The sequence below is a fragment of the Ambystoma mexicanum genome, chromosome 4p (genome assembly GCF_040938575.1).
Source record: "Ambystoma mexicanum isolate Mex_15411 chromosome 4p, UKY_AmexF1_1, whole genome shotgun sequence".
NCBI classification, from domain to species: Eukaryota; Metazoa; Chordata; class Amphibia; order Caudata; family Ambystomatidae; genus Ambystoma; species Ambystoma mexicanum.
This window is the reverse complement of record NC_090927.1, coordinates 124,320,105-125,346,794: the sequence shown is the minus strand read 5'-3', so window position 1 is coordinate 125,346,794 and position 1,026,690 is coordinate 124,320,105. Positions and strand designations below refer to the sequence as shown.

The 1,026,690-nt window shown below is 48.3% G+C and overlaps 1 protein-coding gene across 1 annotated transcript; it reads left to right on the top strand.

The window, feature by feature from the left end:
* Positions 1–348,871: 348,871 nt before the first annotated feature.
* TMEM214 (transmembrane protein 214) lies at positions 348,872–1,005,162 on the top strand. Its single transcript, XM_069605536.1, has 17 exons — positions 348,872–349,469; positions 359,153–359,358; positions 452,460–452,610; positions 497,977–498,111; positions 532,681–532,763; positions 556,888–556,993; positions 558,425–558,506; positions 594,051–594,152; positions 640,109–640,250; positions 646,303–646,394; positions 726,475–726,523; positions 734,781–734,894; positions 775,437–775,554; positions 816,796–816,892; positions 897,622–897,790; positions 977,709–977,860; positions 1,003,153–1,005,162. The coding sequence occupies exons 1-17, from the start codon at positions 349,322–349,324 to the stop codon at positions 1,003,277–1,003,279; spliced, it is 2,073 nt and encodes a 690-aa protein (XP_069461637.1). The 5' UTR covers positions 348,872–349,321; the 3' UTR covers positions 1,003,280–1,005,162.
* Positions 1,005,163–1,026,690: the final 21,528 nt, after the last annotated feature.

Genomic DNA, 1,026,690 nt, shown 5'->3' with positions numbered 1-1,026,690 from the left:
CTCCTGTTTGCCTCATCGACATACACAACCAACCGACGGAGGTGAATGCTGGTGTTTCTGGGCATCTGCTGATCGCTTCCCGTCCCCCGGACCTCTTCCGCTGCGGAGCTGCGAGCCGCCGCAGGCGAGGCGGGAGCGAGTGCTTCCTCCGACCCCGTTCTGAGTTCCGGAGGATCGCAGCCGTGTCCCGTGGCTTGCGGCCTCCTGTGGGGGGGGGGCGTTCTTCCCGCCCTGCGCGACCGCTCTCTCCTGCCTTACGGGAGAGTGGCTAATCGGCGCTGCGGCCTGCCCCCTGGACCTTTGCGGGATTCGAGAGCGTTTCGCTCCGCTGCCCCATCCTAGGCGGCGTGCTGACTTGGACCGAGCCTCCATTCCTGGCACCGGGCGGTGAGTTGCCCCCGGACCCCTGATCTCCGCTGCACCCATCCCGCTGACAGCCCCTCCGGAGCTCCACATTCCCGGCCGCCTGGGCGGCGTGTGGGCGTCCCTGAAGCACTTGGGGCTCTGCAGCATTCCATCACTTACGCTGGATCCCTTCCCATGATTTCGGGTGCTACGCTTGGCCCTGTCTGGTGGCGGCAACTCCATTCCTCTTTTATCCTGGTACCCTGAGAGGTGGTTCCCTGCCTCTCTGGAGCCTACCCCCCGGCGGATCCCTTCTCCGGCTACGCCACCCCCCGGGCCCATCAGCCTGTGACCTATCTGCTTCATAAATTGGCCCGGGGGCAGCCTGAGGCATCTGCCCCCTCCTAGGTACCTATTATCTGGTCTCTTTACTGTGCCGAGGTGCGCTCTGACCCCCGATTTCCCGTACTGATGCACCATTGATCCGGGACTTACTCGCCTTGTTGGCCCTTGTCCTCCAGAGTGCTGTCCACCTTGCAACCTCACACAGTGGTATACCCCTGTCCCACCTCATCGCAGTGGCAACCAGAGGCTTCTCCTGGCTCTCCTACTAGTCATTGTCTCCTTGGCCCTGGCCTCTACGGGATCTCTGAGGTTTACTTGTGGTTCACTGGCTGCCACACATATTAGCTGTCCGGGGAGGAACTCCTGACCCAGAACCGGCAGTCCAGCATAGATTGGTCCCCCCATCTGGATTCGAGTCGCCGCATCTTGTGTTGCTGGCCGGCTGCGGCTCCACGCACACGCGGGCCGGGTCGGTCCGGGTGCCCCCCCTTGGCGCCCTACTCACCCCCCTGTCTGGCCCACTGGTTTTGAGCTCATCTCGGGTCGGCATCATGTCGACACGGACGGGAAAGAAACAATCCTCCATCAATATGTTTACGAAGCCTCCGGGGGGATCTGGGGCGGAGACACCTGCACAAGAACCATCCACTTCACATGAACTGGAACCATCCGAATCTCAGAAAATGATGGAATACATCCGCGAGGGGTTCACCACAATCCACAGCAAACTAGACGACATGAATGGTACGATATCCTCTATTAAGGCGCATATGGAGAGGACAGATGGTCGTGTGACCGAGATTGAATCGCGGGTGAGCACCGCTGAGGATGGTCTGGGCTCCCTTCGGGCGGATATTTCCACGCTATCCGCCCGCGTGACAGAGGTGGAGAAGAAGAATGAGGATCTTGAGTCTCGCTCGAGGCGCAACAACCTCCGCATAATCGGGGTACCGGAAGATGGCATACAAGAACCCATGGAGGACTACGTGGAGAGCATGCTACTCCGACTCCTTGACTCCCCAAAACTCTCCTCACAATTTGCAATCGAGAGAGCCCACCGTGCACTTACAGCGAAGCCCAGGCCTGGCGCTCCTCCGCGCCCTATCATAGCCAGAGTCCTAAATTTTCGCGACCGAGATGCCCTCCTCAGGGCGACGAGAATCAAGGGAGACCTTTTGTTGGGCGCAGCCAGAATCCACCTATATCCGGACTTCTCGATGGCGGTCCAGCGTGAGCGTAAGTCCTTCCTGGCGGTGAAGAGAAGACTGCGCGAGTTCCAGGTCAAATATGCTATGCTATATCCCGCCAAACTGCGAATCGAACATGCAAACCGAGTATACCTCTTTACGCTACCGGAGGAGGCCTCTAAGTTCATAGATGAACACTTCCCCGGCTGAATTGTACCCGCAACATTCACTGTCATTGCTTTATATCTTGTTACATTGGACCACACACTGTGACATTGGCCTAACACAACATGGTCTTATTGGGGAGGCGATACCGTTGGGCCCTAGCCCAGAACTCAGTTACACTTGTAGCATTCCGCCATTCCCGGTTGAAGCATCTACGAAGGCTCATGGGCCGACGGGATTGCCGCCCATCCCATCCTGTTCACATCGTGATGGAGAATGTTTATGTCTTTGTTTTCTCTCTATGCGATTCAACTGCTGGTTTGGGTTATGATACAGTGTGTTCTAGCTGTTGGGCGGTTGACGGCACGGACTTCTCTCCGTCGATGCGTCCCACATGCATCCTTTGCCTTTTCGAATGTCCAGGAACTTTGTGGGAATCCCTCGTTCCTAATGTTTGTGTCTGAACACTTACATCGTCTCGATCAGGTTGATCAGATGGTTACTCCTTGTAATCTCGTTATATTGGTTTATTATAGATGGTCATGCCTACCCTTCCCCCCCCCCCCCCGCGGGACCATCCCCGGATGAGTCTTGCTATCATTGTCAGGCATTAAGTTTATCCTAAAATTGCCTCATGGTACGGAGCACCGCCGCCAGGCCGACTTACAGGCCCCTCAGGCGTTGATGCCACTGTTTTCGATCTGGTTGGTTGGATATGGGGTGTTCATCCCTCTGATTGCGGGAGGGATGTGGGAGGGGGTGGGTGGTTGGGAAGTTTACGTTAAAAAAGGCTTGGTAATTGCAGAGAAGGTAGAGCTCAGAGCACCATGGTCGCAATGCCGTCACAGATCTGACTTCAATGGGGACCGATTATGGGGGGCGCTGTTCCATCCACCTGTATTCCTCTATGTCTACTTTGGGAGTATCGAGTGAGGAAACCCTGACATTCATGAGCTGGAACGTGCGGGGGCTGGGAAACTACAAGAAAATGAGACTACTACAGCTTCAGGCTGAACGGCATGGAACTAAGATCCTGTTTCTCCAAGAGACACATGCGGTTACTGAGTATTGTGAAATGTTTGCTAAAGCATGGGGACCACAGAGATACTATACCTCCTACTCTACACGAAGCCGGGGGGTTATGACCCTTATTCACAAGAGCATTAGATTCAACCCCATAGCCACGACAATAAACCCCCTGGGCAGATACGTCTTACTCCATGGCACTTTGCAGAATAGGGAAGTGGTCCTGCTAAATATCTACGGTCCCAACATCGACGATCCTGAATTTTATACACACCTTACATCTCTCCTAGATGGCTTCCCGTTGGTACCGATTCTCTGGGGAGGCGATTTTAACACGATATTTGATGTGGATCTCGATAGATCTGGCTCTCGTCCCCGTCAACTCACTAGGGCTGCATATACTACACTCTCTTCACTTCCTCGCCTGGCCCTGTTCGATGCATGGAGGCTCCTTTACCCCGACTCCCGCGCTTACTCCTTTTATTCCTCGGTGCATGATTCCTTCTCCCGGATTGATAGATGGCTAGTGTCTGATATACTCATAAGGAGTGTCTCAGGCTTGACGATCCTCCCCAGGACTCTTTCCGATCACTCACCAGTGACTATCACCATATGCTGGGGCCCGGATCACAACCGTACTAGATACTGGAGGATGAAACCACTCTCCCTCCTCGACCCGGTCTTCAGTTCGGAGTTGGAGTCAGCGATCGAGGAGTTCTTCGAGACCAATACCGACTCCGTCTCATCACAAGCCACCCTTTGGGAGTCTTTCAAGGCCTATATTAGAGGCATTGCTCTCTCTAAGGAAAATGGCATCCTTAGAACCATCCGTAGGGAGATCGCCGAGAGCGAGGCCCCCTATCCGAGTTGGAGGCCCAATATACACTAAATCAAACTCCTGAGACCCTTGCGTTAATCGGCACGGAGCTAGATACCTTCCGCGCACTTGCGGACCGTGAGCAGAGGTTTCTCGATAACCCTGGGCTTGCGAGGAAATACGGTGAGGGTGAACGCCCATCCCGTCTCCTGGCTAGGCTTCTCCGCCGTGAGTTTGGTGCCCCACCCATTCCTGGAGTCGAGAGACCGGATGGATCCCTGGCCACTTCCCCGGGTGATATCAATTCCGAATTCCTCTCCTTCTATCAATCCTTGTATGCTAACGCGGACAATGCCACTATATCAGAAATCGACGTCTTTCTCGACAAGCTTCCCCTATCGGTTCTCTCCCCCGACACCATCGGAGCCCTTGAGAGCCCATTTACCCCCTTGGAATTCTCGGAGGCCATAGACTCCCTCTCATCAGGCAAATCCCCGGGATCGGACGGTATACCCGTTGAGTTCTATAAGCGGTTCAAGTCTCTCCTACTCCCTCGTCTGGTTGCGCTCTGGGAGGAATCGGTGGAGGTGGGTCAGTTCCCTCCCACGCTCCGCGAAGCCACCATAACCGTCCTGCTTAAACCTGGTAAATCCCCCACTCAATGCGGCTCTTACCGCCCACTCTCATTAATCAATTGCGACGTCAAGATTTATGCAAAGTTACTTGCTTTACGACTGGTCCCCTTCATGCCACATATCATTCATCCAGATCAGGCGGGGTTTATTCCGGGACGCTCTACCTCCCTGAATTTGAGGCGCCTTTTCAATATTATAAGCAGAGTGAGCCCTGATGTCCACGCAGTGGCCGCCACGCTTGATATGCAAAAAGCTTTTGACTCAGTCTCATGGAGGTATCTCTGGTGGGTACTCTACAAATGCAAATTCGGCCCCACTTTTCTTTCCTGGGTCAGGCTACTATATTCAAATCCCGTTGCCAGAGTCTGCACTGAGGACCGGTGCTCCACCCTCTTCCACATAGCTAGGGGTACTAGACAAGGCTGTCCCTTCTCCATTAATCTTTGCTGTGGCAATGGAGCCGTTTGCGGATATGCTTCGCCATTTTCATTCTCATAGAGGCCTACGCACCACCGGTTTCTCTGATATAGTCTCTCTATATGCTGATGATGCTCTCCTCTTCATTCGCTCCCCTGAAATCAATCTGGCCCCAATACTAGAGGATATTGTTCTCTTTGGTCGTATCTCTGGCCTGACGGTGAACTGCGCTAAATCAACTCTTTTCCCGCTCACCCCCAGCACACTCGCCCCTCCCGATACCCTGGGATTCACTTGGGCCCAATCTGAGTTTACCTATTTAGGTATAGTGGTGTCACGTCACATTGATCGGGTATTCGAGGAGAATTATCAAGTATACCTTACAAATCTTATGTTAAAAATTCAGGGTTGGGACAAACTCCCGATTTCACTGGCAGGTAGGGTAGGAATACTGAAGATGGTAGTACTCCCCCAGCTATTGTACAGATTCGCTAATGTCCCGCAGTGGCCGGGAGTCGAGTTTTTTCAGGCACTGACACGAACCCTCAATACTTTCCTCTGGCACTCGGGTGCGGTACGCCTTAAGATCAAGACCCTTGCCGCCCCGATGGAAGTGGGTGGCTTTGGTGCACCTGACTTTCTCAAGTACTGGCTGGCGGCGCAACTTCAACACATTGCACATTGGTTCAATATATCTGACCCCCCTCCCCATGTCAGACTAGAAAAGTTATCGGTTAGTGGCCGCGACATCCGATCTCTGGTGATCGCACCCATGCCAATAGAATCGGGCTCACTAGATCCGGTGAGGTGCACATCCCTGGCTTTATCCAAAACGTGGCAAATATTGGGCACCACCCATCCCTTCCATGGTAACTTCCCGATCTGGAACTTTGTCCCGGGGATCCCACAGGTCCCCCCATCGGTTGTTCGCACATGGGCTGAGGCGGGATTTGAATTGCTCCGAGACATATTCGAAGGCGGTAATTTCATAGAATGGCCTGACCTCCCACCGTCCCTCAAACAGAGGCCCTCTATATGGCTTCAATACTCATCCCTCCGTAGAGTCCTCAAACATAAGTACACATGCTTCCCAGCATTGCCACCTGATGAGCTGGCGATCACTGAACTGTCCTCACCTTTCCCTATGAGGGGCAAAATTTCTAGACTATACACCCTGATCCAATCCAGATCACCCCCCTCATTTTCTAAATTAAAGCGCGCTTGGGAGGCTGATCTCGGTTTGGAAATGACCGACGATCGTTGGTCCCACATGTGCTCACGTATCCATAGGGTCTCCTTCAACTCCCGATTCAAGTTAATTCAATTTAAGTTACTCCACAGATACCACTACACCCCGACCAGACTACACCGCATTTCTAACAACTCCTCCCCTAGATGCCCTAGATGTGGCTATGATGACGCCGACTATATCCATATGATCTGGTCATGCCCCCGCCTCACCCAATTCTGGAGCGCAGTTTGCTCCACTATCTCGTCTATTCTTGATCACCCTATCTCCCCAACCCCAATGAAATGCTTATTCCACGACTTTCCCGAGCTCCACCGGGAAACTGGCTGGCCTCTGTATGCTGCTGGCTGTGCGTGCTATACTACTTTGCTGGCTTCGGCCTACCACCCCTACTCACGCACAGTGGCTCAGAGCAGTTACATGGGCTTCCGATACAGAGGAATCATGGGCGGTACAACAGCCCGTCTGTTCTAGACCCAGAGACATTTGGTTGAAGTTCCGCTCATTTATGTCCCGTCCCCCCCGACACCGACTCAGGTCCCACATCCCCAGCCACCTCTTCCCATTTATCTCCAGTTGTCTTCTGAATTGCCCCTCACCGGGTTTTGTACTGTCCTGCTATGTACCCTCCCTTGTGCGCAAGACGAGTCTTTGGACTTATTGTATGAGTCTGTGATGTTTTAAGTTGTTTTGATTTTATATGCTCTGTCATTGCTCACCTGTACCTGTGCTACCAAGCTGAATAAAAATAAAAGTTTAAAAAAAAAAAAAGTATAAAGGGGTGGATGAAAAAGAGGAAAGACAGTTATAAGTGGGCACAAAAGACAGGTATAAGTGGAGTCGTGGGGTGTCCCCCGTAAAGGGAATTGGCAAGGCAAAAGTAGGTAGAAGGTAATATAGTAAAAGTGAAAAGACATTTAAAAAGCACAATACCAGGATTGTAATACTTAAAGGTCCACAAGATGGCAGTCACAGACTATAAAACAGTAGACATATACAGCTCCATGTAGGTAATGTGGGCGATGTAACAGGTATTAATGTGTCTTTATAAATGTATTTAGATGTTTTGTCAGCGATAAAATCACATATAATCATGGCAATGAGCATCACGATGAGCACTGGGATTGTTATTTCGAACATAGCCGCTAGCCATTCTGGCACCCAGGCAAATAGTGAATTGAGCCACGCTCTCTACAACTGGCTCTCACTAAATACTCTCCCTCCAGATCTTTACGTTCCTCCGGCACCAACTCTGTGTCGAGCGCTTTGCTAAACAGCGAACTGGTGGCCGATCTTTCCTTGGCTGGCTCCATCCTATGGAACAGCCTCCCCCCTCCTCTTCGTCTTAAGCAGGATCTTCTCAAATTCCAGAAGCTCCTCAAGACCTTCCTTTTCTCCAGCATTGGATTTTTTATGGATTCACATACTGTGAATATTCCCCGTCGTCGGGCTGCGAAACCCTGGTTACTTTGACTTAGTAAAGACTATGCGCCTGGCGACCACCAGGTCGGAAATTTCAGAATTGCTGACAGAAGGCAACGTATTGTCCCCTAAGGGTATTTTAAAAACCTGAAGGCAAGCGTCCCCAGATAGCACGATCCTCCCCGCAATGAGAGACAATAATGGACTCTCCCAGGATGGGAATAAGGCCAGGACAAAGTGCGGGTGAGCTTAAATGGGAGTTTATCAATCAAAATAGGGCATGCAAAGAACTCTGCAAACTCCGAGAGCGCTCTGTCTGACAATAGCAAAGACAGGCGTATATATTTACAAAAAACGTTATAAGAACCTACATGCTATAAGGGGCACAAGTTCGTGGGGATTGGGTGGCGACGACTAGCTATAGGTGCTGCTGCGATGTGGTTTGTCGCGGCTGGAGGACGTCACTGGTTACCCTCGTGGGTTGGGCTGGGCCTGGCAGGTCAGCTGGGCTCATCCAGGCGGTGTTGTTGTGCCAACCATGATCAGTGTCAGAGATGAATGTGTTTCCTGACTTTCTGCCCTAGGGCCATGCACACCGCAGTCATTCAACATTGCAATATTATCTTCCCTGGTAAATCTTCCAATAGGTTATTCTACAGGTTAATGCAACACAGTAGGAATGCACCTGGAGTGGGGTCTGTCGGCGATTCGTCAATACATGGTTACCACCATCCTGTTGACTGGGTATCAGAGGTCGTGGGGCTGGGTCTAGGGGCATGGGACAGGCGGTCTATGTTATCATGTTTTGTTAGAAGTCATTATGGATGTGTTCTTGTGATGTTGCCATAATATTGGGTGTCCTAATTTTACAAGGGCCATTAACCTAGGGTGGTCCAGCGGGTCGTGGAGTCTAGGACAGGGCGCCTTTGGATCTGTGTTTTAAGTTTACTGCTTGGTTGTAAATAATTCAGGTGGCAGGCTGTGGCCTTGGGTGCTGCGGGGGAATGTGAATGCTTGAAGCGGCTCCAGCCGAATTGGGGGAGGTGGAGCAGTGCGGCACAGGCCTCTGTTTTTTCATCTGGTAGGCTTCACTGGGAGGGAGGGGGAATGGCCTTGCATGTGCTCACAAAGGTATTTTCCTTGTGTGTTGCAGACTTTAGGTGGAAGAGATATAAACATTCAGATAGTATACAATACTCATTAAGTCTTTCCAAAGCTCACGTTTTTGACATTGCCGGTGCCATCTATATGGCCAGTTTGAGCACATTACTTGTACACTACGTTTTTAGCAACTACAACATTTTGTTATATGCTTATACATACACGGTAAGTGAGGTAGTAGTAAGGTTGTTGGAGCACGCAGGAACAACCCGCCACTGCGACTGGCGGCAGTGGCGCATAGTGGGCTCGGACACCCATATGGTGCATCTTCGTGCACCCCTTAGATGAGCCCTCAGTATGGTTGCATTTGTCTTCCCTTGCACTCTAGCAGCATTCGTTCAGTTTTGGCGCGGGACTGTGGGGTGCAGTCTTTTCGATAACACACGACATGAAAAACCACCGGGACGCTTTTACCATTTGCGCATAGCTATAGGGATGTGGGTGCTTCATCCCTAATGTTATATGAGCACCCATCCTGCCATTTTCATATATTTTACAGGTTTTTTAGTCAGAGAGGTTGTGGAAAGAACGCTTTCATCAAAGGTGGTTTGCTCATTAGTATTTGGGGACTTTGCTTTTGTCAGGGGACCATTGTACAGTTCTTTTCCACCCAGGCCCTGCTGGCCGGGTCATGCTGGAAACAGCGATACACTGCGGAAGGTGAAATGTTACAGTGTTGGTATCTAAAACTAGCTCATATCCGTCTGCCCGTGCGAACGGGCTCTTAGCGGATCAGCCAGGGATCTGTGGCCACAGGGATAAGTGATACTCTCCAAGGGTGGGGGCCGTGTGGCGGTGCGCAGGGCTCAAGCCATTTCTATTATACAAAATGGTTTCCAGGGCCTAGCTAAATTGAACAGGTTTGGTCAATGTCTTCAGCCAGTGCCCCACCCGCCACCTGGGCCCTGGTGGCAGGAAGGACACCCGGCGAGCCATGAACCTCACCGGGGGAGAAGAGGTATGGGAAGGGGGTCATCTGGACCAGTCCTCCCATACAAACCCCAACAGGGACCACAATGCTGCGCGACCAGGCTCCCATGGGAATGTCTCTTATTGAGTACCCAGTTATCATGCCAGAGGACATTCTGCAGCATGAGATTACATCAGACTTTCAGCCTCCACCATACAAATGTCAAGGTGTCTTTGAATCGGATCCTGAAGAAGGAACTTCTGATCCTCCTATCCAGAGACCATCTAGAGTAGAAAACACACCTCTAAGGTCTCAAACATCTGCTCTGCCATCACCATCTGCAGGAATGGGCGGTATGCAGACACAATACCCCCTTATAAATCCACAATCCCTGGCTTCCATGCAGGTCTTTACTACACTGCAGTCTCTGTTAGGTCAGCTTGATGCCAAGCTTCCGCCTTCCTCAAGCTCCAGCAATTCAACCCTATGGAGAACCTCAGGTTACCCCTCAACGAAGGCATCCAACCTATCCCGGTAGAGACCAGGGCCTATGCCCTAGGGTTCAAACACCTCCTAGACCTCACCTCCACCGCTGCGTACTTTTAGTCCACGTAGGAGAGACCAAGAAGAAGGGGAATTGGTCGACACTGACCAGGACACTGATCCGAGGGATACAAGTTCCACCCCTTCCTCGTCTCCACAGAGAGCCGACACGTGGGACAAAGATCCAGACCAAGATACACCGGGTAGCCCGGCTCAGGCTTCACCTCTGGATGATATCAGGGCATTTCACTCCATGATGTCCAAGGCATGCCAGGAGTTTGGCCTAATTTCAGATGAGGAGAAGAAAGATTGTTTCCTCTTCGACCATATGGTAAAAGCAGGAAGGCAGTTTTCTCGATAGCCATTCTGGATCACGTGTGGCAGGAGGGCCTCCGTACTGTGAAACGTCCTTTTACTGAGCCGACGGTTAAAGGAAGGTTGGACAAGAAGTTTAAGGCTCCAGATACTATGCCGAAATGCCTCACTTCGCAGCATGCTCCTGAGTCAGTTGGCTCAGTGACAGCTAGCCGCAAGGCTCGCACATAGCATAAGTGTGCCACTCCGCCAGACAACGAAAATCAGAAAATGGATGCCTTTGGATGCCTTTGATTGGGGCGAAATTATTAAAGCAGCCAATTCCCTGGCAATAGTCGTTCGGTATGACCAAGAGATGTGGCACCACCTGGCTCCTTTATTGGAACACTTGCCGGAACCGCATAGTTCCAGCATCAAGAGGCCATGATGCTAGTGCGTGAAGGGGAGGAAGCCTCGAATCACAGCATCAACATTGCTGTAGACCTGGCTGAAACTGGGTTCAAGCAGATCAGCAATCGCATAGTCCTTAGACGCCAGGCATAGCTATGTTGCACAGACTTTCGCCAGGAAGTGCAACACATGGTCATTGATATGCCATGTGAAGGGGACAATCTGTTTGGCAACAAAATTGATGAGGCCCTTAAAGCCATGAAGACGGATTTGGGCACGGCTAAGTCTCTCACGGCCCTTCAAAGCAGGAGGTCCTTCCGCTTTTTCGAGGAGCCTCTGGCAACGCAAGATTCTCTGCCTCCAGAGACAACAAGAGCTATAGTAAGCCTGGATATTGCGCTCAGGTGTACAAGCAGAATTATCAATCCTCCCAGCACAGCAGCGCAGATCTGCCACCTCCCAGAGGTAAGCACAACAATGACTGCCGCAAGGGCAGTCAGGTGGGGGGAAATGTGGCATTCTATCTCTGCGTTTGGCAAACACTAACGAACAACAAGTGGTTGCGAGATGCAATCCAGTACGGTCACTTGTAGTTCAAGCACCCACAAATCCCAATCCCCCTACAAAGGTAGCTCACCCGCACCATCAGGTTTTATAGCACGAGATACGTCAAATGCTAAGAAAATGAGCCTCTTGTTAAAAAAAAAAAAAAAAACAGACGGGAAGTGGCGCTCTATTCTGGATCTACGAAGACACAACAAGAATATCAAAAAACAAAATTCTAAATGGTAGCGCTCCAGGAGGTCATTAAAGCTGTACAGCCCCAGGAATTCCTTGCGGCCTTAGACCTCAAAGATGCATACTTCCATGTGCCAATACATCCTCGGCACCAAAAGTACCTCAGATTCGCAGTCGGCAAAAACATTATCAATTTCAGGTACTGCCTTTCGGCCTGAAATCGGCACCCAGAACATTAACGAAGTGTCTGCCACCGGTAGCAGCCTTACTCCGGAAACAAGGCCACCACGTCTACCCCTACTTGGACCATTGGCTAGTTTGAGGGTCACCATATAAACAAGCCTTCTCCAGCATGGGGTCTGGCATGGATTCACATGCTCATGAATATTCCCTGTCGTCAGGACGGGAATCCTCGGTATAGAAAAAATCAGTATCAGTTTTGTTTCTGATCTGTCTTTCTCAGTAGTAACCAATCACTGGTCTCTGGGTCATACTGCCCCCAGCCAATGACTGCCCTCTCCCTAAGCCCCTCCCTTGGCATCCATCCTCAGATTTTTACCACACGTTCAAGTGTCGGGAGTCCTCGTGCTTAGCTCTCGAGCTTTTGCTGCGTTTTCGCGCTTTTTTCAGGAGATTTTCTAATTTTTTCGGTTAAAAGAGCCTCAAGCTCCACCGGTTTCTACTTCCGATCAACGGGGATCCGTTTCGGAGATTTCGTCGAGTTACGCTTTTGGAGGATTCCAGAAGTTCTGAGGCCTACCCCGGACATGGCCCAGCAGAAAGGGAGCTCGACGCCCGGGAAGCTATTCAGGACCTGCCCTGGATGCCAGCTTCAGAACGTTTTCAAGGAGGACGAGCATTCGTTATGCCTCTACTGTCTCCATGAGGACAAGACGCACAAGGAAAAGGACTGCGCGTTTTGTGGAAACATGTCGGAGCGGGCCATGAAGGATCGCCACCTCCGTCTCGCCAACTGGCTGGAAGGTAAGAGCCCGCCAGGCGAGAAGAAGAAGAAGTCCGAGCGGTCTTCTAAGTCCTGTGAGGGTGCTCCGGCGACGGGGGCCCAACAAAAGGCTAAGTACCGCGAGTCCGGGAGCGCCGAACGGTCGGGCTCCTTGGCTGTCAGGCAGGGCGCACCCTCCCCGGTGCCATCGACCACGAGCCAACGCTCTAGCTCGGGTAAGAGGAAGTCCGAGAACCCGGCGAAGCTTCTGGAGAGGCCCCGGTCGATCTCGAACACTCCGGCGAAGGTGAAGGCCCCGGGCATACAGAAGGCGACGTTGACCGTGATTTACCCTGCTAGGACCTCGATTGAGGATGTTGCCGCGGCCCTGGCTCAGCCTGTGGAGGCTACACCAGTGGAGGCGCCCTCAGGTACCAGAGTCTCCCTGCCACCGCGGAGGGAGTCGTCTTTCAGGCCCATCGAGAAGACCCCCACAAAGCCCTCGTTGGAAAAAGGGGGGGGACTGGTGGCCGTCGTGGATACGGACACGACCTCTGAAGAGGAGCTCATCCAAGTCGTGGAGGAGACACAGCCCATCGGGAGGGATCCCGACGAGGGCGACAGTGACGCAGACGAGGCTCCTCAAGAGCCCTCGCGCCCGTCGTTTCCAGCACCGCAGGACACCTCGGCGGCCATTTTGTCAGCCATCCAGTCCTTATGTTTGGAGATAAGGACTAGGTTGTCCCTTCCCCCGACGGAGGAGCATGAGCCAGACCCGACTGAGGATCCGGAGCCAGGACCTTCGGGGAGCCCACCGCCTAAGAGGAGGAGGACACATCCTAGGACTCCTCTCCCGCCTCTGCGGCCTTCTCTGCCTTCCCCCCGGTCCACTACGCACGGGGATGATACAGGCATGGACACGACTACGACGGGTACAGATGATGATGGAGGCGACGACGGGACGTGTCCCCAGTCACCCCCTGCCCGGGCGTCCCCGCCCAACGAGATTCCATGCAATGATCTCCAGGGCATCCAAGCTCTTCCAGCTCTGCCCCGAGGAAAAGGAGGGGTTCCTTTACCAGCGGCGCGAGGCTAAAAGGAAGACGGTCCTCGCCGTACCGCTTCTTGATGACATCTGGGATGAGGGTCTCGCCCTCCTCAAGAACCCTGCCACGGCTCCTGCGAAGAGGGACCGGTACGAGAAGTAGTACCGGGTCCCCGACGCTGCCCCCTTGTGCCTTAGAGCGCAACCTACCCCGGACTCGGTCGTCTCGGCGGCGGCCAAGAAGAAAGCGAGGGGGTCATCGGCCTCGACTTCAACCTCTCCTCCGGACGGCGAGGGAAGGAAACTGGATGCGATGGGACGGGTCATCTCATCTGCAGCGAAGACCATCAAGGCGGCCAACGCCCTGGCCATCGTAGCCCGCTACGACAGGGAGTTATGGTTTAAGATCGCCCCTCTGTCGGACTTCCTTCCGGATGCCAAGAGGGCTGAGGCCCTGGAAATCTTGCAGGAAGGTGAGATTGCCTCGGATCACGCCATTACGGTGGCTACGGACATCGCTGACACCGGTTTCCGTCAGTTGGGCAACAGCGTTTGCCTGAGACGACGAGGATGGCTCAGGGCGACGGATTTCCGCCAGGACGTTCAGACCAAGGTTTTGGACATGCCTTTCGATGGGAACAACCTTTTTGGCAAGGCGGTTGATGAATCCCTTCAGGCGATCAAGACGGACACGGAGACGCCCCATGCACTGGGGGTGCTCCAACAGAGACAGCCGTCCTTTCGGAGCTCCGGAGGCAGACAGGGTGCCTCCAAGGGAGCCGGCAGCAGCTCCTCTGCTTACCGTCAAGCGGCAAGGTCTTCGTCGCAGGAGGCCTACAGGGGATGCGGCAAGTCAGGTGGATCCCGCCGTCGTCGCCAAGGTGGTCAAGGAGGCAAAGCGGCCTCCAAGCAGGATTGAACCGTCCGTCGGGTCGGGCCCCCGCCGAAGCACCCCGGTGGGAGGCCGGCTGACGAAGTTCGTCGGCGTGTGGGAGTCCATCTCCACCGACCGTTGGGTGCTGGATGCCCTGGCCCTGGGGCACGCCCTCGAGTTCCAGAAGAGGTGCCCCCGCATTCCTCCCGTGGCCAGGAAGGAAAATCATGTCCCTCAACTGCTGTTGGAAGTACGGGCGATGCTCAGGAAAGGTGCCATCGAGCTTGTCCCGAAGAGGCTTCGGGGCTCCGGAGTTTACTCAAGATACTTCCTCATGAGGAAGAAGACAGGAGGATGGCGTCCCATCCTGGACCTGCGACGACTAAACAAATACATCAAGGCACAGAAGTTCCGGATGGTCACCCTCCAGCACATGCTGGGACAGCTGGAGGCGGGCGATTTCCTGTCGTCATTGGATTTGGAGGATGCTTACTTCCACATCCCTATTCTAAAGAGGCACCGAAAGTTCCTTAGGTTCGTGGTCAAAGGGTGGCACTACCAGTTCAAGGCCCTCCCGTTCGGATTAAAATCGGCGCCCAGGGTGTTCACCAAGTGCCTAGCACCGGTGGCGGCGCGGCTGCGCCTGCAGGGGATCCACGTCTACCCCTACCTGGACGACTGGCTGATACGGGCAAGGACAAGGGAGCTTGCCATGGAACACACTGCGAAGTCTGTCCAGCTGCTCACAGACCTGGGGTTCTCCATCAACTTTCCAAAATCCTACCTGGTCCCGTCGCAAGTCGCCCTGTTTCTGGGAGCACAGCTCGACACAGTGGCGCAGCGGGCCTCACCGTCGGAGGAAAGGATAAGGACCATCCTATGAAAGGTGCAACGTCTACTGGCCACGGACGTGGCCAAAGTGAGGTCTATCAAGTCCCTCCTCGGAATGATGTGCTCCTGCATTTATCTGGTGCCCCATTGCAGACTTCGGATGCGGCCCCTGCAAGAATTCCTCGATGCCCACTGGATCCAGACGACAGGCAGCTTTGAGGACAGGATCTCGCTCGACATAACGTTCCGTCAGGCGATACGATGGTGGGGTGTCCGCGCTCATCTGACAGCGGGAACAGGCTTCCTAGCCCCGGCCCACCAGGTGACGGTGATGACGGATGCCTCCCTGGAAGGTTGGGGAGCGCACACCGGGGGCCTCCACGCGAGAGGCCTTTGGTGCTTTGAGGAGAAGACTCTCCACATCAACATCTTGGAGCTCCGCGCAGTGTTCTGGGCCCTCAGGTCCTTCCTTCCGTCCCTCAAGGGCACGGTGGTGAGGATCTTCACCGACAACACCACCACAATGTTTTATATTCGGAAGCAGGGCGGAACCAGATCCCCTGCCCTGTCCAAGGAAGCCCAGGATCTGTGGCATTCGGCCATCGCACAAGGGATGTTTCTGGTACCCTTTCATCTGGCAGGGATAAAAAACACCATCGCCGACTCACTCAGCAGGGAGCTGCGCTCGTGCCACGAGTGGGAACTGTGCCATGATCAAGTGGACCGACTCTTCCGACGATGGGGCGAACCCCAGATCGATCTCTTCGTGACGGCGGCGAACTCCAAGTGCTGGATGTTCGCCAGCAGGTTTCCCCAACCGAGGAGCATGGGCGATGCTTTCTCGTTCCCCTGGGACGGCCTGTTCCTTTATGCATTCCCGCTGTTGCCGTTGCTACTCCGGCTCGTCAACCAGCTCAAGAGGTCCCGGTGCAGGATGATCCTCTCGCACCGGCGTGGCCGAGGCAGATCTGGTTCCCGGACCTTCTGGACTTGTCAGCGTCCACACCAGTCAAGCTACCGAGGAACGCGGATCTCCTCTCCAGAGAAGGAGGCGCCATTCTTCATCAGGAACCAGAGTCGCTGAACTTGCAGGCCTTGCTCCTGCAGCACTAGAGTTTGGAGGATACGACATCCCTGCCGACTGCAGAGAGGTTCTTGCAAAGGCCAGGGCATCCTCAACTCTCAAGTGCTACAGACACAAATGGAAGAGGTTCTCTGTCTGGTGCCGAGCACAGAAGATTAACCCTCTGCGGATTACGGCCCCTCAAGTATTGGCATACCTACTGTCTTTGGCCAAGGCTGGCCTATCTCACGCCTCCATCAAGGTACATCTGGCTGCCGTCTCACGTTACACCAGAACTACAGGACGGGCGTCCTTGTGTTCTCATGGTCTGGTGAAGGAATTTATGAAAGGACTGTTCCGATCATTCCCGCCGGTGAAGGCCCCTGCCCCGGCGTGGGAGCTCAACGTGGTACTAACTAGGCTCATGGGGGGGCCCCATTCGTGCCTATGCATTCAGTGCCGTTGAAGTTTCTGTCGTGGAAGACAGCATTCCTCGTGGCCATCTCCTCTGCACGACGAGTGGGAGAGATCCAGGCCCTGTCTTGCAAGCCTCCATACTTGACTTTTCATGACACGAGGGTGGTGCTGAGGACGCACCCCTCCTTCATGCCCAAGGTGCCGTCGGACTTCCACCTCAACAAGCCGTTGGTGTTGCCATTTTCTTCCCGTCGCCTTCGTCGCCGGCTGAGAGGACTCTGCACTCGCTAGATGTGGCTAGAGTGCTGAAGTTCTACGTGGACCGCACAAAGATTTTCCGGAAGACATCACAGCTGTTTGTGAACTTTGGACCTGTGAATCAAGGGAAGGCTCTCTCGAAGACTTCCATTTCCCGATCGCTCTCCGGCTGCATCATGCATTGTCACCGGTTGGCAAACCGACCGCTGCCCGGCCGTCCGAGAGCCCATTCAACCAGAGCGATCGCTGCTACTACGGCGTTCCTGTCTGGTGTGCCCCTGCTCAACATCTGCAGGGCTGCTACGTGGAGGTCGACGCACACCTTCACGAGATTCTACTGCGTCGACCAGGATTCCAGGGTGGAGTCCAGAGTCGGCCAGGCAGTGCTGCGCAACCTGTTCGCCTAAGGTGAGCCTGGTGAGGAGGTAAGAGTTGCTTAATGTTGAGTTGTTGTATTGCTTGATATTGAGCCTTGTGCCACCTCCCGTGGTTGTGCATGTGTATACTGCTATGTATTCTTATATTCATGAGCATGTGAATCCATGCCAGACCCCATGTGTCACGCTCACCTGATTCCCACGGAGGCGCAGGTCTGGCTTCGAGTGCTGATGCTTCTTCTATGGTGAAGCGCAGGACTCTGAAGATGGACTCACTGGCTCGCAGGAATATTCCCCTGTGCGTGAAAAGGGAGTATTACCTACTGACGGAATAATGCTCAAGCCTCCCACTCCCTTCCAACCCTCCACGATACCCTTCCTCGATTCCCCGTGAAGTCTCACCTTAGGGTCTGGAAGGATGAGTTCTCCATCCTGCTTCTGATGCAGGGGCGCGTTGAAACCCAGTTACTTCACTGGATTGAGGTTTGATGGGAATTCAAATAAGCTTGACTATTCAGGTAAGGCGCTGTAAGAGTTCTGTAGCAAGTTCAAGCTTAATAATAATGTTCATTGTCTTATTGCAGCAAGCGCTAACGCTTATGTCTTTTTCCCCATAGGGGCTGGTGTCCGGAATGCCAGGAAGCGGCAGGACCCGAAATGAAATGGGAATGACCCAACAGGTAAGTCTTAGAAGGAAACTGAGCTTTTCCTATTCCCTTCCTTCTCTCACCTTGTGTTCTTGTCTTTTTTTCTCTAGGCTCTGGGAAGTAGCTGCGGATCCGGATGATCGCTGCTGAAGATGGAGGTGCCCAGGAAAGGTGAGTGAAATGCAGCGCTGCAGCGATCGGAGCGAAATGCTTTTAAAATGATGTCTTCCCTTTCAGGATCGTTGGTGTGAAGTCTCCGTGATGCAGCTTTAGCAGGTAAGGTCTTCTTTCTCTCCAATTCTCTCTTAGCAGGTGACCCAGGATGCTACAGGCGTGGCTGAAGTCCAGATGCAGGAGCTGACACGGTGAGTGTCCAGCTGCGAGGAGCAGAACAACACGAAGCGTGAGTTGCTGATCGGGCTTGGTTTAAATAGCTTTGGAAGAAGTTCCAGGTATGTATCCTTCCACCGATCAGGTATGTATCCTTCCCCGAGCACACCCAGGGGAAAGTAGGTCCACAGGTAAAGTAGTTCCATTCAGGCCTGAAGAGGGCCTGGATGTAGCAGCATGGTCTGCATCAGGTAAGTGCACCTTAAAACACTTGAACACATGTCTAGCTTTATGAGCCTGGCGCCTTAGGGGTCCAACATGAGCCTGGCGCCTTAGGCGCCAGGACTATGTCCAAAGGGCCCCAGCTTGGGACCGCTGGCACTTCCCTGGGGGAAATGATGCCTGCCTCTGGGGTTGCTGGGTCGGACCTGGCTCCTTGGAGGTAGGCATCATGACAGTACCCCCCTCAAGGCCCCTCCCAAGGTTGTTCCCTCCGGGGGTTTTGGCTTGTTCGGAAATCTCCGGTGGAACCTTTGTATTAATCGAGGTGCGTGAACATGGTTACTAGGCTCCCACGATCTCTCCTGAGGTCCATATCCCTTCCAGTCAACAAGATAGAAGAGTTTGGATTTTAACACCTTGGAGTCTAAAATGTCTTTAACTTCGAATTCTAATTCCCCTTCAATTTGAACTGGGTCTGGAGGCTTGGACAGTCGGGTCCCTGGTTGTACTGGCTTCAAAAGTGATGCATGAAAAACTGGATGAATACGCATGTTAGACGGTAAATCCAGTTTAAAGGCCACGGGATTGATTATAGCCTTGATGGGATAAGGTCCTATGAATCTGGGATTGAAGGTTCGCGGGCCCTTGAGGGGTAAATGTTTCGTTGCTAGCCATACCTGATCTCCTACTTGGTAAGGAGGAGTTTTACTTTGGTGCAAATCAGCGTTTTCTTTATACTTTTTCTTGGCTTGCAGTAAATGAGTTGCAGCTTCTTTGAAGGCTTGGGTTATTGTGGAATGCAGATGATTTACTGCGGGCATTTCCAGGGTCAGAGGTGGATCTAGATCAGAGGTCCGAGGATGGTGACCATACAAAGTATAAAAAGGAGTTTGTCCGGTTCCAGAATGCACTGAATTGTTGTATGCATATTCTGCGATCCAAAGGATGTCTTTCCAATTTAACTCGGATTGGTGTAACATGCACCGAAGATATTGCTCGAGAGTCTGATTGGTTCTCTCGGTTTGTCCGTCGGTCTGGGGGTGGTGGCTGGTGGATAGCCGCACATCTATTTGTGCTAGTTGGCAACACTTCTTCCAAAAATGGGAGATAAATTGACTTCCACGATCCGAGACTAATATGGAAGGGAAACCATGTATGCGAACTATATTCTCCAGAAATTCCTTGGCCAAGGTGGAAGCTGAAGGCAAACCTTTTAAAGGGATAAAGTGGGCCATTTTGGAGAATAGATCCACAATTACAAGGATAGTGTTGTAACCAGCACAAGGAGGCAGGTCAGTTATAAAGTCCATTGACAAGGTGTGCCATGGTGCAGGTGGAATATCCAAGGGTTGAAGTAGGCCGGCTGGCCTTTTCTTTTGACCCTTGTTTTGGGCGCAAATTCCGCAAGACAATACAAAAAACTTTGTCTTTTCTCCAAGAAGGCCACCAGAAGTGGCGTTTGATTTTTTCCTCCGTTTTAGCGATACCAGGGTGTCCTTCCATTAATGATTCATGATGATGGGCAATAACAAGTTCTTGCAATTCTTTACTAGGCAGAAACAACCGCTCCTGGAAGTAGGGTAAGTCATCCTTAATGGTGTAATGAGGACCCTTTTGACTCCATTCCAGTAAGGCTGAAGAGTCTAGAAGTTGTTTTACTTGCGTTTGGATGTCCTCAATAGTTTGCAATGAAGTTAGGCTTAAGATTCTTTGTTCAGGTATGATTGGCACAGGTTCTAAACTCGAATTGGGTTCTTCCATGCCAATCCGGGATAAGGCGTCCGCTTTACCATTCTTGCAGCCAGGGCGATAGGTAATTACAAAATCAAATTCCGCAAAGAATAGAGCCCATCGGAGTTGTCGTGAAGATTGAGCCTTGGCCGTCTTTAAATACTGTAAATTTCTGTGGTCCGTAATTACGGTGATGGTGTGTCTTGCCCCGAGAAGGTAGTGACGCCAAGCCTTGAAAGCAGATTTAATAGCCAGTAACTCTTTGTCGGTAATTGCGTAGTTGATTTCAGGAGGAGAAAATTTCCTGGACCAAAAGGCCACAGGGTGTAGTTGGTTAGTTTATGGGTCTCTTTGCGACAGGACAGCTCCCATGACCGAACTGGATGCGTCGGTTTCCACAATGTAAGGGAGATCTGGGTGCGGGTGCTTCAATATAGGTGCAGAGGTGAATTTGGTTTTCAGGTCCTGAAAGGCTTGTTCGGCCTCAAGAGTCCATTCAAAGCGTTTGTTTTTCTTTAGGAGAGCTGTGATGGGTTGGACTGTTCGGGAAAATTCCGGGATGAATCTTCGATAGAAATTGGCGAAGCCGAGCATGCTCTGAACTCCCTTCACCGAGCTAGGAGATGGCCATTTGAGGATGGCGTCCACCTTTCGCGAGTCCATTCGGACTCCTTGAGGTGTCAGGATGAATCCGAGAAACTCCACTTCTGTGGTATGAAAAACGCATTTTTCGAGCTTTGCAAATAGTCTGTGCTGGCGCAATTTCTCAAGAACTGCCCTAACATGTTTTCTGTGATCGGATTCTGAAGAGGAGTACACCAGGATGTCGTCAATATAAACAATGACACAGAGGTCGATAAGTTCCCGAAGAACATCATTCATAAAGTACTGAAAGGCGGCAGGTGCATTGCACAAACCGAAGGGCATCACCTGATATTCGAAGAGCCCAAATTTGGAGCGGAATGCAGTCTTCCATTCGTCGCCTTCTTTTATACGCACCAGGTGATAAGCTCCTCGGAGATCTAACTTGGTGTACACACAAGCGTCTTTCACCTGGTCGATAAGCTCAGGGATCGGGGGCAGAGGATAACGATTCTTAATCGTTATTTGATTTAGGGCGCGATAGTCTATACATGTTCTAAGGTCGCCCTCTTTTTTCGGCACGAAGAACAGAGCTGAGGAGACAGGAGACTTGGACGGGCGAATAAAACCATTGGCTAGGTACTGATCTAAATACTGTTGCAAATGTAGGTTCTCAGGTTCCGTAAGAGCATAAATCCTACTACAAGGTAGTTGAGCATTGGGTACCAGATAGATTTGGCAATCATAAGACCGATGGGGAGGTAACGTGTTAGCCTGTTCCTTCTGAAAAACGTCTTGGAATTCTTGATATTCTGACGGTAGCTGTACAGGGGTGGAAGTTGCTGAGGCTAGACCCATAACTGGATTTCTTGGGTAACAAGTTGGTTCACAATCAGGAAAACCTATCTTCTTTGCTCGCCAGTCAATTCTGGGATTATGTGTTTCTAACCAAGGAATTCCAAGAATTACCTGAAATTGTGGGGCCTTGATCACATCAAACACGATTGCTTCCCGATGTCCATCCTGACCCACCAGTGTCATTTCAACAGTGGAATGCGTTACAGGCCCCGAGGCTATTTCGGTTCCATCTACTGTAGTAATGAGATCTTGGGTTACTTTCGGGCAGAGAGGGAGCTTAATCCTGGAAGCCAATTCACGGTCTATGTAATTTCCAATAGCTCCACTGTCGATGTATGCTTTTATAGCATGCAACAGCTGAGGCTGTTTTGGGTCCACGAGCACCATTGGCATGACAAAATGCGAGGTCAAAGAGTTTGTTTTCAAGCTCGGCAAGCGGACCCCTACGCTTGTCGGGCTAGGTCGTTTCCCGAATCAGGTGTCAATAAATCGTTATCAGTGGCTCCAACCACCTTCTTAGGTGGTTTAACCGGACAATTTCGAAGAAAGTGACCGGATGTCCCGCAATACAGGCAAAGTTGCATTTGCCGCCTTCTCTCTCGTTCCTTCTGGGTTAATGGTCCTTTAACACCGCCGATTTGCATAGGTTCGGATATGTCGGTACTCTTGGAGTTAGCGTGGGTTTTGATCGGTACTCTGGTTTCGTACTTGAACCGATCTGCTTTTCTATTTTGAAGTCTGTGATCAAGTTGAACCACCAAGTCAATGTAGTCTGCGCAGACCAGGGGTTGATCTACTATCTGAGCTAGAACATCCTTAAGCTCTCCGCGCAGGCCTCGATGAAACAATGTGATCCTTTTGTTTTCTGGCCATCCAGTTTCCACAACCAGTCTATTAAAGGTGGCAACGTAGGACAGAAGATCCTGATTACCTTGTCGTAAGGATAGCAGTTCGTTATCAAGGGCCTGTCCTTGAGAGTGTCGAGCAAATAATCTATTCATGCTGGCCTGGAAACCCTGAAAATTCTGGAGAATGGGATCATTCTGATTTACCAATGGAATAGACCAATCGGCAGCACTGCCACTGAGGTAAGATAGTATAAAGGCTACCTTGGTCTGGTCGTTAGGGAAGGCCCCGGGTCTGCATAGAAAGTGTAAACGACATTGGTTCATAAAGACGGCATATTTCTTGGGATCCCCCACAAAACGTTCAGGCGGGGCCAAAGGCATGTGTCCAGGTAGATTGATTTGTACCGGGTTATTCAAACCCATTGATGTGGAAGTATCTCCGGAATTAGGTAAAGGAGTGTGCCCTGCCTGGACCTGCAATAACCTTTTGGCCAGGTCACCTGTTCTTTCCTTGGATAGGATCAGTTCTCTTTTGAGAGCGTTGGTCTCCTGGCAGGCTGAGTGCACTTCTGCCCGTAATTCGCCCAAAAGCTGGGCCAGCTGATCTGTCTCGGAAGTCTCCATAGCGCCCGGGTGGGAAATTGTGGGTAGGTTTCGCGTTCTGCCACGCTCACCTGATTCCCACGGAGGCGCAGGTCTGGCTTCGAGTGCTGATGCTTCTTCTATGGTGAAGCGCAGGACTCTGAAGATGGACTCACTGGCTCGCAGGAATATTCCCCTGTGCGTGAAAAGGGAGTATTACCTACTGACGGAATAATGCTCAAGCCTTCCACTCCCTTCCAACCCTCCACGATACCCTTCCTTGATTCCCTGTGAAGTCTCACCTTAGGGTCTGGAAGGATGAGTTCTCCATCCTGCTTCTGATGCAGGGGCGCGTTGAAACCTAGTTACTTCACTGGATTGAGGTTTGATGGGAGTTCAAATAAGCTTGACTATTCAGGTAAGGCGCTGTAAGAGTTCTGTAGCAAGTTCAAAAGTTCAAGCTTAATAATAATGTTCATTGTCTTATTGCAGCAAGCGCTAACGCTTATGTCTTTTTCCCCTTAGGGGCCGGGGTTCGGAATGCCGGAGATATGGCGCCGACCCAAAGTGAAACGTGCAGTTCCAGTAAATGACAGGTAAGTTCTGGATGAGCGTTCGGGTAATGTCTTTGCATTCGCTCATTCAATGTCTTTGTCTTTTTTCCCCATAGGGGCCGGGGTCCGGAATGCCAGGAAGCGGCAGGACCCGAAATGAAATGGGAATGACCCAACAGGTAAGTCTTAGAAGGAAACTGAGCTTTTCCTATTCCCTTCCTTCTCTCACCTTATGTTCTTGTCTTTTTCTCTCTAGGCTCTGGGAAGTGGCTGCGGATCCGGATGATCGCTGCTGAAGATGGAGGTGCCCAGGAAAGGTGAGTGAAATGCAGCGCTGCAGCGATCGGAGCGAAATGCTTTTAAAATGATGTCTTCCCTTTCAGGATCGTCGGTGTGAAGTCTCCGTGATGCAGCTTTAGCAGGTAAGGTCTTCTTTCTCTCCAATTCTCTCTTAGCAGGTGACCCAGGATGCTACAGGCGTGGCTGAAGTCCAGATGCAGGAGCTGACACGGTGAGCGTCCAGCTGCGAGGAGCAGAACAACGCGAAGCGTGAGTTGCTGATCGGGCGTGGTTTAAATAGCTTTGGAAGAAGTTCCAGGTATGTATCCTTCCACCGATCAGGTATGTATCCTTCCCCGACCACACCCAGGGGAAAGTAGGTCCACAGGTAAAGTAGTTCCATTCAGGCCTCAAGAGGGCCTGAATGTAGCAGCATGGTCTGCATCAGGTAAGTGCACCTTAAAACACTTGAACACATGTCTAGCTTTATGAGCCTGGCGCCTAAGGCACCAGGACTGTGTCCAAAGGGCCCCAGCTTGGGCCCGCTGGCACTTCCCTGGGGGAAATGATGCCTGCCTCTGGGGTTGCTGGGTCGGACCTGGCTCCTTGGAGGTAGGCATCATGACACCATGCTGGAGAAGGAACAAGTTACTTAACTGTAATTGTTGTTCTCCAGCATGGGTCTGGCATGGATTCACATGCGAACCCTCCCGCCTACCCCTCTGCGGCTCTTCACTTGGTCATACTGCCACTTCACGTGCTACCAGATCTGAGGATGGCTGCCAGGGGAGGGGTTTAGGGAGAGGGCAGTCATTGGCTGGGGGCAGTATGACCCAGAGACCAGTGATTGGTTACTACTGGGAAAGACGGATCAGAAACGAAACTGATACTGATTTTTTCTATACCGAGGATTCCCGGCCTAACGATGGGGAATATTCATGAGCATGTGAATCCATGCCAGACCCATGCTGGAGAACAACAGTTACAGGGAAGTAACTTGTTCCTTATCTTCTCTCAACCAAACAGAGATACTGTTCCAGCAGTTGGGCTTTGCAATGAACTATATGAAATCCTGTACAGTTCCCTCAAGGAGTTTGGTTTTCCTGGGCACTCAATTCCTGACAGGCCAGAGTCTGGACTGACCTTTGGCGGAAAGAATCAAAAGATTGATAACAATGGCAAACTCATTCACGCCAAACAAGCTAGTCACTGTTCGCGCATACTTGGCTCTCCTTGCGACCATGTCTTCTTACATTCCTCTTATCCCCCACTGCCGGCTGCACATGCGGCCATTGCAAATGTTTCTGGCTTCCAGATGGACCCAAACCCGGGGTTTCTGGTCAGACAAGGTAACCATCTCCCGAACTGTCCAACACACTGAAATGGTGGACATACCCCTGCAACATCGCGAAAGGAATGCCACTGGTAGAGCCAAATTACCATCTTACCATTATAACTGATGCCTCCCAGGCGGAATGGGGTGCTCATTTGGACAAGCACCAGGTCAAAGGCCTCTGGTCCCCCGAGGAAGCGGTCCTACACATCAATATATTGGCATTATGGGCATTGCACTGGACCCTAAAATGCTTTCTTCTCCTAATAAAGAATTTGGTGGTGCATGTCTTCACTGACAACACAATCACAATGTTTTATCTACGGAAGCAAGGCGGAACGCGAACAAACAGCTTGTCCCAGGAAGCACAGAGAATCTGGCATTGGGCCATCCGGCACAACATTCTACTTCAGATCTTCGACTTTCCGGGGGTGCAGAACGAGCAAGCAGACACCCTCAGCAGGGACTCCTAGCAGACACACGAGTGGCCATTGCACAGCATCCAGATAGCCAAAATGTTCTCAAAGTGGGGTCATCCCCCTCAGGAAAACGAGACAGATGGGTTGTTGAAAAATAATCTTGGTAGCCCTGTACTGGCCCAGGTAGACCTGGTTTTCGGAATCCTGCAGTTGGCAGCAGACGATATAATTCATCTAGGATCTCATGCCGATCTTCTATCCCATAACAACGGGATGATCTTTCATCACGACCCGGACACTCTCAAGTTAATAGCAAGACTCCTGACCACACCGAATTCGGTCATTTGAAGATTCCTAAGGACTGCTGGTGCATTTTGGCAGCCGCCAGAGCTCCTACCAAAATTTCATATAGCCGAAAATGGAAAGGATTCTGTGCATGGTTTGCACAGCAGCCGAACCTGCAGCCGCTGGCTATAATACCTCCTCATATACTTCCTTATCTGCTAAAATTAGCCTCCGAGGGTCTGGCGATTTCTTCCATCAAAGTGCACTTATCTGCAATCTCCAGGTTTACACAGAAAAGAAGATCGTCTCCCCTCTACAGTGACGGGCTAATCAAACATTTCTTAAAAGGCCTGTTTCGTACCTTCCGCCAAAGAAAAGGATTCCACCTACGTGGAGCCTGAACCTGGTCCTTGCAGGATTTATGAAGCCTCCATTCGAGCGTTTGTCGACAACCCACATCAAATTTCTAACTTGGAAGGTGGCTTTTTTAGTGGCCATTACTACTTCTCAACGTGTTTCGGAGCTCAAAACCTTGGTGGTAGACCCTCTGTATCTTCAGTTCATGAGGGACAAAGTGGTTCTTTCCACTAATCCTCATTTCATTCCTAAAGTACCTTCAGAGTTTCATATAAATTCTACCATAACTCTACGCATATTCTTTCAAAATGCATCTTCACCAGCAGAAAAGGCTCTACATTCTCTGGATGTAAAGAGGGCATTGAAATATTAATTGGATCGCACAAAATCTTTCAGATTGACTAAGAAGCCGTTTGAAGCCTTTGGTCCATCAAACAAGGGAAAGTCCAAATCAAAACAGGGCATCTCAAGATTGGTTTAATCTACAATCTCCTTCTGCCACTCTAAGGCCAACAGGCCGCTACAATCGACCCCCAGAGAGCACTCCACTAGAGCCACGGCTGCCTCTGAGGCTCTCTGGTCTGGGGTACCCATCAGAGACATTTGCCAGGCAGCACCATGGGCAGTGCCCCGCACTTTTACCAGGCACTGCTGCTTACGCCAGCAACACGCTGAGGATGTGCAGATGGGATGGGCAGTCCTTCAACGACTGTTCCAGTAAGGTAAGCCCTGCAGCTTCCGGTGCAGCTTCCGGGGTTGTTTCCTTTCTCTACTTGAATATGTATTCTTTTCGCATTAACGCAGACAATTTAAAGTACCTAATCTGTGTTTGCCTGGTTTGTACCTCCTTACATTTATACTACTACAAAATCTATTCACAGCATGTGAATCCATGAAAGATCCAATGCCGGAGAAGGGAGTAGATTCTTACCTGTAACTCTGTTTCTCCAGCATTGGTATCTTTCATGAATTCACATGCGCCCTCCAGATACACCCCTACAGGCAAACAACCTCTTTGAGGGATATCCTCCAGCTGAAGTGGTTAGAATCTGAGGGGAAGCTGCTGGGGCTGAGCTATACACTTGACGTCCCATTGGTGGGTACCAAAAGCACCCACAACGACGTTGATGAAACACTCAAGGTGCCAAGTTTTTCCATAGGACAATTACTAAGTCAAAGTAACTGGGGTTTCCCAGCCAGACGATGGGGAATATTCAAAGCATGTGAATCCATGAAAGATACCAACGCTGGAGAAATGGAGTTACAGGTAAGAAACTACTCCCTTCACCTCCTCCCCCCCCCCCCCTCCCTCCTCTGCTGAACCCCACAGTTGCTGAGATTGGTGACCAGGACTCTTGTGTCCACCTGGGTCCTGGCCTCCCACACCCAATCACCTTCAGCATCCGCCTGCTCCCAGCACTTCCCTAGGTACCCACTGGCCTGTGCTATCACATGCCTGCACTTATTTATTGGTTATCACATGCCTGCACTTACTTATCTATTGGCAGTTGGCCACTCTCACCAAGTCACTTAACAGCTGCTTACTCCCTAGCACTTCCCTCTGGGATACTCCTAGCACTTACCCCCTCCCTCATCCCTTCTCTCTCTCTGCACTTGCACATTCTGAATGCTCACAAGGCCTAGTAGGACTGCCTCTATCGTTCATTATTATTTTTCATTTCATTCCCATGTTCCCTCCCTGTTGCCCTCTGGGCGCTTTGAAACACAATTTACTTGATGTATAAGCACCTTACAAGTGCACAATTAAATAAACAAATTGTCTGACGTGGTGTCATGAGTTTCTCTAACAATTTCTTCATGCAAGCTACATATCTCCTGAGTGTCCCATTTGTGGCATTGTTAGCGGGTATTGCGCTATGATATGGTATTTATAATGCGCCTGTACACAAGAGTTTCTACGCCACAAGACAAGGAAGGAGAAGACAGACGGAAGACAGGACAGGACAGGAGAGATGTGGTGCCTGTGCTTGAGGCCAAGGATAAGTCTCACAGTGCTGTTCTGGATTAGTTGAAGGGGGCAAAGAGTAGAGCTAGGCAGACTGAGAAAGAGGCTGTTGCAGTAGTCCAGCCTGGTGAGGACCAGAGCTCTGGAGACAGTGAGCTTCTGGGAGGAAGTGAGAAAAGGTAGAATACCTCTGAGGAGGTGCAGCTGGATGTGGGCCTTCTTGGCAAAGTCTGTGATGTGAGGAGAGAAGGAGAGGGTGGAGTTGAAGATGAACCCATGTTTTTTAGCATCCGAGGAGGGCAAGGGTAGAGGACCCAAGGAGGGTGGCCAGAGTGCTAGAGGGAAAGTAGGAGCAGGGATTAGTCTCAATGAGTACAATCTCAGTCTTACTGGCATTGAGGCAGAGATCGTTGGAAGCACACCATTCCTGAATCGCGGTTAGACAGTAATGAGCGAGGAAGGAGAGCCGGCTGAGGGAAGCCTGAAAGAGAGCTGTGTGTCATCCGCATAACACTGGAAGTTAGATGGGAAGGTGGAACTCAGGTGGGCCAAAGGGGCTCCGTCGCACATTGAAAAGCCAGTTTGAGAGGATAGAGCCCTGGGGGACACCACAAGTGGAGAGAGAGGAGGTGGAGAGAAAGGACCCAAGTTGGACCTGGGACGGTCGGTCCAAGTGGAAGGAGGTCAGCCACGCCAGAGCCTGATCCGTCATGCCCAGGTTCTCGTGGAGTCGATTAATCAGGGTGGCGTGATTGACCATATGAAACGCAGAGGAAAGGTCAAGGAGGATGAGGATAGCGGTAGAGCCAGGAGTCAAGGTTAGAGAGCAGATCTTCACAGGTGTTCAGAAGAGTAGTTTCTGTGCCTATGGCTACTCTGAAGTCAGACTGATGGTCATGGAGACAGCCAACAGATTCAGAGTTGAGGGTTAGCTGGGAGATAGACAGATTTTGCAGGAGTTTAGAAGGGGTGCACAAGGGAGTGCTTGAGGAGAGTGGGGAAAGATCCAGTGGTGAAAGAGTGATTACAGAAATCGGCCAGGGCTGGAGAGATAGAAGCAATGTTGTCCTTGATAGGTCTGGAAGAGCAGGGGAATTACCTGTTTGGAAGACACTTTAATAGATCGGACTTGTTTAGAAACATCATCAGGTGTTATCGGATAGAGGGAAAGATGGAGAGGAGGGGGAGAAGCTGCCAAAGGGGGTCAGAGAGAGTTAGAAGAAGAGAGAGAGGAAGAGGAAAGTGAGGACAGGATGTGCTGGGTTTTAGTGGAGAAATGAGAAGCGAGAGCAGAGGGAATGGGAGGGAAGCTGCAGTAGGATTGGCCAGCTCCTTTCAAATGTTAGAGTTCAGCTGTGTTGTTAGGGTCCACAGAGACACGTCCTTGAATATGGACCCTCTTCTTGAAGAAGATGGAGTGTCTATATTGCTCTTGGAGCAGGCAGTAGGCCAGTTTGTCAGAGGGTGTGCCCGATGCCCTCAAATTCTGCCCAGCAACCCTGCACTTACGTTTCAGGACGGCCAGGTCTGAGTCATACCAAGCGTTGCAGGCAGATCCTCATTACAGGGGCAAGGATGTCCAGAGGGTTGGAGATAGAAAGATGCAGGTTGGAGAGGGCTGTGCCAGAGTGGGTGCAGCAGCTGCTTCCTCTCTTGTGGCAGGCGCCACCCTCCATTGCAGTCAACAAGTCAAGAATGAATCCGTTTTGCAGGGCCATCAAGCGCAGAGCACATCGATCTTCTCGCCCTGCGTTCAGTCCTTTTTCAGTTGCGCTAGCTAACTGGAGCACCTCATACTGGGTTATCTGCACCCCGGGTAACAGGAGAGATGTGAAGAACACAGATACTTTGCTGAAAAGGTTTAAATGCTGTGGGATATTGTCCAAGCTCTGTGTTTATTCAGCAGATGTGTAGTTGCTGTTCTTTTTTTTCCTTGTCATTTGTTTTGGCTCAACTCGCACCTCCTTCAGTTCTTTTTCTTTATTCTTTCCTATGGTGTGAAATTCATTGAATGGCAACAATCTGCCCAGGGCACGACCAATGAAGGGCTGTGGAGGGTCACACGTGCGCATACTCCTCAGTCTGGAGGTAGCTTGGCATAGACTCACCAGAAGTCCATCACCGCTATCGTCCCTTTCTGCAATGCCTAGATGCTCATCGTCCTCCCACAGCCAGTGTTCACCCCCAGCACAATTGTCCTGGTTGCTTTGAAACACAAAGAATACTGTGTGAGCGTTTTTATGTAAACTGGATGGTGTTTTTCATCTATCCATGTCAAAGCATGTACATTGACATCCCATATTCCTTTACATTCGCTATTTATTTTCTTCACTACCCTTTCTTAATATCCTATCAGCCCTTCTGTACGGCACTGCACCGTCCCTCTTTTCCATTTCCCGCCGTGACACACCAAGCCCATTATTCACATCAGAGGCCTGGTGCGGCACCATGGTATATGATATCCTGTCGAGTTCTTGCAAAATATTCTCCTGCAGGTGGTAGCCACCTGTTTCCCCCTTTGTGCCCCTTCAGTGTTGTATTCTAGTATGATAAGATTTGTAGCTTCTTCCTGGGGCATGCTTTCAAGTTGGATATAATTATCTGCATACACCTCTTCCCCTTCATCGATCTATTGGACTTCTACTGTATGCCCCTGAAACAGCCCCCTCGTGTTGCATCCCCCCTCCTCAGCTGCTACTTCTTGCAGCAAGAATTGTTTTGGTGTTCTTGCGATGTGCAGGATTAGCAAGCACACATAGCAGCTGCTGTTGGGGCTCCCTCGCCCCACCCTCTTCATCTAGTTGTACCACATATTTTCAGAAACTGTGTCTCCTCCCTCCCCAATGGGTTCATAGAACTTTTCAACATTAGATAAACTTCTTTTGGTGTGTGTCTCCCTTACACTATGGCCTGGTGCACATTCATTACCTTTATGCAATGTAAACCAGGAGTGTGTGGCAAAGTGTTGTGTTCCATGCTGCTGGTCCTACCTGCTGTGGAGAGTCTTTCTTCTCTGTTTACATGCTAAGGAGGAGCTTTTCTATATACACTGTGCCTGGAGCGGAGTGTGTGGCAGAGTGTTGTTGTGTTGAAGTGGAGTATGGAGCCAAGCGTGATTGTTCGGGGATCTACCAGCAGCTTCTGCACTCCATGGCCCCTGAACGCAACATCAGTTGAAACCTCGAATCAGTTTTGGATCCTTTGCGGGACACTAATGAGGTAAACTCTCTGCCTCAATCTATTTATTTACTGAAAATGAGATGGAACATATCGTTAGCACGTCCTTTTCTGATCTACATTCAGTGCTTCTGCCTCCTTCTGATCGGCGGAGGGGGGCTGGTTATGTTTACAAATACCCGGGTGACGGGAGATGCACAAAAGACATTGATAGCATCAAACCCTGGCTCTGATATAAAATTAATTTCCACTCTTAATACAACTGCTTTGAAGCCTGAGGGGTTAACAGGCCCACTCCTTTCTAATGTAAGAGAAGACCAGGTGGTGTGGAGCAGGAGGACCGGGAGGAGGCTGTTAGCGCCTGGGCTACATCGACATTCGGCTACCAGCACCCCGATCCATGAAAGGTCGGTGGAGCTCCCAGTGACGATTGGCTCCTCGCTACTAGGCGCAACGGTGGTACACAAGCGACAGGCTTCATTTAGCATGTGTACGGAACCTCAGACTGTGCTGATGGGAAGGCTAAATCATGATATTGCCGAGTTAAAAAGACGCGTAGCCTCCATCAATAAAAATGAAAAGGCTATGAAACCATTTCACTCAAGAGCGAAGAAGAGGAAACTAGATCCCTCTGACACTTTAGCAGACGAGGAGAGAGGGGAAGAGGATAGGACAGAAGCTCTTCCCCTTCAATGATAGAAATCATGAACCGCCCCCTGTGTGCCCCTTCACCAACTAATAGAGCATGTGGAAAAGCCAACAATGCCCACTGAAGATCATAGGAGGGCACCATCGGCTGTTTTGACATCGCAGTCGCCTGTAGAGAGTAGAGACAGAGGTGGATTTGTTTTTTTGTTGCCCGGCACAGAGGCGAACACAGGTAGTTTCTCTGTCTGTGGTGGCAGCAGCTGCCCTTCAGAACAACATCATGGCATTAGCTATTTCACAGTCACCTTTTTCTAAATCATATGAAACGCTGAATGACACCCTAAGAGATCAAGCCACTATACTCGCCATGGTGCATTCCAAAATGATATTCTTGGGGGGATTTACAGCGATAATCCACTCGAGATTGGATAAAGAATCGGAATGTTCGGCCATATGGCAAAATACCAAAGAACAGACCCCAGCAGTACGAGAGGACATTCTGGTCCAGGTGGCAGTAGAGGAAAGGTCAGTGGGGCCTAATTCGTCTGGCAAAGTGAAAGCTCAGATGAGTGTCCTACCTCCTGGCCGCAAATGCTGCCCTTATTCACTGCCCAAAAGAGATCGATCCAGGTGAAAACTCTGGCTAAGGCGCATAAACCACTTCAATTGCACAAAAAGACAACAATCTGCAACTGAGGCCGAAACCTAAATCTAGTGGATCAAGAGCTTTTCTACTAAACTTGACCACGCCTGCGGCACTAAGGAAAAAACAAATCCCAAACAATGGCCATGGAAAACTTAACATCACAAAAAAGGAGACCAGTCTACCAGCTTCTATCGGCACCGAAAGACAAGTGACGGAAGATACAGATGTTCTGATATCAGATGTGGATGAGAACGAGAGGGTTCATCAAGATGAATCAGCAAGGGTTTTCATACCCTCTGGGCATGAGGACAGTATATCGAAAGATAATAAACTGCTTAGTCCTCTGTAGACATCTGCTCTTAACAGAGAACAGTGGCAACCCTTTTTGACGTTTGAGCAAAAAATGGAAAAAGTAAATCAACAAGTGCATTGGCAACTAAAGGCAAATGGAAAAAAGGCTGACAAATTAGAGAAACAAACTCCTAAGTCTGCTCAAGGGGGAGAACAGCGACACCTGGGTGTAGGGATATTTATCTGCTTTTAAAGAATTTTACAAGCAAAGGATAATTTAATTATTAACAGTAGGAATGTACTAAAGTGAATCCATCATATACAAAAGCTCTAATACATAAACTCAGACGATATTCCGAGAGAACAGAATTGGTTAAAGATGCTTTGATGGAAGCTGCCAATAATTTTCTGCTGCTAGGTTTTGATCTGACACAGGAAACATAGGATGAAGTGAGAACTTTGAAATCGGCTAAATTTAGAGCGACTCCCGCCAAAAGCCCACTTGTAGGTGAAAAGAACAATCACCAAGCGGTTGTGGGCTCTAATTCTTCAAAGTGTACTCCATTAAGACTGGTGATTGACTGCTCTAAACCTTAGCAGGTCTCATCAAATTTGTTGACTAGTGAAAGATCTGTGGATTTAGACCCTCAAGACTGGTCATGGTTGGCGAGAGCCTTGGTACCTCCTAGAAAAAACGAATGCCAAGTGGCAAACAAAGGAAATTATTTCCGCATAGGCTCATGGAATACTCAAGGATGTGTTCATCTTTTTAATGATAAAAACCTAACTTTGGGAGGGTTTGATATTCTCTGCCTCCAGGAGACTTGGCTGAGAGCTAAGCCATTGTGTGATGGCCATTTTTGTTATTTGAACCCAGCCAAGAAGGGTGCCTCGGGTAGACAGTATTCAGGGCTTTTGACTCTGATGAAAATTGGACAGGCGCTTTCAGTAAGCAAGAGTGTAATCCCAGTATATACATACAATTGTTGATCCTGGAAACTGTGAAGAAAGAATTGATTGTATTGTTTAATTTGTACTGGAACTCTGAAGTGTGGGGAACGACCATTCGGGGATACTGTGATGAGGCTACTTGATGACATCTATAGTGATTTGAATAACCCTTCATATGTGGGATGTGGGGATCTAAACATCACATGTCTGGATGACTTGGGCGTTCCAAAGAGTGAATGTGCACTCGGAAATAAAGCGCGCTATTGGATGAATGCGATAGATGACAGAAGCCTATTAATGCTGAATGGTCAGACAAAGGGAGACAGTATACATGGGCGACGGGGGAGTAAAAGGCATGTCTAGATTACTGTCTTGTAACTAGTAATATGTGGTTGCGGGTTGAATCGTTCAGAGTGACCTATATGAACACCAGTGCCCATGACCTTTTGGAGATGAGGTGTGGTGAAGGATGCCCTTTTACTCCAAAAGCACAGGCTGGTCTAACAACGTCCCAAGGTAGGAATCGCTTAAGAATTCAAGCTAGAGATTCCAAGATGACCTCCGTGCACTAAGGACATGTGCAGGCGGAGTTCCCTCCCGGGACTGTAATCGTTGGCGAAATAAGTGGTTGAAATTAGCAGTTTTTCTCTTTCGACTATCCAGTAAATGTTGTTCTGAGTTCCGTGTTGCTCCAGCTGGTACTAATGTGTTTGGGGATCCAGCACTAAAGGAAGATTAGGCGATGTTCGACCTGGCCACGCTGTGACTCCGAGAGTCGTACACTCTCCATGGCATTACGGGTGAGTTGGAATACTGCTCACCCACATAGGAGAAGCACACAGATACCGCGGGACCAGAGCTACGAAGAAGTACTGGCTTTGTGTTGGCTACGATAGAAATACCTTCCCAAGATTCATGCACTTGTAAGAGTAGAAGCAGGCGCATTCTGCAGGAGACATCTTTTGTTGCAGTCGTATAATCAGATGGAACTGCGATTGAAGGAAGGTCACAAATGACGCCACATAAGGAAAGGAAGTAAGTTCTCTGCATACTTAGTCCTCATGTGTTAAGGAGCTGTGCATTCTAACGCAAAATGGGCGGCGCCCCAAGAAATTTAAGACTCAAGGCAAGGTTCATGTCCGGGGAATGTACGATTCTTTGATGGTCTGTCCAGCATGACTGGAGTTGGGCAGCATTAAATCATACAAGCATTATCACAGAGGTGCCGGCCCCGGCCCTACTTGGTTTTAATGAAAACAAGCCGCGTGAAGATGGGGAGAGCTATGGCACATTAACTCTGTTAATATATCTTTTTCTAGGACAATAACACCCTATAGGCAGAGATGATGATATAACTGGGTTCACGAAACGTAAAAGCTAAATGTCCCTGGCCCCATTTGGTTTGACACCACACCAGCATAACTTGGTAAGAGCGCCTTGAGAAGGATATAAAGTCCCACATTCTATTTGGCACTTGCACCTAGGGTTATTTACGGGACTGCTACTGGCGCACATATCCAGCGTTCTCAGAAAAGGGCGTGATTGTCTGCTTGGAGCTGATGAGTCAACAAACTTAGGTACTTGGCCCGGAGATCAATAGGGTTCTTATGCAAAATGAAACACAGTGTGATTTATCACTGAAGACCAACCCCATTGGTAACATATAACTGTTGACTCTGGCAGGACATAGTAGCTAGTATGACAACATCCTACAATACCCAAGGCACAAGTATTTTATATGTTGTCTTCACAGAAGTTGGCAGGCCAGCATTCATTGCAGTAAATACTAAAAGTCTAAAGCGATATCTTAGTTTATTTCACGAGAACTAACGTATGGTGTATTCCGTGATAGCGACACTAAAAAACGCTGGACTCATGTAGCCGGATTCACCAACAAAAGATTACTATTCCCTTTGAGAACGAGGTAACCCTACCAGAAACAGCCATAACATAACGGCCAATAACCAGAGTCAGCGTCAACTGTAGAAAATCTTCCACAACATTTCGCTATGCATTGGCAATATTTATAAAAATGTGCATTCACTAACCACTCATATAGGTTCTTCTAAAAATCATCTAGCTTTGGGGGTGACACACTAACGGCAAGCACCCTATGCAGGAAACAAAAAAGAAAGCTGCGTTGGCCTCACGTTCTAGCTCTCAAATAAATAAGGAAAGTCCATTACAGGATATCTGGGCTAGAACTTCCAAGGCACAACTACCAATTTCCCCTATTCGATCCATTGACGTCCCTGCAACTATGGCAAATCCTAAGGAAGACTTTGTAAAGAGTTTCCATGATTTTCAGAGCACATTTACAGCATCATTTCAAACGCAGTTTACAGCATTTACTTCGCAGATAAAGCAAATTATTACTGATTTTCAGAAAGATCTGACAGATCTAGGCAAACGCACTGACGCTAACGAAAGATCGATACAAGAATTGACTTATGATAACCGGCAATCGGTGGAATTGCTTGAACATCTGACAAGATCAACCCATGATCTAGAGCTACCATGTGAGGATTTAGAGAACAGGTCTCGTAGGGCAAATATCTGTGTCCGAAACCTCCCTGAATCAGTTGCAGACCCAGATCTGAAAAAAACAATAAATACTATCTTCAAAAAACTACTAGCGAACGACAAAGTAGAGCAGATTGCACTGGACCACGATCACAGGGTGGGACCGAAAAGATCAGACCCTGGTTTGCGTCCAAGGGATGTTTTGGCAGCATTGGGGGACTACCCTCAGAAGGAGCACCTTTTGAGGTTAGCCAAGCAAACAGACCCCATCATGTATAATGGCGCAACTATACAACTATATCAAGATCTTTCTCCACTCGCACTTCATAAGCATGGAGAAATGCAAATTGTAGTGAAAACATTGCAATCTATGAAAATAAAGTATAGGTGGATATTTCCATTTGGCGTGACATTTGCAATAGACTGGAGACAACACAGGATCACTTCCCCGGCAGAAGGTATTGAATTGTTGAAAATTGAAGATGATGAAAGTGGTTTTGTTCAGGATCATCAGCCACAACGGATTCACCCCACAGCAGAGACATCACATGAAAGATTGAGCAGGGACATGGGAGGCACATGTACCAAAGGATCTAATTGGACTCGTTGGAACCCTCGCCTTAAAGGGCCGCAATATACGGTCAAGAAGTGACTTTAACTGAGAATAAGGAGGGGAACTCCTTGAACGTCGAGCCATATTTTCAAAGGCATCAGGATGGGACACTCCAACTTGGAATCAGTGGAGAAGTGGTGAAGAGGGTTTTTGGATACCTTATGGGGAACCCTGGAGGAAGTGGTGGCCCGTGATGGAGGTGTAATGGTCGAAGGTACTCTAGGGTTAGACAATGGAATATAGGGTTAAGAGTTGTAAAAGTTGGGGGGAGGGAGGCACATAGTTTGGGGAGCAGAGGGGGGGTCAGCTTGGCTATAAGGAATATATATATGGATGAAGGTCAAGGGTTGGGGCAAAAGTTGTAAACAGGATATTAAAAATGTCAAGCATTCAGGTGTTTTCGTTTAATATTCAAGGGTTAAATACCTCAGTCAAATGAAAGAAATTGGAGGGATTTCTAACACGGCATGTATTAGTTCTGCAGGAAACACATATAAAACAACAAGACAAATCCTGACTTCATATGCGACACTATCCCACTATTGTTCAAGCTAATGCACAGAAGAAAATGGCAGGTGTTCTAATTGCAATAATGAAGGAGACACAATGTGAAATAATGAAGACTAAGGCAGCTAGGGAAGGCCGATTCCTGTTTATTTCTGCCGAACTAGGTTCAATAAAGATAACCTTGGTATCAATCTAAGGCCCAAATACAGGCCAGGATAGTTATCTGTAAAAAACATTAGCAGAGGTGGAAACATTTATGGTAGGCAAACTGTTAATATTTGGGGACTTTAATATGGCCTGAGACCCCTTTAAGGACAGAAGTGCAAGAACCCGGTTCAGTCAGTCTCCTCCTTCACAAGGGCTGTGTACTATTGCAGAACAGCTAGCGATCTCTGACGTATGGCTAACAGAGAAAGGCTACCCACATTACTCCCATGTCCATAAATCATTTTCACGTATTAATTACATTTGGTCATCAGCCTTGTTGTTGGGGTATATTATGAAAATAGAGACACATCCAATCACAATATCAGATCATTCTTCCTTGGAAATAGAGCTCCTCATTCCAGGGCCAACACTGGGGATATGGTTGTGGGTTTGTCCGTCGGAACTCTTCCATGATTCGGTTCCGAAGGAGAAATTAGGAGTGAAAATTGTGCAATTTTCTTAGCTAAATGATACTGGTACGATAGCAATAGATACATCATGGGATGCCTTTAAGGCTACATTTCGCGGGGAACTAATTTCAGCAGGGGCCTGTAGATATAAACAACGGAGGGCCATTGAGGCTGAACTGAAGATAGAATTGAAGCAGATAATGAAAAGAATGTAAACGGACGGTGGCCTAACTATTAAAAAGGCATATAGAAATGTAAAGGGGAGACTACAGCTTATGCTAACATCAAAAGCCGTAAAAGGTCTATTATATGCGAAACAAAAATATTATATACATGAAAATAAAGCTGACCTTCTGCTGGCCAGACAGCTACGGCAGAGTCAGGCATCATGTACAATTTTAGGGGTAAAAGACAAGTATGGGGATCTGGTTACGACAACCCCACAGATACTTACGCAATTTATGGAGTTCTACTCCACACTATACCAATCAGACATTCCCGACCCAATAGCTCAAAAGACATATTTAAGCTCAATTAAGCTTCCTACTATCACATCTCCGGTACATGAACGATGATTAAAACAAGAATTAATAATAGGAGAATTCTCACACGTAATCTGTGGTCTCCCCGTGAATATGGCTCCTGATCCGGATGGATATCTTGCCTCATTTTAACAATCTTATCATTCGATTCTAGTTCCCGGATTGGTAAAGCTATATAACTCATTTAAAGAAACGGGCCACCTAACACTGTCTATGGAGGAAGCCAAAATTATTCCCTTTCCAAAATCGAATAAAGGCCCACAGCGTGTGGATCATATCAACCGATTGCCTTGATTAATCTCAATGCAAAAATGTATATGAACATTAACAGATTAGTAGATATTTTACCGTCCTTAATCCACCCTGATCAATCAGGGTTTATTAAAAACCATCAAACTCATGATAACATTAGGAGGGTTTGCCACTTGATTGAAAAAACATGCATGAAAAGACAACCAACGCTTTTCTTTATCATTGGACGCAGAGAAAGTGATAGGGTATAGTGGTCATTGTGATGCTGGAAATGCATCTGAGGGACAGGGCCTCTGAATCCTTGTCCTTTACTGCTTTTTACTGTGTGTTCTGTCATGTTTTCTGCCCAGGAGTCCATGTGGGACTCCTGGCAGTGCAGCTCTCTCTTTTGGTTTGGTGAACAGACCCATGGGATACCCTTGTGGCACCCATGGGTAGGGGTACAACCCTGTACCCCTAGTGTATGTTTTTGGGCACCTGTGGGTGGCCCGCAGAGCAGGGTATGGGCTGGTGGCAGCTCCATGCTGAATTCGACAGGTGCTCGGGGTGTCCTCCATTTTGGGATACCCAGGCCCTGCCATTGGGATCTGTTGATTCCTTATAGGAAACAAGATGGCCCCTGTGGCCTCTTGCTTTCTACTGCCTGTTATCTTGTTTTCCCAAAGTCCTGGGAAGCCCTGACTCTGTCCCTTCCCCCTGACTGGCTGTTGGGTGGAAGTTCCATATATGGTGTTGTTGTGAAGGCCCAGCTAGACTGACTGGAGCCTTCCCAGTGACTGTATGTTGTGGGTACCTCCTGTGGGTGGGACCTGGGTGAATGGAGTGTGTGGCCAATATACACTCCTTGTTGTGGTTGTCTGGTTTCTGGCATGAGAGACAAAGACTGAGACAGCCCTGCCCGAAACTGGCCTGAATGCAGTGTGTAGTGTTGAATGGCTGGGTACTTGTCCCAATCCACATTCCCTGTTGTGAGTGTCTGGAAGGGAGGAGTGTGGCCTGAATGCACTGTGTGCCTGATTGGCTGACTGACTGCATGAATGCCCTTCTGTATGATTGGCTGCTGAGTGTGTGCCAGCCGTGTGGATGAGAGACAGGATAGTATATCTGGGGACCTCTCACCACTGGTAGGGTGTTCAGAAGCAGTCAGGTGTTCAGGAACGTGCAAGAACGTTCAGAAGCAGCCAGGTGTTCAGGAACGTGCAAGAACGTTCAGAAGCATCCTGGAGTGGAGTCTCCACTCTAAGAGTAACCGGAACTGCTGATCCTCGACGTCCAGCTGGAAGAAGAAGACTTGCTGTGGCATTTGCTTCGATCGATCCGAAGGCTGTCGAAATTGTCGAGGGCTGACCTGAGAGAGGACCTGGTAAGGCGCCCTCTTCCCGTGCTCCGAGGGACCATCGAGCACCGCTCCATCTTCGCCGAAGCGCCCTGGAAGACAGACCCTCGAAAGGCTGTCGACCCGAGACGGGACCGCCGAGGAGATCGACGTCGTCGAAGTCCATTGCCGTCGACCAGGGTTCGCAAGTTTGTGTAACCGCTGGAGGCCCGTCGAAGTTGTGTTGCCCAGCCGTGGGAACCACTTGACGCCGTGCCGCCGACGGCCGGAGCCGTCCGCTCCTTTGCCTAAGAACATTCAATCGAAGGACTCTCTCGACCGCATCGTCGACCACTTATCCTGCCGGAGAAAGTCGAGGACGACCGACGCGCCGAGGAGAAACCTGCCGGTGGGTTTCCCGCCACCCGAAGATCACAAAGACTCGAACGACTCGACGCCCTTGCTGGGCCTCCGTCTCCACAATCTTTGCGGTCCAGAACTATTGTCACCGAGGTGCCCCGCACGCCTCTGCCTTGCAGGACGCCGACGCTCCGACACCGACGAGCACCGCTCGGACGAAGCTGCCGCCTCATCGACACCGTTCTACCTTGTTCGTCGACGGACGTTCGACGCCCCGTGCCTCCCGCTTGAAAGGGAAGGCATTCAAGAAGGGCCGTCGATTCCCCGTCACCGAACAGCGAGTTCCTCGATGTTTGTCGACGCCTCTTCAAGGAACTCGACTCCACCAGGTACATTGGGGGGGTAAAAACATTATAGGAGGGAATAAGACTTGCAGAGCAATATATGGACTGGGCGTGCGCTATATCTTTGTTTTACAGGTTGCCCAGGTGGGGGGATCTCCACACAGAACTGTGCCTAGTGGTAGGGGCCAGTATTCTGCCTATTGCTCAATCATCATATTTTCTCTCCTCTTTCTATTGCTGGTTTCACTCTATTGATCTGTGTGCCATTGTTACAGTATGGTTGATGCACTTTACTAGGATCTAGTACAAAGGGTGGTACCACTTTAGAATTGTATATATGTGTCATTGTTGATTTTCCGGAGTACAAAGTGAGTTATTGTGAGAAGTGTACATAACCTTGACTATTGATTATATAAACACTGTGTTCTAACCAATACAGTGAGTGGACATTCCTTTGTGGGGGCTTGGGGACTACACTGTACTTAAGAACCAGCCCGCATCACCTCCTGAGAAGCTAGGCCTTGATTGCTCGCCCATTGCTACCGTATCAGAGAATCTTGGCTGGGGTCCTCTGTGCCTCTCTTCCACCATATAGGGAGCAGAAGTACAGACACCCCCCACCGGTTTGTTGCAGTCATTCTTATTTCAAATCTTAGAGACATGTTTCAAGGCAAGGACTTTATTCTGTTCGAACAATATAAAAAGGAGCTGGGGCTTACAGAATTGGAAAGATACCAATACTTTCAGGTTCGACATTGGCTGATGGCTTCCTCAAACAGAGCCGCGGCACTTCGACTGCTGACTGCATTTGAGAAATTCCTGATTTCAAATCCAGGAGAGAAATCCCTCATTTCTAACCTTTAACGTCTATTACAAGAGGAGTTCCATGCAGGGAGCCTGACATTTGCTCGGAACTGGCCAGACACCAGGAATTTCGATTTCCACTGAAGAATGGCAAACACTATGGAGATTACCAATGGGGGTCCTGGGACTCCCTCTGACAGACATTAGTCCTAGTTACGAGAGACTTACCCAGAGTCTTTAGCTCACTATCTTTCACAGAGAAGAAATATCCCAAACATATCAGTCTGTTACACTCACCTGGTTCCCACAGGGGCGTCGACAGCTGCGGTCTCTACCAACGTGATGCGTAGTGCCGAGATGACTATCTGGACTGGCCTGCCTAATCTCGTCTGCTTGACCCGTAGAAGTATTCTCCTGCAAGTGGAGAAAGGGATTTAGCCACCCGTGGATTTTAGTGATGGCCCCCTCCCACTGTTCTCGTTCTCCCCACTTGTCACCTCCGATATCCCCTTTTAGTAGCCTCACCTTATGTTTTTAAGTGATGAGCTCTCCATCCTGCGTGGCATGCAGGGGCGCGTAGATACCAGTTACTTCACTGGTTTGAAGGTACTGGAGGAGTTCCAGAGGAATATTGACTCTGGGGTTTATAAAGTTCAAAGATGTTCACTCTTGTTCCATTCCCTTGTTGAATTGCAGCTGGTCCAAAAGAATATTGCCTGGAAGCAGCTGATGACGTTCAGGTAGGAGTCTGTATTACCCAACACTGTCCGGTAAAAGTTGCATGAGTTTAACTTGTTGTTTTCTCTCCCTTTATAGGTGCGGCATAGGAAGATGAGGCGTATTAAAGGGTAATGCCTCCGGTGGTAAATCAGGTAAGGCTATGGTGGTAAGAGATTGTATTTGTCGGCTCTCTTGGCTCACCTTGTTATTTCTTTTGTTTTCCCCCAGGTGCTGGAGTTTGACGAAGAAAATGATGGAGGCAGCACCGAGTCGAAAGATGCTGTGGACTGGTGAGTATGACGCGGCGCTGCTGCTGGCGATGCGACGCGTGCTGGAATAATGTCCTTTCCAGGCTCGGAGACGTGCTGGATCCGGAATCAGGTAAGGAATTAAAATGATGTCCGTGATCTAACCTTTTCTCCTTCTTTCCCCTTTTTCTAGGAGCTCCGGTTCGAGGCGGGCGTGGCAGAAGACTGGATGCTGACTTGCAGGCACGGTGAGCGTTACGCTGCAGGATGCAGAATAACGCGAAGCGTGTGCTGCTGTTCGGGCGTGGTTTAAATAGCCTCCAAAGTAGTTCCAGGTAAGAAGTTCCCCAGAACCACACCCGAGTAAAAAATAGTCCCTGTAATAAAATAGTCCCATCCAGGCCTCACGTTGTCTTGGATTCATTTGCAGCATGGTCTGCATGAGGTAAGTAATGTCTATGAGCCTGGCGCCTATGGCGCCAGGACTGATTTCTAAGATGAGCCTGGCGCCTAAGGCACCAGGACTGAACCCAAACAGCCCCCAGCCGGGGATGCTGGGGTTTTAACAAGTCTCTGGATGCCTGCTCCCGGGGCTGATGGACTCGATCCGGATGCCCGGGGGTAGGCATCATGACACAGTCTTTGTCCTGCCCTGGGGCAGTCCAGCACCGAAAAGGCAATTCTCCTCTGAACAAGAGTACCAACAGCATCCCCAGACACGTGTTTCGGTCTGGTTGGACCTCATCAGTAGGGAGGAGCTGTGCCTCTCTAAGAATAGTGAGCAAGGGGTCCACGTCTGGATTCCCCTAGTACTAGTAACTTAGGGTGAGACCCAAAGTTACTTAAATATGCAAATTCCAATGGGGGTCCTGGGAGTCCCTTTACCAGATATTAGTCCTGGTTACGAGAGATTTACCCAGAGTCTTTAGCTCACTATCTTTCACGGAGAAGAAATATCCCAAACATATCAGTCATTGTCCTTCCCTGGGGCAGTCCAGCACCGAAATGCTAGGCAATTCTCTTCTGAACAAGAGTACCAACAGCATCCCCAGACACGTGTTTCAGTCTGGTTGGACCTCATCAGTAGGGAGGAGCTGTGCCTCTCTAAGAATAGTGAGCAAGGGGTCCACGTCTGGATTCCTCTAGTAACTTAGGGTGAGACACAAAGTTACTTAAATATGCAAATTACCAATGGGGGTCCTTGGAGTCACTATTTAGAGACATCCCTAAATTAACACGTTCTTTACAGGTCAGAGAATCATGGTATAAGGCAATGCTACATTGGCATTATACCCCACACAGGCTATACAAAATGAAACTAATCAGTATAGGCAAATGTTGGAGGGAATGCAATGGTAAGGGCGACTGGTTACACATTTGGTTGAACTGTCCTAAATTGGCTAACTACTGGGGAACCATTAATAAGCACATTCAAGGTATGTTTGGAAAACAGACCGGGTTTATAGAAAGGATATCTTGTTGAGAATTGGTACATCGGAGGACAGAAAATGGGCCAAATACAAACGGAAAAAAGCATTTTATCCTAAGGGTGGCAGCTCTGGTGGTGATTGTCCAACATTGGAAAGATAAAGATCCCCCACATGTTCATGATTGGTTTATGAAGGTTTGGAATTTTGTTGCATTAGAGTGGTTGACATATACTATTCAGGGTGCGCAACAAGCTTTTACAAAAGAATGGGGAATGGTATTGCAATTTTTACAAGCTGATTACAACGTTACACTGTGCCCACATAAACTGCGGATTATAGGTATAGCATAGACTCTGACACTTGGTAGACATTGTATGAAAGCGGTTGGGGGGCTGGCGGGAGGGGAGGTGTGGGTAAGGGGTGGGTTCTAATTGGGGTTGGGATATGCTCATTGTTTATGAAAATTGAAATGCCAATAAAAGCAGACATTTTTTAAAAAATAATTAAAGCTAGAGATGTTCCGGGAATCCCTCAAGAATGTAGGGCTTATTCAAATACCAATAGGGTTGGATTGGATATTAATAGATTTTTAAACAAACTAAATCCCCCAATGAAAGAGGGGCGTTTAAATCCAAGCATATCTATAATTTGCTGCTGAATAATGAGGGAACGTTTCAATCAGGAGTAACAATAAATCAAGTGCCAGAAGCAACATGGATTAGGCACTACTGCTTTATTTGCACCATTGGATCAACAGGGTAGTAGAGACATTCCGATATTGCCAGGTAAATGGGTATTTGTTTGGGACATGGATGATATTGAGCATATGATCAGGAGGCTCAGTTCCTCCCAGGCCCCGATGGACTTACTAACTCCATGCTGAAAGAGGCCCCCGAGTTTGGGGCCATATTTGCTGATCTGTTATTTAAACAGATAATGACTGCTAGGGCTGTTGCAGAATCATGAAAGTCGGCACTAATTGTCCCAATTTTCAAGACGGGTGCTAGGGAAGACCCTTGTAATTATCGCTCCATCACCCTTCTGGATATACTGAGGAAAATGTTTGCCTCATTGCTACTGGAAAAATTAAAAGCCTGGGCGGAGGGGCTGGGGAGACTAGATCAACGGCAGACGGGTTTTGTTAAAGGAGTTGGGACAAATTTCAACCTATTTCTTTTAAACCTATTAAAATTAAAGGCAATTAACAACAAAGCAACAGTCTTCTTGGTGTTTATAGACTTCGCCCAGGCTTTCGACAGTGTAAGCAGGGAACGTTTGTGGAGGAAACTCAGAAAGTGAAAAATGTCCCGAAAGATTTGGTGGAAGCCATAAGAGCATTATACTCCTCAACCTCGGTCAGGATACGGTTGACGACTCAAGGGGTATACTCAAGACAGATAAATACCTATAGGGGCTTGAAACAGGGATGCCCCGCTGGCACCGGTTCTTATTTAACCTGTATTTATCTGATCTTAAAGATTTCCAGAGATCGGTTAAGGCCTTTCCCCCACAAAATTCAAGACGTAGAACGTCCATGGATCCTATATCCTATATTCGGATGATTTAGTTATTATTATTACTACTATTATTATTACATTCAACAGGCTGTTTCATCGGCTTATTATTGATGGCCAAGAAATTGTCCTTAATGGCTTTAATACGATTACTTATTTGTTGGGTTTGATACAGAAAATAAATGGCAAGATGGTTTTGAAAAATAAAAATGGTAAAAATCATACTCACCAATTTGACCAACTTATTCCGGAGAGGAAAAAAGAAATGAAGCAATATATCAAGAAGCTTAAGGAGTCATGTGATTTAGACGACGAAGAGAGGCAAACTATATCTAGCAATATCATGACGCATTATAAAAATTGGCTCAAAGAGTACAAATATAACATTAATAATGCTAATTGGAGGTGCATATATAAATTATGTAAAACCCACGATTTAAAACATTTTTGGTACTTATATCTGCAATTTTTGATGCAGGACAAAAATAGAGAAAACGACGTGGGACAGGATGTGTGGATGCGCTATATTGCATATCTCTTCTTCAAGCCAAAACACATTACTGAACCTCTCATTAGTAGCGCTCCTTATGGAACACATCATTTTCCTTATGATATTTCAGACATCCTTCAAGTTATCTCTAAAATGAAATCATCGAGAGCCCCTGGCACGGATGGGCTGTCCAATATTGTAATTAAACAAAACCCAAAAAAATGGGCAGTGCTTTTTCTCCAAATAGTCACTGGAATATGGGAAAAGGGAATCATTCCAGATAGTTGGAGGAACGCCATAGTCATCCCTATTTTCAAAAAAGGGGACAGGAAATTACCCGATAACTACCGATTGCTAGCTATGGCTGATAGCGGTTGCAAAATGTTCTTTTCTCTGATAGTGGGCACTCTGAATAATTGGATTAAGGAGAAGGGTTTGCTATCTGCCCAACAAACAGGTTTTAGAAAAGATCATAGCACCCTGGACAATTTGACTATGCTGAACCATATTATTGCTGACACAAAAGATAAAAAAAAGGGAAGAATTATATGTGTGCTTTATAGACTACTCAAAAGCATTTTATTGTGTCAATAGAGACTTACTGTGGGAAAAATTGAGCAGGAACAAAATATGCCCAAAAATCCTTCACTTCCTGAAAGAAATGTATAGGGATACAACGGTTTCTATCTGCCTGGGTAAAGGAGGGATGCTATCTCCAGCGATTAGAACAAACACTGGCCTTAAGCAGGGATGTGTGACATCACTGATACTATACAACTTGTATGTATCGGATGTGTGGGACAGATTTATTAAGTTAAATTGCTTCCCTCCCAAAGTGGGGGGTAAAGCCATATGTGGTCTTATGTATGCAGATAATACCATCTTGATGGATAAAACACCCGTGGTATTACAAAGGTTGCTGGATGAACTGTACCTCTATTCAGAGGGAAATAATCTAAAGATCAACATTAACAAGACTAAGATTATGATATTTGGAGCATCCAAGAAAGAGAAAAGAAAATTGGACTCTAGATGGCAAATAAACTCTGTTACTTTGGAGGTTGTTGACGTTTACCCATATTTAGGTATACCTATTTTAAGTAATCCCAGTATACATTTTTCCAGGAAATGGTAGCTATTAAATATTTAAAAAGTGGAATGTTATCCGTAAATACATGTCCAGTAAAGGAGGACACTCTATAGAAGGTTTCCTAGAGGTATACAAGAGTTGCATTATACCTGATCTATTGTATGCCTTGGAAACTGTGGAGGGTAAATATTTGAATAAACTAGGCAAACTGGAAGGTAAACTTTGGAGACCTGTTTTAGTACTACCTAACACTGTGCCAATAGAGGCAATAAGATGTGAGCTGGGGCTTGTTGATCTGTCGACCCTGTGAAAAATAGGATGCTGTAAATTGTACTTCAGAATGATGATGGGGGAAGAGGAGGAAGGAAATATTCTAAACCTTATTGGAAAACATAAAAGTGAGGGTAGGATAATGAATACTTATATATTAAGCTTGCAAAATACAGTATTGTCCTTCCTCGAAGATTAAGGCTTAAAGGCACCTATGGTGAAAGAAGACGTCATCAAAGTTTGAAAAAATGTAAAGAAAAAAGCAATAACTTGGGACTTATGTGAAAACCAGTCCTATCTTTACACTAAGATACGTTATGCTGATTATGCTCTTCAGGGACTTAAACCGGCCACTCCAAGAGAATACTTATTAAAAATGGGTAGCAGGGCACTGAAAAGATTTATTATGCAATTACGTATGAACACCCTCCCGTGCAATGAATTCACTGGTGTTTGGATGTATATCCCCCCGAGCAGAAAGATTATGCAGGCATTGTAAAATAGAGGCGGAGACCGTAAGGCACATCCTTACCATGTGTACTGAATTAAAGGAATGGTACTATAAAGGGTATGGAAATCTGGTTGGGTATTTCTGAATGATTGAATCAGATGAATTTTGGGCAGCTATCTATGAACGGGAGATTAAGGTTTTTATTGGGGCAGCTTTTTATATTTGCAAAAGAGTCATCTGTTAGGGATTTATTCTGAATTTCTTTTAAAGGTTTTTACGATATAATTTAGATTGTTCACCTGTTTTTTAATAACTTGAATCTAAATGAAAAAAAAAATTGATTTGTAATGAGGTGAGGAAATGTCAATCAAAGCAATTCCCTCTTTTTATCTTACTGTATTCTTGGTTTCTATGACTGTGTTATTAAGGATCTGTATGTTTCTGTTTCTGTGTTTTGATTATAGTATATAAGGTAGTGTATAAGGTTTTAATTAACCAATCTTTAAACACATTTTTTAAAAAGTTATTATGAATCAGACGTCTATTGGTCTACAGAGATGATTAAACCAACTGTCGGCCTAAACAAATAAGAACACATTTAAAATGAATGCCAATAAATCTAAAATGTTTGTATTAACTGGGCCGAACAGCAAAACAGCTAATGGATTTAAATGGTATTTTGGAACGGATAAGATTGGTCAGGTAAACTTGATTAGATATCTGGGGGACTGATCAAAAGTATAAATGAGAAACTCTGGGCCAAGATGCTCCGAGACAAGATGTTAAGGTTGAGGGCGCAAGCTAAGGCGCTTCATAAACGATGCAGTAAATTCACAATGTTCCCATTAACCTTCTATAGACAGAAAGTGGTGACAATATTGATGTATGAGGCAGAATCCATGCTGAATTTGTCATTGCAGATATGGGGGCATTTCGAGAGCCTTTTTTGGGAGGGTGTCATACTCCATCAGAGTCTGCCTGTTTGCATGGCATGGCTAGATATGAACTAGGTCTACAGTCTTTGGGTTAATTGGTCCTATGGAAGTCTTAGGAAATGTGAAATGAAAGATCATCTTCCACCCTTTGAAATTTTGAGTAAGTTGAGTGGTTTGAGAATGGAGTGGCTATTGGAAGACTGGAAAGCAAGATGTGCGGGTTGGTTAAAGGCCCTGGGATCATCTATAGATATTTTAACAACAAACCCGGATAAGAATAAAGTATTGATACAGGATTGGATTGATACGCATGATGCAAGGAATCATTATGGGCTTGCGCTAGATTTAATCCATAAACAAAGACCTGTTAATAAGATGCCGGCATATCTCTCCAAATTTCATTCTCCCCACTATCGTAACATATTCATGAGATTTCGGTGAAATGTGTTACCAATGAGAGAGGTCTTGTGGTTCCGCAAGCAGCTGGATGCCCAGCAGTCCCATTGTAGATATTGCGATCAGAAAGCATCCATTGAATCTTCATTTCTTCTATTGCTGGAACGTGAGACGTTTTCAGTAACAAGAACTATTTACCTGGGTAATTTTCTACAGGCCTCCCAAACATTATTAGCTGAAGAATGGTGGAAGATGATCTTAGTGGCGTAAGGAAGGCATGGTATCAAACAGTGAAGACAGACACAAGTGATCACAGTTCAAGGGTGTTTATTGAACTTCCATGGGTTGGTTGAACGTCTGTCTAAGCCTAAATCTAAGGATGGGAGTAAGCTATGACCATCAAATAATAACGGAGTCCTAGTGGAGTCTCTGTTAAATATAAGGGCCTATACTAATAAATCTATTGCCAATCCTTACTTCTAAATACAAATGGTGTGGGACAATAGTGTATTCAAAAAAGAAAATTGTTCAAGAAATATGTCAGGATAGTTGAGCAGTTTGCTTCCCTTACCCACGTTTTTAGCATGGGGTAAGCCGGCAAGGCGGCACGTTTAAGCTTCGCACACACTCTGGCTTCTCTGCCACCAGGATACAGTTCAAAGCATAGGTAACGACCTCCTGCCAAAGCCTTTTTTTCAATAATAGTTTCTTACTGCAGAGGGCCTGTCGTTATTACATTCACTAGTTCTTGCTTCCAATGTTCATCATGGGTTTCCCTCCTTCACACTCGGTCCCCTTTTCACCACAATGTTCACAACTGGTCTCCTTCGGTCGGGCTCGGACCATGGCTCTCCCACGTTGGGGCTCGGACCCCTTTAGCACAATGTTCACAATTCATCTCCCTCGATCAGGCTCGGTCCAAGGATCTCCCTCGTTCAGGCTTGGACCCCTTTAGCACAATGTTCGCAATTGGTCTCCCTCGTTCAGACTCGGTCCATGTATTCTCACTTTCTACATTTTCCTCTTTATATGAAAAATCGAAGACTTACGAATGTGCAATGGGTTTTGCTTAAACCATAGCAGGACCACTTTTATTCACTTCACACAATGTTCTTACAAATCTTCCACTTTCGTTTCTGACACTACTTGGCTGGATACCTTACAGAGACCTTCTATTTAGCAGCCTTGTGGTGCCGGACCACTCTGTCACTGGTATTGTATCTTTTGCCGTAAATGTTCAAACATCTGTCAACAATTAAGCTTTCCTCACATCTTTCATCATACACGTTACCAATCTTTGTTCTTGCGCTCTTTATACAATGTTGCCACTTGCAACCTTGACTTCAACACAGACCGGTCTTGCATCGGTCTCACCAACTGTGTTGATCTCTCTGGCGCTGCATTGATCTTAGAGACAAGGACGGTACCACGTCGGCTGCTGTTCCTCCCGGACTCGCGCAGGAGGGCCCTGGGTATCTCTGCCACACAATACAGGATTCTTCAGTCTGGTTTCCTGACCTTATGCTTTCTAATCTGAAGGGTTCTGGAAAGCAATGGGTTCTTGCCGGAAAGGTCAAGGGTATCTCTCCCCTTGCGCACCCTTCTTGGTTTGCCGTAATTTCTCCCCTCGTTCAGCTGCTGTCGGGATAATACTGTTCCTTCATGTGCTTTGCCTCGCTCTGAGTGTGCTCTCGTGCTCTGCCTTTTATCCGTGTGGGGAACTTTAATGGAAGTCAGGTGTGAGTGATTACCAGTAATTGCCTGTCCTTCCCTGACCATACTAGTGGGACATGTCAGGTACAATGCTCGGGTGTGAGTCTGTTTTCTCCCAGAGTGGGCTGTCCATGTGAAAGTGTTTGTGAAGGGAAAGGTGGGGGTAGAGTTCCTAAATATCCTACCCGGTAGGATGGTGTAAAGGTGTTACAGGGAGGGGGATACCGTGTCTCACCATCAGGTGTTCCACTCCCCGAATACCTCTCACCCAGGTGATCCTCCTGCATTGGTCCACCCCCAGGGTCTGGATCCAAAGGCGATGGCTGTGCCCTGGCCTCCTGAGAGAGAACCCCAGGGACTAGCGGGTGAGACACCTTCTGGTTTCTCACAGTGGGCACTCATGTAATCATGACATTGTCAGCTACGAGATTGATGGAAAATATCTTAATCTTGGAAGAACCTATCTAGAATCAAGAATTGTATGTGATATGGATTATTAAGAGAACTATTGCACTTGAATGATATGAGGAATGTATAATCTTCATTACGTAATGTATTCATGAGTGGCATTTTATTGATGTACAATGGTTTTATATATAATTAAAGGAGAAGAGATGTAACATGTTTCTTTTTATAAAGGTTTGTATTAAACTAATAAATAAAAAAACAAAAATATTTAAACCAGAGAAAAGAAAAACAAAACAATCCTAACCCTAATATTTTCATATCAAGCTTAGTTTTTTCCCATTCCTCGCCTGCCCATTATCTTCTTCATTTGTCGGCTTTTTAAGAATTGTGATAGCTGAAAATAAAGTCAAGTCATACTCCCCATTAAGTAGCATTTCGAAGGGATTGTGTCCTCCGACGTATTCCTTATCTTTGATAATACGTTTCCAGCTTGCTGGCCTCGGAAATTTTTTCTGTAGAGGGCGCTGCGCGTCGACGTCCGCCGAGTCGATGCCCCTCGACGGCCACCGTATCGGCGCCGACGTCATCATGCTGTCATGATCTCTGCTTCCAAAAGATCAGGACTTGCCCGACTCCCTTGGAAGCAGACCCATAACCCCGGTTCCGGGTGCCAGCCAGTCCCAATTGGGACCTTTTGGACCCTGTCCTGGCGCCAGTGGCACCAGGCTCATAAAGATGCCCAGTCCCAGCGCTGGAAGCGCCGGGCTCATAATGCTTGGGTGGACTTACCTGCAGCAGACCATGCTGCTTACTTACCTGCCAGTTGAACCCCTGATCCTCCTCTGTTTGGGGCTCTTTTCCTGTTGGGTGGGGCAGGAGCCACTCCCTAGGTTCAGAACACTGGAACTCTTCTGGAAAGCAGGAACTCTTTTCTTACCTAGGCGTGGCTGTGGAAGGAGACACCTAAGCACTACAGGAGGCTATTTAAACCACACCCGATGGATGAATCTTTCTTTGCGTTATTCTGCATTCTCTGCAGCAGAACGCTCATCGTGTCTTCTGCTTCTGATCCTGGGCCTAAGGGAACAAAGGCTTACCATCCTGGAATCCAGTCTTCAGCAGCAGCTGTAAAGACAAAGAAAGAACAGGTTAGCACTACGGTCTTCAGTGGCAGCGCATCTCTTACCTGGTCCATCGGCTGTCACCAACGCCTCGCGCTGCATTCCGGCATCTGAAAGACAAAAGCTTACCAGCTCTTCGCACGCTCCGGAGGCCTTCGGCGCTGCATCCCGCATCTGAAAGACAAAAGAAGATGCGTTTAAAGACATTGGGCAACTTTATTACTCACGTGCCATTACTCCTTCCCACGCCGAATCCAGTGGGTATTCCAGCACCCTTCAGCTTCTCTAAAGCTCCGAACTTGTACCTGCAAGATAAAAGGGACAGTTAGTGCGCATCGTGAAGCAGGCTACAAGCGCTTACTTACGTGCTTCCAGGCGCTTCTATTCCTCACGCGGGTTCGATCCTCAACTCTCATCAGCCCGCCATCCGCCATCGCCGGAACCCTGCAAAACAAGAGATATCATTACAAAATACTTTTAAGACATTTGAAGTGCCCAGAACTTACCGTTCGTGCAGTTAACGACAGACAGCAGTCCTCTGAGGTCAAGAGGCCTGCACCCTTATCCAGTGAAGAAACTGGTTACGGCACCCGGCCCCGAGGCAGATGGAGAGCTCGGCGTTCACTTACCTAAGGTGAGGGCGTTAACCTTTGGGGTTCTACAGGAGAAGAGAAAGGGAAGAGGAGAGAGGCACCCAATAACCCCAGTTCATTAATCCCATATTTTCTATCTGCAGACATCTTACTCTTCGAGTCAGACATACAGTGCACAGAGGTCCAACCGTGTGTTACACATCACCTTTGAAGATACGGCATTCACCCAGTCAAGACCGGCGCCTCTGCGGGAATCAGGTGAGCGTTACAGAACGCAAAGACTACCGCAAAACTCCCACCCAGGCGCTATGGAAACCTCGGATACCGACCAGCTAGCCCAGTTACTTGGGGAACCAAGAGCAGAAGTGCATGCAGCCCGTCAGGAAACAAATGCTCTAAGAAGGGAACTGATTATTTCCAAGGAGCGAACAGACGATCTCGCTAGACAATTGCTACAGTCACAAGCCGGACAAACTCCGTTACCCGCATCAGGGGCAAATCTTCCTTCAACATCCTCTACGAACCCAGTGCAGATCAACCTACCTGGGAATGTACCTCTGGCTCCGCCCGAACGATTTTCTGGTGACCCAAAGAGGTTTGCAGTATTTATTAATCAGTGCCGGTTGCACTTCTTATGCCGGCCAGCAGCCTTTCCAACTGATCAAGCTAAGCTAGCTTTCGTGCTTTCGTACCTTAGTGGCAATGCGGCAGACTGGTCGATCCCTCTAGTTAATCAAGATGATCCGGTTCTCCATGATTTTCAAGCTTTTCAGCTCAGTATGGAAAAACTGTTCGCAAGACATTCACAGGGGCAGGCCTTGGACAATGAGCTCCTTTCATTGCGACAGGGTAATCAAGACCTTTTGGCTTATATTGCGTCTTTCAACAGACTGATAGTGGAAACTCGATGGCCTGAGGACAAAAGGATTACGCTGTTTTATAGAGGTCTACGTGGAGAGCTCAAAGATGTGTTAGCCCAAGTAGTGAATCTCCCGCAAGACTGTTCGGACTATATTGACTTAGTCGTTCAAATTGACCACAGACTGCAGAACAGGAAGGCCGATCGTTCCAAGTTTGATGCTCGAGTATTTTCCAAACCACCAACTCCTACCAAAGGAGTAGACTCCGGGGAACCCATGCAAATAGGGGGCCTGAAAGGACCACTAACATAAAAGGAGCGGGAAAGGAGAAAACAGCTGCAATTATGCCTCTATTGCGGAAACTCGGGGCACTTTCTTTGAGACTGTCCGGTGAAACCAGCCAAGAAGGCAGTAGGAGCTGCAGTTACCAGGGTCACAAACTCTGAGCAGGGAAACGACCTCGCCCGACAAGAATAGAGGTCCTCTTGCCGAGCGTTAAAACCAGTTCCGTGACCTCGCATTTCGTGATACCTATGGTCCTCATTAGCCCTGAACATCCGGATCGATTACATGCGATTGAAGCTTACGTCGACAGCGGTGCCATCGGCAATTATGTGGATCATGAAATGGTTTTGAGGATGAATCTGACTCTTTGTCCAAAGGCTGTAAAGGACGTCATTACTACGGTGGATGGTACGGAGATAGCCTCTGGACCAGTAACGCATACCACCCAAGAAGTGACGCTAGTAAGTCAAGATGGACACCATGAGAAGATTGTGTTCGATGTGATCAAGGCCCCTCAGTTCCAGATTATTCTAGGAATTCCTTGGTTAGAGAAGCACAATCCTCAGATCGATTGGTGAGCAAGAACGGTTCAGTTTCCAGAATGTGTCTCTACTTGTCACCCTCGACCTGGTGTTGCACTGGCAGCAATTTCCTCGGAGGCTCCCCAGTTACCTCCTGAATACCTAGAATTCCAAGATGTTTTCCGGAAGGATCAGGCTAACTCTGTACCTCGTCATAGGTCTTATGACTGCCAGATAGACCTGATACCTGGATCTACTCCTCCTTGTAGTAGAATTTATGCCCTCACCGAGCCTGAGAATCTTCACCTCTGACAATACCTGGATCAATACCTAGCGAATGGGTTTATTCGTCCTTCCAAGGCCCCTGCTTCCTCAGCTTTGTTCTTCGTTCCAAAAAAAGAAGGGGACCTTAGAACTTGTATAGATTATCGCGCCCTGAACCAGATCACCGTTAAGAATAGATATCCGTTACCTTTGATCCCTGAACTCCTGGACCAAGTCAGAAAAGCATGCATATATACAAAGCTGGATCTTAGAGGAGCCTACCACTTGGTACGAGTAAAAGAGGGCGATGAATGGAAGACGGCCTTCCGCACCAAGTATGGGCTATTTGAATATCAGGTCATGCCCTTCGGACTTTGCAATGCCCCGGCCGCCTTTCAATATTTTATGAACGATGTCCTCAGAGAGCTCATAGATGTGTGTGTTGTTGTTTACATTAACGACATCCTCGTTTATTCTTCATCGGAAACTGAACATCGGAAATACGTGAAAATGGTCCTCGAGAGATTGCGTCAACACAAACTTTTCGCTAAGTTGGAAAAATGTGTTTTCAACGTGACTGAAGTTGAATTCTTGGGATTCATATTATCACCTAGCGGAGTGCGTATGGATTCAAAGAAGGTCGATGCAATTCTCAAATGGCCATCGCCATCCTCCGTAAAAGGTGTTCAAAGCATGTTAGGCTTCGCTAACCTTTACCGCAGGTTTATCCCCGAATTCTCTCGAATAGTCCAGCCCATCACCGCCTTGTTAAAGAAAAACAAACGTTTTGAATGGTCTACCGAGGCGGAACAAGCTTTCCAGAATTTGAAGACGAGATTTATCTCTGCACCGATCTTAAAACATCCTCGCCCAGAACTCCCCTACATCGTTGAAACTGATGCTTCAAGTCTTGCCATGGGGGCAGTTCTATCACAAAAGGACCCAGTAACCAATCAGTTGCATCCCGTGGCATTTTGGTCCCGCAAATTCTTGCCTCCTGAAATCAATTACACTATTACTGATAAGGAACTTCTAGCTATCAAGTCCGCCTTTAAGGCTTGGCGGCATTATCTTCTGGGGGCCCGACACACCGTTACTGTGATTACAGATCACTGAAACCTGCAATATTTGAAAAACGCAAAAGCTCAATCCTCTAGGCAACTCCGTTGGGCACTATTCTTTGCCGAGTTTGACTTCATAATTACCTATCGACCTGGTACAAAAAACGGTAAAGCTGATGCCCTTTCTCGGATGGGAGTGGAAGAACATTTGATCAATCCTAAACCTGTACCTATCATTCCCGAACAAAGAATTCTAGGTGTAATCGCCACACAATCCATAGAGGAAGTTAAGGATAAAGCCAGGCTACTGGTAACTCCAGCAGACATACAGAATTGGCATCTGCAGGGAAAGGACTTTACGGTGAAGGACAACCTATTATATTTCCAAGAACGGTTATACCTGCCCAGCACAGATTTACAGAAGAAGGTAATCTCTTGTTATCACGATTCTTTAATGGAAGGACATCCTGGTATGACCAAGACCTCGGAAAAGATCAAGCGCTACTTCTGGTGGCCGTCTTGGAAAAAAGATATCAGAGACTTTATAATGTCCTGTGGAGTATGCGCCCAAAACAAGAGTCAAAAGGAAAAACCAGCCGGCCTCTTACGCCCTATTGACATCCCGCCTCGCCCTTGGCATACGTTTTCTATGGACTTCATCACCGATCTACCTCCATGCTCCGGATACAATACGATCCTAGTAATTGTGGACCTATTCTCCAAGATGGCGCATTTCATTCCACTCAAAGGCTTACCAACAGCAGCAACTCTGGCCCGAGAATTTCTCGAAAACATCGTCCGACTGCACGGTTTTCCTTCAGTTCTAATTTCGGATCGAGGTAGTCAATTTATTTCTCATTTTTGGCGAAGTTGCTGTCGGTCGGCTCAAATTGATGTGAGACTTTCGACCAGCCACCACCCTCAAACCGACGGACAAACCGAGAGGACCAATCAAACTCCGGAACAGTATTTGCGCTGCATGCTACAACAAACTGAAAAAACTTGGAAAGATATCCTTTGGATAGCCGAATATGCCTACAATAACTCTGTCCACTCGGGAACTGGGAAGACCCCGTTTTTTCTTTTGTACGGTAGTCACCCTCGAACCTCGGAGTTGGATCCACTCCAAGATCTTGGAACACCAGCAGTAGACCACCTGCATTCTACAATCACCCAAGTCTTTAAGGAAGCCGTTTCTCACCTTCAAAGGGCTAAAGAACAATACAAGAAAGGAGCAGACCAACATCGGAAGGAAGCCCCCCAATATCAAGTAGGAGATCAAGTCTGGTTATCCACCAAATATCTACCTCTAAAAGGACCACGCACATTCAACCCAAGATACCTTGGTCCCTATTCCATCACTACCATAGTAAATCCAGTAGCGGTCAAGTTGGACTTGCCCCCTCACATGAAGATACATCCGGTCTTCCACGTCTCTCTATTAAAACCCGTGCAACCTCAAACCCGACTAACTAAATCTCCAAAACCTATTCTAGTTGATGGAGAACTCGAGTTTGAAGTCAAAAGCATCCTGGATTCCAAGATCTCCAAATCTAAACTATTTTACCTGATTGACTGGAAAGGCTACGGTCCCCAAGAAAGATCCTGGGAACCTGCAGAATATGTCCACGCGCCTCGTCTAATCAAAAGATTTCATCAAACATTTCCTAACAAGCCCAAACCCCCGGAGAATCCCGGTTTGGGAGGGGCCTTGAGGGGGGGTGCTGTCATGATCTCTGCTTCCAAAAGATCAGGACTTGCCCGACTCCCTTGGAAGCAGACCCATAACCCCGGTTCTGAGTGCCAGCCAGTCCCAATTGGGACCTTTTGGACCCTGTCCTGGCGCCAGTGGCACCAGGCTCATAAAGATGCCCAGTCCCAACGCTGGAAGCGCCGGGCTCATAATGCTTGGGTGGACTTACCTGCAGCAGACCATGCTGCTTACTTACCTGCCAGTTGAACCCCTGATCCTCTTCTGTTTGGGACTACTTTTCCTGTTGGGTGGGGCAGGAGCCACTCCCTAGGTTCAGAACACTGGAACTCTTCTGGAAAGCAGGAACTCTTTTCTTACCTAGGCGTGGCAGTGGAAGGAGACACCTAAGCACTACAGGAGGCTATTTAAACCACACCCGATGGATGAATCTTGCTTTGCGTTATTCTGCATTCTCTGCAGCAGAACGCTCATCGCGTCTTCTGCTTCTGATCCTGGGCCTAAGGGAACAAAGGCTTACCATTCTGGAATCCAGTCTTTAGCAGCACCTGTAAAGACAAAGAAAGAACAGGTTAGCACTACGGTCTTCAGTGGCAGCGCATCTCTTACCTGGTCCATCGGCTGTCACCAACGCCTCGCGCTGCATTCCAGCATCTGAAAGACAAAGGCTTACCTACTCTTCGCATGCTCCGGAGGTCTTCGCACTGCATTCCGGCATCTGAAAGACAAAAGCTTACCAGCTCTTCGCACGCTCCGGAGGCCTTCGGCGCCGCATCCCGCATCTGAAAGACAAAAGAAGGTGCGTTTAAAGACATTGGGCAACTTTATTACTCACGTGCCATTACTCCTTCCCACGCCGAATCCAGTGGGTATTCCAGCACCCTTCAGCTTCTCTAAAGCTCCGAACTTGTACCTGCAAGATAAAAGGGACAGTTAGTGCGCATCGTGAAGCAGGCTACAAGCGCTTACTTACGTGCTTCCAGGCGCTTCTATTCCTCACGCGGGTTCGATCCTCAACTCTCATCAGCCCGCCATCCGCCATCGCCGGAACCCTGCAAAACAAGAGATATCATTACAAAAGACTTTTAAGACATTTGAAGTGCCCAAAACTTACCGTTCGTGCAGTTAACGACGGACAGCAGTCCTCTGAGGTCAAGAGGCCTGCACCCTTATCCAGTGAAGAAACTGGTTACGGCACCCTGCCCCGAGGCAGATGGAGAGCTCGGCGTTCACTTACCTAAGGTGAGGGCGTTAACCTTTGGGGTTCTACAGGAGAAGAGAAAGGGAAGAGGAGAGAGGCACCCAATAACCCCAGTTCATTAATCCCATATTTTCTATCTGCAGACATCTTACTCTTCGAGTCAGACATACAGTGCACAGAGGTCCAGCCCAAAGAGCCAACCGTGTGTTACACATCACCTTTGAAGATACGGCATTCACCCAGTCAAGACCGGCGCCTCTGCGGGAATCAGGTGAGCGTTACACATGCCCATAAATAGCGATGCGCTGCGTCCGTTGCTCAGTTCCGTTTTTCCGCGCTTCGTGGGGCCTCGGAATGTTGTTGCTCAGTTCAGTCAGGATAACTATTATATATCTACGCGAATAATACCTTCTCGTTCTCGATGGCTTCTTCATCGGAACCGACGACGCCGCGATCCAGCTTCAAGAAATGTCAAGACTGTGGTAAAAAAATGTCGATAACGGATCCACACAGGATCTGCTTGTGGTGCTTGGGATCCGAGCACCATTGTTCGGAGTGTGAGGACTGCATGTCCATGACGGCGAAAGCCTTGAAGGAGCGCAAAGGGAAGCTCGAGAGAGGTAAGTCAGTCAAAACCTCCTCGAAGGTTTCTTCGGCTGAGTCGAGGCATTTGTCTGCTCGCCGTCGAAAACATTCCCATTCTAGATCTCGAAGTAGCTCCCACCATTCGTCGAGATCAAGACACTCAAAAAAGAGACGTCGAAGATCCCCTTCCTCGTCGTCTTCTGTGTCCCCAGAAAGGGTCTCCTGTCCCACTAAACACAGCTCTCAAGCTGAGTGGGAGGAATTCAGAAAGAAAATGTTAAGCGTCTTTGAGAACGCGGCCTCGACCCCCTCGAAGACAGCTGAGGGTGATACCCCGGGTGAAAAACCCAAAAAATCAAAACGCTGCGAGTCGCAGCACCCGGTGAAACATTCCACCCGAGAGCGCCACGAGCCATCGGGTAAGAAGGCACCATCTTCGACGCCGTCGTCGAAGATTCCTTTCGACGCACGGATCGACGCCATGGACGCCGTTTCCGAAGGGTTCCTCGACGCATCGGTCGATCGACTCGACGCCATCATCGCCGATGAAAGAGAAGACCAAGGCCACTCCACAAATAATGGGGATTCCAAGGGCCTCCGGCACGACGCTGAGACCGGCGTCGATGTCCTCGAGTAGGATCCCGATCCAGTTTTTTCTACGCCGTTCTCGGCGCCTTCAAAGCCTGTCACATCGGCATCGACGACATCAACGTTTTCTCACCCAATAATGACGAGTTTGGCTCCTTCTGCCTTAGAGATGGGTTTTACACCATTTCAGAGGTCAGAGTACCCTGGACAATCTCCAATTTATGAAGAGGGGGAAGAATCTGACCAGGAAACATTTGGGTTACAGAGGACCACACTGCCTATTTCAGAGGATTTCACCTCTGGGGAAAGAAGGCTGAAGGACCTACAGGAGTCGCTACATGAGGCAAGTGGGCTGGACACTTCCCCAGAAGTGGAATTTGTTAAACCAGACCCAGGAGAACATGCCGAAACACCCTATAGAACCCTTATGACAAGACTGATTTGAATTTATGGGTTGGTCTGCGCCCTCACCTGTTTTTCAACAGGATGACCTAACAGACATATTAGACAAAGGTCCATAGGAGGACCCTGTGGTCCCCTTCCATGCAGCCTTACAAAGGAAAATGACATCTAATTGGGAAACTCCTGAAGTTATCCCTGCGGTCAATAAAAGATTGTCAGCCAAGAATAGGGTAGCGGCTGGTGACCCTGAATACTTATCAAAACACCTGACTCCAGAGAGCCTGGCAACTTCATCCAGCAGTAGGACCGCTTACCCTACTGTCCCACAGGATAGAGATGACAAGAGGTACGATTCTATGGCGAAGAAAGTCTTCTCTGCTTGTAGTATGGCGTTGAAGTCCATCAACGCCACCTGTACGCTCGCTAGGTTCAGTCACACACTATGGGAGTGTGCTTCATCAGCGGCTGTCTGCATACCCGAAGGTGAGGAAAAGGAAGCCTTCCTTAACATTATTAAAGATGGCAAAGATGCCATGTGCGAATCACTTCAAACTGGCATCGATTCCGCTGACAGTATCAGCAGGGCCATGGCGGCAAGTACAACAATCCGCAGGCATGCGTGGTTGCGAAAGTCTGGCTTTGCTCCAGATGTACAGGCCAGACTTTTGAATATGCACTTTGACGGCTCTTCACTATTCGGGGAAAAAAGCTGATGACAGTCTGGAAAAGTTGCAGACTTCTAAAGCAGCAGCAAAATCTTTAGGAGCTGCTACCGCCAAACTCCTTTTCGCCCCTCAGGAACCTCTGGGAGAGGAAACTCCTTTCGCTATTATTCCGCATTCGGGAAAGGCAGAGGACAGCTGGCTCAAAGAGGCCAAAGGAGATCCACCCGAGGTGGACGGGTCAAAAGTACTAAGGCCGCAGCAGCAGCAGGTGCCTCTTTACCCTCGGCATCTGCATCAGCTGCCCCCAAACCATTCTGAGGCCTTCCCACACAATACGCCTGTAGGGGGCAGGTTAACTCACCATCTGACGGAATGGCAGGCTATAACGTCAGATGCTTGGGTATTGGAGACAGTTGCCCAGGGTTACTGCCTACCCTCTCTACACATTCCTCAGAGTCATCCACCAGGGAACAGCTCTCTAAAAGTTCCAGATCCGCTCCTCTTGCAGGAAATTATAGACATGCTAGAGAAAGGTGCCATAGAACCGGTACCTGTAGCGGACAGGAACAAGGGCTGGTACTCCACCTACTTTCTCATACCAAAGAAGGACGGAGGACTGAGACCCATCCTGGACTTACGAGAATTGAACAAGTTCCTCAGGAAGGACAAGTTCAAGATGGTAACTCTCTCTCAGATCCTTCAGGCCCTCCAGGACTGGCTGGTATCTCTGGACCTTCAGGATGCTTATTTCCATGTGCCAATCCATCTCAAACACAGGAAATACCTGAGGTTCACAATTGGCGACTCTCATTATCAATTTCGAGTTCTGCCATTTGGGCTGACCTCCACCCCGAGGGTCTTCACCAAGCTGATGTTGGTAGTGGCGGCGTGTCTAAGGAGGGAAGGGATTCACATCTACCCCTACCTGGACGATTGGCTGATCAGGGCTGTATCTTCGGAACAGGCCCAGGCCCAGCTAGATTATGTCTGCCACTTCCTTCACAAACTGGGCTTCTCCCTCAATTTAAAGAAGTCAGAGATGATACCATCACAGAAACTCCAGTTCATTGGAGCGGTCCTGGACACTTCCCTGGGAAAGGCCTCGCCACCAGAGGTGAGGGCTCAAGATATTCTACAGATGGTCACCAAGTTTCAAAATGCCCAACGTCTCCCAGCCTTCGACTTTTTGAGGTTGCTAGGCCTCATGGCATGCTGCATCTTCCTTGTGCCAGAGGCTCGCCTGAGAATGAGATCTCTTCAGTGGGAACTGAGAAGTCACTGGTCGCAATTCTCAGGGAGAATGACAGATCTCCTCCAGATTCCGGACAAGGTAGCCCGTGACCTTCAATGGTGGGCCTATCCAGTGAACATCTTGAAAGGAGACCTGTTTTGGCAACCATGGCCGGAGATAACAGTAGTCACAGACCTCTCACTCACGGGGTGGGGAGCCCATGCCAACGACTTGACCATCAGCGGTCGTTGGTCTCCATCGGACCTATTGGAGCTGAGAGCGATCAGACTAGCGCTGAAAGCTTTCCTGCCATCAGTACAGGGGAGAAATGTCCTGATAATGATGAACAACACGGTGGCCATGCACTACCTCGACAAAAGAGGAGGCGTAGGATCACTGCCACTGTGCAGAGAGGCGATGCAGCTCTGGTTTTGGGCAATCCAAGAAGGAATCTCTCTATCGGCAGTCCACCTAGCCGGAGAGAAGAACTTGACAGCGGACGCTCTGAGCAGGCAGAGCACAGTCTCCCACGAGTGGGAGCTAGGAGACGCGTTCGTAGTAGACTGGGAGTTTCCACTCCTTTACGTGTTCCCAGCAGTCCCTGTTATTCCTCAAATGATCAGGAGGTTGAGAAGATTCCGGAAAACCATGATTCTAATTGCCCCGGATTGGGCCAGGAGAACGTGGTACCCGGACCTTCTAGATATGTCCATCTGTCCTCCAATCCGTCTTCCACTCAAAGAGAATCTTCTCTCGCAGAAGGGAGGTCAGGTTCTCCATCCAGACACCAGAACCCTCAACCTTCACGCTTCGCTTCTGAAAGGGTGAGGTACAAGGATTGGGATCTCCCTGATGACGTCATGGAGGTGTTGCTTTCGGCCAGAAGGCCAGCAACAAAGTCTTTATACCACTGCCATTGGAACAAATTTTGCAGCTGGTGTAGGGAAGAGAATATCGACCCTTTTTCATGTGGTTTCACCAATGGTGTTATCGTTTCTACTCTACTTGGCAAACTCAGGCCTTCAAGTTGGCACCGTAAAAGGCTATCTCGCAGCGCTTTCTATCTTCAAGCGCACTGCGGAGGAACCATCATATTTCAAACTTCCTCTAGTGGTACAATTTCTCAAGGGATTAACTAATGTTTATCCTCCAAAACCATTCCAGGTTCCCTTATGGGACTTAAATTTAGTCTTAAACTTCCTAATGGGCACTCCATTCGAACCACTTCACTCTTGTGCGCTGAGATTTCTCATGTTTAAAACTGTCCTATTGGTAGCACTAACATCTCCTAGGAGGGTGAGCGAGCTACAAGCTCTCTCCTGTAAACCCCCACATACAATCTTCCACAAGGACAAAGTTGTCCTACAGGTGAAGCCTAATTTCCTCCCAAAGGTGGTTTCTGAATTTCATATTACTCAGAAAATTACCTTACCTTCGTTCTACCCTCCTCCCCATCCGGGGAAAGAGGAGGAAAGCCTACATAGGCTGGACCCAAGGCGAGCGCTCAGCTTTTACATCAGTTTGTTGGATACTCAGGTCACAAGTTGGGACTACCCATAACAAAACAAACCATCTCCAGGTGGATTATTTTGGCCATTCTGGAATGTTACAAACTGGCAGGGAAAGAGCCACCCCAGAATCTCAGGGCTCATTCAACCAGGGGTATCGCAGCCTCTTCGGCTCTCCGAAGAGGGGTACCGGTCCGAGACATATGTGCGGCTGCCACATGGTGGTCCGCATTACATTCACAAAATTTTACAATCTGGATTCCTCCACTACTCAAGAGACCAGATTTAGCAAGGCCGTATTACATTCGGTCCATCCCTAAAGGGATACATAACATTCTCACTCCCACCTCCAATTACATGCCACTGCTATGGGAGTCTATCAAAGATAAGGAATACGTCGGAGGACACAGTCCCTTCGAAGAACAAGTTACTTCTTACCTTGTAACATTCTTTCGACGGGATGTTCCTCCGACGTATTACTTATTGCCCCTCCCAGCCATCCCCGCAATGATACTTCCCTTGTGGTTGCAGCTTACGCTCCTTCAAGGTCAATAACCAATTCAGGCATGACTTTTCTTATGCTACAAAACGGAACTGAGCAACGGACGCAGCACGTGGCTATTCATGGGCATGATGATGTCGGCGCTGATACGGTGGCCTTCAAGGGACATCGACTCGCCGGACGTCGACGCGCAGCGCCCTCTACAGAAAAAATTTCCAAGGCCAGCAAGCTGGAAACGTATTATCAAAGATAAGGAATACGTCGGAGGAACATCCCGTCGAAAGAACGTTACAAGGTAAGAAGTAACTTGTTCTTCTCTCCCTCTTCTTCTGCGTTGCTGTTGACCTTGTGGACGTCTGTTATATGGATCTATGCCCTCCTTTATTTAACCTTTACACCTGTGGGCATTGCGTATATGACCTTGTGAGGTCACACAATTCCTAGGCTCCTGCCACTTCTGTACGACGTTATGGATGGAAATTGTATCCCCTGGATAAAGGAGCTGTGCTTGCGGAAAGTCCTCCTTTCAGTTGGCGCTTGTCTCTTCTTCAATGTTGGTCGGCTGCCATGTTGAACGTTGAACTTGGCAGGAAACGTATTTGAGGACATTGGTCATTTTCGTCAAGTATTTCTTTAAATTCTGCTCCTAGAACCTCTGCTGTTGTATTAGCATCTGAAATTGAATGTGCAGGAGGGACAGGCGCAGGCATCCTCCTACCAGTTACAATTTCATGTCGAGTGAAGTGGTGATCCACACCGGGTGAGTTGCGAAGATCAAAACCGCCAATGGGAGTCGATAAAGCCAATTTTGACACAATGAAGATGTTAGCTTTGCTAAGCATTCTTGAAGCAAGCCATTTAGTCTCTCGACAATCCCGTTCGACTGTGGCCGATACACTGTGCATAGCCTGTGTTTTATTCCCAGCAGGAGCGTTACTTCCTTAAAAGGTGTTGGCGAAATGCTGGCCATTGTCAGACCTTATCCCATCACAAACCCCCACCTTGGAAACACCTCCCTTACGCTTTGCGGCTGACTATGCATCATTTTTTGCACAGGGCCCCGCCTCAAGCCAACATGAGAATGTACAGACCATGTACAGACCATGTACAGACCATGATCATTTACTTGTAAGAGGCACATCTATCTTGCATATCAACGTAGTCAATATGCAAGTGCCGGAAGGGCCCATTCCGGTCGTGGTAATGTTCCCCTCACAGGGCCTCATCACAAGTACGGCAGTAAATTGGCACAATTACCATAGCATTACCGCTGCATCACAACCTGGCGTGAACTCACCCTTGATTCCGGCGGTAGCGCTATTAGTGCCCAGCAGAAATTGTGCTGAAATAAGGGCTATTGCCGGAAAACTGGCACTAATAGCGCTACTACTGACGCTATTTGCGCCAGTGGAAATTGCGTCATTGCTGGAACAGGAAGCATTGCGGCAGCCTTTTTGAAAAACACAATCCATTAAATATCTCCACTTCCTGCAGCAATCCGGACCTGTAAGTAATCAAAAATATCACAGGAGAGAACCCGAGGCAAGGTGGTCTCCCCAAACCAAAGTTCAGTGAGGGAGATTGGTGGTCCTCACTGATGCGGTTGTTGCACGCAGTGGCAAACTGAATGGCAGCAGCCAGAGGAAGACACCGGCCAAGTGCAGAACACCCATCTGGCATACCATCAGCCAGAAGGTGACCAGCGTTTCCCATGATGGCGAGGACTGCAGGAAGCGCTGCAACGATCTCAGGGTCATGGTGCGAGGACTTATGTCCCAACACCACCAGGAGTCCCTGGCCACTGGAGGTGGTACTGTGGAACCACTGGTCCTGACTGCCTGGGAGGAGAAGTGCAGCACGGTCGCTGACATGGCTGCCATTGAGGGAGTCAGAGGAGGTGTGGAGGCAGGTGCCAGGAGGCAGGAGGTGAGTAAACCCCCCCCCCCCGTACATGTCCATGCACAAATGTCAGCCCCGCGCGAGACGGCCAAGTGAACTGGGACACATGTCAGCAGACCCAGTAGCTGGGCAGGCCAATCAGGGTCAAGTGACAGGGTATCACATCGCCCCCCACCCCCCCAGCAGCCATGGGGCAGGGCACCAAGGGCACTCCTGAGTGTGACAGTGCGAAGGGGTGACAAGTGACAAATCCAAGTACCATGCACACCACATCCCTGCTGGTGCACCCTGTGCCAAGGGAATGTGGTACATGAGTAACCATGACACCGTGCAGCTATCACACCAACATGTTGTGGGCCCAGTTGGCCTGCCCCATGCTGGTATGGCAGAGGAGCCACACAGAAGTACATTTCTCCCTACACCGACATGGGCACAGCTAGCCAAACACAGTACACCACAACACTGCTGGCTGCACAGCAGCACCCCATAGAGCCATGGCAGTGCCATAGACGACGCTACCACAACCTCAAGGTGTGTGCCACCCGGGGAGGCTATAGGATGAGGAGGCATGAATGACCACAGGCATGCATGCCATACATCATCAGCCCCAGCATGGACACCCTGACATCCCCACAAACATGCAAAAGGCCACCTAGCCATGTGTCACACAGACATGGCTGCAACCATCCCCACAATCTTGTGCTCGCATGCAATGTCCCCAGACCCACCATGCCCATCAGTCCAAATGTGTGGGGTCTCACTCTGTACCATAGCAAATGTTTCTTGCATGCCAACACACGTTGTAGAACTATAGCTGACAAAATTTCCTATGTCCCCTACAGACACTCACGCTTCACAAGAGGCATCGGAGGAGGATGATGGGGCAGGCCCATCTGGAAGTGGGGCCTCCAGACCCTCAAGGGCAGCCACTGCCACCACCCCACAAAGGCGCACACAGACTACTCCTAGGTGCATGGACTGCCATGAATCACCTCTGCCGAGCAAGGCAAAGCCCGCAGGTAGCACCTTAGACCCCACGGCAACACCACAGGCCACCAGGAGCATCTCCATGCCCACTGAACCCACTCCCACAGCTGCAGTGCCCCACACAGAGGCCACACCTTTGGCAGGCCCACTGTTGAGTCACAGGGGGACATCAGCCCAGTGTGTCAGCACAGAAAAGGGGCACAAACCCCTGAGAGCCCTCACCACCACCAGCGTGCCCAGACACCAGAGCAGGATGTAGACACACCATCCTATGGCTCACCGCACTACAGCCCAGAGCCACTGCCCAGTCCCACTCTCATCCAGCACACACACCACCCATCAACACCATCCTTCAGAGACTGGATGAGATGGAGAGGCGACAAAGGGAGATGGAGGCCACTGGCACACCCATTTGGAACACCTCCAGGCAATGTAACGCTCACTTGGTATCCACGGGGACGTCACTCAGCCTGTTCTGACCTCTTACAACCTTGAACCCTTCCCTGGAGTCTACTCGACTGGAGACTGGGCCTGAAACACAGGATTGGTAGAGTTTAACTCCCTATTGTCTCTGTGTTCTTGAACCCCTTCTTCCCGGGGGTCCAACCCTTCCCTTTGATCCACATCTCACCTTGTTTTCTTGGATAGTGTGCTCTCTGTCCTGCTTTCAGCTCAGGGGCGCGTTGATTGATGCGGGCTCGTTGCTGCCTAGTTACTTCACTGGCAAGAGTCCGACAGGTAAGTATAATAAGTCTTTTGAACAGTTCTCTAACTTCGTTCCTTTCCTTCCTTAGGTGATGGCCGGCGTCCGGGGATGGCGACGTGCTGCTGAGATGAGTAGCGCTGAAGGTGAGTGAGAGGGTGAAGCGCGATGCGACCCTTTCGTATTTGTATTGAACTGAGTTCTTTTTCTGTGTCTTTTAGGTGCCGCAACATTTTCAGCGTGGATGCCGGTTATGTAGAAGAAATGCGGTGAGTAAGCGCGGTATGCGGTGCCTCTAGATGTTTCCGCGCTAACCTGGAGTGTCTTTTCTCTCTTGCAGATGGATGAGAAGTTCCGGAGACAGAGTTCCCCCAGAGCGGCTGGGATTCAGGTAAGCGTTTGAAGCTCGTACAGTCTTTAAAAATAAGCGAAGATTTGCTGAATACTTATTAATGCCTTTTTTCTGTTCTTTTCCCTTTTCCTTAGGAAGCGGCGTGCCGGGATGGGAATGACACCGCCGAAGATGCCCGCAGAACAGAAGAAGCGATGAATGATGGGCAGAAGCGCCGCAAGGTAAGGCTGTTCCTAACGGTGTTCTTGCAAGAGCTGAGCGCAGAAGAAAGATGCAGGCCTACTGGAGACCGATCCAAACACGGTGAGTGTCACGCTGCAGGTGCAGAAAACACAAAGTATGTTTCTCAGCCTGGGCGTGGCTTAAATAGTCTCTGGGTATCCCAGGTGTCTCTGGGCTGAACCACACCCAAAAGACTAGACTGCACATGCAGTTCTGGGAACCGAAATATGTGAGGGCATCCATCTTGTCCCCTTCACCCTCTCTATAGCCACAATTCTTTCTCCTCCTTTGGGGCATCTCCTTGCAGCTCTATAATCTGAACAATTGGTATTGTGTTGAAACGTTCCTCCTTCTCTCTCTCCTGACCCTTTCTTTTTTCTGCCACCATCATTTATGTCTTCCCATTCGCGCCTGGGTATAGTCTCATGTTTCCCCCTCAGGTAAGTAGGCCGCTTCTTTGGCTGTTCTGTTGGCCATTTTGTTCCCTAAAGATATTCGGTCCTGCTCACCTGTATGGGCTGCACATTCTACCATGGCCACCTCAACTGGGAGTTTCAGTGCTTTAATCAAATGCCCGACTGCGGCAATCATCAATCTATTGTAGATGTTACATAGGCGGAATCCAAAAATATGTTAGCTCCATGCCCTTCCATCATGGCTAATGCAGTCATCATTGCTACTAACTCTACTGCCTATTATGTTATGTTACTTGGCATTTACATAGCGCTCTATATATCATTGGTATGACCTCAAAGCGCTGGTAGGTTGAACTCCCTCGGGAACCGTAGTTCTGGTCAGTAGAGAGAGATGGTGTTGTAGGGTTTGTGGGTGCACCAGATGTGTGTGCAGCTGATGTAATTGCCGGATGGTAGCTGCATTCTTGCGTTAGTGTGGTGCTGAAGATATCAGTTGGATGTGTGCAGTCTGGTGGGGGGACACCCAGACTGGGCTCTGGCTGTGTTAGGCCTGAAGGACGCATACGTGAGCAACTAGGCCGGAATGTGCTCGGCTGGCTGCGTTTTATAGGGTGATGAGGTGTTCATAGGGTGTATGTGAACAGCTAGGCTGAATTAATCAAGTGTATAGATGTGTTCTAGTTGAATGATGATGTATAGTATAGAGTAAGTGCTGAATAATGTGATGATAATCGCTGCTAGGATGCTATTACATATTCCCCGTTCCTGTAGCAGACTATTGCAGCTCCAGTATGTCTCCTTCCAGTGTCGGGGTCTGTACTTGACGATCAATCAAATATAAACCATGTCTGCTCCTTCTATTTATTCTTCTTTGACCTGTATGTTCCCTTCCATTTTGTCCATATGTACTGCACAGTCATGCATATAGTCACCTTCTTCTGCAGGTTCTGCTACGGATGCTGCTGGGTTTATCACACGACACCTCACTACCTCAATGGCTGGGTTTGTCAGTATTACCTCATACCCTAATGACCTCTGTGTAATCGGTGTGCTTTTTGATTTTTCCAAGACAGTAAATAAAGTGATTGTCACTGCCTTCTCTATTGCAAACGCTGTAGCCGCAAGCGCTTGTTCGCAGGGGAAGTGTTTCAGCGTCACTGGATCCAAAATCCCACTGTAGTAAGCCAATGGCTTGTGTCCCTGTGGCTTCTTTTGCTTGAGGACTGCCGTCATCACTGAGCCATTGAAGTGGGAGTACAAGTACAGTTTCTCTTTATAGTTGCGGGTGGCCAACATTCCTGCATGGGCCAATGCTTCTTTTAGTTCTGTGTAACTCTCTTGCATTTCTGATGTCCATTTTAAAACTCTCTTCTTCTTCTGTGCTTCCTTACGGGTCTGCAGTAAGGGTTTTGTGTATGTGGAGTAGCCAAAAACCCACGCGCTGCAGTAATTGCATAACCTCAGAAACATTTGAATTTCCTTCGCTGTGCATGGAAGTGTTGTTAAGTCAATTTTCTCTAGCCTCTCTTGTGTTATCCAGCGCCCCTCAATGAATTATTTGTCCCAGGTACCCAACCTCCTCCTGGCAGTATTGTAGTTTTGCCTTGTACCCCTTCTCTGTTAGTAGTGTTAAGAGGTGTACCAAATCGGCCCTACATTGGCATTTGTAAATTGCTCAGGTCAATTTGGATCACTCTGTTGAAAATGCTAGGTGACTCAGGGAGTTTAGTGTGTTCGAATCTGGTTCCCCGATACGTAAACGCTGCCAGGTATCTTGAGTCAGGGTGCAATGCAATTTAATGTAATGTGTTGGGATTTGTAAAGCGCAACTAAGGCCCTTAGGCATCTAGGCGCTAAACACTAGGCAGACATTTTTGGGGGAAATCCTGGCAGTGTGAAAGGGAGCCAATTAGAAGAGATGTTTTGAGAGCCTTACAAAATAGCAAATACTCCTCAATTGTTCTCAAATACAGAGGAAGCCCATTCCATAGAGTAAGGGCAAGCACCGAGAAGGAGCGACCCGCCCCTAACCAAGCCCGCTGATACCTCGATACTCTAAGAACTGCAAGTGGAGATGAGCAAAGGCATCTAGTGGATAATGGCGCTCTACCTTACTTTTCAAGTATCTCTAATGGAATGGAGAAGAAGGTATTCTTCAAGTCGATGACTGTGAAGTACTTTGCCTTAGTCGGGATGTTGCTCAGTATTGTAGCAGGGTTCGGTGCCACGTGAAATTCTGCCTCAACTACATCGTTTAGAGGACGTAAATCCTGTATAAATCCCCGTAACCCACCCTTTGATTTCTTTATCAGTTATATTGCCGTGTTGCATGGCGATGAGTATGACTGTATGATGCCCTGCTGCCATAGTGTGTGTGGGGTCGAGTATATTCCCTCACCCGCTTCACTGAACAATGGGTATAGTTTTGCACGGGGTAACTGTGCCCCTTCCTTCAATTTTATCTTCCCTGCCCCCACTTCTTACAGTACCCCTACATCATGGGGCCCTTTGGTCCATCATTTCTCTGGGACCCTTTTGAGATCTTCATCTGTGTTTGTTCCCTCTTCTCAACAATTTTCTACTACTTTGACTGGGCAAGGGATCTACAGCTGGAATACCATCTCTCCCTCTTCCACCTCATTGGAGATTGATTGATTCTTATATTTATTAAGCACACAATACCCATAGGCACCATGGCACTATAGAAAAACCAGCAGAACACAGGCCATCCACCAGTCTTACCTAGAAGAGGAGAGTTTTTTCAGATCGATGAAATGCCAAATGATTCTACATAACCGGCAACTCACGTGGCAGTGAGTTACAGAGCTTGGTGGCTGCTACTGAAAATGCGCGGTCGGCAACACGGGAATCCAAACCCTAGGAACAGTGATAACAGCATTATCCTGTGAGCGGAGCACACGGCTGGGGCATATGGCCTTATTTTCTGTTGCAAATACTCCGCCCCCAGGCCATAAAATGCCTTGTGTACTATGTGCAGAGACTTGAAATGGACATGTTTCTCAATAGGAAGCCAGTGAACCTGGCGAAGGTGAAATATGAGAGAGAAATGGGGAGCGAGACACCACTCACGCTGCCAAGTTTTGTATAACCTGCTCCACTCAAAACAAGAGAAGCATCCACACGACCATGAAGATGAGAAGGTATAAATGGGAGAACTTTCTGCAGTATCTTTTTTTTTTACCATTTCGAATGTATTAAATCATATTCAACAATGTACCAAATACAATGACCATACATCATGTAGCTATCAAAGTTAAAGCTCCATGACTTTTCTATTATTAATGAATCCGCATCAGTCTCCATCAATCCACTGGTACACTGCAATTCCATAACCATCACTCTTTTTCCAAATAATTATAACAAAATGATATCTTCAGTCAAACTCAAACAGAAGCCAAAATAAAATACATCCAAGATCAGCTATACTGAATGCATAGTAAAGTGCAATATACAGTTCTGTGAGCATACAACGGCACAATTACATAGTCTCCATTAATATATTATAGCAGTGAAAAGGAGGACATCTTGTGCGGCTTATGGTGAATGTTGAGGTTATCATGCTCACTCACAAACAATATCAATGGGGTCCAATCCACTAAAAAATGTGCTGTTTCCCCCCGCAGTGCCCATCTATTTTGGACATAGCAGCTACATACCATACTACAGACCACCATTCCTTCATACCAGCCGTAGTTTGGGAGTTCCAATGTTTTGCAAGTAATAGACGTGCTGCTACCAGGAAAAAGGTGATAAATCTAGAGCTTCTGGCATTCAGCTTATAATGACTGTGGGCATCCTCATTCCCCAGAAGCAAAACCAAGAGGTCCATCTCTAGCTCAAACCCGCATATTTCTCCAATTTGAGCCACCACCGCCTGCCAAAATGCCTGGATTTGGGGACACTCCCACCACATATGAATAAAGGATCCTGACAGCACTCCACACCTCCAGCACAGAGGAGAAAGCATAGGGGTCACCTTATGTAATCGCACAGGAGTAAGAAACCAATGGCACAGTAATGTAGTGCTATTTTCCCTAATTTGGACGGCATCAGGTTTTATTACCTCTTGTCCAGATGTTAAACCAGGTAAGATTGTCTATAGGCCTGCCTACATCTTTCTCCCATCTGACCATATAGGTATGTGGAGACTTAAACCTAAACCCATTCAACATCCTATAAAGAGCTGTAAGTCTAGCCCCCGGGGGATCCCAAATAAATAAATCTTTGTTTTCCGTGGGATGCCACTTGTGGGCGAGTCACCCAATGTTGAAGCTGCAAGTACCCAAGCCTGAGGCCTGCTTGCACTTCACAAACAGGAGGAGATGATTGCCCCTATACATCTGGCCCAATGAGTATATGCCCTCCTCCTTCCAACGATCAAACCGCCCCCTATCCACCAATGGGGGGAAATGTGGTTATGGCATATCGACGTGCTGCTTTGTCCCAATATTGCAATGTGGCCCTAGAGATTGGGAGTCCATTTACGAGTTCTCGGAGAGTGCCAACACGTCCTCTGCAAGGGAGTCCCTAAAACACACTACTCAATATTTATCCAATGTTTTACCTTCTGTGCCTGTATCGCCGCCTGACTCTCCAGCACAGGCATCAGTTGTGCCACAAAAAGATAGCTTTCAATATCTGGCACCTCCAGGCCCCCTGCACCTTTGGCTGCTGTCATTGTATGCCTAGCTACTCTCGGGCTCTTCCGGGACCATATAAGCCCGAACACCTGCAACTGTAATTCCTGCAATGCCACTCTGGGGATCCAAATCTTTAGAGTCTGAAACACGTAAACTAAGCACGGCAACAAGGTCATTTTAACAGCCGTTATCTTTCCCAGCCAAGAAATGTCCAACTCAACCCACCGCGCCAGGTCCTGCTTAGCTCTAGCAAAGAGCGGCCGAATATTGGCCGTATAGAAATCTGTGTACCGTGCCGCTAAGAACATCCCCAAATATTTCACGGCCACGACCCCCACGAGAAAGGGAAGGCCACTCTCAAACGCTCCACCAGCTACAGTGATTCTGAGATATTAAGTACTGTTGATTTCGTAAAATGTATTTTAAAGCCTGACTCCGCACGAGAAATGTTCCAACAGCGAAACAATGTGTGGCAACGTAACCCCGGAATCTCGCATATAAAACAGGAGGTCATCTGATTTATCCAACCCCCGAATATCTTCAGATAAACGCACCACGCAGGCCAAAGGTTCCATAGACAGGGCGTACAGTAGTGGGGATAGCGGACATCCCTGGTGGTTTCCCCTGTGAAAGAATCCCAGTCACCTTAATCCACATTGATGGTAGCATACAATTGGCACATACCAATCAGAGAAACCGCGGACCTAGTCCAAACCCCTCCAAGACCATGGCGAGATAAGTCCAATCAACGCGATCAAACAGTTTCTCAGCGTCAACCGAAAGCAGAGCCATGGCACGTTTATAGCACATAGCCCAGGATGAGACATCCAGCATACATCGAATGTTATCATACGCCTGACGTCCCGGTACAAAACCCATCTGGTCCGCCGTTACCAACTCCGGCAGGACTACCACCAGGAACGTAGCTAAGATTTTCGAATAAATCTGAGAATCATAATTAAGAACTGCAATCGTTTGAAAGGATGAACATAGGGTGGGTTCCTTATCCGGTTTAGTGAGCAAGGTAAGCATAGATCCTGTCTCGCCAAAATAATTAAATAAGTCGGCCATGTGAGGAGAAAGAGGTGCTGGGAATTATTTTAAGAAAGCGACCGTAAAGCCTTCTGGCCCTGGTGCTTTATTAACCGGAAGGGAACTAATAGCCTGAGCGACTTCTTCTGCCGTTATGGGCACATGCAAAGAATGCCTCTGATCTGCTGAAATACTGGTAAGTCGAGCTTCGCGAATGAACGCCTCCTACAGTGGGCCGCTGAGGGAGTCCACCGAACAGCTCAGTGTAATATTGGGAAAGAATTTGTATTTTCTCGGGTTCAGTGTTATGCAGTACACCCTCACTATCTTGCAATGCCCCTATGGTAGTACTTTTCTTCTGAGCTTAGAGCTTATAAGCTAGAATCCGAGATGCTTTATTAGATGTGCTATAATAGAAGTGTTTAGTCCGAAGCAATTTATGCAAGATATCGTCTACCGGTAATGCTTTTATCTCAGCCCTGGCTACTTGAAGCTGTTTATATGTTTTCTTGGCATCATCTCCCTTATATTGAGATTCCCATTCCACCACTCTTTCCTCTGCTCGGATTAGCTTAGCTGAAAGAATCTTCTTCCGAGCCGAAGACATACTAATCAGCTCCCCCCTCAAAGTAGGCTTAAGAGCCTCCCATACCCCAGAGATTGAAACTTCCCCCGTGAGATTCTCCTGGAAATACTGCGTGATCCTATCCATAATGTCGGAGCATACAGCCGGGTCTGCCAGCAGTGAGTCATTCAACTTCCATCCCATGGACTTTTGGCCCCACAAGCCATACCCATCTATGCGTAAAGTAATGGGAGAGTGGTCTGACACCAGTGCTACCTCTATAGTGGGCAATGAGATCCCCGTTAATAAAGATTGAGACATCGGAAACTGATCAATCCTCGAATAAGTATGATGAATTTACGAGAAATGGGAGTAATCACAGTGCTGGGGGATATCGCCACACATCAATAAGGTGCATGTTTGCTATAGGATGTTTAATAGGGACCGCCCTAGATGCCTCCATTGGGGCCCCAGAGCCAGAGCCTGCCAAGTTGCCTTCTAATACTACGTTAAAATACCCACATACCACCAGCTCTTCCTGTTGGAATAGCGCAATATGTGGAAAGAAGAGGGCATAAAACTGATCATATGGTTAGGACCATACACAGACACCACATTGAGATCCTTTCCTGCTATGCACAAATTCACCCCAAATATGCCTACCCTGGGCATCTCCTACCACCCTCCCTTGCTCAAAATGCAGCGATTTACCTATCAGGATTCTTACCTGATGAAGAGGCAAAGTACTGATGGGGAACCAGCGAGACCTCATCCTTGCTTCATCCTGTTGCAAAATATGAGTCTCTTGGAGCAGAGCAATATCAGCCTTGAAGTCAATTAGTTTGGAAAGCACACTTTTTCTCTTTCTCAGGGAGTTCAGCCCTGCACATTTATGGAGACTAATTTTATATCAGACATAACAGTTGTTTAAGTAAAGTAATCCCGAGCTTCAGAACTAACCAAACCCACCCTGCTGAATCATCTTCCCCTCTCAAGAAATCACACAATGCTGCAGCCCCCCATTGACCTCTTCCTTCAGAGGAATATTGTACAATATCCCAGCCCTCTGCTGTATAGCACCTCCAACAATGAAATTGGACGTATAATGTAAAAATTATAAGAAAAAAGAAAGCAAAAATTAGAACAACCCTGTGTGGGGTAAACATCAAGCAAACAGTCTGAAAGAGAGCATGTACTCCTAATGCCCCTAAAACTGTGAGTGGCTGCTGCTTATACAGCTTAATACAGCCTCACCAACCTACGCCATTAGCTTCCAGCCGCCTTCAGCATAACAGTAAAACATCAACAACCCAAATCTAACTCAGCCCGCTAAGCAATCCGTTCAATCAGGAGCCTCAGCATCCCTGCTCCTCTACCTTTTGTCCATAGAGGGCCTTCTGCGTTCCCAACGTCTGCTCTTTCTTGACTTTGATTGAGACCACAGGGCCTATGCATTCTCCGAAGCACCTTCCTCCGGCAAGTGTATGTCCGCTTCTGGGGCCTTTAGGGTTTCTACCGCTGGCCGAAGAGATGTGAACTGATGTTGGGTCCCATTCATTTGGAACATGATGCGAAATGGGTAACCCCACTTATAACGACCCTCCTTATCAGATAGCCAATTAGTCAAGACGTCTGGAAGGAGATTCTGTCACATTTGAAAGTTGGAGAACACCCTATGTATGTGGTCAAGCGTGAGATCCACTGTCGCATCTCCCAATATTTCCTGGAATAACCCTCTGACATGCTGCTCCAAGTCCTGGTCCTGAATGTCCCTTGGGTGCCCCCTGATTTGAACGGGAGCGTTGTTTGGCGTCGTCCTGCTTTTCTTCAGCCATTTGCCAGAAGGACTCAAGCGCCGCCAACCTTTGTTCCAGCTGATCATGTGAGTATGCTTGATCATTGGTGTAAAGCGCTCTATAAATAAATCAATCAATCAATCAATCATAAAAGGCAGATTCGAGATCACCAAGTTTAGATTCATTCTGTTGCACTGTGCGAGTTAGTTCTTGAAAAGAGCTCTTTAGGTCCTTTGCAGTCTACGCCATCTCCCTCTGCAGGGATTGGAACAGGCGCATGATATCACGCTGAGTGGCGGGCTGAGCCTCCTCCTCCACCACAGGCAATGAATCTGAAGCAGGCAGGGTGTTGAAGCATGTCTCTGATGGTTGCCCCCGATTTTTCCTTGGCCTTCCCTGACTTAATTCTGCTCATAGACAGGCACTTCCAATGTGTGATGTAAAGCGCTGACTACCCCATAGGAGTGGGCATAAGCGTCCACTTCAATTAACTGGCAGTAATATTGGGGTTACCTGACCGCGCCTAAGGAAGAGGCCGCCTCAGTCCATCCTGGGGACCCACACCCCACGCTCCCGCCTAAAAGTCCTCTGCAGGGCTGGGGGTCAAACAGAATTTTAGTAGCCTCAAAACAGGTGAGGGTGACCCCCAAACCAGCATCTCTGGGGAAAAGACCAACCAAAAGGAAGGGCATCAACCAGCAACTCGACTTCACTAGTCATACTTTGCCATCTTTTCCAGGATTTCAGACCCTCTGATGTAGAGCCAGGCAGGTGAGTCTCTGATAAAGACTCCGGTCAGGGAAGCTCTAGCCACACAAGTCCGAATATAGTGCCAGCTCAAGCACTCTTGCCAACATCCGGATCACAGGCTCATCAAATCAAGCAGCTCCAGACCTTAGCCAGAGCCAGGCTGGCTCTGATCGCTCGCCGCTAGAGACCCTCCACATGGATCCCGAATGCGGCATGTTCGGCCATCGTTGCCAGCACGGGGCCTCACCTGCAATACCAAAGGATAAGCGCCACATCTCCGCCACCTCCTCGTTGTCGCCGGCTGCGACACTGCTCACCAGAGCCAGGCTCCCAGCTCTACGGTCCAATACCCAGACTGCACCTCAACATCCGAGCATCTCCACCGCCACAGGAGACACCAGGGCCAGAGGACAGAGTGCGGCTGCCTTAGAAGGCTTGGGGGATGCTAAATGCTGCAAAGTTTCATGCCGATCAACAGCTGTGGTGCACTCTGTTACCTTGCAGCTCCACCACGGTTCGCAACAGAGAATCAATACGCTCCCCACTGAACCTTCCCCTGCCGACTTCAAGATCAGGGGGAGTGTCGGCAGTCGGTGGTCTCGGCTCATGATGACCACCACAAAGCTGGCGAAACATCTCCCTAATCAAACGCCAGCAAGTCCTTGCTATCAGCTACGCACACCATGGAAGCTGGCATTTTTCATTGCCACGGCCGTCCAAGTCCCCTGTCGAATCGGACTGGAAATCAGTGTAATGCCAAGCCCCACAGGTCTAACAAAGCGGCATCTCAGTGGACAGCACCTTCCTACACCATATTCTGTTGGTTGCAGATGCAGATCACAGCTTTGGAAGGCTGCAAAACGCTGTTAACGTGCCTCGGGGCTGCAGAGCCACACGGTTACACCACCATTAGCAACCAGCCAGGCCACGCTCCTCCCCTTTTCCACAGTATCTTAAGTTTAAAATGCCCAGACTGGCAGAAAGCAGCCACCTGTGTGTCGAGAGAAAGTGAGGTGCACAGTTTAACACCAAAATCCCTCGCCTCTAGAACAGGGTGTGGAAGTGTGCCAAGAGAGGCAAGCCATAAATCTGGAGTCCAGAGCGAAACCGCAGAAGGGGGACCCACCACCAAGGCCTCCATCTTGTTCCCATTCAGCCCAAGCCAATTCCCACCCATTCACCCCCCCTCACCACCCCACTCCCACCGGGCACCCCTGCAGCTGAGACGCAGCCTTCTGTTGATGGAGATCAATACGAACAATTATCTGTGTATTATTAGCATTATTATGAGCATACGAGTAGCACCAGAGGCCGTGGGAGGGAATGAGTTTGACCAAGGGCCAAATATACAGCTGTTTATCCGTTACTCCTGTTACAGTCAGTGTTGGGTCGATGCATAGCACTGTTCGCTATTCCATGTTGTCATTGTCAGCCCCTCATAGAATCACCATGTCTTTGCGTATCACTACCTCCTCCAGCTGCAGTACGAGTGTGCTTTCTTTTATGTCATCCTTCTGGCACTGTGGTCTGAACAGGAATTCTGATGCCTATCGGAACACCTCTCCTCGTATTCCTGGGACCCATCCAAGTAGTATTTCAACCCTGTACAAAAACATGCTCGGGTAAATGGGTGGGCCTCATAGTGTGCTATGAGCGTGTGCTGCTAGAAAAAGCACAGCCACTCGTGTGTAGTAAATGCCTGGCGTGGTGCACACTATCCCTTTCTCCGTGAATTATATTGTGGGGTTTAGCTTGCTGAGCAAGTCTCTCCCCAGTATATTGATAGGGGTGTCTTTGGAATGCAGTTGTGGCGATATGATGTGCTGCGTCCCTATTGTTATTGGCAAATCTTTTGTCTTTTTCAATCGGGCACAAAGTCCTAGTGCTTCTCTCTACCACAGACAACAAACTTATCTCAAAATGGCATGGGCCATATGAGGTATTAGAGAAGACCGGGCCATGTAATTATAAAATCGCCCAACCAGACAGCCGTCAGAAGGTACAGGTATACAACATAAACTTGTTAAAAGAGTGGAAGGAGAACATCACAGAATCTAATGCCATATATTATCATGCTTAATACCAGAAGAGGTGAGCAATAACAACTTAATTCAATCAGCTATTTCTAATAATCAGCAACAAAACCGTTTTGATTTGCTATGTCATTTTCCCGATGTTTTCCGTGAGGAACCTGATAGGGTGAAAGGGATAGATCATCATGTCCGCACCCCTGCAGTTAAGGTAGTACATCAGAAACCATATCGCCTACCTGAAGTCCGAAAAACAATTGTTATTAAGGAGATAGAACAAATATTCCAAACTGAGCCATCTGCCTGTCCCTGGTCCTCACCCATTGTCCTAGTGGAACAACCATACAAAAGCTGGAGATTTTGGCTTCACTTCTGAAAGGTGAATAACATCTAAGCCTTTGATGAATATATCATTTGCATCGTATAGACGATCTCATAGATAAGCTTGGAAATGCCATATACTTATCTACCCTAGATTTAATGAAGGGTTATGTGCAAGTTCAATTGCATGGGCCTGACCAAGAAAGGACTGCCTTTGCCACCCTGGCAGGTCTCTACCAATTTGAAGTCCTACTCTTTGGATTGCTTGGGGCCCCGCGAATTTCCAAAGGTTGATGGATGAGATTCTCCAACCTTATTTGTAATTTTGCAGGGCATACATTGACTATATAGTAATCCATAGTAAAACCTGGGAGGACCATCTGTACCATCTGTACACGATAGCCAGAGCCTTAAGAAAAGCGGGGCTAACAGCCAATCCCAAGAAATGCAGAAATGAGATTAGCTCATTTGTTAGAAATGGCAGCGTCCAACCTCAAGAGAAAAAAGTTAGAGCCATTCTAGAATCACCCACACCTAATATTAAAAGGGACTTAAGATCGGTCCTCTGGTTGATTGGTTATTATAGAAGACTTATACCTAATTTTTCTGGTAAAACTGCCAGCTTAACTGACAAATTAAGGAACGCAGAACCCCAGAAACTTAAATGGGATGATGAGGATGAAAAATACTATCAAACTCTCAAATACACCTTATGCCAAAGCCCTATTCTGAAAGTAGCAGACTTTTCTAAAGACTTAATATTACAAACAGACTCATCCCTAATGGACTAGGAGCAGTAGTGTCACAAATTCATGATGGCCTGGAACATCCCATTTTATATGCTAGTAGGAAACTCTTTCCCCAGGAAAATAACTATTCTGTGATGGAATTGGAAGCTCTTGCAATAAAATTGGCTAATTTACATCTCAAATATGATTTATTAGGCCAAAGGTTTAGATTGATCACCGATCACTCCCCCCCTAATATGGATCAGTCAGAGGAAAGAGTCTAACTCAAGAGTTATGCTGGGGATTTTTGGGCTTGCAACCCTATTGCCTCTCAGTGGAACACTGAAACGGTCAAGAACAGGGAAGCGTAGATTTCCTTTCGAGGTTCCCCTGTGAAGCAATTTCGTCCAAACCGCATAGGGGAAGGGGTTGTGAGAAACCTGATGCTGTTCTCCCACCTACTCTCCTGGGATCTTCCATTCAGGTGGCCAGTGAAGGGCCATCGCTTTTGGATCCTGACCCTGGGGGATGGACAAGCGAGGGAGGATCACCTGAGTGGAAGATCACAAGGGATTGGGAGGAGAATACCCGTGGGTGAGAGATGGTATTTCCCCTCTCCCAACTTTCCATCAAAAACCCTTTCCTCAGCCTTCATGGTATATTTTCAATCCCATTCCACACCCCCTCCCCATTTCCGACTAATACTGGGAAGAAGACGAGGCAACCAAGAGCAGTGAGGATTACCTTCAAGAAACAACTTTAGAAACCAAAGTAAGACTGCCACCTACTACCAATGGGTTGTCCCATTAATAGGGTCAGGCATTTAACACTGACTTCTCACACCTGACTCCACTTGACTCCCGTTTTAAGTATAAAAGGTGTGGTTTTGCACAATAAAGAGAACAAGATCTTAATCCTGATCGGAGCAGAGAAGCCAAGGAGAAGAGAGCTTGCCAGGTGTTTGTGAAGGGCTGTAGCATGGCTAAGGAGCTCTGGTGAGGCAGCCTGTGTCCTGCTGGCGTTGTGCGGAAAAGTGATTGTTCCCTTGGGACGTGTGCTGGTCCCAAGGGGGTGTGAGTGGCAGGTGGTGAGACCCTGACCTTGATCCCATATGCCCGGAGAGACGGTCCGCCAGTGCAATTCTACCCAGTGAGATTCAAGTCAGCAAGCAGGAGAAACTCAGGAGTGTGCGGCTAGCTGGAGCGGGGAGGGAGAAAGACACTTTTTACAAAGTGGCATGAAGCGTAAAGCAAGAAAGAAAGCAGAATGTGAATGGAAAGTGAGTAAAAGGCGCTAAGAGAGCATAAAGAAAGCAAAAGTCTTAAAAGTGAATAATAAGGGTGCGAGTGACCCAAAAGTAAAGGAAAGGCGCAAGTAAGCACTGAAGAGAGAAATAAGTGTGCAAGAGGCACGATAAGGAAAAGGACAGGTGCAAGGGTGCAGGAAAATAAAGAAGTGAATGTGCAAGAGGGACAGTGGAGAGAAAGTGAATCAACGGAAGGTGCCAGGGGAATACAAGGTGAAGGAAGAGAAAGCCAAAGAAGGTGCAAGTGTGCACAGCAAAGTGGAAGACACCAAAGGGGTGCAGATAGCCCTTGAAGATGAAAGGATAGACGAGAAGCAAGTGCCGGAAATACAGCGAGGGGGACAAAGATTAGAGTGGTCGCGTTTAGGAGGAACAAAAAATCTGCCATTTTCAAAAGTCTCTGATTTTACCCCATGAGAAGGTTGTGTGTGAAAGGAACTGTAAATAAGTAAAAAGGTACATCCTGAGGTACATCCCGACTAGTTGAATTTGGTGTTTGGAACTGAAGGTGCCTAAGCTTAGGGAAGGGAGCCCTAAGAGGCCTAACAAAGGTGAATACTTATTTGGTGAAACAGAGAGGCATAAGCTTGGGGAAGGGAAGCCTAAGAGAAACTGTTATATTTTTGCTTTGTCTAAAACTTGGAAGGATTGAAGCTTGGGGAAAGGAATCCCCAGGAACTAAAGTCATTGGAAGTTGTTTGAACAGAGTGCAAGAACTTTGTGGAAAAGAGTTAACGGTCAACCTCTTTTTGATTGTGCTGAACTTTGATGCTACTGACAGAGCCACACCTGGTGAGAAGGCCCACGGAAACCAGCTTTGGTATATATTTCTTTTTAAATCACTATTTTTCTTTAAACAGACTTCCTACTACGTTTTATCAATGAGTGAGGGCAAGCATAGGTTTAGACACAGTCAGATTTTGGTTTTGCAAAAACAAAGAGGTGATGGCTGGAAGGTTTAGAATGAATCTTAACCACTGGCGTTGCTCTGGGCAACCCTCCAGACCACCGTTCTTCGCCTGCCAAGCCATTACAGAAGGGAAAAGACCATATGCAAATCAGGCTTGGCCCCACCCCAAAAGGGGCAGTCCAGCCCGAACTGCTAGGTCACATTCCCTCTGCACGAGACCACAAGCATCCCCAAACATGTTTCGCCCTTGTTGGGGCTCATCAGTGAGGAGTAGCTTGGGTCTCTAGGCCCAGCAGGCACGGGACCCACGTCTGGGCATACCCGTCCCACTAGGGGTGACACAGCAAAAACAAAGAGGTGATGGCTGGAAGGTTTAGAATGAATCTTAACCACTGGCGTTGCTCTGGGCAAACCTCCAGACCACCGTTCTTCGCCTGCCAAGCCATTACAGAAGGGAAAAGACCATATGCAAATCAGGCTTGGCCCCACCCCAAAAGGGGCAGTCCAGCCCGAACTGCTAGGTCACATTCCCTCTGCACGAGACCACAAGCATCCCCAAACATGTTTCGCCCTTGTTGGGGCTCATCAGTGAGGAGTAGCTTGGGTCTCTAGGCCCAGCAGGCACGGGACCCACGTCTGGGCATACCCGTCCCACTAGGGGTGACACAGCAAAAACAAAGAGGTGATGGCTGGAAGGTTTAGAATGAATCTTAACCACTGGCGTTGCTCTGGGCAACCCTCCAGACCACCGTTCTTCGCCTGCATGAAACATGTTTGGGGATGCTTGTGGTCTCGTGCAGAAGGGATGTGGCCTAGCAGTTCGGGCTGGACTGCCCCTTTTGGGGTGGGGCCAAGCCTGATTTGCATATGGTCTTTCTCTTCTGTAATGGCTTGGCAGGCGAAGAACGGTGGTCTGGAGGGTTGCCCAGAGCATTGCCAGTGGTTAAGATTAAGTCTAAACCTTCCAGCCATCACCTCTTTGTTTTTGCTATGTCACCCCGAGTGGGACGGGTATGCCCAGACGTGGGTCCCGTGCCTGCTGGGCCTAGAGACCCAGGCTACTCCTCACTGATGAGCCCCAACAAGGGCGAAACATGTTTGGAGATGCTTGTGGTCTCGTGCAGAAGGGATGTGGCCTAGCAGTTCGGGCTGGACTGCCCCTTTTGGGGTGGGGCCAAGCCTGATTTGCATATGGTCTTTCCCTTCTGTAATGGCTTGGCAGGCGAAGAACGGTGGTCTGGAGGGTTGCCCAGAGCATTGCCAGTGGTTAAGATTAAGTCTAAACCTTCCAGCCATCACCTCTTTGTTTTTGCTATGTCACCCCGAGTGGGACGGGTATGCCCAGACGTGGGTCCCGTGCCTGCTGGGCCTAGAGACCCAGGCTACTCCTCACTGATGAGCCCCAACAAGGGCGAAACATGTTTGGGGATGCTTGTGGTCTCGTGCAGAAGGGATGTGGCCTAGCAGTTCGGGCTGGACTGCCCCTTTTGGGGTGGGGCCAAGCCTGATTTGCATATGGTCTTTCCCTTCTGTAATGGCTTGGCAGGCGAAGAACGGTGGTCTGGAGGGTTGCCCAGAGCATTGCCAGTGGTTAAGATTAAGTCTAAACCTTCCAGCCATCACCTCTTTGTTTTTGCTAGATTTTGGTTTTGGACTTTCAGACATTGACGGCCATTAGAACGATCAGTTGAGGGAACCCAAGGCCAGCTAGGTATTAAAACAACCCCAGCAATAAAGGTTTTGAAACTATAACACTTGAGTCTGTGTCTCCCTTGATACTGTTCAGGGGGTTGCCTCGAAACTCACCAATAGAAATTACAAAAGTAGTCAAAACCCTAGAGTGTACCCCAAGCAAGAACTTTAATCTGGTCTCAGTCCCAGCTGGTAAAGCGAAATTGAAACAGAAACTGATACAGAACTGCATGAAATTCGCTGTCAAAGATATGCCCCAAAAACAAAAGCTTTTATAACATTAAGATCTAATTAGCATCAAACAATTTGCAACTTAAAGTGTCTCCTCACAAGAAGCTGATTGGTGAAAACATATCATATCCCTATAGAAGGGCATACATTATCTTCTATGATTGGGTCCGCCCACCTTACCACACCACCCCTAGTTTCCCATTTTGATATCACAATCCAACCCCCAATTCCCACATCATAGTGCCAATTCATTGAAACATTTGAGATGACCAGCGGATCTTTATACAACTGCCCCAGTCATCTCATCTACGTTCTCATGAGAAAGTCTTCTACCATGATACTGTCCGAGCCTTGAACCAAGCAGAAGTTACTGTGTTAATGTTGCCCATTAGGAACTCTTCGACCTTCTTCCCAGGCCGAGATGTACTCGGCTGCAATTTGAAACCACCACAAGCTTTCTGAAACCGTCAGTATATCAGGCTTTGTTATTTAATATGCTGAATTATAAAGCCTGCAAGGAATCGTCAAAGGCTTCGACCTGCATGCTTAAGACAGTCAGAAGGCCTCTGAGGTTCTTCTCGAGCAGCATCAACAGTGTCGACTCTAGGGGGAGCATCAAAGCAAAAGGCTTCCATATCTTCACTTCCAGCTGTTGGTGTCAAAGCCATCAACGTTTATATCAGATCCATCTTCAAGCTTTAAGCCTCAATCGAAGAAATACTTTTTTTGGTCTTTTGGAACTATTTTGACAAAGAAGAGGAAGATGAGGACGTCGTGCCCTTTGGGTACAAAGGTTTTGGCTTGCCTAATGTCCCGGACAAGCTCATATCTGAGCTCGTTTCGAGGACTTGGCTACATGCCTTAAGGAAGCAGTGGCTTAGACACTTCTCCTGAAGTGGAATTTGCTCCATCTGACGCAGCATCCCATCCAAGTCCTGCGCACAGGACAGTGATGAATAGGGTCACTGAATATTTGTGTTGGGGACATCCTGCAAAGGACATTGTACAGGATGCCTTAACAGATATCCTTGATAAGCCCCCCCCCAAAGAACTTGTGCTATCTTTCCATTCAGCACTCAAGAATACCATCTTGGAAAACTGGCGAAAGCCTGATACCACTTCTGCTGTCAATACGGAGTTGGTAAAAAAAATGTAGACCATGTAGAAATTCATTGGTCCTGAATTTCTCTCCAGACACTTGACATTCCTTCAGATGGTGTCACTTCTCTCCAGGAGGGAGTCCCTTTCCATGAGGCTAAGGTAGTGAGGCTGCTACCCATAGTCCCCCAAGGGGTAGTTTAATGCGGGAGGACATCATGGAGAGGGACTCTCCCTCTGGGGATTAGGATGACCTGTTGTACAACAATGCACCCCACATGCCTTAGCCCCCTGTGATATCTCAAGTGTTCTATTCGATAAAAATGAGACCTCAGCCAGCAAGTAGTTTGTTTGGACTGAAAGAGAGCCCAATTATTTTATTAACTAACTTTCTTTTCTTTTCAGAAAAACCAGAAAAAGGATACTTCTTTCATTCTCCGACTCTTCACCACAGAAGGCCATGAACTCGAGCAAGGCTTCCACAGGTAAGTTCTCTTGAAAAGAATGTTCACTTTTATATATCTTTGTCTTTTGTCTGACTCCACCTCCTTCTCTGTTCTCAGCTCTCATTAACTTCCCTTTCTCCCTCTCTTGTTTACTTAACACGGAAAGTTCTTATGTGCTGCCTCAGCTCTAGTGTAATTGCCAGAATGTTCGTTGGTTGAGATCGCTGAAAGCTGAATGGCGTTATTATCTCAAGAGTTCACCGTTGACTTTCCCTTTAAGCTTAAGGGATTATGCGACAAATGTAATTGCTTCCTTTGAAGGGGCTTCCCTCCCTTCCACAGTTGCGCCTCGATATTCCTCTCAAAGCGATCGTTTCCACTGCCCATATGGCTTTGCCGCCTCGCTTCTTGTCACCCTTAGCTTGGATTCACTCAGCCTCTCTACAGTTCGTCTGCCTTGTCGCAGCTCATTGGTTGCGGTTGCGGCTCCCCTCCCCTCGCCGCCAGCTTTATGGGCATGTCGTCTCCCCTTCTCACGACAGGCGGCGAACGAAGATTCAGCTCTGCCACTTGCCTTTCCCTTTCTTCAGCGGCCGCCGCCGAAGCTTACTTTGCTATTCCGCTCCTGCTCCGAGACGTCAGAGCGCTCCTCTCTTCCTCTGGCACCAAAGACTGACAAGGATCGCACTCTCTCTCTCTCTCGATCCGATGAAGCACAACGGCGCTAGTCTGATAAGGATCGCTCTTTCCCTCTCGATCTGATGAAGGGCAACTGCGCTAGTCAATTCGTCTCCTCTCGACAAACTCCCTCTTTTACTCCAGCCAAAACAACAGATGTATTTATAACGTAACCGGGTTCTGCGCAACGGCGCAGTATTTTATCCAACTCAGCTCAACAGCTGTTTTCAATACGCCCAGCTGAAACCGTTGGGCTCGACCTCCTGCTCCTAGTCATCCACTGTTTCCTAGAATACCAAGACACAGCCTTGATTAGAGGAAAGTCCACACAGGGATCACTTCCTGGTTCCGTATCCAGGCTTTAATAGTGCTCCCCACTGTACATAACCAAATGTAGAAACAAAGAAGAAGGTTCATATACTGTCACATTGTCACACCCCTCTCCCCCTCCATTTCAAACCAATATGTTAAGAGTAACCCAATGTATTTTTGCAGTGTCTGGGATACAGCCAAGACAGAAAATACTAGGACAAAGGGCACAGAAAACATGAGGACTACTAACTGTGCTAGTGCTGAGACGAGGTGGCTCACAGGAGGTATGAGGAATAACAAGGAGCCATTGACAACAGGTGTTGATGTTATGCTGGGGCGGAGTAACCTCTATAAAGTGGAAAGAGAAGAAGGACTTGAAAAGAGGGTTCTGCAGAGGAGGCCAGCAAGTGGCTGAGGGAGTCATTGAGGGGTTCTGCATTCGCAGGACTGAGCACTTTGGGAAGCAGGTGAGGCAGTGGCACGACCTCCAGGAAGGGGTGAACCGTGCGGTCCCCTAACGGTGTAGAGGCTGCAAGGAGCCACAACACGCAGAGCCGCTGCAGAAGCATTAATGAAGCACACGGCTGCAGGAAGGAGACCTACCCCAGTCCCCACAGAGACCAGGCCATGGAAGCAAGTCCCAGAAGGTAACTGGAAGCATGGGCGGACCGGTAGGAAAATGGTGGGAAGAGAGAGGCCTCCACTTCATGCGGGGGCAAGCAATCAGCTTTTCAGAGGGCTATCAAGGGTCTGGGACCCCAACAGAAGAGAAGAGTGCATCAGAGGAAATCTTCCTCGTAACAGTGGCAGGGATCAGTCCACTAACTGTCAGAGAAGGGCACCTCGATATAAGTAGGACTTGGACTTTGTTGATACAGTGAAAGTGGCAAGATAAAATTCAAGTTGAAAAAGAACTCTCAAACACCAGAAGGGAGTCATGCTCCTCCTGGTGAGAAAGCTAAACCCTTTCAAGAGACGCCAGGGGAATGGAGTCATTCCCCCTGACCTTGGAGAGTGCCGTCCAGTGCCAGGAGAAGGGAGCTATTCTCCTGGTCCAGAAAGTTGACTGTACAAAGTGCTGGAACTACCAGCCAGGGGAAGGGAGTCATTCCCCCTGGCATCCATTTATAAGAAGACATTTGAGAGCAACATCCATCTACCATGAGAAGGGAGTATTATTATTTAGTTGTAGTGTAAGGGATAGGAGTAGGTTGTGACACAGGACAGTGGATTTTCATTTGGACAGACATTCTGACACACCCTTTACTATTAGTTTGAGGCAGGGAAACCCCTCTTAGAGATAAGGATAGTGCGGGTTCTTTTAATATCAATAAAGGTCTATAGCAATAAACAGGCCACGCTTGTGTCCGCTTCCTTCTTTGACACCCTTACACCACCCTACTCCCGATAGTTTGGTGGTACAGGTGGCTAACTCCATTTCTAAGGCAGTTGATATCCATCCATTCCACCTGATGTGGATGGCAAGAAATATAATATGCTGGCAAAAAAGGTGTGCTCTGATGGGAGTATGGCCCTTACGGCCATTATTGCATCTTGCGCATTTGCAAAATATATTCACCAAGCAGCTGATAATGTTCCTGAAGAAGAGATGAGGGATGGCTTCAACAACATCATTAGTGATGGTAAGGAAGGAGCATGCCAATCACTCCAATCAGGGTTATATGCATCAGACTGTGTTGCTCGCTCTATGGACTCAAGCGCAGTCATCTGGAAGTTTGTATAGCTGCACAAATCTGGATTTGCTCTTGATGTCCAGTCTAGACTTCTGAACATGCCTTCTGATGGGTCCAACCTTTTTGGGGAAAATGCTGATGACAGTTTAGCAAAGCATCAGGCTTCTAAGGCTGCTGCAAAATCCTTGGGAGCAACGTCACGCAGGATCTCATGTGGTGGGCTTGCAAGAAGAATGTGATGATAGGGGAAGCTTTTTGGCAACTCTTGCCGGTGATAACCGTAGTCACAGATTCTTCCCTTATCGGATGGGGAGCTCACATGAGCAATCTGACGATCAGTGGTCTTTGGTCCCTATCAGAATCAAGACTCTACACATAAACCTTTTAGAGCTCAGGGCGATCAGACTGGCGCTGATGGCCTTTTTTCCTTACATATAGGGGAAGAACGTCCTGATTATGATGGACAACACCATGGCCATGCATTACCTAAACCAGAGAGGGGGTGTAGGGTCACTACCACTATGCAGGGAGTCAATGCAGCTTGGGTTTTGGGCACTGCAAAGGGGAATCTCTCTGTCAGCCGTTCACCTAACCGGAGAAGAGAACATGATGCCGGATGCTCTGAGCAGGCAGAGCACAGTCTCCCACAAGAGGGAGTTGGCTCAGGAAGTCCTTTCAGAGATCTTCGCCCTTTCGTGAACCCCTCAAGTGAATCTGTTCACATCCAGAATCAGCAGGAAATGTGACTTGTTCTGCTCCAGGGAATTTCCTCAGGTGCTCTGGGGGACACATTCATGGTGGACTCAGAATTTCCACTCCCGTACACGTTCCCGCCAGTCCACGTCATTCCTCATGTAATCAGAAGGTTGAGAAAGTTCGGGCAGTCCATGATCCTAATTGCTGCGGATTGGACCAAGAAGGCGTGGTGCCCGGACCTTCTAGACATGTCGTTCTACCCTAATTTCCGTCTTGCCCAGATTGTGGACTTACTCTCACAAGAGGGAGGCAGACTTGTTCAACCAGAAATGTGAACTCTGAACCCTCGCACCTGGTTAAGATACCAAGATTGGGACCTCCATTGCTGCCATTGGTACAGGTTTTGCAGCTCATGTAGGGCTAAAGATATTGATCTTTTCACTTGCGATACACCTGCAGTACTTTCTTTTTTGCTGCACTTTTCCCATCAAGGATTGCAGGGGACTACTGCCAAGGGTTATCTGGCGGCATTATCCATCTTTAAACGCATGCCAGAGCAGGACTCTTATCTTAACATACCTATTGTCATTCAGTCCTGAAAAGATTGCCAAATATTTTTCCACCGGTCCCTTTCATAGTCCCGGCTTGGGATCTGAACTTGGTACCAACATATTTGGTGGCAGCTCCATTTGAACCTCTCCATTTCTGCCCACTCAGGTTATTAACCGTTAGGACAATTTTTCTAGTAGACATCACTTCTGCTTGCAGAGTTAGTGAGCTGCAGGCTTTATCAGATAAACTTCCTTCCTTGCCAAGGTGGTGTCCGAATTTCATCTGACACAAAGGATTACCTTGCCAGCATTTTACCCACTTCCTCACCCTTCCAAGGAGGAAGAGAGGTGCACAGACTTGATTCAAACAGGGCTTTACAATTTTATTTTGTCAGGTTGGCAAATATCAGGCAAGATGATCAACTATTTGTTGGTTATACTGGACACACACTAGGACAGGCCATGACTGAACAAACCTGCTCACGTTGGGTCATTCTGTCTATTTCAGAATGTTATTCTATGGCTGAGAAAGATGCCCTGAAAATCTGAGGGCAAATTCCACCAGAGGAGTGGTGACCACTTCGGCTCTGCAAAGAGGTGTACCAGTGCAGGACACCTTTAATGTGGCAACTTGGTCTTCGATACACACCTTTTCAAAACATTACTGTCTGGACAACTTGTCAGGTCAGGGTGCTAGGTTTGGGAAAACTGTTTTACATCATTTAAATCTGTAGAAGAAAATCCCATGATTCCACTTCCATTTTCAAAACTGCAATGTGAGTCTATCAAACAATCCAGCAGAAGAACCTATTCATGACCCCATGTAATTTTCTTTCTACTGGATGTTCTTCCCAATGATTCCTCATCACCCTCCCAGTTTACACCTCTGACTGGGTGAACGTTTTAATACACTTCTCTCTTTCAACACACATGCAGGTTTTTATAACCCTCAAGGCGACTGTGCAGGAAGAGGGAAAAACTAGAACTGAAGCAACGGGCGCAGTGCATGCTATTTATACCACCACCAACGCCACGTCTGAGCGTGGGAATCAACGCCGCTGAGGGACATAGACACAACGCCGCAGAGCACCATCTGATGTCGAAAAAGGTTTCCAAAGACAGCAAGCAAGCAGTATATCGGTATTTCAAAGATGAGGAGTCTGTGGGAGGAACATCCAGTAGAAATAACATTACCAGGTGTCCTCTGTCCCGTTCCTTCTTTCTCTCATCCTAATCCTCCTCTTTCAACTCAGTCTTCATTCTTGCTTGTCGGAGTCCTCCTTTTCCTTCTGAGATGCATCTATGGACACTAATTTAGCAATGCCTCCAACGCAACAATCCATCTCATAATCTGGGACAAGAAACCAGTTGTTTTATTCTGAATATTTCTTTTGTTTAAAATAAAATCAAATTATGATTAATGGTGTTGTGTTACCCTAACTTACAATTGATACTGACAGTTAGTTTACAGAAGTTAAAACTCTCCCTGCCTGCTGATGTCTCACATAGTTTTTCATTCCAAATGGCACAGACATCCATAATTATATGTAATCCAATATGAAAGACTGTTCTAGACATAAGGCAAAGACACTTCACAATGTAGACACACAAATGGACATTCTTTTTCATAACATCTATATCAAACAAACTACCATAAAGAATATTTACCTGAGTTACACCTCCCCTGAAATCCCTTGGTTAAGCGGTACTCGTAATAAAACGATCTACTTAGTTTTCTCAGAAACCATTGTAAGGGTGCTGAAGGGGACTCAGGACGCAAGGGTGGCATTTATTTATACATTTGCAATGAGCTGGAGCCCGCGGGCATCAGGGAGCACATCAACGCATGAAGACATCAAGGGGAAAAGGAGACCAGGATCAGTCAGGCAGTGGAGTTACTCAAACAAGTCTTCAAGCGTTTCCTTAAAATGGAGAGGTTCTTCTCCCCTGCAAGTCAATTGGAAGAGTGTCCCATGCAAGTGCTGCTTGGAAGGGAAAGGAACCTCCATACCCCCTCACCCGCTTGGTATGGGGACTCACCAAGCGGTTAGTGTTAATGGAGCGTAAGGTTCTTCTAGGTTCATATTGTACCAGACATTGTTTAAGATAGAAAGGGGTTGCTCCATAGAAGCACTTACTGGTTAGAGTATTAACTTTAAACTGTACTTTAGCATCTACTGGTAGTCAATGTAGGTCCTTACTTGACACCAGCTCTCTTCTGTTGATGTTCCTAACAATCTTAACAGCTTCATCTTGAATACTGCTTTTAGTAGCTCCACACAGAAGTGCATTGTTATGTTATGTTATGTTATGTACATTTTATAGCACGCACGTTCACCCAAGGGCATCTTGGCGTGAGGAAGAACACAACAGGACTGCAGCCAACAACGGTTTAACAAAAAAGAGCGGTTTTAAGTAAGTGACGAAAATCCAAATGGTTTTCAGTCCGTTTAAGTTTTAATGGAATGCTGTTCCAAAGTTTATCAGCCGCTACGGAGAAGGCCTGGCCACCAACTCTCTGAAGGCGGAACTTGGGAACTAGAACCAGGCGGTCACTACCAGAGCAGAGAGTCCGGTGAGGAATATAAGGCTGGAACTTATCCCGATGGAATTCAGGCACAACCTGGGCTTGGTGAACCAGACATAGGGCCTCATTACACGGTAGGCGGTAAGGGTTTACCGGTACCGGTATTTTACTGGTACCGGTAAACCCTTACCGCCTTACTACAAGGTCCCTTTGCGAATTGGGGAATTTAACGCCTGATTTTTGCAGGCGTTAAAAACCAACCCGCAAAGGGACCAGGTAGCTAATTACGGTACCGCAATTTGCACCTTCCCCATTCCCATTATGCCCTATGGGGCAAAAATGGGAATGGGAAAGGGCAATGGGGGAAGGGGGAATTACCGCCCCACCAACCATGGAATAGGGCGATAATTCCCCTTTCCACCAAGGCGGTGCCGGTATTTTACCGGCATGGACCAAGGTGCTAATAGCACCTTGGTCCACCGCCATCCGTGTAATGAGGCCCATAGAAATTTAAAAGCTATACGCTGTTTTACCGGGAGCCAATGTAGACGCAAAACCGGGCTGATTTGGGAACCATAAGGTGTAGCAGTGGCAACCCGAGCAGCCAGGTTCTGTAACAGTTGCAGTTGATGGATAAGACCAGCTGGCTGAGCCAGGTAGACAGCGTTGCAGTAGTCGAGCCTACTAGAAATGGCAGAGCTGTAGGGAGAAAACAAGCAGTAGATGAAAAAGATTAAGCAACAGAGAAAAGCTCCTTCGACTGGTTTAAGAGCAGCTTCAATACTGTGTGTAAAAAAAGACTGCTTGGCTATTTTAATCACCAAATGATAGTTCCTAGACAGGGTGACAAGCTTAGCTTTATCAGGAGGGCTGTAAGAAGAGCGCTGTTTGCGCTCAGCTTTGCGGACACCCAGTTTACCTACTTTAAGTTCAGCAGAAAACCAGGGTTGAGAGGGCCATCAGCGAACGCTGGAAGGCTTAAGAGGCGCAAGTTGATCGGCTCCGCTCAGGAGTGTTTGGGACAACGTAGAAAAGTCAATAGGGCTGTCATTGGGGCAATTACCCATGATGACAGATGCAAAATGAGACATGTCCGAATTGCGCCAATTTCTCCTAAGAATAGTAGGTTTGGCAGGAGGTGAAACGCGAATCATGAGAGGCACCAAAAAAGGGACCAGGAAATGGTCTGTCCAGATGAGCGGAATAACGGGAAGGAGTACCAGTCCCTGGATGGCTGAAAGAATTAAGTCGAAGATTCCACCAAGCCAGCAAGAGGTCAACGAGTCTGATGTTAAAATCGGCCAAAACAACTAGGTTCGCATATTTCAAATGAAACGAGGCGACTAGTTCCGTAAAAAGACACAAAGAGTGAGTAAGGCCCAGGAGGGTGGTATACAAGTAGAAAGTGAACAGACTCCGATGCGTATATCGCCAGACTTACCAGCAATGATTCTATACCCAGAGTGTGAACAAGAGGCACCAAGTTCACTTTAAGAGCCAATTTAAAAATAACAGCGACCTCCCCTCCCCCCGGGATTGGAGGCGACTGTCCATGTGGAGAATATTGTAGGCATCGGGCAGGAACTGCGAGAACATGGGAGCCAAAGAATCAGTCAACCATGTTTAGATCACACAAAGCAAGCCGGGCCGTCGTCAAAAAGCAAATCATATATATGGTTGGCATGCGCAACCATCGAACCTGAATTAAGTTGCTGAGCACTTAAAAAAGATGTAGATACAGCATGGGCTAACCTACTCGCAGGAGGAGGCATAGTAAATCCAAGAGGAAATACTGTGGTCATGGGTGCCAAATGCAGGAGTGCAAGATGTGAATAGTGGCAGCCATGTAGCGCTAGAACAGTGCACACTGGCCCGTCCGAGTCCCGGACAGACCCTGACGGCTTACCTTTAGCACTGTCTAGCCAAGCCGTGCATAAAACGACACATGAAATTCCCAGGACCAATCCGCCCTCTACAGCAGGAAGAACAGAAGAAAGACTACGGGATGTAGTGCATGCTGGTAAGAAAGAAAGAAATTGCAAAGGCAATTCCCGTGCCAAGCCTTGGTCTGCCTGGAGGCCAGGCACCCTCCAACAGTGAACACTGCTACAAGGAAATCAGTCAAATGCTCCCCATTAGTGAAAGCATTGCAGTAGTCAATCGCAGTAGTCAATTCTGCGCATGATTATATCCCTCAATAAGGTTTAAAAATTTCTCTTGGAGACAAAAGGTTTAATTTGTCTCAACAGTCTTAGATGATATTGTGAGCTTCTCGCTGTGTTTTCAGCATGAAGCTCCGTACTCAGAGAGGACTCAAAATACACACCCAGCATTTTCACCTTATCCAATACTGCGACATTGCGACCTTCAATATTGAAATTTGAATTCCTGGGGTCGGGTTTGGCTCTACCCTGTGAGGAACCAAGGATCATGATCTCAGTCTTTGAGCCGTTCAGACACATCCAATTAGATGACATCCAGCAACTGATGGAATCCTAAATGGGAGTCAATCTATCCAAATCCTTGCTATAGTTAACACTCAGCTCCATCAGCAGCTGGGTGTCATCTGCATAGTTAGTGAATTGTATTTCAATACCAGTGAGCATATCAGAGAGAGTTGTATACATTAAAAAGACCTAGTGATAAGAATGCACCTTGGGGGGCTCCACACGTTAGTGTATCCAAATCAGATGCAGCATTGCCACACTGCACTCTAGATTTCCTATTATTTAAGAAGGAGTGAACCCAATTTACTGCTTTCTTTGAGCAGCCTCCTGTTGTTAATAAGGTTTCTAGGAGTTGCTCTTGATCGAGGCGATCAAATGCTGCTGATGGATCTAATAACACTAACAGACAGTTTTTGCTTTTATGATGTTTAGCATTTGTGATTGAAGGTCCATCAATGCGCTTTCTGTGCCATGATTCTGTCTAAAGCCAGATTGCCTTGAATGAAGGATGGAAGTGCATTTTAGGTATTCCTGAAGCTGTATGGCAGCTGTCTTGCCTGCAATTTTCAAAAGAAATGGAACATTTGTAATAGGTCTTAAGTTTGTAACATCTCTAGGGATCATATTAGCTTTATTAGGCAGGGGATTACCACTTCCTCTTTAATGGTGTCCGGTACAGTATCATACGCAAAGTTAGAGTTCACAAATCGCGTAAGAAAAGGGGCAAAGATTTTGGGATTACCTATAACAAGTTTGGATAGGATAGTATCACCATTCCATGTAGTTGCATATTTTCCAGTACTTTTGTTACTTCGGTCACAGAGACTGATTTAAATTTAAAGTTTAGCTGAGTCATTAACCTTGGATTCTAATGGTTGAGGTTGTATATCTGAACTTGTATTGCTAGCAATTTTTTCACGTGCAAGTCTGATCTTAGAAAAGGCCTGTTGGACTCTAGTGCAGTCTTTGTTAGTAGGGATAAAGGACTTTGGTGTGTTTGGTCTCTACAACTTAAAAAAAAATCTGAAATAGCCCCCTTGTACTATTTTCTGCGTTCTCAATTTGATTGTTAAAGAATTCTTTTTTTGGCCTAAAAAATTGCTGATCTGGCCTTTTCTGCAGTCTTCCATGTTGTCTTATTTAGGTAGGTTTTAGATTTAATCCATATGCGCTCTGCCTCCCTTTTTTCAGATTTTCTAGGGTAGGGGTAAACAAACTAATATGGTTAAGCCCGTCTCTCACTGTTTTGAGTTTCATGGGGGCTACTTGATCCAAAGTGTTCAAAAGGTGGGTTTTGGAGTAGGCAGCCAGGACGCATGGGAGGTCTAGATCGGTTATAGAATTCATAAGCATATCTAGACAGTTGGTTAAATCATCTGTTTTCACTTTATTAAGATTCCTACTGATAACCTTTTCCAGTTTATTAAGTTTACGAGAAAGTCTGTCTGGGAGATGGACCCCAAAACTCCACAAAGAGATTGTGTGAAGGCAACATGAAGAAGGACACAGACAACAGATTACAAATTCAAAATAATTTTATTAACTTAACTCTCAGTATGGACAAGGCCTAACTTGCCCTATGCTAAGGTGGGATTTTCACACCTAAATAAAACTAAGGAAAGGCTGAGTCAAAGAGCTCAGCTTAGGAATCTGTCTATGTCCCAAACCTATGCTTGCCCTCACAACTATAACTATACAATAAGTAGTGACGTCAGCAACCAAAAAGAAAACTGTGTTCAACACAAAGTCCTGGGCTTCTTCCAGCTCAAAGCTTTGTTTCATCTTCCGTCCCCAAGTAGAAAACCGTTCAGCAAAGTAAAATCTCAAAATTCCCTTTCTTAGAGTTAGAATGCAATAGTCTTTTTAGGCCTCAGGGTCGTCTCGCCCAAGTTAGGACTCGGGTGCCCTTCCCCAAGTTCCAAGTCACCACCTTGAAGTGAAATGTTCCTTGTCAGAACTCAGGGCTCCCTACCCCAAGCTCCAAGTGCCACACTTCAAAAAGAAACACCAAATGTCCTTGTCTTCCACAGTTTAGTTAAATGTTGTACACAGTTTGGATAGTTTTGTAGCTTTCACACCTGTTGAAAATGTCTCTGTAAATCGGGCTTCAGTATCCTTTGGTTCCCTGTTCCTTTCAAATTATATTTCAGTATACTGTGGTTGGTTTAGAATTACATTCATTTGAGCAGTTCAATGTATGATGGTTCGTCAGTGTATGGTTTGCATGGATTTAAACTTCCTCTCCTCTTTTTGGCTTTCATCTGTTTAGGAGCAAAGTTTTAATTAAATTCAGTATTCAATCTTCAGCTTTGGGTTCGCTTTCCCTTCATTTTATGGTTTATTAATTGTTTCACTTTAAATGAATAGTTCAATGTTCGGAGACCTTAGTACATTTATCTCTTGCACACTCGACCACTCCGATGCAAAATAGTCCCCTTTGTGTAGTAGTTAACAAATATAATTTTGTTTCAGTTTATTTGATTGGTTAAGCGTTCTGAGACTTTCGAACACGTGTTCCTTACCACACACGACCACTCCGATAAAAGTATTTGAAGAAATGCGCACCGGGTTTCTCAATTCTCAGAAACTCACTGGTCGCTTCGAAAGTTGTTTCTGCAGTGCAGATCACACAGCCTTCTTCCTTTGGTGTCGGGGCTCCAGTTTCTGTCCCTCAGACACTCCTCGGGTGGTCCTCTACCACAGGGGAATGAGCACGTTGAATGGAAAGGAAAGGAGCAGCCTTCCATTACGGCTTCATTCACCTTTCCCAGTCTGTTTCAGGGAGTCCCCTCTCCCACGCCACATTGGAAGGTCCTCTGCTTCCTGAACTGGCCTCCTGGTCCTCCTCATGTTGTTCCCCCTAGCCACTGGCTTGGGCTCCACTTATACACCTGCATCCCCTTGACAGGCTGCAGGTGTGGATGATTATTCAGTCCTGCCTGGCCACTTGCGCAGAGGATCCAAGGGGTCTAGGAGTGAGAATACCCTCAGGTTTCTCACAGTGGTCTGACCAAATGCAAGGTTTAGTTTCTATTGCATCCATCCAAATATTCCTGGCCGATACCCAATCCAAGATGTTCCCCTTGACGTGGTTTGGTTCATTATTATGCACAGTAAAGTCAATGCTATTAAGACTTTGTTGCAAAAGTAGGGTCTCTTTGTCAGAGACATCACCTCACCACCTATTAAGATCACCGAGTAGTATGGTGGAACAGTTGAGTCTATTTAGTGGCTTTAGAAAGTGAGTTATTTCATCCTTAAATCTCAGCATATCCACAGGCAGGCGATATACCAATATAACATGAACATAGCTGTTGTTATTAGGGGTGAACTTAAGATGGTTCACAACCATCCCATCTATTAGGTGATTCAAAGAAGTGTATGTTTTTCCTATCAGTGACAGCAACTCCACCTCCATTACCACATTCTCGATTCCTATGGTAGAAGTTATAGTCTGCTGGCACCGCCAACATCAATTTTGGAGACCGCTTGAGTTGTTAAGCCATGTTTCAGTCAAACATAGTACATCAATATTATTGTCCATGATATAATCCCAGACTTCAATGGCATGTTTATTCAACGGCCATATATTCAGGAGGGACGTTTTGATGGATTTATTATTGGACACATATTACGTTGTATTCACGGTCATGGAGGATTTAACTTCTTACCTAGCTAACACATGTTTCCTGGATTTAACGTTTGGGATTGTGCTATGCATGGTATCATTATTCAAAAGGTATTTAAGCCCATCTTTAATCACATTTCCCGTGGCAGTACCTTCATGTCTACCATTAGTATTGTTGTCTAGTGTTTGGTCATTTGTGATGCCTACTTGTGAGAAAGGTACTATTTTCTCCTGACTTGGTATATGCTCTTTTACTAATGCATGAGGAGGCAGTACTACTGACAAAGAGTCACCAGGATATATATGGGCAGCAGGGGTCATTAGTAACTGACTGTTACTTGAGGTTAGAGATATTTGATCTGTGACCGTTGAGTCATCCTGCATATTATTAGTTGCCTCCAAGGGATTAAATATAGGATGAGAGAATTTTTGAGTTATGTACCTACTTACAACAGCCTGTAAGGAAGGCCTGGTATCAACAGTAAGACAGACACAAGTGACACAGTTCAAGGGTGTTTATTGAACTCTGAAAAAGATTTGAAAAACGCTGATCTAATCCTAAATCTAAAGATGGGAGCAAGCTTCGACCATCAAATAATAACACAGTCCTAGTGGTGCCTTTGTCAAAATAAAAGGCTATACTAAAAACCTATTGCCAATCCTTACCTCTAATTACAAATAGTGTGGGAAATAGTGTTGGAAACAATGCTATGTAAAAGAAAGAAGTGTCCAAGAAATTATATGTCAAGATATTCAGGCCCTTGGCCTCCCAACCCCATGTTTCCAGCACGGGAAAAGGTGGCACACTCGAGTTTAGCATAGTCTCTGGCTTCTCTAGCACGAGGGTGCAGTTCAAACATTAGCATCAGGGCATTTCGTGCCCAAGTCTTTGTCTTTCAAAGTCTCTTCTTTCAGAGGGCCTGATGCGACAAACAAACAATAAGTTATTTTCCTCTTTAGATTTCACACACATTCAATTCTTTAGGTGATTCACTAGTCACCTCCGATCCTCCTCAGCCAGGCTCAGATCCCCTTTAACACAATGCTTGTAGGATTTTCATGTATCAAATTTCTCGGGTGATTCACGGTTCCCCCCGGATTCCCCCCTCTGGGCTCAGATCTGCTTTGACACAATATTCAATCAGTCTCCCTCCGCCGGGCTCAGACCAATTCTAATTTACTTTAACACAAAGCTCTCAGATGATCTCCCTCGTTCGGGCTCGGACCAACTTTATCTATTTTTCCATCAACTTTCTTTCCTCTAATAACATCGAAGACTTTCGATTGTGCATGGGATTTTGCTTGACCCGTTGCAGGACCACTACGATTCACAATCCTTTGTCACTCTTTTGCTTTTGCCACCTCCCAGTTGGATACCTTACAGAGACCTTCGAATGAGCATGCACACAGTGCCGGACCACTCTGTATAAGGTATAGTATTTTGGCCTCAAAGTTCAATCACTCATCTATTGTCCAATTAATTTTACTTGCTTTGGTTAACACATGCATTTCCCACACTCTTTGCGTCAGAGTTCACCATAGAATGTTTCTGCTTGCAACCTTGGCTTCAACGCAGACCGCTTTGGTATCGGCTTGTCCAACTCACCTGCTGTGTTTATTTCACTGGAGCTGCTTTGTTGTAACAGCCACTGACAGTACCACGGCAGCAGGCGATTCTCCCCACCTTGATCATCGACGCAGGAGAGCCCTGGGTACCTCCGACACACAATGCAGGATTCTTCAGCCTGGTTTCCGGGTCTTACACTTTCTATTCTCAAGGTTTCTTGAAAGTAACGGTTTCTCATTGAAAAGGTCAAGGGCACTTCCCTCCTTATGATCCCCTTCTGTTTTGCCGTCTTTCACTTCATGTTAAACTACCATCTTGGAACTGCTGCTTCCTCTTGTGCTTTGCCTCGCTCATATTCTGGCCACCTGGATGACAGATCCCAGGGACTAGCGGGTGAGACACCTTCATGTTTCTCACAAGCCTCACGCGGTACTGTTTGTACTGCTAATACCAGGCTAAGACCAACTTGCAAGCCCACGGTGGAGTGCAGGCAAAGATAATGACCACAATATCAAACTTACTTGCGCTTTCCCATGTCTAAAGACGGCTAGCACCCCACCCGTCGATTGCCCCATGTTGCCACGTCCAACGCATACCAGCGTAGAACAGCATGCTAACACGCCGCTGACATAGTTAAGTGCATCCCCTACTTCTGGGTAATGTAGTTCAAAGGAACTACTACCAGTGGACATGAAACGCAATCTTGTAGTATTTTACTTTTGTGCCAAACTGAAACCGCTATCCTGCAGCAGCACAATTGCAAAATTCACAAAACGTCCCCAATGCTTGCTGGCATAGACTTTTATTGAACTGAAAATAAGGAAGAACCCTACTTGTCCCTATGACTAAGAGGGGTTTTCTTACCGCAAACAAAACTAAGGAGAATGTCCAAATGTCCTTCAAAAGTATGAAGTCCACTGTCTTATGTCCTATACCTATTTCGTCCTTTATACTTAAACAGAAAACCTATAACTAAACTACACCCTGCTTATAACCGGATGACTCTCTTCTTCAGGATGCTTAAAGTAGCTCAAAGTACCAAGATCCAAAACAATATTGGGCAGGCGTCTACCTTTCACAAGCATTTCTCTGGTTTTCTTTATCAATAGCCTAATCACAGTTCTATCATCTGCCAAAGGCAGAGGTCGAAGAGGGCGGGAGGGTCGGGAGTGGTGCGCCTAAACTTTTTATTTTAAAGTTTCACTGTTCCAATACTTTTATTTTAAAAATAAACCATTCTGGAATGCTATCGTTTTAAAATAAAAGTGTAGAAAGCAGTTGAAGCTTGCATTTCAGTGCACTGCACTGCACATTCCCATAAATAGTAGGTGTGTTTGTTTGGGGTTTGGATTGTGTGTGGGAGGGGCACAGCAATGGGGTTTGTGGGGAGCGGGCAGACCAGCAGGGAATATAGTTCCACTACTTCTTTTCGTACACTTCAACCACTGGCCAAAGGATATTACTCCCTTCCTCTGGTCTTCTTGTGATTTGTGCCAAAAGGGTCTTTCTCCCCCGTCCCTTCTTGGGCTTCTCGTGACTTGTGCCAAAGGTTCTCTTCCCCTTGACTTCTCGTTTCGTTCTGTGGGTCCCAGACCCCTTGTTCAACTCTATAATGTCTCTTAGCTAGGCTGGGTTCACTGTCCTGCCAGGCCTCTCTTTCAGTCTCTTTGTGGCGCTCTTTCACCCCCTTTGTTCTCAACTGGTCTCTCTTGATGTTTGGGTTATCAACCCCTCCTTCATCTCTGAAATGTCTTTTAACTAAGCCCGGTTCACTATCCTGCCAGGTCTCTCTTTCAGTCTCTTTGGGGTGCTCTTTCACCCACTCTGTTCTCAACTTGTCTCTCTCTTCGGTCCCACTGGGACGAAGAAGATGACTCTGCACTTCCTCCCAACCACAGCCTATGATGTCTCCCTTTGCCTTCCCAGTCCCCCTTGCGTACCTTTGCACTTGGTCTGCGAGGGTACCGATCCTCTTCAACACTGGTAAGCTTCTGTGACTTCCACTGGGCTCTCGCAGTCTTCCTTGCTTTCTCAGTGGCTCCAACATGTTGGTTTCTCGCCACATGTCGGGTCTCTCCTGGACCACTCTAGTGGCTTGGGTTCTGCCACCGGATGCCGGTTTCTTCCACAACCAGAAAAATCGTGGTTCTTCTCTGCCGTGTTGTTTTCTACCTCTCTGCTCCAGGCATTCAGGTCTGCTGCAGCACCTCTCCACAGTGCTTCGCTTCCCGGCATGAAGCTGCTCTGGGGCAGGACAGACTCTGGAGAGTCCCTTGTCAGTTTTTATGTCCTGGTTTCTTTCTAGGTTCCAATAGCTAGCATGTAGGCATCAGTTCCGCATGGGATTCTGCATCGCCCTGCTCTTCCTCGTGGCAGTGCTTTTGGAATCATCCATCTTCACTCTTCCTCTTCATAGTCTCATCTGCCTAATATACATAATTATTATGCATGAGGAAATTAGTAGAAGTAAGAGGTGAAAGGGACGCTGGGGGGTATCTGAGTCCTATATGCAGGGCTGGATGACTCAAGTCTTACAGCATGATAGTGTGTATACCTCATTCTGCCCGGACAGGCCTCACTTATCCCATAGAGGTCGTCCCCACCCATGAGATTCTCCCACTGAGTACCACCCCCAGAGGGACTGTCGGGTAGCGGCCTCACCTCCCTAGCCCCAGCAAAGGGTCCACCTCCCGGGGAGAAGTGATGACATTGAGAGATTTGTCACACCATTAACAAGTATTGGCGTCAAAGAAGCATTTTTGCTCTAGCATATGGTTTTCTTGCGCTAATTCAAATCTGAAATGTTGGACACTATCTGTTGTGAGGCTGGATTTTTTGCAAATCATTGGTAAGGCTTTGGTGCCTCACAATTTCAGTCTCTGGTGGAATGCTGGGACCGCAGCACCTAGCTCTAGCTAGTCTCAAGGATTCAGGCTCACCCTAACAATCCCACTTCCAAGTGTTCATTAAGGAACACATTTCAGTTACTTTGACTATAGCAGACATCAATCAAAAGGACTTGTCCCTCCACATATTAAATTGGGATGGCTAAGGCTTTTAAAGATCCCAAATTGCAGAAAAGCCTTATTATGTTGAAGCTACCTAGGGTTTCAATTTTGATTATCAATCGCAAAGCACTTATGCCTTGTAATATATTCCACCTTCAGTGCCATAGCTTGTAAATGAGGTTCCTCCACAATACATTGCTGTTTGGGGTTTAATTAATCTGAATCATTCTGGATCTAAGGTACTTAATTCTGGTTTGTATTTCAAATGTCTAGGACTGGTAGGGACATCAACCAGCTTCAGGCAGCAGTGCTAGCTAAGCTTTTCCTTTATGTCTGTCCACCTTCTCCCAAAATCCCCCTTGAGTAATCTAATTCTGTTTTAGGGAAGACCCCATCAGAAAAGGACTATTAAGGAGTTTCCCCATCAACTACCTCATGTTGAAATGCTAATCTACTTTTCTCCTGTTGGGCGGGCTCTCTTGCATTTCTTCTTTCTCAAAGCTCTCTCTTCGGCTTACGTGTTTGAGATTAAATACTGTGACGAGCCCAAGGGTTACAACCCCTTATCTCAAATGAACCACGCTTTAGTCCCTAAGACGCAGTATATCCAAAAGGTTGGTCATCCTGCTCCTAACTGTCACAAGCACAGGACCTATCAGCTGCAATGCGTAAGTAGAAAGACATCACGCATGAGTGTATATAGTACTGCGAAGAGGAGGCCACAGCAGAACGCAAAGAAATATATACAACATTATAGTCCCTTCTATTTGTTTAATTACAAACTCAACAATGAAAGAGAGGAAGGACAAAACACGTGTCAGTATATACACACAGACCCCCAGCACACGGAGCAGGCAGGAGCCCCCAGCCTCCCTACCTTGATCCCAACTGCAATCCCAGATGTCACTGATGCGTCTCACGGAGTGGGCTGGAACCTCCACCCTCCTTTCCTTGACATTGGATGCCGCTGCAAGTTCCACACCTGCAATGAAGCTGCAGGAGTAGCAACATATAATCACATTTGAATCGGGTGAGCAAATTGTTGGCCTTGTGCTACGCCGCTTAATCTAATCAGCTGCTCCACCTGTTCCATACCGTGCACCTTACATTGAAATGGTTGCCTGTACATAAAATGGCCTCCCCCTGAGCTTCACATTGCTAGAAGACACCTTTACATTTAAACAAACGTGTAACCGCCAAGAGGCGGAAGCCGGCCCTCGTCAGCAAAGGCCCTCGTTGATAAGGCCCTGTTTGCGCCTGTTCGCTGCAAGTTCACCGGTGAGGTTAGCAACATTCAAAAGCACTCAGCACAAGCCCACTATTTTCTACATGGTCTCAGACATTTGACTCTTAATTGCACTGGTATTCGCTATTTTGTGCATTCCTTGCGGCACGCTCTGTTGACTAACACTGCAACAGCATCTGAACTGTTATCATACACCAACTGGTGCCATCCTGCGCTTGCACTGCCTGTGACCATACATCTGTATTCCTACTGCTCTGTTATGCACTATCTGTGCCCTCTCTGCCCGCGCAGTGATGCCCTACACTGCATAGTATGTTATTACCTTACACTGCATAGTATGTTGCTGCCTTATACTGCATAGTATGTTGTTGCCCTTCACTGCATAATATGTTGTTGCCTTACACTGCTTAGTATGTTGCTGCCTTACACTGCATAGTATGTTGCTTCCTTATACTGAATAGTATGTTGTTGTCCTTCACTGCATAGTATATTGCTGCCTTACACTGCATAGTATGTTGCTGACTTGTAATGCATAGTATGTTGCTGCCCTTCACTGCACTGTCATCTCCTATTGGTGACTCCCTGCACCCCGCATCGCCCTGATATCTGCTTTCTGATACTGATACGAGTTATCTGTGCCACTCTGCACCATATCGAGCTCTGTTTTACCACAACTGCACATTATCCGCACTTGAATGCTGAGGCTCTCGCTACCTCCACGTCCGCATTGCAGCAGCATACCTGCTGATCTGCTCCAAGAACAAGCCCCTACAGAGCAAGGAGCACCCACCAGCTCCTGCCCATGATGGCCACAACCACACGCACCATCCTCTGCGACATGCCCCCTGCTCACTGCCTACCCTCATTCTTTTCCCATCCACAAAAACCCTCCCCAGAGCCACCAAACAAGCTAAATGCCCCAGATCCATTAATCCTAGAAACAAACTCCTAGGTCTCCGCTCCAGACACCCCACCAACAATCTGCATACTCACCTCAGCACCTCCTATATTACAGACACCTCCAAGCTCACCACAGCCCAACCATCGCCCATCCCACCCATGGTCCCACCAACGTCCCTCACCACATACCTGGCAGATACCAAAACCAAAAATAACCTGGCTCCCGATAATTTGCAATGCGCACTTATCAACGCCACTAATCTTGACATGGACATCCTAGCCATCACTGAGACCTGGTTGCACAGTGCAGCAGCCCCTGCCCTTTCATTAGCAGTAAGTTCTCCCTATCTCCTAACACCACCATCACCCTCAATCTAGCCTACCGACCTCCAGGCCCAATTACAGATTTCCATGATCATCTCACCCATACCCTATCTGAAAACCTTAAAAACACCACCAAATCAATCCTCCTAGGCGATCTCAACCTCGGCTTCAAAGACAAGAATGATAGACCGTCCAAAGCTCTTGCCCTAGCTCTGCAAGAACTCGGCTTCGACCAAAAAGTCCCACGCCCACGCACTGTAAGGGGCGTACCCTTGACTGGCTAGCAGACCATAACTGTGATGTTGACATCAGCTCAATCACCACCATCCCTTGGTCAGATCATTTCCTTATACACTTTCTCATCCCGACTAAAACCTCTACACGCAAAATTCCTAGTGGCATCCCTCCAGCTCTGGCTAGAAGTGCGAGAAACCTCACCAAAGACAGGCTTCTCCCACACTTTGACCCCCTCACCAACAATCCCCCATCCTCCTCAGACCCATCGGTACTGGCGGATATCTATAAAACTACTATCACCACAGCGGTCCATACCATCGCACCCCTACAAAACAAAAAAGCTAAAAAAAATCAAACACTCTAATACTTGGTTTTCTGCAGCACATCTGTTACGATCACCTGGCTCCCACAGAGGTGTCGATCTGGACTGGACAGCTGCGGTCTCCACCAGTGTAACGCGTAGGGCCGAGATGACGGACTGGACTGGCCCGTAGGAATATTCTTCTGTAAATGGAGAAAGGGAATTAACCACCCTGGGGGTTGAGCGTAAATCCCCCATCCCCGCTGTTCTCCCTACAGATCACCTTTGATGTCCCCTCTTATAGTCTCACCTGATGATTTGAAAAGATGAGCTCTCCATCCTGCATTGAGCGCAGGGGCGCATTGATAAACAGTTGCTTCACTGGCTCGAAGGAATTGGTGAGTTCCAGAACAATATTGACTCCGAAAAGTAAGTAGTTCGTAAGAGTTCACATGTCTGACTTTCACTCTTGTCCGATTCCTTGCAGTTTGCAGCTTGACCCCAGCGAAGAGTTCCTCGTGGTAGCTGATGAAGTTCAGGTAAGGATCTGGCTTATCCTACACAGTTCAATAAAATACGGCCAGATGTAACCTGTGGCTTGCTCCCTTATTCAGGTGTGGAGAGAAAATATGAAGTTCGGAGAATAATGCCTCCGGCGGTAAAATTAGGTAAGTCTATTGTGGTGAGAAGAGTTCCCCTTGTTTGTCCCTTTGTCTCATCTTGTTGTCCTTTTGTTCCCCTTAGGGGCCGGGGTACGGCGAGGATGCAATGGAGACTGCGCCGACACGTGAAGAGGAATAGTACCCCTGGGGGTAATCAGGTAAGTCTATGGGTTTAGTTACTATTGTCTCTGTTTATTCCCTTGGCTCACCTTTGCTGTTCTTGTGTTCCCCTTAGGTGCCAGAGTGCGGCGGGAACGTGCAGAAAGATGCGGTGGATCGTGAGGATGCTGCGAAGGCCGGTGAGTTCAGCGCGGCGCTGCAGCAGGCGAGGCGGCGCGCCTAAAATGCTTCTTTCTTCCAGCTCGAAGGCGCAGTGGATCCGGAATTCAGGTAAGGATCGAAGGTTTTGCTCTTATTCTAACCTCTTCTTCTGTTTCTCCCTTTTTCTAGGAGCTGCAGACTCGAGGCGGGCGTGGCAGAAGACTGGAGGCAGACATGGTGAGCGTTACGCTGCTGGATGCAGAATAACGCGAAGCGTTGCTGCTCTTCGGCGTGGTCTAAATAGCCTCCAAAGTAGTCCCAGGTAAGTATTCCTGCCCAGCCCCACCCGAGTTAAAAATAGTCGCTAGGTAAAATAGTCCCTTGCAAGCCTCATTCGGCTTGGAGCTCTGCAGCATGGTCTGCATCAGGTAAGCTTTACTCTGAGCCTGGCACCTATGGCGCCAGGACTGTCTCTCCATATGAGCCTGGCGCCATAGGCGCCAGGACCGCACCCAAACAGCCCCTAGCAGGGGTTTTTGGGCTTGCTCAAAATAACTTGATGCCTGCTTCCGGGGTTGCTGGGCCTGGTCTGGTTCCCCGGGGGTAGGCAGCATGACAGCACTCCCCCCCCAAGGCCCCTCCTAAAGTCGTTCTTCCCCGTGGTTTTGGTTTGTCTGGGAAACTTCGGTGGAATCTTTTCACCAATCGAGGTGCATGCACGTGGTCACTAGGTTCCTAAGACCTTTCCTGTGGTCCGTAACCCTTCCAGTCGATTAAATAAAAAAGTTTTGACTTCACCATCTTGGAGTCCAGGGTGTTCTTAACTTCAAATTTGGGTTCCCAGTCTATAAGGATGGGGTCTGGTGGCTTGGTTAGTCTTGTCCCTGGTTGCACTGGCTTCAAAAGTGACACATGAGTGGCCACCAGGGGGCGCACGGATGGCAAGCTCCTCCGCGTGAGCTCCACACCGAGGTCCATTAAAAGTGGTATGAGCCCCCACTATTGGACCCCCCCTTGGTACATGACCGACTGAACCGGATGCCCCAAGGCTTGCTGCACGCCCCGTGAAAAGAACACTGAAAAACAGAGGTGTTTTCGCAGAGATATCGACTTGTGAAACCCAGAGCGGCATCTGCGTAGGCGGACTGACCGAGGCCGCGGTTCCCGTGCCCCGCCTCTAATACAAAGGCCTCCCCTCGGCACCAGCCCAGCCTGTCCCAACATACTCGTGGCTCCGGAGCGGCGGACCCATCCACCCGCTGGCCGACCTGCACGGGACCCACACCTCGCGGGAAGCGACCGGGAGCTCGTCGGTCGGGGACCCGGCGGCCCGGACCCCACAAGCATCTGAAGACGCCCGCACTCCTCACGAGAGAGGTACAGCTGGTGCGGGGCACGGCCCGGGGGGAGGTCCCACCTCACCGACCACCACCAAAGAGGCCCTCCGCTGTGGGGACCCTCCCACCCCACCAAAGAGGCCCTCCGCTGTGGGGACCCTCCTACCCTCCCGTTCACCTGTTGAGATCGGCTCCCTGCGATGACCCCTCCGCGCGGGGCTCTGTTCCAAAGCCCCACAGTATCCTTAGGCCGGCACGCCGGGCCCCACTTGCGAAAAGGGAGGCACATGCCCGGACCTCTCTGGAGGGAGGGCGCGCACAGGCCCTGCATGGAGTAGCCCCCCCTGGGACTGCTATGCACAATCCACTTAGCCCAGTGAGCGACCGCAGGCAATCTCCTAAACCAATTTCGCCAGGGTACCTGGCTCCAGATCCGGTGGCGACAATCGAGGAGGGCCTCCGCCGCCTCCCCCCACTCAGGACACCATAGTAAACCGCGATAGGGGTGGGTTTCCAGTGCCGGACGGGCCCTCAAAATCTGTGAACAGGGAAAACGCCACTGCAGGGCAACCCAGCACAACGCCGCAAAACCTGCCGACCGAGGGGGCAAATAAAGCATCCCTGACCCAACAGTTGGACATTGAAAGGGGTCAGCAAGCCACAGAACTTGGAGCGAAAAGCAGACTGAATCCGCACCTCTTTGAACACCTCTGGGAAATCCTGAGCTCATCTTGCTGAGAGCTGGGCCCCTGCATTGCAGGGCATGTGCTCTTCTCAGATCTGCCCCTTTATTCACATCCCCACCCGCCGAACAACTCAGGGAACCCCGGCGGGGCACGGAGTGTGTCCCTTACGAACTCAAAAATACAGCAGAATCTCTTCCCCACCACCCACCCTTCAGCGCATACCGAAAGGGCCCACTAAAACAATCATCTCACAAACTGTCACATGAATGCCAAGGAGAGATTGGCCCCATACCACTTCTCACCACAGTCGGATAACCACTGCTCACTTCGCTCCCCTACGATGGCATTACAAAAACCTGAAGCAGCTTCGACTAAAGCGGATGTTGCTGATATCCTCGCTGAGATGAGGCGTATGAGAGCAGATATTGGTGGTAAGATAGACAAAATCACCCAAAGGATGGATAAGATGGAGGACAGACTAGAGGAGGTAGAGCATAACCAGTCATCCCTGACCACTCTAGAGACCCAAATGGATGTACGCATTACGGAACTTGAAGCCAGAGAGGAAGAATTCCGCCTAAAGATTGACGATCTGGAAAATAGGGAACGGCGGAATAACATACGCATCTTTGGCATTCCAGAAAATGAAGGCGAGACTGAGATGGACTTGAAGAGAACTCTGCACACCTTAATGAAGGCGTTGTTCAATGATGACTCGATTGATGAGCCCAAAATTGACCGCATCCACAGAGCCGGTGGAAAACCAAGAGGTCCTAGATCAGTCCTCGCCAGATTCCATAATTACCCAGACAAAGCCAGGGTCTTGGAAAAGACCAGACACACCCCACAAGTGAGGTTGGGCACTGCAAACGTCACCATCTACCAAGACCTCTCCTCACTCACCTTGGCAATGAGAAGAAAGTGCCTCCCTCTCACCAAAATGTTGAAAGAGAAGGAGGTGAGATATCGCTGGGGATACCCCTTTTCACTCGCCTTCGAATGGGAGGGCAGCGCCATAAAACTAATCACCGAAAAGGACGTGCAGAATTGCATTGCCGACCTACTAGGAACCCATGAAGAAGAACCATCTCAGAGTGGGTAAAGATCTGAGGTTAGGGAATGGCACACTAAGAGCCCACGAAGAAAGAAGATGCTCGGTGCTAGGAAATATAGGAGGATGAACAATTCCCAGAACGCCGAGCAATGATGTCGCCTAGAGCGTTGGACTACCTTTCCACGGGTGCACCCTAAGTCGGACACTTAGCTCATTGAGATCTGCCGATAACTACGCATCGACATGCACCGAATGACCACGAACGAAGATGAGACTTACAACCCCCCTTACCCTGCCCATATCAAGGCGGACATCCCACCCAGAAATTGGCCGAGGATAAGATTCCACTCTTGAGATGGGAGCCTATGCGCTCTGGCTGACACTTGGGTTGGGCGGGGGGGACAAGGGCTCATGAGCCACCTGGAGGCGAGGGAGGCATAAGAAGTGGGAATGTCATGTAAATTGGCATAATGGTTCAGTTTGTTAACAAACGTTTGAATTGCAAGGGGGAAGTTGGGGGCTTATCGTTATGTTGTAACACTATATAATTGGGACCGTTCGATGTACGGTTCCCGCTGGTGGTCCGAGGACGTCTGGGTGAATATAACCCAGCCGAATCAGACGCATTGTGGTTTGGGGGGAAGGGAGTGTTACGCTCACCTGACTACCACGGAGGCGCAGGTCTGGTTTGGAGTGTTGTTGCTTCTTCTATGGTGAAGCGCAGGACCCGGAAGATGGACTGGACCGGACCTTCGAATCTGGCTTGTCTGGCTCGCAGGAATATCTTTCTGTATGTGAAAAGGGAGTATTAACAATCTGCAGAAGAAAATATAATCCTCCCGCTCCCTTCTCACCCCTCTACGAAACCCTCCTGCGACCCCCACGTGAAGTCTCACCTTAGGGTTTGAAAGGTTGAGCTCTCCATCCTGCTTCTCATGCAGGGGCGCGTTGTATCCAGTTACTTCACTGGGATTTTGATTGTAGAGGGTTCAAGTTTTGTTTTCCCGGTATAGTACCGTAAGGATTCTGTTAATGAGTATGATTCCGCAATAATAACTGTGCGTTGTCTCTTTTTCAGGTGCAGAAACTATTCCGAGAAGAGCTGTGGAACCGAAGAATGAGACTCTGGTGAGCTTGATGAGAGTTCTCTCAGTGTCCTTGTATCAATGCGCTCACTAACGCTTTTTTCCCCCATAGGGGCCGGGGGCCGGAAATGCCTGGATGCGGCACCGACCCGAAACGAAGCTCAATCCAGAAGAAATCAGGTAAGTCTTTAATGGGCGTTTGGGTAATGTCTTTTCATGCGCCCACTAACGCTGATGTCTTTTTTCCCCATAGGGGCCGGGGTCCGGAAATGCCTGGATGCGGCACCGACCCGAAACAAAGATCAATCCAGAAGAAATCAGGTAAGTCTTTAATGGTTGTTGGGTAACGTCTTTTCATGCGCCCACTAACGCTGATGTCTCTTTTTCCCCTTAGGGGCCGGGGTCCGGAAATGCCAGGATGCGGCACCGACCCGAAATGAAGTTGGAATAACCCAACAGGTAAGCTTTGTAATGGAAATTAAGGTTTCCTTGTTTTCCTTTCCCCTCTCACCTTTATTCTTGTCTTTTTCTCCCTAGGCGCGGTGATGTGGCTGCGAGTCCAGATGTCGCCGTATAACGTGGTGGTACCTTGTACAGGTGAGTGAGATGCGGCGCTGCAGCGATCGATGCGATGTACTTTTAAATGGATGTCTTCCTTTTCAGGACCGTCGGCGAGATGTCTCCGGAATGCGGATTTAGCAGGTAAGGACTCTTCTTTACCCTTTTCTCTTCTCTTCTCTCTTTGCAGGTGTTCCAGGATGCTGGCAGGAGTGGCAGAAGACAGAATGCAGGAGCAAACACGGTGAGCGTCCAGCTGCTAGATGCAGAACAACGCGAAGCGTGAGTTGCTGCTTGGGCGTGGCTTAAATAGCCTTCAAAGTAGTTCCAGGTATGTATCCTTCCTCTCAGGTATGTATTCCTCCCCTGACCACACCCGTGTGGTTAAGTAGTTCCAAAGATAAAGTAGTCCCATTCAGGCCTCAGAAGGCCTGGATGTTGCAGCATGGTCTCCATCAGGTAAGTTAACACTAAGCACCTTTAACACAAAGTCCTCTTTTATGAGCCTGGCGCCTATGGCGCCAAGACTGTGGCCCGATATGAGCCAGGCGCCAAAGGCGCCAGGACTGAGTCCAAAGAGCCCCTACTTGAGGCTGTTGTGACTTCCCTTGAAGACACGATGTCTGCCTCTGGGGTAGCTGGGTCTTGTCTGGCACCTTGGAGGTAGGCATCATGACAGGGAGGGTGGGAAAACACAACCCAAAGGGACGGAACGATATGCGAGGGGAGGGGAGATGGAAATACCCATGAAACTTCAGTCTACAGAGCATCCGGAATATGAATCGGTCCTATCAAGACCGCTCAGTCTTTGGTGCTCGCGCACAAATTCCGACATACGGCTCAAGCCAGATATTGAGATAGGGAGACAGATGCAGATAATGGGCTACTTTATACAACACAATTACAATGGCGACGACACTTAGAAGCCATAAATTACGTACATGCACACTCAATGTAAAAGGCCTGAATTCCCCCACAAAACGCTCTTTAGTGGCGAGAGAATTTAAGAGAACCAACATAGATCTCATGTTCCTGCAGGAAACGAAATATCAGAAGGGGGAAGAGAGAGCGATCCCCAGCGGTCTTGTGGGACATACCTTCTGGAGTTCGGGTGTCCTGAAAAAAGCTGGGGTTGGGATCCTGATCCGGAAGAGCCTCTGCATGAAGATCCTCAACTCCTGGTCCGACACTGAGGGTAGAACCCTAGTAGTAGTAGGATCCATTAAGAATACTGTTGTAACCCTAGCTACAATTTATGCACCTAACCAGGGCCAGAAGAGATTCCTCCTTAAAACGACAGAATGGCTGTTTCACAAAGCACAAGGGCACACAATACTTGGGGGGGGGACTTTAATACATGGATGAATAGTACCATGGACAGGCAAACCTCATGCGACACCTCCCACCCCTCCAAGGTAAATGAGTACGCAGACATCTACACAACCCTTGCCTTGTACGGCCTTTCGGATAGCTGGCGCCACCTACACCCAGCGGACAACTGATTCACCTTCCGCTCTCTCCCCCATGACACGCTCACTAGAATAGATTACGTATTTCTCTCCGAAGCCCTAAAGAAGATACTTCAGAACGCTGACATACACCCCATTGCATGGTCGGATCACGATATGGTCGTGGTGGACCTGGATTGGGACGGTCTTCCCTCACGCAACTCTAAGTGGAGATGCAATGAATCATTATGGTCTGACGTAGCCTTTAGGGAGGAACTAGAAAATGAAATTAAACAATTCTTCATAACTAATGATACTGGTCAGGTCGCAAAAACAAATGTGTGGGAAGCAGCAAAAGCCACGTGGCGAGGGGTCTTGATTAGAGAAGGGGCCAGGAAAAAAAGAGAACGCACTTTGATAGAGTACAACCTCAGAAAGAAATTGGCCACAGCGGAGAACATAGCTCAGACATCCCCACGAAGTAGACCCATACACCTTGCTGAAGCCAAGGAACTCAGAGACGAGCTGAAAGCCCTTGAGATAGGCAAGGTTACCCAGACCTTACAATATTTGAAGCAAAAGTGTTACGAAAAGGGAGACAAAGCTGACACCCTCCTTGCGGCACGGCTTAGGGTGAAAAGGGCAGAAAGATGGGTAGACAATAGAACCTTCCCCAGGAATACAGGAGGCATTCGCCTTCTTTTATGAAGACCTATACACCAGTGACCCTCCCCCTCCGCCAGGGAGCGTAGATTACTATCTCAGGGAAATCGGCCTCCCTGCACTCTCGCACTCAGAGGCTGAGGTTCTCGACGCACCAGTCACCGAGGACAAGGTCTCCGATGCTATCAAACGTCTTAAGTTAGGGAAGGCACCGGGAGATGATGGATTCACCCCTGGCTTCTATAAAGCGTTCACTGCCTTCCTCACCCCCTTCCTGGTGACCCTATTTAATGACATCTTTGAGACAGGCGGAGCACCCCCAACATTTACCCAGGCCCTTCTAATGGTCATTCCGAAAGAGGGCAGAAACCCAAAACATTGTGGGTCGTACCGCCCAATATCACTCTTTAATATAGACGCTAAAATGTATGCCAGGGTAGTCGCGTCCAGGTTGGAAACGCACCTACCGAGGTTAATACACTCAGACCAAGTCAGCTTTGTGATGAGTAGACAGGGCGCGGACACGATGAGGAAGACCTTACACTTAATATATGAGGCACTGGGCAGGCACGACGACCCAACTCTCCTATCACTCGACGCCGAAAAGGCGTTCGACAGAGTCGATTGGGGGTTTTTGGAAAGGGTACTGGTTTGGATAGGTCTCGGGCCCAAACTCCTCTGCGCCATCAAAGCAATTTACACATCCCCCAAAACTTCGGTGGCAGTAAATGGTGGTTACTCAAGGTGGTTTCCATTGGAGAGGGGAACCAGACAAGGCTGCCCTCTATCAGCCATATTATTTGTATAATCCCTTGAACCGTTGGGACAGAGACTAAGGCTTGACAAGAGGGTGAAGGGAATTGTAGTAGGAGACCAAGAATATAAACTAGGCCTATATGCAGATGACATCCTCCTGCACACAACCGACCCCCTAAGCTCGATACCGGCAGCTATGGAAATAATCGAGGAGTATGGTCAACTGGCAGGTCTAAAGATTAACACAGGCAAATCGGTCCTCCTCCCACTCGACAAAGCTAGGGACGCGGAGGTGGAGCGCTTTACATCTTTGGGCATGAAGGTTAGCCTCACCACGCTGCGCTACCTGGGTATCAATGTCACCCGAGACCTGCAAGACTTATTTGACGCCAACTTCCCTCCGATACTGCATACAATTCAAAAAGATATCGAGAGGTGGACAAGGCTCACCATCTCATGGATGGGGCGCTTGAACACAATTAAAATGGTCATCCTACCAAAGCTGCTATACATGTTCCAAATGCTCCCCATCCAAATGCCCAAGGAATTCTTTACAACTATAAAAAAAGGCCCTGCACACCTTTCTATGGCAAGGCCAAAAACCGAGAGTACCTGTTGCTCTGCTCCATCTTAAGAAAGATAACGGTGTGGTAGGCCTCCCAGATATAGAACTTTACTATAGAGCAGCCCAACTAAGAGTACTAATCCCGCACGTTAGGCAGCAAAAAGAACCCCAATGGATAAGACAAGACAACTATCACATACGACCATTCATCGTAGGGGAATGGTTATGGGTAACAGAGGCCCAATTAATGAACAGGGTTAAAAACCACCCCATTCTCGGGACCATATGGGACATATGGAAGCCAAACAAAGGAATGAAAGGAATTACAACTTGGCCCTCCCCCCTAGCACACCTTTGGTCACCGGGGATTAGGGACGATATCCCAGATCCAGGCAGCTTTGACTCTTTGTACGATGCAGGACTTGAAAAGACGGGGCAGTTATGGAGGAATAACACATTTATTACCATACAGGAGTTGGAGGAAGCTCTAGGGCTGGATCCAATTTCAGTGTTCCAATACTTAAAGCTCAAAGGAGTGACTCAGGAGGTCTGGAGGGAAGCTCTACAGAGAGATCTTACTCCGTTTGAGACTATACTGGACACCCGTTCAGGTTCCAAGGGCCTCATAAGCGCAATATATACAGCACTAGTTGAAGTAAACACAACCCCCTCATCTACACTAAAACACAAGTGGGAAACTGATCTCGGCAGACAACTCTCCCCTAAGACATGGCTTAAGATATGCAGGAGGACATCGACAACCTCCATCTCATGTCAGTATAAAATGCACAGCATCAAACTACTATATAGATGGCATTATGACCCACTCAGACTAGCTAGAATGTTCGAAGATGTAAGCCCTCTCTGTTGGCGGGGATGCAGACAGAGGAAGGACTACTGGCATATATGGTGGGGGTGTAGTGCGGTCCAAGCATATTGGGATGAAGTCCTCAGCTGGATTAAAGAGCTCGAAGAGGAGGATAGGGAGAAGCAACCTCTCATGATCTTATTTGGCCTAGAGGAGATGGATGAAACAATGATTAAACTACCCAAAATGATGCACGGCCTCCTCTTAGCAGCAAGAGCTTGTCTCACAACAGTGTGGAAAAGGACAAGCCTACCAACGAAAGCGGAGTGGATCAAGGTCTCCCGTAACATTTTCTACATGGACAAACTTACAGCAGCCATCCATGGAGACCACACCTCCATTGATTATGAGTGGTCTGAATTTCGAGCCAAGTACATTACGTAAGACCAAGTGTGCAATAGAAGTTGTCTGAACCCCTTTGTATCGAGCAGCATGTAATCTCAACTGTGTCGTCTGTTGTCACTCGATTTCCTGATGTCTCAGTATCTGAATGCATACAAGAACTCCCCTCGCAGACTTTTATTTAATTCTACTGTTTACTGTATCCGTCAGGGTTGGTGGGTGTGGGGAAGGTGGCGGGGATCAAAACAGGGATATTTGGCATCAAAAAGAAATGTAACACAACTTCTTCACTTTCTTAACCCTTCTCCCTCACTCCCCTTCTCTCTCCCCCATCCCCTTCCTCCCCTCCACCTCCCTCTCTCTTCTCAGTTTACAAATGCCTTGTTGCTCTGTTACGAATGTATCGATATCCACAATGTCCTTGTTTTAAAAACAATTTTGAAAAAAAAAAAAAAGTGACACATGAAAGACGGGGTGAATTCGCATATTAGCGGGTAAGTCCAACTTGACGCCCACCGGGTTGATAATGGCCTTAATAGAGTAAGGTCCCAAATATCTAGGGTTAAAGGTCCGCGTTCCCTTGAGAGGTATGTGTTTTGTGGCCAACCATACTTGGTCCCCTATCTGGTACTGTGGAGTATCACTTCTATGCCGATCAGCATCTTTCTTATATTTCTCCTTCGCCTGTTTTAAATGTGCAGTTGCCTCCTTAAAGGCTTGTGTAATCGTAGCATGTAGATGGTCCACTGCGGGCATTTCTAAGTGTTGGGGTGAGTCAAGGTCTGAGGTTCGAGGGTGGTGCCCATATAGGGTACAAAAGGGGCTTTGTCCAGTTCCAGAATGTACTGAATTATTGTATGCATATTCGGCGATCCAAAGAATGTCCCTCCAATTACTTTCAGTCTGATGTAACATACAACGCAGGTATTGTTCAAGAGTCTGGTTGGTCCTCTCCGTTTGACCATCGGTCTGGGGGTGGTGACTGGTCGATAATCTCACGTCGATTTGCACCAATTGACAACATTTCTTCCAGAAATGTGAAATTAATTGACTGCCCCGGTCAGAGACCAACACGGACGGAAATACATGTATGCGAACAATGTTTTCGAGGAATTCTTTGGCCAGGATTGAGGCTGAAGGTAGTCCCTTTAAGGAATGAAGTGGGCCATCTTGGAAAAAAGATCCACAATAACTAGAATGGTGTTAAAACCATTACAAGGAGGTAGATCGGTAATAAAGTCTAACAATAAGGTGTGCCATGGTGTAGGTGGAATGTCTAAAGGTTGTAAGAGTCCAGCTGGTTTTTTCTTTTGACTTTTGTTTTGGGCGCAAATGCCACAAGACATCACAAATGATTTAATATCCTTTCGCCAGGTGGGCCACCAGACTTGTCTTTTAATTTTAGCTTCAGTTTTTGCAATACCTGGGTGCCCCTCCATTAGGGTATCATGATAACGGGAAATGACTAGCTCTTGTATTTCCTTGTGTGGCAGAAATAGCTGCTCTTGGTAATAAGGCAGATCATTGGTGACAGAGTAGTCCGGGCCTTTCCTGCAGGGCTGTAGGATCAAAGAGTTGCTGGATCTTTACCTGAATGTCCTCTAGTGTCTGTAGAGTAGTCATGCCAAGAATCCTTTGTTCGGAAATTATAGGTACTGGTTCTGGGTTCACTTATCCCTATTCGGGATAAGGCGTCTGCTTTACTATTCTTACAACCTGGTCGATAGGTTATCATGAAATCGAACTCGGCAAAGAACAATGCCCATCGGAGTTGACGTGACGATTGGGCCTTGGCTGTTTTTAAATACTGTAAGTTTCGGTGATCACAGTAATGGTATGCCTCGCACCGAGAAGATAGTGCCGCCAAGCCTTGAAGGCGGATTTAATGGCTAATAACTCCTTGTCGGTAAGCGCATAGTTTAACTCGGGTGCCGAGAACTTTCTGGACCAAAATGCTACTGGGTGAAGCTGGCCAGTTTCAGGGTCCTTTTGAGACAGGACAGCTCCCATGGCTAGACTGGATGCATCAGTTTCCACTATGTATGGAAGTTCAGGGCGCGGGTGCTTTAACACAGGTGCAGACGTGAATTTTGCTTTCAGCTCTTGGAAAGCATTTTCAGCTTCTTCAGTCCACATAAAGCGTTTATTTTTTCGCAAGAGTGCTGTGATGGGATGTACGACATGTGAAAAATCTGGGATGAATCTGCGGTAGAAATTGGCAAAGCGGAGCATGCTTTGTACTCCTTTAACTGAACTTGGTGATGGCCACTTAAGGATTGCGTCCACCTTTCGTGAGTCCATTCGGACTCCCTTTGGGGTCAGGATAAACCCAAGGAATTCAACTTCTGTGGCATGAAAAACGCATTTTTCTAGTTTTGCATATAGTTTGTGCTGGTGCAATTTCTCAAGGACTGCTCGGACGTGCTTCACATGGTCAGCTTCTGAAGAAGAGTATACTAGAATATCATCGATATACACGACAACACAAACGTCAATGAGTTCACGAAGGACATCGTTCATGAAGTATTGGAAGGCTGCTGGTGCATTGCACAACCCGAAAGGCATCACCTGGTATTCGAATAACCCATTCTTAGTGCGGAAAGGAGTCTTCCATTCGTCGCCCTCTTTTACACGTACCAGATGGTATGCCCCCGGAGATCTAATTTAGTGTATATACAAGCGTCCTTCACTTGGTCTAGTAGTTCAGGGATCAGAGGCAACGGATATCGGTTTTTAACAGTTATATGGTTCAATGCGTGGTAGTCTATGCATGTTCTGAGGTCACCTTCCTTTTTGGGTACGAAGAACAAAGCTGAAGATGCAGGGGACTTGGATGGGTGGATAAAGCCATTGGCAAGGTACTGGTCTAAGTATTGTCGTAAGTGAAAGTTCTCAGGTTCCGTAAGGGCATAGATCCTGTTACAAGGGGGTTGTGCACCGGGTATGAGATCGATTTGACAATAGTACGATCTGTGAGGAGGTAAGGTGTTTGCCTGTTCCTTTTGGAAGACATCCTGGAATTCTTGGTATTCTGGAGGTAGTTGCATGACTGCTGTGGTTACTGTGGCCAGGCCTGCGTTCTGATTTTTCTTTGGGTAACAGGTTTGTGCACAATCCGGGAAGGTTATTCTCTTCTCTTGCCAATCAATACAAGGATTATGTGTTTCCAACCAAGGTATCCCCAGTATTATTTGGAACTGTGGGGCTTTGATTAGATCAAACACAATAGTCTCTCGATGCCCATCCTGACCCAATAGTGTCATCTTTGCGGTGGAATGAGTTACAGGCCCAGAGGCAATTTCAGTTCCATCGACTGTGGTGATGACATCTGAGGTAGTTTTTCGGCAGAGAGGTAGATTCATCCTGGAAGCCAATTCGTAGTCCACATACTTTCCTATGGCCCCGCTATCAATGTATGCCCTTACTGCGTGCATACACGATGGCTGCCCTGGATCTACGAGGACCATTGGTATGATGAAATGCGAGGTTTGAGTATCCTTCTTCAAGCTCGGCAAGCGGACCTCTACGCTTGTCGAGCGTGGTCGTTTCCCGAGTCTGACTCCATATGGCCTTTATCAGAAGCTCCTACCACGTTCTTGGGTGGTTTTACAGGGCAATCCCGTAGAAAACGTCCAGAAGTTCCGCAATATAGACACAATTGCATTTGCCGTCTCCTTTCTCTTTCCTTCTGGGTTAAGGGTCCTTTAACCCCTCCGATTTGCATGGGTTCAGAAGCATCTGCTCCTTTGGGGTTAGCGTGGGTTTTGACCAACACCCGATTCTCAAACTTGGCTCGATCAGCCTTTCTGTTCTGAAGTCTGTTATCTAACTGGACCACTAAGTCTATATATTCAGCGCAGACTTGAGGTGGGTTCACTACTTGAGCCAAGACATCCTTGAGTTCTCCTCGAAGCCCTTGATGAAATAACGTGATTTGTTTTACCTCAGGCCATCCAGTTTCCACTATTAACCTATTAAAGGTCGCGATGTAGGATAGAAGGTCCTGGTTACCCTGTCGTAGGGACAAAAGTTTGTTATCCAGGACCTGTCCTTGGGAGTGCCGGGCAAATAGTCTTTCCATGCTAGTTTAAAAGCCCTGAAAATCCAGAAGAATTGGGTCATCCTGAGTAACTAGTGGAATTGACCAATCAGCTGCACTGCCGCTGAGATATGACAATACAAAGGTTACCTTGGCTTGATCGTTTGGAAAGGCTCCAGGTCTGCATAAAATGTGCAAGCCGCATTAGTTCATAAACACAGCAAACCTTTTGGAATCTCCGGCACACCTGGATGGCTGCCACCCGACTCTGTTTAAATGGAGATAAAACAGAGATCCTCATACTAGGCACCAAAGAGACACTCAACAAACTCCCCCCTCCTTACAACACCTTTATCATTGACAACTCCACCATCACAGTCTCCACTGCAGTGAAAACACTAGGATTCTACTTCGACTCCGCCCTGTCTATGTCAAGCCTGGTCAGTGCCATAGCTTCCTCCGCTGCCCTCACAACTAAGATTATCAACGCAGTTAAGCCTTTCCTCTCCACAGAAATGTGCCTAGTCATTGCCAGAGCCACAGTCAGCACTAGACTTGATTACTGCAATGCCCTCTTCCTGTGCACCTCTGCTAAAAATCTTAACAAACGTCAAGTCACACAGAACAATGCCCTTAGAGCAGCCGTGAGTATCCCTAAAAGGGAACACATTTCACAGGCTAGGAAAGATGCCCACTGGCTGCCAGTGAGAGAATGTATCCTCTTCAGATCCATGGCCATCACACACAGATGCCTCTCTTCCGACGCTCCTCCTTACCTATCAGAAAGGATCACCCCCAACTCATCCACCCGACCCACCAGATCCCATCTGGCCAACCAAATCTATGTGCCCGCCTTCAAAAGAACAAAAGCTGGAGGCTCCAGCTTCCAGCACTTGGCTCCCGAAAATTGGAATGCCATGCCCACAGCAATCAGAAATGAGAATTCATACACTGTCTTCGGCAAACTGCTGAAAACGAATCTGTTCAACTAAATATGTCTCTGCCATGCAAGTATAACGCACATGTACTACTGAGCTGCTCTGATCTAACCGAATGATCCTGTAACAATGATTCACACAACTATGCTCTGTATTATTTTTCCATGTATGAATGTTCCAAGCAAGTATTCTGTAACAGCGCCACGATGCCCCAGGGCCGTTCTGTGCGCTTTATAAATGTAAATACATTTTTAAAAATATAGTTGTAGCAGTGGACATTGTAGCGGTGGACGTGGTGGTAGTAGGAACAGAAGTAGCAGCAGCGGTTGCAGTGACAGCCGTAGTGGGGGCTGTGGATGTGGTCGATGAAACAGTGTGGAGCAGAATGACAGTTATGACGGGCAAGGAGACACTGAAGGAGGAAGTACGCGGGAGAGCAAGAAGCCGCTCACAATAAACTGGACGGGTAGTCCGGTAGGAGAAGAAGAGGCAGAGAAGGGGACCCATCTGCAGTGTAGGGTCACGGGTGAAGACCGTTACCAGGCAGACAACAGAATAATGAGACACCCAGGGATACCGATGTAATCAAAAAGACCGGCGGACACCCACTGGGGTGGCCCGAGAGCCGGTAGAAACAAGGGCTAGTCCCAGGGGTGCCGTCGCCGTCTTCAATGTATTTGGCGAAATAAGGCTTCACCCTCCACCAGACTATCAGTGTTTCTCCAGCCAACCGGAGCGCTGTGACCAACTGAGAACGTTGACTTGCTGCTCTCATTCCAACAGCAAAGCCTGGGTGATGAGGAATACGGCAAGTCCAGAGGACATGGGCATTCCTCATGGGCGCCAGCAACAAAAGGGCTGCAGGGAGAGAGGAGGGCCTCTGGTAAACATTAGGACTTTATATAAACTAGGGGAGCAGACAAAGCCTGGGCAATAGACCCAGGAAGATAATTATATGATATGATATGGCTAAACCCTTCCCCTTTTCACCCTTATTGTTAGTAACCTGTTTGATCAACAGGGTCTGGGAAGTATGGTACAACAACAATAGACTTTACCCAATCGACCAGCCAGACGAACTTGAGAAACCACCAAGCAAAAATAGAGCACTCCTGCCTGTTGAGCATATAATCTGCCTCGTCCCAGTCCTTGAGGAGAGTAATAAAGGTGACTTAAACAATTGTTTATGTATAAAAGGGCTAATGGGCGGGGGCAACTATACCCAGCGAGGAGTCTGCACACCTAACAAGCTCATACTGGTTATGTTAAAGTAACCAGTATAAAGATTGGTGGGAACAAGACAGCAACATTGTAGAAACAGAAGCCAAGACCAGGGAAGGGGTGGTTACCCTGGCACTGGAAGTACAGGAATGTAATTGTTCCCCTGGCACCAAAAGACCAGGCAAGGGGTTGTTCCTCTGACACAAAAAGACTGGATAAGGGGTTGTTACCTGGCACTGGAAGTCCAGGAAAGTAATTGTTTCCCTGGCACCAAAATACCAAGAAAGGGGTTGTTCCTCTGGCACAAAAAGACCGGGGAAGAGGTTGTTCCCCTGTCACTGAAAGTCCAGGGAAGGGATTGTTCCCCTGGCATTAAGAGGCGAAGGAAGAAGATCGCTTACCGAAGAACACTACACAAGCCTCACTGGGCTAAATAGGCGGTGAGAGAACAGCTGCAGGAAAGCAGTCAGCGTATTATTTTACCTCATAGTAGTTTTGTAGAATTTTTGTGTGGGGGTCAGAATAGGTTTTGGCCACAGGACAGTGGACTTTATTTTAGACATCCTGACAACGTCTGGTTCATTAGTTCATTTTGTTGCGGCAGGGAAACCCCTCATAGATTTAGGGCTAGTGAGGCCTTTTTTCCAATCATTTAAACAAAAATATTGGTGAAACTAACCACCACTGTGTCCATCTCTTTCCCTCACAATACCCAGCAACCTCCACCCATCCAGATTCATTGAACGCAGAATATTGATTGGACTAGGCCTGTTAGAGGTTCTGCTCACTTTCTCACACCCGCTAGTGCTCTCCCCCAGTGGCCCAACCCATTTTAATGTGAAAATGGGATGTGTCAGTTATGAGCTAGCTCTCTCTTCGGAAATAAGGAATCAAAATTGGTCGGGAATATTCATTTTTCTTATTATTCCCTGTATGGACATGTGATATGATATGGCATCTATAACGCTCCTATACACAAGTGTTTCAATGCGTGACGAGGCAAAGGAGGGGAACGGAAGGATGACAAAGACAACAATGTTACTAGGCCAAGTGACATTGAGATTGCACAAGTGCAGGGGAGAGGGGAGGGGAGGGGGAAAGTGCCAGGAGAAGGGGAGGAAGGGCAAGTGCCAGACACAGGATCAAAAACAAGTAGTGTGGCCAGCATGTGACAAATGCGTGGGTTAAAAGTGCAGACAACAGTTGTCTAATAAGTGCAGGTAAGGGGACTGTAGGGCTTGCAGATACAGACTCAAGTGCAAGGGTTGCCAGGGGGCAGTGCAGGTGTGCAACTGGGCGGGTAGGGACCTGAGCCCGAATTCAGAGGGTAGCCAGATTGTGAAAACAAAATCAAAATATCGAGGCTGAGTACCCCAAAAGGAAATACACCGAACATGGGTTACAAAGGAACATTCAAAGATCTTTATTTTATACTGAACAGTTTTCCAAGAAAAGTAACAGATAGCTATCGGCCCTCAGTACAACACAACGAACTCCAGCGTGGTTCAGTGTGTTCAGTGAGAGACGCTGTACATTAGAATTCGTTGCTCTTTTATACCATCCACGAACACGATGTCCAACCCTACTTCGGGTTAATATTCCTCTAATACATTACTGATCTAGGGTTCATGCCGAGTTCGCATATCCACATGCAACTAGTTTGCCTTTAATACATACGCCAACCAGCCTACACAGCAACTGTGTATTTTAGGTCTTCTCAAAAATTAATACAATGTAGTTAAACAAGTGTTCTTAGTTCAGTATTTCAATACATTGTTCTTAACATATGCTTGTGGATTAATTTCATTGGCGCAAGTAATCCTTTACACACAGGTCAACGAAGGACAAGGTCTCAGTTCACCACCCCAACAAGTGGCCTGCAGGCAAGTTACATATTAATTACACACAGAGGTCAAGACGGCCATGTTGTATTTTGGAATGACATTGTCCACCATTTTAACTCGCAGGGTGATTTTACAGAGAGAACCTAAAATGGCAGAGTGACCTAAAATGGCGGCTTACATTGATTCTAAGGTCAGGACCTTGCAACATGGATTTTTTCGCAAGTGGCTTTATAAGCACTTATGTACATATATTTGTTGCAATAGGAGGTACGATATAATTTCCTGTTTGACAAACCCTCCTTTTGGCCTATGCCAAGTGCTAAACTACTTCTGATCTTCTTGCAAATAACTCCATGCATCATCGTCCATGCACCCTGAATCGCTGTCAGAAATATTTATTGCCATCAGGTTATTCGCAAAAATTTCTTTTAACACGTATTCCTTGGAAGTTTTATCTGGGGCATACACTTTATGTCCTATCGTACCAATCGCTTGTGCGCAACATCCCCCTAGCATCAAACATATACTAGGTAGACACTGGATACAACAACAAAGGAACAACAGAATTCCCAAAATGATCAGTAAAACCGAAAGTACCTTCCAACACCAAGATCGCAAGAAGTCCCATAACCAAGCGCTAAGATCCCAGTTTCCCTCGGGAACATGCACTTCTGAACTAAGGACGTGCAGATTCTGTATTGCCTTGAAGATAGTTGGGGAGGAATCTGGCACGAAAACACAGCAAGCGGAACCCACTAATTTACACACTCCACCACGTTCAGCCAGAATGACATCTAATGCCATCCGGTTCTGGAGCGCTACTAGTCTTATCGCTTTCTGTTCTAATGTCATATTATAGAGTATGTCCGTGATCCGGTTGATGGTTCTCTCCAGTACTCTTGCTAGTCTTCTGATATCTTCGGAATTCGCTATCTGCCCCCAAAATGGCACAAATGATTTTGCTACATCTCCCAAGATTTGTGCTGGAGTGTCACCATTCCCGTCCCGCCGTGGACGAGTCTTTGAAACCTCTACTGTACCAGCTATAAACACCCCAGGTAACAGGATCCCTAAATTACAGGTTCCCTGTCAATCCCTGGGCAACCATGGAAATGCTACATTACTGCAAAAAAAGTAGACAGGTTTGCCTACATACAAAGGTCTGTCTTCCCCAGTCAAATTTGCAACGTTGGCACAACCTCTAAAATCTCCCATTTACTGAGTACCATTCCTCTGTATGCAAAAAGAAACTGAATCAGGGCTATGGTTAACAGTGTAAGAAGAAGGCATCCTTATTGCCTATTGCCTATTGGAGCCATCTTAAAGGAAATCAAAGATTGGAAAGGACGAGACAGTCTATCAGAAGGCCTAATAGAAGCAACGTTGAGCTTACTCCTATTTGCGAAAAGCGAGCATCCCAGGGGAGTCAAAACACCTTTCTCAAAGCTATTCAAATTAGTACCATCAAAGTTCCCCGAGATGCTATCGTTCCAACGGCCAAAGAACAGTGCTCTAAGAGAAGCATAACAAGCAGTTGTCAAAGGTAACGGATGAATATACCAACCTAACCCCTTATCCCCGTGTTGTGGTAAATGTGAGCAGACCCAGCAGTTGGACATATTAAAAATGGCATGCGTGGCATTCATGATAAGTAGCAGAGTATTATTGTGGTACCTTTGTCTATGCTGGGAGTCTCTAGGGGACAGAGTATGCAAATGTACGAAGGGAGTAGGAACAGTAGGTACATTTTCAGTCGGTAACAAGGACTCCAAAGGATGAGTTTCCTTGAGGTACCATAAGCCTAAGACAGTGACTATTATAAAACCAAATATTATGATAAAAATACAGCAATACGTTTTCGGGGCCCAAGTGCTTTGTCCATGATCCCGGCTGGTCACACAATCGTTTACAAGTCCCATACGAGCGGTAGCGGTGGCAGGCATTGTAGTCTTCAAACAGAAACCCCCAATGTTCGTTGCTGGTGACCTCGCAGCCGTGCGTCTTCTTAGTCCTTCCACAACCCTAGCCAACAGAATCCCCTTTCTCAAATTTGGGCAAAAACAAGCCCTTGATGATCCTTTCCTTCTCTGAATGCACAGCCGAACCGTGCCGTAAGTCTATCAGATGCACAGCAAAACCGTGGTGTAAGTCTATTTTCTTGGACGCAGATTGTACCTTGCTTTTCCCAGTACTGATTGATCCGGAAACAATGTGTCGTCACTTCCTGTTGGAAGTAACGTATCAGAGATCAGTGAAGATGCCGACTTTGGAACAACAGTTTCCGGAAGCAAAACTTTTGGAGAGTGTGAAGACAAAATGGCAGGTTTCCCAAGTCTCACGGGCTCAGAAAGATTCTCCGATACACTCTCAGTGCTATCTACTGCTTTGGGATCATTGGTTGCAGCGTTAGCGAGGGGTTCTGTTTCTTCTGTATCGTGTGGCACTGGGTGAGGAAGTTTCTTGACGTGCGACGTGTGGATCCAGTTCTTTCTTCCAGAAACCTGCACCGCCGTCTGTGTGCCCAACAGGACCTGGAATGGGCCCTGCCAGCGAGGTGCAAGGCAGGAAGACCGCTCAAATGCCTTGATGAGCACCCAGCTCCTAGGCCGTATGCTGTGGCCCGGGCCCTCGTATCGCACAGGTAAAGCCTCTCGCACCTTGTGATAAATCAAATACAGGTTTTTAGTCAACTGGCTGCAATAGTCTGAAAGTAATACATTTTCAACATTTCTCAAAGATCTACATTTAGGAAGGTTTCAGATATTAGCAGGTCTCCCCATTACCACCTCAAATGGAGAGAGCCCAGTCTTAGTTTGAGGGGTTGTACGCATGGCTACTCACGATCGGTAAGGTGTCTGGCCATTTTAATTTAGTGCCGGCACACGTCTTAGCGAGCTTGGTCTTGATGATACCATTGTGTCTTTCTACTAGTCCGGTGCTCTGAGCGTGTCTGGCCGAATGGAACCGTTTGTCGATCTGTAATGCCGCACATATCTGCAGAATTATAGCAGTGACAAAATGTGGACCATTGTCTGACCAGATGACTCTTGGTAGCCCGAACCGCGGGAAGTATTGTTTTAACATAGTTTTCGCAGTAGTCATGGCTGTAGCATCTTTGACAGGGAAAGCCTCAACCCATTTACTAAAAGCACAGATGACCACTAATATGTACTTCATATTATTACACCGTTCCATTTCAATAAAGTCGAAATGCATGACTTCAAAGGGGAGAGAGGGTGGCCCAAAACTTCCCCTTGGAGTTGCTGTCCCCTTTCCCACATTGTGTTGTAGGCAAATCATGCAGTCCTGAACATAGCGCTGGGCAATTTTCGAATTTTTGTCATTTGCCCAAACTTTCTCTAACATTTTAGTGACTTTCAGGGCACATACATGCGTAGGACCATGAGCCATGATGACCATCATCATTACATAAGCGTCAGGGAGTAGCCATTTCCCTTCAACTATGTCCACCCAACACCCGTCATCATCGGGTTTCCCCAAGCCTTCAGCCCACCTCTTCAATTCTTCTAACGTGGCCTCGGCATTCCCTTTTCCTATGTCATCTGTAATCTTTCGATGTGCTGCACATTTTATGACGGCTAACAGAGTAGGGAGCGCAAGCGCTGAGAGCAGTTGTACTATTAGGGAGCCATGTTGGCTTTTGGTGCCATGTGAAGTTAAGAACCCTCTCTCTGACCAAAGTCTCCCAAAGTTGTGAACCACCCCAAAGGCATACTGACTATCAGTATATATGTTTACTGTAAGCCCTTCGGAAAGTTCACAAGCTCAGGTCAATGCTATAATCTCTACGGCCTGCGCAGAGTTATGCGTGATTCTCTTGGTTTCCACGACCGTGCTTAATGTAGTGATTGCATAAGCAGCTGTGGATGTGCCATCCGGAAGTTTGAAGCAGGAGCCATCACAAAACAGCTCTCCTTGCGGATTATTTAAAGGAGTGTCTTTCAAATCAATTCTACTCTTTGACTCTTGTTCGGTAGTATACAGACAGTCATGTGACTCTTCATCGCCGCAAGTAGTACCTTGCGGGAAAGGTAGGAGTTCAACCGGATTAAGAACACAACACCTCTTAATTTGGATGTGAGGAACAAACAAGATAAATTCATATCTCGTCAACCGTGCGGAAGTGAGGTGTTGTGTTTGGGTTCGGTTCAGTAGAACATCTACAGAGTGAGGCACCATCAGGGTTAGATCATGGCCTAGGACCATTCCCTCACTCTGTTTTACAGACGCAGCATCGACAGCTCGCAAACATCTTGGCAAAGCGTATGCTACAGGAACAAGGGCGGAAGAAAAGTAACTGCACGGCCTATTCTTCCCTCCATGTTCCTGCGTTAATACAGCCAAAGCACATCCATTACATTCATGCACAAACAACACAAATGCCTTTTCAAAATTTGGTGTGCCCAAAACTGGTGCTGAGCATAATGCAGTCTTGAGCAAATCAAATGATTGCTGGTGTTCCGCGTTCCATGGCAATGGCGAAGAAATGCCCTTATTTGTCAAAGGCAACATCGGTTTGATCACTAGTGAAAAATTTGGGATCCACAACCTACAGTAAAAAGCCATACCTATCAAGGCTCTAACTTCCTTCTGTGTATTTGGGACAGACATGCCAGAAATGTTTTATTCTTTCAGGTGTCAATCTTCTTCCCTCCTTTGACAGGAGATAGCCTAAATAGGCGACTTCCTGGCAACAATATTGAAACTTTTTAAGCGAAGCTTTGTGACCATGTTTAGCTAGATGAATAAGCAACAACACAGTGCCCTCCTTACAGGCGCTCTCAGAGTCAGCAGCTAAAAGCAGGTCATCAACATACTGAAGCAATGTACAAGTAGAGGGCAGTTCAAGGGTATCAAGCTGTTCTTTCAAAGCCCTACTGTAGATGCTAGGACTCTCTGTGTAACTTTGAGGTGCACGAATAAATGTGAACGAGCGTCCCCCTAAGGTGAACACGAACAAGTATCTACTATCCTTGCGTATGGGAATACTAAAGAAAGCATTCTTCAGATCCGCAACACTAAAGTAAGCAGCTGTAGCTGGAATCATGGTCAATATTGTTGTCACATCAGGCACAATTGGAAATTGCGGAGCGACGACTTTGTTAATGGCACGTAAATCAATTATGAAACGGAATGGAATTGCATTATCGCCTTTCTTGAACACGGGTAAAATCGGACTATTGCACAAACTTCCCAAAATTTCCTCAATCACCTCACGATGCACAAAATCAGAAACAATGCATTTCAAAGCTTGCTCGCCCTCAACTGAAATCCTATACTGGAGAATGCATGGCAGCTCAATTCCATGTTTCAAGACTATCTTAACAGGCTCAATCTGTAAAACACCGACATCTTTGTCGTCAATTGCCCATAAACTCTCTGGTACATCAATGAATTCTGGTGGCAAAGGTCTAGTTAAGAATTGAGAGACAGAAAGTTGCTGTGGTGAAATCGTCAAGCGCACTCCATCGGAAGACCAATACATTATTGCATTTAATTCTTTCAATAGATTCAACCCCAGCAAATTCTCTCCACAATTCGAAGTCAACAGAAATGGACAGTGGTCCGTAAAGGGACCCAAAGAAATAGGAACCGGCGAAGAAACTGGACAAACAACTGGTGTGCCAGAAAATCCTACAGAAACATTGGTTTGCCCTGACAGTGGAATGTTTGGAACCCGTGAATGATCAATGGAACACTTCTGTGCTCCAGTATCTATCAAAAACTGATGTTTCCTATTTCCCACCACCATTTCAACATAGGAACCTTTCTGATTGACAGGAATAGGTGTAGGTTCCAAACCCTGCTTCTGTCGTAAATCTCCCCCCGTCTCACCTGGCATCGCTTCTTGCTCAGGCGTCAGCAATCATGTTTTGTGATCCGGGAACATGAGTGATTTAGGATTTGGTACTGGGCAAAGAAGTAGGCCCAACTCGCCTGACGACTGTTCCTGGACTCCAACGACTGTAGAATTTGGAGATTCCGATGGTCTGTGCGGACCTGAATAATGGATATCTAGCACCCAGAAGTAGGTGTCGCCATTCAGTGAAGGCTTGGCGGATGGCCACCAGTTCCTTCTCCAGGATGGAAAAGTGTGTCTCGCTGGGAGTCAGGGTTCGTGAAAGGTAAGCAATGGGGTGTTCCAGTCCATCCTCAAGTTCCTGTTTCAAGACCGCCCCTATGGCGTAGTTAGAGGCATCCGTGGGCGATTTATGTCAGGCTGGGTCAGGATGGGGGCTTGTGTGAACTCTGTCTTCAATCGTTGGAATGCTTTATCTTGTGGCGTAGACCAGATAAAGGGGGTGTCCTTCTTCAATAGAGCAACAATCGGCTGAACGATCTCGGAAAAGGTAGAAATAAACTTCCGGTAGAAGTTGGTGAGCCCCAGGAAAGATTGAACTTGTTTCACAGATGTGGGAGCGGGCCAAGCCAGTATGGCCTTTACCTTTGAAGGGTCCATACCAATTCCTTCTGGGCTAAGGATGAATCCTAGGTAGTGAACAGAAGTAACGTGAAACAAGCATTTTTCGGGTTTGGCTAACAGTTTGTGTTCACGAAGTCGTTGTAGTACTGCCTTTACATGTTCTTCATGTTTTAGAGGATCCTTGGAAGAAATCAATATATCATCCAAATAGACAATGACGAAGAGGAACAACATATCAGAGAACACCCTATCCATAAAACGCTGAAAGACTGCGGGAGCATTGGCTAGTCCAAAGGGCATGACTAGGTATTCATAGTGACCAAAGGGTGTTCTAAAGGCTGTTTTCCATTCGTCTCCTTCCCGGACACGGATTAAGTGGTAGGCACCCGGAGATCCAACTTCGTGAATATTACGGCGCCTCTCACAGCTTCCAGGATATCCGAGATCAGGGGCAGTGGATACCGATCTTTCAGGGCGCATTGATTTAAGCCTCGATAGTCGAGGCAAGGTCTGAGTTCCTTGGTATCCTTCTTGAGAACGAAGAACAATGAAGCACCCGCTGGAGATTTCGAGGGTCTTATGGTGCCGTTTTCAAGATTGGTGTCTAGGTATTTGTTACGCTCACCTGGACCCCACAGGGGTGTCGATCAGACCCGGACAGCTACGGTCTCCTTCAAAGTGATGCGTAGTGCAGAGATGACTGTCTGGACTGGCCCGCCTAGTCTTGTCTGCTGGACCCGAAGAAGTATTTTCCTTATGTTTGTAAAAGATGAGCTCTCCATCCTGCGTGTCTTGCAGGGGCGCGTAGATACCAGTTACTTCACTGGTTTGAAGGCGTTGGGAGAGTTCCGGTAAGTATTGACTCTGAAGTAAGTATCTTGGTAAGTATCAAGTTCAAAGAGTTCAATGTGACCGATGTTCACTCTTGTCCCCTTCCTTCCTTAAGTTGCAACTGAGTTCGTGAGAAGAAGGTCTCGTAGCTGCTGCTGGCGTCCAGGTAAGAGTCTGTGTTACCCAACGCTGTCCGGTAACTATTGCATGCGTTAACGTGTTGTTTTTCTCCCTCTTTACAGATGCGGCATATGAAAATGTGGAGAGTTATGGAATAATACCGCCGGTGGTAAATCAGGTAAGTCTATGGTGATAACAGGTTGTATTTGTTGATTCCCTTGGCTCACCTTGTTTTTTCTTGTGTCCCCTAGGTGCCAGATTACGGCGAAGAAATGATGGAGACAGTGCCGGATCCAAAGATGATGTGAGAACTGGTGAGTATGGCGCCGTGCTGGAGCTGGCGAATCAACGCGTGCAGGACTGGTGTACTTTCCAGGTCCGGAGATGAAATGGTTCCGGAATTAGGAGAGGAATTTTAAATAAGTTTGTTTTCTAACCTTGTCCTTTTCTACTTCTTTATTCTAGGAGCTCCGGATTCGAGGCGGGCGTGGCAGAAGACTGGATGCTGGCTGCAGGCACGCGGGCGTGGCAGAAGACTGGATGCTGGCTGCAGGCACAGTGAGCGTCATGCTGCTGGATGCAGAATAACGTGAAGCATGTGCTGCTGTTCGGGTGTGGTTTAAATAGCCTCCAAAGTAATTCCAGATAAAAAGTTCCCTAGAGCCACGCCCGAGTAAAAAATAGTCCTTGTAACAAAATAGTCCCATCCAGGCCTCATGTAGGCTTGGACTCTTTTGCAGCATGGTCTGCATCAGGTAAGTAAAGTCTATGAGCCTGGCGCCTATGGCGCCAGGACTGATTTCTATGATGAGCCTGGCACCTAAGGCGCCAGGACTGAACCCAGACAGCTGAGGTTTAAACAAATATCTGGATGCCTGCTCCCGGAGCTGAGGGCCTTGGTCCTAATGCCCGGGGGTAGGCATCATGACAGCACTCCCCCCCCAAGGCCCCTCCTAAAGTTGTTCTTCCCCCTGGCCCCGGTTTGTCTGGGAAGTTCCGATGGAATCTTTTCACCAACCGAGGTGCATGAACGTGGTCGCTAGGCTCCCATGATCTTTCTTGTGGTCCGTAGCCCTTCCAATCGATCAAATAAAAACGTTTTGATTTAATCATCTTGGAGTCCAGGATATTTTTTACCTCGAATTCAGGTTCTCCATCTATCAAGATGGGGTCAGGTGGTTTGGTTAATCTTGTCCCTGGTTGAACTGGTTTTAGAAGTGAAACATGAAAGACAGGATGAATTTGCATATTAGAGGGTAATTCCAATTTGACGGCGACTGGGTTGATAATGGCCTTAATGGTGTAAGGTCCCAAATATCTAGGATTAAAAGTCCGAGTTCCCTTCAGAGGTATATGTTTTGTAGCCAGCCAAACTTGATCCCCAATCTGGTATTGTGTAGTTTCACTTCTATGTTGATCAGCATTTTTCTTGTATTTCTCTTTTGCTTGTTTCAAATGTTCTGTGGCTTCCTTAAAGTCTTGTGTAATAGTAGAGTGCAAATGACTAACTGCAGGCAATTCTAAGTGCTGAGGCGAATCGAGTTCTGAGGTTCGAGGGTGATGTCCATTTATGGTATGCAGCGTAGGTACTGTTCAAGGGTCTGGTTGGTCTTTACCATATGACCATCGGTCTGGGGATAGTGACTTGTTGATAGCCTCACGTCGATTTGTGCCAGTTGACAACATTTCTTCCAAAAATGCGAGATAAATTGACTACCTCGGTCAGAAACCAATACAGAAGGGAATCTGTGTAATCGAACAATGTTTTCGAGGAACTCCTTGGCCAGAATCGAAGCAGAAGGTAACCCCTTTAAAGGAATAAAGTGGGCCATCTTGGAAAAAGGATCCACAATAACTAGGATGGGGTTAAATCCATTACATGGAGGTAGATCTGTAATAAAGTCTAAAGACAAGGTGTGCCATGGTGTAGGTGGAATATCCAAAGGTTGTAAAAGGCCAGCAGGTTTTTTCTTCTGGCTTTTGTTTTGGGCGCAAATGCCACAAGACATCACAAATGACTTTACATCTTTTCGCCAAGTGGGCCACCAGAACTGTCTCTTAATTTTCGCTTCAGTTTTTGTGATACCTGGGTGCCCTTCCATCAGGGTGTCATGGTAATTGGAGATGACTAGTTCTTGTATTTCCTTGTGTGGTAGAAATAGTCGTCCTTGATAGTAAGGTAGGTCATTGACGACTGAGTAGTCCGGGCCTTTCTTTACCCAGTCCTGCAGGGTTGCTGGATCGAAGAGTTGTTGGATTTTTGAATGAATATCTTCTAGTGTCTGTAGAGTAGTTATGCCAAGAATTCTTTGCTTGGGAATTATTGGCACCGGTTCCGGGTTTGCATATGCTTCTCCCATCCCTATTCGGGATAAACCATCTGCTTTGCCATTTTTGCAGCCTGGTCGATAAGTGATCACGAAATTGAATTCGGCAAAGAACAATGCCCATCGAAGTTGTCGCGATGATTGGGCTTTGGCTGTTTTTAAATACTGCAGGTTCCGGTGATCTGTGATTACGGTAATAGTATGCCTGGCACCAAGAAGATAGTGGCGCCAAGCCTTAAAGGCAGATTTGATGGCTAATAGCTCTTTATCGGTAACCGCATAGTTTAACTCAGATGCTGGGAACTTTCTGGACCAAAACGCTACTGGGTGAAGTTGACCGGTTTCAGGATCCTTCTGGGACAGGACAGCTCCCATGGCTAAACTGGATGCATCAGTTTCTACTATGTATGGAAGCTCAGGGCGTGGATGCTTTAAGACAGGTGCTGATGTGAATTTCGCTTTCAGCTCTTGGAAGGCCTTTTCAGCCTCTTCGGTCCACAAGAAGCGTTTGTTTTTTCGGAGAAGTCCGGAATGAATCTGCGGTAGAAATTAGCAAATCCGAGCATGCTTTGTACCCCTTTGTCTGAACTGGGTGATGGCCACTTAAGAATTGCATCCACCTTTCGAGACTCCATTCAGACTCCTTTTGGAGTCAGGATAAATCCAAGAAATTCAACTTCCATAGCCTGAAAAACACATTTTTCCGATTTTGCATATAACTTGTGCTGGCGTAGTTTCTCAAGGACTGCACGCACGTGCTTAACATGGTCTGATTCTGAGGAGGAGTACACTAGAATATCATCTATGTATACGACAACACAGACGTCAATGAGTTCACGAAGGACATCGTTCATAAAATACTGGAAGGCTGCTGGTGCATTGCACAACCCGAAGGGCATCACCTGATATTCGAATAATCTGTACTTGGTGCGAAAGGCAGTGTTCCATTCGTCGCCTTTCTTGACACGTACCAGATGATATGCCCCTCGGAGATCTAACTTAGTGTAGATACAAGCATCCTTTACTTGGTCTAGTAATTCGGGGATCAGAGGCAATGGGTATCGGTTTTTTACCGTAATCTGATTTAATGCGCAGTAATCTATGCACGTTCTAAGGTCACCTTCCTTTTTTGGCACGAAGAATAAAGCTGAGGATGCCGGAGACTTGGAAGGACGAATAAAGCCATTAGCAAGGTATTGGTCCAAGTATTGCCGTAGGTGACGATTTTCAGGTTCCGTGAGGGCGTAGATTCTACTGGATGGGGGTTGTGCACCGGGTAGGAGGTCGATTTGACAATCGTATGATCTGTGAGGAGGTAATGTATTGGCCTGTTCTTTTTGAAAAACATCCTGAAATTCTTGGTATTCCTGAGGCAATCCTGCACGATTGGGTTAACGACTGTAGCCAGACCTTTGTTCAAAGTTTTCTCCTGGTAACAGGTGTGTGCACAATCCGGGAAGGTTATTCTCTTCTCTCGCCAATCTATACAAGGATTGTGGGTTTCCAACCATGGCATCCCCAATATTATCTGGAACTGTGGGGCTTTGATTAGATCAAACACAATAGTCTCTCGATGCCCATCTTGACTCAACAGTGTCATCTCTGTAGTGGAATGAGTTACAGGCCCCGAGGCAATCTCAGTTCCATCAACTGTGGTGATGACATCCGAAGTGGTCTTTTTGCAAAGAGGTAGATTCATCCTTGACACCAATTCGTGGTCCATATAGTTTCCGACGGCCCCGCTATCTATGTATGCCCTTACTGCGTGCATACGTGATGGCTGCCTGGGATCAAGTAGGACCATTGGGATGATCAGATGCGAGGTCTGAGTGTCCTTCTTTAAGCTCGGCAAGCGGACCTCTACGCTTGTCGGGCGTGGTCGTTTCCCGAATCAGGCACTATGTGGCTTTTATCAGCAACTCCTACCACCTTCTTGGGTGGTTTTGTAGGGCAATCCTGTAGAAAATGTCCTGAGGTTCCACAGTACAGACACAACTGCATCTGTCGTCTTCTTTCTCTTTCCTTTTGAGTTCAGGGTCCTTTAACCCCCCCGATCTGCATAGGTTCAGATGCATCTGTTCCTTTGGGGGCAACGTTGGGTTTAACCAATACCCGGTTCTCAAACTTAGCTCGATCAGTCTTTCGGTTCTGAAGTCGGTGGTCTAGCTGGACCACTAAGTCTATAAATTCTGTGCATTCCTGAGGTGGGTTCACAACTTGAGCCCAGACATCTTTGAGTTCTCCCCGAAGTCCACAATGAAACAATGTAATTTGTTTTTCCTCCGGCCACCCGGTTTCCACCACCAACCTATTGAAGGTTTGCAATATAGGTTTGCAGATCCTGGTTACCTTGTCGTAAGGATAAAAGTTTGTTTGTCCAGGGCTTGACCCTGTGAGTGTCTGGCGAATAGTTTTTACATGTTCCTTTGAAAACCCTGAAAATCCCGGAGAAGAGGATCATCCTGGTTGACTAATGGAATGGACCAACCCGCTGCGCTGCCACTAAGATATGACAATACAAAGGCTACTTTGACTTGGTAATTTGGAAAGGCTCCCGGTCTGCATAAAAAGTGCAAGCGGCATTGGTTCATAAACACGGCAAACCTTTTGGGGTCCCCAGCAAAGCGTCCGGGTGGAGCTAACAGAATATTTCCTGGTAAAACCACTTGCACAGGATTGCTTGATGAAACGGGGGTTGGGTTTCCCCCATATCCAGGTAGGGGCGTTTGCCCAGCTTGGTTTTGCAGTAATTGCCTAGCCAGATCATCCGTGCGCTCCTTTGAGACAATCAGTTCTCTCCTGAGGGCATTAGTCTCTTGGCGAGCGGCATGTACTTCCGCCCTAAATTCCCCCAATAATTGGGCCAGTTGGTCGGTTTCTGAGGTTTCCATAACACCCGGGTGGGTATTTGTAGAGAGGCTTTGCGTTCTGTTACGCTCACCTGGACCCCACAGGGGTGTCGATCAGACCCGGACAGCTGCGGTCTCCTTCAACGTGATGCGTAGTGCAGAGATGACTGTCCGGACTGGCCTGCCTAGTCTTGTCTGCTGGACCCGAAGAAGTATTTTCCTTAAGTTCGTAAAAGATGAGCTCTCCATCCTGTGTGTCTTGCAGGGGCGCGTAGATACTAGTTACTTCACTGGTTTGAAGGCGTTGGGAGAGTTCCGGTAAGTATTGACTCTGAAGTCCCTGGCGGGATTGGTAAGTATCAAGTTCAAAGAGTTCAATGTGCCCGATGTTCACTCTTGTCCCCTTCCTTCCTTAAGTTGCAACTGAGTTTGTGAGAAGAAGGTCTCGTAGCTGCTGCTGGCATTCAGGTAAGAGTCTGTGTTACCCAACGCTGTCCGGTAACTATTGCATGCGTTAACGTGTTGTTTTTCTCCCTCTTTACAGATGCGGCATATGAAAATGTGGAGAGTTATGGAATAATACCGCCGGTGGTAAATCAGGTAAGTCTATGGTGGTAAGAGGTTGTATTTGTTGAATCCCTTGGCTCACCTTGTTTTTTCTTGTGTCCCCTAGGTGCCGGATTACGGTGAAGAAATGATGGAGACAGTGCCGGATCGAAAGATGCTGTGAGAACTGGTGAGTATGGCGCCGTGCTGGAGCTGGCGAAGCGACGCGTGCAGGACTGATGTACTTTCCAGGTCCGGAGATGAAATGGTTCCGGAATTAGGTGAGGAATTTGAAATAAGTTTGTTTTCTAACCTTGTCCTTTTCTTCTTCTTTATTCGAGGCGGGCGTGGCAAACGACTGGATGCTGGCTGCAGGCACGCGGGCGTAGCAGAAGACTGGATGCTGGCTGCAGGCACGGTGAGCGTCACGCTGCTGGATGCAGAATAACGTGAAGCATGTCCTGCTGTTCGGGTGTGGTTTAAATAGCCTCCAAAGTAGATCCAGGTAAGAAGTTCCCTAGAACCACGCCCGAGTAAAAAATAGTCCCTGTAACAAAATAGTCCCATCCAGGCCTCATGTAGGCTTGAACTCTTTTGCAGCATGGTCTGCATCAGGTAAGTAAAGTCTATGAGCCTGGCGCCTATGGCGCCAGGATTGATTTCTATGATGAGCCTGGCGCCAAAGGCCGGGGCTGCTGAGGTTTAAACAAATGTCTGGATGCCTGCTCCCGGAGCTGAGGGCCTTGGTCCTGATGCCCGGGGGTAGGCATCATGACAGTATTCCCGAAGGGCCTTTTTCTCAGGTTCGGAAAGAATGAACATTCTGCCGAAGGGAATTACAGCTGAGGAATCTGTATCTATGGCACAGTCTTCGGGCCTGTGAGGGGGTAAGGCTTGGACTATGGCAGTAGAAAATACATCAGCATATCCCTGATAGGCCTCTGGAACTTGTATGATATTGGAAACCATGAGTGGTTTTTCTTGGCCTCTTGGTGGTTCTTTAGGAGTTATCGAGGAGGGATCCAGGAATAGACAGTGGGACATACAGAACTCTGAGCCCAGGAATAATGATACTGCTGTCCAATTGATATACGGATTGTGCTTTTGTAACCAAGGCATACCCAAAACCATGGGGTAATGGGCTGACTTAATGATGTCGAATGTAATCCGCTCTTGATGATGGTTAATGGAAAGTTGGATCGCTTTAGTCTGCTGGCTTATGGGTCCTGAAGAGAGGGGTCTTCCGTCAATTGCTTCCACCAGCTGCATGGTGTTTCGTGCCTCGTACGGAATATGATGACTAACAACCCAGTCTTGATCAATGAAAATTCCCATAGCTCCGCAGTCCACCAAGGCCAGAATGGGATAGGTCTTGTCTTTGGAGGGCGACAGGAAGGCCTGTAGTATCACCAAACTGTTTTGTCCAGGAGAGTTCAAGGATGGAATTGATGTGGAGCAAACATCTCTCTCCCGACACCTCGCTCCATCTAGGATCGGGAGCTGGCGTTTCCCAAATGCCGAGGAGGGGCTAGAGGGCATTCTCTAACAAGGTGTTTATCCGAGGCACAATACATGCACAGGCCTGTGTGGATCCTCCTCATCCTTTCTTGAGGGGAAATAGGCCCACGGAAGGCTCCTATTTGCATGGGTTCCGGATCTATGTCAGGGGTTGGGGCAGAATCGGTTTTAACAGAGGTCTCAAGGGAATTATTTTGAAAGGGTGTCTTGGTCTTTCTTCTTTCAGCCTTTCTTTCCTGGATTCGAAAGTCTATTTGCATGGCTAAATCCATAAGAGCCTGGAACGAACTAGGACGAGCCACCCTGGCTAATTCATCCTTAATGTCCTCGTTTAGACCCCTGCGAAATAGAGTGAAACTTGCTTCTGGTGACCAATCCGCTTCCTTGGCCAGTTGTTTAAATCTAGTAACGTACGTTAGCATATCCTGAGTACCCTGTCAGAAATCAAGTAACTGTTCCTGAGCACTAAAAACCTGTTCTTGGCAGTCGAACATAGTCTTGAGTGCCTGAATGAATCCATAATAATCATCCAAGAGGGCATCCCCTGAGTTGACTAAGGGAGTGGCCTAGGTCAATGCGTTCCCTGTGAGGTGTGAGATTATGAAGCCCACCTTCGCCCTAGAAGATGAAAAATAATAGAGCTTGAAAGTAAAATGCACCAAGCAGGAATCCACAAACAAGCTTCCTTAACACAGCATTCTCAGCCTTAAAGTTCTGTACTTCAGTTGTGAGCTCTTGCATGCCACGCATAAGGTCCTGGACTGCTTTCTCCATAGCAGTATCAGTGTCGGTCGTTTGGCATCTCAAACTGTCGTAAATCTCCCCCTGTCTCACCTGGGATCGCTTCTTGCTCTGTTCCACGGGAGGATTCCTCTTGTGGACGGATCGGGTCTTGTATAGGCTCGCTTGAGTCTCGTCCGGCTGCAGAGCCCGTTCAGAGTTCCGGGAAGACCGCTGTTCCAGGATGTTCAGGCAAAAGGTAGCGGTCGCTAGGAATCAGGATTCCGGGAGCAGATTAGAGGGAAGGGGTGAAAGGAAGGAAGAAGGAACCAGGAACTGGGAATAGGGGATTCGCTGAACAGCACACACACGTCAAGTCACTACCTAATGATAGCGTTGAGACGCGCGGGGCCGCGGGGGTATGGCCGATTTATAGAACATGCCGTGTGCGACGTGAAGGCTGGTGCGAGGCAAGTCGCTTGGCGCGGCCATGTTGGGAGTGACAAAGAATACAAGCCTCGCCGCGATAAGGACCAAGAAGTCCAGAAGGGGCAAGTTCTATGGGTCATGACAGCTTCGGGCAATCCTAACGAGACAGAATATCATCAAAAGGAAGATCTTCAGATAGATATGCAGCAGAAGGATGATCAAATATGTTCCTAGTATCCACACTTGAAGTCTGATTATTCTGTGAAAAAGGTTGCTGAGGATCCTGTGCAAACTGACCTCAACCAGGGCCCCCTACACCCGGGCGACCTCTGGATCGTCTACCCATATTCCCAAATGTGTTATTTGACCTCTGTCGAAGGATGGGACATTGTGCACGCCAATGACCCTCTTGTCGACAATAGGCACACTGGTTAATGTTCCTTGTGGAACACACTGACCTCTAATCTGCGAACTACCCCCTCTGGGGCCTCTAACAATTTGCTGTAATAATACTTTAGTCTTTAAATCACCTTTTCGTTTTTCAACTCTATCTTTTTCATTGTTTTTTTTATAATATATTTTATTAATTTTCACAACAATCACAATTTAAGAGAGAGAAAAACAAAGTCAAAACTTATGCATTCAAGGGTGAATCAATAGTAAAGTATGATTAAAGTCCGATAGATCCCCCCTGGTCACTTCCATGTATACACTAGGCATTTCCTTGTGAGATGTCAGAGGCTAGTCACGCTCCTCCCATGTGCCCCAGATCCTGGAGGCTTTATTGGGGCAGCCTCGTTCCCTGTAGATTCTGTGCTCCAACATTGCACATGTGTCCATATCATCTGCCCATTGTTCCACTGTTGGAGATTCCGGAGCCCCCCATTTCTGTGCGATTTTCCGTTTCATCAGTCCTGCGGCTGTTGCCAGGAGCAGTCCCTCCCATTTGTTTGCAGTGTTTTCATAAGGTTTACCCAGCAACAGTATTTTGGGGTCTAATGCTATATTATGACCCAGTACCCTAGACAGTTCCCCACAACACTCACTCCAGAAGGTCTGAATTTGGGGGCATTCCCAGAGGATATGTATAAATGTTCCTATTTCTCTCCCGCACCGGAGGCAATTCGAGTTGGGAGCCCACCCCCATTTGTGTATCATGGTTCTAGTGTAGTATATTCTATGTAAAATTTTCAGTTGTACCAGACGCAGCCTGGAGGAAATAGCAATTTCTCTGGGGTGCATTAGGATTTGGATCCAGTCTTCCGGGTCTATGCTACCCACATCCTCTTCCTATTTAGATTTAAAGTGGGGAAGTTCCGGGGTGGCAAAGGAGGACATGGCATTATATAGTATAGAGGTGCACTTGGCGGGGATGTATGCCGGGAGCATGTTGCATTCTATGGGTGTGCTTTCGGGAATGGCAGAGTCTGACTGAATATGTATTCGCAAGGCGTGCGCCAGCTGAGTGTAGTGGTATTGTTCAGTTGCCCGGAGTTGGAACTTTTGTCGCAGCGCTCCAAATGAGGCGACCTCCCCACCCTCCAGGACGTCCTGATGATACCGGCTTCTACCCATTTGGGCCATGGCTTGAGTTTCCCAAGTTCCCTCAGGTTGCTATTATGCCACAAGGGTTGTGCAGTTGTGATTCTATCTTTCCAGCCTACAAAAGCGTGTGCTCGTTTCCAAACCATGGTAACATGTGCCGCCATTGTCTGTGCACGAGGTTTTCGGAGGGGCTGATAGAGCAGGTGTAGTGGTTCTGTATCGTGCAGGGCTGCTATTGCGGCCCTTATGTGTGGTAAGTCTCGGTCCCCGTGCAGGAGGTCGTTGACCACTGCGAGCTGGGAAGCCCAGTAGTATACCCGAAGGCAGGGCACGCCTATTCCTCCCTCCCAGATCGATCTCTGGAGTGTTGCCAGTGCAATGCGGGGTTGAGCCCCTCCCCATATCAGTTCTCTAAGTAGGTTATCAATGCGGTTGAATTCGGGATCTTGAATCTCCAATGGGGCATTCAGTAATACATAGAGAAATTTGGGCAAGGTGATCATTTTAAAGAGGGCGGCTCTGCCCATAAGTGTTAGGGGAAGAAGTTTCCAGTGGCAGACATCATCTCTGAAACGGTCCATAATTGGTTGAAGATTGTGGGATGTATAAAGTGTCAGGTCTTCCGTTACCCAGATCCCCAGATATCGGAATCCACTTGGTTCTACTTTATACGGGCAGTCCGGGGGTATGGCTTGTGTGCCGCCCTTCCCCGGGAAGAGGATAGACTTGTTCCAGTTAATTCTCAACCCACTGAATTCACCAAAGCGGACAAGCATCTGTGTCACTATGGGGCAGGTTGATATCGGGTCACCCAGATAGATCAGGAGGTCGTCAGTGTAAAGGGACGTCCTATCTTCATGTCCCTCCGGCCATCTAAACCCAGTCCATTCCTTGCTTTGGCGGAGCCATAGGGCGAGTGTCTCTATTGCAAGAGCAAAAAGAAGGGGGGACAGGGGACAGCCTTGTCGTGTGCCTTTGCCAAGGGGGAAGGATTCAGAGGGCCAGCCGTTCACCTTCACCTCTGCATATGAGTCTGTGTAAAGGAGTCGTATCCAACCTAGGAAGTTGTCCCCAAAGCCCATTCTCCGCATGGTTTCCCAAAGGCTGTCCCAGCGAACCGAGTCGAACGCCTTTTCAAAATCTATGGCTAGTAGTGCCAGTGGTTTATCTATAACTGGGGCTCTTTCTAATAGTAAGTGAAGGCGTCGTATGTTCATCCGTGTTGACTTATGTGGCATGAACCCGCATTGGTCCGGGTGGACCAAGGAGGTGATGACCGATTGTAGCCGGTTAGCTAGGAGTTTGGCGAGAACCTTGGTTTCAGTATTAAGTATATCTTTTTCATTGTTGACACGATTCTCGTAGTACTGAGCCATGTGCAGTACTTCTGATTGGGACTTCGCCTGCCAAGCGCTCTCAGAAGACATAATTTGTGACTGGTTGTCGGGCAGCAATCCACGCACAAATCTGTCCACAAATAATCTTTTCCCAGACTCTGTGCCTAAGTCTTGTCCGCTGAAATCCGAGAATACCTGTTCAAACCGATTAAAGAACTCGGTAGCACCCTCAGACTTCCCTTGGACACAGGCCGTAAGTTTGTCCCAAATAATTCTTTTCTCAGGAATTATGGTTTTCAATTTTGCAATGATTCTATCAGGCAAAGTTAGTATCAAGTGGGGCGGTCTGTCGTCTATAGTCCTAACTTGTTTCCACAAATCTACGGGCAGGAGTACAGGAAATCAAATCAATATCACTTAGGGTGAATACTGAGGACTGCAAGACGGACTCTATCTCTTTATAGAATCCTGTCGGATTTTTCCTAATATCAGGAATAGATTGTCTAATAGTATTCACTTCCTGTCTTGAGAACGGGTCATGAACAAACTGCGATACATAATGTGCAGGAATGTTCACAGCGACTATACCCGCCACAGCATCGGCCGCAATCTCAACCTTTGGGACAAATGTCGGAGGAACCTCTCTCATAGGCAACTGAGAAGTAGGCAACTCCGAACGCTTACTAAGCAACAGGGCCAACTCGAGCGCTAAAGCAGTTGAAGAAGTGTCAAATGAAAAAGCTCTCTTATAAATACTCAATAACTCTGTGGGACAACTAATTTTTCTCTTTACACAATCATCCTGTAGGTAGTCTATCATTACCTGTATCACTTTCCTCTGCATTTCTGGCGTATACTGACTGTATGTGTCATATACCTCAACTGGAGTTATCGACATATCTGAAATCCATCTATGCGCGTCTTTCGTACAAATTCGTGCTTCCTCAGTTATCGATTTATGACAAGGAAGGAACCGTTTCTGTACATACATACTTTCCCCTTCGTCATCCTCATTCTGTAACCTTTCCAACTCCTTTCTATACTCAAATAACCACTCGACATGCTCATTTACTTTCTCCACAGTGGGCCTCATTACGACCCAGGCGGTAAGTTACCGCCTGGGTCGTACCTTTACCACCATGGCGTAAACTATGTTTACGCCATGGTGGTTGGCGGATTTACAGCCCCATTCCGAGGTTGGCGGGGCGGTAAGTCCCCAATCCCCATTTACCCTTCCCCATTCCCATTTTTGCCCCATAGGGCATAATGGGAGTGGGGAAGGCGTTAATTACGCAACCGTAAATTACGGTTGCGTAATTAACAACATGGTCCCTTAGCGCCATGGATTTTAACACCTGCTAAAAGCAGGTGTTAAATCCGCTATGGCGCTAAGGGACCTCGGAATCAGGCGGTAAGGGTCGGCGCTGTTTACGCCGCCGTAAACCCCTTACCGCCTGGGTCCTAATGAGGCCCGGTGTCTCTTGAAAACGCTAAAGTGTTTAGATCCCTTAACCCTTGCGGGAGATCTGTATTATTTAATTTGCCCCACATTACACATAAATGAATCCCTAAACCTTCAATAAAAACATTTTCCTCAGGAAAATTATCCATATTAAAAAGTGTGGCAAAAACATTAGCTTGATCATCTCTCTCCATACAATGCTTAGCCCATGCAATCAAATCCCGTTTCATCTCTGGCGGTACAGTATTGCGAGTAACAACCCTTGACCCTGCACCCTGATCGACTACAAGCGGCACAGGACCACTTGGAAGAGGGGGAGCAGGCAAATCCAATGGAGGTACTGTTACTGGTGCAATAGGAATGGGTGGAGGAATAGGTGGAGGAACAGTAACTGGAGGAAGAGGAACATTAGGAGGAGCAGGAACAACAGGAACAACAGCAGGTAGAGAAGGAATAGCAGCAGGAAGAGGCAAAGCAGCAGGAAGAGGAACATACGGAGGTGGGGCAGAGGCACCAGGCCTTTTTTCATTTAACAATTTGTCGATGAATTCATCGGAAACATGAAGATCTTTAGAAGGATAGATTTTCTGAATTCCAAGTGAGAAAGCCCTATCCATATTCCTAGTTGACTCAGAATGTTTATCTTGGTCATACAATAATGCTTTTTCGGCATTCGTTTTATGACGGCGCACATGTTTTTCTCTACTCTTAAGTTGCTGCAACGCTTCTTTTTTCCAATTCTGCAAAACATTGAATGCTGCAGGTCTAGCCTTTTTCTTTAATAGAATCGGCTCTAAATACTCAATACGAGGGATTTCAAAACTACCATTGATTGGCCTCTGAAGTTCGGAGGCATGTCTGGTTTGTCTGTGCCAAATATCATTAAACACTATACTTCCAATGCCATGCTTACAGTGTATAGTACACGCCGGTGACCCCTCCTGTGGTGCCGGACGGCTAAATTCCAAAGATTGTCTATCACTGCGGAACAACGCCCTGAAGCAGGTAGACAATTTCCCAGGCATATCAAATTATTGGTGTTACCTGGTCAATAATTGTGTCTGCAGATACAATACGCCAAAATCAAATTATCAGGATATTTAAGAATCGGGTCACGACTCACTTGATCAGTCCTAAGGAGGTCCGATCGGATTACAAAAAATCTTACCTAACTAATCTTACCTTGTGTTTGGTGATTTCGGCAAATCTAACCGCCTCGATAAGTGGACCCTTGTCAAGATGCCGTCTCGGACCACAAGCTAATCGTCCAGGGATCGGGTCGTGCAGCGCTGCTGAGGTGTCGTGTCTCGTTCAGAAGGGGCCCCTTATTTTGTCACACCGTCCGATCCCGGTCCGATTGCGAGGGTCAACCTTCAATAATCCGGCATCAATCTTGAGGGTCCCTATTCGGGCGCCAACTGTGAAAACAAAATCAAAATATCGAGTCTGAGTACCCCAAAAGGAAATACACCGAACACGGGTTACAAAGGAACATACAAAGATCTTTATTTTATACTGAACAGTTTTCCAAGAAAAGTAACAGATAGCTATCGGCCCTCAGTACAACACAACGAACTCCAGCGTGGTTCAGTGTGTTCAGTGAGAGACGCTGTACATTAGAATTTGTTGCTCTTTTATACCATCTGCGAACACGGTGTCCAACCCTACTTCGGGTTAATATTCTTCTAATACATTACTGATCTAGGGTTCATGCCGAGTTCGCATATCCACATGCAACTAGTTTGCCTTTCATACATACGCCAACAAGCCTACACAGCAACTGTGTATTTTGGGGTTTCTCATACAGGTCTTCTCAAACATTAATACAATGTAGTTAAACAAGTGTTCTTAGTTCAGTATTTGAATACATTGTTCTTAACATATGCTCATGGATTAGTTTCATTGGTGCGAGTAATCCTTTACACACAGGTCAACAAAGGTCTAAGGTCTCAGTTCACGACCCCAACAAGTGTCCTGCAGGCAAGTTACATATTAATTACACAGCTGTGGTCAAGACATCCATGTTTTATTTCGGAATGACATCGTCCACCATTTTAAATCACAGGGTGATTTTACAGAGAGAACCTAAAGTGGCGGATTGACCTAAAATGGTGGCTTACATTGATTCTAAGGTCAGGACCTTGCAACACGGATTTCTTCTAAAGTGGCTTTATAAGCAGCTTAGCATAGGCCAATGTACAGATATATTTGTTACAATAGGAGGTACGATATAATTTCTCGTTTGACAAGATGACCATTGCAGTAACAGACAGGAGATCAGCAGGGGAGAGGAAGAGAGAAGGCAGAAGCAAAGAGGAAAGTCTTGATGTGCTTCCGGTACCGGAGATGGTCTACTCAAGTTTCGGAGAGGCAGGGAGGCTGTTCCAGAGGGAGGCGCCAGCTGAAGAAAGAGATCTGCCCCCAACCTGGTCTTTGGAGAAGCGACTGACCCTCAGGGAGTTGGAGGTGGAGGAGCAAAGAGCTGGAGTAGGAAGACATTTCTGAAGAGAGAGTTGGAGGTATTGCGGCCTTGTGGACAATACAGAGGGTCTTGAACTTGATTCTTGCAGCCACTGGGAGCCAATGGAGAGATACGATCCCTGGGCTTGAGGCCAAGAACAAGTCTTGCAGTCCTGTTCTGGATGAGTTGTAGAGGACGGAGAATTGAGGCAGGCAGATTTAGAAAGAGGATGTTGCAGTAGTTCAGCATAGAAAGAAGCAGAGCTTTGGAGACTGCGCTTCTGGGGAAGGCGAGGAAAGGATGAATACCTCTGAGCAGGTGCAGTTGGTAATTTGACTTCTTAGAGACGTCAGAGATGTGATGAGAGAAGGAGAGTGTGGAGTCGAAGATGATCCTGAGGTTCTTAGCTTAACAGGTGGGAGCAGGAAAAGGGCCAAGGGAGGCCGGCCAGAGAGTTACAGGAAAGGAAGGTGCAGGTGTGCTGATGAGGAGGATCTCAGTCTTACTGGCATTAAGGTAGAGATAATTGGCGGCACACCTGCACCTGATATTAATGAGAATTATATATTATGATTCGTACGAATATTCTGGCTCCACCAACATTTATTTTGTCATTGCATGTATGATGTAGTATTAAAATATGCAAATGATATCATGTTGTATATGATGTGAGTCGTGCATGTTGTTCTGCTGAATCCAAATGATATGATATGATTGGTTATTTATAACGCGCTTAATACCCAGAGGATTCTAAGCGCGGACCCGGAGAGCAAACCTGTGTTGTTGCATGTCGTCTTACTTCCAAGGTAAGCGCGTTGCCCCTGCGCTATCCTCCCGACTGTGTCTGGTTTTCAGATCAGAAACATGGTTAAGAAATTGCAACTGCACATGCATTTCCAGTGGTCACTTTAAGTCACTGTTATTCAACCTGTGAGGCCATGAATCCCACAGCTTGAGAACAATTGCAATCACATGTGAGCAGCCTTTGTCTCAAACCTCCTAATTGTGCTCTGTAACAGGGGGCTTGGGTGCGGTTTCAATAAATAAGCACAGCATATAAGAAGACAATCCCATGCTGCTCTTTTTGCATTGGTCTTTGGTGTCTGCAGCACTAATTTGGAGACAGGCACTGTGGCCCTGACTTCTGCTTACACCAGGAATAGGCGCGGCTACCATCCTTCAGCTAGAATGGTGAGAGATGAATGGAGAAAAAAGTGGATTTGAGTGAACGGGAGGGGGAGAGGCACAGATTTGGCAGGGATGACAAGCAAGCGTAAATGAGAAAGAAAAGAGGCTGCCAGATCAAGGACGAGACAGGAAAGAAAATAGAAGGCGGGTATAGGATGAAGAAAAAAGCAGATTTAAAAAAATGTGTTTGTGTTACTGTTTTAAAAAGTCAAACATTTCACAATTGAGCAGGGAATTCATTAACAGGTCTGATGAATCCTGCAGAGTCATCACGGATTCCCGCTAAAGATCTTCTCCCACGTGGCCAAGAGACGGCAGCCGCTACCTGGTCCTGAACCTGGGGGTGGTATTATGAGAGAGGATCATGTGGGAGGAGATGGCTGTCGGGGGAATGTGGTGACCCCATCAGGAGAGACATGGTATACTTCCCTTTCTGAGGAAGAGAACCTTATAATCCCTAAATTACTGATGGTTTGTTGTTACTATACAAGTTCCCCCTGTTGTAAAATCCCCAAATACCTTGCAAAACCCTCTGGGCAGAATACCATTCATATCCCATATGTAAATAAAACACACATAACACCTCCTGTTTCTGATGTTTGTGTTTTAAATAAAAATCTTAAACAAAATCACTCTAAACATCCCAGTAATCTTATGGACTCCAACTCATATAAAGCCTCAAGTACTGAGACGAGGAAGAGGAGGAAGGAGTTAATATAAATTGAAGGAAACATCAAGCTAAACATGCAGACTAGTTGTTGCACTGAAGTCCGAGTGTGCGGTACATTTAGAAATGGTGTCCGCAATGTGAGAAAGGGAGAAGGAGAAGAAGGAAGCCGAACCGATGGAGAGGGCAGCAGCACGGAAACGGACTGTGCTCAAGAAGGCAGATGCTTCCAGTCTGCCACTCACAAGCATTACCTGCAGGCGTGCTGCAAGGCCAAAGGAGACACAGCAGGCACTGTGGGAAAACCACTGGGGAGCTGGAAGCAGCAGTAAAGTTACCAGGAATTCAGTTGTGTTGAGAAGCAGCAGTTTTACCAGCGGGTCAACACAGAGCTGGCAGGAGAGCTGGAAGAAGGCCTGCAGAGTGGGAAGCGCCATACCTGAGTGAATGCTTCACCGCAGCAACGTGCCATGGGTCGAGGACGATACCAGACACCAATGAATCTGCCCAGACATATTGGAGACCCCGGGGAATACTCACAGGCATGTGAACAATTAAGAATTTGTTTTGAATACCGACCAAGTAGAATACAAAGACAGAATTTGCACAAATCCTCATGTATGAGATGTCAGTATGGGGAAAGTTGAAGCAAGTATTACCAAAAGCCAATGAATCCTAATGAAGAAGTTAAAAGACAGAACTTGAACAAGTCTCCATATATGAGATATCAATGTGGGGAAAGTTGGAACAAGTAGTACCTCAAGCCAATGAAGTATAGACAGTGAAGGAATACAACTGTGCTATAATAGAGGAATTGTACGATTGGACCGAAAAAAAAAGGTCAGACCGTACACAAAGTCCAAAAAATGCTACCACCAAAGGATCGAACACCAACAGTTCATACATGTTACAATCATTTAGCATTACTGAAGTCACTTAGTGTAGATCATACAGGCAAAAGCTTAGGACATATTTTACAAGGCAAAGATAAGTACAGTCAAGTAAAGTCATACATAAACAGTTGTGGTCATGTATGGGCAGGCTGGGAGGGGAAGAGGGAAGGGGAAGACTAAGATAGAGATCAGGTTAGTTCTTATTGATTAGCCAGGTGATACATTGAATTTCTCATATCCTGAATTCAACTCCTTCTGCTCGCTTGGCTTTGCTCGCAACTGTTTTAGTTAATGCAGTTCATTATTTCCATGTGATTCGAAACTTTCCTTTCAGTAAAGTTCACAAACTTTCAATATGCCAAAGTGCTTCCAACTTGTTTTCAATTCGTTCAATATTCAAAATGCTTTTCATCTGCTTTAACTTGCTTTCATTTCGTTCTGTAATCAAAATGCCTTGCTTTCCTTTCATCCGTTATTCAACATGTGCATTAACATGCTTTCATTATAGCCGATCAGATAGCACAGCGAGTAGAGTGCTCACTTTGACATCTGTGCAGAGCCTGCCGATGCAGGTTCGAATCCTGGCAGGGCCAGGGGTAATAATAAGCAGCGCTCAGATACCTGAGGGTTCATAGCGCTATATAAATGCAAATTATTATTATTATTATTATTTCATTCAGCATCACTGCCTGCCAGCCAGGTGTTCCACCTTCTCTGGTTTCACTCACCGGTCGGTCGTACGGCTCCTTGCAAGCACTTCCGCCGCCACTGGTTTCTATTTCTGCATGTGTTAGCTCGAGTCTTCTCCCAGCGGTCTTCTTGTGGCTCGTGCACACTCGGCAATGCTTCCGCAGCAAAGGAGGATACATACGATTGCTTCCTTCGGTCCCGCCGGCCTCCTTCTCACGGCTTGCCACTGGCCTTTTGTGCCTACGCTTCCCGCTGCATACACTCTGCACTGCTTTTACGAGTCTCCAGCGCTCCTCCTGCCAGGCCGCCAGCCGGAAGAGCACACCCTGTACACATCCGACTGTGCTGCCACAGCTGACACCATTTGTGTCGGGCTTCTAGCTTTCAAAGCTCCCGCCTCTATTTTCATTACAAAAAGGACTAGACCCCTCACCAGTAAAGCGGTAGTCTTGCTTTACTCGTGTTGTCGTCCTCCTTATCCCAGTTCTTCATTGGGCTGATCACATCTCCCTTTTTTAGTTCGGATTTCCAAATCGAATACCCGTCTCTGCTTTTCAACAAATGGTTTCTCCCAACCAGCAACCTGTATTGACACCTCTTTATGCCACTCATTTACCACTTCAGTTATTAGAAGCTGTGATGAATCAAGGGGATATGTCCCTTCTCCCCAAGAGAGATGTGAGGCTTGGGATGTGAGCCCGCTCTGCAAAACCCCCCCTAGGCATGGAGGCAAGAGGCACCTGTGAAGGCATCATGCAGAAGGCCACAGACAACAGACTTAAAAATCAAACAAAAGATATTTATTAACTTAAATGTCAGGATAGTTGAATGCATAACTTGCCCTATTGTATGGTTGGATTTGCCTATCTGAACAAAACTAAGGAAAGTCTAAGTCAAAGAGTTCAACCTAATAGCCTATCTGTGTCCCGAACCTATCCTTACCCTTACAACTAACACCAATAAATGTGTAGGGATATGAATCAAAGTCAAAAGAAACAGTGTTCAACGCAAAGTTCTGAGCTTCTTCCAGCTCACAGCTTTCTCTCAGCTCCCCTTCCCTAAGCATATGAAAGTCCTCCACAAGCATATGAAAGTTCCATTAACAAAAAGTCTCAAAGTTTACCTTCTCCAGTTCAAGGTTGTGCACTAGGACCCCAACCGGCCCATAAAGCTGGGGGTTGCCCAATGGCACTTTAAGATAGAATAGCAGCACCCGTGAGATGGATGGGGATGCAGATTAATACTCTTGCATCAAATCAATAATGACAACTCAAAGGTTTGGCAAAGGGAGTCCATTTGATGACAAGTCCAAAAAAACGGGGAGTTTCATGAACATCAGCGGTTGCTAGATCTTCCTGCTCGCTTCACAACTCCAACGAACTTCATAAAAAACACATCATTTATACTAAAAACTCGTCATCACTGACGTATAATGATTAACATGGTGCATGCAATTCTATTGGTTATAGGAAGGTAACTTTAGTATAGGTGCTATATCTGTATATGGTAATGGAGTGAGGGGGTTGGGTAAACACTATCAGTTGGGGCATCTAAGCCCTACCTAAAAAATGGCTTCTGTAGACGTCACTAAAAGTACGACGTCCCATTGGTTCTACTAACTCTAGGACCCTAGATTACTTGGTCCACTATGATTGGGTTGGCACCAACCCTACTCATACTTCTCCACTTTGCCCAGCAGCATGCAGAATGGTCGGCCAGGTTCAGGGTGCTTGTCAGCTCCCCGGCCTTCTTCCAATTATTGCTACAATCAATCATCACTTGAGGGGTCATGTGTCAATTATTTCACTGTGGTTGGCCTTGAGACTGCACCTCTGTCTGGAAATGTTCTGATATCTTTGCATGGCCCACTGCCATGCGTAGGTGTGAAAGTCCCCCTTCTTCTTGCTCGGCTGGTCACGTGATTCAGACACCGTGAAATCGCCTCATTCTTCATGTAATTTGTTTATTTGATTTTCATTTTACCCAACACCTGCCTTCGGCTTCTTATCTTGACCTTTCTGAGCAGGATATTCTGTTCTTTGCTTCATTAATTGTAGCTACTGTAAGTCCATTTTAGCTGATATGACCTTGGCTTTTTGGCATGATTTGTTTCTGTCTGAGTTTCGCTTCTGCCTTTTATTCTTGATTTGTTAACTATGAAACTCTCCTCATGTGGCCTCCAGTAACCTTTGGTTGATTCTTCCTTGTGCATAGTGGAAGTATCCTTATATAAAGTGCTTCTATGAGGTAAATATGTATAGGTGGCGCTTGCCACAATCTATCTTACTACTAAGCATAGCAAGCCTCACGATTTACTTAGCTTTCTTGCGGTTCCAAGCATATGTACATGTGTAAACTAACTGAATATCTTAGTTGTGCTAATGGCATAAGCTTCTTACATTTGAGATTGTCCTTCACTTTAGGTTCCTTATCCATGGTGTTTCGTCTCTTTTTGTCATTTGCCAGTCGTCATATCTTCTATATGTGAGTCAGTCCGGGTTCTTGTGACATCAACATTCGTCTTCCATTAAGACCTTTTTGGCTTCTTCAGGGACTGTACTCAGACAACCTTCATTCCGTTTCATTTGTTGATATGGTTTTCTCAATGGATACCTTACTGTCCAAGTTTTCTTATGTGTTGGTACCTCAATGGGTGCAATTCTTCTAATTGGTACTGGACAGAGCTCCACTGTGGCTCTCTGCTGGTTTATTTGCCCCTCGTACGTCACATATTTCGGCGTGAACGTTCCTGGTACTTCAAAATGGACGGTTGGAGTGCAGGCTGTACTTGGGACCTCCGCTACAAGGTGATATAGTTCAAAACCAATCCATGGGGGTTCCCTTCCCCAAGGTTTAAGTTGCACAATTCAAACAACAAGGATCTCGGGACTAATACCTCAAGCCTCAGGATTTCTTGCCCCAAGACTTCACTTTCTTAAAAGTGTTGCAGTGTTTTTGTTGGGCTTGCTTCATGGTGTCCTTTAGTTTTCACCATTCAGGGCTCTCTGGTCTAGGCACAGTTCTCAGACTGCACGGTCCACCCATCACTGGTCGCACAATTAGGGTCCCTGGGTTCCTTAGACTACACGCAGGTTTCATGGCATTGGCTCCTGTGCACCAAGTCACCTTGACTTGACTCCTTTTATTGGCCTCTTGGCTTTAGGGCTACTCTTATATTCCTCTGGCTTCTCCTTGGTTGTCTCGTGGCTCTGCCACCATGTATCACACACACCTTGTCAAGTTGTAGCTTTGCCACACTGCACTCAGTCATTACAGTTCATCGTTTAAGCTTCCTCCAGCCTTTAATATATTCAACTTTCAGCCTTTAACATATTCAACTTTCAGGTTAAACGTAACTTGTTTTGCAACATAGGTTCATTATGGTGGAATTTCAGTTCAGAGTTCAAAAGTGTTGTTATGTTGCTTAATTATATTCAGTTTGAAACGTACACTTGTTTGCTTCAAATCCAAACTATGAGTGAGTTCGATATTCAATATAATTATTTGCCTGAATGTTAAGTTTTCATGCAGTTCAGTATTCAAAATATATTGGTTTTCTTTCAAAGTAAAATTTTCATATAGTCCGGTATTCAATATGCACTAAATGGTTAAAGTTCACAGACCGTTACTCACTGAAGGTTCTTTAGCAGCTTCCCTACACTGGAGCGTCTCTCTGGCACTCACCAGCCTCCTTTGTGTTAGTCCGATGGTTCTCGCGGCTTCCTTTCAGCTCCAGAAGCTGAAAAACCCACTGGTACAAGCTTCACTCGCTCGCAGCATAGTTTCTCGTTAGCGCTGGCCCCCTCCAACGCTTGTTTTCAGATGCGGGCAGTGTCCGCAGGGTTCTGCGTTCCCCAGAAGCTCCTGCTGTGTGTGCTGAGCTTTGCATGCTCCCAGGCTCGGGGAAATTACAAAGCCCATTCACCTTGGGTCTCACTAGTCCTCTGGGACTTTTTCTGGCGCCTTGGTTCTTCCTCCTGGACCACCACAGCTGCCTCCTCAAATGGGTCTCTTGCTGCTCCTCTGCACTCAGGTCTCCCTGTTGCTCCTTCTCTCTTAGCTGCTGGGTGAGTCTCCCTTTATACACCTGCAGCCCCTTGACAGGCTGCAGGTGTGAAAACATGATTGGCCCTGACTGTCCATGATTAGAGGGACATGCCTGAACCTCACAGTTCCTTGCATACATCTTCTTCGTCCCAGTACCAAAGTGGTGAAAAGAAGTAATCTTCATCACTCTCAGTTGCCTCTTCTTCGTCTCAGCACTGTCAGGTGTTCTATGTGGAAAAATGGGGGAAACTGGTTTGCAATAGCTAATACAAGTTGGGTGAGGGTTAGGTTGACTGTCATAAGAGAAACAGGGATACCATGTCTCACCCATTTTACATTTAACCCTTTTTTCCTCTTTTCCTGATATGACGGGACTGGGGGTATTTCACATCTTTTCTTTGGCCAATGGTGCCATGGATAACAATATCATACAACTGCTCTTGGAATAGATGTTTTTCTCTGAAAGGGAAGTGTGTAGTACTGCATTTTGCCTGAGTATGTCTCGCTCCCAACCTCCAAGGACCCTCCACCCAGGTGATCCTCCCTCGCTTTTCCACCCCCAGGGTGTCGGGATCCAAGAGAAATGGCCTTTTCCATGCCACCTGAGAAGAGGACCCAAGGGGAGTAGAAGTGAGAATACCCTCAGGTTTCTCACAGACCTCACCAGGAGAGAATCCCCCTTAGGGGACAAGGTCTCTCGTTCCTGTGAGGAACTCCCTAAACCATTTCACATGATGGCATACATGGGACTATCTAATATCTAAAGTAGTGTCAAGTCCCGGGACTTGGCTGAAGAGAAAGATAAGGCAGGGGAGGCCCCCTGGGAGCATAAGAACTAGAGGAGGTGCAGCTGTAAAGAGCCGTGGAGTCTGCAACGTTCAGTGTTGCTTTGAACAAGGGATACAAACACAGGAAGATCAGCGTGTGCAAAAAGCAAGAAGCAGAGGCAAGTGGAGCCCAAAGTGTGACGGTTGCATGACCACAAGGATGTCGTGGTGGTCAGGCTGCTCGTCTAACTACATCGGCACCGTACCAATCAAGAATTGGCAAAGGCTCTGGTCACCCATCGAGATACCGAGACACCAAGAGAGAATGAGATGAAGACGCCGGCGGAAGAAAGTTGGAGGAGAATCCGAGCAAAGGAGAAGATCGCACACCAGTACAGGCTCCAGTGACATTCCCCCGGCAGAGCAAAGGTAACAGGGAGAACCGGTGGGACTCATTATACAAGCATAGAGATTCGTCTTAGTACAAGTAACGAAATTGTAAAACTAAATCTGATGAACTTGAACAGTGTTAATGTAAGAAGAAGGATCACAAATAATCCTGAGAGAGGGATCAAAAGAATATGGGTCACACTATCCTATGAAGAGGGGAAAATGCCCAGTTACACAAGGAGCATTGAGGGGAATTTAACAGAGAAAGAATATTATAAAGCGATGGGCAGAGAATCCTCAGGAATCAATGATATGCAGGACCAAATACGCCAAGAAAGGTTGAAGCCTAATTGCAAACAACACAGGAAAATCACTTTCCCTGGTTACCCAGAGCATATTAGCTTGAGTGAAAGGATTTGACAAAGGCCAAAGAAAGTAATCCCTAAAGAGGAGAGAAAAGGCAAGGAAATTAAACTACAGTAACTGGTACAGAACGTAACAAGAGAATATTTGAAAATTGAATATTAACAATGCCTCGAAAGATTAAAGAAGAAAAGTGTGAGAAGAATCCATCAGTAGAAGGGAGTCATTCTCCTTACCTAGTTTGTTAGAATAGTGGCAGGGTCAGTTAGCATTAGTTTTGGACAGTGGACTTATTCCTTTGGACCTTTACACTTTAGTCTAATAGGTAGGAAATACCCCATAGCAATTGGGAACGTTAGGCCTTATTCTTAGTCTTTAATAAATACATGTTGGAAAGGTCCTCAGAGTGCCTGTGTCCTCCTTCTGGCCCACTACAGAGTATATACCCTTGAAGATTCTCTAAATCGTTCCACCTCTACCATGTTTTGTTAACATACAGATTAATTTGAGCTAAATTCTTATTATTCCACTTCAGCCTATTACCTTTGTTACTAATCACTAGGTTTTTCAAAAAACAACTACTTACGACAATTCTTTGAAATGAATATAAAAATGTTAAAAATAATTGTGTGTGGTCACTATGTTTTGATTTTTCTATCTGCAGGTTGGCTGACTAGGTGCGTCTCCATTTAGGTTACAATTAGATTTTGACAAATTAAAGCCGACGCTTGTCAATTATACTTGTGTCTCAACAGCAACTACATGTGTGTAGGTATTAACCCTATCTCTTAACTTTCTGGGCATGTACAATTAAAGGTACCAGCATAAATTATATTCTCTGAACCACCCAAATCTATCCACTAATTAAATATATCATCCAACCCACACCTCAGTCGATCCTCACACTGCAATTGTGGATTACAATATAAATTGATCAATAATGTCTTTGTCCCTATTTCCATTGTCACTCGAAAGGACGACTGCTAATAATGAGTTTGACCGCCCTTTTCAAGCAAGTAAATAAACCCATCTATGGTTGGAGGATTTAGAAGTTAAGCATCTTGGAATAGTAAAATATAGAATTTGAAATGTTAATCAGAATCCTTGGACTCCATAAAACTATAAAAAAACACTTATATTCCAGCTCAGCAAACGTAGGTCCTTCGCCATGACAGGCGGGTTGGCTTGTGGATTCTGATTGCAAAATATAGAGCAGCCGTTCATAATCGTTGTTGCTTCCTTGCCTTATTCTGTCCCAGGGGGATTGCCCCTGTCCCTGTTCCCCCCTTTGACATATGATGTTTAAGTCACTAGATTTGGGGTTGGTTCCTGGCTACGATTTGGAAATACCTTGTTAAATACAGTTATGTGTACATCAGCCTGTGATACTAAATCTGGGTAAGCAATATCATGCCACCTCTGTAATAGGGGTGACTGTGCCCCACATACCAACATGAAGATAACTTTGGAATACAAATGTAATAATTCTTTCTCCCCTTGAGTGCCAGACCCGAATTCTCAAAGAGGGAATCCCTGAAAAGATTTGCAAAACCCTCGCTCTGTTTAGGGGTATACCTTCGTCAGAAGTACTCAAACTTCCATACCCTCCAATATACTTTGAGATGGTGAACTCTCTACAATCCCCCTGGTTTGGCTGTTCCTTTTAGGTATTTACTTTAGTGGTAGTAGATCTTTGGCTCTGGGAGGTTTGATCTACTTGATAACTGGTTTTGAGTCAGGGACTGCAAACATTTTCTGGAACATTTCCTTTTTACTCTTGGTACGTTCTTATATTTTGGGATTTTGTATTGTTAGTTGTGGAGTCTTTTACCATTCCATTATTTATTATCCAACACATACTTCAAGCACCCCAAATACCAGGCCCTGGAGTAGGAACCGACCCCTGGATTGTACTCCTATTAGGCTGTTGAATATGTACAGCCAGCGATTCCTCTTCCTGTGCCAACTCCGGGCCTGAAGACCTATGAAACAATATCTGGGAATTTGGACTGTTATGATGCTGCAGGACTTGTTGTATTATTGATTTAACTGCTTTGGTAATCTCCATTCATTGGATGGAATGAGACCTGACCTCACAGCCAATGTCATTATACAGTCTTGCAACTGATTGTAGAACCAGATTCAGAGCTGCTATGGATGGAGGAAGACCTCGCCCTAGGAACCCCTTTCTATAACAAATGGAAATCTAAAGTGACCCACTTCATCTCGAGGGATAACCAATGTTTCTTTACAATTAAGGTAGTTATCTTCCTACTTAGCATGTGCACCATGCTTCCGCCCATCAGGACTACTTTGGATATGTGAGTCTTGACCAGACAGGATAATCATGTGCAGCGATGTACTTGGGAGATGTCCCCCAAGCCAATATTTGGTTTTCCAGACAAAGACACATGCCCAGTAGAGAAACATGTTGATCTCCCATTTGATGTCATTAGTACAAATCAATAACAGTGTTTGCAGGTGGGGGTAATGTTTGAGTCAACTCTTGACCCTGTAGTTGTTCCTAACCCGCCTTCCTGCGTTAATTGACTGTAAAATTTGCCTCATGCTGATGGAAGTAATCCATCATTTTTGAGTGGGAGGCTAGCAGGTCCTTTGTTAAGGTGTTACCATTGATACATTGATGTGTAGGTTTCAATGGTTCTTCCCTTACTTCTTTGAGAGCGGAACGCTTAGACATGGTAGGTTTAGCTACTCTCCCCTCCTTAAATTATATTCCTTATTAGGGCATTTCATTTGTTGCTTTTCCAGGCCCTGTCAAAAGAGGGGGAGGGATGAGAGGGATCCCGCCCCACCCCAAAGCCCCGACTGTGCCGGATTGTAGACAGGAACCCTGCCACCTTAATATCTGGGGCAGCATCTCAGACGTGGTTGAACTGGAGGGGGAGGCAATGGGGAGCCTGCGGTGCTCCCCGCCGCACTCGGGAGCAATGCCGGAACAGCAGTTTGTCGACAGGAAGGGAATGCGCGGGAGGCGACAATGCGCGTCAACACCAACCCCAGAATACGCTACAAGGATGTACACGGCACGGGCAATGCCACTTCAACTATAACACTGGCACAGCTCCGAGCCGCGCGAAAAGGGGCCCACCAGTGAACGTATAAAAGAGGTCTCTAGGAAGGTCTTCCTCCCCATCCCACTAAGCCACTAGGGCATTTCACTTTAGACCTCACTAAGAGGCCCTTTAGGCCACCAGGGTTACTTTATAGTTATGAAGGCCAATTGAAAGGCCTTGAAACAGTGAAACCTCCCTGGTACCAGTACATGGTCGATCTTGGAAAATGGACGGGGCTTACAAACCCTCTGGAATTAGCGCAGGGAATAATAAAAAGATCTCCACATTCTCTAGCCCATCCTCCCATCCTCAACCTTCTTGTTGAAAGCAGAACCATATACTACTGTGATGCAAAAGGAACAAATGGCCTTGAAAACAGCAAGACCAGGAAGAATACAGAAAACACAAAGACTGCTCCCAACACAGGTACTAAGACGAGGTGGCCCGAGGAAGTATAGAGATCAACCTATCAAATGTAACAAGGGACTTTGACAGCCCGCCCCTTCATAACGGACAACATTCTATAAAAATCATCAATTGACTAGGAACGTTGTCAACCCCAGCGCGGAGCTCAGCTGCAGTGCATGCTGACGAAACAATGGACGTGGAGAGCATTTGGTGTGGGAAATCCGAAAAACTGGCTGCGGACCGAAGGAGAAGAGGAACCGAGGACGCTGACTGTCAGCTGTTTGAGTCCTCACAAGGTTCTGCAGGAGCGTATCCATGCACAACGCTAAGGGCAAGAACAGTCGGGCGGCCCAGTAGCTGCAGACACGGCCAAGCCTCAGAAGCATATAGGGGGGTTGCTGAGCCAGCCCAGAAGATGGACCTCCATCCCTGGAAGCCCCAGTATCGTGCCGAAGCCTGAAAGCAAGTAAAGGTTGCTATGGGGGAACCGGAGGGGAAGCAGGGACACAGGCAGGAGACGTGCAAGCAATCCTTACCTGGCTTTGTGCAAGGTATACAGCTGACAGACTCCTGAAGGGTTCTCCTCTTCGTACCAATAGGGAGGAGAAGCCCACTGGCCACCAGGGAAGTGTCTGGGACCCTGCCTACTACAACAATGGGGAAGAGAGGCCCACTGGCTACCAGGGAAGTGTCTGGGACCCTGTCTACCATAACAGTGGGAAAGAGGAAGCCACTGACCCCAACAGAAGTAAATCAAAGCACAGAGGATGTCTTCTTCATAATAGTGGTGGAGATAAGTCCACTAGTTACAAGAGAGAGTCTGGGACCCCAACGTGAGTGAGCGAAACTCACGAGGGACTCTTCCTCTTCACAGTGGTCGCAGAGCCCAGAGAAGGGTCTGGCATCCAAATAAAATTTGGGGCATTGTTGAAAACAAGTCACGGAGGCAAAGGGTGTATCAAGCTGGGAGCAGTGAGGAAGAACTGTATCAAACAATACCAGGAGATGGGAGTCATTCTCCTGGTACCTCTTCAGAAACTTACATAAAAACAGCCTGGGAATGGAATAATTCCTGGTATATTTAGCACCATTGCCCAAGAACCCAATAAGGCCCGAGAAGTACCCAAGAACCCTTGGCACAGGCTTTTTGTAAAAGTCCCAGTGAATTCCCTTAGACTACCAGAGTCAGCTTGGCTTGATTGATTGATTTTGGTTGATATTTTATTTCTATTGGGCTCGTACACAAGTATTTGAGAGCGTGATGAGGCAGGGGAGGGGGACAGGGGAGAACAAAACAGCGATCTTACTAGGCCCAGTGACATTGAGACCGCGCAAGTGCATGGGAGAGGGGGAGGGGAAAAGTGCATGGAAGGGGGGAGAAGTGGAAAGTGCGAAGCAGAGGAGAAACAGATAAATAACAATCAAAACCAGACTTTTTGTGTAAATCTAAATCTGTATCCTCCATTGCCTATATGCCTGCCAATACTGTAACTAAGAGCCTTCTGGCACCTGTATGTTATCTCAAATCTGTGTTTCCTCTGTAACAGCGCCTCGCTGCCTTATGGGCTGCAAGTGCGCTTAACAAATGCAAATAAATAAATAAAAAATAAATAAATAAACAATAAATAAATAATAAAGGCAACAAAAAGTGGTATTGCCGCCAGCAATTTGCAAGTGCTGGGTTTAAGGCAGCAGACAGGGTGGGTCTGATAAGTGCAGGAAGACAAAAAGGGGGGGCTGTATGGGTACAGATACAGACTCCAGTGCAAGGGGTGGTCCGGAAGCAGTGCGGGAGGGTGGCCGGGTCAGCAGGTATCTGGGCCTGGAGGACAGAGGGTGGGCAGGTGCATAGTGCCAAGAGAGAACAGATCAACTTGGGAGAGGGGGAGCAAAGGCAGAAGATAAGAGGATGGTCTTGAGGTGCTTCCGGAACCGGATATGTTTCTCCTCAAGTTTTAGAGTGGCGGGAGGCTGTTCCAGAGGGAAGCCCCAGCCGAAGACAGAGATCTACCCCCAGCACGTTTCTTTGAAAACGACTGACCCTGAGGGAGTTGGAGGTAGAGGAGTGAAGAGCTTGAGAGGGGAGGTATTTGCGGAGGGATGGCTGAAGGTATTTTGGACCCAGACCCCAGAAAGCCTTGTGGACAATGCAGAGGGTTTTAAATGTAATCCTTGCATCCACTGGGAGCCAATGGAGAGATTTCAGAGCTGGAGAGATACGATCCCAAAGTTATTTGTGATGGGCCACTCCGTCATATATGGTGTTAGCCGTGGGATTGGCAAGATGCCAAAACCAAGATCGCCTAAGCCCTTCAAAAGGAGAAAACCCACACAGAGAAGATGTATCCCAAGGAACACCTTTTTGAACACCTACCACCAGGAAGCTGAATTGCCTGGTTGTTTTTTCAACCATTGACCACCCGTGCCCATGTACCAACCCGAAGTTCACCTTGGGAGAATTCCTACAAGGACAAAAGTGCCTATGAGCATTATATTTCCACTAATAAGAAGGCCCTGATTGAGACCGGCATCTGAGTGAACCTACCCTGGGACTGTCTGGGATATTTTGTTCCGTTTAATCAATCCCGACGGAAGGCCCAGTAAGACATTCTGACAGTAATCAGTCATGCTAAGTATCGAGCCAACATCCAAGCCCTGTCAGTTAATCTGTTCACAGACCCTCTTCACCTTCGAGCAGGGGAAGTATTCGAGCACTTCTTTTTGGATACTGTCTGGAGACTGAATTAAGCTTAAAGGGAGCTGAAGTGGAGAAAAAACAAAGTCTACTGCAGACACAACCTGACATGGAATCAGAGAGCGGGCCAAAGCCAAATCCAGGAAGACAGATAACTACCAGAATTAAAGCAAGACTACCCTATCAGGAGAAGAGGGTTCTGTCGCTAAATCTAGGCCCTTAGATCCAGAATTCATACTAAGGGGATCCCAGCTGGATCTGACCACTGACCGCCAATCAGGGGCAGATGGACAGAATGTTCCAAATTAAACTGGAGGCAGGTGTATCCTACCATGGGGAGAGATGCAAAGATGTTCTCTAAGGTTGTCTCCAAAATCGATGACCATATCCAGCAGAAAAGCTAGACTGCACTGGTTTCTAGCGGGCCACCTCCCCCACAGTCTTCGGTTAGGGGTTACACAAAGGATCTCTATTTCTACCCCCTCCTCTGGTGGTCCTTGCTTCTAAATTGATGACTCCTGTTTAGCAGCAAGGGCTTGGACCCTAAAATTCAATCTTCAGGTTTATAGGCCCATTGATCTGGATTCATTTCAAGGTCTTCTCGTTCATGTTCAGCCAAGTTGGATGCTGGCATGTCCAGCCACAATTTTCGTTCTTGGTCATTTCATGGCATGGCTTTCTTCTTTCCTCATCAAACCATCTTTGAGTCTTGCTGTGTAACCCAGCTCCTCGACTTCCTCCACCTCTGGGACCTGGATTCTTTCAAACAGTAGCTGGCATTGATTTGGCCAGGTCTGATGGCTTTCCTCTTCAACACAACAGGAAACTTCCTTGTTGGCATATATGGTTCTCTGGTCTTGGTGCAGTTGTTTGACTACCCAGTCCACCCATTACAGGTCACGCAACCAGGAACCTTGCATTCACTTTTCAGCAGGTTTCGATTCAACAGGTGATAGTTCCCTGGTCTAGGCGCAGTTATTGGATCACACGATCCACCCATTACTGGTCACGCAACCAGGAACTTCCAGGTTTCCTTGAGTAATTCAATATTCAGCCAAACAAGTGGTTTCTTGACTTAGACTCCAACTTTGCACTCAGAGCCTTTTATTCAGTGTACTTGAGGAACAATATCCCATAACTACCTCTGAGATAGGGGTTTCTTCCTTAAAGGAAAATGTGGAATACCGCGTCTCACCTAAGTACATCCCACATCCAATACCCAAGGATCCTCTACCCAGGTGATCCTTGCTCGCTTGTCCACCCCCAAAGTTCGGATCCAAAAGCAATGGCCCTTCCCTGGCCACCTGCATAGAGGAGCCAAGGGGATAGCAGTGAGAATGTCCTCAGGTTTCCTCACAGTAGATACACAAAGCATCAAAATAGGTGAAGTCGAGGTAAACAACAAGGGAACATCGTATTAGTTGGGTAGAGAGAAACCTAAAAGCAATGAGTACTTATATTTAGGACATGCCTGTAGGTTTCCAATAAATCTATAGCTAAAAAAAAACAATTAAATGGTCTGTGGAATTACTAAACTAACATCAAAGTTCCTCCCTTCAGGAACTAACGTCTTGCTCAAGGAAGGGAATACTTGCACTGGCATCTTCGATCTGGCCATCAGGGATGCTAAGAGGTTAAGACAACAACTAAGGGTGATACATAAATCGACAACAGTTAGATTGGAGAGAGACAAACAAACCGGACGTGTAAAGAAATCAATATAACAATTGGTTAAAAAAAATACAGATACATGACCATGAATGCTGTATGGCAGACTATGCTGGAGGTATTAAGAACCACCAACACAAAAAGATTTTGGAGCATGTTCAATAGGATCAAAGGAAATAAAGCATGTATGCTCGTAAATCCCATCGGGGAAGAGGTGTGGGTTGATTATGTGAATTTAAAGTATGGGAACGGGTCTGGCATGAGATTATGCACAGGCATACTTGAAGTAGCTACATGAGCATTCTTAGAGAAGACATAGTAGATGTCATACTCGGGTTAAACAACTCGAGAGCCCCAGGTCCCGACAGACTGGTAAATGTGGCTATTAAGAAGAATTCAGATCACTGGGCTTCTTTCTTTTAGTCCTTATTTCAGGCAATAATAACATGAAACACCATACCCAATTCTAATTCCAGTTTTTAAAAAGGGGAAGAGGAGTGATCTGGCCAATTATAGGCTGTTGGCCTTACTGGACATCATTAGTAAACTTTTGCAACGTTCGTGTAAAAAAGAAATTAAGGTCTGGGTCGAAAAAGAGAGCCTATTGAGTCCCTTACAGACTGGATCTAGGGCAGTATGCTCAACAGTGCACAATGAAGATTACCCCTGCTTGCTGCGCAGGGAGTCTTGATTCTATTAAAGACATGGAGGCGAGCATGTTGCTGCATACTGAGGAAGATGGACAACATCTCAGCAGTCAGATCCATAAACCACCAACGAGGCACGAAATCCAGGCTCCTTAAGGAATTGGCAAATGATTTCTGGCATTACTGCCTACAGACAGGAATGACAGTCACAGTAGAGTATCTTCCAGGAACACTGAACGTAGTTGACGGATTGGAATTCTCGTCACCTGACTGATTCTCAACGGTGCACAATATACTAACACTGAACACTTTAATACAGAAAGCCCTTGTGAGCACTAGCCCTCTCCTATATGCCCTGTTCGCTGACTTTAGTGCAACACTTCACACTGTGAACATGGCGACGTTATGGGTGAAACTCAGACGCAATGGCATTCCTGATCATCTGCTATATTATCTTATCCAACTGCACACTGATACCAGAGTGCAGGTAACATTGAACGGTCCTGGCTTACTATCGCGGGACATCTCAATGTATAAAGGGGTAAAGCAGGGCTGCGCTTTAGCACCAATGCTCTTCAACTTATGCTTATCAGATTTATAGGATTGCCTATCATCGGCAGTGAACTTTGCACCTAAAATCGGACATCACACATTATTTGGTTAGCTTATGCCGATGATGTTATTATTTTAGATCACACTTACATTGGCAGAAGAAGAAGCGCTACCAAACTTTGTGAGTTTGCCATGAAAAATGAACTACAAATGAACATGGGGAAAGCAATGTGTGTGAGATTTGGAAGTAACAAATGTACCAGGCAGCCGATAGACATAGCCCCAGAAAGAATTATGCTAATCCATAAGTGTACATATTTAGGCTATGGAAATACAAGCAAGGGGGGCTGTGAAGAGTGAATTAACACTGATGATGGCCATGAAAGAATGTGCTGGCTGTGACCTAAAAGCTGTTCTGGTGGCATGCAAGCAAAGATTAACAGCGAACATCCTGTATGGCCTTGATGCCAGTTATGGGAACCATACATCTTGGTTAAACAAGATGGAAGGGCAGGTATGGAGAAGGATTCTGGGCCTGGATCAGGGAATTCCTATTGAGGCTACTGCCTTGATCTGGGCTTGACCCCTGTCAATACCAGCATTCAAATGAAAAGGGGTTTGCTGTTTATAAAAGCCATTACAGCTCTGATATGTCCCTTGCTACAATTACTAAGGGAGGCTATGAAGAACAATGTCAATTCGACTCAAACCAAATTCGAAAGTAGTTGTGGACATGATTTTCATGAGATCGGTTGGCAGCCATGTTGGGAATTGGGTTACCAGCAATTGAGGCGTGAGTTCAAGACCAGAGCCATGGGAGGGGACTGGATAAGAACTCAGGAGCATGTGCGTCTCTTGGAGAGATGGCATGGCTTTGACAGGTTACATCAGAGATCATTCACTCCTCAAAGGGGCTTGATTATGCCACCTGCCCCAACCCATAGAAGAATCATCTTGCTTATGAGACTGAACAAACTGCCAACTCTGGCTGTGACCGGCTCCTGGTTTAATATTCCCCACCCTAAATGATTCTGCGGCCTATGTAAAAACAAAAACTCGGCTCAAGCTAAAAGACACCTCATGAGGGATGCCATGGTGTAGGCCAGCTATATGAGTTCTATTTGTCTCATTGTGTAGTCTCCCGGGAACGGATCCAGGAGGATCCATTCTGGGCACGATGCCTAGAATGTACAAATCAATCGCTCGTTAGACCTTGGCGAGTCTTTGGGTTACGGTAGTGAAATCCCTAAGCAAACTGGAAATTAATGAGGATCAGTGTTGAAGAACGCTAATTGATACATAACATGATGTTTGATTTAAGACGCCGCTATAACAGGAGTATAATCTGTCTAGGCCTGATGGATGATATCTTTACGTTTCCTCATACGGCGGACAATAAATTTCTTGTTTACTAATTGTGAGAAACATTGATCTCAAATGTGTTATTGCTCATTTTATTGCCATTTTAGGTTTATTGTATATATTTAGATAAATATAGAAAATACTGTTCCACTCCGTATAATGTTAATGTTAAAGGTATTTGTACCGCGCAACCGTCACCACAGGAAGTGGTCCCCGGGCGCTCTGGCAGATCTGCAAGAGGAAAGGTGGGGGTTAGTAGGGTGTAGAGGGAGTAGGAGAGTGAGAGCTGTGATGTCCTATTGGCAGCTTCAGTTCGGTTTTCAACGTGCGCCGAGCTTCAGTACGGTTCATTGGATCGGTGAGAGTTCCTGTGCTGCTGGTACGGTTTATGTGTTGTTTCTCTGTTGTTGCGGTGTGGTGAAGTATGTGCGGATTGCTGTGCGGAGAAGTGGTTGTATGGGTTTCTGTGTGAGAAGTGTATGGGGAAAGTTGAGGTTTTCTAGCTGGAGTTAGTGTTTTTTTTGGGTCTTTCTTTACCTCTTAGGCGTTGTGTTTCTTTGTTCCACATCTATGGTTATACTGTATTTGGTATTGTAGTTTGCCTATCTAGTTAGCAGATATGATGGGATATCAGTTTTCCTCTGTGCTACTTTACTGGTTTGTGTACCTGGTTGAAGCAGGCGTGTTCCCCCACCCTGGTGTTGGCGAGGTATAGTTTACAAGATTCAGCTCCCTTCCTGCCATTTCTGTGTTGGTGGTCCTTACCTGCCTATGTTTCCTCTGTGTACTAGCGGTATGTGGATATGGCGTCCTCCCCCTGCACTCCAGGTCCTTCCTTGCCCATTCCAAAGTGAAATCCTAACCAACCTTCGTTTCCTTTTTGGCTTAACGGTATGCAGAAATGGCATTCTCCCTGGCCCTCTAGTTAGGGACGATAAGTTAGGGACGATGGGCTCCCTCTCTGGGATTCTTTTTTCCCGCTGCGTATATGCTTCCTGGTCGTTTCCTTCTGGCTCTGGGGCAAAGAGACAAGTTTTGAATAGTTTTCTGAATTGAAGATGATCTCTTGTGTTACGTATGTTTTTTGGTAGCCCATTCCAGGTTATTGGAGCCAGGCGAGAGAAAGGTGATCCTCCGAATTTTCTTTTGTTGTTTGGTATTGGCTCTAGGCGGATGTCATTGCTTTATCCGAGTGGTCTTTGTGGGTGGTAGACATTTATTTTCTCTTTTAGGAACTCTGCTCCTTGGCTGTGGATTGTTCTGTGCGTTATGCACATTGATTTGAACTTTATCCGTTGTTTTATTGGTAACCAGTGTAGCATTTTTAGTGCTGGTGTAATGTGTTCTCTTCGTGGTAGTCTGAGCAGGAGTCTGGCTGCAGTGTTTTGGATGTGTTGGAGTTTTTTTAAGAGTCGGTCTGGCATTCCTAGGTATAGGCTGTTGGCATAGTCTACACTGGACATGATGAGAGCAATGATGGGTGAGCGTTTTGTAGGTGAAAGAGAGGAATGGTAAGGTCCTGTTTAGTGCGCATCGGCGGATGAAGCATTTCATGATTATAGTGTCTACCTATGGCTCTAGCGTTAATTCGTTGGCCATCAAAACTCCCAGGTTCTTTACTATCGTCGATGTATATAGTGTGAAAAGTTTATATTTAAAATGTAACACATTGAAATAACAAATAAAATAAATACAACATATACATAGAATTATCACCCAACCGAACTTTGTACTCATTTATCAACCTCAGAAGAACGAAAGGCTGAGTTGGCCTTGCCGGTAATGGAACCTGCAACATCCAGATAACACACGGATCGCAGCAGTGGGCCTCATTATGAGTCCACCAGGGAAATCGGCAGGCTGCCGCCAGACTCGTGATGATTTACAGCTGCCTGACCTGCCGGAATAACTGGGGCATTATACCCCCCGGCGGTCTAATGGGGACCACGGAAGCACTGGCAGTGCCGGTGTTTCAGTGAAAATCTGTGGGCGGGTGCGGTTCCGCCGGCCAGGGCACACCTGGTGGGCAGGAGGCAACACGCCCGCAGACTTGTACTTTGCCAGTCCAGAGGCTGCTACCGGTAAGCTTACCGGCACCGTTGTTTCCAGACCGGCAAAGTCTTAATGAGGGCCAGTGAGCCCTCTCCTACTGAGCCATCTTACCAGCAAGTTTACTTTTGAGACTTCAAAACACACAGCAAATGAAAATGTATGATAAATTCGACCGCTCGTAGTCATTGTTGCACACAGCATTTGTATGCACCCCTCTCATTTGTAATCATCCGACAGTCACAGATCTTAGAAGACATGCCACAGTCCGAAAATAGTTTCTCCCAATCACCCACCAGGGAAGAGGCCAATGCAGTTGCGAACTTTGCTGCATTATGATATGATATATGATATGGCATTTGTAGCGCGCCTATACACAAGTGTTTCAAGGCGCGACGAGGCGGGGCGGGGGAACAAGGGGAGACAGACAACGATCCTACTAGGCCAGGTGTCATTCAGATCGCGCAAGTGCAAGGGTAGAGGGGAAGGGAAAGTGCAAGGGGGAAGTGGAGAGGGGAGAGTGCAGTACAGGGTTAATAGCATACAGGATAAATAACAAGGGCCAGCTGGTGGCAAGTGCAAGATAAGTGCAGACAAGTGCTGGGAAGGGGGGCTGTAGGGATACAAACACAGTCCCGCAGTGCAGGGGGTAGCCAGGGAGGCGGTGCAGGGAAGAGTGGCCTCCTCGTCTAAATGTAAAAGGATCAGTTGTAGGGAGTGTGTGGCCAGTTGAGTGGTTGCTCATCCTCAGTATTCCGCTGAATTCTCAGATTCTGGAAGTAGGGCATGGACGATTGTGCTCACAAATGATGGATTCCCCTGGGGTCTGGGTCAGTGTGTGTGTGTGTCCGTGCTCCTTTGTGTCAGCCTACACGGCTGGGTGTGGGGGAGAATATGAATGGGTGTGAGTGGGAATGAAGAAGGAGTATTTGCGCACATGTATGTCATTGCATGGTCTTGCATGTGACAATATCTTTACGGCAACATCTGACCTATGATTGGAGCCACTGAGCATATGAATGCTGTACATGGCGTGCTGCATACATAAGTAAATGCCATTTCATGTAAATACTTTCGCCTGTTGTTGGAGTATATGGCCTTTTCATGTCTGTTTCTGGGTATTTCATGTTTGAGCACCCTGCCTTACAACCCCCTGGCCCCGCTGTGTGCTTCCTAGCATCTCACTCTGCCCCTGGTTTGGCGTCTCACCATCCTGCTTCAGCTCTTAAAGATGGCCTCTGCCAGCTTGTAGGCTCATGGGTGCCAACTTTTGAATGTACCCGGAGCAGGTGGAGGATTCTGAACCTTATGTCTCCACTTATGACCTTGGTGATGTTATGGGAAGTGACATCATGCCTCCCTAGCTGCGCCTTGTTTTTAAAAATAAAAGTCTGCTTCCCACCAAATGTAAGCAGTAATGGGCAGACGGTTTTAAATTAATCATAAGCACTGGCATTGCTCTGGGAAATCTTACATACCACGCTTTTGCAGCCAGAGCAAGACTGATTTGCAAGTTAACATACTGGTCCCTTTCTGTGATCGGGCAGATGAGCTAAAAATGATAGCATGGAAAGCTATTCAGGTTAATCATAGTGGTTCTATGTTTATTCATCCCGTTTTTTCCTGCTACTTTTTTTGCGGAAAATGTTTTGCTGAAATAAAGAAATAAATTAATATTTTTTTTTATTGAGGGGTCTCCCGCCGAAAACCCTCCTGCCCTATTATTTAATCCCTATACACCACCCCACCCCTTATATGTCACCCTCACCCCCTATATTTTCCAATGTTTTTTTTTTCCGCAAAACATTTTCGGCATAAAGTGCTGTGGAAAATAAAAAACAGGCAGTGAATGCATGTCGTACCACCATAGCCTTGCACCTATCCCTTTTGTAGTGCAAAAAAGCAGTGCAAAAGAAATACGTCACGCTACACAAAACCCAGTTACATTACCATACCTTTTGATTAAACTCTGCTTTCCCCTCCAGAATTACATTTTCCATATATCAAACCTTATGTTTCACCTATCCCCAACAACGTAAAAGCATAGAATTGATCATTTGAATATAACCTGAAAGGCACCAAAGTTGGTTGATGCAGTGGTCTGTGAGCAATCTGTCGGTCACAGGTTTGTACCCTGACACATCAATCTCCAACCTTCATCTTTCCATCTCTGACACACTTAATGTACTTGCCCCTGTCATGAGGACCCGCTTGAAGACCAAATCCAAGTGCAACTCTTGGCACGACTCAGACCTCGTCACCCTTAAACGCAAGTGCAAGGTGGCAGAGAGGAAGTGGAGGGCAACAGGTGCTCCCTCTGACAAACTGGCCTGCCGCCTGCTCCAACGGCAATACCGACTCTGTCCTCGCCAAGAAGAGAGCTCAAATCCAAACCCACGTCTCTGTGGCATCTAACAACTCAGACGAACACTTCAAAATCTGCATGGAGCTGGCCAATCCTGCTGCAGTCTCCACCTCTCCTGTTCCCTCCCAGGCCCTCTATATGGCCATGGCTTCTCATTTCATCGCTAAACAATCTCTTCCTCTTCTGCATCCTCCTCAACTCCTGGCCTTCCTTTGGTCGCCTCTCCTCCTCCTTTCTCTTCCTTTCCCTTGTTCACCCCGATGACGTTTCTAGCAGGGCTGTCACAAGATGTGGTGAGGCCCGGGGCTAAACATTTGGTGAGGCCCACTTACAATTTTCTGCACTGGGCCAGCAGCTGCACCTCTGCAAACAGGAGACTCGAGAAATCTCCCCTTGAGTTTGTTTGAAGGATCCCAAATATGGTATATTACTACAACTGGAAATCAACTACAGGAAAGTTAGATTTCTCTACTGAAGAAAGGTGTATGCCAGACTAACCTTTGTATCATATGAATCCATATATATAGGATGGCATGACAGCATGTGGGGCGTGGTGCCAGCATTAAGGAGCACCTTGCCCCTGTGTGCACATTAAAACACATGTCATACAGAGTGCCAGATAGATGACGTACAGTGGAGGCTGGTACATTTCTGAATTTAAGAGGCTTATGCAGGATCAACAGAGCAAGCACAGTGACAGCGACCAAACAAGGGTTGCTTGAGGGGTGTCGGAGGGAGCGGTTCACTCCCAAGAATGTTTCGAAACATTGGGTTAAAATTATGCATTTTACAGCACTTTCTTTGCAAAATCGGGTGGAAATCCATACAGTTTGCAATTGGTTTTGTATGGAAGCGCATGGAAAATCCCAATAGTGGCAAATCACAAACCGTGCACAGAAACATGTTCCTATATATTTCATGGTTACCAGTCATTTGGTCGAAAAAAAAAGGTCGACAGGACAAATGGTCGACACCATTTGGTCGAAAGACAAATGGTCACATTTTTTTTTTGTTCTATTTTCACTTTTTTTTTTTTTTGGGGGGGGTCCCCCCAGCCCCCTTTTTTTTCTAAAAAACCCTTTTTTTCCCTAAACGAAAACCTAAAAAAAATATATATAAATAAATAAAAAATTCTACCATTTGTCTTTCGACCAAATTCCGTCGACCATTTGTCTTTCGACCAAATGTCTTTCGACCAAATGACTGGACAGCATATTTCATGCCGCCTTTCCACACAACATATGCTAGTATACAAATATATTCATGCTGGTTGTTCCCATGTATGTCCATGCAGGCTGCATTAATATATGCCATTATTACCATGTACGGACTGCCAGCCAGTAAAAGACTGTGCACCATAAGTGTTATCACTGGCTAGATTGGCCTAAATTCAATGTGGGCCAATTTAGCCAAGGAGTATGTTTGCTTTAACCTTGATGCATAGTCCCGTGCATCAAGGGTAAAGGAAAAAGAGCACTGACAATGCGAACAGTTTGGGCATTTGTGTAGGCATGGGAAAGGCACTTCTGTATTGGTATTAGCTGGCCGTTGATAGTGCTGGTACAAAATGGTTTGAGTACCTGAGCAGCCAATAGCAGTGCCTAGCAAATGCCTAATACTTATGCACAAGCCAAAACTGTTGGTGTTGCCAATGCTTGTTTTTAACAGGACTTCAGTGAAAGACACACAGGGTGCTTTTAAATCAAGTGGCTGAAGGCATACCTCATCAAGACATTTTTATTACACCAGTTCCGTGTTTACAACTCAAATTAAGTCATTAACTCTCAGAAGACTCCTTTGAGAAAACAGTTGCAGGCACACTGAGAGCAACGTTTGATGGCAAGGCTTGATTACAGCTAGCTCAAAGAGTTCCAATGAGGAGGCGATTTGGGTGGGGAGGGCAGGAACTGGGTGAGAATTGCCACATGGATTAGCATGGCCATGAGAAGTCAACGGGTGGGAAAATAACTTAACATCTACAAGCTTTGTGTCCCTCCTCATATGCCATTTCATCCTATCTGTACTCAATGGTGTCATTGGGAAGGATCTTCCCTGATCCAGGATATGGAAAAAAATTACTCACCAGATCTCAGATACAGCTCAACAATCTGGGAAACCTATGTGCAATATATTTTTTATTTTAGAATGCTGTGGTGTGTTTGTGCTTTAAACTATGTTGGGCAGGGATTTGAACCGTGGTCGCTAGGTTCCAAAGTGAGACACTTCTCCAGAAGACTACTTGAGTGTCTAAGCAGGAGCCCTGTGAAATCCCTTGTCAATGTTGCACTGTACGGGAAATATTGATGTGAATTTCTTAGGTTTAAAAGGGGTGCAGATTTTGAACTTTGCTGATGATAAATCCTCTGAGGGGAAGAGGCAAATGTTCATGGGGCGATTAAAATACCTGCCCTGCACCCTCCTAATCCTCCCGTCGCTGGACCCAGCTTCTTTCACTGCGGTAGGAGGGATGCCCCAGAAAAAAAGTCTATTGCCACCACTGAATCATTTTGGCTTATTGTGGCACAACTAATTACCCAAACAAAAAGAATGCCATACAGTGGCGCAACACCATTGAGCAGATCCGGCTCTAGCCCCCTCCTGAAATGTTGGGCTTTGTTGACTCGACCTGGCTGCATGGGCGGCACCAGCCCCTGGCCAGGGAGGGCTGAAGCCCTCCCATTTTGAGGCAGATGACCTCTTTCGATGTGTCGCCAGCCCGTAGCACTCGTTAAGGAGTGGCAGCAGCATCAAACATGCAAAGCACAAAAGCCTATCCATGCAGTATCAACAGACTCACTTTGATAAAAACCAAAGTCTTAACTTCTGGCCTCAGCTTTTAGATGGCCCACCTCTCCAGAGATTAGCATCGCATTATAAAAGTAAAGAGCCTCTGAATTGGGGTGAAAGGTACAACTAGTGGCCAAAGGGAAGGTGCAATTGCTATTCAGCTTCCTAGCTGGGCTCAGGGAATTGTGAGGGAAATGGGAGCAGGGCTGGCTGAAGATGTGTCAGGGCTGGTGGGGCCCATTTCTCTTTGATGTTTGGGGGCACCCATTGCCTTAATGATTGGAAAAATAGACCAAGGCACCTGTGGAGTGCTTAAATCAATAATGAAGTCAAAATAATGCAGCAAGGTGGTTAATAATTGCAGATTATCAGTAGGTTGCTGTGTCAAAAGACTGCCAACATGGGGGCAGCTGCTTGAGGGCCCATTTTAACTGTAAAAGCTGAAAGGCCCAGATGCCATCCCTCAGCACAATGGGTTGATTGGCCCCACTCACTATCCGCTTTCAAAACTCTGTCATCCAGCACCTGCCGGGCTGACCAACAGAGCCGCGGCCAGACGGAACAGGGCACAAACAGTAAATGGTGCCTGGGCTTCAATGTTAACAAAGGCCCTGCAATTACTAACATAAAACATTTCAATGTTAGGACCTGCATTCATGTGCATACATTTTTAGTTAATTGAAATCGTGATGTAGGGTTAGCACTTGATGCCAGGGGAGTGACTACAAGGGAAGTGGTGACATGAGACATCTCATACTCACTGCAGTCCTTAAGTGTGACGTTATAGAAATGAAGGCAAGAGTTAGCTGCTTGTAACATTGAAACTTCACCCGAATAGTCTAATTTGAATGTGGAAAGATGTTAGATGCCCCCACACAAGTAGGTTTGCCCCTCCCTCACAGCCTCTGAAGTTAATGCCTCTCCCAACATTTGAAGTGTTAGTCCCGCGTCCCCCTGAAATGTTTGCCTAGCTGCACCTCTGATGCCATGAACCCACCCTTTAATGAAGTGGCTCGCAGGGAGGCTAAATTTAGGTGTGGGGCTGCACACACACTCACATACAACACTTTCGCCCATGCATTCATCCACTAGCCATACAACTCCTTGCATGCATGCATACATAAAACCAAACACAGCATTGACACAAATATAAACACCAACATCCACACATGCATTCATACACATATACATACTATTTTAATTTAAATACACATATATACACATGTGATTTAAAATATAAAACACTTACCTTACCTCCATGCCCCCTTCAAAAGCACCTGCATAGCCACGGGGGACCGTATGGCCCTCCCTTCACTCTGACACGTAGACATGCTGCCTGACAGGAGAGAACTCTTCTCCTATCAGTCCGCGTGTTCACGCTGAGCCACATGGACACACTGATTGACAGGAGAGGAGTCCTCTCTTGTCATTCAGCATGTGTACGCTGTCAGCTCAGTTACGGGAAGCAGCAGAGCTCACTTCTGAGCCTTGCTGTCTCCCATTATTTTGCTGTTTGTTGCAGAGCAAACGGTTCTGCAACAAACAGCAAAATCATTGCAGGGACAGCGTGAAGACAGCACAGTCCCCAGTATGAATAATGGACACCGGTGGACTCTGCTGCCTTCTACTTAGGAGAGTGTGCCGCGAGGCCCCACCGCAAGCGCAAGGCCTGGGGCAGTTTGTCCCTCCTGCCTCCCCCTCGTGAAGGCCCTGGTTTCTAGACAACTCTGTTCTGTGCAAAGTCTTGTCAAAACAGGTTCTTTCCTGTTCTTTCAAAACCATCAATGACCACATTGGCCCTCATTACGACTCAGGCGGTAAGTGATTGAAATTACCCCCATGGCGTAATGAGCGTTAACGCCATGGTCCGATGGCGATAAGAGCGCCACATTACGACCCATCGCGCATGAGCATTACGCCATGGCGGTAACGTAAACTACGCCATGCCGTAAACAGCCCTTACCGCCCTCGTTAACAGCGCAGGGTGACCTACCGCCACCCATCATTGCGCCGACCGTAGTCAGCGGTCACCGTAATTAGCGGTGACCGCAATTAGGCGGAACCGGAAATAGCGTAATCGCGGCGGAACGGGAAACAGCACAGCGGCCATCTTAAAAAACACAATCCATTGCCATCCTACCCAACCACACCACAACCAACCCTCAAACCCTGACATTCCCATAACCCACCCATTTCCACAGCCAACCATGCCTAAAGTTGTCAAGAAGGCATGTGACAGGCAGCGGCAGGAGCGCTTCAGTCGAGAGGAACTGCAAATGCTTGCAGACACGCTCCAGGAGAAGGCTGATGTTGTCTTCTCCAATGAGATGACCCGAACAGCCATAGGCCGCAAAAAGGAGGTGTGGGAACTTGTGGCACAACGTGTCGGTGCTGTTGGAACCACCCCACGCACCTCCAAACAGTGCCGCAAGAGATGGGACGACCTGCGGATCAGGGTCCGGGGCATTATGTCTGCCAACCGTAACCTGGCCCTGGGAACTGGCGGGGGAGCAGACTCCCCACTGAAGATGCAGCCATGGGAGGAGACATGTGCCTCTCTGATTGGCATTGAGTGCATCGAAGGTGTCGGCGAGATGGAGAGAGGGGCCCCGAGATCTGGAGACACAGGTAGGTGCCTCATATCCAGCCTTGCAAGACACCCTGATACACTTGCACGTGACAATCACAATGTGGCAGACGCAACACATCAGCAGATGAGCCACACCCTGCGCACATGCAGCATGTACACTGTACAGTAGGCAGACACACACCTGCATGCAAAACCGAACCTAAAGGGAGGCAACCTGTATGTCACGGGCTACTAACTCCACCATCTATCCATTTCACTCTTCACAATGCCTGCTCAATGTCGGCTGAACCATCAATAACAGTCACCCTCCTCTGCTCCACCACAGGCTCGCAATCGGACACTGGCAGGGACGACAGCACCAGCACCCCAGCCAAGAAGGCCAGGAAAGTGGGAGAGGGGAACCATGCATCCACCTCTGCTGGACCGAGGCAGAATCCACGCCAGGCTGAAGAGCCCAGGGCAGCAAAGTCCCCCGAGGAAGGGGTCGTGACAGCACCTGCAGCCCAACCACACCCACTGTTGCCCACTGAGGGCAATGCGTCAGCAGGGAGCAGTACTGTTGGGGAGACTGCAGCCATCGCTGCCTGCTCCGACAGTGATGTGGAGGATGACACCGGACTTCACCACAAAACACAACTGCACTCACCACACCTATCCCCAATCAGCCATCATGGAGATGACACCCTGGGCCCATCGCCAGCTAATTCATGGCCAGCAACTCCAAGCCCAGTGGGAGTTGTGGAAGATGGGAGTAGTCCCATTGGTCCCCCATTGGCACCCCCCATTGGGCCAGAATTCCAGCTGTCGCTGGAGCAGATTGCCAACAGGCAGGAAGCACTGGGCACACTCCTCACGCAGCATGTAGCAGAATGTGTAAGTACCAGTGCAGCCATGGAGAGGAGTGCTGATGGCATCAGGGCTGCCATCCAAACTGCCAGCAGGGACATTTGCACCGAACTTGCTGCAGGGCGGCAGATGATGAGCCAGCTCATCCAGACAATTCTGGACACATGCCGTACTGAGCAGCCCGGTACATCCTCGGCTGCAAGTTCAGCACAAGCCTCTCCCGTCCGCAGGTCATCCAGGACCCTGAGGAGCACAGGCAGGGGGGCCCCAGGTTCCGGGAGAGGGGGCAGTCAATAGTGTGCTGAACTATACTCACTTCACCACGGCACTGTCACATGTTTGCAGGGTGTTCAGGGGGGAGGGGGAGGGGGGTATTGGGTGTGTTGGAGTGTTCAGGGGGGAGGGGGAGGGGGGTATTGGGTGTGTTGGAGTGTTCAGGGGGGAGGGGGAGGGGGGTATTGGGTGTGTTGGAGTGTTCAGGGGGGAGGGGGAGGGGGGTATTGGGTGTGTTGGAGTGTTCAGGGGGGAGGGGGAGGGGGGTATTGGGTGTGTTGGAGTGTGCAGGGGGGAGGGGGAGGGGTACTGTTATACCTATTCAGTAGTACAATACACTTTTTCTTTTCTCACAAACGAAAAGTGTGGACATTGCTCATTGCGTATGTGTGCTTTATTGTTACAGTCCACAGTGTTGACATACCAGACACACACAGTGCCCCAAGTGCCATCCATATGTCACACACTCGCTGTGTGTGCTAGAAGTATCGGTCAATGACATTCTGACGCATAATATGGCCCTCCTGTGCATCGCTGCCTCCCTGAGGTGCTGCCCCATCCCCATCATCATCATCCCCATCATCAGGTGGTTGTGGTTCTGCGTCAGGGGGCAGAGGCACGTTTTGTCTGATGCACATATTGTGTAGCATGACACATGCCATGACGATCTTTGCAACCTTCTCATGGCGGTACAGGAGTGCCCCACCAGACCTGCTGAGGCAGCGGAAACGTGCCTTCAGTAGGCCAAAAGCATGCTCTATCACCACACGGGTACGTGCATGGTTATGGTTGTAGTCCTCCTCATGCTGGTTCGATGGGTTCCGGACTGGTGTGAGGAGCCACCTCTTCAGGGGATAGCCCGCATCACCTGTAAAATGTGAGAAAAGAATGTGTCAGGAACGAGATTGATATGTGAACATGACGCACAACCATGCCTTGATTCTGACTGTTACTGTGCACCAATTGGAGTTGTGGTTATGGATTTACACTGTGCAACCAGTATGTGTTCATGGCTCTCATGTACTGTTTTGCGTGCTAAAACACAATGCAGGGGGGACGATTGCCTTGTGAGTGGCCATCCACTGTGTCCGTTCAGGCCGTCATTCATGTGACCTTGCACGTGTCCTGTGAGCTTGAAGCTCACATGATAGCAACATCGATGTCTGGCTCATTATGACCCCAGTGAGCATTACTGGTGTCAATGGGGACAGTTTGTGGGTCTTGTAGTGGTGCATTGATGTCCCTGTCTGTCATGTGCCTCCTTTGTGCGCAGTTGTGGGGGACAGGCCTTTCAGTAGTTGGTGCATGGTGACGTGCATGTTGGTGTTATTCTTTAGGGTCAATGCGGCCACAATTTGCACAATGCACTTGCAAATGGTTGTGTCGTTTTTGGGATGCACTTTCATTCACATGTTGGGATGATTAGGTAAGGCATGATGTGTACACTTCTCTGTTGACGTCAGTGCTGCCACAGGGAATGATCTGGCTACTGCTAGTTGCACCCACCCCCCTGTATCTGCCAGATGTAATATGCATTGGTACGTCATTCAACACCCACTTTGCATTTCCATGCTCATGTCATTAGACTCACCGAGTAGGTAGGATCTTGGGCCTGCATGTCGCTCCATGTAGCGTGGTATTGTTGAGTTCCGAAGGATCATAGAATCATGGGTTGATCCGGGGAATCTGGCACAACAATGTGTGATGATCCTGTTGGAGTCACAGACCATTTGCACGTTGATTGAGTGGAAATGTTTACGGTTGCGGTACGGTACCTCCATGGCATGTGGGACCACCAATTCAACATGGGTGCAGTCAATGGCACCAATGCAACCAGGTATGCCGGCCAGTGCATGGAAACCCACTTTGGTGTTGGCAATCTCCTGGGCAGACCGTGGTAATGAGATGTGGTCATCTGTGTGCTTGAGGAGGGCATCGAGCACTTGCATCAGTGTACGCGAGAATAATGGTTGTGATATGCCATGCAAGTGCCCCACTGTGTGCTGGTAGGTGCCTGTGGCCAGGAAGTGGAGCACGGACACTACCTTCAGTAGGGGGGGGTGGCAGTGGGTGTATCAATCATGCTGACGATGTCGTTGTGTACCATGTCCACAATGGTGGTGATGGTGTCCCGGTCCAGTCGGTACAGGGTGTGGATCTGCTCAGCGGTGAGGTTGAATGGGCTGGGTCTGATGCGTGGGATTGGGGGCTGCCTGCGTGGTGGCACTGGCTGTGCTGGTGGGGCTTGCTGGGCCTGCCTTGCCCTCCTTCTCCTCCTGCGTCTCCTCTGTGCAGCCTGTTGTTGTTGTTGTTGTAGTTGTGGTTGTTGTAGTTGCTGTTGTAGCACTCGCATTGCTATCAGGTCCTCCAGCCCCAACATTGCTAGTCCTATTGGTATCATTGTGGAGTGTGACTGGGTGTGGGAAGGGGTGGGGTGTGCTCTTTTTGTACTTCCTGTGTCTGTATTGCCTTCACCTGTGCTGTTTCTGTGCACCTGTGGCAGCTGCATTCACTTTACATGGCCCTTTACGGTTGGTTCGTGATGGCGTAATTTGCACCATGGCGGTAAGGTACTTAACGGCCTGGGTGATGGCGTTAGGGGCATGTCCGCTTGGGTCGGCATTCCTGCACCTTTCCGCCATGGCGCTAAGTACGGTGTGGATGTTCGCGTGCGCGCGCCCTTGGCGCAGTCAGCGGCAGCGTTAGCTACGATGCCGCTAGTGACATCGTAGTTTACGGTCACGGGTCGTAATCGGCCCGAGCGGAAGACGATGGCGGTAATCGTTTACCGCCATCGTTTTTCGCTTTGCGCCAGGGTCGTAATGAGGGCCATTGACACCCTTGGCCGATTTCTGCAATCACTCTTTTGCCACTGGAACCTTCCCCTCCCCACTGAAGCACTCCCTTGTGCACCCCTCCCTTAAGAAGCCCTCTGCCGATCTTTCCTCTCTGGCTAACTATCGCCCAATCTCTATCACTCCTTTCCTGGGCATACTATTGGAAAAGCTGGCCATCTTCCAGGTTAACCTTCACACTGAATCTGTTGGTTGTCTCAATGCCCATCAGTCTGGCTTCAGAGCGGCCAGAAGCATGGAAACAGCTCTACTGAACGTCCGTGAAGACCTGCTCGGCAACGTTGATTCTAACCTTCCTTCTGTCCTAATTCTCCTTGATCTTTCTTCTGCTTTTGATACGGTCAACCACGCGATCCTGCTCAATCGCCTCTGTGATAACCTGGGTATCGCTGATCTGGCCCCTACCCTATCTGACCTCCTTTCTCACTGATTGACCCTCTCTCGCCCTCTACCTCAGGGGTCTAACCTTTCTCCCTGGCTGTTCAACGGGGATGGGGGTGGGTGGGTGGGTGGGGGGGGTGTGTGTGTGTGTGTGTGTGTGAGAGAGAGAGAGAGAGAGAGAGAGAGAGAGAGAGAGAGAGAGAGAGAGAGAGAGAGAGACTCCTTACACAGACAGCCAAACACTGCAGTACTTCAACTTCCCTGCAATGAGGGGACCATCACTCACTAGTGAATGACCAGTGATCAAGACACTGAGGTTTCTTTGTGTAGTTCACACTCCACAGAATCACTTCCAGGCGGTCCGAATGTTTGCAGCCAAAGAAAATAAGATCCATTTCGGGAGAGGAAGCCTAGTCGTGAGCCCAGGTGTTCAGGTCACAAAGTTTGCACATGTGTGCACTTCACACTGCACATGCTCCTGTTGCATCTTTGGCTGTTTTGTGTAAAGGATGGATATTTGGAAAGTCCTCGCTTAAAGCTCACATCAGTCTGTATTCATGTGGAGTATTTGTAGTTCTAGTTTACAAATGTAAAACTCAAGACTGTATGTACCAGAGTGCAAAACAATGGCAGCCTAAAACCCAGGACTCAAGGAGCATCTCAGCGGGGCCAACTTGAGATGCCTTTAATATTCATGTGCCTTTTGGCTATGGATAATATGATTACAAATTGCATTCCCACAAAAAAGCTAAACACACATTAAGTTACAGCAGCTGGTGTTTTCCAGTTTTAGAAAACGCTTTTGGTTTTATATTGTAACTTAGTGCGCCTCATTACGAGTTTGGTGTTATCTCGGCAGTGAATCCGCCGAGATACCCACCAAACTGCATTACCTTTACCACCATTTGGCCCGGTGGTATTGCCGCCGGATTACCAGTGCTGATGGCGGTGTTAGTCCCCATTTAATTAGAGTCTATACGAGTCCAATGGTGGATTTCAGCGGAGTTACCGTAGCAGTAATTCCGCCTGCTGTAATTTAGCTGAAATGTGGCCGAAAGGTGGCAGAATTACCTTCAGCTCACAGCTGGAGGTGAATGCTCCAACTTTATGCCAAACCCCTAGTTGGGTGGTGCGGTAATGCGGCGGTAATAGTATTACTGCCGCATTCCATTTCCTATGAGCACATAACATAAATTAATGACGTATAAGCCTTGCATAAGGCTTTTATGCTATTAATTACATTTTTGGCTAATTGTCCACGAATTGTGTGGCGAAGAAAAGGGGCAGAAAGCAAGCTGCATTTCCGCCGCCTCCCTTCCGCTCTTCCGCTATACAAATGCCCCAGCATTTGCGCCTGCATGGATGCTCATGCCATGCTGTAGCTCCCTATGGGGTCCCGGTACACCGGCTTTATGCACAAGCATAAAGCAGGCAGAACACATCGGGATCCATTGTACATGCTCCCCGCCATGCGAGCATGCCAGGCAGCGGTTACTCACTTTGCACTGGAGAGCAAAAGTGAAGCGCAAATGGCAGCATACCCACATGTACCCCACCTTATGCCCGGCACATTCGCACTCTGCCATACAAATGACACAAATGTGGCAACAGGGACCTGGCTACGCATGGGGGCGAATTTACCAGGTCCTGCCAACAAATTACTTACTGGAGCAACATAGCTCCAGGGTGTTTAGTGATAACCTGTTATTCCTGCTCTGCTTGAGGTAATCGTTTGTGACAGCAGGTGGGGATATCACACTGTGTTAATGGCCCTCCATCACCTAGCTGATGACCCTGCTTTGAGCAAACAAAGCAGCGGGGGTGCCTCAATACTGAAGACAAGGGTTACTACTGCAACTTTGCAAGCCCTCACTGGGCCAGTGTGCATGCACATGTGTCAATACCAAAGACAAGGGTAACTGCTGCAACGTTGCAAGCCCTCACTGCGCCAGCGTGACTGCTGCAACCTTGCAAGCACTCACTGCGCCAGTGTGCATGCACAGGTGTCAATAACAAAGACAAGGGTAACTGCTGCTACCTTGCAAGCCCTCACTGCGCCAGCGTGACTGCTGCAACCTTGCAAGCCCTCACTGTGCCAGTGTGCATGCACAGGTGTCAATACCAAAGACAAGGGGAACTGCTGCAACCTTGCAAGCCCCCACTGCGACAGCGTGACTGCTGCAACCTTGCAAGCCCTCACTGCGCCAGTGTGCATGCACATGTGTCAATAACAGAGACAAGGGTAACTGCTGCAACCTTGCAAGCCCTCACTGCACCAGCGTGACTGCTACAACCTTGCAAGCCCTCACTGCGCCAGCGTACCCTCACTGCACCAGTGTGCATGCACAGGTGCCAATACCAAAGACAAGGGTAACTGCTGCAGCCTTGCAAGCCCTCACTGCGCCAGCGTGGCTGCTGCAACCTTGCAAGCCCTCACTGCGCCAGTGTGCATATGCAGGTGTCAATACCAAAGACAAGGGTAACTGCTGCAACCTTGCAAGCCCTCACTGCGCCAGTGTGGATGCACAGGTGTCAATACCAAAGACAAGGGTAACTGTTAGTGCCAGCATGACTGCTGCAACCTTGCAAGCCCTCACTGCGCCAGCGTGACTGCTGCAACCTTGCAAGCTCTCACTGCGCCCGCGTGACTGCTGCAACTTTGCAAGACCTCACTGTGCCAGTGTGCATGCACTGGTGTCAATACCAAAGACAAGGGTAACTGCTTGCGCCAGCGTGACTGCTGCAACCTTGCAAGCCCTCACTGCGCCAGCGTGACTGCTGCAACCTTGCAAGCCCTCACTGCGCCAGTGTGCATGCACAGGTGTCAATACCAAAGACAAGGGTAACTGTTAGTGCCAGCTTGACTGCTGCAACCTTGCAAGCCCTCACTGCACCAGCGTGACTGCTGCAACCTTGCAAGCCCTCACTGCACCAGCGTGACTGCTGCAACCTTGCAAGCTCTCACTGCGCCCGCGTTACTGCTGCAACTTTGCAAGCCCTCACTGTGCCAGTGTGCATGCACAGGTGTCAATACCAAAGACAAGGGTAACTGCTTGCGCCAGCGTGACTGCTGAAACCTTGCAAGCCCTGACTGCGCCAGCGTGACTGCTGCAACCTTGCAAGCCCTCACTGCGCCAGCGTGCATGCACAGGTGTCAATACCAAAGACAAGGGTAACTGTTAGTGCCAGCCTGACTGCTGCAACCTTGCAAGCCCTCACTGTGCCAGCGTGACTGCTGCAACCTTGCAAGCCCTCACTGCGCCAGTGTGACTGCTGCAACCTTGCAAGCTCTCACTGCGCCCGCGTGACTGCTGCAACTTTGCAAGCCCTCACTGTGCCAGTGTGCATTCACAGGTGTCAATACCAAAGACAAGGGTAACTGCCTGTGCCAGGTAACTGCTTGCGCCAGCGTGACTGCTGCAACCTTGCAAGCCCTCACTGCGCCAGCGTGACTGCTGCAACCTTGCAAGCCCTCACTGCGCCAGTGTGCATGCACAGGTGTCAATACCAAAGACAAGGGTAACATCTTGTGCCAGCGTGACTGCTGCAACCTTGCAAGCCCTCACTGCACCAGCGTGACTGCTGCAACCTTGCAATCCCTCACTGCGCCAGCGTGACTGCTGCAACCTTGCAAGCCCTCACTGTGCCAGTGTGCATGCACAGGTGTCAATACCAAAGACAAGGGTAACTGCTTGCGCCAGCGTGACTGCTGCGACCTTGCAAGCCCTCACTGCGCCAGCTGCAACCTTGCAAGCCCTCACTGCGCAAGCGTGGCTTCATTGCAACAAACCAGCTTGGCACTATGTGCTAACAGGTGCGGCACATGTACTAGGATGCCCCTTGACATCTACGTGGTAGAGTCTGATAGCGCCCAAACCACACCACTGTGAGTGTAAGCACCCCTCATTAAAGTACTCACACTCATGCACTGACTGGCTCAGGCTGCTCGCAGGCCAGTGCAGCCCAACATGCAATGATGTCTCAACCACGCAAGTTGGTAAGTTTCATTGCTCTGATAAATTTGATACATATATACAGAGAGGGACGTGGGGGTGGAGGGGCAGGGGTTGGAAAAGGTGAGGGAGGGAGTGGGTAAGACGAAGAGAGGGGATACGTGCCCCCAATTAAAAGAAAACAAGATGAAATTGCGCGATGGAACTGACTGAGATGAAAATGCTAGTTTCAATTTGTTGGGGATGAAACCAGTAAAACATTGCATGTCTACTCATGGTAATGCTTAATAATCAAGGTTCAAAACATCAGCACCTTAGGAGCTGCAATACGCTGCGCTCCATTGGACCATAGACTACACCCACGGGGGTCTGTGTCACTGCTGTGCACTTACAGGTGTATGTCAGTAGGACAACTAAACACACCAAGCATTGGCAGGTTACAGAGCAAGCTACATATGAGGTCATGCAGTTTGTAGTGACTGACATATTGCTGCAAAGGAAGTGAGGTGGGTGACAATCCAGACAGTTCCAGTTAGTACAGACATTACATGAATGGCCAGGCGGTGAGGCAGCACAGACGTTAGGTCTATGAATGACCAGGCGGCGAGGCAGCACAGACGTTACATGAATGGCCAGGTGGTGAGGCAGTACAGATGTTAGGTCTATGAATGCCCAGGCGGCGAGGCAGCACAGACGTTACATGAATGCCCAGGCAGCGAGGCAGCACAGACGTTACATGAATGGCCAGGTGGTGAGGCAGTACAGATGTTAGGTCTATGAATGCCCAGGCGGCGAGGCAGCACAGACGTTACATGAATGCCCAGGCGGCGAGGCAGTACAGACGTTAGGTCTACGAATGCCCAGGCGGCGAGGCAGCACAGACGTTACAGGAATGCCCAGGCGGCGAGGCAGCACAGACGTTACATGAATGGCCAGGTGCTGAGGCAGAACAGGCGTTAGGTCTATGAATGACCAGGCGGCGAGGCAGCACAGACGTTACATGAATGGCCAGGTGGTGAGGCAGTGCAGACATTAGGTCTATGAATGATCAGGCGGTGAGGCAGCACAGACGTTACATGAATGTGTTAGGTCTATGAATGGCCAGGCGGTGAGGCAGTACAGATGTTACATGAATGTCCAGGCGGAGAGGCAATACAGACGTTAGGTCTGTGAATGACCAGGCGGTGAAGCAGTACAGACGTTAAGTCTATGAATGATTAGGCGGTGAAGCAGTAGAGACGTTAAGTCTATGAATGATCAGGCGGTGAAGCAGTACAGACGTTGGGTCTATGAATGCCCAGGCGGCGAGGCAGCACAGACGTTACATGAATGGCCAGGTGGTGAGGCAGTACAGATGTTAGGTCTATGAATGCCTAGGCAGCGAGGCAGCACAGATGTTACATGAATGCCCAGGCGTCGAGGCAGCACAGACGTTACATGAATGGCCAGGTGGTGAGGCAGTACAGACGTTACATGAATGGCGAGGTGGCGAGGCAGTACAGACGTCACATGAATGTCCAGGCGGTGAGGCAGTACAGACGTTAGGTCTATGAATGCACAGGTGGCGAGGCAGTACAGACGTTAGGTCTATGAATGGCCAGGTGGTGAGGCAGTACAGACGTTACATGAATGGCCAGGTCGTGGGGCAGTACAGACGTTAGGTCTATGAATGCCCAGTCAGCGAGGGAGTACAGACATTAGGTTTATGAATGGCCAGGCGGCAAGGCAGCACAGATGTTACATGAGTGGCCAGGTGGTGAGGCAATACAGACGTTACATGAATGTCCAGGTGGTGAGGCAGTACAGACTTTACGTCTATGAATGCCCAGGCGGCGAGGCAGTACAGACGTTAGGTCTATGAATGGCGAGGCGGCGAGGCAGCACAGACGTTACATGAATGGCCAGGTGGTGAGGCAGTACAGACATTAGGTCTATGATTGCCCAGGTGGCGAGGCAGTACAGACGTTAGGTCTATGAATGACCAGACAGCGAGGCAGCACAGACGTTGCATGATGGCCAGGTGGTTAGGCAGTACAGACTTTAGGTCTATGAATGACCAGACAGCAAGACAGCACAGACGTTGCATGATGGCCAGGTGGTTAGGCAGTACAGAAGTTAGGTCTATGAATGCCCAGGCGGCGAGGCAGTACAGACGTTAGGTCTATGAATGGCCAGGCCGCGAGGCAGCACAGACATTACATGAATAGCCAGGTGGTGAGGCAGTACAGGCGTTACATGAATGTCCAGGTGGTGAGGCAGTACAGACGTTAGATCTATGAATGCCCAGATGGCGAGGCAGTACAGACGTTAGGTCTATGAATGGCGAGGCGGCGAGGCAGTACAGACGTTACATGAATGGGCAGGTGGTGAGGCAGTACAGATGTTAGGTCTATGAATGCCCAGGAGGCGAGGCAGTACAGATGTTAGGTCTGTGAATGACCAGGCGGTGAAGCAGTACAGACGTTAAGGCTATGAATGATTAGGCGGTGAAGCAGTAGAGACGTTAAGTCTATGAATGATTAGGCGGTGAAGCAGTACAGACCTTGGGTCTATGAATGCCCAGGCGGCGAGGCAGCACAGACGTTACATGAATGGCCAGGTGGTGGGGCAGTACAGATGTTAGGTCTATGAATGCCCAGGCGGCGAGGCACCACAGGCGTTACATGTATGCCCAGGCGGCGAGGCAGCACAGATGTTACATGAATGGCCAGGTGGTGAGGCAGTACAGACGTTAGGTCTATGAATGGCCAGGCGGCGAGGCAGCACAGATGTTACATGAATGCCCAGGCGTCGAGGCAGCACAGACGTTACATGTATGCCCAGGCGGCGAGGCAGCACAGATGTTACATGAATGGCCAGGTGGTGAGGCAGTACAGACGTTACATGAATGGCGAGGCGGCGAGGCAGTACAGACGTCACATGAATGTCCAGGCGGTGAGGCAGTACAGGCGTTAGGTCTATGAATGCACAGGTGGCGAGGCAGTACAGACGTTAGGTCTATGAATGGCCAGGCGGTGAGGCAGTACAGACGTTACATGAATGGCGAGGCGGCGAGGCAGGACAGACGTCACATGAATGTCCAGGCGGTGAGGCAGTACAGGCGTTAGGTCTATGAATGCACAGGTGGCGAGGCAGTACAGACGTTAGGTCTATGAATGGCCAGGCGGTGAGGCAGTACAGACTTTACATGAAAGGCCAGGTGGTGGGGCAGTGCAGACGTTAGGTCTATGAATGCCCAGTCGGCGAGGGAGTACAAACGTTAGGGTTATGAATGGCCAGGCGGCGAGGCAGCACAGATGTTACATGAATGGCCAGGTGGTGAGGCAGTACAGATGTTACGTCTATGAATGCCCAGGCAGCGAGACAGTACAGACGGTAGGCCTATGAATGGCCAGGCGGTGAGGCAGCACAGTCGTTACATGAATGGCCAGGTCGTGAGGCAGTACAGACGTTAGGTCTATGATTGCCCAGGTGGCGAGGCAGTACAGACGTTAGGTCTATGAATGACCAGACAGTGAGGCAGCACAGATGTTGCATGATGGCCAGGTGGTTAGGCAGTACAGACGTTAGGTCTATGAATGCCCAGGCGGCGAGGCAGTACAGACGTTAGGTCTATGAATGGCCAGGCGGCGAGGCAGCACAGTCGTTACATGAATGGCCAGGTGGTGAGGCAGTACAGACGTTAGGTCTATGATTGCCCAGGTGGCGAGGCAGTACAGACGTTAGGTCTATGAATGACCAGACAGTGAGGCAGAACAGATGTTGCATGATGGCCAGGTGGTTAGGCAGTACAGACGTTAGGTCTATGAATGCCCAGGCGGCGAGGCAGTACAGACGTTAGGTCTATGAATGGCTAGGCCGCGAGGCAGCATAGACATTCCATGAATGGCCAGGTGGTGAGGCAGTACAGACATTGCGTCTATGAATGCCCAGACGGCGAGGCAGTACAGATGTTAGGTCTATGAATGGCGAGGCGGCGAGGCAGTACAGACGTTACATGAATGGCCAGGTGGTGAGGCAGTACAAATGTTAGGTCTATGAATGCCCAGGCGGTGAGGCAGTACAGACGTTAGGTCTATGAATGGCCAGGCGGTGAGGCAGTACAGATGTTACATGAATGGCCAGGCGGTGTGGCAGTACAGACGTTAGGTCCATGAATGGCCAGGCGGCAAGGCAGCACAGATGTTACATGAATGCCCAGGCGTCGAGGCAGCACAGACGTTACATGAATGGCCAGGTGGTGAGGCAGTACAGACGTTACATGAATGGCGAGGCAGTACAGACGTCACATGAATGTCCAGGCGGTGAGGCAGTACAGACGTTAGGTCTATGAATGCCCAGATGACAAGGCAGTACAGACGTTAGGTCTATGAATGTCGAGGCGGCGAGGCAGTACAGACGTTACATGAATGGCCAGGTGGTGAGGCAGTACAGGTGTTAGGTCTATGAATGCCCAGGCGTTGAGGCAGTACAGACGTTAAGTCTATGAATGATCAGGCGGTGAAGCAGTACAGACGTTGGGTCTATGAATGCCCAGGCGGCGAGGCAGCACAGACGTTACATGAATGCCCAGGCGGCGAGGCACCACAGATGTTACATGAATAGCCAGGCGGTGAGGCAGTACAGACATTAGGTCTATGAATGCACAGGTAGCGAGGCAGTACAGACGTTAGGTCTATGAATGGCCAGGCGGTGAGGCAGTACAGACGTTACATGAAAGGCCAGGTGGTGGGGCAGTACAGACGTTAGGTCTATGAATGCCCAGTCGGCGAGGGAGTACAGACGTTAGGTTTATGAATGGCCAGGCGGCGAGGCAGCACAGATGTTACATGAATGGCCAGGTGGTGAGGCAGTACAGACGTTACATGAATGTCCAGGTGGTGAGGCAGTACAGACGTTACGTCTATGAATGCCCAGGCGGCGAGGCAGTGCAGACGTTAGGTCTATGAATGGCGAGGCGGCGAGGCAGCACAGACGTTACATGAATGGCCAGGTGGTGAGGCAGTACAGACGTTAGGTCTATGATTGCCCAGGTGGCGAGGCAGTACAGACGTTAGGCCTATGAATGACCAGACGGCGAGGCAGCACAGACGTTGCATGATGGCCAGGTGGTTAGGCAATACAGAAGTTAGGTCTATGAATGCCCAGGCAGCGAGGCAGTACAGATGTTAGGTCTATGAATGGCCAGGCCACGAGGCAGCACAGACATTACATGAATGGCCAGGTGGTGAGGCAGTACAGACGTTAGATGAATGTCTAGGTGGTGAGGCAGTACAGACGTTAGGTCTATGAATGCCCAGACGGCGAGGCAGTACAGACGTTAGGTCTATGAATGGCGAGGCGGCGAGGCAGTACAGACGTTACATGAATGGGCAGGTGGTGAGGCAGTACAGATGTTAGGTCTATGAATGCCCAGGAGGCGAGGCAGTAAAGACGTTAGGTCTGTGAATGACCAGGCGGTGAAGCAGTACAGATGTTAAGTCTATGAATGATTAGGTGGTGAAGCAGTACAGACGTTGGGTCTATGAATGCCCAGGTGGCGAGGCTGCACAGACGTTACATGAATGGCCAGGTGGTGAGGCAGTACAGATGTTAGGTCTATGAATGCCCGGGCGGCGAGGCAGCACAGACGTTACATGAATGCCCAGGCGGCGAGGCAGCACAGATGTTACATTAATGGCCAGGTGGTGAGGCAGTACAGACGTTAGGTCTATGAATTGCCAGGTGGCGAGGCAGCACAGATGTTACATGAATACCCAGGCGTCGAGGCAGCACAGACGTTACATGAATGGCGAGGCAGCGAGGCAGTACAGACGTCACATGAATGTCCAGGCGGTGAGGCAGTACAGACGTTAGGTCTATGAATGCACAGGTGGCGAGGCAGTACAGACGTTAGGTCTATGAATGGCCAGGCGGTGAGGCAGTACAGACGTTACATGAATGGCCAGGTGGTGGGGCAGTGCAGACGTTAGGTCTATGAATGCCCAGTCGACGAGGGAGTACAGACGTTAGGGTTATGAATGGCCAGGCGGCGAGGCAGCTCAGATGTTACATGAATGGCCAGGTGGTGAGGCAGTACAGACATTACATGAATGTCCAGGTGGTGAGGCAGTACAGATGTTACATGAATGGCCAGGTGGTGGGGCAGTGCAGACGTTAGGTCTATGAATGCCCAGGCGGCGAGGCAGCACAGACGTTAGGTCTATGAATGGCCAGGCGGCGAGGCAGCACAGTCGTTACATGAATGGCCAGGTGGTGAGGCAGTACAGACCTTAGGTCTATGATTGCCCAGGTGGCGAGGCAGTACAGACGTTAGGTCTATGAATGACCAGACAGTGAGGCAGCACAGATGTTGCATGATGGCCAGGTGGTTAGGCAGTACAGACGTTAGTTCTATGAATGCCCAGGTGGCGAGGCAGTACAGACGTTAGGTCTATGAATGGCCAGGCCGCGAGGCAGCACAGACATTACATGAATGGCCAGGTGGTGAGGCAATACAGACGTTACACGAATGTCCAGGTGGTGAGGAAGTACAGACGTTGGGTCTATGAATGCCCAGACGGCGAGGCAGTACAGACGTTAGGTCTATGAATGGCGAGGTGTCGAGGCAGTACAGACGTTACATGAATGGCCAGTTGGTGAGGCAGTACAAATGTTAGGTCTATGAATGCCCAGGCGGTGAGGCAGTACAGACGTTAGGTCTATGAATGGCCAGGCGGTGAGGCAGCACAGACGTTACATGAATGGCCAGGTGGTGTGGCAGTACAGACATTACATGAATGTCCAGGTGGTGAGGCAGTACAGACATTAGGTCTATGAATGCCCAGGTGGCGAGGCAGTACAGACGTTAGGTCTATGAATGGCCAGGCAGCGAGGCAGCACAGACATTACATGAATGGCCAGGTGATGAGGCAGTACAGACGTTACATGAATGACCAGGTGGTGAGGCATTGCAGACATTAGGTCTATGAATGCCCAGGCAGCGAGGCAGTACAGACGTTAGGTCTATGAATAGCCAGGTGGCGAGGCAGTACAGACATTACATGAATGGCCAGGTGGTGGGGCTGTACAGATGTTAGGTCTATGAATGTCCAGGCGGCGAGGCAGTGCAGACATTAGGTCTATGAATGGCCAGGCGGTGATGCAGTACAGACATTAGGTCTATGAATGCCCAAGCGGTGAGGCAGTACAGACGTTAGGTCTATGAATGCCCAGGCAGTGAGGGAGTACAGATGTTAGGTCTATGACCAGGCGGTGAGGCAGTACAGACGTTAGGTCTTTGAATGGCCAGGCAGTGAGGCAGTACAGACATTGGGTCTATGAATGACCAGGCAGTGAAGCAGTACAGACTGGTATCTTATCTGAATGTGACAGTGATGTTGAGGTCTTAATAACCAACCCTATGTCCGTAAAAAGATCTCTTAGGAGGAGGGATTGGAGTCACACAATCGATGGCATGCACTCATTGGTTTTGGCTAAATCCTTCCTTCTGATTGCCAAAATAATGGGAATCATTCCCAGATACCTGAGGCTTTTTCCAAACTCCAAGGTGAGACAGAATTTTCTTAGGGTACGTTTCGAACCTCATCTCGACCGGGGAGGTCCTGTCTCACCGGAAAAAGTCTAGCCCTGTTGCGTGATGTTGCCACCTATGCAAATAATCTGTAGTCCAGACGTTAAAGCACATTCTTCTGGAATGTAGAGGGTCATGGGACATTAAGAGGCAGCTTTTTTTTTACATCTGGTGGAGGGGGAAGACAGACTGTTGTGAGAAACCTGAAGGTGTCTCACCCGCTAGTCCCCGGGGATCTGTCATCCAGGTGACCAGGACATGGCCATCGGTATTGGATCCAGTTCTTGGGGGTGGACCAGTGGGGGAGGATCAGCCTGATGGGTGGGGTCTTCAGGGAGTGGAAGTGGGACACCAAAGGGTGATACATGGTATCCCCTTCCTTATAATACATTTTCCCCATCCTGCCCAGAAGGATAGTTAAAAACTGTACCCCCTCACCCTTTTCCAATACGAACACTTTTTCACAGCCTGAACGACAACGGACTAATACCCGAGTCGTTTACCTGACATGTCCCAACACAAGGGTCAGACAGAGTCAGGAAATTTCCAACAACTACACACACCTGACTACCCTTTCCTTCCCCCCATAGCGATAAAAGGCAGAGCACAAGAGCACACACCGAGCAAGGCCGAACACATGAGGAAGCAGCCCTCCGGAACGGCAATTTAAACGGAGGAGAAAAGGGGCGAGACCTGAAAGGACATCAAGGAGGGATATGCCCTTGCCCTTTTCAAACCAGAACGGTGAGCAGACCATTGCAGGCAACGTCAATATGCTATTGCAAATGGAATATAGGTAAAGAAGCACTTCTCCAATCCAAGGAGGTGACAAATGTATATTAAATCAAATGGGACTCAAACATTTTGTCCAGCCAGCAAGATTCAATGTGAGCTATTGGACATCAAAATATTATTCAGTTAAAACACTAATTTAGAAGAAAGGTGATATATTGGCCCTGAAGAAGGCCTGTGTTCTGTAAGGTCGAAACACATGTTGGCAGGGGCATACTAATCACCGATTGAAATTAAATACAGATCTGAGCATGAAGAATCTATTGACAATCTCTCATTTGCGAAAATTTGAACTAATACCAATACCTATTGATAAGACTGTATATTAATGAATGGATTGATGAAACAATACTTTGTCTCTTGTGATAGCATTTGTTAGGCTCGTTTAGGGACTCTTGCTCTGGATTGGTAAACCTTGCAGCAATGACGTTCATGGGTTGAATGTTAGAACAGTATATTATGTGGTTGCGCACCAAAGTAGCAGTCCCCCAACCTTCAGTGCTTGAGGGGGACGTTTTCTCCTTTTATTTTCTGTGAGAAAGCTGGGTAATGGAGTCAGAGTGGTCCAGCACCACCTGGGCCCTCCGTCAAAGGTCTCTGACCGGTTCCCATCTCCAGAAGGCTGGTATAGGGTGTCAAGGTAGTCATACAAGGGTCGAGTTAAATCCCTTGTACACTCGAAACTCCTTAATACATTACAGATGTTTTTGTTATTATAAAACAGGCGTTTGCGCCCGGCTGAGGGAAACACTGTGCAAACTCTTATGGTAGAAAGCCTGACTGGGAGCTTAAGAGAAAGCCTGACTGGGGGATGGAAAACCAAGGGAAGTGATTCCTGCAAAGTGTTGAAACACTGTGAACATTATGATGACAAGTGTGAACCTGACTGAGAGATGTCCAAAGTGAGAAGGGTGGTCTGAGCCCGACTGAGAGAGGCTGACGATTGAGAAAAGGATTGGAGCTCGGCTGAGGGGGATCCAATGGTGACAGATATTCACCACACATAAAGATTACCAGAAGGAAAGTTTTGTTTTTTGTTATTTTGGCCTATCAGGCCCTCTGAAGCAAGAGACTTCGTATGAGAAGAGACTTAGAACAGAAGGCTCTGATAATGGAAAAGGAAGTGTAACCTCATGCTGGGGAAGCACAGGTGTATTCTAGGCTTGAGAGTCCCGCCTTGTCCCGTACTAAAAACATTGGGAAGAGAGATCCCGGCCATAAGATCCTGACTTATCATTTTGTGAACACTTCTTTCTTTTCTTGTGAGCATTATCCCACACTCTTATATAGCATAGCGGTAAGGATTGCCAATAGATTTATTTTTTAGCATAGGCCCTTTTATTTGACTAGACTCCACTAGGACTGTATTATTATTATTTGATGGTCGCAGCTTGCTCCCATCTTAGGGTTAGGGTTAGTTTAGGTGTTTCTCTCACCCATTTTAAAGTTTAATAAACACCCTTGAACTGTGATCACTTGTGTCTGTCTTACTTTGATGCCATGCCTTCCTTACATATGGTCAGGAGTGGGATCTGACTCAATTGAAACTAATTGGGGAACCCTACAGTTTCAAAAACTCAGTCATAGAGCTTCTATCCCCTCTGTTGCCACAAAAGAATCGATAGGTTTCGATAACTGTAGCAGTAGGGAGGCTGTTATCGTCCCTGGGAAAAAGAGGAATGATTCCTACCGATTTGGTTTTGATACTAACTCCGGGGTGTTACATAAGTTTGGCTCCAAAATCTGGCCTGGCATGCATGTTTGGTATAGATGTCTTAGCAGGCGTCATCGATCCTGACTTCCAGGGAGACGTAAAGGTTCTCTTACAGAATCATGGTGAAAACCCATTTGAAGTATGTTGTGGAGATCAAATTGCTCATGGAATTTTGGGAAGGGCTCTATTTCCTCCATTTAAAGAAAGTGAACCAGACGAGACATAAAAGGTACATTAGGCTTTAGGGAAGCTGATAAACCAATTAACATTGAAGAAAGGAAAGGAGAAGAGCCTACTATATACCCCGACATAGCCTTCGCCCAGCGAAATGATCCAGCTCTCGCTGAAGGCTTTTTACAGGCTATTCCGGAAAGAGAAGGTACAGAGTAAGGAAGCCCCTTTTTCTTCTTAAAGCAGGGGTTGTTGTATAGAAGAGAAACATCTAGAAAAGGATTGGTGAAGATGCAGTTAGTAATCCCTAAGACCACCAGAAGGTAGTACTGGAGATTACACACTCCCATTTTATCGGAGGGCACTTAGGGCAATCTAAGACAAGCCCTTATCAGTGGAATGTTTTACTGGCTAGGTATTCATGCTGACATCAAAACCTTTTGTCAAAAGACCAGCATGCACATCCCACTACCTTCCCCTCTGAACCCCTTACCAATCATAGAAATCCCTTTTTCAAGAATCGAGATGGACATCATTGGACCTTTAGAAACATCCTGATTAGGTAACAAATATGTCCTTGTAGTTCTTGACTATGAAACCAGATACCATGAAGCCTTCCAGATGCAAAACAATACCACACAACAAATCCTTAAACACCTCTTACAGGGTTGGCTTTCCCAAAGAAATACTTACTGATCAAGGTTTGAATTTATGGCAGAAGTCAAAGAGCTGCTCCATATTACCACCTTACAAACTTCTATATACCATCCCCAAACCCATGGCTTGGTGGAAAGATTCAATAAAACATTGAAATTAATTCTATGGAAAGTAGTAGATAAGGACGGGAAAGACTGGGACCGGCTGATCCCTTCAGCACTATTTGCAATAAGAAAAACCCCTCAGACCTCTACAGGATTCTCTCCTTTCAAACTACTGTATGGTAGAGAACCTAGAGATGTCCTGGATATGCTCTGGGAAACCGGTGAAGAACAAGAAGAGGCACCCATTCCCATCCCCATCCCACAAACCACCACTCGAATGCGAGAACATATAAGACTTGTCCGCGATCTAGTCCGCACTCATGGAAAAAGCCCAGAGTCAGCAAAAATCCACATATGATAAGAAGGTGAGCTTAACATAGTTTTCTATAGGACATAAAGTACTGGTCTTCTTACCCACCTCAGAAAACAAGCTTGTCTCAAAGTGGCATGGGCCCTACGAAATATTACAACAAACAGGAGCCTGCACTTATAAAGTAGCCCAACCGGACAGGAAACAGAAGGTCCATTTGTATCATGTAAATCTCTTAAAAGAGTAGATGGAGAACCCGTCAGCCACCCATGCCAAAATGTTTTCCTGTTTGGTTCCTGAAGAAATAGACAGCTTCAAATTAATTCATTTAGAGCTATCTAGTCAACAACAAGAAGATCTAAAAGATTTAATTACCTCATTTCCTGATGTATTTTCAGAAAAAACCAGGAAGAGTAAAAGGCACCCACCACTGTATTAGAATGCCTAAGGGAAAAGTGGTTCATTTAAAACCCAATCGACTACCGGAAGCATGCAATCAGGTAGTGGTTGAGGAAGTAAATAAAGTGTTGAAAGCCAATATTATCAAGCCTTCTTCGAGCCCAAGGTTCTCCCCTATTGTGTTGGTCACTAAACCTGACTGTTCCTGGAGGTTTTGCATAGACTTCCTTCAAGTTAACACTATTTCTCAATTGAGTGCATACCCCATGCGACGCATCTATTACCGAATTGACAAACTCGGAGCAGCCACCTTTCTATCCACCTTAGAGTTAACAAAAACATACTGGCAAGTTCCAGTATACGGGCAAAATATAGAGAAAACAGCTTTCTCAATGCCCCTAGACTGTTTCAATTCAAAATCCTGCCTTTCAGCTTACGCGGTGCGCCAGCCACATTCCAGCGCCTCATGGATACAATTCTACAACCCTATTCCGATGTCTGTGGAGCTTATATTGACGATATTTATTTAATTTATTTTGTTTTGCAATTTATATAGTGCGCCAAGCCCAAGGGAATCTAGGCGCTGTTCTTGGCAGTAAACAAAGATGGTGTTGCAAGTTCCATACTGGCGTATAACGGTTACACAGATACACAAGTTACATGGTTACAAAGTTGCATAGATGACATCAGATGCAGTGGTTGTTTAGTTACTTAAGCTAACTAGTTGCATGGTTACATGATTGCCAAGGTGACCTATGATACAGTGAATATTTAGTTACTTAGGATTACTTGGTTACAGAGTTACAGGTGAATGACGACAACTACAGTAGATCATTTGTTACTTCGGTGGGGTGGTGCTCAGTAGATTGTGGCTTAGTTGAAGAGTAAGTTTGTGCAGTTATTCCTATAACTCCTGTGTAAATAGCCATGTTTTAAGGTGTTTTTGGAAGGTCCAATAAGAGGTTTCTGACCTTAGAGCTACTGGTAGATTGTTCCAAAGTTTGTCTGCTACCACTGGGAAGCTACAGCCACCTGCATTCGGCAGCTTGAATCGTAGGGTAATGAGGCAGTACTCATAGGCTGAGCGCGTAGATCTGATATCATCATTTATAGTAAAACCTGGAAGGACCATCTCTTCCATCTTTATACTATTATGAAGGTCCTCAGAGAGGCTGGTCTAACTGCTAATCTATCCAAATGTAGACTGGCCCAATCAGCTCTAAAATATCTCAGCTTCTTTGTAGGAAATGGGATGTACAACATCAACAAGAGAAAGTCAAAGCCGTCTTAGACACACCAAAACCCAAAACTAAGAGAGATCTTAGAGACTTTCTAGGGTTAATAGGATATTACCGTAGGTTTATGCCCACATTTTCAGACAAAACAGCTAGGTTAACTGATAAACTCAAGAAAGTTGAACCCCTGAAGCTTCATGCGACAGAGGAGATGACATATGTTACAACACCTTAAAACATAACCCGATCCTAAAGATAGTAGACTTCTCTAAGGAGTTGACACTACAAACAGATGCCTCCCTTACAGGATTAGGAGCAGTCCAGTCTCCAGTTTGTGACGGATTAGAACAGCCCATCTTGTTTACAAGTCGCAAGCTTTTCCCAAGTGAGCAAAATTACTCTGTGCTGGAACTAGAGGCCTTGGCTATTAAGTGGGCCATTATCCATCTAAGATACTACCTCTTAGGAAGAAAGTTCACACTCCAGACCATTCACCCTTAGTTTGGATTAGCTAACGCAAAGACTCCAACCCTTGTGTCATACAATGGTTTCTAGACCTGCAGCCCTACTGTTTCACTGTGGAACACAGAAAAGGTAAGGAGCAAGGGAATGTAGACTTTCTTTCCCGGTTCCCCTTTGAGACAGATGCGGCGGCATCGTATGGAGAAAGGGTATGTGAAAAACCTGAAGGTGTCTCACCCGCTAGTCCCCGGGGATCTGTCATCCAGATTCCCAGGACACGGCCATCGCTATTGGATCCACTTCCTGGGGTGGACTAGTGTGGGAGGATCACCTAGATAGGGATCTTCGGGGAGTGGAAGTGCGACACTGAAGAGTCAAATGCAGTATCCCCTTCATTATAATACATTTTGCCCCTCCTCCCAACACAAGGGCCAGGCAAAGTCAGGCAATTATCGACAACTACACACACCTGACTACCCTTTCCCTTCCCCATAGGGATAAAAGGTGGAGCACAAGAGTACACTCCGAGCAAGGCCGAACGCACAAGAAAGCAGCCCTCCGGGACGGCAATTCAAATGGAGGAGAAAGGGGGCGAGACCTGAAAGGACCCAGACCCACAAAGCCTCTGTTGAAAGGTACGTAAAACCGGGAATTGCAGCTGACAGATGGTGCAACGGATGTCAGCGGTACACGGTACCCTCCCGCACTGATTGCTAGGGCTAGGAGGCGTGGTGGCCAATGAGGTACTGTCCTTGACTCCAGCGGAAAAGGAACAGAGCGAGTTCAACATAGCCGGTGAGTCAAGGGCATTTTATAGTCTACCGGCTTGTGTTAGGCTCAAGGTTGCAAGTAGCAACAGTGAGAAGATAAAACAGACAAATGGTTTTCTGTGAGCAAGCTGGGTACCAGAGTCTGAGTGGTACGTAGCCACGTGGGTCTTTGACCGGTGCCCTTCTCCAGAATAAAGGAAACTACAAGTACCAATGGGCCACAGGGAAGGCCATAGGGAAGGCTGATATAAGGTGTTAAGGTACAAGGGTCGAGTAAAATCCCTTGTACATTCGAAAGTCCTTAACACATTACAGATGTTTTTGTTATTATAAAACAGGCATTTGCGCCCGGCTGAAAGAAACAGTTGTATAGGAAATGTTTGTTTTACAATTGTTTGAATTCCAATTGACCTTTTCACAATTGACCGAATTGTGAAAGGAAACCTCCCGCAACCCCCCACCCAATGCAAAACCCCCCCAAAACCTCTTATATATATATATATATGTAGTTATGGTTAAGTTGGTGTTTCCATAGGAAGAGCACTTTTTGGGTGGCTTATAACTTCGCTCCCCCTGGACGAATCCTCACCAAACTTTGCAAAACAATTATATGGCCACTCTTGCAAAGTTTGGTGAGGATTCGTCCAGGGGGGGAAAAGTTATAAGGGGGGTCCCAAAACTTTTTTTTCCCCATAGACTGAATGGGAAAAAACTTTGCGCACGGCTGCAGCCCGAACCGCTGGACGGATTTACACCAAATCTGCGGCAGGAGCGGTGGCCTGGTCCCGAAAGCGTGCTTTTGCAAATTTGGTGTAAATCCGTCTAGTAGTTTTTTAAAAAATGACCAAAATGTAAGGCAAAAAAATTAGTGATATCTGTGTTGGCGAACAGCACCCCGATTGCCCCATGGCCTTGCGTCATGTCCGCGGACATGTGACGTGTTCGCTGATTGGACAGCGAGGGGCGTGGAGCGTGTCAGATTTTCTGTGGCGCCCGCCATCTTGTATTCGCCGTCGACCGCGTGCAGCGCGGTGAAACGTGGATAAAAAATTGTATTTAGTGCCCTGTGTTGGTGTGTAAGAGTGTTTGGTGAGGTGGGGGAGTATGAGATAAGTTCAATGTTTTGTTTTTTTATGTGCTAGATGTTTTTGTTGCGTTCGATTTGTCCGCGGAGAACACGGCTGTTCTGACATTTTGTAAATGTCATGCCTGCTGGACATATCTCTGGACCAGGAATGACCTCTCCATACAAATTGAGTTACGCCCATAGAACCACTAGACCATTCTATTCGAAATGGAGGTTGTTCGATGCATTGCCCGGAAAACGACGTCTGCATTTTTCACGTCGTTTAAATTCACGTGACTTAGTTCCGTCACGTGTATTACGGCAGTTCGTACATAAGCAGCGTGGAAACGTCGATCGCTGCTTCTGATTAATTCATTTTTGGCGTTTTGTAGCTGAACTCCGGACCTGCGTTCTCGCATTCCCTTCAGCAACTTCTTTGGCCTTTTTTGAGCGTGTTTTCCTCCACACGCTAATTCCTGGAGCCGTGTATCCTGTTCGCGTGTCAATTCTCCACGCGGACGCTGTCTGCAAACACGGCTGTCCTGAGCTGCGTGTATCCTGGTTGCGTTGTGTTATGATGTGCTTATTGCCAGTGCATGACTGCAGGAGTTTGATGTGTCATATCTTGGAATGCTAAGTGAGCCTGCGGAATGTTTGGTAATGAATCAGGTCCCAGGGTTCCAGCCTGAGCAGTTGAGCCTGGGTGATGGGGCCCGGTGGTCTCTCCTAGATAACAGCTTATGTAACTTATAATAAAGCACTTACAAATAAACTCAAGAAGACTACAGATGCTGCTTTATAACAATGGCGACGAGGATGGGATTGAACCCATGCAGAGAGGAAGAAAGCTGAGCTGTGGTGGGGGAGCAGCAGAAGAAGCAGATAGACCACTGCCCCCAGTCATCCAGAAGTAAGTCCCATCACCCAGGGGCGCAGAGCGCAGGGGGTTAGGAAGAGAAGATATGGGGTATTTGAAGAACAAGAGAAGCTAAGCCACGGAACATAAGCAAAACCCCAAGAGCAAAGCGCAAGACTCACAAGCATGAGATGGGTCTGAAGAAATAATAGAAAACCCCAAGTGTTAAGCGCTGGCCCGCATGTCGGGGGTGCAGTTTAAAGTTTAAAGCACGCAGGCCCTGCGTAGGCTGTGAAAAGAAGCCCCTGAATTACAAGGAGGGGAGAAGCTCTGTGCATGAGCGAAGTGAAGCCGAGAACTGGAGATAATGCCCTTGTTGAGGCAGACACCAAGAGTGGAGTTATGAAGCAGGCTCCTAGAGTGATGCTCGCCCTAAAAAGGTTGAGAGTGAAGTGAAGTAAGTCCCACATTATGAAGAAAAGCTCCAGATGTGAAGCAGGTCCCAAAAGTTTGAAGTAGTGTCAGTGGCAGAAGGGAAGGTGAAGATGAGCTGCTGTGGTTGAGGAAGTAAAGCCACAAAAGATGAAGCGGCGCCCAAACAGTGCAGCATGCCCCTAGAAAAAAATAAGTCACATATGGGGGACAAAGAATGAGAGGAGTTGACTGTTTGATGTGGTGGATTCGGCGTGAGGAAGTGTCTATGGGTCACCTATATCAAGGAGGCACAACGTGGGACGTTATGGACTTTGCGACCCTCACCATGCCGATGGAAGTGTCTCGGAGGTGAGGATGACCGTTGGTGTGTTAGCCAGACGGGAGCTCCACTCAGCTCTGAACCACCGTGGCAAGTGATGACGTAGCCGTGCTGCCGAGAGGAATGGCGAAGCAATGGAACGCCACACTCTCGCCGTCCTTCGTGTTTGAAGTGGGTATGTGAGCGTCACGCAGGATCGCTTGAGATATGAGGAAAGGACCCTGCGTGTGTGCTTATGACTAGTCACGCACACGTAAACAAGGAAGTATCTAGCTGCAAACTCGTTTTCGGAAAGATGAGGACAGCGTTGCTAAGACATCGCGCGGTACGCAGGAGAGAGAGGGCGTTGGAAATGACGGAGCGTAACAGCAAGGTCCATGAACATGGAACAACCCTGTGTCGCGTCGGAAGAACGGCACCAGTCGGAAATTACAGAGCGTAATCCGCAAGGTCCATTGAACATGGAGTGACTCTGAGTCAGAAGGAAGGCGGCACGCATCGAGGAGTAAGCAGTAGGAGGAAGAGGCTGCCGATGATGACTCGTATTCTTTCACTGTAAAGATATTAATAGTGATGTATAAATATGTGGGTAATGCCAGTAGAAATGAGAATACCATGCGACGGGGTAAGTTGATAATCTGAAGTACGAATCTGAGTGCAATGCACGTGGTAGTGTGAGTATGCACATGCAGTATACTGGTATTGAAGTTTAAGGGTCACTGGATGAAGAGTAACCTTTTGAGGATTTTCAGCCACAAATGGACTTCATTAAGTATTTAATGTGACTTAAGTATGAATACTGTATGTGTTAGGTCTGCCTGGGTGTGCAACAAAGAAGTTCTGATTGAGATAGAATTAACCGCTTAAGGAATTGCAGGATAACGTTGTCTGAGGCAACAAGGAATTGTAAAATTGTAAAAATATACGCATAGAGGCGAAGTAGGCTGCATTAACGCGGCGTGGACTTTTAGGCTCACGCACCAGAGTAAGGCTTAGGGTCACCATGTGGCCATGGACTTGTAGCAAAACTAGTATAAGGTTGAAGTAATGTGGATAATGCTTAAAGTTCTTCAAGTTTAAGAAGTGTGGAAGTGTGTTTGAGATTACAAAGCGTTCAAGAAAGGTGGGAAGGTAGCAAGTTGCCATTGTTGAAGTGTGCAAGAAGTTCCAAGTTAGACGAAGGCAGCGCCTTCAATAGAGGATGTAGTGCACCTTGAGTGAAGTGAGTCTGAAGTTGGAGCGGGTACAGAGAACCATTGTGTGTAGAGATGACGTCCTGGAGTAGTTGAGCATGAAGTCTGAACTTTGAGGAATTACGTCCCACAGGGTTAGAGCAGAAGTCTGAAGTATATGTAGGGACTTCTCCCTTATTATTATTGAGGTTGCGAAGATGAAGATGGTGTGGGGATTATGTCCCATTTTAGTAAAGTATTGAGTCTGAAGTATGGGTGGGGGTTACGCCTGAGGTAGCTTTCCACGAGAGTTAGAGCTATAGCATTAGTGGTGAAGCTGTGAGGGCTTTGTATGAGAAGAAGTAGGGATTAGAAGCATTTACGAAGTGTGATCCTTGCTGAGGCAATACCAGGAAGTATTTCCACTAAAGGCGGAGGCAAAACGCACAGAAAAAAAAAAGGGGGCCTAAGATCTGTGTTAAGTGATGCTTTTCAATAAAAGAGACAGTGCATATGTAGAGAAGGTGGTCCCGACATCGAGCGATCAAGGATGCAGGTGCCCATAATGTGTATGCGCTAAAGGTAGAGGCGTTATTGGTGGCTAGAGTTATTGAGGAAGAAGGACCGTTGGCGATCAGGAGACACAATGTATTCCCAAGTAAGATAGAAAATGATGATGTCACTGTGTTGAGCGGCGTGTTAGTGACAGAACAGAACGTTGGGGAAGCTTTCATGCCTGCCATTACGTTAGTTCGGTGCAGGCATGACAACACTGAGGACAGTCAGAGCAAGTACCCTACAGCGTAGATACAGGTGGGCAAGAAGTAGTGAGTACATCAGTGTAAGCGGAGAAAAGGGAAGCTATGCCGATTATAGATGTCGAGAAGAGTTCTGTAAAAGCAGTAGGGAGCCTAAAGGAAATATAGCGTTTAAAGAAATAATGTTGTTCATACAGTGCTGCAGCGCGAAGTACGTTCTGTAGGAGCAAATGAGATTGTAATGAGAAAAATAATCCACCTATTGAGCGGGAAGAGCTGCGCTTATTTGGGACTGATTCTTGCGGGTACAAGGAGGTGTCAGTTGACACGGGAAGTAATCTAATTTTGCCTCCGTTGATGTAAGAAGTAAAAATGCCCAGTTGTAAAGATCCCGTTGGCAGGGGGTACAGGTTTCTTTTGTCTAAGCCATGGAAAATGAACATAGCCTTTTTCAGATGTACTGCTTTCCGTGTAGAAGGGAAAGCACCGTTGGTATTAATTGGAGCCAATGTAGAGGAACCCAGAAATAAGCAAATGTTATGATGCTACAAGAGATGTCTGAGGTTAACATAACATGTTGTGTGTGAATTGAGTATGAATGCACCGAGGGACATGTGAGCATGAAAACAAGAGATGTCTGAGGTTAACATAACATGTTGTGTGTGTATTGAGTATGAATGCACCGAGGGACATGTGAGCATGAAAGCCAGATATGGATGGTATACATTGAAGTTCAAAGTTGTAAAATATTGAGGATGTTCAGGAAAATATGGACTTTTAGTGCTCCATGTGTTGGCAGTTTTACAGTTATAAGAATATGTAAATGCAAAATGTCCTATGGATGTGGTAAGAGGTTGTTGATGTTCTAAAGGGGAGATAGCGTCTTCCCTATGTCCTCGGTGCGCGCAAAGAAGTTGAGTGAGTAGAGCTAGCCTCCTAATGAGGTAGTCGGAGGGCGAGACAAGTAGTGGAGGGTAGCGCCTTTCCATAGTTCACTTAATGTGAAGTGGTGTAAGTATCTCTTCCAGGGTATGGGGGGATGGCGCTGAGATTCCATCCCAGTATAGTGGTTGGGTAGCGCCTCCCCATAGCTAATAAGAGTGAAGAAAGTGTAGGGATCCCGTCCCGGCATAGTAGGAGTGTAGCGCCTTCCTATATCGATGTATCTATATGTCGAATAATTCGCAATATGTAGGAGTGTACCTCCATTGTTGAGCAGTGCGGACAGGTGTGGGTACCCTCCAAGTGAAGAAGGGATAGCGTCCCGTTGGAGAAGGGATAGCGTCCCGTTGTATGTAGGGTTAGCGTCCCACTGTGAATAGGGATAGCGTCCCATTGTTAGTAGGGATAGCGCCCCGCTGTGAATAGGGATAGCGTCCATATTATGAGTAGGGATAGCGTCCCATTGTTAGTAGGGATAGCGCCCCGCTGCGAATAGGGATAGCGTCCATATTATGAGTAGGGATAGCGTCCCACTGTCTGAAGGGATGGCGTCCCGTTGGAGAAGGGATAGCGTCCCATTGTAACCAGCAGCATACTTTGAAGTCTGAAGCATGTGTAGGGATTTCGTCCCAAATCAATAAAGAGTGAAGTTTGAAGATAGAGTAGTGGTGAAGGAATTGGGACCACATCCCACCTTAGTGAGCAAGATGTCTGAAGCTGTCAATTGGTAGCGAAGCATCTCAAGTTTCTGATGTTATGAAAACTGAAGTTTAATGTAGATGCAGTGATGCCTGTTCTTTTGTGAACTTCCCTCCAAAAAGGTGTTTGGGATTATAACTTAATGCGTGTGTATGTGGTTTCCTTTCGTTGGATTGTTATTCGAAGGAAAGGAGATGTGTTATGATGTGCTTATTGCCAGTGCATGACTGCAGGAGTTTGATGTGTCATATCTTGGAATGCTAAGTGAGCCTGCGGAATGTTTGGTAATGAATCAGGTCCCAGGGTTCCAGCCTGAGCAGTTGAGCCTGGGTGATGGGGCCCGGTGGTCTCTCCTAGATAACAGCTTATGTAACTTATAATAAAGCACTTACAAATAAACTCAAGAAGACTACAGATGCTGCTTTATAACACGTACCAAATCTCCACGCGGACACTGTCTGCAAGCGCGGCTGTCCTGAGCTGCGTGTATCCTGGTTGCGTACCAAATCTCCACGCGGACACTGTCTGCAAGCGCGGCTGTCTTGAGCTGCGTGTATCCTGTTCGCGTGCCAAATCTCTACACGCGGACGCTGTCTGCAAGCGTGGCTGTCTTGAGCTGCGTGTATCCTGTTCGCGTGTCAAATCTCCAAGCGGACGCTGTCTGCAAGCGCGGCTGTCCTGAGCTGCGTGTATCCTGTTCGCGTGCCAAATCTCTACACGCGGACGCTGTTTTCAAGCGCGGCTGTCCTGGGCTGCGTGTATCCTGTTTGCGTGCCAAATCTCCACACGCGGAAGCTGTTTTCAAGCGCGGATGTCCTGGGCTGCGTGTATCCTGTTCGCTTGCTAAATCTCCACGCAGAAACGCTGTCTCCAAGCGCGGCTGGCCTGGCTGTGTGTACGCTGTCACGTGCAATCCTGCACATGGTTTTCTGAACTACTTTGAACCTTTGGTGCCTGTGACAGTTAACAGGTGAAAATCTAATTTTGTTCTTCGTGGGAAAGGAAGTATTTCATGAACTATTAGAAGGTGATTGCGCACAGTACTTTGGACGCTATCCTGTGGTGCACCAACCCGGTATCTAGCGTGTGCCTCGTGCCGTTCGGGATAAGTCTCCCTCACTAATCTTCCCCTCCTTTATCGTTGTTTCAACTCCTGGTTTTCTTCAAGAGACTTTCGTTGAATTCTTCAGTTTTACCATAAGGTCAGTGTTTCGAATTAATGCTAATACTGTGCTATCATAGCGATTTGAGTTGGGGACAGTTTCTTATGATACTTTATCTATCCTAGGCATACTTACGATACAATACCCACGCCCTTTCCAGTGATCCATCTCTCTGCCTGTTTTATCAGTCAGAGAGTTGTATCATTTGGAAGGTCTAAATTGACCTACCTACAATCAAGTCGTGTGAAAAAGGATCCGGAAGTGCCCTACCAATTGTATCCTTTTTTGATTACCGTATCCTTTTCAATTGATACATTGGTGATTTATGACAGTAAATAAACTAAATGGTGGGGTGTTTAGAGGACACAGTATGTGTCATTTTTGTTCGCAAGGAAGGTAAAAATGAGCTATGAACACTCGCGGTGTACTTAATTGTTCGTAAATACACAAACTGGGGGTGTCCTCAGGACGCTGTCCGTATTGTAATCTGTCTAGTTGAATGTGTTCTAAGAACACTTGCGGTGTCCCGAAATGGTTGCAATTACACAAAATGCGGGTGTTCTGAGAACGTTATTTGTATTGTTCGTTGTCAGGGTGAAAGTGTTTTAAGACCACTCCTTGTGTCCGCTAATAGTACAATTTCCTATGGGCGTCAACCGACTTTTTGTCCACTAAAGAAACGATAAATCCGGCTGGTGTGCGCCGACATTATGTGATAATCCTATGACTGGCACTATTGACCTGGCTGACTTGCTTTTGCGACACTAAATCATATCTCCCGCCCCTAAGCCTGATATTATCAAAGCATTCATGACGTTACAGGGTGCGTCATCAAACACGCCCAGTCCTCTCCAGTCCTAAGTGACTTTACACAGAACCCGGAAGACAACACATATTATGTCACAACACAGCATGCCACAATTCGGAATATGAAACAGTGATTTAAAAGCAAACAGCAAGATTGTAAATTTTGTAAAGTACATTTATTTGACATCAAATGTTTAGAGAATATTCAGCAATTTGCATTTGTCTTTGTTGTTGATCCGCAAAAGTTCATGTTGAGGCACGCGATGTTCCTTTGCGGTACAGAGGGTGCTAGATCAGCTTACAACTCAGTGCGCCACAATTCGGAATATGAAACTGTGGTTTAAAAGTAAACAGCAGGATTGTACATTTGGTAAAGTACATTTATTTCACATGAAATGTTTTGTGAATATTCAGCGATTTGCTATTGTCTCTGCTGTCGATCTGCAAAAGTTTATTTGGAGCCACGCGTTGTTTCTTTGCGGTAGATAGGCTGTTGGTTTATGATAAAATCAGTAAATGGTCGCTCTGATAATCGGAAGGTTGCTCCAAAAACTAGCCATTAGACCACCCTATTGGTTGGTGTGTTGTTTGTAGCTTCTAGTACTGCGTAAGGGCATATTGGTCCTTGGCGATTGTCCCATAAAATGGTGAGGGTCACGGAGTTGCATATTTGGACCTGCACCTGGCAGTTGAAGACCCCATCCACTGGAGTCTGTAAATCGTGACATAGGCAAAATGGGGCCACATACCTGTTTTAAAAAACATAAATTAGTCTCACCAGCCGATCTTCATTAAAAATCATCATTTTATTTATTAGGGCGTGAAACTATTTGCTATCGAAGATAGTGCAACGGAGTATGTTAATAATAAAATAATAATATTTTCCCATTCATATGGCGCTAAGAACCGTGAGGTATCTAAGCGGTGCTTATTATTAACCACGGTGTGTGGTGCTCATTTATCGACCACAGAAGGATGAAAGGCTGAGTTTAGCCTTAGCGGGATTCGAACTTGCGTTAGCAAGCTGTGCACGGATGTCAAAGCGAGCGTTGTATTCGCTGTGCCATTTGACAGGCTACAGTGAAGTGGCACAGCGAGTAGAGCGCTTGACCGCCTATAGACCAGTTATATTATTTCTATTAACCCACCCTGTGTCGTCTGCCTTTTTCAGAGCCCTCTAAACAACAGGGGATCAATTCGGCGGTGAAAGTGCGCGGTAGAAAACATTATGCCACTTTCAACGAACAAGTTCAACTTGAGCGGTCTTTAATGCTACGCTATTGTAATTATATTTGGTATAAAATAATCTAAAGGGTTACTTACAGTACAATTGCAATTTCCATTGTCTACGAGTGGTGCAGTCCCAAAATACGACTCCGCGTGTGCCAACGATCTTTCACATAGTGATATAATATATAAAAGTGGTTTCATTTCATAAATTTCATCCTTATCTTCTCTTACGTTTTAGCAACACTCCTTCAAGAGAAGTCTTTCTTCACAATCTCTGTCTGTCAAGGTCAAAACACAATACAACCTTATAGTCCTCTTCGTGAGCCTCTCCGGGGCCCGAGAAAAAAATGGAAGCAGCTGACCTTCACTGTGAACGAGCATAAATTCTTACTTTGCAACATTCTGTGTAAAGCCATCTGTAGAAGTTGTTTTTTGCACGCCATGTTTGTATATTTTTTGCGTGATATTAAAAAAATTTTGTTTAACCCTTTAAGTGCCATGGGTATTTCTCCCCAGTGCCAGAGCCTTTTTTGGTGATTTTGGTATGTGGCCATTCAATGGCTTGTAACCTTTTTGTTACATGAGATATCTCGGCCAAATTTGGCTCCTTTTCTTCCCACATGTAGGCGGTCGTAACGCCACCCAGGAATCCCAGGTTGCTGTAGGGGGGTGAGAGAAAATAAGGAAAATGTACGAAAATTTTGGGTTTTTTCAAAAAATGCCAATAAAATGATGCACAAAGAAGCCTGTGGTTTTTTCCTTGTAAGAGCTAGGAACAAATGGTTTGCTGTGCTGAGTTCCCCAATGTGTTGGCTTTCAGGAATAGGTTGAGTGGAAATGGAAAAAAATTATTTTGATGGGGATATCAACCGTTTTGTGAGAGGTAGGCGATTTTTGCCATTTTTGCCAATTGGACATGCATGGACGGAATGGAAGAAAAGGGCAGGAAAGCCAAATTGGAGGACAGAAAGGCATATATTTCTGAAAAGTAGACAAAATTCCAAGTTTAGGAAGGGGTGATTTGTATAGGTCAGGCAACAACTAGGTAGGGGAAACTGCCATCGAATGGGGGAAAAGCGAGAAAATGACTGAAAAAAAAGGTATGTGTTGGACATGGTTGGCTTGGTACGGCAATGGCTTCTATGAATTTTGAGAAAAGCAATGCTCCGCTACATTCCCCCGACTCTTGCAGTTAGGAGAGCATACCATTTTGTAGTGTTTGTACAAAACAAGCAATACCACAAGCCAAACACTGAGCCATGGTACACAGGAGTTTTACGCTCACGGCCTGACCAGACGCACTTAGCATGTGTAAATTGGGAAAACCAATGTGGTGAGGAACGGCAGCCATACATTTTTTGAAAGAGCACAGGCAGACCTTTTCAAGGGTAGGTGACTTGTGCAGGTTACAAAAGTGTATGGTGGCTAAAGCAGCGACTAAATGTAGGTCACATTTGGGAAAAGAAAGGGTTGTGAGACAAAGGGCTCCAGCAAATGGGTCAAAACGTTATGAAAACCACACAAACACAACACATGGCCTACCGTCCCGCGTTCCCACAGGTGTCCCGATGAAAACGGTACCTCACATGTGTGGGTGCACCTACCTGGCCGCCAAGGGGAAAGCCCAAAACACAAGTAACCCCAAGTCTGTTTTCACACCGGAAATGTCACACTCTCCCATCACACAGATATGGGCCTCGGGTGTCCGAGCCACCGAGGAAAACAGGGAACCCCATGCATTTCCGAAAAGAGGACACCCGTGGGAATCCGCAGAGGTATGATATGCCCAAATTGCCCAGAATTTATTACCCAGACACCCCTGCAAAGTCCGAAATGTGGGGAAAAAAACGCTTTTTCCGCACATTTCGCTCGACGCACCCATCGAAACACGCCCCCAACAACACATGGCCTACCGTCACGCGTTCCCACAGGTGTCCCGATGAAAACGGTACCTCACATGTGTGGGTGCACCTACCTGGCCGCCAAGGGGAAAGCCTAAAACACAAGTAACCCCAAGTCTGTTTTCACACCGGAAATGTCACACTCTCACATCATACAGATATGGGCCTCGGGTGTCCAAGCCACCAAGGAAAACAGGGAACCCCATGCATTTCCGGAAAGAGGACACCCGTGGGAATCCGCAGAGGTATGATATGCCCAAATCGCCCCAGAATTTATTACCCAGACACCCCCGCAAAGTCCGAAATGTGGGAAAAAATACGCATTTTCCTCACATTTCGCTCGACTCACCCATCGAAACACGCCCCCAACAACACATGGCCTACCGTCCCGCGTTCCCACAGGTGTCCCGATGAAAACGGTACCTCACATGTGTGGGTGCACCTACCTGGCCGCCAAGGGGAAAGCCTAAAACACAAGTAACCCCAAGTCTGTTTTCAGAGGGAAAACTCAGACATTCTGCCGACCGGCACAATGTACAGATATGGGCCTCGGGTGTCCAAGCCTCCGAGGAAAACAGGGAACCCCATGCATTTCCGAAAAGAGGACACCCGTGGGAATCCGCAGAGGTATGATATGCCCAAATTGCCCCAGAATTTATTACCCAGACACCCCTGCAAAGTCCAAAATGTGGGGAAAAAAACGCTTTTTCCGCACATTTCGCTCGACGCACCCATCGAAACACGCCCCCAACAACACATGGCCTACCGTCCCGCGTTCCCACAGGTGTCCCGATGAAAACGGTACCTCACATGTGTGGGTGCACCTACCTGGCCGCCAAGGGGAAAGCCTAAAACACAAGTAACCCCAAGTCTGTTTTCACACCGGAAATGTCACACTCTCACATCATACAGATATGGGCCTCGGGTGTCCAAGCCACCAAGGAAAACAGGGAACCCCATGCATTTCCGGAAAGAGGACACCCGTGGGAATCCGCAGAGGTATGATATGCCCAAATCGCCCCAGAATTTATTACCCAGACACCCCCGCAAAGTCCGAAATGTGGGAAAAAATACGCATTTTCCTCACATTTCGCTCGACTCACCCATCGAAACACGCCCCCAACAACACATGGCCTACCGTCCCGCGTTCCCACAGGTGTCCCGATGAAAACGGTACCTCACATGTGTGGGTGCACCTACCTGGCCGCCAAGGGGAAAGCCTAAAACACAAGTAACCCCAAGTCTGTTTTCAGAGGGAAAACTCAGACATTCTGCCGACCGGCACAATGTACAGATATGGGCCTCGGGTGTCCAAGCCTCCGAGGAAAACAGGGAACCCCATGCATTTCCGAAAAGAGGACACCCGTGGGAATCCGCAGAGGTATGATATGCCCAAATTGCCCCAGAATTTATTACCCAGACACCCCTGCAAAGTCCGAAATGTGGGGAAAAAACCGCTTTTTCCGCACATTTCGCTCGACGCACCCATCGAAACACGCCCCCAACAACACATGGCCTACCGTCCCGCGTTCCCACAGGTGTCCCGATGAAAACGGTACCTCACATGTGTGGGTGCACCTACCTGGCCGCCAAGGGGAAAGCCTAAAACACAAGTAACCCCAAGTCTGTTTTCACACCGGAAATGTCACACTCTCACATCATACAGATATGGGCCTCGGGTGTCCAAGCCACCAAGGAAAACAGGGAACCCCATGCATTTCCGGAAAGAGGACACCCGTGGGAATCCGCAGAGGTATGATATGCCCAAATCGCCCCAGAATTTATTACCCAGACACCCCCGCAAAGTCCGAAATGTGGGAAAAAATACGCATTTTCCTCACATTTCGCTCGACTCACCCATCGAAACACGCCCCCAACAACACATGGCCTACCGTCCCGCGTTCCCACAGGTGTCCCGATGAAAATGGTACCTCACATGTGTGGGTGCACCTACCTGGCCGCCAAGGGGAAAGCCTAAAACACAAGTAACCCCAAATCTGTTTTCAGAGGGAAAACTCAGACATTCTGCCGACCGGCACAATGTACAGATATGGGCCTCGGGTGTCCAAGCCACCGAGGAAAACAGGGAACCCCATGCATTTCCGAAAAGAGGACACCCGTGGGAATCCGCAGAGGTATGATATGCCCAAATTGCCCCAGAATCTTTTACCCAGACACCCCTGCAAAGTCCGAAATGTGGGGAAAAAAACGCTTTTTCCGCACATTTCGCTCGACGCACCCATCGAAACACGCCCCCAACAACACATGGCCTACCGTCACGTGTTCCCACAGGTGTCCCGATGAAAACGGTACCTCACATGTGTGGGTGCACCTACCTGGCCGCCAAGGGGAAAGCCTAAAACACAAGTAACCCCAAGTCTGTTTTCACACCGGAAATGTCACACTCTCACATCATACAGATATGGGCCTCGGGTGTCCAAGCCACCAAGGAAAACAGGGAACCCCATGCATTTCCGGAAAGAGGACACCCGTGGGAATCCGCAGAGGTATGATATGCCCAAATCGCCCCAGAATTTATTACCCAGACACCCCCGCAAAGTCCGAAATGTGGGAAAAAATACGCATTTTCCTCACATTTCGCTCGACTCACCCATCGAAACACGCCCCCAACAACACATGGCCTACCGTCCCGCGTTCCCACAGGTGTCCCGATGAAAACGGTACCTCACATGTGTGGGTGCACCTACCTGGCCGCCAAGGGGAAAGCCTAAAACACAAGTAACCCCAAGTCTGTTTTCAGAGGGAAAACTCAGACATTCTGCCGACCGGCACAATGTACAGATATGGGCCTCGGGTGTCCAAGCCACCGAGGAAAACAGGGAACCCCATGCATTTCCGAAAAGAGGACACCCGTGGGAATCCGCAGAGGTATGATATGCCCAAATTGCCCCAGAATTTATTACCCAGACACCCCTGCAAAGTCCGAAATGTGGGGAAAAAAACGCTTTTTCCGCACATTTCGCTCGACACACCCATCGAAACACGCCCCCAACAACACATGGCCTACCGTCACGCGTTCCCACAGGTGTCCCGATGAAAACGGTACCTCACATGTGTGGGTGCACCTACCTGGCCGCCAAGGGGAAAGCCTAAAACACAAGTAACCCCAAGTCTGTTTTCACACCGGAAATGTCACACTCTCACATCATACAGATATGGGCCTCGGGTGTCCAAGCCACCAAGGAAAACAGGGAACCCCATGCATTTCCGGAAAGAGGACACCCGTGGGAATCCGCAGAGGTATGATATGCCCAAATCGCCCCAGAATTTATTACCCAGACACCCCCGCAAAGTCCGAAATGTGGGAAAAAATATGCATTTTCCTCACATTTCACTCGACTCACCCATCGAAACACGCCCCAAACAACACATGGCCTACCGTCCCGCGTTCCCACAGGTGTCCCGATGAAAACGGTACCTCACATGTGTGGGTGCACCTACCTGGCCGCCAAGGGGAAAGCCTAAAACACAAGTAACCCCAAGTCTGTTTTCAGAGGGAAAACTCAGACATTCTGCCGACCGGCACAATGTACAGATATGGGCCTCGGGTGTCCAAGCCACCGAGGAAAACAGGGAACCCCATGCATTTCCGAAAAGAGGACACCCGTGGGAATCCGCAGAGGTATGATATGCCCAAATTGCCCCAGAATTTATTACCCAGACACCCCTGCAAAGTCCGAAATGTGGGGAAAAAAACGCTTTTTCCGCACATTTCGCTCGACGCACCCATCGAAACACGCCCCCAACAACACATGGCCTACCGTCACGCGTTCCCACAGGTGTCCCGATGAAAACGGTACCTCACATGTGTGGGTGCACCTACCTGGCCGCCAAGGGGAAAGCCTAAAACACAAGTAACCCCAAGTCTGTTTTCACACCGGAAATGTCACACTCTCACATCATACAGATATGGGCCTCGGGTGTCCAAGCCACCAAGGAAAACAGGGAACCCCATGCATTTCCGGAAAGAGGACACCCGTGGAAATCCGCAGAGGTATGATATGCCCAAATTGCCCCAGAATTTATTACCCAGACACCCCCGCAAAGTCCGAAATGTGGGAAAAAATACGCATTTTCCTCACATTTCGCTCGACTCACCCATCGAAACACGCCCCCAACAACACATGGCCTACCGTCCCGCGTTCCCACAGGTGTCCCGATGAAAACGGTACCTCACATGTGTGGGTGCACCTACCTGGCCGCCAAGGGGAAAGCCTAAAACACAAGTAACCCCAAGTCTGTTTTCACACCGGAAATGTCACACTCTCACATCATACAGATATGGGCCTCGGGTGTCCAAGCCACCGAGGAAAACGGGGAACCCCATGCATTTTCGAAAAGAGGACACCCGTGGGAATCCGCAGAGGTGTGATTTGCGCCCATCGCCCCAGAGTTTTTTACCCAGACAGCACTGCAAAGTCAGAAATGTGGGGAAAAAAACGCTTTTTCTGCACATTTCGCTCGCCGCACCCATCGAAAACACGCCCCCCACAACACATGGCCTACCGTCCCGCCTTCCCACAGGTGTCCCGATGAAAACGGTACCTCACATGTGTGGGTGCACCTACCTGGCCGCCAAGGGGAAAGCCTAAAACACAAGTAACCCCAAGTCTGTTGTCAGAGGGAAATCTCAGACATTCTGCCGACCGGCGCAACTTACAGATATGGGCCTCGGGTGTCCAAGCCACCGAGGAAAACAGGGAACCCCATGCATTTTCGAAAAGAGGACACCCGTGGGAATCCGCAGAGGTGTGATTTGCGCCCATCGCCCCAGATTTTTTTACCCAGACAGCCCTGCAAAGTCGGAAATGTGGGGAAAAAAACGCTTTTTCTGCACATTTCGCTCGCCGCACCCATCGAAACGCGCCCCCCCACAACACATGGCCTACCGTCCCGTGTTCCCACAGGTGTCCCGATGAAAACGGTACCTCACATGTGTGGGTGCACCTACCTGGCCGCCAAGGGGAAAGCCTAAAACACAAGTAACCCCAAGTCTGTTGTCAGAGGGAAATCTCAGACATCCTGCCGACCGGCGCAACTTACAGATATGGGCCTCGGGTGTCCAAGCCACCGGGGAAAACAGGGAACCCCATGCATTTTCGAAAAGAGGACACCCGTGGGAATCCGCAGAGGTGTGATTTGCGCCCATCGCCCCAGATTTTTTTACCCAGACAGCCCTGCAAAGTCGGAAATGTGGGGAAAAAAACGCTTTTTCCGCACATTTCGCTCGCCGCACCCATCGAAAAACGCCCCCCACAACACATGGCCTACCGTCCCGCGTTCCCACAGGTGTCCCGATGAAAACGGTACCTCACATGTGTGGGTGCACCTACCTGGCCGCCAAGGGGAAAGCCTAAAACACAAGTAACCCCAAGTCTGTTGTCAGAGGGAAATCTCAGACATCCTGCCGACCGGCGCAACTTACAGATATGGGCCTCGGGTGTCCAAGCCACCGAGGAAAACAGGGAACCCCATGCATTTTCGAAAAGAGGACACCCGTGGGAATCCGCAGAGGTGTGATTTGCGCCCATCGCCCCAGATTTTTTTACCCAGACAGCCCTGCAACGTCGGAAATGTGGGGAAAAAAACGCTTTTTCCGCACATTTCGCTCGCCGCACCCATCGAAATGCGCCCCCCACAACACATGGCCTACCGTCCCGCGTTCCCACAGGTGTCCCGATGAAAACGGTACCTCACATGTGTGGGTGCACCTACCTGGCCGCCAAGGGGAAAGCCTAAAACACAAGTAACCCCAAGTCTGTTGTCAGAGGGAAAACTCAGACATTCTGCCGACCGGCACAATGTACAGATATGGGCCTCGGGTGTCCAAGCCACCGAGGAAAACAGGGAACCCCATGCATTTCCGAAAAGAGGACACCCGTGGGAATCCGCAGAGGTATGATATGCCCAAATTGCCCCAGAATCTTTTACCCAGACACCCCTGCAAAGTCCGAAATGTGGGGAAAAAAACGCTTTTTCCGCACATTTCGCTCGACGCACCCATCGAAACACGCCCCCAACAACACATGGCCTACCGTCACGTGTTCCCACAGGTGTCCCGATGAAAACGGTACCTCACATGTGTGGGTGCACCTACCTGGCCGCCAAGGGGAAAGCCTAAAACACAAGTAACCCCAAGTCTGTTTTCACACCGGAAATGTCACACTCTCACATCATACAGATATGGGCCTCGGGTGTCCAAGCCACCAAGGAAAACAGGGAACCCCATGCATTTCCGGAAAGAGGACACCCGTGGGAATCCGCAGAGGTATGATATGCCCAAATCGCCCCAGAATTTATTACCCAGACACCCCCGCAAAGTCCGAAATGTGGGAAAAAATACGCATTTTCCTCACATTTCGCTCGACTCACCCATCGAAACACGCCCCCAACAACACATGGCCTACCGTCCCGCGTTCCCACAGGTGTCCCGATGAAAACGGTACCTCACATGTGTGGGTGCACCTACCTGGCCGCCAAGGGGAAAGCCTAAAACACAAGTAACCCCAAGTCTGTTTTCAGAGGGAAAACTCAGACATTCTGCCGACCGGCACAATGTACAGATATGGGCCTCGGGTGTCCAAGCCACCGAGGAAAACAGGGAACCCCATGCATTTCCGAAAAGAGGACACCCGTGGGAATCCGCAGAGGTATGATATGCCCAAATTGCCCCAGAATTTATTACCCAGACACCCCTGCAAAGTCCGAAATGTGGGGAAAAAAACGCTTTTTCCGCACATTTCGCTCGACACACCCATCGAAACACGCCCCCAACAACACATGGCCTACCGTCACGCGTTCCCACAGGTGTCCCGATGAAAACGGTACCTCACATGTGTGGGTGCACCTACCTGGCCGCCAAGGGGAAAGCCTAAAACACAAGTAACCCCAAGTCTGTTTTCACACCGGAAATGTCACACTCTCACATCATACAGATATGGGCCTCGGGTGTCCAAGCCACCAAGGAAAACAGGGAACCCCATGCATTTCCGGAAAGAGGACACCCGTGGGAATCCGCAGAGGTATGATATGCCCAAATCGCCCCAGAATTTATTACCCAGACACCCCCGCAAAGTCCGAAATGTGGGAAAAAATATGCATTTTCCTCACATTTCACTCGACTCACCCATCGAAACACGCCCCAAACAACACATGGCCTACCGTCCCGCGTTCCCACAGGTGTCCCGATGAAAACGGTACCTCACATGTGTGGGTGCACCTACCTGGCCGCCAAGGGGAAAGCCTAAAACACAAGTAACCCCAAGTCTGTTTTCAGAGGGAAAACTCAGACATTCTGCCGACCGGCACAATGTACAGATATGGGCCTCGGGTGTCCAAGCCACCGAGGAAAACAGGGAACCCCATGCATTTCCGAAAAGAGGACACCCGTGGGAATCCGCAGAGGTATGATATGCCCAAATTGCCCCAGAATTTATTACCCAGACACCCCTGCAAAGTCCGAAATGTGGGGAAAAAAACGCTTTTTCCGCACATTTCGCTCGACGCACCCATCGAAACACGCCCCCAACAACACATGGCCTACCGTCACGCGTTCCCACAGGTGTCCCGATGAAAACGGTACCTCACATGTGTGGGTGCACCTACCTGGCCGCCAAGGGGAAAGCCTAAAACACAAGTAACCCCAAGTCTGTTTTCACACCGGAAATGTCACACTCTCACATCATACAGATATGGGCCTCGGGTGTCCAAGACACCAAGGAAAACAGGGAACCCCATGCATTTCCGGAAAGAGGACACCCGTGGAAATCCGCAGAGGTATGATATGCCCAAATTGCCCCAGAATTTATTACCCAGACACCCCCGCAAAGTCCGAAATGTGGGAAAAAATACGCATTTTCCTCACATTTCGCTCGACTCACCCATCGAAACACGCCCCCAACAACACATGGCCTACCGTCCCGCGTTCCCACAGGTGTCCCGATGAAAACGGTACCTCACATGTGTGGGTGCACCTACCTGGCCGCCAAGGGGAAAGCCTAAAACACAAGTAACCCCAAGTCTGTTTTCACACCGGAAATGTCACACTCTCACATCATACAGATATGGGCCTCGGGTGTCCAAGCCACCGAGGAAAACGGGGAACCCCATGCATTTTCGAAAAGAGGACACCCGTGGGAATCCGCAGAGGTGTGATTTGCGCCCATCGCCCCAGAGTTTTTTACCCAGACAGCACTGCAAAGTCAGAAATGTGGGGAAAAAAACGCTTTTTCTGCACATTTCGCTCGCCGCACCCATCGAAAACACGCCCCCCACAACACATGGCCTACCGTCCCGCCTTCCCACAGGTGTCCCGATGAAAACGGTACCTCACATGTGTGGGTGCACCTACCTGGCCGCCAAGGGGAAAGCCTAAAACACAAGTAACCCCAAGTCTGTTGTCAGAGGGAAATCTCAGACATTCTGCCGACCGGCGCAACTTACAGATATGGGCCTCGGGTGTCCAAGCCACCGAGGAAAACAGGGAACCCCATGCATTTTCGAAAAGAGGACACCCGTGGGAATCCGCAGAGGTGTGATTTGCGCCCATCGCCCCAGATTTTTTTACCCAGACAGCCCTGCAAAGTCGGAAATGTGGGGAAAAAAACGCTTTTTCTGCACATTTCGCTCGCCGCACCCATCGAAACGCGCCCCCCCACAACACATGGCCTACCGTCCCGTGTTCCCACAGGTGTCCCGATGAAAACGGTACCTCACATGTGTGGGTGCACCTACCTGGCCGCCAAGGGGAAAGCCTAAAACACAAGTAACCCCAAGTCTGTTGTCAGAGGGAAATCTCAGACATCCTGCCGACCGGCGCAACTTACAGATATGGGCCTCGGGTGTCCAAGCCACCGGGGAAAACAGGGAACCCCATGCATTTTCGAAAAGAGGACACCCGTGGGAATCCGCAGAGGTGTGATTTGCGCCCATCGCCCCAGATTTTTTTACCCAGACAGCCCTGCAAAGTCGGAAATGTGGGGAAAAAAACGCTTTTTCCGCACATTTCGCTCGCCGCACCCATCGAAAAACGCCCCCCACAACACATGGCCTACCGTCCCGCGTTCCCACAGGTGTCCCGATGAAAACGGTACCTCACATGTGTGGGTGCACCTACCTGGCCGCCAAGGGGAAAGCCTAAAACACAAGTAACCCCAAGTCTGTTGTCAGAGGGAAATCTCAGACATCCTGCCGACCGGCGCAACTTACAGATATGGGCCTCGGGTGTCCAAGCCACCGAGGAAAACAGGGAACCCCATGCATTTTCGAAAAGAGGACACCCGTGGGAATCCGCAGAGGTGTGATTTGCGCCCATCGCCCCAGATTTTTTTACCCAGACAGCCCTGCAACGTCGGAAATGTGGGGAAAAAAACGCTTTTTCCGCACATTTCGCTCGCCGCACCCATCGAAATGCGCCCCCCACAACACATGGCCTACCGTCCCGCGTTCCCACAGGTGTCCCGATGAAAACGGTACCTCACATGTGTGGGTGCACCTACCTGGCCGCCAAGGGGAAAGCCTAAAACACAAGTAACCCCAAGTCTGTTGTCAGAGGGAAATCTCAGACATTCTGCCGACCGGCGCAACTTACAGATATGGGCCTCGGGTGTCCAAGCCACCGAGGAAAACAGGGAACCCCATGCATTTTCGAAAAGAGGACACCCGTGGGAATCCGCAGAGGTGTGATTTGCGCCCATCGGCCCAGATTTTTTTACCCAGACAGCCCTGCAAAGTCGGAAATGTGGGGGAAAAAACGCTTTTTCCGCACATTTCGCTCGCCGCACCCATCGAAACACGCCCCCCACAACACATGGCCTACCGTCCCGCGTTCCCACAGGTGTCCCGATGAAAACTGTACCTCACATGTGTGGGTGCACCTACCTGGCCGCCAAGGGGAAAGCCTAAAACACAAGTAACCCCAAGTCTGTTGTCAGAGGGAAATCTCAGACATTCTGCCGACCGGCGCAACTTACAGATATGGGCCTCGGGTGTCCAAGCCACCGAGGAAAACAGGGAACCCCATGCATTTTCGAAAAGAGGAGACCCGTGGGAATCCGCAGAGGTGTGATTTGCGCCCATCGCCCCAGATTTTTTTACCCAGACAGCCCTGCAAAGTCGGAAATGTGGGGAAAAAAACGCTTTTTCCGCACATTTCGCTCGCCGCACCCATCGAAAAAAGCCCCCCACAACACATGGCCTACCGTCCCGCGTTCCCACAGGTGTCCCGATGAAAACGGTACCTCACATGTGTGGGTGCACCTACCTGGCCGCCAAGGGGAAAGCCTAAAACACAAGTAACCCCAAGTCTGTTGTCAGAGGGAAATCTCAGACATCCTGCCGACCGGCGCAACTTACAGATATGGGCCTCGGGTGTCCAAGCCACCGAGGAAAACAGGGAACCCCATGCATTTTCGAAAAGAGGACACCCGTGGGAATCCGCAGAGGTGTGATTTGCGCCCATCGCCCCAGATTTTTTTACCCAGACAGCCCTGCAACGTCGGAAATGTGGGGAAAAAAACGCTTTTTCCGCACATTTCGCTCGCCGCACCCATCGAAACGCGCCCCCCACAACACATGGCCTACCGTCCCGCGTTCCCACAGGTGTCCCGATGAAAACGGTACCTCACATGTGTGGGTGCACCTACCTGGCCGCCAAGGGGAAAGCCTAAAACACAAGTAACCCCAAGTCTGTTGTCAGAGGGAAATCTCAGACATTCTGCCGACCGGCGCAACTTACAGATATGGGCCTCGGGTGTCCAAGCCACCGAGGAAAACAGGGAACCCCATGCATTTTCGAAAAGAGGACACCCGTGGGAATCCGCAGAGGTGTGATTTGCGCCCATCGGCCCAGATTTTTTTACCCAGACAGCCCTGCAAAGTCGGAAATGTGGGGGAAAAAACGCTTTTTCCGCACATTTCGCTCGCCGCACCCATCGAAACACGCCCCCCACAACACATGGCCTACCGTCCCGCGTTCCCACAGGTGTCCCGATGAAAACTGTACCTCACATGTGTGGGTGCACCTACCTGGCCGCCAAGGGGAAAGCCTAAAACACAAGTAACCCCAAGTCTGTTGTCAGAGGGAAATCTCAGACATTCTGCCGACCGGCGCAACTTACAGATATGGGCCTCGGGTGTCCAAGCCACCGAGGAAAACAGGGAACCCCATGCATTTTCGAAAAGAGGAGACCCGTGGGAATCCGCAGAGGTGTGATTTGCGCCCATCGCCCCAGATTTTTTTACCCAGACAGCCCTGCAAAGTCGGAAATGTGGGGAAAAAAACGCTTTTTCCGCACATTTCGCTCGCCGCACCCATCGAAACACGCCCCCCACAACACATGGCCTACCGTCCCGCGTTCCCACAGGTGTCCTGATAAAAACGGTACCTCACATGTGTGGGTGCACCTACCTGGCCGCCAAGGGGAAAGCCTAAAACAAAAGTAACCCCAAGTCTGTTGTCAGAGGGAAATCTCCGACATTCTGCCGACCGGCGCAACTTACAGATATGGGCCTCGGGTGTCCAAGCCACCGAGGAAAACAGGGAACCCCATGCATTTCCGAAAAGAGGACACCCGTGGGAATCCGCAGAGGTGTGATTTGCGCCCATCGCCCCAGAGTTTTTTACCCAGACAGCCCTGCAAAGTCGGAAATGTGGGGAAAAAACGCTTTTTCCGCACATTTCGCTCGCCGCACCCATCGAAACACGCCCCCCACAACACATGCCCTACCGTCCCGCGTTCCCACAGGTGTCCCGATGAAAACGGTACCTCACATGTGTGGGTGCACCTACCTGGCCGCCAAGGGGAAAGCCTAAAACACAAGTAACCCCAAGTCTGTTTTCACACCGGAAATGTCACACTCTCACATCATACAGATATGGGCCTCGGGTGTCCAAGCCACCAAGGAAAACAGGGAACCCCATGCATTTCCGGAAAGAGGACACCCGTGGGAATCCGCAGAGGTATGATATGCCCAAATCGCCCCAGAATTTATTACCCAGACACCCCCGCAAAGTCCGAAATCTGGGAAAAATACGCATTTTCCTCACATTTCGCTCGACTCACCCATCGAAACACGCCCCCAACAACACATGGCCTACCGTCCCACGTTCCCACAGGTGTCCCGATGAAAACGGTACCTCACATGTGTGGGTGCACCTACCTGGCCGCCAAGGGGAAAGCCTAAAACACAAGTAACCCCAAGTCTGTTTTCACACCGGAAATGTCACACTCTCACATCATACAGATATGGGCCTCGGGTGTCCAAGACACCGAGGAAAACGGGGAACCCCATGCATTTTCGAAAAGAGGACACCCGTGGGAATCCGCAGAGGTGTGATTTGCGCCCATCGCCCCAGATTTTTTTACCCAGACAGCCCTGCAAAGTCGGAAATGTGGGGAAAAAAACGCTTTTTCCGCACATTTCGCTCGCCGCACCCATCGAAACACGCCCCCCACAACACATGGCCTACCGTCCCGCGTTCCCACAGGTGTCCCAATGAAAACGGTACCTCACATGTGTGGGTGCACCTACCTGGCCGCCAAGGGGAAAGCCTAAAACACAAGTAACCCCAAGTCTGTTGTCCATTCTGCCGACCGGCGCAATTTACAGATATGGGCCTCGGGTGTCCAAGCCACCGAGGAAAACAGGGAACCCCATGCATTTTCGAAAAGAGGACACCCGTGGGAATCCGCAGAGGTGTGATTTGCGCCCATCGCCCCAGATTTTTTTACCCAGACAGCCCTGCAAAGTCGGAAATGTGGGGAAAAAAATGCCTTTTCCGCACATTTCGCTCGCCGCACCCATTGAAACGCGCCCCCCACAAAACATGGCCTACCGTCCCGCGTTCCCACAGGTGTCCCGATGAAAACGGTACCTCACATGTGTGGGTGCACCTACCTGGCCGCCAAGGGGAAAGCCTAAAACACAAGTAACCCCAAGTCTGTTGTCAGAGGGAAATCTCAGACATTCTGCCGACCGGCGCAACTTACAGAAATGGGCCTCGGGTGTCCAAGCCACCGAGGAAAACAGGGAACCCCATGCATTTTCGAAAAGAGGACACCCGTGGGAATCCGCAGAGGTGTGATTTGCGCCCATCGCCCCAGATTTTTTTACCCAGACAGCCCTGCAAAGTCGGAAATGTGGGGAAAAAAACGCTTTTTCCGCACATTTCGCTCGCCGCACCCATTGAAACGCGCCCCCCACAACACATGGCCTACCCTCCCGCGTTCCCACAGGTGTCCCGATGAAAACGGTACCTCACATGTGTGGGTGCACCTACCTGGCCGCCAAGGGGAAAGCCTAAAACACAAGTAACCCCAAGTCTGTTGTCAGAGGGAAATCTCAGACATCCTGCCGACCGGCGCAACTTACAGATATGGGCCTCGGGTGTCCAAGCCACCGAGGAAAACAGGGAACCCCATGCATTTTCGAAAAGAGGACACCCGTGGGAGTCCGCAGAGGTGTGATTTGCGCCCATCGCCCCAGATTTTTTTACCCAGACAGCCCTGCAAAGTCGGAAATGTGGGGAAAAAAATGCTTTTTCCGCACATTTCGCTCGCCGCACCCATCGAAACGCGCCCCCCACAACACATGGCCTACCGTCCCGCGTTCCCACAGGTGTCCCGATGAAAACGGTACCTCACATGTTTGGGTGCACCTACCTGGCCGCCAAGGTGAAAGCCTAAAACACAAGTAACCCCAAGTCTGTTGTCAGAGGGAAATCTCTGACTTTCTGCCGACCAGCGCAACTTACAGATATGGGCCTCGGGTGTCCAAGCCACCGAGGAAAACAGGGAACCCCATGCATTTCCGAAAAGAAGACACCCGTGGGAATCCGCAGAGGTGTGATTTGCGCCCATCGCCCCAGAGTTTTTTACCCAGACAGCCCTGCAAAGTCGGAAATGTGGGGAAAAAAACGCTTTTCCGCACATTTCGCTCGCCGCACCCATCGAAACACGCCCCCCACAACACATGGCCTACCGTCCCGCGTTCCCACAGGTGTCCCGATGAAAACGGTACCTCACATGTGTGGGTGCACCTACCTGGCCGCCAAGGGGAAAGCCTAAAACACAAGTAACCCCAAGTCTGTTTTCACACCGGAAATGTCACACTCTCACATCATACAGATATGGGCCTCGGGTGTCCAAGCCACCAAGGAAAACAGGGAACCCCATGCATTTCCGGAAAGAGGACACCCGTGGGAATCCGCAGAGGTATGATATGCCCAAATCGCCCCAGAATTTATTACCCAGACACCCCCGCAAAGTCCGAAATCTGGGAAAAAATATGCATTTTCCTCACATTTCGCTCGACTCACCCATCGAAACACGCCCCCAACAACACATGGCCTACCGTCCCGCGTTCCCACAGGTGTCCCGATGAAAACGGTACCTCACATGTGTGGGTGCACCTACCTGGCCGCCAAGGGGAAAGCCTAAAACACAAGTAACCCCAAGTCTGTTGTCCATTCTGCCGACCGATGCAACTTACAGATATGGGCCTCGGGTGTCCAAGCCACCGAGGAAAACAGGGAACCCCATGCATTTTCGAAAAGAGGACACCCGTGGGAATCCGCAGAGGTGTGATTTGCGCCCATCGCCCCAGATTCTTTTACCCAGACAGCCCTGCAAAGTCGGAAATGTGGGGAAAAAACCGCTTTTTCCGCACATTTCGCTCGCCGCACCCATCGAAACGCGCCCCCCACAACACATGGCCTACCGTCCCGCGTTCCCACAGGTGTCCCGATGAAAACGGTACCTCACATGTGTGGGTGCACCTACCTGGCCGCCAAGGGGAAAGCCTAAAACACAAGTAACCCCAAGTCTGTTGTCAGAGGGAAATCTCAGACATTCTGCCGACCGGCGCAACTTACAGATATGGGCCTCGGGTGTCCAAGCCACCGAGGAAAACAGGGAACCCCATGCATTTTCGAAAAGAGGACACCCGTGGGAATCCGCAGAGGTGTGATTTGCGCCCATCGCCCCAGATTTTTTTACCCAGACAGCCCTGCAAAGTCGGAAATGTGGGGAAAAAAACGCTTTTTCCGCACATTTCGCTCGCCGCACCCATCGAAACACGCCCCCCACAACACATGGCCTGCCATCCCGCGTTCCCACAGGTGTCCCGATGAAAACGGTACCTCACATGTGTGGGTGCACCTACCTGGCCGCCAAGGGGAAAGCCTAAAACACAAGTAACCCCAAGTCTGTTGTCAGAGGGAAATCTCAGACATCCTGCCGACCGGCGCAACTTACAGATATGGGCCTCGGGTGTCCAAGCCACCGAGGAAAACAGGGAACCCCATGCATTTTCGAAAAGAGGACACCCGTGGGAATCCGCAGAGGTGTGATTTGCGCCCATCGCCCCAGATTTTTTTACCCAGACAGCCCTGCAACGTCGGAAATGTTGGGAAAAAAACGCTTTTTCCGCACATTTCGCTCGCCGCACCCATCGAAACGCGCCCCCCACAACACATGGCCTACCGTCCCGCGTTCCCACAGGTGTCCCGATGAAAACGGTACCTCACATGTGTGGGTGCACCTACCTGGCCGCCAAGGGGAAAGCCTAAAACACAAGTAACCCCAAGTCTGTTTTCACACCGGAAATGTCACACTCTCACATCATACAGATATGGGCCTCGGGTGTCCAAGCCACCAAGGAAAACAGGGAACCCCATGCATTTCCGGAAAGAGGACACCCGTGGGAATCCGCAGAGGTATGATATGCCCAAATCGCCCCAGAATTTATTACCCAGACACCCCCGCAAAGTCCGAAATCTGGGAAAAAATACGCATTTTCCTCACATTTCGCTCGACTCACCCATCGAAACACGCCCCCAACAACACATGGCCTACCGTCCCGCGTTCCCACAGGTGTCCCGATGAAAACGGTACCTCACATGTGTGGGTGCACCTACCTGGCCGCCAAGGGGAAAGCCTAAAACACAAGTAACCCCAAGTCTGTTGTCCATTCTGCCGACCGATGCAACTTACAGATATGGGCCTCGGGTGTCCAAGCCACCGAGGAAAACAGGGAACCCCATGCATTTTCGAAAAGAGGACACCCGTGGGAATCCGCAGAGGTGTGATTTGCGCCCATCGCCCCAGATTCTTTTACCCAGACAGCCCTGCAAAGTCGGAAATGTGGGGAAAAAACCGCTTTTTCCGCACATTTCGCTCGCCGCACCCATCGAAACGCGCCCCCCACAACACATGGCCTACCGTCCCGCGTTCCCACAGGTGTCCCGATGAAAACGGTACCTCACATGTGTGGGTGCACCTACCTGGCCGCCAAGGGGAAAGCCTAAAACACAAGTAACCCCAAGTCTGTTGTCAGAGGGAAATCTCAGACATTCTGCCGACCGGCGCAACTTACAGATATGGGCCTCGGGTGTCCAAGCCACCGAGGAAAACAGGGAACCCCATGCATTTTCGAAAAGAGGACACCCGTGGGAATCCGCAGAGGTGTGATTTGCGCCCATCGCCCCAGATTTTTTTACCCAGACAGCCCTGCAAAGTCGGAAATGTGGGGAAAAAAACGCTTTTTCCGCACATTTCGCTCGCCGCACCCATCGAAACACGCCCCCCACAACACATGGCCTGCCATCCCGCGTTCCCACAGGTGTCCCGATGAAAACGGTACCTCACATGTGTGGGTGCACCTACCTGGCCGCCAAGGGGAAAGCCTAAAACACAAGTAACCCCAAGTCTGTTGTCAGAGGGAAATCTCAGACATCCTGCCGACCGGCGCAACTTACAGATATGGGCCTCGGGTGTCCAAGCCACCGAGGAAAACAGGGAACCCCATGCATTTTCGAAAAGAGGACACCCGTGGGAATCCGCAGAGGTGTGATTTGCGCCCATCGCCCCAGATTTTTTTACCCAGACAGCCCTGCAACGTCGGAAATGTTGGGAAAAAAACGCTTTTTCCGCACATTTCGCTCGCCGCACCCATCGAAACGCGCCCCCCACAACACATGGCCTACCGTCCCGCGTTCCCACAGGTGTCCCGATGAAAACGGTACCTCACATGTGTGGGTGCACCTACCTGGCCGCCAAGGGGAAAGCCTAAAACACAAGTAACCCCAAGTCTGTTGTCAGAGGGAAATCTCAGACATTCTGCCGACCGGCGCAACTTACAGAAATGGGCCTCGGGTGTCCAAGCCACCGAGGAAAACAGGGAACCCCATGCATTTTCGAAAAGAGGACACCCGTGGGAATCCGCAGAGGTGTGATTTGCGCCCATCGCCCCAGATTTTTTTACCCAGACAGCCCTGCAAAGTCGGAAATGTGGGGGAAAAAACGCTTTTTCCGCACATTTCGCTCGCCGCACCCATCGAAACGCGCCCCCCACAACACATGGCCTACCGTCCCGCGTTCCCACAGGTGTCCCGATGAAAACGGTACCTCACATGTGTGGGTGCACCTACCTGGCCGCCAAGGGGAAAGCCTAAAACACAAGTAACCCCAAGTCTGTTGTCAGAGGGAAATCTCAGACATTCTGCCGACCGGCGCAACTTAACGATATGGGCCTCGGGTGTCCAAGCAATCGAGGAAAACAGGGAACCCCATGCATTTTTGAAAAGAGGACACCCGTGGAAATCCGCAGAGGTGTGATTTGCGCCCATCGCCCCAGATTTTTTTACCCAGACAGCCCTGCAAAGTCGGAAATGTGGGGAAAAAAATGCGCTTTTTCCGCACATTTCGCTCGCCGCACCCATCGAAACACGCCCCCCACAACACATGGCCTACCGTCCCGCGTTCCCACAGGTGTCCCGATGAAAACGGTACCTCACATGTGTGGGTGCACCTACCTGGCCGCCAAGGGGAAAGCCTAAAACACAAGTAACCCCAAGTCTGTTGTCAGAGGGAAATCTCAGACATCCTGCCGACCGGCGCAACTTACAGATATGGGCCTCGGGTGTCCAAGCCACCGAGGAAAACAGGGAACCCCATGCATTTTCGAAAAGAGGACACCCGTGGGAATCCGCAGAGGTGTGATTTGCGCCCATCGCCCCAGATTTTTTTACCCAGACAGCCCTGCAACGTCGGAAATGTGGGGAAAAAAACGCTTTTTCCGCACATTTCGCTCGCCGCACCCATCGAAACGCGCCCCCCACAACACATGGCCTACCGTCCCGCGTTCCCACAGGTGTCCCGATGAAAACGGTACCTCACATGTGTGGGTGCACCTACCTGGCCGCCAAGGGGAAAGCCTAAAACACAAGTAACCCCAAGTCTGTTGTCAGAGGGAAATCTCAGACATTCTGCCGACCGGCGCAACTTACAGAAATGGGCCTCGGGTGTCCAAGCCACCGAGGAAAACAGGGAACCCCATGCATTTTCGAAAAGAGGACACCCGTGGGAATCCGCAGAGGTGTGATTTGCGCCCATCGCCCCAGATTTTTTTACCCAGACAGCCCTGCAAAGTCGGAAATGTGGGGAAAAAAATGCTTTTTCCGCACATTTCGCTCGCCGCACCCATCGAAACGCGCCCCCCACAACACATGGCCTACCGTCCCGCGTTCCCACAGGTGTCCCGATGAAAACGGTACCTCACATGTGTGGGTGCACCTACCTGGCCGCCAAGGGGAAAGCCTAAAACACAAGTAACCCCAAGTCTGTTGTCAGAGGGAAATCTCAGACATTCTGCCGACCGGCGCAACTTACAGATATGGGCCTCGGGTGTCCAAGCAATCGAGGAAAACAGGGAACCCCATGCATTTTTGAAAAGAGGACACCCGTGGGAATCCGCAGAGGTGTGATTTGCGCCCATCGCCCCAGATTTTTTTACCCAGACAGCCCTGCAAAGTCGGAAATGTGGGGAAAAAAACGCGCTTTTTCCGCACATTTCGCTCGCCGCACCCATCGAAACACGCCCCCCACAACACATGGCCTACCGTCCCGCGTTCCCACAGGTGTCCCGATAAAAACGGTACCTCACATGTGTGGGTGCACCTACCTGGCCGCCAAGGGGAAAGCCTAAAACACAAGTAACCCCAAGTCTGTTGTCAGAGGGAAATCTCAGACATCCTGCCGACCAGCGCAACTTACAGATATGGGCCTCGGGTGTCCAAGCCACCGAGGAAAACAGGGAACCCCATGCATTTTCGAAAAGAGGACACCCGTGGGAATCCGCAGAGGTGTGATTTGTGCCCATCGCCCCAGAATTCATTACCCAGACACCCCCGCAAAGTCCGGGGCACATTTCGGACTTTGCGGGGGTGTCTGGGTAAAAAAATCTGGGGCGATGGGCTCAAATCACACCTATGCGGATTCCCACGGGTGTCCTTTTTTCGGAAATGCCTGGGGTTCCCTGTTTTCCTCGGTGGCTTGGACACCCGAGGCCCATATCTGTAAGTTGCGCCGCTCGGCAGAATGTCTGAGATTTCCCTCTGCCAACAGACTTGGGGTTACTTGTGTTTTAGGCTTTTCCCTTGGCGGCCTGGTAGGTGCACCCACACATGTGAGGCACCGTTTTCATCGGGACACCTGTGGGAACGCGGGATGGTAGGCCATGTGTTGTGGGGGGCGTGTTTCGATGGGTGCGGCGAGCGAAATGTGCGGGAAAAAGCGTTTTTTTCCCCACATTTCCGACTTTGCAGGGCTGTCTGGGTAAAAAACTCTGGGGCGATGGGCGCAAATCACACCTCTGCGGATTCCCACGGGTGTCCTCTTTTCGAAAATGCATGGGGTTCCCTGTTTTCCTCGGTGGCTTGGACACCCGAGGCCCATATCTGTAAGTTGCGCCGGTCGGCAGAATGTCTGAGATTTCCCTCTGACAACAGACTTGGGGTTACTTGTGTTTTAGGCTTTCCCCTTGGCGGCCAGGTAGGTGCACCCACACATGTGAGGTACCGTTTTCATCGGGACACCTGTGGGAACGCGGGACGGTAGGCCATGTGTTGTGGGGGGCGTATTTCGATGGGTGCGGTGAGCGAAATGTGCGGAAAAAGCGTTTTTTTCCCCACATTTCCGACTTTGCAGGGCTGTCTGGGTAAAAAAATCTGGGGCAATGGGTGCAAATCACACCTCTGCGGATTCCCACGGGTGTCCTCTTTTCGAAAATGCCTGGGGTTCCCTGTTTTCCTCGGTGGCTTGGACACCCGAGGCCCATATCTGTAAGTTGCGCGGCTCGGCAGAATGTCTGATATTTCCCTCTGCCAACAGACTTGGGGTTACTTGTGTTTTAGGCTTTCCCCTTGGCGGCCAGGTAGGTGCACCCACACATGTGGGGTACCGTTTTCTTCGGGACACCTTTGGGAACGCGGGACGGTAGGCCATGTGTTGTGGGGGGCGTGTTTCGATGGGTGCGGCGAGCGAAATGTGCGGAAAAAGCGTTTTTTTCCCCACATTTCCGACTTTGCAGGGCTGTCTGGGTAAAAAAATCTGGGGCGATGTGCGCAAATCAGACCTCTGTGCTTTCCCACGGGTGTCCTCTTTTGGGAAATGCATGGGGTTCCCTGTTTTCCTTGCTGGCTTCGACACCCTAGGCCCAAATCTGTAGGTTGCCCACATGAACAAATTGTGCTGTGGCGAAAGGCTTGGGGTTACCAGCGGGTTACCCTTTTCCTTTTGCGACCCCGGTAGGTGCACCCACACATGCGAGGTACCTTTTTCGTCGGAACACCTGTGGGAACACGAGAAGGTATGACATCTGCTGTTGGCGACGTGTTTCGGTGAGTGGACACAGGGAAATGTCTCTGAAATTGGCCGGAAATGAAGACAAATCTCAGACATTTCCCTCTGGCCACTCACCGAAACACACCGCCAACAACACGTGGCCTACCTTCCCGCATCGCCACACGTGTCCCAATGAGAGGCTGACCTCTTTGTGTGCAGGTGTGGTACCTGAGTGACAATGGGCACATCTTTAGTATAGTAACTTCGCTGTAGTGCGCTTAGGAAACAGTAAAGTACTGCCAGTAAGCCATTTCACATGCACCTTTCCTCACACTTCCCATACATAGCAGACGCAATGCAGTTAGACACGCAAGGTGGGATTTAGCACAAGGACTAACCTCCTTGTATTGCACAAGAAGGTTTGTCCTTGTGAGCAGTGATGCCATGTCAAGGCACCCACCGGATCACTGGCCATTCGTATCCCTTTCGTGTCTGCAGTCAGTTGGCATCCATTTCAGCAGTTGCACTTCTACGAAATCACTAGCACCAGAGCAAGTGTATCTACACATGAGCATATCTACACACTTATACCACATGGACATCTGTGTACAATGCAACTGTGTCTCTAGCAATATCTTAACTATCATTTGGCATCAATTTCATAGCAACTGTGTCTGCATGCAAACTTTATGTGCTGGCAATCACATGTGGACAGTGATAGCAAGTGCATACTGCCTGACTTCACTACCCTGCCCTACAGGCGCTATCTTCCACACCAGCTTTCAGTATGCCCATAGCAACTATGGCCAAACATTCTTATGTCCCACCGTACCCACACAAAACAGCCATCCTGCAAAATGACAATCATTTCGTCACTACTGGAAAAGTCCATTCACAGAAATTGCATCTGCATGTTCTTTGTATCTTTACCTAATTCACACACCAATCATATCCAATTCATTCCTACAGATGACGTGTCACTTACACCACACATAACATTACTCGAGGTAAAACAATAAACAAGGCAGGATCTTACGAGGTACGCAAGACACCGCTGCCATATAGTTGGTGTCCAAGTACCACTTTCATGACACTTAGACCTCAAGGGAAGGAGCCAAAGTGGCGTGTAATATTTTGAAAAAACACCCCTTGAGTGGAGGGAACCTGAATGCTGTTCTGGTCTTCCACAACGCACGGCTTGAGTAGAGGGAGCGGGACTGGCCTTTCTTTGCTTGCCAAACCTTAAGTGGAAGGAGCCAGATTTGGGTTCCTGTCCAAAGTACGCCAGAAGCGGATGGGGTTTTCCAGACGTTTTTTTTTTGTAAGGCAATCCCGAACAGGAGCAAGCTGCACTCCCATAGGGGAGTGACCCACAGTGCTCCACCCTTCTTCTCCATGGCCCGCCTCAACTAGAGGCGGTGGAGTGGCATTCCTTTCCAAGATGCGCCTTCTTTGGAAGAAACAAGCATTGCGTTACTTTGCAAGGCACACCACGCGCAGAGGGAGCTAGACTGCCTTTTCCTTAGGAGGCAGACCTGAAGGGAAAGGTACCGGGGGTGATGTCTCTTTCCCAGGCAGGCCTCAAGTGGAGGGGGCAGGACTAGCATTGCTTGCCAAAGCACGCCAAAGGGGAGTAAAGCAGAGTGCTGTCCCCACCTACTCCAAGGCACACCTCAAGTGGAGGGAGCTAGAGTGGCATTTCTTTCAAAGATGCGCCTGCTTTGGACGTAACAAGCATTGCGTTACTTTGCAAGGCACACCACGCGCAGAGGGAGCTAGACTGCCTTTTCCTTAGGAGGCAGACCTGAAGGGAAAGGTACCGGGGGTGATGTCTCTTTCCCAGGCAGGCCTCAAGTGGAGGGGGCAGGACTAGCATTGCTTGCCAAAGCACGCCAAAGGGGAGTAAAGCAGAGTGCTGTCCCCACCTACTCCAAGGCACACCTCAAGTGGAGGGAGCTAGAGTGGCATTTCTTTCAAAGATGCGCCTGCTTTGGACGTAACAAGCATTGCGTTACTTTGCAAGGCACACCACGCGCAGAGGGAGCTAGACTGCCTTTTCCTTAGGAGGCAGACCTGAAGGGAAAGGTACCGGGGGTGATGTCTCTTTCCCAGGCAGGCCTCAAGTGGAGGGGGTAGGACTAGCATTGCTTGCCAAAGCACGCCAAAGGGGAGTAAAGCAGAGTGCTGTCTCCACCTACTCCAAGGCACACCTCAAGTGGAGGGAGCTAGAGTGGCATTTCTTTCAAAGATGCGCCTGCTTTGGACGTAACAAGCATTGCGTTACTTTGCAAGGCACACCACGCGCAGACGGAGCTAGACTGCCTTTTCCTTAGGAGGCAGACCTGAAGGGAAAGGTACCGGGGGTGATGTCTCTTTCCCAGGCAGGCCTCAAGTGGAGGGGGCAGGACTAGCATTGCTTGCCAAAGCACGCCAAAGGGGAGTAAAGCAGAGTGCTGTCCCCACCTACTCCAAGGCACACCTCAAGTGGAGGGAGCTAGAGTGGCATTTCTTTCAAAGATGCGCCTGCTTTGGACGTAACAAGCATTGCGTTACTTTGCAAGGCACACCACGCGCAGAGGGAGCTAGACTGCCTTTTCCTTAGGAGGCAGACCTGAAGGGAAAGGTACCGGGGGTGATGTCTCTTTCCCAGGCAGGCCTCAAGTGGAGGGGGCAGGACTAGCATTGCTTGCCAAAGCACGCCAAAGGGGAGTAAAGCAGAGTGCTGTCCCCACCTACTCCAAGGCACACCTCAAGTGGAGGGAGCTAGAGTGGCATTTCTTTCAAAGATGCGCCTGCTTTGGACGTAACAAGCATTGCGTTACTTTGCAAGGCACACCACGCGCAGAGGGAGCTAGACTGCCTTTTCCTTAGGAGGCAGACCTGAAGGGAAAGGTACCGGGGGTGATGTCTCTTTCCCAGGCAGGCCTCAAGTGGAGGGGGCAGGACTAGCATTGCTTGCCAAAGCACGCCAAAGGGGAGTAAAGCAGAGTGCTGTCCCCACCTACTCCAAGGCACACCTCAAGTGGAGGGAGCTAGAGTGGCATTTCTTTCAAAGATGCGCCTGCTTTGGACGTAACAAGCATTGCGTTAATTTGCAAGGCACACCACGCGCAGAGGGAGCTAGACTGCCTTTTCCTTAGGAGGCAGACCTGAAGGGAAAGGTACCGGGGGTGATGTCTCTTTCCCAGGCAGGCCTCAAGTGGAGGGGGCAGGACTAGCATTGCTTGCCAAAGCACGCCAAAGGGGAAAGACCCGCATGGCACAACTCAAGTACAGGGACTCATAATGATTACTATTTCGTAGGCACGCCTCCAATGGAAGGAGCCTGATTAGCGTTCCTTTGCAAGTCACGCTTTGAGCTGAGGGATCTAGACTGATGTACATTTTCTTGGCAGGCCTCAAGGGAAAGCTACGGCTGTGGTTGCCTTTCCAAGGCAGGCCTCGAGTGGAGGAAGCAGGACTAGCGATGCTCGTGAATGCACGCTAAATCAAGTGAAGTGAGTTGACATCCTGTTGCATTTTCATTGAAGGTACTCCTCCAGGGCAGGGTGCAAGAGTGCCATTCCTTTACAAGACATGCACGATTTCAGGGGCTAAGGGTCCCTTTCAAGGAATGATGGGCATTTTCGGAAATCAGTCGATCTCCCAATAATTTTCCTTTGTATGATACAAAAGGAAACAAGGCTGAAAGCAGAGGGCAGGCTGGGAAGGGCATTGGGGACAGTACACCCGAGTATCCTTCCTCTTTCCTTGTTTTGTACACACCTTACATTTTCGGTACGGTTGTGCCTTCGTGGCAGTGGGAGGAACATAATCACCAAAGTGTCGCTCTTGCAATCTGGCTACATCTTCGACCTCTGGAAAGGAGGGAATTTGTACATGAACATTAGCCAGAGATTGAACAATTTCTAATTCAAAATCCAAAAAGGAGAGCTTGTTTTGTGGAGTAGCTGCACGGTACACCACATAAGCATTGTACGTTGCCATATGCACAATGTGTGTGGCTAACTTTTTGTACCAGAAACGCGACTTGCGTTCAGCGTGGTATGACTCAAGCACTTGGTCATTTTTGTCTACTCCACCCATGTACTTGTTGTAATCCAGAATGCAATTGGGTTTCAACACTTGCTGAGTCTGCCTGCGCAGAGGGACAGCTGAAGTACTTTCATCGTGAATAGTACTTAGCATGTACACATCCCTTTTGTCGCAGAATTTCACTGCTAACAATTCATCCTGCCGCAATGCCATACATTGTCCCTTAGCCAACTTCTTACACACAAGTTGTCTGGGGAAGCCTTTGCGGTTACTGCGGATTGTACCGCATGCCAGTGTGCCCACATTGAACAATTCCTTGAACAGTGGAATTCCGGTGTAGAAATTGTCTACATACAAATGATGTCCCTTGTGGAGCCATGGTGTGAGAAGATCCCAAACAATCTTCTCACTTGTCCCTAAATGGGCTGGGCAGCCCGGAGGGTTTAGGGTAGAGTCTTTACCGGTGTAGACTCTCATGCTGCTGACATACCCAGTGGTACTTTCACACAACATGTACATTTTAATCCCATATCGTGATCTCTTGCTAGGAATGTATTGCCTGAATACAAGGCGACCTTTGAACAACACCAACGATTCATCAATGGATATGTTCTGGCTAGGAACATACACCTCTGCAAACGGTGAGTGAAATGGTCCAGAAATGGCTTAAGTTTGAACAGCCTATCAAAGTTTGGGTCCGTTTTGGGTAATGCTGCCGAGTTGTCATTGAAGTGCAACATACGGTGCAGTGCTTGAAAGCGATTTCTGCTCATTGTAGCTGAAAAAAACGGGCAATAAAGTGGTGCTACAGTAGTCCAGTACATTGCGACAGACGGCTTGTGTCCAATTCCCATGAGCAAAATGAGACCCCAAAACTGTCTCATTTCAACATCGTTTGTGGGTACCCATGCTTGTGCTCTGGAGTGGGGTTTCAGAGTGGGACCCCTAGACCTCATGAACTGTGCAGCGTATAAATTGGTTTGCTCAACCACGTCTGCAATGAACCCATCATCAACAAAAAGGTTGAAAAAATCAATAGGCTGAAACCCTTCTGTATTCACTGTGCACCCTGATATACCAGTGAAAGGGGGCACAACAGGCTGAGCCATTGCTGGAGGCACCCAGAGCGACTCTTGAGTCATGTCAGGAACTGCCACATTGCGTGGCAGTCTTGCACGTCCCCGCCCCCTTACAGGTCCCCTGCGTGTGGGAAGTGTGCGAAAAGGTGGACGCACTCTTCCTTCCTCTTCATCATCAGATGATGACGATGATGAGTGGGAGGAGGGACTTTCGTCAATGGCCATCTCACTTCCCCAATCACTTCCCTCCTGCCCCTCAGAAGCACTATCTGTTTCAGAATGCATGTACACATCTGTGCCTTGCTCTGAGCCAGATTCCATCACTACAGCTAATGCCTCCGCACCAGACATTGATCGCCGAGAAGCCATGAGTACCTTCGCTATGGAACCCTTCAATGCCCAAAGACCAGATGAAGACTGAAACAAGAAGTATATGTGCTTCTGAAAGTATGGAACGTAGCACAGTAAGTGGTATTCAGTGCCACAAACCTACTCCACACAGGTACACCAAAAGGTCCAGACTTTGCTCACTAACTGTAGCAGCCCTCTGCAATATGACGTACTCCCTGCACGCTACAATAAACAGAGTAGTACTTTGCAAACACTCACGTGAAATGCTAAGGACCAGCTGACTGCTTTCCTACAAGTGTGTAGACAGCTACAACACACCTGCACCTAAAAGAAAGAGAACAAAAAATCTATGGCCAATGTACTATTCCGCTAAACTGTACAGAAATACAAGCGTGGGGACGAGGATTTCAGCCACACTACCTATTCAGAAACAGCCAACATGCTTTGCACCATGCCCTCCCCCATGGGATGCTTGTGGATGGGAAATCGAGGTGAGAAGGAACCATGCAACGTATTAGTGATTGGGTGAGTTGAAAAGCCATAGGCAATGAAGAAGCAGAGAGGGAAGATAAATAAAGTACACGGCTGGCCCTTCCGGGCAACTGCTGGCACACTTTTGACAAAAACACCTGCTCATTCATATAGGGGTGTCTATTGTAAGGGGAAAGCTCACATGGACAAAATTATTGCAAGGCCAAGCAAATTGATGTAGGCTGAAGCAAGTAGTGATGGGTACCAAAGAAATACGTAGCAGAAACATACTAAATGCTTTGACATGCCATGAATGCAAACAATTGCTAGAAAGTGGAAGTCTCACTGCCAACATACTTACTACCACTTCTATTCACCTTTCAGATCTTCCAGTGTGTCCATCAGTCACTGGGCAAACTCCCACTAAAATAGCGTCTGGGCAAAATCCATTATGTTTCCAATGAACAGCTCCATGCCTGTTTTGGAAAGGTGCACCCCATCTCTGTGAAACATCACAGCACCTTTGATATTGCCATGGTGAATGGTCCGTATTCTGGTGTTGCCCTCTGTCAGTTTAGTGAACTCGCCATTCATTTTCCACACCGAGCGGTTGATGGCCCTTCTATTCCCTTCAGTTCTCCAATCCATCCTGGGAATCATCTGGGACCAGGCCACCACAGTGTTTGGAAACCTCTCTGCAATCCATTCAAGGTCTGCCATGAGCTGCTCGCGTACCCCCTTCCGTCCCACAGACGCAAAATCATTTCCTCCCAGGTGAACCACTATAAGGTCAGGGGGGGGGCCTTTCCTTTTGCTTGGGCAGCGACGATGGCTCCTCGGAGCTGGTGAAGGCGCATCCCCCCCACCCCAAACCAATGCACCGCAAGGCCATCCCTTCCAGACCCAGATGTAGGTGGCCCTCGGAAAAGTCGTGCAGCCCTTTGGATATAAGAGTGGCCGAAAATCCACACAACCCTCATCCTCACTAGGAAATGGAAACAGGAAAACCCCCATGATTATGGCTACACATACATTTTACCACATTACACAACAATTGCACCAACACATGACTCTTGTAACAATCCCAGACACACACTTCACCCATTCGGAAACCACCTCTCATTTGAGATAACAGTAGGTCGACACATAATTGCCACATTATTTTCAGGGGAAGGAGGTGAAGAAGATAGTATGTCACCTTGTGCCAATAACACAGTTGTGCTGGCGCAATTGTAATCAGTAAAAGTTGTCTGCTCCTGTGGCCCACCGCCTGCCCAGCACGGTGGTAAGGTGACGTCCACATGCTACATCGTTACAATTTGGCAGGGTGACTAGTCTCACGGAGGATATGAAGTCCACAGGAAGTGTGCTTTGTACGCTCTGTGAATATAGGTACCCTGACAGAATGTGCCACATTTACCACAAATGGGTGCACCTTCAGACACTTTCAATGTGAGTGTTTCGGCCATAGCTCCAGGACCACTAGTGACCTTGGGGCCACTTCACTACCAAGGAAGGGAGGTGGACAAGGTCACACCCATCACCCACCACTACCCTACATAGCTTCCTGGTCAGCACTACAGCTTTCCTCTCCTGCAAGGGATTGGACCCTGCACACACTGCTGAATTTGGAGGACAAAATATCCACCTGGGGGACGGACGACCAAGGCCAATGACACCCCCCTCTCTAGCTACCTTGCGTTACAGTTTTTTCCCCCTGCAAAAGGATGGGGACCCTGACAGGGCACACTGGGACCACTGCTGAAATTGGACCACAGAAATGGTGAACTTTGCAGTGAAAGGAATGAGCTCTGTAACAAGTGTGCATAGCATGCTCAGAAAAAATGACCATCTATATAACTACTGGAAAAAAATGTTTAAAATTTGCTGCCAAACCTTTCCTTCTGCAAAGCAGCTGCCTTACTCAATGCAAGGCACACCCATCACTGGCCCCCGACCCTCCCCACTACCCTTTCCCACCCTTATCACTGACAATGCACCCACAATTCCTTCCACCACAGTAACCCTCCACCCCCACATTACCAAGTAATAAATGTTGTACTTACATAAGTCAGCAATAGCTTTTCAGTAGCCGAAACTGCAAAGGAAACATAAAAGATTTAAATTCAATGCTTTGCCTACCAATTACACATCCAAACTGTCTGGCAACTATCTGTACATTTTTCACTTCCTTCCACCACTTCCATGACACTTCTCAGTCATCTACCACTACGGAAGGCTAGACTGCAGACGGATTGGAAATGGAAATAAGACAAGTGGGCATATGGCATCCTGCAGAAAAAAACATAAAAATAAATAAATCCCGGAAATCTGGCACCAACCCATCACTGTTTGGAAACATCTGTGCTATCCATTCCAGTTCCTCCATTAGCAGCTCATGTATCCCTTCCCCTCCCACAGACGCTAAATCTTTTCCTCCCAGGTGCACCACTGTAGGGTGTTGGGTTTGCATCTCCTTTTGCATGGACATCGCTGATGGCTCCTCTGAGCTGGTGAAAGCACTTCCCCCTAACCCCAAACCAATGTACCAGGAGGGCATCCCTTTGAGAGCCAGATGTGGTTGGCCCTCGGAAAATCGTGCAGCCCTTTGGGTGAAAGAGTAGGCAATTATCTACACAACCCTCATCGTCACTATGATATGGAAACAAGTGAACCCCCATGAATATGCCTATACATACAGTTTACCAACTAGCTGAATGATTGTGTGAACACATGGCTCTTGTAACACTCCCAGACACACACTTCACCTATTCGGACATGCACCTCTCATGTGAATTTACAGTAGGTCATTACGTAATTGGCACTTGTGTTTTAGGGGAAGGAGGTGAGGAAGACAGTATGTCACCTTGTGCCAATAACACAGTTCTGCTGGGGCAATTGTAATCAGTAAAGGTTGTCTGCTCCTGTGGCCCACCGCCTGCACTGCACGGTAGTAAAGTGACTTCCACATGCTACACCATTACACTTTGGCAGGGTGACTAGTCTGACAGAGGATATGACCTGTGCAGCAAGGGTGTTTTGTAACCTCTCCGAATATAGTTCCTCTGACAGAATGTGCCCCTTTCATTACACATGCATGCACATTTGGACTCTTTGATTGTGAGAAATTGGGGCGCAGCTCCTAAAGTACTGGTGAACTTGGGGCCATTCAACTACCAAGGCAGAGAGGCAGCCAAGGTCACACACATCAACCACCACCACACTACATCTCTGCCTGGCCAGCACTGCAGCTTTCCCCTCTAGGACGGGATGGGGACCGTGCCGGGGCACCCTGCACCCACTGCTGCTTTTGAGGGACAAAATATCCATCTGGGAGATGGACGCCCAAGGGCAATGACTTAATCCCCCACCCCTCCTGCCCCTCTAGCTACCCTGCGTTACAGGTTTTCCCCCTGCAAAAGGATGGGGAGCCAGGCGGGGCTCACTGGGACGACTGCTGGAAAAGGACCACAGAAATGGTGATCGTTGCAGTAAAAGTAGTGTTCTCTGTATCAAGTACGCGTACCATGCTCATAACAAAATGACCATCTGCATTACTACCGGCAACATTTTTGAAAAGGAGCTGCTACTTATGTTGCCCAATTTTTCCTTCTGCAAAGCAGTCACCTGCCTCAATGCAAGGCACTCCCATCACTGGCCCCCGAACCGCCCTCCTACCCTTTCTCCCCCATACCACTGACACTGCAGCCACAGTTTCTCCCACCACAGTAACCCTCCACCCGCACATTACCAATTAATATATGTGGTACTTACATAAGTCAGCATAAGCTTTTCTGTAGCCGCAACTGCAACAGAAACATTAAAGATTTACATTCAGTGCTTTGCCTACCAATAACACATCCGAACTGTCTGGCATATATCTGTACATTTTTCAGCTCCTTCCACCACATACATGAAACTTCTCTGTCATCTACCTCCACAGAAGGCTGGACTGCACAGTGATAGCAAACTGGCCTAAGACCAATGGGTGTATGGCAACCCCCAGCACACAAAACAAACATTGCACAGATGGCTAATTGGCAAACTTCCCTCCCAGGGAAACAGCACTGTTCAGCTGCACTGGGGGGCGTTTTGTCCGCAACCTGGACAAGTGTGTTCCTGGCCACCCCAATACCTCCCCAGAGCACCCACTTCCTTCACAACAGAACACTACAGGCCCTGTTCACCCCCACCCCAATAGCAATGTGCCCTCCACCCACTATCAAATGTTGGAATAAGCAAAATTTCATACGTACATAACAAGGGAGAAGCTTGAACTGCTCAAGACCTGTAAAGGGAAGAACAAAACATATATTATCTGTGTCAGCCCACCCACATACCAGACCACCCATATTGGCCCCACTGTAGCATTGGCCTGTACGTTTTGGGCACCCCGGCGCCAGACTGGCACACCAATGTGCCCCTCTACGCAAAGGCAGGTATAGTAAACGAAGAACCCAATTCAAAATGGCAGGCTGCCCTTTTGTGAGGGCGGAGGGGCCCCCTACACCGCTGTGGAATTTTCTAACGTGAGGGGGGTTGCACCTCTCCACCACCACCCCAATTTGAGGGGCGGCCCATCTCATGTAGCCCTCCCAAGGGGCAGATAAGGGGGAAGGCTGTCCTGCACTCCTCCCTGGGCTCAGGCGTCCGTTCCTAGGAGCAGATATCTGGTCCCAGGGAGGGCTGCATGACATGGCACCCACTCCATTGTGGGTGGGGGTGGGGGGGTTAACGCCCCATTCAGCTTTCCCAACCCTTTGGGGTGCTCCACCGCCCCCCCTAAAAAACCTTCCAACAATTTCACTGTTTTCCTTTGGTAACCCAACTCCCCTTTGTGCACAGGGGCACATTGGTGTGCCAATCTGGCGCCGGAGTGCCCAAACACTACTGCCCCATCTATTGGGGGTCCTGCCCCACCTTTTGGGGTGCCCCCCCCGCCCCACCCCAATGGCTGGGGGACACACCTCATGCAGGCCTCCCTGGGCCTCCTCCAAACGGCTGCGTGAGGTACACCCCACCTCCATTTGGGGTGAGGGGGGAGAGGGCCACCCCAAAAGGTGGGGCAGGACCCCCAATAGATGGGCCAGTAGGGTTTGGGCACCCTGGGGGCAGATAGCCACACTAATGGGCCCATCTGCAGCAAGCAAAGTTGGGTAAACAAAAAACAAAATGCAAATTCACAGGCTGCTTTTTAGGGGGGGCTGGGGGCCACCCTAAATTGGCAGCGCCTGATGTACCGCAACGGGGGGTGGCCCTCAACCCCCCCCCCACCCCAAATGGAGGGCCCCACCTCATGCAACCCTCCCTGGGGGCAGATATCTGCTCCTAGGAAGGGGCATCTGACCCCAGGGAGGGATGCATGAGGTGGTGCCCCCCCTATCTGCCCCCAGGGAGGGTTGCATGAGGTGGAGCCCTCCATTTGGGGTGGGGGGGGTTGAGGGTCACCCCCCGTTGCGGTACATCAGGCGCTGCCAATTTAGGGTGGCCCTCAGCCCCCCCTAAAAAGCAGCCTGTGATTTTGTATATTTTTTTTTGTTTACCCAACTTGGCTTGGTGCAGATGGGCCCATTAGTGTGGCTATCTGCCCCCAGGGTGCCCAAACCTTACTGCCCCATCTATTGGGGGTCCTGCCCCACCTTTTGGGGTGCCCCCCCCCGCCCCACCCCCAATGGCTGGGGGACACACCTCATGCAGGCCTCCCTGGGCCTCCTCCAAACGGCTGTGTGAGGTACACCCCACCTCCATTTGGGGTGAGGGGGGAGAGGGCCACCCCAAAAGGTGGGGCAGGACCCCCAATAGATGGGCCAGTAGGGTTTGGGCACCCTGGGGGCAGATAGCCACTCTAATGGGCCCATCTGCAGCAAGCAAAGTTGGGTAAACAAAAAACAAAATGCTAAATCACAGGCTGCTTTTTAGGGGGGCTGGGGGCCACCCTAAATTGGCAGCGCCTGATGTACCGCAACGGGGGGTGACCCTCAACCCCCCCCACCCCAAATGGAGGGCCCCACCTCATGCAACCCTCCCTGGGGGCAGATATCTGCTCCTAGGAAGGGGCATCTGACCCCAGGGAGGGATGCATGAGGTGGTGCCCCCCTATCTGCCCCCAGGGAGGGTTGCATGAGGTGGGGCCCTCCATTTGGGGTGGGGGGGGGGTTGAGGGTCACCCCCCGTTGCGGTACATCAGGCGCTGCCAATTTAGGGTGGCCCTCAGCCCCCCCTAAAAAGCAGCCTGTGATTTTGTATATTTTTTTTTGTTTACCCAACTTGGCTTGGTGCAGATGGGCCCATTAGTGTGGCTATCTGCCCCCAGGGTGCCCAAACCTTACTGCCCCATCTATTGGGGGTCCTGCCCCACCTTTTGGGGTGCCCCCCCCCGCCCCACCCCCAATGGCTGGGGGACACACCTCATGCAGGCCTCCCTGGGCCTCCTCCAAACGGCTGCGTGAGGTACACCCCACCTCCATTTGGGGTGAGGGGGGAGAGGGCCACCCCAAAAGGTGGGGCAGGACCCCCAATAGATGGGCCAGTAGGGTTTGGGCACCCTGGGGGCAGATAGCCACACTAATGGGCCCATCTGCAGCAAGCAAAGTTGGGTAAACAAAAAACAAAATGCTAAATCACAGGCTGCTTTTTAGGGGGGGCTGGGGGCCACCCTAAATTGGCAGCGCCTGATGTACCGCAACGGGGGGTGACCCTCAACCCCCCCCACCCCAAATGGAGGGCCCCACCTCATGCAACCCTCCCTGGGGGCAGATAGGGGGGGCACCACCTCATGCATCCCTCCCTGGGGTCAGATGCCCCTTCCTAGGAGCAGATATCTGCCCCCAGGGAGGGTTGCATGAGGTGGGGCCCTCCATTTGGGGTGGGGGGGGTGTTGAGGGTCACCCCCCGTTGCGGTACATCAGGCGCTGCCAATTTAGGGTGGCCCTCAGCCCCCCCTAAAAAGCAGCCTGTGATTTTGTATATTTTTTTTTGTTTACCCAACTTGGCTTGGTGCAGATGGGCCCATTAGTGTGGCTATCTGCCCCCAGGGTGCCCAAACCTTACTGCCCCATCTATTGGGGGTCCTGCCCCACCTTTTGGGGTGCCCCCCCCGCCCCACCCCCAATGGCTGGGGGACACACCTCATGCAGGCCTCCCTGGGCCTCCTCCAAACGGCTGCATGAGGTACACCCCACCTCCATTTGGGGTGAGGGGGGAGAGGGCCACCCCAAAAGGTGGGGCAGGACCCCCAATAGATGGGCCAGTAGGGTTTGGGCACCCTGGGGGCAGATATCCACACTAATGTGGCCATCTGCACCAAGCCAAGTTGGGTAAACAAAAAACAAAATGCAAAATCACAGGCTGCTTTTTAGGGGGGGCTGAGGGCCCCCCTAAATTGGCAGCGTCTGATGTACCGCAACGGGGGGTGACCCTCAATCCCCCCCCACCCCAAATGGAGGGCCCCACCTCATGCAACCCTCCCTGGGGGCAGATAGGGGGGGCCCCACCTCATGCATCCCTCCCTGGGGTCAGATGCCCCTTCCTAGGAGCAGATATCTGCCCCCAGGGAGGGTTGCATGAGGTGGTGCCCCCCCTATCTGCCCCCAGGGAGGGTTGCATGAGGTGGGGCCCTCCATTTGGGGTGGGGGGGGGTTGAGGGTCACCCCCCGTTGCGGTACATCAGGCGCTGCCAATTTAGGGTGGCCCTCAGCCCCCCCTAAAAAGCAGCCTGTGATTTTGTATATTTTTTTTTGTTTACCCAACTTGGCTTGGTGCAGATGGGCCCATTAGTGTGGCTATCTGCCCCCAGGGTGCCCAAACCTTACTGCCCCATCTATTGGGGGTCCTGCCCCACCTTTTGGGGTGCCCCCCCACCCCACCCCCAATGGCTGGGGGGGACACCTCATGCAGGCCTCCCTGGGCCTCCTCCAAACGGCTGCGTGAGATACACCCCACCTCCATTTGGGGTGAGGGGGGAGAGGGCCACCCCAAAAGGTGGGGCAGGACCCCCAATAGATGGGCCAGTAGGGTTTGGGCACCCTGGGGGCAGATAGCCACACTAATGTGGCCATCTGCACCAAGCCAAGTTGGGTAAACAAAAAACAAAATGCAAAATCACAGGCTGCTTTTTAGGGGGGGCTGAGGGCCACCCTAAATTGGCAGCGTCTGATGTACCGCAACGGGGGGTGACCCTCAATCCCCCCCCACCCCAAATGGAGGGCCCCACCTCATGCAACCCTCCCTGGGGGCAGATAGGGGGGGCCCCACCTCATGCATCCCTCCCTGGGGTCAGATGCCCCTTCCTAGGAGCAGATATCTGCCCCCAGGGAGGGTTGCATGAGGTGGGGCCCTCCATTTGGGGTGGGGGGGTTGAGGGCCACCCCCCGTTGCGGTACATCATGCGCTGCCAATTTAGGGTGCCCCTCAGCCCCCCCTAAAAAGCAGCCTGTGTTTTTGTATATTTTTTTTTGTTTACCCAACTTGGCTTGGTGCAGATGGGCCCATTAGTGTGGCTATCTGCCCCCAGGGTGCCCAAACCTTACTGCCCCATCTATTGGGGGTCCTGCCCCAGCTTTTGGGGTGCCCCCCCACCCCACCCCCAATGGCTGGGGGACACACCTCATGCAGGCCTCCCTGGGCCTCCTCCAAACGGCTGCGTGAGGTACACCCCACCTCCATTTGGGGTGAGGGGGGAGAGGGCCACCCCAAAAGGTGGGGCTGGACCCCCAATAGATGGGGCAGTAGGGTTTGGGCACCCTGGGGGCAGATAGCCACACTAATGTGGCCATCTGCACCAAGCAAAGTTGGGTAAACGAAAAATAAATTACAAAACCACAGGCTGCTTTTTAGGGGGGGCTGAGGGCCACCCTAAATTGGCAGCGCATGATGTACCGCAACGGGGGGTGGCCCTCAACCCCCCCCACCCCAAACGGAGGGCCCCACCTCATGCAACCCTCCCTGGGGGCAGATAGGGGGGGGCCCACCTCATGAATCCCTCCCTGGGGTCAGATGCCCCTTCCTAGGAGCAGATATCTGCCCCCAGGGAGGGTTGCATGAGGTGGGGCCCTCCATTTGGGGTGGGGGGGGTTGAGGGCCACCCCCCGTTGCGGTACATCATGCGCTGCCAATTTAGGGTGCCCCTCAACCCCCCCTAAAAAGCAGCCTGTGTTTTTGTATATTTTTTTTTGTTTACCCAACTTGGCTTGGTGCAGATGGGCCCATTAGTGTGGCTATCTGCCCCCAGGGTGCCCAAACCTTACTGCCTCATCTATTGGGGGTCCTGCCCCAGCTTTTGGGGTGCCCCCCCCACCCCACCCCCAATGGCTGGGGGACACACCTCATGCAGGCCTACCTGGGCCTCCTCCAAACGGCTGCGTGAGGTACACCCCACCTCCATTTGGGGTGAGGGGGGAGAGGGCCACCCCAAAAGGTGGTGCTGGACCCCCAATAGATGGGGCAGTAGGGTTTGGGCACCCTGGGGGCAGATAGCCACACTAATGTGGCCATCTGCACCAAGCTAAGTTGGGTAAACAAAAAAAAAATTACAAAACCACAGGCTGCTTTTTAGGGGGGGCTGAGGGCCACCCTAAATTGGCAGCGCATGATGTACCGCAACGGGGGGTGGCCCTCGACCCCCCCCCCCACCCCAAATGGAGGGCCCCACCTCATGCAACCCTCCCTGGGGGCAGATAGGGGGGGCCCACCTCATGCATCCCTCCCTGGGGTCAGATGCCCCTTCCTAGGAGCAGATATCTGCCCCCAGGGAGGGTTACAAGGGGTGCCCCCTTTCTACTTCGGTTGGGGGGGCACCCCCCCCCCATGGAGGGACACCCCCCCCTTTCATTCAGTAAAAAATCCATTTTGGCTAGTGGCCCCCACCCCTTCCCCCAACCCTGTTTCCCATCATTTCATTTTTATTTTTTATTTTACATTCCCTTGGGGCAGATGGTCAGCCATCTGCCCCAGGGTTCACATGCACGTGCCCCCATGCTTTGGGGTCGGGAGGGGGGAGAGGGCTGCTTACTTGAAGCAGCCCCCTCCCCCCCCACCTCACAAAGAACTCCATGGTGGTCTCGTGGGTTGCTGGTCACGGATCGAGCGCTCTGCGCCGATCCGTGACCAGCAATGCCTCATATGTGGTGTCCTTGGAAAGGGGAGAAAGTCCCCTTTCCAGGGACACCACTTTCTGCTCAATCCCTGGTGGCCTAGTGGGCCCCAGGACCCCAAACCCCCTCCCACCTCCCCCCATCCCTCGGATTATTATTTTTTTTTTCTTTTATTATTTCCCTGGGGGCAGATGGTCAGCCATCTGCCCCCAGGGTTCATTTTCATGTGTCCCCATGCTTTGGGGCCGGGGGAGGGGGGGGAGAGGGCTGCTTACCTGAAGCAGCCCCCCTCCCCCCCAACTCACAAACAGATCCATGGTGGTTCAGTGGGTTGCTGGTCACGGATCAGCGCTCTGCGCTGATCCGTGACCAGCAATGCGGCATATGAGTGGTGTCCCTGGAAAGGGGAGAAAGTCCCCTTTCCAGGGACACCACTTTTAGGTCAATCCCTGGTGGCCCAGTGGGCCCCAGGGCCCAAAACCCCCACCCACCACCCTCCTTCCCTCGACATTTTTTTTTTTTTTTTCCCCCACCCCTGGGGGCAGTGATCATCTGCCCCCAGGGGTCCCTGGCGCTGTGGCCCCATGCTTTGGGGCCACGGGGGAAGGGGGCCGCTTACCTAGTAAGCAGCCCCCCCTCCCCCACGCGTCACAAAAGGATCTTCGTTTGATCTGTGACGTTGCTGCCCGCGGATCGAGGCGCCCTGCGCCCGATCCGCGGGCAGCAAAGTCACACAATGGGTACCGTTGGAAAGGGGAGAATCTCCCCTTTCCAACGATACCCGCCTCGATCTCCGGCTTGAAATACAGCCGGAGATCGAGGCGGAACAAGAAGGGCACTCACCTTCTCTCTCCAACGCAGCAGCCGAAAATGGCTGCTGCGGTGGAATTGCTTTCCGTTTCACGCCGACGTGCGTCACGCACGTCGGCGTGAAACTGAAGGAAATCCAACCCCCGGGCAGTGAGGGGGGACCTCCCCCTCACATAGCCCGGGGGTTGGATTACAGTTTTGAGCGATCCCTGCTTTGCAGGGATCGCTCAAAACAAGGTGCCGAAAAGGACGAGCTATCTCGTCCTTGGCACTGCGTGTGCACTTCCAAGGACGAGATACCTCGTCCTTGGCACTTAAAGGGTTAAAGGACGTTATGGTTTTAAGTACAGCTGAAAGACCCCTGAAAATCGCAAGTTATGGTAAGCTATGAAAAATAACTCGCGCCACCACCGTGCACTGCTAAGACTAACACCAGGACATCAAAGATGACATCGCAAATGTCATTGATGAAATCACTGATGACATCACATGTGTATGTACTTTTCATGGAATTTGTGTACTAGGGATTTTTATTATAATGTTGCGAAAAAAAGTGTCAAGGATATTGCAATAAATATCATACCGTTATTAGTGCTTTGAACGATGCATTGATATAAATAGCATTGTATTATGGGATTTTATAGCATTGTGTGCAGAGTACAAGATGAAAGTATAATATTTGTAATGTTAATATGTTGAATAATGAAATGATAATTGTCCTGAAATGTTCAAAAAATCACAAAATGGGGGTGTTCTGAGGACGTTATTCGTATTGTGTGATTGCTTAGCTGTATGCAATGAGGGAAAGGCACAGAGAGTAAAGTGGACGCCGTCCGCGGACACCGCGGCTGTTCGTGGACAGGGCGTGCTACATCCGGGTTTTTCCAGGAAATCCAACATGGAAAGAAGACTGTACGGATCAGCCAATCAGATGTCGAGGTTATGGATTTGTGTTGAAAGAGACTGTGTGTGGTGAAGATGGCAGAAGTGGAGAAAGTCAGGGTGCTGGTGCTCGGAGATATGTTTGTGCATGGTTTACAGCAGTACGCTGAATGCAGGCATGTTGCAAAGAACTTTGATGTGAAAGGAGTGGAGGTGGTGTGGAGCACTGTGCCTGATTGCAATGTACAGGGAATTGTACAAGTTTGTGAGGATATGGCCACGATGAACAGTCCGCATGTGGTAGTTTTGCACTATGGTGCTTTCCATTTGGGCAACGTCAGTGCCCCTACTTTGTGGGCTGATTTGGAACGCTTGGTTCAAGCCGTAATGAAGATCCTTCCAAATGCGAAAGTAATTTTTTCTGGATTACTACCTAGGGCAATATGGGACAATAGTTCTGTTTTTTGTCCTCAGCAAAACATTGCTAGGTGTGTCATCAACTGAGGCATGTGTGCCTTCATGCTTAGAGCTGGTATGTTCTTCTGTAACAATGAGAATATTGATGCCAGTAGTGCTGTTAATTTTAAAGAAGATGGCATTTCTTTATCTTTTACGGGAAATGCCTTTCTATTTTGGAATGTAAGGGTTGCTTTGGAGAAGGTTATTTAAAGATTTTAGGAGTAAAGTAAGAAAAAAAAACAAGAATAAAATACAAAATAACAGGTGTCTGTCAAGCATCTGTAAAAAAAAAAAAGAAAACGTCTCTTTTCAGAGCCAACTTCAAAGGGGAAATGGGGCACAATATTTAAATTTACATTCACCACGCTCAGATTTTCGATATGTCCGTGGACATGGCGGTAGTCCGCGGACATGAAAATCACTACAAGGGGGTTAGTATGTTCTATGTTACATGTATATGAAGTCAAGGATATTATGGTTAAGTTGTGCTACTAAAAACCTATGAAATTCAGTGAAAAAACTTTGTTAAAGGGACGTTATGGTTCAAAGTAAAACCAGAAACCCCCTGAAATTCGGCAGTTATGGTAAGATAAGCAACAATAACTCGCGCTGCCACCGTGCACTGCTAACACTAACACCCAGGACATCAAAAATGACATCACAAATGTCATTGAGTACTATTCCCCTTTTTCCCCTTTAAGGTAGGCTCTGAAAAGAGCCTTTTTTTAAAAATTTTGGCCAGATACCATACAGACATCTGGTATTTTATGTATATTTTTGTATTTTGTGTCCTTGCTTTACTCTTGCAAACAATACAGAACCTTCTCTAAAGCAAGCCTTACGTTCCAAAAGAACAACGCATTTCCCAAAGAAGATAGCGCAACACCATCTCCTTCAAAGTAATGCGCATTGCTTGGAGCAATGTTATCGTGGCTACAAAAAAACATACCAACTCGTAGCATGAATGCACGCATGCCGCGATTGATGATACAACACCCGATGCTTTGATCTGGACAGAAAACAGAAGTGTTGTTCCATTGTACTCTCGGGAGTAAAGCAGAAAAAATTACTTTTGTTGTTGGGAAGATGGTCTTGAGTGCTTCAACCAACTGGCCAAATCTGCCAACAAAGTACGTGAAGTCAGGTATCCCAAATGGCAAGCACCGTAGTGCAAAATGAACACATAAGGAGTGGTCATTCTACGCATATCTTCACAAACTTGCAGAATTGCTGCAGCATTGGCATCAGTGTCAGCGCTCCATACCACCTCCACTCCTCGCACATCAAAATGGTGTGCCACATGCCTACTCCCGGCATAGTGTTGTAAGCCTTGCACAAAAATGTCTCCAAGCATCAAAACCCTGACCCTCTCCACCTCTGCCATCTTCAGTGTGCGCACCGTCTTTCGACACAAAAGAGTAATGTGAACATCTGATTGGCTGATGCCTACAGTCGCCTTTCCATGCAGGATTTGCTGTAGAAACCCGTATGTGACACGCCCTACCAGTGGACAAGAGTTGCCTACGTGCGGCACGTAACTCTTACCCAGTCCTTCCACCCATTCTACAGCGATACCAAAGCGAGTCCCTCATTGAACACAACTAAGCGGTCGCACAATCATCCACCAATCACATAGAACATCGCTAATTTTAACTCTGTCATCAACATTGCGCACTTCAAAATGACTGTCGATGATTCTTAATGGAAGTCGCATACCATTGCAAAGCACCTACTTCACAAGCTACTGGGCAAGGATTGCGAATTTCTACGTACAGCTCCATACATGTCCACATGCATCAGTATAGAGTACAGGTATGTATATTTTAATCAGAGAACATGGGGAAGCCTTATGATTTAAAATAGACAAAATAATGCCGCTAAATGTCCATATGGAATACATAACAACGCTCCCCCTTTAAAGTGCAAGATTGCCGATTTGTCATTCACAAATCGCACGACTGCTTACTGTCTTCCGCATAACCTGTACATACGTTGCAAGCATGCCTATTTAGGGCAGACCTCAAATTTGTATGTCAAAATGTCGGAGTTCTGTACTCTGTACGGCCTACAGAAATGCTACTTGCAATGTGATCGTATGAGAATAGTAAGCGCTCCCGATTGTAGTGCTGACATTTCCTTCTGAGGGTCTCCCGATTTTTCGACATTGTGCTTTTCATTAACAAGTACAAAATGTTTCCCCATCTAGTACTTTGCCCTATCACTTACAAACCTCTCTCCTATGCATAGTACACTTTGTAAAGAACAAGGCATTTCCATACCCTTAAAAGATTTCGTTATTTTGAAGGACTTTCAAGTACCACATTGAAAGTACTATGCAAAGACTGCACAGAGTGAATTGAAATGTGCACGTGCACTGGGTTGAAATATGAAAGTTCAATCCTCTGACGAAAGAAGCACAAGTAATGTCTGCACTATCATCACTGCTGCAAACACACAAAGTAATTGATTTTGTTTTTTTAATTCGCAGTGAAGACTACTCTCCTGAGAATCAACAGCATCTACACTGCAGACGACGTATCCGAAGAAACCTGGTCATCTTGCACAAATAAGTAAGTACAGTACAACCTTTATATTGTGACTACTCCTTAAAGAGGCTGCGTAGGTTATTTGTTTATTTTGGGCACCAAAGCAAGCATTGATTTGTAAACCATTCTACCTACACATATCCATTTATTGAACAAAGAATAACAGGCAGAATGGCTGACAAATCCCTGCGTGTTCGGTACTGAAATAACATAGGTAATCCTTAGAAGGTTAGATTGTGAAAAGAAGTTGCTGTAGCAAGTTTTTGGCATTTCGGTTATTAATAATGGTTCTCGTCACAAGTAGGCCACTTTGTATTCTCATCTGAAGCACATTGTAGTAGTATACAAACAGTAAAGTAGCCTTACCAAATGATTGTTAGAGTTCACTGTACGTTGACAGACCATGACAAAGAGCTTCCCCATCAGACTTATGCACACATGCACACTGCACACATACATTGGACAACAGACCAAAGTATATATTTTTTCTCAACAGACACCAAAGAATGCCTACAAAAAAGCAACTCCGTAGAAAGGTGCCCAATGTAAGCATCCACCTGTTGTAGAGTTTGTAGAGAATATTGGTACAAACCAGCTAATGCAGTTGGGTAACATAATAAAGGAAGTCTCAACTACCAAAACTATACCTCGTCCATAAAAAAGTGTCACAAAACACAGAAATGTCAAAAAAGGCTGCCATTACAGCTAACAATGTTCCTAATAATTCTGATAGTATAAGAAGAACCCATAGTAAAAAAAGTATTTTAGCAAAAATGTTTCATCACAGAGTCCTTCAGAATCTACTAAGAAGAGGACCAAAATCATCCTCACCCCTTAAAATACACCATAGAAAGTTAATTCTACAAGCACTCGTGGACAGTGCAATCCTTCTCAAAAGGAAGTTGTTCATATTAGTGTTAAATAGGATGAAAGCACTAATAAAAATAAGTACCAAACTACAAAAGAAACTCAGCAATAAACGGAATGTGAACAAAAATATTTTCTTGCATGTTTGTGGTGGTGAATGGAGTCACACAACAACCACAGAGCCATATTTTAATGAAGAAGCATACAAACAAAATCAAACAAACACAATTGCCATCCATAGCAGTGGATGAGGGTATGAGAAAATCAATTATACCATCATGGAACAAGAAACACTGCTTAGAAAACTATCTCCTGAAAACTCAGAATTACCTCTCGATTCAGCAGAACCACACCGTCCAGTATACAAATGGCCATGCACATCAATGTGTACCATTCCAAACAAAGCTTTCAAATCTTTACGTCAGTTCCTCGATCAATATGTAAAAGGTAAAGACAAAAGTAAAATGAAAGTGCTGCAAAATATGGATATTTGTGCAGTGCGGAAAGACACAGGAATAAAAGGACATTCATTAGCCTGCATTTCAAAATTAGACAACAACCACACTCCTTCACCTGCTATTACAAATAATTTGGCATAATAATTCAAACAATTCACCCTTTTCAAGCAATTATACGCCTTCACCCAAAAACAGCAAAATTACCTCCCTCTGAATTGGTGAAAGGCATTCGTGGCAAAGTAGTTTATTTGCCATTAGATCTAACAGAAAATTTACACACTCTAGAGCATTCTTTAATTGTCTTGGTAAATGGTGTACCAACAAAGGATAAAAAAAATTGGCAACAACTGGTGGATTTACATAAAGTTAGACAAGCCTTGCAATATCCGAAAGACAATAACGAGTACTACAAGGAAATAAATATTGAAGAAAACTTAAGGGAAGCAACTGAAATAATTCAAGAGCCATCAGAAACGGGACAATTCGAACTTCTGGATCCTGCTGCAGTATGCACTCTTTTGGACCAGTACACAATTCATCCATTGCATTCCAATGAAAGCATAGATGATACACCAGAAATTTACCAAATGCGACAAACCAAAGGTTCACCAGTGAGTGTACAGGAAAGAAGTATAGAAGCACATGCTTTTCCGCTGCTATTTCCCACTGGCAAAGGTGGAAGATACGATGATAGACCCACTCACATAACGGCATCAGAATATCGCTCATTACGAATGTATTCGCAAGATCCCAGATTTAGACAAAATGTGGAGTACATGTTCCACCTACTCTTTGAAAGTGAACTAGCAACGCTATGTTACGGAGTTGCACACATTTTGAAATCTGGATCCCACTTTCAAAATATGTCAGCTATGCAATTAATACACAAAGTACAGGAAAAGGATGAGGTTTTACAATCAAGTATAACAAATCTGTTTGCAAACATGCGTGGTACCTAAGAGTACTGGTTCCGACGGCACAGAGACATACGTTGTATGATCAGAAACCTTGGACCACCGACTTGGTTTGTGACACTAAGTTGTGCAGAATATGCATGGGAAGATTTACATGAGTTCCTACGCATAGCAAACAACAACAAAACCAACATAGATATGTTAACACCTGGAGAACTTTGCTCTCTAGATCCAGTTAATGTGTCAAGATATTTCCATCATTGTTTCATTGCTATGCTACACTTTATTTGCAATAAAACTGTTCCTCCCCTCGGAGAAGTGCAACACTTCTTTTGGAGAAAAAGAATATCAAGCGAGAGGAGCACCACATATTCACATGCTTTTATGGATCAAAGGTGCACCTAAATTTGATCACGACAGTGATGCCCCTGTTTTGACGTTCATCCAAAAATATGTCACTTGTGAAATTCCGTCACAACGGACACATAGTGACCTGCATGGGCAGATTTTACAATTTAAAAGACACAAATGTGGCAAATATTGTCGTTGCAAAACAAAAACAAAGGTAAATACTACACCAAATGCCACTTTGGTTTCTCTAGACCAGTTACAGAAACAGGTGAAGTGAATAACTTCATGTCTTCAGTTCGACATAGTGTTAAAGGTAAATCACCTAAGAACACGTATTACATAAAAGGAACAGAAGAATCAAAATATATCAATGATTACAATGCAATCATTGCCCTCTTATGGAATGCAAACATAGATGTGCAGTATATTGCAGACAATTCTACTGCTGTTGCACGATATGTTACAGCCTACTTAACAAAAGCAGAAAAAACAGAGCTTCAAGACCTCTGGGATGACCTAGCATCAGACAAAACACTATCGCAGAAATTGTACAGCCTAGGCATAAAAATGCTCTCTCATAGAAAATGTGGCGCCTATGAAGCAGCAGATTGTTTAACCGGTACTGCTTTGTATGGAAAATCAGACAACATAGTATGGCTAAGTCTTGGTACTGCAAAAGGTAGAAAAAGGGTTCTGAAATCATATGAGGACATAGAAACAATTGCCAGAAATGATCCCAACAGCCAAGACATTTTAAAAAAAGAGTTTACTGGACACATTCTATCTGAACAGTACTTGGAAAGCATGTGTCTATACCACATAGGTCAAAACTTTGCATACAAAAATAGTGTAAAACCCGATGAAAGGAAAGGTAGATATGGAGTAACCGATTGTGAAGGCAGCTTAGTGAAACATAACGAAGCTTAATTAATCATGTTAAATTGTCATTAAAAACTCCTCAACAAAAAGAACTATATTACATGTCTCTACTACAACTTTTTAAACCGTGGAGAAAAGAGGAAGAGATACTAGATAACTATGACTGCTATGAAGATGCTTTCAAAGCAAATGAAAGCGCTATCACCGATGAGAACTTTACGCAGTACAAAACAATGTTACACAATGAGCAGCAACACGAAGAAGAACTTCAGGCCCAACTAGATACGGACTCTTCTGACAGTAGTCAACCTTCTGTAACAGGAAGCCAAGAACCACTAGGACAGCCACAAATAGCAAATGAGGCAGAATTAACTATGACAGAAGTGGAAAACACCATGTGCCACTATCAAGAAGATATCGAAGACCTAACTGTACAACAAGCAAACCTTAACAAAAATCAGCGCACCATTTTTGAAGACGTAACAAAACAAATTGTACATGGTGTGCAACACGAAAATAAAGAATGTATCTGCCAAAATTAGAAACCTATACTGCTGTACATCAGTGGTGAAGCTGGGTCAGGAAAAACATTCTTAATCAAAATCATCAGCAAGTTCCTTCAACAATTGACAAACAACAAACTGTCAGCTGTTGTAACTGTTCCCACAGGTTTAGCTGCCTACAACATAGGCAGTGTCACTTTATACCGATTACTACTCCTTGCAGTAGAGCACCAAAACAAATTAGACTATTACAAACTTTCTGCAGAAGCTGCAATGGAACTACGCAGAGTATTAAAACAAATAGAAATGCTACTAATAGATGAAGTGAGTATGGTCTCCAACCTAATGTTGGCCTTGATTCACCTCAGATTGCAAGAAGTACTTAAAACAAACTACGAAAAACTCTTTGCAGGAAAACACATTATCGTCTTCGGAGATCTTCTACAATTGACACCAGTGAAAGGTGAACCTATTTTTAAAACCTTAGGACACAAACTTTGGTGTAAAACTGTGGGCAGCATAGGAAATGTCAACCTTTGGCAACATTTCCAATACAGAGAATTAACAGAAAACATGCAGCAATCTGCAGATCTCACTTATGCCAACATCTTAAAAAGTATTAGCGTTGGTGTACTATCGCAAGAAGCACAGGCAATATTGAAAAACCGGCACATTCATGCACTTTATGGCGATAATGCATGTGTTACTGATGTAATGGAACAATTAGCGCACAAAAATGTCAATTGTATGGCCTTAATGCCAACTCTTGCAAGCTGTTTCAAATTCAATGAAACAATGTTAAATAAAGAAATGCAACCAATTATAGAAATTAGCGCCACAGACAAACTAGACGTACATGGTATGACACTACCCATGTGTGAGCAAGCTACAACAAGACTAAATAGCTTAGAAAAATCAATCTCCAACACAGCTGGGTTGGAAAAAATAATAAAATTATCCTTAAATTGTAGAGTAATGCTTAAACGTAACCTTGACGTGGAGCAAGGGCTAGTTAATGGGGCACTGTGTACAGTTGTTGGCTATCAATCATACCCAGGTGACAACAGCATTCAGTTTGTCAATATTCGCTTTGACAAACTTTCAGAAGTGAAAAGGATAGGGCGCGCAATTGCTCGATTCCTTCTCTTCAAAGACATGTATGTACGTAGAGAACAATTTTCTCTAACTCTTGCATATGCAGTCACCATTCATACATCCCAAGGTCTTACCCTAGACAAAGCATTGATAGATATAGGAAACACAGTCTTTAAAGAAGGCATGAGCTACGTAGCGCTATCACGCTTACGTACACTTGACGGTCTATTTCTAATGAACTTTGATGCAAGTAAAGTGAACGCTGATATTCCTTGCATTTTAGAATACAATAGACTGCGTTCAATGTACACCCCACATCTGAAACAATATCCTGTTCCAAAAAAAGTAAAAGAAAACTAAATCAAACAGAAATGCAACAGAATCTGACAGCAAATCCTTCAAAGAAAACAAAAGAAGCTAAAGCTTCATAAATTACCACAAGCAAAGAAGAACCTATTAGGGAAAGTTAACCAGGTACTTCTTCAAACAAGGAACAGAAAGGCTGAAAAGTGCACTCAGATACAGAACTAGCTGGTCATTCAAATTTTCAAATAAAACTGGTGTAAGTTGCTATGCAAATGTAGCAATGAATATTCTATTTCAATTGCCACCAATTGTTAACAATATTTACTTACAAAGTACAGACCAATTGTATTTCCAAATGTTAGTCCTGCATAGAAACTCAACAAACAACCCTGACAACACGTACAGTGTTCACGGAATAAGACAAGAATTGGACTACCGTGCTGGAATGGTGAGATTCACTATAAACACACAAGAAGATCCACAGGAATGTCTAATGTACTTACTAAAAGTACTGGAAAACAAAAGCATATCTATAAATGAAATCTTCCAGATTTCATACATGTGGAAACATACATGTACTCTCTGTAGCAATGTGATACAGGAACAAATCCCAAATGAGCGATTTGTCTACGTATCCATACCTAATTGTGAATCCATTCCATTTCAGCAATTTGTACAGAATGCAAACCATGGCAGATTATGTACCAGGTGCAATTCAGACAATTGCTCCACCTTACTGATACAAACACATAGTAACTACATAATACTTATGCTTCTAGGCTATAATGCAGATGGTACCAAAAACAACTGCAAGCAGAGTGGATTCACACACGGTCAAGTGTCACTTGGCAAGAAAACCTTTACAACAATAGGTATAATCTACCCACAGCCACCTGAGTGATGGGGGATACTACGGGTGTATCTATAGTTGTGGATGAGGCCTTAGTATAGAGTCTTATTTGTTTGTCCTTAGATATTGGTATGTATGGGTGTGCAGTAGCTTATACGTTTAGTGCTTACAAATTTGTTGTTGGGTGCATGGCCCACCTGATCCATAAGCAGTACTACAGGTGTATCCATTGCTGCGACATGCAGCAGTGGTTGTAGCCAGGGCCTAGAGTCTTGGAAGTATGGCCTATGGCCTACGGCCATGCACCCAAGACTCTAGGCCCTGGCCACAACCAGCCCAGCATATTACATCCATGGTCGCTTATACATCATTAACACACCCATACAATGAAACATTGTAAGTGGACCATGTACTCAATTCGTACTCAGGGCTCTAGGCCCTGGTCACACCTACCAGATATATAATCGAATGTATGGCTGTGATGTATAAAAGTGATGTCCTGCAGTGCTTGTGGGCAGGGTCTACACTCTTCGGTGTGTGGCCTACAGCCTTCAGCCATGCACCCAAAAGGGTACGTCCTGCCCATAACCACTGCATTATATAAAATCCATGTTGGCTTATAAAGTTATAGCTTATAACTTTGTTCTTGGGTGCACTGCAGGTCCTCCCCACAACCACCTCAGTGATGTGACGGAGATACGGGTGTATCTATAGGTGTGGTATGCTTCAGTGCTTCTGGCCAGAGGCTGGACTCCTGGCTGTATGTGCATAGATATTGAAAGTTATGGCTGTGCAGGGGCTTAGACCTCCAGTGCTCAAAACTGCACCCCAGACTGTACACAATTCCCACAACCAGCTAATCCATAATCAATACTACAGGTGTAGCCATGGGTGTGACAACGGGCAACGGCCATGCATCCAAGACTCTAGGCCCTGGCCACAACCACTGCAGAATGTCACACCCGTGGCGGCGTTCGAATGAATGGCGTACGCATAGGAAAAAGTCATGTAAATATGGCATGTACTCAATTTGAATGTTCGCTAACAGCACGCGTGTCCTTAGAACAGTTTCAAGTTCCCTGTACACAGCACGGACTGAAATACTACCCTTATTAGACCCCTCATTCTCTGTACGTACAAACATCCCGAACAAGACGGCCATAGAAAGAACATCAGGAACACCTACCGCCAGAACATAAGCAGTTTTTCACCCATCTCTTACTGTCTAAAACTCCCCAAGCACTTTGACATAGCAAAATAGATGTCGAGCGCATCCAAACAATCTGACGCTGAACACGTCTCACTGCAGCCAATCGGCAGAGACGCCGCGTGTCCACGGTCATGACTGGGGGTTTAAGAGAAAGCCTGACTGGGGGTTTAAGAGAAAGCCTGACTGGGGGTTTAAGAGAAAGCCTGACTGGGGTTTAAGAGAAAGCCAGACTGGGGGCTGGAAAACCAAGGGAAGTGATTCCTGCAAAGTGGTGAAACACTGAACATTGTGCTGAAAAGTGTGAACCTGACTAAAGATGTCCAAAGTGAGAAGGGTGGTCTGAGCCCGACTGAGAGAGGCTTACGATTGAGAAAAGGATCGGAGCTCGGCTGAGGGGGATCCAATGGTGACAGATATTCACCACACGTAAAGATTACCAGAAGGAACGTTTTGTTTTGTTATTTTGGCCTATCAGGCCCTCTGAAGCAAGAGACTTTGTATGAAAAGAGACTTAAGCACAGAAGGCTCTGATAATGAAAAAGGAACTGTAACCTCATGCTGGGGAAGCCCAGGAGTATTCTGGTCTTGAGAGCCCCGCCTTGTTGTCCCGTACTAGAAACCAGTTGAAGGGAGACCCCAGCCATAACATAATGACTTATCATTTTGTGAACACTTTTCTTGTGAACATTATCACACACTCTTGTATAGCATAGCGGTAAGGATTGGCAATAGATTTATTTTAGCATAGGCCCTTTTATTTGACTAGACTCCACTAGGACTGTATTATTATTATTTGATGGTCGCAGCTTGCTCCCATCTTAGAGTAAGGTTTAGTTTAGATGTTTATCTCACCCATTTTACAGTTCAATAAACACCCTTGAACTGTGATCACTCGTGCCTGTCTTACTTTGATGCCATGCCTTCCTTACACTTTCCTCAGAGATATTCTGGGACAGGTTGATAGCTGGAGAAGAAGTCATCCTAACTGTCCAGGTGATTCGGGTACTACAGGCTTTGGGCTTGGTTTCCAAATGACAAACTGTAAGTGGTCCGCTTTGTGTGCCAACATGTTGTAATGAGACCTTAGACACATGTCTATTTGACTGGGACAGAGGTGGAAGATATATATGTGATTTTAATGTTTGGTTGAGATTGATGAAGGTGCTATGCTTTTCCAGTACGTGAACATGTTTTGTTATTACGTGTTTGACATATTTTTGCTGGTCCATTTGTGAAAGGTCGATATAATATGATAGGTTATTTATAACGCCCTTAATACCCAGAGGTTTCTAAGCTCGGATAACGGGAGCGAACATGTGTTGCTCTGTGTCATCTTGCTTCCAAGGCGAGCACGTTGCCGCTGAGCTATCCTCCCAAGACTGTAACACAAATAAACATGCTTGGCTGTAACACAAATAAATTAGAAAATAAATAACCCTCTCCAGGAGTCCTATCCCCGGCTGTCATTCGTTTGCCTCCAGCTGTCATTCATTTGCATGCTCTTTGCTAAGCCAGTGTTCTTTCTTCTGGCCTGAAAGGGACAACACAGGAATCAATGGGCCATGAATATCACTGGGGAGGGTGCCATCACTGTTAAAAGCAGACTACCAACCTGCTGGGCACACTATTGTCTTCTAAATGTGCAGCTTACACTTTCATAGACAAAAAAATACATTTCCAAACTAAAACATGCCTCTTAAATCTACATTTACTAGTTTCTTTATAATGTGCTTAGTTTTTTGTTTGCCTATCACACATATACCTTGTGATTTTTGTGCCCATTTCTTTATGTTTTATCACAGACTATTTTGTTAAAAGATATGATATGGCGGCACACTTCTTAATACAAATAAATGCTTCTTTTGTATTGACAGGAGTTATTAGGAAGCTAAACTGTGGGTTCATGGGTGCCAACTTTTGATTTTCAATAAAGGGGGCAGAAATATATAATAATATAAGGATTTGCAAACAGTCATAAGATTAATAAACAGTTTAGATATAGAACATCTCCACAAAAGTCACACAACCTGTGGAGCTACCCAGCCTTTTACTGTAGAGCATCTGTATGGTTCCCTTAATGTGCTAGAAATTACTGCATTACCAACAGAGCAGTTCATGTGCATGACTTCAAAGTCAACAGTAGTTCATCTCCAGCCACACTGACCCTGTGCACAGATTCATTGAGGATGTACCAGTGGCAGATTCTCCATAATGGGGGAGGGAGCGCCGACCCACCGCCACCCTCCCCCATTATATAAGAGCAGACAGCCCAGTGTAAACACTGAGCGCCCCCGCAGCTGCTTTTTGCAGGTAAGGGAGTGTTCCTAGGCTGGCTTGAACTGTCAAAGGGAAACGCGGTTTTCATTTGACAGTTCTGTTCCCCAGCCACGCATGTCCAATGCGGATGCTGGCTTGGGAATTGTTTGTTTATATGTGTGAGGGGGCACTTCTGCGCCTCCCTTCACATACAAACAGAGCAGGGTGCGTCATCATGAGCGCTCCGGCTCTTGCTCTCCTGTGCAGGAACCAGGAAGCGCTCTTTGCTTCCTGGTTCCTGTTCGCTCTATGCAGGAGCTGGAACACTGGGAAGAAACTTCAGGACTGGGGAAGAAGGTAAGTCAATGTAAATGTATGTGTATGCTTGTGTTGTGTGTAATGAGTGAGTGTATGCTGATGGGTGTGTTTGTGTGTGAATGAGCAAATGGATGCTGTGCGTGAACGTGTTTTGGATGGGGGTGTCTGTGTGTGTGTGTGTGTGTGTGTGTGTGTGTTTGTGCTCGGCCAGGAAGCTGATTTTTTAAGGTGGGGCTGTGCAACAATGGCATTTTGAAAATACAGTTGTTGCACAACCCTCCTCCCCGCCAGCCAAAGTCAGCTCCTAGTGCGAGATGCTGGCCGGCTTAGGGGGCAGGCATGGTATTATTTTACTGGGAATTTATAATATATAATAGATGCCTAATAAAAAATATCATGCCTGGTACAGGGGCCAGGCAACACATTTTTCTACCAGTCATCTATGATAGATTCCTAGTAAAAGAAAATACCATGACTCACATTGATTGTGTGTGTGCGAGGCACTGAAGGTTAAGGAACAGGCATGGCATTTCTTACTGGGCATCCATGATAAAGCAAGCATGATAAGTGTTGTGATGGTGTGAGACGATCGCAGGCCCCACCTGCAGGCACACACGCACGCATACAGCACTCGCACCAAGAAACACGCCGGAGACGTGTTGCTGCTCTGGTCTCCGGCGCGAACTGCCAGCCGGGACCGCCTTTATTCAATGCGCGCATGCGCGAGCCTCGTTATGGGCCGCGCATGCGCAGAACCGCGTATTCACTACGCAACATCCCTCCTTTTTCCCTAAACAATGAACATTGATTAACAGTATAACTTAACAACGTATTCTTCCAACATAAACGTTCCAGCACGACTTAGATTACTGAGCAGGGTCCATAATAAAGTCTTGGAACCTCTGCGGCGGCTTACGCCCCACCCGGCTCGGGTACCTGCGTGCCTTGGCCTGAGGCACCTCCTGTGTCCCTTGAGTCTCGACCAGTCCATCGGGTCTCGGTGGCGGTCCATCGCTTGGCTCAGGTGCCGCAGGGTCGACTTCATCCGTTTCGGCAGATCCCACGTGCTTGAAAAACGAGACGTTCCTGGTGACAGTTCCATGTGCGTTGGCCGCTGTGATCATCGAGCTCTTTACATGCGTCACCCCCAGGGGCTGGGTTTCGTAGGTTAACGATAACTTTCCTTCTGCTCTTCTGTTTCGCACCAATACGGTATCCCCCATCGCAATCGGCCTCTCAGCGAGCTTCCTCCTGATCGTCTCATTTTCATTCCGCGCCGCCCTCTCCGTTTGCACGTGATCTTTTTCAATCTCCCCCGGCTGGCAGCCTTCCATTTCGGGCAGGAGCCCTCTTGGTATGCGCTTAAAGAGTGCTTCGGCTGGGGCGACCCCGGTTGACTGATGTGGGGTCGAGCGATACTCTCGAAGGAAGTTCACTAAGTTGCGTCGGAGGTCTGCGCCTCCATCTGCTGATATGCGGAACACTTTGTTTAGCGTTCGCATGAAGCGCTCTACCTCCCCGTTTGCCCTCGGCCAGAGAGGTGTGACTTTCCTATGGCGTATTCCCCTCTCCTCACAATACTGAGCAAAACGTTGCCCCCGGAATGGTGCCCCATTGTTTGAGCATATCTCCACCGGAAATCCATGCGTGGCAAACATTTTCTCCAGCGCCATGATGGTGTGGTCACTCTCCGTCGACTCCACCAGTTCAACCTCCGGATAGCGGGACCACTGGTCTGTCACCACTAGAAAGTAGCGCCCTCGGCCGGTGGATCCAAAATCGGCATGGACCGTCCCCCATGGCTGGTCACTTCTCTCCATAGTTTGGATTGGCGGGGCCCCCTCCACCGGGTGTGCTGCTTGGCAGGGGATGCACCTTCTCACAAACTCCTCCACTCTACTTTCCAGGTCGGGGAACCAGACCTTGAGTCTCAATCTTGCTTTCATCTTGGCCATCCCTTGGTGCCCATTGTGTGCGAGCTGCAGAACCTTGTCAACCAGTGTTCTCGGGATGACAATTTGGTGACCCCTTAGCAGGAGGCCATCCTCGGCTACCAAGAGCTCATGGCGCGCTTTCCAGAGGGCCTGCAGGTCTTTCTGAGCCCCTGCGTTCCTTCGGGAGTTGTCCTGGAGGACCTCTCGCCATTCTCCCTTTGCCATGGCAAGCTTGATCCTTGTGAATGTCTGGTCCATGTTGGAGTCTTCGGCGATCTCCTGGCGGGATAGGGCTATGGGCAGTGCCGATTCGACCGCGAGATGTATTGCTTCGACACCCTCTGCCACTTCCAGTGTGTATTTTGGCCTCCCCGCACCTGGATGGCGGGACAGGTAGTCTGCCAGGTTGTCAGGGCCTGGTCGATACAGCAGTTTGACCCCATACTCCATTAACAACAGCATCCATCTCTCTATTCTAGGCGGTGGTTTGGATGATGTTCCGGACAAGATTGGGATGAGAGGCTTGTGGTCGGTTACCACAACGACCGGTTTTCCCAAAATATATATCCGGAAATGCTTGCACCCCCATAGGATGGCCAGAGCTTCCCGCTCAATCTGAGAGTACCGTCTCTCCGTCTCCGTTAGCGCTTTGCTGGCATATGCGATGGGCCTCATGGTTCCTTGATTGTCGGCCTGCATGAGGACAGCCCCCAGTCCTACGGGGCTGGCATCGACTACAATTTCGGACTCCCGATCGGATTGAAGTATGCCATTGTTTCTTGTTCCGATAGGGCATTTTTGATGTTGTCGAAAGCCCTCTGCTCTTTCTCCCCCCAGCTCCAGGCGATGTCGTTTCTGGTTAGTGCTCTCAGGGGTTCCGACAGGGAGGCCAGATCGCGGATGAAGTGACCACAATATGTCACCATACCCAGGAAGCTTCTGATTTCAGATGGTGAGGTTGGCGGGGTAGCTTCCCGGATGTCTTTCACTTTTTCGGGATCAGGTGATATGCCCCCCGCGTGGAAGCCGAACCCGAAAAATTCCAGCCTGTCTCTCAGGAACTCACACTTCTCTTTGTGCAGTGTCAACCCTAGGTCGCGCAGCCTCACCAGTGTGCTTTCCAGGCACTTTAGGTGTTCAGCCTCGGAACGGGCGAAGACCAGAATGTCATCCGACATGTTTATCACTCCCTTGAGTCCAGACAGGGCTCCCCTGATGGTATTCTGGAAGACCTCTGCCGCAGAAGAGATACCAAAACTGAGTCTTTTATATTGGTATACCCCCTCGTGAGTCGTAAACATTGTTATGTATCTTCCTAAAAACCTTGGCTTGGAAGGTTTGGTCTAACTTGGCGACATCTTATAGTAGTGAACAAAGAAAGTAGTTGATACAATCAATACATTAAGTCCATGGAGTCGCGTCTCACCAGGTCTGGGGTTTAGTCAAGTACAAGACCCCTTGCAAAATAGTGTAAAGTATAAGTAACCTGGAAAGAGACTGCGCCTAATTTTTGCAAATTAGTTTTATTTCTCAGAAAATTGCCCTTATAGTTGATGACACGTGTTTCGGTCCTCCAAGGACCTTTTTCAAATCAGGGCTATTGATTAGTCTTGTAGTCATGTAAGATGCCCCTGTCACATAATGTGAAAAATGAGCTTCCATATATCGAAAATAAGCGCGTACGATCGCAAAGTTGCTACAAGTCTCGAGGGGGCCCCCTCGAGACTTGTAGCAACTTTGCGATCGTACGCGCTTATTCTGAACAGCAGGGATTTACCCTTTCGATATATGGAAGCTCATTTTTCACATTATGTGACAGGGGCATCTTACATGACTACAAGACTAATCAATAGCCCTGATTTGAAAAATGTCCTTGGAGGAACGAAACACGTGTCATCAACTATAAGGGCAATTTTCTGAGAAATAAAACTAATTTGCAAATATTAGGCGCAGTCTCTTTCCAGGTTACTTATACTTTACATTGTTATGTATCTTGACTCGGGGTGGAGCTCTAACTGATGGTACCCGGATCTCAAATCCAGTTTTGAGAACACTGTCGCCCCTTGAAGCTCCCCAATGATGTCATCCAGGGTGGGTGTTATGTGGCGCTCTCTATTGATCGCTAGGTTGGGAAGCCTCATGTCCACGCAGATGCGTACCGCACCCGGCTGTTTGGGCTTTGGGGCTACCACGATCGGGGAGACCCACGGGGTGGGGCCCTCTGCCTTCTCAATGATGTCCTTGTCTATCAGGGATTGCAGCTCGCATTCCACCTGTGTCCTCAGATGGAAAGGGACGCGGCGGTGTTTGAGAGCCGTTGGTCTCACAGACCCATCGATGTGGAGGCGTATTGGGTCAGCCTTTAGTTTCCCTATTCCTCGGAATATCGTTTCAAAGCGACTCAACAGATTTTCCAAGTCAGTGTGGTAGACAGCAAATGAGAAGTGTACAATGTCCAATGCCTCAGCCGCAGCACAACTCAGAAGGGAATGCGGGCTCACGTCTGCGACAAAGAACCTTGCCCTTATTCTATTTTGTCCGTGAGTGACTGGGGCCACGAATACACCTTGGATGGGGAGCGGTGTGTGTCCTCCGAAAGCGTATATACGTGCTGTGGACTCGGCTAGGCCTGGTGGACCAGGGAGTGTGTTGTAGTGTTCCGTCGCCAGCACACAGACGGAGGCTCCAGTGTCTATCAAGACCAGTGTGGGTGTTTCCCCAATGTTAACTGTGCACTTGGGTTGTCGTCTCCTGCCGGGGCCTTCAGCTATGCTCGAGATGAAGAAGATTTCATCTTCCTCCTCCTCCTCCTCGGCGATATTTAGGTCCTGTATACCTTGTTCAATGGATGATACACCCCTCACTCTCCGAGTGCTGCCTCTGGCAACCCTTTCGGGCCCTCTCGACACGGCGACAGGTGCTGATGCTCTGCACACCCTAGCATAATGTCCTGGGGCGTTACACCGGCCACAGGTTCTCGATTTGGCTGGACAGTCACCCATGTGTGGCAGGTCGTACCCACAATATTGGCACGAGGGAGCGTTGCTATGCCCCCCCGGGCTATCACCACCTCTTGACGTCCACCTTGACTTTTCTGGGTTAGTGCGGCCAATTGCAAAAGCCTCACCTTCGTTTCTCCCATGCGTGGCTGCATCCATTTCCGCACCCCTCGCGTCAGCCAGCTCATAGGCCCTCCCTGGGTCCAGAATCTGTTGTAGGGTCAAACCAGGTTCCCTCAATACCTGCCTCCTCCTGCCATGCGCAGTTTACTGGAGCTGCAGCCCTGCAACAACTGGTTCCGAACCATCTCCTCTTCATTTCCCCAACTACAGGAACTTGCCAGAACTCTGAGAGAAAATTGATCCAGTGACTCTTCCTCTCGTTGTCTTTCCGCACTCATGACGAACCTATCAAAGTCTACATTCGCCATTGGCAGAAAATGATCTCGGAGCGCCTGCTTCACTGCAGCATATGTCGCAGCCGGAATGTTCAGAGAGTCATATATCTTGGGAATTTCGGCCCCTGCCGAGTACACCATGATTGCAATTCTTTCTTCGTCCTCCGTGATCCCCGAGGCCGTGAAGAACATCTCCAACCTCTTCACCCACAGGAGCCATTTAGGCCCCAACTTGGAAGGTGGGCCCGTGGTATCAAATTCGGGCATGGGGGCTAGTGTGCTGTTCACCCTGTGAGGGATGGGGGCAGGAGCGCCATCCTGTTCTTCTTCCTCCCCCATTTCTCTGCGTGGTACTCACAGGAATACGTTGAACTGCTTTGAAGACAGGGCCCCGGATCACCCTTGGCGCAATATCTTCTCCAGTGCCACTCTTTTTTTTTTTTTTTGACAGAATGACACAACCTTGCAGCTGCACAGGCTGTGGAGGGTCCAAAAATTGATGATTTTCAGTGCAAATCGCAGATGGCGCACGAGCACCCTCACGGGCCGCAACCACTGCGTTCTGCTCACGATCCAAAATGGCCGCCGGCCACACGTGTGAGCCCGTGCCGACACAGAGCAGCGTTCTCCTCCCTGGACGCTACCGGAGCGGAGGACTGCTCCCGCGCCGTCCTCGTCGCCAGTGTGATGGTGTGAGACAATGGCAGGCCCCACCTGCAGGCACACACGCACGCATACAGCACTTGCACCAAGAGACACGCCAGAGATGTGTTGCTGCTCTGGTCTCCGGCGCGAACTGCCGGCCGGGACCGCCTTTATTCAATGCGCGCATGCGCGAGCCTCGTTATGGGCCGCGCATGCGCAGAACCGCGTATTCACTACGCAACAAGTGTTATTATGTAGCTAGAACGGCAGTTTAATGCAACCAGTCTATCAATTGCTTACTGTGGCATGAAATTGTGCATTGGCATATTTGATATAGGAAGCATGAGTAGTGTTTATATACGGCTAGAATGGCATTTTGGTGCAGACAGTCTAGCCATTTATTATTGTTGTCTGCCATTTTGTATTGGGCATCTTTGATAAAGCATGCATTATATGTTTTATTATGTGGCTCGACTGGCATTTTGATGCAGCTGGTTTGGACATGTTTTCATATTGTGGCATCACATCTTTAATGGTAAAGCCAACTGAAGTATGTTCTTACATGGTGTACTGCCATATATTGGCAGAACAAGTGAGGACATGTTTTCTTATAGTATCATTAATGGCATTATGTGCAAAGAAACACATGTTCTTGTATGGGAATACTGGCATATATTGGTGCAGCCAGCATGGAAATGTATGGGCACAGCCATCATGAAAATGTTTTTTTATATTGGAATATATTGTGGGAAAAGGCATCATGAGAATGTGTGGGGGAAATGCTCCTCTGCACTGTTGGTGACTTGCATCTTTTGGATTTTTTCATGAGTTACTCTACAAAACCAATTGCAAACTGTTTGATTTTTACCATTTTTTGTAAGTGTGCAGTGAAACACACAATTTTAAGCCATTATTTAAAACATTTTCTCGGACGAGGGGACCCTCCAAACCCTTTTTATTGGTTGAGGCTCCATCGCTACGCTCGGTCACTCTAGTATATTTGGGTCAAATCGTTACGCTCCTCCAATTAAAAAAATCACCAGCCGCCACTGGGATGCTCAGCCAGAAACTGAAAACTGTTAATAATTCAATGGGACGATGTAACATTCCTGCAACTGTTGCTAAAGAAACAAAGGGAAAGTTTCCTCCTTTCCCCCTGTACTTGGGTAGGTGATATTTCATCTGTTAAACAGACTGGGCCTCATCATGGGTTGGGCAGAGCGTTACAAATGCGGTGGAAACTATGTTACTACCACATTACCGCTCTATCCAATTTCGAGTTTTGGCAGAAAGTTGCAGATTTGCATTTACGGTGCTATTACTGCGATGCTATTCACGCTGCAGTAATAGCGCCCAAAATTCCCCATTGGTCCTATGGACCTAATGGGAATGGGCATTTACCACCCCCAACGCAACTCGGGATCCGGCACTAATAGCGCCAGACCGAGTTGCGGTAACGCTATTTGTGTTGGGTGGTATCCTGGCAGATTTACCACCAGGATACCGCCCAACTTGTGATGTGGCCCACTGTCCTTGACGATCATTTTAAACTGAGGTCTGAGTGATATCTCTTCTATTAAACTGACGTCTGCTTGAGTTAAAAGAATGCAGTCACTTGCTGAGTGCAAGGGAATGTTTGCAACTGTTGAACGTAAGTTGACTTTTTAGGATGTATATTAACTTGATGCAAAACTTTAATTGTCTACTACTCCAACCAGTTTGTCCTGTTGACCCACCAACCAGCCCCCCCTTTGTTGTATTCGTGCCCATTTATTTCCCCTCTCCACACCCGCCCCCCCCCATATCAATAATTTTTAATGACGCCACTGACAGGGCTGTTTATTCCAACCTCAATTGAGGCGCTTAGACGTTATGCAGTCTGACATTATTTTTGCACGGCGTATTTATAATTGCAAGCCACGGAAAGCTGCTTGTTAGATCCTCAGAAAGACCTTTACACACCAAACACTTTATCTTGCAGACTGTTTCATTAACGCAACGGGGGACCTGTTTGTCTTGGACCTTTCCTCTGTAAGATTTCATCAGCAAATCCCTGGTGTGTTGTCGGAGGACAGGGCGCACTTGTGCAATTTCCCGTGTGAAATTCCCCTTCAGCGCACATCTGCAGGCAGCTGGGGAGATCGGCCACGCAGCCTGCACCCAGCACGACTCATGACCCAGTACGGTGCCCCCTTCACACACTTCAAATGTTCATCTTGGCGAATTCTGCTGCAAGAAATGGGACACACCATGTAAACTAAATTCTGAACATCCTTGGGCAAAACCAATTTAATAAATGCCACATACCCAATCTAAACTTTTACATTTTAAACTTACACATTCTATCAATAATATGTACATGCACATGGAAGTTCATCTTTAGGGTCACTACGAGTTCGTTGGTATGAGTTCAGTTACTTCTGTGAAACTGACAATGTGTTAGAACCTCCCACTTCTGGTGCTGCGCGTGCTGGGGATCGATTGCATGTTGTGGAACCTGCTCTGTGCCTCTGGCTGTGGGCCTGCTACATTGTTTCGGGTTGCTCTTGTGTCAGCTTGCAGTTTCTATGCTTGCTGCAGAATATGAGCTTGCTCTGTTACCTGCCAATCAGCCGCAGACGCTGGAGGTTACCCTTGCACCAATGATACTTGCTTATTAGCGCATTCCTTCTTCAGGACCCTGTGTGGTAACCAACGACACGAAACACTCCATTGTCACCATTCAGGTTTGGCACTGCATGATCTATTGTCACCAACAGCATATCCAGGAGTATATAATTATAGCTTCTTTTAACATGGGATCTTGCCAGTGCAATGTAATGCTGACAGCTATGGCTGGGGGCCTTGCGTTTGCCGAATGCCAGTGATCGGGCCTTATAGCAGCTGTAGTGTACGCAAAACAGATGGGAAGAACGTGCAATGACTGCGAGTCACTCACCCAATCATTCATCTGTGGTGGAGATTTATTGGGGAACTACACAGCATGCAAGTGTTTATAAATCATCCAAAATATAATTGGGCGTGGGCCAATCAGGAGACACTCGTGACAAATCGTTGTCCACATTTGCACATGAGCATCACAAGCATGCTCTAGGAATCTCAAGATTTACTCCAGTTTTAGGCTTTGTGAATCAGGTGTAAGGGAGCAGGTGCACATCCGAGATGTTCACAGGCATCTCCCCATTTGCACCAGTGCAGATCTTTGTGAATTAGACCCATTGTTTAGAATATATAGAAGCCATCACAAGCTAAGTAAAAAGATACATAAAATGTGCTTACTATGCTTGCGCTTTGATATCGCCAGTCATCTCTAATGTGGTGTGATGAAGTCCCCTGCCTATTCCTGTGGACCCTTAGTGGAGGAGACCAAGGAGGCAGAGTCCCTCCCCAAGATAAAGGATGATGGGCCCAGAAGGGGAATGGGGAGAGTCCCCTGGCCACTCTCTTCGGGCCCCATCTCAAGTCTGGTGTCAATCACAGGGAAAATATCTATAGACACCGTCCCCAACTGAGAGAATCTGTAGGCCTCTCTAGCCAGACCCAAAAACGTGCAGACAGACTTCATGCATCTACCCATCTGCATGAATTTCACCTACTGTTTGGTTGTGGTGGACGTGTGCTCGCGTGGGTAGAAGCATAACCCTGTAGAAAGACAAACGATATTACAGTGTGCGACGAATCTGGTGTCGGGGGGGAAATTCTGGCGGGGTCGGCCGGGCCGTCCGCAGACCTCCGGGCAGGGAGGCCCCAACTCCTCCCGTATATCCCAGAAGAGATAGAGTATGAGACACACGCAAGAAGCAAGGTGACTCTGCTGTTTATTAGACAAAAACGGCAGGGATGGGTCAAGGATCGTACGCGTCCGTCCTGACACACACAATCGTGGGGCTCGCAGGCCCTTTTTACCTTAGTATGACGCGCTACTTGCGTCACCTTAGAAAGTTAGCAAAAAACCTATCGCCACTCTTAATTGGTTGCTCGAGTGGTAGGGTTAGTATAGCATACGTATAGAGGACAATATTAGTGGACAAGGGTTAGTCAGGTGATATATCTGGGTTGTCCCTACAATTAGATACATGAGAATTGTTACATGAAGACTCCTGATGATTGATTAATGTTAATGGCGTCAGTGATAAGAGCCCCATGTGCTGATTGGTGCGCCCGCGAGCTTCCCAGCTTGGGACCATCGCTGTTCCCAGCTCTCGGTGTACCTGTCATTTGCAACAATGTTTCACTATGAGTACGTGCAGACAATGTGAGGACTTATTCATGAGCTGGAAGGCCGACTACTCCCACTGTCGCAGATGTCCATTGAGCCTTTTAAGTGTATCTGCCTGTGTCTTATAACGAGGGATCCAGACGCCTTCTTCCTCCTGGGCTTGGCATCCTGTCAGGTTCGGCTTGGTCACGTGAGGTGGGACCGTGTTTGAGGCAGAATTCTGCACAATTAATATTGTTTTTCCACTGTGTGCCTGGTTTAATTTGCAGGTGTGATTTTAACGTTGGTGCGCGGCGTGCGAGGTTGCAACATCGTGCCCTTGATGGTCTGCTTTTGGAATGTGGGTTTGCAACATTACGACCTTGGCTGTCTGCTCTCGCCAGGCTCATTCTGCAGGATCAGCAACCTGACTCTTGTTCTTTTAACGTCCATGGGAGCTCTTGCTTGCGGCCTACTTAGGCCTGGTGTATAGGTAGAACCGTTTGGTGCACAGGCGTTTTAGGTTATAGTATCATATTGTCTTATGACCAGTATCGTGTCTTCGTTATATTTCTCATTATGGCACCTGGGTTTAGGAGAAGCGTAAGCAAGCTCTTTAGATGAGTTCATGATGCGTCTTGCGTTTCTGCATTTTGAGAACCTATGTGGAAAATAATAAAGATGCACGTCCGTGAGTATGTCTGTCGCCTACGTCATAGCACTGAGTATATTCTTCGTGTAGATTGGTGCGGGAGTGTCCAGTGTGTATATTGGCACAGGTGTGCTGACCGTTGGCTAGGTCGTCATGGCATCTCTAACGACGTGTAGGTTTTAGTCTAGTTGATCCGTGCCGCAGGTGTCGGCATGGGCAGGGCGGGCTGCTGGGCAGGCAGATGGACACATCCGTATGTTCCTGTACCAGGGTATTTGGTCGTCTGGTAGATGGGCAAACTCTTCTCGTGGCGGGTGCCTGGGCCGTGATCCCTTAGGCCAGGCGCGCGAGGGGAAGGACGGGAGCCTGTTTTTCCATTCTCCCACTTCACTGGACTATTTGTTCCTTCTCCCCAGAGGGGAACCGCCCCCTTTGAGGCTAGAGAGGTGAGCCTACTCAGCAAGATCCTCCCTATAGGTTTGGCAAGTGAGACCTCACTGGAAGTGACTCGCCTCTTCGGGACAAGGAATCCCATTCCTGTAAGGAACTCCCTATCCAGAAAACCATATCTGCCTACATGGGAATTACAAAGACTGTTGTTAACCCTGTTTTGGATTTACTAAATAGTGACACTTCTTCAATCTCTTTGGCTTCAGGTATTTATATTTATTTATTTTCTAATTTATAAAGCACACAGCAGCCCAGGGCATCATGGCGCTGTTACAAGAAGGCGACTTATTTACATTGCACATACAGAGGTGTTACATATGCAGATTACATCCAGTTGAGTATTACATCCAATGCCATTTTTACAAAGGTATAGTGTGTGTAGCTAACAGTTGTAATGTTCAGACAAATAAGTGTTTTGATAGCTTTATAGAAAGCAAGGTGGGAGGTTTCTGATGTGAGGTGGTGTGGGAGGGAGTTCCATTGCGTGGCAGGGATGAAAGGGAAGCTGGAGGTAATGCAGGAGCTCGCCTGAACTCCACAGTCAAAGAACAGCAACACAGCCCTTTCGTTTGGGATGACGTGCAAAAAAAGATGAGGAACCTTGATTGGAGGAGAGAGAATCAAACGCAGAGGAAAACCTCTGACGGGAAGATGTCCTGGAGGAGCGGAGCCACTCTAGACGGAGGAGCCAGCAGTAGTGTGGAGAGCGAGCGAGAAGCTAGCCAGTGCCGGAAAGCTGGCATCATGCCCGGCAGGGACGCCAAGGTCAAACTAGAGACGGAGACGGTAAATCGACCATCTCACCCGGTGGAGCGACACCACGATGGAAGCCGTGGTGGGCCTGGGCCCATTAACTGGCGCTGACACCAGACCACAACAGAAAGAATGGATCCCCGATCTCCGCATGAGAAGTGCATAAGCTGCCGAGCCGAGCAACAGAAGGGAAGTGAACGCTCCTGAACAGGTAATGCTGTTGAGAAGAGGCGAACAGTGATTTTCGAGGCTGTGAATGCCACAAGGTTTATGAGTGCCAGATAAACCTGAGCGGGCAAATGCCCTACCGAAGCCAAGCTAAAGAAAGCCCATCAGAGTGCCAGAGGGCTTTGGAGAGCGCTGAGAAACAGAGACTGTACTGCAACAAATTGATGAACTTTTAAATCTTCCTGGAAAAGGGATCCAAGTGATTGGGCCAGGCAGAAGCCAAGCCTTATTTTATTTGTAAGTGGTAGGACCAGTTAGCTAATAGGATTTGGGCTAAGAACTATTTATTTTGCACTTTGACGATCACACTTTTTTCTTAGTTTGTTAGGCAGGGAATCCCCCTCATAGCGGTAGGGCAAGATAGGCGCTTTTTATTATTTAAATAAACATCCGTAAGAATATCACAACTTAGTCTGACTCCTTCTGGTCCGCCACAATTGGCAAATAAGTTGTTTACATCGTTCATACCACGTTTTGGATTGCCTCTCAGTATAGATACTGATGAGGCACCAATGTTACTAGTCAGGTTATTAAAAAAGTTTGACAAGCTCTAGGAATAGCTCAACAGTTCCATTGCACTTACCACCCTCAGTCCAGCTCGTATGTAAAACGGCGCAATAGAGATCTTAAATTGAGTTTGTCCAAATTGTGTAAAGAGACAGGGTTAAAATGACCCCAATCCTTGTAGTTCTGTTGTCTATGCATAATAATCCCAGCCATAAACACAAACTGTTGGCCCATGAAATCCTCACAGGTCATCCCATAACCATGGGAACTGCGAACCCAGCACTTCTCCACATCCAAAGTTTTCCTTTGTAGGATATTTTACTCCAATATTGTCACATGTTGATTAAAACTGTATGATCTCGGATTCCAAGATGGCCGCTGGTGGAAGCGGATGTGTGTGAACGTCTCTCCCCTGTGGCCCGCAGCAGTAGCACAAAATAAAGCAATGCGTGTGCAGGTGGCATATATCTTCATTCATGGAAAGGCCAGCAGAAAGGAAATACATTATCCTGTGCATTTGAGAAGTTTGCTGAGGGACCATGTGAAGAGCCAAACAGGTCCTGCTGCAGTGGTCCTGAAGTTCTAGTGTGCTGGGGGAAAGGGGATGAGAGGAGAGGCAGCAGAAGAGGTCAGTTACAGTGTGATCCAAGGCCGAAGGAAGGGAGGATCTGGAGTGGGGCTGCCCCAGCATACATAGCCCAGTGAACCGAAGGGGCACGAGAGGAGGTGGGAAAGGGTTGGAACCAAGCCTCACAACACAGCGACACAGCGGAGGGATAAGGTGATACATTAAATAGGAGTAGAGGGAGAAGAACGCAACTCCTACAAAAGAAACAGGGTCCTCACAATGGCCTGTGGTGACGAGGAAAGGACAGTGGGGACGGAGGAGAGGCCTCCCCCAAATGAGCTCAACAACGCTGCGGAAAGTAAAGTGAGCACACTGGGGCTGAGTTCGGGGAGCCAGAACAGATTTAACGGTCAGTGCCTCCCAGCAGCCGGAAGAAGGTGCCAGGTGGAAGTGAATGTGGGTGTAGCAGTACAGAGAAGCCCTTGCACCGGAAAAGCATCTGAGCATGAAGATTTACAACTGGTATACAGGGGAGAAACCCCAACAGCGTCGATGTGTCCAAAACAAGATGAAAGACAGTAGTAGCAGCTCAGCAGACCCGTCAGGCGAGATGAACGATGAGCATCAAGCAGCTGGGGAGCTCTCCAGAAGCGGGGAGGCCAGCCAAAGACCATTGACGCAGGAGATCTGGGAAGAAGGAGCCATGGTGCTTCGCAAACAGGACATGCTATTTTTTAATGTTACCCTCGGAGACCAGAAAATTACGTTGGCCTCTGTGTACTAACCAAATATGGGACAAGATGGCTTCTTGAGGGGGGTTTCGAGGTTAGAGGAGTTTGCCACAGGGGAAATCATTTTAGCTGGATACCTCAATATCGAATGGGTGCCCTTAACAGGATAGGAGTAAAAGAACAATACCTGGAGCGCAGGCTCCGTCCAAGGCACTTAGAAGGAAAATGGGTATGCTCACTCTCCAAGATGTTTGGAGGGTTGTGAAAGGACAAGAGCAGGGATTGACCTATTATTCCCATCTACACTCCTCCCAAATTAGGATTGACTATATCTGGGCTTCCACAGGACTGTTGGAAAAGGTAAGGGATATAGAGCAGGGATCTATCTCATTGGTGGATCATGCCCCATTGCACATGACCATCACACTTGGAAATACAAGGAGGGGGCTATGGAAATGGAAGTTCCCCACAGAACTCCTACATGATCAGGTTCTAGCTAAATCAATGGGAGATAAGGTAGTACTTTACATATAACGAAACAGCGGACGCGCCACAGGAAATAGTTTGGGATGCCTTTAAGGCAGTCATGGGGGGGCATTTAATAGCACTTAAGGCAGGGAGGGACAAACAGAGACGTCAGTGGGAGGATGAATTGGAGGGAAATTTGAGAGATATACAGGGGGAAATGTCAAAAAATTCAACTAATAAGCTAAGAATGGCTCTGAGACATATTCAGGGACAACTAGGGACGTTTCGAATGAAGCAGGCTGAGAAATCGCTTTTATGTTTGAAACAGCAGTATTATGTGAAGGCCAACAAAGCAGATAAGCACCTGGCCAGGCAACTGAAGGAAAAGGGGCACACTCAGACAATTTTGAAGCTTCAGAATAGTCAAGGGCAGGACAAGACGATGATTGATGACATGGGGGAAATATTTAGGGAATATTATCAACCTTTGTATACATCGTATAACCCTCGGGGGATAAACAGGAGGAATATTTCGAGAAGCTTGTGCTTCCCCAGATATCGGAGGAGGAAAGGGAATTTGTAGAGGAAGACATACGGGTGGAAGAAGTGAAAAAGGCCATAAAAAAACTACCGAAAAACAAGGCACTGGGCCCAGATGGGTACCCGGAGGGCTGTTATAAACAATATCAGGATATTTTGGCCCCTATGCTTATGAAACTATTTAACACATTCAAAACAAGAAGTTCCATCACACAATCTAGGAGCAAGGCTAAACTGGTGGTATTTCCCAAACAGTGCAAGGACCCAATACTCCCAGGCTCATATTGTCCAAAAGCATTGATAAATCTGGATGCAAAACTGTATACAAAGATATTGGCTGATAGACTGACACACTTGCTTCTGAAACTAATTGGGCAAGATCAATCGGGATTTATACCAACAAGGCAAACATTTGCTAGCACATGCAGAATTTGCCATCTAATAGAAAAGACGAGGATGACCCAAAATCCAGCAATACTTCTGTCATTAGACGCGGAAATAGCCTTTCCGAGCTATTTCGCACATTGAAACACATGGGGTTTGGTATGGGATTCATCCAAATGGTACGTGCCAATTATAATTCACTGACAATTCGCATTGCTCTCAATGGGTTGTTGTCATGACAGGTAACACTGGGGCGGGGCACCAAACAAGGCTGCCCGTTATCTCTGCTTCTATATGCTATCTACCTAGAACTGTTATTGGTTAGGCTACGGGAGGCAGACAAGTTGAAGGGAATTACAATGGCGGGAGAGGCGCACAAAGTAGGAGCGTTGGCAGGTGACATGATGGTGGCACTGCCAGATCCGAAAAAACTCCCTACCAGAGCTCATGAAGGAAGTGGAAGCATTTATGGGAAATATCTGGGCTAAACCCGACATTTTTTATTTATCTGTTAATCCTGAGGTAATGGACAGGCTGCGGTCCAGAACGCATCTAAAAATTGCAGGAAAAGGAATTGCTTATTTGGGCGTAATTCTAATGAAAACGATAGGGCAAATGTATGGGGCAAACTACCCGCAACTATTAGAAAAAATTCAAACAGATCTCATGAAATGGAACCCCCTGACAATAAAACGGTGGGGGAGAATGCAAGAAAGATGGTGATATTACCGAAACTGTTATATTACTTTCAAGTACTGCCTATTAGGGTTACAAGGTTTTTTTCAGATCCCTCAATAGAGCCATAATGTCATACATTTGGAAAAAGAAACCACCAAGGGTATCGATGTCTACATTAACAGCCCCTAGGAATCGAGGGGGCTTAGCTCTTCCCCATTTTCATAGTTATTATGAGGCGGCCCAATTGCGGGTAGTGAGAGAATGGCTAGCAGACAGCCAACAAAGAGTGAGTATAGGCTCGACAGGGCAGGACAGTAGTGGGATCTTCCCTCTCGGTGCTAATGTGGCTGAATAAACAGCTTAGACACACAAAAACCAAGATAAGTGAGATAATTGGGATGAGGGTACGAGTACGGGACTCAGCGGTTGAGCAAAGGGCCTTAACGTTGAACCCAGCCTCATTCTATCCAATGTTTGGGAATCCGGAATTCCAGCTGGGAATGCAAAAAGGGGCTTTTAAAGTATGGATGGGGGCGGGATGCCAGATGATACAAGATATGTATAAGGGGCAGGCCCTAAGGACCTTTGAGGAATGCATGCAGGACATAGGGCTAACGGAGAGGGATCTTTTCAAATATAATCAGCTGAAACATTGGTTAACTCCCCCAACTATCAAGGCAACAAGACATCTGACCCCATTTGAAGGATATATAACGACTCACACGGGCTCGAGAAAATTGGTGTCAAATCTCTATTGGTACTTGAACGATCACAAAGAATTAGTTCAATGGAAATATGTGAAAAGATGGGAAGGGACTTTGGGGGAGACCATTCCAAGGAGACAGTGGGAGTATGTGTGGGGAGTAATCCCGAAACTAACCCGCTCTATTCAGGTCAGGAAGATGTGGTTTAAAGTGCTTCTTCAAAAGCATTATACACCCGAAAGAATTCACGTAATGTTTCCTTTGGCTTCAGATCGTTGTTGGGGGGTGTGTAAGGTGCCGGGGGACTGGAGGCACATCTGGTGGAGCTGTCCGGTGCTACAATCATATTGGGCTGGGGTAAGGAGGCAGATGCAGGAGATGTTTCTGGGAACAGAGTTAATAGGCAAAAGGTATGGATGTGTGGGATGTGGGATCCAGGGTCGGAAACATACACTAAAACACAGAAACAAGTATTAATGACTCTGCTGATAGCAGCATGGTTGGTGATAGCACAACAGTGGAAACAGCAATCAGCATCCACGAGCCAGGACTGGTTACAGAACGTGTGGAGATTTGTTTCGCTGGAATGGGTAACATGTAAGATTCAGGGAGATCAGGATATCTTCAAAAGAGACTGGGGGCCGATACTGATTTATCTACAGAGTGACTATATGTTACAATGGTGTCCGCACAAGATTAGGATATTGGACATGTTATAGAACTGAATATAGAAACATTCATGGAAAGTCTCTACTTGGTCGAGGGGGCAGAGGGAGGGAGAGGAGGAAGTTGATGTTTTGATTTACTATGTAATATGTGAATTATGGAAACTAATACAAATACGCTACAGCCAGTTATACAACAAAATAGGGGCTGGAGGGTATTTGACGAACCCAAATGAGCAGCCCCTCTTTAGGTTTCTAACCTTATCAAAAACCACAATGCTCATCGGTCTGTCGTTTCAGAAGAGTGGGGGTCACCTATTCCGCTGGGATGCTATTCATTAGGGCCTGAACGTTTAACAATTTAAACATTTTCATCGTTTTTTAAATATCATATTTTATTAGATTTGATTTTGTTTAAAAACGGTAAAAAACATAGAAAACAGCCACAATATTATAACACATCTGAAATAGATAAAGTGCTTTGTGCTATAAAGTACACTATGGAAAATTACACAACCCTACTTATTCACTCTAAAAATTAAATTTCACCCTTTCATACAATTCAAACTACAAACACCCAATATGCTCCATTCCCTTTTGTCTATTGACACAACAACACTACAGGAATTTCATCAGTGGCTCGCTGTGTCCTGTTTCTGTTGAAAACAATGGCTAGGACTTATTTCTTAATCTAGAAATGACCCAATTATCTTCACCTCGATACATTTGGGTCTCTTTGGTTGTAAAGGACCCTTTTTACTCTCCTGAAATGACAGGAACATTGGTATCAATTACCATATGTTCGTATGGTTATAAATATACTATACAAGTTATCACTGCTCGATTGTGAAAGATTACATATTAATTGTAACATCTTGGAAGGTAAAGAACTCAATAGTTGTCATTAACTTATGTATATGTAAATTAGTCTCTGTCTCCATTTGTCCACCTGGACCCTGTTTGGGATAACAGTATTAGTATATTCATCCACTGAAAAGATTGATTAAACTCTAGTTTAACAGGACACATTCTTGTGTTTTTTTTTTACCCTTTTTCAATGTAGTATTTCTGCTATGACGATTATAACTTTTTAACGAAAGGGATAGCCCCTGCTGTGGAAGGAAAAGAGCTATAGTGCAATGGAGACCAAAAAAGGGCTTCAACCACAGATATAATTCTTGACACTATCCTAATGTCGGGGTGTCTGCATGATTCTATTATGAACATTTCAAAGTAGTGCTTCAAATAGTAAGCCAAATATATTTTACTTGCATAATCAGGTCAACAAGTATGGCAGAAAAAGGCACAAATCCCTCATTCTTAATCAAAATTAAATTCAATTTATTGATTGTTCATGTTGTACGTTTTTAGCCAAAAATCATGAACCATAGCTGGCTAGTTTGTAAACAGAGAAATAGGACATAGATACAATGTGTCGAACAATGATTTCACAATGAATACTCTTGCTGTTCAATAATCATACAGTGAGTGAGTTAGTATCATCTAAGTGTGCAAGAAAAATGTGTGCAAAATAAAAAGGGAAAAGAAAGAAAAAAGGTCTTTGCATGTGTATCAGCAAGTTGTTCAATATTTATACAACACAAATAGACAAAATATACTGGCCAATTATTTGGACCCCATGTTTCAGCAAAGGTTGACTAGTAACCCTGCTTTTAGCTGTGTGCCCATCAGCTTAAGTTTTAACAGACTTAATTGAATTTGGTCAGGGCAGATCCAAATTGGTTTATCCAAAAGGTGCATATTATCACTACACAGAGACAGGGGAAATTAATGGTAAAGAAAACCCGATTTGTCGGTCCATAAGTAAGGCAAGGTGCACAAGTAGCCCAGCTATACTAAGAGGGCCGTGAGGATCTGTCATGATGCCTCCCTCCAAGGAGCCGAGTCCGACCCAGCAACCCCAGAGGCAGGCATCATTTCCCCCAGGGAAGTGCCAGCGGGCCCAAGCTGGGGCCCTTTGGACACAGTCCTGGCGCCTTAGGCGCCAGGCTCATGTTGGACCCCTGTCCTGGCGCCTTAGGCACTAGGCTCATAAAGCTAGACATGTGTTCAAGTGTTACAATGTGCACTTACCTGATGCAGACCATGCTGCTACATCCAGGCCCTCTTGAGGCCTGAATGGAACTACTTTACCTGTGGGACTACTTTCCACCTGGGTGTGGTCGGGGAAGGATACATACCTGATCGGTGGAAGGATACATACCTGGAACTTCTGCCAAAGCTATTTAAACCACACCCGATCAGCAACTCTTGCTTCGCGTTGTTCTGCTCCTCGCAGCTGGACGCTCACCGTGTCAGCTCCTGCATCTGGACTACAGCCACGCCTGTCAGCATCCTGGGTCACCTGCAAAGGGAGATAAGAGAGAATTGGGAGAGAAAGAAGACCTTACCTGCTAAAGCTGTACCACGGAGACATCACACCGACGATCCTGAAAGGGAAGACATCATTTTTAAAAGCATTTCGTTTCGATCGCTGCAGCGCTGCATTTCACTCACCTTTCCTGGGCACCTCCATCTTCAGCAGCGATCATCCGGATCCGCAGCCACTTCCCAGAGCCTAGAGAGAAAAAGACAAGAACACAAGGTGAGAGAAGGAAGGGAATAGGAAAAGCTCCGTTTCCTTCTAAGACTTACCAGTTGGGTCATTCCCATTTCATTTCGGGTCCTGCCGCTTCCTGGCATTCCGGACCCCGGCCCCTATGGGGAAAAAAGACAAAGACATTGAATGAGCGAATGCAAAGACATTACCCGAACGCTCATCCAGAACTTACCTGTCATTTATTGGAACTGCACGTTTCACTTCGGGTCGGCGCCATATCTCCGGCATTCCGAACCCCGGCCCCTAAGGGGAAAAAGACATAAGCGTTAGCGCTTGCTGCAATAAGACTATGAACATTATTATTAAGCTTGAACTTTTGAACTTGCAACAGAACTCTTACAGCGCCTTACCTGAATAGTCAAGCTTATTTGAACTTCCATCAAACCTCAATCCAGTGAAGTAACTGGGTTTCAACGCGCCCCTGCATTAGAAGCAGGATGGAGAACTCATCCTTCCAGACCCTAAGGTGAGACTTCACGGGTAATCGTGGAAGGGTATCGTGGAGGGTTGGAAGGAAGTGGGAGGCTTGAGCATTATTCCGTCAGTAGGTAATACTCCCTTTTCACGCACAGGGGAATATTCCTACGAGCCAGAGAAGCCAGAGTAGAGGGGCCCTACTTGTCCATCTTCAGAGTCCTGCGCTTCACCATTGAAGAAGCATCAGCACTCGAAGCCAGACCTGCGCCTCCGTGGGAATCAGGTGAGCGTGACAGGATCAAATCAGGGTGTCAATTCAATTACACAAACAGAGGACCAAAACCATCGGTCATTAACAGTATTAGTATATTCATCCACTGAAAAGATTGACCATACTCTAGTTTAACAGGACACATTATTGTATTTTCTTTTTTTTTTAGCCTTTTTCAATGTAGTGTTTTTGCTATCAAAATTGTAACTGTCTAGCAGTAGTTTGGCTCAAATGTTAAACTTCACGTGTCTCAGAATCTTACTTCTAGAGTGTTAATTCTTTTTTCCTTTATTTATACCCTTCTGGCGGTGTAGTGCGTTAATTATTTTTTTTATTTATACCATTCCGGCGGTATCCTAGTGGTATCTGCCAATGTTCTCAAAGTTCAATGATTTTAAGCCACTAGTGCTCTTACCTTGTTTGATCTTGCTACTGGTCTGAGCGCTCTTGCTATGCGCAGTTGGATTTCCCTTGGGAATTGGGGGGGGGTGCAGGAATATGGTCCCATTACCTAAATCAGAATAGACCCTGATATCTCAACTGCTTGTGTGATTGTTTAATTAGCACATACACGCTGGCTATGGTTAATCTAGCATATCAATAGATCAGGTGACGGGCAGCAATCTTATCTGGTGTGGCAACTTTAATGGCCACAGCATTTATGTTGTAGAATGTTGGTAATGCGGCTTCAATACGCAGATTCATCCTATATGTCGCAGTCCACAGTTATTCGTAATGCTAGGAAAAGGAGAGACATGGCAGCTTTACATTGCGGTTGTCCCTTCTGTTTGTTTGTATTGCCTCAGAGTGGTTATGTAACTGGCGTACTATGCGGACAATATGTACTCACCTGTCTTCTGCTAATGTGTCCTCTTGTTAGCCCAGGGTCAGTCTTCCTGTTTGACAGAGCTCCCTCGGGCGCCGTTGCTAGCGCTCTTCTAGTTTCATCCTGCTTGCTGTTCCTAACCGTGCAGTGGGAAATTTAAATGTTCGCCACCATTGAATACTTCACACTAGTCCTGCAGCTATGTTCATGGTTTTTTAGAGGTCCTGCATGGGTTCTCTGTTGACTCATCATGGCCGAAGCGTTGCAAGTCCTCTTTCTTTTTTTACATTTTTTTTTTATGTTCGTCCAAAGGGGCCGGCCACTAAACGTATTGCTAACTAACCCCAGGCCACACACCACACAGTATACAGTGAGCCCCTGGACTTTCAGAATGGATACACAGTGAGATAGAGGTAAGTTACATATAACATACTGATCTAACAAGTACCAGTTTCATTTCTACATGGAGAGCGCTCATATCATGGGATAACGCTCACTCATGCACAGTATAGAATTAGCCCCTGGACTTTTAGAGTGGATGCACCATAGGATTAAAAGTGTGTTACATAGAGCATACTTATCTTACAGGTTCTAGTTTTAATTCTACATATCTAATCATATCTAATATCTAATCATACATCTATCAAAAAATCCTAGAACAAACCTGAATTTCATACTGGTATACAGACCACCAACATATGATTCGGCCTTCGTAGATATCTACATAGAAGCAATCGCCAACCTAGCTATCGAGCATAACCACCTGTTTATCCTCGGATACTTCAACATCTGGTTCGATGAAGAAACGACAACCTCACAAAAATCTCTTACCAGCCAACTAACAGCATTGAAACTACATCAGCTGGTTAAAGGAGCAACCCACACGGCAGGACACACACTGGACGCAATCTTCGCCAACAGAAAACTAATTACCACAGCGCCACCAGTTCAGATCCTCTGGAGCGACCGCCTCATCATCCCCTTCGTAATCACACTGCCCTACCCAATAACCAAGAAACAGGAAAAGCTACCGATCATCATGAAAAGTAACTGGAGAGGAGAACCATAAAAAACTCCAACTTAATGAACTACCGGAGATCACCAAACCACATGCAACAACCATGGAGGAAGCTGACCTAGGCAGTTAAATAGATATACTTCACAACTGGATCATCACAACAATTGACAAGATCACCAAAGAAAAACCTTTCAATCCATCCCGCAAAAGAACAACAGCAAAATGGTACACCACACTACTAGGTACCATGAAAAGGAAAAAACAAGAACTAGAATGGAGGATCAATAAAGACTGCGGAAAAAAATTCAAACTTCAACAACATACCTTTCATACAAAAAGGAAATATAAAAAGCAAAAAGGAAATACTACAACAGAATCCTCAAAGCACCAAATACCCAAAAAGAACTATTTAAATTCATAAATGAAATTTAAAAAAAACACCAGGCTGCAACAACGCTCCAATACCATCGCAGAAACTATGCAGTGACCTCGCAGACCACTTCAAAAATAAAATCATGACCATACAAAACAGACCATGCACCCACAACACCGAAGATACCCATCGATGCGAGGAACACCAGAACAAACTCAGAAACTTCCTGCACATATCAGTGGAGACCTTCTTCAAACTGGTAAATCAAAGCAACAAATCAGGCTCCCCGCGAATCCCTGCGCCCCTGACATCTACAAATCAATCCTCTCACAAGGAACACCTATGGAATTTTACAGGAATGTCCTCAACCAATCGATCACAACAGGGAGAGTGCCACAATACTTCAAATCAGCATACATCAAACCACAGGATACAGCAGGAAACATAGAGGACCTCACCAATTACAGACCCATCTCCAACATCCCCTACCCAGCTAAACTCCTGGAAACACACATATATAGAACAACCCAAGAATTCATAGAAGAACACTGCCTATTAAACCAGGCACAAGAAGGCTTCAGACTAATCAGAGGAACAGAAACAGCACCTATCTCAAACTGGGATGATCTAAAAGCAGACGCAGACTCCAACAACAGCACCGCCCTGATACTTTTATACCTCTCTGCAGCATTTGACACAGTTAACCATGACATCCTCATCATGAGACTAGACGAATTTGGAATCACTGACAATGCCTTAATATGGATCAGATCCTTCCTAACAAATAAACAGAAACAATATGGACGAAACCTTTAAAATCAAGCCCAAGAGACTCATCATGCGGAGTTCCACAAGGATCATCCTTCTCGCCACTACTATTCAACATCTACCTGTCTCAACTAATTCAAATCATCGAAAGACATGGCCTCACCTGTTACAACTACGCTGACGACACACAAATAGTCAATAAAATACAAGACTCACAAGAAGAAAACTCAACACTAGAGAACTGCCTTTGTGAAATATACAACTGGATGAACCTAAACTACCTCTAACTCAATCCAGGCAAAACAGAAATAATGATCATCACAAAAAACGGAGAAGACAACTGCTACATCCCATGGCCAACAGAACTTGGTGAAACCCCAGCCCCATCATCGATTGTATAAAACCTGGGAATCCTGATGGACAACTAACTCACTCTAGAGCTACAAGTAAAGACCTGTATCAAGAAATGTTTCTTCCTCCTGCGAGCAGCTAAAAGGATCCTGCCATTCTTCCCATTGACCAACAAAACAACTACTGTCTTCTATCTCATGTACAGAGTAGACTACGCCAATAGCTTATATCTAAGCATGCCTGAACGACTCCTAAATAAACTTCAACGCATACAAAATGCGGCAGCCAGAATGATCCTTAAACTACCTCGAAGAGAACACAACACACCAGCGCTGGAAACGCTACACTGGCTACCCATCAAACCACAGATCAAGTTCAAATCAATGTGCATAACGCACAGAGCAATCCACGACCAAGGTGCAGAGTGCCTTACAAGGTAAATAAACGTACATCACACTACAAGGCCACTCAGATCATACAGCACAAGGAAACACAGAGAATCCTCCTTTTCTCGCCTCGCATCAAAAAACTGGAACAAACTACCAAAGAACATACGAAACACAAGAGATCACCTACAATTAAGGAAACTCCTCAAATTCTGGCTCTTCACCCCATAACTAGAAAGAATGCCCATAGGGAATTCACACAGCGGAACTAGGCTGAGAGAGGAACCCATTCCTTATTCCCTAAGCCTTTTACCCTTAATAAAGTAAGGATATACAGATCTACAACATATCCACCTGTCAATTGAAAGATAGAATGCCTAGAATCATACAAAATAACATCCGCAGATCAATCAGGAAGGATGGCAAGGTATGTCCAGCAATAACTGTTACGCTCACCTGGTATCCATGGAGACGCCACCGAGCCCTGGTTAGATGATTTGCACTCTCGAACCCTCTCCCGGTCCCTTGGTAAGGCCTCTGGTTAAAGATGGGTCTGCAATATAGGAGAGCTGGATTCAATACCAGAATGTCTTTATGTTTTCCCACCTCCCTTGGCCTCAACTCCTTCCTCCCCCTTGGGCCCTCTTCTCAGCCGATATATTGTAAAAGGTGGATTCTCCATCCTGATCCTCGTGGCAGGTGCGCGTAGATGTAGGGGGCGAGCAGCAACCAAGTTACTTCACTGGTGCAAGCCCCCTCTGTGGGAATCCAGGCCTGCTGTGACCCTGTAGGTTTGCTGCTTTACAGTCTTTATATGCAGTTCTTATGTTCCTCTTAGTTCGAATAATAATGTCTTGCTTCTTTCCTTTTAGGTATGGAAAGGTATTTTGGTATTGTCATGCAGTTTGAAGATGAGCATGGGCTGGTAGGCAAAACCGCGGTGTGCGTGATGCTGTCCGGTGAGTAATGCACAATGCGCGGTGCTGTTTCACCTTTTATATTGCTAACCTGTGTCTTTTCTCTCGTTGCAGGTTGTAATGTTCCTCGCAGAGCGCCGTAATGTTCCAGCAATGATACTGACCAGGAGATGACTACCCAGGTAAGAATTGTGTGGCTTTCTTCATTCGGGAGGAAACGTGAGTAAGCACTTACTAATGCTGTCTTTCTTTCTCCTCTTACCAGATTATGGTATTCCAGGATGCATGCGGTGCCGGATGATGGAGTTCGTACCTTCAGGTGAATGGAACTGAAGTCGGTGATTGATCGAAGACAGGATACTGTTGCAGGTAAGTTTCGAAGTGTTCTTTCTCTCTCTGCAGGTCCTTGGTTTCAGGTAAACTGGCACCAAAGAACTGGACATGGTGAGCGTTACGCTGCCCACAGCAGAATAACGCAAAGCATGTTCTGCTGTTTGGGTGCGGTTTAAATAGTCTCAGGTAAAGTAGTTCAGGTAAAGTAGTCCCAGGCCTGCCACACCCAAAAGACTAGACCGCATAGCTCTGTTCCTTGTAACTGAGCTATGTGTGTGCCTCCATGTTGGCTGAACCCTCCCAAGTTAAATAGTCCCAAGTAAATAGTTCCATTCTAATGTTTAGTTTAGTTTATTATTTGATAATGCGCTCCAAACCCAGGGGCAGCCAGGCGCAGCAGTAGCAAGAATACTTAAGCTTAGGTTACATACATAACGAGTATACATACAGAAGTTACAGTATAAGTGTTATTAACATATATACAATACAGATATACAAATATACAAGAGATACAAGATAGGTGTACCTCACATCTTGTGGGCAGTGAGATAGTTTGTAGTCTGGTATTGGAAGAGTCAAAGTAGTTAGTTGTCATTAATCCAAAGCCAGCTTTTCACATTACGTCTGAATCTAGAGAAAGGTAGATTAGCTCTCAGTGCACCACCTTCTCAATGTTGGTATTCATGATGGTTATGAGCCTGGCGCCAAAGGCGTCAGGACTGACTCCAAGAGAGTATTGGATGAGGTTTTAAGGCCTTTGACCTGGCCCTAACTGGAAGGCAGATTTGACAGTGAGGGCCAGGGGCAAGGGTCATGACAATAACACCTTGGCCGACACTGTAATCACAGGCAGCAATGGACCACCAACAGTAAATAAATAGGAAGGAGCAGGGAATTCAAATATAACACCACAACCTAGGTAGGGATAATGCTCGCTCACCCGGGTGTACTGAGCTCAATAACTTAACTGGGAACCAGCCTCACCAGTGCCCTAGAACCTACACAGTCGGGAAAAGGAAGAGGACGAATACACCTACCCAATGGACCACCGACAGTAAATAGATAAGAAGGAGCGGGTAATGATAATATAACACCATTATCGAACTAGGGGATAATGCTTGCCCAACCGGGTGTACTAAACTCAATAAAGTAGCTAAGAACCAGCCACTCCATCGCCCTAGAAACTAGATAGTAAGGAAAGAAAGAGAAAGAATATACCTACCCAGCATGACAACCGGATGCATAAACAAAACTACAAGGATTAAGAGACATACAACCCACTAACCAAAACCTCAAATTTCTCCATACGATACTCACACAAAACTCACACAACCACTTCTCTCACAGCAAAGCACACACATTTCACCACATTGCAACAACAAACAATCAAGACATAGGCCCTCATTACGACCCTGGCGGAAAGTGACTGACCGGACCGCCACAGCGTAAATAGCGTTTCCGCCATTGCACGAAGGAGCAAAGTGCGGCCCATTCCGACCCATCGGGCACGAGCACCACGCCATGGCGGAAGTGCAAAGTCCGCGATGGCGGAAATGACCCCAAAACGGCCCACACCGCCGCCGTACGGCGCCCTAGGTGCAATACCGCCACCCCTCTTAGCGGTCACCGCAGTGTGCGCCTACCGGAAAGTACGGTGACCGGAAATATACGGAAACGGAAGCAAAAACATGGGCCCGGAACGGGAAACATCCCGCCGTACACCTATAAAACCACTAAAACCACACAACCACTAAAATCACTACCCTGAAACACACCCCAACCCGTCATCCACCCTAGCGAAACCAAGAAAAATGGGAAAAGTAGCGAAGAAAGCGTGCGACCGCAAGCGGCAGGTCCACTTCTCCCGTGAGGAACTCACCGTGCTAACAGAGACCCTCCAGGAGAATGCTGCCGTCGTCTTCTCCACGCAAATGACCAGAACGGCACTTGCAAACAAGAAGGCCATATGGGCTCTGGTGGCACAGCGGGTAAGTGCGGTGGGGACCGCACCCCGCACCCCACAGCAATGCCGCAAGCGATGGGACGACCTGCGGATACGCGTCCGCAGCATACTCTCTGCCAACCGCAACATTGCCACAGCCACCGGGGGAGGTCCTGAATCACCCATCAAGTTGACCCCCTGGGAAGAAATCTGTGCCTCCACCATCGGAATGGAGAGCATAGAGGGAGTCGGAGGGATGGAGAAAGGAGTGCAGACATCCGAAGAATCAGGTAGGTGGGCCAAATAAAACAATGCCAAATCCACACAGTCCATCCATGTGAAGTACCATGCGTCCACATAGTGCAACAGAAACACATGTCCAGGAGAACGTCCACACACATCGGCCTGATAGCGCACGTTAAAACCCACAATAAATACATAAATAATTAAAAACCCCTAAAACACGCACTACACGTGCAGCAGGCACACCCTAACTGCAGGCTGCCAAACAACTGCACCCTCACTCCACACACAAATGAAAGCACCTCCAAGGCCCCGACCCAAATCACCCTCAGGTACCACCCCAATGCATGTGATACAATGCCATTCCAATTCCCACAGACCCATCAATAACCCTCGCCCTCCTTTACTCCACCACAGGGTCTGATCCAAACGACGAGCTACAGGACACCCCTACCAGCACACCTGCAAAGAGGGCCAAGACCAACGGCCAGAGACCCTCCACCTCAGCTGCACGCATCAAGACACGGCAGCAGCACAAATCAGGTGGCAGCACAGAGGAGGGAACATCAACAGGCACCCCAGCAGCCAGCATGCCCACAACACCACCACCACAGGTCCCCCCAATGGATGCCACAGAAGGCACTGCCTCTGGTGGCAGCAGCACCATAGGTGACACCCCATTGATGGCAGCATGCTCCGACACAGAAAACGGGGATGTCGAAGTCAGATCCATCCATGACCTGTCCCAATCCCCCTGTCTGTCCCATCCCGTACAACATGAGGATACCACGCAGGGGCACCCACAAGACGACGACTGGCCATCCCCCACAAGCCCTGTGGCAAGGCAACATGAGGACAACAGCCCCTCTGTGACACCCCCGCAAATGGCCATGGCCCAGCAGAGGCAACAGTCCCTCGACCAGTTAATCGTGCAACAGCAGCAACTGGCCACGCTCCTCAAGGACCATGCCGATGAATGTGGGGGCACTAAGGCAGACATAGAAACATCAACTGAGACACTTAGGGCAGAAATGGAGAGAGGTACAGAGACGCTAAGGGCACAAATGGAGAGTAGCACCGAGAGCCTGAGAGTCTAAATGGAGAGTAGCACCGACAGCCTGAGAGTCCAAATGGAGAGAAGCACCGAGAGCCTGAGGGGGGAACTGCATGCGACGTCCAAAGACGTATGTGCCGAACTTGCCGCAGTGCGCCGTGTGCTCACTGAGCTCTCGCAAACCCTTAGGGACATGCATGGACGTGAGCAGGCAGACACATCATCCGTTGCAAGTTCCGTCCAGGGCAGCCCCCAACGTAGATCTGGGAGGAACCTGCGCTCCACAGGCAGGGGTGCCCCTGATACCCGCAGAGGGGGCTTGCAATAGCGACAGCCCACTGACAATGAGCATCTTTGGACACTGGTGTTCGGGGGGGAGGTAGGAGGGTGGAGGGGGGGTGTTGGGCTCACTTGGGTGGCGGGTCAATAGGGTGTTTAACATGATATCACATATGCCATAAACAGTGCACGATCAACCAATGAGATGTGTGGACATTGATCTTTGTGTACTAGGCCATCATAGGCGTACAGTCCATATTGTGCATGTCCCAGACACACACAGTGCCACGAGTCCCGTGTCCATGTATCAGCCACCAGGCGTGAGTGCTAGAAGCATGCATCAATGAGATGCTGACGAATGTCACGGGCCTCCGGTGCCTCGCAGACTCCATGAGGTGCTGCCACATCCCCACCCTCATCATGACCATCATCAGGTGCTTGCAGTTCTGCGTCAGGGGGCATGGGCACATTTCTACGTACGCACATGTTGTGTAGCATGACACATGCCATGACCATCTTTGCAACCTTCACATGGCGGTACAGGAGTGCCCCGCCAGACCTGCTGAGGCAGCGGAAACGACCCTTCAGTAGGCCGAATGCCTGTTCAATGACTACACGGGTACGTGAGTGGGCATGGTTGTAGTCCTCCTCATGCTGGTCCCGTGGGTTCCGGACTGGTGTGAGGAGCCATCTCTTCAGTGGATATCCAGCATCACCTGTATGTGGACGAGAAACGTATGATGTGGAATGCCATTGCTACGTACGCACACCCCCCCCCCCTTCCTGCCAGGTCATTGCCAAATCACATACCCCACATAATCATGCATGTAATGAGACTCACCGAGTAGCCAGGATCTGTTCCCTGCGTGTCGCTCCATGTAGCGTGGTATTGTAGAGTTCCTCAAGACCATAGAATCATGGGTTGATCCAGGGAATCGGGCACAACAATGTGTAATGATCCTGTTGGAGTCACACACCATTTGTACATTCAGGGAATGAAATTGTTTTCGGTTGCGGTACTGGGCCTCCATGGCATGTGGGACGACCAATTCCACATGGGTGCAGTCGATGGCACCAATGCAACCCGGTATGCCGGCAAGTGCATGGAATCCCACTTTTGTGTTGGTAATTTCCTGCTCCGAGCGTGGTAGAGAGATGTAGTCGTCTGCGTGCTGCAGGAGGGCATCGAGCACTTGAAATAGTGTCCGTGAGAACAGTGGCTGAGAAATGCCATGCAACTGTCCGACTGTGTGCTGGTAGGTGCCTGTGGCCAGGAAGTGGAGTACAGACACCACCTTCAGTAGGGGTGGGATGGCGGTTGGGCTATCTATCATGCTGACAAGGTCAGCCTGTGTCATGTCCACAATGGCGGTTATGGTGTCCCGGTCCAAACGGTAGAGGGTGTGGATCTGCTCATCAGTGAGGTTGAACGGATGTGCTCGGAGGCGTGGGATTGCGGGCTGCCTGCGTGGTGGTAGTGGCTGTGCTGGCGGCCCTTGCTGGCCCTGCCTTGGCCTCCTCCTCCTCCTGCGTCTCCTCCGTGCGGCCGGTTGTAGTTGGTGTTCGTCTTCTTCTTGGAGTTGGAGTACTTGCAGTGCTATCAGGTCCCCCAGGGCCAACATCGCGAGTCCTGCCGGTAGCATTTCGGTGTGGTTGTGGGAGGAGACTGGCTGTGCAATGTATGTGTTTTCAGGCTGTATGGCCTCCACCTGTGGTGATTCATTCCACCTGTGCAAACTGCTCTCCCCTTTGGCCGGGCACGTCCCGCGCACAACGCTGCAATTCGGGGAATGGCATCTTGCTATTGCAATCATGTATTTGTACCCGATGGCCGTGTAAGATTGTTTGATATGTTCATTCTGCTGTGGTCCCATTGTTTCACATACTATCTGTGCAGTCGCGAACAGACTTGTGAAGGGTCAGTGGAACGTAGTACTCGAGTAACGGTGGGCCCTCATGCATCACTGTACCGAGTTGCAACGACGGGCGGGGCGTCCCATTTGTGGGTGAAGGCAGTTGCCATTTTCACACACAGCCGCACTCGATGGAATAATTAGTGATTTCAAACGGCCACAGATGCCTCTTCGACGTGATGTTGCAAATGAGGAATTCGGAGGGCGGCGCTTTCGGTTTTCAGCTAGCGGCGAGGAAATGCCCACAGGTCTGACTGCAAATATGACGTACTATTGTTCAATGTCCTTGAGACAGGGGCCATGGCGAGGATGCAATGATTGATATGAATAGTTTGGGATGCGCAATTGCGACGTGGGCGATGAGGCCGGACGTTCCCAAATACATGTTACTTCACTACACTGGAATTACGGGCTGGGGCACGGTGGATTTTGCAGGCTGCATAACGCACAGACTCAATGGATATTTCTAATGTTATGTGAGTAAATATTCAGGCGTTTTAATCCCGGGATGAGGGAATGATGAATGGATGCATGGGCAGGTGATTTGATACAGAGTTTGCCATGTACAGGGCTTCTTGGGATCTATCCGCCTCCCCTACGCTATGTGATGCAGGGCTGCCATAGTGGGACCATCGTCTATGTGGCCTTGTTGAGCCCTCCCTGTCTCGACGCGCCCTCAGACACTTGTGTCCATGCACGTTAACATTCCCATCTGATGGATTCTGTTTTGACAGACGCATGCACAGGTACACTCGTTTGTGATGGTGTTTGCACCTCGATATAGATGGTTATGAGTCGCAAGTGGTTTTGGGGTGGTGATGATCCTTTGGAGTGGGCTAGCATGCATATGGCTGTGGATTTAGTGTGATCATTGGAGTGAGTTGTTGGAATGTAGTTCTGATGGCCATTCTGTTCTTTTTCTTTTCTTTTGGTTGACAGGTATCTCCTCCCCTTTTGCCACTGCCATCTGTATGCCACTCCTGCAGATGGGTTTTACTCCCGACACCTGCTGCTTCGTGTTAATCAGTGGAGCAGCATTACGATCTTATGGGACGATCGCCAATGGGCCACATGCCCTTACGCAGTACTGGTGGCTCGGAGCAACATTTCGGCCTTTCAGCTGGACTAGTGCCTCCCCATTGGGACGGCCCTGCGGTTCTGTGCGCTTCCATGTTGCCTTTTCGTACGTGAATGTGGCTCTGTGTACCATGATGGAACAGGGCGTCACACAAGTAGTGGCTGGTCATTTCTTGCGGATGCAGCCCACAATGGTGAAAAGTGTTTTGGAGTTCATGGCCTGATGGCTGTATGGGCTTGGTGATTTTGATGTGCATTAAATTTCTATTCTGATTTGGCCCGTGTAGCGTTTTTCTTTGCAAGTGATGTGGCATGTGCCTATTTGGGGGGCGATGTATTGTGAGGAGATCTGCATTGGGTTCCAGCTTCGGAGTTTAGTTGCGTGGTACTGTACTGGGCGCGTTTGCCTACGAAGCCCGTGTGGTCAGGGATGGGGGCTGCCAATATGACAGTTTGAATGTTGTCATGCTCAGGGGCGGGGGATTGGGTTTTGTGTAACAGATGCCGGTCAGCCAGGTGGACTGGTGGAATGATGTGATTCTCGGAATATTGCTGGTCACAGGTGCCTGTGTTTGCGTGCGTTTCTTGGTGGGGGACTGTGGTCATGTCCATTGGGATGGCTTCTGTATTCGTGCCATCTGTGCCCTGCAGCTCCCATTGGCCCCTCTTGTGTTTCTTTTGTTCGTTGGCATGCATGGGTGACTTGTACATTTCACTGGTTGCATTGTGACTTCATTGCACCTACGGGGAGTTGTACTTTGTGGGCAGGGAGCGGTGTACAGGCACTCAGTGGGGCCGTTTACGGTTGATTCGCGATGCCGTACTTCTCACCATGGCGGAATGGTACATTCCGCCATGCTTGATGGCGTTAGGTACATGTCCGCTAGGGTCGGAATTGGCGTACCCTTGCGCCATGGTGGTGTTTGCGGTTTGGCATGGCGCGCGCGCGCGTGCTTGGTGCAGTTAGCGTTGGCGTTCACTACGGTGTCGCTAATGGCTTCGTACTTTGCGGTGACGGGTCATAGTCGCACCGAGCGCTATTCGATGGCGGTATTGCATTTCCGCCATCGTTTTCCGAATTCCGCCAGGGTCGTAATGAGGGCCATAGACCGCAACAACAGCACACGAGGACTCGCTTCGATCCTATATTCACAACCAAGCTCAGCGCACAGTGAAAACCAAACTGAAGTTGCCAACAGGACACCACCTTCCCACTTGACTACACCCTCTTCACTCACTAACCCAACCCCAACTCTTTGTTTACAGATCCGCCTGAGCGCCTGGAGACCAACTCCGTTGGTGACGGTGTGCTACATAAATATCTTTAACATTAACACAGTGAGTGCACATGTTGGTTGACTCTGAAAAACACGTAGAAATGTGGCTAATGTGTATCACAACTAGATGGCATTTGATGTAAGTCTTAGTTTAAAGACCTAGTGTAAACTGACGGGCTGAATAATATTGGTATCACCTATTGCCAATTTATAGTTCAGTCCATTCTGTTTCCGCATTGAGGCCTCTTTCAATGCTTTTGGCTAGAAAAATGTATTGCTGTTCTTTAGCTAGTAATTTTGTTTAGTCCATATTTGCGTCTTTTTCAGTTTTGAGTTGTTGGAAGAGAACTGACCATTTTATTTCTTCTGGTGTGTGGATAAATTCAATCCCGTGGGCTACTAGTGGTGCATTTTGTATCCGATATTCTTTTTATACAACTCTTGTGTTCTGTTATCCTTATTTTGATTTTCCTCTCAGTTTTCCCTATGTATACTTTTTTACACAGGCACCATATTCCATAGATGACCATTTTGGAGTTGCAGTTGGTAAACTAGACTGTCTCCATGGTTTCGATAGCCCAATATCGACTTCACTACTTGTAGTAGTTTGGGAACAGCACAAGCACTTTCCACTGGGAAAATGGCCCTTCATTGGTGTAATACCCCCCTTTTCAGTCAGTGTTTATTGCCCTTGCAGGCTAATACTTATATAATTGCGTGTTATCTGATCTTTAAGATTCTTACTTCTTTTGTAGGCTACAATTAGTTTGTTTATTGGGCATGTCCCCTTTTCCAAAATCTTCCAATTTTTGTTGATCATCTTTTATATTCAGTTGGAGAGGTCAATATACCTGTTCACAAAGACCAATTTCTCGTCGTCCTTCTTGGTTGTCCGCATTTCTTTATATTCTATTATTTTACTGGCTCTTTTCAAGCCCTTAGCTGTTAGTTCCCTTGTATAGCCTCTATAGTGTAGCCTGTTTTTTAGTTCACTGGCTTCTTTCTTGACATCTTGTCTCTTGGTGCTGTTCCTTTTAAGCCATACGACTTGTCCTAGTGGTAGATTATCCCATGGATGAAAACTGCCATAGTGGAGTAATGAAATCCGATCTGTGGGTTTGTGGGAAGGTTTTACAAAGAGTACTTTTCTCCCCTCGTCTCTCCTCTTTGACAGTGATGGTAATGTCCAGAAAATTGAGTTCGTTTTTACTTACATTGTGGGTACATTTCAAGTATCTGTCTTGTAGATTAACCCACTCACAAAGGTTTTTTGCCTCTGTTTCATTACCCTTCCACACAATCAGAATATTGTCTATGTAGCATCTCCAAATTCGTATATGTTTCTGGCAGGGGTTAGTCTCATTGTAGATCATATTTATCTCAAATTACTCCATATACAAATTAGCTCTGCTCGGCGGCAGAGTGGCCCCCATGGCATTCCCATGTATCTGTCGATAGAATGCTCTTTTGAAATGGAAGTAATTTTCGTTTACCGTAATTTCTGCATACCATAGAATGAAAGATACTGGTGCTGTGGTTTCTACTCTACATTCTGGACACTGAGTCCTGGTGAAGGTCCATCAGTGGAAATCTGCATTTCAGCTCAGGTGGCGCTGTCCATTTTTTAGGTTCTCCTGACCACAAACACTACCGTGAAGTGTGCTGGGAACCTGGCTTCGATCCATGCAGGTACTGCCGCAAAGTCACCACCCCAGCCGACAATACCAGCTCTGCTGCGGCCGATCTTCCTTGGCTTAGCTCAACTTTCACCACAGCCACTCACTCCCCCATCAGTGACGCTGCTGGTTGTTTGCTGATCTTAGACTCTTCCAGTATTGTTGGAACAAAATGGGCAGTACCAGAAGACGAGGGTGCAGCCCTCAATCACCCAGTATGCTCACATGCTGAATCAGGACCCATAGCTGTTGAAACTCTCCCACACAGTGAGGTCTCTGCGGGAGCTATTGCTAAGGCTCATTTTGTCAGGCGGTCGCAGCCACGGAGGGAACAAACACCCATTCAGACTTCTCTTTTGGCGTACCACCTTCAGTGCCTGGTGCCTCTGCATCTCACAACAGAGCCCCTAAAAGGTATGCCTTGTGATCCTGCAGAAGAGTTTCAGAGAACCAATAGCTTTCAACAAAGTGGTAAGTGGCCAGGTCACTCACCCATGGATTTGCCAATTCAACAACGATGAATTCCCCTAGAGGTGGTAGTGCACTGGCAAAGAGTAGACACCCCACCATTGATTAACCAACACTTGCAAGTTATGGTCCTTGTTGATATCATCTGTTGGTCATTCTTTTTGTTATAATGACCCTCATATGCACGTGGCTGTGGTACTTTGAATGCTTGTAGTTTGAACTTTTAGCTGGAACTTTCGTGCATGAATTGTGGATTAAAGAATCTTTGGTTTGGTACCTGATTATTTTGGGAAGCTTTGAACAGTACAATTTACTTTACTACAACTTCATAGAGCCTATGAAAGTTTGAACTGGGGGCGTTTTGGCCGGGCAAACTTATTTTACTTGTACCTTGCACTCCACCTGCTTTGATTAACTGAATCAAACTATATCTTCTAGCCACAAACTTTGTGCAGGTATTACGACCTGATTCTTGGGCTTGGATATTTGATGATTGGCACCAGTGTACAATATATCTGGCTACATATAGTTACTGTCAGAATGTTGATAAATTAATATTTCACTGTGACTGCTTCTTTCTGTACCAACTGTCATGAAAAGCATGGTCTTTCTGCACATCCCTGGGTTCACAGTGAACACACATATTTTCACCTCTCCAAGCAGCATATTTGCATTTTGACTGCTGGGTTTGTGCCCATCTGCCTCATGATTCATCTTCTAGGTTCCCTATTGCACCTTTTCCCTTCTTGTGAGGAGATGTGTGTCTGGATCTTAAGTTGGTCCCTCGGTCCCAAGACCCAGGACCCGTTAGGGATGCTCATGCTCACTTGGGTTTCATTGGTCCTCTGAATTCCCCCACTCCAGACCAAGTAAGCATCAAGCCAGCAGCACTTCCAAATTTCCTCTCCAGCAATCGGTCTCCTATGTTATACTAACCAAAGTCCTCTGTTTATGGGAGTTAGCAAATGTCATTACTACTTGTCCACCAATACCAGTTTAGTGATTAACACTGTCACATTTGCATTTGATCCTGATTTTTTATTTTCCCAGTTAAAACAGAGACTATGCTACATATTCTGGAAACATATTTAATCTGTGGAGACAAAGTTTATCCCTGGCTGCCCATCAATTGGGAAGGGAGTTGTTATATGGCGTATGTTCTGCCTGCAGTGCTTCAGACTCTGATCTTTTGTGCTCATTCTTGACTTAGGAGAAGCACTGCCTGGGAAAACTTTGTTGCTTGTGTAAGAAATCTCATACTAGCTCTTGGAATTAAGATAGAGTCACAGTTAGTAGAGGATATTGCAAATGCCACAACCTTCTCCTTGGCTCTTTTATCCAGAGAACAAGTAGCTTCCAAACCATGGTGCTTCCGAATTGTATGGCTTTAGATATTGTTCTAGCCTCACAAGGAGGCATCTGCACAATAGTGAAAAGGGAGTGCTGTACATTTTTACCTAGTTACACAAGTAATTTTACTGACATCATTGTCCACATTCGCCACACTGTAAGCCTTCTCCGCACTAGCCTGGAGGCTCCCTGGACATTTAGGTCATGGATTGAGGAACTGCTGGGACCTCTGGGTGCATCTTTTGGTCAGATTTCTATAGACACCCTCCCCAACTAAAAGAATCTGTTAGCTTCTCTAGCCAGACCCAAACATGTGCAGACAGACGTGCTTTGATATCGCCAGTCATCCCTAATGTGGTGTGATGAAGTCCCCTGCCTATTCCTGTGGACCCTTAGTGGAGGATAACAATCAGAAAAGTGGATCAGTAGAACGGGATGACACTAAATTCTTTCAATACATATCAAATTTTTATCAATAAACTCATAACTACACAAAATCTTTGTATCATAAAATTCAATAAAAAAACTAAACACAGAAAATCAATTCATTCCATCAATCACAACCACATACAAAACTCATTCAGACATTCATCTGTAAAACCAGTAGACATTGATGATGTTTCTACACCAGTTATTTCTACTGTCACATTAATCAGTGACCCAGTCCATAGTATCAGGTGTCTTTATACATCTGGTATTGTATTTGACCAGATGATTCACACAAAAAAGCGTTGACAGGTGTTTCGGTCAGAGACCTTCTTCAGGACGTAGGGCATGAAGAAATCACACAGCCCTATTCTTAAACGTATATGGGCCAATGGTCAACCCCCAAGATCCCACTCAAGGGATGGTGAACGGGACAGCGGAAGTCAATCCTCCACCGGTATCAATACAGGTTGACAACAAGCACCAAGGGTGCAAAATGGAAATCTTCAAGAAACTATGTCTGCCACTTGCCCACCAGAACCACACGTTGTTCTTAAAAGGATTGCGTTCACTTCCTAGCGAGTATCTATCATTGATATTTCACTATGCGTGAGTAAAAATGTAAAAATGTAAAGCCCTTTTCCGTAGGGAATACATCCGCCGGCACCTCTGTAGCTCGCTCCACTATGCTCGCACGTATCTAAATATCTCGGAGACCAAGGAGGCAGAGTCCCTCCCCAAGATAAAGGATGATGGGCCCAGAAGGGAAGTGAGGGAGCCGGAACCAATCAAGGGGGGTTTGGGGAGTTTCCCCCGTTAATTGTTTTTTTAAAATAATGGGTTAAAATGTTGCATTGTAGAGCATACTTTAAAGAGAAAAATGGGTACATAGCCAAACAGTTTGCAATTGGTGCTGGGGCCCTGAGGGGGCTGTCCAGTAAAAGGATACCATCCCTGTCCCCTATGCCCCACTGGGCCTAACACAATCAACATGATTATGTTTGTATGCAAGGCGCTGGGGTGCCAAGGGGAAAAGCATGGTATTTTTGCCTGGACTTCTATGATAGAAATCCAGTAAAAAAAAGCCATTCCTGTCCCCTGGGCTCCACAGCGCCTCAGAAGAAGAGCTGGCGAAGCAAAATACCCCAGCCTTGCATGGCTCAGTGAGCATGTGCGGCTGGGGAACTGAACCGTCAAAGGGAAATAGTGTTTCCCTTTGACAGTTCAGCCAGCCCAGGAGCACTCCCTCAGCTAGTAAAAGCAGCTGAGGGAGTGCTCATTGTTTCACTGGGCTGACTCCTTAGCTACTCCATAATGGGTGAGGGGCCACTTGGTGGGCGCCCCTTTGCCGGCTCGGACTGGTCTGTAGGGCAATGCCTGTACCAAAAATGCAAAATGCTAGTGTGGGCCAGTCAAAATGGACCACCTTTTCGGCCAATGTGGGCCAGTTTGATGAGTTACTAAACTATGCAGTTAGTAATTTTGACTAAAGGAATGAAAATCCATTTACAACTGCGGGCCACTTTTTCATTGGTGCCTGAGACAGTTTCATGCTTCAGCCCGACCATGTGAGCCGCCTCTGTACATTTCTTCTAATCTAAAAAAGAAAATCATTTTCTTTTCTTTTTTTTACATTTAATGCTGGGCTCTCATAGCCCCCAGGGAAGCGGCCGCGGCCCCCTGAGGGGGCGCGCCTCACAGTTTGAATATCGCTGCTCTAGACCCTGTGGGGTTGAACCTGGGGAAGGGAGTTGGTGCTGAAGCCATTCTGACATCCTTTTGAGGCTCTATTTTAATTTGATATTCCCTTAGCACATTTGTTATTCTAAGAAGGAGGGCAAGGTTAGGTTTTCTTAGTATAGGCCTTTTCTTTTACCAGTTTGACTTGGACATTTCTGTTATTGTTTGATGGTCGAGATTACTCACATTTTAGATTTAGGGCCAGATAGGAATTCTACCATCCCAATGAAAAGTGTAAATAAGGGTTTTCGAAAACTTGTATCCATTGTGTCTGAGTCTACTATTAATACCATACCTTCCTCACATTGAAGAACGGATTCTATCACAGGACAAATGCCTTCTTCAGCCTGTCAAGAAATACGATACTGAGGTACACATGGCAAGGGCTTTGCAGGATTTAGTTTAATTTTGACTGGCTCAGCGTTCACCATATAACCAGCGTCATTTGCATACGTTGACCATAATTTGACTTGGGCACGGTTCAACAGTTCCAGTTGTGAACAGGAAGTGCCAGGCCGGTCTCCAGAGTTTGAATGAGTAATTTCCTGAAATACTGCCAGCACCTCCTGCTCTCTGTGAGCAGGGATGTCCAGTGTTAAGATGGCTTTCTAAACTCTGACCTGGTGGGCAGAAGTGTAGGAGGCCACCCTAGTTTAGTGGAACAAGGAAACCTTGTGGACAACCCAGGCCAATCTATGGTGGCTTGGCGGTCGATCAAGACTAGGGGCCTCATTACAAGGTTGGAGGTAGCCATGGAGCTATTAGCTCCATGGCAGCCTCCAAAACCCTACCGACTCCGCCCTGGTGAATGGAGCAATTACCGGTCCATTCCGAGGACGGAGGGACCGGTAATTCCCCATTCACCAGGGCCATTCCCCATTCCCATTTGAGCCCCCATAGGGCTCAATGGGAATGGGGAAGGCGCTAATAATGGTACCGCAAATTGCGGTACCGTTATTAGCTCTACAGTCCCTTTGCGGGTCCCGTCCTTAACGCCTGCAAAAACCAGGCGTTACGGAGGGACCCGCAAAGGGAACTCGTAGTAGGGCGGTAAGGGATTACCGGCACCTGTGCCCTTACCAGTGCCGGTAATCCCTTACCTCCCACCTCGTAATGAGGCCCTAAGTCTCAGGAGGAGGGACAGTGAGCGGAAGCCCACAATGAGCACTGTAAGGAAGGCATGGTATCAAAGTAAGACAGTCACAAGTGATCACAGTTCAAGGGTGTTTATTGAACTTTAGCAGGGGTGTGAAAAACACCTATTTAAACCTAAATCTAAGATGAAAGCAAGCTACGACCATCAAACAATAATAATACGGTCCTAGTGGAGTCTAGTCAAATAGAAAGGGCCTTTTCTAAAAACTAAATATTGCCAATCCTTACCACTATGCTACAAAAAGTGTGGGATGTTTAGGCTGTTGGCCTCCCTTTCCCATGGTTTTAGCACGAGACAAGGCAGGTCACTCGAGCACAACACACTCTTGGGTTTCTTCAGCACAAGGTCACAGTTCATTTTACCAACATCAGGGCCTTCTGTGCCCAAGTCTCTTTCGTTCAAAGTTGCTTGCTTCAGAGGGCCTGATGTACCAGAAATAAAGAAAAAAAGTACCTTTCCAAATATTCAAGCTGGGCGATTCACTCTTCACCCTGGCTCCCCCTCAGCCGGGCTCAGATCCTTTTTTCACAATTAGCCTCACTCAGTTGGCTTCAGACCAACTTTAATTCAACGGCATCCCTCAGTCGGGTTCACACTTGCCACAACAATATATCCTCGGATGACTTAGGGTTCACCCTGGATCCTAGTCTTCTGGGCTCAGGTTCCCTTTTATACAATTAGTCCCCCTCAGCCGGGCTCAGACCAATTTTAGTTTGCAGACAATGAAAGACTTTTGAATGTGCACAGGATTCAACCTAACCCGCTGCAGGACCACTTTGATTACACAGATCAATGATTCTTACACGCTCAGGGGCATACCAAACAAAGACCTTCGAGTGAGCACCCAAGTGGGGCCGGACCACTCTGTATCTGGTACCTATTTCAGTTTCATCAATCGTGTACAAGTTCTCTTTTTTCATACAATGTTGCTGCTTGCAACCTTGAGCATAACACAGTCTGGTCTGCTATCTGTTTCTCCAACTCACCGGTTATGCTGAACTTTCTGGTGTTTCTTTGCTGTCGAGTCAATGGGCTTCATTATGACTCTGGCGGTAACCCTGCCGGTGCTACCGGTGGGTTGCCGCCAGACTCGTAATATTTTACTAGTGCCTGACTTACCGGTGCCACCAGGAGATCACAACTCTGGCAGCTGTGAATTCAGGCGCCGGCAAAATGTAAGTCCCAATTCCAATAGAGTCCCATACAACTCTATGGGAGTGGGGACACGGAAGCGCCGGCACCGTTACTAACGGTGCTGGCACTTCCGTGAAGTGTTCGCCTACCGTGGTTGCTGCACCCAGTAGGGTCAGATCTGTCGGGCACAGCGGCCACGGCAGGCAAACACAGAGTTTGCCGGTCCGGAAACAAAGGTGCGGGTGAGCTTACCGGCACCCTTGTTTCCGGACCTGCAAATTTATAATGAGGCCTAATGACAGTACCACAGTGGCAATCGCTTCTCCACGCCTTGGCTATCAATGCGGGAGGGCCCGTGTACCTTTGACACACACTACACCATTCGCCAGCTCCAATTCCTGGTCTTATGTTTGTTTTCCTTGAGGCTTCTTGAAAGTCATGATCCTTTCTCAAAAAGGGCATGGGTAATTCCCTCCTTGCCGTCCTCTCTGGTCAGACCGCCTTTCTTCTTGGTTTAAACTACCATCTTAGAATTGATGCTTCCTCGTGCATTTTTCCTTGCTCCTTTAGGGTCTCCCTCCGCTGGGTTCGGTCCCCTCTCTTCAAAATTTAAAGTTCACATAGAAGACTTCCATCCACCAGGCTCGAGCCTCCTCTCATAACTTGCGGTTCTCAAAATATGTTCTGGACTTCCAGTCCCAGAATGCACTATGATAATTTTGTTCCCACTTTACAGCTCCCCAAAACGGCATTCCATTATTTTGGGAGCTGTAGGAGCCAAAAGGGGGATGTTCAAGTGAGGTCAGGGTCTCATCTCCTGCCCCTCAGAGACCTTTGTTTGTATGCCTGGCCCAGTGGAGGAGTTCTGCTGTGGGTACCGCCAGGCAACCCCAGCTGCCCCTGCTCATGCCTGCTGGAGGTACAGTTCACTCTCCACACTGCAGTCTCCTCTCAAGTAACAGGGCCATTATTTTTTGCAGTTCACTCCTCCTCCAGGTCTCCCAGGGTATCTGCAGCTCACTAGGTCTTTCTCATGCTTCCCAGCACCTTGCAGCATCCCCAACTCGCTCAAAAAGTGCCTTTGGTTTCCACCTTTTGTACTTCCTAGGAGAGGCAATTAAGTTCAGGTATACATAGTTTTAAAGGGATGCCTGACTTTGCCTGGCCTCATTACTGGGACAGTCTGCTGTCAATAGTGAACAGTCTTTCTTCTGTCTCTGAGGATGTTTTTCATCAGTAATCTTCATCTTCCCAATCCCTCTGCTCCTTGTCTCAGTGTTTGAAGGAAAAAGGGGGGCGGGGGGGCAGTTGGGAAGTCAGTAAATCCTGTATAGTAAGATGGGGAAGAGGTCATAAAGGAAAGGGGATACTGTGTCTCGCCATTGGGCGCCCCTATCCTACTCCCTGAAGACCCTGTTGTAATGTGGCTTGGAGAGTAGCAGTGTGTGTGATGTCATCAGCTGGTGGAATGTTTGTGTCGGAGTGTTCTACTGGGTGACGGTTAGTGAGAGAGAAAGCTGAGAGCTGAGAAGATGGGTGTGGGGGTGAGCCCAGTGTTTCCCTTGTGAAGCTGTGTCTTCTGTGTCCCCTACCATCCCCGTGTTTGACTTATGTACAGGACCAGAACAATAAAACACCATAAACTTACCTTGGTGTCCCGGACTTCCACTTTGTTACACTGGCGACAAGGATGGGATGGTAGGTGGATTGCCTCTCACTGGCGCTGCTGGGGGGCTGCAGCACTTGTGGAACACCGCCCTGTGAGGTCCCCCCACACCCAGGCGGGTCTGTGTCCAGTTGGCCCGTCCTGTCAAGTTTGTTGCTCCTGCATGTTTGTCCGGTCGAGGCTCGTACCATAAGCGCCTCGCATTGCAGTGGAAGAAGCATTGGGCCTTTTGGCCAGATGGAGTCAAGGAGGCCGATCTGCGTGATGGCGGTGCTGCAAGGCTGGTATTCGGGCTGGCGCTCCTCTAGCCTGGAGGAGTTGAGGGTGACCTCCAATGTACGCCAATGGTCTCGGGTGCGATGGCTTCTGGCGAAGTTTGTGATCAGAGTTGCAGCTGTTGGTGTCCCTGTGCAAGCCATCTATTCCGCACCCCCGCGGCATTGTGGAGCGGATGGTCACCGTCTGATTGGCGAGCGTAATATGCCTTGTCTTGTGCAGGGCAGAGCAGGGAGGTTTTGCCTTTCCGTGTCGCCGGTAAGGGAGCAGTCCTTTTCCTAGCCCAGCTGGCAAAGAGGTGCGAAATTGCCAGGGAGAGCATTTCTACAATCAACCGCGGTGCTCTGCAGCTGAGAGTCCCGGTGTTTGAGGCTGCTGGCCTGGTGACGGAATCCGTTTCCTAGTGAGGAGTGCCTGGAAGGAGCTTGGAGGCGGCTCTGGCGGATGTTCTTGGGTCGATAACTTCATCTAATCTGGTGACGTCACAGCAGCTGTGCCAGCCTCCAGGCAGTTCGAGTGAACTGTGGCTGTTGGAGTTTCCATGATGTGTCCTGCGCTCTCTTGGTGTTGCCGTGAAAGCTTCCGTGTTCGTAGTGCCGGACGCAAATTGTCATTTGTGGAGGTGGGCATGTGGGCCACTTTAATAGGATAGACCCTATAAGTTCCATCTTAAAGCCAGGGTGTAACGTTAGGAGGGGTGTTGCTGAAGGCCGTTGTTCATTTCCCTGTGGTGTCCATTGCTGTGGCCTTTCGTGGGAGAATAGAACCCTTTGTGGGCGGGTTTAGTGTTTTTCCCTTTTCATCTCCCAGGTGAGGGTGGGGGGTGTAATGTACCAACTTTCTGTAAGTGACTGTGCTACTGCTGTTGTTTCATCTAAGGGTGGAACGTCGTTTCCAGTGTAACGTTAACCTAATGGGGTGTGGACTAAGGTTTACTCGTGAACTGTGAAAGGTGATTATAAATGAATTAGTGGACCTTCGTCATTTGGAACATGACTTTCATGCACCGTTGACATTGTTCGTGCCCAGCAGTCCATGCCGGATTCCATCTGCGGGTTATATTAACAATTTCTGGGTGACATTACCTAAACTTTTCCATGTATGATGCAATGTTATAAGCTTTTCGCATGTGGTTCATAGTGCCTGCACCAAATATTCTGTGTATTGCAATATTATCTGCATTTCATATTGTTGCATGCTTAGTGTTATCAGTGTTGGAGTGTGGGTGTAGTGTATAGGTGCATGTAAAATGGTTGCTGCACGTGTGGTTGTGTGTTTATTACTGCATTGAGTTCTTAGTTCCTGGTACTAGTGCCAGGGTAGGTCGCTGTCTCTGTGTGTGAGAGTGCGTGTTGAGCTATTTGACTGTAGGTGTTGTTTTTTTTCCATAGTGCCCGGTTCTGATACTGGGGAAGGTTGCTGTGTGCATGGTCATGGGTTGAGTTTGATTGCCCATGTGTGTGTGCAGAGTGCGTGGTGTGCCTGTTCTCATTTTGTTGTTCTGTTTATGTAGTGTCTGGTCATGTGCCGGGGTAGGTCACTATGTTTTGTGGTGTATCTCAGGACAGTGTTTATCTGTTGTTCCATAGTTCCTGGTTTGGCCCCAGAGTAGGTCGCTATGATGTTTTTGGTCTCAGTAGTATATTATTCCTGAGTGTTGTGATTGGAGTAGATGTGGTGTTGTTATGGTCATAGTGCCTGGTACAATATCAGGGAAGGTCACTATGGGTGTTGTTCTCAGGGCAGCATTTGCTGTTGTGTGTTCATAGCGTTAGGTTAAATTTCAGTTTGGTTGATATGCCTGAGTGTATATTTGAATTTCTTTTTGCTCTGTAGCGCTTAGTCTAGGGGCCTAGGTAGGTCGCTATGGTTGAGGCTTTATATTGGCTTTGCCAGTGTTCCCATGGTACCTGGTTTTGGACTGGGGTAGGTTGCTATGTTGGATCTGGTTGTACAGTTTACCTCCTGATTCCTAGTTTGGTAAATTAGGTTGTCTTACTGAAGTGTAGAGGTGGTGTAGCGTAAGAGAGGGACAGCTCTGATACTCCGGGGGGCAGACCGGAGTGCAAAGTGTTTAGTGCGTAGGAGGGTAAGTTTGGTTAGGTAGTTGTGTTAGAGTTATCTAACAATTGTATGGCTAGGGGTGGCAGCCCTAGGTTCTGAGGGGCAGCTGAGAACAGGCGTAAGTGCTCTGTTTGTTGTTTTTGGTCCTCAAGGGTGAGAGTCGAGGGACATGGGGAGTTATTGTCGAAGGTTGGCATGTTGTTGTCATGGAGTTAGTGTCCCTTTGGCATTTTCTATGTGGTCCGGTTTGGCCTGTGAATGGTTCCCTTGCGTGTGCTTCCTTATTTTTTTGGGTTGCCAGAGGTTCTGGGCATAGGCGGCCGCTGTGTGCGGGATTTCTGGTACCGTGTTTGTATGATTAGGGTTTGTTGCTGGTCGCGTTACCTTAGTCATTCTCTTGTGTTTCCCTACGGAGGGAGAGGTGTTGTAATGTGCCTTGGAGAGTAGCCATGTGTGTGATGTCATCAGCTGGTGGAATGTTTGTGTCGGAGTGTTCTACTGGGTGACGGTTAGTGAGAGAGAAAGCTGAGAGCTGAGAAGATGGGTGTGGGGGTGAGCCTGGTGTTTCCCTTGTGAATCTGTGTCTTCAGTGTCCCCTACCATACCCGTGTTTGACTTATGGAGTACAGGACCAGGACAATAAAACACCATAAACTTACCTTGGTGTCCCAGACTTCCACTTTGTTACAGACCCCTCACTCAGGTGATCCTCCCGCACTGGTCCACCCCTGGGAACTGGATCCAACAGCGATGGCCGTGTCCTGGCATCCTGGATGACAAATCCATGGGGAATAGCACATGAGACACCTTCTGGTTTCTCACAGCACACACAATAAAACTCCAAAGAATACACTTAGACAAGTGTATATAAAAAATACATATGCATTTATGATAGGCCTTAATAATTAAATTAAAATATACCAAAATAATATTAAACACGCCTTTCACTATTTACCATATATACAATTACGTTTCGCCTAATGCAGTAAAGGGGTAAAACACAACCACAACCTGCCACATAAGGTAAGTTAACCCAAATATAGCATTAGGCAGTTCTTCCGAGTTGATCCCTAACTTTAGCAGTCCACCCTATGAAGTGGGGAGCCTTATGCTCAAAAGTACAGTAGTGCGTTGAAAACGTGCAGTCGTGCATTATGAGCAAAAGCGTGTCCTCTTCAGGGAACTGTAGCAGTTCAGGAAGGGGCTTGAGGTGATGAAGAAAAGTGTTCTTCTATTCAAAGAGGGTCTATCTTTGCAGGCAGGACAACTTTCAAGTTTTTGGAATAGCTAGGGAGTGCAGGCTAGCTCAGCTAAGGTGAGTATCTTTTATGCGGTTCTCATGAGTAAAGAACAATGGCTGTGCCAGGGTGGCACCGGTAAGTGATGCAAGTACTCACCAACCCTAGACACAGTCTGGGCCAAACTTTGCCAGTCTAGGCCACGTTGCTTGTAAGTTCAACCCCTGCAGTTATACATTGCTCTGGGTCTCAGTGGCTGTGGGAGGGGACGATCATCTGTGGCGGGACAGTAGCCTTTACTCAGCTCATGTTGAAGAAAATAGGACAGTTCCAGTGGAGCACGTCTTAGGTGTGAGAAACCAAAGGGTGTTTCACTGACTAGTCCCTTGGGATCTGTCATCCAGGTGGTCGGGGCACGGCCATCGCTATTGGATCCAAACCACGGGGGTGGACCAGTGTGGGCGGATCACCTGGATGAGGGGTCCCTGGCGAGTGGGAGTAGAGACGTGGTATCCCTGCCCCCATTTTCCTCTACAACACCCTCTTTCTATGGGCCTCATCATGATTTGGGCAGTATCCCGACTGGGATACCACCCAACTTTTTTAGCGTTAGCACCCACCTGTCTGGCGGTATTACAACCAGATCACGGGTTGGGCGCTAATCATTACTCCCCATTCCCTGTTAGGTCCATTGGGGAATTTCTGGTGCAATTAACACGCAGTAAAACCACCTGGCAGTAATTGCACTGACAATTGGCATTTTCCGGTGTGTTTACTCCCAGCTCTGGGCTGGTAAATGCAGCAGTAACATCGTTAACGCTGCATTTAAGGGCTACCGCCCAACTCAAGATGAGGCCCCATGTACTATCTAGGAACTTTACCCCCCTTTTCTACACATACTCTGCTGCACGGACAAAGCGCTTCAGGGAAAGACAGACTCACACACAGTCAGTCCATTTGACATGTCGCAACATCAGGGTCAGGCAGAGTCAGGCACTTAATCTTAGTAACTCTCCCCTGTATCCTATTACCTTTCCCCACTGGGACAAAAGGCGGAGCAAGAGAGCACCTGGAGAGCAAGGCGAGAAGGGCAGCCGAAGTGAGCGAGACCAGCAGAACGGAAGGGCAGGAAATCCCTGGAAGATGATGCGACCATGGAAGCAGAGCAGACGGGACCAGGAGGCAATTTAAAGGCTGTGGTCCTACCAGCCTTGGATTGTACTCCTTGGGTCTGTCGTACTTCTGATAACCATGTCTTCCTTACATATGGTGTCGGGAATGGGATGTGACTCAATTGAGAAAAATTGGGGGACCCTAACATTTCAGAAGCTTAGTAGGCGAGCCTGCAATCCCTCAGTTGCCACAAAGGAGTCAATCGGATTCAACATTTGCAGCAATAGGGAGGCCACGATCCCTTCAAGAAAGAGATGATTGGTTCCCGCCGACTTGGTCCTGATAACCCCCCTCCTGGTTGTTATATCAGGTTAGCTTTGAAGTCTGGCCTATCCTGGACGTTTGGTATAGACATATTGGCCCGAGTCATAGATCCAGATTTTAGAGGGGACAGAAGGTGTTGATCCAGAGCCATGGGAAAACCTGTTCGAAATAAAACCCGGAGATAAGATAGCCCAGGGGATTCTTGAAAAAGCAGTGTTCCCACAGTGTGAAGAAGTAAACCGGGTTAAGGAGACAGAAAGAGGGAATCAGGGCTTTGGGGAAGCAAATAAAACCTTAGGCATCCAGAATCTCAGTGATGATGAGACCACCCTCCTCCCGGATTTAGCATTTGCCCAGCGAATCGATCCCATGCTCGCTGAAGCTTTTCTACAGGCCCTACCCTAAGAAGAAGGATGAGGGAAAGGCAGCCCTTTCTTATTCCTAAAGCAGGGGTTGTTATACAGAGGAGACACCACTGTGGATGGTCTTTTCCGAACCCAGTTGGTGATGCCTAGGAGTCACAAGAAAATTGTACTGGGCACTACCCACTTCCATCTGATAGGGGGACATCTAGGGCAGATTAAAACCCAAGCACATATCAGAGGGAGGTGTATTGGCCAGGCATTCATGCAGATGTGAAAAACTATATTTCAAACTGCCAAAGACCAGTGCCCATATTCCCCCTCCGGCCCCTTTCAACCCGTTACCCATAATAGGAATCTCCTTTTCCCGAACTGGGATGGAATTTGTGGGTCCTCTGGAAACCTCCAAAATTGGAAATAAATACATCCTAGTGATAATGGACTATGCCACTCGGTACCCTGAGGCGTTCCTGATGAGAAACAGCTCTACTCAACAGATTTTAAAACATCTAAAACCATTCTTTTCCTGAGTGGGCTTCCCCAAAGAGATCCTGACTGATCAAGGATCCAACTTCATGAGCAAGTTAATGGGAGAAGTGAAAGAGTGGTTGCATATTACCACACTAAGAACCTATGTCTACCATCCCCAGACTGACGTGTTAGTAGAAAGATTTAATAAAACCCTGAAAATGATATTGAAGAAATGAGTAAACAAGGATAGAAAAGATTGGGATTGCATTATACCATGGGCCCTGTTTGCTGTGAGGAAAACCCCTCAGGCGTCTATGGGATTCTCTCCCTTTGAATTACTCTATGGAAGAAAACCTCGAGATGTCTTGGATATGCTTAGAGAGACCTGGGAAGAAGCCATTATACCTCTATTCCAAAAAGCCACTCGTTTGAAGGCACATATGACCTTAGTCAGAACCCTTGTGCAATCCCATATGGTGAAGGCCCAAGCCCATCAAAAAAAAGCATATGATAAGAAAGAAGATCTCTGTTCCTTCTCTGTAGGGGAGAAGGTATTAGTTATTTTACCCACTTCAGAGAATAAGCTCATCTCGAAGTGGCCTGGTACGTATGAAGTCTTAGAATGTAAAAGTACCTGTACATACAAAGTGCCACAACTGGATAAAAAGAAGAAGACCCATTTATATCACATTAACCTCCTAAAGGAATGGAAGGAGAACCCAACAACTACCACCTCCTCCATTCTAGCTTGTCTAGCCCCAGAGGAAAGCGATTATAGTGATCTTATTCTCCAAGATATATCTAAAGAAAGACAGGGAGACTTAATGGATCTTATCGATTCCTTCCTGGATGTGTTTAGAAAAAGACCAGGTGAAGTCCATGGCACATACCATTACATCCCAACCCCAAGAGGAAAAATAGTCCATTGTAAGCCCTATCGACTCCCTGAGTCTCAGAGAAAAATAGTAATTGAAGAGGTAAAGCTATGTTAAAGGCCAACATCATAGAACCTTCCTCTAGTCCCTGGTCTTCCCCTATCATTCTAGTAGCCAAGCCAGACCAATCCTAGTGGTTTTGTATTGACTTCCACCAGGTAAATACCATCTCAGCCTTTGATGCCTATCCCATGAATCTACGATCTGATCGACAGGATGGGTGGTGCTGTGTTCCTATCTACACTGGATTTAACAAAAGGTTACTGGCAGGTGCCATTGCATGGACCTGATAAAGACAAAAACGCTTTCTCCACCCCCATTAGATTGTTCCAATTTAAAGTTCTACCATTTGGACTGCATGGGGCTCCAGCAACCTTTCAAAGACTCATGGATACCATACTCAAACACCATACTCAAACCATACTCCCATTTTTGTGGAGCCTACATTGACGATATCGTCATCTATAGCCAGACCTGGGAAGCACATCTTTGGCATCTCTATACAATCATGAGAGCCCTCCAAAATACAGGACTTACAGCTAACTCAACAAAATGCAGACTCAGCCAGTCGTCAGTCAAATATCTAGGATTCTTTATGAGTAATAGCTGTGTCCAACTGCAACATGAAAAAATAAAAGCGGTCTTAGATGCTCCTACCTCAAAAACCAAGAGAGTCTCAGAACTTCTTTAGGCCTCATCAGGTATTATCGAAAATTAATTCTGAAATGTTCAGATAAAACAGCCCAATTAACAGACAAATTTAAGAATGCGGAACCGCAAAAGATCTGTTGGGCTGATGATGACGACATTTGTTAGACCAACTTAAAACAGACTGTGTCAAGCCCCTATCCTAAAAGTAGCCGATTTCGCCCAAGAATTTATCCTGCAAACCGATGCCTCCTTGACAGGTTTAGGAGCCGTGTTATTCCAAGTTAGTGATGGCTTTGAACACTCCATCCTATTTGGCAGTAGGGAAACTATTACCAAGAGAGAAAAAGTATTCAGTGGTAGAACTGGAGGCTCTTGCTATCAAATGGGGCATTATACATCTTTGCTACTATTTACTGGGTAGGAAATTCAGACTGATAACTGACCATTCTCTGCTAGTCTGGATAAGCCAGAGGAAAGACTCAAATCCTAGTATTATGCAATGGTTTTTAGACCTTCAACCTTACTGTTTCACCATAGAACATTGAAATGGAAATGAACAAGGAAACTTGGATTTCCTTTCATGGTTCCCCTGTGAAACAGAAACGGTCACATCGCATAGGGAAAGGGTATGTGAGAAACCAAAGGGTGTCTCACCGACCAGTCCCTTGCGATCTGTCATCCAGGTGGCCGGGGCATGGCCATCGCTGTTGGATACAGACCCCAGGGTAGACCAATGCGGGAGGATCACCTGGATGAGGGGTCCCTGGGGATTGGGAGTGGGGCACCCGGAGAAGAGAGGTAGTACTCCTGCCCCCATTTTTCTGTAGAGCACCCTCATTCCATGTACTAGGTAGGAACTTTACCTCCCGCCTTTCCTACACATACTCTGCTGTACGGACAAAGAGCTTCAGAGAAGGACACACACACACACAGCCAGTCCGTTTCACATGTCCCAAGGGTCAGGAAGAGTTAGGCACTTAACCTTAATGACTCGCACCTCTGAATCCTGTTACCTTTCCCCACTAGGATAAAAGGCGGAGCATGAGAGCACCCGGAGAGCAAGGCGAGAAGGGCAACGGAAGTGAGCGAGACCAGCAGAACGGAAGGGCAGGAAATCCCTGGAAGACGACACAACCATGGAAGCAGAGCAGACGGGACCAGGAAATGAATGAAAGGATGTGGTCCTACCAGCGGCGGGGTGAAGGTCGCTGCAGAATCCCAGAGACAACTCCCTGCTCCTGCAGAAGGTCATAGCGGTAGCTTCTTCATGTGCAGTGCGAGGACTTGAAACGAGGCTAGCCGCGCTGGCCCAAAAGCCTTAAATCCCCAGGTCTTGATAAACTGTATCAGCCGCTGCCGGTGAGTGAAATGGGAGACCGGCTTGTGTTGATAAACGAAAAGGACATTAACGTTGGAACTGCTCGTTGGGTTGTCGAGAAAGCGTGAGTATAATCACATTGTAGCAAGAATGAAGAATGCCGAGATTGTGCGTGTGAGAGAAGCCGCCAAAGAAACCGAGAAAGGAGGCGAATAATGAAAGTGGTCATACGAGGGTAAAGTCAAGGGTACAAGCCCCCCCTCGTACAGTCGAAAGTCTTTGACAAAAAGGTGAAACGAAGTATAAAGCTAACCTAAGGAATTATCAGCAATGTGATGCTAACTAAGAACTGCAGATACCAGAAAGCTTTGGGTAGGAGGCCAATACAAACCTGTGAACTGTTTCTAGTATTGTAGGTTGCGCGTAGCCGTGAGAAAGAAAGAGAAGCCTAGTTGTTGAAGGTAAACCCACTTGCTACAATATAACAGAGTGTCCCGGTGAGACACGATCGCCTATCGGAAGTCTCTGTATTGAACAGACAAGTACTTTGGTGTGAAAGTCTGAAAGATTGCAAAGTAACAAGTGTGATGCTAGCGGTTTGAAGGGTCACGCCCGATCAAGGAAAGCCAGAACTGCCTACAGAGGAAGGTCTGAGCCCGGAGTAGAGGGACCTGAGTGAATCAGTCAAAGTGAACCAAATATTTGTTTAAAAGGACATTAAGAGCTCCTGAGAGTTATAAGTTCATACAACTGTGATTTACAGGCTTCAGTGAACCCGACGGAGGGATGCCAAGTGAAAGCAAGGGAAAGTCAATCCCGCATTTTGATAACGTGACTGAACAGTGGTGTAAAGACGAAAGTGAAACCAACAAAGGGGTATCACAAGAAAGCCGGGGAAGAGGGCAATCCTGCATGGTGAGAGCTTGGGAAAAGTCTTGTGAGGCCAAACCAAAGACATTGATTTGAGGGTTCATGCCACTGTTCCGTCTTGTACCGTGATGTATTGTGGGGAATGGAGTGCATTACGAGGCTTCAGTGGATGCTGAGGAGGGCCGTGTTACTACACTGTTGCCCGGAAGAGCCGGGGAGACAGCTGGTGGTGTGCAAATCCCCACCTACCATGGCCCTCATCATGAGGGTGCTTGTGCGATTTTGCCCAGGCCCACAGGGGAGGCCCTGGTTAAAGAGGGAAGAGCAGACTGGTCCAGAGAGGAAGAAGTTAATTGAACACGTCAGCTTATTCGACTTCCAGGTACTTTTGCCAGCAGGTGTGCTGGTAGCCTGCCTGCCGCAGCTCTCATCCCTGGGAGTGCTTGTGCGGTGTGGTCCAAGGGCCCCACGGCTACCAGGTTAAAGTGGGACAGCAGAAAGATGGAGTGAGAGAGGATGGACAGAGACCCTAGGTTCATTGGGAACAGGGGAGCTGGCAGCAATGTTTTATTCAGTACGCCCAGGCCAAGAAATATGCAAACGCCCAGTCAGAGTTCAAGCAACACTCCAGCTCCAAGACAAGGAGTGGGCGGATCTATCCAGCCCCAAGGTCCCCTGTTTCTGTCACAGTTCGACCGTGGAAGCTGTGGTACAAATGGCGGCTCCATTAAGCCGCCGCGGGATCGGTAGCAACACTCTAGCTGTTTCCAAGCTCCGGTATATAAGGCGGCCACGCCCCCCTTTCAGACGCGCTGCAACTCGTTTGTTCTGTTCGCGTCGGACATTCCTGTGCGTTGCTGTGTGCCATTTTCGTCTCTGCCCGAGACCCTTCTTTGAGCCCTCCAGTTCAGCCTTAGTCCTTGTCTTCTGCTTTAGCCCTGTTCTGTCTTCCTTTTGTTGTTGCGCGTACGCGCTTTCCTTTCCTTCTCTTGTTTTTCACTTTCTGCCGTCTTCGGCTTCTGCTCTCCTTTCCCGGCGGGCTCTTTCCATTTCTCTACTAGGATCTTTATTACTTTATTTTCCCTCCTTAGCCTTTTCTATCTTTCAATTTGCTTACCTACTTTCCTTCCTGTCTGTACTTACCCATTTCGCCCACTTGCTTTCCCTCTTGTCTGTTCTGCCTCGTTCCACTTACCTATTTCCCTCTTGTCAGCACTTCCTGCTTTCGCTTAGCTCCTCCTTTTTCTTTCTCTAGGCTTCCCCCTGCCATCCTGTGTTTCTTAGTAGTTCCTCTCTATTTCATTATGTTTTCCTTCGGATTGTAATCTGCTGCTCCCCTTACCTGGATACTCAGACTCCAGTCCACTATATTCCATCTCAGAGTTTACTGCTGCCTTCCTAATTCCAACGGCATCCTCTCTGTCAAGTATCTGGTCCATTACCTTGTAAGCAAGCATTGCTATACTGATCCCGCATAAGACTCTTCAGGGTTTTTTGTGCCTAAAAGGCTTTTTCCCTGGAATTGGGGCGAGCTCCCTTGGGTCTGCCTGACGGTTTTTATATCACAGTCAAGGTGGCCTTAAGTGGAGAGCATCCTTTTTTCTATGAAAGAAAGAAGGGAAAGAAAGTAGAGAAGACTGAAGAGGATCCTAAACTTCGCAAGAAGGGAAAGAGGAGAGAAAGAGAACCAACCAAGACTCACACACCGGAAACTTCATGTGAGGAGACACAAGGGGGTGTACCTACAGACTTTGACAGCTTGCAGCACCACCAAAAACCCATGCCGTCTCTTGAACAATTTCAAGAGATAGTCAACGCCATCCAAGGTCTTCAAGCAGAAGTCCAGAATCTACGTGCCGAGAACCAAACCCTAAAACAACAAATAAACGCCAGAGAAGAAACGCGTGGAGATTTACCCCCCTAGTGTTCTTCTTTGGCAAATATGAGGGGAATCCTAAGACTTTGAAGGAGTTCCTGGACGCTTGCACTGTGTATTTCACCTTCCGTCCCAAGGCATATGAATCAGACCGAGCCAAGGTGGGGTTTGTGGTAACCAACTTGACAGGAAATGCCTTGGCTTGGGCAGCCCCCTTGATTACTGAAGATGATCCAGCCATTAACGATAACTCCCAGTTTACTCAGCTTCTGAAGTCCTGATTTGGACGTGCAGAGGTCCAGTACTCCGCTTATGAGGCTCTACAAGGGTCACTGGATGACCAAACTTACGCCTCCTCATTTAGCAGATTGGCTACAGAAGCGGCCTGGCCGGACTCGGCACAACAGACCCTCTTTCGCCGCGGGCTACATGAAGATTTAAAGGATGAACTAGCAAGAGTAGCCCGACCTGATTCATTCAGAGACCTGGTCACACTTACCCTTCAGTTAGAATATCGTCTGCAAGAGAGAAGACAGGAGAGACGAAGGACCAAGATCCTTCTTCCTTCCGGGATGCCAGCCATGAGTCCCCCTAGAAACAATCATCCAGAAGAACCTATGCAAATGGGAACCGCCAGAGGTCCCTTATCACCGGAAGAACGGAAGCGTTGTAAGGACCAGGGACTCTGTATGTACTGCGGATCCTCTAAACACCTGCTTCGGAACTGTCCCGAAGTACCACCCAGACGGTCGGGAAACGCATCTCCCCGGTCCTGAGCAGGGAAAGGATCCGGGCAGTGAAGACCAGTCCCTGCAATGTTAGTCAACTGCATACCCCTCCTGACGACCATCGCCTCATGGTTTTCTCAATCACTTTGATCTTTGGAGATGACCCTCCGATTGAAACCCTCGCCATGTTAGACTGCGGAGCCGCATGAAACTTTGTAGACACCCATTGGGCTCAGGAACACCGAATCCCTCTTCTGCAAAAGGAAGACCCCATCCCAGTGGAAGGGGTTGATGGCACCCCGTTATCCTCTGAACCCATCACCCAAGAAACCGGTATAGGCAGGATGTCTCTAATACAACATCAAGAACAACTCTCCTTTGATATCATCAGGGCGGCCCATTTCCCAGTGATATTGGGTATCCCGTGGTTACGTCGCCACATTCCCCACATTGACTGGTCTGCGAATATCATCCGCTTCGATTCCTCCTATTGTACGCAGCATTGCCTCCCACTGGCTCACCCCACATCTGCAGCTAGTCTTTCACTTCCGGTATCAACTTCAGTGGTACAGTCGATTCCTCCATACTGTCAACAATATGCGGACATTTTTTAAGACAAGCTACCTCGATCTTTGCCTCCCCACCCGCCTGAAGACTGCAACATTGATCTGAAGCCGGGAGCTTCAGTACCATTTGGCCGTATGTATCCCATGTCTCTCCCTGAGCGAAGGGCGCTCAAGGAGTATCTAGAAGGCAATCTGCAGAACGGGCTGATATGGGAATCTCACTCCTCGGCAGGGGCCTCAATGTTTTTCATTCCAAAAAAGGGCACCACCGAGTTGAGGCCTTGTATAGACTATCGTGGGCTCAATAGCCAGACCATTCGAGACCGATATCCTATGCCCCTTATAAAGGAGGTCCCGGAAGTGGTAGAGGGAGCCAAGATATTCACGAAGCTGGATCTACGTGGTGCATACCATCTGTTGAGAATTCGAGAGGGCGACAAATGGAAGACAGCCTTCCGCACTCCACTAGGACATTTTGAGTATAGAATGATGTTGTTTGGCCTGGTCAATGCCCCAGCAATATTTCAACGTTTTGTCGACAAGATATTCGCCGACTTGCTGTATTCATCAGTGGTGGTATATCTAGATGATATATTGATCTTCTCCGCTACACCCTCGGAACACCGAAGACATGTCACAGAGGTGCTACAAAGACTGAGGGATAACCAATTGCTAGTGAAGCCCGAGAAGTGTGCTTTTAAGGTATCTTCCATTTCGTATCGGGGCTTCATTCTCTCCAAGGACAGGATTCAAATGGATCCAGAAAAGGTTAAGGCCGTGCTGCAATGGCCCACCCCAAGGAACGTGAAGGACAACCAACGGTTCCTAGCTCTTGCTAACTTCTATAGAAGATTCATCTCAAACTTTTCTGAAACAGTATTACCCATTACACAGTTGCTTAAGAAAGGAAGACGGTTCGAATGGGATCAGGCGGCAGATCAAGCTTTTCTGCAACTCAAGAAATCCTTTACCACAGCTCCTATTTTGGTCCAACCTAATCAATCCTTACCTTTTATAGTTGAAACAGATGCCTCCGGAGGAGCGATAGGAGCTGTACTGTTACAAAAAGGGGAGGATTGTCAGGAACATCCAGTGGCGTACTACTCCAGAACACTTACTCTCAGTGAAAGAAACTACTCCGTGCTAGAAAAGGAGCTTTTGGCCATTTGCCAAGCTTTTATAGAATGGAGACACTTGCTACAAGGATCGGCCCATCCATTTCTAGTGCGTACGGACCATCGTTATTAAAGAGTGTTACAGCAGATGGAATGCCGCAATTCTAGGCATGCCCGTTGGGCATACTTCTTTTCTCAATATGACTTCGAGATCACTTACCTTCCCGGTAAAGAGAATGTATTGGCCGATGTTTTATCCCGAAGCCTAGAAGAAGAAGACGGGGTTAAGACTCCTCCAAAGGATGACTACATATTATCAGGAAAAAGGTTTATCGGTGTCATTAATTCTTTTTTTGCAGGAAGTGGAACAGGCCTCAAAGATGACTCCAGATCAATTTTTTCTACGAACCGGACTGGAAAGAAGGGGACTGTTCTACTTCTACCAGGGAAGATTGTTCCTACCCGCTAAGGACCTACAGATTCGAGCAATGTCTTGGTGCCACGATCTCCCATCAGCCGGGCATAAGGGTCATGCAACTACTTTAGACCTATTGTCCAGACAGTTCTGGTGGCCTAACGTGCATCAGGATGCCAAGGAGTACATGGCTAGTTGTCCAGTCTGTGCTTCCAATAAATACTCAGTATCCAAGCCCTTGGGTTTCCTACAAGAACCTTTACCGTCCCAACCTTGGGAACTAATCTCGACTGATTTTATAGTTGATCTACCGCCCTCCTTGGGCTATACCACAATTATGGTTACAGTGGACTCTTTGAGTAAATTAGCGCATTTTTGTCCGCTCTCAAGTCTTCCCTCTGCTCCTGAAGCAGCAGCTGTCTTCCTGAGGGACGTCGTCAGACTGCACGGTTTACCTCGGAGTATCATATCTGACAGGGGTACTCAGTTTACCTCGAAATTCTGGTCTGCAATGTGTAAATCCCTGGGCATCAAACGCGTCCTCTCCTCGGGCTACCACCCCCAAAGCAATGGACTTACTGAACAACTAAATGCCACCTTAGAGCAGTACCTCAGTTGCTTTTGTAGCCAAGAACAAGAGAGATGGGCTTCATTTCTATCTATGGCAGAGTTTGCATATAATAACTCAAGGCATTCCGCGACTGGGGTTAGCCCCTTCCTATTAACCTATGGATACCATCCCAAACACATTCCTTATTTTGGGTTATCAACTACTACCGTACCATCGGTTGATAAACATTTAGAGGTTCTGCAGGGTTTACAGAGAGATGCCAAACTAAAGTTGGAAGCTAGCAGTGCTCAATATAAGAGACAAGCAGATATCAAGAGGCTACCTAATCCCTGTTGGTGTCTGGGTACAAGGGTGTGGTTGTCCACTAAGTTTCTTCCTCGGTGGACACATACTGGGAAATTCACTGCCCGGTACATAGGCCCTTATCTCATCGAATCCCAAGTTAATCCTGTGGCCTATCGCTTGAAACTACCACCCAGTCTTAAGAGGATACATCCGGTATTCCATACCTCCCTGTTAAAGGCATACAAACCAGACTCCTATGGCCGCAAGAAGGTCCGACCAATGACCTATAAGAATCCGCCTCCAAAGGAGTATGAGGTGGAAAGATTGGTAGACGCCCGGTATGGGCATGGTACCCTCCAGTATCTGGTTCATTGGAAAGGTTATCCAGAAGAAGAACGCACCTGGGAACCAAGAAATCATATCCATGCCCCAAGACTGCTCAGGCGTTTTCATCGCCTCCACCTGGGTAAACCCGGTCGAGGTCCGCTGAGGAGGGGGCATGCTGTCATGGTTCAACCGTGCAGGCTGTGGTACAAATGGCGGCTCCATTAAGCCGCCGCGGGATCGGTAGCAACACTCTAGCTGTTTCCAAGCTCCGGTATATAAGGCGGCCACGCCCCCTTTCAGACGAGCTGCAACTCGTTTGTTCTGTTCGCGTTGGACGTTCCTGTGCGTTGCTGTGTGCCGTTTTTCATCTCTTTCCGAGACCCTTCTTTGAGCCCTCCAGTTCAGCCTTAGTCCTCGTTTTCTGCTTTAGCCCCGTTCTGTCCACCTTTTGTTGTCGCGCGTATGCGCTTTCCTTTCCTTCTCTTGTTTTTCACTTTCTGCCATCTTTGGCTTCTGCCCTCCTTTCCCGGCGGGCTCTTTCCATTTCTCTATTAGGATCTTTATTACTTTATTTTCCCTCTTTAGCCTTTTCTATCTTTCAATTTGCTTACCTACTTTCCTTCCTGTCTGTACTTACATATTTCGCCCACTTGCTTTCCCTCTTGTCTGTTCTGCCTCGTTCCGCTTACCTGTTTTCCTCTTGTCAGCACTTCCTGCTTTTGCTTAGCTCCTCCTTTTTCTTTCTCTAGGCTTCCCCCTGCCATCCTGTGTTTCTTAGTAGTTCCTCTCTATTTCATTATTTTTTCCTTCGGGTTGTATTCTGCTGCTCCCCTTACCTGGATACTCGGAGACCAGTCCACTAAATCCCATCTCAGAGTTTACTGCTGCCTTCCTAATTCCAACGGCATCCTCTCTGTCAAGAAGCTGGTCCATTACCTTGGAAGCAAGCATTGCTATACTGATCCCGCATAAGACTCTTCAGGGTTTTTTGTGCCTAAAAGGCTTTTTCCCTGGAATTGGGGCGAGCTCCCTTGAGTCCGCCTGATGGTTTTTATATCACAGGCAAGGTGGCCTCAAGTGGAGAGCGTCCTTTTCTCTACGAAAGAAAGAAGGGAAAGAAAGTAGAGAAGACTGAAGAGGATCCTAAACTTCGCAAGAAGAGAAAGAGGAGAGAAAGAGAACCAACCAAGACTCACACACCGGAAACTTCAGGTGAGGAGACACAAGGGGGGGTACCTTCATCGTCACCCAGTACCAGAGTTCGATATGAAAGGGAGCCCTACATCCCTGGGGGCCAGCTGGCTACTTTGGCTGGAGAGACTTGACATGTTCTATGTGGCAATTGAGATAGTGGATGCCACTTTAAGGAAGACCCTACTGCTATTTTATGCCGGGAAGGAAGGCCATAAACTCTATAAGACTGCCCCAGGAGGGGGATGTGGCTAACTAGCCATGGGATAATCTGGGTTTCACTGTAGCTCCTGCCAATCCTGTTAAATCCTAGAATGCGCAGATGAAGGAAGTGCGGTGAACGCTATTCAGACAAACCTACAGCTGTGTGAATGGGCACTGCATGCAGCGCACGACTCCGGAGCCAGAATCGGAAAGGGCAAAGAAAGTTATGCGACGAAGAAAAGTAACAGAGACCCGCGGATGTCCTGACAAGATGGCCGCCTCGCGAGAACAAAGGAAATAGGACCCGCACTCAGAGGTTTCACCGCGACAGATTAGGAGCGCCTGCAGTAAAAGAGGAGACAGTGGGGATCTCACACTGTGCCGGTTAACGTTGCGGTGGCTGGCGAACACTTGTGTAAAGTATGGGCCGGGCCCCTGCAGCGAGCTGCAACAAGGTGGAATGGCTTCACAGACAACCGGGAAGCAGACCCCCATTGCCTGACGATGTGGATGCCAGTACTGATGACGCTGCCGAAGAACGCTGAATAGCGAATCAGCATATTTACAAAGTCGGAACAGAACGCTGGTCGCCCTGTTTTTAAGACATGATCATGCCTGTGGGCATATGAGAGCCGGATACAGAGCTGGACTGCCTCCAGCAGGCAGCTAGGAAGGCTCGAATCAGCACTCCTCAAAGCGAAAAGCTGGGTATGAGAGGCGTGAGCTGTCTTGAACATAGATGCAGTAACAGAGGCCGGCAGCGCATAACAAGAGGGTGAGTCATAACAAGCTGCAACAATAACACATGGAAAATGCGAGACGGCGACCCGAGGGGATTGATAAAAGAGCCCGACATCCTCACTGAGCCACACAGTTAATAAGGTGCACGGCTGCGGGATACTAAGTTGCCCGGTCAGTAACGCTGCGACGAAATCTGTAAATGCACGCAGTAGTGCGAGACTCATCCTGGAGGACATTTCATTGGCTATTCCAGAAGTAATAAAAGGCGGAATCCTGCACGGGCAGAATCCATGGATGTAGAAGTCACGCTGCAAAGCACAACAGCAACAAATATGTTAAGCACAACAGAAACCGCGAACAACGTGATTGTGTATTTGGAACGCAGGGGAACCCGAAGGACAGTTGGAGCAAATATAGGCACAACAAGGGCAGACTCCTTGAACATAGGCGAGGGCCACAAGAGAGGAGACACGACACTCGAGGGCTGGTGGAATAACCAGAGTGAAGGGCTACATTGAGCGCATGGTGCCAAATTAAGGAGGAACCAGCAACCTACGGGAACCACGTGATCAGAAACCTGGTATCACGGTGCGCACTGGAAGAAGGAAGGTGAGGCACGGGTTCTGTTGCTACATAACTCTGGGCTCTAAAAGAAATTAAGGGATATTACCAGACTATGCAGGTATTAACCAGAGCGAATTAGCAACTACCAGCTCGAGTGGACTCCCATTGGTACACTGGCAGCTCCCAAACAGAACTAAGCACTAGACGAGCATGGGCAGGCTGAAGGGCCTGAGAGACTAGCCCCAACTACTGTGAACTGATATACTAGGTGGCGATTGCGGACCTGAAAATTACATGGGAAACTCAGCTTGAGGCAGCCATGGTGGAACTTAAAACATCATTGGATCTTAAAATTGGAGCGGTGCAAGAGGATGTAAACATACTGAGACAAGACGTAAAGAAAATAATGGAACATAGGCAAACTGGAGAAGGTAGCAAACTCAAACACAGCTGCTTGCACATCACATGCCTCGGAGATCCACATACTGCGGCAACAAGTGAGCAATCTGGAACACAGAGCAGAGGAAGCTGAAGGATGGGCCCGCAGAAACAACATACGCATTGTGGGGCTCCCGGAAGGAGAAGAAGCCCAAACCTCACAGACTATATTGAGACCATGCTGCTGCAAGAAATTGAAGGAGGGGCACTTACCCAGGGGTTTGCGAGGGAGAGAGCGCATAGAGCCCTAACGAGGAAACCACCGCCAGGACCACCCCCCTACCCCCCCGAGACCGATAATTGCCAAAATCTTCCCACTCATTATACTTTATGGTATAGTGAGCTGGGGCTGCGGGGGACACCCCCACAGCCTTCCGTTACAAAAAAAAATAATAAAAAAAAGAAAAGGACTCTGCAGCTCCGGTTTCCGATCACGGAAGTGTAAGGGAACTGGCGCTGCAGGAACTCAGCGTGAAGATGAAGGTAAGTGGGGTTTGTTTATGTTGGGGGTGTAGGTGGGGGTGTGCTGAGGGTATGCGTGGGGGGGTGTTATGGGTGTGTTGTGTGTGTGAGAATGTATGTGTTTTCGCATTAGAAAGGTGCAAACCTTTGGTAGTTCGCACCTTTCTCTTGCAAATGATTTGCCCGCTGTACTTTCAGCCACGGATTCGATCAGAATATCAAGCGAGGGTCCTCTCGGACCACTCGCCATTGGTTTTGACATGGCAATATGTGCCTCCAATAGCTAGGATCCCAACGTGGCGACTCAGAGGTAAAGCACTGAAAGATACAGTGTTCAGGGAGGATCTGTTAGAAGAAATTATAGAATAGAGTATTGAATCGGCTGGCACTCTATGGGAAGCATTTAAGGTGGCGACGAGAGGATCAGCTATAGCCAAATCCAAAGGGCTGCAGGGAGGCATACTATGAGAACTGCAGAAGGCAGAGGCGAAACTAGAGATAGTCTTGGGTAAAGGAGGTAACTCCCGGGAGGATGCTGAAACCATAAACCAATTGCAGCAGGAATGTGCAAGGCACTGGGAGAGATTGTGAAATCTAAAATATAAGAAATACATAGAGAGGCAACACACTGGGGGAGACAAGCCGGGAAGATTGCTGGCATGGTTGTATAAAAGTGAGACCCTCAGACCAACGATCAGAGCAGTAATGGGGAGAGTGGACAAATATTGGATACCCAAGAGGGCGTGAACGGAGGGTTCCTTGAATTCTATAAAAGATTATAGGGAGACACAGGAGGGGGCGAAGGTAGCGAGATAAAGGAAACACTAGAAGGTATTGGCCTGCCAAAACTAAGTGCTGAGGAGCGAGAGGACCTAGATGCCCTAAATATATTGGAAGAACTAGAAGCGGTGGTTGAGCAACTACCCACCAGTAAGATTCCGGGAGCAAATGGACTCCCCAGTGAGTTCTACAAAATGTATAAGAAAGAAGTGCTACCCCTGCTGCTGGCAATGTTAAATGAAGCTTTCGAAACAGGGATATTGCCAGAATCCCTGAGAGAGGGCAATCATTATCCCACTCCCCAAACCTAACAAGCCAAGTACGGACTGCGGGTCGTATAGACCGTTGTCGATGCTGAACCAGGACAGCAAGATACTCACGGCTGTATTGGCAAATAGAATGAGACAGGTCATAAGTAGATTAATACATCCCGATCAGACCGGATATGTCCCATGCAGAAGCATATATGACAACCTCAGACGACTCCACCAGGTCATAGAGCACACAGAAGGAGACTCGAGCGAGATTGAAATTATATCACTAGATACAGTGAAGGCCTTTGACTCCGTCAAATGGCCTTGGCTAATGGCAGCCCTAAAAGAATATGGGATGGGACCTGGGTACCTTAAATGGGTGAAATTACTATACAGTTCACCGGTAGCCAGAGTTAAGACGGGAGCGATCATCTTGGAGAGTTGGCAACTCAGTAGGGGCACTAGGCAGGGATGCCCTTGGTCCACGATGCTGTACATCCTAGCATTAGAACCCCCAGAGATATACATGAGACAACAACACGAAGAAGTGGGGATTTACACAAAAGGTGGACCACACCTAATATCACTATATGCAGATGACATGTTACTATACTTGAGGTAACCTGAGGAAAATCTTCAATACATTCTGGAAGCAATGGAGCGATCTGTGTCTCTCTCTGGTATTGCAGTTAATCCTAAGAAATTGTGCATATTCCCCCTGGGGAGGTACATAGGGGTCCCGCGGGAACAACTGCCAGTCTTACAGATACCTTGGGAGACCAGCACGTTCATTTACCTGGGTATTGACATTTATCACATGGTGGAAACAGAATATAAACATAACACCATGAAAGCGGTAGCGAACATTGAAAATAGCATGAAGTTCTGGACTAAGCTCTCCTTGGCCATGATGGGGAGGGGGTCGGTGTTGAAGATGCTCGTATTGCCTAGGCTTCTACATTTATTTGGGAACGTACCATATATGATACCAAAGCGCTTCTTTGTCAAATTCCAGAGCATATGCAGGGGCTTCATTTGGCATCGAACTAGGAACAGAATTGCCCTATGGAAGTTACAGAACAAGCATGATAAAGGGGGTATAAAACTGCCTAACTTTGAGATCTATTATTTGGCTAGTCAATTGCAATACGTGGCCAAATGGTTAACGGAAGACCCGACATCAGAGTCCAGACTGTTGGGAGCAGAGTGTGCCCCGTTTTTTCTGAAGGAATTGATATGGCTGCCCAAACCTGAGCTAAAAGGGCACCCGGGGATGTTGGAATTGGGATGGAAAATATGGCGCAAGGCCTGCCAGGTCATGGAGAACCTAACCCTGTGTTCTCCGCAAGTGCCGCCAGTGGCATTGACCGGAGGAGACGTGCAACTGAGGAATACGATTTGCAAACACTGGGAACCTGTGGGTATTGCAACAGTGGGAGACATATGGCAGGTGGGGGAAGTAAAGGAATTCGGGGAGTTGGTAGCAGAAACGGGTTTACATGTAGGGCAGTATATTACTTATACTAGATTGGCACGGCGGATCAGAGAGACATGGTCCGAAATAATGCTGGAAGATCAACCTGACATGGCCATAGAAACGATGTATGATGTAGCAGAGGGAGGGCATGCGTTTCTTGAATTTATGAGCTGCTGATGTCCAGTGGGAAGGGAAGTGACCCAATTAAGACAAGACTGGGAGGAGGAAGCCGTGGAACTCATGAGTGATGGGGTATGGGAGCGGGCTTAAGGGTATCCTAAAAAAGTGTTCAGGAACGCGAGGCTACAACAAATACAGCTATATGTAACCCACAGGGCATATATGACCCCCCAGAGAATAGCTCGGTTCAAGAACGCTGAACGGCAAACATGCCCCAAATGCGGGGAAGAAAACGCAGGGATGACACACATGTTTTGGGCATGTACAGAAATTGGGAAGTTTAGGGAGAAGTAGCCCACCGACCAAATGAGAAAGGGATCAAGCTAAACGTTGAATCAGTGTGGGCATGCTTGGTAGGGGGTTCCCTAGACCACGTCAATTGAAACATGTGAGAAAACTGAAGGACTTGGCATATATACTTGCCAAGCGCAGGATTGCCATGGTATGGAAAGCATGCAATAGACCAAAGGTAGAAGTTTGGTGGAGCGATCTCCAGAAATGGACCAAAGCCGAAACGGCAGTATGGAATGAAGCGGCCAGTGGGGGAGGGGAGGAGGAAGCGGGAACCCTGACGGCCTGGAAACACTTAGTGGCCGCACTGTCTGGGTCCACCCAAGACTGCTTAAGTGACCATGAAACTTCTGAGAATACGGAAGGGGAGGTTCCCCCGGAGGAGAGAGAGGCAGAGTGTGAAGTGGAGTAGGCTCGAGTTGGGGGGGGTAAGGGGTAAGCAGTAGATACCTAACGATATGTACATGATGCTAAAATATAATGACAAGTACTGCTGGTTTTGTTGAGATGTTGATTGTTTGTTGTAAAAACCAATAAAAATAATTTAAAAAAAAAAAAAAAGACTGCCCAGGAGCTGGAACATATCAAGAGGCGAGAAAGGCACTCACATAATATTTTGCACCAATGGTAAACATTGACTTTGGAAGATTTTGTTTACGTCCCTTGACTCGTTTTACACGAGGTTTCGCCTGCTGGCAGCTACTTGTGCTTTTGTGGATGAAAACGGAGAGCTTCAAGGCCAAATAATTCAGGCATGCCGCTCCAAAAGGTTGTGCACTCAGAGAGTTTGAAAGAGCCTGGGATTCCCCTATCAAGGATGTTGGAGTTGGGAAGAGCCCATGAGTTGGCCACGACACGGTCGGCTATGTTGGAGGATGCCATCAAGGGGTTGAAGAGGGGTGAAGTGTATGCGGTCCAAGGGCAGAATAAGAATAGTCGAGAGAGAAGTGTGGCAGCCCCAAAAACTGGAATGGAAGAAGGGCCCCCTCAGGTATGTGAGTTCTGTGGCAGAGTAATGCTGCGTGTCAGAGGGTACTTGGCGATGGGGCGGCAGCGCTGGCAGTGACACAAGTCCGGGCACTTTGCGGCTCTCTGTAAGACCCCCTGGCAATCCATAAGCATCTCCACGATGGTGGTTCTGTGGAAGAACCGGTGTGCTGAGGTGGCAGCCCATATAGCAACCAGTAGTGAAGAACGGTGTGGTATGTGAAGGAAAGGCACCAGATGCAGCCTGACATTGCAACGTCAGGACTCAAGGATAAGGAACTAAAAGACCTGACTGTCCGCGAAAAAGGCACAGTCGGGAGTGATAAAGTCAACAGTGTGTCTTTGTCGTTTGTGTTCCCCCACCCCTCCATGCTGCGCCCAGCTGGCACTTGGGCCCAACAATACGATCACCACATTGGCGACAAGGAAGAAACGGCTGAATGCCCACAGGAGGTGTGGGTGCGTAATACATTGGAGAAGCTGCAGATTCACCCGGTGAGAAGGAACAGCAGCTGAAGCACGGGAAGTGTGCCACCTAGTGGTGGATGCCTGGCAATGCATCCAAAGGAAAACAAACACCCAAAACAGCAGCCCAAATCATGCCCAAATCACGAGCAGAACAGGAGCAAGGTGCTGACTGCCTGCTAAATCTAGGTACGGTCGCACCAGGGGCCAGGAGGATGACTACCAGGCTGCGAAAAGCACTCTCAATGGAAAATTCTGTCTGTATCCCGACTATGAGCGTTTTCAGCTGAGCTTGGCAAGGCAACGGCCTACAGAAACAATGAGTATTTGTGAAATGGCCATAGGCTGCGAGTTCCCCAATGAGGAGCTCTCCGTGAGACAGCAAATCATCCACAGAGTCCTGTCTGAGAAGCTCCGGAAAGACATTCTATCTGATAGAAACATTCCACTGGACCGCATTCCCGAGATGGTGCGCCAGAGAGAGAGAACTGAGGCCCAGCTAGCCACATTGGAAGCAGCTATCAGTCTACCGATGGACGCAGAGCCAGGAATAGCAGCCCACGCAGCAGTCGACACCAAAATGTGTCCTCCAGGGGGAAACCCCACTCTCCCAATGCAGTCAGCACGCAATCAAAGATCATGCAAGTGGTGGAGAGGAGCATGGCATTGCCATGAACCCTGCCCGGTGATTGGAACCACGTGCCGGAAATGTGGACAACTGAACCACTTTGCCTCAGTATGACTTTGTGCCGGTCCCTGAAGAGAAGGCCCAGAAACCCCCACGCAGGAGCGACATTGTCCAAGAAGCAGTCGGCAAACAAACTGCAAAGGCAAAACAAGAACAGTCGAACGCAGAACGTGCACAAGCAGCAATGAAAGCGAAGTGAGCAAGGGTTCTGAAGATGAATCGCCCCAGGGATGACACACAGGGCACCACAAACGGCGTACTGAGAGGGTGCAGCTAATTTCGGCAGTAGTGTCACACAAAAAGTCAAAGAGAATGACACGGAAATCCCAGCCAACCTCGACGGTGCTCATGAACGGGAAACCGACCAGAGTGATCATTGACACTGGAGCAATAATCAACTTCATACCACTCACCAGACTCTCTGCCACGCACACAAAACCTGTCTTGCAGTGCAAGACAGTTTGTTTGTACGATTATGGGAGCAAAACCCCCGTCCCCATAAAAGGATAATTCAAGGTGGACGTTGTGTACAATGGCGAAGCCTGTAGACCTAGATTCTACGTAGTGGATGCCGGCGCTGAGACTCTACTAAGCTGTAGAACGGTGGAGAATCTGCAGATCATCCATTTCGCCCACCAGCTCTGACAACCAGAGCTAGACAACATAATTGCGAAACACCCAAAACTATTCAAAGACATCGGCTGCTTGAAAAACAGGATGGTGATGCTGCACATCGCCCCAACCATCGAGCCAAAAGCAGTCTGGCATCGGAGGGTGCCATTCCATCTACGTGCAGCCGTCAAGGAGGAACTAAAACAACTGGAAGATCTCCATATCATAGAAAAGACATCAGGACCATCCCTGTGGGTCTCCCCGATGGTAGGTACCAAAAAAGCCTAAGCAGCCAAATGCTGTCCGGATTGGTATTGACATGAGACTCCCAAACCTGGCCATCTGGCATGAACGCCACATTATGCCAACAATCGATAAAATGATTGTCGACCTAACCGGGGCAGTGATGTTCAGTAAGCTGGATCTCTGCTCTTGCTGCCACCAGATTCAGCTGACGAAGGAATCCAGGTATATAACAACTTTTTTGTTGCACCTCAGACTCAGACGGTACCGCTGGCTGAACTTCGGCATCTCATCAGCGGCAGAAGTCTTCCAACACGGGATTTGAAAAGTCCTGCAAGATCTGCCAGCGACAACAAACGTAAGCAATGATATCCTGGCCTATGGGGCCTCCGAAAAAGAGCACAACTCATGGCTAGCCACCGTTCTGGCACGCTTAGAGGAATTTGGCTTCACCCTACACGTTGAAAAATGCAAATTTGGCAAAACAGAACTCTTATTCTTCAGCGATGTCTTTAATGCGGGATGAGAGTCCTCCGATCCAGCCAAAGTCACGGATGTCCAGAACGCCCACCCGCCAGCCATCATGTCGGAAGTGCGGAGCTTCGTGGGGTTGGCATCCTATTGCAGCTGCTTCATCCCAGACCTGGCAACCATTGCAGCCCTACTTCGACAACTGACACAGAAGGACGTCCCCTGGACCTGGGGGCCAGAACAAGATGAGGCATTCCAGAAAATCAAAGCGTCCCTGCTGCTGTCCAACACGTTCTTCAAAACCGCACACAAAACAGAACTGTTAGTCGACACCAGCCTGGTGGGATTAGGGGCTGTACTCACCCAAAAAGACCAAGATAACGCACAGCCCATAGCATTTTCCAGCCGAGTGCTGACCAGCACGGAACAGAGGTATGCCCACATAGAGCGGAAGCCCTAGCCATCCTGTGGGGGTGCTGCCACTTCCAATGTATCTGCTGGGGATCCGCGTAACAGTGTACACGGACCACAAATCTCTGGTCGCCATCTTTAAGGGCTCCTCCCCGCATCCACCAGCCAGACTCGAGTGGCTTCAGCCCTTCGACATTGACTGAGCATACCACTCAGGAGGCGACAACTCGGCGGACTACCTGTCCTGGCTACACCGTACAGCAACGCCGGCAGAACAACCTGCAGTAACCAACACAACCTTATCCTCAGCCGAACTTCTATCCGTCAAACTCCCACTATCTGACACACAAACCATCCTGCTTCATATTATATACAGACCTCTAGGACCACCCTCTACCTTTGAAGAGGACATCTCTCTCCTACTCACTACTAATTTGAAACCCAACTCCCAAATCATTATTCTGGGCGACTTCAACTTGGGACTCAATGACCCTAATGATAACCAGGCCACCTCTCTTAATGATATGATTACTCACCTAGGCTTCACCCAACACATTAATCAACCTACACACATAAAAGGAAGATCCCTGGATTGGCTTGCAGATATCAATTGCAACCTATCACTGACGGACATCACTCCCTGTGCGTGGACTGACCAACACCTTATTACCTTCTCCTTACCTAGACACTTAACACCTACTACACGACCCACCAAGTTACCTCAAATAATCTCCAGAAATAACCGCAACATCACCATAGAGAACCTCAAACCTCTTCTTACACCTATCAGTAAAGCTAACCTACCCATGCAAAATAACAACCCTGCAGCCATAGTAGACCTATATAACAATACCTTAGAATCAGCCCTCAACCAGATAGCTCCTCTCAAACTACGAAAAGCCAAACCTATTGCCCACTCGAACAAATGGTTCTCAGCAGAATTACAAGCCCTCTGCAATATTAAAAGAACTGCAGAAACCAACTGGAGAAAAGCCCCTTCTCTCGCCACCAAAGACAAATTCGCTTCAGCTGCCTCCACCTACAAATACGCCATCTTAAATGCTAAAAAAGAGATCTATAACTTGAGAATACAAAATGCCAAATCTGGCACTAAAGAACTTTTCTCTATACTAAGAGAACTGGAATCACCATTGCCTCCTACAGAGGACTGCATCAAAGACAATGCCTGGTGTAGCAATATCCAGCTCGCCCTCGCCAATAAAATTGCCCTCCTTCAAACTAAGATAGAAGCAAAAAAAGTTAGCCTGACCTCCAAACAGAACCCCAGCAGCAAAACTAACCACACTACCCCCAATTGCCCCTCTTTCCACTTTTCACCAGTTACAGAAGAGGAAGTAATCAAGATAATCGCCAGCCTTAAACCGTCCAACTGCAAAGGCGACACTTGCCCCGCATCTGTCATCAAAGACGGTGCTAATGAGTTAGCCCCTCTCATCACCTCTCTGATCAACTCCTCCTTCAAAAACTCAGTGGTCCCCAACAATCTCAAAGAAGCGTGGGTCCTACCCCTGCTCAAAAAACCCAACCTAGATCCTAACACTCCCACGAACTACAGGCCCATCACCACAGTCCCATTTCTTCTCAAAATCTTGGATAGGGTAGCCTATCTCCAAATACAACAACATTTGGAAGACAACAACCTCCTAGGCCTGTGACAATCCGGCTTTAGACCAAGGCACGGGACGGAAACTGCCCTCTTGGATCTAAAAATCCAAATGGATGCATTAACCTGTAGAATAACCTATTGGGAGATTTATCGGAGAAGATAATATTGCAATGTTGAATGACTGCGGTGTGCGTGGCCTTAGGGCTGAAAGCCAGGGAAGACGTTCATCACTGACACTGGTCACGGCTGGCACAACAACACCATCCGGATGAACCCAGCTGACCTGCCCGGCCCAGCCCAACCCACGAGGGTAACCAGTGACATCCACCGACCACGGCAAACCACATCGCAGCAGCACCTATAGTTAGTCGTCGCCACCCAATCCCCACAAACTTGTGCCCCCTATAGCATGTAGGTTCTTATGACGTTTTCTGTAAATATATACGCCTGTCTTTGCTATTGTCAGACAGAGCGCTCTCGGAGTTTGCAGAGTCCTTTGCATGCCCTATTCTGATTGATAAACTCCCATTTAAGCTCACCCGCACTTTGTCCTAGCCTTATCCCCATCTTGGGAGAGTCCGTTATTGTCTCTCAGTGTGGGGAGGATCATGCTATCAGGGTGACGCTCGCCTTCAGTGGTGACCCCGACAGTGTGATTATTATTTTCTGCTAACATATATATATCCCTACCGTCCCCTTTGGCACGAAAATCTCCGGTCGAAAAGAGATACGCACGGTGCGTCGGCTCCGGAAGGCTGCCCGCCAATGGCGACTGGTACGCTCAGAAGTGCGCACTCAACAGAGAGAGGGTACGGGATCCCGGTTGAAAAATCCCCTTTGAGTACCGCTCGCCGGAGCTGACCGTTGAGCGTACGGCAACACTGCCTGGACGGACCCAGTTTCGGAGACTCTCGGTTCAAGACGGGCACGTGAGTATTAAGTGCGAGCGACCATAAAGGGAGTAGGGGAGGAAAGAGAGGACAGGGAACAAGGTTGGTTGAAAGGGGGCACTTTGGGACTACTAAGAACCACTCTAGGCTTTCTTTACTTTTTCTTTGCATATGGCCATTAGGATTAAGAGGTGAAAAGAGATAAAGAGACGGGAACCTAGCTCCGCGAGGGGGTAGAAGGCGGCGCCGCATAGTGCTATCTTGACTAGTACTGGGAATATATGAAGAAGTGGAAAATGAGATAAAGGTGTCTGGTAAAGGAAGACACAGTGAATAAATTAGTCACTGCTATTCTTTCTATTCTTCTCTCTGGGTTTACGGGGAAAAGAAACAGTGTTAGTACACAAAAAAAAAAGAGACAATCTAAGTAGAAAGACAAGTTTATATCAAAACTACAAGACAAATTCATATCAGAATAAGACGGAAAGAGACAGCTAGCAAGGGAAGAAAGGGAGTACAAATTGAGCTGTGAATAGAGTGTTGCCTATGGGTGTGTAAGCGTCACATGCACCAGAACGTATTTGTCACGATGAATGTGTAAAAGTGGTCATAAGTGCATAATTATGGTGTGGTTATGGTAAGTGTGACCAGAAGAAATTTTACAAGGAAGAGCGCAATGCAGTAAAGTGACTATTTCTTTTTGATTTTTGGGTAAAGTTGCTGAAGATATTGATGGTGTACGAGGGGTGGTTTGCTTTTGTACGTGCCCCCTAAAGTATACAGAATAGAGGCTATGCGCGGCCATTCTTGTATTGTACAGGTGACGGAAACACACGCAGGTCCCCACGCGCAGTGATACACAAATACTTAGATATATCTGGTGATACATCTATATAAAGATATATATATATATATACACATTAGTATGGAGCAACCACGAACTATGGGGGCAGAAACACCATTAGCACATATTTGTAAGAATCTACCTGGGTACACTGAACGCATTAAAAAATATCACGATCAATGGATCACAGAGCTGAAGGGGGAAGGATTACCCCAAATATGGCCCGAAGGGGGATCATTTGACAAGAGTGTCCTAGATATGGTAGCTACATGCATTTGTTTGAAATACAAGGGGAAGCAGCTACATAATAGGAGAGAAATATTAGACCTATGGAGATTGTTTGAAGAAGTACCGCCACCTAAGAAAAGGGAATTAGGTACTGATCTACCATCTACTACTGACAATCCATTATTGATACCAAAAGACGACAAGGTGTTGCCAGAAAGGGAGTCACCGGTAGAGGTAACTACGTTGTACCCAATACTAAATAAGCCAGTGCCCGCAGAAGGATACAGTGATCCAACATATGTACCCCCAACAACAGTCACTACGACTCAAGGGCCAACGGCACCCCCACCGTATGAGAATCATAGAGAGCGAGAGCAGGTAAGTACACCAATAGTGAACATAGAGAAACTAACTGAAGACCTAGAGTCCAGGCTCTCTATAGCAAAAGATGAGCTCTCCAGGATAAAAAGTATACGTGAACAGACTGCAATTAATGCTGCTAGATCAGAACTCACATCAAGAGCGCAGAGTCAGGATAAGATTATTGAGGAGGGGTGGAAGAAGGGGGAGATATTGTTTAGGATACAAGAAGAACTGGCCCGAATAGTTGAACTAGGGGAGAGGGAGGAGCGCACTGACGATGAGATAAGGACTACAGGAGGTAGAGAGGAGCTATTGTGTGATATAGGAGAAGACTTAGAGGAAAGTGAAAGATTAAGTATGGCAATGGGAGGAGAAAGTCGGGGGCTGGATGGCGCATGTTCAGGGAGGACCATGGAAGAAGAGTGGGCAGGACGACTAAGGAATAGGTTGGGGAAAATGGCACCACTAGGAAAGAACGGAGTGAAGGTGAGTGTAGACAAGACAACAAAGGGGAGGTTACAACTCCCACTAATACACAGAGGAGGAGGGAGGCCGAATTACATACCCTGGGCTCAGATGGATAAGGCCAATTTGTTAAAGTTATTGCCCCCGCTATCAGGAGGGGCAAGCAAGTGGATATATGCATTCGAGAAACACACAGCCGGGGTACCTCTAGCAATAGGCGATGTGAAGAGTCTGCTAGTATCAGCAGTCGGGGATCAAGCTGACAGAGTATGGGTAAAGGCTGACTTCCCGGGAGTAACTTTAGATTGCGATCGCCATGATGGCGCCTCTTTTAACACAGTACGTGCAGGGGTGTGGGACGCCTTAAGAGAGACGTTCCCAGACACCCCAGATTTGCAGTCAGTCATGCAATGTACAATGTACGACGGGGAAGATGCTATGGATTACATTTTTCGGGTCCAAGAGATGTGGAGAGCAGAAACGGGCACGCCCTGGTATCAATCAACATCATTATTCTACTTCATAATAAAGAGGGGGCTCCCTAAAGAGGTACAAAAAGCACTTGACAAAATCGCAGGTATTGAAGCAAAAGGATGGCCCGAAATACAGAGCATAATAGTTCACCACTGTAAACGAATAAAAGAGAGGGAAAAGGAGATAGCGCAGAAAAGATTATCAGACGAGGCAAAATTAGTACAAACGAAGCTGGTGAAGGTCGCTGCAGCCGTAGCCGTGCTCCCACACAGCAGGGAGGGAGAAGAGGAGGAGGAGGGGATGGTAGCGATACAGGCGAGGATGGCAACGAATTGGGCAGGAGCAGGGCAACGGCAGTGGAACGAGCAGGAGCAGAGTGGAGGTCCGCAGTGGCAAGAGTGGGCCCCTCGAGGGGGAAGAGGTGGGTACAGGGGTCGTAGAGGGGGTGGACAAGGGTATGGGGGAATGGGAGGAAGTGGATGGCAAGGTCCCGGGAAGCTGTTGGAGCTGTGGGAGGTGGGGGCACTTTTCCAGAGAGTGCAGGAGTAGAACAAACAACGGATTTCCAGAGATAGAACACTATGGCAACCCTCACCCGGGAAGCCCATATGGTCTTCCAATGGGGCGACAACAGAGGGAACAAGAGCAGGGGTACCCAGAGCAAAGGCAAGTGCATCACTACAGAACACAGAATCACCCACAAAACAACGACATTATGCACTACACCACAGGCAACCCCTTTGCAATGAATGCCAATGGAGCACCAGCACCAGCCCCCTATAGTGGTGTGTCAGTAGTTTCGGGAAGTGTCTTCAGCCAGGGGGGGACAACGAGACAACCAGCATAGGACAGCCCACAGAGAACACTTGCGTGTCCTGTTCTATCTACAACCTACGATGCAGCGGAGGAACCATTGGTAGGGGCGCAGATAGGAGACAAGCAGTTCATATTCATGGTGGATTCGGGAGCGGAGAAATCATGTATTCGGGAGGGCCGGTTTCCGTTATCTAACCGGAAGTTAGAGACGCAGGGGTTCTCTGGGGCTGTAATTGAAGTTCCTTACACAGAAGATTTGGATGTGACAGTGGGGGATAAAACGGTAAAGACACCCTTACTGTATTATGAACAATCGCCAATAAACCTGCTCGGAAGGGACCTTCTTAGCAAGCTTAACATGACAATATCATTTACAGAAAGAGGGATAGTGTGCTCGACACCAGGAATATGCCCATTACGTGTAATGCTGGTGGTGCAGGCTCGGACAACGGCACCAGAAATACGTGGCATGCCAGTGGACGAGAGAATTTTCATCGAAGGCTTAAAAAAGCTGGCCCAAGTAGTCCCCGAGCTAAAAAAGTTGGAGAGGAAAATACCCGCAGAATTCATCTTCCGCCCAATAGTGCGCCCAGACATAGCACCAGGGTCAGTGGTATCCTTAGACCTGCATGCCGTCCAGGTATCAGCAAAGAGGATTGCAGTTTTTGGGATGGGCATAGATGGGTGTGAATGGCGCACTGTACTGTGCATCAACGCTAATATTGCCCTACGGGACTTATCTGATGAGGATCTCTTTTCTGATGCGGAAAATGATGGCGAGATAATAATGGAAATAGCAATGCCCTGTGACATTTTGATTCAGACTACACAAATTCCCGTCCAGTTGATGGCAGTGTTGGGAACGCCACCGTCCTTTTTTGACGATGACATGCGACTGGTGCCGAACAATTTGTGGACAACAGGCCCCCATGATGTAGGTTTGTTGCATGGAGTGACACCAGTGGTAATAAAGCTCAAACAAGGGGCAATTTTGCCCCGAGTGAAACAATATCCATTGTCCCGCGAAGCTGAGGAAGGGATAAAAGAGACAATAAATGCATTGTTAGCACAGGGGATAATAGTGCCTTCAAATTCCCCATGTAACACCTGTATCTACCCGATCAAAAAAACAAAGGGAGGGGCTTGGAGGATGATCCAGGATTTACGCCCCCTAAATGATGTCATACAGAAAGAGTTCCCTTTAGTCCCAAACCCTGCTTCAATATTATGCAGCATCCCAAAAACGTCATCACATTTCACAGTGGTTGATTTGAAAAATGCATTCTTCTCCATCCCCTTGGCAGAAGAAAGCAGATACCTGACAGCATTCACATTAGGGGGAAAGAGATACGAGTATTGCAGATTACCTCAGGGATACTGTGAAAGTCCAAGCATATTCAACCGCATACTGCACGAAGACCTGGGTAATTTATCAGTTGAAAGCACGATCATGCAGTACATGGACGATCTGCTCGTCTGCGCACAAAGTGAAGAGACGTGTAGGAAAGACTCAGTAATACTTTTGACGCTGCTAGCGAATAAAGGGTACAAGGTGGAGAAGGGAAAGCTACAATACTGTCAGACGGAGGTGCTGTACCTGGGACAGCTGATATCAAAAGACGGGAAAAGAATAATACCTGACAGAGTGGAAGCAATAAGGTCAGTGAGAGAACCCACAACAGTGAAGGAAATGCAGAAATTCTTGGGAATGTGTAACTATTGTAGAGCATGGATATTAGATTATGCGGCCTACACCAGGCCATTACTGCAAGCACTCAAGGAGGCCCAGCAAGAGAACAGGAAAATAGAGTGGTCAGAAGGGATGAGTGACTCGTTTAAGTCACTCAAAGAGCTGATTTCGAGTGCTCCAGAACTCTCCAATCCTGATTATGAGCGCGAATTTTACCTGTTCTCACATTGTAAGGGAACCCTTATGACAGCTGTACTGACACAAAAGACTTCCCTAGGACACAAACCATTGGCTTACTATAGTGGCACATTAGATGCGGTGATGTCTCGCCGCCGCCGCGTTCGCCATTGAGAAAAGTGCCACAATAGTAATGGGGTGCCCTGTTACGTTGTTCGTGGAACAGTCATTATTTGCAATACTTGAAAGATCAAAAAGTACACTGACCACACAGCGAGCAACTGCCTATGAAATAATATTGTCCAGCGCCAATATTAACGTGGTACGGTGCAGGACAGTAAACCTGGCAACATTCATCACAGAACCATGCACACTAGAGGACATGCAAGAACACAATTTTGCAACTTACACAGGGGAAACAGGGGAGGACACGGTGGTGTGCGAAAATGCCCTGAGTGAGGGGGAGGTGTACTTTGTGGATGGGTCAGCATCGATTGACATGAACACAGGAGAGAAACACGTGGGACTGGCAGTAGTGAGGCTAGAAGAAGGTGAGTATGAAGTACTAGTACAGTATCGCCTTCCATCACATTTCTCAGCACAAGCAGCAGAATTTATTGCCCTAATAGAAGCATTACATGCAGCTCAGCTAAAGGATGTGCAGTAACAATATATACAGATTCAGCCTACATGACGACAACAGTACATGGAGGTCTAGCCAGGTGGGGGCAGAGAGGGTTTCGAAGGGCAGATGGGACCCCAGTGCAACATGCTGAACTACTGAAAGAATTGATTGAGGCCCTAAAAGATCCAACAGTGGTAGCAATAGTGAAGTGCCAAGCACATACGTCCAATACAGACGTTGTGTCTTTGGGGAACGCGGCAGCGGACGCTGCTGCCAAGGAAGCCTCGTATTTTGAAAAACGTGGAACAGGTGACTACATATTACAGCACAAGACGAATGAAGAACTCCCAGAAGGATACAATGCCATGCCCATATCACAAATACTAGAGCTGCAGGAAGGGGCCAGTGGTGATGAAAAGATGGTGTGAGAAAAAAGAGGGTGCAGCCAATCGGCAACAGACCTATTATGGCGCCAAAATAACTCAGGAAAAGTAGTAATGCCCTTCAAACTGTTAGAGATAGCATTTCAACAATTACACTTTCCAGCGCACAACACCAAACAACACATTGCAGCAGAGATACAAGAAGACTGGTTCGTGCCATGTCTCCAGGAGCACATATCTAGATTGACAATGGAGTGCACAACGTGCCAAATATATAACTCTGGAATGATGCTACGAACCTTCAGGGGGACAATTCCAAAACCCATAGGGCCCTTCAGAGAACTGCACATTAATTACGCAGATATGGGGGAAAGGTACAATGGGGCACGCTACATGCTAGTGGTTGTATCCCCATTTTCGAGGTGGGTGGAAGCAGGCCCATGTGCGCGACCTGATGCTAAAAGCGCTGCAAAGTTCCTAGTAAGGGAAGTGTTCCCGCGTTGGGGAATTTGCAACGTAATTCGCTCAGACAATGGCACTCACTTTGTGAACGAGCTCTTCAAAGAAGTGACCACGTTATTGGGAATAAAACATAAATTGTGCTTGATTTTTCATCCTCAAAGTAATGGCGTTGTCGAAAAGATGAACGGACTGTTAAAAGGGAGACTGTCTAAATTGTGTTTTTCGTTAAAGAAAAACTGGATCTACTGTTTACCCCTTGCGCTGTTTGAGCTGAGGAATCAGCCGAGCAAGGACCATCATCTGTCCCCGCACGAAATTGTGTCAGGGAGACGGATGCACACTGCACATTCCCCACTATGCCAACACTCAGATGCACACAGAAGCGCCTCGATATTGGGAGATGAGTTCACAGAATACCTGAAGAAGCTAACTAGGGCAGCGCGTGCAATCTCAAAGCAGCTCTCACCACCATTCACAAGGGAAGAAGGAATCACGACAGTGTCCCATGCAGAACATGAAGTACAGGGACAATTAATACCAGGAGAGTTCATTTATGTCCGGAGCTTTGTGCGCCGGTGGAATGCCCCAAGGTTCCATGGGCCGTACGAAGTGGTATTTTGTACCCCTACAGCTGTAAAAGTAAAGGGGCTCAAATACTGGATACATTTGACAGATGTGCGAAAGGCATATAATAGTGTACAGGAAGAGGTGGATGAGGAGGCATAGACAACAGCAAACAAAAATGATGAAAATGATGAGTGAACGTGAACAAGTGAATGGAGGAGTATAACTGACAGATAAAAACGATGACGAAAGAGATTATATTACAGGTTATCGATGGAGATAAATGAAAAAAAAAAGAAAAAAAGAATTTTCAAGTGTAAATAACGATGTGAAAAATATGTATATTGTCAGCTCCCTTCTCTGTACATCGAACCACCCCCCCCCCCCGCCTCCCCTACCCAACCCATCTCACTTCCATGACCTCCTGGCACAAATAGTGCCAACAAAAATGTTTACATGCACGCACTTAATGCACTTTTATATCTCAAACAGGAACTACCAAGGCAACAAACGGGCAGCCTACATCGAGTAGATTGATTATATAGAGAAGTTTTAGCTGAAAGATGTAGATATTCGTATGAGTGTGGGTTGTCTGTATGCATTACAATACTGTTTGGCTTGGTTACTTATTGGTTTATAGCGTTCATCTCTATCGAGATGAACGAGGAGGGAGGGAATAACGGGATTAATGTGACAAATGAAACAACAACTGTAAATACTAAAGAAGGTGATTTTTTGGTATGGGACGGATCTAAACTGGTATGGGGTTATTACACGACACCACCCAATGTTGCTATCTCGCCAAATGAAAGATTGCAGGTAAAAATGTGAAACAGCACAACTTCCCCGCCAAAAGCGTCTAATTACAATGCCCATAGTTTAAATGATCGTAACCCCTCTGTTATATCATGGTTGTACAACACCCCCACCAGCGTGCCCACTCCCGCAACAGAAAACACACTGCTAGATAGTATGAAGAAAGAGAATGAAAAAATGACAGTGAGATATGAAGCATTATACAATGACTGGGGAAAAGGGGGCGAAGGGGAGAAAGGGAGGCCCACACTGTTCCTTGCCCATGAAGCTGGGAAATATCTTAGAAATAACAGAAGGAAAAGGGAGGCGGGAAAGAGAAAATATGACGAGTATTACGGGTTGGGGCTGGACAAAATGGAAGACCCACGACACCCCCACCAGACAAATAAATGGTATGCGGACATGAGTGCAACAGCTAAGCAAACAACAAATGAAAGCTGTTATGTCTGCTCCCTCATTCCCCATGCTTCAGGTACACCCAAAGCACTGCTGCCCAAAGAGTTGCCTATTGTCGATGCCCAATGTCTCCTTCATCTCACGTTGTGCAGGATTAAGAACACCGTCCAGGCACATGAGGTAACTTTTAAAATGCTGCAGAATGAGAAGACATGTTATCCAAAGGCGGTAGGAGTGATATGTTTGGAGGAACCATTTTTTATAATACAAGGGACACTGTTTTCAGAAAATAAGTGGAAAGATGAAGAGATAATGTGCAAAGCCGAAGCGCTGCGAGGTGTGGCACCAGAGAAACTGCAATGGATAGAAAAAACTTGCACACCAGTCTGGAAGGAGCACATCTCAAAATTGACTTGGGTAACGGCCATTGAAAAGCCCTTCAAGCTACAGAAAGAAAGAAACTATGAACTGTGTTTCAAGGGAGACGGGAAAATCATCATGGGGTAAACAAAAATTGCAACAAGACTCTCACCATCCCAGATATGAGAAAGGGGACAGCGGCCCTCATGCACACTTATTGGGTATGTGGCAACCAGGCATACCTGCACCTCCCACAATCCTGGGGTGGCAGCTGCTCATTGGCCACCCTACACTCCGCACTAATGGTGATACCGGAAAGCCACATTGATGGGAACAAGAAAATGCGAGAAAGACCTCAGCAGAATGAGGCCCGGCCAACTGCAGAGTCACAAGTATATGTCCTGTCTTCCGGCAACAAGGAGGAGGTGCTGTCACGAAACAAATGATCATCGAACTACATATCAAAAGCATCATCAGAGCTACTGGCACAGATCCCGGATAGATATCGATTATTCAGCTCTGCAGAAACTTTCTTTGCCTCACTTATCCCTAGCATCCAGGCACAGGCAAATGCTAAATGGCTCCAAATTACACGCTGGGAGCTGATCCAGCTGGCGAATGACACTGAAGAAGGATTTAACGTAATAAAGGTGGAACTGCGAGCACTGCGGCTAATGACCATGCAAAATAGGTACGTCTTGGACCTACTGACAGCAATGGACGGAGGTGTTTGCCGAAAAATTGGAAGTGCCTGCTGCACTTTCGTACCTTCCGAAGATGCAGATAATGGTTCCTTGTCCCATGTGATCGAAGCCGTACCTAACCTAGGAGAAAGAATGAAAATGGAAGGTGGAGCAGAAGAGAGCACATGGTTCGACAACATCTTCTCCTGGGTCCCATCATGGCTGGGAATGACTGTTAAATTTTTGATGCCGGCAGTAGTGTTCCTCCTTTTTATTTTTTGTATGTGCCAGGTGGGTCTTCGATGCTGTGCTAACGCCGTACCAAATGGTGCAATGATGATGGTGACAATGGGCAACGCCCGCGGTACGATACAAAACATGCCAAGATTCCAGATGGTGCCCATATACCACAGCGGGGATATAGTAGATAGGATATGGCACACTACAATTAGAGAGCCCCGTGAACTCGAATGGTATGAGGAGGTGTGGGTGGACTTAGAAGGGGACAGTGGTTGTATATATCTGACCTGCACCCCGGAAGAATATGCTAGAAGAGGAGAAAGCCTGCAAGGAGTGTGTAGGGCATGGATGCCCATAAAAGGCACCCTGGCATGAGATGAGGCTGTAGTTGAAGAGGAAGAATGCAAGAGGTTGGAGGATTTAAAGTATTCGTTACTTAAGTAACGAAAGGGGGGAAATGTATGGGAGGATTGGTCCAAGAGACCCCCCTCCCCTGCAGGCCCTCCCCCTTGTGGAGTCCATGGCTTGTCCGGGGTTCTCCCTGCCACCAGGGCCCAGGTGGTGGGTAGGCCACTGGCTGAAGACATTGACCAAACATGCTGTATTTAGCTAGGCCCTGGAAACCATTTTGTGAAATCAAGATGGTTTGAGCCCTGTGCACCACAGCGCGGCCCCCACCCTTGGAGAGTCTCACTTATCCCTGTAGCCGCAGCTCTCTGGCAGATCCGCTGAGAGTCCGTTCCCACGAACAGACGGATATGAGCTAGCGCTAGATGCAAACATTGTAACATTCACCTTCCGCAGTGTATCACTGTTCTCAGTATGACCCAGCCAGCGGGGCCGGGGTGGAAAAGAACTGTAAAATGGTCCCTGACAAAAGCAGAGCCCCCAAAAACTAATGAGCAAACTACTTGTGATGAAACCCTTCTCTCCATGACCTTTCTGACTAAAAAACCTGTAACCTCCATGAAGATGGCAGAATGTGTGCTTATATGACATTCGGGATGAAGTACCCACATCCCCGTAGCTATGCGCAAATGGTAACAGTGTCCCGGGGGGTTTCATGTTATATGTTTCGCAGAGAAGACTGCACCCCAAGGTCCCATGCCATAACTGAACTAATGCTATTGGGAGTTCATGTAAGTGGTGCACGAAAATGCACAATATGTATGTCCAAGCTCACTATGTGTCACTGCCATCTGTCTTATTAGCGGGTTGTTCCTGCGTGCTCCACCAACCTTACTACTACCTCGCTTACCGCACATGTATAGAAATGTAAAAAAATGTTGTGGTTGTTAAATACTTAGCGTATAGGTAACGCGTTTGAAATGGCCATGTGAAAGGCACTAACAATGTCAAAAACATAAGCTTTGAAAAGACTCAATGAGTATTGTATATTATATGAATGTTTATGCCTCTTCCACTTAAATCTGCAACACACGAGGAAAATACCTTTGTGAGCATATGCAAGGCCATTCCCCCCTTCTTCCCCATTGAAGCCTGCCAGACGAAAAAAGCAGAGGCTTGTGCTGCTCTGCTCCACCTCCCCCAAGTCGGCTGGAGCCGCTTCAAACATTCACATTTCCCCCGCGGCACCCAAGGCCACGGCCTGCCACCTGAATTATTTACAACCCAGCAGTAAACCCCGGCCTTAAAACACAGATCCAAAGGCGCCCTTTCTTAGGCTCCATGACCCACCGGCTCACCTTAGGTTAATGGCTCCTGTAAAATTAGGACACCCAATATTATAGCAACACTACAGGAACACATTCATAATGACTTCTAACGAGACATGATAACTCGGGCAGCCCGTCCCTTGCCCTGAGACCCAACCTCGCAACCTATGATACCCGGTCAACAGGACGATGGTAACCATGTATTGATGTATCACCAAAAGACCCCACTCTAGGTGCATTCCTCCTGTGTTGCATTAACCTGTAGAATAACCTATTGGGAGATTTATCGGGGAAGATATTGCAATGTTGAATGACTGCGGTGTGCGTGGCCTTAGGGCAGAAAGCCAGGGAAGACGTTCATCACTGACACTGGTCACGGCTGGCACAATAACACCGTCCGGATGAACCCAGCTGACCTGCCCGGCCCAGCCCAACCCACAAGGGTAACCAGTGATGTCCACTGACCACGGCAAACCACATCGCAGCAGCACCTATAGTTAGTCGTCGCCACCCAATCCCCACGAACTTGTGCCCCCTATAGCATGTAGGTTCTTATGATGTTTTCTGTAAATATATACGCCTGTCTTTGCTATTGTCAGAGTGCTCTCGGAGTTTGCAGAGTCCTTTGCATGCCCTATTTTGATTGATAAACTCCCATTTAAGCTCACCCGCACTTTGTCCTAGCCTTATTCCCATCTTGGGAGAGTCCATTATTGTCTCTCATTGTGGGGAGGATCGTGCTATCAGGGGGACGCTCGCCTTCAGATCGCAGGCTCGCCTCAACAAACTGGACCAAAGGTACCAATCCTTTACCATTGATGGCAACATCATAAAAGTATCCAAAAGAGGTTAAAACACTAGGTGTATACCTCGACTCAACCCTGTCACTAAAGAAACAAACTAACTCTATCATCTCAGCTACCACATACACCAATAAATTGATCAATACCTGTAGACCTTTTCTCTCCACCTCTAGTTGCCTCACCCTATCCAGAGCACTGATATTATCTAATTAGACTATTGCAACACACTCTACTTAGGTACTACCACAAAAAACCTGAACAGGCTCCAGATCTTGCAAAATAATGCACTAAGATGTGCCCTCAACCTCCTGCGCAAGGCGCACATATCCACGGTTAGCAAAGAAGTCCACTGGCTCCCGATGCGTGACAGAATTAAACTAAGAACCCTGGTCATCACCCACAAGTGTCTGTCACGTACTGCCCCAAGTTACCTTTCAGACAAATTCTCTAGACATTGCCCCATTAGACCCACCAGAACACCTTACCTGCACCAACTAAAGATCCCTAACTACAACCTAAAAACAGCTGGAGCTCCAGCTTCCCAGTACTCGCAGCACAATGCTGGAACACCCTCCTACAATTAGATCAGAAACCTCGTTCTGGCCTTTCAGAGCCATGGTAAAATCATGGCTACGAGCCTAGTCAACCAAGACCTTCACCGACATGATTGGATATCCTCCTCTCTCTACCCGCAGTAATGCTTACTCTATCTACAGCCGATTGAGGACTAACCTGTAACCCGGTCCTCATTCACCTCTCTAACTATCCTATGCCTATTTCCTGTACTTTATGTAAACATTTTGAGTCTGTACTAATGTATGCTCGGTCTGTTGTATTATGTTGCTTGTGTAACGATATGTAACTCTGCTGTGCACATGATTATGCGATCAGTTACCTGAGGGTTCGGACGCGCTTTATAAATAAACAAACTAAACTAAACTAAACAAGATGACAACCAGGAGAAAGACGAGCATGTGCGCCATGTAATCGCATGCGCCAGGCCAAAACGTTTGAAACTGGAAGAGATCATCAAAGAAACAGAGCTGGTCTCATACCTCCAGCGAGTCAAGGAGTCCATTCTGTCAGGAAATTGGAAGGACCTGCTAGCAGCAGCAACAAAGTGGATGACGGCAGCCCAAGAGATGCTGCAACACATACTGGGGGTGTGACACGAGCTGTTAGTGTCTACCGAAGTAGTCATACTGAAGGGACACTGAATAGTGTTACCATCAGCACTGGAGGAAAGAGCCCTGCGGCTAGCTCATGAAGGGACTCTGGGCATCACCAAGACTCAAACGGGACCGGTCCGGAGGCGGCGGAGTGCGACTTAGCAGCCATGTGCGAGCAGGAACATGATGTGTTATTCCTAGATAGTGGGGTACAGGATGCCCCGGTGAGCAGCGCTGGCGCAGCAGCTATGAGAAGATTGCAAAACAAAGTGCGGCCCAGCTACAGAAGAATGCCATCGGACAAGGCTGACCGATGGTGATGGCGTGTGGTGCAGCAGCCTATTACCTTGTTTTAAAATGTATGCTGTTTCATGTGTTGGTGTCGCATGTCAATAAAAGTCGGCACACGGCTCCCACATCACTGCGAAGACATACTTGCCAACCCTACAGATTTAGGCAGTAGGCTACTACTTTTTAAGCAGTCCTACCGCCTACAGATTTGGGTGACAGATTCTACTGCTTTTTACAGTGGCTGGTGATTTATGTGACTCTAAGGCAGGCTGCAGGACAAAGCATGCGACACATGAATTAGTCTGTCTATACAGTGGACTGGTAGGTGATTACTTTGATTGGGCTCAGACCAAACCACTGACCTACAGCTGCGTGACTCTGTCCTGCACTCTTGCCGGTACAGCCCTTAGGTAAACTACCAGTGAAGTGGCAGATTGTAACACCATCACACAGCATCTGCCTATCACACTGAGGAGGGTATCAGTCTCCATGTCATTCAGTGTTCAACGTACGCTGCAGGAATACATATGTATTGCCCAGGCTGCTGCTACAGAGCAGTGGCAAACGTTGCCTACCAGCTCTGTCTGATTACCTTCTGTGTAATTGAATTTGGTGTTAACTTACCATTCAGAATTATGCATTTTTAACATTTGAACATCTTTCCATGTTGTGTTGTTCGAAAGGTTGTGTATTTTACTTGCTCCAGTGGTGCCAACAATGTATGTTTTGTATTTTCCTGTGATGTCATAGTTATGGGAATTATTTTTGAAACTTGAAGAATCCTACATCTTTTTGGTCACAGAATGTTAGCAAGTATCCGAAGACCCTGAGAAACCAGCCCTACTGTGACAAGACCACACAGACCAAGAAGAATACGAACCCACGACTACATACTCAACCCGAGAAGATGGAGTAATGAGGCTCAAGCCTCGGTATCCAAAAATCACTGCTGATGGATACAAATCTATCAGCAAGAAGAAGAAGCGCCAGTGGGCCAATTCCGACCAACCATCTATGCCTCCTGTGTGCATTTATTGAGCGCATGCGGACGGGGTCCAGCCATACCCTGCCCCATAATATCAGAGAGCTTAAACATCTGTCATAATTTAGTAGCATATTTCTTTTTAGTAAGTTCATACCTTGACCTAACTGATAGTTTGCATGAACACTTCAACTCTGTACTTTGCACTGATTTTAGAAGTCTTTTTTCCCTGTCTTTCTTGAAACCTTCTAAATGCAGTCTTCGGATTGGAATGAGGCAGCACACCCCTACAGCCAATGACTGAATCCAGGGAAGAGCTCGCTGTCAGCCTGCGGAGGGATTCTGACAGAGGGGAAGCACGTGCATTAGTAGGGTCATGGAAGCAAAAGAAGGAGTCCAAGCAAGAACGTGACGACACCACACTGCTTGCTCAATCGTCAACCTTCCCGAGCTCCGCTTGACGTGACGTCAGGATAACCAACTAGACGTGGCAGAGCGTAGCGCTGGCTGCGACCGGCTGCTACGCATGCGCCCGCGCACCGACGCCGTTCCCGACTTGACACTTGCGAAGGAAGACAAGCGGGCGCGCGCGGCTGGCCGGGCTTTGCGATCGCCCTGGTAACTGGTTTCGCGCGGCTGGGCACGGGCCTGGCGCGCACCTCGCCCCGGTCTAGGAAAGAAGGAAGGAAGGAAGAGCTTTGCAGCCCGCGGCTGGCTCGCGCAGGAGGCGGGATGGCGTCTGTGACCCCCGGGAAGTGGGAGGTGGTGAAGAAGAACAAGAAACCCGGCGGCGGAGCCGGTGGCAAGAAGGGAGCTGGCGGCGGAGGGGCGAGGAAGGCTCTGGGAGAGGCCAACCTGCCCCGAATACTAGACCCCGCGCGTGAGTACCGGGGGAGGGGGGGGGATAGGGTACCTCTGCCCCAGAGAACACTGCCTGGTCTGGGAGAGTAAGGGGGCCAATTGGTGGAGCAGGTGGAAGGGCCATATTGTATGGGTGGAGACCCCAGCCACTGGATTTGGGAATTTATACCCCCCCATTAACCATCCCCCCAACAGTGGAGATGTAAAGGGTCACATGCACTCTAAGTGGATGTGTGGCCAGGCAGTTTCTAGTCAGTTTTGGTGTCCAGTGGGGAACACTAGAATGCGCCCCCACCCTGTCTGGCACAAATCATTCCCAAACTACTACACCTTTTCCCCTCCTCAATATGAACATATCATTGCTATACAACTGAAGCTGGTTTCATTACATTGTAAGACATCTAATGTGACAACACAGCTGTTGCTGGCCAAACAAATCGCTCTTCATGGCACCTGCTCTAAAGGAAGGCCATCCTGGCAGGCGCACTGTGGTGTGACCAGCCTGCCTGGATCTGAGGGACTACTGTCCCTGTTTTATGTTATGTTATTTAGCATTTATATAGCGCTCTATATATCTTTGGTATGACCTCAAAGCGCTTGTGGGTTGAACGCCTTCGGGGACCGCAGTCCAAGTCAGTAAAGAGAGTAGGGTGCTTGGGTGCACTCAGTATGTGAGCAGCTGATGTGATTGCTTGATGGTAGCTGCATGCTAACCTTAGGTGTGTTGGTATTGAGAGATCAGTTGAATGTGTGCAGTATGGTGGTTAGTCTCCGAGACTGCATTGTGGCGGCATTAGGCCTGTGTAGGACATTTATGTGTTAAGCTAAGCCGATATTTTTCCTGGCGTGTAGCTGCGTTCTATCTGGATGTTGAAGTATTGTTCCTATGTGAGCAGCAGGCCGAAATTGATCGGGTTGTAGCTGCGCTCCATTGGTGTTGGTGGAGAGTAGAGTGAGCATAGTGATCGGAGAGGTGAGTGTCTGGAATGGATGTTTTTATTCTTACGAGCCCACTGTTCTGGATTATATTCATGCGCTTCGGGATAGCTGCACTTAGTGGAAGATGGGACAGTGTGGTTATCTAGGCATGTGTACTGGACTCACGAAGCTGCTAGTTAGTGGTCCCATATCTAGCGCTTGCGGGACGCTAAGGTTGTCATCAATGGTAACTGTTTTCTGATTCTGTCTTGGTGACTTGTTAGTCGCTTTCAATGGTGTCACCGCTCGGTATCTTTACGAACATTTCTCTGCAGGTTGTATTTACATTCCAACGTAATGATATTGAAGTCATGTCCCTAGATGGTCTTAATCATGTTTACGGAAATAGCCATGTAGTCTTGGGTGTGTCGAGTGTGGAGGGAGTGAGTTCCGCAGTCTTGGAGCCAAGGTTGAGGAAGCGGATTCTCCAATGAGTTCTGTTCGAACCACCTCACTTGTATTTTGCAAGGGGCAATACTAGACTATCCATATTAATTATTTTCTGATGGGTTATCTTTCCGGGATGGACAGTCTCGTACACTTCTTTTGTACTCCTTTCAAAATACCTCAGAAAGGGGACACATAGCACCAATGAGTGTAGCTATTTGCTTTGCATTAAATCATACACAAGCGTTCCAGGAATAGAACAGTGATGAGAGATCTCTATATTTGATAAACAAGTCTGTGATAAAAGGGTTGTATTTGCGGATCTCTAAATACACCACAGACACATGGCTTGGTGGTCAAATAGCTGTTCAGAACACACCCTAACATTAAAATGTTTGGAACATGAACCAAACATACTCATTCGGACAGCTGACGTTTTTGGATGCAAGTATAACATCAGATACTCAAATGCGGTACAAGGGCTCTTGGAGGGGCTGGGTCTCGGTGTGAGCATGCCCAGCCCTAATACAGAAACATATTTAGGGAATAATATCTATAGACAGGAAAGCATACCCTACAAGAGACACCCAATAAACAATCCACAGAAAGGATATACAGAAATGATTGTATCTCTTACAAACTTTAGCCTGACCACTAATAAGCTAATGAAGCATTTTAAACAAAACCAGCTTCTAATGCATGGTAAAGGGTCCACTTTACTGTTCCTCGGCCACTACCTCCTCACTATTACGCAGGCCTTATGGGTTATATCTGCAAAAAGAGCAGGCTCGCCATGCTTTATCTAACAGAGCTGGCATTAGCATCTCTCATTAGTGCTGGCCTGCAGCTAGTGAAATCATGGTGCAGCAGTGTAGAAAGGGCGTTTGGCCATGTGTATGTACAACTTGAGGCAACTTCTTTGATTGCTTTATGTGTAAGTGTGGGCACAGTATGGCATACTTGTCATAGCCACATACACAAAACGTGGAGATTGCTGGCTTCTCACTTTCACGGGGGGCAACTTCTCTGGTGGATTTGGCCGCAGAAGCACCTTCTTGTTGCCCAGGATAAGGGTCCCAAGGCACTCTACTGCAGCTATATCAAGTTTCAGTATAAGCAAAAGTCCTTATACCCGTGTCAAGCTTTTTCCTCCAGTGCAATGTTTTTTAGTCCTGCGACATGTGGAGGCTAACGCAGCCGACTAAATATGCATGTTTTAACGTGTTCACTCCACAAAGTTTGGTGATTCTAAGGAATGGATGGTGACTGTTCCCTGCATGTTTGTCCCGAATAACTAAGGTCTTCCAAATTAAACTTCTTAAAATGTGCGATAATAGATTACACCATTAACTCTTTACTCCTGTGTCCTACGCTCGTCTAGCACCCACTTTGTCCCCTGCACCTAACTGATCTGAGTGTTACAAGACTCTGGAGCTCAAAACCCTCATCCCCCTTCCACTTGTGGTGCTGCAAAGTGACAATGATCACAGATGGCACCATGATAAACACCAATGAATGTCTAAATGGCTAATCGTAAGCAACAAACAAACAAAAAGGGGTGCCTGATTATAAACCCTGGTCCTTCAGGCTATACATCATATTTAGGAACAACAATATGGACCAGTGGATGACGGGCGACACTTAGCACTTTATCATTTCACATATATTGATACACAATTTCTTCAAAATTCCAGCTTTTATTCTATATAAATCATTAAAAGTAAATCAATTTACAAAACAAAGTTAATACAAAAAATTATTGGCTTACGCACACAAATTACCACCATCCACTCTCTCTCATTCTACCTTCATACACTCCCCACACTTCACACACATGTGACCATCTATATCGGTCACCTCCTTCGATTCACGATATCTGGTGCCCTTTGTCCATTATCAGGTAACACAATCTGCATATCAATATTCCCACAGATTTGTTATCCACGTGTTTCGGGAGACCTGAACGTTGGGGGGTTCAAGCCTAGAAGTGAAGGTTGGATACGTCCAAACATCTGGATTACCTCCATAGAATGATATATGGAGGTGGTGTGGCTCACCCTACCATTTGAAATGGGACATATTTAGATTCCTGTTTTCTGTCCTGACTAAGGTTGCATTATCGAATGGACACGATTTATGGAGTCCAACTACGGCAATCGAAACACGTGTAGACAAAAAATCTGTGGGAATATTGATATACAGATTGTTACCTGATAATGGACAAAGAGAACCAGATATTGTATATCGAAGGAGGTGACCGATATAGATGGTCACGTGTGGGAAGTGTATGAAGGTAGAATGAGAGTGAGTGGATGGTGGTAATTTGTGTGTGTGAGCCGAGAATTTTTTGTATTAACTTTTGTTTTGTAAATTGATGTTTGGAAATTGATTTGCTTTTCATGATTTATATAGAATAAAAGCTGAAATTGTTTATCAATATATGTGAAAAAAGTGTCATCCCTCATCCATGGGTCCATAATCGCAAGCAATACAGGTGCGTATGTGCTAGCAGTAGTAGCAAGACACAGACAACAGATTCAAAGTTCAAAATCAAATGGTTTATTAAATCAAATGTCAGGATGGTTAAGGCCTAACTTGCCCAATGCTAAGGTGGGATTTCCCTACCTGAACGAAACTAAGGAAAGTCTAAGTCAAAGAGTTTAACTTAAGTTTGTGTCTAAAACCTATCCTTACCCTCTCAACTAAAGCTAAACAATGTGTAGGGATGTCAATAATCAAAGAAATGTTGATCTTAACAAAGTTCTGAGCCTCTTCCAGCTCTTGGCTTCCTTTTCAGCTCCTCTTCCCCAAGTTCAAGAAAGTTCCATAACTCCTTGAGCTTCCCTTCCACAGGTTAAAGGCAACACGGTTCAAAAGAAAAGGGTCTTTAGGCTCCGTCCTCGGGACAACATCTGCAGTTATTCAAGCCTCAGAGTTCCCTTCCCCCAAGACTTCAATGTAGCAACGTGTACCTGTTTCATTCTCTCAATGTTTTACACAATTCCAGGTCAACTTGACCCTCCTTCTGGATTGCATCAACAGTTACGTTACAGTGCTCCTTCTTGGTTTGTTTCACAAAGTCTCTGGCTTTCATAATTTTCAGGCTCCCTGGTTTAGGCACAGTTGTCGGTTCACACAGTCCACCCATCACAGGTTGCACAACCAGGAATCCAGCCCACACCATTGGTTCTGTATTTGCCCTTGTGTACTGATTCACATTCTTATCTTTTCCTTGTTGGCTTCATGACTTCATGTGCAAGTTCACACTCTCCTGGCTTCTCCTGGCTTTGCCATAATGTATCACACATCTCGTGCCAGTCTCGGGCCTTACCACACTGTATCTATTCATAAAGTTCACTCTGTGGTGTTTTCTTTATTCCCCATCTTTCTGTCATGCTCTTTCATACGTGCGCCTTTATTTCACAGATTACTTTCAGATGGGCACTCTCCCTTGTAATGTTCATCAGATAATGGCTTTGCCTGCCGTTTTCATGCAGTTCAGTATTCAATATGCATGATTTAACTTTGCATACCGTTCGGTATTCAATTTGATTCATACAGAAGCTTTTACTTATGCTTATCTTAGGAGCGCCCCGACATGGAGTGTCATTTCCCTCCACTCGCTGGTTGTTGGTGTTCCTGTCCTGTGGCCTCGCTGTTTCCCTTCTGCTTCGCTGGCTGGCACTCCTAGTGATTCCCTGCATATGCCGGCAGCTCCGCTCCTCTTCCACAGACGCAGACTAGATCCTTTTCCCTCTTCTTTGTTTGCAGCACCAGTGGAAGCCTAATGGCCCAACTCACCCTGGGCTCCACAGGTCCTCTGGGACGTCTGCCGGATTCCTGGCTTCCTCTCGGGTCCAACCATGGCTGCCTCCTCATGAGCATTATCCCCTGCTGGTCCCTCCCACACATGTCTCCCTGTTGGTTGTTCCTCTTGCTGCTCTCTGCCTCTCCTCTTATACACCTGCAACCACTTGACAGGTTGCAGGTGTGACTTCTCAATTGGACTAGCCCGACTGTAGTTAAAGGGACATGCCTGACCTTCACAGTACTTTGCAGGCAACTTCCTCATCCCAGTACTAGAGTGGTGAAAGGAGTTACTAATATTCATTACTCCTAGTCGCCTCTTCCTTATCCCAATACTGTCATAGGTAAAGTTTGGGGAAAATGTGTTTGGTAAGAATTGATTCAGTCACACTGTGTGAGACTACACAGCACTTATCTGCTTGGTATTGGGTAACCCACCTTTTGGTATAGGTCTGTACTACACAAGTTGGTAGTGTGACTGAGCAGCCGCGGCCAGGCCTATCTCAAAAGGGGTAAATGTGAGCTGTAGCAATGAAATTGCTAAATACAAGTAACACTTACACTCAAGGTTTCTGTTATAAATATTTATTTAACATACATTTTTAAATAAGCGTTCTTTAAAAAGGCAATTCATGTAACAATGTAAATGTACTTTAAAATCTATTTTCAGAATCGGAACAAGTTGGTGGCTAATCTTTGGATATGCTTCTTACACAATTCATGCACCCTGAGGTGACTTCAATTACAAGGACAGTAATGGCATTATATATCGCACTAGTTATACTAGCAGATTCTGAGATTGCGTAAAGGAATGGATTAAGGAAGGAAAAAGGTTAAACAGGTTGTCAGGATAAGTGAGGACAACTAAATATTCCAAAGTCTAGGTAAGTAACAGTCTAAAACAGGTTACCACCCCTGAGGGACAAACTGTATCAAAGTCAATGGGCTAGAGGAGTATGCAGGGAGCCAGGACAGCCAAAGTCAATTTGAAACTGTTTATGGAGCTGAGGCACTTCTTAGAAAAAAAGTCTTGCACAAAGTTAGTTTCTAGAAAATTCACTTGGATCACAAGCTGTTAAGCCTGTGAAAAGCATAGTTGGAATCCACTCTAAAGTAATCCACCGAGAAAAGCACAGCTAAAAGACAATGAGGTAAGTACCCCAAGTCTAAACAGTACCGCTGGTTTTATGAAGAGTGGTCCAGCTGTGGATTATGTCCTGTTGCAGCGATGCAGACCCTGGGTTCCTGAGCCTCAGTCGTGGGGACAGGAGGGAGGACGTCTGGAGGGCTCATGCTGCAGCACTTTAGCGGTTTGTCAGCAGCTACGGGCTCTTTTTGTTTCAGCAGCACTTCAGTTTCAACTCTTAGTAAATGGCACCGTTGCGGATCTCGGATACCGGTTGGGCTTCCTTCACTCCTTGGGTCCTGCACTCTGGTGAGGGGACTCTAGCTCTGGGCGTCCTGCTTCTGGAGGGTCCTTAGGAGACTCCTGGAGCTTCTAGTCGGATTTCAGACGTTGCACTCGACAACAGATTTCTCGACACCATGGCGCTCGATTCTTGCAGTAGCGAAGAAGTGCAGCCAGTCGGGGAAGGTGGTCCAGTGGAGTGTCTCGGGGTTAGTTGGTCCTACTAAGCCAAGGGAAGAAGTAGTTCCTTCCTGAGCTTCTCTGTCGAATTGAAAAGTTTCATCACAGCATCAGGTCTTCACCGGGCAATTGAAAGGTTGAGGAGGGTGCAGCAAGCTGCGTTCACTGATTCTTCATTTGGTGTTTCTCCCAGTGGTCGACTCTGCCTCTAGTCCCAAAACCCTTGCCTTTTAAGCAGGTTTCTCCCATTCATGCACAGCCTAGGCTGTCAACCACACAGCAGGGGGGCTGTCCTAAAAGGACAGCCAGCCAATCAGGACAGGTTGTATTCAGGCATTCCTAGAGACCAAGGACAAGGGAGTTTCGGGAACTTCCTTCACATTCTGCCTTTCCATACACACTGGAGCCAGAAGCAGGCTTTAGGGCTGAAGCCCGTCAAAGGCAAAATGAATGAGGGGCTCAAATCTGCCTCGACGCACAGCGTAAAATCCAAGAAAGACCTCACAAACAGAAAATGGCGAAAAAGGACCGTGCCATTTTGACAAAATGGTCACCCATGGGTGCTATACTGCAGCTGAGGATTCAGCATGCGGTAGAAAAGCATAATGGTAGGAAATTCAAACCACTGCCACCAGCCATTTAAAGTAGTGAGGGTAACATAAAAATGTTACATGAGAATGTAGGATAAGGGGCTACTAGGTAACTTTCCCAGCCACCTGAGGAGAGGACCCAAGGGGAGTGGATGTGAGGACGCCATCTGGTTTCTCACAATAGATGGATCCTGAGATTGTAAAAACAGAATGTGACAGGCCAACGGCATAAATGTATGATTTCAGTTTGACAGACTACCATGACTACACTTGGGTAGTGAGGAAAGGGGCTTGGGGACAAAAGAGGCTCTGGTCATCCCCCTGGATACAAAGTGCTGAGTAGAATGTGACTAAGCAGGTTCACAACAGAATAACTTGTGTCCTTGTTGATATGTCAAGCAGGGCTCCAAATTTGCGCTAGCCTCTGGCTAGTGATAATTGATTCTTGGCTGGTAAGAAATAGTGTGCTGTGTAAAATTGAGGTGGCGAGTGACTTTTTTGTAACTGGCTAGTTGCTTGCCATTTGAAATTTTGATCCTTGCATCAGGCCTTGCTATGAAGCCCTTCCCCCCCGAGCAGTCTCTGTGGCCCCCCGAGCAGTCTCTGTGGCACAATCAGTTAATGCATGTGGCTATTAACCAAAAGGCTGGGCTTTCAGGTTCACCACTGGATGGCTTATGCGTTATTGTAAAATTGCTAAACTATAGTCCAGGGGGAAAACATTAAAGTTGTACTCTACTAGCCAGCCATAATTGTCACTTTGCCACCTCTGTACATACCCACAGCATACTATGTCTTACTGGCCAAGAGTCAAAATCACTAGCTAGTGGTGAATGTACACTTTGCACCCGGTTAAGTCAATAAAATTCTGTTTGTTGTGTAAGTCTAAATAGTTTAGGACCTGGTGTAACTTTAGTTTCCACTATGAAATGATCAATGGGAGTGTCTCGAAGCAATATTACTAGCCTGGTGCAAATTGAACATTAGTCCACGAAAGTGGTAAGTACTGCAGGTTATAATTTGGTGGCTTCATAACCTTGAGGTAAGATTTTAACTAACCTAAGTTGCTTTGCCCTAGATCTTGGCGACCCCAGGCCCATCTCTGCTCTGAGATGTTCCACAGGGTAGCTTTTTGGTAAACCCAGGAGAGATTTTGAACACATAATCTCTATTTTAGATCTCCCTGCCATATAAAATAACTGCTGATATGTTCATTTTGTATACATCTAGTAATGTACTTGAGCCGAGTGTCCCATATTGACATGGGTAACATTTTAGAGTGTGCACCAATTGTGACATTTAATGGTCAGTTGATTGTGTGCGCTCCTTGGCAGTGTCTGGTCAATAATAATGCCCAAATGGCATGCTGGCCATGTTTCTGATAGGCGTGAGCTTGGTTTTGGCTAAATTGAACACGGGTGTTTTTGAAACACAAATAATAAAATGTGAAGTCTGAGGGGTAGTCAAATTGATCGATACCATCTGCATACCCAAACAGTGCAGTCTTCTATATCCCAACCACGGATATCTAATACTTGGAAATGTCCGCCAGGTACAGATTAAGCAGAAGAGGCGCTAATAGGCACTCTCATGGATAAGTCGCCATGTGTTGTCTAAACAAACGGCTACTGTCGCATTCTCGAGAAACACCTTACGTGTAACGCCATGATAATCCTTTTAGCGATCCACCCTGGAATTGGTTGACTTAAGTACAAAGGATAACTTGCTGTTTGTCCCATTGCTTCGTGACATTCACAAATATGTATGAGCGTTTCCTTGTCCTAGTGGGAGGTGTGACTATTTGTGCTTGAAATTCAATGTATCACTTACTCTAGAAGTGCAAGGAGCTTGGGTATACATGCCCAAAACAGAACAAACGTTTACAATATGTAGGTTTGAGGGCGTCCTAGAGACAAAATATCTGTTATTACAGTGCAGAGAATTTGTATATCATAGGAACCGATTTCTTGTTAAGTATCATTTGGAGGGCAGTATTATCTCTGCTACAAATGTTGGGAACTTCATGATGGGTAATGATACATCGCTAATCATGGCTGCTGTAAAAAAAAAAATGTGGTGGTATGAGAATATGCTGTGCTATTGTTTCCCTATTATTGGACAATAAGTCTTCCCAACTTATTGTGCAAGCTTTGAGGCTTCCAGTGATTGTACAAACCACCTACTTAGATTTTTTTTGCAGTCTGTTTGATTGCTTTGACAATCTGAAAACCTGCAGAGATTCTCGATGGCTAGTTCATTTCGTTTTTAATTTAGATTAGCTTCGAGATGCACCTATGTCTAAGCCCTCTTTCTCATCATTTGACACTTTATTTGTTTTTTGTATTGTTCTAGCTCCAATTAAAACGTCGGACACAATATTTGAACTGGGCTTTGAAAAGACGATGAAGAAACAGAACAAGGAGCAGGTGCCCCCAGCACCCACTCCCGAACAGCCACCCAAGAAACCGAGTGCAAACAAGAATGCTAAGAAGTCACCTGCTGGCGATATTGCACCCAAACCAGGGAAATATCGCACTATAGAGGATGCTGTAAAAGCAGTAAGTATTTTACTCTGTTACTGTGATGCTAAATTACTGGCTGTCCATTAATGATGTATATGCAAAGTTGCTCAGAGTGAGGGTTCTGTTAAATTGTGTTAATGGAGAGTGCTATTCAAAATGTCGGTTTTTGGCATTCGCCTGTGCTCTTTTACAGTCTACCAGTTTACTTTAATTTCGTCATTTGTATAGCACCTTCTACCATGGGTATGGTACCAAAATGCTGTTTGTTGAAAGACGTCGGAGGGTCCAACGTATGGGTAAGTTAGGAGGTGCTAGTATGCGTGTGTGCATCAGTTAAGTCAATATGTTGGGCATGATTGACATATCCAAGAAATAGTGCATGTCTACAGCTTCTTTGACGGTGCATTGAGAGCTACTTATTGAAGTGGCACACCCCAAGAATTGTCCTAGCAATTATGTGAGCCATTTTAAAGAGAAGAACTTGGGTATAAAACATTTGAGCGCACAGGTAGCTCACTATGTGTGGCGAGGAGCTGCTAGGGCATAGCTCTCTAAGTGCAACTTTAACTAGATCCACAAGCAACGCTGCTTGGCATTTATTTGTTAGTGTTTAGGTCAGGCCTATATGCTGTATATGCTGTGTGGACACACCTTCTTGCTCTACTGCTGTTTAATGTAGCAGCATTAAGTTAACCCGGTCCTGACACTATATAGGGACTCACTGAATGAGTGGGGTCTGCACTGAAAAGTGCATGTTGCCATCTGTTAAACTAAAACAGTGGGAATGACCCAGTATACTGTGCTGCAGGTGGGCATTATGTAAAGTGACTGTGAGCCGCACTGGAGACTGATTGGGTGTGTTTCCCTGGCACCCCTCCAGACAAAAGACCAAACGAAACGAGCACAAAGTCCCACTAGGCGCCTCACTCGGTGAATCGGGGGAAAAAGGAATTATCATGAGTTTTATTTGAGCGGTTCTCGATATGTTGTTAATGTGCTCGTGACGGATCAAAGACCGGAATTAAGGCATCCAACCATATACTAATGACACACCAGTCACAAGGATCCAAAGTCAAATATATTTATTCAATAATAACATTTGATCAAATGGATCTCGGCGCCCCACGATGTGTAGGAGGCAGACACCGTGAGTAGAGAGAGCACAAGTATTACCGGCACATATATAGCAAACTTCACAGCATTAGAAGGCATTGCCCGGCCCCCTTTCTCCAGACATCAGGCTAGGGTTCAAGGGGTTACTGCGTAATTCATTATACCAAGACATTCTACCCTCTTGCCAAGACCATTTACTATCTGAGAACCGGGTGCATCTGGATGGAGGAACACATATCATGTTCCCTATAATGAGGTGGCATTCCTTGTCTTGCCATCCAATGTTATCTCTATGTGCTAAGGTCAGACAGTTCTCAAGCAGAAATGAATAACGACTCCCGCGGGGGAGCTCATACAGCCATGTATAATTCTTTCTAGCTGCCTGCTATAATGGCCTAACTAGACAGAACGGCACCTGGGTTTGCAGATTATTCGTGCTTATGTACAGCTTCAAGGTTCTCTCATTATAAGACAAAACAAATCATGTGGCAGCCTGGCATTCCGATCAGTGCTGATGCATTCTGAGAGATGGAGTCATCGATGTCTTTGTCGTCCCACTTGTCGTAGGGCAGAGGAAGCAGGATCCGTTTAACGTGTGTCGCATGGATCCAGTGCTTTCGGCCTTCGACAAGTACTGCAGTCTGCGTGGACAGGAGGACCTGGAAGGGGCCCTTCCACCGAGGTTCAAGGCAGTTTCTTTGATCAAAGTTTTTCGTGAGGACCCAGTCCCCTGGCCGCATACGATGACCTGGCCCTTTGTATTTGGCAGGAAGAGCCTCTCGCACCTGCTGAGGAATCAAACGCAAGTTTTGAGTCAACTGATAACGGTAATCGGCCAACAAAGGGTATTCGGCCAACAAAGGGTATTCTATGTCACTCAACTTCCTGGGCCTAGGTACATTCCATGCTTTCGCTGCCCTCCCCATGATGAGCTCATATGGGGAGAGACCTGTTGATTGTGCGGTTGTCCGCATTGAGAGTAAGGCTAAGGGCAAGGCATCTGGCCATTTCAATTTGCTTTGGGTGCATATTTTTTGCAAGTTTATTCTTCACAATACCGTTGACGTTCCACAAGTCCGTCACTCTGAGCATGCCTCTCTGAGTGAAAACGTTTGTCAATTTGCAGGCCTGCGCATATTTGCAGTATTATTGCTGCAACAAAATGTGGGCCATTGTCAGACCAAATTACTCTTGGCAACCCAAACCTGGGGAAGTACTCCCTCAACATGGATTTGGCTGTAGACATAGCGGTACAATCTTTCAGTGGGTAGGCCTCAACCCGTTTACTAAAAGCACAAATTACCACCAGGACATATTTGTAGTTCTGGCAACGCTCCATCTCAATGAAGTCAAAGTGTATCACTTCAAATGGCATGGAGGGAGGACCAAAACTACCCTTTGGTGTCAGTGTTCCCTTTCCAGTGTTATATTGCAGACTGACCATACAGTTTTGGACAAGTCGTTCAGCAACCTTTGGGATGTTCTCATTATACCAGACCGGGTCTAAAAGCTGACAGATCTTTTTCGCACATATGTGTCGGACCATGTGCCATGGTGACTATGGCGGTAACGTATGTGTTGGGTAACATCCACCTTTGTTTGGTATGCTCAACCCAACAACCCTCCTTGTCTAGTCCCGCAGGACCCTCTGACCATTGTTTGATTTCTTCGGGAGCAGCTTCTGTCTGAATCTCCTTTATGCTATCGATCCCTTCCTCCATTACGCAAGTGTCAGTGACCCATTTTCCTGAATCTAAAATGTACATTTTGGAGTGCACGTCATTTGCAGTTTGCTTGGCAATCCTGTCGACAAAAGCATTTCCTTTTCCCACGTCATCGTCACTTTTTGATGTGCGGTGCATTTCATTATTGCTAGTTTGGTTGGGAGTGCGAGTGCTGACAACACCAACAACTGCACTATCAAAATGCCATGCTGGATCTTCGTGCCATGCGATATTAAGAAACCCCTCTGAGCCCACAGGCGTCCAAAGTTATGAACTACCCCGAATGCGTATTGGATATCTGTAAATATGTTAACACTGAGACCTTCAGATATTTCACAGGCTCCAGTCAAGGTGATTATTTCTGCGGTTTGGGCCGAGTTATGTGGGATTCGTTTACTTGATACAACAGTAGTCAAAGTGGTAATAGCATAGGCAGCAGTGGATGTGCCGTCTGGTAATTTGAAACATGAGCCATCACAAAATAGCTCTCCATCTAGTTCCCTCCAGGCTGTGTCAGTGAGGTCAACCCTTCCCTTAGTATCTTGTTCAGTTCCAAAAAGGCAATCCTGTGATACAATGTCACAGTTTTATGCCTCCTGGAGGAGGTAGCAATTTAGCCGGATTCAAAGCACATCTCTTAATTTGGATATACAGAGCAAAGGGAATCGGCTCGTACCTTGTTAGCGGAGCCGACGTGAGATTTTGTGTCTGCGTTCTATTCAGCAGAACGTCTACTGAGTGAGGTACCATGACGGTTAAAGAGTGACCCAGAACCATCCCCTCACTTTGCTTTACTGACGCAGCGGCGGCAGCAGCAGCTCTCAGACAACGCGGCAAAGCGCATGCAACAGGATTCAATGTGGAGGAAAAATAACTGCATGGTCTATTCTTTCCCCCCCGTCCCCCCCCCCCCATGGTCCTGTGTCAATACAGCCAAAGCGCATCCATCTCTTACAGGACAAAACATTTTTCATAATTCGGTGTGCCCAAAACTGGAGCTGAACACAATTCGCTTTGAGCGAATCGAATGCTGTCTCACAGTCCATGTTCCATGGCAAGGGCGAAGGAATATCCTTCTTCATCAATGCCAACGTAGGCTTAATCATCAAACTAAAGTTTGGGATCCACTGTCTACAATATGAGGCATGCCAATTAAAGCTCTGAACTCTTTCTGCATATTTGGGACAGACATATCAGATCTGCTCCGAATTTGTTCTGGCGTCAAGCGTCTGCCCTCTTTCGACAGGAGGTAACCCAAATAGGCCACCTCCTGCCGACAATATTGGAATTTCTTAAGTGATGCTTTATGGCCGCGTTCTGTTAAGTGTGTCAATAACAGTACAGTGCCCTCCTTGCAAGCGTCCTATGAATCTGTACCCTCCTTGCAAGCGTCCTATGAATCTGCGGCTATCAGCAAGTCATCAATCTACTGTAATAATGTGCATGTGGGGGGTAATTCTAATGTGTCCAACTGTTCTTTCAGGTCCCTGCTGTAGATGCTCATACTTTCTGCATAGCCTTGTGGTACTCGTGTAAAGGTGAAGGAGCCCCCACCTAATGTGAAAGTGAACAAATATCTATCATCCGCATGCACTGGAATACTAAAGAAAGCATTCTTCAAATCAATCGCGCTAAAATGAGTGGCGGTAGCCGGGGATCATGGTTAGAATTGTAGTAACATCTGGGAAAATCGGAAACTGTGGGGCAAGATTCTTGTTAATCGCACGCAAATCAATAATAAAACAGAACGGGATTGCATTATCCCCTTTCTTGTACACCGGAAAAATCGGACTGTTACACACACACACACACACACTCCCTGCAATTTCTTCAATAACTCTTCTATGCACCAAATCGGAGACAATGCTAGGTAATGTGGACTGGCTCTTCTTGCAAGACACCGACATCATTATCATTCACGGCCCATAGACATGCTGGGACTGCACTTAATTCAGTTGGCAATGGCATGGATACAAACTGCGAAACAGGATTTTGTTGCGTTGAGATCGTCAAATACACTCCATCCGGAGAACAGTAAATCACAGCATTAAATTTCTTCAAAAAATTTAACCCCAACAAATTCTCGCCACAATTCTGGTCAGTAGGAATGGACACTGCTCAGTGAAAGGACACAATGTAATGGGCACCGAATTTGAAACCGGGCAGATTACTGGTGTACCTGAGAACCCTATGGAAACATTGCTTTGCCCTGACAGTGGTATATCTGGAACCCGCTGATGGTCACTTGAGCATTTCTGCACGCCTGTGTCTACTAAGAATACTTGCTCTCTATTCCCAATTCTCATCTCTACGTAGGGCCCTTTTTGATCAATGGGAATAGGTACTGGTTCCAGACCCTGTTTTGGGCTGTCCTATGGGAAAAGTACATCATCAGATGTAAAGTCTTCAGTGTAATATGCATTGGAGGGATTATCGAATATGTTCCTGCCACCTGTATTCTGTTGTTGGTTCCCTTTGTCTTCTTGGGGTTGTCTGTGGCTGTGATTGTGAATTATTTTCATAATTAATCCTTCCAGGTCCCCCTATGCCTGGACGTCCCCTTGATTGTCTAGATAGGGTACCATTCACTCTCTGCTGGAGGATTGGGCATTGTGCACGTCAATGGCCTTCTTGTCTACAGTATGCACATTGGTTAATGGATGGGGGACCTAGTTGGGCCTGGCCCTGTGGTGCGTACTGTCCTCTAAACTGTGCGTTACCCCCTCTATCTCCCCTTGCCACTTGCTGAAGCAAAACCCTTGTTTTCAATTCACCTTTCTTTTTCTCTATCTTATCCTTCTCTGCATTCACTCTATTTTCATAATACTGAGCCATGTGCAGAACCTCAGATTGCGACTTTGCTTTCCATGCGCTTTCAGACGTCATAATCAGTGTCTGTATTTCGGGCAACAAACCTCGCACAAACTTGTCGACAAACATCTTTTACGGGCCTCCGTACTCAGATCTTGTCCACTGAAATCCGAAAATACTTCCTCAAACCTATTAAAATATTCTGTAGCACCTTCCGATTTGTTTTGCATGCAAGCAGCGAGTTTGTCCCAAACAATCCTTTTTTCTGGGACAATCGTCTTCAATTTAGTGACAATGTGCATAGGCAATGTTAAGATAATCTGCGGCGGTCGCTCACCAGCCTTCCTATCCCTGTCTGCTTGTGTCATGGCATCCTATGTGTCCCCTAATCCTGGCCCGTCATCCACGGACCTAATCTGTTTCCATATGTCAGCAGGCAAAATAACAGGAAATAACAAATCAATATCGCCCAACGTAAACACACATTAATGTAAAACAGAATCAATTTCCTTATAGAATAGAGAAGGATTCTTTCTAATATCTGGAATCAACTGTTTAAGTGTATTAACTTCTTGGCGAGAGAATGGGACAAACTGGGAAATATAATGTGCTTCAATCGTGTGTGCATCACCTCCATTAACGGCTGGAATTTCTACCGTGGGAACAAATGTTGGCGGAACCTCTCATAGGTAAATGCATAGTGGGCGGGTCAATCGTGGGAAGGTCTAAACGTTTATTTAACAATAGGGCCAGATCAAGAGACCAGGCAGTCAATGGGGTTTCTGGTGAAAAAGCTTTTATAAATCAGCAGGACAACATGCGTTACGCTTCATACAATCGTCCCGTAAATACTTGACCATCACCTGCAACACTTTCCTTTTGCATCGCAGCAGTGTATTGACAAAATGTATCATGAATTTCAGTTGTGGGGGGGAACAGTGGCATCTGAAATCCACCTAAGGGCATCACTCACACAAATCCGCATCTCTTCACTAACCGGTTTTGAAGGAGGGAAATACCGCTTCTGAACATATGATGTCTGCGTTTTCTGCTTGTCTACAAGTGATTTTTGTAAGCAATCAAGTCCTCTCTTGAACACAAATATTCTACTCCAATAAATTTGCATCTTCGCGCTGTTACTACAAGTCCGGGCAAGGACCACCTGGTCACGCAAGTCTTGCAGCGCAACTTCATCCGTTAAATTGCCCCATATCGGAAGGCCACCAAGGGGCGCGCAGGCAATGGCTGCCTGATTGTGCCGCTCCCGCTGTAGCAGGGGATTGAGCCCCCCCAAAGCTCCCCAGGTGGACGAAGTAGGACGGAGGGGCGCGAGGAACCCCACCCAGGCACCCAACGAGCGAAGGAGCGACGCTCGGGGCCCCTGGGACCAGCAAGAACGAGACCCGCGGTGTCGGGCGGGGACGCGGCCGCTCCAAGCCTCCCGCCCTCCTCTCCCGCCTTCCTCGACGGATCCCTCAACCCGATCGAGCACCTGGTCGGATCGTGGGGGTCGGAGCGACCAGCACCAGGGACCCGCGCCCCCCCCCGGCCCCCTCCACCCCCGTCGATGGACAGAAATCAGCACTGGGAAGACCTGCGCTGGTGACCCCCCTGGAGAGGAGCGGGAACCCCAGAACACCGGGGGGCCACCCCCAGCAGGACAGCCGGCCCCACGCCACAATGTGAAGAGCCCAGATGAGATTCCACTGGGCGGCCGCACGCCGTGGAGAAGCTAGGCCCGGAGCGGGAAGATCCTCCGGGGTCGGGCAAGTGTGGTGCTCTGCCCGTGTTGATCCCGGGGCCCCGCCGCCCCCACGAGGAGAGTCTTGGCAGCGACCCATGGTCCCCGGGAGCGAGGCCCCCGCCAGACCTTGGTGGGGCGTGTGCCCGCCCGGGGACGACAGCGTATCCCCCCCACACTTGGGGACGGAGGTGTGGTGAGCGGACTGCGGCCCCTTCGGCCCGGGTGTGTGGCCCCCGCCTGGGGACGGTGGGGCGTGTGCCAGCCCGGCGTAGACTCCTTGCAGCAGCACGCAACGGTAAGGGAAGGGCGCGCCTCGCCCGGGGGCTCCCTCCCCTCCCACCATCACGCCTCCGATCTGAGAGCCCCAGGAGGGGAACCCCTGGCTAACCCAGGGGGGGAAGCCCGATGGACTGGCGGCAAACCCTACAGGAATTCCGCTTTCAGGAGTTGGCGTCCAGCAAGAGAAGCCCAAGCCCCCCCAAGGGACTTGCACAGTCGGAGACCCCAGGTCCCCCCACGTCCGCCATGGAAAGAGGCTTTGCCTCCATATTACAGGAGATCAGGGACATGCGATCTGACATTGCCCAGAAATTCGAAAAAATAGATCAAAGAGTGGACAAGGTCGAAGACAGACTGTTGCCGGTTGAGGCCAACCAGACATCATCGACGTCCCTAGAGATGGACCTAGGTCTGAGGATAGCGGCCTTGGAGAAAAGAGAGGAGGAAAGGTCCAGGTAGATGGACGACTTCGAAAACAGGGAAAGGAGGAACAATCTCAGAATTTTCGGGGTACCGGAACAGGACGGGGGAAACGGGGAGAGACATCATCACCCTCCTCTTTGCCGAAGAGATGACCACGGAACCCACGTTCGATAGAGTGCACAGGGCTGGGGGTAGAGCAGGGGGCCCCCGTTCTATCCTGGTCCGGTTCCACTACTACTCTGAAAAAACAAAGGTGTTGGAGGAAGCCAGGAAGGCTCGGGAGATCACTTACAACAACGCTCAGATTTCAATCTACCAAGATCTCTCCGCCTACACCCTGGCCAAACACAGGATGTGTCGCCCACTAACACTCCTGCTGAAAGAAAAGGGGGTCCGCTACCGCTGGGGCTACCCTTTCTCTCTGACCTTTGAGTACATGGGCCAGCGGTCAACCCTGACCACGGAGGACGACATACGAATGGCCATCCAGGACTACGTTGTGGATTCGGATCCCAGGAGGGCCCCGTCGGGGCCGGTGAGGGAGACCCCGGGGAGCCCGGGCCCGTCGAAGGACAGGAGACGTAAAACTGGAGCAAGGAAATATAGGAAAATGAATACCCCATTGCCAGTCAAGGAGCGGGAGCGAAACGAGGATTGAGACCTGGGGAAACCCACCGAGTCATGTGGGACACTAAGAAAAGCCAGCAGACTCACCATTAACAGCGTCTCTACGAACAGCAAGTATGGGGGAGCCATGAGGGGGGACGGCACGGCTAGGAGGGAGGGGGGGCTCACAGAAACACGCTTTCCACAGAATGCCCGGCTGCAGCGGGTAAGCTGGTGGTTCGGCCAGTAGCCAGGGATGGCAGAACTATTTGGCCGGACGCCGGGGAAGGGGGAGGGGGGACACAAAGTTGGGGTTGTTCAGTTACGGTTCAGGGAAGGGGGGCAGTTGGCCCACCCGGAGGGGAGGTGGGAGTCGGGGGACGAAAAGTCGAACCAAGGGAGCACGTCGGGAAGAGCATGTCGAGTACGTTGACCGAGAGAGAGGAAGTCTTAAAGAATGGCTGACAGTCTGCCCCCCCTGGGTGTAGGCTCCCTAAATGTACGGGGCTTAAATACCCCCACGAAGAGGTCCCTGGTCTGCAGGGAATTTAGAAGGGCCAACCTCGACTTTCTCTTTGTGCAAGAGACTCATTGGCCGCGGGGTAACGAGCCCAAAATGCGGGGAGGAGGAATAGGGGAGGTCTTCAGTGCCTCCCATAAAGGCAAAAAGAGAGGGGTTGCCATCTTAGTATCGAGGAATACAGGCTTCGAGAACGAGGCCATGTTGAAAGACCCAGAGGGCCGCTACCTGATGTTACGGGGGACCCTTCAGGGGGCCCCACTCACCCTAGCTGTAATCTATGCCCCAAATGAAGGCCAGACCCTATTTTGGGAAAAGGTGGGGGACAAACTCAAGCACTTTGTCCATGGTTCGGTGGTGGTGGGGGGGGACTTCAACATGGTCCTGGACCCTACCCGGGACAGAAAACGCGCAGGCCCGCAGCCCTCCAGGGCACCAGACGAGACCATGGCGCGTAACTTCCAAGGGGTTAACCAAGACTTGGGACTGATGGACACGATCCCGATCCCCAGAACGAACACCCCCCCCCCCCTTCACATACTACTCAGCCACCCACGCATCGTTCTCCAGGATAGATTATATCTTGGTGGACGAGATCCTGCACCCATTCACCTCAGGTCATAGGGTTGACCCCATTCCCTGGTCCGACTACGATCTGGTCCGAATTACGATAGCAAGGGGGAGGTTTAAGCGAACGCAGGGGGAGGTGGAAGTGCAACGACTCCCTGTTAAAGGACGAGGTACTAGCCCAGGATGTTCGCGAGGCCATCACGGATTTCTTTGACCTTAACGATAATGGGGAGGTAGGTGTACATACCCTATGGGATGCCTTTAAGGCCACTCTACGAGGAATCCTGATCAAAATGGGTGCCCAGAAAAAGAGGGAAAGGGAGGCCCAGGAAAGACTACTGAGGGAGAAAATAGCCCAACTTCAACCGGGGGGGGGGGGCTCCCCACGGTCCCCTTGGACCGAGGCCAGGTGACCGCCCTGGAGGACTGTAGACTCCAGCTGAGGGACCTCCTCCTCCACCAGACAGAGAGAAACCTTCAATTGGTCAAACAAAAGTATTATGAAAAAGGGGACAAGGCGGACAGGATTTTAGCTTGGAAGCTGAGGGAGGTACAGAGAGGCAGGTTAGTGAAAGCAGTCAGGAGCGAGGGGGGGGGGATAGGTTACGACACAACCCACATTGGGGAGGCCTTCCGCCAATACTACGAGAAATTATACTCGTCCGAATTTAACGGGAGGGAGGGGGAGATTGAGGGGTTCTTGAGCTCAATACAGATCCCAGCCCTATCAAGGGAGACGGCGGAGGGGTTGGAGGGCCCGGTGACGGAGGAGGAGGTGGAGCGCGTGATCAGAGGGATGAAAGGGGGTACTTCCCCCTCGAGGACGGCTACTCGGTCTATTTTTACAAAAGGTTCTGCTCAACCCTATCCCCCTACTTGGTTAGGGTATTCAATGCAGTGCTGGAAGGGTGACCCCTCCCGGACTCCATGATGGAGGCGATAATAGTGGTGCTCCCCAAGGACGGCAGGGACCCCTCGGAGTGCTCCTCCTACCGCCCAATTTCCTTGCTGAACACCGATGTAAAGATCCTGGCTAAGGTGATCGGGGGGCGTATGGAGGGGGTCCTTCCGAAGCTGGTCCACGTAGATCAGGTGGAGTTCATTAGGGGGAGACAGGGCTCTGACAATATCCGAAAAACTATAGACCTGTTCCACTACGCCCAGGTGTCAGACCTTGACGCGTGCGTCTTATCACTCGACTCAGAAAAGGCATTCGACAGGGTGGAGTGGAGATTCATGGAACTCACCCTCCAGAAAATGGGCTTCGGGGCACACATCATGGGTTGGGTGGCGGCGCTATATAGGGCTCCAAAGGCCAGGGTTCAGGTGAATGGCAGGCTGTCAGAGCCTTTCCCACTCTCGCGGGGAACGCGGCAGGGTTGCCCGCTCTCCCCCCTCATCTATGTCCTCACCATGGAACCCCTGGCCATAGCGGTCAGAGCACACCCAGACATCAGGGGGATCCAGAGAGGCGAAGTAGAATTTAAACTCTCCCTGTTCGCTGATGACATCCTGGCCTACCTGGTGGACCCGGGATCCACGCCCCCCCCCCCTCATGTCCCTGATGGCTGCATATGGTCGCCTCTCGGGGCTCAAGATCAATGCCTCAATCTCCCCATGAGAACAAGGGACCCGACCCTGGACCCCCTGTCCAGCCTGGGAGGGATAAAAGTGGGTAGGTCTCACCCGGGACCTCTCCAGCCTCGCCCCAGCCAACTATGACCCCGTAATGGCAAGGGTCACTGCGGATCCCCAGTTGCGCGTACTTCTCGAACACATGAAGGAGGGGATGGGTACATACTGGACGTACTTGGAGGACATGGACGCCCACCCACGCAAAGTCAGAGACCTCCTGTGGGCCCCAAGCAAATTCATTCCGAATAGACTAAAATCACGCCCAACGTTGGGAGTCCTCTGGGCGATCTGGCGGGAAAGCCCCCAGACAGCGCATCTAACGTCATGGCCGTCACCGATGTCATCGCTCTGGGGTCACCCCCTTAGATTGGGAAGCAGGGGGTTTTGCAACGCTCAATCCTGGTCCGACTCAGGGATGGAATGGGCGGGGCAAATGTTCAAGGAGGGGGAATTCCGCCCCTATGAGGAAATGAGAGAAGCCCTGGGGCAGGGGACCCTCTCCATTTTCGAATATCTCCGCCTGAAGGGGATCTTGTGCGACCAAGCCTGGGGGCAGAACTTGAAAAGACAGTTGACCCCCTTCGAAAAACTCGTGGACACAGCGACCTCCAGGAAGGGGGCGGCATCAGGGATGTATAGAATATTGAACACTGTCAACCTAGGGGAGAGGAGGAGGTTCCGCACCTTCTGGAACGATTTGGCGGGGGAGGAGATCTCTGAGGACGCCTGGGCAAGGATATTTAAGATAGCTTTCCATGGGAATTTATTCACAGCGGACATGGAACATAATTTCAAGATCCTGCAGGGTTGGCACAGGGATCCTGCGAAGTTGGCGAAAATGTTCACGGGAGTGTCCCCTGCATGTCCAAGGGGGTGTGATCAGGTTGGAACAAGAGGTCACATGTGGTGGCACTGCCCGAAAGTCCAGACATATTGGGCAGAGGTACGGGGCTGGATCGCTGAAATCGCTGAGGAACTGCTCCCCCAGAACCCCCTAACAATGTTGCTGGGCCTCCCCCCAGAGGACACAGACATAGCCAGATACCCAAGGATGTGGGAAACCATGTTGAGGGCGGGGAGGGTGGCCCTGGCACAAAAATGGAAGAGCCCGGAGACCCCATCGAAGGAGGTCTGGTTGAAAAAGGTCAAGAACATGTTTCTGATGGACAAATTGACGGCAATGATGAATAACAAGTTGGGCACATTCCAAGCGAACTGGTTCGGGGTACAGCAGACCTGGGGATGGGACGTTCATTGACCCACGAGGAGGAAAGAAGGAGGGATTGGGCGCCCACGGCCCGGGGTTTGGTGGACGATGTGCAGCCACTAACATAGTCAACGTACAATTTTTTTCTCGTGCTCCGGACAAATAAAATTTCCGCAGCGTCTCCCCAAACAAGGAGACCCATCTGGGTCAAAGTTTCGGGGGGGGAGGGTCTGTTCGGGGAGGGAGAGAGAAGGGGGGATAGTTGTTGGGCCAGTTATTTGTATATCTTTTTGAATTTGCCTTGAGCCCGTTTGTTGTATTATTATAAAAAATGCTAATAAAACAAAGTTTAAAAAAAAAAAATCACCCCATATCTCAACCAACCATTCTTTCGATCAGTACCTTTTGATTGGTGAAAGCCCCATGATCCGACAAAGCAGATAAAGTGGCACCTTCATCGCCCCCTTCCACATATCCACTGGTGCAATTCCATCTTCCTTTCTTTGCTAACTGTACTACGGGTTTCCCTTTTAGTGCTTGTCCTGCATGTTCATTTGTTTGAAAAAACATGTGGAGAGGTACATGGACAATGTGTGTGTTATCCAAAAATCAGTCCTTTCAAAAGTTGGACAAATAGTACCTCTTCCGTCCTAAGCTTTTATATAAAACACATATACAAAGGATCAAATACACAAAGCATAAAAGAATTTCAACTGTTCACATATGCAAAGTGCTCCTAATTCCTATTGTTGCCTATACGAAACGGGTGTGTGTGTGTGTGTGGAACTCATGTATTTGTGGTGAGTATACACTACTGAGGATTTCTTATTTATCCTGGGGGGTTCTTACCTTATTCATTTGCTGCAAAAATATCCTGTTTGTGGTAGTTAATTTACTGGAACAGTCGACGTTGCTAGTAGTTGGCTGTAAATGAGGGCAAGGGCACAGTAATGCAGGACCTTTCATTTCTCTGGACGTTTCGGCAGGATATTTTCAGAGGAGGTGCTTTTGAAACCTATTCTGTCATTTTATTTCTGAATCAAATTGTGCCGTGGTCATAGGTAAATGGTAAATTCCAGGCTTGACCTTTGCAGCACTCTTCTGCTGGGTGCACCTGAGGGCCAACTCAAGTGGCTTCAGGTGGCCCAGAATGCTGCTGTCAGACTGGTTTTTGGATTGCCAAAAACAATCCCTCTATTGAGGATCCTGCACTGGCTGCCGGTTCGGAACATAATGGAATTCAGAGGATGTGTTTTTGGAATGGCAGCTAAATATCTGGTCTTAAAAATCAAGCCTTATCAGCCTTCACAAGCCTTGCGCTCATCTGGTAAAAATATGCCAGCTGTCTCATTGTGCCTCCTGGGTGGACTGTTGTTTTTCCATCGAAGGACCTCGCCTCTGGAACACACTTAATGATGTTTAGCGGAAAACCAGCTCCATTGCCATCTTCCGGAAGAATTTGAAAACATTTTGGCTTCAGTGAATACTTAGCATGTTTATAGCAGGGAAAAGGAATATAACATCTAGCTGTAGGTTTTCTGCCTAGTTCCAGTAGGATATGTGCAAAATAAATGTAAAATCAAATCATATTATGAGTCGGTCTGTCTACTTGTGAACTGGACGGGGGTACCCCTAGTGTGGGAACACCAAACTGCTTAGTTACTGGTTTGCTTACTAATTGCATGGCTTCAAACGGAGTCTATTAAAACCGAGCCTCGCGGTGGCCCCAAAATCACTGACCTTGTATAAAACCAACACTTCCACTTAGGGTCAAGCGGGGTCACAGACAGCATGCTACTGCTTTTTGTTTTGGAATTCACTCCAAGGAGAGTCCACAATGCAGATTAGGATGTTATTTAGTGGTTATCTCAATATGGCGTGGTTTCGTACACTGTATTAACATGGCACCCACCTGTGGAGAAGTATCTTGCCTGTGGCACTGGGGCGCGGGTCTTCTATCTGAAAACGAAGAAATGGGGAGGAAGACAAAAATCATATGTCATGTCTTGGGCCCTATAGTGAGATCTCATATAGAGCAATTATTATGGTTTATTTTAAACCTTGTTACCTCGATGTTAAAGCAACAATCTTCATCCAGGGTCTCACGGGAGGTTAATTGCTTTCCTCTCTCACTTTCTCTCCAAAATATGGTATTTACACTTAATGCACCAGTTCAATGTCGGGGCACCGTGGCAAATCAAAGACTGTGGCAGAAAATCAGCGACTTCCTGCCGGCCCACAAGCCAGCGTCATTCAAAACCGGCTTGTCGAAGGCCAAGATAATCACTCAAGACCTAATGGAAGCAACTGTTGCACACATTGGTACAGCAGGTAGAGCCATATGCCGAGTGACAGACCTGAGATGGACGGCCTGGCTTAAAGCAACCATGTTCAATCCTGCTGTCCAGGAAAGAATCCTTGATTTCCCATTTGAGGGAGTGACTTGTTTCACTCCACCAGAGGCGAAGAGCTGGACAAAAAGAAGAGCGTCTCACAGATCGCCAGGTCACTGGCCATTCTTGCGAAGCCAAAAGCTTTAGGCAGGGCCAGGCTCGGTCAGACAAGGGTCGAACCTTTGGCGGCTCCCGGGGTTTCCAAGAATGCAGTACCAAGCAGCCAGATCGATATCCCAGTCAGCATCAGCGGAAGCGGCAGAAATCATCCCACAGAGGATGCTTCCAGTTCCCCTCCCCAGCCGCAGCCTCTGAAGCAAAGAAACCATGACGTGTTGCTCCAGGTACACAGCACTCCGGTCGGTGGCAGATTAGCCTTCCACAGTCAGTATTGGCGCACTCTGTAGACCCATGGGTGGTTTCGGTAGTCTCTCATGGCTTCCGGCTTCACATTTCCCCCCCCCCTCCCTCCCCCGTTCTACTCCCCTTCCCCCGATTTGGGACACCATCACTCCTAGCAGGTCCCACTCCCGCAATGGAGGTTGGGATTTTACTGCTGTGTCTTTGCCATTCAAAAGAAGAACCAGGCAGCCCTGCAAGTGGTCCTAGATTTTTCCTTCTTAAACATGTATCTGCCCTTGCAGAAGTTCAAAATGGTTACACCAGCTCTGATAGCAGTCTGTGTTTGGGGAGAGTTGACGTGCTCCCTGGATCTGAAGGACGCATACCCACACGTCCTGATCTGGCAACCTCATTGATCCTTCCTCCAACGTTGGGCCATGGGACAGCACTTCCAATACAGGGTGCTGCCCTTTGGGCTCAACTCAGCACCAAGAGTCTTCATGAGGCTCATGAACGCAGTGGCAGCCTTGCTCTGATCAGAGGGCCACCATGTATATCCGTACTTCGATGACTGGCTAGTCTGGGCGGAGTCAGTGCAGCAGGTCAGGAGCACAACTCACAAGCTCATGAACACTTCAGGTTCATGAATACTTTAAACGACCTGCGGTTCTTAATCAATGTCCAGAAGTCACAGCTTCAGCCTACACAAACCCTCGTGTTCTTAGGACTCTTGTGGGACACACAGAGGCACAGGATATTCCCCACAAAGGAAAAAGGTAGCGTCAATCAAGGCAGCGCAGGGTACTTCCTCAGCAGACCAGAGACCACGGCCTGTTGGTATCAGCGCTTGCTGGGAGTAATGGCTGCTTGTCCCCTGGCGGTTACTGACACCAGGCTGAAAATCAGGAGGTTGCAGCTGCTCTTTTCAGCCGCATGGCTCCAAGAGACTGGGGAGCAGACGGCAGCGGTTACCATACCGGCACACCTGCACCAGGATCTTGATGGTCGAGGCAGAACACCAACCTCATGGCGGCCAGACCTTTCAGGCAGCCCATACCAGAACATAAGATTAGAACCGATTCCTCCCTACAGGGGTGGGAAGCCACTCTGGGCAGCCCCACGGTACATGGTCTGTGGTCAGTGAAGGAGCAGCAGAATCAGATCAGCTGGCTGGAAATTATGGCCATTGGTCTCGCGCTCAAGGCTTTTCTTCCAATGGTCGGAGGTAGGTCTGTCTGCATGTACTACCTCAACAAACGAGGGGAACCAGATATCCTTCTCTGTGCAGGCTTGATGTCATTGTATGGGAGTGGGCCATTGCACAGAATATATGGATCTCAGCAGTTCATCTCCCGGGGGAATCCAACCTGAAGGCAGACGTCGGCAGGATGGGTTCCGAGAATTACGAGTGTCAGTTGAACAAGAGGGTCCTTCTGGGCATCTTCAACAGGTGGGGCAACCCCGGCATCCAATAACGCAGCCGAACTTTCATGCACCAACATCTCTTGTACCGTCCTTGGCCAACCCCACCCTTCTTCTTTCTCCTCTGTCATATTTGAGGAGGTCACTAAACATGTCCGCTCTATGAAAGCCTTCAAAAAGGTGAACCCCTGTCCCTCCAAAACCATCAAGAACACCATTGACTCTCTCGCCCCAGCCTTGGCCGACATCTGCAACCTCTCCTTCGCCACTGGAGTTTTCCCGTCCGCTCTTAAGCACTTTAAACTATCGCTCAATCTCTCATTCCTTTCCTGAGCAAACTCCTGGAGAAGTTGGCCATTTCTCAGCTTAGCCTCCACACTGAATCTGTTGGTTGCTTCCATGACCACCAGTCTGACTTTAGAGCTTATAGAGGCAAAGAAAAAACTACTCTTCTGAACACCCATGAAGATCTGCTCTCAAATCTTGAATATAACTCTTCCCTCTGTCCACATTCTACTCAACCTCTCCTCTGCCTTCGATACGGTGAACCACAACACCCTGATTGCACGTCTCTGTGATAGCCGGGGCATCACTGATCAGGCCCTGGCATGGTAAACCTCCTTTCTCTCTGACCGGCCAGCCCAGGTGGAATTGTGGTCCTTTCTCTCACCTATCACTCTCTCTACGTGTGGTATACCCCAGGGATCTAACCTATACTGGTTTTTCAATGGGTACATGGGCCACCCCTGGCCCGTATGATAGCCACCTCCAACTTTAGGTGTTACATGGCTGACGCGCAGCTCTCCTTCGGCCTCGGTCTCTTCCTCACTCATACCGGACTGTCCGCAATTCAGTCGTGGTGTGCTGCAAACGATCTCTACCTCAATGCCAGTAAGACAGAGATTGTCCTCATCGGGACCCCTGCTCCCTCTTTCCCTCTGGCCTGCCTCCACTACCAATTGCACCGTATCAGAGATTTTCTACCTTTTCTCACTTTCCCCTAGAGACTCGCTGTCTCCAGAGCCCTGGTCCTCTCTAGGCTGGACTACTGCAACAACCTTTCTCAACGTTTCCTCTTCTACGCCCCCATCCTCTTCAACTCATCCAGAACAGAACCGCAAGACTTATCCTTGGCCTCAAGCCCATGGACTGCTTCTCTCTGGCGCTGAAATCCCTTTCCTGGCTCCTCAAGGCTGCAAGGATTAAGTTCAAGACCCTTTGCATTGTCCACAAGGCTTTCTGGGGCCTGGGCCCACTCTGTCTGCAGCGTTCCTTTCCTAAATACTCTCCCTCCTGAGTCCTCCGCTCATCTTCCTCCAACTCTCTGCGGGTGTCGCTTCTCCAAGCAGAGACTTATCCAATGCAGGTGCCTCCCCCTTCCTCTGTCTTGAGCCGGATCTCCTTAAGTTCTGGAAACTCCTAAAGTCTTTCCTCTTCGCTGCCTCCTTGTCTCTCCCTCTCCCCTGCTAACCACCTTTTTCTGCTCTTGCGCTCCCTCTCTCCTCTACTTCTGCCCAGTTTCGCTGACTGGCGGCCTGGTGTAACTTCCGACCCTCACATGTCCCAAATTTTCCTCACCAGTCTCCTACGCTTGCCCATGGGCCTCACGCTTGCTGCAGCACTACTGCACTTAGGTTACAACCCAAGAGAGTGGTATCTCCCTGCACTTAACCCATGTTCTGACAGGACTGGGGGCACTTGGTCCCTATCGAGCCCCCTCCCCTCACGCACTTCCTGTTCTGGGCACTGTATGATCAGAATCTACCATGCCTAGTAAGATTGTTTGTCTTGCCCTCCCATGCATGGTTGCGCTTTGAAACACTTGTGTATAAGCACATAATGTATTTGACATCAATTGTTTGTCACTCCACTCTTTCTCTAATTGTTACAGTGACATGGTTTGCAAATGGTGATGTTGCTTGGAATTCTCAAACGGCCAGTGGAGTTGTGGTGTGCGCATAGACTTGTGGCGATAGTCCTGTTCACGTGCTGGGCAACAAGCATGAGCTGTAATAATAGCTTCTGGTTGTGGGTTTTTCACCATTACACCCACAGGCACGGCTTGAAGTTGCCTGGATCTGTTTAGCTCTTGGCTGTGGATTATTTTCTTCATTGCACCGTAAGGGTGCAGAAGTAGACGCGGGACACAAAGGTGGCATGCTTGTTGGCACAAACGTTTATTGAACAGAAAATAAGGAAGAACCCTACATGTCTCTATAGATAAGAGGGGTTCCCTGCCACAAGCAAAACTAAGGATAGTGTTAGAATGTCTGTCAAAAATAAAGTCCCATGTCCCACACATATTTCCTTCCCTTACTCTTTAAAAGAAAGCTATACAAGTGGGCTACACTCCGACTCCAAAAGGGGTTCCCTTTTTTTATTAATGTTTTTTTTTTTTTTGGGCAGTTTGTGAGAGATCTTGGGGAAGGAGGGGAGAATATCCTTCTTAGCCTGGTTTTTAAGAGTTTTCTATATTGCTCCACACAGATGGGGAGGAGGTGTCTCTTCCCCAGACCTCCGTAAGCAATTGGCTTATAGTTCCAAAGCAATATCGGGAAGGTGTTTCCCTTCCCCAAGGCTTTCTTGGGCTCGATTTTCAATACCTTCAATAATGTCTGCATTTCTAACAAATGTATATGTTCCTTACTCTGGTGTTCTCATAACTTGTTGAGCCAAAGTACCTCTTCCTGTGGTCTTCTCTTGACTTTGGATAGAGTATGGGTTCGAGTATCTCTCTCACTTTATTTGCTCTTCTGTCTTTTGACAAAGGATACTTCTCTCAGCCCTTGGTCGTCGTCTTCTTATTTGGCTTCCAGACCCTGTCTGTTTTATATTGTCTCTTACATAAACCCGATTTGATATATTGCATGTACAACTCTCTCAGCTTGGACCCACTGGGACGAGGAGGAAGATGGTTCTGTACTTCTCCCAACCACAGCCTCTGGAGTCTCCTCGTGCATTCCCGGCCCTATGCCACGTACCTTTTCAACTTGGTCCGCAAGGGTTCTGGTCCTCTGCAATACCGGTAAGATTCTCCGGCTTCCGGCGGCTCTGCCACGCTGGTTTCACCCCGCACATCGGGTCTCTCCTGGACCCCTCTGATGGCTGTCCAACTCCCACCGGACGTCGGGCTTGACGGCCTTCGAGTACATCTCTGCTCTTCTCGGTTCCCACCCTCCCTCTCCAGGCGTTCGGGTCCGCAGCGTTTCCTCTCTGCATGGCTTTGCTCCCCAGCTCTTTGCTCCTCTGGGGCAGGGCTGACCTAGAGGAGAGTCCTCCGTCAGTTTTTCTGCAGGTCGACTCTTTGATCTTGATAGGTAGCATGTTTGTTTTTGGTTCTGTGTAAGGCTCTTCATTGCCCTGCTCTTCCACGTGTCATTACCTTTTGGATTCATTCATACTCACTTTTCCCTCGCTCTTCCTCTTCACAGTATTGTCTATTGTGATGGCATCATGAAGTAAGACGGAGACAACCGACTTAAAATTCAAAATAAAATTCTTTATTTAATCAAATGTCAGGAAAGTCTGAGCCAGAGTTCAACTTAAGTCTGTTTGTGTCCAAAATACTTGCCCTAACAACTAAAGCTAAACCATGTGTAGGGATGTGAATAGAAAAAGAAATGGTGTTCAACAATAAAGTTCTGAGCTTCTTTCAGCTCCTAGCTCTTTCAGCACCCCTTCCCCAAGTAAGTTCCACAAAAATGTCTCAAGATTACCTTTGTTCAAATCAAGGCAATGCAGTTCCAAATAATGCTCAACACAGTTCAAAAGCAAAACATCTTGAGGCTCTGTTCTCAAAACGCTTTCGGTTTCCAAATCTCAGGGTTCCCTCCTTCACATGACTTTTATCTTCACCACTTGTACTGCTTCAGTCGTTTCAAAAGGTTTCACAAAAATCGGGGTCCACCTGAACCTCCTTCTGTCTTGCCTCACCAGCTCATTTATAGTACTCTGCTTGGCTTGTTGCACAATTTTCTTTAGTTTTCAGCATTCAGGGTTCACTGGTCTAGGCGCTAGTGCTCCAGATAAGGTTTTGAGGTGGGAGTATTTTACTCCCTATTTTTAAACTTTAAGAGTAAATGTGATTTCACGAGAGTAAAAATTACTTTTTTCCTTTGCAAGACAGTAAAATGAATGTGACATACAGCCGTGTGCAAAAAATGTATGGAAATCATTACAATGTGGCAGCTTTCTGCACTTAGACAGAATACACCTTTCATTATTTCTCTTACGGTCGGGCCATTTGATCTCTCCTGTATATATTTAAATGTTGAAAACAGAAAAACCTAGCCAATTAAATAGTAAAGCAAACATGAATTGTATTGTGTTCTGAGGTTCGATTGAATTGTCTTTTGATGGTTAATTTTAGTCCTCATTTCCTGGAGCTAGTACTACCTAATGGTATGCCGGTGTTATGATACAACTGTGCATAGAGGCAAGGACTCCATGCTAAATTCTATACCTAATCTCATGGTCAAATTATTTCTATAGCGCTTTTGCAAAGCACTGTACATTGAACATATTTATCACAATTATCGCCAAACCGAAGTTGGTGTTCCTTTTATCTACCTCGAAAGGATGAAAGGCTGAGTTGGCCTTGCCGGGATTCGAACCTGCAACCTATAGGTCACGCAAAGTTTGCAGCATCACACGCTGAACTGGCTGAGCTATCTTGTTGGCTAAAATCCTTCAGAGGTCGGTAAACTGAATATCGATTGAGGTATAATAATCACAGTGCCTAGATATTGGACGAACCATGTATGAAGCGCTACATAATGTTAAATACTGAAGGCATGCGTCCCCAACCAGCACGATCCTCCCCGCAATGAGAGACAATAAAGGACTCTCCCAAATTGGGAATAAGGCCAGGACAGAGTGCGGGTGAGCTTAAATGGGAGTTTATCGATTAGAATAGGGCATGCAAAGAACTCTGCAAAACTCCGAGAGCGCTCTGTCTGACAATAGCAAAGACAGGTTATATTTACAAAAAACGTCATAAGAATCTACACACTATAGGGGGCACAAGTTCAATGGGTTTGGGTGGCGACGACTAATTATAGGTGCTGCTGCGATGTGGTTGGCTTTGGCTGGAAGACGTCACTGGTCAGCCTCGCGGGTTGGGCTGGGCCTGGCAGGTTGGCTGGGTTCATCCGGCGGTGTTGTTGTGCCATCGTGGCCAGTGTCAGAGATGAATGTCCTTTCCTGACTTATTTGCCCTGGGCCATGCACACCGCAGTCATTCAGTCATTGCAATATTATCTTCTTTAGTAAATCTTCCAATAGGTTATTCTACAGGTTAATGCAACACAGGAGGAATGTACCTTGTGAGGGGTCTGGAGGTAATGCATCAGGACATGGTTACCAGTGTCCTGTTGACCGGGGCTATAGGTCGAGGGGCTAAGCTTCAGGGCCTGGGACGGGCGGTACAGGTCTTTCTGCCTTGTTAGAAGTTGTTATGGATGTTCCGCTGTGTGTTGTCAAAGTGTTGGGTGTCCTGATTACACAGGGCCATAAGTCTAAGATGATCTGGTGGGCTATGGGGTTTACGAGGGGGCGCCGTTAGAAGTGTGTGTTCAGGCAGAGGTTTACTGCTGTGCTGTAAATAGTGCAGGTGGCGGGCCGTGGCCTTGGGTGCTGCAGAGGGGGCTACAAATCTTTGAAGCGGCTCCAGTCTGGTTGGGGGAGGCAGAGTAGCGCAGCGCGGGCCTCTGCTCTCATGTCTTGGCAGCCTTCGCAGGGTGGGAGGGGGAACGGCCTTGCATGCATTTCACAAAGGTATCTCCCTCGTGTGTTGCCGATTTTAGGTAAAAACATCACAAACATTTGAACACTCTATAATACTTATCCAAATCATTTTGAAACATTCATTTAAACTTTGCTGGATGTGTTTCGATTATACCCAGTCTGAGCACCTTATTCATACACTATGTCTTAACAACTACAGTATTTAGTTATATGCATATACATTTGCAGTGAGTGAGGTAGTTCTAGGGTTGGTGGAGTACATAGAAAGTAACCCGCCACTGTACGTGGCGGAGATGGCACATGAGGAGCCTAGACATACACGTGTGACGAGTGCATTCTCGCACACTCTTCACATGTGTCATGGGTATGGTTACATTTGTTTTCTTGTGTACTCTAGCAGCATCAGTTTAGTTGTGGTGCGGGACCGCGTGGCGTGGGGCTTTCAGTGGTACTTATGAAGAATAATCCCCCGCAAATGCTTTCAACATTTGTACACCCCTGCAGGGGTGTGGGTCCTTCACGGCTGGTGTCATGTACGATAATTACACAATTTCACAGATTTCTTTAGTAAGAGTGGTTGTATGGAGAGGATACATGTGTTAAGTGGTTTCTTACATTCATATCTGGGTACCTGTCTGCTTTCAGCAGATGACCATTCTACAGGTTTTCCCATCGCCCAGGCCTTGCTGACCGGGTCATTGTGGAAGCAGTGATACACTGCGGAAGGTGAACTGTTACAATGTTAATGTATTACGCTAGATCATGCCCGTCTTGTTCGTGGGAACGGGTTTGCAGCGGATCTACCATAGTGCTGCGGAGACAGGGAGGACTGAAACTATCTGAAGGTGGGGGCCGCGCTGCAGCGCGCTGAGCTCACACCATCTTTAGCAGACAGAAAATGGTTTCTGAGGCCTAGCTAAATTTAATACATGCGGGCAATGTCTTCAGCAGGTGAGCCATCCACCACCTGGGCCCTGGTGGTAGGAGGGAACGCCCGATGAGCCATGGCCCTCACCCGGGGTGGAGATGTAGGCAAGGGGGGGTCTTTTGGACCACTCCTCCCCTACATTTCCCCCCTTTCGTTACTTAAGTAACGAATACTTTAACTCCTCCAACCTTCTACACTTCGCTTCGTCCATCACTGCCTCGTCCCATGCAGGTGTGCCTTTTATGGGCATCCATGCTCTGCACACCCCCCGTAAGCTTTCCCCTCTTCTGGCATATTCATCTGGGGTACAAGTCAGGTAGATACATCCGCCATCTCCCGCCAAGTCTACCCACACCTCCTGGTACCATTCTAATACACGGGGCTCTCTAATGGTGGTGTGCCATGCTTTATCTATGATATCTTTGTCGTGATAGATAGGCACTAGCTGATATCTTGGTGTGTCATCTGTTCCTGTTTGGACCTGTACTTCCTGCATGTTTTGTATTGTCCCACGGGTGTTGCCCATTGTCACCATCATCATTGCACCATTTGGTACTGCGTTAGCACAAACTCGAAGACCCACCTGGCACAGGCAAAAAATTAAAAGGAGGAACACCACAGCTGGCATCAAAAACTTCACAGTTGTTCCAAGCCATGAGGGGACCCAGGAGAAGATGTTATCGAACCATGTACTGTCTTCCGCTCCACCTTCCATTTTCATTTTTTCTCCTAGGTTGTGGACTGCTTCGATCACATGGGACAGGGAGCCATTTTCTGCGTCTTCGGAAGGTACGAAAGTGCAGCAGGCACTTCCGATTTTTCGGCAAACACCTCCATCCATTGCTGTCAACAGGTCCAGGACATACCTGTTTTGCATAGTCATCAGTCGTAAAGCCCTTAGTTCCACTTTGATTACGTTAAACCCTTCTTCAGTGTCGTTCGCCAGCTGAATCAGTTCCCAGCGTGTTATCTGGAGCCATTTTGCATTTGCTCTTGCTTGGACACTTGAGACCAGTGAGGCAAAGAATGTTTCTGCTGAGCTGAATAATCGATATTTATCTGGGATCTGGGCCAATAGTTCTGATGATTCCTTTGATATGTAGTTTGATGCACGTCTGTTACGGTTCAGCATTTATCCCTTGTTTCCGGAAGACAGGACATACATTTGTGATTCTGCAGTTGGCTGGGCTGCACTCTGTTGCCGGCGTTCCGGTGTCTTGTTGTTCCCGTCAATGTGGCTTTCTGGTATTACCATTAGGGCTGAGTGTAGAGTGGCCATTGAGCAGCTGCCACTCCACGACGGGGGGAGGTGTAGGTATGCCTGGTTGCCGCATATCCAGTACGTGTCCATAAGGGCAGCTGTCCCTTTTCTCAGATCTGGGATGGTGAGGGTCTTGTTACAGTTATTGTTCGTTCCCATGGAGGTCTTCCCCTCCCCTTTAAAGCACAGTTCATAGTCTATTTCGCTCTGTAGTTTGAAAGGTTTTTCAATGGTGGTTACCCAAGTTAGTTTTGAAATGTGTTCCTTCCATACTGGTGTGCATGTTTCTTCTATCCACTGCAATTTCTCTGGTGTCACACCTCTCAGTGCTTCCGCTTTGCACATTACTTCTTCATCCTTCCACTTGTTATCAGAAAAAAGTGTCCCTTGTATTACAAAAAATGGTTCTTTCAAGCATACCACCCCTGCCGTTTTTGGGTAGCATGTTTTCTCGTTCTGCAGCATTTGAAAAGCAACTTCGTGTGCCTGGAAGGTGTTCTTAATCCTGCATAACGTGAGATGAAGGAGACATTGGGCATCTATAATTGGCAACTCTTTGGGTAACAATACTTTGGGTGTACCTGAAGCGTGAGGGATGAGGGAGCAGACATAACAGCTCTCGTTTGTTGTTTGTTTAGCTGTGGCACTCATATCTGCATACCATTTATTTGTTTGGTGGGGGTGTCGTGGGTCTTCCATCTTATCTAGACCTAACCCATAGTACTCATCATACTTCCTCCTCCCTGCTTCCCTCTTTCGTCTGTTGTTCTTGTTCCTCATGTACTTCCCAACTTCCTGGGCGAAGGATAAAATAGACCCCCCTTTCTCATTCCCGCCCCCCGCGGCCCATTCATCGTATAAAATTTTGTGTGCTGCTATCATTTTTTCCTTTTCGTCCCTGAGTTTATCTTGCAGGTTGTTTTTTAAGACGGGGGCAGGTTGACTGGTGGGGGTATCATACAACCACGATATAGCAGAGGGATTTCGGTCATTTAGGCTGCGAGCATTATACCTATACATCACTGGTGGAGACACTGTTGTTTTGCATTCCACCCTGTGGCTCTTTCTTTTCTGATATGACAGCATTGGATGGTGTGGTGTGATAACCCCATACAAGTTTAGTTCCATCCCATACCAGAAAATCACCTTCTCTCGTATTGACACTTGTAGTTACATTGGTCCCAGTGGTGCTGTTGATCCCAGTGCTGTTAATCCCTCCCCCCTCGTTCATCTCGATAGAGATGAACGCGACAAACCAATATGTAACCAGGCCAAACATTAGCATAAAAAACATCGTAATGCACACAGATAATCCGCACTCATACGAATATCTACATCTCTCATTTAATAATTCTCTCATTCTGCTAATTCTATCCGTTGCAGGCTGCCTGTTAGATGCCATGGTAGTTCCTGTTTGAGATACAAAAGTGCATTAAGTGCATGCATGTAAACATTTTGTTGGCACCATTAGGGCCGTTATATGTTGACGGGAAATGGAAGCGGGTAGGGTTGTAGGGAGGGGAATTCACAGACAAGGGTGTTAACAAGTTATAATTTGATCATTTCATCAATCACATAATAGGATAAAACGCAACAAAAAACAAATAGACAAGAGAATGCAACAATACTTCATCAGTCACTTTCCCATTCGTGTTCATTGCTGACGCACACACACAAGTCGATGTTCAGACATTTTGTTCAGTTAAATTGGTTGCTGTTGTCTGTGCCTCCTCATCTGCCTCCTCTTGCACATTATTATAAGCTCTTCGCACATCTGTCAAGTGTATCCAGTACCGCAAGCCCTTCACTTTTACAGCTGTGGGCGTGCAGAACACTACCTCGTATGGGCCGTGGAACCGTGGTGCATTCCATCGACGCACAAAACTCCTGACATATATTAGTTCGCCTGGCATTAGCTGTAGCTGCTGCTCAGGTTCTGTGACAGACCCTGTTATGTTTCCCTCCTCTCTAGTGAAGGGTGGGGAGAGCTGCCGTGATATTACGCGCGCTGCCCTTGTTAGTTTTTTCAAATAGTCCGTGAATTCTTCTCCTAATATCGCGGCGCTTCTGTGTGCATCTGAGTGTTCGCGCAGCGGGGAGTGTGCTGTGTGCATTCGTCTCCCAGTCACGATCTCGTGCGGGGACAAATGGTGATCTTTACTTGGCTGATTTCTCAATTCAAATAGCGCAAGGGGCAGACAGTAGATCCAGTTCTTTTTCAATGAAAAGCAGAGTTTTGATAGCCTGCCCTTCAGCAGTCCGTTCATCTTTTCCACTACGCCATTACTTTGAGGATGATAAATCGAACACAATTTGTGTTTTATTCCCAATAATGCAGTTACTTCCTTGAAAAGTTCATTTACAAAATGAGTGCCATTGTCTGAGCGAATCACGTCACAAATTCCCCAGCGCGGGAATATTTCCCTCACTAGGAACTTGGCGGCGCTTTTGGCATCAGGCCGTGCACATGGTCCAGCTTCCACCCACCTTGAGAATGGGCACACAACCATGATCATGTACCGTGCGCCATTACACCTTTCCCCCATGTCTGCGTAGTCTATATGCAGTTCTCTGAATGGGCCAGTGGGTTTAGGAATTGTTCCCCGGAGTGTGCGTAGTGTCATTCCTGAATTGTAGATCTGACATGTTGTGCATTCCATTGCTAATCGAGATACGTGCTCCTGGAGACAGGGCACGAACCAATCTTCCTGTATTTCTGCTGCAATGTGCTGTTTGGTATTATGTGCGGGGAAGTGTAGTTGTTGAAACGCAATTTCTAGTAACTGGATGGGCATCGCCACCTTCCCTGAGTTATTTTGCCGCCATAGCAAGTCTGTTCCCGACCTGCTGCACCCTCGTTTAGTCCACATCAATTTTTCGTCTGCGCTAGCGCCTTCCTGCAATTCTAGTATTTGTGATATGGGCATCATGTTGTACCCTTCTGGGGGCTCTTCGTTTCTCTTATGCTGAAGCATGTACTCACCTGTGTCATATTTCTGAAAATAGGAAGCCTCCTTGGCGGCAGCATCCGCTGCCGCGTTCCCCAAAGAGACAACGTCTGTGTTGGATGTATGTGCTTGGCATTTTACTATTGCTACTGCAGTAGGGTTTTGTAGGGCCTCAATTAGCTCTTTCAACAATTCTGCATGCTGTACTGGTGTTCCGTCTGCCCGTCGAAATCCCCTACGCCCCCATCTTGCTAGACCTCCATGTACTGTCGTCGTCATGTAAGATGAGTCTGTGTATATTGTCACTGCACAACCCTTTGCTGCATGTAGTGCTTCTATGAGCGCAATCAGTTCTGCTGCTTGTGCGGAGTAATGTGATGGGAGGCGGTATTGTACTAGTGTTTCATACTCACCGTCTTCTAACCTCACTACTGCCATGCCAACGTGTTTTTCTCCCGTGTCCACGTCAATTGATGCAGACCCGTCCACGAAGTACACTTCCCCCTCGCTCAGAGCGTTCTCACACACCACTGTGTCCTCCCCTCTTTCTCCTGTGTAGGTTGCGCAATCGTGGTCCTGCATGTCCTCTAGTGTGCACGATTCTGTAATGAATGTGGCGGGGTTCACTGTCTTGCATCTCACCACATGGATATTGGCGCTAGACAATATAATCTCGTAGGCTGTCGCCCGCTGTGTTGTCAGTGTGCTCTTTGACCTCTCAAGTATTACAAATAATGAATGTTCCACAAACAATGTCACAGGGCAACCCATTACTATTGTGGCACTTTTCTCAATCGCGAACGCGGCTGCAGCGAGTGATTGCTCGCACGCGAAATGGCCTTGCATCACGGCATCCAAAGTGCCACTATAGTAAGCCAATGGCTTGTGTCCTAGGGACGTCTTTTGTGTCAGTACAGCTGTCATGAGTGTTCCTTTGCAGTGTGAAAATAGGTAAAATTCGCGTCCATAATCAGGGTTTGCTAGTACTGGAGCGCTTGAAATTAGCTCTTTCAATGATTGAAATGATGTGCTCATTTCTTCTGACCATTCTATTTTTTTGTTCTCCTGTTATGCTTCCTTGAGTGCTTGTAGGAGGGGCCTTGTGTATGCTGCATAGTCTAATATCCATGCTCGGCAATAGTTGCACATCCCCAAGAATTTCTGCATGTCTTTCACTGTTGTGGGTTCTCCTACTGATCTTATTGCTTCTACCCTGTCGGGAATTATTCTTTTTCCATCTTTTGATATGAGCTGTCCCAAGTATAAGACCTCTGTCAGGCAGTACTGTAATTTTTCCTTGTCTACCTTGTACCCCTTGTTTGCCAGTAGGGTCAGGAGCATTGTTGAATCTTTTCTGCATGTTACCTTGTCATGTGCACACACTAATAAATCGTCTACGTACTGAATAATCGTACTCTCAACTGATAGGTTTCCCAAGTCTTCATGCAATATGCGGTTGAAAATGCTCGGGCTCTCACAGTATCCCTGTGGTAGTCTGCAGTGTTCATATCTTTTACCCCCCAGTGTGAATGCTGTGAGGTATCTACTCTCTTCAGCCAGGGGTATTGAGAAAAATGCGTTTTTCAAGTCCACTACTGTGAAATGTGATGCCACTTTCGGGATGCTGCATAGTATTGATGCAGGGTTCGGGACTAGAGGGAACTCCTTCTGAATTACATCATTGAGGGGGCGTAAGTCCTGTATCATCCTCCAAGACCCTCCTTTTGCTTTTTTGATTGGATAAATACATGTGTTGCATGGGAGTTTGAAGGCACTATTATCCCTTGTGCTAGTAGTGCATTTATTGTTTCTTTTATCCCTTCTTCAGCTTCACGGGACAATGGGTACTGTTTAACTCGGGGTAAGATTGCTCCTTGCTTTAGTTTTATTACCACAGGTTGTACTCCGTGCAACAGCCCTACATCATGGGGGCCTGTTGTCCATAAATTGTTTGGTACGAGCCTCATGTCGTCATCAAAAAATGACGGCGGTGCTCCCACCACTGCCATCAATTGGACGGGGGTTTCCCTGGCTTGAATCAAAATGTCACAGGGCATCGCTATTTCCATTACTATCTCACCATCCCCTTCTGTGTCTGAAAAGAGATCCTCATCTGTTAACTCTCGTATGGCGATGTTGGCTTTTGTACACAGCACTGTGCGCCACTCACATCCTTCCCTGTCTACTCCAATCACAGCGATCCTTTTCGCTGATACCTGTACAGCGTGCAAGTCCAATGATACCACTGATCCTGGTGCTGCGTTGGGACACACTATGGGGCGGAAGAGGAACTCCGCTGGAATCCTCCAGTCCATTCTTCTTAGCTCTGGGATTATGAGGGCCAAAGTCTTTAGCCCTTCGATAAACATTTCCTCATTTTGTGGCCGCCCTCGTATTTCCTGTGTGGTTGTGTAGGCTTGCACTACCAACATCGCACGCAAGGGGCATATCCCGGGTGTAGAGCACACTATTCCCCTCTCGGTAAATGATAGTCATGTTAAGTTTACTCAGGAGATCCCTCCCTAACAAATTTATTGGGGAATGTTCGTAATGTGCCTTCACAGTTTTACCCCCCACTGTTACATCCAAAGCTTCGGTGTAAGGAACTTCAATTACAGCCCCAGAGAACCCCTGCGTCTCTAACTTCCGGTTAGATAACGGGAACCGGTCCTCTCTGATACATGATTTCTCCGCTCCCGAATCAACCATGAATATGAACTGCTTGTCTCCTATCTGCGCCCCTACCAATGGTTCCTCTGCTGCATTGTAGGTGGTAGATAGAACTGGACACGCAAGTGTTCTCTGTGGGCTGTCCTATGCGGGGTGTCTCATCGCCCCCCCCTCATTAAAGACACTTCCTGACACCACTGACATGCCGTTGTAAGGTGCTGGTGCAGGGGCCCCGTTTGCTGTTGTCACGAAAGGGTTACCTGGCGTGTATTGCTTACTGTCATTGTTTTGTGGGTGGTTCTGTGTTCTATACTGGGGTCCCTGTTGCTGGCCGGCATTACCTTGGCCTGGGTTTCTTAGTTGCTGTTGTCCCATTGGGAGACCATATGGGCTTCCCGGATGGGGATGGCCACATTGTTCTACCTCCTGGAACCCGTTGTTGGGTCGGCTTCTGCACTCTCTAGAGTAATGCCCCCATCTCCCGCAGTTCCAGCAACTTCCTTGCGCTTCTCTAGGGCCTTGCCATCCATTTCCTCCCATTCCCCCGTACCCTGATCCACCTCCTCTTCGGCCCCTGTACCCACCTCGTCCCCCTCGAGGGGTCCACTCTTGCCACTGCGGACCTCCGCCTTGCTCCTGCTCATTCCACTGCCGCTGTCCTATTCCCGCCCAATTAGCTGCCACTCTTCCTTGTAGTGCTATCAGCCCCTCCTCCTCATCGTCTCCCTCCCTGCTGTGTGGGAGCGCGGCTACTGCCGCTGCAACCTTCACCAACTTTGTCTGTACTAACTTCGCCTCGTCTGCCAATCTTTTGTGCGCCACCTCCTTCTCCCTCTCCTTGATTCGTTTACAATGGTGTACTATTATGCTCTGAATCTCTGGCCATCCCTTTGCTTCAATACCTGCTATCTTGTCGAGCGCCTTCTGCACTTCCTTTGGGAGCCCTCTTTTTATAATGAAGTAAAATAAAGATGTCGATTGATACCAGGGCGTGCCCGTTTCAGCTCTCCACATCTCTTGGACCCGAAAAATGTAATCCATAGCCTCCTCCCCGTCATTCATTGTACACTGCATCACTGACTGTAAGTCTGGTGTATCTGGGAATGTTTCTCGTAAGGCATCCCACACCCTGGCACGCACTGTGTTAAAGGAGGCCCCATCATGGCGGTCACAGTCTAATGTTACTCCCGGGAAACCGGCCTTAACCCATACTCTTTCAGCCTGATCGCCCACTGCTGATACGAGCAAACTCTTCACATCTCCTATAGCTAGGGGTACCCCGGCAGTGTTTCTCAAAGGCGTATATCCACTTGCTTGCCCCTCCTGATAACGGGGGCAATAGCTTTAATAAATTGGCTTTATCCATCTGAGCCCATGGGATGTAGTTAGGCCTCCCTCCTCCCCTATGTATCAATGGGAGCTGTAGCCTTCCTTTTGTCGTTGCCTCTACACCCGTTCTTGCTGCTGAGGTTCCCAGTGATGCCATTTTCTCCACTCTGTTCCTTAATCGCCCCGTCCACTCATCATCCAGTGTTCTCATTGAACACGTACCATCCCCCCCTTCGCTTCCCCCTCCCATTGCCATGCTCAACCTGTCGCTTTCTTCTAACTCGTCCCTTATGTCACATAGCAATTCCTCTCTGTCCCCCATAGGCCTTTCTTCATTGTCAGTATCTCCCTCTCGTGTCCCTATTTCAATTATTCGTGTCGGTTCTTCTTCAATTCTGAACAGTATCTCGCCTTTTTTCCACCCCTCTTCAGGCTTTCTATTCTCACCTGGCGCTCTAGAGGTGCGCCCTGATCTAGCCGTATTAAGTGCTGTTTGTCCACACATGTCTTTTATCCTCGAGAGCTCATCTTTTGCTATTGAGAGTCTTGACTGTAAATCATCTGTGTTTCTCTATGTCCACCCTTTGTGTACTCGTCTGGCCTCGCTCTCTCGTACTTTCATATGGTGGGGGTGCCGTGGGCCGGTGGGGTGTAGTAGTTGTCGGGGGAGGCAGATATGTGGGGTCACTGTATCCTTCTGCGGGCACAGGCTTGTTTAATATCGGGTACAAACTTATTACCTCTACTGGTGGCGCTACACTTGACAATTCTTTGACATCTTTCTGTATCATTAGTGGATTGTCTGTGGTGGACGGGAGATCAGGATTTAATGCTGGTGTTTTAGGCGGTGGTATCTCTTCAAATAACCTCCAAAGATCTAATACTTCCCTCCTATTTTGCAACTGCTTCCCCTTGTACTTAAAACAAATGCATGTGGCCACCATATCCAGAACACTTTTATCAAATGACCCTCCCTCGGGCCATATCTGGGGTAACCCCTCTCCCTTCAACTCGGTTATCCATTGGTCGTGATATTTCTTAATCCGCTCCGCGTACCCTGGGAGATTCTTACAAATATGTGATAGGGGTGTTTCGGCCCCCATCTCTGCGCCCTCCTAGTGCTTGTGTGTCTCTGTGTGTCTGCAACTACAATGTAAATGTATTATCAGTATTATTTTTCGTTTTCTACTTCACATTCAATATTGGGCTCCTTTGGGCTCTCCTCCCCTGCCTGCACAATACAAAGCTGGCTGTACACAGTTTCTACACTATTCTCTTTGGGGGGCACATACAAGAGCAACCCATCATTTATTTTGACAATATCAACTCGGAAATCAAAAAGGTACCCACTCACTTCACTGTATCAACGTTGTCTTCAAAAAAGTTTTATCCGGTCACACTTACCATGACCATTTAACTACTATACATGTATAACCGTTTTACACGTTCACAACATCAAATTGTCTTTTGACACATACGAGGTGCACACACCTCTTGGTACCACTCAATTCACCACTCAAGCTGCGCTCCCTTTCCTCCCTAGCCGGCTGTCCCTATCCGTCTTATTTGAATATATGGATGCGCATATATATATATATATATATATATATATATATATATATACACTAGCCTGCTCTCCCCCCTTCTAGTAGGACTTTTTTTCTCTTACTTTCCCCCTAAGTTTGTGCTAATCTCACTTTTTATTCTCCTCCTACCCCTAAAGAAAAAGAAAAAAGAAGTAATAGCGGTCACTAATATATTCTCAGTGCCCCCTTTTGCTGAACACTTTTATCTTATATTCCACTTCCTCATATATTCCCAGTACTAGTCAATATAGCACTATGCGGCGCCGCTTTCCACCCCCTTTCGGAGCTAGGTTCCCGTCACTTTTATCTCTTATTCACCTCGTAATCCTAATGGCCATATGCAAAGAAAAAGCAAGGACATTTTAAGATGATCCTTAGTAGATCTACGTACCCCCTCTTCGTTACCTGTCCTACACTTCTTTCCCCGCTCCCTTTACAATCGCTCGCACTCAATACTCACGTGCCCGTCTTGAACCGATAGTCTCCGAAACTGGGTCCGTCCAGGCAGTGTTGCCGTCAGCTCAACAGTCAGCCCCGGCGAGCGGTACTCAAAGGGGATTTTTCAACCGGGATCCTATGTGGATTATCACGGACAGGTTTTGCTAAGTTTCGATTTCAATTACAAATGTAACTTTTGTTTGTTTTTCAACAGCGCTTGCACTTCCTGCAGCGTTGGTGTTGGAGTTTCCTTTTTTTTTTTCTTTTTCAAACAAGTTTATTTAAATCGGTTGCAGCATAGCAAGCATACAGTGTTGGGACACGATGACAGCAATGCATATTGACTAGATGACCAAGCCACCACTCTCTCCCCTGTTGTAATACATTTCCATGCAGCCCTTGATAAAGAACACCGTTCTGGGGCCACTGTTGGTGGCACAGAAAGTCTAGCCAATCGCGGCTGGAAAGTCGGTGTAGGGGAAAGTCTTATCATACTCCTTGATTGGGGCCCAGATGTCTGTGAACCGGTACAGTGATATGATATGATAGGTTTTTATAACGCGCTTAATACCCAGAGGTTTCTAAGCGCGGACCCGGGGATCGAACGCCTGTTGCTCCGTGTCGTCTTGCTTCCAGGATGAGCACGTTGCCACTGAGCTATCCTCCCGAGACCCATGGTAGTGCTCCTTCCTTATCTGCTGTGGCCCTTTACGCCACTAGGATATCCCAGACCTTGACTCACCACAGAGAAAGTTGGGGGCCCTCCTGGGTTTTCCAGTTGCGAGCAAGCGTAATTTTCGCAGCAAGGAGGAGCTGGGTAAGTAGCTTGGCGGTGGGTCCAGATCTAGGGTAACATTCCGGGAGTGGGGTCCCCAGTAGCATCTCCCCTCCGGGTCAGCGGCAACCTAATGAGTGATAGTGTCAAAGTGTTTCCTCCCAGAAGGCTTGCGCTCGTTGACATTCCCACTACATGTGGAGCTGGGTTCCCAGGGCTCTGTGTTGTCTCCAACATCTGGGGTATAGTGATTTCTTAAAGCAATGTAAATGTACTGGGGACTAGTATCAACGATATAATAGTTTCAGAGGTACTCTCTCTTTATTGGTGAACATTTGGTGGCTGTATTGTTTCTGGTCCAAATATCTACCCACACTTGGTCGTCTATTGGGTGTCCTAGGTCTACCTCCCACTGGGTCATATATGTGGGTTGTAATGATAGCATATCTTCTTGGAGTAATTTTTATTTTGTTTTGTAATGAGTCCTCGTTGAGGGCCCTCTTGAAGTGTAGGTTCTAGGGAGGTGAGCTCTCTTGTGGCCCCCTGTCTATCTATATTTGATCTATTTTCTATATCGCGCCACTCGCCTGTAGGACTCGGGCACTTAGAAAGACGGACAAACACAAAAACATAAAGAAGGTAGGCGTTTCAAAAGGTGTCTCAATAGCAACAGGTTAATACAGAGTGGGATTCACTAGGCCGTCCCATCAAACAGCATTGTCTTCAGTTCTTTTTTAAAAGAGTAATGTAGGTATAGCCCTTTAATTCAAGGGGGAGAGAATTCCAAGTAGTTGGTGCCCAAGCATTAAAGCTGGCCCCACCAATCTTCTTGAGAATCACGTGCGGTTGGTACAACAACTGGTTATTATTTGATCGGAGGGTCCTTCTTACAGGGGCTCTTTCTATCATGGTAGAGCGGTAGCGGGGTGCATTACCTGAAAAGCATTTGTACACCAAAGTAGCGCCCTTTAAATTTAATTCGCTGCTCAACAGGAAGCCTGTGCAGCTTCCTCCTAGCAGACAAAATCTTGTTGTGCCTGCCTAGTCCATAGACTGCATTGACAACTCTAATTTGAGCTACCTGGAGCCTATTTCTATTAGTCTTAGCCTCTACAATCATGGCTCTGTTAGCCTATGATGGGTACGGACGAATTTGTATAATAAGAGCATGATGTTTTCAGATAAGATGTATGCCTCTTAAAAGACAACAGGGAGTCACAAACTCCCATGTTTTGAGATTTTTTCAGATAGGTGGCTGGGCGATCCAGTGTCTGATCTGTGCGTAGGAGAATCTATCAGATTATGAGAAAGTAAAGGCAACTTTGGATTCCTTGAAGGTGAGTTGGAGGGCCTTCCTTGAACTGAACAGTTGAGCAATTGTTCTCAGTTGAACCCACCCCCTGACCCCCACCTCCAAGACTTGAAATTCGCTGGATATAGACCTGACTGGCGAGTTTGGGACCATGCCTTTGGACAATACTTTTTTCTGTATGGCCCAATCCCAGATTTGCAGGGTAGTTTGGTGGAGGAGTGGGTGGACGACCAATATTTGCATGCAAATGCCAATATGTGTTGGAGGGAGCAGAGCAGGAGTGGGTTTCTGGCTTATTCAAGAAGTACCCATTTCGGCAGGTTTGCAGTGTCTCACCCTGGCAGAATATTCACCAGTTGTGCCGCCAGGTAGTAGCTGCAGAGATTTGGAGTGTCCATTCCACCCCACTTGACTGCACCTGTCATTACCTTTTGTGGGATCCGTGCTTTGCCGCCTTTCCAAATGAATCGGGAGACCTGTGTCTGAAGCGAACAGAGTGGTTTTAGGGGGATCTCATCTGGAAGAGCCAAACACAGATATAGGAAATCTGGGCAAAAGGTTCATCTTGTATGCCGTGATTCTTCCCATCAGTGAGATTTCCTTGGCTGCCCACCTTTTGCTGAAGAGTGGAGGGAAGTTAGCTATAAAGGTTTTTAGGGTTCGCCACAATGTGCCCCCCAGATATTTTCTCGCCTTAGTGCTCCATTCCAGTGGGCAGATTGGGCGGAGGAGATTGATTTGGTCACTAGACATACCCACTCCCAGGGGGCCTGATTTAGCATAATTAATGGCAAAACTTGCAGCTTTCTCAAAGGAGTTCATCCCTACCAATACCTTCGGTAGCAATGATTGACAGTAAGTGACAGCATTACATCGTCTGTGTATAAAGATATTTTATATTGATCATCTTTTATGCTCACTCCTTCAATAGAAGTGTTGTTACGGATGTGTTGGGCAAAGGGCTCCATATTTAGATCGAAGATTAGCGGCGGAAAGGGGACATCCCTGTCTTGTACCGCATGAGAGGGGAATTGGGGCCGACAGTTTTTGGTTTACCTTCAGTACCATTCTCCGGGGACCTATAGTTAGCTAGTAGCATCTTGGGGAACAGGGGTCCAAACCGGAATGCTTAGTGGGCTAATCGCTTGAAGGTCCAATCCACCCTGCCAGTTCTTGCTGTTCCGTCGTTGCCACCTTTTATTAGATTAATGGTCCGGCGGATGTTATCCCCTGTGTTTTTCCCCAGTATAAAGCCTGTTTGATCGGCGTTAACAATTTTAGGGAGGATCCTTGACAGTTGTTTGCGTCTCTATTAAGAAGCGAGATCGGCCTATATGAGGTGCTGTCTCCTGGGTCTTTTCCTGGTTTTAACAGCAGGATAGTGGTGGATTCCTGCATGGAAGGGGTTGTAATGGCAGATTCCTGGAATGAGTTCAGGAGCTCTGTCATGGGTCCTATGAGGGAAGCCTTAAAGAGTTTATAATATTTGGGGGAGAAACCATTGAGACCAGGGGCCCTAGCTTTCGTTTTTATAACTGCCTTTACTTACTCAGTGGTAATGGACTCCGTCACAAGTCCCCCTTACTGTTCAGTGTGCTGCTGATCACCTTGTTGTGAGCGGGCCCTCGTCCTCCATGGTGTGCATGGGCTGGCTCCAGCGTATTTTAGCTGTATTGCATTCTGCTGCTGTTTCCCTTAGTAATGGGAACTCTGCTCCATATCCCTCTAGTTTCACTGGATTCTCTGGCTCTACACAGAGGCTCTCAATGAAGGCACCACATCATTGGCGCCTCAAGCCATGCCGCAGGTGTTGGATTATTTTTATTGTAGTCTTGAAAATTTGAGAGGCTATGACAATCGCTCACCCTTGAGCAAAGGCTCTGCTGCCAGTGACCATTTTATAGTAATGTACCTCATTGACTGCAAGGTTGAATGGATGTGAACTAGACCGTGCATACTCATAATTTAATTTAGACTCCTCATTTTACACATTGTTTTTATAATTAAAAGTGTAAAAATGATCTGCCTCTGCATGATTATGCACACAGCACAGGAACAATTGTGCAATACTAGTTTGCTTTCACTGGCCAAACGACCATAATTTGTTACTTAACCATAATTCTCAATTGCAACTTAGTTTTCCATCTCATTAATTATACAATCCTAAAATGCTAGGAAAATAAATATGCAGTGCTTCTGTTTGCTCCATGAGCATCTACACGCAACACAGCAGAAGCTGAACGGAATGAAATAATTCCTTTTATCACGGTGTGCAGTTTCCTTTTTTTGAAAGGATTCAGAGAAATACATTCTTTCAGAGGCTTTTCTCCATGGCTTGCAATTACATCCATGTAGATAAAAATCAAAAGAAGCGTTCTGGTTTCTGTGATGTAACCTGACCTTTGCACTGCCCTCTGCTCTAAACTGGTTTGTAAATGTATGCAGGAAAATAATAAAGCTGCCGTATTTACAAGATTTTAATCTGTAAAAAGACCTTGTACGACCCTTATCTGGAGGCCTGCTAGGCGCAGTTGTTGGACCAAACAGTCCACCCTTCACCGGTGACGCAACCAGAATCCCTGGGCTCACGCAGGTTCTGCAACACTGGCTCCTGTGCACCAAGTCACCCTTGTTGAGCTCTTGGCTTTATGTGCTGATTTACAGTCCTCTGGCTTCTCCGTCAGCCTCGTATCTTTTCCATCATGTGTCACTCACCTCTTGTCAGTCTTTGGCGTTGCCGCACTGCATTCACTAAATTCTCCTTAAGGTTTATTTGCTCATTCCCCACTTATGGCTCTTTGTCACACTTGCACCCCTTTTCTGCATTTACTTTCACATGGGCACCTGGGTGGTTCTCCGTAATCTGCTTTGCCCATAATTCCTTCCATTTAATATTCACTATGTTGAGTTGCAAGGTTTCAACCAATTTGTTATTCAATATGTTCAGTGTTCAAGATGCACTTGTTTTCTTAATTTAAAGTTCCCATTCAGTTTGGCATTCAATGTACATTTGTTTTGCTTAGTTCCACAGACAGTCATTTCGGTCCAATGGGAGCTCCCCGGTGTTCAACCGTCCTCTGACACTCACCAGCTTTGGGTCTCTCCTCAGTTCCCGCTGCTGCTTCCTCTGCGCTTCTGGAGTCAAGAAATCCACTGCTACGAGCCCAGCTCATCTGCCGTCTGTTTCCTTCTGAATGCTGGCCACCTGATTGCTTCTTCCCGGATGCGAGCAGCATCCTTTATTCTCCTGGCGTTCTCGCAGCTCCTGCTGCTCACTCAGTATCGCAGAGGCTCCCAGACTTTCAGCAGTGACACAGCCCACTTCTCCTGGGTCTCGCATGTCCTCTGGGACATATACCGGTGTCCTGGCTCCTTATGCAGTCCCACCACCACTGGCTCCTTAAATCAATGGTCCTCTGTTGCCCCCTCCTCCCCTCCTCCCCACTGGCTTGCCTGTCTCCTGCTTCTCCCTTTGGTGTTCTTTGTCTCATGTTATATACACCTGCAACAAATTAACAGGTTGCAGGTGCGCTCTCTCAATTGGGTCTGCCTGACTTTGATTAAGGGGACATGCCTGATCTTTACAACACTCTGCAGGCAATGTATTCGTCCCAATACTAGTGATGAAATGGTATAGTGTTCACTACTCTTAGTCGCCTCTTCCTCGTCTCGTACTGTCAAGGGTCACATGTGGGATAATTAGGGGGAATAGCTTTATAGTTTCCCATAAACGTCTGGGAGGATTACGTTGATCTTCATCAGGAAAAGGGGATACCATGTCTCCACTATGTGTACTCCACTCCCAACCTCCACCCCCCCCTTCCACCCAGAAGATCCTCCCTCGCTTCTCCACCCCTGGGGTTGGGATCCAAGAGAGATGGCCTTTCCCTGGCCACCTGCGCAGAGGATCCAAGGGGAGTAGTAATGAGAATACCCTCGGGTGTCTTTCACTACCCGAGAGACAGGGCTGCTTTGTATGCGATAACTAGCAGAAGAATGAGGAGACAGAGGTTGAGGGTGCTTAGGCCCTATCCATGTTATTGGGTGAGCAGTGTCTGGCAGCATGGTGGTTAACATACCACATTCTCCCCTGGTAGTCTTACATTTCTCCCACAGATAGGTACTGAAATTAAGATTCGATAAGCAGGAACAAAATGCAGCACCTGGGTGGACAGCATTAACCAGTGACCAGTAGCTGCCACAAAGGGACAATGAGCTAGTACATGGTGGTCTGCAAATCTAACTTCCACAAATCTGCCGCATAAGAGTCAAAAATGTAAGTTTGTCCGTTATTTATGGCTCGTTATGCTTTAAATGTTGTATGGTTGGGTCCTCCTGTTCATTTATAGATTGTCTCAAACGCACACAGAGTTAAATTCACGTAGGTGTGTGGTGTTCTGCATCAGTTGGTCTGGGAGCCAAAAGTAGCTCATGGTAGCTGTTGGTATCATGCTAACCAGGCTCTTCTAGGCTACAGGCAGGAGCTAAATGGCTGCAATTTTGAAGCCTTTTATTTGTTAATTATCTCTCGCAGGAAGTCTCCAAATATATATATGTAAGGAAATGTCGACTAGTATTTCTGCTCGCACATGAAACGGTTAAATGGTATGGCAACCCTTAAAAGAATGTCTGCAGTTCTGCAAATGCATTATTCTGATTGACCAGAGCGTCGATTTACTGATCAATGCTGCGTTTTCTTTAAAAGCACATTGCATTCGTGCCTTGGCTTCACGCACAATCCTACATTTAGTAGGAAGGCAACTTTCCAAATGGGGAAGGTGCGTTGAAAGTAATCTTTGAAGGTGACTGCTGCTCGAAGCGAGCTGTGTAAAACAACTTCTGCGATTGTCCCCTGAGCCTTTCCTTTAAGGTTGTAGTGTTGTGTTCCGTTTGTGACCTTGACTTTTGAAAGCTATTGTTTGAAATGCGCCTAAACAAGTGAGTTTTTTTTTTTTTTACCAATTCGTAAAGAAAAATAAAAAAAGATTCGCCTACACGTGTGTCAGTCGAGTTGAAGTGTAAGTTTTTGATATCTGCAGGGATAATTATTTTTTTTCAAAATTAGAAATTCTCCAAGTGCTTACTTTTAAGCACAAGGAATGGAGCTTAGCTTGTCAAAGGAGCTTTGGAAGAAAAATATCACTTTGGTGTTTTCTTGGTTTGGAAGCCTGAAAGCAATAGCTTTTTTTGTGTGCGACATGTGTATTTATTTATTTGTTACTTCTAAAAAAACAAATATTTGTCTAAGTGGCATCATAAACTTTGCATGGCCAAAACGCAACACACCCGGCTCTGGTGATGTTATTTGCACAACATGTGCATGTAAGTGAGGCGGCCCAATGGAATTTCTGATGGTTTACTGCTGCTATATAAATATATTTGCACTGATATGCATTTGCACTTTATGCCGTTGTTTTGGGCTGTAAAATGTATGAGATCCTTTATGAATGCACTTGTATTTTATGGTTTCTCTGAAGCATGTTTCAATTCCATGGTTGCTCTATTGACACTATTGCATTTGTTTCTGGTGTCTACATCTGCTATATACGTAAAATGCAACTACATCTATGGACTTGCACTTTGACTTTTTTTTATCGGATTGAATGTTTTCCATTTTGGCTACATTTTATCTGTTGTAATTGTAGACATGTTTTCTAAACTGCTTTATTTTGCAAATTGTGAAACCACTGTGCTTAATCCATTCCATCATCGGATTATACAAGGTTCTACACCAACATGGCCGCCCTGTTCTTATGGCTTAGTCCAGGACCCAATGGAGATGGGCGAAATGGTAAAGGGACTACATTTCAATATCTATGTTGATTGTTTCCTTCCTTCTCCTAACGTGACCAAGCGCTCAGGGAAGCGCTAAACGCGTTGTTCAGGACTCCCCCTTGGCATCCTGCTTTGTTTGTGTTGTGTGTGCTTGCCGTTATTTTTACTCTCAATAAACTTGTTTCTTTACCTTGGTTCGAGGTTTTTTTTATTTCCGGGATTTTGCAGTGCCTCCTTTTTTTTTTTTATTTATTTTTTTTTTTTTTACGGTTGGGAATGTGCCTTCTGCTAATGTGCTTGATGGCACTTGTTGCCCCATTGAAGGGATCCCAGTATCGTCTGTGTGAGATACCATCTGCGTTAAATTTCATATGATTCATTTATTTGCATATTGGCGAGGTTCATGCTCTTGCCTAGATTTCCCTCCAAGTAAGAGATCTATCTTTTCACCAGCCTTTTTTTGATGTGCCATCTCTCATGGGAGCTTGGCGGCCATAGTATAGACGTCTTAGAAGGTTATCGTGTGTTTTGGTTAGGTTCCCCCATACCCCAACTGTGGTTACTATTATACTATGATCTGTGTCCTTTAGGCTCTGTCCCACTCTCCAGGACCCCACTCTGCTGGGGTTTTGGACTGTTGAGTTGCACCTGTCTGCCCCTGCTTTGTGTGCCCTACTGTGACACCCCCGCCTGCGCATCCTGCATCTGCTCTTTTGCTCCATCCTCCTTTTTGCAGCCTCTATGGTGCTTTCAGTCTCCCATATTTTCTCTAACTGCAACTCTAGCTCCTATCCCTCTCACTAAGTCAGGAAGGAAAAAGTTCAAGAGGGACGTTCTGGTCTCCAACCCAGGCCTCCCTATCGCTGATGCATACATCAGTGCTTCCTCCAGACTTACTCTTACCGTCATCCTCTTTGTCGTTCCTTCTCCAAACCTATGGAGCCCTCATATTGTCGATTTGAATGGATTGTGTCCTCCCGTGTATTCCTCATTTTCAACATGTAATGTCCAGCTTCAGCAGCTTCAGAAAACATTTTTGGCAAAGGGCGCTGTGCGTCGATGGCATTGAGTCGATGTCCCTCGAGGGCCTCCGTCAAGGGTGATCAGCATCAAGGGTGTATATATAGCTTGTGCAGTGCCTGTTGGCCTCTGTTCCGTTTTTCCGTGACAGCATTTGCTTAGATATGAAATTCGGTGCGCCTCATTTTGTGACGGTTTTTTACAAATTCTTAGAAAATACCTTAATCTTCGACACCGAAGTCCAGCTTCAAAAAATGCTGGGACTGCAGGTTCAAGATGTCTTACTGACAAGCACCATATCTGCTTGTGGTGCCTCGGCTAGGGCCATGATATATCCAATTGTTTCAGGTGTTAATCCATGACGGGAAAGGCCTTGAGGGAACGGAAGGGGAAACTCCAGGTAGGAAAATTCTCCAAATCTCCTGAACCCCGACCTGCTAGGCCTTCAACCGACAAGTCGAGGGGCGACTCTCTCTCCTCAGAGGAAGAAGGCCAAGCGTTCTAGGTCGAGGAGTGGCTCCCACCACTCTTCTTCATCTTCGAAGCGAAGGCACCGGAGGTACCCTTCGTCGACTTCTTCGCCCGACGTTTCCCTCAAAAGGGTAGCTTGCCCTTTGAAGAAATCCACTGCAGCTGAATGGGAAGCTTTTATGCCGGAAATGTTAAACATTTTTGAGAAGCAAAACAATGCTTCTACCGAGCCTTCGAAGGAAGCCGGTAAGGCTAGGTGTTGCCCGAAATCCCTCGAGAAAATGGCCTGATAAGCATCGGGAGCCCTCGAGGCCTTCATCCGATGATGCAAGACACAAGAAAGAGAAGTCTAGGTCCTCCGCGGTGCCTTTTGAAGCCCACCAGACCCTCAACGTCGACATCGACGCCAAAGCCTTCGAAGACCTCTGTGCACATACGCCAGCTGTACCATTGACGCCGAGCGCCCCTCAGTCGGCTCCGATAAAGAAATCTTCGACGTCGTCGAAGCCTACAACTTCCAAACCTGAATAAATGTATTCTCCTCTTCCCAAGAAGGGGTTTTTCAAATCACTCACATTTTTGAAGAGGAACATTCTGATGAGGAAGAGGATCCTTTCGGGTTACAATTCGGTACACCAGAGTGTTTCATATCGGACGAGTCCAGATTTAAGGACTTGTATGATAACTTACAATCTGCAAGTGGAGTAGATGACTTCACCCAAACTGGAGTTTGAAAGACCTGAGCCTGGAGAACATGCTGACGCATCATACAGGCAACTCCTGTCGAAAGTAGTAGAATACTTAGGATGGAGTAGGCCACCACTCCCTTATGAGCAAGATCTAACTGATATTTTGGATAAGGGTCCTCAGACTGACCCTGTTTTGCCTTTTTCATATGGCATTTCAAAAAAGGTGGCTAGGAACTGGGAGACTCGGAAGCCAATCCGGCAGTTAATAAGAATCTGACAAAAAAATACCACCCTTCCAGTAGTGATCCCGATTACCTGTCGAAATGCCCCACTCCGGAGAGTCCGGTGGTGCAGGCGGCTACAGCTACTACGGCTACAGCTACTTCAAAACAAGCAGCGTACCTTACCATCCCTCCCGATGGGGATGACAAGCGTGTAGATGGGTGTACAAGAGAGGTATTTTCTGCAGGGAGCATGGCACTGAAATCTGCCAACTCTACTTGTGCGGTTGCAACATTTTCGTATACTCTGTGGGATTGCATTTCTATGGCGCCAGAGCACATTCACAAAGGGGAAGAAAGGGATGGCTTCTTAGCTGTTGTTAAGGACGGCATATAGGCTAATTGTGACGAATTGTGAATCCCTTCAATTAGGATTGGATACTGCGGATAGCATCAGCAGATCCATGGCTACCAGCACTGTTATGCACAGATTTGTGTGGTTGAGTAAGTCGGGTTTTGCACCGGATGTGCAATCTAGGCTTCTCAACATGCCTTTTGGCAACAAGACTGACGAGTTGCAGACCTCAAAGGTGGCAGCCAAATCTTTAGGCGCCGCTGTTAGGCAACCTCAGCCTTTTTGTCCTAGTGGACAACCTTGGAGGTGTAGATATTTTCGCTACTACTCCTCAGTTGGAAGGGCGAGAGGACTGGCCAGTCAAAGAGGCCAGAGAAGATTTCCTTGTGGCCAAGGTAGAGATGCTAAGCCAGCCCAAGCAGCATCCTCTTTACCATCGCCCTCTGCAGCAGCTGCCACAAAACCACTCTGAGGTCTTGCGTCACAGTTCACCAGTGGGGGGGAAGACTGTCTCGGCATCTGGAAGAATGGCGAGACATTACTTCGGATGCTTGGGCTTTGGAAACCATAGCCCACGGTTACTGCCTTCCTTTTATAAGACGACCTTGGAACAATCCACCGGGGAATCGCTCTTTGAGGATTCCGGATCTGTTCCTTGTGCAGGAAATTTTAACCCTGCTAGAGAAAGGTGCTATAGAACCAGTTAGAACTACAGGGTGAGTTCAAAGAATATGTAAGGAAACAAATGCATTCACTAACCGTTAAACCACAGTACTATGTCACAACATCAACCATTCTTTGGGAGAAACAATATTGGTGCAACCTGGGTTGGCAAGTAATTGAAACAAACAGTTGGATAAACATGTGCTATATACCCCTGCAGGAAGAATACCCTGGCCCTATCGGGAGTGCCTGCCCCTAGATGGCGGATGGTGTAACACCTATCTAACAGGGATAGATGAAGAGGAAGCTGTCCCTCAACTTAACCAATTGTATAGATATTTCAAATTCCATCAGGATTGTTTTTTTCACAGAAAGAGCAACCAGCAAAACGCAACCTGTAAGCTGCTGTAAATAACAGGACCGGTTATTAGATCTTGTTCTAAACAGCTAATTAGATGGCATGGACATTCTTTTACCGTGGGATTTCTGTAAATGCTTTATTCACCATGAGGCATTGAATTTGCCACATGCTAGAGGTTGTGTTACTTAAAATGATCTATAAAAATATGTCCCCATTTCCATGGGACACTTGCGTAGTGTGAGTAATGGATGGTATTGTTCTATTGTGGTAGCCCCTTTGCTCTCAGGGATATCTAGGTGGTCATGGGGGTGCCCATGGCCAGGAAGGTTGACCGGTTTCGGTGGTTATGTGTTCATCACCATCTTCTTCAGGACCATTAAGGCATTCCAAAAAGAATTTAAAGACATCAACCTTAGCAAAACAATCTTTAAGTTGAAGAACGAGTTACAGGCCTTTACGCACGTCAAGATATATCCATATGTAACAGAAGAATACTTCACGGAAGGAGCAAAACACGCTAGATGCGATGCAGCCCAACTTGGTTTTCAAAACTCGCAAAGGGGCCAAAGCAGATCAGGGTCAGGCTCCAGCTCCAACTCTAGTAATAGTTAATGGAGCTACGCACCCCCAAGTAGGAGAGTCAAGTTTATGGGACCTAATCCAAACCACACCCCATGGTTCCTTTTTTAGGCCAGCGCGGCAGAGGGCAAAGAGCACCTTGGTGGCAAAACCAGCAGCAATCGTCGGTGGTGACTCGCAGCAGGGGGTTGGAGGCAATACCATCACTCCTCCCTCCGTAATTGTCAATCAGTCCAAACACACGCTTACTAGAGCTGAATAAGAAATACTGCAAAAGGGCCCATCATTTATCTCGATATGACCCTTTTCAAACTAGAATGCATGCAACTTATGTGCAAGATTTGTTTGAAACTATTCTTTGCAGATAATACTTACGAACAACAGGATGTTACAGGGCTCTGCCCTCCTTCCCAATTTTTTCCTCCATCCTGCTCGAACTCTGCAGAATCTATCACGTTCGAGCAGGCCTTGCTCAAGAAGATTGCTGAAATCGATCATAACATCCCAGTCGTTCAAAACAATTGCACTAAAGCACAATTGACAGCCCTCATGGACCTGGCTAACAATACTGAGATCACCATAACACCTGCAGATAAGGTTGGAGCTATTGTCATTCAAGACACCCCCGACTACATCAAGATGGTAGAACCTCTCCTTTTGTGATAATACCAGCTACCGTGTTCTAGCCACCGACCCCACGGCTAATCTAGAGACGCTCATTTCCCCCATTGTTGAGGAAGCGGAGGCAGAACGCTACATGCGGCTGCTTTCCTTAGACGTACACACCCCTGCATACCAGACATGTACACCTTGCCTAAAATCCACAAGGGCCTTTACCCTCCATCTGGCCATCCAATTGTGCCAGGAATCAATTCCATCCTCAAACCATTGTCTCAATACGTGGATTTATTAATCAGAAATGAAATTCCAAAGATGCAATCCTTCATTAAGGATTTCCACGACAGGAACTTCAACGGTGCAGAATGCAGAGGCTCGAATGGCGGCCCCATGAGCCTGTTCATCACCACGTTGAGCTCCCACGCCGAGGCCGGAGCCTTCACCGGCAGGAATGATCGGAACAGTCCCTTCATGAACTCCTTCACCAGGCAATGCGACCACAGAGATGAGCGCCCCGGAGTTCTGGTGTAGCGGGAGATAGCCGCCAGATGGATCTTGATGAACGAAAAAATGAGATTAAACTCTTTGAAAAAAACGCAGTAAAAGCTTGAGAGCTATAGCACGAGGACTCCCAACACTTGAACGTGCGGTAAAAATCTGAGGATGGCTGCCAGGGGAGGGGTTTAGGGAGAGGGCAGTCATTGGCTGGGGGCAGTATGACCTGAGGGTTTTCACCAAACTGATGGTGGTAGTGGCAGCGAATCTCAGGAGAGAGGGAATTCATGTCTACCCTTACCTGGACGATTGGCTGATCAGGGCGCAGTCTCCCGAACAAGTCCTGGATCATCTCAGTCACCTGCCACTCTCTTCACAGACTGGGCATCTCCCTCAATTACAAGAAGGCCCACATGACACCTCATAAGCTCCAGTACATCAGAGCTGTGCTGGACACATCCTTAGGAAAGAGCTTGCCACCCGAGGTGAGGGCTCGAGACAATCTTCCTATGGTTACCAAATTTCAAGGTGCCCAGAATCTTCCGGCTTTTGATTTTTCTTTTTTTTCATTTTTTTAGGTTGCTCGTGCTCATGGAATCCTGCATTTGTCTGGTGCCAGAGGCCTGCCAGAGAATGAGATCCCTTCAATGGGCTCTAATGACACAATGGTCCTGATTCTCGGGAAAGATGTCGGACTGTTTTCAGATTCCAACCAGAGTCTCGCAGGATCTTCTGTGGTGGGCCTGCGAGGAAAATATTCTGAAGGGAGAACCTTTTTGGCAACCATGGGCAGAGATTACAGTAGTGATGGGCACCTCACTCACGGGGGTGGGGAGCCCACACAAACTATCTGACAATCAGCGGTCATTTGTCTCCATCAGAGTCCTCACTACACATCAATCTTTTGGAGCTGAGAGCAAGCTGACTAGCGCTGAAGGCTTTTCTGCCCTCTGTACAGGGAAAGAATGTCCTGATAATGATGGACAACACAGTGGCCATGTACTACCTCAACCAGAGAGGAGGTTTAGGGTCACTACCACTGTGCAGAGAGGCAATGCAGCTCTGGTACTGGGCAATACAAGAAGGAATCTCCCTATCGGCAGTTCACCTAGCCGGAGAGAACACAGTGGCGGATGTTCTGAGCATGCAGAGCACAGTCTTCCACGAGTGGGAACTAGCTCAGGAAGTCCTTCAAGAGATCTTCGCCCTTTGGGGAACCCCTCAAGTGGATCGGTTTGCGACTGAAAGTGCAAAAGGTACAGCCCCAGGGAATTTCCTCCAAGAGCGTTCTAGGAGACGCGTTTGTGGTGGACTGGGAGTTTTCATTCATGTACGCGTTTCTCCAGTCCCCATCATTCCTCATGTAATCAGGAGGTTGAGCAAGTTCGAGAAACGCATGATCCTAATTGCCCCGGATTAAACCATGAGGACGTGGTACCCGGACCTTCTGGACATGTCCATCTGTCCTCCAATACATCTTCCACAAAGAGAGGACATTCTCTCGCGAGAGGAGGGTCGGGTTCTTCATCCACAGGTCAACACTCTCAACCTTCATGCTTGATTTCTGAAAGGCTGAGATATAAGGATTGGGGCCTCACGGATGACATTATGGAGGTGTTTCTTTCGGCTAGAAGACCAGCAACAAAATCTTTGTACCATTGCCGTTGGAACAAGTTCTGCAACTGGTGCAAGGAAAAGGATGTAGATTCTTCTCTGTGTAAAACACCGGATGTTCTAACCTTCCTTCTATCCTTAGCCAATCTGCGGCTCCAGATTGGTACTGTTAAAGGCTGTATGGCGGCGCTGTCCATTTTTTTTTTTAACTTGTTTATTTTTCGGTTGGCATACAGGAGAATGCATTACAATATCAGTTCAACACTTTATCTCGGCATTATTATACGCTTATTTATATCCCAACACCCAACCCCACCTCTTAGTCTCGGGCGTATACCGTGGACTGTCTTTTTTTCCCCTATAAGGTCCGCTTCCTGACTCATTCGCTCCTGTCTCTTCCTACCTCGGTTCGCCTTCCTCCTTCCTCTCCCGGCTTACGCCCTCAAATCCTGGGTTTGGCTATCCTCCAGGGCCTGCTCCTCCATCAGCTGGGACCGTTCCCTGTCCGCCGCCTGCTGGGCCAGTTGCACCAGGCGCGGTTTGTATGTCAGGGCCGGGAAGCGTAAGTCATAGTCTATCACAGGCGACCAAATGTTTGTGAAACGATGGAGGCGGCCTCTGTTTGCTGCCATCACTTTCTCAGCGATGAAGATGTCCCAGATTTTCAGCCACCATAGCACCGTTAGGGGGCCCTCCGGAGTCTTCCATGTCCGGGCTATTGTGATTTTAGCGGCTAGGAGTAATTGCGTAATGAGGGCAGCGGATGCGCCTGTTTTCGGGTAGGTGTCTGGGATCGGGGTCCCCAGCAGTAGCGGCTCCGGTTCCAGTGGCAGCGGAATTTGGGTTATGTCTGTGATGGTCGCTATACATTGGGACCAGAAGACCTTCACCACCGGGCATGACCACCACATGTGTAGGTAGGAGCCTGGCGAGCCGCACCGACGCCAGCACTGTGGGTCCAGCGACTGGTTGAAGTAGTGTAGTTGTAGCGGTGGGGAAATACCATCTCATGAGCAGTTTATATGCACATTCCCGGTTAGTGATGCAGAAGGACGATGAGTGTGTGCGGGCCCAGATATCGGTCCAGTCTTGATCCTGGATTGAGTGCCCTAGGTCCTTTTCCCACTGCGCCATATATGTCGCTCTATTGGACAGGAGGTTCTCCTGGAATAGTCGATGCAGCGTCGAGATCCGCCCTCGGGAGGGGGGGTCCGCTACTGTTAATTCCAAGGCATCCAGGGTCCGGGTGGCCGCCTCTCGCGTCTGGGGGTGTGTGCACCAGTGTCTGATTTGGCAGTATGTGAACCTGTCTGACTCTGCTAGGTTAAACGTACTTTTGCATTGGGCGAATGTCAGCGGCTGAGTTCCCTCAAATAGTTGACTTAGGGAGGAGAGGCCTCCGGCGATCCAGTTCTTGAAGTTAGTGGGGTGAGCTCCCGGAGAGAACGCCGGATTGTGGAAGACTGGGGCTGAGGGGCCCAGAGCTCTCGGGATACCTCTGGATTTGCGGGCCCAATCCCACGCCTTCAACGTTTGGTTGGTTGAGGATAGCATAGCTGGCCATGTCTGGCGCAGCGCGGTTGGCCAGTGTAGCAGAAAGCGCAATGGGAGGGGTAATCTGGACTGCTCTATGTCCATCCATTTGGGGCGCCCTGACGTTATAGTCCAAGCCCTGGTATGCGCTATCTGCGCCGCCATTTGGTATTTTTGGAGGTCAGGGACCCCTAGGCCTCCCTGGTCCGGAGCACATAGCATTGTCTTCCGAGGAATGCGGGCCTTCTTCCTCCTCCATATGAATCCAAATATCTTCCTTTGAAGTCTCTGTAGTTGGGGGCGAGGGACTATGATGGGGAGAGCCGAGCAGGCGTATAGGAATCGTGGCAACAGATTCATCTTACAGGCTGTGATACGACCTATTAGGGATATTTCCTGCTTGTGCCAGGAGTCTAGGTCTTTTTCCAAAGTTTTCATCAGGGGCAGGAAGTTTATCCGATAGATGTCTCCCGGGTTAGCGGGGATCTGCACCCCGAGGTAGGGGATGGATGTGTCATTTAACGGGACCGCGCACTGGGCACTGAAGGATGCCTTCTCTCTCTGATTCAACCCTATCCCCAGAGCTGTTGATTTCATCAAGTTAATGGCAAATCCGGACACCTTCCCGAATCTGTGGATTTCCGCTAGGGCGGCTTTTAAGGATTGCGAGGTGTCTGTGATGGTTAGCATCACGTCGTCAGCGTAGAGCGCTATCTTGTGCTGGGTAGAGCCCACTTGGAGGCCTTTGATTCTAGGGTTAAGGCGAATCCGCTGGGCCAACGATTCCATTACCATAGCGAACAGTAAGGGGGAGAGGGGGCAGCCCTGTCTGGTGCCGCATGTTAGGGAGATCGGGTTAGTCAGGAGGCCGTTCACTCGGAGCAGGGTGGTCGGGGATTGTTAGTTCGCTAGGGTGAGCTTTAGGAAGGAGGGCCCAACGCCAAACGACTCCAGAGTGAGGCGGAGGAACGACCAGTCCACTTTGTCGAAAGCCTTGGTCGCGTCTAAAGCTAGCAGGGCGAGTTTCTTCGAGTCTTGTCTGGCTATCTCGATCAGGTTGAGGACTCTGCGCGTATTATCTGTGGTGGCTCTGTTTAAGATAAATCCCGTCTGGTCTGGGTCTATGATGTCCGGAAGAAGCCTCGCTAATCGGTTTGCCAAGACCTTCGAGTAGATATTCGCATCCAGGTTTAGTAGGGAGATGGGTCGATAAGCTGCTATATCGCTGGGGTCTTTTCCTGGTTTCAGCGCTAATACTGTTATTGACTCTTTCATTGACGGGGTTGTTGATCCAGAAGTGGCGAAGGAGTTGAAGAGGGTCGTCATTGGGGCTAGTAGCTGAGGCCTGAAGAGTTTGTAGAATCGGGACGAGAAACCATCTGGGCCCGGGGCTCTCGTTCTTAAGCTTTTGACGGCTTCGTCGATCTCCTCGCTGGTGATCGGGGCCTCCAACTCTTCCCTACTCGTAGTTGAGAGCTTAGGCAAGGCGGCTTCCCGCAGGTAGGACTGCTGCTCTTCCTGGGGCTTTTGGGTAGCTGACATAGTTTCGGTTACGTGAGCTTCTGCAATTTTCAGCTTATCCTGATCCGCGAATTGGGCTGCACCCTGAGGGTTCCGGAGGCTTAGTATAGTGTTCCTTTTCTTGATTCTTGCGAGTTTTTCCACCAGGAATTTATTTGCTTTGTTTCCCCTGGCGTAGTAGCTCTGCTTCGTCTTGGTTAGTAGCTGGGCTGTGTCCTCCGCGTAATGAGCCTCTAGTTTCCTCCGTGCCGTCTGCAAGATTCGGTAGGTTCTCGGGGACCAGTTTTTAGCTTTACATGCCGTTTCCGCCTCCAGAACCTTGTCTTCTAGGATGCGGCGGGTCTGTTGCTTTTGCCTATGGTAGGCCGCTCCTCGAGAGATCAGCACCCCTCGCACTACGGCCTTCATTGCATCCCATGTCGTCGCTGGGGAGGTATCTTCGTTTTTGTTGTCTTCGAAGTACTGTTTGATGGTTTTAGCTACTACGTCTCTCGTCGCCATGTTATTTAGGATCGGGTCATAAAGAGACCATCTGCGTCTTGGGGGCGGGTCCGGGTTATAGGCTCTTAGCGTTAGCATTACGGGTGCATGATCTGAATGGATTCTGGGACCTATGAGGACATCGTCCGTGTACGACAGGATCTGCGGGGATGCCAGCAAGAGGTCGATACGTGAATAAGTCCTATGCACATAAGAGTAGCATGAGTAGTCTCGTTCCTCTGGATGGAGGATCCTCCAGGTATCCACCACTTCGAAGGTTCGGAAAAATCTAAGCAGGGCGATCGCCAAGCCAAAGTCTCCGCGGGCAGGGGGGTGTGATCTATCTACTAGTGGGTTGGGGACTCCGTTGAAATCTCCCCCGATGATGGTCTGACCCTCAACAAACGGAAGCAGGGTGTTTTCCAGGGTCGAGTAGAATGCCTCTTGTTCTTGATTTGGTGCGTATACTGAGATCAACGTGTATAGTTGGCCGAGAATTCGGCATTTCACCGCCACGAAGCGGCCGTTTGGGTCCCGTTTAGAGTCCAGGATTTGAGGCTTCAAATCTTTGGCGATTTAAAATAGCTGTGCCACCCTTCTTCGCTCCATTCGAAGCTAGGAACTGCGTTGGGAATTGCCGATCTCTGAGCCTTGCGAAGTCCGCTGGGATCAAGTGTGTCTCCTGCAGGAAGACAACGGAGGCTTTATCATTCTGGATGCGTTGTAGGATTGTTTTTCTCTTCTGTGGGGCGTTGAGGCCTCTAACGTTCAGCGTTAGGAACCTTAGTTTCTGGATCGGCGGGGGGGCCTCTTGGGTGCCTTTTGGGGGTGGGATACTGTTCCTCGTGGGAGGGATGGGGGTATTCAGTCTTCATTTCGAGATTCCGAGTTAGCTAGGTCCTCCTGCAGCCGGATTTTCTGCATCCTCCAACGGGAGGGCAACATTTTATCTGAGTGGGTCCACCAACGGGTGGGCCAACTTAAACGGGTGGGAGAACTCCAAACTGTACGGGGGGCCGGAATTTTCTGCGCGGCCACCCTTACGGCCAACGTGGCCCAAACAGTTTTCCTCGCCAAAGGGGCGAGAGTCGAACCATTGAGATCAGCTCGGCTCCAAGGGTGGGTAGGTGACATACTCCTTGGAGAGGGGGGACTGGGCCGTTCGGGGCCCGCGGCATTGCCATGCTTCGTTTTGGCTTCAGCGTCGGTCTTAGTATCATGGCCGCAAACCTCTAAATCATTTCATCTTTCGGCGTCTTTGCGCTTTAGACCAGGGTTGTTGCTGTCTTTGAGGTGATTGATCTGGTTCCTCTGGCGGGAGGAGTGGACTAGGGGTGGTTGAGGTCTCCGGAGAGTTTGGGTGCAGGATCGATTTCGCGTCCTCTAGGTGGCTAATTTTGCGTAGAGTTCCCTGGTACGAGAATTGTAATGTAGCGGGGAAGAGCCAACGGTAGCGGATCTGCTGGCTCTGGAGGAACAGGGTCAAGGGCTTGAGAGCTCTCCTTTTCTGTATGGTGATCGGGGAGAGATCTTGGTATATCTGCAGGGGGGTGCTCATGAACGACAGTTCATCTTTGGAGCGGCTTATTGCCGAGATGGCTTCTTTGGTAGCGTAGAAGTGTACTCTCGTGATCACATCCGGAGGGCCGTCTGAATCTACTCCTCGTCTCGGGCGTAGTCTGTGGGTTCGGTCCAGGACGAGTTGGGCTTTGTCCGTTAGCGGAAGGAGAGCCTGGAAGAAGTTGCCTATATACTCCGGGAGCTCTTTATCTTGGATCGTTGCTGGGACCCCACCGATGCGCAGGTTATTCCGTCGGGCCCTGTTTTCTAAGTCCTCTTGCTTGAATGCGAGAATCTCATTACTGGACTGAAGCGCTCGGATCTCACGCCGCATTTCTATTATTGCTGCCTCGTGGTTCTGGGTCAAGTCTTCGACCTCTCCTATTCTCTGTTCCGCTTCCATGAGTCGTTGGTCCGTCTGTTCTAGTCGTGTGGTGAGCTCGGTCATGCAGGACCGAATTTCGGCTTTGATGTCCCTCATGAAGGCCATTAAGTCCTCTCTGGTGGCGAGGTTACCTTGTTCTTCTGCGGGCTTTTGCGGGGTAAGCTTAAGTGAGGGGTCCGGTTTTCTTGTCTTGCCTGTTACTAGGAGCATGGTGGAAATGTCCGCGGTTTTGGCTGGTTTGGTGAGTCTCGACATTTTGCCGGGCTGGGACTCTGGGGATCCTCTTCTGGCTTGAAGCCCCTGGGGGGGGCGCTTTGGGGAGGATGATTGGTTTCGGACGAATCTGCTGTGTAGGGCGAGTGATCCGCCCGCCGTATTAGTTGTCAGAGTTGCAGTGGTTATGTCTGGGTCTTGCCACTCTTGGATGTAGTGGAGGGGGTCGGCTCCGCTTGAGGTAGATGTCCGCCCTGCCAGGGGGCTGCAGCTATCCAGGATGATAGGCCTGGTGGATGAAGTGGGCAGGAGCGCCCCAGGATATTTTGGCAGTCGGAGACGTGGGGGTGCCTTCAGAAGGAGGTCGGGGAAAGCTGAGTGGTCAGGGGGGGGAACCATCCAACCACTCTCCCCAGCCGGCAAGGTATCTGGTGGGCAGGGGCGCCCCAGGAAGCTGGAAGGGGGGGCTCCGGATTCAGCGCCGGGGGGATTGTGGGGGACGGAGGACACTCACCCAGTCAGGGCCTCCGATACCGCCTCCGGGGTGCCGGGCCGCATGGAGGAGCCGCAGCCTCCTCCGCTCTCCGGGTCGATCGTTGCCAGTGTAGAAGGTGGGGGGGGCGGTAGAAGGGCCCCCACCCCCACAGCTGGTCCCGAGGCTAGAGGGCCCCGGGGGCTTGGTCGCCCCCCCCCCGCGAGCTGGTCCGCCGCACGGGCGAGGGTCGGGGAGCCCTGGGGGCCCTCCTCCAGGAGGGCCTCCCTCCGCGGTCCGGAGGGCCGGTGAGTCAATCGGACCGGGGGGGGTCGAGATGGTGGTGGGGGCTGACGTCAACCCCGTACCCTGCTCCAATGTAGGGGGGGGAGGGGGGTGGAAGGAGCACCCGAACCTGCGCCGAGGCCTCAGGTGGAAGGGCCCCGGGGACCGGAGCGGTCGCCCCTCCAGCGAGGCTCAGGATCGGAGCAGAGGGCGAGAGCAGGAGGTCCTATGGGCGCCTCGTCACTGGGCGCCGGCGGAGGGAAGGAGCCCGGGTCGCGGCCGCCATCTTGGCTCGGCGCGGAGAGGCACCCGCGTCGAGTTCTTTCGCCGCGTTTTCAGGGTTCCCACCGCGTTCGCTTTACCAGATTGGAGCGGTGGATGCACAGGAGGTTCCGCCAGCTTCTCCCGCCAGAGGGACAGCAGCAGCGGCGGCGCTGGCGCCGGCTAAATTTCAGCTGAGGCCGCGGGTCCCTACGGAGGCCATTAACGGAGCAGCCTCATCAGTGGCGCTCCAGGCCACGCCCCGGCGCTGTCCATTTTTAAGCGCTCGTTGGAGGAATGTTCCCATTTCAAAATCCCACTGGTGACTCCATTTCTAAAAGGGCTCACTAATGTGTTCTGTCCATCTCTTTTCCAGGTTCCGGTTTGGGACCTAAATCTGGTTTTAAAATTGCTAATGTGTGCACCTTTTGAACCCTTACACACATGACCTCTAAAGTTATTAACCTTTTAAACCATTTTATTGGTAGCTCTCACATCAGCCCGCAGAGTAAGTGAGTTGCAGGCACTGTCATTCAAGCCACCCTTTACCATCTTCCACAAGGACAAAGTTGTCTTGAAGGTCAAACCTCTTTTTTTGCCCAAATCATTTTGGGTTTTCATTTGAGCCAGAAAATTGTTCTGCTTTCCTTCTACCCTCCACCTTACCCTGGTAAGGAGGAGGAAAGATTTCATAGGTTAAATTCTAGAAGTACGCTAATCTTTTACATTTTGAGAACATCCAAAATGCGGATTCATAATCAGCTTTTTTTAGGGTATACAGGACACATACTAGGTCAGGCTGTTACCAAACAGACCTTATCTAGATGGATAATTTTGGCAATTTCTGAGTGCTACAGGCTGGCAGGGAAAGGCCCTTCTGAAGGTTTGCAAGCTCATTCCACCAGGGGCATGGCTACATCAACAGCCCTCCAAAGGGGTGTGCCTAACATCTGTGAAGCGGCAACGTGGACTACATCCACACGTTTACAAAACATTATTGCCTAGATTCTTCCCATGGTCAGGATGGGATTTTTGGCAAGGCAGATCTTTGCTCTGTCCATGAAAACGTTTAAACTGTAATTCTACACCCTCCTCCAAACATAATACTGCTTTGGGAGTCTGTCAAATATGGGGAATACGTGGGAGGACACAATCCATTTGAAGAACAAGTTCCTTACCCCTGGTAAAGTTCTTTTGACTGGATGTTCCTCCCACTTATTCCTCATCGCCCTCCCAACCTACCCCTCAGTAGAATTTCTCGTGCTATTTCATCTTCCATTCCAACAAGGCTAACGGTCACAGCCATATTTACGGGTATCTCTGCTGCAACAGGAGGAAGAAAAACCGAACTGAGGCCAACGGGCGCTGTGCGAGCTATATATACCCTTGGGTGACATCCCTCTCGACGGACATCGACTCAACGCACAGCACCCTCTGCCGAAAAAGTTTTCCAAAGCAGCTGAAGCTGGACATTTAATGCCAAAGATGAGGAATTCGTGGGAGGAACATCCAGTCGAAAGAACGTTACTAGGGGTAAGTAACTTGTTCCTCTCTCTCGTATTTCCTCCTCTCCCATTAATGGCGGTACTCTTGGCCTCCTTCCACTCCACTACCACACCCCACCCCCCCAGGGCATACCTCAAGCTTGTACCCCTCCATACAAATCTTTAAAATGTGGCATCCTGTTCCACGTCGCTACTCTACTCTCGCTCTGCTGTCAAACACTCCCGACATCTGCCACCTCTTTGAAGAAATTGACCCAGTTGTCCTTGCTCTCACAGAGACATGGTTCACGGCCAGCTCTGTCACTAGTTTTGATGCACTCCTCCATGATGGCTACAAGATCCTCTCTGAATGCCTTTTCTGCATCGAGTGATAGGACAGCTGAGTCCTCAGACAACTCTGACGCCTTCATGATCGTACACAGCAATGTTCTCATGTTACTGGACGTCATCCTACCTTTAACAAAACCAGATTGGTTGCGATCTATCAACCCCGGCAAAAGATTCTCCATTCGCAGAGCCAGAATCTTGGCCAAAATCTTATTGTCCACATTGATCAAACTAATCGGTCTGTAGCTGGACGCCATTGTTTCATCCCTGCCTTTCTTCAGAAAGACAGAGATAGTTGCATGTCTAGTAGAGTCCGGAAGTATGCCCCTAGCCTTTGAAGTCGATAGAGTTGACTGGCGATTTATGTTTAAAGTATTGGAAAAGATGGGTTTTGGAATTCAGTTTTGTTCATGGATTAGACTACTGTATACCAGGCCGACGGCTGATGTCAAAACTAATGGTCAAAGGTCGGCACCTTTTGATTTGGAACGGGGCACGAGACAAGGTTGCCCATTGTCTCCTTTGTTATTCGTACTGAGTATTGAACCCTTGGCTATAGCATTGAGAAATGAGGAGGGTTTACAAGGCATAAGTTGTTGGGGGATGTTGCAAAAAATGTGGTTATACGCAGATGACTTGTTATTGGTCCTCAAGAATCTTGGTGAGTCAGTACCGGTTCTTATGAACATTCTCGAAGCCTTTCACCAGTGTTCTGGTTATAAGATTAATTGGGCAAAATCAGAGGTTTTACCGTTAGTGCCGCTGAGTGACAAACAATTTATAACCCGGTTGGGATTCAAGTGGTGTGCTGAAAAACTACTGTACTTGGGGGTATGGCTTTTGCCTAATGTTGCTGATTTTGTGAGAAAATATGATGATGGTGTGTACTAACCTCAAATCAGATTTGAAGAGATGGAATGTGTTGCACCTTTCCCTTTGGGGGAAGGTGAATGCTTTCAAAATGGTGTCGACTCCTCGCGTGAATTTTGTTCTGAGTATGATCCCTTTAGATATTGAAAAGCATTTTTGGCGTGAGTTAGCCTCATGCAGGAATTTTTGTGGGATAATAAACCTCCTCGCCTGAAGATTAGCAAATTGCAATTGCCTTTGTCTAAGGGTGGTCTGGGGGTCCCTAATTTTAAGGCATACCATCTGGCTTTTATGTCGCGGAATATTTTTGATTTTCTAAAATCGGAACATGAGGACTGGATGTGTGCAGAGTCTAGCCATGTCGGCCCTTTGTCGCCTAGGGCCATTTTGACCAGTAAGCCATCGCGAACAAGCGTGGAAGGCCTGCTAACTAGGAGTTTACGGAACTCTTGGGCGGCCTTGTGTGAGTGTCTGGGTTTCAATGCTTTGAGAGATCCGAGTGCTTCAATTTGGATGAATCCATGTATTACGCTTGAAGGGAAAACTTTGTTCTGGCAGGATTGGTATCTAGCCGGGGTGCATTGGATTAGTGATTTGTTCAATGGTTTACGTTGGATGACGGCTAGGGAATTTCGGTTGAAGTTTGAAATTCCTACTTTTTGTTTGTCGGACTATCGGAAGATCAGGAGGGCGGTGGGGGAGGTGGACTTGGAAAAGAGAATCAACATAGACATGCTTGGATGGATACCTGGAGTGAGTGGATGTGGCCTGGTTAGTTATGTCTATAGACTGGTTGTGTCGAACTATCGGGCTAATGATGCTTTGAGATTGGATTGGAATCGGAGAATTGGTAAGGATATTACTGAGGAGGATTGGACAAGTATTTGTGAGAATGTGAAATTGTGTTCTTTGAATCTTGCTGATAGGTCGCGTCAAATACAGATTTTGCATAGAACATACTGGACACTTGAGTGAATGATGAAAAGAGGGATGAGTGACAGCTCGGAACGTTGGGCGTGTTCACATGAGGAGGGCACCTTGGAGCATATGTTGTGGGGATGTTCGAGGGTGAGAGGTTTGTGGTTCGAGTTTGATCAGATCTGTGAAAAGATTTTGGAGGAGACGGTTCATATGGATTTTAAGACAATTGTACTAGGCTGTGGGGATTTATTGGACGACCTGACTACTTCCCAGAAGAAATGGATCTTTTGTGGGGCAATGGTGGGGAAGAAACTAATTTTGAGACATTGGAAAACGTCTAACCCTATTACTATTGAGGAATGGATTTCAGAAATGCATTCTCTAGCGGATATGGAGAGAGTGTTATATCAGAGAGAGAAGAAAACTACATTATTTAACAAGATTTGGGGTAAATTTCTGCTATTATATTAGACCAGTTCATTGATTGTTTTGTGACTCCTGGGGGGGAGGGGGTTTTTCAGCGGTATATAGTTTTGTTTGCTTTGTTGTCATTACTTTATGATGTAATTTTGTGTACATATTATTTCTATGTTGTGGTATTCTTGAAAATAAATAATTAAAAAAAAAAAAAAAAAAAAAAAAACAAGATCCTCTCTGAATCCAGAACTAACTGTCCAGGAGGTGGAGTAGCTCTGATCTTCCTGGAGTGGGTCCCTGCTTCTGTCATTCCTACGGAGGCCTACTCCTTTTGAATGCCTGGTCTGCAGGTTCTCTATCTCTCCTGGCCTCTGACTGTGGCCAACATCTACAGGCCACCTGGCCAGGTTGCTTTGTTCCTTTGAGTGGGCTGGCCTCTCTTTGCCTCTACCTCTCAACTTCTTCTCCTCAGAGACCAGCATCCATCTGGATGTTTCTAATCCCTCCTCAATGCTCTTCCGCAACCTCTGTAACACTCTCGCTCTTTGCATTCTACCCTCTGGTGTCATCCGCCGTCACGGCCATAGCCGTAATTGGCAGATGTTTCCGCGTTGGAGCTGGAGACACAGAGGTAGGGTGTTTTAGTCCTTTCTCTGTGTTCTTGCTACCAGTCCCAGTTACGTGACGCAGCGCCGCTGGAAGTATTTTAACTCCCCGCCTCCTGGTAGACGCTGCATTGCAACCCACTTTGGACGCTTCCTGTTTCCGGGTTTCCTCGCTCCAATCCTCTGCCGTCCACTTTTCGGATCTGCCAGAGGGTTTTCCTGTTCACCTGTGTTCCTGTTTCTTTCCTCGGAACGCTACTCCTCGCTTCAATTTCCTACCACTGCTCCGGGCGGTACTCCGGTGTGCTTTATTCCGTTTCTCTCTCTTCTGATTTCGGGAATCCTTCCCGTACTCTCTTTCTGCTGGGCTCCTCTGAGCTGTGCTTGCTGCATACCTTTTCTCTTCCTGCAACCAGTGCCATATCTTCAAACTGCCACTAGGAACATCCGTCTCCCCTGACTCTACTACTCCATGGTTTAGACTGTTGGACATCTTCTACTCTATCCGCCTCGCTCCATTGCTCTCATCAGCGATTACCCTGTCATCCGGATTAGAAAAGTCTGCTCTACTCCGCAGGGTTTTTTCCCTTTTGGGTTTTTCCCTGATTTCTGGCTTGGTTCCGGAAAAGGAGTCACGGGACAGCTGTTTATCCAGCGGTCACTGTGGCTTCCCTACGTGACAAGCACATTCATCATAAGAAGGGAACAGACTACCTTGCACGACAACGTCTACAAGAGACCGACGACTCAGACAGCTCAGGTGAGGAGAGTGTGTTTGCGGGGGAGAAAGAGTTTGAATTGCACCACTCATCACATCTGGTCCGACGCACACTGCTGGACACACCATCCCCTCAGACCTCTCCCCCTGCACCCCTCCCCCCTCTCAAACCCTCCCACCACTCCTCTCTCTTGGACAAACCACTTTCTGCTCTCCTCTCAGCTGAAGCTCTGTCCCCCAGGTGAAGCTGACCCCCGCACTGACACCTAACTTCTGTCATTCGGCCCATAAAGCATGTGTCAGTGGAGGCCTTTGCTGCTACTTTTTCTGTTCCTCCTATGCCTGCTGCCGACCCGTACCCTGACACAGTCCTCTCTAACCTGCATCTTTCGATCTCTAACACTCTGGATGTCCTTGTCCCAGTATCCGTCTGAAGCCTTCCTCCAAGTGCAATTCTTGGTATGACTCTGATCTAGTCACCCTGAAATGCAAGTGTACGGTGGCTAAGAGGAAGTGGAGGGCATCAAATGCATCCTCTGACAAACTGGCTTGCCGCCTGCTCCAAAGGCAATACACAATCTTTCCTGACCAAGAAGAGAGCCCACATCCAAGCCCGCGTCTCTAACATGTCCAAACTCTTTCAAATCTGCCTCTCCTGTTCCATCCCATGCCCTCTGTACGACTTTGGCTTCTCACTTAACCACTAAAACTCAGGACATTCCTGTCCTCTCTCTCTACCTCTCTTGGGCCCCCTCTGGCCACCTCTCCTTTTTCTCCCTCTCCTCTCCGACCACTCCTGACGATGTTTCTAGACCAATCCGATCTATGAAAGTATCGTCCAAGCAGGGGCTCCCCTGCTCCTCAAGGACCACATTGACACCCTCGCTACAGCCTTGCCCGATTTCTGCAATCGCTCTTGCCACTGGAACTATCGCCTCTCCCCTTGAGCGCTCCTTTGTGCGCCCCCTCCTGAAAAAGCCTTCTGAGATCCTTCCTGTCTGGCAAACTACCGCCAATCTCTTTCACTCCTTTCCTGGGCAAACTCCAGGAAAAGCTGGCCATCTCCCTGCTTATTCTCCACACTGAAGCTGTTGGTTGTCTCCATGACCATCAGTCTGGCTTCAGAGCATCTAGTGGCAAGGAAACTGCTCTCCTGAACTTCTGTGATGATCTGCTCACTAATCTCGATTCTAGCCTTCTATCCTCATCCTCCTTGATCTTTCCCCTGTTTTTGACATGGTCAATCATGCCATCCAGATCAATTGCCTCTGTGAGAACCTGGGCATCACGGATCAGGCACTGGCTTGGTTGACCTCCTTCCTCCTGGACCGTCCCTCCCAGGTCCAACTTGGGTCCTTTCTCTCCACCACCTCTCTCTCCACATGTGGTGTTCCCCAGGGCACTAACATCTCACCCAGGCTCTTCAATGTCTACTTGGCCCCTTTGGCCCATCTTCTCTACCTTCTCCTATTAACTTTCAGTGTTATACAGATGAGACTCCACTCTCCTTCAGGCTACCCTCAGCCTCCTCTCTCACGCATTCTTGACTCTATCTGAAATTCAGGAGTGGTGCGCCTTTAACGATATCTGCCTTAATGCCAGTGAGACTGAGCTCCTCCTCATTGGGACCCCTGCTCTTGCTTTCCTTCTCTCACTCTGGCTGCCCTCCTTGGGCCCTCTTCCCACACCTTCCTGTGAGGGTAAAAACATTGGCGTCATCTTCAACTCCACTCTCTGCTTCTCTTCTCTCCTCACAGACCTTGCCAATAAGGCCCACTACAAGCGGCACCTCCTCAGTTATTATTCCTTTCCTCACCTTCACCCAGAAGCTCACGGTCTACACAGCCCTGGTTCTTTCTAGGCTGGACTACTGCAACAGCCTCTCTCAATCTGCCTTTCTCTACTCTCAGCATCTAAACCAGAACAGTACTGTGAGATTTGGCCTTGGCCTCAAGACAGTGGACCGTATCTCTCCAGCCCTGAAATCTCTCCACTGGCTCCTGGTGGCTGCAAGGATTAAGTTCAAGACCCTCTGCATCGTCCACAAGGCTTTCTGAGGCTGGGCCTGCACTATATCCAACTCTCTCTTCCTAAACGCCTTCCTTCGAATGGAGTGTGTCCTCCACGTATTCCTTATCTTTGCTATATTTCCCAATATCCAACTTGCTACCTCAATTTTCTTTTCAGCAGAGGGCGCTGTGCGTCGATGTCTGGTCGATGTCCCTCGGAGGCCTCTGTCTCGACATCACCGCAGGTATATGTAGCACGTGCAGCGCCTGTTGGCCTCGGCTCGTTTTTCCACGCTTCACAGCTTTGGTTAAGTAACGCCTAGTTCTTGACTTGAAATAGTCTTCAAGTTTTCTTCGAAAATTCAGCTTCACCACTTCGAGATTTCGTTGCAATATGGCTTCGTCATCGGCGTCGTCCACTCCTTGATCCGACTTCAAGGAGTGCTGTGACTGCGGTGCAAAGATGACCGTGAAGGGCCAGAACAGGATCTGCCTGTGGTGTCTAAGGTCGAATCATCCGTGTTCGGAGTGCAAGGACTGCCTGTCGATGACAGCCAAAGCCTTGAGAGTGTGTAGAGGGAAGTTGCCCAAAGGTAAGCCTTAAAAATCTCCCTCTCTTCCACTAAACGAAAAACATCAGACGAGTCAAGATCAACTTCTCCATGCCGAAAGAGGTCTAAACATTCCCGTTCGAGAAGTGGTTTGCACTACTCGTGGACTTCGAGGCATGGAAAAAAGAGGTGCCATAGGTTGTCGTCCAGTTCACCTTAATGGGTCGTCTGTCCTTCCAAATCTAGTACCCCAGCTCAGTGGGAGGAGTTTAGACTCTGTATGCTAAAGGTGTTCGAGAACGCAGCCTTGCCCCCTCTACAACACCTAGAGGCAATGCTCCAGTCGAAAGAACTTGGAAGCACAAGAGCCGTGCGTCTCCGGACCCGGCCGCCGAATCTCCTCGAGAGCGATCTCATCCCTCGAGTCGAGAGAAAGTCTCATCAAAGTCTAAAAAATGGACGTCGAAGGAAACCTCCATTACCGGTCCGAAAAGTGCATCTTTGTTGGCGCCGATACCGATGGAGAAGCCATCGATGCCTTGAGTGTCGACCTTTGTCGGTGCCACATGTGTCAATCCCTTTGACGCTTTTGTCGAGGCCATCAACGTCGAAATTGTTGTTTTTCAGCTCCTGTAAATAACCCATTATATCATATCCTGTGATAACTACCATAATTGAAAAAACGTGTACACCTCTGCCAGAATACTTTAAATCACTATTCACTTTATGAAGACGCAGAGGAGTCCTCTGAGGAAGAAAGATCCTTTGGGTTGGAATATGGGACACCATCAGTGCCTGATGAACTTATATTAGAGGATTCTCGCAATTTAAAAGAATGTCTTCATGAAGCTAGTGGTATTGATACCTCTCCTGCGATAGATTTTGGAAAGGCAGGCCCTGGAGACCATGGTGAAGTAACATACAGACAGCTAATGACAAAGGGTCATGGAATATATGGGATGGCCGAGACCCACGCCTGTTTTTGAACAGGACGATCTCACAGATACATTAGACAAAGGGCCACAGGAGGACCCACTTGTCCCTTTCAATAAGGCTTTGCAAAGGAGAGTGGCTTCCAATTGGGAAACACCTGAGGTTATCCCGGCTGTAAATAAAACAGCCAAATACAGAGTCTTTAGTTCTGATCCTTTGTACCTCTCAAAGCACCCTACACCAGAAACTCTGGTAGTGCAAGCAGCCACTTCCTTAGGTAGACAAAATGCCTATCCATGATACCGCAGGATAGAGATGATAAATGTTATGATGCCATGGCCAAGAAGGTTTACTCGGCCTACAGTATGGCTTTAAAATGTGCCAGTGCTACGTGCACGCTAGCGAGATTTACACACACCCTTTGGGAGTGCATTTCTATGGCGGCTGACCTTATCCCAGAGGGGGAGGAACGAGACGGTTTCCTTAACATTGTCAAGGATGGGAAAGACGCTTTGTGCGAATCCCTCCAGACTGGTCTCTACTCTGACTGCATCAGCAGGGCAATGGCGGCTAGTACAGTGATCCGCAGATTTGCTTGGTTGCGATCAGGATTTGCCCCAGACGTACAATCCAGACTGCTCAACATGCTCTTTGACGGCACATATTTATTTGGAAATGAAGCTGATGAGAGTTTGGAGAAGCTGCAATCTTCCAAGGCGACGGCCAAATCCCTTGGAGCTGGAATAAGGCAAACTCCAAACAGCCCCACAGGTGCGCCTTGGAGGGGTAGGTTCTTTTGCTATTTCGCATTCGGAAGGGGCAGCCAGCTCAGAGGACATAAAAGATTCCCCTGTGGTGGACGGGGGAGAGGTATTAAGACCACAACCGCAGCAGCTGCCTTACCTTCAGCCACTGGGTCAGCCGCTCCAAAACCTTTGACGTCTTTGTACTCAAGACTGCAGTAGGAGACAGGTTGTCACAGCATCTGACAGAATGGCAGGCTATTGGGCAGATGCTTGGGCATTGGAAACTGTTACTGCCTACCTTTCCTGCAAAAACTTCAGTCATCCACCTGGGAACAACTTTTTCCAGATCTGCTCCTTATGCAAGAGGTATAAACCCTGCTAGAGAAAGGTGCGATAGGACCAGTCCTGTAGCGGAGAGGAACAAGGGTTGGTATTTTCTAATTCCAAACAAGGACGGAGGATTTAGACCGATTTTGGACTTGAGAGACTTGAACAAGTTCCTCAGGAAGGACAAGTTCAAGATGGTAACCCTTTCTCAGATCCTTCAGGCCCTCCAGATTGGATGTAATCATTGGACCTCAAGAATGCTTACTATCATGTGCTGATCCATCACAAGCACAGACAGTACCAGAGGTTCGCCTTTGGCGGTTCTCATCAGTTTCGGTTTCTGCCATTTGGTCACAAATTAGAACTAGCCATCACCAAGCAAACTATCTCTAGATTATAATAACTATATCGGAATGTTACAGACTGGCAGTTAAAGATCCTCCAGAACATCTAAGAGCTCATTCGACCAGGGGTGTTGCTATAAAGGATATATGTGCAGCTGCCACATGGTCGTCTGTGCACACCTTTACTAAATACTACAGTTTAGACTCCTCCACGAGCCAAGATTCTGCTTTTGGAAAAGCAGTGTTGCACTCTGTGCATACATGACCACATCCATTTTTACTCCCTCCTCCCAAATTATGTAAATTGCTTTGAGAGTGCATCAAAGATGAGGAATACGTGGGAGAACACAATCCATTCGGAGAACACGTTGCTTACCCATGGTAACGTTCTTTCGACTGGATGTTCCTCCCACGTATTCCTTTTCGCCCCTTCCAACCTACCTCGCAGTAAAACTTCTCTTGCGGTTGCAGTCTACGCTCTCTCAGGGGGACTAACCATCGAACACAAGGTAATACTCCACTCGTCAAAACAGAACTGAGGCCAACGGGCGATGCGCGTGCTTACCTGCGGTGACATCTAGACGGAGGCCTATGAGGGACATCGACTCGACCAGGCGTCGACGCACATCGCCCTCTGCTGAATTGTTTTCCGAGGCAGCAAGCTGCATATTGGGGAAATATATCAAAGATAAGGAATACGTGGCAGGAACATACAGTCGAAAGAACGCACCCATGGGTAAGTAAGATGTTCTTCTCAAGCCCTTCGCTCAGCTACCTCCAACTATCTGAGGATGAGACGCTTCTCCAGACAGGGACTGAGGGGTAGATCTCTCCTCTGTTGGTGCCTCCCTCTGGAATGGCCCTCTCAAACTTGAGCCGGACACCCTGAAGTTCTGGACGCAGCTCAAGACCTTCCTTTTCGCTTCTGCTTTCCCCTGCTGACCAACCTGTATGCTGCGCTGACTGGTTGCCTGACTACCCTCAGTCTCGTGTACCAGGCTGCCCTGACTAGCAGCCCTGCACTGGCTCCAGGCCTACCACACTCTTGGGGGCTGTGTCTGAAATCCTTCAGTCCCCTGCCTCCTCGCACATACCCAGAGCCACGCTGCCCTGGCTGCACTTACTCATAGCACTGCTACTCTGATTGCATTTCCCCCTTCCCTCTGGCGCTTGCACGATCTGAAGGACACAAGGCGTAGTAGGATCGTTTTTGTCCTCCTTTGTCGCCCCTCTCTTGTCTTGTCGCGCCGTAGAAACCCTTGTGTACATGCACGTTATAAATGACTCCTATATCATAGGAGACTGTAAATGGCACAACAGGACATATCAAATGTTCCTCCTGTTGATGCTGTGATAATTCTCTACTGAAACTTTTAAAGCACATTCTTATACACTGTCCTAAATTACAGTAAGATCTACGGTTTTTGCCCCTTCAGTTCATGAAGGGAATTTTACGATTAGTAATTCCTTTTGGTACGGAATATGTGCTGGGAAGCAAATGTCATTAATTTTGGCAGTCTTAAGATATTTGAAAAAAATTCTCAAATATAAACCTGATATTTAGGATGATTCTAGGTAGAATTGTGCACTTGTATGGCTTAAACCTTATGATAATTCTGTGTTTAGTTAATCTTTTTTTGAAAATCAGGTTTTTGTCATTTTCCAAAACATCACCTTTGTCCTCAAAATATACAACTTGCAATTTCTCCAACTTCCCGCCCTCCCCGCAATCCCCTTCACCCTCCCCCCTATATGCAGTACAATCGGTTCTCTAGTTTTCTTTACCACCACTGATAAAGCGCCTATATCCTTTCCCGGCATTCCGATGGCAGGCCATCGTCCACATTTGTTAAAGAAAGGTAACCAGATCCCCCTCTGTCGGTTAGCGTCTCATCTAGGAGATGCATCAAATACTCCATTTCATATGTCGACTTTGCCTTCTGTACCCATTCTCTTTCTGTGGGCACATTCCCCAGTTTCCAGTGTTGTGCCACGCAGCTCCTTGCCACCATTACTAGGGTGACTCCCTCCACCCCCCCCCCCCCCCTTCAGTTCCCTATGGTGCCTAGATATTCTCTCTTTCGTGTTTGTTTCCTGCAGTAGTGTTAACTCACAGGGGGTAAGTTCTCCACATCGGTTCTCTACCCAGTTCGACTTTAGCAGGACACCCTTTAGCTGCAAGTATCTAAAGCTCGAGAATCCCTTCATCCCCAGACATTCCTACCCAGGTCACTGACATAAACTCGCCCCTCTGTCACAGCTGTCCTGCCCGTGAGAGCCGCCTCATACCGTGATTGAAACCGTAGAGGGTCTATGATGTAATTCTGTATGGGTAGTGCCCATATACAGCTGAGGGGAGAGGGCCATGTTGACAACCATCCCCTCGTGCCATATTGACCAGACTACCTCCAGGACTGGGTGTACCAGCACACTCTTGGGGATCTTTCTGCGGGACCTTCACCTAACGATACTGGCTGTAGGATTGTATTGTCCATATGGACCCATTGCTTCTTCATGCCTGGGTCTAGGTGATCTACCATGATCCGTAACTGGGTCGCTCTGTAGTATGTTTCCAGGTCCGGGAATCCAACCCCTCCCTCCTCCTTGGGCAACACCAGTGTTGTGTACGCTACCCAGGAGTTTGCTCCTGCCATAGAAACCCAATAAGGGATTTCTTTGCAGTAGCGAGAAAGTGTGCTGGGACTTTTATTGGGAGCATTTGGAATAGAGAAAGCAATTTGGGGAGGACTGTCATCTTAATACAGTTCGCCCCATCCATGAGAGCCCAATCCGTCCACATCTTTGGAGGTCCTCCCTCGGCTTTTCCCATAGCGGAGTGTAGTTCTGCTCGAATAGCTTCCCAGGTTACCTTGTGATTTCAATCCCCAAGTAGCGGAAGCCCTCCTGTCTCGTCTTGAAGCCCCATCTGTCAATCCATGCACCATCTTCCTCACTCCAATTTCCTGCTAGGAATGCCACTGATGACCCCTCATAGTTCCCTGTATTTCTCCAGGCTCTGTAGTAGGGCCGGTACTGAGGACCTTGGATTTGTGAGCTAGAGCAGCGCATTGTCCGCGAATAGGCTCACTTTATATTCCTTTCCCCCTATATGTACACTTCTTACTTCCCTACAATCCCTCAAGCCTATTACTCATGGGTCCATGACTAGTGCATACTGTAGGTTACAGTGGGCACACCTGTCTGGTCCCTCTGTGCAATTTGAGTGCCCTGGACGTGTCACCGTTCACCACCACTCTCGCCCTTGAGGTATGGTACAGAGCCCTTATTCATCCTCTCCACGGCTTCCCCATACTGATCTTCTGAAGGACCAGTTGACCCTGTCAAATGCTTTTTCGGGATCCATGGAGAGGTCCAAGGCCCCCTCCCATTGTATTGTTGGGTCATTCAGTATATGCAGGGCTTTTCTCAACTTGTCGGAGCCCTGTCTGTTTTGGATGAATCCCGTCACATCTGGGTGTATCAGGTGAGGGGATGTGTCTCTAGGTGGGAGGCCAAGATTCTTAAGATTTTTGTATCTACATTGAGCAGGGATATGGGCCTATATGAGGTGCAGCTTGTCCTTGCCTTGCTTAGGGATCACTGTTGGAGCGCTTCCCAGAACGTGTTGGGCATGTTCTCCTGCTGTCTCATGAAGTTAAAATCCTCTCGCTCTGGGCCCGCCAGGATTTCTTGGGAATGCTTGTAGTAACCTGCTGTGTACCCGTCCTCTCTGGTTGCCTTTCACGATTTTAGCTGGCCTCTCCCTCTTTTGACCTCCTCCCTCGTGATGTCTGTTTTCAGCATTGACTTTTCCCCCTCTGTTAGTTGCGGGATGGGGAGCTTACCCAGGTAGTCTTTAATCTTCCTCCTCTCCGATGTGTTCGGTTGGGAGTACAGAGTTTCATAATAGTCTGCAAAACATTCAAAAGAAGGGATGCTTCTCCCGGGTCCATTTCCCCTTTTTCGTCCTTCAGCCTTTGTCCTTTAACCTGTGGACCCACCTATCTCCCCTGCACTCCCTGATCCTGGTCGCCAACAGTGTCCCCACTCTGTCCCCTCCCTTGTAAAACCTTTGTTTGGTATAGCGTATCTTCTTCGCTACCTCCCCTATTAGGAGTGAGTGAGTCTCCCCTCTATCAGTGTTCTTTCCCTCTTTTTTTCGGACCCCTTCTGCTATAAACCCAGGACATCATGTCCAACCTCTCCACCCACACTCCTCCTCTCCCCCCTCCATCTGTTCTTGCTGACCCTCCTTTAGCCACCCGCCACCATCCTTCTCGTCCTTTCCTCTTTTCTCTCCTGACGAGGTCGCTAGACAAGTCCGATCTATGAAAGCCTCGTCAAAACAGGTTCATCCCTGTTCCTCTAAAACCATCAAGGACCACATTGACACCCTCGCTCCGGCCCTTGCTGATTTTTGCAACCACTCCTTTGCCTCGGGATCCTTCCCCTCCCATGTGAAGCACTCCTTTGTGCATCCTCTTCTCAAGAAACCCACAGATGATCCTTCTTGGCCAGCTAACTATCGCCCAATTTCCATTACTCCCTTTCTTGGCAAACTCCTAGAAAAGTTGCCCATCTCTCAGCTTAACCTTCATTCCAATTCTGTTGGCTGTCTCCATGACCACCAGTCTGGCTTCAGAGCTGCCAGAAGCACGGAAACTGATCTCCTGAACATCCGTGAAGATCTGCTCTCCTACCTTGACTCTAACATTCCCTCTGTCCTCATCCTCCTCGATCTGCCTTCGACACAGTCAACCATACCATCCTGCTCAACTGTCTCTGTGAAAACCTGGGTATCACTGATCAGGCTCTGGCCTGGCTGACCTCTTTCCTCTCAGATCGACCCTCCCAGGTCCAACTTGGGTCCTTCATTTAATCTATCTTACTCTCTAATTGTGGTGTTCCTCAGGGGTCTAACCTCTCGCCCTGGCTTTTCAACCAATACCTGGCAACTCTCGCCTACTGCATTGCCACTTTCTGCTCACATTTCCAGTGCTACGCTGACGACACTAAACTCATTTTCAGGCTGCCCTCTGCCACCTCCTCTCCCTCTCTCATCTCTGATTGCCTAACTGCCATTCAAGATTGTTGTGCCGCAAATGATCTTTGTCTGAATGCCAGCAAGACGGAAATCCTCCACATCAGCAAACCTTCACCATCCTTTCCCCTCACTCTCTGGCCAGCCTCCCTTGGCCCTCCTCCTACCCCCACCTGTGAGGCTAAGAACCTCGGGGTCATCTTTGACTCCACCCTTTCTTTCTCCGCCCACATCTCTGAGGTCTCAAAGTCAAATTTCCGACTGCACCTCCTCAGAGGTACTCTGCCATTCCTCCCCTTCCCCCAGAAGCTCATGGTATCCCAAGCTCTGGTTCTCTCTAGCTTGGACTATTGTAACAGCCTCTTTCTAAATCTACCTGCCTCTACTATCCGCCCTCTGCACCTAATCTAGAACAGGACTGCAAGACTTGTCATTGGCCTCAATCCCTGGGATCGTATCTCTCCAGCTCTGAAATCTCTCCATTGGCTCCCAGTGGATGCAAGGATTAAATTCAGAACCCTCTGCATTGTCCACAATGCTTTCTAGGGCCTGGGTCCAAAATACCTTCAGCTATCCCTCGGCAATTACCTCCCCTCTCGAGCTCTTCGCTCCTCTACCTCCAACTGCCTCAGGGTCAGTCGTTTATCGAAGAAACAAGCTGGGAGTAGATCTGTTTTCGGCTGGTGCCTCCCTCTGGAACAGCCTCCCTGCCACTCTAAAACATGAGGAGAACCATCTCCGGTTCCGGAAGCACCTCAAGACCTTCCTCTTTTCTTCTGCCTTCACTCCCCCTCTCCCCTGCTGATCTGTTCTCTCTTGGCACTGTGCACCTGGCCACCCTCTGTCCTCCGGGCCCAGGTACCTGCTCACCCTGCCACCCTCCCACACTGCCTCCGGGCCACCCCTTGCACTGGGGTCTGTATCTGTAACCATACAGCCCCCCTTTTCTTCCTGTACTTATCAGACCTACCCTGCCTGCTGCCTTAAACCTAGCACTTGCAAATTGCTGGCTGCCCTACCACTGTTTGTTGCCTTTATTATTTTATTGTTATTTATCGGTTTCTCCTCTGCTTCGCACTTTCCACTTCTCCCCCCTTCCATGCACTTTTCCTCTCCCCCTCTCCAATGCACTTGCGCGTTCTCAATCTCGCTGGGCCTAGTAAGATCGCTGTTTTGTTCTCCCCTGTTCCCCTCCCTTACCGCGCTATGAAACACTTGTGTACGAGCGCGATACAAATAAATTATCAATATAAGAAAGCCTCGCACTGTTGCCTTGGCCGCTTCCCACAGTCTTCAGCTGTACCTCCCCTGTTTCATTTGTCTCAAAGTATTGGGTGATCTCAGTTTGTACGAAGTCCCTTAATACCGGGTACGGAGGAGACTGTCCTTGCACCTCCAGCATGGCTGTCTTTCTCCCTTCTATCCATCAGTCTGTCATGACCATTTCGTGGTCCGACTACATCACAGTCTCTACCCTTGGGGATGACACTGTGGCCTCCTGTTCCCTTGGGATTAGTATAAGGTCGATTCTGGTGTATGTGCAGTGCGGGGCGAGAAAAAGGTGTATCCTCCCGCCTCTGGATATTAGGACTTCCACACATCCACCTAGAAGTGGTCTTGCAACAGTTGGGAGAATGCTTTGTTTTCCTTACCCCTCACCTTGTCACCCTTCGCAGTCCACTAGTGTACTGCCGGAACTGCGACAAGGTTAGTGTCGCCTCCTACCATGAGCATGCCTCCCCCCCCAGCCTTCCAATCTGAGGGCACCTTCCAGAAGAAGGTGATCTGATTCACATTTGGTGCATACATGGACGCCCCTTCGCTGCCACCAACCTACCACCGAAACCTCTCTTCACCTGGACCTTCCGCAACTGCATGGCTCGCGACAGGACAATTCCCACTCCCTCCTTTTTGCTCGTCTTGTGTGATGCCCAGAAGGTCTGTCCCACCTCTTGCGCTTTCAGGGCGTATTCCCCTACCCCGTCTATAGTGTTTCCTGCAGAAATAGCACTGCCAATTTGGCTTTGTGGAGCATGTTCCCTGTGAGGAATCTTTTTTTGTTTGGGGAGTTTTGCTCCCTCACGTTCAATGTCGCTACCACCCAATTAACCACTATCCGATTGTAAATGCCTCCCTACTCCTCTGCCCTCCATCGGTTTTCCCCTCTGGTTATTTGTGATGTACTGCATGTTGTTCCCCTCCCCAACCCATCTGTACCCCCATCCCCTCTGCCCTCATACCCCGCATTTCTGTGAACCCTCTTCTCATCTTCCCTTGTCCAGCTTTCTCCCTTTTTGCACCCCCCCTTCCAACTCCCCCCTTCTTGTCTCCCTCCCATCATTTTCCCTTTTGTAGCATTCGGCCACCCGTTTTTAACTTTCGGGTCTGCCGGCCGAACCACCAAGGTAATGGCCCCTGCTCTCCCTTCAATAACCACTCCTCTACCTCCCCTGTATGTGTAGCGTCTGATAGTCGCTCAAATCTTCCTTCTTATTTGATCAGTCACGGCCATTTCCTCACCCTCTCTCCTTTGCCTTTCACATCGGGCGCCCTGGCCAAGGCTTCTCTGCTAGCCCCCTCCTTCAGAATTTAAGCAGTATTATGTCTCCCCTTAAGGTTTTCGCCTTCTTTAACTTAAGCGTGTTAACTCCCCTAAGCCCTCCTCCTCCATACCCCATTAAAACGCAACTAACCACCTGTCTGGTTTCCAGTTCTAGGGTATTTGGGTCTTCATGGAGTAAGTAATCGTCCACAGTCCGCCTGGGTCTCAAGTGGTCTCTCTTCCTGGTGATGAGGTGTTGAGCTTCTGGAATTTCCTGGCCCTTTGTGTTTTACATCTTCCCTGGTCAGCCTTTGGGCCCTTAATTTCTTGTCTCGCTGACCACTCTCTACCTCCCTCCTCTTCCATGTTTTCCTGTGGAAGTGTATTCCACGCATGGGAACACATACTCTCTTAGCCAACCGTTCAAACCCTATTCAGCTGATGTCTTCGGGGATACAGGTGCCTCATCACTGGATCAGGTTGACAAATGATAATGTCCCGCCGTGCTGATGTCATTAGTGACAATGCAATATAGCAACGTTGGACACCAAGCAAACTCTCATCCCTGCACAAAGTTACACAGACGCACATGATATGGCATTTATAACGCGCCTATATAAGTGTTTCAAGGCGCGACGAGGCGAGGGAGGAGAAGACAGTGGAAGACAGACAACGATCCTACTAGGCCAGGTGTCATTCAGATCGCGCAAGTGCGAGGGTAGCGAGAAAGGGAAGAAGTGCCAGGGGAAGGGAAAGGGGAAAATTGCAGTACATGGGAAAGATGAATAAATACGATAAATAACGGCCTGAAGGTGGCAAGTTCAAGGTAAGAGCAGACATAAGTGCTGGTAAGGGACTGATGGGATACAGAACCAGTCCCCAAGGGCAGGGGGTTGCCAGGGAGGTAGGGCAGGTGAGCAAACGGTTGGACCTGGCCCCAAGATCAGAAAGGGTGGCCAGGTAACCAGTGCCGAATCGGCGGGGAATATCAGCAGGTGAGAGAGGCAGAGAAAGCAGAAGCAAAGAGGAAGGTTTTGAGGTTCTTCCGGAACCGGAGATGGTTCTCCTCAAGTTTCAGGGAGGCTGTTCCAGAGGGAGGCCCCAGCCGATGAGAGAGATCGACCACCAACTCGTTGCTTGGAGAAGCGGCTGACCCTGAAGGAGTTGGAGGCAGATGAGCGAAGAGCCCGAGAAGGAAGGTATTTAGGAAGAGAGAGTTGAAGGTAATGAGGTCCCAGGCCCCAGAAGGCCTTGTGGATAATGCAGAGGATTTTGTACTTAATCCTTGCAGCCACTGGGAGCCAGTGCAGAGATTTCAGTCCTGGAGAGATACGATCCCTGGGCTTGAAGTCTCGCAGTCCTGTTTTGGATAAGTTGCAGAGGGCGGAGAGTAGAGGCAGGCAGATTTAGCTAGAGGCTGCTGCAATAGTCCAGCTTAGAGAGAACCAGAGCTCTGGAGACGGTGAGCTTCTGGGGGAAGGAGAGGAAGAATACCTCTGAGGAGGTGCAGCTGGTAGTGTGACTTCTTAGAGACGTCGGAGATGTGAGGAGAGGAGGAGAGTGTGGATTCGAAGATGATCCCAAGGTTTTTAGCCTTGCAGGTGGGAGCAGGAAGAAGGCCAAGGGAGGCCGGCCAGAGAGCTGAATGGAAGGAGGGAGAGGGGCTGCCGATGAGTATCTCGGTCTTACTGGCATTAAGGCAGAGGTTGTTGGCGGCAAACCACTCCTAGATAGCAGACAGTCAGAGATGAGGAGGCCGAGGATAGCCTGAAAATGAGCTGGGTATCATCCGCATAGCACTGAAAATTGGTGCAGAGAGTGACGATGCGGTGGGCAAGGAGTGCAAGGTATTGGTTGAACAGCCAAGGAGAGAGGTTAGAACCCTGGGGGACGCCACAGGTAGAGAAAAAGATATCTGAGGGGAAGGACCCAAGTTGGACCTGGGAGAGTCAGTCGGAGAGGAAAGAAGTCAGCCACGCCAGAGCCTGTCCAGTGATACCCAGGTTATCACGGAGACGGTTGAGCAGGATGGCGTGGTTGACAGTGTCAGAGGCAGAAGAGAGATCAAGCAAGATAAGGACAAACTGGGTGTTGGAGTCAAGGTTAGAGAGAAGGTCTTCACGGATGTTCAGGAGAGCAGTTTCCGTTCTTCTGGCAGCCCTGAAGCCAGACTGATGGTCATGAAGACAACCAACAGATTCGATGTGGAGATTAAGATGGGAGATGGCCAGTTTCTCCAGGAGCTTGCCCAGGAAGGGAGTGATGGAGATTGGGCGATAGTTAGCCGGGCAGGAGGGGTCAGCAGAGGGTTTCTTAAGAGGGTGCACAAGGGAGTGCTTCAGAGGGGATGGGAAGACTCAGTGGCGAAAGTGTGATTACAGAAATCAGCCAGGGCAGGAGCCAGGGAGTCGATGTGGTCCTTGATAGTTTTGGAGGAACAGGGGTGAACCTGTTTTGACGAGCCTTTATTAGATCGGACTTGTCGAGAAACCTCGTCTGCAGAAAAAAGGGGAAAGGAAGAGGGATGGAATGGGGGTGGCAACAGAGGGGTCAGAGGAAGAGCAGGGGATAGAGGGAGGGAGTTGACGGGAGGAGAGTGAGGACAGGATGTCCTGAGATTTGGAAGTGAAGTGAGAAGCCAGTGCCGTGCAGAGGGGCCGGGAGGGGACAGGAGAGGTAGTCTGCAGCAGGGTTGGCAGTTCCTTGCAGATTTTAAAGAGTTCAGTCGAGTTGTTAGACGCGGCGGAGATCCGGGCTTGGATATGGGCTCTCTTCTTGGTGAGGGCGGAGAGCCGGTACTGCCGTTGCAGCAGGCGGCAGGCCAGTTTGTCAGAGGATGAACATGAAGCATGCCATTTCCTGTCGGCCACCCTGCACTTGCTTTTTAGGGTGACTAGATCAGAGTCATACCAGGAGTTACACTTGGCGTTGGGCTTCAGGCGGATTCTCACGACAGGGGCAAGGATATCAAGAGTATCAGATATAGCAGAGTGGAGCATGGAGAGGACTGTGTCAGGGTGGGAGTCAGCCAAAGTGGGAGGAGGGGGTGAGAAGGTGGCGGCGAAAGCCTCAACAGACACGCGCTTCATGGGTCGGATGACCGCGAAGGTGGGTGACGGTGATGAAGGTGGCGTAGCCTGAGGGGTAGGGAGGGTGAGGTGGGAGGATGGGAGAAAGTGATCACTCCAGGAGAGAGGAGTGGAGAGGGGGACAGAGAGGGGAAGGTCGGAGGAGATCAGAGCATCAAGAGTGTGCCCTGCAGAATGAGTCGGGCCGGAGGGGAGAATGGTTAGTGAAAGAGAGTCGCAGAGGTCACGAAAGTGTCCAGAGGGGGGACAGGAGGCATCCAAGTGGATGTTGAAGTCTCCAAGAAGGAGTTGAGTGGTTGAGGCCAAGAGAGAGGAGAGGTCCGCCCATCCGGAGAGGAAGGAGGAAATCTGACCAGGTTGTCGATAGATAGTAGCCACGGTAAGGGAATGGCTAGGAGAGAGAGATCCGGCAGACAAGGCATTCAAAAGAGGAGTAGGTCTGCGTAGGAGTGACCGAGGCAGGAATCCACTTGGGGAAGATGAGGGCAACACCCTCGCCAGAGCGGTTGGGCCTGGGCACAGAGAGGATCTTGTAGCCGTCAGGTAGAAGCATGTCAAAGCTGGTGACAGAGCTGGTCGTGAACCAGGTCTCGGTGAGACCGAGGACATTGAGGCCAAGTTCTTCGAGAAGGCGGCAGATGTCAGAGGAATGTTTGACAGCAGAACGAGAGTTGAGAGTGGCAATGTGGAGAAGGTTGCCATCCTTGAAGGACTTCCGGGGAGGGGTACAGATCAGAGGTACGCCCTGCGGAGGTGTAGAAGGAACCCGAGAGGGGGCAGAGAGGGAGGGAGGGAGAAGGCAAGGTAGCAGAGCAAAGGGGAGGGGGGGACGGCAGGAGAAGAAAGGAAGTTGAAGAGGCATGGGAAGCGTCTCTCAAAGAGGTGAAGGTTGGCCTGAGGGCCTTGGACCAGGACGGTCCCATTAGAGTAAACGTTAATGATGACCTTGGAGGAGTGGCAGGAGGCCAAGAGGAGAAAGGAGCGAGCACAGAGACCATATGAAGGGTCCATAGGTCAGGTGAAGGCACGACAAAGAGGATGTCGGTGAGAGTTTCTTTGGAGGCGGCACTGGTGTAGGTGTCAGCGATGGGGAGGCCTGGATTGGAGACCAGGATGTCCTTTTTAAACTTTTTCCTACCAGATTTAGTGAGGAGAGCAGGGTAGTCAATAGAGAAGCAATTCGAGAACATAGGAGAGATAGAGAGCACCATAGAGTAGGGAGAGGAGAGGCAGGGGGAGAGAGAGAGGGAAGACACAGGAGAGAGCAGGCGGCAATCGAGTAGCGCAGGAAGACAGACCCTCAGGGTTAAAGAGCTCCAATGCACAAAATAACTGGGGGGAGGCCACCTAAGTATGAGAATCCTAAAAGTGGAGAAAAGAATATACATACACTGTTCTGTAAATAGAGGACAGATACATATACATACTGTCAGAATCCTTTCCTTTTCACTAGTCGAACATGGAAAAGAAGGCAAAGTTTACACAGAGCAAGCTTGCAACTGCTTTATTGCAACTAACCATATGGAGCTACAGAGACGTATAAGTGTCCTGGAGGGGCTCGAGTACTATCAACCTTAAAAGAAAATATTACAATATACAGGAAGAAAATAGAATGACTAGTAAATTCACAGGAAGCCACAGGCCTCACAATATGGAATAAGGGCCAGTGTTTGCGGACAAGGGCAGGAGAAAATTCCAGACTCGAGGGAAATAACAGAATAAAATCCTCACCAATTTTCAGACTGAATCTGTTTAGTGGTCCTCACCCACGTGACTTAACCAAGCCGACCATTGGCCATTTACTGTGGTGGGAAGAGAAGCCTTTCCCAGCAAAGCAGATAGAATTGATACATGCGTTGACCATCAAACATTGCAACCTGCGGGCCACTTTCTCAGGCTAGGTGGCCATACCACTGGCAACAATGTGGACAGTCTTTCTCATTACCTTGAAAAGATACACTGAGCACTGTGAACCGAACAGGGTCCCAGGCCTGGAGAGACCCACTCCAGCGAATCAAGACCCTCAAATCCTTGGTTGGTGTGCAATGATGCAAGGGGTCAATGGTCGTCCTGCGACCCTGCAACAACGTAATAGTTTTTGGTGAAGTCTCAGGCGAACCGATCTGACATGGGAAGACAAATTGAATTACTCATATGGGGGATTTCTATAGGTGCTATTACCCGAGCTACCCAATGGGTTTGGTTCATAGGTTTTGTGGGAAGGATTGGGGATTGTGACGTCCCCACAGAATGAAACCAAGTGATGCCGGCTCGGGAGCTGTGATTGCCGGAGATTCTGATTTTTCCGGTATGATCCCGGTCTGTTCGGAAAATAAGGACAGTTCTAATTTTCCCTTTGGCTGAGACCTCAGTCATTGCCAGGGGAGGGTTTGATGGGCCTTGGGTACTCTGCTAAGCTATGATTTAGTGGTGCGAGCCTCAGTCCTCTGGTATACTATTGCTTGGAGGAAAGCATTTGAGCCGCTTTTTACACTGTTTTTAGCTTAGATATCTATCTGATAATAAAGGCTTCTGTGGGATTTGTTTTTCTTTATTACTCCTACACAATTTTGTCTTGTATTGCTTTTATAGAGATTGTTGTGTGAATTGTAATTCTGTGTATATCATAAGCGGGGTTCAACATTTTCATTGGCTAGTGATGGACTCCTGGCGATTAAGAGATGGCATGCTTTTTGCATGTGTAATTCAGGTGGCAAGCAACTTTTCACGGGTGAAGCTTGCAACTTTTACCCTTGAGTATGAGCCTTTAAGATGAACTGCTGATGCCTTGGAAGTTTAGCAATGCTGTATTTTAATATTTGTTTGGCTTCTCTATTTTGCAGTTACCTTTTTTCTGAATGCATAGTCACTCCCTTCCATTGGAGAATTTCTTTCCATGGAAGCTTATTGATTCCACTTGTAGTCTTCCTACACAAAGATACAGGTTTTTGAGTCTTCTGGGTTTTTTTCATGCTCCGTTTCCATTTTACTCCTTCAACAATCCTAGTTATCAAACCCTCTCATTTACTTTCGCTTCCCTTTCTTTGCTTCAGGTAAATTGCATATAGCAGTTGCACATGCTTGGTATCTTTGAGTGCTCGGAAGGGCTCTAAGGTGCTATGCAGTGCTGTATAATTCCTGCAGCTGTGGCTTGTCCTGCATTGCTGCATCAACTATAATTGCAGGTTTGTAAAATACTTAGCTGTGCACATCCTTGGCAACCCATAGGGCTAGTGTAGCACTTGGATGGTTGCTAGAAATGGTTTAGTAGTTTAACCAGCCATATACCATTTTTACATTACTCATATTAATTTTTACAACCAATATTTTCAGTTTTGGGTGGTAATGCTTTGTAAACCCTTGTTCCTCTGTATTTGGATTAAACACTTGTTCTATAAGTTGTAGTAGACTATGTGCAGGTCTGTAGCCCTCAGGGTGAGGTTGCTTAATTTCACTTGTATTGTCCTGTAGCTTCTCGTTTTCAATTATTCACTTTTGGCAGTGTCAATCTGCAGCTAATTGGTTGCATGGGTTAGGATCCATTTCACCTTGAGGTTTCCACTTAAATCTGAAAATGATCTCTTAAAAGGGGGCCAGCTTGTCATCACACTCTGCCTTCACTTTCTTTTGACTGGGTACTGCTTTTTATCGGCAATTGATTTGAGTCACTTCTACACTTCTCCCTTATGCATCCCTACCTTAATCTGAATATACACTATTGACTTGTCTCTATCAGTTTATTGGGATTAGGTATCCATAAATTCCTGTCAGTGTCATTCAATATCCAATGTCTAATGTGGTTTTGCCACCTTACCTTCCAACATTGGCCAGCTCGTGTGTCCAGAGCTCTCTTTTGTTACCCTGTCAGCAGCCTAGTTTGCTGATGCACCTACTGGAGGTGCGTTTCTTTGGTTGATCATTGTAAGCTTCTATGTGGCCATGGCGCTTGTGAGAGTGATGTTGCTCAGCACTCTGTATGACCACATCTGAAAACAAGCATGGCATGATTCCTATTAGTGCTTCGTCCTAGTACTAAAAGCTCCTAGAATGTCTTCTTTACCTGGTTACATACTTGTTACTGATAAACTACATACAGTAAGTAGTAGGTGGAAGAAGTAATACAATGAACCACGGCCCAAATGATGATTTCTATAGGAGATGTTTGGTGCCTATTCAAGTGACTAGCAATTCATTGGCATGCATCTCCTCCGCTTTCCCCAACCCGTATAAACACCTAAGATTAATGTTGCAAGCTCCCAATCTTGCTCTTTAAGTAGTAATCAAAAACCTAGTGAGGCCAGGCTCCATTTGGTGGAGGGGAAGATATTTGGGTATGCCCCTATTCCAAAGGGGTTTGGGCCAGGCAAGAACAGGGATTGTCAGGTGCCTGCCCTGCAGGTAAGAGGTGATTGTGGGAGAGGGCAGTGTTGGGGCATGAGTGGGAGGTGTGCAGTGTCTCCTCTGCACCCATTTCAAGGGGGAAGTGCAGAAATGAACGGGAAGCAGGATCAGTGAGGCCGGTTGCAGTGTGTTTAATGGAGATGTCAGAACTGAGTTTGCTGCAATGAAACCGCAGTGCATAAACCGTGCACACACTTAAGTAATCCTAGTCAGGAAAAACAGGATCACATGAAGACCAAACAAATCATTCACATAAAAATGGTGGGACCACAAAGAACCCTGTTTGTCCCAAATTATACATAAGGGTGCGACACATGCGATTATGGGCCATATCTATTTAATTTTTGTTGCTTTGACATTTTGGATTGGATGTTTTGTGATTTAAGTGTTAAGCTGTTTTTGGACTGTGGCAAACCAGTGAAAGAAGCTCACAAAACTGTTCAATATTATGACGTTTCCAGGGAATTCATCCTCCTCTCCCCGTTGGGACTAGGGAGGTGAGCATGCTATGCTTAACACCACTTGGGGGGGGGGGGGGGGGGAGGAGCAAGCATGATACCACTGGGGGTGTTACTCCCCCTACCATCCCCTTTAGAGGGTAGGCAACCCCTATACATAGATAAGTTACCCTCCGTTGTCTCAAGATACCAATAGCTTTATTGGCTGTATGGGAGTTTAACTATATGATGCTTTGAAACTTCCTGTATGAATGGCTGGTATGGTTTCTGGCCCTTTGTATACACCATCCTTGCCTGACAAGGACAAACAGTAGATTGCCCTACCCCTAGAGTGGGGAATTCGAGCAAGTCAGAACCGCAAAAGGAAAGCGAAACCTGCAAAGCTGGAGAAGCCAGGGAACCTTCGCCTGGGAGGTGTCTGGATACAGCAAGCATATGCCTTGTGTGGCAGACCGAGACGCAACGTAACCTGCGGAATACGCACAACCCCAATTTGGCCAGGTGCCGGGAGTGCTCTGCCCAGAAAAGTTTCCAGTTGCGGACACCGACCAAGAGGCGGACAACCGGCGCACCAAAAAGAAGCAGCCAAACTTCTGCCGGAAGCCAGCGTTAAGGGATGTGCTACACCCACTGTGGAGAGGAGCCAGCTTCTGAAAACCAGAGGCTCCAGGAAACTGGTTGGAGGGCAGTGAGGCACCATGGCGGGGCGAGGGAAACCAGGCACCATGGCGGGGCGAGGGAAACCAGGCTCCAAGGCGGGGCGAGGGAAACCAGGCCCCAAGGCTGGGTGAGGAATGAAACGCCAAGACAGGGGTAAAGACCAGGAGGACCCCTACTGGAGAGAGCGTGCCAAGACCTGGAATCGTACAAAAATGTCGACCTGGGAATTGCGGCGGCCAAAAATTCTGACATATTTTTTTTCTTCTTTTTTTTTTTTTTAAACACCCCCTTTACACCACATATAGGTAATGGGATATTATAGAAATATGGGGGGGCGGCGGGGAGTCTCCCCCTGCATATCTATGCGGTGTAAAGGGGATTTAATAAAATAAGTCAGCATTTTTGGCCGTCGCAATCCTTGGTGGAGGAAACGAGGATAAGTGGGCATATGAGCTAGGGGTCCCAAGTAGGAAACAAGACAAGAGACCTAGTTAAACCCCTGGTTGACTGGAAAGAAAGGGATACACCAGAGACTGACCACCAACCAAGGAGATAGAGGTTGTAAAGGCATTCAGTGGGCTTGCTCTGCTCTCTTGATAGGTACCAGGGTGGGAGTCCGAAACCAGCCACCCATCTTTGGTTTGGGCATGGACCCTAATTGTATCTTTGTTGAATTTTGGTCTTCCTTTTGGCAGTGGTAGGAACAAAACTAAGGTAAGCATATGATTTTTGACACATTTCTTGTTTTGTAAGACCTTTTTGAAAGTAAGACGGAGAAACTTGTGCTTACACGCAGCTTAGGCCTTGTGTGTTCTCGTAAAGTCACAAAGTTCTGACCTACCACAAAATGATGCTTATAAAGTTTATTTTTAATCCGTTATCAGAATGGCATTTTTAGTCTTAAGTCTCTTGGCTATTTTTTGGGACATGGAAATTCACTCCTATTTACTAGAGAGCCCCTTTCTGTCTCGGGTCTTTGGATGGTTTGGTACTTTCGCTAGATTTCCCCACACTCTTTCCAGTCTTTCTCTTGTGACACTTTCTCTAGCGCTATTTGTCTTCTGGACCCTTTACTTTGACTAATGTGTCCAAGTGCTGATATCAACTTGACAGAGGATGAAATCGGAGGGATTTGTGTCCCAAGAAAATCAGACCACTCTCCTGAAGGCTCTGGACCTGACCAGAGCGGAGCAAACATTCAAACCAATTAACTACGCCTGAACTGTGGAATGTATTGGGCACCCATCAATCCAGGGGAGGGAAATCTGGAATCCCAGCTGCACACACTTGTCAAGTACTTGGTCTCGCTGCTGCTGGGCTCCCGGTCTTGATGATCGTTCAGGGTGAAGTAAACCGAGCTTTGATCTCCTTAGGCGATCCAGAGTTCCCTTGGGCTGCAAGTGTGGCGAAGGAACGAGTGCCGAAGCTCCCCCTCCCCCAAGGTAAATGCATAACACGTTCTCGGAAACGGATTCCCTATGCCACGGTGCACCTCCCCAGATTAACATGGCATAGAGACATCGTGGCGCAGAGACGTCGGAAAGCGCTTGCGCGGGGGAGCTGGATATTGAATGTAGAAGCAGTTGAGCAGGCACGATGTGGGGATGTAGATCGGGGAGCCAGGTGGTCCAACAGGAAGGCTGCAAACACTACTGGCTGCAGAAGGGAGGCAATAGGTGGAGACTGGCAGGACTAGGACAGACAAGGAGAGCAGTCCAAGGCTAGGAGAGCAGGATCTGGCAGAGAGGCAGAAAGGCAGAAGGAGTAACTAGGAGCTGGACAAGCGAGGGAAAGGAGAGTCTCATAGGCCAGGACGCTGTGTTGAGGGCTGATGAGCAACACAGTATACGGAATTCATTAAAAAGCGTCCGTGTTCCTGTGTGCAGGGTTTATATTTATTCCCCGGTGTCCAGCAGTCTAAGCCCACGGCTCTGGAAATTGTTGCTGCAGCAATGGAGGAGGCCTGCCAGACTGCATGCGCCGGAATGTGGTGGTGGACCCCTGCGCATTGCCGAGCACATGGAGCCCATGGTTCACCCCCCCCCCCCCCCCCCGACCATTCTCCCACAACCTCTGCCTCTGTATGCTGCAGTTCTGCCTGCCGGTCCACCTATTATGCAGGCGGCATTGTGGATGAGGAGCCGTGGTTCGCGGCATTGATGCATGTGAGGTGGCATGAGCCCTCCTGGTGTCTTGGGCCTTCCCGCAGCGCAGACCATGGGTTGGGATGCAGTCTGGCATGCTCGTCCTGCCACACCACCTCCGGGCCTTCCGGCTCACTTGAACTCTGCAGGCTACTTCCAGCGGCGCTTCTGATTGGTTCTTTAACTAATGCTGTTGCAGGGGGCTGGTCCACTCGCTTCTCTGCTGTCTCCCAGGAGGCCTGGGGATAGTGGAGCCAAAAATTAAACCAACAATGAAAAAGGGAGTTTAGGATTCTCCAGCATTGGATCTTTCATAGATTCAGATGCTTGAATATATTCCCTGTCGTCGGACCGCGAATCCTGATTTTAAATAATTATAAAAAAATTAAATATATACATTATTGCGATAGAAAATAAATGTTGATTGCCCATTGTGGCCTGTGAGCCATTCAATTGTGTAGTCCCTCCACCTCACTTTGGTCCTTTATGGCCCTAACCAATGAAGTGTCAGGGTTTAAGCTCCCTCCCACGAAAAAACGCAATCTACGAGCGGCACCGGCGATTAAGGTCCGTCAACGAAACGTAAAGCGTCCACAACGACGCTCCAAACCTTGTCGTCGACTAGTAAATCCTCGCCGAAATCGGCCACGAAGTAATCGTCGACGAAGGAATCCCATCACCTGTCCACGAAGCTCTCGTCGACTGAGAAGGAACATCAGCCGCCACAAATCCATCGTCGTTGACGAAGAAACCCTTGTCGACGAAGCAATCATCGACGAAAGCATAATCGACGACACCAATCATTTCCTCGTCGACAGAGAAAAGTAAATCCAAAACACTGTCCACGGATACCCCAGGCACAGCACCCAATGAAAGCGGTTTGAACAAGCCAATGGGCACGGCCCCTCACACACTTGAGGACCACAATCAACCAATAAGAGTTCAGTGAGATGAGAGCTTCTGGACATTATCCTGCAGGAAGAATTTGCGGACATCAAATTCATACCTGAACAGCCGATTCTCGCTCCCAAGGAGAATAGTCCTCCCTGGCAACTCACTACGGAGGAGCCCACGGATCCATATGACCCAGAACTCATGGCATCAATGCAAAGGATTATTGATGAATTCAATAGACGTCAGAGGCAAAGACATTGATCTTCACCGATGGAAAGATCTCCTCAGAGGGATATTTCACCTCTTCATAACGCACCAAGTAGCTCCCCTCCCAGGAGCAAACCTCATAAGAGAGCACGTTCACTGGAGCCTCCCTGTAGATCTAGGAGCAGGATGCTCAGTGCTTCGCTGCCAAAGGGGGTGGTCTCGGAGATCATCGCCTAGACCAAGGTCACCTATAAGAGACCCCATGGTAGTTCATCCACTGCATCGGTCTCAGACAGGCAAGAAGACCCTTTCAGAGACTTTTCTGACCCTGAAGAAGGGGAGATTACCCATGGGCCGGACACGCAAAGCGAGTGGGACGATTACATCGTAAAGAAACCTCGGAAGGACTCCCCCCCAGGAGAGACTTCACCACCCGATCTGGTATCTTTTCATAATATTATCGGTAAAGCGGCAGACCTTTTCAATTTGCAAGTCCCATCCGAGGATAAGAAATCGGTTCTTTATGATCATAGAGATACACAGAGGACATACACGGAGGACAATCACTACAATCCCTCTTGGATATGATATGGGACACTGGAGTCAAGGAGTTGGCTACACTATTGTCCACTCCTGCACTTGTATCAAGACCGGAGGAAAAGTATAAGGCACCTGACACGGCACCACTATGCCTAAGAGGGCACACTAAACCGGATTCAGTTATTACAGTTGCAGCCAGGATAAATTGGCTAATCCATCATCCCCCTTATCGGCTCCACCTGACAAAGAAGGGCGTAAATTAGAGGCCATGGGCAGGAAGGTGTCTTCGTCAGCTTCTCTGACCATGAGGGCTGGAAACGCTCTTGCCATGACAGCACGACTAGACCGTGAGCTATGGCTTTGCATGTCTAAATTGGCCAAGCACTTACCAGCAGAACTTCAGGAAGAAGCCACAGCAGAACTTCAGGAAGAAGCCCGAGCAATCATATCGGACGGTGAGGCTACTTCCGATCATATGATCGATGCAGCAGTGGACATGGCGGAATCAGGCTTCAGGCAAATGGCCCATGGTACAGTATTGAGGCCTGGATGAAGGCTATGAACTTTAGACCAGAAGTTCAGGCTCAAATATTAGACATGCCCTTCGATGGGAAAAACCTCTTTGGGAAGAAGCTGGACGACCATCTCAAGGGAATAAAGGCGGACACCGATACTGCATGATCCATCAGCTCTTAAAGATGAGGACCAAGATCATAGATCCTTTCAACCCTTTCGAGGTGAAGCATCAAATTAAAGGGGTTTCAGTCGCCCTTCCTACAGTCAGAAAACTCAGCGCAACACATTTCAAGACAGATACCATCAGTCAACAAGCAGATACATCCAAAGGGGGAGGCGTGGTGCTAACCAAGCCAAAACACAGAGCAAACAATTGACAAATCCGATCCTGGGCATTATGTCCTCATACCAAATTGCAGGCTTCACGAGAGACCCGTTCAAGAGACCCTGGACCGTCAATAGAAGCAAGCCTCCGGGTCATGGGCGGATACCATGTAGCTACCAGCAACTTTTCACAAGGCCCTTCGATGGTGGGGCTCATCTCAAAACCTGTTGCAAGGAATGCCTTTCCAAGCTCCGACGTCAACCCTTCTCCTCAGGACGGACGCATCATTATCGGGCTGGGGGGGGGGCCCACCTGGCAGAGCTGCAAACAAAGGGCACTTGGTCCACCCAAGAGTCCCAACTACATATCAATGTTCTGGAGCTCAGAGCTATACGGTGGGCACTGAAGTCCTTCCTACCGGTGCTAGCAGGGCAGGTGCTAACCATCCAAACAGACATGACCTCCATGCATTACACGAACAAACAAGGGGGCACGAGGTCTGAGAGGTTGTCTCAAGAAGCACAAAAGCTGTGGGCCTGGGCTTTACATCACAAGGTTCAGATCAAGGCAGAACATCTGCCGGGAGTGGACAATGTCTTGGCAGACAAGCTAAGCAGGGACTACACAGCATTCTACGAATGGGAGCTAGAAGAAGCAGAAGCCCAGTGGATATTTTGCGAATGGGGAAACCCGCAGATCGACCTCTTTGCCACCAAGGCCAACAGGAAATGCCACAGGTTTGCTTCCAGATATCCAGAACACCTCTCAATAGGGGACGCCTTTTCAGTGGAATGGACAAGGAAATTCCTTTATGCCTTCCCTCTGAACCCGCTCATAGCGACAGTACTTCGCAGACTGAAAGAACAGGCGTGCTCAATGATTCCAATAGCACCGGATTGGGCTTGCCAAATTTGGTACCCAACCCTGCGACACCTATCCCGATGGGCCCTGATTCGCCTCAAAGTTCATCAGAGCCTCTTAATGCAACAGAATCACGAGGTTCTCCATCCCGACCCAGCGAGCCCATCACTCAGGGCGTGGTTCCTGAGCAGTGAAAATTTATTTGAATCTTCCTGCAGAGTGCTGGGATATAATTGAGGCCTCTGGCCCCTTCCACTCGGATCACTTGCATTCGAAAATGGACTAGTTTCACCAAGTGGTGCGAAACTTCATCGATGAACCCTCTTCCAGCTTCGATCGAACAAGTACTACCTAACCTGTTGCATCTGGCCAAAGCAGGGCTCTCCCTTTCATCTATCAAGGTGCATCTATCTGTCCTATCGGCATACGTGACAAATCCAGGTCAAGTCTTTGCTCACCAAACCGGCGATCAAGATATTCCTGAAAGGATTGATGTGAACCTACCCACCAACACCAGTTCCTTCATGGAGCCTGAACACAGTCTTAGCAGCACTCATGGAACCACCGTATGAACCAATTCATAGGTGTGGCATGACATTTTTATCCTGGAAAGCAGCTTTCTTAGTAGCCATCAAGTCACCCAGGAGGATTAGTGAGTTGCAGGCTCTCTCGTAAGAACCTCCATTCACCTTGTTCCTTAAGGACCGCGTCATCCTAAGAACGCATCCTAAATTCCTACCCAAAGTTCTGTCAGAAATGACGCTTACTTAGCGCATCGTGCTTCCAACCTTTTTCTTGAATCACACATCTAATGCAGAGAGATCCTTACATTTACTGGATTTAGCAAGAGTTCTGAAATTTTTACATACAAAGAACTAAGGAATTCCGCTCCTCGAATAGACTTCATCGCACTTGCTCGCCGCACAAAAGGGCAGCATATTTAAAAGCAGAGCTTGGCACATTGGGTATCCCAATGTATCAGTCACTGTCACCAGGCTAAAGGCGATCCACTCGCCAGACCTCCTTCAGCTCACTCCACCAGAGGGAGAGCAGTTTTGGTTGCGTTTCATGCAGGAGTACCATTAAAGGACATCTGCAGAGCCACCACTTGGAGCACTCTGCATACTTTCGCCAAGCATTACGGTCTGGCAGAAGATACCAGCAAAGAATCAGCAGTGGGCCAAGCGGTGCTCCGCCATCTCTTTGCGTAAGGTAGGAGCTGGCTTCTCTTACCGCCTTCCCTAATAATGTAACATATTTAGTTGCTGTATAGTAAGGCGAATGGAAGGATCTGCAGAATATACATAGTTATAGGCATGTTTTAACTGCTTGGTATTATATTCAAGCATCTGAACCTATGAAAGAGCCAATGCTGGAGAAGTCTTACTTACCTGTAACTGCATTTCTCCAGCATTGGTATCTTTCATAGATTCGCATGCGCCCACCTGCCTCCCCTGAGAGGCTGCTCCTACGCCCAGCAGTCATCATACATGTAGTCTTCTACGGCTCAAAATCTGAAGATGGCTGCTTGGGGCGGAGCTTAAACCCTGCCACCTCATTGGTTAGTGCCATAAAGGACCAAAGTGAGGTGGAGGGACCACAATGGGCAATCTATATTCATTTTCTATGGAAATAATGTATTTATATTCAAGCATCTGAATCTATGAAAGATACCAATGCTGGAGAAATACAGTTCCAGGTAAGTAACTAAGAATGATCATTCATCTCAGTTCCAACAAAGGTCTTAAGAGTTCTTTTTTTTTTTTTAACCAATTTTTATTTTAATTTCAACCAAAAAACACACACAAATTATTTCCAATGACATTACAACTCCCCCACCCACTTCCCTCCTTACCCTCCCCCTCACTACAGGCCTACCCTGGTACGTGCACCATTGTTCACATACTTCCATCAATCTGTGAAGCAGCAGCAGCAGCTACTTGTACAGGGCTCTCTCCCTGTTCCTGGCTGTCATGTTCAGAGGCTGACAAATCTGCGATAAGCTGTCTCCATACTCCGATCTCACCACCCCCTTGTTCTTCCGTTTTGCTAGCTGCCACTTGCCACACTGCAGTCTCTGCATTATCCCATTTCAGCAAGTCCCTCCACCATACATGTGCTGCAGTTCTTGATTGTGCTTTTCATCCCATCGCTATTCTCGGTTTCGCCAGAATACATGCTAAATCTTTAAGTTTACTCACATGTTTAGCTTGTTTAGGTATAGGAAACGCTCCCAACAGGCAGGCTCCCAGAGTTTCCAAGTCTAGCGTAATGTCCACTTTTGCCAACAATTGTGCCACCTCCCTCCAAAACCTGCCAGTCTCCACACATGCCCAAAACCTATGCACCAGGTCTGCATCCACCTCCCCACGCTTCGGGCAAGCCTGCATACCTGTCTGGCTGAACCTGGCTATCCTGTTTGGGCTCAGGTATGCTCTACACTTTTTTTTTTTTTGGTATACTTTCGCTCTGTTCCATCCCTCATCTGAGACAGGTCCTCCTATATCTGCTTCCCACTTATGCTTTAACTGGTCAACCCCCCCACCTACCTTTTGACATTAATAATTCGTATATACGTGACACTTCATGCCCTCCTTCTGACACATAAAATGCTTCCATTACCTCATCTGGCTGTAAGGCGACGTTCCGCTCTGGCCATCTCTGTTTCAGGCCTCTCAATCTGGCATGCGTGATGTATTGACCTTTATACAATCTGGTGTCTGCTAATAGTTCCTCAAATGATTGGGGTTTCCCATCCTTAAGTATATCTCCCACTGTAGCTACTCCCAATGGTTCCCAGTTCTTACGGACATTCCTCCTTGTCTGATCATCCTCCCCCTCTAGCGCCACCAACGGTATTTGTGGGGAATATAGTGCTTCACTCCCCAGCCACTTTTGGGCTCTGCACCAAATGTTACACCCGAGGCGCAACAGTAGGTGCTCACTTCGTATATACACGTCTGGTAGCCATATCACTTCTCTCAGGAAAAAAGGAGCACCAGCTGTCCCCAATAGCCGTAGTTCCGGCGTTTGTTCATCTGACAGCCACTTAGCTACAAATTGTAGTTGACTAGCCATAAAGTACCCCTCAAAATTAGGTAGCTTAATGCCCCCATGTTCATATGTATTCTGAAGTTCCCACAATGCTACTCTATTCCTTGTGTTATGCCATATGACGCTCCTGCACGTACTATGTAATTTACTGAAGAAACCCTTCGGAATTGCAAATGGGACATTAGCAAAATAATGTAGGAGTCTCGGAAGCACCACCAGCTTCAGCAGAGCCACCCTCCCCATAATGGACAGCGGTAGCTTTGCCCAAAAGGACATGCTTTTCTCAATTTTACTCACTGCCTCAACCTTATTAAGCTTGTGTTCTTCTGAGAGTTTATGTTGAGTCTATTCCCAGGTATCTAAATGTTACCACCTCCCACTTTATTGGCAGCACTGGCAGACTATCCATGGGTCTTCCTTTATACCCCCCAAGGGATATAGGCTACATTTTTGGGGGTTCGCCGTTATCCCAGACATTAAGGCATATTGCTGCAGCTCTTCCAGGACATATTGCACGTTTTCTTCCGGGTAGTTCAGGTACAAGAGCAGGTCATCGGCATACAATGAGATGAGATGTCTTCTGTCTGATGTGCTTATCCCCACCTCCCCAAATTCTGCCCATAGATTGATTGCTAACGGCTCCAACGCTAATATAAAGAGCATCGGAGGCCACAGGCATCCTTGTCTCGTTACTCTATTCAGTAGCCTTTGCTCGGAGATGCCTTCACTCTCGCCATAGGAGCCGTATATAATAGCCTCACCCTCACCATACCAAATCCCTCCAGAACCACCAATAGCCTGGGCCATTTAACAGTTTGAACGCCTTATCAGCCTCAAGTGATACCACTGCTACTTCATGTGCCTCCTTGTTAGTGGGATCTATTCTATGATACAACCGTCTCAAGTTATTAATATTCCTATGTGGGACATATCCCGTCTGATCCGGGTGGATTAGCTTGCCTATCACTGGTTTTAGCCACACTGCCATCGCAGCCGTAAGAATCTTCCCATCCTGATTCAGTAGGGACAGAGGGCCTATATGATCCACGTTCTGTCTCTGGTTTATTAGGTTTGAGAAGGGGGGATACTAATTGATTCCTGTAATGAACAGGGTAACGTACCTCTTTCCAATGCTTCATTCAACATTGCTAGTAGCGGGGGAAGAATATCCACTCTGTATTCTTTATAAAATTCACTGGGTTGCCCATTCGCCCCTGGGACTTTGCTAGTTGGCAGTTCTTTAATCACATTTTGTACCTCCTCGATCATTATCGGTGCTTCTAACTTCTCTCTCTCTTCATCAGACAGTTTGGGGAGATTTATCTCTGTTAGTGCTTCTTGTATATCCACCACTTCCTCCTCCGTAACCTCCTTGTGCAAGACCTTATAATACTCCAAAAAACACTTGTTTACTCCCTTCTGGGTGCTTCTCAGTTTGTCCCCCCCCCACCCCTCCACCTCCCTCTTACTGCACAAATAGGTTGTCTTGCAGTTTCACTTTTATACAGCCAGAAGGTCTTAGTGGTTGGGGGCAAGGGAGAGAGAAGGTGACTGGTGCACCCTTCTGAGGTGTTCCTGTCCCCTAAGGGGGTGGTCCCCTCCAGAAGGATCCTGCTTTCCCTGTGCCTTGGGGTTTAAGTATAATGGGCTTACCTCTCTAGAGCCAAATGCGGTAGCTCCCCCTTGGTGAGAGGTGACAATCAACTTGGAATCGTCACATAATGCACAAACAATTCTTCCACTTGTTACCATTTTACACATCTGATATGGTACTCGCGTGTTTCCACACATGCAATGATTGCACAAAATATTTCTGTTAATCAAACCCAAATGTGGACCTTTTTTAAATCTGTGTTCGTGGCCACATTTGTCCAAATGACTCCAGCAATGATGGCAACAAAGCTGGAGAATGGGATACGCACATTCTGGGGAGGGAGGGACACGTGAAAGTCAGGCATTTGCTACAGGCGCATCCTGTTTTAGTTCTGTGTGGCTTTCAGTGCTATGTGCATTTCTATATTTTTGGAGGGGAAATAACAAAGTATGCCGGTATTGCAAGCATATTTACTGGCCAAATTGCTGGCAATTCACATATTGTACAATCTGTAATGGAAATTCTAAACTTTTGTTTCCTGCTGGTATGGTTTTCTTTTATACTTGACTGCAGTTCTGCCTCTAGGCTATCATTACTCATCATGGATATTGACACCATCCTCACCCAAGCAGAAAATAAGCAGCATGGGTTTGACCCTTCTGGTGTACTTCACTGATAGTTGCATATCTGCTGATTGGCAGGGCAACAGGTGGACAGCCTTTGCTTTTCATTGACTGTAAGTGCAGATTAAAACCTTTGCAGTTTACCGTTGTCTTTGCCATAGCAGTTGGTTAATGAAAACCCTTTGAGCCCTTTTTTGCCTTTCATCCTCTACTTGGGCAAAATAAGATGAAAATAAACTATTTTTATTATGTTGGACACAACTATATCAGTCTTCAAATTATGCATTAATGTCTGTAGCTGAGTCCGCTTTCAAATTTTAAGGCAGCTGGAGTCCCTCGAGGTGATGTGGCTTTGCTCTGTTGTCTGGCGATTCATTGGAAAGGGAACATTTATAATTTCACAATTTGGCTGTGTAACTAGAAAATTGTAACTTGGTTGAAGTATCTAATTTGGTGTAGCATGGCATACAATTATATGATGTCAGTTATCAAGTATAAGGTTTTTTTTGGTACTTTCTCCATTTCTTTTTTTAACACATACTTTTCTAAATTCAATTTTACAGCTGGATTTGGCTGACCTTCAGGCAGAATTGACTAAAAGCCAGAACATGTTTCCTGAAAACCCATCTGTGTGGGCAAAGGATCTTGCAGGATACTTAAACTTTAAACTACAAGCTCCCAAGAGTGACCCTACGCTCAGCCAGCACACGCATGGTCAGTAATCACAAGTTGGAAAGCCAGGTATCTCTCATTGGTGTAGCATGACTGCATTGATTTTTATGTCGTCCTTGTTAACATCTTGTGTAATCCTGTCCTGTGTACCAGTTCTAATCTGCAAGGGCATTGGCCGTGAAAGGGACAGATTGGGTAGCATTGTCACGATGCATCAGAATGTTGTGGATGTTTCAAAAGGATAGGTTAGTGTTAGGTAAGAATTGATGCAGTCCCACTGTGAGAAACTACACAACACTTAACTGCATGGTATTAGTTAACCCACCTTTTGGTATAGGTCTGTACTACACAAGTTGGTAGTGTGACTGAGCAGCCAGGCCTATCTCAAGAGGGGTAAATGTGAGCTGTAGAACTGTACAAATGAAATGCGTAAATGCAAGTAGCCAAGTTACTTGCACTCAAGGTTTCTGTTAAGAATAGTTATTTATTTAACATCGATTTTTAAATAAGTGTTCTTTAAAAAGGCAATTCATGTAACACTACATATACTTTAAAATTATTTTTCAGAATCAAAACCGGTCAGTGGATAATCTTTGATAATCTGCTTCTACACAATTCTTACACCCTGAGGTGACTTCAATCACAAGGATAGTAATGGCTTTTATGTATCACACTGCTTCTACTTTGCAGATTCTGAGTTCGCAGAAAGGCAATGTTTATGGAAGGAAAAGGTTACAGGTTCTTGGTATATGAGCACAACTAAATCTTCTAATTAAGTCTAGACAAGCCTTTCCCAGCAGTAACAGTTCACAACAGGCTACCACCTATGAGGGGCAAACAATAGCAGAGTCAATTGACTAGAAGAGTCTTTGGGGAGCCAGGACAGCCAAAGTCAATTCGAACATAGTCTATGGAGCGGAGTCCCTTCTTAAATCAGAAAAAGTCTTGCACAAAGTTAGTTTGTAGAAAATCACTTGTAAAGTCACATGCTGTTAAATCTCTGAAAAGAGAGTTGGAATAAACTCTTAAAAGTAAGCCACTGCAATTCCCAGCTGAGAAAAGCACAGCTAAAAGACCATGACGCAAGTATCCCAAGTCTAAACAGTACCTCCTGGTTCGAAAAAGAGTGGCCTAGCTGGATTCTGTCTTGCTACAACGGTGCAGACCCCGTGTACCGGAGTCCCGGTCGTGGGGACAAGGATGTCTGGAGTACTCCGAAGGCGGTACTTGGGAGGTTGTCGGCAGCTACGGGTTCTTTTCGGTTCAGCAGCACTTTGCGGTTTACTGCGCTTGGTAAACGGCACCGTCGCTGATCTCGTATACCGGTTGGGCATCCTTCACTCCTTGGGTCCTGCACTCTGGTGAGGGGACTTGAGCTCTACTAGTCCTGCTTCTGGAGGGTCCTTGGTAGACTCCTGGAGCTTCTAGCCGGATTTCAGACGTTTCACTCGACTACGGATTACTCGACCCCTGGCACTCGGTTCTTGCAGCAATGAAGTACAGCCAGTCGGGGAAGATGGTCCAGTGGAGTTCGTCTAGGGGTTAGTTGGTCCCACTAACCCAAGGGGAGAAGTAATCCGTTCCAGAGCTTCTCTGTCGAATTGAAAAAGGAGTTTCAGCACAGCAGAAGGGCTTCACCGGACAAGTCAAAAGTCCAGGAGGATGCAGCAAGCTTCGTTCACGGTTTCTTCGTCGGGTCTTTCGACTCTGCTTCTTGTCCCAAAACCCTTGCCTTTTTAAGCAGGTTTCTCCGATTCATGCACAGCTTAGGCTTTCACACAGCAGGGTGGCTGTCCTGTAAGTTTGGAATGCTGTTCTGAATAGTTTTTATTGAAGGTATTTAATTTCCGTTTCCATAGCAGTTGGGGTTTTTGAGATCCTGTCCCTATGTTTAATCTCCTTGTTTGCAAATGTAGAATACTGTTAAATTGTCTTTTGGCCCTGTGCCACTTTCACAAAACCGACTAGGATAGAGGGACATACTGCAGATAGACAGGCTTTTAAATGTTGGCCAACATGGAAAATAACAAATGGTATATAGTTTTAGGAATTAGGCCTCAAATATTGATTCAATTAATACTCTTAAAATTGGTATTTCGTGCTGGACAGTAAACCACCCATGCTACTATATCTCGGAAGAAAATTCCCAGTACTGTCTGCACCTCTCTAGTCCACACTACAGCAAATTATAATACTATAAACGATTCATAATCAAATGTGTTGTGAATCATGCTTTTAGCTTTAATGTAGTTGCATCATCTTCACTAACTAGTGGGCAGACAACAATGGCCAGTGCATTTCGGACTGTTGAGGTTCTTCCTCAGGACAATGTTGGACAACACAAGATCATGCATAATATAATCTGTGATGATAATAATGCCACCTATGTGTAGTGTCTTCTGTGTGTTCTTCCTTCGTGCTGACAGAGTTCGCTGAGACCAGTGGAGCTATGGCAGCTTCCAGGCACTGATTCGTTCTTGCTTTGTGGAGGCTTGAACACTTGCAGTAACTAGAACTACTCTGACCTTTCCAGTCCTGGTGCTATCCGAGGGCCTTACTGATGGGCCTCCTTCAGTCAAAGCAGTCAATGACCCTTATTGAAGAATGAATGGCGATGGTGTCAACAGTTCCCTACTTTTGAGGCAGGAATGAGCTGTAGTGAAAATGCAAGACCAATGGTTAGTTGGTTTGTGACATTTGGTCAGAGGGCTGTGGCAATGAACACTTCTTGGCCCCTCTACAGAAGGAGTGTGAAGCTGGGGTTTTGAAACGTGCAACAGTTCTTGCTCTGGTGGTTTTCTCTGCTTACCTAAATTGTTATATACTGTGATAATCAGGATAAACGACTCCTAACAGGCCCTGGACATAATGTGGTGCATGTTGGCCTCTAGAACCTCCTAGTGATTGCTCTCACTCCGAGGGGCAAGTATTCTTTTCACTTCAATGGCACTCTTTAACTCTCGGACTACCCTGTTATTTGTGACCCTCTTTCCTCCATTCACTCCCTGTTCTCTTCCACCTGCATGTGAGTAAGCCCCAATAGGAACTTCCTTGATGCGAGTCTGGGCCACACATAGGACGCTTGATGATGTCGGGTCCACAACTAGGCACTCTGCACCAGGAGCTTCTAGAGGTCATGACCTGGCAGAGTACTAGTTCTTGATCGTAGGGACATTCTGGCAGCAAGTGGACCAGGCAGGTAGTCTATGCTGGCATTGCCTCTTATTTATTTTCTTTCCTTCCTAGCCTTTAAAAACAGCACTCTGTGGTCCTGGGTGTGTCATATAATCTATGGGGCAGTATTTGTAAGCTCTTATGGCTGTTACTACTGCAGTAGTACTGGGTATCTCTGAGCACAGGGTTCAGCTTCACTTTAGGTGATCTTTACTACACAGCAGAACACTTGAGTCTGCAAGGGGTTGGACAGCTTCCTTTTAAAATGCAAGGGCATCAACTGGGTTACTGAGGCCCGCCCATTATCCTCTGCACCCACAGTGCTTTGGGTAGAACGGGGCTCACCTCTGGCTATTGCTGATCTTCTTCTTTTTTTTTGTTCTTTAGCTTTGGAATTCTGAACTGCCTGAATAACTGCCTCCAACGCGTACAAGGCTTTCCCCCTCTGATGGTCTCTTGTTGCATCACTTCTCTCTTGGAGCGTTGTCCTTGTTGTGCATTTCCTTCCCCTGAGTTTTATTATATGGCTTGGGATTGAACAAATTCGACCATAATATCTGGGATTTGTTACCTCTTGCCTTCTCTCCTGTGGGATTGGCCCTCCCTGGTGGCATATTTTGGTTCTTGTTTGTTTCCCATTTGTTACCATTTTTTACCTTCCTCTCTTCTTAATTGGTTATCTCTAAAACCCTGGCCTGCCATTTTGAAGTCTGTTGGAATAGTTCCCGGCATCACGTGGCTCAGAGCGGTGCTGTTGTAGTCTGATGCTTTCCATTTTAGTTGCTAACATTTGGGTTTGTCCCTGTTGGAGGAAGGACTGTATGACCTAGGCCAGGGCCTGCAACCTTTGGCTTCCCAGATATTTTGGACTGCAACTGCCATCAGGCATAGCTAGCATAGTCCATGGTGATGGATCATAGGAGGGGTCCTAATACAACGCATCTGGAGTGTTGCAGAAACCTGGCCCAAGCTTATATGCTCTACTCTGAAGCTGCCACAGTGAATTGGGAGCAAGGCTGCTGATAATAAATGATGCTCTTACTAGGGGAGCGATTGCCAGTATGTGTACCTTTTCTCTTTTTGTTTTGCATTACCAATGCCTTTGCCATCGAGTTTCAATAAAATTTGCTCTCCCATCCGCACGTTCAAGTGTTGGGAGTCCTCGGGTTTTGCTCTGTGAGCTGATCTACATTTTTCACACCTTTTCTGTAAAAAGTTCAATTGTCAAACAAGAGCCTGTGTACGCTTGTTCTACATCGGCTGATGAGCGGGGATCTGTTTGTGAGTGAATTTCAACGCCCCTCCAGGGCAAGAATCGTCAGTTTCACCCAAGATTCCAGAATGTCATCAGGCACACTCCGCACACCGGACCATGTCGGAGGAGAAGGGAAGCTCCATTTTCAAGCTCTGCTCCAGCTGCGGAATGTGTTTGTAGAGGACAAACACCTCCAGTGCTTCTACTGTCTCCATCCGGATCACAGGGAAACAGATTGCGAAATCTACTTTGGGTTCTCCAAATGAACTGTGAAGGATAGTCACAGGCTGCCGGCATGGCTCAGCGCCAAGGTCTCTGCCCTGTGCGGAAAGCAGGGCCATGCCTCACCCAGGACTGGCCGGTCCGAAGAGCAGGCTTCTAATTCCTTTGAGGGTGCTCCATCCGTGGGGGCCCAATACAAGGTCAAGCACCGCAAGTCCGTTTCCGTCAGGGGTGCCGCGCAAGCAGGACCCGCGAGGGGCAGGGCACGCTCATCTTCACCATCTGCCTCCATCTCCATCCATCGCTCCAGCTCTCCTTGAAGAGGAAATCGGCTAACCCGGCAAAGCTGTGGGAAAAGGCGACCAACCTACACCAGAAGGCCCAGGTGAAGTCGTCGATGGAGTTCGTGGCGGCCGCCCTCTCGAAGGCAAAGGGGGATGGCCCAGCCAAGGTTGCCCCGGCAGTGCCCAGAGTATCCCTGCCCCAGAGACTGGAGGCATCGGTCAAGCCAGTGGAGAGGATACTGGAGAAGAGTATGCCATCCCTGAGCCCGAATCTAACTCCTCGGGATCCAAAACGAGAGTTCGGGAGGGTGGGGGGGGGGAAGAGGAGCCCTCAACTGTACTCCAGGGCACAGATATTTCTTCCTCGGACGAGGAGGGCCAGGCGTCCGTACACACGATCCAGGGGGACGCCGACAGTGAAATTCCCGATGGGAATGACAGAGGTAACGACGGCGGACCTACCGACGATGTGGGGCACCAGTAAGCCTACCGCCCGACTCCTCGGAGGGGTGCATCGCTGGACATCCCCTCGACCCGGCACACCCTGGTGTCGGAGATTCAGAAACAGATGCTGACTACACTGCCGGCCCCGGACCGACCTACGGCGAAAAAGAGGAAGCGGCACCCTACGCCACCACTGCATCAACTGCCACATGTGCCCGCCCCACCTCCCCCTAGGGACACGGGGACGGACATGGATGACATGGCCACAGCGGGCAGTTCGCAAGGGATTCTCCCCAGGACGAGGTGGGGTTGTTCCATGGCATGCTCGCCAGAGCGTCCGAAGAGACCATGAAGGAATGTTTCCTATACCAACGGCGCGAGGCCAAGAGGCAGACCATCTTGGCGGTGCCTCTCCTGGACAACGTTTGGGACGAGGGCCTAGCTTTGAGAAATCCAGCCAAGAGGGATAGGCTGGAGAAAAAGTACCAGGTGCCGGAGTCTGCGCCCAAGTGCCTACGTTTGCAGCCTTCCCTGGATTCAGTGTTTTTGGTGCAGCAAGAAAGACGTAGTCTACCCCCTTGCCTTCAACTGCCGTTCCTCTGGATAGCGAGGGGAAGAAGTTAGATGCCATGGGAAGAAAAGTGATCTACTCAGTGGCATCGGCGGTCAAGGTGGCCAATGCACTAGCAATCCTGGCCCGGTACAACAGGGCGCTTTGGTATAGGATGGCCCCTATGCTGAAGTTCACACCCGACGACCAGTGGGTGGAGCCGCTTTCCATCCTCCAGGAGGGGGAGGTGGCTTCGGACCATGCCATCACAGTGGCCCTGTACATTTCTGACACAGGGTTCTGACAGATGGGGGAACAATATCTGCCTCTGTCGCCGTGGCTGGCTGAAAGCCACCAACTTCCGTCAGGAGGTCCAGATGAGGGTGCTGGACTTGCCCTTCGATGGGGGACAACCTCTTAGTGAAGGCCGACGAGTAGTTGCAGGCCATTTAGACTGACAGAGACGGACCGAGACCTGGGCACTCTTCAACGACACCGCCCTTCCTTTCGTGCCTCCGGTAGGATGTCCGGCAAATCGTTGTAAGGTTTTGGTGGAGGGTCTTCTTCGTACCGTCATCCCTCCCTGTCCGTGACCAAGGAGACCTACAGAGGCTGTTAAGGCTTTCGGTGGAGGTGGCTGACTCCATCGCTCCCAAGGCAGCACGCACGCCACGAAAGATTGTAACTCTCGCCCACCGACACACTCTTGAGTTCCAGCAAAAGTGTTAGCGAATACCTCTGTTGGCCCGGCAAGAGCAGCACATCCCTCAGCTCCTGCAGGGAGGTACGGGCCATGATACGTAAAGGGGTAATGGAGCTGGTTCCAAAGCGACTCCAGGGCTCTGAGTCTACTCCAGATACTTCTTGGTAAAGAAGACGACCGGGGGCTGGAGGCCCATTCTAGACCTGCAATGTCTCAGCAAATACCTCAAGTCACAAAAATTCAGGATGGTCACGTTGCAGCAAGTGCTCTGCCAATTGGAGGAAGGTGACTTCTTGACGTCGCTGGATCTGCAGGACGCATACTTCCACGCTCCCATTCACGAGAAGCATGTAACGTTCCTGCGCTTTGTGGTACAGGAAAGGCACTACCAGTTCAATGCTCTCCCCTTTGGACTGAAATCACCACCCAGGGTGTTTACGAAGTGCCTAGCACCAGGGGCGGCCCATCTACATCTCAGAGGAATGTATGCGTATACGTGTCTCGACAACCGGCTCACCTATGCAAACTCAAGGGAGACGGCCATAGACAACATGGAGATGAATGTCCGGCTGCTGTCTGGGGTTCTCCCATCAACTATCCAAAGTCCTGCTTGATACCATCCCAGAACGCGCTGTTGGATAGCGGCCCTGCTGGGCAAGGTGCAACGGCTGTTGTCACTGAAGACCGCCACAGTGCGGACCATCAAGTCACTGCCCGGCATGATGTCATTGTGCATCTACCTGATCCAACTTTGCAGGATGCGGATGCGCCCCATGCAGAAGTCCCTGGACGCTCGCGGGATGGTGTCCAGGAGCTTCGCAGACCGGATTACCCTCGTCGAGGAGTACCGTAGAGCGATAAGGTGGTGGGGCGTACGCTACAACATCACCGGGGCACAGGATTTCAGAGCCCCCCCATACCAGGAGAGTCACCACGGTTGCTTCCCTGGAGGGCTGAGAGCCCACACCGGACATCTCGCCAGAGGCCTGTGGCTGTCGGAGGAGAGGGATCTCCACATCAATATCCTGGAGCGGCGGGCTGTGTTCTGGGCCCTTAAGTCATTCCTTCCTTCCCTCAAGGGCAAAGTGGTAAGGGTCTTCATGGACAACACCACCACCACGATGTTCTACATCAGGAAGCAGGGGGGGCACCAGATCCCGATTGTTCTCCAGAGTGGCGCATGACTTTGGGCACTGGGCCATCGCCCAAGAGATGTTCCTCATCCCCTTTCACCTGGCGGGAGTTAAGAACACCATCGCCGACTCCCTCAGCAGGGAGCTTGGGCGCCTGCCATGAGTGGGTACTTCGACAGGATCAAGTGGACCACCACGTCCTCAAGTTGGGCAGACCCCAATCTGTTTGCAACGGTGACTAATTCCGTGGAGCATGGGGGACGCCTTTTCCTTCCCATGGGAAGGCCTGTTACTGGACGCGTTCCCTCCATTGCCGCTCCTGCTGCGACAACTCGATCAACTGAAACTGTGCAGATGCAAGATGATCCTTGTCGCAGCCTTTCAACGTCACCGCCGGTCAAGCTGCCAGTGGTCGTGGTTCTGCTCACCAGAGAAGGAGGCGCAATCCTGCATCATGACCCAGGGTCCCTGAACCTGCGGGATCCTGCAGCCATAGAGTTCCGAGGGTATGAGTTGCCAGCGGACTGCAGGGAGGTCCTTGCCAAGGCCAGACCGTCATCAACTAAGTGCTACGGGCACAAGTGGAAGCGCTTCGCGACCTGGTGCCGGATGCAGAAGAACAATCCTCCGACGGCCCCGCAGATTTTTCTGTACTTGTTGTCCTTGGCCAAGGTGGGGCTGCCGCACGCCTCTATCAAGGTGCATCTGGCGGCTATCTCCCGCTACACTGGCTCTCCAGGACAGTCTTCTCTTTGGTCCCACTGTCTCGTCAAGGAGTTCCTCAAAGGGCTGTTTCGATCGTTCCTGCTGGTGAAAGCGCCTTCCCCGGCGTGGGAACTCCACGTGGTACTGATGAGGCTCATGGGGTTGGGGGGGCTTTCGAGCCTATGCATCAGGCCACTCTCGTTCCTCTCATGGAAGACTGCTTTCCTCGTGGCCATCACCTCTGCATCCAGGGCCTATCCTGCAAACAGCCTTATCTGACTTCTCTCGACACAAGGGTGGTGCTGCAAACGCACCCCAATTTCATGCCATCAGTTGGAATTCCACCTCAACAAGCCCTTGGTGTTGCCTGTGTTCTTTCCAAAATCTTCGTCGCCGGCTGAAAGGGCTTTGAACTTGCTGGATGTGGCTTGTGCTTTGAAGTTCTACGTGGCACGCACAAAGTTTTCCAGAAGACGTCTCAACTATTCGTGAACTTTGGTCTTCTGAACCATGGTAAGGCCTTGTCCAAGGCTTCCATCTCCATGTGGCTCTCTGGCTACAGCCCGGCCGCCCGAGAGCACGTTCCACCAGAACGATTGCTGCAACAACAGCGTTTCTGTCTTGTGTGCCCCTGCTGGACATCTGCAGGGCTGCTACATGGAGGTCCACACACACCTTCACAAGATTGTACTGCGTCAACAGGGATTCCAGAGTGCAGGGTCGGCCAAACAGTCCTACACAACCTGGTCGCTCGAAGGTGAGCCTGTTCCGGAGGTAAGAGTAATTGCTACTGTTGAGCCTTGCCACCTCCTGTGGTTGTGTAATGTTATACTGCTATGTATTCTTTATTCATGAGCATGTGAATCCATGCCAGACCCCATGCTGGAGAAGGAACAAGTTACTTACCTGTAACTGTTGTTCTCCAGCATGGATTCACATGCAAACCCTCCCGTCGTCCCCTCTGCGTCTCTTCTTGGTCATGCTGCCACTTTACGTGCTTTTGAATCGCCATTCAAAATTGGTGTGCAGCCAATGATCTTGGTTTAAATGCCAACAAGACTGAAATCCTCCTTGGTACACCCTCTCCATACTTCCCCCCTCACTCTCTGGCCGGCCTCCCTTGGCCCTCATCCTGCCCCTACCTGCAAAGCTAAAAACCTCTGGGTCATCTTTGACGCCACACTTTCCTTCTTTGCACACATCTGACGTCTTTAAAAAGACAAACTTCTTACTGCACCTCCTTGGAGATAATCTTCCTTTACTCTCCTTCCCTCAGAAGCTCACAGTCTCTAAAGCTCTGATTCTCTCTAGGTTGGACTACTGTAACAGCCTCTTTCTAAATCTACCTGCCTCACTCTCCGCTCTCTACAACTAATCCAGAACAGGACTGCGAGACTTGTCCTTGGCCTCAAGCCGTGATCGTATCTCTCCAGCTCTGAAATCCATTCATTGACTCCCAGTGGATGCAAGGATTACATTTTTAAAACCCTTTGCATTGCCCACAAGACTTTCTGGGGCCTGGGTCCAAAATACCTTCAACTATCCCTCTGTAAATACCTCCCCTCTCGAGCCCTTCGCTCCTCTACCTCTAACTCCCTCAGGGTCAGTCGTTTTTCAAAGAAACGAGCTTGGGTAGATCTGTCTTCGGCTGGGCCTCCCTTTGGACCTGCCTCCCTGCCACCTTATGTTAAGTATCTGTTCATTACGTGCAGATAGCCCGCAGGCATCAGGGCGCGGGAACCAAGACCAATAACACATTGTTCTCTTCTTTGAGTTAGATTGGAAGCTGGGGAGGTCTGTCTGCTCTGCTCTACTCATTGGAATAGTGCAATTTTAAGCAGTTTTCTGAACCTCTGGTAGTTCACTTCTTGCTGTAACGCCATCGGCATTTTCTTCCAGTGGTCTACTGCTTTCACCGGGAAGGATTTACCTTGCCCGGTTGCACGCTTGGCACCGGGTATATTCAAGGTGCCTCTATCAGATGATCTTAGGCATCTTCCGGGTGTAAAAAAGGGAGAATTGTTTTTTGAAATGGCTCGGGGCCTCTCCATATAAGCATCTATGGATTATTGTCATAGCCTTAAAGTTAACTCTATCCTCCACTCTCAACCAGTGGAGTGCTTTTCTCCCTGTTGTCACATGTTCTCTATTTTTTTATATATATATTTTTTTTTAACTCTGTTTATTGAATTTTTTAACCACATAACATAGAGAAACGTACATGAATAAGACATGAATCAGCAGTGTACACGTTGAAGGCAATTATCCATAGCAACAGGGCCTGTAGGGCCGAGGACCGCAAGACAACAGGACATGGCAGGCAAACAATGCTAGCAGCGTTGCCGGTGTGCCCCCACCCGCGGGGCTCAATGAGCGTCTAGCCATTTACCCCATATTTTTTTGAATTTGCGGGGACAGCCCCTTGCATTATAAATCCGGCGCTCTAAGGTAGCGCACCTGTCCAACTCATTGCTCCAACAGTTCAGGCTCAATGGTCGGCAGATCCCCAATTGGCCGCAATAAGTCTTTTGCCTGCCCCCAATGCAATTGCCAAGAACATTTTTTCATATTTGGACAGGTCTACTTCACCCCCAATGCCCAAGAGTATCATCTTGGAGTCCCTAGGGATTGGTGTCACCACAGCGGCAGAGATTGTGTTGACACAGCCCACCTAGAAGGCCTGTATTGCTTGACAGTCCCATATCATATGGTAGAAGGTGGCGGGTTCAATATTGCAACGGACACATGTCCCGTCTTCTATTTCCCCCCCCATCTGGCCATTGCAGTGCGTGAGTGGTATGAACGATGGAGAATCCTCAGCTGTATTCGTCTGAGCTTGGATTCTATTCCAATTTCTCTTGGGGACATTAACGCCTCCACCCAATCTTCAGGCTCCAGGGGGCCCAGATCCCTTTCCCACTTTGCCCTTAGCCCGTTGAGTTGTGTAGCCCCGAATGAGTTAAGGGCCTGATAGAGAGTGAAAGTGACCCTAGAGGAGATGTGCTGTGGAAGGATATTGGTCTCAATGGGAGAACAGGGAGGTACGACCGTAGTGTCGGGGAATTGGGTGCGGATGGCATGGGACAGTTGTGCATGCCGAAACCGGTCCATGGGTGCCAGGTCGAATTGTTCGCGCATGGTCTCGAAGCTCAGAAGGCGGCCCTCTTGTATCACGTGTGCTAATGTATGTATTCCTTTTGCCAGCCAGTGACCGAAGGAGCCCATTTTCACTAGTTCCGGGAGGAGCGCATTGTGCCATATGGGTTGTGACAGTGTTGGCTGTTCTTCCCAGCCAATTAGTTTGTGTGCGGCCCGCCATGCGCGCCGGATGTGGTGGGTCATTTTGGGTAGCATCGGGAGTTGATCGTGGGTGGTTTAGAGGATTTGGAGCGGTGTTAGCGAGACATGGTCTCCAGCTCTATTTGGGTGTGTCGAAGTGTGGGATCTGCGTGGATCCAGTCATTCACCACCCCTATCTGTGTGGCCAGGTAATAGGTGCGTATGCAGGGTAAACCGATGCCTCCCTCCCACACCGATCTCTGGAGCGTAGCAAGGGCAATCCTGGATTGTTTCCCACCCCATAGCAGTGTGCAGAGGTTCTTGTCAATGAGTGCGAATGTTTCTCCGGGGATGGGGAATGGGGCATTTTGGAGGACATACAATAGTCTGCTCGGCCCATTAGCGATAGGGGAAGAGATTGCCAATGGGGGGTGTCTCTGTTGAACCGCTCTGACAGGTTGTATATTAAGCCGGGGGAACTCATCGAGCGTCGGGTCAAGCCGTATACCCAGGTATTTGAGTTCCCTGATAGAGACGTGATATGGGCAGGTCTCCGGGATCGCCGATTCGCCACCCTGGATCGGGAAGAAGATGGTTTTGGCCTCATTAACCTTCAGGCCTGCAAAGTACTGATATTCCCTGAGTATGCGGGAGACCACCGGGCATGAGATACTTGGGTTACTGAGGTATAAGAGCAGGTCGTCCGCATAGAGCGAAAGACGGTCTTCTCCCCCTCCCGGCCAGGCGAAACCAGTCCAGTTGGTGTTAGCTCTGAGCTCAATCGCTAGCGGCTCGATGGCAAGGAGGAAGAGGAGTGGAGACAGCGGGCATCCCTGTCTCGTGCCCCGACCCAGGGGGAAAGGTTTGGAGGACCTGCCGTTCACCCTCACCGTGGCTTCCGGGGATGCATATAAAAGTTTTACCCAAGATATAAATGTCTGCCCCAGATTCATCCTAGCCATGATCTCCCACAAAGCATCCCACCCCACGGAGTCAAAAGCTTTTTCGAAGTCCACCGCCAGGAGGGCGAGTGGGGCTGGTATTTCCTTTGCCCTGGACAGTGCCAATTGGACTCTGCGTAGGTTCATCCGAGTTGATTTGTTGGGCATAAAACCGCATTGGTCCGGGTGGACGAGGGTCTCGATCACTTGCAGCAGTCTGTAAGCGAGTGTTTTGGCAAGAACCTTCGCTTCGCCATTGATCAAGGATATCGGACGATAGGAGGCGCATTCCTCCGGGGGTTTCCCAGGCTTATGTATGACAACTATGCATGCCTTCCTGAGGTCTGGGGGAAGGGCTCCTAATTCCTTGCTGCGTAGAAACATGCGGTGCATGTGGACAGGTAACATGCCTCCAAGGCACTTCCACGTTTCAGTTGGGAACCCGTTAGGGCCCGGAGTTTTCCCGGGTTGGAGTTGCGCCAGTGCTTCTTGTACCTCGGTGTCAGTGATGTCCGCATTTAGGAGATCAGATTGGTACTGCGGGAGTATCGGAATCTCGATGTGGTCGAGGTAACGAGAGGGTTCAACTGATGGATTCCCGATGGGTGGGGTATAGAGATTTTTATAATAGGTGGCGAATGCCTTGACGACATCCGAGTCTTCTGTCAACAGTGTCCCATCCGGCGATCTGATTGCCCTTACGTGTCCCCTGCTTTGCTCGCGTCTCTCCAACCAGGCCAGTGTCTTGTTAGCTTTGTCGCCCCCTTCGTATATTTGGCTCCGGACTAATTGGTGGGCAGTTTGTGCGTTGTCTAGGGACAGGTTACTGAGGGCGTCCTGCGCCGTGAGCATCGCTTCCTTTTGTTTCTTGGGTGTTTTGTATAAGGATTTGTCGCTCACACTCCAGGACGCGTGTTTCTGCTTCCCTGATCTTCTGGACTTGGCGTTGTTGGTAGGCGGAAACCGTGGAAATAACCTCCCCTCGTAGGACTGTTTTGTATGCCTCCCAGATCGAGATCGGGCAGTCCATCGAGCCCTCATTAATTTCGAAGTATTCCGTTGTCCTCTTTTCTAGCTCCTCCGCAATTTCAGGGAGACGGAGATGGTATGTATTTAGGCGCCAATTACGATCCGGGCTACAGGAGGATTTTTTGAGAGTTAAAAGAAGCGGGGAGTGGTCCGAAATTCCTCTCGCGAGGAATGCAGCGTTGAGAAGCCTGTGGGTCACGTTGCGGGGGACGAAGGCGTAGTCGATCCTGGAGAATGATTTATGGACACCAGAGTAGAAGGAGAACCCTGCCTCGTCTCCATGAAGTGTGCGCCACGCGTCCACCATTCCTGAAGCCTCAGCGAACCTGGCGAGCGGCGTGGAGATGGGACCCGTTCCAGCTCGCCTATAGGTTCTGTCGATTGTGATGTCCATTACTTCGTTAAAGTCCCCTCCGAGCACCCACACATCAGCCTCCTCCTCCAGGAGCAAGCTCTGAAGCTCGGCGAGCAGTTCTTTCGTCAGCGTGGGGGGGGCATAGATTGCTGCCAAGCCCCATTTCTCGCCCCAGATGTCCGCTAGCATCAATACATAGCGACCCCGGGGGTCCGCCCTGATCGTCCTAACCTGGAGAGGGACTCTCTTGTGAACGAGAATCATTGTGCCCCTGGCTCCTTTCGTGAATCCGGCATGATAGACATTCGAGTAGTTGGACCTTTTGAAAAAGTTGGTGTTTGTGCCTATCAAGTGCGTTTCGTTTAAGAGGGCAATGTCCGGGGAGTGTCGGTTTAGGTACTGGAGCACCGGTCTCCTCTTTATGCTAGAGCCGAGGCCATTGACGTTCCAGGAAAGGATTGTCATCTTGTTGGAGTTCATCCTGTCTGCGTGAGTCTATTTGGCGTGGCAGCAGGAAGGATTAGTGGCCGTTGCCTTTCTCCCAACGGGGACGTGTTTCGTTTTCCACCCGGGGGGCACATCCGGGAGCTGCTTCGCACTGGAGCGCCTGAAGGCTGGTAGACACTTATGTCTCTGGTCCTGGCCCGGAACAGTATTTGTTTGCCTTGTCTGTTCATGTTGGTTTCCATCTTTCTTTTCTCGTGATTCCGTTTCCTCGGTTCCCCAAAACTCCCCCCACCTCGTACTTCTCCCCCCCCCCCCCCCCCCAACTGGGAGCACCTGTCACCCAAACATTGAACTTATAACTTGGTGAACTTGAACTGCGTCGGGATGACCCGACCTAGGGTGGTAGCCCTTGTGGAGACTGCGGTACCTGAACGGTGGCGGCCGCGATGATGTAGTTTCTGTGTTGTCACGTAGCCGGTTTGGTTCTATGGTGCCCAGATGTCATCCGTTCTCAGTGGTGTTTTGGGTGGGATGCTGTGGCGATGTGGTTTCCGAGTCTGTCCGGGTGAAGGGTGGCGAGCGCTGCCCGGGCCCGGGTTTGCGCGTAGGCGGTCCGGAGGGCGAGCGTCGGGCCATGGGCCCATTGAGGATCTGTGTTTCAAGCCAGTCCTATGCTGCTTTGGGATTGTGGAATAAAAGGTTCGTGCTCTCGGGGTGGACCTTCAGTGTCGCCGGGAAGAAGAGAGCACACTTAATTGACAAGGAGTGAAGTTTCTTCTTGACAGTCGTATGACTGGCGGGCCTTCTGGACCTCTTTGGTATAGTCCGGGAAAAACCCCACTCTATAGCCGTTGTAAGTGATTGGGCCAGAGGCCCGTGCCATCTGCAGGATAGCGTCTCTGTCTCGGTAGTTGAGGAGGCGTGCTATTATTGTTCTAGGCGGGGCTCCTGTGGTGGGTCTCCCAGTGGGTACCCTATGTGCTCTCTCGATAGAGAAGAATTTCGACAATTTCTTGGGGGCAAAGACATGAGGTAGCCAGTCCTCCAGGAAAAGTTCGACACTAGGGCCTTCCTCTCTTTCCGGGATCCCGAGAATCCTGAGGTTGTTGCGGCGTGCTCTGCCCTCACTGTCTTCAGCCAGGTATTCCAGTTGGTTAACTTTCTGGGCGATTATGGCTAGTTGTTGTTCCAGCTGGCGGACATTATCTTCTGTATCCGACACCCTTTGTTCCGCTTCTCCGACCCTGGACGACAGGTTGCGGAGATCCTGGCGAAGGAGAGCTACTTCCGTGGAGACACCTCCTATTTTAAGTTCCAGCGAGGTTCTCGAGTCCCCAATTGCCTTCATTAAGTCATTCAGGGAGAGTTGGGGGTCCTGAGTTCCTTCCATGTTGCCTGCTTCCACCGGGTTTTGTGTCTCCTGACGGGAGGGGGCCTCCACTGTGTAAAGATCCATTTTACTCTGCAGGGTTTGTCGCTTGACCTTGTCTTTGCCCATGGCCGAGCCGGTGTTTTATGTGAGGATTTAGGCCCTGGTGGGTCGTGTGGATGCCCCGCGGGGATCGCCGAGGGCACCAAGTCTGGGTGGGCTCGACGGTCGTCTATCTTTTGCCACACTGTCTCTGTTTCGAAACACTGATAGGGGCATACACGTGAGGACCGTGCCCACCGTCTCGAGTGTGTATTGTTCCTGAGTGGATTGAAGCGCAGAGGGGTGCTGTCTCCGGCGGCAGTCACGCACACCCCACCGCGTGTACTTCTGTAGGAGTATTATCCTCCCAGGGACCTGGTTGTAGGGTGACGGCCCGGTCTCCCAACGGTAATGGTGCCCGAGGCCCTTGAACTGCAGGGGCTGGGGGGGTTGCCCCAATGTTCGTCCCCACCGGGAGTATTTCCCCCTTGTGGGGTGTGTGTCCAGAAACTTTTTGCCAATGGGGCTATGGGTCCTGCAACAGGGGCCTTCGTGCCCCCAACAATCGTGTCCCAAGGTTGCTGCTTTGCGGCCAGTCTTCCAGGCCTTTGAAGCCCTTTCGCAGTGTGGGGGTGCTCCTAGAGGTGGGGGCGGAGAGCGCCTTCAATCCCCTTCACTCATCTCCGTTGTTGTGGGAGGGGGGGGCTGTGCCCCTTCCTTCGTGCGGGACGTCGTCCCTCGGTTCGTTGGGAGGGGGAAGAGGTTCCACGTACCTTGTCGGTATTGTTGGGGGGAGCACGACACTGTGTTGCCCGTGTCTGCGTCGCGGCTCAACCCCGGACACTGCTGTCTCCCCAGTGGCGGAGGGAGGGGCAGAGAGATCTCAGCTCCGTGTCTCGTCCCCCGTCCTCTTCCTCTCCTATGCCGTCCTGTCCGGCTGCGTGGGTAGGCGTCTGGCTGTCTTGCGTGGCTCGGTGAGAGAGGGGCTCCGGGCTGCGGTCTGTAGGTGTCGGTTCGGGGCCGTCTTCTGCCTTCTATGAAGTGCCCGCACCTCGATGGCTCAGAGGGGGGAGGGGCGGAGCGGCCGCTCTGTAGCCGCGCGGCAATGGCGGCAAGTCTCGCCCCAGCGACTCCGGGGTCGCGTTCTTCGCCTTTCCGAGACCGATTTCGCCCCAGGCCGCAGCTATTGTTGCCTGGGGACGTCCGCCACCGGGGTGCTGTGACTTGGGGTCGGGTGGTCCGATGTACAGAATAATTACAGGATATATTCCGCGGCCGCCGGGACCCCGAGACGATTAGCTCTTCATGCGCGGCTCGCGCATGCGCAGTCCTTTTTTTTTTATATTCTTAACTATACAGACTGCGTCATTTTGTATGACTTGGCACTTTTGAATTTCCCTCTTCGTGGCTCCTAGCAGTAAAGCGTTGCCGTAGTCAAGCCGCGACAGAATAGCAGCTCTGGCAATTGTTGCAGCATTAACTTCATTAATAAAGGGTCTTAACGCTCTCAAGAGGCGCAAGTAATAGGCGTTATTTTTCTGCAGGTAGCTTACCTGTACCTCAGAACCCACTGAAGCTTCCACCATCATCCTGAGCGTTTAAACGTGCGGCATCACCGGGATGATGGCGTCTCTGATGGTAAAGGTCTTCTATTCCAGCCCCAACTTAGATCTGGCCTGTCGAGTTCCAAAGATCAACAATTCGGTTTTAGTATTGTTTAAGCACATCCAGTGATGTTGCATCCAATGATCTATAACCTGATATACCTCTGTAATTTTTGCACGATCAGTGATATAATCGCCCTTAAATTCGAAAATGAGCTGCGTGTCATCGGCGTAATTCGTGAAGAAAACGAGAGAACCATCTACGCTTCCGGAAGCTCAAGACCTTCCTCTTCGCCTCTGCCCCTCTTCTCCCCTGCTGATCTGCTTTCTCTCTCGGCACTGTTGCAACTGGCCACCCTCTGTCCTTGGGCCCAGGTACCTGATCACCCTGCCACCCTCCTGGCCACCCCTTGCACTGGGGCCTGTATCTGTACCCATACAGTTTCTCCCCTTCCCCATTTTTCTTCTGCACTTATCAGATACTCTATCTGACGTACCTTGCACTTTGCCACTCACAGGCTGCACTACCCCTGTTTTTTGATCACCTTATTTACTTATTTATCCTGCTCTCTCCTTTGCTCTGCACTTTCCATTTTCTCTCCCCTCCCCCCTCCCATGCACTTCCCCCTTTTCCCTTCCCCATGCACTTGCACGTTCTTAATGTCACTGGACCTAGAAAGATCATTGTTTTTGTTTTCTCCCATTCACCTATTTTGCCGGGTTGTGCTCTGAAACACCTGTGTACGAGCGCGATATTAATAAAATATATCATATCTGTCATCACAAATTGTAATTTCCTTTTGAAAATCCTGGATAAAAGTGTAACCTTGCAACTCCAATCTTTTGTTGAGGTGAATAACATTGTTCATGCCAGACAATCAGGCCTTTGTCCATCATACAGCACTGAGACAGCACTCAATAGACCTCTAGTCGCACATGCTCAACATCTCGGACAAATGGGAAGTCGGACTGCTTGCCGGTTTGGACTTATTAGCAGCTTTTGACCTCTTAGATCATGACTGGCTGCGTTGCATTCTCTGTGATATATTGGTCAATTTAGTGGATTCGGGCCTTCCTCTCATACAGGACCTCCAAGGTTTGCTGGAATAATGCCACCTCACCCTAGTCCCCTATTGCATGCAGAGTTCCTCAGGGGGCATGTGTGATGCTGGAAATGCATTGGAGGGGCAGGGCCTCTCTGTCCTTATCCTCTACTCCCTTATCAGTGTTCTGTGTTATTTTCTGCATAGGAGTCCAGTTGGGACCCCTGGCAGTGCAGCTCATCCTATTTTTGTTTGTGGTGAACAGAGACCCTTGGGATACCCTTAGGCCACCCATGGAAGGGGGGGACAACCCTGTACCTCTAGTGTATGTTCTTGGGCACCTCTATGTGGCCCACAGAGCAGGGTATGGGCTGGTGGCAGCTTCATGCTGATGTGACAGGAGCTCCGAGTACCCTCCAATTTGGGATACTCCGGTCCTGCCATAGGAATCAGTGGATTCCAGATAGAAGGCAAGATGGCACCTGGGTCATTTGGATTTCTATTGCCCGTTACCTTGTTTTCCCAAAGCCCTTGGAAGCCCTGTCCCTTCCACTGACTGACTGGCTGTTGGGTGGAAGAACCATTTATGGTGTTATGGAGGAAGTCCGGGCCAGACTGGCTGGAGCCTTCCCAGAGACTGTATGTTGTGGGCACACCCTTGGGGTGGGACCTGTGAATATTGTAAGACCAATATGCATTCCATGTTATGGGTGTCTAGTTTCTGTCTGTGACGCAATTAATCAACAGCCCTACCTGAAACTAACATGAATGCTGTGTAGTGTGCTGAAAAACTGGGTGCTTGCTCCAATCAACATTCCTTGTTATGGGTGTCTGGGTGGAAGTGAATGGCCTGAATTCCTAGGAGCCTGATTGCCTGCCTGCATGAATGCCCTTCTGTGTGATTAGCTGACTGAGCCTGATTCAGCCACAGTGAATGAGGTACAGATGGGTATATCTGTGGACCTCTCACTTCCGAACTTGCTCAGAAGCTGAAGTTGTAACTTGAAGCTGCTTTTCAACGCCCACCTGGAGAAGATTGGTGCTGCATTTCCTTTGATGTAATCAAAGAGTGGTTGAGGACTGATCCAAGAGAGGACCTGGCTAGAAGACCTCTCCCTGAGCTACGAGGGACCATTGTGCAAAAACTGCTGCTCATCATCAAAGCACCCTGGAAGCCAGTTCTGTGAGTCTGACGTCCAATGAAGGGGTCCGCCGAGAATCCTTAAGAGTGCCTGGACATCGAGAGTCGCTGAAGCCCATTCTGTGACTGCTGGAAGCCAAGTCGAATCGTGTCGCCCATAAGCGGGGACACCTTGACGCTGTGCTGCTGGATGCCCGAAGCCTAGAAAGCACCACTTTGCCTAAGAACATTGGACAGAGGGCTCCCTTGCCATCACAGCTGACCACTTTATCCCGCTGGGGAAAGCAACTATTGTCAGCCGCAGAGGAAAGTCCGCCGGTGGGTTTCCCGCCACCAGATGCCGACAGACGTCCCGAAGACACTGACGGAGTGAAGATCCGAGGTCCAGCCCATGGTCGAGTCCTGATCGCTGAAGCAATACTGAGGTACGTTTTGCGGCTTTAACCCAGACATGCCAGAGGACCGCCGAATGCAACTCCCGCTGCCGGGTTTACATCCATCACCGCCAAAGGCCTTTCAAGTCCAGTCTTATTTGCGGCACCGAACATTTTGCATTGTGGTTTACTGCACGCCTCATCTTCCCAGGGCTTCCACCATCGCGGAAACGATTGTTCGCCGAAGAGCACTGTAAAGGTCGAAGCTGCTGTATCACTGCAAGTGTTCCACTTTTTGTTGAGGATCTCGAAACCCAGTTGCTCTCTCTTCAAAGGGGGTCCATCCTCGATGGATAGCATTGAAGAACCGTAGAAGAAACTCTTCTACTTCAGGTACATTGGGGCGGTTGAACTTTTTAGCCAAGAAGCAAGGCTTATTGAGCATTTATGGACTAGGCTTTTTAATACTTTTATTACAGGTTGGGGCAGGGGGGGGGGGCAATCCTCATTCAAAATTTTGCATCTATAGCCAAAGAAAGCATTCTGCCATTGCTTAACCTGCCTGCCTTCCTTCCTTGTGTATAACTTTTTGTGTACAGGATGTAAAAACAGCATTTTTCTCTTTGTAGTGCCCTATGGCATTTACCAGGAGGGTTGCATGTGTAGGGACGTTACATTTTGTCCACTGCACAGTTTCAGCAAAGTATGTAATGCAGTACAAGGTACGTTACATTGTTCTTGATCGTTTACTGCAGGTCACTGTCGTGAATTGACGTGCTGCATGCTTTGATGTTTTAAGTAATTCGGAGCAGGGTATGTTGATCATTCATGGTCCATTTATGTTTTAAGCATGCCCGATTCAATAGTATATGAAACCGTATCATCCACCCGTGGTGCAAATTGCATATTTTGTTGGAAATGGCTCCGATATTGTCTCGGCATTAACGTTTCCTTTTATTAAACACGCATTCAGCCGCACACATCCAATATGACGGTCACACTGGGACATATTTTAGAAGCTATTTTCAGCTCCAGTGTTTCGAATTGGTAGAGGCAAAGCATGTAGGTAGAACCTTTAAAAACAATGTTAAATTTCACTTTGTAACAATCTGACCAAGCCCTTTGGGTGAAACGCATAGTCGTTTTTCTCTGCTACACGCTGTCCACCATGTGAAAAATAAAGGACGTCTAACTGAGACTTTTTGGAATCGGGTGTGTGTTTTTGGTATCTGTGGAGGAGTGCCGCCGTGAGCAGATTAGATTCAGTGACCTTTTTCCCCCCAAGTTCTTTTTCTTTCTTTTTCTCCTTCGCTCTCCTTGGCGCATAACATAGTGTGGACATTCCTTTGTGGGGGCTTGGGGACTCACTGTACTTAAGAACCAGCCTGCATCACCCCCTGAGAACCTAAGCCTTGATTGCTCGTGCATAGCTACCATAGAGAGACCCTTGGCTGGGGTGCTCAGTGCCTCTACTCTGCCCTATAGAAGGCAGAAGTACAGATACCCCGCCCCCCTCCAGTCTCTACATCATGCATCTCTCCTTTGATTTTCAACCTGTACATTAAACCACTGTGCGATCTCTTCTGGTCGAGCTTAATTGGTTTTTCGCAAATTACGCTGATGACACAGTTGGTTTTGGAGTTGTCAGGAGATAGTTTGTAGAGAAGCGGAATCCAGATAACTATAATCACATTGAAACATGGACGAGCCTCAACAGCAATAAAACCGTGCTGTTAACCTTTGACACGGCCCATGTATTTTCCAAACCTGACTCTAGATATATATCTTTGCAAATCAAAGACGGTCAGATTCAAGAAAATTAAAACATTAGGCTTCCAGCTTAACTCCACCTTAGTTTCTGACCACCACGTTAATCAGACTGTTTTCTCAAGAACTTACGCCCTTTTCTCTCGGAAACCAATTGCTCTCAAGTTGCTGGCGCTACAATCCTCTCCAGGTTTGATTATGGTAATGCCCTCCTAATAAGTGCATCTAAAAAAAAAAAATGCGATGAGGATTGTCAAAGGGAAATCCAGAAGAGCTCATAATCACTCAAAACCGACAATACCTTCACTGGCTATCCATCGCGGCACGATTACAATTTAAAGCTGCCATGCTTGTACAGAAGTCCTTATACGGCAACTCTCCTTGTTACATCAAAAAACTTGTCACCATGTACAAACCTACAAGAACACTGCACTCCTCCACACTAGCTATGGTGAAGACACCAGTCTTTAAACAAGTTAACAGTCTGGGAAGATCCTTTCCGGTCCAAGCAGCAACAATTTGGAATTCCCTTCCTGTGGATTTAAGATCGCAAAAAGACTTAAACTGTTTTCGCAAACAACTGAAAACCTTTCTATTTCATTGAATGCCCCCCTTTTTTTGACTAGCTGGCTGCCTTTTTACATCCCGTCCACTCTGTTGTTCTGTGTTTGTTATGGCCCCCCCCGATACCTGTGGGTTTCCTGGCCTCCTATAAATAAATTAAAACACATTCTAAATGGTGTTGTTGATTGGCAGAGGCGCATTCTACAACCAACCCAACCCCCTCAGCTGCTTCAAATATGAGCTACCCCAGTGTAATTTTGGAAAACATCACACACCGGAAAAGGCCAATAGGAAGTGCTTTGAAATCAAGCAAGATCCACCACCACTGGCTGCTGGCTAGGCCTGATGAGTTGTAGTCCAAAAGCCAAAGGCTGCAGCTCCCTGTAGTAAGGTATTGAACCCATACCAACAATCCCAGTTACTTAGTGCTTTAATTGCTTTGTGCTCTATCCTGTTGTATGTGTGGGAAATACCTCTGGGATTGAAGGAGTCACGCCAGTGCTCTGACTGGAGCAAGGCAGAAAGGGCCAGAAGTATTTCACGCTTTGCATTATTACTGTTAATGCCAATTACACAATTTGTTAATCTGGAGCACCAGAGGCTTGGCTGCTGCCCACTTCGTCTACAGCAACAGTTGCCTCTCTCCATCCAACTATTGAACCTGGCTTCCTATCCTTGCATTGATCCCAAACCTTCTCCCTATATGACCTCCATACCCACATTAAAGTAGGTTCTTTATGAATGGCTACCAGTATAAAAACCTGGGTCTGTTTTTTGGACAATTGTCTTGGTCTAGTGACTGTTTTTCACAGTGGAAGTGGTCTAAGAATAATTGAAAATAGATTAATATGCCTTATTTATTTTATTTATTTAATATATTTGTTACACGCCCAGACCCTCGGGTGTCACGGCGTGGTTATAAGACAGCTTAGAAATTAGTAAAATTCAAAACATTACATTACATTTACATAGTATTCACAACAATATACAATGGACTAAATATTCACAACCGTATACGATGGACGGGGTCCTATCTTTGGGTGCTAATATTGGTTGAATAACCATGTTTTTAACTTTCTTGAAGACCGTGAATGAGGGTGCTTTTTTGATGTTAATGGGTAGGGAGTTCCAGTGTTTGGGGGCTAAAGTGGTGAAGCTGCTGCCCCCTGCTCTAGTGGTTTTGAATCGGGGCGGGGGGTCCAGGAGGAATTTTTCATTGGATCTAAGTAATCTCATGTCGGTTTTGGGATGCAGAGTATTATTGAGGTAGATAGGTCCTTTTTTAGTGAGGCATTTGTGGGTGATGAATAATGTTTTAAAGATAATTCTGGCTTTGATAGGGAGCCAGTGGGCATCTTTCCTGGCCTAGGGCTGCCCTCAGGACTTTATTTTGCAAACATTTGCATTTTGGCTAGGTAGGTGTTGGAGGTACCCAGTAGTAATACATTACAGTAGTCCAATTTCGATAGGACCAGAGCTCTGGCTAGGGTGAGGCAATTTGCTGGGGTCAGAAATTGTCGGCTGAGCGCAATTAATTTGGAGGTGTAGGCCGTTGAGGATGAAAGTACATTGTTCTGTTTACTCATAGGCTAGCATCGATGTACACGCCCGGTGATTTTACTTGCTTCGATGCTGGGATATTGGTACCATCGATATTGATGGTTGAATATTCTGGCTGAAGGGTTGCTATTTTGGCTGGAGATCCTACGATGGGGATTTCTGTCTTCTCATCGTTAAGACATAGACTGTTTAATGCCATCCAATTTTGTATGATGACGTAGATTTTATTGATTGTTAATGTATCCTGGTCATAGTTGCCTGTAAGAGGTAAGAGGATCTGGGTGTCATCTGCAAAATTTGTGTATATGACACCCATATCGTCAAGTGCTGAGAACAGGAGCTTGGTATATGCGTTGTACAGCGTGGGAGAAAGGCGGGAGCCTTGAGGTACTCCTATGGGGACTGGGATGGGGTTGGCTGCTTCTTTGCCTATGGACACTCTGGAGGTGCGGTTGGTTAAGGATTTCACCCAGGCAGTGGCTGCCCTGGAGAAATTGAACTCCCGGGCAAGTGAGTTACAGAGTTTGTCATGGTCCACCAGGTTGAACGTGGCTGAAAGGTCCAACAGCAGGAGAATGCAGAGTTTCCCTGAATCTCTGATGGCATCCATCTGGATTTTGAGGTCCAAGAGAGCTGTTTCAGTGTTGTGGTTGGGCCTGAATCCTGATTGTCTGGTACCGAGGAGCTGGTTAGATTCTAAGTGGGTTTGAATTTGGTTGTAGGCTAGTTTGTCGATGATTTTGAGTAAAAATGGGACAGTGGTTATGGGGCGATAATTGGTTGGAATGGTGGGGTCTAGATTTGTTTTTTTTAGAAGCGTGGTAACCCAGGCTTCTTTAACGCAGGTTGGGACTGTGTTGGAGTTCAGAGGCATTGACAAATTTAGTGATGAGGGGGGTCAGGGTGGGTGCACAGGCTTTGACTAGTTTGGCTGGGACAGTGTCTCCTTTGCAGTTGGATGCTTTTAGTTTGGAGATAGTGTCCAATACGAGATCGTGGGTGACTGGTGTGAACTGAAAGGGGGGTTTGGAGTTGTCATCGGATGGGGTACACGAGTAGGGGTGGGGGAATTCTTGGTTGCTAGGAGTAGTTTTTTGGCGTTTATTTTGCAACATGGTGATTTTGGAGGCAAGAGCATCTTGTATGGTGGTACACCATTCTTTGCTTGTGTTAGTGGGTGTGTCGGGCGGAAGTGGATTTTCAAATTCTCTAAGGATAGAGAAGAGCTCTTTGGAGACTGATGATAGCTGATTTATAGAGGGTGTTGGCGTCTTTGAATGCTTTGGCTGAATCTGGGGAAGGATGTTTGTTTTGGGCATGCTCAAGGGAGCGTTTTTTCCTTCTAAGGGCGATTAGTTCCTCGTTGAACCAGAAGTTGGATTTTTTATTGATGCGTTTTAGTTTGGATGTGATCGGAGCTATGGTGTTAATCGCTGTGGAGAGGCATTTGTGGTAGTAATCAGCGATGGTGGTTGGGTCATTGCTGTGGGTATCTAGCAATTTGTTCAGGGTGGGGTCAAGGTTTTCAGCTGTGAGCTTTTTAGAGTTTCTACTTTCGATGGTATCCATGATTATATTCTTGGGTATGCAAGAGTCGTCACTTGCGATAGTGAATTCTATGCAGTGGTGGTCTGTCCAGCTGAGGGGGGTAATCGGGCCTACAGTGATGTTGGTGTTGAGGGTGAGGATCCAATCAAGGGTTCTGGCCCTTGGTATGGGTGGGGACATTGACGTGTTGGCAGAGATTCATGTCATTTAGTGCCAGGAGAAGGGCGGTTGCTTTGGTATCTTGGTTATCATTAAAACCGAGATTCAAATCGCCAATGATGATACATTTCGTTTTGGGTTTAAGGAAGGGCGCCAGTATTAGTGGGATGTCTGTTTCTGGGTGGCTTTGTAAGCATACAGAACATTTGCAACTGTGTATGCTGCTCTGCTTTATTATGCAATTATTTACAGTTTGCTCTGCCTCTGTTATGGGCAACAAGCTCAAGATCTTCCCTGAATAAGCCTGCGCGCACACAGTTGACTTCAATCCAGATCTGTCACGCTGATTCTGGAATGTTTCAAATTACGGTCTGATCAGTGAATGTGGCTGCAAGGTGTTACTGGCTTTATGTCAAATTTGTCATTGTGTGAACTGGGATTGTGTGATTTGACATTTTAAGCAAGAAAAGTGGTCCATGTTAAATGAGCTTACCTTAAAGGGTAAATATCTCTGCAATGGACTGATTATTTTAAAACCGTTTTCCCAGTCTGTGTAGTTACATCAGAATGTCGTTTTTTTGTGTTGGTATTTTGTATTAATTAGCTGTGTAGGCTTGCGTCTATCAGAAGCACTTAACAATGGTAATAGAATGCTAATAGAATAGAGACCATACAGCCTGATGTGCACATTTTTCATTGCTTTAAAGTAAATGCAGGGGGTCGGGGCGTATGTTGATGCTGGGTGACCGAAGAGGAGCCCCTTCAACGGTGGCAATGTTTGACTTCTGGGGGTAGTGTTTTCTGCAAGGGCGCCTGTAGTGATACGGAGCAGAAACGTGGCAGCACAAGGTGAGTGGGTTGTGGTGACAGGTTATTGTTTGGCGGACAACTTTGCAAGGAGTTTTCAACTTTTGCTGTTTCACTAAAGAGGTTGGATAAACGCCTCGCTATACCTACCATGATGAGGATTTCATGGCCTAAAATAAATTAGGGGGGAAATACTGATATCTAAGTTGTATGAAACACTTGTGTATGAGCGCGATATAAATAAAATATCAGATCATAACTCTCACACTTATACAACAATCAAAGCAAAAAGGAAATGTATGGCAATTCAAATCAACAATATATAACCTATGGCTTGATTCACAGAATTGATAAATGTCTCTTGTCGTGGTCTTGGCGAATTTCCCTTGCCCAGATCCAAACGAGGATTTTCCCTGCAAAAAGGAAAACCGATTCAACACAAAGTTCAAAACCGTTTTTAAGTTCTTGTATATTTAATTTCATAAAGTTCCATTGCTTCAATAAAGTAACTTGAAAAGTCATAAACTCTGTCCTCCTGGAATAAGAACAGCCTTGTCTATTGAAGCAACGCCAAATGATCTTGGTCTGGATGGTTCTCCACAATTTTAACTGCAGAAAGAATTGTAACCTTTTCTTCAACCAGCTTTCACAATTCTTCCCCAATGTCAAAACTCAATGTTTTCTATTAGTACCACTCTTTAGCACTTGCACCTTCCACGCCCTCGCTTATTTTTTTCACCATGTTTCTTCTGGGCAATCACTTATTGCCCTACGGGTCTACTCGCCTGTCTGTGTATTTCTTCAACACCAGAACCGAAAAGAGCTTCAGTGGTAACTTTCAAAGTAGAAACTACAACTGCAAGGACAAGGGCCACGAAAGGACTCATGTAGAGTTACAAGAACTTCAATTATTTATAATTGACAGTGCTGACAAACTAAGCAGACTTGAGGGGTATATGTATGCCCTTGAAGCACGCTATGCGTCTGAGATTTTTATGTCCCTGGCATATTTAAATCCTCTACAATGACCCAAAGCACGCAAATTATGCAAAATAGCGATTTGGATAGCCTACAGAAGATTCCCTCCAGGAATGTGCAGTTGGGGTTGAAGTCCTATGCTGAAGTAGTAAGCTATGGATTGTCAGATCAGAAGATAGATAAAATCGATGAATTAAAGGTAATGGAAAAAGTAGTTAAGCTTAATACAGACAAGATTGCGCTCTCTAGGCGCTCGATCAAACTAATACAATCTGATTGGGATGCAGAGCGCTTGAGCTCTTATACATTGATCCAATCTGGGGCTAATTCCCAATTACAGAATAACTCAGATAGTCCATCTGCCCTTTTGGAAGTGATGGAATTAGAATCAAAAAGGATTTATTTTTGATTGCGCTGATGACCTTTAAGTGGCTTCCACTTCGGGTCAAGATACACCTATTAAACAGTGTATTTCCCGGCGGGAGAAGAATATGCGTGCCAGGGCATTCAAACTAAGCGATTAAACAAACTGATGAAGTCCAGTGAGGCGCAAAACCGAAAAATGTACCACCTACAAAAATAAAAAATCCAGATTCTAATACCAAAGATATCGGTAGCCTATTTGTGGGAGAAGGCGCCTTAGCATTGACACAGATTGATGAAGAGAGAAAAAAGGCACTAGAGTTTGAAGACGCACTTCCAAATTCAAAAGAGGCTGAGGATCATACTAAAAATAGAAATAAAAAAGCCTCACACAAATGGTCTGAAATTAAAAGTAAGAGTGATAAAATCAAAATTGAGGATGGAAATGACGGCGACTCCACCAATGAAACCGCGGCTGGTACAATAAGGAAGCTTAAACCAATGCTGGGGAAAGGAAAGAATAAATCCTGGCCTAACATGATAAACAAAGAAACAATGGATTTAAATAGTTATGAACATGAAGCTGGTACGGAGGGGAACAATAGATATGACTGAAAATGAATGTTTATGAAAAATATGGAGAAGCGGCAGACTCCTTATCAGATGCTATGAAACATAAGGGCAAAGTACAGAATATAAATGAAGAAATAATACAAACAAATAAGAAAAGTAATCTCATAGAAAGCATCAAGGGTAATGACAATAAAGTAGATGGATCTAAGATGGGGATTGGTATTCAGCAATTTTTCACAAAAAAACGTCAAGGCTATTGGAAATCCCCCCATTGCTACTAATGATAATTTGGAAAATTTAGATAGCCCTAAAAATTAACAGTGATTCTAAAGCTAATGCAATGACTGTAAATAACTTTGTTGCAAGGAAGATCTGAGTAAAGGAGTAGAGAATACTGCTATTGCTGTTGAGAATGGTAGTAATTTTCTCCCTAGTGAGGATATTAGAATTTTGGTACAGCAAGCTCTGATTAATCTACTTAAATTTCCTTCGAATTGTGGAGCTCTTCAGCCCCTACAATTTGAGAAGGCGTTTATGAGAGAGAATGAGGGAACTAGTAATAGCCTTGCTCCTCATGAGGAAGAGAATGCAAGGATTTCTATAAATACTCGCTCTTTGCGCAATGACAACAATATCACAAACAAATCAGTGAATGCAGTTTGCAAATTAACGAGAGATGGAACAGGTGACAACAATGCAGAGGATAAATCTGTATATGCAGTTGGTGACCTCATAAGAGAGGGATCTGGTGCAATGAATTCGGGGTGGTCCAAAGATGCAGGAGGAGTACATAAGAACAGGGAGTGGGAGGATGGTTGTATGGACAAGAGAAATGGGGAATTTCGAAGATCCGATGTCGCACAAAGGGAGGCAAGAAATCAGACGGCAACTCACAAAAATTCTACTGAAGAGGGGATGCTGAGGCCGCCTCATTTTATAGATGATTCTAGTGTTACTTTAAATTATATACTTCCTAATGGAAGATCCTATTCCCTTACTCGTGGAAGGATCCTCTCCCTCTTTAATGAGTTTCCCAGTCTATCCCTTATTTCATTTAGGGACATCAAGTTAATTGATTTTATTCACCCTATCAGATTTTATTTTATTAGGATTGTCTTTTATTTGCAAGCTGTTTGAGCTTTTTCTCTCAGAGGGCGAATCATTTAACAGAGTTGGCTATGATTTGCCTAATTATAGCCGAGGCACCTTGAAACCATGGGGAGGTGATTAGAGAGAAATTCCCGGAAACATGTTAAATCCAACTAGTGATAAATGCGAGGAACCCATTAAGCCTGCTGGCTCCTCTACAGAAGCGGAATTGAGATGGCTGGCAATGACCTTAAGAGAGACTAGCTCTAAAATGTAGGGGCTAAAGGAGAACTCTTAGCATCGCATGAGGTCAGCCTGATCTCGTGGATCTCTAGGGGATCATGGTTTTTTAAAAATTCCACTGAATTGTGTAACATACTCAACCTGTAGCTTTGTCTGTAGCTTTGTCTGTATACAAGAAACCTGGGCCACTCACCCGCTTTAGCTGGATGGCTATATGTTTCAGGAACTTGCTACTAAGAAATCAAAAGGCAGACCTTCAGGTGGGCTTTTGATTGCGGTTAGAAATGACCTCCAAGAAAAAATGCTGTAAAAATGTAACATAATTAAAGGGGTCATCGCTGTCCTTTTTGAGTTCAGTAAATCGGAGCTCCCAGTATATCTACCGATTGTCAATATATACTGGTCCCCAGATTCTGATTTGAAAGAAACTATAGGACGCATAGATCTCGTCATCCTTCAGTGTCAAGAACTCTGCTCCGAACTGAATATCATTATTTTGGGTGATCTCAATTCGGAAATTGGAACTAAAGTAGGGAACTGCCCTAGTATGGACACCTCTAACAAGAATAATAAATGGGTGGAAAAGGCGTATACCCACAGGGGTGGTACCATAAAAAGCATCCAGGGTGAGATATGGTTTCAATTTTTTGAAGACTGGGGTTTGTACTGTGTGAATGACTTGTTAAACTCCACCAGTGATTGCCACACCTGGACCAGTGGAAATTCTCACTCAATTATAGATTACGTTTTTGCCACAGAGGGGTTTTTCAACCTCGTCAAAGAATGTATTCTGATTCCTACGCAGAAAGATGATCATAAGATCCTTAAGGTGACCCTTCTTTTGGACCTTATTAATTCCACAGGTGGGCATTTCCCACTTAGGTTGGAAATTAATAAGCCCTGCAATCGTATCACATGGCATAAAGGGAACGTTGAGAAAGTGAACAGTTTTTCTATATGATTTTCAGAATAGTGAATTTTGTAAGAAATTGACCTTATACACATATAACGCCTTTGAACATTATGTTGAAACCGCAGTGAGGGACACGTGTGGAGGTAAGCAATTTAGCATGTCCAGCAGGAACCATCCACAGTCGTACTGTGAAGCAATGAGAGATCTTAAGAAAGGAAGGAACAGGGAATTAAGAGCAATTCGTAATATTTCCCTTCAGAAAGATTCCATTCCTGCTCTAGTCAAACAAATAGAGCAAAACAATTACGTGCAAAACTGTACCAGAACGATGGCGAAGTAATGTTGGCATCTCTAACCGACTTCAGTGCACGCAAGTTCTGGGCTTTGATAAATAGACCAGCAGAATTTCAAACAATAGCTCTAACTCTATCTGTTAGACCAGATGTATGGGAAGGACATTTTGGGCAACTTTATGCTCCTTCTGCTTCGGAGTGGTCAGTTCCTCTGCATATATAATGCTGCCCCTGGAATATTGCTTTTGGGCAGGCGGAGATTAAAAATCTAATCTCCCGTAGCTCCCCTTCCCGTGCCCCAGGTCCTAACATGCTTTCTAATGGAGTACTGAAGGGAAACATTGAACTCTGGTCCAAAATTCTATACATGCTCTTCAAGGACATATTGTCCGTTAGGACTATTCCTGATAGCAGGCATCTCTCCTATGTTGTTCCAATTTACAAGAGGTGCGATAGGGCTTGTCCTTGTAATTACAGGCCCATTGCCCTCTTGGATGCTGAGTCTAAGATCTTTGCCAGCATTATTTTGGCACATATTCAGGAGTGGATGGACTCACACGGCATTCTGTCTGTTTTCCCGTTTGGATTGGTACCGATGCTGGGGCCTTCTGATCTCTATCATGCAAGATAATGCATGGAAATCGGGAAATTTGCCGATATATCTTGCTTCTATTGATCTTACGTCCGCATTTGATCTTGTTGATATAAGTATTTTGTGGTCCAAGTTATACCAGCTTGGGATGCCTTCCCCTCTACTCTCTATACACTAACTTCATGAAAGCACTAGAATTAAAATTTGTTTAAACTCTGCTGGTGTATTATCTAAAGACATCATAGTCTGTAATGGACTCAGACAGGGGTGCATTTTTGCGCCAACTGTCTTTAATCTTTACATCTCAGACGTGGGCATCTCTGGAAACCACGGCTTTTGCTCCACCCAAAGCTGAAGGAAAGAGTGTGCTGGACTGCTTATGCTGATGTCACTTTGTATGATCACACGCCTCTTGGACTGCAACGACATCTTAGTGTATTTAAGCAATATACTGTGTTGAATTCATTGTTAATCAATAATTTTAAAAAAAACTGTAATTGTATGTCCATCTCACTGGAAAAGCCCTATTAAGTTCACTTGGTTTTTGAATCATGAAAAGTTACTTGTGAGAACAGTAATAAGGTACTTGGGCTACCCTGTTTTTGGTGAGAATATAAAGTTACATTTTCGTGAATATCTTGAAAAGAAGGTTGCTCCTCTTATATCTCAGCTGAGAAAAATTGAATATAAGTATGGTAAATACTCAGTTTTCCCTTGTCTTTGACTTTATAGAAACAAGACTATTGCTCAGCTTTGTTATGGACTCTAGTTAGCCCCATTATGGCGCAGAAATGAACTTGCAAAATAAGTCCAGAATCTTAAAAGCTATTTTTAAATGTTTGCCAAAATGTGTTCCACTTTCAGTTCTCCGCTATGAGCTTGGGCTACTGTCTATTAGAAGATTTTCTCTTTATAGAAAGTTGATTACTTGAAAAAATTCCACCTTATATTCAATTATGGGCCATGGCCTCTGTTTCACTGTATTTTCATGATATGGAGGCGGAAGTGCATGAAGTTCTGGACAGATTGGGAACTCCTTACGAACTCCTTATATCCAATCCTTTGAAAGTTAAGAACCTGTTACAACATTTTGATTGGACTCAGACTGTGGAAGACGTATCCAAATATAAATTGTATAAACATCTTGTGTTGCCCTCCAGTAAAAAATTGGAACTACTGAACCATATATTTTGAATTTTCCAGATAGGATTTGGAGACAGGATTTCATGCGCTTCCGGTTTAATGTGATGAATACTGGTGAAATTATTGATATTAGAGAGGGCAATAGTCGCAATTTTTTCATATGCAGATACTGTAAGCAAGCAGAAGTTCCAGAAACATTGAAGCATATCCTAACTGAATGTGATGGTTTAAGAATGGAACGTATGAATGGTTTTAGCCAATTTGTCCCCAATACAGCAAATGTGGATCTTGAAATCTTCTGGCTTGAGATGCTTCATGGCAAGAGACTGGAATTGCAGTTGGCAGTAGTACGTTTTCTAAGGGATACCTGCAAATTGCAAGTGCAGGCTGAGTTAACATGACTTCAAAGTATACATTTTGTATTTGTAGCTTTTTTTTAGTGTTTACACGTGCACGTTTTTATGACTTATTACCATAACATTTTGTGAAGGTTACAAAAAAATAGTCGTTGTTGGTGTCAAAATGTTTTAGCCTTCGGGGAACAGACCATTCACATTGGACCATGTCAGGAGTTTTCTACAAACGATCAGGACTTTTCTATAACAAACAATGATCAGCTCCCTCTGCATAACTTTTTCCAGAAGGGCAGCCTGTTTGCCACCTTATTTCCCTGTCTACATCAACAACCAAACAGTGACATGTATAAGGTTTTACTTTGCCTCTCTCATAGCTTTGCCAATGTGTGTTTGTATCAACCACATCTGTAAATCTCCCAAAGCATGAGTAACAAACTTCAGAACCTCTGGGCCTTGTGCTGTTCCCCTTTGGCCTTAGTTGTTATATTGATATTGCCTGTTCCAACTCTTTTGCTCGAGTATTGGTTGTGACTTCCAGAGTTCAAAGAGGTGTCCCCACCAGGTAGCAGTTTTCAAGACCTTTAAGTTTACAACATGCCACTTGCAATGGTTTTTGACAGTTTGGCATCCATATAGCTTGTCTGCACATCTTTCTCTCGTACACTAGTTAAATGTTCTACGTGGCACACACGGAGAGCACCGGAACGCCCTAGAGTCCTGCTTGCTTCAGACTCACCGGGAAAGTCACGCCTGTGTTTGCAGAACCTCAATAATCGTGGCTACTCGCGACCAGGCGCCAGACCTCTTGGGTCGCCTTAGCTTCTGCCATGGCAGATTAGAGCCGCATTCATCTCTGAGGGTCCCTGGTGCACTCCAGCCAACGGGACCGTCTCAGCTGCTCTCACCACTTCTGCCTGTCTCTGTACAACGTCCTATCTAGGTTGAAGCGTTCTTCTTTCACGCTTTCCGCTGCGCAACCTCTGCAAGGGGGAGAGCCCAGACCCTCTCGGGACCCACAGTGGTCCAGCAGTCTACTTGCTTTGGCCCCTCCTCAAACCGCAACTGTTTGCTTAACATATACTGCTTCTGCTTCTCGGACTTCTTTGATTTCTCTACAGCTTACACCTGAGGGGGCCATTTAAGCCTCTCGTTCTCCCTCTGGTGAGGATCACTTTGGTTATTTAGCTGACCACTACTTTTTCTCTGCATCCCTCTTCCTGGTCTCGGTACTGAGGGAATTCTGGGACATGAAGTCCCAAATAAAAAAATGTGTTTTCTTAACCGATTTCTTTCTTACTTTTTTCTCTTTTCAACAACCCTTTACTAAGGGAACATTAGGCGAATCAGTCATCATACTAGTTTGTAAAGAGGAATTATATGTCTAATCTTAACATTCACAACCTTCTCTTACACTTTTGAGAATTAGGGGAATCTTAAATTGTCGGAGTGCCCTGACTTTGAGAAAGATGTCTGTTTTATTCATAGAGGGTTTCTGACTATTTCCACCCACCCTAAGATGGTGTACTCGTGCAACAGAAGGGTTATAGTGGCAGCAAGCTATTATATATTGTGGGAATGTTAAAATGTCTGCTTTAAAAGAAGGCATATACCATGTCTCATCCCCTGGATTCCTCATACTTCCCTGAGCCTTTTCTCCTCCCAGGTGATGATCGTGCAGAGCACCACCCCTAAGGTCAGGATCAGGAAGTGTCTGCCTTTCCCTGGCCGCCTGGGAGGAGACGTTTGGCAGGGAGTCCGTGAGGAGCCATTTGATTCATCTCATTAAATAGAGGGACGTATCAGAGTTTAAGGGGAGAGTAGTGAAATAGTTAGCCAGATGTCTGGGCGTCCTAGATGAATTTGAGTAATGTGGCATGCATCTGGCATGGAGGCAATGGGGATGATGTGCTATAATTGGGAACCCAACTGAAAGCATCAGTCGTGGTAAAATAAAATCTGGGAGTACTCGTGGACATCAAACTTTTACTGGGATCAAAAGTATATTTGTAAATGTTGTAATTGATTGCCCATAATATGCCTGTACTTTCTGTAATATGTAAGTTTAGCGCCCAGTTGCCTAAGGGCTTGGTGCGCTCTATAAATAAACAAAACTAAACTACACTGTAGCAAAGAGATCCTCCCTTTTGAATGGATTGTGTTCTCCAACGTATTCCTCCTCTTTGGCATGTAATGTCCAGCTTCGGCTGCTTCGGAAAACTTTTTTGGCAGAGGGCGCCCTGTGTCGTTGGCGTCGAGTCAATGTCCCTCGAAAGCCTCCATCGAATGTGACATCGGAGGTTATACATAGCACGCACATCGCCTTTTGGCCTCGGTTCCGTTTTTCCACAAACATGTTTGCTTCGTGAGTAACTCGGCGCACCTCGTACTTGTAAAAGTATATTTCTGTTTTTTTTTCGAATGCTCGCGATGTCATCGTCATCTACACCGTCAACGCCTCGGTCCGGTTTAAAGAAATGTAAAGGCTCCGGATCAAAGATGTCCATAACCGACCTGCATCGAATCTGCCTGTGTTGTCTCGGAGAGGGCCACGATACGGCTGCGGGTTCCAAGTGTAAGTCCATGACGGGAAAGGCCGTGAGGGAATGAAAAGGGAAGCTCCAGGTAGGAAATGTTTCCAAACCCCCTATGTCCCGAACTGCTAGGCCTTTGACCGATGAGTCGAGAGACGACTCTCCTTCGAGGAAGACGGTCAAGCGTTCTAGGTCTAGGAGTGGTTCCGGCCACTCATCTTCATAGAGGTTGAGCAGGAGGCACCGTCGGTCACCTTCACAGACGTCTTCGTTGGACGGTTCCCCAGTGAGGATGGCATGCACGTCCAAAAAGTCTACACCTGCAGAATGGGAAGTTTTCCATGTAGTAATGCTGGAAGTCTTTGAGAAACGGGATCGTACTCCGACCGAGCCTTCTACGGAAGCCGGGAAGGAGAGATCTTGGCCGAAAACTCAGGACGCCTCGAGCCCAGGTAAACGGCGCGATCCCCATTGAGAGTCCTCGAGGCCTCGATTGAATAAGAAATCGAAGGATCACTCGACGTGAAGAGAGCGGTCGTCGACGCCTCCAAAGGTCTCAACGCCGTTGGCGCCTACGACGCCCATCGGGTCCTCGACCCCTATTAGGCAGTTGAGGCCCTCGACGCCGGTGTCGACATCAAAGCCAAAATTGTCGAAGCCAGCTGTGCCATTTTTGCCAGCTCAGTCATTGGTGCCTAGTATTCCTCTGAAAAAGGCACTGGCTAAGACAAAGTTGACGACTTTGAGACTTTCAAAGCCTCTGGGTTCTACACCACAGAAGATGAACACTCCTCTCCCGAAAAAGGATTTTTTTAAGTCTCTGACTTTCATCTTTGAGGAGGAAGAGCATTCGGATGAGGAGGATGCCCTTTTGGACTTCAGTACGGTACACCAAATGTGCCTGAGTGCCTTATCTCAGAGGAGAGTAAAATGCAAGATCTTTGTGACAATTTTCACAATGCTAGTGGCATTGACACCTCTCCTGAGTTGAGTTCGAAAGGCCAGAACCAGGGGAGCATGCAGACTCCTCATATAGACAACTCATGTCTAATGTTGTTTAATATTTCGGTTGGTCTAGATCTCCAGAACCTTATGATCAAGAGGATCTAACTGACAATCTGGACAAGGGTCTGCCTACTGATCCAGTCTTGCCTTTCCATGTGGCACTTCAAAAAAGGGTGGCCAGGAATCTGGAGACTCCGGAAACTCAGAAACTAATCCGGCAGTTGACAAAAATCTCACAAAGAAATACCGCCCCTGCAGTAGCGACCCCGGCTACACCCCACTCCCGAGAGTCTGGTAGTCCAAGCAGCTATGTCTACCTCAAAACAGGCAGCGTACCCTACCATCCCTCCTGGTGGGGACAATAAGCGTGTATATGGATGAGCGAGAAAGGTGTTTTGTGCAGGGAGTATGGCATTAAAAGATGCCAATTCCACTTGTGCCCTTGCAACATTTTCGTACACTCTGTGGGAGTGCATTTCTATGGCAGCAGAGCATATTCCCAAAGGGGAGGAAAGGGACGGATTCCTGGCTATAGTTAAGAACGGCAAGGAAGCCATGTGTAAGTCCCTTCAATCTGGATTAGATTCTGCAGATAGCCACAGCAGGTGCATGACTACCAGCACTGTGAAATGCGCAGATTTGCGTGGTTGCGGAAGTCGGGTTTTGCACCTAATGTGCAGGCTAGACTTCTCAACAAGCCTTTTGCCGGGTCTCATCTTTTTGGCAACAAGGCTGACTAAGGCCTTGAGAAGTTGCAGACCCCGAAGTCGACAGCCAAGTCTTTGGGCGCTGTTGGGCAATCTCAGCCTTTTCGTGCTAGCGGACAACCTTGGAGGGGTAGATCTTTTCACTACTACTCCTCATTTGGAAGGGCGACAGGAATGGCCAGTCAAAGAGGCCAAGAAAATGTCCTCATGGTGGACGAGGTAGCGGTGCTAAGCCAGCTCAAACATCAGCCTCTGTATCATCGGCCGCTGCAACAGCCGCTTCAAAACTACTCTGAGGACTTGAGTCACAGCTCGCCAGTCGGGGGCAGGCTGTCTCAGCATCTGGAAGAATGGCGAGGCATTACTTCCGATGTTTGGGCTCTGGAAACAATAGCCCACGGTTACTGCCTTCCTTTTCTAAAGAAGCCCCAGAACAATCCACCAGGGAAACTCTTTGAAGATTCCGGATCTGCTCCTTGTGCAGGGAATTTTAACCCTGCTAGAGAAAGGCGCTATAGAACCGGTGCCTGTAGCGGAGAGGAACAAGGGTTGGTATTCCCCATATTTTTTGATTTCCTAAAAGGACAGAGGAATGAGACCCATCTTGTACTTGAGATGCTTGAACAAGTTCCTCAGGAAAGACCAATTCAAGATGGTCACTCTTTCTCAGATCCCTCAGGTCCTCCAACCCCAGGATTGGTTGGTGTCATTGGACCTTCATGATGCTTATTTTCATGTGCCAATCCATTTCAAGCACAGGAAATACCCGAGGTACACAGTTGGCGGCTCACACTTTCAGTTTCAAGTCCTGCCATTCAGGGTGACCTCTGCCCCGAGGGTTTTCACCAAATTGATGGCGGTGGTGGCAGCAGGTCTTTGGGGGGGGGGGGCGCAGGCAGGCAATCACGTCTACTCCTACCTAGACGATTGGCTGAGCAGGGCACGTTCTCCCGAACAAGCATTGTATCATCTCAATGTTACCTGCCACTTTCTTCAGACTGGGCCTCTCCCTGAATAACAAGAAGTCCCATATGACAACTTCCCAAAAGCTCCAATACATCGGAGCTGTGTTAGATTCATCTTTGGGAAAGAGCTTACCACCCGAGTTGATGGCTGGTGACGGCCTCATGGCATCCTGCGTTGTTCTGTTGCCGGAGGCCCGCCTGAGAATGAGATGCTTTCAATGGGCTCCAAGAACACAATGGTCCCAATTCTCAGGAAGGATGTCAGACCGACTTCAGATTCCAACCAGAGTCTCATGGGATCTTCTGTGGTTGGCCTGCGAGGAGAATATTCTGAAGGGAGAACCCTTTTGGCAACCATGGCCGGAGATAACGGTAGAGACTGACGCCTCACTCACGGGGTAGGGGAGCTCACGCCAACAATCTGACCATCAGCAGTCGTTGGTCTCAATCGAAGTCCAAATTAAACATCAATCTTTTGGCGCTGGGAACAATCAGACTAGCACTGAAGGCTTTCCTGCCCTCAGTACGAGGAAAGAATGTCCTGATAATGACATACAACACTGTGGCCATGCACTACCTCAACAAGAGGTGGTGTAGGGTCACTACCTTTGTGCAGAGAAGCAAAGCAGCTATGGTACTGGACTATTCAAGAAGGAATCTTCCTGTCGGCGGTTCACCTGGCCGGAGAGGAGAACACTGCAGCGGATGCTCTGAACAGGCAGAGCATAGTCTCCCATGAGTGGGAACTAGCTCAGGAAGTCCTTCAGGAGATCTTTGCCCTTTGGGGAACCCCTTCAGTGGATCTGTTCACGACCAACCAAAAATGCGAGCAGTACTGCTCAAGGGAATTTCCACCAAGAGGAGCTTTAGTAGAAGCATTCGTGGTGGACTGGAAGTTCCCACTACTGTATGCGTTTTCTCCAGTCCCCGTCATTCCTCATGTAATCGGGAGGTTGCGAAGGTTTGGGAAATGCATGATCCTAATTGCCCCTGATTGCCCCTGATTGGGCCAGGAGAACATTGTATCCATACCTTCTGGGCATGTCCATCTGTCCTCCTATGCGTCTTCCACAAAGAGAGGATCTTCTGTCGCAAGAGGGAGGCCGGGTTCGCCATCCAGAGGTCAAGAGCTCAACCTTCACGCTTGGTTTCTGAAAGGCTAAGATATGAGGATTGGGACCTCCCAGATGACGTAATGGAGTTGTTGCTTTTGGCCTGAAGGCCAGAAAAAACATCTCTGTGCCGTTGGAATAAGTTTTTTGACTGGTGCAGAGAAAAGAATTTTGCTCCTTTTCAGTGTAAAACTCCAGATGTTTTATCCTTTTTGCTTTCATTAGCACATAAAAGCCTTCGGGTTGTCACCATTAAGGGCTACTTGGCAGCGCCATCAATCTTTAAACACTCATCAAAGGAATGCTCCTATTTCAAGATCCCACTGGTGACTCAGTTTCTAAAAGGTCTCACTAATGTGTTCCCTCCATCTCCTTTTCAGGTTCCGGTTTGGGACCTCAACCTGGTTTTAAAATTTCTGATGTGTGCCCCATTTGAACCTTTGCACACCTGTCCGTTAAGGTTTTTAACCTTTTAGGACAATACTATTGGTTGCTATAACATCAGCACGTAGAGTGAGCGTGTTGCAGGCACTTTCTTCCAAGCCACCCTTTACCATATTCCACAAGGACAGGGTTGTGTTAAGGCTAAAACCCTCCTTCTTGCCTAAGGTAGTGTCAGACTTCCATTTAAGTCATAAAATCGTGCTACCGGCTTTCCTGGTAAGGAAGAGGAAAGGCTCCATAGGCTATACCTTAGGAGAGCGTAATCTCCAGGATGCCAAAATTGAGTGGACGACCAGCTCATTGTAGGGTACACAGGACACAAACTAGGACAGGCTGTTACCAAACCGACCTTGTCTAGATGGATCATTCTAGCCATATCTGAATTCTACAGACTGGCAGACAAAGACCCTCCTAATAGTTTATGTGGTCATTTCACCAGGGGTATGGCTAAATCGACAGCCCTTCAAAGGTGTGTCCCTATTAAGAACATATGTGATGCAGCAACGTGGTCCTCAGTACACACGTTTACAGAGAATTATTCTTTTGGTTGCTTCCCATGCTCAGGATGTCTTTTGGTAAGGCAGTACCTTATTCTGCCCTTTAAAATTCAGAATATATAAATTCTACACCCTCCTCCAATCATGGATAGTGCTTTGGGAGTCTGTCAAAGATGAGGAATACGTTGAAGGACACAATCCATTCGAAGAGCAAGTTACTTAACCCTGGCAACGGTCTTTCGACTGCATGTCCTCCCAACCTATTCCTCATAGCCCTCCCAACCTACCCCTCTGTAGAATTTTCCATGTTATAGCTTTTGTTCCAACAAGCGGAGTACTGTCATGCCCGTATTTATGGGCACTGGTGTTGCACGAGTAGGGGAAAAACAGATCTGAGGCAAACGGGTGCTGTGCGTGCTATATATAACCTCCGAAGACCTCGCCCTCGACGGAGGCCTTTGAGGGACATTGACTCGACGCCATCGACACAGGGTGCCCTCTGCCAAAAAAGTTTTCCGAAGCTGGACATTACATGTCAAAGATGAGGAATAGGTTGGAGAAACATCCAGTCGAAAGAACGACTTGTTCATCTCCTTCCCACACAGCATCCCCACAATCATCTCCCTAGTATTAGTAAGAATCAACTATGCAAACTACCTCTACATTGGAATGCCAGAACTGCTCACTAAGAAACTCAATGAATCCAAAACACTGGAGCAAGGATACTTCTGAGGCTAAACAGAAGAGATTGCATCTTACCAACCCGTAGAAGTATACATCGTCTCCCAGTAAATCATTGCACGGACAAGGAGCTGAATTCCTCCAGGCCAACATCAACCGCTACCAACCAGGAAGAAACCTAAGATCAAGCAACGACATCCAAATCGAAATGAAACGATATGAAAAAAGCCAAATTCGGAGGAACCACATTCTCACGTCTAATCGCCAATCTATGGAACACGATTTCAAATGAAAAAAGAATAGAGCACCTCACCTTCAGAAACTGCTATTCAACTCCTAATGATGAACATAAAACAGGCACTGCAAGCGATACCAAGGTGGACCCAAGACAACCCAATAACAGCAGAAACTACGGAACCAACAATGAAACGAAATCGGCACACCAAATACTAACCCTCCCGTTCATGACGCCTCTACAGCATACCCCAAACTTAGCTCACACGATCTAATGATTCAGCCTAATTACACAATCCACACATCCACCAGAAAACTAACTGCAGCAAACATCCAGACCACTGGACGTTACCCATCCGGACACAATAACCCCAGTGCGCACAATCCAAACATACCTAGAGAGCAGACTAGCACAAGACACCAGATCCTCCTTTTTCTACAAGCACCAACAGAAAAACACAGCCTCTATCCTATTGCCTCTTCCCTCACTAATCTACCCAACCAACTTTCTTGCAGAACCACAAGAGCACCTGGAGACCATACCAATGGTAATGGTAATGGTGCACGGCATAAGACAACTTAACATAATCTAACATAAACTTTTATAGAGAGATCCTGTGGCAGAATTCAGTGCTTGAAGGAGTGAAGGGGCAAGCCCAAGTGGATGCTAGATTAGTCTAGATGACTGGTGACAAGGGTGGAAATCAAGTTTTGGGTGAATTTATGGGTATGTGGGGGGCGCGATTAATCATTGTGGTTGCTGGGGGTGGGAGTGGATGAGGGAATAGATGAGTAATAAATAAATGGTGGACCTGGAAGAAAGGTTGGAGCATCTGAAGCAGGGAGGTAGATCAATATTGTTTTGGAGGCATTGTGCGCTATAGTCGCTCATTGATGACTGGCAGAGAGATGAACGGGATAATAGTTGGGATTGAAGGTGATGATTTTGATGTCATTGGAAATGGTCTGATACAAGAAGCAGAAATAGATCCGTTTTAGAGGGGTGACTTGGAAAGTGAAGAGGAGTGGCCCAAGAAGAACTTTGTGGGATTCCTATGATGGGAGGGGAGGGGGGGTGAAGAGGGTGCTGAAGTTGGTGTCGGAATTCCCCTGGGTGGAAAGACCATTTGATAAGAGGTCTTCGTAAGTGTTGGTCTTGTATTCTAATGTGCGAGGAGAGATCAATGGTCAAAGACTGCAGGTAGATCAGGGAGAATGGGACTCGAGGAGAATCTTCAATGGTGCCTGGAAGTGATGATGCTGGTATGTCTGTGCTGTTTTCATGGTGTCCAGTGTATGAATAGCTTGGCAAGGGTTGCACATGTCAAGGGTCTGCTGGTAGTCTGTGATTTTGATTTTTGGAATAACTGCTATGGAGAGACAGGCCAAAGTTCATAGGGTTGTGTGACAAGGGCAGTACCCAGCCATTATCAAGAGGGGTTGAGGGGAGGGCCTAACAAGGAGAAATCCAGTGCCAGTCCAACCCCATAAGAGGACCGTGGCAGATGAGGGCCCCAACTCTTGTCACCCCCCCATATGACAACTTGTATCTGTGCTGCAACAAATTGCATCACCCCATGCCTATTACCCAAAATGCTGGCAGCGTTTTCTCATTTCAGAAACCCAACAAATCAGGAAGGCAAACGCCCACGAGGCAGAGCGTAATTGGCGCTCAATAGAGAGACTTCTGAACTCTCTAGTGGAGAAAGGAACCCACAGAGAAAGATCTGGTTTCCACATAAGATGACCTATGTTAGCAATATTGCGTCCGTGCCATTGGGAGAGCAGGAACAGAGACCAGATTTGGAGCTCCTATGCGGCGTCCCCGAAGCCATGCACTGCATGCCAACCTTGGGGGCGCTGGAGGATTTCCAGCCAAGCCCCCTAGACCACCAATGACTGGAAGTAGTAGTGGCTGCTCCAGCGGACTGTACTTCACTCAAAGGGTACTGCACCTCTGTCCTCTAACACAGACATGAACCCTGTGCAGCGCAGTCTACCATTCCCGGGGCCTGTGCAGCGAAAAGGGGTAGGGCTTAAGCGACATTTTAAAAACTTTCTGCAAGGATCCCTCCCTAGAAGGGCGAGTAGGCCAGATGGAATAGGCAGGTGGTTGAAGGACTGAACCGAGAACTGTGAAGGTCTGGGTTGTTGGGGGTGAGATCAGAGGAGATGGATGGCAGACCAAGAAACTAGCAGGTGGAGGGGGGAGGCTGGAGTAGTGGAGCAGGCAATTTTTGAAGTGGGTGAGGAATTGGTTGGTGAGAGCAAGTGGTACTGTGTGAGTGTGCATGCAAGAGTGGTAAGCGTGTTTAGAAGAGGAACTGTACAGAGTGAATTAAGTGATTGTGTTAGTGAAAGGAGGGTGTTTGAGTAGAAGGTGGGGTGGAGAAGTAGTGCGGAGCTGGAGAGTAGTAAGACCAAAGGGGTGTAGCAAGGCTTAGTGAGAGATATCCAAGGGATTGAAGGAGACCTAGGATATGAGGAGGTGGGTGCAGTTCAGGTTAGAGTCTTAAGAGGAGAACATCAGAGGGGGAGAGGAGCATATAGAGTGTATGAAGGGCACAATCCAAGACTGTGGGGGGGTGAGGGGTATCAATACTCTGTACCTACTAACCTAGGGAGAAGGGACACTTAGGCTAGGGAGGATTGATGTTTTCTAGATGAGACCGAGAAGGACCTGAGAAACTAAATAAAATCTCTTGAACTGTCTTTATTACTGTGTACCACAGATGGCTTGTGAAATACTCTTATCTTCGGTAAAGGGGTAGGCAGTCTGACCCTGCAGATCTAGAATATCAGAACAGTACATGCATTCATATATAGTGAACACCTATACTGTACTGGTCGGCCCCTTAATTGGTTATTTCATTATGTTGCTCAAATAGGTACTGGATCTCCCAAGAAGTGCCCCTACTATACCAAGGCATTTAGAAATGAATACCCTGGGTATAGGCACTGATGTCTGCATTTTTGTGCTGGATTCTCTGGAGGGCAAATGCACAGTTATTGAATTACAAGAATGCACTATAAGGCTCCCTGTTTTCCGTTTTTACTGATTTTTTACACACAAATACAGATGGAAATGTTTTTTTTCCTTTCTGCATTGATTTTCAAATTGAAATGCATGTGTCTTGGTTAGGTCTTTCAGTTGTCATGCACGCTTTGCAGGCCTGTTGCTGTGCAGAGTAAAATAACAAAGGTTAATTTTAGTTCATCCAAATGATGCGTTTTAATTCCTGTAAATGTAGAAAAATACAAATACTAGTTGCAACTTATTTGTTTAGATAGCTAAAAATAAACGTGGATAAGTACAGAAAGAAATTACCAAAAAATAAACAACGGAAACGGTGCAAAAATATATGCTGTGAACCTGTTTTATTAGCAACAAATGTAGCAGTCTCTTACCATGGGTCAAACATCTGGCATTCTGGCAAGATAGAGCTCACCAACATCTGGGAAAATCCAGGAAGAGGAACTTTACTTTTGACAAATATCTAAAGCTACATTTTGCTTGCAGTCTCTAAATGAAATTATGACGGTTATTCTCCGTTTTGGCTCCAGATTGAAACAGTGGATCTTGGCTGTTTTGATCATATGCCGACGATGTGCAGAGGTGGAAAAAACATTCCATTTAGTTTTTATTTTGCTGCCCCTCGTAAATCTCTAGACGTTTTTATTTGAAGACTGGACTTATTAAACATGAAGTCAAATCTGTGAGGCTGAACAGCTGTTTTAAACCTCAAGGTATGCCAATGTAACTTTTAGCGGACAAGTATTTAAGCATGGTGCCTCATAAGAGGGCTTCTTTGGCGCAAAGCAATTCTGGTTGCAGAATAGTAACGCTACTCACTATTTGGTGAAACTGAGGAATTGCACAAAATATAGGAGAAGGCAGTTTTATTTGTCTTAATTGCACAATATTCTTTTGTTTTGCCTGTGGTTTAGGCACTAGCCTCATTCGCTCCACAAGTAATTTATTGATTTCATAAACGTGTCCGATTTGTAAGTATATTCTTTTTTTTTTTAAGTGTCTGTTTTATTCTGTAAAGAGAATTTTAAAAAATGTGCTTATAACTGTAGCTGATATGTCATTTAGAACGCGCCTGTACACAAGTGTTTCTCGCAATGAGTACTGAGTTGGATAGACATATGTTTGTAACTGCTCTCTACTTCTGTTTTGGCTCTAGATTATCCTTACTGTCTTGCAAGCAAGGAGCTGAAGTCCATCATCCGATCACTGTTGGCAAAATGCTCTGATGCACTGGAACTCTTCCTTGATCACTGTATTTTCACTATGTTGCAGGAACTGGACAAACCCTCTGGTAAGGACCTAGTTAAGATCTTGCTGTATGCCAAAGTAGGGTACGTTTTAACTACAGTGGCATATGCCATAAAGTTATTGTTAGGGTATTTATTGTGTGGGCCTAGCTTGGGGATGCAGCAGAGCGCTTTACAATCGTAGGGGAGGGGGCGGGGGGAGAACCCAGCGAAGGAAGCAGAGAAAAAAGGATTGGAGAGCCAACAGTGGAGGGTGGGCAGCATGGGGGGTAGAAGACCGCAGGGAGCCGATAAGAGTCTCAAGTACGGTGGGGAGTGTAGTGTGTGGACCTAGGTGTTAAGGAGGAGCCATTCCTTGAAGAGGAAGGTGAGTTTTTTCCTGAACTGTAGAAGTGATGGGGCAAGTCTTGCGTTGATGGGGAGGAGGTTCCAGAGTCTTGGGAGTAGGTTCCAGAGTCTTGGGAGTGTACACAGTGAAGGTGTCTCTTTTGGTCCTTTCCTTCCTGCACTGTCGTAACTAAAGTCTGAACATTGCCTTACTTCTGGTGGATCGCAAACATCCGAAGATGCTGAGGTTCCCAGTGAGGTAGCTTGGGGACTGAAGGATGACAGCCTTGTAGATGATGCACTAGGGTTTGAAAATGATACAGGCTTGCATTGGGAACCAGCGCTGTTTGATGAGGGTCGGGAAGGTATTTAGAAGTTAACTTTTTATTATAATTTAACAGCACTAAATCACATGTTAAAGAACCATAAAAAAAAGCAGACGCTTCAAGAAACAAAAACAAAATTTCCAGCTATGAAGGGTCTAGAAGTGGACCCCGCTCTTTACAAGCAATCTTGCATGGCCTGTTAAAGCAGGAGTCTTGTTCAATTGCAGGCTGCTCTTTCAGTTTAGAGTAAACAGTGCGCCTACCAATTCATGTTGGCGGGGGCAAAAAGGGCTAGGGCAGCACAGAAACCATGCCCGTTAATTCTGCCCACAAACCTTTTCGTGGGAGTCCATGGAATTGGGCAGCATGCACCGAGTGAGGAGTGGTTGGTTCTGTAGGTCAGAAACTGGCGATGGTCAAGGTGGTAGTGTAAGTGATTAAGAAAAATGGTGTGTGCACCAAACTTACTGCCCTGAGCCCACTGTGGTTGTTGGATTTTAATATTTAATCGTTCATGCAATATTTCTGTGCTAACAAATTGATGTTGCGCCCTAACCAAGCCAACACATGTTTCAAATTTATGCAGTGTTTTTCAAGGCTTAACCTTGGCAAATGCATATGTACACAAATATTTCAAGTATTATTAGTTTGATTAAACCTCAAATTCCACATGACCAATATGCACAAGGCTATTCCACTACTAAAGGAAGGGGACTACTTGGTGTACTTGGGCATGAAAGATGCATACTTTCATATTTCAATATCCGAAGGCCTCCGCAAGCACTTTCGATTCAAGGTTTTGCAGGTTGCACTACCAATCACAGAGCTCCCTTTTAGGATGGCATTGGCACCACATATCTTCAGAGTTGCTTCTAGTGGTGGCTGCTCACCTGCACAGAGCAGGCCTTCAAGTGTACCCATACCTGAACGAATGGCTCATAACTGGGAACAGCGACCATCCGTGATCGCATAACATAAAGAACCACCCATCTCCCTCCTGCATCAGTTGAGGTTCTCTATAAAGTGCAAAAGTGAAGTCGCAGCAGAGTGAAAACAATTCATTAAGTCTGACCTGGACACACTCTAAGGCATTAGCCTTCTATTTCATGGAAAGGGTACATTTTTTGGGTTGTGCCGGTTTATCAGCCAAGCCTTGGAACATCTGTGCGAAATGTGTTTGGCATGCTGGCATCATTAATCTACCTCGTACCACAAGTTCAAGAATGGTTCACTGTTAAATGGTCCCAGTCTACAGGTGAGTGGGAAGATCAAGTGGCCATATAACAATGGATGGTCACATTTATGCAATAGTTGCTACAATCATAGGCTACATGGCTGCTCTTTAGTGAGCCTGCCCATGCATGTGACCATCACAACAGACTCCTCCTTTTTAAACTGTCTGTCCTTCATAGTCCATGAAAGACGGAGGCCACAGGAGAAAGGCTGTCACAAAAACGTGCTGGCACTTCTATCAGTGTGCAAAGCATTGCTCCTCTTCCTGACCCTAATTCTGGGCAGAAATGTCCTAATCAAGAGGCAGAATGTTTTTCAGGTTTTAAATATCGGAAGAAATTATTCACTGTCATGATCTGTGATCGCACAATGGACCTAGCATTGGTGTGTCAAAAAAGATCTGGATACAGGCACAAGATGTTACAGGGGTAGACAATTGTCTGGAGAACATCCTCAGCAGGCACGTGGCACCGGAATGTAAATGGAAACTGAACACAAATCTACTCAAACGGATCTTTCACAAGTGGGGCACTCCAGATATAGACTTATTTGTAAGACTTCTAAGCCAAAATGCCACAGCTTCACATCCAGGAACCCATTGGTGGTCAAGGGAAAACCTGCTGGGGAAAACCTTCACCACCCCCGCAGTAGTAGCCACTCACTACAGACTCATCTCTGCCGGGGTGGGGAGCTCACCTTCAACAGACGGAATGTGGTCCCCATCTAGCCGGTCAAGTGGCACAGCGAGTAGAGCGCTCGCTTTGACATCCGTGCAGAGCTTGCTGACGCAGGTTCGAACCCCGGCAGGTCCAAACTCGGTCTTTCATCCTTCCGAGGTCGATAAATGAGCACCACACACCGTGGGTAATAATAAGCAGCGCTCAGATACCTGAGGGTTCGTTGTGCTATATAAATGCCAAATTATTATCCGATGCGCCCAATCACATCAACCTATTGGAACTGCTAGCAGTGTTCAAGGCCCTGAAGCCCTTCCAGGCACACCTAGAGGGGAAAACAGTCCTCACACAGTACCATGGCCAAGTATTACGTGAACAAACAGGGGGTACTCGCTCTCTGGGGCTATACAGTGTGTCCCAGAACATCTGGAAGTGTGCACTCAAACACTGCATGTTCCTCCTCTCATAACATGTTCCAGGGGAACTCCATGATTTCCCCCTACCCCTAAAGCACAAGTGGCGGCTACAAGAGGACATTTTACTCAACGTCTTTGCAGAATGGGGCTTCCCAGAGATTGACCTGTTCGCTACTTTGGAAAATGCCCAATGTCCAGACTATGCCTCCAGATACCCACAGATTCTCAACAGGATAGTGCACAAAATGCACCAGGAACATGTCACACTGATCCTTGTGGCCCCTATGTGGGCCCACCAGCCTTGGTCTTCCCATCTCATGGCAATGTCAGTCTCCCCTCCCAGGAAGCTGCCATGTCCATAAAACCAGCTGCCCCAAGATCAGGGAGTGACACTGCATCCATTCCCCCAAACACTCAACTTAGCAGCTGGGCTTCTGAAGTCCGAGTTTGGTCACCTTCAACTCCCTCAGATTCATGGACATACTCTGGGAAGCACGCAAACCCAACACCAGACACTGCTACTCAAAAAGTGGAAGCGTTTCGTTATCTGGTGCAAGACCAGGAACGTCAACCCCATTGACTGCTCCCCTACACTTTATTATGTATACAGTTCATAGAATGTTTACTTCGAAGGGATTGTGTCCTCCGACGTATTCCTCATCTTAGATATATCCTTCCAGCTCTGCTGGCCTTGGAAAAATTTTTCTCTAGAGGGTGCTGCGCGTTGACGTCCCTCGAGTCGATGTCCTTCGACAGCCGCCGTATCGACGCTCGACGTCATCCTGCCTATAAAGGCCGCGCGCAGCGTCCGTTGCTCAGTTCCGTTTTTCCGCGCTACTCGGTGCCTCGGAATACCGTTGCTCAGTTCTTAGTCAGATAATACCTATTTACCTCGAGTTATTCGATCCGTACTCGATGGCTTCCTCGTCGGAACCGACAACTCCTCGATCCGGCTTCAAAAAATGTCGAGATTGTGGGAAAAAGATGTCGTTGACCGATCCTCACAGAAATTGTCTGTGGTGCTTGGGAGCCGAACACCATTGTTCGGAGTGCGAGGACTGTATGTCCATGACAGCTAAGGCCCTGAAGGAGCGTAGGGGGAAGCTGGAGAAAGGTAAGACTTTTAAAGCTTCTTCTTCGTTGACGAAGTCGAGACATTCGTCTCCTCGTCACAATTCGCGCTCCAGGTCTCGGAGTGGGTCTCATCACTCCTCGAGATCGAAGCACTCGAAGAGGAGACGTCGAAGATCCCCTTCTCTGTCTTCCTCTTCCTCTGTTTCGCCAAAAAGAATCCCTTGCCCCACGAAACATAGTTCCCGGGCTGAATGGGAGGAATTCAGAAAAAATATGATGAGCGTCTTCGAGAAAGCGGCCTCGACCCCCTCGAAGACTGCCGAGAGCGATGCTCTGGTCGAAAGACCCGAAGGTCAAAAACGCCGCGAGTCGCAGTACCCGGCGAAAGAAACCTCTCGAGCGCGTCTCGAACCCTCGAGTAGGACTATGACCTCCAAACCTTCCTCGAAGGTTCCGTCGACGCCGTCGACGAAGGTTCCGACGACGTCGATGTCTTCGACGCCGTTGTCGAAGGGACCTTCGACACACGGGTCTGTCGACTCGACACCGGCGTCGACGCCGAGAAAAGTCACGGTGACCACACGTCCAGTGACGATCCCCAGGCCCTCGACGTCGATATTGTCGAGTAGAATTCCAATTCTGTCGAGGTCCTCGAGGCCTCCACCTCTGTTTTCGACGCCACGCTCGAAGCCTTCGGCGTCGACGTCGACGACATCGACGTTTTCGAGGCCAATAATGACAAGTTCGGCACCCTCTGCCTTGGAAATGGGATTTACTCCCTTTATGAGTTCAGAACAATTGAGAACTATATCCTCAATTTTAGAAGAGGGTGATTTGTCTGAACAAGACACATTTGAGTTACAGGGACCTGTAACCCCAGTTAGAGAGGAATTTTCCTCTGAAGAGCGCAGATTAAAGGATCTTCATGATTCTTTACATGAGGCAAGTGGGCTAGACACTTCTCCTGAGGTGGATTTTGCTAAGCCAGACCCGGGGGAGCATGCTGAAACCCCCTACAGAGCCTTAATGGCCAGGATTACAGAGTTCATGGGGTGGTCTACACCTTCACAATCTTTCCAGCAAGATGACCTCACGGATATTCTTGACAAAGGCCCACAAGAGGATCCAGTGGTGCCCTTTCATAAAGCTCTTCAGAGAAAGATCATGACAAACTGGGAAACCCCAGATGTAATACCAGCAGTAAATAAAAAACTGTCTGCAAAGTACAGGGTATCTTCCACAGACCCAGAGTTCTTGTCTAAACATCCATCCCCAGAAAGTCTGGTGGTACAAGCAGCATCCTCTACCGATGTCAAGACCGCTTATCCTACAGTCCCACAGGACAGGGATGATAAAAAATATGATGCTATGGCAAAGAAAGTCTTTTCAGCATGTAGCATGGCGTTAAAGTCTGTTAATGCTACTTGTACCCTTGCTAGGTTCAGCCATACACTTTGGGAGTGTGCTTCTACAGCGGCTGACTGCATCCCGGAGGGAGAAGAAAGGGATGCGTTCCTGAATATTATACAGGACGGTAAAGACGCTATGTGCGAATCCCTCCAGACGGGCATTGATTCGGCTGACAGTATCAGCAGAGCAATGGCGGCAAGTACATCAAACAGGCGGTTCGCTTGGTTGAGAAAGTCGGGTTTTGCCCCAGATGTGCAAGCCAGGCTCTTGAACATGCCATTTGATGGCTCTTCTTTGTTCGGGAAAAAGGCGGATGACAGTTTAGAGAAACTGCAAACTTCAAAAGCAGCAGCAAAATCCCTAGGAGCTGCAATCCGTCAGACTCCTTTTCGTCCCACAGGAACCCCTGCGAGGGGCAAGTCCTTTCGCTTCTACTCCGCATTCGGAAGAGGTAGAGGACGACCGGCTCAAAGGGGTCAAAGAAGAACTACCCGAGGTGGACGGGGTAGATATTCTAAAGCCGCAGCAACAGCAGGTGCCTCTTTACCATCGGCATCTGCATCAGCCGCCCCAAAACCACTCTGAGGACTCCCCTCACAGGACACCTGTAGGAGGCAGGTTGACTCAACATCTGACGGTATGGCAGGCTATCACGTCAGATGCTTGGGCATTGGAAACAGTCGCCCAAGGTTACTGCCTGCCTTTCCTACGTATACCTCAGAGTCATCCACCGGGGATCGGCTCTCCGAAAGCTCCAGATCCGCTCCTCTTGCAGGAAATTTTGGACCTGCTAGAGAAAGGTGCCATAGAACCGGTACCTGTAGCGGAGAGGAACAAGGGCTGGTACTCCCCTTACTTTCTCATTCCGAAGAAAGACGGAGGACTGAGACCCATCTTGGACTTGCGAGAATTGAACAAATTCCTCAGGGAAGACAAATTCAAGATGGTCACTCTTTCTCAGATCCTCCAGGCCCTTCAGTTTCAGGACTGGCTGGTATCTCTGGACCTTCAGGACGCTTATTTCCATGTGTCTATCCATCTCAAACACAGGAAATACCTGAGGTTCGCAATTGGCAACTCTCACTATCAATTTCGAGTCCTGCCTTTTGGGCTGACCTCCGCCCCGAGGGTCTTCACCAAGTTAATGTCGGTAGTAGCTGCAAGTCTAAGGAGGGAAGGGATTCACGTCTACCCCTACCTGGACGATTGGCTGATCAGGGCTGTTTCTCCGGAGCAAGCTCAGATCCAGCTAAATCACGTGTGCTACTCCCTTCACAAGCTGGGCTTCTCCCTCAATTTAAAGAAGTCTCAAATGATACCATCGCAGAGACTCCAGTTCATAGGAGCGATCCTGGATACTTCCCTGGGAAAAGCCTCGCCACCAGAGGTGAGGGCTCAAGATATTCTACAGATGGTTACCAAGTTCCAACATGCCCAACGTCTCCCAGCCTTCGACTTTTTGAGGTTGCTAGGCCTCATGGCATCCTGCATTTTCCTTGTGCCAGAGGCTCGCCTGAGAATGAGATCCCTCCAGTGGGCACTGAGGACTCAGTGGTCACAATTCTCAGGGAGAATGACAGATCTTCTTCAGGTTCCCGGCAGGGTGGCTCGAGACCTTCAGTGGTGGGCCTGTCAGGAGAACATTCTGAAAGGAGAACAGTTTTGGCAACCCTGGCCGGAGATAACAGTAGTCACGGATGCCTCACTCACGGGGTGGGGAGCCCACGCAAACGACTTGACCATCAGCGGTCGTTGGTCTCCATCGGAGTCCAGACTACACACCAACCTGTTAGAGCTGAGAGCCATCAGACTTGCGTTGAAGGCTTTCCTGCCAGTTGTACAAGGGAAGAACGTCATGATAATGACGGACAACACGGTGGCCATGCATTACCTCAACAAAAGAGGAGGCGTAGGATCACTACCCCTGTGCAGAGAGGCGATGCAGCTCTGGGTTTGGGCAATCCAAGAAGGAATCTCTCTATCGGCAGTTCACCTAGCCGGAGAGAAGAACTTGACAGCGGACGCTCTGAGCAGGCAGAACACAGTCTCCCACGAGTGGGAGCTAGCTCAGGAAGTCCTTCAAGAGATCTTCGCCCTTTGGGGAACCCCTCAGGTAGATCTGTTCGCCACCAGCCTAAACAGGAAATGCGACCTGTTCTGCTCAAGGGAATTTCCTCCGAGAGGAGCTCTGGGAGACGCGTTCATAGTGGACTGGGAGTTTCCGCTTCTGTACGCGTTCCCACCGGTCCCTGTCATTCCTCAAATGATCAGGAGGTTGAGAAGATTCCGGCGAACCATGATCCTAATTGCCCCGGATTGGGCCAGGAGAGCGTGGTACCCGGACCTTCTAGACTTGTCCATCTGCCCTCCAATTCGACTTCCTCTCAGAGAGAACCTACTCTCACAGAAGGGAGGTCAGGTTCTCCATCCAGACATCAAAACCCTCAACCTTCACGCTTGGCTTCTGAACGGCTGAGGTACAAGGATTGGGACCTCCCTGATGATGTTATGGAGGTGTTGCTTTCGGCAAGGAGGCCAGCAACAAAGTCTTTATACCGCTGCCGTTGGAACAGATTTTGCAGCTGGTGTAGAGAACAGAATATCGACCCATTTTCATGTGGTACACCAATGGTTTTGTCCTTCCTACTATATTTGGCAAATTCAGGCCTTCAAGTTGGCACCATTAAGGGCTATCTCGCAGCGCTATCTATCTTTAAGCGTACTGCGGAGGAACCATCCTATTTCAAATTACCCTTGGTAATACAGTTTCTAAAGGGGTTAACCAATGTTTATCCCCCAAGACCATTCCAAGTTCCCCTATGGGATTTAAACTTAGTACTAACTTTCCTGATGGGTACACCTTTCGAACCTCTCCATTCTTGTTCGTTAAGATTCCTTACCCTTAAGACTGTTTTATTAATAGCACTTACATCTGCTAGAAGGGTGAGCGAATTACAAGCTCTTTCTTGTAAACCCCCTCATACAATCTTTCACAAAGACAAAGTTGTCCTGCAAGTGAAGCCTAATTTCCTCCCAAAGGTAGTCTCTGAATTCCATATCTCTCAGAAGATTACCCTACCATCTTTCTATCCTCCTCCTCACCCGGGGAAAGAGGAAGAGAGGTTACACAGACTAGACCCTAGGAGGGTTTTAAGTTTTTACATTAGTAGACTAGCCAGGATAAGACCGGCAGACCAGCTGTTTGTAGGTTACGCAGGTCACAAGCTGGGGTTACCAATAACTAAGCAGACCATTTCCAGATGGATCATTCTAGCCATTCTGGAATGTTATAAACTGGCAGGGAAAGAGCCCCCTCAAAACCTTAGGGCTCATTCGACCAGAGGTATTGCAGCTTCATCGGCCCTCAAAAGAGGCGTGCCGATTAAAGACATATGTGCGGCCGCTACATGGTCGTCTGTCCATACCTTTACACGTTTTTACAATCTGGATTCCTCCTCTAGTCAAGAGACTAGGTTTGGAAGGGCTGTACTGCATTCTATTCATCAATAGAAGACAGCGTGAAGTCAGTACTCCCTCCTCCGAATATAGAATACTGCTATGGGAGCCTATCTAAGATGAGGAATACGTCGGAGGACACAATCCCTTCGAAGAACAAGTTACTTCTTACCTTGTAACGTTCTTTCGACGGGATGTTCCTCCGACGTATTCCTCATCGACCCTCCCATCCATCCCCGCAGTTCTACTTTCCTTGTTGTTGCAGCTTACGCTCCTTCAGGGTGATTAGTCTAGTCCAGACAGTAATACTGTGGGCTACAAAACGGAACTGAGCAACGGACGCTGCGCGCGGCCTTTATAGGCAGGATGACGTCGAGCGTCGATACGGCGGCTGTCGAAGGACATCGACTCGAGGGATGTCGACGCGCAGCGCCCTCTAGAGAAAACATTTTCCGAGGCCAGCAGAGCTGGAAGGATATATCTAAGATGAGGAATACGTCGGAGGAACATCCCGTCGAAAGAACGTTACAAGGTAAGAAGTAACTTGTTCTTCTCCAGCATTGGATCTTTCATGGATTCACATGCTGTGATATATGATATGATAGTTTATTTATGTAGCGCCTATACACAATGTGTTTCAAAGCGCTTCAAGGCAAGGAAGGGAACAAGGGAAAATACGACATTCTTATAGGCCATGAACAGTAAGAATGTGAAATTAACTATCGTACTCGGCCTGACGACATTTCAGATAGTGCAAGTGCTAAGACATAGATAAGGAAGCGATGGGGAGAGTGGGAAGGAAATGGAAACAGACAGGCGACTACCGTACTAGGCCTGACAACATTTCTGGTAGAGCCATAGGAAAACAAAAGATGAGGGAGAGGGGTGCAGAAGGGGAGGGGAAGAACAAAACAATTGACTATCGTACCAGGCCTGACAACATTTCAGATAGTGCTGGAGGGAGGGGCAACAGTAAGGGGATAGGGGAGCGACAGACGAGGTTGCTATCATAGTAGGTCCAGGGACAATTCTGATAGAGTAAGTGCATAGAAGAAAGTAAGGGGAGGAGCGGAGGAGATGGGGGGGGGGGGAGGGAATGGGGAGGGGAGGAGAGAACAGAGAGTAACCAGTCAAAAAGAGTGGAGAAGCAAGAGAGGAGAGCGAATACAATTGCAGAAGTCAGTAGTAACACATAATGTTGCAAGCCAGGATACAAGATAAGGCTGGAACAGCATGATTCAGGGTCACCATGAGTACAAGATGTGAAGGAAGTTCAGCATGAGAGTTGAGAAAGGGTGACGCACCGTGAATCAATGAAGTCCATAAAAGTAAAATCCAGCATTGGACACAAGACGGTGATGGTGAAACCAAAATGTATCAGGGCAGACTCCTGTGTGCAGGAAGGGGGGGGGATGGGTGCACAAGGGAACAACACGGGGGGACCAGAGAGGGTGGGGGATGGCCTGTTGGGACAGAGGGTGTAAACACATGTTGGTGCAAGCTTACCTGCTGTCTTAGCAGGGGGTCGGACCCTGGATCCTCCTGGTCCAAACAGCAATAGCACTTTTCTTTGACTGCCCTTCACTTTGGACGCCCGGGCGAGAGACGTCCTTCATTTAAGAGTTAAGAGCAGGAAGGAAGAGGCAGGGCTAAAAAGGTGGGCGGGGCTTAGGCCAGGTGACCTAGATCCACTTACACCTGCTCCCCAGCTTCAAAGGAAAAGAGGCTGGAGGGCTCCTTAAGTAGGGAAAAGAGCGGCAAGCAGGAAGGCACCAGGTGGGCGTGGCTTGGTAAGTAGTGAAAAGGAGCGGCAACCAGGAAGGCACCAGGTGGGCGGGGCTTGCTAAGTGGTGAAAAGGAGCGGCAACCAGCAAGTCACCAGGTGGGCGGGGCTTAGGCCAGGTGACCTAGATCCACTTACACCTGTATTGTATTTGTATTTATTTATTTATATTGCGCAACCTGCCCGCGGGCATCAGGGCGCATGTTTGGAAAGGTTACAGTGAAAAGTTACAGAAGGCAATTACATTTTACATAATATATATATATATATATATATATATATATATATATATATATATATATATATATATATATATATATATATATATATATATATATATATATATATATACATATACAGAGAACAAAGATATATGCATACATTTACAGGGTAGTCAGTCGGCACAGTATAAACAGATGCAATCAAAGGGGCACATCATGAAATAGATGTTACCAAAGGGTGGCCTAAGCTTCGTCTTGCTCAAAGAGCCATTGTTTAGCTCTGTTTTTGAAGGATTGAAGGGAGGTGACATTCCTGAGATCATTAGGTAGTGAATTCCAGAGCTTCGCTGCCAGTACTGGGAAGCTCTAGCCTCTGGCAGTTTGAAGCTAGGAATGATGAGTGTGTGTGATTGGGCAGATCTTAGCGGTCTGGAAGCTGTGTCTTGGGAGAAGCGTACTGACAGGTAGTCCGGTGCTGCATTGTTCTGTGCATTGTGTTTCGAGGGCGATACGCCGAGAAATTGGAAGCCAACGTATGTTACGTCTGGTGGAAGAGATATGTGCGCGCCTAGGTATGTTAAGAGCAGCCCTGATGGTGTTCTGGGTTACCTGAAGTTTGTCGATGTTTCTTTGACTCGTTCCAAGGTAAAGGGCATTGCAGTAGTCCATTTTGGATAAGATGAGTGTTCTGGCAAGGATCAGGCAGTTGTCCCTAGTTAAGAAGGGACGTCAAGCAGTGATAAGTTTGCACGTGTACGCAGATGCTGAGACCACAGAGTTGGTTTGTCTAGTGAGAGAGAGGGTGGAGTCCAGGTAAATTCCAATGGTTTTAGTGACATTAGTGACCTTGATGATGTTGCCATAAATATTGAAGGCATCATATTTGCTGTCATGTTTAGAGAGTTTGGACTGAGAGCCTAGGATGAGTAACTCAGTTTTCTCATCGTTTAGGCAGAGACGTGGTGGGCCATCCACGCCTGGATGACGGTGTAGACTGCCTTGAGAGCTTTGACGTCAGTTACATAATCACCAGTGATAGGGATGAGTATCTGGGTGTCATCCGCATAATTTGTGTAGGTGACACCCAGATGGTCAAGAATATCAGAGTGGTTTAGTAAAAACGTTATAGAGCGTGGGTGATACGCACAAGCCTTGTGGGACTCCGCAAGGGACGTGGGCTGGGTCAGCAGCGGCAAGTGGTGAGAAGACTCTCATGGATCTGTTGGCAAGGAATGAGCGGATCCAGGAGGTAGCTGCATCGGAGAAGTGGGCAGCCGTTTTGAGATGCTGGCAAAGGATTTGGTGGTCCACCAGATCGAAGGCTGCGGATAGGTCTAAGAGGAGTAGGAGCGCTTGTTTGCCATTGTCTTTCAGATCCTCAATTTGTGTTTTTAGATCTATTAGCTCTGTCTCTGTGCCATGTCTCGGACGGAAACCAGATTGCCTGAGTCCTAATAGGTTGTTCTTATCAAGATAATCTTGAATTTGGAGATATGCAGCACGGTCCAGGATTTTTAGTACGTAAGGTACCGTGGTGATAGGTCTGTAGTTGGTGGGGTTGCTGGGGTCTAATTTAGGTTTTTTGATTAAGGGGATTACCCAGGCATCCTTTAGGGTTATTTGGTACTATACCAGATTTAAAGGAGGAGTTAATGAAGGAAGTAATGAAAGGAGCGAGCTCAGGCACTGCTTCCCTTACGATTGGTGCTGGGCAGGCGTCGCCTTGACAATTAGATGGTTTTAACTTCTTGATGATATTTTCCACTTCCCTAGTGGTGAGAGGTGAGAAGCTAAAAGGTTTGAAAGAATGATTCGAGGATGGGATCTTGGAAGGTTGGGTGTTACCTGCAGAGTCAATGAGATGGTTTTTTGGGTGTTGATTTTAGCTTGGAGTGTAGTGATTTTGTTTAGTAGTGCTTTTTGAATGTTGGCACACCATTCGGTGTCCGGGTTGCACGTGTCAAGGGGGGCAACTGGGGACTCTAATTCCTTGAGAATTTTTGGCTGCTAGTATGGCTTCTTTGTACGAGTGGGTGATGGATAGAAGGTTGATTTCATTTACTGGCATATGTGAGTTTCTCCAGAGAGACTCAGCTTTACGTTTATCTTTACAAAGTTCTCGTAGGTGTAGTGAGAACCACAAATTTAGGTGGTTGCGCGGTTTTTCTTTGTGCTGTTTAAGAGGGGCAATGGAATCCAAGGCTTTTAACATGGCTCGGTTGTAGGTGTCCACCAGGACAGTCGGGTCAGCACAGGTGGGCTCCCCAGCTCCCCAGCTGCAAAGGAAAAGAGGCTGGAGGGCTCCTTAAGTAGGGAAACGAGCGGCAAGCAGGAAGGCACCAGGTGGGCGGGGCTTGCTAAGTGGTGAAAAGGAGCGGCAAGCAGGAAGGCACCAGGTAGGTTGGGCTTGCTAAGGGGTGAAAAGGAGTACAACCAGGAAAGCACTAGGTGGGCGGGGCTTAAGCCAGGTGACCTAGATCCACTTACACCTGCTCCCCAGCTGCAAAGGAAGAGGCTGGAGGGCTCCTTAAGTAGGGAAAAGAGCGGCAAGCAGGAAGGCACCAGGTGGGCGGGGCTTGCTAAGTGGTGAAAAGGAGCGGCAAGAAGGAAGGCACCAGGTGGGCGGGGCTTGGTAAGTGGTGAAAAAGAGTGGCAAGCAGGAAGGCACCAGGTGGGCTGGGCTTGCTAAGTGGTGAAAAGGGGCGGCAACCAGGAAGGCACCAGGTGGGCGGGGCTTAGGCCAGGTGACCTAGATCCACTTACACCTGCTCCCCAGCTGCAGCTGTGAATATTCCCCGTCAGGCTGGGAGTCTCCGGTTACTTTGATTTTAGTAATTTTCCTATGTAAAAACGTGACCCCTTGAGTGTCCCTTCAGTGCTGTTGTGGGTGCTTTTGGTCCCCACCAATAGGACGTTGTGATAAGGCGGTGGAAAGGAAGGGAGATCGGAGCCAGATCAAGGCCTCAAGCAAGAAGCTCATCAGACCTTGTGGATGAGGTCATAATGGAGGGAGGGACGTTACAGCCTAGGAGTGACAGACAACTGAGCCAATTATAATTGTATAGAACAAGAAGGAATCTAAGAATGCCACCCTGATGCAAGTGTTCTGTTTTCTTTGGAATCGGAGAGAGGAGTTGGAGGAGGGACCAGTACCCGAGGAGGCGATGACATATGAGTGGGCCTATTGACTGCCGGCCCCCTTGAAGAAACTGAGGTTCTTAAGGCACCCGTTGTGCCCAGTTCTGTTGTGTCAAGTTCGAAGAGGATAGATAAGTGATTGCGCAAAAGGAGAAAGGAAGTCGGCGAGTGGTCCAACGAAGATCAGGTTAACAGACTTTCAGGCCTGATGAGAGCAGCTGTCAACAGCCAGCATCGACGGAGAAGCTGCCAGGTCCGCGGTTCCCCTCCTCAGCCCCCACCTTCCTGGAGGAGGAGCCGCGGCGCAAGCCTCCCCTGTTGAGTCTCAGCAGGGACAGAGGGCCTGACTCGCACAGCGAATCAGCAACACCGGCGACTGAACGGCTGTTGCCGAGCCCTTAAGCTTCCCTTGAGCGAGCGAGGAGGGTCAGAGCGCTCGGGGGCACGGAGAAGCGCCGCTGGTGAAGGTACTGGATGAAAGGTGAGCGGCGTGAGAGTGGGGATGGAAGTGAACGGAGAGAAAGGTAGCCGACCGAATAACGCTTTATAAGGAAGCCTTATAGCCCGAAGTTGAAGGCTGAAATAGCTCTGGCTCTAAGACCGACCAAGTTACCTTCCTCCTGGTCACGGAAAGAGGAAAAGTGAACTTTGACAGGAAGCGTGAAATTATAGACTTTTAGAAGAAATTTGACTATTAGTGAACAATTCTCCGAACTGATGAACACGAGGACTTCCCTTTCTGAGAGGCAACCAATTTGTGAGAGTAACCTGATAGAGCAGTCTGAGACCATGTTAACACAGAGAGTTCGGTCCTCTGAAGAGTGGAGCCGAGCACCAGTTGAATACTTCCAAAGTTAAAGAAGGCCGTTATTTTTCCCAAAAAATAAGCCAGTTGAGTTTGAAGAATCAAAGAGTGGTCTGCTTATTTTCAACTACTCACATTTGGTCCCCACCAATAGGACGTCAAGTGTATAGCCCCGCCCCAGCAGCTTCCCCTCAGATTTCAACCGTCTTTTGAGCTGGTGAGATTCCTCGCATCCTTCTCTCCTGAGGGAAAACTGTGTTCCACACAAAATTTAAATGTCTTCAACTTTTCCTCCAACCGGCGTAACGAGTGACTCGTATACGGTCCTGTTTACGGCCATGGAGACCTCTGGTCTGAAAATCCTTGTTCAGGACTTGTGACTCTTGCGGCCTAAAAAATGTGTACAAAGGTGACTGTCATGCAGAGTATCTTTTACTGCCTCTACGTTAACCATTCAGTTGAGGAATGTGAAATCTGCCATGGTTTTTCACAGAAAAACATTAAGGACAGAAACTGTCGCCTCATTTGGTGGCTGAATGAGGGAGAGTGCCCGGCTTCGGAAGCGTGTTCGTCAAGGAGTGGTAGGGCTACCACTCCCTCTGACAAGAAGTCACGGTCAGGTCACAGGTCCAGGTCCGAGGAACCATCAGCGAAAAAAACAGGTGAGCCAAAGTCATCCACGAGCCACGATGATGCCAAATGCCCCTCTCCTGTTACAAAAACACCAGGTAACGATGAGGGGGTCACATACTGGGTCTAAGCACTCGTCCAAGGCCCTGCCGACTAACACGCCATCAGAAAAACCGAGGGATAAAGGCTCACATGACTCTCTGGACTCCATTAGAATCCATTTGAGGGAGCAGAGAATGGCCATGGACATACTAAGGATTCGAAGGAGACGTTGCCAACTGTCTAGTAGTACAATTGAAATGAGTGCATCCCTTTTTATTGCAACAACACCCCCCTCATAGGAACCAAGTCCCATCACTGCTTGATCTTGGAAGGTAATGTAGTCCCATTGGGGGAAAGATTGGAGGGAGTTACTCATAGGGGTGGGATGGTCGTATACTAGGTCACTTTAATAAGCTCATATGACCCCCAATATCGGGATGTGATTGGGGTTGCAACCATTGCAGGTTGCTACATGGCCGGGGGCTTGGCGGGCAGCACTGAGCCAGTGTTATTGTATATAAGAAATGGTTTGTTTATGATGCAATTTTTACTTTGATGGCCTCCGGGCCGAATAGAGTTATGTTGATGATGAGAAGAAAAGTGTGAGGAACCTGAGGGTATTGTCGCTCCTACTCCCCTTGGATCCTCTACGCAGGTGGCCGGGGAAAGCCCATCTCTTTTGGATCCTTACCATGGGGGTGGACAAGCAAAGGCAGATCACTTGGGTGGAGGGTCCTTGGATTGGAAGTGGAATTCCCCATGTCCCATTGTCCCTGAGAAGGGCAGGAGATGATATCAACCTAGATGTAATTCAAAGGGTATGAAATGGATTGGGAGTGGGGTACCTTTTGGACGAGACACAGCATCTCCCTTATCCTAGTGACGACCATTCTAACCCGTCCCCAACCTTTATGGGTTACTGTAGATCGGCTCCCCTTTTCTCCCCGGGGACCGGACAGTACTGAGACGAGGAAGAAACAACTGAGGGTATTGAACAACACACACTCCCCACACCTTTTTGTTTTTTTTTCTTCTTATTTTGTAAATGGTTTGTGAAAAACCTTTACAATGTATATTTATAAAATATTACATCAATATAAAAATACATGTTCACGTTAAAATACACATAAAATAGAATATGCATATAACTAAATGCCATCTTCATAAAAACACTAATAAATATCAGTGTGAGATACAAAAGCGAAATCAGTACAAAAACTCATCAATGCAAAGGTTATGTAAAATCCAGTGTGAGAAAACAATGTAATCACAAAACCAACAGTGCCGTTTCCACACTACTTAAGTCGCAAAGTTATACATTATCATATCCACTCTTAGAGCATGTAAACTTTTCAACAATAAGGTGCATGTATGTTTTTTTCGTCCCTGTAGAGAACCTTAATATAACAAACGATTGCTAATATAATTTTCGTATACAGTCCCTCGACTGCCATGCCCAATACAATGCTTTTCACTATTTACAGTCGACAAAGAAATTGAGGGCAAGAAACCTGCCTCCCTGTGGCCTTAAATTGTACAGTGCAAGATGTATTTGTAATATTCGTCTTCCAGATTATTTGGAAGCATATTATATTCAGTGTCTGAGAAAGACTAGACAAAGCAATTTAAATTGTTGTCAACATACGCTCTAAGGAAAGGACCAGAGTTTTGTTAGTTCCCCCCGTGCATTTTGACCATAGCAATTCCCTTGCTAGTGGAATGTTTCCTATAGTTACTTCACCCAAATAGGTAATTGTCTATTTTTCATAAGGACAATAAATCGCAAGATGTTTCAGGGTTTCTGGTTGTGACATATGTTTACAAAATCTGCAGGACCCTGAAGTTAAGCTGGTACTTTGTTGCCAATGCTTGGTGCGCTTGAGGCTATGCAGCTGGTTTCCACATTTGTGCTTGGAATGTATTGAAGATGTTGTCATATCCAGAAGGCACATATTCAAGCCATATAACAGAATAGCTTCAGCCGTTAGTGAGTAGAACTCTATGGCAGGAATTAGTGAAAGCTTAGTGGTTTCTATAAACGATTTTCAATTGGGATGTAAGAGATCTAAGTTTCTTCCTCAGTGAGTTGTGCCAATTTCTCCAGCATTGGATCTTTCGTGGATTCACATGCTGTGAATATTTCCTGTTGTCAGGCTGGGAAAACCTTGGTAACTTTAACATAACGTTTGCCTATGGAAAACATTGACACTGAGTGTCCTATCGATGTCTTTTTGGGTGCTTTAGGCTGCACCAATAGAATGCCTGTTATAAATAGCCCCTCCCCCGCCACTTCCTTTCAGATTTCAACCGAACTGTTGGGATCACCTTGTGTTTTCTCTTGAGAAAATTTCTCTGTGTTCTACACGTCCTTTTGCAGTGGTTTTGCAGGCCCATCATGTCATCTATGGGCCAGGAGAAATCATTCTTTCGGCCGTGTGCAGCCTGAAGAACGTCTACGAGGATGGGCATGCAGACTATCTGTATTGCTTGTACCCTAATCATTCTGCCGACAACTGTGAGATTTGTCGAGGCTTCTCGCAGAAGACGCTGAAGGACCGCAACAGCAACCGCTGGTTGATTTTGCTGGCTCAACAAAGGTACTTACCCGGGTTTAGAGGTTGGTTCGGCCTTTGCCGGCGTCAGAGGTGGGGAAAGGCGGTGAGTCCTCAGGAGTCAAGTCGGGCCATCAGAGTCAGAAGGCCCCTCTGGACAAGCCGTCCAGGTCTGTCAAGGGAAGTGAGTGCCAGAAGTCTTCGGCAGCGGATAAGGAGAAGTCAAAGTCCCGCACATCTTTGTCAACGAAGCGCTTGTCGTCTAAGGGCCGCCACCAATCTTCCTCTGACCGTGAGTCTTCCAGGCATCAGTCTAGCTCCAAGTCCAATTGGTCTGCTTTGATGGAAAAGTCGAGGCCAGCGGCGGCCTTGGTTCCGTCGCCGAGGCGAGAGTCTACGGAAGCACCTCCGTCAACAGTGGTTGTTGTGCTGCCTTCTATTCCTTCGTCAACCATTGTGATGTCAGCACCGTCGTCCACCGGGCTGGATGCCTCGTCGACAACCGAGGGGGCAGGTGTGCAGCTGTTGCAGTCCTCAGCTCTGCTTGATGATGGAGGTGCTGTGGCAGTCTGGGCCCTGTTTTGGGGCTTTGCTCCCATTGGAGATACTTCAGCAGGATCCTACGACATATGATTTGGACTTGAGGCCGGAAGCAGAAACTCAGCAGTTGTTCGATCCTTCTGGGTTGGACCTGCAACAGCAAGGCTGTCCATGTCGGGAGGCCTTGGGGTTGTCCCGCCTCAATATCCATTGGTGAATCCGCAATCAGTGCTGTCCGTGCAGGTGCTGCACAAGCTACAGTCGCTGTTGGGACAGTTGGATGCGCGGCTCCCAGTCCCTCCGAGCCCGGAGGGTCCTGTGGAGCAGATTGTGACCGTTGTGCCACCACAGAAGGAGAATGTGGGTGCCTCTCGCCAGGGCCTTCCACGGAAGTCGCATACGGTTCAGCCTCCGGTGCCGTCTCTGGTAGGTTTCACCCCTCCCAGGGGCCATCCAGAAGGAGAGCTGGTGGAGTCTGATCCTGAGAGTGGGCCTCATGACACTCTGTCGACGGTGTAGTAGTCGCCCAGGAAGGCGGATACCTGGGATACAGACCCAGAAGTGGATCCACCATGTAGCCCGGCTCAGCCATTTCCACCGGATGATGTCGGTGCTTTTCATGCAGTGATGGTGAAGGCTTGTCAAGAATTTGGCCTTACGCCTGAGGAGGAGCAAAAAGACTGTTTTCTATTTGATCACATGGGGAAGAGGCAGAAGGCGGTCTTCTGTCCCCATATTGGACCACGTGCGGTAGGAGGGTCTGTGCACGATGCATTTTCCTTTCTCGGAACCTGCGGTCATGGGCAGCTTGGAGAAAAAGCTTAAAGTGCCAGAATCTTTGCCCAAGTGCCTCACGTCGCACCCCACTCCGGAATCTGTGGTGTCGGCGGTGGCTAGTCGCAAGGCGCGGAGTCAGCACAAGTGTGCAACACCCGGACAGTGAGGGCCGTAATTGGGATGCATTCGGCAAGAAGGTGCTCACGGTGGGGGCTACGATCGTCAAGGCGCCCAACTCCTTGGCTATATAGGCAGTCAACTAGGGGGCAGAGTGGCACAACACGTCGACGAGTGGCGTTTAATTACGACAGACCGTTGGGTGCTCGATGCAGTACAATACAGGCACTCTTGAGTTTCTGCGTCCGCAACTCCCTATTCCACCAGTGAAGGTGTTGCAGCTGCATCTCCCCATCTTGCGGCAAGAGGTGTGTCTAATGTTGGAAAAAGGGGCAATAAAACCGGTCCTGGTGTCGGAGCAAGGACAGGGGGTGTACTCCCGGTATTTTGTCATCAAAAAGCCAAATGGAAAGTGGCGCCCTATTCTGGTCCTTGGAACAAGAATCTGCACCACCTGAAGTTAAAGATGCTTACGTTACAGGACCTTGATGCGCTCTGTTCAGCCAATAGAATTTTTGGCGTTGTTGGATCTCGAAGATGCGTACTTCCACATCCCAATGCTGCCCAAACATTGCAAGTTCCTGCGCTTCGTGGTGGGCGACAATCATTTCCAGTTTCGGGTTGTTCCTTTTGGCCTGCAGTCGGCTCCCGGTGTGTTCACCAGGTGTCTGGCTCCGGTAGCTGCCTTCCTCTGCAGGGAGGGGTATCTGTACCTGGACGACTGGTTGGTCAGAGGAACATCTACACAAAGGACTTTGGAGTCCCTCCATGCATCAATGCTCCTGTTACCGCGGCTGGGTTTTGCCGTCAACTTCGCAAAATCTTGTACAACGCCATCCAGGGACTTTGTTTTCCTTTGGAGCCCAGTTTCATACGCAGCTCAATTTGGTGAAGCCGTCGGCAGACAGGATTCAGTAGCTCCTCCGGGGCAGCCGCGTCGAGGCCGGGATCATAGGTCACGGTCCGAGGTTACATGCCTCTTGTAGGATCCATGGCGTCATGCATACCGCTCATCCGGAATTATCGTCTGTTCAGGCGGCCAGTGCAGGAGTTTCTCGCCTCCCGGTGGTCGCAGAGTCTCGGTTTCTGGTCCGACAAGGTTGTCATCTCCCGGGCTCTGGTGTAGGCCCTGCGGTGGTGGACTCGCTCAGAATACATTGAGGGGCAGGCCCCTGGTGGAACCGGACATTTAGTACACTATTGCCACAGACTCTTCCCAGGTGGGTTGGGGTCGCACCTCGACCAGTTTCAGGTTCAGGGCTTATGGTCCCTCTAGGAGGAGTTGTAACACATCAACATTCTGGAGTTGAGCGCTTTACACAGGCTCTGAAATCTTTTGTACCTCTCATTCAGGGTACAGTGGTTCCGACAATGTTTTATCTGCGCAAGCAGGGTGGCGCACACTCCCGGCCCCTGTCTCGGGAAGCTCAGATGGTCTGGCGTTGGGCCATTGCTCACGGGATTCACATCACTGCTTACCATTTGCCAGGTGTTCAGAATGTTCAGGCGGATGCTCTCAACAGAGACGCAGGTCAGTTGCACAAATGGAAACCTGAAGGATGCCCAGGCGGTGAGAATTTTCAAGAACTGGCTCCCACCGCCCCCTTCCTCGGGACTTGTTGGCCAGCCCGGAAAACAAGCAGTGCTCTCTCTTTGTCAGCAGGGTGGCTCATCCGGACTCTTAACGTGGACGCAGTCTCGTTCCCGTGGACGGGCCTGTCTGTGTACGCATTTCCTCCGTTTCCTCTCATCCGGAGAACGATCCAGATGATACGCAAGGTCCGGTGCAGAGTGATCTTGGTAGCCCCATTCTGGTCCAGGCAGACTTGGTTCTCGGATCTGCTTCACCTCGCGGTGGACGATCTGCTTCATCTGGGGTCAGAGACGGATCTGCTATCGCAGGACGAAGGAAAGGTGTGGCATCACGACCCGGCATCCCTCAGCCTGGCAGCGTGGCTCCTGACCACTCTGTATTCTGACATCTAGGGATCCTGCAGGATTGTCGTCGGCTCTTGGCAAAGGCGATGTCTACCAATGTGTCTTACTGTCGAAAATGGACTAGGTTCTGTGCCTGGTGCGCGGAGCAGCCATACTTGCGGCCTTTAGAGGTGTCACCAGCTTAGATTCTTCCTGATCTTCTTATGCTGGCAAAGGGAGGGCCTGGCGTTGTCAACGATCAAGGTGCATTTGGCTGCCATCTCCAAATTCACGAGGCGGCGCAACTGTACACCTCTGTTCAGTGACAGGTTGGCCAAACACTTCCTCAAAATACTTTTCAGGATGTTTCTCCCGGAGAAGAGGTTTGTTGCAATATGGAGTCTGAATGTGGTACTCTCAGCTCTCATGAAGCTGCTATTTGCTCAGTTTATTCTGCTGCTACAGTCTATACAAAGATGTATACAGCCCTCCCTACTTGAGCCTAGTCTTACAAGGGCGGTTAATTCCAGAATAGAGAAACTATTCAGGCCAGTGCCCACTGATCCTCTGTATATTGTGGGTCAGCTAAAACTTGATTCACTAGTGGTCACCACTACCAGAAAGAGGGCGGGCACTCGCCTGGTATCGCCTAATCCCCGCCAGACAAGGAAAGCAAGAAAATCTATACTTTCGGGAGAAAAGTTGCCTCTTCAGCGGCATACCAAGCCAGAATCATTAACACTATGCTTCTAGCTAGTTAAGGCTGCCACAAATAGGATGACTTGGAACGTCAAATTGAAGCGGTCCCAGAACCCCTAAAACCACAATTAAGTACTATTCCAAGTAGCTAACTCCAGCATCAAAAATCTTGATACAGCAGACCGTGCAGGACGCGTCATTGCAGAAGGCACGCTCATTGAGCACCACGCTTGGCTCGGACAATCTGGTTTTAAGTTGGAGACTTAGGCCACTGTCCTTAACATGCCGACGGAGCCTAATGTACTTTTCGATAAGGCTGTTGAAGATGCCCTCAAGAGTGCTAAGGAGGAATATAACACTCTCTTAAATTCTTGGCCAGTTGACAAACAAGCCCTACGTACAACGGGGCTCCTCAAACGCCAGAAGGCTTCGGGGTCAGGGTGCTCGATGCTCTTCCAACTATACTCTGGGAGGACAGTCTTCTTGGGGCCCACCACAAGGTCAAACGTCCTCTTTCGGTTTTCAAAGGGGAAATAAAAGCGCAAGCGCAAGAGGAAGAGGAAGAGGAAGAGGCAGAACCTTACCTGGAAGAGGCGCACCACCCCTCCCAAACAATGACTCGCCGCTACAGGCCCCCTCAGATACCACTCCAGTAGGAGGCTGAATTTCACTCTTCACCCGCGTATGGGAGGGGATAACATCAGACAAGTGGGTGTTGTCCACCATGGCAGGCAGGTATTGTATCAAACTGTTACAAAGACCACCCAACCGCCCGCCAAGACAAAGGAAAATGACACCAGAAGAAAAGTGCATAATGTTGGAAGAAGTAAAGGCACTGCTGGAAAAGGACACTATAGAGATTGTCCCAGCAAATCAGGTGAACAGGTGTTTATTCAACGTACTTCCTTGTGCCAAAGAAAGACCTTTCCATGCACCCAGTACTAGATCTGCACCCTGCGAACAAATATGTTAAACCCCAAACGTTCTGCATGACCACGCTCCAAGAAGTAATCCCCCTCCTAAAACGAGGGGGACTACATGGCAACATTGGATATGGAAGATTCATACTTTAATATTTCCAAGCTCCCGGCAAACAGGAAATATCTGCGTTTCAAGATAGCGGGAGTTCACTACCAGTTCAAGGTACTACCCTTCGGCATTGCCTCAGCACCAGGATTATTCACAAAGATGCTTGCAGTAGTGGCAGCAAACCCGTGCAGAAAGTCAATCCCGGTATACCCTTATCTGGACGACTGGCTAATAACCAGGGAATCTCCTCTAATTTGCAGACAAAAAACACAAAAGCAATAGACCTTCTTTTCAATCTGTGTTTCTCCATCAACAAAAAGAAATCCAGTCAAGTCCCTAGCCAAATAAAACAATTTCTGGGAGCAATTCTAAAGACGAGAGGAGCTGGCTTTCCAGTGCAACAAATACAAAACATGCTGTTGCAAGTACCTCACTACAAGGGTGGTCGCCAGATAACTGTACGCAAAGCAACTTGCTTGCTCGGGATGATGGCCTCATGTATTCACTTGGTTCCACACGCGCACATGCGCATGCACCCAATGCAAGAGTGGCTAGCGAAACAATGGTCTCGGGCAAGCAGTCAGTGGTATGATCTAGTTTTTTCTTTTTCCGCTAACCCTGGTACAGGCTCTTGGCTGGTGGTCCAGGGACAACCTGCTAAAAGGAAAACCCGTCCGTGTTCCACCAGCACAAGTGACCCTAACTACAGACTCCTCACTCGCAGCATGGGTGGCCCACTTCCACTACACGTCCTGGAATATTTGGAAGTTCTCTAGGCTCTTCAAGCCTTTCAGCAACATCTTACAGGTCAGACTGTGCAAGTTCTTACAGACAGCACCACTGCCATGTTCTCCATAAGCGGGGAGGCACACGCACACTCTCAGTCTGTCCAAGCTGTCCCAAAAAATATGGAAGTGGGCAAGCAAGCTGAACATGTTCCTAACATCCCAACATGTCTCAGGAACTCAATTCCCTGGCGGACACACTAAGCAGATAACCCCCTACCAGAGGAACATGAGTGGCAACTCGACAAGGATATCCTAGACAGAATTTTCTCACAATGGGTTCATCCCCATTAGATTGTTTGCCACGATCCTAAACGCGCAATGCCTAGACTTTGCGTCAAGGTTTCCCCAACTAGGTTCCAAGCGGAGTGCCCTGTGGATTAACTGGTCAGGGAAATGTCCTTACGCTTTTCCTCCCGACACCACTCCGGAGCAGAATAGTGTACAAGATGCACCAGGAACAAGTAACTCTAATCCTGGTTGCTCCTATGTGGGCGAGACAACCTGGGTTTCCACATATTCTCAAACTGGCGATGTGCGATTCAATCAAGCGCCCATGCCCGTACAACATGCGAACACAACACAAGGGAGCATCACTCCATCTGCGCCCTCAATCTATTAACTTGGCAACTAAACCCAACAGAATGTTCCCCAACTAAGACATTGCTGTTTGTTTAGATAGTTAAATGTTTGTCTATCTGATTGCCTGTTTGTCTCTGCTCCCTGATGCCTGCGGGCTCCAGCGCAATATAAACAATCATAAACAAATAAAAATAAACATTCTACATTACATGCTTTACCTATTAGACTCTGGCCTAGTATTTAATTCCTTCAAGGTAAATCTGGCTGCCCTGTCCGCTTACACCAGTTCACAAAACAAGGTGTCCTGGTGGAAAGTTCCTGTCATCAAAGCATTCATGGAAGGGGTAAAGAGGCTATACTGTCCCAATTTCCAACCCTCCACCGGGTTGGGATCTTAATGTTGTGCTCTCAAAGCTCTTGGGTCCACCCTTTGAGCCTATGCACAAGGCCAGCATAAAACATCATGACTACAAATCTGCATTCCTAGTAGCTATCCCCTCTATAAAATGAGTCAGTGAGCTTCAGGCTTTATCCGTACAAGACCCTTCCTTCATAATACAGAAGGACAAGGTTGTCTTCAGAACACATCCTAGGTTTTCACCCAAGTCCATTTCAAAGTTCCATGTTAATCCATAGAACTCCCTACCTTCTTTCAAAATCCATCTAACTCAGCTGAGAGAAGCCCCCATACACTTGATGTATGGAGGGCGGTCTTGTACTATGTAAACAAAACTAAACCTCTAAGGAAACAGACTTAACTTTGTTTCCATAGCACCTGGGAGACGGGGCGGTCGCATATCCAAGAACACCATCTCCAAATGGATTGTCAAGTGCATACAGCTCTGCTATTCCTCATCAAAAAGAGATTTACCTTTAATTCCCAGGGCTCTCTACCAGAGATACAGGAGCTATTTTAGCCTTCATTGCAAACGTCTGTCTAGACGCCATTTGTAAAGCTGCTACATGGAGTACCATCCATACGTTTACACAGCATTATTGCATTGAGACTCACTCTAAAGCAGATTCACAGGTGGGACAAGCGTTTCTAAAACATCTTTGCCGCTGCACCTTCTCACTTCCACCTCCTTCTCCAGATACTGCTCACCAATCTATGAAGAGCATGTGATCCAAGCAGATCCACAAGCTCCCGGAGGGATACTTTACTCCTTATCGTATTTCTGGTGCTTGTATCTGCTTAGATTCACATGCACCCACCCTTCCTCCCCTACTGGATTTGAAGGCCCATAGATGGGTTATCGCTGTTTCTGCTTTGTCACATCTGAACTCGCGCTACACTTCATGCAACCTCATGTCAGAAACAAACATTGGAATGGATTGTGTCCTCCCACGTATTCCTCATCTTTGATATTCGTATCTCGCCAGCTTTGCTGCTGCGGGAAAAAAATAAATTCTCAGCAGAGGGCACTGTACACGATGTTGTGGCGTCTAGGTCTCTCCGAGGGCCGGTGTCGAGCGTCTACGTAATCAGCAGTATAAATGGCTTGTGCAGCGCCCGTTGGCTTCAGTTAAGTTTTTCCAAAAGCTTTTGCTTCGAGTACTAATAGCACGCATCGTTTTTCTGTCGAAACATGTCTCCATCTTCGACCCAAAAGTCGGGATTCAAGAAATGTTAAGACTGCAGGTAGAAGATGTCAATAACCGATCCTCACCATGTCTGCTTCTGGTGTCTCGACTCTGGGCACCGTACCGATTACTGCGCATCCTGTCTGTCCATGACAGAAAAAGCTCTCCGGGAACGCAGAGGTAAACTGACGGTTGGGAGGGAGGCTTCGAAGTCTACTTCGAAGAAGGAAAAGAAGTCCAGGGAGTCTAGAGACTCCATCCGGCGTGAACGATCAAAGAGGTCCCGGTCGAGGAGTTGATCGAGGCAGTCTTCGTCTTTTTGGAAGAAGGCAAAAAAGAAGACGCCATAGGTCTCCCTCTTCATCGGATTCCTCTACTGCGGTAAGCAGGTGCCTGACTCAGTCGGATTCCCCACGTAAATGGGATGCCTTTAGAGTGGAAATGATGCAGATTTTTGGGAATGCGGCCTTGACCCCCTAAAAATTCCATTAATCTGCGTCTTTTTTTGCAGCATTTTCTGCCGCAGATTTTTTACCGCAAAACAACCCATAGAAAAATATGGGGGGTGGGTAGTGGGATATAAGGTTTCTGGGTGTTTTGGGACTAGATTTCAAATCTGTGGGAAGGGGGTTTGTGGGTAACCCCCCCCCCCCCCCAAAAAAGAAGAAAATAAATGTGACTTTTTGCGGCTAAAAAATCTGCAGCAAAAAATGCAGCAAAAAAAGTGCAATGGAATGACATGGAACCAAAGCATCATGCAAGAGCCATGCCCCACTTGCTCCTTCGGACGACTCGGGGAAGTCGAAAGCTACTTTGTCAAAGCCGAGTAGTAAGCCGACTGTTCGCCGAGATACTCGACCCGACGAAAAGGCAAAGAAGATATTGACTTGAATCGAGTCCATCTCTGATGCCGTTGAAAAAGCTTAAATCGGCAAGGCCTTCAGCGATTTTGTCGACGCGATCGGCGCCAAACGCTTCAACGCCAAAATCGAGGCGATTCCTAGTAAATCGACCCCTTTTTTGAAGCAGTCTCCGACACCATCGACGGAATCTTCGATCTCATTGAAGCCCATACCGGTTCAGGTATTTTTTTTTTAAACCTGTACTGAAAAAATACTTCCATGTCCTCCATTTATGAAGAGGAAATTGCTTCTGATGAAGAGACTTCTCCATTTGGGGTACAGTTTGGCACTCGAAATGTACCCGATGAGCTCATTGACCCAGAGTCGAGGATGAAAGACCTCTGACTCCCTCCAGTCTGCTAGTGGACTTGGCACTTCGCCACAGCTGGAGTTTACAGAAACCTTATGGACAGTCAGAGTATATGGGGTGGAGTTGTGCTTTACCAGCATATGAGCTAGGTGACATGACGAACATCCTGGACCAGGGACCTCAGAAGGACCCATTCTTACCCTTCCATAAGTCCCTTCAGAGGAAGGTTGTAGCCAATTGGGAAGCTCCAGTATTTGAGCCTGCTGCAAACAGGAACTTCTCTAAGAAGTATAGACCCTCTAGCAGCGATCCAGACTACCTCACCAAACATCGTACGCCGGAGAGCTTAGTAGTTCAGGCTGCTACTTCAACCAAACAATCTGCCTATCCCTCTGTCCTCCCGGTTAGAGACAAGAAGGTTGATGCATGGGCTTGCAAGGTCTTCACATCAGGCAGCATGGCTTTGACCTGTACCATGGCTAGATTTATTTTATACCCTGTTGGACTATGTTGCCATGGCGGCTGATCACATCCCGGAAGGCGAGGAAAGAGACTGACTATAGTTAAGGATGGGAGAGTCTCCAAACAGGACTGGATACTGCTGACCGCATTAGCAGATCCATGGCTGCAAGCACCGTACTGCGCAGGGTTGCGGGGTTGAGAAAATCTGGGTTTACACCGGATGTGCAGGTCAGACTGCTCAACATGCCCTTTGGCTCGAGGTTGTTAGGCAGCAAGGTGAATAACAGTCTGGAGAAGCTGCAGAACTCCAAGGCGGCGGCTAAGTCCCTTAGTGCCTCCATTCAACAACCCTATTCAGGCTCATCTTCCTGGAGGGGTCATTCTTTTCGCTTCCATTCCTCAGTTGGTAGAGGATGAGGACAGGCTGGACAAAGGGGGCAAAAAAGATTCCCTCGTGGTGGACAAGTAAGGGTTGCTAAATCAGCCGCAGCATCTTTACCCTCAGCCGCTGCTGCAGCCGCCTCTAAAGCACTCTGAGGCCTTGACCCACAAGACCTTGGTGGGAGGCCGAATCTCTCATCTGAACGAATGGCTGGGCATTACTTCAGATGCTTGGGCACTGGAAACAGTAGCCCAAGGTTACTGCCTTCCTTTTCAAAAAAGGCCTCAAGATCATCCAGCGTGAACCAACTCTGTTAAAATTCCAGATCCGATCCTTGTGCAAAAATTTTAACCCTGCTAGAGAAAGGTGTGCAATAGAACATATGCACCTGTAGTGGAGAGAAACAAGGGTTGGTATTCCCCCTACTTTCTCATTCCCAAGGAGGACGGAGGATTGAGACCCATCTTGGACTTAAGAAACTTGAACAAGTTCCTCAGGAAGGACAAGTTCAAGATGGTTACCCTTTCTCAGATCCTTCAGGCTCTTCAACTCCAAGACTGGTTGGTATCACTGGACCTTCAGGATGCTTACTTTCATGTGCCAATCCATCTTGAGCACAGGAGGTACCTGCGGTTCGCGGTTGGCGGTTCTCATCAGTTTCGAGTTCTGCCATTTGGGCTGACCTCTGCCCTGAGGGTTTTCACCAAGCTGATGGCGGTAGTGGCATCGAGTCTCAGGAGAGGCGGGGGGGGAATTCATGTCTACCCCTACCTGGATGATGGGCTGATCAAGGCTTGTTCACACGAGCAAGCTCAGGAACATCTCTGTATCACCTGCCACTCCTTACACAGACTGGGCTTCTCCCTCAATTACAACAACTCCCATATGATACCATTCCAAAGACTCCAATTAATCGGAGCGGTCTTGGATACTTTTTCAGGGAAAGCCTCTCCTCCCGAGGTGAGAGCGCAAAACATTCAGCAGATGGTAGCAAAATTCCAAAATGCCCAGCATGTTCCGGCCTCGGTTTTCTGAAGTTGCTCGGCCTCATGGCATCCTGCATTTTCCTGGTGCCAGAGGCCCAATTGAGAATGAGATCCCTTCAATGGGCTCTCGGGACTCGGTGGTCCCAATTTTCAGGGGATATGTCGGATCAACTGTAAGTTCCGAGCAGAGTTGCTAAATATTTTCTTTGGTGGGCTTACAAGGTCAAAATTCTCAAGGGAGAATATTTTTGCCAACCATGGTCAGAGATAACGGTGACGGATGCCTCACTCGCGGGTTGGCACACCAACAAACTGACAATCAGCGGTTGTTGGTCTCCATTGGAGTCCAAACTACACATCAACCTGTTGGCGCTGAGGGCAATCAGACTAGCATTGAAGACCTTCCTGCCCTCTGTACGCAGACAAAAAGTCCTGATAATGACAGACAACACAGTGGCCATGTCCTACCTCAAAAAGAGGAGGTGTAGGGTCACTACCACTGTGCAGAGAGGCAATGCAGCTCTGGTTCTGGGCAATACAAGAAGGAATCTGTCGGCAGTTCATTTGGCCAGAGAGCTGAACACAGCGGCGGATGCTCTGAGCAGGCAGTGCAGTCTCCCACGAGTGGAGAACTAGCTCAGGAAGTCCTTCAGGAGTTCTTCACCCTTTGGGGAACCCCTCAAGCGGATCTGTTTGCGACCGGTACCAACTGGAAGTGCGCGCTGTATTGCTCAAGGGAATTTCCCCCAAGAGGCGCTCTAGGAGACGCGTTTGTGGTGGACTGGGAGTTTCCTCTACTGTACGAGTTTCCTCCAGCCCCCGTCATTCCTCACGTGATCAGGAGGTTGAGAAAGCATGATCCTAATTGCTCTGGATTGGGCCAGGAGGACGTGGAACCCGGACCTTCTGGACATGTCCAGTACATCTTCCACAAAAGGAGAATCTTCTCTCGCAAGAGGAAGGTTGAGTTCTCCATCCAGAGGTCAAGGCACTCCGCCTTCATGCATGGTTTCTGAGAGGCTGAGAGATAAGGATTGGGACCTCCCGGATGACGTAATATAGATTTTGCTTTCGGCCAGAAGGCCAGCAACCAAATCCTTGTACCGGTGTCATTGGAATAAATTCAGTAACTGGTGCAGGGACATGAATGTGGACCCTTTTCAATGTGGCACTCCTTTGATGCTTTCTTTCCTGTTGCATTTAGCTAATCTGGTGACGCTTTCCATTTTTAAGCGCTCCTCTGAAGAGTTCTATTTCAAAATGCCTTTAATTGTTCATTTCTGAAGGGACTAACTAATGTGAACCCTCCAGTCCCATTTCATGTCCCTGCTTGGGATTTAAACCATGTGTTAAGATTTCTAACTTGTATCCCTTTCAAGCCTTTACATTCCTGCCCGTTAAGGCTCTTAACTTTGAAAACTACACTTCTTGTGGCATTAACATTAGCCCGCAGGGTAAGTGAGTTACAGGCTATTTCATGCAAGCCTCCTCATACTACGTTTCATAAGGATAAGGTAGTCCTCAGAGTAAAACCATAATTCCTTCCAAAAGTAGTCTGACTTCCATTTGTCACAGAAGATCACATTACCAACTTTCTACCCTCCTCCTTGTTTGGTCAAGGAGGAGGAGAGGCTACATAGGCTGGACCCAAAGAGGGTTCTAAACTTGTATATTGCAAGAATGGCAAAGTTTAGCCTTGATGATCAACTATGTGTGGGATATACTGGCACTAAATTGGACCTTGCAGTAACTAAACAAACCATATCCGGGTGGATTACACTGGCTATTGGTGAATGCTACAGATTAGTGGGCAAGGACCCGCCGGAAGGGCTTCGAGCTCATTCCACGAGGGGCATGGCAGCTTCCGTGGCTCTCCAAAGGGGTGTTGATATAATTGACATTGATCTGTGGCGACTTGGGCATCCATTCATACATTCGTTAAGCATTATTGCTTGGACTCTTGGTCTTTTTGCTAAGGCAGTCCTTCATTCCATTCACAATCAATTTAAATAGTACCCCCTCCTCCAACTTGTCACTGCTTTGGGAGTCTATCACAGATGAGGAATACGTGGGAGGACACAATCCATTCGAAGAACAAGTTACTTACCCCTCGTAACGTTCCTTCGACTGGATGGTCCTCCCACGTATTCCTCATCATCCCTCCCAGCCTACCCCACTGTACAATTTATGTGGATTGCACTCTGCGTTTCCTGGGAGCTTGTGGTCTGGGGTACGCCTGGTTAGTTCCTCGATTGATGGAACGAAAAAACAGAACTGAAGCCAACAGGTGCTGCACAAGATATTAATAAACATTGCTGATGACGTCGATGCTAGACAGCGGCCCTCGAGGGACATCCAACAGCACAACATTGTGCAAAGCGCCCTCAGCTGCGATTTTCCAAAGCAGCAAAGTTGGCGAGATACCCATATCAAAGATGACGAATACGTGGGAGGCACATCTAGTCGAAAGAACGTTACCAGGGGTAAGTAACTTGTTCATCTGAGGGACCTTGACACGTGAAGGACCATGGGTACAGTACACGTCACACTAGGGATCTGTTTTTGAGTTTTGAAAGCAAATCTTGTAATACTCTATCACTAGATGTCGACTGTGCAGACCATGTGAATCTAAGCAGATACAATCACCAGAAATACAATTATGGTGAGTAATGTATCCCATATATTCATTTTAAAAAGTAAATATCCGGCCAATTCTGGTCTCTAAAAGCGCTCCTTCAGAGGCACCATCCATACGTCTCACTGGAGTTCAAGGAGACCCTCACCACCCCAGGCACACTCCGTGAAGGGAACCATAAAAAACAGCCACCTCAACGGCTCAGCCTCACCCCAACCAACATTCTGTAATCCCCCTGAACTCCGGCTTTACCACCTGCGAGAAGAATTTCTGTCCCATAAGGTGGACGAGATTTTTCCATGATATGGAGCCTCATGTGAAATAAGAGATGTTACCGATTTAAACACAATGCAATAAAATAGAAAGAACAAGTTAAGATGGAGGCCCATTGGCGATTAAAACAAAATGGCACACATGATGGACACAACAAAAACCAATATTGCGCAATGATGGAGAGAAGGCACTGTTAATTTATTTTTAAATGTTTTTATTGGCATTTATAGTGTACAAAAACAGTTCACTGCTCAGTTTCCAGTCATCATGTAGCATATACACAAGGAAGTTTAACATCAACAATAACTTGTATAATAACAAACTATCTTCACTTCCAAGTTTACTCGTGGGGACTCTCATCTCGGTTTCCCAGTATGCTCTGGCCTTTGGGGTGTCCTTTAGAATCATAGAGGCCCAGTGCTGCAGATCAAGCTGCCTCGTTGTTAGGGCCCAACTTATTAACAATTTCTGGCCACCATGTGTGTGGACTCGGGTCATTCACGGGGGTTTATCGTCTGATGTGATATGTTACTTTGCATTTATATAGCGCCTTATGTACCATTGGTATAGTCTCAAGGCGCTGGTAGGTTGAACTCCCTCGGGAACCGAAGTTCAAGTCGGTAGAGAGGAGAGAGAGTCAAGGGTGTGTGTGAACACCGAATATGTGTGCAGCTGGTGTGGCATTAGTCTAAAAGCTGCTTCTTAGTGTTAGGTGTGGTGATTGAGAAGATCAGGAGTATGTATTCGTCTGGCAGGTTTTATCCAGACCGATTCTGGCTGCGTTAGGCCTGAGCAGAACGCCTGGCTGGAGGGTGTGTAACCAGCAGTGTTTAGTTAGGGTGATGGGGAGTATGAGGCGGATGTTGGTATGAGAACAGCTATACAGAATGGTGTCATAGTATCTCTGTGTTCTAGTTGAATCGTGGTGTAAAGAAGAGAGTAGGCGTGGTGGTGTGATATGATTGTTTACATGCTCTTTCAAAAGTTCCATGCAGTCCAAGCCATTCCATGTATGTTGCGCAATTCTATGTGCTCCAATCTGATCCACGCACTCCAATCCGTTCGACGCACTCCAATCCGTTCGACGCACTCCAATCCTTTCGACGCACTCCAATCCGTTCCATTTTTTTGCACTCAAATCTGTTCCATGTACTCCGATCCATTCTGTGTATTCTAAGTTGATTTATGCACTCAATCCACATACTTCACCTGTACCATCCGCATACTTCACCCGTACCGTCCACATACGTCACCCGCTCATGCGCACTCACCCGCTCTCCTCCGCGAAACATGTCCCAGATAAGGGTTTTCCAGGCCTCGTAGGCAGGACTTGCATCTCCTCCTGCCTTGGCTACTCCATCACCCCACACCCTAGTTTCTGCCCCTGAGCAGTGTTCCAGTTTGCTGTGCCACCTGACATATTGTGTTCCCCCGGCTGTTTTCCAAGCCATCGCAATGGCCCTTTTAGCCAGCACGCATACCATATCCATAAATTTAACGACATGCATAGCTTTACTTATTCTCGGGTAGGCCCCCAGGAGGCATTCTTTTGGTGACCGCTCATATCGCACCACTCCTGCCTTTCTGCAAGCTTGTGCAACCCCGGTCCAAAATTGCTGTATCTTCGGGCACCCCCAGAACATGTGCAACATTCCAGCCCCCTCAGACCTACACCAAGGACATAGTGGGTTTGCACTTTTGCAGAATTTGCCTACCCTGCTCGATGTCATATGTCCTTTACAGGACATTCAGTTGAATCAGCCTGAATCTGGCATTTCGTGACACTTCCCGGGAGTATAGTAGGATCCTATCCCATTCCTTCTCCATTATATTGATTCCTAGGTCTTCCTCCCACCACTGCCTTAACATGTTTCTTTTAGGGTTGGGCCTTTCTGCGAGTTGGGTGTAGAGCCTAGACACTGGTTTCCACCCGTCACCCAGGTTATGCAATATTGTTGGCACCGGGCGAGAAGGCACTGTTAATATCCACTCCTCAAAGATTAAGCAAGGAAAATTGGTCATCCGTCACAGGAAGTGGCTAAGACTGCAGAATAAGAGCAGATTTTTTTCTGCGAAGTTAGGCAGCCTAAGGATCACAGAGCAGAAGGAGTAAGTGCAAACCCAGCTACACGTCTCATCTGGCTGAATGGCCAATCAATGTGGACTCCTTGACAGTAGAGCATCAGGACAGGCCTGTCAAATAGCTCTATGTCCCTTTGGTGCATGGTGCACTTCTAATGCTTTATACGGTTTTTCCCTTTGTCTTGATCCATTTTCTTTTTCTCACATTCCCTGTGGTTTGTGGAGCGAATCACTGGTAATGATGTATTTAGCATTTAGCAAAAGAAAAAGCAGCTGATGGGGTGTTCCAAAAATTGGATGTAAAAAATTTACAAAAAGCGAAAGCACTAGATACACTTTCTAATTAAGGTTCATCTGGTGGTACTTGGATTTTTCACTCCTAGCTTTTTTTAAATTTGATTTTATATGCAGTTTATTTGTTCAGCTTCGGTTCATCCCAATCGTTTGCCATTGTTTTTCAGGGGAGTCTTTGCATGGATACAGAATATGCATACAAGCTGTGTTGCTGGACAAACCAAAAATTGCAACAATGGATTTGGGAAAGGTAAGCAGTTTTATTCCTTTTTGCTACTTTTCCTTTTTTTTTAACCTGCGGCTGATCAGATGCATTTCACAATGCTTGCAAATGTCCACCTGTTATGAGAACCTTGATCATGCTGTGCATCCAATACGCAATTGCTCTGGAAAAATAAAACTTTGGTTGTGTAATTATCACCATTTTATAAAGTTTGTAGAGCTGTTGTACTTGTGATTTTTTTATTTTTATAACCACATCTTTATCATTACAATGCACATTCGTATACAGCTTACATCCATTTGCATTTGCTTTGTTATTTTCATTCAGCTTATCAAACTTCAACTTAAATGATCAACAACTCCCCCCCCCCCCCCCCCCCACCAGTCCCCCCAGGCAGCCGGTAAAGTCTTATCGCTCGGAAACATCTCTTTCCTCTTCCTCCTCTAGGATCCCCAGTGCTTGTAGTCTCTTCGGGGTGCATAGATGCACTGTGTCCTCGATTGCATGATGTATGAAAGGAGACAAGACTTTACCAAATGCCCTCAGCGTCCCCCATATTGTCGCTGTCATTGTTTCCACGTCTATAGTGACCCAGATTGCGTAGTACCACTGCATAATAGATGGGGGTTCCTTTTGCTTCCACTGTCTTGCTATGCATGTTTTTGCAGCCATCATTAAGCTTGCCCATAGCCTTCCGGCATTCCCCCCTACTTTTTGTTGCTTGTCGAATGTAGTGCCTAGGAGTATCTCTACCCCCTCGCATTCCCTTTCCAGCTCCATTATCTCCCGAACCTTGGATTTTACTTCCTGCCAGAAATGTTGCAGTCGCTGGCAGCCCCACCATATATGCCCCATCGTACCTTTTCCTCTGCACCCCCTCCAGCACTGTTCTGACCTTGTGGGAAATATTTTATGGAGCCTCTCCGGGACGTAGTACCAATGGTGTAGGAGCTTATATCGCAACTCTTGATGTTGTACCAAGGTGTATGAGGTGTGCCAGCCCCTTAACACCCTGTCCCATTCCTTGTCATTGACCGCTGTCCACTTTATCCTCTCCCATTTGTGCCGCACAACCCCCCCCCCCCACACTGCTTCCTCATCCTCCCCTTTCATTAGTATCTTGTATATTGCTGAAATCAAGCCCTTATTGTTCTGTCGATGCCAACAGCTTTTCCCACGTTGTTCCCTTTGTAGGGGAGGACTGGTCCAAGAAGACCCCCCCTCGCCTACGCTTTCTCCCCAGGTGAGGACTATGGCTCTCTTGGGCGTCCCCTCATGCCACCCGGGCCCAGGTGGTGGAGGGTTCACCCACTGGAGACATTGCCCGCACGTATTAATTGCCCACATGTATTAAAATTTAGCTAGGCCTAGAAACCATTTTGTCTGGTAAAGATGGTGCGAGCTCAGCGCACTGTAGCGCGGCCCCCACCCTTGGAGGGTTTCAGTCATCCTTGTTGCCGCAGCACCCTGGCAGATCCGCTGCGAGCACGTTCCCACGAACAAGACGGACATGAGCTAGTGTGATACACTAACATTGTAACAGTTCACCTCCCGCAGTGGATCATCGCTCCCAGCATGACCCGGCCAGCAGGCCTAGGCAAATGAAAAGGTCGTTAGATGACAGACAATTTTTGTATATTAATGTTGAGACTACTTGCAAAGGATGCTTTTCTTCCATAAAATCCCTTATATTACAAAAGCCTGTAAGATGTATAATTACAAGAGATCATGCTCCCATGATATAAGCGATGGTGAGCCTATACCATTGCAGTTGGGTGCTAATAATAAAGGAACGCACCAGGAATCTGTTTGTTACATGTATGACTGGAAAACTTACACCCCATGGGCTCGCGCCATAACTGAACTAATGCTGCTAGAGGACACAAGAAAACAAATGTAACCATACAAAGGGCCCATGTGAAGAATGCACGAGAAGGTGCATGTCTAGGCCCCACAGGCGCCACCACCGCCACGAACAAGGGGCGGGTTACTTTCTATGTTCTCCACCAATCCTAACTCTACCTCACTTACTGCAAATATATATGCATATAACTAAATACTGTACTTGTTAAAACATAATGTATGAAGAAGGTGCTCAGACTGGGTATAATCAAGACACATCCAGCAAAGTTTAAACGCATGTTTTGTAATGTTTTGAATAAGTATTAGAGTGTTCAAATGTTCGTGATGTCTTTACCTAAATCGGCAACACACGAGGGAAATACCTTTGTGAAATACGTGCAAGGCCATTCCCCCTCCCACCCTACGAAGGCTGCCAAGGCATGAGAACAGAGACCGCGCCGCGCTGCGTTACCTCCCCCAACCAGACTGGAGTCGCTTCAAAGATTTGTAACCCCCTCTGTAGCACCCAAGGCCACCACCTGCCACATGCATTATTTACAGCACAGCAGTAAACCTCTGCCTGAACACACGCGCCCCCTCGTAAACCTCACAACCCACCGGACCATCTCAGACTTATGGCCCCGTGCAATCCAGACACCCAACACTTTGACAACACACAGCGGAACATCCATAACAACTTCTAACAAGGCAGAAAGACATGCACCGCCCGTCCCAGGCCCTGAAGCTTAGCCCCTCAACCTATGGCCCCGGTCAACAGGACACTGGTAACCGTGCCCTGACGTATTACCTCCAGTCCCCTCACAAGGTGCATTCCTCCTGTGTTGCATTAACCTGTTGTATAACCTATTGAAAGATTTACTAAAGAAGATAATATCAAAATGCCTGAGTGACTGCGGTGTGCATGGCCTAGGGCTAATAAGTCAGGAAAAGACATTCGTCTCTGCCACAGGCCGCGATGGCCCCACAACACCGCCTGGATGAACTCCGCCACCCTGCCAGGCCCAGCCCAACCCACGAGGCTGACCAGTGACGCCTTCCAGCCAAAGCCAACCACATCGCAGCAGCACCTATAGTTAGTCATCACCACCCAATCCCATTGAACTTGTGCCCCCTATAGTGTGTAGGTTTTTATGACGTCTTTTGTAAATATATACGCCTGTCTTTGCTATTGTCAGACAGAGCGCTCTCGGAGTTTGCAGAGTTCTTTGCATGCCCTATTCTGATTGATAAACTCCCATTTACGCTCACCCGCACTCTGTCTTGGCCTTATTCCCATTTTGGGAGAGTCCTTCATTGTCTCTCATTGCGGGGAGGATCGTGCTGTTTGGGGACGCTTGCTTTCACCTTGTGGCCCCATCCAACATTATAGGGGTCCCTGCCCAATGTCTCAGTTGTTGATATGCAAACCGGTCCTAGTCTTTCAAGCCCAGGTCTTCTTTACAGTCTTCAAATGCCCAGAACCGCCTCCCCTAGTAGAGGTAACCCCTATCCCTCCTTCCATCCACCTCTTGTACCTGCCATACTCTTTACCCGGTGGAAAAGCGGGGTTCCCAAATACGGATGTGTTCGGGGATGGCCACGGCGAAATGTTCAGCCTACTGTTCACTTTTTCCCATATCTTTAGGGTGTTGGGTTCTCCAGTAGTCCCTCTGGCCTGTCTTTGTTTCCTCAGTCCCATCTTTTTCCACAGATTCTCCCCTGCCACCCCCCGCTCCATGCCTACCCAGTGTTTTGATTCTCTGCCCTTCCCCCTCCTCTGCAAGTGCCCTCAGTTGAGACACGTGATAATAATTAATTGTGCTTGGACACGCCACCCCCATACCCCCCTGCGCCTTATTCCTAAATAGCGTTTTCTTTCCTATCCTTGGCTTTTTCCCCTCCCCATAAAAAGCTCATAATGCATTCCTGAATCTCTTTCACGAGTTTACCAGGCACTTCTAAGGGAATTGCTTGGAATAGGTATAGCAGTCTAGGTAACACGTTCATCTTGATCGCGGCTACCCTTCCGAACCAAGATATGTACAACCTCTTCCACCTTGCTAGATCTGCCTTAATTTGCTTAATCAGTGGGTGGTAATTAATCCTTATTTGTTTGATGGACAAAGTTAGGTTCACCTCCAGGTATCTAACTGGGCCCGACGCCCATCTAAAAGGGTTGCTTCTTTCCAGTTGTTCCCTTTCTGGTTCCCCTACGGACAGGTTTAGGATTGATAATGGAGGCAGGGCATATATCTCCTTTGCACCTGGAAGGTTTTAAACTTTTGATGATGACTAGGACTTCTGGGTACGAGATCCCTTTGAAGTGAAACTGGTGGATCAAGAGGTTATGGTGGTCGGAGGAGGAGGTGGGTGTCTGAGGCCAGGGTTTGTGTGAGGGGGTTGGCTTGATTGATCAAGATTTTAGTGTTCACTTTTGTTGAGCATTGCTGATTGGATGCTTGTGCAGCAAGCTTACCCTTTGGTAAGGGCGGGGGGGGGTGGGAGGGGAGGGAGGTCTCGGGTTCCTTGAAGATGGTGAAGATCTGTCTGGCGTCTGACCTGGCATTGGAAATTCTGGTATTATAGGAGGTGGATTTGGCTGCTATATTGCGAGCTTTTAGACATTGGCAATTTTGGTGAATTCACCTTCCAGAATATCTTTTTGCTGCACTAGTTCTGCCTGGCATTTCTTATTGCGTTATTCTAGTAAATCTGTGGTAAACCAGGAATTGCAGTGTCTGACTGGTTTGGCTTTGCAAAGAACTAGTGGGGCGATGGTGTTAACTGCCCTTGATAATATTGAGGCATATATGTCTGCTAGTGCATTGGGGTCAATTGAGAATGGAGGCATGAGGCTGGGTGTGTCCAGCCACGGCAAGATGCTTTCTTTAGTAAACTTTTGTGAGCTGCGCGTGAGAGCTGGTGGTAGTGGGATGGCTGTAAGCTTGGGTTTCCTCTGGTGGGGGATGGAAAAACCGATAATGTGGTGGTCCGACCATGGACTGGCAGCGTTTGCTGCCAAATGTTGGCTTTGGAAAGTCTTGTTCGTGAGTCACATAGTAAACCCTGCTGCAGTTTATATTGTTGAACTGTTGCCGTTTGTGTAGTAATCCCCAATTACTAATAGAGTTTGGCTTATTGAGAACTAGGGGCCTTGTGTTGGGTGTACGTGTGGGTGTCCTAGCAATTGTCTACTAATGTACGTACCGGTCTCCAGCTGGTTCTTAACTGCGGTTTGCTCTGTTTCTCACTTCCATTACCTAAATAGTTACTTAAAGTGTTGCTCTTAACATTACTTTTAGACAGGGTTGTGCACTAGGTAGCAACGCGTTGGTGTTCTTTTAGCAGAACCCTCAATAGTGAATGTATATGATTGTAGTTTTGTGACGATATTTACCCGAGGTTTTTATTTCTTGGTGTATTCAAAAGCCTAATGTATATTTTTGTACATCTTCTAACTTGAATTATTGGAGTGCTCTGCGTGTGTCTCATTGTAGCCCTAGACCACTCTTGCATACCAGAGTCTAAGCCTTACTGCTTTGCTACACTACCTTTTTGGGGTTTGGCTAGACATCAGTGTCTTTCAGGGTGGATTCTTAAAAACCATATGTGCAGTCAACCTACATGACCTAGGCCCCAGTTTATAAGTTGTCTTGGATGCGCATGCAATGCATATTGAGCTATCTAGTGGTTGGTCCGGAGTATTACAGATTGATTGCACCTAAAGTGTAAGGTTGTGGGGACAGGGTATTCGCTTCTGACTATCTCTGTGCTACACGAGCAGGTACACAATACCCCTGTTGGCCTTTACCCTGAGTTTGTTGGATTTCATTGTTGCCATTGTTTTGTCATGCAATTGCGAGGAGTTCATCAAATGAGGGAGTCAGCTGGGACCCAAAGCATTGAAGACTGCAACATCTTGATTCTGAAGTTCGCCCCAAGGTCGAAAACGAAAGACATCCCAGTCCTGACCCAAAACGCAGCGTTTAGGGGCTGGACATGAGTAAGAATGACTTGCTATGTATGTATAATATGTCTCAATACAGCACTGCCCTCGATGGAGAATAATATGAGCAAGATTTAAATAATGTGCAACTCCCAGATTTTCTTGGGTGGGTACACATGGTGTGTAACCACTGCCTTCCAATGGACCATAAAGAGTTAGGATATTTGTTTAAAAATAAAAACACGGAACTCCATTTTGAAAGCAGTAGCGCTGGGTGGCATATGCTATGGCGGTGGCAACGGCAGATATCTCCAGGGAGCTCCCACCCAATGAAATAGTCGCTGGTAGAGGGCAATTATTTAAAGACTGAGTCACCCAGACTCCAAAAACAAAATAAACGTAACCAGTTTCTAGCCAGCCGTTCACCATCTCAAAGATCCCTGCAAAGGCACTTCCGGATCCTCCACATGGTGTGAAAAACATCAGCGGAGAACGACCAAAAAGTCTGTACTGACCAGGCAGCCTGCTCGCATTCAGCTTTCCTGCACCAAGATGTCAAATGCCCACAAAAAGATCTAGGAAATGGTGCTCACACCAGTGCGATGTGCAAAGGCAAACACAGTGCCAAAACAAGTAGCGCAGGCACAGTCACAGCCACAAAAGTGTACCAGGATCATAGACCCTGAAAAATACTTTGCCCAGGCCACTATTTCAGGAAAGTGTACAACCTGAAAACATGACCGAAAATGTGCTGCCGAACATAAAGCGCAGAACGATACAGTCATGCTCTGAGTTTGTCGTTGACGCAGACTACAAAAAGACATGTCTCATGTCTGTTTTGTAAATCATCTCTGAAATAAGCAGGAAGCAAGTCCATTGGCTACACACCTGCGCACATCATTTGTGCTCCAGAATCCTCCGTAGTAAAGCGAAGACAGATTTAAGATTGTAAGACTAGGATTGATGTTTACCAGAATCCCATAACGCTCCGCCTACAACCCCACTAGTGAAACTATACCCTGACAAACTAGGGCTATGGAACAGACCACTGCCAGCGTGAAAATCCTTACAAGGGAAAAGAGAAAATAGGATAAACTCAATGTATGGGGGATCAGTCTCAAAGGTGTCCAGCGTGGATTATATACACTCGTATGATAGAATAGAATAGAAGAGGAATTGGACACGGAGCGTGAACCAGAGGATCTAGAACAGGTAGAACATGGGGAATGTCTTATGGATTCCCTGAAAAATATTGAAACTCCTGTATCAACCTCCCCAACACCGGATCAGTGCTCCTATAATGCACTAATTAAAATAGCTGTCGTCTTTGGGACTAAAACGCAGGAAGAAAATCTTCTTGTAGAAGAGATGAGCCCAGGCATAATGCATGCCACTCATGGATTCGATTACAAAAGCACATGAGACTCAAGTTGGGAAAGATTTTCTTTTTGCTGCTTTCCTCCCATAAAGTTCTATGGGAAACATTTCTGTTTGCTTTGTTTGGATTCCTGACATGACTTTTTGGCGGTAAGTAAAGCCTTATGCTTTACTTCCCTTCTTTTTGCTTATTCTTATGGGGAAACTGATGAGTTAGACTGTCTTTAGAATTTGTTGTATTGTTACAATTGTACGCTTCACTTTCAAGTGAAGTGCGGTTAGGGTACTTTTGTATCCTTGCAACTTTTTCTGTAATGACCTTGTGGTTACTTTTACAGGGTTTGAAATTAAAGTTGGAATCGCAGGAGCTAAAAGCATCTCTTTGGTATACTGCGTTTACCAGTGACTAGGAACTACCACTGGGGAATGAGGAACTAGTAAATAGGGTTCCGCAAATCTAACTTCCACATAAGATGCAAACACCTGTGCAGTTCCCTCTGGGACCACTGCAAAAGATTTAAGACTACAGGTGTTTGGCAGTAAACCCACTTGGTAGCAGTCTGTACCACACAGATTCACTTGGTAGCTGTGGCTGAGCAGTCAGACTTCCCTCAAGAAGAGTTAGGCAGTATACAGAGTATTCACAATAGGTCAAGAGCACACAATAGAACAAGTAAACACTGACCAGGGCTTGGTGTAAAAGAGAGATAATTTTTTATTTAAAACCACATCTAGAAAAACGCACAGGAACTAATAGTAAGCAATTCAAAAACACGGTCACTAAAAGATATACGCTCCCTTAAAAGAATATTAGACAAGTCTTAAGTAAAGCCCCACTTATTTTCAGACAGCGGTGAGCGCTTAACGTAGATGGCACTCTAATAGTCCGTTTTAAAAAGGGAGAGAAAAGCAGAGAACCAATTGAAACAGATTCCAACACTTTTACAAGAACATAGCAAGAGAGGAAGGCAAAGTAAAACCATGAATTCAGAGTCAGTAGGTGCGGATCCGCTTTAAGAGGATCAAAACGAAATGTGTCCAAGGTCACACGGTTGCAGTGCACAAAAGTCTTGTAATGGTTCAAAAAGGAGTTGGATCAGAGAAAGGGACCAGTTAGAGGGTCAAGGCGGCCAGCCCAGTCCAGAAGGTTAAGGAGTTATTACCTTGTTGCAATCTTTAGAAAGGGAGGCCTGGCGGACACGGTACCTTAAAGTGGTGAGAACGCTCCAGCGGGGGCAGTTGTTCCTGGCAGCGGGTGCAAGTCGGTGCTTCGTCCGGGGGAAGAGAGGATCTTGTCGTGGAGGAAGACAGGGGTCCGTTGCACTGCCAGGGAAGAAACCAGCTGCGGAGTTTCTCGGGTACAAGGAGCTTCGCGGTTCAGTGGTGAGTGGTTATCCGGCCGCCGGGGTGCTTGGCACGGGCAGTTCGACCACAAACCGGGCTGGGGTGCGAAGAAAGAAAGGTAAACTGGTTGTGCCCACCATTCGGGGTAGAAGCCTCTCCAGCCGGGAGATCATCTCTGTCGTCGGGAAGTGGTGAGTCGGTTCCGCAGGGCTCCACCGGTGGTGTCGTCGTGGTAGGTCGGCTCAGCTTCTCCCTCGTCGGATTCTCAGGTCCTGTGGCGACTTCTGAAGTTCCAGTCCCCAAAGCCCTGCTTTTATGCAGAAAACCCCCATTCACTCAGCTGTCACTCAAACATGCTAAGTGGTGAGCCGGCCGGCTCACCACTTGGGCCAATCACACAAGAGTGCGACTTGAGTTACCAAGATAACTCAGTCCAGGGTGCCTAAACCCCCTCCCACACCCCCTGTGGTACCCAGATAGAGTGGCACCACTTTTGGAGGCTTCTGTGGAGAAGCCCGCCAAAAAGTGGAACAAAGGGCTCGACTTGGGTTGGAGTCACAGAAGAGAACACAAACGCCATTTTTGAATCGAGTCTTGGCAAAAAATACCAACCGGAGAATTAATATTAATTAAACCGGCGGTATGTTCGAGGCTCTGAGAATTAACTAATTAAAGTTGGTAGCCTCGAACAATGGGAAAATCCCATAGGAAAATATTCGCGGTCGAATATAAAAAGTAGTTTCCACTGCCACCAGCCAAAACTCGGATCAGGGGGGACGGAGACGTGCCCCCTCGACTAACAGACCCCGGGGCAATCGAATTGCCCTGACCAGTATGTCCACAATATGATGGTTTGTACTGGTTTCTGTTAATAATTTGGGACTAGTAAAGCCAATGGTGACTGTGCATGCCCTGGGAGAAAGTCAGTCCCAGGGTATGGAGTCTATGGTGGGGTGTCACTATGACACCCCTGTGTTACTGCACGGAGGGTGCTGTGTAACACACATAGGAACAACGCATAAAACCCTATGGAGTAAAGGACCCCATAGCCCACAAAACACATTACCAGTCAAAGGAATACCATAAATCATGTCCAAGAGTGGGAGGAAAAGAGTCTCTCTTGGCAGGAGGAAAAAACAAACTCCAGAAATCCAGAAAAGCTGCTGGGGGACTCACTAGGTTAGGAAATTCAGCCTAAAGAGAGAATTCTCTCTAACAGCTATTGCATAGCCATGCTCTCCTGGCACTGAAACAAATGTCCCTTTCTCTGGGATAAAGGTAATGGTCATGCTCTTTGGAAACTGTGCAAAAGAGTCACCGTGCTGAAGGCACAACTAAAGGCCACCCGCAAGCATAGTTCTTGCTGGCCAAGGTCTTCAGATACACCCTGTGGATGTTGCAGCTTTATTGTACATAATGGATGCCTTTTGAAAGCCTTTCAGCCTTTGACTTAAGGCTACACACTACTTTAGGGCCCATCAACGTCTACTATGAACCTCAAGTACACTCCATTTTCCCCCTAAATATTTTTCCATATTTTTATTATTGTTTATTTAATAAAGATATAGCAGAATCGCCAACAATCGATGAATACATCAATAAATACATAAAAGCACATCATCCAATACGTTAAAAAGTTCCTGAGACCAATCCTGTAGAATTCCCATACAGACATTGAAACATTTAACCATATGATATAAGAAGTTTATATCATTTCCCTCCAATAAAAAACTCCAAAATACATTCCCATCCCTCCTGGATCCCATATTATGATGTGATTTCATGTATTGGTGAATCTGAGATGGTAATCGGGCAAGAGTGAAAGGGCACTTAAAGGAGTAATGGCAGAGGGCTAGAGAATTTAATATTAATTGATTAGAAAGGAATGGTGGATGTAGCTTTGTGTATTTGAGACAATGGAGGAGAAAGACCAGTAGAGGCATGGAGGCAGAAATAAGGAAACCAGCATTGAAGAGAGGGCATGGTGCATTTTGTGAAATTGAGATGCCGATATAGAAAGAAACTATGAAAACGAGGCTCCAGCCTCGTGGCCTGATTGCTAGGCAACCGAAAGCCATCTAAGTGGGAAACATCCACCGGCAGGCGGAAACGCCAGCCAGGAGGCGAAGGCCAGAGAAAAAGGCCTTTTTGCCATTGTTCACCGGTGGATGCCGCTAGCTGCCTATTCCGACTCCAAGGACAGTCATCTCGCCCCACTACTAAGGTACTGACTCGCTCCTCCAATACAACGTATGTACCCGTGACCCTATAATTCTGCCTAATCCTACATGTGCAATAATCTAATGTGCAAAAATTCATAACAGCCTGTTGACATTGCTCCTACTTCTTACCCATCGTCTCATACTGTGGCCCAGCATTCCACATTCATTCCACCGTCTGCGTTTCCTCTCATGTTGAAACAGGTAAATAGTATTGCTCTCCCCCTTATTGCCACACACTACATGTGCAATATCATTGAACTGCCTCTGCTGCTAATGTTATGAACAGCTATTAACTGTATTGCCTGTGCCACTATTGTACTGAAGTGACATACATACTTATTAATTTCATGTATGACCACCTGAACCGAGTCTAACTATTGCCCATGTGATTACTTGCCATAGATAGACTATTTGTTGCCTTAGCACCCACCTGATCTTAGTCTAATTCTTGCATCTGAGCCTTAATTGAATCTAGCCTCCGCTGTCTGCACACCCATCCAAACACTGCCCAACCTTGCCTAGTGTGCTCTGCTAATCACTAACCCTGCAGCCCCCACTAGTACTCCTGCTCCCTTCAGCCACAGCTCTCACCAGGTCTGCTGAGTCTAGATTGCTGCCAGCAGCCAGAACACCCCACTCCGCATCCTCTCCCCACTTTCTTGCACCATGAACAGTATAGCTCATTGCCTGATACTATACACATGCCTATGGGGCACTAGCCATTGTAAAACAAATAGCTACCCCTCGATAGGAACTGAAACAGCTTCATTCCACTCTAGTTATACAGTTCCCATCCCGCCCCCCATTATGGAAAGATTATCTACGAGTCCCTCTAGCGGGCATCTAAGCATCCCCTGCAGCTTACCATGCAGAAACATTAGACTCAGAGCAAGATTGTCAAGACTGCATGAGCCACTGTCCAGAACCATGCCCCCCTGCCAACACAAGGTCCTCTACCCAGGCCTATTTCCCTTCCGCCAAAAACCAGAAGCCACGATCTACTTCTAGACCTACTATATCAGTACCCACCCCCACTACGACTACGCCTCCCCCTATTACAGGCGGACTAATCCACGCCAGATCGATAACCGCACATGCCTCGGGTATTCATGACCTGTTTTTAGCTGAGAACCTGGACTTTCTCGCCATTACAGAGACCTGGTTGCACGACGCTGCAGGACCCCTCCTATCCCTAGCAATCCCAGTTGGTTACATCATACTGAGACAGGACAGAACCAACATGCGGTGCAGTGGCATTGTCTTCATTGCTAAGACTAGCTTAGATATAAGAACTACACATTCCATAGGATCTGACTCCTGTGAAGCGCTCTCCATTAAACTTCTTCTAGTGAACTCTCGGACATTGTCTATCCACCTCATGTACAGACCTTCTGGACCCTTAGGCGAGGAGGATATCCATAATCATCTCGGCAACAACCTGAAAACTACATCACAAATACTTGTCCTGGGCGACTTCAACCTGGGCTACAACGACACCTTAGATAAAAATGCAAGTATCATTGCTAACTCTCTAACCGCCCTGGGTCTAACTCCAAGAACGCTCGAACCCACCCACATCAAAGGTAGAAGCCTTGACTGGCTAGCAGACGACAACTGCACCGCAAACATCAAACCCATCCTACAACAACCTTGAACAGACTACTTCCTTGTGTCCTTTGAATTAGCCACTTCCAGACCTATCCCGCCAGCACCTATCATGGCCTTGCCCTGTCCCACAAGAAACAAAAAGAACATCACGAAGGAGAAAGTGATCCCTGCCATCTTACCCACTCTCAACCAACTAACGGACCAATGAGATCCCGAAACTCTGGTCGATGAATACAATAAAATCATGTTAACCACTCTTGACAACATTGCCCCTTTAAAACTTAGATCAAGTAAACCCAAAGCCCACCTAAATGGTTTTCCCCGGAACTAAAAGATTTACGACTCTTCAAAAGGAGCTGTGAAACAGCATGGAGGCCCTCCCCCTCTATAGACCTTAAAAACAAACTTATGGAAATCTCTACCCGGTACAAAAAATTAAATTTATCTGGGGAAAAAAACTTTGTATAACACGCGCATAGCAAATGGCAAATCAAACATGAAAGAACTGTTCACCATCCTCAAGGAACTAGAGTCCCCCATCCCCATCCCCATCCCAGACATATGTTCCAAAGACAAAACTTGGTGCTCGAATATCCAACAAGCACCCCAACAAAATGACGCTCCAAAACAAAATATCTAAGAAAAAGGACACTCTTAGCCAACTATCCCAGCCTAGCAACGGCAATACCGTGCTACCTCCCAACAAACTGGATCCCATTGTTCGTTTCACGTTCTCCAGAACTACTACCCTTGAGGTTGAGAAAGTCATCCTCTCCCTTAAGCCATCTAATTGCCAGGGCGACCCTTGCCCTGCCCAGCTTATAAAAGATGCCGCCAGAGATATCTCCCCATTCATTTCGAAACTTGTCAATTCCTCTTTCGCAACAGGTATTATCCCAACCAATTTAAAACAATCCTGGGTACTCCCTTTGCTCAAAAAGCAAACCTTAGACTCACTCATTCCGACGAACTATCGCCCCATCACAACAGTTCCGTTCCTGCTCAAAATCTTGGACAAGATTTCCTACAACCAGAATTGGAAATTATTGGAATTTCACAAGCTCTTCGGAGCACGCCAGTCTGGATTCCGGCCACAACACGGCACAGAGACAGCCCTCATCGACCTTAAGGCACAGATTGATGTCCAGCGAGATGAAGGCAAAATGGCTCTCCTCCTGTTGCTGGACCTCTCGGCTGCATTTGACCTCGTGGGCCACAGAGTACTTTGCAGCCACCTAGCCCCGGCTGCTCACTTCTCTAAAGAGGCCATTACCTGGATAGAGTCCTTCCTCAGCGACAGGACGCTGAGTGTTCTCCCCCTCAGCAGCAGCCGACCCGATCCCCATACTATGTGGAGTCCCTCGGGGCTCCTGTGTCTCCCCCACTCGATACAACATATTCACTAAGCCCCTTTTTGATGATTTGGACCATCTTGGTATCACCCACACGAACAATGCAGACGATACCCAGATTCTCCTCCCTCTTTCTGGGGATTACAACAAGGATTTGGCCTTGGTGAATAGGGTGTATATCATCATCCAGGCATGGATGGCTTTACACGGTCTATGCCTGAATGATGATAAAACATAATTTATCATCCCGGGACCCATGCCAACCTAAAAAACTAGGCCATGACTATGCCTCATTTGCGATTGATGGAAACACCATCAATGTGTCCAAGGAAGTGAAGGCGCTCGGCTTTTACCTGGACTCCACCCTGTCATTCGACAAACAGGTGAAGTCCTTGGCTTCAGCCACTGCTTACACCTGCAAATTCATTAGAGCTGGCAAACACTTCCTATCTAACAACAACTGCATGATCCTAGCCAGAGTCTTAATCTTATCTCGGCTTCAATATTGTAATGCCCTTTACATTGGTGCTAACAGATCCATTATCAATAGACTACAAACACATCAAAACAACACCTTGAGAGCTGCTCTCGGCGTGCCCAAAAGATCACACATAACTGGCTTTCCACCCTGAAAAAATACAACTAAAATCGGCATCTCTGGTTCACAAAGCCCTAAACAATGCCGCTCCTAGCTATCTCACCGATAAATTCTCTAAAAGATGCTCTACTAGACCTGCAAGAACTTCCAATGTCAACAGCCTCATCACACCTAGATTTAAATTGTCCAAGGCCGGAGGAACTAGCTTCCAGGTCCAAGCAGCCCAACTCTGGAACTCGCTGCCACCTACCTTACGTGAAGACCAGCCATTTCTGAAATTCAGATCTAAATATATCAATCTACTGAAAGCCTCTGACCTCTAGCTGATCAGTACCCAGCCAGCTCCCTTACTCCCTAGAGTAGACTGGCTACATTTCTGAGCAGTCATGCTAGACACCTCCCGGTTACCACTCTATCCCACTTGAACCTCCTTGATCTGTGCTAGTTAGCCTGATAGTGCCTATTTAAGCTAGTCTCGTCCTACCATTAATCGACCTCTCTGGTCTATGTATATTGTAGCCTGCTACTATTTCATCCTTATTCTGCACTCCATTGTTCAAAAGCCTAATTTTTACTTGTCAGCATGCTGCATGTAAAATCCGGTATTCATTCAAATGTAACCTGTATATAATTGTACATATATGCACATCACTACACACTATTTGTAACCTGTACATTACTGTATATTTGTTCTTCATTGAATATTATCTGTAACCTAAGCTTCACATTTTCTGTACTGCTGCGCCCGGTAACCTCCGGGTCTGGTGCACATTACAAGTGATTAAAACAAACAAAGTGAAAGAGGATTGGATAAAGGGTAGAGGTAAAAAGGAGAAATGTGTCCTTGTCAAGAGGTGATGGGGACCCCCCTAAGCGTGGGGTGGGGTGGGATGGGATGTCTTCCAGGGTGGAAGTCGGAGCCAGTCCTACCCCAGAGGTGAAAGGTAGCAGTTGATATGGCCCCAGTTCCTGTCGCTCTCCACATGCCTGTATGTGTATGGACAATATCACTGTTTCCATTTTAGACTGCTAAACCCTGGGCAGGTCACCTGCAATATTACAGCCCACTAGAGCCCCTCTGGCAGACCACTCCTGTTGTTGGATCGCTCTGACCGGCGGGCAGTGAAACTCAAGTGGAGCATAAGAGAATCTATGTGGCTACTAGGAACGCTACATGGCACCAGATGACATGAACACACACTGTGCTCCAGCAGTCATGGAGCGGCTTCCTGAACAACTCAGACACCTCCCCCAATACTTATCATGGACTGAGCTGTTGAGCACCTCTCTGAAACAAATTGGAACACTTTCCAACGTGGTCCACTGTCTTCCAGGCACAGCAGCGCAGCATGCCAAAAAGGGGGCCAGGGCCAACCCTTTTTGTTTTATTTTTACTTGTAACTCCTCCTGTGCAGTAAAGTCGGGGGGAGAACAGCTAGGGGGAAAAGACCAATGGAAGGAGGAGAAAGATCAGGGAGGCAGGAAACTGCAGAGTGTGGGGTGTATGAGGGAGGTGGCGGAACAGGCAAGCAGAAGGAAAACGGACTGTGGACTCTAGTTGGAGGCATTTTGGAGAGAATGTGAGGTGTTGGTTGGTGCAATCCAAGTGGTACTATGCTGTGCATGTAAGGTAAGTGAGAGTATTACAGAAAGTGTAGGCATTGAGTGAAGTATGAGGGAGCAGAAGGTGGAGGGGAGAGTAATACTGGAGTGGGCAGGGGAGAGAAGAAGCAGAGAGACTAGTAAGATCAGCCGGTGGTGATGACTAGGAGAGAAGGTGGGTGAATTGGAAGGAGGAGATTAGTGATATGAGGGGAGAACAGTAGAGCACAATAGGTAGGAACAACCGGGCATGAATGGAAGGCAACAGATTGGGGCTTGGGTGTCTGGAAGGAATAACCCTAAAACACCTTAAATGGAACCTCAACGGTAGTTTAGGTCCAGCCTAGGAAGTCCCATAGGAAGTTGAGCGATGAAAGTGATTGCCTTCAGGCCCTCACTAACTGCAAGCCTTAACATAGGAGTTGACAACCTCTAGATTAAAACCCGGGTAGTAGGGAAGCCTGGGTTGGGGAAAGCACTGTCGCATTTGGACGAGGGAACAAGGTACGGCCCTTTAGAGTCCTTACAGGAATTTCTAATAAACGCTTGAACCATCTTTGAGAGTTGGCGTGTTCTTAAGGCTATCTGTGAATGAAAGCGAGTATGAAAAAAGGCCTGCATGAGTGAATGTTGAAGGGGCACTCAAGACGAGGGATATTAGAAAAAAGGATCAAATGAAAGAATTGGGGAGAATATTTGGTGTTGGATGCCACAGGAATCGCATGTGAGGGAAGAAAATATGGGAGCAAAACAAGATGAAGCAAGATAATGAGAAATGGTGTGGGAGAAAAAGCTGTCTGGTAGGGGTTTGGAGGAGGACCAGGACTGAATCGTGAAGGGATGGAATAAAGACTGAAATTTAGAAATCCTGGTTTTCTAAAATCGTTATAACACCTTTGAAGGTCCATAGAGAGATTTTTGGGTTTAACTGGGGAAAATGGATATAAAAGAAATATTTTACAAACCCATGCAGCATGTGCTTGACCGTCCAGGATATTCATGTAGGGGTCGGAGGAGTGCTGTGTGCAATAAGAGAGGAGGAGGAAATTACTTTTATTAGATAGAGTTAAGTGTAAGAGGAGTGTGGGGCAGAGGCGACTTTGGATGGATTGGAGAATGGTAGTGGAGGGTAAGAAATGAGTGAGGGGGTGTGCAGGATTGCACAAGGGGAATGTGCTGGAGCTTGGTTGTGGGGTGGTGGTGGTACTCTGTAGGACCTCAGTGGTGTCCTTGCAGGAGCTCATTAATACTATAGGCGCAGAGTGTAATGTCCGCTGAAGCACACTGCAGTCTATGGGTTAATTGCAGGAGCAGCTTTATGATTTAAGGTCCTCTGTAGTATACCTGCAGGAGTTTGGTGTGATATCTGCATGGCATCCATTGGTGCGTGTAGCTCAGTGTAATGTCTGCAGAAGTCCAGTGCAGTCCATAGAGGATCTCTGTGTGCTTCCTATAAGAGTTTAGGCCAAGTGGGACGCCTGTTGAATTTCACTCTGGTGCCCAATGCTCTGTGGGGGACTACATGAAATAAGAGGTCTGCAGGTCTTGTTCGGTTAACTCTGTGGTTGCAGAAGTTCAATTTCATACTGTAGATGCTCTGTGTAGTGTTGGCAGACTTTCTGTTGAATGGCTGCCGGAGCTCAACCGAGTGAATGCAGGAACCCAGTAGAAGACCTGCAGGATCTTTGTGAGTGGATTACACATTTTGGGGAAATAGTGTGGAGTGCCTTTACATTGGAATCGTTTCACAAGTCCATAATATTTACAACACAAGTGCAGAAAGTACACACTATGAATATGAAGGGAGTGGAGATGTTTTTCAGAATATTTTATTCTGCATTATATTACCCCTCACTGTTAACAAGAATTGGCAAAGCCAATTGTGTTATATTGTATCTCTCTGGATGCATGGTGTCTGTAACCTCATGAGAGAATGTTGGAGTGTTTATACATGAAGTTGGTTCGAGCTCAGGCAGTTGAAGGATGAGAGCCTAGGTGGTGGGTCTCCTGGAGATCTGTACATTGGTCTTGCTTCTAATTGATGTAACCTAATAAAAGGAACTTCATGTCAACTCGCCTCATCTCCCAAGCATACTTCATTACAAAAAATAGTTTTTGCTTTTGCAGTTTTTAATTGCATGTATAGGCATACATGTGTGATGGCCCCATATAGCATGTCCCAGCTTTTTAAGAACATGCAAGCCAAAGTGCCTGTCCTCACATGACTATTAGGTGAGATGTTGGACTCTGCTGGCTAATTAAATACTTTACAGAGCCTGTTATGAAGACCCATAACATGCTTTTGGGACTGTCTGGTCCCAGTCCACGAATGGTGTGTGTGTATGCATGGGCTGTGCCACCAGTGGTCCTGATTGGACTGCTGGGGTGTGTGTGTGTGTGTGTCAGATCTTATCTTGGCTAGTGGGATTTTCCACTCTTAGTTGCCTTTTTGATAAGAGGAGGATCCCTGCATCCTTTCCAGAGAGATCCTGGAAGAAACCTGAAGGAGCCAAGTATCGTGTCCATCTGCAAAACGTGCAAGGAAACCATGGACCTGTTGGAAGAAGTCCTGACAACCAACTGCTGCTGCTGTTCTGCAAGAGCCCTGTCTTATAGGTGCTCTTCAGACGTCCTGTGACAAAGCTTCGACCCTTGGAGTCGAGGGAACATCCATTCTCGACATCTGCTCGGAGTCCTGTGAAGAAGAGCCTTCGGAAGTGCCACTGTACCTCCCAGTGGCTACCCAGTTCAGAGATATGGCTACTGTACTGCAGGCGTCGCCGTTCCGCATTGAGGCTTGGAATTTTGGGGATCGACAGCTAGTACTACAGGACTCGTCTCTGCCACATTTTGTGGTTCCAGAATCAAGGGCACCCCCGATAGGAGGTGAAGTCTGACTCAACAATTGTCCTGTGAAGGCATCATCAAGCAGAAAACGGACAGATTCAGAATTTAAAATAAAATACTTTTATGTAAATGTCAGGATGGTTCAAAGCATAATTTGCCCTATACGAAGGTGGGGTTTCCCTACCTGAACACAACTAAGGAAACGGAGTCCTAGAGTTCAACCCAAAATTCTGTGTCCAAAACCTATCCTCGCTCTCACATACTATAATGAACAAATGTAAAGTGATGTCAAAGTCAAATGAAACAGTGTTCAATTTAAAGTCCTGAGCCTCTTCCAGCTCACAGCTTGCTTCCAGCTCCCTTCCCCCAAGCACCAAACGGTTCCACAAAACAGCTCAGAGTCGCCTTCTCTGGGCTTTAAGGTAATACAGTCTTAATCAAAATTCGGGGCGCCCTTTCCTGAGCTTCAAACACAATAGTTCATCCACAAAGGAACCTTGAGACTTCGTTCTTACTTCAGCAACAATGTTCAAATCTCAAGGGTTCCCGTCCCCAAGGGTTAATTTTGTTGAGCACCACACTTTAAAAAGGAAAGTATCTTTGTCTTGTAAAAGTTACTTTCCAAAGTTCTGTTTTTTCGGCTTGCAAAGAGTTCCTTTTTATGGATTTCACACAAGTTTATATTAATGCTTCTTGAAGGTTAGTTTGGAAACCAGTTTCAACACCCTTTGTTTGGTTTTCTACTTTGAACTTGCATTCACGCGATAGCTCCACATATTTCAATCTAAACGTTCCTGAAGATTATATTATTTTCTTTGAGTCTTCTCTGAAGTTGTATCAAAAACAATATTTAGGAATTTTGCTTGATTTTAATATCCCGTTCTCTTTTGGATTCTCAATGTCTTGGGTCCCATTATTTATAAAACTTTGTCAGTTTGGCGTTGAATAATTATAGTTTCATTTGTAGTTTTGTTTCACTTTGCCCATTGTTAAATAATTGTCCGTTTCACTTAAATTGTTTTGCCTGATGTACGGAGACCTTTTGACAGCGTGTTTCTTGACGCACACGACCACTCAGATACAAAGTGTTCTTAATAGCTTAGTAATTGACAACAAAAGGACCCGTGACTTCCATAAATGTGCTACATTACGGCACGCAACCACTCCAATACAAAGTATTCTGTTAGCAGACCACACGCTCAGTTTCAGTTGCTTTAGAAACTCACCGGTCGTTTTGATGGTTCGGGCTGCAGCACGGATCACACAGCCATCTGTATTCCGTGTCGGGCTCCATCTCCCACCCCTCAGACACTCCGGTATTGCTCCTACAACAACTGGGAACGAGCACCTCAAGGAAAAAGGAAAGTGAGAGACTTCCTGTCCAGCTCCCTTCAGCTCGCTCAATCAATTCCAGGGACTAGCTCCCATGAACCACCTTTCTCTGTGGTTTTCCGTGGCTCAGCGTTTTGCTCCCAGCTCCTCGTGTCGGCCTCCTTGCTGATCCTGCTCTCTTCTCGCACGCCCCTAGATGTGGTTGTCTTCTTCAACCTTTATGCACCTGTAGCCTTCCAACAGGGGACAGGTGTGTTTCAGTTAATTTTTATGATCCCTGGTTAAGGGGACATGCCCGACTCTCGTTCCTGACCAGCATCTTCCTCGTCCCAGTACTAGAGTGGATAAAAGGCATAGTCTTCATAGCTCTCGGTTGTCTCTTATTCGTCTCAGTACTGTAAAATGTCAAGCGAGTAAGATTAAGGGGAGCTGGCTTATAAGAGCCTATGAAAATGGGGGAGGTGTTGGGTTTATCATTATAAGGGAAAGAGGGGAATCCATGTTACGCCCACAGGCATCTCACTCCCAGGCCCCAGGGACCCTCCACCCAGGTGATTCTCCCTCGCTTCTCCGCCCCATGGTCTGGATTCAATAGCCTTTCCCTGGCCACCTAAGAAGAGGACTCCAGGGGGGAATAGGAATGAGACTACCCTTGGGTTTCTCACAGTCCCCCTTTGTTGCTGTGCGTCGGTGGCCATAGTCCAAAACCACTTTCCAGTCCTGTGCTGAGAGAGGCCTTGCATAGTGCTCTTCTGGGTTCTCCATCCTGAAGACCTTGCACCAGAATTTGCCGCCGACCTGAGGTGCTCGAACCTGGAAGCCTTGGGCATCAAGGACCGGAGCGGATGTGGGAAAATTCGACCTTGGACCGTATTCTGAAGACTCGCCAAATCCTAAGAAGAATAGAAGAATCTGTGTACAGGGGGTGAGTTGTAACAGTACTTACCTGAACCCCTAACTCCCTTTTGAAAGTTTGGTAACTTAGAAACATTTATAACAGTTTGGCTTTGCCCTTGCTTGCTTGCGCAAGCATTCCAAAAGTGAGGGACACCTTTTATTCACTTGAACAACTTGTCCTCTACTCCTTGGAACTCTTCATTAGACCCCAGAAGCCCTTCACTAACTTTTTCCCGTTTCACAAAACTAACTTTGGTGAACTTTTTGGCAATAGGCCCCATACATATTAGGGATGGACCTTTCAATTTCATAGTGTATCTCTGTGGGCCTGTAGTGCTACATGCTAATAATTTATGTAAGTTTCCCTACTACAGTATTTTTTATGTATCATATTACATGCTGGTAGTCTTTTTTTTTCCAGTTTTTCATTGGGTTATATGGCCATAAATAAATATTTTTTTATAACTGTGTGTTCCTTGACATTTTGCTGTGTGTACTCCTTGAGGACCCCTTACCAGGTTCTCCCCTCCTGAGACTTGGCCATGGCCACTTGCCTTGCTACTTTGAACTGATTTGGCTACAGCTCCCAGAATTTTTCCTGCCACTGAACTAGGCTGGCCTTCTATACATCTGTTCACCAGGCCAAAGTATAGAAACTCAGTACTAACAAACTTACAGGGTGATTTTCTTTGGGGATGGGGTGTTGCGCAGGGGTCAATGGGGGAATGGTAGGAGCTGACTTGCACTGTATTTCTCTTGTTCTGAAATGATTTAGAGGAGTTTCTGGTTGTTCAGCTTGCTGTGCCCAGTTTGGGAGACCAAAGCATTCTGCTCCTGCTATTTATAATTGTAATTGTTTTTTTATAACGCGCTTAATACCAAAGATTGGTTTCTAAGCGTGGGATCGGGATTCAAACCTGTGTTGCGCTATGTTTTCTTGCTTCCAAGATGTTGCCACTGAACTATCCTCCATGGGCACGGCAATGGTACTCACTGACACAAAAATACCAATGCTTAAACTACTGTGTGCCTTTTTGTCATTACTACATTTGCAAGCATCTAGCACACATCAAAGGCAATTGGATAAATACCCCAGGAGTTTTTTTTATCATAAACTGTACAAGTTTAGATGTAGTATCTACTTTGACTACCAGTGTGTCAGGTTTGATGTAAAAACCGAGAAGGCGACATAGGTGGAAAGATGTGGGATAAATTGTACCATCTACTGGTGTGTTTCTGGGGTTTAATGAGGTGTTGGGGAAGAGGGGAGATTCCCCAGCACAGGCCCTTTATTTTGTGTCCGTTCCTTCAGCTATATATGATGCTGAAATATTTGGCTTTACACCATTAGCTGCAATGCCGGTAGCTGAAGATTGTCATTAAAAGCTCCTTTCCATTGTCGAAGGGAACTCCAATCGAACCCCCACATCTAGAGGTTGTGAGGTGTCCTATAGCTGATTGTATTGCCCTCTTACTAATTGCATAGTGTATTCGGGTAATGCTAACCCAGATGCTAGTGCATACCAATCCACATTGAAAGCCATTTTTGGCTTGAATGCTTGTATGAAGGTACTGTGGCTGGCCTGGGTGAAGAAAGCATTGTATACGTTGGAGTTTTAGTATGGACTTCCTTAGAGGAATGAGAGAGATTCTTTTTGAGCTTGTGAAGGGAGGTGATGTTGGGTAAGCTATCTTGGTAATTGAAACATATGGACATATAGGGGATGGAGGCGTATGTTACCTCAAGGGTAAGATCTGGGAGCAGGAAGATATTTATCCACCTTAGATTGAGATGTCTCCCTCTGGGCTATGCAACTGCCAAGTGTTGCATGATGCCTCTGGCTGGTCTCCGTGGACGTCTTAAGGGACACCCTTAAGTGTTTCTTAGTAGGCCTGCATTATTGCAGATGGCGATGGAAGGAGCTCATATCCCTCTTTAGATAAAAAATATTAAACCTTGTAAGGAGGCCATGGGAACATCTACATTCTCAGTGATGGAAGTAGTTGATGGAAGTATCGATGCAGCCCGACATTAAAGTGCCCTTGCTATCAAGGTTTTTACGCCTTGCTAAAACTGACATTGGGTGAGCTGTAACAAGAGGAGTATGTGGCAGAAGTAGTGGCTGGCTATCTCATTGCCACCTGGCATGAAAGGTCTCTTGCTATATAGGCTTGAGGCTATAGGCTTGTGGCGCTTGCTACGGCTGAGCTGGGGAGAGCTGTGTGACTAGGACGTGGGGTGGTTGTTTTAGGCAGCTTGTAATTTGTATTGCTCATGTGGTAGTATGATCATGTCTTAGTTGATGGATTGTGCTCCACCCATTATATCTTTAATTTAGATTTCCATCTATTGTATTATATTGTATTGATGTTTGGTCTACAATAGTGATTATGATGTAGTCGAGAGAAAGTGAGATGTGGAGCAGGAAAAAAAGCAACATGAAGCAATACAATGGAGGGGGCTTGGCGAAGAGAGGGAGACTCGCTGTGCCTGAGACATTTGGACTGTGACGAGGGAACACTATGGGGAAGGAGAAGTCCTTGATGAAGGATAATGCCTTTTAATTGTGAAGGAGATGGACTGATAAAGGACAACTGACTGACCACCTATGGGTGGCTGCGAGGGAGGAGAGCTGCTTCTCAGCATCCTTTCTCTTCTCTCTTCTATGTAGCATTGTTTTAGCAACAAGGTGGTGCTTATGTGAGCCCAAACCAAAAATGCCCACACCAAGCTTGGATGGATTAACACACGAATGTATCCAAAAGTACACATAAACAGGAATACTTGAGGGGCAAGTATGCTTTGCTAACTTTCGGCCAAAACTAAAAATGAACTAGTGACCGCTGGATCTCAGGAGGTTATCTACATTTTAGTTTTTAAGAGCAGTGATTGATGTATCCTAATTATTCATGTTTATTATCTCCAAGCGTTAAAACTGACAAAAGCAGTGTATTTCCTACTTTATATTTTATATATATTTATGTATTGGATATAAATAAAAACATTAAATTAAGTTCCTTAGAACATTTATTTTAAAGTATTCCGTTCGGGTGAGAAGAAATTGGGATGGTTGTTGCTGCTCACCATGGACATCATTAACCTTTCCTTTCTTTCATGCAGTCTCTTACTTGAATTACTTACCTCTACCCTTTTTTTGTGTTTTTTCTCGTTTTTTTTCATCAGTATCTAGAATTGTTGCGGTCCCATCAAGGCCGACCAGCAAAATGCCTAACAATCATGTGGGCGTTGGGACAAGCTGGATTCTCAGATCTTACTGAAGGTCTTAAAGGTAGGTATTTCAGAAGTGGTCTCCTTCAGCATACTAAGAGTGGCGGGACTGATGCGTTTAATAATACCTAGGGAATTAAAAAAAAAAAAGACTCGGTACAACACATTAAAAGGAATGTATCTTAATACTTTAGACTAAAATGACTAATCTCGAAAGAAATTACAAGGTATCTAAAAAGAATGAGAGCAAAGGCTTTTCTGAATAAATCAGCACATCATACAAACCATATTGGCTTTGATTTTCATCAAATATGAAGTGAGGCATGCCAGCAATCGGAACACAAAACATAAATTCCTGTTTTGAAATTGGGCAAAGGAGAAAATCTTTGTAACAAAAAAAGATGCTGTAGCAAAAAAGGTAAGAGAAGGACAATGAGACGTAAAATTGAACAATGGCTAGTAAAGCAAGCCAACATTTGTACTGCTTAAAGAAATACAAAGTGCGACTTGAGCTCCAGCAAACCACGAGTACATCATTAAGGGAACCCGGCACAACAGTGGCAAGACAATTACCACAACTTGTCTTAAATGTCTACTAATGTTTTTTTATGCTCCTTTATTTGCAAACACATTGAGTTGAAGTCACATGTTTATATGGTATGGGATTGAATCGCCTGGGCAATCGGTTAGCTTCTGGTCGTTTTTGGAGTCAGTCGTTTGGCTTTATCTAGGCTATATACAGGTGCTAAATGGCTCCCAGCAAATCTGAGAACTGATTTTCCAAATTCATCCAAGCCCCCGCAGACTGCTCCCTTAGCTTCCCACTCTTGTAAATGACCTTTTTCTATACTTACGAATTAATACAAATCTACCAACAAACAAATACCACCAAAATTCCTTTAATTCCTCTTCCTGTCCCAACCTAAAATCCCAGCTCCCCATATCTTACCCCACCCACTGCCAAGCCTATACCTGATTGCATAATATCACATCTGACACTTTGTGGCAAACAGAATCATTAAAGAGCCAAAATATTCGTCCATCAAAGAAAAGGAAATCCACGCACCCAAGTGGAAAAAACACATGAAATCCATGTTGAATATATTTTCAACACTTAAAATTCAAATGTTCAGCTGTTTTTGCTTTTCCATTGTTTTCCTGTCAATATTGTAAACAAGAAGGGTATGACTGCATTCACATGTTAGCCAAAGGAATAGGGTTTAAAGTTAACAATATGTACAGTGAGAGATACCATCAACCTTAGTATTATCAGCAAAGATGGAAGTTAAAACTCTGCTTTGCACTTTGAATTGCGACAAGCAGTGTCTTTAGCTGCACTGCTCTCTGAGCAGTATATAACGAGCTAGACAGCTGAGATGCTTTATTGATGGTGCAGGTGTCTGCCATTACATTAGTGAAAGTGTTCTAATTTGTTGATGTTTTTGGCATATGTCTGAATAATGTTTGCTCATTTTGTTATTTTCTTTTTCAGTGTGGCTTGGAATAATGTTGCCAGTGCTGGGGACTAAGGCTCTTTCACCATTTGCAATTGCCTACCTGGACAGACTTTTGATGTGAGTTTCTCTTGGCTATTTGAGGTTTTTATAGAGCACTTTTGCACAAGGTTGTTTGAAAGTGTTGATTGGAGCCAGGAATGCAGTAGACCTGCAAGAGATCAGACTGTATTTCAGATGCCTTTGTCCATAAGCTAATTGAGGAATGTATTTTCAGAGCCTTCCTGAAACTGTGTGGTCTGGTTCTATGCCGATTAGTCTAAGGTGTGGGTTTCAAAATGAGTGCCTCTGAAATTTGTTTAATGAATTGCCAGACCGTCCTTTCTGTGCATCTGGTTTTATTTATTTTTTTTAAATTTGTTTTTATTGACAATATACACAACAGGGTGGGCCAACTGGCCCTTCCCATCAACAATAAATGCAAAAGAAATCACATTGTCAGGAACATTTTCTGATTAACTCCCGACCCCTATTCCCCCCTCCCGGTCCCTCCCCCCAAACAATTGTCACGCCAGCTTTGGGGAGGATGCAACTACATTAAGCATAGGGAAGAACACTTGCATAGCACTCGACAGATAAAAGTGATCCTTGAGACAGTGGGGTAAGACCATGAGGCGATTGGGCCAGGGCAAGACCAACCCTCTGAGGAATGTGGGGACCCGCGCCTTGCAACCAATATTTTACACATTTGTTCAATCGCCCCTCTACAATCGCATAGTAATACAGTCATCATGCAGCAGCACTGCTGTCCATTCTTGGACAAAATCAGACATTGTATCGTTTGCTATTGCCGAGAGTTTTTCGTAGCTGAAAATCACCCTGAGCTTGCAGAGCCATTCCTCTTTGGAGGGGGCCAGGACACTCTTCCATTTTTGCGCAAGCGCCAATCTCCCTGCCCGCAGCATGGCGCAGATGACCTTGGGGAAGGCATTCACCTCTGACTCAGGCATGGGGGAGCCCAGTAGGATTTCCAGCGGGTGCAGCGATGGACCATAACCCTCGACATCCTTGATCCAGCTAAGAAGCTCCGTCCAGTATACCTGTATGGACGGGCAGCTCCACCACATATGAAACCAGGTTCCCCGTTGGTGACATCCTCTGGGGCAGAGGGGGGAAACATCCCGGTACATTCTAGACAACTGAGCCGGGGGGCGGTGCCATGAATGAAGGATTTTAAAGCCATGTTCCATAGCTGCTGTGTATAGGGAGCCCGTGAAGATGCACTTGAAAACCGCCCTCCAGGTGTGATCATCTATTGACATTCCCATCCTCTCTTCCCATATGCGCTTAAAGGGTTGTCTGCCTTCTAGGTCCGCTGTAATCAGCACACTATAGAGCTTAGATAGCGAACCTTTGCGGGATCTACTTTTGGCCAGAATAAGTTCAAATGGGGTGAGGGGGCGACTAAGCTGCTCGGACCACCTTGGTTGGGTGAGTATCCCTTTCAGCCGCAGGAATTCAAAAATCGTGGGGGGCCTATCCACCAGAGCCTCTGTCAAACTGTCGTATTCAATAAAGCTCTCTTCTTGAGTAAGCTGGAAGACTCTTTCCAGTCCCATGTCAGACCATGCCGGAGTGTCCCGAAAGCCCCTCATGTCCAGATCGATGGGCGGGCCCCAGAGTGATGACAGAGGAGAAGGCCATGTAGATATCAAATTGTTGGCTTTGCTGGGTTTCCACAGCGTCCACAGGACTGCTAAGGTAGGATGTGTCTTGAGTTGTGGGGGGATTGACCTGGGAGAGGCCCAGAGATAGTCCCTGACCTTCCTCGGATGTGCGTGGGTGTCTTCGACATACGTCCAGAATGTACGCATATCGTCCCGCATATGCTCCAACATCACCCTGAGCTGAGCTGCTTTATAGTAAAGCCGAAAATCGGGGAGTCCAAAGCCACCATGGGATTTAGGGAGGGTCAGAGTGGAAGTTTTAACCCTGGGCCTTTTGCCATTCCAAATGAAGTGGAGGACTCGGGACTGGAGCGCCTCGAAAAAGGCCTCAGGTATCACGACGGGGAGAGCTGAGAAGAGATAGAGAAGGCGAGGTAGAACATTCATCTTAACCGAAACCATGCGTCTAAGCCAGGAAAGCGTGAGGGGGGCCCATCTTTTGAGATCGCTACTGACCCGGGCAAGGATTCCAGGGAAATTCCATTGGTATAGTTGCGACAGGTCTCTGGGGATGATGGTGCCCAGATATCTTGTGGATTCTCGTTCGATTCTAACCCCCTGAATGTCGATTTTATTCTCAATATCTTGTTCCCCTGGGCCCATTGGCATGATGCTTGATTTGGATGTGTTTATTCTCAGCCCCGAAAAGGAACCAAAAAAGTGTATGAGATCAAACGGCCTCGGTAGGGATTTTGGAATGCTGGTCAGGTAGCCTAGTATATCATCTGCGAATAGGGAGAGCTTAAACTCGCACTCACCGCATCGTATACCCATAATTTCCGGGTCGTTCCTAACCGCTATAGCCAGGGGCTCCATGGCCAGGGCGTATAGGAGAGGTGACAGGGGACAACCTTGCCGGGTGCCTCGGGAAAGGGAAAAGGGCTCAGATGTACCCCCATTAACTAATACTCTCGCCGAGGGCGAGTTGTATAGTGCTGCGACCCACCTGCAAAAGTTAACTCCCAATCCCATTTTCCTAAGAACCTTGATCATGTAAGGCCATTCGACCCGGTCGAAGGCTTTCTCCGAGTCGAGTGAAAGGAGGTACCCCTCCACTCCCTGCTTGGTTGCCTCATGCATAAGGTCAAGGGTTTTTCTGATGTTATCTGACCCCTGGCGCCCCGGGATAAAGCCCACTTGATCTCCATGAACCAGGGTAGGGAGGAAATTTGCCAATCTGTTCGCCAGAAGTTTCGCCAGTATTTTGACGTCGGTGTTTAGAAGCGATATGGGGCGATATGACTGGCATAAGGTTGGGTCCTTACCCTCTTTAGGTAAGACCACTATTAGGGCTGACATCATTGTGGGTGGGAGGGACCCTTGGCTAAGTGCACTGTTGAACAGCTTGGCCAGAAAGGGGGCGAGTGTGGATCTATAGGTCTTATAGAATTTGACTGAGAAGCCGTCGTCCCCCGGGGCCGTACCACTTTTTAAGGAGGAGATAGTGTTGGTTACTTCTTCCGGGGAAATGGGGATTTCCAGAGTGTCGGCTTTGTCTGGTAGCAGGCCCGGGATAGGGAGGGAATCCAGGAACCTATCGACGTCTATCCCATCCCCCTTGTATTCTGAGCGGTATAATTTTTCATAATATAGCCTGAATTGTTCCGCTATCTTGGAGTCCCTTGCAGTCGAGTTACCGTCCGCAGAGCGGATTGAATTCACTCTTCTGCTGTTCCTAAGTTCGCGAAGTCTCCAGGCCAGTATCTTGTCGGCCTTTTCCCCTTTTTCCATATATTTTTGTTTCAGAAAAGAGAGCTTCCTTTCCATTTGCCCTACTTGAAGGTGAGCCAGTCTAGTGCGCAGCTTCTGCAATTCCTCCCACTGCCCGGGGAACATCTGTGTTTTCAGCTTACCACCCGGTTGTATGGCCCCTATCTTGGATTTCAGGTCTTTCTCTTCCCGGTCCCTCTCCCTTTTTTTCCCTGCCCCTATGCCAATCAGGGTACCTCTAATAGTTGCCTTAAACGCCTCCCATACTCCCATAGTGCCTACCTCCCCGTTGTCATTCAGGGAGAAATAATCTTCTATGGCTGTCAGAAGAGTTTGGCGCGTCTCCTTGTCATGTAGAAGGAGGTCGTTACAACTCCAGCGGGAGCTGGCTGCAGGAGTAGGGGGGAGGCCAATCCTAATCTTAACCATGTCATGGTCCGTCCAGGGGACGGTTTCCACCCCCGCGCTGGAGACCTCTCCTTGCATAGTTGAGTCTACCAGAATGTAGTCTATACGCGAGAAAACATCATGAGGCTTAGAGTAAAAAGTGTAGTCGGGGTTCAGACCTTTCTTGGGTATACTCGTGTCACACAATCCCAATTCCCCATTCACTTCCTGGAAGGTTGATGCCAATTTTTTGTGGAGACAGATGTTGGGGCAAGGGTTCACAGATTTTCTATCCCTCTCGGGACACAGCACCATATTAAAGTCCCCTCCCACCAGGAGGGTACCCTCCGCGAATGCCATTATTGTCCCCTTCATGTTTTCCCAGAAGACGTCCTGTGACTCATTTGGGGCGTATATGCAGACCAAGGTGAACATACGTCCCCGCACATCCCCTTTTACCATGAGATACCGACCCTCCGGGTCAGTCTGTGCCACCTTGAACCCAAAGTGAGCCCCGGGGGACACCAGCAGAGCTACTCCCCTCTTCTTGGACTGGGTAGAGGCTGAGAATACCTGATCTATGTTCTTAGCCTTGAGCTTGGGCTCCTTCCCCCGAACCCAGTGGGTCTCTTGCACAAAGAGGAACTGTAGTTTCATCCTCGTAAATTCCCGCATGAGCAGCGACCTCTTGGTGGGTGAGTTGAGCCCCCGAACATTTAGAGACCCCACTGACAAGGATTGGAGTGAGTCATCCATTAGGACGCGTTTTGAAGCACATAACTCCAATTTCAAGGATGCAAGTGAAGTTACTCCCTAGATGTTTCAGCATCTCGCAGGGGGCTAGTAACAATCCCCAGGGTGTGATCAAATCCCCAAACTTTGGCGTAACACAACAAATCCCCCAACAACCCAACTTCCCCTCTTCTCTCCCCCACCCCCCTCCCCCCAGATCGCCTGGTTGTGTTGAGGCATCGTCCCGAGGACACACAACTGGCCAACCATGTCTCCCCCCTCCGGGCTTGTTACCTCATTATAAACACCCAATCGAGCCCCCCCCCCCCCTCTTCGGGATGAATGCAAGAATGTAAAATATAGCAACATCCCCCCTTTGCATCGTCAAGTGGATAAAATTTTCATCGGATTCCAGTAGTTTGACTCAGCCGTTCTGAGGGTCCGGCGACGCTGGTGCCACTCTCCTGAATTTCCTTTGGCCTCGTACTCTGCGCCTCTCCTTTGGAGCGTTGTTCTTTTTTGGGCCCATCGGGGTGCGCTCCCGATCGCGGTCTCCCGGTTCCAGACCCGAACTATCTAGGAGTTCGCCCGTCACTCTTTGGATGTCATCTTCGGTGATCAGGGTATACTTATATCCCTCGAACTCGAAAGAAAGTGAAAAAGGATACCCCCACCTGTATCGGACTCCCTTGGCTTGGAGCATTTTCATCAGAGGGGAACACAGGCGGAGTCTTGCCAGAGTGAAGGCCGACAAATCCTGGTATACCGAGATCCGGGCCCCCTCCCATTCCACCGGGCCCTTCTTGCGAGCCAGTTCGAGGATCCTGCTTTTCTCAGAGAAGTAGTGGAAGCGGACTAGGACGGATCTGGGGCCTCTGGAGGCTGCCCCTGCTCTATGGGCCCTGTCAATAGTGGGTTCGTTAGTATTAGCTCCGTCGAAAAGGACTCTCACCACCGCGTTGACTGCCTTGACAATGTCTGCCTGAGTTTCACCATCTTGTTCCGGGAAGCCTAGGGAAACGTAGGTTGCAGCGCCTTTCCCTGTTTTCCAAATCATCCATTTTTAATGAGCATTTCTCTTCTCTTCTCTCAAGCTCCGACAGGCGCATGTCAAATTGTGTCTCGAAAATGTCACTCGAGGTTGTATTGTTCTCCAGTGCCTGCACCCTGTCTTCTATATTGTCCACTTTTTTGTCTAGGGTGTCCAGCCTAAGGGTGATATCTGCGCGGAATCCTCTAATTTCATCCAGCAGGGCCGCCATACCCCTGGAGACCGAGTTTGCATCTGTCGCTTCTTGTTGCGTTTGGGCGGCCATTTCAGGGGCTGTGGGGGGCTCAAGGGACGGGCGCCGAAACCTCTGCAGTGTTTCCCTCCAGGTCATAGGCCTTCCCTGGGCGCTCTTGCTCCCCGGTGTCTGCCACCGAATGATTGTGGCCAACGGGGCCTGCTCGTCTCCTTTGCGTCCTGGAGGGAGCGGGGGCCCCTGGTAGCTCTGCGGCCGAGGGTGGGGACACGGTTGTGGGGGGGCTGGAGCCCCAGGAAATTCCCCTGTCGTGGGCGGGGGTTTCCCTTTCTCTGATTTTCCCCGCTTTTTTATCCCCGTAGTTGGGGGCCGTGACCTGTTGTGTTTTTGCAGTCTGTTCTTTTGCAGCGTTTGCGGGGGGTAGGTGCCCTCGATTGAGCCCCGTGCCCCTCTCAGGCTCAGGGTGCTTCCGGGGCTTGTGTGGGCTTTCCCTGGCTTCTCTCCTCCTTCCCCCTTTTGGGTTTTGTGTCCCCCGGTGGGTGCCCAGCCCCGGGGTGGGTCTCCTTACCTCGGGGGGGCCACTCCCCCGCCGCTCGTGGGGTGCTGTTCCGTTGCTGTCTCCCTGCTGGGGGGGTTCCTTGACCTGTTGCGGTGCCTCCTTCTCCCGCTCCTTGGTCCACCTCCTGGGCCGTTTCGCCGTCGCAAACGGCCGTCTGGTCGAGGCAGGAGCCCTCGGCCTCGGTCGCCTGGGCCTTTGGAAGTCTTCTCTGGGCCCGGGCTCAACGCTGCTTTCCGCGGAGCCGCAGGGGGGAGGGGCCTCGCGCCCTCGAAGTTCGCTGGCTCCGAGCTCCGGCTCTGTTCCACACTCGGATTTCAAATTTGGGCCGGGGGTGCCCGGCACCTTCACACGGGGGGGGGGGGGGTCGCTGTCTCGCTCCGGGGGTGTCGGGGGGGCTCAGGTCCCTCGATCAGCGCCCTGTTGGGGAGACGAGCGGAGATGCTTCAACACATCTCAGCGCCCCCTGGTGGATCCCTGGTTTTATTTTTAAGTGTAATGGCACTTAAATAGCAAACACATGAAGGATTGCCCTCTAAACGTGTATTTCTAGGCTGACTAGTGACACTCAGATCTCAGAGGCGATCTTTGAACATCTAGTGTACTGGAATTGATTTTAGGAACTTAGTAATGTAGCCTGGAAAGGTGAGGTGAACGTGGGTTTGTACTCTGTATTCAAATCAATATGACTTTGCACTGGCAGTCTGTTTGGTGACTGGGTTGTTGGGATGGGTGGTCTTTATGACTGGGACTGTAGATGAGGCATTCTGCTTGATCCTGGGTAGGCTCTTTGCGAGTGGTCGAGCTATTATGGGCAGTGCAGTTTCATGATGATACCATTGCAGTAGTCTGGTCTAGACATTTCTGTTGTAGTGATCTGTGAAGAGTTTAAGGATTGACCTTGATATGCAAGTGGTAGGAGGTTGTCCTAGAGACTGCATGGATTTGTTGGGAGGATTTTCTTTAGGCACAATTCCTATTTGCCATGCAAGTCCACTTAACTTGGTTAGCTGGTGTCCTTCAAGTATACTATGCTGTCCATGGTGTTGGTTGGCAGACCTAACTCTCAGTAGCTGCACGGTGTGGTCAAAAGATGCAGCAAACCGTGATAAGTATATAATAAAAGATGGTAAAATATATGCGCAATATAAAAAAAATGTATATAGATGGTCAATACAATGTATTCTTTTATTTTATTTTTTAAATGTTTATTTTAAACCAAGGCAGGAAACAAGTACAGTTATGCATTAATTCAACATTTCAATCACATTTCCCCCCCCCCCTCTCATTCCCTATTGTGGATGCCGGTCCGGGTTAGAGTCCTAGAAGTTGGGGCTCCCCCCCCTCCCTTTTTATCCCTCGTCCCCCTCATCGGGTGTATTCCCTCTGTATAGAATCGGCTTGGCCTGTTGGGGTTTGTATGTGAGGGCTGGAAATTTTAGGTCATAGTCAAGAAATGGGCCCCAAATGTTCTGGAAGCAGTGTAGAAGCCCTGCCTTAGCCGCTGTCACCTTCTCTGCGATGAGAATGTCCCATATCTTGGCCCCCCTGAGGGGTAGGAGTGGGCCTTCCCTAGATTTCCAGGAACGGGCAATCGCTATTCTTCCTGCTAGAAGGCATTGGGAAAACAGCTTGGCTTTGGCTCCCGACCTTTAGTATATTCCAGGGACTGGAGCACCTAGCAGGATAGGTTCAGGCTCTAGTGGGAGCGCCGTTTGAGTAATTCCTTCAATGATATCCAAGCAATGTCTCCAAAATTGTTGGGCTTTTGGGCATGTCCACCACATATGGAAGAAGGACCCTGTGTGTCCGCATTGTCTCCAACATGCCGGGTCAAGAGTTTGGTTCATGTGGTGGAGCCTCAGGGGGGGGATAGTACCAGCGCAGCAATATTTTTTTAGGCGCGTTCCCTGTTGCTGATGCAGGCTGAAGATGAGTGGGCCCGAGTCCATATGTCGGCCCATGTCTGATCCCATTGGTGACCTAGGTCTGCCTCCCATTGTGCCATACAGCGAGTTTTAGAGGCGAGGAAATCTCCCTGGAAACGTTTATATAAGGCAGAGATCTTACCCCGGGCCGGAGGATCCATCAGGGTTAGTTCCAACGCCGTGGGAGGGCGAGTTGCTGCATGACGAGTTTGCAGGTGGGAGCACCAATGGGGAAGCTGGATGTAGGAGAACCTGTCTGTCTCTTGAAGCTGAAAGGCTTCCTTGCATTGGATGAAGGTGCGGTCCCCCTCTCCCCCATGAACAGTTGTCCCAGAGACTCTATGCCCCCTGCGATCCAGTTCTTAAAATTCTGCGGATTCATACCAGAGCAAGAAGGTTGGGTTATGGAATACCGGTGATGAGGGGCTCAGTCCTCTGGGAACCCCTTTTTTCCTTGGAGCTCTGTCCCATATGTCTATAGTGTGCCTGGTAGCTAGCAATAGTCTCACTGTCTGCCACGTAGGTGGTGAAATGTGCGGAAGAAAGCGCAGAGGGAGGGATAGGCGAGATTGTTAAAGTTCCACCCATCTCGGGCGGTCAGAGGACATCCGCCACGCTTGGGTGTTTGCTAATTGTGCTGCCATCTGGTATCCTTGTAGGTCGGGTACCCCTAGGCCACCTAATCTTGCATTGCTTAGCATTGTTCTTGGGGGTGTGGGGGCGGGGGGGGAATCCTGGGTTTTCCCCCCTCCAGATAAACCGTAACATGTTCGTCTGGAGGTCCTGAAGGGCCGGCAGTGGAATTAGCACTGGGAGTGATGAGCAGGCATATCGAAATCTGGGAAGGAGGTTCATCTTGCAGGCAGTGATGCGGCCCATTAGTGAGATTTCCTGTAATTTCCAGCGCTTCAAGTCATCTGCCAGCTCCTTAAAGAGAGGGGGAAAGTTTACACGGTAAACGTCTTTTGGGTTCGCCGGGATTTGGACCCCCAGGTAGGGAATTGCCGTGGCCTTCCACTGGATGGGGCATAGCGGGATCAGGGCTTCCCTTTCTGACGGTGTCAGGCCTATCCCAAGGGCTGTGGACTTATTGAAATTGATGGAGAAGCCAGTGACATTTCCGTAGTCGTCTATCTCGGCCAGGGCATGTTTCAGTGAGAGGCAGGGCTCGGAAATGGTAGGTAGGACATCATCTGCGTATAGGGCGAGTTTGTGTTGGGAGGGCCTGGAGTCCCTTGATACTCGTTTAGTCTGATTCTTTGGGCGAAGGGTTCCATGATCGAGGTAAACGGGAGTGGTGATAGCGGGCATCCCTGCCTGGTCCCGCTTGTCAGGGGGATTGGAGTGGGGAAGGTGCCATTGCTCCTCAGAAGAGTCTTTGGTGATTTGTAGTTCGCTAGGACCGTGGCTCGGAACTCTGGCCCGAATCCAAAGGCTTCTAGGATGAGGTTCATGAAGGTCCAGTCCACCTTGTCGAATGCTTTGGTGGCGTTGAGGACCAGGAGTGCCAGCCCTTGTGAGTTCCGGGTAGCCAGGTCCAGTGTTCTGCGGATGTTGTCGCTTGTTGCTCTATTCCTGATGAATCCGGTCTGGTCTGGTTGGATTATGTCGGGCAGGATGCGGGAGAGGGGTGTTGCCAGGACCTTAGAATAGATGTTGGCATCCATGTTCTGCAATTCTATTGGTCTGTAAGAGGCTGGGTTTGTTGGGTCCCCCCACAGGTTTAGGTAGGAGGACAGTGATGGATTCTTGCATGAAGGAGGTTATTGTGCCCGTTCTCCGAAAGGAATTAAAAAGATTCACCAATGGTGACATTAGTTGATGTCTGAAGATTTTGTAGAATTTGGTGGTATACTCGTCTGGTCCGGGGGCTCAGTTTTTAAGGGCCTTTATGGCCTCTTCTACCTCTTCACCTGAGATCAGCGCATCCAGGATGTCTCGGGCTGAGGTCTTCAACTGAGGGAGGGCGGCTTTCTGCAGGTATTCTGTCTCTTCCGGCAGGTTTCGTGGTGGTGCGGACATTACTTGCGTGAGGTGATCAGTTGCTAGCTGTAATTTCTCTGGTTCCGAGTATTGAATTTTGCCCTGTGGGTCTCGTAGTCCGATAATGGTGTTCTTGATTTTGGCAAGTTTTGCCACCAGTAGCTTGTTTGCTTCATTGTTCCTTACGTAATAAAATTGTTTGGCTTTTGCTAATAGTTGTGCCATGTGTTCAGCGCAATGCGCCTCGATTCTTTTCCGTGCAGCCTGGAGGGCTCGTTGTATTTTGGGGTACCATCCCTTTTCCTTATGTTGACTTCTGCTTCCCGGAGTTCTTCCTCGAGGGACAGGTGAGTTTACCTCCTGCTCCTATGGTATGCCACTCCTCGAGCTATTAGTTCTCCCCGAATGACAGCCTTCATGGCGTCCCAGGTATTGTCCGGAGAGGTATCCTCACTGGGGTTCTCCTGGAAGAAGTTTGTAATTGACGTTGCTATGGCGTCTCTTATTGGCATCTCATTTAGTATTGGGTCGTGCAATGACCATCTGCGTTGGGCTGTGGGGGTTGGGTCATGAATGCGGATTTCCAGTGTTACCGGGGCATGATCGGATAGTATCCTTAATCCGATGGATACCTCGTTGGTGAAGGCGAGCACCTGTGGCGATGGCAGGAGGAGGTCAATCCTTGAGAATGTTTTGTGGACATATGAGTAGAAGGAGAAGTCCGTCTCTGAGGGGTGTAGCACCCACCATGAGTCTTCCACCTCCAGGGTCCTGAATAAACATAGCAGACCGAGGGCTAGGGCGACGTCTCCAGAAGAGGCCGGGTGTGACTTGTCCCTTGTGGGGTCTGGGACTCCGTTGAAATCGCCGCCCATCACGATTTCACCCTCTGCAAAGGGAGCCAGAGTAGCGCTCAAGGCTTCATAGAATGCGGCCTGTCCTGTATTTGGGGCATACACCGAGATGAAGGTATTTAGCTAGCCCAACAGAAGCATTTCACTGCCACAAATCTTCCCTCTGGGTAAAGTTTGGTTTCCAAGATGTGGGGGTTCAACCCCTTCCTGAAGAGAACTGCTGTACCCCCTTTCGTGTTGCTGCCTGAAGCAATGGGTTGCTTTGGGAATTGTTGTGAACGCAGGCGCCTGAAATCCGCTGGTAGCAAGTGCGTTTCTTGGAGTAGGGCCACTGCTGCTGCTTCATCCTGGAGCTTTTTTTAGGATAGATTTGCGTTTGGGTGGTGGAATTCAGCCCCTGACATTGAGGGAGATGAATCTCAAGGTGCGGTGATCCCTGGTGGGGGGTGGGAGGGAGTTGCTGTTAGGTTCAGGTGAGAGGCATGGGTTGGGTGTGAGTCAGCCATTGCTTGGGTGAGTGAAGCTGCTTATTATCCTGCTCTTGGGATTTTTGCCCCTGCCTCCAACAGGGAGGCCAGGTATTAACTAAGGGGGGGGGGGCAGCTTTGTGGGACCGGCACCACCCCAGGCCAACTGGGCCAGGTAACTGTGGTCAGCCAACATGGCTGAAACTTGAGGCCAGACAGAGTCTAGCATTCCAAGGACTTGTGGGTGAATTGTACCTCGGAAGTGGGCATGAGCCGTGGGGGGGGGGGGGGGGGGAGGCAGTGCTGTATGCATGGAACAGTTCTTTTTCAGTGGGTGGCATTCCGTCAGGGCCAAGGAGTTCCAGGTCCGGAGGGGGAATAGGGTCGTGCCGATTAGGATTACGGTCACGGTCGAGTGGGAGCTGCTGGATCCCTTTATGTAGAGTGTCAGCTTCCCGTCCACTTGCCTGTGTACCTTCCTTTAGTGTTTAATTATTTCTTCCTCCTATCCCTCGGGACCCTTGTCCATGTATTTCGCTTCTCTTTGGAGGGGGTGTAGGATCCTTGCCTGTGATGGTCTCAGAAGCCACGGGGGAGGTGGTCCCGGGCGAGGTTGGATGCATAATTTGTGCAGCGTCTTAGAGGTGGCTAATCCTCCTTAAAGTGCCCTTATAGGTAAATTGTAGCACTCTTGGGAAGAGCCATCTATAGCGGACTTGCTGGCTCTGAAGGAAGAGGGCCAGAGGCTGGACAGATCTTCTTTTTTGCAGTGTGAGGAAGGAGAAGTCCTGGTAGATTTGAAGTGGGGAGCCCTGGAAAGTTAGCTCGTCCCAGGTGCGACAGGTTGACTAGATAGCCTCCTTAGTAGTGAAAAAGTGTACCTTGGTGATGACATCAGGAGGTGTGGGGGGGGGGGGGGAGTCCGACTCCACTCCTCGACGTGGGCGCAACCTGTGGGTATGGTCTAACAAGAGTTGAGCCTTGTCTAAGTGTGGAAGGAGGGACTGAAAGTGGTCCCTCACGTATTCCGGTCAGGGATCGAGGCAGGGATGCCTCGAATTCGTAGGTTATTGTGCCGGGCTCGGTTTTCCAAATCCTCCTGATTGAATTCCAAAATTTCGCATCTATCTTGTAGAGCTCTAATGGAGTGTTGGATTTCGTCTATAGCCGTAGTATGGTCTTGGTCCTCGACTTCCCCCGATCTTTGTTCTGCTTCCGTCACCCTCTGGTCAGTGTGCTCTAATTTTGTAGAGAGTTCGATCATGCAGGACCTGAATTCAGATTTAAAATTGGCCATTAAGGCCAGTAGGTCGCGTCTGGTTGCGAGGGTCTCTTTGTCTTCCGTGCCCATCTGTGGTGCAGAGGTGGGAGGGAGGGGGTCCTGTTTCTTCCCTTTTGTCCGCCGATAGCAGCATTGTGACAATGTCTGTGTTCTTAGTGGATTTAGGTTGCTTGGCCATGATGTCACCACTCCTAAGGTGGGTGTGTAGAGCAGCTGGGGAGAAGAGGGGAATCGGGGAGTGGGCCGGGGCACCCCAGGAGCTGGTCGGTCACAGATAAGGATGTATTCCGTTGTTGCTGTGGAACATAGGGGGGGTTCCTGGTCAGATCTGTGGCACTGGTTTGCGTTGGTACACTCCTTGTTGCCTTAGGGTGCGTAAGTCCATGGACCGGAGTGGGATATATGATCAGGTGGGGGGGGGGGGTCCCTACAGGTCTTTAAGGGCAGAGTAGAGGAGCCCTATAAACTGTGGGCAGCTGTAGGCAGACAAGAAGCCCCGGGTCCCACCACTCATTAGCGCCGGGGCACCTCAAAGTTATGCTCTCTCCCAGAGGCGATGAGGGTGGGAGGAGGAAGCCTCCCTTCTCCAGCATCGTGAGGCGTATAGGTATCTCCTTGATGGCGGTGGAAGGGGTTGCTGGGTGGGCCGGGGCGCCCCAGGAATGGTGATGGGGACACCTGGAGGCCTGGTGGGACTCGTGAAACCAAGGCTGGGTCGGTTTCCGCGGCAGTCCCTCCTCTTCAGTGGGAGGGGGGGCCCCGAGGGAGGTCACCCCTCTGCCGAGTTTCGGGCAGGGACTCCCCCCAGATGCCCGCACCACGATGCTCCCAGGATGGGGTCAGGGCATCTCACCCGGAGTGTCACACGTACCATGCTGCAGGCCCCTTGTAGTGGCTCGTGACGGCAAGAGGTGTTGCCGCCGGGCTGCCGTCTTCAGGCTTGCAAGCCGCCGCCTCACCCGATCTGCGTGGTCTCACGGGAGTAGGTGGGCCGGCTCTGTGGGATCTGGCGTGCAGTCTAGCAGCCGCGGAGCCCCAGGTATGGGGGATCGTGGGACGCAAGGCGGGGTGGGCGGGCGTGCTGGGAGCAGGGCCGCACACCTCCAATGTGCGCTTCATTGGGCTGCCTGCACGGCGCCGTTCACCTTCGGTGCTATTGAAGAGGATGGTGCCTTCCAGGGACTCCGCACCCACTGCCCAGAGGACACCAAGTCCCCTCTTGTCAGGCGGCGTTCCACCGTTGTTGGGATCCGGCGTCGTCAGTGCTGACTCGCCATCTGGATTCGGGTCCTCTCTGCTCCTCCTCTCCCCGCCGCAGCGTCCCTCCGACATCTTGATTTTTGGGGCGCCGGCGGGCTGAATTTTCCAGCGCTGATTTCGGGCACTTAGAGTGTGGAACGCCCGTTCATCTTGGTGCCAGCTGTGCTCTGAGAATTCTGGTTGTACTAGCTGGTGGCATCAACCCGTTTGAGTTGCGGGAACAGCATAATTTTCATCAAACAGGAGGCTCCCCACGGAGGCCGTTAAAAGAGCAGCCATATCGATGGTGCTCTAGGCCACGCCCCCAATACAATATATTCTTAAAAAGATGGCCTTTTTATTGACCTGGCAAAAAGGAAAAATTGCTACAGTTATAGGCAAGTAAAACCTTGTGTAAATCAAGCAATATAAGTTTAAAGTTTTAAAAGTTCTTGGCAGTTCTGTAAAGGCTTTTTCAGAGGATGTGGAGACATTTCAAGACTTAAGGAAAGCTTTTTCTATCTTAGAAAAGGAGAGAAAAGAGAGTTCATCGGAATGCAATGGACAAAGACTCAGTGTTTTTTTCCTTGGCAGAAATGATCTCACCTTTGTAAAAAGTACACATACTTGCAGCCGCAATGTTGCAGGTGAATCTGAAGGGTGGCAGGCCCTTCCATTCAAAGAGGACCGCCAAATCATGATCAAGATTAAAAAGCCCTCCTGCAATGCCAGAGGAAAGAAAGGCATTCTCGAATCTAGCAGCCTGCCCTGGTACATGTGATTTGGAGTTTCAAGGTTGGTCCAGAGGAAGGTTCTCCAGAGACCCCAAAGGCTTCAGTAACTGTGCATGTTAAGTTGTGTTTCTAAAATCTGCTCTGGGGGGGTAGCATTTTGGAAGGCCATCCTATTAAGGCGAGCAGGGAAGACACAGGTTAGCCAAAACCAATCAAGATAAGGTAGCAGAGCGGTAAAGCCGAGTCTAAGGAAGTGAGTGAGTGGTCTTGGGCTACAGTGAGTTCACCCAGTATGAAAATATACAATATTCTATTAGTACATTAAAATATGTATGGTGGAAAGGGGACAATTTACTAAGAGTGCCAGTTTCACTACAGTGATTAACTTTTCAGATATGCATTAGAATTCCATTTGATTCAATGACCAGTGAAACACAAGTAAGTACTCAAATGCATTTGAAATGGAGAGAAGACATAAGGATAATCGTAGAACGGATTATGTGGCTCGTCTGAATTCTACCCCTAAGGTTTGGAGCATTGTGCCCAAATGTCACCAGTTCCAGAGTAGATACTTCACTGGTAGGTTTATGAAGAGGGTGGTGATGCCAGTGGTTATGATTAATAAGAGTTAACATTTTTTAGTTCAGGTAAGTGAAAACGCTCAATCCCAGTCCTTAGGATAGTCCTAGGAAGGTATCCTGGGCCAGGCCTCCACTGACCCAAGTCAGCAAAGAGTCATTTAGGGACAGGACTTTATGCCCATGTAAACCTATAGAGGACAGGGGGATGGAAATAGGTATGTTAACTTGCCTCATGACTCCCAGCATCACGGCTGTCACAAGCTTGTTTTAGGCACGTTATAAAAGTAACCAAAAAAGCCATTATATAAAAAGATTTAAGGATACAGTGCATCCTAGCACCCTTCACTTTAGGAAGATTTGTGCAATTTTAACAATACAAGAAATTCACAAAGAGACAGTCTCTCAGTACTGATAGTCTGGGGGACTGATCGGTTTCACCATAAGTATGAGCAAACGGGCAAAGGAAGTCAAGAATTTAATTGCCTCCAGAAAGTCAGGAGAGGGTTCAAAACAAATAAAAAATAAAATTAATAAAGGGTGTTCCATGGATGTCTACGTGAGGGAAAGCATCAAAAAGTTTATCCTTCCGAACTGTGCACAAATGCAGAAGGGACCAGCAGATTCCTAGGAGAATAGATTCTAGATCCTCTGCAAACTCTGCCACTGGTCAAGCAAACGGCTTCAGTAAGTAGGTGTCTTGAGTTTAGGTTGGTGCTCGATGGAGATGCTTGGTTCCTGTATTATAGCACACAGTGAAAAAGGAACCCACTTCAATTCAACAATTGATCATTCAAGTGAACACTAGTTCAATCTCACGGAAAGAGCTAACTATTCCTGTGTGGTTTATTCCCTAGTGGGTGGAGGTGTGCCACCTATCTAGAAAAGGGATAGCGAGATAACATAAGTCTCACCCTACAGAGATATTCATGCTTGTTGATTGATATCATACTGAACTCCTGAATAGAATATGAATGTGTGTCTCTATAGGATGATACCCTGGATATCGTTTCTTTTCTCTTTATCCCCTTTTCTAGATGGGCAGCACACTTTGTTAGAGTGAATTAGATGCTTTTACAAAGCTTCAAGCTTCTTCCCCAAGCAACATGCCATCTGGGTGCAATTGGATTCCAGCAGCAAGACTAAGTTAGTGGGTAAGTGGTTCTTGCTTTAGCCCTGCCCGGGAAGCTAGGGGTCACCTCAGTCTTCCATTACACGCCAAGGTGCATTCAAAGATATTGGCTGGCCACCTACTTGGGCATCCCCAAGCGTTCAGAGAGGGGTTCACATTAAGGACCAAATCAGTTTTCTCCTAGATGGGCATCTGCCAGTCAGAGCTGGCTTAGGATGCTACAGCCCTCCGCTCAGGGAGACTGGCATATGTGGCCATATATAGCCACTTCTACGCATGCACATGCACAGTATATTCATGTGACTTCACAGAACTGCAAGGTGAATAAACTCCATTTTAGGTATCTGGCGAGTGAGTCCTGTTGATATGGATTCCTAGAATCTGGCCTGTTGGACAGATTTTAGGAGGCCAATGTAGTTGCAGTCAACAGGGTAACTCTGAGAGGTTAGCCAAAACCCAATACAGTTAGCAGAGTGGAGCAATCAAGGCTACTCTCGGGAGAATGTGAGTGGGGTCAGGGTTCCACATTGAGTCCACACAGTGAAGCACACAACACTTCAATTTAGATAAGTACACATGTCCCAAAACACACAGTAGAACATGAAACAATCTGTTGATAAACACTTAATTATGAGCAGATGTACAGTCACCATAGGTTCTTAGAAATGCAACTTAACCAAAGAAGGTAAGTGATGCAGTAAGATGAAACCAAGTCACAAGAGATGTTTCCTAACTTCAGAAGTTCAATGCCTAAAGAAGAGTGGGATCTTGTGCCCAAAGTCACAATACTGCTCTCCAGAAAATGTGATGTAGGTAAAGTTCTTGTGTTGGTGAAACGTTCTAGAGAAGATGTTCAACAAAGTTACTGGTAGGTAAAAATGTTCCATCTTTCAGGTACAACTGCTTTAGACACAATGATCAAAAAGCAGAGGAATGGAATACCTCTGTTTTATTCAAAGGTTTATTCTAAGGAGACTACGGAGGTGGGGGGGACAAATGCTATGCATTTACTTACTCCCTTGATTCCGTTTTTTTCAGAGGACTGGATGGGTAGTCTGTATCGCTGGAGGTAGGTTTTTCCGCCAGTTGTTTCAGTGAGAGGTGCCCAGGAGCTGCGGGTGCAAGGATTCGTCGGGTTGGCCCTAGGTGCAGAGTGCAACCGTTGGCGAGGAAGAAATTCAGCAGGCACTGATAAAGACCTATTCAGAACAGTTCACCAGACAGGAGAAGGAGAGTTCCAGTGATGGCCACTGCACACAGGTGACAGTCCTTCCAGTCACGGTTGAAGACGACCTTGCAGAACATGATCCCTTGGTGCTGGGAGGCTGTAATTGGGCAGGAAGGTGACTTGCACCACAATCTGGCAATCACCAAAGTTCTGGCGACGAGCGAGTAACAGTGGCAGTTCTTGCAAAGTTGCTTGGTCCAAGGGTTGAAGAACCACTCGGGCCTTCTTGGATCAGGTTGTCTCGCATGGCTTCACCAGGTCAAGCACAGGAAGAGATTCTGGGGCTCATCTGGAGTCGTCCACTAATCTTCATTCAGCTGCTCCTCTACCCAGGATACTTGGCTCAAACAATCTGAAGAAATGGCTGCAGGAGTCCTCTTCTTATCCAAGAATCTGCCTGGAAACAAGTCGAAGCCCACCAATGTTAAGGATCTGCACCCTTCAACCAGCCAACAGTAGTCCATTCGGGGACCACTTTGGGTTTGTTTCACTCATGCCAGACCCCTAGACTTTCAGGAACCAGGCATGTGGAGGCGGACCAGACAGCCCACCTCCTTCCTGGGCCACAAACACATTGCATCACTAGTCCGCAAAAGCAGCAGCTTTCCTGGACAAGTACCTGACCTCATATGGGATTTCCTGGCAAGGCAGGAAGGCCAAATAACAATATATCCAAAGAACAAGCGAGAATCTTGTGGCATGGCCATTTTAGGGTACTATCCACATTCAGTAGCCATACACAGTAAATGCGAATGTGCATACTAGAAATGGAAATAACACAAAAATTGTAAAATGTATTTCTGCCACCAGCTTATCTTTAGGTACATATAAAATTAAGCAAAAATCAAAAGTCAAGTTTAAAAGACTAGGGTGATGCAATCATTTCTGATGCTTGTTAATCTGCTTAGAATCACATGCTGTGCATATGGTCCGACATCCAGTGGTAACCGCAGGGTATTGCATCTCGTCTTTCGGGGACCGAAAGGGGACGTCGACATAGGCGTGTCTGTAACACTATCCCTATAGTGACGTGTGTAGTACCCAAAATCCCTCGCGCGCCGAGGTCCCTCAGATTGTTATTTTCCGCCCAGATAACTGGTCGCCCTTTAGCGGAGCTCTTACTAGAGACATTGTTTATCTTTACCGAATTGTCGGTTTATACCCTGTTAAGTCACTTCGCCCAATAAGAACATCTTCGACGAAGATCCGGCGTCCGGAATTCCACATGGTCGGGCCCTCTGGCCGACCTAAAGAGTAGGGAGAGTGGGGTCTGGGTGGCCATATTGTTTACTATGTCTTTCCTCCTTTCCCCTCTTTTCCCTGTTGGTCTGGTCATCCTTCCCTTTCGCTATGGAAAGGACTCCTTTTTAGATTCTGCCCTAAGTGTAGGGTCAGCTATCCTTGGAAGGACGAACACAGGACATGTAACGCCTATCTTCCCCCTAAAGCACGACGAGAAGCGGTGTGCGGCGTGCAAACTCCTTCGGCCTAAGAACCTTAAGGAGCGCCGTGTAAAGCGGCAGGCCGCGTACGGTATGTCACGTGTGGAGCCGCCTTCCTCTTCCCCCACCGCCACGCCAGCCGAAAGTGACAGGGGTACTTCTGATGACCAAATGTCAGTTTCGGGTGTTATAGGCCTTGAGGCGGACGCTTCTAGGTCCGCCATGCCCGTCCCCGACCCTTTAAGGCTCGACTCTGGTCTTGATACAGGGGCATAAAAGCGCATCCACCAAGCACACAACCCCTAGCAATTTCAACGCCTTTGTCGAATAAGACGAAAGCGCACACGGGGCCGCCAGAGACTTTGCTGGTTCCCTCGGATCGTTTAGATCCAAAGCCTTCCCCGCATCCGCAGCAATGTTTTGCGACTGGGCAATTGAAACAAACTAAGGGCGCTACTCCGAAATCTACACGCGTCGAAGTAGGTCCCGAAAACTACGGCTAGGCCTCTACCCGGAAAACCGACGCCGCGGACGGTATTACAACTGCCGATAAATCATCAGAGCATTTGTCTCGGGCAGATTTGGCGACTATCGAAAGTAGCATCAGAAGAATTACGGCGGCGGTGGGCCTTACTCTGATTCTGCCTAAGGTTATGGGACAAACTGCAGAAAAAATTTCGGCGGATTAGGATTCCGATGACGCTTACGAAGATAGTCAAGAGCCTCTTTCCGACACCCTGACGGGTTCCTTTCGACGCCACGGTACGGGGAAACTCATTTCTCCTCACGTAGGCCCGTTTGGGTCCTCTAAATGGACTACAGAAAAATTTGAAGGGTGTATGGATCGGCTGGAGCAGATTATCAGTTCTTCTGATCATCCTCCCCCCGAAAAGGGCTCGGGTAGACCCTAACCTCCAAATTCAGGAAGATAAGTCTCACATTTTCCAACAGGAAGATGTGGTCCAGATGGACACATATAGATATCTATAATGAAGAAGAAGATCAACATGATACTACGGACAACTGGGAGGAAACCCAGCAGGAAGGTCAAGACCCATGGACACAGCAAGATCAGGATACTGCTGTTTTGTGCCTAGACTCTCCTCCGTCCATCCCGGCTCGCCAGGCCTCTCCTGTAGATGACCAAATGGCATTGAACTCCATGTTGAAAAAAGCAGCTGAATACTTCAAAATTGCCACTAAAGAGGCGGTACCTGAGGAGGACTTTGAGGAAGGGAATAGGAAAAGCTCAGTTTCCTTCTAAGACTTACCTGTTGTGTCATTCCCATTTCATTTCGGGTCCTGCCGCTTCCTGGCATTCCGGACCCCGGCCCCTATGGGGAAAAAAGACAAAGACATCGAATGAGCGAATGCAAAGACATTACCTGAACGCTCATCCAGAACTTACCTGTCATTTACTGGAACTGCACGTTTCACTTCGGGTCGGCGCCATATCTCTGGCATTCCGAACCCCGGCTCCTAAGGGGAAAAAGACATAAGCATTAGCGCTTGCTGCAATAAGACTATGAACATTATTATTAAGCTTGAACTTTTGAACTTGCAACAGAACTCTTACAGCGCCTCACCTGAATAGTCAAGCTTATTTTGAACTCCCATCAAGCCTCAATCCAGTGAAGTAACTGGGTTTCAACGCGCCCCTGCATCAGAAGCAGGATGGAGAACTCATCCTTTCAGACCCTAAGGTGAGACTTCACGGGGAATCGTGGAAGGGTATCGTGGAGGGTTGGAAGGGAGTGGGAGGCTTGAGCATAATTCCGTCAGTAGGTAATACTCCCTTTTCACGCACAGGGGAATATTCCTGCGAGCCAGAAAAGCCAGAGTAGAGGGGCCCTTCCTGTCCATCTTCAGAGTCCTGCGCTTCACCATTGAAGAAGCATCAGCACTCGAAGCCAGACCTGCGCCTCCGTGGGAATCAGGTGAGCGTGACAAAATCATTAAAGAAAAACCTCCAGCAACTCAATGCATCCCCCTCCTTAACTCTGTTAAGAGACTGGTAGCTCCCTCATTGGTATCACCTGCTCAAACACGGGCAGTGAACCCGAGAGTCAAAATTATTTCGACTTTCTCCTTCCGACCCTCTATACATCAAAGGGCACACCATCCCAGATTCACTGGTGGTGACTACCACTCGAAAGAGGGCAGGGGTACCCCTTGCCACGGGAGAATCACCACCGGACAAGGAGTCTGAGCGGCTGTATTCCCAGAGCAAACGTGTCACGTCAGCAGCTGCATACACCATACGGGTTGCTAATAATACTACTCTATTAGCAAACTATGCTGATGCCCAATGAAATTTGCTCCAGGAAAGCCTCCAAGAGGTTCCTGAACCCGCCAAATCAAAGCTTCTCGCCATTGTAATGGAGGGGAGACTGGTTAACCAGAATGTGGTGAAGAACACCCTGGACACTGCGGAAACTGCAGGCAGGTCTCTTGATCAAGGGACCCTACTGAAAAGGCACGCGTGGCTGCGTACATCGGGATTTAGACCTGAGACTCGGGCCTCCCTCATTAATAAACCCATTGAGGAGACTAACCTCTTCGGGAAAGCAGTGGATGAAGTGTTAGAGACATCCAAGAAGGAGCATGAGACTATAAGGTCTCTGCATCAAATTATACAGTACCCCTCCTCCGAGAGGGGTAATAACTCTCGGCGGTCCTTTTGAGGACAAGGTCAAAACAACTACGGCACAGGTAACTTCAACACAAATCAAACATCTGGAAGCCCCACTTACTACCCGTCAAGGGGTCAGAAACGCAGCAAAGGCAGAGGCCCCAATCCCAGAGGAACTGCAGCCTCTGGTCAGAAATGACCACCAAGTCCAGGTCCCCTCCCATGCCACCCCGGTCGGGGGGCGATTAACATCTTTCCTCAGAGCATGGGACGGGATAACTTCCGACCAGTGGGTCTTAAAGACGGTCGCCCACGGTTAGTGCGTGGAATTCGCCCGACCTCCACAGTTCAGACCGCCACGCTGACGGCACCTTTCACCGGACCATTTAGAGATCCTGATTCAAGAGGTGGAAGCACTGCTGGGAAAGGACGCCATAGAAGCCGCCCCTATTCTTCAGGTAAACGAGGGTATTTATTCAGTGTACTTCCTTCTACCCAAAAAGGATCTCACCATGCGTCCTGTTCTAGACCTGCGCCCAGTGAACAAGTTTATAAAACCTTAGAAGTTTCGCATGGTAACACTGCAGGAGGTGATTCCATTGCTGAAACAAGGGGACTTCATGGCAACATTGGATATGAAAGATGCATACTTTCATATTTCAATGTTGCCAGCCACAGGAAATATCTAGGATTCATGATCCAGGACAGGCATTACCAATTCAAGGTACTCCCCTTCGGCATCGCCTCAGTGCCAAGGGTGTTTACCAAAGTCCTGGCAGTGGCGGCAGCACACCTGTGCAGACTATCAGTCCCAGTTTACCCTTGCATCGACAACTGGCTCATCATGGGGGACTCGTTCGACGCTTGTTTTTCGAACACCCAAAAAACAGTAGATCTCCTCTTCAGCCTGGGTTTCTCAATCAACGAGAAGAAATCCAGTTTAGTCCCCAGCCAAGTAAAACAATATCTGGGAGCTCTAATTCGGACGGAAGACGGTCTCGTCTTCCCCTCCAACGAGAGGGTTCAGAACATGCTTTCTCAGATCCCTCGAAATGTAGCCAGTCAGGAGGTGATGGTACGCAAAGCCACGCATTTGCTAGGGATGATGGCGTCATGCATATACTTGGTTCCCCATGCGCGGCTGCGCATGCGTCCCATGCAAAAGTGGCTAAACAGCCAGTGGTACAGGCCAGCAGACAATGGGAAGATCTGGTAGTTGTCTCGCCAGCCCTCGTTCTCTCTCTGCAGTGGTGGTCAAGAGGAAATCTCTTGAAGGGGAAGACCTTCACCACCCCTGCAGTGGAAGCCACTCTCACGACAGATGCCACTCTCACGACAGATGCCACTCTCACGACAGATGCCACTCTCACGACAGATGCCACTCTCACGACAGACGCATCTCTCACTGGGTGGGGGGCTCACCTTCTTCAGCAGACCGCGCATTGAGTGTGGTCCCCTCAAGTAGCGTCCAACCATATAAAGTTACTGGAGCTAATTAGCAGTGTTCAAAGCATTGAAGGCCTTTCAGGCGCAACTGCAAAGAAAGACAGTGCTGATCCTAACGGACAGCACTACAGCAATGTATTACCCAAACAAACAGGGGGGCACTCACTCTCCAGGGCTATCCAAGCTGTCCCAAAACATTTGGTTATGGGCTGTCAAACACAAGATGTTTTTGTTGTCGCAAAATGTTCCGGGGAACTCAATCTTCTGGCAGACGTACTCAGCAGAGATGTTCCTCTGCCAGAAGAATATGAATGGCGACTGCACAAAGATATTGGGCCTCATTACGACCCAGGCGGTAAGTTACCGCCTGGGTCGTACCTTTACCGCCATGGCGTAAACTACGTTTATGCCATGGTGGTTGGCGGATTTACCGCCCCATTCCAAGGTGAGTGGGGCGGTAAATCCCCATTTCACCCTTCCCCATTCCCATTTTTGCCCCATAGGGCATAATGGGAGTGGGGAAGGCGCTAATTACGCCACCGTAATTTACGGTGGCATAATTAGCACCATGGTCCCTTAGCGCCATGGATTTTAACGCCTGCAAAAAGCAGGCGTTAAACTCACCATGGCGCTAAGGGACCTCGGAATCAGGCGTTAAGGGTCGGCGCCGTTTACGGCACCGTTAACCCCTTAACGCCTGACTCGTAATGAGGCCCATTGTGTCCAACGTCTTCGCAGAATGGGGTTTCCCAGAGATCGACCTGTTCGCTACCCAGGAGAACGCCCAATGCCAAGACTACGCCTCCAGGTACCCCCAGAACCGATCCAAACGGAACGGTCTCTGGATAACTTGATCGTGAAATTTGTCTACGCTTACCCAAACCCCCCCCCCTCCCACCCCCCGCGACTCCCCTTCTCAACAAGATAGTGCACAAGATGCACCAGGAACCAGTTACCATTATACTGGTGGCCCCCATGTGGGCCTGCCAACCCTGGTTCGCTCACCTGATGGAAATGTCCCTCTCCCCACCAGTCAAGCTGCCCTGCCCGTACAACTCATGGGAGCTCCCTTTGAGCCTATGCATAAAGCAAGTCTGAAAGACCTGACCTATAAGACAGCCTTCCTAGTGGCTATCACGTCTATCAGAAGGGTTAGCGACCTACAGGCTCTTTCTGTTCTAGACCCCTTTGTTACAGTCCACAAAGATAAGGTAGTTCTGCGCACACATCCCAGGTTTGCGCCTAAATTCATCTCGAAGTTCCATGTGAACCAATCAATCGAACTACCCGCTTTCTTCCAGAACCCTACCAACATGGCCGAAAGAAGCCTTCAAACATTAGACGCGTGCAGGGCAGTCATGTTTTACCTGGAAAGAACTAAACCACTAAGGAAAACTAAACAATTCTTTGTTTCAGTGGCAGCTGGTAGAGAAGGGGATCCTGTCTCTAAATCAACTATCTCAAGGTGCATTGTCAAATGCATCACACTGTTACACTCTTGCTAAGAGAGAACTGCCCTTCAAGCCTAGAGCACACTGTACTCGAGGCACTGGGGCATCCATAGCATTCATTACAAATGTTCCTCTTGAGTCCATTTGCAAAGCGGCAACCTGAAGTTCTGTACACACCTTTACAAAACACTATTTCCTAGACACTCATTCTAGGTCTGATTCTCAGGTGGGACAAGCAGTACTAAGACATCTTTTCTCTACTGTTCCTTCTCACAACCCACCTCCAACTCCCGGTACTGCTCACTAGTTTATGCACAGCATGTGATTCTAAGCAGATTAACAAGCATCAGAAGACATGCATTACTTACCGTAATAGCATTTCTGATGATTGTATCTGCTTAGATTCACATGCGCCCTCCTTGCCTCCCCGCTTGGGGTGGAAGGAACATAGACATCTTACTACTTTCTCCCTTTATGTACTCACTCACTATAGCCTTGGGCTCCATCATGGCAGAAAAAATACAGTCTGAGGGACCTCGGCGCGTGAGGGATTTTGGGTACTACACACGTCACTATAGGGATAGTGTTAGACACGCCTATGCCGACGCCCCCTTTCGGTCGCCGAAAGACAAGATGCAATACTCTGCGGTTACCACTGGATGTCGGACCATATGCACAGCATGTGAATCTAAGCAGATACAATTATCAGGAATGCTATTACGGTAAGTAATGCATGTCATCCCCTCTGCACTGCTTTGTAAGATGCTGTGTGCACTGGTAAAACGTTACATTAAAGGTAAAAAGCCAAATTGAAACATAGTTTCCTAGTACTGATAGTCTGAAGGACTGATCAGTGTCCCCATGACAAAATGAGCAAAGAGCCAGGGGCGGGGAGCTGAAGGCTTCCTTCGCTGTAAAGACAGGACTGGTTCAAAAACGAAAGCTAATAGTTTGAGGGACCATTGAAATATGGAGGCGAAGGTTGCTAAAAGAGAAATCTTTCGTAACACATGGTTAAGGACGCTTTGAACAAAGCGCAGCTGCTACCAACCTAGCCCAGCTACTACCTAGCATATCCAACAGGGAGGATACATCCACTATGGGGCACATTTTGGGTACCCCTGCCTTAGGAGTCTTAAGAACTCTAATCAGAGCACAAAAAATGTAGAGCCACTTCCCAGAGAAGATTTAGATTACACCTGGCTGTGAGTAGCAGGAATCTAATCATCAAATCCAGCACAATGTGCAGAGAGGCACTATTTCAGACTTTCAAGTCAACAGGAGTAAGTCTTGAATAAAGAAGTGGACAATAGTGCACAGCCTTATGGTACTCAACACAGGTTGTTAGTGACCGATTAGAAAAATTACTATATCACCCGATAGCTGCAATTGCTTAGTGGAAAATAGATCCATTTAAAGCATGTAGACCCAATATTACGGGTTGAGTTGAACAGCTGCAAGATGATGACTTGGTCCATGACTTGGAAAGAGAGGGAGAGGTAGAGAGGCAAAAGTGCAAGCCTAGCTTTGGTCTCTGGCATAAAGCTGCTCTAAGCAAATGTTTAATAGAACGGTTTCAATGCCACATCTAGATCAGAACCCTGGACGGTAATCTTTGAAGACTAGGCTTAAATTGGTTTTCAAAAATTGATTAGCAGATTTTGCTAATTAACATTTATTTGATTAGCAAATTAACTAATTTGATTAGCGATTTTGTAGTAATATGGAATGTCACCAGAATGAGTTGTACCCCAAGATATAGAATTAGCAAGCATGCAGAAATTATTTCTATGTACCTCTGAGGTATAACATCAGTGCAATGTCTGTAAAATGTAAAGGTTCGCTGCATGAATGTGACCAAACAAATAAAGCTCTAAAAAAAAAAAAATCAGTTCAAGGATGTGTGGCTGGGTCATGCAGTCAGTGTTTATTTTCCTTTTTAAGGGAGTAAAGGGGGCTGATACACCCCTTACCTGTAGGACTGAGGCCAATGACACCTATGAATAAAATGCACATTTCTGTTCTTGCCAGCATTTCTATGGTTGGGTGGGTCAAATGATTTCCCCAGGATCACATGCTTTAGTTAAGCAGTGAAGCCAGAATTGCCAGCAATTTAACTTACCTGCAACAAACTTCCAAGCTCTAATTAGTACACATTTGTTTTGGGTTAAACAAGAGCCACAATGGTCTTGTTTATTTGCAAAGTACACCTAAAGCAACCTCCTTGCAGTATTTGCACCACCCTGAACCGAAGACTACACATCTCATCGATGAACTGCGCTTTAAAAAGAAATTGCTTTGAGTCACTTTCTGTGCAAATGGGTGTTTAAGGCATCTAACTTATTTACACATTCATGGGACTCTTACAGTTAGCTTTGCTAAATGGTTTCCCGTTTCCTCTTGCTTCCAAGCACTATTCTGATTCAAGTGCTAACATGATGATCACAAATCTATTAATTGCAAGTTGTAGTTGCTGCTGACAGGAAAGATCACATGATTTAGCCTTCTGCAGGCTTTATCAGTGCAGAGCTGCGTGTTGGCAAAGGGCTCTAGGACGAATATTTTGCCCACCAAATGCACACAGCCCTTCAATTTTAACACAGCCTGCTCAGAAAAGTTAATATTCTTTAAATTGTGATTGAAAGAAGGCTTTCTGCCAGCACTGGCAGTGCTTTTAGTGCGGGGCTGAGCGCAAGCAAGTGGCTGGTATTTATATTTCTCCCACCCAAATGGGCAGGAGAAAATTAGTTCCGAGCTCGGCCACCTGCACCAATAACACATCCTGCTTGCAGAAGGCCTTTGAATAGCCTACATTAAAAAGATATTTTTAGAATAAAACATGGGGCTAGGCTTTGCTTGCCTCGGGCCCGTTATCAAGTGTGAAGGTCCTCTCGGCCTAATCTTCTACACTGCAGACCAATTCTTACAAAATAGGCAAAAAGCAACTAATTTACCGGCTACCCACAACAATGCACACTCACTCTGGGGGTGGGTGGGTCCTCCAGAATCGATAGCCGAACAAATGCCAGCACAGCCACTTGCCAACACCCAGCCCAGCAATCGGGGACAACGTTGGGGCCTTTTTGCCTTTACAAAGAAAGAGGCCTCGAGCCTCAGGGGGGGGGGGGGTGGCAAGGAGGAGGTCCAGCAACTGCCCCCATGGTTCCAGTCTGCAAAGCACAGCAAAGAAAGTCAGTCACTTTTCGTTCTGGGACTTGTAATATGCGCTTTGCAGTGCTCACATTAAAGTTATGGCCAGTGTAAATCTTCCTACTGGCTCCGACTACCTGCCTCGTGATAAATTCGGCAGCTAACCTCCATGCACCACTGCAGGCTGCTCGGAATGGCCTATATAGGGCAATAGGCCCATGGCTTAACCAGAAACGCAAAATGCTTGTGTGGGCCCATTTAGTGGGTCAAAGTGAGCCATCTTTTTGGCCAGTTTGAGTTACTGGAGTCCAGTAACTCATCAAACTGGCCCTATTGGTTAATAGTTTTGACCAGCGTTGCTGAATTAAAAAGTACAATTTGCCTCACCTCCCCCTGGGGTTATTCAAACAATGTCACTAAAGGAATTAATTTGTGGAGCACTTTTTCGGTTGGTGTCCGAGCCATTTGTATGCACCAGTCCAACCCTGCCCCACTGTTTCCACCATCAGCAGTGGGGAGACCGGGGGCACACATCTTCACCCGGGACTGATGCTGCTTACTGTGGGTGCTGGGTGTTAAAGAGTGGCTGAACGGACGGGAGAAATATTATTGCCAGCCACTCTTAACACCCAGCACCCGCTGTAATAACGGAGCCTGCCGATCACAGAAGACCTTTTGAAAGGCCTTTTACGAGCAGCCGGCTGCATAATGGCGGGTGCTGGGTGTTCCCAAGTGGCGGGTCAGTACACAACGATGGATAGAGGGACGGCCAGTTACTAGCCAGTTATTAAGTTACTGCCACCTCAATTCTAAACATACACCCAGCACACTGGTTCTTACTCGCCAAAGTCATCCGGTGCCCTCCCTTGTCTCCCACTACCTAAGGCGAGCAGTGACCATGTTCTCTGTTCGTGGTGTTATTTGCGACACTCACTGAGGCCAATGTCTGCCTATCACACAGCAATACTCCTTTTGTCTCAAAGCTAGTAGTGACCGAGCAGCTTGCAACCCCTTCCATCAGAATGTAGCCACGAAACTGCTAATGATGGGCCATATTAGTCACTGAATAGTTTCGTGCCTGCATTCTGATGGGATGGGCTGGGAGGGGAGGTGCAGTGGGTAGTTCTGGCGTGCACAAAAGCCTATTTGCAGGAGTGCTTGTGATGTTACACATTCATAGGTGGCCCCCTACTTTTGTCTGTGCCCCCCTACTTTTTTCTTTGGCCTTCTCTGTGCCCCTCCGAAATTTGATTACTGGCGACACCACTGAGTGTTACCCAGTCTAAAGAAAATAGCGCTGCCTGCTGCTCAAAGAAGAGGCCTTCTACGAGCTGCAGGCGGCATTATTACGGCGGGTTCTGGGTGTAAGTGGCTGATGGTAATATTTCTCCCACCCGTTCAGGCGGGAGAAATATTATTCTCAGCCACTTGCTAACACCAGCACCCGCCGTAATAACGCAGCCTGCTTATCGCAGAAACTTACACCCAGCTACCAACAGATAAATCAAAAGGGCCCGGCTCCCCCACCCAAACCTCCCTAGCACTTAGTGACTCCCTCGGCCTCCTTACCTCTTCAAAGTTGAAGCCAGAGTGTGAGAGGGGGCGGAGATCCTCCTTTCACGTCAGGATGACGCTGCATCCGGGCTGGGCTCATAACATTGATACAATGTTTTGAGCCCAGCCCGGGTTCTTCTGCCTCGCCTGCAGTGAACGCTGTGCACAGAGGCAGGCAGTAAAGTAAAGGCACAATCTTTTTTTTTTGTCGTTGTTGTTGAGTGGAAATCATATTGCAGTAAATAAACAGCAAACCAGCATTATTATATAGCAAATAGCCATGCGATACCGCTTATTTTATGCCTTTTTATGAGGTTGCTTGGTCAATCCAGTCATTGGCATACATCTAATCAATGTTTCGTGCTCTCTGGCCATGTACCTGAAATCTGAAGATCGCTGTGGTAGAGTACCTTGGGTTTTCTGAATCTGGTGGTAGCAAGGTCCATGACTGGGTTCTGGGCAGGAATTAGCTCATTGGCCATGTATTGTGTAGTGTCATTGTGACAAGGTCAGTAGTAGGACCTTGTTAAGAGGGGGGTGGGGATCCCTCTTTGAGTAGGGTTGGAGGTCTACCAGGGTGGAAGCCACCCACCCCCAACTACACCGGCTTTGTCTATTCCTTACAACATTCTCCTCTGTCCTTCCGATATCTATCACTCCTGAGTTTTGCCTCCATTCTTTGCTACTCCCACTCCACCCCACCTTCTAATCCAACATCCACCTTCCTCTCACACAAGCATGTCACATACACTCCTAAGCACACTTGCCACTCTTTCATGCTCCCGCACAATGCACTTCACTTGTATGCACTAAATAGTGTCTCACCTGCTCTAAATTCGCATTCAATCTCTGCTACATCTTTTTTCCTCCTGCTGGTTTTTGTCTGCTGCCTCCTCCTCTGACCTCACCCAAACAACCCCCAACTTCCTGTTTTCTAGGGGCTTATCCCCATCCCTAGCCTCCGATTGGTGGTCTGGCCCGGTCTTCCCCCACCCATAAGGTGTTAAATACAGCAAAGTCTTTTAGTGCCCTAAGCCCAGTCCTCTTTCTCCATGTTTGGTCACCACCAACCAACAATGGCGTCTGTACTGTGCCCCAGTTCGGGATAGAGGCCTCTCGGGCGGCTGCCCCTTAAGTCCGTGGTGGTCTAGGGAACCTCATTGACTGGACTTAGGCTGGTGCGCAGTACGTGGCTTTGGTGATTGTCCCATTGGTGCACTAGCCTGTGTTGTTTCCACTATGGTGGCACTGTTTGGCTGCCGCTCGCATGAATCTTCTGATGGAGATGTGAGTCTGCCGCTTTCCGTTAGCTCTTTCTCTGCCGGAGCGTTCTGAAATCCTGGTGTGATGAACTGCTGGCTCTGTCTCATGGGTGTTTTTCTACAGAAGCTGTTTCTTTTGGATGAAACAGAAAAACTTTGCCAGTATTTGGGGTCACAGACACAGACACAGGCATGTGGTCATGCAATCTGGTACTGCACATTAACAAACTGGCATGTGGCGAGTGGTCAGCCACTGTCCCCTCTGAGGTAGGACTGGCTCTGGGTTCGTCCCTGGTAGGCTCCCCACCCCAGGCTGAGGGGAGAGGGGGGGGGTTGCCCCTCTGAAAAAGGTCAGCCGCCTGACCGTGTCACATTTAAGATGCTAGCCAGTCTTTCTTCCAATTTCAGGCAACTGAGTCTACCAGGATTACCAGCGGATGCTCCTGTTAAGATCTCCACCGACACTGGGAAGAGAGAAATGCAATGCAATGCAGCGTAGCACCAACAATAGGCGGCACCAAGGAACACTGCACACTACCTGCCAACACCAGCACTTACACGGATAATGGATGTGGTGCGGCTCACTGACAAAGTGAGCATTATTCCATTGCTGACCTATGATCCATCTGCAGCACGGCTCCTTGGCTCAAACTGGAGAAATAGCCACTGTGGGCCGCCAGCTCTATGAACCTGCGAGGCAAAAAGGGTGCAGGGCCTAGACCGCTTCTTATGTGTTCTCCTATCTATAATATCCCAGGAGTGGGGAAGAGCAACCAAGATTGGCCCAGGGAACCATTGGGGGAGGCTAAATGTTGAGAAGGAGAAGGAGGGGGAGGGTAAAGCTGGGGGACAGGAAATGGGAAGGTGTGGATTGTTCGGGTGAGGTTGGAGGAAGGGGCAGACCAAGAGACTAGAATGAGGGTGGACAGCACTATAGTGGTCGTTTTTAGAACAGGTGAGGTACTGGTTGGTGAGAGAAAGCGTTACTGTGTTGAGTGCACGTGTGATGTGAGAGTAGTAAATGGTAGGGAGTAAGTGGAGAAGTGGCTGAGGGAGTGAAATGAGGGTGGCTGTGTAGAAAGTGGGGTAGCGTTGTAGTGGAGTGAAGAGGGGGATAGTAGCAGGGGAGAAAGTAAGGGGGAAGAGTAAGATCAGAGAGTAAAGGTACACTGTAGAGGCACATAAGAGGGACAGAAAAGACTTGGAGAGGTTTCAGTGGAGGAAAGAAGTGATGGAGATACAGGAAGAGTAACAATGGGGTGTGAAAGGAAAGATGGAGTGGGGCTTGTGTGTGGAAGGCACCAGCACAACCCCTTAGAACGAACCCAAAAGTAGCATAGATCACACCTATGACAGTTCCCTTTAGGCCCTTACGACAAGATAGTTAAAACATAGAGAGTAGAGTTTAACATTCGGTAGCTACTAACCTGGAGAATAGAAACAGCTGTGTAAGGGAGGGTCTTGCATTCTCTAGATGCGGGGGGAGAGGGTCTTTGGGAGCCCCTTCTATACAATCCATAAAACCCCTTGAACTGTCTTTGGGAGTTTGTGTGTTATTGAAGCCATCTTTAACACTGGATGTCAGAAGTGGGATTCGTCAAGCACCAATACAGAAGATGGGTGAAGGAGGATGGAAATTCAAAGATGCAACATTTCTAGGTGATTGCGAATACTGAGCCCCTTGACTGAGAATTCTCGGATTTGGGCATAGAACTGGAATTTCACGGTCTTGATCACCTACCAGAATAATGGCAAAGCTCCTGAGAGGTCCCCGGATCAAACGGTCCTCCAGCCAGAACCAACCTCTGGGAGCAACCTACCGACCTGGCAGAAGTTAGTCCTATTAGATAAAATACAAGGGACCCAGGAGAGGACTAGACAGCTTAGACTGGTGCAAGCCAGTTGAATCGCACCGTCTAGTCCTTAAAGCAGCTCCCATTCCAGCAGTGGAGAAGGCCCTCAGATTCTGACAAGGTGTAAGCAGTGGAAAGTGCAAAAGCTCTACTCAACATAAACACTGGTCCAAGAGAAAGTGCTTACTCTAATCTCTCAGAGACTCTTTTGCAGCCTTGCTGTAGGGCCAGCTGGCCATCAGTCATCGCCATCAGAAGACAGTGATGGCCTTACAGGATGCCATCACAAGAAGGTGGCTGTTGGCCACAAAGTTGAGTAACGGCAATGACCAAGCAGCTTCCTTTGTGAATTTCTGAAATGGTGCTATTGTGACCGCTAGGCCAAATATATCGTCTTGCTCCTCAAGGGAGGCACAGGATGTCTTTGAAGCCATCAAACCAGATGGAAGCACACCTAATGAAGAATTGAAACGAGGCATTCTAAAACTACTTGGACTAGATCTGGAACCCTACAAAATCTGTCTGTGGCATCTAAAATGGGGGGGGGGATGCCCCATTCCAGATATCCTATTGCATTCAGGACCTGCTGAACAAATGGCTCGACAACTGAAAATACAGAGCGGGAGTGGAGGGGGGGGATGGGGAAGAGAGACTATTGGTAACCAAATGTGGCAGCATGGAACAGTGTGCACTGCTGCGCTGACGCCAACTCACCAGTAGTGGCTGCAGAGCTGCTCCCTAATATGAATGAAGCATGATTCAATCACTTGCTTATGATCCAGGCAAACTGGGACATTATCCACTTCAGGCTGCCATTGATCCAGCTCTGCAGACCTGCAAGTCAAATGGGGAGGGGGCGTAGAGGCATAGCATCCTTTTAATTTGTTGCCTATCTGTAACGCCTCCATGGACGGGTAAGAGTAGGTAAGATTGGCCCATGAAACCAGTGGGGAAGCACCAACAGGAGAAGCAGGGGTAAGGGGTGGCGGGTAAAACTGGGGGCAGGAAACGGGAAGAAATGGGTTGTTCGGGTAATGTCGTAGGAGGCGGACCCACAGACAAGATGGAGGAAGAATTGTGGACCGGAGCGTTGAGGTGGTTTTCAACTGGTGTGATATTGTGTTGCGAGTGCAAGTGAGAGTCGAAAAGTAGGGAGTGACTGGAAGGGGAGTTAAAGGATGGTAGGGGGAGTAGTAGAGGGGAGAGTAGTAGTGTTGTGCAGGATAGCCTCTCAAGACATGACATTTGAAACATAGATAGTTGGGGGTTAGGGTCAGTAGCCTAGGGAATAGGATGCCTGACTTGGGGAGCTTCTTGCGTTCTCTAGATGAAGGGTGGCTGGCACCTGGAGTCCCACTCAAGAATATTAATAGGAAAACCTTGAACTGTCTTTTGGTGTTGGTGTGTTATTGAGACAATCTGTGACATCATTCAGTGGTTAATTAGACCCCCTGGTTTTGGTTGATCTAGGTAGGTTCACGACTAGGCTTTCTAGCAGTGTGATCGCTACATTTGTGTAGGTCCGGGGTACAAATCTCAAGTTGCAAGCTACTAGCCATTCATGAAATAGTGACAAACCCCCTCAGTACTTCCTAATTGCCCTCAGCACACTATTTGTTACTCACCAAGAGTAAATTAGGACTAACCGTGAGTGAAATTCAGAGTCCTGGCATAGACATTGGTGCTGGCTAGCTCTGATAAAGTAGTAGAGTAGGTCGATGATGTCATGGAGCAGCAGATTCCCTTTGACTTTTGTATCTTGTGTTTTGAGGAGGACACAATCCTAGCCAGGGTTCGGTGTGTGGACCTCCTGCAGTATGTCTGGAAGAAATGAGCAAAAGTATCTCGGCACTGCTCCTCTCTCTCAAACTCTGTGGGATTAATGTATGTTGGATTGGTCTAAGCTCTGCCCCTGATCGCCACCAAAATCTGTACACTTAAGTCTGAAATGGTGAGGTCATTTCCCCCCAATTACTAATTGGTGCGAGTAGTTGCTTGATCTAGCCATGATGGGAAGATGTTGGGGTACCTTCCAAGTGGAGATGAGGGCTTAAACATTCTATTCCACCTTTGATTGCACAGCTGTACTGCTGTGAGGAGGATGGTACAATATTTCCTAGATATACTGTCCTTTGGGCCTTTCTTTTTAGGAGTGTCTCGTTAATCCAGGGTAGTTTGTCAAGAGCCCCAAGGCATCACGTAACACTGGTCGAAAGGCTGTGAATGCCCAACACAGGGCTTCCGGCGGAATGTTGGAGCACATCAGTGTCTGTATTTAGTTTGTCGAGTTCATCATACCAACACTTTTTGCTATCCAGCTTTGCCCTAAACCCCCCAACATAATTACTTCCTTTTTTCATCCCACTGTCATTTGGTTTTTCCTTGCGCCACCATAGCTTTCTGTAGGTTTTTTTAGTACAGTTCCTGTGACTGACGTCGCGTCATTAGCGCTGTGTATAATATAGGTTCCCTACTTCCTTTCAAATGGTTTTAGAGTTTTCTTGATGTTTGGCCTTGCTAACAGACCTTGCAATAGGATTGTTCGTTCCTATTGCATAAACCCACTGGCTTCAGTTGTGCTGGATGCTCCGGTCTGGCTCACACTGCCTTGTTTATCCTTTTGCTGGGGTGAACAGCTTGAAAGAAGAGAATCGCTTGTAATGCCCCTGGCTCCGATTTCCTTTTTAAGCTGCCAAAAAGGTTGTTTTCACTAATTAAGATATTCCAGCAAAATCCAGTATTATGAGAGATTGCAGGAACCAAGTGAACCTATGTTAGGGTGAGTAGGTAATTTCTCCTTCATCAAAATAGATGTTTTTATGGTATTGTGTCTTGATCACTAAAGCGATTGCTCATGCAAAGCATTTTTGTTTGTTAAATTTTTAACCTTGGAATCCTTAAACCTGCCCTTCATTCCATTATTGATGATTACCCACCACCCCCCATTTAATTCCCCTTCCCTCACCTGCTGAGAATGTGTCCTCAATCCATTCCTTGTTTTGTGTCTTTCTGCTATTGTGCACTTTATCTAGTTGGTCTCTACATAACTTTAAAAAAAACAAATCGTCTCAATGTTTATTTTTCTCTTTATAGGATGCATGCTAATCTGACGAAAGGTTTTGGATTGATTGGTCCGAAAGACTTTTTCCCTCTTCTGGACTTTGCATTCATGCCAAAAAACTCTCTCGCTCCTAGGTATGTGACATTTACAGCAATAAACTTGAATATAAACTCTTCAAATGCTGTATACCAAAATGGAATAGCTGTGTTAATGACGATTTATGTTTAATCCAATAATGCTAGCGCTGTGCATGCCAATTTTAATGAAACCTATTTATAAAATGATGGTTGCATACCTTTTTCAAGCAGTATTGTAGGTGACCCGATTTTGTTTATTACACATTAATGTGATCAAAGTGAAATAATTTACCAGCATGGACAGCACAAAAAAATAACTACTTTTCTGTTTTGGATTCCTGTGGTGAAAAGGTCTACTCTTCTGAATTTGAATCCGTGAGAGGTTATTGTGACCATGTTCTGCTAACAGATCGTGTTTTAGCAGTTGATCACCACTAGTCTTGGGGAATTTACCCCATTCTCTTTTGCACACTGACACTCGCCACCTCTGTCTGCTATGAACTATATTGTCCCTATCGATTTACTGTACTTAATACTGTGATACGCTTGTGTCTGGCCGTTCTTACAAATGTAAAAATAGATAAAATAAAATAAGGACCAGGTTCTCATTATATCAATGCAATTCAATGGGCCTTTCTAGGGGCTGGATTGCCCAGGACTGAACTCCAATCAGACGTTATGGCTACTTTCAGATGGAGTTTGATAAATCAATGGCCTTTTGATGGACTCTAGCTGGATGCACACTAATTGACCTTTTCACAATTGACCTCGGAAGAATGGACATAATTTAAAAGGTCAATCAGGACATATATGCGGCGTGAAACACCAATCCAAAAACCCCTGCAAACCCCCACCCAATCCCTTATATTTATAATCCAAAACAAACCCAATACATATATCAAATACCTAAAATATAAAGGCCAATTGTGCAGAAGGTAAATTAGGACTACTGTAATTGGGTCAATTGGGACAAAAAGGTCAATTGGAAAAGGTCAATTTGGGTAATACCTACTGGTCGGCAACTGCTGGTATTTCTTAGGTCCCTTGGAAGCTTTCCAGTCAGACAAGTACTTCCTTGGAGGACCCTGCAATCTATTGATCATGGGCAAAAATGACTGCATGCCATTGCCTACAGTCTGCCGAGGCTGAGCGCTGCCCCATGCTGCCCAACGGTATGTTCGGGATCTCGGGCGACGTGTGTGTCAAGTACACAACTGTTGTGGCAAGGAAGCCAGCAGAGGATTTGGGTGGTGAGCCGGGCCCTTGTGAGCAGAAATTCCCACTAGTGCAGGAGCAGGTGGGGCGGTATTTGAGCGAGCAACAGTAATGTTGTTTCAGGGTTAAAAACCCCTGAAATCAGATTTCTGCCAGCACCATATCAGCCTTAAAATGTTTATTTTTTTTGATGGTCTTCAATTGGTGGGGATTAAGACCTAGAACAGACATAGCACCACATCAGCAATCAGATTGTCCACACAGGAGTACTACTGAAAGTGCATTCTGAATGTATAGAGATTGTGGTGAAACTATTTTGCACAAACATCAAATCTGTATACATGTAGGTTGTCGGAAAGCTGCAGAAGTGACAATCTTCCTTAATGGTGGTGATGGGGAGACACTCTGCAAGGAAACATTGATCTAGGTTGACCACCAAAGGCCCTTTTTTTGGTTCTATGTGAAAATGTCCCCAGTAAAATGTCATGTGAAAATGTAGTTATCGAAAAGTTTTTTGTCAGGCAATGCAAAGTGTGAAAATGTTGCCAGTAACAAGGTCGCTAAAAAAGCTATCTTTAAATGCACAAAAGTACAAGGCTGTAACCCTTAAGCCACTGTCTTTGGCAAATAACATTAGATTCCTCTTTAATAAATAAGCCTTATTATTCCTCAATCAGGATGAGAAGATGCAGGCCAAAGGTGAAGTCAGGGGTCACTCCTTCAACTCCTGCCACTCAGGATCAAAAAAACTGACTTCCATCCGGGGGTGTACAAAACCACCTACTCTGATCTTAATCGAAGAGCATAATGTCCCTGGTAGCAGAAAGGATTTCAAAATGTCCTCATCAATGGGAAAACATCACAAAAGAGGATTGGGGTTTGAACATAGTTCGTCAAGGTTACTATCCAACCCTTCTTGCTATTCTACATTCTTCGCCACCAAAGTTCCAAAAATCATCTCTGAAGCTTCTCAAAATGATTTAAAAACCTCTCTAAGAGCAATAGAATTAGTTCCAGAAGAACTGGGGGAGGGTTTTTACTCACACTATTTTATTATTCCAAAAAAGACAGATGGAATTCGACCAATATTGGATATTTCAGATCCAACCTAATTTCTTTTGGTGGAAACTTCTCACCTGATAACTGTATCAGGTTCTAGCGGCACTCCAGCACAAAGATTCGATGGCATTTCTACATCTTCAAGATGCATATTTTCACATTCCCATCTCGAAGCAACACTGTCAATACCTGAGGTTTACCATATGGAAGGTACACTAAACAATACACCTGACGACCATTCTGGCTGAATTCTGCTCCCAGAATGTTCACCAAGGCCCTGGGTGCGGTAGCAGCTCACCTATGGTTGAAGAAAGTTAATATCTACCCATACCTGGACGATTGGTTGATAAAAGTCCAATCTCCACATGTCCGAACTAGGCTTTTCGATACATTTGGCCAAGTCAAAACTGATCCCATCTCAAAGGATTCAGTTCATCGGAGCAGTTCTAGATACTACTTTAATGATGGCCTTTCCTCCTGTAGACAGGGTGTCGCCTATTCAAGAAGTAATCTTAATTTTCAGGACACGCCTGTCGGCCTGTTGGTACCAAAGACTCTTGGGGCAGATGACATCTTGCATCCATGTAGTACCCTTCGTGAGACTACGAATGAGAACTATTCAATGGTATCTGGCCAGCAACTGGAATCCACTGTCGGACCCTCAAAGCTTAGAGATTCAAATACGGAGTCCTGTTCAAGAATCTCTGTCTTGGTGGAACATTTCGGAGAATCTTTTGATCGGTTTTCCTTATTAAACTCCCCACCATCAGATTGGGGTAACGACTTGATAAGTCAGAGTACGGATGGGGGAAGACATCGTCTAGATCTGACAACACATGGTATCTGTGGAAACGGGGAAAGAGAGATCACACAAATGTTTTGTAGTTGAGGGAAATCTTTAATGCTCTACATTTTTTTCTTCCCTTGGTTCAGGGAAAAGTGGTAAGATTCTTATGGACAATACCACTGCAATTTTGTATGTGAGTGACTTGTTTCCGTCTTGTGTGTTCTCGCTGAGAAAATATTGGGCCACGGAAAACCACATTTTTCTGATGGCGTCCCATCTAGCGGGAAAGAAAACTGTCTTGGCGGATAAACTGAGCAGGCTAGAATCCGCCCCACACGAATGGGAACTGAAAACATCAGTTGCAAGGGTGCTTTTCCAGAAGTGGGTCTTCCAATGGTGGATTTATTTGCAACTATATACAGTGCGCTGTGCCCTCTTTTTTGCATTAAGGGAGAGTCTGGGACATCACTCTGGGGGAGTGGGGTGTCCTGCAGCTGTCCTGGCCATGCAAGACGCTGTACGGGTTTACCTCTTTTCCCCTGATACACAAGACGTTGATGAAGTTTAAGATGACTCATAATTCGATGAGGCTTGTGATCCGTTCTGGCCATGTCAGATTTGGTTTACATCTTTCTGAATCGATGATGGAGGATCTTTTTACCCAACAGAAGGGGCAGGTGCTTCACCCCTCCCCGCATTTGCTGAACTTCTCACATCTACATTTATCTAAACAGAATTCAGAAATCATGGCAGCTTTTAGGAAGGCTTTCACGAAGAAACCATATTGAAGCAAATGATTTGCGGTTTTGCAATTGGGCTTTGGATCACGATTTGAATCCATTAAAGGCTTACAAAAAGTATGTGATGCCATTTTTAGATTTAACAGGTGTGAAAGTTGACACTTCAAAACAATTTGTCGGCAATAGGGGCTTTTTTGAATCAAAAGAAATCTTTTTTCCCTTTCAAATGAGGCAATCCGCAGGCATTTTGAAGGCCTCTTTTGCTTACATCTGCTGATTTTGTGATCCTCCATCTCGGTGCGATTTGACTCTGGTTCTTTCTACATTAATGCACAAGCCATTTGAATCCATGGATTCTTGTGATTTGGACCTCTTAACATGGAAAACAGCTTTTTTAGTATCTGTTATTTCAGCTAGCAGAGCTTCATGCTCTATCTTTAGAAGAACCATATAAAGATAAGGTAGCCCTTCGTACGGTGCCCTCCTCCTTAACTAAAGTTGTATCGGATTTTCATCTAAAGCAAGAGATATTCCTTCTGGTTTTTCTTCCAAGACCATTCTTCTCTGGCCGAAGAGGCCTTGGATAACCTGAATGTATCACATACTCTAAAAGTTCATTAGAAAGGACAAAACCAGTCAGAAGAATAGACCAACTTTTAGTTACATATGGTGGTCTTTCGCCTGGTAAGAAAGCTGCAAAGTCTTCCATTGCCAGGTGGAGTGTCTCTTGTATTGCAAAATCTTATGACTTGAGAGGGCTTTCGGTTTCGCGTAGACTTCTGGCTTGTTCCAAAAGAACCAATGAAGAATCAGTAGACTTCATTAGGCATGTCCCTATTGCTGAAATACTCCAATGTGTAATTTGCATGTCCCTATTGCTGAAATACTCCAATGTGTAATTTGCAAAATGCAAGAGGACACATCTTCAGGAAAGATGCCGGGTTCGGCCAAGAGGTGCTTCGCAATTTGTTTGGTTGAATCTCGTATATGCTGCCTCCTCCACCCTTACTATTTGAGGCTTTTTAGTCTTGTCCCACCGAATTGGGGAAGGAGAGGCGAGCAGGACAACAGAGAAATGGAAATAAATACCTTCATGGTTCTCTTAGCACTTGCTCTCCCTCCTTGACAACAACCACCCCCTCTAAAAGTATATAATTCATCACAACCTCCAGCAGGTGAAATCGGGAACTGGGTGTGGACAGTTGGTGATGTAGGGGGGAGGGATGGGGCCACCATATAAATGGCTACACCACCTTTACTTACCCATCCACACATGGTACCGTGGGTAGACCAGCGGGTGGTTTCGCAGCTCTTGTGGATAATAACATAAAGGTGGATTCGGCACTGATTGAGAGTTCAATTAATTATTAGCGATAGAACTCTCCCTTTATGCTGTCCCCAATGTTGTGTTCCTAATTATGAATTTATTGGAATCCCGCAAAAACCACTATGGACTCCCTTTTCATGCTATTGACGCCTTTGTGTGCAATCCCGACTACTATGTCATTCTGGGCGGTGACTTCAACTCTGTTTGTCTCAATTTATCAAACTCGTCCCCCTACTTATCTATACTGAAAACACGGTCTCTTTCCCAGAAGGGAGGCATACGTTGGGTCGACTACTTGTCAGCAGCTTGTTGAATTGAAGAATGACAATCACACCTTCACTTTGTAAAGGGGGGGGCATCAAGCTCATACATTGATTATCTTTTTGCCTCTTCCTAGCTGCTGTCTTGTTGATCCCGTAACTATTACCTTAGCACTAAACAACATTGATAGGCCTTTCAATTCTGTTCAGTGGAATACAAAGCTGTTCAGAGAACATACCTACAGGGTTAGTAGGGACTCATGTTGGTCTTTTGAACTCAGCTGATTGGGCATGAACCTCCTACAAATGGAGAACTGGAATACGTCCGTGATTAAATATCACTTAAATAGGATTGCATGCCTAAAATCTAATAAACAGCAGATCCACAATCATTCCTTTAATCCGGAAGTCGCTAGTCCTAAAGCAACAAATGTTCCAGACTTGGAACACTACTAAGTAATCATAGATGTAAAAGCTACAAAAATAAAATTAAAGTGCTGAAACATCAGCTACACTTGGCAATCAGAAGATGATTGCACATGTATGTAAAGGCAATGCTAAGAATGTATGGGCAGCGCTGAGAGGTGCAATGTTCAGTGCATCTGGAAATTTAAACTCGTCCATATCTGCTGATCGTTGGAACACCTTCATACAACACAAATTTCAGCTACCTCGAATGTATTGCAAATGTCGGTTAAATGTGTAAGTTAACATCCTTGGAGTATTTTTCGTTTACCATTGGAGAGGTCCAATGGGCTATTGGAAAACTTACATTTTCCCAAGCAGCGGGACTGGACGGCATACCCTCTTATATATTAAAGGCAGATCCATATTATTGGGCCTCTATTTTGCAAAGCAAGTTCGATCATACTCCTACGTCCTGTCCCCTTTACTCTTATTTTTGGACATTCTGTCCTGTGGGATGGGACCAGAGCACTTTTTGTAAAACATCAAATTGAAAAATGTGTCCTTCTCTTTTTACGCAGGGTACCGCACACAGCTGTAACCCCGCCCTCCTTAGCTCCACCCTGCGCATCACCCTTCAGTCCTTTTCTATCGCCAGGTCTGAGACAATTTAAGCAATAATAGAGGATACTTATTAGAGGGGACGGGGGGCGTATGGAGGAAAGGGGACCAGCCCTTCAGTCCTTTTCTCCGCACGCTCAAGGCTGGACGCACTTGCATCACCGGGCATACTTTTCTTTCTTTCCGTTGTCCTTCCCTCCTGCTCAGGTTCTGCAGTCGCGTAGTCCTCCGTCTATGCCGAAGCATCTGGGATTTACCACTTGTTCTTCTTGAAAGCGTCGCATCGCTAGGGCGGATCCCCATTCTCTCTGCTTGGAGTGTCTGGGACCGGATCACCTTTGGGACTTCTGCAACTCTCATTCGGTCCGGGCACTTTAACGTTGTCTTCGTAGGTGGGAGGAAATCTTCCAGAAGGTTCCTCCATCGCATTTCCAACTCTTCATTGATGGAAAGAAGAGACGCCCAGTAAGTTCCTTACTTTTCAGGGCACCCCAGCCAGAGGAATCCTTCCCGGGGTCCTCCAGGTCCCCGAGAGGCTTCAAAAGCTCTGCTACTGGGGTTATCCCTGAGGTGCCTCGCAGGCCTAATAGGCGTACCAGGGTTTTCTCTGAGGGTTTCTGCGAGGGGCCTGCCTATACCGGATCATGATCTGAGGTTCACTGATCAGATGCTAATAGCCAGCATAATCATGAGGCGTTTGGTACCAGAGTTTGCTCTGAGGTCTCCTTGTCTGAAGCTTCCCACACACACTTGTTCGAGGCCCCTCTCGAGGGAGCTAGTAAGACTGGACTCTGTTCCGAGGTTCCTGTTAACGAGGCTAAGGTGTGTACCAACAGAACTGAGAGGCCTGTAAAGGTCTGGTCTTTGAGATGGATTCCTCAACTTTCCCGCACTCGCGGAGATACCGGTTCTGTTGAGGGGGCACAGGGAGAGGTTGTCGACCGTAACTCTTCTGTTACCAGCGTTGCCGAGGTTCCTCCTTTGGAGGCTAGTTCAAAGGACAGGATGTCCAGTAAACATCCAAGGCCCCATAGTACCGGCTCTGCCGAGGATCCTTGTGTCAAAGCTAAAATTTGTCAAGTCCCCTGACCAATCTGTGGAGTCAACTGCCTCATCTACACATGTGACGCAGTTCTCCTCAGCTGTTCACAAAATGGTGGGTGTTTCTGCGTGGTCTACGGTGGCCATTTTGGATTCTTCCCTCACACCCACGCTATCGTCGGCGGGTGCTGGGAGCCTTCTTTTTTGTGGACAACCTTATCCACGCGACAGTGTGAATCTGTTCTGCCCTTCCTATGACTGGTGTGCTCGGATGCCACTACCACATTCGGTCTCGCTTCCTCCTACATCTGCCCCATTGGTCTATGTAGACCGGGTTGGTGGCGGGCTCTCTTGGCAGCCCTCCTCTCTACGTTCATGGGATTATGTACATCATGAGAGACCTCTGCCCACTCCGGCGCCCAAGTCCTCGGCAGAGGATGCCTTTTTTGGGAAATGTCATAGTCTAGTGAACTCTGATCTCATGAGTGAGTACTTTAAGGGCCTTTTCAGGTAAATCTGCCCTCAGACTCCGTTGCCTGCCCCGACAATTCCTCTCATGGCGCCTGTTGCCCCTCCGGTAGCACCTCTTCTGCCGCCCGGCCCTCCTCCGGTTCTTCCGCCTCTGCCTCCCTTGTCACCGGTGGACAAGTCTTCAGCAGAGCGTGATGTCAATCTGGGGGATCCGAATGCTCTAGACGACCCTTTGGCAGATCAGGACAGTGAGGACCAGCCCCGCTCTGTAAGAGCATTTCACGACCGGGTACTGGATAATGGACATGTCACTCCTTGACATACCAGTGCCTGAGGCACCCGCTCTGCAGGAAGGGGTGCTTTCGGGGGCGTTAACCTTGTCTCCACTGGAGCGCACCATTCCTTCAGAGAGAGATCCTGGCTGAGGCCTGCAAGCTCTGGGATAAACCCCACACCGGGCTGCACATAAATAAAAGAATTGACGCCCCTTACAGGCTTCAAACCTCTGAGGAAGTTGCCTTGGTGTCATGCCTGCTCCCTTCCTCAATGGTGGTAGTGGCCGCCACTCTGCAACTTAAGCCGGCCTCTGCGACTTCCGCAGTTGCGGCTCAAGTTCTGTCCAAGGAGGACACATGCTGGGAGTGGACTCCTCTCGTCAGGCTTGTCTTTATGCAACAAAGTTTTCGAAGGAGGTCCAAGATAAAGTTCTGGACCTGCCTTTTGATGGCAAAGAGCTGTTTCATTCTTCAACGGATGACGAGCTCACCCAGACTAATGCGAGCACGCAAACTGCCAAGTCTCTGCTCGTGAAGGCCCCAGTCAAAGTTTGGAGATCTGGATCCCTATCTCGATCCTCTTCAGGCTTTAGAGGGTGCCAAGATCGCAGGCCGCGCAGGACTGATCCTCTGCCGGGTAACTCTCGCTGGAGGCAGCCACGTGGCCGTTTTTTCTCTCGGGGACAGGTAGTCTCAGCCGAAAAGTCTGCAAAATGATATTTTTTGGCGCTCGTGCGAGACTCCGGTGGGAGGACGAATCTCATCTCATCTGGAGGTGTTGCAAACCATCACCGACTTGTCCATCGCTTGGGCGGTCTTCAGCTCGCCCCTTTCCCCTACCCCACCCTTCAATCCTCCCTTTCAGCAGCCGGGAACACCCTCCCTCAGACCTGAGGTCCAGAAGCTTCTAGATCTCAGTGCTATAGAACCCGTTCCCCTAATGGAACGAGGGGAAGGCTTCTACTCTCGTCAATTCATGGTGCCAACACCCGACCAGGCTGGCCTGCACACCATTCTAGACCTTTCCCAGTTGAACCTTTCTCTTCCCCAAGAGAAATTCAAGAGGATTACACCCTGCCAAATAAAGTCCTCTCTTCAGAAGAGCGACTGGCTCAGTGTTGTGGACCTTCAGGATGCTTATATGCATATCCTGATCTGGAGCCCGCATCGGAAATATCTGCGGTTCTCCCAGGGAGAGGAACACTGAGTTTTAAGTGCCCCCTTTTGATCTCAGCTCTGCGCCGCGTGTCTTCACAAAGATGTCGGTCATTGCAGCTTTTTTAAGGCTTTTTTTACGGATACACATGGATATTCATGTGTATCCATATTTGGACGACTAGCTTCTGCGCAGTCCTTGTCTGGTGAAAGCCTCGAGCAATCTTCATTCTCCAGCATGGGGTCTGGCATGGATTCACATGCTCATGAATATTCCCCGTCGTCAGGCTGGGAATCCTCGGTAAAGAAAAAACCAGTATCAGTTTCGTTTCTGATCTGTCTTTCGTAGTAATAACCAATCACTGGTCTCTGCGTCATACTGACCACAGCCAATGACTGCCCTCTACCTAAGCACCGCCTCTGGCAGCCATCTTCAGATTTTTACCGCACGTTCATGTGTTGGGATCCTCGTGCTATTGCTCTCGAGCGTTAGTGCTATTTTTTCGCGCTTTTTCACAAAAACTTCGATTCTTTCGGTCAAAAGAGCCTCAAGCTCCACCGATCCTACATCCGATCAACGGGGACCCGTGTCGGATTCATCTGTGCCCCTCAAGGGTGAAGATTTCGTCGAGCTACGCTTCGGAGGACTCCAGAAGCTTCTCAGGCCCGGTCTCGGAGATGGCCCAGGAGAAGGGAAGCTCGACGCCCGGAAAGCTGTTCAGGGCCTGCCCTGGATGCCAGCTGCAGAACGTCTTCAAGGAGGACGAACACTCTTTCTGCCTTTACTGCCTTCATGGGGACAAGACTCACGTGGAGAAGGACTGTGCGTTTTGCGGCAACATGTCGGAACGGACCATGAAGGACCGCCATCAACGTCTCGCCAGCTGGCTGGAGGGTAAGAGCCCGTCTGGCGAGAAGAAGAAGAAATCTGAGCGGTCTTCTAAGACCTTTGAGGGCGCCCCGGCGACGGGGGCCCAACATAAGGCCAAGCACCGCGAGTCCGCTGGCACCGGGAGCGCCGAACGGTCGGGCTCTACGGGCGCCAGGCAGGGCGCACCCTCCCCGGCACCATCAACCACGAGCCAACGCTCTGGGTCGGGTAAGAGGAAGGCCGAGCACCCGGCGAAGCTCCTGGAGAGACCCCGGTCGAGCTCTAAGGCAGAGGAGGAGCGTGGCAGTGCCCCCTCCCTCAAGGATAAGGCGGTGAGCGCACCTAAGGTGGTGAAGGCCTTGATCCATTCGACCAAGCCCTCTATCGAAACGGTCGCGGCGGCCCTGGCCCAGCCTGTGGAGGCTGCACCAGTGGTGGCGGCCTCGGGGCCCAGAATCTCCCTGCCTCCTCGGAGGGAGTCTTCTTTCGTGCCCATCGATAGGACCCCCGTGTAACCCTCCGTGGGGAAGAAGGGGGGGCAGGGCGTCGGCGTAGATTCGGCCTCAACCTCAGAAGAGGAACTGATCGAGGTCTTAAGCCACGGCCTAGGCGTGGAACAAGACCAGCCCGTCGGAATGGGCCCCGACGCAGGTGACGACGACGACATCGTCGAGGATACCGACGGGGCCCCTGCTCGCCCGTCGGATTCCCCTCGGCCAGCGCCGCAAGACAACTCAGCGGCCATTTTGTTGGCTATACAGTCCTTATGCTCCGAGATAAGGACGAGACTACCGTTACCGACGGAGGAACCTCTCCCGTCGGGGGATCCAGAACCGGGACCTTCTGGTGTTCCCCCTACCAAGAAAAGAAGGATTCATCCACCGCCTCCTTTTCAACCGTCGCGCCCCGTCCAGCCCTCCTCCCCGTCCACCCGAGGGGATGATACGGGGACTGACACGGCAGCGACGGGTACGGACGACGAGGCATACGACGAGGATTTTCCGTCGTCGCCTCCCACCAGGGCTTCTCCGCCCGACGAGATTGGATCGTTCCACTCAATGATCGCCAGGGCATCCGAGCTTTTCCAACTCTGCCCTGAGGAGAAGAAAAAGGAAGGCTTCCTTTACCAACGGCGCGAGACCAAGAGGAAGACGGTCCTCGCAGTGCCTCTGTTGGACGACATTTGGGATGAGGGCCTTTCCCTCCTCAAGAACCCTTCCACGACGCCAGCGAAAAGAGACCGGTACGAGAAAAAGTACCGGGTCCCGGACTCGGCCCCCCTATGCCTCCGGGCGCAGCCTACCCCGGACTCCGTCGTCTCCGCGGCAGCCAGGAAGAAAGCGGGGGGGGGTGCGGCCTCCACGTCGACTTCCCCGCCGGATGGCGAGGGAAAGAAATTGGATGCCATGGGGCGCAGAGTCATCTCGTCGGCGGCGACGACGATTAAAGCGGCCAACGCCTTGGCTATCGTGGCCCGCTACGACAGGGAACTCTGGTACAAGATAGCTCCCCTGCTGGATTTTCTGCCGGACGACAAGAGGGCGGAGGCCCTTGAGATCCTGCAGGAAGGTGAGGTGGCCTCGGACCACGCCATCACCGTGGCGACGGACATCGCCGACACCGGGTTCCGCCAGATGGGCAACGGCGTTTGCCTTCGACGTCGCGGATGGCTCAAGGCTACGGACTTTCGGCAGGACGTCCAGACCAGGGTCCTGGACATGCCCTTCGACGGGAACAACCTGTTTGGGAAGACAGTGGACGATTCCCTTCAGGCCATCAAGGCGGATACTGAGACGGCCCGGGCCCTTGGAGTGCTGCAGCAACGGCGGACGCCCTTTCGGAGCGGCGGAGGCAAGGGCGCCTCCAAAGGTTCCGGCAGCGGTTTCGCTTCCTACCGTCAAGCGGCCCGCTCGTCGTCGCAAGAGGCCTACAGAGGACGAGGCAAGTCTGGCGGACCCCGCCATCGTCGCCAAGGAGGCCAAGGCGGCAAGGCCGCGTCCAAGCAGGATTGAACCGGCCGTGGGGTCGGGCCCCCACCGAAGCACCCCGGTGGGAGGCCGGCTGGCGGGCTTCGTCAGCGTGTGGGAGTCCATCTCCACCGACCGTTGGGTGCTGGACGCCCTGGCCCGGGGCCACGCGCTCGAGTTTCAAAGAAGGTGCCCGCGCGTCCCCCCCGTGGCCAGGAAAGAACTTCACGTCCCTCAACTTCTCCTGGAGGTAAAGGCGATGCTCAGAAAGGGCGCCATCGAACTCGTCCCAAAGAGACTTCGGGGCTCCGGAGTCTACTCGCGTTACTTCCTCGTGAAGAAGAAGACGGGAGGATGGCGCCCCATCCTGGACCTGCGACGCCTGAACAAGTTCATCAAGGCGCAGAAGTTCCGGATGGTCACCCTCCAGCACGTCCTGGGTCAGCTGGAGGAAGGAGACTTCCTATCGTCGTTGGATTTGGAGGATGCCTACTTCCACATTCCCATCCTAAAGGGGCACCGAAAATTCCTCAGATTCGTGGTCCAAGGGCGTCATTACCAGTTCAAAGCCCTTCCCTTCGGACTGCGGTCGGCACCCAGGGTTTTCACCAAGTGCCTCGCACCGGTGGCGGCGCAGCTGCGCCGCGAGGGGATTCACGTCTACCCCTACCTGGACGACTGGCTCATCCGCGCCAAGACGAGGGAGCTCGCCGTGGTCCACACGGCAAGGACCGTCCAACTCCTCACGGACCTGGGATTCTCCGTGAACTACGCCAAATCCCACCTGGTGCCCGCGCAAGTCGCACTGTTTCTGGGAGCGAGGCTCGACACAGTGTCCCTTCTGGCCTCCCCGTCGGAGGAGAGGACCAGGACCATCCTGGGCAAGGTGCAACGGATGTTGGTGGCCGACGCGGCCAAGGTGAGGTCCATCAAGTCCCTCCTCGGGATGATGTCTTCCTGCATCTACCTCATTCCCATGTGCAGGCTCCGGATGCGCCCGTTGCAAGAATTCCTGGATGCGCGCTGGATCCAGACGACGGGCAGCTTCGAGGAAAGGATCAAGCTCGACGAGAGTTTCCGACGAGCGATACGGTGGTGGGGCACCCGCGCGCATCTGACGGCGGGCATGGACTTCCAGACCCCAGCCCACCAGGTGACTGTGACCACGGATGCCTCCCTAGAAGGGTGGGGAGCGCACACCGAAAATCTGCACGCAAGGGGACTCTGGCTCCCGACGGAGAAGTCCCTGCATATCAACGTCCTGGAGCTCCGTGCAGTGTTTTGGGCCCTCAGGTCCTTCCTTCCGTCCCTCAAGGGCAAGGTGGTGAGGATCTTCACCGACAACACCACCACCATGTTTTACATCAGGAAACAGGGCGGAACCAGGTCCCCAGCGCTGTCCAAGGAGGCGCAGGACCTGTGGCATTGGGCCGTCGCCCAAGGGATTCTTCTGGTGCCGTTTCATCTGGCAGGGATAAAAAACACCATCGCCGACTCACTCAGCAGGGAGCTGCGCTCGTGCCACGAGTGGGAACTACGGCAGGATCTGGTGGATCGCCTCTTCCGACGGTGGGGCACACCCCAGATCGACCTGTTCGCGACGGCGACGAACACCAAGTGCCGGAGGTTCGCCAGCAGGTTTCCCCAGACGAGGAGCATGGGCGATGCTTTCTCGTTCCCCTGGGAGGGCCTGTTCCTCTACGCGTTCCCTCCCTTGCCTCTGCTAATCCGGCTCGTCAACCAGCTCAAGAGGTCACGGTGCAGGATGATCCTCGTCGCACCTGCGTGGCCGAGGCAGATATGGTTCCCGGACCTTCTGGACTTGTCGGCGTCCCCGCCAATCAAGCTGCCGGCGGACGCGGATCTACTCTCCAGGGAAGGAGGCGCCATCCTCCACCACGACCCGAAGTCGCTGAACTTGCAGGCCTGGCTCCTGCAGCGCTAGAGTTTGGAGGATACGACATACCGGCCGATTGCAGAGAGGTTCTTGCAAAGGCCAGGGCGTCCTCGACTCTTAAATGCTACGGACACAAATGGAAGAGGTTTTCTGTCTGGTGCCACGCACAGATTATTAACCCTCTACGGATTACGGCTCCCCAAGTGCTGCCGTACCTGCTGACGCTGGCCAAAGCTGGTCTGGCACACGCGTCCATCAAGATTCATCTTGCTGCGATCTCCCGATACACCAGAACCACGGGCCGGACGTCCTTGTGGTCTCATCGTCTGGTGAAAGAGTTCATGAAGGGACTGTTCAGATCGTTCCCGCCGGTGAAGGCTCCGGCCCCGGCGTGGGAGCTCAACGTGGTGCTGACCAAACTTATGGGACCTCCGTTCGAGCCTCTGCACTCGGCCCCGTTGAAGTTTCTATCGTGGAAAACAGCTTTTCTCGTGGCCATCACCTCCGCACGACGAGTGGGAGAGATCCAGGCCCTTTCCTGCAAGGCCCCGTACTTGACTTTCCACGACACGAGGGTAGTGCTCAGGACGCACCCCTCCTTCATGCCCAAGGTACCGTCGGACTTTCATCTCAACGAACCCTTGGTGTTACCTGTGTTCTTCCCGTCGCCTTCGTCGCCGGCTGAGAGGACTTTGCACTCGCTGGATGTAGCTAGAGCGCTGAAGTTCTACGTGGACCGCACGAAAGGTTTTCGGAAGACGTCACAACTCTTTGTGAACTTTGGACCTGTCAATCAGGGGAAGGCTCTCTCGAAGGCTTCCATCTCCAGATGGCTCTCCGGCTGTATCATGTACTGTCACCGGTTGGCAAACCGACCGCTGCCTGGCCGTCCGAGAGCCCATTCCACCAGAGCGATCGCAGCTACCACGGCGTTCCTATCTGGTGTGCCCCTGCTGGACATATGCAGGGCTGCTACGTGGAGGTCGACGCACACCTTCACGAAATTCTACTGCGTCGACCGGGATTCCAGGGAGGAGTCCAGGGTCGGCCAAGCAGTGCTGCGCAACCTGTTCGCCTGAGGTGAGCCTGGTGAGGAGGTAAGATGCTTAATGTTGAGTTGATGTGATGCTTAATGTTGAGCCTTTGCCACCTCCCGTGGTTGTGCATGTGTGTACTGCTATGTATTCTTTATTCATGAGCATGTGAATCCATGCCAGACCCCATGCTGGAGAAGGAACAAGTTACTTACCTGTAACTGTTGTTCTCCAGCATGGGTCTGGCATGGATTCACATGCGAACCCTCCCGCCTACCCCTCTGCGGCTCTTCACTTGGTCATACTGCCACTTCACGTGCTTCCAAATCTGAAGATGGCTGCCAGAGGCGGTGCTTAGGTAGAGGGCAGTCATTGGCTGTGGTCAGTATGACGCAGAGACCAGTGATTGGTTATTACTACGAAAGACAGATCAGAAACGAAACTGATACTGGTTTTTTCTTTACCGAGGATTCCCAGCCTGACGACGGGGAATATTCATGAGCATGTGAATCCATGCCAGACCCATGCTGGAGAACAACAGTTACAGGTAAGTAACTTGTTCCATCTCTCCTTCAGCTCATGTTCAGTCTTGGGCTGTCGGTGAACTGGCGGAAATCGTCCATGACGATCTCTCAGGACCTGATATTCCTGGGTTTCCGTTGGAACATGATCGACTGCAGGGTTTACTTGACAGTGGACAGGATGGTGGATCTGTTAACTACATGTCAAGTCTTCATTCAGTCGGAGAGCATGTCCGCCTGGTGGTTCCAGAGGCTTCTGGGCCTCATGCATGCTTTCTCTTCCCCTGGCACGTCTCAAGATGCGACTTACGCAGTTGGCTCTTCAGAGCTCCTGGCTCCAGGCGGTGGACCCGGACACCAAAATGATCCCGGTTCCACCCTATATGATGACTGATCTCCTTTGGAGGTCTTCTTCCAGCAACCTGTCGGCGGGTGCGCCCTTTCAGTATCCCTCCCCTCAGGTGACCATTACGACGGACTCCTCCCTTATCGGGTGGAGCCCGACGATGCATCATCTTCAGGTTTTCGACCTGTGGTCGCCGTAGGACGGACAATTTCACATAAATTATCTGGAGCTTCTGGCGATTTTCCTGGCGCTCAAAGCGAGGGATTGTGAACAAGGTTGTCCGCATCCACATGGACAATGCGATATCCATGTTTTTCATCAACTAGAAGGGGGGTACCAGGTCACCTCCCCTTGTAGATCTAGCCATTCAGATTTGGGAATGGGCCATTCAGCACAGTGTTTGGCTGTTGGTGGTACACATTCTGGGCCAGCTGAATGTAACCGCAGACTCTCAGCCAGCCAGCTGTGGTCAGCTACGAGTGGGAGCTGAACACTGAGATCCTCACTGGACTTTTTCGGCATTGGGGCACTCGAGAAGTGGACCTCTTTGCGACATCATTGAGGAAAAGTATTCTTTATGCTTCCAGAAACGGGCTTGGAGCTTCTTACCTGTGGGATGCTCTCGAGATTCCATGGCACAACGTGAGGGCCTACGCCTTCCCGCCTCTTCCTCTGATTCACCGGGCACTATGCAAGCTCAGGAACACGTCGAATTGCACTCTCCTGGTCATAGCCCTGTGGTGGCCAGCCAGATTCTGGTTTTCGGAGCTTCAGCATCTGTCGGTCTGCTCACCGGTCAGGCTTCCACTGATTCCCGACCTACTTCACCAGAGCGATCAGCAGATATGGTAACCCTACCCACAATCATTCAGCTTGGCAGCCTGGTGGCTGAGTTCAACTCTTTAGCGTTTCAATTTGTCTGCGGATAATATGCGTATTATCCAAGCGGCTAGAAAGCCTTCCACCAGGTCTCAGTATAGGAGCAAATGGCTCTGTTTCTGTCACTGGTGTTTAGTAAAAGAGCTGGACCCCAAGGAAGCTGCTATCGACACAGTGCTCTCTTTCATTTCTCATCTAGCAGCTTCAGGCATGCATGTTTTGTCTTGTAGGACTGATTTGTCGACTATTGCCGCCTACCTGTCCACGGTCTCTTGCTCATTTTCTTTGACGAACCCTGTCATTAAAAAGCACTTTGCAGGCCTGTTGCATCTGTATCCGCCTATGCGCAGCACGCATCCTAAGTGGGATCCGAATGTGGTCCTTACCACTTTGTCATAAACCCTTCGAACCCATGGCTACGGCAGACTTGAAATTCTCCTCCGGACCAATCCCTCTTTCCTTCCAAAGGTGGTATCTGATTTTCATGTGAACCCGTCCATTTCCTTACCAGTTTTCTTCCCAGAACTGGCTTCAGATGCCGAGAGTGTTCTGCATAATTTGGATGTAAGGCGAGCTCTTAAGTTTTATCTGGACAGAACATCTAATCTTCTGAGCTTTTCCCAGCTCTTGGTGTCCCACGGAGACCCAAAAGGAAATATGGCCTCGAAAGCAACTATCTCCCGATGGGTTGCTTCCTGCATCTCTGAAGCGTATTCCGTTCAGGGCTTTCAACCTCCAAAGGGAATTCATGCCCATCTTGTGCAGGGCAAGGCAGCTGCCATTGCCTTCCTAAAATGTTCCCTGGGAAACCATTGCCAAGGCAGCCACGTGGGCTTCCCCATCAGCTTTTGTGAAGCATTTACTGCATAGCTCCAGGGCTGATGCTCAGTTCGGGCAAGCTGTTCCTAAAAAGATCTTTCAGTAAAGGAGTTCCATCCACCCCTTTAATCCTGTAAGGGAGTGCTTGGTAATCTCCCAAAAGTATGGAGGAAAGGGGACGGGACGTAGGAGTATAATAAAGTTACTCATCTTACTGACTACCTTACTCCTAGTCCATAGTCCCCTTTCCTCCATATGCCCACTGTCCCCTCTAATAAGTATCCTCTATTATTGCTTAAATGGTCTCAGACCTGGTAATAGAAAAGGACTGAAGGGTGCTGCGCAGGGCGGAGCTAAGGAGGGCGGGGATATGGCAGTGTGCGGTACCCTGCGTGAAAAGAGAAGGAAACCTTTTTCAATTTGATGCTTTTTTACAAAAAGTGCTCTGGTCCTGTCCCACAGGACGGAATGTCCCAAAAGTATGGAGGAAAGGGGACTATGGACTTAGGAGTAAGGTAGCCACTAGGGTGGGTACGTTTATTATATTCTTCGCCTTAATCAAATTCCCAACTCCTGGCTCAGTGCCTTTTTATTATACCCATCTACAAGAAGGGTGACCCCAACGATCCCGCTAGCTTTCATGGACTCATCCTCCAAGGTATTTGCTATAGGTAGGCTTTCGTAAATCCATGGGAACCTCTCTTAATTCTACCATCATCGCCCATATATTGGCAAAGTCTAAGCAATTGGACTCTGGACCCATTGACATGGCCGCCCCGGACATTACCGCTGCCTTTGACTGATTTAGAAAAATTTTGTGGGGAAAAATGATTAGCCTAGTATCCCCCCCTTCTTGGTTCGCCTTATAGTAATGTTACATCAGAACACTTGTTTGCAAATACGCATTAACCAAGAATGAGCTCTTACACCCCCGATTCTGCATTGGATGGGGTTTGCCGATGACCTTATTTTTTTCAACAAGACCCCTTTTGGTCTCCAACAAATTGAACTTATTTTCCCCGATGCTTCCACACATAATTTACAGGCTAACCCTTCAAAGTCCAGAATCATTATTTTCACAAACAGAAAGAAAATTAGAGCTTTTCAATGGCAAATGTTAGGTACTGTAATTCAGCGTTCATATTCACTACAGTACCTTGACTATACCATATCCAACACAAATTCTTTGAGCACATGGTCCTCCAAACTGAATCTAAAGATGAGGCCGCTGCTATCTCAAATGAAGATTGTGTTCAGGAAGTATATAGCAAATTCTCTTTGATTCCCGTCATTGACTTTTATACTTTGAAAGTTGTTATGCTTGAACTAAAATGGCGCTGGTGCGCAGTGTATTCTGGGAGCGCTCGGAGCCATGATGGATATTTACTTCATGCCGCAGTGAAAAGCTGCACACATTTTGCTGAGTGTTAGATTCACGGTGCTGAGGAAAACGTGCTTTCCAAACCTGGTATGCGGTCAAGGATATTTCTGCTGGGAAAGCTAACTTTGTTATGGTTTGTTACTGTTCTCCGTGGAGCGTGTTTTTAGAAGAGGGAGGCACTCTGCTCCTTGAGGGTAGCTCTCATTGACCCAGCTGGCAACCGACGGCTGCTCATCAACTGCGCAAGTGCCATTTCCAGAAGGTTCGAGAACTGCCACCCCTTTGCGGAGTGTGTATATATGCGGAAACCCGGTGGTGGTCAGGTGAGACTTCAGCCGGAGGAGGACGCTTACGTCCGGCCCTCCTGTGAGCTGTGGTGCTCTCGGCCTGGCTGTTCCCGGGGTCTTCCAGCCGCTTCTGGGCGAGATTAGGAATCCAGTTACGCTCCCGGTGATGTATTTCCTTTTGCATTCTTTGTTTCTTCTGTGATTTATGTCTGTTACTTCTGTGAGTTATTTCTATGTTATCACTGGTTGCTTCTAAGCTTTGAATAAATAGCCGTATAAGTGCTGATTATCTTCTAAGAGTGCGTGGTTGCGAGTTATTGAGTCTTTCTGCGTTCAAAGTATATGCTCTATAATTGCATTGGTGATTTGTTTTTCCGTGCACTCTGGGGAGAAGCAATACAAAAGTGGAACCTATTTTATTGTATGGGTTAGATACTTGCTTACTGGATCTAGGTCTAATCCTCGATAGGTTGCAAGGGATGATGTGGAAACAGACTTTAGGTTTAGCCTTGACACTACCATCCTCCATTTTACGCCATGAATTGGGACTTGACTCTCTAAGTTTCAGTGGCGTAAATTATCAAACTACGCAAAAATTTTAGTTCCTCCACGGAACTCGCTCTACCAGGATTTGAACAGGCTGCTCAAGGATTCCAATTTACTATCTTGTATTAACTTTGAAGGCAAGATGAAATGTCTTCTTTCTCTTATAAATGCTAGTACTGAAGATCTTGGACTTGGCTTGCCGATTGTCAAAAAGAAGCACTATGAATGTGATTGGTTACTTACCATCAGACCAACATACAAAGAATACGCAGAGACCAACATACAAAGAATATGCATCTTTTCCTAGAAAAAGAGAACCTAGAGCAGTCTATATATTGTGCTTCCCATGCGACAAAGCAAGCGCCCTGTATTTGCATTTCAAACTCAATCAATTTTCCACATATGAGCTCGCACATCACTGGCAGGATCAGGATGATTTGACATCTAATGGCTCATGTCGATTCTGTTCAGGATCGCGTGTGCTAGAAACGCTCAAACATCTAGTCCTTTACTGTGCCCACTTTAAAAACGATGGAGCATTTTTTCTTGGCAAGCACAAAATGGAGCCCAATACTTTCGCCAGGGAGCTTTTCTGTGCTCGATGTATGGGTGGACAATATTGGATTGATAATAGCACTAACAAAATGATTGCTTAGAAGTAAGGATTCCCTGTTCATCACTAACACTATATCCGTTTAATGATTGAGCATATCGCAACTGTATAGTCTTATCTAACATCTTGACCTCTTGTTCAGTATTTTACTCATTTACACTAAACGTAATTGTGCATATATGAAACGTAAGTTAACTCCATTGATGTATACATCTAAGCTTTTGGTGAATTAACGTTGAATTTTAGTATGATCTTTCGTATCAACAGTTGCTAGGTATTGTTATGAACAACATTACTTGTGACAAACCTTGCATTCTAAACTGCTGTTGGCATTTTAAACAAATTGCACTGAACATTTTGCACATTTGCTAGGTTTGCACATAAACCAAGTTCAATGTAAAACTTTGAGACCAATCGTGATACTTGAACCTTTTAACTCTGTACATGTCTAAACTCTAAATTTATTATAAGATTGTATTTTATATGCAGTATATATGTTTGTGAAAATTTGTAAAGGTTTTATGTATTTAACCAAGTACAATCTAAAAAAATAAAAAGGGGGGGGGCAGCTAACTTTTCGAGTCAGCTTTTTCCGACCAGTCTGCAAATGCAGGCAGTCCCAACCAGTTGTGAAGGAGGGAGAGCAAGGAATAAGAGAACCCGAATCATCATGAAGGTAATTTTCACTATGTGTTATTTCTAGTGTGCACATTTGCGTGTACCCACATATACCTACTAAATGTGGGTAGTGCTTTAAAATGGCCACACCACGAAATTTTCGCTTGTTCTTTGGCCGTATTATTGTTTGGCCATCTTTCTGCCTTACCAGATCGGAAATCCCACATAAGCCCATGCACTTTCCCAGGAAAGTTGCAGTTTTCACAGACTAGTGATGCCTTTGTGCATGTGTGTCCCAGGAGAGGGGTGGGACATGTGTGGTGCCATTGAGTCTAGGTGTGCGGCATGAGTGAAACCAATAGTTGTCCCTTGCTGGACAACCTCTTTGAATGGTGCAGATCCTTACCATTGGTGGGCTTGTACTTGCTTCCAGGCTGTATTTTGGATAAAAAATGAACTCCTGCAGCCATTTCTTCAGATCAGTGTTGTAGCCAAGAATCCTGTGTAGAACAGCTGACTGCAGAACAGAAGAAGACTCCTAAAGAGGACCAGCATCCCTTGCTGTGTCTGGCCTGATGAAGCCTTGCTGGACTACTTGATCTGCGAAGGCCCTGTACGGTGCTTCAACCCCTCGAATTATGGGACCACCCAGTCTCGACATGTTCTTGAAGATCTAGCGTCCTTGAGCCTTCATAAGTGTCCCTTGTCCACCCGGTGGATTGACCAGCTCTCGAGTGGACTACCTCGCTAGAACCGTTCGCATTTGCAGCAGGGACTTTGGTGGTTCCCAGCCTGTGGTGTAAATCGCCTTCCTGCTGAATTTCAACCTCCGAGCTTCAAGGGATCCTCCTCTGGTAGTCTTCAACCACTACTGGAAGGATGCCTGCCATTGCCAGTGTGCAGTGGCAGTTGCTAGAATGCTCCTTCACCCGTCTTGTGTAGTGTCCTGAAGGGTATCGACTGAAAAGGTCATATCCAAAAGGTTGTACATACCGTTCTGCCGCATTCGGCATAAGTATAAAATACTGAATCCAAAAAAATACTGAGGTAGTCCCCCGCACTCCTACTGCAGTATTTTTGGGTTTGGAGGCTGCGGGGCTGTCCCCCACTTATAAGAAACCATGCAGGGGACAAAGGAAAAAAGAAGCTTGAATTGCAAAATGAGGCAGAGTGGGCCTTGTTATTTTGCAATTTGAGCTTTTCGTCCACAATATTGTAAAGTACATCCGTCCTGTAGAGGTCTGCATCAGTGCTTTCTGCATTTCTCCATCGCCAAGGGTCACACTCTGCTCCTGAACCCGACCTGAAGAATCCTTGCACCTGCAGATCCTGGGCACTACTCATTGGATACAACGGCAGAAAGAAACTGCCGCCAGTATGGGGGTGCAAGTAAACACAAAGCATGTTTTGAGGGTATTGGGTCCTCCAACGTATTCCATATCTGACAGTAATCACCACAGCTGTTCTGCTTCGGAAAATCTTTCTGCATCCTGCGTCGATGACATCGATACGCCGCCCTCGAGGACCTCCTCCAACGGCTGACGTCACTGGATGTTATAAGTAGGACGCACGGTGCCCGTAGCCTCAGTTCCGTTTTTTCCACGAATGTGCTTGCTTCGGAGATCTTGACGCGCCACGTCTCTTTGGAGTTTCTGTTCTTCATCGGTTCTTTGAACATCACAAGTTTTCCTTCGTGATGTCTACCTCGTCTTCCAGCCCGCGTCTGGGCTTCAAGAAGTGCGGGGACTGCGGGTCCAAGATGTCGGTGACGGACTCGCACGACGCCTGCCTATGGTGCCTCGGGGAGGCCCATGACACGGATGATGGTGTCGACTGCCATTCGCTTACGTCCAAAGCCTTGCGGGAGCGCAAGAAGAAACTGTCGGTAGGTAAGGTGTCCAAGCCACGGAAGTCGAGGTCTGCAGGGCTTTAGACGGACGATTTGAGGGGCGACTCTCTGCATCATTGTCTGAAGTCCAGTGGGTCTTGGTCCCAGAGTAGGTCCCGCCACTCCTCTGCCTCTTCGAGGCACTCCCGGAAGCGCTGTCATTGGTCGCCTTCCCCGTCCTCATCTGAGGACTCCGCCCGTCGGCGGGTCGCTTATCCCACCAAGCATGCAACGCCGAAGGAATGGGCTTCCTTCGGTAAAAAAATGCTAGTGATTCTCAAATCGCAGGGCGCTGGTCCGTCCACGCCTCAGAGTGCGGTCGGTCGTGATTGGTCGAGAGACACCGCTCGTACGTCTTCGGGCTCGGGTGGTCAGCACGATTCGCAGGAAAGCTCCCGCTCGGACAAGGGGACTCGTTCTCGTCATGCCCGTTCCAGGTCCCGGTCCTTGACGCGCTCGAGACCGTGTGCACCTGTGATGTCTTTGAGGAAGACGTCGACGCCTGTGGTGCCGAGGTCGTCTAAGGACTCTTTCGAGGCTCCGCCTCCGAAGATGTCGTCGACGCCATCGGGGGCCCAGGCTGTCGAGGGATACGCTCGAGGCTCCGCCCTCGAGGCCTGTGTCGGCACTGTCGATGCTGTCAGCGCTGCGTTCGACATAGACGCTGATTCACTCGACTCCTATCGAGGCTGTTTCGAAGGGGGTACCCCGGGACACGGTGGAACCCCCTAGAAAGGCTCTGGCCAAGGTCAAGCATGGCTTTGTTCCCCATTCTCTGCCCTCTTTCCGCCATCTTGAGTACATTTCGGAGGTGGCATGGTTCCTGATACGGTGCCTGATGAGATTCTCTCGGGCCATAGCCAGTTTTAGGACCTGCGTCAGTCCCTGCATGACGCCAGTGGTCTGGACACCTCTCCGGAGGTGAAGTTTTGTAGGCCTGAGCCTGGCACTCATGCCGACTCCTCGTACTGGAGCCTTATGTCTAGGGTCACCGAGTACTTGGGGTGGTTTGCTCTCCCAGGGGATTTTCTTCAGGGTGACCTTATGGATATCCTCGACTAAGGTCCACCAACTGACCCGGTACTGCCGTTCCATATGGCTCTACAGAGGAGGGTGGCGGCGGATTGGACTGCTCCGGAGAGTCTACCGGCAGTGGGCAAGTCTTTGCCGCGAAAATACCGCCCAGCCAGTAGCGACCCCTGCTACTTCACCAAGCACCCATGACAAGCGTTTTGATGGTTGGGCGAAGAAAGTGTTTTCTTCAGGGGGTATGGCGCTTCAGGCGGCCAACTCCGTATGTGCCTTGTCAAGTTTCACGCACACTCTGTGGAACTGTTTCCTTAGCGGCTGAACATATTTTTGGCAGCAAGGCTGACGAGTCTTGAGAGGTTGCAGACCTCCAAAGCTGCAGCAAAGTCGTTGGGTGCTGCAGTTCGCCAACCTCCGCCTTATCGTCCTTTGGGACAGCAATGGAGGGGAGGTTTCTTTCGTTATTACTCATCCTTTGGTAAAGCAAGAGGAGCTGCCAGTCAAAGGGGCCACCATAGGAGTGCCAGAGGTGGAAAACAAGGAACTTTAGGTGCCAAGTCCGCTTGGACAGTTGCCTCTTTGCCCTCAGGCAACGCCACAGCCGCTTCAGCTCAGTCATGAGGCCATGTCCCGCCGGTTGGGGGAAGGCTGGCACAGCATCTTGTAGAGTGGCATGCCATTACTTCAGATGTGTGGGTTCTGGAGATCATAGCCCACGGCTACTGTCTTCCTTTCCGGCAGATGCCTCACGACAATCCACCGGGGAATCTCTCTTTGAAGTGTCCGGACCTGCTCCTTGCGCAGGAAATTCAATCCCTGCTGGAGAAAGGCGCCATAGAACTGGTGCCTGTAGCGGAGAGGAACAAGGGATGGTATTCTCCTTATTTTTTGATTTCCAAGAAAGACTGGGGATTGAGACCCATCATGGACTTGCGCGGTTTGAACAAACTCCTCAGGAAGAACAAGATCAAGATGGTTACTCTGTCTCAAGTCCTCCAGGCCCTTCAACTTCAGGACTGGTTGGTGTCTCTTGACCTCAAGGACGCTTATTTTCATGTGCCGATCCATCCAAAGCACAAGAAGTACCTGAGGTTCGCGGTTGGTGATTCGCACTTTCAGTTTTGGGTCCTGCCGTTCGGATTGACCTCGCATCTAAGGAAAGGGGGATTCACGTCTACCCCTACCTGGACGATTGGTTGATCAGGGCTCGCTCTCCCGAGCAAGTCCTGGATCATCTGTCCGTCACCTGCCACTCCCTCCACAAGCTGGGCTTCTTCCTCAACTTGAAGTCCCATTTGACACCAACTCAGAGGCTCCAGTACATCGGAGCAGTGCTCGTCACGTCCCTGGGGCAGTGTGTTCCTCCCCAGGTGAGGGCTCATCACATTCAGCAGATGGTACATAAGTTTCAGCTTGGTCAGAGTCTCCCAGCGTTCGAGTTCTTGAGATTTCTCGGCCTCATGGCATCCTGCATTTTTCTGGTGCCAGAGGTCAGGTTGCGGATGAGATCTTTGCAATGGGCACTCAAGCTCCAGTGGTTTCAGTCCTCCGGCAGGATGTCGGACCCTGTTCAGGTGCCGTCCTCGGTCGCCCAGGACCTTCTCTAATGGGCCGTCGATGGCAATCTGATGAAGGGGGCTCCTTTTTGGCTACCCTGGCCAGATGTGACGATCGTGACGACGCATCCCTCACGGGATGGGGAGCTCATGCCAACGAGTTGACAGTCAGCGGTCGTTGGTCTCCGTCGGAGTCCAGACTCATTATCAATCTGTTGCAGCTGAGGGCCGTCAGGCTTGCCCTGAAGGCTTTTCTGCCGACTGTGTGAGGAAAGAATGTCCTGATCCTGACTGACAACACAGTGGCCATGCACTACCTCAACAAAAAGGGGGGGGGCAGGGTCACTTCCTCTGTGCAGGGAGGCGATGCAGCTCTGGTTCTGGGCAATCCAGCAGGCAGTTGGCTCAGGAGATTCTCCTGGAGATCTTTGCCCTTTGGGGGACCCCTCAAGTGGATCTCTTCGCTTCCAGTGTCAACCAGAAGTGTGAAAGGTTCTGCTCGCGGGAATTTCCTCCAAAAGGAGCCTTAGACGCGTTCATGGTGGAGTGGTCATTCCCACTGCTGTATGCGTTTCCTACAGTCCCCGTCATCCCTGCGGAGGTTACAAAGGTTCGGTTCCCGGATGATCCTCATTGCTCCGGCGTGGGCCCGGAGGACGTGGTACCCGGACCTTCTCGACTTGTCCATCTGCCCTCCACGTCGTCTTCCCTACCGAGACGATCTGCTCTCACGGGAGGGGGGTCAGGTTCTCCATCCAGAGGTCAGATCCCTCAACCTTCATGCTTGGTTTCTGAAAGGTTTAGGTATAAGGATTGGGACCTCCCTGAAGACGTGATGGAGGTGTTGCTTTCGGCCAGAAGGCCCGCATCAAAGTCCCTGTACCGTTGCCGTTGGTGAAAGTTCTGCGACTGGTGCAATTTTAAGAATGTGGATCCTTTTGCATGTGACATTCCTGTGGTTCTGTCTTTTTTGCTTTCTTTAGCCCACAGGGGCTTGCAAGTGGGTACCGTTAAAGGTTACCTGGCGGCGCTGTCCATATTTAAGCGCTCGTCTGAAGAGTGTTCTTATTTTAAAATTCCTTTAATTTCTCAGTTTCTAAAGGGGCTCACTAGTGTGTTCCCTCCATCACCTTTCCAGGTGCCTGGTTGGGATTTGAACATTTTCCTCAAGTTTCTGATGGGTGCTCCGTTTCAGCCTTTGCATTTATGCCCTTTGAGACTGTTAACTCTTAAAACGATATTTTTGGTTGCGGTCACTTCCGCTTGCAGTGTGAGTGAGTTACAGGCACTTTCAGTTAAGCCACCCTTCACTGTATTTCATAAGGACAGGGTTGTCCTTAGAGTTCGTCCTTCCTTTCTTCCGAAGGTGGTGTCGGAATTTCATTTAGGCCAGAAGGTTGTTCTTCCGGCATTTTATCCTCCTCCACATCCTGGTTAAGGAAGAGGAGAGGCTCCATAGGCTCGATCCGATCGCGCATGTCCCGGGTCAGAGTGGACGATCAACTCTTCAGTAGTTACGCTGGAAAGTGTTTGGGACGAGCTGTGACTAAGCAGACTTTGTCTCGCTGGATTATTCTGGCTATTTCTGAGTGTTACCGCTTGGTGGATAAGGACCCACCCGTCGGCTTGCGGGCCCATTCTACCAGGGGTACGGCTCCCTCTGCTGCCTTACAGAGGGGTGTTCCTATTCGTAACATCTGTGCTGCAGCCACCTGGGCTTCGGTCCATACTTTTGCACGTCACTACTCCCTCGATTCCATCCGTGGGCAGGATCTGGCCTTTGGCAAGGCGGTCCTTTGCTCCGCATTTTGATTGGGCATTCTAAATGTCTGTATTCTAAATTCTTTTCCCACCTCCTTGCATTGGTACTGCTTTGGGAGTCTGTCATAGATATGGAATACGTCGGAGGACCCAATCCCCTCGAAGAACAAGTTACTCTCTTACCTGGTAATGTTCTTTCAATGGGATGGTCCAACAACGTATTACATATCGCTCCCTCTCTGCCTTCCCCGCTACAGAATTTCTTATGCGATTGCAGCTTACGTTTCCTCAAGGCTTTGTGTGGTCAGACTGGCAGAAGAATGGTGCCACACGTTCTGGGAGAAAAAACTACAACTGAGGCTACGGGCGTCGTGCGTCCTACTTATAACATCCATTGACGTCGGCCGTCGGAGGAGGTCCTTGAGGGTGGCATATCGACATCATCCAAGCAGGACGCAGACGCCAAAAAGATTTTCCGAAACAGCATAACTGTGGTGATTACTGTCATAGATATGCAATTTGTCGGACCATCCCATCGAAAAAGTTACCAGGTAAGAGAATAACTGTTCTTCTCCCTCTGCCCTCCATAGGATCACATTGACAAGTCTCTTTGTATCCTTCCATTCCACTGATTTTTTTGGTCATCGCACCTGGGCAGTGAAACCTGAAGGATGAGAGCAAATCTTTACTTACCAGTAACTCTATTGCATCTCTTCTCTTGAATATTTCACCAACACAAGTACTTTACCTTTGTCATTATGGGGAGAAGCATTGAGACTTTTGGGCACAGGGCCCGACTCTTCGGAGGTATTGTACTTTTGAAGCTAGAGCATTTTCTTGTGACTTCATTCCATCTTACTGCATCACTTACTTACCTTGTTTTATTATCTTAAGTCATTGAATGCATATTAGAACCTATGGTGACTGTATGTGTAATATTGAGCATTGTGCGATATCACCTGCTTGCTTCATTTTTTAGTGTTTCATATATAATTTTTGTACATTACTGTCTAAATTGAATTGTCTGTGTGGACTTGTGGACCCCTGACCCCAAACTCGCAGCTCCTCAGAATACCCATGACTGCTCTCCACTGCTACCTTGATTGGGTTTTGGCTAACCTGAGTTTCCCTGTTCACTATAACTAGGGGGTGGGGGGGTAGCCCTTCTAAAATCTGTCCACCAGACCAGACCAGATTCTAGAAATTCATTGTAACAAGCGGGCTGCATCCTGGCATTAAAACATATTGGGATCAGGTACACTTGATATTTTGTCTGCTTTTAAAAACATTTTTGTAAACCTCTCTCAATTGAAATTCACTTAATCAAAGTTAATTAATGGTGCTAGTAGTTAACAGCCTATCATTAACGCGTTCCCAACCCACTAACCCTCCCGCTATCCAAATCCACTCTTTAAATTCATTAGACCTCAACCCCACGCCATGGGGAAATAACTTCCCGGGCCACCCAGCACCCTATTCCAACTTTCCTTTACATTCTCAAGGTATTAGTCTCAAGGAATTAGTCCACCCAGAAGACTTCATGTGGTGGATCTCTTTGGGGTGAAGTATGGCGACACAAATGTATTTCCGGGCAGATCCTCCTCAGATGAGGGGGCGTAGCGTCTCCATCACCGCTTTGGTTGCAGATGACCAGTCATTTGTTTTGTCCAGATCAAACCAGTGCAATCAATTGGCACAAAACATGTGGCCTTGCCCCAGTCACCCAAAGCAGGCCACATGTTTAGTCAGCTCATGCGCAGCCTGGGTTGTTTTAACCAGCAATGTCTGGTGCCAACCGGGAAATGAGAACCCTAACCAGTGTCTGCGAAGATTTCATACAAAATACCAAAATACTAGGATAGGGGTAAAGAGGTGATGCCATGAATAATGTAGCAAAACCTCTTTTCTTCATCTTGTTCTACCATAGAAATCTGCTGATCCTGCCCCTTAATTTCAATTTTCCTAGACCCCATGATCAGCATATTTTGCTTTTCTACTCAGCTGGGGGCTGTGAGTGTCTCCAGAGATGAGCTCTGCCACCAACTGCCTGTTCAAGATCAATTTGAAGTAACAATTAAGTTACAGAAAAAGAAAGGGGTCACAATGTCTTAAGGGAGAGAGTACTAATAAAAAAAGACAAGTGGGTGGAAGTGATGGGACAAGTGCTCCCAGTACTGGTAACCTTTGGAAAGCACTGTTCAGTCGCTAGCAAAATGAGCTAAGCAGCTGAGTGAGGTTAAACAAGACCTCACTCCTGCCAAGTTATCCAAATCGACCAACATACATAGTTGCTATTAAAGTCAAAGGGGAAATATGCAAAAATATATAGCATTTCAGAGTAGAACCTCTGAGGACCAACAAAAAGAAAAATTGTTGCTGATCAATTGAGGAGAAGCAAACAAATCGGGGGCGGGGGGAGGGGCTTAAGTCTGAGCTGCAATTACGACTTTGACCAGAATTATGTGTTTAGGCTGACATGTGTGTAGCAGTCTAGCTAAAATCCCACCTAAATTCGCTATACCCATTACAGCCATTGACGGCTTGCTTGAGAACTCCATTGATGTGTTTTTATTTTTATAATTTTGGAGGTGTCCCAGAAATACGAATCCCCAGTTGTTGAAATGTCTTACTGGTAGATTTTCTCGGCTATTAACATTTTTGGGTTGTGACATGACATTTTCCAGATAGTCCTTCAAAAGCTAAAATGACCCTCCACTTTCTGAATGTTAGTCGGATTATTTACATATATGTTGATTAAATAAAACAATTACTCTTCTCCCAAATACATTTCCAGTTGGGGATGGTGGAGTTATTCATTCAGATGCCACCAAAACATCTACAGGGCTTCGAATTTGTTTATTTTATTGTGACGTTGAAAGCAAGAAGGGCTGCTGCAGGTTCAAGCGACTTCACCCAACATATTTATCAGAAAATATTGCTAATGTAAAGTGCAGCACTGGCCTGGACAAATGTGTGGCGATGGCCAACATCACACAGAATTGACACTAAACAATTACGTCCTAACCAACATGCACGCTGGATCCTGTAATGTGAATAGTTAAATTAAATATAACATGGGGTCTCAGTTCAAGAACTATTGATTGGTCAGAGATAATAAATTGGCTTTATTCTAATTGATTTCGTGTGAATTGCAAAGAGTTGAGGTTCCAGCCACAGCCAACACGTGTTTCTACCTATACCCAAGTCTTTCTGAAGGCTGTTAAGTATATACAATGAAACATATGTTGTCAAAGAAAAACACATGTCACTTCCAATGAGATGTTCAAAACAATAAAATATTCGAGAAAATCATTAGTTAAAATACACCCAACGCAGAAGCATGAGAGTAGAGGAGAAAAGAAGGAAATAATAAACACTTTAGTTCAAAGATAAACCATGACCACCCAATTGAATCTTTGATATTCCCAAACCAATGGTAAAATCAGTAAAAACATGCACATAGACCTTGCTGATATCACATGAATTGTTGGTGCTTACTCCTAATGCAAAAGAAACAAGTGTCCCACCGAATATCACAAACCCAATGTGGGCACACTGGAATACTTGCTCACATTGTGTTTTTAGATCATTGGTGTTGCCTTTCTAACGAAATAAGTATTTTAAAGTATGTGCTTTTAAACAAATTGTAGATGTTATGGCACTAGTTTCGTGACCCTGTCGAGATTCGAATTTCAGATTGCGTCCAACTTTCATAGATAAATGGAATGTGCAGCCTTTTGCCGCTCACGATTAGCAAGGAACTACAACTCCCAAGGGAATTGTAGTTTTTACAGGTACTTCTTTGCCCAACAGAAGCAACCGCTCAGGACCGTCAAGCCTGTCTGTTGCAGCCCGAGGCATACGGGTGTACGCAGAATAATAGACCCGGAGCGCAATGCTGGGTAAACCATTGTTTGCTTCTGTATTTCATCTGCAATCATAATATTGAAATACTTTATAGGAGTGCAACCCCTGCGCTTGGTTATACATAGGCAGTTCCATAGAGAACACTATGTTGAAGTATTATTCTCGGAATATGTTAATGTCCCTTAGGGACTCGCAGCAAGGCAATTTGTGACGTCTTGCCCTGAACAAGATTAGGTTCTCAGATCTCTAATATCCTACCCAAGACCACTGTAGCTCCTACTACAGTAGCCAAACAAACAATGGCTTTAATGCTAGATTAGCCATTAAGAATGCCATGGTCATAAATTATTTTATTTTGACCACTGATTTAGATATCTTTTTTCATAACCGAGTCTTGGTTTACCTCCACCTGCACGACCTCTTACATTCTGGTAACCTACAACTACCAGATTAAGTGACTTAATAGGGAAAATTATGAAGAAGGTGGGGTTTCCATATTGTAGAAGAACTCCCTTGAATTACAGAACTTTCACACATTGAACTGGTATACTGCATCCCAGGTACTGGCCTGCACCTGCCTGCTTTCTCCCGATGACTCATGTCAATCCTTTGTTATAGACCCCCCGGATTAGCTGGTCTTGTTTTAGACACTCTGGATGTTTATCTGGGAACAGAAGCACTTTGTCATTCAAAGTTGGTTGTTTTAGAGGACCTAAACATGTGGTGAAATGAGCCCGAGGAAGCTGACTGTAGACACATTCTTGAGTCTCATAATTTTAGCATCCTATCTTTGCTACCGACACATAGAAGTGAGCACTGTTTAGATCCTATATTGTCCAGAGGCCTAACTGTCATAAAGACACTGTGCCAGTTAGTTGGTCAGACCATTCCATGGTACATTTCACCATGACCACTAACCATTTTTTAATCCGACAGAAGCTAATTATAAACTCAGAAGCACGTCGCTGGAAAAAGGATCTGGACTTTATTTTGGATGAGCTGCTGGGTAACATAACAGGAGCACAAACTGATATTAAATGTGCAGCAGTGTACTCAAAATTGATGTTACAGCTGTAGGTTAACTGTGAAAAGATTGCCCCTTAAAGGTTACAGAAGCACCTTAAAGGATTATATCGGAAGGCTGAGAAAAAATGGCTCAAGACTAGAACCAATATCGATGACGCTAGGGTCATGCTTGCATTGAAGACATATAAAGAAGAGATCATATTAGCTAAAGCCCAATGCCTTCAAACTGAGATTGACCTTGCGGATAATCGACCTAAAGCTCTGTTTGGGGTTATTAGAAATTTCTCTAACCCTATTTGCATAAGAGCTAGCCTATTGGCTTAGCAAAAGATGGTCAATGACTTTAATTAGCATGACTGATTAGAAGTAATATTGACACCCAGACAAAGGTCCCCTGTACTGAGGCTGCTATTGAGAACATAGATCCTGACAATCAAGTGACTGTGCCGGAGTTCACTTATTCTTTGGTTGCAGCATAAGGGATTGAGTCACTGGTCGCTCAGTTAAAACCCACTAATCCCAGGTATGGCCCTATTCCAGCCTACCTGGCTAAACCACATGCTCATGCCCTTAGCTAGCTTGTTCAGACCTTTAGTTAATGCCTCGCTCTACCAAGGCTGTGTACCTGATGAATAAAAAAAAAAATCTTATTTGACCACACTGTTAAAAAAAAAAAAAAAGAAAGTCCACGTTGGACCTTAATATACTTTCTAATTATCATCCCATTGCAGGCCTCCTGTGGCCTGCAAAAATTCTGGAGAAGATTATTGTTGCCACCCAGTTAGAGTTTTCTGGAGGAAAATAACATCTTGGAGTCCTGCCAATCAGGATTTAGAGCAGGTCATGGGACCTAGACGGCCCTAGACTGCCCTACTTGCCGTCGGGATGATCTGCTTGAGACTGCTGACAATGGTGACATTAGCATGCTTGACCTGACGGCAGCCTTCGATACAGTTGATTTCGGCATACTTAAATGTAGACTATTATCACTGGCGCATATGTCTGATAAGGCCATTCAGTGGTTTTCTGTCGTTTCTGACCAATCGCTCTAAACAGGTTAAGGCAGGCTCATAACTGTCTGAAGCTCCGTTAGTGGATTGTGGAGTTCCTCAGGGCTCATTCCTGTCACCATTATTGTTTAATATATACATATATCCGCCCACTGCTCAATATATTTGCCCAATGTGATCTGCGTTACTGCTAGGGAGAATTTTAATTTCTGTGCTAATTCCCTTGAACCTTAGAGACCTCCAGCTCTTTTGTTGGTTTTAGGACTTTTTAATTTTTACCCTGGAAAGAGAGTGAGACCTTTTTCTCACTCATGTGTTTTTACCTGATTGGGATTTTGTCTTTTCACTGTTTTTGAAGGCTGACAAACTCCATAGGCATCTGCTTTTTGCATGGTGAATTGTCACTGAGAAATCGTTTAGATTTCTCTTAAAGTTTTAATACCTTTTCTTGAGTGAACTGCAGTTCCCAAGAAGAGTAAAGTGAAATTGACTTCACCGTTTCCCTTTGTGGGTGCAGCACACGCCATCTTATGTGGAGTGCTGGGAGGTTACTTAATAGCCCCTTATCCTACATTCTCATGTAACATTTTTTGTGTTACCCTAACTACTTTAAATGGCTGGTGGCAGTGGTTTACTTTTTCCTACCAGTGTGCTTTGCTACCGCAGGCTGAACCCTCAGCTGCAGTACAGCAGCCATGGGTGACCATTTTGTCAACATTTCCCCTGTCTTTTTTTCACCATTTTCTGTTTGTGAGGTCTTTCTTGGGTTTTACACTGTGCGTTGACAGGTCAGAGCCCTTTGTTTGTCTTGCCTTTGGTCGGCTTCAGCCCTGAAGTACGCCCCTGGCTACAGTGTGTCTGAAAGGACAGGATGTGAGGGAGGGTCCCGAAACTTCCCTGTCCCTTGTATCTAGGAATGTCTGAATGCAACTAGTCCTGATTGGCTGGCTGTCCTTTCAGGGCAGCCAACCTCCCTGCTGTGTGATTGACAGCCTAGGCTATGCATGTTTGGGAGAAACCTGCTTAAAAGGCGAGGGTTTTGGGACTACAGGTATTCGACCACTGGGAGGAACACCCGACGAAGATGAACTCCACTGGACCACCATCCCGACTTGCTGTGCCTCTGTTGCTGTGGGAGTCCAATGCCAGAGGTTGGGTGTCCGTAGTCGAGTGCAACGTCTGCTGTGGAACAAATCTGGCTAGGAGCTCCAGGAGCCTCCTAAGGACCTTCCAGAAACAGGACCTCCAGATCCAGAGTCCCCTCACCAAAGTGCAGGAGCAAGGGAGTGTATTCCAACCAGTGTTCGAGATCCGCATCAGTGCTGTTTGCTAAGCACTGAAACTGCAAAGTGCAGCTGAATCAAAACTAGCGTGTAGCTGCCGACGACCTCCAGAGTACTGCGGCAGGGGCCTTACAGACATCCTCCTTGTCCCCACGACTGAGGCTCAGGAACCAGGGTCTGCACCGCTGTAGCAAGACTGAATCCAGCTTGACCACGCTTCTTCTAACCAGAAGTACTGTTTAGGCGTAGGGTACTTACCGTATTGCCTCGCGCTACACTTTTCTCACCTGGGAATTGCATTGGCTTACCTTTTTCGAGTTGCTTGAAACTCCCTTCTCTCAGGCTTCACAGCTCGTAACCCTAAATGTGATTTTTCTAAACTCTCTAACTTTGTGCAACACTCTTATCCAAGAAGTGCCTCAGATCCATATACTGTTTTCCAAATGACTTTGGCTGTCCTGGCTCCCTAAAGGCACTCTTCTAAATTCATTGACTTTGATACTTTGTGTCCCTCATGGGTAGTAGCTTGCTGTATTCTGGTACTGCTGGGAAAGGCTTATCCAGACTTCATGGGAGGATTCAGCTGTCCTCACAAATACTGAGAATGCGTTCTAACCGTTTTACTTCCCTAACTCTTTCCTTTCTGCAACTAAGCATCTACAAAAGTATATTCCTGTGATATTCAAATGCAAATACTATCCTTGTGATTTGAAGTCACCTCCGGGTATAGGAGTAGTGTATGAAGCATATCCAAAGATTATCTACTGGCTTAATTTGACTATGAAAAGTAATTTTTGAATTGTATTTGAATTGTTACAACAAATGGCCTTTTTAAAGAATGCTTATTTAAAACTGATGTTAAATTATTTATAACTGATACCTTGAGTTTGTGTTACTTGGCTACTTGTATTTACGAATGTCAATTGTACAGCTCTACGGCTCACATTTACCCCCTTGAGATAGGCCTGGCTGCTCAGTGACACTACCAACTTGTGTACTTCAGACCTATACCAAAAGGTGGGTTACCTAATACCAAGCAGGTAAGGTTTGTGTACTCTCACACAGTGTGACTGCACCAATTCTTACCTAACAGTTACCACTCTTATGCAGACAACACAGGTATGTTTGTTTAAATCAACCATTGGAGGCAGTGGAACAGATATTAAAAATTCACTGAAAGAATTAAATCCTGGATGCTTGACAATAGACGCCAATTAAATCCTTCTAAAACAGATTATTGTCCTTGGTCCAAAAAAAGAAACAGATCAATGTGTTGGAAATGGTTCCTTGTCCAACTGTGTTTGGAGCAGCCACCAAATACACACAGACAGTAAAAAATCTGGGCTGCATCTGGCAGTCCAGTATGAGTTGTAACCTACAGGTCAACCAAATTATTAAGGCCTGTTATTTCTAAATGTAACTCTTAAAACCTCTGCTCCTGCGTATTGCTGAGAAAGATGGCCAATGGTGGTAGGAGCCCTAACTAACGCCTTTTTGGACTATTGTAATGCCCTGCCGGCTGGTATACTGAAGGACCATCTTCAGCGTCTTCAGGTTACACATAACTCAGCAGTGCAACTGATTTCTTTCATTATCCCGAAAAACACAGATTTCAGAGTTTCAAAAAGGTCTTCACAAGCTCCTAGTGAAGCAGCAAATTTATAAGATTCTATGTCTTGTTTATAAGTGTATTCATGAGCTCGCCCCAGCCTATTTGATATCTAGGATTGTAATTCACTGGCCCACTTAAACATTGCCATCTATGGGAAAGGGTATGTTAGTAATTCCTTCCTCTGGAACCACGACCTGGGACGACAGGCATTTTTCCTCAGTAGGTCCCTGTGCCTGGAACTCCCTTACTCTACAGCTATGCCAAAATGATTCTTTAACTATTTTTAGGGAGCAACTGAAAACATATCTGTTCAGGTAATTCTCTCGGTCATTGGTACAGGTAACTTATATCCATTCGATTTAAATTGAATCTGCGCCCAGGTGCAGATCGCTGACAGGCTCCCCTTTGGGATATGAGCGATATAAATATCAAAATCAAATCATAGCAACCAATGATTTGCAAGCTTACCTAAGAAAATTGCTGAAAGCGAAGAGCAATAAACGACATCTGAGAGTTGCAGAGTTAGTTTGGAATTCCATTGGTTTTTTAATATCAATGATTCAATTGGAGGGTCATTTGTTTACTTTTTGAACTAATGTGTTCAATCATAGTTTCTTTCCTTTTCTCCACCACCCTCATGTTTGTGTTGGGTGTATTTTAACTGTTAGGCAAGATCGTATGCTGTACCCTTTAAGTGCACTAAAACGACTATGACCTCCTGGCAATAGAAACCCAACCTTTGGTATAAGTATGTACTACACAGGTTGGTAGCGTGTTGAGCAGCCAGGCATATCTCAAAAGGGGCCAATGTGAGCTGTAGGGGAGTTGCACAGAGATTCACAGTGACAAGTATTCAAATAAACTCTTACACACAAGCTTTCTTGAATAAACAATGATTAATTTACCAGTCAGTGTACGCCTTCTTCAGAAGGGGCAATATAATAGCAACACACAAATGCACTTCAAAATACACTCTTAATATTTCTAAACCATTAAATACCCTTTTGGGGTGACACACAAACTTCCTACACCCTCGGGTGACTTTAGTAACTAGGACACTGTGGACATTAATATTCTACTGCTGGCATTTAGAATTTAGAGTTTGTCAAAGAGAGAGGTTATTATGACACAACAAGAAATCGCACAAATATTCTCAAAGCAGGTAAGTACTTTTAGTAAAAACACCACAATGTAAAGTTAGTTCTTCCTTTCCTGGAAGGAAGACGAACATTCACAGAGGGAAGAAGAGTCATTCAGGAAGGCAGGCTAAGCCAAAGTCAATTGAGCAAAAGTCTAGGTGAACTGAAGCACTTCTCAGAGGTAAAAGTCTTGCACAATGTTTTTTCAAGAAAATTTCAAAGAAGCGCCACAAGCTGTTTAGGCTTGTGAAGTAAAGAAGCTATCAGCAACTCTACAGAGCAACCACAACAAGTCTCGCCAACAGAGAACAAGTGTAGTTACACAACCAGAGTTAAGTTATCTCAGACTGTAGAGTACCTTTAGGTTGAAGAAAAATGCAGCTGATGACTTCTGTTCCTGTGCAGCTCTGCAGATCCTGGTGTTTCCTGTGCCTCAGTCGTTGGGACAAGAGGGAGGACTTCTGGGGACTCCTGCACTGCAATGGGACGGTAACAAAGAAAGTGGCACTTCAGTGTTTCAGCTCCTCGCGTCTACCGCAAATAGCAACACTGTCAAGATGGACCTTCCTTGCATCTGGTGTCCAGCACTCTGTTGAGGTGGCTCAGGCTCGGTCAGTGCTGCTTCCCGGGAGTCCGGAGGATCTTCCTGGAGTACTTGGCCAGCTTAAAAGCAACACACACAATCTGGTGTTTCTCTCCCTGGCGTTTCGGTTTCCAGCAGCAACTCTCTGGAAATTCATACAGCTCCAAGCCGATGTCCAGGTGGTTTAATTTGGAGTTGATTGGTCCCACCAACTCAAGGGAGAAGTGGTCCTTGCAGGGGCTTCTCTGTAGATGCGAACTTGGTGTTTCAGCACAGCAGCAGGGCTTCACCGGGCCAACCAACGGTCTAGGAGTTGCAGCAGGCGTCCTCTTCAAGTTCTTCTTCGGTTCCTTCGTCCAGTGGTCGACTCTGCCTTCCAAGCCAAAAAGCCTCGCCTTTTGTGCAGGTTTCTCCCATTCATTCCAGCCTAGCTGTAAGCCACCCAGCAGGGTGGCTGTCCTTGCTAGACAGTCAGCCGTCCAATCACCACAGAGTGCATTTGGGTCTCCTCAGAGACTAAGCATAGGGTGCTCCCTCACTTCCTGCCCCCACCAGACACCCTGGAGCCAGAAGCAGGCTTCACTTGTGAATCTTGCCAAAAGCAAAGCGAAGAAAGGGACCAAACCAGGTTTGGTGCACAAAGTAAATCTCAAGAAGGACCTTTCCAAGACGAAATGGCGAAAAAAGAAGACCAGTGCCATTTTGACAAAAATGGCACCCTTGGGAACTTTACTGCAGCTGCGGACGCAGCCCGCTGTAAATGCACACCACGGTAGTTAAAAGTAAACCACTGCCATCAGCCATTCATCGAGGAAAGGGTAACAAAAAAATGTTACATGAGAAGCTAGACAAAGGGAATACTAAGTATCCTCTTCAGTACCCTATTGTAAGATAGTGTGTGCTGGGTTTTGAAAGTTACAAATGTAAGTAAAGTCAATTTCACTTTACTGCTCTTGGAAACAGTAGTTTATCCAAGAGAAGGTATTTAAACCTGTGGGAAATCTGAAAGACTTCCCTGGGCCACTGCACTGAAGGTGCTGTGTGACACAATGTAAAAGATGATGCCTATGGAGTTTGTCAGACTCCATAACAAAAAGAAAAGAAACAGAGTTCAAAATCACATTAAAGTACATGAGTGGGGGGAAAAAAGGTCTTGCTCGCTCCAGGTAAAAAAAATCAAGTTCTAAAAACCCAGCAAAGTTGCTGGGGGTCTCTGAGGTAGAGAGGAATTAGCACATTTCTGAGAATTCTCCCTAACATTAACAGCATGGGGTCTGGCATGGATTCACATGCTCACGAATATTCCCCGTCAGGCTGGGAATCCTTGGTAAAAGAAAAGTTTCACTTTAAAACTGTATTTCTTTAAACCAATCACTGTCCACTGGGCCATACTGCTCATCCAATGACGCTCCTTTCCCTAAGATCCACCCCTGGTGGCCATCTTCAAATTTTTACTGCACGCTTCGTTGTTGGGAGTCCTGAAGTTGCTCTCTGAGCCAATTTTGTTTTTATTTTCGTAAAGTTTTTTTTTTGTTTTTTTAATTTTTATTTTTGCTTCGTCTTCAACGAAGAATAGAGACCGGCAGCAGAGCTCTGCTACCGGCAAAGATATTTATCCACCGTCGGTTCGACGACGTTTCGAAGGCAGCTGCCTTGCGGCCTACTTTGCGCCCTTTTGACGTCTGGCTGAGGAGAAGGAAGGCTGCAGCTCTTTAAACTCTGCGCGAAGTGTGGTTTAAGAAACTTCTTTGTGGAAGATCGACACCATAAATGCTTGTACTTCAAAAAAGGTAGCAGGCGCTCCTCTCCAGAAAGCACACGACATGATAACCTGTTCTGAGATGAGTTTGCAGCACACGCTTTTTGCTCAATGTACCTTTCACAGATGGGGAAATATCCATTTGCATATCAGGCTTTGTCCCGCCCACATGGGCAGTCCAGCACCGAAATGCTATGGCAATTCCTCTCTGAACAAGAGTACCAACAGCAACCCCATACACGTGTTTCAGCCTTGTTGGGCCTCATCAGTGAGGTGAAGATGTGCCTCTCTAAGCACAGTGAGCAGGGAGTCGACGTCTGGTTGCCCCCAGGTAACTCGGGGTGACCAACCCCAAGATCCTTACAAATATTTTTAAAATGGTATGCTTGTACTGCCTGCATCCGGACCACGATGAGGAGGCATGTGAGGTGTGCCGTGGTTTCTCGAAGAAAACCAAGAAAGACTGATATAGCAGATTGTCGGCGTGGCTCAAGTCGCACAAGGCCTCTGACGCAACCTCATGGCAGGGTCAAGCCTCATCTAGGACCGGCCGGTCCGAAGAGTGTTCTCCTCCAGGAGGACATAGAGATCCTTTGAGGACGCTCCACATGCGGGGTCCAAGAGAAGGCCAAGCTCTGCGACGCTAGCTCTACTGGATTCGCTGCTGATGCAGGTCACAAGTCGGATAAAAGCATCCAAGGAGCGTCTTCGAAGAGAATGTCGCTAACTCTGTCAAAACTGTGTCTCTGCGGATAGTCCGGCGAGGGAAAAGTCAGGGAAGGACGTGTCAAAGCCAGCTAAGGCTTCAACCAAGGCCAAGCCAACAGAGTCGGCTGCACTGTTTATGAAGGCAGCGACAAACACTTTGCCGTCAATGGCGTCCACCGCGTCTCCGAAAGAGCGCTCAGGAAAGAAGTGGCAGCCGCCCAGCGTGTGCCCTTGCCCCCAAGGCGAGATACGGCTGCGGAAGCAGTGGCGAAGGGAGTGACCAGGCAGCCGCTCCGGCCAACAGCCTCCTGAGAGGGAAGTGGTCCCTCCTGTGGAGCCTCCCAGGTATGCGGACTGACAGGCTACTGAGGTTAGACCGGAGCAGATCTACTCTAGTGCCAATGAGAACAATGATCCTCACGAGGGGTACTGCTTAGACTACAGATCGGGAGGACCTGAGGGAGGATCCCGGTCCCTGCTGCGGAAGAAGAGACGCATTATCCTGGATCCTACTGTGTTGGCCCTGTTTAACCCTAGACCTAGGGATGTGTCTCTGGATGTTTTATCACTCTGCACACACTGGTCACCGAAATCCGGAAAAGCCATCGGGGCCGGCACCTCCAGAACCCCTCAGGGTAAAGAGAAAGACAAAGGGGGGCGTGGGTCCTCGGAATCATCCGACCCCTGCGCCACCAACACCTAGTCATGACAAGACTCCTACTGGAGCTCTGGATCCACACACGGGCACGGACACAGATACCACAGCTACTAGTAATGACAAAGACTACTATCTCATTGTGGCCGACGAGGCAACTCTGCACGTGGATGAGCCCCATTGGGGTCTTCCCCTCCTGGCAAAATTGGATCTTTTCATTCGGTCATTTCGATGGCCTCAGAACTGTTTCAGTTAGTCCCCGAGGAGATGGAGGGATTCCTGTACCAATGACGCGAGTCGAGGATGTAGACCATCATGCCCGTTCCCTTCCAGGACGACATCTGAGTAGAGGGTCTAGCCCTAATGAAGAAGCCAAGTACAGCCCCAACCAAACGGGACAGATTGGAAACGAAGTACAGGGTAACCATCGCCGGTTTCTGTGGTCTCGGACGCAGCTAGGAAACGCTCAGCGAACCAGTCATCGGCAGCCATGGTACCTCTGGACCAGGAGGGGAAGAAGCTGGATGCGATGGGCAAGAGACTAATTTTTACATGGCAGCCTCTACCATCAAATGCCATAGCCATCTTGTCCTGTTATGACCAGTAACTATGGTACAAGCTGGGCCCTATCCTAGTCTTCCTCCCAGAAGACAAGAAGGTCGAGGCACTGGAACTCTTTCAGGAAGGTGAAGTTACCTTGGATCATAACATCAGTGGCTGTAGACATGGCAGAAATGGGTTTTCGCCAGATTGAGAACGGGGTGTCTCTGCACCATCAAGGTTGGTTGAAGGCCACAATGAATATGCTGTTTGGGGAAAACCTGTTCGGGAAAGGCGGTCAACGAGTCTTTGCAGGTGATAGACAGACCCAGAGACGGCACGTTCCCTAGGAACTTTGCAGCAGCGACGATCCTTGTCCTATCGCTCCTCCAGAGGAAAGCCAGGAAGATCTTCAAAGGGTAATAGTGCCACTTACAGGCAGCCTTCATGCTCTTCCACTCAAGCGTACAGGAGGGTGCTCTCAAGTCAGCGGAGATCAGCAATGGTGCCGTCTGCAAGGCAAAACCTCCCCTACCCCCCCATCCCAAGCAGGCATGACACGCCAGGCACTGGGCCCCCACTTACGCAGCCCAGTGGGAGGTCGGCTGGCAAAGTTCGTCAGCACGTGGGAAAAGATCACCACGGAAAGAAGGTTGTGGGACGCTCTCGGACAGGGACATATCTTGGAGTTCCAATGCAAGTGTCCTCGTATCCCTCCGATTCAGCGGCATACTACACAGGCTGTAGCTTCTGCAGGAGGTGCGGTCCATGCTACAGAAAGGGGCAATAGATCCCGTCCCCCAGCAACTCTTGGGCTCTGGAGTATATTCCAGATACTTTCTTGTTCGAAAGACAGGGGGGGGGTGGTTTGGAGGCCGATTTTGGATATACATAGTCTCAAGTACTTTGTCTCAAAAGTTCTGGATGGTCACGTGCTCAGCCAGCTGGAACAGGGAGATTTCTAATGTTGGACCTGGAGGACGCCCACTTTCACATCCCCAGTCGCAAAAAGCCCAAGTTCCTGCGATTTGTAGTTCAGGGTCAGCACTGCCAGTGCAAGGCTCTGCCTTTCGGCCTGAAGTTGGCCTGAGGGTGTTTTACAGAGGGCCTGGCCCCGGTGGGGGCACATCTTCGTCTGCAAGGCACCCATGTATATCCCTACCTGGACTACTGGCTGCTGCGTGTCTGCTCGCAGTCCCTGGCAAGCGAGCACATGGCGAAGACTGTACGTCTGCTGACTGAGCTGGAGTTCTCAATAAACTATCCAAAGTCTTGCTTGAAGCCATCTCTGGACCATCTATTCCTAGGTGCATGTTCCTCGTTCAGTTGCACCTGGCGGGAGTCGAACACCATCATGGACTCACTCAACGAGAAACTGCGTTCTTGCCACAAGCGCGAGCTTCGCCAGGACCAGGTGGATCTGCTTTTCGACAAATGGGGACAACCCCAGATCCATATCTCTGCGTCGGCGGCAAACACCAAGTGCTAGAGGTTTGCCAGCAGGTGCCCTCAACCGAGGAGCTTTGGAGGCACATTCTTTTTCCCGTGGGAGGGATAGTTCCTATATGCTTCCCCCGCAACTCCCATTTCCACTACTCTTGCGTTTGATCAACACACTCTGACCATGCCACTGCAGGATATTCATCACCCAGGCGTGGCCGAGGCAGATCTGGTATGCAGCCTCAAAACGCCTGTCGTTGGCCCCATCAATTTAGTCTATCGCTGTCCCTGGACCTTTTCATCAGAAAAGAGTGGGGCGATTCTAGATCAAGACCCAGAGTCTCTGAACCTGAGGGCATGGCTCCTGCAGCCCTATAGTTTGGAGTTACGCTTTACCTGCAGAATGCAAGGACATCCTGACCAGGGCCAGAGCCTTGTCAATGTTGAAGTGCAATGGACATAATGGAAACTCCTCCGTGTGGTGCCAGACTCTGATTAACCCTCTGCATGTCACGCCTCCAAAACTTCTGCCATACTTGCTTTCCTTGGCCAAAGCAGGACTGGCTCACGCCTCTATCAAGGTGCATCTTGCGGCTATCTCCAGGTACACCGGCTCTCTGGAGGGACCTTCACTGTGGTCTCACAGGCTCGTCAAGGAGTTCCTTAAGGGGCTCTTCTGGACTTTCCCGCCGTTGAAGACTCCTATCCCGGCTTGAGAGCTCAATGTTGTGCTAACTTACCTCATGGGAGCACCCTTCAAACCTATGCATCAGGCTCCGCTCAAGTTTCTCTCGTGGAAGACCGCTTTCCTTGTGGCCATCACCTCGGCCTGTCGGGTTGCGGAGATTCAGGCCCTGTCTTGCAAGCAGCCTTACTTGTCTTTTGACACTTCAAGGGTGGCACTGTGTACACATACCACCTCTATGCAACTTAATGGAACTGCACCTCAACACAAACCTTTGGTGTTGCCTGTCTTTTTTTCAGAATCGCTCTTCTCCAGCAGAAAGGGCCTTGCATTCGCTGGGCGTTGCTTGTGTGTTGAAGTTCTATGTGGTATGAACCAAGACTTTTCGGGAAGACTTCTCAGTTGTTCGTCAACTTTGGACCTGTGAATCAAGGAAAGGCCTTGTTGAATGCGTCCATCTCCATGTGGCTCTCCGGCTGCAACATGCACGGTCATCGACTGGCTAGCATGCCACTGCCATGCCACCCGAGAGCCCACTCCACCAGAGCCATTGCAGAGATGACAGCGTTTCTCTCTGGTGTGCCCCTGCTCGACATCTGCATGGCTGCTACGTGGGGGTCCACGCACACCTTTGCGAGGTTCTACTGCATTGACGGGGATTCCAGGGAGGAGTGCTGAGTCGGTCAAGCGGTGGTACGCAACCCGTTTGAGGCGAGTCTGTTCCAGAGGTGAGTGTTAATTGCTGAGCTTTGCCGCCTCCTGTGGTTGTGTACATGTACTGCTGTGTAATAGTTATTCAAGAGCATGTGAATCCATGCCAGACCCCATGCTGGAGAAGGTTTAAGTTACTTATATGTAGCTATTGTTGTCCAGCATGGGTCTGGCATGGATTCACATGTGAACCCTCCCGCCTTCCCCTCTGTGGCTCTTCTTGGTTCATACTGCCACATTACGTGCTTACCAAATCTAAAGATGGCCACCAGGGGTGGAGTATAGGGAGAGGACTGTCATTGGATGGGGGCAGTATGACTCTGATGACAGTGAATGTTTTTTCTTTTACCGAGGATTCCCAGCCTGACTGGGAATATTCGTGAGCATGTGAATCCATGCCAGACCCATGCTGGAGAACAATAGTTACAGGTAAGTAACCTAAACATTATGGTTTTCTTAAATATTGTATTGTTTTGAACATCTTATTGGAATTGATGCACGTTTTTTTTCTTTTGGCATGCGTTGCATTGTATATACTTAAAAGCCCTGAGAGACCTGGGTGAAGGTCGAAACTCGTGTTGACTGTGGCTGTAGCCTCTTTGCAATTCACACACAGTTAATTAGGATAAAAGCCAATCTATTGTTTAACTCGGACACCTTGTTCTATTTAATGTCACTATTTACATTACGTGATCCAGCTGCATGTTGGTCGGGACATAATTGTGTATTTTATTGTAAGCTGTTTGGTCCATTGGGTTTTTATTCTCCGTCTGATCCAAAGCATCCTCTAATGCATTTGAGAGCTGCTTTCCCATTGAGGACATCTGCACATTTGTCGTCTGGGTTAATCTGCATATTTTCTGTGACCACACATTGATTTTCTTTGCAGAGCTGATGTTCCATTTGATCTGACTATTTCCAAAAACATGCTTGGCTATATTGTAACCTCCATGTAGTACTAACACATTTCCAAAGCAATTCATACTTTGGAATAATCAGCCTAGTCATAGGCCTGAAGGGGCTTTTTGACACATTTCTGTTCTCCAGCAGAGCATACTAATTAGATGACCCGATTTAAGGATATTGACATCTGGACTTAAGTGTGCTGTGCCCATATTTTGTATAGGTAATCCTGCCTGAAAGCCTGTCCATGAGTCTTACGCGATTTAAGGATGTAAGCAAAAGTACTCGCTGTAGTACTGTGTGCTTAGATCTTAATCCCAGCCAGTCTTGTGAAAGCCATACCAAAACATCTTTTCCACTTTCAGTGCTAATAAAATACTGGGAGTTGAAAGGGTGCAGTGATGCCTGTAAAGAGTGAAACCATCACATTGAAGGCATCCAAGGCAGAACAGCTTTCTTGAAATGTTAAGTATCTGTTCCTGCCCTATTAAATGCGTAGGACGTTCCTTGAGTAGGTTCTAAGGGAAGAGTCCAATAATACAGGAGTTAATATGGTGGGTAGTTTTTTTTAACTTTCCCCCATAGGATTGATTTTCTCAATCGGCTAATACAGGCCCTGTGCCACCATGACTAAGGTTAGTCTCCCCTTAAATGTGATTTGTGACTAAAAATGCTGAGTTTTCAGACGTAATACTTATTTTTTTTTGCATTTTGTGTTTGCAGCTTACAGGAACAGTTAAGACATTTCTATCCCAGGTTGAAGGTTTTAGCATTTGGTGGGCAACCAGAGACAACACTACACACCTACTTTCCCTCCTTCCTTTCACGGGCTACACCAAACTGCCCCAAAGACATGAAAAAAGAGGTAAGTTATTGAGGCGTATGTTGTGGTATGTCTCTTCCATACATGCATCCTGAAGACTTATTTAAAAGTAGGAGATATTGTGATTTAAGAGGAGAGGCACAACAGTGATACCCTTGTGATCAGAGCCTTGCTGAAGAAGCCCTGTTATGTTTGCCTTCTTGTGCTCTTGGTTTCTGTACCCAATGTTCTAGGGTATTGGGGCTATGAGTGAGGCCCTGCCTAGTGTGACATAGATTTAACCCCTGGACGAAAATCCCTCCATCAAATGTTAATTAACAGTTTTCCAATAAGTGAACAATCCTATGGGTTGTGCAATGAAGGTTTACATTATGCTGTGATAAAAACAGCAACACAAAAACATTAAATAAATGCCTCTGTTAACATGCTGGGACAGGAATAAGTAAAGAATGCCATAAGTGTATCCAAATCTCCAGGGAAGTGCCGCAGTGGTCCTTGTATGTACAATTGACACCAGATTTTCTGTTATTTATTTTTGACACTTGGAGAGATGCAAACATTTCATCCCCCAGCTTCTATGGGTTACTTGGGAGAACCCATAAAAAAGTTGTCTTTCGAAATTATGTCCGTAGGCAACAATGCAAGCATTGTGTTCTTTTGAGAATTTCTGTCTAGCGAATAATCTACAGAAAATGAGGTTTGACTGTGCTGAATGCTGGAGTCAGTTGGCAAACATGTCAAGGCATGTGGTAGAACCGTCACATTTCACTTTTAAATTCCAGGGTTCCTAAGAACCAATGTTTTCAGCACGACCATTCATTCCTGGATGGTGGGTTTGGGGGCGGTTATGTGATGTGGCCAACTAGGGATGAGTGGTCACTCTCAGATAGGCTTCAGAGATCCAGAGACCTAAATCCTAAACGTTCTAAAAGTATGAGATTTATTGGTAGGCTGATCAGTTGTAGTAATCTTATTAAAGCTACATCCATGTTGACACCTCTGTTTTTGTGAGAAAAAAAGAAATTGGAGCCCAATCACTAAATGTTGGCTACTGTGCAGCATGCACACTTACAGCCAATACCAAGCTGTTATCATGGGCAAGTGCCTTATTTATTCTCAAGCACCCAGGTCATTTTGAGAATAAATGGGGTTCACATATCTGTTCCCAGAGCTCTGTAAAAAGAATTACACCACTGCCTAGACTGCTCTAGTAGGTAGTTTGGCCAGCAGTCATGTTGCTGTTCCAAGGAGGAATAGACACGAATTTCCATGTTTTCAAATGTTCTAGATGCAACACAATTTGTTGTCAGGGCAGTGATCTAATGCTCTATTGTTTGAATGACAAGCCCGCTTGGGGGACATCTGTGACTTACCAATGCATAGGATGCAATTTATTGGGTGAGAAATGCCATTTGGGGGTTCAGTTTGCTAACTTTAGTAGTGCCTTAACAATGTTCCTGACTTTTAAGAGCCTGGACCTATTTTTGTCAATTGGGAGACCTGGAATAAGTATAATGGAAACTGCACCTTCATTTTTGATGAGATACTAATATGATACTATAAAGTGCCCTTTGTTTGTCCCTTGGTGAATTTCACCCTGAAAGTATCTCTTAAAAGATAGTTTTCACTCTTTTATTAAGGCTGCATGACACTAAAACGCTTGTTACCGTGTTCGTAGCCTCTTGCTCCTTGCTAAGGACCCAACAGCTACCAAGTGTTTTGTTATCCCTGCCCATTTTCATTTGAGCACTTACTGTGTTTTTGTGTGGAACAGTCATTTTTGCATTTCTGCTTACATGAAGTATGGATGAGTCTCTGACACCTCAAGCCACGCTTTGTGGGAGTGCCTGTTTAGAGTTTGGCTGGTCAATCTTCGTTGCATGGTTGCCAAAACATTTACCTTTTCTGAGAACATTTCAGAACCGTTGGTCCAATTTCAAAGGCTTCACTCTTCAAATGCTTCAATCTTCAAACAAATACCGTTTTTGTTGCTTGTGATCAAAGTACAATAGCATACCAAGTAAAATTAGAACATACATCTATATTTAGGGGTATTTTCCATTTGAAATGTTAAGATAAACCTCTTACCAGGTTCTTCACTGTACGTTTGACTGGGTGATTATTTGGGATATTGTTTCCTTGGCCCAGACTCAAATTGGTAGTGTGGATATTCGCGCCATGCAAAGTTTGGAATGGAAAGGCTGGTAAACTGATACAGGAAACACTTTACCAAAAGCAATACAGGAATATCTTCACCATATATTTGTAGACCTATATTCTTTTTCAAAGGCTGTGCAAAAGATCTGCAATTTTTAAACACTAAAAAAAACAACGGCGCACAGCCAATCAGGTGGCTGGAACAGCAGCAGAGAATACTGTGTCCCTCCCGCTGTTTCTAGCCACCTGAGGTACTTCCCCTGGAGGTGCCTTTTTTAAATATAAAATATGGAGAGGCAACAGGGAGTTTGTTTGGGGGGTGGTGAGGCATCAGAAGAGGCTCCCTGTTGCCACCCCACCCCTCCAAAACAAACAAGCCCTTCCTCACCCCATAATCCCCAACCCCCTCCCCACTTACCTGCTGGAGCTTTGTGCTCTGGTTGCAGTGCTCCTCTTGTTCCTGGCCGCCAAAGAAATAGAAAAGGGACTTTGTCCCTTTTTTCAATTGTGGCAGGCATCTTTTTTCCCCTCTGGAAATTTGCATCACTCAATGGGAGCAGCCAATCTCCTGATGAAAAAAACTATTTGCAAACCCTGGGGTGCGAATAGCAATCATGCCGCAGCAGGAGGGGGACTTGTGTACATGGACGGTAACAGCTCTCGCTGAGGCAGTTACCAGCCATTTACGCACCCCTCATGGGGCGTCATTGCTACATTAAACAATAGGTCCTAAATATTTTCCAGTCAAAACTGGACTTTTGGAGGGACACACAAGCCCATTTAACAATTACATCCCCTAGCCACAGAACAAAATACCCAGAAGAGCATGGTGGTGTAGAACACCATTGAAGATATCGATCACTGAAGAAAACTCACCATGCTGACCTGAAGATCGCAGCTGGATCTAACTTCAGCAGCTAGAAGAGTTTGGTTGGAAACAGATGGGCAGATGTCCGCAACAGAGCTCCTTAACAGACCAACTGAACACAGATCCCAATGGGAGTCTGAAGACCCCAAGGGAAGAGGTACTAACAAATCTGCACCTTGAGAGCAATGAGATTGCAGATGTTCTTGTAGCAGGAGCTGTCGCAGTCGTTCACCGGATGGGCAGCGGAGCAATAAATGATCCCACATTCTGAGGAACGCCAAAGGTTAAGGTGCTGCTAGGATCCCTAGTACCCCAAAGGAGGAGGAAAGCAGAACAAAGGCTTAGAAAATCTTGAGCGAAGAAGCCTGCAGAGCGGTGTCCTAAATTTGGAGCCAGAGAGTGTACCCTAGCCCAGAGTAACTCAACCTAAACCTTTGTGGGATATACAAAAAGCCATTGTAGTAGATTCATATTGAAGAAAGCCCAATTGTGACTCTAGTCAAGGCCACAGCTTGCCAGCCTGGACGAAAGAAGTCTGGAAAAGCCACTGCAGGTTTCCATCTTAGAGGAGCAATACCATAGTCTTACTGGCCAGGCCTCGAACAAACTGTACAGCAGCAGCCGCCAAACCCGATCGCTCCAAGGATGCAGTGCTGCCATGCCAGGGACTGCCAGCAGAGGAGTAATCTAAAGTACAGAGGTGGCCATCCAACTGGTCCTGGCTGATCAAGTGCAAGGGGTGCTACACAGGTACTTTCTGGTCACATGAAAAACGGAGTCTGCTGTCTTATTTGTGTTTTCAGAGATGCAGCTGCAGTTCTCCCTGAAGTCCTTTGTCCTGGATCTTCGGGATTGAATCCCAGCATCTGACAAAGTAGTAGTGCAGCGTGCCAATTTGTATCACTAAGGTCTGACCCGAACCTTCAATCATGTAGCCATGCACCATTTGAACTTTAGGATGCCAGACACTCTGTGTTGGTAGCCACATCCATTCATCCACGGGCATTTGTGAATACAGGGTTGTGGCTTCTGTGAGAATCCTAGGCATCCTAACCTCAGGTATTCTCTAGCATATCCACACTTGCCTGATGGATATTGTCATTCATGGTTGCCACACACAAAGGGCAACCAAGTAAAGTTATATGGTTACTGAATTTGAATAAATTCAATCCGCCATTGCAACATTTGTTCTATGGAGCAAGAAAGACTCCTTGTATGGTCGGGGCCTTAAGGGTCTCCAGAGGCACAATCAGCTGGGTCCCCATTAAGAGCCAGATCTGGACTAGCTGGGGACAAATTTTCTGTGACAAGCAAAGTTTCAGGAGACTCTCCAAGGGGCAAAAAGAACACCTCCCGTGGCAATAGACTCCCATATACGTTGTAATTGAAGAGTAACGGTCTTGGAATCATTCTGAACATACATCCGGGGTCTAAAACCTACTGTTTTCCATATGTGATAGAATAAACTCTAATGATCCCTCACAGTTGACTACGCTGCCAAGGGCTAATGGGAGTTGTGCCCAAATCATCTGGAGCCTAACTGTACAGACCCCGGGATGCTTGATTACAGCGCGGGTAGCAACTGATCTGTCCTTTTTAGATCCAGATCTCATGGGCTCTAAAATATAATATACAAATCTTTGCACGAAAAGAGGATGTGTAGTTATACAATATTTTAAAGCAGAAACAGGTGATTGCATTCCATTTATTATGTTATTTCTTGAGCACAGACCTAGTTTTGGGATGCAACAGAGTGCTTTAGAAGTCATAGGGGAAAAGTGCACAGCACGGAAAGCAGAGATACAAGGAAGCTAACAATGGGAGAGGGGATTAGTGGGCAATTTGGCAGCAAGGGATCTAAATGCAACCAGGGGAGGAAACTAGGGGGCGCAGATCACCCAGTCTAGGCTTTGGGGAAGAGCCATTCCTTGAAGAGTAAGGTTGTCCGTTCCTTCCTGAAATGGAGACTCAAGGGGCCAGTCTGGTGTTGACGGGAAAGAAGTTTAGTTAATGGTTTAGACAGAGAAGGCCTGTCTTCTGTGTGTTTGTTTTTTTTATCCTTCTTGCACTGGTGGAGTTTAAGTCTGCACATGTCCTTCTGGTAATCACAGGCCTCTGAAGATGCTGAGCTTCTCAGCGAGGTAGCTTGGGGATTTGAGGGTGACTGCCTTGTAGGTGATGCAGAAGGATACATGCCTGGAGCGGAAGCCAGTGCTGTTCAAGGGTCGGGGTGATGTGGTTGAATTTGCAGAGTTCAGAGTTGTGCTGTAGCGTGTAGGACACCTCTTGGGGGTGTCTGGCTAGTCACCAGGAGCCTTCCAGAATGGAAGTGGGAGTGGACCAAGGTATCGACAGCAGATCTGAAGTTGTTTTCTGAGATGAGAGAAAGTTGTTCCAAGTGGTTTGTGTATTCCCTGTGCTAAGCTTCTGACGTTACTTGTGGGGTTATGCTTTCTAGACTTCCCTTTTATGAAAATCCAGTTTGCGCTGTGACCTTGCTTGGAGGGGGATAGCCTGCGCTCACACTTTTGTATTGAGCTATATGCAAATATCAAAACACCAAATAAATGTTGCTTTTAAAACCTAGTTGTATTATTAGTGTATCTTAAAAGGGTCCCTTTTTTATGGTTACACTAGTGGTAACTCATCTTAAATACAACATCCAGTTGGTGATGTGGGAGTTGCATACCTCTCGATTCAAATGTAGCAGTACAGGCTATCCAACCCTTTAACCCCTTAAGTGCCAAGGGCGAGGTATCTCGTCCTTGGCACTTAAGGGATAAATGAAAGCAAAAACGTTAGAAGGCATTGAATGGCAAAATACCGAAATCACCAAAAAAGGCCTTGGCACTGGGGGGGAACCCATGGCAGTGTGGTAAAGATCATACTGTGTGGTTACGAACTTCTCGCCTTCTGAATGCGGACTGCACTTAAGAGGGTCCATTTTGTATTTGTTGGTGATACCATATGAAGCAGCCTTTTAAAAATTATTGAAACAGATACCTTTGTTTTTATTGGACCCACCCCTTTTTCATTTATTTAAAATACCTTGACCTTTTTATCATTTAGCTTCTGAATTGCTTGACTGAGTGCCTGAACATGGACCCCTTGAGCTTCAGTGTTTGGCGGCAACTATATACAAAACACCTTTCACAGTCTGGGTAAGTATGAACCAGTTTTATGTTGTATGACCTTTATTAAATATTTGGTTGTGGCTTTTCTGTAAAGAAATGTTGTGTTTTTGCTTGATTATTCACAAGTCCTTTAGGTTAGGTTAAAGGAGTGACATTTGTGAGGGGTGGTTTTTCTTGCTCTTCCTAAAGACCTCATCAGTTGGCACTGTCTTACGTTCTCATCGTTATGGACTATTCACCGCCAGTTCAATATTGCAATTCCTCATTAAAAAGATGCTTTGCTTCCCTTCAGCATTTCCTTTCTCATGTTTCATGCATGACTACCTTGGTTTCTGTACTTGACCTTATGAGCTGGGGTCTTAGTTGTTCACCAACTTCATTCTCTTGCAACATTATATATGAAAAAAAATATTTATATATAAACACAGGCTTTGGAACTCGGCTAAGATGATGTCCCAAACAATCCATGTGCAGTATTTGTCCTTTAACTCTGGGGTCTGTTACTACTTTGTTGCTTTTACATGACCTCACTGCCAAAACTCAGGCTTGAGAATGTGTTCACCCCCATTGTCTTGACGGATCACTGCGCAGTATTCAGCCTGGCTATGGGAACTTCGTTTTGTATCTGTGTGCTTCTTTGCAAGGGCCTAGCTGACATTCTCGGTTAAGGAACTGAAGTTTCTATGCTTTAGAGATGGCTCAATGGGTCTTGAGGCCTACTTGTTTTGTCCATTCAATTGGTGTAAGAATTCACGGTTATCTGCAATCATTGGGAGTGCCCCTTCTGGGTTCCCTGACTAATGTTAAATGCTATTATACTTGTTAAGGCTACGTGGTTATACTCCGATATAAGGCCTGCACCTTATAACTTACTTGCGTCTCAGGGGTACTGCTTGTTGTGCAAGGCATAAATAAGCAGTTTTGCATAGAAATTTGCTATGCAATTCTATCAGTTTGTTAATCAAATGGACACTTGTGTAGCAAATATAGCTATTTAAGTTACCCTCTTCAATGAAAGCACACATTGCCCTGCATTCCTCTTCCCACTCTGTGCTCTCTTCCCCCCCTCTTTTCTCTGTTCACTTCAACTCCTAATGGAGAGAAAGTACAGCAGTAATCCTCTCCTCCACCCTTAAGTGCTCAGGCATGTGTGGGAGTGCTACGCAAGAATTATTTTTTCTGTTTGAAATAATTGCAAACCAGAAATAATCATGATCCTACTTTGATTAAGCTTGTTATATGCTGTCTGGCAAAGACCAGTATGTGTCAACACTATGTCTTTTAAAAGACAGTCATGCAATTCCATTCCTATCATGTAGGTTGTTACATAATGCATGATTAGAGTATTGATACTGTAAAACACTGCATCATTTTGATGCTTTACAATACAATGTAGGTTAGTGTATCGAAATTTCATGGTGTCAACTATTTTTCATTTTGTTGGGGAAGATGCATCTATTGACAAGTGAATGCTTTTGAAAATGTACATGATCACATGATCGAATGCTTTTGATGGCAAACCTAGTTCTGTAACCTGCAGGTTGCATAAATCTTGTAACTGGTGCTCAACCCATGCGAAAACCCATACTCCTTGACATTCTATATTCTCCAGCATGCGGTCTGGCATGGATTCACATGCTCATGAATATTCCCCGTTGTCAGGGTGGGAATCCTCGGTAAAGAAAAAATCCGTATCAGTTTCGTTTCTGATCTGTCTTTCTTAGTAGTAACCGATCACTGATCTCTGGGTCATACTGCCCCCAACCAATGACTGCCCTCTCCCTAAGCCCCGCCTCTGGCAGCCATCCTCAGATTTTTTACCGCACGCTCAAGTGTTGGGAGTCCTCGTGTTTAGCTCTCGAGTTTTTTTACTGCGTTTTCACGTTTTTCAGGAGATTTTCACATTTTTTCGGTTTAATCGAGTCTCAAGGTCCACTGTTTCTACTTCCGATAACGGGGACCCGTTTCGGAATTCTTCTACGCCCCTCAAGGGTGTAGTTTTCGTCGAGTTTATACTTCTTGGAGGATTCCGGAAGATCTGCCGCCTACCTCAACGGACATAGCCAAGCACAAGGGAAGCTTGACGCCCGGATCCAAGCTGTTCAGGTGCTGCCCTGGATGCAGATTACCGAACGTTTTCAAGGAGGACGAGCATTCGCAATGTCTCTACTGCCTTCATGAGGACAATACGCACGTGAAGAAAGACTGTGCGTTCTGCAAGAACCTTTCGGAACGGACCAAACGAGACCGTTGTTCCCGCCTCGCCGCCTGGCTGGAGAAGGGCACAGCAGGTGAGAAGTCGAAGAAGTCTGAGCGGGCTTTTAAGTCCTATGAGGGCGCCCCGGCGACGGGGGCCCAACAGAAGGCCAAGCACTGCGAGTCCACGGGCACCGGGAGTGCCGAAAGGTCGCTCTCTTCGGTTGCCAAGCAGGGCGCAACTTCCCTGGCACGTTCGACCAGAAGCCAGCGCTCTGGTTTGGGGAAGAGGAAGTCCGAGAACCCGGGTAGGCCGCTGGAGCGGACCCGGTCGATCTCGAAGGGGGAGCGAGGCACTGACCCTCCCGCCAAGGCGAAGGCCCAGGACGCACCTAAGGTGGTGAGGGCTTTGATCCACCCAGCAAAGGCCTCTACCGAAGTGGTCGCTGCGACCCTGGCGAAGCCGGCTGAGACTACGCCTGTGGAAACGCCCTCCGGGCCCAGAGTATCCCTGCCACCGCAGAGGGATTCCTCTTTCCAGCCCATCGCTAAGACCCCCCGTGAAGCCCCTGGCTGAAAAAGAGGGGGGGGGGTGGTGGCCATTACAGACTCGGAATCAGCCTCTGAGGAGGAACTGGTGGAAACCGAGAAGGGCCTCAGCGAAAGGTCCATAGGCCTCAACGAGAGGTCCTTAGGCCTCAACGAGAGGTTCATAGGCCTCCACGAGAGGTTTGAGAAGGTTCGATCCCAGGGGGTGGTCCCTGCTGGCGTGATCGAAGATAGCAACGACGACGAGCAGGGCCCAGTGGAGCGGCCATCCCGTCCGTCGCAGCAATTGCCTGAGCCCCAGGATAGCTTGGCGGCCATTTTGTTGGCAATTCAATCCTTATGCACCGAGATAAGGACGAGATTACCACGCACCCCGGCGGAGGATCCAGAACCAGGCCCGTCAGGAAGCCCTCTGAACAAGCGGAGGAGAGTCCACCCCGCCCTTCGTGCCTGCGAGACCGGTGGACCCCTCACCCCCCTCGCCGGACCCTGGAGAGGATACGGGGACGGGCGATGACGGCAGCGATGACACAGCGGACATCCTGTCTTCACACCCCCCCACCCCCCCCCCCCCACGGGCGTCTCCAGCCGACGAAAATGGCTCTTCCAGCTCTGCCCTGAAGAACAGAAAAAGGAGGGGTTTCTGTACCAACGACGAGAGGCCAAGAGGAAGACAGTCCTCGCGGTGCCTTTACTCGACGACATCTGGGACGAGGGGCTTGCTGTCCTCAAGAACCCTTCCACGACACCAGCCAGGAGTGACCGGTACGAGAAGAAGTACCGATTCCCCGGTGCCGCCCCCTTGTGCCTCAGGGCCCAGCCCACGCCGGACTCTGTCGTCTCGGCAGTGGCTAAGAAGAAGGCAGCGGGTGCGGCGGCTTCAACTTCCACTTCCCCGCCGGACAGCGAGGGCAAGAAGTTGGACTCTATGGGATGACGATTAAGGCGGCCAATGCCTTAGCGATCGTGGCCCGCTACGACAGGGAGCTCTCGTTCAAGATAGCTCCCCTGCTAGACTTCCTGCCTGATGACAAAAGGGCAGAGGCCCTAGAAATTCTGCAGGAAGGCGAGGTGGCGTCGGATCACGCCATAACGGTGGCAACAGACATTGCCGATACCGGATTTCGCCAACTGGGCAACAGAGTTTGCCTCCGACGACGAGGAAGGCTCAAGGCGACAGACTTTCGCCAGGACGTCCAGACCAGGGTGTTGGACATGCCGTTCGACAACAATCTTTTTGGTAAGGCGGTGGATGAGTCCCTACAGGCCATCAAGACCGACTCGGAGACGGCCCGGGCCCTGTGGGTGCTTCAACAGCGACGGCCCTTTCGGAGCTCCGGAGGCAGACAGGGTGCCTCCAAAGGATCCAGCTGTGGCTCTTCCACTTACCGCCAGGCGGCCCGCTCCTCTTCACAGGAGGCCTACAGAGGTCATGGCAAGCAAGGGGGGTTCCCGCCGCCAAGGAGGCCAAGGTGGCAAGGCCGCCTCCAAGCAAGACTGACCCGGTCGGGTTGTCGGGCCCCCACCGAAGCACCCCGGTGGGAGGCCGGCTGACGAAGTTCGTCAGCGTGTGGGAGTCCATCTCCACCGACGTTGGGTGTTGGACACCCTGGCCAACGGGCACTCGCTGGAATTCCAAAAGAAGTGCCCTTGCATTCCTCCCGTGGCCAGGAAGGAGAATCACGTCCCTCAACTACTGTTGGAAGTAAAGGCGATGCTCAAGAAAGGTGCCATCGAGCTCGTCCCCAGAGGGCTCCGGGGCTCCGGAGTGTACTCAAGGTACTTCCTCGTCAAGAAGAAGACAGGCGGTTGGCGCCACATCCTGGATCTGCGTTGCTGAAACAAGTACATCAAGGCGCAGAAATTCAGGATGGTCACCCTCCAGCACGTGCTGGGACAGCTGGAGGAAGGCGACTTCCTATCGTCTTTGGACCTGGAGGATGCTTACTTCCACATCCCTATTCTAAAAAGGTACAGGAAGTTCCTCAGGTTCGTGGATCAGGGACGCCGCTGCCAATTCAGGGCCCTACCGTTCGGATTAAAGTCGGCACCCAGGGTTTTCACCAAGTGCCTGGCACCAGTGGCGGCGCGGCTGCGTCTGCAGGGCATCCACGTTTACCCCTACCTGGACGACTGGCTAATCCGGGCAAGGACAAAGGGAACTCGCCGTCGAACACACGGCGAGGACCGTCCGGTTACTTACGGAGCTGGGGTTCGCCATCAACTACCCCAAATCCCACCTGGTTCCATCGCAGATAGCACTGTTTCTGGGAGCGAAGCTCGATACAGTGGGGCAATTGGCCTTCCCCTCAGAGGAGAGGACCAAGACCATCCTGGGCAAGGTGCGGCCCTGCTAGCCACGGACGAGGCCAGGGTGAGGTCCATCAAGTCCCTCCTCGAGATGATGTCCTCATGCATCTATCTTGTACCCCTTTGCAGACTTCGGATGCGTCCGCTACAGGAGTTCCTCGACGCTTGCTGGCTTCAGGCTTTCGAGGACAGGAGCCCTCTCGACGAGGAGTTCCGTCGGGCGATCTTATGGTGGGGCATCCGTGCCCACCTCACGACAGGCACGGAATTTCAAATCCCGGTGTTTCAGGAGACGGTGACGACGGACGCCTCTCTGGAGGGTTGGGGGGGGCCCACACCGAAGACCTCCAGAGGCCTTTGGCTCCCGGAGGAGAGGTCTCTCCACATCAACATTCTGGAGCTCTGAGCAGTGTTCTGGGCTCTCAAGTCGTTCCTTCCGTGCCTCAAGGGCAAAGTGGTGAGGCTCTTCACCGACAACACCACCACGATGTTTTATATACGGAAGCAAGGAGGCACCAGATCCCCAGCCCTATCCAAGGAGGCCCAGGATCTGTGGCACTGGGCCGTCGCCCAGGGGATGTTTCTGGTTCCCTTCCACCTGGCAGGAATAAAAAACACCTTCGCGGACTCACTCAGCAGGGAGCTGCGCTCGTGCCCCGAGTGGGAACTGCGCCAGGACCAAGTGGATCGACTCTTCCAACGATGGGGCAAACCCCGGATCGACCTGTTCGCAACGGAAACGAAGTCCAAGTGCCAGAGGTTCGCCAGCAGGTTCCCACAGCCGAGGAGCATGGGCGATGCTTTCTCGTTCCCTTGGGACGGCCTGTTTCTATACATGTTCCCTCCGTTGCCGTTGCTGCTCCGCCTCATCAACCAGCTCAAGAAGTCCAGGTGCAGAATGATCCTCGTCGCACCGGCGTGGCCGAAGCAGATCTGGTTCCCGGACCTTCTGGACTTGTCAACGTCCCCACCAGTGAAGCTGCCGGCGGACGCGGATCTTCTCTCCAGAGAAGGAGGCGCCATTCTCCATCACGACCCACAGTCGCTGACTAGAGTTTGGAGGGTACGATATCCCAGCTGATTGCAGAGAGGTTCTTTGCAAAGGCCAGGGCATCCTCGTTTTACGGTCATAAGTGGAAGAGGTTCTCTGTCTGGTGCCGTGCACAGAAGATTAACCCTCTGCGGATTGCGGCCCCTCAAGTGCTGCTGTACCTACTGTCGCTGGCCAAAGCTGGACTGGCTCACGCCTCCATAAAAATACATCTGGCTGCCATCTCCCGATATACCAGGACTACGGGACGGGCGTCCTTGTGGTCTCATCGCCTGGTAAAGGAATTTATGAAGGGACTATTCCGATCATTCTCGCCGGTGAAGGCCTCTGCCCCGGCGTGGGAGCTTAATGTGATGCTGACCAGGCTCATGGGAGCCCCATTCGAGCCTATGCATTCGGCGCCTTTGAAGTTCCTGTCATGGAAGACCGCGTTCCTCGTGGCCATCACCTCTGCACGACGAGTGGGAGAGATTCAGGCCCTATCTTGCAAGCCTCCATACTTGACTTTTCATGACACGAGGGTAGTGCTGAGGACGCACCCCTCCTTCATGCCCAAGGTGCCATCAGACTTCCACCTCAACGAGCCCTTGGTGTTACCAGTTTTCTTCCCGTCGCCTTTGAAGCCGGCCGAGAGGACTTTGCACTCGCTGGATGTAGCTAGAGCGCTGAAGTTTTACGTGGACCGCATGAAGAGTTTTCGGAAGACGTCACAACTGTTTGTCAACTTTGGGTCTGTGAATCAAGGGAAGGCTCTCTCGAAGACTTCCATTTCCAGATGGCTCTCCGGCTGCATCATGCATTGTCACCGTTTGGCAAACCGACCGCTGCCCGGCCGTCCGAGAGCCCATTCGACCAGAGCGATCGCTGCTACCACTGCGTTCCTGTCTGGTGTGCCCCTGCTGGACATCTGCAGGGCTGCTACGTGGAGGTCGACGCACACCTTCACAAGATTCTACTGCGTCGATCGGGACTCTAGGGAGGAGTCCAGGGTCGGCCAAGCAGTGCTGCGCAACCTGTTCGCTTAAGGTGAGCCTGGTGAGGAGGTAAGAGATGCTTAATGTTGAGTTGTATTGCTTAATGTTGAGCCTGTTGCCACCTCCCGTGGTTGTGCATGTGTATACTGCTATGTATTCTTTTATTCATGAGCATGTGAATCCATGCCAGACCCCATGCTGGAGAAGGAACAAGTTACTTACCTGTAACTTGTTCTCCAGTATGGGTCTGGCATGGATTCACATGCGAACCCTCCCACCTACCCCTCTGCGGCTCTTCACTTGGTCATACTGCCACTTGGCGTGCTACCAAATCTGAGGATGGCTGCCAGAGACGGGGCTTAGGGAGAGGGCAGTCATTGGCTGGGGGCAGTATGACCCAGAGATCAGTGATTGGTTACTACTAAGAAAGACAGATCAGAAACAAAACTGATACTGATTTTTTCTTTACCGAGGATTCCCAGCCTGAGGACGGGGAATATTCATTAGCATGTGAATCCATGCCAGACCCATGCTGGAGAACAACAGTTACAGGTAAGTTACTTGTTCCTTATCAACCAGTTGCTTTATATCGGCTACCCTGAAATTGAGATGACCACAAACTACAATATTCCATTTAGTTTGCCCAGTTCTCTGCCTGCTACGCAGTCCACTCTGCCAAGTCTCTTTCCTCTTAGATAATGAATAAACAAAGCAAATTAGATTCTTATGCAAAGTAGTGATCAATAGTTCCATCCAATATGTACATCTACAGATCTATTCAATACCTAACACTGTAGGTTGTCTCCGGAGCTCGCTTTGCTTTATGATGATGACTGCATTATATATTACCACCTGCAGGAGACCGCTGTAAACTGTTTTCAGAGCCTGTTAACATATCTATTTTTGTGTCCATTCATGCATCTAACCTTTTATGTTTTATAGACACTCGGCTGTGGCTAGCAAAGTCTTTTTGCCCACTTGCATAGTCATTTACATTTTATGATGGGCCAGTAGCATTTGCAAGAGATGTTTGAAACTTTTATGTAACATTTACTTTGTTTGCAATAAATGTCAAACTTCACTGTTCATGGCCGGCCTCTGGGTGGCATCAGTGTACCAAACAAACCGGTTTTGTAGTGACATGCACCATTGTACACTAATCGCATTTTAAATTTGTTGTCCTCCATTGCTATGGGTCGAGTGCATTCCTCTTAAGTTGAATAGGGAAACTAAGTTACCCGACCTGCATGTCAAGCTGAATTTGAAAGAATGTGCAAGTCCTGACTCCCCTAACGAATGTCTTATTTCAGCGGTATACAAAACCGCTGTATTGTTGCTCATTTCATGTCTCTGGTACAAATAACTTCTGATGACTTTAACAATATTAGTACAAAATTGCTAATCAAATGGGTCTGTTTGTTAATAAAATAAAATGTAATTAGCAAACTCTGCTGATCAATTTTTCAACGCCTTGTTGTGGTACAGCTACTTCTGCATTTGCGAGCCTAGGCGGGAATATAATATGCGTGGGGTTGCTTTCTTTATGCTGTGTGCGTCTTCACATAGACTTTCTAAGCTTGTATTTTCATGCACCTTTGCAGTGTAGGATGGGCTCCCAACATTTCCCCCTTTCATCCCGGTTTGGACAAATCTCCATATATTCTCTGTCCTGTTTATCTTGCTGCCAGTCCTATATAGTCTTGGACAATTCTTAAATCGCCTCACCACCTAGCATCCCATGGATTGCATCCTAAAAAATTGCTTCCCCCTCATCTGCAGTCGGGTCTACGGTGCACTCTAGGTAATTCTCTGGATCAGGGGTTACTGACTAGAGTGTGCCATCAGGGCCAATGGGGTGATCTATTGGGACCATCTTTATTTCTCCTACCTTTTTGACTCTGGATCAGTTTGGCAGCTTACATCTTTCCAAGGAGGAGTAGTATCCCCTACCATGACTGCTAGGAGTTGTGGTTTATTTAACAGGTCATTATTGGATAAACACACCAGATTATCAAGAGAACAAGGATAGGAAATGAGACTCAACCGATATTGGTAAACCACTGGGGCATCCACAAGGTGAGGACTGATGACCAATGTTCATCTTTAATAAACCCCCTACACCCCCTGCTGCTTCCATGTCTGATTTTAACCTGGCCATTTGTTTAATGTCAACGTGCCATTATCTGCATCGTTCGGAGGCACGCAGGTGCAGCAAGCGCTGCCAATGGTCTTACAAACGCTGCCTTCCATCGCTGTGATTTGGCCTAGCACTATTTGATAGTGCCATAAGCCGGGGCGCTTGAAGCTCCTCTTGGATTGCGTTAAGACCATGTTCTGTAGCATTCAAAAGCTCCATTAGGTTCCATTGGACGATTTGGATCCATTTGGCATTTGTAGCAGTTTGTATTCCAGGAGCTGACAATGAGGTGAAGAAAGTCTTGGTTCTGGAAAAAAGTCTGTATTTTGCTGGTATCTTCTCCAGGGCCTCGTCTGCTTCCTTTGACAAGTAGTTATACCTTATCCTTCTTGATGTTTGTTAGTTCATTTGTCCTACAACAGTTGGAAGGACACGGCAGGGGACTGGGATTGTCTTTTGGGCAAGTTCACATGTCTTTCTGGGATCAACAGTACAGGGACATGCATGGTTACCTAAAGAACAAAGACCATTCCATGAGCGAGGGAGGGAAATGTATTCCTTGGTTCCACATAGCGCTGGCATCACATATGTTTGATTAGTTATTGCTGGCACCAACTGGCACGCTTACTTTGCCCATGAAACAAAATGAAGATCGAGTGAGTTTCTGTACTTATATAGGCTGTTCAGGTAAGATGTAAGCTGGTCACATGCAATGCCGATATATTTGTACAACTTTCATCTGTTTCATTATTTCTTCTTCTGTAAATCCCATCAGTCCCTTCACATTGGATACTGCTTGTCTCTTCACCTATTTCTTGTTCCAAAGTGTTGCTCCCTCAATTACCATCTGTGGTTTTGCAGGTCATTGTGCTCCTTCAAATTTGCCCATCCCTTCACATTCATCTTTGGATCCCTCTTCCATTTTAATTTGTTCTGTGTGTCCCTAAAACTGCCCTTGCATTCTATGAATTACTATATGTGCTAAGCACTGTGCCTCTAAAGTCAGCACTTTCTTAGATAAGAACAGTCTCTGGGTGCCAGCCGCATGCGGAATAAGTCCACATATGTGACATGCTTCATTTAATTGGTCCCTACTGCTGGCTTTCATTGTATCGTACCAAACGCTGGTGCTATCAGAATGATGTTCGTCTAGCACATGGTTATTCACTTCGCCATTCAATGATCTTTTGTCTGGTGAGAAAAGAATAGACTGCATATGCCTAAAAACAAACCTCAATATTTTGACTTGCTGATTATTGCGTCTTGCACTGGCTCTTCTGTGCCCGAAAGGTTGCATTTCCCTAATGTAGTTTCTCAGTCTTATAATTATTAACTCATCTTTTGGCTGCTGCTCCTTGTTCCAGCCTCAATGTCTGCTGCAATTCAGTGCTGTGGTGTTATGCTTGTATCTTGGTGCGAGTCTGTTGGGTTCACCCAGGCACAGCGATTCCCTAACTTGGCTGCTGTTGCCGTGGCTCTTTCCACTTTGTATGCTCCGGTAAACTTTGGCTGATCCCAGCGCTGCATGTGCTGTCTGGTGTAGACTCTGTTGTCAGTTTGTAGCTGAAGAGGCTCTTCTGTTGAGGTGTCTTGTTGGTCGGTTGGGGCACAATGGTGCACTGGAAGATATAAGCTTATCGCAGGTCGACATATTTTTTAGATATACATAAAATTCCTCCTCCAACAAATCAGCACTTCGGTATGCGACAGACACTGTTCATGTAGGCGCTGCTGGGGTATGCATCCTCCTTCCGGTCACCACTTCATGGTGTGACAGGTGGTTGTCCTTGTTTGGGTGGTTGTGCAGACTGAACAGGGCCAGTGGCAAGCAATACAGCCAGCTCTTTTTGAGTGTATCACAAAGCTTGGGTAACTTAAGTTTGAACAAACAATCTAAGCTTTCTACCATCCCATTTCCCTGTGGGTGGTAGACAGTACACAGTTTGTGTCTGATACATAGCAGTCTTGTCATCTCTTTAAATAACATAACATTGAGAACGCTGCTAGTACTGTCTAGAACTATGGCCCATCTATCCTCATTAAATTCAGTAGTAAGGGTATTGAGGAAATGAAGCAGTGGATTGTGGAATGTTCCAGTACACCCACTACCTCAAGCATGCCATCTGTTGATGCGGGAAAACCCCAGCACACCGATAAAGGGGTGCGGGCAGAAAGCAGCGATGCCTTAGGCAGGATATTAGACAGATTAACCATAATGCTTCCAACGTTAAGGAATTACTAGCCTTGACAAGAGTCTAAACGAAACTAAAGGTATCCGCACCAGAGGAATGATTAACCCTATAATATTTGTAGTCTGGGTCAATTATTTGAGTGAGCGTGCCAAACAAAAAACAACCCACGGGCATCCTACCATCCACGCTAAGGTATCAACCGCAATTAACTTTTATGATGAATCTGCCTTCAAACTTGGTATTCGAAGATTAAAACCCTAAAGGGCTCCTGGCCCAGATGGGCTCTTGAATGTGGCCATTAAGCAGACCCCTGATTTTTGGGCGACTCTACTGAAAATCATGTTTAATAAAGTAATAAGTGAAGCACGTATTCCCAGGTCTTGGCAAACATCTATCTTTATCCCGGTTCTAAAAAAGGGCTCACCCTTGGAGCCGTCTAACTATAGGCTCTTATCAATGTTAGATTCTGTTGGAAAGATTTTTTCATATCTTATATCATATCTTATGCTAAAGGAGCTGCAATGTTGGTCTGATACGTAGGGTCGACTCGATGGGTTCCAAGGGGCTTTCGCCCTGGTTATTCTACCTCTCATAACCTTCGGGTTCTAGATTATCTGACCTCGAGACCAAATAAGCACGGAGACCCCGGCCTATATGCATGATTTGTTGATTTCACCTCTGCTTTTGATTTGGTGGATGGGGACCTATTGTGGATTAAAATGGAAAAGAACTTCCCTCCTAGACTACTTCGCTTTCTAAAACTATTCCACTCGTAAACCACTCTTTTTGCTCTTTCTCTTAGGTTTTGCGGGTAGATTAGACTGATAAAAACCAATCTGCTCACTACACCCCACCGCGCCTGGGTAAAGTATACACAGATCTTGTTGCGTTAGATCACACATTTGCCGGTTTAAAGCGGGTGACAGATAAATTGTAGCAATATGCTGCGGAAAATCTGTGCATAAATAGCAGTAAAACCTAGTTGATGCTATTTTCTGCTAAAAGAAAGTTTACCGCACTGAATTATGGCTTCGCATTATGGCGATTGAATATGTGCAAGCTTTTAAATACCTGGGAGTTGAGATTTCTAATAAAAGACTACATGCTATGCAAAGAGGCTTGTATTAGGTGAGCAGCTCAATTACTCCATTGATGCATAATTTTGTGGTATGTACGGGAGGTTTTACCGTAGAAGGCGCCTATATATTCAGAGTCTGTCCCCAACTATAATATATGGGCTGGAAAGTCTTTCCCTGCACGACCTAGGATGGCTCCAAACAATTGAGGGTAGATATTAGAGCAAGATTCTGGGGCTCCCGCAATGCATTCCTATGGCATTATTAGGCTTGAGATGGGACTCCACTCCTTAGAGTATGGTTCTCAAGAAACGGGTGGCTCTGTTTCTTTCCACTGAAACCTGTGGGAGTCGCATTTTTTATATGACCTCCGCTCCCCTCACTCTGCAGCGAAAAGCGATCAAGTCTTTGAACAAAATGCTCAGGCACTATTTGAGTTGCTTGGATGGTTTCCGGTTTGGGGAAAGGGCTACAATGAGCTACTTAACAAAGCTCATAAGAAAATTGAACTTGGGGATTTGGGGAAGAATTTTACCCATTTAGCCACACTGAGGTCAGATGGCTTTTAACTGAAAGGCTGTATAGCTATAGATGACCCCAAAGGTATCTTACTGTCTGCCCCTCTAAACATCTTTGTAGGTTTCTGTTGTTGCGCCTTAATAGGCTACCAGTCTTGGACTGGGGGCAGAATTTTGAAGATACCCAGGTATCAACGTATCTGCCGCCTATGTAAAAATGTTTCGGCTATTGAGATGCAAAAACATGTGCTAAAACATTGTCCTGCAATGGGACCCCATTATATTAAATATTTGTGGGAGCATGTCTCTTAGCACTATTTTATTACTACGGACGATTCCTGGAGAAGGTGCTGTAACACTCAAAATAAAAAGCTGAAGACGGATATTTATAGACTGTGGCTTATTGTTAAAGAATCGATAGATAACGAAACACTGGGGGAAGCTGCGATAGTTCTTCAATGAATGCGAACCAGTAGTATAGCTTAGGGTGTCCAGTCATAATATCGAATACAATATTCTCGAAAGTCAAAATGTCAAATATTTATTCGAAAATAAAAATGTCGAATTACAAAAATGTCAAATTTTTTTTCGATTTTTTTTCGAATTAATGTTTCAATAATTAATGTATTAAACATAATTGTTTTAAATAATTAAAGGTATATCCATGGTGGGTGGGGGGGATGGGGAGGAGGGGGGGGGTTGGGGTAGGGGTTTGGGATGGGGGGGTTGGGGGGACCCCCCCCATAAAAAACATTATTATTTGTGACATTTTACATAGTTATTTTAACATTGGTTTTTCGATTTTTTTCTCAACATTTTATTTTCTAATTTATTATATGTATGTGTTTTCGACATTTTTGAATTCGACATTTTTGTTTCGACATTTTTGTAATTCGAAATTATGTTTTCGATATTATGACTATAAACCATAGCTTAGATGGGAACGCTGAGTTAAAGCATCACTGTATACAGCGAAATTTGCAGTTAACTGACGTGATATTTGAACATCAAGGAGGGGTTGCGGTAATCTTACAAAGCAATGATGTTTTAATAACTGGTGGGACTTTTCCCATTCTCTTGTGATTTTAGTGATATTAGTCAAGTGATTTTATGTATGTTTCTGGTTTGTATGAGATTACATGACCGTATGTAAGATTTTATAATTAGTTTCTGATGCTTGTTAATCTGCTTACAATCACATGCTGTGCATATGATCCGACATCCAGTGGTAACGGCTGAGTATTGCATCTTGTCTTTCGGGGACCGAAAGGGGACATCAGCATAGACGTGTCTGTAACACTATCCCTATCGTGATATGTGGTGTACCCAAAATCCCTCACGCGCCGAGGTCCCTCAGATTGTTTTTTTCCACCCGGATAACTGGTCGCCCTATAGCAGAGCTCTTACTAGAGACATTGTTTATCTTTACCGAATTGTCGGTTTATTCCCCGTTCAGTTACTTCACCCAACAAGAACATCTTCGACGAAGACTGTGGGGGCATCGTCTACGGCTGTGGATTTCGGTGCCTAAGATCCGGCAGCCGGATTTTCCACGTGGTCGGGCCCTCTGGCCGACCTATACAGTAGGGAGAGTGGGGTTGGGGTGTTCATATTGTCGGTACATCTTTCCTCCTTTCCCCTCTTTTGCCTGTTGGCCTGGTCATCCTTCCCTTTGGCTATGGAAAGGACTCCTTTTAGATTCTGCCCTAAGTGTAGGGTCGATATACTTGGAAGGACGAACACAGGACGTGTAACGCCCATCTCCCCCTAGAGCACGACGAGAAGCGGTGAGCGGCTTAAACTCCTTCTGCCTAAAATCCTTAAGGAGCGCCGTGTAAAGAGGTGGGCCGCGTATGGTATGTCACACGTGGAACCCCCTTCCCCCACCGCCACACCCGCGGAAAGTGACGGGTGTACTTCAGATGACCAAACGTCCGTTTCGGATGTTCTAGACCTCAAGGCGGACACCTCTAGGTCCGCCACCCCTGTCCCCGACCCTTTAAGGCTCGACTCTGGTCTTGCTACAGGGACAACACCCGGCAACAGGGGCATGCAAGCGCATCGCACTAAGCACACAACCCCTACGCCGATTTCAACGTCTTCGTTGAAAAAAGGCAAAAGCACCAACAGGGCCGCCGACAACTTTGCCGGTTCCCTTGGATCGTTCAGATCCAAAGCCTTCCCCGCATCCGCAGCAGCATTTTGCAACTGGGCAATCTAAATCAGCTAAGTGCGCTACTCCGAAACCTACACGTGTGGAAGCGCAGTAGCCCAACGCTTTGACATTCTCTAAGGCCTCAGTATGCCCGAAAACTACAGCTAGGCCCTCTAGCGCCGCGGAAGGTATTACACCTGCCGATAAATCCCCAGAGCCTTTGTTGCACGACGATTTGCCGGCTATCGAAAGCAGCATCGGAAGAATTGGCGGCGGTGGGCCTTACTGCGGTTCCTCATAAGGTTATAGGACAAGCCGCAGAAAAAATTTCGGCGGATTGGGTTCCCGACACTGACGCTTATGAGGATAGTCGAGAGCCTCTTTCCGACACCCTGAGAGGGTCCTTTCGACGCTGCAGTGTAGAGAACGTAGTTCCTCACGTAGGCCCGTTTGGGTCATCTAAATGGACTATAGAAAAATTTGAAGGGTGTATGGATCGGCTGTAGCAGATTATCAGTTCTTCTATCATCCTCCCCCGAAAAGGACTCTGGTAGACCCTAACCTTCAAATTCAGGAAGATCAGTCTCATGTTTTCCAACTGGAAGACATGGTCCAGATGGACACATATAGAGACATCTATAATGAAGAAGAAGCTTCTTTTCTGCAAAACTATGAGGAAGATCAACAGGATACTACGGACAACTGGGAGGAAACCCAGCAGGAAGGTCAGGACCCATGGACACAGCAAGATCAGGACTCTGATGTTTTGTGCCTAGACTCTCCTCAGTCCACCCCGGCTCGCCAGGCCTCTCCTGTAGATGACCAAATGGCATTCAACTCCATGTTGAAAAAGCAGCTGAATACTTTAAAATTGCCACTCAAGAGGCGGTACCTGAGCAGGATTTCGTGGAGGATATCACTAAGGAAAAACCTCTTGCAAGTCAATCCATAGCCTTCTCTTAACTCTGTTAAGAGAAGGCTATCTTCCTCGTTGGTGTCACCTGCTCAAACACGGGCGGTGAACCCGAGAGTCCAAAAATGATTTCGCCCTTCCCCTTCCGACCCTCTTCACATCAAAGGGCACGCCATCCCAGACTCGATGGTAGTGACTACCACTCGAAAGAGGGCAGGGGTACCCCTTGCCACGGGAGAATCACCACCAGACAAGGAGTCTAAGCGGCTCTATGCCCTGGGCAAATGTCATGTCAACAGCTGCATACACTAAACGGGTTGCTAATAATACTACTCTATTAGCAAGCTATGCTGATGCCCAATGCAATTTGCTCCAGGAAGGCCTCCAAGAGGTCCCCGAACCCGCCAAGTCAAAGCTTCTCTCCATTGTAATGGAGGGAAGACTAGTTAACCATAATGTGGTGAAGAACACCCTGGACACTGCGGAAACTGCAGGCAGGTCTCTTGCTCAAAGGTCCCTACTGAAAAGACACGCTTGGCTGCGTACATCAGGATTTAGACCTGAGACTCAGGCCTCCCTCATTAATAAACCCATTGAGGAGACTAACCTCTTTGGGACAGCAGTGGATGAGGCTTTGGAAACAGCCAAGAAAGAGCATGAGACTATGGTCTCTGCATCAAATTACACAGAAACCCTCCTCCCAGAGGGGTAATAATTCTTGGCGGTCCTTTCGAGGGCAAGCCCGTGCTGGTCAAAACAACTACGGCACGGGTAACTTCAACACAAATCAAACATCTGGAAGCCCCACTTACTACCCCTCAAGGGGTCAGAAATGAGGCAAGGGTAGAGGCAGAGGCGCCAATCCCAGAGGAGCCACAGCCTCTGGTCACAAATGACCACCAAGTCCAGGTCCCCTCCCATGTCACCCCGGTCGGGGGGCAATTAACATCTTTCCTCAGGGCATGGAAGGGGATAACTTCCGACCAGTGGGTCTTAAAGACGGTCGCCCACGGTTACTGCGTGGAATTCGCCCGACCTCCACAGTTCAGACCGCCGCGCTCACTGCGCCTCTCACCGGACCATCTGGAGATCCTGATTCAAGAGGTGGAAGCACTGCTGGGAAAGGACACCATAGAAGCCGTCCCTATTATTCAGGTAAACAAGGGTATTTATTCAGTGGACTTCCTTGTACCAAAAAAGGATCTCACCATGCGCCCTGTTCTAGACCTGCGCCCATCGAACAAGTTTATAAAACCCCAGAAGTTTCGCATGGTAACACTGCAGGAGGTGATCCTATTGCTGAAGCAAGGGGACTTCATGGCAACATTGGACATGAAAGATGCATACTTTCATATTTCAATGTTGCCAGCGCACAGGAAATATCTAAGGTTCATGATCCAGGACAAACATTACCAATTCAAGTTACTCCCCTTTCGGCATCGCCTCGGCGCCAAGGGTGTTTACCAAAGTCCTGGCAGTGGCAGCTGCACACCTGCGCAGACTATCAGTCCCAGTTTACCCTTACCTCGACGACTGGCTCATCATGGGGGACTCGTTCGACGCTTGTTTTTCGAACACCCAAAAAACAGTAGATCTCCTCTTCAGCCTGGGTTTCTCAATCAACGTAAAGAAATCCAGTTTAGTCCCCAGCCAAGTAATACAATTTCTGGGGGTTCTAATTTGGATGCAAGACGGTCTAGTCTTCCCCTCCAGCGACAGGGTTCATAACATGGTTTCTCAGATCCCTCAATATATGTAGCCAGTCGGGAGGTGACGGTACGCAAAGCCATGCGTTTGCTAGGGATGATGGCGTCATGTGTATACTTGGTTCCCCACGCGTGGCTGCGCATGCGTCCAATGCAAGAGTGGCTCAACAGCCAGTGGTATCAGGCCAGCGGACAATGGGAAGATCTGTTAGTTGTCTCACCAGCCCTCGTTCTCTCTCTGCAGTGGTGGTCAAGAGAAAACCTCTTGAAGGGGAAGACCTTCACCACCCCTATAGTGGAAGCCACTCTCACGACACTCATCTCTCACAGGGTGGGGAGCTCATCTGCTTCAGCAGACCGCACACGGAGTTTGGTCTCCTCAAGTAGCGTCCAACCATATAAACTTACTGGAGCTGTTAGCAGTGTTCAAGCTTTGAAAGACTTTCAGGTGCAACTGCAGGGGAAGACAGTGCTGATTCTAACAGACAGCACTACAGCTATGTATTACCTGAACAAACAGAGAGGCACTCACTCTCCCGGGCTATCCAAGCTGTCCCAGAACATTTGGATGTGGGCTCTCAGACACAAGATGTTTCTGTTGTCCCAACATGTTCCAGGGGAACTCAATCTTCTAACAGATGTACTCAGCAGAGATTTCCCTCTGCCCGAAGAATAAGAATGACAACTTCGCAAAGACATTGTGTCCAACGTCTTCGCAGAATGGGGTTTCCCAGAGATCGACCTGTTCGCTACTCAGGAGAACGCCCAATGCCAAGACTTCGCCTCTAGGTACCCCAAGAACCGATCCAAGGGGAATGGTCTCTGGATAACATGGTCGGGGAAATATGTCAACGCTTTTCCCCCTGACGTCCCTTCTCAACAAGATAGTGCACAAGATGCACCAGGAACCAGTTGCCATGATACTGGTGTCCCCATGTGGGCCGCCAACCCTGGTTCGCTCACCTGATGGAAATGTCCCTCTCCCCACCAGTCAAACTACCCTGCCCGTACATAATGTTGTCTCAGGACTGGGGGAGACCCTACACCCATGCCCACAAACTCTGAATTTAGCAGCCTGGCTCCTGAGATCATAGAGTTTGGACACCTGCAACTACAGGCTCTTTCTGTTCTAGACCCCTTTGTTATAGTCCACAAAGATAATGTAGTTCTGCGCACACATCCCAGGTTTGCGCCTAAATTAATCTCGAAGTTCCATGTGAACCAATCAATCGAACTACCCACTTTCTTCCAGAACCCTACTAACATGGCCGAAAGAAGCCTTCACACACTAGACGTGCTCAGGGCGATCATGTTTTACCTGGAAAGAACTAAACCACTAAGGAAGACTAAACAGTTCTTCGTTTCAGTGGCAGCTGATAGAGAAGGGAATCCTGTCTTTAAATCAGCTATCTCAAGGTGGATTGTCAAATGCATCACACTATGCTAAGAGAGAACTGCCCTTCAAGCCTAGAGTACTCTACTCGAGGCACTGCAGCATCCATAGCATTCATTGCAAATGTTCCTCTGAGTCCATTTGCAAAGTGGCAGCCTGGAGTTCTGTATACACCTTTACAAAACACTATTGCCTAGACACTCATTCTAGGTCTGATTCTCAGGTGGGACAAGCAGTACTAAGACATCTTTTCTCTACTGTTCCTTCTCACAACCCACCTCCAACTCCGGGTACTGCTCGCTAGTCTATGCACAGCATGTAATTCTAAGCAGATTAACAAGCATCAGAAGACATGCATTACTCACCGTAATAACATTTCTGATGATTGTATCTGCTTAGATTCACATGCGCCCTTCTTACGTCCCGCTCTGGTTGGAAGGAACATAGACATCTTACTACTTTCTCTCTTTATGTACTCACTCACTATAGCCTTGGGCTCCCTCATGGCAGAAAAAATACAATCGAGGGACCTCGGTGCGTGAGGGGTTTTGGGTACACCACATGTCACGATAGGGATAGTGTTACAAACACGCCTATGCCGATGTCCCCTTTCGGTCCCCGAAAGACACGATGCAATACTCCGCGGTTACCACTGGATGTCGGACCATATGCACAGCATGTGAATCTAAGCAGATACAATCATCAGAATTATTATTACGGTCAGTAATGCATGTCATATTTGATATTACTTGGAAATATTATATCTTGAATGTTCTGAATAACCCCTGAACAGGTTATCATGCCGTTTTCTTACGAGAGAGGGGCGCCTGCTACCTTTTTTTGTATTTTTGGAAGAAACTTGAGGTTGGTCCCCTAAGTTTCGGAGGCAACCAGACATGGACTCCCTGCTCACTATGCTCAGAGAGGCACAGTTCCACCTCACTGAGGCCCAACAAGGCTGAAACACGTCTATGGGGTTGCTATTGGTACTCTTGTTCAGAAGGAAATTGCCATAGCATTTCGGTGCTGGACTGCCCATGTGGGTGGGGACAAAGACTGATATGCAAATGGATATTTCACATCTGTGAAAGGTACAGTGAGCAAAAAGCAGATGGCTGCAAACTCTCCTAAAATGTGGTTAATAAAAACTGAACAGGTTATCATGCCGTGTTCTTTTGAGAGAGGGGCGCCTGCTACCCTTTTTTGTTTTCTTTTGATAATGCTCTGTATGCATCTGGTAGTCGCTCTTGTTGTACGGCTTTGACAAGCATTTGACTTTCCCCTGGAAAAGGCATATAAACTGCCTGTAGTTTCTGGGTGAAACCACCTCTTTCCAACTGGAGAGCATTGACTCTATCTAGCTAATAAGATTGCATGTTGAACTGGTGACCCATTTGCCCTTCTGTAACGTCTTCTCTTCCATTTTTATAATCCAAAATGTGCTGTAGATGTCATGTAGGCTGAGTCTGTGTAATGGGTAACATCGTCCTATGCTGATGCTTCTAATGCGTTTATGAGCGCAAGAAGCTCTACCTGTGCAGAATAGTGTGAAGGTAGTCTCTGTTGCATCACTATTTGGAATTATTCTTCTTGGTTCTTGACATAGCTTTATTACTGCTGTGCCTGTGTTTCTCTGGCCACTTTCTTGAGCTATACTCAATGACTCATCTACATAAAGCATGTTTCCTGTGCCTAGGGGGCCTTCACTCGCCCTGCTGTGTTCGTCTCCTTCATACACTGCACAGTCGTGAACCTCATCTTTGGGCCCAGCTGGTTTGGCTATGAATGTTGCTGGTGTAACTGTATGACGCCTCACTATGGTGATGGCTGGATTAGTGAAGATGACCTCATAACCACTAGCTCTCTGGGTGGAGAGTGTGGATTTGTTTCTTTCAAGGATGGGAAAGACTGCATACTCAACGGATAAAGTGAGTGGACATCCCATCACAATGGGGACAGATTTTTGCAGCAGCTAATGCTTGCTCACATGGAATGTGACCCTGCATTACTGGGTCTAAGAGACCACTGTAGTATGTGGATGACTTGTGTTTCTGTGACGATTGCTGTGAGAGTACTGCTGTCATGGCCTGTCCATTTGAGTGTGAAAATAAGACACTGCTGCTTGTAGTCTGGGGTTACTAGTATTGGTGCACTGCTGATTGCCTTTCATCTTTTGCGCTTCTTTCCGTGCCTGTGATAAGGGTCTGATATGTTGAATAATCAAATACCGATGTTACATAAGCCTAGAAATTGCTGCATCTCTTTGACTCTTAGGCTGTGGTGTATTTCTCACTGTTGTGGCTCTGTCATGGCATATCCTCCTTTCTGCTAAGGATATGATCTTTCCGAAGTATACCACCTACTTTTGACAGTACTATTTTTCTTTGTATGCAAGGGTTATCAGGAGCTGGACTGTAACTTTTCTACACTGTTCCTCTGTGTTGTTGCACACTAATGGATCTAAATACTGTAGCACTGTGCTGGCCATGTGGATGTTTCCTACGTCCATCTGAAGGACCCTGTTGCAAAAACTAGGGGATTCACAGTACATTTGGGGCAAACGAGTGTGCTGGAATCTTTCTGCGATATGAAAATGCAATCAAATATTGGATGTAGTGGTATTGAGAAGAATGCGTTCTTAAGGTCAATTATATTGAAATACACTGCATCAGTGGGTATTCTGCTTCCACTAGGTCGTTCAGAGGGTGGAGATTCTGAATGAATCTCCTTGATGATCCTTTTCCTTTTTTCAGGGGATATATGGCCGTATTGCATGGCGAGTCTGAGGGCACTACAATACCCTGGTCAAGTAGTGCTTTGTGTCATAAACTCCCTCATCTACTTCTTTGGATAATGGGTATTTTTCTACTCTGGGGTGTATGGCTCCTGGTTGGAGTTTGATATTTACAGCCCCTATGCTGGTTAGTTGCCCTACGTCATGTAGATTGCTTTTCCATAGTCGACTAGGCACTTGTGCCAGGTCCTCTTGTACATGTGAGGGTGCTGCTGTGGCTTTCAATATTTTCTGTGGAACTTCTATGTGTTGCACTACCAGGTGACTGGGTCTATGCGCACAGCACTGTCCTCCACTCATCCCTTCCTCATCTGTGCCTGTTATGATGATTGTCTTTTCTCATGATTACTGCCTCGATACGTAATGTGAAAACTGCCCCTGGGGCTGCCTCATATGGTACTACTGGTCTGAAAAGGAATTCTGCTGGTAGGCGAAATATCCCATCCTGCACGCCTGGTAACCAGCCAATCAAAACGGTCACAGCATATGTGAATAAAGTCTCATGTAATGGTAATGCTCGAATTGTGTTGGTGCTGCAAAGTGCTTGTATTACACCGGCTACTCTGGTGCAGTGCATGCCTGGTGTAGAGCACACAATTCCCTTTTCAGTGACTGAAATTGTCATATAACATAACAAAGTAACATAACATATTAAGCTTCTGAAGGAGATCCCTACCCCATAGGTTCACTGGAGTCTCTGCACTGTAGAGTATAACAAGGGGTAAATCTTCTGTGAAAGGTACCTATACGATTGCCCCAGAAAATCCCTGAGTGTGCTTAATTTTGTATGCCAGTTGAAACAATACTTCCCTTATACAAGATTGTGTGGCCCCTGGATCCACCCTGAAGGTGAACATTCTGTCCCCTATACTCACTCCGACTTTGGGTTCCTTGTCTGTGTCTGGGATGATTGAGAGAACTGGGCACATTGGGGCTTGCAGTGGCCAGTCCTATTGTGTATGTGTTTGACCCTGGAAGCGAGAAAGCATTGCTTCCTAGGACACCATCTCCAGCATAGTGTCACTGTTCCTGGGGAAGAGCATGTTGCCCCCATGGCACCGTAGTTGCTTGTGCTGGGTCCGTTGGGTGACATTATGCATGACACTTGGGGTTGGGTACTATATGGGTTGTCGTTGTGTGGGCACGATCATTTGCATTGGACCTATGTTTTTGGGTTGTGCAGATCATGGGGAATGCATGGGTCCTGGGATTAATGTTTGGGTTGGGACATAAAATCCCTGTGTTGGCCCTTCTACAGAAGATGGAGTGGGGGGAGGTGGGGTACTACTAGGTGGTATTGCATGGAAGGTCTACTTCGACAATCCTTAGCCATGTGTTCCATCTTTCCGCGTGTCCAACATACCCCTCCAAATCACGGTCTTATACCCCCAAATCCTCCCCCTCAGCCTTTTTGTGAGTTTCCTCTTGTCCTTTGGACCCCCTCCCCGGTCTCAATGATTATTACATAAGTTATTTGTCCATTCCTGTGATGATCCTGACTGCTGCTGTTCGTCTGTGGGGTTAGTTACTACTGCGCACTACATGCTAACCTTTGCAAATTTCTTCTTCACTAGCTTTGCTTCGGCACGCTACACCTTTTCTTCTGCTGCTCTTTCGTTCTCGCGTTTACAGAAAGGCACAATGTGTGCTTGTATTTCGCCCCAACTTTTCACATTCTCATGTTTCCCCTTTCTCTTCTCGCCCCATCTTTTGGATGGACTGAATATGCAAACCCAATCCTCATTGTGTTTCATTGTGCATGCCATTATGGCCCCTACATCAGGTCTATCTGGGTACGACCTTCTTAATGCATCCAACACACAGGCTTGACAGTTATTGAATGAAGCCCCATTGTGTGGATCACTCTCCAATCGGACCCCTTGGTACCCTGCTCTTTCACAAATAGTGTTTGTTTGATCCCCTATTATGTTGTCTAATAAACTTTGTATCTCCTACTGCTGGAGTGGCAGCTGATGTATGTTTTTCTAATGTGTTGAGCTGTAAGAGGTGATGGGGTCTTTATCAGGTTATTTTTGTATATATGGGGCCACGGTATGTATTGTGATCTGCCTATCCCCTTTTGTAGTAATGGGAACTGCCTTCCCCCTTTTGGGCTATGATGTGTTCTAGCCTTTTTCTTCCCTCTAACCACTGTCCTTGTTCTGTGGCGAGGTCTTAATCTTCTCTTCGTGATCCTCTTCAGTTTCCCAACTCTCCTCACTCTCTTCCTGCTCATATTCACTTTCAATTACCTCGGATTCATATTCTACATCCGTTGTTGAGCCTTCTGTATCTCTTTTCCTTGCTATTGCCCTCATCTTCCTTGTACAACTGCCATAACTCTAAAATTTGCTGTTTCCAGCTTTTTACCCTTGTGTGGACAATAAATGTGTACATAGGTTGGATTAGATGTGTATCGTTTGCCATCAGCAGGCCAAGATGAAACCTTTTTCCTTCACTTCTCTTTGCGTACTAATTGTTTTACTCGATTATCTTTTACCTATATGTTGGAAGCTCCTTGCACATATGTTCTACTGGAGTACTAATTTTTGTTTAATCGGGAAAATCCCAAACACAACTGGTTAGTTGCTAGTATTCACAAAAAGCAAATCAATGCAAAAAACCCACTATCACTCACTCCACATTTTTATTCGCTCTTGCCGGAGTTTTCGGATCAGGTGCACTGGCTTGCTATGGTCTTCCGAAGTCCTCAGTGGCTGCCTCTCCCCATAATGGGCCAGCATTTGTGGGGGTGGGTGGGGGCCTGAAGCGATCGAGCAAGCTTCCGGGTAATCCCGTCGCTTGCTTCCCCCTCATTGTCTGCACAGTCTTCTGGTCCCTACAGGCGGGCCTTCGATTGCCCAGGAGTGCGGCAGAGCAGCGCACAGCAATCCAGAGGAGACTTGGATCCCCGTACGGGCCACTTAAATATGGAAGGCAAGTCACAAATTCAAAAATGAAAAGAGCCGAAAAAGAATGTACAGGATGTGAGAAAAACAAACATTTACTACAACACAGCCTGGCCCGGGAAAAAATGACATTCAAATGGTGCAAGAAAATGGCTGCGTTTTTATAGCAAATATCAGAGGTAAAATGACTACAAATGTTAGTTATTCACACTTTCCCGGTCCCTGTTTGGCCCTCATCATTTGCACTATAGGTGAATCTATACAATATCTAACTCTAGTGGCTTATTCGACCCTCGAGACCAGAGTTATGCATCAGTATCTTAATTGACATTGAAATAATCTTCGTTCTCATGATGCTGATTGTATGCTGCACTTCTGTCCCCTAGACTAAACAGTTGATTTGCAGTCTCTGGAGTATTATTCGTTGAGTGAGCGACTTGATAAATTTCAACCAATCCCTGTGTTGAGGTGTCAGTGTGACAACAAAATGATAACTTTAACTCTTCCCAAAGACCTCATCGGTTTGCACAGTCTTACTGTTACCATCATGAACTGTTTGAAAGTTCGATATTGCAACTCCTCGTTGAAAACATTTCTTGCTTCCCTTCAACATGTCCTTTCTCACATTTCATGCATGACTTCATTGGCTTCTCTACCTGACCTTATGAGCTGTGGGCTTATTTTTTCACTAACTTCATCTCTTGCAATGTTATGAATATAGATATATATCACATGCTATGCATAGGCCGACATCTAGTGGAAGCTGCAGAGTATTACAGTAGTTTTTCGAAACTCGAAAATGCATGTCGAAAAGGGGCGTGCCAGTAATACTATCCCTATTGTGACATCCCCTGTACCCATGATCCCTCACGCGTGTAGGTCCCTCAGATAGTTTTTTCCGCCATCGTGAGCGGTCACATATATTCGGAGTGCATTTCGGCTTACGCCATTGACCTTTATAACTTAAGTTAGTACTTCTTTGTGTCCTTTACCGACGCCGTGTGGAAGACTCCAGGAAGACTACGAAGCTGACTGTCGGACGAAGATTTCGATGGTGCCACCCGGCCTTGGCAGGCTCTTTCGGCCTCGACCTTACAGTAGGGAGAGTGGGGGTTGGTCATAAACATGTATATTCCCACCATTTCCCATTGTCGCCCAGCTGTCTGCCAACAAAGTGGAGCATACTCCCTTTAAATTCTGCCCATCCTGCAATAAGAAATATACGTGGGGTCGACAAATACAGGGTGTGCAACCTTTGTTTGCACAGAGACAACGATGAGGCTCATTGTCGGGCTTGTAAACTGCTCTGACCCAAGATCCTCCAGGACAGGTGAACAAAGCGGTGGGCCCATCACGCCATGCAGGCAGAGGCTGCCATGGAAGTTGAAAGGGCGTCCAGCGAAGATAGCGACGCTGTCCCTTCGGACGGCGAGGGTGGCGGGGGAACCTCAACGTTCCCCAGTGCCAGCCCCCGACCCTAGCAGACAGGCCGGCGGTCCTGTTACGGGGAAGACACCTAGCGGCAAGGGCACAACACTCCCCCACACTAAACACACTCCCCACGGCGGTGCGAGCGAAGTCGCACGCCGAGAGTACACAACGAAGGGCAGATCCTATGATCAGAAGTCCTCTGAGCGCCCCGAACGGCCGTCTCACGACAAGCCCGCTAAAACAAGACGTCTGACTCGAAACACCCCGCCCGGCCTTGCGGCGTCAAAAATCGCTGCGCAAGCCATCCCCGCAGGCGAGACTCGACCTACACCTGGGGACAAGCCCAGGGAGTCAGGATTGGCCCGTTCTGCTGAAGAACAGACCCCCAAAGCCCTTACCTCGACCCCGATCTCTAAAAAAGTTTCCTCCAAGAGCAGGGAGCATAGAGAAAAGCACAAGTCCAGTTCCTCTAAGGATAAGGACTCCGGGGATAGGAGAGACAGACCTAGAGAGCAGTCATCCACCCCAGAACCTGTGGTTATCCCTGTCCAAGACACCTCTGAGGAGCCTGATCAATCACGACAGCCTGATCCTATCTGTGTAGATGAGGAAGCGCTATATTCCACCTCTACCCCTACTACTATCCCCAGTTCAGCCTCATGGACCGCACAAGAGATTGATAGTCATGAGTCGTATGACTTGTTTGGCAAATTTTTTCGAAGAACATCCACATGTTCTCACAAATCTTGCCAACACGCCTCCCACTACCCAGGCGTCTGGCTCAAAAACAAATGACACAGCCTCTCAGTCCCAATTACCGGAACAACTGGCTAAGAAAAGATCTTTTCCCCCAGTGGGACTGTCCGTGGAGCCAGTCCCCAAAGCTCCCCGCCTCTCCTATGGCGTGTACAACCTGGATGCAGGGGGGGAATGAATACATGGTTGAGGATGAGCCTTATTATGAAGACGTCGAAGAATACGACGCCGGGGGGAACGATCAGGATCAAGATGGCACTGAGTTGGTAGTTTGTGCTATGGACTCTTCGATCGCCGATCCCGCAAGACCTTCCTTTACCCGACTCCCAGGTTGACAACCAGCCCCTGTTCAATGATATACTCCTAAGGGCTGCTGAGCATTTCGGGATCGAAACGCAAGAGATCCAACAAGATAAAGATTTTGTAGAAAATATCTTGGGCGACAAGTAATCTGCAGCCCAATTTATTCCCCTGCTTAAGTCAGTCCAAAGAAGGATTCAGCCTTCCTTAGAAAGGCCAAATGAAACCAGAGCGGTAAACCCTAGAATTGAGAAACACTTCCGCCCAGCGCCTTCCGACCCTTATATATAAGGGGCCAACTTCGCCCAGACTCTTTGGTAGTCACCACTACCAGGAAGAGAGCTGGTACCCCCTTGGCATCCTCCGAAGCTCCTCCGGAAAAGGAGAGCAAAAAACTGTATGCCATGGGTAGGAAAATAGCGTCATCAGCGGCATACCAAGTGCGGATAGCAAATAATTCCACCTTACTATCCAGCTACGACTGCACCAAATGGGATGAGGTAATGGCCCTGGCAGTCAGCACCAGAGCAACTTAAATCCAAACTCTCCCTTCTGGTTGCCGAAGGCAGAGCTACAGCTGGTGTTCTCCTGAAAAAAAAACTTTGACGCAGCGGATAACGCTGGCCGCATTGTCACGGAAGCTACAATCTTAAAACGCCACGCCTGGCTTAGACAGTTTGGTTTCAAATTGGAAACTCAAGCTACCTTACTCAACATGCCGGTTGAGCAGAATGTGGTGTTTGGTAAAGCAGTTGAGGATGCTCTAAAGTCCGCCAAGGAAGAATATGAAACGCTAAAAAGCCTTGGCCAACCAGGCCAAAGAGGTGGCAATAATGTTCGTTGCTTTCGGGGTCAAAACATACAGAGTCACCGGATATAATCGGAGCCAAGGTTCCTCATGGAACACCAATCAACAGGCTACCCAGGGTTACCCCAGAGGTCAGCGCAGGGGTCGCGGAAAAGGGAGGGGTTCCCCCACCAGAGGTGGAGGGACACCCTCCAAGCAATGACGCTCTGATACAGGTCCTCTCTCATGCCTCCCCAGTCGGGGGACGAATATCTTTTTTCACCCACGCATGTGTGGGTATAACATCGGACAAGTGGGTGCTGTCGATGGTGACAGGAGGTTACTGTATAGAACTCCAGGGAAGACCATCAAACCTCCCACCACTCCTGAAAAGACGATCACAGGAAGAACTCATCCTGCTGGAGGAAGTCGAGGCTCTACTCAAGGACGCCATCGAAGTCGTGCCGTACAACGAGGTAAACAAGGGTATTTATTCAGCGCACTTCCTTGTTCCAAAGAAAGATCTGACCATGTGCCCGGTACTAGACCTTCGCCCTGCAAACTAGTTTGTCAATGTCATGATGCCTACCCCCGGGGACCCAGACCAAGTCCAGCAACCCCGGAAGCAGGCATCAAGTTATTCCAAGCAAGCCCAACAACCCCTGCTAGGGGCCATTTGGGTGCAGTCCTGGCGTCTATGGCGCCAGGCTCATATGAAGAGTCAGTCCTGGCGCCAGGCTCATAGATTAAAACTTACCTGATGCAGACCATGCTGCAAGAGCTCCAAGCCAAAAGAGGCTTGGAAGGGACTACTTTACCTAGGGACTATTTTTTTACTCGGGTGGGGTTGGGGAGGAATACTTACCTGGGACTACTTTGGAGGCTATTTAAAACACGCCCGAAGAGCAGCACACGCTTCACGTTATTCTGCATCCAGCAGCGTAACGCTCACTGTGCCTGCAAGCCTGCATCCAGTCTTCTGCCACGCCCGCCTCGAGTCTGGAGCTCCTAGAAAAAGGGAGAAAGAAGGAGAAAAGGTTAGGACAAGAGCAATACCTTTGATCCTTACCTGAATTCCCGATCCATCGCGCCTTCGAGCTGGAAGAAAGAAGTTATTTTATGCGCGTCACCTCGCCTGCTGCAGCACCGCGCTGAACTCACCGGCATTCGCAGCATCTTCACATTTCACCGCATCCTTCTGCATGTTCCCGCTGCACTCCGGCCCCTAAGGGGAAGACGAGAACAGCAAGGTGAGCCAAGGGAATACACAGAGGCACTATTAGTTAACCCCCATAGACTTACCTGTTTTTACCACCGGGGGTACTATTCCTCTTCACGGGTCGGCGCAGCTTCCACTGCATCCTCGCCGAACCCCGGCCCCTAAGGGGAAACATAAGGACAGCAAGGTGAAACAAAGGGACAAACGAGGGGAAACCTCCTCACCACAATAGACTTACCTGATTTTACCACCAGAGGCATTATTCCCCGAGACTTCATACTTTCTCTCAGCGCCTGAATAAGGGAGAAAGCAACAGATTACATATTGACATTATTTTATCGAACTGTGTTGGATAATACAAATCCTTACCTGAATATTACCGGTTGCCACAAGGAAATCTTCGCTAGGGTCAAGCTACAACCTGCAAGGAATCGGACAAGAGTGAAAGTCCGACATTTGAACTCTTACGAACTACATACTTACGGCGTCTTGCCGGGAATCTCGGAGTCAATATAGTTCTGGAACTCACCAATTCCTTCAAGCCTGTGAAGCAACTGGTTATCTACGCGCCCCTGCGCTCCATGCAGGATGGAGAGCTCATCTTTCCAAACCATCAGGTGAGACTATAAGAGGGGACATCAAAGGTGATCAGTGGGGAGAACAGCGGGAGTGGGGGGGGTTAACGCTCAACTCCACGGGTGGTTAATTCCCTTTCTCCATTTGCAGAAGAATATTCCTACGGGCCAAACAAACAAAGCTAGGTGGGCCAGTCCAGTCCGTCATCTCGGCACTACGCGTCACTGTGGTGGAGACCGCAGCTGTCGGCTCAGATCCACGCCCCTTTGGGAGCCAGGTGAGCGTAAAAGTCAAGCCACAAAAATTTTGCATGGCAACGCTACAAGAAGTAATCCCTCTGTTAAAATGGGGGCTTGGACATGGCAACATTGGACATGAAAGAGGCTTGCTTTCATATTTCAATGTTCCCAGCGCACAGAAGATTCTTGCGGTTCAAAGTAGCAGACCAGCACTACCAGTTCAAGTTGCTGCCCTTTGGGATAGCCTCCGCTCCAAGGGTGTTCACCAAGGTACTGGTGGTGGTGGCAGCACACTTACGCAGGGAGTCAATCCAGTGTACCCTTACCTGGACGACTGACTGATCACAGGAGAAACCTACGATCTTTGCAAGCTAAACACGCAAAGAACTATAAACCTTCTCTTCGAATTGGGCTTCTCAATAAAAGAGAAAAAGTCAAGTCTGGTACCAAACTCTTCGAAACCGTTCCTAGGAGCTGTATTAGATAAGAAAACAGGCTTAGCCTTCCCATCCATGGAAAGAGTACAAAACCTGCTTCGGGAAATACCCCAGTATCAAAACGGTCTCCTGATAAGCGTACACAAAGCAATGCATCTGCTAGGTATGATGGCATCAGGCATTTACCTGATCCCCCCACGCGCACCGGCGCATGCAACCAATGCAGGAGTGGTTGGCGAAACATTGGTCTCAGGCAAGTGGTCAGTGGGACGGTCTAGTGGTTGTTTCGCCAACACTGATTCAGAACTTACATTGATGGTCAAGGGAGAATCTGCTCAAGGGGAAACCTTTCCACAAATTGGAAGCACAGGCGGTCGTCACGACAGATGCGTCACTTTCCGGGTTTGGGGGGGGGGGGGTTTCACTACCTTCAGCACACGGCCTGTGGTCACAAGAGACAGCACAAAGGCACATAAACATACTACAGCAAGCCTTTGAAGAACATCTGACGAACCAATCGGTACAAGTTCTAACAGACAGCACTACCGCTATGTTCTATGTAAACAAACAGGGAGGTACACACTCTCCAAATCTGTCCAAGCTGGCACAGAAAATATGGAAGTGGGCACTCAGACAAGGGATAACAGATAACACTCATGCTAATTGCTCCTATGTTGGCGAGACAACATCTGTGCAAACTGGCGATGTGCGACCCCATCAAACTCCTGTACCAGGTCAACCTGTTGACTCAGCACAGGGGGTCAACAATACATCCACAACCCCACTCTTTGAACTTGGCAGCATGGCTCCTGAACTCGTAGAGTTCGGACACCTTAATCTTCCACAACGGTGTGTAAACATCCAAAAAGAAGCACGGAAGCCAAACACCAGACACTGCTATTTCCACAATTGGAAGAGATTTGTCATTTTTTGTCCATCTATGCAGATACACCCCTTAGAGTGTTCTCCATCATACATTCTTACTTACATGCTCTACCTGTTGGATTCAGGGTTGGTCTTTAATTCCCTTAAAGTCCACCTAGCAGTTGGATCAGCATACACCACCTCTCGAAGTAAAATCTCATCGTGGAAAGTGCCAATTATTAAGGCATTCATGGAGGGAGTAAAGAGACTACACCCTCCGGTCTCTAATCCCCCGCCTGGTTGGGATCTAAATGTAGTACTAGCAAAATTCATGGGACCCTCTTTCGAGCCTTTGCATCAGGCTACTCTTAGACACATAACCTATAAAACTGCCTTCTTAGTGGCAATTAACTCCATAAGAAGAGTCGGCGAACTCCAAGCCTTGTCAGTGCAGGACGCTTTCTTTATCATTCATAAAGAAAAATTGGTTTTATGGGCGCACCTTAGGTTATTACCAAAATTAATTTCCAAGTTTCATGTATACCAGTCCATCGAGCTCCTGGCCTTCTTCCGAAGCCAAGAAGCTCAGCTGAGGTCAAACTCCATACACTAGATGTGAGGAGGGCGGTTCTCTACTACGTAGATAAGACAAAACCGCTGAGGAAGACTGATCAACTGTTCGTCTCCATGGTTACAGGCAAACGGGGAGAACTGGATTCCAAGGGAGCCATCTCCAGATGGATATTTAAATGTATACAATTATGCTATTCATTGTCAGACAAAACACTGCCTGTAACACCAAGAGCCCACTCCACACGAGGTACCGGGGCCATTCTAGCCTTCATTGCAAATGTCCCCCTAGACAGCATTTGCAAGGCAGCTACATGGAGCTCAGTTCATGCCTTCACTCAGCACTACTGCATTGATACCCATTCCAAGACCGATGCACAGGTGGGACAAGCGGTTCTAAAACATCTATTTGCCGCTACTCCTTCTCTTGACCCACCACCTTCTCATAACACTGCTCGCTAATCTATGCATAGCATGTGATCTAAACAGAGTACACAAGCATCAGAAGGAATACATTAGTCACCGTTATCGTATTTCTGGTGCTTGTATCTGCTTAGATTCACATGCGCCCACCCTTCCTTCCCTGAGAGAAGGTGCATAGCTGTTACATGAGCTTTTCATATATATATATATTTCTGAGGCTTGTGGAATCTGCTTAGATCACATGCTGTGCATAGGCCGACATCTAGTGGAAGCTGCGGAGTATTAGTTTGTTTTTCGAAAATCGAAAATGGGCGTCGACACAGGGCGTGCCAGTAATACTATCCCTAGTGTGACGTCCACTGTACCCATGATCCCTCACGCGTCTAGGATCCCCAGATTGTTTTTTTCCGCCATTCTGGTCGGAAGCACTTCATCGGAGTTCCCTGGCTTTGCCATATTTGCACTCAAAACTAATTCTAATTTGCCCCGTTTTGTCACCCTTACGTCGATCAACATCTCGACGCCGAACCGGGGAGGAGATCAACGTCGAATACCCGACGGATTGGGCCTTGAGGCTTCCGCCTCGGCTCGGGCCCGGGCCGCTGGCCTCGGCCCTACAAGTAGGGAGAGTGGGGGGTGGTACACTTCCACACTCGGATATATATATAATCATATAGACACCTTCTTACCTACACACACTTGCCCTCTGCCCACAGGCGCGTATGGAGGGTACGCCCTTTCAGTTTTGCCCCAAGTGTAATAAGAAATACCCTTGGGTAGATAAGCACGCTACGTGCAATCTTTGCCTGCCCAGACACCACCCCGAGGCGGGTTGCAGGGCCTGTAGTAGGTTTAAGACCAAAACTCTTAAGGACCGCTCCACCAAGCGTTGGGCCCACCACGCCAAGCTAGCAGCTATGGAGGCGGAGGGTACCTTCAGCGACGCCGGACTTTCGGACGGCGAGGGCACCAAGGCGTCGAAAGACAGCCTAACGCACGTCCCCGGCCTCGGAAGGTCGTCCGTCCCGGCGACTATGGGGAAGTCCCCCGGCGACAAAAGCGTTACACATACACACGCTAAACACAAAAAAGCCACCCGAGATTCGACGTCGTCGAAACCTCGAAAAGAGGCACAGAAGGAGCGGTCCGAAAGGACGTCCTCTGGGCGGTCCCGGTCGAGGTCGCCGCACGACGTCAGGCAAGCCTCCACACTTGCACATAGTGCCTCGCCCATTAACATCACGGAAGATCACTCGTCCGGAGACGAACACGACTTCCATCCCCAGCCTGCACCCCAGGAAAAGGGTACATCACTTGGGAGTAAGGAGGGCCCAGTTTCGAAGCCTAGTTCGAAACACAGGCATTCCACCTCCGATCCTCGACGCCAGGCGTCGAAAGATAAGGGAAATGGTAAACACACTTCCACCCACGGGGAAGGGGGTAAGCAGCAACTGAAACAACCCTTGCAATCCTCCACAACAAGAGAACTGACTTCCCCGTCCAAGTCTTCTCAGGGACAGTCCATAGAAAGTTCCAGCAAGGTCACCCCAAGCTCCAAACTCTGGTCATGCGAGGACATTGACAGAGTAATGTCAAGGATGTCTTCCTTGGCAAATTTCTTCGAAAGACACCCTGACCAACTCCTAGCTTTAAACCCTCAGGAATCTTCTCCCTCAGGTTCAAGGGACCCTATCCCTTCAAATAAAAGGCCCCGGGTCGAGACACCATTAAGGGCTTCAGACCCCTTTGAGGTCCAACCCTATTCTTGCCTTTTCCCTACATGCCAAGGAGACTCTTCCCTTATAGAGGGTCAAGAATTTGAGACGCCAGAAGATCTCGCAGTGTCAGATTATTACGGGGAGGACGAAGACGAGGATGAGCCAGAAATAGCCCAGATATTTTCAGAATGGACTCACCAGTCGAAAGGGAAGCCCCAGTGTCTGATTCCCCAATAGATAATCAGCCCCTCCTGAATGAACTGCTCTCTCGGGCAGCTAACCACTTCCACATAGACACACAAGGTGTCCAAGAAGAGAGGGACTTCGCGGAGGAACTAATAGGGGAAAGGAAGACAGTAGCCCAGACCATTCCCATCCTGAAATCTATTCAACGCAGAATAGCACCATCCCTTAAGAAGTGGCAGCACTAATAGATTCCGCTCTTGAACCCCTTAAGAGCCAGCTATCTCGCATTTGTGCAGAGGGAAGAAACGTCTCAGGCTGCATTTTAAAAGCAACTTTGGACGCCGCAGACAATGCGGGTAGAATTATAGCAGAGGGGACTGTCATCAAAAGACATGCTTGGTTGAGGCAGTCGGGATTCAAAGCAGAAACACAAGCTGCACTCTTAGACAAACCAGTGGAAAGTGATCTCCTGTTTGGTAAGGCAGTCGAGGACGCTCTAAAAAACGCTAAGGAGGAATTCGACACCCTCAAATCCCTTAGCCAGTTAACTACAAAACCACCTAACCAAAGAGGGAACGGCAATTTTCGTCGCCCCCACGGCCAAAATTCCAATAGAGGAAATAGCTATTCCCACACCCAGGGTACACAGTGGAACGCCAACTCACAACAGTCTACCCAGGGGTATGGTAGGGCTAGTAGAAGAGGACGTGGTAGAGGCAGAGGCAGCCCCAGTAAAGGAGGCGGCACGCCTCCACCTAAGCAGTGACGCTCATTTCAGGGTCCCTTCCCATACAACCCCAGTAGGGGGACGAATATCCAGCTTCACCCAGGCATGGGAAGGGATAACATCCGACAGGTGGGTGCTGTCAACGGTATCCAATGGGTACTGTATAGAACTACTGCAACGTCCCCGAAACCATCCTCCAAGACAAAAAGTCCACTCTTTAGAGCATCAGAAGATCCTCCTCGAGGAGATCTACAATCTGCTCCAAAAGGACGCGATAGAAATCGTCCCAAGCCACCAGGTAAACAAGGGTATTTATTCAACTTACTTCCTTGTTCCAAAGAAAGACTTAACAATGCGCCCAGTATTGGACTTGCGGCCTGCCAACAAGTATGTCAAGCCCCAAAAGTTTCGTATGACTACACTACAAGAGGTAATCCCCCTCCTAAAAAAGGGGGATTACATGGCAACTTTGGATATGAAAGATGCCTATTTTCATATTTCCATGCTCCCAGCGCACAGAAAGTACCTACGCTTCAAGGTGGACAGCCAACACTATCAGTTCAAAGTGCTGCCCTTCGGGATAGCTTCGGCACCAAGGGTATTCACCAAGGTACTGGCGGTGGCGGCTGCACACCTACGCAGGAAAGCTATCCCAGTATACCCTTATCTGGACGACTGGCTCATAACGGGGGAAACCCCAGTGATTTGCAGGACAAACATTCAAAGGACTATCGACCTCCACGAATTAGGCTTCTCAATCAACGAGAAGAAATCAAGCCTAGTGCCAAGCACCTCCAAACAGTTCCTAGGAGCTATCCTGGATACTCAAAGAGGGTTAACGTTTCCTTCAGAGGAAAGAATTCGGAATATACTACTGCAAATTCCGCAATATCAGGCCGGTCGCCAAATAACGGTACGCAGGGCAATGCATTTGCTGGGCATGTTGGCTTCATGCATTTACCTGGTCCCCCACGCGCGACTGCGCATGCGTCCCATGCAGGAATGGTTGGCGAAACAGTGGTCTCAGGCAAGGGGTCAGTGGGACGATCTAGTGGTCGTTTCGCCAACATTGGTACAAAGCCTTCACTGGTGGACAAGAGTAAATCTTGCTCAGGGGAAACCTTTTCACGATCCCGAGGTACAGGCAATAGTCACTACCGATGCATGCCTCACTGGGTGGGGAGCTCACCATCTCCTCCACACAGCCCAAGGTCTCTGGTCTCCCTCAGTAGCCAGGAACCACATCAACCTGCTAGAACTTCTGGCAGTATTCAGAGCACTTCTAGCATTCGAGCCCTACCTGCTCAACCTGGCAGTGCAAATCCGGACGGACAGCACAACAGCCATGTTCTACCTGAACAAGCATGGAGGGACTCGTTCACCAAATCTGTCCAAGCTTGCCCAAAAAATCTGGATATGGGCACTCAGACGGAACATCTTCCTGTCAGCACAACATGTTCCAGGGGAACTCAATTCCCTAGCGGATGCTTTAAGCAGAGACTCCCTCCCAGAGGAACACGAATGGGTTCTACACAAAGAGGTCGTAGAAGACATCTTCTCTCAGTGGGGTTGCCCCACTATAGACTTATTCGCCACAAGCGAAAACAGACAATGCCCAGGATTTGCATCCAGGTTCCCCCAACCAGACTCCCAGGGGAACGCCCTGTGGATGAACTGGTCAGGGATGTTTGCGTACGCTTTTCCACCAACTCCTCTCATCAGGAAGGTGGTCAACAAGATGAACAGAGAGTCGATGACGCTCGTCCTAATTGCTCCCATGTGGGCAAGACAACCTTGGTTCCCACACTTACGCAGGATGGCGGTGTGCGAACCCATCAGACTTCCAACCTGGTACAACCTTCTGTCCCAGCACCAGGGTCAAACAGTGCATCCTCAACCCAACTCAATGAACCTCGCAGCATGGCTCCTGAGGTCATAGAGTTTGGACATCTCAATCTACCACAAAGATGTATGGACATCCTAAAAGAATCTAGGAAACCAAACACAAGGCACTGCTACTTTGACAAATGGAGGAGATTTGTTATTTGGTGCCAGAATAAACAAATCAACCCAATTGAATGCACTCCTTCCACTATTGTTACATACATGCTCCACCTGCTAGATGCAGGTCTGGTTTTTAACTCACTCAAGGTGCACCTGGCAGCTCTATCAGCCTACACCACCTCCCATAACAAGGTATCGTGGTGGAAAATACCAGTGGTTAAAGCTTTCATGGAAGGAGTAAAGAGACTTCATCCTCCAATTTCCAACCCACCACCAGGATGGGACCTGAACGTGGTGCTATCTAAACTCATGGGCCCGCCCTTCGAGCCCATGCATAAAAGTAGTCTCAAACATCTGACTTATAAAACAGCCTTCTTAGTAGCCATTACTTCTATAAGAAGGGTCAGTGAAATCCAGGCTCTGTCAGTGCAGGATCCCTTCTTTACTGTCCACAAGGACAAACTGGTTTTACGCACACACCCTAGGTTCTCGCCTAAATTTATCTCTAAATTCCACGTAAACCAGTCCATCGAGCTTCCGGCTTTCTTCCAAAACCCACAAAGCTCGGCTGAGGTGAAACTACACACACTAGATGTGCGTAGCGCGGTCCTCTACTATGTAAACAAGACCAGACCGTTACGAAAAACAGATCAGCTGTTTGTCTCCGTAGCTACAGGCAGAGAGGGGGATCGCGTCTCTAAGGGTGCCATCTCTAAGTGGATTGTTAACTGTATCCAGCTGTGTTACTCACTCGCTGAAAAGACTCTGCCTTTCACGCCTAGGGCCCACTCTACAAGAGGTATTGGGGCCACTCTGGCTTTCATTGCAAATGTACCCCTTGACACCATTTGCAAAGCAGCTACTTGGAGCTCTATTCACACTTTTACTCAGCACTACTGCATTGACACTCATTCCAAGACAGATACACAAGTGGGACAAGCGGTTCTAAGACATTTATTTGCTCATGACCCTTCTCACACCCCACCTCCTTCTTCAGGTACTGCTCGCTAATCTATGCACAGCATGTGATCTAAGCAGATTCCACAAGCCTCAGAAGAGATACATTACTCACCGTAATCGTATTTCTGATGCTTGTATCTGCTTAGATTCACATGCGACCCACCCTTCCTCCCCTCTGAGAGAAGGCGCATGGTTGCTTGTAGTCCTACCTTTCTACCTATCTGCTTGGATTATCTGTACTCACGCTACTCCTCATGCTACCTCATGTCAGGAAAAACACAATCTGGGGATCCTAGACGCGTGAGGGATCATGGGTACAGTGGACGTCACACTAGGGATAGTATTACTGGCACGCCCTGTGTCGACGCCCATTTTCGATTTTCGAAAAACAAACTGTAATACTCCGCAGCTTCCACTAGATGTCGGCCTATGCACAGCATGTGAATCTAAGCAGATACAAGCATCAGAAATATGATTACGGTGAGTAATGTATCTCATATGTGTGTATATATATATATATATATATATATATTTCTGATGTTTGTTAATCTGCTTAGAATCACATGCTGTGCATAGGTCCGACATCCAGTGGTCACTGCGGAGTATTGCATTTTGTTTTTCGTAGTCGAAAAGGGGACGTCGACAAGGCGTGTCTGAAACACTATCCCTATAGTGAAGTGCGTTGTACCCACAATCCCTCACGCGTCGAGGTCCCTCAGATTGTTTTTTTCCGCCCAGCTTCTGGTCGCCTTCACGCGGAGCTCCTCGAGAGACATTGCAACTCCTCGACCTTTGGTCGTTTTTTCTCATAATATTAATAATCCCTCCCTCGACGCAGTTGTAAGCTGTTCTCCGCCGAAAAGAATCTTCGACGGAGGGTCGAGCGGAGGAAATCCTTCGGCGCTGCCGAACACGTGGCCTGGCCTCGCAGGCCATATACAGTAGGGAGAGTGGGGTCGTGGGACATCTCTGGGTCTTTTCTGAGTATGCCTTTCCCTTTCCCCTTCCTTTCCCTTGGGGTGCTTATCGCGATTTATTGCCTCGGCTATGGAGAGGACACCATTTAGGTTTTGCCCGCTTTGCAAAGGCAAATTTACTTGGAAGGACAAGCATTCACGGTGTAACCGCTGCTTGCCCCTCGATCACAAGGAGGAAGGTTGCGCGGCTTGTCGGCTTCTTAAGCCTAAAACTCTAAAAGACCGTAGGGTTAAAAGGTGGGCGGCCTACGCGATGTCGAAGGCCGAAGGTTCACCCGCAGCTGCTACCACCGACAGTGACGAGGAACGCGATAACACGACCTCCGCTACGGAAGTCGAAACCCCCTCTAAGGAGCGCTTGCGCGCTTCGTCGTCTGTCCCCGGCCCCGACGGGCTCGGCTCATGCCCTGCTTATGGGGATGAACACCCCGGCGACACTGACGCACACAAAGACTCACATAAGCACACAACCCACGGCTCTTCTTCGTCTAAGACGAAAAGAGCTTCGGGGCCAAGGAGACGCAGGTTCCACCGGCGGCCTCCTCGGACCGTTCGGGTTCGAAGCCCCTCTCGCAACCGCAGCCGCGACCAGCGACTGGGCTTTCGGCAAATAAGGGCGCCGCCCCCAAACCATCGGCCGGCGCGCATCAACAGAAGGCGCATACCGCCGTAGAGCGTTCGACACCCATAGCGTCGAAAACGCAAGCTTCCGCCGACAAACGAGTCGCCGACAAACGAGTCGCCGAAAGCTTAGCGAGGATCGCTGTAGCCGACGCCCAGAAGCGTACGCCGAAGAACACGTCGAGTGCTACGCATAAGTCGAAAGACACGCCGAAGGAGCCCGAAGAAAGGCAGGGACTACCCCCTTCAGTCGGGGGGTCACCCAGCACACCTGAAGGTTTTTCGGAGGGCGACGGGACACTTTCCTCGACGCTTTGGGAGAGGTCGAGCCGTTTCCAGTTAGATGACTCTAATTTTCCCCCGCCAGACCGCTCTGGGGTACCCCATGAAACCATGGAAAGACTCCACCTCTGTATGGAGAGGATGGAAAGATTTATGAATACCCAGACCTCTCAAACTCCCAAGAGGACTAGAGAAGGGCCTCAGGAGGACCCCAGGGCAAAAAATCCGAGGCTAGTCGATCCCCAGGTGGACACAGCCTCAGACTTCCAAAACGTATACGACCTCACTGGGGAGGAAGTATACTTGGAGGAGGAGGATGATTTCATAGACGATCAAGTAGGACAGAACCGGGAGGAATGTCTGGACACGCCAGACATTATAGAAGAAGGCTTCCGAGAAGACACTGAAGAAGGACCTTCGCACCCCTGGCAATCCCCATCAGTGTATTCCGACACTGATGTCCTAAACCTAAATCCTCCTGACAATTCACTGGTTAGGAACACGTCTCCGATTGACGATCAGCCCACTTTCAATGCACTGTTGCGCAGAGCAGCAGCACATTTCGAACTGGACACTGGGGAGCTCTCTCCAGAATTAGACTTTGTGGAAAAAGTAATTAAAGAGAAACCCCTGGTCAGCCAGACCATTCCCCTCCTAGCTTCAGTGAAGAGAAGAATCATCCCTTCGCTGGCCACTCCCGCATTGATCAAAGGGGTCAATCCAAGAATTGAAAAACTTTTCACTCCTTCTCCCTCAGACCCGCTCTACATTAGGGGACATTCCATTCCGGATTCCCTAGTAGTATCTAATACTAGAAAGAGGGCAGGGGTACCACTTTCCACCAGTGAGGCACCCCCTGACAAGGAGGGCAAAAGGCTATATGCCCTTGCAAAAAGAGTAACTTCCTCGGCTGCCTTCTCAGCAAGAATTGCGAACAACAATTCTTTGCTTGCTAGCTATGCAGACGCGCAGTGGGCCAAACTGCGCAAGGACGCCGAGGAAGCACCGGAGCCTTTACATACACGCCTACTTTCAACTATTGGCGAAGGAACCCAGGTCAACCAGAGCATTGTAAAAAACTCTCTGGACGCGGCAGAAACAGCGGGACGTTCCCTGGTGCAGGGAATACTCCTAAAACGCCATGTATGGCTGCGCAACTCAGGGTTTAAACCAGAGACACAGGCGTCTTTAATAAATAAACCTGTGGAAGACTCTAACCTATTCGGAAAAGCGGTGGATGAAGCTCTAGAGATGGCGAAAAAAGAGTTCGATACTATCAAGACTCTTGACCAAATCTCTAAGCCCACTACCAGACGCGGCTATGGCAACAAACGCTTTTTTCGTGGCCAACGCCAACAACAACAACAAAGTCAGCATCAACAATACCCTGCCACCAATTACCAGACGAATAGTGGGCAGTACAGCCAAAGAGGCCAACGCCGGGGTAAGGGGAGAGGTCGGGGATCCACCCCCAGAGGCTCCCAAGCCCCCATCATCTCCAAGTGACGCGAAGATTCGCGTCCCCTCCCATGCAACACCGGTCGGGGGCCGGATAACATCCTTTCTTCCTGCATGGGAGGAGATAACTTCAGACCGTTGGGTACTTTCCACCGTAACCCACGGATACTGTATCGAATTCAACAGTTCCCCATCCTACAGACCCCCGAGGGGACGTCGCATGACACCGGAACATCTTGCCATCCTTCTCCAAGAAGTACAACAACTGCTGGAAAAAGGAGCCATAGAGGTCGTGCCTCTATCTCAGGTAACGGAAGGTATTTATTCAGTGTACTTCCTTGTACCCAAAAAGGATCTAACCATGCGCCCTGTATTAGATCTGCGCCCAGCGAACACGTTTATCAAACCCCAAAAGTTTCGTATGGTAACCTTACAGGAAGTGATCCCACTGCTTTCTCAGGGAGATTACATGACAACATTAGACATGAAAGATGCATACTTTCATATTTTAATGTTGCCAGCGCACAGAAAATACCTCAGGTTCATGATAGAGGGCAAACACTACCAGTTCAAAGTGCTACCCTTCGGAATAGCATCAGCACCAAGGGTATTCACGAAGGTGCTGGCAGTGGCAGCGGCCCACCTGCGCAGGTTGTCCATCCCAGTTTACCCTTACCTCGACGACTGGCTCATAACAGGGGATTCTTACGAAACATGCTTCTCCAATACCCAAAAGACGGTAGACCTTTTGTTCCAGTTGGGCTTCTCCATCAACAAAAAGAAGTCCAGTTTAGACCCCAGTCAAATCAAGCAATTCCTAGGGGCTCTAATTCAAACAAAGGACGGCCTCGTCTTCCCCTCCAAAGAGAGGGTCCAAAACATGCTGTTTCAAATCCCTCAATATGTGACCGGTCGAGAGGTGACGGTACGCAAAGCAATGCGCTTGCTAGGAATGATGGCGTCGTGTATTTATTTGGTACCTCACGCGCGTCTGCGCATGCGCCCAATGCAAGAGTGGCTCAACAGCCAGTGGTGTCAGGCCAGCGGACTATGGGAGGATCTAGTTGTGGTCTCGCAAGCCTTGGTTCTCTCGCTACGGTGGTGGACAAAGGAAAACATGGAAAAAGGGAAACCCTTTGCCACACCCGCGGCGGAAGCCACTCTAACCACAGACGCATCCCTCACAGGATGGGGGGCGCACCTATCCCATCAGACTGCTCACGGAGTGTGGACTCCGAAAGTAGCATCCAAACACATAAATCTACTGGAGCTACTAGCTGTGTTCAAGGCGCTAAGAGCCTTCCAGGAACACCTACAAGGCAAAACGGTAATGGTCCTTACAGACAGCACTACAGCCATGTACTACATCAACAAGCAAGGGGGCACCCACTCTCCAGGCCTGTCCAAACTGGCCCAGAATATATGGAAGTGGGCTCTCAAACAGGACATGTTCCTACTATCACTACATGTACCCGGGGAACTCAATCTGCTGGCAGACAGTCTCAGCAGAGATTTCCCCCTACCCGAAGAGTACGAATGGCGCCTGCACGAAGACATCGTCTTCGACGTCTTCACACAATGGGGATTCCCAGAAATAGACCTGTTCGCAACCCTGGAAAACTCACAATGCCTAAGTTACGCCTCCAGGTACCCCCAGAACCAATCCAAGGGGAACGGTCTGTCGATGCAATGGTCAGGGAAATTTGTTTACGCTTTTCCCCCGACTCCCCTTCTCAACAAAGTGGTGCACAAGATGCACCAGGAACAAGTGACCATGATACTAGTGGCCCCAATGTGGGCACGACAACCATGGTTCGCTCACTTGATGGAGATGTCTCTATCCCCCCCAGTAAAACTCCCCTGCCCGTACAACATGCTGTCTCAGGACAAGGGCAGGACTCTGCATCCATGCCCCCAGAACATGAACTTAGCAGCTTGGCTCCTGAGATCATAGAGTTCGGACATCTCCAACTCCCGCAAAGATGCATGGACATCCTCAGGGAAGCCAGAAAACCGAACACTCGCCACTACTATTCTAGCAAGTGGAAAAGATTTGTCATCTGGTGCAGGAGTAAAAGCATCAACCCTATTGACTGCTCTCCCACACATGTTGTCCTATACCTGACCCACCTATTGGATTCAGGTCTAGTGTTTAACTCCATTAAAGTCCACCTAGCTGCACTTTCTGCATACACCACTTCCCAACTCGCAGTGTCGTGGTGGAGGATCCCTGTTATAAAAGCCTTCATGGAGGGAGTAAAGAGAATACACCCCCCGATAGCTGACCCAGCTCCCGGATGGGACCTTAATGTGGTACTTACCAGACTCATGGGCTCTCCATTCGAACCCATGCACAAAGCATCTCTTAAACACCTCACGCTTAAGACTGCTTTTTTAATAGCTATCCCCTCCATCAGGAGAGTAAGTGAACTTCAGGCTCTTTCTATTCTAGACCCCTTCGTTACAGTTCACAAAGATAAAGTGGTTCTACGCACTCACCCTAGGTTTACTCCGAAATTTATTTCTAAATTCCACGTAAACCAATCTATAGAACTACCAACGTTCTTTCAAAATCCTTCCAATTTGGGAGAAAGGACTCTGCACACACTAGATGTACGCAGAGCGGTCATGTTCTACATGGAAAGAACCAGACCACTGAGGAAGACTAATCAGTTCTTCGTCTCGGTGGCAGCAGGAAGAGAAGGAGATGCGGTTTCAAAATCCACTATTTCTAGATGGATTGTTCAATGCATCACTCTCTGCTATACTCTTGCTAAGAGAGAACTGCCCTTTAGGCCAAGAGCACACTCTACTCGAGGCACGGGGGCATCCATAGCATTCATTGCAAATGTTCCCCTTGAGTCCATCTGCAAAGCGGCTACCTGGAGTTCGGTGCACACCTTTACAAAACACTACTGTCTAGATACACACTCTAGATCTGACTCCCAGGTGGGACAGGCAGTATTACGACACCTTTTCTCTACTGTTCCTTCTCATAACCCACCGCCAACTCCGGGTACTGCTCGCTAGTCTATGCACAGCATGTGATTCTAAGCAGATTAACAAACATCAGAAGAGAATGCATTACTTACCGTAAAAGCATTTCTGATGGTTGTATCTGCTTAGATTCACATGCGCCCACCCTTCCTCCCCGCTCGGATGGAAGGAACATAGACTTCCTTTATATATCTCTCTCTTTTCTGTACTCACTCACGTCTAGAAGGCTCCCTCAGGGCAGAAAAATACAAACAGAGGGACCTCGACGCGTGAGGGATTGTGGGTACAACGCACGTCACTATAGGGATAGTGTTTCAGACACGCCTTGTCGACGTCCCCTTTTCGACTACGAAAAACAAAATGCAATACTCCGCAGTGACCACTGGATGTCGGACCTATGCACAGCATGTGAATCTAAGCAGATACAACCATCAGAAATGCTTTTACGGTAAGTAATGCATTCTCATATATATCTCTCTCTCTCTCTGCTTGGAAACTCTGTACTCGTGCTACTCCTCATGCTACCTCATGTCAGAAAAAATACAATCTGAGGGACCTACGCTCGTGAGGGATCATGGGTACAGGGGACGTCACAATGGGATAGTATTACTGGCACGTCCCTTTTCGACGTCCATCTTCGAGTTTCGAAAAACTGTAATACTCTGCAGCTTCCACTAGATGTCGGCCTATGCATAGCATGTGAATCTAAGCAGATACAAGCACCAGAAATATGATTACGGTAAATATATATATATATACATTTCTGAGGCTTGTGGAATCTGCTTAGATCACATGCTGTGCATAGGCCGACATCTAGTGGAAGCTGCAGAGTATTAGTTTGTTTTTCAAAACTCGAAACTGGGCGTCCCCTGTACCCATGATCCCTCATGCATATAGGACCCTCAGATTGTTTTTTTCTGCCATACTAGTCGGATGCATGTTGTAGAGTTCCCTTGGCATTAGCCAATTATATCAAAATATTGTTAAAATCTTCCCCGTTCTCTTCCACCCCACGCCAAAGACCGACGTCTGTGAAGGTCGAGGAAACCAGCTGTCGAAAACTACACAACAGACTTTGGGCCTCGGAAGGCCTCTGGCCTCCGCCCTGTACAAGTGGGGAGAGTGGGGGGATGGTCATAACTTTCCCACATTTATTTCCTACATATACCAGCCCGCTGCCAATTTCAGACATATGTAGAGTACTCCTTTCAAATTCTGCCCTAAGTGTAACAGGAAGTTTCCACTGGGAAACATTCCTCTAGTCATGGGAAGGGGGACAAAAAACACAAAACTTCAGAACACCATGTTCATAAGGAAAAACCAAAGCCCCCTAAATCAGTAGCAAAGTCAAAGGTCGATGACCCTCCCACTAAGAGTAAAATCGTCCTTCCCACTGCTCAGGATATGGGCATGGAAGAGGAAACAGAAGGGCGTGGTTATCCCTAGCTCCAGAGAATGGAATTCAGCTGTCATCGATAGGGTTATGAGAATAATGTCTTTTTTTGCAGACTTTTATGAAAAAGACCCTAATTATTTTCATAGTTACGCCAACACACCACCTACCTCTGCCCCTTCGGGGTCCAAGGCCTCCCAACCCCCTGCTAAAAGATTCCGCTCTGATGCCCCGATGAAGAGCTTGGTCACAGACCCTTTGGTCATTGAATCTTACCATCCCGAGTCCTATTGGGAGGAAACAGAACCACAAATTATGGAAGACCAGACAGGGGTCTCTTATTATGGGGATGACGACGAACAGGAGGAACAGGACTACGAGGAGGACTACAATCTTGACTCCCCAATTCCTAAAGACCCCCTGGTGAATGACTCACCGGTAGATAATCAACCACTTCTCAATGAGGTACTGGCTAAAGCAGCAGCCCATTTTCATATTGACACACAAGGAGTCCAAGAGGACAGGGATTTTGCGGAAGAGATCCTAGGTGACAGAAGAGCCATTACTCAGGCTTTCCCTATATTGAAATCTATCCAGCGTAGAATTGACCCCTCGCTGGGAACTCCAAATCTTATTTGTGCGGTGAATCCATGAGTTGAAAAACTATTCCGTGCCGCACCCTCCGATCCCCTATACATTAGGGGTCAGTTAAAACCAGACTGCCTGGTAGTAACAACCACCAGAAAGAGGGCAGGTACACCACTTGCTTCTTCTGAAGCACCTCCCGATAAAGAGAGCAAAAGACTATATGCTCTGGGTAGTAAAGTTGCCTCCACTTCCGCCTATCGGGCACAAATTGCTAACAGTGGCACTCTTTTGGCCAGCTACAATTGCCACCAGTGGGAAGAAGTAGCTGCTTTAGTATCATCCGAACCTGAACCACTGAAGAGCCAGTTGGCTCAGCTGGCAGCAGATGGAAGATCTGTATCAGGATGCATACTGAAAACAAACTTTGATGCAGCAGTTAATGCTGGAAAACTAATCGCAGAAGGCACTGTAATAAAGCGTCACACATGGTTAAGGCAGTCAGGGTTCCAACCCGAAACCCAAGCCACCCGTATAGACATGCCGGTATAACCGAACGTACTAATCGGCAAGGCAGTGGAGGAAGCCCTAAAGACCACTAAGGACGAGTATGAGACCCTTAAATCTCTCTGACAACTAAACCCTCAGGACAGAGGGGAAAACACTAATTTTCGTTATTTTCGGCGCCAAAGCTCCCAGAGGTTCAAACTACTATCAAAATCAAGGAACCTCATGGGGCAACAACCAGTCATCTCAAGGCTTCCCCAGAGGGCAGAGGTGGTACGCCACCCAGTAACCAGTGACGTTTCACTTCGGGTCCCCTCACATACATCCCCAGTAAGGGGGGTGGGGGGCTCATTTCCACCTTCACCCACGCATGGGAGGGGATCACTACGGACAGATGGGTGCTGTCCACAGTGTCCGCGGGACACTGTATGGAGCTACTAGGGCACCCCCCACGACCATCCTCCGAGACAGAAGGTACACTCATTGGAACACCAGAAAATCCTCCTCGAGGAGATCGCTATTCTGTTTGCAAAGGATGCCATAGAACTCGTCCTGGCCAACCAGGCAAACAGGTATTTATTCAACCTACTTCCTTGTGCCAAAAAAAGATTCAACAATGCGCCCAGTATTAGATTTGCGCCCTGCAAACAAGTTTGTCAAGCCACAAAAATTCTGCATGACTACACTAAAAGAGGTTATCCCCCTACCAAAAAAGGGGGGATTACATGGCAATTGGATATGAAAGATGCATATTTTCACATTCCAATCTTCCCAGCGCACAGAAGTTTCTTCCGTTTCAAAATAGACAGCCAGCACGACCAGTTCAAGGTGCTGCCCTTCGGAATAGCCTCAGCTCCAGGGGTATTCACAAAGGTACTGGCGTTGGTGGCGGCACACCTACGCATGGAAGCAATCCCAGTGTATCCTTTCCTGGATGACTGGCTCATTACAGGGGAATCCCCCTTGATTTGCAGACTAAACATCCAAAGAACAATCTACCTCCTCGTCCAATTGGGCTTCTCAATCAACGAGAAAAAATCAAGCTTAGTGCCAAGCACCTCAAAACAGTTCCTAGGAGCTGTCCTAAACACCCAAGAGGGTTTGACCTTCCCATCAGAGGAAAGAATTCGAAATCTGTTGCTGCAAATTCCACAATATCAGGCCGGTCGCCAAATAAGGGTGCGCAAATCGATGCGTTTGCTAGGCATGATGGCTTCTTGCATTTACCTGGTTCCCCATGCGCGCCTGCGCATGCGACCCATGCAGGAATGGTTGGCGAAACAGTGGCCTCAAGCAAGTGGTCAGTGGGACAATCTAGTGGTCGTTTCGCCAACACTAGTACGGAGTCTTCGCTGGTGGACAAGAGAATCTTTCGAAGGGGAAACCCTTCTACGATCCAGAGATACAGGCCGTTGTTACAACAGACGCCTCCCTAATAGGGTGGGGAGCCCACTACTTTCACCATACAGCGCAGGGTCTCTGGTCTCACACAGTGGCTCAGAACCACATCAATCTGCTAGAACTTCTGGCAGTCTTCGGAGCACTTCGGGCATTCAAACCTCTCCTATCCAACCATTCAGTACAGATCCTAACAGACAGCACGACTGCAATGTTTTACCTAAACAAACAAGGGGGCACTCGTTTGCCAAATCTGTCCAAGCTTGCTCCAAAAATTTGGAAATGGGCACTCAAACTGAGGATTTACCTATCATCCCAACATGTTCCAGGGGATCTCAACTCACTAGCAGATGCTCTGAGCAGGGATCCCCGTCAAGAAGAACACGAGTGGACACTACACAAAAGTCGTAGGAGACCTTTTCTCTCAGTGGGATTTCCCCATTATAGAGATATTTGCCACAAGCGAAAACGGGCAATCCACAAACTTCGCATCCAGGTTCCCCTAGCCAGGCTCCAAGGGGAACGCCCTATGGATGAGTTGGTCAGGGATGTTTGCCTACACCTTTCCACCAACCCCTCTGTTGGGATAGTATTAGTCACACTAGGGATAATATTACTGGCACCAGGGCGTGCCAGTAATACTATCCCTAGTGTGATGTCCACTGTACCCATGATCCTCACGCGTCGAGTTCCCTCGGATTGTTTTTTTCCGCCATGCTAGACGGACGTGTATAGCTGAGTTCCTTTCGCCAAATTAGCCATTGACTTTGTTGAAATAAGATCGTTTCTCTTTCTATCCTTTCTTCGCCGTTGTTACACTACGCCGAAGAATCGGAAAGAAGACTACCGTCAAAGAATAATTGCGACGGACCGAGCGGCCTTGGAAGGCCGCCCTGGGCCCCGGTGCCCAGACAGTAGGGAGAGAGGGGGGAGGCCATTGTTAGGCCATTTGTAGAATGCATATTCTCCCCTTCCTACATTTTGTTCGTCCAGCTGCCATCTCACTTACCCAGTATTATGGAGAACACCGCATTTAAGTTTTGCCCTAAGTGCAACCGTAAGTTCCCCTGGGTAGACAAACATCTTGTGTGTAACTTGTGTCTCCCGAGAGATCACGTCGAGACGTCTTGTCGAGCCTGCAGGCTCTTCAAGCCTAAAATGTTGAAAGACCGTTCAACTAAGCGCTGGGCCCACCACGCCAGGCAACTCGAGGCCATGGAAGTGGAGGGAACCTTCAGCGATGGCAGCGACGCCGTACTTTCAGACGGCAAGGACACCGGAGTAGCTGACGCTACCAGAGCGCAAGCCCCCGACCCCGTAGGACAGGCTGGCGGCCATGTTGTGGGGACTACACCTGGCAGCGGTAGCGCAACAGTTACACCACAGAAGACACAACCCCCAGTCGACACTCGAAAGATTCGAGTACTCGATAACGCTCGGCGCCCCGAGAACTGTCAACCGAATCCCGTCCTCTGGGCAATCCAGATCTAGATCGCTGCATGACAGAACTAAAGTGTCGAAAGACGGTAAAACGCGAAAGACGCTAAGACGTCGAAAGACGGCAAGGGTGCCTCGCGGAAAACTACATCCGAAGCCCATTCGTCCGCAGACGAAACCTCGGCCCCCACACACGAAATTCGACGTTCTTCTGTTAGTAAGAAGTCGGGGCCCAAGAAGTCAGTCTCTTTCCTCTGGGACCCGGGGTGGGGACAAACATCATAAAACACATAAGTCCTCCCATACAGAAGGCCTATCCAAGGGGAAAACTAAAGCCTCTAGCTCTAAAGACCCTAGGCCTAAGCTTATCCCACCCACTAATGTAGACTTGGGCCTTCCTGACTCCGAGCCTGAAATTGTCTTTCCAAGCTCGAAAGATTGGTCCACAGAGGACATTGATAGGGTTATGCATAGGATGTCCTTCATTGGTAACTTCTTCGAAAAACACACTGAACATCTTATAAGCCTTCAGTCCACCCCACCAACCTCAGCCCCTTCGAGCTCTAGACCCCCTGTGTCTCAAGCTCCTTCTAAGAGGGTTCGTACTGAAGTTCCATGTCAGGGTAGAGTTCTAGATCTGTATGAACCTGAGGTCAGTCCAGAAGAAGGACAGGGCGATGTTTCCTTTATTGATACATCAGATAAATGTATGTATGACGACCTAGACAAATTCTATGAGGACGACGTTGAAGACCCAGACCAGGAGGCCAACATCTATTCCTTGGATTCACCCATTAATCAGGATCTTCCAGTAGTAGACTCCCCCATAGATAACCAAAAGTGGCAGAACACTTCCGCATAGATACCCAGGAGGTGGTAGAAGATAGAGACTTCGCTGAGCAATTGTTGGGAGATAAAAAAAACAGTGGGACAATTTATTCCAATTTTGAAGTTTGTACAACGCAGAATCCAACCTGGAAGCACCCAACCTCACACGGGCCATTAACCCGCGTGTTGAAAAAAAGTTTAGACCTGCACCTTCCGACCCTCTTTACATAAGAGGCCAGTTAAGACCGGACTCCCTGGTGGTCACTACCACACGATAGAGAGCAGGCACCCCCCTTGCTTCCTCCGAGGCTCCTCCGGACAAGGAGAGCAAAAAGATCTATGCAATGGGCAGGAAAGTAGCCTCTTCTGCAGCCTACCTAACCCACATCGCAAATAATGCTACACTTTTGGCAAGCTACAACTGCCACAAGTGGGATGAGGTCTCAGCATTACTTTCATCTGCACCCGAGCCACTTAAGTCCCAATTAGCTCAGATGGCAGCAGATGGTAGAGCAGTGTCGACTTGTCTTCTAAAGTCCAATTTTGACGCAGCAGACAAAGCGGGTAGAATCATCGTTGAGGGCACTATCATCAAGAGACATGCTTGGCTTCGCCAATCTGGCTTCAGGCTGGAAACTCACGCCACCTTAATAAATGTCGGTGAAAAAAGATGTGCTCTTTGGCAAGGCGGTGAAAGATGCACTAAAGACTGCTAAAGACGAATATGAAACTAGGCCAACTCACGAGAAAACCCACAGGGCAGTGGGGCAATGGCAATTTTCGCCGCTTTCATGGACAGAATTCCCAGAGGGGGTCGGGATACAACCAGGGCCATGGTTCCTATAATACCAACTAGGGACCGCCCTTTCAGGGCTACCCAAGAGGACAAAGAAGAGGTTGTGGTACTCTGGGCGGAGGACAAGCTCGAGGTGGTACACCACCTCAGAGCAAGTGACATTCCGCTCCAGGTACCCTCCCATGCATCTCCATTAGGAGGACACATTTCCAACTTCACCCACGCATGGGAGAGTATTACCTCAGACAGATGGGTGCTGTCAACAGTAGCAGGGGGCTACTGTGTAGAACTTCTTCAAAAACCTTGCGATCATCCCCCGAGACAAAAAGTACACTCCGAAGAACATATACGGATTCTTCTACAGGAAATTACAGAGCTTCTATTCAAGGACTCCATAGAAGTGGTCCCAGCCAACCAGGTAAACAAGGGCATATGTTCAACTTACTTCCTTGTGCCCAAAAAAGATCTAACAATGTGCCCTGTATTAGATTTAAGGCTTGCAAACCAGTATGTCAAGCCACAAAAGTTCTGCATGACCACGCTACGAGAAGTAATCCCGCTTCTAAAAAAAGGGGGATTACATGGCAACACTGGATATGAAAGATGCCTATTTTCATATTCCAAAGTTTCCAGCGCACAGAAGGTTCTTGCGTTTCAAGATAGCGAACCAGCACTACCAATTCAAGGTGCTGCCCTTCGGAATAGCCTCGGCTCCAAGGGTATTCACCAAGGTACTGGCGGTGATGGCAGCGCACCTGTGAGGGATGCAATCCCAGTGTACCTTTATTTGGACGACTGGCTCATAACAGGGGAATCACCTCTGATTTGCATACAAAACATTCAGACAACAATCAACCTCCTCTTTCAATTGGGCTTCTCGATCAACGCCCAGCACCTCCAAACAGTTCTTAGGGGCTATTCTAAACACAGAGGAAGGGTTAGTCTTTCCCTCAGAAGAGAGTATAAAACTTGTTACTGTAAATACCACACTATCAGGCCGGCCGCCAGATAAGGGTACACAAAGCAATGCGTTTAATAGGCATGATGGCATCTTGCATTTACCTGGTTCCTTACGTGCGCATGCATCCCATACAGGAGTGGTTGGCGAAACAATGGTCTCAGGCAAGCGGTCAGTGGGACGACCTAGTGGTTGTTTCGCCAACACTGGTACAAAACCTTCGCTGGTGGACGAGAGGGAATCTGACCAAGGGAAAACTCTTCTACGATCCACAGATACAAGCAGTGGTCAGAACAGAGGCCTCACTAGCGGGGTAGGGGGCGCACTACCTGCACCACACAGCTCATGGTCTGTGGTCTCACTTCACGGCGCAGAACCACATCAACATGCTGGAACTTCTAGCAGTGTTCAAAGCCCTCCAAGCATTCAAATCCCATTTAACAAGTCTGTCGGTGCAGATCCTAACAGACAGTACCACAGCATTGTTTTATAGCAACAAACAGGGGGATGACACGTTCTCCAAATCTATCCAGACTTGCACAGAAAATCTGGAAATGGGCGCTCAGACGGAAGATGTTACTGGCATCTCAACATGTCCCAGTGGAACTCAACGCTCTAGCAGACTCACTGAGCAGAGACCCCCTGGCAGAAGAACACGAGTGGTGTCTACACGAAGAGGTCGTAGAACACCTCTTTTCCATGTGGGGTTTTCCAACTATAGACCTATTTGCCACAAGCGAAAATCGTCAATGCCCAGACTTCGCGTCCAAGTTCCCCCAACCAGGCTCCAAGGGGAACGCACTATGGCTGAATTGGTCAGGGATGTTTGTCTATGCTTTTCCACCAAGCCCACTGGTGAGGAAGGTGGTGCACAAGATCCACAGGGAACCGATGACGCTCATCCTAGTTGCTCCTATGTGGGCAAGACAACCATGGTTTCCACACCTACGCAAGCTGGCGGTGTTTGCGACCCAATCAAACTCCTGTGCCGGTACAACCTACTCTCCCAGCATGAGGGGCTAACAGTGCATCCTCAGCCCAACTCAATGAACTTAGCAGCATGGCTCCTGAAGTCAGAGTTCGGACATCTCAATTTACCCCAGAGATGTATGGATATCTTGAAAGAGTCAAGAAAGCCTAACACAAGGCACTGTTACTATGATAAATGGAAACGATTCGTTATTTGGTGCCAGAATAAGAAAATCAACCCAGTTGATTGTACTCCTTCTAATGTCGTCACCTATATGATCCACCTATTGGATGCAGGGGGCAGTGTTCAACTCACTTAAGGTGCACCTGGCAGCTTTATCAGCCTATACCACTTCCCAGAACAAGGTGTCATGGTGGAAAGTGCCAGTGGTCAAGGCATTTATGAAAGGGGTAAAGAGACTCCACCCTCCAATTTGTAACCCACCACCAGGTTGGCACCTTAATGTGGTACTTACTAAGCTCATGCCCCCCCCCCCTTTGAGCCCATGCATAAATCTAGTCTCAACAATTTTACTTCTAAAACTGCCTTCTTAGTGGCCATCACTTCCATAAGAAGAGTCAGTGAAATCCAAGCTTGGTCAGTGCAGGATCCTTTCTTTACTATACATAAGGACAAACTGGTTTTACAAACTCACCCTAGGTTTTCACCGAAGTTCATTTCTAAATTCCACGTAAACCAGTCTATTGAGCTACCGGCTTTCTTCCAAGAACCCAAAAGCTCTGCTGAGGTAAAACTCCACACACTAGATGTTAGGAGGGCGGTCCTCTACTACGTAGACAAGACCAGGCCGCTAAGATAAACAGATCAGCTGTTTATCTCCATAGCGCCAGGCAGCGAAGGAGATTGCATTTCCAAAAACGCCATCTCAAGGTGGATAGTCTGATGTATCCAACTGTGCTATTTCCTTTCAAATAAGACACAGCCTTTTCCGCCCAGGGCCCACTCCACAAGAGGTACTGGAGCCACGCTGGCTTTCATTGCAAATGTTCCTTTAGACAGTATTTGCAAAGCAGCTACATGGAGCTCTATACATACTTTCACTCAGCACTACTGCATTGACACCCATTCCAAGACAGATAGACAAGTGGGACAAGCCGTTCTAAGACACTTATTCGCTCATGAACCTTCTCACGTCCCACCTCCATCTTCCACTGCTCGCTAATCTATGCACAGCATGTGATCTAAGCAGATTCCACAAGCCTCAGAAGGGATACATTACTCACCATAATAGTATTTCTAATGCTTGTATCTGCTTAGATTCACATGCGATCCACCCTTCGTCCCCTCGGAGAGAAGGCGCATAAATGCTTATGAGCTTGTCTGATAAGTCTCTGCTTGAATATAGCTGTACTCATGCTACACCTCATGCTACCTCCTGTCAGAAAAAACACAATCCGAGGGACCTCGACGCGTGAGGATCATTGGTACAGTGGACGTCACACTAGGGATAGTATTACTGGCACGCCCTGTCGACGTCCCTTTTTGGGTTTCGAAAACCACAACTGTAGTACTCTGAAGCTTCCACTAGATGGCGGGCTATGCACAACATGTGAATCTAAGCAGATGCAAGCATCAGAAATATGATTAGGGTGAGTAATGTATCCCATATATAATCTATCAATATTGTAAATGTACTAGATGATATCATGCATGTGCTGCTGGTTTTTGTGATGAATCTGCCATGAATCTCTCTTCTCCACCCCCCATCCCCCACGTAAATCTGGCCTGGGGGGGGGGGGGGGGGGGGGGGGGCCTTGTTCCACTTTCCCCGAAACCCCACCCTTCTAATGGCTTACTAAAACAGTAGAATTAAAAGAAACTGACTTTACCATTCGGGACTTAAATTCCAATCATTGGCCAAGTACTGCGATGAGGAAGAGGACTAGAAAGGTACAATGTTGCAGGAGTGATCAGATCAGTAATGCAAATGACCCACACCTGAAGGAGACCAACTTAAAAGGCCTCCCCTCAGGTGCAGGCCATGGAGAAGCGGGAAAGCAGGAGAAACGGCAAGAGAAGCAGGAGAAGCAAAGTTGCAGAGAGCCAGCAGCAGAAGCCATGTAGTTTGTGCAGGCAGCCCACACAAGCGGAAAGAGAGCAAGGATGCCCGGACCTCTGTGTGGCAGAAAGCAGCTGCCGTTCTGAGAGGGCCTATGACTCTCCACTCCTGATGTGCAGAGGCTGCGCAGCGGGAAACAAAGGCAAGGGAAGCTTTTGTTCCCAGGAGGCTATCTCTGGTGACTGGCATGCACCAAAGGGCCTCAGGAGTGACAGGGGCTCCAAGTACAGGTGGCATGAGTGAAGGTGGTCGACAAGAGGCAGTTTGCCGGTCGCAAAGAACCATGGAAACCGAAGTCATGTGAGCAGCGAGGGAACGGGAGACGCACGTTTTACCCGGTGAGTCTACATGCTGGTAGTGACCTCAGAGCGTCCCGTACCCGCTCGCATGATCAAGGCATGCATTCAGCAGATGAGCAGCACTCCTTTTTGAGTGTAAGTAACTTAGTAATTTTGAAAACCGAACCAATGAAAAGCAGCTAACGCAACTATTGTGTGTGAGTGAAAGTGGTTATAAAATAAAAACTAAAAACCGAACTGTTAAGTAGCAGCAAAACTCTTGTATAGCAAATGCGAATGACTAACTTTGAAAGTGTGAGTCCATGGAGAATCCAGCAATCCGAAGGGGTAGAATAGTTTAAAATTAATATCCTCCCCACCCCCCAAATATTGGCTGAGCTTAAAGCAACTAAAAACAAAGCAAATACAACATATATTTCCAACAACAAAAGGGGCCCAATGACAGGTCCCTAAGTTGTGAAACTGGTTGCTCATACTTATTACAAGGATCATAGGGTAAATGCTGGTGTGAACTCCTATTTCCAAGAGGGGCAGATTGAGACCCTATGCTTATCAGTGTTTGTACCTGTGCAGTGGGGAAACAAGAGTGAAAAAAGGGCTGTCCTTCTGGGAAGAGAGATTCAGGAGTGGAGCGGAGCATTATTTACAGAACAGTATTACAGTAACTGTGAATCCTGTTTCCCTAAAGATTCGCTGAAAGTATTGAAGCTGCAAATTGATGAAAACTATGAAGCTGCTGTAACCTTGAGCTTAACCATAATAGCACTTGTTGTGAAACGATATTCGGGCAGGGGAGTATACCCGGATGGCAAACCTTTGGAGGTAATAGCCTTGGTATGGGTGTAAGCCAGCTGGAAGTCAAAGACGTGGTCCTGACAGAGACAGAGTATGTGCTTGTGTTCTGTAGAATAGAGCTGTGTAAAGCTGCCAAGAAGTTGTTGCTTATCAGTTGTGGAAAAATTATCCTAAAACTATTGTTCTCAATGAACTGCAAAGTTGGCCTTTATCTAAGGAGGATACATTATTGTGGAAGAGTCTTCTATTTTCTTTGTTGAACTTTGCTTGAACTCAATGATTTCCTTACTTTTCTTGAACTGTGAAGCAGAAAGCTGGGGAAGGGGAATTTCCTCAGATTCTGAGAAGGTTTTTACAATCATTGTTTTGAACTGTCATGCATGTCCTTATTCGTTGTATCCATGAGTGTGAGGGACAGATATCCTTTATTAGAGTGTTTCTTTTAGTTATTTTAGGTAGGGAAATCCTCGTTCGGATAGGGATTGTGAGGCGTGTATCCGACCGTGTTAAAATAATAAAATGCCATTTGTTGAGAAAACCCTACTAAGTGGTCCGCCTCATATTTCTGACCCCTCACAGGTGGTTCATACTTTTTCATGAAAGCCATTGATATTTAATTAGTTGTGCTCTATTTGCACTGATGTTTTGTATGGTTCCTATCCTAAGGATTGGGTCTGTCAGAGAGGTTTTTCCCGGATCTATGATTATTGCGACCCTCACAATTGCGAAGGCCGTAAATGCCGACCTTTTTAAAAAAAAAAAAAAAAAATGTAAACCCCCCGCCCCACACATATATATGTGGTGTAAGGGGAGATAAAAAAAGTCTGCATTTTCGGCCGTCGTAATTGTGAGGGCGACATTTTGGCACGATTCCCTTTTCCCTACCGAGGGCACTGTTCCTTAATCATTCTCCTGTAGCATACATGCTTCTTCATTGCTGATTGTTTTGCCCCTACCAGATTGTGACCTTCATTGGGCTACGTTTCGATCATTGCTGATTGTTTTGCCCCTACCAGATTGTGACCTTCATTGGGCTACGTTTCGATGTACTGGCTAGGAAGATACATTGTTATATATTCTTTGAACACTGACTTGTGAACTCTGCTAAGCTGATGCGGCTCAACCAATCCGTGTGCAGTATTTGTCCTTTTAACTCTGGCGTCTGTTCTTTTGTTGTTTTTTACATGACCTCACTCAGTGCTCCAGATATGTTTTTGAAGTGAGAGTATTTTACTCCCTAATTTTTAAAGTTAGGAGTAAAATGATTTTAAGGAGTAAAAATGTATGTCAAATTCACAATGCTAGTATTTTATGAGTGAGTAAAAATGTTTTAAATGGGAAACAGAACTGTTTTTGTATAATTATTTCTTTGCACCTAGTTATTCATACGCATTAACAGATGCATATTTACTTCTTCCGATCAGGCAGTAATAATAGCAATTTCTTCCTGTGGTACTATGTCCACTGCTGTTCGAAACATATCCATGGAGCTGTGTGAGTGAAAGCATGGGTGCATGGTCATGTGTTGATTTCCCATTTTTGTTGGGAGTATTTATACACAGTTTTTATTATTTGGGTGTATTTGCCCATTTTAAGGGAGTAAAATAGGCTGATACACCCCTTATCTGTAGGGCTGACCCCACTACCAAAATTCAGGCTTGAAAAATGTTTGCCCCTCTTGCCTTGACAAATCACTGTGCAGTGTTCAGCCTGGCTATGAGAAGCTAGTTTTGTATCTGTGTGCTTCTTTGCAAGGGCCTAGCTGACATTCTCGGTTAAGGAACTGAGGATTTTTATGCTTTAGAGATGGCTCCATGGGTCTTGATGCCTACTTGTTTTGTTCATTGAATTAGTGTAAGAATTCATGGTTATCTGCGTTCATTGCGAGTTCCCCTATTGGGCTCCTGGACTAATGTTAAATGCTATTATACTTCTTAATGATATGTGGTTCTACTCCGATATAGGACCTGCACCTTATAATTTACTTGCTTCTCGGGGGTACTGCTTGTTGTGGTACAGCTACTACTGCATTCACAGGCCTACGCATGGAATTCAATGTTCGTTGGGTTGCTTTCTTCATGCTGTGTGCTTCTTCAGAGGCTTAAGCTTATATTTCTGTGTACCATGGGGCTTTGGATGTACTCCTCAGCAATACTGTATAAGACTGCCTGCATCACCTAAAAGGCAAACGCTGCTCTTGCACCTGTTTCCATTGCTGCAAATGTCTGTAACCAAGAAGGTTTGCAATCAAGGATCCGGACATTGGTAGGCTTGAAAAGAAACCTGCATGGAAGGCAAAAAACAAAAGCACTTACTTGCGGGAGTACTATCTTTATCTCTATTTGGATCCTGCCAATGTACTTGCAGTGCAGGAATGAGCCCAAGACCTCACTCTGCAGTCAGTATTTAGTGCTTTGGTAACCACAAGCGTACCATATTGGTAGCAATTAGGGCACCAATGTATTTGTTAAATCCTACTCTCTAATTCGCTTCTTGGGCTTCCCTTGTTCAGCGGAAACACAAGGCAGGCCTAGAATGGCAGTTGTGCACATGTAGGCTTTTTTTGAACCCAGCCATGGGAATAGATATGGGTATAGATAGGTTCAGAGGTTAGAACCGATCTATACCATATCTTGGCCCTGGATGTGCTGTCGCACTTCCTGTGGGGGTGGTCCTGGCTGGTTTTTAGGGCCAACACAGCTGGCTGACCACAAAATCTTTGTTGGGGGAAACCCCTTGTGTGATATGTCTTGGGGAGACCCTAATCCTGCCCTCAATTCTGTAGGAATTCTACTGGAGTTTTTGGAAGAAGCAGGTTTAGTTACCTGATGGAGGCTTTTCTGCGTTCGTAGCCATTTATGCATTCCTCATCCTCCCTCTGGTCCTTAAGGTTGGCTGGGCCAGGGTTCCTATCCTGGGACCATTTATTTGGCAGTTTCACCACTGTTTCCGGTTCCAGTTTGTTAAAATGGATCTCCAAAATCCACGCTTGGGTATTATTATATTTTAGGCCACCTTATTCTGGTGAACAGGGAAGACCGAGCTTAGCCAAATGCAATCAAGGTAAGGTAGCAGAAGACTACCTCTCAGGAAGGGTGATAGTGGTCTAGGGCTACAATGTGATCACGCAGAGCAACACCAATCGTTTAGTTAGACAGAGAAGTATGAAAATATGCAGTAGTTTGTTAGTGTGTATCTTAAAGGTCTAAATTACTTTTTCGAGTCCAATATCGTCACACCAACACTTAGAAACCAGATCTATACATTCAGCCTTAAGAGATATAGAATAGCATTTGATTCTGACCAGTGAAGCACTGGTAAGTACTCGGATGCATTATAAATAGAAAAAGGTGTTTAGAATAATCCTCATTAAGATTCCATGGCTTTCATGAAGGCCAACCCTAAGCCAGTTTAGGGCCTTGTACCCAAAGGTCACCAGTTCCAAAGTAGATACTTCAAAGGTAGGCTTAGGAAGAGAATGGTGATGCCAATTGACATGATGAATAACAAATTTAAACAAAGTAGAACCGCTCAATCCTACTCCTAGAAAGGGATCATTGACCAGGCGTCCCCTGACCAAAGTCAGGAATTAGTTATTTAAGGAGAGGAACGGGGGGAAAGGAACAGATATGTAAACTTACCCCACAATGCCAATTCTTCCCGAGACCACTGCTAGTGTTCCGGAATATGTTGGGGCGGTCACTCTTTAGTGCTTTTTCCTGTCGAGGAAGGCCCAGGGTTCACGGGTGCAGAGGTCACTGGCATCAGGATTTCGTTTCGTTCCGAGGTACTTCAGATTCAGTTAAAAAAAAGCTTCCATTAGAACACACAAATGAAAGAAGATGAAGACTTCTGCAGAGCAGACCACCTCAGGACTCCTCCAGGAGTTAAAGGACTAGTGTTGCAGAGGGAGGCCCCACGGTCAGGTAGTGACAGGTCTATCTTCATGGGACGAAAACAGTTGCAGGCCCAGCACAGCTTCTGTTCATGCATGCAAGAATGCTGAAAATGCAGGTATCTTGTTCCATAAGCTGAAGCGCCTCAAATTCAGAATGGTGACTGCTTCAGTGAGGTAGCCCAGGAGAGAACTGGTCAGACCACCGGTAGGACAATGGACACTAGCGAAGGTACGGATCCTTGAGGAGGGTTTGAGACTGTTTTTTCCCAATGGTCCAGGGGTCGAAGCACTGTTGGTCTTTTTGAGATCTGGCATAGGAGCAGGGCTTTACTGAGCCAATCACTGTAGCCAATGCTAGTCCGCTACAGAGGTAGTCCACGGGTTGCTTTTCTACACAGAAGTCTTGGCTCCAACCTTGACCTGCTGATCCATTGCAGAAGCCCTCTTTCGAAGGGATTGTGTCCTCCGATGTATTCCTTATCTTGATAGATCATCTCCAGCTTGCTGGCCTTGGAATTCTTTTTCAGTAGAGGGCGTTGCGCGTCGACGTCCCTCGAGCCGATGTCCCTCGGCAGCCTCCATATAGGCGCTGACGTCATCATGCGTATAAATCGCGTTGCTCAGTTCTTTAGTCAGAATATTCTTCATTATTCCTCGAGAATACCAACTCTTACTCGATGGCTTCCTCATCCGAACCGACGACTCCATGGTCCGGCTTCAAAAAATGTCGAGACTGTGGAAAGAAAATGTCATAGACCGATCCTCACAGGATCTGTTTGTGGTGCCTGGGATCGGAGCACCAATGTTCGGAGTGCGAGGACTGCATGTCCATGACGGAAAAAGCCTTGGAGTGTAAGGGGAAACTTGAGAGAGGTAAGACAGTTAAAACTCCTTCGAAAGTTTCCTTGGTAGAGTCGAGACATTCGTCTCCTCGCCGACACAGGAAACATTCTCGTTCTAGGTCTCAAAGCAGTTCCCACCACCCTTCGAGATCCAAGCATGGAAGATCCCCTTTCTCGTCTTCGTCTTCTGTTTCTCCGGAAAGAATCACCTGCCCCACAAAACATAGCTCTCAGGCTGAGTGGGAGGAATTCCGTAAAAGGATGCTTAGCATCTTCGAGAAAGCAGCCTCGACCCCCTCGAAGACAGCTGAGGGAGATACCCTGGGTGAAAGACCCGAAAAATCGAAACGCTGCGAGTCGTTGCACCCGGCGAAAGAAACTACTCGAGAGCGTCACGAACCCTCGAGCAAAGGCACTGTGCCATCGACGCCTTCATCGAAAGTCCTTTCGACGCATAAATCAGCGTCATCAACGCCATTATCGAAGGGCTCATCGACGCATAGGTCCATCGAATCAACGCCATCTTCGACGCCGACAAAGAACAAACCCACAGCCGTCACTACCTCGCAGCCAGTGGTCATACCCAGGGCCTCTAACACGACTTCGAGAATGTCACCGACAACCTCGAGTAGGATTCCGATCCTCTCCATTTCTTCGAGGCCTCTTCCAATCTTCTCGACGCCTTTTTCGGTGTTTTCGAACCCTTTAACGTCCGCGTCGATGTTTTCTCAACCAATTATGACAAATTGGTCTGGAAATGGGATTTATGCCATTTCAGACCTGTGTCTTCCATTTATGAGGAAAGGGAGGATTCGGATCAAGAAAGACCCGAAGGGGAGGATTCGGATCAAGAAAGACCCTTTGGGTTGCAGAGATATGCAACACCTGAACCAGAGGAATTTACCTCCGAGGAAAATAGGTTAAAGGATCTTCGAGAATCCTTACATGAGGCAAGTGGGTTAGATACTTCCCCAGAAATAGAATTTGCCAAACCAGACCCAGCGGAACATGCCGAGACCCCTTATAGAATTTTAATGGCAAGAATTCTAGAATGCATGGGTTGGTCTACACCTTCACCTGCATTCCAACAGGATGACCTTACAGACATTTTAGTTAAAGGCCCACAGGAGGGTCCTGTGGTTCCATTTCACGCTGCATTACAAAGAAAAATATTGGCTAACTGGGAAACTCCTGAAGTTATCCCGGCAGTTAACAAGAAGTTATCAGCCAAATATAGAGTATCTGCTACGGACTCTGAATTTTTGTCTAAACATCCAACTCCAGAGAGTCTAGTTGTTCAAGCAGCAACTGCATCAGGCAGTAGATCGGCATACCCTACTGTTCCACAGGACAGGGATGACAAAAGATACGACTCTATGGCTAAGAAAGTCTTTTCTGCATGTAGCATGGCGTTGAAATCTATTAACGCTACTTGTACGCTCGCAAGGTTCAGCCATACACTTTGGGAGTGTGCTTCATCAGCGGCTGACTGCCTCCCAGAGGGAGAAGAAAGGGAAGCGTTTCTAAACATCATTAAGGATGGTAAAGACGCAATGTGCGAATCCCTTCAAACTGGCATTGATTCTGCTGACAGCATCAGTAGGGGCATGGCGGCAATTACTACAACCCGCAGATTTGCGTGGTTGCGAAAGTCTGGGTTTGCTTCAGATGTACAAGCCAGACTTTTAAATATGCCCTTTGACGGCTCTTCTTTGTTTGGTAAGAAGGCGGATGACAGCCTAGAAAAGTAGACATCCAAAGCAGCAGCAAAATCCCTGGGAGCTGCAATCCGTCAAACGCCATATCGCCCCTCAGGAACCTCTTGGAGAGGTAAGTCCTTTCGCTTTTATTCCGCATTCGGAAAAGCCAGACAGTTGGTTCAAAGAGGTCAAAAAAGATTCACCCGAAGTGGACGGAGTAAAAATACAAAAGCTGCAGCAGCAGGTGCCTCTTTACCCTCGGCACCTGCATCAGCCGCCTCTAAATCACTCTGAGGACTCTACTCACAAGACACCAGTAGCGGGGCAGGCTAACTCAACATCTGACGGAATGGCAGGCTATTACGTCAGATGCTTGGGCATTGGAGACAGTTGCCCAAGGTTACTGCTTGCCTTTTCTATGCATTCCTCAGAGTCATCGACCGGGGAACAGCTCTCGGAAAGTTCCAGATCCACTCCTCTTGCAGGAAATTGTAGACCTGCTAGAGAAAGGTGCCATAGAACCGGTACCTGTAGCGGAGAGGAACAAGGGCTGGTACTCCCCCCTACTTCCTAATACCGAAGGACGGAGGACTGAGACCTATCTTGGACTTACGAGAATTGAACAAATTCCTCAGGAAGGACAAGTTCAAGATGGTAACTCTCTCTGATCCTTCAGGCCCTCCAGCTCCAGGACTGGCTGGTATCTCTGGACCTTCAGGATGCTTATTTCCATGTGTCAATCCATCTCAAACACAGGAAATACCTGAGGTTCGCAATTGGCGGTTCTCATTATCAATTTCGAGTTCTGCCATTTGGGCTGACCTCCACCCCGGGGGTCTTCACCAAGCTAATGTCGGTAGAGGCTGCAAGTCTAAGGAGGGAAGGGATTCACGTCTATCCCTACCTGGACAATTGGCTGATCAGAGCTGTATCTCCGGAACAAGCTCAGATCCAGCTAGATTATGTCTGCCACTTCCTTCACAAACTGGGCTTCTCCCTCAATTTAAAGAAGTCACAGATGATACCATCACAGAGACTCCAGTTCATTGGAGCGGTCCTGGACACTTCCCTGGGAAAGGCCTCGCCACCAGAGGTGAGGGCTCAAGATATTCTGCAGATGGTCACCAAGTTTCAAAATGCCCAACGTCTCCCAGCCTTCGGCTTTTTGAGGTTGCTAGGCCTCATAGCATCCTGCATCTTCCTTGTGCCAGAGGCTCGTCTGAGAATGAGATCTCTTTAGTGGGCACTAAGAACTCAGTGGTCACAATTCTCATGGAGAATGACAGATCTCCTTCAGGTTCCGGACAAGGTGGCTCGAGACCTTCAGTGGTGGGGCTGTCAGGAGAACTTTTTGAAAGGAGAACTGTTTTGGCAACCATGGCCGGAGATAACAGTAGCCACAGATGCCTCACTCACGGGGTGGGGAGCATATGCCAATGACTTGACCATCAGCGGTCGTTGGTCTCCATCGGAGTCCAGACTACATATCAACCTGTTAGAGCTGAGAGCAATCAGACTAGCGCTGAAGATTTTTCTGCCATCTGTACAGGGGAAAAATGTCCTGATAATGACGGACAACACAGTGGCCATGCACTACCTCAACAAAAGAGGAGACGTAGGATCACTGCCTCTGTGCAGAGAGGCGATGCAGCTCTGGTTCTGGGCAATCCAAGAAGGAATCTCTCTATCGGCAGTTCACTTAGCCGGAGAGAAAAACTTGACGGCGGACACTCTGAGCAGGCAGAGTACAGTCTCCCACGAGTGGGAACTAGCTCAGGAAGTCCTTCAACCGATCTTCACCCTTTGGGGAACCCCTCAAGTGGATCTGTTCGCCACCAGCATCAACAGGAAGTGCAATCAGTTTTGTTCAAGGGAATTTCCCCCGACAGGAGCTCTAGGGGACGCGTTCGTAGTGGACTTGGAGTTTCCACTTCTGTACGCGTTTCCTCCAGTCCCTGTCATTCCTCAAATGATCAGGAGGTTGCGAAGGTTCCGGAAAGCCTGGACATGTCCATCTGCCCTCCAATTCGTCTTCCACTCAAAGAGAATCTTCTCTCGCAGAAGGGAGGTCAGGTTCTCCATCCAGACATCAGAACCCTCAACCTTCATGCTTGGTATCTGAAAGGTTGAGATACAAGGATTGGGACCTCCCAGATGACGTCATGGAGGTGTTGCTTTCGGCAAGAAGGTCAGCAACAAAGACTTTATACCACTGCTGTTGGAACAAATTTTGCAGCTTGTGTAGAGAAAAGAATATCGACCCCTTTTCATGTGGTACACCAACGGTGTTATCTTTTCTACTCTATTTGGCAAATTCGGGCCTTCAGGTTGGCACGATCAAGGGCTATCTCGCAGCGCTATCGATCTTCAAGCGCACTGCAGATGAACCATCGTATTTCAAGTTACCCTTAGTAATACAATTTCTGAAGGGATTAACCAATGTCTATCCTCCAAGACCATTCCAGGTTCCTTTATGGGACTTAAATTTAGTCTTAAATTTCCTGATGGGTACTCCTTTTGAACCACTCCACTCTTGTTCGCTAAGGTTTCTCACCCTTAAAACGGTCTTATTAGTGGCATTGACATCTGCTAGGAGGGTGAGCGAATTACAAGCTCTATCTTGTAAACCCCCTCATACAATCTTTCATAAAGACAAACTTGTCCTACAAGTGAAGCCTAATTTCCTCCCAAAGGTGGTTTCTGAATTCCACATCACTCAGAAGATTACCTTACCTTCATTCTATCCCCCTCCCCATCCCGGGAAAGAGGAAGAAAGGCTACATAGGCTGGACCCAAGGCGGGCTTTGAGCTTTTACATCAGCAGGCTTGCTAGGATTAGGCAAGCAGTCCAACTGTTCGTAGGTTACTCAGGGCACAAATTGGGATTACCGATAACGAAACAGACCATTTCCAGATGGATTATTTTGGCCATTCTGGAATGTTACAAACTGGCAGGGAAAGAGCCTCCTCAAAATCTTAGGGCTCATTCAACCAGGGGTATTGCAGCCTCTTCGGCCCTCCAAAGAGGGGTACCGATTTGAGACATATGTGCGGCTGCCACATGGTCGTCTGCACATACCTTCACAAGATTTTGCAACCTGGATTCCTCTAGCCAAGAGACTAGATTTGGCAAAGCTGTGTTGCGCTCTGTTCATTCTTGAAGGGAAACGTGGCAATTTTACTCCCACCTCCAGTTACACACCACTGCTATGGGAGTCTATCAAGATAAGGAATACGTCGGAGGACACAATCCCTTCGAAGAAAAAGTTACTTCTTACCTGGTAACGTTCTTTCGATGGGATGTTCCTCCGACGTATTCCTTATCGCGCCTCCCATCCATCCCCTCAGTAAAACTTCCCTTGTGGTTACAGCTTACGCTCCTTCAGGGTCAATAACCAATTCATGTAAAACAACTGTTAACGTCAAAACGGAACTGAGCAACGGACGCTGCGCGAGTCTATTTATACGCATGATGACGTCAGCGCTGATACGGAGGCTGTCGAGGGACATCGGCTCGAGGGACGTCGACGCGCAGCGCCCTCTCCTGAAAAATGTTTGCCGAGGCCAGCAAGCTGGAGATGATCTATCAAGATAAGGAATATGTTGGAGGAACATACCATCGAAAGAACGTTACCAGGTAAGAAGTAACTTGTTCTTTTATCTAAGATTTAGACTGGGAGCAAGCCCACCAATGGTAAGGATCTACACCATTCAAACAGCCTGGGGTTATCCAATCTGGGTCAACTGCTGGCCTTCACATCTGCCCTACGATAGACTTTCAAGCATCAGAGGTTGTGGACTGGGACTAGACCGTCCCAGACCCTTCCTTTGGCTCAAAAACACAAAGTCCCTTTGCATGTGAAAGCCGCAGCTTACTATGGGAAATGGATTGCTATTTAAAGCATTTCCTGACCGGAGATGGCAGGAAGAATTCCAAACAATATGGCCAAAGAACAAGCGAAGAATCTCATGGCACGGCCATCTTAGGGTGCTTGCCATCTTAAGTAGCCATTTGCGGTAAATGCAAAAGTGCACGAGTAAAAATCGCTTAAGAATGGTAGAAATCCCACACCTGCCACCAGGTTGTCTTAGGCATATTGTCAAAATAACCAAATTTGGTAAAATGTTATTGGGATACAAAGTATCCTAACTTCACTTCATAAAGAGAGACCTAGTTTCTCATTACTGGCAGTCTTTGGGACAAGTCAGTTTCCCCATAAGAACGAGCAACACAGAAAAGGGGTGTAAAGTAGGAGCATTTACTTACCTCCAAAAAGTCAGGACACGGGTCCCAAGCAAAAAGAATGGAGCGGGTGGGTAGTCTTGCGATTAATCGGCAATGATTTTCACCCTCCTCCCCCCAAAAAACTGGTCTAAGGCCCTTCTCATGTGGCCGGGGAAAGACGGACTCTTTCTGTTCCCGACCCTGGCGGTGGTGTTCTGCTGGAGGAACACTTAGTGCGTGGGGGGATTTTGGGGGGTAGTGGTTGGAGGAATGGGAATCCCCCTTGTTTAACTTTCCCCAAAACCCAATTTTCTAATGGTCTACTGCAAAACCACAGAAGTCAGAAAAGCAAACTTTGTTACTAGGCACTTCAAATCCCATAATTCCCTAAGTACTGGAAGAGGAAGACAGCTGAAAGCACACATTTCAAGTAAAGAGTTACTGGGTAGGCATACAATAACTCACCCCCTCAGTTCTCTGCATGCCGTCAGCACACCATTTCTTATTTACCAAGAGTCAATGATCACTAGCCAATGGTGAGTCCAAATTCTGAGGCCTGCCAGGAGATTGATAGATCTCCAAGTTTAGGGTCTACATTTTAGATGGAATTCACACTTCATAAGTTCAGACCTTACACTATCTATGGACCTCTAGACAATGATATATATCACAGTTAAAATAGAGCCCAACAGACCATTATAAGAGACTAAGTTAATTGAGGGTTGGACAAATGATTAAGGGAAACTCTAAAGCTAAAAAATGATTTCTGTATACAACAGTGTCGGGTTGGGCTAACAAGTGGTTCTCTAGCTTGGATTCTCTAAATATCTTAACTCTATGCTACAACGGAAATTGACCAACAATGTGCCCAACAAAGTCTTCAAACCTGGTCATGAGCAATCCGTTCTTCAATCCTATTTTAGGAGTCCATACAAAAGAGAGAGTCTTAAGTACTGACCGTCTTAGGTACTAGTCAGTTACCCCAGAAGAATGAGCCGAATAGACAAGGGAAGTAAAGCAGAAGGCTTTACAGACCTCCAAAAGTCAGGACAGGGTTCAAACCCAAGCCAAAAGACCAGGGGTTGCATAGGAATCTATTGAGGGAAAGGTGCAAAAAGAAAATCTTTTTTTACCTATGCTCTCGGCAATATTTATTTGGACCATATTTGTCCTGGGAAACAACAAGGCAGGCCTAATATGGTCATTGTGCACACATGGGCTCACTTTGAGCCTTTCAGTCGTTAATTTGTTGTAGACCGTCACTAGCCTCAGACAAGCCAATATACATCCTGTGAGAGGGTGGCTTGAAAGTTTGGCAGTTTTTGTTTTGCCCATTGTTACAATGGATTTCTAGAATCTATGCCTGGTGGACAGATTGTAGGAGGCCACCCTAGCTAAGGTGAAACGGAATGGAGAGGTTAGCCAAAACCAATCAAGGTAGCAATGGACAGCAGTCAAGGCTATTCTCAGGAGAGTGAGTGGAGTCAGGGGTCCATAATGAGACCACACAGTAAAGCACACAAATTCAATTTAGACCAGAATGTATAAAAATTCATTTATTTTTGGTCTTAAACGAACACTAAAAAATGAAACGAGCAGGTGATCGTATTGCACAATACTCTAACATATGTACATTCACCATAGGTTCTTAAAATGCATTCAATGACATAAATCAGCACGGGTGGCCGGGGGGGGAATACCTCCAACTCAGATTTTCCCAGATTGACTTGATGGGTCGACTTTGGGGGTCGAGGGGGGTGAATGGAGTTTGGATAGGTGCCCAGGAGCTGTGGGTGCAAGGATTCTTCCGGTCAAGTCCAGGAGCAGAGTGCAATACTTAATGATGGAGAAATGCAAGATTTACTGGTGCAGCCCTATTAAGGATGCTTCAGAGGACAGGGAAGAGTCCCAGCAATGGCCACCCCACACAGACTGCAGATGTCCTTCCAGTCACGGTTACAGAAGTCCTTCGGCAGCTTGCAAACACCAAAGTTCCGGGTGCAAACGTGGTACTGTGACTATTCTAGCGAGGTAGCCCACTGGAGAGCTGAACAGTCCACTGGGTGGTCCAGGCACACTTACAAAGGCTCCGGATTGCTGGATCCTCTGAACACTTTGAGATTGGTTGGTCCCACCAGTCCAGGGGTTGAAGCTCTGCACAGGGCCTTTGCAGATCGGGTAGTCCAACATGGCTTCACTTGGCCAGACGCAGGATGAGATGCGATGCTTTTCAAGGGTCATCTTGGGGATCTTCAGTCGGCTGTACCGTTACAGGGGATTCATGGCTGCAACGCTGATCTGAATAAAATGGCTGCAGGAGTCCTCTTCTTATCCAAAATCCAGCCTGGAAGCCCACCAATGTTAAGGATCTACACCATTCAAACAGCCAGTAGTTGTCCAATCAGGGACACAGCTTGGTTTCACTCATGCCCCACACCCAGACTCTCTGGCACCACAGATGTGGAGTGGGACCAGACAGTCCCACCACTTCCTGGGCATCACACACAGACACCCCCCCCCCCCCAAACCCCAAATATTGGATTTCCTCACCTGATGAGGCAGGAAGAATGCCAAACTACAATATGGCCAAAGAAAAAGGGCACTAACCGCGTTGAGTAGCCTTATACAGTAAATGCAAATGTGCTCACTAGAAATGGCACAAGAATTGTAAATATATTGTTGCCACCAGCTTGTCTTAAGGCACATATAAAAGTAACCAAAAATTCTAAGTGTGAAAAGCTAGGGTGATATACAAGTATCCCCATTACACTGCATTGAAGATGCTTTGTGCAATGATAAAAAGATAAAAGGCAAAAAGTTTCCCGGTACTCCTAGTCTGAAGGACTGATCAGGTTCCCTCTAACAAATAAGCAGACGGCAGGGGAAGTGAAGCTGAAGGCTTTACTTGCCCTCAAAATGTCAAAGCAAACAGATTGAGGGTCCTTAGAAACTATGTAGGGAAACTTTCCAAAAGAGAAATCTTTCCTAACAACCATCCCCCATAGTGTGTAGTTTTATTTACCTGCTTGGTGAATTTGGTGCTGAAAAGCAACTGCTTCAATTTTGAGACCAGGTTTGATCATTCTGGCTAGGCTTGCTCCGATTTAGGTTTTCGACTGCGGGACATCCCTTCTGTGCGGTTTTAATACAGTCCTCCTGTTTTACTGCCTTGGTCATCGACCTTGGTGTAAGGAACTGCTAACAACCAAGAGTGTTGGTACACAAATACCTCACCTCGCTACTTTTGGGTTGCCCTGATTCCCCTCCACTGTTAATTTCTTTTGTGGGATATTTTCTTGTGGTTGACTACCCCTTTTCGTCCATTGAGCTCCTGGAATCAGCTTGATTTGAGTTACTCTGTTTTCTTCGAGCCATTGTCCCTTATGGCTAGTAGGTCCTGCTCCTACAAAGGCTGTACTAGGCCTATTTTGAAGAGATGGTTATCAAACCTTGTCTAATAATGCCACCCCCTCAAAGAAGGGGAGGGCAAGCTGTGGACTAGCCATAGGCGTAAAAGCACTTATAAGACTTCCATTTACAAGCACAAGGAAGTCGGCTGATGTTTTAATGCGAATACTGTAGCCCCGCCCCCCCACCCCCACCTGTGGGAGGAAATATTGATTAACATCTACAATCTACCCGGTGGTGCCCAGACCACTATGATACTGAATATACTAATAGGTGCTGTGTCTTATTGTAACACATTAGTGACAGAAGGATAATTTGTTAAAAAGTTATTTCTAAAGCTGAGTCCCTAGCGATAACTAGTTAGCCCTATATGTGAGGAAACTCATGCCCATTCGGTACCGGCCCTAGTTGGTGCTAGAGTGCCGCCTACAATGGGATGTAGAGATCCTGACCCTGTCCTCTCTCACTACTTTCCTAGTGTCTAAAAGTAAGTGCACACGTGGTGGGGTTCAGTATACGTCTTTAATATTTCCGCCTCCAGAGCATGTCTCTTATCACTGAAAGAGCCCTTTCATCTGTGTATGAGGTTATCAGAGTCTGGGTTATCAAGCCAGTACTATTTGGGGAAAAAACTCAACCGGTTTCAGCGAGATTCGTGAGTGGCCGCTTTCTTCAGGACGAATACTTGTGGATATAGTATTCTATATTTGGTCTCCAATTCCATGAAGGTTATGAGGATATCTTCGGGTGTCCAATGGGCTTATTGGGTCAATCCCTTTATCCTAAAGGATAGAAAGACAAGTGGAACTGTCATCAGTCTTAAGGTGCTTTTAAAACCGAGTTTCAAGTTTAGATGTGTGGCTAGGTTTTTCCACATACTCCAGGGGCAAGTATCTTCTTACCTCTTATGTGGCAGTTTTCTTGTTCATGCCTGCTAAAAGTTGAGCGTGTCTTAGGCTCAACTGGATATGTTCCTTGCAGGAATCTGTAAGAGATGGATGATCAATGCTAGTATCCTATTCTCTTAGCCAGTTCCCCCGAGGGGAGGTCTATACTAACAAGGCACAAGCTATTCATTCACCTGTCTTCACTGCTTGATCCTGTGTGGAGGAAGGTGCACGGTCAATTCTTCTGTCCTTGAGATGTTTTTCTCCTGTAATAGAAACAGGAACCCTTAGACAGTTGCTTGTGTTATGGGTCTGGTGTGCGTTATTATTTTTGGTGTCCCATATTCTTCTACTCATAGTGATGGGAAAAATTGCTCAGACGAGACAAGACGAGAGAGAGGGAAAAACACAGTCAAAGTATTCACCTGTCTTCACTGCTTGATCGTATAACGTGGAAGATACAGGATCAGTCCCTCTGTCCTTGGTGAATTCCTGCAATACGAGTGTATATTGTTCCATTCTCCTCTCTGGTTGACCAAGTAAAACATCTACAGCTATTCATTGGGTTATCTGCTATGCCGCTCCTGCTGCGATATAAATGTTCGACTGCAGTTTGAGTTCATAAGTTTTTATTCATGCATTCTTACGGCCTGTACCGTAATCTATTCTATGCAGGCCGTATTAGGCAACCCAGGACGGCTGCCGTACACTATTTTGAGGCATAGTTGACTTTAAAGAGCTGCCTCCTGTGGCCGCTAGATTATATTAATGCGTTCATTTCGCCTATGCGGCGATACATATTATAAAGGCCACTACTAATCTGTCCATTACGGCTGTTAAGCAAAGTTCTTAGCAAGATCATTTAGGCCAAGCAGGTGACTGTGCAGCCTAAAAATCCATTGTTGCTCTCTTCTCAATAAGAGAGCTGCTATGTTCCCACCTCTTTGGTATTTTAACCTTTTCTAGTATAGTCCATGTGAGGTCATCCTCAGTGTGTTCCTTTTCAAAGTAGTGTTCAACCAATGGGGCAGTTTTTTTTTTTTTTGGTGGTTCCTAATATTGAACCTGTGTTCCCCAATATGTATTTTTATGGCGCTCGTCGTCATTCCAATGTATTTTTTGTTACATGGACACTGAATGAAATACACTACATTAGTGGTGTTACAGTTTGTAAAATGTCTCTGTTCCCAGGGGTATTTCCAACTTATATCTATAGATGTAGTACGTTGGGTGAATTTGGAAACTGTGCAGTTCCCACACAGTGTATGGCCCTGGGGCCTGGGTGTGTTCCAAAGTGGTGGTGTCAGTTGGAGGAATTGTTTCTTTATAGGCATGTACCAGGGAGTCCCTTAAAGTCCCTTAAATGTTTTCTCCTTATTGCATGGAGTCCTTCAGATAGTGGATTTCCTTCGACATTCAGTATGTGCCAAGCTTTCGGAATCTTTTTTTCAAGCGGTTGGCGACTGATGATTTTCTAAATACTGCTGTGATTGTATTGTCATCTTTCTTTTGCCATGTTTGTTAAGGGTGATTTCTCTGGATATATATCTCGCCCTCTTTTTGGCTTGTTTAATAACTCTGTATGGGTAGTTTATTTCCTTCAAGTTATTTGAGTGTCTTTCCGCTTGTTGGTCATATTCAATTCTTGAGGGACAGTTCCTCCTAAATCGAAGAAACTGGCCAAAAGGTAGGTTTTCTTTTAATGACCTTTGATGAAAGCTGGTGTAATCGAGCAGAGAATTTCTGTACGTCGGTTTTTGAAAAACTGTGGTCTCAAATGTGTGTCCTGTCCTCGTGATTTTTAAATTGAGGAAAGTGGGTTATATTTTACTGGCCTCCATGTGAACCTGAGGAGAGGGTTTAATCCGTTGATCCATCCGATAAAGTTGTTCCGAGTGGCGCTATCTCCATCGAACAGTAAAAATATTTCGTCGATGTAACTGTTCCAACTCACAATATTGCTGGAAAAAGGGTTGGTTTCAAGATATCTTTTTTTCCTCGAAATCTGTGACATACAAATTTGCAGGTAGGTGCAAAGGTCGCGCCCATTGCTGTTCCGGCTATCTGTTCAAAGTAGCTTTCTCCATTCATGAAAGAACTTTTGGTCAGAGCTATTTCTGCCAATTGCATTATCAGTTAGATGGGCATGTCAATTGTTTTGGTTTGCAATACCTTTTCAATAACTAACTTTCAAGGTTTCTCTTTGAGGAATCTTTGAGTAAAGAGACTCAATGTCCATGGTCACTATATAGATGTCCTGGCTCTCCAGTATAAGATTGTTCAAATATACCAGGATTGCTGTAGTGTCTTTTGTATAAGAGCACATTTTACTGGCCTCTTCTCTTAGGAGGAAGTCGGTAAATTGTGTCAGTGGTTCTAAAATGGAACCAATGTCAGATATTATCGGACGTCCAGGTATTGGCGAAATTCCCTTATGAATTTTAGGCAGTGCGTAAAATGCGGGTCGTCTGGGATATTGTGGACTCAGGAAGGCTGCTTCTTTGGTACTAATATGGCCTTCCACTTCTTCAATGATTGGGTTATTCCTATTCTTAAGTCGTTCTGTTGAATCACTTCCAAGTTTTTGATATGTGGTCTGGCCTTTTATAAGGGCACCATTCCGTCGTCATCTGTTCTATTCATAATGACGATGGCTCCCCTTTATCTGCAGGTTTTATGATTGTCTTCATTTGTTCGTAGTTCTTTCAAAGCTGTTTTTTCCATTTTTGTTATGTTATGGAAACCGCCAGTATTTACTTCTGCTTCAATTTCCTCAAGTTTTTTGAGGATCAGTTTTTCAAAGGTCTGGGATTCCACTGTTATTGCATGTGGTGGTGGATAGTAAGTGGATTTATTATGCAATCCTGTCACATCTGGTGATCCTGTGTAGCTATTCTTTGAAAATAATTGTTTCAACGGTATTTTCCTAATCAATTGGGTGATCTCAATTCTAGTCTGGAACGGATCATGCGAGGATGTGGGTACAAAAGAGAGGCCTTTTTGAAGCACACTTAAATGTGTGCTTGATAGAGTAAATGTGGAGAGGTTAACTACCAATGATTCTTTCCAGGATCTTTCGGGATCTGTTCTTACTCTTGAGGGTCGTTCTGTGTATAGGCGTTCTGTTGGTACCCCCCTCTCCCTCTGTTCCTGGTGACCCTGGGTGATTGATCCTGCCACCACCCTCTGGCTCTGCCGTGTCCTCTTTGGGCCTGAAAACCCAGAGTTTTTCCACCTCTATTTTGTTGTTGGTCTTCAAACCGGACGTTGCTGTTGGTTCTGCCTGTGTCCTCATCCGAGCTTCCACTGGAAAAATTCCAGTTCCCCGGTCTTGTTCTGTTCCTCTGTTAGTATTGTTTACCTCTCTTAGGTCCTGTATATGGCGTGTTAGCCTTTCTCTCTTGTTCTTCATAATACGCATCCGTTGTGTACGGGTACTTTTTTTCATGGAAATACGCCAAGATGTCCCTTTTGAGTTTTATCACTTTTTTATTAAGGATAAGATCTTTGAACTCTTTAATCGTTGCATCCAGGGCTGCCATACTCTTGAGATAATCACCTCAATCATTTTCGTTGTTATGGCATCTTGTTTAGTGATGATTTCATTCATCAGTCTCTCTGAGACAGTTTTTGCCGTGTTGATTAGTATGACCCAGTCGCTTGTGCATTTGTTAGAGATAAAACTCCAGTCTTTTCTAAATTTGAGTTCAAGAAATATTCTGGGTTCGATTCGAATGATGAGTCCATTTGGGGCTATGTGTGCCCGTGGGTACTCACTCATAATGGCCCCATGGAGTTCAGTTCTAATTAACCTTTTTGCCTAACGCCTCTAACTCGTTCCAGTCATCGCCTTTCGTGGCTATGTCGGCTTGTTGTTCTACGCCCAATATTGAGGGGTTGGCTAGAATTCCCTCTATCAGTTCCTCGGCAAAGGCCAGATATGTTGCCTCTGCCATCGTGTAGGTGTCCGTAATTTGTTGGTTAGAGAGCACTTTATGTAGTCCACATCTATTCATAATTCTGTATCTTTTAAAGTGTCCTATTGGTACACTGACTCACGGTTTTTGACACCGCCAGAAGGTAAAGTAACAACAAATCGGAGTCGAAAGGCAGTGACCTCCCGTCTATACCTCAAACATTGTAACACATTAGTGACAGAAGGATCATTTGTTAAAAAGTTATTCCTAAAGCTGATTCCCTAGCGATAACTAGTTAGCCCTATATGTGAGGAAACTCATGCCCATTCGGTACCGGCCCTAGTTGGTGCTAGTGTGCCGCCTAAAATGGGATGTAGAGATCCTGTAGAGAAGACACCCAATGGCCATGTACTGTTAGCAGGTGACCTAAATAGAAGGTCCCTGCGCTTGTTCGATCGTGCTTCTGCCAGGAGGAATAACTCTTGGCTTAAAATGGTTTGATTTGAAGTTTTTGACGTGGTACCTATTTGCGATCCTAAATTACAATACACCTGGCCCAATGGAATTGTAAAATCATTTGATTTTGTAATTGATTTGGAGACGAGTGCTGAATTGTAGTCCTGTCACTATTACACATAACAAGATAAGCGATCTTGGGGCATTATGTTGGTCGATGAAGCTAAAAAGTACCCCTAGATTGTTGAAAAATATTCAGAGTTAACGACAAATCATGCGGTATTAGACTCTGATGGGATAATAGACAGAGTACATTTGTGAATGGGATTATAAATAAAAATATTTCCGGGTCAAAGATTGCATTGATGGCCTTTGAATGGGATTTGGCAAATATAGTTAAAGGGATGATACCACCCCCTACAAAAGTAAAGTGGAGATCAACAAAAAACATTTACTATAAATAGCTCAAAACCCTTTGATTGTTATATTAGAAAGAAAGAAACTAAATCCCTGCGAACGGGAGGCTGTAAGAAAGACCTTAATGTACAACTACAGATTAGACAGAAAATGCTAACAAATCAGACTAGAAAGTACAGAAACTGGCAGGAAATGCATAAGGCATTTTATAAGAGGCATTAACTGGCAGAATGTATTTCAGTGGGTAAAGATGCACAACACGGCATGTTTTTGGTGAAATTATAATAATTTACGCAATTCCCTTTAACCGATAGAAATGAACCGTAGATCTCAGATGGCGTGAACATCATACATTCAGCAGTTGTACTCCCTCTCAGTAAACCCATTATCGTAGTCTGACCCAGTTGGGTCTTTGAAGTGGCGACAGGGTGATTTAGTTAAAGGGGGCGCAGTTGAGATAAGGGGGACGGGGGACTTTGAACGCTTAATTGTAAAATCTAAAGCCTCACGGGCCCCGGTCCTGACGGAATTCCAAATTTGGTATTCACGGATAATCCAATATTGTGGGCAAGGGTATTAGAGATTTTCTTTACCCATATCATTGAGACTGCCAACATACCAGATAGTTGGCGGCAATCCATATTGGTCCCGATCTTAAAAAAGGGAGATAGGTTAGAACCATCAAATTATCGCCTTTTGGCGATAATGGTTTCCAGCCAGAAACTGTTTGCTAATTTACTTTTGGAGCAGCTTACTTCCTGGTTGGAAGCAAAGAACATCTTGAGCATCTACCAAACATGTTTTAGAAAGCAATAGAAAACTACAACTATTATAGCTGCGCTACAGTTTCTTAGGGCTCTAAGAACAAAGAGCAAAGATAGATTATACTGTGAGGTGGACTTTTCCAAAGCCTTTGACTTAGTTTCAAGACCAGTGCTCCGGGTTAAATTGAAAAAATAGTCCATTGATCCCATGATTTATTTTATACTATCATTGTACAAAAATCAATTGTCATACGCCCTAGCCCTGAGGGTCATCTCTCTGAATATACATCTACACATTAGGGTCTAAAACAGGGCTGCTTATTGGGCCCAATTTTGTACAATGCATGCACAGCGGATATGGAACCTGCCCTTTAGTCCACATGAAATTTTCCACCTAGGATAAATGGTATTAAAGTCATAAGCATGTCATATGCTGATGACATTATTCTTTGACCGGACACAGATTGTCCTACAGCAAACTTTATACGCATTGTCCATCTACGCAAAGGAAAATCAAATGGTCATAAACCAAACAAAGACCAGAACAATGTGTCGCGGGGGAGGGGGGTGTGGGGGGGAAGGAGTGTCTGAAGCCGCTGCCGGGAAATTTAAGTGGCTGATGGAAAATATAGTCTGAGAGAATGCTCAAGAAGTCTTGTATCTGAATTTTCCCGTAAGGGTCAGACCATCCTGATTCTATTAAGAGGAGTTTATACATGCAAAAATCTGGAAACGATGGCTGCCCATTAAAAATTATATTGAGCATCGTGGAGGACGATACATTGAAGGTTTTGTTCAAATCTATAAGATCAGCATAGTCCCCTCAATAGTATATGCTCTAGAGGTTTTACCATTAGTAATTTGGTTGGAAAAGCTTTAGGCAAAATTGGTACGTTCAATTATTAATTTGCCTAAAGGAGTGCCTGATGAAGCCTTGTGACTTGAATATGGTCTTCAATCCCTTTCCTCACTGTGGTCAGTTAAAAAAGTGTTGCTATTTGCCAAATTGGGTAAAACGAGTTGTAGTTCGAACGACTTGCTGCAACCACTTGGCAAAAATATGCATGGCGCAGTCAAAATTATTTTATTTCAGACCTTTACACCTTTACTAAATAATACCTGGCTGATCTGGGCTTCAATTTAGAAATGATTGAGTGTCGCCCAGATTATGAAGGAGTAATAAAGAGTAAAGCACTGGAATTGGATTTGGTTACCGGCATCAACAAACTCAATGGCCTTAATAGATACAGGGAATATGTCTATCAAGGCTACAAGATTGGAATGCCTCAAAGTTATCTAACCAAATGGTCTAACCCTGGGCTGAGGCAAGTTACATTGCAACTTTGCCTTAATATTTTGTGGACTAAATAATGTATTAGTCATTGGAAGAACGACCAAACAAAGGATAAGAGATGTGCAGGTGTTGTCACCTTGAGGTGGAGACCAGTCGGCATATATTGACTTCTTGTGTGGCATTGACCCATTTTTACAGAAGACGGTATGGAAGATTTAGATGGTCTAGTTTAAGGGGGAAATGCTTAATTGTATGTTTACTGGAGTTAAAAAATGTGAATAATTTGATAACCTTTTGTTGGTCATTTTTATGGTGTATTGTATTTGTCATTGATTTCACTAGTTCTGTGTTGTCATATTTTTAAATATGCTTTAAGTTTTGTTATCAAACTAACGCACAATACAATCAAAAAACAAATTTAAAAAAAGTCTGATTATTATTTTTGGCCATATGGGGCATTGCTGGTCTAGGTGACTGAATCATGTAACCGGCACCTGGAAAATGAGAGATGTACTCACTGGGTTGTTTCACTGCTCCTGAACCTTTTGGGGGAAATTGACTGATTACTTAACTCTGGGCCCTTGGTTGATGTGTTATTCAAAATGCTTTCCCTCGGTTTTCCCCATGGTTGAAGTGCTGCATGTCCCCTTGTACTGCGTTTTGACATTTATTTGTATTTGCCCGAAACCTGCTTGGCAGGGTCTCTAACGAAGCACTGGAGCTCTTTACGAGTGTCTCCTCTGGCATCCCCTGCGGTCTGTTTCTTTTCTGCACCTCTGGGGTAGATAACCATTGGTGTGTCTTGACTCATTTGTTCTTGTGGGAAGCTTTAGCACTTACCTGGAACTCTCCAACAGTGACTTTGGCGATACTTACCTGCCTCTGGATTTATTTCCTGGGCCCCTTTTCTATCCCTAGAGCATTAAGATGAAGACTGGAATTGTAGCATGTACCATTGATTTTATGTGTAAGTTGTACACTCTTTCCTATGAGGCCTCATTATATTGCATCACTGTAAAGGTTTTACTGTGCTTATTTTTCTAGGCGTGCTATGAGTTGGTCCTATATTCTTAAATGTATTTTAACTGTTGGTGCTTGCTGGGTTTGTGTTCTTAAGTGTTCTCCCCTTTGTCTCCTTCTAGGTCCTACATTTACTCTGAGGTGTGCGTTTGCATTATTTATAATACTATGTTCTAGAGGTTTAGGAATACTGTGCTATGTGTTGGCACACAGGGCTCTGAATATGACAGACTACTATTGTACCGTGTGTAGGATCTCCTCCTTTTCTTCCCCCTCCTTAGCCAATTGTACCATTTCTGTGAACCGATAATGGACTTGCATGATTGTTAGGAGTGGGTTAGCTCTTACCTGACCTTTTAATGTTTTTATACATGCACTGTGTTTTTCCTGTGTTATTTTTAACCTATAGTACTTATTTTATCTAATAGATTCTAGCTGTAATTTGAATAATGTATATTTTTTCATTTGTCCCATAGTTTGGCGTTTTCTTCGGTTATCTTTGTGGTATATATGCAGTTCTCCATTTTAGGTTGGACTTCTGTCTCACCTTTGGGTTAGATGGTTGCACAGCCCTCACCAGAATGCTGTGCAAAAATCTCCCTAACAGTAGCACTTGTTGATTTGGATTATTCCTGAAGGGTGATTTGTAATGGGGATCGGGCAGACAAAAGACCTGGTCTTGCATTTGGAATTATAGAATATCCAGTCTGCCACATCGTGGCACAAGATTCCCTAATATTGGAAGAATGTTTGGAAAAGAGTATTTGGGATTCCCTGGGTTAACGTGCATGTCCTCTTGTGAGTAACCTGTTCTATTCTCTTTTTTAGTCTGCTGTTGAATCATCTTTCGGAATCCTGCAGTAGCACTTCCCGGAAGGTAAAGGAGGAAAATGTTAATGTGACTTTAACACTTCGAAGCTCTTTTGGTTATGAGGTGGGAGGGAGGGGCGGGAGGGTGCAAGTGTTTCCTTCCCTTTTAGTGTTTTATATACTTTAATATTAATGAATACACTTTGAATACTTTGGTTTATTATTCTTGAGCGTGTGGTTAGCATGAAAAGTGTGGCACCCCCTTTCTCCTTAAAAAGTAATATGTTGCTGTCATTCTCTAGATGTATCGGTCTACAACTACCACCAGCCCAAGTCAGCATAGTCGTTGTTTAGGGCACATGGAATTTGTAATCCAAACATCTGGAGTGCCGCAGGTTGCAGACCCCTGGAATATAGTATTTGCTGTGTTCTGATTCTGTCACAGAATGGGCAAAGCCACAAAATCTGCATTAGAAAATGTACAGTAGGTACATGTATGTAAGGGTATGTTCACTTCTGCTGTGAAATTTTTATGCAGATTGTTATGCCTGTTTTCAAAGCATACCTCCCTCACTTTCTACACCTGGGGCGGTTCAGGACTGCAGTGTGATAAAAAAAAAATAGATGTTGGCATCTGGAAATCGGCATATGATTCCGCCCTTACCCATTCCTTTATGCAACTACACATGAGCATATTTGCTACTGTTTTGAATCTGTGAGGCCCATTAAGGGCAATATTAGTTTATTCTTTTATTCTGATACAAAGGTTAATAGATTGCATCTGCCGCGGTGTTGCTTTAATCTGAATTTCCCTTACTTTTCTTATTCATCAACCTGCATGTCTAAACTTTGTTCCAAAGGGAATGCCTTGCCTAATGAGAATGCTTCGACGGGGGCATCAATTGGAGTTTTATTTCCGTGGTTGTCTTTTAGAACCATTATTTCTCAGGGAGTGTTTTTCTCATCCTATTAGGACAGACCGCAAAGAGCCTTCCAATCTCTGGTGGAGCCAACAGACTATAGCTGCATGTGTCTTAAAACCCTACAGAACTGTTTTAAAGAGGGCGATTGCTTGGCCAACAGTACCTGTCTCCCATTCGGCTGCCTGGCATTTTGATACATGCAAGTTATTTGCTAGTTGTTTTGGTAGAAACCAGTCTGCCACAGATCTCTAGTTAACTTTTGGTAATACTTTAAACACTTTTTATTAGGGAAGATCCGGTGCCTGTTGACAAGAATTATAGAAGCCCATCCACACCCAAAAAATGTTTTAAAAGATCTGTCTGAAGTACAATTTCAAAGCGTGTTTTTCCAAGTATGGTGGCAAATAATGACTTGTTAAAATACTTGTCATTTTAATGTAAGATTGTTTTAAAATGCACAATTAACACTACCATTTTGTTCAGAAAAACACATTGTGGTGTATTGGAAACTGAATAAAGGCTTTGGAGAGTCTTGCACTTTTCTACCCTTAGTAGAATGTTAGGGGTAATGTAGCATTGCAAGCCAAGCATTGGAACATAAATCCTAACCTAAAAGTATTGACATTAGTTAAAAAATTGTTGGGCCAATTTACTCTTCGCCTTTCTGCTTTATTTCCCAAAATATGTTTGCATCCTAGGCCTCGGGCTTCTATATGTGCTGTATGCTGGGACAGTCCTCCATCCTTCCAAGGGATATTGTGCAGCATTTGTACTTCGAGGATATCCAAAATGGACCCATAAGGATTATGATTCTAGATTTGTGATTCCAATCATGATACTATGTGGTACACAGACCCTCTACATTGATAACCCAGGCTGGAAGGTTATTAAAGTAAATATGTTTCTGATGTTTGTTAATCTGCTTAGAATCACATGCTGTGCATAGGTCCGACATCCAGTGGTCACTGCGGAGTATTGCATTTTGTTTTTCGTAGTCGAAAAGGGACGTCGACAAGGCGTGTCTGAAACACTATCCCTATAGTGACGCGCGTTGTACCCACAATCCCTCACGCGTCGAGGTCCCTCAGATTGTTTTTCCGCCCAGCTACTGGTCGCCTTTACGCAGAGCTCCTCGAGAGACATTGCAAATTTCATCTCCTCGACCTTTGGTCGTTTTCTCATTAATATTAGCACATACTCCCTCCCTCGACGCAGTTGTGAAGCTGTTCTCCGCCGAGCACGATCTTCGACGGAGGGTCGAGCGGAGGAGATCCTTCGGCGTTGCCGAACACGTGGCCTGGCCTCGCGGGCCATATACAGTAGGGAGAGTGGGGTCGTGGGACATCTCTGGTTCTTTTCTGAGAATGCCTTTCCCCTTCCTTTCCCTTGGGGTGGTTATCACGATTTATTACCTCTGCTATGGAGAGGACACCCTTTAGATTTTGCCCGCTTTGCAAAGGCAAATTTACTTGGAAGGACAAGCATTCACGGTGTAACCGCTGCTTGCCCCTCGATCACAAGGAGGAAGGTTGCGCGGCTTGTCGGCTTCTTAAGCCTAAAACTCTAAAAGACCGTAGGGTTAAAAGGTGGGCGGCCTACGCGATGTCGAAGGCCGAAGGTTCACCCGCCGCTGCTACCACCGACAGTGACGAGGAACGCGATAACACGACCTCCGCTACGGAAGTCGAAAACCCCTCTAAGGAGCGCTCGCGCGCTTCGTCGTCTGTCCCCGGCCCCAACGGGCTCGGCTCACCCCCTGCTTATGGGGATGAACACCCCGGCGACATTGACGCACACAAAAACACACTTAAGCACACAACCCACGCCTCTTCTTCGTCTAAGACGAAGAGAGCTTCGGCGCCCAAGGAGACGCAGGTTCCACCGGCGGCCTCCTCGGACCGTTCAGGTTCGAAGCCCCTCTCGCAACCGCAGCCGCGACCAGCGACTGGGCTTTCGGCAAATAAGGGCGCCGCCCCAAACCATCGGCCGGCGCGCATCAACAAAAGGCGCATACCGCCGTAGAGCGATCGACACCCGTAGCGTCAAAAACGCAAGCTTCCGCCGACAAACGAGTCGCCGACAAACAAGTCGCCGACAGCTTGACGAGGATCGCTGTAGCCGACGCCCAAAAGCGTACGCCGAAACTCACGTCGAGCGCTACGCACAAGTCGAAAGACACGCCGAAAAAGCCCGAAGGAAGGCAGGGACTACCCCCTTCAGTCGGGGGGTCACCCAGCGCACCTGAAGGCTTTTCGGAGGGCGACGGGACACTTTCCTCGACGCTTTGGGAGAGGTCGAGCCGTTTCCAACAAGATGACTCTATTTTTCCCCCGCCAGACCGCTCTGGGGTACCCCATGAAACCATGGAAAGACTCCACCTCTGTATGGAGAGGATGGAAAGGTTTATGAATACCCAGACCTCTCAAACTCCCAAGAGGACTAGAGAAGGGCCTCAGGAGGACCCCAGGGCCAAAAATCCGAGGCTAGTCGATCCCCAGGTGGACACAGCCTCAGACTTCCATAATGTATACGACCTCACTGGGGAGGAACAATACTTGGAGGAGGAGGATGATTTCATGGACGATGAAGGACAGAACCAGGAGGAATGTCTGGAAGACAGGCCAGACATTATAGAAGAAGGCTTCGGAGAAAACACAGAAGAAGGACCTTCGCACCCCTGGCAATCCCCATCAGTATATTCCGACACTGATGTCCTAAACCTAAATCCTCCTGACAATTCACCGGTTAGGAACACGTCTCCAATTGACGATCAGCCCACTTTCAATGCACTGTTGCGCAGAGCAGCAGCACATTTCGAACTGGACACTGGGGAGCTCTCTCCAGAATTAGACTTTGTGGAAAGAGTAATTAAAGAGAAACCCCCGGTCAGCCAGACCATTCCCCTCCTAGCTTCAGTGAAGAGAAGAATCATCCCTTCGCTGGCCACTCCCGCATTGATCAGAGGGGTCAATCCGAGAATTGAAAAACTTTTCACTCCTTCTCCCTCAGACCCGCTCTACATTAGGGGACATTCCATTCCGGATTCCCTAGTAGTATCTAATACTAGAAAGAGGGCAGGGGTACCACTTTCCACCAGTGAGGCACCCCCTGACAAGGAGGGCAAAAGGCTATATGCCCTTGCAAAAAGAGTAACTTCCTCGGCTGCCTTCTCAGCAAGAATTGCGAACAACAATTCTTTGCTTGCTAGCTATGCAGACGCGCAGTGGGCCAAACTGCGCAAGGACGCCGAGGAAGCACCAGAGCCTTTACGTACACGCCTACTTTCAACTATTGGCGAAGGAACCCAGGTGAACCAGAGCATTGTAAAAAAACTCTCTGGACGCGGCAGAAACAGCGGGACGTTCCCTGGTGCAGGGAATACTCCTAAAACGCCATGTATGGCTGCGCAACTCGGGGTTTAAACCGGAGACACAGGCGTCTTTAATAAATAAACCTGTGGAAGACTCTAACCTCTTCGGGAAAGCGGTGGATGAAGCTCTAGAGATGGCTAAAAAAGAGTTTGATACTATCAAGACTCTTGACCAAATCTCTAAGCCCACTACCAGACGCGGCTATGGCAACAAACGCTTTTTTCGTGGCCAACGCCAACAACAACAACAAAGTCAGCATCAACAATACCCTGCCACCAATTACCAGACCAATAGTTGGCAGTACAGCCAAAGAGGCCAACGCCGGGGTAAAGGGAGAGGTCGGGGATCCACCCCCAGAGGCTCCCAAGCCCCCAACAACTCCAAGTGACGCGAAGATTCGCGTCCCCTCCCATGCAACACCGGTCGGGGGCCGGATAACATCCTTTCTTCCTGCATGGGAGGAGATAACGTCAGACCGATGGGTACTTTCCACCGTAGCCCACGGATACTGTATCGAATTCAACAGTTCCCCATCCTACAGACCCCCGAGGGGACGTCACATGACACCGGAACATCTTGCCATCCTTTGGTACAACAACTGCTGGAAAAAGGAGCCATAGAGGTCGTGCCTCTATCTCAGGTAACGGAAGGTATTTATTCAGTGTACTTCCTTGTACCCAAAAAGGATCTAACCATGCGCCCTGTATTAGATCTGCGCCCAGCGAACAAGTTTATTAAACCCCAAAAGTTTCGTATGGTAACCTTACAGGAAGTGATCCCACTGCTTTCTCGGGGAGATTACATGACAACATTGGACATGAAAGATGCATACTTTCATATTTTAATGTTGCCAGCGCACAGAAAATACCTCAGGTTCATGATAGAGGGCAAACACTACCAGTTCAAAGTGCTACCCTTCGGCATAGCATCAGCACCAAGGGTATTCACGAAGGTGCTGGCGGTGGCAGCGGCCCACCTGCGCAGGTTGTCCATCCCAGTTTACCCTTACCTCGACGACTGGCTCATAACAGGGGATTCTTACGAAACATGCTTCTCCAATACCCAAAAGACGGTAGACCTTTTGTTCCAGTTGGGCTTCTCCATCAACGAAAAGAAGTCCAGTCTAGACCCCAGTCAAATCAAGCAATTCCTAGGGGCTCTAATTCAAACAAAGGACGGCCTCGTCTTCCCCTCCAAAGATAGGGTCCAAAACATGCTGTTTCAGATCCCTCAATATGTGACCGGTCGAGAGGTGACGGTACGCAAAGCAATGCGCTTGCTAGGAATGATGGCGTCGTGTATTTATTTGGTACCTCACGCGCGCCTGCGCATGCGCCCAATGCAAGAGTGGCTCAACAGCCAGTGGTGTCAGGCCAGCGGACTATGGGAGGATCTAGTGGTGGTCTCGCAAGCCTTGGTTCTCTCGCTACGGTGGTGGACAAAGGAAAACATGGAAAAAGGGAAACCCTTTGCCACACCCGCGGCGGAAGCCACTCTAACCACAGACGCATCCCTCACAGGATGGGGGGCGCACCTATCCCATCAGACTGCTCACGGAGTGTGGACTCCGAACGTAGCATCCAAACACATAAATCTACTGGAGCTACTAGCTGTGTTCAAGGCGCTAAGAGCCTTCCAGGAACATCTACAAGGCAAAACAGTAATGGTCCTTACAGACAGCACCACAGCCATGTACTACATCAACAAGCAGGGGGGCACCCACTCTCCAGGCCTGTCCAAGCTGGCCCAAAATATATGGAAGTGGGCTCTCAAACAGGACATGTTCCTACTATCACTACATGTACCCGGGGAACTCAATCTGCTGGCAGACCGACTCAGCAGAGATTTCCCCCTGCCCGAAGAGTACGAATGGCGCCTGCACGAAGACATCGTCTTCGACGTCTTCACACAATGGGGAGTCCCAGAAATAGACCTGTTTGCAACCCTGGAAAACTCACAATGCCTAAGTTACGCCTCCAGGTACCCCCAGAACCAATCCAAGGGGAACGGTCTGTCGATGCAATGGTCAGGGAAATTTGTTTACGCTTTTCCCCCCGACTCCCCTTTTCAACAGGGTGGTGCACAAGATGCACCAGGAACAAGTAACCATGATACTAGTGGCCCCAATGTGGGCCCGTCAACCATGGTTCGCTCACTTGATGGAGATGTCTCTATCTCCCCCAGTGAGACTCCCCTGCCCGTACAACATGTTGTCTCAGGACAAGGGCAGGACTCTGCATCCATGCCCCCAGAACATGAACTTAGCAGCTTGGCTCCTGAAATCATAGAGTTCGGACATCTACAGCTCCTGCAAAAATGCAAGGACATCCTCAGGGAAGCCAGAAAACCTAACACTCGCCACTGCTATTCTAGCAAGTGGAAAAGATTTGTCATCTGGTGCAGGAGTAAAAGCATCAACCCTATTGACTGCTCTCCCACACATGTTGTCCTATACCTGACCCACCTTTTGGATTCAGGTCTAGTGTTTAACTCCATTAAAGTCCACCTAGCGGCACTTTCTGCATACACCACTTCCCAACTCAAGGTGTCGTGGTGGAGGATCCCTGTTATAAAAGCCTTCATGGAGGGAGTAAAAAGAATACACCCCCCCGATAGCTGACCCAGCTCCCGGATGGGACCTTAATGTGGTACTTACCAGACTCATGGGCTCTCCATTCGAACCCATGCACAAAGCATCTCTTAAACACCTCACTCTTAAGACTGCTTTTTTAATAGCTATCACCTCCATCAGGAGAGTAAGTGAACTTCAGGCTCTTTCTATTCTAGACCCCTTCGTTACAGTTCACAGAGATAAGGTGGTTCTACGCACTCACCCTAGGTTTGCCCCGAACTTTATTTCTAAATTCCACGTAAACCAATCTATAGAACTACCAACGTTCTTTCAAAATCCTTCCAATTTGGGAGAAAGGACTCTGCACACACTAGATGTACGCAGAGCGGTCATGTTCTACATGGAAAGAACCAGACCACTGAGGAAGACTAATCAGTTCTTCGTCTCGGTGGCAGCAGGAAGAGAAGGAGATGCGATTTCAAAGTCCACTATTTCTAGATGGATTGTTCAATGCATCACTCTCTGCTATACTCTTGCTAAGAGAGAACTGCCCTTTAGGCCAAGAGCACACTCTACTCGAGGCACGGGGGCATCCATAGCATTCATTGCAAATGTTCCCCTTGAGTCCATCTGCAAAGCGGCTACCTGGAGTTCTGTGCACACCTTTACAAAACACTACTGTCTAGATGCACACTCTAGATCTGACTCCCAGGTGGGACAGGCAGTATTACGACACATTTCTCTACTGTTCCTTCTCATAACCCACCGCCAACTCGGGTACTGCTCGCTAGTCTATGCACAGCATGTGATTCTAAGCAGATTAACAAACATCAGAAGACAATGCATTACTTACCGTAAAAGCATTTCTGATGGTTGTATCTGCTTAGATTCACATGCGCCCACCCTTCCTCCCCGCTCGGATGGAAGGAACATAGACTTCCTTTATATCTCTCTCTTTTCTGTACTCACTCACGTCTAGAAGGCTCCCTCAGGGCAGAAAAATACAAACAGAGGGACCTCGACGCGTGAGGGATTGTGGGTACAACGCACGTCACTATAGGGATAGTGTTTCAGACACGCCTTGTCGACGTCCCTTTTCGACTACGAAAAACAAAATGCAATACTCCGCAGTGACCACTGGATGTCGGACCTATGCACAGCATGTGAATCTAAGCAGATACAACCATCAGAAATGCTTTTACGTTAAGTAATGCATTGTCATACTAAGTGCCACGCATGTATCTCTAGTCCCAGCCATTCTGTTACGTTAGTTTGCTTATCAAGCTTATGACTGCAATCTGGATGGCCTGTTCCTGTTGGACTGAAATGGGTAACCACTCTTCTTACTGCCACCCTACTTAGTAGGAACTTGGTTAGTTATTATGACGCGTTATATAAATTACAGAATGTCTTTACAAGTATTTTCCCAAACATTGACCTGTTTGTTTTCTGTTCCAGATGAGGAAATCTTTGCAAGAAACAGTTCATTCTTTTAAAGTCACAAATGAAGAATGTTCCACTAAAGGCACATGTAATCCAGAGGATATGAGTGCCTGTGATGCTGCATGCAAGGTACGTTTATAAAAGATTGACACTTTCAAGCGTTTATTAAGTAATCTTTTTATTGTGTAGGAGCAAGCTTCAATGTACTAAGCAGTTGGCAGATAAGCTAGGTATTGGATAAGTAGCGCTGTCTAGTTCTAAAACTGCATTCTAGAACTTGAATGGCTTCCTTTTCTTCTGCTCTATTGTGATTGGCACAATGCATACGGACAGGGTCAAGCTAAACCGTGCTGGGTAAAACCCACCATGCAGCTTATCTTGGGATTTGGACAGGACACTTATGCTCAATAGAATTTGTGTAGCATGAGATGGCACACAATGTCAGTGTCATGGATGGAGGAGGCGGTGTAGGGAACTCACCCACCAGGCAGATTGAGTTTGAGATGCCTGTGAGACGGAATATTCCAGCCCTAAATTGTGGATGTGGAGTAAGTTTGGTTTTCAGTAAAAGGAGTATCTGAATAGGTCTCGAGAGGACGATGGTCTTTATCCTTGTGTAAGCGATTAGGTCACACTGCCTCAGGTGGGGAAGAGTTCCCTACATAAAATTAGAATTGTTATGAGGTTTGTCTAAAGTACTTTGGTGAAGGATTGGGGAGAGACACATTTAGACTTTGTACAGAGCTTCTGGCAGGATAGTCCAAACTACCACAGTGGTAAACTTTTTTCATATTTTGGCTTTCCTATTTTAAAATGGGGCACTGATGTAAGATGAAGTTTACACACAAGTGCTTAGTAAGGTATTATCCATACATATAACTACTGACAATATATACTCCTTAAAAAGGTTCTACATTTAAGAATCCTCTACAAAACAGCAAATACTACGTTTTAGGCATCCATTTAAAAACAGTAACCATGTCCTAAAGGGGGCTCGTTACACTACAAAACAATCTCAGTTTAAACAGTCAATCTGTATTAGCTTCCGAAAATAGAAGGCAAGTACTATGTGGCTTCCCCAGAAATCCTAAGCAACTATTTACACAAGTATTCAGAGTCATATTATAGGCAAGCAATACTATAAAGTAAGGCTAGACAGTTTGTAAAAATCAGGATACTTTGTCTATTGGAAGGAACAGGACCGCCAATGGGCATTTTGTGTTATGTAGGTAAGTATCAGTCTGTCAGGTGAGCTACAGATGCTCTAGTCATCAGGATAAATATGATCTTAACACCCACCAGACTTGTTACAAACCCAGGTTTGACTTAAAGCCCGGAGATGTACTTTTGCAGGGTTGGACCAACAGCCCTGTTGCAGTGTTAAGTGGCAGTAACTGGTGGGGGGGGCTTGGAATCGAACTGTTTTTCACAAATGGGGCCCATTGTTTGAGGTACTTTGGGTTTATTCTGGGATCTATTAGAAGGTATTCAGAACACTTGAACTGTTTTTTCAGGTTTCTTCAGCTCTTTCCGAATCCTAACTGACAGCATTATGGTTAACACAATGTGAATGCAGTGGCTGCTCTAGTGTTTCAGTGAATTATGTTGGTGGCAGAGTGTCTTAAATCAAGAAGACTCCTGTAGAGCCGCTGGTAATGCTGCGGTGTCAAAGGTTATTTTGTCTGTTTAGGCTGGGGTTCAGCTGCTCAGTTTGATGAAGCAGCACCTGTGGTGCTGGTGAAGCAGCCTATGTCCAACAGAGACCGTTCTGGTATGGAATGCACTTTAATATTTGTATTTGTATTTATTAGGTTTATATAGCGCTTTACACCAAAGCGCTGCACATTTAACAGGATACATTTAAGATAACAAAATAACAGTAGAAGCAAATTACAATTTTGAATCAGCCAACAAAACAGTATGTAGAGCAATTAGACAGAGGGAAGGGGGAGAGAAGTGGAGTAGAGATAGGAGGAAGAAGGAGGGAGGGAGGGAGGGAAGGGTAGGAGGAGGAGGGAAACGGAAGGGGTGAGGATGAGGTGGGGGAAATGAAGGGAGAGGCTTAAGGGGGAAGAGGGGGAGGGGGAGCGAGAAGAGGGAATGGAGAAGGAGAGATTTAAGAGACGTGCAGAATGAGGAAAATGTAGGAATTGAATGGATTGAGAGAGGTAAGGAGTTCTAGTGGAGGTGGGGGCCAGGAGTTGTAAGGTGCGGAAACGTGAGGAGGCACAAGAGGTTTTGGCTTTCACCCCATAAGTGGCGGGGCAGACATCGCCAGTAACGACCCGCAAGCCCAAGCCATGGTAGGCCCGTGCTGTGGGCCATCATCAGCCATTTCTCCACCCCTTCCGTGGGGGGGTGAAAACAATTTGCACCCTAGGGTTCATCCGGGGTGAAAATGTTTATGGCAGCCGCTATGGGGAAAAGGAACAATGTGTCGGGGGGGGGGGGGCGGTGGGGGAGGTGGCTGGGGAGGTAGTTGGTTTGGGTGTGGGGGGAGGAGGCAACAGGGAGAGGCTCCCTGAAGTCTCAACATTTACTTTTCTTATTGTTTTTTAAATTGCGCTATCCACGGATGGGCCCCGGGTGGCTGGAACAGCAGGCGGATAATGTCTATGCTTGCCTGCTTTTCCAGCCATCCGATTGGTCAGTGACCCTTTTCGGGTGCGACTGTTTCTTTCTAGTTACTTGTTGAACTTGCAATGTTCTTTGCTGTTCTCTGTCTTGGATAACCACAAACTTCTACCTCTGTTGGTTGGCAGTGCTCTTGGTGGCCAGTGCTTCTACCTGCGTAGAACTGGCTCCACACGTGAACACAGCAGCAAAGCTTCCAAGAAGCAGCAGAGACTTAAGTCATTAGGACTCTGCTTTTCCCACTGGGTCCGGGGAAGAGATGCCCAGTTCCCTGGTGCATTGTAGTCTTTTGAAGTCTGGTGTCTGCAGATGCTGCCGACAGTGCTTTGCCACCTTGCAAGAGTGCAAGGTCCTACAGTGTGTGCCCAAAATTCCTCTATTGTTTGGCATGGTCTTCTGTACTTCAGGAGGTGTCCTATGTCAATCAATACAAACTTTGGGGATGAAAGGGCCTTTCAGTATCAGTCTTATCAAATGTATGGAGGCCTCCAATTCACTGGAAGACTTCAACATTCAGCTTTGGCTGGCTTCTTCCCAGGCTTCCTCCCCAGTTGTGGATTCAGGAAGGAATACAGATCCCCTTTGTTAGGAAAGATTTCTCTTTTGATAACTTAATCTGCGTAGTTCTATGGACGGCCCGTCGCCCCCTCCGCCCCCCCAGCCCCAAACATTTTACAAATTGTTTTTGAACCTGTCCGAACTTTTTACAGGGAAGTGAAGCCGCCTGCTTCACTCTATTGGCCTTTTGCTAATTTTGTAATGGGGAAACTGATTAGTCCTTCAGACTATCGGTACTAGTGAACTGTTTTCCTTTTTGTGTTTTTACCTTTTAGGTAACATTTTAACATTGCACATAGCATCTACAATTCAGTGCAATGGGGATACTTTTGACTCACCCTAGTGTTTTGCACTTTGCCTTTTTGGTTACGTTTATATGTGCCTAAAGACAAGCTGGTGGCAGCAGTTTTTGTGTTATTTCTAGAGTGCACATTCATGTTTACTGCGTATGGCTACTAAACGTGAATGGCCACTGTCGAGGGGGGGGGGGAATTTTTAGGACTCCTGGATCTTTTTGTCCTCCTGAATAGGGGGAACCTTGTTTGCCCTCATTCATTCTTTTTGATCTGACCATGGAACCAGTGTTCATTATATACTCCTACGTCCCGTCCCCTTTCCTCCATACTGTATGGGTGTTCCTCGCTATGGACGGGAGACAGAAACGTTCTCACAAGAAATAAATCTTCTTCCTCTTTAAATTTAGAGGCGTGCGTGGGCGCAGCCCTGGGAGCATGCACTCCCCTTACTACGTCGCCTGGCACCATTCCCCATTCCCACATGCTGTTCCACATAGAATTGTTTTTGGTCTTCAACTTTCTTGTCTTTAATCGGATACTTCTGTCGCCACGCTCCTCCCCGGTGCATGTCGCGTCAGCGGGCTTCAGCAGGTGTCCAGCCTGCGAGGGGCTCTTCCCTATGTCCGACACTCCACGCTCTGGGCCTCTGCTGTGTTGGCCCTGACCACGGCTGGGAAGGCTGCACCGTGCTGACACGCGCACTCTGAAGAACAGGCTAGCTAGGTGGAGGGAGCTCTTCGGACGGTCGCCTCCAGAGGACTTAAAGGAATTTGTCAAGCACACGTCCATTCCCAAGTTAGGAGCACTTTCTTCATCCTCAGCCCACAAAGGCGACTCCTTTCCCAGGAAGCGCATCAGCGGGAGGGACCTTTCAGGTTCTTGTACCAGGGTAGGTACTGAGGCTGCTACAGCTACCGGCCACTGGGCCGAGGGGTCTCTAGATCCTACCGGTGCGGTCACTGAGGGACCGCAAGTTTCTATTACCAGGTCTACGCCCGAGGGGCTATGCCTTAGTACCAGACATATGTTTGAGGGGGAAACTGTACGCAGCACTACCGGTGACACAGCTGAGGGCAATTGGCCTACCAGGCCCCGTCCTGAGGTGCAAGGTAGGCATTGACCTCCACCGCCAAGAGACTTGGAAGAGGCCGGGCCCAGCGCGGCAAGCACCACGACACAGGCACGTGTCATGCAGCCTGACAAGATGGCCGCCGGCCCAGATTAAATGGCGGCTCGCCCGACACATCCCCTTTGGAGAAAAGGTAGGGGAACGAGTTTCAGGTGGGAATGGTCTTCACGGGGCATGTGTGTAAAGACTGTAGGGGTTATCTGTACTCCTGCTCTCTATGTGGCAGAGTAAAAGCACAGAGCACCCCAGCCAAGGTTCACCATTCGGTAGCTGTGGATGAGCAACCAAGGCTTAAGCTCTCAGGAGGTGATGCAGGCTGGTTCTTATGTACAGTGTACTCCAAGCACCATCAAAGAAATGTCCACACACTATGTTAGTGAAAACACAGTTCTTTATTTAAATAGGCTCAAATTATGTACACAATCACCATAACACATTTTGTGCTCAGGTTAAACTAAAATGGAAAATGTATACAGTTTCTATGTGGTACCACAATTACTTTGATTCCATTAAAATGTATCAACTGTACTCAGTTCAAATGTCATACAAATCAGTTAATAAAGTGAACCAACAATAGACATAGGAGGAAAAGCAGTTGGTTAAACAAATAGGCAGAATACTGGCCCGGTTTACCTAGACACAGTTCTGTGTGAGGATCCCCCCACATGGGCAACCTGTAAATAAAGATCTAATACAAGCCCAGTCCATATATTGTTCGATATGAGTCTTATTTCCTTCTAAATAGTTCTACCATCCCAATGTACCTGGAATAGCAGAGTTCGATGTCGGGTCGTTGATGGATCCTTCTTGAGCGGCTCCCTTTAAGGTCGGAGCCACGGATCGTCGAGATCCCTGGAAGAAGTGGTGAACAAAGGTGTCGAGGCAGCAGCTTCGGTCCTGGCGGTGCTCGTCAAAGATCGGTCGTGGATTACCTGCAAAGGCGAGGTGTGCGGTGCACCTAGACGGTGATAGTTTGTTGCTGCAAAAAAGCTATGAAGAACTTTGGCCCAGCAAGGGCCTCGAGTCATCGGCGTCTCTGTGGCCTTCGGGTGGCGGAAAACCCACCAGCGGATGCTCCTCAGCACGTCGGCACCCTTGACTTTCTCCGGCGGGACAAAGCGGTCGGCGGTGCTGGCGAGAGCGTCCTTGAATTCAAAGTGTCTTAAACAATGGATCGTTGCGGCTCTGGTCGTCGCCGGCACAGCGTCCAGCTGTCCCCGCTTCTGGGCAACACGGCTTCGACGGGCCTCCAGCGGTTATAGCAAACCCTGGTAGACATGTACGGCTGTCCGGTGCTTCTCTTCATTCTCCTCGGCGGTCCCCGTCTCCGGTCGACAAGCTTTTGAAGGCTGTCTTCCAGGGTGCTTCGACGAAGGTTAGCGGTGCACAATGGTCCTTCGTAGCTCGGGGAGAGGTCTCATAGCCAGGTCCTCTCGCAGATCAGTTCTCAATGGCACAGCAGCTTTTCGATTACGTCGAAGGGAAATGGCAGTTAACCACCTTCTTCAGGCTCGGCGTTCGAGATCAAGCATCAGTTTCAACTTCAGCTTCTGAACGAATTCTAGAAGTGAGAGGCCCCCAGATATACTGTTCTGTCCCTCATTCATTCTGCTGGGTCACACTCAGGCAACCAATCACTCAGAAGGGCACTCATGCAGGCAGACAGCCAATCAGGCTCACAGTGCATTGTGGCCATTCTCCTCCCTCCAGACACTCACAACAAGGAATGTGTATTGGGTCAAGTACCCAGCCATTCAGCACTCCACACTGCATTCATACCAGTTTCGGGCAGGGCTGTTTCATTCATTGTGTTACATACCAGAAACCAGACACCCATAACATTAAGTGCATATTGGTTACACACTCCATTCACCCATGCCACCAGCCCATACACTGCTCTGTGGGCCACACACAGGTGCCCAAAAACATACACTAGAGTACAGGGTTGTCACCCCATCCATGGCTGCCATTAGGGTATCCCAAGCGTCTGTACAGCAAACCTAAAAGAGTAAGAGCTGCACTCCCAGGAGCCCCACATGGACCGCTGGGCGGAAAACAATACAGAACACACATGAAAAAGGACAATAAGGCAGAGTGTGTCCTGCTCTCAGCCCATGCCCGTGCCTGAAAGCGCTTCACCGGTCTGTGAAGACAGGTTTTTTAAATGTTTCTGACCCTCATGTGGTCTCCACAGATGGGCATCATCCTCAAGGATGTGATCAGGGAAATGCTCTCTCTAGTCCTGCCGCCGTCACCCGTGGCCACTCTGCCTATGGTTCCGGCGACTCTGCCCACGTTGCAGCCCCAGCTGCCCTTGCCCGTTCACACGCAGGCTCCCATGCCTCCAACGTTCTTGGTAGCCCCAAAGCCGCCGCAACAGCAGTCGGCCCCAGTCAGTAAGCTGCAGCCACCGGTGCCCAGCACTCCTCCAGCTGCATCTGACCAGCAGGACACGTTGGTGTGGACACTGATAAGGAGGACCCCGACACACAGGCGTTGGCCGAATACTGGCCTGAGGTGGAACAACCAGAGGCGGGGGTCCTAGCAGAGGTCCTCACTCTACGCCCCTCGGCTACAACAGGGATTCTGATGCAAAAAGACATATTCGCACTTACCAAAAGGGGATGGCTTCAACCCCATTCAGCGCAGCCTACCAACAATGGCTCAACGCCAAGTTAAGGCAGATCGAGGGGCACCCCCTCTTGCTGTTGGCACACCCTCAGCCACACTCCTCAGTGATCGCTGCAGCTTCGCTATACTCCAAGCCACAATCGTCTTCAGCCTCGGTGCTCCTGGGTAAGGAGAAGATCATCCCTGGAAGCTTACGGGAAGAAAATGTATTCCAACGCTTCCCTTCATCTTGGTCAGTCTAATGTGGACGCTATGCTCGCCGCCGTCAACCAGAGGCTTTGGCGCGAAATCCCTGACTTCCTTCCGGAACTTCGGTACAGAGCCAGGCAAGCTTCAAGGCGCAGCTGGCAGAGGCCAAAATTGTAGTGCAAGACATTATGGAGTCCACAGTGTCACACACTGACAACTCAGGCCTTGCCATTTTCATCGCTACGGCCTGGCTACGGGTGACCAAGTTCAACCAAGACGTCCAGGAGCGCATACTGGACCTTCCCTTTTGAGGGTGGCAACCTGTTCCATTCCACTATGGACGAGGAACTGGATAAGAACAATAGTTCAGACTGCCAAATCCTTATCTGTCCTCACTAAGACCACTCCTAAAGCATACAGCCAGGCGCACCAGCGGTCAGACAAGGGTCGGTCCTTCGGTGGTTTCCCGAGTTTCTAGGAACGACGGTCCAGGCAACCTGACAGGTCTCAGAGTCAACACTGGCACAAACACAAGGCCGAGCACAAGGGCATTTTTCCGTTTTCAGCCTGAGCGGGAAAGAAGGCATGACTGCTCATCCGGGTCCACGTGTCTCCGGTGGGGGACAGGCGTGCCCTTCACTCCCAATGCTGGTGCAAGAGGTTTGCGAACCCCTGGATCCTCTCAGTAGTGTCCCCAGGCTACCGCCTACCTTATCCCTCCTTCCCCTCTCTCCTCACCTCCGCTCCTAAAGATTGGGACAGCAACTCTCTTGGTGGAAATTCGCTCGCTCGTAGAGAGTCAGGTAGTGGAAGGAGTGTCAGCCTCCCATCGGGGTCTGGGCTTCTATTCACAGATTTTCGCCACACACAAGACCCAGACGGGAATGAGAGTTGTGTTGGACCTTTCCACCTTATTTCCTTTCCTCTGTAAAAGTTCAAGATGGTTACCCCAGCGCTTCTAGTTGAGACACTGTGCATGGGAGACTGGATGTGCTCCCTGTACCTAAACGTCCCGATCTGGCAGCCCCATCGGTCCTTTCTGAGGTTCAGGATCATGGGCTTTCATTTCGAATACAAGGTTCTACCCTTTGACCTCAATTCAGCCCCCAGGGTCTTTACAAGACTGATGAACGCGGTGGCAGCCCTTCTCAGGGCCTAAGGTCACCACATCGATCTATACCTAGACGACTGGCTAGTCAGGGCTGGGCCTCAAGAGGCAGTTGACCACACCTCCTCCGCCCTCATGAATACTCTACACGAGTTGGGATTTTCCATCAATCTCAAGAAGTCACAGCTGGAGCCTACGCAGAATCTAACCTTCCTGGGCCTCATCTGGGATACAAGCTCTGAGAGAGTCTTTTCCTCGGAGGACAAGATCGTAGCCATCAAAAGGGCCATAGAACATTTTTTCAGCAGAGCAGTGACCTCAGCATAGGGGTACCTGTTAGGCAGAATTATATGCAGTACCCTTTGGGAACAGCACACACAATTAAGACTACAAGTGACAGTACAATTTCACCTTAGGTACAAGCCTGTACTACACAGTTAAAGTGGTAGCAGTAGCAGGGCAGCCAGACTTATCTCAAGATTAAGTGAGCAGTATCAAATAGTTACACAAAGGACAGCAATTACTATGATTCAGGCAAACACTGACTCAAGGTTTTCAAGTAAAAGAATATACATTTATTTCACTCTTCAGTTGTATAACATTACACTATTATAAGCAGTCTAAAAATCACTTTAATACACCACACCTCTTCCCTTAAATTCCAGACAACTTAAACTCACAAAATGAAGTTGGAGCAAAATGGCACTCCAACAATTTAAAAGGGAGGGAAAGGCAAAAGTTAACAGAAATGAATCCACACCAACAGATAAGTACTCGGGGCAATCGAACAAGAGAGACTACAATGATAAAATCAGATAGAAAAGGCTTAAGGCCAAAGTCAATGGTTCAGTCTTTTTCTAGAGATAATACAGTTCAGAGTAGTTTGCAGTAAAGTCTGTGGCACGGTTTCCAGACAAGGTTGGTTGGTAGAACAGTTAGTTCAAAGAGAAGAGACAAGCGCTCGGATTGGAGAAAGATTTCAAACCCTTTCACTGCGGCTGAACGAAATGCACAACCGGATTCGCACAGTACCTTAAAACAGAGAGGGGGGCTGCAGCTGAGGCAGACATTCCTGGTAGTTCCTGCAGGCTCACGGTTCCTGAAGCGACTGTCGGACTGATCAGAAGTAGGAAGACTGGAGGGTCCTGCACTACCCAGGGAAGAAACCAGCAGCAGCGCCAAACAACAAATAAAAGGTGCGCTCCTTAAAACCCAAGCAGGGTCCGACCTTCCTTGCTATCTGGCCCACTGTAGCTGTGTACAGCGAATTCGACCAGAGGAGGGGTCCTGGCTTGGAGTTTGGGTGAACTGGTTTGTCCCAACAGCTCAAGGGAAGAAGTTCCTGGAGGATCTTCTCTGTTGTCGGATTCTGGAGATTCGGACCTGCAGCAGGGCTTCACCGGGCGGTTCAATTGTTGTAGGGGTCCTCTTCTTCCAGTTCCTCGTTGGTTCTTTCGTTCCAATGGCGACTCTGCTCTTCCAGTCCCAGAGACCTGCTTTTTATGCAGTTTTCCCCCATTCAAACAGCCTGGCTGTCAATCCCACAGCAGGGTGGCTGGCCTGGCAAGGTCAGTCCCCTTAGCCAATCAGACAAGAGTGCGACTTGGGTTACCAAGGGAACCCATGGCAGGGGTCCTAAAACCCCTCCCTCGCATCCTGCCTACCCAGACTCTCAGGCGCCTAAAGGAGGGCTTATGTGTGGAAGCCCGCGAAAAGGCGATGAACAAAGGGACCAAACCTGCTTTGGCACGCAGAGTAAAACACGAGAAAGACTTTAACAAGAAGAAATGGCGAATAAACCCAGCCGGAGCCAAAATAAAATGTATTTGGTCAAGCAGGTTTATGTTTGAGGCTAATATAATAGCCTAAAATATTACCACGTTTATATAAGATAATCGCGGTACAAAAGTTTGGGTAGATACACTGCCACCAGCCAAGTCTTAATGTAAAGGGAGCGAAACAATGCCACAAGAGACGCAGAAAAAAAGGGATAAGAGTTGACCCTTTCCAATACTCCATGGAAGATGGGGTGTACTGGGTCTGTGGTTTAAAGTGATTAAGGTAAAGTTAATGGCAACTTTACCCTTTTCTGGGGGACTGTAGTCAGCCCCAGAAAATGGAGTCAGTGGGAAGTCTAAAAGACAACCCTGTGTCACTGCACTGAAGGTGCTGTGAAACGCACATGAAAAATATGGTGCTCTGTAGTAGGTGAGGCTCCAGTGCCCAAGATCACACAGAGTAGAAATACACATAGCAAAACACATGTGAGAGTGGTAAAAAAGGCTCACACTCTTACCAGGTGAAGGAAAAAAAAATCCTAGAAATCTAGCAATACTGCTGAGGGACTCAGTAGGTAAGGGAAATCAACCATTTATGAGAATTCTCCCTAACAGTACCAACACCTCCTGGGCATTATGGTGGCATGTCTCCTGGCAGTTCCATACACAAGGCTCAACGAGGTGCTTACAGCTGCACTTTGCAGCCTCCTGGAGACCGCAGAAGGGTTTCCAGGCGGAGCTGATCAGCATCCCACTTCCTCTCCACCAGGACCTAGTCTGGTGGAGCATGGAGTGCTACTTGCGGGTAGGCAGGCCCTCCTGACAACCCGCACCGCAGGTTACCATTCTAGAGGCATGGGTCTACCTTGGACAACCACAGTATCCATGGGATTTGGTCCAGGGAGGAGCAGGAGGCCCACATCAACTGGCTCATGTTGATTGCCATATGGCTCGCTCTCAAAGCCTTCTTCCCGATGTTCAGTGGCAAGGCAATCCTCATTCAAATGGACGGCTCCATCAGCGTGTATTACATTAACAAGCAGGATGGCACCAGGTCTCCTCCCCTCTGCACTCTAGCAGCCAACATTTGGGAGTGGGCTCTGGTAAACAACATTCACTTGGCAGCAATCCTACCTCCTGGGGGAGTCCAACCTGGAGGCGGATAGGCTCAGCAGGCTGGGTGTGGACAACTACGAATGGCAGTTGAACGAACAGGGCCTTCAGGGGATATTCGACAGATCCTCAACCTTGGGTGGATCTCTTTGCCACCTGGTCCAACAGGAGGTGCCCTGAGTTTGCTTCCTGGCAGTGACAGGGCTGGGGCTCTCTGGGCGATGCAGATACAGTGGAACAACATGAACACATATGCCTTCCCTCCCAATCCCCTGGTACACAGGGTAATCTGCAAGATAAGGGAGTCCCGGCACCTTTGTTTCATTCGGTGGCCGGCAAGGCCAGGGTTCTCGGAACTGCTCAGCCTTTCGGATCAGCCCCCAATCCACCTTCCGCTGGGATCATCTCACCTATCTCAGCAGGGGGGGCACGGTCATCCACCTTGCCCTCCAGAAGTTAGCCCTTGCAGCGTGGTTCCCGAGCAGGTCACACTAAAGCATCTGAATCTGTCACAGGCCAACCTAGACATTATACAGGGTGCTAGGAGTGATGCTAGTGGACTAGGTTTTGTCACTGGGTGAAGTAAAAGGAGGTCAAACCTCTAACCTGCACGTTGGACGACATACTATCCTTCTCAGCACACCTCGCACACTCCGGGGTGCAAGAAGACAAATGCTGCACCTATCTGGCGGCCATCTGAGCCTACCGGAACTCTGAGGAGGTCTTCTCATCCTCCAACCGGAAATCAGGCTAGTCACAATTAAGACAGCCCTCTTGGTGGGTCTTACGTCTGCATGCTGGATCATGCGAAATCCAGCACTGGTGGCGTCGAGCCTTCCACCACTTTTCATAAGGACAAGGTGGTGCTTGGAACTGTTAGGGAGAATTCTCAGAAATGTGCTAATTCCTCTCTACCTTAGAGACCCCCAGCTATTTTGCTGGACTCTAGGACTTACATTTTTTACCTGGAGAGGGTGAGACCCCACTTTACCCCCCACTCATGTATTTTAATGTGATTTTGAACTCTGTTTCTTTTTGGTTGTGGAGTCTGACAAACTCCATAGGCATCATCTTTTATATGGTGTCACTGCACCTTCAGTGCAGTGACACTAGGTAGTCTTCCAGATTTCCCAAAGGTTTAAATGCCTTCCCTTGGATAAACTACTGGTTCCAAGAGCAGTGAAGTGAAATTGACTTTACTTACACTTGTACTTTCTAGACCCAGCACACACTATTTTAGGGTGCTGAAGGGGTTACTTTGTATCCCCTTTGTCTAGCTTCTCATGTAACATTTTTGTTACCCTTTCCTCAATGAATGGCTGGTGGCAGTGATTTACTTTTGAATACCATGGTGTGCATTTACCGCGGGCTGCGCTCGCAGCTGCAGTAAAGCACCCAAGGGTGCCATTTTTCTCAAAATGGCCCCAGTCTTCTTTTTTCACCATTTTGATTGTGGAAAGGTCCTTCTTGAGATTTACTCTCCGTGCCAATCCAGGTTTGGTCCCTTTGTTCGATTTTGTCTTTGGGATTAACGAGTGAAGGCTGCCTCTGGCTCCAAGGTATCTGGCAGGGGCATGAAGCGAGGGAAGTGCCCAAAACTCCCTGTGCTTAGTCTCCTAGGAGACAGGAATGCACTCTTAGGTGATTGGCCGGCTGGCTGTCTGACAAGTACAGCCACCCTGCTGGGTGACTGACTGCTAGGCTGGAATGAATGGGAGAAACAATTCAAGGATGGACGTCAGACATCTGTGCTCCGAATGGGTGAAGGTCTGGTCGCTGTGAAGCAGGGTGGTCACTATCTATCTAAGCTAACATAACATATTCTCGATAATGCATGCACTAAATAACACTTGTTCAAAGTCTTTCAGTAGGTTATGTCTCTATAAAAGTCACACATATATCTATACTAACAATTACCATTTGATTATACAGGCCTTAGGGTCTTGACCACTATAATACACCGGTTGAAGTGTGGGTCTGTGCTCACAAGAATCTCTGGTATGTGGCATTTGTTATTGATAAGCACGATATACTATCATTGATATAAAGGCGATATACTATATATTGATATAAAGGCGGTTCGCGCCAGTGGATGCGCGCTGGCATGGGGGGCTGTCGGGGGCGCAAACGGCCAAGGTGCCAAACTACATGTGCACTTCAAAAGGTGTCCCACGCCAAGGGGCCATCGGTCACATGGCCTCCTCAGACCCCTGTTTCTCCAGCCAGGCCTCCCCTTGAAGCAGGCCGCCCCCCTCAATCCACATAAGTGTGTCTCCATTCAGCAGCCTTCCTGTGCCTTATCTGCACGCCCCAGGCCCATCCATCCCACCCCCCTGTATCAAAGGCGGTTCGCGCTGGTGGATGCCCGCTGGCATGGGGGGCTGTCAGGGGCGCAAAAGGCCAAGGTGCCAAACTACATGTGCACTTCAAAAGGTGTCCCACGCCAAGGGGCCATCGGTCACATGGCCACCTCAGACCCTGTGTCTCCAGCCAGGCCTCCCCTTGAAGGAGGCCGCCCCCCCTAAGACAACGACATACATACGTCATTCATTCACAAACACACCCCTGTTTCTAATACTTTATAAACCACTTGATATGTCTCATGAGAACATCTTTGTGCTTTGCAAGTCAACTCTTGGACGTGTTACCTGCCAACCACTGAGATCTACACTAATCTGCTCGTCGTCGTGCTATCCGTGAACTTCTGTGACCGCTTAGAGCAAACCCATCAGTGTGCTACCCGTGGCCACCCACCTATTCTCCTGCAACATACTGCTCTGCTTGCTGAATCCAACTGTTTGTTGGTCAAGGTAAGGCCATGTATCCTAGTCATATTTCGCAGATTTTTAAATTTCTATTTACGAGTTGAGTACACAATAGTGCTAGGTTCATTGGTCTCATTGCCATTGACTTGAGTTTCCATTGCTATGCTATCAATAGATCTATTTATTTTCATCTGTGTCTATTGTCATCGAATTGCACTCTTCGGGGGTCCAGTCTATAATGTAAGCATGTTTCCTTCTCGTACAATACAGAACATCCAAGGGATGAGTCACATGTTCAGTTTTTAGTCACATCATTTATACATTTCTGCAACTTATGCAAATACTAAGCCGCACATAATGAACTGGTATAGTTCCTGCGACCAAAACAAACCTTGCATTGATCATTGTATGATTCATTTACTTTTGTATCAAATCTTTATTCTTGAAGATTGTATAATAATGTCGATATTTACTTTTCAGATTTATCAACAATGCCTGCCTGTTCGATTAGCGGTTGCCCTTCGAAGACCCATGCTAAATCTGAAGGCACTACAATGCATGTATTCCCGAAAACTGTTGATCGAATAAGAGAATGGGTCAGACATTGCGGATATCCACTGGATGAGCTGGAAAGTAGAGTCCAACAAGTCTTACAGGACAAGAGGGGTGATCGATACCGCATCTGCAGCCGGCACTTTTCCTTGGACATGTACACAACTTCTTGGGTAACAAAGAAGAATAAACGGCGAATGACACGGAAATTGCGCGAAAACGCTATTCCCACTCTATTCGTCCACATTCCGCCACCGGTGAGTCAAGTGTCCGGATTTAGCTTTAGGCCTTGCGGTAGTGTGTAGGTAGCCGACTGGATTAATTGATATTGTAGGTGTTATATCCCTTGTAGTAATTTCGATATTAATATGAGTATATAGTTTTTTGAATAATGACATTTATCAATATATTCTTTTTCGATTTCATAAACCGCAAACGCAATGTATATATATATGGGGACAGGGAACTGTGCTGTATTGAGCATTTTTCAAGTATTCTGTCGCCTTACATGGCTATTTTTAATATTGGCATTTCATTATCAATCATTAATTGACCTTTACAACTTCTTGACTATCCCTTGAATCTGAAGCAAGAACATTCTACATCCTTGACGTGGTCGCAGTTATCAACCACTAGCGCGTATTAGGTAATCTTACTAGGCTTATCCGCTACATACTTGTTTTATGCATGTCAAGTAATAGTTTTATTCTATCGTGTAATTATTTTACCGAATGTTTGGTTACTGCTTTCCAATTGATATACACCTTAGTTATCGTCCACTGGTGTTTGTTTTCAGTTATAATTAGTGTTATCCATACTAATGCAAGTACTGTCTTTCAGGGAGATGCTGAAGCGTCCGCCACATCTACAACATTTCTAGATGTTCTTCAAGAGCAGGAGGTATGGATACTGACGGCTCCATCGAGCGTCATCATCAGAACTGGAATTCTTGTCGTTTGATTGTTCTACACAATGTTTCATTCGTGGTTAGCCGTTGATATGTACCTGTGCTGTCGACCCCAGGTGTGTTATGTTTTCACAATTGTAATCCTCACTAATGCAAGTACTATGTTTCAGGCAGTTGATGGAGCGTCAACCCCTGCACTTGATGCAGAGCCCGACATTCAAGTATACGAATCAGCGCAACAGCTTTCGGAAGTGCGTACTACATTTGCAACATCCATAGATATTCTTCAGCAGCACGAGGTATGGATAATGACAGCTCCATCATGCGTGATCATATAACGTGATTCCATTTTCTATACTTTCTTGCCTATTAACGCAAGTGCTGTGTTTCAGGGAGACGATGAAGCTTCCACTACAATCACAACATCCAATTTAGATGATGCAGATGTAAATAATTTGTTGAAAAAAGTCGATGAAATGTGATCATATTTGGATTTTCCTTGATTCTTTTGGACAATGCATCATTTGTGGTTATCTCTTTTTATATGTACTTGTGCGTTCGACCCCAAGTGTGTGTTATGTTTCCAATATTGAAAACCATACTAATCCAAGTACTGTGTTTCAGGGAGACGACGGAGCTTCGACCACAATCACAACATCTCATTTAGTTGATGCAGATGTAAAGGAATCGTTGAAATAAGTCGATGAAATGTGATCATATTTGGATTTTCCTTGATTCTTTTGGACAATGCATCATTTGTGGTTATCTCTTTATATGTACCTGTGCCGTCGACCCCCAAGTGTGTGTTGTGTTTCCAATATTGAAAAGCATACTAATGCAAGTACTGTGTTTCAGGGAGATGCGGATGCCTCCTCTCCAATACAACAATTCATGGCAGTCCATGCAGAGCCAGAGGTATGGATACTGACAGTTCCATCGAAATAGATCATCACTGGTCGAATACTTGTCGTTTGATTGTTGCACACAATGTTTAAATCGTGTTTGGCTATTGAGATGTACCTGTGTGTTCGTCCTCACGTGTTTTATGCAACAATATTTTGATACATAGTAATGAAAGTACTATGTTTCAGGGAGACGATGGAGCCTCATTCCGTGCTGTCTATGCGGATACAGAAAATATAGTCGTTGCAGCGCAAGAGGAAGGGAGGACATGCGGAAACGAATCAGAGCTACAGCGTGCAGATGTTGAAGGTCGAGTCAAAAAAGTTGCAAAGAAAAAAAAAACAAAAAAAGGTTAGTTACAAACAGTTCATAACTTTAAAAAAAATTTGTGCTGGGGACTATTTTGTTTTTTTCCAGTAAATTCTACTACACTCCATCTTGTGTTTAAACTGAACATCCCTTTTCCAATCTCTCCTCCAGTTACCCGTGGGTGTCAGAACTATACACACACAGACAGTGAAGCGAATGAGAGATGTGGCTTGCCAGACCGTGTACACTATGGAGGAACTATTAATTGAGGCGGGGCGTGTTCAGGCACGAGATGCTCAAGTCCAATGGCCAGAACATGAATTAACTGTTTTTGGAGACTACAGCAAAGTTGCATTGGACCATAGCTACAGTGTGACCGCACCACCACAAGAAGATGTTATTGAATGTATTGAAGATAGCTCTGAAGTAGTTGCAGATCAATTTACACAATCTACACCCGCCAAAAATTTGCCACCAAAAAACCTGTCGACATTGTTGTGTTCTCCCATCAATGTTGAAGTAATAGATGTTGAAATGACAGAGAGTGAACCAGCCGCAGCATCCATAGACGCATCAGAACTTGATATCAGCGATATTACTTTCCAATGTGTTGAAATCTCCACAACGTCAAAGGCCGAAACAACGTTGACGCAGGATGACAGTCTAATGAAAGAGAGCAAATACATTGTATTCGACAGTTGTTTGATTGAAATTATAAGTATGCTGAAATGTGTGCATTCCATTAGAGGGAAAGTATGTGGGAAGCCATTGATTAATGTGACTCGTCAAATAAAAGGCAGTAACGTCAAAATAAATGCCGCCTGTAGATTAAATCATAGGTTCTTATGGGCTGCACAACCGATGCTGGGAAAACTGCCAGCAGGCAATCTACTGTGTGCAGCTGCATCACTTTTTAGTGGCTCCAGTTTTAGAAAGTTAGAGGCTTTCTTTCAGTTTGTGGGACTCCATTTCATTTCTAAAGCGCTGTACTACATATACCAACGTGATTATCTGTTTCCGGCCATTAGTGATGCTTGGAAAATTGAACAATTGTCTCTAGCAAGTACATTCGAAGGCAAACTATTCAGGCTAGCCGGCGATGGTCAGTGCGACAGCCCTGGATTTTCTGCCAAGTACTGCACCTACCACTTTCAGGACATGGATAGTAAGAAAATTGTGAGTTCGGTGGTCGTGCAGGTAACACAATGTACATCCTCAGTGGCCATGGAGAAACTAGGTTTTATAAAATCAGTGGAATATCTACAATCGAGGGGAATGCACATCGACCTCATAGCCACGGATAGACACGTTTCAATTGCCAAGACAATGAGAGAGCAGTTCCCACATATTAAACATCAATTTGACGTATGGCATCTTGCTAAATCAATCAATAAGAAAATCTCGGCTGCAGGGGAAAAAAAAGGTTTTGAAAGTATTTTGCAGTGGTCACATTCTATCACCAACCATCTTTGGTGGAGCTCAAAAACTTGTGAGGGGTCAGTGGAAATACTACTTGAAAAATGGCGGTCACTGATGCACCACTGTACCAACGTTCACCGCTGGACAGCAAATGAACATTTCCACCAATGTGAACATGGCCCTTTGTCGCCAGAGGAGGCACGGAAGAAGTGGTTGATTCCATATTCACCGACACACAAAGCCATTGAGAAGATTGTTTTCGACAAAACTCTATCAAGAGATTTGAGAGGACTGACAGAATTCTGTCACACAGGAGATTTGGAGGTGTTCCACAATATGTGCCTAAAGTACAGGCCAAAGCGCTTGCATTTTAGCTTTTGGGGCATGAAACATCGCACTCTACTAGCGGTCTTGGCCCATAACAGCAATGTCGGACGTGAACAATCTAGGACTAGGGGTAAAGTAAGGATGCCTCGCTACACTAAGGTGTTTTCAAAACGAAGTAAGCAATGGGGGATCAAACCAGTCTATGATGAAATGCAGTTCGACTTTGTGAAAGGCCTTATTGTTGCTGTGTTAGAGAAGCACAGATATGGAATTTTGGATGTTTCTGTGCAGAGCAGTGATCCATTGCCACCGAACATTGCGACTGTGCCATGCCCACCCGAAGCACAGCTGATTGTGAAGTACAAATCCCGGTTTAAATAATTGCAATACGATTGTCTTTTTGTAAATAAATGTTATTGTACAGTGTACCTGTAAACCTAACCCCTACCTTCACCATCATGGGTGGCGAACAAGCTGGGTGTCATCTTTGAATTCTCTCTATTCACCTCACATATGTGTATGTATATATTTTTCTCATGTCTCATCTCATGTAAATGTAAATGCTGCGCACTGTTAACGGAGGAGAGGCTTGCGTATTGCAAATAATAAAACAAACAATAAATCTCACTTTTAACTCAACTCCTGTGGTACTTTATACTTTCCCTGACCTTCCGCCAAAAATTGTCTCAATTGGGCTGCAAAGCTCGCAGACAACGGGGACAAAATTGGGGCACTTAGAACGCGCCAGCCAAGCGGGCCGTGGCATTTGGGAGAGAAGCCAGTTCGCATTTGCACATTGAGGCGCACTACATAGACGGATTCTAAACTTCAAGTTCTCACAGATGCCTATACTATGTGATGTTGCAAATAAAGAATGCGAAGGACAGGGCCCAGATGAGGCCCACAAGTCGCACTGGAAGTATAAGGGTCTATTGTTTTTTGACCTTGAGACGGGGACCATGCCGAAAGAACTACATTTGAAGGGAGTGCGCAATAACGTAAGAGACGATAAGGCAGAAACTAGACCGAGTTTCATTTTAGGTCAGTATGCGAAAAATCGTCAAGAGCACAGTCCGTTTTACAGACTGCATTACGAAGAGACACAATGGAAATTTCAAATATAATGTAAGTAAATCTTTACACGCTTTTATACCGGACTGAAGATTTAATGAATGGATGCATGAATAAATGAATGAATGAAGAGCTAGGAAAAGCAAGTAAAACTGTACGTAGTGGGCACATGGGCATGCAGGTCCACTGGTCTCACCGATCTTGGTCCTTGGCCCAGCCACTTTTCCCTGCACTGCCTACCTGCACTACGGGACTGTCTCTGTATCCTTCAGCCCCTTCTCCCGGCATTTACCTTGCACTTGCCACAAGCTGGCCCTATTATTTAATTTGTATTCAACTAACCATGTACAGCCCTTCCCCATGCGCGATCAGAAAGACACCTGGCCTAGTAGGATCGTTGTCTGTCTGCCCTTGTTCCCCACCTGCCTCGTCACGCCTAAAAACACTTGAGTATAGGCGCGTTACAAATGCCATATCATATAATTCCTCACGCATGTTAGACTAACTGTCGTTTATCATTGTGTGTTGGCCTCGATTTATCTCGTTACTTTTCGCATTGATTTTAGAGACGAACATACTCCATTGAACTATCCTTGCAAGCATATAGTTTCTGATCGGCCGTAATAAATAAAATGAGTAATATTAATGAAGTTCGGCTAGCGAGACTAATTATCATTTTTTTGTTTTCATAACGGGTATTTGATCCCATTCTGCCACTGCCATCTGTTTGAGACACCGGCGGATGGATTCTTCAGCAGCTTCGTGTCAATAACTGGAGCACGATCACCATATTATGGGACGATCGCCAAGGGCCCACATGCCCTTACGCTGTAATATTGGCTAGAAGCAACATAACCTTTAGGCTGGACTAGTGCCTAGTTGATGGAACAGCCTTGCGGTTCACCGTGCTTCCAAAGTGATTCTTTTTACGAAAATGAACACCCTGTGTACCATAAAGGAACAGCGCGTGACTCAGGATGAAACGGAACAGTTATTGCGGATACAGATAAAAGAAAATAAATGGCTTCCGGAGTTCATATGGCAATTGCTGAATATTCTCGAAACATTTAATGTCAAATAAATGTACTTTACCAAATGTACCATGTTGCTGTTTCATTTTAAAGTACAGTTTCATATTCCGAATTGTGGCGCGCTGTGTTGTGAGTTGATCTGTGTTGGTTTCCGGGTTCTGTGTGGAGTCGCGCAGAAGACGACTCGGCGCGTTTGCCTACGCAGCACAGTAACGTCACGGGGAGAGGCAGGGAATATGAATGTTTTGATAATGTCAGGCTCAGGGGCGGGGGAATTGATTTAGTGCCGCAAAAGCAGGTCAGCCAGGGCGATCGGGGAAAAGATAGGATTATCAGAAAATGGCGGCTCCCTGGTGTTTGTTTTCGCGTGCGTTTAATGGACGAAAACTCGGGTAAGGTCCATAGGAAAGTTTTCTAAAATCGAGCCACTTAGGCTTAAAAAAACATGGCCGACCCGTAGGGACAATACAAATTTTTACTAGACCATGCCTTTAATGTCCAGTGAGAACTCAGACTCAGGGGCGGAAGAGCGAGTGAAAACCAGGCAACAGGTAAGGCAGCGTGTTGCTTCTGATCCGGCTTTGGCCAGTGGATTGTCACCGATTGTGGGCTGCCCTAACAAAGGTATGTTGCCTTGGAAACAAAGCCGTCTTGTCTTCTCAGTAAAAAAAGCACATGTGCAGGACCAGCCCCAAGCACCGGCCATACAAGAAATTACTTCTATTGACCTGGTACACGATGAAGGGGATTCTGGCAATACACTGACGGAGGCCCTATGCAACCCAGACTTAGAACAGAGCCTACCTGTGGCGGATAGGTCCCAGGGGGAACAGAGTCAGCACACCTTGCCGAGTGACCCTGGGGGAAAAATATACCTGCAAAACCCTTTAAAGGCAGGGTTGTCCCCGCACGGGTCTCATTGCTTGGAAATGCCCGGTGGGGCAGAATCCTCGGAAGGGGGGCTAGACACACACAAGGAGAATCTGGTTGTGGAACAGTCCTATGCTGTGGCCCCAACAGGTATGGCTATGGGAGCAAAGGTAAAAGGGTCAGATTTTTATGATTCAGTCCCATCCATGAACAAGGAAGACCTGAATGAGCAACAAGGGTCTGTACTCCCCAGCATACAATCAGAGAAAATTAGGGAAAATCTGGAAATTATACCAACTCAGAAGGAGGTGATCACAGAATCTCCAACTACAGAGAATGATCTGTCTCAGATGTATCCTGCTACTCTGGAGAAATCTCCCAGCCCACGACAAATCCATTTAAGCTCTGGAAGCAGTTTCACCGATATGGATTTAAGTGTCGGTGACTGCGGGGAGCACAGGCCTGGTTCTTTGCAGGAAACCTACCCTCAAAGTGCTGCCATGGACAGGGCCTGTGAAACCCTTAGTAATACTAGCCTCGCTTCCAAACTAATCCAGGATATCTCAAACCTCACGGGCAAAATAGTGAGAGAAAAAAGGAGAAGTTTATCGTTCATCAAGGATAAACTAGCCGCGATCGATGATGAAGTGGATTCAGCAGATCAGTTTCCTTCGAACTCCTCACAAATAGGGGGTAACTTGCATCAAACCCCAGGAATTAGACAGAGGGATTACAGAAGCCAAGCCTCCCAAAGGGAGGCGAAAAAGGCCCACAAGCTGGGCATAGATGACACCGCTCTGGAAGAAATAAGTGATCTGTGCTCGAAGGGAAGGCAGGAAGACCTAGCTCACATCCAAAATGTGGTGATGGCATCATTAAACATTACGCTTGCTCCTTTTTTGAAACTTTACGAGACTCTAAATGAATCTTTGCAGTTATTACACCTATCAACAGTAAAAACTGAGGAAGGGATGGGTGAAATAGTTAGTTTCACGAAGCAATTGGATATGAGATTACAAAATGAGTCGGACCTCTCACATCAATGGCAAAATCGCCTATGTGATTTGGCGCATCAGGAGTCCAATGATAAGCAACTACTGATGGAAGCCATACTGGATGATCATAAATGGATAAGAAAATTGAATCAGCAATTCGCCTTAAGATCAGACCCAAAGCGAAGTCCTATAAGGGACCGGGACCCGGTAGATCCTAGGAGGAAAGACCTGGAAGACCGGAGAAGGACAGATCCGGAAATGGCCAAGACAAAGGAAAAAGTTGGCGGTCCCTTAGTATTAGGGAAGGGCATAAAGACGTCTAAACCTACTAATCCGGACTGCATCTTGATAGTAGAGGATGAGGAGGTAAAATCAAGCTTTGCGATCTTCAAAGAACCCCCACAGCAATTGGGAAAAAACAGCACTACGGCAAAAGACCCTCCCCATAAAGACCAGAAAGAAACAGGTCAAAAGAAAGCAAAAAAACAGGTATGCAAGCGTAAGGCTAATGGATCAAGAGCCTTCTTAAGAAACATCAACCTGCCTATCGAGGAGCCGGAAGAGCCATTACCTAAGAAGCCCAGGAGAGAACTTAAATTGTTGAGTGTATCGAAGGAAAAAGTTGTGCAGACGATACCTCAAGATGGGGAGTCGGTCCTGCAAAAGAAAAACTGCCGGGACACAAGTGGCTGTCTGAGTGATCTCATTGAAATAATTGAGGAAACCAGAGAGGAAGAGAGGTGGGACGACATCAGCTTATCAGAATGGCAAGAAATTGATAAGCAGTTAAATGATGTCCCGACAGGAAAAGAATCAAGAACAGAGGAAGAGCAGCGAGTGAATAAGCTCACTGGGAAAATAAGGAAAAACGAAAACGATAAACTAAGACAGAACCGTTCGCATTATCGCAAAGACGAACATCGGAATGCCATAAGGAACACACGGGACAGGCATCAAGTAAGTAGATCCCATCGATGGTCAGAACAACGAGACCGTGTCCCAAAAGATGAGAAGGAAAACGCTAAAAGGAGGTCACGGGACAAGTACCGAGAAAATCGATCTCATCGGTGGTCTAAATCGCCGTGTAAATCCCGTGACAAAAGGGCAAAAGATCTCAAAGGAAAAAAGATTGACAATAAAACCCAAGAACTACGATCAATCTCACGGGACAAGAAAAGGAGCCCGAATAATGCAACAAAAATTAGGGACTTATTAAAACAACTAGAAGCCAGACGAATGGCTAGACGTCAGACAAGTATAGGGAATCTTCCGAGAAAAACCCCAAGATACAGGAGTCCTGAAAAGTCAATGACAAAAGTTCAGCAAGGGGTGAGATGGGACACCCCAGTTGAGTATGAACATTTTCACACACTGAAACTGGAACGGACCAGGAGAGATAGACTAAGGATAGTGCTGAATAGGAACAGGGTGATGTCAATACTTAAAGATCTACCAACAAGTCGGAAAATCCACACTGATGACGTGGCAATTGTGGAATTCATTGATGAAGAAAAGCCGGACGTGGTCCTACTACACTTGACAACAAGAAAATTGAAAGATAGCTTACTGGATGTAAAGAATAACCTGGAGTCTTGGGGATATAGACTTACTGACCCAGATAATAAAAGTACCTGGAGAGAGGCAAATACCCACAGACCTGTCGATGATAGGGTGGAAAAAATTATAAAAACCCGAGAAAGGAAACCCATCAACACGCGACAAGAAGAGAGGTCGAACCAAAAGTTAAATACCAGGCAAGATCGCCTGGATACAAGGGGCCGTAGCTCAGAACCAGTGCGTAAAATAAACAGCACCCAGAGGTCAGCAGATAACCAACTAACAAATCTGAGATTTACAGTTGATAACTCAAGTAAGAAGACAAAACGGGCAGGAGTCGGTAATCAGACACTGACAAAAGTGGAGAGCCGAGGACATACGCCCAGTATCAATCCAGAAAAAAAGCGACAATAGACCGACCACATCGGTTTAGGAACCAAATCCCTTTTAGCCTCATGGAACACACGGGGATTCGTCCATCTATATTCGGGAGAAAGTAACTTCCTTGAGAAATATGAACTAATTTGCATACAAGAAAGCTGGATTAGAACAACTCCCGTATGTGAAGGTTATTTGGTCTATATAAATCCGGCACAGAAAGGACCTTTGGGAAGACCCCGGGCGGGGCTTATAACCTTAGTGAAGGATGACTGTCAACTCCAAGTCTTAGACCATCTGACGCCAAATCCGCTTCTCCAAATACTTAAAATAGTGAAAAACAGAGGACGGTATGAAAAGAGACTCCTGTTAATAAATACATACTGGAATGTCTCCGAACTAGCTACAGAGAATTATCTATCGGATTTGACGGTGGCTCTTGACGCCTCAATGCGAGAAGACAAGGACCAACTGATTATCATATGCGGGGACCTGAATATTAAATTGCTGGATAAAAATGGCTTGTTACAAAGAAGACACAATCTCCCGAACAATGAAAAACGCTGGCTGGTAGAAATGGACATTCGAGAGTTGTCAATGTTGAATGGCCAAACAGCAGGCGATATTCCGGGAGCGGACACCTGGTTTGCGAACTCAACGAAAGCCTGCTTGGATTATTGCTTTGTCGCAAGAAATACATTGCCTTGGATAAACTCCTTTAAAGTTGTCCCACAGACTCGTAGCGACCATGCTCTCCTTGAAATTGAATTACTCTGGAAAACGGAAGAGCCGGAACATCAAATCATCCCCGAAATGGAACTATCATGGGGACGTAACAGGCTGAAAATCAAAGCAAGGACAATCCCTCAACTAGCAGTCCGGCTTACTCATAACTTTGAAGTTAACCATGAAACAGCGGAATATGGCTGCCTACTTAAGGAGTTTGAGATTAAAAAGGGATTAAACAAAAAAAAAGAGTTTACGAGGAATCACGCATATAGCAAAATCCTGGTGGAAAAAAGAAGGGAACATCGTGCAGATCTGAGACATCTCCAGAAAAGCAGCCACATTAACAAAGAGGAACGTATAAGACACTGTAAACAGTCTTATAAAAATTGGCTAAAATCCACTAGGATTTGGCGAGCACAAGCGGATGCCGAGAAAATGATGGCAGCAATGGTGTCCAGTCAATTGGTCGACAGCAAACTGGTCGACTGCAATTTGGTCGACACCATTTGGTCGAATGCCAAATGGTCGAATTTTTTTTTTTTTTATATATATATATGTGTTTTGTGGGTTTTCGTGTGGGGAAAAAAAATAAAAAAGAAAAAAAAGGCGGTTGGGGGGGGGACCCCCCCCAAAAAAACCAAAAAAGGGGTAAAAAAAAAAAAAAAAAATTCGACCATTCGACCAAATGGTGTCGACCAAATGTTTTCGACCAATTGACTGGGAGCCGGCAGCAATAACTACATCTAACTCTAGGTCCCTGTGGGAGATAATCAATAAAGGGGATGATTTTCATTCAGCCCTGACAGCCAGTAACGTCTCAAAAAAGGACTGGGTAAAATTTTACAGTGATCTCTTTCAGGAGAAAAGCCCAATAAAGACCAAGAAAAGTTCGGGGAACGAATGGCGTATTGATATAGACAGGGATGACATTCTAACAAGAATTCAAGAGTTCATTGCGAGCTGGTCCAGACGGCATCTCGAATTCAATGCTGAAGGAAAACAAGGAAGAGTGGGCGGATTTTATCCTGGTACTATTCCAGCAGATATTAAAAACAAGATCAATCCCACACTCTTGGAAAGAGGCCCTAATTGTACCCATATATAAAAAAGGAGATCGTAACAATCCAAGGAATTACAGGCCCATCGCCCTCCTAGATTCCATAGGGAAACTGTTTTGTTCCATCTTGCTAAGAGATCTCAAAAAGTGGGCAATTAGGGAAGGGATTTTGGACAAAAGACAAACAGCTTTCATGAGTGGCGTCGGAACATCATTGAATCTATTCATCTTGAATATGCTAAAGATGCGGGCACTAAAACAAAAAAGGAATATTTACCTGGGCTTCATTGATCTCGAACAGGCCTTTGATGGGATCTGTAGAGAACTGCTTTGGTCCAAACTCAGGAAATGGAACTGCCCGCAAGATCTGCTACAGGCCATTCAGGAACTGTACACTAACACCTCAGTTCAGATAGTGGTCTCAAAAGGAGGAGATCTGACAGAGAAAATCTTAACCACTAAGGGCATAAAGCAAGGGTGCGCCCTGGCACCTTTCCTGTTTGTTTTGTACCTAGCAGACATGAAAGAATCACAGGAACACATTCGTGCATTCCCCCCAGTATTTCAGGAGGAAGCCCTCTCATGGATCATCTATGCGGACGACGTGGTATTTATGGACCAAACTCCCATAGGTCTGCAAAGACGCATGGTGGAATTTAAGTCTTACTTGAGCAAAAACCATCTGTCAGTAAACGTAAAAAAATCTATGGTCCTAATAATGCAGTCGGCACGAGGTCCTAATATCGGTAAAAATAAAAAGGGCTTTACATGGTCATTGGACAATCAACCTCTGCAAATAGTTGATTCAACAGTTTACCTGGGGGTCAGAATAAATAAAAACATCAATGAGCAGGGCCAATTAAATTTTATCAAAGAAAAGCTGATGAAACTCTCTAATCAAGCTCGAGCCCTGCACCGACGCTACGGAACCTTTTCAATGATGCCACTAATCATATTCTACAAGCAAAAATTAGTGGCAAGCATAACATACGGAGCTGAATCATTGTTAAATCTTCACTGGAAAACATGGGCGGTTTTTTCTGGAGAAGGGTACTTAGGCTTCCGAACTGTCTCCCTGCATCGATAATAAGACATGAGTTGAGATTACAATCAATGGAGTCAATAGTGCTGTGGAAGACCCTCTCGCTATTTCGAAAATGTATCCTTGATAAACCTCCCATTTCATTCGAATTACTAGCGAATAAAGAGGTAATCAATGCAGATCCGCATTTCAATTCTTGGAAACAGAACTGCTTTGAAATTCTGGAACATCATCATATCAAAATGGATACGCTAAAAGATAATCCTGAGAAAGCAAAGAAAAAAATACGAGAAAATGACTGGATAGCCACTGACAATCTAAAGAGGGAGAACACAAAGTGTTATTATATCATCTGGGAGCGCAAGGCACTGAATGATCCTCCACCTTATCTCCGAAGATTTCCCTCTTCAAAATATAGGGATCTCTTGATGAGAGTCAGACTTAACATCCTGCCAACAAGAGAAGTGCAATATTTAAGGAAACAAATTCTAAAGGAAGCTGCTAGTTGCCGCTTCTGCAATGATCCGGACATCTTGGAATCAGTAAAACATTGGACGCTTTCCTGTCCGGCCTTAATCACCCGAAGGAACTTATACCTAGGAGAGTGGGTGGATAACATAAATATATTGACAGATGAGGATTATTGGGAACGAGTTCTGACGGTCCAAAAACTTGGTCCGACCCTGGAAGTACTACGATTCATAGAATCGATATTAAAAGGTCTCGAGGGTAATGATGAAGTGGAAGAGGAGGTTGAATCTTCGTAAGGATGGTGGGGCCTGGAAAAGGACATTGACTATTTTCTGGGTCTTTGTTAAAGGTTGAAAATTTATTTAACCAATAAAACATAATAAAAAAAAATAATAATGTCCAGTGTCCTAGTTACTAAAGTCACCTATGGGTGTAGGAATTGTCTGTGTGCCATCCCAAAAGGGTACTTGGTGATTTAGGAATATTAAGAGTGTGGATTGGATTTGTGTTGCTATTATATTGCCCCCTTCTCAAGAAGGCTTACTTTAACTGTTAAATTAATAATTGATTAATCAAGAAACTTTGTGTGTTTATTTGAATATATGTCACTGTGAATCTCTGTAAATTCCCTACAGCTTACATTGACCCCCATTGAGATAAGCCTGGCTCCTTAACACGTTACCAACCTGTGTAGTACAGACTTGTACCAAAGGTTGGGTTCCTATTGCCAGGATGTCAGGGTTTGTTGTCTTGCCTAACAGGAACTCACCCTGTGTTCTTACCGAATGTAGTCTCCTCGTTTCACCTGAATGAGGAGATTGTTGTACCTACTTTCTTCGTGGAGCAAGCTCAGGGTACTGCACTGTCTAGATGTTAGGCGTACTCTAAAATGCTACCTAGACGGAACCAAGAGCTTTCGCAAATCAGAGGCTCCTTGTCACCTTCGGTGGGTCAAGGCTAGGCTATCAGGTTTCCAATGCCTCCATAGCAAGATGGATGGTTATGGCCATCAAGGAGGCCTATGAGTGCAACACAAACCACTGCGGGCAAATATGCATGCCCATGCTATCAGAGCCAAGGCCACGGCGGCTGTTTCCAGAGGCACGTCCCGTGGCAGGTCATCAGCAAGACGGCTACATGGGCTACACCTTTGGCCTTCTGTAAGCACTACTGCTTTGATGCCAGTTCCAGGTCTGACGCAGCATTTGGGCAGGCAGTATTAAAGAACTTATCCTCTTAGGAGGGTCACCTCTCCACCCTGGGGCTACATTCAGTTGTAATCGCCCATACATTATGGAGGAAAGGGGACAGGACGTAGGAGTAATTAGAAGTTACTCACTGTAGTGACTGCGCACTCCTAGTCCGTAGTACCCTTTCCTCCATACGTCCCACCATCCTCTCCCAGCCCCCAATAAAACTTGTCATTAGGCAATCGTAAAATTGTCGACACGTCGAAGAGGACTGAGGAGTTGCGCGGGGGCGGAATCAGGGGAGCGCCTGCACCTCTAATTTTAAAGGGGAAGAAGATTGTTTCTGCTGAAAAAGGTTCCGTCCCCCGTCCCTAGCGAGGGATGCCATACAGTATGGAGAAAAGGGGACTATGGACTAGGAGTACCTTAGTCACTACGATGAGTAACTTATAATTACTCTTACGTCCCGTCCCCTTTCCTCCATACTACATGGGTGTCCCTTCCAAGGGACGGGAGACTGAACCTTTTTCACCAGAAAAAAGACCCTTCCCTTTTAAATTGAAAGACGCGCGTGGGTGCGGCCCTGGGAGCATACGCTGCCCTGACTCAGCCCTCCGGCGCCACACCTCAGTCCCCTTTTCCGCGTCGACAGGAACTGGCCGAATTCACCAGCGCTCCTGGGTTTGGCTTCTGCCTTGTAATTCCATGTGCGGATACTTTGTCTTTTTATCATTCAGGTACTTGGTCCTCAGGCTTCACGCTCCTCCCCGGCGTATGTCAACTTCTACAGGGTTCAGCAGGTGTCCATACTACGACGGGCTCCTTCCAACTAAAGACCCCCACGCCCTCTGCCTATGTTGCCTTGGCCCAGACCACGGCTGGCAAGCTTGTACCACGTGCAACGCGCTCGCCTCAAGGTCTCTGAAGAACAGACTAGCCTGGTGGAGGGAGCTCTTCCAGAGGACCTATAGGACTTTGTCTATCATCGATCCAAGCCTAAGGTAGGGCCGCTCTTTTCCAGCGCACCCCGAAAGGAACACTCCTTCCCTAGGACTCGCCCTTGCGCAATCCGAACGGGAGACTCCTTCCCAAGGACTCTCCCCACGCGGGCGGGACCACCAGCACGAGTACCGAGGCTATATCAGCTACCGGCTGGCAGGCCGAGGGGGGTGGGGGAGGTCAGTTAATCCTCCCGGTGACAGTGCTGTGGGACCGCAAGGTTCTTTTACCAAGTCGATACTCAAGGGGCCATGCCCTAGTACTGGCAACATGTAAGAGGAGGCACCTATACGCAGTTCTACCGGCACATCCGCCGAGTGCGAAACGCCTACCAGGCCTAGACCTGAGGAACAGGGTAGGCCTCATGATCCACACTCAGAGTCCTGGAGGAGGCTGGACCCAGCGAGCCAAGCAACACGACGCAGGCACTGGAAGGCAGCTTGACAAGATGGCCGCCATGCCTGACATGAGGGACACCCGCCCGATACTGCATCAAGAAAGGGAGGAGGTGGAGGTACGTGTGTCAAGGTGGAACTGGTGTCATCCAGGTACGTGGCCTACAGCCTATCCTTCATTTGCGCAGGGCAGGTTCCTGCTGCGTCCGTATGGGCATGGCATGCAACAGCTCCAGCAGCCGCCCGCTACCCCGTCAATATCGCCTACCAACCCTCTGGACTGTGAGAACAGGTTTTTTTAAAGGTTCCTCTGGCTCATGAAATCTCCTTGGATGGGGGGGTCCTCGTCAGGGACGCCATCAGGGATGTGCTCCCGCCAATGGCTCCAGCGCTGCAGGCCCCAATACAGGCGCCCCTGGCCCCTGTGCAGCCTCTTCCGCCCGCTCTGGCCCCACAACCGTTGGTGAAGGCAGTTCTGTACCAGCCTCCGCTACAGCCTCTGGCCGTGGTCCCTTCACCGCAGCCTGTGGCTCCCAGCACTCGTCTACCATTGCCAGACCAAACGAACCCTTAGGTGCACACAGATGCCAAGGCCTTCCATGAAAGTCTTGCAGGGCTGGCAGAGTACTTGGGTCTTCCTCAACCCGAGGTCGAGCAACCAGCAGAGGGGGGTCCTCGTTGAAGTCCTCACGCTACGTCCCACAGCAAGAACGGGGATCCCGAGGCAGAAGGACGTGTTCGCCTTGGCCAAAAAGAGCTGGTTCAAGCCCCACTCGGTCCAGCCAGTCAATCGATGCCTGGACGCCAAGTACAGGCAAATCGAGGGGGGGGGGATACACTCTTGTTGTTGGCCCATCCTCAGCCACACTCTTCGGTGATTGCTGCAGCATCACTATATGCCAAGCCTCAGTCGTCCTCGGCACTGCTAGGCAAGGAGGAGATGATCTTGGAGGCGTACGGGAAGAAGCTGTATTCCAACACTTCCCTGCATCTTCGTCATGCCAACGCAGATGCCATGCTGGCAGCCGTTAACCAGAGGCTGTGGCGGGAAAATGCAGACTTCCTCCCAGAGCTTCCAACACAGAGCCAATCGCAATTCAAGGTGGGACTGGCAGAGGCCAAGGTGGTGGCACAAGACATCATGGAGTCCACCGTGGCCAACATTTACAACTCTGGCCGGGCCATCTGCATTGCCACGAACATGAGAACGGCCTTGCTACGAAATTCAACCCGGATGTCCAGGAACGCATCTTAGACCTGCCGTTCGAGGGGGGGGTGACCTCTTCCACTCCACCACGGACGAGGAGGTGGATAAAAAGAAAAACAGCTCAAAAACGGTCAAGTCTTTATCCATCCTGACAAAGACCACACCCAAAACGTACACCCAGTCACAGCAGCGCTCGGAGAAGGGGCGTACATGCAGGAGGGTTCTGCGGCTTCCAAGAGCGCAGGTCCAGGCAGCCGGACCATTCACCGATCCAACATCGGCACAAGCAACAAAAAAGGTGGGTGGGGAGGTATGGGCTTTTTCCATTCCCTACCCCCCCCCTCCACAACAGCCTCAGAGGGCAAGAAGGCATGACACGCCCCTCCGGGTCCACGTGTCTCCAGTGGGGGGCAGGCTTGCTCTCCATGCACATTTCTGGCGCCAGAATTTTGCAGACCTCTGGATCCTCTCCGTAGTATCCACGGTGTACCGCCTCCCTATCCCAGCATCTCCTCCCTCTTCCCCTCCACTCCCACAGGTTGGGACGGCAACTCTTTTGGTGGAGATCCGGTCGTTCATAGAGAGCCAGGCAGTCAAGGAAGTCCCAGCCTCCAAGCGAGGCTTGGGCTTTTACTTCAGGATTTTTGCCAATCAAAAAAAGAACCAGGCAGTCCTGAGAGTTGTCCTGGACTTTTCCACCCTCAACATCTCCCCAACTATACAAAAATTCAAGATGGTTATGCCAGCTTTGATGGCGGAGACATTGTGCAAGTGAGACTGGATGTGCTCCCTGGATCTGAAGGACGCGTACTTGCACGTCCCGATCTGGCAGCCTCATCGTTCTTTTCTATGATTCAGGATCATGGCTACCATTTCCAACAAAAGGTGCTCTCTTTCTTTCAACTCGGCCCCCAGGGTCTTTACCAGGCTGAATACATTGTCTGCCCTCCTCGGGTCGCAGGGCCACCACATCTGCCAACCGTACCGCGACGACTGGCTCTTCAGGGTGACATTTCCGGAAGCAGTGCACCACACTTCCCACTCTTATGAACACACTGCACGAGCTGGGTTTTTCACTCGACCTCAAGAAGTCACAGCTGCAGCCTTCCCAGAGACTGGAAGGGGACGCCCATGCTGTATGGAGGGAAGGGGACTAAGGACTAACTAATTTTTGTACTTTATTTTATGCAGCCATGCTTTCCTAAATATTTTCGAAGGCATCTGTGATTCACTTTTTTCACTTTTTCCTTTTTAGAATCTTTTTTTTTCCCTTGTGAGAACTACTGTTCCTAAGGATGGGGAGGGGATATCTTTTTATCCTTCTTAACTTTTCCTTTTTGAGATCCACACACGCCACCTTTAATGTGGAGTGCTGACTGGTTACGTAGTATCCCCGTTCTCGCTGCTCCTGTAACATTTTTGCTACAGTGATAAGCATACCTGAATGGCTGGTGGCAGTGGACGTGTTCTACCGACTTTAGTTTATTTTTCCTACCCTGGCTGTTTTCACAGCCACAGTTATACACAGAAGGGTCACATTGACCCCAAATGGTGGGTTCCTTCTTTTTTTGCCATTTCTTTTGTGCTTGTCCTTTCTTGGTGTTTCTTCTGCTGTCCTCGGTGGGGGAGGTCCTGGCTTGAGTTTTGTCTTCAGAGGGAATCCTTTGTAAAAACCCGCTGAGGCTCCAGTGTGCGAGGACAGGAAGCAAGGGAGGAGTACGGAATTCCGCTGTTATTTGTCTTCTGGCAAAACTGCCTGGAACCAGTTCCAACTAGGAGGCTGGCGGTCCTAAAAGGACAGCCACCCCCAAAGTTTGACTGGTGCATGACGGTTGATTGTGTGGGTTCCTGGAAACAAGATGAGGATCCTGAGGCAAAAGACAAGCCGACCACTGGAACAGAAGAATCAGAAAAAGACTGCCTGAAGCACCTGCCAGCAAACGCAGAAGCCTGCTGAAGTATTGCTACTGTCTTTACCCTGTTTTCAAATCGACAGGGAAGCTCCAGAGAGGACTACTTCCTTCCTTGGACTGGAGGGCATAATCAGTCCTAAAATGACTTTCAAGCTTCCCACGAGCTGCGACCTTCCTAGCCTGGAACCCGTCAATACTCCGGGACCTCGCGTCTGAGTTCAGTGTATAGTCTTGCCACAAACAAAATCTCCCGAAACTTTGGTGGACTCCTTCCAGAGCTCCAGAGGCGAGATCCCCCTCCTCAAAGTCCCCTCACCAGAAAGCGGGACCGAGCAAGCGAAGTGAATCTTTCAGACATGAACAGTTCTTCATCAGGGTTTGTGAAAAGGTGTCAAAACCACAGGCCTGCGTTGGAATATGAGGAATACTTTTCTGGGAGCCCCATCGCTCGACTGCTGCTGCATAATCCCACCCAGAGTCCCTCCTTCCATCACCACGACCAAGTATCAGGAGACCCGTTCCACCGCTGCTACATCGTGAAGACGTCCAGCTAAAACTTCACTCCTAAGGTACTGTGGCACTCTGGGTAATGCTTACCTAGAGTCTTTTGAGCACTCCTTTTGTTGCTTGAGTGCTGATTTCAGTGTTTGGCTGTTTGCCTAGGCCTAAACTTGTGCGCTTAAAGGGAGCCTTTCCCGAGGACCTTGTATTCTTTTTGACCAACAAAAGCTCTATACTTACTTATGCTGAAGAATCTGTTGGAACTTTGCCTTTTCTCTACAGCTGTGCCTTACCTGCTTTCCCTCCAATCTGACTTTGAAAAACTCGTACCTAGATAGCGATGGACTACTAAAGCCTTAAGGCCTCTGAAAAGTAATATGTCTTGAAAAGTACTGACCTGCTAGTGTTGGTTTTAATCATTTTATTCCTACTCCAGACTATTTTTAGTTGCTATTACAGTGGTTTTACCTTAAATTGCCTTAATCAATCTTAGGAGTTGTACACTGTTATTTACTACCTGAATTATTACATAGTTTTTCTATTGCGTTTATTTTCTTTTTTAAAAAAAAAAAATTTAATAATACATTTTTAATGTGACATAGTTTAAATAATAAACTTTACACATATTAATCTAGACAATAAAACCATACAATAAATAAAATTACAATACAATATATACACATTTGCTTTGAAATAGTACTTACCCGTCTGTAGATGTATCTTTGCCTTGTGTATATAAAATAAATAACTATTTTGATATAACTATAAGTGTTTCTTTGGGCCTATGTATATTCTGAGTTCGTTGTACTTACCTGCATCTCACATCTCCTTCCGAAGATGGGCCTGGTTGCTCTGCTATACTACCAAAACCTTGAGTAGTACAGACTTATATTAGAGGTTGGGGGCTCTGTATATCAAGGGAATAGTTTTATAAAGGCCTACCATAAATGGACTCTAGAAAACTGCCCCAACAGCCACGTCATGAGATCTTCACTTGTTGTTTGGCCATATTGTTTGGCCTTCTCCCTGCCTTGCCAGGTCAGGAAATCACATGTAAGGTCATGTACTTGCCTAGGAAAGCCCCAACTTTTACCGCCTAGCAATGTCTTTTGTGTGTTGCTCGGGAAGTGGGGTGGGACTGTCTGGTCTCACTCCAAATCTGTAATGCCTGAAAGTCTGGGTGTCTAACATGAGTGCAACCAACAGTGGTCCCTGATTGGAGCACTGCTGGCTGTTTGTGCAGAGCCTTTCCACTGGTGGACTTGCTTGCAGGCTGGATTTTGGATAAGAATCCTGTGTAGAACAACAGCTGGCTGATGTTCCAAAGAAGGCTCCTAAAGAGAGGACCTTCTATCCTGGTGAAACCGTGCTGGACTGCCTGATCTGCAAAGGCCCTGAGCAATGCTTCAACCCTTGCACTAGTGGGACCAACTAGCCTCAACGTGTTCAGCCATCCTAATCATCCAGCGGCACAACCCCCCACCCCTCCTAACCACACCCCTTGACCCATCCAATCCTGTCAGAAATGTGCTATCAGGGTTTGGGTGGCGACAGGCTGGGGGGGGGGGGTGTCTGTGTGAAGGGTGGGGAGCATTTCCCTGTCCTCCATAGGATAACATTCCACTGCACCTGAGCAGATTTACCTGAAGAAATGAGAATAATTTACTTACCAGTAACTTTGTTGCAGCTCTTCTCTTGAACATTCACCAACACAAGTACGTTACCTTCATCAGATGCATTCTGGGGAGAAGCATTGTGGCTTTTGGGCACAAGACCTCACCCCCCATCCTCTTCATAGGGATTAGACTTCTAAAGCGAAGACCTATATATTGGGACTTGGTTCCATCTTACTGCATCACTTACTTAGCTTTTATTGATTGGGGTCATTGAATGCATTTCCAAGAACCTATGGTGAGTGTTGTGCTATATTATCACCCACTTGTTTCATTTTGTTTGTGTGTTTGGGCCTATAATAGGAATGTATTTGTATACATTCCTGTCTAAATGGAATTATTCATTGCTTCACTGTGTGGTCTCATTGTTGACCCCTGACCCCATTCATACGCTCCTGAGAATGGCCTTGCCTGCTCTCCACGCTCACCTTGATTGGGTTTTGGCTGCCCTCTGAGTTCCCTGTTCATTATAACGAGGGTGGCCTGCTAAAATCTGTTCACCAGGCCAGAGTCTAGAAATCCATCTTGACGCTTTCAACTGGTTGGAAAGCTGTCCCAAACTCAATTGGTGCATGGTGTGTGATTAGAGAACAGGGAGGATCGGAATATGTATACACTGCACGCCCTTACGTGGTTGACAGTCTGGATTGATTTAGTTTTGCTGCTGTTCATGATATGAGGCATCCCGAAGAATTCTTGGAAGCTCTGCATACTCAAGGCATCTCCTGTTCTATTCTGCTTCTTCTTCGGCCAGAGGGAACTTGCAAAGGAGCTACCTTCCTCACCTGGCAGGTACAGCCATTTGCCTAGTCCTCTTCATTTCAAGGTCTCGGGAGAATAGCTCATCTGCAATGTGCTCGCCTTGGAAGCAAGACGAGACGGAGCTTTACAGGTTCGAAGCCCGGGCTTGAAAACCTCTGGGTATAATAACCTATCATATCATAATCCATCGGTTTGGCCCTGTTACGGCTTTGGATATCCCTGGAGCGGGTGCTGGGTTAAGACACTGGATCTGCTCCACCGGCAGCATAGATCCTCCATCCTTGTGGGTGAGACGTCCTTGGACCGTCGGTTGCTGTACTTCCTACAGGGGCGATCGCCTGAAGCCCACAACTGGCTGCTGATGTGTGCTGGTCTCCTGCCCGGGGGACATCTAAAGCTGCTGGCCAGACAAAGTCCTCTTCCAGGCACTCTGCTTGTGTTGTACTGATCGGAGCATGGCAGGGGCTTTCTGTGGTGTAGAGGTCCTCCCTCCAGTGCATAGACAAGGGGTATAGGGAAATCTCCCAAACTGTGCCCCACTGGTGCCATCAGTGCTGCACTCCTTGTGTGGGGGCTCTCCTGAACTGCTTTAAGATTGTTTATCGCTTGGCCTCCTCGAAAGGCTGTGGACTGCCTTTATTCGTGGGCCGCAGGTTTGCGAAAACAGACACCACCTTGAAACACTGCATCCTCCGCTGCAGCTGGTCTGCAGCACTTTTGCTGTTGGTGTTTCGTCCTCGGAAGGTCTACTGGGCTCTGCTATCCCTTTTTGATTTGGGTTGCTACAGCTGCCTATTCACTTCAGGGTCTCTTTGCTGTAAACACTGTGAAACTGACTTTCCTACTCTTCTTGGCTGGAACAAAGGCACTCCACTTCATCCCAGGGACACAACCTCCTCCTCTGGACTGGTTTTATGGACCCACAAAGTCTTGAATAATATTGAGACGCTAACCCTAAACTTCTATTTTGGGGCATGGTTAGGTTTACTTACCTGTATTTGTGTGGTGGTAACCTCTTATACTGAAAACCTGTTTTCTCCCTCCTGGAGTGTTACGTATCTTAATTCAGGGATTGAAATTAAGGTTGGATGAGCTGCAGCTAAAAGCAGCTCCTGGGTATACGGCATTACCAGGAGCTACCACTGGGGAACCAGGAGCTAGTGCACAGCGCTGTGCAAATTGAGCTTCAACATAACATGCAAATGTTAAATTGTGCTCATTTGTATGACCCCCTTGTGCTTTAAACGTCATATAGATGTGTCCTAAGGCTTATTAATAGTGTCCCAAATGCACGGGGTTAAATTCCCATAGGTGTGTGTGTTCGGCATCATTTGGCTTGGGGAGCCACAGGTGGCTCCTGGTAGCTGTTGTCAAGCTAACCAGACTCTTCTAGGCTACAAGCAGGATCTAAATAGCTCCCAGCTCCCCTCAATTTCGAACCCTGTCTTAATTGATTTTAATTACTTATTGGGTCTCGGGGTCCCATGAATCATTAGGTCTAATTATGTTGGGGTCTACACTGCTTTTTATTTCTATGCACCCTAGGATTGTGCTGTACGTTAAGGGAGACACTTAACATACCTGGTGACTTAATGCAGATTTACTTAACAGTAACTACTACTGCAGGGTCTAGAACGTGTAGGAAAAGAGAAAATTACCTGTCAGCGAATTTCTTAAGTAACTGCTGCCTCTATCCTCTACTCCTCCTTCCTTGGTAACCTGTTCTATAGGACAATTACTCACCTTTAAGGATGACTTGTGGAACACAACTGCATAATTTGTAACCTTTTTCCTTGCTCTCTTGTTGGGACTTGAAACATAGTAACAAGCAAATTGACCCGTTTTCTTTTTAAAGTGTCACACTTATCATTTCTGCTCATATTGTCAGGCCTAGTGCCTGCCAATATTCCATTTTGGTACTAGGCTAACAAGTATGTTTTACATTTTGCCTATTTATACACAAATCTTTCTAGGCTCTCCCTGCCTGTAGGGTGAACCTTGGGTGGATGCTGTGTGCTGTGTAGGGACCAGGAGGAGGATTGGGACACATGGTAGACATGAGGCTTTTTATTTAAATAATACGAGAAAATGCCTCTTGCCCAACTGCTATCAGCAATACTCCCTGCCTAACGGAACTAAATAAGGGTGCTTGTCTGTCAGTAAGAGTCCAAAATGAAATGTCCAGTTCCAAACCTTACTTCTAACTTGCACCATCACTACAAATAACTAAAGATTGACACTTTATATTCTCTCTGCCACGTTTCCTATTGGTCTGATGGCCTTGTGGCCCTTCCCTTTGGTTTTTCAAAATCAGTCAATTAATAGTAGTCTGAACTCTCGCAAGGCTTTTCATGAGCTCCTGTAGCTCACAGTACACATTTTCTGTTAATATTTCCTGGTATTTGCCAGACTTACTGAGGACCTTACTGTCTGTCTTGCTTTCCCTCTATAGTATTTCATGATTCTTCCTCTGCTTTTCAGTTCTATGCTGTCCTTGTACTAAGATCTACCTCTGTTAGGACTTGGTTTCTCTTTCTCCTCAGTTTCCATAGTGGTTCCACCACTTCTGGGACCTTTCCACTGGTTTGCCCCTCTTCTCTTCTAATGCTGGTCTTGGTACTTAAACTTCATATCGAATGGCTTCCATGGTCTTCTCTTAGAATGTTCGATAATTGTAACAATTGGCAACTTCTTGGGTTCTTCCCAATACACTCTCATGGTTTCCCAGGGGTTCACATTAATTCTTCTGTTTAATTTCATATTTAGCTTTTAGTCGCGGTGGCCTCCCTCCCTCTCCCTCCTTCATTCCCGGGTTTAGACTCCTGGGGTCTGGCATCGAGACAGAGCGTCTTCGCTCCAGTTCTGTGCCCCTCTTCTTGACTCTGTCAGTCGTCCAAGTGTCTGGTGAACTCTGGCTGTTTAGCGTCGCTCGTCCAGCCTGAGATTTCATTTCTCCCATTCCTGTTGGTTTCGGTGTCGCTCTTTGGGCCCCACGGCCACCACAGATTTCCCGTGGTCATGCCACCACAATGGACTGTCTCCTGGACTCCGTCCTACCAGCGGATTCACCCCTGCTTGCAACACCAGTCTTTCAGCGTTTTCGACTGCTGTTCTCTCCTTTGCTAACCGCATGTTCCTCTGTTCCTCACTGCTCCACCCCTCAAGGCATAATGACATCTGAGGGTTTCCCCTGCTTATGGCTCTTTTCTCTCTCTCTTGAGTTGTCTGTTACATATCCGTCAGAATGCAAATGGGCGTTCTGTTTGGCCTCATATTTCATAGCTGATCCAGCATTACCTGAAGTCAATAGAAAAGAAGACGTTTAACTTGGTATGGAAAATAATCCCCTCTAAAAGAGAATATTGCTGCTGGTATAGTGGGTTTCTCAAGGGAGTTAGTCCTTGTCCCATAGAGGGGAGTCACTCCCATCGAGGTCCCACTTGCCCAGACCACTAGAAATTGTCTTGCAGAGCTGGCTCACCTCACTAGCCTCACAGTGGGTGGCAATTGATATATTATTTTGATTGTACATAACTATCTTGCTTAGTCTTTATATAGAATAAACCACTATTTTAATACTTCCCGGCTTTGTACTAGTGATTCTTAACATGCCTAGGACCGCCCTACTTTCCCTCCTGAGAGTAAAGCCTAGACTGCTCTGCCATGTTACCAATTGGAGAGTCTGTCCTAGTTTGATGTATGTAGACTGCTCTGCAACCCCTCTTAACACAAATTATCCTAACTACTTCACTGTAAGGTGATGTGGACAATTGTAACAATACAATAATTCATGAAGAGACATACTCTCTCAGTACTGACAGTCATGGGGACTAGTCAGTTGCTCCACAAGAAGGAGCAAAACAGTTAAGGGAAATAAAGCAGAGTGCTTTACTTGCCTCCAAGGTCAGTACAAGGTTCAAAACAAGCAAAAGGAAAGGGTGTCCCATAGAAATCTATAGGGAGAAAGATGCAAAAAGAAAATCTTTCCTAAACAGTAGCCATGTTACACAGATCCTGAGAACATTAATGGTGTTGAATTTTTCTTTTGGCCTCTGTTCTTAATAAAAGTAATTATACTTTAACTTTTCTCAATTTCTCATGACTGTATTGATGTGCATCGCTTGACTGTTTTCTATATTCTAAAAGTTACAGCACTTGACACAAATGAACCTACTGTCCTCAATTTATATCCTTCTTTCTACTTTTTTTAAGGTCCTGCTTCATAAAATGAGGGGTGGAGGCTTTCGCTGGTCTCGCCTTCTGTTTCTGGGCCTGGTTTTTATATCGGGATTTGTGATGTATGATATCCGTAGCAATGGATCATTTCAAGGTGAGTTGTCCTGACAGACAAAATAAAGTTGAAGGTTTATGGTTAACAAAAACCTTTCAAGTACAGATTTAATAAGGGACCAGCTTCCATAGTTGCACTGTTCGCGCTCACCTGTTAATCTCCGACCCTATACAACATATTGAATTCTCCTTCTGCCTGGCGGCCTTTTGCTGGCATCCGAGTTAATACACTGTGGACCATGTGATTGATCATTTGGTGGTTTTGTTGGCCATATTGACATACCCTGGGGCATACTCATATACATTTCTTCCATATATTGTTTGACTCCATTGTCAGATTTGCCTGCCTTGAATTGATAGTATGCAAGTGCCAGTTGAGGCATGGCTTTTGTCTATAAAGCCAATAGTCAACTATCCTAGCCTTCGTAATTTATTGAACCCACCTCTAGAATGCCTCCACTTTGTCCAGACCCTTGCCCCCTCCAGCTCTCCCAGCATCAGGTCTGTGACAGTAAATTATGTATTTGTCCTATTCCCCTACTTCATCAAATAATTTGTAGCCTCATAAAATACTACTTGCAGGTCTGTGCTAGAGTGTTCTAGGTTTAGAACACTTTTCACATAACGCTAAATGGACACAAATTCTTCAGCATTTTGTCATTCATGGATTTGCTTTCTAGAAATACAAGGCAGGGCGTCCTCGTGTGTCAGACAATAGCCTAGAAATGTGGAATACCTTTTAAAATGCAGCCTATCCACCTCATTCTGGTCATTTTCGCCCAGTGAGTGGAGAGGCTCTAAACTCTGCACAAGAACCCAGAGATGGACTCAGGATGCAATGTGTACAATTTAACCTACCAATGCAACATCATGATATTTGCTTTATGCAGTTATTTTTCTTTGCCTCCCCAATCCTATTCAATTTTAGCGTCTGCCTTTTTCTCTCACATGTAAAGTACTTCTTTGAAGGTTGATCACCAATTTTAGACACCAGATGATGGGTCAGATTGACACCCCTTCAAAGTCAATATATCCTTCAGAAAATGTGTTGAGGTAGACTTCTTTCTGTGTGTGACATCTCTACTCTTGAGTCCCCCCCCCCCCGCACTATTTTACTGGACGCTTGGATGTGTTGCTAATTCTTCTGGGAAAGTGGGAACCTTTTTCTCCACTCGCCCTTCCTTTGACTCTGGGGCTTGGAACCTTTCTGATAATTTTTTGGTGTTCCTGTTTGGAGTCCTGCTTTCTAACAACTTTCTGGCATCTACATTTTACTAAAGCAGCACACCACACCTTCTGTGTAGTATTGCTGGGAGCTCTTAAAACGTCCCCTCCATTGTTTCTTTATTTTCCTGACTTGCTCCCAAAGCTAGCAAGGCAAGAGGATACTTTTTTTTAAACAAATATTTTGTATTCATCGAGGGCTTTTACAGTTAGTGTTACAGAGATCAATGCAGTGTTACACATATACCTAACCTATTTTTCTGTCAGGTTTGCCACTTTCGGCAGTGGTTTGGTAGCCCCCGGTGTTTTGACATAAGTTTCTGATTGGACGTCCCGTCCCCTGTACCCCTCCTATCCCTCCCTCTCAGTTCCCCAAATTGTATGATTCCAGAGTCTTCCCTTCTTTACTCAGTTTCTTACCAGTATGAGCGATTTACTTTCCATCTGTCAGCAGACTTTAATGTTTTTGAGAATTTGTGGTTTATGGAGATAGGCTTCCTTCTCTTTTACGTCATGGAAGAGGTCCCAGATCGCCAGGAACTTTTAGGTATTTACCCGCCTTCAGGGCACATATTTTCTCCATTGCCATCACCCCCAGACCTTGACCCACCACCAGGCTGATGTTGGGCCCACTTTATCTTTCCATGTTTGTTCCAATGTTATTCTTGCCGCCATCAATAGGTATGTGATTAAGGTGGCCTTGTGCCCTGATGCTGCATATTTTCCCTCCGCTACTGCACCTAGTAGGAGTATTTTTGGGCATCATCAGTAATTCTGTTCCCGTTATCTCCTTTATGTGCCCCGGGACTTCTCTCCAGTATGTTACCGCTTTCGGGCATGACCACCACATACGGTATGGATATCACCTCTCCCCACATTGTCTCCAGCATTCGGAGGGGTAATTGGCATTGATCCTGTGTAGACGATGGGGGTACTTATACCATCTATAACATAGTTTGTATGCCGACTCCCTGATCGCCGTACATTTGGACGACTTGTGTGCTCTCGACCATATCTGGCCCCATTCTTCCTGTTATTGTATCCCCTATATCCTTGTCCCAGTTCTCTTTATATGGAAGTATGTAATCCGTTCGTGGATTATTCAACAACTTACATAGCCTGGTCATCCCGCCCACAGTTGAGCCCTCCTGCAGTCAATTTGAGCCCAGTCTGGCTCCCGATACCTGCCCTTTTTTTTTTTTTTTTTTTACAAATGGGTGGGAGTTCCAGTGTCTGATTTGTGTGTATTTGTATCTGTCATTTTCCCCCGGTTCCAAATTTCTGTTTAAAGTCTATAAAGGACAGCAGGGCTACCACTTGGTACATATCTATTAGGGTCAGTCTGTTCGCCCCTGCCCAGCCCTCCCAGAATTTCTGTTGTAGGCCCGGAGTGAATTCTGTGTTATGTGCTAGGGGAGAGAACAGACCCAACCCCTGTTGAATGTTCTTCATACCCAGGGTTTTGTCCCAGCTGCGTAGTGACACTCTGGTAGCCTCCAGTAGGTTACCCCCCGCCCCCTCTCTCACAGGAACCAGCATTAAGGGGCTGTAGTGCCTTCAGCAGAATAGTGATTGCTGCCTGTTCTATCCCACACTAACCCCTCAGGTTTTCCCCCACTCGCCCAGTTGAGCATCAGGTTTTGGCGGCCCAACTGGCTCTATCTCCCAATGTCCGGGACCCCCAGGTCCCCAATAATCGCTGGGCGCATCATGATTCGTCTTTGGATCCTGGGTGTCTTATTTTGCCAGATAAATGAGAATATAGCTTTTGGGAGCTACTTAATTAAGCAGGGAGGTACATCTGTGAGTACTGAGCTTACTACGTATAGTAAACTGGGGAGGAGGATCATTTTTACAGCTGCGATTCTTACGAACCAGGACAGTTCCTGGGATTCCCACCTATGTAAGTCGTCTTGTAGCTGTTCCCAGAGGGGTTTTATATTAATTCTAAGCAGATTTGCTGTGTCCCTTGTCAGTTTTATTCACAAATATTCCAGTGTGTTTTCCTCCCAGATTAGGGGGTAGGTATTTGCTAGGACCACAATCTCTTCCCCTTCTTTGGTTATATTTATTGCTTTGGACTTGGAATAATTTATTGCGACGCCTGATATTTTAGCGAACTCCTGCAATGTCCTTATGACCCTGGGCAGTGAGTTCTTGGTGTCTCTCATGAAGAGCGTTACATAATCCACGTAGAACACCATTTTGTGTGGTCCTCCCCGCATGTCACCCCTCTAATCTGTGTATGATGTCTGGGAGTATGTTCATCAATCTGGAGGCCAGTATGTTGGCGTACATTTTTGCGTCTGTGTTTAGTAGCTCAATAAGACTGTAATTGGCGCATTCTGAGGGGTCTGTATCGGGCTTTAAATCTAGTATAGTTGTGGATTTGCCCATGTCAGGTGTGACTGACCTTTTCTCTCTAATGATGTTGAAGAGTCGTGTGAGTGGCGCCAGCAGTTGGGTGCAGAAGGTTTTATAGTGCCGTTTCACAGACCATCTGGGCCCAGGGATTTGTTCGCCGGTAGTGATGTTATTGCGTCACTAATTTCCTTGCCCGCTATTGGTCCCTCTAGTACGTTCCTATCGTGTTCTGTGATTTGGGGTAGGGGTGTTGCCAGCATGTAGGATTTATGTTTTTCGGGATCAAGGTTTTCCCCCACCGTAGCAGTTCCTCATGGAACTGTCATGATTTCTAGTGTCTCCTTTTCTACAGAACGTGATTCCCCCTGCGTATTTCTGAGGCGTGCAATGAAGTTGTGTGTTTTGTTTCTTCAGTTTAGCTGCAAGAAATGTGTTCGCCTTCTCTCCGTTTATATAATGATTGTTTAGTGCTCAATAGTGTTTGCGCCACGCGGTCAGCAGTGTGGCTTTCTAGTTGCGTTCTGACCTTTCTCTATTTCCGTAGCGACTTTTGCGTTTGTCAGGTCTTGTGGTGTTTCTCAGCTTCTTGTAATATCTCTTCCAGCTTTCGTGTTATGAGGGCCTTCTCCCTGTTACATGCGGACACCTGCGAGAGAAATTCCCCACATACTACTGCTTTCCCTGCGTCCCATACTACCCTCCAGTCCATCTCCTCGCTGTTGTTTCCCTAAAGTAGTTATTTATGGTATCCTCCATGTGTGCCCTAAGTGCCATGTCCCTTAGTATCATTTCATTTAATCTCCAACAGGGTCGGCGCCTGCTCCCCGCCCTTCTACCTCTATATTGATCAACACTGGTGTGTGGTCTGAGAGATATTTAGTCCCTATTTCCACTTTTTTTACTTGGGGGCGGGGGGGGGATTAGGGAAGCAGACACCAGCACCATGTTTATCCTGGAATATCCTTTATGTACTATCGAATAATGTGTGTATTCTCTGGTCTCTTCTGGGAAGAATTGCCAAGTTTCAATCACCCCCATTGCTCTAAAGAGTCTACCCAGTGCTTGTCTATTTTTCTGGTCGGCTGCAGTGTTTTGTCAAGAATCTGGTCCATAACAGTTAAAATTTCCGCCTATTAGAAATTGACCTCCGCATCACCCCCCCCCCCCCAACTTCTGCGGTATCCCTGCAATGTGTCTTGTTTTTTAATTGGGACGTATAGTGCTAGTATAGTGTACATTGACCCCTTATTGTGCCCTTGATCCCGAGGTACTTCCCTTCAGTATCTCTGATCAGTTGATTTCTTGAACCCCAGGTCGCAACTAATCAATATGGCTACCCCCTTTGATTTTTGCTACTAGAGGAGAAATATTGTTGGGGGAATGGTTTGTATACCATTCTTCTTTCGTCCTTTGGAAGGAGGTGGGTCTCCTGTAAGATCCCTATCGCTGCTTGCATTGCCACCAGTCTACCCAGGTTTGCGCAGCGTTTAATGGGTGAGTTCAACCCTTGCACATTGAGGGAAATTGTCGCTTCAGCCATTGCACTGGGTACCAGAAATTTTACTTTTGCCTTCCATTTAGTCTCATCCTTAGGATTCCCGCCTCCTTCGCTCCTTCTTCACCTTCACCTCTAAGAAGTCACACTACCAGCTGCACCTCCTCAGAGGTATTCTTCCCTTCCTCTCCTTCCCCCAGAAGCTCACTGTCTCACGAGCCCTGGTTCTCTCAAAGCTGGACTACTGTAACAGCCTCTATCTTAATCTGCCTGCCTCCACTCTCCGCAACTCATCCAGAACAGAACTGCGAGACTTGTCCTTGGCCTTAAGCCCAGGGACCGTATCCCTCCAGGACTGAAGTCTCTACACTGGCTCCCAGTGGCTGCGAGGATAAAGTTCAAAACCCTCTGCATTGTCCACAAGGCCTTCTGGGGCCTGGGGCCTAAATACCTTCAACTCTCTCTTCCTAAATATCTTCCTTCGCGAGCCCTTCGCTCATCCGTCTCCAACTCCCTCAGGGTCAGCCGCTTCTCGAAGCAACGAGCAGGGGGTAGATCTCTCTCCGCGGCAGGGGCCTCCCTCTGGAACAGCCTTCCTGCCTCCCTGAAACTTGAAGAGAACATCTACGGTTCCGGAAGCACCTCAAAACCTTCCTCTTTGCTTCTGCTTTCTCTCTCCCTCTCCCCTACTAATTCTTCGCTGAATCTGCACCGAATCTGCAACTGGGCCACTCTCGCCGACCTCGGTCCTGGGCCCAGCCACTCTCCACTTGCACTGCCTCCCTGGCAACCCCTGCACTGCGGGACTGTCTCTGTATCCCTACAGCCCCCGTTCCCAGCACTTGTCTGCACTTACCTTGCACTTGCCACCAGCTGGCCCTATTCATTTTATTTATATATACTTACCTTGTACTGCACTTCCCCCCTCCCCTCCCCTTGCACTTTCTCCCTTCCCCCTACCCCTGCACTTGCGCGATCTGAATAACACCTGGCCTAGTAGGATCGTTGTCTGTCTTCCCCCGTTTCCCCCTCCCTGCCTCGTCGCGCCTTGAAACACTTGAAACCCTTGTGTATAGGCGCGTTACAAATGCCATATATCATATCATATCCCAAGGAAAGCCCACAAAGGGTCTGAGTGACCGGCAGGACAGGAAATGGAGAGGTTACCGAAACTCCCCTCTCCTTTGTCTTTTAGTGTGCCTGACTGAAACCAGTTCAGACTGGGAGGCCGACTGTCCTCATTGGACAGCCATCCCCAAGTTTGAATGGTGCATGGGACATGGGACATGCATTTATCAGCAGGGAGCGCATAGCATCGGACGCCTGATCTGGCGTCTCCCTTCAACCTGAATCAAGCCACCTGAGAGTAAAATCTACAATTTCTACTCGGACGCTGCACGATTCTGCTTCTATATGCTTCGTGCACATCTGGATTATCTTCTTTCCTAAAACTTCAACCTCTTTCTACCAGAACGCCTGCTACCAATTCTGTCCCCTTCCCGCCTCCTGAGCGGAAACATGGCGACCTCGGTCTCTCTTCTATAATTCAAGCCCCACGGCTCCCACCTCTCACCTGAAACCTGGAGCCTGTTCCCTCAGACTATCAGCCAGTGTTCCGTGCTGACTACTCCGACAACTCCGACCACCTACTCTGAAGTCCAGAGCCTACGCCCTCCGACCATCGGCGTCTTCACCTGATTTCCGTGTCTTAGCGGTTGGGTCCCTGCTCTCCTCGGCCCCGCTCTTCAGTCTGGTACCAGTGACCGATTCCTCCCTCCATCGACTCATCGTGGCGCAGCTGCTCCGTTTGGCTATCACTGGCTTTTCCTGCTTCTACTGCTGCGACTCTGCCTGGGGCGCACTGTCTCGCGCCCAGCTCCGTCCTGGCCGCCTCCACATAACGGCTCCTTTTGTGCAGTCTCTGCTGCCCGGTTGCTTCCTCCTCTCTACCAGCCTGTCCGCTCTCCCTGACTGTGAGCTCCGAGGTCCTGTTGCCACCATCTTGGCACAGCTGCTCCGCTTTTCGCCACCAGCTTCTCCTGCACTTGTCACTGTGACTTGACCTGGGGTGCGCTGCCTTGTGCCCTGCTCTGACCTGGCCACCTCCACGTAGCTGCTCCTCCAGGCAACCACGGACCCACCTAGCTGACGCAACCTCTGGTGCCTGGCTGCTTCCTCCTCTCCCAGCTTTGACGGCTCCCCGTGCCTAAGAACGCTGGAGTCCTGTTACCACCATCTGTTCCTCCTGACCGCCGCCTTGCGCCCTGCCCTGCCCTTTTTCACGCTGCGGTTCCTCCTGGCAACCGCTGTACCACCCTATCGATGCTGTCCCTGCGGCCTGGCTGCTTCCTCCTCCTTGGCGCGACTGCTCCACCTGGCCGTTACCAGCCTCCTACACTTACTGTTGCAGCTCTGCCTGGGGTACTCTGCCGTGTGCTCTGCCCTGGCCACTTCCACATAGTGGCTCCTCCTCGCGGCCATGGTTCCACCCAACAGATGCTATCCCTGCTGCCTGGCTGCTCCCCCCACCCAACCATCCCAGACTCCATTTGCCTACTGCATCCTGCCTCCTCCTTTTTCCTCACCTGCAAAGTGACTTTCCACACCGACAAAGTGGACTACACCTGGTGCGCTGCATCCATCATCTGTGACCCTGCCTTTCCGTACTTGCTAACCCACAGCCTCCTGCCTCCTCTTCTTTCATCCCCAACTACGTAAACTGCACCAGGTGTGCTGCACCCATCTCCCATTCTTGACTCCTACCTTCTTACTCCCCTCCCTACACCCTTATCTGGTTCCACTTTTGACCTCATCTTCACCCCTTCATTCACTGCTTCTTCACTATCTGCCCTCCCTAACTATCTGTCAACTCCTTACTTTCCCTCACTCCCCCTGCCTCCTCCCCTCCATCCCCTTTATCCTCCATCCCCTTTTACGCAACTTTGACCCTTCCCTTTTCCTCGCCTCCTGCTCCTCTTTCCTTCCCCCTCTCTCCCACTTCTCTCTCTCGGCCAACAAGGTCTCTTCCACCTAACCTCTTCCCTCACTTCAACTCTTGATCTTCTTTACCCTCTCTCCTCATTCTGCCCTTCTTGCAAACCTGCTCAACCTTTCCTCCATGCACCGCCTTCTCAAGCACCTGTGCCTCAGTCGTGGGGACAAGAGGGAGGACTTCTGGGGACTCCTGAAACGGGACGGTTGGCAGCAGCAAAGGGCAAATTTCAATTCAGTGGCACTTAAGTGTTTCATCTCCTCGCGTCTGACAGCAAATAGCAACACTGTGGTTCTCAGGTACCACTCTGCTAAAAAAAACATGAGAGCGTTGATGCGCTGTCTAAGAGTGCGTCGTCAGCTCCTAAGGTTTCGGCAGTGCCAAAAACCTCGAAGCCTACAGGCGCGTCAAAATCCCTCCCTAATTCACCAGAGCTACGCGAGAGTCTTGCAAACGTTATTTCGGTGGCAAATAAGCCGAAAAAGACATCCTCTCGTTGAGGAGTATTCAGAAGGGTCCCAGCCCCTCTCTAAGACATTGTCTGACAAGGCCCCTCCCTCAGTGGACCCCTTTTCTCCTGGAGAGCCTTTCCCTCCTCCTGACCCCTCTGGTTCATCCCAATGGACCAGAGTGAGGTTTGAGAGCTGTATGAACAAACTGTCAGTTTGTAGACTTCTCTGACCCTAAAGACAAAGCAGCTAAAGCACTGGCCAAAGAAATTAAGGACATGGGCTTTATGCAAAGGGTCACCAACCCCACCCACGACAAAGGTTGTACCTTAGATTGTGTGGCTGACCACAAATGCTCTGTTACTGTCCGCTCCAAAACTCCATGTCCTTGGACTGACCACCACTTCATTCAATTCACCTTTGACTAAAATATTCACTTCTGCACCACCAGCATTGGCCAGATGTGCATGAAAACATTCAAAAGACAACCTTTTACCTTTTCTCGAAGCGCCTGCATTTAAGCCCCCATTTTCCAAAGACCCGGGCATCCTTGTAGATTCCTACAATCATACCCTCAAACTGGATATTGTTCATCGCCCCGCTAGAACCAAAAAAAGCAAAAAGATATATGCACATTAATTCCTGTAACACAGCAGAACTTCAGGCCCTACGTACCCCTAAACGCAATGCATTGACCAACTGGCAAACTAATCCCAGTGACACATCGAAGGAGGAATTTTATAAGCTATCTGTCCGCTACAAAAAAGCCATCATCCAAGATAAGGCTAACTGCTTCAACACTAGAATAGCAAATGCCAAGTCCTATTTGAAGGAAATGTTCGCCATATTCAGAGACCTAGCCACTCCTACTAAAAGCTCCAATGACATTGTTAAAGATAAAGCATGGTGTTCAAGTATTCAATCGGCCATGCTCAATAAAATAGACCTCCTACAAAACAAAATATGAGCTCACAACGAAGCCCTTCCTAAGTCAGACTCTCCTCTGTCACCCACCACCAGCGCTAGGTTCCAGGACAACTGCCTCTTCTCCTTCAGAGATGTCACGGAAACTGAAGTACGAGACCTCCTCAAACAGTCTATCTGCAAAGGTGACTTCTGTCCAGCCAATATCGTTAAAGTCTGTGCTGAGTCCCTTGCACCTTTTTTTGACAGCCTATTGCCTCATTTGCACCGGCCTTGTCCCACCCTGTCTCAAAGCATGGGTTCGCCCTCTCCAAAAAAAAAGAATCACTAGACCCCACCTCCCCAAACTACCGCCCCATTACCACGGCCCAGTTCCTCCTAAAAAAATCCTCGACAAGGCATCATATAACCAAATGCAGCACTTCCTCAAGTCCAACCACATCTTTGGTAAGTGGCAATCAGGCTTCCGCCAAGGTCATGGTACGGAATCCGCCCTTCTTGACCACAAAAATCAAATAATGGAAATCATGGACGAAGGCAAACCAGCGCTTCTCCTGCTCCTCGATATCTCTGCTGCGTTTGATTGTGTGGACCACGCCACGTGGAGAGAGCGCCGTGCACAGAGAGGGCAGGAGCCCTTCTCCCCTGCTGCTGCTGCTGCGCCATCCAACGAAGCTGCTCTATCCTGCTTCCACACTAACAGCTGATTGCTGCGTCAGATGTGAGCACCTGTGCTGCCAAGGCACTCACCCGTGTGCAACTGGATTGCATCTCTGGTGTATTCCCAATATTCGATTGTACCGCTGCCCGCCAAATAGAGGAATCTCATTCAGCTTGGCCTGATCTTAAAATGGCCGCTCTCGCCGAAGTAAACTATGTTGCCTAGCAACCGAGGCCTACATCTGCAGCACCAATCCATCGGCAGGCGGAAGACGCCGCCTGTGGCCATTCCAGGGAAGGCCCGTGGATAAGGCCCTGTTGTGCGCCTGTTTGGCGCGTGGATGCGCGTATTCGCGGCTGACCTTGTCAACAAGGGAGGTATGCGACCCCCACCCCCCCCCCCCCCCAAAAGCACCGGAGGAGCAGGAGCTCCTCCAACACTGCAGGAGCAGTGCACCGTTGCGGGAGGGAAGTCGGAGCTTCCTCCCATACTGAGGTAGGCTTGTGGGCTCTTCTAACCTCTTAATCTTGAATCAGCGTCACGCTCACTAAAGCGCTGACATTGCGCCTTGTGTCCCCCTTGATGGGAAAATAACCCTGCAGATTCAGCAACACGCTTTACCGGGCATTTGTTCATTTTATTTACATGGCCCGGTTTTGATGATCCACGCAGCAGCCATTCTAAGATGGCTGACGTATGCCTTTTGGTCCCCCCCCCGCTCCACATAGGCAGCTGCCGCCTTCCCATTGGCAACCCGCAACTTGATTTTGGTCAACCACCAACCGGCAGGCACAGCCGGCCTCCAGCACTAAGGCCTACACAACAAGGCAAATTGCCTGTCCTGTCCTGGCCTACCCTGCCGTCTGCCAGAACCCCTGCCCAACTAAGGCTACACACCCAGCTCCAACTAAAGGTACTGTACTCCACCCCTTGGTGGAACCCCCACCGAGCCAAACAACACTAAAACTCTTCTGCACATAGTGCTGATGGCGGCCTATACTTGGCATTTGTAGCCCACTGTGTTGCCTATATTTAGCATTTGTAGCCCACTGTGTTGCCTATATTTAGCATTTGTAGCCCACTGTGTTGCTTTTACTCGGCATTTGTAGCCCACTGTGTTGCCTATACTCGGCATTTGTAGCCCACTGTGTTGCCTATAATCGGCATTTGTAGCCCACTGTGTTGCCTCTACTCGGCATTTGTAGCCCACTGTGTTGCCTATATTTAGCATTTGTAGCCCACTGTGTTGCCTATATTTAGCATTTGTAGCCCACTGTGTTGCCTATATTTAGCATTTGTAGCCCACTGTTTTGCGTATATTTAGCATTTGTAGCCCTTTGCGCCGACTACACCTAGCATTTGCACCCATTGTGCCCAACTCAAATCTGGCAACTGCCAGCCACTTGCACCCTGCGACTGCCTAGCAATACAGCCAAAACCCAGCCTGCCATTCATTATGTGCCGGCTCCTCCTACCATACACCACCACCTGGCTACTTCCCCCTACTCACCTCCTTTGCCCTCACCAGCATATGCAGCCCCCCCACCCAACACTTACCCTGCATGACACCCATGCTCTCCATGGCACACCTAGCCAACACGCCGACCCAAGCCCCCCCCCCCCCTCGCCCCCACATAATCCCTATTTGAACTCACCTGCACTGTGGCTGGAACACTTCGCCACTAGACCTACGCCCAATCTACCTTCAACAACCATCAGGAATGCAAGACTGGGTTCAAGATCCCCCCGCCACACCTGTGCACCCCAGAGGCTCTCTCACCCCTCTCCGAGCCCTCCACCTACACAATCTCCCTGCAGCAACATCATCTCACACTCGCCAACACCAAACAACCCACCCAAAGCACCTCTAATCAAAGGTGCCTTGATTAATGCCAGGTCACTCTCTGCGCACGCCTTAGACTTTGCTGATCTGATTATAACCCACGACCTCGACTTCGTGGCCATAACTGCGACCTGGCTACATAGCGCTTCAGGACCACTACTCGCACTCACCATTCCCGACGGTTATACTATTATCAGATGCGACCGCAATACCAACCAAACTAAAAGCGGTGGTGTTGCATTCATCCATAAAATCTCCATCGCCATCAGAAGCATTAACAGCCTACACATCCCATCCGCAGAACTTCTCACGGTCAAACTCCCCATCTCCCCCAATCAAACTGCCACACTCCACCTCATATATCGACCACCTGGACCCATTTCCACTTTCTCAGATGACATCTTGTCCATCATAGCCGATAAAGACAAAACCAAATCACAAATCATCTTACTTGGGGACTTCAATCTCAGATTGGAAGACCCTAATGACCCTCCAGCGCTAGACCTGGCTAACACATTAACCGATCATGGTTTCATACATCACATCATGGAACCCACCCATTCCAAAGGGCGAACCCTTGACTGGCTAGCTGAATCTAACTGCTGCATCACCCTCAAGAACAACACTCCTTGCGCATGGTCAGATCATCACACAATCCTCTTTGACATCAAAACCACTAACCTCTGCCCCAAACAAGAACGTGCCCCGCCACCCAGACTAGAAACAAGAGACATCACCAAGGCTAAACTACTCCCCCTCATCCTCCCGCTCTTAAACAACATTGCACTCGCATGCACGGATCCCACAGTACTAGTTGACACATACAACCAGTCCATGCTTAAAGCCCTGAAAGCTATTGCCCCCATCAAATTGAGGATACCCGAGCCCACCTCAACTCGTGGTTCACCCCTCACCTAAGAGAACTCCGCAAAGCCTAACGCACTGCTGAATCTCGCTGGAAAAGTCGCCCCACAGACACCAACAAAGACCACCTAACCATTGCCTCCCTTAACTACAAAGAGGCCATCTTCCAGGCAAAGAAAGACTCATACAATGGCCGCATCATGGAAGCCAAATCCAACACTAAAGAGCTCTTCTAGATCCTCAAGGAACTTGAATCTCCTGCAACCCCCTCCTCCCCCCAGATACATGCATCAAAAACAACTTGTGGTGTACAAACATTCAAGATGCCCTACTGGGTAAAATTACCACACTCCAAGCCAAAATTAACGTCAAACAATCGTGCCTCCGAACTGACACCCAACCCCCCCTCCCACTCGCATCACCCCGCCTGGCTCTACTCACAAGCCTTTCGGCTTCAAAGCTCTCAGTACATCTGAAGTTGAAAACATCATAAACAAGCTCAAGCCAACCAACTGCCAAGGCGACCTATGTCCCGCCTCAACCATCAAGGATGCAGCACACGAACTAGCCCCCTTCGTCACCACCTTCATCAACACATCCTTTAAAACAGACATAGTCCCCAACAATCTAAAAGATGCATGGGTCATACCACTACTCAAAAAACCCACTCTCGACCCAAGCACACCCACCAATTACAGGCCCATTACCACGGTCCCTTTCTTGCTTGAAATCCTTGATCGGGCCCCTTACCTTCAGATCCAGGAATACCTCAAATCCAATAAACTCCTCGGCCTCGGGCAATCAGGCTTCAGACCCAGGCACAGGACAGAAACTGCCCTTCTTGATCTGAAAACACAAATTGAAGATCTTAAAGACAAAGGGAAACTCGCACTGCTGCTACTATTAGACCTATCCGCAGCCTTCAACCTGGTTAACCACTGCATCCTTTGTCAACACCTCTCACCGCCAACTTCTCAGATGCTGCAACCTCTTGGATCCGATCATTTCTTGACAATAGATCCATGCGTGTCTTCTCCTAGTCAGCGGTCGCTGAACCCTCACCTGTCCCCTGTGGCGTACATCAGGGCTCCTGCGTATCCCCTACACTATACAACGTGTTCACCAAACCTCTTTGATATCCTTGACTATCTGGGCGTCACTTACACAAATTATGCTGATGACACCCAGATACTCATCCCTATCACTGGAGACTACTTGGCTGACACCAAATCACTGAATGTCTACCTAGTCATACAAGCCTGGATCGCTCAACACGAGCTATGTCTTAATGATAAGACTGAGCTCCTCATCCTCGGCTCACACTGTCACCCCAGTAAACTTGATCCTGCTTTCAAGTCTTTCACCATTGACTGCAACATCATCAAGGTTTCTAAAGACACCAAAACTCTTGGGTTCTACCTTGACTCCACTCTGTCCCTCTCCATACAAACCAATTCAGTTACATCTGCTTCTGCCTACACATGCAAACTGATTACTGCTTGCCGCCCTTTCTCTCCACGGCTAACTGCATCATTTTAGCCAGAACCCTTGTCATGTCCAAAATCGCCTATTGCAACGCGCTCTACCTGGGCACCAGCCAAAGGAACCTTAATAAGCTGCAGGTCACCCAAAACAACGCCATCAGAGCAGCTCTAACATTCCTAGAAACAACCACATCTCAGCCACCAGATGCAACATGGGTTGGCTCTCAATAGCCCAAAGAATCTCTCTAAAAACCTTGACACTTGCCTACAAGTGTCTCTCCAACCAGGCTCCAACATATCTCTCCAATCGATTTGCACCTCGCACCTCCATTCGACCGCAGAAATCTGCACAAGCCAATTGTCTGACCCTCCCCAAGTTCAAGCGACAGAAAGCTGGCGGCTGCAGCTTCCCTGTACTAGCGACCAAACTATGGAACACACTGCCTCTCACACTCTGGTCCGAACCCTCCCCGTATGCCTTCAAACGCAATACTAAAATGTGGCTCCTGAACAGTGACAACTAGCACCGTTTCCTGTCCCATCTCTGTACTGTACTGCTAACCTAGCCACCCTGCATATGACATGTATATACTTACGTCTGTACATTTTGTAAATATTGTAAATAGACTATATCTTGATGTACTACTACATGCCGTTCTATTACATGTCTGCTATAACCTCTCATAAGATATGCGCCCAGATGCCCATGGGCAAGGCACGCTTTACAAATAAATAAATTGAAATTGAGACACTCAGTAGACATCCCACCAATGCAGCTCAATACTCCTCAGCAGCCACCACCTGGATTACTTCCTTTGCGCCACCATTCAAGCTTGGATGGCTTCAAATGTAAAGCTAAAAAACGCTTAGGCACGCTGGAAAAGTCTTCCTTCGGACGCCAACAAAAGCACTCTGATTATAGCCTCTTCCAATTACAAAGAGGCGATACTCCTGGCAAAAAAAACTTATAATAATTGTATCCTGCAGGCTGAATCTAATACTGAAGAGCTCTTCAAGATCCTCAAAGAACTTGAATCTCCCATAGCCCCCATCGACAATTGCAACTCTGACACCACATGGTGTACTAACATCCAAAAACCGCTCCTTGACAAAATATCCACTCTGCAAACTAAAATCAATGTCAAAAAATGCACCTTACTCTTGGATTCACTAACCAACACAACCTCAAACAAAACTCCCCCAACTGCACATTCCTTCAAACCATTCAATTTCTCACCACTATATATCTTGGAAGTGGAAAATATTATTAAAAAACATAAACCATCTATCAAGGTGACTCCTGTCCAGCCCCGTCATCAAGGAGGCTGCCCATGACTTAGCCCCCTTCATCACCACATTTATTAATGCCTCGTTCAAATCAGGGACTGTCCCTGACAACCTTAAGGATGCATGGGTTATCCCATTAATTTAAAAAAACACCTTAGACCCTAGTAACCCTTCTAACTACAGACCTATTACCACAGTGCTCTTTCTACTGAAAATCTTGGACTGTTCTGCCTACTTACAAATTCAGGATTATTTAGAATCCAATAAACTCCTTGGCCCCCGACAATCGGGCTTCTGACTAAGGTAGGGAACAGAAACTGCCCTCATTGATTTAAAAACACAAATCGAAGACCTAAAAGACAAGGGCAAGATGGTCCTCTTACTTCTGCTTGACCTTTCTGCAGCATTTGATTTGGTCAACCACCAAATTCTCTGCCACCACCTTAAAATCACTGCCCACTTCTCCGATGAAGCCTCTTTCTGGATTAGATCCTTTCTGGCGAACAGAACCATGAGGGTCTTCTCCCCATCCGCTTCTGCTGAACTGTCACCAGTACTGTGTGGTGTCCCGCAAAGGTCTTGTCTCACCCACACTGTACAACGTGTTCACGAAGCCACTCTTTGATATTCTTGATTGTCTGGGTGTCACCTACACCAATTATGCGGATGACACCCAGATACTCATCCCCATCACTGGTGACTACATGAACGACTCAAAAGCCCTTAACAATATCTAGTCATTCAGGCGTGGATGGCGCATCATGGGCTCTGTTTAAATGATGAAGACTGAGTTACTCATTCTAGGATCCCACATCCGACTCAATAAATTGGATTCTGCCTTAAAATCATTTGTTATTGACGGTAATACCATCAAGGTATCCAATGACACAAAAACTCTAGGTATCCATCTTGACTCCACCTAATCTCTTAGGAGACAAACCAATGCTGTGGTCTCGCCATCTGCCTACACATGCAAACTCATCACAGCATGCAGACCTTTCCTCACCGCTGCCAACTACATCATCCTTGCCAGAACACTCATTATGGCTAAAATGGATTAATGTAATGCCCTCTTACTCTTACGTCCCGTCCCCTTTCCTCCATACTGTATGGGCGTCCCTTCCAAGGGATGGGAGACGGAACCTTTTTCACCAGAAAAAACATTCTTCCCCTTGAAATTTAGTGGCGCGCAGGGGTGCGGCCCAGGGAGCATGTGCTGCCCTCATTCCGCCCTCCGGCGCCACACATCAGTCCCTTTTTCAACGGGAACGGGCCGAATTCACCAGCGCTCCTGGGTTTGGCTTTGGCCATCTAATTCCATGCGCTGATACTACTTCTTTGTCTTCTTTTTTGTCTTTTTATCAGTCAGGTACTCTGTCCTCTGGTGTCGCGCTCCTCCCGCCGCATGTCGCCTTCTACAGGTCTACAGGGTTCAGCAGGTGTTCCTCCTGCAACAGGCTCTTTCCAACTTCAGACCCCCACAGCCTTTGCCTACGTTGCCTTGGCCCAGACCACGGTTGGCAATCTTGTTCAGCGTGTGACTCACTGTCCTCGAAAGCGCTGAAGAACAGAGTAGCCAGTTGGAGGGAGCTCTTCCAGAAGTCGCCTCCAGAGGATCTCAAGACCTTCGTGAAGCATCAAACCAGGCCCAAGGTAGGGCCGATATTCTCCATCGCACCCCGCAAGGGAGCCTCCTTCCCAGGGACTCTCCCGCGTGGGAGGGACCGGTCAGGTCCATATACCAGTGCTCGCACTGAGGCTACTGCAGCTACCGGCCTCTGGGCCGAGGGATCCTCGGATCCTCCCGGTGACTGTGTTGAGGGACTGGAAGGTTCGTTTACCGGGTCTTCACCCGAGGGGCTCCGCCCTTGTACCAGTACCATGGCTGAAGGGCTACGCCCTATTACAGGCAATACGTCAGAGGAGGCGCCTAAACGCAGCTCTACCGACCCCCGGGTCGAGGGTGTCGCACCTACCGGGCCTAGGCCCGAGGAGCAGGTTAGGCCTCGTGATCCATACACGAGTCCTGGAGGATGCCCGGCCCAGGGGGCTGAGCAACAAGTCACAGGCACGTGGCAGGCAGCCCGACAAAATGGCCACTGCACCAGAAAGAGGCACTCGTACAACGCCATTCCAGGAATTCAGCGAAGAACGAGTGTCAAGGTGGGACTGGCTTCAACCAGTTAGGTGGCCTACAGCCTACCCTTCTTACGCACAGGGCCGTGTTCCTTTGCGCCCATATGGACTGGGTATCCAGCGGTCTCAGTACCCCCTGCTACCCTGTCAGCACCCCCTGCCACTGCTTTAGTCGGTGAGGTTTTCTTTGAGAGGTTCCTCGGCCTCATGAAGTCACTGCGGATTGACGTTATCCTCAGACGCCATCAGGGAAGTCATTCCCGCCATGCTAGCGGCACCACAGACTCCTCCATCGGGCCCCCAGACCCCGGTGCAGCCGCATCCTCCAGCTCCAGAGCCAACTCCGCAACCTCCACCGCCTCCTCAGCCTCCGGCTGCGGTCCCTGTACCCCAGCCTCCGGCACCATCTACTCCTCCTCCACAAGATCCTCCAGATCTGCAGGATGTGGACGAGGAGGAGGATCCAGACACTCCATCCTCAGCCAGGGCCTTCCACGAACGTCTTGCTGGGCTGGCGCAGTACCTGGGCCTACCCCAACCCGAGGTCAGCAGCCGGCAGAGGGGGTTCTGGCTGAAGTCCTCACGCCCCTCTGCCAAATCGGGGATTCCTATGCAGACCGATGTAGTCTCCCTGGCCAAGAAGGGCTCGCTCAAACCCCACTCGGCCCAGCTGGTCAATCGAAGCCTGGACGCCAAGTACAGGCAGGTGTATGGTGATACTCTTGCTCTCGGCCCATCCTTAGCCACACTCCTCGGTGATCGCTGCGAAATAACTATACTCCAAGCCCCAGCCCAGTCGTCCTCGGCCTCTTCCTCGGCGGCGCTGCTAGGCAAGGAGAAGATCTTGGAGGCGTATGGCAAGAAACTCTATTCCAACTCCTCTTAACATCTACGTCGGGCCAACGCTGATGCCATGCTGGCAGCCGCCAGCCAAAGATTATGGTGGGAAATTGCAGACTTCCTCCCAGAACTCCTGACACAGAGCCAATCACGCTTTAAGGCGGGGCTAGCTGAGGCCAAGCTGGTCGCGCATGACCTCATGGAATCCACAGTGGCCCATATTGACACCTCAGGCCGTGCCATCTGTATTGCCACGGACATGAGAAGGACAGCCTGGCTCTGGGCAACAAAATTCAACCCGGATGTCCAGGAATGCATACTAGATCTTCCATTCATGGGCGTGGGGGAGGGAGGAGTGACATCTTCCGCTTCTCTACAGACGAAGAGCTGGACAATAAGAAACAGCCCACAAACAGCTAAGTCTTTGTCCATGCTTACAAAGACCACGCCCAAATCATACACTCAATCTCAGCAGCGCCCAGAAAGTGGTCATACATACGGAGGGTTCTGTGGCTTCCAGGAGCGCAGATCCAGGCAGCCGGACTGCTCGCCGTCTCAGAACCGACGCAAGCAACAAAAAGAGGGGAGGGTATCTTTTTCCAGTCTCCCCTCCTCAGCGACAGCCTCCGAGGGAAAGAAGCCATGACACGCCCCTTCGGGTCCACGTGTCTCCGGTGGGGGGGTAGGCTTGCTCTCCATGCACATTTCTGGCGCCAGAATTTCACAGTAGTAGTATCCATGGGGTACTGCTTTCCTATCCCAGCCTCTCCTCCCTCCTCCCCTCTTCCACAGGATGGGACAGCAACTCTTTTGGATGAGTTCCGGTTGCTTGTAGAGAGCCAGGCAGCGGAGGAAGTCCCAGCCTCCCAGCGAGGTTTTGGCTTTTACTCCAGGATTTTCGCCATTCAGCAGAAGAACCAGGCGGGCGTGAGAGTTGTGCTGGACCTTTCCACTCTCAACCTCTCCTTACCCCTGCAAAAATTCAAGATGGTTACGCCAGCTTTTATAGCGGAGACATTGAACAGGGGAGACTGGATATGCTCCCTGGATCTGAAGGACGCGTACCTACACATCCCGATTTGGCAGCCCAATCGTTATTTCCTACTGTTCAGGATCATGGGCTACCATTTTCAATACAACTTCCTTCCATTTGGCCTCAACTCTGCCCCCAGGGTCTTTAACAGACTCATGAATGCAGTGGCGGTCCTCCTCAGAGCACAGGGCCTCCACATCTCCCCATACCTAGATGACTGGGTCGTCAGGACTACATCTCCGGAAGCGGGTTACCACTCTTCCCATGCCCTTATGAACACACTGAACAATCTGGGCTTCTTGCTCAATCTCAAGAAGTTACGGCTGCAGCTGACGCAGACGCTGACATTCTTGGGCCTCATCTGGGACACATGCTCCGAGAAAGTATTTCAGTCGGAGGACAAAATCTTGGCCATCAAGAGGGCCACCGCCCACTTCCTCAGCAGAGAATTGACCTCAGCATGGTGGTACCAACGTCTCCTGGGTCTTCTGGCAGTGGTCTTATGAGCCGATCCGCACACGAGACTAAGGATGAGGAGGATTCAGCTGCACTTCGCGGCCTCATGGATCCAGGAGCGGGGCTCTCAATCTGAGATGATCAACGTTCCTTCATCTCTTCACCCGGACCTGACTTGGTGGTCCAGAGACTGAAACCTGCGGAGGTGCAAGCCCTTCCGGCCACCCTCTCCGCAGGTCACTATCACCACGGATTCCTCGCTCGAGGGCTGGGGATCCACCCAGGACGATCGCTGTCCACGGCACCTGGACTCGAAAGTAGCAGGAATACCACATCAATTAGCTAGAGCTGAACGCCATCTGGCTGGCGCTCAGGGCATTCCTACCACTTCTCAGGGGCAGGGTTGTCCACATCCACACAGACAACTCAACCAGCATGTACGTCAACAAGCAGGGCGGCACCAGATCCCCCTCCTCTGTGAAGACTGGCAATCAGCATGTGGGAGTGGGCCCTGGAAAACGATGTTTACCTCACGGCAGTCCACCTCCCCGGGGGGAATCCAACCTGGAAGCGGACAGGCTCAGCAGACTGGGAGCAGACAATTATGAGTGGCAGCTAAACGACCTTGGTATTAAGGAGATTTTCAACAGGTGGGGTCACCCCCAGGTGGAACTCTTTGCCACCTGGCACAACAAGAAGTGCCCCCAGTTCGTATCCTGGCAAGGTCAAGGCCCCGGCTCTCTGGGCGACGCATTTCACCTCCAGTGGACCGGCATGAAAGCCTACACCTTTCTGCCAGCTCCTCTGATTCACAGGGTAATTTGCAAAATCAAGAAGTCTCGCCAACTCCTAATCATTCTAATGGCTCCATGGTGGCCAGCCAGACCATGGTTTTCGGAGCTGCTCAGTCTCTCGGAAGTGCGCCCGATTCACCTCCCAACAGGCCAAGCACATAATCTGGCTCAGCAGGGGGGGGCAGAGTCATCCACCCTGCACCAGGGAAACTAGCCCTCACAGCGTGGTACCTGAGCAGGTAAAGTTGCGCCACCTTAGCCTCTCACAGGCCAATCTGGAGATCATACCGGGTGCCAGGAGCAAGGCTACCAGGGCCCAGTACAAAAGCAAATGGACCAGATTCTGCCACTGGGCAGACTCCAAGGGAGTCGACCCCCTTGCGTGCACCTTGGACGACGTGCTCTCCTTTTTGGCGCACCTTGCTCATTCAGGTGTGCAGGTGGACACCTGCTGCACATACCTCGCAGCCATTGGGCCTTACAGGAACTCAGATGAGGGCATTTTCTCCTCCAACCCTATCGTCAAGAAACATCTGACGGGACTCGCAAGACTCTACCCGTCTGCCAAGAGACCGCACCCGGTGTGGGACCTCAACATAGTCTTGGGTGCCCTGACGCACAAACCGTTCGAGACAATGTTGTCTGTGGACATCAAGCTGGTTACCATCAAGACTGCCTTACTAGTCTGCCTTACCTCGGCTCGTAGAGTCAGCGAAATCCAGGCGCTGGTCGCCTCTGAGCCATATACTATCTTTCAAAAGGACAAAGTAGTCCTGCGGAAACACCCGACATTTCTGCCCAAGGTTCTGTCTGCTTTCCACTTGAACTAGGAAATAATCCTTCCTACGTTTTGGATGTCAGGCGTGCCCTGAAATTCTACTTGGACAGGACCAAGGACTTCCACAAAATGGTCGCCAATGTTTGTCACTTTCGGGGGCTCAAGACCAGGCTATCTGTCCTCTAAAGCGTCCATATCCTGCTGGATGGTCTCTGCCATCAAAGAAGCGTGTGCGGGCCAGTACAAGCCGCTCCCGGCCAACATGCATGCCCACGCAGTTAGGGCCAAGGCAATGGCCATCACATTCCAGCGCCATGTCCCTTGGTAAGTCATAAGCAGGGCGGCCACTTGGGCCTCTCCCTCGGCTTTCTGCAAGCATTACTGTTTGGATGCCGGCTCTTGATCTGATGCAGCTTTCGGACAGGCGGTTCTCAGGAACCTATTTGCTTAAGGAGAGTCTCCTCTCCACCCTGGGGCTACAATCAGTTGTAATCGCCCATACAGTATGGGGGAAAGGGGACTGGACGTCGGAGGAATTAGAAGTTACTCACCGTAGTCCATAGTCCCCTTTCCTCCATATGTCCCACCAACCTCCCCCCTAATACTGGTGTCATTAGGCATTGTTAAATCTATTGTCGATGCGTCAATGGGGACTGAGGTGTGATGCCGGAGGGCGGAGTCAGGGCAGCACATGCTCCCTGGGCCGCACCCCTGCGCACCTCTAAATTTAAAGGGGAAGGTTTTTTCTGGTGAAAAAGGTTACATCTCCCGGTCCTTGGCAGGGACGCCCATATAGTATGGAGGAAAGGGGACTATGGACTAAGAGTACGCTAGTCACTACGTTGAGTAACTTATAATATTTAGGGACTAGTCAAAGGAACATTAACAAGCTACAGGTAACCCAGAATAATGCCATCAGGGCTGCACTCAATATTCCCAGGAAACTACATATCTCTGACACCAGACGTAGCCTACACTGGCTTCCTATGGCTCATAGAATATCACTCAAAACCTTTGCTCTTACTCAGAAGTGCCAGTCTAACTTTGCCCCTGAATATTTGGCCAACCGCTTTATCTCCCATACCACTATCCGCCCTCTTACATCAGCCCAACCCCACTCCTTGTCCACGTCTAGATTTGAGCTGCAGAAAGCAGGTGGGTCTAGCTTCCCAGTCTTCGCCGCCAAATTATGGAACACGCTCCCCAACTCACTCAGTGCTGAACCGTCTTATCATTCATTCAAGAGCAAAGCCAAAATCTGGCTCTTTGCGCAGGATCAAGCGGCCACAGGGCCATAATAACCTATACCTAACGCCGGAATTGGGCCCAAATTAGGTCATTCAAAATTTCACCCTCCCCTTTAATGGTTCATCTTGTAAATTCACTGCATAACCTATCGTATTCTTGTGTACATATTGCGAATGCACTGTATCGTATTCCTGTGTAAATTCTGTGAATATACTGTATACTTGACTGTAATTTTTTTCTGTTTCATATATTACCTCTGTCACTGCATTGTGCTGCACTTGTGCCTGATCGTACTCTGTTTTATACTATGCTTATTGTACCATGTAATGTAACTTAGGGACCTTGTAAGAAATGCACCCTATGCCTTTGGGGCAGGCGTGCAATACAAACAAACTAAATATAAATACAAATGGGATCTGTCTCAATAGAGAGAAAACAGATTTTCATTGTCGGCCCTAAAGAAACTCTCAGTAAACTGTAAACAATACAGTGACTTCACCATTGATAATATAATCATCTCTCTTACCATCAGTTAAGACTCTAGGGATATACTTGGAATCCATGCTCTCGATGTCACGCCAGGTGAGCGCTATCACCTCCTCTGCATCTTTCACCATTAAACTATTAAATGCAGTTAAACATTACCTGTCCAATAAGAACTGCCTTTCAATTGCTAGAGCTACAATTGAGGCCAGATTAGACTATTTCAATGCCCTTCTATCTGGCACCTCAGCAAAAAACTTAAACTTCAAGTTAATCAAAATAAAGCTCTCCGAGCTGCTCTAAATATCCCGAAAAGAAACCACATCTCTCAGGCTAGGCGTGCGGCCCATTGGCTACCTGTCAAAGAACGTATTATTTTTCAAGACGCGAGACATCACTCACAAATGTCGTCTACAGCCTATTAGGCAAGGTTTGGAGCAGTACCCTTTGGGTGCACTAAAACAACCTTGACCACCTAGCAATAGGAACCCAACTTTTGGTATAAGTCTGTACTACACAGGTTGGTAGCGTGATTGAGCAGCCAGGCTTATCTCAAGAGGGGTCAATGTGAGCAGTAGTGGAGTTTCACAGAGATTCAGTGACAAGTATCCAAATAAACTCTTACACTCAAGGTTTCTTGATTAAACAATTATTTATTTAACAGTCAGTTTGAGTTAGCCTTCTTCGTAAAGGGCAATATAATAGTGTAACACAAATACACTCCAAAATACACACTCTTAGTTTCTCTGAATCAGCAAATACCCATTTAGGAAGGCACACAGACACTTCCTACACTCTCAGGTGACTTAAGTAGCAAGGGCACTGTGGACATTAATATACCATTGTTGCATTTAGAGCAATACTTAGAAGTATGTCAAAGAGAAAGGTTATTAGAACACAACAAGAGATCCCCAATGCAGAGTAAGTTAACCCCTTCCTGGAAGGAAGGCCAAACACAAAGTCGGAGGGAAGAAGTCATTCAGGGAGCCAGGCCAGGCCAAAGTCAATTGGCCAAAAGTCTAGATGAGCTGAAGCAATTCTTATAGGTAGGTAAGTCTTGCACAATGTTTTAGAAGTCTTTGTAGAAAAGAATTGATCTAGAGCCACAAGCTGATTAGGCTTGCGAGGTAAAGAAGCTGTTAGCAACTCTACAGAAGCAACCACGACAAGTCTCAACTGAGAACAAGTTAGGCTACATAACAAGAGGTAAGTTCTCGTAGACTGTACAGTACCTTTGGTTAGAAGAAAAAAGGTTCAAGCTGGCTTCTGTTCCTGTGCAGCTCTGCAGATCCTGTGTTCCTGGGCCTCAGTCGTGGGGACAAGAGGGAGGACGTCTGGAGGACTCCTGCACTGCAATGGAACGATCAGCAACAGAAAAGGACCAACTTCCATTCAGTGGCACTTTGCGGTTTCAGCTCCTTGCGTCTCGGCAAATAGCACCACCGTGGTTCTTGCCTGTCGAAATGGGCTTTCCTTGCATCTGGGGTCCAGCACTCTGTTGAGGTGGCTCAGGCTTGGTCGGTCCTGCTTCCTGTGAGTCCGGAGGATCTTCCTGGAGCTCTTGGCCAACTTAAAAGCAACGCACACAATCTGGTGGTCCTCTCCCTGGCTCTTCGGTTCCAGCAGCAGCAGTGGAAATGCAACCAGCTTCGAGAGGATGTCCAGATGGGCTTACTTTGGAGTTCATTGGTCCCACCAACTCAAGGAGAGAAGTCGTCCTTGCAGGGCTTCTTTAGTCTAGGCGAATTCAGAGCTTCAACACAGCAGCAAGGCTTCACCGGGCAAACCAACGGTCCTGTAGTTGCAGCAGGCGTCTCTTCTTCGGATTCCTTCGTCCAGTGGTCGACTCTGCCATACAAGCCAAAAAGCGTTGCCTTTTATGCAGGTTTCTCTCATTCATTCCAGCCTAGCCGTCAGTCACCCAGCAGGGGTTGTTTGTTTATTTGGTATAGCGCAAAACCAAACCCAAAGGGTAGCTGGGTGCAGACAATACAAGGATACTTGAGAACTTGGTTACAGGAAAATACAGTTATACAGTTCAAATTAGAAACAAGGTGCATGTACAATCAAGTGCGAAAATACAGTTAAAGCTAGTTGACCAGAAACCAATTAATATAGTTACAATCATCAGGGGTCTCTAGAGCAAGTGGCAGTGGGGAGGTCGAGCGAAGTGTCATTGGAACGTATCCAGGTGAGGACTTTCCGCCTGAAGCTAGGGTAGGGTTGGTCCATTCTGAGATCAAGGGAGAGTCTGTTCCAAGTTTGAGCAGCTATGACCAGAAAACTGGAGCCGCCAGCTGTGCGCTTTTTGAAACTGGGCGCAACTAAAGTATAAGCATTGGTCATTCTAGTGGGACGCTTTGAGATTCTCTTGTTGACTCTGTTTACCAAGTAGGGAGGAGCTATGTTGTTAAGACATTTAGAGGTGAGGGAGAGGGTTTTGCGGGCAATCCTGTCTTTGATTTTTAGCCAATGGATATTTTTTCTGGAGGTGGAAATATGAGCTCTATTAGGAATATTTAAAGCTACTCTAATAGCGTTATTTTGGAGAGTTTGGAGTTTATCAAGGATATACTTGTTAGATCCTGCATATAGAGCATTACAGTAATACAGCTTGGATATGAGTGCATTAGCTAGTGTAATGCAGCTAGTTTCAGTTAGAAATGGTCTACATGCTCTGATCAATTTACAAGTATATGCAGTGGAAGATGCTAGTGAGTTAGTTTGTTTCTTGAAGGTGAGCGCTGAGTCGAGACTGCAGGCATCACTTTGATGACATTATTGTCGATGTTGAATGAGGCATAGTTCGGGTCGAGTTTTTTGATGGCCAACTCTGAGCCGAGGATCAGTAACTCAGTTTTGTTGTCATTCAAGCAGAGGCCGTGAGATGCCATCCATGCCTGAATGAGGAGATATATCTTATTTACTAAGGCTGTCTTCCAAGAAGTTGCCCGAAAGGGGTATAAGGATCTGAGTGTCATCTGCGTAATTAGTGTAGAGGACACCCAGTCTGTCCAACTTGTCAAACAAAGGCTTAGTAAAGATGTTATACATCGTCGGAGATGCACATGATCCTTGAGGGACACCGCATGAAACTTGTGTGGGATCAGCGGCTGCTAGTGGGGAGAAGACTCTCATTGTCCGGTTTGCAAGGAAGGATTGTACCCAAGTTATGGCATCACTTGAAAAATGAGCGGCAGAACTGAGGTGATTGCATAAGACTGCGTGATCTACCAAGTCGAAGGCCGCAGATAGGTCAAGGAGGAGTAGCATAGCTGATTTGCCATTGTCCTTCAACTCGTCAATTTGGGTCTTAAGGTCAATCAGGGCTGTTTCAGTACCATGAAGGGGACGGAAGCCAGATTGACGTGAGCCTAGTAAATTGTTAGTTTCTAGGTATTCCTGAATTTGCAGGTAAGCTACTCTGTCAATTATTTTAAGCAGAAATGGGACGGTGGTGATGGGTCTGTAATTTGTCGGTATTGCGGGGTCAAGTGTTTGTTTTTTTAGTAAGGGAAGCACCCAAGATTGTTTTAGGTTATTAGGCACCTAGGTTAGACTTAAATGATGCATTGGTGAGTTTAGAGATGAAGGGGTCTAGGTCTCTAGCTGCATCTTTTATAATTTGAGCAGGGCAATTATCTCCTTTGCAGTTGGATGGCTTTAGAGATAGTATGATTTTTTCTGTCTCCAATATAGTTATTTGTCTGAAGCTAAATAGGTGAGGGGTGTTAGGCTGGTTTAGAGGAAGCTGTGACTGAGGTGTAGACTCCGTTGGCTGGAGCAGGGAAGCTCTTTTATTGGCAATTTTGGTTTGGAGCAAACTAATTTTACCTGCCTGGGCATTTTGTATATTAGTGCACCAGAGTTTATTTTTAGGAATGTTATCAGTCGGGGGTATGGGTGATTCCATTTCACGGAGGATGGAGAATAGTTCCTTGGTATCTGATTTAGCCTTAGATATTCTATCATTAAAGGTATTCCTTTTAGTGCTTATGATTTCCTTTTTATACTGTTTGGCGAGAGTGGCTAATTTAATTTTGTTCACCTCAGTGGGTGAGTGTTGCCAAATTGCCTGCAGCTTTCTTTTTTGAATTCTGAGGTCTTTCAACTGTGGTGTGAACCAGTTGTTCAGGTGACCAAGTTGTTTTCTTTTACAAATTTTGGTGGGGGCAATCAAGTCAAGTGCCTTAATCATCGTACTGTTGTAGGCTTCCACAAGCGATGTAGGGTCTGTGATGTTATTTAGATTGTCGAGAGTGGGGAGGAGGTGGGGTAAGAGTTGTTCTGCTGTGATATCTTTTTTACTTCTGGTGGGGAGTGGAGGGGCAATAAGTATAGGTTTGGGTCGGATAAGGTGAAGTGAGGCATTGAATACAATTAAGTAGTGGTCAGTCCAAGATTCTGGCATTATGTTGGTAATGCTAATGTTGCAATTCCGATCAGCAACCCAGTCTAGGGTCCTACCTTTGGCATGAGTAGGGGAGGAGACTTTTTGTGTTAGGGCATAGTCATTCAATAGTGAAGCAACAGATAGGGCGTGTTTGTCATTACAGTCATTAAAGCCCAGGTTAAAGTCTCCCAGTAGTAGAATTTGAGCGTGGTCTTTAGTGTTATTAGTTAAGATACTAGTCAGGTCGTCTTCAAAGGATCCTAGTGGTCCAGGTGGTCTGTAGATGACATACATGGTAAGGGAAGGGTTACAAGAAAGGTGAAGTTTAGCAGTAAGGAGTTCACATGATTGAAATAGCAAGGTAGTAGCTAATCTGATGGGTAAGGTGGATTTGTGAATGATGGCTAGGCCACCTCCTTTGGTATTAGGTCTGTCGACTCTTAGTAGTTGGTAGCCATCCGGTATTGCTAGCATGATGGCAGGGCCAGCCGCCTCATGGAGCCAGGTTTCGGTTATGACCAATAGGTCTAAGTTCTCATTGGTTAAAGTGTCGGAGATCTCTGTAGCGTGGGCTACCATGGATCTAGCATTGACGAGTGACCCAGTTAGTGATAGGGTGCTAGTTGGTATAGTAATGGGAAGTTGTTTATTTTTAGTTGGGGTGACTCTTTGTGATGGTGACTGGTTAGTTGTTATGAGGGCAGGGTGGAGAGGGGCAGATTTGACGTATTGCGAACGTTTGTTTGCTGGATCGATATAGCCTCTATAGTTGTGGTAGGATGATGGTTCATGGAGACGGGGCAATCTTGCCCTCAGTCTCATGTTTTTATCCTTAGGGGGGTGTAAAGCAACAGATGCAAGTGCCATGGTGGTGAGGAGGCTCAGTACAAGGTGTAATGTTTGGTATTGGGTGATTTTCATTATGGTCGTGGGCAGGGAGGTGTTAATGATAGGCAAACCCAAGTTTGGACTATAGGTGTAGACTGGTGCCGTGTGCAAAGACGTGTAGCTATATTAGTTGTGGCAATTCGGTAGCAGGGAAGTCTAGGCAATCTAGTAAGAGACCGTATACTGGTAGTTAGGTAATCTAGGCAAGTACAAGTGGGCTAAGACCTGAGTGGGCAGGCGTACTAGGCAAAGTACAAATAAGCTAGGACCTATGTGGGTAGGCAAACTAGGCAGGTACAAGTAGTGGCAGACTAGGCAAGTACAAGTAGTGGCAAACTAGGCAAGTACAGGTTAGCTAACTAAAGCAGTGTTTCATCTAAATGCGAGAATCACAGCGCAGCCAAAAACACATTGGAAAACATAGAGTAACTAGGGGAGTTCACAGTGAGTCATTAATTGCAGTGTTTAAGGCATCAAAATGCAGTATGAAAGGGATAGCTTGAAATAAGTTGCTAAGGAGGTGATTTGCTGAGGTCTATGTGGCATAGTATTTAAACAAGTGATAAAATAATAGAGTGCGTTCTCACGGCATGGAAGTCACCATGGATGCATCATAAATACTCCATTTCTAATGTACATCTGTGCAGTAGTTGGATTGGGCAGCTAAGCGCGTTAGGTCTCACATGTAAGATCCACAATAGACATTAAACGCGTGTCATTAGAACAGTCGGTAGTGAAGAGGTGATACTGCCAGAAATAGTGTACCCGTTGGGCAGGGGGTCCGCCGGGAATTCCACGTCAACCGGCAGTGACGCAGGGTGTCTGGCCGACGGCCAGAAAGACAGGGACAGGACTAGAGCCTTTGTGCAGGCCTTAGTGCGATGGCCGGCTATGCCTCCCGGCGTTTGATAGGCTATCTTTTGTGGTCAGGTGTGGTCGAGTGGCCCAGTCAGGCGAGGCGGCAGCGTGAGGGCCCGAAAACAATGGAAGAGTGGGCTAATAACGTTGGGTGGCCATCTTGGAGAGGGGTGCCAGCCGGCCAATCGCCTTAGAGTGCATTTCTGTCTCCTAGGAGACTAAGCACAGGGAGTGTTGGGCACCTCCCTAACTTCCTGTCCCTGCCAAACACCCTGGAGTCAGAGGCAAAACGAACAAAGGGACCAAACCTGGTTTGGTGCGCAGAGTAAATCTCAAGAAGGACATTTCCACAAAGAAATGGCAAAAAAAGACGACCCGGCTGTTTTTATAAAAATGGCACCCTTGGGTGCTTTAATGCAGCTGCGAACGCAGCCTGCGGTAAGAGCACACTGCAGTAGTTAAAAGTAAACCACTGCCACCAGCCATTCATCGAGAAAAGGGTAACATAAAAATGTTACATGAGAAACTAGACAAAGGGGATGTTAAGTAACCTCTGCAGCACCCTATTGTAAGATAGTGTGTGTCTGGGTCTAGAAAGTTACAAATGTAAGTAAAGTCAATTTCACTTCACTGCTCTTGGATACAGTAGTTTATCCAAGTGTAGGTATTTAAACCTTGGGGAAATCTAAAAGACTTCCCTGTGCCACTGCACTGAAGGTGCTGTGTGACACAATGTAAACATGATGCCTATGGAGTTTGTCAGACTCCATACTTAAAAGGAAACACAGAGTTGAAATCACATAAAAATACAAGTCCTCTCCAGGATAAAAATCCAGCAAAGTTGCTGGGGGTTCTCTAAGGTAGAGGGGAATTGGCACATTCCTGAGAATTCATTTCTGAGAATTCTCCCCAACACAGCCCCTACTTACCTGTCTGAGAAAATCATCCGGGCCACCTCTTCCAGACCTAAGAGAACTCATCATGCAAACCAGTTGTACATTCCCACAATAAAAAGGCCCAAAGCAGGCGGCGCCAGGTTCCCTCACATTGCACCTAAATCATGGAATGCCTTACAAAATTCTCTCTGGGCTGAGACCTCACATATGTCCTTTCGGAAAACACTGAAAACTATGCTCTTCAACGAATCCATGCCATCCTACGGCAATCGTCAGCCTTAGTACCCCTTTCCACATATCCTCTCCATCCCGGCCTTTGTACATCGGCACATACTCCACTACACCTTTGTCATTTACTTTGTTACCTCACTGTTAGCAGGTTTCATGTAACCAAGTAAGCCTGCTTGTAACAGTGTCACAATGCGCTTGGGCTGTTTGTGAGCTTTATATATGTAAACAAATAAATGAATACATTTTTCACCCCTAAAAGACATAGGGAGGAGGATTCCTGCCCTAGTTTCCGCAAAGTGCAAAATCTCGCCAGCCATACCCCACAGGAAGAGGTTTTTGAATTCTCAGAACCTGAAGAGGTCTATGAGGATCCCTATGACCAACAAGACAATCCCTTTGGGCAGGACATACCTGACCCTTGCTCAGATTGGGGCCGAGATCAGCCTGTAGAGGAAGCACCTTGGCTTTGCTCCATTCCAACACTGACCCAAACACCATTTGTCTTGATCCTCCTTCCTCGCCTCCACAGACGAGCTTCACACCAAAAGGCATTTAATGCAATCCTGAAAAGGGCTGCAGAACATTTCCAGATTGCTACGCAGGAGGTTGCACAAGATACTGACTTTGTAGAGGACATCCTGAAGGATAAACCTGCAAGTCAGTCTATACCCCTGCTGAGTTCCATCAAGAAGCGCGTCGCACCATCTTTGCTGTCCCCTTCACTTACAAGGGCCGTCAACCCTCGGGTTGAAAACTGTTCCACCCATACCCCTCTGACCCGTTGTACAGCCGGGGGCATGCCATTCCAGACTCCCTTGTAGTTACTACTACCAAAAAGAAGGCTGGGGTGCCATTATCTACTTCAGGAGTTTCTCCAAGAAGTCCCAGAACGGGTACGATCGCGCCTACTGGCGGTAGTCTCGGAAGGGAAACGGGCCACCCATAACATCCTAAAAAATATGTTGGCTGCAGCTGAGACGGCAGGGTGGACCCTGGTCAGGGTACTCTTCTTAAAAGGCATGCCTGGCTCAAGAACTCGGGGTTTAAGCCAGAAACCCAGGCCTCACTAATAAACCAGTGTAGGGGGCACATTTCTTTGGGAAAGTTTTGGATGATGCCTTAGAACCAGCGTCAAAGGAGCATGAGACGCAAGTCTCTATCAAATTATGGCTTGCCCTTACCAACAACGGGGAGGTAACTCTCGCTGCTCCTCTCAGGGGCAATCTTTTCCCCATACAACCAGTGTGGAACAGAGGGTACATCATGGCCCACCGGACAGGGTGCAGCTGGCACCGGTCAATACCAGCAGAGGGGACAGCAAAGAGGCAAAGGCAGAGGTATGAACTCCACCCCAAGAGGCTTCCCGGCCTCCTCTCAGAAATGACGCACTAGTCCGGGTCCCGTGCCTCCCCGGTCGGGGACGTTTAACATCTTTTCTTCATGCATGGGAGGGGGGGGGTCACTTCAGACGAGTGGGTGCTCAAGACCATAGCCCACGGTTATTGTATCGAGTTCCACCGGCCACTTAGATACCGTCCACCAACATCCAGATGCCCATCACCAGCCCACCTGCAGATTCTGCTGCAAGAGGTGCAGATCCTTCAAGAAAAGGTTTCTATAGAAGTTGTCCCTATTCATCATGTGAACGAGGGTATTTATTCAGTGTACTTCCTTGTACCCAAAAGGATCTCCCCATGCGCCCTGTGTTAGACTTGCGCCCAGCAAACAAATTTGTCAAGCCACAAAAGTTCAGAATGACAACATTGCAGGAAGTAATCCCACTGTTAACACAGGAGGATTACATGGCCACATTGGATATGAAAGATGCATACTTTCATATTTCAATGTTGCCAGCGCACAGAAAGTACCTAAGGTTCATGATAGAGGACAAGCACTATCAGTTCAAGGTCCTTCCCTTTGACATTGTTTTAGCCCCAAGGGTGTTTACGAAGGTTCTGGCGGTAGTAACGGCTCACCTGCGCAGGCAGTCCATTCCAGTCTATCCTTACCTCGACGGCTGGCTGATAACAGGGGATTCGTACGGAACATGCCCATCAAATACCCAGAAGATGGTAGATTCTTCAGCCTGGGATTCTCCATCAACGAGAAAAAGTCCAGCCTCGACCCCAGCCAAGTTGAGCAATTTTTGGGGGCTCTAATTTAGAACAAAGACTGCCCCATCTCCCCCCCCTTCCAACGAGGGGGTTCAAAACATGCTGTTCCAGATCCCTCACTATGTAGCCAATCACGATGTGACGTACGCAAAGCCATGCGACTGTTAGGGATGATGGCCTCCTGCATTTATCTAGTACCACATGCACGCTTGCGCATGCCCCCATGCAAGAGTGGTTCTCGAGCCAATGGTGTCAGGCCAGCGGACAATGGGACGATCTAGTGGTTGTTTTGGCAGCCCTTGTTCACTCTCTGCAGTGATGGTCAAGGGAAAACCTCTTGCAGGGGAAAACCTTCACCACCCCCGCAGTAGAAGCCACTCTCACCACGGACGCATCTGTGACTGGGTCGGGGGGGTGGGGGGGGCCTCACCTACTTCATCAGACGGCACATGACAACTCTGTGGTGGTCTCTCCAATGGCCACTTCACACCACTAGTCCATGGGTCAAACTCCATTTCTCCAGCATGGGGTCTGGCATGGATTCACATGCTCATGAATATTCCCCGTCGTCCGGCTGGGAATCCTCGGTAAAGAAAAAACCAGTATCAGTTTCGTTTCTGATCTGTCTTTCGTAGTAATAACCAATCACTGGTCTCTGCGTCATACTGACCACAGCCAATGACTGCCCTCTACCTAAGCACCGCCTCTGGCAGCCATCTTCAGATTTTTACCGCACGTTCATGTGTTGGGATCCTCGTGCTATTGCTCTCGAGCGTTAGTGCTATTTTTTCACGTTTTTTCTCAAAAACTTCGTTTTTTCGGTCAAAAGAGCCTCAAGCTCCACCGACTTTCCATCCGATCAACGGGGACCCGTGTCGGATTCGTCTGCGCCCCTCAAGGGTGAAGATTTCGTCGAGCTACGCTTTTGGAGGATTCCAGAAGTTTCTCAGGCCCGGACATGGCCCAGGAGAAGGGAAGCTCGACGCCCGGAAAGCTGTTCAGGATCTGCCCTGGATGCCAGCTGCAGAACGTCTTTAAGGAGGACGAACACTCCTTTTGTCTCTACTGCTTACATGAGGACAAGACGCACGTGGAGAAGGACTGTGCGTTTTGCGGCAATATGTCGGAGCGGACCATGAAGGACCGCCATCAACGTCTCGCCAACTGGCTGGAAGGGAAGAGCCCGTCAGGCGAGAAGAAGAGGAAGAAATCCGAGCGGTCTTCTAAGACATTTGAGGACGCCCCGGCGACGGGGGTCCAACACAAGGCCAAGCACCGCGAGTCCACTGGCACCGGGAGCGCCGAACGGTCGGGCTCTACGGGCGCCAGGCAGGGCGCATCCTCCCCGGCACCTTCAGCCACGAGCCAACGCTCTGGGTCGGGTAAGAGGAAGGGCGAGCACCCGGCGAAGCTCCTGGAGAGGCCCCGGTCGAGCTCGAAGGCCCCATCGGAGGGGGAGCGAGGCAGTGCCCCCCCCCCCTCAAGGATAAGGCGGTGAGCGCACCTAAGGTGGTGAAGGCCTTAATCCATCCGGCCAAGCCCTCTATCGATACTGTCGCGGCGGCCCTGGCTCAGCCTGTGGAGGCTACACCAGTGGTGGCGACCTCGGGGCTCAGTCTCCCTGCCACCTCGGAGGGAGTCCTCTTTTGTGCCCATCGATAGGACCCCCGTGAAATCCCCGGCGGGGAAGAAAAAGGGGGGGGGGCAGGGCGTCGTCGTAGATTTGGCTTCAACCTCGGAGGAAGAGCTGATCGAGGTCTTAAGCCACGGCCTTGGCGTGGAAGAAGACAGGCCCGTCGGGATGGATCCCGACGCAGGTGACGACGACATCGTCGAGGGTGCCGACGGGGCCCTTGATCGCCCGTCGGATTCCCCTCTGCCAGCGCCGCAAGACAACTCGGCGGCCATTTTGTTGGCTATACAGTCCTTATGCTCAGAGATAAGGACGAGACTACCGTTGCCGACGGAGGAACCTCTCCCGTCGGGGGATCCCGAACCGGGACCTTCTGGTGTTCCCCCGCCCAAGAAAAGGAGGATTCACCCTCCACCTCCTTTTCAGCCGTCGCGCCCCGTCCAGCCCTCCTCCCCGTCCACCCGAGGGGATGATACGGGGACTGACACGGCAGCGACGGGTACGGACGACGAGGTATACGACGAGGATCTACCGTCGTCACCTCCCACCAGGGCTTCTCCGCCCGACGAGATTGGATCGATCCACTCCATGATCGCCAGGGCATCCGAGCTTTTCCAACTCTGCCCTGAGGAGAAGAAAAAGGAAGGATTCCTTTATCAACGGCGCGAGGCCAAGAGGAAGACGGTCCTCGCGGTGCCTCTACTGGACGACATTTGGGATGAGGGCCTCGCCCTCCTCAAGAACCCTTCCACGACGCCAGCTAGAAGAGACCGGTACGAGAAGAAACACCGGGTCCCGGACGCGGCCCCCCTGTGCCTCCGGGCGCAGCCTACCCCGTACTCCGTCGTCTCCGCGGCGGCCAGGAAGAAAGCAGGGGGGGGTGCGGCCTCCACATCGACTTCCCCACCGGACGGCGAGGGAAAGAAATTGGACGCTATGGGACGCAGGGTCATTTCGTCTGCAGCGACGTTGATTAAGGCGGCCAACGCCTTGGCTATCGTGGCCCGCTACGACAGGGAGCTATGGTACAAACTGGCTCCCCTGCTGGACTTCCTACCGGACGACAAGAGGGCGGATGCCCTGGAGATCCTACAGGAAGGTGAGGTGGCGTCGGACCACGCCATCACTATTGCAACAGACATCGCCGACACTGGGTTTCGCCAGTTGGGCAACGGCGTGTGCCTTAGGCGGCGTGGATGGCTCAAGGCTACGGACTTCCGTCAAGACGTACAGACCAGAGTCCTGGACATGCCGTTCGATGGGAACAACCTGTTTGGGAAAACAGTGGACGATTCCCTTCAGGCCATTAAAGCGGACACTGAGACGGCCCGGGCCCTTGGGGTTCTGCAGCAACGACGGACGCCCTTTCGGAGCAGCGGAGGCAAGGGCGCCTCCAAAGGTTCCGGCGGCGGTTTCTCCGCCTACCGTCAAGCGGCTCGCTCGTCGTCTCAGGAGGCCTACAGAGGACGAGGCAAGTCTGGCGGACCCCGCCGTCGTCGCCAAGGAGGTCAAGGCGGCAAAGCCTCGTCGAAACAGGATTGAACCGGCTGTGGGGTCGGGCCCCCACCGAAGCACCCCGGTGGGAGGCCGGCTGGCGAGCTTTGTCAGCGTGTGGGAGTCCATCTCCACCGACCGTTGGGTGCTGGACGCCTTAGCCCGGGGCCACGCGCTCGAGTTTCAAAGAAGGTGCCCGCGCGTCCCCCCCGTGGCCAGGAAAGAGCTTCACGTCCCTCAGCTTCTCCTGGAGGTAAAGGCGATGCTCAGGAAGGGCGCCATCGAACTCGTCCCAAAGAGGCTTCTGGGCTCCGGAGTTTACTCGAGATACTTCCTCGTGAAGAAGAAGACGGGAGGATGGCGCCCCATCCTAGACCTGCGACTTCTGAACAAGTTCATCAAGGCGCAGAAGTTCCGGATGGTCACCCTCCAGCACGTCCTGGGTCAGCTGGAGGAAGGAGACTTCCTGTCGTCGTTGGATTTGGAGGATGCCTACTTCCATATTCCCATCCTAAAGGGGCACCGAAAATTCCTCAGGTTTGTGGTCCAAGGGCGTCACTACCAGTTCAAAGCCCTCCCCTTCGGACTTCGGTCGGCACCCAGGGTATTCACCAAGTGCCTTGCACCGGTGGCGGCGCAGCTGCGCCGCGAGGGGATCCACGTCTACCCCTACCTGGACGACTGGCTCATCCGAGCCAAGACGAGGGAGCTCGCCGTGGAGCACACGGCAAGGACCGTCCAACTTCTCACGGACCTGGGATTCTCCGTGAACTACGCCAAGTCCCACCTGGTACCCGCGCAAAACGCACTGTTTCTGGGAGCGAAGCTCGACACAGTGTCCCTTCTGGCCTCCCCGTCGGAGGAAAGGACCAGGTCCATCCTGGGCAAGGTACAGCGGATGTTGGTTTCCGACGCGGCCAAGGTGAGGTCCATCAAGTCCCTCCTCGGAATGATGTCTTCTTGCATCTACCTCATTCCCATGTGCAGGCTCCGGATGCGCCCGTTGCAGGAGTTCCTGGACGCGCGCTGGATCCAGACGACGGGCGGCTTCGAGGAGAGGATCACACTCGACGAGAGTTTCCGCCGAGCGGTCCGGTGGTGAGGCACCCGCGCGCATCTGACGGCGGGCATGGACTTCCAGACCCCAGACCACCAGTAGACAGTGACCACGGATGCCTCCCTGGAAGGGTGGGGAGCGCACACCGAAAATCTGCACGTGAGAGGCCTTTGGCTCCCGACGGAGAAGTCCCTCCATATCAACGTCCTGGAGCTCCGTGCAGTCTTCTGGGCCCTCAGGTCCTTCCTTCCGTCCCTCAAGGGCAAGGTGGTGAGGATCTTCACCGACAACACCACCACCATGTTTTACATCAGGAAACAGGGCGGAACCAGGTCACCAGCACTGTCCAAGGAGGCGCAGGACCTGTGGCATTGGGCCGTCGCCCAAAGGATGTTTCTGGTGCCGTTTCATCTGGCAGGGATAAAAAACACCATCGCCGACTCACTCAGCAGGGAGCTGCGCTCGTGCCACGAGTGGGAACTACGGCAGGATCTAGTGGATCGCCTCTTCCGACGGTGGGGCACACCCCAGATCGACCTGTTCGCGACGGCGACGAACTCCAAGTGCCGGAGGTTCGCCAGCAGGTTTCCCCAGGCGAGGAGCATGGGCGATGCTTTCTCATTCCCCTGGGAGGGCCTGTTCCTCTACGCGTTCCCTCCTTTGCCACTGCTAATCCGGCTCGTCAACCAGCTCAAGAGGTCACGGTGCAGGATGATCCTCGTCGCACCTGCGTGGCCGAGGCAGATATGGTTCCCGGACCTTCTGGACTTGTCAGCGTCCCCGCCAATCAAGCTGCCGGTGGACGCGGATCTACTCTCCAGGGAAGGAGGCGCCATCCTCCACCACGACCCGAAATCGCTGAACTTGCAGGCCTGGCTCCTGCATTGCTAGAGTTTGGAGGATACGACATACCGGCCGACTGCAGAGAGGTTCTTGCAAAGGCCAGGGCGTCCTCGACTCTTAAATGCTACGGACACAAATGGAAGAGGTTCTCTGTCTGGTGCCATGCACAGAAGATTAACCCTCTACGGATTACGGCTCCCCAGGTACTGCCGTACCTGCTGACGCTGGCCAAAGCTGGACTGGCACACGCGTCCATCAAGATTCATCTTGCTGCGATCTCCCGATACACCAGAACCACGGGCCGGACATCCTTGTGGTCTCATCGTCTGGTGAAAGAGTTCATGAAGGGACTGTTCAGATCGTTCCCGCCGGTGAAGGCTCCGGCCCCGGCGTGGGAGCTCAACGTGGTGCTGACCAAGCTCATGGGACCTCCGTTCGTGCCTCTGCACTCGGCCCCGTTGAAGTTTCTGTCGTGGAAAACAGCGTTTCTTGTGGCCATCACCTCCGCACGACGGGTGGGTGAGATCCAGGCCCTTTCCTGCAAGGCCCCGTACTTGACTTTTCACGACACGAGGGTAGTGCTCAGGACGCACCCCTCCTTCATGCCCAAGGTACCGTCGGACTTCCATCTCAACGAACCCTTGGTGTTGCCTGTGTTCTTCCCGTCGCCTTCGTCGCCGGCTGAGAGGACTTTGCACTCGCTGGATGTGGCTAGAGCGCTGAAGTTCTACGTGGACCGCACGAAGTGTTTTCGGAAGACGTCACAACTCTTTGTGAACTTTGGACCTGTCAATCAGGGGAAGGCTCTCTCGAAGGCTTCCATTTCCAGATGGCTCTCCGGCTGTATCATGTACTGTCATCGGTTGGCAAACCGACCGCTGCCTGGCCGTCCGAGAGCCCATTCCACCAGAGCGATCGCAGCTACCACGGCGTTCCTTTCTGGTGTGCCCCTGCTGGACATATGCAGGGCTGCTACGTGGAGGTCGACGCACACCTTCACGAAATTCTACTGCGTCGATCGGGATTCCAGGGAGGAGTCCAGGGTCGGCCAAGCAGTGCTGCGCAACCTGTTCGCCTGAGGTGAGCCTGGTGAGGAGGTAAGATGCTTAATGTTGAGTTTGATGTAATGCTTAATGTTGAGCCTTTGCCACCTCCCGTGGTTGTGCATGTGTGTACTGCTATGTATTCTTTATTCATGAGCATGTGAATCCATGCCAGACCCCATGCTGGAGAAGGAACAAGTTACTTACCTGTTACTGTTGTTCACCAGCATGGGTCTGGCATGGATTCACATGCGAACCCTCCCGCCTACCCCTCTGCGGCTCTTCACTTGGTCATACTGCCACTTCACGTGCTTCCAAATCTGAAGATGGCTGCCAGAGGCGGTGCTTAGGTAGAGGGCAGTCATTGGCTGTGGTCAGTATGACGCAGAGACCAGTGATTGGTTATTACTACGAAAGACAGATCAGAAACAAAACTGATACTGGTTTTTTCTTTACCGAGGATTCCCAGCCTGACGACGGGGAATATTCATGAGCATGTGAATCCATGCCAGATCCATGCTGGAGAACAACAGTTACAGGTAAGTAACTTGTTCCTTACACACCCATGGCCAGGCAATATTGGGGAAAGTGAAGTAAGGTGTAATGAGCTTAGATTCTGTCTGCCTTTGACTTGAGCTACATCTATTCACAGGCTTTGTGGTTCCTGTGCCTGCCGCTTCACTTATAGATGAAAGTTAGTTTTCCTGAGTCAGCTGGGAGAAGTTTTGCAGCCAAGCTTCATTGCACTTTTCCAGCACGCTGTTTTTTTTAGGATTGGTCCAAAGTGAGTTGGATTCATCATCCCATTATATGAATGTTTGAAGGCCGATAACCAAGGCTTATTTGGGTAGAAGATAGCATGTCATGTATTTTCAGGCTAGTGATGACAACGTGGCTTGGATTTAAAGCCAACGTTACAAGTTGTATGGTTTCTGTCCCCAATGAACCTTTTGGAAAAATAGTTCTTTGCATTGGCTTGTGTATTCAAGGCTGGTCACATTGTGATGTATGGGATAAAAGGAAACTTAAGTCACATGTTCAATTTGTTTAATATCTGTACAGAGTACTGTAATTAAGCTTATTAGTGCTTACAGAGAATTGTGAAATGCAGTGACCCACACAGTTAGTACTATTACTAAAGTGACTATGTATTTGGCGCATAGCGCCAAAGCTATATAGCACATACTAGCCCCAATTCAAAAGTCAAACATTCTGCTAGTTGCACATTATTATCCAGTGTTCATAATGGCTGTCGGTACAAACTGACAGTTTCCACATCACCTCAATGAATGAAATGCATGTTAAAACAGGTGAAATCCACAACCCACGATGGCACGCACCGATGCAAATGTGCTCACACCATTCCACACAGATGTGCATAGAAGACTGGCAAACGGAGGCAGACATATGAAGAGGTGCAGAACTGATCAATGGTCAGTGAGTTCGCTTATGAGAATGGAACATAACATGTAGGTCACAAGTTTGAATCCTGGCTGGGCTGCATTATCATTTCCTTCCCTGTCAAGCATCTGTAAATCTCTGCACATGTGCCACTGAGATCTTGCTGCAAAGACAGTCCAGGAGAATCGGGGGCACTAAGCATGCAATGGGTCATGTTGTGTAGCAATATCATGAAGGTCCCGATTGCTGAGTGCTTTCTAGTGCAGAGTCTGAATCTACCAAAACCGTGCAGTGCAGTTGTTTTCAGCACCACTGAGAATATAAGTTACTCCATAAATGATCCACCTAGCTCAGTATCAAAGATCATTTAGCAATGGTAAAAAGCCTAAATGAATTGTTAAAATATACAAACTCTATATTGCAGCCATTAGTTGCATCGAAATACTGTAGGTGTTGTGGCAGTCCTTTGAAGCTGTGTCAAGAATGAGTATAAAGTCGGCACCAGTCTAAAAGCACACGTGGCCTACCCCAAATTCTCTTGACAAATATATAGTAAATTAAGTGATTTTTGGGCTGGCAAAGTTGGCTACTTCACTGCGATTTAGTGATAAATTAGTCAAAATTAAACTTTCTGGTTACATTCCAGACATTTACCCCACTGTAAATGCTATGAAAATGAACATCTGTGCAATAACTCAATGTAAGAATGAGATTGCGTTACCTCATCAACATTCCATTGAAGACCCAATTACATGTGTTCTTAAGAACCGCATACCACCATTTTATTTCGATTTATATTTGAGGGAATGGTCGTGCTACTACCATTACGGTTTGAAACGCTCTATCAGCCAAAAGAAAGGAGAAATAATGGACCGAACAGAAAAAAATTAACTGAAAGGCATAGCACCCAGAAAGTCGAACGCTGTTAGAATCTCTCCAAAATCGAGGTGGGGACTTTATAGCAAATGTGTCCAAATGTATCTAAAAGTGTTTGTAAAGTGCCTGCGTGTTTATTCTTTCACTCATTATGAGAGTCTTCCTAACCACCGTTTTACTGTGCCACCTTTGTTTTTAGCTTCCGCCTCTGCTCTTGTCCTGCGACGCTCTGGCTTAATGGAGGTTTCTGAACAAGCTTGGAATAAAGTTTCTCACTTCTCTCTGGAAGGATACAGGTGTGTGTTAACTAATTTGGAAAGCTTTTTAGTTCCTTTCTATTTCTTCTGCAGAAACTTCATGTATTTGTGTATGCCCTTTAATATTGCTCTGAATTTCGGGTCTGTGCCAGGATATATACCCCAGTCATCAAATCTGATGTAGCTCTGTTCCCTTAGCATTGGAGCTGTTTTTCCAACTTTCCCTCCATTTACATCATGACCATGACTTTTTGCTATTGTTGTTCCCGTCCTGACCTTTTGAGGCAAGTAAAGCCTTTTTGTTTTTCTCATTGCTTAGCTCAACAGTTTGGGGGCAGGGTGCCGTCCCTAAGGCTACCAGTGAAAGGGGAACCCGCCTCCCTTTGCGAGATTGCTTGTTAATAGGTTGAACACATCACCTTACAGTGAAGTACAGCATGTATAATTTGTATCACTTTTACGACCTGTGCAAGGGGGACTGGTGGCAGCAGATATAGTACTACTGTGTTTTTCTCCCGTGCACATCTGCATTTTAATTACCACATACATAACAATGGCTGTCCCACACACTGTTCTTCCTGTCCATTGGCCTTCTTCGTGCCCTTGGGTCAGCAAATGTGTAACGCTCACCTGGCTCCCACGGAGGCGCTGGTCTGGTCTGGGTTGCTGTGGCCTCTTCAAGCGTGATGCGCAGAATTCGGACCACCGATTGAACAGGACCCCCAAATCTTGCTTATCTGGCCCATAGGAATATCCTTCTGCAGATGAGAAAGGGGATTAACTGTCTGCTGAATAGTGTGCTTGCTCCCACCTTTCCCCCTTCGTTCTTCTCGGACTTCCTCCAAAACCCCCGGTGTAAGCTCACCTTATGGTTTGGAAGGATGAACTCTCCATCCTGCTTCTGGTGCAGGGGCGCGCGTTCGTCCAGTTACTTCACTGGTTTTCAGAATGGCGCTGGCAAATCCACTTGACTTTTCTGAGCGATACGCCGTAAGTATGAAGATGCAAAAGTTCAAGTGTGAGCCTCCTTTTATGTTGTTTTTTCCTAGCCTGTGATCTGTCCTTTATTTCAGGTGCAGAACGAAGGCGATGCGTTGAGGGGTTAAATTGCCGGTGGTAAAATCAGGTGAGTTAGTGCTGAGGGCGACCCCTCTAAATGTCTTTATAATTCCCCAGTAATGTCTTTTGTCCTTTCCCCATAGGGGCCGGGGTGCGGTACCTTCCAAAGATGCGGCGCCGACCCGAGATGTGGAATGGTTCACCAAGAAAAGCCGGTAAGTAATATGGCTGAAAATTCGGCTTTCCTCTTGTGTTCCCTTGCTCACCTTTTATCTCTTCTTCTCTCCCCTAGGTGCAGGGATGTGGCGACCGGTGCTGAGAGCCGCGATGGAGCCGGGCGGCGTCTCGGGAACAGGTGAGTGAAGCGCGTCTTCCTTCAGGAATGCTGGCGTGAAGATTCCGGATGCAGGTAAGAAGGTTGAATAAGTTCTTGGTTTTCACCTTTCTCTTCTCTTCTTTCCTTACAGGTGTTCCAGGTTCGAGGCGGGCGTGGCTGGAGTCCAGGTGCAGGAGCTGACACGGTGAGCGTTCAGCTGCTGGGATGCAGAACAACTTGAAGCACGTGTGGCTGTCCGGGCGTGGCTTAAATAGCCTTGGAAGAAGTTCCAGGTGAGTATTCTTCCACAGCCCCACCCAAGTAACAAAATAGTTCCTTCAGAAAAATAGTCCCTCCTAAGCCTCATTTGGCTTGGTTCTTCATGCAGTATGGTCTGCATCAGGTGAGTATGCAGCATGGTCTGCTTCAGGTAAGTGCACCAAACACTTCCCCTTATGAGCCTGGTGCCTATGGCGCCAGGACTGATGTCCAACATGAGCCTGGCGCCAACGGCGCCAGGACAGAGTCCAAAGAGCCCCTATAAAGGGCCGCTGGGCTTTTACCCGGGGGCGTGATGCCTGCTCCCGGGGGTGCTGGGCCTGGCCTGGTGCTCCGGGGGTAGGCATCATGACAAAATGTCTGGGAAAGTTTAGGCTTTCCCCAGAAAAGTGGGAGTGGGAGCATCAAGCTGGATGTGGAAGTTGGGATTTCCTAATCCTAACACACACTCCGGTTTAGGGGGTATGTCTGTTGCTGGGCAGATGTGGGGCAAGAGGCTGTCCATAATTGGACAGCCCTTGCCAGTTTGAATGGTGCACTTCCTTGTCATTGGTCAGCTGCAGGGGACCCTGGCTTTAATTTGGAATAAAAGGAGTCCTGCCGCCATTCTTCAAATCGTCGTTTGGCCCCAAGACCACTACGAACAGTTGCAGATGCTGAAGACCCAAAAGTTTTCCAGCATTGCCTCCTTCGAACCCCTGGGCTGGTGGGGCCAACCAGTTCAGATCCCTGCACAAAGATCCTGCCCTTTGCACCCTTCGTAAGTGTCATGGAACAGTCCTGTGGGCTAACCAGCTCCATCCAGTGCATCTGTGGTGCATCAGTCCCCATTCGGAAGTTCAACTTGACACTTTGCAGGTCACCGGCTTGAGCCTAGGAAGCCAGAATTCCTATTTTGGGGATTCCTACGGCACTTTTTGGTGTCCCTAGACCTTTTCTTTTTACCCCTTTTTTTTAAATTTTTTTTTTAGCTTCTTTAATATCTTTTAGTTGGCCAGAGGGACTGTAAAGACTGGAGGGGGGTGTCTGTACTCCTGCTCTCTATATGGCAGAGGAGAGGCACAGAGGACCCCAGCCAACATTCTCTATTTGGTTAAACGTGGGCAAGCAATCAAGGCCTAGTTCTCTGGAGGTGATGCAGAATGGTTCTTAAGTACAGTGTAGTCCCCAAGCACCCACCAAGGAATGGCCACACACTGTTAGTGAAAACACAGTTCTTTATATATATATATATATATATATATTTCTGAGGCTTGTGGAATCTGCTTAGATCACATGCTGTGCATAGGCCGACATCTAGTGGAAGCTGCAGAGTATTACAGTTTGTTTTTCGAAACTCGAAAATGGGCGTCGACACAGGCGTGCCAGTAATACTATCTCTAGTGTGACGTCCACTGTACCCAAGATCCCTCACGCGTCTAGGATCCTCAGATTGTTTTTTTCCGCCATACTGGTCGGAAGCATCTTGCGGAGTCCCCTGGCCTTAGCCATACTTTTGCTAATAATTGAAAAATATAATTCTTTATTGACATCCTTCCCCACCCCAACGTCGACCCTCGACGACGGCTGGAGAAGACATCGACCGTTGGCTGCCGCACGACGGATCTGGGCCTCGGAAGGCCGCTGGCCTCGGCCCGTGCCTCGTAGGCCGCTGGCCTCGGCCCTGCAAGTAGGGAGAGTGGGGGGTGGTACATACTCTTCACTCTTGGTATATAAGTACACCTTATCTTATATATTTCATACACTTACCAGCCCGCTGCCTTTAGGTGCGTATGGAGGGTACCCCTTTCCAATTCTGCCCCAAGTGCAACCGCAAATACCCTTGGGTCGACAGGCACGCCACGTGCAATCTCTGCTTGCCGAGGGACCACCCCGAAGCGAACTGCAGAGCGTGTAGTAGGTTTAAACCTAAGACACTTAAGGACCGTTCGACTAAGCGTTGGGCCCACCACGCCAGGCAGGCGGCCATGGCAGCGGAGGGCGCCTTCAGCGATGGCAGCGACGCCGTACTTTCGGACGGCGAGGGCATTACGGCGTCGAAAGACAGCCGAGCGCAGGTCCCCGACCTCGGAAGGTCGTCCGGTAGGGCGGCTATGGGGGAAGACCCCCGGCGACGCAAGCGCTACACACCCTACACACACTAAGCACACTAAGTCCAACCGAACCTCGACGACGTCGACTTCTCGGAAAGAGGCACAGATAGAACGGTCCGACTCGGTGTCCTCTGGGCGCTCTCGATCGAGATCGCCTCATTACGCAAGGCAATCATCCACTCTTGCTAAGAGTGCCTCGCTCCCTAGACTAACGGAAGTTCGATCGTCGGAGGACGAAGACGACTTCCACCCCCAGGCCGCGCTCCAAGAGACGGAGCCCGTAGTTAACACCAGCGAGGCCCCACGCTCGAAAAACACAGATACCTCTCCCGATCCTCGACGCCAGGCGTCGAAAGTCTCCGGGGCCTCCAAGGGACAGGGAAAACATTTTTCCACGCACGGGGAGTGGGGGAAACAGCGGAAAGCACATTCTTCCACTCCTGTACAACCATCCTTCCCCCCTAAGCAAACGGATAAATACAAGTCTACTGAGAGATCAACATCCAGCAAGGGTACCCTTGATAAGTCCCCTAAATTGCCTACTAAAGTCATACCCTGTTCCAAAGAATGGTCCAGTGAAGACATAGACAGGGTCATGTCAAGGATGTCTTCCTTGGCTGATTTCTACGACAAGAATCCAGAGCATTTCCTCTCGTATGACCCTCACGGGGCCACACCCTCAGGTTCCACTGATCCTATCCCCCTAAGTAAAAAGGCCCGGTTCGAAAGACCTGAACCCTTCGAGGTGCAGCCTTACTCTACTCCATTCCCTGAGGGGGACCAGGAGTTTGAAATTATGGAGGAACAAGCCGGGACGGAATACTATGCGGATGATGAGGATCAGGAGGAGGGAGAAGATGAGCAGGAAATTTACAGAGTAGATTCCCCGGTAGAGAACGAAGCCCCAGTTACCGACTCGCCAGTCGATAACCAGCCCCTCCTTAATGAGGTTCTCGCTCGCGCGGCAGAACATTTTCACATCGACACCCACGGTGTACAGGAGGAAAGGGACTTCGCAGAAGAGTTGGTGGGAGAGAGGAGGCCGGTCGCTCAGACCATCCCTATCCTTAAATCCATCCAACGAAGAATAGATCCGTCCCTGGTGAACCCAAACCTCACCAGAGCAGTCAACCCCAGGGTCGAAAAGCTTTTCCGGGCAGCCCAGTCTGACCCTCTCTATATAAGAGGACATCTTAAACCAGACTCCCTAGTTGTTACCAACACTCGGAAGAGGGCTGGAACACCCTTATCTTCATCAGAAGCTCCTCCCGACAAGGAGAGCAAGAAACTTTACGGGTTTGGCAGGAAGGTAGCCTCAACGTCCGCCTACCAAGCAAGGATTGCTAACTCCACCACCCTGTTGGCCAGCTACAACTGCCATCAATGGGAAGAGGTCGCGGCGCTCATAGCCTCTGCTCCTGATCTGTTAAAGGGCCAATTGGCTCGGATCTCGGCAGAAGGGAGAGCCGTGTCTGGTTGCATATTAAAAGCAACTTTCGACGCCGCGGACAACGCAGGAAGATTGATAGCAGAAGGTACTGTTATCAAAAGACATGCGTGGTTACGGCAGTCGGGGTTCAAGACAGAAACTCAGGCTTCATTAATAGACAAGCCGGTGGAACCCGATCTATTGTTTGGGAAAGCGGTCGAAGACGCACTTAAAAACGCCAAGGACGAATACGAGACACTGAAATCCCTTGGCCAACTAACCAACAAACCCCCTAACCAGAGGGGGAATAGTAATTTTCGTCGCCCACGCGGCCAAAATTCACAAAGAGGCAACTATGCCCAGGTACAGGGTACACAGTGGAACAACAGCCAGCAGTCTACCCAAATTACGGCAGGGGTAACGAGAGGGCGTGGAAGAGGCAGAGGCAGCCCCAACAAGGGAGGTGGCACGCCTCCACCAAAGCAGTGACGCTCAATTCAGGGTCCCTTCTCACGCAACCCCAGTAGGGGGACGCATTTCCAACTTCACCCAGGCTTGGGAAGGGATCACCTCAGACAGATGGGTGCTGTCAACAGTGTCCACAGGATATTGTATAGAATTACTGCAGCGTCCCCGGAACCATCCTCCACGACAAAGAGTACACTCCTTAGAACATCAGAAGATCCTTCTCGAGGAGATTGCCATTCTGCTAGAAAAGGACGCGATAGAACTCGTCCCAGGACACCAGGTAAACAAGGGTATCTATTCAACTTACTTCCTTGTGCCAAAGAAAGATTTGACAATGCGCCCAGTACTGGACTTACGGCCTGCCAACAAGTATGTCAAGCCCCAAAAATTCCGTATGACCACGCTACAAGAGGTAATCCCCCTCCTAAAAAAGGGGGATTACATGGCAACCTTGGATATGAAAGATGCTTATTTTCATATTTCCAAGCTCCCGGCGCACAGAAAGTACTTGCGCTTCAAGGTGGACAGTCGCCACTACCAATTCAAGGTACTGCCCTTCGGGATAGCTTCAGCACCCAGGGTATTCACCAAGGTACTGGCGGTGGCAGCTGCACACCTACGCATGGAGGCAATCCCAGTGTACCCTTATCTGGACGACTGGCTCATAACGGGGGAAACCCCAGGAATTTGCAGGACAAACATTCAAAGGACTATCGACCTCCTCCACGAATTAGGCTTCTCAATCAACGAGAAGAAGTCGAGCCTAGTGCCAAGCACCTCAAAACAGTTCCTAGGAGCAATCCTAGATACTCAGAAAGGTTTGACCTTCCCTTCGGAAGAGAGAATTCGGAATATACTACTTCAAATTCCACATTATCAGTCCGGTCAACAAATAACGGTACGCAAAGCAATGCGGTTACTGGGCATGATGGCGTCATGCATTTACCTGGTCCCCCCACGCGCGACTGCGCATGCGTCCTATGCAGGAATGGTTGGCGAAACAGTGGTCTCAGGCAAGTGGTCAGTGGGACGATCTAGTGGTCGTTTCGCCAACACTTGTACAGAGCCTACACTGGTGGACAAGAGAGAATCTCGCAAGGGGAAAACCCTTTTACGATCCGAAGTACAGGCAGTGGTGACTACAGATGCATGCCTGACTGGGTGGGGAGCTCACCATCTCCACCACACAGCTCAGGGTCTCTGGTCTCACTCAGTAGCCAAGAACCACATCAACCTGCTAGAGCTTCTGGCAGTATTCAGAGCGCTTCGGGCGTTCGAGCCCCATCTAATAAACTTGTTGGTGCAGATCCGGACGGACAGCACGACAGCCATGTTCTATCTGAACAAGCAAGGAGGGACTCGTTCGCCAAATCTGTCCAAGCTTGCCCAGAAAATCTGGATATGGGCACTCAGGCGGAACATCTTCCTGTCATCGCAACATGTTCCAGGGGAGCTCAATTCCCTAGCGGATGCTCTAAGCAGAGACTCCCTCCCAAAAGAACACGAATGGGTCCTTCACAGAGAGATCGTAGAAGATCTCTTCTCTGTGGGGTTTCCCCACTATAGACTTATTCGCCACAAGCGAAAACAAACAATGCCCAGGATTTGCATCCAGGTTCCCCCAGCCAGACTCCCAAGGGAACGCCCTGTGGATGACCTGGTCAGGGATGTTTGCGTACGCTTTTCCACCAACTCCTCTCATCAGGAAGGTAGTGTACAAGATGAACAAGGAATCAATGACGCTCATCCTAGTTGCTCCCATGTGGGCGAGACAACCATGGTTTCCACACCTACGCAGGATGGCGGTGTGCGAGCCCATCAAACTCCCAGCCTGGTACAACCTACTGTCCCAGCAACAAGGTCAAACAGTGCACCAGCAACCCAATTCAATGAACCTGGCAGCATGGCTCCTGAGGTCATAGAGTTTGGCCATCTCAATTTACCACAGAGGTGTATGGACATCCTAAAAGAATCCAGGAAACCAAACACAAGGCACTGTTACTTTGACAAGTGGAAGAGATTTGTTATTTGGTGCCAGAATAAACAAATCAACCCGGTTGATTGCACTCCTTCCAACATTGTGACATACATGCTCCACCTGCTGGATGCAGGATTGGTTTTTAACTCTCTGAAAGTACACCTGGCTGCCCTCTCGGCTTACACCACATCCCATAACAAGGTGTCGTGGTGGAAAGTACCAGTAGTTAAAGCCTTCATGGAAGGAGTAAAGAGACTTCACCCTCCTATTTCTAACCCACCGCCAGGATGGGACCTTAATGTGGTGCTAGCTAAGCTCATGGGCCCCCCTTTCGAACCCATGCATAAAAGTAGTCTCAAACACCTGACTTATAAAACTGCCTTCTTAGTAGCCATTACCTCTATAAGAAGGGTCAGTGAAATTCAGGCTCTGTCAGTGCAGGATCCTTTCTTTACTATCCACAAAGACAAACTGGTTTTACGCACAAACCCTAGGTTCTCACCTAAATTTATATCTAAATTCCATGTAAACCAGTCCATCGAGCTTCCGGCTTTCTTCCAGAACCCGCAAAGCTCGGCTGAGGTGAAACTACACACCCTAGATGTGCGTAGGGCGGTCCTCTACTATGTAAACAAAACCAGACCGCTAAGGAAAACAGATCAACTGTTTGTCTCCGTAGCTACAGGCAGAGAGGGAGATCGCGTCTCTAAAGGCGCTATCTCGAAGTGGATTATCAACTGTATACAGCTGTGTTACTCTCTTTCTGTAAAAACCTTTGCCTTTTACGCCAAGAGCCCACTCTACTAGAGGCATTGGGGCCACTCTGGCTTTCATTGCAAATGTTCCCCTCGACACCATTTGCAAAGCAGCTACTTGGAGCTCTATTCACACTTTTACTCAGCATTACTGCATTGACACTCATTCCAAGACAGATACACAAGTGGGACAAGCGGTTCTGAGACACGTGTTTGCTCATGACTCTTCTCACATCCCACCTCCTTCTTCTGGTACTGCTCGCTAATCTATGCACAGCATGTGATCTAAGCAGATTCCACAAGCCTCAGAAGGGATACATTACTCACCGTAATCGTATTTCTGATGCTTGTATCTGCTTAGATTCACATGCGACCCACCCTTCCTCCCCTCCGAGAGAAGGCGCATGATTGCTGGTAGTCTTACCTTTCTGTCTATCTGCTTGGATTATCTGTACTCACGCTACTCCTCATGCTTCCTCATGTCGGGGAAAAAAAAATACAATCTGAGGATCCTAGACGCGTGAGGGATCTTGGGTACAGTGGACGTCACACTAGGGATAGTATTACTGGCACGCCTGTGTCGACGCCCATTTTCGAGTTTCGAAAAACAAACTGTAATACTCCGCAGCTTCCACTAGATGTCGGCCTATGCACAGCATGTGAATCTAAGCAGATACAAGCATCAGAAATACGATTACGGTGAGTAATGTATCCCATATGGTCACGTTATAAAGACAACACACTTTGTACGCTGGTAATACTATTATGGCACATATATACAAGTCTACGCAGTACCACTCTTAACTATGGATTCCCTTGAAATGCATCAACTGCTAACAGTTCAAATGGCATACGAATCAGATTATTAGATGAATCACGACAGACACAGAAAGATTGAATAGTTAAATCAAGCAATGGCAGAATACTGACTCCCGTCACCTAGAGACAGATCTGTGCGTGGATCTCTCCCCTGCCCCCCGCCCCCCAACCTGGGCAACCTGTAAATAAAGTGCATTTGACAAGCCCAGTCCAGTTATGCCTATTATAGTCTTGAATCTTTCTTATAGTTCTGCAACCCCAATGTACCTGGTGTTGTAGAGTTCTTCGTCAGGAAATCGACAGGCCCTTCTTGAGTGCACTCCCTTTCAGGCAGGAGCCACGAGTCGTCTAACTTCCAAGATGAAGAAAAGGTGAACGTTGTTGAGGCAGCAGCTTCGGTCCTTGCGGTGCTCGTGGACGATCAGTCGAAAACGTCCTGCAACAGTTGAGGCGTGCGGTGCACCTCGACAATGATGGTTCGTTGCCGCAAAATGTCAAGGAAGAACTTTGGCCCAGCAAGGGGATCGAGGCGCCTGGCGTCGGGGAAGGTGATGTGACCACGGCTGTCAACTGTATCTTCTGCCGTCTGAGGTCTTTGGGTTGCGGGAAACCCACCGGCGGATTCTCCTCAGTCGTCGGTGACCTCGACTTTCTCCGGCAGTAGGAAAGCAGTCGATGGTGATGAACAAGGAGTCCTTGTATCGAAGTGTTCTTATGCAATAGTGCACGGCAGCTCAGCTCGACGAGGTCACAGCAATACCTCCTGGATCTCGGTCGACGGTGGATGGATGTCCAGGTGCTTCTCTTCAGTCTCGTCGGCGGTACCCGTCTTGGGTTGACAGTCTTTCGTAGGCTGGCTTCCAGGGCGCTTTGGCGAAGGTTAGCAATGCACGATGGTCCCTCGTAGCTCGGGAAGAGGTCTCCTTACCAGGTCCTCTCTTGGATCAGTTCTTGGAGACGCAACAGCTTTCAGATCGAAGTAGAGCAACAGCAATTCTTCTCTTCCGGCAGGGCTTCAAGAGTAAGCATTAGTTTCAATGTCAGTTTCAATTCAGCTTCTGAACGATTTCTAGTAGTGAGAGGCCCCCAAATATTCTAGTTGATCTCCCATTCACTCTGCTGGGTCACACTCATGCAACCAATCATCCAGAAGGGCATTCAGGCTGTCAGGTAGCCAATCAGGCGTACAGTGCATTCAGGCCATTCACTTCTCTCCAGACACTCGCAACAAGTAATGTGTATTGGGACAAGTACCCAGCCATTCAACACTCCACACTGCATTCATACCAGTTTCGGCCAGGGCTGTCTGTCTTTGTGTCACATACCAGATACTAGACATCCCCAACAAGAAATGCGTGTTCGTCACACACTCCATTCACCTAGGTCCCACCCCACGGGTGTACCCACAACATAGTCATTGGGAAGGCTCCAGCCGATCTGGCCTGGACTTCCTCTCAAGACCATATATGGAATCCCAGTGACAGGGCCTGGGCATCCCAAAATGGAGGACGCTCAAGGCACCAGTCAATTCAGCCTGGAGCTGCCACCAGCCAGTACCCTGCTCTGTGGGCCACACACAAGTGCCCAAAACATACACTAGGAGTACAGGGTTGTACTCCACCCATGGGTACCAAAAGAGTATCCCAAGGGTCTGTTCACCAAACCAAAAGAGAGCTGCACCGCCAGGAGTCCCACATTAACTTCTGCGTGGAAAATGCGACAGAACACACATGATAAAGCAATAAAGGACATGGATATGGAGGCCCTGTCCCTCCAATGCATTTCCAGCATCACAGGGACTTCTCCTGCCATTATTTCCCATATTACCTTGTATATGGAATTGGGTCTCCCCCAAGGTGCCCCGTTCCAGGGCTGCCTTTCAGGAACCCCATTTCTGCACTAGAGCGATTGTGTCACTAATTTGGTTTTAGGGAATAGGTTGGTGGTGGCTGTTATTTAATTTCTGTTTCACCAATGGCGCACGCCATTTCACCACATTGAGTGGTCAATGCACCCTTTTTGTAGCCATGGGGGTACCAATGTGTTTTTATTTTGTCTTTAATCCTGCTCCTGGCCATTTTACTTTCTAGGGCTTTTCTTTCTCTGGGTGACCATAAGATGCCCTCAAAATGGCCCTTCTGACCATGTGGGCTCTTTGTGAGCCCAACATGACTTCCTTAATACTGGTCCTAACTAGTTTAGCTTAGCAGATGTCCCTGGAACAGCCCTCCCACTTCCTGTGGGGGTGGCTTTGGCTGAGTGGGAGTCCAAGTGACATGAGTATGGTTGTTCACCTCAGCCTCTGCATTAGCCTTTTCACAGGGGTGTTTAGGCTCTGCCATGCCCCTAACTCACTTCTTGCTAATTGTGTCCCTGTAACGTGGAGGTGGCATGTCTGGCGACCTGTTGGAGGGGGTCTTCCTGCCGTTTTGGCAGTTTTTAAAGTCCTTGTATGGCAATACATGCTACGTGCAGTGGCTGTGCCTTATTCTGGTTTGGGTTTTCTGCTGTCAGAAGTCCAGTCCAGATTTTCTGGAGACTCCAGCTGACCCCCACCACATCTGCTGGGTTTATCCCTTAACCTTGGAACCAGTTGTTACCGCTAGTATCTTCTGTTTGGCTGTGGATGTCCAGAGAATAGCTGGCAATTAGTTTTTGTGCTGGATCATCAGTCTGGGCCGTTTTAAAGTACCTTAAGCAGTTGTCCTCGTCCTGGGGCCGTTTTCTGGTGTGCTTCTGCCTTTTGTTGACTCGCCCTGCTGCTGCTTGCAACTGTTTGTCCGGTATAACTGTTGTCCTACGTGACTCCCTCACTGTATCGTTCCTTCCTGGCCTGAAGGTAGAGACCCTCGGAAGAACCTCTGTTTCTTTTCTGCGTTGCTATGGCTTTCGTTGGTTAAGAGTTCAATTCCTAGAGAGGCGAATCCTACAAACCACACCTTTTTAGAGAAGAGCCGTCTACATACCGGGTTGTTTCAGGTCCCTAGAGTGTTCTCTGCTGAAAAAGCTGTTGAGTACTTTTCTTGTCCTAGTAGGGGTGATTATCCCTGATATTCCCTCCTAAGGTGTCCCCTGGTCTGTAGTAGTGGTTCATGGGAGGAGAGTCCTAACCGCAGTTCCCCACAGACTTTTATTGGGTAGTGGTCCTGTTCTGCAACTGCTTTATCAGGGGGTCCCCTTTCTGACCTTTGGAACACTTCCTTGGGGTCTCTAGTGGCCTTCCCTGGAGTTGATTGTTGCAGCATTTGCACCAGTGGGGTATAAATGTGCTTGCCTCCTTCAGTGTGGATGGCCCATTACATTTTACCATTATCTGCTATGGAAATTTGAAATTCACTGGCTCACTCCTTAAAGTGACTTTCGGGTACTTACCGGACCGTGAACTTTTTTACTGTATCCCCTAGGGGTTCATTGAGCTCTGGACCGAACTCACAATTTCAATACTTACCTGTGATTTTCTATCCATGTTGTTAGAAGTCATCCCTTTCATTTCTGCACTGGTGACTGTACCTGAAACGCTGCAACTGGTAACATTGTGTAGATTTGTTTTCAGGAAAACTAGCAGGGAGGTAAATATTGTTGAAATGTTCATTGAGGCTTGGAGGCTTTTGCTAATGTTCACTGCCGTTCCAGCCTCTCTGAAGGCCTTTAGGGATTGTTCTGGGCAACTGGGCGTTAATGTAATGAGGCCCTAGGTCTACATGAAAGATATATTTTGGGCTTAGGGATTGTGATCTATTTTTTCCTTTGGGTTACATTTTTATTCCCTTTTTAGTTCCACACCCTTTCATATTTGTTAGACGCTTGCCACCAGGGCCTAGGGCCTTTCACATCTACTAGGTGTGTATATATGTATATATGTATATATGTATATATATTTCTGAGGCTTGTGGATCTGGTTAGATCGCTTGCTACGCATAGGCCGACATCTAGTGGTAGTCGTGGAGTATTAAAATCAATTCAAAAAGGGACATCGCTGGGCTTGTCAGTAATACTATACCTAGTATGACGTCTACTGTACCCATGTTCTTTCACGCATCAAGGTCCCTCAGATTGATTTATTTTCACCATTGTGGTCCGCCGCTAGTTGCAGAGATCCTTACTGGCTAACGCCTTTGATTAAACAAAGTTGAATATTAGAATTCTTTCTATCCTTCCTATAACCGCCCGTCACCTACTGCACCAACTACTTTGGCGGATTTCGACTGAGTCCATCGGCTTTGAACTTTCTTGGCAAAAGAAGACTTCAGCCTACTCGCCCCTTCACAGTAGGGAGAGTGGGGGGAGGCATTATACTTTGTACCCTTAAGAGAATGCCTCTTCTGCACCCTATACTTCCCCATAGTCGCCACGCTGCCCTCTCCATTAGCAATGGAGAATACTCCTTTTAAATGTTGCCCTTCCTGCAACAGGAAGTTTCCCTGGAAGGATACGCACAGGGTGGGCAAACGCTGTCTACCAAGGGACCACCCCGCGAAAAGCTGCAAGTCCTGCGACTTTTCCGCCCAAAAACCCTAAAGGGCCGCCGAACCAAACGCTGGGATGCACACACCATGCAGGCCTCTATAGACATGGCGGGGGAATCCAGTGAGGGCAGCATCGACGTCCTTAGTGACGCCGAGGGCGACCGAAGTTCGATGGAGCCCCATGTGTGGATCCCCGACTCTAAAAAGCAGGCCAGTAGCCCTGTAACAGACACCACCTAGCGGCCCAGGCACGCAACTTCCTGCCACTCAAAGCATATACCACACAGCCGACCATCCACCGGCTTTGTCGACCGTCGAATGCCACGCAGTGTCAACGGAGAGGTCCTCCAAGTTGTACCTGTTCTCTGGGCAATTGTGCTTGTCCACACGACCGGCCGCAGACAGGCACAGAAAGCCGTTTCAGACACCAGGCCTAAAAACACCTTCCTTTCATGCGTCGAAATGTGCTGCAACGTCCCCGTCCCCTCTTCAAAAATGAACGAACTTATCAAGAAATATGTTTCTGCCTCCCTCCTAAAGACACATTTTGAAAACAACCAAATCTTCAGCACCTTCAACGTCCAAGCCCCTTGCCTGCCAAGATAGTGGCCTTTTATCTCTGTAGACGCCCTTTCAGGGATCATGCACCATAACGTACAGACTCCCTTATATGACACACCTGCCCCCTCAGTATTTCCCACTTCAACTGACTGCTTTGACCCCAGAGAGCTTTGACCGCATTATGAGGCCAATGTCCAGCTTTGTAGGCTTCATGGACAGGCACCCTGAAGAACTTAAGTCTCCAGGGCCGTGAACAGGTTAAAGGGGTGACCAGGGATGAACCACCCACTAAAATGCCACGTCTGGACGTCTCACAGCCCAGCACTTCCACCCAGATCCAGGTTGCCTCCTAGTACCACAAATCCTCTCAAGATCTCTACTTCATAGACCCCTCAGGATCTCAAGACCCTGAATCTCGGGTAGATCAAGGAGACCAAGGTTACCAGGACATGTAGTATGATGATGATGACTGACTATGATGACTGACATCTACGTCATCCAGTCGCCAGACCATCAAGACCAGCCAATGGTTGACGCACCAGTTGACAAAAGACTTCAATATAATGAGCTCCTGCTTAAAGCTGCTCAACATTTTTAAAAGACACCCAGGAGGCCCCAGTCGACAAGGACTTTGTGGAGGACATTCTGTGTGACAAGAAGTCTGCCACTCCATGTATCCCTCTCTTGCAATCCATCCAGAGACGTATCCAGCCCTCTCTCCTCACACCAAACCTTACGAGGGCCGTTGTTACTACTACAAGAAAAATGGCGGGCCTCCCGCTGGCCTCTGCAGAGGGCCCATCAGATAGAGAGTAAAAAGATTTACACCTTTTGGCAGAGAAGGTGGCTTACTCAGCTGCCTATAAAACTGGAATAGCCAAAAATACCGCCTTCCTGGCTAGCTTTGGTTGCCATAAGTGTGACGAAGTTGAACAACAGATCGAAGCAGCCCCAGAACCCCTGAAGTCCCAACTTGTAAAACCTGTGTCTGAGGGCAAGCAAGTATCCAATTGCATCTTGAAGAATAACCTAGATGCCGCAGACAACGCAAGCCGCTTCATAGCCGAGGTCACCCTAATCAAGCGCCATGCCTGGCTTTGGCAGTAGGGTTCAAATTAGAAACACAGGCCACATTGCTTAACATGCCCATCTAGCCTAATGCCCTGTTCGTGTTCGGCAAATTGGTGGAAGACGCCCTGAAAAGTGCCAAGGAAAAATGACACCCTCAAATCTCTTCTTCAACTTACCAACAAGCGTTTGGCCAGAATTGGTCTTCCAACCCAAGAAGGTTTTGTGGGCAGGGCCCTCAACACATCTGGTTACAGCCAGGGTAGCCAGTCAGCATCCTGTGGCAACTCACAGGGACAATCCTCCTCGAATTTTCAAAGAGGTTATAGAAGACCCAGGAGCAGAGGTTAGAGCCTCAGCCAGAGGCTACACCCCACCCAAACAATGACGCCCCGCTCCAGGTCCCCTCCCATGATACTCCAGTATGAGGTTGCATCCCACAATTCACCCACGCATGGGAGATCACGTCAGACAAGTGTGTGTTGTCCATCGTAGCGGGCAGATATTGTGTAGAACTTCTGCAAAAGCAACCCAACCACAAGCCAAAACACATGAAAATGACACCGGAACAAATGCACATATTACTGGAGGAAGTGGAAGCCCTGCTAGAGAAAGATGCCATAGAGATCATCCCAGCAACCCAGGTAAACAGGGGTATTAAGTGTACTTCCTTGTGCCAAAGAAAGACCAAACTACGCAACCAGTGCTAGACCTGCACCCTGCAACCACATATGTCAAGCCTCATGACAACGCTTCAGGAGGCAATTCCCTTCTTAAAACAGGGGGATTATATGGCAACATTGGACATGAAAGATGCATGCTTTCATATTTCAATGTTCCCAGCACACAAAGTATCTGCGCTTCCAAATGGCAGGAGAACGCCATCAGTTCAAGGGGCTCCCTTTCAGCAAAGCCTCAGCTCCAAAAGTATTTGCAGTGGTAGAGGTGCAATTAAGCGGACGACTGGCTCATAACGGGAGTCACCTCCATCTTGCAAATACAACACCCAAAGAAAAATCATCCTTATGTTCCAATTGGGATTCTCCATCAATTACAAAAATCAAGTCTTACACGCAGTCAAACAAAACTATTTCTGGAATCGATCATAAAGACAAGGGAGGGGTTTGTCTTCCTCTGAAACTGCAGAGTTCAAAACAGCAGAGGTGGGCAGTTGTTGCAGAAAGCCGGAGGGTCTGCTTTTGCTTTCTATCCTTGGAAGGGTTGTGACTTTCCTACATCTACTGGATCAAAGTGCAGAGCGCGCTGCGGAGCTGGGCAGTGGATGCAGTTGTGCAGGCTTAGAAGCAGGGACAAATCTGATTGATGCACGGCGCCAGTTGCACCAGCTGATACCGTGCAAACTAGACTCTTGCCTAAAGGTAAGAAATGGGGACCGAGTGATAGTGACTTAACTGACTAAAGTGTTGCCATGTCCCTTGCTGCGCTTTTATAGATTTGTGTCCTCGAAACATCTGATGTGCCGCCTTGTCTCCAGACGAGTGGTGAATTAGTATGCTACCAATTGGCCCTTGTACTAGACGGAAGGCGAAGTTGCGAGAGGAATCAGCAATCTCCTTGATAAACAATCGAGCAGCTTTCCTAACTCCCAGTGTCAAAATGAGTGAACTAGTTTCGCAAGACACTCCGCGGAATGGTGACGATGGAGAACAGGAGAAAATCCTCCAGGCAAGTGTCCAGTCCTCCAACTTTAGAGCAGCAACACGCATCTCTGGCAGCACGGCTAGCCCTGGACATTGCCGCCCTGACTTATACGAGGTGAACACAGCGTAGGCTTAGTGACTTGGCTAACACAAACTGCTCTATTCGAAAGTGATTTGATCATCTCAGAAGAGCCACTCCATACTATTAAATCATTAACGCTGGGGAGTAAATCCGCAAATGTATTGCTAAATGGCAATGCGGAGGAGTTGGATTCCAGTAACGTCAAGACTACCACACAGGAGATCATTCTAAAAATGCCTCAAGTTCCTTCAAATTGTAACTTAGACCAGGAACTGAGTTCCTCCTCAGCCTCCTCCCTCGATTCTGGAGCAAGTATCACTCCCACGAGGAATGGAGTGGGAATTTTTGGGATGGCTGCCTTGAATATCACAATCAATCCTTTCATAAAGATGTATGAAACCCTTAATGAAACAAGACAAGACCAGGCTACGCTGTTGGCGATGGTGCACAGCAAACCTATCTTTCTCAGGATCAGTCCAGTCAAGGCTCGATAAGGAAGTTGAATTATCTGCTCAATGGCAAGCCAGACTCATTGATTTAGCTAGAAGCGAGGAGGTGGAGAAAACCACTCCAATGACTGGAATCCTGGATTTATTGAAATGGTCTAGACATCCCAAAAAAGAGTCGGAGCGGATTGGAGCCTGCGAACAAGGGCCCTTGATCAATGCTCCCAAAATTATTCTGCTTCCAACGGCAATGAGGGAAGAGTCTTTGCATAACCCACACAGTGCACCCCTCGAGCTTGTCACGTCGAAACCAATGCAAGCAAAACGGGAGAGGTCTAGTCGAGACCCAGTGGCAGTGGGCCTTGTGCAAGCTCAATCCACAATCACTCAGTTGGAAACACCAGGGTTGGTCAGGGGACCTGAAATGACCAATATAACATCTACGAGCTTACACTCTAAAATGCTAATACCAGAAAATAGGAAGCTATACTCTCTTTGGAAACTAGAGTATGAATGGTGATGGTCGTAATTCGGCCCCAAGCAACAACAAAATTAACAGATGCCGAAAAAGTTAAATCAAACGGCTACAGAGGCTTTATGCTGAATCTTACGCTCCTGAGACCTCCGAACTCTGAGAACTGTAATCCCTGAAGACCCCACACAAATTCCTGTGTCTCGTGCAGTGTCTCAGGTGTGTTTTTCAGTGTTATTTAAAATTGCATTAATTGTGGAATATTATGAATTGCATTGTGAAACCTAGGCCTTTCTCCCACTATACAGGACTCTCTGACCAAGTTGTTTTGTCTTCAGTGGTTAAACTACATTTTAAAGTAGTGCAATCTTTGGCTTTGCCTTCTTAGCAAAGCATTTATCCAGCAAATTGTTCTACTTGTGTCTGAGCTCTTGTCTTTTTTTTCAATTGTCTATTCTCGTCTGCTTGCGCCACTCCCAGTGTCCTTTCCTAGCATTCTCCCCACCCCCACCTCATCCCCTTCCTCTTCTATACCTACCTACTCCATGGTGCTCTGTGTCTCCTAGATTTTCTAACTGTTTCTCTATCGACTATCCAGCTCTCCTCACTAAATCTGGTAGGAAGAAGTCCTGGTCTCCAACCTAGGCATCCCCATCGCTGACACCTATAACAGTGCTGAGGGAAAATCCAAAATGCAAGGTAGGGGTGGGCACCACTATTCTCTATAAGTCCTTCTAAATCTGTAGGTTCCAAAAAATCTGTTTATATCCTTTTGGTTGCTTTAGCCTGAAGAAATTAATGGTGCTATGACACAGGGACCACAAAAACGTCATAACAAAAAACAAGGTGACTCCACCTTATTAGAACTGGCGCTCGCAGTTGGCCACTGGAGCTGAAATAGGTTATAGTGTTAGTCGTTTTAAATTCCACTAGCACCTATGAATTCATTCTTTTCTCATTGTAGGCCAATCAAGTTACTTGCTGTGTTTGTACAAAATGCAGGCACACTTATCAAAATTTCAGGAACATTTTAATGCACATTCCTGTGTGAAGAATGTGTCTCGTAGCGAGTAGTGAGGCGAAACAATAATATCCGCAAGGAACCATTATGTGTACTTATGCCAATGCAATACGGTGAAAACCATCTTCAGGGCCGTACACTTCTATTATGTACCATATTTTGATTTCGAATCTAAGTAATTTAGCAAAACCTAGTCAGCATATTCACCTATACCAGTGCTGTCTCCAGGCAAACCTTCATTGACATCCTCTGTTCCCTCGCCAGACCTATGGACTCTTCATATGGTCCCTGTGCTTTCTCCTTTCTCTTCTTCCATTAATGGTGGCCCTCCTGGCCTCCTTCCATTCCTCTAAGGTCATCATTAATGTTTACCTGAATGGTACCATCTTGGTCCAAGGCCCTGTGACCAACCTTCTCCTCTTTGATAGACGCTTCCTGCATCTCATCAATTTCCTTTCTTCTCCTGCTGTCCCCTCTCTTCCCTCCACAGCATCCTTGCCTCCCACTGCTGTCTTCTTGTCTACCCTGCCCTCTCCTCCTCCCTCTTCTGCCCCCCCTCAGGCTTCTTCTACACCTCTGCAGGGCGTACTTCTGATTTGTACCCCTCCATAGAAGTATTCCAAGGATGGCAACTTTCTCCATATTGCCGCTCTAAACTCTTGTTCAGCTGTCAAACACTCCTCTGACATCTGCCGCCTCCTTGAACGACTCGACCTCGATGTCCTTGCTATCACTGAGACTTGGTTCATGGCCAGCTCTGTCACGAGCTTCGACACACTCCTCCCTGACGACTGCAAGGTCCTCTCCACGCTCGGGTCCAATCGTTCTGGAGAGGGTGTAGCCCTGATCTTCCCTGAATGGATTCCTGCCTATGCAAGCCTACTCTTTGCAGGCTATCTCTCTCTCTCTCCCTCCCGCCCCCCTAGCCATTCCCTTACAGTGGCTATAATCTATCGGCCACCTGGTCAGATCTCCTCCTTCCTCTCTGAGTGGGCGGACCTCTCCTCCTCCTCCCTCCTGGTCTCAACCACTCAACTCCTCCTTCTTGGTGACTTTAACATCCACCTGGATGCTTCCTGTCCTTGCTCTGGACTCTTTCGCAAACTCTCCAACTCTTTCTCTCTCTATCTTCCCGTATGGACCGACTCACTCTGCAGGGCACACTCTGGATGTTCTGATCTCTACAGACCTTCCACTTTCTTTCCCTCTCACCACTCCTCTCTCCTGGAGTGATCATTTTCTCCTTTCCTCCAAGCTCACTCTCTCCACCCCTCAGGCCAAGCCAACTCCAGCACTACCACCTACCTTCTCTGTTATCTGACCTGTGAAGCGTGTGTCAGTTGACGCTTTCGTCGCCACTTTCTCACCCCCTCTCCCACCTTTGGCTGACTCACACCCTGACATAGCCCTTTCCATGCTCTACTCTGCTATATCTGATACTCTCGATGTTCTTGCCCCCGTCAAGAGAATCTGCTTGAAGCCCAAAGCCAAGTGCAACTCCTGGTACGACTCAGACTTCGTCACCCATAAACGCAAGTGCAGGGTGGCTGAGAGGAAATGGCCTGCTTCTGGTACATCCTCTGACAAACTGGCCTGCCGCCTTCTCCAGAGGCAATACCGGCTAGTCCGCACCAAGGAGAGTGCCCACATCCAAGCCCGCCTCTCTGCAGCATCCGACAACTCAGCTGAACTCTTTCAAATCTGCAAGGAGCTGGCCAATCCTGCTGCAGTCTCTACCTCTCCTGTCCCCTCCCAGGCCCTCTGCATGTCCCCGGCTTCTCAATTCATCTCTAAAACTCAGGACATCCTGTCCTCTCCTCTCTCTCTCTTCCTCTGCCTCTACGCCCTGCTCTTCCTCTGGCCCTTCTTCGGCCACTGCTCCTCCTCCTCCCCCTTCTCTGCCTTTCCCGTTTTCCTCCAGGCGAGGTTTCTAGACAAGTCAGATCTATGAAACCTGTCAAAACAGGGTCACCCCTGTTCCTCCAAAACCATCAAAAACCATCTTGACACCCTGGCTCTTGCTCTGGCTGTCGCCACTGGAGCCTTCCCTCCCTCCCCCCTGAAGCACTCCCTTGTGCACCCTCTTCTTAAGAAACCCTCTGCGGATCCGTTCTGCTCGGCTAACTATCGCCCAATCTTCATCACTCCTTTCCTGGGCAAATCCCTGGAAAACCTGTCCATCTCCCAGCTTAATCTTCACACTGAAACTGTTGGTTGTCTCCATGACCATCAGTCTGGCTTCAGAGCAGTCGGAAATATGTAAACTGCTGTCCAGAACATCCGTGAAGACCTGCTCTCCAACCTCGATTCCAACACGCCCTGTGTCCTCATCTTACTTGATCTCTTCTGCCTTTGACACGGTCAACCATGCCATCCTGCTCAACCGTCTCCGGTATAACCCAAGTATCACTGATCGGGCCCTGGCTTGGCTGACCTCTTTCCTCTCTGAACGACCCTCCCAGGGCCAACTGGGGTCCTTCCTCTCTAACTCTACCTGTGGTGTTCCCCAGGGGTCTAACCTCTCTCCCTGGCTGTTCAACCAATACCCGTCACTTCTTGCCCCACTGCATTGCAGCTCTCTGCCCCAACTTAAAGTGCTATGCGGATGACGCTCAACTCATTTTCCGGCTCCCTTCCACCACCTCTTCTCCTTTACTCGTCTGTCTGCTATCCAGGTGTGGTGTGCCACCAATGATCTCTGCCTTAATGCCAGTAAGACCGAGATTCTCCTCATCGGCAAACCTGCTCCCTACTTTCCTGTCACTCTCTGGCCGGCCTCTTGGCCCTCTTTCTGCTCCCACCTGTGAAGCTAAAAGCCTCAGAGTCATTTTCGACTCCACACTCTCCTCTCACATCTGTCTCTAAGAAGTCACACTACCAGCTACACCTCCTCAGAGGTATTCTTCCTTTCCTCGCCTTCCCCCAGAAGCTCACTCTCTCTAGAGCTCTGGTTTACTCCAGGCTGGACTACTGCAAAAGCCTCTTTCTAAATCTGCCTGCTTTTACTCTCCACCCTCTGCAACTCAACCAGACCAGACCAGAACAGGACTGCGAGACTTGTCCTTGGCCTCAAGCCCATGGATCGTATCTCTCCAGGACTGAAATCGCTGCCCTGACTCCCAGTGGCTGCGAGGATTAAGCTCAAAGCCATCTGCATTGTCCACAAGGCCTTCTGGGGCCTCAATACCTTCCACTCTCTCTTCCTAAAAATCTTCCTTCTTGAGCTCTTCGCTCGTCCACTCCTCCTTCCAACTATCTCAGGGTCATCCGCTTCTCGAAACAACACTCTGGTGGTAGATCTCTTACTTCGGCTAGGGGCTCCCTCTATAACGGCCTCCCTGCCTCTCTGAAACTTGAGGAGAACCATCTCCGATTCTGGAAGCACCTCAAGACCTTCCTCTTTGCTTCTGCTTTCTCTCCTCCTCTCCCCTGCTGATCACCTGGTTTGAAACTGAAACTGCACTTGTTTCCTGGCTACCTTCTGATCTCGGGCCCAGGTCCCACCCCTGCACTGCCCCCTTGCACATGGGGGGGCTGTTTCTGTATCCCTACAGCCCCCTATCAGCACTGACACCTTATGTCTGCACGAACGCTTGCGCTTGCCACCTGCTGGTAGCTTTTTTGTATTTATTTTTTACTGTTCTCCTATGCACTGCCCTGACCCTCACCCCGTACTTTCCCCCTCCCTTGCACTTGCGCAATCTCAATTTCACCTGGCCTAGTAAGATTGTCTGTCTTCCCTCAGGTCCCCCTCCCTTGCCCCGTCACGCCTTGAAACACTTGTGTATAGGCGCGTTATAAATGCCATATCCTATCGATACATGCAATGTATAGGATGAGCATATGTTCCTGTTGATGAACCTATCTACCTATTCAGATGTGAGGAATGAGGAATTGGTAGACGGAAGTGATCTCAATTTTGAATTTGAGAAAAGTTCAATCACAGTCGCAGCCGATATCTGACAGAAAACAACTGGGGTTAGTGACGGCTCACTTTTTCAAACGCTGGAGCAAAAAAGAGAATTCTTGTTAAAGAAAAAATATCAAATTAGTGTGTACCTCCTCCTAGCTTGATTGGGCTGAGGGAAGAAGGTAATCCGAGGCGGCATGTGAGACCCAAGGCTCCACTCAAATTACAAGTTCCGATCAAGAGGCTTATTTTAGAGAGAAACAGCCTAATTATGAAAAGGAGAAATGTCTTCAAACTCTTACATTGCTCTCCTAAGTTCAGATTCATTGGCCAAGATGTCAAGATTGTTGCCTTTGTTAGTAAAAGTCGCTTGGACTGGGTTGTCTTGCATCTCCACTCCACTCTGGTGAAAAATGCTCTCATAGAAGGCTCTCCTGACTTTCTTCACCTGGGTTTTGAGCTAACTGGTAGTGATCTCCTTAAACCCAAAGCTCTCGCAAAGCCACGGCGTAGCCCAGAGAACGTTTGGTTCTCAGATGAACTCTGAAACCTTGGTGTCCAGAAAAGGAAAGATTTCTACCTATGGAAATCATCCCAGGATGCGTATGATAAACAAAAGTACACTTCCTTAGCCAAAAACGGATCTGTTTCACATGACTGAGACAGATGCCCCCTGTGAAATCCCCATTTTTAACTTTAGACCGGTCTCAGTAGAAAAGTTGAAGTTAATTCTGTCTAAACACAAGCCCTCAGCTTGTAAGGGGATATATGTCCTGCTACAACAAGCTTGCTCTGGATACCTCGTAAACTCCATGACAAGAATTGTGAATGCCTTGCTTAAAGAGGGTTGTGTCCCCACGCGCTTGAAACAAGCATGGGTGACTACACGTTTAAAAAAAACAAGGTCTCAATCCTTCGAATCCCATTCATTTCAGACCCATTAGGAACTCCCCATTTCTTCTCAAAATTCTTAGTCAGTCGCATACGGACAACTTTTAGCTCATTTGGAGAACTGTATCCTCAACATATACCAATCAGGCTTTGGGCCGGGCTATAGTCCCGAGTCAGCCCTCTTGGATCTTAAATCAAACATGTTGAGAAGAATTAACGAAGGACAGAATACGGTACTAATGGCGCTGGATTTATCTGCAGCTTTTGATTTGGTGGATCACCCGTTGCTCCTACAAAGACTTCAGGAAGTCCCCAATTTTAGCGACCAAGCTTTAGCTTGGATCAAATCTTTTCTGGGACAACAAACTATTAGGGCTTGTAGCAATATGGCAGAAGGCCTACATGTGCCTCTGAATTATGGAGTAACACAGGGGACCTGTATATCACCTATTTTGTATAATCTTTTTTACCACCCCTCTTCTTCCTACTGGAAAAGAATCGCATCTGTTTTTCAAACTATGCTGATGACACCCAGTGCCTCATCACCTTGTCAGGAGATTTTTTGGAGGATGTGAATCTGATTAATAAGATCTACAATCTGATTCACAGCTGGATGTGTTTGAACGGTTTGGCACTTAATTGTGAAAAGACAGAATTTATGATTATAGGTTCCAGCCGCAGGCTGAAAAAGCTTAGTATGGACTACTCGCAATTCTTAATAGGAGATTGTGTAATTAAGACAAAAGATAAAATAAAGACCTTGAAGCTCACATTTGATCAATGCCTTTCAATGAAGGCCCAGGTCATTAGTCTTTTATCTGCGTCTGCCTATTGCATTAGACTATTGTCAGTCAACCATATCGCTCTCAAAAATCCTGTGAAACTGTTGCAAGAGCCATTATTGGCTAGAGATGCATTATTGTGGTATTCTTGGTAGGCATTGGGAAGAAAGAGATGGCGAGACTCCAAATGATCCAGAATAGTACAGTCAGACCTATTCTAGGCCTCAAGAAATGTGATCATGTATCTGATGCCAGGAGAAGCCTGCACTGGCTCCCCATGGAGACAAGAATTGAATTCTGTTTGCTCACGATTACATTCAAATTCCTAGCCGGTCAATTTCTGGTCTATGTGATAGCTTGAACAATAAGAGAATGCCTAGGGATTTGAGATCCAATAACTCAAACTGCTAGAGGTTCCCTGCACCAACATTCTAGGCCTCAACAAATGTGCATTTTGGGCAGCAGCACCCATAAAATGGAATGCCTGGACCTTGAAGTTCATGTCCATAGCTGATGGTTTCCAGGCTTGGTAGTCTGTCGTTGCCATCTGTGTTTAGGACTTCGTCATTCGTGCCCGTTGGCCTCCAGGCCATTTAGTAGCGCCGAAAACAAATGAATTAAAGTAAAGTAGGACATGATGGAGAACATGTTGTAAACAAGCCCAGTTTAAGTAACTGTAATGGCCCAAAAGTGTAATTCTCAAGACCAAGGTGTTAGGCAAAGTTTGTATGCAGTACCCTTTGGGACCACTACACACAACTCGGGCTACAGGTGTAAGCAAAACCAACCTTTGGTATAAGTCTGTACTACACAGTTTTTGGTAGCGGAGCTGAGCAGCCAGGCTTATCTCAAGAGGGAATGTGAGCTGTAATGATGTTATACACAGGTCTACAATCACAGTTGTTCAAATAAACTCTTACACTAAAGGTTTCTTTGTTAAATACTTATTAATTTGTCAGTTATAAAACATTCATAAGAAGGAGGCAATATAATCACACACAAATATACTTCAGTACTGTAGTTTCTGAGGTATTCAGAATACTTTGAAGGAGGAGCAAAAAGGCATAGGTTATCAGAACATAGAAAGGATAGTTATTTCTTAGGCAGTGCAGATATTTTGAGTTCACCAGAAGAGTCAATTCAATAGGCTAGGCCAAAGTCAATGGGCTAAAGTCTTGGATAGGATAACGCAGTTCTGGTGGATAAATGGAAAAGTCTCTACCAAAGTTCTCAGGAATAGTTTGTAAAAAGAAGAATCCTATGTTGGGTCACAGGCGGATTAGGCCTGCGAGTTGGGAAAGTTTTAACGCACTTTCACTGCGAGAGGTAAGTACTCTCTTATTTCACAGTACCTTACAAATGAAGAAAAAGATGCAGCTGAAGACTTCTGTTCCTGGCAGTTCCTGCAGTTCCTGCAGATCTCGCTGTTCCTGGGCTTCAGTTGTGGGGACAAGAGAGAGGACGTTGTGGGACGCCTGCACTGGGATTGGTCAAAAAGCTGGTAAATCTTCAATTCCGTTAGCTGTAGTAGAGCACACAAGCTGGTGTCCCTCTCCCTGGTTATTCGGTTTCCTGCAGCACTGAGGAAAATGCAACCAGCTCCGAATGGTATCCAGGTGGCTTAGTGTCAAGTTCATTGGTTCCACCAACTCAAAGGGAGAAGTCCTTGCAGGGCTTCTCTGTCGAGATGAATTTAGCAATTTGGACCTCCAGCCAGGGCTTCACCGGGCAAACCAACGGTCCAGAAGTTGCAGCAGCCTTCCTCTTAAAGCTTGTCTTCCGTTATTTTGTTCCATTGTTCGACTCTGCCTTCCAAGCCAAGAGACTCGCCTTTTATTCATTTCTCTCCCATTCATTCCAGCCTAGCTGTCACTCACCCAGCAGGGTGGCTGTCCTTGCTGGACAGTCAGCCAGCCAATCACCTCAGAGTGCATGTGGGTCTCCTAGGAGACTAAGCACAGGGAGGTTCGGGCTCCTCCCTCACTTACTGCGCACCCCAGACACTCAGGGGCCAGAGGCAGTCTTCACTACTGAAGCCCGCCAAAGGCGAATGAACAAAGGAACCAAACCTGGTTTCGCGCGCATAGCAAAACTGTAGGACTGTTTTTACAGAGGGGACTCAGACACCATCTTGAAAACATTGCTCCCGCAATTTAACGCTACTGGTGTTGGCGGCCGGGAAAAATCATGGTAGTTTGTTGTAAAACCACTGCCACGAGCCATTCTGAGAGGAAAGAGTAGCATTTGACTGCTACATGAGTATCCAGACACATGGGATACTAAGTAACCCCTACAGCACTCTATTGGAAGATAGGGTGTGCTGGGTCTAGGAATTTAAAGACTAGTAAAGTCAATTTCACTTTACTTACTCTTGGAAACAGTAGTTTATCCCAGAGAAGCTATTTAAACCTTGGGGAAGCCTAAAAAGTTTTCCCTGTGCCACTGCACTGAAGGTGCTGTGACACACATGAAAAGATGATGCCTATGGAGTTGTCTAAAACTCCATAACCAAAGAAAACACGAGTAAAACACATTTCAAAACACATAAGAGAGTGGGAAAAAGGGTCACACTCTCTTCAGATAAAAAAAAAAAGTCCTCAAAATCCAACTAAGTTGCTGGGGGTCTCTAAGGTGAAGGGAATTGGCACATTTTTGAGAATTCATTTTTGACAATTCTCCCTAACATAAGGCGCGATCAGGAACCCCCCCATTGGGGCAAGGGAAATGTTAACATCTATGCAAGTTACCTTCGATCGAGCAAAAACGTGGAAAGAAGGGTGAGGATGAGTGAAGACCGAAGTGGGGCAACAAGGTCTCCGGCCAGTTGGTCCTGGTTGGCAGGTACTTTGGTTCAGTGCCAGGGCCTATAACTCCCAAAGACGCAGGAAATCACCTCCCTATGCATGGCCGCGTGGAATACTAGAGGCCTCTGGCATCTGTTCAACAAGGAAGGTCTGGATTTATTAAACTATGCACTGTGTGTGCAGGAAACATGGCTGTTCTCAAAGCTGTTTTGTGAGGGCTTCGAAGTATGCTTTAATCCGGCCCAAACGACCAGCGGGGAAGACCCTCGGCAGGTCTTCTGACCCTAGTAAAACTAAGACAGAACCTTAAGATCCTGGAGACAAGGAATCCAAACCCCTATGTTCAGATGGTACTTTTGGAATGGGAGAGAATCACTGGTAAAATCCAATGGGTGCTATACTGGAACCCAGCTGAGATCGGGGATGATGAATTCATGGAGATTGTCACTCAAATTATGGGTAACTACTGGGTGGAGCTGACGGACCCCCATATTTTGTTCTTTGGGGACCTTAATATAAGATGTTTGGACATCATGGGGTTGGGGGTAAACTCCCAAAGGTTTCCCTATCGAAAAATCAGCCCTTTGGGTATCAGCGTTAAAGGAGAGAGATATCTGTATGGTGAATGGCTAGTTAAGAGGTGATATTCCGTGTAGAGCGACAATCCCACTAGGACAACTATGTTTGTATCCAAAGGTCTGCAAAATCTGAATATTACACCTATGGCAAATAGTGGTCATTGCCTGCTATGTATTGGCTTTAAAGGTCATGGAACAGGGCCCTGATGAGCGTATGTGTAAGAGCTACAAATAAATCGGGGGATTTGATGGCGAATATCACCTAAGAAACCTGGGCGTAGACTATTCTAGCGTCTTGATGAGCTTCCAAATTAAATCCAGTAAGGGTAGCAAAACCGATTTCAAGAGGCTGAATTACCCAAATAAAGATCTAAGAGAGGCAAAGAAAATCTTGAGAAGATCTCCAGTATAGACCGTCTCCAGATGGGTGATGAAAGTACCCTAAAAAAGAAACTGACAGCAATATAGAAATTGGCTGTTGGCTACCAAAGCACAACGCTTTCAAGCGGATGTGGAGGTGATCATGAAGATGATTGCCAATACGAACACGTGAGACCTTTGGGCCCTCCTCAATAATAATTCTACATTGCAACTGGCCATCGTGATTCCAGCAGTTGCTGAGAAGGTCTGGATTGAGTTGTTTACCGATCTGTTTGAGTCTTCTACACAATTTGACGCAGAACCGTTGGGAAAGTCCAAGAGCCCATGGTCCATTGAGTTTTCTCTAATTAAAAATCTAAACTCGAGAGCTTCAGGCCCAATGGCCTAAATAACACCATGTTCAAACAGAACCCAGAGGATTGGGATGATTTCTGCTGGGTCCTGTTTAACAAAATCTTGCAAGCAAGAGAGGTCCCTCCCTCTTGGAAAGCGGCACTGATTGTGCTTATCTTTAAAAAGAGCGACCAAGCTGTCCACTAGGAGGTGCGGACTGCAATGGCCGCCTGATCCACAGCTCCCGGCCCAACAGTGTCCAAAGAGATGATGATTGTGGGCATTCCCCAAGTCCCAGCAGAGGTGATTACAACAGAAATGGTGAGATGAACCATGGAGGCTACAGACAATATACTTGGAAGGGACTGCCGAGGTGATCTGGAGGCATTTTGGAGGAGACCTGAAGGGGTACAAGAGAGTGTGCCCCTCCCCATCACACGCGGTACGAAGAGGCTTGAAACTCCATCAAGCCGACAGCTAGCGGGAGGTCTGCATTTCACTGAAGGCATAAAGATTGCAGACCTTGCTGTTTACCCCGGAAAGAGGGAAGTCGCTGCAAGACCCGAGGCGAGGTTTGTGAAGGCCGGCCCTCTGTAGGTTAAGGTGGCCCCAGTGCTGAGAGGCAAAGACCGCCAGCAGAGGCAAAGTATCAAGGAGCGGGGTGGACCCCGTGGATCTCCCACCGCGCTGTGCCCCAGTCCGCCTCCCCACGACCCCGGCAACCTCACAGAGCGGCACCTGACAGCACCTGGAGGGAGGTGGGGGGGCTGGTGTGCGGTCCACAGCCCCATCTTATAAAGAGGGGAGCAACTGAGCCGTGGGGAGCAGAGGGAGGCCTGGCTCCCCTGACTCCCGAACCCGGGCCTGCAAGTGTGGACAGAGACTGTAGAGCAGCCATCAGTGGTTGGAGTGGGGCGCGATAGTAACGCTGGAAGCCGGCCTCAAACCCAAGACTAAGAGAAGGGGAGGAAAATAAGGTGTGCTCCCTCGACGCACGCAAGAAATGGAGAGATTGCACTTCGCTGGCAGTGTGCGCTGGGAGACCCAACTCGGACTGGCTGATTGCAGCTCCTGCAGACCCACCTCGGGGGCAGAAAAGCAAGCGACAAAGGGCCTGCTGGGCACAGCGGAGAACCGGAGTGTGCAGAGAGCCCCACAGTGACACGGCAGCGTAAGTAGACATGGTAGGAAGCTTCCTTCCCCTGAAAACACAACGCGCCGAAGTTGATTGGGGGAGACTTTAATACATGCGCAGACCTGCGGATAGACGGGCAAGCAAGCCACATAGGTTACCACTAAAAACCTCCCTAAAGAGGGTTGTAGCAGATTTCAAAATTGCATCCGGGGGGCAGACATGGTGGGCGTCTGGCGGACAATCAACCCAAATAAAAAGGGATATACTTTCAGATTGGCTGTCCATGGGACATTCACCAGAATTGATTACCTGATGATGCCCAGGGAAATGAGCCCAACAATTGGGAGCAGTGAAATCCGCCCAATAGGTTGGTCAGACCACGACATGGTCATACCGACACTACAAATGGAAGGGCTGAATCGCAGAGAAACCAAATGGAGCTGCAACGATTTTCTCCTAAAGGACAAGTTGTACTCCCAGGAAGTAGAAAAGGCTATACAGGAATATTTTCAGATTAATGATGATGGGTAACCGAAACCACAACAGTATGGGAAGCGGGGAAAGCGGTCTGGTGGGGGCACCTGATGAAACAAGGGTCCCTGCGAAAAAGAGAGGATGCTGCAAGAGGATAAGTTGAGGAAGGACATTGTAGGGCAGGAGGAAAAGTTCCATGCACTGTGCTCATACAGGGGGGCCCACTTGGAAACGCTTAAACAGAAAAGGGAAGAGTTGAGGGCACCAGGGCAGGGTGCGGTTATGAGAAAACTGACGCTTTTGAAGCAGAAGTTCTATGAAAAAGGGGACAGGGCTGACAGTATGCTGGCTAATAGACTGAGAGCCCAGCAAGCAGAGATGGGTGGACATAATCTGAATGGAGGACGGCGGCTGGACACACCCCCTGAGGGAATAGCCAACCAGTTTGCCAAATACTATGCAAAACTATATACAACAGAGGGAAATAGGGATGAATTGGAGATGGAGGAGTACATAAAGAAAGCGGGTCTGAGCCACATTAATGCACGCCGAGCATGCCCTCCTTGAATCCCCAATAACCTCTGAAGAAGTAGAAGCGTCAATTGAAGGCCTCCCCTAAGGCGGAGCTCCGGGTGATGATGGCTATACGATGGCTTTTTACAAGCACTTCAAAAAGACTATCACCACACCTCGCTAAACTGTTAAACCATATACAGGAGTCAGGCTGTGCCCCACCTTCCTTTTCAGTAGTGCATATAGTGGTGATACGAAAAACAAGAAGAGACCCAATCTCATGCAAATCCTACAGGCCTATTTCACTACTCCATACTGATGCCAAAATCTACGCAAGAGTCCTGGCCACGCGTATGGAGGATCTAATGCCCTGTCTGATCATCCCGTCCAGGTTGGGTTCATTAAAGGGAGACCAGGGTCCGATGCTATGAGGAAAACACTAAACATCATGGACCACTCCAAGAAAATAGAAGGGGATTATGCTCTCCTCAGTGTTGACTCAGTAAAGGCCTTTGATAGAGTGGAGTGGGCGTTCCTCCTGGCCGTTTTGAAAAACATGGGATTTGGAGAGCGTTTCCTAACGGGGGTACAAGCCATATACAAAGCCCCAACGGGCAAAGTGGCAGTGAACAGCAAGATCTCGCAAGAATTCCACCTGACCAAGGGAGCCAGGCAAGGCTGCCCCTTGTCGCTGCTCCTATATGCCCTCTCACTTGAACCGCTGGGCAATGTAATCAGGAGTGATCCAAATATAAGGGGAATTGAGGTCGGGGGCATGGAATATAAACTTTCCATGTTTGCGGATGATATAACGATCTACTTGGCAGAACCCGCCACCCCCGATACCTCGGATACTAAGAGCTCTGAAATAATTTGGTAAATGGCCAGGACTCCAAGTGAACGAGGAAAAATCATCCCTCTTTACATAAAAGGTCCTGCCAAACCCTGGAGAGCGAGGCACGGTCACCTATGGAATACAGACTGCTCAGCAAACCTTGAAATACCTTGGAATCCAAATTACCAAAGACTTTGATGACCTCTACAAAGCAAACCTGCCCCCACAATTGCTGGAATTAGCAAAGGATACATACTACCGCGCTGCCCAGCACCGAGCCCTCATCCCGCACTTGAGAGGAGATGTGCAGAAGCAATGGGTGGCTATTGAGAACTACCCACTTAAACCAGTGTCCTTGGGTGAATCGCTATGGGCCCCTAAGAAATACTTCCCCACTAGTGTAGTGAAACACTTTGCGATGGGCCCGCTTTTGAGACTATGGTGAACCAAAAGAGAGATGAAAGGTCTTACTACCTGGCCCTCTCCGTTGAGCTGTATTTGGGCCCACCCATCAGAGACAAAATCCAAGAACCTAATCGGTACCAGGAATGGTACGAAGAGGGCCTAGAAAGAGTGGGACATATCCTAAAGCGAGACGGATGCATCTCTAACCAGGACTTAGAGGCAGTACTACAAATGGGATCTCTAGACGTGTTTAAATACCTGCAGCTTAAAGGAGTGCTCATGAAATCAGCATGGAAAGACGAGCTCCAAAGAGACCTCACCAATTTTGACCGGCTACTCAGCGACACCTACTCTAGTAAAGGCCTCACCTCCTGTCTATACAGATCCCTGATAGTGGAACGAAAAAACAACCTGGGGAACCTTAAAAAAAGATGGGGAAATAGACTTAGGCCCCCCACTGTCAGACCAACTGTGGTCAAAGATGTGTAAAACAGTGCAAAAACTATCTATTTCAGCACAATACACATTTCATGGCCTGAAGCTGCTGCATAAGTGGCAGTACGACCCCCTCAAACTCTTCAAAATGTTTAGTCAAGCTAGCCCCTTGTGCTGGAGGGGGTGTGGAAGCACGGCTGACTACTGGCACATGTGGTTGGCTTACCCCAAATTCCAAACATACTGGAGTGCAGTTCTGGCCTGGATAAGGAGCAAAGAGGGGACCACCAGGGATACGGACCCAAGACTAGTGTTATTCGGACTAAAGGAGCAAGAAGGGCGCTGGAAGTCCCACACATGGCTCAATTCCTCCTGCTAGCAGCTACGGTCTGCATCACATAGCCTGGAAAGATGCAAACCTTCCAACGGAGAAAGCATGGGGCAGAAAAGCCAAAGAACTCTATGTAATGGAGAACATTACAGGGGCCATCCACAATATAACCCCCAGCAGTGAACTGGAATGGGCCCCCTTCCTTGAGGCCTTCAAAGGACTTGACGAATAGCCTGAACCCCAGAACCACTTTTCGGATTAATTCGCCCACGTCTCAAAGATGAAAAATCGCGCTGCCTGTCTTGTCTCCATTTGAGGGTTTGGGGGCTGGGAGTTCAACTTGTTCAATGTTACCCAAGCTTGTGCACTTACCAATCTTACCAAGAAGAATTTTTGCGCACCGTTCATGAGAGGTGCAAGTATATATATAACTTGAAAACAATCAATAAAATCAATGTTTTACAAAAATAGAGCGACCAAGACAATCCTAAAAACTCTTGGGAAGATCTTTGTGTCCATTTTGTTGAGGCATCCAAAAAACTGGACGAGAAATTCCAGGCATTTTGATAAGACTAGCTGGATTTATTTTTGTTCAACATTTTGAAGTTGAGGGCGATTGGTACCAAACAGAAGGCTTACCTAGCGCTCATTGATCTGGAGCAAGCAAGCCTTTGACTGCATCAGTAGAGAAAGGCTGTGGGCGAAAATGTCAACATGGAATTGCCCTCCAAACCTGTTGGAGGCAATCAAGGACCTCTACTTGTCAACTACAATCCAAATTAGGATATTGGTCAAGGGAAGCTTAACGAAATCCATTCGAACATTGAGGCCTGAAACAGGGCTGCCCCCTGGCCCCAGAATTATTCATTCTTTACGTATTGGATATGGAATCTAGCCAAGAAAGAATGACCGCCTCGCCCTCCCCTCTCCCCCACCAAAGATATACCATCGACCAATTTCATGGGTTCTTTACGCGGATGATTTGGTCTTGATTGAATAAACGCGGTTCCTAGTCATTGCATCGAATGCAAAAGCATCAAATGCAAAACCATTGAAAAACAATGCATCCAAAAAAATTAATTTACAAAAAAATGGGAGAGGTCACCCAACCCGTTTTTTTTTTACCCATAAAAACCCATTATAGCAACAAAAAAAAACCTTTACCTACAAAATAAATGAATTTTATTTGGTGCATTTGCATTCGATACTACGTATTCGATGCAATGCCTGGATACCACCAAATGCCGATTGCCAACTACAACTATGCCTAAAAGTGAATGAACTGCCAGTGAACACAACAAAACTAAAATAATGGTGCTCCCCAATCACCTGTGCTGTGAACTTGGTGGAAATTGAAAGTTTAGATTCCATGGTGTATTTGGGCATTCCGATCAGCTGCAGTATGATTGAAAACCCCTGGATGGATGGTCTCAACCTGAAATGTCAGATTGTCTACCCAGACTAGAATGATCAATAAGAAATTTGGCAAATTCATCACAGGTCCAATAATCTCTTTCTACAAACTCAAAGTAACTCCGATTTTTATACATGGAGCAAAATCTGTCCCCAATCTTCCCATAGGATTTTGGGACAAGCTGGAGGGCCTCTTCTGGAGGATGGTGTTGAGTCTGCCTACGTCCATTCCTTCGATTAGATTTGAATTGGGTCTTCACTCCCTTCGCTCTATGATCAGGTGGAGTTTCCTGAGCCTTTTTCTGAAATGTATAGATGTGAATAGCCTTCCCCCATTTGAAATTCTAGGAAATAGGAAAGAAAGTGGGTACGATTAGATTTTGAACACCTGGTAATCCTCCTATAGACTATAGAGGGTGGCTCATGAAGCTGGACTTGACGGAGGATGTCCTTAAAACTAATCCTGGTAAAATCAAGCTCCAGATAAAGCAAATGGATTGGATCGACGAGAAGCTCCTATAGATTACCGTCGAATTTGGAGCATGAGAGGAGAACACTAAACCAACTCCCTAAGTATCTATACAAATTTCCGAGTTATAGATCTAGGGACCTCTATGCGATTTAGACTTAACATTCTACCAACTAGTGAAGTTCTAGGTATAAGAAGGCAGATACCTAGTAATGATTCCTCTTGCAGATTCTGCAGGAACAAAAAAGGTTGAAACTTCCCAGTGTAATGCTCTGGATTTAAATAGAAGGAAATATGAGTAAGATAGCAAATGTTATAAATCTTTGTGTCAATGGGACATGTTTGTATTAGGAGAAAATAACTTGGTACTAGCAGCAATGAAGTTTATGGAGCACTTGTTGGAACTTGTAAATGCATAATGAAATTCCTTGAAGTGTATGTATTTACTAGAGAGGGATACTGGGGGAAAATGTAAAGATTGGTTTTACAATTGTTTGGTGAAATGGATTGTTTGTTTTTATGAAAGGTTTGAAATAAACCAACCATAATTTTATTTATTTTTTTAAACATACTGTCGCAAATACTTCTACCTAGCAAGTCGCCAGATAACCGTACGCAAGGCAATGCGCCTGTTGGGAATGATGGCATCATGCATTTATCTAGCCCCCACGCACGACTGCGCATGCGCCCAACGCAGGAGTGGTTAGCAAAACTGGTTTCAGGCAACCAGTGTTAGGTAAGATTGTATGTAGTAACCCTGTGGGAGACAACCACAGCTTGTCCTCTTGGCAATAGGTAACCAACCTTTGGTATAGGCCAGTACTACACAAGTTAAGTTGGTAGAGTGTCTGAGCAGCCAGGCTTATCTGAAGAGGGATCAATGTGAGCTGTAGAGGTGCAACATGGAGATTCACAGTAAAAAGTATTGAAATAACACGTATACTCTTACGTCCCATCCCCTTTCCTCCATACTGCATGGGCATCCCTTCCTAGGCACAGGAGACAACCTTTTTCACCAGAAAAAACCTTCTTCCCCTTTAAATTTAGAGGCGCACGGGGCGTGGCCCTGGGAGCATGCGCTGCCCTGAGTCCGCTCTCCGGCGCCACACCTCAGTCCCCTTTTCCGCATCGACAGGAACAGGCCAAATTCACCAGCGCTCCTGGGTTTGGCTTCAGCCATGTAATTCTACATGTGGATACTACTTCTCTTCTTTCTTTGTCTTTTTTTATCATTCAGGTACCCAGGCGTCACGCTCGTCCCCGGCGCATGTCGACTTCTACAGGGTTCAGCAGGTGTCCATCCTGCGACGGGCTCTTTCCAACTTCAGACCCCCACGCTCTCTGCCTACGTTGCCTTTGTCCAGACCACTGCTAGCAAGCTTGCACCACGTGCAACGCACTTTTTTCGAGGTCTCTGAAGAACAGACTAGCCAGTTAGAGGGAGCTCTTCCAGAGATCGCATCCAGAGGACCTGAAGGACTTTGTCTATTATCGATCCAGGCCCAAAGTAGGGCCACTTTTTCCCAACGCACCCCGCAAGGGAGACTCCTTCCCAAGGACTCTCCCACGCGGAAGGGACCGCTCGGGTTCTCATACCAGCACGAATACCAAGGCTACTTAAGCTACTGGCCGGCAGGCCGAGGGATCTGTGGATCCTCCCGGTGACATCGCTGAGGGACCAGAAGGTTCTTTTAGCGGGTCTTCACCCAAGGGGCCTTGCCCTAGTACTGGCAACATGTCCGAGGGGGCACCTAACCTCAGCTCTACCGGCATATACGCCGAAGGCGAAACGCCTACCAGGTCACGGCCTGAGGAGCAGAGTAGGCCTCATGATCCACAAAGTCCTTCATGAGGCTGGGCCCAATGAGCCAAGCAACACGACGCAGGCACGTGGAACGCATCTCGCCAAAATGGCCGCCGTGCCAGTCATTCGGGACACCCGTCCGATGCCGCACCAAGAAAGGGAGCAGGTGGAGGGGGTCGCCGCCCGCTCCGGTCCCCACACCTCAGCCCATGGCTCCCAGCACTCCTCCACCGGTGCTGGACCAACTTGACCACTAGGTGGACACAGATGAGGAAGAGGAACCCGACACAGTCGTCAGCCAAGGCCTTCCAGAGTGGTTCCTGAGCAGGTCACTCTAGGGCACCTCGGCCTCTCCCAGGCTAATCTAGCGATCATACCGGGCGCAAGGAGCAAGGCTACCAGGGCCCAGTAGAAGAGCAAGTGGACCAGGTTCTGCCACTGGACAGACTCTAAGAATATTGACCCCCTTGCATGTGGACAATGTGCTCTCCTTCTCTGCGCACCTCGCCAACTCAGGTGTGCAGGTTGACACTTGCTGCACTTACCTAGCAGCCATCGGGGCCTACAGAAACTCAGAGGAGTTTCTCCTCTTCCTATCCGATTGTCAGGAAGCATTTGACGGGACTCTCCAGAGTCTTCCTGCCCAACAAGAGGCCACACCCTGTATGGGACCTCAACATAGTCTTGGGTGCCCTGCCGCACAAACCATTCGAGCCAATGGCGTCCATGGACATCAGGCTGAACACCATTAAGAGGGCCTTGCTAGTCGGCCTCACCTCGACTTGCAAAGTCGGCGAAATCCAGGCGATGGTCGCCTCAGAACCATATATTACATTTCACAAGGATAAGGTAGTCCTGCGGACGCACCCAGCATTCCTGCCTAAGGTGCCGTCTGCTTTGAATCTAAACAAGTAAATAGTGCTGCCTACATTTTTTGCTGAACCAAATGCCTGCATTGCCTCGATGTTAGGCGTGCCCTAAAATTCTACTTGGACAGGACAAAGGGTTACCGCAAGTCGGACACTTTTCTTTTTTGTCACTTTCGGAGGTTCAGGACCAGGGTATCCAGCATCCAAGGCCTCGATAGCCCAGTGGATGGTTTTGGCCATCAAAGAAGCATACGAGGGACAGCATAAGCCACTCCGGCCAACATGCATGCCCACGCAGTCAGAGCCAAGGCAACGGCCATCGCTTTCCAACTGCATGTCCCCTGGCAAGGCATAAGCAGGGCGGCCACCTGGGCCACCCCTCGGGCTCTCCGGAAGCACTGCTGTTTGGATGCCGGCTCTAGATCAGACGGAGCTTTCGGGCAGCCAGTTCTTAGAAACCTGTTTGCTTAAGGAGGGTCTCCTCTCCACCCTGGGGCTACACTCACTTATAATCGCCCATGCAGTATGTCGAAAACGGGAAGGGACGTAAGAGTAATTATAAGTTACTCACCGTAGTGACTAACGTCCCCTTTACTCCATACGTCCCACTCTCCTCCCCCTAATAAAATGGGTGTCATTGGGCAATGTTAATCTATTGTCGACACGTCTATGGGGACTGAGGTGTGGCCCTGGAGGCCGGAGTCAGGGCAGCGCATGCTCCCAGGGCCGCACACCTGCTCGCCTCTAAATTTAAAGGAGAAGGTTTTTTCTGGTGAAAAAGTTTCCGTCCCCCGTGCAGTATGGAGGAAAAGGGGACTACTTTAGTCACTACGGTGAGTAACTCGTTATTACTCAAGGTTTCTTCTTAAATATAATTATTAATTTAAAATTCGGTTTTAAAATAAACAAAGGTTAACAAGTTCTCTGAACAGGTAATTACTTTACAATCCCCCAATGAAGTATAGGTAAACTCTTTCCCAGCAGTACAAGTAATTTATGTATCACTTATGAGGCACATATGAACATGAAGTCAATAGGTCAGAAGAGTTGCCAGGACAGCCAATGTCAATTGAGCAAAGTCTATGGGAGCTGAGGCACTGCTTGTTGATAGCACAAAAGTCTTGAACAATGTTAAATAGAGTTTGTAGAAAATAATCACTGTTCTTCAGCATGGGGCCTGGCATGGATTAAAATGCCCATGAATATTCCCCATCAGGCTGGGAATCATCGGTAAAGAAGAATTCAGTTTCACTTCTGAACTGTCTTTCTCCTAAAAACCAATCAATGGTCTCTGGGACATACTGCCTCCAGCCAATGACTGCCCTCTACCTAAGCCCCTCCTCTGGCAGCCATCTTCAGATTTTTACTGCACTTTAGAGTGGTGGGAGTCCTCGTTATTAGCTCTCTGGCTTTTTACTGCATTTTGCACTTTTCCTTAGTTTTCTCTATTTCTTTTGGTCAATCCAGCCTCAAGTTCCATCGATCCATCATCCGACTAACAGGGACCCGTTTTTCAGAACTTTCTACACCCCTCATGGGCGATTTATCGTCTAGTTCCCTTCTTGGAGTATTCCTGAAGATTCTTTGAGGCCTACTCCGCGTGGACATGGCTGAATATAATGGAGACTTGACGCTTCTGCAAGGATATGGTGCCTCGCACCATGAAGGACCGTCGCAAGTGGCTCTCCGAGTGGCTCCAGACGAAGATCTCCGGGCAGCAAGCTTCACCCAGCAAGAGGAAATCTGAGCGGTCTTCTAAAACCTTTGAGGAAGCTCTGGCAACGGGGACCCAAGCACAGTATGCCCGTGGGCACCAGGAGCGTTGTTGGGACTGGCTCCTCTGCGTCCAGGTCGGGAACGGCCTCTCCAGCACCCTTGCCGCAAGCCAACGCTCCAGGTCAGCGAAGAAGAGAAAGTCGGACCATCCGGGTAAACTTCTGGAGAAGTCCCAGCCGATTCCGACGGAGAAAGCCAAGGGGGAGCGGGTGCTCACCCTCCCCCCACTGTGAAGGCCTGAAGCGTGCCCAAGGTTGTGAAGGCCCAGGTTCACCAGGCGAAGTCCTCCCTGGAAGGAGTGGTGGCGTCCCTAGCGAAGGCCACGGGTGCGGACTTGCAGGAGGCGGCCCCTAAAACGAGAGTTTCCCTGCCAGCTCGGAGGGAATCGTCTTTTCTACCCATTGAGAAGACACCGGTGAAGACAATGCCGATCTCCCCTAGACCATCCCCGCTGGTTGGGCAGAAGGGGGGCAAAGGGGCCGGTAGTCCTGCAGGGCTCGGACATCTCTGAGGAGGAGCTTTCTGGTCTGAAGGCAGTACTGGATAAGAGGTTTGTCAAGGCCAGGTCCTATGGGAAGGACCCCGCAAAGTGGAGGGGGAGAGCGGCGAGGAAACCGACAAGCAGCAGGGCGGTGAGGAGCCCCTGTCGCAGGAGGGAGATCCCGACGAGATTGGCTCTTTCCACGCCATGATCGCTAGGGCCTCGGAGATGTTTCTCCTCGGGAGCTAGTTGAAGGAAGGCTTCCTGTACCAGCGCCGGGTGGCCAAGAGGAAGACTGTGCTTTCTATCCCTCTTTTGGACAAGGGGCTGTCCCTCATGAAGAACCCGTACTCGCCTTGGCGAAGAGGGACCGGTACGAGAAGTACAGGGTGCCGGACTCTGCACCCAAGTGTCTCAGATCCCAACCGTCCCTAGACCCGGTGGTCTCGGTGGCAGAGAAGTCGTCCTCCGGATCTTCAGCGTTGACATCCTCTTCCCCCCCCGCCCAACCCCCAGATGGCGAGTGAAAGAAGCTGGACGCCATGGGGCGACGGTTCATCTCGTCGGCTGCGACAACGGTCAAGGCGGCCAATACATTGGCCATCGTGGCCTGTTATGACAGAGTTCTGGTTCAAGATCGCTCTCCTCCTGGACTTCCTTCCCTACGACAAGAGAGCGGAAGCGCTGGAAATCCGGTGAGGTGGCATCGGACCATGCCATCACAGTGGCCACGGACATCGCTGACACGGGATTCCATCAGATGGGCAACGGCGTTTGCCTTCACCAGCGAGGTTGGTTGAGGGCCACTAGCTTCCGCCAGGATGTACAGTCGAGGGTGTTGGACATGCCCTTTGACAGGGGCAACTTATTCGGCAAGACAATGGACGAGTCTCTTCAGGCTATCGAGGCGGATACTGAGAAGGCCTGGGCGTTGGGCATGCTCCAGCAGCGACGGCTGTCCTTTTCGGACCTCCAGAGGAAAGTCCCAAGGATACTCCAAAGGTTTTGGTGGTGACCCGTCATCCTAACAGTCCCGCTCTTCGGCTCAGGAAGCCTACAGGGGCTACAGCAAGTCCGGAGGCAGTCGTCACCAAGGTCCCCAAGGTGGCGCCCCCAATGGCGAAGCAGTATTGAACCTGCCGCAACGTCAGGCCCCCAACCGCACACCCCGGTGGGAGGGCGGCTGGTGAACTTAGTCAGCGTGTGGAAGTCCATCTCCACCGACCATTGGGTGCTGGATGCCCTGGCCCACGGGCACACCCTGGAATTTCAACAGAATTGACCGCGCATTCCACCGGTGGCCAGGAAGGAAAACCACATCCCGCAACTTCTGCAGGAGGTACGGGCCATGCTGAAGAAGGGCGCGATAGAACTCGTCCTAAGAAGGCTCCGGGGCCCCGGAGTGTACTTCCTCGTCAGAAAGAAGACTGGTGGTTGGAGAGCCATACTAGAGCTCCGCCGCCTCAACTACATCAGGTCCCAGAAGTTTCGATGGTCACCCTTCAGCACGTGCTGGGACAACTGGAAGAAGGGGATTTCCTATCGTCGCTGGACCTGGAGGATGCCTAATTTCACATCCCCATTCACAAGGGACACCGCAAGTTTCTGCGCTTCGTGCTCCAAGGGCAGCATTACCAATTCAAGGCCCTTCCCTTCGGATTGAAGTCGGCACCCAGGGTTTTCAACAAGTGTTTGGTGCCAGTGGCAGCGTGGCGCGCCTGCAGGGTATTCACGTGTACCCCTACCTGGATGATTGGCTCATCCGGGCAAAGTCGTGGGAGACCGCCGTCGAGCAGACTGCGGGGACTGTCCGGTTACTCGCAGCCCTGGGGTTCTCGATTAACTTTGCGAAGTCCTGCTTAGTGTCATCGCAGGACGCGCTGTTCCTGGGGTCCTGACTCAACACGGTGTTGTGCCTGGCATCCCCGTCGGAGGAGAGAATAGCAGCCATCCTGGGCAAGGTACAACAGCTGTTGACCCTGAAGATTGCAAGGGTGAGGTCCATCAAGTCCCTCCTCTGCATGATGTCATCGTGCATTACCTTGTGCACCTGTGCAGGCTACGGATGCGACCGCTGCAGGAGTTCCTTGACGCCCGTTGGATCCAGGTATCAGGAAGTTTCGAGGACAAGATCACCCTCAACAAGAGTTTCCGTCGAGCGATTCGGTGGTGGGGTGTCCGCACGCATCTGTCGGCGGGCGCGGATTTCCAGAACCCCCCTCATCTGGAGACGGTCACGACGGGAGCATCCCTGGAGGGATGGGGTGCGCACACCAGTCATCTCCACGCAAGAGGCCTGTGGCTACTGGAGAAGTCGTTGCACATCAACTTTCTGGAGCTACAGGCCGTGTTTTGCACCTCCAGTCTTTCCTTCCGTCGCTCAAGGGCAAGGTGGTGCGGATCTTCACAGACAACACCACCACAATGTTTTACATCTGGAAGCAGGGAGGCACCAGATTCCGGCGCTCTCCAAAGCGGCGCAGGACCTATGGCGATGAGCCGTCGCCCAGGAGATGTTCCTCGTCCCATTTCATTTGGCAGGAGTGAAGACCACCGTGGCAGACTCTCTCAGCAGGGAACTGCGCTCATGCCACGAGTGGGAGATTCGGCAGGACCAAGTGGATCTTCTATTCCGAAGATGGCGCAATCCCCAGATCGATCTGTTTGCAACAGCGACGTACACCAAGTGCCAGAGGTTCGCCAGCAGGTTTCCCCAGCTGGGGAGTATGGGGGATGCATTCTCCTTCCCCTGGGACGGCCTGTTCCTCTATGCGTTTCCCCACGTTGCTGTTGCTTCTGCGACTCATCAATCAAATCAGACGGTCACGGTGCAGGATGATCCTCGTAGCACTAGCGTGGCCGAGGTAGATCAGTTACCCGACCTTCTGGACCTGTCATAGTCCCTTCCAGTCAAGCTTCTGGCGGACGCAGATCTTCTCGCCAGGGAAGGAGGTGTGATTCTGCACCATGGCAGGGTATCCTTGGAAACCCGAGTCGCACTTTGCCACGATTGGCTGAGGTGGTTGTCCTGGCTTGACAACCCCCCTGCTGCGTGATTGACAGCCAGGCTGTGTGAATGGGGGTTTTGCGCATAAAAGGCAGGTCTCTTGGGCTAGAAGTCAGTCGCCTCGAACTACAAGGAACCGAAGAGAAGCGGAAAGAACGGCTGCTGCAGTCCTGAGCTATCTTCCCTTCAACGACTAAGAGGAGATCCAGTCCGGAGTCGTCTTCCCTTGAGCCTGGTGGGGATAACCAGCTCACCTTCTTCAGCCAGATATCTCCGCCGTGGTCGAAATCGCTGCACACTGCTGTAGTGGTCCGGATAGCCACCTGCTGAGCCTCTCCTGTTTTTAAGGAGCACACCTTTTCGTTGTGGCTGTTGCCGGGTTCAGCCCTGTGTGGTGCAGACCCCCTTCAGAACGAAGCTCAAGGAATCGTGGATCTGCAGGAAACCAACAGGAACAACTGCCAGTGCACCAGCTGCATCGTTGGAATAAGGTACTGTGGTCTACTCGAGGAAACTGGGTGAATCCCTTTTCTTCATCTTCAAGGCTCGTCCTTGTCTTCCCTCCTTCTTATAACTTTTGCTCCCGAACATTGACAATATCCAAGTACTTTTTGGCTACACTGAATCGTGAACTGTAACGGTGTGATCTTCGGCACAGGTCTCCGGCGTCACCTAACCCTGGCTCCGACCCTTTGACTTTTGAACTCCTGTTTGAGTGTTTCTCGATACTGTCTGCCTAACCTAAATATTGCCTGTGATTTTTGCCTCCAACTCCCTCTGGGTATCTCAGGTGCGAAGTGTGTTTTTGCCCCGGTAGCATTTCATGTCACGGATACGCGTTTATTTAGTAGACCGAACTGTCAAAAAGTGGTCGCAACCGTTTCCGCGGTATCGTGTTGTGTTCATAACACCGGTTCATTCCAACACAGGGTACTTACCTTGAGACTTATTGTACAAAGTGGATTGGTTAGTTGTATATTTAACGTGTGGTTTTGTTTAAAGTTTAATAGAGGTGTTGTGTTTATAACTGATGGTTTAAAAGTAAATGTACTTATATTTTTTACCTGAAACCTTGAGTCAGTGTTTGCTTGAGTCAAAGTAATTGTGGTCCCTTTTTGTAATCTCTGCTACTGCTCATATACTCTTGAGATAAGCCTAGATGCTCTGCTACTGCTACCACTATAATAGTAGTACAGGCTTGTACCAAAGGTAAAACTTGTATTGCCACCTGTGGTTTTAATCAGGTGTAGTGGTCCCTAAGGGCACTGCACAGGATTCTGCCTAACACCTCAAGGTCCACAGTGCGCAATACAAATATTGTAATGTAATAATGTAAAACCAAAAGAAAAACAGAGTCCAAATCAGATAAAAATGCATGAAGGAGTGTGAAAAAGCTCTCTCTCACTCCAGGATAAAAATTAAAAAGTCCTAAAGTCCAGCAAAAGAGCTGGAGGTCCCTAACGTAGAGGGGAATTAGCACAGAAATGAGAACTCTCCCTAACAAGCGGTCAGTGCGACGATGTAGTGGTTGTTTCGCTAACCTTAAATACAGGCTCTTGTCTGGTGATCAAGGGACAAGCAGCTAAAGAGAAAACCCTTTCGCAATCCACCAGTCCAAGCTATACTTTCTACAGGTGCCTCACTCTCTGGATGGGGAACCCATTATCTTCACCACACAGCTCACGGGCTATGGACAAATAAAACCCATCAACCTCCTACAACCTCTGGCAGTTCTCAAGGCTCTACAGGCTTTTCAGCAGCATCTAGTAGGTCAGACAGTTCAAGTCCTCACAGACGGCACCACTGCCATGTTTTACATAAACAAACAAGGCAGCACACACTCTCGAAGTCTGTCCAGGCTATCCACAAAAATGTTGAAGTGGGCACTCCAGCAGAACATGCTCATAATCTTAACACGTTCCGAGGGAACTCGATGCACTGGCAGACTCTCTAAGCAGAAACCCTCTGCCAGAGGAACCCGAGTGGCAAATCAACAGACATTCTAAGCAAAATATTTTTCCAGTGGTGTTATTCCCCTTAGACTTGTTTGCCATAAGCCAAAACACACAATGCCCAGACTTCGCGTCCAGGTTTCCCCAACCAGGATCCAAGTGGGACGCCCTGTGGATTAATTGGTCGGGGAAATTTGCTTACCGACATCACTCCTGAGTAGGATAGTGCACAAGATGCACCAGAAACAAGTCACTCTAATCCTGATCGCTCCAATGTGCGCAAAACAAACTTGGTTTCCACATCTGCAGAAGATGCAACCCAATCGAGCTTCTGTGCACCTCCCACATGCTGTCCCAACACGAGGGGACAGCACTCCATCTACATCCTCAGTCTATGAACTTGGCAGCCTGGCTCCTCAAGTCATAGACTTTGGTCACTTAAATCTCCTTCAAAGGTGTATGGATATTCTAAAGGAGGCATGAAAACCCAACACCAGACACTGTTACTTCAACAAGTGGAAAAGGCTTGTGGTATGGTGCAGATCAGTCCTTAAATCCAATTGAATTTTCACCATCCAACATTCTATACTACATGATTTATCTACTAGACTCTGGCCATCAAAGTACACCCAGCGGCCTTGTCTGCATATACCACTTTGCAGAACAAGGTGTCTTGGTGGAAAGGGCCTGTTATCAAGGCTTTCATAGAGTGAGTAAAGAGATTATACCCTCCCATTTCTAACCCTCCACCAAGTTGGGATCTTAAGTAGTACTCTGAAACCTCATGAGTCCGCCCTTTGGGCCTATGCACAAGGCCAGCCTAAAACACGTAACAAACAAAAACGCCTTTCTAGTGGCCATCACCACAATAAGACCAGTCAGTGAGCTACAGGTATTATCTGTACCCTTCTTTATAATCCACAAGGACACGGTGGCCCTTAAAACACATCCTAGCGTTTCACCTACATTCATCTCCAAGTCCCATGTCAACCAATCCATTGAAGTACCTACTTTTTTTCCAAAAATCCATATAACTCGGCTGAAAGAAGCCAATAGATGTAAGGAGGGCGGTCTTGTACTACGTAAACAAAAAAAAGTATCTAAGGAAAACAGACAAGTTTCTTTCCATATCACCAGATAGAGAAGGTGATCATATTTCTAAGAATGCCATCTCCAGATGGATAGTCTAATGCATACAGCTGTGCTCATCATTATCCAAAAAAAGACCCTACCTTTCACTCCTACAGCTCACTCTGTCAGAGGTACAGGAGCTACTCTGGCATGCATTGCAAACGTCACGTAGACGCTATTTGCAAAGCAGCTGCTTGGAGTTCCATTCATTCTGGCATGGATTCACATGCTCATGAATATTCCCTGTCAGGCCGGGAATCCTCAGTAAAAGTAAAAAGTTTCACTTTCACTTATAAACTGTATTTCTCCTCCTAAACCAATTACTGTACTCTGGGTCATACTGCCCCATCCAATGACCGTTCTCTCCCTAATCCCCACCTCTGGCAGATCATGAGATTTTTACTGCACGCTTTGAGTTTTGCTGCGTGAGCTACTTCTACGTTTTTCGACTGAAAAAGTTGCTATTTCTTTTCCAAAAGAGCCTGTGTGCTCTTCTCTCCATCTGCCAACAGCGGGGGATCCGTTTATTGGTATATTTCAGCGCCCCTCAAGGGCGAAGATCCTTGAAGTTTCCAGAAGGCCATCAGGCCTTCTCCATGCCTCTGGCCATGATGGAGGAGAAGGAAGGTCCCTCTTCAAGCCCTGCACCAAATGCGGGCTGCGGGACGTGTTTGTGGAGGGCAACCACTTCCAATACCTCTACTGACCACAAGGAAGGAGAATGTGAGCTATGCCTTGGCTTCTCCAAGAAGACGGACTGTCACAGTAGACTGGTGGTGTGGCTGAACACCAAGATCTCTGCTTCGTGCTCCGAGCAGGGTCCTGCTTTACCAAGGAACGTCCGTCCGAGGAGCGGGCTTCTATGTCCTTTGAGGGTGCCTCACCCGTGGGGGGGCCCAAGACAAGGCCAAACACTGCAAGTCCACATCACCACCCGCCTGCATCACCAACCAACGATGTAGCTCCTCCTCCAAGAGGAAATCGCCCAACTTGGCTAAACTGCGAGAGAGGCCAGAGAAGCCAAGGGCAGAGGAGAAAGCCGATCTGCCCAAGAAGGCCCAGTCGGCGCAGGAGTCGTCTTCGTCGATGATAGAGCTGGTGGCGGCTGCTCTCACGACGGGTAAAGGGGCTGACCCTGTGAGGTTAGCCCCCACAGCGCAGAAGGTCTCCCTACCTCTGAGTGAGAAACTGCTGCAGTGACTTTGGCGAAGTCCGTGGGCATGCCGGAGAAGAGGATGCCGTCTATGAGCCCGGCTCTGACACCCCAGGAGGGAACAACGGGACGGGGCGGGAGGGGCAAGAAGGCCCAGGTCCAACCTCAGGCCATGGATGTTTCGTCAGCAGACTACAAGGACTTGGAGTCCCTGCACACGATCCATGAGGATGTGGAGGACTGTGGCGGTGCAGGGCCTAGTGCCCCTATCACGCCAGCTCGGCCGAGAGATGTGTCGCTGGACATCCTTTCAACCCTCCACACCTTGGTGTCAGAGATCCAGAAGAGGATGCTGCAGGTCCTGGTGTCTGGCTCCCCAGGCCCCAAACCAACCCCCGACAAAGAATCGTCATCCGACACCCCCATTTCAGCCTCCACATCCGCACTGGATGCCCTCTCCCCCGGTGGACCTGGACAGATACAGCCACATCGACGACTATCTCATAACAGATGGGGGGCGGAGGGGGGAGGTCCCCGCAGCCAAGTGCATCCCCACTGGATGAGGTGGGGCCTTTCCATGCCATGGTTGCCAAGGCCTCGGAGCTTTTCCAGCTTACGCCCAAGGAAACCAAAAAGGAGGGTTTCCTGTACCAGAGGTGCAAGGCCAAGAGGAAGACGTGTGGGATGAGGGACTGGCCCTCTTGAAGAACCCCTGCACGGCTCTGGGCAGGAGAGATAGGTTGGAAAAGTACTGGGTGCTGGAAACTGCACCTAAGGGCCTACGATTGCAACCATCGCCGGACTCTGTGGTTTCGGCGGCCACAAGGAAACGGTCGGCGAACCCTTCCTTGTCGTCCTCATTCCCTCCGGACAGCGAACGTAAGAAGATGGATGCCATGGAAAGGAAGGTTATTTACAGCGCAGCATCCACCATCAAGGCGGCCAATGCACTGGAGATCCTGGACAGGTATGACAGGGAGCTGTGGTACAAGCTGGTACCGATTCTGGAGTTCTTCCCGACAAAAGGATGGCGGCAATCGCCCTCTTCCAGGAGGGAGAGGTGGCTTCGGATCATGCCATCACAGTGGAACTGGTTCTGTGACACATGGTTCAAGCAGATGGGGAACGGTGACTGCCTTAGTGTAGGATGGCTGAAGGCCACGGATTTCCGCCAGGAAGTCCAGACGAGAGTACTGGCCATGCCTTTCTTTGGGAAGACCGTCGAGTCACTACAGGCCATCAAGACGGATACGGAGATGGCACCGTCCCTGGGTACGCTCCAGCAGCACTGCTCTTCCTTTTGCTCCTCCGGGGGAAGTCGAGCAGATTGTCCAAAGGTTTCTCCTAGTCATACTGCCAGCCCTCCAGGTCCATGACCCAGGAAGCCTACAGGGGCTGTTCCCAAGCCTACAGTGGAGGTGGTCAGCGCCGCCATCGCCTGCAAGGCAGTACGCCAGCACCAAAGCAAGCCTGAACCAGCCAGGACATCGGGCCCCCACCCGTGCACCCCGGTGGGAGGCTGGCTGATGGGATTCGTCAGCGAGTGGGAGAAGATCACCACTGACAGATGGGTGCTGGACGCTCTCGCCCAGGGACATACCCTGGAGTTTCAGCACAGGTCCGCGGATCCCTCCAGTGGCCCGGCAAGAGCAGCACATCCCTCAGCTCTTAAAGGAGGTACAGGCCATGCTGCAAAAAGGGGGCACTAAAGATGGTTCCCCAATGACTCTGGGGCTCCGGAGTCGATTCCAGATACTTTTTTGTCAAAAAGAAAACTGGGGGCTGGAGGCCCATTCTAGACCTGCGACGTCTGAACAAGTACCTCAAGTAACAAAAATTCAGGATGGTCACGTTGCAGCACATGCTCGGCCAACTGGAAGGAGGAGACTTCTTGACTTCGCTGGATCTGGAGGACACCTACTTCCACGTCCCCATCCACAAGAAGCACTGAATGTTCCTGCACTTCGTAGTGCATTGATGGCACTACCAGTTCAAAGCCCTCCCCTTCGGCCTGAAGTCGGCCCCCAGGGTGTTCACAAAGTGCTTATCACCGGTGGCAGCCCATCTACAACTACAAGGGATCCACGTGTAGCCGTACCTCGGCGACTGGCTCATCTGGGCCAAGTTGCGAGAGTTAGCAGTCGGACACACAGATGACTGCCTAACTTCTGACGGATCTGGGATTCTCCATCAATTATCCAAAGTCCTGCTCGACACCATCGCAGAACGCTCTGTTCCTGGGAGCCAGACTTGACCCGGTCGCCTGGCTAGCATTACCCTCGGAGGAGAGAGTAGCGGCCATTCCGGGGAAAGTACAACGGCTGTTGTCTTTAATGCCGCCTCGGTGCAGACCATCAAGTCATTGCTCGTGATGTCTTCAATCTACCTAATGCGGCTCTGCAGTTTACTCTTCAGGAGTTCCTGGACGCTTGATGGATACAGGTGTCCAGAACCTTCGTGGACAAGATTCCCCCCCCCCCCCCCCTGATGAGTTCCGTCGGACAAAAAGGTGGTGTGGCGTTCACTCCAACATCGCCCGGGGCACAGGGTTACAAAACCCTCCATACCAGGAAATGGTCACCATGGACGCTTTCCTGGAGGGCTGGAGAGCCCACACCGGACGTCTGCACGCCAGAGGCCTGTGGCTACCAGAGGAGAGTGCTAGGAAAGATTTCATAATTGTATGTAATTTTCCCTCCATGTGCCAACCCCCAAACATTTTGCTGCTGTTTTAACACCATTGACTGACTTTGCCAGAGAAGCACAGCCCTCAGCTGCACTCCTCTGGGCTTTCGCTCACTTTTCATGGGGAAACTGACACGCCCTTAATACAGACAGTACTGGGAGACTTTGTTTCCTTTAGTCCTTTCCTCATGTTGCAACTTTTGTGCAACATATAACAAGTGTGCAATGTATCTTACCATACAGCACACTTGGGTCTCTAGTCATTTCCAAATGCCCTAGAAACTCTCACTGGACTTTTTATGAACTGTGCAGATGTGTCATGGACTGGACTGATGGCAGCTATCATTTTCTTATATTTTTAACCCTTTCTTGCCATGTTAACCGCGTTAACTGCATTTGGCACGAATAGGTGGCCTGGCTCCAAAATGGCCATGCCCCGAGGTTCTATGTCCTGTCCTTGCCCCTTCACCTTCCCCAGGTCGAGTCGACACAGGTCAGTCCTTATTTGGTCATGCATATTTCCGCAAAACCCAATGCTTTTGCAGGCTTCTGCATGCCTTGTGTGCCCCTCCAGGATGTGGGCTGGGATGTCTGTTCCTAATACACATCTTGGGTGCCAGAGAGTCTGGAGTGTCCTGAATGCCTAGGACCGCAGTGGTCCATGATTGGTCCACGTATGGAGTGAGTGTTTGTGAGCAGATCTCCTATTGGGTCCTCTCCGTTTTGGCACGAAGGTAACTTTGGATAACAGGAGGCTGAAAACACCACTACCATTTCGATCGCCTGAGTTCACACCGAACAAAGGATAAGGAGCCAAGTATCCTACAACAAGAAGCAGAGTCAAGGAACCGCTGGTGACCCGCTGGAAGGTTTGGCACCCTGAGCCCGCTGTCGTTCCGTGGGACCCCTCTGCCTCTGATCCTCCTAGAAGGTCTGCAAAGACGCTTCGACCCATTGGAATAGTGGGATCAACTATTCTCGGCACCTTCATCAAACCCTGCAAGTAAGCCTCTTCGGAAGTGTCCCTGGGCCAACCAGTGGGCTGTCCAGCTTACACAGGACCTTTGCTCTGTCGCTGCCGCTGTTTCGAGGAGGCCCTCGAAACTTGGTATACTGCTGTGTCCACAGCAACCTCACACCAAATTTCGTACACTTGGCATTCCCAGGTCTGAAGTGAGACGAGTGCGCCCAGACCGGAGTAAACGCGGTTACCGTGTTGTCCCGTTGAGGCAACGACCTGTGCAAGTTTGCTGCCTTTGTGACCCCCCTTGCCCCTGAAGCCTGCTGCAGTGGAACTGGGCCGACTCCTCCACCCTCAGCGGAGAAATCACCACTGTCCCATTTGGGAATCCTCGCTGCAACTCGGGAACTACACGGTGTCGAGACGTCCTGATTGTCGCATTCGAACCTGCCAGCGAAGTGGACTGTACTGGCGAAGTTTGGGTCTGCCTGCATCGGGGACCGGTGAGTAGTCCTTACCCCAACCGGTGGCCCCTAGTGCAGGAGCCCATTTTTACATACATGTGGCCCCTAAGGGCCCCTTTCCTTTCCATAGTTATTGTGAAATAGCGACTCCATCCCGCACTCTCAAACTGCCTCTGCCCTCAAGTGGATTACTTGCACTGCCTGTTTGCCTCCCCATCTAGGTGGTCAACATATTTCGTGCTTAGGCCCAATTGGTCTTGTGTATATATATTGTGTTGATTATGATGTATTGGTTTATTCTAGTGTTACTGTGATTCTTTACTATGGTCTATGTTACAAAGACCTGTCTGGAGTAATTTGTAAGTGTCCTTGCTTTGTATGCTCATTGAGGTCCTTCAGTCACCCTCACCCCTCCTGAGACTTAGTCTTGACCGCCTGCCATAGCTACCGATTGGTCTGGCTTGTCCAGAGGTTACCTTGTTCCAAGAAACTAGGTTGGCCTTCTGAACCTTTGCCCCTGCAGGTCAGAGTTCAGAAATCCTTCTTAACAGAGAAGGATCTACACATCAACATCCTGGAGCTAGGGGCAGTGTTCTCGGCCCTCAAGTCATTCCTCCTGTCTCTGAAGGGCAAGGTGGTGATGATCTTCACGGACAATACCACTGCAATGTTCTACATCAGAAAGCAGGGGGGCAATCGATCCCCAGGGCTCTCCGATGGGGTGCAGGACGTGTGGCGCTGGGCCTTTGGGCAAGAGATATTACTCTGCCACTTTCGCCTGGCAGGGGTCAAGAACACCATTGCTGAATCCCTCAGCAGGGAGTTGCGCTCCTGCCGCGCGTGGGAATTTCGGCAGGACCAAGTGGACCACATCTTCATGAAGTGGTGTAGGCCCCACATCGGTCTGTTTGCGACGGCGGCGAACTCCAAATGCCAGCAGGTGCCACCAACTGAGGAGCAATGGGGGCACATTCTTCCTGTGGAAAGGCCTGTTTCTGTACGCGCTCCCGCCGCTGAAACAACTCAAACAGTGCTGATGCAGGATGATACGTGTTGCCCCGAGGCAGATTTGGTACCCAGACCTTCTCAGCCTATCAGCGCCGCCTCCGGTCAGATTGCAGTAGTCCAGGATCTTCTCACCAGAGAAGGAGGCGCAATCCTGCATCATGACCCAGGATAGCTGAACCTGAGGGCTTGGCACCTGCAGCCCTAGAGTTTGGCCAGAGCTTCGTTGACAAGTGCTACAGTCACAAGTGGAAGCGTTTTGCAACGTGGTGCCGGTCGCAGAACACCACCCCACTGAGGGTCACGGACCCAAATATGCTTCCTTACTTATCCTTGGTCAAGGCCGGACTGGCGCATGCCTCTATCAAGGTGCATCTGGCAGCTATCTCATGCTACACCAGGTCTCCAGGAAGATCTTCACTTTGGTCTCACCGTCTCGTCAAGGTGTTCCTCAAAGGACTGTTTCGATCTTTCCCACCCGGTGAAGGCTCCTCCCCCGGCGTGGGATCTCAACGTGTTGCCGACAAGGCTTGTGGGGGCCCCCCTTTGAGCCTATGCAGCAGGCCCCTCTAAAGTTCCTCTCATGGAAAACTGGTTTCCTTGTGGCCATCACGTCTGCCAGGAGAGTGGGTGAGATCCAGGCCCTATCCTGCAAGGAGCCATATCGAATCGAGGGGGGTGCTGCAGACGCACCCCTCTTTCATGCCAAAGCCCCGTCGGAATTCCACCTCAACAAGCCTTTGGTGTTAGTTCGTCACTGACTGAAAGGGCCTTGCACCAGCTGGACGTTGCTCCTGCCCTTAAGTTCTACATGACACGCACAAAGAGTTTTCGGAAGATTTCTCAACTGTGAGCTCCGGTTCTGTGAACCATGGGACGGCCTTGTCCAAGATTTCCATCTGAAGGTGGCTCTCCGGCTGCATCACTCGCTGTCAACGGTTGGCGAACCGACCGCTGTCCGGCCGTCCGAAAGCCCACTCCACCAGAGCGATCGCTGCAGCGACGGCGTTCCTGTCTGGTGTGCCCCTGCTGAATATCTGCATGGCTGCTAAGTGGAGGTCCAGGCACACCTTCAGGAAGTTCTACTGCATCGACAGGGATTCCAGGGAAGCACCCAGAGTCGGCCAAGCAGTACTACGCAACCTGTTCGCTTGAAGTGAGTCTGTTCCAGAGGTAAGAGTAATTGCTTCTGTTGAGCCTTGCCACTTCCTGTGGTTGTGTAATGTACTGCTATATATTTGTTATTCATGAGCATGTGAATCCATGCCAGACCCCTTGCTGGAGAAGGAACAAATTACTTACCTGTAACTATTGTTATCCAGCAGGGGTCTGGAATGGATTCCCATGTAAACCCTCCCTCTGAGCCCTCTTACAGAAGATGGGCTTAGGGAGAGGACTGTTATTGGATGGGGTGCAGTATGCCCCAGAGGACAGTGATTGGTTTAGAGGAGAAATACAGTTTGTAAGTGAAAGTGAAATTGTTTCTTCTTTTTCCGAGGATTCCCGGCCTGATTGGGAATATTCATGAGCATGTGAATGCTCACCAGACAACAATAGTTAAGTAACTTGTTCCCACCTTTACGCAGCATTACTGCATTGAAACACTCTAAAGCAGATTCACAGGTGGAACAAGCAGTGCTAAAACATCAATTTTCCGCTGTACCTTCTCACAACCCCCGCCACTTCCAGAAACTGCTAGCTAATCTATCCATAGCATGTGATCTAAGACGATCTACAAGCCTCCAGAAGGCATACATTACTCAGTGATGTTATTTCTGATGCTTGTATCTGCTTGGATTCATATGCACCCACCCTTCCTCCTCTCCTGGAGTCAAAGGTGCATGGATGTTTCTTGCACCATCACTGTTTTTCTACTTTATCACATCTGTACTCACGCTACACTCCAAGCAACTTCATGTCCGAAACAAAACAATCTGAGGGACCTTGACGCGTTAAGGACCATGGGTACAGTAGACTTCACACTAGGGATAGTATTATTGACACGCCCAGTCGACGTCCCATTTCGAAAATAAATCCTGTAATACTCTGACTACCACTAGATGTCGGCCTATGAATAGCATGTGAATCTAAGCAGATACAAGCATAAAAAAAAATACGATTACGGTGAGTAATGTATGCCATATACACCTTTGGGTTGGGAGAGTCCTTGTTATAGGCATTACTGTTTTTATACATATACTTGGAATCTTTTTAATACTGTGTATTCATGGTTAAAGTAGATAGTGTTCAGTATATCAATGTGGTGTATTTTCTGGATGCATGTGTGTACTAATTGTACCTCTGTGTCGACCTAGTATCCCTAATTAAGAGTTTAGACTTGTCGCTCTGCCCACTGTACCCATGTGTAAGGTTTGGTTGCCCTTTCTTGTCTGGTGTTTAAGCCTTCCCCCTAGGGATAGTTGCTGTAGCATCCTCAACAGAGAATGGTAAATAAAACTGCCTTAGCAGTGGCCTAAGAATTGCCCTCCTGCTGCTGCTGCATCTTGAGGGGTCTTTTTGGGAGCGGTTTCTTTTTCGTTGCCACGTTAGTCGTCTCGCACTGCCCGAGCGCAGTGTTTGTAACTGCTTTGCTCTTCCATCCTGTTATTTTGTACCTGTCGTGGACTGCATCTTTGAGTGCCTGGGTAGTCCAGCTGCAAAACATCAGGAACCATTTCGCCAGAAGTGGGACCGCTGCCTAGCCGGACCTCAACACACAAACTTGGAACCCCGGCAACAAAACCCAACGATCGAAGTAAGTGGGCACAGCAGAACTAGGTACCCAAGGGGGAGGAGGTTCTAGTGGAATGGAAGTAAAGGGGTGAACATGTATATAGGTTTACACCGCACACTCTGTCTCCATAGGCTTTTACAGGCACAAAGGTTTCACCTTACCTCTCCCTTGCCTGGTCGTGATTGGTGGAGTTATGGCTAAGGATACCCCTCCCACGCCACTGGCATGCCCCATGATTGGTGGGATTGGAAAAGGACTCCCCAATCTTTCAAACTTGCCTTGGTTCCTTCATCACTGGAAAATTTTACTCAAATGTTGGCTTTGCCATGATTTGTTTCTTCACTTTAATGACTCCTGACTGCCTACAAACGACACCTTTTTGGGACTCCTAAGGTCACCAGGCCTACTTACCTGAGTGGGGAGGGACTTTTAGTGTTGGTGCCTTATTTTATAAGGCAGGGTTTTGAGAAAGATTTTCTTTTTGCTGTTTTCCTCCCATTGACTTCCATGGGACACACTACCTTTTTACTCATCTGCTTCCTCTCCTGACTTTTTAAAGGTAAGTAAAGCCCTCCGCTATACTTCCCTTGCATTTTGCTCAATTTTATGGGAAGATTAGTAATTAAAGACTTATCATACTCTTATGTCCTGTCCCCTTTCCTCCATAATGCATGGGCGTCCCTCGCAAGGGACAGGAGGCGGAAACCTTTTCACCAGAACAAAAACCTTCTTCCCCTTTAAATTTAGAGGCGTGCTGTGGCGTGGCCCTGGGAGCATGCACTGCCGTGACTCCGCCCTCCAGTGCCACACCTCAGTCCCCTTTGCCGCGTCGACGGGAACGGGCCGAATTCACTAGCGCTCCTGGTTTGGCTTCGACCATGTTATTCCACGCACGGATACTTCGATATTTTTGTCTTTGTATTACAGATATCTGTCCTCTGGCGTCACGCTCCTTCCCGGCGCATGTCGACTTCGTCAGGGTTCAGCAGGTGTCCAGCCTTTAACGGGCTCTTTCCAACTTCAGACCCCCACGGTCTTTGCCTACATTGCCTTGGCCCAGACCACGGTTGGCAAGCTTGTACAGCGTGCGACTCACTGTCCTCAAAGTCTCTGAAGAACAGACTAGCCAGGTGGAGGGAGCTCTTCTAGAAATCGCTTCCGGAGGACCAGAGAGACTTCATCAAACATCGATCGATGCCCAAGGTAGGGCCTCTATTCTCTGTAGCAGCCCGCAAGGGAGACTCCTTTCCAGGGATGCGCCCACGTGGGAGGGACCGTTCAGGTTCTTCTACCAGCACTCACACCCAGGCTACCCGAGCTACCGGCCTACAGGCCGAGGGGTCAGCGGATCCTCTTGATGAGTGTTGAGGGACCAGAAGGTTCTGTTACCGGGGCCACGCCCTATTACCGGCATCATGTCTGAGGGGACGCCTGAATGCAGCTCTACCGACCTACGGGCCGAGGGTATGTCGCCTACCGGGCCTCGGCCCGAGGAGCAGGGTAGGCCTTGTGCTCCACACTAAGAGTCATAGACCAGGCAGGGCCCAGTGAGCCGAGCAACACGACGCATGCACGTGGAAGGCAGCTCGACAAAATGGCTTCCTTGCCAGATATCCGCACCAGATTCAGCATTTCGGTGAGGAGCGAGTGTCAATGTGGGACTGGCATCAACCAGGTACGTGGCCGACAGTCTATCCATCGTTGGCACGGGGTAGATTCCCTGTGCGTCCTTATGGGCGCAGGTTATGCAGCGGCTCCAGCCGCATCCCGCTCCTCCCTCAATATCACCTACCACCTCTTCAGCCTATGAGGACAGCTTCTGCCAGAAGTTCCTTGGGTTTATGAGATGATCTCAGATGGGGGAATCCTCCGGGACGCCGTCAGGGAAATCCTCCCTACGATGCTAGCGGCACCACAAGGACCTCTGCCAACGGCCACGGTTTAGCCTTTGCCGCCTGCTCTGGTCCCACAGCCCGTGGCACAGGCGGTCCCGAACCAGCCTCTCAAGCCTCCGGTCTCCATACCCCATCCTCTGGCTCCCAACACTCCTCTTCTGTTGCAGGATCCTCCGGACCCGCAAGTCGACACTGATGAGGAGGACGACCCCACAGGCCCTCATCTGCCAAGGCCTTCCACGAACGTCTCGCTGGACTGGCGGAGTTCCTGGGCCTGCCTCAGCCCCAGGTCGAGCAGCCAGCAGAGGGGGTCCTTGCTGAAGTCCTCATGCAACGCCCCTCTGCTAAAACGGGAATCCCTATGCTGACTGAAGTAGTCGCCTTAGCCAGAAAGAGTTGGCTCAAGCCCCACTCGGTCCAGCCGGTCAGTCGACGCCTGGCCGCCAAGTACAGGCAGATGGAGGGGGGATACACTCTTGCTATCGGCCCATCCTCAGCCACACTCCCCTGTGATCGCCGCGGCTCACTGTACTCCAAGCCGCAGTCATCCTCCGCTTCATCCTCCACGGCGCTGCTAGGCAAGGAGAAGATCTTGGAGGCGTACGGGAAGAAACCAACGCATCCTTACATCTTCGATGCCATGCTGGCTGCCGCCAACCAGAGGCTTTGGTGCGGAATTGCTGACTTCCTCCCGCAACTTCTGGTGCAGAGCCAATCACGTTTTAAGGCGGGACTGGCAGAGGCCAAGATGGTGGCACAAGACATTATGGAATCCACCGTGGCGCACATCGATAACTTTGGCCAGGCCATCTGCATAGCCAAGGACATGAGAAGAACAGCCTGGCTCTGGGCTATTAAATTCAACCCGGACGTATAGGAACGCATACTCGATCTACCGTTCGAGGGGGGCAGGGGCTCTCCCACTCCACCACGGACAAAGAGCTAGACAAGAAGAACAGCTCACAGACGGCCAAGTCCTTGTCCATCCTTACAAACACCACGCCCAAATCGTACACCCAGTCAGAGCAGCGCTCTGACAAGGGACATACTAATGGAGGGTTCCACGGCTTCCGAGAACGGAGGTACAGGCAGCCTGACCGCTCGCTGACTCAGCATTGGCACAAGCAACAAAAAGGGGGATGGGGAGGGCAAGAGTAAGGGCTTTTTCCAGTCCCCCCTCCTCAACAGCCTCAGACGGAAAGAAGGCATGACACGCCCCTCCGGGTCCACGTGTCTCCAGTGGGGGGCAGGCTTGCTCTTCATGCACAATTCTGGCGCCACAATTTTGCAGGCCCCTGGATCCTCTCCGTCATATCCACCGCCTACCCATCCCACCCTCTCATGCCTCCTCCCCTCCACTCCCTCAAGTTGGGACAGCAACTCTTCTGGCGAAGGACCGCTCGCTCGTAGAGAGCCAGGCAGTGGAGGAAGTCTGAGCCTCCCAGCGAGGCTTGGGCTTCTACTCCAGGATTTTCACCATTCAGAAAAAGAACCTGCCGAATTGTGCTGGACCACCCTCAACCTCTCCTTACCTCTGTAAAAATTCAAGATGGTTACGCCAGCCTTTATAGCTGAGACATTGTGCAGTGGAGACTGGATGTGCTTCCTGGATCTGAAGGACGTGTACCTACACGTCCCGATTTGGCAACCACATCGTTCTTTCCTCTGGTTCAGGATCATGGGGTTGCATTTCCAATACAACGGCCTTCCCTTTGGCCTCAACTCGGCCCCCACGGTCTTTACCAGACTGATGAATACGGTAGCTGCCCTCCTCAGAGCGCAGGGCCTTCACATCTACCCATACCTCAACGACTGACTCGTCAGGGCTACATCTCCAGAAACGGTTCACCACTCCTTCAATGCTCTTATGAACACATTGCACGATCTGGTCTTTTCGCTCAATCTCAAGAAGTCGCAGCTGCAGTCCACGCAGACTGACTTTCTTGGGCCTCATTTGGGACACGTGATCCGAGAAAGGGTTCCCCTTGGAGGACAAGATCTCTGCCATCAAGAAGGCTACCGCTCACTTCCTCAGCAGAGAAGTGACCTCGGCATGGTTGTACCAACATCTCCTTGGTCTCCTGGCAGCGGTCCTATTCGCCGTTCCACACACGAGACTGAGGATGACTAGGATTCAGCTGCACTTCGCTGTTTCATGGAACCAGGAGCGAGGCTCTCAATCTGAGATGATAAACGTTCCTCCATCTCTCCACCCAGACCTCTCATGGTAGTCCAGGGACTGCAACCTACGGATGGGCAAGCCCTTCCAACCTCCCACCCTGCAGGTCACCATCACCACCGACTCCTCGCTCGAGGGCTGGGGAGCCACCCTGGATGATCTCTCGGTCCACGGCACCTGGACTCGACAGGAGCAGGAGTACCACATCAATTGTTTGGAGCTGAACGCCATCGGGCTTGCGCTCAGAGCATTCCTCCTACTTCTCAAGGGCAAGGTTTTCCTAATCCAGACAGACAACTCGACCAGCATCTACTATGTCAACAAGCAGGGAGGCACCAGATCCCCACCACTGTGCAGACTTGCCATCAGCATGTGGGAATGGGCCCTGGAAAAAGACAGCTACCTCAAATGAAACCTGGAGGCGGACTGGCTCAGCAGGTTCGGAGCTGACAATTACAAGTGGCAGCTAAACAACCTTGTTGTTCAGGAGATCTTCAACAAATGGGTTCCCACCTCCCCCCCGGTGAATCTCTTTGCCACCTGGAGCAACAAGAAGTGCCCTCAGTTCACCTCCTGGCAGGGACAGGGCCCCGGCTCCCTGGGCGATGCCTTTCGGATTCAGTGGAACAGTATGACAGCATACGCCTTCCCGCCCACTCCGCTGTTTCACAGTGATTTTTCACGATCAAGGAATCTCGCCAGCTCAAAATCATCCTGATACCTTAATGGTGGCCGGCCAGGCCATGGTTTTTGTAGCTGCTCAGCCTCTCGGAGATGCCTCAGATTCATCTTACGACGGGCCCACCACATTTTATGGCGCAGCAGGGAGGCAGGATCCTCCACCCCGCGCCACAGAAACTAGCCCTCACAGCGTGGTTCCTAAGCAGGTAACGCTAAAGCATCTCCGCCTCTCAGGCTAATCTGGAAATCATACAGGGTGCAGGAAGCAATACTACCCGGACCCAGTATAAGAGTAAATGGACCAGATTCTGCCACTTGGCAGCTTCCAAGGATGTCGACCCATTGGCTTGTACTCTGGATGACATGCTCTCCTTCTCGGCATATCTCGCCCACTCTGGCGTGCAGGTGGACACCTGCCGCACTTAGCTTGCTGCCATTGGGGCCTACAGGAATTCAGGGGAAGGGGGTCTTCTCCTCCTCCAATCCGATTGTCAAGCGGCATTTGACAGGCCTCTCGAAGCTCTACCTGCCCATCAAGAAGCCACACCCTGTGTGGGACCTGAACATAGTTTTAGGAGCACTGGCACACAAACCGTTTGAGCCAATGGCGTCAGTGGACATCAGGCTGGTCACCATTAAGACGGCTTTACTAGTCGGCCTCACCTCGGCTTGCAGAGTCGGCGAAATCCAGGTGCTGGTCGCCGCAGAACCATATACTACCTTTCACAAGGACAAGGTAGTCCTGTGGACACAACCAGCATTCCTGCCTAAGGTGCCATCTGACTTCCATTTGAACGAGGAAATGGTCCTCCCTACCTTCTTTGCCAACCCTAAGGATGAGGCACAGAGAGTTTGCACTGCCTGGATGTCGGGCGTTCCCTGAAATTCTACCTTGACGGGACCAAGGGCTTCTGCAAATCAAACGCCCTATTTGTTACTTTCGGTGGTTCAAGATCAGGCTATCGGGCCTCCATATCTCGCTGGATGGTCTCGGTCATCAAAGAAGCATACGAGGGCCAGCACAAGCCGCTTTCAGCTAACATGCACGCCCACGCAGTCAGGGCCAAGGCAACGGCCATCGCATTCCAGCTCCAGCGCCATGTCTCTTGGCAAGTCATAAGCAGGACGGCTAACTGGCTCGGCTTTCTGCAAGCATTACTGTTTGGATGCCGGTTCTAGATTTGATGCAGCATTCGGACAGGCTGTTCTACTGAACCTATTTGCTTAAGGAGGGTCTCTTCTCCACCCTGGGGCTACATTCTGTTTTAATCGCCCATGCAGTATGGAGGAAAGGGGATGGGACGTAAGAGTAATTATAAGTTACTCACCGTAGTGACTAACGTACTATTAGTCCATCATCCCCTTTTCTCCATATGTCCCACCATCCTCCCCCCTAATAATACTAGTGTCATTAGGCAGTGTTAAATCTATTGTTGACACGTCAATGGGGACTGAGGTGTGGCGCCGGAGGGCGGAGTCAGGGCAGCACATGCTCACAGGGCCGTGCCTCTAGATTTAAAGGGGAAGAAGGTTTTCTCTGGTGAAAAGGTTCAGTCACCCGTCCCTCGCAAGGAACGCCCATGCAGTATGGCGGAAAGGGGACTATGGACTAAGAGTATGTTAGTCACTACGGTGAGTAACTTATAATGTATTGAGATCTAAAGTCTTGCTTAGTGGACTTGCATTTTTAAAGCACATCCGCTTAAAGTGAAGTGTGGTAAGTGTTCGGCAGAAACCTGTGCAGTTCCCTTTGGGAACACTGCAAAAGATTTAGGACTACAGGTGTTAGCAGTAAACCCACTTGGTAGCAGTCTGTACCACCCAGATTTACCTGGTAGCTGTGGCTGAGCAGTCAGACTTCTCTCAAGTATACACAATAGGCACTCGGATACAACAATGCAAGCAAACACTGACCAGAGCTTTGGTATCAAAGTATATAATTATTTATTTAAAAACACACTGTTTGAAACACTCCAGCACTCTTATTGTAAAACACTCTAAACACAGTTACTATTATAATATATACAACCCTTATTCCTTATTCGGTAAGTCTTAGTTAACACCACTTATTTTCATACAGAGGTGAGCACTTAACTATAGATGGCACTCCAATAAGTTCATGAAGAAGGGAGGGAAAAAGACAGAATATGGGAAGGTACACCACTCTAAGCTTTAGGAACACTATTAGCAAGGCAGAAGCGCAAAAGTCACGTGTGAGCCAAAGTCCATAGGCTGGGCCCACTCTTAGAGAGAGCAGAGCACAAATGTGCCCAAGATCACACAGTTACACTAGGCTTAAAAGTCTTGCAGAGAGTTCGAAAAGAGTTTTGAGAGGCTCCGAAAAGTTTAGCCAGGGTGTCCCAGGCTAACCCAGGTTCGAAAGCCGGGGGCTAAATCTACCCCGTACAGTCGGTGGCAAGGGAAGCCGGGCGGGACACAGTACCTTAAGTGGGAAGGATCCTCCAGCGGTGGCAGTTGTTCCTGGCAGCGGGTGCAAGTCTCGTCGTCGTCCAGGGGAAGAGAAGATCTCGACTTGGAGGAAAGATGAAGGTCGTTGCACTGCCAGGGAAGAAACCAGCCGCAGAGTTTTCCGGTTAAAGGTATTACCCTTTAATTTGCGGTCGTGGTAAAACGTGGTATCCCGGTTGCCGGAGTGCTTGGCACAGGCAAGGCGGCCACGAGATGCGTCGGGAAGGCGAAAAGACGGTGAAACTGGTTATCCCCACCAGTCAAAGGAAGAAGACTCTACGGCGGGAGATCTCCTCTGTCGTTGGGAAAAGTGGTGAGACGGTCTAGCAGGGCTCCACCGGTGGTGTCGTCGTGGCAGGTCGGCTCAGCTTCTCCCTCGTCGGATTCTTAGGTCCTGTGGCGACTTCTGAAGTTCCAGTCCCCAAAGCCCTGCTTTTATGCAGAAAACCCCCATTCACTCAGCCTAGCTGTCACTCAAACATGCTAACTGGTGAGCCGGCCGGCTCACCACTTGGGCCAATCAGGACGGAGTGCGACTTGAGTTGCCTAGGCAACTCAGTCCAGGGTGCCTAAATCCCCCTCCATCCCTCCTAAGTACCCCAGACAGAGTGGCACCACTTTGGAGGGCTTCTGTGGAGAAGCCCGCCAAAAAGTGGAACAAAGGGCTCGACTTGGGTTGGAGTCACAGAAGAGTACACAAACGCCATTTTAGAACCGAGTTTTGGCAAAAAATACCAACCCGAGAATTAATATTAATTAAATAAACCGGCGGTATGTTCAAGGCTATCATAATTAAATATAGTAGCCTCGAACAATGGGAAAATCCCATAGAGAAATATTCGCGGTTGAATATAAAAAGTAGTATCCACTGCCACCAGCCAAAACTCGATCAGGGGGGACGGAGACGTGCCCCCTCGACTAACAGACCCCGGGGCAATCGAATTGCCCTAGCCAGTACATCCACAATATGATGGTTTGTACTGGTTCTGTTCAGAATTTAAGACTAGTAAAGTCAATGGTGACTTTACAGACCCTGGGAGACAGTAGTCAGTCCCAGGGTATGGAGTCTATACTGGGGAGTCACTATGACACCCCTGTGTTACTGCACTGAGGGTGCTGTGTAACACACATCACAAAACACATGAAGCCCTATGGAGTAAAAGACCCCATAGCCCATTAAACACATCTAGAGTCAAAGAAACACACTCGAATCATGTCCAAGAGTGAGTCTTACTCTTGGCAGGAGAAAAAAATAAACCCCAAAAATCCAGCAAAGCTGCTGGGGGACTCACTAGGTTAGGAAATTCAGCCTAAACAGAGAATTCTTTTTTTTTTTTTTTTTTATTTGGTTGGCTGAAAGATTTCAACCTTTCAAAAAAGATCTTCATTACAGACAAGTTACAAATTTACAATTTTACCATTTTACATAAGTCAATTTTACATAATTTATATCAATTTGCCAATCTTACAATTTTCCAAGCTTTCCATGGCATATATACATATTTGATTGATTTGTTAAATTTTACAGATTTGTTTCAACAATAATTAGGACTATTCTGTTAAAAAAAAAAAGAAATGATTAGCAAATAATCGTAAGAGTTTAAAAGTTAAAAAGAAAAAGAAAAAGAGAAAAAAAGAAATAGTAAAAATTAAGACTCACATATATCCTAATGTTTAAAATGCATTTTTCAGTTGTCCATGAGCGATAGATCGCGAGGTAAAATCGTTTTTATAAATTGCGTTAATGCAATGTGAATGGCAGTGCGATTGCTTGTCATTAATATAATCCATATTTCATCTGATGAGTGATCACAGTACAATTGTAATACATTGCGAAAGTAATGTTTACGTATGCCACTTAGAGCTGGGCAATCCACTACTAAGTGAGCTAAGCACTCTAATTGCTTAGCATCTTTACAGAAACGGCAAGATGTTTCAGTTTTTAAAATTACACCTCTTCGTGCTAAAATTTGATTTGTGGGCTGTAAATTTAAACGCAGTCTTAACATTTCAGATCGAACATGATGTGATGGAGACTTTAAAAGATAATAGGCCATTTGATTAAGCTTCTTGTGAGGAAACAAATTTCGATCAAAATCTACATATTTTTTACATAGTTCTTGGGTAACATTCTAATCATGCCAATACATTCTTTTTTTTGCTAGAGCAGGATTCTTAAGTAGCAAGTCAATTGAAATGTTCGCACTGGCTAAAGCATTGATGATTTCTCTTACCCACTTTTTAGGAAATATATCATTAGATGCACAAATATACATTGCAATTGTACCCAGCATATTGTTAGTTTGTATACCCAAAAGACATTTTCGATACAGATTGCAAAATTTCCAAAGAATTAAACCAAACAAGGAGATACTGCCAAGTTCATACCTTAACATACACAAGGGAGTACACACTGGTAAGCAGAAAACTGCTTTCCAGAACTTCCCTTCAAGTCGATCCCAGTAAATTCTGGATTGAAGTAACAGAGTTTCAGCTCCGTAGGATAGAATCGGGACAACTTTTTGATTGAAAAAGACTACCACATGCTCTACAGGGAATTTGCCATACTTATATAGAATTATTTTGGCTTGCGAGATTAGAGTCATGACTTTAGCATTTACAGAGTCATCATAAATTTGATTCGAGCCGGAGCCAATAAAGGGTAATCCTAAATATTTGTAACTTGGTACAGTTTGTAAAAGAACTGCGCGCAAAAACCACTGATTTCTCGCCAATTTTGTCTGCCTTTTTCTTTGACAAATCACTATCTGAGTTTTGTCCACATTGATAGATTGTTGGTATGCGTATAAGTGTCCAATTTATCCAAAAGGTTCTGTAATCCTCTTGGAGTTTGCGAAATAAGGACAAGATCGTCAGCATACAAGAGCCATATAATTTTCTGAGCTCCTAATTTGGGAGAATCTGACAATACTTCTTCAAAGGAAGTCCCAATATCTAAAATAAAAAGATTGAAGAGAGTAGACGCCAAGATGCACCCCTGTTTTAGACCTCTCATTGTCTTAATATTCGCAGACAACAGCCCATCAAGCGATAATCTAACTTGCATTGTCGTATTCGAGTGCAATTTTTTGATTATAGTTAGCAATGATGGACAGCCATAGTTCTGTAATTTCTGAAATAATAATGATCTATCGACTGAATCAAAGGCTACCCGAAAATCGACAAATGCCATATACAGAGGTTGATTAAGATCTGCATATTTGGATTTTATCATATTTAATGTGATTAGATTTACTGAGGTGCCTAGCCCTGCTACAAAACCGGTTTGAAATGGGTCTCTTTTAGACTCCTTCAGGGTCCACTTATTCAATTCCTGCAAAATAATACGACTGTAGAGTTTGCCCGGAGCATCTAATAAGGCAATGGGTCTATAGTTCTGTGGGAGACACCGATCACCTTTTTTATGAATTGGTACAACCAAAGAATGAGTCCACGATGCCGGAAGCTCTTGGGAATCATTGATGTGCTCATATATATGATATAGAATTGTTGACCATATTAATGGATGTTCCTTAAAGATTTTATTTGATGGGCCATCCGGACCAGGCGCCCTAGACTGACTTATTTTATTGATAAAATATACGATGTCAGATTTATCAATATTAATATGAAATCGTTTGTGTGGAGCGGTACTTATGGAAGATTTACAATCAGGCGGATTAGCATAGATTTTAGAAAAGTAACTAATCCAGCTTGCTTCTGGAACACTCTGCGTTTGTGACTTTATTTGCACCGGGGAAACTGCGCTGGTCAGTGCTTTCCAGATTTGGGCTGTATTGCTATCACGAATATTTTGTAACATCAATTCACCATCTTGTTGAAATAATTTACTTTGATGGTGCCTCCGCCAATTCCTATATGCTGTTTTGATTTGCGTCAGTACTGTAAACCTGGTACTCAATGGAAGTTTCATGGCTTCTCTTTTTTTAAAGCGAAATTCAGTTTTCTTGCTTTTGGTCTCTAGATCAAACACATGTGATCTTCTATTGGTGTGATTTGTCTGTGCCCTATTATCTGAAAAGTGATGTATTATATCATAATAAGAAACTGGGGTGAAAGGTGTGTTGTTCCGTGAGTGACAAAAGGCAGCTTGCAGGGATGTATTGAGGTTGTTTAATTTGTTTTCAGTCCAAATAATACGATTCAGCTGGTTAGAGACTGTTAGTTGACCCAAATTCGCCATCGTGCTACGATTAATTTTCGTCACTTTTGAAGCCCACTGTAACGTGAGCAATCGGTGATCGCTAGTTGAGTTTGATACAATATTAAATGAGTGAATTTGTGAAAAAAGTCTATCATCAACATAAATGTAATCAATTGTGGCTTTCACGCTACCCTGTTGCCACGTGTGAATCGACTCACTTTTGTCAAATTTGCTTTCATTCATCATACAAAAGCCTCTCGTGAGCATAAGTTGTTCCCACAATTTACATTTTAAATCCCCTGATATGTTCTTCGAAGGGAGGCAATGGAGATTTAAATCACCAGCAACAACTGTATACTGTATTTCTGGAACAAGCATGATGAAATCCAACATGGAAGCAACATCACTCAAAAACCTCCGATCTTCAATGCTTTTGTGATTCCAATAGAGATTAACTATAGCGAACAAGGTTGAGTCAATTGACATAACAGTCAGTTGCGTGAAAGAATTAGGAGTATGAGAAAATATTATGCCGATATTAGAGCTTAATTTAGTTGCTGTAATGAGGCCAGCCATCGGACGGCCTCTTTTCCCTTGAAGAGCTGCCATAAAATGAATTTCATGGTTGTTCCATAGAGGAGCAGTTGTTAGCCATGTCTCTTGTAAAACAATCACATCGTAATTATTTAAGATGTTTTGCGTGTTGTTAACCAAATGATTAAAACCACGAGTGTTCCAAGAGACCAATGAGATATATCTTTTCTTCTCCGCCTTGTCCGCAAGTTAACTCCTGGGATCACAATTACAGCAGCATTTGGACGAAACCTCCGTTAATACATTGCTATCTGTATACACAATACCCTTATTAAGTTCCCTTATGGCAGAATCCGTCCACGTTTCAGCACTCAGAGAACCATTAGGTGAATTTGTTGGGCCCAGAAGTAGTATAAATCCCAGTGTCAAAAGTTGGTTTTTTGCTTCCCAAATGAGATTTCTGACGACTCTTGACGTCAGCCATAGGCATGCCGTACTTACTGAGTTGTCATTGAAAAACTCAACCTGTGCTATGTCTGCAGAGTCAATGTCTTGCAATAGCGGGATATCAGAGAACACCTGCAATATACTTTGTCGATTTAACACATATTGCGGATATGGAGCTGGCCGGCATCCCAGCACTAGTGCAATTTTATTGTCCTTTGCTGCTTTAGATTTCAAAATTGATTTACCTGGGAGGTTATTAGAGGTATTTTGCGTAACTGAGGGAGTTTGATTAACTACAGAAGGGCGCAAAGTTTTTAACATGGTAACAATTTCAGTATTGTGGGTAGCCAAGGGCGGAGGCGACTCTATTGCTTCTATCTTTATCACATTTGAATGAGACTGAAGGTTTCGATAATGAATATTGAGTTTGAGAATTATCAGTTTTCTGTGATTTAAGTGAGGGGGCTTTGAGTGTCGGTGCTGCGGTAAGTCTGCTCATATAAGCATCAACTTCCTTTCTGATTTCAGCACGACAACTAACAAGCATTTCTTGTTCGTGTACATCTTCATTCACTAAAGAGGGTTGAGAAGCGCGTGCTACATTTATTTTAGATTTCTTAATAGGTGGCAGTTCAGTTCTTTTGGCAGTGGATAAATTCGCACTGGGTTCCATCATTACCGATGGATGAAGAGTTTCCAGGCCAGCTTGTTCTTGTTCATGGCTATTGACTGCTTTAATCAGGTTATCTAAGGGCTCGTAAGGCGTTGCAGATACCTGCCTTCTAATCGCAGCGCCCAATTTGCTTTTACGAATTTGGCTAAGTTGTATGTACTTTTTCGTGATGGCACAGGCCGCTTGTTGATTATGTTTGTTTGGAATAGTCAACATGTTAAAGAATTGTTTCGAACTTGTTGGGGCCTGTGCTTCATTTTTCTTAACATTTTTAGTTTTTTTAACAGTCTCGCGATTTTTCCTACGTTGCTGATTTGTTTTCCCAGATAAGTGGGATTCCAAAGTAGATTGAGTCATCTTTTTACAAAATATTGTATAGGGCTCTGGAGTTGGTGTGCTGATAGAATCACTCACTGTCTCCTTTCCGTTGACAGCAACAACCTCTCTGATTACCTGTCCTATATACGGCAAAGAGCACAGTATGCCTGAGTTGTCTATGGTAATTGGAGACAGTTGGTTCTCTATTTGAGCAAGTGAATTTGATGCAACTGGAGGACTTTTCGATTCATTTGCTGACATAGTAATTGGAGCCATAACTGATGTCATAGTGGCAACCGTAGCCAAATTGGTTGGCATTAAGGCCAACTCAATTTGACTGTTCGGCGGAGCATTAGGCTCTTTACTTATCGAGTGTGGAGGCGCTCGCCATGTATCTTGCTTGGCCTGCCAGGCTAAAACAGCTAGTAACTGGGCACCTTGGACATCCAATTTCGTGTTCAGTGTATTGAACAAGGTAGTAAGGGTTTGTAACGTTAAATTCATTGCTCCTAAGGTTAGTTCGATTATATTTGGTACATTTGGTGGTGTTTGGACCTTTTGCGTAGGTGAACGCTGTCGAGGAGTGGGAAAAAGAAAAGAGGAGGTGAGATTAGATTTCGTATAACCTCCATTGGAATACAACTTGGGGGAGAAGGAAAGATTGGTAATTGACTCTTGCATTGTAAAATCCGAGCCAGGAGAGCGTAAATCAATCACTGCTACATCTCCTAACGTTTTGGCTAAGGCAGGACTGGACTTTGTGTTGGAGAGTAACGCCAAAGATTCTCCTCTTAATACTGTGCTGTCCGATAGAGAGACATGCAGAGTGGTACCACCGCCCGCCTGATTGTGATTTGCTATCTTTAGGTCCTTGGAATTTTTTAGAGAGGCACTCTGCGTGACACAGTCAGGGTAAAAAAAACGTATATCTTTAGTGCTCAGCTTTGGTTTCAAGGCGTTAGCGACAGCAGTCACAGCGCGCTTTTTTACTTTGGGATGCTTTAGCACATCTGTATTAACTGTACAAGGAGTTGATACACAAGGCACTGCCCCAGTTGATCTATCAGTAAAATTTCGGGTCAGCCCTTGGATTGGAGGCATACCTGTGCGGAGTGTATATAAATTGCTTTTCATGATATTTTATTTCAATAACAATTAAATGCCCGTACCTGCCGGAGTCTTTAAAGAGAAATTCCGCCAATTTAGGCTTCCACCAATATGAGGACGGGCAGGCTCTCTCTCTCTAGGTAGACGGCAATCAATATTGCTAGCGATATTCCCTCAGGCCTCGCTTTGCTCGCGACGCCGCGGCAAAGCGGGACTTTCTCGGGACTTCGCCGGTGCGCGCGCGTTTCTTCTTAAATAGGCACGCCCACACAGGGGATTACAGAGCCTAAATAGAGAAGACACAGTATATATAATATAATTTGTTCAACAACTTGATCACAATACTCTAACAATACTCTACTGATCCTGAGGGCTTCACCTTGTGGAGAATGTAGTTATTTTCAACAACAGCTCTTCACAAGCAACGATACTTCTCAGGAAATTCGCAGAGTGCAGCGGCAAAGCGGGACTTTCTCGGGACTTCGCCGGTGCGCGCGAGAGAATTCTCCCTAACAGTAAGGATACGTTGTATCCTTTACTTTTTCTTTTATAACTTTCTGGTTACAAGTACAATGGTTCCAAGATGGGCTGGTCGCAGCATGTATTTGTCTACCGTTTTGAGTCTTGCACTTTTGCATTTTACTGCATAGTACTATTTATAGAACTATATACACTCTAAAATTTCCATGCCACAGGCTTTTCGCCTGCCATTTTGTGCCTTGGCCTTTTTCCTGCCCTCTTGGGTCCAGTATTGCCATATATGCAAAGCGCTTTACCGGGCAAATCAGAACTGTTTGTGGCTGGATGTGTTGGCTGGGTCTGTCTGGACCCAATCCACATTTGAGTCAGTGTGCGTCTGTTGCTGGACAGGTGTTGGCCAAAGGCTGTCCATGATTGGACCACTCCTGCCAGTTTGAATAGTGTTGATCTTTACTATTGGTGGACCTGTGGTGACTTCAGTCCAAATGCTGGATAAAAGGAGGACTCCAGCAGCCTTTCAAAAGATAATTGAAGCCAATACCTCTATGTAGAAGTGCATCTCACTGAAGACCAGAGGACGATCGTTGCAGCTGGCCAGCATTGCCTCTAGCCAAGTCCTGTTGAAGTCATGCTACAGATAGCCAGAAGGCCCTTGTCGGTACTTCATCCCCTGGACTGGCTGAAATAACTGGTCCCGACCCCTGCTCAAAGAACCGTGCCTGCTGAGCCATGGAACTTGTCACTGACCACCTAGTGGACGGACTAGCTCTCATCGGTTACCTGCTGCACTGGTTGCTGTTCCAATTTCAGTCTTGGAACTCTGCATATCTACAACTTGTGGAACACCTTTGCGTGCAGGTTCTGCCTTTCTGACCAAAGGTCAGCCTTGCAGTGCATGTTACTTTGATCTTGTCACGAGAATTGCCTGTCGCCGCATGATCATGGTGACCGCCGTCTGTGTCCTGAGGTTGCCTGCTCCATGGAGGTCTTCATCCTGCCATTCCAAGGGTGTCCAGCTGTTGAGTCGCAAGTACAGTCTTGTACGAACCCGGAACCGCTGACTTGCCCGACCCAATCCTGACGCCAAAAGTGACATTTGCTCCCCTGCTCCTGGACCTCCCTCAGCCGCACAAAGCCTAAAAGCAGGTAGGCTCCCTGAAGTAGTTGCTGAAGAAGTCGACAGAGGGTGAGTTTGCATACCTATTCCTACCCACCATCCTGCTGTAGGGTTGTATTGGTGTAAATTCCCAACCCTACGTCTTCCTTGCCTGGCTAAGATCGGTAGTGGTCTGGTGATGGATTCCTCCTGGGCTTCCCATAGTTGTTGAATTGGGAGTGGAACCTGTAAGAATTGTACTTGGCTTGTTTTTCTATTTCTGGAACCTTTACCTGCAACTCTAGTTCGTGAATCCCAAAGTAAACCCTCCTGCAAAGTGAATCTTGTAGAACTGGTGACTATTAGGTTGCTAGGCCCCATTTCCTAGCAGGGCAGGACCGATTGAGAATTGGGGACCTTAAACTAGTTTTCTTGTGGGCGTTTTCTGTTCACTGGTTCCAAACAACTTAATCACAAGTCTCCAAAGGGTTCTAAATTACTAGTTCTCCTTCACTTGCTTTACCATACACCATTCTCTAAAGTATTGCTTTTGACATTACTTTTAAGACAGTTGGACAATTGTATCCAAAGTGTTGTGTCTATTAGCAGAACCCCTGACAGTGAATGTATATATGTATACAAGTGGTAGTAGTGTGACCATACTTACCTGATGTTTACATTGCTAAGCGGGTATTCAAAGGCCTAATAAATACTTGTATATTGTTGTACATCTTCTGTCTAACTTGAATTATTGCGGGCATTGTGTGTCCCATTGTAACCCTAGACTACTCTTGGACCCTCCTGAACCAAGCCTTACTGCTCTGCTGATCTACCTTTTGAGTTTGGCTAGACAATCTGCCTTCTCCCTGTTCAATATATACTAGGGTGTACTTACCCAATCCACCCCTCCCTCCCCCCCTCCGGGTGGATCATGAAAATCTATCATAACACCAGCATATCTGCCTCTGTTCCATTTGTTGCCATTGGATTATGGACAACCCTTCTATCTGTTGAAAGTCCCACTCCACTCTTGATATCTTTTTCCGACTCTACATTTTTTCTAATACTGAGACATGAATCACGTCCTCCAATAAGTCTGCTCCTTTTTCTCTTTAATGTTCTTACACTAATCTGTCATACTAGCCGTCAATATGGCAAAGGTGGTGGTGTATTAAGAGATTGGTGTTGTCAGTGGTTATGATTAATAATAGTCAAAAAGAGGTTCAGGTAAGTAAATTGACTCAATCCAAGTACTTGGGTTAGTCCTAGGAAGGTATCCTTGAGCAGGCCTCCACCGAACAAAATGAGGAAAGAGTGATTATGGGACAGAACTTTACACCCATGTAACCCTATGGCGAACAAGGGGTGACAGAAACGGCTAGGTTAACTTAACAGATCCCCCCCCACCTGACTCTGAATCCTCCAAAGACCACTGTTGGTGTTCGGAATAATTGGGGACACTAACCTCTGTGCTTAGTCACATCGAGGGCCCATGGGTTGCGGGTGCAGTAGTCCCTTTTGGATGCAGGATTTAGTTTCAGGTGCAGTGCTTGGGAATCTGTTCGACAGCTTCCAGTAAAACACCCAAATGAGGAAAGGAGAAGACTTTGGCGGGGCAGACTACCTCAGAACACCTCCAGGGATTGAAGGGATATTTCAACTGGAGTCCCCACAGTCACGCTATCTTCAATCGACAAACAAAGAAGCTTCCGTTGATGCAAGAAGGCTGAAAATGCAGGAGCAAGCGTCTTTACAGAAGTTGAAGTTCCAAGGAAACACTCAAAATGACGATAGCTGCAGCGAGGTAGCTCAGGAGAGAGCTGGCGAGTCGACCGGGTGGTCTGGGGACACTTCTGAAGGTGTGCAATCCCTGAGCAGGGTTCAGGACTGACTGTTCGCATTGGTCCAGGAGTTGAAACCCCAATTTGGATCTTCTTGAGATCTGGACAGAGGAGCAGGGTGATGCTGGTCCGCTTCAGGGCCCGTCCTCTGGTTGACAGGCTGCACTTCTTCAGAGAGGTCTTGGCTCCCACGGTAATCTGTTGAAAAGCCCAGGAGCCCTCCTGATTTGGTCTGGGAGCATCATGCCCAAGCCCTCCAATGGTAATGAGCTGCACCATTTAAACGGGCAGTGGCTATCCAATTGGGGATATCCATTGGCCACAACTTGTTCATAGCAACAGACATTCAGGCACTAGGGATGTGGATTGGAACTAGACCGTCCCAACCCTCTCCTCTTGCCACACACAAACCATCCCATAGCCTGAGAAAAACCACCGCTTTCCTGTGAAAAGGCATTCCATATAGGGCATTCCCTGACCTCAGAAGGCCAAAGAACAAATGAAATACCTTGTGGCACAGCCACCTTTGGATGCTAGTCACTTTTAGCAGGTATTTGCGGCAAATGCTGCCACTAGCTTGTCTTAAGCACATTGTAAATGTAACCATAAAGCCATTGTATAAAAAGCTATGAGGATACAAATGATCCTAACTGCGCTTCACTGTAAGGTGAAGTGTGCAATTGTAATAATACAAGAAATTCAAAGACATAGTCCATCAGTACTAATAGTCTTGGGAATAATCCATTTCCCCATAATAATGAGCAAACAGGCAAGGGAAGCAAAGCAGAAGCCTTTACTTGCCTCCAAAAAGTCAGGACCGCGTTCAAAGCAAAAAGCGGAAAGCGGCAAAAATATAAAATCTCCTAACGCCCCTCAATCCCATTGCTTCGTCACAGATTCCTACTATCTATCCCCAATTTATCCCCTATCTGAGCTATCTCTTCTGCACATGTACTTTTGTCTTTTAAACAAGCTACAGTTACTCCAATACTGACAATAACATCCACCAACCCTACTCTGCCTGCTCATTTTCACCCTACTTTTCTCTTTCCTTTTATTTTTAAAAGGCTGTAAAAGGCCATCTATACCCACGTTCCTTCTTAAGCTTTTACTACTTGCGTTCATATACCCTTGCGGTCTGGCTTATGCGCGTCTCATTTGACCGAAACTGCTCCTGTTTCAGACTCTCTACTTGCAGCATGCCACAACAAACACTCCTATTCTGATTCTTCTCGATTTATCGGCATCATTCGACACGGTAGATTATCTGACTCTTCTTTCATCTCTCACCTCTCTTGGTCTTTCTAGTGCTGTACTCCACTGGTTTTATCTGTTTGCTCATTTTTGATCTTTTGAAAATCACTAGCAAAAATCTGATACTTATTTTCGCATCAGCTTCGTTGGGACTGGTTCATTGGCTCTTTGCTTTTTGCCTTCTATCTGGGTGCTCTTATATTGGGATGTGACACGTTCCCAAGGCTTTTGTGTCGGTGGCTTAACCCACTGAAGCCTGAAGCAGATGGTTGGCTGCTTACTCTCTAGGATTGTACCGCTGCTGGTTTATGTGGCCACTAATACTGTTGCTGACCATTAGGGTCTGAATCCTTTGCTGTATTTGATGAGATGGACTCACCTTGGCCATGTCTTTGGAAATCTCTTCTTTCAAGTTGGTTTCTGTTTTTTAAAAGACATTCTTACCTGAACGGTGCCATTGTTCACTTGAAAGTGGGTCAAACTTCATTTTTTATGAACACAGTAGTCCTGGTGCAGGAGTGTTAATCTTACCAGTCTTCAGAGGGATGGCCCTTCCCTTGGCAGTATTCCATGAAAGTAAAATCTGCTGGAAGTGAGAAACCACTTAAAGCATCCATTGGGACAAAGGTGATGATTTGTTGGAGATGGACGGTAGAGTCAGCGGCTCCACTGCGTCTCGGAGAGACTTAACAGAATAACTGGGCTGAGAGATGTGGATGCCATTAAATGCAAAACTGCCAGAGGTAATGAATGATTCAAAGCCTCCTGGCTATCAGTCTTCCTTTTTGTTGTTGCCATCAAACGCACTATTTTGCTCTCGCCCTCTTGCTCCTTTTGTCTGTGGTGCTGGTGACAGATGAGAATGTGGAGAATGACTGTCTTTGTCTTGCTGCAGGTTCATGGCATCTGGAGTCTGATAAATTCTCACAAGGGAAGGATCTTGATATAGTGCTCTGTATGCATTACCTTGCTGGTGTTTGGTTTCATAGATATCCACCATCCCCTGCTATTTGTAGAGTATTAAGACTGAGTCCCATTTTTGGCCTTTAGGGTGTCTCCCTTATCTTGAAATGTGGTGGGTTGCTTTAATCCATCTCTGCTCAGTCTTGGGCTGTCCTTCTGGGACTGTTCTTTGTTGGCTGGCTGCCTGTCTGGCCCCCATATCTACAGGTATCCCCTTTAGCCTAGTTCCTCAACTTCCTGCTACCTGTCCATCACTGCTTTTTATGATAGGTTATTTATAACACGCTTAATACCCAGAGGTTTCTAAGCGCGGACCCGCCGATCGAACCTGTGGTGCTCCGTGTCGTCTTGCTTCTGCTTTTGGGTGGTGGTGTCATCCTCCCGATAAAAATTATTTTGTATCCATCTGGTTTATTGCTGATCCAGCGTTCAAGTCCCTGCATACAGGGGTTCTTGTCCCAGCTCTGTTAAAGAAGCTGTTTACTGGGTTCTCGCACTGGTTCCAAGCTGAATCCGCAATGACTGGTGCCTTAAGAACTTGTCCTCCGGTCCTGATATGTTCTTTGAAATCTTAAGGGGTCCTCTGGAGCAGTCGATGTAGCTTCTGTCCTCCCCCCTCTATCACAAATCGCCATTGACTTGGTCCGAATCCTGCTTGGCATCCATCCTCCTCTGGCTGTCAGTGTCTCGAACTTGGAACTGGAGCTGTTCAAAGAAGGGAATGGGGGGGGTCCTCGCCTTGTGTTCGTTAACGTTGGTTGCTTCTTTGGTGGTATCTGTGGATAGGACTAGTGCCTAACTGACTTTAACCCTTAACCACAGCTTGCCTATGGACTTTAACCCTTGGAATTAATGGGACAAACATTTTAACTCCTCAACTGACTGAAAATGATAGTTACCTGAATGTTGAGGTTCTTCGTGTGTCCCTCTTGGGCAGATGGAGTCTTACACCAAAGACTAGATTTTTTTGCTGGCAACTGTCATATATTAGGGATTTTAAAGTAATAAATCACTACACTGCCCTCCTGTCCGTAGAAATGTACTACTGACACAGTAGCTAATTTTGTTTTGCTTCTTCTTATTTCTAGACATGCATTGAGAACTTTTGGGTCTTGTATTGGAAGTCTAACAGTATGCTGAATTGTAGTGACCCTCTGAGTGTTAAGATTGTTTAACCGCTTCACTCACTGTAGGTGCTACACTTAAATATACGTTTAAATGCAAACAACCTCTCTATCTCTGCACTAGAGGCTATGTGTAATCCTTTGACTGTTCATGCTTTGGCTTTTGAGGTTTGGAGAAGACTGCCCTGATCATAGCTAATGTGGGTTATCCAAGGATGCCTTTTTTGCTCTACACATTAGTATTCAAACACCGTGGGTTTACCAACAGGTACAAGTCTGACATGATCTCTAGACGTGGGAAATGTCGGAACACAATCCATTTTACAGTTTTTATTTGCACTGTTAATGCAATGTTGTCCTCAACATGTGGTATGTATATGTACTTCTAGTTACGTTTGTTTATATAATAAAGGTTGTAGTATTTCAGTAAAGCTGCATAGTGTAATATTTGGGGCTATCTATTGCGGCAAACTCTCCTGAGTGAAACCGCTCTACTATGCTAATGCTACCCATCGAGTTTGGTCTGTCTTTTGGTTGGAACTCGGTCTTACCTTAGGATAGATGCTTTCAAATCCCTCCCTGGAGAGCTATGGAAATAGCCATGTAAAACACCATAATAAATAATTCTCTGTTAGGGAGAATTCTCAAAATGTGCCAATTCCTCCCACCTTAGAGCCCTCCAGCTCTTTTGCTAAACTTTGGGACTTTGAACTTTTTCTATTCAATGTGTTTTCTGTGTTTGTTTATTTTTGGTTATGGAGTTTTAGACAACTCCATAGGCATCCTCTTTTCATGTGTGTCACACAGCACCCTCAGTGCAGTGGCACGGCCTTTCAGGCTTTCCCAAGGTTTAAATACCTTCTGTTGGATGAACTACTGTTTCCCAGAGAAAGTAAAGTGAAATCGACTTTACTAGTCTTTTAAAATTCCTAGACCCAGCACACCCTATCTTACTATAGAGTGCTGGAGGGGTTACCTAGTATCCCCTGTGTCTAGAAACTCATGTAGCAGTCAAATGCTACCCTTTCCTCTCGAAATGGCTGGTGGCAGTGGTTTTACAACAAACTACCATTATGTTTCCCGACCGCGAACACCGGTAGCGTTAAATCGCGGGAGCCATGTTTTTTCAAGATGGCGTCTAAGCCCCCTTTGTCTAAACATGTCCCGGTCTTCTTTTTTCGCCATGTCTTTGTGGAAAGGTCCTATAGCTATGATTGAGATCACAGGAAGCACTCTATTCTCTCCTGGAATACTCGTGGGTTCAACCACCTGTTTAATGACTTTGAAGTTCCCCTTGAAAATGTGTTTGCATTTTTTCTACAAGAGACCTGGCTCCTCGAGGCTCCCTTGAGAGACGGTTACACCATGCTAGTCAACCCGGCTATCAAAAATGCACAAGGTCGACCAAGTGCGGGCCTACTAACCATGGTTCGTCTGTCTCAAAAATGGTCAACACCCATATGCTGAAATCCCAATCCATTTGTACAAGGAGCAATCATGCACACATTGAGTGACAACTTGGAGGGAAAAAAAATCCCTCTTGATCATCAACTGTTATTGGAATCCTGCAAAAATCAACGACAAAGATTTTGTTAATGCCATATGTACCTTAATGGATGACGCAATTTTGAGGTACAATAATTTGACAATTGTATGCTGTGGTGACCTAAATTGCTCATGCTTTATCTATGATCAACCAAACCAAAGTTCTAGGCAGACCGCCAAAGAAGATCTTGGAGAGAGAGAGAAAGAGAGCAAAGATGGTCAAACGCGATGAAAACGCGCAACTGTGTGATGTTAAATGGTGCGGTAAGCGGCGATATTCCTGCGCAACAAACTCGCACCGAGACCCCTCGCATAGTATTATTGACTACATCTGGATCTCAAGAAATTTCGAGTCTACGGTCACTACATTGCACTCCCAAACAATGACCAACAGTGATCATATGCTGCTAAAACTTGAATGTTTTTTGGCAGCGACAACCTCTGCCTCTCTATAATCTACCAGTTGAGACGAACATGGGTGGAAACCGCCTTCGGTTAAGTGTCAACCAGATCGGCTGCCTCACTGAAAGACTCTTGAGCTCGCCACATGGAGTGGATTATACTCCTTTATTATCAATTTATATAACAGACAATAATGATCCAAGCCAACGGCGTAAATGCCACAAACATTTGTTCAGTAAGGCCCTGCATGAGAAAAAGAAAGATCTAAGAAGGGACTTGAGACAAATAAAAATAAAAAACATCCCAAGACACATGGTGCTAGCAGAAGTGAAGGCAAGACGAGCAATCCACAGGAACTGGGCAACTTCTCCAAGAATTATTGTTGAGCACGACTGTGCAAAACTAATGATGAAGCTCATGATTAAGAAAAATACCCGAGACATTTGGCAAATCCTGAACATGGGCCATGTGAACAGCCTAAATTCGACCCAGAATACCATCTCCGGTGATGGCTGGTTGTAGGCATTTTGCCAGAGTGTTCAACAGTGTGAACTCCGAACCTGAACCACATCTTAGGGTCGAAGCCGGGCCCTGGAAAGTGGAAATGTCTCAGGTTGACATAACTCGAGCAATCACGATGTGAAGGAATTCCCGTGCTGCTGGCCCCGACATGATCAGCAATGTGATGCTCAAGAAAAACATATTGACATGGGCTCCTTTTATTGAGTGTCTCTTCAGGAAAATTGCTAAATATAAAAAACTTCCAGAGTCATGGTTAACAGCAATCGTGGTCCCGATCCAGAAGAAGGGCAGCTGGAATATTCCCGAAAAGGATCGCCCCATTGCACCGCTTGATTCATTCAGTAAAATCTTTGGCTCTAACTTACGATTTGAATCTGGTGAATCGGGCTCACGGTGCTGGTATTCTTGATGTACGTCAAACTGGCTTCTTAAAGGGCATAGGTGTCGATGTAAACCTTTCAATGCTATCAATCTTAAAATTGGAAGCCCAGAAAGCGAGATCTAAAATCCACCTAGTATTCATCGACATGAAGCAGACCTTTGACGGTATAAATCGCGACCTGCTCTGGTCAAAACTGCACAAATGAGACTGTCCATTTAGCATCCTTGACCCTATAATGGCTCTCCACACGAATACCTCGATTCGGGTTCACCTCAATAAGAGCGGAGAACTATCAGCTAATATTATAACAACAAGGGGAGTAAAGCAGGGGTGCCCTCTTGCAGCTGATTTATTCAAACTATTCTTGGCGGATTTGCCTCCACACCTTGAGCAGGCTCACTGTTTTCCGCCCAAAATAAACCACATTCCTGTAAGATATATTGCCTATGCAGACGACCTAGTCTTGATGGACAGAACCCAGATTGGACTGCAGCGCCTACTTCTCTGTCTTTATGACTACCTTTCTATCAATGAACTCTCAATAAACACAGAAAAAACGAAAATTGTATCTACTGGGACTGTAACCGGTAGAAAAGACAGTGCTTTTAGATGGGCTGTTGGTGGCCAGCCCCTATCTTCAGTGAACGCTATACGTTATCTGGGAGTCCAGTTTAATAACTCAATTTGTGAACATCAGTGGGTCAAGGATCTGAAATTGAAGTCCTCAAGATTAGCTCTCCAAGCTGCAAAAATAAATACGTTTTGGTAAATTGTCCCTAGAACCTATTCAAATGTTCTATTTGCAAAAGGTAGTGCCCATACTAACTTTTGGTGCGGAAGCTAGTTGGAACATTAACGAGCAAACCTGGAACCAGCTTGAAGGCCTCTTCTGGCGGCGTGCCCTCGATCTTCCGCAATGTGTCTCACTCATATCCTTACGCCATGAACTATCACTGAACTCATTGTACAGCCACGTGATCTGGAAATCAATCTCGCTAATGCGAAAGATTACAGTGGATAACAAAGCTTCAGCCTACCACATATTCACAAACAAACATGAGACAAAAAATGTTTGTTTACTGGACCAATGGCTGTCAAAAGTGCAAGGATAGGTCGATGCCGCGGCAATTAGCAACTACGACTTGTTTATCCGGCCACAACACGCAAAAAGAAAATTGAGTCCTGGCCATGGATTGTCAACTTAGAGAATCGTGAAAAGTTGGCTTCAACTAATTGGCTGGGTAAAGAACAAAAAAAACTAAACTCTCAGTCATCCTACTTGCTGCGATGCTACTCTCGATAATATCGCGAGCAATTCCTTAGATTTCGATTGAACACGTTGAAATCCAAGAAAATTCTATGGCAAAGAAAAGATCCTTTGATAAAAGACAACCTATGCCGCTTCTGCCTTGGTACAATTGAATAATTGAAACATCTAATCCTGGACTGCCAGGCAACCTGTGACTTACGTCCCATACACCTTGAACAATTTGCACCCTTAGATGAAGACATGGCGGCCTGGTGGTGTTTGATTTCTTCTGGCAATAATGTTAAACACGTTTGTGATATTGTAAACTACTTGGATGCGCTTTTGAAGTTCCCTACCTAAGCTGCGCTTATAAAGCTGATACCTTGCTGGTCTCCCAATGTCGGCAGGGCCAACTCCACCATCATTCGTTGTGTGAAAGACGGTTTCTTAGAAACCTGTGTCTGTTTCTTCTTCTTCTTCTTCCTCCGTCTTGGTTTTCTTTTTTTTTTCTCATTCTTTCGCTTAAAGGTATGATTGTTATTGCTGTGCTTCTCTAGACAATGTATTAATGGAACATTGAAATAAAGTTCGACTTGCCTTTCCCGGTTCTTTAGAAGTGTGAGTGGAATGTTTATTAAGTGTATTTAATGGAGGAATGGAGTTTTGAAACAGATGTTTTTTTCTTTATGTTAAAAACTATTTTTTTTCAAATCAAAAATGATTGATGAGTGTTAAGACATATTTCTTTTCCATTTCAGATGTTTAGAGAACAATGTACCATTCTATTATTCACAAGTGGCGAAAGCTGTGGGTCCAAACCTGGAATTAGCTTGCGTGAAGATGACGGAAGCTGCTACTTATTTGTCAGATAAATGTTCTCATCAGATAGCTTGGTTGAAGGACAACTTGCCTTGGTTTATTGAATGGGTAAGAGCTGGAAAAGAAAATTGGCATTTGTTTTCTTCACTTTGTGTCCATTGGCAGTCACATACTCCATAATCCTCCACTATTCCTGGCATTTACTGCACAACTGTAACTGTCCTGTTATTACAGTTTTACATCCTTTGTCCAGGGGAATATCGGTGCTAACCCAAAGCTAGACAACTGTATTTCTTGCTAGCTTCTCCTGGGTCACCTAGCAATAGTACGGCATTTCATTTAGGGCAACTGTCAGAAGGGGTGGCATGGTGGCTAATACAGTAAAATACATGAACCATTCAATCCCCAATGTCTACACAGGTAGGTTATTTGGGAGTTTTTCAAAGTCTTCTAGTGCAGTTCGAGCTTGGACCGAATTTCCCTTACGTTATTCCTGGCTCGCTGGTTAATGGCAAAGCAGTTCAGGCAATATCTCAAGATTGGAAGTGGGTGTTAATAAGGTAGAGCCTTGGACACACAAACACTCTAAGGAATATCTGGCTTTTTATTTACAGTTAAGATGATTTTCTAAAGTCGGCCCTGGAGGTGGACTTTGGGAGGCCAACCTAATGGCGAAAAAGAAAGGCACTCCAGTCTAGCCAAACCCTCTTTTTCGAGGGATTCCTGGCTCCAACGTAGATCTAAAGAATGGCTGCAGGACTCGTCCTCTTATCCAAAATCTGAGCAGGCAGCAAGTCCAAGCCCACCAATGGTAAGCATCTGCACCAGTCAAACAGCCAGTAGTTGTCTAACCAGAGACAACTACTGGTTTGACATCCACCCCAGTAGTAGACTTGGACAGTCCCAGCTACCTTCCTGGGCCACACAGTGTTACTAACCCGCCAAAGCAGCTGTTTCCCCAGGCAAGTGCATGACCGAGTAAGAACTTTCCTTACATGAGAAGGCAGAAAGGCCAGACTACAATGCAAAAGAAAAAGTGAAAATATAACTGCTGGCAGCAGCTTCTCTTTAGGAACATATAACAGTAACCAAAAGTTCTATGTGTAAAAAGCTAGGGTGATACACAAGTATCCCTATTGTACTGCACCCTAAGGTGATATGTGCATTGTACAAAAGGATCGGTTTCCTCTTAATAAATGAGCAAAGGAGGAGTGGAGATGAACAAACGCAGGCCCGAAGAAAATCGAAACGTAAATATCACCCTGTTAAGATGGATTTTTAGAATCTGACCCGGTGGACAGATTTTAGGAGGCCACCCTAATTATAGCAAACAGGGGAACTCTGGGGGGCTAGTCAAAACCCAATCAAGGTAGCAATGGAGAGCAAGGCTATTCTCAAGAGTGTTAGTGGGTCGTGGGTCCACAATGAGTATGCACAGCGAAGCAAACAATAATTCAATTTAGACAGGAATGGATAAAAATACAGTATTTATTATAGCCCTTAAATGCACCCTAAAAAATGAAACAGGCAGGCGATAATATCGCACAACTCAATAATACTTATATACAGTCACTATAGGTTCTGAAAATGCATTAAATTATGTAAATAAACAAAGGAGACAAGTAAAGTGATGCAGTAAAATGGAAACCATGTATAGGTGAGATTACCTAGCTTCAGGAGTCTAATACCTTGAAGATTGGGGCCTTCTGTCCAAAGTCACAAAGCCTCTCCCCAGAATGTAAATGTTAGGTAAAGATTTGGGGTTGTACCCTTAGGGTGCACTACAACAACCTTAGCCACCCGGCAATAGGGACCAAGCCTTTGGTAGAAGTCTGAACTACACAGGTTGGTAGTGTGGCCTAGCAGCCAGGCTCATCTCAAGAGGGATCAATGTTAGCAGTAATGCAGTTACAGGGAGATTCACAGTGACAGGTATTCAAATAAACACTGATACTTGATAAAACAATTATTAATTTATTTACCAGTCATTTCAACAAGCCTTTTTCAGAAGGAAAAACATAAAAGCAATACTCAAATACACTTCAAAAATCCACACCCTTAGGTTTCTTAGATTCAGTAACTTCCCATTGGGGATGACCCACAGACAATTCCTACATGCTCAGGTGACATAAATAACTAGAAAACTTGTAGTCTTTAATATAGAACCGTTAAATCTAGAGTAGGCAGAGAGTGCTTAAAAAGTAAGGTTAAACAGAAAAAACAAAAGATCTGAAATATTTCTTTAAGCATGCAAATACATTTGAACCCCCCCTCCAATGCAGAGTAAGTTAACCCCTTCCTGGAAGGATAGTTCCACACAATGACAGAGGATAGAAGAGTCTTACAAGGAACCAGGCTAAGCCAGTGTCAATGGGCAAAAGTCTATGTAACTGAAGCACTTCTTGAAGGTGAGAAAGTATTTGCACAATGTTTTTAGAAGTATTTGATGAAGAAAGAAGAATCAAATGTAGGGCCTCAAGCCGGGAGACTTGTGAAGTAAAGAGCAAGCAAATCTACAGTGAGAGGTAGGTACTCTCAGACTTTACAGTACCTTTCAGTTTGAAGAAAAGATGCAGCTGGTAACCTCTGTTCCTGTGCAGCTCTGCAGATCCTGTTGTTCCTGGGCCTCAGTCGTGGGGACACGAGGGAGGACTTATGGGCACTCCTGCACCACAACGGGTCGGTCACCGATCACAACCAACAACTTTCAAACAAGTGGCTCTTCGGTGTTTCATCTTCTTACAACTACGGCAATAGCAACACTGCGGTTCCTGGCTGTTGAGGTGGACTCTCCTTGCTTCTGGGGTCCCGCACTCTGTTGAGGGGGCTCAGGCTTGGTCAGTCCTGCTTCCTGGGACTCCGGAGGATCTTCCTGCAGCTCCTGGCCAGCTTAAAAGCAATGCACACACACACACTCCCTGGCTATACGGTTTCCAGCAGCACTCTGTGGAAATTTCAACCAGCTCTGAGACAGATGTCCAGGTGGCATACTTTGGAGTTGATTGGTCCCACCAACTCAAGGGGAGTCTTCTTTGCAGAGCTTCTCTGTCGAGGCAAACGTGGAGCTTCAGCACAGCAGCAGGGCTTCACCGGGCCAACCAACGGTCCAGGAGTTGCAGCAGGCATCTTCTTCCAGTTCTTCGGATTCCTTCGTCCAGTGTTAGACTCTGCCTTCCAGCCAAAAGGCCTTGCCTTTAATCCAGGTTTCTCCCATTCGGTCCAGCTTAGCTGTCAATCACCCAGCAGAGGGGCTGTCCTTGTCGGACAGCCAGCCAGCCAATCATCACAGAGTGCATTCAGGTCTCCTAGGAGACTAAGCACAGAGTTTCGGGCACCTCCCTCACTTCCTGCCCCCACTAGACACACTCGAGCCAGAGGCGGGTTTCACACAAATGGAAACAGTAGTTAATCCAAGAGTCAGGTATTTAAACCATGGGAAATCTAAAAGACTTCCCTGTGTCACTGCACTAAAGATGCTGTGTGACACAATGCAAAAAGATGTGTATGGAGTTTGTCAGACTCCAGAAACCAAAAGAAACATAGTCAGAATCACAAGAAAAATACACGAGAGAGTGGGAAAAAGGTCTCTCTCTCTCCAGGTTAGAAATTAAAAAGTCCTAGAGTCCAGCAAAAGTTCTGGGGGGGTCTCTAAGATCGAGCGGAATTAGCACATTTCTGAGGATTCTGCCTAACAGTAATTGTAGCAGTTAAGTTACTTGTGTTGGGGATTGTTCAAAAGAAGAGATGCAACCAAGTTACTAGGTAAGTAAAATGTGTCCTCTCAGGTTTTATTACTCTGGTTCGACGACCAAAAAGCAGTAGAATGGAAGGATACAAAGAGACTTGTTATACTGTGTTTTTTGTTTTTTAACCCCTAACGGGACCCCTGTCCCATCCTCCAACTCTGATTTTCCCAGATAACTGGATGGGTCGAATGGGGGGGTCGCTGGAGGTTGACTTTCCTGCCGTTGGTTACGGTGAGAGGTGCCCAGGAGCTGCAGGTGTAAGGATTCTTCTTTTCTGGTCCATTCTGTTCCAGGAGCAAAGTGCAATCCTTGGCAATGGAGCAATGCAGAATGCACCGATGCAGCCATCTTCAGGACACTTCACAGGACGGGGGAAGGCGAATTCCAGTGGCGCCCACAGCGCACAGACAGCAAGCTTTGTTCCAGTTGCATTGCAGAAGTCCTTCCAGGACAGGATCCCTTGAGGTTGAGAGACTGAAATTCGACCAAAGTTCTGACTTGAGATGCGGAACAGCGACTGTTCTGACGAGGTAGCCCACTGGAGCGCTCGACTGGGGGCTGGATCCTCAAACATTTTGAGACTAGTTTGTGTCTCACCAGTTCAGTGGTGAAAGCAGTGCACATGGCCTTCTCAGATCAGACAGTCCAACAGGGCTTCATCAGGCCAGACGGAAGAGATGCTAGGCTTCTCAGGCGTCTCCTTCGGATCTTCACTCAGCCATTCTTCTACAAGGGGTTCTTGGCTTCAACGCTGATCTGAAGAAATGGCTGCAGGATTCCTCTTCTGGATGCAAGTCCAAGCCCACCTAAGTATCTGCACAATTCAAACGGCCATAAGTTGTCCAATCAGGGACTATTGGTTTCACTCATGCCACATACCTAGACTCACTGGCACCACGAATGTCCCACCTCTTTCCTGGGAGACACATGCACAAAAGCATTGCTACTGTACGAAATTGTAGCATCCTGGGAAAAGCATGACATATGTGATTTCCTGATCTGGTAAGGCAGGAAGCTAGGCAAACAACAATATGGCCAAAAAACAAGTGGAAATCTCGTGGTGTGGCCATTTTAGGGCAAAGCCATGTTTAGTAGCCATGCACAGTAGACTATAATGTGCATATTAGAAATAAAGAATGTTCATACTAGAAATAACACAAAAATTGGACAGCTAGAATTGCTTCCACCAACTTGTCTTTAGGCACATATGAAAGTAACCAGAAATCCGAAATGCAAAAGGCTAGGGTGATAAAAATGTATCCCCATTGCACTGCATTGTAAGATGTTGTGTGCAATGTTAAAAAGTTATAAAAGGTCACATGGAAACGTAGTTTCCCAGTGCTAGCAGGTGGAAGGACTGGTCAGTTTCCTTATAACAAATAAGCAAAAGGCAGGGGATGTGAATCTGAAGGCTTTGCTTCTCCCTCAAAAGGTCACAACTGGTTAAAAAAATGAAAACGATTGGTGGTCCATAGAAACTATGGAGGGAAATTTGCCAAAAGAGGAATCTTTCCTAACACACCCTTGCCATCTCTCCCTTAGATATTTTCCTCACTTCCTGATCCTTAAAGCAAATGGGTGGAAAGTGGCAGTATCAGAAAGGAAGTAAGAAGAGAAATGGAAACATCGCTCAACACTCCTTCCGATCAGACATCTCTGGACTCTTTAGGATTCAGTTGAGTTCCACAAAGTTTTTTTCAGCATAGGCCATAAAACCATTATTTACATACATACAATCTACATTTATACAATTACATTTAATTTTAGTTCATGATAAATAAATCCACAGCAGGGGGTAGGTAGGCCAGGGATCTTGATGAAACAAATTCACAGAATAAATCCAATCAACAAAATCTGTTTAAATGAAGAAAGTGCTATTTCAAGTGCAATTGTTTATATATAATTCACGACCCATATGGTGGCCCTGGCTTATTCTATAGGTTACCATCGGGTGTGGTTGAGTCCTTTTTTCCATTCAATACACAAGTACCATAACTCACACTACTGGTTTGCCTTGGGCCTTGACCAAGTATTCTCTACGTAGCCAGCAGAGTGTATATATTTAGCCACCAGGTTCACCACCAGTAATTCAGTTGTGCATTTACAACATTCTATTGCCTCTACAATGCTAGCGAGGCCTGTAGCCCTGAAAATAGTTTTCAGATATTAGACCCCGAGTGATTGCATTTGGTCACAGAAAGGTAGGAAATGCGTGGCAGTTTCTTCACCCATTTCACTCAGTCGGCATATTTTCATATTACGTGCCCTCCATGTGCTCGTAAAGTTTGCATGCCTTGAGAGTACCCATTCTAAACTCCAGGTGCCGGGCTGATGGCATCCAGATGCTCCTCCTACCCAACGTCCCCCTTGGCTTTGAGATAGCGTGGCCCCAGGCTTAACTCCTAGCAAGTGCCACATAGTCCTCCTGGAATCTTCTAGAATGGCATCTTTAAGCCTTGCCCTTAATGCGTTAGCCAATACGTTGGGTTCAACCCAGATTCCCGGAAGTTGAAATCTACCGATTGTTTCCTTCTCCAGCATGGGGTCTGGCAGGGATTCACATGCTCATGAATATTCCCCGTCGTCAGGCTGGGAATCCTCGGTAAAGAAAAAATCAGTATCCGTTTCGTTTCTGATCTGACTTTCGTAGTAGTAACCAATCACTGATTTCTGCGTCATACTGTCCACAGCCAATGACTGCCCTCTCCCTAAGCCCCGCCTCTGGCAGCCATCCTCAGATTTTTACTGCACGTTCAAGTGTTGGGATCCTCGTGCTATTGCTCTCGAGCTTTAGTGCGTTTTTGCGCTTTTTTCATAGGAGAATTACTCTTTTCGGTCAAAAGAGCCTCAAGCTCCACCGTTTCTATATCCGATCAACGGGGACCCGTGTCGGATTCTTCTACGCCCCTCAAGGGTGAAGATTTCGTCGAGCCACGCTTTTGGAGGACTCCAGAACTTTCTCAGGCCCATCTCGGACATGGCCCAGGAGAAGGGAAGCTCGACGCCCGGGAAGCTGTTCAGGGTCTGCCCTGCATGCCAGCTTCAGAATGTCTTCAAGGAGGACGAACACTCCCTTTGCCTCTACTGCCTGCATGAGGACAAGACGCACGTGGAGGAGGACTGTGCGTTTTGCGGGAACATGTCGGAGCGGACCATGAAGGACCGCCATCTGCGTCTCGTCAACTGGCTGGAAGGGAAGAGCCCGCCAGGCGAGAAAAAGAAGTCTGAGCGGTCTTCTAAGATCGAAGACCTTTGAGGGTGCCCCGGCGACGGGGGCCCAACAGAAGGCCAAGCACCGCAAGTCCGCGGGCACCGGGATCGCCGAACGGTCGGGCTCTTCGGTTGCCAGGCAGGGCGCAACCTCCCCGGCGCCATCAACAACGAGCCAACGCTCTGGCTCGGGTAAGAGGAAGTCCGAGCACCCGGCGAAGCTTCTGAAGAGGCCCCGGTCGAGCTCGAAGGCCATTTCGGAGGGGGAGCGAGGCGGTGACCCCCCCTAAGGAGAAGGCGGTGAGCGCACCTAAGGTGGCGAAAGTCTTGATCCACCCGGCCAAGGCCTCTATCGAGACAGTTGCGGCGGCCCTGGCTCAGCCTGTGGAGGCTACACCAGTGGAGGCGACCTCGGGGCCCAGAGTCTCCCTGCCACCGCGGAGGGTGTCCTTTTTCAAGCCCATCGACGGGACCCCCGTGAAACCTCCGACGGAGAAGAAAAAGGAGGGGGCAGGAGGCCATCGTGGATTCGGCCTCAACCTCTGAAGAGGAGCTGATCGAAGTCTTAAGCCACGGCATTGGCGTGGAGGGAGACCAGCCCGCCTGTCGGAACCCCCTTAACCAGTGCCGCAAGACAACTCGGCGGCCATTTTGTTGGCTATACAGTCCTTATGCTCGGAGATGAGGACGAGATTGCCGTTACCACCGGCGGAGGAACCGCTCCCGACGGGGGACCCTGGGCCGGGCCCTTCTGGGAGCCCTCCTAAGAGAAGAAGGATTCATCCTCCACCTCCTTTTCAACTATCGCGCCCGTCTCAGCCCTCCTCCCCGTCCACGACCCGGGGGGATGACGCGGGGACGGACACGGCCGCGACAGGTTCAGACGACGAAGTTTACGGCGAGGATCCTCCGTCGTCACCTCCTCCCCGGGCTTCCCCGCCCGACGAGATTGGATCGTTTCATGCCATGATCGCCAGGGCATCCAAGCTTTTCCAGCTCTGCCCAGAAGAGAAGAAGGAAGGCTTCCTTTATCAACGGCGCAAGACCAAGAGGAAGACGGTCCTCGCTGTACCTCTACTAGACGATATCTGGGATGAGGGTCTCTCCCTCCTCAAGAACCCATCCACAACGCCTGCGAGAAGGGATCGGTACGAGAAGAAGTACCGGGTCCCGGACGCGGCCCCCTTGTGCCTTCGGGCACAGCCGACCCCGGACTCGGTCGTCTCCGCGGCGGCCAGGAAGAAAGCGGGGGGGGGGCCCCATCGGCCTCCACGTCAACTACCCCCCCCCCCCCCACAACCCCCTCCGGACGGCGAGGGAAAGAAATTGGACACGATGGGACACAGTCATCTCATCGGCAGCGACGACGATTAAGGCTGCCAACGCCTTGGCTATCGTAGCACGCTACGACAGAGTTGTGGTACAAGATCGCCGCCCTGCTGGACTTCCTACCGGACGACAAGAGGGCTGAGGCCCTAGAGATCTTGCAGGAAGGGGAAGTGGCACGGACCACGCCATTACGGTAGCGACTGACATCGCTGATACTGGCTTTTGCCAGTTGGGCAACGGCGTGTGCCTTGGACGGCGTGGATGGCTCAAGGCAACGGACTTCCGGCAGGACGTGCAGACCAGAGTTTTGGACATGCCGTTCGACGGGAACAACCTGTTTGGGAAAACGGTGGATGATTCCCTGCAAGCCATCAAGGCGGACACGGAGACGGCCCGGGCTCTTGGTGTTTTCCAGCAACGACGGCTGCCCTTTCGGAGCACCGGAGGCAAGCAGGGTGCCTCCAAAGGTTCCGGCGGCGGATATTCCACCTACCGTCAAGCGGCCCGTTCGTCATCACAGGAAGCCTACAGGGGACGAGGCAAGGCGGGCGGACCCCGCCGTCGTCGCCAGGGAGGACAAGGCAGCAAAGCCTCGTCGAAGCAGGACTGAACCGGCCGTGGGGTGGGCCCCCACCGAAGCCCCCCGGTGGGAGGCCGGCTGGCGTGTGGGAGTCCATCTCCACCGACCGTTGGGTGCTGGTCGCCCTGGCCCAGGGTCACGTGCTCGAGTTTCTAAAGAAGTACCCGCGCACCCCCCCCCCTCCGTGGCCAGGAAGGAACATCACGTCCCTCAACTTCTCTTGGAGGTAAAGGCGATGCTCAAGAAAGGCGCCATCGAGCTCGTCCCAAAGAGGCTTCGGGGCTCTGGAGTTTACTCAAGATACTTCCTCGTGAAGAAGACAGGAGGATGGCGACCCATCCTGGACCTACGACGACTGAACAAATTCATCAAGGCGCAGAAGTTCCGAATAGTCACCCTCCAGCACGTCCTGGGTCAGCTGGAGGAGGGCGATTTCCTGTCGTCGTTGGATTTGGAGGATGCTTGCTTCCATATCCCCATCCTAGGGGGACACCGAAGGTTTCTCATATTCGTGGTCCAAGGGCGGCACTACCAGTTCAGAGCCCTTCCCTTTCGGATTGAGGTCGGCACCCAGGGTGTTCAGCAAGTGCCTCGCACCGGTGGCGGCGTGGCTGCGCCTGGAGGGGATCCACGTCTACCCCTACCTGGACGACTGGCTCATCCGAGCAAAGACAAGGGAGCTCGCCGCGGACACACGGCAAGGACCGTCCAACTACTCACAGACCTGGGATTCTCCATGAACTATGCCAAGTCCCACCTGGTGCCCGCGCAAGACGCACTGTTTCTGGGAGCGAAACTCGACACAGTGGCGCTTCTGGCCTCGCCGTCGGAGGAAAGAACGAGGGCCATCTTGGGCAAGGTGCAGCGGATGCTGGTTGCGGACGCGGCCAAGGTGAGGTCCATCAAATCCCTCCTCGGAATTATGTCTTCTTGCATTTATCTCATCCACCTGTGCAGGCTTCGGATGCGCCCGTTGCAGGAGTTCCTGGACGCTTGCTGGGTCCAGACGACGGGCAGCTTCGAGGACAGGATCACACTCGACGAGAGTTTCCGGCGAGCGATCCGGTGGTGGGGAACCCGCACGCATCTGACGGCGGGCATGGACTTCCAGACCCCGGGCCACCTGAAGACGGTGACCACGGATGCCTCCCTGGAAGGGTGGGGAGCGCACACCGAAAATCTGCACGCGAAAGGCCTTTGGCTTCCGACGGAGAAATCCCTCCATATCAACGTCCTGGAGCTCCGTGCAATGTTTTGGGCCCTCAGGTCCTTCCTTCCGTCCCCCAAGGGCAAGGTGGTGAGGATCTTCACCGACAACACCACCACCATGTTCTACATCAGGAAGCAGGGCGGTACCAGATCCCCAGCCCTGTCCAAGGAGGCGCAGGATCTGTGGCATTGGGCCGTCGCCCAAGGGATGTTTCTGGTGCCGTTTCATCTGGCAGGAATAAAAAACACCATCGCCGACTCGCTCAGCAGAGAGCTTAGCTCGTGCCACGAGTGGGAACTACGACATGATCTAGTGGACCGCCTCTTCCGACGCTGGGGCACACCCCAGATCGATCTGTTCGCGACGGCGACGAACTCCAAGTGCCGGAGGTTCGCCAGCAGGTTTCCCCAGCCGAGGAGCATGGGCGATGCTTTCTTGTTCCCCTGGGAGGGCCTATTTCTGTACGCGTTCCCTCCTTTGCCGTTGCTGATCCGGCTCATCAACCAGCTCAAGAGGTCACGGTGCAGGATGATACTCATCGCACCCGCGTGGCCGAGGCAGATATGGTTCCCGGACCTTCTGGACTTGTCAATGTCCCCACCAGTCAAGCTGCCAGTGCACGCGGATCTTCTCTCCTGGGAAGGAGGCGCCATCCTCCATCACGACCCGAAGTCGCTGAACTTGCAGGCCTGGCTCCTGCAGCGCTAGAGTTTGGAGGTTACGACATACCAGCCGACTGCAGAGAGGTTCTTGCAAAGGCCAGGGCGTCCTCAACTCTTAAATGCTACGGACACAAATGGAAGAGCTTCTCTGTCTGGTGCCACGCACAGAAGATTAACCCTCTACGGATTACGGCTCCGAAAGTACTGCCGTACCTACTGACGCTGGCCAAGGCTGGACTAGCGCACGCTTCCATCAAGATTCATCTTGCTGCGATCTCCCGATAACCAGAACCACGGGACGGACGTCCTTGTGGTCTCATCGTCTGGTGAAGGAATTCATGAAGGGACTGTTCAGATCGTTCCTGCCGGTGAAGGCGCCGGCCCCGGCGTGGGAGCTCAACGTGGTGCTGACCAAGCTCATGGGACCTCCGTTCGAGCCTCTGCACTCAGCTTCGTTGAAGTTCTTGTCGTGGAAAACAGCGTTCTTTGTGGCCATCACCTCCGCACGACGAGTGGGAGAGATCCAGGCCCTTTCCTGCAAGCCCCCATACTTGACTTTTCATGACACGAGGGTAGTGCTCAGGACGCACCCCTCCTTCATGCCCAAAGTGCCATCGGACTTCCACCTCAACGAACCCTTGGTGTTGCCTGTTTTCTTCCCGTCGCCTTCGTCGCCGGCTGAAAGGACTTTGCACTCGCTGGATGTGGCTAGAGCGCTGAAGTTCTACGTGGACCGCACGAAGAGCTTTCGGAAGACGTCACAACTTTTTGTGAACTTTGGACCTGTCAATCAGGGGAAGGCTCTCTCAAAGGCTTCCGTTTCCCGATGGCTCTCCAGCTGTATCATGTACTGTCATCGGTTGGCAAACTGACCGCTGCCCGGCCTTCCGAGAGCCCATTCCACCAGAGCGATCGCAGCTACCACGGCGTTCCTATCTGGTGTGCCCCTGCTGGACATCTGCAGGGCTGCTACGTGGAGGTCGACGCACACCTTCACGAAATTCTACTGCGTCGACAGGGATTCCAGGGAGGAGTCCAGGGTCGGCCAAGCAGTGCTGCGCAACCTGTTCGCCTAAGGTGAGCCTGGTGAGGAGGTAAGAGATGCTTAATGTTGAGTTTTTGTATTGCTTAATGTTGAGCCTGTTGCCACCTCCCGTGATTGTGCATGTGTGTACTGCTATGTATTCTCTTATTCATGAGCATGTGAATCCATGCCAGACCCCTTGCTGGAGAAGGAACAAGTTACTTACCTGTAACTGTTGTTCTCCAGCATGGGTCTGGCATGGATTCACATGCGAACCCTCCCTCCTACCCCTCTGCGGCTCTTCACTTGGTCATACTGCCACTTCACGTGCTACCAAATCTGAGGATGGCTGCCAGAGGCGGGGCTTAGGGAGAGGGCAGTCATTGGCTGTGGTCAGTATGACGCAGAAATCAGTGATTGGTTACTACTACGAAAGTCAGATCAGAAACGAAACTGATACTGATTTTTTCTTTACCAAGGATTCCCAGCCTGACGACGGGGGATATTCATGAGCATTTGAATCCATGCCAGACCCATGCTGGAGAACAACAGTTACAGGTAAGTAACTTGTTCCTTCACTTGGGTAACCCATGGGAGGCTCCGACCCCCCCCCCCACTCCACCCCCACAAATGGCTCAGTTGCAACCCTATAGCAAAAAACAGAGCCATAGCCCCTAGTGACACTGTTATTGAGCAAGTGGCCCACTTTGATTATCTTGGCGTGCGTTTCCAAGATAATGGTGGGTGGGGAGCACAGTCCTTTAAAACAGTTGCCACACTCGAAGTATAGTGGTGGGATTTAGTCTTTTTTCACAAACATGGCAGTGAGGCCTTTTCTCCAGCCCTGGATCTGCTCCGAAAACAAACCCTGCCAGCAGCATTATATGGTGCAGAACTCTGGGGCCTTTCAAATACCAATAAACTAAGTTCTTGTGAAAACAAATTCCTTAAACTATTGCTGTTTCTAGTTGGTGCACCCTCTTCATTGCTCCACTTTGAGCTTGATCATATACCAGTAGCAACCCACCTTTCTTTTAAACATATTTTATACTGGCTTAGAGCATGGAATACAAAGTAGCTGGAAAGTACTGTGAAGGATTACCTCACATCTTAAGTCTAAACGGAGGGAAGAACCTTAAATGGTTCACCCATGTTAAAACAACCCCCCTAAACTTAGAGAGGCCTGACCTTCGGGAAACCCTGCGGGCCTCGACTACGCAGGACACTAAACGGCTTAAAGCAAGCATGTACTCAAGAGCTCTCGAGAACTTAATAGTAGAACCTGCCAACTTAAAACTGGGCCCAGATTATCTGGAGTTCAGCATGGAGTATGGATTCAAGGCATCTTTAGATATAATATCCCCACCTCTGGAGAGATCACTGTATATACTTTTTAGACTTGGAATATTACCTGTAGCAGCTTTTACTGTATTTTGAAGAGACAACCCCCTGCAAGGTGCCCATTTTGTAGACACTTTAAAGAAACATTGGTACATTTCCTCCTGACATGTGAAAAGCCTATAGGACTAAAAATAATGTATTTACGACCAATATGCTGAGATTATATCTGCCATGTTCCTGCATTATTCTTTTTAAACCAGTGTTTACTCTTAAGTGTTATTTAATGCAACAGCACTCTTTATTCTGGCACTCAGGGTCAGTCGCTTCTCCAAGCAACAACTTGGCGGGTGAGCTTTTTCTTCGGCTAGGGCCTTCCTCTGGAACAGCCTCCCTGAATCCTGAGGAGAACCATCTTCGGTTCTTAAAGCACTTCAAGACCTTCCCCTTTGCTTCTGTTTTCTCTCTTCCTCTCCCCTGCGGATCTCTGCTGTCTCTGCACTGGGCATCTGGCTATCCCCTGATTTCGGGCCCAGATCCCTGCCCACCCAGCTGCATACCCACACTGCCTCCAGCAACCCCTGCACTTGGGTCTCTATCTGCATCGCTACAGTCCCCTTATCTGCACTTATTAGACACCTGTATCTGCACTTAATGCCTGCACTTTTCACCTGCTGACCGCACAACCTTTGTTCTATCACATGTTCAGCACTTTCCACTCCTCCCCTGCCGCTTGCGCTTTTCCCCCTTCCCTCTCCCCTGCACTTACGCATTCTCAATGTCACTGGGCCTAGTAAGATCGTTGTTTTGTCCTCCCTTGTACCCCTCCCTTTCCTCGTCGCGCCCAGAAACACTTGTGTATGGGCGTAATATATATAAATATATATTGTACATATTTAGAGCATGTATACAGAGGAGCAAAGTGTTGAAACAGGATAGCGCCTTTGTTTGGGTTAATAGTTGAACACATCCTATACAGCTTGTATTTTTTTTTCCTCCATATTACATTGTCTGTTTTACATTTTTATCCTCATGTTTTTATCCCTCCTGATATTTGTATTTGTTAAGATTGATGGTTTTTATTCCGAATAAAAGCTAATGATGATGACCATGCTGGTCTGGTCGTGACCTAGTCTACTATTGGGCACAAATCCACTTCCAAATGAATATATTTTAAAATGTGTTTTGTGCTTCCACAGGTTTGGGAGCTTTAATGTACCCCCCATACATCTGCCCCATATAATGTTGATGGAAAATCTGGTTTCTTACAAAGTTCAAGGGCTGGCGAGAGTGCTCCCCCACCACAATGGTTAAACGCCTTGGCCGCACCACTAAATCTTTCTAAATTAACACAAGCCTTCGTTAGTTGAGCAGACAATGAGTAGTTTTCTCGGAATCCAAGCCCTAAATAATCAAAGCATTCAACCGGCACATTAACAATCACATTCAAGGTACATTTATTTGCTGTTCTTGGTTTAAAAACTAATGTTTTTGTTTTATTCTGGTTTAGCGTTAGTCCCATTTCATCACATTTCCTCACAAATGATGCCATTGTACTTCATGCCCATTGGCGATGTTGCCAAAAGGACAGCATCATTGTCGAAGAATAGCGCTGGTACCCTATCCTTGCCAATCCTTGGCGCATCAAAACATTTGACAACCAGTTCTCTATTGACCTCATCGATAAATAGACAGAACACCATTGGGGCAATGACACCCCATGCCCTGCTGCCACGGGTGACTCCAAAGGAGTCCGTAACTCCATCGAAGGTTGTCTGGAGGTTCACGAAGACCCGCATAGAGTTTCATCCTCTTACGTACTATTGGGTCAGGACAAATAGTCGAAAGCACTAGTCAATAGTACTTTTATGTTTGTTTTTATGTTTCTTAAATCTGGCTTGTATTTTATCCACCCAGTCCTGAAGATGGCTATGCCGTAACATCGACCCAGTCCTGAAGAGGGCCTAATATTGCCCATGCAAATGTTTTCCTTGTGCTGTCGATCAGAGAAATGGGCCTGTAATTGGATGGATCACCCCTTACACCCATGTGTAAATTGGGATGATGACTGGACCTTTTATATTGTATTCTGATGGAGCGGAGCCTTTTTCCATTCATCCTCATTTGCTCTGCCTTTTGTAACTCTATTCTGTGTGTTACCTTTACTGTGGAGTCTACTTTCCTCCATATCTCTTTTAAGGCATCTGTGTTTTACCTTTTCAGCACACAGTTCCTTATGGGCAGTGTTGCTGGGAAACTTTTGGGTTCTCCTTTAAGTTTCTTTATCGAGTAACTACAGTTCTTCAGCATTGGATCTTGCATAGATTCCCATGCTGTTAACATTCCCTGTTGTCAGGCTGGGTATCCCTGATTACTTATATTTTAATTCCTTTCCTAAGGCAAAACCTTTGACTGCTTCAGTATCCTACCCACATCACGTGGTGTGTTTTGTTCCCTACCAATAGGATGTCTAGTGTGTAGCTCTGCCCCAGCAGATTCCCCTCCGATTTCAACCGTCTTTTTAGCTGGTAGGAATCCTCATGTTCTCTTCACAGAGAAATGTTCTTCTACCTCCAAAAATATAATTTCCAATAAAACATTGAATACGGACCAAGCAACAACCCTTCGACGCCGACAATGAATATGATAACCATCGGATCCAAAAGATCTTTGTTATGGTACCTTCGGCCTAAAAATCTCAAAAAACCCTCAAGGACAGATAGCGTCGCCTAATCTGCTGGCTGAACGAGGGGGCTTACCCTGCGTTGGAGGCAGGCTCTTCAAGGAGTGGGAGAGCTACCACTGCCTCTGAAAAGCAATCGCCATCCAGCCAAAAATCGAGGTCAGAAGAAAGACCTGTGAAAAAACAGAAGACCCAACCTACTCAAGGTGTGGCGAAATCGTCGATGAGCCAAGGCCAGGCGGCTAAACAACCCCGGTTTCCCTTTCGGAAGAAATCTGTAGGCCCTGAAGGCTCGATGTCCGCAAATAAACAGTCATCAGAGAAACCGTTGACTACTGCGACAACTACCAAAGCGGGATAGTCGTCAAATCCTCACACAAGCAAGGGCTCGCAACCAGCAACGTCGTCTGCTTCTCGTTCATCGTCGAGAACCACACCGACGAAAGACTAACATAAGGACAAGTCATCCACAAGAACTCCTTAGTCGACGAAGATAAAAAAAGCTCGTTGTCGGAATCCCATTCTCCCAGGGACGGACACAAGTCCTCTTCCGGACAGGAATAGTCGACAGCCAGCTCTTCGATGACAATCGGGGCATCACTCGTCGATGGTCCACTCAACAAAAAAACAAAAATCGCCAAGCAACGAGAAAACATCAGGCGAGTACTCTAATACAGTACACCCATAACTGTCAACGGCTCTTTCTGTGGTTGAAACCAACATCCTGACCAGCCTACCACACAGCTGCAGGGAGAAAGTCCCACTCACAGGACAGACCATCCGTTCACCCCCAACCAGGAGGGGCAAGAACACCAGTAAGACAGCAAGCCACACCCCTCGGGGTCCTCCTTCAAAACCCTCAGGATCAGGAGGGGGTAACACCAGCATACCCACTATTAAACCTCCAGTCTCTTCTATCCCTGCATCCTACTTTGCAAGGTTTATTGGGACAACTCCACACAAAGCTACCACCGCCCAAACCTCATGTGATTCCTCAACAGAGGTATGACCAAATAGCACCAATTTAACAGGCCCTCTTGGTTCAACGAAGAGATCAGGGGCACTCGTCCCGAGACTACGCCAAACGCCCACGTCTCAGTCCCCACCCAGACCCCCTCCTCCACGTAGGGGTATTCCGCTGGTAGGTGAACAAGAAGTGGAGCTTGTGGACACGGATCAGGACACTGTTCCAAGGGATACAGACTCTTCCACCACATCTTACTCCCCTCACCAGGATGATACCTGGAATACAGATGATGCCTACCAAAACACACGAGGTAGCCTTCCCCACCAGGTAACATTGGTGCTTTCCAATGGTTTCGAAAGCGTGCCAAAAATTTGGGGTAAAACCGGCAGAGGAAAAGAGACTGCTTTCTTTTCAATCATATGGGAAAGCGCTGGAAAGCCGTGTTCGCTATACCCATTCTAGACCATGTGTGGCAAGTGTGCTTGCAAACCCTGAAGCACCCTTTCACAGAGCCTGCAGTCAAGGTAGACTGAACAAAAGGTTCAAAGCACACAACCTCTAAATGTCTCGCATCTCGGATCTCCCCCGAGTCTGTAGTGTGAGGCTGCTACTCACAAAGCACGTTTGCAGCACAAATGTGCCACACCACCAGAAAACAAGGGTAGGAAAATATGAGTTCGGCAAAAAGGTACTCCCCATCGGGCCAACAGTTAAAGTGGGCAACGCCCTAACCATAGTAGCCCGCTATAACCGCGAAATGTGGCACCGGCTAGCTCCTATCCTTGAGCATTTAACTGTACAGCAAAGAAAGGAGGCCATGACAATTGTACGCCAAGGCGAAGAAGCCTCTAACCATAGCATAAATATTGCAGTGCACCCTCGCAGAGACAGGTTTTAAACAGATTGGTAATGGGGTGGTCCTGCAAAGGCAATGCTGGCTAAGCTCCATCGACTTCAGGCAGGAGATACTGTTACGCTCACCTGGTCTCTGCGGGGACGTTAGGGCACGGTTGCAGCCCTACCTGGAAATGGCTCCCCTGCATCAAGCTTCTTCCCCTGCTCCGGTAGTGTGGGCTGCACTGGTTGCTGATACTGCCCCTGCGAGAATACGAGAGGCTGTGAGAATGCTGTGGTTGGACTGTGATTTACCTCAAACCCTTCTTCCCAGAATGAGGTGAGCATGCGTCTACCCATATAGTCTCGCCTGTTTATTTATGAGGATGAGCTCTCCGTCCTGCTTCTCAACTGCAGGGGTGCCTTGAATAGACCTAGTTTCTTCACTGGTCCGTGTGCGTGGCAGCCCAGACCGGCTGTGGCTGATCCACTTTCAAGGTAAGTGTTTCTCAACAATGATTATTGTCCGTATCCCTTGTAATGTCTTCCTTCTCCCCAATAGGTGGTGAAGGGCCCAGCTGAGTTGCAGTGTTGGAAGCGAGTCCAAATGGGGCCTGAGGAGTTTACGATGTCACAAGTAGAAGGCACGTCTGGTTCTAAGATCAAGCGCAAGGAATGTGTTGCGTGCGACCTTAGCGTAATGTCTTCATGTTGTTTCTAACCTTGTTTGTCCTTTTCTCCTGCAGGGATGGCCTGGTGACATCTGACGAGAAGCAGCTATCCAAAGACCTGCCGACGGTTGCTGGATGGATGGATCCACGAGGATGCTGGACGAGAAGAGCTCCCACGTAGCTTGGACATCCGGAACAGGTGATGATACGCTCCTACTGCAGTGACTGCTGGAAACAGGTAAGATGTGCTGCAGGCGATGGGATTGCCGGAGTCAGGTAAGATGCGCTTCAGGTGATGGTATTGCTGGAATCGGGTAAGATGCACTTCAGGCGATGGTATTGCTGGAATCGGGTAAGAGCGCTTCTGGCGGCGGTGACCATGACGCTGCTATAAGCATACTAACGCGAAGCGCTTGCATGCGGGCGGGGCAGGCTTAAATAGCCTGGTCCCAGCCACACCATCTTGCTCCGCTACTCCCAAAGGATGCTGCACGTGCAGCCCAATGTCTTCCTATGGCCACGCCTGACCTGGATGCACGTGGGGACCCTGCAGGGGAGGAAATAACATGTGCACCAAAAATAAAGTGTGCAGAGCACATCCACCTGGACCCTTTATATGATGCAACTGGTGGTCCTTGCCCAGTGGCCATGACAGATACAACATAAGGTTGTGGAGGGCGAAAACATCAGCGACAAAATAGATGAGGCTCTTAAGGCCATGAAGGCGGATTCTGATACTGCGCGATCACTAACTGCCTTACACGGCAGAAAGTCTTTTTCGTCCTTTTCAGGGAGCCTCCGATCAAACCAGGTAGTCTTCAGCAAAAGCCTCCAAGGGGTATGCGAGTTCTGGCTACTAGTCCCAGGGATATAAAAAACTATCAGTCTTTCCAACGCTCCAAAGACAACCGCCAACCACAACGCAAAAGTATCTCGGCAACCTCGCAGAGAGACATGCAGAACAAGTCCCAGCAATGACTGCCCCAAGGACGCACCGGTGGGAGGAAATGTGGAGCTTTACATCGAAGGGTGGCGATCAATAGCAAAGGACAGATGGGTGCTAGATGCCATCCAACATGGCCATCTGTTAGAATTCAAAAGCTAACAAAAACCCATACCTCCCGTAACGTTGTTGCATCCGAATCAACATATCCTTTAACAAGAGGTGCACCAAATGTTTGCCAAAAAAGCTATAGAAAGGGTTCCCCCACACTTGTTGGGAAAAGGAGTATACTGAAGTTACTTCGTAGTAAAAAAGCCGGACAGAAAGTGGTGTCCCATCCTGGAGTTAAGGAAATTAAACAAAACGAGACAAAAATTCAAAATGGTCACACTAAAAGACATCATAAAAGCGATTCAGCCTCACGAACACCTAGCAGTGTTGGACCTAAAAAGGCACCTATTTTTACAATCCAATGCACTGCAGGTGCCGGCAGTACCTCAGGTTCAAGGTCGGAGAGAAGCATTACCAATTCCAAGTCCTGCTTTTCGGCCTCAAATCATCCCCCAGGACTTTCAGCAAATGCCTAGCTCCAGTGGCAGCTTTCCTCAGAAATCAGGGCCACCATGTCTATCCGTATCTAGACGACTGGTCGGTCAGGGCCCCAACACACCAAAAAACAGCGACTTCACCGACGCTGACAGAGACTCTAATCCAACAGTTATGATTTACAGTCAACTCACCCAAATCCTGCGTAATGCCATCAAAACGTTTGATATTCCTGGGTGCACATTTCTCCACGGCACAAAGCCTAGACAAACCCTTGGCCGACAGTGCACAGGTGGATGTCTCTGGCAGGCTCATTCACCCCAGACAAACAACTCCCAGTACTACGGACCCTCAAACTAAGGAAAGCTATCGCATAGCAGGATATTGCAAGGTGGATTTCCCCTGCCACGCAAAGGTCAACAACCCACTGCAGACTACATCCAGGGCACATTCCACAAAAGCCACGGCGGCCTCAGCTCTCTGGTCTGAAGTGCTCATCTAAGACATTTGCCAGGCAGCAACCTGAGCAGTGCCCCACAATTTGACAAGGCACTATTGCCTGGAGTAACAGCACGCAGAGAACGCACAAATGGAGCGAGCAGTCCTTCAGCGGCTGTTCCAGTAAAGTAAGCTCCGCAGCTTCCGGGGGGTTATCGTTATGTATGTATATACTTTTTGAACAGGCATAAAATGCAGGTTTCGCTGATCTGTTTGCCTGTTTTTGCCTCCGGAAATGTATACTGCTATAAAATATATTCACAGCATGTGAATCTATGAAGGATCCAATGCTTGAGAAGGGAGTAGTTTCTTACATGTAACTCCATTTCTCCAGCATGGGGTCTGGCATGGATTCACATGCTGATGAATATTCCCCGTCAGGCCGGGAATCCTCGGTATAGAAAAAAAAAATCAGTATCAGTTTCGTTTCTGATCTGTCTTTCTTAGTAGTAACCAATCACTGGTCTGTGGGTCATACTGCCCCCAGCCAATGACTGCCCTCTCCCTAAGCCCCGCCTCTGGCAGCCATCCTCAGATTTTTACCGCACGTTCAAGTGTTGGGAGTCCTCGTGCTGTAGCTCTCTAGCTTTTGCTGCGTTTTTGCGCTTTTTCAGGAGATTTTTCTAATTTTTCGGTTAAATAGAGCTTCAAGCTCCACCATTTCTACATCCGATCAACAGGGATCCGTTTCGGAGTTTTCTACGCCCCTCAAGGCTGAAGAGTTCGTTGAGTTACGCTTTTGGAGGATTCCAGAAGTTCCAAGGCCTACCCCGGACAATGGCCCAGGAGAAAGGAAGCTCGACGCCCGGGAAGCTGTTCAGGACCTGCCCTGGATGCCAGCTTCAGAATGTTTTCAAGGAGGATGAGCATTCGTTATGCCTCTGTCTCCATGAGGACAAGACGCACACGGAGAAGGACTGTGCGTTTTGTGGGAACATGTCCGAGCGGACCATGAAGGATCGCCACCTCCGTCTCGCCAACTGGCTGGAAGGGAAGAGCCCGTCAGGCGAGAAGGAGAAAAAGAAGTCCGAGCGGTGTTCTAAGTCCTGTGAGGGTGCCCCGGCGACGGGGGCCCAACAAAAGGCCAAGAACCGCGAGTCCGCGGGCACCGGGAGCGCCGAACGGTCGGGCTCCTTGGCTGCCAGGCAGGGCGCATCCTCCCCGGCGCCATCAACCACGAGCCAACGCCCTGGCCCAGGTAAGAGGAAGTGCGAGAACCCAGCGAAGCTTCTGGAGAGGCCCCGGTAGATCTCGAAGATTCCGGCAGAGGGGGAGTGAGGCTCGGACCCTCCCCCCAAGGTGAAGGCCCCAGGCGTACAGAAGGTGACGATGGTCTTAATTCACCCTGATAAGACCTCGATTGAGGATGTCGCAGCGGCCCTGGCTCAGCCTGTGGAGGCTACGCCAGTGGAGGCGACCTCAGGACCCAGAGTCTCCCTGCCACCGCGGAGTGAGTCTTCTTTCAGGCTCATTGAGAAGACCCCCACGAAGTCCTCGTTGGAAAAGGTGGGGGAGGGGCAGGTGGCCATCGTGGATACAGTCACGACCTCTGAAGAAGAGCTCATCGAAGTCGTAGAAGAGGCCCAGCCCATCGGGAGGGATCCCAACGAGGGCGACGACGAGAGCGACGAAGTCGCCGACGAGGTTCCTCAAGACCCCTCACGCCCGTCGTTTCCGGTGCCGCAGGACACTTCGGCGCCCATTTTGTCAGCGATTCAGTCCTTATGCTCGGAGATGAGGACAAGGTTGCCCCTCCCCCCGACGGAGGTACCTGAGCCAGACCCGACGGGGGAACCGGAGCCGGGACCTTCAGAAAGTCCACAGCATAAGGGGAGGACAACGCATCCTACGCCACCTCTCCCACCTCTGCGGCCTGCTCTGCCTTCCCCCTCAGTCTACTACCCACGGGGATGATACAGCCACGGCTACGACAGGTACAGATGACGACGGAGGTGACGACGGGACGTGTCCCCCGTCACCCCCTGCTCGGGCGTCCCCGCCTGACGAGATTGGATCCTTTCATGCCATGATTTCCAGGGCATCCAAGCTCTTCCAGCTCTGCCCAGAAAAGAAGGAAGGGTTCCTTTACCAACAGCGCAAGGCTAAAAGGAAGACAGTCCTCGCCGTACCACTTCTTGATGACATCTGGGATGAGGGGCTCGCCCTCCTCAAGAACCCTGCCACGGCGCCGGCAAAGAGGGACCAGTACGAGGAGAAGTACCGGGTCCCCGACGCTGCCCCCTTGTGCCTTCGGGCGCAACCTACCCCAGATTCGGTCGTCTCGGCAGCAGCAAAGGAGAAAGCTAGGGGGGCTTCGGCCTCGACATCAATTTGCCCGCCGGACTGCGAGGGCAGGAAGCTGGACATGATGGGACGACGGGTCATCTCATCCGCAGCGACGACTATCAAGGCGGCCAACGCCCTGGCTATCGTAGCCCGCTACGACAGGGAGTTGTGGTTCAAAATCGCCCATCTGTTGGACTTCCTTCCGGACGCCAAAAAGGCTGAGGCCCTTGAAATCCTACAGGAAGGTGAGATTGCTTTGGACCACGCCATCACGGTGGTAACGGACATCGCAGACACCGGTTTCCATCAGTTGGGCAACAGCGTTTGCCTGAGACGAGGATGGCTCAAGGCGACAGATTTCCACCAGGACGTACAAACCAAGGTTTTGGACATGCCCTTTGACGGGAACAACCTGTTTGGGAAGGCGGTTGATGAGTCCCTTCAGGCCATCAAGACAGACACGGAGAGTGCCCGGGCACTGGGAGTGCTCCAACGACGACGGCCGTCCTTTCGGAGCTCCGGAGGCAGACAAGGTGCCTCCAAGGGATCCGGCAGTGGCTCCTTAACGTACTGCCAAGCGGCAAGATCTTCATCCCAGGAAGCCTCAAGGGGACGCGGTAAGTCAGGTGGTGCCCGTCGACGGGGAGGTCAAGGAGGCAAGGCGGCCTCCAAACAAGATTGAACCAACCGTGGGGTCGGGCCCCCGCCGAAGCACCCTGGTGGGAGGCCGGCTGGCGAGGTTCGTCAGCGTGTGGGAGTCCATCTCCACCGACCGTTGGTTGCTGGACGCCCTGGCCCAAGGGCACGCTCTAGAGTTTCAGAAGAAGTGCCCTTGCGTTCCACCCGTGGCCAGGAAGGAAAATCACATCCCTCAACTACTGTTGGAAGTAAGGGCGATGCTCAAGAAGGGTGCCATCGAGCTCGTCCCAAAGAGGCTTCGGGGCTCCGGAGTTTAATCGAGGTACTTCCTCGTAAAAAAGAAGACAGGAGGATGGCGCCCCATCCTGGACCTGCGACAACTGAACAAGTACATCAAGGCACAGAAGTTCCAGATGGTCACCCTCCAGCACGTGCTGGGACAGCTGGAGGAGGGCGATTTCCTGTCGTCGTTGGACTTGGAGGATGCGTACTTCCACATCCCCATTCTAAAAAGACAACGAAAGTTCTCCAGCATTGGTATCTTTCATGGATTCACATGCTTAGAATATTCCCCGTCGTCAGACTGGGACCCCTCGGACCGAGGGGTCCCAGTCTGACGACGGGGAATATTCTAAGCATGTGAATCCATGAAAGATACCAATGCTGGAGAAATGGAGTTACAGGTAAACTATTCCCTTCCTCAGGTTCGTGGTCCAAGGGCGGCACTACCAGTTCAAGGCCCTCCCATTAGGATTGAAGTCGGCACCCAGGGTGTTCACCAAGTGCCTCGCATCGGTAGCGGCGCGGCTGCGCCTACAGGGGATCCACATCTACCCCTACCTGGACGACTGACTCATCCGGGCAAGGACAAGGGAGCTCGCCGTGGAGCACACTGCGAAGACCGTCCAGCTGCTCACGGACCTGGGATTCTCCATCAACTTTCCAAAATCCCACCTGGTTCTGTCGCAAGTAGCCCTGTTTCTGGGAGCCAAGCTAGACACAGTGGCGCGGCTGGCCTCGCCGCCGGAGGAAAGGACCAGGACCATTCTGGGCAAGGCACAGAGTCTGCTGGCCACGGACATGGCCAGGGTAAGATCTATCAAGTCCCTCCTTGGGATGATGTCCTCCTGCATTTATCTGGTGCGCCTTTGCAGCCTTCGGATGCGCCCCTTACAAGAGTTCCTCGACGCCTGCTGGGTCCAGTCGACGGGCAGCTTCGAGGACAGGATCCCTCTCAACGAGACGTTCCGTCAGGCGATCTGGTGGTGGGGTACCGCTCTCATCTGTCGGCGGGCACGGACTTTCAGACCCCAGCTCACCAGGTGACGGTGACGACGGATGTCTCCCTGGAAGGTTGGGGAGCGCACTCCGGAGATCTTCACGCGAGAGGCCTTTGGCTTCCGGAGGAGAAGTCCCTCCACATCAACATCTTGGAGCTCCGCGCAGTGTTCTGGGCCCTCAGGTCTTTTCTTCCGTCCCTCAAGGGCAAGGTGGTGAGGATCTTCACCGACAACACCACCACGACGTTCTACATCTGGAAGGAGGGCGGAACCAGATCCCCTGCCCTATCCAAGGAAGCCCAGGATGTGTGGCATTGGGCTGTCGCCCAAGGGATGTTTCTGGTGCTTTTTCATCTGGCAGGAATACAAAACATGATCGCCGACTCACTCAGCAGAGAGCTGCGCTCGTGCCACGAGTGGGAACTACGCCATGATCAAGTGGATCGACTCTTCCGACGATGGAGCGAACCTCAAATCGATCTCTTGGCGACGGCAACGAATTCCAAGTGCCGGAGGTTCACCAGCAGGTTCCCCCAGCCGAGGAGCATAGGCGATGCTTTCTCGTTCCCCTGGGACGGGCTATTTCTTTATGCGTTCCCTCCACTGCCGTTGCTGCGCCGGCTCATCAACCAGCTCAAGAGGTCCCGGTGCAGGATGATCCTCAGCGTGGCCGAGACAGATCTGGTTCCCGGACCTTCTGGACTTGTCAACGTTCACACCAGTCAAGCTGCCGACAGACGCAGATCTTCTCTCTAGAGAAGGAGGCGCCATTCTTCACCACAACCTGGAGTCGCTGAACTTGCAGGCCTGGCTCCTGCAGCACTAGAGTTTGGAGGGTACGACATCCCGGCCGACTGCAGAGAGGTTCTTGCAAAGGCCAGGGCGTCCTCAACTCTCAAGTGCTACGGACATAAATGGAAGAGGTTCTCTGTGTGGTGCCGTGCACAGAAGATTAACCCTCTGCGGATTACGGCCCCTCAAGTATTGCCGTACCTGCTGTCATTGGCCAAGGCTGGACTAGCTCACGCTTCCATCAAGATGCATCTGGCCGGCATCTCACGATACACCAGAACTACGGGACGGTCGTCCTTTTGGTCTCATCGACTGGTGAAGGAATTTATGAAAGGATTGTTCCGATCATTCCCTCCGGTGAAGGCCCCTGCCCTGGCGTGGGAGCTCAATGTGGTGCTGACAAGGCTCATGGGGGCCCCATTTGAGCCTATGCATTCGGCACCGTTGAAGTTTCTGTCGTGGAAGACGGCGTTTCTCGTGGCCATCACCTCCGCACGACGAGTGGGAGAGATCCAGGCTCTATCTTGCAAGCCACCCTACTTGACGTTTCACGACACGAGGGTGGTGCTTAGGACGCACCCCTCCTTCATGCCCAAGGTGCCGTCGGACTTGCACCTCAACGAACCCTTGGTGTTGCCAGTTTTCTTCCCGTCTCCTTCGTCGCCGGCTGAAAGGACTCTGCACTTGCTGGACGTAGCTAGAGCGCTGAAGTTCTACGTGGACCGCACGAAGAGTTTTCGGAAGACATCACAGCTGTTTTTGAACTTTGGGACTGTGAATCAAGGGAAGGCTCTCTCGAAGACTTCCATTTCCAGATGGCTCACCGGCTGCATCATGCACTGTCACCGGTTGGCAAACCGACCGCTGCCCGGCCGTCCGAGAGCCCATTCGACCAGAGCGATCGCTGCTACCACGACGTGCCTGTCTGGTGTGCCCCTGCTGGACATCTGCAGGGCTGCGACATGGAGGTCGACGCACACCTTCACAAGATTCTACTGCGTCGATCGGGACACCAGGGAGGAGTCCAGGGTCGGCCAAGCAGTGCTACGCAACCTGTTCGCTTAAGGTGAGCCTGGTGAGGAGGTAAGAGATGCTTAATGTTGAGTTGTTGTATTGCTTAATGTTGAACCTGTTGCCACCTCCCGTGGTTGTGCATGTGTGAACTGCTATGTATTCTCTTATTCATGAGCATGTGAATCCATGCCAGACCCCATGCTGGAGAAGGAACAAGTTACTTACCTGTAACTGTTGTTCTCCAGCATGGGTCTGGCATGGATTCAAATGCGAACCCTCCCGCCTACCCCTCTGCGGCTCTTCACTTGGTCATACTGCCACTTTACGTGCTACCAAATCTGAGGATGGCTGCCAGAGGCGGGGCTTAGGGAGGGGGCAGTCATTGGCTGGGGGCAGTATGACCCAGAGACCAGTGATTGGTTACTACTAAGAAAGACAGATCAGAAACGAAACTGATACTGATTTTTTTTCTTCTTCTATACCGAGGATTCCCGGCCTGACGACGGGGAATATTCATGAGCTTGTGAATCCATGCCAGACCAATGCTGGAGAACAACAGTTACAGGTAAGTAACTTGTTCCTTCTCCACAGTTGGTATCTTTCATAGATTCACATGTCCCCTCCAGACATCCCCTCCAGGCAAACACCCTCTGTATAGGCTAATCGGCCAGCAAAAGTGGTTAGAATCTGAGGGGAACTGCTGGGGCGCAGCTACACACTCAGCGTCCTATTGGTAGGGACCAAAAGCACCCACAACGATGTGGGTAGGACACTCAAAAGGCTTTCCTTAGGAAAGGAATTAAAATAGAAGTAACCAGGGATTCCCAGCCTGACGACGGGAATATTCACAGCATGTGAAACGATGAAAGATGCCAATGCTGGAGAAATGGAGTTACAGGTAAGAAACTACTCCCTTCTTAAGGATAGAGGGATACTTTGTATAGAGGGATACATAGACAACCTTCTAGTTTATGGCTGGTAGCAGGGGTCGTGTTCTACCAACTTTGGTATTTGTTACTGCAGACTGTATTCAGTGACGGTTGTGCACAATAGGGTCACCTAGTACTAACTTGGTGAATCCTTTTTTTTGCCATTTCTAACGTGGTTGTTCTTTGTTAGCCCTTCTCCCATTCTGGGAGGGGGAGGTCTGTATGTGTGCCAGTCAGCCCTCCTGTTCCACGACACAGGACCCCTACAAGGGTCGCTCCAAGGCCTTCGGAGTTGGCTGCCGTCGTCAAGGCTCCCAAGGCGGCGCCCCGGCCTCCATGCAGGACTGAACCGACCAAGACGTCAGGCTCCCACCCCTGCAGCCCGGTGGGAGGCCGGCTGGTGAACTTCGTTAGCGTGTGGGAAAACAACTCCACCGATCGATAGGTGCTGGAGGCTCTTGCCCACGGACACACTTTGGAAATTCAGCTTAAGTGTTTGCGAATACCACCGGTGGCCCAGCAGGAACAACACATCCCTCAGCTGCTGCTGGAGGTTTGGGCCATTTTAAAGAAAAAAAAGGGGGCCGATAGTGCTGGTTAAAAAACGAATCTGGGGCTCCGGAGTTTACGCAAGATACTCAAGTTACTCAAGTCCATTTCATCTAGATTTGGCATTGCAAAAACACGAGGTTTTTGCCTTTAAAGATGGCCGCCGCCGCCTCCCCTCACTCTTTCTGCTCCACTGTGAAGCCCCAGTAGCCTGCTGCCTCGTGATTGGTTGCCTGCTGTTGCTTAACCGTCGGGGCCGGCTTCGCCTGCCGGTGCACCCAGATTGAAGGCAACCAGACAAAGGCTCCCCTCCTGACTGAGCTCGGCCGTGCTCGTGTGCCCGCTCGCCCAGCTACTACCACTTTGCTAAAGGTGAGAGTCCCCCTGGCCGCTATCCACCCAGCCAACCCTCCTTCACTTGAACCCCTCACGCCCCCCTCAGCGTGCCTAGCACTACCCACGTGAGCTCTATTACGATCACCTTATCCTGCCATCCCCGAGCGAAGGTTATTCCTGCCGTCCACGCTACCCTTTGAGGACACGATTCCTCGTTAGCGTACGGCGCCAACATCTGACTGCTCACGGGCCCACTCCAGCCCACTCCAGCCATGCCACATGTGACTGCTGATCTTTGACTATATGTTAACCTTTTTTTCTGTGCCTGCATAATCTGCCGACTTCCTGCTAGCACCGTACGCCCTACTAGAGCTAATCCCTTATTGTGCCCCACTGCACTGCCCGTGTACTATCAGAGACTATATCGCTGATTACCATGTTCATATCACTGCAGCATTTGTATTTACAGCCAGTGCTCTCATGTGCCACGCTTGCCCAATTGCCTCTTTGTTTATACTGTTTTTTAATACTGAAGCTCATAGCCAAACTCCTAGCCTGTTATTGTCCCATGTACATCAATGGTATCTAGCCTAGTCTGTTCCCTATCTAGGATTACCGTTTCTAGTCTAATGTTGTCCCATGTGCTTTAACGATATTTAGCCTAGCATGTGTCCCTCTTAGGATTACTCTTGTTAGCCTATTAGTACCTTACTTTTGACTACTGTATCCAGCCTAATTGGTGTAAACAAAGTGAGCCTAACCTCAGTACACCCTACCCCCACATCCCTAGCTATGATAAGTTGGATTTTGTGCATCATGTTCCCCTTCTGCCTTGTCCGAGCGGACACCCATGCACTGGCAACCACTTCATCGCCATTAGTAATGGGCTCACCAAACTAGCCTGCCCAAGACACCATCCCATCCCCTGCCCTACCGCCTTCCTCCCTACCACACCTCCCTTCCCATCCTCCTCCATTCTCACTCCTAGCCCCAAGGTCCCCCACACAACCAGTAAGGAACACTATCCCACCCCGGCCATCACTAACGATCCACATGTACCCCCCCAATCCATCAAGTAATGGTAAAACACACCCTATCCTAGGATATCAAAGAACATCCCGACTAAGAGCACGCACAAGGTTTCCACACCACAACCCCACTACCAGGACCCAGCCACCCAGTTCACCCAAGCCCACGGCCCACACAACTAATAATAAACACATCCAGCCTTCAGTAACCAAAACGACTCCACTAAGTTGCCCACCAAATAAAAATACTCCCACTAAGGAGCCCAACCCTCCCATTAGTCTCAAAAATCCACTCATCACTGCCCGCTCTCTTGGAGCCCACGCCATTGAAATTCATGACCTCATCACTGAACTTGACCTAGATCTGTTAGTTATCACAGAAACCTGGCTACAACAAGCCTCAGGTCCTCTGCTAGCATTGGCCATCCCACCAGACTACACCATTCTCAGATCTGATAGAACCACCACTCCAGGAGGCGGTGTTGCCATCATTGCAAAAAATACCATCAAACTAAGATCAAGCTCCATTGAAATTATCGCAGGGTACGAACTATTGCTCGCCAAACTCACGTTGAATGAAAAAACCACAATTAATATAGTGGTCATATATAGATCTCCTAGCACAAACAGCCACCCAGAAACAGACATCCCACTAATACTGGCGCCCTTCCTTAAACCCAAAACGAAATGTATCATCATTGGCGATTTGAATCACCAAAGCAACCACCCTTCTCCTGGTACTAAATGACATGAATCTCTGCCAACACGTCAATGTCCCCACCCATACCAAGGGCCAGAACCCTTGATTGGATCCTCACCCTCAACACCAACATCACTGTAGGCCCGATTACCCCACTCAGCTGGACAGACCACCACTGCATAGAATTCACTATCACAAGTGACGACTCTTGCATACCCAAGAATATAATCATGGATACCATCGAAAGTAGAAACTCTAAAAAGCTCACAGCTGAAAACCTTGACCCCACCCTGAACAAATTGCTAGATACCCACTCAATCCACAGCAATGACCCAACCATTATGGCGGAGTACTACCACAAATGCCTCTCCACAGCGATTGACACCATAGCTCTGATCACATCCAAACTAAAACGCATCAATAAAAAATCCAACTTCTGGTTCAACAAGGAACTAATCGCCCTTAGAAGGAAAAAACGCTCCCTTGAGCATGCCCACAACAAACATCCTTCCACAGACTCAGCCAAAGCATTCAAAGACGCCAACACCCTCTATAAATCAGCAATCATCACCCATAAAGTGAACGCTTAGAATGTTCGCATTAGCAATGCAGCATCAGACTCCAAAGAGCTCTTCTCTATCCTCAGAGAACTTGAAAATCCACTTCCGACCGACACACCCACTAACACAAGCAAAGAATGGTGTACCACCATACAAGATGCTCTTGCCTCCAAAATCACCATGTTGCAAAATAAAATCAACGCCAAGAAACTACTCCTAGCAACCAAGAATTCCCCCACCCCTACTCCGTGTACCCCATCCGATGACAACTCCAATCCCCCCTTTCAGTTCACACCAGTCACCCACGATCTCGTATTGGACACTATCTCCAAACTAAAAGCATCCAACTGCAAAGGAGACCCTGTCCCAGCCAAACTAGTCAAAGCCTGTGCGCCCACCCTGACCCACCTCATCACTAAATTTGTCAATGCCTCTCAACTCCAACACAGTCCCGACCTGCATTAAAGAAGCCTGGGTTACCCCGCTTCTAAAAAAACCAAATCTAGACCCCACCATTCCAACCAATTATCGCCCCATAACCGCTGTCCCATTGTTACTCAAAATCATAGACAAACTAGCCTACAACCAAATTCAAACCCACTTAGAATCTAACCAGCTCCTCGGTACCAGACAGTCAGGATTCAGGCCCAACCACAGCACTGAAACAGCTCTCTTGGACCTCAAAATCCAGAGGGATGCCATCAGAGATTCAGGGAAACTCTGCATTCTCCTGCTGTTGGACCGTTCAGCCGCATTCGACCTGGTGGACCTTGACAAACTCTGTAACTCACTTGCCCGGGAGTTCAATTTCTCCAGGGCAGCCACTGCCTGGGTGAAATCCTTCTTAACCGACCGCACCCCCAGAGTGTCCATAGGCAAAGAAGCAGCCAACCCCATCCCTGTCCCCATAGGAGTACCGTATATATAAATGGGTAATCCCTATTTTTTGTTAACGGGGGGTCAAAACTGTAAGAAGGGATTTTCTATGGAGAAAAGGTTTGTGAAAAAACAGATCGACTACCCCTCTCTTTAAGTCCTGTATGGGTCACAGGTGAAGATGAAGGTTAACCTGTACAATTTGTTAGTAAGGTTATCGCCTTTTTGGGAAGAATTGCAAAAAAATGCTGCTAGGTACAAAAAATTCTATCTTTTTAATAGTCACAAGAATACCTAAAAACGTTACAAGCTTAACAAAACATAGCAAACTTAATACATTTTCAATTAAAACATTCAGTCATCATTCATCTATTCTAACAGGGGAATACTACAACTTAAACAGCTTTGTGCATAACAGTGAGTCAAAATATGCATTAGTGACAGGGGAAAAAACATTAGGTTTTCCCTTTAGCAGTCGACATATGTTTCGGCCCTTTGTAGTGTACCACCTCTGTCAACAGTGATCACTAAGGTAAATGTTGGGCCATCTTCAGGACACTAGTAGCAGTAACATAACACTAAGTAATGGTCGTTTCTAATTAATTATAGGAACCAAGACCAGAGATGGCAATACCCGGCCACATCCGAGAGTCTGACCAGTCTCAATAGTCCCAACTTCAGTCTATGGACCATAGGTGGGTTTAGTGTGCGTGTCTAGAACAGTGTAATCTAGCCATCGCCTTGATGCTATCCAGTTGGGAATTGCAACTCTTTTTCTATTTCATTCTTATACATTAATATATGTATATTTATCCTTTTAGATGTGCTAGTGTGCCTAATGGGGAACAAGAATAATCTACCACAAAGTAACCATTTGTCCTGAAGATGGCCCAACATTTACCTTAGTGATCACTGTTGACAGAGGTGGTACACTACAAAGGGCCGAAACATATGTCGACTGCTAAAGGGAAAACCTAATGTTTTTTCCCCTGTCACTAATGCATATTTTGACTCACTGTTATGCACAAAGCTGTTTAAGTTGTAGTATTCCCCTGTTAGAATAGATGAATGATGACTGAATGTTTTAATTGAAAATGTATTAAGTTTGCTATGTTTTGTTAAGCTTGTAACGTTTTTAGGTATTCTTGTGACTATTAAAAAGATAGAATTTTTTGTACCTAGCAGCATTTTTTTGCAATTCTTCCCAAAAAGGCGATAACCTTACTAACAAATTGTACAGGTTAACCTTCATCTTCACCTGTGACCCATACAGGACTTAAAGAGAGGGGTAGTCGATCTGTTTTTTCACAAACCTTTTCCCCATAGGAGTACCTCAAGGCTCCTGCCTTTCTCCCACGCTGTACAATGCATATACCAAGCTCCTGTTCTCAGCACTTGACGATATGGGTGTCATATACACAAATATTGCAGATGACACCCAGATCCTCATACCTCTTACAGGCAACTATGACAGGATACATTAACAATCAATAAAATCTACGTCATCATACAAAATTGGATGGCATTAAACAGTCTATGTCTTAACGATGAGAAGACAGAAATCATCATCGTAGGATCTCCAGCCAAAATAGCAACCCTTCAGCCAGAATATTCAACCATCAATATCGACGGTACCAATATCCCAGTATCGAAGCAAGTAAAAACACTGGGCGTGTACATCGATGCTAGTCTGACTATGACTAAACAGATCAATGTACTTTCATCCTCAACGGCCTACACCTCCAAATTAATTGCGCTCAGCCGACAATTTCTGACCCCAGCAAATTGCCTCACCCTAGCCAGAGCTCTGGTCCTATCAAAATTGGACTACTGTAATGTATTACTACTGGGTACCTCCAACACCAACCTAGCGAAAATGCAACTTTTGCAAAATAAGGTCCTGAGGGCAGCCCTAGGCTTCAAAAAATCAGACCATATATCCAAGACCAGGAAAGATGCCCACTGGCTCCCTATCAAAGCCCGAATTATCTTTAAAACATTATGCATCACCCACAAATGCCTCACCAAAAAAGGACCCATCTACCTCAATAATACTCTGCATCCCAAAACCGACATGAGATCACTTAGATCCAATGACAAATTCCTCCTGGACCCCCCCCCCCCCGATTTCAAAACCACTAGAGCAGGGGGCAGCAGCTTCACCACTTTAGCCCCCAAACACTGGAACTCCCTACCCATTGACATCAAAAAACCACCCTCATTCACGGTCTTCAAGAAACACAGTTAAAAACATGATTATTCAACCGATATTAGCACCCAAAGATAAGACCCCGTCCATCGTATACGGTTGTGAATATTTAGTCCATTGTATATTGTTGTGAATACTCTGTTATTGTGAATACTCTGTAATTTATTTCATGTAATGTTTTGAATTTTACTAATTTCTCACCCGAGGGTCTGGGCGTGTAACAAATATATAAAATAAATAAATAAATACTTCTTAGAAAAGTCCTGTGGCTGCAGGCCCATTCTCTATCTATGACGACTCAACAAGATTGTCGTTGGCTAAGTCATGGCTGGCGCACGCCTCCAAGGTGCATCTGGTGGCCATCTACCACTATATCAGCTTTCCGGGACTGTCTTCTCTTTGGTCACACCTTCTAGTGAAGGAGTTTAATAAAGGACTGTTCTGATCGTTCCCGCCAGTGAAGGTGCCTGCCCTGGCATGGGAACTCGGCGTGGTGCTGACTAGGCTCATGGAGTAGCGGGGGCCCCTTCGAGTCTATGCATCAAGCTCCTCTCAAGTTCCTTTCTTGGAAGACCGCTTTACTCATGGCCATCACCTCTGCCAGGAGAGTGGGTGAGATCCAGGCCCTATCCTGTAAGCTGTCCTATTTGAGTTTCCACGAGACCAGAGTGGTGCTGCAGACGCACCCCTCCTTCATGCCCAAGGTTCCGTTGGCATTTCACCTCAACAAACCCTTGCTGTTGCCTGTGTTTTTTCTGACGCCTTAGTCGCCGGCTGAAAGGACTTTGTTATGTTAACATTTGTAAAGCGCGCGTTCGCCCAAAGGCATCATGGCTCTGGAAGGAAGCTACCCAATCGAAGAAGACCAATGGAGTGGTCCGGCTTAGAACAGGTTGGTTTTCAACGCTCTTCTGAATCCAAGATGGTTAACAGTGGCCCTAAGAGATTCAGGGAGGCTGTTCCAAAGTATGGCCGCGGTAACGGAGAAGGCTCTACCGCCGAGCCTTGCCCAGTTAAACCTAGGGACAGTAAGCAGGTTAGAAGTATCAGAGTGGAGGTCCCGGTCCGGACGGTATCGGGTAAATTTAAGCTGCAAAAATTCGGCACCCTGACCATGAATTGCCCGGTGAACAATGCACAGAGATTTAAACTGAATTTGTTGGTTCACCGGGAGCCAATGCAGTTGGCGAAGCACAGGCGTGATATGGGCACCACAAGGGGAGCCAGTAGCCAGCCTAGCAGCCACGTTCTGCATACGCTGAAGGGGGTGTGTAAGGCCGATAGGTTGAGACAGGTAGAGCGAATTGCAATAGTCCAGTCGTGTGAGGACTAATGCGGCTACCACGGGGGGGCGGAGGGCTACCGGGATCAAGGGCATGACCCTCTTAAGGATTCTAATCTGGTGGTGAGTGGACTGGCACACGGCCGCAACCTGGTTAGACATTGAGAAAGAAGCGGAGAGGATAACTCCTAAATTCTTGACTTTGCTAACTGGGGATTGGGTAGCGGTCCCAAGGCAGAGGGCCAGAAGCAGGGGTCCACAAGGAGGGGTTGGGGGGGGCAGCCTACCAACAATACCTCCGTCTTATCACCATTTAACTTTAGCCAATTCTGATCCATCCAGATCCCGACTGCCCGAAGGCAGACAGGTTTCTGACTGATCCTGGTCCAGACGGATCAGGATTTGGGTATCATCCGCATATGAGTAGCAATTTAGCCCATAAGAGCGGATGAGTCAAATCAGGGCCCAGATATAGATGTTAAACAGAATTGGCGATAGAGAGGGTCCCTGAGGGACACCACAAGTGAGAAAGCAGGAAAGGGAGAGAAACGGTGGCATGGTGAGGGTATGTGTGCGATCCGAAAGAAACTAAGTAAACCAAGCAAGAACAGCACCGGATATCCCAATCTGTGAGAGGCGAGAGAGAAGGATGGAGTGGTCCATCGTGTCGAATGTGGCAGAGAGATCTAACAGGATCAGGGCCCCAACTCCGCCAGCATCGTCAAGTCTGGACATGTCATCCTGCACCTTGCACTTGCTGGATGGGGCTAGTGTTGAAGTTTTATGTGGCTTGCACGAAGAGTTTCCGGAAGACTTCTCAGCTTTTTGTGAACTTTGGTCCTGTGAACCATGGAAGGATTTGTCCAAAGCTTCCATCTCCAGGAGTCTCTCCGGCTGCATCACTCATGGTCACCGGTTGGCGAACTGACCGCTGCCTAGTCGTCAAGAGAGCCCATTCTACCGGAGCGATCGCTGCTACGACGCTGTTCCTGTCTGGTGTGCCCCTGCTAGGCATCTGCAGGGCTGCCATGTGGAGGTCTATGCACACCTTCACATAATTCTATTGCGTCGACAGGGATTCCAAAGAGGAATCCAGAGTAGGCCAAGCAATGCTATGCAACCTGTCCTGTGAACCATGGAAGGATTTGTCCAAGGCTTCCATCTCCAGGTGGCTCTGTGGCTGCATCACTAATGGTCACCGGTTGGCAAACCGACCGCTGCCTGGTCATCAGAGAGCCCATTTTACCAGAATGATCGCTGCTACGACGGTGTTCCTGTCTGGTGTGCCCCTGCTGGGCATCTGCAGTGCTGCTACGTGGAGGTCTATGCACACCTTCACAAAATTCTACTGCGTCGACAGGGATTCCAAAGAGGAATCCAGAGTAGGCCAAGCAATGCTACGCAACCCGTTCGCTTAAAGGTGAGCCTGGTGAGGAGTTAAGGGTAATTGCTTCTATTGAGCCTTGCCACCTCCCGTGGTTGTGTATGTACTACTATGTATTTATTCATGCGCATGTGAATCCATGCCAGACCCCATACTGGAGAAGGAACAAGTTACTTACCTCTAACTGTTGTTCTCCAGCATAGGTCTGCCATGGATTCACATGCAAACCCTCCCAGCTGCCCCTCTGCGGCGGCTCTTGGTCATACTGCCACTTTACGTGCTACCAAATCTAAAGATGGCTGCCAGAGGAGGGGTTTAGGGAGAGACCAGTAATTGGCTGGGGGCAGTATGACCCAGAGCTCAGGGATTGGTTTATTGGAGAAAGACAGTTTGTAAACGTAAGTGAAACTTTCTTTTACCAAGAATTCTCAGCTTGACGACGGTGAATATTCATTAGCGTGTGAATCCATGCCAGACCCATGCTGGAGAACAACAGTTACAGGTAACTTGTTATTTCATTAATAACAAGTTGTTCTGGGGTGGGCTATGAATAAATGTGGTACCACGTGGGGAGGTAATGTGTTGGGAAACTGTTGTGTTGTTGTTCCATTTACGCTTTACTAATCAACGTATCACTACGAGGAGGTGACATCGACGAACCAATGAAATCCCTGGAAAACATTGAAAAAGAGAACTTTCTAAATTGCAAGTGTTTCGATGGATTTGTGACCATTGTACTGTTTGGTATAAAATTACTGTGCCTGCCCGGCTGTAATGAACAGCATTGCTTCTTGCCCGGTGTGTGCTCCACTTTTTGAGTGTTTTTTTTTTTCTAATTTATGGACCCCCTGACTACAACAGGATAAGATAAAAATATATAAATCTGTAATAAAAAGGTAGATTAGAAGGTATAAAAATTCTTTGGGTGAAGGCCGAATAAAATTGTTTTGAAAAGTCCAACAATTAAATATTGACATCCAATCATGAGGGCACAGAACGCTCGACTTGCTCGAGGGGCCGCCATAGTCCGTCCCCCACCACCTTCTGCCCCTCATGTAAAAAGAAACGCAGCCAACTCTTGTCAGTCAATTAGGGTCAAGGGCTAGGATCAGAAGCCCACAGGTCTTTATCAGCATACAGTAGCCCCAGGGCCACTTAATCAGCCATCGGGCCTGCTCGCTGCAATTCATGAGTGCCTGCTGAAAACAATGTCAAAGGAAAGTGCGGGAAATTAATCCAGTGCTATTCACTCAATATTCGAGCACAGGGCTACCTAGCTCCTCCCGTTACTCCGAATTGCAAACCACTGTGTATTATTCCAGTAAACGCACACAGGGTCTTGGCTCTTAATACACTGTGCTGTCAATGTCTTTATTTTACCAGATAGAGTGCTGGAAAAAGACTGACAAGCGTGAGTCGAGCCCCCCGTCCATTCCGCTCGCCCCACTCGCTCGTAGGCCAAGTAATGTCTTAATGGCTTAGCTTAGCAATCGTCACAAACCAGCAGGCATGGCAGTGTCAGGGCAATTGAGAGGCTGCTACAAAACTCACAAGGCTCGCAAAGATGACTCCAGCAACCCTCAATTCTACAGGATTCCCAGTACCTCACCTAAAGAGACCCTTGACTGCTTTGATCTCCAGGTACTGCCTGAAGCATCCGGCTTAATCACATTACTGTGACCTAACAGCCCGAGAAACAGAACTCGCCAGTGACCTAACCTTGTTGTCTGCATTTGCCCCGACAGCCATCCAACGAACCATGAGACTGGACCCGCAGGAAACAATACCTGGTACTCCATTCATCACTATATATCCTTCACCATCCACCACAACCACACAGCAGGAACTAATAGATGTGTCAGACCCCGCCAATAACCTGCTAAGCCTCTTTGAATCTGAAAGCCTTATCGTGAAGCCATGTAAAACGAATAAAAGCAACCTTGAACAGCCGAATTAATCCAGAAATGGCAGGCCCAAGATACCTTCTGATCAATGCACTCCCTCAGACATGTTTACCTTCTCTCTGTTAGGCAATGTTTGTATGCAGTACCCTCTGGGAACACTACAAACAACTCTGACCTACAGGTATAGGACACCCAACCTTTGGTATAAGCTTGTACTACGCAGTTTTGGTAGCCTGTTGAGCAGTCCGGCTTCTCTCAAGAGGGGTAAATGTAAGCTGTAGTGGAGTTACACAGAGATTTACAGTTACAAGTATTCAAATAAACTCTAATACTCAAGGTTTCTTGAATAAAAGATTATTAATTTATCAGTCAGTTAGACTAAGCCTACTTCAGAAGGGCGCAATATAACAGTAACACTCAAATGCACTTCATGAAATGCACGCTCTTAATATCTCTAAATCAGTAGATACCCTTTTGGGATGGCCCACAGACACTACCTACACCCTCGGGTGACTTCAATTGCTAGGGTGCTGGGAACATAATATATCACTGTTGCATTTAGAATCGTGGAGTAAGATGTCAAAGGAAAAGATTTAGAACATACGAGACCACAAATATTCTTAAGCAATCAAATACTTTTTGGATCCCCCAGAAAGTCATTCAATACAATAGACTAAGCCAAAGTCAATGGGCCAAAGTCTTATATGGGAATGAAGCACCTATGGCAGGTAAATGGAAAAGTCTTTGCACAATGTTTTAGAAATCTTTGAAGAAAAGAAGAATCAAATGTTGGGCCACAAGCTTATTAGACTTGTGAGGGTAGAAGGTGCAAGCAAACTACCGCAAAAGGTAAGTTCTCTTGGACTTTGTACAGTACCTTTAAAGATGAAGAAAAGATGCAGCAGATGACTCTTGTTCCTGTGCAGCTCTGCAGGTCTCACCGTTCCCTGGCCTCAGTCATGGGGACAAGAGGGTGGACGTCGGGGGACTCCTGCAATGCACTGGAACGGTCAAAACTGACAACTGGCAAACTTCACTTTCAATGGCTGTTCAGTGTTTCAGCTCTTCGCGTCTACCGCAAATAGCCTGGGAGTCCGGAGGATCTTCCTGGAGCTCTTAGCCACCTTAAAAGCAATGCAAACAATCTGGTGTTCTCTCCCTGGCTATACGTTTTCCAGCCGCAACTCTGTGGAAATTCAACCAGCTCCGAGATAGATGTCGAGGTGGCTTACTTTGGAGTTGATTGGTCCCACCAAATCAAGGAAAGAAGTCTTCCTTGCAGGCGCTTCTCAGTCGATGCAAACTTGGGGTTTCAGCACTGCAGCAGGGCTTCACCAGGCAAACCAACGGTCCAGGAGTTGAAGCAGGTGTCCCCTTCAAGTTCTTCTTTGGTTCCTTCGTCCAGTGGTCAACTCTGCCTTCCAAGCCAAAAGACTCTCCTTTTATTCAATTCTCTCCCATTCATTCCAGCCTAGCTGTCACTCACCCAGCAGGGTGGCAGTCCTTGCCGAACAGTCAGCCAGACAATTACCACAGAGTGCATTTGGGTCTCCTAAGAGACTAAGCACAGGGATTTTCGGGCACCTCCCTTACTTCCTGCCCACCCCAGACACTTGGGCGCCAGAGGCGGTCTTAACTCCTGATGCCCGCCAAAGGCGAATGAACAAAGAGACCAAACCTGGTTTGGCGCGCAGAGAAAAACTCTAGAAGGACTTATACACAAAGAAATGGCAAAAAAAAGACTGGGACCTGTTTTTAACAAAGGGGGCTGAGACGCTATCTTGAAAAACATGGCTCCCACGATTTTACGTTACCGAAGATATGAATAGTTTGTGGTCGGGAAAAATCATGGTAGTTTGTTGTAACACCACTGCCACCAGCCATTCAGAGAGGAAAGGGTAGCATTTGACTGCCACATGAGTATCTAGACACAGGGGATACTAAGTAACCCCTCCAGCACTCTATTATAAAATAGGGTGTGCTGGGTCTAGGAATTTAAAAAACTAGTAAAGTCAATTTCACTTTACTTACTCTGGGAAACAATAGTTTATCCCAGAGAAGGTAGTTAAACCTTGGGAAAACCTGAAAGGCTTCCCTGTGTCACTGCACTGAGGGTGCTGTGTGACACAATTGAAATCAATGATGCCTATGGAGTTGGTTAGACTCCATAACCAAAGAAAACAGAGGCAAAACACATATCAAAATACATGAGTGGGAAAAAGGGTCACACTCTCTCCAGGTAAAAAGAAATCAAGTCCTCAAAATCCAGCAAAGTTGCTGGGGGTCTCTAAGGTTAAGGGAATTGGCACATTTTGGAGAATTCTCCCCAACAAGGACCTTTCCACAAACAAATGGCAAAAAAAACTAGGGCTATTTTTACAAAAATGGCACCGTTGGGTGCTTTACTGAAGTTGCCAACGCAGCCCGCGGTAAATGCACACCTTGGTAGTTAAAAAGAAACCACTGCCACCAGCTATTCAGTGAGAAAAGGGTAACATAAAAAAGTTACATGATAAGCTAGACAAACGGGATACTAGGTAACCCCTCCAGCACCCTGTTGTAAGATAGTGTGTGCTGGGGCTAGGAAGTTACAAATGTAAGTAAAGTCAATTTCACTTTACTGCTCTTGGAAACAGTAGTTTAACCAAGAGAAGGTATTTAAACCTTTGGAAAATCTGAAAGACTTCCCTGTGTCACTTCACTGAAGGTGCTGTGTGACACAATGTAAAAGATAATGCCTATGGAGTTTCAGACTCCACAACCAAAAGAGAAACAGTGTACAAAATTACATAAAAAAAATGAGTGGGAAAAAGGGACCCATTCTCTCCAGGTTAAAAAATCAAGTCCTCAAAATCCAGCAAAGTTGCTGGGGGTCTCTAAGGTGGAGGGAATTAGCACATTTCTGAGAATTCTCCCTAACACTCCAAAGACCAGATGGACTTGATCTTCATCACAGAAACGTGGCTCTCGGATGATCATTCCCTGGTTATCCTGGTAAGCCAGTAAGATAGATCAGCGGGTTGAGCACTCGCTACTACAACCTGTGTGGGATCTACAGGTCGCTGGTTGGAATCCCGGCAAAGCCAGCTAAGCCTTTCATCTTTCCGAGGTAGATAAATGAGTACCAACTTTGGATGGGTGATCTTGTATGTAAATGTTTTATTTAACGCGCTTTGGCGGAAGCGCTATATAAATAGCACATCATTGCCCATGAGAATAGACCATCAGGGTTCAAGATCTGTGCTAATCTTAACAATAGGATAGAAGGTGGCGTAGCTCTGGTGCACAGACTCCTTCGTAGTCTCAACACCCTCCATTGACGCAATCCCAGACACTGAATCACTCGCTCTGACCTGCTTTCTCTCTCCCACAGCAACACTAATCATTTTCAATATATAGACCTCCCTCCTACAGCCCTCACTTTGCTGACAAACTCTGTCACCAGCCTGTCTGTAGATAGCTGATTGCCAACTATACTTGGAGATTTCTTGGCACAAGAAAGAAGACCATGCTTTTACAAACTTACTTGACGTGAACCTTGCTGCATTACACCGAAAAACAGATGGTCAAGGGACCCATCCACATAGCTGGACACACTCTGGATGGCATTTTTTGTAATGAAAACATAATCACTGTTTGCTCCCCAGTGCACCTCCCCCTTGGGAGGATCACTTATCTATCCCGTTCACAATATTCATTGTGACGCCCTTCTTCGCCAGACCTTCAAAATAACAATCGACCATGACCAGACCGTGGAACGATATACACATAAACTCCCTAGCGGGAAAGACTAGAAGCAACCAGATGTACTGTACTCGCTGATGGACCAACAACCACATTGAATACAAAACGCCATCACATTTATAACGATTATTTCTGTGTGGGACTGCATTGCCCCCAAAAAGTTCAAAAACAATCCAAACAAATAAAACCAGCCAAATGGTTCACTCCCAGACAAAATCACTTAAAGGAAAATCAGAAACTGGAGAAAATCTGGAGGAAACCAACATACACACTAGAAAATTCGCCTACCACCAACAGTTGCACCTATACAGGGCTGAAACCAGTGGAAGTAACGTGAAGCACTGCTTAGCCGCTTGGCTACTTGGCGAGCGGCCAGTAGCGATTTTCAAGGCTTTACTCCCATGTCCCGTCCCCTTTCCTCCATACTGTATGGTGTCCCTCGCTAGGGATGGGAGACGGAACCTTTTTCACCAGAAAAAAACTTTGTCACCTTTGTTAAGAGGCGCGCATGGGCACGGCCTTGGGAGCATGCGCCTCCCTGACTCTGCCCACCGGTGCTACTCCTCAGTCCTCTTTTCCACATTGACTGGAACGGACTGCTTTCACCAGCGCTCCTAGGTTTGGCTTCGGCCTTGTAATTCCACACACTCTTTCCCAGATACTGTCTTTTTGTCTTCTAATCCTACTCAGGTACTCAGTCCTCTGGCGCCACGCTCCTCCCTGGTGCGTGCCGACGTCCTTGGGCTTCAGCAGGTGTCCATCCTGCGAGGGGCTCTTCCCCACGTCCATCCCCCATGTTCTTTGCCTCCACTGTCTTGGCCCCGACCACGTCTGGGAAGGTTGTACCGCGTGCAACGCGCTTACACCATGTGCTCTAAAGAACAGGTTAGCCCGGTGGAGGGGGCTCTTCGAGAATTCGCCTCCAGAGGACTTGAAGAACTTTGTCAGACACAAGTCTAGGACCAAGGCAGGGGCGCTTTTTTCCATTGCACTCCTCAAGGGCGACTCCTTTCCTAGGAAACATCTGAGTGGGAGGGACCGTTCAGGTTCTCATACCAGAACAGGTACCGAGGCTCATTCAGCTACCGTCCGCGAGACCGAGCAGTCACTAGATCCTCCTGGAGACAGTGTGTGGGATTTATTTACCCACTCAGCAGTACTTCCTCACATCATCCAGCTGCACTTCAGCAGAACCTGCAAAAGGGCTGCTCTGGATCCTTTGAGCACCAGGGCTTTGCCTCAACACTGCGTTTTGCAGATACAAAAGGATGGCTGCACTGTTTCACCAAGCACCATTGGGTAGGATGGAACAAGGGGGCACACTGAGTAAGTAAGCCTGCCAGTGTTTCTTACATGCACAAAAAAGAAAATTGAGAAACAGCACTGCTTTGCTGCTTGATCCACATTCCCCTTGAAAAAGGAAATATTTGGCCTTTATAATGATGGCGCCTGACGCTATTTGCAGCTGTTCAACATCATACTGCTTTCATCAATGAGGCCCTGCCATGTCCCACCCATAAACAGATTGTGTTCCAGCAAAATAGAACATTATCCCTGTTTCAGCCAAATCTGAGAAATCAAAAGGAGCTTTATTTTCAGTCGCACAGGAAAACGCTTGACTTTTGAGTTACAAAATGTCAAATATTAATGCTGCAAAAGAGACTCTGGCTCTCTGGGCCTATGTCAATTTCAATGGACCTGTGTCTTGAACAGATTGTTTAAGTGAAACCGACTAGGGCAGCAAAACATTGGGGGAAATTCAGAGAGAAAACCTTTTGAAATGGTCAGCCCAGCAGACTTCACCATGTGTTAAGATGCGCTTTTGTAAATAAGGAAAAATGCCTGATTTAAAAGTGTAATGTTGAAAGAAGGCCCTGATTTGGCCTAGCAATGTAAAGGGGTTTTTTGCTGGGAAGAATATATGGGATGTTTTATTCAACAGGCTTGCTTTTGATATAAAACAAAATAAAATAAAAAATAAAGACATGGGCTGCCTTCTGAAAACTAGCCAAACAGGTTCTGCTTGGGGGGTGAGGGGGGGGTTGCTAGCAACCGAAGGAGCCACAATAGATTCTAGGACACATGAGTGCTAATTGCTACCTTGGAAACCTTTGAATGTACCCAAAAACACTAAACAGCCTAGGCATCAGACTTTTGTCTGGGCTGAGGCCTCTTACAATGGAGATTCTGTGACACGGACATGTGAAATAGGAAATCACACGTCCCCGCGACTTCTACTGGGAGATTCAAAGCCAACTCAAGAGCAGCCTTGCAACTATGCCCTTATATGGTGAACAATGCTGACCATTTTGGCTCTAAAGACTATTTGATTAAACTTTTAAGATGTTTATCTTTGCAACAGGACTTCGCAGGAATGTAAAAAGTTAACAGTTTAAATGTAATTTTGTCGGTTTTAATTTTAAGACGTGGTAGCCTTCACTGCCATATTGGGAACAGAAATGGCAGAGAATTGGACAGTTTGAGGAAAGTGTACATGATGCCACTATGAAATTCAATATTTACATGCCTTATGATCTCTATCCATGTATAAAGTTCTAGAATTTTAGGTCGACTATCACTGAAAAGCGCAAAAAACTCCTACAGACATGAGGGTGGGACTGCCATGCTCTGCATAAAATATGTAATCTGCCTATGTAATTTGTTAAGATGCCACAAATGTAAAAATGTGCCATTTATGTCAAAACTGTAACCGTGGGATGATCCTAGGCATTGTAAAGCCACATCATAAACTGATGTCATGTCTCTAAAAGTCCAACCAGCTGACAGCAAGGCGGTAACACTCACCCCTGGCCAATTCAGTTGTTAGAGGCATGGCCGGCCTAAGTCGGCCCCACCATATAATTAGATGATGTCACCATGCCTTATAAATAAGGGTGGCTGACAGAACTCTAGAGACTCCCTTCTGAATGTTTCTGCGTATACAGATATCCCACCTTCACACTGCAAGATTCCAGACCCCACTGCGTGAAAAGGGATAGTTGACCCAGGTCTTCCTATCAAGGCAGAATCACCCTTCAGCACTAAAACCCCATAACAAAATCCCACTAACTTCAGGGAGAAAGGGGAAAGGTGGCTGCCTGCTTACCCGCTCCATCCAGCGGTGGCATCGCTGTGCCGTGACCAGACCTTTGCCCAGCTGTCTTTTGCAAGGAGAGTCCGCTATCCGGTGACCAGAGCGTTTGAATCCAGCTTTTGAATCCAGAACCGGTTGACTGTCCAAATCCCCAAATTTAAGCGCTGACTGAGTATTTCCCCATCCCATAGCAACACATAGCAACACATAGTATACCCTATCTTGACCCCTTTGTCTTTGCCCTATTTTCGAAGTAATCCTATCCATACCCTGATAACTTGTCTAAACTGTTCTAATTCTCTGTGCACCCTGTCCTTGTTTTTCTAGTGTTCGTGCAATTCTTTCATTCACCTCATCTTGGAACTACTTAGCAATATTTGGAATAATTTAAATGAATTCCCACATAGATCTGAACGCGGGGTGAAAGAGTTAAGTTGCAAATAAACCTGGGATCGTACCGTGTCTTTCTTTAACAATTTAGTCTGAATAAGCTAGTTAAGTAAAACTTGTCCTTTTTCTTTCCAAAACGATTTCCTCCCTTTAACGGCTTTATTTTACCAACACTGAACCTCCTTTTATCTTGAAAATCTCATCCAGTTATTCAGCTATAGCCCTCCTTTCACTTCTATATTGTTGCTATAATGTGCATCTATCCCCCAGCCCAAAAACCACATTCCAATTCAGAGTATTTCACCTGTTTTTCTGAAAAGCCGTTTTGACATTTAAAACTTCAAACTAGAAAAAATTCAACTTTTCCATGTGATTTGACTGCACTGTTTTCAATTTCAACCTGCTTAGTGAACTGTATGCCTTGTGTGAAACCTTACCTTATAGTTGCTAGTGATATGATAGCCCTGAGACTGAGATAAAACATATGTACATCATTATTTAATTACATATATAATTATTTGTAAAAATCCTTGTGCCATTTTAGGGCATTGCAAAGGGTTTGCCTCTTATTTTGTGAGGGAAGGTTGGATTTTGATTCTATTTGCTGCTTCATATCCCTGATTACCTGCTGCTTCTTTCTATCCTTGTGGGTTGAGGGAACATTGCAGGGGGAAACCTCAACTTGGGTTCTCTCTATATTAATTCAAAGTACTCCAATTCAATTGAGCTTTGGATATGTTCTTGTAGAAGGTTACCCAAGCGTATTTCAGTTGTTTTCATTGTAATTATCACCCCATTGGTGATTGCTGCCCAATATAAAAATTGTGTGATTTTTCGGCCTGGTTCATGGTCCATTGTGACCCGGGGTATTTGTAAAAGAGGGTGTGAGATGGGTCGGGTATCGGCTCAATTCGAATTCGCAGAAAATAAAACGAAAGCATTCCATTGTGCGCTACATCCTAGGTTAAGACCAAGGTGTGTCGCCCGATTGAAATCCTTCACAAGTGCTGAAGGGACTGTAAGGTCCTTTTACTGGGTGTCTACCGGAGGAGCTAGGCCCTACTACTGGACAAATGTCTGAGGGGCGCCTGCACACACTACCGGCTACTCAGCCAAGAATTCCACGCCTACCAGGCCTCTACCCAAGGTGTTGTAGGTTAGGCCTCAAGCTCCACTGCCAAGAGTTCAGGAGGAGGCCGGTCCCAGTGAGTCAGGCACCACGACGCAGGCACGTGGCATGCAGTTAGACAAAATGGCCCCTGCGCCAGACAAAATGGCAGCTCGTCCGACACCATCCCCGTTCGGGGAACAGGTAGGAGATCGAGTGTCCAGGTGGGACTGGTCTTCACCAGTTACGTGGCCCACGGCTTATCCTTCAGCGTTGCAGGGTGGATATCCTGTGCAACCAGCAAGGCGGAGTACGCACAGGCCCCAGCAGCCGCCAGCTACTCTGTCCATACCACCTGCCACCCGACCAGCCTGTGAGGACAAGTTTTTTGAAAATTCCTCACTCTATTGAGGCCCCCTCAGATGGGCTCCATCCTTCATGATTTGATCAGGGACATGCATAGCCAGATCCAACTCTATCTAGAATCCAACTCCATTTTAGGAAAAAGGCAGTCTGGATTTCACAAAGGGCACAGAACAGAAACCGCCATGTTAGACCTAAAAAATCAAATAACACAAACCTTAGACAATGGCAAGCCTGCCCTCCTCCTCCTTCTAGACCTCTCAACAGCGTTCGATCTCGTGGATCACAAAACCCTCACCACACAACTCATACATGATGCACACTTCTCTGAGCAGGCAGCTACCTGGATCACCTCCTTCTTGGAGGGTAGAGCGATGAGTCTTTTCTAACACAGCAAATGCAACTCCCGCCATTATTCACTGTGGCATCCCTCAGGGACCTTGTATTGCCCCAACGCTAGTAAGAGCAAGAGTGAGTCGAAGCTACCCTAACCAAAGGCGTGACATAGGGTCACAACGCTATATAATCTTCACAAAGCCTCTTTTTGATAAATTGGATGCACTTGGGATCACATATACAAACTATGCTGACGACACCCAAGTGCTCCTTCCTTAAACCGGTTCATACCATCAAGATGCCACTACCCTTTCGGCAAATCTACTCCACCATACAAGCATGGATGGCCACTAATCGCCTATGCCTCAACGGGGGGACAAGACTGAGATTCTTATTCTTGGCCAAAAATCCACTCTAGCCAAGCTAGACAGTCTCTATTCCAACTTCAATATCGACAACTGCATCATCCCAGTCCTTTCATCTGTTAAGACACTAGGGGTCCATATAGATGCTACACTCTCCATGAACAAGCAAGTCCGCGCTATTGTCTCTGCCTCTGCCCTAAGCACCAAACTCATTAACGCCATCAAACCCTTCTTAACTAAGGACAATTGTCTCTCTATAGCTAGAGCTACCATAGGGGCAAAGCTTGATTATTGTAATGCACTACTTGCCGGTACCTCTACAAAAAACATAAACCGACTCCAAATCACCCAAAATAACTCACTTAGAGCAGCACTAAGCATAACAAAAATCTCGCAAGCAAGAAAGTCTGTTCACTGGCTCCCAGTGAAAGACTGCATCCCATTCAAAATTCTTACCACCACACACAAATGCATCAACCTCACTGCACCTTCCTACCTCTCGGATACTCTATCTAGATCCACCTCAACCAGGCCTACAAGAACATGCTACACCAACCAACTCACTATTCCGCGCATCTACAGATCTACAGCAGGAGGAATAGGCTTCCCATATCTAGCCCCCAAGCTATGGAGTGCACTCCCCACTGCCCTCAGAGCAGAAACTTCTCTCCCTGCCTTTCGTAAAATCCTGAAAACTGCTCTTTGATTAACCTCTCTTATCTACCTCCATGTGTCTTCTCTCACCCTATTCATGCCACGCTACAAACTGTTCTACAATTAGCACATTATGTATGCCTATTCTGTTATCTATGTAACTAAGTTTTGACCTTTCAATGTAACCAGCGCCACAATGCTTTCGAGCTGTTGCGCGCTATACAAATCCAAATACATAATAAATAAATGCAACTATCAGTCCCGCCCCCAGTGCCCATAGTCATTCCTCCTATGGCTCCGGTCCCCCAGGCCCTGGCTCCGCCGCCCCAGCTGCCCACGCTTGGTCCTTCGATTCCAACTCCCCTGCCTCCTACACTTCAGGCGGTTCCACAGTAGCCTCCAGCTCCCGTCTCCACACCTCGGCCTTTGGCTCCCAGCACTCCTCCCCCGAGGCCAGACCAGCCTGACACCCTGGTGGACACCGATGTGGAGGAGGACCCCCGACACAACATCTTCAGCCAAGGCCTTCCATGAACAAATTGCAGGTTTGGCCGAATACTTGGGGCGTCAACAGCCCAAGGTGGAACAACCTGTGGCAGGGCGCCTGGTCGAGGTCCTCACTCTCCGCCCTGCGGCTAAAACCGGGATCCTGATGCAGAAGGACATAGTCTTGGCCAAAAAGGGATGGCTGAAACCCCATTCAGCTCTGCCTACCAACAGGCGCCTTGACGCCAAACACAGGCAATTGGAAGGGGATACACTCTGGTTGTCAGCGCACCCTCTTCCACACTCATCTCTGATTGCCGCGGCCTCTATCTACTCAAAGCCGCAGTCTTCATCGGCCACCTCGTCCTTGGCTCTACAAGGCAAGGAGGAGAAGATCTTGGAGGCGTATGGAAAGGTGGTCTATTCCAACGCCTCGCTGCACCTTCGGTCTAACGCGGATGCTGTATTCGCAGCTGTTAACCAGAGGCTTTGGCGGGAAATAGCCGACTTCCTTCCGGAACTTCCAGTACAAAGTCGGGCACGCTTGAAGGCGGGGCTGGCAGAAGCAAAGCTGGTGGCTCAAGACATCATAGTCCACTGTGGCGCATATTGACACCTCAGGCCATCTACATCGCCACAGTCATGAGGACTGTCTGGCTCCCAGCTACCACGTTCAACCCGGACGTCCAGGAGCGCATATTGGACCTTCCATTCGAGGGTAGCTACCTCTTTCATTCCACCACAGATGAGGAACTGGATAAGAAGAGTTCCCACACTGCGAAATCCTTATCCATCCTCACGAAATCCACGCCCAGCATTCCGACAAGGGGCGGGCCTTGGGCAGGTTCCGGGGCTTCCAAGAACGACGGTCCAGGCAGCCGGGCTGTTCGCTGAGTCAACACCACCGCAAGCGGCACAATTCAGGGGAATAAGGACTTCTTTCAGTCCCCCCTCCTCAGCCCCAGCCTCAGACGGAAAGAAGGCATGACGCTCCCCTCTGGGTCCACATGTCTCCGGTGGGGGGCAGGCTTGCCCTTCACGCACAGCACTGGATCATATCAGTAGTGTCCTCAGGTTACCGCCTACCGGTACTGCCCTCCCCGCCCTCCTCTCTTCCACTCCCACAGATTGGGACGACAACTCTCTTGGCGGAAATTCAATCGATCGATCGATCGATCGATCGATCGTGCAGAGTAAGGCAGTGGAACAAGTCCCAACCTCCCAGGCATGGGCTTCTACTCCAGAATTTTCACCGTACAGAAGAACCACCAGGCTGGCCTCAGAGTTGTTTTGGACCTTTCCCGTCTGCTTCAAAAGTTCAAGATGGTTACCCCAGCACTTATTGCGGAGGCACTGTGCAAGGGAGACTGGATGTGCTCCGTGGATCTGAAGGATGAATACTGGCACGTCCCGATTTGGCAGCCCCATCGATCCTTCCTGAGGTTCCGGATCATGGTGTTTCATTTCCAATACAAGGTTCTACCCTGTGACCTCAATTCAGCCCCCAGGGTCTTTGTTGGAGCCAACACAGAGCCTAGCTTTCCTGGGACACATCTGGGATATAAGCTTTAAAGTTTTTCCCTCGGAAGACAAGATTGCAGCCATCAAGAGGGCCACAAGCCATTTTCTAACCAGGGTGATGACCTCAGCTTAGTGGTACCAGCCCCTGCTGGGCCAAATGGCGGCATTCCTTCTGGCAATGCCTTACACAAGGCTCAATATGAGGAGATTGCCTTTGTGGCCTCATGGAATCGGGAGCAGGGTTCTGAGGCAGAACTCGTCGGCATCCCTCCGGTTCTCCACCAGGTCCTGGTCTGGTGGAGCACGGACTGCAACCTGAGAATAGGCAGACCATTCCATCAACCAGCCCCACAGTTTACCATCACCACAGACTATTCTCTGGAGGGCTGGGGAGCTACCCTGGACAACCACAGCGTCCAGTTTGGTCTCTTCAGGAACAAGAGGCTCCCCATTGCACCTCTGATGCTCGCCATTCCGTCTTACATTATTACACAACTTGGCACCCTTTTGTACAGCTACTGCTCCATGGAGCTCACAGCACTGCTTAATTGCATTTTAGCGCCTCCCTGTACTTCTCACTGCTAGCCATGTTACCTTGTACTTCTTATTGCTAGCCATGTTAACAATCATTGTTTCTGAGTGCCTCCAGCTCCTTGGCTGACTATTCAGTACAACAGGGGCAAACCTAACTGTCCAGTGGTACTGCATTACTGTCGATAGCCCACTAGCTGAAACGACAAAATAATTCATCATACTCGGCCACGGAAACTGTACCTTGTCTATTGTACATTACCCAGCCTAAATTAGCGCCTACTCAGAGCTGTGCAGCATCTAGCCCAGTGTTCCATACTTGGCACTGTACTGCTTGCACCCACTGCACCTATCCAAGCATATCGGGAACAACTAGAATCTACCACTGCCTAGTACTGTACCTCAACGCTCACTTTAGCTCCCCCTCACATTTGTCTAGCATTTTGTTCACTCACCATGGTGACCTTGAGGAGAGTAACGCTCATGATGGCAACTATCCTACCCTTATTTCATGCCATAACACCAACTAATTTCCTTCCTGCCTTGCAGTCTGATGCTCCACCAGACACTCTGCACCCAGTCACCGCTACCACTGAAATTCTGCTCTCCCCTGCAGAATGGATCACCCGCTTCGCCAACCCACCAACACCCCTGATTCCATGCCCTCTCTATATGAGAAACGTAAGACTAGGTTCACGCTACTGCTACAGGACTTCAACCCATAGGGCACTTGCCCCACAGATTCCCATCGAGCCATTTGTACCTCAAACCCCTACTCCTCCTCTCGCGCCAACCAGCCTACATAGTGACACCAGCTCTACAACGCACCACAAACCCCTGCAAGGAGCCCCAGTCTCTGCTAGCCCAACCCTCAAGGGAGCTCTTGTTAACACGCGTTCACTAGTGGCGCATGCTCCCGACATTGCTGACCTGATCACCTCCAACCATCTGGACTTTCTTGAGTCACGGAAACTTGGTTACACCCCGCTGCGGGCCCCACCTGATCTCCTGCCATTCCTGAGAAATACACAATCATGCGTTCAGACACACTGGGAAAAGAGGCGGAGTGGCTTTCATAGCCAAATCCCACTTGAACCTCAGAGAAATCCCAAATCCAGGACTACCTTCAGCAGAACTCTTATCAGTCAAACTCTCACTCTGACACCCGCACTATCCTACTTCACCTCATCTATCAACCTCCAGGTGCCATATCCTCCTTTGAGGAAGACATCCCCTACCTCCTAACCTTCAATACCAACCAGGCTCTCAAATCATTTTACTGGGCGACCTTAATCTAGGTCTTCATGACCCCAATGATGCTAGTGCAGCTACGCTGGACGACACCATCACCCAACTGGGCTTAATTCAACGTATCAATGAGCCCACCCACTCCAAAGGCAGAACATTGGACTGGCTGGCTAACTCCAATTGTGACATCACTCTACTCAACGTTACACATTGTGACTGGACAGACCATCATTGTATCACCTTCACCATACCTAAAGGTACTCGCCATCGCACCCCCACTAACATCGCACCACAATCCCTGTCTAGGAACAAACGTAATATAACCTTGGAGAACTTGCGACCACTGCTACAGCCGATCACTAACCTTCAGCCTAACACTAACACAGACCATCCTCTTTGGTTGACCTTTGCAATGTCTCACTGGAACAAGCCATAAACCATATTGCACTACTAAAATTGAGAAAGGCTTAACCGCCCGCCCCTCTAAACAAATGGTTCTCTGCAGAACTTAAAGCGTTATGCAATATCAAAATAACGTCGGAAGCCAGATGGAGAAAAGCCCCTTCTTCACCTACTAAGGAAAGGTTCTCCATTGCAGCGGCCAGATACAACGCAGCCATTACCAATACTAAAAAGGAGATCTTCAATACCAGAATCCAGAATGCTAAATCTGGTAATAGAGAACTTTTCTTTATCTTTAGAGAACTGTAGTCCCCGACGCCGCTCATTGATGACTGCATCAAGGACAAAGCCTGGTGTGTTAACATCCAGCAAGCCCTATCAGACAAGATAGAGACCAAAAAGGCTAGCCTCGCTCCTAATGCCGACTCGCGTAATGTGCCCAGCCCACATCGACCCTCTTGTCGCCCTTTCCACTTCTCCCCAGTAACTGCGGAAGAAGTGGTAAACATAATTGCGAGCCTCAAACCCTCTAATTGCCAAGGAGACTCACGCCTGACGTCCTTTATCAAGGATGGTGCTAAAGAACTTGCACCATTTATCACTGCCTTGATTAACTCCTCAGTCCCCAATAACCTCAAAGAAGCTTGGGTTATGCCCCTAATAAAAATAAAACAACCTAGACCCCAACATAGCGACTAACTACAGACCCATTACGACTGTCCAATTTCCCCTGAAAATCCTTGATAGTGGCATATCTCCAAATTCAACAACATTTGGAAGACACCCTTTTAGGTTTGCGACAATCTGGCTTTAGGCCGAGGCATGGGACTGAAACAGCCTTCCTGAACATAAAAATCCAAATGGACAAAGCTAAAGACGAGGGCAACTTGGCCATCCTGCTCTTGTTGGATTTGTCTGCAGCCTTTGACCTGGTTGACCATCCAATCCTGACCAAACACCTCTCTACGGCTGCTGCATTCTCACTGAAGGCCACTAACTGGATCCAATCCTTCCTCTCGAAATAGGAATTCTAGGGTCTTTGCACCATTTGCTGCGGCTGACTCAGTCCCTGGCCAGTGCGGAGTCCCCCAAGTGTCCTGTGTTTCACCTACGCTTTATAATGTCTTTACTAAGCTCCTTTTTGATCGTCTTGATGATCTGGGTGTCATGTACACGAACTATGCGGACGACACCCAGGTCCTCATTACCCTCACCGGATTCCATGAAAAAGAGATCTGGGCGTCATGTACACGAACTATGCGGACGACACACAGGTCCTCATTACCCTCACCGAATGCCATGAAAAAGATACTGTAAAACTAAATGAAATCTATCTAAAAATTCAGGCCTGGATGACTACACATAGCCTGTGCTTAAACGACGACAAGAAGGAACTGCTGATCGTCGGCACCCAAGCCAGTATCAACAAACTTGACCCCCGATACCAATCATTCACCATCGACAGCAATATCATTAAAGTCGCCAAAGAGGTCAAAACCCTTGGCGTCTACCTCGACTCCACTATCTCACTCAAAAAGCAGATAAACTCTATAGCTCCCACCACAGTTTACACTAATAAACTTATCAATGCATGCAACCCCTTTCTGTCCACTAACAGCCCTAGCTTGGGCATTAATTTTATCCAAACTGGATTACTTTTACACTCTATTTCTTGGTTCCACCAACAACCTGAACAGATTACAAGTTCTCCAGAACAATGTCCTTTGATGCGCTCTAAACTTACCATGTGCTAATCACATTTCTACCATCAGACGAGATGTACGATGGCTCCTACTACGTGATAGAATTAAATTACGCACCCTTGTCATCACTCACATGCCCGTCCTTGACAGCACCCCAATAACTAATTGACAAATTCTCAAGGCATTGCTCCACCAGACCGACCAGAGCTCCTTATCTACACCGTTTTAACATACCCAAGTTAAAACTGAAAACAGCTGGTGGATCGAGCTTCCCGGTGCTAGCAGCAAAGTGCTGGAACTCGCTCCCCACAGACATTAGAGCTGAACCCTCCTTTTGGTCTTTTAGATCCAAAGTGAAGGACCTGCTTCTCACCCAGCAACCTTTAATTCTCCGCCTCTCAGAACTGCATCTCCTGTAGCTGGACTAATATTTGCTTGTATCTTTTAATTACTGTATTTGTAATATTTCGATGCCTATTGTTATGACATGTTCGTAACCTGGTCTTCACAAATGTCCTTGTGTTTCAAATACTGCAACATTATTGCAACCATTCTCTCAAACTTCACCATACATCTTTGTGTACTGCATTTGTAACTTATGTTCCATGTTTAAAGCGCACAGATACCGCAGGGTTAGGCTGTGCTATACAAATCATAAACTAAACCTATCAAATGGCTGGAGCTGAAGGCCATCTGGTTAGCTCTCAAGGCCTTCCTACCGCTCATCAGTGGCAAATTGATCCTCATCCAGACAACTCCACCAGCATGTATTATATCGACAAGCAGGGTGGCACCGGGCTCCCTCCTCTATGCACCCTGGCGGTCAGCATGTGGGAATGGGCCCTGGTGAACGACATACATTGACGGCAATCCACCTCCTGCGGGAAATCGAACCTGGAGGCTGACAGGCTCAGTGGGTTGGGAGCAGACAATTATGAATGGCAATTGAACTATCCGATCCTCAAGGGGATGTTCAACAGATGGGGCCTTCCACAGGTGGACCTCTTTGCCACAGGGTACAACCGGAAGTGTCCTCAGTTCGCATCCTGGCAGGGGCAGGGTCTGGTTCCCTGGGAGATGCGTTACAGATACAGTGGTACAGCATGAACGCATATGCGTTTACTCCCACTCCCATGGTACACAGGGTGACCTTCAAGATAAGGGAGTGCCGGCACTTCTGTCATTCTGGTAGCTCCTCGGACGCCGGCGGGGCCATGGTTTTCAGAGCTGCTCAGCTTGTCTGACCAACCTCAGATTCACCTCCCACTGGGCCCAGCTCATCTACTGTCCCAGTGTGGGGGCAGGGTCATCCACCCCGCCCCGCAGAAGTTAGCGCTTGCAGCATGGTTCCTTAAAAGGTCACATTAAAGCATCTGTATCTTTCCCCAGGCTAACCTGGATAGCATACAGAGTGCTAGGAGCGATGCTACCAGACGCCAGTACAAAAAGCAAGTGGACTAGGTTTTACCACTGGGCGGAGTCCAAGGAGGTCGATCCTCTCACATGCTCACTGGACGACGTGCTATCCTTCTCTGCACACCTCACACACTCAGGAGTGCAAATCAACACATGCTGCACCTATTTGGCGGCCATCGGAGCCTACCGGAACTTGGAGGAGGATGTGTTTTCATCCTCCAACCCGGTTGTGAAAAGACATTTGGCAGGCCTCACCCGGCTCTACCCACCTATCAAGAAGCCACACCCTGTGTGTGGCCTTAATGTAGTGTTGGGCGCCTTGGCGCACAAACCTTTCGAACCAATGCCTTCTACGGATGTCAGGCTGGTCACCATCAAGACGGCCCTCCTGGTGGGTCTTACGTCTGCACGGAGGGTCAGCGAAATTCAGGCACTAATCGCTTCAGAACTTTATACTTCCTTTCACAGAAACAAGGTGGTACTTAGAACGCACCCCGCGTTCTTGCCTAAAGTGGTCTCTTCGTTTCATCTAAATGAGGAGATGGTGTTGCCTACCTTCTTCGCGGAGCCTGAGGACGATGCTCAGAGGGTTTCGCGTTGTCTCGATGCCAGCGCGCCCTGAAATTCTATCTGGACAGGACCAAGAGCTTCCGCAAATCGGAGGCTCTCCTAATCACCTTCAGGGGGGTCAAGACCAGGATATCGGGCATTAAAGGCCTCTATAGCAAGGTGGATGGTTTCAGCCATCAAGGAGGCCTATGAAGGGCAGCACAAGCCGCTTCCGGCAAACATGCATGCACATGCTATTCGAGCCAAGGCCACGGCAGTCGCATTCCAGAGGCACGTTCAGTGGCAGGTTATCGGCAGGGCGGCTACATGGGCTACCCCTTCGGCCTTCTGCAAACACTGTTTGGATGCCAGCTCCAGGTCAGACGCAGCATTTGGACAAGCAGTACTTAGGAACTTGTTTTCTTAAGGAGGGTCACCTCTCCACCCTGGGGCTTCATTCAGTTGTAATTGCCCATACAGTATGGAGGAAAGGGGACGGGACCTAGGAGTAATTAGAAGTTACTCACCGTAATAGCTAACATACTCCTAGTCCATAGTCCCCTTTCCTCCATACGTCCCACCATCCTCCTCCCCCCACATCCTCAATAGAACTGGTGTCATTAGGCAGTGGTAATATTATTGACGCGCAAATGGGGACTGCGGAGTGGCGCCGGTGAGCCGAGTCAGGGAAGCGCATGCTCCCAGGGCCGCGCTCCTGCGTGCCTCTAAATTTAAAGGGGACTTTTTTTTTTTGTGGGGAAAAAGGTTCTGTCTCCCGTCCCTAGCGAGGGACTCCCCATACAGTATGGAGGAAAGGGGACGATGGACTAGGAGTAAGTTAGTCACTACAGCGAGTAACTTATAATTTACACTACAACTTCCAGGAAAGTGTCCCTGACTATTTACGCTCACCAGCTATGATGAACAGTTTGCTTAATCTGATCAAGCACTTGCAGTGCTCGGTAAATTTAGCCATGTCTAAGGGCATATACAATCTGTGATGCCTCCTTTAATGGAGACCACCAAAGTCATCATGCAATTTAGGTGGATACCGCGTAGACAGTCCCCAGCCGTTAGAGTGGCCAAAAGAGCGGACCTTGCAACGTCTACCTCTCAGAAAAAGAAAGTGTCACGTGGCTGACATTCAGGAGTTTTGCCAGCCGCGAGAAGCAAAAGAGTCTACACATCACTGAGGAGTGTAGCCTAGTGGAGTCTGCAATTATTCCCAAGACGCCTCCATCTGCTGTGCCCATTTGCGACAGTTCGAGTTCAGTGCTCATTCCAGATTCATTGGTGGCAGCAGGTTTCACAGACACACCTTCTATCTTACCATGTGAAGTGGATGGGATATTAATCGTTCGTTTGATGCAAACAAAGCGACTAGTGAGCGAGCTGTTAAATCTGATGGAGTGGTGGCTGACAAAGACCTTGCCAGTTGGAATACTATTCCACCTTTTTAATTGGTGGATGATCCTAATCACGTCATCCACCAATTACAAACCTCCATACAATTGATATTGGATGTCGCCAAGTCGCAAAAAGCGATGGCAGAACAAATAGACATAGCCTCAGTCTCCTCACTCCTTATGAGGGATAATTATACTGGTCACAATCTCAGTTATGTTTGAGCATTTTCCCCACAACTCCTCAGCCTTATCAATATCGTTCACTAACCCCACTCCTCGTAAGATGTGTAACGTTCCGCCTGCTCAGCCAATCTCTCAGGATGTTGCAGTTCAACCGACCCTTCTTGAGATTACACTGACTGCCATGAACATGTCTATAAGTACCCTGTCGAAACTTTTTGAGACCTTAGATGAGAAACTTACTAACCAGACAGCCCTCATCACTCAGCTCCTAAATCGCCAGGCTCTACTAGGCATGGGATCTAGAGACAAGGGGACCCAACTGCTCACTCAACGAATTCCATCCATGCTGATGCCACAAATGGCAAATAGTCTGATGTTCCTATTGCTCCAGTTGTTAGTTTGCCTAACACGAGGGAAAGTGCTCTGCTTGCTTTCAATCAGATAATTCGGCCGGAGATTCAGATTCAGATGTTAATGAGCCGCCTCCCTCTAGCTCGGCAACCTTTCAATCTGATTGCTCCAGATGCTCAGTCTGAAGTAATTAAACATTCCTACACGATCTTTAATCCGAATAGGGACATTTCTAAAAAAAATCTCCTAGACCGTCCACTTAAAAAGAAATTTTTTTTAAAAATAAAAAATAATTCAACAGGGTCTCATCAAAGTTAGGGTACAAAACAATGTATACAAGCAATAAGTCTGCCCACAAGCTCTGCGATAGTTACAAAATATGTGAAGATCTCACAGAGAAAAACAGAACTTCCGCGTGCAAATAATGACTTGCTTGCTCATGAGCCCCTGGACAACCTTGTCATGGCTATGACGGAACATCAAAAGGCAATCAGCATGCCTGAAATCTCTCATCAAAATCTACTGAGTCCTAGCACTCGTAACACTTCTCCCTCAAGAGAAAGAGTGTGCTACGTTGGACGCCAGATGAATGGAGTTTCAAAAAGCGGTAGATTTATACTTCGTCTCAACATAAGCTCACTTCCCTCATATCAAAAGATCAAAATATACACAACCCGAAATGTGATAATGATCTTCTGGACACTGTAGCATGGGGCCCTTCTATAAACACCCCCCAACAAGAAGAAAAATATATATTGCCTGACCTGCTTCATCTGCAAAAAAGAATGAGGAGCCTGACAGATTCTCATAAACACGCCAAAGCATTTCATCACTTTATCATGAAGTGCTGCACTACTCCCCTAAAACATATGATCTTAATAAAACCAGTGTCCTTGGCATATTCAGAGACCTCGCAAGTCTTGAGGACATCACCTCCTCTGATCTTCATAAAGTTGAATTCATAGACTAGACTGACTTATCGATTGCTAGGCTGTGGATCCAATGGGAAGTTGTATGGAACGCTATTTTGAAAGCCACGATGGAGCTTTTTGCCCTGGGTTTCTTAATCATGCAGGATCCGTCGCACAAAGACGAGAACGAGCCCTGTTCAAATCACCTAGCAAGACTCTGCACTCAGAAATGCGACAACATCTAGCACAACAAACGGTAACCAGATATAGCACTTCTCATCCCTTCCGCAAGTTGCAAAACATTCAAGCATAACAACCCAATCAAGGGTTGCTCCGTTTTAAAGGGAGCTCCGTTTTAAAGGGAGCTCCGTTTTGGCAACCATGGTCAGAGGTGACGATCGTGACGGACGCATCCTTCACGTGGTGGGGAGCTCATGCCAACGAGTTGACAGCCTACGGTCGTTAGTCTCTGTTGGAGTCCAGACTCCACATCAATCTGTTAGAGCTGCGGGCTGTCAGGCTAGCCCTGAAGGCTTTTCTGCCGTCTTTGCGGGGGAAGAATGTCCCGATTATGACACACAATACAGTGGCCATGCACTATTTCAACAAAAGAGGGGGGGCAGGGTCACTTCCTCTGTGCAGGGAGGCGATGCAGCTCTAGTTCTGGGCCATCCAGCAGGAAATTTCGATCTCTGCAGTACATCTGGCCAGAGACGAAAATGCGGCAGCGGACGCTCTGAGCAGGCAGAGCACGGTCTCTCACGAGTGGGAGCTGGCTCAGGAAGTTTTGTTGGAGATCTTCAACCTTTGGGGAACCCCACAAGTGGATTTCTTTGCCACCAGTGTCAACCGGAAGTGCGAAAGATGCTGCTTGCGGGAATTTCCTTCAAGAGCAGCCTTAGGGGACATCTTCGTAGTGGAGTGGTCTTTCCCACTCCTGTATGCGTTTCCTCCAATCCCCGTCATTCCGCAAGTGTTGCGGAGGCTACGGAGGTTCGGTTCCCGGATGATCATCATTGCTCCGGCATGAGCCAGGGGAGCGTGGTACTCGGACCTTCTAGACATGTCCATCTGCCCTCCACGCCGTCTTCCCTACCGAGACGATCTGCTCTCATGGGAAGGGGGTCGGGTTCTCCATCCAGAGGTCAAGTCTCAGCCTTCATGCTTGTTATCTGAAAGGTTGAGGTATAAGGATTGGGACCTCCCCGAAGACGTGATGGAGGTGTTGCTTTTGGCCAGAAGGCCCGCAACGAAATCCCTGTACCGTTGCTGTTGGAGGAAGTTCTGCGACTGGTGCAGGGTACAGAATGTGGATCCTTTCCAATGTTCCATTCCTTTGGTTTTGTCTTTTTTGCTTTCTTTAGTCACGAGGGCCTGCAAGTAGGTACCATTAAGGGTTACCTGGCGGCGCTGTCCATATTTAAGCGCTCGTCTGAGGAATGTTCTTATTTTAAGATCACTTTTTGATTTCGCAGTTTCTAAAAGGATTTGAATTTGGTTTTAAAGTTCCTACTGGGAGCTCCGTTTGAGCCCTTACATTCTTGCCCGTTGAGACTGTTGTCCTTTAAGACTATTTTTAGTTGCGGTTACTTCTGCCCGCAGAGTGAGTTAGTTGCAGGCACTTTCCGCCAAGCCACCTTTCATGGTGTTCCATAAGGATAGGGTTCTCCAGCATGGGGTCTGGCATGGATTCACATGCTCATGAATATTCCCCGTCGTCAGGCTGGGAATCCTCGGTAAAGAAAAAATCAGTATCAGTTTAGTTTCTGATCTGTCTTTCTTAGTAGTAACCAATCACTGGTCTCTGGGTCATACTGCCCCCAGCCAATGACTGCCCTCTCCCTAAGCCCCGCCCCTGGCAGCCATCCTCAGATTTTTACTGCACGTTCAGATTTTTCAAAGAGTTAAATCTCATTTTTTCGGTCAATCGAGGCTCAAGCTCCATCGTTTCTACCTCCGATCAACGGGGACCCGTTTTGGAATTTTCTATGCCCCTCAAGGGTGAAGTTTTCGTCGAGTTACGCTTCTTGGAGGATTCCAGAAGTTTCTGAGGCCTACCCCGCGGACATGTCCCAGGAGAAAGGAAGCTCAACGCCCGGATCCAAGCTGTTTAGGAACTGTCCTGGATGCGGATTACAGAATGTGTTCAAGGAGGACGAGCACTCGAGGTGCCTCTACTGTCTTCACAAGTACAAAACGCACGTGGAGAAGAACTGTGCGTTTTGCATGAACATGTCGGATCGGACTATGAGGGATCGTCAGACCCGTCTCGCCAACTGGCTGGAAGGCAAGAGCCCAGCAGGTGAGAAGAAGTCCGAGAGGTCTTCTAAGTCCTGTGAGGGCGCCCCGGCGACGGGGGCCCAACAGAAGGAAAAGCACTGCGGGCAACAGGAGCGCTGAACGGTCGGGCTCCTCGGCTGCCAGGTAGGGCGCACCTTCACCGATGCCATCAACCACGAGCCAACGCTCTGGCTCGGGGAAGCGAAAATCCGAGAACCCTAAGCTTCTGGAGAGGCCCCTGGCGAACTCGAAGGAACCGGCCGAAGGGGAGCGAGGCGGTGACCCTCCCCCTAAGGTGAAGGCCTCGAGCGCACCCAAGGTGGTGAAGGCCTTGATTCAACCGGCCAAGGCCTCTATCGAGGGAGTCGCTGCGGCCCTGGCGAACCCTGTGGAGGCCTCGGGGGGCCGAGAGTTTCCCTGCCTCCGTGGAGGGAATCCTCTTTTAAGCCCATCGAAGACCACTGTGGAAAAAGAGGGGGGGGGGGGCGGTGGCCGTTACAGAAACAGCCTCTGAGGAGGAGCTGGTCGAAGAGGGACTCAATAAGAATTTGGAAGAGGCCCGGCCCCACGGGAGGGATCCCGACGAGGGGGACGACAAAAGCGAGGGTGGCGACGACGAGGCTCCTGTGGAGGAGGAGCAACCGTCGCGCCTGTCGCAGACCGAACCACAGAACAACTTGGTAGCCATTTTGAGGCAATCCAAGCCTTATGCACGGAGATAAGGACGAGATTGCCCCTACCCCCGACGGACGACCGAACTGAACCGGGTCCGTCGGGGAGCCCTCCAAACAAGAGGAGGAGGATTCATCCAGCCCCGCCCTTTCAGCCCTCACAGCCCTCTCAGCCTTTGTCTCCTTACCTGGTCCCAAGGGATGACACGGGAACAGATACGGCCACGACTGGGACGGATGACGACGGTGGTGACGACGGGACTGACCTCCCTTCGCCGATTCCTCGGGCATCCCCGCCCGACGAAATTGGCTCCTTCCACGCCATGATTGCCAGGGCGTCCGAGCTTTTCCAGCTCTGCCGCGAAGAAAAGAAGGAAGGCTTCCTCTACCAACGGCGCGAGGCCAAGAGGAAGACGGGCCTCGCGGTGCCGTTGCTGGATGACATTTGGGACGAGGGACTTGCTCTCCTGAAGAACCCGTCCACGGCGCCTGCCAAGAGGGACCGGTACGAGAAGAAGTACCGGGTCCCCGACGGCGCCCCTTTGTGCCTTAGAGCAAAACCTACCCCGGATTCGGTCGTCTCTGCAGCGGCCAAGAAGAAAGCGGGGGGGGGCATCGGCTTCAACTTCGCCGGACAGCGAGGGAAAGAAACTAGATGCTATGGGACGACGAGTCATCTCGTCTGTGGCGACGACGATTAAGGCGGCCAAATCCCTGGCGATTGTGGCCCGCTATGACGGGGAGTTGTGGTACAAGATCGCCCCCCCTGTTGGACTTCCTCCCAGACGTCAGGGCAGAGGCCCTGTGTTGGGGAGAATTCTCCATTTAGGCTGAATTTCCAAACCTAGTGAGTCCCCCAGCAGCTTTGATGGATTTTTGGGGTTTATTTTTTTCTCCTGCCAAGAGTGAGACTCTTTTACCCTCACTCTTGGACATGATTTGAGTGTGTTTCTTTGAATCTAGATGTGTTTAATGGGCTATGGGGTCTTTTACTCCATAAGGCTTCATGTGTTTTTGTGATGTGTTACACAGCACCCTCAGTGCAGTAGGGGTGTCATAGTGACCCCCCAGTATAGACTCCATACCCTGGGACTGACTGTCTCCCAGGGCATGTAAAGTCACCATTGACTTTACTAGTCTTAAATTCTGAACAGAACCAGTACAAACCATCATATTGTGGACGTACTGGCTGGGGCAATTCAATTGCCCCGGGGTCTGTTAGTCGAGGGGGCACGTCTCCGTCCCCCCTGATCGAGTTTTGGCTGGTGGCAGTGGATACTACTTTTTATTTTCAGCCGCAAATATTTTCCTATGGGATTTCCCATTGTTTTAGGCTACTATCTTTATTTAATTATTTACGGTAGCCTCGAACATACCGCCGGTTTATTTAATTAATATTAATTCTCCGGTTGGTATTTTTTGCCAAAACTTGATTCTAAAATGGCGTTTGTGTTCTCTTCTGTGACTCCAACCCAAGTCGAGCCCTTTGTTCCACTTTTTGGCGGGCTTCTCCACAGTGGGAGAGTGGTGCCACTCTGTCTGGGGTACTTAGGAGGGGTGGAGGGGGATTTAGGCACCCTGGACTGAGTTGCCTAGGCAACTCAAGTCGCACTCCGTCCTGATTGGCCCAAGTGGTGAGCCGGCCGACTCACCAGTTAGCATGTTTGAGTGACAGCTAGGCTGAGTGAATGGGGGTTTGCTGCATAAAAGCAGGGCTTTGGGGACTGGAACTTCAGAAGTTGCCACAGGACCTAAGAATCTGACGAGGGAGAAGCTGAGCCGACCTGCCACGACACCACCACCGGTGGAGCCCTGCTGGACTGCCTCACCACTTTTCCCAACGACAGAGGAGATCTCCCGCAGGAGAGTCTTCTTCCTTTGACTGGTGGGGATAACCAGTTTCACCGTCTTTTCGCTTTCCCGACGTACCTCGTGGCCGCCATGCCCGTACCAAGCACCCCGGCAACCGGGATACCACGTTTTACCACGACCGCGAAACAAAGGTACCACCTTTAACCGGAAAACTCTGCGGCTGGTTTCTTCCCTGGTAGTGCAACGACCTTCATCTTTCCTCCAAGTCGAGATCTTCTCTTCCCCTGGACGCCGACGCAACTTGCACCCACTACCTAGAACAACTGCCACCGCTGGAGGATCCTTCCCACTTAAGGTACCGTGTCCCGCCTGGCTTCCCTTGCTACCGACTGTACGGGGTAGATTTAGCCCCCGGCTTTCGAACCTGGGTTAGTCTGGGACACCCTGGCTAAACTTTCCTAAAGCCTCTCTAAACTCTTTTTGAACCCTCTGCAAGACTTTCTAAGCCTAGTGTAACTGTGTGATCTTGGTCGCATTTGTGCTCTCCTCTCTCTAAGAGTGGGCACATCATTTGGACTTTGGCTCACCAGTGACATTTGCTTTTCTGCCTTGCTAACAGTGTTCCTGAATCTTAGAGTGGTGTACCTTTCCATATTCTGTCTTTTTCCCTCCCTTTCTCACAAACGTATTGGAGTGCAATCTAGTTAAGCGCTCACCTCTGTATGAAAATAAGTGGTGTTTTACTGTGACTTATCTGATAAGGAAAAAGGGGTGTATATATAACAATAGTAACTGTGTTTAGAATATTTTACAATAAGAGTGCTGGAGTGTTTCAACTGTGTGTATTTAAATAAATAATTATATACTTTGATACCAAAGCTCTGGTCAGTGTTTGCTTGTATTATTGTATCTGAGTGCCTATAGTGTATACTTTGCATACTGCCTAACTCTTCTTGGGGGAAGTCTGACTGCTCAGCCACAGCTACCAGGTAAATCTGGGTGGTGCAGACTGCTACCAAATGGGTTTACTGCCAACACCTGTAGTCTTAAATCTTTTGCAGTGGTCCCTAAGGGAACTGCACAGGTTTCTGCCTAACACCCTGGCAATCCTACAGGAGGGTAAGGTGGCGTCGGACCACGCCATAACGGTGGCCATGGACCTGGCCGACACCAGTTTCTGCCAGTTGGGCAACAGCGTTTGCCTTCGACGGCGGGGGTGGCTCAAGGTGACGGATTTCCGCCAAGACGTACAAGCCAAAGTTTTGGACATGCCCTTCGACGGGAACAATCTGTTTGGGAAGACAGTGGATGAGTCCCTTCAGACCATCAAGGCCGACACGGAGACGGCTCGGGCCTTGGGAGTTCTGCAGCAACGACGGCCGCCCTTTTGGAACTCCGGAGGCAAGCAAGGTGCCTCCAAAGGGTTTGGCGGCGGCTCCTCGACATACCGTCAGGCGGCCCGTTCCTCATCGCAAGAAGCCTATATGGGACGAGGCAAGTCAGGGGGGATCTCGCCGTCGTCGCCAGGGAGACCCATGCGGCAAGGCCGCCGCCAAGCAAGACTGAACCAGCTGTTGCGTCGGGCCCCCAGCGAAGCACCCTGGTGGGAGGCCAACTGACGAAGGTAGTCAGCGTATGGGGGTCCATCGCCACCGACCGCTGGGTGCTGGATGCCATGGCCCACGGGCACACTCTGTAATTTCTAAAGAAGTGCCCCCGCATTCCTCCCGTGGCCAGGAAGGAAAATCACGTCCCTCAACTGCTGTTGGAGGTAAGGGTGATGCTCGAGAAGGGAGCCTTTGAGCTTTTCCCAAAGAGGCTCCGGGGCTCCGGAGTATATGCAAGATACTTCCTCGTCAGAAAGAAGACAGGATGGCGTCCCATCCTGGACCTGCGTCGGCTAAACAAATACATCAAGGCACAGAAGTTCTGGATGGTCACCCTCCAGCACGTGCTGGGCCAGCTGGAGGAAGGAGACTTCCTATCGTCGTTGGATTTGGAGGATGCATACTTTCACATCCCCATCCTAAAAAGACACCAAACGTTTCTCAGGTTCGTAGTCCAAGGGCGACACTACCAGTTCAAGGCCCTCCCATTCGGATTGAAGTCGGCGCCCATGGTATTCACCAAGTGCCTAGCTCCAGTGACGGCGCGGCTGCGCCTGCAGGGTATCCACGTCTACCCCCTACCTGGACAATTGGCTCATCCGAACAAGGAACAAGGGAACTCGCCGTCAAAACACACAGCGAAGACCGTCCGGCTGCTCACGGGCCTGGGATTCTCCATCAACTTCCCCAAATCCACCTGGCTCTGTCGCAGGTCGCACGGTTTCTGGGAGCCAAGCTTGATACAGTAGCGCGACTGGCCTCTCCGTCGGAGGAAAGGACGAAGGCCATCCTGGGCAAGGGTGAGGGCCATCAAGTCCCTTCTCGGGATGATGTCCTCTTGCATCGATCTGGTGCGCCTGTGCAGGCTTCGGATGCGTCCTCTACAGGAGTTCCTCGGCGCCCGTTGGATACAAGCGGCGGGTAGTTTCAAGGACAAGATATCGCTCGACAAGGACTTCCGCAAAGCAATTTCGGTAGTGGGGCACCCGCACGCATCTCGCGGCGGGCACAGACTTTCAGACCCCAGAACACCAAGTGACGGTGACGACGGATGCCTCCCTGGAGGGGTGGGGAGCGCACACCGGAGATCTTCACGTGAAAGGCCTTTGGCTCCCGGTGGAGAGGCCGCTCCACATCAACATACTGGAGCTACGGGCGGTGTTCTGGGCCCTCAGGTCGTTCCTCCTGTCCCTCAAGGGCAAAGTGGTGAGGATTTTCACCGACAACACCACCACGATGTTCTACATCCGGAAGCAGGGAGGAACCAGATCCCCAGCCCTATCCAAGGAGGCCAGGATCTGTGGCACTGGGCCGTCGCCCAGGGGATGTTTCTGGTACCCTTCCACCTGGCAGGAATAAAAAACACCATTGCCGACTCACTCAGCAGGGAGCTGCACTCGTGCCACGAGTGGGAACTACGCCAGGATCAAGTGGATCGACTCGTCCAGCGATGGGGCAAACCCCAGATCGACCTGTTCGCGACGGCGACCAACTCCAAGTGCCAGAGGTTCACCAACAGGTTTCCCCAGCCGAGGAGCATGGGCGATGCTTACTCGTTCCCCTGGGACGGCCTGTTCCTGTATGCGTTCCCTCCGTTGCCGCTCCGACTCATCAATCAATTCAAGAGGTCCCGGTGCTGGATGATCCTCGTCGCACCGGCGTGGCCGAGACAGATCTGGTTCCCGGACCTTCTGGACTTGTCAGCGTCCCCAACGATCAAACTGTCGACGGACGCAGATCTTCTCTCCAGAGAAGGAGGCGCCATCCATCACGACCCGGGGTCGCTGAACTTGCAGGCCTGGCTCCTGCAGCACTAGAGTTTGGAGGGTACAATATCCCGGTGGACTGCAAAGAGGTCCTTGCAAAGGATAGGACGTCCTCAACTCTCAAGTGCTACGGACACAAGTGGAAGAGGTTCTCTGTCTGGTGCCGTGCACAAAAGATTAACCCTCTACGGATTACTGCCCGTCAAGTGCTACCGTACCTACTGTCGCTTGCCAAGGCGGGACTGGCACATGCTTCCATCAAGCTGCACCTGGCAGCGATTTACCGATACACCAGAACTACAGGACGTCCATCCCTCTGGTCTCATCGCCTCGTGAAGGAATTTATGAAAGTGAAGGCTCTGGCCCCGGCGTGGGAGCTCAACGTGGTGCTGACAGGGCTCATGGGGACGCCATTCGATCCTCTGCATTCGGCCCCGTTGAAGTTCCTGTCGTGGAAGACAGCATTTCTTGTGGCCATCACCTCCGCACGACGGGTGGGAGAGATCCAGGCCCTATCCTGCAAGCCTCCATACTTGACTTTTCACAAAACGAGAGTGGTGCTGAGGACGCACCCCTCCTTCGTGCCCAAGGTGCCATCGGACTTTCACCTCAACGAGCCCTTGCTGTTACCAGTTTTCTTTTCGTCGCCGGCCGAGAGGACTTTGCATTCGCTGGATGTAGCTAGAGCGCTGAGTTCTACGTGGACCGCACAAAGAGTTTTCGGAAGACTTAACAGCTGTTTGTGAATTTTGGACCTATAAATCAAGGGAAGGCTTCCTCTAAGGCTTCCGTTTCCGGATGGCTCTCGGGCTGCATCATGCACTGTCACCGGTTGGCAAACCGACCATTGCCCGGCCGTCAGAGCCCACTCGACCAAAGCGATCGCTGCTACCACAGCGTTCTTGTCTGGTGTGCCCCTGCTGGACATCTGCAGGGCTGCTACGTGGAGGTCCACGCACACCTTCACGAGATTCTACTGTGTTGACCGGGATTCCAGGGAGGAGTCCAGAGTCCACCAGGCAGTGCTGCGCAACCTGTTCGCTTAAGGTGAGCCTGGTGAGGAGGTAAGAGATGCTTAATGTTGAGTTTATGTAATGCTTAATGTTGAGCCTTGCCACCTCCCGTGGTTGTGCATGTGTGTGCTGCTATGTATTCTTATATTCTCCAGCATGGGGTCTGGCATGGATTCACATGCTCATGAATATTCCCCGTCGTCAGGCTGGGAATCCTCGGTAAAGAAAAAACCAGTATCAGTTTCGTTTCTGATCTGTCTTTCGTAGTAATAACCAATCACTGGTCTCTGCGTCATACTGACCACAGCCAATGACTGCCCTCTACCTAAGCACCGCCTCTGGCAGCCATCTTCAGATTTTTACCGCACGTTCATGTGTTGGGATCCTCGTGCTATTGCTCTCGAGCGTTAGTGCTATTTTTTCGCGCTTTTTACAAAAAACTTCGATTCTTTCGGTCAAAAGAGCCTCAAGCTCCACCGATCCTACATCCGATCAACGGGGACCCGTGTCGGATTCATCTGTGCCCCTCAAGGGTGAAGATTTCGTCGAGCTACACTTCGGAGGACTCCAGAAGCTTCTCAGGCCCTGTCTCGGAGATGGCCCAGGAGAAGGGAAGCTCGACGCCCGGAAAGCTGTTCAGGGTCTGCCCTGGATGCCAGCTGCAGAACGTCTTCAAGGAGGACGAACACTCTTTCTGCCTTTACTGCCTTCATGAGGACAAGACGCACGTGGAGAAGGACTGTGCGTTTTGCGGCAACATGTCGGAACGGACCATGAAGGACCGCCATCAACGTCTCGCCAACTGGCTGGAGGGTAAGAGCCCGTCTGGCGAGAAGAAGAAGAAATCCGAGCGGTCTTCTAAGACCTTTGAGGGCGCCCCGGCGACGGGGGCCCAACATAAGGCCAAGCACCGCGAGTCCGCTGGCACCGGGAGCGCCGAACGGTCGGGCTCTGCGGGCGCCAGGCAGGGCGCACCCTCCCCGGCACCATCAACCACGAGCCAACGCTCTGGGTCGGGTAAGAGGAAGGCCGAGCACCCGGCGAAGCTCCTGGAGAGGCCCCGGTCGAGCTCTAAGGCAGAGGAGGAGCGTGGCAGTGCCCCCTCCCTCAAGGATAAGGCGGTGAGCGCACCTAAGGTGGTGAAGGCCTTGATCCATCCGGCCAAGCCCTCTATCGAAACGGTCGCGGCTGCCCTGGCTCAGCCTGTGGTGGCTGCACCAGTGGTGGCGACCTCAGGGCCCAGAATCTCCCTGCCTCCTCGGAGGGAGTCTTCCTTTGTGCCCATCGATAGGACCCCCGTGAAACCCTCCGTGGGGAAGAAGAAGGGGGGGCAGGGCGTCGTCGTAGAGTCGGCCTCAACCTCAGAAGAGGAACTGATCGAGGTCTTAAGCCACGGCCTAGGCGTGGAAGAAGGCCAGCCCGTCGGAATGGACCCCGACGCAGGTGACGGCGACGACATCGTCGAGGATACCGACGGGGCCCCTGCTCGCCCGTCGGATTCCCCTCTGCCAGCGCCGCAAGACAACTCGGCGGCCATTTTGTTGGCCATACAGTCCTTATGCTCCGAGATAAGGACGAGGCTACCGTTACCGACGGAGGAACCTCTCCCGTCGGGGGATCCAGAACCGGGACCTTCTGGTGTTCCCCCTACCAAGAAAAGAAGGATCCATCCACCACCTCCTTTTCAACCGTCGCGCCCCTTCCAGCCCTCCTCCCCGTCCACCCGAGGGGATGATACGGGGACTGACACGGCAGCGACGGGTACGGACGACGAGGCATACGACGAGGATTTTCCGTCGTCGCCTCCCACCAGGGCCTCTCCGCCCGACGAGATCGGATCTTTCCACTCCATGATCTCCAGGGCTTCCGAGCTTTTCCAACTCTGCCCTGAGGAGAAGAAAAAGGAAGGCTTCCTTTATCAGCGGCGCGAGGCCAAGAGGAAGACGGTCCTCGCAGTGCCTCTGTTGGACGACATTTGGGATGAGGGCCTTTCCCTCCTCAAGAACCCTTCCACGACGCCAGCTAGAAGAGACCGGTACGAGAAAAAGTACCGGGTCCCGGACACGGCCCCCCTATGCCTCCGGGCGCAGCCTACCCCAGACTCCGTCGTCTCCGCGGCAGCCAGGAAGAAAGCGGGGGGGGGTGCGGCCTCCACATCGACTTCCCCGCCGGACGGCGAGGGAAAGAAATTGGATACTATGGGGCGTAGAGTCATCTCGTCGGCAGCGACGACGATTAAAGCGGCCAACGCCTTGGCTATCGTGGCCCGCTACGACAGGGAGCTCTGGTACAAGATGGCTCCCCTGCTGGATTTTCTGCCGGACGACAAGAGGGCGGAGGCCCTTGAGATCCTGCAGGAAGGTGAGGTGGCCTCGGACCACGCCATCACCGTGGCGACGGACATCGCCGACACTGGATTCCGCCAGCTGGGCAACGGTGTTTGCCTTCGACGTCGTGGATGGCTCAAAGCTACGGACTTCCGGCAGGACGTCCAGACCAGAGTCCTGGACATGCCCTTCGACGGGAACAACCTGTTTGGGAAGACAGTGGACGATTCCCTTCAGGCCATCAAGGCGGATACTGAGACGGCCCGGGCCCTTGGAGTCCTGCAACGACGGACGCCCTTTCGGAGCGGCGGAGGCAAGGGCGCCTCCAAAGGTTCCGGCGGCGGTTTCGCTTCCTACCGTCAAGCGGCCCGCTCGTCGTCGCAAGAGGCCTACAGAGGACGAGGCAAGTCTAGCGGACCCCGCCGTCGTCGCCAAGGAGGTCAAGGCGGCAAGGCCGCGTCCAAGCAGGATTGAACCGGCCTTGGGGTCGGGCCCCCACCGAAGCACCCCGGTGGGAGGCCGGCTGGCGGGCTTCGTCAGCGTGTGGGAGTCCATCTCCACCGACCGTTGGGTGCTGGACGCCCTGGCCCGGGGCCACGCGCTCGAGTTTCAAAGAAGGTGCCCGCGCGTCCCCCCCGTGGCCAGGAAAGAACTTCACGTCCCTCAACTTCTCCTGGAGGTAAAGGCGATGCTCAGAAAGGGCGCCATCGAACTCGTCCCAAAGAGGCTTCGGGGCTCCGGAGTCTACTCGAGATACTTCCTCGTGAAGAAGAAGACGGGAGGATGGCGCCCCATCCTGGACCTGCGACGTCTGAACAAGTTCATCAAGGCGCAGAAGTTCCGGATGGTCACCCTCCAGCACGTCCTGGGTCAGCTGGAGGAAGGAGACTTCCTATCGTCATTGGATTTGGAGGATGCCTACTTCCACATTCCCATCCTAAAGGGGCACCGCAAATTCCTCAGATTCGTGGTCCAAGGGCGTCATTACCAGTTCAAAGCCCTTCCCTTCGGACTACGGTCGGCACCCAGGGTATTCACCAAGTGCCTTGCACCGGTGGCGGCGCAGCTGCGCCGCGAGGGGATCCACGTCTACCCCTACCTGGACGACTGGCTCATCCGCGCCAAGACGAGGGAGCTCGCCGTGGTCCACACGGCAAGGACCGTCCAACTCCTCACGGACCTGGGATTCTCCGTGAACTACGCCAAATCCCACCTGGTGCCCGCGCAAGTCGCACTGTTTCTGGGAGCGAGGCTCGACACAGTGTCCCTTCTGGCCTCCCCGTCGGAGGAGAGGACCAGGACCATCTTGGGCAAGGTGCAACGGATGTTGGTGGCCGACGCGGCCAAAGTGAGGTCCATCAAGTCCCTCCTCGGGATGATGTCTTCCTGCATCTACCTCATTCCCATGTGCAGGCTCCGGATGCGCCCGTTGCAAGAATTCCTGGATGCGCGCTGGATCCAGACGACGGGCAGCTTCGAGGAAAGGATCAAGCTCGACGAGAGTTTCCGACGAGCGATACGGTGGTGGGGCACCCGCGCGCATCTGACGGCGGGCATGGACTTCCAGACCCCAGCCCACCAGGAGACTGTGACCACGGATGCCTCCCTGGAAGGGTGGGGAGCGCACACCGAAAATCTGCACGCAAGGGGACTCTGGCTCCCGACGGAGAAGTCCCTACATATCAACGTCCTGGAGCTCCGTGCAGTGTTTTGGGCCCTCAGGTCCTTCCTTCCGTCCCTCAAGGGCAAGGTGGTGAGGATCTTCACCGACAACACCACCACCATGTTTTACATCAGGAAACAGGGCGGAACCAGGTCCCCAGCGCTGTCCAAGGAGGCGCAGGACCTGTGGCATTGGGCCGTCGCCCAAGGGATTTTTCTGGTGCCGTTTCATCTGGCAGGGATAAAAAACACCATCGCCGACTCACTCAGCAGGGAGCTGCGCTCGTGCCACGAGTGGGAACTACGGCAGGATCTGGTGGATCGCCTCTTCCGACGGTGGGGCACACCCCAGATCGACCTGTTCGCGACGGCGACGAACACCAAGTGCCGGAGGTTCGCCAGCAGGTTTCCCCAGACGAGGAGCATGGGCGATGCTTTCTCGTTCCCCTGGGAGGGCCTGTTCCTCTACGCGTTCCCTCCCTTGCCTCTGCTAATCCGGCTCGTCAACCAGCTCAAGAGGTCACGGTGCAGGATGATCCTCGTCGCACCTGCGTGGCCGAGGCAGATATGGTTCCCGGACCTTCTGGACTTGTCAGCGTCCCCGCCAATCAAGCTGCCGGCGGACGCGGATCTACTCTCCAGGGAAGGAGGCGCCATCCTCCACCACGACCCGAAGTCGCTGAACTTGCAGGCCTGGCTCCTGCAGCACTAGAGTTTGGAGGATACGACATACCGGCTGATTGCAGAGAGGTTCTTGCAAAGGCCAGGGCGTCCTCGACTCTTAAATGCTACGGACACAAATGGAAGAGGTTCTCTGTCTGGTGCCACGCACAGAAGATTAACCCTCTACGGATTACGGCTCCCCAAGTACTGCCGTACCTGCTGACGCTGGCCAGAGCTGGTCTGGCACATGCGTCCATCAAGATTCATCTTGCTGCGATCTCCCGATACACCAGAACCACGGGCCGGACGTCCTTGTGGTCTCATCGTCTGGTGAGAGAGTTCATGAAGGGACTGTTCAGATCGTTCCCGCCGGTGAAGGCTCCGGCCCCGGCGTGGGAGCTCAACGTGGTGCTGACCAAGCTCATGGGACCTCCGTTCGAGCCTCTGCACTCGGCCCCGTTGAAGTTTCTATCGTGGAAAACAGCTTTTCTTGTGGCCATCACCTCCGCACGACGAGTGGGAGAGATCCAGGCCCTTTCCTGCAAGGCCCCGTACTTGACTTTCCACGACACGAGGGTAGTGCTCAGGACGCACCCCTCCTTCATGCCCAAGGTACCGTCGGACTTCCATCTCAACGAACCCTTGGTGTTACCTGTGTTCTTCCCGTCGCCTTCGTCGCCGGCTGAGAGGACTTTGCACTCGCTGGATGTAGCTAGAGCGCTGAAGTTCTACGTGGACCGCACGAAGGGTTTTCGGAAGACGTCACAACTCTTTGTGAACTTTGGACCTGTCAATCAGGGGAAGGCTCTCTCGAAGGCTTCCATCTCCAGATGGCTCTCCGGCTGTATCATGTGCTGTCACCGGTTGGCAAACCGACCGCTGCCTGGCCGTCCGAGAGCCCATTCCACCAGAGCGATCGCAGCTACCACGGCGTTCCTATCTGGTGTGCCCCTGCTGGACATATGCAGGGCTGCTACGTGGAGGTCGACGCACACCTTCACGAAATTCTACTGCGTCGACCGGGATTCCAGGGAGGAGTCCAGGGTCGGCCAAGCAGTGCTGCGCAACCTGTTCGCCTGAGGTGAGCCTGGTGAGGAGGTAAGATGCTTAATGTTGAGTTGATGTGATGCTTAATGTTGAGCCTTTGCCACCTCCCGTGGTTGTGCATGTGTGTACTGCTATGTATTCTTTATTCATGAGCATGTGAATCCATGCCAGACCCCATGCTGGAGAAGGAACAAGTTACTTACCTGTAACTGTTGTTCTCCAGCATGGGTCTGGCATGGATTCACATGCGAACCCTCCCGCCTACCCCTCTGCGGCTCTTCACTTGGTCATACTGCCACTTCACGTGCTTCCAAATCTGAAGATGGCTGCCAGAGGCGGTGCTTAGGTAGAGGGCAGTCATTGGCTGTGGTCAGTATGACGCAGAGACCAGTGATTGGTTATTACTACGAAAGACAGATCAGAAACGAAACTGATACTGGTTTTTTCTTTACCGAGGATTCCCAGCCTGACGACGGGGAATATTCATGAGCATGTGAATCCATGCCAGACCCATGCTGGAGAACAACAGTTACAGGTAAGTAACTTGTTCCTTCATGAGCATGTGAATCCATGCCAGACCCCATGCTGGAGAAGGAACAAGTTACTTACCTGTAACTGTTGTTCTCCAGCATGGGTCTGGCATGGATTCACATGCAAACCCTCCCTCCTACCCCTCTGTGGCTCTTCACTTGGTCATACTGCCACTTTTCGTGCTACCAAATCTGAGGATAGCTGCCAGGGAGAAGGCAGTCATTGGCTGGGGGCAGTATGACCCAGAGACCAGTGATTGGTTACTACTAAGAAAGACAGATCAGAAACGAAAACTGATACTGATTTTTTTCTTTACCTAGGATTCCCAGCCTGACGACGGGGAATATTCATGAGCATGTGAATCCATGCCAGACCCATGCTGGAGAACAACAGTTACAGGTAAGTAACTTGTTCCTTGTCCCTAGGGTTCGTCCTTCGTTTCTTCCAAAGGTTGTCTCGGAATTTCATTTAAGCCAGAAGGTGATTCTTCCGGCGTTTTATCCTCCTCTGCATCCTGGTAAGGAAGAGGAGAGGCTCCATAGGTTGGATCCTAGGAGAGCTTTGAGTTTCTATCTCTCACGGATGTACCGGGTCAGAGTGGACGATCAGCTCTTTGTTGGTTATGCTGGAAGGCGTTTAGGTCAGGCTGTTTCCAAGCAGACCTTGTCCAGATGGATCATTGTGACGATCTCTGAGTGTTATCGGTTGGCAGGTAAGGACCCTCCAGTAGGCTTACGGGCTCACTCTACTAGGGGTGTGGCTGACTCCACGGCTCTCCAGAGGGGCGTTCCGATGCACAGTATTTGCGAAGCAGCCACATGGGCTTCTGTCCATACTTTTGTGAGACACTATTCCCTGGACTCTATATACATGGGCAGGGTTTGGCCTTTGGGAAGGCAGTCCTATATTCAGCAATTTGATTGGGCATTCTAAATTTGTAAATTCTTTTCCCACCGCCATACGTTGGTACTGCTTTGGGTGTCTGTCATAGATGTGGAATACGTCGGAGGACACAATCCCCTCGAAGAACAAGTTACTTATCTTACCTGGTAACGTTCTTTCGATGGGATGTTCCTCCGACGTATTCCACATCGAACCCTCCAAGCCTGCCCCTCTATAGAATTTCTTATGCGATTGCAGCTTACGTTTCCGCAAAGTCTTCTGCAGTCATACTGGCAGGAGATTGGTGCCACACGTTCTGGGGAAAAAAACTACAACTGAGGCTATGGGCGCCGGGCGTCCTATATATAACATCCGGTGACGTCGACCTTCGATGGAGGCCCTCAACGGAAAGCGTATCGACGCAGGGCGCCTAGGCCAAAAATATCTCCGAAGCAGCAAAGCTGTCGTTATTACTGTCATAGATGTGGAATACGTCGGAGGAACATCCCATCAAAAGAACGTTAACGGGTAAGATAAGTAACTTGTTCTTCTCTACTATATCCACAGATCAAGTGAATCGAGAACTCTGGGTCCAGACGGCTTGAATACGCCATGCTCAAGCAACATCCTCAAGCCTGGGCGGCAATCCTTTTCCACATCTTCACGCAGATTATAGAAACCGATTCCTTTTCCTGAATCATGGCTGAAATCCATAATTTTTACAAAAGGGGACCGACAATCACCATTGAATTACAGACCTATTGCTCTACTCGGTGTGCCAGGAAAAATCTTCTCCCGCTTCATCTTGAGACAGTTAAATCAATGGACAATCAGAGCCCAGAAGCGAGACCCTTTCTAGGCTTTTTGGCAGGGCTGGGCACAGCGATTAACCTTATGACCATCACTGCCATTAAAACGCAATCTTTGGCACAAAAGCAATTTTGGATCTGGCATTTGTAGACTTTTCTTCGACATTCAACTCTGTGTCCAGAGAACTATTGGCCACCAAATTACGCAAAGCGGAATGTCCTCCTTCTGACTTCACTTATTGAATCCCTTCACACTAACACTTCCATACAGATAAGCCTGACATTGGCGGGTATCTTGACTCCACCCCTTGTTACATGCAGACGTCTGAAGCAAGGGTGCATTCTTGCTTCAGCCCGCTTTAACTTTTTCATATCTGACCTGAAGCAGTCATTTGCAAACATCTTACCAGATGCTCCCAAGTTAGCAATACATCGAATACCGTGGCTGCTATATGCAGATAACCTGGTGCTACTCTCAAGAACTCCTAAAGGTCTACAGATATTACTAGATGCACTTGTTTCTTATGCAGAACAGAATCACTTGGTCATTAATCTAGACAAAACCAAAGTTATGCAGTGTTGCAAAACTCGAGTGCCAACAGATCTCCTAACTGGACTTAATTTCTCTAATACTGTTCAAACCAGACTATGCAAGCAGCCTCAGTTTCAGCCTCCCAGATTACCTAGTGAGGGAACTTCGAAGAGTTGAAAATGCAGCAGCAAGACTAATTCTCAAAATCAAGCGATTTAAACCCATCACACCAGCATTATGTACGCTCCACTGACCTCCCATAAAACAAACGGTTATTTGGTTTATGGGTAGCCCATCGTCCTTCAGAAGTAAGTTTCAACACTACACTCCTTCCAGAACACTTAGATCCAGCAATGCTACACTAGTACTTGTCCCCAACTTCATCACGAAACTACAAAGAGGATCCCATGTAACAGGTACTTATGGCCTGCATCTATCAACACCAAATGGTTCTGCATCTGCCTTCCCTCTATCTGATGAACACACCCTGCCCTCCTGTCTTACAGAGCCATACGCAGCGAGGCCACCATTGGCAGAAGAAAGCTATATAAGATCACTTTACGTTACTTAAAACAGTTCTACATATACCTGTTGAGCCTACTTAAAAGCCTCTGTATAGGTTTCAATTGGGACTTTTGGCTTTTAGGGCACTAGTCCCATCTCTCCTAGCAAGTGAAGAACTTAAGGCCTTTTTTTCATAATGCTATGTATTGTTTTAACATCTATATATTACCTATTAGGGGGTTTTACAGAAGTCCACCAATGATGGGACTTGTGAAGGCTCCCACTTGAGACACAAGGCTCCAACTCTCAGTATAGGCCTGAACCACACATGTTTTGTTGGTAGAAATGGCTGAGCAGCCAGGCTTATCCTAGAAGGGAGAAAGAGCTGTAGGCAGTTCAAAGAACGTGTAGTATGCACATAGGCCAAAGGAACAGACACACTAAAGTTATATAAAAATAATGATTTATTTTATATATTTTCAATAAGCTAAGTAATTCTTCAGAAAGGTAGGTACTATAACACACAATAAGTAACTTAAGAAAACCAATGCATTATTCACAGGAAGTGAACTACTTTGTAATACTTTTAGAATGGCAGTATGATATTCAGAGGTAACCACAACTTTTGTAATGACTTTCAGAATATCTGTTTCAGGTACAATAAATTAAACAAAACCAACCGAAGGTAAGTAAATCATTTGCAACAATTTCACAGATGCCTAAGCCCATTCCTATCAAGTTATGAGTGTCTGAGTCCGATTGGAGGGCAAAGACAGGTAAGGCACAGCTGTAGAAAGTTCAAATGTTCCAGAGGAATTCTTCTGGAGCTAGTAAGTAACTCTTGGTTGGGATAAAGGGTTCAGGGACTTCGGAGAAGGCTTTCTGTAGGCACAGAGGCATTAGGCCTGTGTGAATGTTTATGGGCAAACTACCAAACACACAAATCAGCACTCCAGCAACACAGGCGCAGCAAAGCAACTCTAGGTAAGTTGTACGGCAGGCGAAAGAAGGGGCACTGGAGTGGGTTTCGCAGCAGCAGTTGAGTGAAGATGCTTCCAGCAAAGGATTCTGCGATTTTTTTTTTTTATTTTTTTTTATTTATTTATTTATTTTTTTTGTGCGCCTTTTGGGATGCACCAGTGAAGGATGATTACTGCCCGGTCGATTCCTCACACTTCTCGGTCCTGCACACTGGTGAGGGTACCTCAAGGAGTGGAATCTTCCCCCTGGAGGTGCAAAAGGAGTCCACCAAAGTTTCGGGAGGATGCGATCTTTGAAGACGATGCACTGCACAATGTCCACAGGTCCCTAAGTATTCAGTCCATGAAGTTCACAGCTCGTCGTGGCATTGCTCGAAATGCATGTCGTCTCAAGACTGATCGGTCCCACCAGTCTGAAGGGGATAGTCTTCCTCTTCAGAGTTCGCCTAATGCTTTGAAGAAGGGGTCGGACAGCAGTGATTACACAGAAGGCATCTCCAGTCATCTGGAAGTGGCTGCAGACATCTTCTGTTCTTGCTCGTCGATTCTTCTGTTGCAGCGGTCAACTTGTCTTCAACCTCAGGATCCATGCCTTTTTATGCAAGAGCCCTGCCAATCTGCACCCATGTGCCATTCAAACTCTGGGTGGTGGCTATCCTTTCAGGACAGCCAGCCCCTCAGTTGGAACTTGTTCCAGGCAGGCACACCAGAAGACAAAGAACAGCAGAGTTTGAGTCCTCCCCGTTTCCTGTCCAGACACACTGGAGCCATGGCGGACTTCACAAAGGATTCCCGCCAAAGACAAAAGTCAATCCAGGACCTCCCCCAACCCAGCACAATGGAAGGTCCAACAAGGAACAAGCAAACACAAAATGGTGAAAAAAGAACAGTCACCATTTTCGGTCAATGGTGATCCTTCTGTGCATTGCTGCGGCTGTGGGTACAACCTGGGAGTAAACATTGCACAAAATTAGGTAGGATAAAACCACTGCCACCAGCCATTCAGGTTAGCTTGTCACTGTAACCAAAAGGAGCATTGAGAAAGGGGATACTATGTAGCCCCTCAGGACTCGATATAAGGTGGTGTGTGCTGATCTCAGAATATAAAAGATGGGAACAATAAAAATATCCCCATATTACAGAAAATGGAGAACGTATTTTAACACTAGCCAATTTTGTTGCTGCTGTAAAGATTTTTCCATGAACTGTATTGCTAATGTAACTATCTAAAATGTATTTTTAATTCTTGGAAGCCTTTGTCTAAGGTTTGGAAATGTTTCTATGTCTTGTCTTCTACTCAAGTTTTTAGATGACCCAAAACAGCTTTGGCAAATAATTTGCCTGCTAAATCCAACTAAGTAATGGGCCGATAATTAGAGATTCTTTCAGCCTCCATTTTTAAAAAGTGGCACTAGTTCCGCAGTGGTCAAAGAATGTGGAACCTTGTTTGAAGCTGTTATAGCATTAAAAAGATGCATTAAATAAGATTTCTGGCGTGTCTGTAAACAAATCCATATGCGTTTTATCCCGCCCAGGTGCTTTTTCTCTTCTGTCCATTGTCCACTTGTTGCACACAAATTAGTAATGTTGTATTTTTTAACAATGGATACTGTGAATAAGTCCATTGTCCCGTAGCTGATAATCGTATACTGTGTCCTCCGTTCATCCTAACCAACAACATTGAATTTTGATAGATCATTTGTCCAGATTCAAAACATAGGAGGAAGTCATGGGTGGATAGAGAATATTTGAGGGCAAAACGCAATCCAGTTTTATGACTGTCCAACAATATACCTCAACCTGTGTGAAGGAGTTCGGTATGAATGAACTTGATGAAAGCAAGACTTGTCTGATATTAAAGCATATTAAGTATCGAGGGTATGCATTTTGTATGGTTGCCCTTTCTCTTCTGGAACGAGGCACACAATACATAAATGAAAATCTGCAAGTGACATTATGTGAAAAGTAGTATTATGCTGTCGAGGCATTCACCGCAAATAGTTAAGATGTTTATTGAACATCTTCACAACAGTCTTGGAATTAAAATTTTATTTTGTTTACTTATTCATCGACCCACCTCCATGATTTGTTTTTTACTGCTGCTTTGTTTTATCTAGTAAAACGTTTATTTTCTGCATTAACTAATGCATTTATACGCCTTCTTGCACAGCTCCAGTCCAGGATTCCAGATTCTCTGCTACATCTCTTGGAATACCTACGGGAGTTTCTGCTCTATTTATATCAGAAGTACTTGCTGCCCAGTGTTGCGTATGTAGAAAGCAGCATAGAAAGTGGGTGGAAGCGCTGTGTAGACTCGTGCAGGTGAGTAGGTTTTGCTTTTACTATGTATAAGCGAAATATGTTAAGCAGTTCCCTTCACAATTTGATTTTCCTACCTTTTGAGAGCTCTTCTTCGCCCCGAGTCTTGGGATACTTCTGAGAGTCAGTAGGTTGGGATTTGTGTTAGTCAAAGGCTTCTGTATGTTGAGCATGAAGTTCGTTTTTGTTTGTACGATTGGGGTTGTCTAAAGTAGTTATCACAAAGCATATTATTAAAGGTGTGATGGCTGTCTAACACAAAATGATTAAGTGATCTTGTCAAAATATTTTATTGGTGCTTAGGGTGTGAGCTGAAAACCGTAAGCTTTTACAAATACTGTGAAGGCCTAGTATTCTGTAAAAATGGTAACTAACTCCAGGATCACATACAAAAACATTTAATGCAGTACTTTAGCCACACTTTATTTGATTTACTATCAAAAATATCACCAATTAATTTTATTATAATGAAAATGTATTAAAACATGTATAGAAAAACTGATGTGGAGTGTGCAATGTTACACTCCTTTCACCACACTTGTTATCTCATTAAAATATCACATCTTTTAAATAATCTTGAATGTTACTGTTGGAACACACGTCCTTTATTCAAACATTTTTGGGAGTTTTTATTCTGCCTTGTTTCTAGGCCCTAGATGTAGCAATCCTCTATGGTTTACAGTGCATTTCCTCAGTTATCCTGATTCACCAAGTGGCAGTATGGTTGTGCAGTTAAGGTAATTGCTCAGAAGGAGTTAGATGGAGTAAAGGTACAGAAAAGCATTTTATAAGTACGCAATAAGAGAATTCAATTCCCACACAAATCTGTAAAGACATATTCTTTATAATAAAGTTGTGCATAGGAAATAACTACAAACTATCTACAAGCAAATCATGAATAACTTTTTAGAAAATGGCAAATATGGAATAATGGCCTCACAGGATCATTAAATGTAGTGTCCCTGAAGTGTAGATGACTTTGTGAGACTCACAGGCCTTGGCAATCCCTGAACCCCCATCAAGGCAGAATTTAAATTGTGTATGGTTCTGGGTCCCCTGAACGTTTTACTGGATTCCATGTGTTTTTACTTTTCACTTAAGTCCTTTTTTAGTGTGCTGCCAGAGTAGTCCATATGGATACCAGGGCAGGATTATTAAGCTCCTCATTTGGGTTCCAGAGTGACTGTCACCCTGAAGGTGTTCTGTGGAGTAGGCTGGTGGCAGCTGTAATTAAATTTTGCCCACACTACTCTTGTAGCTCTTTTTACTGCTTTAGAAGCCCAGTATACCTATATGATAGGCATTGGGGTACTAATGTATTTTTAAGTCCTGCTCATGGCTCTTATATTTTTTCCCATTCTTTTGTGTATGTGGACCACAATGTGCTGCCAAAGCAGATGTTTCGCTGATGTAATGCCTCAAACCACAAAGGCACCCTCAATTCTAGTTTAAACTACTGTGGGCTTGGAAGTCCTTTAGACTTTCTGGTGTTTGGGAGGGTCTGTGTGCTTGGTGTTTTTCTGAGCCAGCCTAATCTTCTGGCCGCCAGAACATGTGTGTGTGATTGGGGAGCTGGTTTGCACTGCCCCTCTGTGAATGTAATATCAGTGACTCTTATGTCTCGGCGTCCTGATTTCCCTGCAGGTGTTATCCTGTCCAGGGCTCTACCTTTGTCTTCCTGCCATCCTCCTAGCTGACTGGACTGGCTGTGGCTTTTGTGGGACATATTTGCCTTGAGTACTGCTTCCCCAGCTAATCTTTCTGGCCCAAGTCCCTTAAAATGGGGAGTCTTTGGGCCTGGAAGTAGTTGCTTCCTGGTTCACCAACTGCATTTGCCCTCATCATGGGACTGTTTCCTGCTCCCTAGCTGGCCTACGTGGCACCTTCGACGTGCTAGTTTATGCTCCCGTCTCACTATTCGTGATTGCTGAATGATCTAATTTTCCTTCCATATGTCGTCATTATTGGTCCTTTTTGTCGTGAAACTTGCTCGCTGATGGGTTCTTGTCCCCTTTGCATAGTCCCTCTCTGCCACAAGTCAAACCTAAACATGACACCCTTACTCACCTGGGCACCTGCTGTTCCCTGGCAAGATTCTCTGCAACCAGCGCTAGGAGTACTTGTCTCCTGGTCCTATCCCTGTAGTTGGTTCTATCTGCAATAGTTCGCTGGACCTGGGAGACAGCTGATTATCAAACCCTTGCTTGCGTTGGCTCAGTTTTCCCGAAGAGATCATTTCAGAGCTAGGTTAGATGTGTGATCCTATTCCAAGGTTGTCATACTTTCATCTCTCTAACGATCCAGCATATACTGTCCCTCTCCCTCATCCATCCAAATCAGAGGAGAGGTTCATTATGTGGACCCCATGAGGGCCCTGGGCTCCTATTTTTTGATGCTGGCCATCGTGAAGTATGACCAGCTGTTCTTTTACACTGACTAGAGCAATAACGGGCGTTACCAAGGAGATCCTTTATAGGTTCACCATCCTCTACTTTTTAAAGATATACAATCTAGTAGTGTAACATGAATTTCTAGAATCCGCCCTGTGGACAGATTTTGAGTGCCCACACTATTCTTATGGACGGGGGACAAAGACTAATATCTAGCCAAACTCTATCTGGGTAGTGTGACTGGACAGCAAGGCTTAGATTTAAGAGGGTGTGAGAGTGGTTAAAGGTTAATTTAAGCACACACAACACATAGCACGTTTAATAAATACAGGCAGGTAGAATAATGTACAGGTATGTTTACTCCCCCCCACCCCACCTGTACTCCAATTCACTCCAGGACTGTAGAAGCTCTTGAAATCACTGGGCCCTCTGGATTTGTCTTGGCTCCATTGGAGGAAGCCCAGTGGTTGGGGGTGCAGAGGTCTTTTCAGATGTTGTATTCTTGGGACTGACTAGGTCGCAGTTCTGTGCTCTGTTGGACTTCTGGACACACTGACTTTAGGACCACTACTCTTGCGACTTCCTCGGACTCCCAAGACCGTATGCAGGCAGCGAGCAGCGATGACCACTTGAACAAAATAGCTGTAGACAACTCTTACGTGTTAACAAAGAATCTAGTCCTGCAAAGCCCCATTCGTGGAGAAGCGCTGCAACTTCATGGGAAATGTTTCTCCAGCATTGGATCTTTCATGGATTCACATGCTTAGAATATTCCCCGTCGTCAGACTGGGAACCCTCGGTACACATATATAGTCGTTTCCTATAGGAAAAAACTTCCGACACTTGTGTCTCCTATCCACATCTACGTCCTCTCTGGGGCCGTCCACGCATGCCCCGTAGGACGTAGTGGTATAAAAGCCCCGCCCCCGCGGGTCCCGTCAGATTTCAACCGTCTCCAAAGATAGTGGGATCTCCTCGCGTAGTCTCTACTTTCTAGGTTTATTGTTGAAATTACTCGTTTTTGATCGAAAGGTTATTGGTCTTACCAGGATGTCGGGCAAACCGCTCTTCCGCCCGTGCGGATTGAAAAAGGTTTACGAGGGGGATGGCCATCTAGATTGTATATATTGCCTCCACCCTCACCATTCGGCAGACCAGTGCGAAATATGTTGAGGTTTTTCCCAGAAAACCCTGAAAGATCGGAGTCGGCGGCTGGTGTCGTGGTTAAATGACGGGGCGGGAGCATATCCTCAGTCGGAGGTTGGCTCCGTGCGCAGCGTGACCTCGACGAAAACATCGGGAGCCTCGTCGGAACCACGGGCAAAGAAAACTCGACCGGCGGAAAAGGATGTTCCACGAAGCCACTCTTCCAAAGAATCTTCAAAAAAGTCATCATCGTCGAAAAAACATGGAAAGGAAAGGCCAAAATCCTCCTCGGGCGATCCTCATAGATCTGCCATGAGTAGAGAGTCGGAAAAGCGCAGGGAGAGCTCTGTGAAGGCGGGACCGCCTAAGCCACCTGCAGGCCCACCGTCGACGACGAACCAGTCAGTGGCCTCACTGCCGCTAACGCAGTTGGTTTCCCCCGTCCTCAACCCGCTGACGACGACGGCGACGACGATGTCCTCGTCGACCGAAGTTCAGGCCTGGAGACCAGAGGTTTTTGATCTGGTGTTGCCGGACACGTTACTGCAGGAACAGGCAGTGTCGATTTCCTTGAAGGAAGATGACGGCTTCAGGATTGCGGACCCGGAAGATCTTGGGCTCCGAGCCAAGTCACCATCAGGAGCAACCTGCTCTCAGGTGTTTACCCAGTTTTCAAGCTCACAATCGGCCCTGTCCATGGAGGTCCTGTCCTCATTGCTGAAATCGTTAGATGAAAGGCTTCCACCAGTGAACCCGTCAACGCCTCCCGCCGACGAGCCAGGCCCGTCACATCGTCCAACCCAAACGACCAGAGTTCCGGTGACTCCAGTGGTCCACGAGGAGGGTGAGCTGTCGGACTCTGTATCTGACCAAGGATCAGTATCGGATATCTCCCTGTCTCCATCTAGGGATCCATCCTGGGTGTCGGATGTTGAATTGGAAACACCAAAGAGCCCCACTCACCCGTCTCCACCAGACGATATTGGCGCGTTTCATTCAATGATGGAAAAGGCATGCAAGGAATTTGGCCTGGTCCAGCAGGAGGAGAAAAAGGACTGTTTTCTGTTCGACCATATGGGTAAGAATAGGCGTTCTGTATTCTCAATACCCATTTTAGATCATGTCTGGAAAGAGGGTGTTCAAACCATGCGTCACCCGTTTTCTGAACCGGCCGTCAAAGGCCGCATTGAAAAGAAGTTTAAAGCGCCAGACTCTACCCCGAAATGTCTTTCGTCCCAACCTACACCTGACTCAGTGGTGTCGGCGGCAGCGACAAGGAAAGCGAGGACCCAACACAAGTGCTCTACCCCTCCGGATAATGAGGCAAGGCGCCAAGATGTGTTTGGTAAGAAGGTACTATCCGTGGGTGCTACAACTGGGAAGGCAGCCAACTCTTTGGCTATTGTCGCCAGGTACGACAGGGAAATGTGGCACAGACTAGCCCCTATACTGGACCACCTTCCGGAGGAACATAGAAAAGCGACTACGTCTCTGGTACGAGAGGGCGAAGAAGCGTCGAATCATGCAATTAACATAGCGGTGGACCTGGCGGATTCGGGCTTTAAGCAAGTAAACAACGGGGTTGTTCTTAGACGCCAGGCTTGGCTTAAGTGCACCAACTTCAGGCCCGAGGTGCAGTATAAAGTATTGGACATGCCCTTCGAAGGTGACCTTCTTTTTGGAGAAAGGGTGGATGAGGCCCTGAAGGGCATGAAGGAGGACTCGGATACGGCACGCTCGTTGGGTGCCCTTCAAAGTGGAATTTTTTTTCGATCTTTTCGTCCCTTTAAAGGGGCATCGGGCAATTCAAGATTCTCTGCATCCAGGGATAGATCTTTTGGCAGATCAGCATACCCATTCCAGGGATATAGACGCGCCTCTCAAAACACAAGCCGGCGCAGAAACTTCCAGTCATCCAAGATACGACCGGCCTATCCTTCGTCGACGAACAAACAAAAAGACCAGCAATGACGGGAAGCGCACCGTTCTGGGAGGAAGAGTGTCAAACTGCGTCAAAGAATGGGAAGACATCACAACAGATCAGTGGGTGTTGGACACAGTGAGGTACGGACATTCTCTACTATTCAAATGCAAACCTCCAAAATGTCCACCGGTATTCCTACCCCAACCACATCTGAGCGTTTTGCTGCAGGAAGTAGCACTTATGTTACAAAAAGGTGGCATAGAATTGGTTCCTGCATCGCAGAAAGGCCAAGGGGTATACTCAGTGTTTTGTGGTAAAAAAGCCAAACGGAAAGTGGCGTCCCATTCTCGACCTGCGCGACCTCAACAAGACCTTACCGAGCCAAAAATTCAAAATGCTCACGCTGCAGGAAGTAATCGGGTCCATTCAAGTGGGAGATTTTTTGGCGTCTCTGGATCTACAGGACGCGTACTTCCACATACCTATGTGTCAAAAACACAAAGTTTCTGAGGTTCATGGTAGGTCGGACACACTACCAATTCGCAGTGCTTCCGTTTGGTCTCAAATCCTCCCCAAGAACGTTCACAAAATGTTTGGCACCCGTGGCTGCCTGGCTGAGAAAGAAAGGGCATCATGTATACCCGTACCTCGACGACTGGCTTGTGAGGGGATCCTCCTCAGCGTCGACCAACGACAGCATACAGGCCACCTTACAGCTTCTGCAACGACTGGGGTTCGCAGTGAACTTCGAAAAGTCCTCTCTAAGGCCATCAAAGAACTTAAAGTTCTTGGGAGCTCAATTCGAAACCCAGTCGGGAATAGTGAAACCTTCCCTAGACAGAATGTCAAAAATCAATCGACTGACGAGTCAACTACGTTTACATTGCACACTCTCAGTGAGAAAGTATGTGGCGATCCTAGCTTCCATGGCTTCCTGCATCCATCTAGTAGCCAACTGTCAATTATTCATGAGGCCACTTCAGGAATTCCTAGCAGACAGATGGAAGCAGGCCACGGGTCGGTGGTCAGACAGGATAACCGTCGACGACGACAAAATCATCCGAGCCCTCCAATGGTGGAAAAGCGTTCACAACCTGGGCAGAGGGGTACCTCTACAAGAACCAGAATTTCAGTGAACCATCATCACGGACGCATCCCTGACAGGCTGGGGAGCACACATGGACAACTACCAAACCCAGGGCAGATGGTCCCCGACCAAATCACTCCTACATATCAATGTACTGGAGCTGAGGGCAGTAAGATGGGCCTTGAAGTCATTCCTCCCACATATCAAGGGGTCGAGAGTAAGAGTGCTGACAGACAACACGACAGCCATGTTCTACTTGATAAAACAAGGCGGCACGAGATCCAGGACCCTGTCCGTGGAGGCTCAAAAGGTATGGCATTGGGCTTTGAAACACAACATATCTATAGTGGCACACCATCTTCCAGGAGTGAAGAACGTACAAGCGGATTCCCTAAGCAGAAGCATGGCCCAGATACACGAGTGGGAGCTGGACACCATTCAGCTGCAGAAAATCTTCAAAAGATGGGGTCACCCCTCAGTGGATCTCTTCGCAACGAAAGGAAACAAGAAATGCGAGCAGTTCGCGAGCAGATGGCCTCAGAAAGGATCCCTAGGGGAAGCGTTCTCATTTCCATGGACAGACAAGTTCCTGTACGCCTTCCCTCCGTTTCCCCTTATACGGAGAACAGTACAGTGGATACGCAGATACAAATGCCGGGTCATTCTAGTGGCACTGTATTGGCCGAGACAACCTTGGTTTTCCGACCTGCTGCATCTGTCGTTGGAACAACCGATAACATTCCAGAAGGTTCCGAATCTCCTGTCCACGGACAAGGGAACGGTGTGGCATCACAATCCGGACAGCCTCAACCTGACGGCCTGGCTCCTGACTTTTCGGAATTTGGCACTTTGAAAGTTTCGTCGGATTGCCGGAGAATTCTACAGGCGGCTAGGGCTCCTTCCACCAACAAGTCATACATCTGCAAGTGGCGAAGGTTCTGTATGTGGTGTCAAACGCAACATGAAATACGGCCTTTAGAAGTAACTCCAGAACAAGTTTTACCGTATCTTCTTCACCTGGCGGAGAGTGGGTTATCCTCGTCATCCATAAAGGTGCACCTGGCGGCCATCTCAAGGTTCACGAGGAGGAGACAGTCCTCTCTGTTATTCAGCGACAGACTGGTGAAACATTTCATGAGGGGTCTTTTTCGAACCTTCCCCCAACGAAGCGGTTCCCACCAACATGGAGTCTAAATGTGGTGCTGGCGGCCTTAATGAAGCCACCTTTCGAGCCAATGTCCTCTTCATCCATGCAGTTCCTATCATGGAAGCTGGCTTTCTTAATTGCCATTACATCAGCTAGAAGAGTATCGGAGCTACAGGCATTGGTCATAGACCCTCCATATATGAGATTCTTTAAGGACAAAGTGGTGCTATCAACTAATCCTACTTTCGTCCCGAAAGTTCCGACGGTCTATCACAAACACTCGACCATTGTCCTCCCTACTTTCTTTGCGACCCCCTCATCGACGGCGGAAAAGGCTCTTCATACTCTAGATGTGAAAAGGGCGTTGAAATTTTATCTGCAAAGAACACAAGAACTCAGAACTACCAGACAGCTGTTCATCGCATACGGTCCGTCGACGAGAGGAAAGGCAATTTCCAAGCAAGGACTGGCTCGATGGGTCTCGTCGGCGATTGCTTTTAGTCACTCCAAGGCCAGGAGACCCCTACAAGGGCATCCTAGAGCCCATTCCACAAGATCGACAGCCTCTTCCACGGCGCTGTGGGCAGGAATTCCTCTGACAGACATCTGCCAGGCGGCGGCATGGTCAGTCCCACACACGTTCACACGCCATTACTGCCTGGAAAGGCAGCATGCGGATGAAGTACAGATGGGAAGGGCAGTTCTGCGCCATCGGTTTTAATGAGGTAAGCCAAAAACGGTGAAGCTTTTGTCTTTTGCCTTGTCTATACTGGTTCTTTAGTGTGTATGTTTTGAGTAGAAATATATATATATATGTATGTATGATGAATATGTATATATCGGAAAATATGTTGCTGCTTATGTGCCTATTTAATTAGGTTTTGGGGTGTTTTTGCGGTGTATGTTGCATTGCATTCTCACCTCCTTCTTTTAGGATACTGCTATACAATCTTGTGAATCCATGAAAGATCCAATGCTGGAGAAGGGAGTAGTTTCTTACCTGTAACTCCATTTCTCCAGCATTGGTATCTTTCATGGATTCACATGCGCCCACCAGCCTCCCCGGAATGCAATGTGCAAGATATATGCATAAGCAGGTTCTCCTTCTACTTTGGAGGGGCCGAAATCTGACGGGACCCGCGGGGGCGGGGCTTTTATACCACTACGTCCTACGGGGCATGCGTGGACGGCCCCAGAGAGGACGTAGATGTGGATAGGACACACAAGTGTCAGAGGTTTTTTCCTATAGGAAACGACTATATATGTGTACCGAGGGTTCCCAGTCTGACGACGGGGAATATTCTAAGCATGTGAATCCATGAAAGATACCAATGCTGGAGAAATGGAGTTACAGGTAAGAAACTACTCCCTTCCTGTTCCATAAACTGAAGATCTGCACAGGATCACGGCTCAGCAAAGGACGTCAACAGTTGCAGTGAAGTAGCCCACAAGGACGTCTCTCTAGCCCATAGGATGGTTCAGGGCCTGTTCCAAGCGCTTCCAGTGGCTGCCTCTCCAAGCAGAGGTTTGGTTTGGTTGTTCCCAGCGGTTATGGGGTCGAAGCACCTAGAAATGTTTTCAGGAGATCTGCAGACTGGTGTGGCTTAACAGTGCAAGTGATGAAACAACTGCTGGTGATCTTCCAAAGTAGAGTCCCAGGTCTTGCGCATGCTGCTCCCCTTTTGTTAGGGGTCTCGGCTCCAACAATGATCTGAAGTACAGCTTCAGGCGTCCTCCTTTTATCCAGGAACCGGGCTGGAGTTTCCCCAGCCCACCAAAGGCAATGATCTGCACAATTCAGACTGGAGCGGTTGTCCATTCCTTGACCGCCTATGGCTAGTGCATCTGCCAAGCAACAGACACACCTAGACTCGATGTGGACTTGGTCAATATACCCAGCTCCCAACATCCGGCCACACACACAACACCACTTTGTCCAAGAAAGCAGGAGCTTTCCCTGGGTAAGCGCTTAAGATGTATAGAAAATGCACCTTTTCCAGGGCAGGAAGAAGGGCAAAAGAAAAGATGGCCACAGGATAGGTGCACATCTCGAGCACAGTCATTTTAGAGTATATGATACTTTTATTTGGCATTGAGCAGTAAAATGCAAGAGTCCTATACTATTAAAAGAAAACACTATAACATTATCCGCTGCCACCATCCTCACCTGGACCCATCATGCAAGTAGCCACATAGTTGCTAAACAAAAATCAGTTACAGGGACACTGTGTCCCCACCGTGCTTCATAAAAGGGGGCGGGGTGTGCAGAAAAAATAAACAAAGGACTTTACTATGGAGAACACAGTTCTCCGGCACTGATGGCCATAGAGACTGATCAGTGCCATAAAACAGATGAGCTTAGCAAGGTAAGTGGAACAAAAAGGCTTCACTTACTTCTGAAAGTCATGAAAGGTTCAGAATAGCAAAAAGAAGGGAGTCCCTGATGTCTTATGGAGAGAAAGCAGCAAAAAGTGTAATCATTCGAACACTGTGACTGAATTGCCTGTATGTCTCTGGGCCCCTTCTACCAAAAGCTTAGTCTCTACCTTCACCCTGAAGATGGTGTCTCTGTTTTGGGCACCTGTCAGGTCGTTGCATGTGCTTCCCTGCGCACACTCCGGAAACATTAGTGCCTGGATTCCTTGTCTGGTCTGGATGCCTGCTATTTGTGGACTGCTTTCTTTTCCTGGTCGAGGTTTCTCCCTCTGGTTTTTATGTACTGATTAGGGAGGCTATCTAAGATGAGGAATCCAATAGACCCTAATGGGATATGCAACAAACTTATTCAACTGAATTCAAACTGGTTAACTGGCAAGCTTTTAGTCTTGTTTAAAGCCATTCATCGCCCGAATATCATTCCTCCCTCTTGGCTTGAAAGCATAATTGTTCCGGTGGACAAAAGGACAACCCTATGAATTTTAGGATTCTGGCCATGCTAGGTGCCTCGGCCAAGATCTTTGCAAGGGTCCTACTACCAGAGATGGGACAGTGGGCCTCACAATAAATCATTTCCTTACATCAGACAGGCTTTAGAAAGGGTTCTGAAACCTTGACCAACATCCTGGCCTTGGTTTCCACAATTGACGCAGAATGTAGAATTCATAGGCAGACCCTTATGTGGCATGGATTGATTATAGTACTGCTTTCTACGCTATCCAGAGGGGCCTGCTTTGGCACAAATGAGATCATTGAGGAATTCTATTGAGTTTGTTGAGAACAATTGCTTTATACTCTAAAACTAGTGTGAGTTAGATTAATGAGCGCACGAGAGGTTACTGCTCCTATGAGCAACACGGTTTGTCGAAAGCAGGGGTGCATTCTTGCCCCTATAGTTAGCATCTTTGTCAGATCTACCTGAAGTACTTAGCACTGCAGATACCTCCTCGCATAGGCTTACAGATCGGCTGATACAGTGGCTAGGGTATGCAGATGAGCTGGCTTTTATGGATAGCACCCAGAGGGGCCTTCAATGTTTACTAAATAAACACTATGTATTCTACACATAATGGTTTCAAGATTAATTCCAGTAAAACTAAAATAATATTCAGCCACAATCGCACTAAAAAAGTGAGGAGCTATAGCTGGCAAATTGACCAGAAGGTGATGGACATGGTACAACAATTTGATATTTGGAGGAATACGGTTGAATTCAGGGGCGGGGATCGTAAGCGGGGCATTCTGCTAGACATAAAGGAATCTTGTTAATGACATCATTTTAAAAAGTGCGGCTCTCCCCATGAGGGTCAGAGGGAGAAGCTTCCAGTGGTGGACGTCGTTGACCAGCCTATCCATGATTGTCTGGAGGTTGTGCATGCCATACTTGGTAAGGTCCGGTGTTACCCAGATCCCCAGGTATTTAAAGCCCTGCCGTTCAAGCCGGTATGGACAATTCGGTAGCTCGGCCTGTTCCCCCTTCTTTCACCGGAAACCGTACGGATTTCTTCCATTTAATTTTCAACCCGCTGAATTCCCTGTAAGTGACAAGTATTTGAGTTACTATGGGGCAGCTCTGAGCTGGGTCAGCCAGGTATAGTAGTAGGTCGTCAGCATAGAGAGATATGCGATCCTCATGTCCTTCGGGCCAATTAAATCCCATCCAGGCCCCGCTCTGACGAAGCCACAGTGCAAGCGGTTCAATGGCGAGGGCGAAGAGGAGGGGGGAGAGGGGACAGCCCCGACGCGTGCCTCTACCTAAGGGAAAGGCTCGGGAAGTCCACCCGTTCACTTTAACTTCTGCCCGGATGTTTGTATAGACCAATTTTACCCAGCCCAGGAAGCATTCTCCAAATCCCATACAGGTCATGATTTCCCAGAGGCTATCCCAACGGATAGAATCAAATGCCTTTTCGAAATCAATTACCAACAAGGCCAGTGAGGTATCGAGGATGGGGGCCCGTTCTAGCGCCAGGTGGAGTCGGCGTATATTCATCCGGGTTGATTTATGAGGCATAAAGCCACACTGGTCTGGATGTATGAGTGTATCCGCTACCAGTTGGAGTCGGTTAGCCAGGAGCTTGGCCAGGACCTTGGTTTCGCCATTAATTAACGAGATCGGCCTATAAGAGGGACATTGCTCTTGGGGTTTATCTGGTTTGAGGATAACCACTATGGTAGCCTTACATAGGTCGTCCGGGAGGGAGCCCCGCTCCAGCGGGGCCAGCAGCATCTGATGCAGGGGAGGTGCTATATTACCCCCCAGTTTCTGCCAGGTTTCTATCGGGAACACGTTTGGGCCCAGGGTTTCCCCCGGCTGCAGCTGTCCACGGGGCTTCTACCAACTCGGCCTCAGAAGCATCTCCCGTTGCTGCACCAATGGAGTGGGGAGCACCACACCATCAAGGATGGTCTGGTCCAACGGTAGATCTGGGGCCTGGTATAATTCAGCATAAAATTGGGCAAAGGCTTCTGCTATTTCAGCATCTGACCGACAGATCTCGCCCTGCGGTGTAATGATCTCACGGACCAGGTGCCGTCCCTCCTATCCAGCCAAACCGGCATCTTCCCGGCTTTATCCCCCAACTCATATATCCTAGCTCTAGATTCCCCGTGGGCCTGTTTGCTGTTTAACATAAGGTTTCGGAGGCATTCAGTGGCCTTTAGAAGGGACATATGGGTTTGTGGGGTAGGGCCCAGGGTATGGTCGTTCTCTCGGTGGGTTACCTCCGCCTCAACTATCTTCCAGAGCCTCTCCCTTCTTCTATTCGCTGTCCAGGAGATTATCTCTCCCCGCAGCACGGTCTTGTAGGCCTCCCACAACACTATCAGGTCATCGTCGCCAGTATCATTAATCTCGAAGTACTCAGTCGAGACTTCCGAGAGGCGGTCCACCAAATCCGGGCAACCCAGATAGTAAGCATTCAATCGCCACGTTCTAGGGGTGGGGGGCTGCTCCTTGTAGCCGCAACTCCACCAGGAGAGGCGAGTGGTCCGAAACCCCCTCGAGGGAGCCAGTCTGCCGAGAGTATTCTAAAGAGGTCTATGTGCGGAACAAATAGATAATCAAGCCTGGAAAGGGAGCCATGGGCCCCGGAGTGGAACAAATAACTTCTGGTTCCCAGATGCAGTTCCGCCATACATCACCAAGACCCAGGGCAGACACAAAGTTGGACAGCTTTGTGGGGAGGTTCGGGTTGCGTTGTCTAAGGTGGGAGCGATCTAGGGTGTTGCACATGACTACATTGAAATTGCCTCCCAGAAACCACTTGTCCGGCTGGTGCCTACCAATCAAAGAGGTCAGGTCATCGAGGAGTTCCTGTGCCCAGGCGGTGAGTAAATTGAGACGAGTCCAAATGTTTCCCCCGGAGTGTCCCAAGCGCCATCACGTAACGCCCACGGGGGGTCCTGCTCTAGTGTCTGCAAGACAAACGGGACCCGTTAATGTATAAGAATGAGGGTGCCCCTGGACCCCATGGTATATCCCGCATGGAAAGCGGTCCTATAATTGGTACGCAGAAAGAATTTACAGTGTGCCCCCGCAAGGTGTGTTTTAGTGAGCAAGGCCACGTCGGGGGGAGTGTATGGAGAGTAGCTGCTTGACCAGACGTCTTTTGATCGTGGAGCCCATCCCATTCACGTTCTAGGTGAGGACCCTAAGGGAGCTGGGGCGCGTAGACATGGATGGATAAGATTGGTCAAGTGACATCTGGTAGAAGTATCAGAGGGGTAGGCAAGCTGCCCACAGGGGTGCAGCCCCGGTGTGTGCGGTGTGACCATACGGTGCAAGAGAGACATATTGAGGTTTGAAGCGCTGTCTGTGTGTGGTGCGGTCCCAACTGGTCAGGAACTTCACCATCCCTTGAGAATTAACAGGGAGGGACGGTCCTGAAATAACAAAACTTCCCCCAACTAACTCCTCACTCCCCCTCCCAATACTCCACCCCAACTTGAAGTACCTGTCGACCCAACATTGCTGACAATCAAAGAAGGTAGTGTCTGCATTAACAGCCCTTACTAAAGTTCAACTTAAAAAGTCGGGGTGGTGGTGGTGGTTTCCCCCTTCTCAAACTCCCAAGTGGGAGAGTAGCAATCCCCTGCTTGCCATGATGTAAATATGTGAAATCTCATTTGGTGACCCCATGACTCCGCTACGTCGGTGACCCCATATTGGGTGACCAGCGGGCGAAGCCCTCAGCAGGGTTCAAGGCGGAGGCCCATCGCCTCCATCTTCCGGCGGATCCAGCAATGGTGGTCGATCCGGCCTGGGACGCTGCCCCGGCGGTGGTCTGGGGTTTCTATTTCTGTTGCCTCGGGGTGCGGACCAGTCCCCTTCAATGTGCTGTTCCGCCCAGCGCCATGCCTCCCCGGGATCGTCGAAGTGGACTGTCGTGCCTTTGTGATAAATTTTTAATTGTGCAGGGAATAAGAGGCCATACTTGACTCCCAATGCTTGCAGTTGTTTCCTAAGTTTCCCAAAGGACTGTCTCGCCTTCTGCACTTCTCTGGTGTAGTGGGGGGTGGGGGGCGTGGAGGTTTCAGGCCAGTCTGGATCCATTGAATGTGGTCGTGCCCTTGGTTCTTGCAAGTTGTAAAAGTGCATCCCGGTCTCCGTAGTTTAAGAACCTCGCGATCACGGTGCGTGGGGGAGCGCCGGGCAGTAGTCTACCCTCGGGCATTCGATGCGCTCTCTCGATAGAGAAGAATTTTGAGAAGGATTGCAAGTCGAACATGTCCGCTAATAGTTGTTCCAGAAAGATTTCCATGCAGGGCCCTTCCTCCTTCTCCGGGATACCAAGGATGCGGGCGTTATTACGCCTGGACCTTCCTTCGCCCTCCTCCACTTTGGCCTCTAGCGTCTTGAGTGTAGCCGAGACTCCACAAAGTTGTTGTTGCACAGTGTGTAGCCCATCCTCTGTTGTTGCGATTCGCTGTTCTGCTTCCCCAGTGCGCGCAGAGAGTTTCTGGAGGTCGTGTCGAAGGAGGGAGACATCAAGGCTTATGCGGTCTATCTTCTGCTCCATAGATGAACGGGAGTCTGCAATGGCGGCCATGACGTCTTTAAGTGAAAGCGTATGCTCGACCTCCATCCCCTCAGAGTGCAGCGGTTGGGAATCCGCCTGTTGTGACAAGGGCACAGTGTACTGTTCAATTCTATTCTGCATATTGGGCTTCTTCGCTTTTCTTTGCCCATGGTCGCTCCCCCGTTCGGAGTTGTGGCTTAATTACAGTGTTCCTGCCAAGGGCTTTGGCAGTGTCCGCTGGATTGACCACGTCCCGGCTGTGCTGTTGCAGAGCTGTCTTATTATTACCACAGTACCAGGCCTACCTCCCGTCTCCTGCAGTCTTGAAAGCACTACGGACGGTCCAGAGAATCGGTGCTCGTGTGTGCTGCTTCCGCCTCCTCTGAGAGTTGTGGTTGAGGATCAGCGTGTTGTGACGATGGCACTGTGTATTGTTTGATCCTATTCTGCAGGATAGGCTTCTTCGTTTTATCTTTACCCGTGGCTGCCCTGCAATCCAAAGTTGCGATCATATAGTGATATTTCAACCAAGGGACCCCTTGGGTTCGAGTCGGGTCGATCCCGCCGCGGCCTCGTGCCAATAGACCAGTGGGACTATCCCGGTCCGGTTGGGAGAAGGGTTGTCGGGTGGTACAGACTAACTTGATGGTTGTTGTGCGCTCGAAGGTGTTCCATGGGTTCCGGTCTCAAGCCGCTTCCTTCAGCAACACCAGCAGGTGTTCCCTTATGACCGGCTTGTCAGCCCCTTAGGCTATCTGTGTGTCGCTGGTGGGTACCTCCCTTGGTTTTGCACAACAGGAATGCTTTGCGGTAGGTCCGCCAATCAAGGTGACCTGGGGCAAGTTTAGTATATCAGTTTAAGGCCCAGTGTCGCCCCGCACCGTGCCAGTTAGTGGACACTCCTGTTTTACAGCAGATCAATTCAGCGCAGTGTCTGATCCCTCACCCCAATCAGTTCCGCAAAGTCTCAGGCGTGCGGGTTGGTCGCCTCTCCCCCTATTTTGGATTGCTTGTGGCTAGCCTGGCACACGCCACACGTTATCCCCGGTGGTGGACCCAATTCCAGTTCCGCCCTACTCTGTTGGGCAGGGACCCAGGGGGTGGGGGGAGGAACAGGATGTGCTGTGCTGTACCTTGGTATTATGGTCCGTCGCCTCTTGTCCTGCTCCCGGGCCCAATCCACTCCGATCTACAAGGTCGCCGCCAGTCCTCCACGGGGCAACACCAGTGTGGCGTGTACTCTTGTGTTTATTTATTTGCTTGTTTCCCCCCGCTCTGCCGAGAGGGCCGGAGTGCCACTCACACGCAGCGGCACAGCCTCGCCAGCCACCACGCTCCGCTCCCACAAGAGCCGCCGGGGCCCGGAGCCAGAATCCAGATCCCGGGCGCTGGGAAGGGTGCCGCTCCCCACCCCTCAGAGGGCCTTGGAAGTCCACGGCCACCCCGGGAATCACCCGCAGGGCCGTCCTGAAACGCGGGCAGCACCTCCTTATGTCCGGAGAGACAGCAGCTATCTCCGGCGCCGACAACTGCGCGGCAAGGCTGGTGTACCAGGCGCAATCGCCTTTCTGGCGTCCAGTCTGGGTAGCGGTCCCTCTGCCTCACGGGTCCCGGCACCACCGCCTCCCGCCGCCGCGTACAGGGTCGTATTGTCAGGGATCCCACGGCAACGCAGGGGGGGGGGGGGACTGCCAGCTGCTTGGGTGGACGTAGGTAATCCCTTTTCAGAGCACCAAGGCGGTCGCTGCCGCTCCTTCGCTTTCAGCCTCCGCACCAGAGCCGCCTCTCCAGCCCCCGCCGGCGCAGCCTCACGGGCGCGGGCTCGAAGGTCCGTTGGCGGCCATCTTGTCTGCAAGGCCCCTTTCGCCTCGCCAAGTTTCAGAGTGCGAGTATTCCGCACAGTAGATGTCCACAGCTCCCCAGTTTCACCCAGACATGCCACAGGAGGTTATCTTTCGCTTGGTGTCCTTTGAAGCAATTAGCGTTCACATTATCAGGCTGTATCTCCAGGATATATAGCGCGGCAGCAGGAGCCGAAGGGACTCAAGTCTGCATCTCGTTGCAGTTGGCCACGCCAACTCTGTCCTGACTTTTTACAGGGAAGTGAAGCCTTCAGCTTCAATCCACTGTTGGACATTGTTATGAGGCAACTAACCAGTCCATGTCAGTGCTGGGTAACTATTTGCCTTTTCTTGTTACATGTTCTCTATTTTTTGGGTACTTTTTAAACATTGCACAGTGCATCTTGCAATGCAGTGCAAGGGGACTTCTTTTGTATGACCCTATATTACACTCCAAGGGATTTTCTTCGATGTGCCTAAAAGACAAACTGGTGGCAGTAGTTGCATTTTGAATTACATTCCAATGCGTTTCGTTATCCCTACAGCATTTGGCTACTAACTGTAGCTAGTGTCCCAACATGGGCGTGCCACAAGGGTTTTGCTTGTTCTTTTGGCAATCTGTTTTTTTGGCCTTCTTCCTGTCCTGCCAGGTCGGGAACATCCTTTTATGGTCATGCATTGCCCAGGAAAGCCTTAGTTTTTGTGTGTGTGTATATATGTTTCTCCAGCATGGGGTCTGGCATGGATTCACATGCTCATGAATATTCCCCGTCGTCAGGCTGGGAATCCTCGGTAAAGAAAAAACCAGTATCAGTTTCGTTTCTGATCTGTCTTTCGTAGTAATAACCAATCACTGGTCTCTGCGTCATACTGACCACAGCCAATGACTGCCCTCTACCTAAGCACCGCCTCTGGCAGCCATCTTCAGATTTTTACCGCACGTTCATGTGTTGGGATCCTTGTGCTATTGCTCTCGAGCGTTAGTGCTATATTTTCACGTTTTTTCTCAAAAACTTCGTTTTTTCGGTCAAAAGAGCCTCAAGCTCCACCGACTCTCAATCCGATCAACGGGGACCCGTGTCGGATTCATCTGCGCCCCTCAAGGGTGAAGATTTCGTCGAGCTACGCTTTTGGAGGACTCCAGAAGCTTCTCAGGCCCGGACATGGCCCAGGAGAAGGGAAACTCGACGCCCGGAAAGCTGTTCAGGATCTGCCCTGGATGCCAGCTGCAGAACGTTTTTAAGGAGGACGAACACTCCTTTTGTCTCTACTGCTTACATGAGGACAAAACGCACGTGGAGAAGGACTGTGAGTTTTGCGGCAATATGTCGGAGCGGACCATGAAGGACCGCCATCAACGTCTCGCCAACTGGCTGGAAGGGAAGAGCCCGTCAGGCGAGAAGAAGAGGAAGAAATCCGAGCGGTCTTCTAAGACCTTTGAGGACGCCCCGGCGACGGGGGCCCAACACAAGGCGATGCACCGCGAGTCCGCTGGCACCGGGAGCGCCGAATGGTCGGGCTCTACGGGCGCCAGGCAGGGCGCATCCTCCCCGGCACCTTCAGCCACAAGCCAAAGCTCTGGGTCTGGTAAGAGGAAGGGCGAGCACCCGGCGAAGCTCCTGGAGAGGCCCCGGTCGAGCTCGAAGGCCCCATCGGAGGGGGAGCGAGGCAGTGTCCCCCCCCTCAAGGATAAGGCGGTGAGTGCACCTAAGGTGGTGAAGACCTTAATCCATCCGGCCAAGCCCTCTATCGATACTGTCGCGGCGGCCCTGGCTCAGCCTGTGGAGGCTACACCAGTGGTGACGACCTCGGGGCTCAGAGTCTCCCTGCCACCTCGGAGGGAGTCCTCTTTTGTGCCCATCGATAGGACCCCCGTGAAATCCCCGGCGGGGAAGAAAAAGGGGGGGCAGGGCGTCGTAGATTCGGCTTCAACCTCGGAGGAAGAGCTGATCGAGGTCTTAAGCCACGGCCTTGGCGTGGAAGAAGACCGGCCCGTCGGGATGGATCCCGACGCAGGTGACGACGACATCGTCGAGGGTGCCGACGGGGCCCCTGATCGCCCGTCGGATTCCCCTCGGCCAGCGCCGCAAGACACCTCTCCCGTCGGGGGATCCCGAACCGGGACCTTCTGGTGTTCCCCTGCCCAAGAAAAGAAGGATTCACCCTCCACCTCCTTTTCAGCCGTCACGCCCCGTCCAGCCCTCCTCCCCGTCCACCCGAGGGGATGATACGGGGACTGACACGGCAGCGACGGGGACGGACGACGAGGTATACGACGAGGATCTACCGTCGTCACCTCCCACCTGGGCTTCTCCGCCCGACGAGATTGGTTCGTTCCACTCCATGATCGCCAGGGCAGCCGAGCTTTTCCAACTCTGCCCTGAGGAGAAGAAAAAGGAAGGATTCCTTTATCAACGGCACGAGGCCAAGAGGAAGACGGTCCTCGCGGTGCCTCTACTGGACGACATTTGGGATGAGGGCCTTGCCCTCCTCAAGAACCCTGTGCCTCCGGGCGCAGCCTACCCCGGACTCCGTCGTCTCCGCGGCGGCCAGGAAGAAAGCGGGGTGGGGTGCGGCCTCCACATCGACTTCCCCACCGGACGGCGAGGGAAAGAAATTGGACGCAGGGTCATCTCGTCTGCAGCGACGACGATTAAAGCGGCCAACGCCTTGGCTATCGTGGCCCGCTACGACAGGGAGCTATGGTACAAACTGGCTCCCCTGCTGGACTTCCTACCGGACGACAAGAGGGCGGATGCCCTGGAGATCCTACAGGAAGGTGAGGTGGCGTCGGACCACGCCATCACTATTGCGACGGACATCGCCGACACTGGGTTTCGCCAGTTGGGCAACGGCGTGTGCCTTAGGCGGCGTGGATGGCTCAAGGCTACGGACTTCCGTCAAGACGTACAGACCAGAGTCCTGGACATGCCTTTCGATGGGAACAACCTGTTTGGGAAAACAGTGGACGATTCCCTTCAGGCCATTAAAGCGGACACTGAGAAGGCCCGGGCCCTTGGGGTTCTGCAGCAACGACGGACGCCCTTTCGGAGCAGCGGAGGCAAGGGCGCCTCCAAAGGTTCCGGCGGCGGTTTCTCCGCCTACCGTCAAGCGGCCCGCTCGTCGTCTCAGGAGGCCTACAGAGGACGAGGCAAGTCTGGCGGACCCCGCCGTCGTCGCCAAGGAGGTCAAGGCGGCAAAGCCTCGGCGAAACAGGATTGAACCGGCCGTGGGGTCGGGCCCCCACCGAAGCACCCCGGTGGGAGGCCGGCTGGCGAGCTTCGTCAGCGTGTGGGAGTCCATCTCCACCGACCGTTGGGTGCTGGACGCTTTAGCCCGGGGCCACGCGCTCAAGTTTCAAAGAAGGTGCCCGCACGTCCCCCCCGTGGCCAGGAAAGAGCTTCACGTCCCTCAGCTTCTCCTGGAGGTAAAGGCGATGCTCAGGAAGGGCGCCATCGAACTCGTCCCAAAGAGGCTTCGGGGCTCCGGAGTTTACTCGAGATACTTCCTCGTGAAGAAGAAGACGGGAGGATGGCGCCCCATCCTAGACCTGCGACGTCTGAACAAGTTCATCAAGGCGCAGAAGTTCCGGATGGTCGTCCTCAGGTTTGTGGTCCAAGGGCGTCACTACCAGTTCAAAGCCCTCCCCTTCGGACTTCGGTCGGCACCCAGGGTATTCACCAAGTGCCTTGCACCGGTGGCGGCGCAGCTGCGCCGCGAGGGGATCCACGTCTACCCCTACCTGGACGACTGGCTCATCCGAGCCAAGACGAGGGAGCTCGCCGTGGAGCACACGGCAAGGACCGTCCAACTTCTCACGGACCTGGTATTCTCCGTGAACTACGCCAAGTCCCACCTGGTACCCGCGCAAAACGCACTGTTTCTGGGAGCGAAGCTCGACACAGTGTCCCTTCTGGCCTCCCCGTCGGAGGAAAGGACCAGGTCCATCCTGGGCAAGGTACAGCGGATGTTGGTTTCCGACGCGGCCAAGGTGAGGTCCATCAAGTCCCTCCTCGGAATGATGTCTTCTTGCATCTACCTCATTCCCATGTGCAGGCTCCGGATGCGCCCGTTGCAGGAGTTCCTGGACGCGCGCTGGATCCAAACGACGGGAGACTTCGAGGAGAGGATCACACTCGACGAGAGTTTCCGCCGAGCGGTCCGGTGGTGGGGCACCCGCGCGCATCTGACGGCGGGCATGGACTTCCAGACCCCAGACCACCAGGAGACAGTGACCACGGATGCCTCCCTGGAAGGGTGGGGAGCGCACACCGAAAATCTGCACGCGAGAGGCCTTTGGCTCCCGACGGAGAAGTCCCTCCATATCAACGTCCTGGAGCTCCGTGCAGTGTTCTGGGCCCTCAGGTCCTTCCTTCCGTCCCTCAAGGGCAAGGTGGTGAGGATCTTCACCGACAACACCACCACCATGTTTTACATCAGGAAACAGGGCGGAACCAGGTCCCCAGCACTGTCCAAGGAGGCGCAGGACCTGTGGCATTGGGCCGTCGCCCAAAGGATGTTTCTGGTGCCGTTTCATCTGGCAGGGATAAAACACACCATCGCCGACTCACTCAGCAGGGAGCTGCGCTCGTGCCACGAGTGGGAACTACGGCAGGATCTAGTGGATCGCCTCTTCCGACGGTGGGGCACACCCCAGATCGACCTGTTCGCGACAGCGACGAACTCCAAGTGCCAGAGGTTCGCCAGCAGGTTTCCCCAGGTGAGGAGCATGGGCGATGCTTTCTCATTCCCCTGGGAGTGCCTGTTCCTCTACGCGTTCCCTCCTTATCCACTGCTAATCCGGCTCGTCAACCAGCTCAAGAGGTCACGGTGCAGGATGATCCTCGTCGCACCTGCGTGGCCGAGGCAGATATGGTTCCCGGACCTTCTGGACTTGTCAGCGTCCCCGCCAATCAAGCTGCCGGTGGACGCGGATCTACTCTCCAGGGAAGGAGGCGCCATCCTCCACCACGACCCGAAATCGCTGAACTTGCAGGCCTGGCTCCTGCAGCGCTAGAGTTTGGAGGATACGACATACCGGCCGACTGCAGAGAGGTTCTTGCAAAGGCCAGGGCGTCCTCGACTCTTAAATGCTACGGACACAAATGGAAGAGGTTCTCTGTCTGGTGCCATGCACAGAAGATTAACCCTCTACGGATTACGGCTCCCCAGGTACTGCCGTACCTGCTGACGCTGGCCAAAGCTGGACTGGCACACGCGTCCATCAAGATTCATCTTGCTGCGATCTCCCGATACACCAGAACCACGGGCCGGACGTCCTTGTGGTCTCATCGTCTGGTGAAAGAGTTCATGAAGGGACTGTTCAAATCGTTCCTGCCGGTGAAGGCTCCGGCCCCGGCGTGGGAGCTCAACGTGGTGCTGACCAAGCTCATGGGACCTCCGTTCGAGCCTCTGCACTCGGCCCCGTTGAAGTTTCTGTCGTGGAAAACAGCGTTTCTTGTGGCCATCACCTCCGCACGACGGGTGGGTGAGATCCAGGCCCTTTCCTGCAAGGCCCCGTACTTGACTTTTCACGGCACGAGGGTAGTGCTCAGGACGCACTCCTCCTTCATGCCCAAGGTACCGTCGGACTTCCATCTCAACGAACCCTTGGTGTTGCCTGTGTTCTTCCCGTCGCCTTCGTCGCCGGCTGAGAGGACTTTGCACTCGCTGGATGTGGCTAGAGCGCTGAAGTTCTACGTGGACCGCACGAAGTGTTTTCGGAAGACGTCACAACTCTTTGTGAACTTTGGACCTGTCAATCAGGGGAAGGCTCTCTCGAAGGCTTCCATTTCCAGATGGCTCTCCGGCTGTATCATGTACTGTCATCGGTTGGCAAACCGACCGCTGCCTGGCCGTCCGAGAGCCCATTCCACCAGAGCGATCGCAGCTACCACGGCGTTCCTTTCTGGTGTGCCCCTGCTGGACATATGCAGGGCTGCTACGTGGAGGTCGACGCACACCTTCACGAAATTCTACTGCGTCGATCGGGATTCCAGGGAGGAGTCCAGGGTCGGCCAAGCAGTGCTGCGCAACCTGTTCGCCTGAGGTGAGCCTGGTGAGGAGGTAAGATGCTTAATGTTGAGTTTGATGTAATGCTTAATGTTGAGCCTTTGCCACCTCCCGTGGTTGTGCATGTGTGTACTGCTATGTATTCTTTATTCATGAGCATGTGAATCCATGCCAGACCCCATGCTGGAGAAGGAACAAGTTACTTACCTGTAACTGTTGTTCTCCAGCATGGGTCTGGCATGGATTCACATGCGAACCCTCCCGCCTACCCCTCTGCGGCTCTTCACTTGGTCATACTGCCACTTCACGTGCTTCCAAATCTGAAGATGGCTGCCAGAGGCGGTGCTTAGGTAGAGGGCAGTCATTGGCTGTGGTCAGTATGACGCAGAGACCAGTGATTGGTTATTACTACGAAAGACAGATCAGAAACGAAACTGATACTGGTTTTTTCTTTACCGAGGATTCCCAGCCTGACGACGGGGAATATTCATGAGCATGTGAATCCATGCCAGACCCATGCTGGAGAACAACAGTTACAGGTAAGTAACTTGTTCCTACCAGGAAGTGGGCTGGGACTGTCTGGTCCCAATCCAGAAACTGGTTTCTGTATGTCTAGACTATTGAGGTTCACAATTAGTGGTCCTGATTGGACCACTGCTGGGGTGTGGGTGAGGGGCAGATCTTCCATTGAATGAGCTGAGTTTCTGTCCTGCAACCATGCCTCAGAAATCCTGGAGAAATCCTGCAAGGAGCCAAGCACCTGTCCCACCTGGGAAGACCGTGAAAGACAGAGGACCCGTCCTAAGAAAGCTTGGCGACCAACATTTGCTACAGACCCGGTGGAGCCCTGTCTGGCTGATCTTTATAAGAGCTTTAAGTCCTTCAGTGGAGCCTCAACCCTTGGAGTGGTGGAACCAACCATTCCTGACGTCAGCATGGTGTCCTGCAGAGAACCACCCTCGGAATTGCCCCTGGACCCCCCAGTGGCTGACCAGCTCGAAGTTTGGGCTACCGCACTACAGATGGCGCCGTTCCGCGCTTTAGCCTAGAACTTTAAGGCCCTGCAGCTTATCCAAGAGTGGTAACCTCTGCAATATTTATGCGTTCCAGCATCCAAGGGACCCAGTATGAGTATGACTCTGACAACTGTGCCCCCATCCTGTCTCTGTGCAACAGTGACAATCGCCAGGATCCCCTTTCCTGCATCCTGTTGTGTGCTGAGAGGAGGTCTGCACCCGAGGGAGCTCGTTTCTTCAACAAGAACATGTTGCACCAGCATCTGTGGCCGACCAGGGATTCACTCGAACCTGCAACTCCTGAGCACAGAGGTCTGAAATAAACAACGGGAAATGCAATCTCTGACGACCCGCTGAAGACCTGCCATGTCCCAAGAGAAACTGGAATACGGGGGTGAGTAAGTTATACTTACCTGAACCCCTATCACCCTTTTTAAAGTGTTCCTAACTTTTAAAACGTTTAAAATAGTTTGGCTTTGTTCGTGCAAGCACTCCTGAAAGCTAGGGGCAAGTTTCATTCACTAGAATACTTACCTGACTTCTAGAACTGTTTTCCCATCCCCAAGACCCTCCTAACTTTATCCTGCCTTACAAAACTACTAGGAACCTTAACTTTCATTCACACGGCCTCAGTCAAACTAGGGTTGGATTTCTAAAGTTGGGGTTGTTACTCTTGTGCACTGCCATTATACATCTACCCCTACCTTTCCTTTCAGTATTGCACGGTTGAGGGTATTGTGTTTTTATTGCACTGGTTACTGGGACTGTATATATACGTTTTATGTTTAGTTTGTGTGATATTACTACCTGCTGCATCATTTTTGTAGTTTTTGCTTGCCCATAAACAAATATAGTATTTTTATTATAAGTACTTGTCTAAGTGCAATCCTTCATTACTTAACTTGTGGACTCATTGTGAACCAGGTTCCACCCCTTTCCGGAGACTTACCCTTGACCACTCTCAATGCTACCTTAATTGGTTTGGCTACGTCTCCCCGAGTTGTCCCTGTTCACTAACCAGGTTGACCTCCTATTCATCTGTCCACCAAGCCAGAGTATAGAAATCCAGTCCTAACAGTCTGAATGCACAATAGAAATAAGCCATGTGACTGTGCTTATCTTTGTGAATTTTAAGTTCTGAAAAGCGACATCCCATGCATATTTGAATGAGTACGAAGGACTACTAGGTTGCATCTGTGTTGAACAACTTGTATGTTTTCTACTCTATTAGATAGTCCTGTTTATAATAACCACTCTTTTTTTTGTTTCCTTTAGTGGTGAGGTGACGTGGGACTGCATGAAGACCCATTTGACTAGTATTACATATGCTTCATGGACCTACCTTCAAAATACAACACTAGCGCTCAAGAACTGGGCCTTGGCTATGATTTCCAGTCACTAGACTATCTTTGTAAATTATTGGAGACTATCAGGGGAATTGTCCCCTCCCCAAAGTGCCAGTGGCAAAGGATCTTATTCACTGAAGATTTGCAAGGAATACAGATAAGGTGGATGACGGTGTTGCAGATCCTTGAACCTAGTGATGAAAGCCATAGGCGAATATGAAAGACAGTTTGCTTCTACATTGTACAAACATTTTTAATACTGTGATGTTACCTTCTTTCTGCAGATGATTCATCTTTTAAAAAAAAAAAAAAATTCCCCAGATGCCAGGCTGGATTGGTCGACCTATCAATCTCAAGGTTTATGCGCCATCTAGTGTGAAAGATAACTTTCTTTTCGCCTGTGTCTCCAAAATGGACAGCTGTCTGGGTACAATAACTACCATGTGCACTGTTCAATGTTCATACATTTTTTTCATGCCACGTCCACATGGCCATTCTCCCAAATATCACAGATTTTAATGTATTGTAATTTATTTGCCTCATTTCAGTCTTGACACCAGTGGTTTTGGGGAATGTGGCTAAATGAGTCAGTAAAGTTCCCTTCCAGTTATTGCACAAAGTGTTTGGGAGCCAATCATGATGCCTCCTGTTCTGTCAGCGTTCTGTGCTGTGGAAGGCTCAGTTACTATTATGAGAGGATGCCTTTATTTAAGGATCCAATGTGCATCTTTGCAAACAAAGCAGCACCATCTGCAATCAAGGTTGTCTAGCCTCTGCTTTTCATTTCTCTTCCTTTATAGCGAATTAAAGTAAGCACAGGTTAATGGATCCACTGGGCAGTATGGGTGAGAATTGTAATGAATGTGAAACTGAGGATGAAGTTATACTATGCCCTCCACCATAAAAGATATAAGGACACCCACTCTAGCCACCTATGGCGAAAAATCCCTTCGCCTGACTGTGCCTTATCTGCTCTACTCGTGTGAATATTCTTTGTGTGTAAATTGTTTGCCTCATGGATACGTATCCAGGCTGTGCTCAGATGTAGGCACCTATTGAAACATCCCAGCTGTCTGACCTTTCAAAACCAGTTCTTTTACCAGAATGCCTGCTGTGCAAGGTTATGACCAATTTCTGGTTGGTTAGTGATTTTAGTGCTCCTATTGTGAGGACTGGATGTCCCTAGAGTACTAAATAGTGTCCAATTGTCCATTTGTGTGATCACTTTGCAACGATTGTCTATTTTCTGACATGAAATATAATCGAAGCATTTTTATCCCATTTGTTAGACGCAAACCACTCATTCATTTTTGCAGATGCTACATGATACCTGGCTTGTATTTTATAACAAAAGATTGTTTTGGACTCTCTCTCCTAATCTCCCTAGCAGGGAATCCAGCAAAATAGTTTCTGATCTTTGGATAACCCATTAATTAGCCAGACATTGGGAGAGGCCTATAGAACAGTGTCCACAAAGAGTCTAGTGGAATTTCCCACTCCGTACAGCTGGGCAAAGGGAGGTGTACAGTAGTTTGGGGAGCTCTTGTTTTGGCAACATGTTATTTTACCTGAAGCAGTAAGATATTTTACATTTATATTAGGGTTTCCAGCACATAACCTTTTTAAACGCCAAAAGGTAATTCATTCCGTTTACCCATATATCTGAATTTTGAGATGCACCTCCTCCAAAAACATATCTGTCCGAGTTGACTTGTTAGTCTAAGGGCACGATGCTGCATTTCTCAATCAGCGTCAGTTGCTGGACCCAGCTTCTTAAATGCTGCATCATGATTTGGATCCTCTTAACTAGTGCTCCTGATTTTATTTAGGAAAGCAGGAATGTTCCACTAAACAAACGTCCTCTGAAATGTTCAATTCTTGTTGGATCTGTCTGGTTCACCTACATCGCAGGATTAAACCCATTGTGCTTTATTATGAACTTTTGTTGCTTCATCTGTTAGTACAACCTAAATTGGATTCTTCTAGTGGCCACTAAGATTTCCTGCTTTTGTAGTCCACTGCCCATCAATATTACATTTTGGTGGCCAGTGCGTAAGCCAGTATGGCTGCTTCCTTTCATCAGAGAACAGTGCTCCTTTGGGCTAATTCGTGTCATTCAAGTGGCTTCTTACTCTGATCTAAAGCATTCTTTGATAACCCTGTTAATGTGAAACCCCATTCTTTCACTGGTGGAAGAACACTAAAGTTGAATGCTGGGAAAGCTTTGCCCCTGCGTTTTATTTTATGGTGTACGGCAATAGGCTCCAGGCATCGTAGAGTGGTGCAGTATGCCACATCCAAAAGTCTTGAAAGTACTCTTCTTGCATGTGTCCTTATGCCAACCACCCCCCCTTTTTTTGAGAAAAGCTATACTCCCTTCTCAACATAGAGCAGCAATCCAACCAAGATGTTCTATACGAAGAGAAAAGCAATCGAGGAGTTTTGTATCCTCTAGTTGACAATGTTCTTCCTTTCTAAAAGAATTGGGTATTGGATTTGTGGGATGAAGGTTACCTGGATGCCTCTGCAGAGCTGTCCATTCCTCTATGCCATCTGACAATTCCTCCCAAATATTTGTTCTAAAGAGAACTGCGGATGCTTTAGAGAATACCATATTTTGAGTCCCTGAGATTGCACTTAAATGGACAAATGCTGATTGAGACGTGCTGAAATCAAGCTAGCTGACACTTATAGCATTGCCTATCCTGCCCTTGCAAAGGTATGTCAGAAAAATGTCTTTCCGATTTGGCTACTTAAACGATCGATTTGGGCAAAGAAAAAGGTTAGCACTTCTGGGATCTCTGCTCTAAGAGCCATTAACTGTGATAGCAAGTGTTGCTCATTACTACAATACCAGCTTTAGAGAAGACTGTTAGGTTAGACCTTTGACACAAAAGTTTTTTATTACAAAGGTAAATCTCCTAAGATTGCTGCCCTTCTGCTTTGCGCTTTAATCTTTTCTTCTTTTGAGGGCATTAATGTATTATTTCTGACTGAACTAGTGCATCACTGCTTAAGTTAGATTTGAGATCTCCAAATGTTTGCAGAACACAATAGAATTGCAGTTTTCCTTGGAGACCATACTCATTACTGAATCAAGGACCCTCGGTGAATTATAGAAAATAGCAAAGTCTACAGAGTGTGGGAGAAACAAGAAAATCTTCGAGGTTAGCGATAATCCAAAATAAACAGTTTTCAAATAATCCCAAGTGCTCATTCTTAGTCGCTGAACAAAGGCAGACCATGTTCTCAATGGCCAACTGCCAACAAACCAAAGGCCATGGGAAAACCGTATGAAAACTCTAATGGCGAAGAGGGGGGAAAAGTCCAAACCAAGAATAAACCTCAAGGACTGGAATCAGGAACACAAACTACTGATCGTGTGTGCTATTATGGAGTATGCTTTGACTTTGATGTTTTGCAGCGTACCAGGTAGAGGTGCTTGCATGGGATAGCTGGATAATAGTTCAGAAATAGTAGCTACACACAGTCTACTTGTGTTCCATGTAGTCATCCTCAACGGAGAGCCCGCTTGCTCATTCTTATGGTTAGTAAACATCTTGACGAGAGACAAAGGCACCCATGGAACAACATTAACCCCAACCTGTTGGCACTGACGAAACGAGGCTGCACAACAGGGATTGCAGTAGAAACTGCTGTAGCGTACTCTGGTAGGGCAGGTTAATAGGCCTGGAAGCACTTAAAAGGGTGACTGTGACAGATCCCGAAAGCATCTGCAATTAAAGGCAACATTTCTGTCATCGTCTCCTATCCAGCCAGCAACTAGTACCAGGAGGCAGGTACTTTAATCCACTTGGACATGGGTTATCACATTTGTGGCACTGTTTCAACCAAAGGGTCCTTGGGTAGCACACAAATTGACAACTCAAATTCAGTCTTGCTTGCGCATTTTCCCTACATCCTCCAATATTTTTGGTGTTTAATGTTGCTTCGGGCTAGGATAACCCTTTTTTGCTTTTGGGATGATTGCATATTTTGATCCCCTCCTCTTTAGCTGATATTGATGGTAGTGGTTGCGGACTATCCTGAGCGAGACATGCTAATGCAGAAAAGGAGGAGAGGCAGCACTATGTATTTGCAGCTGGCATCCAAATGGTTGAGATTCATGTAGGATCTTTTACAGGATATTCTTCATATGATGGACCACCCTTTCGTTCGTCTTCAAGCAGGCCCTTAACATAAGGCCTCATTGCGATCTCTTACGGTTTGTTTTTTCTAAACCTTAGACTAAATCTTTTCTTCAATCTAATGTGCTAGTTCAATAAGATTCTATTCTTGATGTTTGAGTCATCTAATCCATTTTTGTGATTGTTGACGTTATTGTTGTGAGTACTTTTTGGTGTCTATAATGACCTGTTACTGACCATATCCACTGAGAGGCGTACAGCTTATATCTTTGGGTGCAGTAATATCCGTTCTTCAAACACCCCTTTCTGGATTTGATACTTAACGCTAGGCACCCTTTAGCTGCTTATTCCAAAGTATTTAGACAAATGACACTTCGTAGACTCTGAAGACTTGTTATCCCATTGTTTTCTGTTTTTTAAGGTCTCCTTTGGTAATCTTTCAAAGGGTTTTGCAGAAAGACCGGTTTCATTAAGGGGTTGTGTGGAATTAATGGCAACGATGAATTGGTCATTGTTGTTGCTGTAAATTCTTCCTTTTTCTCTGTGGTAAGTCATTGGCTCTCTTGTAAAGACAAAGGTAAATGTTCTTCTAGGAAATGAAGACAAAGGGTGCCCTTAGTCCCATTATACCCGGAGGGGCAGTTACTCAGCCTAGTCAACTTTAATTGCATGCGTTTGGATCAGTCTAGTACAGGGAATAATTCTAAAGAGGTATCTGCAGGGAGACTGGATTATTCATCAGAAACACCAGTGCAAATTAAGTGAGCTCTTCGTACTTGACGCTGGTAAGAGAAATGCTACTTGTGCCTCTGTGGTAATCAGACGTATGTAGTGGGTTTTATTATTAACTTGTACTGCGAGTCGCTGAAGATGTGGCCTTGCTGCTCGTCTTAATCTAGTCTGAATTTGGTATAGATACAATCATTTAACCGGTTTCTATTCATAATCTGTGTGTTTATAATCTCTGTATGTGTGATGGTATTTGAATTACATACCCTGTACCATTCCTCTCCGGCCTATTTTTTTACACTTTTACATTTTTTCAATGTTAGGCAAGTGACCAGCTCGCCACCAATGGTTACTTATTTGTGTTGTCTTGCTACCCCTTCCTATACCAAAGTACAGGTTTGTCATGACTAAAACGGTTCTTGACCTTTTGTGTGCCTTATTTAAATGGAAAGATCATGGTTTGATAAGTCAACGCTAATATCCTGGAATTCAAAACGTACTAAAGCAGATCTGGTACAAGTGATTTTAATGAAAATAAAATTTAAAGTTTTCAGGCTCCCAGATCGGGGCTGTTCTAATTTAACACTGGTGTTCCCCAATGAATTGTTACATATAGTGTGATAGTGTTGTGTGCGTTTTATGACAAACAATCAAGTTTTTAATGCATCAAAATGATCTGAAGTTTCTTCGGAAAGGTTTCATTGTCTCCAACTCAATATTTATGTATTACAAAGAAATGTGGAGTTGTATGTCCGATAGCAACATGTACTGCTTCCTTGCTGCTGATCATACTCCGTCTCTATGGACCACATTAATCTGCTGGAATAGGAGCAAAGGTTTACTAACTTCTTAGCTGCTTCTGAGACTATGAATTTTAGTCCAGCAGAGGCTGTTTAGATGGGGATTTGTTGTTGTGTGGAGTTTGGTAAATGTATATTAATGAATACTCTGCATTTCCATACTTAGTCCTTGGATGTTTTAAAGAGTCCTGGGTCCTTGCAGGATAGCGTGAACAGACTGTGCTATCTAAGGAGTAACTAATGAACTCTGTCCCACCTATGGCTTCCAATAGAAGCTTTGCGATGAAAGCAAACGCATTTATTTTTCTTTTACGATTGTGTAAATAAATTGAATATCACTGGATTGAAAAGATCTTTGTTTTTATTTTAAATTTTCCTATGTTCTCAGTGTGTTTGTGCCTGCATGCAAATTTGGTGTGGTTTGGAAAATCGCACATCATGTGAAGCAGGCGTCTTCATCCTGGGAGCGGCATTGGTATTTATAGACACTGAATATCTCCACCAATATGCGAAATCCTGAACACTTCCAAACTGGGGCAAACGTTCCCCTTATTTGTAAAGTTTTAAATAACCCTTTATACCATATAGGCATTTTATGTATTATAATTATGAAATCTTTTGTTTCAGACAGTTTCCGCTTGTAAAGGTGTGTTTTTAAACTGGATTTCCATACGCCGTTATGATCTGTCCCTTGAACACTTCTCCCTGGTAGTGATTTTTCTGTGATCTTCCACATGTTTTCAATATCATTCATTGTCCCTTCGCTGTGGGCTGTTTTTCTCCAGAATATAGGGTGTTTGTATTGCCTGTTCCTCAGCCAAAGCAGTCTGCTGCCCTTAACATGGCACTTTTCGAAAGGTGAGGTTCTTGTGGGACCAATGCATAAAGAAAAAGCGGGACAAACATTTGTATTGACTGCCCCTCCTACAGTCCTAATGTGGAGCAGTGCCCCTTTGGTTGTAAGATGTCTCATGGGAGTCTTAAGGACACAGAAGAAATAAAATTGAGGCTTCCTCAGGAATGACATCTCGGGACCTTCCTCAAAAAAGGAATCTACTGGCCACGGCTCATCTAATGTCCATGCTGTTACCCACGGGAGTGCCTCATCATGAATCCTATTTAATTTAAATATCTTACCGCTTTACTACCTCTGACTGTTAACACTTTGGTTTGTCTGTCTTGTCTGTGTCTTCTATATCTGCCCTGAGGCCCATGGGCGAGTGGCAGGTTACAAAAAATAAAATATTCAATGATGTCAAACATTTATCCCCAATGTTCATGTAGTCCACATTAAGGGTTTTGACATCTGGTTGCTCAACCTCTATCATGAATAAAAATACAGTCACTGAAGAAACACTCAGGGGCGGGGGGGCAGTCTTGAAGCCGCTGATACCACTACCAATGAGAGACATAGGCCTGGATGCCCCAAGATCCCCATATTCACAAGGGTCAAAACCCTCAATGTCTCCAAGCCCATCAATGGACACATTTCTACTTCAAGATTAGTCTGTACTGAATCAATCCTCTCCACCTTGGCGTTTGTGACATGGTTTGGAGTCTACTAATACAGATGTATGCTCTTCTGACTTCATGATCAGAACTATTTGTGGAATAATGAGTAAGGTGCTATCAAGATGACACCCTTGTGCACAGCAGAGATGAAGGCGGAAGTTTATGTGCTTAACATTGATACTTGCCTTTCGAGTGGATTGTGTCCTCCAACGTATTCCTCATCTTAGATGTATTCCATCCAGCTTTAGCTGCTTCGGAAAACATTTCTCGGCATAGGGCACTGTGCGTCAATGTCGATTCGATGGTCCCTCGAAGGCCTCTTTCGAGGGTGACTTCATCGGATGTATAAGTAGCACGCGCGGCGCCCGTTGGCCTCAGTTCCGGTTTTACGCAGTATACGTTGCTTCGGAGAATCGGCGTGCCTCGAGTTCTGTGAAGAAATAGTAAATAACGAATATGTCCTTGTCATCGATGCCGACCACGACCCCGAGATCGGGTTTCAAAAAGTGCAAGTCGTGTGTAACGCTCACCTGGTATCCACGGGGACGTTACTCAGCCTGTTCTGACCTCTTACGACCTCGAACCCTTCCCTGGAGGCTATTCGACTGGAGACTGGGCCTTGTTTTCTTGGATAGTGTGCTCTACTTCCTGCTTTCAGTGCAGGGGAGCGTTGATTGATGCGGGCTCGTATCTGCCTAGTTACTTCAATGGCAAGAGTCCGACAGGTAAGTATAATGAGCCTTTTGAACAGTTCTCTAACTTCGTTCCTTTCCTTCCTTAGATGATGGCCGGCGTCCGGGGATGTCGGCGTGCTGCTGAGATGAGTAGCGCTGAAGGTGAGTGAGAGCGTGTTTGCATTGAACTGAGTTCTTTTTCTGTGTCTTTTGGGTGCCGTGACGTGTTCAGCATGGATGCCGGTTATGAAGTACAAATGCGGTGGGTAAGCGCGGTATGCGGCGCCTCTAGATGTTTCCACGCTAACCTGGAGTGTCTTTTCCCTCTTGCAGATGGATGAGAAGTTCCGGAGACAGAGTTCCCCCAGAGCGGCTGGGATTCAGGTAAGCGTGTGAAGCTTGTACAGTATTTAAAAATAAGCGAAGATTTGCTGAATGCTTAATAATGCCTTTTTTCTGTTCTTCTCCCTTTTCCTTAGGAAGCGGCGTGCCGGGATGGGAATGACACAGCCGAAGATGCCCGCAGAACAGAAGGAACGATGAATGATGGGCAGAAGCGCTGCAAGGTAATGCTGTTCCTAACAGTGTTCTTGTTCTTGCAGGAGCTGAGCGCAGAAGAAAGATGCAGGCCTACTGGAGACCGATCCGAACACGGTGAGTGTCACGCTGCAGGTGCAGAAAATGCAAAGCATGTTTCTCAGCCTGGGTGTGGCTTAAATAGTCTCTGGGTATCCCAGGTGTCTCTGGGCTGAACCACACCCAAAAGACTAGACTGCACATGTAATTCTGGGAACCGAAATATGTGGGGGCATCCATCTTTTCCCCATCAATGCACTACAAGTCCAATCCCCAATGTTATCCTATGGGACTGACTGAGTGAGTCTGGTGCCACAAGCGTCAAGTCGAACTCCAAGTGGGTCTTTGGAGGAATGGAGAGGCCCTTGAGGGCCATGTAGGTGATCGTGGCCTGGCTCCAGCCTGACATCTTGGAGGGCTGGGGACATGAGGGGCAGGAATCATGACATCGTGTGGTTCAAAAATGTTGATTACAGACCCGCACCGAGAGTGTTTGTGGTGCCTCAGAGAAGGCCACGACATGGAGGCCTGTACGAAGTGTCAGGCGATGACTGGGAAGGCCTTGTGAGAGAGGAGGGGAAAATACAGGTAGGTCATGAATACGACTGTAAAGCCTCGAGCATCGAGTCGAAGTCCTGTGAGGAGAAATCTCCTCAATGCGAAAGGCATCGGTCTAGATCCCGAAGCCATTCCTATGGAGGTGTTCGAGAAAGCGAAGCCTCAGTCCGCGCCTTCCTTGGAAGCCGGCCAGGAGCGTCATCGCTCCGACACTCGCGCGTCCTCTAGCCCGGGTGATCGAAAGAGGCAGGATAGAGAACCTTCCAGGACGCCGAGGGAGAAAAGCCGTTAGAGTCGAGTCGACCGCTCGAGGTCACTGACGCCGTCCGAAACCGAACACACCTCGAAGGGCAAGACTTTGAAGAGCGCCTTGACGCCCTCGAAGCCGGCACCGTCGAAGACTGGTATTACGCCGACACCTCTGTCTACGTCGACCCCGAAACCATCAACGCAGAAACCTCTAGTTCGGCAGAATCAGCCAGAAAAGGGGAAAGAGAAGGCTACAAGACCTGTAATGCCTTCAGGACCCATTAATACTCCTCCTCCACCTCTCCCAGAAAAGGTTTTTAAACCTCTTCCTAGGAAGGAGTTTTTCAAGTCCCTGACCTCAATTTTTGAGGAACAGGAGAAATCTGATGAGGAGAATGTACCTTTTGGGCTAGAATATAGCACCCCAAATGTCCCAGAATGCCTGATTTCAGAAGACAGCAGGATGGAGGGATTTGGTTGAATCACTGCACAATGCGAGTGGTATTGATACATCTCCTGAAAAAGACTTTGGTAGACCGGAACCAGGAGAACATGCCTGTCTGTCATACCGTTAGCTACTGACAAAGGTAATAGATTATTTAGGATGGGCCAGACTCCCAGCCCAATTCATCCAAGATGATCCAACAGACATATTGGATCATGGTCCTACTGAAGACCCAATACTACCTTTTCACGTATCCTTGCAAAATAGGGTTGCCAAAAATTGGGTGACTCCGGATTCTATTCCGCCAGTGAATAAATCCCTTACTTCAAAATACCACCCTGCCAGTAGCGACCCCGGCTATCTGTCTAAACATCCCACTTCTGAGAGTTCGGTCATACAGGCAGCCACAGCTTCTAACAAACTGGCGTACCCATCTATCCCTCCGGACAGGGACGATGAGCGTGTGGATGGCTGGGCACGGAAGGTATTTTCAGCTGGGAGCATGGCGTTAAAATCGGCCAACTCCACATGTGCTTTGGCAAAGGTTTCGTACACTCTGTGGGAGTGCATTGCGATGGTGGCGGAGCACATACCAGAAGGGGAACGAAAGGGAAGGGTTCCTAGCCATTGTTAGAGATGGAAAGGAGGCTATGCAGGAATCCCTTGAATCTGGATTGGACACTATAGATAGTGTGCAGATCTATGGGCACTAGCACGGTAATGCGCAGATTTGCATGGTTACGGAAATCTGGTTTCGCACCAGACATGCAGAACCGTCTCCTGAACATGTCCTTTGATGGGTCTCACCTTTTTGGCAGCAAGGCTGACAAGAGCCAAGTCTTTGGGAGCTGCCATCAGGCAACCTCAGCCTTTTTGTGCACCAGGTCAATCTTGGAGGGGACGATCCTATCATTGCTGCTACTCATATGGAAAGGCGAGAGAAATGACCAGTCAAAGGGGCCAGAGAAAGGCCACTCGCGGTGGACGAGGAAAACGTGCAAAGCCAGCTCCAGCCTCTGCCATCAGCGGCTGTAGCAACTGCCTCAACCACTTTGAGGACTTGCATCACAAGACACCTGTAGGAGGCAGGCTGTCACAGCATCTGCAAGAATGGCGAGCCATTACTTCAGATGTTTGGGCTCTAGAAATAATAGCCCAAGGTTACTGCCTTCCTTTTCTAACGCAACCTCAAAGCAATCCACCAAGGAGACACCATTTGAAGTTTTCAGACCCGCTCCTGCAGCAGGAAATTTTAACCCTGCTGGAAAAAGGCGCTATAGAACCAGTATCTGCAGCGGAGAGGAACAAGGGATGGTACTCCTTGTATTTGTTCCCCAAAAAGGACAGAGGACTGAGACCCATCCTGATTTAAGAAACTTGAACAAACTACTCAGGAAGAAAAAGTTCAAGATGGTTACCCTTTCTCAGATCCTTCAGGCCTTTCAACTCCAGGATTGGTTGGTGTCATTGGACCTACAGGATGCTTATTTTCATGTGCCGATTTATCTCAAGCACAGAAAATACCTGAGGTTCGTAGTTGGCGACTCACACTATCAGTTTCGAGTCCTGCCATTCAGATTGACCTCCGCCCGAGGTTCTTCACCAAACTGATGGTAGTGGTGGCAGCGGACCTCAGGAGAGGGGGGATTCACGTCTACCCCTACCTGGACGATTGGCTGATCAGAGCACATTCTGCCGAACAGGTGCTAGATCACCTGAAAGTCACCTGCCACTTCCTCCACAGACTGGGCTTCTCCCTCAATTTCAAGAAGTCACAAATGACACCTTCTCAACGGCTCCAATATATAGGAGCAGTATTAGACACATCCCTGGAAAAGAGCTTGCCTCCCAGGTCGAGTGCTCAAGACATTCTTCAGATGGTTTCCAAATTCCAAAATGCCCAAAATCTTCAGGCCTACGACTTCTTAAGGTTACTCGGCCTCATGTCATCCTGCATCTTTCTGGTGCCAGAGGCACGTCTGAGAATGAGATCCCTTCAATGGGCTCTAAAGACTGTGGTCCCAGTTTTCAGGTCGAATGACGGATCTTCTCCAAATTCCAAACATGGTTCGTCAAGATCTTCTATGGTGGACTTGTTCAGAGAATATCCTGAACTTTTTTGGCAACCATGGCCGGAGATCACAGTAGTGACGGACGCCTCACTCAAGCGGTGGGGAGCTCATGCCAACCATCTGACAATCAACGGTCATTGGTCTCCATCGGAGTCCAAACTACATATCAACCTTCTGGAGCTGAGCGCAATCAGACTAGCGCTGACAGCTTTCCTGCCATCTGTCAGGGGAAAAAATGTCCCGATAATGACGGACAACACAGTGGCCATGCATTATCTAAACAAGAGGTGTAGAGTCACTACCTCTGTGCAGAGAGGCAATGCAGCTCTGGTATTGGGCAATTCAAGAAGGAATCTCTTTAACGGCAGTTTACCTAGCCGGGGAAGAGAATATGACGGCAGACGCTCTGAGCAGGCAGAGCACGGTGTCCCACGAATTGGAACTGGTTCAGGAAGTCATTCAAGAGATCTTCGCTCTTTGGGGAACCCCTCAAGTGGACCTATTTGTGACCGTAATCAACCGGAAGTGCAAAAGGTATTGCTCAAGGGAATTTCCCACGAGAGGAGCCGTGCGGGATGCGTTCGTGGTGGAGTGGAATTTTCCACCATTGTACGCGTTCCCTCCTATTCCCGTCATTCCTCAGGTCATCAGGAGACTGAGACGCTTCGGAAACCGCATGATCCTAATTGCCCCGGATTGGGCCAGGAGAACGTGGTACCTGGACCTTCTAGACATATCCATCTGTCCTCCAGTACGTCTTCCTCAGAGAGAGAACCTTCTCTCTCAAATAGAGATCCAGAGGTCAAAAGGCTCAACCTTCATGCTTGGTATCTGAAAGGCTGAGATACAAGGATTGGAACCTTCCAGATGACGTCATGGAGGTGTTGCTTTCGGCAAGAAGGCCAGCAACAAAGTCTCTATACCGTTGCCATTGGAAAAAGTTTTGCAACTGGTGCAGAGAAAAGAATGTCGATCCTTTTCTATGTTCTATTCCGGAAGTACTGTCCTTCCTCCTGACCTTAGCACATAGAGGTCTAAATGTTGGAACCATTAAAGGTTATCTTGCAGCGCTTTCCATCTTCAAGCGCTCGTCGGAAGAAGGCTCCTATTTCAAAATTCCTTTGATAGTGCAATTCTTAAAAGGACTCACTAATGTGTTTCCTCCTTATCCATTTCAAGTGCCAATTTGGGATCTCAATCTGGTACTAAACTTCTTAATGTGTGCTCCTTTTGAGCCTTTGCACACTTGTCCATTAAGATTACTGACATGGAAAACTGCTTTCCTAGTTGCTTTAACATCTGCAAGAAGAGTGAGCGAATTGCAGGCACTGTCTTCTGGGCCACCCTATACTGTGTTCCATAAGGACAGAGTTGTGTTGAAGGTTAAACCCTCATTTTTACCAAAAGTGGTATCTGATTTTCATTTAAGTCGGAGAATTGTTTTACCCGCATTCTATCCTCCACCTCATCCTAGCAAGGAGGAAGAAAGGTTACACAGGCTGGATCCAAAAAGAGCTTTAAGCTTTTACATCTCTAGGTTTTCTAAGCTTAGAGTGGACAATCGACTTTTTATTGGCTACACAGGGAAAAGATTGGGTCAGTCAGTGACAAAAACAATATCGCGCTGGATTGTGCTTTGTATTTCAGAATGCTCACAGAAAGACCCACGAGAAGGTTTAAAGGCTCATTCCACCAGAGGCATCGCCTCTTCGACGGCCCTACAAAGAGGTGTTCCTATAAGGTCCATTTTGTGAAGTAGCAACTTGGTCCTCGCTGCATACTTTTTCAAAATTCTATAGCCTGAATGCTTCCCGGTCTAAGGAGCTGAATTTTGGTAAAGCAGTACTATATTCAGCCACCTAAGGGTATCAAAAAAGCTAACCCCTCCTCCAGAGAAATTGTCCATACTGCTTTGGGAGTCCATCTAAGATGAGGAATACGTTGGAAGACACAATCCACTCGAAGAACAAGTTACTTACCAACTGGTAACTTTCTTTCGATTGGATGTTCCTCCAACGTATTCCCCATTTTAGATGTATTCCATCCAGCTGAGGAGACTATACTAGGCAGCCCAGGAGACATGGCTGAGATGCCACTGGTAACGCAGCAGGAAGAGGGGCCTATCCTGGCAGCAATAGCAGCCCGGCAGATGAGACAAACTCAAAATCGACATGGTTATGGTAGGCGTCAGCCTGCTGCGCCAAGATGTGCGCACACTGGTGGACTGTCTGGGCACAGCGGAAATAAGTGCAGGACAACACAACCAATATCTCTACCACCCAAGCCAAGGTAGCTGATGTGCTTGCACGAGGGAAATTCCTGGAACACTGAGCGTAGGACGCAGTGGGAAGGGCACAAAGGAACGGCAGGATACTTCTCCTCCCAGAAGGAGAAGAGGGCAGAGACCCCACATCCTGCATAGAGAATATGCTTCTGCAGGAAGTCTGACTGGGCACCTCACGCTGGATTCATTGTGGAAAGAGCTCACAGGTCACTTGCAAAAAGGCCCCTGCCGGGCACACCTACGGCAACAGTAATAGCAAAGATCATGAACTACAAAGACCGGGAAAGGATCCTTGCCTTCTCCAGCATGGGGTCTGGCATGGATTCACATGCTCATGAATATTCCCTGTCAGGGCGGGAATCCTCAGTTACGGAAAAATTTCACTTTCACCTACAAACTGTTTTTCTCCAATTAACCAGTCATTGAGCTCTGGGTCATACTGCCCCCAGCCAATGACTGCTCTCTCCCTATGCCCCTGCTCTGGCAGCCATCTTCAGATTTTTACTGCATGTTCAATTGTTGGGGAGTCCGTGTGTTTTGCTCCAAGTGCTTTTCTACATTTTTGCACTTTTTTCGTTAAAAAGTTCCTATTTTTGTCAAATAGAGTCTGTGTGCTCTTTTGCTCCTTTGACCGACCGTTTGTCAGCGTCTCAACGCCCATCAAGGGCAGAGATTGTCGATAGTTTAGAAGGTTCCAGAAGGCCATTGGGCCTACTGCGCACGCCAGACCATGTCTGAGGAAAAGGAGGGTGGAGGTTCCCTCTTCAAGCTCTGCTCAAGCTGCAGATTGAGGAATGTGTTTATGGAGGTCAAACACTCCCAGTGCATCTACTGTCTCTATCCTGACCACAAGGAAGCGGATTGTAACATCTGCATTGGTTTCTCCTTGGTTTCTACAAGCGCACTGTCAAAGATCGTCACAGTAGGTCCGAGGAGCGGCCTTCTGAGTTCTTTGAGGGCGATCCATCCATGGGGGCCCAAGACAAGGCCAAGCACTGAAAGTCAATTTCTGTCTGGGTCGCTGCGCAAGCGGGTCCTGCGACGAGCGGGGCACGCTCATCTTCACCGTCTGCCTCCAGCTCCTCCTCGAAGACCTGGAGAAACTGCGGGAGAAGCCCTTGAAGGCCCAGGTAGTACAGGCGAAGTTGTCCTCGACGATAGAGCTGGTGGCGGCAGCCCTCTTGAAGGGGGGGGCTGTGCAGTGGAGGCCTCTACCATGTTCCAGGGCACAGATATGCCTGCTTCAGACAAAGCGGACATGGTGTCCGTTCACACGGTCCCGGTGGACGTGGGGAATGACGGTGGAAATGCAGAGCGGGCGATAGTAGAAACGCTGAGGGGGAACAACAATGGCAGTGGTGGGGCTGACGGGGGTGCTGGAACCAGCAAGACTACCCCCTGCCCCCAACACCCCCCAGGGACGTATCCCTGGACATCCTTTCAACTCTCCACACATTGGTGTTGGAGATCAAGAAGAGGATGCTGACAGCACCCCCCGGTGCCGGCCCCTGTAGCACCGGGCCCTCCGCCGGCAAAGAAGAGTCAACGGCACCCTACGCTGCCTCATCAAGCGCCACCCCCCTCCCCACCCGTCACAACCCTCACCCAAAACCCCCTCTGGCAAACCCATTGGCCAAGTGGAGTCAGGACTCGGGCCTCTAGAGCCTGGCATCCTCTTCAAAAGTCCTCATGGGGCCAGTCCTGGCGCAAATGGCGCCATGCTCATACACCATGAAAAACAATGTGCTTGGGAACTACTTTATTGTATTGTCAGCCAACATGGAGGCATCCACATAGCTTGGTTCCTAAGAACCAAGCTATGCGGTCTAGTGTTTTGGGTATGGTAGCCTAGGGACTACTTTACCTGGACTATTTTGTTGGGGCTATTTAAACCACAGCCGAGCAAGACAACACACTTCGCGTTACTTTGCAGCTTGCAGCGTGATGCTCACCGTGTCAGTTATTCCCTCGAACCTCGGAGAAGCAGAACCTGCAAGTAGACAAAAGGAACATCATTAGCAGCAGCATCTTACCTGCAGTCTTCATCTTTAAACAGTTGCAGCTACTGAGAACAGCTTCCTCGAATCTGCACGCCTCCCGGACAAAACGACCTGAAAGAGGAAGATAAAGGCAACATTAAAGAAAGCTGTAGAGACATTTACAAATTACGAACTGCTCAAAAGGCTTACCTGGCTGGTCGCCTCTCGGCTGGCACCACTCCGGACATCCCACTCGCGCTGAATAACACTGCGACCTACAAGGAAGGAAAACGCAGGTTAGCAAAGGCAAGACTTGGCAGCGCTGCGCATAGCGCTTACTTACCGCATCATAGCGCTCTTAATGTGCCATCTTTTACCAGCGGGGCTCAACCAAGCCAGTTCGCCACGCTGAAGCTCCGCATACCTAAGGGAGAAAAAAGACATTTTAAACAAAGAAACTCATGCAGGATAGCAACAAAACTAAAGAACAGCAATAAGACCTACTTGAACAATATCAAGCGGGCCGGCGTCGGTGAAGTAACTGGACCACACTCGCCCATGAAAGACAACGCGCCCCTGCAAAGAAGGCAGGACGGAGAGCACGCTTAATTCTACCACAAGGTAAGAAGAGGGCGCCAGAGGGACTGAAAATCATACGGTGTGGAGGGAGGATACTTAACCCAGTCGGTCAGTCTTGAACACAGTCGTCCTGTATTTTCAGGCAGAACCTTCCCCACAGACCACATCAGGGCAAAGCTGAGAAGCATACCAACAAGTAACCCGGCTGGGTGGCGTCCCTGTGGATACCAGGTGAGCGTAACACCCCCTCCCCCACCCCTAGGGATACAGGGACGGACACAGCGACGACTGACAATGGCGGCATTTCCCTGCCACTGAGAGCTTCTCCTCCCCAACAAAGTGGAATTGTTCCACACCATGGCCGCCCACGTGTCTGAGCTCTGCCAGCTGACACCAGAAGAGACCAAGAAGGAAGGTTTACCAATGCTGGGATGACAAGAAGACCATTCTAACGGTACCTCTCCTGGACGACGTTTGGCATGAGGGCCTGGCGCTGATGAGAAATCCTGCCTCCGCCCCGGTGAAAAGAGACAGGCTGGAATTTGGGTGCCTGAGTCTGCACCCAAGTGCCTGCGATCACAGTCCTCCGAGATTCGGTGGTCTCTGCGGCTGCATGGAGAAATTCTTCAAATCCCTCATCTTCCACCTCTGTTCCCCCAGGCAGCGAGCGGAAGAAGTTGGAAGCCATAGGTAGGAAAGTGATCTACTCCTCAGCGACAGGCAGCAAATGTGCGTGCAATCCTGGCCAGATACGACAGGGACCTGTGGTATAAGATGGCCCTGAATTGGAATTTCTCCCTGACAAGCGGGTCGAGGTGCTGGAGATCCTCTGGCATCGGAACATGCCATCACCTTTGTCCTGGACATTGCAGACACAGGGTTCCAACAGATGGGGAATGGTGTCTGCCTTCGTCGTCGTGGCTGGTTGAAGGCTGCCAACTTTTGGCAGGAAGTTCAGACGAGGGTCCTGGAGATGCCATTCAACGGAGACAATCTCTTTCACAAGGCCGCCAACAAATCGTTGTAGGCCATAAAGACCGACACTAAGACGGCCCGGGCCCTTTCCACACTTCAGCAACATTGTCCTTACTTTCTTGCCTCAGGAGGGAAATCTGGCAGATCGTCAAAGGGTTTCGGTAGGGGATCATCCTCGTACCGCCAGCCCTCCCGTTCCACCACCCAGGAGGCCTACAGGGGTTGTTCCAAGGCTTTCGGAGGTGGCCAACGTTGCTCCCTAGGCGGCACACAGGCCCCGAAGCAAGATTGAACCGACCATGATGTCGGGGCCCCCATCCATGCAAACCCGGTGGGAGGGCTGGCTGGCGGGCTTCATCAGCAAGTGGGAAAAGATCTTCACTGACCGATGGGTGCTGGACACTCTCGCCCACAGGCACACTCTAGAATTACAGCAGCTGTGACCGAGGATACCACTGGTGGCCCGGCAAGAGCCACACATCCCTCAGCTCCTGCCGGAAGTGTGGGCCATGCCAAGAAAAGGGGTTATAGATCTGGTTCCAAAGTGACTCTGCGGCGTCTAAGCAAGTACCTCAAGTCCCAAAAAATTCAGGATCGTCACATTGCAGCACGTGCTCTGCCAACTGGAGGAAGGAGACTTTGTGACATCGCTGGATCTTTAGGACGCTTACTTCCATGTCCCCATTGACGAGAAGCATCTGAGGTTCCTGCACTTCGTGGTACAGGGAAAACACTACCAATTCAGGGCCCTTCCCTTCTGACTGAAGTCGGCGCCCACAGTGTTTAAGTTCTGCTTGATTCTATCGCACAACGTGCTGTTCCTGGGGTCCAGGCTCAACACGGTCTCCTGTCTGGCGGCTCCCTTGGAGGAGAGAATAGTGGCCATACTGGGCAAGTTATAACGGCTGTTGGCACTGAACAGCACGGTGCGGACCATCAAGTTGCTGCTCGGTATGATGACGTTGTGTATTTACCTGATCAGACTCGGCAGGTGTGGATGCAACCCTCTTCAGGAATTCATGGATGCTTGATGGATCCAGGTGTCCAGAAGCTTCGCAGGCAGAATTGTTCTCAATGAGGAGTTCCGTTAAGCAATAAGGTGGTGGGGCGTGCGCTCCAACATCTCCTGGGGCACAGATTTCCAGAGGCCCCGCCCCCATACCAGGAGATGGTCACCACGGACGCTTCCCAGGAGAGCTGGGGAGCCAACACTGGACATCTCCACGCCAGAGGCCTGTGGCTACCGGACGAGAGGGATCACCTCATCAATGTCCTGGAGTTGTGGGTAGGGTTCTGGGGCCTCAAGCCGTTCCTTCCGTCCCTCAAGGTCAAGGTGGTGAGGGTCTTCACGGACAATACCACCACAATGTTCTACATCAGGATGCAGGGGGACACTAGATCCCCCCCCCCCCCGTGCTCTCCAGAGAGGTGCAGGACTTGTGGCACTGGGCGGTCGCCCAAGGGATTTTCCTCGTTCCTTTTCATCTGGCGGGAGTTGAGAACACCATCGCCGACTCCCTCAGCAGGGAGATGCGCTCTTGCCACGAGTTGGAGCCTCAGCAGGATCAAAAGGACAGCCTCTTCTTCCGGTGGGTCAGACCCCAGATTGATCTGTTTGTGATGTCGATGAACTTCAAATGCCAGAGATTCTCCAGCAGGTTTCATCAGCTGAGGAGCATGGGGGCGTGTTCTCCTTCCCGTGGGACGTCCTGTTCCTGTACGTGTTCCCGCCATTGCCTCTCCTGCTGCGAGTTATCAACTCAAACGGTGCCGATGCAGGATGATCCTCGTCGCTCTGGCGTGGCTGAGGCAGATTTGTTACCCGGACCTTCTCAGCCTGTAGTCACCTCCAGTGATCGCGGATCTACCTGCGAGAGGAGGAGGGGCAATCCTGCATCACGACCCAGGATCGCTGAACCTGTAGGCCTGGCTCGTGAAGCCTTTGGTGGGTACGAGCTACCGGCGGACTGCAGGGAGGTCCTTGCCAGGGCCAGAGTGTCGTTGACTCTTAAATGCTACGGCCACAAGTGGAAGTGTTTCGCAGTGTGGTGCCGGATGCAGATGATCAACCCTCTGAGGGTCATGGCCACGCAGATCCTTCTGTACGTGTTGTCCTTGGCCAAGGCGGGGCTGGCGCATGTATCCATCAAAGTGCACCTGGCGGCTATCTCCTGCTACACCAGGTCTCCGGGATGGTCTTCTCTTTGGTCACACCGTCTAGTCAAGGAGTTCCTCAAAGGACTGTTTCGGTCGTTCCCGCCGGTGAAAGCGCCTGCCCCGGCATGGGAACTCAGCGTGGTGCTGATGAATGCTCATTGTGGGGGGGCCTTTGAGCCGATGCATCAAGCACCTCCAGTTCCTTTTGTGGTAAACTGCTTTTCTCGTGGCCATCACCTCTGCCAGGAGGGTAGGTAGGTGAGATCCAGGCCCTGTCCTGAAAGTGGCCTTAGCTGAATTTTCACGACACAAGGGTGGTGCTGTGGACGCACCCCTCCTTCATGCCAAAGATTCTGTCGGAATTCCACCTCAACAAGCCTTTGGTGTTGCCTGTGTTTTTACTAAAACCTTTGTCTCCGGCTGAAAGGACTTTGCACTCGCTGGGTGTGGCGCGTGCTTCGAAGTTCTATGTAGCACGCACGTAGAGTTTCTTGAAGACGTCTCAACTATTCATGAACTTTGGTCCTGTGAACCATGGGAAAGCTTTGTCCGAGGCTTCCATTTCCAGTTGGCTCTCCGGCTGTGTCACGCACTGTCACAGGTTAGCAAACCGACCGCTGCCCAGCTGTCCAAGAGCCCATTCCACCAGAGCGATCACTGCGACAACAGCGTTCCTGTCTGGTGTGCCCCTGCTGGACATCTGCAGGGCTGCCGCGTGGCGATTTGCGCACACCTTCACAAGATTCTACTGCGTTGACAGTGACTCCAGAAAGGGGTCCAGGGTCGGCCAAGCAGTGCTGCGCAACCTGTTCGCTTGAAGGTGAGCATGTTCCAGAGGTAAGAGTAATTGCTTCTGTTGAGCCTTGCCACCTCTCGTGGTTGTGTAAGGATGTACTGCTATGTATTCTTTATTCATGAGCATGTGAATCCATGCCAGACCCCATGCTGGAGAAGGAACAAGTTACTGCCCCTCTACGGCTCTTCTCGGTCATACTGCCACTTTACGTGCTACCAAATCTGAAGATGGCTGCCATAGGATGGGCTTAGGGAGAGGGCAGTCATTGGCTGGGGGCATTATGACCCAGAGCTCAGTGATTGGTTTATAGGAGGAAGACAGTTTGTAAGTGAAAGTGAAACTTTTTTTCTTTTACCGAGGATTCCTGACCTGACGACAGGAAATATTCATGAACATGTGAATCCGTGCCAGACCCATGCTGGAGAACAACAGTTACAGGTAAGTAACTTGTTCCTTCTCCAGGGAAGGGGGCACAATTACCAGAGGATCATCAAAACTGGCAATCTACCTGGATTACACAGCACTGGTCCAATGGCACAGAGCAATGTTTGACCTTATCAAGGAACGTTTATGCTGTGCAAACATGCGATATATGCTGATATACACTGCCAAATTGAAGGTACTGCACAACGGAAGGTCGCCTTTTTTTGACAACACTGGAGAGGTGCAAGCCTGGATGGGCATACAGGAGATACTGCAGCACCCGGCAGATGGCCACGCTGGCCCTTAACAAGATAACGCAGGAGAAGATTGTTGACTACACTTCTGGATCCTTTTTCTCCCCCTTAGTGCGGCTGGAGGAAGGAGGGCACAAGATACTGAAAGTGAAATGCGGGGGCAGGTAGAACTATGGCGCAGGTACAGCCAAAGGTGCCTGAGTGACCGCTGCTGGCATGGACTGCCACGCGCCCTGCATGCAACTTACGATGCTGTGTTTTAGGTATCAGGCTGCTGCGCGCTACCTGAGAGGGGGGAGGCCGGTGCAGGAGCAGCGGCTGAGCCTGAGCGGGTGAACTGATGCTGGGCTATTGTTTAAAGTTCAAAGTTAATGTTGGGTTGTTATAGATGCTGTCTGGCACCTAAGAGAAGGGCTTAGACTAGCGTCTAGGGTTGTGGGTGGAGGCTGGGTGGCGGGAAGGTGGAGCACGCTGCTGGCAAGGAGGGGGGGAATGTTGGGTTATGTGAGAGATAGCAGTATGATGATCAGAGGGGTTAGACAATATGCAGTTGTGGGCATTATTAGAGGGCCTGACCCCCTTCATAGCACAGAGGCAGGGCGGTGGGAAATGGGCTGCCCCTGGTTGAAGAGACCCATAATGACAACTAGCGGGTTGCACATAATTACTTGGAACATAAGGGGTCTCAACGACTATTTCAAGAGACTGAGGGTGCACGCCTACCTGATCAGGAAAGATAGTCAGTTGGCATTGCTGCAGGAAACTCGCCTAACCACGGACAGACAAGCTGTACTGGCTAAAATATGGGGAGGCAAAATGTTCGGCTTGCCCTACTCGGCATACGGCAGGGGAGTCATAATTTGGGTGGCGCCTACTGTCCCCTTTCAACCACTAGAACACAGAAGATGATGAGGGGAGACTAGTTTTAGTACATGGGCTACTGGAAAACAGGAAGATCTGCCTCATTAACACCTACGCCCCGAACCATGATGCCACAGCATTCTTCTAATCACTATATACCAAGCTCCCTGCGTACAGTGAATCCACATGGGTGTGGGTTGGTAACGTCAACTGTACCCTAGATCTTACCTTACAGGTCCGATGATAAACACAAGAAGCCTGCACCACCGGCTAAAACCCTCCTGAGAAACATGGGGATACTCGCACTTTACGGCTCCACACGGGGACAATTAAAGGTAAGGTAAGCTCTTGCACTTCCTTACCCCCGAACAAATATGACAAAAGATATGACGCCCTTGCCAAAAAAGTCTGACCCTGGCAGCATAGCCCTGAGGGCGTTAAGGCATCAAACGCAATTGCTAAGTATACACATACACTATGGTCTGATATGTCTGATGCAGTGGAGCATAACTGAGAAGGGGAAATGAGGAGTGGTTGCCTGAATATCATAGGTGGATGCCAAGAAAAGAATGTGTCAAGCCCTCCAATCTGGTCTCAATGCAGCAGACTGTCAGAAGAGCTTTTGCTGCAGGTTCTGTTACTCCAAGATTTGCCTGGCTGAGAAAATCAGGATATCCAGACACAACTACTCGACATGCTTTTTGATGGGCCCCATTTTATTTTGTCACAAAAGCCGATTGGCGCCTGTAAAAATTGCAGCCATCCAAGGCCACAGAGAAATCCTTAGGAGTGGCTGTTTGGCAACCTGCTCAGTCCTCTCCCCAGTGGAAAGGCAAACCTTTTTGCTACTTTAGCTACACCAGCCAAAAGAAAACAAAATTGCTGCCCGTCATGGCCAAAGAAGATTTTCCAGGCCTTAAAAAGATAGGGGATGCAAGTCAACCCAATCCACTCCTCCCTCTGTGCCCTGCAGTACAGGTCCAGCTCCAAAACCACTTTGATGAAATATTACCACAGTTGCATGGGCAGTAGTCTCTCAGGGGTACTGCCTCCCTTTACTAAAGCATCCACCACCCGCCCGCCTCAATCCAGCCACCCTCTATCCCAGACCTGTTGCTTCAGAACGCGGTTACTCCTCTGCTGGAGAAGGGTGCCATAGAGCTAGTACCATAAGAGGAGAGGAATAGGGAGTGCTACTACTTTTACTTTCTGGTCCCTAACTCGACATAGGTCTGGGATCCATCTGGGAACAGAGATGCTTGTCCAAGTTCTCATTAAGGACAACTTAAAGATGGTAACACTATCGCACATCCTCCATACCCTGGATTAGTGCGGTCACTCGACCTCCAGGATACTTGCTTTCAAGTGCCAATCCATCCAAAGCACAGAAAGTATG

Bases quoted from the DNA above. Each gene is read 5' to 3' on its own strand.
- TMEM214 (XM_069605536.1), top strand. From the start codon at position 349,322: ATGGCGTCTGTGACCCCCGGGAAGTGGGAGGTGGTGAAGAAGAACAAG. The intron at 349,470-359,152 runs GTGAGTACCGGG...GTATTGTTCTAG, and splicing joins CCGAATACTAGACCCCGCGC to CTCCAATTAAAACGTCGGAC. The intron at 646,395-726,474 runs GTAAGTATGAAC...TCTCTTTTTTAG, and splicing joins AAACACCTTTCACAGTCTGG to TCTGCTGTTGAATCATCTTT.